The sequence below is a fragment of the Passer domesticus genome, chromosome 4 (assembly GCF_036417665.1).
Source record: "Passer domesticus isolate bPasDom1 chromosome 4, bPasDom1.hap1, whole genome shotgun sequence".
Lineage (NCBI taxonomy): Eukaryota > Metazoa > Chordata > Aves > Passeriformes > Passeridae > Passer > Passer domesticus.
Window position 1 is genome coordinate 34,905,407 of NC_087477.1, and position 1,153,433 is coordinate 36,058,839.

General features: G+C 40.2%; 21 protein-coding genes and 10 long non-coding RNA genes across 70 annotated transcripts; 11 read left to right on the forward strand and 20 right to left on the reverse strand.

The window, feature by feature from the left end:
• The first annotated feature begins 3,025 nt into the window (after nt 1-3,025).
• Nucleotides 3,026-30,070, forward strand: MTTP (microsomal triglyceride transfer protein). The gene is made up of 18 exons (XM_064417055.1): nt 3,026-3,195; nt 7,485-7,672; nt 8,251-8,394; nt 10,434-10,541; nt 11,276-11,392; nt 12,422-12,561; nt 13,427-13,577; nt 16,879-17,036; nt 17,902-18,070; nt 18,650-18,757; nt 19,661-19,873; nt 20,885-21,096; nt 21,705-21,802; nt 21,904-22,025; nt 22,897-23,124; nt 26,882-27,006; nt 27,369-27,539; nt 28,444-30,070. The coding sequence occupies exons 1-18, from the start codon at nt 3,135-3,137 to the stop codon at nt 28,610-28,612; spliced, it is 2,682 nt and encodes an 893-aa protein (XP_064273125.1). The 5' UTR covers nt 3,026-3,134; the 3' UTR covers nt 28,613-30,070.
• A 2,867-nt stretch (nt 30,071-32,937) lies between these two features.
• On the reverse strand, nt 32,938-45,211 carry C4H4orf54 (chromosome 4 C4orf54 homolog). Its single transcript, XM_064419263.1, has 2 exons — nt 40,802-45,211; nt 32,938-36,545 (listed from the first exon to the last, which is right to left on the reverse strand). Exon 1 carries the CDS (start codon nt 45,209-45,211, stop codon nt 40,811-40,813), a length of 4,401 nt encoding a protein of 1,466 aa, XP_064275333.1. The 3' UTR covers nt 32,938-36,545; nt 40,802-40,810.
• A 32,005-nt stretch (nt 45,212-77,216) lies between these two features.
• Nucleotides 77,217-99,055, forward strand: DAPP1 (dual adaptor of phosphotyrosine and 3-phosphoinositides 1). 3 transcript variants are annotated; one of them, XM_064417060.1, is made up of 9 exons: nt 77,217-77,560; nt 86,301-86,423; nt 89,639-89,772; nt 92,409-92,539; nt 93,870-93,917; nt 94,157-94,219; nt 96,158-96,243; nt 96,767-96,854; nt 97,822-99,055. In XM_064417060.1, the coding sequence occupies exons 3-9, from the start codon at nt 89,733-89,735 to the stop codon at nt 97,870-97,872; spliced, it is 507 nt and encodes a 168-aa protein (XP_064273130.1). In that variant the 5' UTR covers nt 77,217-77,560; nt 86,301-86,423; nt 89,639-89,732; the 3' UTR covers nt 97,873-99,055. The 3 variants fall into 3 exon arrangements, with proteins under 3 accessions (XP_064273130.1, XP_064273129.1, XP_064273128.1); XM_064417058.1 differs by lacking the exon at nt 77,217-77,560 and adding an exon at nt 77,654-77,855; XM_064417059.1 differs by lacking the exons at nt 77,217-77,560; nt 94,157-94,219 and adding an exon at nt 77,650-77,855.
• Nucleotides 99,056-99,992: 937 nt separating this feature from the next.
• On the reverse strand, nt 99,993-104,840 carry LAMTOR3 (late endosomal/lysosomal adaptor, MAPK and MTOR activator 3). The gene is made up of 7 exons (XM_064417067.1): nt 104,743-104,840; nt 104,472-104,525; nt 104,278-104,312; nt 103,605-103,663; nt 102,666-102,799; nt 101,532-101,595; nt 99,993-100,849 (listed from the first exon to the last, which is right to left on the reverse strand). The coding sequence occupies exons 2-7, from the start codon at nt 104,478-104,480 to the stop codon at nt 100,776-100,778; spliced, it is 375 nt and encodes a 124-aa protein (XP_064273137.1). The 5' UTR covers nt 104,481-104,525; nt 104,743-104,840; the 3' UTR covers nt 99,993-100,775.
• A 4,195-nt stretch (nt 104,841-109,035) lies between these two features.
• On the reverse strand, nt 109,036-133,633 carry DNAJB14 (DnaJ heat shock protein family (Hsp40) member B14). Its single transcript, XM_064417056.1, has 8 exons — nt 133,303-133,633; nt 127,576-127,750; nt 118,564-118,709; nt 115,399-115,584; nt 114,938-115,032; nt 114,163-114,272; nt 112,781-112,953; nt 109,036-111,093 (listed from the first exon to the last, which is right to left on the reverse strand). The coding sequence occupies exons 1-8, from the start codon at nt 133,433-133,435 to the stop codon at nt 110,969-110,971; spliced, it is 1,143 nt and encodes a 380-aa protein (XP_064273126.1). The 5' UTR covers nt 133,436-133,633; the 3' UTR covers nt 109,036-110,968.
• Nucleotides 133,634-134,713: 1,080 nt separating this feature from the next.
• Nucleotides 134,714-136,921, reverse strand: LOC135298907 (histone H2A.Z). Of its 2 annotated transcripts, XM_064417064.1 has the most exons (5): nt 136,752-136,921; nt 136,344-136,421; nt 135,841-135,954; nt 135,264-135,393; nt 134,714-135,111 (listed from the first exon to the last, which is right to left on the reverse strand). In XM_064417064.1, exons 1-5 carry the CDS (start codon nt 136,752-136,754, stop codon nt 135,050-135,052), a joined length of 387 nt encoding a protein of 128 aa, XP_064273134.1. In that variant the 5' UTR covers nt 136,755-136,921; the 3' UTR covers nt 134,714-135,049. The 2 variants fall into 2 exon arrangements, with proteins under 2 accessions (XP_064273134.1, XP_064273135.1); XM_064417065.1 differs by lacking the exon at nt 136,752-136,921 and having other exon boundaries at nt 136,344-136,469.
• Nucleotides 136,922-140,301: 3,380 nt separating this feature from the next.
• On the reverse strand, nt 140,302-163,042 carry LOC135298909 (uncharacterized). 3 transcript variants are annotated; one of them, XR_010360966.1, is made up of 10 exons: nt 162,369-163,042; nt 162,011-162,109; nt 161,558-161,915; nt 159,775-159,855; nt 156,228-156,316; nt 155,020-155,218; nt 154,259-154,395; nt 151,542-152,401; nt 150,905-151,176; nt 140,302-145,637 (listed from the first exon to the last, which is right to left on the reverse strand). It is a non-coding gene; the product is annotated as an uncharacterized LOC135298909 (long non-coding RNA). The 3 variants fall into 3 exon arrangements; XR_010360965.1 differs by having other exon boundaries at nt 161,651-163,042; XR_010360964.1 differs by lacking the exon at nt 155,020-155,218 and having other exon boundaries at nt 161,558-163,042.
• LOC135298905 (sel1-repeat-containing protein YbeT-like) lies at nt 144,498-152,241 on the forward strand. 3 transcript variants are annotated; one of them, XM_064417061.1, is made up of 5 exons: nt 144,498-144,626; nt 149,065-149,206; nt 149,353-149,398; nt 150,937-151,023; nt 152,103-152,241. In XM_064417061.1, exons 1-5 carry the CDS (start codon nt 144,498-144,500, stop codon nt 152,197-152,199), a joined length of 501 nt encoding a protein of 166 aa, XP_064273131.1. In that variant the 3' UTR covers nt 152,200-152,241. The 3 variants fall into 3 exon arrangements, with proteins under 3 accessions (XP_064273131.1, XP_064273132.1, XP_064273133.1); XM_064417062.1 differs by lacking the exon at nt 144,498-144,626 and adding an exon at nt 145,632-148,682; XM_064417063.1 differs by lacking the exon at nt 144,498-144,626 and adding an exon at nt 145,632-146,219.
• Nucleotides 163,043-166,109: 3,067 nt separating the features above from the next.
• Nucleotides 166,110-176,546, forward strand: LOC135298910 (uncharacterized). Of its 4 annotated transcripts, none has more exons than XM_064417069.1 (15): nt 166,110-166,248; nt 166,463-166,614; nt 167,097-167,238; nt 167,996-168,930; nt 169,980-170,065; nt 170,487-170,541; nt 171,087-171,190; nt 171,613-171,667; nt 171,861-171,952; nt 172,346-172,400; nt 172,515-172,615; nt 173,000-173,812; nt 174,195-175,072; nt 175,867-175,936; nt 176,254-176,546. In XM_064417069.1, exons 2-12 carry the CDS (start codon nt 166,606-166,608, stop codon nt 173,091-173,093), a joined length of 1,728 nt encoding a protein of 575 aa, XP_064273139.1. In that variant the 5' UTR covers nt 166,110-166,248; nt 166,463-166,605; the 3' UTR covers nt 173,094-173,812; nt 174,195-175,072; nt 175,867-175,936; nt 176,254-176,546. The 4 variants fall into 4 exon arrangements, with proteins under 4 accessions (XP_064273139.1, XP_064273138.1, XP_064273140.1 ...); XM_064417068.1 differs by having other exon boundaries at nt 174,195-174,342; XM_064417070.1 differs by having other exon boundaries at nt 172,349-172,400; nt 174,195-174,342.
• Nucleotides 176,547-185,702: 9,156 nt separating this feature from the next.
• Nucleotides 185,703-258,634, reverse strand: EMCN (endomucin). Its single transcript, XM_064419264.1, has 13 exons — nt 258,349-258,634; nt 258,122-258,202; nt 222,553-222,612; nt 220,233-220,334; nt 219,727-219,834; nt 212,719-212,841; nt 206,799-206,831; nt 204,040-204,111; nt 202,397-202,492; nt 200,697-200,721; nt 199,630-199,691; nt 188,663-188,725; nt 185,703-187,422 (listed from the first exon to the last, which is right to left on the reverse strand). The coding sequence occupies exons 1-12, from the start codon at nt 258,632-258,634 to the stop codon at nt 188,667-188,669; spliced, it is 1,107 nt and encodes a 368-aa protein (XP_064275334.1). The 3' UTR covers nt 185,703-187,422; nt 188,663-188,666.
• LOC135299967 (uncharacterized) lies at nt 236,640-237,703 on the forward strand. The gene is made up of 3 exons (XR_010361813.1): nt 236,640-237,017; nt 237,149-237,309; nt 237,561-237,703. It is a non-coding gene; the product is annotated as an uncharacterized LOC135299967 (long non-coding RNA).
• A 5,344-nt stretch (nt 258,635-263,978) lies between the features above and the next one.
• On the reverse strand, nt 263,979-321,367 carry LOC135298912 (uncharacterized). Its single transcript, XR_010360967.1, has 7 exons — nt 321,201-321,367; nt 297,619-297,701; nt 297,423-297,499; nt 295,232-295,309; nt 294,162-294,287; nt 269,945-270,023; nt 263,979-269,572 (listed from the first exon to the last, which is right to left on the reverse strand). It is a non-coding gene; the product is annotated as an uncharacterized LOC135298912 (long non-coding RNA).
• A 686-nt stretch (nt 321,368-322,053) lies between these two features.
• On the reverse strand, nt 322,054-492,605 carry PPP3CA (protein phosphatase 3 catalytic subunit alpha). 2 transcript variants are annotated; one of them, XM_064417072.1, is made up of 14 exons: nt 491,941-492,605; nt 421,951-422,151; nt 372,454-372,578; nt 363,929-364,040; nt 362,590-362,735; nt 360,515-360,654; nt 354,040-354,117; nt 352,156-352,250; nt 343,958-344,083; nt 341,248-341,322; nt 333,618-333,702; nt 329,697-329,794; nt 326,955-326,984; nt 322,054-323,801 (listed from the first exon to the last, which is right to left on the reverse strand). In XM_064417072.1, exons 1-14 carry the CDS (start codon nt 491,996-491,998, stop codon nt 323,608-323,610), a joined length of 1,563 nt encoding a protein of 520 aa, XP_064273142.1. In that variant the 5' UTR covers nt 491,999-492,605; the 3' UTR covers nt 322,054-323,607. The 2 variants fall into 2 exon arrangements, with proteins under 2 accessions (XP_064273142.1, XP_064273143.1); XM_064417073.1 differs by lacking the exon at nt 326,955-326,984 and having other exon boundaries at nt 491,941-492,603.
• Nucleotides 442,706-444,422, forward strand: LOC135299968 (uncharacterized). 3 transcript variants are annotated; one of them, XR_010361816.1, is made up of 4 exons: nt 442,708-442,845; nt 442,947-443,079; nt 444,056-444,193; nt 444,296-444,422. It is a non-coding gene; the product is annotated as an uncharacterized LOC135299968 (long non-coding RNA). The 3 variants fall into 3 exon arrangements; XR_010361815.1 differs by lacking the exon at nt 442,947-443,079 and having other exon boundaries at nt 442,706-442,845; XR_010361814.1 differs by having other exon boundaries at nt 442,712-443,079.
• LOC135298914 (uncharacterized) lies at nt 475,307-478,296 on the reverse strand. Its single transcript, XR_010360971.1, has 3 exons — nt 477,594-478,296; nt 476,579-476,701; nt 475,307-475,429 (listed from the first exon to the last, which is right to left on the reverse strand). It is a non-coding gene; the product is annotated as an uncharacterized LOC135298914 (long non-coding RNA).
• Nucleotides 492,606-495,436: 2,831 nt separating the features above from the next.
• On the reverse strand, nt 495,437-574,695 carry LOC135298913 (uncharacterized). Of its 3 annotated transcripts, none has more exons than XR_010360968.1 (6): nt 573,762-574,695; nt 552,396-552,527; nt 535,725-535,782; nt 533,392-533,450; nt 502,080-502,236; nt 495,437-495,533 (listed from the first exon to the last, which is right to left on the reverse strand). It is a non-coding gene; the product is annotated as an uncharacterized LOC135298913 (long non-coding RNA). The 3 variants fall into 3 exon arrangements; XR_010360970.1 differs by lacking the exon at nt 573,762-574,695 and adding an exon at nt 572,737-573,751; XR_010360969.1 differs by lacking the exons at nt 552,396-552,527; nt 573,762-574,695 and adding an exon at nt 572,737-573,751.
• A 253-nt stretch (nt 574,696-574,948) lies between these two features.
• Nucleotides 574,949-706,870, forward strand: BANK1 (B cell scaffold protein with ankyrin repeats 1). 4 transcript variants are annotated; one of them, XM_064417075.1, is made up of 17 exons: nt 581,090-581,106; nt 591,067-591,090; nt 591,203-591,601; nt 599,495-599,560; nt 610,800-610,948; nt 612,125-612,263; nt 614,810-614,952; nt 621,749-621,869; nt 630,076-630,272; nt 682,249-682,345; nt 683,848-684,135; nt 686,881-687,168; nt 696,718-696,786; nt 697,911-698,095; nt 699,683-699,746; nt 704,268-704,317; nt 706,271-706,870. In XM_064417075.1, the coding sequence occupies exons 1-16, from the start codon at nt 581,094-581,096 to the stop codon at nt 704,276-704,278; spliced, it is 2,253 nt and encodes a 750-aa protein (XP_064273145.1). In that variant the 5' UTR covers nt 581,090-581,093; the 3' UTR covers nt 704,279-704,317; nt 706,271-706,870. The 4 variants fall into 4 exon arrangements, with proteins under 4 accessions (XP_064273146.1, XP_064273147.1, XP_064273145.1 ...); XM_064417076.1 differs by lacking the exons at nt 581,090-581,106; nt 591,067-591,090 and adding an exon at nt 574,949-575,007; XM_064417077.1 differs by lacking the exon at nt 591,067-591,090 and having other exon boundaries at nt 581,070-581,159.
• Nucleotides 706,871-738,201: 31,331 nt separating this feature from the next.
• SLC39A8 (solute carrier family 39 member 8) lies at nt 738,202-762,201 on the reverse strand. Of its 4 annotated transcripts, XR_010360972.1 has the most exons (9): nt 761,950-762,201; nt 755,016-755,184; nt 750,968-751,137; nt 750,428-750,550; nt 749,271-749,438; nt 742,749-742,956; nt 742,050-742,234; nt 740,553-740,697; nt 739,168-739,302 (listed from the first exon to the last, which is right to left on the reverse strand). XR_010360972.1 is itself a non-coding variant. In XM_064417090.1 (8 exons), exons 1-8 carry the CDS (start codon nt 762,124-762,126, stop codon nt 739,156-739,158), a joined length of 1,347 nt encoding a protein of 448 aa, XP_064273160.1. In that variant the 5' UTR covers nt 762,127-762,197; the 3' UTR covers nt 738,202-739,155. The 4 variants fall into 4 exon arrangements, 3 of the variants coding, with proteins under 3 accessions (XP_064273160.1, XP_064273162.1, XP_064273161.1); XM_064417090.1 differs by lacking the exon at nt 740,553-740,697 and having other exon boundaries at nt 738,202-739,302; nt 761,950-762,197; XM_064417092.1 differs by lacking the exons at nt 740,553-740,697; nt 761,950-762,201 and adding an exon at nt 757,633-757,668 and having other exon boundaries at nt 738,202-739,302.
• A 7,433-nt stretch (nt 762,202-769,634) lies between these two features.
• On the reverse strand, nt 769,635-796,463 carry LOC135298921 (uncharacterized). Of its 2 annotated transcripts, none has more exons than XR_010360975.1 (3): nt 796,135-796,463; nt 774,133-778,723; nt 769,635-770,075 (listed from the first exon to the last, which is right to left on the reverse strand). It is a non-coding gene; the product is annotated as an uncharacterized LOC135298921 (long non-coding RNA). The 2 variants fall into 2 exon arrangements; XR_010360976.1 differs by lacking the exon at nt 769,635-770,075 and adding an exon at nt 772,585-772,886.
• NFKB1 (nuclear factor kappa B subunit 1) lies at nt 796,373-854,329 on the forward strand. 5 transcript variants are annotated; one of them, XM_064417083.1, is made up of 24 exons: nt 796,373-796,461; nt 808,133-808,185; nt 809,320-809,404; nt 816,524-816,561; nt 818,893-818,991; nt 826,077-826,225; nt 827,777-827,940; nt 828,686-828,844; nt 830,466-830,570; nt 832,444-832,535; nt 833,099-833,237; nt 835,677-835,799; nt 836,728-836,814; nt 837,661-837,855; nt 840,880-841,021; nt 844,131-844,245; nt 846,111-846,312; nt 847,978-848,147; nt 848,983-849,085; nt 849,984-850,108; nt 850,928-850,994; nt 851,321-851,493; nt 851,628-851,805; nt 853,445-854,329. In XM_064417083.1, exons 1-24 carry the CDS (start codon nt 796,407-796,409, stop codon nt 853,630-853,632), a joined length of 3,006 nt encoding a protein of 1,001 aa, XP_064273153.1. In that variant the 5' UTR covers nt 796,373-796,406; the 3' UTR covers nt 853,633-854,329. The 5 variants fall into 5 exon arrangements, with proteins under 5 accessions (XP_064273153.1, XP_064273151.1, XP_064273152.1 ...); XM_064417081.1 differs by having other exon boundaries at nt 796,374-796,461; nt 816,521-816,561; XM_064417082.1 differs by having other exon boundaries at nt 796,374-796,461; nt 837,658-837,855.
• A 4,907-nt stretch (nt 854,330-859,236) lies between these two features.
• MANBA (mannosidase beta) lies at nt 859,237-904,266 on the reverse strand. Of its 4 annotated transcripts, XM_064417085.1 has the most exons (17): nt 904,072-904,266; nt 895,600-895,694; nt 895,016-895,121; nt 892,925-893,095; nt 890,191-890,314; nt 887,628-887,803; nt 884,917-885,027; nt 879,678-879,829; nt 878,478-878,595; nt 876,291-876,377; nt 875,624-875,791; nt 873,472-873,690; nt 872,016-872,180; nt 870,162-870,306; nt 863,828-863,970; nt 861,849-862,106; nt 859,237-859,669 (listed from the first exon to the last, which is right to left on the reverse strand). In XM_064417085.1, exons 1-17 carry the CDS (start codon nt 904,249-904,251, stop codon nt 859,445-859,447), a joined length of 2,643 nt encoding a protein of 880 aa, XP_064273155.1. In that variant the 5' UTR covers nt 904,252-904,266; the 3' UTR covers nt 859,237-859,444. The 4 variants fall into 4 exon arrangements, with proteins under 4 accessions (XP_064273155.1, XP_064273157.1, XP_064273158.1 ...); XM_064417087.1 differs by lacking the exon at nt 873,472-873,690; XM_064417088.1 differs by lacking the exon at nt 861,849-862,106.
• A 12,286-nt stretch (nt 904,267-916,552) lies between these two features.
• On the reverse strand, nt 916,553-939,497 carry UBE2D3 (ubiquitin conjugating enzyme E2 D3). The gene is made up of 7 exons (XM_064417093.1): nt 938,828-939,497; nt 924,649-924,712; nt 924,533-924,564; nt 921,985-922,062; nt 921,055-921,160; nt 919,630-919,723; nt 916,553-918,069 (listed from the first exon to the last, which is right to left on the reverse strand). Exons 1-7 carry the CDS (start codon nt 938,849-938,851, stop codon nt 918,024-918,026), a joined length of 444 nt encoding a protein of 147 aa, XP_064273163.1. The 5' UTR covers nt 938,852-939,497; the 3' UTR covers nt 916,553-918,023.
• Nucleotides 939,498-942,444: 2,947 nt separating this feature from the next.
• On the reverse strand, nt 942,445-952,343 carry LOC135298920 (uncharacterized). Of its 2 annotated transcripts, none has more exons than XR_010360974.1 (5): nt 952,198-952,343; nt 951,379-952,071; nt 950,253-950,415; nt 942,888-947,034; nt 942,445-942,572 (listed from the first exon to the last, which is right to left on the reverse strand). It is a non-coding gene; the product is annotated as an uncharacterized LOC135298920 (long non-coding RNA). The 2 variants fall into 2 exon arrangements; XR_010360973.1 differs by having other exon boundaries at nt 951,379-951,503; nt 951,917-952,343.
• A 275-nt stretch (nt 952,344-952,618) lies between these two features.
• CISD2 (CDGSH iron sulfur domain 2) lies at nt 952,619-959,984 on the forward strand. Its single transcript, XM_064417108.1, has 3 exons — nt 952,619-952,776; nt 958,423-958,634; nt 959,625-959,984. Exons 1-3 carry the CDS (start codon nt 952,674-952,676, stop codon nt 959,712-959,714), a joined length of 405 nt encoding a protein of 134 aa, XP_064273178.1. The 5' UTR covers nt 952,619-952,673; the 3' UTR covers nt 959,715-959,984.
• A 2,916-nt stretch (nt 959,985-962,900) lies between these two features.
• Nucleotides 962,901-982,923, reverse strand: LOC135298923 (sodium/hydrogen exchanger 9B2-like). 3 transcript variants are annotated; one of them, XM_064417104.1, is made up of 13 exons: nt 982,856-982,923; nt 982,759-982,823; nt 980,129-980,228; nt 978,794-978,977; nt 977,231-977,401; nt 974,398-974,540; nt 972,554-972,681; nt 971,487-971,662; nt 970,875-970,981; nt 969,587-969,736; nt 967,109-967,217; nt 966,814-966,950; nt 962,901-965,838 (listed from the first exon to the last, which is right to left on the reverse strand). In XM_064417104.1, exons 3-13 carry the CDS (start codon nt 980,216-980,218, stop codon nt 965,599-965,601), a joined length of 1,635 nt encoding a protein of 544 aa, XP_064273174.1. In that variant the 5' UTR covers nt 980,219-980,228; nt 982,759-982,823; nt 982,856-982,923; the 3' UTR covers nt 962,901-965,598. The 3 variants fall into 3 exon arrangements, with proteins under 3 accessions (XP_064273174.1, XP_064273175.1, XP_064273176.1); XM_064417105.1 differs by having other exon boundaries at nt 982,872-982,910; XM_064417106.1 differs by having other exon boundaries at nt 978,794-978,974; nt 982,759-982,890.
• A 251-nt stretch (nt 982,924-983,174) lies between these two features.
• LOC135298926 (uncharacterized) lies at nt 983,175-1,030,640 on the forward strand. Of its 2 annotated transcripts, XR_010360977.1 has the most exons (5): nt 983,175-983,311; nt 984,229-984,284; nt 989,368-989,449; nt 1,024,287-1,028,829; nt 1,029,994-1,030,640. It is a non-coding gene; the product is annotated as an uncharacterized LOC135298926 (long non-coding RNA). The 2 variants fall into 2 exon arrangements; XR_010360978.1 differs by lacking the exon at nt 989,368-989,449.
• Nucleotides 983,850-997,169, reverse strand: BDH2 (3-hydroxybutyrate dehydrogenase 2). The gene is made up of 10 exons (XM_064417107.1): nt 996,167-997,169; nt 994,709-994,789; nt 993,110-993,188; nt 991,126-991,222; nt 990,493-990,601; nt 989,255-989,315; nt 988,483-988,596; nt 987,901-987,959; nt 987,118-987,210; nt 983,850-985,922 (listed from the first exon to the last, which is right to left on the reverse strand). Exons 2-10 carry the CDS (start codon nt 994,778-994,780, stop codon nt 985,869-985,871), a joined length of 738 nt encoding a protein of 245 aa, XP_064273177.1. The 5' UTR covers nt 994,781-994,789; nt 996,167-997,169; the 3' UTR covers nt 983,850-985,868.
• On the reverse strand, nt 998,130-1,037,322 carry CENPE (centromere protein E). Of its 7 annotated transcripts, XM_064417095.1 has the most exons (47): nt 1,037,252-1,037,322; nt 1,036,974-1,037,065; nt 1,036,065-1,036,154; nt 1,035,868-1,035,986; nt 1,034,663-1,034,782; nt 1,033,692-1,033,773; nt 1,033,438-1,033,505; nt 1,033,286-1,033,357; nt 1,031,314-1,031,365; nt 1,030,406-1,030,493; nt 1,030,099-1,030,225; nt 1,029,342-1,029,461; nt 1,028,122-1,028,280; nt 1,027,627-1,027,771; nt 1,026,545-1,026,639; nt 1,026,193-1,026,249; nt 1,025,945-1,026,112; nt 1,024,564-1,024,638; nt 1,024,191-1,024,313; nt 1,023,709-1,023,843; nt 1,022,936-1,023,113; nt 1,022,327-1,022,481; nt 1,020,569-1,020,883; nt 1,019,972-1,020,286; nt 1,019,700-1,019,858; nt 1,019,001-1,019,210; nt 1,018,172-1,018,456; nt 1,017,911-1,018,069; nt 1,016,907-1,017,149; nt 1,016,174-1,016,383; nt 1,015,005-1,015,289; nt 1,014,744-1,014,902; nt 1,013,732-1,013,974; nt 1,012,316-1,012,558; nt 1,010,887-1,011,129; nt 1,009,796-1,009,996; nt 1,009,569-1,009,715; nt 1,006,818-1,007,030; nt 1,005,428-1,005,637; nt 1,004,685-1,004,894; nt 1,003,433-1,003,654; nt 1,002,598-1,002,801; nt 1,001,909-1,002,021; nt 1,001,316-1,001,413; nt 1,000,573-1,000,732; nt 999,897-1,000,159; nt 998,130-999,083 (listed from the first exon to the last, which is right to left on the reverse strand). In XM_064417095.1, the coding sequence occupies exons 1-47, from the start codon at nt 1,037,305-1,037,307 to the stop codon at nt 998,986-998,988; spliced, it is 7,584 nt and encodes a 2,527-aa protein (XP_064273165.1). In that variant the 5' UTR covers nt 1,037,308-1,037,322; the 3' UTR covers nt 998,130-998,985. The 7 variants fall into 7 exon arrangements, with proteins under 7 accessions (XP_064273165.1, XP_064273166.1, XP_064273167.1 ...); XM_064417096.1 differs by lacking the exon at nt 1,024,564-1,024,638; XM_064417097.1 differs by lacking the exon at nt 1,013,732-1,013,974.
• Nucleotides 1,037,323-1,037,392: 70 nt separating this feature from the next.
• Nucleotides 1,037,393-1,044,799, forward strand: LOC135298930 (uncharacterized). Its single transcript, XR_010360980.1, has 2 exons — nt 1,037,393-1,037,523; nt 1,043,330-1,044,799. It is a non-coding gene; the product is annotated as an uncharacterized LOC135298930 (long non-coding RNA).
• On the reverse strand, nt 1,038,116-1,045,171 carry LOC135298927 (radial spoke head protein 4 homolog A-like). Its single transcript, XM_064417109.1, has 6 exons — nt 1,044,578-1,045,171; nt 1,043,887-1,044,121; nt 1,041,538-1,042,287; nt 1,040,238-1,040,376; nt 1,039,292-1,039,409; nt 1,038,116-1,038,684 (listed from the first exon to the last, which is right to left on the reverse strand). The coding sequence occupies exons 1-6, from the start codon at nt 1,044,808-1,044,810 to the stop codon at nt 1,038,465-1,038,467; spliced, it is 1,695 nt and encodes a 564-aa protein (XP_064273179.1). The 5' UTR covers nt 1,044,811-1,045,171; the 3' UTR covers nt 1,038,116-1,038,464.
• A 50,003-nt stretch (nt 1,045,172-1,095,174) lies between these two features.
• Nucleotides 1,095,175-1,131,380, reverse strand: TACR3 (tachykinin receptor 3). Its single transcript, XM_064417110.1, has 5 exons — nt 1,130,649-1,131,380; nt 1,117,645-1,117,833; nt 1,116,174-1,116,324; nt 1,098,728-1,098,924; nt 1,095,175-1,095,806 (listed from the first exon to the last, which is right to left on the reverse strand). Exons 1-5 carry the CDS (start codon nt 1,131,098-1,131,100, stop codon nt 1,095,491-1,095,493), a joined length of 1,305 nt encoding a protein of 434 aa, XP_064273180.1. The 5' UTR covers nt 1,131,101-1,131,380; the 3' UTR covers nt 1,095,175-1,095,490.
• Nucleotides 1,131,381-1,153,433: the final 22,053 nt, after the last annotated feature.

Sequence of the window (1,153,433 nt, forward strand, 5' to 3'; positions counted from 1 at the left end):
AAAACCTCATTCACGTTACTATTAATATCTAGCTTGACAGGCCGGCATCATAAAAGCCCAAATGCTCCAGTCACCCTGTGGAGAATCCTTTGGTGTTTTTTGGTCACTGAAACGCAGCAGACGAGTTACCGATAGAAGCCCTTTTTTTTGAAAAAAGCAAAAGACATCTGACAAAGCCATGTAATACTCAGTTGTGCTTTTTCCTAGAATGAAGAAACTGCTTACGCAGTTTGTTTTTCTTACAGTGCCCTCTGCAAAGCGTCAGTACTGCTCATCCAGCCCCCCGTGTCCTCAGACACCAACAGAGCGTAATGCAATGTTTTCTGAAGTCTGCCAAGTGCCAAGTGGTGACAAAGTGAAATGAAGAACTGAGCGGTTGCAAATATTGAGAAAGAGCTGTCTGTCTAAATTTCATTATTTTTATAGGGGCTTAACGTGATCTTTTCAAGATGCTGATCCCAATGGTGAGTCACCCTCCCCCCCAGCAACAGAAAGAACTAAATATTCCACAGCTTAAAGCTGCAGCTCGAGAGGCAGACTATGGAGAAGAAAACAAATACTCAGGGCAGGCTCAGGTGTGGACAGTGACATTGCTCCCTGTGGGCTGGGTCTGACTGCAGCACTCTTGAGGAAGGCTTAGGGTGCAAACTGGCTTTGGCCAGGGGCTTGGGTGGGTATCTCTGACCCCCTGCCCCTTTGGGTCTTATTCACCCAAAGCCTGGGAGCTGGGGGCACACGGACAGCAGCTGAAGGGCAGAGATGTGCTGGGGTGCTTTGGTGCTCGCACCTGAAGGTTTGAGCTGAAAAGCAAGATCTTTGTGCTCTTGCTTGAGAAGAGGAGGCAGAAAGAAACATTTTGTTGACCTCAGAACATGGGAGGAAATCTCATTAGTTTTATTAGGCTGTATAAAGATATGAGCCCTATAGTTTGGACTCTGGAAAATGTGCAGCAGCAGGAATACTTTGACCCCAGTCCGTATGCCAGCATGGCGTGAAGCATCCATGAGGGGCTGAGCCCACGGCCTGTACGTGGTGTGGACTTTGGTGGGCACAGCGCCGTTTTCACCCGTGTAATCTGACTGCAAGGAAGTCACTGCTGATTAACTCTGGCCATATCTGAGGTGAGGCTCAGGCCTCCTGTCTCTGAGATGTCTGAAGAGCACCCCAGCTCTGTGTTGTAGGTATGCCTGTGGGTGTATAAATGTGTGTGCACGTGGAAATGTACGTACAGAATTTCTCTACGTGGCAGTTACATTCTTAGCTCTGTAATTGGCACAGCTACAGTGGTGTCCAAAGAGAGATGTGGATTTACATCAGCAGGGATCTGGCCAGGGATATTCTAAGAGAGGCCTTTAAAAAAAAATATTTCATTTGAAAGAAGAAATAAATTTATTGTGTCTCAAGAGCACAGAAAGAGGACAATTGCTTTTCTTCAGATTTTAGACCAACATCATCTCCCCCTTCTGAGTAAAATGTCAATGCTGCTTTTCTAAAGCAGGATCCATATCTCTGCTCTTTCTCTAGATGGAGTTGGTTTTGCACCAGATAGTGTCCTTATTTTTTTCAAAACAGCACAGAAAGCCTGGCAAGCTCCTTGGTTACTAAATGCAGCAAAAGGAGTCCTCTCCCTCAGTCCCTTGAATTCGGGAGCATGCCACAACCTGTGCTGAGAAAGCAGCATAACCAACCACAAATGGGGAAGAAGCAATAGCAGACCCCTGGGGTTTCCTAATCTCCTCCCTCCCACGTGTGCACACACAAACAAAATACAGGAAGAGGCCCAGGGGGAATTTCCACAAGGTGCAGATGAGCATGGGGGAGAAGCAGTGGCATGGACCTGTTGTTTCCCACTGCTGGGCAATGATTGACATCTACAGTGCTTGCTCAACTTCTCTTTACCACAAAAAAACCCCCAGAGGAGGCATTTATACCACTCAAGGTGAAGGCTGCTCTCACTTTACCATCCCTTACAGAGGATGGAGCTCTCTGGGAGCATGTAATTGCAGCCTGGGGTGGTCCCTGCTGGGTTGGGGTGTTTGTAGATCACAGTCAAATGAGAGCAACCTGTGGAAGTGAAGTGGAGGACTGTGCTGATGGCTCACTTGTGTTTCCTTTACTGGCAGAGCAGATCCTGCCTCCTCACAGAGCTGGGAGGGCTTTGTGTGCTGGGGGAGAGGCAGGCAGCCTCGCAGGCTGTGTGCCAGGGCGTGCCAAGAAACACAGGGGGTTGGCCTGCTGCCCCACTGACACCTGAGGGACAGCTGGAGGACATCCTTTAACCAGCCCTGTGGCCATGAGGTTAGTGTGAGAGGACCTGGGATTTACTGTCACAGGAAACGGGAAGCATGTGACTTAGTCAGCCAGGGCCTTTCCAAGGAGGGTGGTGAAGTAAGCACAAGGAAAGGGAGAAGGGCTTGGTTTGCCCTGCTCCCAGACCTTGCCAAGCAGGTACCCTTCACAGAGATGGGACAAAATGTCTTGTTTTATCTCATCTTTCAGGCTCTAACCTCTGCCACTGCAGTGATGTAAGATGGGGGCTGGGGATGCTGAAAGAAAGAACACTGGTTTAGTATGGTACAATGTAGCAGGCACTGACATCACGTCTGAGTCTGTAATGAAGTAGGATCAGATTTTGGGATGGCACTGATAAATCCCATGTACTTCTGTTTCCAGGAACACCCTTAAAAAACCTCTCCTCCTGTGGTTGCTCAGAGATGATGACAGATGATGCAAGACAGTGGAAACAGTGGTCAGGATCTGGCCCCTGCAGACACAGACCTGATGGTCCTTTTGTTCAGAGAGAGGAGTGGTGGCAGGATCTCCTGGTTCTTCCAGCACTGGAGGTAGGCTCTGCTGCTCAGAAATGGGGCTGTGTGGGCTCAGTATTCAAAAATGAAAGCCGAGGTGATCGATAAAATGGGGCAGAAGCTGCCAGTTACCTTAGTTCTTAATAATTAACTGGAAGTCCTTTAATGAACTTAGTACCTGAGTGTGGAATTTGGAATCTGACCTTTACTACATCTAGATAAACAGTGTGGCCAAGCCTGTGGCTCTCTCTGCAAGCTCCACTCTCAGCTCACTTCTTGGAGGTTGTCGCACTTCATGCTGCAGTCAGGAGCTCGGCAGAGTCCAGCATGATTCTTCTTACCGTGCTGTTCCTTTGCATCATTTCCACCTACTCAGCCTCTGTGAAAGGTAGGTCTGTAGTGGGCTTGGTTCGGCTTCTGCCTCGGCAGAGGCAAAACCAGTGTGTGTATACAGATCTCTGTTTTGCCTCAAAAATTATCAGCTTTACTCAGACATGCAAGATGCATTTACTAGCTAGGTTTAAGTGCTTGTGGCATTTGTCTCAGCAGAGGTGATGGAGGAGATGATGTTTTCAAGTGCGCAGGGCCAGTGGTGTGACCAGGAGATCAGAGATCTTGAACTTGCTTAATCAGGACATACTGTGGGGGCACTGACTTCAAAGAGACTTTTCACACGCTCAGGAGTTAAACACATGGAGTGCTCTGTGGAGCAGAGCCAGGAAGTGCTCAGGGCTGTCCAGGTTTCAGCTTCTGAGCAGTTGACTCAGCTACCACTGAAGTCAGTAAGAAGCATCCTGTTACTTTCATGAGAACGTTGCTCTGTAGTAAGTCTTGAAAATATGGATGTCTGCAGAAACCCTGTGAGCAGAGCTTTACGCAGGTGTCCTGACAAAGTCAAGGCTATGAAATCTTGGAGACTGTCTGCTTCAGCAGTGCCAATGTGTGAAGCAAGGAAAGGTGTCTATAGTAGTGACTCTTCATGTACAACTTCACATTACATTTAGAGGAACAGCAACCTTATAACATAAGCTGAGTTTTTAGTTTAATGAGAATGTCTTCATCATGAGGGGAAGCAGGGGGAGCATGCCATCCTGGGTTCAGCTGTTAAAAAGGCTGTAGAGATGCTCTCATGGGTGCCACCTCCTGCTTCCTGCAGGGAATCCAGGACACTGTGTAGGCACAGAGCAGCAATCTTCCTTCTCTCATGCCTCTATACACCCTCATGACAGGAGTTATAAAGGAGAGAAATTTGCAAGCAGTGCCTTTACCTGTGAGTTTATTTCATGACACTGCCACATTCAATTTACGGCTAGGTACCAATGTGCCACATTTGTGGTGTCTGATCTTCCCAGCTTCCCTTTAATATCAATTAAACAAAGCTTCTTGATGTGAAGTAATATTTGCTTGTCACATTCCCCAGGATACTGAGCAAGCATTTTCTCTTTAATTAATTGTCCCTTCAGCTCTGCCATATTTCTTCTCTCTCTTGTGCAGAGAGATTGAGAGCTAAATTACTGGCCCAAAGGCCACTTAGGGCCTCAGTGTGAGAGCTGGGATTAGGATTAGTGTTTTACCTTTTCATTAGGCCACATGGCCTTTTGGAAATATTGAAATATTATTCTGTTCAATTCAAGTAGGTCAGCACACATAAAAGTTTCCTACTGCAGTTCCAGTTGAAAAATGTTTTCAAATAAGCGGATGGGGTTTGCTTTTTAAAGCTATCTGGTGTCAGAGATAGTGGCAAATATGATTTATGAAGGTAGAGCTAGCAAGTAGTTAGAGACACACATGCTGTGCATGCCATATGTATTAATAAAAGGCACAGGACTTGACAGCTGTCTCTACTCATGCAGTGTAACCTTCTGTATTATACAGTATCATGATTTAATTATAGACTTGGCATGTTACCCTTAATGACAGACACTTAACATTACTAGTCAAACTATGTGTTATGCACTCCACCTTGGAAGCAGCACTTCTGACCCCCAGAGAGCTTGGCTGGGCTGGTGGCAGTCTGTGTGTCCATCTCTCCTCCCTTCTCAGGCGGTGGGACACTTGCCATCATCTGAAATGTCAATGGCTGCACAGACAGCAAGGATTCCAGTGCTGTGCTGAACACAAAGGAAGGAGCTTCTAAAAGGGTGACTTGCTATTAAGAAAAGTTTCTATCAGAAAGGTGTTGCAATATTCCTTTCAAAATAGTACTGGTGTTGTCTTCATGGAAGTTGGCATGACAATTTAGCTGTGCTGTTTTGAGTACTGGTTCTGGGCAGTGACCCTGTGCCTCTGCTGTCATGTGTCAAGATCCCCCTTGCCTCTCAGCCTGACCATGCTATTCAGTGGTGTCTTGGGTTCCCCCATTTCCATAGGGATAAGTGCTAACTCTTTGGGACTGCTTTCAATACTGCCTCATTCCTGCTGCTTCTCTTATCATGATCCACTCCTTGGCCTACCCTTTCCAAGTCTGGCAACCAAAGGTGTCTTCTGCCCTGGCTCCTGCAGTGTTTTCTATGTGTGAATTGGTGAAAGTTTTAAGAACCTCATGATCTTCTAGCTCCCAGGAATACTTTGCAATTCTTAGTTTCTTCTATGACACTTGCAAGAAGCTCCTGCATCTTTTGCTCATCTTTGTTTCCTTTAGGATGGAACATCTCTATTGTATGTGGGGACAAGCAAATGCTAAAAGGGAGGAGGAGGGAAGGGACTCTTACAAAAGAAGAATAAAACCATGTATGTGTTCAGCTGTGGGGAAAGGAAGAGGGTAGGTGAAAAGTGCTTTTAACTGAAAATAGGGAGGGAGCAGCACCATGACATGCACTTTAACTAATAAGAGACGTGTCTCTGAGCACCCAGGTAATTTCTCTTGGATGTGCTATTCCCCTACTTTTTTCCTTTAGCTGGGACTGTGTTTAGAATGCACCTAGTGGGTAGTATTCCTAAAATCTCAGCCAATACTATGTCCTTTGCACTGCAATTTCTGCTGCAAATGAAGGACATTTTGAACCAGGAAGCAACTGGCTCTAAGGGACTGCAGGGAACCTGGGGTGTCCCTGAAAGGCATAGCCACCTCTGAGCTGGCACTGAGCACCCTCTGCTCTCAAGGGTAAGGTAGCTTCAAAGCAGGGAACTGGGAAGGAAATTGGCTAGGAAATTCACAGTAAACCTCCAGGAAGGATTGCATGCCTCTTGGTGACTTTGTTTTGAAACAGACACACAAGACATGCAAAACAAGACAAGCCCCATTATGCCAACATGAATCCTTCAACCTCTCTGGGAAAAAATCAATAGTTACAGCTTTGGCCTCTCACACGTGAACAGGCTGAGCCCACTGGGATCACCAGACTTGCTGCACCACATCCCCAGCTGGCATAAAGTCTGTTTAGTTCTGTAACTTTGCCAGTTTACACAACTTGCAGATTAAACTTGCTGGAGTGTCCATTTTGCTCAGGGAAAGGTTCTTTGAAGCTGACCTTAATCCACTGCCATGGTAGCTGAGGGAACAGGGGAACGATGTGAGCAAAGTCTTAATGAAGCAGGGGTTTTGGACTCTTTAAGAACTGCAGGATGTATCCACCCAGCCATGATGGAACTACCCTGTGCACCCACCTAAATGGGCTTATTAAAGTGAAATAAGACTGATTTTCCTTTCTATCAATGCAGGGATTTGAAGTTTGTTTAAGTGAGTCAGATAAAACAGAGGGATATAACATAGATGAGGATACCCTCATGAATCTCTGCAGGGGACTTTGAAGACACTGATTCCATTACAGCATGCTTAAGAAGTTTTCTGAGATGTTGTGAGAGATTTTTCTTCTTTCCTCTGCCCTTCCCTGCACTTGTCATAAGACTGAGATGCATCTCCCTGAGGACAGCACTTTGTGTTTCTTAGATTAACTCTGTTGTGAACTTGTTTCTACTTTGTACCTCCTGAACTCCATGAAGAAATTTCCAGTGCATTCAGTGGTGCAGCATTTGGGTGTGTGAGGCTGGTGCTGTGCTGCTTTCAAACAGCACCTAAGGTCACTCTGTGTGTGTTTGCTTTGAGAATGTTAAGAGCACTTAGTGTACAGCCAGCTTATTTTCCCTTCTCTTCCCTTTTACATTGCTTAAAATATATAAATTAACAGCAGAGACACAGCTATGGGGACAATTATTTAGTTGAAAGAACAAGAGCTTAATTGTTTTATCTAAAACACATTCTTAATGTTTTCATTGCATTCATGTCACCCTTGGACAAGACTCTCAATGGAAAGATTTCCAATGAACATGCAAGAGATGCAGAGAATGATTTGGGTCCAATAAATCACATCAGTGCATTTCACATTGCTAAGCACACAGATTGTGTGATTATTAAGAGTATTTTGAGTTGCAAATAATTTTGGATTCATTTGTTATGCTAATATAGCTGAAGAAAAGAATCTGACAGTCTTAAAGAGCTAGAACAAAAGATTTTGTCACTATTCTTAAATATGTATGATCAGTGTCAATCACAAAAAACCCCAGCTGCTTCAGTGAGACAGCCTCTGTAATCAAGAGTAGAAGGATCAGTCTCATAACTATTTTGCTTGTAACTAAATTTTTAATTTTTAAATATTTTTTAAAGGTTTCTTAGAGAAAATGGGAGAATACGAGAGTTAGTAAATTCTAAAATGCTGTTTGTTTTTGCTTTCCAAACAGGGCACACTACTGGGCCAAGCCTAAATAATGACAAGCTATATAAGTTTGCTTACTCAGCTGAAGTCTATGTTGATCAGGTGAAAGCATCACTGCAGAAAAGTGCAGGATATCGGATTTCTTCTGGTGTGGATGTCAACCTCTTATGGAGAAATCCTGACAATGATGATGACCAGCTGGTCAAAATTACGGTAATTATTTCCATCAGACAACTTAAAACATACACAATCTGTTCTGCACTTATCTAGCTGCTAATCTAATCTCAGAGAGCTCACTTTCAGAATATGAAGTAAACCTTTTATTCTCCAGTCTCATCAACTAAACCCAGCTGCTTTGATGATCTAATTCCTATAGAATAAGGTTTCAATAAGTGTCTATCTAACATCATTAGCCAGAACTTCAGAATATGTCCTGTATTTAGAAATTGCTTCATACAGCACCTATAGCTTCAAACTGGTGTGCAAGCCCTTGCCTGAGAGGCAATATGTTGTTTTCAGTTGTAGCTGCAAATATTTCTGGGTTTGGTTTCTGCAAATAGAAACTGGGTTTGGTACTTATCTTTCTAGTGAGATTTTCTGGGACTTATTTCCCCAGTGGAGAGCACTGGCTTATTTTGTAAACTTTGACATAGTAAACATGGAAGATTAATAATCAGAACCAGAAATGAAGAAATAAAGAACATTTATTATGTGATTTACTCTATCTAGTCTACTCCAGGCCAATTCTACACTGCTGTCTAAATTAATTTTCTCTGCTTTTACTTTGCTAGATGAAAGATGTTCAAGTTGAAAATGTGAATGAACGTCCAGCTGCTAAAAACATCTTCAAAGGAAAAAGCACAGAGAAGATCATCGGGAAAGAGTATCTGGAGGCTTTACAGAGGCCCATAGTAGTTGAGCTAGTCCGTGGAAAAGTAAGAGCCTGTCTTTTAAAATTCAGTCCTTAAGGAAACATGACACATATCTTTTGTAACATACTCAAAGAATTTACCAGTTCACTATTCACTCAGTGTTTTTAATAAGACATGATGTACTACCATTCTGTGTGAAATACAGTAGTTTAGAACAGACTGTAATTTTCCTTCTAGCCCAAGCCTATGTAGAGAACACCAGACAATGAGGAAGTAAAGAGCAGATTGTCCACAAAGATAGGTACACTTGTGGATAAATGCACAATTGCTGTGTGGGATTTGTGCTATTGACTTCAGCAGGGGCAGGATTTTGTCCAAGATCTAAAGGCAGAAAAGGAGATACAATTTGTTATGAGGGATGTTCTATTGAGTCTGTGAAGAAGAGTGTTAATTACTTTAAACCCTTATCGAGTATTTTATCAGGATGGCTTTTCCCAGCTCTTTGGTTTTCTTATTTACTTCTGTGTAACCTGCAGTTTCAATGATGCCAAGTTAATGAGCTTGATGCTGAAAGAAGCCTTACATGTTTTTCCCCCAGTGGGAAACTGTTTCCAAAAGTCAGAAGGGAAGGGTCAGAGAGCAGATATGTCTCAACACGTGCCTGGGTTTTATATCCTGCCCTGAGAGAACACCAAAGCGCAGTCCCAGCACAGGAACACCCGTGTCCATTTGTAGCTCTCAGTGTCCCTCTTCCTCTGACACAGTTTCTCGGAGAAGGGGATTCAAGTACATCCATCCCACTCTCTTTTCCCCTGCAGAGCTGCTTATGAGAGCTGCCCTTGTACTCAGCCTACTCTTCTGCCAGGGAGTGGTGAGGCTCGAGCCATGGCTGCTCCTGTCTCCTGCCCCTGGTCCTTCACCCTCCTGTTGCTTGTGTCATTAGGCCAAGAGCCCCATTTTCCCCTCTGCAGCCCGAGCAATGCAGGTGGGGCAGGAGGGGCTGTGAGAAAGGAGGAAGGTTGAAGGTCACAGTCCCTTTTCCCGTTTGCAGAGCGCAGTGAGGGCTGTGACACTCTATCCCAGCAGGATCTTTACCTCCTGCTGTAAATAGGCACTGAGCACATACCCTGGCCGCCAGCTCAGCCTGCTGAATTGCAGCTGCTATCAGACCTGCTCAGTAACTTTCAGACTCAGCCTTGTCATCAATTTTACACAACATAAAAAGAAACAGGACAGCGCTGGCTGTGAACTGTACACATCCCTACATGAGAACCAGAAGAGTTACCAGAAGAACACAGTCAGCATGCATCTGCTCCTCATACATTGCACACTTTCACATGCTAAGGCTAAGATGTAGTATTAGAAACTTAGGCTTTTTCTCAGGTAGGAGAAAAAGCCTAAGTTTATAGGCTAAGTCTATATGCTCCTTCTATAATTTCGTTGTGGTATGACAATTTCATCCGTGGCACAGTAATTTCACTTTTCAGGGTTACCCCAAGATAACAGATTGATTGTACTTACAGTTCCAGATAAAGGGGCACTTTTAAAGCACCTTGAATGCAAAGTGGAGGTGCAAAGTCTTTTTACCAGAGGAGAGGCTCAAGCACAATAGTTGACCCATGAAGTGCAAAGGTTGTGATATGTTTGACACGTCATTGAAGTCATTCTATCTGTGATTTATCTATGATTCATCCTGAGTTTTTGTAATCTGTGATTAAAGTGCAACAGATATTATGCCCCTGTGGGGAGTGATTACTTGAGGATTATACAGGAAAAATGAGTCGTCTGTGAAAGTATGAAAAGTTTCCCATTTCCCATCTAAATTCTCTATAATTCCAGGAGGAGAGATGCTCACTGCACTGAAACTGTACTTAGGTTCAGCTGAAGGCCAAAACGTGTTTGTATTGTTATTGTCAGTTCCTGTAGCCTCTGCAGTTTGCTCAAAATAAGCAAATAACAGATCCAAATTCAACTTCCTAATGAGAAAAAAAGTAAAGGGAGTTTTGCTGGAGTGGATCCTCACTATTCCTTTCTCATTTAACCAGATTTCTTATACACTTTTCAATGGTTTTTATATACACTTTTTTTTTTCATTCCTACAGGTCAAAACCTTCTACTCATATCAAAATGAACCTGGTTTTACTCAGAACATTAAGAGAGGTCTGGCTAGCCTTTTCCAGCTACAGTTGCACTCTGGCTCTTCCCGTGAGGTATGGTGTTCTATCAGGCAAGATTATCATCACCTGAGGAACAGGCAGAGCCTGATCTGCTCTGGAAGGCAGACCTGTGGCTCCTGATGACTTCAGAAAGTGAACTGTGATAGAAATCAGTCCTTTGATAACATGTGAGGTTAGGGACATAAAGACAGTCTTCTGCATATTTGGTGACACAAATCAAATCACTGCAATTAGCATAAAGAAGTAGTACAATCCATTTGATTTAAAACGCCTTTATAAATTTAGCACAATTTGGTAACAAACCACCTTAAACCAGGTCCCTATAAAAGTGATTATGCTGCTGATTAAAGTTGGTTGATTCCTAAATTCAATTCAGTGGAGTCCCATTCTAAATCTGAGTACCCACACCAAGTCAGCACTGATTTAGCTGCATCCATTTAAGTTGCCTTCCATTGTTAAATTTCTAAACCTATCCCCTTGAACAAAGCTCAAATTTAACTCAAATTTGTGAGTATAGTGTGAGCTGCTTGTATTTCCCAATTATTTTGTTTATACAGCCATTGTTACTTTTCTTCCTAGCCATCTAATGAACAGTACCCCTGCCAACCCAAAGCAGATAGTTAGAACCACTGACATCCTTAAAACCCAAGCAGTGCAGCATCTCAGGTACAGGATTCCAGTAGAGAAAATGCTTCGTCTTTGGAAGGTGTTGCGGGGTCCCAAAGATAAATTCAAGAAATTGTCCTAATCTAACTCTCTTTTCCAAGGTGGACATTTCTGGGAAATGTGATACTACTTACCACGTGCGGCAAGATCAAGTGACTAAAGTCAAAAACCTGGACTCCTGTGAAATAGAAAAGAAAAGATTTACCAGCCAGAACCGGGTATGATGATTTCTTTAACAAAATAAATCTATTCTTCCTATATAAAATATATTCTTAGCAGCTACTACTCATCTTCTTAGAAGTCCTTCTAGTATTAGAGGAAGCAAATTCTATATGTAAATTTTGCAGTTTTACTAGCCCAAATGTCATATGTAGTTCCCATGGAGAGAACGGGGAATGGATTCTTCTTTGGTGTAAAACACTTTGGCCCAGTTGATACAGATGCAGTCATAGTGATAATAATAATAACCTTTTCCCCATCTGCTGTAAATGCCAGGCAAGTTGCTGACTCTTGAATGGAGCCTAGTCAGGCCTGCCTGGAAGGTCAAAGGCTTCCCTAATGCACAGGTGTAATACAGGAGATGTGCCATAGAGGTAACTGAAGTCCTACTACAGCCCTGGTGTCTTCCACTGTTAGTAAATGTCTTTCTAAGTAGTCCCTGCTGAGGGCAGGCTGGACACCTGCTGAAGGCACTGGGATTCTTCACATGAGAAACTTTCTCAGCTCAGAGAAGTACAAAAACAGCACACACTCTCTTAATAGACTGCTGTAATACCATGACTGGGTTCCCAATTTTCACTTACCACAAAGACATCATCTTGTTTACAAAACAAGAAACAAAGCCAGCCACCTTGTTTGATCTGAGTGTGAACATGACAATCTCATTTAAGGACATTTCTCTGGAAAACATTCTTGTCTTATTTAAAGCATATCTTAAACTAAATGTAGTACTGGGTGTTTTCTCAGTTGCAGCCTGCTCCATAACTTCCTGCTCTGCTCCTACTGTCTTTTACCCTGGTACATACTGAATTTGAAGCACATGGTATAGGTGTGAGTGACTACTTACTGCAGAAGGAATACTTGAAAACCTGGTTCCTAGGCTTAATTTGAGATGCCACCTTGTATGCACCTTCCTCATATGGCTCTATTTCATTGAGTCTTGCCCTCATTTGGAACAGTGACCTCTTTTCCTATTTTGTTGTTTGTTGAATAACCCTCTTTCTGTTTTATTTTTAAATTATTTTCAGATCTTGGATGTCAGTACAAAAGCTACATCTGCTACAGTTTATGTGCTGGAAGACAGTTTCATCAAATCCATTAAGGCAGAAGAAAATTTTGTTTTTGTTTTGAATTACCGACGAAAAACAGGTGCCAAAATAGTTTCAAAGTAAGTCGGACAATTGGACTGTCATTGATGGTAGAAGGACTAGTGGTTCAAGTCAGGTTACATGTGGAGGGCTTATAGAATTGAGATCTAAGGCTGTGAACTCTCCAGGTAAAGATTTAGATCTCTTTTTTTATCCATATACAACTCCAGCTGTGCCAGGTACCAGATCCAACTTTGATTAAAGATTCTACCACACCACAAATAATAAATAATGGCATTCATAAGAAGTTAACAGGAAACAGCAGGAATTGGCCAAACCCTTTTAATCTAGCCATTAGTGCTATAGGTGTTCTGTCTCAAGAAATACTTCTGATGGATTTCCATTTCTAGCATATGAGAGTTTGGAAGTATAGAAAATAAAATCTACTGCATATAAAGGAAACAACCACGAAACCTAGATCTGTGTTAGATTCCAGACTCCAAATCACTGAAAGTGTGGAGATACTCATACAAGATAAATGATTCAGGCATCTCAGTAATAGTAGATATTTAAAAGAAAGAGTACATTCAAAAATTTCACTTTCCAGATCTTTTAAGAACAAATATACGAAACATTTCTGAATGTATGTGAATACTGAAGGCTGTTTATCATGTGTTATAAATTTATGCTTTAGAAAGTATCTCATACAGGTATTTTATTGCACATAACTCTATAGCAGTAATTTTACTGGTATCAGCTATTTTTGTTACCTTAAAAACCACACAGACTTGCCATGTTCTGAACATTTTAAAATAAGACTTCAGTCAGTCTGTATTCTGTATTTTTTTGTCTGTGGAGGGGTTTTCTGTTTCCTCTTGGTGCGATGTCTGCATCGCTGTGCTGATGGTTGGGCTCTAATGGTGTCCTCACTGTGTGGATGTACAGGCAGAGGCTGGAACTGAAGTCAGTCCAAGCTGGGATGGGGCTGATCGCTGCAAAGCAAGTCGCTGGTGTGATCAAGACCTTGGACCCCAATTATGTTGCTGTGCCCCTGGAAGCAGAGCCAGTGAAATCCGAATGCAAAAAGTGCCCTTCAGTAAGTAAACACGGGCTCATTGGACATTGGGTTGCTTAGCTGAGCAGGACAAGTGTGAAAGCAAATTTTCTGTCTAAGCAGAACTAGGACAGGTCCAGCATAGCAATAAAAAATACACCCTGGAGTAGGGAGTACAGAAGTGTTGCAATGGTGCTCACCCCACAAGAGTGTCGTAAGAGCTACCACTAAAAGTACCAACCTTTTTACTCTCTTATAAAGACTGCAGTATTTCTCCAGATCACTAGAAAATACAGCTCCCTGTTGTTTTATCTCACCTTTGCCAGCCTTGAGCTGGGTTCATCTTATTTCCTCTGGGTGGAAAATTAATTTTAAGATGGCTGACTGGTGTTTGTAAACAGTTTTGTCATGGAGGAGCTGAACTGTTCCTAGGAATTCAAGTTCATTAGCCATTCCTCAGGCAGGCTAAGCATTTGTTGATAGTAAATTTAACCTCTTCTTATTATCTGACCCCAAGGAAGTCTTTTGTTTAAAGAATTTTATAGATATTTTACAAGTATAAAATGGAGCTTTAGTATTCTTAGGGAGTCCAATAATGTTGTCATTTTTCCCTGGGAAAAAAATTGCCTTGTTTTTTTATGTAAAAGACATCTGAAGGATAAGAGCAGGGCACTGTAAATACATAATCTTTTCTTTTACTAATGATGTTCATCATAAACTAAATAGATTACTACAGTGACTGTTAGCAAACAGTATTAATGCTCTTACCATTGAGGAATGAATGGGAACATTAATTTAAGGATCATTATTCTCTGGGGTTGATAAGCAAGATATAGCTTCTATTCAGCACACATAATTTTAGTCCTCCAGAGATACTCCTTATGAGCACAAATATGTTTCTGTATTGGAACTTTTGTTAGTTGTTTGGAAGTAGCATTACACTGTAATAATTTTTATTGTCTAATGCTTGTTGAGCCACAGGGAAGACCAAAACCACATATTTGGGGAATATAAAAATGATGCTGCATGTGTGGTGGAGCAGTTCTGAGCAGGGAATATCGAGGCATCCTAAACAGAATAGGGACAGGTGGTTTTTCCCTGACTCTGCCTGTCGTGGTTTGTGCTGACCAATTTGTCACTTGGGACTGAGTTTGTCATAACAGTTACAATTTTCAGACCAAGATAACAAACACAGGGTATAATTCCAGAGCACTGCCTGGGGACTGAGCTATGTCATTATAAACCTAATGGCACGATGAGAATGAAGTTCTGCTTTCTCACTGTGTTTTTCAGTAACTGCTATGAAAAGATGGGCTCTATAAACAGAACACTGTATCCAAAGCAGTAACATAGCATATGGTACTTATATTTCATAGTATACATTAATGCCCTGCTGACATGCTATGCCTTAGAGTTTTACATTCTCAAAGCCCTTTTTAAATTGTAACAGGTCTTATCTCTATCTTTATGAATTTGGTAAAATAACCATTACTACCCTAATTTCCCAGAAGGCAGCACTAGCTTCTCTGAGGTTATGGCAAATGTTTGCACTTAAAATCAGGTCTAGATTTCTGTGTTTAGACAACATAAAGCATGCTCTTTTCAGAAGAGCTCGTGTATCTTACACTCTTTTATGCTCATGGTTCCTATGGGGAAGGATTCTTGCCTCTTCTGAAGGTGAGGTGGGTTTGTTCTGTTTTGTGCAGCCACTCTTCGTACATTGGTAAACAGCTGTCATGCACTGACTTTCAAAACCAACTCCTGCTCAGTTTAGAACCTATTGGTTTGGCTGGAGTTCTCCTAGTTTGCCCATAAGACCTCTGTTGTGATCTCTCTGTCAGAGAAACACAGGTCCATGTCCATGCTGAGCTACCATGTGCAAGTGTGTGCCTCTTGTGCTTGAATGTTTGGGTTATTAAATCCAAACTGCCTGACCTTCACATCAGGAGAATGAGTGCCCTCAGAAAACTGTGAATGGTATTTTCAATGCCATGGTCACTGCAGGAGATGGAAGCTGCTTCTGAGCACCCCCCCAAAAGGAAGGCTTGGTCTCTACTCTCCTTTTCTTGAGAGGGCTCCAGCTTGCATCTCCCACCTTGCTTGTCTCTAGGGTATGGGCTAAACTGACTAAGAGCAGCCCACACAGCTGGGCTCTGCACAGGAGAAAATACAGGAGTAATGAGGTTAGAGGGTGGTTTTTTTTGCTGGACTGTGGTGCAACTTCAACAGGGGGAATAAAAAGTGACCTATATATTTATCCGATTTCAGTTAATAATAGCAACATTGACCTTGGTGCTAAGAACTAATTACCAGTTGAGGTTAAAAGACCCATCTGTGCCTCAGAACATGAGCTCCTCCCAGCTGGTCATTAATCCTCAGGAAATATCCTATGTCTCAATCATTGTTGCCTAATTATTGTTTGTTACAGTCAATAGAAGTTGCACTCTGTACTGATGAATGATACCTCTAATTGCCAGCAGGTTCAAGTGCTATTGCCCAACACAAAATCTACAGAGGGGAACTATTTTAGTGAAGGTCAGATGGGTGCTACTGTTATTTCCCACTAGGAAAACTGCAGTAAAGACTGCTGCAAAGAACAGCTGAGTTTTCACCAAGGAATGTTCTCGATAACTTGAGATAACAGAGGCAAAGGCGAGGGAGAGAAGAAAGGTCAAAATACTGGCACCAGTTTCTTATGGGAGTGTATCTGAAAAGACAGATATGGGTGCTTTGCTACCATGTTGGCTCCTTCAGGTAAAAAATGTGATGTGGGGATAAATACAGCAACCACCATCTTACCTTTAATTTTGTGCAGTAGCTACAAATCCCTTTTTATGAAAGTTTATGAATAAAAAATGGGAATAACTTCTTGGACATTTAATCATGTTCTATATGAACCCAAAATTACCATCTTCTCAAAAAACATGATTAATTGGTGGTTTAGGGACTGTCCATCTCCCTTTTTAAAAAAAAAAATCTGCTTAGGAGAAATTTGGAACATAAGGCAAGCACCATATTCATCAGAAAGCACAGGAACTTTGCAAGAGAAGAGAATTCACTTTATTCCAGATACAGTATAAATAAATTTTATTGTTTCAAAAGAGATTGAAGTTAAGGTCATGGATGATATGAGGAAAATACTATGAAGTTGGAAGAGAGACAGTTATAGAAATATTTCTAAGGTATTTGTGCTGGGATATCATAAATTACCTAAAACTGAGCTAAAGGATCATCAATCTCTTGGATTTCAGCTACTTTGAGCAACAGCTGGCCTATATATCTGCATTTGTATAATCTGAAACCACAGTCTGAGAGATTTGACAGAATATGAATTGTTTTGCAGCTTTCTGAGCACTGGCAGAACATCAGAGAACAAATGCATCCTGACAAACTTTCCAAACCTGAAGCAGCAAAAAGCTTTTTGTCCTTCATTCAGAACATCAGAAAAGCTACAAAGGAGGAGATACTGAAAATTATTAAAAGTGAAAATAAAGAATTTCTGTAAGTTACCATGAACAAGCTTTTAAAAGGTTTAAGTTACTGAAAAATGCAGAAGGGCAAATTGCATACAAAGAGATTGAGTGCTACTAGTAATGTCATAGCAATGCAAACCCAATGTTCAGTACAGTCTACAGGAAAAGGATTTTTTTAAAAGTTATGTTTGTTCTTATAATATAATAAATTTTCAGCACACCCTTCAGCCACCAGGGTTGTATGTACAGTGCAAGGCCCACATGCTTTGTAGTTTAGCCAAAGCTTCTCAAACCAAATTGTTGTTCTCAAACACCCTATAAGTTGTTCTTGACTTCCATTTTTTTCCATCAATAGGGAATACAACAAAGAAGGGGAACAGTTATGCCTGGGACTTGTCCTAGTAAGAGTTAGAGTTTGGTTGTGAGCAGCATGCACACTGGAACTTGAGAGTTGAAAAGCATTTCTGAGTCATTTGGTCAGGGTCTTTCAAATAAATTGTAGCAGTTGTTAGCAATGGAGACAAACCTGAGAGTCACTCAGGTAGCATAGAAGCCTTTTCTCTGTGTTATTGTGCATGCACAAACACTTCTAAAACACTCCGTTATATTTACAACCTTTTCCTGTAAACTTTAATACACTTGTGGTAGTTGGGTTTTTAAACTTCTTTTGGTCCCCTATTTGCATAAATTCAAATGCTATCCATGGATATGAGTTAGTGTACCATTTTAAGGTGAAAGTTCAGGGACACTTTTTCCAATAAAAAGATTCTCTTACTTGCAATGAAGAGTTGTTTCAGTACATGAGCTTATTTCTCTCAATATGCAACCAAGTCTTTTCAGTATTGACTGGCTCATTGCAAGGATATGTTCATTTAATTTGCACTTCTTTGTAGTCCACAGGTAGTGGATGCTGTAACCTCGGCTCAGACCCCAGAATCACTGGAGGCCGTGCTGGAGTTTCTTGACTTTAAGGATGCCAGCACTTTTATCCTGCAGGAGCGGTTCCTCTATGCCTGTGGATTTGCTTCTCGCCCCAGTGAAACGCTCCTGAAGTCATTAACTGTAAGTCCAAGGACAAACCAAATGCAACAGAGCTAATACTCTTATGCCTCGTCCCAATCAAAGGGGAAGAGAAGAAGAAACAACTGCTGGTGTTTATAATTTTCCTATCTTTATGCCTTCCAGGGTTTCCTATAAGTGTGCTATTAACTTAGAGCCCGCAAACAACAAACATTCCTAGGTCCAGACTGAAAGTCTATTTACTTTGTAAAATATTACCAAAATCCATTACTTGAAAAAGAAACATAATACTGAATGTTGGGAAAATAATTTGACGATTGTTTGATTGTTGCCTTATGAAATTCCTGTAATCAGAACTGTAAATCCCCCTTTTTTTTTTCCCCCAAATGATTCTACTTGAGACGCTGAATGTAACTCAAGGTGAAAATGGCACTGAGTTATTATATGTAATATATATGTAATGAGAGAGCTGTACTGTGCTTAGCCTGAGCCCAGGCCATCATGGTAATCACTGCCTTTGCATTAATGTTCACAGAAAATCAGGGAGCCTGTTGAGCCCACAACAGTGTGGCTTGTCATGTTTGCACTGAGACACTAAACAGCTTTGCTTTTGCATGACAGGAGAAGTTCAAGGGGGATGTCGCCAGTCAAGAAATCAGAGAAACTCTTGTCATTGTCATGGGAGCACTCATTAGAAAGCTGTGTGACAGGGAAGGCTGCAAGCTGCCAGTGAGTATCTGATGGTCACTGCTGCCCAAATTCTGGTCTGCAACACACAGGGCTGATCCCTGGTGACATTACTGGGGGAGCATGACAGACACAGGAAGCAGATTCTCCCACTTAAAATAAGTCCACAAACTCCTATGTTTGATAGAGGATTGTATTTTTTTTTTATAGTGACTTCTACTTTGTCAGATTTAGGCTTTAGTCTTGTCTCTTCCCATTTCTGTGGCTGAACCTGTCAGCAGAAGTAGTGCTTGTGCTGCCTGGTCCAAAAGCTTTGCATGTGCTCAGAGAAACACTGGCAAACTCAGGATTTGTTTATTATTTGCAATTGCCTTAGGTTATTTCACATCTGTGAAGAAAATTAATTGATTCAAGTACTCAACTATGCCCTAAACATGCAGAGAAGGAGGAAGACCTCTACTCTGAGCGTGAGCTGAGTAGATGCTGATGTTAGAGGATGAGAATGATCAGACAAGGCTGTTGGATCTGTGTTGTTCAGCACTGCAGCACACCGCTGAAAAGATAGAAAGCCCTTTTAATTACCAGAACAGGCCCTTTTAATCTCCCTTGTTAATTGCCAAGTAGTTTTATAACATTATGTTATGAGGCACTGAAGAACACTTCCCTTGCCTTTTTTTGTGGGGACTTGTTGGCCCCACAAGGAAGACCTCTGAAGTCCCTGAATTAGGTCAGGAGCAGCTGGCAAATGATAAAACTCTGGATCAGGTGTCACTGTGGCTGCAGTCACTTTGGTTATGCTTGAAGGGAGCCACCAACGTACAAATTAAACCTTTGTTAACCCTGTGCTACAAAAACATGCCAGAACCCAGCCCTGCCCCTTCTACTTCTGCGAGGGGGAGAAGGGAGGTTTATGATCACCATTAAATGTGCTGTTGATTTTCTTAGGCTGTTGTGGAAGCCAAAAGGTTGATTCTGAATAGGCTGGAGAAGGCCAATAAAGACGACAATGTGCAGATGTACCTGCTGGCACTGAAGAATGCGCTCCTTCCTGAGGCAATTCCAGTGCTCCTGAAGTATGCTGAGTCAGGAGAAGGGCCCATCAGCAGCCTTGCTGCCACTGCCTTGCAGAGATATGATCCTTCTTTTCTCACCAAAGAGGTAAGAAAATAATACACTGCCCAAGAAAAGAGGTGCAGGAGACTGTATTAAAGACAGAGGGTAAATTAACAGAGTTCATTTCTTGTCATCACCAACATGGACAGTGAGGTTGAGTACAACCTCAGTAAGTTTGCTGATGGCACCAAGCTGTGTGGTGCAGTCAGCATGCTGAAAGCAAGGAATGGACTGGTGGACACGTGCTAGTCAGCCCTGGGCTCCAGGGTCACACACAGCCACCAAAGGTGGCATGCAATTTGTGGGCAAAACGGGGCTCTGCTCTCCAGAGGGAGCACTTGGGCACCTGTGCAGCCCCTGCTCTTTCTTGTGCTTTCACATAGAGAGAGCACACAAAGTAAGAGAAGGGTAAAATAGCTGCATTTTACCCTACAGCCTCCAAGAATAGAAAAAGACAGAAAATAATGGGACAAGAGGTCCTGCCTCTGTTGCATTACCTTGCATTCCATTTCATACCTGCTGCTGGCCATCAGGATTGAGGCTATCAAGGTGCTGCTCTGCAATGAGCCTGTTGGAGGCCATTCAGTGGGACTACATGGCTTTCCACAGACTCCTCTGAAAAAAAATGTGTCACAATCTTCTCAGGGACACACTACCACAAGCACTATGTAGGAAATTAAAATAATTCTTGGTTTTTAAAGTACATGTTTCCTTAACAGTCAAGAAAATCTCTGTCTTACCACTGCCACATTTGTTATTAGTGCTGCTACTTATTTACAGCCCTGCTTTGAAAACCAGTGTGTGAGGCTGTATTTGGTCTGTGGCTGAGAGAACATAACAGATGTCCGACTTGTCCTTGCGGTCACTGAGCTATACATGTCTCAACATTCCAAAAGGACCATGAAAAACATGATGCTGAAAATATATCCTTATGTATTAGCCTTAGCTATGGAGCTAACTAAGCTAACTTAAGCTGATATTATAAACGAGATTCCAACCTGTACTTTGCCCAGTCATCCGCATGAGCACTGAGTGAATAATGTGTTTCCTGACCAGGTGAAGGAAACAATGAACAGGATATACCACCAGACTCGCAAAATCCACGAAAAGACAGTGAGAACCACAGCAGCTGCCATCATCTTAAACAGTAACCCATCCTACATGGAAGTGAAAAACATCCTGCTCTCCATTGGGGAACTGCCTATGGAAATGAACAAGTACATGCTCTCCATGATCCAAGATATACTGCGCTTTGAAATGCCTTCAAGGTACATTAAGTTCAGTGTAAATAAATACAGCCCTTCCTTACAAAGAACACACGGGTTCTCATTAATTACTAAAACTTAAGGAGAGTATAAAGGGATAATTTATTTTTATGTTCCTTGACTTGTTATTTCAGAATAAATCCCTTCATTTCAATGTAATTATTTTAATAGGTATTCACATTTTCACAGGTACAAAAAATAATTTGTCATCTGACTTGCTTTACTGGGAAAGATGTCTTCTGTTGATCTTACTTCTCTCAATTGGTCCCTTGCTTTTATATTTTCAGAACCAGTGAGGTGGAAAAATTTTAAACATCACAGTGTGAGAATGAAAGTAATCAATATATATCTTTTTCTTAAAACCATTAATTTCAAGCAAGACCTTTGCTTGCCTTTCTTGTTGTGCCTGCAGGGAGTACCTGAAATTGAAAGAGAGACTCTGGGTTAGGGCAGATTTCTAGTGGGAAAAGGTAAAGGTTTTGAAGACCCTCTTTCCTACTGGGAAATTCACCCTCTCTTAAATTTGATCTTTCTACCAAAAAGTAATACATTTGGTACTGGAACATTTTTGTATCTCAGTGGTTTTGTTTGTTTGTTTTGAAATCCCACAGCAAAACAGTTCGGCAAGTTCTGAAGGACATGCGTTCCCATAACTACGATCGTTTCTCCAAGATGGGCTCTTCCTCTGCCTACACTGGATATATCACACGTATGTAACCATGAAACTGCCCTTGAGCCCTCTTTGTATTCCCAAACATTTCATTAATCCACTAGGGTAGTCACAGGTACCTTCTTTCTTTTTTAATTAAGGTGGTCCTGATGTGTCATCCACATACAGCCTTGACATCCTCTACTCCGGATCTGGCATTTTACGGAGAAGTAACATGAACATCCGTGTTTTTGACAGAAGCACTGACCTTCATGCCATCCAGGTAACTGCCACACTGTGCATAATAACTTAGCCACTATGTGGTCCTTTCCTTACACCTTCTAAATCAATTCAGCTAATGCTTAAGACCATAGGGTTTGCTGCACTGGGCAGAGAAGAAGCCAATAACAGGGGAGAAACAATAACAGGGGAAAATCCCGCAATGTGGCATATGTTTGCCATAAACAAAACAACAAGTGTTTTGTCCTTCATCATACATAGTGGTCTGTGTCTGTGTAAATCCTATGCTGTTTATCTGATGTAGTCAATAAAAGCTTTGTGAGTTTGTAAAATCAGGTCCCAGTTCAAGTATGTCACAAAATGGAAATTCGAGGAGCAGATCAAATGTACAAATCAAAGAGATTTTAATGTCTGTGTTTTACACTTTTCTTAATATTGGCAAGAACCTTCAGTATTGTAATTCTCCTAAATTTACGCAGGACAAAAAATTGTACAGTGGAACATCTCTGGCTTTTCCTCCCAGCTCTCCCTGAAAAATAGTTATATAGGAAATATAGGAAATAAAGTTATATACAGGAGTATATAGTTATATATAGGAATATATATTTCCTATATAGTTATATAAAAAATAAAGGAAAATGTGTTTGAAAGAAAACTAGTCTCAGGATTGTGATCTGCATGTGGATAAATTCTGCTCAGCATCCAAAGGGCAAAAACATGGCAGGAGATTATTGTATTTTCCATTTTTTCCAGATGCACTTCCTAGTTCCATTAAGTCTTAACCTCATACCTTTTCTACTACAACTACATAAATTATAATTAGGCATTTAGACATTAAGAAAATAGGTGGTGCTGTTAATAGTCTGAGTCAGGCAGGATTTTTTCATTGATTCTGTATCACTGTTCCTTCATAGGTGGTTCTCGAAGCTCAGGGTCTGGAGTCCATAATAGCTGCAACTCCTGATGAAGGCGAGGAAAACCTGGACTCCTTTGCTGGCATGTCAGCCATTCTGTTCGATTTCCAGCTCAGGCCAGTGACATTTTTCCAAGGGTATGGTGATTTAATGTCCAAAATGCTCTCGGCAACTGGAGATCCCATGAATGTGGTGAAAGGACTTGTCCTCCTCACAGATTTCTTACAGGTACTAACAGCACACTGTTTGCTTCTTTTTCTGTCTCTTAAGCACAGATGGTTCCTCCCCCACACTGCTATTGTAGGACACCTTATTTTCTTTATTCTCAATGCTGATAAACCTGACCAATGTTACACAGGTTACCTTTACTAGGAGAGCAATAGAAAAGTCATGGGTATTAAAAACCAGAATGAAATTACATGAAAATCAACCTAGAACAAAAGTGAGAACAGATACTTTAGAAGATAAAGCAGGAACTTAACAAAATTAAATCCAGCTGAGTTTCCTGTTGAAAACTCACATTGCACTCAGCTATGACCTCCCCTCCCACAGTTTCTTGTAATACAGTATTGTCCCATGTGACCACCTAAGTCTTCCTCTTCACAAGTTGTCCAGGGACCTTGTGTCCAGTTAGGCAGTAATTGTCAGGTGAATGAATCAGATAACTATCCTTCAAAGAACAATGCTAAGAGGTCCAAATTTCAAGTGTTTATTTCTAGGCAAACCAAGAAATTAAAATGAGGATTACGCAGTTTTTATGCAACTGTCACCCCAAATGATTTGCTAATTTTGTGCTTAAATAGATTCACATATAAATATAACTGGCTATGTAATGTGTTATTGGAGGACTAAGAATATAGACGTCTCTCTCAAAGTGCAGGGTCAGCACTTGGTTTGATATCTTTGCTCTTCCCAAGCTGGGATCTCCTTAGAACCTGTGGATTTAACAGCTATACTCAGCTCACAAAACATCTGCAGTCTCAAACTTTACTTTTAGCTTTTCCCATTTAATTCTTTTTAATTCAGGCAAAAGAAAATGTCAGAAGTATATGATGAGACAATCCACTCTGCTCAAAATTACACAGAAACATCCTCTGCACATAACAGGTTTCCCCATCCAGAACCCAGCTCAGCTCCTTCTAATGGTATTTTAAGTCCAGAGGGCTTCCCAAGTAGTGCCCAAATTGGCTAACTAAAGCTCATTCCAACAGTGCTTTACAGTTCACACGCAGATTATGGGCAAAAACTTTACTGTGACCTATTTAACAAACAGACCGCAGAGGTGAGAAAGATAATCATGTCTAGTCCTGAGCGTAGGGAGCATTTAGAGAACTAAATATTTCCAACTGCTGTGCATGCACGAAGCTCCAGACATACTCTGGCTGAATCAGCTGGCTGGGCACCCCTAGAGCTCTGTCCGCCAGCAAATTCTCCACTCCTTGCCTTTGGAGAACCTCTCAAAACTCTGGGGCAGCCAGGGCTGGGACTGGGTGCCATTTTTAACAATATCATGGTGCAGTTTTCAGTCAGTCGCTGCCTTTTTGGAAGCCTTGGCAGCAGTGTCTTACCTCCACATGCCACAAGGGCAGGAATGGTTTAAAGCACTGTTGAACACAGCTTCAGGCTGAGCTGCCTTTTAAGCACAGCCCATCTTTTTAAGAGTGGTCTTATAGCTACACTCCAACTCAACAGCACATCAACATGGTTTTGGCACTTCCATGTGGCCACAGTGTTGTTTCAGGGCTAAGAATAACCAGAAGTTATATTCCTGCTATAAAGTAAACAGCTCTCATAAAACTGTTTTCGAGACTCCTAAGTCACCTGCATTAAAGTTCAGCAGTGTTAATAGTTCTCCTAGGCAACACACCTGCCAGAGGCCCAGAGAAATTAAATACTGTATTGATAGGTCAGAGAAGCCACTTGAAAGCCAGACCCCAGTGGAAGGTAGCCAGTTCCCAGAGAAGTGCTTGTTGCAGCCATCTCTGCATTGCATTACAGTAAGGTTGCATTGCAGTGCAGTACATAAAGACACCTTCTTATTGAACCATGGCACATTTCAGCATTTTAAACAGTAACAAATGACTGATTCTGATCTTTTGGGTCACGTTTTCCACTGCAAATGAGACACAAAGCTTAAAATAGGAAAGCAAAGGAAAATACTTCTCCTTAGCAGGTTGGCTCCCTGTGATTTACACCTCCCATCAGCCTGGATTGGATTTGCACATGAGACGAGGGACAGGGCTATAAATAAGGAAATAGATGAGCTAGTAAAACACAAGACAAGTGCTCCTTAATTTGTCTGCTGGTTTCAGTGACAAATACAGCTTAATTCTAGGTAGCATTTAAGTCTTAAACCATGCAGCCATTGTAAACCCAGCCTACTTTAATATTCTTGGGTGCAATTTGACAATACACCTAAAAATATCTGCTCCTCTGGTTGTGTGTACATATCTCTGCCAGCATGTATACTGTTACCTCCTCACTCATTAGCAGCTACCCACCAATCCAGTCCCAATTAAAAGCAAAGTAAAATGAAGTAAAGCAAGCTTTATGTCCACACCTAAACAGACCAACAAGGGAAGTATTTTATGCTCCATTGCAGTCAGTATAAAAACTCCCTTTGATTTCAGAAAGATTTTGATTTCAATCCAGGATTTTAACTTGGGTGAAAATAAGAAATCAGAGCATCATATGACCACACTTGCTGGGGTCACATTGGATTTATAAGCCACAGCCAGCCCACTGCATTCTTCAAATCTCAAGCCCACTTTAGCAGCAACTGACTGCCAAGATGGCTCTGCCAAGCTGGTTCTGTCAAGGAAATAATTTCAAGGATAATTAACTTACCCTAAAAGGTGAAGTAACCATGTACAGCTACCATAATTATCCGAGTCTTCTATTACAGCCAGATAACTTTAATATTCTGAACAAAAACCTTCCCTGATGTTGCTCCTTGCTATAGGGATTAGGAAGACTGACTCTCTGCTTGCTTCTTTCTTAAATCTTGGGACAGCATTAGTTGGAGCCACTGGACTACTGAATGGCTAAGAGGAGACTAGAGACTTCTAGGATGCCTGGACATCAAAAATGGGCAGGAAATTCACATTCCTATGTGTCCTATAAAGGCCTGCAACATTACAGGTGCTGAGGGTACCACAGGCACAGAAACCTGAGAGGAGAGAGAAAACCATCTGTGAGACTGGAGAAGGTGTGCTGTATGTGAGGCACATGACCAAAATAAACTTTTCCCAAATTAATATTTCTTTTTAAATGGTGGATTAATCCACTAGTTCTTAGGGAAGCAGGACAACTATATAAAGAGAGCTAGATTGCCAAGCTGGGTGAACCTTGAAATCTTGGCTGTGTGTCAAACCTTAAAAGGAATGAACTGCCATGACCCTGAGCTATATTACCACTTCCGAAATTGACTTTAGGGATGTGTTTCCAGTCCAGCCTTACAGGTTTCATGAAGCACATTTGATATTTGACAGGAAACGCATTTAATGTGAATTAAGGTGCATTAGCTGATGTGTTTGGCCACTCAGCCACATAATTCCTGTCATATGGTGGGTTTGGAGCCACTGCACAAGTGGCAGCATCCTACTGTGCCAGTCCAGGTCTGCTCAGGAGTGCTGGTCACACTGCACTGCACCTTCCAGCAAGGACTTCCATCTGGTTTAGCTGGATTCCGTGGGGCTTGCATGGCAGCTCTTGGAGACATGATGTTCCCTGCAGTGACACTCCATGCAGAAATTATGCCAGCAGGCACACAGGGGAGAGGGGAAGGATGCAAGGTGCCTTGCTGTAGCTTCATCCCATTTTTGAGAGAGGGAGGTGCATCAGGATGTTTTGTCCATCCTTTCGGAAAATCCCTCTATTCCTTTTAGTTCCTGCAAAATGGCAAGTGGTGTGAGTGCAGGACCAAAGGGAACAAGGAGACCTCTGAGGTCTGCAGTCAGTAACCTGTGCTTTCCCGTGGCTCCAGGAAATCCAGCTGCAGTCTGGGCCCACAGCCAGTGCGGAGTTCATGGGTGGACTGGCCATCGACATCTCCGGAGGGATGGAGTTCAGCCTGTGGTACCGGGAATCCAAAACCAACGTCAAGAACCGGTGAGATACTCCCAGCACATGCTGGAGCTGTAGACAGCTCAGGCTTCTGAGCCAAGGTAGCACCAATGAGATGAATTTAAATATAAAAGACCTAGTAGATGAGTTAGAATTAAGCAATTAAATAAATAGAATTAACTAGTTACATGCATGGGAGAATGTCTGTACTTCTCTTTTCCTTTCCACCTGGATAATACCAGTTCCCACTGGTCTCACGTGAATTTATGTACCTTTGCATGAAGAACAGGCTCTTTTGAAGGCAGTTTTTATGTATGTATTCTAGGACTGTTTGTAATTAAATTTCCTCCTTTTTAATGTGTTTTGAAACAATTGTAATGCCCTTTTTTTTTTTTTTTTTTTTGTAGGGTAGCCATGTTTATAGCTGGTAACACCGAGGTGGATTCCTTCTTTGTAAAAACTGGTATGGATACCACTTTGGAAACAGAAACAGCTTTAGACTTCATCTCCACAGTGCAGTTTTCACAGTACCCATTTTTGGTCTGTATGCAGATGGATAGAGTGGACTCTCCATTCAGGTAAGAACTAAGAGCACACACTTTCTGAAGTGTCTTTCCAGTCAGGTGCTGGAACTTCTGGTTTTCACAGACATGAGATTAACCACTGAGGCCAAATTCCAGCTTAACACGATGAGGTGCAGTGCAGGCTGTTACACACACTGACCTCTCTGCTAACCCATTCCTCCTGTCCCTCACCCCTGAGATTCAGAAATAACCTTTCTGAAGATCACAACTGATCAGCTCTGAATGGGCACTTCAGTTCAATTTTTAAATTTGATTTTGCAAGTGAACTAACTTAAGTGGCAGGACAGTAGTGCCCTCGTGTGCAATCAGTTCTGATTGATGGTGATCTCAGGCTTTGCTAGCAGTAGTTCTCTATTACACTTTTGAGAAAGGAAGTGCAAAGCCATACATGAGGTGAAGTGGAAAGTTCTCTTCATCATCTGCTATTTACTCATGTCAACAGAAGTACCTGGTCTGGTACTCCTGCAGCCATTGTGTTCCATCATACTTTATTAAGGCACCAGTTTTCCTGAAAACTAAGCAACTGTGTAATAAGGTTTAAAAGATGCTCTTCAGTAGCCGAAGAATAGTAATTAAATTGGCTTTGTTGGGTGTACTGCTGTCTCCTAATCCCTATTTGCTAAGACCTAAGGAAGATAACATTTGTAGAGCCTGTGCCAGATTTCCATTCAGGTTTTTCTCCTCCAAAAGATGGTTAAAAACCTGAGAGGATTTAAAGACTTTGAGAACCTTCAGGAAATCCTAAGAAAACAGTGTCTGCTATTCTGCAGCTGCTAGAACATCTGCTGATTACATCTGCTCCCTGTGGAAGGGCCAGCTGGCTGTGTGCAAGGTGTTTTAGGGGGGTGCAAGCTGTGCCCAGAGCTGCTGATGCCAGGGCCCGGTGCTGTCTTTGCAGGACTCACATGACCAAGTACGAGAGCCTGCCCTCAGGCAGGCGCTACACCGCCAGGAGGGGGAAGGCAGCCACGCTGGCAGGGAATGAATACCCTCTCCACCAGGAAAACTCCAACATGTGCAAGAAGGTGTTCGGCTCAAAGTCTGACTCTGCTGGCGGCTGGTTTTAAAGCAGCACCCGGGCTCCTGCTTTCCTGAGTCCCTCGACGACTTAGGCCTGCACACACCTTACCAACGTGGAGCTTGACCTTGCACTGCTGCACTTAATGGGAAATTGGCCATTGATTTCAACGGGCCAGGATCAAGCTCTCAGTTCGTGCACAGTGTTTACATATCAACACATATTTAAAACTTTTGTAAAGAAAAAGCCCTAAGGCAAATAAAGACCAATTTGGCAGCATTCCATGCACTCCCGTAAGGGGGGTGCTTGTTCTTCATTTTTACATTCTTGTGCCAAAAGAAAAAGTAATCCTTCATTTTTTTTCTTGGAGAATACAGAAGTCTGTGTTTTTGATGTGTGGGAAGAACAATTATGATGTATAAAGAATGATTATTTATAAATGTATTTTAAAGTATTTAGGTGTTTTAGGCCTATGACCTAACCCCATTCAAATATTCAAGTACAATTAACATCCAGATGGGACCATGAATTCCTGCTTACTCAGTATTGCCTGTTTACAAAAAAGAAGGTTTTATTTTACATGATTTTAAAGCATTTTGTGGTTTGGTTTTTTTTGAAGCAGGCAGAACTTGATTATTATTATTTATCTTTTGGAGTTTTTTTTATTAACTGCTGTAGTTAAATACAATTGATTAACAGTGTGGGGTTATGTTTCCAGAAGGAACTTACAGTTGCCTTAATTCTGTTCTCATTGAAATCAATGGTGTAATTTCTGTAGCTACCAGAAGCAGGAGCAGAGTTAAGCCAATACTGGCAGCTCATCAAGGTTGCCTCCTAAAAATTTGTCTCCCTGTGTGTAATCAAGGCAGGGGCATTTCAAAAAATGAGCATGCACTAAGGCAATTCTGAACTATGAAGAAAGAAAGGATCTCAAAAGAAACAGATTTTAGATGCACAGTCTGGCAAAGCTTGTGCTGAGCCAGAACATTTTCTTCTAGGTAAGTTAGGCTTGTATTTCAATGCAAATAACAATCACTACTCAGACAAGTCCTCTGATTAAAATTACTTAGACACTTCAAGCAGTGTCTTCATAGGATCTGTGGGAAAAAAAAAAAAGTTTTATTTTTACATCAGCATTACAGATTAAAAAAGAATATATTCCATCCCAGCTCAGCTGATCTCTGATCCATCTGATTTAATTTTTATAGCACAAGGTGGGAAAATGCTGTTCACAAAAAAAAAAAGTAAAATAAAAAGCCAAGAAGAATTGTTTATTTTTAAAAAACCCAAACCCAAAAGCAGGCAGGAAAAACTCATAAATTGTCATGAAAAAAAATTATTACAAGATTAAGAAAAAAAATCCAAACTCTTTTGTGTTGTAAAATACCAAGAGTGCAGAAATCTGCAAAAATCAAACTGTCAGTGGGATGAAATGGTCTGCTTGTTTTCATTCCTGAAAATGCTGGCACATTTCTAGTCAAAGCCTAAATAAAACAGGTTAAAAATACAGTGTGAAGAAATTGTTTCCAGTCTTATTGTCTGTTATTTCTGGGTAGGGAAAGCCTCTCATTGGGGAAGGAATTGATTGGGGTGAGAGGAACCATTTTACTCACCTTCACAATATGAAGCAATAACTTGAATTGGCACTCACACCCCGGGCTCCCTCTCTAATCAGGAGACCTCCTGATAGATGAGGATGCACCACGGGCTGGAGGTGCCTGCCCCAGCCCTCTGCCCAGAGGAAAGACCCAGGCACTCCTCCTGTGTCAGAACTGCCCTCAGCATGCACTCACAGTCTGCTCCCTGCTGCAGACACTCTGATACCTCCACTGCTCCTTCAGGAACAAGCTGAAGACAAGCTTTTGCATTTGTTATTAATACTTGTTCTTTGTGTCACACAAAACAAAAATAAAAGTAGAGTTACTTACTCACATACCTAGCAAGAGGCAGTTTCCTCCTGAGGTGACCTGACATCCTAAACACAGGAGGTGGACAATGAAATAGCTGCCACCACTCTTTTACTTGGAAAGAGTAGAGACATCAACAGATGACACCTCAGCCCCACTCTGCCAGGCTTGCCTATCAACTTACAACCCAAAATCAGAATAAAAAGGTTCTAGATCATGCAATTTATATCTGTAAGATCTTTGTGTGATACCAGCAACCCTTACACCTTACCAGCAAGGCTTACCCTTCTCAATTGTGTCAAACTGAAGAACCAGCCTGTAAGGACAATCGTGGACCTCCCACTGCTTTGACACTTAAACAGAGCCCCTGAGACCCACACTGCTCCTTCAGGAGGGACACATGCCTTCATGGATACCCCCTGGCATGGCAGCAGATGCTTCTGAAGGCATCTGACCCCAACAGCTGGACATAATGGGGATTCCAGGAGAGGTTTAGTCCAGCAGCTGGGTAATGGAAGGCCATGGCTTCCTTACTTGGGCTCCATAGCTACGGAAACAACAAAAGTAACAAACTTCTAAAAATAAGGTGAAATGAATGCATTGCTCGAGCCTGCATTTGAAGGGAAAACACATTTAGGGTTACAAACAAAGCTCTGTTTATCCAATCAGTGGGGGTTTATCAAGATGTAAAATACCTATTTAATAATGGTATTACATCTACTTTTAAGTAACCAGCAGTGGTAGCAATTAAACAATAATTAATATGTGCAGTTCAGAGAAGGAAACAAATGCTTGATCTTTTCTAATTGGAAGCCACAGAAGGAACAGTGCAATGATAATCCACCTAAGTCCAAAAATCAAGCCACTTGCAATAAAGACTTGGAAACTTTCCCCTACAGGTTTCCAGGAGTGCTAATTTTTAAAGTGTTTTTCATCTACTCTTAAAAAATATTCATATATATATATATATACATATATATATATATATATAGGGATACAGTTTGGCTTTGGCAGGCAGATTACATGTTCTCAATAGCAACAAGCCTAGGGGTCAGCAATTCTAATATAGGTGGCTTTTTTTGGTTGGGTTTGGTTTTTTTTTTTTTAAGTTTTTTTTTAGTATTATGTTCTATGTTTGGATAACTTGTTTAGATCTGACATCAGGGAATTATCTGCTTCTCATTTGACTTTGTTCCTACTCCTTTTCACAATAGAGTTGCAGTTTTACCATCATTCCTACCAGTGATATTTTAATGGCTATGTAGAAACTTACGAGATTTTCTCCAACAATCCTTGAAAACCCCAGACATATTCTACCTTTCAGTTTATTTAAGGTATCATAAAAAATCCTCATACTTTAATTTCAGTGGATTTGTGTGGTGTGAGGCACTTTGTGGCTGGACAAACACTGGTTGCATTACTAGGTTTCTTAAGGAATGGTTCAAGTTCATGTGTCTCAGTTTATTTACTTTTCACCTCTCTTTTGTGGAGGTTTCAGCTTCAATTTTCCATCTATTGTGAGAAACCAGCAGTGCTGTGAAAATCTTATAACAGAGCTCCACTGAAATCAGGCTCCAGGAGTTCTCCTTCAAGAAAAGCAGAGTTCCCAAATTTTCCAGTTCACAACCCCAGGTCGCTTTGCAATTTCAGACCTCTCTGATTTTAATAAAGTGATCCAAGGTCTTTCTCTCTGCTCTACACCTGCTATTATTTTGTGTTTGTTTTTGGTCATCCTTTATCTCCTGGCAACTCAACTTGCTTCAATTTTCCTTTAAGCAAAAGTATTATTTTAAACTGCAAAAGCAATACTTTAGTTTTCAAGCCTGTTTGGGGATTTTTTGGTGTTTGGCTCATGCTTTTTTAAACACTTGGACTTAACAATGGAAACCTTTTCAATCTCCATGAAGATAGAAGGAACACACTAAAGCAGCAAAAGATTTTTCCTAATAATAGTTCAAACAATAATGCTATCCACTAATAAACTCATCTTATCTTTGCTTGTATTTCAATATTAGGCAGTGAAGATAACATAGAGAGTGAGCATAAAAAAGTTATTCACCCCACGAACTGCTCTCTCTGTAAACATTACAACAGACAAAGGTGCAGTTCTTTGGATAACCAAACCCATTCACCAGTCAAAGTTAGTTCAAAAAAACTGGGGAGTTCTTTCTTAAATTATACTTGGGTAAAAAAAATTAGCAATGCCAACTTCCCTTTGTTGTAAGAGGAAAGAATAAAGAGAGATCAGGTCAGAAAGAGACTATCAATACAGGGACAAACTCAGGGAGACTCTGAGTGCAGGGTTTTTGATGTGCTCTCTGCTGTAATCCTTTCTTCTGTTGCTCTTTACATGTTAAACCAAGCAGTGCTTCTGTTTTCACTTGTTCTGCACAACAGCCAAGGTAACTTTGCAAATATACAACCAAGCAGGACTGCAGGCTTACTTGCAGTGTGTCTTTTACTGAAAAATACATTTTATTTATCATAACATTCAAGAGAAAAAACAAAAACAAAAACAAACCCCAACATAATACAAATGCCAACTCATTCAGGTACAGACTTTGGTACTTGGCAGTTCCAGACGCTCTGTTCTCACGTGGCTGTGACACTCCAAAGTGTTCCCACTGCAATTCCCAGAGCGCCGCCGCCGTCCTTCAACCCCAGGCCCACGGCACCCTGCAGTGGGATCACTCTGGGTTTCAGTTTGCCACAGTGTTGTCTCCATTGAGAGCAGCTCAAAGAGTCCATTTCTCTCCAGTTAGACATCTTGTGTTTCTCAATTCTTCCTCCACAGGCAACAGTCATCAACACGATGCGTTCACGGCGTTTTCCCCTTTGCCTTACAGCCCACCCCTCTCTCATCAGACATACCACCCACGTCCTCTTAACAATCATTATCCTTACTTCACATTTGCACTTTTAAATAGCTTTACACCAAAAACTAACCCACCCCTTTAAAAATGAGAGAAAAAGAAAGGGATGGGGAGGGGGAAAAAAAAGAAGAAATACAAAAAAAAAAAAAAAGAAATAGGTGAAAAAAAGCACAAGCATTTTTGAAGTATGTGTTCTCAGGTAGCCACAAGTTAATGGCAATATATAAGCATAAGGAATGACACTTTGGCCATCAACACTAAAGAATAAAGGTAGCATTGAATACAGACAAGGGGGAAATACACCCCACACAACCCATAAATACATTTCAAATCATTCACCAGTTGATTCACCAAGGGCTAAATTTGATACTGAGTGAAACCAACCCTGTTGCAAAAGACCAGAACAACATTCTGGTGCATCACTCCAGTCCCCCTCAAACTTTTAATTGGATCCTGACCTAAAATGCATGGACAGTAGGCTGGTGCAGCCCTCAAAAGGAGTGGGAGGGAACTTGAGTGATGCACAGGATTTGCCCTGCTTTGCACATGGGGTGAATTTCAGCTGTAACATACTATGACTGCACCGTGAAACATATAATACTAGCAGCTTGTGAGCCCTGACATGGAGGGCTTGACTCTAATCCAAGATATGTGGTTACACATCACCCCATGCACTGGAGAAATTCACCACTGGGCATACATGGAGGAGCACCATATTACCAGAGCTTTTTTCTGGTGACCTTTTGTGGCATTTTCTGCTGGGTCCGGCTTGACTCAAGCCCAGAGATCGGGTTCTGCAAAGTGAAGAACCTGGTGCTCAGGTCTGCAAGGCATTCAGCACTCTGGGATGAGTTCAGCAAAGCTTTGCATAGATGGGTGAAGGAAAAAAATCCTTCCACTGAATTCCCCAGGAATCTGCTTAAGTGTCTGAAGTTGGAGATGCATGTGAAGGCTTTGCTGGGCTAGCGAAGCGAAGCACCTTGCAAAACTGACCCCTTGATGCAAACAAGAAGTCTTTTTAGTAATAGACAAAATCAAGTAAACACTGTTTGACATTAGGATTGACACATTCCACTGAAGTAAACTCCCCTGAGAAAAAAAATAGCTGTTGGTATTCCCTCATTTCATTGCTTTCATCTCCACAGGCAGTGAAAAAAAACCCTGCAAAATTTACCTCCAACAAATACATGTTCAAATCCTGGGCAGTTGTTTTCTATGCTTTTTTTTTTTTCCTTTCAAGTACACCGGGTGAAACTGTAAACCTGAGGCTGTGTGTGCAAACCTATATCTTGTAAACTGCAACGGGAAACTCCGCTCCGAGCACCGATATAGGAAAAGGTAGGACAGGAACGCTGTGGAACAGGGATGCTAGTATTATACTGAACGTGTATGTCACAGGGAGCCATCCACTCTGGTACCTGCACTGTCCTGCAGTCCCAAGTACTGTTCTGTCTAGCGCTGATACTCTAATCACAACACCTATCAGTCAGGAGAAAGGTGGAGAAGCATTCATCTCCTTTAAGAGGCAGTCAGCCCCGTCCCAGAGGGCAGGTAAAGCTGTAATGCAGCTGGAGAGCACAGGGACGAGCCTTACACCATCTGTGCTCTAGCTGGGCACACCAAGCTCTTCAGAAAGGGCTGGAATAGTCACTGGGTTTCCACAAGGATGAAAATGAGTGAGAAGGTACATGAGAAATCACTCGCTAGCTGCACACTTGTGGTGCATTTCATCCTGAGGGCAATTACAATTTGTGCCTGTAAACAAATAAATTGCATTGAAATACAATCTCACACACGTGGTTAAAGACAGTTCTACCTGAGTTTTCTGTGAGTTACTACCTTGTGAGTTACTCAGGAAAATGAAAACCCAGGGCTTATTTTAAAAATGGGAAACTTTCCTAGCTGTAGGAAGCCTTGAGAACAGGTGGAGAAAAATCCTGCCTGTGGGCAAATGCTTAAATAAAGACTTTTGGGGTTTGTATTCAGACTTCAAAATTCTAATCTATTACCTCAAGAAAGCTTTATGTTATATAATTTAGGTTTGGTCTCACATTTATTTGCTTCCCAAAACCAAAATTTTAGGCAGGGAACAGATTATTGACTTTTAGTTTTACTGTCATAGTAACAATTCTCTTTTGTTGAGACAAGCTAGTTGCTGGTAACAAAAGAATCAGTTTGAGCAGAGTTGGACATATAAATCACTGCACTGTCAGTAATCTTATTGTCCATTTTTTTGTTCAAAAGGTATGTATTTTCTTAGCAAATTGTAATTTTAGCCCTCAGATAAACCTGTCAAACAGCTAAAGAAAAAACTGCATAGTACTGAGGCTGTAACATTTAAAAATTAATCTCACAGGGCAGTGACTAGGATTATGTTTTCAACAATGTTGCAATTTAAGGAAGAACAGACTGCAGTCTTAAAGGAAAATAAATGCCTTTCTCTCCTTTAGAAGCGGGATTTTAAAATATTACATTCAATTTCTGGTTTCCCAGTATTTAAACGCTGTCCTAATTAAGGCAACTTGTGATACTCAACACAGTACAGAGGAGCAAACAAAAAATAAAAGCACTCAAATGTGTTTTCTGACATTTACACAGTCTGTTTTGAACCATGGCAAAAAATAAACACTAAGGATAAATTTAACACTACAGCTCTCTTCCTTTGCAATTCCAAGTGAGAAGTAGAGAGTACAAAAAAACCATCTGATTGCAAATTGTGACTAAAGCCTGTATGGAAGACCCTCATTTACTGCAATAGGAGAGAGCTGAGGGCTTTATTTAGTTTTTGGAGAGCTGCAGGGCTGCACTGGATCATCACAACACATTCCAGGGGCCTGAATGAAGCTGTGTGGTGATCCACACTGAAACACTGCTGCATTCACACCCTGCATTTTACAAACAGCTGTAGAGGCATCACTACCATTAGCTACCAGCACAGAGGCAATGCTAAAGCCTGCAGGTCGGCTTCAGTACAAAAAGAACTTTGCACAAAATAATGCAGTAATTTAGTGCTGCTCACATAATTAAATGTAGGCATACTCCAAAACAGGGGGGCATTAGGAGAAAACAAGAAACTTACATGCTTGTTTTGTATGATGAAGCAAAAAAATTGAGAAAACTGTAGAAGCAGTTTTTAGGATTAATGTTGAAGAGTTACCAAGTGTATTTCAAATTAAAGAAGCACAATTCTTCTTCCTTATCCCTGTGGAAAAACAAAGAAAACCGAAAAGCATCATTAATATAGATTGCTAGAGCACTGCCACAACAATCTGAACAATCTTTACTCCTCCAGAGAAGTGCATAAATACCTGCTTTGTCATCACACTGTTCCTGCTCCTCATTTCCTAAGCTATGCCAGCTATCAGCCAAGGGCACCCAGGTGTTCAAACGGAGTCAGCTGCTGGGCAGCCCTGGTGTTTTGAGCAGAACCCATCCTTGCTGCTCAAGGTGTGGAACGTGCTGTGCCTCCCAACCCCACAGCTCCCAGCAGACAGGTCCTGGGGAGCCCAGGGACACAGGTGGAGAGAGGCCGAGGTGACCTGCACGGGATCCCAGCGATCCATCCGCGCAGTTCAAGACCTGGGCGCTCTCCTCACCAGCATCCAGCACGGAACACACCAGGAAAAGGGAAACAACCCACACCCACGTGCTCTAAGATTTGTGCAGTTAATTCTTAAATACTGGCTCAGGAAATCACCCTGGGCAGGAGGAGTCATTAAGGCCACCACGAGCTTTTATTGGCACCAAGGCTCAGCGCTACTGAAATGTTTCCTAAGTAGCCACAGCTTTGAGCACAAGGGCACACCTATATCCGTTTGCAGACTGATTTACTAGATCAAGTGTTAGACCCTGTTTGGTTCTTGGAATATTCCAGTATTTCCCACTAAAACTGGATAAATTCTTTACTAAATTCTCATCAAAGGCACCAGCGTAAGTAAATCCTATGTACTGCACATTGCACTGTAAGTTGACTTCTTGACTTAGTAATGTGGAACATACATCCTGATGAACAGGGAACAATTAAAACAAAGTGTAAAAATACCAATTTATGAGGCTTTAAAATAATTTTTATATACTATCCAGACAAAATTAATTTTCAAAGTAAAGCATAGATTATGTGATAGCAGTTAAGAAGAAAACACAACTGATACGTATATTTGCTTATGTATTCCTGTACCTGTGAGGTGTTTATGCTCATGGTTTAAACAGAAGAATAAAAAATACCCTTCTAATATTGGCAGTACAATTTACTACAGTTGCTTTCTACTTTGCTACCTGTTCTTTTCTCATTTATTTACCTAACATGAGGAAGCAGCTCCAGAGAGTAAAATATGGGAATAGATACAAAAATTAAAGACACATTTTCATTCACTTCTACTGGGAATGAGCTCCTGTCAGGCAGTTCACTCTCTACAGGCTGGTTCTGTCTGGGTTTGGATGCAAGTTTATTTGAACTGAAAATTAGCATCAAGGAAGAAGTGCAGCAGGCAAGGATGATGTTGCTAAAGCTCCCCATTTACTGTGAGTGAAGAAGAGGAGGGAGAGAAGCAGCCATAAGACATTGCTCAGAAATATGCACATATTTTCCACTATTTTCTGCATATGAAAAAACTTAAGCATAGTTCAGAAATGGCAGCTTGGATTTTGTCAGAACACCAACTGATGGGATCCATTTTATCCCAATGATTATGCAGAAAAGAGCACCAGATACAAAGGGAAGTGCTGGAAGAGCAGCAGAAGTGCAGGGGATTTGGTGTCAATCCACCACAGGCATCACACCATTAGCAGAACTTCAAGTGACACTGACCCCCCCAGGTGACAGAGACAGAGATGGATTAGTCCTTAACACAGTGATACAGTCTGTGAATGAAGATGTGAAAGAAATTGAGCAAAGAAAGGAAGAAGAGAATAAGTGCAGTGCAGAAAGGAATTCAGGAGTGGAAAAAAGAGCATCCCTTCAGCTCATTTTGCCTAGTTAAAAAAGGGACCTGAAAGGACAGTACCTTATCCAACTCTCACACTCAAAGGATGAAATCTGGCTGCTTTAAAATCAATTTTAGCATCTGCACAGCATTGCTGCAATCAAAAAACCCTGGTCTGGTGTGAAAACAACTAACTGGAATTAAAAAACTTAACAACAGTTCGCCCTTAGATTCACATGAAATTATACTGTTGTTCTTGTCAGGGGAAAAACACCATGCTGAGCAAACAAATGTTTTTCATCAGGAATAGAATGTCAAAAGAGAGAGGAAAATAATGGAAAAGAAAAGATAAACCAGATAATAAAAGAGAGATGAAGAGGAAAAATTATCCACAGGGACATGAAAGTCATGTAGGTGAATGAAAATAACAGGAAGAAGAAGGCTACAGATGTGACGCCTCTCTGGCATAGACCTCATTTTCCACAGACAGATAAGATACAGGAATAAGCAAAGTTTAATGACAAGTTAAACACATCCTACAGCATGCAGCTAAAATTATTTATTTTAAGATTTTCAGAACAGGTCAAGGGAAAAAAGTGTATCCATTGTCCAGCAGCAGGACACCTCCCTCAGCAGGTCTGGGACAGGCCAGAGGGGACACCCCTGTCTGTATGAGACAGCAGATGCCTTGGCATGATCCAAGATTGAAAGGATGGCAAAATGAAACTCAAGTCTGCACCCTGCTGAATGACCTTCTGCACTGAGCATGCACCACCAGTCTTTTGGGCAGTTCTGCAGTGGTAGAGCTCTGACACAGCACAACAAAGCAGGGCTGCTGTTTTAACTCCACCTGTGAGGAAGAGCACTTTGGTGAGAGCATCACCTGCCTCACCAGGCACTGAAGGCAAGCTAAGTACAGGATAACAGGACAATCCTTTGGGAACTGAAGGGCAGGGCACGCCAGAAAATATGATGTTTTCCACTTTTAAAGAGTGAAAAAGACACAAGAAAAGCTGGAGGTTTTTGTTTAGTTAGTGATACAAATACATCTACTATATACCCCACCTTTTAAAAAACGTCAAATCTCATCTGAAATCTAACAAATCCCTTCTGCTAGCAGTTTAATTCAGCCCCCAGACCAAAGGGAAAACTACTTTCTGCCATTTCATCTAGGTTCTCTGACTTTACTGGCAAGATGAACTCAAGCAGCACAGCAGAGCTCAAGTTAAACTGGCATGCTGCCTGTCCTGAGTGACCCATAAGGGCCCATGAAAACAACTTCATCCACAGCCACGATAAAAGAATGGAACTTTCAAGATAAAATAATTACAAACAGAGAGGTAAGCGTATAAATCACAATGATAAGGTTTCATTCCACAAATAATCTACTATATAGTAGGTGATGCAAACTAAAAAAAATTAAAGCAAAATCAATAACACAAGTGCTGGAAGACAAAATTTACCCTCAGGCATGCAACTGGGCAAAGATCAGCACAAACTGGTGACAAACCCGAACTTCTGGCTGTTGCCACTTTTCCACTCTTTCTCTCTGCCTTTTCATATGCACCAAAAACCAACTCTGTGAATTCTTGGTAAACCACAGAAGATTTGGCAGTTCTGCCTAATAATAAATTCTGCCTGCACGTGATGAAGATGAGCCATGCATTCTAATGCAAGAGGCAGAAGGAGCAGTGACACCAGTCCCGAAGGCACTTCTGTAATATTTTAGGTCTTTTAACATGGTTCCTTGGTTATTTTGCACAGGCCATGCTGCACCACACCGGTTTCAGTGCATGCTGTACGCCCAGTCCTGTGCCCTCCTCCTTGTGCCAGGACAGGAACTCGGTGTCCCTGCAGGCACACCCCTGAGTTTGGAGGCTGGCCCTGGGGTGCAGCCCCAGGACACTGTCAGGACTGTGGCACTACGAGCTCAGAGCTGCTGTGGGCACCTCTGCCAGCAGCCCCATGGCTCCAGGAGAGCACACCTGGGATGCCTCCATGCATCCTGCTCCCTCACCCCACTAACAAGAAGGACCCAGAATAAGGGTTTGCTTCCATTAGACCCCTCTCCCACTCTTCTTGAGGTTGGGGAGAAACAGGTACAGGGGAAAGAGAGAGGTGCTCGCCTCCCCTCGGGAGGAAGACGTGAGAGGTGAGACAAGAGGAGGATGTGATGCCAAGGCGAAGGGGCTCTTTCATGGCTTGCAAGATGAGTCCAGATGATGGATCCAGAGATGCCCAACCACACTGCCATCCCCGGGAGCAATGGGAGGTGCCCCAGCCATGGGGCTGCACAAATACAGGTTGTGTGATGAGCGGCTACGGTGTGCTTCACTGGAACTGCCGAAAAAACAAGCTCCAAGGACTACTGGAGTGCACCGAGGGGTGTGCCTAACCTTTCTGTATTTGACACCCCAGTGAGGGCCCCTGTGGACCCTCTCTGCCCTAAGGAGACGGTCCATTTGGCCATTAACCCGCTGTGCCCCGACCCATCACGGGTGCCTGCCACGCCCGAGGGCAGCACACACGCACTCACCCGCGCTCTTCACCGGTGCTCCACCACGAAGCGCATGGTGGTGCCGTCGAAGGAGGGCGGCGCGACGATCCGCGGCCCGCTGGCCGGCGCTGTGATGCTGATGACCGGCTTGGCCTCGGCTGCGCCGTGCCGCGGCGGCGGCGGGCCCTTGCTGGTAGCCACGTAGTAGGGGCTCTCGGCAAAAGCCGCCTCTGGCGCGGCGGGGCTGCCGGGCTCTGCCGGGGCGCTGCCGTCGCTGCCCGAGTGGGACAGCGGGCGCTGCAGGGCGCCGGCGGGCAGCACGGCGGCGGCGGGCAGGAGCCCGGGGTACAGCATGTACGTGGCGCCATAGGCGCCGGCATTGAGGGCAAGGGGCGACAGAGGCAGCGGGACGGGAGCCACGGCGGGCTGCTGGGGCACCGGCACCTCCACGTACTGCCCGGTCTCGGGGTCGAAGAGGCGCCGCTTGAGGGGCTGCTGCACAGGCGTGTCCACCAGGTAGTACTGCCCGGTGCTCACGTCCAGCAGCACCTTGCGCTGCGTCTGCGGGAAGGGCTCGGCCGCAGTGGCCGCGGCGGGCACGGAGGGCGAGAAGCAGAGCAGCGGCGGCGGCGCGGCGCCGGGCAGGGCGGCGAAGGGCAGCGGCGGGCGGTACAGGGCGGCGGGCGCACCCTCGGCGGGCGGCGGGCCGGCGGCGGGGGGCTCCTCGGCGGGCGGGGGTCCGGGCGGCGGCCTGGGGCTGCCGGCGGGCTTGGCCGTGCCGAAGGGCTGCAGGCTGCACAGCGCCGCCGCCGCCGCCGCCGCCGAGACCGGGCTGGGGCGGACGCCGCCGCCCTCCGCCGCCGCCGCGGACGGCGGGGAGCCGGGCTCGGTGGCCGCCTTCAGCGGCAGGGACAGATAGTTCCCGCAGTCGGGGCCGCGCTCCGCGTCGCCGCCGCCCGCGGGCAGCCGAGGGGAGCGCGGCGCAGCCGGGCCCCGCGGGCCGGCCTCGGCCGGGAGCTTGGCGGGCGCGGGGGCCGCGGCTGCGCCCGCCCCGCGGAGCGGCAGCGGGGCCCGGGGGGCGGCGGGCGGCTCGGCGCGGGGCGGCGGCGGGCCGCGCTGCCGCTGCCGGGCCAGGCTCTCGAAGGCGGCCGCCTTGGCCGAGACCTTGTCGGCGGCGCTGTTGGAGGGGCGGCGGGGCAGCCGCTCTCCGCCCGGGCCCTTGCCCGACGGCTCCTCCGCCTTGTCCGGCGGCGGGGGCGGAGCGGCAGCGGCGGCGGGTCGGGAGCCGGCGCCCCGCTCCTGGCTGGCGATGAGGGACAGGACGTGGCTGTCGGTGATGGGCAGAGGGTCGCTCTTGCGCTTCCACTCGCGCTTGTTGAAGCTGTAGAGCTCCTCCATGCTCCGCACCGCCGCCGTCAGCTTCTCCAGCGCGTTCTGCACCGGCGCTGCCTTGCTCTCCTCCCTCGCCTCCTCCTCCGGTCCCCGGCCCCTCTCGGGGGGCGGCGGCGGCGGCGGCTGGTGCCGCCAGGGCGCGGAGGATTTGGAAACGATCTTGAGCACAGCCGGCTGGCGAGCATCGCTCTTGTTGGGGGCGATGGTGGCCACTGGCAGCCTGCCCGAGGTGCGGTGCACCAGCACGGTGCCCTCCGGGGGGCAGGCGGGCGCCCTGCCCGCCGCCTTGGCCCCCGCCTCGGTGGGCTTGGTGCCGGTGTGGCCGACCGCCTGGCAGGTGATGACCACGGGGGAGAGCGAGCGGGGGACACCGGCGATGACCAGCTGCTGCCGGGGCTTCTGCTCCGGGCCGCCTTGCTCGGAGGCGCCGCTGCCCTTGTCGCTGCTGTTATCTCCCGAGTCAGCACTGTAGGAGCTTTTGATGAGCTTCCGCACGTCCCGCACCTGGTGGAGGATGCCCTGGGCTCTGTACTTGCTGTCCCTCACGTCGCGCACCAGGAACTGTGGCACTTTGTCGGGGCCGTCGCCGGCCTTGAGAGGCTTGAGCGGCTGCCCCCTGCCCTCCTCCGGCGGTCGGCCCGCGATCTGCGGCGTCAGCAGCTGGGCGATGCTGAAAGCGGCGTCCCGGGGCTGCTGCAGGCTGCCCAGGCTGATCTTGATCTCGGGGGCTTTGGGCTTGGGGGGCGAGGGGGCGGCGGCGGCCGAGGACACGGCGGCGGCCGCGGCGGAGCACTTGGTCGCCCTCTTGCCGGGATCCTTCTCCCGAGGGGTGTGCTGAATGGCGGGGACGAACAGGCGGGACATCTTGGTGGACTTGCCGGCAGAGATCTCGCCCAGGTCGGCTCGCCAGTCGTTCTTGGGAGAAAGTTTCAGCTTACCGACGGGCGCCCTCTCCTCCTTCCTTTCCGCCTCCCGCTCCTTCCAGGATCTGAAGGCGCTGTTCTGGCTGCGGAGGAAGGTGGCCTTGATGGCCTCCGAGGCGCTGCGCTTCACCTCGCACAGCTCCTCCGAGAGAGCCCGGTCCAGGCTGCGGTTCCCCTCGCGGGGCGTCGACGCCTTGGAGGCCGGGGAGCGGCCCCCGCCGCCCTCGCCCGCATCCTCGGCCGCCGCCGCGGCGCAGTCCGAGCCGCCCTCCGAGTGCCGGGAGTTCTGCCGCTGCACGCCACCCTCCCGAAGCCGCTCCCGGCCGCCGCTGCCGCCGCTGGGTTCGGGCTCCCGGCCCGCGCCCGGCCCGGTGTAGGAGGTGTCGGTGATCTCACCCCGCTCCATCTTGAACTCGTGCTCCAGCTGCATCTTCTTGGAGATGACGTTTTTGAGGAGGCTGGAGGCAAACCTGGACTTCTTGCTGGACCCCTTCCCGCCGCCCTCCGCCGCCGGCGGCTCCCCGGCTTCGGCGGCATCGCCGAGGTCCAGCAGGGTCACCACCCGGGAGCCCGCCCGCAGCCGCCGCGGCGATTCCACGTGGGCGATCTCCCCGTCCAGCTTGCTGACCACGAACTCGAGGGCTTTGGTCTGCGAGCGGCCGGAGCGCAGCAGGCTGGGCTCGGCTCTCGGCCCCAGGCTGCCGCACTTGAGGTCCAGGTAGGTGGACCAGCGGTTGATGCCCAGGGCATTGTCGGACAGGGAGGCGGAGGAGGCGCGGGAGCCGGGGCGCAGGGTGTCGAAATAGGGGTACGCCAGGCTGCGGAAAGCCCTGGCCGTAAGGTTTCGCACCTCTTTGTCGGCATCGTCCAGCTCGCTGACGGCGCTGGAGGCGCCGCTCGAGTGCTCCCCTGCCCTGGCGGCCCCGCAGCGCGTCTGCAGCCGCGCCGGCACCGCGATGAACTTTTTCGCGTGGTCGCGGACCGCATCCTGTTTTAAACTCGCACTGCGGTCGGGAGCCGCGGCGACACGGAGACTCATGTCGCCTTCATGCTTGGCAGCGTAAACAGTGTTTTGCTTTCCGTGCACGTTGCTAGACTCATTTATAGCCCGGGAAGCGGCTTTGATTGATAGGAGAAGCTGGGCGCCCGGGCTCCCGCCGGGGCGGCCGGGCTGCTTGGACCGGCTTTCCCCCGAGCTGGCGCGCTTGTCCCCGCCGGGGGTGTCGTGTTCGGAGGTAAGGCTGACGATCTCGGTGCTGCTGGTGTTGTCGATGCTGTCCGTCTGGTTGTTGGGGTCGCTGGTGGTCGTGCTAAGGTAGCAGCTATTCTCCTCCTCCTCCGTCAGCGTGTCTCCCGGGGTCTCGTCGCTCCCGAAGGAGGCGTAGTCAACGAAGGAGTAGATCACGTTGTTATCCTCGAAGTCCCAGCGGGCGGCCAGCCCCGCGTCGAAGTCCATGTCGTGGTCCACCTCGCTGAGCTGGATCTCCTGCGTGCTGATATAGTGCGCCTCGTCGCGGCCGCCGCCGGGAGGGGTGCCCGGGGGGGCGCCGGGGGGAGTCGCCTTGCGCCCCGCGACCTCATCCTCCACTTCGCTCTCGTAGCCGAAGGACGACGAGGAGGTTTTGCCCTCCGTCGACACCGGGTCGCCCATCGCGGGAAAGCCGTCCGCCTTGGTCGCGGGCGAAGGGCAGGAGGAGGAGGAGGACTCCGGGCAGCCCCCCGCCTCCGGCGTCCCGCCGCTCCGCGCCGCTTCCACGGAGCCGGGGCCGCTGTCAGCGCCGCATTCCGCCGCCGCCGGGGAAGGAGGGCGATCCCGCCCGTGCTCCAAGGATGCTGGCTCCGCTTTTTCCCCCGGCGGTCCGCCGCTCGCCGAGTCGCCATCCCCGGTCCCAGCGGCTCCGCTGTCCGGTGCGGGACCGGGCGCTCCCTCCGCGCCGCCGGCCGGGGCCAGTTCGGGCTTCTGGCGGCTCTCCTGCGGCGAGCCGCGGATCTCCACGTACGCCGCCTCCCTCTCCTCCTGGATGGGCGCCTCCGGGCCGGGGTTGGGGCTCGGGTTTGTGCCGGGGTCCCGCTCGGCCGCCGCGCCCTCCGGGCCGGCTCGGGGGCTGGCGGGGCGCTGGCCGGGCGCGTCCATGCCGGGGCCGTCGGGGCGCGGCAGTGGCCCGCGGGGGCGGGCAGGCACGTGCCGGCGGGGACGGGGGGACAGCGGCCGCCCACGCCCTGCCCTCCCCTCCTTGCCCTCCCTCCCCTCCTTGCCCTCCCTCCCCTCCTCTCTCGTCCCCTCCTCCGCCCGGCGCCCGGCCCGGGCGGGCATCGCCGCCGGGGGGCGGAGGGGTCGGGCCGGGCCCCGCTCCCCCCGCAGCCCCCGCGGCACAGGGCAGCCGGTCCGGCCACCGCGGGGGAGCTGGCCCGCACATCCCGGGACGGGCCCGGGTCCTGCGGGCTTTCCGAGATAGTCTTCGCTGGGACGGCTCCAGGCGCGGACTATACATAGAGCCGGCGTCACTTAGGCCGCCTGAAATCCTATTTTAAACATCTGTGTTTGCCGGAATAAAGGCCCCCGGACACCCCTTGGAAGGGGAGAGCCTGCAAAGATGCTGCCATTGCCCAGCTCCCCGGGGAGCCGGCGGCAGCGGCTGCAGGAGGCGACTCCAGGGCTGAGAGCGCAGCACTGAGTGTCAGCAATGAGTGCGCCCTCCTTCTACACGCAGCAGCGGCCAAACAGCTATCTTCTTCCCTAAACTGTCCCCCTGCACCCCGTGTCCCCATTTGCAGGAGGTGTGGTTGCGTAGGGACACCCTATGGATGGCAGCCTGCACCTTTACAGTAGTCCAGAGAGCCATCGGTCTCCAAGAAATCTTTCTCTTTCCAAGAAATGCCGGTTTAGACACAACCAGCATCTAAGACCTATTAATAGGCATTTCTGTGGTATGCCTGACCTTTGGTGGCTGAGAGCTTCACTGAGCGGTCCCCAAGATGACAAACCAAAAATCAGTCCAGCACCGTGGAAGTTTTCAAAAGGCAAGCTGTTAAACACTGAGGAGAAGAAACAAAAGAAAGAGAGCAATGTTGAGGAGCAGCCCTCAGGTACACAATGCAGATAACATCCTAAATTCCCAGCTCAAAAAAACAACATCCCAAATTTGCAGTACTTGAACACTAAGGGTGAGCAAGCTGGCATTGGGCTGGTAACACTGAACTGAGGTGCAGGAGAGTTGTGGAAGTCCCTGAAGTGATCACCAGGATCCAGGACCTTACAGCTGCATGCACTGGCATGGTGTGCAGCCCTGCCAGGGATGCCACAGGAGCAGAGGAGCCAAGATGCAAAGCTGAGCCATCCCTGAAGTCTTCCCAGCATTGTCCATATCAAAACAAGGGTTTCCCAGTGCACCCAGCTCTTCATCCCACCCTGTAGCCAGGTGGCTCTGCTGCCATCCTCCCACTCTTCCTGCTGCCTCCAGGAAAAATGACCTGCCTTTTTCACTGAACCCAAGTGAAGTCTTGTGAGGCTCCCTGCAGCAAGGGCAGGTTTAAAGCCTGTTTCAGATAAGGATCTCTGCTGCCTGGAGGAAAACAAGTGAGGTGGCTCCAGCTTTTAGTTCTCCACATAGATACATGGCTGTTTCTTAGGCTGTAGATTGACAGGATGGAAAATATTACTGAAGCACCATGTGATATTCTAACAGAAAGACACATCCTCCAAACCTGGAGGGTTGGAGTAAGCCAGGTCACGAGCAGTGAGGCTCTCCCCAGGCAGCAGGGATAACTGATTTCCATCCTTACTGAGTCTGTCCTGCCTCCAGTGTGCTGTTAATGAGAAGATGGGCACCAGGTTTCATGGGTACTAGGCTTCCTCAGCCTCAGTCTTAGCCCTGGTATATGTAGCTTCAACTCCCCTGGTGCACACAGCGACTGCAGTTCTCCACAGAGCTGTGGTAAGAGGCATCCTCATCCCCAAACAGCTTCACTGGGTTTTGTGTCCCATCCACACATTTTACAGCTTGCCCCTCTGTCTCATGCAGCACAATAAAATCATGACATAACCAGAGAAAGACAATATTTTAGCACATTAGTAAGACACATCTTAGTTATAATTGATGATGGGCTAAGAGTAGATCCTCAAATACAGTCCTTTCCAAATGCCTGGGATGCCAATGAATGCATTTTAAACCCTGATCATTCATTGTACTTGGGTGACTGCTGGCAGCTGTAGCAGCCTGGCCTTCTGCTCTGCCTTCTGCCAGATGCCTCCTCTCAAGCAAGGTCTCCACCCCAAGTTCTCAGTGCCCCACACTCTGATCTCCCTAACCAGGGTCTCAGGTTACCAGGGTCTCACACTTCACTCTCCCCTCTACTGTCTGGTTTTTCTGCATTAAGAATACACAATTAATCAGATCTTTGCTCCCCAAATCTGCACAATTGAAAGCGGAGTTGTTTTTTTGAGTAACAGTTGTTCGTTACAGATCTTCCTGCCAAGATCCCCAGACAACATCCCCACCACAATGAGCATTGAAACTTGACTCTATTTATCTATTTTCACAGTCCAGTTCCTAGCTATGGTCCTGAGATGTTTTTTTCTGCCCTTTTCCTTTGGTGGTATCTTGAACTTAATCTACTCAATCTTACAAACCCGGGCAATGACTCTCCCAGCTGAGGCAGAAACCACAATGGAGCACTCCTACATGTATGTTTGTAACATACTTATGTCTCCAGCACAGGGAATTCATGCCCTGGTGACAAAAATACATACATAAAATCCACACCTGTTCCTCTCCCCTTTCAGTCAGGGCTGGTCCTGGAGGCCTGCATGCCTTAGGCTGTCAGATCAGGGTATTTCCCATGGCACTAGGACATTGCCACAGGGTACACACACAAATCCTAATGCCATTTGTAAAAAGTGAGACTCTGACACCCAGCTTAAGTGCCCTAGTCACTGTATGGTGTTAGGAGAGTGGGGGAAAATGAGAAGGATTTCCTTCTCTCTTTTTTGTATCACAGATTTCTGCTCTGATGTGGTGCCAGCTCCTCAGAGATGCTTTGCTGCGAGTCTGGCCTCGAGCAAAGCGTAAAATTCCATGGGGTTTAGGCTTAATGCCTTCTCCCCAGCCTTTCCTCTTAGCTACCATAGTGTCAGCTTTTGTAAAGCCTGTTTTGGAGGTGTCTAATAGCCTCCATGCATCGCATCCAAAGCTTGGGTGCACAGCTTGGGGCCGGTGCTGGCTCCCCAGGACTGCTCCCCTGTGGCACAGCCACACAAGGGATCAGAGTGCTTCAACAGCTTTGCAAAGGGGTAGATGATTTGGGGTTTATGGTTTTTTCTGTATCTATTACAGTTGCCAGAAAAACTCTACACCAAGCAAAGTGTTAGACCTGTTTGGTCACAGGAAAACTGCAGCTCCATCACGTCTTCTGTCAAATAGCAATTTCTTGCTCTGTGCTGGCATGACATCTCCACTGATTAATGATCAGATCAATGTGATTTGGTTAATAATGTGGGATATAAGTAACTAACATGTCATCCTTATGATTCTAGCAATACTCAGGTGAGGCATGCATTAGCATCAATTACTCTCTTGTGGTTTCCACCTTTAAATCTCTCTTGCTCACTAAAGGTACCAAAGTCTAAGATTTCTGCATCCAGATCTGTCATCAAGTGTTACTGGACCTGTCCTGACAATCACAGAAAACCTGTGTGTTTAATGCCCTTTGTAACACAGTAGGTACTCCACTTTTAAACTCTTTCTGGCAAAAATAACAACATACATTCTTTAACCACATTCTGTCCTTTGCTCATAGAGGTTAGGTCAGACAGGTAAAGATGGTGGGGAAAATGTAGATAGGCTGAATTAGCTCTGCACCTTAAAATACATTGCTCATGGAAGTAGCAGGGAAGTGGGTTTAAAAGGGAATTGAGATGAGGCACTTAAAAGCAGAATCAAGAGATGAAGAATGAATTAGCATTGTAACTAAAAAGTTACATAGGAGACCATGCAGAAGAAGGCATAGGGTTTTTTTCCCCTTTAACCAAGACAGGGAAGTGAACAACTGGTGGGGGAGTATTTAGTTGAGCTTTCTCTGACTAGGGAAAAGTAAAATATTAATCTGTTAATTTAACCTTAGGAAACATTAATACCACTTTACATATTTTAGTTATTACAGTGTTAAGTCATCACAAAGGAGTTATAAAAATCAGATTCATACAGAATAAAAATCAAAATATTATTTTCATGGAGAAGACAAACACTGTTCCAGTAACTAAGATGGTCTGCAGGAGAGGTTATGTTTCTTGCATGGAAAATGATGTCTTTCACAAAAAAAAATAAGGAAACATTACATGGATTCTGTTCAATTCTGTGCACACAGCAAAAGACACTCACTACCTGTTCAGAGAGAGATGAAGAATGATAGAATCATAGGGAGAAGCTTTCATTTTTGGCTGACTATTCTCTTGAGTAGTATTTGCATACTGCTGGATTAAATTTTTTTCTCGGTCGTTTTCTGCTAACATTGCACATTATCAAAGTGAGGTTTGTGGTAATCTTTGAAATCAAAGCAAAAAAAAAAAAACATTACTGGACTTTAGATGTATTTCTGTGTGTGTGTGTGTTAAGGAGAAGGGAAAACTGAAAACAGCACCCTGATTTTCTCTCAGGACTAGTACCCAAGAAGGAGGGAGCAAACTCCACTTTGGAATGGAAGAGGTGGATTTATGGCTTAGCAATAAACAGTGAAGCCCAGCACACATTAGACATCTCCAAGTGCTACCAGATATACTGAGAGGAAATACAATACCCACACACGTGTGTTGGTATGGAAGATTTCTAGCAAAACCAAGTGGAAATAAAATGATATTTTTGTAGCTTGCACTAAAATGCTGTTATGGCATTTAGCAAGGGTCTGACTGAAAAAGTACTAAGGAAAAAACTAAGAGAAAACCAACACCTGGATGGCTCAATCCTTTCTCTCACAGAGACCATGCTTGTCAAGGGGATCTTTCTTTCCTTTTCCATCCGAGCCTGTTGAAGAGATTGAGGGGCTCTTCTTAACACTCAACCTGCAAATGGAAACCAAATGTGCACTCCTTCCTGGCAGACCTCTCCCTCTGTGAGTGTCAGACCTTTCCAAAGAAACCCCAGAGCTGGGTGGATTCCAAGACCCTCACCCGAGTGCTTGAGCTTGCATGATTCCAGGACCTTGGCGTGGCTCTCCGAATCGGAGGCCGCTTTTCCTCCTAGGAGGAGATAGGACTGAGTTCTGGCCACTGCCTTGGGCTGTGCAGTGCATTCCCTGCCAGCAGCAGGGGCTGAAGGGCTGCTGGAACCACAACCCCCTCCCTGCCGCAGCTCCCTCTGGCCTTGCTACCAGCAGCTCCTGCTGGGTGCCTTACATGTTTTTAAAAGAGATCCTCCCCCTTGCAGCCCATCCTTCTCTTCCAGAGCCCAAAATCTCATGCCAAAACAAACAGGCAGGAACATAATCCCAGAAGGAGTTTAGATTTCAACCCTGCTTTTCAGTTGTGCTGCAAATAAAGTCTAAATATGTGTTCATATATTTATATGGGGTGTCTGCTCCTCAGACAAAATAAATCAAATACTTGCTGAATTTTGTGCATGACAGATTAAACTGTGTCTACAATGTCAGTGACACAAGAGAATGTTCTGATGGCTATTACATGCAGACAGCAATAGCACATGCAAACTGTGGGAATCTGTTGAATAAGACTAATTATAAACACTTTATTGCTTTCACAAACATCCTGGTAGGTGCCTGCCCAGCCTGCACTGACAAACTTCTGCTTGCAGAGGCTTCATGGCTTCCCCAGGCCAATTCTCTGGTACCTGATTATCCATATACCATCAGAAAAATGGTTCTCAGTTCTATCTGGCTTCTCCTTGCTGTCAGTCCATTATTTCTGCCACAGATGGAGGGAGAAGATGACTCTCACTCTCTGCTACAGTTTTTTTCATAACTAAGGGTGACCAGTGTGCTTCCTTCAAACTCCAGCTTTCACTAGGCCTAGGTTCACTTTATCTTTGCCCATGGGACATACCAGCTGCATCTCCCAGCACTGCTCTTCAGACGTCCCTCAGCCCAGCTGTCGGTGCAGTGAGAAGTGGTGCCTACAAGATACCAGGTGGAGCCTCCCCCACAGTGAGAAGAAGAATTTTGTGTCTTGCTCGTCCATCCCAGAGTAACATCCATTGTTTTCATGTTGGCATGACTGTGTCCTTCAGCTTGGGCCCTGTCCTGAGCATGCTTTCCATTCTTCTGCCAGGTACTAATGAAAATACTGAACAAACACAATGGTGTTGACACCCATAAGATCACTGCTAACACAAATGATGCAGTATTTGTAATTGACCTTCAAGCACAATCCAAACAGGCTTTTCTCACCTCATAATTTCACCATCACAGTGCTTCCCCACCTGGCTAACAGAAGAGAATCTCTCCCTGAGAAAGGCAAACACCATTTCTTCTCTCTGCAAAGCCTGTTGCCCCATTTTAGAAGAACTCGCCAAGAACAAATCCCATCAAACTCACATTGTTATTTATCTGTTCTTTATGTTTCTCGCTCTTTGCCTACAGAGTGCAAGTTTAAGCCCACATTTCTCCAGGAACTGAAGTTACACTGACTGATTTCAACTTTGCTGCTCCTTCCCCCAGGTCTCTCAAGGTCCCTTTCCACAGGAGCAACTCTCCCAGGCAGCTGGGTCTGTTCAAATCTCCAATCATGGACCTGCTTTGGAAATGAACTTTCCTCAGTGACCCTATTCTTTGTACAGTATTATTGGGTAACCTGAGAACTGCAGATGTATCTGATTATTGGAACTGTGGAGATGATTGCCAAAAAACCCGAAACCATGACCTTTCCTTGAGTTGTTATCAGCCAAGCTGGTGGGGGGAAAGAGAGATGATTTATGACTATTCATTAAAACTACACAAAACTGATTATGGAGATAGATTTCAGCTGAAAAGTTCAGGCTAAAAACCTGCCTGCAAAGTTCAGGGTATTTGGACATGACAAAACAAGGCATTATCCCTTGAAGCAATGTGGATTATATTTTTATGATGTTTTGTGTTATATTTTAAAATACCCCCATCTTATTTATACTCTAGGTATCTTTCTTAATTTTCTCTTGGTTTGTTAATTTCTTATTTTTATGACTAGATTTTGTTAAATCTAGTTTTATTATTTTAAACTTAAAAAATAAGAAGTCTTTTAACTGGGGCCATCACATGAAAACATAAAGCAGTACCGATTTTTTTCCCCACTTACTTGAGAATTAAAAATGCAAGCAGTCCATATGGATTTTATATGGGATAATACCATTACTTGATGCAATTAACTGCTTTGCAGAGAGGTTCTGAACTCTGGCAACAATTTGTTGACAAAGAAGAGGTCCTACAGACGAATGTGCGCTCCAGCAGTGAATTGCAAATCTGCTCCAAGACTGTGACATGAAATTGCCATGCTTTGGAGAGCAGCCAGCGAGGGATTTGGGTTAATTTGCTCCCAGTGTTCAATAAATAATGTCGGGAGGGCCCCGTGGAAGGCGATGCCCGCGGGCTGCGCAGCGCTCCTGCCGCGGGGCTATGTTTGGTCACGGAGCTGGGAGCGCGCGGCCGTGCCCAGGCATTTCTCACTGGGCTTACAGCAGAAGGCAGCTCAAGTGCCTCCCACCCCTGGCAGGGACAAGGGGGATCAAGCAGCCCCCGAAGTGAAGCTCCCTTGGGATGGAAGGACTAAATATAGGGCAGCTCAATAAACACCATTATGGTCCGCATGCGGCGAGCCTGCCCGGAATTAAGGTCACATCCACGCTTTTGTGTGTGCTTCTCCACCAGCTCCCTTGGCCTACAAATTAAAGAACTGCAGGTGAGGGGCTGGCTGTGTAATGGGGAGTTATAAATCCAGCCAGCTTCCATCTGACAAAAGCTTTTAGTCAGTACATGAGGCAACTGCAGAGCAAAGTAAGAATAAGATTTTTAAATCCATGTGTAAAATCCATTGTAAAGGTCAGGTTTATAAGGAGACCATCCCAAAATGCTAATGACATGACAGTTTTATGAGGCTGGAAAATGATAGCTTGGCAGAAGCTAAGTAATACTAGAGCTAGGGATTTATTTAAATTGGACTACATTTTTAATTTTTTTTTTATTTTGTCCTTGATCCTCCCAGATCTCACAGGGATGAAAAAAGTGTAAGTAGCTCCCCACATTCAGCTGACAAGGTAAGAAAAGGTTATTTATGTGAGGTATTATTCTGTAATTTTACCCTCCAAAGGTTTTACATATTTTTCTGCAGATTATGTTATTGAAAGTTATAAAAATTTTAATGCCCATGCTTGCCCAATGCAAAAAATACATAAAACATCAACTCTTAATAGCTAGCCTCAGAAACAGAAATAGTAGGAGTTTCTACAGGAACTTTTACACAGTTTTAATTTAGAGAAACTGCATTTTTCCATAGAACAGGAGGACAGCCTGTCCAGAAGAGCTTGTAGCCAAATATATACATTTAACAGAGGTGCATGTGCACCCTAAGAGTAAGAGAGTAAGCCTTACTTACTAAGTATCTAACCAGAGCAAAAGTACTTTTTAATTTGCAATATAAAAATCTCTCTCATCTTAATACTGTTTCTCCAAAAAGCAGGATCAACACCAAGTCTGGATTTGTTGGCTTATTTTTATTACCTTGTGCAATGAGTTAATTCACCCTCTAGAGCACTGCAAGCACCTGAACACATCCTTCATCAACTGAGCGGTCCTTGTCAGGCTGAAGCTTAATGCAATTTTCATTAAACTGCAGTTTCAAGTTTGGCCTCAAAATATACAATATCTCTCAATCAAAATGCAGCTGTAGATATGGTATAGCATATTATCTATAAGTACACAAAACATACATGAGCTCTCTATAGCTGTGCTAGATATTTGTTATCCACTTCAGTGTTTCCCACAATTTCTTTAATGAAGTGAAAAATAGGAATATTTTTAAAAATAGGAAAAATAGGAATACTTTAAGCACAAAGATGGTGTATTCTCTTTTCTACAAGGAGGCTGAGGCTCTATCTCCAGGTTTGCTACTTTGCCACAGCATTTTGAGAGCACAGACGGTGCCTCGGCACCCAGGGGTGTGGGGTTTAGTAGGGTGCTCTGCACAGGCCTGATCCTGGGAGGTGTTGAGTGCTTCCCAGGAAGCGATGAGCCCTCTGAAATCCCTGTGACTTACATCCCCAGGCTGGGCAGACACTGACCACATCTCCCCCGACACCCTCCTGGGAATCCTCCTCTCTGCAGCCTGCACCAACCTCCTCCTCAAGTGTCGCCTTTGTGGAGGCTCTCCACTAATAAACTGGTCATCCTGGTAGTGAGGCAGGGTGAAGTTTGGGAAAATACTGGCTGCTGTGGAGTTCATTCTGCCAAAATGCTGATGTGTTTGTCCCCTTTGTGACTCAAGTCTGTAGCTGCTCAGCAATGGGGGCTGGTGTGCAAACCCTCTGGGGCGATGAGCTCCCCGCAGAGCCCAGCTGGATGCTGCAGCTCACCCCTCTCCCCTCAGCCCCAGAGCCCAGGGCCAAACCAACCCCCATGGGGCAGCATTCCCTCTCCAAAGGAGCCTCTTCTGCTCAGAGGCTCTTGCAGTTGCCAAGTGGCTTCTTATCCCTCCCCCTGCACCAGCACATCATAGCTGGGGGATCATGGAGCATGGATCGGATTCTGCTTTGGATAACTCTCAAGGCTGAGGGAAATAAGAAGGAAAGCCTTCCCCTTCCTGTCTCTGAATGGTTTCCAAACCTCTCTGTGCATCAGGTTTGGGAAAAGAAAGCAAAAAACCTTCCCTGTTTCAGAAAATTTGAACACTTAACAACTTTTTCTCCTCTTATGAACCATTTCCTGAAGTTAACCCAAATTATCAGACAGGTCTGTTGAGTTAGTGAAATGGGAAACTGTATTTGGCCACACTCTAGTAATTGTTATCTCTTACTACCAATAGAAACCTAGATGGCACAAAAGGTTGCTAGGCAGTGACAAAAGTAACAACTGTGTTAGCTGCTGGCTGCAGGGCAGCACCAGCACAGAGATTCTTGAGATAGCTTTAAGTTGGCTAGCTGGGGTGCTGGCCATTTGCAAAAGCAGAGCACTTAAGTTGAGGCATCTGCTCTCTGCATATCTTTATGTGAACGTTTTCCCCTCATCACCACAACACAGTCCCTTCTGCAACAGGGAAGACCCTTCAAGGGCCAAACCTGAGAACGTGCTTCTTGTCAGAGAGATTTTGTTTGTGGTGGGAAAGAGATTAAAAATACTTTTAAAAGAAGAGTGAGCCTAGATTTATTTTTTCCCCCAAAAGCCATTTCACACCTGCTACTCCATACTTCAGAAGACAGGAAAACTACAACTTTATCTGAGTTTTACCTCTTTACTTTACATATTTCCATTCCTATGTCCTGACCCTGCCAAGACTTAGCCCAGAAAGGAGAAAAGGCTTCTAGAGTATAACTTTTCACAAAACTTTAAGAACAATGGGCAAAGGGAGAGTTCAACCCACCTAAGGTCCCAGCTGGTCTGTCATTAACAGACAGTAATTAGCTTTTTACTTCAGATGAGTCACTTTGGTGCATAAAGGCACATGTTGTATACATAATTATGTGTACTGCGAGGTCTCAATAAAAAGATCTGCCAGATGGATAGCTCTATCCAAGCTGGGATCAGTGATCTGGCTGAGCCTATGTGGTTAAAGGGAAAGCAAATGAAACCTACTTTGTGCCTTATGCTGTTTTATTGAATGGTATAAACCCATATGAGTGGGTCTGTATGGAAAAAATGTAGTTATATATAAGCTTCGTGCCTGATACCTTGACAGCACTGCAGGGATATTTTTAACTTGAATGAACTCCTGAGCCCTGGTTGAAATGCATTCAACTAGGGCATGTTCTTCTCCATGCTGGAAAAAGAGGAATCCATTAAGGTCTTATTCTGGTGCAGCAGCAGTTCAAGCCACCCAACTTTCCATGCAGTAAGTCACATGAATTGAGTATATAAAGCAAGCAGAGAGCACAGCCTAATGATTTTTTATCCCTGGCTGATGAAAGGAAGCACATGCTGATCTTTTTGGACAAATCACTGCTCTCTGCTGAAACCTCCATACCTATCCTCCTGTGGATATGTTGAAGAGGATGGGCACTTAAAGCGGCTGGGCAAAAATCCAGCATCACTTGACAACAAAGCCTTACTTAACACGTATCCTGTTGCGGCTGTACAGTTGTTTTAGCCATCAGACACAGCCAAAAGCAGTTGCAGGGATATGATGGCAACCTGAGAAGAGCTGTGCAGCGATGGAGAGAGCACAGCCCGTGGACTGAGCCGAGCAGACCCAAGCTGATCTCTACTGTACGTGGCCAGGCTCTCAAGTTACGCGGCCAGGCCGTTGCTTACCGGGCGTGACAGGACCGATCACGTATGTTTGGGGCAAAGGCACGACTTATCAGCTCCTAATCCACAGGTTCATGTTCTCTCCCTTTACCCAGAAATCATGGTCATCCAAGGTTACGGGAGAAGTAGCTGGGAGCTCAGCAGCAGCTCTCCTGGCAGCTGCCTTCGTCTGTTAGGCAGATTTGCCACCCCACAGCACACGGTTGTGCAGCTGGCACAAAGGCCAAACAGACAAGGCAGAGGCACACGTACAAAACCTTTCTGCCCCCACATGCCCACTGAAGATGAGCCACACTGGGCTTTCATAGAGAGCTCTCTGGGTACCAGTGTGGAAGAAAGTCATTACATTCTTGTTTTTAACAGAGTAGTTTGGTTCCTAAGCTTGGTTACTCACGAAATGGCTGGGGAGCTGAATATTCAGTACTGTCACAGTATGCTGCTGCAAGAGGTGAAGACATGTGTGTCCTTTATCACATTCTGCCCAGATCTTATTTTCATATATCATGTGTATAAAGGTAAGTACTAGAAGTGGTAAAAAAATACTTAGTAAGAACACATTAAAAATGCACCTGTGTTGAAAGAATATCTCAAAAAGGAAACCACTGAAAGTCCAAAAAATAGCTTTTCCTATTGTGCTTGTGAGAAGATGATAAAACCTGTGACTGAAGCCAAAAACTGTGGCTTAGTTTTGGGAGGACACCACCTCCCTCCTCCATTAGCAATCAGAAAAGTCAGCAGACCTATTGGTATTCCTTATAATGCTCTGATTCACAGATTCATGAAAATTCTGAGTTGGATGGAACCCACAATGATCATTGAGTCCAAAGTTTTCTGGAATTCTATAACCTTGCTGTTCTTTTTGCACAGAGTGTTTCCCTGCAAATGAGTATAATTTACAGAAGTAAAACGCAATGTCCTTTTAACAAAAAAGTTTACCCGATTTTTTTGTATTTGCAAACTAGAGAAATAAAACTATATCATGGGCTTGTATCTGGCTACTTTCCATTGATCAGGTGCCCCTGAATGTGAACCTTCTCCCACTTGGACCAGAGGAACAGCTGTTCTCTTGGTTTTACAGCACATCTCCAGATTTACAGCAGCGTGAAAGCACAACTGAGTGCTCGCTCCACCTGCTGAATAACCTGCAGCACTGGCTGCTCCAGCACGTTCACCAGGCACCCGATGGAGATTTCCACCCAGCTGGACATTACCTGGCCTAAGTTTCTAAACAAAAGAGCATCGCACTGTACAGTGTTGGATTAGTACTGATCAGGCAGCATTTTAGCAGCTTTCAGTCTAATTTTAAATGCAGTGTGCCATAGCAAGAATCCCCATAATCTCCTTTGTGCTGGACAGGACCAAAATATATCTCAATAGAAGATAGGAATAATAAGAAGTGAGACTTTCTTTTTTTTTTTTTTTTTTTGCCTTAAGAACCTGGTATTGTCCATAGACAATTTTTTATTTGTCACGTTAATGTGGTTTTGTCACCCAAGTGTTGAGGCGGGGATGCAATAGCTGCACTAGCTATTTATAGAGGCACTGTATAAAGATCAACAGATGTTTTCAGCACAGCCCTGTACTTCAAAGGTTGCTAGCAAAGTCAGGGCATTAGAAAAAACCTTAATTCAGAAATTCACAATAAAAGCCCTGAATTGTTGATGTTTTCTAGAAGATCCACCAGTTGTTAGGCTAATTGCTGTTGTAGTCCGACTGTTGGGGGCTACTTTCATTTTGATCAATATTGGTTTAAAATAATATTGAAGGGGAAATTGTGGAAAAGCAGGCCAAATTTTTATTCCATAAAACAATATGGAAGCATGGAAAAAGCAAGCCAAAGTTGTCAATAATCACAGCACCACCTCAGACAACATACATGTTAAATTCTTGGCTCTTGATTAGAAGTTAATTTTGTCGCCAATCCCAAACATTTAAAATTGACAATTAATCAGATTTTTTTTAAACAGTGTAGATAGACATACTGGTCTGGAGCATCCAACTGGTCATGGTCAAATTCTACCATTAAAAGACAGGTAAGTTTTTTACTGAGAGCTGATGCTGAAAACCAACCTACATACCAGAACACAGCACCAATTCCACCTTGCCATGGCAAAGTTGCAGTGCAGCTGTGGGGTTTTGCTAAAATCATACAGTAAGTGCAAAATATCCCTTTCAAAATACAGCACATTTTGGTGACAGACTGATTGCAGAAAGCTCCCAAGGCAAGTTTCAGCTAAGTCAGTACAAATGCATAATTGTTGGTTTTCTCTTGGAAAACCTCTTTCTCTTTATGTTTATTTTACCCAGACTTGTTTAGTACTAAAGACTGGGTAAAATTTGCAGGGTGAGCTGTCTAAGCAGTGAGTTATTTCAGAGTGCTTGATCCTGCAGGGTAAGTAAAGGCACCATGTCTGCACAAAAGCATAGGTGGTGCAGGCTGAGCAGCCCCCAGAGGCACCCACATGGTCAAGGCTTTGTCATAGGGACTGGGAGCTCAGCATAAAAATGATCATCATTATCACTGTTAATGAAGGATGAAGAGCTCAAGCTAACCATCTGGTAGAGCCATCAGGAAGGATGTCAAAAATTGGCTAATAAAATTTAGTAAGTGTGAAGTTCGTTTGACCTTTCCATATGGAAAGTGAGCTCTCCATACAGAGTGCGCTCCCAGAGCTTCCAGATGGGAGGAAATATCTGCCACAATACCTTCCCTGCTCTCACTTTAGCCGGTGAGCACAACAGAGCCTGTGCTTTCACACATCTCTTGTTACATCTGACGAGCAGCACGGATAACCATCAGGGAGAATACTCTGACCTTCATCAGACATTCACAGAGCCCTGGGCCAGAAGCAGCCAACTTCACCAGCATCCTGATAAAATTCTCCTCCTGCACCCAAAGGCAGCCCAGAACAAGGCTGTGCTTGGGTCCTTTGCATGGTCTGCTTGTGCAGTGACACAGAGGAGAGGCAATGAAAAATTTCTGTCCACAAGGTCCCGGTGAGGCTTCAGTAGCCTTCAGGTGGTCATCATCCTTCTGGGCCTAAATTACAGGCCCTGTTGCATTAAAACATTCCAAATGGTACAAAGAGACAGGAGGCCGAGTTTCCCACTGAGGCATCAGAAGTGACCTCTGCCCAAAATGCTTGATTACTTTTGCCTAGAATGAGGCAAAGCTGAACTGCTTTTGCTTTTACAGGGTACAGATGGGAACTTGCTTTATTTGAACTTTTTCAAGCCGATTTGACAGTCTCATGGAAAGTCCCAGAAAAATTCAGCTTGCTGTGGATTTTTCCAACACCTTCTTGTCTCCCAGCTGTAACTTATGGCTTATGTTCAGTTTAGATGTTTGCCTCTTAGAGGCAAATTATTGCAATACTGCATGATGCAGCGACATTTTAAACAAGCTAACACCTGGCATTCTCCTGGACGGGGCCAGTGTCTGCAGGGACCTTGCAGAGTGCCCTGCTAAGCAGCAGCAAGGGAGATGCATTTAGGGGCACCTAAGGGGCAGATTTGCACCTGTGGGACAGGAGAGACATCTGTTGTGCCCATATTTTAGCAGCTCTAATCCAGGTCAGGAAGAGCAGGTTTAAAGCCTCAGGGTCTAAGTCAATCACATTGAAATACTGTGGGCGGTAGATGGTCTCATCAAGCTCTGCATGGCTCGTGTTCATTCAGGGCAGAAGACATTTGGGAATTTTAAGGAAAGCGAAACCCTTGCCAGCCGTGCCTGGCTGAAGTAGGTGGCAAAGGGGAAGAGAGATCAGTTGCAGCTGTCTTGTCTTAGTGCAGGAGCGCGGGGGTGGCTGTGCAGCTCTCAGGAGTTATTTGAGAGGCTCTGGCACACGGGAGCAGTGTGCATGGCCAGGGGTACCCAAGGACACCCAGAACGTGCCCACTCTGTGCAGGGTGGCTCAGGATGAGTGTGTCCCCATCCTTACACATTCCTGCACCTCGTGCCCTTGCTGTGCAGCAGCACAGACCCCAGGGACGAGGACTTTATCCCACTGTGACCATGTACATCCAGCTAAGGCTGTTCCCTCCTGCACAGTGCTTGGGAGTGGTGCCTACCTTGCTGCTGACCCCAGAGCCAGCTTACCTGATGTTAACTTTGGCACCTCGACACCCTGCTCCCTTGCACGTGTGCTCTTCACTCACTGGAAACTCTGACTTTACTGCCAGTGCAAACAGCCTCAGCCAGGCTCACAGAGACATGGAGTTCATGCAGCTTTCCCCCTGTGGCCTGGGAAACCATGCCTCATCATGACTTGCCTTCCACTCCCTTTTCTAAGGAACCAGAATATTTCTTAGCATGCCCCTCAGCATTCAGCAGGGCAGCCTAGCTGAGTAAATGCTACTATAATAACACCCAGTGCCCACTGCACAGCACTGTTCATACCCAAGGGCATTCAAAAGTATCGAGTTTCTGCAGCTCTGAGGTAGAGACATTTGTGATCCTTATACCTCTAGGTTGTAAATAATTTCTGAACATGGCGAAATGTGTGCAGAAATAATTGAAGAGGTTATGGCTATAGAGCCACTAGCAGTTTGGGGAAGAATATAACACATAAAAGTTCTCTCAGAAAGTAATAGAACAGACCAGCTTTGACCCCTTTTTTGATGAGAAAATCTTGTATGTCTTTGTACAGAAATACCCTTTTCACTGCTCCTGTAGTTTATGGATGTGATGGCGTTTCATTTATTTCCTCTACAGGCCACAGGGTGGCAAAGACTGCTTGGTGCTTGGCTTCTGCACAGTGAGATGACCCTCTGGAAACCAAGGTCCTCAGCACTTGGACTGGTGGAGCCAAACGGAGCTCCCACTGCCCTGGAGCGACCAGAAACTGCAGCCACAGCAGCATGAACTCCATCATTTGGATATGCAGGCTACAGGCCCTTCCCACAGGAGGGACACAGGACGAGGAACAAAAGAAAGACTCAGATGCTACAGCAGAAGATGGGTTTCCAGGTGGAGTCCATAAAAGGCCAGGTCTTCATGTGTTCCAGGTCTTCAGAGCCTAAAATGGGCTGATGGCACTTCAAGGCCCCGCTGATGATTCATGCTGCAAATAAACTTCAGGAGGCAGCAGGTGCCAGCACTCATCAGAGGGTGAAGTGCAATTGTTTTCTAGTCAACAGAGTAATTTGAAAAGTATTTGTGCCATCTTGCTAAAAACACAAACTGTGTCACATTTATTTTTAGGTGCAGATATCCGTCCAGGAAGAAACCACAACCAGTTATGTCACACATCAATAAGAGCTACCTGCTGACACCATCACAGAGTTAATTATGGTGCTTTTTGAATGGCCAGCTACCCAAATCCAAGGTTATGGTTTTCCTTGCCACACAGCAAGGTATCTAAACTTTAACTTACATCTCAAATGACCTGCTTTCTCAGGAAGTAAAATATTCCCTGGGGTGGAGGTGTTAGGCAGGGAAGAGAGACTATGAGGAGCAGGATTGCAGGCCTCTACTCCTCAACACCCTTCTATCCCACACTTCTGTCTTTTTAATCATAAAAATTAACCCACACTGCTTTAAATAAAAAAAACCCAAACAACTCCTACATCATCAACAAAGCTTGTGCTACAGAGCAGACACATGAGTCTTAGAGAAGGATGTGTGAATCTACTTGTGTACGAATGAGGAGGGTTATGTCAAAAGAAAGGACTTTCTGAAAGACTTCCTTAAAATTTTCTTTTTCTTCTTGTGTCATATGGTATTGACAGTAGTGACAGTACCAGTACAATGGTTATCCATTGTCTCACACTTCCGGTCCTAAAAGGCTGTTTGACCCTCAGTTCTTTCTGAAAATAACCACATCATTCATGGTGCAAGGCTCTGAAATTATGCTGTCACTATTGTCACCAAAAATTAGCATTTTTCTACATCCTCTTCACTTTTTTGAAAATTAGGTCAGCAAACCCAGTGTGAGCAAGCACTACTTAATTCAGTAAGGCCATGTGTTTTCTAACTCCATAAATAATTTTGAATACATAACTTATTTTGAATACTTAACCAAAAGACCAGATGCAAACCCACACATATCAGTGGTAACATTCCAGATTCATAGCTGTGGTTTAACTCTGATATTAATGCTGGAGAATTAAGAGTTAAGAGCTCTGATGCCATTTTTTCTTCTTTTTCCCCTGAATTTTTGTCAGCATCCTCACTTTTTATGGCTACATAGTGAGATAATTATGATGCAATTACTGCACTGACAAAAACTGTTTTTAAAAACTCTTATAAGTGCCTTTGATAGGTGCACAGAGACTGGGCAACAGACTTACAGATAGAAGTTGGACGGGATGATTTCCACAGGCTGTTCTGACTTTGATTTTCCCCTAAAATTTTTATGTTCTTTGTTTATATGCCAACATTTAAGAACATTACCCTTCTGTATGTCAGTTCATCCAAACAGAAGTACCTCCACAAGGCAGACAGGCCCTGAAGGCTGACATTGCTCCACTCCTCTTGTCAGACCAAGCTCTGATGAAGGCACTGTGCTGTTCTCTAAGTACCACAGGGTCCACATCCCTGGGGAGCCCAGCAGCCCTGGCACCTGGCAGGATGGGCACACAGACCTGGCAGCCATTGGCATGAAAAGAGCTGCAAAGAGAGCCAGTTCCTCCAGACACCAAGCCTTTCTCTCTCCTTGCAGGGCAAGGAGGAGGTGCTGCTGTGCATCATCACATGCCCTGGGAAGAAATTCTCCAGCAAGGGGGATGCTCAGGATGAGGAGCGCTGAGCAGTGTCTCCCCAGCTTGTCCCCTGCCATCATACACCTCTTGTCTTCCACCCATGCCTCCGTCACTTCACAGCTGTCAGTGGCCTCCTGAGCCTGCTTCTGATGGAGTCTCACATTTCTGAATCCCTTGTCCTTTCAGTCCAGCCCATAAAACATCGGGGATAAGCCATTAGCGCTTTGGCACTGAGGAAAGCAAGAGTTCCCTTCCCTCAGACTGTTCTCCCAAATAGGCTCTTCTACAGCATGATATGGAGAATGGTGGCACTGTGCCCAGAAAATGCCATCCCTGTCCTGCTTCCAAACAGTGCAAGCAATGTATAGTTCCTGTGTTTTCCAAAGCACAGGCCATCTTGGACACAAAACTACAAAACCAGCAAATTCTCCTGTTCCAGATATCCACCAGCTTACTGCCTGCCCAGCACCCAGGCAGCACTTTACAGGCAGGCTGGATACCTGCTTCTTCCTCAGACAGCTTTTTCCAGCTCCTGCCTGCTGGTGTTTCCCTCCTCCTGGGTACACACATACATTAGTGCATCATAGGGACTTTGTTATACTACATCATCTTGGGAGCTATGGATTGCAATGGAACCTCAGTTTCTGTACCACAGACTGTATATGATCCAAAGACATTCAGTGTTAAGGTTAAAGAAATATATAATTTTAATTAAGCCAAAGATTAAGATTTTAATTCTCATTCTAATGAAAATATATATTCCCTACCACCATTCTTAAAACAGTAATACAATTCCCTACTTAAACCCAGGAGCAAATCCATCAGATATCCGTAACCTATAGGTTCCATTAGGATCCTCGAGACTGACACGTGTTTACAAATTCCCTTTCTTATTTCTCCTCAATGATATTAGCTTTGAGGAGGAGCAGCTGCTTATACCATGACCACAGGTACTGTAAGCTATTAAAATATAGTAATTGCTAGGACTACAACTACAACCAACAACAAGGCTCTGAGCTTTCTCTTTTATTACCTGCCTCTCATCTCTCCACTCCAGGTTGTTTCTTTCTTCCATCTTTCCTTCTTCATTACTTCTACCCTGTAGATAGTTCCTATCTACCCTGTCATTGCTCTTTTGAAAGCTTCTCTGGATCCCTGAATATTTGCCTGCAAGTTTGATGGTGCATGTCCTGTGCTGCAAGAAAACATCTGAGCTTTTCTTTGCTCTCACATTTCCCAAGAGTTCACAAACTTCCTTCAGCACCCAAGCCCCCCAAGTGTGTTATTATGGTGCTTCAGTACCATCTTTCCTCTGCTGGCATTATGGAAACACTTGTCCAGAGCACCACTTCCACTCCTCAACACAGAAAGCTTCATTGATTTAAAGGCTCTTTCTCCATGTGGTATATCAAAGGATTTTTTCCCCAGTGGTATCTCAAAGCATATATCAAATGCACATCATTTTCCTACCCAACCATTCAGAATTAGATATATTTTATCTGCTCTAAAGTAACTAGGAACAAAATACTGTTCTGATGCTTAGTTTTATAAAAGGTATAAGATTGCCTGCATTTTTCTTTTGGTAAAATTTTTTCTCCTTTACTGCTGCTTTATTGCAAGTGGTAAAAGCACTTAGAATACCATGAGCTTGTTGGCTATGAACTTAAACAGGTAGAGAAAAGAAGTGTGCTTGGAAGACTGCTTTCTGCCCTCATAATTTGTCATACTCCTTTACATCCTCTCACGGTATTATTATTTTCCTAGTGCCATGCCACAGAAATGCTCAAAGTCTTTGATTTTGATGAATGACTTAACGGTGGCTTGACTTGAAAGGCATTTTTTATTCTGTCTTCAGTGAGAAGGTAGGGGTGCTGCCTGGTGCAAACAGGCAAACCAGAAGCCCCTGGCTAATCCCCAAGACATGGATGTGACCTTCTGAACTCTCATTCTTCCCACTCACCTCCCGTGGCCCAAAGCAAGGCAGCTTGGAGGTCTAGGGGCAAAGCCAAGAACAGCATCAGCCATGTTATATTTGTTTGACCTGCAGTATGCATCCTTTATTTTCTGTTCCTGCTGGGATGAGGCAAGGGTGCTGTGATATGACAACTACACAAAGAGTACATTTACCTGAAATCTTGTGTTTGTTTCCCTATTAAAACATAAGCAAACAAAATATCCTGACTAGGTGATAGTCAACTCTGTAGCTGTCAGACAAAGTCTGACAAATCCACCAAGAAGGAAAATTCCATTTTTCCACTCCTCTGGCTTCAGACTTTACATTGCAGAAATTTAAGTCTGGTTTTTAAATTTAGGTGACAGGCCACCTTTATGGCTTACCTGGACAGCTGCAACTCTATCCCAAGTGGAAGGGGAGGGGTTCAGTCAATCACTTAGTGGTGATTGATGAACCCTTAGGTATTGTCTCAAAGAGTTTCAGGATGCTCATAACCCTCAGAAATTGCAAACTGTCATTGCTGTCTCTACTCTCTGTCCCTTTACACCTTATTTCATATGACTATATTAAGATTTATTCAGAATTGCTCGCAAAATAGCCAGTGCCTTCATTCATTCATTCATAGAGCATTTGCCTTTCTGATTAATGCTCCCCAAAAAGGAGCTCCAAGAGCTCCTGACCATCATCACCGCTACTATCATCACACCTCCTGTGTGGCCTGTGACCACTCTTCAGGAATGCCTGTGACTGGTTTCCCTGCCCAGGTGCCTGTTTGCAAAAGCAGAGGTGGGTGAAGCACGGCTGCCTCACTTGCTACCGCTTGGAGAAGAGCCAGCTCTTCCCAAAATTAGCAGTATGTTAGCAGGCCCATCAAGATTTGTACTCTCCTTCACTGCTATAGGACCTGCAAGCCTTACAGCTCATGTCTATCATGGCACAGCTCAAAACAAAGCTGGCAGCAACAAAACATCTTTGTCCCAAGGTTGTCCCAGCTTCCCTCAGTGTACATGCAGGCTCTGAATCCCAAGGTGGGAGCACAGCAGTGGGAGAATTAATGGTGTCAGAAAGCAGCTCAGAATTCTCCCAGCACAGAAACCCATTGCTAACTCATACTAGTGCCATCCTGGGGCCTGTCAGGACAGTGACAGGCGTGACAGATCGCTGTCTGGCAGTATTTATACCACAGCCACCACTACAGTATCTGGGGAGTGCGGTATAAATACAGAGCCGGCAATGGCCAGGGGAGCCCAAAGAGTGGGCGAGGAGGGTGAGTGGCCAAGGCAGCTGAGAGACGTGTTGATTACGTGCAGCTCCCTCAGCTGTCCTCAGCAGCAGGTTGCCATGGATTAGGAGTTGGGAAGATTGGAAGAACTGATCTTTCTTTTTTCTCCTCCCCTTCAACAGCTCTTTCTTTTTTTCCCCTCCCCTTCAACAGCTCTTTCTCACTCTTTACTTGAGCCTGTAAGGTTCTTCACTCGAGTCTCCAACCACAGCACTTTGCGTTACTACATAAAGTAAACATGTTACTATTTCTCCTTAGGAGATGATTTGGCTCATGCCTGCCAGCCTGCAGCGCTCAAAAGATGAGGTCAGAGTTGTCATCTCTGCCTTGCAGATGGGGAAATCCATGCAAAGGGAAAGTACAGACAGCACCTTCCCTCAGAAGGCCTGCAGCTCTGCTCAAAGGAAAGAGGCTCATGTTCTCACTCAAAAATCCAGTCACAGGGTTTAAAGGCAACAGCTAGAAACGGGTTGAAATACCGGGGAAAAGGAAATGGTTGTTCAAGAAGAACTTCTGGATGTGCATCTCTCTGTCACATGTTTACTTCCCTCCCAACACATATTAAAGATAAGTATTTTCAACTGTTGGAACAGCTGACTTTCAGCAGTAAAATCAGTGAGAATCTGAAATATCAGCTTTGCATGATGATTTCTTTATTTTCTATAAATAAATTACAATTCTCTATTCTCAAAGGAAACCTTTGAAATAAAACAGAGGCAGGGAAGAATCCCTCACACAAAAAAGGATTTGCCACAGGTGTTTGCAAGCATGTAGCTGCCATATAGGAGCCACTCTAGTCTAACAATACTCGAGTACGTCTCCTGGCTAGAGAAGGAAGGGCACTTGGCTCTATTTTTTACACTCAGGATACTGTATTTTCTTCTGAAGGAATGTGGCTGCCACAGCAGCCCACCTACTTGCTGCAATTCCCACAAGAAGGGTTTCATTTTGGACTCAGCTGTTCTGCAGGGAGCTGGGCTTGTCAGCAGCACCCTGGTGCACAGATTAAATGATTAGCAACTACTTTTTGTCACGCCTTCAGAGCCTCTTGCACAGATGGAAAGGCTGGAATGAGCTGTTCTTGAGAGTAAGGTTCTGGTGAGTGAGATCAGATTTGGAAGCTCTTCCCTGCCTGCAGCAGTGGAAATGGGGGAGTGCATAGACTGCACTCACAGTGCAAAACTTACCTGTGGCTGGTGGAATTATTATCATTTGACTAATTGGAGCTATTTCTTCCCTTGCAAAAGAAATATTCTACTTTGATGTTGCTGGAAAACACTAAAATTACTACCACCACTTTGCATTCAGAAGGGCACATGGACATTACCTGTTGTGAACAGAATTTTTCCATTTGTCCTGGCTTGATTCACTTCACAGCCTGGCTAAGGACTCTCTCTCCCTGGTAATTTGGCACTTCAAGCTCTTTAGTAATACTACCAAGGTAGTCTAAAGCATGCCCAGCTTTATGTGAGACCCTTGTTTCTCTGTGTACAATCACTGGGGGGACTTTTGGGAAGAGCTCTCTGGCAGATACCTTCTTAGCCCACTCCTCTGAGTAAGGTGCCACAGCACCAGCTTGCTTTGCCTTGGCTTGATTGCACTGCATGCTCAATAATATTTTGCAAGCACAGGATATCCTTCCAAAATATCTCAGTCCTACACATCTTTTCCCCAGTTTTGCAGCAGGCTTTGGAGGCAATTTCCACAGTGGCATTGCTGTGGATGCTGCTTTTTTGCAAGATAAAAATCTGTAATAAGAAAGATCTATTCATCAGCCTGACAGTATGAGGGCTCCCTGAAGGCACGGGGTTTGATCACGGGAGATCTGATGCAGCCTTTACTTCCTTGCACTGTGTGCTCCTGCAGATAACCATCTGCTCCTGTATCAGCCTGAAGGGCCTGACAGACCCACAGTACCACTTATGTGCCAGCTCCTCTTGGATAAGATTTCCCCTTTCCTCCCCTGCTGCTGCTGCTACTCACCAGTGTGATTGTGTGTTTATGCCTGGACATCCCTGAAACAGCTCTGCTTCAATGTATTGTAATTCTATACATTTCAAATGTTAAAGCAAAATAGGAGGACAGAAAAATAAGGGGTTTTCTGGTGTCAAGCTGTTTAACTTGCAAGGAGGATCACTTACACTCCCTGTATTTAGATCCTAAAGGAAGGACAGAGTACTTAGCTACATGCTGGTAGCAGAGAGCAACCAGCTGAACCTTCCCACAATGTGAAGCAGCCCAGAAATGTGAGCAGAACCTGCCACTTAAAAATCCAAAAAGCAGTTTTCACCTTGAATCCCAAACAAGCAAAAGCTCGTTTTTCAAAGTGCTAATGGGGGCTGCTTCTGTCTAGGTTATTTCTTGTAACCATGATAGCAGATAAAGAATCAAAGTGACATTTTACTTCTTGGCATCAACTAACTGCCCCCACCTTCACCCTCACACCTGACTCCACAGTTTGGTTTTTTTTTTTTTTTTTTTCTGGAGATGCTGATTAAGATCCCTATTTGTGCACTGGTGAGACATCTCCAAGCTATGCTGGATGTGCAGCTCCCTCCCCTTTGATGAACATGGTTATGAACACGGACCTGTTATTTAAATGGATTTTTATCACTTGCAGAATACACCACAGAATAACTGCTGTTCAGCTTCTTGGAGCTTTGTTACATCCACCTCAATTGCTATAAAGTCATTGTCTGCAGCTTTGCCAGAAATACTCTGGCATGGCTTGCAGCTGATGCAGAAGTCAAAATAATGTTCACTAACTCAAGAAGATAAACATTTTGCTATATTCTGAGATCTCTACATAGAACCAGCATTTTTTATACTGGGTGGTTTTGTTCAATGAACCTTTAATTTACAGAGTTTCAGTTTATTTTGGTCAGCCTCAGGACTGCTATTAAACCTGTACTAAAGCAACCTTGAATTTCAGCAGCATTTCCCCAACAAATGAACTTTATATTAGCAGCTTAAAAATAGTTTCAATCTCATCATTGCTTTCTCTGCCAGGCCATTTCCATCCCAGAAGACAATGCCTTTCACGCTTTCATTGGTGATACAGAAAGGGCTTGTAAAGGCACCTGTGCTCTGCTCCTGGCTGGGCCACATGTTGCTTGGCTTTACTGAACCACGCAGCTCACCTGGGCTTTGGCTAAGTGTCCTCAATACTTGGTGCTGTTCTGTGACCAGTTTGGAGCCATGCCAGAAGGACAGAAGCTCACAGATCTCTGTCTGACACTGGCACATGCTGTGAAACCCCCGGGTGGCACATTTCTGTGTGTTTCAAGTAAAACAGCAGCATACATGTGGTGAAGTGCTGCAGCTCTGCAGTAAAGCCTCTTTGCTTTGGTGGATGTTTGAGTGTGACTTTTACCTGGCCCTCGGGCCTGTGAGGATGATTCCCAGGGGGGATACTATGACCCCTGCAAAAATATGACAGGGAAGCCTGATTTATACATGAAGCTTTTGTGGTTTTGGTATTTGTGCAATATTTAATTTTTACATCAGTTAGTAGAACACTTTCTATGGGTATAGCATATATACTTTGGCCAGCACTATGTTTTTTTTAAGGCTGCAAAGATCTGGGTTATTATAGACAAGAAATGTAGTTTAAATAACTGAAATTTCCTGGATGTAAGTTGGGGGCTTTGACCCTTGTGCATAATTACACTTCCTAATAGATTACAGACCATGGGGTTTTGGTTTTATTCCAGCTCTGGCAAACAGATTCCTGGACTATCAAATCGTTTCAAAGAAAGAAAGAAGTAATTAAATTTTAATGTTCATAAAAATAATGATGTAGAGAGCTAGCACCTTATGAATTTCATGTTTCAAACTTAGGATTTTCTGTGAGCTCACTCACAGCCCAGTCCCCCTCCAAACCATGACATGCCCTAAATGTAAAAACTGGAGAAATATCAAGAAATAAAGGTGGACTACAAGAGGTCCTAAATTCTGGTTCCAGGTACTAAAACTTGCAGTCTGTCAGAACTGAGAAAAAAAAGATGACTCATGCACTGAATAAATGTGCAAATTTAATTTCTGAGTTCAAAGAGGAGATTCTTAACCCTCTGAAACCAAATCAGGCCACAATAACAATAAAAGCCCCATGTTTCTAAGAGTCTCCACTTTCTTTACAGTATCAAGTTTGCATCTCAAATCCCAACTTCCTAATTCTTCGTCTTAACCCAGAAAAATCCTCACTGGTTCATTCCTGGGTCATCCAAAAATTCTCTCTTTGTTCAATTACAGCTTGCATTTCAGGCACCTGTACTGCAGGATACAACTGTCCTTTGATTAGTTTCGCCTATCTGCAGTAAAATTAGATCAGTGGCTGGACTTGGAGCACACCCACAGTGTTGACAAGGCCTGAGCTATATCAGCTTTACAGCGCTTAAACATGAGTGCACCCTGCTCTGCTCTAAGGTAACAGAACCAAAGAGCACTACCTGAAAGCTGTATTTCATTCAAACCAGAGCCCGTCTACTCTGCCAAAATCACGGTGACAAGGACACATCTGAGCAAACTCCCCAGCCCCTTGCTACTTTACTTGTTTATGTCAATCAGTTTGGAGATTTTTAATGTTTGAGTTATGTTTATCTGAACCGGTTTTCAAGGTCTAATAATACCATGTGAAGTGGGGTGAGATTGCTGCTATGAAAGTCGCAGTATAAATAAGAGGGCTTGACGGGCTGAAATGCTGGCACAGGCCAGACCCGTGTGTCACGTGGGTGCCCAGTGCAGCTGTTGTGGTCCATGGTACAATAAATAGCTATAGGGAAGGGAAGCAGCGTGGTCAGGCAGGATTTTTTAATACCCCCTACTGTGCTACTTGGCCAAATGCACTCGCCTTGGGAGATAAAAAAAAAAGAAAAAAAAAGAGAAGACAATATCTGCAGTTTAAATACAAAAAAGGCAACAGTCCTGGTGCTTTTTGAAGGCTCTGCAGGAAAGCATGTCATGGTTGCCTGCATCCACTGGTCTCTCCTCCTTTTGCACAATCCTCCATAGCTGACCCAAGCTCGGCTTTCCCCTCACCAAAACCAGCAGAGAACATGCTCTCATCCCCTTGAGCAGGGAGAATGTGCTGGGCACAGGAAGGTGCACAGCCTATCCCACTATTGCAGGAGAGATCCACTGCAATCTCCCCAAAATGGGCATGCAAAGATTGTGCCTGCAAGCATGGCCAGATGGACATCTCAGGTGAGAAAGACCAGGCTTCTGAGAGGATCTCTATTTAGAACCTGGACCCTGCCAGGAGACTGCTCTCAGGTGTTAATGTGAGAGAGTGCTGGTTTTTAAAGTCACTGAAATGCCTGAACATGAATAGAATGGAATGGAATGGAATGGAATGGAATGGAATGGAATGGAATGGAATGGAATGGAATGGAATGGAATGGAATGGAATGGAAGATGAAGCTGCTGCTGGCTTGCAAATGGTCACTGATGCCACGTGCTAGTAGGAGAAGCAGCCATCCATACCAGGTGTTTGCAGTGTATTGAACACCTATTAGACCAATTAGGATCCACAAAATATTAGTTATAAAGGTCCTGCACCCTTCCTAAGGTTAGGCTCTTATTCATTTTAGAAAAAAAATTGACCTGCCACAAGGTCCATATACATCTTTAAATTAGCAACTGGCAGTGAACTGTGCTTTTGACCAGGCACCATTTGAAAAATGCCTGGCATCTGTAATTCCAGCAAGATGTCTTCTGGGATAACCCTAGCATATTATGCTCACATAATGTTAACATACTAACCCTTGCTCCCTCTGCAAGGAAAAGGCACAATAATTGCAATTATCGCTCTCAGAAAGCAAGCTACATCCCCATTTTGACCCACATTCGCAGTATCCTGCTTTATGAATCATCAGTGCCATAAAATACAAAATGATGCAACATTCAAATGTTTTCAGAGCTACTGACGTAACATAATATTACTTAGGTAAAATAATTTCTTCTTCTGAGCTCCTTTCTACTCAGGTCTTGGTATTACTCCTAAAGCTTGTCCCTGTGTCTATAAACAGTTGCATAAGGTGACAGGGCTATCAAGTTTGATAGTGCACAGATATAATTGTATTATATTATATTATTATTATATGCTATTGTATTTATTATATATGTTATTTATAATAGATATAATTTGTCATTTATTTTATGCTATTTCAATGTGAACTTTAAAGTTGCAAAAAGCAAAAATGAAAAAAACCCAATTTATGAGCTGTAATAAGATCACACAACAAACAGATTTACAAAACAGCAAGACTGTTCTCAGCCTTTTTTCCCTTACCCATGTTTAGTTTAAACAGTTTCATTTTGCATTTTATGACACTTTTACCAAAGCCTAAAATCATATGCTGCATCTCCATCAGTTTTTGTGTGATGATGGACACCAGTCCTGCTCTGGGTGCAGTCCCTACCTTAGGCTCGACCATGGGGACTGTAATGCCACCTGTGAGGAGCTGGGAACAGAGGTGAGCTGGCACCCTGGGCTCTGCTGCAGGACAGAGTTATGGGGACATTCAGGCCTCCAGTCCTGGAGCGCCTGCCCACCTGGAGTCTGGAGAGGCTGCTCCTCTCGACATCTGTAGTTCCTGGGTAATCTCTGACCACAGACTCGCCAGCCAGGTCTGATTCCACTTGGAAAGAGGCTGAACCACCAGCAGGTCACTTGGCTCAAGGCACCACGTGGCCCACAAGAGGAGCTGCCTTTGTCCAACCTTGCCCCTCACCCTGGCCTTTGGCAACAAGAGCTGCTCTCCCCCACCTCCTCACATGTGCTGCCACAAACAGCTGCTGAAACCCACATTTTCCAATTTAAAGATAATTTCGAGGTGTTTGGGTTTGTTTCTTGGGGTTTGGCTGGACAGGAAAAACATTTGCACAACGTCTGTTCTGAGAGCGTGACACTGCTGTAAAGTGGGAAATTTTAAAGAGACTTTGGCTGTGTCTAAGAAGACAGGAAAAATGTGTTGAAGGCTTCAAGCACACATGCACATTAAAGAGTGGATTGACAAAGTTCCTAGAAAGTTTTCCTTGTAGAGCTGAAAGTGGAAACACATAATCTTCCCATCATTATCCACATTATTGAAACTGTGAAAACCAAACCACGTGCAATAACACAGCTGTTCTAGCTAGAGGCATTTAATCTCCCACCATCATCTCAAAATATACATGCTCCAGCTCCTGGTTATGCACACAGCAATCAAGGGCTAGGAAAAAAATTTAGTAAGCATCAAGGGAAACTTCCTGTACTTATTGCTGTGTCCCTGTTTAAGTTGAGAAATCAGAAAAAAAAATCCTCCTGTACTTAGCCTAGAGAAGTAGCTGAATTCCTAGAGCAAACAAGAGGAGAAAGTGCATGATGTTAGAAATTATAACTATAATTTCTAAAATCACATCGTGAGGAGTATGAAGAATGCTAGTTTTTTTTTGTTTTTTTTTTTTTTACTAAGGACAGAGTTAAGAGACTTATAAAGCTGAATTATTAAATTAATATCTCTGGGATCCCATACATAATCATATTCCCCTGGGACATGGCTGGGCCTATCCTACTTAGCAGGAAACTCCACAAAGGCTTGGGAAGGCATGGCTGTTGCACCTCTTGCTGTGCCTAGGTGGAGACGTGTTCCTAATCCAACTCTGGGGAATGAGCCCTCACAGCAGCACAACTACTGTGATCTTTGGCTACAGAAGCCCTGCCCCACCCAGATTGTGGAGAAAATGGGGCAAGAACAGCCCTTCCTTTTGCACAATCTGTCTTCAAGCCATTTTCCCCTAGGAACTTGGGTAATTTCAAATTCCTTTTCTCACCACTGTTCTGTGTTTCCTATCTGAAATAGATTGCAGCCAACACAGGGCTAGCTGGCATGTTCTGGAAATGTGCTGGCTGTGGACATTGGAAACACATTGAATAAACATGCCCTAGTTGCCTCAAAATCCCCAAAGTAAACTCATCACTGAGCTGACATCCAGTATCTGAAGTGTTTTCCAGCATAACAATTGTTTCCAATGAACATTCCAAGACAATCTGTGCCACAGTCACAAGGAAGAATCAGGTTAATTTCAGAAGATAATGTTAGTGTGCATCCTGTGTTTGAACACAGTGAAAAAATTTCTGTAGCTGCTTTGGAGGGTTCTACAGAATCCCATGGGGTCATACCTGAGTGTAACAGAGATTAGATGTCTTGGGCACTGCAAAATCATCAGATGCAGTCACCTTAAAAGGAATGGATCCATGGCCAGCTCTCTGTTGTGTAGGAAACCTGTGCTCTGCAGGTGCCCACTGTGCTCCATCCCAACCTGCCCCTCATCCCAATCATGTTAACAATGGCTTTGTGAAATTTCTGGGGTTTTAAACATTCACTTGGGTGAAATCGCTGTCTTTGTGACTGACCATCTTTGCTTGGATGGTCCACAGCTATCTATAATCTATTCAGGTTATTAGAATGTGAAATAGTTAAAGGGAAAAAATTAAATTTTCAATTATTTCCTGACTAGTTCTGTCAAGTAACTGGAGTTATTTAATTATGCTTTTGCAGCAGTCATATCTATGTACTATCATATGCCCATCTAAGCCAAATTCTCCTTTATTCATTTAGTATATCTTAAAGTACAAAATTACAGCTACCTGAAAAAAAAAATCAAACCTTCAATCAGTTTTAAACAATTGCTGCATAATAACTCAAAAAAGAATCATCATGATCCTGGGACCTGACCCCTTGCAGGACATGTGATATAAGCTCACCTACAATTTCTGCCCAAACAGAACACACAGTTTCCAAAAACACTGTCATAAAAGCAAACACCTGCTGGACTGAGAGACCTGGTGGCTGCACTCTAAAGCACTCGCTGGGTTTTGAAGTCTGCTGGTAAATATGGCATTCTGGAATAACCCTAGTGTGACACAGCACAAGGAACACTTGCACGTGTATTGATCATTATTGATCCCCCATTTTGACAGCCGTAGTTCTTCTGTTTTTCATGACCTAAATTTAAATCAATAAGGGTGTGGTGTTTGTTTCCTGTGAGACGGCGCAGTTATTCAAGAAAGGCTGGAAGAGATTGGCTTTTTAATTGAATCCCACTTTGTTTTTTCACTGACAGCCGTGAGGGGATGGGGAGAGATCCAAGCTGTCTTTTGGGGGTGCTCTGTGGCCAGCAGTGCTCGGGCTGAGCTGCAAGCACCAGAGCACTGCTGCTATCTACAGGTCTGCTCTGCACAGCACTCACACTGCACATGGAACCACTGCTCCCACAGGGATGCCCGTGCTCGGGAACAGGACCAAGACACAGACACTGAAGCCTTCTGCCTTTGGGGAAGTGCAAGCTGGCAATCTGTAGCCTGTCTGTCCAGTGGCTAACCTGTGCCAAAAACCCCAAATCAAGTTCATTTTAAAGGGAAAGACAATCTCTGCTGCATGAGAGTGCAATTTCTGCCTCTTTTTTAATTTAATTTTTTTTTCTACAAATGAAGAGGAAACATTGCACTCTCAGGTGCAGAGTAAGAGGAAGTGTCTGCTCCCAGATGGGAACCCCCTCCCACCACAACACCCTGGTGCACAAAACACAATGGTGTACACAAGGGCTGGAAACCACCTTTGAGCCTGCATTGCTGAACTTTTAAGACCATCTGTGATATAAGTAGAATTTACTAGAATTTAGTTGTGGCTCTTTGTTGCTTGGAATTTAATTAATTTTTCCTTCTGTGGCTTTTCCTCTGTAACCCAGAAATTTTCATAGGTGCTTTTCTGCCTCTATCGGTAAGACAGACAAGATAACCTGGAATGGGTTCGTCACTGCTGAAATCAAGCACAGCAGCTTCCAGAACAGGAGAACAATAATAAATAAATCAATCCAGCAAATACAAGCAAGCAGTGTAGACATCAAACCTCTATTTGACCAAATGTTGTGGATTTCAGAGTCAAGTTACCAAAGAGAGTATCAGATCACAAGCTTTCAACAAGCAATAGAGGAAAGGGAAAACTCAGAAAAAGGAAAAAAAGTATTTTTCCCCACAAAAAATTACATTTTTCCTATAAAGCAAAAAACTCCCAGCTTATTTGCAAAATCTTTATCTACAACTGGATGTCTGCCTGTTGCCATGAACAGGTAAGTACAGAAGCAGAGCACCTTGCAGCCACAATTAGAAACTCAAACAAAGGACAGTCTGATCTGATATTTGGAACCTCTCTGAAGATTTTCCCATTTGGGAGGCTAGAAAAGCTCTTTCAAAACTGATTCTCCAAGACCAGCAGGATCTGCAGGCTAAAAAATCATGTTTCAAATGACTCTTAGCACCACACTGAGCATGTAGTTCATATGACTGCTTGTGGGAAAATAAGTATCTGTTCCATCCTCTGTAAATACCAGTTTTTCTGGAAACAGCTGATTTTTAGTCCTGGATACCAGGTGAAAACCTTCAGTATAACTGGAAAGAAGCATTCTGCCTTTTTTTTTTTTTTTTGTGTGTGTGTGTGCGCATGTGTGTATGTGGAGTCCTGTCCTTTTTTCAAAAAAGATTAGTAAGGAATCTGCCACACCTACAATAATTACTGTCCATGAAGTATGGGGGAATACAAATAACCGCTAGTACTGCAGGAGATTGTTTAAGCATTAGAAAGAACAGACACCAGATAACGCTCAGAAATTTCTCGTCCACAAAGCTCAGTCCTCTTCACACTTCCAAAGAGGGAATGAAGCTGTACATTTCTAGCAGTTTACTTTCCTATTCCTGTTTCAGAACGACAGCGTGACCCCTTCACAGCCTGCACGGAGGATCAGCACGGAAAGCAGCGGCTCGGGGTGCGGGGGCCAGGCAGAGCCTGGGCAAGCAGCATCCCCCTTCCCTGGCCATCCAGCGGCACGGCCATGGAAAGCTGCGCTCGGAGGGGCAGCACACAGCCCCCCTGCGCTCTGGGCACAGGACTGAACACCTGACACTTACAGAAAAACCCACAAATTTCACCTCCACAGATTTCCTCGCTGAGCACTTGGGGCGGACACAGAAGAGGCGAGGGGCGTTCACTGATGGATTGCAGGAGGAAAACGCGCGGACAACGAAACGCTTTGGAATACCAGCTTCTGGGAGGGACAGGTTAAAGCGATGGGAGGTATGGATTATTCAGGCGATAAACCACGGCATGGATTATTCAGGCGATAAACCACGGCGCTGGCGGTGTGGGAGGTGCCCGGAGCCGGGGGGCTCTGGCTGCTGCTGCCGCGGGCGGGGGTCTCACCCTCGGGCCGGGCCGGGCCGGGAGGGGCCGGGCCCCGCCCGGGAGCGGGGGAGGTGCCGGCCCGCACTTCCTCAGCCCCGCCGAGGCGGCGGAGCAGCCGCGGGAGCATGGCCCAGCGCCGGGAGCCGCGTCCCGCCGCGCCGCTGGAGCGGGAGCTGATGGCTCTCGGGTAAGCGGCACCACGGGCACCCCGGGCGGCAGCCCCGGGCCTGCCGGGACACCCGGCGGGGTGGCGGCTGCCGGGTCTGGCTGCCGGGTGTCGGTGATGGAGGGAGGGATGGGGATGTCTGAGCGAGGCCGAGGCGCTCCGTGCGTGCCGTGCGCCCTCAGGGGAGCCCAGCGCCTCGTCCCGGTGCTGGGCGTGAGGGGCTGGCACAGCGGGGCGGCAGAAATAAAGGATAGCTGGAAAACCGAGAGCGAGGGCACACGGCTCGCATGTAGCGGGGAGCTGGTGGCAGGAGTGCTCCTGCCCTCGGAGAGCCTCTGTGGCCTTGAAGCCATGGCCATCATAGAGCCCAGGGTGTGCCGTGCCGCTTCCCGGCGTTTCCAGGGAGCACCAAACCCACACCTGCCCTCAGATCCGTGCCCTGCCCGTGCCATCCCTTCAGCTCGGCCTGGGCTCTGGTCTGGAGAGCTGCTGTCCTTGCCGGGAGGCTGCAGGATTCCCGGAGGTGCCAGGGGCTTCAGGAGGGACAGCAGCGGACAGTTCACAGCCACTGCGAGGAGAACACCATGCTCACCGAAAAGCCAAAGCCCGGGAGCACAAAGGGAGGCTGAAGGTTGCAACAGACCTTGTTCCCGGTCCTATGCGACTCGCCCATTTTTTCTGCCGGTTAGTTTTGGTTTTTGCAGGAGGAAGGCTTGGGTCACTGTCACCAGCAGCATTGCCGTGGGCAGGGAGAAACACGGGCTGGAGGAACAGCACGGGTGGGCACGGGCAGGCTGGGATCAGTGGCAGCAATGCAAAGGCGAGGCAGAGCAGAAGGAAGGCCAGTGATCATTCTGACAAAGCAGAAAGGCTCTGGTGTCAGCTCTGCACTCAAAAAGAACTGATGAGAAAAGTACAGGTCTTACACTTCTCGAGTGCTGGTGGATTTGGACCAATTCATTGCTTATTTTTGCAATTCGTTCACTTAGTGAACAAATTGGAGTGCAAAAAAGTAGCTTGGAAATTCTATCTCCACACTGGCGCTACTTTCCCATATTTAAAAGAACCTTTTAATGAAATGCCTGGTAACTGAAGCACCTAACAGGTATGAAATTCAGTAAAGTCACTTTGCAGTGGTACCCAGAGTAGCCATTTTATAATTTTCCTTACATCTGTAAGATTAGGCTCATCCTAAACCAGAGTATACAGGGAAGAAGGAAAGAAATTAGTTGCAGCCATTGTGGGAAGCACAATTCCCAACTACCAGATTTTTACCGATTTCCAGAATGTGGTCTGAGTTAATATATGCCAGAAACATGTGCCTATAAACAGCAAGGAGTTCATCCCCATAGATAGTCTTGCAGAAATGCAGCTTGATGTGGTACTTAATGTGGTATCCATAAGAAGGAAAGAGTAGAAATGAGAGGGCTACAAATATGCATTTTTGAAGCTGTACCTTCTTTATTTTACCTCCGCTTCAATGGAAAACCTAAACTTTTCATCCTTCCACAGAACACTCAGCATCTCCTTCAGGGAAGTGTGTTGAGTTAAATGCATTAAAGTTGAATAAGCAATGCCAGGTAAAAAATCCCTTCAAATTATTAAACAAGGCCCCTTCTTTTCAGCTAGTACTGAAGCCACTTCTCTTTTCCTTTTTTTTTTGCCTAAAGATGCAAAAGAACTCCTCATGCAACAGAGTTCTTGTAGCATAATCTGAAAGATCTCTTAATGTAAATGCTTTTTCAGCTGTGACAAGTAGGTGTATCATTCTCCAGAGCATACAATGAAATTTTCAGTCATCACAAGGGTTTTCCATTCTAAAATTAGTCCCCTCCTCTCACAGTGCAGAGTTCCCCTGACAGCTGGTGAGGTATCCAGCACAACTGAGACCCAGTTCTGGTGAGGAGTGTGTGTCCAACAGAGACAATGGTCATTCAAATGAGAAGCAGCTTCAACATTCACATATCTTTGGGGGGAATTTGAAGCGGTTTATTTTAATGCTTCTGCTTTCTGGTACAAAAATCAAAGAAGTTGGATAAGGTTTAAAGAAGTGTGAAATGGGAAGGACTTTACTCTTAAGAGAAAAGGCTGAGTGCCAGGATGTGCTCGTAGTTTACCAGGTTAGCTGCCTAACAGAATTGAAACTTGTCAGCAATGTAGGGAAAATTCAGATTACAGTCAGCTTCGTTGTATTGACATTTGTATAGGTGGACCTAATGCTTAATTAAAAGGAAGATCAAAAGCAGAACACGTTGTTAAAAACTTGTTGCCTCACCCATTAGCTTTGTCCCTAAATCTACCAAAATGTTTAAAAGGAAACACTGAAGTTTCCCAAAAGAGACATAAGCACCTTGGCTTAAAAGGAAAAGGAAGCTGACAGTGGGATTCTTCTCTGAAGGCCCTTTGGTTATTGCTGGAGTCAGTCCATTCCCCAGTGCCTTTGTTGCTGTTGGAGCTGAAGCACAGCCAGAAGCTGCAGCGTGTTGCTCCTGTGGCTGGGCACGTACTGCGCGGGCCTGGGGAATTCCGCTGCGCGCCTCTTTGCGCAAGAGGCGAGAATGTGGAGTATCCCGTCATCCCGGTAACTACAGGCACCTCTGGAAGCACAGTTTGCATCCCAGCTCCGTGTAATCTGGGTGACACTGTTTGTCTGTCGAAAGTGAAAGGCGCAGGGAAAGAGGAAACAAATTTTTGTAGCCTTTTTTCCTTCTGCAGTCTAAACTTAATCTTTGTCACCCCTTGCAGCAGAACTTTCATGCCCTTTCAGGTCTGACAACACCCTGACAGATGATATTTGTAAGGCTGGACAATACATTCCATGCTTAGTTTTAGTGACAGAAGATAAATTAAGCCACAGGCCTAAATCAGGTGGTAATAAAATTGTGAAACTGAGGAACATGTTTGACTGGAACAGGGTAAATGGTCATAAGAATTTTTTCATCTCTATTTTCTAATTTAAGGAAGATAAAAATTAAAGTGGCTAGAAAGTGGGCCAAATAATGGGTGAAAATCAGAATGAAGGCAGTTGAAAGAAGGGGGAGAGAAGATGGAAGTGAAAAGCAGAAGCTGAACTAGTGAAAGTCCACAGTTAGAAGACAAACCTTAAGACTGGATACAATGATGTTATTTCCTCTCATTTCTATTTTAAAATAATTTCCCCCCATATAATGGCCTTGTTGTATTCCAGCAAAGTACTTTACACAGCTTTTTCAGTGTAACACTTTGAAAGGATGTCTAACAAATACCAGTTTGGTTGCCTGACACCTGTAACTTCTGTCTTAGCATTCTTGCCCTTTTGGAGATTCTCTAGAGCTCTGTCAACTCATGCACCATTGAAAACATGGCCAAAACTTCACTTTTAGTGATGTGAGGTGCAGAAAACCCTTTTGCAATTTTCAGATGATGGGCAATGCTTCTAGGGTGTGATATTAGGAAAAAAAAAATTAACAATCCCAAACTACTAAACTTGACAGATAAGAGCTGGAAGTTGCTGAAATACAGAGTGCCAAAAATAGAGAACTAGTGAGTCAGTTTTACAGTCATTTTTGGAGCACAGGCGTGTGAAGAACATTGCATCCAGCCAGAGGAGATAAGTCAGTGCTTTCCCATGCACTCCATTGAGCAGTAACTGTGGACTGCTGCTTTAATCTAAGAGAGGGAATACATCTTTGAGGCTAGAATATAGTTTCAAAGTGTGAGCAAATTCCACTCCTTGTGGTAAAAGATATATTTAAGTTTAAAAAAAAAAATCAAACAAAATGACAAAACACAAAACTTGCCAACATCTACCACCACAAAAAAAAAAAACAAACAAAACCCACAAACAAACAACAAAAAATCCAATCAACCAGCTGAGGGTAAATAACTGCTGTGAGCACTATGGGAGTGAAGTCCTACTGGGAGCACATGTGGCTCATCTTCCCAGTAATCTGGGTTGTTGCTACCTTTCAGAGGTGGACAAGAGATGACTTAGACTTGCTGTGTTCCAGCTTGGCTCCTGCAGCTCAGAGAGCCAAGTGCTTTCCACCCACCACATGGCACCAGCACTATTGCCCCTGCTGCAGCAGGGGAGGGAGCTTCTGGGAAGAGAGAACAGCTCACCCAGCTAAGAATCTCTTCTTGCTTCACAGAAGGAACTTAAAACTGCCTGACTTTTTCACAAAAGCAAGCCAAACATGCACAAGGTTTCTAATTCTGTCCAGGCTACACCTGTCTGAGAACATCTGATAAGGACACAAAAACCACTTGTGACCTCTGCCTGCTGCATTTATCTGGTAGCTGGGCATACTGCAGAGTTATCACTCCTAACACACCAAAGAGCAGCCAGAGCTTCCAGCTGTGCTCTCTTCTGGTGCTACTGTCTTTCATTTTTGTGGGGAAGAAAAGCAAGTGTTCCCACTGGATGTTACACAGTTTGCACATAAAAATGGCTCAGAAGAGAATTATGCAAGTCACTCAGCATTCACCTTTCATGGATGAGTGTTTGTGTTCCTTGTGTATTCTGTTATTGTTGAAAAGTTTATCCACCTGATGCCAGCTGCAAGTTTATTCAGCAGCCCCTATTTCACAGGCAGATTTTTTTGCAAAATATCCACGTGATTTCTTTGAAAACAGCATTATCAGAAATGACAGCTGCCATACCTTAGGGCACTCATCTTCAGGGGACACAGAAAAGAAGTTTCATTAACATTTTTCATTGGAACAGCTTGGATTGCTAAAAAATTAATGATGATATTCTAGCCTGAACAGGGAGTTTCTCACCCCAGACTTTGCTGTAACATATTCCTGATCTTTACCATGGTGTAGGTAGCTCTAGTTACTGCATTAACTACAGAGAGATCTTCCTGAGATATTTTAACGTGAGTGCATCCTGTTCTGGCCTTGTGATGATTGGCACAGCTGCAGGAGCTCAGCTGGCCAGCACAGTCACAGCTTGCACTACAGCAGCCACCAGCTCATTCCATGGGGAAACACCACTGGTGACTGGAGGGGCAGATCTTCAGGGCAAGGCTGTGTGCTCGGATGAGTTTGGGCATTCTGGGCACTGAGTGTCTCATTTCCTTCTCCTTCCTGTAAAAGCCATTAGTGAAACCCTTCCTCTGTGCCTTCACTGATGCACTGTGACCTAAAGAATAGGCTGAAAATGGTTTCTTTTTCAAAGGGTAGCAAAAGTGATCTTACTGGCTGTGCTTGCCCATCCTAAGACATGCCTTCACTGGCCATTCCAAAGAGCAGGAAGGATGGCATGGCCATTCAACCACACTGACAACACAAGCATGCTTATATGGACGGGATAAAGAGATTTAATGTCATTTAGGATGAAGTTAAAGTAACAAGAATGGATAAATAACAGCAGCTGTAAATTCTGAGCCTGAGATTGCTAGTCAAATTGTAGAAAGGGGACCCCAAAAAGTTGACCACACTTGTATTTTTTTTATAGAAGAAATTAAATAATTAGAAAAGAGAAACCTCCCAGAAGTATACATATTGGGAGGGTGTACAAGGCCAGCCAGAAAAAGTGGGTTTGAAACAAGGAAGGAATTTAATCTTTCTTCTTGGGTTTCTCAGAGAAATCTCAGTCAAGAACCTTAGGCAATTTTTACACTACTGATGGTTTTCAGTCTGAAAGGTGTCAAAGTACAGAGCATATTTCTGGACTTGTTTTGTAGTGAATACAAGACTCTGTAAAGGTGAGTTTTGAAGGGACCTTCAGAAACATCCCGAATATCCAACATTATCCACCATGTTCAAAATAAAAGATTTAAGACAATTCAGCTTTATGAAGGACTTTCTGAGGGCTTCAGTGAGATGGGTGTTTGTAAAGCATTTTAATTTCCATAATGGCTCATTTTAAGATGACATGAAAGTAGATACAGTATTGGGTTTTGTATCAACAGTTTCCTGCCCCAGGTGTAATTCAGAAGACAACCTAAACTTCAGCTGAGGGTAGAATGCCTTTTACAGTTTTGCCAAATGAGCCATAACTCCCATCTTGATTTGCCTGCCATTTTCAAAGAACTACTTAAAAGTTTTTTCCTGAGACAGATAAATAGAAGGATTCTCCCTGTGAAAAATACTTAAATTTACCTGAAGTATACCTAGTAGTGCCTAACCACAGGACTTATTTAGGTTTATTTTTAGTCCTGGTGATTTCTACTTGTACTCTCAGCTCAGGCTTGATTGTGAGAGCAGATTGCATAGCTGTGCATTTGTTTACCTTCCTGGTGGTCTGTGATGCAAATTCTAAATTTTCTTCAGCATTTTAATATTTTACCTGTGTTTATGCAATTGGAACAAAGTTTGTGTGACCATTTTCACAGTGGAATATCAAAGTAACCTGATCAAACCATCTGTCACGGTCAGGAAGAGAAAAACCCCAAAACTACGTGTAACAGTCCCTTTGACACCAAGATCTGCATTACTGTCTCCCGTTCACTTCTAGTTTTTGAGCTGAACAAGAGGAACATAGTAACATTTCAGGGATTTTTGTCCGAGACAGCATATTTAGGCAAGAAACTGGTGCAGCCCTGTCAGCAAAGTTTTAAAAGTGCACTTTCAAACAGCATTATTTTCCCAGTTAAGGGTTTTGTTGTTGGTTTCTGGCTGGCTTATCTTTCTTCTTTTTTTTTTTTTTTTTTTTTTTTTTGTGTAGTAGTAACATTTCTTTAGCCACTAGTCTTTTATGTGTAAAGAGTGTGGATTTAAACACAGCATTTCTTAAACTTAAGTGACTTCTCTTTCAAAAGTTTAGTGAAAGAGTTTTTTTGGGAAATAAGGTAACAACACAGTTATGAGCAACCTCACACTAAATCTGCCTCCTTCGTGACAATGACCACTCACAGATTTTCTCAACATCTGCTTCTTTTGCACAGAAGTGACCCAAACATGTTACGAAATGCCCCCCAAAACACAGTGCTGCACTCTCAGCTGCAGGTCTGCCCATGCTAGTACCATCTCCCCACATCAGGAATGATCTGACCTTTGCCTGGTCCTTACTTGGGCAGTTAATCCCAAAGCAGATTTTGGCTAACAGGTGTTTCAGAGGATGACACTTTGACTCTTTAAATATTCATTATTTTATTCTACAGTGTAGATGGACCACATTCTAGAGCCAAAACAGCAATGCCCTGCCTGTATTGAATTTCACATGGATCTTCTCTTCCTCTGGGTTAACAGTTTGGAGTCTCTCATAAAGCAATTCATCAACCAGCTGGCCTTTCAAACAGGCAGCCGTCCAAATTCAGAGTTAAACCTTTGTGTGAGGTGCCAAGTTTGGTGGAAACTTTGGATGAGCAGCTAAGGAGAGAGAGGATACAATTACACCTGGTTTCATTTTGAAGACTGCCATGATACAAGTTGTGGAAAGTGCTGCCATGGCATTTCTGCTTTCAGTGGAACTGTGTTTCTTTGGCTGAAGCAGTGACAGGCTTTGCTCCCAATGCTACAGGCATTTAAAAGGGAGGGAAAGGTGACCTAGCACCACTCCACATACAGAAGCTTGCTCCCAGCAGAGCTTTGGGTGTAGTATCCCTCCCTCTTTCTGCTCCAGAGCCTCTTGTGTGTGTGTTCATGGCTGTGGTAATTATCACGTGCCTTGCAGGATTTCAGCTCCAACCTTTTACAGCTCCAGCTTTTTGTGTTCAGTCTCAGGCTCATCTCTAGTGAGATCCCTGTCTCTTGTAAAAAATTGGGTGTTTCCATTGTGGGACATTCTGAATGGAAACAAACCCATAAACTACACTTCCTGGACTTCTTTGCAGGTTTTTTTTTTTTTTTTTTACCCTGTAAAGTCCTTGCAAAACTTTTTCTATAAAAATGAAGTTAATTTTCACTGAAGATAAACTGAAACCATGTTTAGATGTTTTCCTTTGTTGCTCAGATCATACCTGGCCAAAAGGCAACAATAGCAAGCTATCTTAATTTTCACTGAAATTTTGTCAGTTAGTTTTGATCCCTTTAATTCTAAGCTTAGGCAAGCATGTTCAATTGCAGATCTTGGCAGTGAAGATACATTGAGGGAAATTCAGAGTTTATGAGGAGTTTAAGCACTGCCTGTTTGCCCAGAAGAGGATGTGTATCAAAGAACATACATATGCCAGGAAGTGCAGCTTCTGAAAATAGACAAAGGATTCTCTATACCCCCAAAACTGCTCTCACCTTATCAGCACAGACCTGGCTAATTTGTTGGTCATGCAAGCAGAATTTGCAGGGTTTTTAGATCCAGCAAAACAGTCAGCTGTTTGAGCACAACTTTGTGTTAAGGAGAAATAGTTTTTTGACCGTGTCAAAAGGCGGCCACTGCAAGGGGCACAGTGTAAGCTGTGAGTGCCTGTGAGGAGAGTGGTAACTCAAAATTGTAGAGGAAGGAGTGCAGCTAGCACTGCTTTTTCTGACCCTGCTCCAAAAAGCAGCATCAGCCAGTGAAGAGCGGAGTGAAGGGTGCTTTAACCCCTTGTGTCTCCCCAGGTGGTACCATGACAGCCTCACCCGGCACGCAGCAGAAGCGCTGCTGCTCTCCAACGGGCAGGACGGCAGCTATCTTTTGAGGAAGAGTAATGAAAGAGAAGATTTGTACTCCCTCTCTGTAAGGTAGGCTATGGACAGGGTGAACTAATCTAATGCTGCACTTACTTCCATGTTTGAAAGTCCCATGCATTACAGGTTTGTTTGGTTATTTTCCCCTAGGGCTTAAACTATTTTGAAATATATTTCTACTGGTATAATACCCACTGGGTATATATACCAATATATTCCTATTGGTATAATTTTGCTAAAGGAAAAAAAAAAAAGATTTGATTTAACAACTGCTCTCATTTTTCCAAATTATGAATTAATCTCATTGGTAGAAAACATAATTCTTTAGAATGGCTGTAAATTTTCAGTCTGCATGATAAAAATCTGCATGTCAGCTAAAAGAGCTTAAGAAACAGCTGGTGTGAGTAGAAAGGTTTTTTGATGAGGACAGTAGCAAAGATTTAACAGGTGCTAATCTTACTAGTTTCTGAATCCCTGTATAGGAACCATCACCTCTGAAGGATGATCCAGTGTTTGGCTGGTTTTACTCCTCCGTTCTGTGCTAAGGTTCAGTCTTAGTCAGGTCACCGTGACTGAACTGAAAAGCACCTTGTGAGTGATCAATGCCAGGGCCTTGAAGTCAATTACAGCAATTTAGGACACAACTGTTCAGGATACAACAAATGCAGAGCAGAGGAAGCCTGGCCTGGTTACTTCACTACGGAATCACATTTAAAGAATCTCCCAGAAGGAGAAAAGCCACAACATTTTAGTGAGGAAACCAAAGGACACATGCATTAGACACACAAGGTAGTCCCTGCGAATTGGCTGGGTGGAGGTAACCAGCCCTAAAAATGTTTGTAACCTTTGGCAGCTGTGTGATAAAAGCATCTCTAGACCAAAATTTTAAACTGGTGCACGCAAGCTCATTCCTGCTGCAAACTGAGCCTCTGGACAAGTCGTGAGCACAGCTCAGCTGAATCACAGTAACTTTCTAAAGTCACTTTGATCTGTGTAATGCTGCTGGTTATTTCCAGCCCTGACAGGAGCACAGCACATGCCCTTGAGATTGTGGCTTTCTGCATATTCAGTACCAGGAGCTGTTACAATTTGGAAAAATAGTTGCTTGGGAACTGAGGAAAGTCTGATTTGCACATATCCTGTTCCTCAGGAAAGGCAACAATGAGGTGTTTCACCCATTTCTGACAGAAGATCGAGGAGCAAGTGTGCCTGTACACACACTGTTGAAATTACACTGTTGACATTATTACCACTATAGGCAGCCATTTATACACAGGGTGCCCAACAGATCTGAAGATGCCATTACAAAATGAGTATTCAGAGTAGCAATGACTGAATTCAGTGCAAGTGTCACCAAAAAGAATAGTGGCATTTATAAGCAATAGCTTTCCTTAAAAAAATGGGTAATTTTAAGTGAATCATTGTTTTTCTGATTAATATTTTTTTATTTTAAATTGTTAAGCATTATTTGAGATAACTACCTCAGCCAATTAAAACATTATATATGCATCTTGAAGGTAGTTTTAAAGGGCATTCAGGAAACAACTTCTTGTAATAACCCAAAATTTAAATAGTTGTTTTAATAGGAAACAGAAGTGTCAGTTAATGAAAATAAATTTGCTGCTTGGACAGATTCTAGCCTTGGAAGACCTACAAAATTCTGTTTTGGGCCCATTCCAATCTCTTGTTCAGCTCTTCATGTAGTGAGAATTACTTACTGCATTACCATATGAACTGAATAGCCCAGTCTGAAGTTTGGGTTTTTATTCTGTTCTGTTAGTTTCTGTTTGTTTCTGGTGGTACATCTCCTTTGAATACTGATTTTGATTTTAAAATGTTTTACAATTTTTCTACTGGTTAATGTTATGTTTTCTTTCAGTTTTTTGACTAATATGAAAACTTAATTGTAGAGTAAGTAATTCAATTTTGTTCTGATACATTTCTGTAGAAAGGATAACTTCAGCAATTCTAGCTGTTATTTTCCTTCTGTCTTAAAATATCTTTTGTAGCTTTTACTTTATTTTCTGCCTCAGCCTCACAAGGAACTTTGGTCATGATTATAGCTTGGGGTTTTTCAAGGAAAAAATGCTTAGCCATCCCTTGAGGTTTTTATTGACTGCTGTAGGAAGAGAGATCACATATTGCCTGAAATCCCCTCCCCCAGCCACATTAGCCAGTTTGAAAAGGAAGGAGGAAGCAGAGTAGAATTTGCTCTCATTGCACCATTGTCTTCAGAAATTAAACAAAAAAGATGGAAACCCCTGTAACTGCAGCAGAGTCACAGCAGCTCTTCCCTGGCATTGAGCATTTCCACCTGGCTTGTTGTGCCCCAGCTGACTGTAGCACAAAACATGTGGGAGGCCCATAGAAGCCTTTTTCTTCTGTTTTCCACAGTGTCATAAATACTGTTCAAAGATACATATTTAAATACCAGTTTGAAACCATGATCCTCTTTGGAAGTGGCAATAAACAATGAAAGAGATGCTCTAATACATTTTCTTCACTACACTTTTCCAGTATATTTACTGTGTAAGTTTTTCCTCAGACAGTTTGTTTTGGGTGGTAGTAACATTAAAGAAAGTAACTTTTTCACTGGAGAAATACTTGCAATAAGTGCTTCACTGTCTTTTGAAGTCAAAATAATTGCCTACCCAGGAAGTGAGACCTTGCACACTTCTCTAAATGCCATCAGGTTTCATAAACAAAAGCTGTTACTTCCCTTACAGGACAGGACCCTGCTTTATGTTTGTCAGTGCCCATCCTAGTGGAACCAATCATCCAAATACGGAGACAAAGCAAACAAATTCTAAAGCCCTTGGTATTTAAAATCAGTTTGGGTGCAAAACAGAGACAGGCCACTTTCCAAGGGGAAACAGAAGACATTTTCAGTGAGATTGGGATGCTACTTGAAAAGCAAGACACATACTGAGTACACCCTCAAGGCTGAAGTCCAGTTAGGGAAAGGATTTCATTCTATTTAGGCAGAAGGCTTGAAATCTCTTTTGTGAGTGTTTCTGTTGATGCAAGAGTTAAATTAACCAACTTGGCCTTTCTAGGCTTTCATCATCTCATACCTGTAAGTCAGCAATTAAAATCTGATTTTCAGCTGTGTTGAAAACACAAGACAGTGATGGCAGTAGTATTACTACTAAGACAGTGATTGGCAGCCCATGATCTGGGTCCCTGTAGTGAAAGATGCTATTTAAGGATTGTATGTGCCAAGTGCCTTTGGCATTTACTTCTTGACAAATTTTCCTCTTTTGTTTTAGGGGTAAAGATTCTGTGAAACACTTCCATGTTGAGCACACAGGAACTTCATTCAAGTTTGGATTTAATGAATTTTCTAGCTTGAAAGAATTGGTCATGCATTTTGCAAACCAGCCTTTAATTGGAAGTGAAACAGGTAAGGAGAGCCATATTGTGTGTATGAACACATTTGTAGTCATGCTTCACAAAGATCTAACCAAAAGGAGCTTTTGTTGTGCTAGAAAATAGATCTTCTGCTGAAGTGTTCATAAATTCACATTTATATTTGTATCTAAATAAGTTCCACTTCAAAAAATCTTTCAAGTTCTTTGAAGATAAACCAGACATAAGCTTATTGGGCTTTTGCTAGCCAGGGCTATGAGCTCCTTTCAATTTCTCAGAGGAAGAAGGATTTCAAAATACTGGGAGGATTAGAACATTCTCAAAACCAGCAAACCCAAAGCACAGTGTTAGTAAGAAAATAAATATTAATCTATGAAGCTGAAATCCCCTAATAAGAATAAATGGAAAAGTGTCTTGAAATGGTTTAATTTCACTATTCTTTGTCCAGGGAAGGAGCCTATAGTGTTATGCTCCTCTTTCCTGTATGGAATTTGTTTTTAACCAGCTCTCCTGCTCTGCCTGCAATGCCATCACCATGCTGATGCCATCTGCCATCACAGTGATTTGTCTTGCTTTTAAGAGAACAGAGAAAAGCACAAGTCTCTCTAACAACCAATATGCTGCCTGAATTAAACGGTCAAAATGTTAAACTTGATTCCTACAAGTGAATTGAACACCATCAGGCTAGAATCCTTGGAGAAACAAACTGGATATTATCATGGTAATGTCAGTTTTATGTTTAGCTTCAAGTGTAAGAATGGAAGACATGTCAGTGCAAGTTAATGCCAAAAACTCCTGTATCCTCTGTGGCAAGTGTATGCAAATAACTCAGGGCAGTACTAATTATGTATTCAAGAGCCCAGTTAAATGATAGTTGGCACATGCATAACCAAAACATGTCACCCACTAAATTTGCACCAGTACTCTGCTAACCCAAACATTAAATTCAAGGGCTCCTTTGCCAATTTCTTCCTGCAAGAAAAATGCAGTTGTACACTCAACATGGCACTTGTATCTTTCAAAACACTCACTTTTAAAATTGCTTTCAAGAGGGGTTCAGACACAGAGCTCCCACATATATGCCCTGTGCCAGTGAGCTATTTTTCCTGGGAAATCAGGCATGCACCCACAGGCCTATCTTTGTAAAGATTTCAGATGACAAAACTTGTATTTCCCCATTCCTCACTCCTTCACTGCATGTGTTACAGACACTAATAAGCAAGACATTGGTTTTATCTGATCTCTATGGATGAGGTCTACACTTGCCACCTTAAGGTTTCCTAATCAGATTCTACTGGCTCTGTGAAACCTCTAAGTCAGATGTGCTACAAAAGGAAAAAAAAATTAAGTATTATATCGAGAAACCTTCCACCTTACCATACCATGGAAAACAGTAGAGGGGAAGAGAGAATTAACACTCAGGCAATATTTTTTCAGATACAGGTGTCAAATTTCTCCTGGGCCATAACCATGTTTTGTCAAAAATGAGGTAGTGGCTCATCAGAGTCAACTCCAAGCATCAGCAGATGCAGATGTGGCAGAATAATCTTGCTACAGTGTAACTTTTATTAGATGTTGTGTATAATTACCAGATTATTCTGTACAATTGTCTTTGTGGAAGCAAAAAAAAAAAATCCACAGAGAACTTATTAGAAAACAAATACTGTATAAAATGTTATATTAGTCCTTCCATTTCTGCAGGGGAGCTTTTTATCTATGGTGTACAGATGACGATACCCTGATTCTATGAAACAGCTCAGGAGTAGTTGCTCTGGAATGGTGATGGAGCTGTTCTCAATTTTATTTTAAATGGTAAAGCATAATTTTTCTGCAAGGCCAGATAGAAATAAACCAATGTTGACTTTCCACCCACAGCAAGTTGAATAGATCACATTTGCATACACCCCCTGTGCCTGCAAACAGATTTCAGCTGGCTACTTCAAATACAATTTTTCCACTTCTCTTTTTAGCCCTTCCCATTACAGAATACTTTTAAATTACTCATACATCTGTAGGTTTCAATTCCAAGTTGTTACCAGTTGTAGCATCCCTCCTCTTTAAGAGCTACAATAGCAGCAGAAAATGCAGACGGAGCAGCATTTGGTATGCTGTGACATTATTTTTAAATAATGGAGTTAGAGGGCGGAGCAGATTCTATTTCAGGGACGTTCTTCACTGTTTTGAAAAGTACAATACATTCATATTGAGAATGCAGTTTTTTTTCAGGGAACATGCAATAAACACAACCTTCCGTGGAGAAAAAGAAGAATGGCCATAGTGAGAAGTTTAGCTGGGTAAAAACAGTTGAGGGTGATGGGGGTTTACTGTTAGGAAGCCTGTAGCCAGAGCTCTGACAGATTAGGTGATTTAAACACCAGCTAGTGGCATGTTGGCAAACCCAATGACTCTTGTGGCCTCCTATCTGTTTTAGCATCCTGCTTACCCTCCAAGACAGCCTCTTGGGCAGCAAAGCAATTTAAATAAGCCAAGGGATTTCATGCAAACATTTGCAAGGGTAAAGGTTTTGAAAAGGTACCATCTATTTACAGTTTTCACAGCTGCCTTTTTAATTTTAGGGAAAAGATGAAATTAACCAGAGATGTAGCTACTGACAAGCTATTTTGTAAGCTGGACTTGCCAGATGAGTTACTGCTGCTCTTTTCTCTCCAGGAACTTTAATTGTATTGAAGCATCCCTACCCACGGCAGGTGGAGGAGCCTTCCATTTACGAGTCTGTCCGAGTGCACACTGCAATGCAGACGGGAAGGACAGAAAGTGACCTTGTCCCAAATGCTCCCTCAGTAAGTCGTGCTCTGCTGGGAGGGGTGCTTTGGCCTGAGCCTAGCGTGGTTGTTGGAGTGAGCTATGGAGTAGGACTGGTTATTAATCTCTTTACGGGTTTGTAAATACAGGAAGTCTCTGCCAAACACGGCAAAACAAATACAGACTTGCTCAGTACAGGCCCATGGCAAACAAAGGCTTTTATAATTGTTGTCACTTCAATGCTGTCCCTGGAAAAACATTGTCTGCAGCTGACCTGGGCGAGTCTGACTATCCAAACAAAGAATATGTGAAAGATTTTCATTCTCACGTTATCTTTTAGAATAATTTATCATTATTAAAATTATTGTGAATTTTAAAAAAAATGCATACACAAAAAAAACCCCAAAAACATCATAAACAGTTGGGCCACCTATTCTGACATTTAAGACTCACTTAAACAGCAACTAGAGTCTCTAAATCCCTCATAACTCACGTCTAAGTGAGACAGGTGGTTTCTCCAGAACAGTTTGCTCTGAACAGAGAGGAAACTATTTTAATTATATACAGTATTTTTTGGGGGAAAGAGGAAGAGTTATGTTAATGTGGGTTAGTGAAGTTGCAAGAAGAACCACTTCTGATGTGTCTCACAACCAACCCTTCATCACCGAGTTACACTTTAACCTCCAAAGAAGCTTGACTTGCACACACCACCAATAAAAAGATAATATTTTTTTCAAGAACAAGCGGTAACTTGGCAAGATTTGGATTTTCGGAGGTCTCACAGTCAGGTCCCTACAGAGAATTTCACTATCTAAGAAGTCATAAGGTCTAAGTGTCACTCATGATGCCAGAGAAACAGTTCAAACCTCAACTTTTCAAAGCACATTGAACATAACAGGTTTTTCCTGCCAAGCATGAGCTTGGTTGAGAGAAGGGAACAGCTCAGTAAAGCAACACTTTCCCCTGGCTGCATTTGAGGAGCCTTTTCTGGGGATAATTCCACTGCCAGTGGAACCCCATGTGCTCCTGGTCACAACACCTACAGGGGCAGCCCTCCAGCCCTACTGAATGAAGCTGCAGCTTCATTTATAGCTTATTAATGCAGCCATTTCACTGTATTTGGCTGAGAAGGGGCAGGGCAGAGCTCCCTGAGGGAGGCACAGCCTGGGGGCTGCCTCCAGGGCCAGCACAGCTCCATGTTCACCCCAAGGTGGCTGGATCTGCCCGGGGGAGCATGGAAGTGAGGGCAAGTGGATCTGGGGAGTTTCCCAAAGAACTGAGCCATCTTCCTGTTGTAGGCAAAGAGGGGGACGTGGGACACAGAAGCAGAGCTCAGCCTCTAACCCCAATCCCTTTCTTACTTCACAGCTTGGTACCAAAGAAGGGTATTTGATAAAACAAGGCAAAATAGTCAAGGTAAGGAAAACTCTTACTTATTGCTTCCACTCTGTGATCACCCACAGAAGCTAAAACCAACATGGAGCTGAAATTGCTCCACCTGTATTTCCCTGCAGAGAGGAACAATTTGTGTTTTGAGCAATAACAAAGCACAACTGTAAACCAGGACAAGCTAGCAGCTTTGAAAGTTTTTCTTTCCTAAGAAGTTTTAGACTAAATTCCCCCAAGACAGTTACCACTCGTTCTTGATCTTTCAGAGTTGGAAAACAAGGTGGTTTACACTGCATAGGAATGAACTGAAGTACTTCAAAGACCAGACAGTGAGTAGCAAACAATTCCACCTTTTAAACATCTACATAGGCAGCTGCAGCCTCCTTGTATCTCTGGCTTCTCACATCTGTATCACAGCTTTCCAAGCTAAAGCTTCCCAAACTGTCAGAGGGGTCAAACCTGTCAGGTAAAGTCAGTTTTCCTGATGACTTCATCAAGAGAAAGCAAGTTTTTCAGCTGGAAAACGTTTACTGTACTCTGCCACTCTTAGCTACTGGATAGAGTTTACAGGGATTTTTACACAGAATCATGGAATAGTTTGGGTTGGAAGGGACCTCAAAGATCTTCTTCTGCCAAGTGCCAAGCTCTCCACACAGGCAGAGACACCTTCCACTAAATCAGGTTACCCCAAGCCCTGCCCAACCTGGCCTAGAATACATTTTTATTTTGCTTTGTTAAGTGGATTTTAAGCTACCAGCACAACACAATCTTTATTTGTAGCTTAGACACAACCTGATAGAGAGAGTGCTGCTAAAACAGTTCTGAAAATACTGGTAGTATCCTTTGATTTCATCCTTTTATTTCAAGTGGACTCACAGCATACGTGGAAAACCATTCATTTAAAAATTCTTTCTGACAAAGATTAATCTGCAGCATCCTTACAGTTACTGCTCCATTTCTGTCTTGGTCTGAGTAAAGATAAGAAACACATCTGGAGTTTCTTTGCCCTTACAATGCCTTTGTTTGAGGTTCCTTCATAAACAATGCCAAACTGTTTAGCTCTGCCAAGCCCTATTTCAAGCATCTAACAGATTTTACACAAGAGCAGACCATGAGCCTTCTCTCACCAAACATTACCATTTCTAAACAGTTATATTTTTGCAGGGCTTTCCATCAGTTTTCATTTCAGTTCAAGACAACTTGAATTAAGTTTTCAGGATAGCATTTCAAAGAGCAGCACTCCATTAGTGACTTACCAGGCAAGAAGAGCTTCTGTGTTTGTCAGGACTACGACCTCCTTCCAGGCAGCAGCTCCAGGGTCTCCTGGCACTCCTGTTGTTGCTGTGGGGCTGCAGGGACCTACATGTGAGCAGTCTGCAGCTGACCCTGGGATAGCATTTGCTATCTCACCACAGCCCAAGGGGCTTTCTTCTAATGGAGGGTACTGCTAACAGCCACTGAGTCAGCAAAAACATTAAGGGAAGATGAGAAAGCAACAGGTACCTCCACACACCTGGTGGAGGACCCTGGAAACAGCTAAGGGTGTTTGGGCAGAAAGCAATCAAGCTGCCTCCTCTGAGGCCTTAACAGTGTGAGGCTGAAACAAGGGGAGGAAGAGCTCTCACACCTAGGGAGGATGAAACTCCTAAGAGAGATGAGTTGCTGTTATACACAATCTAGGACCCTGCACCTGAGCTTGTCCAAAGAAACTTTTATACACATATATATTTGTGTGTGTTTGTGCACACATGCTTCTCAGGCAGCCAAACCTATCACTCCTGCTGCAAGCACTACTTTGGCTTTGCTTCTACATTTCTCCTTACCCAGCTTCATCCTTTTAAGGCACTTAGGAATTAATTAAATCTCCAGCAGCTGGCTAAACTGATAAGACCTTTGTCTTATATATGCTTTTGTCTCTGTAAACCTTAGCTGAAAGTAGTACCAGGTTTGCTTCTGTGTCAGTCACATTACATGGCATCAGCCAAACCCTCAGCAGCCTCCATGTAGCTCAAACATTCCTGCAGCAGAGATCTCTGTTGCTTGTCCAGATGTGAACTGCCCTGTGTTTTTCATATTAAGCTCACTTTGCATCATACCACTGATGTTATGCTTGCTAGTTGGTGCTTGTAGTGTTACAGCCATTGTAACTATGCCTGGAAGAACCTGTGGAGGTGCCTGTAAATGTCTAGATGCACTGAAGATGAACTGAGATAACCTTATCTTCTGTTTTCATGTGTCCACAATTTAAAAAACATTTTCTCTTCAAGGCTACGGAACCAATTCGAGCACTTGACTTAACTGAATGCTCAGCTGTGCAATTTGACTATTCCCAGGAAAGAGTCAATTGTTTCTGGTAGGTAGCAGGATTTTCTCCATGTTGCTGGAACAAGGGGAATTTTGAAATATAAACAATGTGTGCTTCTGAAAGGCCCTTTGGTAGTTGTGACCCTTCTCATCCTCTAACTCACAAGTCTGTTTCTGTCAGACAATCTCTGTCAGTCCTGCATGGTTTTGCCAAATTACTCCTGGCAAAAAGTGGGCCCATGTGTAGTGGGCATTTCTAATTCTGTAAGCATCTATAATCATCACCTAGACTCATGGATCTTGGGGTCAGACACTGATACAGGTCACATGGTAACCTCTTCTGTTCCCAAATGTGGGTCCTTTATCTTTAAAAAGGTCCTTGTCCTTAAGGACCCTGGGCTCTAAATGGCTGTCACCCATTCTTGGTTAACCTCCCTCCTGGTGGCTGAAGGGGAGCACAGCCTCCCTGTCCTGCTCTGTCTCAGCAGCTGTTGGCACAGGCCAGCTGGGCTCAGTTTTGGGGAGAGCTGCCAGTTGTTCTAGCAACTTAAGAAAGCTTTGTTTACTTACAGTTTAGTGTTCCCACTAAGGACATACTACCTGTGTGCCAAAACTGGGATAGAAGCTGACGAGTGGATTAAAATCCTGCGGTGGAAACTGGTAAGGCGATGTGTGCTGCTGCAGGGCATCCCAGGCAGCAGCACTGCTGCTGCCAGCACAACCCCAGCACTGGGCACAAGTGCCACAGCTCTCAGCACCTGCAGCAAGGCAGTGCTTGCTATGGCTGCCAGGCTAGATTGGAATGGGCAGTTTTCACATAATCACAGAATCAATTAGGTTGGAAAGGACCTCTGAGGTCAACAAGTCCAACCTTTGATCAGTCAGAACCTTGTCAACTAGTCCGTGGCACTGAGTGCCACAGCCACACCCCGTTTTTCTTAAGCACCTCCAGGGATGGTGACTCCACCACCTTCCTGGGCAGCCCATTCCAATGTCTAACATCCCCTTCTGTGAAGAAATTCCTCCTGATGACCAGGCTAAACCTCCCTGGCACAGACTGAGGCTATGTCCTCTCATCCTGTCACTGCTTGCCTGGGAGGAGAGACCAACCCCCAGCTGGCTAACCCTTCCTTTCAGGGAGTGATAAGGTCACCTCAGAACCTCCTCCTCCCCAGGCAACGCCCCCAGCTCCATCAGCTGTTCCTCACAGGACTTATGATCTAGCCCCTTCCCCTCCACTGCCCTTTTCTGGAATCAGGCACCTTCCTGAACTGAGGGCCCAAAACTGGACACAACAGTCGAGGTGTGGCCTCATCAGTGCCACGCACAGGGGCATAATTCATCTGCCTGCAAACCCACTTCAGCATTTTTGGGATACACTTTTACAGGCATGCTCATTAGTAAGAAAAAATTACTTCCATGTCTAAGGATATCATTATATGTGCTTGGTAAACAATATGGATCATCCATCAGCCCAGACCACAGTTGAGGAGACAATGAAATGAGGAGACAATGCAAAGGCTTGAAAGCACTACTTCCTGAAAAAACACGAGGAATTGGGTGGGTGATAGTCACCCACACCCACATGCAGGCAGACCAGCAGTAACGGGCTGTCCTTCTGTTCCAGTCACAGATACGGAAGCAGCTGGAGGAGCGCAGTGCTGCCCTCAGCTCCTAGCTGTGCCAGCGCTCCTGCTCCTCTGGCAGCAGCTGCCTCTGTCCACGGGGAAGGCACTGCTTTCCAGAGGGCAGCCTCACGTCTCCAGTGCCATCTGTGTCCCCACACAGAGGCCACCCAGCTCTGCTCACACGGGATCCTGCAGCTCTGGGTGCTCTGCGGCTGCCGGGTCACACAGGGGACGGCTGCAGAACCAGGGTGTGGGTTTGATACATGTGGTGTGTGCCTGTAATGCACCTCAAACACTGCCACCTAATCACAGAAGTGGTCACTGTTCAAAACTTTTGGGGTTATTCAGAGCACTCATTAATTTATTGCAAGCTGCATCACAACTAAGCATCGATATCATGTTCTGTAACATTGAACCTTTTATTTAAAACAGGTCCTTTCTGGAAACATTAAATATATTTTTATTACCTGTTTTGGCTTTAAACCTGAAGAAAAATGACAGAATTACATTTTGTAGATAGCATCTATATTGCAATCCAGAGAGTAGTATTTCAAGGCCCTTTTCAAAGTGACAGATGTCTGACAACTAGTTCTAGTCAAACAAATTTTTGTATGGTTTAGCTTTATACCACAGGGATGGCTACAAGGGAATGTTTGTTTAAAACAGCATCTGTAGGTAATGGTGAGCAGCACCATGTAAGCACACTTGTATACAAACCACGGTTTTGAGAAACAGTAGCTGCTTCCTGGCACTCATAGGACACACATTTAACAGCGTTGTGGCTCACTAGAACAAGAACAAGAAGTGGAACCCCATGATGCTGGTGCTGTGCTCTAAATAGGTGTTACATTTGACACACTGGAGAGGCTCAAGACCAGACTGACCCAGCTGCAAGATCCCCTGAGCAATTCTGTGCCTCCTCGAGGGCTGGGCAAAGAGGGGGAACCACTTCTCCCGGCAAAACAATCAAATTTATGCTGAAACAGCATCTGCCAGCCTCTCCTGCTATGCCACACTGCAGTCTGTGTTTGGTATTGCTCATGCAGAAGGTGTTTGGTAATTGCCTTTGCTGGGAGAAGAGTGCAGAAGGGGGAAGGCAAAAGCACATTGGAAGAAAAAAGAAAATCTAGATTTGGACATATAAATAGCATTTTACTTCAACTTAGGAATTCAAAGTATTTGTAAATATTTTTATATAGACTGTTTTCTGAATAAAATGTCATTATAAAACTACCACAGGTCTTTTATATTCCGGTACTGTATTGTTGAAGCTTTGTCCTCCTTTTTCCCTTAAAGAAGCTTTAAGAAACTGGCATCTCCCATTTAGTTAAAAACCTTTGCTGAGTTTCTGTGAGAGAGAAGCAGCATAAGGGGAAGAGAAAGTGATACTCTCCAGCAGCATCACTGTCCTGTAATCATGGCTTAGAAATGGAGCTTGTGGGGAAACCACAAACATAGCCTTCCCTTTTTCACAGCAGCAGGCTGCTTCACAAAACACTGGCAACAAGCTCAGCACATGGTGTCACAAACCAAAGCCAGTGAAAGAAATGGCTCTCGGGTGGCCTTGGGAGCCGCCACACACAGATGGGTGAGCAGAAGCAAACAGCAGGGGGAGGGAGGCCTTTGCTGGAACACAACCACATTTTGCCAGAAGTACACACACCTTCCAGCTGCTTCTGTAATGACCAGCAACCAAAGCCCCATTCCAGCTCAGTTTAAATGGAAAAGGGTTGACTGACGAGCTGTAATCTCTTTTTGAGCCAGGAACTCCCAGCTGTCATTTCCAGCACCACTGTTTCCCCGGTCCTGCCTGAGGCACCAGAGGTTGATGAGGTGTGAACACAGGGCCAGGTATCCCCTTTCCCATCCTGGGGCTCAGTCCTGCCCAGAGCTGTCCCTCAGGCCTGCAGGGCTTGGCAGGTGTCCTAAGGGGATGTGGGAGGGAGCAAGGGGTGGGGCTAGAGCACAGGCTTGATCCCCAGCAACAGATCTCTGCACTGCCCTGGGACCAGGTATCCTTACTGCCCAACTGAGAGACACACTAGCTAGTTTTCAGTGTATAAATTCATGGATTTTGGACATTTTCAAACAATTAAGAGACCTGCTCTCTCAAGAGACAAACAGATGTGCTGTGGGGTATTACAGTGCAACAGAGGAGTGGACCAGGCTCTGTCATTTAAAAATACTGTATTTTATTTATATTTATTTACTTAAGAAAACCTAAGGGTAAATAAGCTGAGAGTGTCACCAGTGATGAACCCACACAAAGATATGAGACATGAGATCTTCACAACCATATTACACAAAAAAACCCCATGAAGAAGTGAGACATTGTTTGGGTGCTTTTAGCTAGGCATCATGAAAACCCCTACAGCAATAGCTTCCATAGAAACAGCTTTTTTCCTAGTGGAAGCAGGATGCAGGCAGCATCCAGATTAGTAGCATTCCCTTGCCAAAGTGCACCCCGTGTAAGCAAGCCGGGATCCTGACCGACTACACATCACCACCAACATGCCTGCTCTCACACTGCCTCCAACCACGTCTGTGCTCACTCCCCCCACCTGATGTGCCTTCCCACACGTGGTGGTGGCCAGCCTGAGGACAGACACACCCTGCCATGTGCCTGGTGCCCTGTAAAGTCCAAGAGATCCGGGGGTCGCTCCTTTGAGCCAAGGGCATGGCGCTGACCTGGCCCAGCCGGCTGAGCTAAACTCCATGGGAGCTATTTTGGTGGGCTCTCCAGTACTGCACAATACAAGAAGCATGGCCTAAAGTAACATCCACCTACAACACACTAGTAGATCATTTCAGATTCAGTACTATGTACAATTTACTCTTAGTACACTAAGGAGCTGTGGTATTTCTTCCAAGACGTGTTATTTGACTGGTGATTATTGAATCTTTCTGTCCACTGGGCTGCAGAGGAATGCTGCACTCTGGCTATACCATTGGGTTAAGAAACTTCAACAACCTGCCTCAGTTCTTCAAACAGGGGTGTGAGCTCCTTCTCCAAACTTACAATCAGCCCTGGGAAGAGACAGAATATTCCATCAAACAATAGCACTGAGAAGCCTCCCTCCAAAGCCCACAGCTCCCTCCCAAGTCACAGGCAGTGTTTTTCAGAGCCTGAAATGTTTCATATGAGCTACTCACTTTCCTGTGAACAGGGGGCAGCACCCCCAGGCAGGGTGCCTACAGTCCCTGGCACTAAAAGAGGCACCCAGTGCAGCACAACTCTCCCCCACTACTGACTTGCCACTTCCATAGCTACTGTGGCCCAAGAAGCTGCACCAGAACTAAATCCCTTTTGCTCATATTCATTAGCCATGTCCTCAGCAGCAAGGCTAGGGCCTGGCTGAAGAACTTCCCCACCCCACAGAACTGAAATCTGCACATGTTCCTGCAGAATGTTAATGTGACTGACAGAAAGAGACCCAACTTGTACAGCACAGCACTGCCCATGCAGCACGGGCAAGGCTAATCTCAGGAGAAATAGGCTTCTAGAAGAATAACAACTCCAGCAAGCCACCTACAACATGTCAATTTTCACTCACACCTTTTCCTTCTCACCTCTCACAATACGCTAGCAAAATTCACAGCAGGAACAAAGTTAACACAGCTTGAAGTGAATTCAGGGAATTTATTTTCAATTATTACAATACCTGGGCCTTACAATACTGCCATCTTTAAAACAAATGTGTAGACATACCTGTATTGGCATTGCTGCTTGCAATGAAACTCACTACCAAAGGTAAGCGATTGAACTGCACCACCTGCAAGGAGAGAGAAGTGCTCAGCCAGCAGCTAACACACCATGGATGTCAGGGCTCTGACAAATGCTTTCCACATACTCCTTCTGCGACAAGCAGCCTCCTCAGTTTAAAGGACAAGCAGGAGCAAGAGCCACAGAGGTGACTTTTCAGTGTACCTGTTTCTCAAGATTCATGGTTAAAAACACCAACAGAACTTACACTACAGTACAGGGAGCTGCAGATGGAAAACCTGGCACTTCCACCTCCACATTCTGCAGTGTGCTGTCCACCAGAACCCTACCCCAGCTGCAGACCCTGCAGATTGCACTGTGGAGAACACACCCTCCATAGGAAACAGGAGGCAGGCACTGTTTTAAAATACTGCTCCCTGTGCAGGAGTATCTGTTCTTCCAATAACAGGGAAATGGCACCGTGGGCACTACAGTAAGCTACCAGCATCAAGAGAGTCAGAGCAATGTGCTGATGTGGGCAAACTAACTCACCCACCCACCTAATTTCCAAACCAAGCTCGACACACTGTAGGCTGAACAGCTGGTCAGTTTACTGCAGCCATAATTAAAAGCTCTCAGGACCACCAGAACTCATGAAAGAGCAGAAGTGTAGTAGATTACGGACTTTTGGACACAAATAATCAATTTATATGTGACAAACGTGAGTGGTATTTCAAAGCATCCTTACCTCAAAGCCACACTGGCAGCAGTATTAGCTATGAAGCAGGCTGCATGTGTTTTAATTAATGTTAGGTGTCACTAATTATAAACATTGTTTATAAAAGGGAACATAAACCCTTCATAAAAGATTCGCAAGACCATATGAGCAACACCTCCTGCAAATTCAGAACTACTACACTTTCCCATTGTCAACAAGTAAATCTCAAGTTTTGAGAAACGTAACAGAAGCTTAAGAAATACTGTGAAAGTTTGGTGTAGCCATTTAAGCTGTGCAAGAAATAAACCAAAATTACTTCAATAGCAGCCTAGTGAAAATCAACCAGAGCTTAAACAACCTTCTTTCTCTTGCTCGATGTAATGCAGGAACAGCTCAAGGACAGGGACACTGAGGTTACTCACCTGGTAGGTATTGTAATAGCAGATGATACTTTTGTTTTTGGAGAGTCCTAACTTACTGCCCTGATCTGTGGCAAGGGCAAAGGTGGACAAAAAGCCAGGTCGCAGTGCGTGCTCTGGAGCATTATCATTGGCAACTAGAACAAAACAAGAAAATCCTTATCTTCACATGGTGTCTCTGACTGCATCCCAAACCCTCACCCAGCTCAGTGCTCTGCCAAAGGCAGAGAAACATGCAAGACGTCTGAGGTGCTCCCACAGGAACACCAGACAGTTTTCACAAGCTGTACACCATTTAATGCTCTCTGTATGATCAAAGCCCATAATACCAGCATCCTTCCTAGCACACCTAAGAAATTTTTAATCCTTTTCCTTTAGGATGCCTTTGCTGATGTCCCTTCGGTTCCATGTGCCACTGCACCCATTCCAGCCTTTGAACAGATTACTGGCACACACACTTGACTGCAGACAGGTGACGATGTGCAAGTTCTGCTGCATGTTTGAATACTCTGGGCACCGAACAAAATAAATCTGCAATACTTGAATCTTTGTATCCTTAAACTACTGTACTCACAAGCCAAAAACATCTGAAACAAGGACTGCAGAACATAAAAGCTACAGTACCAAAAAGGCCAACAAAACGCTGCTGAGCTCTCTCTACTACTTAGTATCAATCAGCCTGCGAGGGACTTGAAGATACAAGAACCTTATAGCACTCCAAGCCCTGCCACAGAGGAAAACCTCCATGGACTGCACAAACAAAAGGATATATTTAAAGAGGAACATAATCAACTACTGAACTTCTATTTAAAGTCCAATTTAATTCTACCACTTGGGATATTTGGGTATTTGGCATAACCAGGAAGACTCTTCTGTATTTCTCCACCCCCTGCTGTTCAATCAGGATTTCAGCTGCAGAGCACAGCGAGAAGCTGAAGTTACCTTTGATAACAGGCACACCATCTCTATCTGAGACTACAATAGCATGAAGACCTTCAACGCTGGAAAGAAAAAAAAAGGAAGAAGAGACGCCATTTTAAAAACACAGTAATTAGTAGGAAAGGGTTTTTTGTGTGAACAAATGTGCAAGAAATGGGAAAACATTGAGAAAACGGATGCCTTCATTAATTTAGTATTTGTTCTGTTTAGTACAGGTCTGGTGGCCCCAATAATAAGACGGACATGGATCTGCTGGAGCAAGTCCAGAGGAAGCCATGAAGCTGATGAGAGGGCTGGAGCACTTCCCCTGCAAAGACAGGCTGAGGGAGCTGGGGCTGTTCAGCCGGGACAAGGGAAGGCTGGGTGGAGACCTCACAGCAGCCTTCTGCTATCTGAAGGGGGTTTACAGGGAAGCTGGAGAGGGACTCGTCATCAGGAACTGCAGAGGCAGGACAAGGAGTAATGGGTACACATTGAAAACCGGGAAATTCAGGTTAGGTATTAGGAAGAAACAGGAATACTGGAATAGTATCCTGTTGCCCCGGGCGGCTGCGGATCCCCCCACGCTGGAGTTACTGACGGCCAGGCTGACGGGGCCCAGAGCCGGCCCAGCGGGCAGTGTCCGTGCCCGCGGCAGAGGCTGCCACCGGATGGCCCCCGCACGGCCCCGCCTTACCTCGGCAGCTTCTTGTACAGGAACCGCTTCAGGTCCTGCGGGCAGAGACGGGCGGCGCGTTACTCACGGCCGCTCGGAGCGGGCGGGCACCTCCAGAGCTCCCTCCCTCCCCGCCCGACCCGGCCCCGGCATCCCCGACCGCACCCCCAGCAGCCACCGCCCGCGTCCCGCCCGCCCCGCGGAGCCGCACTCACGTCGGCCATGGCTGGGGCCCGCCCGGCGCTGCCGCCGCCGCCACCTCCGCGGGCCTGCGAGACAAGACGAGAGCCGCCCCGTCACCGCGGGCGGGACACCGCCCCCGACGAGGGCAGCGCTCCGTCCCCGAGGCCCGGCCGGCCGCCCCCCCCCGCCCCGCTGCCGTGGTACGGCCGCTCCCAGCCGCGCCGGGAGGGGCGCTCGGTTGGGCCGCGACCACCGCGCCCCGGGAGGGGGGTGCGGGGGCGCTCCCGGCCCGGCCCGCCGTACCTGTCGGCGCCCCCGGCGCGCCCCGCACGGCTCCGCCGCCGCTTCCCCCGGAGCCGCCGTCACATGAGCCGCGGCACCGCCCTCCCGGCCCCGGAACCGCTTCCCGCCCCGCCCCGCTCCGCCCCGGCAGCAAAACAAAGCAAAACCAAAACAAAGCGCAGCGTTTCGGTTAAAGAATGTCAACAAGCCAGAGCAAACGTCTGCCGAGTAGCTACTGCCACTCTTGCACTGTTGCCCATTTCCCCTACTCTTGGATCTAGTCCATCAAACCATGGACCTGCAGGCTAATTTAACAGCTGACGTGAAAAAATGTAGAGATTAATTTAGTAGATGCCTACAGTGTAACAATGGTAACTGCAGATCTTTAAAGTCTTCTATCAGAATGCAGGACCCTCATGGTAGAGCTAAAAAACTCCAAGCTTGCTCAGCACATATCAATGCTTTTTCTTTAAAAAAAAATGCTGCTACAGACCAAGAACAGAATCACAGAAGAAATTCAGTTGGAAAAGACATCCCAGATCATCGAGTCTGAGCTATGACTGAACACCACCACGTTAATCAGACTGTGGCCCTGAGTACCACATCCAGTCTTTCCTCAAACACCTCCAGCAGCAGTGATTCCATCACCTTACAGGGCAGCCCATTTCAGTACTAGTCACCTTTTCTGTGAAGAATTTCTTGCTGATGTCCAACGTGAATCTCTCCTGGCACAGCCTGAGGTAATGTCCTCTCACCCTGTCACTGGTCACACATGAGAGGAGGCTGACACCCTCCTGCCAGGGAGCTGCAGAGCCGTGAGGTGCCCCCTGAGCTGCCTCTGCTCCAGGCTGAACACCCCCAGCTCCTCGCAGGACTTGGGCTCCAGACCCTTCCCCAGCTCTGCTGCCCTTCTCTGGACACGCTCCAGCACCTCCATGTCCTTCTTGTAGTGAGGGGCCCAGCACTGGACACAGCTCTCGAGCTGTGGCCTCACCAGTGCCCAGTACAGGGGGACAATCACTGCTCCTGCTGGCCACACCACTGCTGCTCCAGGCCAGGATGCCCTTGGCCTTCTTGGCCCCCTGGGCACACCCTGGCTCATGTTCAGCTGCTGTCACCAGCACCCCCGGGTCCTGTTCCACTGGGCAGCTTCCCAGCCACTCTGTCCCTGCCTGTGGCACTGCCTGGGGCTGCTGTGACCCAAGGCAGGGCTCAGCACTTGGCCTTGTTGAACCTCATTCTGTTGGTCTCAGCCCATTGATCCAGCCACTGCAGATCCCCTGCAGAGACTTCCTGCTCTCCAGCAGATCAACACTGCCACCCAACTTTGTATTGTCCATGAATTTACTGGGAGTGCACCCAATCCCCTTATCCAGATCATCAGTAAAGATACTGAACAGGACTGGGTCCAATACTGAGCGCAGGGGACACCACCAGTGACTAGAGCATTGTTGATACCTGAAGATTTTGCTTAGATGCCAGTATCAAATTAAAATTTTAAAAAGTGTAAATTAAAAAAAAAAAAAATCACTTGCTAATGTTTCTGAACATATAGGTCCAGCGAAGTTTCCAAAAAGTCTGAAACAGAGATAAGCCACTTTTTGCAAGTAACAGAGGAAAAGGTCATTCAAAAGAACAAATTTATTTGAATACTGAGAATCCATACCTCCTTCTTAATCCAAGCCATGCACACACAGCAATTTGATAAGGACTTGGTCATATTAGAGATACTTAAAAGAGAACCCCATAAAATCATTGTGTGACCTTCTGGTAGTATTTTGAAAATGCTACCTGGGACAACCTTGGTCTTCTAATTTATTAAAATATTCCCTACTATACACTAAAAATGTTTAAAAATGCAACTTTTAAATTATTTGCAGCCATGATGCTCAGTAATAAATTTTACTTATTTCCCTGTCACATTTTGAATAAAAGCTACGCAAAAGCATCTATGAGATGGCTCCTGTATTGCTATTAATGGGAATTTATTCTCCCATCCCAATGACAGTCTTTCTATACACGGAATAAACCAGTACTGGAGGGAGAAGTGTATTCTGCGTGAAGGATAACATCATAACTTAACAGTGTATTTTAATATTACTTCTAAAAATGTGGAGAAGCCCAATACTCAAATTACTACCAGACTGAGCAGTATGGGAAGTACAGTTTATAATGGTGTCCTGCTTTCAGCTGGGATAGGAGAGCTACTTTCTTCCAAGCAGCTGGTACAGTGCTGTGCTCTGGATTCAGTATGAGAATAATGCTGGTAACACACTGATACTTCAGCTGCTGCTGAGCAGTGCTTACCCTAAATCCAGGATTTTTCAGTTTCCCGTGCTCTGGCAGTGAGCAGGTGCACAAGAAGCAGGGAGGGAGCATGGCCAGGATAGCAAACCTGAATGTGCCAAAGGACAATTCCATCCCATGGAGCACCATGGTCAGTGTATGAACTGGGGGCTGGTCAGGAGCTGCTGACTGCTCGTCAGGGACAGGCTGGGCACGGGTCAGTGTGGTGAGCAATTGTGTTGTGCATCACTTCTGTCTCTTGGGGTTTATTCCTCTCTCCCTTTTCCTTGCTATTGGTCATTGACATCTGATTTTGTTTTGATGATTAAACCGCTGTCATCTCAGCCACAGGTTTCACCTGAGGTTGTTTCTCCTCCCCGTGGCGCTGTGGGGTGGGAGCAGCTGGCTGCACGGTGCTTGGTTCATGGCTGAGGCCAAACCACAACAAATGGCCTATTTCTTTCCTGTATTTATTACATTATATGTAAGTTATAGCTTCAGGAATTTATTTAATATTACCTGCTTTTTAAAAAACAAAATGCTTTCACTATTGCACTTTCCTTCTATTTGACAGAGCTACAAGAAGTCAGAATAACAACTGCTTAAGGGTGAATGAAATTTATGAACAAACAACCTTAAAAATATTCTTGCCCTCCCACTTAAATCCATTTACAGCATTTGTTACAAAATTATATTAAAAATATTTTTTTATTTAAAGTTGTCTCTACTGTCTATTTAAATGCATCTGTTACATTTTTAGTGCTGTAGTGTTCTACCACTTCTTAGAAACTTGTAAAAGAAAAAAGACCATTAAAAAAAAGGCAAAAAATTCCAATTTAGACTTGTTTTACCCAGAGAACTTGTAGGGAAATGTTCATCAGATGTGAACACTGAACTCACTTGTGACTCAGGATGCTCCATAAATAGAACAGATATTGATGTTATATTTCAGCAGATGCAAATCACCTCCTTTTTTCATTAGGCTATGTCAGAGTCATGCCAAGATTCTTCTTTTTTTGCAGGGCTTTTCTGCCTGCCCTTTTAAAGGATAAAACCAAGAACCCATGCTTGTGCTATCTTTAACTCCAGATTAAATGAAAGGTAATGACTAAATAAAAACAGTAAGGAGCAGGTAGCTAAAATGTTGAGGGATTTTTAGTCATGCTGTTCAAAACCAGTTTTGTTTTCCCCTTTTCCTTCCAATATCTTATTTTAATGGGAACTTTGCCTTCTGAAGAAAGGTCATCTGAAAAGATTAAGGTACTCCACCCTCTTCACTTTGCATTTTGCTCATGAGAAAATTAATGCTGAACTTTCCAGCAGATTCCCTCAACAAATCCAGAGAAGATATTGACATTTCTAAAGCAAAAAACCCTTCAGACTTGAGGAAAAAAAGCAACAATCATGAGGAGAAAAACACCCACTTGAAATATTAAAAGAATGTTTGCAGACCATATTTAGAGCAGCTTAATCTTTATGCCACAGGAAATCACAGCATCCTTTTGCACATTACTACATATTTCCAAGTGTGCAACTATTTGATCTGTTAAATGCTAAGCAGCATACTTCCACCAGTATAAACATATTATTTCCTTTTCAGAAAGTGCTAATTGCAATAGGTAGTCAAATGAAATGTTGCAGTCTAGGTCTCACTTTTAACCTTCTGGGATGTCTGTGTTGCCACAGGGCACAGCCAGCACATCATTCCAGTTTGCAGAGGAACTGACAGCAATGGAACCACGCTGACACAGCTCAGCATCCGTCCCTTTCCCCACTTCTCACCTGCACCAGAAGTGGCTGCAGGGCAGACACAGCCCACAGGATCATTATAGGCAGCTTTGCTGAGAGCATCTGTTCACTCTGACTTCACAGTTCCAATATTTGATAAATGTGTTATATATCCTTTTTCCTGCTAACTAAAAGATCACTTGCAAGCTCAGACCCATTTATAAACAGGAAGGCCCAAGTACTTGTTAAAGCTTTTGGAACAACTTTCTTCATTTAAGAAGACACAGGAGTACCAGGATGTACTTTGATAGTTTGTTTTCATTGATATAATTACAATACATTCTGGACAGTTACAAAATCTGGGGAATCTGGTTTTCTCCATAGTTTTTGATTGCATATTTCAAACAACTGGATGCCTTTCCATTACATCTGAACCCTTTGACTATAGTCTTAGCAAGGACATTCAGTACAGCAACCCTTTTTTTGTCGTTTTAGCAACTTTTAGTTCTGTTTTGTGCCCCAGTATTTTATGTCCACCTTGCATGCTGGTTTAGCTGCTCGGTTAAAAGCCTGCAGCCAGTCTCATGTTACACCAATTCAAGAGAAGACATTTCCACTGGGACAATTTGGAAAAGGGATATATGCAAAATGTTTTCTGGGTCACTTGGGATAATAGCATTTAGTGTATTTCTGAAGTCATATCCTGCTGTAGATCAGAAGAAATTGCAATGAAGTCAGATAAAGTATTTAAATTTTCAGTTTAGGAGAAATATTTGGCTCCACACAAACTGATAGTATTATTCAAAGATAGCAGTTTTCTCAACCAAAATATATTGCCCATAATACAAGCTATCTGGCATTCTCAAATACAAGAAACATTCCCCTGCATAACACTATTAAAATGTAAAAAACATCAGCTACTGAACCTAAAAACATTTTCAACATACTTTGATAAACTTTAAGTACATTGTACTTAGCTGCTTCAGAACACCTCTTTGCATCAGCAGGTGTGGCTACATATAGTTTCCATTTCCAGGCCACTGAGTTACATGATCTTCTGTGTAGGAGCCAAACAGTAGGCTTGCTCATTTCTACAAAGTCAGTCCAGCTACATTCTGGTCCCAAAAAACACATACCCTACCTCTTCTGACAAGTGGTAGGGCTCTGACCATAGGAGCACACTGCAAAGCAGCAAAGCATTTAAACAGTTGGCAAAAGGGTTGGAAGGCACATAGCTTGTCCTTAGCAAAATCTCCCTGTTCCACTTGCAGTGCCAATTGAGGAATCAGTATTGGGACCTAGCTTGAAATAAAAAAGTAGTAAGAAAATGGAAGCCTGCCAGGGAAAAAAAAAAAATTGGTTGCCTTTTTATTTTACTGTTGCATGTTTTCCTCTACCTTCCCAGTGAAAATTAAGGAAGCTATGGATGCATGTTAACCATACGTATGGACTTACTACTACTGGAATACCAAATGGCAGAGCTGCTGTAAACTGTTGCAAGTACTAAAAGCAATGTTTGTAATGGTCTGTACAGCATTTGCAAATATTTACTTTGAAAAGAGATTAGTGTAGTTCTTATTTTTCTCAGCATTGCTTAGAAATGCTAAAAAAACTACAACAGCTAAACTGCTACTCTACACCAGATCAATTAACCCAAACAGATATTTAGGAATATATGCCATTATATTTAAAAATACCAAGTTCCTCTAAGCAGTAAACCTAGAAGATTTTACATAGAGTTAGAGATAAAATATTAAAAATTATTGTTTCAACTCCACACACTTGACATCTGAATAGGAGTGATGTAATCATACTATTTATTCCATCAGTGAGACAAAATGTAGTATGGAACTAAATTTCTGAGATTTTTAAATAGAAAGTCATTTAACTCATATATACACAAAGAGTTCTTTCCACAGATATTTACATGGCAAATATGTTAGAGGAGAACCACTATGACTAAGTCTCTACAAGTATAGCATCCTTTCTGAGCTATTCTCTCTGCTGAAAGAATTCACAGAAGCTTTGAAGTAAAATCTAAACAATTAAAGTTACCTATATTTCACAGTAGGTAAAGAAGCCGTTAAATGATATTTCAGCATAAGGTTTCTGGAAACAGCTACACAGTAGAGTTTTACATCCACCCTCTTTTCCAGCATCCATGGTGAAACTAAATCTCTTCTCAGTTGCAGGAGAGATAACAGCATAGGTAAGATGTGTGTGTAACTGTAGCTCATCCTCCCCGGTAGAGGCTGGTCAGCCGTTCTAGCTCTTTGCAGTTCTCCATGGACATGGACTCTGCTTTCTTTCGGAGGCGGTCGTCTCGATATACTTTTGCTGCATAAAGTAAGTCTGTTTCTTTAAGGAGAAAAGAGAAAAGATTTTTTTGGTTACAAACTGAATACTTGGCACATGACAGAGCTGTACAAAAAACCTCAGGTTTTAACCCTTGCCCTTTTTTCCTTCTCTGCGTTCTAACTTCCCTCAGACACCACCCAAACAGCACTGCTACAGTTTTCCTTTGCTGGATCTTTGTAACAAATCCATCTTTTTGAGCAGGTAAAGCTGTATCAGCCTTCCAGCTCCCTCAGAGTTCATACAGCAGTATCTGATTAACAAGAAAAAAACACACCCTACAAAATCCCTGACAACAAAATAACAAAAAATCCCCTACTACTTCTGTCAGACCTCATGAAACATTACAAACACAGGCCATTCTCAGTGATCCTGCATTGTTTTTGATATCTCTAGCATCTTGTCTGTGCCCCAAAAAATCCAATCTTAATGTTAAGCTCTTTCCTTCAACTGATGCTGATTGAGACTGTCAGTGTTCAGAGTTATTAATAATTAAGAGCTCTCTGTATTATATTGGTGCTCAACAGCTTGACATTGCTGAGCACTGTCATTCTGTAAAATCTTTTTTGTCACTTCAACTCAAAACGCAAGACAATCTTAAATGTCAATTAACCCCGGATAGATTTTAACTGTCAAAGAGATTTAACACACAACAGGTATTTTAAATCTATAAAACCACAAAATCAGCTGTTTCTATAATCAGAAAAAAAAACCCAAAACCAAAAACATTAGGAGCTTCTTAATCAAAATCAGTTTAGGTAGTTTTCACAGGCTGATAAATTACAAGTACCAAACAATGGGACTGCAGAGACTAAAGCTGGGCAGGAACATGTGATCTGACTCAAAGAATTGCATTCTATTTGCTTCTGGTCAGTTTAGTGACAGTTCATGAATGAATTATTTTTCCAGTTAGCTGTGACTGAAGCTCACCACCTGAAAAGTTAAAACCATCTGGTTTCAACACTGATGTAATTTTAGCAGTGCTCTTCCCACAGAGCTCACAAAATGGTCACAGATAAAACAGAATAACTGGTTAGAATTGATGCTGATTTAGAAAGGCTGGTGGTGCTCTTCAGTAATCTTATGCTTTAACACTGAATTCTAGGTTTCTGAAAAGAAGTAACTCATTGTATAATACTAGACTGGAGAAACAGATGGCAAACTAAACCCCCTTGTTTTACAGGATGTGCAGCCTGTCCTTGGTTGCCTGGAAAAGCAGTGTTTGTATGTACTGTGGTCCAAGGCAGATTATTTTTTCATCTCTCTGCAAACACCCATGTAAGCTTCTGGTTTATTTATTTACTTGTATAAAAGCATGTAGGGAAATGAACTATTGCCATGATAAAGTAATGTGGAAGACATGAGAATTCTATGAAATCACAGTGAGTTAAGGACAAAAGCTTTGTCATTATCAATTTAGTGTAGTCTTTAATTTTCTGAGAAATGGTCACAGCTAATAAAGCAGCAGGTTAAAATTGCTGATAATTTGCAAATGGTTGTTAGATCACTGAGTAAAATTCAAAAACTAAGTTACACTGGGGACAGTTTTAGCGTGAGAAACAGCAGGAGACCTTACCCTTACTTTTGCACTGAGATATTGTAATAATACAAGCACTTCCTTCTTGCCTCAGGCAATTCACTTTTATAGCAGTACATGATTTCATGAAATTACACATATTACCAAACTTACTTTGTTGCCTCTCCTTCCAACAGTTATTACGAATGTTGGATACATAATCTTCTTCCACACTCTTTTCCACTTTCTGTAATGACACTCCTTTGTATTCATTTCTAAAGTCCTTATTGACATAATAAATGACACCCAAATTTTCTGTCTGCATTTTTATGGTCTGCCCTGTACTTCTGCAAAAAAGGAGGTGGGGGAAAAAAAGACTAAATATTAATTCGATTATTGTTTTTACACCACAAATAGACTTAAAAAAATATTGCCATTACAGAACAATATTAGCACATTCCTAAATTTGCCATTTTGAGACAAATAATAAAAAGAATGGCTCTATAATCTGCTAGAGAATAAAATTATTGTATTTACCTAAACATTAAACTTCTGCTGCTTAAACACTTGATCTCAAAAAAAATACACTTTACTAAGACACTTATTTCATACCTCTTTAGCCAAATATAAGTTTTAATAATAGAAAATTACATTCAAACTCAACAGAAACAGGTCACTATTCTGTAGCAACCCAGTAAACCATCTCCATTCGCAAGTGTTTGCTGCCAGCCCTGATAAGTCACTTTCCTGCTGGCATTCTGTAGATTAAAAATCAAAGACCGGATGCAAACATTCTGGCAGAAAATATTTTCTAAGCATTACAACAGCTTAGTTGCAGAAGGGAAAAACATCCTACTCCAGAAACAGAGAACTTTGAAAAATGGGAGAAAAGAAACCTTTCTGTTGTGGGGCTCTGCAATGGACTAAGGATCTTTAAAACGAGTGTGGTGAGTGGGCTATTTCTACCACTTACCACCTTTCTACCAACTCCACACTTGGTTCAAGTTACTTAGTTCTCACATGAAAAAAAGGTTTAAATATCCTACTGTATGAAACAGGTAAGTTTCACAAGTAGAATTCTTCACAAGAAAAAGAAGATTTTACCATCACCTAGAATGAGGCAAAGAAGAGACAGGCTTCCCAGCTGTCATCATGTTTAACACTTAAATAAGGATGAGAAAGTTGCTTTCAAGTTCTTCACCTTCTACAAACATAGACTATCCCTCAAAGAGTAATAAGCCTTAGCAGATTTCAGATTTTGACTGTGTTGGAGATGTGAACACCTTTGCAACATGCCGTGTTGCATGGACCCACTGCCTTGCACTAGACTTCCTGATCTCCAGGTGCTGCTGACCTCTTCTCCATTACATTCTCACAGCATGTTCTTCACACCTCAATTGTTTGTTCTGCTTCATCTACACCTTCCCTCCCTTTTCTTCCCTGTGGGAAATCGAAGATCAACTAATGGAAGACTCTCCACAACGCTTCCAAGTGGGAGATGGTGGTTACAATTCCTTCCCCTCTGCTTTAAGGTGATGTAATTGAGCATTACTTACGATCTTGGGTATAAGGCGTAAGGAGGGTTAGATACCATCAACTGGCTCAACAAGGAGACAAAGATCAACACAATTATAGGCATCAGCTGAATGACCATAGAGAAACCTCCCTAAGGAACAAAACAGATTCGGGTATTTCATAAGCCATCAAGCAAACAGGTAAATTCTGACAATACTTAATGCTAAGTGTGACTTTTTGCTTTAAGCCTCAAAAGCTGCTAGGAAAACAGTAACTGCAAACACTGTGATATTACCTGAACTTTCAAATGCATACACAATATTCACACAGTGCTCAAGCTGCAGGAGTTCATGGCTTAGCATGTACACACAAGCAACTACCAAATAAAAGCTGCATTCAGCTACGCTGTATGCCATAATTAGGTCTCATCTATACAGGGATTTGTGATTATACAGGACTAGAGACAATTCATGTAGGTGAATAATGAGCTGTAAGTTCAATTCTTACCTCAGCCCAAGTAAATTTTTCAATGCATACAAGAATTAGTGGCCACAATTAGTGGCATATATAGGTTACTGATACCAGTCACCAGTAAGAGACTGACATACAACATCAGGTTTACAAAACCAGGCTAATTACCTTCTCAAAATTGCATGCCTATTTACCAGTCAGTAAGCGAACCACCCACTGAAGTTTAAAATACCCAACTGGCAGGTACAAATCCTCCTCTACAGTACAGAGCTCCTGTACAATCACAATAATGAAAGCAAATTTTAGCAAATTTTGTAGTTTAAAGCCAATAGTGCTTAAACTTACATCACCCCTCTCTTCCTCCCTCTCGTGCCCACTCTGACGGTGCTGGTTTGGATGGCTGTAGCCAGCACGACCATTAGAAAATGAGTGTACACTACCTGAGGAAGGAACATCCACATTTAAATCATGTACAAAAATACTATTTAGAGGTCAGTACAGAAGCAACATAAAGCACTTTACATTACTCTACAATAGCTCATAAAATTACATTAAGGTATCTTAAAAAGTTTCTTAAAGCAAGTATTGCTTTCAAAGTTGCTTAAAGTAAGTATTTTAAGCTATATGATAGTAACCCCAAGAACTGACATTTTGGGATTTGACACTTGAGGGAAAAGTAAACTGATGCAGATTGCAGAACTGGGGTTCAAGGCTGGCTGGAATTATTCTACTATTTTATAATGTCATAAACTCTAATGCCACTCTGTACAGGACGTCTTGACAATTATGCTGATGTATACAAATACCTGTTGGAAAGGCCCCTCCAAAAAACATGTTGAACAGATCCTCTGGAGTAATATCTGCCTCACAACCTCTATGGAAGTTGAATCTGCCATTGCTAGGGTGATTGCACGTTTGCTCTTCGCTGCCTGTAAGGTCATACTGCTTTCGTTTCTCGGGATTACTCAGCACAGCATACGCATTTCCAATTTCTGAAGCAAGGAATAAAACACAGTTCCCATAAATGCATGATAAAAGCTATTCCAGCATGAAAAATGCAATTTCAAAGTCAAAAATAGGCAGCAAATGATGCAATTTACTGTATGTTACAAAACAGCTGCAGTAGTACAAGGTCCAGAAACATCTCCACTTTTCTTAGAATAGCTTCCACAACGTTTCCCACCACCACTATTCAAAGGCCTTTTATCCTGTTAAACAAGGCAGAAGGCAGGAGAGCTTTGTTTCCTTTCCTAGGGGAACACCTACCCTTGTGGAAATGTTCTCCCTCACGGCAGTTACAAAAAAAGCATCAAGCATTACAATGAGACTCTGAAGCTGCAGTTTGCTCTAGCAGCCTTGCTTAAAAAAACATCATGGACTCAGCAAGTTTTCTTTGGTTTCATTTGGTAAGTGGTCATTTCTTGGAATGCATCAACTTCATTGTATACAAGAGTGTGAATGTATTTTTCTTCATGCTTCTGAAGGTACTTATGGATGCCATTAATAACACAAAGTTTTGTGTGATGTAACTTGAGGAGTAGAATGTGCAGGTGAGACAGGAATGTGCATGTTCCTCAGGTGGTCAATATGACCTCAGTGTTTGGAGGGCCTGCCCTGGATTCTTGTCCCTGTTTATGCCATGGTATCACAAATGAACAGCTGCCATTGTGGCAGTAGAAAAGAAAAACCCTCACTTAGGTAAGCATGGAAAATATCAGCAAGAAAACCCACAAATACTGCTGACTTTAGAAGCTTTTTTCTTGCTGTGCACAGACATAATGATCTTGCAGATTGATGGAAAGTTTGTGTTGCCACTTGATGAACAATCTTCACTCAGTCATATCTTCATTAAACCCCTTCTGCCTTCCTCTCTACTCTCTCTTCCAGGCCTCTCCAACAAAAGAGTTCTTTTGCAGCCAACCAACCCAAGGCACAGGGACTATGATTTTCAGTGTTGAAAAGCCATCAGTGATCAGAAGGTCGTGAAGGGTGCAACACTATAACCTCAACACAGGCAAATAAGACTGTGGCTTTATAATTAATATTTTAAACATTATCCAATCTAAGCAAAAGTTAATGAGTTTTAGCTACATATATTTTAGGGTGCCCTTAGGAAAAAAACAAAGCAATTCCTTTAAGTGGAGGAAAAAACCCAAAGAAATGAAGCCTGGTATTTTGCACTGAAGCATGATACAAACTGACATCAAATATTGCTCTGTTGCTCAGTTCAAGGATAAAATTGGTAGTGAGAATTTAGATTTTCCCAAGAATAAAAAACGAAGAGAGATAAATCAGGTGACTGCACATAAAGTGAAGTGACCCTACAGTCACAATAGGCCTGTTTGTTACTTGCTCTTGATTTTCTGGTGGTAATTCACCACAGATCTGATTCCAATATAATCTGCTTTTCAAAAAGGACACAAAAAGGAAAAAAAAAAGCCACTGTTCAAAAGTTTCAAAGGTAAGATTTTCGATTAAATTGATAAAAGATAGCAGAAGTTATTACATTTGCACAAACTTTTTGATTTAAAATTCACTTCAGTGAGACTGCTCAGTACAATGGAAGAGTAGTACTAGGTAGGTCAAGATCTAAGTAAGTACATTACTTATCATGAAACGCAATTCTGTTTTATGATGTGACCTTTCCTTAACATAAAGCATTATTATTAAATAAAAACTATTGTTATGAACTCCTTTTCTCAGATGGATGTCAAAAACTGATCAGATACCTTTAAAGGAAAACTAAACCATAAATTTACTCAGCCATACAAAAAGATTATGATAATTCAAATGCAAGAAAATAAAATATTTTTTGGTCAATGAGATTCCCCTACAAAATTTTCTGTTCATTTACTCATCTATTTAAAAACCAGAAAGTGAAATTCAGCTGAAGAAATTGGACTTGTAGAAAGTGCTCATGTTAAATAAAATATTAAGAAGCTGATTTTTAACGTTTTAAAGATTATTTGAAATGCTATTAACAAGGAAGAACTATTTTATTCCCACGGCCTGAGACAATTTTATAGGAATAGTATCTTTTAGATAAAAACATCACATAGTTGTAATAAATGAATCAATAGCAATCAACTTTCCTGCTCTGCTGTATCTACTTTTCACCTGGAATTGTTAATATATTATTATAATTACCTCTTAAAGTCTGTATCAGAAGTCGTGCTCAGGACTTTTTTTTTCTTTTTTTCCCTCCCCAATTTAAGTGTTTTATCCGAATGATTTTTTCAAATGTCTGCATGTAAACCTCACACAGGAAAAAAATAAAAAATGTACCATGATCAGATTGTTCATGCATTATCATTTCTTACAGATTCACATTTTTCTTCATCTGAGATGAAGCTGTAGTTTTCTTTAAAAAGCTTTTCTTCAATAACTTCCCTTGTGTAGGCCTAAGCTGGGCAGCCTTAAATAAGGTCAAGTCAGACTGTAAATTTTACCTCAAAAATGGCCAAAGGCAACTACTAGTAAGGCCATGATTGAACTCAGGTGTTTTTAGGCAGAAAAAGTAGTAAAACTACAAACATACAAGAAATTGTAAGGAAGAGGCAAGTTAGTGTGGCACGTGATTCAGTAAAAACTGCATTTTGCTATCAGGGATTGCTTTCTTTTATTTCTATCTCAAGTACAGTAAAGATCCAAGGCAATAAAATTCAATGACTACATTAAGTCAACAACAGTAAAAGAGTGCAATTGGGTTTCACAGGTCAAGTATTTGTTCCCTGTACTGAACATTACAGTCAATTTTCTGAAACCAAGCCCTACTGCCGAAGTCCACGTTATTTATCTATACTTCTAATATAACAAAGGTAAAATATTTTCTTGAATAAAAATGTCAGTTCAACAAGAGCTAAAAAACACATTTACATTTGTAAAAATACAAGTGATCAATGCAGATAAATATGTTTTATGTGGATGAAGTTCAATCATAAAAGAAATTTAAAGTAAAAATGGTGTTTTACTTTTAAAAGCCTCTGTTGCTCCAGGTGCATGGTTTTTGTCTGGGTGGAATTTCAAAGCAAGTTTTCTATAAGCCTTCTTTAGGTCTTCTTCACCTGCATCCTTTGACACTCCAAGGACTTCGTAATAATTTTTACATTTCTTTATACTGTAAAAGAAAATGATGTAAAATGTTGCAAGCAGAAAGATGTAAAAGTAGTGGATTAACACACAGCTGTGAGTGAGGTCATACACTACACTGGTGCATTATATTACATCTTTTGCTTTCAATATAAATTATTTTTAAAATATCCACTCTAGAAACAAAGAATGTCATTTTTTTCATAATAAAGTCACAATTGAGCTTATTATGTACATTTCTTTTACTTCTACTACCACAGTTTTAAGAAAGGGTTTCAGTTTGCAACTACTGTAGCATTTCCTCATCCACAATTACCTTAATATTGCTGTTAATAATGCATAAAAAGAAGGTTACAAATTTACTTTGCACAACTAGCAGAAAGGAAAATGTGTTTTGACTGTAAACAGCAAATGCACTTCAGTATGAAGGATATAAACAAAGTAAACAAAAACAATACCTCCCTTTCTCCAAACAAAAGTCAAATCATACCATCACTCAAGCATTCACTTTTCAGGGAATAAAACATGTGAAAATACTTCTGCTGCTGGGAATGCATCTGGATCTTAACAATCTTCCTGTAAGTGTTTATGTAAATTCAAACTCACACTATCAGCTCCAGCAATTACATATTTAGCTTATCTCATATAACCAAGTCTAGCATTTTTTAAAACTCAAACCTCAGATATATTCTTTATGCAGGCTGTCTAACCGAGACAGGAAAAGCAAAATCTGGAAATGATGTAATGATTTAGTATACTTCACAATACCCCAGAAGAAAGAAAGAGCACTTAGAGGAAAAGTGAGAACATTAATTCTTTGTGGGCAGGAAGAGTTGATCAAACCAGTAAATACAGCTTAACAATCAAACCAAGTTACTTGGTAAGAATTCAGAAAGAAAAGGCTGAATCCCAAACTTCCAGTGCAGAAATGAGGCACACTGACACGGGGTGCATGCCAAAACAAATGGGCTGTTCTGAGCAAGAAATAGAAATTACAGCCAAAAATACTTTAAAGGCTTCATGTGAGTCTCTTCACATGGCTGTAATTTTATCTACATTCTCTTACATGCACAAATGTCTACATAAATTTGGCTTTAATGTTTCCAAGACTATACACAGGGCAGCCATGTAGAAAACAAGGGGTCAAGCAAGCCTCTGGCATTCTCATGGAATGAGAATCCTGTAATTAAGGGAATGTGAGCGTCACAAGTACAACCACACCATCATGTGTGGTCCATCCCACTTCACACATTGATGAAATCAAGTTTCATTTGAGGGATCCTTTTTCCTGTGCTCAAATACAGAAGCTTTTATGGAAGCCTTGGTATAATGCTCACAAGAGCACTGAAATGAATGTATGCAGGCAGCTGCCAACACAAACATCCTGTGAAATAAATATAGCTCACTATATTGAAGTAACATTTAATAAGCTCCAATTAGGAAGCTGATAGAGCTAACTAAAAAGAACACAGTGAATCTATCAAGAAAGGATGGAAAGAAAATACATTAAATTATACTCTTGAGTACTGGGAACTCTTTTTTGGTAATCTGCACAAGCAGAAAGAAGTGTGGTAGTGTACAGACCCCTTAATCCATAGCCTCAATGCCAGGATGACTTATGTACTGTACTAAGAACAGATAGCTTTATTCAAATGTGTAACCGTATCAAATTAAGCTTTTATTTCATGAAATTGCTATCTCAGCATCCAATCTAAGCTCTCTTCAACAACTGCCTCTGAGCTATCTATTTGTGGGCCAGACTCTTCAGAACTTTGGTTGATATAAAATTACATAGCAAGCCATCAATGTTTAGCAAAGTTGTTATTGTTTTAGCATTAAAACTCTGGTGTTAAACATTCATTCATGTGTTTTTAAGCACTGTGCATCAACAACTCTCTCTCTCAACAGCATATTGTCATTTTTCATGAAAAAAAAACTAACATGGAAGTTTATTTATTTACAATATACATTCATTTCACAACTCTAGGATGCCAAAAGGAGAAATATTTGGAAAAAAAAAAGAGCAATGCAACAGATGCCAACCTGTACTTCCAACTCCCCAAAACCCACTTGAGAGCTCCCTCCTGTTCACAACCAGTGGATGTTCCATAGTGCATGACCCTCAAAGGAGAAGCAGCAATGGTGGGTATCTACCAAAAGATCTAAAGGATTAATGCAATCACTTCCATGCAACAGCTATCCTGAACCTGGCCCACAAATGAGGTATTTTTATTATTGAGAAACATGTTCAGCCGAGGTATAACACGTTTCTGTCTTCTTCTTTGCAAGTCTTTCCTAGTAATAAATGAAAAATTCTACAAACACAAATGTGGAACATGCATATACATATGAAAATTTTGCAGTACAGCAGGACTTTGGATTAGGCAGATCCAGCTTTTAAGCTAAAAAACATTAAATGATCTTACAAATGCACAGGGGCCAAAACCCATACCTAAGCCTGGAATTTTCAGCAGTGACCTTGTGCTATGAAGCCCTTGGCACACTCTGCCACTAGCCAACAGTTTTACACCATTGCTTGGCCACCACAAGGAAAAACCACCTGGACTGTAAGTTGCCAGCATCTGGTTAATGCAGCTTCTTCCTGGGAGGGAGTCAGTGACTTTTGCCAGGAGATTCCTGATGGAGCACAATTCAGGGCAATCATAACAGGATAGCACCTCTGTTTTTCCCCCCTCAGCTGAGTTCATGTGAATTTTGCACCACAACTTGCTCTGGGGATGATGGGACAAGCAAAGATGATTAGAAGGTGCTTTCCAGTTAAAAAAAGTTACTAGTGTTTGTGATGTACTCCTGAGAAGCAAAACTTCAATGCATCACAAACGAAACCTGTTAAGTCAGTTTATCACAGGACAAACTGTGGGGTCACCAGGACTCAGCTCACACAGGGCTGTGCAGCCACAAGGCTTCTCTAACACTGCTGGAGCACACAGCCCACACTCAGATGCCCCATCCCTCCTCATCCTTTAACAGATGCTCCAAGTCTTCTTCCCCCAAAACTCCACTCTCCTGATGAGAAATTTCTGGAGCTGCTGGAACCTGTTGTAAGCCATGGCCAACTTGATCCTTGCCCCTCAGAAGATGCAGATTTCTGGACATATTCCTCACCTTTTACTTTAGTAACTGACCTCTGACAATCTTCACTCAGCCAGAAACCCTCACCTGCACCACTGAATTATCCTGTGGAGATTTGTCATGGGAAGGCAGGTGGATGGAAGGATGCATTCCTTTCTCACTTTTCTCCTACTACAGGGCACAAAACTCAGCCAGTAAATGCAGGGAAAAATTAAGGGTGAAGGTTCTAGAAAAGCCCATTACTGATGTTATTGCTGGCTTTTAACTGCACCTGAAACCCCTGCAACACTCTCAGCATAAACAACTTTCTGAATGCTGCATTTCAAATTGTTGTTTGTTTGATCTTGCTGCCCTTAAGGCACTGCAGTTCCTAATGCTAGTTTTCTTGCACACATAAACTCCACGCAGACATTTCTTTTTAAAATTCTAATGTACACACCACTTGCTTACCCATTCTGTATTGAACAGGTTATTTTTGTTGTTCTTTGTTTATGGCTTATTTCAAGTTTGGTGTTTTCACTGATACTTTGTTGGGGTTCTGGTTTTTTGTGAATTGCTTTTCTTGTACTTTTCATTTCTGGTTGGATCACTTCTGTATTTGAATTACTATCAAACTATTTCTGTTCATTCTCTCCTTGTTGAATTGTTAGTCCCCTGCCAACACCTTGGCTCCGTCCTTCTGATTAACAGATTTGCTGGCTGTTCCTGAAATAACACCTGACTTTTACAAAATAGACTTCTCAAACTGCAGGAGAGCAAGTGATGGCCTACATTTATCCCCAGTCTGTTGACAGAGGTATCTCATCACGACTTGCAAAGCCCCACTATCCCAGCCTGCAGCTGACAAGGCACCTGCAGAACTGGTCAGCCAGCTTCAAACTGCAGCACCAACAACTCTGCTGGATGCTGGGCTCCTCTCCATGCTCTGATGGCTGACAGCAGAGGAAGTCCTTCAGGTCCTGAAAGGTCTCTTCTCACCTGCAGAAACCCTAGGGCTGCCACCACTGGTTCTCCTGTGACTACAAAATCATGTGATCCTAATGCTGTGCTTGTCAGATCACTTTTCAAATCTACAATTCAGATTAGGTCAGCACTGCCAGCTTTTATCAGATTAACAAAACCTATCAGAGATGCTTGCCTTACTGTATCAAATACCTGCAGCAATGCACAATCATGAAATTTGGAGTATGATGAGGTCTTTGAAAGGGTCTTCCAAAGCCTCACAGGAACAGCCCAAAAGACAAATACTTCAACCAGAAGCATGTCAAGGGAGCCACAATTATTTCTCCCAATGGTAATCTGAACTGAACAGCACAGTGAGCAGCAATGTGAATGTTAGTGACAAAGAATCTAGCAAGAGGAAGCTATACTGACTTCTGATCCTAGAGTTGAGCAGAAAAACACAGTAAAATGCAGACTAAAATCTATACAGGTCAAATTTCCAATTATGCTAGAGAGCCTGATGCAAATGGTATCTTGCAGCTGAGCTGGGAATGTGCCAGTCACAGTTTGGGTGACAAACATGGCCTGAAAGAAGTGCTCTAGATTGGGAAGAGAAGGTCACAGCATTGTCAAGGAACTTGAGCATATCCCTACCAGCATATCCCTAGTTTTTGAAACAAATGCAGCAGAACTCTCAGAATTCTGTTGCACTGATGGATTCAACAACACATTAGGACGCTTGTCTTACTACCTTGCTCTTGGATGCACCTGATCAGTTTGTTTCTACAGTGTGTATTATATGAAATAGTCAAGGCTGTGTTTACATTAGCATGCTTTTCTCCAAATTTTATTTAAGCTTTTAGTTTTGTTATGAGCTTTCTGACAAAGTCCATCATGTCCTCTCTGCCACTTTTCTGTGACAGGCTCTATGACTATGATTTCCACCTTAATTTCTCAACCATTCAACTGGATATTTCAACAGTTCATGGAAGCTCGACAGCCTAATTAAAGGCATGCCCTGATTTCTTTGCTTTGGTGGTTCGATTTTTTTTCACACATACTGATTGCTCTTATTAATCCACTTCCAGTTAATTATCTTCTCGACACCAAGCTAGAAAAGAAGCAATATCTCTCTTTTTGCTGGATTTGCAAAAGTGTCAGCAGAATCCCTGGAAAAAGTCAGTCACACAACTTATACTCCTACTTTGATCCATGAAATGTGTAGAGGCAATTTTTTGGTTCACTACATGAATTCAAATCAGGCTACTGATTATTTCTGACCACTACTCAATGACACTTAATCCTGCCTTGCAAGGTTTCTACAGAACTCATGCCTCTGGTTTGTTTGGTTTGGTTCTATCTCAAAGATCCAAATACAAAATTTGATTCTTGGGCTTTCTTCCAAGAAGCAGGCACTGGCAAGGCAGGAAAAGCAGTATTCCACCACAGTTTTCACAAGACAACAGTGCAAATTTAGCACACTACTAGTCATGGCAGTTTTCTTTCAGATGTCAAAAAGGTAACATGGAATACATGCTATGGCTTATTGACAAAAAAAAAGACCAAAGAGGTCAAACACCATGTGCATCTTAAGATAATTTAAAGAGAGCCTGTATAAAATGTACAACATGAAAATGCTTAATTTTTTTGTCATGCATGTGATTCTCACACATTATTCTTAAGCTGACATTGCTTGTGCAGCTTTCAGTTGCCTAGAGACTTCTAGGGCACTTGCACTAAGAAGGCATTATGTCTACTGTGGGTCCTAGCATATTTCTGCTAGTCTCCTGTCAATATCTCCCACATGCAGGTCACCTAAGGGTGTTAAGTCAACTTGATCCAGTTCTCAGTGACAAGATAAGGATCATTAAGAAAAAGATGCTGGTACTACAGATGGGATTTTCAAAACATTTCCACTTAAAAGCAACAAAGTGCTGCGGTATCTCTCAACCTTCAAACTGTCACAGGGAAATAGCGAGCACAGCTCCCACAAAGAGCAGCATTACCCAGCACTTATGCAATCAAAGGAAATATGTTACATCTTACACTTCTCCCTGTTGAGCAGCTTGCAAGCTCATGTAATACCCTACAGAACTGTTATGGTAACTTGCTAGTGATCAGTGTCCCCTGTGTACGTGGAAAAGATGAAGCCAGCACAGAGATGCTTGTTTGTACTCGTAGCTACTCACATTACTAGAGTAACCCTGATGAAAATTAATGCAGCTAAATTAGTTACATTGCTCCAAGCATGTCTCACTATTCTTCTTAAATCTGCTGTCACAAGCAAATTCAAGATAGCTGTACAATTCCAGGAACTTTAATCAGCCATCCAAGCCAGGGAGCTCAGAGTTAGTCGCCCTGACAGCTCAGTAAGGCTTACAACAAAGGCATTGGAAATGGCATGGAAGTGTAGCTGAAAGGAGAAGAGCTTTCCCTATGTCTACATTCAGTTACTGAACCAAAAACTCCTAAAGGGAAGACATTTGAGGATAATGACTTTTTGAATCATGCACATGCAAATCACTATTTGTCCGATGTCCATACTGAGTGTCAGAATTTATTGAAGTTTGGAGGTTTTGCTACCTTGCTGTCTATAAACTTCTCCCCTTACAGAAAAAAAAAAAAAAGACAACAACTGGGCATGAAACACTGTTTAAAACCACCTCTTTTCACACACTATTTCTTTAACTAATTCAGACATCTGAAAACCATTCCACTGCGGTACAGCAGGAGCATATGGTGGTGACAAACTCTATTCTCTAAAGAATATCCTCCCCAAAGGGCCATGTTTCATTTAATTGGAAAAATCTGGGGCCTGACTGAAGCAATATCATATGCTGTCTGTCATGTTTCCAACTAGAAAGCTCATTCTCACTGTGGTTTAAACATAAACTTTCTCTCAGTTATCATCACTGAATGAGTTATATTTTTCCATTTAGTTTTAGGCCAGTTTGTATTTAATTCTGGTCTCCTTGGCAAGGCACACACGTTTTTTAATTCTTTACCATAAATTTTTTAAGTGGTTTATTCACTAAATAATAACATGACAAACATTTCAAAACTTTTAACATGAACTCAAAACTTGCTCTGTTGATCACTGCACATCTAAACAAAAAAATCCATCTCTCTCTAAACGTTTGTGAGCTGCTGTATTAAAGGATGGCACTGTTCCCCAAGCGCAGGTGAAGACATTGTTTTAACACATGATTTTAAGTGGTATGTTAAACAAACAAACATGGGCTGTTCTGTAAGGTATTACAATCACTCATTTTGCAAAGATCTTGGTAGGTTTTAAAACTCCACATTCAACATTCAATATTCTTGAAGCAACGTTGCATCAATACTACTCTCAATGTGCAATTCTTGAATACCCCTAACTCCGGTCCTGATCTCAAGAAACTGGATTAAGTTTATATAGCACCTAACAAATCCCTTCAAGAAAGCAACCAGAGAAAAAAGCTAGCTCTACAACACCATTTCAGTCAAGACAAAGCAGGCAACACACCTTCTGCTAAAACAAACAAACAGACTGATCTTGCAGGGAGCCTGATGTCGAAGCAGACTGCAGCTCAGAATGGCACGTCACAGGTGAGTGACTACTGGCACCAAGACAGCCCTCCTTGCAGCAGCTTTCTGGGAGAATGTGACATGTCTTATTTTGACCTAAGCCACATTTACAGAGGACTTCTTTCTGGATATTTTGTCTCACACATGTGTGTCCAAACACACACTCTACATTCATTTTAACAAAAACATACAGGCTTATCCGGGTTTTACTTTAGATGTATCACAAAAGGCAATAACATTAATTAAGCAGAGATGATGGTAAATGAAAAGCCCTAGTAAATAACACCAAGAGGATAACCATGTGCGAGCTGCTGCTGTCTGCCTGCCTGAATGCAGAGCTTCTGTATCAACAAAGAAAAAACTACTTCATTCCTCACTGTTAGCACAGCTGAACACATTACTGAAATTCAAGAAAATCCCAAGATAGTATCAACAATAACATACATTTCACAGATGCACACAAACCCCACTCCCCCCCAAATTTCTCTTATGCACAACATCCAATATACATAAACTAGGAGACAGAGACCTCTTGATTTCCCTTCAAACTCCCTTGAAAATATTTGAGCTAGGCTTATCTGAAAATACTGGGGTTTGAGCTGTGCAATTTCCTTGCTATATGCATATTTATTTAGCAGAAACCCGGGCACATATGAAACAATATTTTTCTTGCTCCTACAGCCAGAAAGAATGCAATAATAATATGACTCAAGACTTACTTGCCTCAAAAGGGCATTTTTACTGATCTTTGTTTCTTTTCACACATCCTTTCCTGATGTCACCTCCTTTTAATACTATCAAGCTGCACTAAGCAGAGTTTATACTGCAACTCAGATGACGTATTCCAGTGCTTCTCAGACACCTTTACATCCAAACCAAAATAATTTTAACATTTGTCTAAGACCAGCCTGTACAGCAAGATTAGCTTCAAAATAAACCTTAGGAGTGACCATGTATCTTTAGTATAAAAATATTGAATAGAAACACTGTCCTGCAAGTTGTACAACAGAATTTTTGTAACTTTTTCTATTTACCATGAGATCTACTCAATTTTTCCTCTACTATAAAGTAGCCTTAATAGTTTGAAGAAAGGAGTAGCATCTTTCTTGCAGAAAGTGACAGCGTCTCATTTGGTGTTTAAAACCAGCAAAACATTTCCTTCCAGTCAAAGTTCAGTACCAGTAACCCCCCTGAGCTAACCTCAAACTTCCTGAGTCTCCTTTAGATGACAGAGTTGAAAGGGTAAGTAGATAATATACAGAATGAAAAGCAGTGACATATTTAAACCGTACCTTAATACTCCTTCCATTTGGTCTTTGTTGTAGCCTTTTCCACTTTCACCTGCAGCAGATGCATTGCTCTCCTTCGTGCTATTGGGCTTACTTTGATCACTGTTACTGGCTGGTTTTCGGCAGTAAGCGCCTCCCCCAGCAGTACTTCCATTCTTCGTAATAGCTTCCAACAAAACTACAAAAACAACAGTATATCATAGTATCATTACAGGTGGTACTGAGTGAGTCAGGGCTCTCAGGTATCTAAGATGAGAGCACCACATAACAAGACTAGCTGCTACATCCTCCTTCCTTATTGATCACCACTTTGCGTCATAAATGTTTCTGCAGCCAGTCTAACAATTCCTTTTTGTGGCAAAACTATGGAAAAGTATTTCAAAATTAGTGACCGGCCTCCTCCCATCCATCTCTGCCAAGGTAATGTAACACTGGAGAGAATTTGTCCAGGTGCTTAAGTTCTAGATGTTTTTTAGAGGCACTAAACCTGTGCCTTGGGGTAAAAACATCTGAACACCTGAATATGCAACTGCAAATTGAAGAAGAGGAACTAACCTTACACTCTACAGAAAATACAAAGTATTCCACACAGACATCAAGCCCATCCTCCAGCACATTTCAGTTCCTACAGTACATACCTATCTGTAACCTCAGTCATTACTGCCACAAACTGATGCTCTATTCCTTCCAGCCAATATCAGCTGAAATTCAAATCACTACTAAAATGCCACAACCAGCCAAGGACCAGCCAAATACACCCAACTCAAGACCTGAATCTTGAAAACCAGTTGGCTTCTGCTAGTTCTTGAAATCCTCCTTCATTCCATGTTCCAGCAGATCTCAAATTTAGCAGTTTTAATAAACATTAAACACAAAGTCTGTTTTTTCTTTCTGTATATAAGCCTGTATTTTGGGGGTATCTGTCTTAGCAATGAATCAGAAACAATACCATTCTAACATAAGGGATTGCACACAAAGTATAATACAGATCCAAGATTATTAAATAGTCCACCTTTCCTGAAAACAGATTCCTTCAGAGCAACATGGCAAACTACATAGCCTAAATTTGTTTCATAAAGAAAATTAGTTACTATCTGCATTAAAAATGCACTAATAAAACCTGCTAAGGAAAAATGTCCTGTGCACTGTGAAAGCACAGCACTTTCTTCTAGAAAGCCAGTGGGAAGAATTCTGAAGAATTTTCTCTTAAATTAAAAAAAAAATCTCCTCTGCTTAGCATGGTGTTTCTTAGAGCAGCAGCAAACTGGGATCCTACACATCACAGCTTACGTATCACAGGAAGAAAAGAAAGTAGAGCTTTGTTGAAAAGGAGAGCCAACACTTCTTAAAAGCTCCCCACTATTTACTTTTACATTCACTTATTAGTGAATAGCTACACTCAGCCTGAAGAAAGTCAGCTGACTTCAGAGCCAGTCCTGCCCTCCACCCGACTCAGCAAGACTCATGGATTGATCAGATCAGCTCTTTACAGCAGATATAAGGAAACAACTAAGCTTTAGATGTCTAGTTGTAACTGAGGGCATGCCTTCACTACAAATGAAATCTGGAGCTTGAAAACAGGACAGCTACAGTTGCATCAGTTGCATTATGGACTATAACTGAAGGACACATTCAATATTTGCAATACTTTATTCCAATATCCTCCGTTGTGGCACATGAAGTTCTGAGCTAAATGAAGTAATAACACCAACAAGGTGACCATGTCTGTAGATTAAGAACTAATCAAGAACAGAGCTTTGAACAGACTGGGAATGAAGGATTTCAGTCTGCATGTGCTCCAAAGAAGTGCTACCAGAAAACAAAATAAAAAAATAATTATTTTTCTATCCAGTGAGTATGACATTTAACAATGGCATCACATAGAGTCCTACTGAACATGCGGCCTTCTTGAAACAATGCTTACTCGAAGTTTTGCAGTTCCTCCTTTTATACTGGTATTGCTCTAGAAATTTCTCATCCCTGCACCAACATTTATGCAGAACCTGTGGGAGCAGAAATGGCAGAAACGCAGGCATGGGCGATGGTTTGCATTTTTAACATCCAGTGTTTCTTCACAGCAAGCTCTGTGGCTCTAAGTCTCTTAATGAATAGGTTTGGTTGCAGTATACTTTAAAGATCACTATTTTCTAAACCCCTCCTCAGGCCTCATAATGGAGCTGCATTGCTGAGAATACAATGCAGGATGCTTAAAAAATTAAAATTCAAATATATGAGTGCGAACTTAAAATAGCAGGACACAGCGTACACAAACATGCTATTGTCCTACACTGAAAAAGAAAACCACACAAAGGGTATGGGGCCATTGTTTCCTTCAAATAGAAGATACAGTTTAGATATTCAGAAAGTACTCTGACTCTTCCATGAACTGCTGGTGGTAAAGCCAGCTGTTAGAAAATTATACTAACACTGCATTTAAGAAAACTTTCCCTGTGCATCTAGTATTTCAAAATAGGACATATGGGGAACCAAAGACTTATTTTGTTAGCAGGTAAGACAACGAATCTTATCTCTGAGTGTGTCTGAAGCCTCTCTTGTGTGCACTATTACCTGCTGTTGAATGAAAGATCCTTGGACTACATTTGATTCCATTATGCATTGAACATGACTCCCTCCCCCCCGCTTTCACTAACAGAAGAATTCCGTTTAATTCAGAATTTGTCCTAATGCAACAGCCTAAAAACTAAACTGACATGCTCCCAAAAAAAATTATTTTTAAAGGCAGCATCAGAAATGGGGCAAGAAAATCTTAAGAAGCACTAAAAAATAAAGTTTTCCTTAACATTGTTTTCTGCCTTCAAAGAGAATGGCACCTAAGTTTGAGAGGGACATCTTGTCCTTTGTTTCCTTTAAGCTCACTCTAAAAATTCTTTTCCAGACAAGCGATTAGGTTCTGTTCAGTTGCAAGATTAATCGTTAGCAAAAACCAAAATCAAGCAATTTTTTGAACGGCTGAAGCGTAAAACAATTTTCTAGCAAAGAATGACGTCAACGTGGACACTGCTACTATGAAGTCATTAGCCCAGAATCATTAAACAAGCACTGACCTTACATTTCACACTAGTAAAGCCTTAAAATAGCACTGCTGCAGTCAGCGTATTTCAGGCAGAAGCTTTGTTTAGCAAAACTAAACTTCACTGATGACTGAACCAGTGCTGAATGCCCTTTAAATGTAAATGTTGCCAAAAGCAGATCACACATAGTATTGTTTTAGAGACAATAGTTAAAACCTGTTCTCTGCCCTTTTGTAATCCACTACAACATCAGGAGGAGGAAGCTCCCACCAGTAAAAGATTCAGCACTACCATTCTCATTGCTTTTATGACTGACAACTTTGTTTGTGAAATGGTGGGCAATTGTTCTCAAAACGATACTAAAGGTACAGCATACGAATAATCTGCAACTTCAGGGAGAAATTTGTTCAACTACTAACCCACACTCCAGAGAAAAATAAGTGAACAGACAAGACAACTGGGGCTGCACCACATTGTCCTAGCACCACAAAAACCCAACACATTATAACTGTAAAATGAGAGTTTGTGTTAGAACTAAACAGGCTCACAAACCTTAACTGCTTTTCTCTCTGGTATGTGCTATGACACATTTTTGATTACCTGAATTATGAATTACAGGTTGGATATTTTTCTTCAAGTGGATCCCCAACTAAAAGATGCCAATGAGAGCAATTTAATTTGTTCTTAGTGTAAAATGCCAGTTGTAATTTATTGCAGCCCTTCCAAAACCTGTCCTGAAAAAAGACAGTCTGTGTTCTTGCACTTTACTGCACTTTTAAGGGGGCCATTTAAGTACCTCAAGCTTTAAAACCAAAATAAATCCAATGAATTGGTGTTGTTTTTGGGAGGAAATTAGATGAGTTTAAAAGATTTAACCACCTCCACATATAGAAAACTGAAGCACAGAGATATTAGATGTTTACAGAGTCCCCTAATTTCTAAGTACCTAGTTCAAATCAGGCCTAGGGCCTGAACTTTTTCAGTGGTATTAGGGCATCTGCAATTCTCTTTAGCTTCAGATGGAGCTTTAACTGCCCACCAGTTCCACAAATCAGGCCCTTGTTTCAAGGTGAATACCTGAAAAACGAAGCACAAACAATTAGCTGGTCACTAATGGAAAGGCGTGAACTGACTTATTTAACATCACATAGAAATTCTGTGAAGCTTTCAATTTAAGAAGACACAATTCCCCAGATTACAGCCCACTACCACAAGGCCAAATTCTTTTCCCCAGCTCTGTACCTCATTTGTGATTGACTTTGCTAATTTCCACAGTGAATAAAACAAGTGTCCTACAGACAATAGCCTAATTAGCCATCTATTTCTTGCACTGAATACTTTATAATGGTGGTTATGTAGTCGCAGTCCTACTTTAAAAAAAAACGCCAAATGTTCAAAACAAGTCAGATTTTTTTCCTGAAAGCTACTTTAACTCTTATCTTTGACATATAAGATACAAGCTGTGTGAAGCAGATGAAGATATCTGCTCTCCTTGGTGAAAGAAGCTGAATTGAAATCCTCTGCCTTCCTGCCTCCTGACCAACAGAGATCCCAAAAACCTTCAAGTATTTTCATGCATGTCATGTTCTCAAGCCACAGAAATTTAGGGGAATATGGCAACATCCATGCTGTCTTGCAGGAGAAAAAAAAAACCACAAACACTTGAAAAATTAAACACTACTTAAAAAGGAAAAGTGCCAGTGAAATCTTCATTTATTGTTTGCATATAAGAAGTCAGGAGACCAGAGGCCCAAAAATATTCACTGCATCTCCTCACAGCAACTTCCAGTCAAGATTTGGCCTCAGACTTCCACTGCAGGAACGGCAAATGCTGAGGCCTTTAAGTGGCACAGGGCACTGAAGCTGTTCCTACTCCTTGCACAGCACACACCACGTAAGTGAGAACCAGAGGAACGCAACAAGTCCCTGCTGCATCCAGAGGTGTTTTGAGCTGACTTCTGGCACTGTGTGACACAAAGGCTCCAAAACAGACAACAGTCCTACATACACTGAAACCCTACTACTGTTCCTTTGAAACAATTATTTCTAAACACTCTTCACTAAAAGGTTGCTAAATATTTTTCCAGTTTTAGGTATGGAATAGTCAGAAGAGCTAATTAAGTCTTGGCGGGTGCCACATATTCCATTTTCTCTAGGAAAGGTAAACCCGTGTGCAATTCCTACGTGGCTGCCGTACAACCAAAAGGGAACCAAACGCAAGAAAACCCAAACCACAAATATATTAGAGAATGAGGACACGGTCCACTCTGGAGCTGCAGTTCCCACTGCAAGCTGTTAGAGAGGGGTGATTCACAGTGACAGAAAACCCAGCCTGTCTCGGCCTGGGGCCTGAGATGTCCTGATGTTAATCGGGGCTAACCCTCGCCTGTATGGCTGCGCTTTTCCTGACGGCTGTAGGGAGGAGGGGATGCAGGCCAGGAGCTGGGTGGGCGCTGGGAGATCCCGCTGGGAAGGGGAGGCGAGCCCACTCCTGCGCAGCGCCTGGCGCCAGAGCCATGCCCCGGCGGGGCGCGCTGCCCCGAGCTCCCGGGCACACGCTGCGGCCGCTCTCCCCCAGCGCCCCGGGCCGCCCTCGGGCCGGTCCCGCTCGGCTCGGCCTGCACGGCCCCCCCTGCAGCCCCCGCCCTCCTGCGGGCCCGCGGGCGCCCCGGGCAGCGGGGAGGGGGCCGGGCTTCACCTCGGGCCGTCTCGGTCGGGTAGAGCTTCTGCGCCTTGCCCAGGAAGCGGAGGGCGCGGTCGCGGTTCCCGGCCTCCAGCGCCTCCCGCGCGATCCCGATGCACTTCTCGGCCTCGTCCCGGTTCCCCTCCATGGGCTTCTCCTTCCGCCGCCTCCGCCCGCCGCAGCGCAGAGAGAAGGGGCCCGAAGCCAGAGCGGAGGCGGGCGGCGCGGGGCGTCAGGCGGGGCTGCGCTCACTCCGCACGGCTCATGCCGCCGCTGCCCCGCCGCTGCCGCAGCCCCAGCGCGGCGCTCGCACCGGCGCCAGCCCGGCCGCCCCTTCCGGGCCCCGCCGCGCATGCGCCGCCCCGCCCGCCCGGGCTCCGCCGCTGCCCGGCCCGGAGCGCTGGGAGGGCCGGGATTGCGGGAAGCGCCGGGATTGGCCCCGCCGGGAGCGAGCCGCCCTCCCGGCAGCGATGGAAAAGTACCGAGCGCGCTGCCGCAGCACTGCGGCCCCGCACGGCAGCGAGGGCAGCCCGCGCGGCGCTCGTCAGCACCTCGCAGCGGCTCACCCGCGGGTGCAGCAGTCCCGGCCCTGATGGCCAGGGCTGCCGCCGTGCCGCCGAGGCAGCGCTCGGTGCCGGCCCGGGGATGCGGCAGCGCAGAGGATGCGGTAGTAGCGGCTCCGATCTGGGTCACCGCCTCGCAGCCACAGCGCTGCGGCAGCGCTGCCGCCCGGCTCCGGGGAGCGCAAGAGCCCGCGCTCAGCGGCAGCAAAGCCGTTTGCAGTGTGGCACTGCTGACTGCAGCTCTGCACCCTCAGCTGCACACAGTAACCATTCCCCTCTGCCCTAACAAAAGGTTTTCCCTTACCACAGCAGGCAGGGCTCTGCTATACGGAATGAACTAGCAGAGCTGAAGGCATGCCCAAAGCCCCTGTAACCCACCACCACCGTGGATTCTACTGCATGGCACAGCAAAGGCTGCTGCAGAACAGTCCCTGCTTCCGTGGATGTCTGTCCAAAGCTTTTGCAAGCTGAAACAGCAAGAAGCCAGTCCCTAACATGAAATTACGTGAAGCGTGGAATTTAAACATCCTTTCAGCTTACTTTACCATCCTCCATGACGGGCCCTCTCCCTCTATGAAGGCTGACACTGAGCAAAACTGGCCTTAAACAACATCAGCCTTGTACAGGCCCTGCTGAAGACAACTCCAGCACCCGGCACAGCAGGTTCCGTTAGGAAGTGTATCTTCACAGGACAAAGCCCTGTGCCCTTTCAGGATGTGGTATTTACTGACTGCAGTACTCTTAGGCTGTATTTCAAGATGCCCCAAGCCCAGCAGGAAAGGTTGTGAGTTATGTGCTCTTGGAACAACTTTGAGAGCTGCACAGTGGAGACCACATTTTCCAGGTAATGAAAAAGAGACAAATCAGTCTTGACATAACATTTATTGAGTATTTCCACTCTAGTAGATGAAAAGTCTGTACAAAACCAAACATTTCCTTTACTTAAACCAATCTAAAAACAGTCAGCTCAATTACAACCCACTACAAACACAATAGCTTCTTTGAAGCCATGGTAACACTTAAATATGGTTAAGACTTCAACGCAGAAATTTGGTTTGTTAGAAAGCTCAAGGGAGCTTTAGCTTCTCAAAGTTAAAAAAAGGCAAAATTGTGTTTCACAGATACAGTCCACTGGAATCACCAACACTGGACAAATTAAGTACTTCGAGTCCTGAGATAACAAGGAATCCTGGTATCCTTTAGACAGTCTTCTGTTGTCCTTTCTTGCCAATGAGGGACTTGTGGATATGTGGTATTACACCTGGAAAAGAACAACAGTTAAGACCATGCTATTTCTCTTCAACAAAGAGAAAAACTTCTTAGACTTCATGCTTCAAATAAAATGACAACACTAACGAACTTCAAGTCTGTGACAGCCACCCAAGCACCCATGAACAGCAAGCACTGACGTACCACCACCAGCAATTGTTGCCTTGATCAGAGAATCCAGCTCCTCATCTCCTCGAATGGCAAGCTGCAGGTGACGCGGAGTGATACGTTTCACCTTCAAGTCTTTGGATGCATTTCCTGCCAGCTCAAGGACCTGGGACAAGACCATTTTTCAACAGTTACACAATCAAGTGAGGGCAACAGCAGAGTCTTAGCTGTTCAATTCTCTGTTCCAAACACAGTGTCACTGGTAGTGACACCAAGACAGCAAACAGTGTCTCTTTCCAAGGGCTCCCTCCTTCAGAACTCTGCATTTAATTTCCCCATTGACAAAGTGCTCTACAGCAGATATGACATGCTGTAATGGCCCATTTTAAAAGTTGCGTTAAAATAACACACTGCATTTATCCTACAAGGCACACTGCATGAAATGTAGGAGTGATAGTTCATGGTCTTTTGCTCTTTGGGACACTTTAAAAGTGTCACTTTTAAAGCACACAAACAGTTTGCAGCCCAGTCCAAACTGTCAAACACAGCAGGCACTGGCTGTTGGGCTTTTTAGGGGATGACCAACTTGCTTGCACGCCTTGCAGCATTTTACCTCGGCTGTCAGGTACTCCAGGATTGCAGCACTATACACAGCAGCTGTGGCTCCTACACGCCCATGGCTGGTTGTCCTCGACTTCAGGTGCCTATGGATGCGGCCAACGGGGAACTGGAAAATAAGGGAAGTATGAACAGGCTGTGACGACAGAAAGGCTCTGCACAAAACCACACTGTGGGCAGCAGAACCCGGGTGGCAGAAGCACGGGCTGCATTTCAGAACTTGAGAATCCAGTTAACACACTGCATGCCAAACTCACATCAGCCACTTTCATGATTCCCAGCACAAGCTGTAGCAGTGGCCACAAGGGAATTACCTTCCTCCCAGCACAGATATGCAAAGGTCTAGAACCGGCACACTGGCCGTGTGTGCCGATGTCTGGTTTATGATCCTTACATCATTCCAGACAGCACAGTATGAGGGTTTCACGCTGCACAAACAAACCAGCAGATGGAAGGCCAGCCTGACTTTCACTCCCCCACACCTCAGCCCCTGCTCACCTGCAATCCAGCCCGCTGGGAACGGGACACTGCTTTGGTCTTGGTCTTCCCAGAGTCCTTCCCAGCTTTCCCACCAGCCTGGCAACGCCAAGAGAAGAGCAGACGCTGACGTCTCCCAGCGCGCATGCGCCCGGTCCCCCCAGCCCCCCCCCTCCCCGCGCGGCTGCGAGGCGCGTGCGCGCCGCCCGCCGCACCGCGCGGCACAGGCCGCTCCCCGCGCGCATGCGCGGCCCCCGCTCCCCGTTCCCGGGGCGCCACCGCGCGTGCGACCACCCCCCCCCCCCCAATCCGCCCCCGCCCTCCCCCACCGAGCCCGCGCGTTCCCCCCCCCCCCACCAGCACCACCCCGGAACCGGCCCGGGCCCGGCCACCGCCGCCCGCCCCCCGAGCGCCCCCGCGGTTCCTCACCATAGCGAACCGGAGAGCAGTGCCGCGCAGGGGAAGGCTGAAGCAGAGAGCGTCCCGCACGCACCAAGCCCGGGCGACAGCACCGACCAGTCCCGACCCGCCGCGATTCAAACTGCGCCCACTCCCGCCTTCCCCCGGCCCTTTATATCCGCACCGCGCGGCCGCATCCGGGAACCCCGGCCCCGCCGCCAGCCAATGGCCGCGGGCGGGGCGGCCGCTCTGCCCCAGCGACAACCAATGGCGAGGCGGGGCGGGGCCGGCCGCGCGAGGCGGGCAGCGGCGGAGGCCCCGCCCCCGCGCCCCGAGACAGGGCGGGGCAATGGCGGGGGCGGCTCGGCCGTGAGGGGCTGCCTTGGGCTCCGCGCCTCTTCTGCCGCTGGGGCTCCGCGGGGCCCCCGGCGGGAGAGACCCTGCCCAGGTCACTCCACTCGTTTTCGCGGGGCTCTGTATCGCCAGGTCCCGCTCCGAGCCTCGCCTGTGTGCTCGGATGGCTCCAGAGCCCTCGAAGCTTTCTTTCCACAGTGGAGTTAATTGGCTTTGTGTGCAAAGCCTCAGGAGCAGCCTGAAGGGGATTATGTGCCGGGTTTGGGATGAGGAGCTATTACACTCCGTCAGCGAGGACACGAGGCTGCTCAGGGGCGTCGAATAAAGCTCGCATCAACTCCTCAGCATTCCGGGCGTGGAGAAGTGCCAACCACTACACGCGTGCTCTGATTTTTATTTTTACCTCTATTCTAAGCAGGGGATGTGCCAATACCTAGGGCCACCCAGCCTCAGACCCCTTTGTGTCACCGGATATTTCACAAACTACAGTTAAAAGCAGTTCATTCTGTTCCAAGTGTTACAGTGCAGTGCACATTTCCTCACCTTGGGCACTTCGAATCCCTGCCTGTGTTTCCCTAAAACGAAGCCTTAACCCACTTGTTTTTTCAGGGTGTCAATTTCAGTATGTTACCATTGAACCTCAGAGCTCAGCTGACAGTGTTCTTGGTTAATCCTATGTTTTCAGCTTCAAAAAAGTAACAATTCACTGTGCTCCTCCAGAACACTGTAAGTCTGTGTTATCTGAGAGATTTGCTGTTCATCTGTGAGCATGCAGTGAGCTCAGGGAGAAACCTTGGCCTTTAGATGGCTGAATAGCTCTTCAGAGGGAGCGTGAGCTGGAACTGTCATGCACTTCACCAGCCTGACCACAAACCCACCACTTGGGTAGGTGTAGCCTGCATTTCCTCTGCCTTGATACTGAAGAGTCCTGAACACTGTGAATACTCTTACAGACAGACATTTAATGGGAGGTAGAGCTGAGGGCATACACTTCTCATGAGGATGCTCTCCACACCATAACTTTTCTCTTTATTCAGGTCTACAGTAACCAAAGTACTCGGAGCTCTAAGACAAAAGAATATGTCCTGATCCCTAGAGCTTCACTTAGAGGTCTTTCAAGCTGTTCACACAAGTAGTAAAGATTTAAAACTTTGTGGCTCCTCTTCTCCAATATCTGACTGCAAATGCTTGGTCCCCTGGCTACAAGAGCCCTTTGCTTGAATCTCTACACAGCCTAAGGCCACATCCTCAGTGCCTTCAACACGGTTTCAGTTCGGGCTTCTAGTGCCAGCTGCTGTCGCCTCCGGGTGGGGAGACCTACTTCAGGCACACTGGCGGAGAGGCAGGACGGAATTGAGAGCAGACACTCCTACATGCAGCGATCTGGCAGTTTGTTTTTATGTAACTGTCTGCTGCTTCTGTCTGTTTGAAGCATCAGTTGTTTATACTCTCCTTCAGCAAGGAAAAAAGATAAGAGGGTTTGAAGGATTTTGGGAGGGCGGGGTTTAAGTTGAAAAACAAACCTCAAGGTTTTACAAAAACATAGAGAACTTAAGATTTTGTTCAGCATGCTATTTAAAAACTATTTGCATTCAAAATCAAGGATCCATGTGCTTTTTACCTTGCAGAAAAAGAGAACCAAGTTGCAGGCCATAACACCCCTGTGGAACAACATTCAAGATATAGGACGAAACAAAAAAAAAAATTTCTCTTTGGTTTCTGTCCACGGAAGTGCTAGGAAGAGGAACAAAAAGGCCTCCTATCAGATGGAGATATCCTGCCACAGACATTCCCTGTTTCACACATGACCTTTCCACACGGCTCAGTGTGGCTGCTTGGAGCCCCTTACAGCTGGGAATACCAGGCAAGGCAACCCAACTGCAAAGGTTAATCCAAAGCAAGGATATATATTTACCATACAGATCAGGTTAGGGATGTGTCAGGTAGAGTACATGAAACCAGCCTCAGGTCCCCTCATGCTGGCTAACAAGACCCTATCACGAGCACAACCTGAGCTCCCCTCTCTGCTGTTTAAAGATATAAATTGAAACAAACTTAGGTACACAGGAACAATCCCAAAGCAGCTTCAAAACTAGGTGTGAGTGCACATAACCTCAATTCCACATGCACAAAAGGAGCCAAAGGGAGCATTCACCACCTCCACGTTCCTAATGAAATTTATAATGATATTTGTACTGAAAGCCTGTCCCCAAGTGTCTCACCTTTGAAGGCCACTGTGGTGAAGAGTTTTGCATCATTTAAGCAGCCCTTGTGCCGCTGCTTTTTTATACCGTGAAGTTTTTCTGGTGCTTCTCGTTGTTGATGTTGTGTGGGCACTGCAGCGCTGTCTGTGCTAGGCTGGCTGTGCCTGAGCTGCTTCTGCTGCAGTCCATCAGGCTGTGCCTGAGCTGCTTCTGCTGCAGTCCATCACACAGAGCCCAGCATTCAGGCTGCTGCTCCCTGGTCCTGGAAGCTGGATGGATTTACTGGTGCCCTGCATGGCCGGCTTGGGGCAGCTCCTGCTGAGAGCTGTCAGCCTTGCTGTGGGTAAAGGTTACTCTGCCTTGGAGGCAGAGTGGTACCTGAAGGACCTTCAACCACCCACCTGTGTTCTCAGAGCTTTAGGAGAATTGGGGTGTAGAATTGGGCTTTCTTTTCTACTCTGCCTACTACTTGATATTATTTCCAATTGCCTCAAAAATATAAACAAGTTCTCTATAGTGGGTACTGCTTCTCCCCCCTCAGTAAGTACTGGGCTACGAACATGATAATATTTGAACTTCCTTGAATTAATTTTTTGCAGGATTTTAGTTTCTGCAGAAGTGGTGGAGATCATCTTTAGTGGGCTGATGAAGCATTCCCAGAAAACTCTTTGTACCACAGCTTTCAGAACTTTACAGTTTTTGGATCCTGCATAAGCTTAAGTGGGAGATACATGTCAAGGTGCTCAGCTCTGCCGTGGTATTCCCAGGATACAAATCTGGATATCTGTGGAACTTTAAGAGCCAGGCAGCAGAGAGCATTTGAAAAATTAATTTTTTAGGTGACAGCTAAGCAGTTCAGTTTTTCGTACACAGTTTTTAGTCAGAGGTTTTAGTATGCTGAACTTAGAACCAACTCCCCTTAGGTGAGTAATGTAGTTCATATGTTTGGGGTTTTTTTTTTTTTTTTTTTTTTTTTTTTTAATACCACTTAAATTATTTAGGCTCTAGTTTTTGTGGTGAGATGAATTCCCGTATGACTTGTATTTGCCCCCAGGATTCTTTCCCTTTGCAGAGGGCTTCCCATGTTCCCTTTTCCAGGATCTCTATCAAATAACAGGGTTCTGCTCTGCTGGGTCTCCCTGCTGGCTGCTGTATTTGGTTCAGGAAAATCCCACCCTCTGTGGCTGCACTGCTGCATTGTTTGTAGTGATGAATGGATTCAATTGTTCAGCTTAACAGATATATCTATTAGTCTGTTATCTCTAAACAGCTTCACACTTTGTAGGAATGAGATGTGGTGTGAGATATGTGGCGAGAGGGCATGGTGACCTGCCCTAGGGGTGATAGGTTATTTTATCTATGGGTTGTAGGTGATTCTCATCGCTGCAATCCACCTGGAAGAGGGAGGTGTCACAGTCCTCAGGTATCACAGTCCTGTTCTGCCCTTGCCCAAGACATACAGCCTTTGTGATCTCTCTTTTTGTAATTCTCAGTATTCCTCATTTAGGTATAAAGCATCTACCCCTCCCCTTTGTGACAGCAGCTAACAGAATATTTGACTACATTCTCACTTCTGCTTCTCCAAAAAAATGTGATTTGGTATTTGAAATCCTCTGTGGCAGAGTTTAAGAATACCACTTTGCAGACAAGTCAAAGGGTTTACTCCTCTCTCCTTCCCCAAAGCTGGGATCCCTCTTTGGTAAGATTTGCACCTCTAGAGCATACCTGGAAACACTTGTACATACTACTATATATTTATATTTTGCACATCTAGTGAATCCATCACTGCCAATCTGTAAGAATCTACAATCTGTTGTTCCAATAAACTGCACTTTTGGTAAGTCTGTGTTCATGCAAGTTCTTCTGAACCCAACCAGACTTACAGTGTCTCATTGGTAAGCTGCACTATTTCTGAATTTCTGATTGTGAATGAGACCCACAGTATTGGTTCCTCTGGGATCTTGCTGAATGCAACTGAACTTAGAGTGCTGAATTGGTTGTAATAAAAAATGTATATACCTAGCTGCACCCAGACCCTCTGAGGACCAACTGGAAAGCAGGAGGGTTTATTTTCTGATGAATTTCTATACTTGTAACAAAATACAAGTCTCTGCAATAGTTGTGCAGATAACACTTGCATACTGATTTCAGAAAGACTTGAACAACCCCTATATCCACACAGTTGTTCATGGTACACCCTTGTATTTGCTATTAATAGTGTCACAATGACTAGTCTGTATCGATTTTTATCTTGTTTTTGTTTAGCCAGCTCTGAAAGGGAACTACAGCTAGTTCGGCAAGGTGAAATGAGTCTGTCAGAGATGGTGACAGCCAGAACTCCTTGACCTCTTCCTTCCCACTGTCTTACACAAAAACTTACCCCTCAACACTCTTTTTTGCTGTTCGCTTTGGTCCTCCCCCTTCCTCCTAGCTGAGCTCTGTTCAATATAGCAATTGAAGCTGTATTTACATGGTATTTTGTGTTGGCTACGAAGTCATTTGCAAGCACTTACTCCAATTGTGTTCAAGTTGGGGAGCTCTGGATGAATCTAATTTGCCTTGTGATACCTATGTCCCGAGGGCATTGTAATCAAATAGGCTTTTGCCAGCTCTAGAAAATTCGTTATACCAGTTTCTTTGCCTAAGAAAGCAACGTGGAAAACATGAAAAAAAAAAAAAGGAAGAAAATGGCATTTTCCTGAAGATGGCTTTTTTCATGTTTCAAACAAAATGCTCTCTTGCAGGAGCTGGAAATGGTTCTACACAACTTTCTGTGAAAATGCAGGGAAAAAAGAAATGCCACCTGCCTTTTGGAAGTGTGGAGAGAAAATTCACTGGGGGGCTTAACTCTTTCCTTGCCGAAGTCATTGCAAGTAGAAAGGATCCAGCTCTTCTTAGGTGGTAGGAGGCAGCTACCACAGCTATCATTTCTTCCTCATGGTGTAAGTTGGGTTCTGTACAGAAGTAACTGAAGATCACAACTGGAATGAGATCCTGTACCACACCTAACTTGTGACACAGACAGCCTAGGCCTCACTGAATAGCACAAAATTAATAATAACACGTTCTCATTTTTAGTCATCTGCAACAAAGAACTGCAAGGTCCAGGGCCTGTCTTCTACTGAGAACTTACCAGTTTCACAGAGTGAGTCAAGGTGTCAGCACAAAACTGGATTCTGGACTTTTCAGTGTGGCCCTAGTGGTGGGGCACCCTCACCACCAAGAAGACCAGATTGGGTGGAGAAACAAGATGTTGTCAGGACCCCCAGAAGGGTGATACCTTTCCACCTAACCCCTGTCACTCTCTCCTTTCCTTCCTCCCTCTTTATTAAATAAAACATATCTATGTTTTGGCACCAACATCTAACCTTATTTGGTTTTAATCATGTTTTTTGGGTGTATTTCAAACCTTTCTGCATTTGATCTGCTTTTATTGCCAAGACCTAGTCTCCTCTGCTCTTCTGTGTTTAAACCAGACTGTAATTTTTCTCTCTAGTTTAAAATTAAAAAACAGCAGTAGAAAGTGGCACTGCCCTAAGGATGCCATTTTTGCCCTCATGGCAGCAGCAGCAGGAACAATCATAACACCAGGCTAACACCAGAACCCTCACAGGAGGACAGGAGCACCCCACAAAGGTAGGGATGGCACCTACAGGCTGCAGTGACAGGCAGGGGATGGGGGCTGAGGTTACACACCAGGGTTTGGGGTCACAGGACACTGCAGAGCCAGGGGTCAAAAGCTGGGGGCCAAGGATAAGGGGTAAAATGTAAGGGTCAAGGATCAAAGGGGAAGGGTCATAGGTCAAAGGGGAAAAAAATTGTTACTGACACACCTTTACAAACAACAACAAGATTAACTCAGGAGTTCACTTCTGCCAAAATTTGGGATTATAGCTAAGGACATCTCATTCCCAAGAAAAGTAACTCCCAGAGAGGCTGGCTTTGCTGTATTTTTTTTCTTTTTCATTTATCTTTAAATTGCCCCTAAATAAGAAAAAAAAGGCAAGTAGGTAAGTAGACTCCTCACCTTGTTTCATCTCTTCTTTACTGTTTGCTGCAGTGAAGGGCCTTTTGTTATGGACTTGTTTTGGAAATTTCCAAGTCTCCTTAATGCAGACATTTGTACTTGGAAGCATTTGATCTTGCAGTATGACTATTACTGCCCAATTAAATTTGATATACTGTGAAAATGAGTCACACTTTGGCCAGGGCTATAAAGATGAATCTCTTCAACTGTAAAGGGGCTGTTACTGACCAAATGAAATTGTCCCAATGGTGGCAGCATAACATAAGAAATAAAATAGGAAAATATAAAGGGTTTCTTCTTCACTAAGGCTTTTTAGGCTGAGTCATCATCACCAAAGTGGTATCCTTGTTCTCTGGGGGTGGGGCCATTAAAACCAAAGCACAGCACTTATCTTCCTGGAAAATTGGAAAGAAAAACATTTTATTTTTTGTGGTCAGGACACCAGGCAAGGTCAGCATTTCACTCGAGATGGACCTTGCCTGGCTGCCATCTGGTTAAGATCCTCTGCTAAGTCTTCAGAGCAGGAAAGATAAAATGCTTTAGAGATCTTGTGTTAAAAAGGGTTTTTTTTCTTAGTTGTGAAAGCAAAACAGAATTTAGCATGTGGAATTCACTGGGTGAAGTTACTGCAGATGAATAGAGGCGTAATTGCACAGCTATAAAATGATTGACTTTAACAAGTGAGCTCTTTTCTAGCTTAAAAAACCCCTCCCATCCTGTCAAATTTAGAGGGGGGGCATTGTGTGTTCTGACAACTTTTGATTGTACATCATTGCATCTTTTCTAATTTTCTCACCTCAGCCTGGGCCTGCATGGTCTTGCATTTGTCCTACATCCATGCATGTAAAAAGCAGAAAAAAATGTAAACAAGTTTGTCAAATGTAACAAATTACTGATAAGGCCTTGCAACACCTGGGAGCAGTCTGAAAGAAGAGAAATACTCAGCACAGGGAGAGTTAAACATTGGTGCTTTGAAAGGCTTTTGTCAGGGGCTTCTTTTCTGTGACTCTTCAAGGGGATGTGTATCCATCCCTGTTATCTTAGTGAAGCAGCTGGGCTACTGCTGCTGTAAATCAGGAACAAAACCAAGGGCTGGTGATGGATAAGAGTTATGGCAGGGCAGTGGTGGTGCCTGCTGAGAGACAGAGAGCAGCTTAAAAGAGGTGCTCGGACTTGCTGCGGCAGGGAGAGATGGGGGACACGAAGGCTGCAGCGCGGTGGCGACGGCAGGGAAGGGGCAGAGCTGATACCTGGGGGGCAAATCCTCCCCTGGGAGGTGGGAACCCCCAGCCCCCGAGCTCGGCATGGAGCAGCTGGGAGGTAAGTGTGGGGCTGGGCTCAGGATGGGAGTGCTGGCAGCAGGTGTTATGTCACACCCTGCCTCTGAAAGCCGCTGGTGCCAGAGTGGGTCAGAGCCACAGGAGCTGCTTGCTCACAGCTGCCCCTCCAAAGTGCAAGGCTTGCAATGCCTTTCTCAGCTTGGGGAGCAGAGGCTTTTGCTAGCACACAGTAATATGGCATCTTCACGTGCAGTGATTATGGGTGGGATTTTTAGGCATTCCTCTCAGTCATCATTTTGGTCCTGTTCACCTGGCTTTGGCACGTGGGTGGTATATAGGAACTGGGTTGCATAAATACATATGCACAGCCTCATTTGTCTCCCTCACTGCCTGCTTCCCCAGCAGAGCCCTAACAACAGCATTGGGTTTCCCCATGCTTTAGAGCTGCCCTAAGGATGCAGGGTTCCAAGCATGCAAAGTAGTTTCTGATGAGTCACCACAGAAAAGGGTGTGATGAGCAACTGAGAGGTGACACTCAAGACTACAAAGGTTGTTTCACAGCAGTGATCTACTTCACAGCTCTGCGTGCAATGCAGCAGGCTCCCCATTTGAAGTAGACTAATATTTGTTGCCCAGCTGGGGTCCCTGAGGAGCTCTTGGTGCCTGTAGTCCCTGCTGCTGGCTGTGAGGGCAAAGGGCTGAAAAAGGAAGAAGCCGAGGGGACTTGCATCTCCTTCCTTCATCCCTTCTCCAGGCAGACCTTACTTCAAAGCAACCCCCTATCCACCAGCAGCTGTGTTTCCCTCCTCTCTTAGTCTTGGAGACACTTAAAATAGCACAATATTTACCTGAATTCAGATGTAACCACAGTGGAGGACATTTTTGCTAATGTCTCTGCTTGTACAGGACTAGATGTAGATGCTTGTAGATGCATTTTCAAATGGTGGGCAGCCAAGCAACAGCTGTGGTACCATCTTCTGGAGCTGGGATCAGTGCACTCCAGCAATTTGTGCACCTGCCTTTTGTCATGCATAGGCCTCCTTTCTTCTCACTGTTTAGGAAAAGAAAATAGAAAAAAACTCCCACACAAATACAAAACCTCCCAAATAAACAATCGAGCAAATCAGATTAGGGATGCTCAGCAATCGATTTCTAATGGAACTCCCTGTGAAATGTGAACTTGCCATACATGTCAGTGCCTACGCAACTGCAAAAAGCTGAAGGCCTCCCCTCAAAAAACATCTTGGGACAAAAAGTGAACATGCAGAGGTTCCAGCACCAGCTGCCTCAGAGGAGCCAGGCACAGCATCTCTGCAGTAGCGAGGGTGGAGGCTGCCAGCAGGGCATGGCTGATCACTATGGACATGGTTGTGGAAAGGTGGTGTCCCACAGAGAGCATATATGCCAGGATGTATCCCCATGGCACTGGTGCATGGTCACAGAGATTTCCTCTGTGACCTTGCTTCTGACCATATCCTTTCCCCTTTCACCTTCATGGTTATTTGTTTGCTGTTACCTGTATTGGATGTTCCAAACTTGCAATAGGAACAGCTCCTCCAAAATGCTACATTTTCTGCTCCTTTCCTGAGGCTTGAGGCAACCTATCATGGAGCACAAAGGACACATGGCAGCTGTGAGCACCTTGCAGATTACAGATCTGCATCTATAAAAGCACTGCCACTGCCTCTTTGCAGTTTGGTGCACTCTGTTTCCTGCAGCCACATGAAACATTCCCTGAGGCGTTCCAGCCACTGCAACAGTGACAAACCAGCACAGTAACAGCCCACAGCCACTGTATGAAGCCAGGATCTTACTCATCAGCTTTTGCACTGCCTCAGGAACACTGTCCTACCCTTCATCATAGATCTGTACTCAGCTTTGCCTGAGCTGGACCTTTAGCATCAGCTACATCTCCAGCAAGAAGCACTTTTTGCCAGGAGTATAATTTCCTCCTCTTAAATAAGATCAAAAGCTTTCAATAACCAGTTTGACCTATGACTTGCATTTCCTCTTGGACTTGCCACTGGCTTACAGGGATTTACATACCCATCAGCACTTTCAGAACAGCATCACAGGCTGAATGGGGGAATGTGTGTGTGTGTGTCCAAGTTTCCTACATCTCTAAACTTATCAGTCAGAAAATCAAATGTTGGGGCTTTTGCATGTCATTATTGCTTACCTATTTTATCATTTAGCCTAATTAGCTAACTAGGCTAATTTAATCCTCAGCATTCACTAATCCCAATTAGAGATGGGCCCAAACCAGGACCTGGGTCCCAATTAGGAGATAACAAGCTCTTGGCAATCTGCTGCCTCCAGCAATCCCTGCAGCTGATAGTGATGTGTGGGAGTGCAGGAGCCCCCATGAAACAGCAGGGAATTGCAGACCCCCATAATCTCTGTGCTCAAGCTTTAAAGACAACTGAGCAGCAGATTAGGATCTAAATGCATCATTTTGCTGTGCAGTGGTCTGTATATATCTTGAGCACTACACCCTCTCCTCCTGGCCCCCCAAAAAAGTGAAGGAGAGTTGGTTTTTGCACATGTCTGCGTCAGTTGCATCAAACCATCCATGGTGGCCAGAAGAGCCCCTGACTATTAAAGCACCTCTGTCTCATCATCCTTTGCAGCTGCTTCTTGTCCCCTTGGCTCATTCTGAACGTGACATCATGACAATGCACATACATGGTGTAGCCACTATGCACAAGTAACTGAAGCAAGAGATTTTGCCCAGATTAAAAAGTGAGCTTATTCTGCAACACCTGTGGTCAAATGGACAGAGCTTGGGGCTTGATTCTGACTTGGCTGTTAAAAAGGGCTGCTTGTGTCTGCTCTGCTTCCTCACACACAAGGGAGGGACAGTGACATGCAGAGCACCTGCAGCACTTCAGCATGTCCCCATGAACATCAGCTCCAAGAGTCCATCACTGTTTCACCAAAGCTACAGAGCTGAAGGATGAGGTATTAGTGGATACCACCACCTCCTGCAGATCCCACACCATCAACATGGTTTCTTTCAGCACAGAGCAGCGCAGAGAGACTGATCAGCACTCACCCCCTTGATGTTTTCAAAAAGCCATGTCTCTTCCACTCAGGGCTGTGCCTGGTCCATCTTCCCCAGTAGTAGGGAAGGATTTTACCTTCTGCAGGGCTGGCACCACTGGTGAGACATGCTGCATTCCCCTCCAGGGAGGCAAAGGGCTTCTGGTAACCAGTGCAGGCAGGAGGCTCCACGTGGGCCTCCTACAGCCTTTTCCTAAGTATGTTCTTCTTCCCCCAGCCAGGAACATCTGACTCTGCCAAGTTGTGGATGCATAAGTTGCCAGCTCCTCTCACTGGAAGCTAATAGCTAGCTCACTGAACAAAGAAAATCCAATTTGGCAAAAAAAGCAAGCAGTCTTATTCTAGTTTCTCATATTTTTTCCCTGCTAGTGCAGTTCATCAGACTTTTCACTGATTTATACCTTGGATGCAAGAAGAGTTTCAGACTCAAGGTTATTCTCCTGTCAGATGTAGGCATGTCCTTGCTCTAACACAGAATGAAAGGGCTTATGAGCAGTGGATGTTCAAAGGGAATGAGACATGGAGCTCCTGGAGCAGGTCCAGTGCAGGGCAATGAAGATGATTAAGGGAGGATGACAGGCTGAGGGAGTAGGGCCTGTTCAGCCTCAAGAAGAGACAACTGAGAGGGGAAGTCATCAACATTTATAAGTATCTGAAGGAAGGATGTCAAGAGGAGGGTCACTGGTGCCAAGCAATAGGCCATAAGGCAGTGGGCACAAACTGGTGCACAGGAACTCCCACCTGAACACAAGGAAGAACTTTACCGTGCAGGTGACAGCACTGGAACAGATTGCCCAGAGAGGGTGTGGAGTCTTCCTCCCTGGAAATATCCAAGAACTGTCTGGATGAAATCCTGTGCCATGTGCTCTAGGATGACCCTGCTTGAGCAGGGAGGTTGGACCAGATGAGCCACTGTGGTCCCTTCCAGCCTGACCCATTTTGTGGTTATGTGAGTGTTCACATCTGTATGACAATTATGTGGGCAGTGGTGGGCCACAAGACCCCAGGTGCCTGGAGAATGAGGCTCCTTCTGGTAAGTATCTTTGATGAATTGTTTCTAAAAGCCTGATGGCACCTTAGGGTTTATTTTTTCCCCTTTACTTCAAGAGGACCACTAGAAAATTAAATGATTGTACTTTCCTTTGCTGTAGCAGAGCTTAAAGGGGAAATTAGCTTGGGAGCTCATACACTGCTCACTGAATTCAGCAGGGCCTTTCCTGCCAGCTTCAGTGGAAGTTCTGGAACCAGCTCTCTATCAAAGGTGACTTTGATTTTCTGTGGTTGTGTGGGCCTTTCCTTCCATTTCTCTGTGGGGAATAGCTTTGGGAGGCTTCAGAGTTCAGATGAAATATTTGCTGTAGCTATCCCTCAGCTTAGTTTCTTCCTTGCATCATGACTGTTCCTCTCTTTTACAGCTGGCAGCTGTAATCACAGCTGGCCTCCTCCTGCTCTACATCCTGCTGTGCTACGAGGATTTCCATTTCCACGTGGCTCATGTGTATGCTCGCCTGGGGTACCCCAATGCCCAGCACATCCTGGGACAGAGGTATTTGCAAGGTAATGTTTCTCCAATCTGTGGCTAATTTGCTGTCAGAGTGTGCATGCTTAAACAAACGTGGCTTTGTGGCACCAACACCCTGCTGGATTTTGGACACTGTATCTTATAACCTGTGTGTGACTTTGCTACCTTGTCTCACACCCAGGAGCTGGAGTGGAAAAAAATGAGGACATGGCCATGCACTGGTTCAGGTGAGGCTCAAAAATCCCCCAAGCAATTCCTGTCATGGGAAATTGGCTTCTTCTGGGGGAAGGCTACTTGTGGTATGGGAGGAAGAAAAAGCTGGCAGTGCTTTGGGGGGAAATCTGCACTGAGCTGTTCTGTGCTGGTGGGAAGGAGGTTCATAGGTGGCAGCAGGGACAGTGGCAGCTCCTGGCTTCTCACTGTGGGTTGCACTATGCTTTGCTCCACTTTTCCCACCTGCTACTGCTCTTGTTTTTAATCAGTGGGAAGAAAGGAAGTATCTTGGAAGTGGGAGTGCAGAGGGATGCTGGTGCTGCTGTATGGCTTTTTGGGGAGGTTTGAGCTGCAGGTGGGCAGCAGGAAGAATGCACACGTGCAGGAAGGGAGTCAGCCAGGAGCTGCTGAGGCAATGGGAAATCAAGTTACAGCAGTGTATTATTTTCCTGCTCTCAGCACACCCTCCCAAGAGGCTTCTGCCCACAAGAGTGACACAGCCATGCCTGTGTGTGCATTTGCTGTGGTACCCATAGTGGTTACACCTGTGGTGGGAGCCTGGGCTGTGTCCCCTGAAATCCTACCATTCTTGGTGAGAAATGGGAAGGATTGAGGACAGGGAAATTTACTGTGCTACCCAAAAAGCAAGGGGAGAGAGGTAGGCATGTTGGACAGTATCTCTGCCTGCCCAAGGCATAGAACAGCATCAAGCTGCAGGACTTTTAGGGTTGAAATAACTATGCCTGTGACAGCAGGAGATGTAAATCAAGGAGAAATCATTACAGATGTCCATACCAACAGAAATGCTGAAGCCTTCATGCTTTTCTAAAGAAAGATGTTTCCGAAATCAAGGCCTGAAATTTCAGAGGAGTCACATATCAAAAAGTGAATTATACATAACTTTTCCCTTATTTGCTCTGTCCTGCGTTAATCTCAGCTAGCAACTAAGTACCGTGCAGCTGCTCACTGGTTTCTCCTCTCATCTCCCATTCCTGTGGGAGGAGAATTAATAAAACGTAAAATCCGTGGGTTGAGATAATAGCAGCGTGATAATTGAAATAAAGTAAAATATAACAATAGTAACAAAAGAGAGGAATAAACCCCAAGAAACAGAAGTGATGCACAACACAATTGCTCACCACACTGACCCGTGCGCAGCCTGTCCCTGACGAGCAGTCAGCAGCTCCTGACCAGCCCCCAGTTCATACACTGACCATGGTGCTCCATGGGACGGAATTGCCCTTGGCACATTCAGGTTTGCTGTCCTGGCTGTGCTCCCTCCCTGCTTCTTGTGCACCTGCTCACTGCCAGAGCATGGGAAACTGAAAGAATCTGGATTTAGGGTAAGCACTGCTCAGCAGCAGCTGAAGTATCAGTGTGTTACCAGCATTATTCTCATACTGAATCCAGAGCACAGCACTGTACCAGCTGCTCGGGAGAAAAGTGACTCAGCCAAAACCAACTCTTACCTTGCTTGAAAACATTCAAACTCCAGTTTTCTTCCCCTGTACTTCTCTTACCATTTTCTGTGCTTGTCTCCTCCTGGCCGTAGGCAGGCTGCGGGGCAGGGCCATCCCCACTCCTCCTTCAACCTGGCGCTGGGGACACTCCGAAACATGACCGTGGCACTTGAAGAAGGGTAACCTGAGATGATCCTCTTCCTTCTACTACAGCTTCATTCTCAGCTCCTCCTGGGGAGGGGGGCAAACCTGGTGCTGTAGGTACTCCATGCACAAAGCCACGCCAGCATTTCTGATGCCCTCTTTTTGTATTGTCAGTAATGCAGCCCTACCTGCAGCAGGGAAATGGAAATAATGACATTTTAAAACTTGGGTCTCACAGTACCTAAAATGGCCATGGTCTGATTGCATATGTTTTTCCATTATGATTTCCCAATGAAGGCAAGGGACAAGACCTACTGGTATAGAAAGAGCTATTGAAGTGACATGTGGATTTTCTGCTATAAAGACCTGTCTTTCTCTTGTAAGGGAGTTCCCTTTTCACTCTCCTTCCATGCAGTGGGGTCAATGAGAAGCTTTCCTGTTGACTGCCTGGGGGTTGGGTTGGAACTGCCTGGGATGAGCTTCTCTCCCTGATGTGCAAGTGCATTTTGCATGCCAGTGTTCCCAGCAAGGCCCACAGACTGAGAAAACTCACCTTGTGCTTCGTACAGTCACAAGGCAACTTGTCCTAGGGCTAAGTGAAGCTGAGGAAACTGATCCCATCACAGTGAAACCCAGCTCTTTTTTGATTTCATTTATTGTTTCCTGTAATTGTTTCATTTAGATTGTTTTCATTTGCTTCAGGCCTGAAAATTAAAACTGAGGTTGGATAGAGCAGTTGTACACTAAATGAAGCTAAAAAAAGCATTGTTTAGACAAACCTTGTGATTTGAAGCCAGTGCATTTTGTTTGAGTCTCCACTGCATATTGCATGATCAGACTCACATATTGGGTGGTATTTTAAGATCTCCAAAACCATTTCTCCTTCAATTAAGATGAGAAAATCACTAAACCTAGAACATATGTGCTCAGACCACAGGAAAAAGCAGAAGGAAAATCAGATAATTTTCTGAATAGGGGAAGAGTTAACTTTACAGATGTTTTCATATCCAGTAGCTGTGTTCCTTCTAAAAAAGCCTGTGTAGTTAAAATTTAGCTAGGAATGAATTTAGGACTTGCTCCTATATTTTCTTGAGGAATCTTTCATGTCCTTCAGGGAAGTGGAGAAGCTCCTCAGCGTGGCAGCAGCCCATGGGGTCCTAGAAGCTCAGCAACTTTTGGAAAACATCTTTAAAAGCAGAAACCTTCCTTGAGTGACTGCTGCAACACCAGTGCTCATCCAACCTTGCCTTCTTCTGCACTCAGCTACCCTGCTGAGTGTCTAGTCTTCAGGAATTTGAGTAATTCACTGCACATTACATCGCTTTGTGCTGCATCTCCATGGTCAGGCCTATAGCAGTCATGTGCTGCTGCTCATTCTCCATTTGCTTCCTGGCTTGCCCCTTCTGAAGACCACTGGAAAGGTGAGGTGGAGGAGATCAATAGCCTTTAAAGTCATGCTGATGACAAACATATGAATATTTTTTAAAAAACTCCCATCACTGTTGCAACCAACTCATCTGCTAATGCTAAGTTAGATCCAAATATTGATCTGGGCTTGGTGCAGCATTGCTTGCGTGTTTGTGACACCTTTCATGCTCTGCTTAGGCATTGTGATAACTGATCACAGCTAAGGTTTTATCACTGTAAATCAGCATGACATACACATATGATCCATTTGTACTGGAAATGACAGTGATTTAATAGAAAATATAAATTATGCTCTCACTTAACAGCTATTGTTCCTTATCAACATTACCATTGTCATGCCAGTTCTGGGGAAAAGTAATTCAATTTAATGGAAACTGCCTTCATTTTCAGGGTGGTCGCAGTTTAAAACCACAGTGAGCAATTGCATTTCACGGGAAGTGCACTCACTAAACAAAGACCTGCAGAGTTTGGCTAGCAATAAAATTGTTTCCCAGGGCTTTGTTGGTGTGCAATGTTTCCCTTCTTCCTACCATGATTATTCAGCTCACTTGTTGCATGACACAAGGTCCTGCAGTCCCCCTGGGTGCATGAGGCCACACTTGTTCTCAGGTGAGCCTGAAAACAAGGGGCTGCCTCCGAGGGAACAAATGGGACAGCAGGTCCATGGTGGCGTCCAAGCTTTGGTTTCTGGGAATTGCTATTGTGCCATGTCTCATAGGCAAAGGCATGAAGGATTTTATCCAGGTTTTCCTGTCCCCTCTTGGATGTCAGCCTCAGTATCTTTCTAGGTGATCCTGGCCACCCCAGGTGATCTAGGTGATCCTGGGGGACATCCTGCAGGCACAGCATGCCAGCACACTGGAGACTGGTGGAGGCTGTGTGGTGGCCACACATTAAGGAAGGGATGGCTGGGCTTTGCCTCTTCTCCACCTGGCTGTCCCCAGGCTGGGCTCCTCAGGGCCAGCTCTCTATCCTGCTCCAGATATCCAGAGAGGAGAGAGAGGAGAGCTGTGGCCTGGCTGTCCTGCCTCCCCCAGCTCGTCCCTGTCAGCATGCTGCACAGCAGTGCTCTCTGGTGCACTGCAGCTGCCTGCTCCCCACACTCCTCTCCCTTCTCCTTCCCTTCTGTGCTCCCTCCCACACAGCCCTTTATTAAATCTGGTACCACAGACTGCACAGCAGAGCAGAGCTCCAGGTGAGTTTCTCTGTTTCCTACTCCTCAAACAGAAAAGCAAGACACCATTTGCCAACTCAAAAAGGAGCTTATTTCCATGGTCTCTGTGGTCCATGCCCTGAGCCAGCACCCTTTGAAGGCAGGGGAATATTTCCCTTGGTGTGAGATTGTGCTGCATCACATCTCATACCCTGCCCTTTTTTTCTCATGGAGTAAACATACATGAGCAGCAGCTCCTGATTTAGAAACCAGACCTGTGCTTTACATCTCAGAGAGGTGCACCAATTAAGTGCACCAGGCATCCTTTCCAGGCCTGTGGCACCCTCCTTTCTGTGCCTGTGAGCAGGAAAACCTTGTCTTTGTGTCCTCAAAACAGCACCCAATGGGCGAGTAACATGAGAAGCTGTCTCCAAAACCCCACTGTAACCCAGAACGAGTGTGTGCTGCCACTCCTCTACCCCAAAATCATCCTCCTTGTTTACTCCATCCTCCCTAACCACAGCAGCCAATGTCAGAGGGGCATCCAGGCATGGCTGCAGAGAGCCATATCCTGCTGCACACTTCTAGTGATGGCCAAACTCAGGCACCTTTCACACCCTTCCTATTGCCACTGGGCCCAGGATGATGCTGTTGGTGGCCCAGATATGACATAAGCTCAGTGTACTCACCTGGGTATGTGAGGAGCAAATACACTGAGGGCCTGGTGAGCAGGGTCATTGCATTTCACAGCAAGTTGCTGAATTGCCCCTGGCTGGATGCCAGACACCCATCAAAACCCTTCTGTCATTTCCCCTTTGCAATTGAACTGGGGAGAGAAAATATAGCTAAATGTTCATGAGTTAAGGACTGGGAGACATCACTCATCAAATACTGTCACAGGCAAAACAAACTGAACTTGGGGATATTAATTAAATCTATTACTAAAAAAACAAAGCAGAATAATAAAAAATAAGATAAAGTTTAAAACAAGCTTCCTCCTCATCCCTCCCTCCTTCCCTGGCTCTACTTCCTCTCCTCCCAGCAGTGCAGAAAGATGGGGAATGGGGGTTATGGTCAGTGCACCACAGCTGTTTCTGCCACTGCTGCCACCTCAGGGAGAGCAGTCCTGCTCCAGTGTGGGGTCCCTCCCAGAGGAGATGGTTCTCCACTGACTGCTCCAACGTAGGTCACTTTTCACGAGGTGCATTCTGCTCTTCTTTGGCCACAATTACATCTGTGCAATAACTTTTTTCCCCTTCTTAATTACATTATCACAAAGGCATTTCTCTCATTCCCGACTAGCCAGCCTTAGCCAGCAGCACATGTGCCTTGGGACCAGCTGGCATTGGCTCCATCAGACATAGGGGAAGCTTCTGGCAGCTTCTCACAGAAACCACCCCATACAACCCCCCACTATCAAAATATGGTCACACAGGACTTAAAAATTCACCTTTTTCAGTCCCCCAGCCAAAATGAGAGAGCAGGTTTTTTATGCTGATCAATTTTCCCACCTGAGCCATGTCATTGGCCAACAACAAAATGGGCATTAGCACCAACCACAAGATTCTGCAGCTACCAGGCAACAAGTCAGCCTCAAGGTTCATTCTGCCTTCACTTCAGTGACAAGGTGTAATTCTTCTGTTTGCTTTCTTAAAAAAAAAAAAGCTGTTTTGGAATACAACATATCTGCAGTAATTTCCTTACTGGTATACATGGTCTTGTACAATGGGTGAGTGACCTGTCATCCAGTGCTATCCAGGTGGCCCCCTTTACTAAAAAAAAGTAGCAACAGCTGTACAATTGCAAACAACTTTGCATATGATTCAACAGAATGAAAACAATTGTTGGTTTAATAAAGTCACTTGTCAAACAGCAGCAGGGGGAAGGCATTGGAACTCAAGGTGGTACGAGATTTTACCAGAAAAAGATGTTCACTGTTTTCCTGCAATTTACAGAATTAGTGCTTGCATTTTTAGCCATACACACCTCCCCCTGAAACACAGGGGTGTCCCACCCTAGTTGCTGTCCATACCATTTCGCCCTGCATTTTCTTTCAGTTCATGATTTTGCACTTGATGGCTGAGAGTGCACACATTCCCCTTCCTCCACTTTTTTCCCTTTTTCTTCCCAGACCTGACTTGCCATGGCTGTTGTGGCAGATGTGGGCACCCTGTCCCCCCTCAGGGAATGGCTCCACTTGTGGGGCACTTGTCCCACACAGCACTGGCTCCTCAGCTGCTGCCAGCCCTCTCCTCCTTGGCACTGCCTGTACTCAGGCAATTAGAAAGATTTTCTTTCCCAAAACACAGCTTTAATTATAATCGAATTCATCTTATTTGAAGTACAGTTTGGTAGTCTTTCCATTATGCAAATATCAATTTATTATCCTCACATTATGTTTTGACTACAGTTGTGTTGCTAATTAGAGGTAATTTAAGTGCTTTTAAAAACCCCTTTCCTCTCCATGCACCCTTACTTCCTTGCAAACCACACAGTGCAGATATTTAGCACAGAGTCAATGATGAAAACCTGCAGTTATAAGCTCTGTTTGCATCACTCTAATTGACTTTCATTATGTCAGAAACCACTTAGGAAGCACGATTTTTTCTGATTTACTTGGGATTGGAGATGGAGATATGAAAGAGGAAGGTAACTTACTCCAGCTGCCTTTCTAACATTTTTCTGCCCAGACTTTCAAGTGCTTTTGGTGTGGCTCTCCCAGTAACTGACCACTCTGTTGCCTTTGGCTGTGGGGGAAAATTAGAATTATATTAATGTTAGTCTAGGAGAGAAAACATGTGCCTGTCGTAAGAGAAAGAAAAGCTGACCCCAGGAATCTGGCTGAAAAACTCCTAAACCTGGCTGTTGTGGAGGTGTTTGTGTGTCCTGTTTAGGCCCACCAGCAGAAGCACGAGGACAAACCCTAGGATAATAGCAATTCCCATCTGGCCTCGCTGAAGGCAGTGGGAAGACTAAGTTTTGGTCATGGAGGCTGCCCAGCTTGGTATGGACCATAGAAGGTGGGCAGTGAGATTGTTTTGGGGGGGCAAATGAGGCAGCCGTGGGGAGATGTGTGGGAATAGGGACTAGGCAGCGGGAGTTTATGGAGGGCTAACACAGTCTGTCACTGACATCCTTAAGATCCCCACCGGATTACTCCTCCCAACCCCTTTTACACTTTACAATCCCTTTAACCACTTCTTCTACCCACTTTTCTTCTGCAGCCATTTCTGTTGGGCATGTTAGGTGTGTCTGCTGCCACAGCTCAGGGCAGGGAGGGATCCTACCTGCTATGCAGGTGGCAAAAATGTTTCTGCCTCCCAAAGCATCTCCAGGGCCACCTCAGTTTGATCTGGCTAGCATGTTTTCTGACTATAGAAGTGTTGTTTTACCAAACATTTTGAGGCGCTCTCAGACCTTCCCAGAAAGATGACTTTTAGTAGGGGGAAGGGAGTGTGATTGCCTGTAATAAAAGCCTACCAGAATGATCAAATCCATAGATGGCTAAAGAAGCTGTGCAGCTCTGGCTTTGAAGTGCTTGCTTCAGCAGTAGCTGAACATTAGGGGTCCCCAGTGGACTTTCAAAAGCTTTGTTGGGGAAAAAAAAAAAAAAAAAGACTGAAGCTTTCCTGAATTTGTCTACAATATAAATCCCAATACCCCACCCACCTACCAGGCAAGCTCTGTTGATACCAGGGGCGAAACAACAGCATTAATGCTCTGACGTAAAAAGAAGACAGCAGCCGCTGTGCTGTGCCTACAGAAACCCAGGGCTCTCAGAAAGGGCCTTTTCTTTCTGCCCAAAGTCAAGCTTCAAAGCTTCCTGCTCCTTTTTGTTCTTAATTGAAAGTGCTATTGCAGTGGGAAGGGTTGTTTTTGTTGTGCCAATCCCCTTCCCCCGCTTTTAGTTTATTTTCCTCAGGAGATATTATCATTCATTTGCAGGGTGAATTCAGTGTCCTGTAATGGAGACTTAATGGTTGTGGGTGGGTTTAGGGGAAGCTCTGCTGTGGCACTGCCATGCTGCACCAAACCTCCTCCAGCTGGGAGGGAGCTGGGCTCTTCCCGTGGGAGAGGAGCCGGCACTGGAGTTAGGCAGATCATTTGAACTTTTTGAATCCATCAGATATTGAAAGGGCAAGGGCCACAAGGCCTGGAAGAGTTCTCTGTGTCTTGGGAACCCTGCTCAAAGCCCCTGGCTGTGGCATTGGTGTGGTTCCCACCTCTGGGAAGGGAGGAGATCTTGCCTACAGTGCAGACAACTTCAAGAAAACCATTTTGTTAAACATCCCACTACTAAATAGCAGTATTTTGAGGAGACCCCCAGAAAGGGAAGACACAATGGATTTGTCTTCCTGAGGCTAAAATAAGCATTATGATAAAAGTATCCGACAAGAGCTGACAGCACTTTAAAGGGCTGTCATTGCAGTGTCCCACAGCTGACAGCTCTGTCATTCAGCTCTCAGACACTATCACATATGATACTCCACATCGCTTTCACTCATGAATTGAAAAGGTACAAGTACTATAATACTGTAATACAAGTGTCCTTAGAGTGCTAAGGATTTCTTAAGGTAAGACAGATGCTGGGTGAACTTTGCATTCCTACTCGGTTCATGCTTTGCATGGAATGCTCCCAGAAGGATTTAGGACCTTTTGCAAAGCCATTTCTGCCACACAGTGGGTATTGCTGGGACAGCACCTAGCAACATCCCCTCTCCATTGGCAATTTTTTTTTTTTTTTTTTTGCAAAAGTCACAAAGCCCTGAAGCTGCTCAAGGTTACCCAAAGCCTGGATGGGAAGGTGTTCACTAAAGGTGGGTGTGAGCCCTCAGGCCTCCCTGGGAGCACAGCTTGGCACGGGGCTGAGTGCTGCAGGAGGTGCTGCAGCTCACAAGAGCTGGAAGTGCACAAGAGCTGGCAGTCAGCCCCAGCACAGCTTTGCATCACAAACCCACAGCACAAGCCCAGCCTTAGAAGCAAACACCGAGGTGTGTCTGGCCTCACCCTCTGCCCTGGATGTACAGGGAAGAAAAGCAGTCCAATGCAAAAATCCAGCCCATCTCTTGCTGCTCCACCAAGTGTCCTGGTGCATGTCCTGTGGCTCTTTTAGAAGAGCACTGCAAGATGGAGGGGCTACTGGGTTGAAACCCAGAGAATGGGGAGAAGGAAAAAAAGACCTTCAAAGAAAAAACAAAAAAGGAAAAACAAACTGTAGTTCTTTTTCTCCCATCTTTACTATACTTGCTTTCAATATGGGATTAATAAGAGGCACTGAAATATAATCACATTGTAACCCAAAATGAGTTCACAAAAGGAATTAAGTTGTCCCTTAGGAAAAGACAAATGCCTGGGCACTGTTTGGAAACTAAAAGCAAAATTATCCTCTATAGCTGGGGTACAGCAGCAGGTGGCTATGACAGAAACAAGGGGATTCCCTCCCACTCCACTCCCAACTTTCATCTTGTCTGCCCATGGAAGGATTTGTAGATTTTGGGAGAAGAGACTCTCAGAGGTGGAAAATGTTTTCTCAGAGTTCAGAGAAAATAGATGAATTGGGATGCCAGCCTCTACCTGTTGCTACTTCACATGCAATACTTCTCCAATTACCCATAAAACAACCATTTAATTAAGGAGTCAGCTTGACAAAATTAGAATAAACTCTGCTGGAGCTTAATGATGACCAGATCCTTTTTACTGCCAGTTTTCCTCCAAAATGAATAGCAGGCTATCATGGACTCTGCCTTAGCTGACTTTTGCCTGGCTCTCCTGTTTGCCACTCACATCATTATGGCTGACTGCCTTAAGAATAGCAAAATCGGCCAAATTTCCCCCTTTCCCATATGACTCATCCAGCACAACACTGGTTGGTACTCACTTGTTTCCCAAAATGCCTCTGTGGTGGTGTCCAAGTTATTACCAACAGCATTTTTTATGAAACACTTTTAGGAAAATGTCAGTGGCTTTGCCTAAGCTCTAATAAATATCTGCTTAAGATGAGCTGAATCCAGCAGGGACTTTACTCCAAAGTCCCAATTCAGCAGCACAATTAAGTCCACTCTTAAATTATTTTCTATTAAATTATTTCATAAAGTGGGATGAACAAATGAGTCAGGGCCTTGGGTCTCAGCATGTTCAGCAGTTCCCAGGCTTTTTTCCCAAAGCTTAGTCACAAACCAGCAGTAACAACTGTAACACAACTCACCTTTTCAGTGACGAGGGGAAAACCCAGTTGCACACATTTTCCTTCTTACAAGACATAGGAACCAGACCAGCAAGTAGTTTCCTGTAGCCATTGAAAGATATGATTTAGGATATTTTTTTCCCCCTATATATATAATACAATGGCTAAAAAACTGTAGAATGAAAAACCTTATGTGAATGCTCCAACATTTAGGAAAAAAACTGACTAAAATGTATTTTCATCCTCCAAAGGATGAGTGCTCAGCAGAGAGGAGGAGGAAAGGCCCCACTGCCCCTGAAGACTGGCACAGCATTGCCAGTGCAGCTGGTCTTTTGCTGACCACCTCTACACCTGGCTCTATGAGAGCAGTAAGAAGGGAGATTTGCTCACAAACTTTCTGATACCCCATGGGCAAGGACCATCTTGCCCTGCTCTCTCCAGAGGATGAGGAAATTAATTCAGTGTGAGAAGACAGATGAAGGGCCACCTCATCCTGGTAGCCAGCTCAAACAGCAGGATTTGTTTCTCGCTTCATGGCCTGAGGGTGCACCATGCTGGTTTCTGCTCTCCAGTACTGAGCAGGCTAATGTACTTCAAACTGAAGTAGGCTCCTCCAAGCTTAGCATGGCTCTGATTGCATAGCCTCTGCAATCTTGAGTAATTATCATTGCCAAGGGCTCCTCAGAGTTCAGCACAAGGGCCTCTGAAATTGCAGTGCTGCAGAGGAGTCCCCTCCCCCAAAACTCCTTCTGATGGTCTCCTGTTTCTGACCCCAAGTGTTGCTGGGAGAGTTGGGAAGGGAAGGTCAGTTCAAAGGAAGAGCCAGGTGAAGAAAGAAGGCCTCCTTTCTTCAGTTTCAAGGGTGCAGCACTAACACACCATTTTTTCCTGCTGCTCACAGCACATCTCCACTCCACTGTTCATGGAGCAACTCGTCAAGGAAGGAGATGTAGTCCCCACTGGCTGGGACTATGAAGCATGTCCTTGGTGGTGAGCAGGATTTCACACTGCAGACACCCTCTGTTGAAAACTAAAAGTGTAGTCTTGAGTGTCAACACAGACAAGTTCGTTTCTTGAATTTAAGGGTAGGGCTATGCCAGCAACTGCCTTCATGAAACTAGAAAGATGAGGGTGGCAGAGGAGGCTAACAATTCATGGCAGTGCAAAGATCCAGCCCCTGCAAATGACATCCCACTTATAGACACTGCTTGACATTAAACCCACCATGAGTGCAAAACCTGCTTGCACTGGGGGCTGGGGTGGGGGGTGGGCACAGGATATTTTTTCATGGCTTGAACCACAGCTCAGCTGTGACTCTTTTGCAGCAGCTCTGGAAAAAAAGGAGAATTGCTGGATATTTCAAAAACTGAAGAGAGAAGACAAAAAAAGCAGCCACCAGCCTGGGGTTTGGGCAAAAGACCATTAGCTTCAGCTGCCAAAGAAGAACAGAGAAATCAGCAGGGAGGCTCTGGAAAAAGCCAGCAGAGGAAAGGTCAAAATACTGATGCTCCACAGTGGAGTTAAGGGATGGATGCCTAGGGCAAAGCCACAGAAAAGCCTCAAGGCCAGAAGGTTCAGTCCCTCTGCCACAGGAGCTGCTTTTCACTTAGTCCTCTCCCTGTGCAGTGACAGGGCAGTCTGCAGGGTCAGGAAAACCCCTCTCCCTAAGGGCATTCCTCTGCTGCTGCCCCTCCCGTCCAGGGTGGCTCCCTGCCTGGGGAAGCACCGCAGCAGGAGTCTGCAGAGCGCTCCCACTGGCAGCATCCTCCCCTGCCCCCGGCACGGCATCCCCGAGCTAACTCACCTCTGAGCTGCACTTGGGTGAGATGTGCTTCAGCAGCTTAAACTGTTTATTACTCCATGCTTCAGGAAATCATTCACCCCTCAAGAGGTTTACCTGGAAAGCCTGCAGCACTCTACTTGTGATGAGGAGGCTGTAGTCAGTGCTGGGAGCATCCCTGTGCAAGACCCACACATATGCAGTGGTTCTGCCACTGCAGGCAGGCTTGCCACCGTCCTGGGTACAATGCTCAGGCTTCACAGACATATTGGAACTCTGTTTTTTTTACAGGGTCCCTTCCCAAAAGGCTTTGGGCAACTCGATGATTCATAAATCTTATTCCACTAAGAGCCATTGGAGTGGATGTGTGGTCAGAACATCTCTAAAAGAATTAAAAAAAAACATTAGACCATGGTTCATTAAGCTAGCATTACTGCTCATCCAGACCAGGAAGAGAAAACTCCTTATTTTAGGCACCAAAAGGCTTTCCATGCTTTCCTGCTGGAATAACTGCAGCCACTGAGCAGAAAATTCACTTCCAGGAGAAAACACTCAAGAGTCCACAGGGATTCACAACTGTATGGAGAAAAGAGTGCCTCAAAAATTTACAGGTTTTAGAAAAATAAATGTTTGTTTTGCCTCCCTCTTAGAAAGAGAAAAATAAAAAAAAGAAACATTCTGGCAAATAATTCTATTAATATTTACATAGAACATAGGTGTATATTTGCTCTATAGTGTGTTAGCTAGAGAACAAACCATCCTGCAGCCTTCCCTCCCACAAAGAAAAAAAAAACCAAAAAAAAAACCAAACAGAAAAACTCCCATGTGCATGCACCAAAAAGTCCTGCTAAAAGTCTCCTGAGCTAGTACAGCCCCAAGCCAAGGAAAATAAAACCACCCTACTGCTACTCCCTTGGAAGTGGTTCATATTAGCACTGGGGTTTTGCTCCTCCCTGAAGCCACCTGTGGACAATTCCCACCAGAGCTGGTGCAGCTCACCTAATCACAAGGCTGGGTTTGCTCCCCTTTATTTGGAAACCAGCTTTGGAATGGCTTGATTGGGCCCACGTGGAGCACTGTGCTGCTGTTACTGATGTTGTGGTTTTAAAGGCAGCCACAGTGACTGACCTGTGAATGATGTTGACCGTGTTCCACTAGTCTGCTGAGGTTTCTGTGCATGTCCTTGATCCTGAGAACAGAAGTGATAGGCAGAAGTGCCTAAGGAAGAAAAGCTCAGAGATTTTCTTCCTTTTTCAATTTTTTTTTTTTGCTTGTTTTAAAATAAAGTTTCTGCTTAAGCCAAAGGAAAATCTCAATTTGTGGCCTGCACTCCCTCTGTACAGCAGCAAATCTGGCCCTCTTGTGCACCACTGGGCTCAGGATGTGTGGCTAGCTGCAATGGAACACAAGTTTCAGGACATCTTGTTTATCTTCTGCCTTCCCCAAAAATTTTTACTGATATTTTGTCGAGTCTCTTTAAGTATTTAAGAGATTGAAGTCATTGACCATGAATTCTGACAGGCTATACAGTCCCTCTCTGTGAAATTTTGTACTGCTGAATTAGATCAAATTCTGATGCCTTTGGGGGCAATAAAAATAATTCCAGTTTATGACAGAAAATGAATTATAATTCAGAATAATTTTTGGTAGAAATAATATATTGTTTAATTACAGGCATAACAGCTATTTGATTTTGCGATGAGAAGTGGTTACCATAGTGACCCAATTCTTAGAGATAATTTTTGCCTAACACTGTATAAAACACTATGATACCTGCCTTCACAAGAAAGCAATTTATGAAGATGAGCTTTCCTAGTGTTAGATCTGGGGTATGAACAAGCAACGTAAGCTATATATGGAAAAACATTTTCCATTTGTTTACTGCCTGAAAAGCCCTATATGCACATTTCCCTGCAACCACACTCATAGATGTTGCCTCAGATTCAGAGCAAGATACAAATCTTGCTCAGCTTTCAAGACCATGTAGACTCTGTGGAGGAATTTCAAACCTCTGTGGAGTATTAGAAAAACATGAGAGACATATTTGTTCTGCAGAACAAGCCACGCCTACTGCCCGCCATTAGGGAGGGTAAAAAATGTTTTTATTTTAAACAGTCTTCAAGGACACATACTCTGAAATCACAGCCACTGCTAGAGTCAAGCAAAGGCACATTTTGACACATGGAGTGAAATGCAATCCTCAGTGAGACTGGTACAAGTTGTCATTTGTCAAGACTATCGTCTTTTTGGGGCTTCTTTTGGTAATCGTTGCCTATTTCACCGCATCCCTGTGGCAGATTTAGAGAGACTGGTCTGCAGGTCTCTAGGAATTGCAGACCTACCCCAGTGCCAAGCTGTGTGGGAGTCTGGGTGTCTGGCTGCCTCCCACCAATAACATCTCCCTGGCAGCCTGTGAGGACAATACAGCCCTTTTTTGCTTAGGTTGCCCAGTAGCAAAACCAGCTTGCCCATGGGCAGGACTCCTGTGGGCAACCATGGCCAAGGTCATGGGCCTGAAGGGCTGGGCTGGTTGCTGGACCTTTGCGGCCTTGTGGAATCCAGTTGTTTGTCTACCCTCAGATTAAAATCATTTTGGTTATTAAAGACAATGAGATGGAGAGAGAGAGGCAGCACTGATCCAGCTGGGGTGGAAAACGAGTTTTCTCATGTTATTGTAGGTTTGCTTGTCATCAGTGATCACCCTGCAGTGCTTTGGTATACAACATCCTGCACTACATTCACCCTTCTTAAATTACTTAATGGCCCTTGCTCTGATCCTCAGGGTAGCCCTGATTTGGGAGAGTACAGAGCTGACAACCTCTGCCCAGCGAACCCTGTCTTTCTCACTCCCTGAAGTTTCTTCTCCTTAATCTCCTTTTCTCTCTAAAAAGTCATGGCAAACCATAGCTAATCACGTGAAAACACCAATGCTTTACCTCCAGGTGTTTAATATCCCAAGCCAGCTCAGTCTGGGCTTAGTTTACACCATTAGCTTTTACTTTTTGGAAGTTAATATATGCAACCAAAAGGAACCAAATGGAAAAGCATTGGGTGTTTCAAAATCTTGCACCTTGCTTCAAAGGTTACCCACATGGGAGGAGATGAAACAGGAACGTGCTTCCCAGCTTTCCTGGGATGTGCAGTGAAGGGGCAGGAAGTTTCTCTCCCTCTCACCACTGAGCAATGAATATTTTCAATAGCTGCTTTAATTAAAAAGTGTTGGGCCTTACAGTAAAGGTTTCCCAGCCCCTGCTGCCATGTCCACCAGGGATGAGGGAGATTAGAGCCTTCAAATGTTTGACTTACTAAAATCTGCCCCTCTTCCTCAGTGCTCCCCTGTCCCTTACCCATGATGACACATTTTTGATAAAATCCATCCAGTGCTGCCCCAAACCACACGTGGTGCTGAGTCCACTTAGACAACCTCAGCTGCACCTGGAGCATGAGTGGACAGGCTCTGCTTTAACACATGGGATGTCTCAGACTCCTGTAAATCCACTCCATCTCAGTTTAAACACTTTTGCTTTCCAAAAACATTGGGTCCAAAGGGCAGAGGATTAGATAAGAAAAATACTTAATATGAAAATGCTAAGATGTCAAAGCAATTCCAAATATGCAATTAATTAATAAATAATTAAATATCTCATACCAGTCTCAAAGCACTGAATATGAGAAACTATGTGGATGTGATGACCAGAGCAAGACTTTGCTTCAATTCCCAGACACAAGACTCAAAATATTGGGAAAGTCATCCCCACCCATTCTTAAACACTCAACATGTTGCCAATTACCTAAAAACAACTGTAATAACTGAAAATTTGTTGTAAAAAAATCATCTTTCTCATGTAAAACATGAGCTGAAAATGTTTTTATTCAGCGTTGGATAAAAACACCAGAGAGCACCCAGTGGGACCAGGTGCTGAGGAACATCCCTGCATCTGGCAGGGCCAAGATGGATTCCCTGCTCCTCTCAGGAGCCCCAGCCCAGTCAACAGGTCCAGCTTGCTCAGGCTGAGGGCGGCGGGAGCTGCAGCCCTGCCCCTGCCCGGCCCTGAGGCCCAGGAGCGGAGCCGTGCCCGGCCGTGCCAGCAGCAGCAGGATGTGCCTGTGGAGCGGGGCCGGGGGAGGCCGTGGGGATGGATGTGTGGGGGCCTGGAGCAGCTGTCCCCTGCAGCCAGGCTGGGAGAGCCGGGGCTGTGCAGCCTGGGGAGGAGCAGGGTCCGGGGAGGCCTCGGTGCGGCCTCGCAGTGCCCAAAGGGGCAGAGGGCGATGGGGGAAGGGAAGGGCTTTGGAGGAGAAGGGGGAGATTGGGGTCGGATGTTTGGAAGAGCTGTGAGGGCAGTGAGACATTGGAACAGGCTGCCCAGAGAAGCTGTGGATGCCCTGTCCCTGGAATGTTCCAGGCCAGGCTGGAGAGGGCCCTGAGCACCCTGATCTGGTGGTGGCAGCAGCAGCAGGTGATGGTTGAGGTGTCTCCATGGCGTTGTGGAACTCCATGCATGAGCACAGACACCCCGTACCTGGGCATGGAACGTTGCCACCGGTTGCCAGGGGCACTCCTGCTCCCAAGGTTCTGTTGGCACGGAGTCTGTTGAGCCAGTTGACAGATTCTCTGCCTGCGCAGCAGACGTGGAGCATCTGTCTTCTCCATCCCAGCTGGGAATAGAGAGTGATTTGCTGACATTTGCGAGCCAAACTCTGGACTGACTGTACAGGTGAGTGCAGACGATTCTTGGAAAGGCTTCTGATGCCAAGGGGCTGGGCTGGGCTGCAGGATGGGCTGCACATGGGCTCAAGTACCAGAGTCGTGGGCTTGCCCTCTAGCTTTGGACAGGAACTGGGGACTCGGGAATGGGAGCCTTGGGGCATGGGGGTGTTCAAGAAACCTGGCATTCCAAATAGATAATCTCCCCTCTACTTTCCTGATAGGTTTGGAAGAACAGTTTTACGTCACTCCGAAAAATCTGAAGTGGGCTACCTAAAGGAACCATAGGGATTGATCCCATCCCTGACATTCCTTTTTTGGTGTTTACCCCACTTATTTTGCTGGTGGTTTTTGGTCACAAAACACCATGAGCTCAGTAAGTACTTTGCTACTCAATGTAAATCTGATTATTGAAACATTTTCCAGGGCACTTCTGGAAAGGATCTCAAGAGTTTGTAGCAAATGCAGAGAAACAGAAACCTTCGAACACTTCAAACACTTCATGTAACTTGGTGTTCTGGAACAGTGAAGGTTTTGAATCTCTGTGGGTTTTAGCAGTAGTGCAGAAATGCTTACAGTGTGAGCAGCAACCTGCTGGAATTGGGAACTGGTCTCCTCATTCTCAAGGCATTGGGACAGACTTTTTCTTGGGAGGGCGTCTTGTGGGAGATCAGGGGTGATGTCTTTTCCCTGTTGTGATGTGCTCAGGTGGAATGGCCCATTTGGGCCCTTTGGTGTGTATTCCAGCCTTTGCATGAGAGTTTTCTGTATCCTTGTGTGCTGTCATTGGTGTTGCAAAACCAAGGGCCATGTTAATATTAGTGCCACAGGAAATGCTAAGGCTTTGTTCCCTCTCAGTGTCAGCGAAAGCGCCGTGGAGGAGCAGTTGGCTCCAGACCAGCTCGGAAAAGGAGCAGGCTGCTGCCCTCCAGCGCAGGTGGAGCTTCGCAGACAGAGCCAATAGACCTTGAGGAAAGTGGTGCGCCTGCTTTTGAGCCTGGTGAGAACTGCTTCTGGAGGGTTGAAGACCATCTGGCCATGTGCTTTTGCCAGTTTCTAGGCCCTCCCTCCCCTGGGGAGGAAGAGAGACCTTGGGTTTGAGGCAGCACCTGGTATGGCATCCCTAAAGAGCAAGCCTTCTGACAACTGTTTTGGTTTGTTACTGTGCTCAATACACTGGCTGCTGGTGGCAGAGGAGCTGTGTAGCAAAGGTCCTCAAAGTGCTGCTCAATGACCTGCATGTGTGTTCTGATGAGCTGGCAGTCAGTGCAGCTACCACAGTGAAGGGTGGCAAGCTGAGTTTGGGATCTCCCAAGCTGGACGAAGATGAGGAAAACCTGTCATTAGCTGTGGCCCATCCTTCAGGGGAACATGTACAGCATGATACTTTAAAATTAGGATCCCCTCTATGATTACAGTTTTGGTGGGGCTTTTTTTTCCCTGTGTGCTGAACATTCCCCTATATGAAATGAATCATCTGTTGATGTGAATCTCCTGTAAGCTGTTGTCATCCAACAGAAGTTGGGAGGAGCACAGCTGCTCTTCCTCTTGTTTTGCCCCTTCAGAGGGACAGGGCTGGCAGTGCTCCCTGTGGACTGTTGAGGGGAAAGCTTGAGTGAAATGCTGGACACATTCCTGATAAAGAGAGACCTAGAACACAGTAAATGCAACCTCAGCCTATTCCACAGTGGCAGCCCATTTCATTCCTCTGTAATCTCTGATCTTGACTCTAATGTTCTCTTTTTCACCTGGTGAAGATGTCATCGATCTCACACATGAAGATGACATCATCAATCTCAGACGTGAAGAGGACATCATCGATCTCACACGTGAAGATGACATCATTGATCTCACACGTGAAGACAACATTATCGATCTCACAGGCGAAGACGACGTCATTGATCTCACTGGCGAAGACGACGTCATTGATCTCACAGGCGAAGACGACATCATTGATCTCACAGGCGAAGACGACATCATCGATCTCACTGGTGAAGATGACATCATTGATCTCACTGGTGAAGACGACATCATTGATCTCACAGGCGAAGACGACATCATCGATCTCACTGGCGAAGACGACATCATTGATCTCACTGGCGAAGACGACGTCATTGATCTCACAGGCGAAGACGACATCATCGATCTCACTGGCGAAGATGACATCATCGATCTCACTGGTGAAGACGACATCATTGATCTCACAGGCGAAGACGACATCATTGATCTCACTGGTGAAGATGACATCATTGATCTCACAGGCGAAGACGACATCATTGATCTCACTGGTGAAGATGACATCATTGATCTCACTGGTGAAGACGACATCATTGATCTCACAGGCGAAGACGACATCATTGATCTCACTGGTGAAGATGACATCATTGATCTCACTGGTGAAGACGACATCATCGATCTCACTGGTGAAGATGACATCATCGATCTCACAGGCGAAGACAACATCATCGATCTCACTGGTGAAGAAGACATCATCGATCTCACTGGTGAAGAAGACATCATTGATCTCACACGTGAAGACGACATCATCAATCTCACACGTGAAGAAGACATCATCGATCTCACACGTGAAGAAGACATCATCGATCTCACACGTGAAGAAAACATCATAGATCTCACAGGTGGATCTTCTGAGCCTGAAGTCATCACTATCAGTGACGATGAGTCTCCTTTGGTAAGTAGTGACTGGCACACTCCTCTCCATTTTGCATTCAAATTAGTTTCTCTTGAGCTCCTGGGCCTGTCTTCTGGCATCTATCTCTCTGAGCATCACTTGCAGAGAGTGGAAGAATAATCTAAAAGAGCTTCAGTGATTTAAAGAAAAAGCAAGGGAGAGGACAGGAAGTCTTTGACTTTCCAAATAAGAAGTGTTTTTGCTGCAACATCAGTTTAAGATGCTCTTATCACTGAGGTGTCAAGTGCAACTGCAGCTGACTGGGGTACAAACTAGTTGTATTTTTATTACTCCAAGAAGTCTTTAAAAATGTAACTTTCTCCTTTCTTTCTTTCTTTCTTTCTTTCTTTCTTTCTTTCTTTCTTTCTTTCTTTCTTTCTTTCTTTCTTTCTTTCTTTCTTTTTCTTTCTTTCTTTCTTTCTTTCTTTCTTTCTTTCTTTCTTTCTTTCTTTCTTTCTTTCTTTCTTTCTTTCTTTCTTTCTTTCTTTCTTTCTTTCTTTCTTTCTTTCTTTCTTTCTTTCTTTCTTTCTTTCTTTCTTTCTTTCTTTCTTTCTTTCTTTCTTTCTTTCTTTCTTTCTTTCTTTCTTTCTTTCTTTCTTTCTTTCTTTCTTTCTTTCTTTCTTTCATTTCCCCTGCTATTTGAAAGAATAGCCCTTGATCCAGCCCACAGTGTAGTTTATTCCCTCAGTTTTGGGATGTCACTGCTGCCATGCAAAGCAGAATATGCAGCAGGCATAACATAAAGGGTACCTCCTGGCATTATTCTTGAGCCTTTGCAAAGGAAAGGCCTCAAACTTTACAACAGAACCTGCATGACCCAGTTCCAGTTCCACCAAAAGCAGGAGTGGGTTTAGATTTGGGGTTCTTTCATCAGCAACTGTTAATCTAATACAAAATATTTTTGGATACCACAGTGCATTTGCCAGTTTGGGGGTAAGAAGGGAAAGAAACAGCTCCAGGCCCAAATGCAATTAGGAAACTGAAATGGGGGAGCAGGGAGTAGACTGCTCAGATGGTTCCTAAGTGCCTCCATTTCTACCCCACTGCAGGACAGGGAGCAGAGCCAGCAGCAGCCACATCTTTCCAGAGCATCAGCTGAATCACTGGCAATGGATGATGAAGAAGATAGTGATGAGTATGTGACAGATAAATTGACTCTCTAAAATCTAATTTCTGATACATAGCAGAAGGAGATTTTGCCAAGCTTTTGGGTTCTGCTTGATTCTGTGCCAAAACTTCAGAATCGGAATAGGGTGGCCTGACAGAAATAGAAGTAATTTTTAAAAAGTCAACAAAACAAATAAAAAAAAATCCAGTAGAAACCATTCTTCCCTGTGCATGAAGCCGTTACTGAATGTTTCTTCAGTATGGCTTGAAATGCTTGCTGTATGTAAAAGCTCTGGGAATTATTGTTTTGCTGGACTGAGATATTGCTAAATCAAAATAGGGGATGTTATAAGTATCAACATTTTGTTTGGTGATAGCCCTTGGTACCCAGGAAATAAGTGGCTCCATGTTTAAATGGCTGTATGTTCTCCTGGTTCTGCTCTCTCTAGTGATTGGCTACGATTTGATTTCAATCGTCGATTTTGGTCAGATGAGGATTCACAGGTGAGGATCCACATGTTCTTGTCCTTTCTGGTTTGTGGGAGGGAAAGGAACAAAAAGGGACCTGCACAACTCAGTTGTTTTAGGTGGGTGCCATGGGCAGCTGGCTGGAAGCACAGCCCTTGCTGGGAAGCTCCAACTTGCCCATCCCTCAAGTCCCTCCTTGGTGGTGTCCATAGAGGGAGAAGCCCTTGCCAGGGTGACACTGGCAGATCTGTGTGTTCCTTGTAGTTCTACCATTGATTAACAAATTGCACACATTCCAATTTGTTAATCAATTGCAATATGTGCAATTGATTAACAAATTGCACATATACCTGGTGCCAATAGAGCAGCAAACTGGAATTCTTTACTCCCAATGCCTGTTGTGGTTTCCATTCTTCAGGAGTGGTTCACCATATACTGAGTATTTATGGATATCGCATTTGAATTTTCTCTTTTGGGAGAGAAAAAGGGAAAGAAACAGCTCTAGGTCCAAATCCAGTTAGGGAGCTGGAACAGGGGAGGAATATGGTTTTTAATCTGTCTCCATTTCTACTCCATTGCAGGACAGGGAGCAGAACCAGCAGCAACCACATGTTTCCAGTACAGCAGGGAATTCAGCTGATCTACTGGCAAGGGATGATGAAGAGGAACCAAGGGATGTTGATGGGTATGCAAGAGAGAAAGTGTCTCTCTAAACTCTGATTTTTGATATATGGTAAAACCAATTTTTTTGCCAAGGTTTTGGGTTCTTCTTGAGCTGTGCAAAACATTTCAGACCTGGAATAAAGTGGTCGGTCTGGAAAAGTAGTAATAAAAAAAAAAGAAAAAAAAAAAAAAAGAAAAACCCAACCTGCAAAATCCAGCAGAAACCTTTCTCCTCTATTCATAAAGCCATTTAGCAGAATGGCTTCACACATGCTGAAATTCTTGCAGTACATAGAAGTTCTTGGAATGATTGTGTTGCTGGGATGGGGATATCGCAAAATCAGAATAAAAAATGTTTCAATAACAGAGAGTTTGTGTACTGGTAACTCTTGGTTTGCAGTGAAATTAATGGCTGCATGTTCTTTCTGGTTCTGTTCTCTCTAGTGCATGGCCAGCAGGTCCTGCCAGTCGTCCACTTGGGGAGGATGAGGACTCAGAGGTGAGGATCCACATGTTGATTTATTCATCCAGTATGAAGTGTTTAGAGTTGTGACAGCAGAATTTGCTCTTTTGGGGGAGAATGAGGGAAAGAAACAGCTTCAGGCCAAATTAAATTAGGGAACTGAAACAAGGGAGCAAAGAGGAAGGTGTTGAGGTGGTTCCTAGGTGCCTCCATTTCTATCTCACTGCAGGAATGGGAGCCCCCACACTTTTTCAGAAGAGCAGAGAATTCAGCTGAGCTGCCTGCAAGGGATACTGAAGAGGAACCAAGAGATAATCAAGGGTATGGGAGAGAGAAACTGTCTCTCTAATTTCTCATATATGGTAAAGCAAATTTTTCGCTAAGCTTTTGGGTTCTGCTTGATTCTGTGTCAAAACATTTCAGACCTGGAATACAGTGTGCTAAAGAGAAGTAATGAAAAAACCAACCTGCAAAATCCAGCAGAAGCCATTGCTCTCTGTGCATGAAGACATTATTAAATGTTTCTTAAATAAGGCTTGAGATATACTGAAATGTTTGCATTACATAAAAGCTATGGGAATGATTGTGTTGTTGGGTTGGGATGTTGCTGAATCAGAATAGAGAATGTTTCAATTTCTGACAGTTTGTGTTTCAGTAATCCTTGGTGCCCAGTGAAGTTAATGCTGCGTGTACTTCTGGTTCTGTTCTCTTTAGCAGATGGCCAGACAGTGTATACGTTGCTCGAATTTGGATGCATTATTACTCAGAGGTAAGGACCCACACCTCCAGCCCAAGTCCAGTTAGGGGACTGAAAGAGGGGGAGCATGGAGGAGGGTGTTCAGGTGGTTTCTAAGTTGCCTCCATTTCTACTCCGATGCAACAGTGGTGGTATTTGCGGCGCCAGCCACATTTCGTCAGAGCAGAAGACAATTCAGCTATGCTAGTGATGGAGAACAATCAAGAGGAAGGAAGAGATAATAATGAGTACGTAAAATAAAATGTCTCTTCAAAGTCTAATCTTTACTATACAGTAGAAACTTTTTTTTTTCCCCAAACTTTTGCGGTCCACTTGATTCTGTGTGAAAAAAATTGATTTGGCATATAGTGGCCTGTCTGGGAGAGAACAAATTAACTTAAGAAAAGCAAACACCAAAGTCCAGAAGAAACCTTACAGCTCTCTTCAACAATATTGAATGCTTTTTAGAGAATGGCCTGAGTTGCACTGCAGTACATAAAAGATTTTTGAATGATTGTGTTACTGGGTTGGGATGTTGCTAAATCAGAATAGGGCATGTTTTAATCACTTACAGTTTATGTATCAATAACCATTGATGGACAGTGGAATTAACGGCTGTATGTTCTTTCTAGTTCTCTTCGCTCAAGTGCACAGCCAGCAGGTCCTGCCAGTCCTCCAACTAGTGAAGATGAGGACTCAGAGGTGGGAATTAACATGTTCTCATAATTTCTACTTTGTGGGAGGGGAGGGGACAACTCAGTTGTTTTAGGTGGGTGCCACAGGCAGCTGGCTGGAAGCACAGCCCTTGCTGGGAAGCTCCAACTTGCCCGTTCCTCCAAGTTCCTCCTTGGTGATGTCCATAGAGGGAGAAACCCTCTGGCAGAGGGCTCTGGCACTGGCAGATGTATGTGTTCCTTGTAGTTCTAGCATTGCTTAACAAATTGCACATATTTCAAGTCCAGTTTTCCTGGTGCCAATAGAGCAGCAAACTGGAATTCTTTACTCCCAATGCCTGTTGTGGTTTCCATTCTTCAGCAGTGGTTCACCTTATACTGAGTATTTATGGGTATCACATTTGAATTTTCCCTTTTGAGGGAGAAAAAGGGAAAGAAAGCTCCAGGCCAAATCCAATTAGGGAACAGAAACAGGGCGGGAAGAAGGAGGGTGTTCAGGGGGTTCTCAGCTGTCTCTGTTCCTACCCTGTTGCAGTAGTGAGAGCAGAATTAGCAGCACCCACTTCTTTGTTATTCAGGGCAGCAGCTCTTTGTGCTACTGCTCTGAATGTTCCTAACTAAACACAGAGGGTGATGGCCTACCCTTCCTCACCTCCCTGCTGTAACTGCTTTCTGAGCTGAGCTTTGTGTGCAGCACCCCGGGGCTCACCAAATCTAACTGTATCTTCTTTTCTCTTCCTTTCCATGTGTGTTGATGGAAGTTTCTTGAAGGTGAGTTGATGTTTTACAATTGGTAATGGAACTGTCGTAAACATTATATATATATATATATATATATATATATATATATATATATATATATTTAACTCAAGCAGCAGGGATTGAAGCTGTCTTTAGCGAAAGGCAAAGGACAGTGCTTTAACAGAGCAATAGAGCAAATGTTTTGTGTTGGTCTGTAGCAGAATAGTCATAATGTCTGGAAGGGTTCAACCTTACCATTTGGGAAAGTAGTTTGTTTAAGATTGTTTTTCACCCAGCTGAATAGAGTCCATTTAAAATAGGAACCATTGCTAACTATTTATGTACCTCATTTCAAGAGTAGATTCAGGGAGAGAGAGAATAACAGATCTAACTTCTGAAAATTACATTACAGTGCATGAACAAGAAAGGAGAAATGTTACACTGAACAGCCAGGAACAGGTGCATGGCTCTGATATTGGAACAGGAGCTAATGATGCACCTGTGGCTGATTCTGCCCCTGCAGGACAGGGAGCAGAGGAGGAGAACACTGGAAGTTCAGAGTATGTATGGCTCATGCCCTACCAAACACAGAATTCTGTGCCTTTCTTTCTTTTCTGCATAGGACTAAGTTATACTGCTATGCCTGGTTTATCTTTGAAGCCTTCCCATACTCTCTGTATTTCCCTCTTTCTCCCCTGTTGCATGATGATCAAATGACACCATTTGCATTCTGGGAGAAAAAGGCAGCCCAGAGCAGATGTACAACTTTGCACAGAGGCTTAGAGATCAGTGTGGGGGTACGGCAAGGAAGGGGGATTGGTCACAGGCCATAGCTCAGTATTGCATTTGCTTTTTCTGACAAGCTCTACTAGTGATGTTAGATAAGGAAATGCTTCCATTGTTATCAATGGGGCTTGGCATCATGGAACTGGCAGGCAGCAGCTGAACAATTTCCAGCAGAAATTCCCTGCTGGAATGGTGCCAGCTGGTTGCCTTTCTCCTGGATCTGGAGCCCTTCTTCCCAAGGCAGACTTGCACACAGGCAGTTGTGGAGGTCATGCTTTTATGGCCAGTGCTGGATGTCACAAGCCCTGGTTTGTTTGCTTCTGTGATGGAGATCTTGCAGTTCAAGTTGAGTGCCTGCCCAGTGAAATTCCCATTCTGCAGAGAAACAGGAAAGTCCTGCTGTAGGAGCACTCCATCAGGATAAGAATGATGCAATTCTTTAGACTGATTAAATTAAACCAGCTGTCTGTGTCACTAGGGAAGACAAAGAACATGGGAATTATGGTATAAGGTTTTCCAAAGCGGTTTTTTGGGGTGGGGGAGGAAAGACCCAGGTTTTAATATGACTGGTGTGCTTTGAGCCTTTTGGAAAGGCAGTGTAGGAGACAGCTGGAGTATGGAACTTCCAGGTGTCAGGCCTTAAATGTGCCACTAAAGGGCTTCTACTATTCTAAACCATGATGCATTTTGCCAATGAATTTGTAGATGTTTAAGTTTTGGTTGTTAAGTCTGTGGGTGAACAAATCCCAACCCTTGGTTAATATAAAAAAGGAATACTTTGTTCCTTCAGTCTCAAGCTTCCCAGTTACTGAATGTAACTGCTCTGTTTAGGTAAGGCTGAAAGAGCTCAGTGCTGCAGCATTTAAAATTGACCAAAGGCTCCTTCCCAGGGCTGGATCTTGCCAGAGCCATGTTACTCTGTAGTTTAGAACTGGCTCCTGGAATGAATATTCTGGGGTGAATAGTTCCCAGAGGACAGCTGGATGCTGTAGTTACAAAGCTATTACTGAAGTCCTGCTGGAAGTCAAGGCTGCCATACACAAACTGGCCAGTGCTAGAGATTGCTGTTTCTTAAAATCCCAGAGCAGGGTGACTGGCAGCACCTTTCTCCTGATGAAAACCAGGACACCCTTTCCCTCAGGGCAGGGAGACCCCAAATCCTCATTAAATGCAGCAGAGTTAAAGACAGCAGGGTTCTTCAAAGGAAATGTGTCATGGCTAGTCAGTGCAGTTGCATGATTATGTGAGATTTTATGTATCAATAACCATTGCTCTTATCAGCTGCATGTTCTTTCTAGCTCTGCTTCCTCTAGTGCACAGCAAGGAGTTGTCATTAGATGTCCCATTTGCATGGAATTTTACTCAGAGGTAAGGATCCACCTGTTGTTGTCCTTTCTGTTTTGTGGGAGAAGGAAGCCAGAAGGGGAGCTGCACAAGTCCGTTGGATGATGTGGAATGCTGTGGGCAGCTGGCTGGAAGCACAGCCCTTGCTGTGAAGCTCCACAAGTCACTCCTTGGTGGTGAATGTAGAGGGAGAAGCCCTTGCCAAGATGGCACTGGCAGATCTGTGGGTTCCTCATTATTCTAACTGATTCCTGATGCTCTAAATAGAGCCTCTGGTGCCAATAGAGCAGCAAACTCAAATTCTTTCCTCCCAATACATGTCATGATTTTCTTTCTTCCAGTTTATGCAACGTGGACGACAGCTTGTGTCAACCATGTGTGGCCATCTCTTCTGCAGTAGATGCCTCCCTCTTGCCCTTGAGGCTGTTCACATGTGCCCAACCTGCAGATGGGAACTCAATCCAGAGCAATACCATGCCATTTATTTATGAGTGCTTCTGTTTCTCAGGACAGACTTAGATGGATCTTGGAGAATAGGCGATATAGAGACTTGTTTCTTCATGTTTCTAGTTCTTCCTATATATAGTTTCATTTTTGCTGAATTCAATTTAAATAAAGTTTTGATTGATTTAAATATAGTGTGACTGCTCTTCTGTGTTGTACTGTGCTGATAGAGATGTTGCCTAACAGGTGGAAATAAGGCTCTTGGTTGGAGCAGTCAGAAGCTTGTTCTTTTCATCTCCCTGTAGTCATTGATTTGGCGGCAATGTGCTAAAGCCACAAGCTTTGTTGTTCTTGTGGCCAGCGTGTGTTTTATGGGGAAAAAGAAACAGGCCTTGCATGGGGGGCAAAGCCTTGTATTTCTCAAGCCAGACTCTGGTGGATGTTTTAGTGAAAATGTTGTGATTTCAGTGCTCTGAAGATTGAAAGAACAGCAAGTTGTTCACAGATGCAAAGAAAACAGTTTTCTTTGAGAATAACTTGCAGGTATCCAGCTTGTTTATGGTCCAAGCTGCTCCATTATGTTGTGGTTAAAGCATTCCATTGATGACTGCCAGCTGATGACAGGAGCACGCCAGCTTCTCTGAAGCCCTTCACCCTTCTAAAAAGCCTGTAAGCTTAAGGGCAATCAGAAGAATATAGATGTGCAGACTGCTGTGTTCAACAGAGCCTGCAAAACAGAAGGCAGAAGTAAATAGTCAGGTAAAGAAACAAAGCAACTGCCATGAGCATCAGCATCATCATCATCATCATCACCATCATCATTTACCTTTCCCACTGCAAAAGCAAATCATCTCCAGAGGGGATGAGGAGCTAGTAGCAGCTCCTAGACTCAGGGTGCTGCTGTGGGCTGGCAGCAAGTGACCCCATCCACCACAGGGAGTTACATGGGACGTGGCCAGTGGGTGCCAATGGCTTGTACCTGTCCATATATTTGGGAGAATATTTTGTGCTGAAGGCACAAGTCTTTAACCACCTGCAGGGCTAAGCAAGACCTGCACTTCCCAAGCTCTGGTTTCAGTGCTGATGAACACCTCCACCTGCCAGCTGGCCATGGTACTTCACAGCTCAAGGGCTGCTGAAATATTCTTCCCTGCATGGGAGCCCTGCCCAAGCCCTCCTCATTCATTTCCCCTTGAAAAATTCTTCTGTTTCATCAGTGGAGTTTTTACTTCCTGGGGATGGAAACTCCAAGGAAAAATAAACCATCATGGAATTTACTACCACCCACTGCCACTGCATGCGGTGCACCCAGGGTTCATCTAAGGGCATTTGCAATCAGAACACTGAATTTCTTGCTGCTTGAGGAGAAAGAAAATCAACAAAGATGGTTATTTTGTTACACTGATATTTCTAGTATCTCTGGATTAAAAGATTAAAACTTACTGCAAGTTGTCCAATACAAAAAGCACTGCTTCCTTTTGCAAAGCAACTTTTTAAAAGGTATTTTTAGGACAGGAATTCTTTTGTTGTCTATTGCAGTTTATGGATTTCATAAGTTGTATATTTGGGATGCTGTGCTTTTACTTCTCCCAACAGATCCAAACCACTGCTTTGATTTGTTTGCTTGTTTTACACCTGCTCCAGAAGTTTTCAGTATTTCTCTAGCAATTTGCTATGTTGTACTGGACATTGCAAGTCAGCTTAGCTAAAAGCAGACCAGTTTGGATTAATATGCAAGATGAAGGCAAATGGCAAGCAAAAGGAGTGGTTGACGAGGCACTGATGCTCTGAGGTGGCAAGAGGCATTTTTGGAGGCTGATGTAACAAGTTTGCCACCTAAATATTTCTGATAAGGCACCTGCTGTCACATAGTTTCAGATAAACCATGCAATCATGGAGGGGTGAACAATTAAAAAGTTAACTTAAATTTAAATAAAAACAAACAAAAATAAAAACCAGGATGGGTTAACATTATCCCAATATTAGCCTCTAAAAACATGATTGGCCCTTGCAATTTCCTTTGTTTTTTATTTCACCTTCAGGACTTCAGGCCTGAAATGTGTTTTCCTGGGCATGAAACCTGCAGAGCAAAAGAGGAATGAGGCTTGGATGGCTGCTGTCCCTGTCCCCACCACAAGCATGTGCTGTGCTTTGGCAAGGTGAAGCTCTTTCACTCTAGTTTTTCCCCCTTGGTAATGTGGGAATAATGTCACTCATTTTCTCTTAGAAAACACAGACTCCAAGTATTCGTGTGCTCCATTGCAAAGAGCTGTCTAAAAGCTGTGAGATTATTTGATCCATAATAGTTAGGGTTTCTTCTTCCCTGAACACCACCTTGAATACCTAAAATTCTTTCTCCAGTACTTATGGTCATTAACTTTTCTTTATTTTGCTCTACCAGGTATGTTGTTTATACTCTACACTAATTCCTGCTGCTTCCAACACACAGGGGCAAAATAACTAATTTAATATGTCAGACACAGCTACGGAAAATAAAAACCGTGTGTGCCTAATGGCTGAGGCTCAGCTAAAGTTAGTGCATTGTCTCTGCACTGCAGCTGAATCCTAATGATTCTGTTCCTTAAACCGGCACAGTAAACCAGCACGTTTGGTGTCCTCATTTAATGAGGAGGGAAATAAAATAATCTGGAATATTTTCAACCAAATATTTCTGGATCTAGAAGTGACGTCCATTCTGCAATCTCTGGCAAGGCTCAGAAAACTGCATTTTTTTCAAATAAGTTTTTTTCCAAGTGCAAGAAAACAAGACTCATTCTCTCCTCTTCAGATACACATTTCTGCCTTGCAGTCCCTAAGAGACAGCTGCAATATTATCAGATCACCTGGTGCAGTTCAGAAAAATAGAGGGTGACGTGCTTTAATTTTATTCTCCCAGAGGATGATTTAGCAGGTACATAAATTCACACCTGCTTGCCCCAGGGATGCAAGCACCCCATTGACATTTTCAGTGTCAGGATTCCTCCTTCTTATACTTTGGATTTAATTTAAGATCTGTGTGGAAGTAGAAAGCTGAATGTGTGCACAAAGCACCACCACAGCTGACCCAGCCCTGCTGTGTTGAAAAGGGCAGTTTTTAACAAAGCCACATGGAGAAAGGCAGGGATGTGTTTTCCAGAATATAGATGGCACAGGAATGACTCCTGTGCAAATTCCTCCAAGGAGTATATGGTGCACAACCCACCAAGAGGACAATCCCCAAACAACTCATTCATCACTGATCAGTAGGCACAGGGAAAAAAAAGCTTTGAAAGCCCAGAAAGCAGAGATGCAGCATATTGGCACTCTTCATTTATCAAAATCTATCCCATACCTTTGCTCCCAAGACACTGCATGATGGAGCAGAGTGACCCCTCCCGACCTGCCCAGCTCCTGTTTTTGTTTCCCATTCCACATTTCTCCATCCAGGGACCAGAATTCCATCACCTTCACTGTGTCGTGGTCCTGTGCATGCTATAGTTTCAGGCCAGCAATGTTCCAAAGAACTGCTAAAATTCTGTTTAAAAGAAGTCTAAAAATTATGAGCTGTGAGGAACTGTTTGAAGGGGCAAGCATCACTCCAGATTGCAGCTACTACAGGTTTGGAGGCTGGGCACTGGGAATAGGCAGTTGGGCACCAACCTTGAACACTGAGCTTAAAATGGAGTTTTGAACTGTACGTTTTTAGGTACAGAGCCTGATGCTGGCTGTGTAGAGGGAGCCAGGTGGTGCCCATCACAGAGGGCTCTTCTCAGCATGCAGACACCTTCATGGTTGTGTGGGGGCAGCAGACACAGTCTGGAGAGATGTGGATGTTTTCCCCCTTGGGACAACGTGGTTTTTAGAAAAGACAAAACCAGACTGCCTGAGGGAGCAGAAGAAAGCAGCACATCTCAGAAGGGAAGGAACATGGCTACAGGACAATAACAATTTTTCCCACTCAGTGAGACCCATCAACATCCCGTGCCAAGGACCAGGAACTGAAATATACTGACCTACTGTACAGATCCCCAGTAAACTCCTCCTTCCAGTGCTCAGCCTTCCTGCTCCTAAGTGGGCAGCCGAGCTTGGCCAACTGAAGCTGACCCAAATATATCCGTGTTTTTGGGGATGGAAGATGCCCCAAAGCCTCCATCCTTTGCCAAGAGAAGCATTTAGGAGGGTGCAAAGCAGCACTCAACAATAAAAAACCTGCCTGGGAGAGAGGAAGGGCGATACATGAGACAAAATCTCCCTGGTGATTACACAGTAGTGGCAACTGAAAGAAATTATTGGGGTGATGGGGAACACAAGTACCTCAGGGCCAGCTTCCCTGTGGAGTGGGCACCCAGAGTCTCTCCCAGCCCCTCAGCCATGCACAGTCTGGCACAGGTGAGTGACAGCTTGCCATGGCTCCTAAAGCACCTGGCTTAAGCAGCATGAAAGTGCATCTGGTTCACAACCTGGCCCCATTTATCTCCATCTCTCAGAGGTGCAGGTCAGGCCCTTCATGCAGAGCACTTAGCAGAGCTTAAACTGCTAAGGGTGGCAGTAGTGCAGTAGGATTAAGTCTTTCCTGTCTCTGTCTGCAAAGAATACCCACAGATTTGGGGGTGTGAGGGAGAGTGTGATAAGCAAGCCCAACAAGCATTGGGCAGATGAGGGGTTTGTATACAGTAGGTGCTTTCTCTTCCATCCTGCCTCTTGCTCCCCCTTCCATCAGCAGGGGCTCTGTCTGCCAGGGGGAAGTGTTTAGACATTTCTGTAGCTCACCTCTGAAATTTGACCTGCAAGTCCAATGCAGTGGACTCTGACGGTCAGCAGAGCAGCTCCGGTACCCACAATCACCTCCTCTCTGCCCTTTCCATCAGGTGTGTGCTCCAATGCAGTCAGCTGCTAAATCCTGGGGAAAAAACATCTCCCTCCAATTACTTTTTTCTAGTAGCACCTCTTTGTTGAGCTTCCTAGTACTGAGTCTTCTTTGGGAATTTGCACGTGGGATTCATGAAGATAGGACTGAAAGTGAGCGTGATCAGACTGGCTGGCACGGGACACCTGCAGCCACAGCCTGACCTGCAGCACACAGCACTTACCATACTCTGAGGGCTGAAGGTCTGTATGGTGTTCTCCCTCAAATGTTTTTTTCTTGGGTTGAGGTGAGCAGCAGAGTTCAGCTATGGCTCTGAATTCCCCCAAGCTATGTGGATTTCATGCTCTTCTTCACCCTTCCTTCCTCACTTTGCCAGCTAAATTCAGACAAGGTGCCTGTTTGCATAAGAGCTGTCAAAAGAATAACTTACAAGTACAGCAGCTAGAAAAGTCCTGAAGTGTAAAGCTGGCAGCCCCTGAAGACCTGCAGGGACTATCCAATCCATCTGGTGCTCCAGGGTGCAGAGCAAACAGGCTTTTGACTAGTTCATAACCGCAGCATATGCAAAAGGCTCAATTATTGCTTCTTAAAAAGCCCAAATTATCTCCTGGAGTTGGAGACTGACAGCCACACAGTCTCCACAGTGTTATGCATGACTGAATTTTTGCTGGCTTATTCTCTGCTGTTCTGTACTGCCTGTAATTGCATTGCATTTTAACTGTTTAGCATCGTCAGAACTTCAGCCCCAGGGGCAGCGGAGGTGGTGAGAGCTCAATACATCAAATTACTACCCAAAGAGCAAGCAGACAAAAAGCAGAGCAGGGAGGGAGGGAAACAGACAAATGAGCCACATTCATTAGAAAAACAGCAGCCCTGACCAGGGAAGTGTCCTACTGATGTAATGAGAAAGGTGAAAGTTGTTAATAATAATAAAGAACACAGTAACACAGTTGCTTTTCTATCAGAAAGCACCAAATCTGGAGAAAATAAATGCTATGTGGAAAGCAGAGGTGAAAACTGATGAAATGCTCCTTGCCCACATAGCCCTTTCTTTCTTCCCAGTTTTATTTAGTGTGGTGGGGTTTTTTTTTGTTTTGTTTGTTTGTTTGGGGTTTTTTGGTTTTTTTTTTTTTTTTTTTTTTTTTTTTTTTTTTGTGGTAGTGAGTTCTGTAGCTGCTCTGTTTAGTGTTGCTCCCTTGGGTGCTGTGATGTGGCCCCAAAAGCTGGCATTGCTGCTACAGAAGCCCTGCCGTGTGAGGCAGTGAGGCACTTTCCCACAGGCAGGTTTATGTTTCACCCTTGGCCAGCCAGAGGTCCTGAGTGCTGCTCCTCTCTGGAATTTTGCCACCTGTGGGGGTCCTGAAATGTAACAGAGCTCTCGGTGGGTTTGCCCTGCTGAGGCACCTCAGTAGCTTTGACCTCCAACAACTGACTAAGCTCTGTGCAGCTTAACACCCTGAAACTACAGGGCACTGTTCCAAGGAACAGGCCCAGCACAACGCAGAGGCCACCACGATGTAGCCACAGAATGAAGGGTTACCTGTGGATGCCTGAAGAACAGTCTCAGAGTTGCCCACCATGGCACAGGATCCCCAGGACACAGCAGGACCTGCTGGGTATCCCTGGTAGGCCACCAGCAGGCTGCTCATGGGTCTTTTTCCTGCCTACCTGCAAAGCCATGGGAGGAGAAGATCACAGAATAATTTGTGTTGGAAGTGACCTCTAAGGTCTAGTCCAACCCTCAAGATGAAGGCAAAGAGAGAGGCACATCAACAGGCACAGCCAGTGATGCCAGCAATAAAGATGGTTGTGGCAGCAGAGAGGTTTCTGTCCCTGTCCCAGTGCAGCCTGCCAGGGAAGTGCCTCTGCAGTGGCTGTCCACCCAGGGAATGTGCAAAGTGGATGCGGGGGAGTTGAGAAGATCCTCCAGCTGTCTATGCTGAAAATTTTGAGGGTATTGACATTTCATGTCAGCTTCATTCACCAGGGTTAATTAAAGTCTGTGTTTTATAGATTGCCCTTGGCCATAAGCAGAAAAGCTCCCTCAATTGGAAATCAATAGAGTAATCTTTAAGCTCTTTTATTTTATTAGATATAGGGTTCTAATTTGAAGATATTGAGAAGCCATAATTAATGGTGCCAGAAAGTTCCTGTTATATATGTTTAGAGCTTCCTGAGGAGAGTGCTTTGCTGTAGGCAGTGTGCTGGAGGTGCCCAGCATGCTGGGGCACACCACTGAGGCTGGGCAACGCTCTGGTGAGTGAGCTCCCAGGAGCACTGCAGAAATACAACAGCAAATCAATAGCCAGCACTCTGCCCAAAAATTGAAGGGAAGGCTGTGAAGGCAGTGCTGCCACCACAGGGAAAAGCAGAAAAGCCAAATTCTGGGCTGCTGACAACCAAGGAGTCTCACAGATGCTGCCGATGGCCTCCCTGTCTCGAGCCAGAGAGACTGATGTGCTTTATGCCTAAGTCTACTGTGCACTGGTATGCAGTGAAATGATTTGCTCCTCTTCAGCAGGGTGGAGTAATTCCAAAACCACAGATGCCTCTGGGGGTTTTGGAAGGTGAAGTATCCTGACAGCGCTACTGCTCTCCCTTGCAACAGCCCACAACTTTCCACAACAAACAGACCAAGGAATATTTTTCATTTAAACAGCTTTCTAAGCAGTGCCTGTAAAACAATTCTGTCCACAGACAATGGAGTGTCAAGGGCCAGAATGATTCCTGTGATCCAATAAGCAAAATAAACCCCAAAAGACTGGCCCATTCATGAGCAGCCACCATGAGGCCCTCAGCCAAACGTGTGAGAAGGCTAATAAGCTGCTTGTGCTTGAAAAGCACTTAATACCTACCTTTTCAGCATCTACCTTTTAGAAATAATTATTTTCAACTTTTCTACATTGTTTTTCTCATTTCTAGACCTTTTCGCTGTAAACAGTGATGAAAATATTTTTCTTTCTGTGAGTCAACTTACTTAATAAAGCATCTGAGAGTAGAAAGCCAATTGTCAGTAGACTGTGGCACACCCTTTTTTTGTCCTTCATTGGCTGTTTTTCTTCAGTGCCCACTTGTCTTGTTTGGGACTGTGTCCAAAATCCCAGCATGCTGCAATTGGTCACTCCCAAAATATTGCAAATCTTTGTACTGAGCAGGGTAAGACTCTGGGAAGAGCTCAGGGAAATTTTCTGTGCTTGAAGACAGTGTCTTGCCTTCTCAAGCCTGAGATGAGCTGAAAGCACTTTCTCCTGGCAAACCTCAGCCCTGCACACTTTGCTGGCAGTGATTAATGATACCCCAAAGTCTTTGCCAGCCAAATATGTTCTGTAGTCTTGGATTGTAACATGTAGATCAGAATCGTATACTTGACCTACAAACTTGTTTAACAAGTAACTCATGAGCTGAACTAATTTGTAAGCAGATCCAGTTTAATTACATTTCTGTGGGCATGTTCATTCCACAGTGAAGTGGATGTCATTTACTTCTTTAGCAAATTAGGACACAGAATTTGAAGAACATTAAATTTAGATGGGACTGTCCACAGAAGATTTAGTCAAACTTTGGTAAGAAGACTTGTACAAATGCAGATCCATTTTCCTAGTATTCTTATATAGACAAACCTCACAGTGAAGGATCAACTTAAATTTTTGTTGTTGTTGTTGTTGTTTTTTTTTTTTTTTTGACGTACTAGTGACTAGAAAAACTCTTTTAGACACATATTAACAGCGGAGCTGTTGAGCCAGACAACCCAAATGGATTTTTCATTTCTTTTTCATCTACCTAAGCCATTGCATGTAACTTCTTTAAATACTGAGTTCTCTCTGCAGATAGTTCATCACCTCCCATTAAAGGCAATTCCAGCACCTCCAACTCTGCAGAAGAAAAGCACTCCAAATATTCTTCCAAATCCTTTCTGTGCTTTACAGATATCCTTCAAGCCAATCTTGCTTGAAATCTCTCCTTCATACAAACATCAATTCCCTCATGATTCTTAACAAGAATGGAAGTTCATATCGTCTCCCTTTACCACAAGTTTTGTCAAGAGGTTAAGAGGATCTCAGGCTCTTAGTTCTGCTGTCCAGTGAACTCACCTCTTTTACTTCATATACACTCAGCACAAGCCAGTCTCTGAGAGATGTTTCCCAGCCTTCTGATGAGTGCTTGGTTGTCTGCCATGCCCCTTATCATGAAGAGCCCAAACACCTTCCCTGTTTTGTTGTTTTTTCACTTTTCCAGTATCAGGATTTGCAGAGAGGCCTGTCCTCTCCCCATCACTGATTGTAATGAGGAGGAGTTTCCACTTGCCACCTCCAGCATGCCTTCTGCAAGGTTTCACCAAGTCCCTGCCACCCCCATGCCCAGAATATCTAATGTCTGCTCTCCAGACTTGTCATAAAGGGTCCACCTCATTCTGTGAAACAGGAATGCAGAGTACTGGACAATAGCTGTGCTAGGCATGTGCAATGGATTGCACTTCTGCAAAGAGAAAAGGATAGCTACTTAATAAAGATAATAAATTTTAATAGGCAGATTTTTTTTTTCTTGACACAGCATGGTAGTTTATGAACAGATTTTGCACAAAACCACAGATATTTCACAATATTTATCTGCTTTTCTCTACTGTCCTTTCACTATGATACAATACACTACAAAATACCTTAGGTTTTTAAACAACATTAAAATCCACGACTGCTTTTTTTTTGAAGGAAACCTCATCAATCAGGAACCAGAATAGTTGCAGATGCCAACTAGCATATTTTAGATGGCCTGACCTTTCCAAAGTAGGCATCCAAGACTTCTCTGCTCCTGAGGAACACAAGTGATCCAGGAATACCTGAATGAACCATGTAAGTTCAGCTGCAGCATGGACACTTGTTAGTTTCCCATCTTTTATTGAGCTTCACCAAAAGTCTCTCATGGTGCCACTAAGAAAGAAGATTGTCAGACCCAACAAAGTGAGACTAAGAGCAACAGCCAAGCACAGGGAAAGAAACACTTTTCAGATTTGTCTATAGACATGAAGTAATAAATCTGCTCAATCTCTCACCATCATGCTAGGCAAGTTTTAATATTTCAGAGAAGGAAATTGGAGAGAAAAGTTCCTCAAAAGAATTGCATCAATAGGTATCAAAACTTAGATGATTGTCCAGGATCTTGGCCCTGCACTTAGACCACCAGTTGTCTTCTTTCCATTTCCCAATTTAAAAAAGGTAGTTCTTGGAATGCTACAGTCAGTGGATTGAGACTGAGCAGATGCTTACAGTAATACAACTTTCAAACATTTATAGTTCTAGAAAGGTAGGGTACATGCAGGCAGAAGCACTACTTGATATTTTGGAACTGCCAGCTCTGTACAAATTATGAGTGTCTGTAATTAGCACTTGAAACACTCTTTGAACTTCCAGAATTATTCAATAACCCGCAGGAATCCCATGCATTGCTCAGAACACAGGGAAGAAGGTTCATCTGTGAAATTGCTTACCTTGCTGATTCCCACTGTGTGCCCCAGGCTATATGGGAGTCATATCTGCAGCACACATAATGCAATTAGCCAAGGAACAGGTGAAAACCAGCTATTGCCTGCTACATTGCAAGGATTATGTTCAGTAATTTACAGAATTTCAAAGAGCCTCAGTGCAAGGTATATTCCTCCCTTCACAGAAAAGAAGCACACACTTCAGCATCTCAGCCAGGCATCCCACCCTGTAAACACTTATGACAAGCAAAGCATGTGCTACAGTGAGAAGTCTCATGCAAATCACTGAATTAATTTTCATAGTGGCTGTTTGCCCAGTCCTGTTTCAAGGGTCTGGTCTTGTTTGTATTCTGCTACATACAACTAAAATATCCCTAGCTATCATAAGTTCAACAAAGTATGCTGACATATTCCTTCCTGTGTGTGCAGAAAACATTTTTAGTAGCTACTATGCAAACATCACCAAATTTTTACATCATCTTCATTCATTTTGTTTTTACATTCTCTTCAACCTTGTTTCCCTGCTTTTACTATATGTGAAAATAATAAATATACATGGTATACCAGTTATTAAGCCATCAAAAAAATTACATGTCATTCCAGAAGGGAAAGGAGATGCTTGAGATTTAGAAGTCAAAACAAGGGTTCTGATGGTAAAAAGCTTCAGCTTCTCCACATTTCCCATTGAAACAAAACTTTGGTGAGATGTTCCTGCATATTGAGATAAAACAGGCTGCTTCACATCTGAAATGACAAGAGCATCGCAAGATTATTATTCCAGGTAAGGTTGTTCAGGAACATAAGAGTAAGCTAAAATGGAAGACAGAATAAATCCAGTATGGGATAGACAATAAGGATCAAATTTATTGTCCAGGCCCTTGTCCTGGGCCCACACAAATTGAACCATTTCTGGGTTTTAGTAATGTAGGCAAAACTGTATTCTGCTGCTCTAATTCAAGGAACAAAGGAAAGCTCAGTCTCTACCTAGGGGAAATGAGAATAGGTCAAAACCATCAAAGATGTTCTTCACATTTCTGGTCATTTCCCAGTGGACACTGATGGCACCCATGCTAGAGGGGCTTCATTCTACAGCACTGGTGGGAGTCTGGGCTTCACCAGAGCCTCTCTCGGGTCCGTCCCACGTGTGCTGTGACACCCAGTTCCTCAGGACATCCTTGTCCCCTGCCTCCTGCTCCTCCTGTGACACAGGGCCCTTCCACAGCTGCTTCCTCCTCCCACCCTCAGCAAAGGACCACAGCTGTCCACAAATGAGAAAAGCAGCTCCATGGGAAGTGGATATTGTGGTGCCTGAGAAAGCTTCATATTCGAAGGAAAATTCAGCACCCACATCAATAACTGTATTTCAGAGTGCTCTGATGGTCTCTGCCCTTTCATACATAAAAATACCATCCAGCACTTGCTATAATTTAACCACCTAGGATTTCAAGCCATAATAAATCACCTCAATAAAAATTCCTGGATTTTGCATTAAGTGAAAAAGATTCAGATTTTTCATGAGGAAAAAAAAAAAAGGAGTAAAAAACTTCTGGGTACCAAATTTATTTTTCTTTCTTTCTTTTTTTTTTAAATAGGTATCTGCCCTTAAAAATCTATCGTTTCTCACACAGAAATTATTTATTTATTAATTATCTCTCAAGCAGAAAGAAAATTCACCCAGGGGTTTACACCCAGGAAATGCTGAACTGTTAAAGTCACGTGCTCTTCCTTATAAAGCTCTGTGAGCTGGCAGCTTCTTCAGCCCCTCAGTTTGCCTGTGAATCTGGTCACAGTGGGGTGCTCCAGCTGAGCTTTGTTTAAGCCATTTTTCCTTGAGGCTGCTGACAACTAAAGTAATTTCTCCTTTTGGCTTGCATTTTTAACCCTTTTTTTTTTAGTTACATGGCACAATCCTGAGATTAAAAAGTATTAAAAGGATTAACAAACACTAATGTTACGGGATGGAAAACAAAAGCTATAAACTTACGTATTTATTGCTGAGATGTGAAGAGTTGTCGAGTTTTATTCTTCCCATGAGATGAGTGCTCTCCTAAGAAACAGGAAATACATTTGCATCAGATAAACATGGAAAGACAGATAAACATGGAAATGAGTCTAGCAGGAACACATCATTGACCAATGTACAAACCAGCCAGACTCCTTGTCAGATTTATTTCACAGCAAAAACTGTCCACAAAATAGATTTTTACCACTCTTCCTATTTTATAGATTATTTCCCCTGTGATTTGCTCATTAACGCTGGGTTACTTCCACAAAGTATTTTCCAAGGCAGTTCTCAAGGGGGTTGAAGAGGAATAAGAGTTTAATTAATTTATAGCTATAATCAGAACACTGAATTATAAAAAAGAGAAGATAGAACTATAAAGTTAATTTTTGCCAGTAACACTGACATCAGCTCAGTTCATCCTCCAAAGCAGAAGGATGAACATTTAAGAACTTGACACAGTTCTCAATATTCTTTCCCTGGAGAAGCCAGAGCCACATGGAAACAGGCAGGAGGGCAGGAAAACCCAAATATCTCCTTCTGCCTCCTTGCTCACCTGCAGGAGACAATTTAATTCCTCATGCCCACATGAGAGGCAAGGAAGTGATGTATTACATTTCAGGAGAAGTGAATATGTATTCAAAACCTACAAACGATCAATGGCCTAGGGTTGCAAATTGTAATACAAATTAGGATTATGAAAAAATTCACTGATTAGGCATTTAAATAATTAGCAGCCAAATTAAATAGTTGCACTCCTGAAGAGAATTGAAAAGACTTATCAATAGTTTTGAGACAGCTTTGCTTCACAGCTTCACAGCAAAAAAAAAGGTCTTTAATTTAGTGCAGCTTTTGGGAGATGAGTAGAAGACTTGGTATCTGCTAAAAATTGTTCAACAATAGTGAGCTGGAATGGTGTTCACTTCCTAAGTGTTCAATTTTGGAAAAAAAAAATTAAAATAATTTTGAACTGTTGCTAAGATGGAGTTTCAGAACCTCTTATCATGTCAAATTTCAGGTAGGGCAAAGAAAAGCACAAGTTTCTGCTAGGAAAAAACTGGAACATCTTAACAGGACATATTTTTGGTAGGTGAAACATTTTTGCTAGATAAAAATCTTGTACTGAAAAGCTAAAATAAATGGAAACAGTTCAAATATTGCACAGCTTTATACTAGAAAAGGAATGAGATTTTCAAGAACTCTCTTTTTTTAAAAAAACAATTATTTTTCCTTCTGCATGTTTCTACTTTCCTGCTTTAATATACAAAAATAGAAGACTAAATAGGGGACAGAAGAGAGAAATTGGCAAAACTGTATAAAAAAGAAGTTGTTGGAGAAATTAATTGTGGCATGTTGGAGAAATTAAATGTGACGTGCAGAAGATACTATCCAATAGTAGTAATAAATATCAGTACATTGTTATCAGTTCCACTCTCAGCTGGCTGTTCTGCAGACAGATTTCCATGGAAGCACCCCAGGAAAATAACATGTCTAAAGGCAGGCTCCAGAGTAACTCAGCTCCCTGGATAACAGCCCATCTGTGCCAATAGACTGTGGATCAGAGAATGGAGTGGGAGCAGCACTGGCTGCAGAAGGCAGAGTGCTTGAGAGGCACCTGCCAACAGTGGTGGCCGGGCCAGAGAGGTGACTCTGCCCTTCTGCAGACCCTGGGACAGCAGCACACAGACACTCACACGCCCTATCCAGATGTCCTGGTGCTAAACCCCTCATCCCTGGAACATCCCCCTTATTCCTGGGGAAATGTCCTCCCACAATAGCGGTGTCTGCTGAGGGATGGGTGCAAGCATTGCGCTGCTTTGCTGCTGCACTTCCAAGAGGGCAGGAGCCTGCAAGCCTTGGGAAACAAAAGGAAGTTATGGCTATTCCATGGTTGCAAAAGTGCCTGAAGATTATTCATGGTAAGGTCTGTAATTGCTAGTGCCAGCCAACAATTCAGTGATGAAGAGACAATGATTGTGCACTGGAGATGGAGGGGTCACAGATGCTCTCTGTTCAAAAGATAAAAGAGTAGTGGGTGGGTTTAGATACAGGGCTGCAGTACTCCTGGAGACTGCACAGAGAAGTGTCCAGATCCATTTTGGAGTTTAATGGTTCAGCAGTTTGATATTCTGCTGAATACCCAGTTGCAGCTCAAAGGGAAAACCAAGAAGAACATTCAAGTTAGCTGCAAGTAAGAAGACATTTATGTTGATCTCAAAACAGCCTTAACTGACACAAAGAGATTCCAAGACTGGGATTCCAAGACCCAAATTTGTCCCAAAACAAATGGACTGAACCTTGCTTCTCATAAGGGAAATGAAAAACAAGTACTTGTGTTTAGTAGTTTGTTAGAACAGATGGCATTTTAATAGACTGAAGAAATAATTTCACACTGAATTTTTTTCTGATTGAGAAAATACAGTGTGCAGTAGAGATGCTCAACCAGTCCACATACATTGCAAGGCCTTGAATGCTGTCACAGGATCATAGAATTGTTGAGTTTGGAAAGGACCTTTAAAATCATCAAGTCCACCTGTCAACCTAGCAACATCACCACGTTCACCACAGAACCATGTCCTCAAGTGCCACATCCACACATTTTTTGAACACCTCCAGTAATGATGACTTTACCATTTACATGCTGTTCCAATGCTTAAAAACCCTTTTTTTGTGAAGAAATATTCCCCAATATCCAGTCTAAACTCCCTTGGCACAACCTGAGGCTATCATTGAAAGAGAAAGGCTATAGTTCCACAAAATATACCAAAAAGAGCAACATCATCAGTAAAAAACTGGGATTTTATTTATTCTGGATTATGCATTTAGAGAAGGATGACACACATATTCTATCGTTATGAACCAAGAGATGGAAGATATCAGGAGAAATTTGAACCATCAGCTTCTCACAATATAGGTATTCAGTATCTTGCATAAGGTATTATTAGTTGATCCAATCTGATGGCTGCTATGGCAATACATTTCCAAAATGGAATGAAATCTTGAAATTGGAGGACAGAGTTGAACAAACACTCCAGAAAGGAGACGTGGTCAATCAAAAATGAAATTGAAGAGAAACAGAAGAATTGACATTTCAAAAGAAAAAAACCAAAATCCTCTGATATGACGTGAAAACAAGGAAAGCCAATGGGATGACCTGAACTGCAGGAATATGGCCCAAAGCTTGCTCAATTGATCCTCACTGAAATTGCAAGATTTCAGGAAAGGCAATGAAATCTCGAAATTGAAGGACAGAGTTGAACAAACATTCCAGAAAGGAGATATGGTCAATCAAAAATGAAGTTGAAAAATCCAGAAAATTTGAAATGGAGTGACTACAACTAATTGTACTGAGATGAAATGTGGTGCAGGGAAAAGGACCAAAACTTGCCCAAATTATTCCCTTTGAAATCCCTACAATCAGGAAAAAAAGGGAAACAAAGAGACAGAAGAGAAACAGAAAAATTGAAATTTCAAAAAAAAAAACCCCAAAACCTGATATGACATGAAAACAAAGAAAGCCAATGGGATGATCTGAAGTGCACAAATACGGCCTGAAGCTTGCCCAATTGATCCTCATTGAAATCGCAAGATTTCATTCCCTTTTGTGAAAAGGAAAATCAGAAAAAATCAGATACTGACATGGAAGTTTTAGGTGACATGCCAAGCCTGCCTTTACACCCTATATTCTCTTTGCGAGAGAATATAGGGTGTAAACTCTTCCAGCGCTGCATCTCTTTGTTGATTTTGGTCTGAAATTGGATTGCAAAAACCAAGACATAAGCATCTTTAAGTCTCTATTACTGTCATATAACAGGCAGATCTGTTGTTAAACTGTCAGGTTTATTGCTGCAGGAGGCTGCAGATACCACAGCAAACAAGACAAATTTGTGCAATTAACAGTTACTGAAAAAGTATGAAGCACCAAGGATAACTAGCCTGATTAAGGATGTCTCCTAGCCAGATGCTGCTGGAAGACCATGGTGTAGGACATGTTACTGGACTCCTTTCCTGATTGTCACACTGCCTTTCACCTCTTGTGATCCACCCTCTAACAAATCCTCTTTGAGTGGATTTGAGGTTACAGAGATCAAGGGTTCCAGCAGGTACAGCTGGCTCAGGTGATGGTTCCTTAGTCCCAATACTATAGGAGACAACTTGCACAATACAGCACTGGTTTTTCATGTACACAGCCTCCATGTGGCACCGTTTGAACACTTCTACCAGAGCCCTGGTCACTGATCCACCCAAAGAAATTGGCAGTGTAGGCACTGGGTCTGATCCAATATGCCCTGCACACTTCCTCCTCTAAAACATGGTCATGTTCAAAAGGATAAAGACAAGGAAGATGTACAAGAAAAAAAGAATTGTACTCATAAATCCTCATCCTTCAACATATTTGTTTTAAGTGCATGGAAAGTAGAATTAGTACCCAGCTACTGAGGGCTCTTCCAAGCCAAAGGATAACCAGAAAAGCAAGAGTGCTGCAGTGAAAATGCAGTGTTTTCTTCCTAATTAAAATTTCACTTCTGCAGTATTTGTTTCGATTTTTCACTCACAAAGATACTCATTTCCAACCATTAATGTTGCATTCTGATGCCAGCGTATGTGAATAAGTAATGGGTACAATCAGCTGAAATTACAGATTGCAATAAGATCAGTTTTGAAGCTCTGAAACAAACATTACTTTGTCTCACTGTTGTAGAAGGATATTGTATTAATCTCACTGCATTTTTCTCTCTCCTCCTGCCCCTCCACATTTGATTCAGAATCTGAATATATTATTCAGAATACGCATACACTGCAGAACACCATGACATAAAAGAGAGTACAGACTGTGTACTATGAGTACAGAAAGTCTTTGACCTGGGTAAAGACCTCTGACATTACTGGGGAAGCTGAAAGAAGAAGGATGTAAAAACAGTCTTTCATATAAAAATGGGCTGTACTTCATCTCAGATTACATTGTCTCTAAGAAGAAATTAGTTGTGCTGTTATTTCACTGTAATATCTGCTGCTGAGAAATTGCCTGTAAGTGGCAATCAGATTTGGAGCAAAGAATTAAAGCAAGGTTTTAATAAAATCTGATTGCAGAAGCCTATCTTTCATAAAAGTATAAAATTACCTCTGCAGACAGAGGAATCAAAATGCCTATTTTTACCACACTGAACTGAAAGAAAGATGCTGGAGAGCAGCATTAAGTGGGAACCAGTGGTTGGGTTTGGTGTGGGCCAGTGGGTCCAGCACCTGCAATGTGCTGCATCTCCCCTGCCACACACTTCACCATTTCCCTGCAAATTGCTCCTCACCACTGCCAGCACGCCAGAAGGGTCTGAACAATCCACCATGGCAGAGAGAGGGTGTGTGGAAAGTTCAGGTGAAGGACAGGAAGGCAATTCCTGCTCAACAGGCAGGAGGTGGCTCCCTCACAGGGAGCATCTCAGAAAACTGCAGGGTGGAAAGTCAGGAAATGCTTCACAGGGGAAAACATCATCTGACCCTCAGCCGGCTGAGTGTAAGAGACTGGTTAAAAAACCCTTGAAAATATGTACAGCTCATAAACCAAATTAGAAATACAGAAGGAAACATATGCCATTTTGACTACAGTTTGACTATGTTTTTGACAACATTTTTGTCCAAAAGTTTCAGCTGGAAGTGTGTGCAGTCAGAACTTTGTGGTGTGAGTAAATACAAACAGAGTCCAACCACAAGCTAAGAAAGTTTATTCTACAGTTCCTGAGAAGAAGAAACAGAACTTCAGGCTATTATACAATACACGGTTAAAAAAATAGAGTATCAGCAAATGAGAAAAGGAGAGGGAAAGAAGTACTTGGTATGTTCCTCTGTTGCAAGGGGACCCTTTTTTATAAAGCAGCTTCTAGGTGTTCTACGTGCAGGGGTAAAAACATAAGACCCTGAAACTACATCTCAGACTAGCAAACAAAAATAATCAATATCATACCCTACATTAGCAGGAGCACCTGCTCTTACCACTCCTAAGCATGCAATGTGCCAGCAGGCTGCTCTTCACTGACCTACACTGCTTATCCTGCAAGGAAGTGGAAGAGGGAAGGGAATTTCCATTGACAGAGTCACTCATCTAGTGACACAGATTCTTCACCTGCTCCTAGAAACATCCATACAGATCCTAGACATAATAAGAAAGAGGTCAAAGTCCCAGTGTATGTTAAGAAACCTCATGGCCCACTATGGAGTCATGCTCCCTCACAGAGGTAAATTTCCCTGGGCTGGGTCCCTAATGAGGTAAACCCTGAAGATTTCTTACCTTCTTAAATGCAATGGCCCATGCTCAGATGTACTCTGCACCATTGTACCAAAACCACAACTCTGATTTGATGAGTGAGGCAGAACAATTAGTCTCAGCACTAGGAGGGTTATGGAAAGCAGTGATGAAGACATTGTCATCTGACCAGACTGTTTCAGAACACCACAGGATTTTCCATGTCCAAGCCCTAGCCCTGCAGTGGGTTGTCTTGAGGTACATTCAGCTGAAGCAGGTAACAGCTCTAAGGCCATCATTACTGTTGAACAGCAGCAGCTTTTGGAAGAGATGTGGAGCATATGGAGAATGCACATTTTCCTGCCTCCTTGGTTCATCTTTGCACTGCACTGCCACTAGAGAGCGCCTCTAGGTATTAACTGATCTCTTTCTCCAGTGTGATTGCAGTAAGTTAAGGGGTTTCAAATGGAACAGGTTAGGTGTCTCCCAAATACCCATCTTTGCCTGACATATTTTCCCATTTCTGTTTAGTAACAACACTTGTATTTTTTTTTCTTTTTTTTGTTCACAGGGGGGCATCTTGGGAAGCCCAAATGCAGACATGTGCCACAAATCCTTCTCAAGCCACTTTCCATTTCAGGTGCCTCACCAAAATCTGAGCTACCTCAGCTCTGACACATTTAACACCCTGTCAGCAAATTCAGTGCAAAGCAGGCAATATCTCTACAAGCCAAGTAAGTAATATCCTACCCTTTCACCTCAAAACAGCTCAGTCTGGTTATAAATCATGCTTTATTGGATCAGCTTATGCTTAGGTGCCAGGATTATACCTAACATGTCTGAAATATTATGTCACTTGCACATCCCTATGAGACTTTACATTGACTATTTAAATGGTGTGCTTCTACTAAAAAGGCCTTTCACACATTTTGCCTGCTCTAGAACAATTATTCCAGGCTAGGGCCATAAAAGAAAATTCTGAAGTCAAGTATCAATGCTTCTATCACACATCATTCACCTGTATGTAGTAGTCTTACCCAAATTTCTATTCACCAACCTTTCTGTAACTGAGAAATTTTCATCCCTCAACATTTTTCATGAGTCCTAAAAAGGTGATCAATACCTTTGCTGTTTTTCAGTGTAATACACAAGAACCCTTACAGAATAAGTTAGGTCTCTTTTCAAGACAGGCAATACTTTAACCTCATGGCTGATGGTATTGATCTCTTACTCATCAATTAAAACCCTTCATCTTATATTCTCAGGAAATATAACTATCACTGACAAGCTAAGTGTGCAGTTCTGTGGGCTGTGTTGAATCACAAATAAATATTTTTTCAGGTAGATTTTCCAGAATGCTGTATTTTAAAAGACCATTTATTCTCCCCAAGGGGAGCCACCCTAAATTTGCCTGTACCATCAACATGAAATGGCTGCCAAAAATCCTGCATTTGTACATTAGTGTGAAACTTTTGAGATGATTTTTATCCTAGTTGAATTTTCAAGTAAGATGCAAGAACAGGCACTTATCTTGCATCAGGTGTTGCAGCTCACTGATAAACATGCATGAAAAATTTTCTCAGTCTAGTTTAGTTTTTTCTAGTATTATACTTTATATCCATTCTACACCAGTTGTGCCTTAGAGCTCAAGGCCATTAGCAATTCCATCTTTCTAAGAAGAGTTATAAAAAATGACAATATTAAAGCTCCATTTCACCTAGTTCTCCTGATGATTCTACTCCATTAAAAACATTACTTTAGTCCAGGCTTAATTTAAAACTATTCTTTTCCTGCATTCTTTCACATTAATTGTAGGTATTTGAAATAATATTCTTGATTAAATTTAATTCAGCTGTGCCTCTGAAAAAGGAGTCTTTCCTTTTTCTTTCATTTCATATTCACTACCTAATTTTAGAAGTCCTAAAATAGGATCCTTCAGGAGTCAATGGACTGCCACAGGTCAGCCCATTCCAGCTCAAGATAGATGTCCAAGGCAGATGGGATAAACAACCCTCTGGACACATACCTCTCTTTCAACTATGTGCAGCTAGCATGGTTTTTAGACAGATAAAAGAAGGCAAGATTAAACTCACCATAACTTTTGATCAAGATCTATGCACAGCACTGACATAGGATCAGTGTTGCTTGCTTGAACAGTTTGTAGGTCCTTAGTTGTCCTGCATGTATTTTGCAAAATTGTACAATCTCAAAATCTTCTGTTTGGAATGAAAAACAAAAATGAAGGGGAAAAATAGAATGTATGCTTCTAATAAAGCTTAATTTGAATACATATCAAAGCAGAACTTCATTGTAGATATGTTTGACCTTAGGGAGGAGCTGCCTATTGATAGTGAGAGGATGAGGTAGCCCTGCCTGTGAAGTTAAGGCTGCTCTTTAGATCTTTCTAATTTCAGCCTTTCTAGTCACTGCTTTTTGTAGTTTTGTTGGTACGTACAGAGACAGCCACAACATACACTTTCTAAACAACTGGACCAAGGAAAAAGAAGAAAACTTGTAAAGAAGTTTTATGCAGGGCAATTGTTGTCAGTAGTTGTGAGAAGGCCCAAGAGTCAGGCAGTTCTTGTGTCTATACCATGAGAAACATCTCCTTTATGCCTGAGCTTTTAATAAAGCAAGGATATCTGATTCAAATGGGGAGGCATCCTAATATATTTTAAATTCCTGTATGAGTGACAAATATTTCTGGAAGAAACAGACCCCTTTGCCAGAGTGCTTTTTATTTAAGAAGCACTTAACTTCTTAAACTCCAAAAACCCAGGCAGAAGCAGGACTCAATTTCTGTGAAAGCATGTTTAATTTTAAACATGTAATGATGTAAGATTCAAGAGAAAATGGCAGCTAGTTTAAATATGAATTGTATTAATGAGATGAGAGGAAGAATCTTACCTTTTAGTGGTTATGACTTAAACCTTCTAATTATAGCATGCATACATCATAGTTCAGTAAAAAAGAATATCAAGCATCCTCTGGATGGAAGATGCTCAGATATTTGGTGAACCAGTAGCTAATTAACAGGTAACAGAGCTCATCTTGTGGAAAAAGGGAAAAAAACCCCTGAGCCTGTGTCTTTTCCCATTTACCCTACTTTAAACCACAAACAATTCTGCTACTGTCAATGAAGTCACTTTGTTTTTGAAATGGCATGAGGGCAGAATCAATAAAAAAAAGTCCATTAATTAGTTTCTAACTTCATTCAGCTTTCAAAACAAACAAACAAAAAAGTGCAACTTTAAGAAAACATACACACAACTCCATACTACAAATAAGCTAAAAGTCCATTCCCAAAGACATTCTCTAAAAAAAAAAAAAACAAAAAAAAAATCCCAAATCATGAAGCTCTGAAGTGCTTCATGGCCTCTAAAGTGCCAAAGTGTAGTTTGCCTTTACCCAGCAGCAGTGGGACAGAACTGATGTGTCCTGTGATGTAGCAGGCCCTTCCTGTCCCCCTCTACCCCCTAGCTCTGTGTCAAGAGGCCATGGGGATCTTGCACAACTCTGGTTTGCTGCAAGGGATGCCAGAGATGCCCTGTGAGTGTTTTGGATTGCACAAAAGCTTCTGGGAGTTGCAGGGAAGGCTGGAGAGACCAAACTGTGCCTCTCCAGCAAGCAGAGGATAGTTCAGATGAAGTGCTGTATTTCAGAGGAGTTCCCAAGGATTTGGACAAAAGGAGAGAGCAGCTATTGGTCACACTAAGAAATGTCAGTAGGAGAAACAGATGGCCAAAAAGCTTAAAAACAAAATAAGAGTATTATACCTAAAAAGTAGAAAGTAAGACACTTTTTCTGGAAGGACTTTTGCAGGTGAGGGGGGACCTACATGACTGAGAAAGCATTGGGTGAAGGTGTGAAATTACCACAACTATCTCTACCATGAGAGATTTAGGGGTTTTGGTTGTTTAGTCAGAATTCTTTTCTGCCTCAGTGCCACTCCATTTTTTTTTTTTTTTTTGCAGAACCTATAACTGCATCCATCTCTTTGCTTTGAGATTTTTCTTTCTTTTGTGTACGTTACCAGTAACCTTTGTTGCTTTAGGCTTTATTACCACAGATTTTGTAATAACCTGAAGCACAGGACAGAGGGATTTGCAATGAGAGCAGAATTTTGAATGCAAAGGGTGACTGAGTATGGGGCTGACTGAACACTGCTGACACCAACTCCAACAGAAGCCTGATTACATACAGCACTGGTTCCCAAACCTTTTGATCCCTGGGATATTAGCTCAGTTGCTTGGAGCATGGTAATAATAACACCAAGGTTGTGGGTGTGATCTTCACATGGGCCATTCACTTAAGTTCACCTGAGGGTCCCTTCCAACTCAGAACATGCTGTGATTCTGATATTACCAGTCTTCAAACTTCCTTGTACAGCCAGACCTAGCTGATAAATACCATGATCACTGTTATGCCTCAATATCCCTAGCTAAATCGCTTACCATCAATGATTTAAATAAAATATTTTACTAAACCAGTCGTATTTATCACTCCCAAATACTAACAGCACACACAGTACAGCTGAACAGCAGCTCTACAGGATCACACTCTGGGGATTTGCTCTATAGAAGAATTGCTTGCAGTGACTTTTACCTGACAGGAACTGAAGATGGGTTTGCTATTGGAAATCACATCCCAAAAACTGCTCTTCTCTGAGCTCAGATAGGGAAACAGATATACACACAAATGAAACACTCACCAGTCTCAGAAGAAGTTGTCTTCACAGAAAGAAGTTTGACTCCTTCTTTATCTGACTGGGCCCTGTTGAAGTCAGAAAACATTTAAGCAGTCAGCACACATGTGGGTCATGTCCAAACAAAACTAAGATTTTGGTCCTGAGGAGGCAGCACCTACTTCAGTCTAAACTGGCAGGCTCAAAATGGGCTTTGCATGGGGTCAGGTGGTGGAAAATACCACCTGAAAATATGACAACATCTCTGAAAATATCTTTCTCTTAAAATATGTAATAAATCAGGTTTCATTACTCCAGGTTTAATCTAGAACTTCACAGAAGAGGAGGGAAAAGGAGGAATATTTTTTTCTGTCAATGCAAACCTTTTAGCCATGTTGAATTGCAAAGAAGGACCACTTCAGATGTCCAGGGAGTCAGAGCTACCAAGTAAACCAGCAGCCTAAATGTTGCTTTTGGCCATGCAAGCAGCCACTGCCAGGCTCAATGGCCTTTAGTTTCTATCTTCTAATGGATCTTTCTCAGCTCCCCTCTCCTCACACTCCTTAAGCCACTACTATTTCAACTATGCAAATGGTCTAGTGGAAACAAGATGGGACAGAGGAACATGATATAATGGGGAACAAGTGATATATATATATATATATATATAAAATCCAGAATGAAAAGGAAACATGTTAAAAAGAGAGAAAACATGAACAAAAGAAGTGGGGTGGGAAAAGATGAGGGGGTAGAGGAGAGGGATCAATGGGGTAAAAAGTGAAAAAAAAGACAGAAAAAAGACTGGGCCAGTGAGTCCTGTGGTACAGCAGAAGCTGTCTATCCATTTCAAAAGTATCAACTGCAAGACAGTTGAGAGTCACTACATCTCTATGCATGCTGAAACAGCTGCTTGTCATGCATACAGGTCTACAATAACTGCAAGTGCAGCACTTTCAACAGGATATTTCTCTTTGGGGTGGCAACTCATTAAGATATTTAAACAGAGGAAGATCAAAGAAAATCCTATGCAAAATTTGTTACATTTACAAGTGCCCTCTGATAGATCTCAAAGCAAAGAAAAGGATTCAACCTACTGTTCAGCGCCATTCTCTTGTCTCTCTGGAAGAAGAAAAAAAGTTAATATCATTTTGATTGCTGGAACTCAAACCCCAAATATTTAGATATGGCTATTGCAGTTTCTGGCAGAAGGCTCAGTTGTAATTTTGCAGTATTGCATTAAGTTCATAAACACAATCAACCAGCTTGAATAGTAATTGTTATTTTTCTGGTCATCTATGGAAGTGAACTGATGTTGCTTGTACCAACACTTCTGGAAACCAGGGAGAATGACATTTGACTTGTGCAAGAGCACAACAGAAACATGTTTTTCCCTGCAGCTCCCAAATCCCTGGGTAGCTGGCACAGAGGATTTGAGCATGCCATGGTTCTCAAGTACACAACAACTGATCTAAAAGATGCAGGGTAAGGGGACTGAGGGAACAAGGGTATTCCTGAGGCTGTACCCCCAGGGATAGAGCCTGGCACAATATCTGGGAACAGTTTGTCATCCCCTTCGATGAGAAACAGGTTTATCTCCAAAATGAATCATATGCTGAATGTATTTTACGCTTATGTGCAAGTGTGGGCAGATGGAAGGGGCCAGGGGGTTACATCAGAGATATGGAGCCAACTCCATGGCACCAAGCACAGGGGAAGTGCACTGGATAGACCTGGGCAAATCCTACAGGAAGCACTGTAGATATCTATTCTACTTTCCAAATGAGTTTGCAAATAGAGTGCCTGATGACATTTGTGCACAGGGGAGGCTGGTAAGGAAATGTTCTTCATCTCACATCTTTATCTCCTGACTCTGAATATTCCGTAATTTCCTAAGTAAGGATCACACCTTCCTCTGTTTATCTGGGTCTGTTTTTCCATGTCATTGGCTAAATTGGTTGTGACACACTGTTTGTCTTGGTTTACAGCTTCAACACCCTGTTGTGATTTTGTATTTCCAAGGCCTGGTGATTTTACAGTTCTGCACAGGTCTCCTAATTCATGCCAGCTCACAGGGACAGAAAAACCACAGTCTGGATCAGATCTGGAATTTCACTTAATGGAAATTTACACTTACCTGTGGCCTACTTGGGTGACCCTGAAACATTTGGCAAATAGACTTTGATGGACTATATGACAATATAACCCATTATCTTGAGTATTTAATGGAGAGCAGAGAAACAGATACTGACTTTACCTGCTTTGTCAAAATGACTATTTCTGAAAATACTGTTTGCTCAGGGATTTTGCTCCACGCACATTTTACTGTAACTGGAAAATGTTACTCATGCATCATGTGCCTGTGTGTGTATGTATGTATGTATCAGATATATCCCTAAAAAATCCACTAATATTTCTTTGCCTGTATCTAGAAGAAAGAAAAAATAAATAAAGTAATTTTGTTGAATATCTTAGAATTTAGTTTTCACTGTCCATTTCTATCTGTTTGATTGTGTTAGCACAGGTGTTTGTTAGCTCTTTGTAGTTGCAAATGCATAAACAAAAAGCTTTACAGCATTATTTATTCTCCAAAAATCATTTTGGCTCACTCTGGTCTTCCTACTGATTTTGAAAATGAAGTGTTAGTTTCCCGCTTCAGGCAAAACACAAAATGCAAAAAGCTTTTCCCATCAGACTAGCACAACAGTGATGGTTAAGGTAATTCAAAAGAGATCTTTTAATAATAAAAAGCACATTGACTTCCCCCTGTCCCCTGCAGAGAAAGCAAACCAAATACCTGGAGTTTTCTTCTGGCACATTTTGTACAAAGCCACCAGTGAGAAGACAGAGAGGGTAATGACTATCAGGGTGATGACAATTGGCAAGATAACATCTGCAAAAGAGGGAGAACATAATTTTGGCTGCTGCCTCTGACTTAAATTGCATCTGTGTATAGGTGCTTGCACACACTAAGGTGAGAGGTACCTCCAGCTCCACTTCACCAATCATTACCCATTTCTCTGGAGAGGATAACCTACTGCTCCTGTTATTCTTCCTGCAACCACTGAGCCTCAGGCTTGGGTGCTTTGTGGAAGGAAGACAGGCTTGCTCCTTCTCCTACCTTTACTCCTTCCCTGACACTCATGCTGCCCTGTGGAACTGGTTTCACCCATTTTTCAGTAAAAGAACAAGGTTTCAGCACCTGCTCCACTGGGCCCATCTTAATTTCAATGAAAATTTAAACTTGTCTCATCATTCAACCCAGTGCTGATGGCCTCCAAAGGTTTTGTGAGAAACTCATGTTCTAAAAATAGTTTTTTTAAACATTAAATTTATTTTTTCCTCTTTTTAGAAAAAAATAAAGAAAAAAAAAGGAAAAAAAAAGAGCAGTCTGAAATTCAGCAACTGAAGTGATTATTTTGCTTTTAACATTGTGCACCCAGAAAGACACCAAGGAATTACATAATTCAGTAACATTCCCCACAGCACTTAAACCAGGGATAGAAAATGCAAGATCTCCTTTTAAAATGAGGACATTTCTTTCCTTTTATTATTTCCCACCATCTGTCATTTCCTGACAGGTGTTTCCCAGCCAAGAAGCAAAAAAAGGAAAGAATTATGTAATGAAGAGAAGCTTTCCCTAGGAAATATATAAGTCCAGCTTTTCCCTTTTTATCATTTCTCTGGCAGCAACTGGCCACATTCAAATTCAGCAGGCACCCTCCTTCCTGCTGGCCTAAACCCTGTGTCAGGGGGAGGATGCATTCAATGGCTCTTGATGCAATTAATATTTAATGCTAATATACATGCATCCTTGCATGTATGGAACTAGAGGGAGACAGTTTACAGTGGAAAAACGTCAAGCATACTTTGCTTAGTCAGTACTCTGGCTTGGAAATGGCAAAGCTGCAGCACCACTCTTGCCCCAGAGAGCCATAATATTAAAATGAGAGATTAAGTAGCATGCATCACGCAAATATCAAGTGCTTAAAGAGTCTGCAGAAGACTGCCTCCTAGACCTTCTCTCCCATGACAATATGAATAATATATTCAGATCATACATTCACAACAATACATTCATACAATATGTACAACATATACATGAGCAACTTTTTCTTATGTTCCCTTGTGTCTTCTCTCACAGGGGATGACTATTTCTGGTGGTTTTTTGTTTTTTTTTTCAATTTCACTACTTTGAATCAGTCCTTGGGAATAATTGTGCTGGTCTACAGTGACAGCAGTGTCAACTTATTGAGCTCTGTTTCTCTTTGAGAGGAGTTTTATAACCAGCATTAATATTTGGTTTATAATAGGGCCTAAGTCTGGTAAGGCTAGAAGTAAAGCCGCCAGTTTCATTTGTCTGCTACTCCAATCACCCATTAAAAGCAAAACTGAACAACTGAAAACTCAAAAGCCAGATAATTAAGTAAGAATACTCACTAGAATAGCTGATATTACTCCCTGTATGAGTCTGGTTTCCAGAACTACTATTAGGGCTTTCAGAAGTGGGCTCTGCAAAAGAAATAGTGCCTTTTAGGTAAAAATGCATTGCCAGAATTCCCCAAACTGAAAAATTACCCTCACAAAACAACTTCTGTGTCCCCAGTTCTGGAGCTTCACTTGGTGCTTCCCATCTATACTTCTCCTCAACAACACTTGGATAACTGGGCAAGAGGAGTGGAAAAGTTCATCTAGCATGGCCTAAAGAAACAAGCACTTTGTATGGGTGCAGATTTCCCTAAGATCCTCTGCTTGTCTACTTACAGGTTATGAGCTACAAACTTTTTCGCTTTAGGAGGTTATGGTTCTGTTCAACATTACAAGATAATTTTTAACGAGTAAATAAACAAGAAAGATGGTGAAAATTAGACCTGTCTCCAAGAGAATAAAGACCAAAATATTTCACTGCTAATTAAAAAAAAAAGTGCTAATAGTAGATGAAGAAGTCTGAGGTGCAATATTAGTAGATAGCAAGTTTTCTTGAGTGTTGTTATAGAGGAGTCTGCCTGTTGTCTGCCCCATTTGGAGAGAGCAATGTTGTGAGCCTCTGGGGCATTTTTTAGGGCTAGGTTTAAAGGAATGCATTTCTCCCTTCAGGTGCTAATCTGAATTTGAGTCAGGTATCAACAACTCAAAATATTTATTACTTTGCTGCATACAGCCTATGAAAAAACAATCACTGAACTTCCAGAGAGAAAAGAGAAAATGCAAACATTGGCATTTCCCTAGGTACATTATATAGCACATGGGATAGCATTCCATATTGGATGGAGGCTTGAGTAGACAAGTTCTCACTGTCTCTGAAGGAGCTGACTGGCTGGACAGAGTGATGCAAGGTCAAGCATTTCCATTGCCTGGCTACACATCAGAAGTGGCTCTCAAACAAAGGTGTGTGGGGAAAGTGATCTGTTAAAAAAGGCTCCTAGCAGAGGCTATAGCTCCATATATAAGTAGTGAGAACATGGTGGCAATCACTGAAGTTCTGTTGGTCATGTAATTACAATCCACACCTGTAGGATTTCATGGTTTCTCTTCCCAAGAATAGAAGAGGGCTCAAATTGTAGGGTGGAAGCTATGAAATTAATTAAGTAATTAAAACAAATAACCTATGGCCATTTTGAGGTCTAGAATACAATTTTGTTCTACTAAGTCTCTGAAAGACATGTCCCTATTTTTACAGAAACTTTTATGTAGGCAGTACTTGTAACTCTAATCCACGGAGTTAGAGTAACAAATAAGGTTTGTTTGTCCCAACCATGTAGGAATTCCTCTTCCTTGCAAAACGGATTTTAAACTCACGCCCACTATTCAAAACTGTTTTGGTGGTTGTTTTCTTTCCCCCTTCCCCACTCTTCTACCTTCATTTGTCTGGACACAGAGAGAAGCCTCCTGGGGGAAAATGATCACTTACTAAGTGCTTGTGAGGTTCCTAAACAATACAGTCATAGCTGAGACATTCTGATGCTATAGTACAGGAAACAATCATTGTCCAAGACTTTATCTCTGAAAAATCACTGTTTCTTTAAAGCAGAAGTTTTCTTTCCCTTGGTGCCTGTCTGCTGAGGGGTGATAATGTAAAGTTGGAAACTGAGCCATCACCAAGTGACTAAAATAATTCCTATGCATTCTTAATTCCATGTGATTGCTTCAGATTTCCCAAGGAACTACTACTGCCTTTTTGTTACCTTATCTGGTATACTACCCATTGCCAGGGCAAGCAGGCAATTATCACGGCAGTGAGTTACCCTGGATACTGACTGGAAATATCAACAGAAACAAACTGCACTGAAAAACAGGAATGTGTATCCCCACATTTGTGCAGGAGGTGTGTGCCTCTCCTCGGGAGAAAAACTGAGGAAAACTGAGGACTGAAATCCACTGTTGTTTTTTTTAAATTGTTTATCTGTTAATTGACCAAGATGTGAGTAATAAAGGAAAGAAAAAAATCCATAGGTTAGCATTTAAACTACTTGTGACCATCAATAAGAAATATGACAGCTGAAAAAAACATTACTGAATAAAACAGAGTAAGGAACTAAAACCTTAAGCTCATTTCCCCACTTCTTTCATTAAAGTTTCTCACAAATCAGCCCCTCCTGTCTAGTTTGGTATGGATCTGAAAGATATTTTCCAGTTATGGAATAATCTGGGATCAGAATAAAAATGAATTGGAAAAATACATCCATCATGGTAACAGGAGGACCAAGATTTTGCAGGCAGCAGCAAGAACTGCAGGGACCAGTGCAGAAGAGACCGTTTCCTGATAAGCCCAGAGAAAGGAAAATAGGACAATACAGGTTCATTAGCACAGGAAACTTGCCTTACTCTGGGACTTGCTGCTCCTCACTACAGGAGGAGGAATGAGAGCCACTGACAAGAACAAGCTCCTTGGTAAACACTCTATTTATAACAGCTTCCCATTGCACCATGTAATATACCAGGCCTGATTTTTTCTGCAGTCCCACCCTGTTTTCTTTCCAATATCTGCCAGTCCAACATGGTATTCAGCTGAATTCACAGCAAATTACTCAACGCTACAAGCTGAACATCCCTCTTCCTCTTACTGTGTTTCAGGTACATTATTCCCCTAGATCCTTGCTCCCTGAACATTTCCTTTCCTCAGGCTGTCCTTCTCCCACCCCACACCAGCCTTTCTCATCAGTGTGCATAAATAAAGCAACCTCTTCTATTGCTCTTACTTGCTGAATTTGTTGGAGAGCTCGTGGGAAGGCCTGCAATGAAACAGAAAAATAGGTTTGTTAGTATCTGTTTTAGATGTCCAGAGTCTTCACATCATGCAAACCGGCAGACTCTAGGAAGATGCTCAATAACACCCACAACAAATGCTGCCCCAGAAGTGACATACTAACACTGTTCCCAAGCCCAGAAAGTCTGAGTTGTAAAAGTCTCCAGCCATCTCTTATAGATGGGAGCAGAATCCAAAGTCTGTGCTAGGTTGTTATTCTGCTCAAGAGAAGACAATCCTGAATTAATTGATACATTCCTTAAAAACTCCTCCTTCCAAAATCAAAAAAGTGCCTGGGAGTGAATAGCTGACATTTAACTGACAAGTAAGTGTTTTAATAAAAGAAAAAAATTGAGATACATCTTCAAGATCCCAAAACCTTTTAAAAAGAAATCTTTGTTTGTTATCTTGGTGCTTTTGGCTAGCAGACTGCCAAGCAGCAGAAGCAAGAGACACTGCTAATTAGAGAAGAAATTGACCTTACAGAGCACTGGGCACAATGCTTACTGGCTCTACTGTCAGCTTCCCCCAGCTACTTCAGAGGTTTTTGGTGCACAACATTTTTTGTTGTTGTTGTTGTTAACATGCTGCTGTTCCTGTGTGTTTAGACTGTAGCAGGCTTGGAAAATAGAGTGGCTGTGTCCTCTGTGTCCCAGCTGTGCCCAGGGTGGGGGATCACAGAGGCAACATCATGAAGGCAGCTGTAACTCCAGGCAGGCATTAAGCCTGTCCCCTGCCTGCCCAGGTTGCAGTGCTCATCTAAATCAGTTTCCCCAGGGAGCACAAATCCATTTTTATACCCTCACTACACCTTCTGTGCTGTGCACAAAGACAGCTCCTACCAGCAGAGCTGTAACACACATTGTTCTATTGCTGTGAACATACTCTTTGAAAACCAGAATGCTGCTCTTGCTTTTCCTTCTCTCTAAACACAATTAAAACCATTGATCACTTCAGCTGCTGGGGTGCAAATAACTGCTTTTGCTAATGGTACATGTGACAAAACTTAAACTGCATTTTAATCACAAACGAACATGAGAAGTATGTTTAGGTTGAAAAGCTAAGTACTTGAAAGTCAACAGTAAGAGCTCTTCTTGAACACACTAAATATTTGTAATGCTAAGTGTCCCGAATGCATACCATTACCTCACCCTGGCTTCCTAGAATGCAAAGGAGACTGTTTTCCTAAGCTTGTTGTCGTCTCATCAATCCATCTGCAAACAGCAATATCACTGTGCTCTAAGAGGATCTCTGTGATGAATCATTAGGCAATGTTTATAGCATGTTTGGATGACATTACCAAGCAAATGCCTTCAGGAAGTTAATAAATCACTTGTCAAAGGAGCAACACACAGTACACAATGCAGGAGGACACAAACCTGACATTAAGGAAATATCCAAATATGTTTTGCTTATTACCAGAATACTGCCTTTCCTTCAGCCTATAAGGTGTGGGATGCCATGATAAAAACACCATGTGAACACACAGCACGTGGGCAAACTAGCAAACTGTAAGGCCCTGTGTGTATATATTCTTGAAGAAGGGCAGAAGACTTTGTCAAGTGTTACAAATAGGTCACTTCTCTATGAAGTCACTTTGAACCTTGTCTTTCAAGTCTATGGAACTTTCCTTTGAAAGAGCTCCAACATTATAGCATAATTGAGCATTTTCCCTTGTATTCACTCTTACAAAAAAGATGAAGCATCAAGCATCTTGGTTCAAATGAAAACAAATAAATAGAAAAAGCATATGAAGCCCAAGACTGATATCCAAGTTCACCTCAAAGAGTTAACAGCTTTTCAAACCTGAATGCAGGTGACATAAGCGCAGGTGACATAAGTCTCTGCAAACAGGAAGGGCTGGGGGACGTGTACTTCAGTACCCACTGGCACAACCAAAAGCCATGTAGCTGTCCTGGCCAGACCTTGCTTCTTTGACAAACCCAGACAACAGAAATTATCCTGGGGGGAAACATGACAGCAGCCACCTGCCCTTTCTTTCTGGGCCTCTGCTATTTTTTAAGAACTGCACACACCTACACACAATAATACTACCAGCATTTTCCCAGAAGGTATCTCACCCAGATTTTGCTAGAGCATGAAACATTAAATTGGAAAAATCTCATGCCTTCCTTTCTCTCCCTGTCTCCAGTATGCAAGCAAGGCACTGGTTCACCCTCTGTTCTGATATCAGTCTTGCCACACAAACAAAGCTGTGCTTATCTGAGTGATTCAGCAGGTGCTTTCAGTTTGCATTTTCCAAATAACCATCCAGTGCCCTTTTCGGTGTGGGCTCACATGCTGCTGTTCTCCAGAAAGAGAAGAACAGAAGGAAAAGCAGCATTTCACTTGGTAACAGTTACTGTAGTTGCTCTAGCTGCCTGTACAAAGCTTGCTACCCTCCTTTGGGGCTGCTAGCAAGATGCTCTGCATAAATAATCTGGGAAGATTTCCAGATTCATCATGAAAAGTGAGGTGTGCAACACTGGCTGTGCTGGGTTCCTCCTTGTGCAGTAAGGAGGACAAGGATAAAAAATTTGGCACATGACCATGGTTTGATTTGAAATTACCTGTCTGAATCAGTTCAGCACTGGTGAGAAGGTCGACAGATGGAGGAAGAGACCAATAACTAAACTCTCCCCACTCTGTTCTGCAACAGCCACTACCTAAGCAGCCTGGATACCCTGCAGTTCGCTACTTCTGTTTTTTGGAGTGCAGCCACATCCAACTGTGTTCACTGGCAAAACAAATGAATACATTTGGCTGATTACTCAGAGGGGATATACCACAATATAAATCAAAGCAAAATTAAAAACTTGAAAAAGCCTTTCTTGCCTTGACCACACCATAGATCTGTAACAGTGTTAACTGAGGCTTTGCTGTGTTTTCTATCTTCCAGGAACTTCTGGTTTTGTGTCTCTCTCTTTGTGAAGGAGCTGAAGATACAGTGGGTAATTTTTACCTAATATCAGTATCCAGAGTTCCTGCAGTTTGTGTACAGAAAGAGTCTACTGTCTTACTAGTCTTACTCATACAAATTTTTCTCAGGGAGATGCCTCCTGTGAATCAAGTGAGTAGGATTTATAATTGGAGGAGTGCAATAAAGATATCAATAGATGAAGCAGGTTGATTCATCTGACAGTTTATTATAATAGATCATTTAATCTTACCACCCTGCTGGGTGAACTTAAGCTCATACTGCTTTATGGATTTTTTTTGTTGTTTAGATCACAGAATAAAAAGCCACAATACTTGAGTTTCTCAGATGTATTTAGACTCTAATCTCCAATTTTTCGTTATTTGAACAAAAGGAGAAAATTAAATATTAGCAAGCAATCCTCTGTGGAGGTGGAGGAGGAGTGGGCGGTATATTCTGCATGACAGCCAAAGTTAAAGAAGTGCATGTGTCAATGGCACGCATGCAGGTGGCTCTCTTTGCTAAAAACAGTCCTCATTGCCTTCTCTAGCCTGGGTGAGCACTACGCAGCACCTCCTCTGTGGCTGGTGCTTGCAATCTCCTTTAATACAGCAATACTGTTCTCTGATGTTCCTACACGTTCTTTCCCAGGCTCCCCCACTCTGAGTCGCTCTCCAGCTCTCTGTAGCACTCCTCCCACACCCTGATCTTTTGATATGGCTGATTGGAAATTTCTCTGTAAAATGTGCTTTCTTCTTTTTCTGCATCAAGAAAGGAAACTTTCACCAAAATGGCATTTTTTTTAAAAATGGAAAATGGTCTCAAAACTAAACATATTTAGCCAGTTGGATTATTTTGGTTGGGCATACCAAAGAGAAATGTTCTGGTTTGCATCCATTTCACATTAATTTGTCTTCTCCTGAGCTCCCACGCAGAAGATGTGCCTCAGACACCTCCAGCTTGCAAGTTATTCTATCCCCCATGGGCTGCAGCCTTGGCACACACCAGCCCCTGCTCTGGTGAGCAAAAGGCACCTAGCCCCTGAATGTGAAGTTCTGGAGACCTAGGAATAAATAATCTAATGGCAGTGAGAGAGGTGGCATTTCCTCTAGTCTCAGCACAGGATGAAACAACTGGCTTCACACTTGCATTGCCTTCAAGTTATTAGGGTACAGCATATGGCTTCCCCTAGGCCTGAGCAGAGAGGAGAAAAAATCTGTTTAGAAGGAACCAAGACATTTTTCTTTAAGCTTTTAACACATACAGAAAATAAGGAAGCAAGGGTGGTCTAAGGCTTAACCATTTGGGATAAGCTACCTAACACATCAGGGTGAGAAAGGGGATTTCTTGAATACACAATCTTCAAGAAAGAAGCCAGGGTCTGGTGCTATGAGGAGACAGGAAAGGTGATAGTGTGGAAATCCTGGTGTGGGCAGAAGTGATTTTGAAATGGCAGTTTTATGGGAACTCGGAGCACTGGCTATGCCAATAATACCTAGACTGACTGCCCCTGGATGGATGGGCTCTTTCTGTCTCAGCCAGGCAATTATAGATCTGGCATCTTGGGTAGTCTCTGAGCTCAAGAAGATTTACTGCTTTTGCAGCAGAGTAAGCTGAGTAAGATGATGACTTTTGCAAACAGACCCCAGGAAGGTTGTAAAACTTTCTTGACAAATTTTAAGCGTAAGATGTAATTACATACATAGCATAGTAGGTAATTCAATACACATGATTCTCAGTCAGATATGCATTACAATTTAATATTAACCTGGAGAATTTACCTGAGTGAGAGACCTTTTAATTAAAAATGTTGTAATTTACTGTTTTATTGCAGTATAGCAATGGTGAGGTTTCCATACTATGCCTGTATTTGCCAAAAGACATGAAACCTAACAGGAAAGTCAAGTAACCACAGGTCACAGTATATGCTTTATGAGGAATGGGCTTATTGAAATAATTGCAAAGACTTCTCTCTGAATCAGTGGCCTTGGATTGACTTTAACTTCCTTAAAGTGCTTTAATCTTTTTGCATGCTTCCAAGCATTTCAGTGCATAGTGAGCATATTGCTCCACTTTTATATCCAATCCTATCCTTTATGAGGAAACATCACAGTACACACATGTGCTTATCTCCCACAAACACAATCCAAAGGTTGGCAAAAAGGGTCTTGTATCCCTTGGGGGATGTTAAGCATTACTATTAATAACAGGGATATGCAAACAAAGACAGTGTCCTTGTTTGATTTACATACATGTAGCCAAGAGTAAGTACTAAATGAAGGGAAGGCCCAAGAGACCTTAGGCAAACCTGAATAAGTGGTTCTTCAAAACCTAGGAAAGTTAAGCAGCTAGAAGTATAATAAATGATCATTCATATGACCTGGCATCTGCATTCACCACAGTGTTTCTTAGTGAATACATACACTAAAACACACTCAGAAAAACAGTAAGATCAGACTGGAGTTGAGAAGAATTGATACATTTTTGACCTTGCATGCGACCATGCTGTACTTTGAACAACATCATTTAATTGGCAATATGCATAAAATTTCTCTCCAGATTTTTTAACAACTGCAAAAATTATAGTTGTTTTCTCCTTTGTCTCCTCTGCCTTGCAGCCAGGGAAGTTATCTTGATGACCTCCTCTGACAGCCAATGCTACACAATGACCTCACACAGCATATATGAAGATTACTATTGTATGAAGATTACTATTATCACTTGTAATTTATATCCTCCTGTAATGACACCACGTATCTCAAGTGAATGTTTGGAACTTCACCCATCACTCAACACTCACAAGGCTAGGTGACGTGAACACTGTGTACCCTGCATGAAGAAGGAGATGTGGTCCTCATTCCATCACAATGCACAGCAAATGAAGAAAACACTCAAAATTACTTGCATCCCCTAACTGCTTGCATAGAGAAAGAAAGTGCATGTTTTCAAGACTTACCTGAGGTTCCGGAAACAGAAGTGTTTGTTTTAGGAGAGACTGTAGAAGAAAAAGAGCGTCCCGTAGTAGATGCAGCATCCAAACTCTCATTTTGTGCTGATTGTGCTCCACTTGCTTGTGTAGCTGGAAATGAGAGAGATGTTCAGGTAAGAGGCACCTGCACAAGCATTGTCTTAGATCCCAGACCATCCCTCAGACAAATGCTCTGGCCATCACAGAAAAGACGAAATGTAAGAAAGCACAACATGTTCTGGCACTGCTCTCGAGGAACAAACCATCCCTATGGAATTGTTACTACTGGCACAGTTGAGGCACCTCCAAAGCACATTGCAGCAAGAGAAACAGCCTCATATCTATGCAGAAGTCAACCCAGAGCTCTGAATTGGGACCCTAGAATAGACAGTGTTGCACAAAGAGCAACATGAGCAGAAGAGAAAAGCTCAACTTGCTGCCCTCTATATTTTCCTTCATTTTAAAATCAATCAATCAAGCTTCAGTTACAACTGTCACATAATGTGATACTGTATAAATTTTAGGGATTGTAATTAAGCAAAGAATTAATTATTTCATGTGCCATTAAGCCCTAGGAAATAACATATCCCTGAATACTAGCGTGTGAAAAATAGTCTTATTTCTCCTCTCACTCAGTCAACAGGAGATCAAGGCTATTGTGTGACAAGATTTGCAGCCTAAGGTGAGGCCAAGACAATGGTGGACATGACCTGAGCCCGTAGAACTGAAGGTAACAGAATGACCAGAAAAAACGTAAGATACTCCCACACTGCCCATAATTCCTACATCTGTACTCAAACCTCAGAATAACAACAGGCAAGAGAGTGCCTACTGAATAAAACATAGAGGTGCCAAGAGTAACCTTCTACTTCCTGTCTGATATAAATCAGAGAGGCCACTGAGCTGTAAACTGTTTTCAGTGCTTCTTCATATGAATTTTAAACACTGGAACTAAAACAACTTTAAGATATGTTTCAGTCATCAAACGACATCACACACATGCAATATGTAAATCTTGAAGAATGCTTTATCACACACTTTATCTAGAAACTGATTACCAGTTTGGTAATCAAAGAACCCAAAGCTCCTTATTCTACAACTACACCCCTTTACCTTGGCTTTTCCCTTCCCCTCTTGTTCAGCAAGTGCAGTATCTTAGAAAGGCAAGCTTCAAAAATCAGTATGATAAGAAAGTGAGCCGAAGCCACTGGAGTCAGGGGATTCATATAATTTTGGAAACTGAGAGAAGCTGGCCAGCCAGGGATGGTGTCTTTTGAGGTTGAGGCATGAAAATGATGCAAAGTAAGTGCCTAAAACTTTCACTGGAATTCTAATGAGGATAAACAACATTTCATGTCAGCTTCTTTCAGGAACTTCAGCATTGTACCCCTTCCATACACAGGTCTGCCTGCAGTAGAGAGGAGTGTAAAAAGCCCCTCTACCTCATTTTATACTATGGTATAGTGCAAGGATCTGACAGCATTAACAATTCCTACATTCTCTTCATGGCAGCTTTGAATCAATCTTTAGAAGCAAACATTTTTCACATTTGATTCTTATTGTCATGGCTTCAGACTCAAATTTTGTATGTTGAATTTTATTCTGAGATCAATTTTTAAAAAAGGAAAAAAAACCCCAAACTGAGGTACCTCCCTCTCCCTCTAAGATGCACAGGCTTGTAGCAGTAACAGCAACCATCTTGTGGCTCCCTTGTCATAGGTTAGAAAAGGACTGCATGGGAAAATGAAAAGAAACTCCGAATAACAGTGCAGAGATACTCAAACACAAATATGCTTTGTGAACACTGCAAAACAATCAGGTGTGTGGGAGAGAGGAGGAGGGAGGCAGCCAGTTACCCTGTAACCCCACAGAGGGCTGTTTTCCCGTGGGGATCACTCGTTCCACACATCCTATCAGTCCTGGCAGCAACCCAGCCTTGGGTGCTCCTCTTGTGTTTGGGAGCTGTGAGAACAGATTGTTCTCAGGAACACGGGCTGTGCGCTGGATATGCCTTGGCAGGGGATCGGGAGAGGAGGGATGATGGCATTTCCATTTTATTTTATTTTATTTTTTTAATTTAGCCGGGATGAAATTCTCCCAGTGACCCAGGTAGCACCAGGTATGACTTACACCTTTACCTGGGGCTTGGCACAAAGCTTTTATTGCATTTATTTTGCCAGACTGCAGAACAGGCTCAGCGCTCCCTATGTCAAGGGGCAAAATAGACGTACTATGGGGCAAAAATCCGTGTGCCAGTTTTCACCACTTCCAATACGGAAAACACAACCTGGCGAGTAAGGCTCCCTTAATTCCACTGCAAGATTAAATCCTAGCAACCCAATTCTCTGCTGACTCGTGGCTTTGAAGCAGCATCCAAGCCTCACGCCTAATGCACAGCACGGGCTCTACCACCAACACATTTAGCAGATGAGACAGCTTCTGCACCAAAAGCCTGTGGGAGCAGGAGCATCCATACCCAGCCACTGCTCGTGTACTCAACAAAGGTGTGCCTTTTCGCTGGATCCCCTAACTCCTATCCGTGCGAGCTCCAATCCGGTCCCGGCGGCAGGAGGGAGCGCAGGCGCTCGCTGCGGTGCCCGCGCTCCGCGCGGGGACAGGCGGGGGACGCGGCGCGGTGACTCAGCCCTGCCAGCCCCGCTGACACATCGCTGCAGCAATCCATCCCGCCTCGCCTCCGCCAGCTGCAGCACCGCTCCCTGATCCCTGCCCGCTGCCACGGGAGGCCTGGCCTCGCAGGAAAGCGGCACAGCGCACAAGGGCGGCTGCTGCTGCTGCTGCTGCTGCTGCGGCTGCAGCGCTCGCATCATCGGCTCATGGGTTTGTGGTTAACAGCTGATTACGAATAAAAATGGTAAAGCAGTACAGAGGGTAAAATAGCTGTCCAAATGGGGATGATGGCTGTGCCCGCAGAACTCTCTGGTGGTGATGCAGCTCTCCCTGCTGATATTTTGATAAGATAAATGACAGTGTGTTAACACATATTTGGCAAAGGGATAATCAACAACAGGGAACCTGAAGCTGCCTTGCAAAGCTGCTGCCTGAGCTTCAGGAATTTGCTTACTCTCTATGCTTTGAAAACCCTTCATTTTCTTTAACTAGCTGAAATTCGACACATATCCTCACTTGATCTTAGCATGGTTTTCTGCTTAACCTACGTATAATCCACATACATTTTGGCTTTTCCCGACAGTACTTTAAATTTTCTTTACAGTAAGCTGCTACCTAATTAGTTTTGACATTTTAAGATGTTTCAAGCAGCCCACAAATACCCCGCATATACTCTGTGCTCTGCGAAGCATACGGACATCTCTTTGTGTGTTGAAACCTTCCTTGACCAATAAATCAATCAAAGAAACACTTTGAAGGGGCAAAATGAACTCCACCTAAACCATGTTAAAATACCAACACAAAAGCTTTTTAAAATGGAAGACTAAAACTTTTCCTTTGAGCTTGTATATTTAGCATTAACACACATATAGGCCTTGCCCCCATAATCAGTAGCCTGAAAAGCCATTTGCACGAGTGAGTGCACAAAAGCTTTGAAAAATCCCATTGTAGCAATCCCAATGACATTTTTGCCCCTTCAGAGGAATGAAACCTGGCTAGGGAGGTAACCAAACAGATCTCAGTTTTAATGTTTATATCCATAGTTGATTGCAAGTGCTGTCTGCAGCTTTGTTTTCTGGTAAGCAAAACCCCATAGTATTTCAAAATACATATTTTAAAACTTCTCTCTGCATAAAATCTCTCAGCAGCCAGTGTTCACCCATAGCATGTGCTAACAAACTGGGGAAAATTGAGCAATACCTGTTGCAAGAACGCTTTTCTGGTAGTGTTCCTGAGGTAAAACTTACTTTTTAATTACCAGTAGTTTGATTAAATTTAAAAAAATCTTCACTGTTTCCTTTTGTCACTTTTTAATATTTAATATACCACTGCACCATAATGTAACATCATCCAGGAGAATGGCATAACTCAGAAACACAACAGTCAAAAATCAACTCTCATTTGTGAACATAACACCTTGAATACTGATCTTACATAAGATGCTTGCTCCATATCCAAGGGAAGAGGAACAGAAATTTTTGTTGCATTGCATTTCATTTCTTATTCTATTTGATGACTTCAAGTGTCCCAGGATATGAAATCCCAACTGCAGATGCAATTTCCTCTGGTGTGACACCATATAAATTCTTGTTTCAAGGGTCTGAACTGCACAAGCGAGGTCACTGACTAAACGTGAACTCTTGCATTTGACACCTTATATTGATAAATAAGAAGGCTGAGGAGACCAGTCTGATGTTGGCTTCTAATGCAATAAACAGGGCAGGAAGGCAAGCAGGAGAGATTGTACTTGTTGCCTGCAGAGGAAAAGAACACTGAAGTCTTGGGAAAAAAAAAATAAAGGACAAAGATGTTTGCATGATTTCGGTGTATGGAGCACTGGGGGCTTTTCCTGAATCTATAATAAAAGGTGACAGCAGCCACAGAAATTGCAGCAGTGACAGGAAGCCCTGTCAAATCTCAGTTGTGTAAATGCAATGGTTTGCTGGAGCTTTTGGCAGGGATTGAGGGAGAGAAAGGGATGGCTTCCATTACAAAATGACAAAGGTGCCTGCTTTTTATTAAAAATCAGGTGTAGCAAAAGTAAATTTCCAAGTGTCATAAATTTCCAATTTCTGCCTCACACAGCCAGTACAAAAACGGGGAGAAACGAGTGCTAGTGAAAAATAAAAAGAGACAGCAGCCAGCTTTTCCCTCCTGTGCATTCTGAGAGCAGGAGTGTTGCTGTGCCTGCGCTGGCTTCAGCCCCGGGGGTGCGGCAGGGGCCGGGAGGATGCAGGGAATGAAGCCAGGGGCACCCGGCTGTGCCCGGGCCGGGTGGGGACACGGGTGGCTGTAGCCAGCAGTCGGATGGTGGCCAGGGGGTCTGAGGGTTTTCTGCAAGGCTGGTCACACACACAGAGCCCCAGTGCCATGCCCTGTCCTAGCACCAGCACCATGTGTCCCATCCCACTCCTTTCTGCTGAAGCCAAGGCTATGATTTTCTTGAAATGTAGACCACAATTTTATCTTTAAAAACCCACTAAAACTGGTTTTCACACACAGATACTTCCAAGTACTACTTCTGCATTAAAAGATGATACAATTTTTTTTAATGCAGAGCATTTCCTATGTCCTGGACACACTGTGCCAGTTTTCTTTCTTACAAAGGGGACTGAGAGGAAGGAAAGCTGTGTTTTTAGGTCAATTTACCAAGCATTTTTTTTTTTTACCACAAGTTTGAGGGGGGAGGAAGGCTTAGCTAATATGAGGAGTTTTAAAACCAAACCACAACACAAGCAGCTAGGGACTGAACCCTGCCTGGTGGGAAGAGAATGCAAGAGGAATGGCAGGGAAGCAGAAAAGCTTCCTGCCCAAGCCCATCACACCTCCAGCAGCAGTTTTTCAGTGCAAAGCAGTGGCTGGAGCTAAGCTGCACTGGCAGGCACGCCTTTGCTCATTAGCTTTCCTTCCCCTGCTGGGAGCTCTACCTGTCACCAAGGTTTAGTTCCAGGTGGCTGTGCTGCTCTGGTAGCCACGAGCCAGGAACCTCTGCCAAATTGAAAGGAGCAGGAATTACATCCATAATGCAATGTGCCATGCTGTGGGCTTCTGACAGGCCTGCAGTGCCACAATTGCAAGTTTTAAGAGATTTTTGGGGCCTTTGGTATCACTTTGAGCAGCTTGGGCATTGGCCAGGTTGTGTGTATTCTGTGCTGTGAGTCATTGACAGTGGCATTTAAAAGCCAATCCAAAACCCCAAAGATTTTGGGCTGACAATCAGATTATTCCTTACACAACACGCAGTGGGAAAGCTGCATCAGTAGAAAATGAAACCATGAAGTGAAAAGGGGAATAGTTCTCCAGGAAGCTTGGCAGGCTTGGGTCCATGAGGGGTGGCTTTAAAGGAAAATTTGCACAAAAAAAGCATGCAGACTGCTTCACAGGAGTACCTTTTCAGACAAATAAACCAAGGGAAGAGAAGTCACATTCTAATAATTTGTAACAGTTCAGTATGCTGTAAACATCAATTCTGAGTACATTGGTGTATCGCTGACTGCTGAGATAAATATCTGGAGGACTTTATTTTTTTAGTCATTTAAAAATAAAAAAACGGAGTGTTCCAAAGCTCTGTTTCATCAGAAGACTGGAGCAAACATTTACAGTGCATATCATAGACAAGGGAGACTGAATTTCATCTTAAGCTTACTGAATTCCTTTAGCATGTTATTATACTATTTAAAATTAACCCAACTACTTGCTGGATATGTGGGCTTAATTGTTTGGTTAGGGTTATGTGGGGTTTTTTTTGTTTGTTAGGATTTTTTTTTTTTTGTTTTTGATTTTGTGGAGTTTTTTTTCCTTATTGTAATTTTTTTCTAAAATCCAATCTGATATTCCACGCCAACACACATGCTATTCTGAAGATTTATGGGAAATAAAAGTATCTCTTTAGATTGATGCAGAGTAATTAGTATCACTTCTCTTTCAGTACTATGGCTAGCAATAAAATGAAACATAATAAGCATACTGTTCTAACACATACAAAATTAAGAAAAACAGGGATGTTGTTCTGATAGCATTCTGATCTCATAAAAGAATTTCTTTCTTATTTCATACTTATTGAAAAAAACCCAAACAAAGAATGAAGTAAAAAATTAAAACCCTTCCAAATACATCTCTCCCAGTTACAGGGAGATGAACATCCTGTGTAATGGTTTCAGATCACCTCCATTACAAATTAAAGGTATAATATTCTTTGTGGAGGATTCCAGGGCAAGCTTCATTTAAGATATATAATATGATAGGATGAACAGCTCTGCTTCCCTAAACCACCAAACTACTCTTTTTGACCTCCTTTTACTGTTTTGCAGTTTTACAGAAATGTAGCATAGAATGATTCAGAAATGGTTCAATGAAATCATCACTTACTGTTTGTTGTGCTGAGACTTGTACTTGCTGCTGAAGTCACAGTTGGTGGTTTTTCTGTTGTACCTTGTGCTGTTTGTGATGTAGCATTAGGTGAAGAAGACGTGGGGCCTAACACAGGAAGGACATTCAATTTATTTCCTTGATTTTGTAAACACTCATAAAATAAACCTACTGCCCTGCTAGCAGACAAATTTTAAATTATCAAAAGCATATTTAATGGAAATTCAAGTTCAACAGAAGCAGGGCCCCATTGACTACAGGGAAAGCCACCCCCTGTCCCATAGGTGTGCCATCCCACTGCAGACAAGCCCGTGACAATGCAGTGGGAAGGCACAGCTTGGAGCTGCTTTTAAGCCTGACCAACAGGGAGCTCCTGCACACACCTGTAAGGTTTCACCAAAGAGTACACTCCCTGTAAAACAAATTCCCACACCAAGAGGCACTGATGCCTAATTTCCTCAATGACCACTAGAACAACATCAATTAACTCGAAGATTTTCACTTACTGCTTGTGGTGGTTTCTTGTGTAGCTCTGACTGTAGCTGTTGTCAGCACTGATGCCACCAATGTTGCCGTCTGTGAAGTTGTTGTAGTCACAGGTTCCCCTTCTGCAAGAAAGGCATTCACATCATTATGGATTTATTTTATCATGCCTAAATAAACATCACATTGCTCTAGCTGTGTTCTCTTTCCAAAGCAGTGAATTTCTGTTCAAAGGCTGGCCCTCACAGAGCTTTGTTACCCACACATTTTGAAAGAGGATTCAAAGTACGTATGGTTGGTTTCAGAGGGGAGGTTTGATCCGTGAACAATCTGCAATTGCACCTTCCAGCCAGCCCCTAAAGGAGAGGCACATGATCTTTGGGGATTATACAGAGGTGCTTGGCTTGACTTCCAAGGGAAGAAGTGAGGGGAACAGAGCCTGGTGTGGATGGATGGGTTCAATGTGCTGCCCCTCTGAGCAGCACTTTGCTGCATACTTGTTTAGCAGGAAGAGGGATGTAAAATGCCCATAAAGAAGTGAGAGTGACACATGGGAACACAGCTTATAGATCACAGGTAAAGAGCTGAAGGGGAACAGACTCCACTAGCCTTTTGGGCATTTTTTCCCTGTGTTTGCCCACTTTGAGACACATTTGAGTTTTCTTCATTGGGCAGCTTTCCCAGACCTTCTTCCTCTGGACCCAGATTTCTGGGGAAAAAGGAGCACCCAGCAGGCCCTCCTCTTTGGAGTACAGTAAAGCTTAGGACATTGTGGATTATATGAATAATATTCTCTAGTAAATTATATTCCTTGGGGTGAACTGAGTGCCCTTTGTAAGGTGACTCCTAGTTCTGTCCTCAAGAGGAGTAAGACTTGGAGGCTGAGGAGAGGGGAAAGGGCTCCTGCAGGCAGCAGGGATCCCTTCCCAGCCACTGCTGGTTTGGAGAGATGGGAGCAGAGGTGCCCAAACATCACTAAAGCAATAGCAAGGTTTAAATCACCTTGTCTTGCCATGCACGGATGGCCTACTGCAACTCCCCCAGCACTTGCTCAAAGGAATGGACTTACCAAATTGCAGCAAGGGAATCCGGACTAAAAAACCCTATAACCAATCAGTTTATGAGCTCAGCTTTCAATTCTGTGATCTTATGCAAACAGGAAGTGCTAATGTCAGCTCAGCTAAACACCTGACTATATCTCTACCGACATACTAGCTCTTCTGGCATTTTCAATGGATAGCATATGTGAAAGAATGGGAATAAATCATTGCACCCCATGTAATTTTCTCTCATAAGACTCAAGTACTTCTAAATGCAATGTTCACACTGGAACTTTTGAAATATACTTTCTTTCTGTGCTCTCAGTTTTCTGGCTATTCACCTGGAATAGCAATGCCTCAAGGAATGGGCCTCCTTGTTCCACACACACAACTTGTTTTAATCTCATACTGGGTTTCTAAAGCTTTTCTCATAGTGGCATAAATACCAACACTGCTTTCCCTTCCATGAAAAAAAGCTGCAAGAAAAATTTCAGTGAAACATTCAAAGAGTTAACTCACTGTGAGGTACATTTATGAAGTGTCTTTTAAACAGACATAAACATTAGAATTTTTGAGAACTGCATAAAAGAGCTGCAACAAAATTTGAATAGGTCAAAACCTTTGCTGTAACAAACATAATATACACATATTTCACCTGGTTGCATCTTATTCACCTCCATTACTAGCACTTCAAGTGTATACTTCATAATCTCAGTGCTTTCAGTTCTACAGCAGATTCATTAGTATCCCCAGTTATTGAAAAACAGAACACTGTGTCCATGTTTCCTTCTCTCATATGTATAACTTATTAAATGCAGCAGTCTTCAATATTCAGACTAATAAAGGAGTTCACATGATTGAAATATGGTCAATATTGATTTTTCATAACAAAGCTGCACAATAAACAGAACTGAATGTGACAGTCAAAGATGTAGACTAGATCACAGACTTTTAACATCTGAAGCATCTATTTTCTCTGTTAAGTCCTCTTGAACTGGGAATCTTTGGTAATTTATGAATCTCTGATCTCATTTGAACAACTCCTTGAGCGCACAGAAACTCAGAGAACTTTTTTCACCTGAAACAAAGAGCTCAGCCTGCTCAAATTAAGCGTCTCCATACTAAGATACTTCAACCCTTTCTTTGCAACAGAGTTTCATAAGAGATTCAGGGAAATACATTGCTCTATGATCATCCTGGATGAAATAATTCAGCTGGTTTCTCCCAGAAGCTGGAAAAGCTGAAAGCTAGAAAGACAACAGGACCTTCAGAACACCAGATAACAGCAAATTGGAAGTCTCACCAGCTTTTGATGTTACTGCAGAAGCAGCTGTCTTGACAGTAGTGGTTTGAATCCCATTTTCTGAAAGAAACACAGAAAGAATCACATCACTTCTGTACCTTCCAGATCTATTTAGCACCACATAGTCATAATAGCAGAGAGCAGCATGGACCTTCCTGGAAAATCAAGTTCAAAAGGTTATCAGCAGAAGCAACCAAATCATATAACTCTGCTAGGAACATTTTCAAGCTATAGCCTAAATATCTTCATTTTGCCCTGACTACTCTAATGGGAAGCATCTGCTGCTGCCTCCCACCATGGACTGCATGCTCTTTTCCCAGACTAGCTGGGATGGGGGAAATGGAGACAATTAAAGTGGTTTTTCCTATCTCCTCCTCTCCTTGAACACAACCACAGTTTGCTCTGAGTCTTCAGGGTGGAGGATTAACTAAAATAACTGGCCACAGGAGTAAGCAGCCCTTCTCTGCCTTGAAGTAACAAAATTGTAAGAGCTCTCTGGGTTTTTCAGCATCACCCTGATGCCTAAATGTGAGAGGAAGAGGAGAATTCCCAGAACATGGCTCAAGAAGCACCACATTGAAAGACTGACTTTTCCCACTGCCCTCAATGCAGTGCTCCAGATATTGGGGTTTTACTGCCATAAATGATGCCAGTCTTAAAACGTCATTAGTAGGTGGCACTTCAATATTACAAAACAAATAAATAATCAAAAAAAGAAACTTCAACAAACAAAAAGCAAAATAATTTCTGTCTCTTCTTACTGTGCTGCAAGGTGGTAATATCATAACTCAAAAAGTCTTTTGGCTTCAAACAAGATTTTCAGTCTTATTGCTGCAGTGTTCATATTTTTCTATTGAAAGAAGTTAGGGGGTGTTGAAAGGGGTGAAAAAGCTGCACTGATTCAGAAACAGGCATTTCTCAACCATTTTAGACTGCTGTGAGACAAGTATGGGTACATTTGTGGAGGAATAGATCAACTCTGTAACTGAATGGGAGAGGAAAATGGCACAGGCTAATCCCCATGTGCTGTCAGGTTTGAAGCGTGACATCCTGTCAGGATGCATTAGCATGCTGTAATACAGACATGCTAAACTGAGTCAGGACAGCATGTCAGTATTCTTGTGTGACTCCATTCATGGTAATATCTGCTGGCATTCTCTCCTTTTTTTGGCTGCAGGGTAGAACAGTCAGTTTTGTTCCCTTTGCTCAGTGTACTGCGTTCCGATTAAAATTTCATGAGCACCACCCGAAGCCTGCAAGAGCCACAGATCTAACCTGGAAAAAATCCCCCAAACAACATAATACAACTTCAGGGGCTCTGCAGAAATGTATCAAGGTCTAACCATATGAGCCCTTACAATTCCTCTCCAAGCAGTGTGTTATCAGTCCTCTTGGCACCTGCATGTTTCTAACAGGTCTCAGACCCTTCCCAGTGAGCCCCACTTTCTTGGGCATCTTTTCTAGGTATGCTGCTGCCTCCATAATGCCTTGTCAGAGCACATGCTGGCCCAGTTTGACATGGGTATATCCTATATAAAATTAAATGAGTGCCCTGCCGGCCTGCTGCTGCCCCAGCTCTACTCCCCAGAACACGTGGACACAGTCACACCATGCACAGACTCGTGCACACTGCATTAAAACACAGGTTTTCTTGCCATGTGGTTACCCAGTCAGAGTAATGCTTCATAGCCCACACTTGAAAAACTTGGAAAACAAATTTTATCCAGAGAGACCTAAAGGCAATCTCGTTTCCCTAACGGCAAGCATTTTTCCATCTCTTCACTCTCATTATGTGCTGCTGACAAAGCTCCTGTAATCCCCCACACCACAAGGCCACAGCACTAGAACAGAATGTTTTTTCAACAGTGCCTACATTTCATATGGTTTTGTTTTAACATTTCTCAGTAGCTACCATTGTCTGTAATGCCAGCTAAACGTACTAGCTGGCCAATCAGCTCGTTCCCAAACTCACTCTTCGCAAAACTTTAACTCAGCACGACTTTGTAGGAAGCTCATTGCAATACTTAGATTATTCATCCTTTAAAGGTGTTCCATTTAATAACCATGTTGATAGGCCAAGGTTTCCTCAAAACTAAAAAAAAAAAAAAGTGAATATAAGTCACAGTTTTATTATGACTCACTATTTGTTGATTTTATCACAGGTTAGAGATAAACTAAGATAAATTCAATTAACAGAGTACAATAGAGTTTTATGAATTAATTGGGTTTTTTTAAAATGGTGAATAATTAACTATACTTTAAAAATAAGTTGAAAACATAATGAAAAATATTTAAAACTTGACAGGATTGTGGGGGGAACTATTTGATTAAAAGATATGATAGAACTGGTGGCTTATTATGCTCTTATTTGCAATGTTAAATTCTAACTAAGGAAAATCCTATGGGGATAAAAGCAAGAGATCAAAACCATGACAGAGAAAATAATTTTCACCATTAGAGATGGCTGACAGACAAAAAGAGGGACAGAAATCTTCATTTTTCTGCTCATGTCAGGTTGGCTGCAGGCTCAGATGATGGACAATTAAGTTACAACCGCCTGTTTTTTTAGCAGAATTGAATGCAGTGATCCCTTTGATATGAGAGCACATGGATGTACTCTGGCATAGGAGTAGCCAAAATCTACTCTACTCAGCCACTGTTTCCATACAGAAACCATTGCCATTTGCTGTGTTTCCTGGCAATAAACCCAGCTAAAGGAGCATGGGCAACCCGTGATGCAGCACCTTGTGTCTGGAGAACACACACAGAGCTAAAAGGCTCTCAGACACAACACTGCTCTGAGTAAAGAGAGGATGCTGGTGGTGGTAAGATCCAAAAAGAAAAAAAAAAGAAGAAAACAAACAAACAAACAAACAACACCCCCCCCCCAAAGCAAACAAACAAAAAATCCATGTCTTAAAGCAGATAATAAGACAAGAAGAAATCCACAGTGGCAGAAACATAACAAGAGAGGAAGAAAAGAAGGGTAGAAAGGTCTAGAGACAATAAGACAGGGTCACAGGGAAGAATATGAAGGAATTAAGATCCAAGAGCATGTGACAAATGGCCACAAGACCAAACTGAAAAGAGAGTAACTGTTGTGGCTTGTTTGGGTTTTTTTTTCCCAGGTTGACAGAATTTCTATTTATTGTCTTTTCTAGGTTGGTTTTAAATTATACATTTGTTCTAAACTGAAAGCACTGGTCATCGGATTTTGAAATGGATGAAGCGAAACACTGAACTTATTTTCTTCTTTTAAATTCAGGAGTTCTTAAATTTAGACAGGACTGTCTGATGGCCACAGTTGTCCTCACACTGCAGCTTTTGATATCGGCTTCAGTCTCTAAGATCTGAGCCTGGAGTTCTCAAAACCTTTTCTCTCTCTTATTCTTTTTACCTTTACACTGGAAAGATAGACAGGTTCTGACCTCATGTTAATTAGATTACTGTTATTGCTATATTCAAGACATAAAAAAGGGAATGTTTGCATGTTATTATATCTGTTATATATCTGTTTACACCATACAGGATACCACAGGTTACAAAACACAAAGTTTAAAACACCACATGAAACAGATAACACAAAACCCAATGCCAAAGCAAAAACATGTTTAAAGATTAATAGTTAGTTCAAAATATATATTGATTATATTCATTACATGAATCACTAAATTTAAGTGCTGGCTGGTTTGGCATCAGTATCGAACTTTGAAAAGAAATTATTTTTATGGAAAAGGCACTCTTGTTACAGATAACGAGTGGAATGGCCTGTTTGATATTTCTTTCACTTGACATTGCACTAGACAGAAAAAACCACATGGCTAAAATCCTTTCATTCAGATGAAGTACTTGGTCCAGCTTCAGAAGCGTGTGAAAAAGGATGTGGATTCCTGGAGGTGGGGAGTTAGTGGAGAACAATAAAAATCATCAAGAGTCTAGATAAAAATGACAAGGGAAATTTGGACTATAAACTCTGCAGGTGTTTCAGTGCCTGTGTCAAACTCTTGGTGTAACAGCCAGCAGCTGGTGTTTTCACCATTTTGCGGGTCAGGATGTGATATATTCCCACTCAAAACCTGACCAATGTTCTATAGGCTCTACCTGGGAACAATTACCAAAGAGGTGTCCTGAGGAAACCTGCACATGATAATTCCTTTCTTCAAGGTTATAAAGCAAAATTTACAGGTGTTTATATTATGTTTGTCTATTATGTATTATCATAGAATCACAGAATGTTTTGGGTTGGAAGGGATCTTAAAGATCATCTAGGTCCAATCCCTGCTGTTGGCAGAGACATCTTCCACTAGACCAGTTTGCTCAGAGCTCATCTGATCTGGTCTTGAACACTTCCAGGGAAAATGCATCCACAGCTTCCCCAGGCAACCTGTTCCAGTACCTCACCACCCTAACTAATTCTACTCTAATTCTAGTAAAAAATTCTTCCTAATATCTGATCTAAACCTACTCTCTTTCAGGATCTTATATTATGGGGTTTTTGAGTGGCCTTTGCAACTACATACAAGTAATGGAGATCACAAAGTTGCTTTTATGATTTCTGTTTTTCCACACCATCAGGAATAAATAGTGATCTCTTTCTAGCCCATGATAATTCTGCCAGCCCCCATGACCATGAAAGAGGCTCCTGTAACCTAACCACTGTTCCAGTAGTACCCAAGTAAAGACTGTATAGTTCATTATAAAAAAAAAAAAGTCCTTTTTCAAGAAAGTGATAGCTGTCCTTGTAGAAAATCTGGTACTGATCTGGGAACTCAGAGGTCCCAAGAAATAGCTGCTGCCTGACACCAAGTAAACAACTTGTTTACTCTTACCTTGGAGCTCTGTTGTCTGTTACGTTTTCTCTTTCATTTAATGCTGCTTCATCTCTACATCCTCTTATCTGATCTTTCTCCAGGCCCAGTACAGTCCTTGCACTTCTCCTATTTCTGTTTTCACTACTCATTTGTCTTTCTTTCCAGTGCATGACTATTTACCCTAAACCTTGCGATAAATTTATTTTTTCTTTTGTAGTGCATTTTGTGTAAAGGTTCATACACTATCCAAAGAACAAAAATACAGATGTACTAACAGAAGAGGTTTAAGTGCAAGTTTAACAGCACTGTTTGGAACCATCAACTCCTTTCTTGCTGTTCAAGGATCAAAAATAAAATAAAAAAAACTCCATTAATTAAATACTCCAGAAATAATTTTTTAGAAAAAAGGGAATAACCCCCCCAGATATTTTTTCTGAAAGAACTAATCTTACAGCAATAATACTGTTTCTAGTATTTAATAGTTTCTAGCATTTCATCCTTAAGGACTCCTACTTAAGATTTTCCTTCTATAATCACATAAACTAGATTTTAAATGGGAACCAAGGGTCTGATGTAATCCTGTGAACGACCAAAGCTGATAGCAGCTGACTCAGCAGATAAGTGTACAGAAGGATATTAAATTAAACAAAGCCATTTGTAAAATTCATGAATTTGAAGCAAACTCAAAAAACCCCACAAACTTTGTGCTTTCATATTTCTTTAGTATGCAAAGCAATACCCAAAGTGTGGCATGCCTCACACCCTCATTCAGATGTGCCTGTAACAGGACCTGCACACAACCACTCAGGCTGTGACAGCCCCTGTGAAAGGAAAGCTGTGTCCCCTGTAACAGCCCCATGCTGGTTACGGCCACTTCACTATCACCAAAAGCCAGAATTGCACAGTCTTTTTCCAGCCTGGTCTCACAATGGTTTTGCACTGCTGCAAGAGCTCTTAACACAGCCTCCTGCAACATAAGGCATTTTGCACCTCAGGATTTTCTCCGCTGTGAAATTCTCACATTGGCAGCTGGAAGGACAACGCAGACCCTGAACAAAGTTACACTGGCCATGTTTAAGGTGAATCCCTGTGAGGTGTATTTAGATACTACAGGGAATGCTAAAACCATAAGGCAGGGAGAAAGGCCACATCCTTTGCTGCCTGATGCCAACCAGCTGGAAGCCTGTGATTCCCGCTGCCTAGGGAGGTGGGAAACCACCTCCGGTTTGCCAAGCTGTTACCTTCCTTCCAGTCACGTCTGTCTTCAACAACAAACTAAAAACAAACAATACAAATCCTGTGTGGGGAGATTTTACACTTAAGGTCAACTTTCTACTTCTTCTCTGTAGCTGCTGGTCCTGGTTTGCAGGCACGTGACAGAGACAGCCTGCTGCACAGGAGTGGGGACAACTTACAGGCATGAGCTTAGGGGAGGACACAAAGGCAGGGAGAAGTTACTGGGCCAGAGACACGTAACATTCTCCCCACAAAGGGCAAAAGCACCTGAAAACAGCTGAAAGAGGTGGATATTAGGGAAGGGAGAGCATAAATGTAAAGCCCCGTAGCTGGAAAAGGAGACAGGGACAGGGCTCCTCCTGCATTGCATGGGAATGGGCAGCAGCAAGTGGGGCAATGTGGGATTTGGTTTCTGCAGAGGAAACATAAACTGGGTGGGCTGGAGGCAGCTGGCAGCAAGAGCTGAGGGAAGGAAGGAAGGAAAGGGAGGTAGCTACCACAATTTTTCCAACAGGGAACAGAGAGAAGGCAGGAAATGCAGATTTGGTGCCAGCACTGCCCCAGAGCTCCTCCTGCTCACCCAGGCATGGGGCTAGCATGTCCCAACACTAAGCACTAGCACAGAGCTCCTGGCAATCACCAATCCCCAGGCAAAAGGCTCCCACAAAGCCTGTTCACAGCACCCAGCAAACAGCTCCTGCTCAGGGACCTGCTGCACAGAGAAATATTGACAAGGCAGACGCCAAGGACCAGCCTCAGCCAACGTGGCTGTAGGTTGGTGAGGGCTCCCCTCCTCAAAACATTAATGAGAAATGTTGGATGAGTGCCCCTGTGTTACTGAGTATTTGAAACAACCCAAGCACAGCATGATTTGCCTCTCTGCATGTGTGGACATAGAAATCTGGGCACTTAAACAGCCAGTTTTAAGGGATTTCTTTACTGCCTTAGAAGAAAGCAAATTCCCTACGAAAGGCTTTTAATCACAAGTTTTCTCAGTGTGCCTTCTGCTCACATGAAGGTTGGTGGATATCTCTATTACTGTGTACTACAGAGGGATCAGTACATTGTTTGCACTCCACAGAACAATAAATGTGCTCAGCATGCTCATCAGCACTTCTGCCTTCCTTGAATGAAGTCTCCAAGCTCTGCACTTCCCTTTATTTCAACCTGTTAAAAGTATTTAATAGGTTTTAATTAAACCCTTTAAAGCTATTTAAACCACCAGATTGCCACCTTTGATTGTGATATATTTGTTTGTCCACGTGTAAGATAAAAGGTAGGAGTTTCTAAGGACTATATTATAGTACAGAAAATGAACTGCCACGCCCCCCCCCCCCCCCGTCTTGTGTTAGTCAAGCTAAATAAATTTGAAAAATGTCCTTAGAGGGTGTAATTTTATATAGAAAGCTTTATACATATTGTGCACTGCTGAGCAGAAGAAACAGAAATAAAGGAGAGCCCCTTTCCTTGCAACAGGAAGGAATAAGTGTTGGTGCATGTCACCCCCACGCAGAAGGCAGAGAGAAAATTGTAATGCTTACAATGCTTTTTCCTTAACATGCTATTGGCAAGTCTATTTTTGTTTCCCCCGAAAGAGCACGTTTGGGTAGGGCAGATACAAACCAGCCAGAGCGGAAGCTGAGCCTGGGTCAATCAGCAGCTCTCCTTTTCAATGTGCTGCAGAAGTTAGGAAAGTCATGTAGCTCTGTGCTATGTTTGTGACCCAAGTGCATCTCCAGCAGCATGACTAATTGTATAATTCAGGAAAGGGTCACTGCAGTGTCTACTATGATGTATTTATTTTTAGAACATCCGGGATCAGCCTAGACACCCATTTTAGCCACACCCGCCCATGCCACTCTGTTCCTGACAAAGCTCTGAAAGCCCCTGGAACATCAAAAAGCAGTTCCTGTCCGAAAACTCTGTGGAAACACTGTAAATTGCTTCTATAATTAATGTAATTCCACGCTCAATGGTCCGTTGAGACTCTCTTCATCTTTTCCACACTGCCTGGAACAAAGGTTAAATGGTACAGAATATCCCAAAGGGAAGGCCCCAAATGGGCTTTGCAAGCCCTGAGTGCAGTACAGCCTCACTGGAGTTACTTTATAGGCAAGGATGAAGGATATACTTCAAAAATATCTCATTGCTCTAATTGGCACATACAGCTGATGAAGACCTCCTCTTGCCCATCTCTATCTTGCCAAGCTGATAATAACTCATGTTGTTCTGAATTTCTACCAATCTGATACAACTGCTAAGGTCAGATGCAAAACTGAAACTCTTCTTACAAGCTTTATGTAACGAAGTATTCCCATTTCAAAACAAAATTGTTACTACAAAGAGCACTTGAAACAGAGTGTCAGCACTGAGGACTTCTCCTACCAAAGAGCGGTGGGAACTGCTGCATTAGCCACGCTGGCTCCCACTGAAAAACAGCTTCCTAGGGGAAGAGTGGCCCACATTCAGGATGCTCAGGCCTGTCAAAATCCCAGCTCCCAGTCAGTGCACTGGGAAGCCGTGGTGAGCTGGGAGCTGATCCCATCATGCTGTTAAACAGCTATAGACATCCCTCGTACTTTTATTGGCAAATAGTGCAATTGTATTCCCAAGACAATTACAACTATGAATTAGCTGTTCCATTCCTACACAAACTTTTCTGCTCTTCTTCAACCTTTCCTCCCATGAATGATCAATCCCCACTTTCCATTTTGCATCTGGAAACAGTAATTTCTGCCAGCTCTTGGAAATGCAAGGTGAAAGCAATTAGGGAAGAAGCAGACAGTGCACTACAAGAAAGCATCTCAAAGCCATTAAGATAAATTGTGCACTAGTTCACCTAAATTCAAGAGCATTAAGACATGTCAGCTACGTGACTCCATTAGCACTGGGAATGGCTTGCAAAAGTAGTAGAAAAGCCAAAAAATGGCTTGCAAAAGTAGAATCCTCTAGAGCCATTTGAACTAGACAGGAAAAAAATGTGCAGAGAACCAAAAAACTGCCGTGCACTGGGAGGTTTTTTTTGCCTCTAATACGTGTGCTGTGTCCTTCCCTTGCACATTTTAGGGACTGGGTTATTCGGCATAGATCTTGAGTAAGTCCTTTTATTTGTTCTTGTTGGCATGTTGGAAACTAGTGAGTTGTTGCAAGCCCAACAGTTTCTTAAATACATTTGCTATCTTCTGAATGACAGCAAATATATTTATAAACTACTGTTATAAGAAACAAACCTTCCTAAAGAGAATCTAAAATTGCTCTGCTAGAAGAGCCTTTCTGGGCAGCCAGCCTTTGGTGCAGCTACAACTTCCAAGGGTTATGTGATCTGAGTCAAAACAGAGGATGTCCAGACTCCATCTGGACTCTGTAGGATGTCCAGAAAGCTCCATAATTCAAGAATTTAGTAGTTTTCAGAAAGAAGTTTTAACAGTCCTTTGCAAGAATGAGTAACAACAGTGGAATTGCACACTGGTCCCAAACACTTCCTTCAATACACCACACATTTCTGACTTCATGAGCGTCTGTAGGAGTTAGGGGTAGATGAGGTTTGACAACCTGGCAGGAGTTTCAGAGTGTCTAGAATTCCTGGGTAAAGAAAACCCCCAAATTATTGCTTTTTTTGACTTTGAATGGCCATGGAAGCATTTGCCATGTATCATATCAAAAGCTGCCCCTCTCTACTGGACATGAGACCTGGAATTTGGGTGGAAAGGATTTGAATTATACATTTCTTTGCAGAGTAATAATCACCTATTTTTGTCATTTTATATAGAAATATTTGGTGATATTTTTGCTTCTATAATAAATGAGTTTACAAATACCTATATTTACATAATCTATATTGTTGTGATATATAACCCATGCTGAGATGAGGAGGAGTAATTCATCTGTCTAGGAAAGATGATTTCAAGCTCTCACAATGGGTAGACAAAACTATATAATAGTGTTTAGAAGGTCTTTCAAATAAAACCTTAGACACAATGTTAAGCATGAGAAAAAGTAGGAAAAGTAGTAAAAAATTAAGGAATATATGGGGTTCTGATCACTTCATGTAACTAATATGCAGTGGAAAAACACCTCAACAAATAAGTATTTTATAGAGGAAAATAATGCTAATTGGCCAGGAAGGTTAGAAAATCTCCTGTCACTGTTTTCCTCAGATCAGCTAAAATCCAAAGCTTTTGCCATTCTTATCAGTTGTTGCTTCAATAGCTGAATTTCTCAAGCCCAAAACCAACATTAATCTCCTGCTAAAGATTATGAAAGAAGAAATCTGGAGGAAGAACAAACACCTCATTAATATCATTATGTTAACTGATTTAACCCTAAAGTTACACTGGCACTCCTCAAACCAAGTACCACACTGAGAAGTCACACCATTAAGACAAACTGGACATGCTTTTTAGAATGATTTCTTATCTTGTAGAAATCTTCAGACAGAAAGGCTGCTGTAGTGCTCCCATCCCAGCAAAACACATTATTTTGTCAGAGTGATTAGACAAGGCAGAATGGTTACAGCAGATAATTGTGACACAAAATTATGTGCCACCTGCTCTGTGGTTTCAGAAACCTGAGATGCATTGCTATCTACAACAGCAGCTAACACCCAGAAGCACGTTACTGCCATAAAAAAAAAAGGATAGAAAGGATTCAAAATTGTTGTAAAACTACTCTACTGATCTACTGATAAACAGTATAGAATTTGCCTTGTGCCAAAGGCAAGTATCCACCTTCCACATCAAAGCAGTCAGAAAATCCTTGCCCTGCTCCTAGTTTGAAACATAACCTTTGGAAACATAATCAGCTAGTTAGTCTGGCCTGAAAGGGGTTCTTGGCTACTCTGACTGCTGAGAAAAAAAGTATTTAGAAATTAATTTGGACCCTTCCAGACCAGCCTCTAATACATGTGTGGGTGGCAGCAGAGGGCTTCCCACCCCTTCCTACAACACCCCAGCACATCACACTTGCTGAATTTTACTCCAAGTCATCATATCAGCAAGTGATCACCAGCTCAGTCTTCTCTCATGGGGCAGTAGGGCCAGAAGGCAGAGTGTGGAGATAAGATCATATGAAATTGTGTTAAACCCCTTTTCCTGTGGCAGGGAGGTCTGGCTGATACCACATGCCACTGTTAGGGCATCCAAGGATCCATTTTCACAAGAGGAGTGCCAAGGTATTGCTACCTGATATGTCAGCTGCTGGAACAATGACAGTGACTTGCAGGGCAGGAAGTGGTAGAAATCAGGGGTTTGACTCTTCTGTTTTAAAGGGAGACCTATTTTAATAGAGAAACCCATTTTTAGAGTGCTAGTTGAAATCAAATGTAGGTTTTTTTCTTCCAAAGAAGCCAGGTATTTAACTCTTGACTTGTATTTGGAAATAACACCTGCTACACACAAATCCAGCTTTGTCTCTCTGTTTACGGAATTGCAAAATAAAACCATTAATGAGTCTTCCTTGAGCTGCTGCAGCAAAAATTACAAACAACACCACCCTCTCCCCCCACCCTGCCCCCTCCATAAGTGCCATAAATAAAATCCATGAGATTTTACTGATTTTACATGTTGAACTTAGTCTGGCTATTAAATAGTACCAGTTAAAAGTACTCCCACCCCAAAGTGAAGAGATTCTTAAAGATTATTTTCAATTTTTACTTTTGCAGTACAAATTACAGTACCCAAAAAAAAAAAAAAAAAGTTCAAGTACTTTAGCAGGTTTTTCCACACAGGACTCAGATGTATAAACAATCTGAGTCCAAATTTGAAGTACTTTAAAAAAACATCACAAAACCAAACCAAACCTCAGTACATCTTTTTTCCTAATTTATAAACTAGTGAAGATTAAAAAGAACTCTAGGTTTGAACACAGACAAAAGGAGTCAGCTAAAGAAAAGAGAAAACATTCTGGTAAATTTTCAGAAAAGACAACCAATTTTTGGGCAAGTTATACAGCATTATGTATTCCCAGGTTTGGAGCTGAATGCTGTAGGCAACTTGCCCTTCATGCTCAGTTTCCATTTATTTTGGCTGTAAATCATAACCAAGCAGGTATCAAGCCATCTGCTTCTATCCTCTGTAAATGCAGTAAACTTGCTTCCAGTTTTGGTGATACAACATGCCGTTTTCTTCTGTCCAGTAAAAAAATACACCTTTAAACTCCATTAGTCAAAAGCTGCCCCAATATGCAAAGGATCTAATGAATGAAGGGAATGTGGCAGCAGGGAAAAAAAAACCAAAAAAAATCTGCACAGGAAAAATAAAAATTCAATATTCCATTAAAGGCTATCATAAGCTCCAGCACTATAATTTGATTTTTCACAAAGCTAATCTTGGCAAATGCTAGAAACAGTGAAAACACCAAATACAATTCTTTTTTTTTTTTCACAACAGGCAAATTCTGAAGACATTCAAAGTTTTGGTTCAAGCAAGTTAAAGGTGTAAGAAAGTCATATCTAAAGCCTATTCACATTTCTCAAATTTTCAGAAATGAGACAATGATCCAACTTTGACCGTCTGTGCCTTGCTGGTTGTCCAGAGAACAAACATGAATAATAACCCAGAGTGAGGTGAGACCATTCTCAAAAGCTTCCACTGCTCAAAACTGTTTAGTTAGTATTTAATTTTAAAAATTAATTTTTAAAATACTTGAGGGCTTGTGAGCGGAGAGCACAGAAGGTGGAAAAGGAAAAGGCTATCCATCTCCTCTAATTTACATCAACAAGAGCAGCATTCAGACAGCAGCAAATGTGTTTAGTAACTACAGGAGTCCTGGCTTAGTGGAACTTTTCTCAAGCTATTAGCCTGGGAGTTGGGATTAATCAGCTGTGCTGTAGGTTTGGCATGCTACACAGCATCCCCATAATGAGGAAGGGGGCTGGGAAACTCATATTTTAAGGCTGATCCACAGTGAAATGGAGCAGCTCCAAATTACTTAAGGGGCATTTGGCCCAAACACTAAATGCCAAGATTTGCTCCTACCTTTCAAACAATAAAAACACCCTTGTTTCTTTGTAGTGCCATCAACATGGACAGAGCACTCGGATAAAGCTACTTCAGGCTGTCAACAGCGGTCAGCAGTAGGGAGTTCACACCCCACCCCTGGACGTGTCCAACACAAGGTGATTCATTCCAGCCCCTCTGCTCAGCTGCACAACCTGGACACGTCCAGCCCCATGCCAGGAGGAGCACAGCCCACTGCCCTCTGCCACCACTTCTGCAAGAAGCCAGCCTGGGTGTCTCAGCGAGAAGGATGCAGTGCTGTGCTACCAGCACTGTGTGGATGTTTGCTGTGCTGGGCAGCCACAGCCACTCTGTATTCCAAGACCAAGGCACAAGAAAATGCAGCATCTAAGCACTTACATTATAAGCACATGCCAAGGCTTCTCCTCTCATCTTTTAGAAGGAAACAAGTTCACCTTTACACATTTTTAAAGTAATTACATCCTAAGGCAGACTCAAGAGCATTCGTATTTGATTACTATAATTTGACATTGTATTTTTTGACACATCCCAGTGCTGCCTGTTTAAAGCTGAAAATGCTATGAACCAACCTAGAAAGCATTTTAATTCGAGATACATTTTGGAGCAGGTAAGAATAAAGGGCAATATGCCAGGAGAACTGAACACCTTGAGATGAGCATGAAGGAACTCCTGTTCTAAGCATGTGATTTAACTCCCAGAGGGTTGAGAGAAGTCTAGGTAGGAGGAACAAGTTGTCAGGGGTCTATCAGCCCCCACATCTGTGTCTAACTGAGCCTCTAGAAGTGTGCTGACAGAGGGCAGACTCCACCAAAACATTATGGGCTTTTGAGGATGAAAGATCCCAAGACAAGATAGAAAATTGCATAGAAAACCATGAGGAGCATACAGCTGAAGAAAAAGGATGAAATTTAAAAGCCCCACAGGAGTATGTGCTTTACTAACCACAGTGGAAATGTCCTAGTCCACTTCAGTATGATATACAAAAAATACACAGACAAACATCTTCTGTGTAGCACACAAAAAAGTTGGAAGCCCATACATTTGTCTTGGTGAGCTTTGAAAGCAAGCTACTCCAAAACCGGGGGGAGGGAGTATTAAAACACTGGGGTGTGATTTGACCTTCTCTAAAAATTAGATTATATATAATAATTATATTATTATTTATTATCATTTAAAAATACTAAAATCAGCTGGAGGAAAGTTTTGTTGCTGTCTCCAGTGCTCAAAAAATGGAGAATGGTGTGAGTCTCCTCACCATCACTTCCCAGATCATAAGTCTGCTGTTACAGTCCAGATGACCAGAACATTTTAGAGATCACAAAAAATGGAAATCAGAATACTTTGGTCCAGCTTTGCACAACAGACAATAAAACCACTTCTGTCTTAACATGGGGCTGCCTGAAGCAAGCTCAACCGGAGCATATAATTTAACTTTCACAAGGTAAGAAAATATATACTCCAAATAGTCCCATAAATTTTCTTAACTTTCTAATGTGAATTTGCCAACAGAATTTCACTACCACATCTACCTTGCAATTAAGTGTTAAAAAATATTTTTTTCTGTTTTTACAGAACCAAAATTGTTCAGAACAAATGTATCATATATAAAATCTGCTTATTCACTGTCATCGGTTCTGCCATGTTCATATCATGCAGAGGAGGAAAAATCCTTTCTAAAGAAAGAACTGTACAAAATTAGCAGGATTCCTCCCACCTTTGCATGTTGCTTTCTGGTAAGATTTATGGACTGTTGTGTTAAATATGCTCTTTTTGATGCAACTCCACTTTGCTTTTCAGAAATTGTGAAATTAAAGCTTTGACAATGACAGGAAGACTATTTTTACAAGGAGTAGCAGACAGAGAATAAATAGTACCTCAACACAGACTTTTGGGGCTTGTACTTACTTAACATAACTTTAAAAGCAGTTCTTTCTGTGGCACAGGCTTATTTTTAATCTCCTTTATTGATTTGTTTTCCTAACAGCAACGAGCCCAAGCAACAGCATAAGATACACCACAAAATACTAGATTTCAACACAGAACCTGAGCTTTCTGCTCCCCAAGCATAAAAGTTGATTAACTTCATTTAGATCAGGTAATCTAGTGTTATCAAATTTTTAAATTCTGGTTATTGCATCCTTTTAAGGCAATCTATAGGCATTTGTGTAAGTTGTAGCCCAGAGAGATGGGAAATGAAAGTACAGATAAAAGACAGATTTTACTTCAAATGTATCTTTTGACAAAGGTGATTATAGATTCTGGCTCTTTTTGCAGGTTCTTTCACCTTTTCAGGTTTTACTAGTTAATTCCATTTTAAAAGCATGGTCTTTCATACTGAAGAATAATGAAAACATCAGTTCAGTGACCACCTGAACAGCAAAAGTTGTATTAAATCTGTGCATTTAAGAACCATATCTAAAAAATACTGCACACAATAACCAACATGACCCCTAGGCTTGCACCCCTCATTATCTGACACTTGACAAATGTTGTAAGCCCCTATATCTTTGGGGCCAAAACTAAAATAATTTCTTAGAGACATTCTTGGCCAAACATATTGCTGGCATAGTGCCAGGGAAATCTATCAGGATGGATCTAATTTGCAAGAGCAAAACCTTTCAGGCATTTCAATTGTCCCCTTAAAGCCATCTTTGCAAAAAATGGTTTAACATGTAGAAGAAAAACAGAACTGCAAACTTTTGTAAATACACCTCTGCTTTTGACTCCTCTCAGATTTAGAAGCTTCATGACACCTAGAAAGAAAGCTGTCAGAAAAATACAATGGCAGGAAAGTTTTTCACAGAACACATATAACTCAGCTGCCAGTTAGTACCTTCTCCTCCAACACACAGTCTTTCAATCACTGCAGTAGAAATGAAGAAAAAGCACCCAGCGACTGACAGCTCAGCTTTTGTTCACAAACCACTTGAGAGATGTGACAAGTCTATCCAAAAAAGCCAAAGAACTTACCTCCTACAGTGCAAACACAGAGTACAGCAAGGAAAAAGCAAGCAGTCCCCAGGAGCTTCATGCTTGGTGGTAGTGCTGTCAGCTCTCCCTTGTGCAGCTGGGCAGGGAGTGCTCTCTCACTCTGGGGCAGGCCTTAATTACTCCATGGAAAAAGGTGTGTGGTGACTGTGCCTGGTCACTGCCCATTCCTGCTTATTTTGGGGACTTTGATAAAGAACAGGAGGAAACACAACATACTCCCTCTGGGAGTTCAGTACAGAGGAGATTTATTGTTTCAGTCCTTACAGGAACTCCTTTTCTTTGGCAGTGAACCATGTTTTTGTTAATACATTATTTTGTTCTTCTTCAGTCATGAGGGCAGGAAGGTTTCTGAACAGAGGCAAATCTTTCCTTAGAATATGCTATGCATCACCAGCTTTCATAGTGGAGCTCAGGATACTTTTAAAGCACATGTCTGTGAGCAGTGAGTGAGCCCAGGGAGAGGGGGATAACATAGCCAGGAACAGAGGAGCAAAACAAGCAACAAGAGTCTTCATCTGGCTCTTTACTGGGCTGTGTGAAGTGGCCCTGCTGAAAATCACAGCTGCTACATGTTAAAGGTAGAGAGCCTCCCTGAGAGAGCTGCCATCCTGCAACCAACAGGATGCAAGGCCCACCAAAATAGGGAGAGGAAGTGGCTCCAACAAGGTGCCCCAGCAGCAAGAGGCTCTGGGCTGTTCAGAGTAAGGGTTGGGGTGGGGGGTTTTCCTTTACATAAAAACGGGCCCTTTTTTTAATTTATTTTTTTAATTTTTATTTGAGAAGCTGCAACTAGCCTTGACTGTATCTGCTCCATTAGTAATGGAAAGGGTTTTTTATTCTTCTGTTTAGGTACTTGCTGTGGCACGGGCTGTGACTGCAGACCCCCAAAGCAAGACTCTTACCTGAGCTGTCCGATCAACCAGCACAGACTCTCTTCTCCTCCTCAGGACACTGCAAAATTTTGGTATCCCTCCTTCTTACAGCAATTTCTCCAACTTCTGTGGAAGAAACCTTAGCAGAGCTCTAGTGTTAAAGGCTATCAAAACATGATCTTGTAACAGTCCTGTACTCTGCCCCTTAAAGATTCAATGCAGCTGATGGCAATTAATCACCAACCTTCAACCATAATGAGAATGAAGTGCAGTATGTTTGCTATTCTCCCTGTTTGTCAGCTCTCAGGAAAAACTGTGGAAAAACCGACCTCATAAACAGCCTGACTAATTAAATAGTCAACTCTACTTATTTCAGTAATTAACATTTATTTTCTTCATTACTTCTAGCTATAAGGGGAAATTTTGGAATGGCTTCACCTGCAGGAACTACCAAGAGCTAACCCACAGTGCTTCCAGCCACAGTGCTGTTTTATCCATGGGATGAGGAAAATGGTAGCAGCTTGGCATTATGTGTGGAATCATAGAATTGTTTAGGCTGGAAAAGACCTTTAAGATCATTGCACCCAACCACTAACCACATTGCCAAGGTCACCACTAAACCCTGTCCCAAAGTGCTACATCTACACCTATTTTAAATATGATTCATCATCTCCAGAGATGATGAATCAACTGCTTCCCTGGGCAGCCTTTTCCAATGCTTGACAACCCTTTCTGTGATTAAATCTTTCTTATATCCCGCCTGAACCTCCCCTGATACAACTTGAGGCCTCTTGTTTTATTGCCTGTTAATTGGGAGAAGACTGACATAACTTTTGTTTCAATAAATTACATTGCTGCATCTTAAGACTCTGACACATCCTCTGCAGGTGACAGAAGCTGGTGCTCAACAAAAATCTGGTGGTAGACAATGAATTTCTGGTACTTCATTTGGACAGTCTTGGGTATTCACACCCATGAGAGACGCAGACATGTAAGTTCTCCATAGCTGGACAGTGTCCTCAGCATTATTGAAAAGGATCCCACAGAAATAAAAACTTGACTCACAGAGTGGTGGGCCACACAATTACACTTCTGCCAAGTTCATCAGAGCTTATGCAAGAGAGTTGCGCCAGTGCTCTCTCTTTATGCTCATTTTCTGCCGATGTAGGACTTCAAGTTAGAGCAGGCTAGGAAAGCAATAACTGCTGCAGCAGAGAGTCTTCAATAAAGATGACAAATCTGAACACAGAGTGAATTCATCCCAGGTTAGTACTGTTCCTAATGTAATAAGAGGAACTCTAACCTTTTATTGCTACCACCTGAAATGTTAATGCTGAAGGAAGATACAGAAAGGGATATTATTTTATTGACTGAAATGAAATCTCTGCAAGATCTAAAAGGCATGAAGGTATGAGGACACAATCCCTTCCCTGGGTTTTGAGACCCAGAGAAACTGAGTGCCCAAATGAGTAATGGTTTGCTATTCATGTGAACAGCAGCACCCCAAGAAGTTGCTGCAGCTTAAGATGGTGACTGTGGCGGTTCCTGGCACCTCACTGAAAGCAGGAAGGGCACAAAGTGTTGTAGTCCTGCAGTAGCCATTCATATTGTAGCCTGCAGTAGCCATTCATATTCATATTGAAAAGCCTCCCCAGCCTCACACAAGGGGTTGGGAGGGAAAGAAAGAGAAAGTGCAAGGCAAAGACTCTTGGCTCTATGTCATACAATTCAGGTTCTACGTCAGATAGCCCTAACACAACTTTCTGCTCCCTGGAACATGGAGAGAACAATGTCCCTCTCAGATACTCATGTTAGTTTCAAAGGCACCTAACTTCTGCTAGATCAATCTTGGGCAGCAGCAGGAGCATGCATGTAAGAAATAATAGGAACAGAAGAGGGACAGCTCAAATAACTCACTGAAAGAAAAATTCTGGCTAAGGCTGAGTTGTAGCTTCTGGCTTGGATTATCTGAGCTGCAGAAGAGATTCTCACAATTCTTATCAATGGAAACATTTTTTTTTTTTCTTCAACAAGAAATAATTTAAGGTTTCAAAAGCTTCTAGAGATCTTTGCAGCAAAAGACTATTCTTCTATGTGTTCACTGAAAATAATTTTTTTTCTTTCCTATCAGCAAGTAAGTTTTCCCGTCTTGAATAAATGTTTTTCTTTCTTTCCTCAAACTGTGAAACTTAGCTTCAGTGTGCTTTGTTTCACAGAGAAATTTGGTCATTGGTACTCCTGCCAACAGTGGTGTTACTGCCAGTGTTGGGATATCTGGAATTTCACTTCAAGCCCCAGAACAAGTGACTGTATGACTCAGTTTCTACATCTTTTCATGTAAGATTTTAGCCCTCCTAGCTGCAGAAGAAAACTTGAAACATGACCAAAGAGCACTCTAGAGAATGAAAGGACTCTCTGTTTTAAAATACCATTATTTTGTAGTCCAATAAGGGTTGGGGTAGCATGAGTTATATATTCATTTTTGCCAGTGTGGTATTTCATTATTGAAGGGAAACCATTTACAGCCACAGTGGATTTGCAGTTACAGTTTTATTGGTCTCTGGCTGTATTTATATATTCTTTCTTAGTTCACACTGCTTGGAGCATAACGCTGCCTTTTCACGCATGGTTTTCCTATGAGGTTCAAATAATCCCCTTCAGATTTAGAGAAAGTAAAAATTTTACATATTGTTCAATATCTTTGAAGCACCACTGCATAAAACAGGTAATAATATGGACAGCAAAGTGATACCTTGCTGTGGGCTGCTGACAATTTCCAGTGTGGGTGTGAAGAGTCAATTTGTCAAAGTCTTTACAAACGCAAAAGTAAAAAGGTATAAAGAATGCACAGACTTTGGTGTTTTACTAAAGTGAAGAAACAAACACACTAAGTTTTTCAGCCTTTATCACTGATGCTTGCTATCCTTTCCATTGATGGTTATTTAAACTCTTATAGCAGAATGATAAAAAAGAGCAAACTAACCTCAAACTCTTTTGTTTTGCTCCATCTGTATTTTAGCAAACACATCCAAAGCAATATTGGGTGCGCTTGCTAAAATACAGAAATTTGCTAAAACCAGAAATTACCTATGATTTACCTGTATATTTCATTATACTTACTTCCCTAAACAGGGTAAATTTGCATTGAAAAATGCAATTGTAACAATGCAGGAATATTTTGTTTAGCTATGCTTTCTGTCATTTTAAAAATGTTTTTAAAAGTACTTGGGTTTTAGCCCATTACATATATTAAAATTTTTATATAAGAGTAGAACTTCAAAGAACTTCAATTTAGCAGTAGAAAACCAAGATATTTTAATGGCTATGTGTAGAAGTTTCTCTAAAATTCGTGCTGTGGGACATATTAAAATGTAGATATTTTGTTCTGAATTTTTTAATGGAAACATTGGAATATTTCATGGACTAGAAATGTCAGTATCCAAATCCTGCTGCACAAAATAATATTAAAAATATTAAAAACCAGGCTCATAAATGTATTTAGGTGCTTAAAATCCCAAGCTGGCCACCTTTTTTTTTGTAGGATGGAACTGCTTCAATCTCATTCACTTGATTTAGAGACAGCTGCTAATGTGAAAAATTCCACTAAATCTCTAAGTGCCTTTATGTAGGCAACTAAAGACAAAAACACATTTAGTCTGTTGGCTTTTTTTTTAACAAAAGATTTTTTCAAGGCCAACAGAACTACTGCATGTCTGGCTCTCAGAGGATTGTTTATTTGCTCTACCAACAGACTCTGTAACAATATCCGTTACCACAGAGCGTGTTTTTCCTGCTCTCTCCTACTACATGCCTTTCCCACTCTTACACACCTGGAGCTCTACTGATTCACCACGGGGACTCAACACATGCTTGAAGGATGTGGCTCAATGTTTATTCACTTGCAGTAGGTGTAACTCGGGCCCATATTTGTAGAAATGGAGCTGCAATGAGCAGCTTAACAGCCAAGGTCCTTCCAAGGGCACCATCCAAGGTCCATTCTTTCACTATTGGTGACCTATTGATGGGCACATATTTGATTTTGTTAGTCAGAGGGAAGCTTAAGCAGGACTACTGTGGCTGAGAGAAGTAAGTTACAAAGGGAAAAGTTACTGCAGTCCTAAGTCATATTTCATGCTTAGATATGGGCAGTCAGAAGAGCTGGAAGAGAGAGACCATAAACAGTTATTCCAGGGATATGAAAAACAGTAGGTTTGCAAACTTAGAGCAAGGAACTTCATGTCATGTAAAGCCTCACACGGAATGTGTTTATAGGATCTGCATCCTGTCCTGAGCTAATGAAATGGGAAACAGTGAGTCAGTCTCAGTTTCTCATGTTATTCGAAGCGCATGGAGTGATTATTATGGCTGACCGTCTCAGAAGAAACAAAACACAAATATGTGTTTGAACCATGCCTTAATTTTCCAAAAGGATGGATAAATCCAACTGCTATCTATCCAGAGAGATAGCTCATCTTTACTGTGGTAAACTGTAATGAGCTCATTCTTCTTGAGCCTGGTTAAAAAACAGGCAGTGGTATGAGACTGCAGTGGACCCCAGAACTGAAAAGCAAGATGTGTTTTCTGTTCCAATTCTACTTGTCATTTTTACTGTGCAAAATATTGCTAGACATTAAGCTGCTGAGCTGACTTTCTGTGGTTTCTCTTTTCCATTTGGTTTCCTCTGCACAAGCAATGGAAAAATGTATCAGATTTCTTGTCAGTCTTGTGAGAGGATTCTCTGTGCACTGGTCTGTCTAAGCTACAGTTTCTAACAGTGTCAGCTTTGTTTTTAGGCCACTAGCATCAGAAACATCTTAGAACATTATAAAATATCTGATTATAAAGAGCCTATTGTACTTAAATACAAGCATTTATAGCTTTCCTAGCAGCCAACACTATTACTGTGCTAGTATCCCAGCATGTATTATAAACCTAAATTTTCATCCACTCATTAAAGGAGTCACTGATAAAAACATGTCCAGATTCCTCATTGCTCAGTTTTGTTCCTGTTCATAAATGTGGTGAGATTTGGAGGGCTTGAGCTACTTATAAGACCCTGGGAGCTTCTGAGCTGCAGATCATGGGACTGGAAAAGGGAGAGTTACAGGAGATTTGGCAGCTGCACAGAATTTAATGTTGGGCAGATAGAGAGTATGCAGGAACAGCTGGGCCAGAATGCTCATTTCCTGCATCTCTTCCATCAAGAAAGTGAGGTAAAGAGATGTTTCATAATGAACAGCTTCTTCTGGAACTTAGAGCAAAAAGCCAGAATTCACATGTCATGAATCTGAGACTAAGTTATACTCCAAGGCAATATCTATCAGACATTTTTTTTAACAGAGCCTCTCAAACAAAGACAGCTCTTCTCTGCTTGGCATTTTTCCTTGTGCAATTTTTTTGGTTTGTTTGCAGCTACCTACAATCTCCTGCAACAAACTTCCAGCATTGATAGGCTTGAACTCTTTGTGGCTTAACCTCCTTATCCAGAACAGCTATTAGTGCTGCTCCTCTGCGTCTGGCTTCCCAAGCCTTCATTCCTTTGGTGTATTTCAGACTTCCTGTTGTCGCTATCAGAATGAGTCCTGCTGGCAAGCACTTTTTGACACATGCAAAATACAATGCATGCCTGGTCTGATAAGGAAATAACACTGCCAAGAAAAGTAGGTAAAATCCCTGTGCCAAAATATACCCCCAGCATTCCAGCTTCCTAGAAGACTGCATATCTGCCCCTTCACAGATATCAAACATTTTCCTGTTCTCTGCATTTCTAGTTTCCAATTCATTCAGCAATTCAGATGGGAATAAATGCTTTCCACAGCATTTAAGAGTTAGGCAGTAAGTAGCCAACTGAAAATAAAAGCATCTTGGGCACCGGCTAGAAGCAGGTATTTTAGATCATCCACAAATAGCTGGAAAACACACAAAAAATATTTCACACTTCCATGCTCTTGGAAATCTCTTATACTGCTGGGCAGCTTGTCATCAGGAATGCACTGACTGCCATTCATCTGTGCTTACACTAGTCTAAACTTTTGTTCCAGACATCTGGGATAAGACTACAACTTTTTTAAGGGAAAAAACCCTACACCAAACAATAGAAAAAAATGAATTACCAGCATGCTGTGCTTCCACATAGTGCACTTCAGGCTGTCCAGTAGCAATGAAAACTGCCTGTAGTAACAAAAAGCTTTTAATAAACCACTATATATTATGCCAATCACCTTTTAAAATGAACTTTATGGTATACACTGGCAGATATTTGGAGTTCTAAAACTGTGCTCAGGGACATTAACATCATGGGTCTTTGCAGCAACAACACCCTCCCTCAATTTAACATTCAAAAGTGCTGATTTATAGTCAAGACCTATACAAATTAGTTTGGGGTACCATGAGAAGATGGTTAGGCAAAGAACAGTTTTTAGAAATTGTTTCTCGCCTACATCTCTCCATGAAGAACAGGACCACATACAACCTACAAGTTAGGCTCCAGCAGGTTAAGATAATTTATTTTCCTTTACAGCTGGATTAGATTAGGAGACTGTTAATTCCTATGGCTCATCTAGAATGCAAAACCCCAGTGACTTCTGGTGAAACAGGAATTACACTCAGAAGTTCAGCACTTTGGACACTGAAGTTAATACTTAGCTTTCATTTTTGTTCAGTGCTGGGAGTAGCAGGTGGACAACAAGTACTTCTGCAGACCAGTTATTTTTGTTCCTTGAGGGATGGGCAAAGAAAGGAGGAACAATGTCAAGGCCGCAACAGTGCTATTCACACAACCATCATTTCAGGCTGAGTACCCTCATCATGTTAATGAAGGAAGTAAGCACTCAATAAAAGCACAGCATATTGTTTTCATCTGACTTTCTGCTGTCTGAATTGTTTGGCTGAAGATGGAGAATTGCCATCACTGGGAGCATGTAAAAGCAGGTCAAGTGTCTATCTGAGATAATGCACCATGGTTTGAAGCAGAAATCTGACTTGTATTTCTGCAGAGCCCTTGCTATTCTCAGAGTCTTGAGGTAGAATCTCAGTCTGGAAAATGTATAATTTATCAATTTTTTAACCCACTACTTATCTAACTTCTGTCATCACCCACAGATATGCAGAGCCATTTTCTGCCTGCATGTGCAGACCGTAGCTGGGGATCCTGGGGGTTAGTCCATCACAGCAACAAGATGTAGTGCAAAGTCCACCTTTGACTGCCCTTCAACATGGCCTGTCAAATCCACGTGCTAGGAAAAGATGGGTAGAAACAGCCCAGATCTGTGACATGACATCCTGTATTGTCACATTTACTGAAATGGACATAATGACTGCACAAAACTCCTCCTCTGCAGGAGTATTACTGTACTGACAGAAAGTTCACTTTTGCAGAGTACCTTCATCTGCATTAGGAGAACTGTAAAGTACTGGCACTTGTTCAGTACTCTTTGAGGAAACCTAAGATTTTTATTTCATTTAATTGGTATAACCATTTTCTGTCATCCTCACTGCACAACAGAGCTTTATGAGAAGAGACTGTTTCAACCTAGCTGATAGCTGCTGGAAATCACTTTATAACCACTATATAACCTGATACTTGGATCAGATTGCAGCTGGGACTGGATCAGCTCAGTACCTGAAAGCAAAAAAAGCATTGAAAAGTACATGTGTTATAGAAGTAATATCTAGACATTAGAGCTGCTCCAGCAGAACACCAATGAGCAAGGGGCAAGAGGAGCAACACCTCACTGCGGCCACAGCCAGCCCCTGCTCTGTGGTTTCCTTACTTTCATTGAGTACATCTTTATAGCAATCATACCTTCCTTTTGTTTGTTTGGGTTCTTTTGGAGGGGGAAGGGGAAAGGAGAGCTCCTGCACTTCAGTCTCTTGGTAGCAACTGGTGTTAGAGGTACTTTCATTTCCCTGGGATCCTGTTGTTTGGCTGGGAGGCCCTGGGGTGAGTCACTGAGCCACCCACCATAAAACAACAGGAAGAGTCACAAATTCTTCAAGAATAACAGTGTCTGGGAGGTGTCTTCATCCAGGCTAGATTGCTGGTTGCTAACAACTTTTGCAATTGCATTAGAAATATGCTTCTTTCAGGCCATATTTTTATTTTATTCCCTCTTCTAAAATGGATTTTTTTTCACAAATCTTTCAAACACTAGAGCTGATGGAATACTATTTATAAAGCTTAAAATTTAGTGAGTTTTTCTATGTTTTGCTAAAAGATCTGTTTGATAAAGAATTCCTTAAATATTTTATCATCTTCACAGCTGGTGATATATATGCTTTCAATGCATGTTTTGGGGAATAAATAGCAGTATTTGCTGAGGAATTTAACTGGAAGTAATGTTTCCTGGTGCCCAACCAGACCAGGTCTGTGCTTGAGCCAGGCCAGATCTGCTCTCTAGATAAAGTTACTGGGAAGAATTATCAGATCCTTCCAGACTAGTCTGACTGTACTCCCAGTGAAATCAATTAAAAAATCCAGAACCATCCTTTCAACAATTTTGGTGAGCAGCAATAGGAGTGATTACTTTGGAAAAATCTTCTCATGCCTATTCTATATTTACTTCAATGACAGGTTAACAAATCCATATTTTGAGTGTGTAATCATTATTCCTATTAAATTCAGCTTGACATCTTAATGCTGAAAATTACACATTCAAGTGTTCATAGAAACAGGCCCTGAAGAAGGAACAGTGGCATGCAAATAGCAGTCCTGTATTTCTATTTTCTGCAAATCTCCAGAATCCCACTCCAGTCTCATATTGCTTTCCCATGCACATTACTAAGTTGGCCTCACTCAGGGTGGGGATTATATGGAATAGGGATAATCTTTATTTCCATTGGGCATTAGCCCAGTTTATGTGACAGAATGGAACATGCAAGTTCGAAACAATACCAACAACAACAGGAATTTTCTATAACAACAGGAATTTTCTATCAAATCAGATCTAGGGCTGAGGTTTTTGTGAACTCGATGAGCCATTAGCCTGTGACATTCACTGGGCATGAAAACAAGCAAGCATATGCAACTCTAAGTATCCGGGCATGGAACGAGAATCATACATCCCATTCACTTGGAAAGGTGAGGCAGATGTGATCTATACCTCAACAAAGCACCTGATATTGCCCTCCTGCAACCCAGCTGCTCCTTGTGCAGGAGTCAGCTCTCTCATAGCCACATGTGACCTTGCTAATGTGACCTGCAGATACCTGAGTGTCTAGATGCAACCAAATATACCCCCTTGCACACCTGTCATAAACAAAGCACTCTAAGGTGGCCAGTTCTCCTGGTTTCTATACCTCCCATAGCAACATGGAGCTAAAAGCTTGGCTGAACACCTCTTTTTTCTTACTTTGAATTTTGCAAGACTTCTAACATTTTGTTTCACAGTTTTCAACCGTTTTGACATGCTTTCCATTTCCCTGTAACAAATGCTACTTCTGTTGGCTTTCCCCCACTCTGTTGCACCTCTGTACATTCTTCTCCCCTTTGCACCTTCATTGAAAATAAGCAATATTTTTCCATGTTTATACAACAGGCAATACAGTTCACACTCAGCTGGAGTGGGTTCTGGCCATATGACTGCCTGGCAGACTGACACAGCTAAAGTCTCGCTAGCCAAATTATCCTCTTGGAGGTCATGAAAATATGATAAATAATTGGCAAGGATAGAAAAAATGAAGATAGAGTTCACATTTCTGCAGCTGGCTGATATTCCTACAGAAGTTACTAAGGAGAATTATATCAGATGTGCAAAAGCTGGGGCTACTTTACTGCTAACATTCTCCTGCAGTTTAATGCAGTTTTCACTTTTTGCCAAATGCATTTCTTTGGTCTGCAAAGAAGAGAGAACTGCTGGCAGACTTCAGTCAGTAAATCTGAAATCCTGTAATATTCAGTGATGGTCTTTGGGATAGGTTTGGGCAAATGTATTGCCAACACTATCTATAAACACAAGACATTAAAAAGAGTTTCTTGTATTTTGGAAAAAAACCCCAAAACTTCACAGAAATAAAAATACATAAATCAGGAATGAGCTAAAACTCAGTGTCAGCACGCTCCAAAAATGAGTGTCTAATGTTAGGCTCCTAAATCCTTCTTAGCCACTAGGATTAGTAGCTTGATCTTTGCTACTGGTAATTGCCCAGCAGGTTCTGGGAAAGTAGCTCGTTTAGGCACCTAAATGTCAGGTTTTGAACCTAATTTCAGCTTCTAAAATAAGAGCACCGGGATTTTTAGTTACTATTAGAGTTTTACTTTCAGGTCAGACACAAAATCAGAAGGGCTCTAATTTTCTACTTCCACTTTAGACAGAACCCCAAATGTCACCACTGCCATAATATTCTGTAGGTGGACGAAAGGAATGATGGCAGGGCCTGTGGGGGAACACTGAGCACCAGAACAACTCTGGCGCCACAGCCTTGCTTCCCTTCCTCCTTCTGGCTTCTTGTGAAGTGCTCTCAGGTCTTGCTGTGTTTGCCCCAGTTGCTTCCTCCCTTTCCTCTCATTATCTGTGCAAAAGGCGCTCATGGCTTGTCTGCCTGCCAGGGCTACACAGGCTCTCACGCAGCTCCAGCCCGTGCAGCGGCGCCATTCCCACCTTCTGCAAGACAAGGGACCCCTGAGGTCCCAGGGACCTCCTACACTGAAGTGACCTGCCTTTTTCTGCTGAAGAAGTATATTTGCCTCTGCTGTGCAACTGGTAACAGGATGCTCTGCAAGGAATTGCAAGAAAAAAACCCCTCAAAATAAGCAATTTGATTGGCTACTTTTAAAGATGTTATGTATTCCTTTTCAAAACCCTCCAGAACACAAAAAGCATAATTCCAGAGCACACTTGAAATCAAAACCAAGGCTAAACTTAAGCAGAAGCCAGAGCCAAACCAGAGGCACAAATCAAAACCAAATGTATTGCTCTATTCCTAGAAAGTCCTCTTTTCAAATAAAAATTCAATTACGCTCTTATTTTGTCATGTCTCGCCTATACACAAAGCTGTAACCATTTTACTAACCCCTTTTAGAAACTGATTTTTATTTTAATTAGTGCAGCCTTTTTATATTCTTTTGGTTATCCTCAGAACACCTTGCACTGATTTGTCTTAATTTATTCCTTACAGACCAGGGCAGGTTTTGTCTCTGATGTGCTCAGAGTGCACATACTACACAATTTCTGTCTGGAATTTTTTTAGTGAGTATATTTGAATAATTTTACATAGAGCAAAAATCTTTCTGAACTCCTTAATTGAATTTAGTGTAAGATGAATTCACAAAAGTCATTCTCTGCAGGACTGCAACGCAGACTGTAAGATTATAGTGTTGACTGGTAATATACAAGTAGGGAATTAATCCAAAGAGGCACTAAAAATAGCATGAATAAGAAGCTTTCTTAAAACTGTAGCCACCTTAATCAGTGAGTAGAGCAAGGTGGCAAATGTTTACTGACAGGACTGAGAAAGCAAAAATCAGAAAGGCAAGCCATGTGAATTTGATGAGTTTACACCTTTAAATATTTCCCGGATAAAAGGAGAAAACATTTTTGCAGGAGATCCTTTTACAGGAATGACTTTGGGTTTATCTTCTAGAACTGCTAACGCTCTGAAAAAGGGCAAAAAACTAAATAAGGATGGATAGGACATGGTGGGATCGCTTTAAAATAAAAGAGGGTAGGTTTCGATTTTATATTAGGAAGAAGTTCTTTACTGTGAGGGTGGTGAGACACTAGAACAGTTTCCCCAAAAATGTTGTGGATTCCCCATCCCTGGGAGAGGTTTAAGGCCAGGCTGGATGGAGATTTGAGCAACCTGGTCTAGTGGAAGGTGTCCCTGCCCATGGGGATAAAACTGAGTGAACAATTGCAGTGCCTTGTTGAAGCTGTACTTTCAAGAGCTCACCCAGGCACAGTTGCTTCAAGGATTTTAGTGCACACTTGTGCTCAAGTACAATGTCAAGAAACTTTGCAGACCAGTTTTCAAGGGCTTCCACTTGGAGCATTGCCATGTGTGCAAGACTCAGATCATTAATTCAGGAATGGCCAAATCCTGGCTTTATTTTCACCATTCTTGCTGGTAAAATAAAGTTAGTAAACTGATAAGAACTGTTTAGCGGTAGATATCTGCAGTAACAGAAATGCAGAATTGGATTTGCTCTTTCCTAATTTGTCTGATTTGGTTGTGATTGAAGAGTAATTCAGTATTGCAGCAAAGGAAGCTGTAAGAGCAAACATTATGACAATTATGAAAATATCCCACCTATGACTTGCTTAAAGCATAGCCCCACAGTAATTAACAGGATCTCATGCATTTTCAGCTCTATCATTATTCAAAGGCTTAACGAAATGTCTCTAATGAAAAGAAAGCAGGAAGGGCTGTGCACAGATTCCTGGTGATTCATTGATTTCCTTCCTTCCATCCCCAGCTACTGTTTCACTGGACAAGTCTGCACAGTAACCAGTGTGGTGCTGCACCAAGTCATGCCCAGTGCAAGACAGACCCATCAACTCCTCACTTGGGGAGCAGTGGCAGCACCAGCACTGTCCCACAAACACCCCCAGTGTCTCCAGGTGACTCACTGGGCTCTCTGAGGAACAATTCTCACTTCCAGGGGTACCCTGCAGTCCCCTTCAGTGAACCCTGCAGCAGGCAAGCATGCTTGCAGCCTTGTCTTGCTTTTGTGGCCTGACTGACCTCTCCATCCTGTGTGCCTGGGAAACAAGGGAATTGATCACCAGCTCAGACTATCTCCCACAAAAGCAAGTTGTACAATAAGAGACACATAAATTTTAAATAAATGTGAAGGTGTTTTCTTCCCTCAGCTGTCATGCAGGATTTCTCCAAGGCATCTCTTTGCTGCACTTCAGATTCAGATAAACACAGTAAAACCCTCCCACAGAGACCCGGCTATTTCAGTGAGATCAGAGATATCTGGTAGGGTGTTACTATGTACAAGTATTAGCTCTTGAGTCCTGATTTTTTCTTCAAACCAAAATTAAAAATATAAGTAATTTATTCCAGGGGATGTCAAATGTGTGGTATGGCTTACATGAGTTTGTGATGTCTGCGGGGGTATAAAGGACATGGTGTTCCAAAGGGTCCTGGAAAGGGCCTGGAATAAACTGATTTCTCCAACTGTACCCCAATACTTCTTAAAAAACACCCCACAAACCAGACAAGGTTATGTTTGCCTATTTCATGACCACGAAACACACCAGGATCCTCATGTCTCAGCTGAATGGCTGCTGGATAGTCCAGCTGTGTGCAGGGAATTAAATTGTGTTTTGACCTGTGGTTTTGGAATTCCCTGATTTTTATAGGATAACCTCCACAAAGAAGGTCAAGAGCCTTTCAAGGTGGCGGGAATAACTTTTATCAAGCTTTTTGTACAGTAAGCTCTAACTAGCAGTGTGTTTTTATTACTGGTCAGACTAATAGCAGTAATTACATGTACCACTGCAGTCAACCATAGAAAATTTATATAGAAATGCTAACCTTCTTTAATTTTTTTTTCCATTAGAAAGTGACATTGGGGAAGGACTTCCACTGGACTAGGGGCTGTAAGTGGGCTTTGATTTAAGTTATGTTCCCTCTATAAAGCATTTCCCTGACCTGCCAGTGTGAAAATCCAATTGACTTGAGAAGGAAATCCCTGTTGAAAGGCCATCCTTAGTCTTCTTTTTATCTTCAAAGAACCCATGTAAGATCAGTGGGACTATTTCAAAAGGAAGTTTTAACATAAAAATGCTAAAAGCAGCTTCTCAGTTTCACTGAATTGATGTTTCAACTTGTCATTCCTCATATATCTTGACTCTTTTCTTGTAGCAACTTTTGCACAAAACAAATAGACTAAACATAATTTATGTGCTACAAACTGAGTAGTATAATTCCCCACTTTTTAAAGGCAATTGGAGTTTTCTCAGTAATGTGGAAAGGGGCAAAAACTGATTTCTCATGGCTGTAACTCCTGCTCTATTAAGAGCCATGGCAAAACAGCTACGGATTTTAACGGAAGCTAGAGCTTTCATTAGGTTCCTACATCCTCTCTTTACATTGCAAGAATTATTCAGCTGCTCTATTTTCCTCCCTCTTGAACAGAATTTCATCACCTGTTCTTGTCCAAACTCTTCCCTCTATCAAAGTTCTGTACATTCAATTTCAGAGTCCTGTCGCCGAGTTTGCAGTGGCATGATGCCACCCTATCTTGTAAAAGGACTTGGCTCAGCTCCCAGCAAAATCAGTAAAATCATTTCCATTTCATCCTGCAAGCTGAATCAGACACAAGTTCGTAACTCTGAGGTTTCCTCCACGGCCCCTCTGCTCTTTAGCCTTGAATTCCCACAGGCTCTCAGGAATTTGCTCTGCTTTTCCTTCCAAAGCTTTCAAAACAAAACTGATAAAGTGATTTTTCTCTCTGCACCTCTTCAAGGTTCTTTAGACAGAGCAAAGTGTGAATGCGAAAAAAAAAAAAGGCATAATGTTCTGCAAACAGAGGTCTCAGGAATGATGTTGTCAGTAAGATAGGAACTGCTAAGCCAGGATACATGATTGGTGCCTCTGGTCCTCTGTAATTCTGTGGATTTCAGATCACACAAAACTGACAAGCATCATATCCTCATATTTTCCTCCAAATCAATATCCTGCATCCTGAATTAGCGATACATGAGAGGGTGTTTTCATGGCTGTGAAAGTTAAAGAGCAGCTACAGCCCTGGCCTGAACAGGAGGGTAGGACACAAGGAAGAGCCATTTACCCCTGGATTTTACAGCAGCAACAGGACATTGGAGCCACTGCTAAGACTCACAAGTGGCTTGCTGCCCATCTGGGATCCAGCAGAGCAGCAGGGTTTAAGACAATACTGCTGGAGCTGTTGGAGGGGGCACACAGACCCTACTGCACTGCACAACTTCACGTGCTGAAACTCCTCTCTCATGGGAAGGAATGCCTTGCTCTATTCTTCTGCCAGACTGACACAACCAGCCTCGGAAAACTTGTTCAACCAGCCAGTAGCAACACTGTCTATCCCTACAGGTGCAAGTTGTGAGTCACACTTTAGATATCATGTTCAAATCCATGTCTTTTCTCATTGCAAGTGGTCCAGGATGTTATAACACATGTAGAGAGGATGCGCATCATTGTAATAATGTTAATTTATTTTTAATTAAACTAATGTTTAAATACAAAATACTGTAATTCTTTTCAGTTTCAAAGGCAATTAAAAAAATTTAAAATGCTGATTAGGCTTCATTCTTTTTCATTCACTTTTCTTGTTGCAACCCTTCCAATTCCAAAGTCAGAGGTGCCGAGCTGTCCTGAAGGAATTTTCTTAACAGAATTGTGTTCCAAATACTAATAGTATTAGTATTGTCTAAACTAGATAATTGGCAATCCCCAAAGAACAGACAGGATCTGTTGCCTATATATTACTAGCTCAAGGCTATATAATGGCCAGCACTAATTGATTTTCTTTCTTTCCAGTCATACAAGTATAAATCACAGTTAATAATTATCTCAAGTCGTTTCTAAGATAGTGTCTATAGTAAGCACGCTGCCACCACGAGTAATATCTTTGATATGCTTTCCTCCTAGGAGAGACAGAAAAACACCATTCTTCATCCTGTCATTAAGCACAGACTGGAGATTTAAACATGTTTGGCCAAAGCTCAGACTACAGTGGTACATGATGTATAGCAGAAGCGACTGCATATATCTGAGTTCCACCAAAAAAAAAAAAAAAAGCAAGCAGACACTATTAAATGTAATGATCAAAATGCAGCCTCCCTGGGTCCCACCACACTCAACTACACTTAACAAGTCACACAATGCAGCAATGGCTAGGCTCACAAACCTTTGCACAGAAAGTGTGGCATAACTGCATTGTGGAGTTCCAGACTGTCAAAAAACTGGTTAATTGGACCTTTAAAATGTATTAAATGTCTACTGAAAAGCCAACTGTAACAGCCCCTAAAGGAGAAGGGCATTAGTAGCTTTATATATTTATGTACATATGTGTTTAGGTGCAATAAATATATAATAGAAACATGGCTATTTAAGCATGTTAAAATAGGCACAGGATGAAAACCACTTTTTGCAGAAACACATGAGTAAGTGGATGCAAGAGCAGCACTGGTGAGCACAAGGTTTAAACGTACAAGAAATAAATTCTTCAGGCAAATTAAAAAACAAAACATCAATGCTTTTTGTTTAAAGACATTCTGCAACATCCCTGAAAAGGATATAAACACCATAGCAGCCACAATGCTCTATCTCCTCAAACAAACAAATGACGTTAGCTAGCAATTGTGAGGCACTGATAGAAACTGAAATAATGTCCCAGACCTTTTAGAGCAGTTGAGCTGTGCTGTGTGCATATCACAGTGGGAAAAGCAAGCAAACCTGGCAGTAACACAGTTTCCTTCACTTAGGGCTGGATGGTAGTAGCAGGAGTGGTTCTGACATTGCCCTGCACCATGCTCAATGCCCACTGCTCTCACGGGCCAGAACAGCAAGGAGAAACCATCTTAATATAAAAAAGTCTCCTTCTTTTTACCAGATTTTAACACAGGACTCCTTGGCAGGTATAACCAGGAACAAGTCCATCTGAATCAATAAAGCAAATGCATCCCACAGCACCCACACAGGTGTAATCATTACCCTGCATATAATTAATAAGCTTCTTTAGGCTAAGTTCCTTCCGTATTTAAAGGGAAATGTTTATGGCAATTGAGGCAGGTGGACAATGCCTGAATAAATCTAGAATAAATAGTCTCAGACCGGACATAGCTTCACAATCAGTGAAGCTATTTGTTTAACTAGAGGTGTGTTACCTTGCACAGCCTTTTTCCTTTTTTTCTTTCTCCTTCTTTACTCAAGCAAAGCTAGTGGGAGCTTCTTCCAGGGCAAGAACTGAGTTGAGTGCTAAGTCAGTTAAGCACTCCTCTGTTTCAGGTTCTATCAAATTAATAATCTTATATTAATAAGGCTTTCACGCTACATAGACACACTGATGTATGTAAAAATTGCAAGTCATTTTGTCATGGTTCATCTTTCATAACATTTCAGACCAAAAAACTATGACAGTGGGAATTTTCAGGTGACTTGCCTCAAATTGGTGGAATTAGTTAGGATAATGTGAAAATTGCCTCTCATGCAGTCACCCTGAGACCGGTGCTAAATTGCATCCCACTTCCAAATCAGGAATGAAGTTTCTGGAAGGGGTTCCTGCCACAGAGGGGTAGCATCTCCACCCACTGATTTCACAAGAAGCCTGGTCAGGGCCTAAGTCAAATGAGGAGAAAAGTGGTCTTGTGTACTTTTGAAACTCCCTTTTGCTTTGGGACATCAGGGTACAGAGGTTCAGATGGGTGAATAGGTGGACCACAAACAATGATCTGTGCTTCCATATTTACTTAGGAATGCTGTACTTGGCAATGCACATTTCCAGTGGCGGAAATCTCACTTCCTGATGTAAATACAATATTTGGCAGCAGATAACATATATTCCCCGAAGAAAACCCTGCCACAGTTTGAACCCCATGTGCAAGGGACTTCAGTGTTCAGACAAACTGGCTAAGCTCTTATTTTTTGACAAATCTTACACCAAAATGTTCAGTACAGAAGGGAGAAGGCTTAGGCACACAACCTAAACAGACTTCAGACTGTTGTTCCAAAAAACACTGAACAGCAACTATTGGAATATTTTCTTTGCATATGAATGAATTGCAATAATCCCTGAATAATAGCAGGTCTTTGGTTATTTTGTGGAATAAATATTTTCCTTGTGTAATACTGCCCAGTGGATTAAAAATCAAATGAAGTACAAGCCTGTGCCTACATTATCTAAAGCTCCAGGATCCCAGGAACCACTGTCTTGCACAGCATCACATGCACAGAGAATCTTTAAGAAATGTCAAGGTCATATTTTACTCTGCTTCCTTCATATATAAAAGAGAAGAATTTTGGTCAATTTGGGTAAAAAAAACCCCATCTCCCTATTAGACCCCAAAGTATGAAGTTTCCTTGGGAAAAAAAGAATGAATTCTAATTTGGTTTTGAAGGAAGTAATCTTTTTTCTTGGAGGATCTGATAAAGCAGCAGCCCATGATTACCTAATCTGAAGGTCACGTCACATTCAAATAACTAACCTATTCACACAGTGGATGGAAACTGTGCTGCCACCACCCATCATGACAACTGTCAGAAAAATAAAAGCAATGCCACTCCCTGCTTCCTGGTACATCCCAAATTGTCTGGATGATAATTCCTAAGAACAAACAAACAAAATTCTGTAATGTGTGGATATACCAGTAAACTTTCAGAGAGGAGATAAACAGAGGTCAAGAGGAAAAGGAGCTTAAGCAATAACCACATGTTTGCAGCTGCAGGAATTTAGCCATGCTCGGTTTAGGCAAGCAAGAGGGGAGGATGGTGCCGGTCTGAGAAGCCAACACACCAAACTGTGAGATATATTAGCAAAGCCTGATCTTCCAGAAGCTTGAGCAGCTCCTTTCCCTCCTTTCCCCACTCTTGGAACGCTCTCATTTTCCCTATTCCGACCCCTCCCCACGCGCTCCCAGCACATATCCCTTGTCCCAGCACTGCCTGGGCTGCTCTCCTCAGCCCAGCTCTCACGCACACGCCCTGGCCAGGCTGTGGGGAGGGCACAGCACAGGTCAGCAGCGCCGATGTCCCTTACCAGAGGCACCACACGGGGATCTCCCTCTCTCCAGGCGCCAGTTTTCATTTAATGTTTCAGGAGTTCGTGGCTCTGCTCTCGCTGTCGGGTGTGGGTGACTTCCCCCTCTTCACTGCTGGGTGAGGAGGGCTCTGTGGGAGCGGCATCCCATCGGCCTTCAGCCGATCCTCGGGAAACAAAACCACAAAATACCCACATGGTCGAGAACAGCCCTTGTAAATAAATACCAGCGGTGCTGGAGCACTCCCGAACTCTGGTGGAAGTTGGGAATAACCAGAAGTGCCCAGGCCTCGCTGCCTTTCCAGCCACCCCAGAGCCTGAGCCTGCGTTGTTCCCCCTGTCCCTGTGCTGCCAGGCGAGGGAAGAGGGGACAGCGAGCACCCCGGGCGGTGACACACCGCGGCTGCCGAGCTGCAGGGGATGCTCCCGGCTCCTCACGGCAGCTCGCAGGGAGATCCTGCGCGCAGGATGATCCCTGCCGCTTCCCCGGCCCTCAGCAGGTGGCACCAGCATTCAGCCGGGATTCAGCCGGGATTCCAGCCGGGATTCAGCCAGGATTCCAGTCAGGATTCCAGCCGGGATTCCAGCCGGGCTGCTCCTGCTCGCCCCGGCGGGCAGCCGGCGCTGGTCACTGAGCCCTACGATGAGGCCTTCTGAAGTGAATGCAACATTAAAAAGAAAAAAAAAAAAAAAACCACCAAAAAAACCAAACCAAACCAACCAACCAACCAACCAAAACCAAACAAAATAACAAAAAAAACCCCAAAACAAACACCCCCCAAAACAACCCCCCCCCCCAAAAAAAAAACACCCCAAAAAACCCAACCCACCAGACCAAAACCTTCAAGCATTCCTTGCCTATACCTGAAAATCCTGGTTTTTTTTTTTTTTTTTTTTTTTTTTTTTAACTACACGTTGTCTTCTCCCTTGCAATGTGAAGGCAGCCAAAGCCAGCAGCTCTGGTGACCAAACTCTGATTCCGGGCTTCATTTTCCATGAACTTACTGCTCTTAGTTCCCTGCTGCTTAACCATTCTTATGTTGTTAGTGTGATGCAAAAAGAAGGCCAAACCTTGATTCAGTCCAACCTTTTCACAGCAAACCCAAGCAGTGTAATTGTTAATTAAATCACCTGAACTAATTAAACTATTTGGAAAAATTAAAGAAATTGAAAAGCAAGTGAGTAAGAAAAACCTTCCCCCTTAATGTTGCTCTACTGAAGTGTGCACCTGGAATCGTGGATATGTTTTCCTCCTCCGAGTTTTTGCAGGTTTAAAAACAGTGTAGTCCCCAGATCCTTTGTCTCTGCACTTGAAAACCTGGCAGGGAAATAGCAAATGAGAAATAAAACTTCTCATGGTTAATGCTTAAGTAAACAGCAAGCGTTTGCCACGCAGCTGCAGCAGGGGCTTTGTGCAAGGGCCCACTAAGTGATGCTTCCAAGGCTGGACTTGGTAGTGTGCTGGAAAGGCAGTTTTCTTTCTATTACAGCAAAGGCTGTGTGCAAAGTAAAGAGAGGAACATAAGTAGAAAATTAATTAAAAAAAAAAAAATCACTAGCTCATCTCTTAGGTCCTTTTGCCAGACTGCTCAGATCTGAGAAACCTGAGCCCAGCGCCCTGAGCAAAGTCCTGGGGAGGAAAGGAGAGGAGCTGCTTCCCCCTCAGTGAGGATCCAAGCAACTTCATCTCCACTGGGAGCTGCTGGTGCTCCCCAGCCCCCTTTGCTGATCAAACCTCGTGTAGTTGGTATCAAAGCACAGTGGTTTACATTTAACTGGTATCTTTACACACAAAGGCCTCCACATGTCTTTACAGTCTTTGTATCTAAATTACACCAGCTCCTGCTGAAATTTGAACAGATATATTTGATATGCAAAATAGCTGTAGTCTAATTAACAGCACTGCAGCTAGATTGCTCTGCATGCCACACTTGGATCCAAACAAGACTTTATCCTGTATATTTTATGAGTTAAACAGCAGTTGTATGGAGGGAAAAGCACATTCCACATTACCAGGACACAAACGAAAGGCAGAAAGATATTATTATTACTATTATTATTATTATTATTATTGTTGTTGTTGTTAATAATAATAAAATTATTGTTATTATTGTTGTTAATAATAAAATTATTGTTATTATTATTGTTGTTGTTATTATTGTTGTTATTATTGTTGTTGTTACTAATAATAATAAGAATAACAATAATAAAAATAACAATAATAATAATACAAGGCAAGGGTAACTCAGGTTCTCCTTAATAGATCTCTTGTAGTGAATTAGGCTGAAACAACACTGAATGATCAGTGTTCATAAATAAATATATGTAGGGTTTATTTTAGAACAGTTTGGTTGCAATAGAAAGGAGATATATAGCTTTTTTGGGTATTACCTGTTGGAATACAGCAATATGAAAGCATAGAAACAACAAGAAAATGTGTAAAAAAAGAAAATAAAGAGAAAGGATAAGCGTAGAAAGATGTCACCACACATGGATCCTGTGATGAGCTGTTGTTTAAGGTGATGGTTGCAGTCTGATTCATCAGGGGTGGGGATGAAAGGCCCCAGAAAGGAGTCGGTGGGCACTTTGGGGGTCTTTGATGGTTTACAACCCCTTTTAAGACATGACAGCTCCTCTCAGGTCAGCACATGTGAGCCAATTACTCACCTCCACAAACGGCTGATTGTTTCGAGTCATTAATCATTATTAACATTTCAGTCTCTCACGCAGAGTGAAGCAGGAACACCAGAAAAGATTTTCCTTTCAAAGCAATTAACTCATAATGTCTGTTAGGGAAAAGAAAGTTACCTTAATAGAGATATCTTTTTCCTAAAAAGAAAAATTTGTGGGACATTGAAATGGTTTTTTAAGGGTTCAATATCATTTGTATGAAGATTATCATACCATGTGTATATGCTCATACTTGAATCAGGAAATAATCTGGTATTTTACAGTTCACAGATAACTATAAACTATTGTTTATGTTTCCAGAGTTTTCCTGTCTTATGCTTTGTATATTCTTTATATATTCCATAAAATTTGTGGAATATTTTCTTATGTCTACACACCTGGACAGACCCTAGAAAACTTAATACTAGCTCTCTGAAAGCAGAGTGCAAAACTGAAGCCAACTCCAGCCATTTCTGTAAGGAGCCCCATAATACATATATATGGTTTCAGTGAACAGAGGTATCTGAAATATATTTGAATTAATAACACTCTTCACAGGTGAGCAGAGGAGAGAGGGAAATAGAAGAGAAGGACACAAGACTACAGCCCAAGGCACACTTAATAAACTAAGATGTCAGAAGAGCAGTGTTAGGAATGTAGGAGAAAGTAAAGCAGTTAAAGTCACTCTGGTGAGCTTTGAGACACTCAATGCAGCAGCCCACAGCTATCACAGGCCATCTGCTCTTCACAAAGTCAGGAGCCACTCAAGGCAGATGAATATTATGTTCAAGTACTGAAAAATATCTAATTTGGATGGATAGGAAAAGAGTTGTGGCTGCTCCTTGTAAGGGCAGGACGACAGAAGAAATAGAATTTTGCATACAGCTAAGAATTTCTTCTATTTGTAGCTTCTGTGAAAAGGCTTTTTCCATTTTAATTTGCCAGTGCATGAGCTAAATAAATATGTGGGTAATGGCAGCCCCTGTAATACTGGGGACATGCTGGAAAATGCTTTTTTTTTTTTTTTCCAAAAAACACTCAGTTGAACAAAAATACATTTAACATCTTAAATGCGGACTCACAGTTAAGAGGCCACAGAGTTCAGTCACATTTGACCAACTTATTGAATGCTGATTCAAGCCTGCCGAAGACAATTTGTTGCAGTCCAGTAAATACCTGACAAATGACAGTGATGCAGAGTAAATGCCATATTAGTGCATTTTTCGGATGAATTCTTTCGTAGTCAAAAATTTTCCATTGTGAGTGCACAATGGTCACCGACATTTTCCCAAAACTTCATGGCCATCACACCTGATGGTCTAAGCTCTGTTTAAACTAATAGGGACTTGAGTGCTTTGAAAGCCCCTGTTCAACTTTTGGCTGGCACCCAAAAGTCACAAAGAGTGTTGCCTTTCACAGCACTTTGAGCTCTCTGAAGCTGAGCATTGGTATGAGTATGGCTTTCAGGAGCAGCTGCAAGTTTCTGTTCTACAGCAGACAGTAGAGAACAGGAGCTTAAGAACACCCTACCAACTGATCTTTCCAAAAAGAAGTCACCAGTGCCACAAAGATTGCAGAAGCCAGTGTGTCTAGCAAAGAGAGTGGGTACTGTGCTCAGCCTAAAGCTGCAAAGGGCTGAAGGAAACTTTATTCTAATTTATAACCATCCACATGAATGACCCTTGGATATGAATTACACTGGGCTGGATAAAGAAAATAAGCACTTGGCATAAATGTAAAAGAAGAAGGAAAAGCTCTCTCTTCTCTTTTTCTTTTCCTGTTCTGTTAATTTCTTGATGTTGTTACTTCACTCTGTCCCAGCAGTCATTGCCCCTGTGCCATGGCCCTATTTTAATATGCAACTTGTTGGCTCTCTTCAGAGCTCCTGATTTTCACAATCTGCCTTCAGATTTTACCCAGCAAATCTCCCTTCCTCACAAAATCTCCTTTGTCATCTTTGCTATCTTTTCTCCATCTCTCCCCACCAAACAGATTGTTTCCCAGACTTCCCGCTCCAGGTTGCCTGGTGTATTGTACTGGTGCAGTGCTTTGTTTGGAGTCTGTCATCTCACTGCAGTCAGCCCCAGCCCAGAGGAGGCATTGCTACCTAGCAGAGCAGTCACATTTCAGCTCTGGTGGAGCTGCTCAAGGTCCCAGTTCTGCTGTATTTTCCACTCTCTAGCTGTACCTCTGCACATGACCAAGAGGTGCCTGCGCTCCAGGCTCAGGGTCAGGTTTGTGGGGAGAGGATGCACACCCTGCAGAGATGTAAGTTGGGGGAAACCAACAGGACACATCTATAAGAAGCAAATCGTTAAGCAACAGCATCTTGAGAAGCAAGTCTCTGCTGAATGGAAGTGTGCTCTGCTTGTGCTTTAAGGGCTTATTGTTACTATTTTTTTTTACTTTGGCTAAATATGCTTGGTTTGCCATATGTTCAGCAAACAGCCTTTTCACCTAATGGCTACCACCATGCCAAATCTCAAAGCAAAGAAATTGCAGTGATCTTTTAATATAGAACAAAATATTGCCCCCCGCCCCCTCACTTGGCTTTGATCTGGAAAAAAATTACATCACTTTTTTTTTTTAAACTTATATTTCACAGGTGCAGGCCTGCACCATCCCAGCATGGTCAGTCTCATCCTAAATGGTTAATGCTTGGCTAAAATGCAAGCATCTAAAAACAGGATATTACAGCAGAAAACCGGATAAGTGCAGTAACAGTAGGAGCTGCAAGGCCCTTCCCAGCTGTCCCCTTTCTCCTGCCCGTAAAAACAAATAGAGATAACATCTCAGTGCATTCCTGTCTACTTAAAACCCTCTGCAAGCGAATCGACAAATTTAATGCACATTTCTGACTTGTGGCAACTTTTGTTTGTGATTACCAGTGCTACAAAAGTTGACACAGACGTTCAGAACTGTGGTGGAAAGAGTACTTCTCTGAAGCTTTCTTATCAATACCACAGAAACAGAATTTCTCTTCCTGCCCCCAAAACAGGGAATGGCCATGATGGTACTGAGTGACTCCAGGCATGATGTGCCACCTCCTTTCCCACTTGTATTTTTCCAGCCAACTGGTAGGTTCACCTTCACTGTGCCCTGCGAGGCAGAAGGAAAACAGGCATCCCAAGAGGGGACCAGCCAAGGAGTGAGATGATAAGAAATGACAATTTCTGCCTTCATTCCCTTCCACACCATTCATTTGTGAGCAGAGGAGGAGGGGACCACACCTGCCACTGGTCTGTGCAGATGGCCATGCCTGTGGGAGCAGATTCACACCCAAGATGAAACCAGCCCAGTATTTGCACAGTTGTGGAGTCAGGGACACAGTAGCTTCAACTCAAAAAAGTTCAAATTCTCAGCTCTCTCTGTGCAATGATGCATATAGGAGAATGAAGGGGAATGTGTTTCTCCCTGACTCCTTTCCTACCCTGAAAGAGGCAATCTACTTTTCAGTCTTGACCTCATCTTTCTGGACAGCAAGTTGTTTACTTGCATGTGTTCAGAGCCAGAGACTCCTGTGGTGGCATAGGAACTGCTGGCATAGCAGTGGACGGGAAAATATAAATGCCACACCAGAACTAAACTTTTTCTCCAGCAAAATTTTTATTTTATATGGCTCAAGTCACATTGGCTTTTGCTGTTCAAATCTATTTGTGCGTTCATTATGTCACCAGAATAAAGGGAGAAAATTTGTCATTCTCTAGAAATTTAATCTTTCCATGAGAATTCCTGAAGTTCCTGTCTTTATTAGATTTCCATTTAACTTTGTGTTTTGTTTTGTTTTAATGCAGATGTGCCTGTAGCTATAAAGCAAAAGACTGATCTGCTTTTCCATTGCATTTAGCTGCTTCTTTGCCAAATCGCAACATGTCCCAAGTCATGCACGCATTTTCCCCGCTTCAAAAGAAGGAATCTGCGTTTCCCAGAAGAGTAATGAAAAGAGGGGAACCAGTTTGATAAGCCACATTTCTTCCTGAAAGGGAGAAGTAGCAGAGAAGGGAAGAAGGAAAATCGCTGATGTAGGATGTGTTCATCCTATTAGCCTAGCAACAAAACACACTGGAAGGCAGCAGCGCTTTCGGCATTAAACGCACTGAAAGTCTTTATGTCAACAAAACAAAACTGCATTTGTGATGGGGAAATTTCACCTTCACTTGATGTATGCAATTTTGCCAGTGTCACCACTAAGGAAATAAATCCGGCAATATCCATTTTATGTGAGTCTCTATTTACCATAACAAGATAGATTTGTTCTGGAAAATTTTTTGTCAATATATCCTTTGTTAGGCATTACCTTCATCTCCTAGCAACAGTGGGGGGAAATCCATCAGAGACATGGAATTTAACTGCAAAATAGGATGGCTCACTGTAGCTTGTACACTTTTTGAAACCTGCACTGGCATGCAGATACTCTCATGCACTTACACTGTTTATGTCCATTGATGGCCTGACAAATCAAACCAGAGCATGGAAACTGGGAAAAAAAGAGAACAAAACAAAACCCCCACCTCTTTCTCTCATTAAAAAGAAATTTACCAAGGCACATGAAATACTGAAATAACTGCTCTACCTCTTGCTCTTGGGAAAATTCTTTTACACCCATACACATTGCCCACACTTTGTGGGACATTGGATACACACACACACACACCACATTTAAAATTTTTGTGATGACAGTTAAAACGTTTAAATATCACCAAAACAGAGTTTTTCAAGCCTCAGAGATTTGTGCAGTAATTTTCCTAAAGGTACAACGGGAATAATAAACCTCTTGCAAACAACACAGTCACTGAGCAAACAGGTACAGAAAATGGCAATACTCCTTGGCTGCCTGTGCATTTCAGGGCATGTACCAAACTCTGCTCTTATTTTTCTTCCAGAGAGAACCTGTGCTCCATTTGAAGGAAGTTAAGGGTGAGCTAAAATGCCTTAAAAACTCTCTAAGGGATCCCTTGCAGCTGAGCTCTGCAATACCCCTTTGATCTGCATGTCATCCTGCTGGCTGTTTTTCAAGGTTGGATTTGTCCCTCAGGCTGGTCCCAGGAGGTGGTTCCTTGCCTGCAGTGGAGCTGACATTACTGCAGCTCAGCCTCTGCAAGCACAGAAAAGAAAGGGATGGTACTGCAGCCTTGTGGCTTGTCTGTAGCATAAGAAAATGGGAATTCCCTGTCTGTCCCAGCCTGGCCACATCTGGAGCCTCGCAGCTGACAAAGCTCAGCCATGTCTCGGGAGGGTGTGAGGGTGTGAACTTGAATTCATTGGCTACGGCGCTCCAGAAACACACAGGCTGCAAGAGCAGGTCTAGGGTGTGGAAACACTTTGCAGAAGGGACATTGCCAGAGACTTTGGGGAATGACTGAGAGGATTTCCTTTGCTCCCCACTTCCCTGAGCACATTACCACATAGAGATGTCTCCACATAAGTAAGGGTGACTCATCCTAGTGATCCCCATGAGACAGCACTCTCTGAACCAGGCTGTCACCCACAAGAAGTTCTTATGGACACCATTCAAAGCCCAGTAAAGATTCTGGAAGTCTTTGTGGATTTATACCCATACTCCATGAGAAACCTGATTTTATAAGTAAATTACACAGTTTAATCTCCTACACTAGCACAAAAGCAATTTGTTATCTGCCAACCAGATTACAGGATTATTTCTGTGCCCTTTTCCACAACTTCATATTGGGGACACTACAGTAAGAGATTGCCTTTATATGTGTATAGTGTCCTGCAGATGGGAAATCTTCCAACATACATTGTAGAGGGTTTTTTTAATAAAAGAAGATGTGGCCCAGAGGTACAGTCAAGCATTCTGAGGGACTGAGATAATGTGCTGTTCTCAGAGATCCGTATTAGCTCAGCTGGGGAGAGAGGAGGCAGCTGAGGGGACACCTCCATGTGACTGAGCCAGCCTGAGACTGAGGCTGCTCCTAGGAGGACATTAACGCATCAAAAGGACTTTATTAACTGCACCTTATAGATGTGCAACGGCTTTAGGGAGAGTTAATTGGCAACAAGGCAAGTAAATAGCTCCCAATACAAAACCAGTTTTTCAGATATCTGCTGAACTCTGAAAAGGCAGCTGGGGGAGAAAAACAGTTTTGTTACCAAGGGAAAAATAGCACCCAATGATTGGGCATTGCTGCTGCATGGGAGAAATCTGAGCAGTGACCCAAACTCTCTTCTGCCCATCTCTGGAATGAAAAGACTTTTGCTGCAAGGAAATGCCAAGGCCTCCTTTTCACACTGCCTGACCCTCAATCATTGGTAGAAGGCACAAGAACCATGCCAAGTAAAACTTCTCCTTTAAAAAGACATTTATATTATTGTTTCTGACTTGGGAATAATGATTTCAGTCAATTTGAATTTATTTCCATCTAAGCTGTGTTTGTTCTCAAACTTTTTGCTATTGACTCGCACACATGTTCAGTACACAGAGCAAACACTTTGGTGTGAAACAACATCATACACAGTGAGTCATCTGTGCTCTGGTCCACAGCCATCCCACAGAGAGCTGGGGCTGTCAGTAGCTCTGTCAATTGCAAACATAGCTACAAACACTCAGAACCAGACAGTTTTCTTGTATAACACCTTATGGAGACTCTGCCTTAAGCAAATAGGAGCCATGTTAATGTATTTTTGGAAGAGCTGGAATAGAAAGATAGATTATTTGGTAAGGAAGAATGTTTTGGACAAGTCCTGTCTACATTGATGCATCTGAGCAAGATAATTTTAAAAATAATTATAAATTAACCTTTGACTTACAGAAGAACCTGTCCTGGTTTCTATGGTGATGTGCAGCTATCATCAAGCGTTAGCTTCAAGTATACAGAAAAAAATACATTTATTAATCCTGGGGAATAGCACTAAATAAATTAACAGTGTTAACTCCAGATATCCTGATGACACAGGCAGGTGAAAAGGGGAAGAAAGGGGTGGAGAGGGGCACAGGAAGGTGGGGAACCGCAGAGAAGATGGCAGAAAAGGAGGGAAAGGGAGTTGGGGGTATGACATATAGTTATGGTTTTATAACACAGGGGAGAGCAGGCTAGAGGAGGTGAAGAAGGACAGAGAAAGACAAAAAAGGGATGAGAGGAGTGTGTAGAGATGGACAGGAGTGACCAAAGGGGCCAAAAGGTGTGGAAAGGGGAGAAAGAAGTGCCATTAAATCAAAGAATGTCAAAAAAGGGCAGAACAGGGCAAAGCTGGGGTGAGTGCTGCAGAGAAGAGCAAAGGCCAAAAGATTGGCAAAGAAGAGTGAAAAAGGAGGAGAAGAATGGCAGAAAAGCAGAAAGGGTGGAGATGGGCAGAGGTTAAAGAAGGGCAGAGAAAACAACAGAAGTGAAGGCAGAGAAGTTCAAAGAATGTCAGAGAAGGTCAGAGAGAGCTGGGCAGATGGAAAAGAATAGCAGAGAAGAGGAGTGGAGATGAAGGAGGAAGAAGGACAAAGGATCAGGAAAAAAGAGAAGGTCAGAGAAGGCTGAAGAAGGGCAGAGACAGGAGGGAGGCAGAGAGAGGAGGGAGAACAAAAAGAAGGGCAGAGGAGAATGAAGGCCAAAGGAAATGGGCAGAGACAGATGGGAAGAGGGGCTGGAATGGGGACTCAGAACGACAGAGAAGGGCAAAGGAGAAAGGCGAAGAATGAGTCAAAGTGAAGAATTCTCAAAGATTGTAAATTCATATGCCAATATTGGCACTAAGGGTGTACCAAGGAAATTCGTCCTGTGATTTATCAGTTCCTTAAGGATCCACCATAAACAGAGTGAACCTAATTTCCCTCAATAATATGCAAACACACACACACCTATATCTAAATCTATATATCCATTTTTCAATTTGAATGGGAAACGTGGGAGTTTTGCTCTCCATTTTCCCAACCCCATTCCTTCTGATCTGGGAACAGAGAATTCCAATTCTACTCGGCCCAGTCACTGCAAACAATTTCCAAACCATCTGCTATCTAATAAAACAACTTGTCTAGACAAACCCCAAGCCAGACAACAAATCTGATATTGTACTTGAAGTCATCTAAGTATTAACAACCTGCCATTGCTAACCTGTCAAACTTCTTCACTGGGAAAAGGACTCACATTTACAATCTCAGGCAGAAGGACTGGAAATGGGGAAAGATTTTTTCCATCCTTAGATACAGGAAAGCTGCTTAGAAGATGGGACAGGATCCAGCCAGCCCAGCCTGAGCACCGCTTACACCCACGCAGTCCATGCCTGTGAAAGCAGTGAGCAGTGCAGAGAGATGGGTGTTTTTGAAGGGACCCATCTGCTCACACTGGAACTCCTGAAGCAGGTTTGGTGATAGTTATATAGCTGGGGCCAATCAGTCTTGCCTACTCCAATAAGATGGAGAGCCCAGTGTATTCAGGATTTGCTAAGAAACTGCTTTTGATTTGCTCCACCTGAGAGAGTGGAAACAGATCCCAGGTTCACTAAACTCAGACTCACTTGTGAGAATTAGATTAAAAATATTGTCTGTCTCCACTGACACTACAATCAGCTTTGTGTTGTGTGAGCTGAGAGGTTATCTTTCCTGTTCCTCTTGTGTAGTTTTTTTTTTCTCTGAGTTGATTTGAAAAGAAAGTTCTTGTCTTGATGACAGAGCTCTTAAATAAGCAGAAGCATTGACCAAACCTGGTTCCAGTTTCTGAGCATTTCACTGTACAGTTCAGAGGGTGGCAGACTTTCCAGGGCAGGGCCACAGGGGCAAGAGATAAGTTGTGTTCTAGCTGCTTCAGAGAAGAGGTTTTGAAGCTTCTTTTTTCCCTGAAACCAGAGAAATCAAGTTATGGAATCATGTAAGCTGTTAAAAGGCTTTGCTGAATCTTATTTTATTCTGTTCAGAAAGAGTCAGTCAGGAGATAAAAAAGGCAAGGAATAAAAGCATGGTGCTATAACACTTAGACACTTAACTTGTCTGGAAGCTCTTATTCCTTAGTCTTTATATCAGTTTGTTCCAGTAGAGCTACATCCAGAAAGAAAATACCTCTGGTAGGGTTTGACCCAACAACTTCTTTAAGGCTTCCATCACTCGATCTCAGCAACAAGAGAAATTAGATTAATAAGAATTAGGCATCTATTTTCAGTAGAGCTTTTACCTAACCTACAGTGCTGGTCTCCCTCAGGATGCCATCTTACCTCTGATCAGTAGAACAGTGTTTATGCATCCAAGGTTTTGCTCAAATGTGCAAGTCCAAAACTCCCTCTCATGTCATGGCTGTGAAGGCAACAAGGGGGGGTTTGTGAGAAGGAGAGAAGCTGGTCCAACCTCTTTTGGGTCTATTTGGGCTGAGCAGTGGCCAAGTCCCACAGTATGCTCAGAAAGTGCCTGACAGTTTCATTGAGTGACCTATCCCAAAAATGTCCTGGTACCAGGTGGGCGAGTTTTCTTCCCACAAGGGATCAAGGAGGATAAAGTGAGTAGGGACTGGTCAAACACTGCCAAAGAATGATTATTCAAGGTGTAGACCATCAGCTCCAATACTCGGAGAAATTTGTGATCTTCATTCTAAGTACTGAGCTGAGTTTGAGCTGCAGCTCTTCCCACTGAAATTGAACTTGGTTTTGAAAAATTCATGGTGAACTGGTAGACACAAATTGGGAACAGAGAAGCATATTTGGACAAGTGTAGTGAAGTGAGGAGTTGTTATCACCCTGAGTTATCACTCTAATGGGATGATAAGAGAAAGTTTATGATCCTCAGGGGTTAAAGAAGGAATCAGACAGCTGTACCCACCAGCAGTATCTCCTCTGCAGTAGGCATGGATGTGTTATAATGATGATGGATTGAGTCATTAGACATTTTGAGATTCTTTTATGATATAACATTGCTGCTCATTAAACCAAGCCTAGGTGAAGGAAAGGCAGTGGGAAATGGGAAAAAAAAAAGAGCTAGTAATTAAGTCTTGCTGGGTTTGGTAACTGGAGCTGGAATGAAACAATCGACTGTGGAAATGGATTCTGCAGCAGCTGGGTGACAAATTGCAGGACATCCATGTCACTTTCAGCAGCACAGGCAACACTTAAAAACCCATTAAAATTCTAAGAATGATACCTATATTGATTAGGAATTACAGTCAATTTAGCAGTTTCCTTGTAGTAAAGTGGAAGTAAGCTGTTAATCTAAACTGTGGTAAGTGTTATGGACACATCCAATTTTGATCGAACTGTTACTGATGTAAACATATCATTATAATGAAATTTAAGTAGTAGCAAGAACTGTGGTACAAAGTTCTGGCCATATCTCAGTGATACCAAGATAATTGATAGAAGAGCAAAAAGTATTGATCTTGACTAATAGGCTGCTTAACACAGGGAGAAGGACTTACACAGCGAAGAACTGAAGATTAAAAAAAAATTAATAGCAAAACTGAAGTGCTGCTTCAGTGCGTGCTTGAAATATCACAAGATGTTGGAAAAACTCATTTACAAATTAATATTCCTTTCATATTTATGAAGTATGAGAATCTAGGGTACTATATCTGGTATTGGTACATAGAACATTGTAATGATATAAATTAGACATAACTATACCGTGAGGGTTCACTTATATCAGAATATAGAGTAAGAATGCAGTTCTGTTTAGAGAGAGCAAAAAATATGTTTTTTCTTTCATTTTTCACTTAACACCATAAATCACGTGTTTACGTCCTTCTATTTTTCCATTTGTAATTTGGAACTAATATTGCTGTGACATTTAAAAGGACTGTTCTGAGAAAAGAGTCATAAAAATAACAGAGAATTCAGCTATTGGAGCACTGATTACCATCTTAATTATGTATTTTTTCTCATTACATCTTATAGGATGGAAACCCTTGCTGTTTATTTTCCATCTGTGAAAGCTATGCCCAGTTCAAATTCGGGTTTCTGCCCTGAAGATAACTCTGGAAAAAAAGCTTCCAGCCTCTACATCCAGCAAGTGAGAGGTGAGGGGACCCTTACCCGCTTGTAAATACTGATAAATGCTCTCCCAGGCTTCACAGTGCTGGGTATGACCCAGCTGCAAGTCACTCAGCCACAGCAAGACAATAACTGTGCTCAGAGGAAGCCATCAAAGGCTTCCAAAAGAAACCTGCTCTGAGATGAAAGAGAAAATTATTACGGTAATCAACTCTGCCAAGAGAAAAGGAAAGCTGTTTCTCTTTGGGAAGATTTCCAGTGTTGAAGAAAAGTGGGGGGAGAAGGCGAGAAGGGAAGATGATAAGGTCTCACACGTTCGATTGATTGTTCACATCTAACAAAAATAGCCCCGGCCTGTTCCCATTGTCCTGCAGCTGCTGGCCTCATCACGCTCATTGTGCATTTCCTCATGGCTGAGCAGTGCAGTTGCCCAGTTTCCTCTCCTTCATTTCCTAACAAGATCTGTGATGAACTGTAGGAAAAGGCAGCAGCCCTTCAAAACAATGCCTTTCAAGTTTCCCTGGCTCCATCCAGAAACCCAGGCTACTGCCTTAGGGAAAAGCAAAGCAATTTCAGACAAGTTCCAGTGCAGGTACCCAGATCCTATCCTGAATCAGGATCCTATCGCTTGTATTTTTTTAAATTTTATTTCATTCCTGGGGCACATCTGAATTTATGTGGACTTTAGGCTTGCTCATAAAGTGACAGGAGAAGCTTCTTGTACTCGAGGCCAAAACATCTTGAGAAAAGAATGTGCACAAAGAGGTGAACATTGTGTTTAAAAGGTCTCTTTTCCCTCTATGTATTTAACAGCCAGTGTTAATTCTCCAAGGAGATATTCCTGTATGGGAAATGGGTTTCAGATATAGAGCAAGAAGTGAGAGGTGTTCCTCCTCATTCCTTCAGTGGTCTTGGAGCCATTTAAACTGAAACAAATTCACCTGGTATGGCCAGACTGGTGACAAACCTGCTCAGCCCTTGTGGAAATAAACTACAGAAATCAAATTATCATTCCCAAGAAAGGTATTTTTTTGCATACAGAAATTAAACCTCAACGCATCATAACTGAATACCATAAGATTGAAAGGTTGAAATAATTCCTACAATTATTTTACAGTCTATTAAACCCTCTTTAGCTGAATTTATTTCTGCCTTTCATTCTGTGCCCAGGAAATTAAGGAGCACTTTTCTATAAATAGTTTACAGAGACCAGTATTTTGCATCCATACCCTCCTTCCAACGTGGATACCAAATGAAAGCTCCTTTTCACTCCATGTGATGCTTCTTTTTCTCTAAGAAGTATTTTGTTCATAACTTCAGCAGAAATAACATTAGATGTTTTAGATAAAAACAGCTGAGAGAAAGATTTCCTCTTTCACAGAGCCATAGAATGGTTTGAATTGGAGGAGACTTTAAAGACCATCCACTTTCCACCCCCTGCCATGGACAGGGACACCTTCCACTAGAACAGGCTGCTCAAAGCCTCATCCAACCTGGCTGTGAATGCTTTCAGGGAGGGGGCACCCACAACTGCTCTGGGCAACCTGTGCCAGTGCCTCACCACCCTTGCAGTAAAGAATTTTTTCCTAATGTGTAATCTAAATGTACTGTCTCAGTTTGAATCCATTCCCCCTTGTCATGTCACTAAATGCCCTTGTGAGAAGTCCTTCTCAAGCTTTCCAGCAGGCCCCCTGAAAGGACACCATAAAGTCACCCCAGACTCTTCTTTTTTTCAGGCTTTTAGTCAGTGCTTTGTTGTTATTCTATTCTTTGTTGTTATTCATTACTATTTGTCAATGCCTTAAATGTTCTGGATTAAATCAATGTGAACAAAATCCTGTGGGTGAAACAGTATTGACTTCTGGTGAGAAGTGCTGGATAAAAGGTCCAGACAGCTACAGACCAATCTCAAGGCTATTGTGAAGCTCCCTGCCCTGATGTTTCATCAAGAAATGGCCCTTCGAGTGCAAATTTCTGACACCCAGGTGCAGGTGAGCCTTGCACACAGCTGAAGGAAAGAAGATATTTGGGACTAATTGTCAAAAAGGGAAGAACACCTGTGAAAGTACTCTCAGTGAAAAAATATTTTTCCATCCCCGTTCTTCCCTCGGGAATCTGTACACTTCCTGGATGAGGGACTTGTTAGCCCTGGAAATCCAGCCAAACAGATAAGCTGCACTTCAGTTCACCTTATTTGCTGCCAGATCTTCAGTCTCAAAAACACTCAGAGCTCAACAATTCTTAATCCAAATGTCAGCCTTCTCCTCTTTCCTCTGCTCAAATATTTTGCATAGCTTGGAGCAAGGAAAGCCTTTGTAGGCAATTTTAGAGCCACTCATGGTCCTTGTTGCAGACCATTCCTGCTCACACTCAACCCTTGAAACATTCATCTGGACTCTTAAAAAGGGACTTAATGACACATCAAGCCTTTAAGAAAAACTGAGGGGGTGAATAAATGCTTTTCTGTGTTTCAAATTTAAAAAGAAGAAGGGATAATATAATGACCAGTCTGTGAATTATCCATGACTGCAGGCAACACCTCACAGAAAGCTCATTCAACTACCTGAAACCCACAAACTAATCAGGGTCTTAAAATCACTCACAGGCTCTATTCAGAGCCTCTTTTTACTGTAGTTTGACCTAAATTCTCTAATACTCGCCAAAAGAACCCCATTTGACTGAACATAAAATAAGCTCATTTCAAATGCTGCTACTAATGCTCTGGCAAGGATTTTAGCAACTTTTTTAATACTTTATTTCAACATCACAGTAATGGAATCATTCTACCTGCATTAAGTCCCTTGAATTTGTATTCCAAAAGAAAGATGAAATCAAGGAAAATATGAAAAAGCATTAATTAGACAACAACAGGGGAAAAACCCAACAAAGGAGTTACTGTATCTAACTCATCAGCTTTATGGTTGTTTCAAACATGCCATACTTCATTAAGTTGAACTAAGACCACTAGAGATCAATTAATATTGATTAAATGTGTGGAAAAAGAGAGATGACATTAAATAAATGTCAGGTTCATTCCTACAGCATAAAAAGTGAACTGTGCTGTTTAGGCAAGGCATTTTCTTCTGAGTTTGTCTAAGTCTAGTTAAAGAAGGAAGCAAATTTGTTCAATAAACAATCCCAGTTGATCTTGGGAGATGTAGATATAAGAGCAAAGAACAGGTGTGAAAATGGATAGGGACTGCGGCTGTGTCATGATGTGCACAGAGAAATACCATCCAGAGAAGTAATCCAGTATTATCTCCTCCTAATCACTTCTTTCTTGGATATTTCTTGGACTAAATTATGCATTTATTGTCCCTAAAAAAATTTCTAAATCCTTACAGATATTTTTCATTACTATGGTAACTGTTTAGAGAGGAGCTGGTGCTACAATCAGAGGCAACCATCCCTACACTAAACTAAATCAATCATTGTTTTATTAGTTTTATTGGCTCCTTCATACTCACAGAGCTAAAATTAGAAAACAGAGTCTGCTTGCTCCCCGGCCTGAGGAAATTTGCACTTCAAGTTGGACAGGCTGTCTAATGAGAGGAACTGGGCTTTATATCCCACCAAAACCAGCCGTATCAACTGCCTAAAAATACTGAGCCCTCCAACAGAGCACAATTTATTTAGTTTTCCTGCGACACCTTACTTTCTCAGGCATGCCAGGGTAAGCCTTCAGAGGGCTGTGCTTGAGATGCTCAGCCAAGAGCTGGAAACAAGCCTTGTGCAAGGAGAGGTTCATATCTGGGCATGTGCACAGCTGCTGTAGTTTAGCACCTTGTGCTTATGCTTCCATTAGGCTTAGGAAACTAAATAGGGAAGCTCCAGAATGAGTTTTGAGGAAGACATCCCCTTTTCATGCTTTCAGATTTGCAATTACAAAACTCTTTGGAGGTCACAACTGCAGCTTTAAAATTTCTTAGGCTGGCAGGAGATTTGAATTACACACTTCTCGTATCTGCAAAATGCCTTCAAGTAAGAGCTACCACAAACCCCCTTCATATTTTCCAAGGCAAGAAAAGCCCTCTCTGCTTTCTCACAGACCTGGGGTGGGGGAAAGCTGCATCCTCAAGAGAGGAAGGAGCTGCTGTTGTTCCTCACAGTCCTGAGAAGCACCATAGAAGCAAGAGTGATAATAGATATTAAAACCAAACATTTGTTTTTCCCAAGGAATACTCTGTGCAGTGTTACTGTAATATTTTCAATCAGAACCCTAACTTGGGCATGCTGACATCTGATTGTTCACTTCTTACTATAATTCTCCAATTTGCTCCTTTCCTTGCTCGCATATATGAGAGTTTTTAAATAATTTTGCAATTTTTACACAGGATGCCTCCTGGTATCTTACAGAATACCACCATCCATGGATCAAAGCCTGAGAAACACCTTTAGTAGGATTCCCTCCTCTGATATCTGTTTATTCATACCAAGATGAAAAACACTTACCCTGTCCCAGATATCTAGGAGTCATGCACTGCAGTGCCTGAAGGTATTCAGGCTGGTTTTTGCTCTAGTTCTGCAACCATCACAGAAGAGTTTTCAGCCCAAGCCCCATGCCAGTATGATTTCTGCCACCCCAGGAGCACCAGAACTTTCTCAGGTATATTTTGGAAGGAATAAGTATGTCTGACTGGCTAAGTTTGAGGTTTTGAAATACTATAAATGCATTAGGAAACCCTGCTATTGATACTCTCCTTGCCAGCAGCTACAACTCATAAAACTCCTGCATTGCCATTTTGAGGCTGAATTGAGAATTTTGGCTAGAGACAGGCTGTCTCCCATTCTTCTGCAGGCAGCTAAATAAAGCTAAAACACACATGTACATCCTTTTTGAAGATTTCCATGACTGTAGTCATACTTTGTGTCAACAGAGAGGTTTTAGCAGTTTTCTGTTTGGGCCTGCTGCAGATCGCTGCAATTATCAGTGCCACCTCCTGGTACAGAAACATACTGAGATCCAGCCACTCAGGAATGGTAGAATGAAGAAACACAAAATATCCCAACCCTCTCCTCCTGCTTAAGGTTTGTTTTTCTCTACAGCCTTTTATAAACAGCTGTCTATCCTACAGGAAATCAAAATGTGAAATACTTTTGTATCTATATGTATTGAATGAAAGGGCAGGGGAGCTGTCAAAGGGAAGAGGTTACCATGGATTTTTCTTTCCAGGATATCCATAACAAAGATAAACCCAAAAAAGAAATGTATATGTTTGCTCATCAAACCAGCTGAAGCTGAACAAGAGAAAGATTGTGAGTTTAAAGTTTTATTCAGAAATGTCTGCATTCATTTCAGGACTGAGGAAATAATTCTTGCATCTTTATCAACCTCAGGACACAAAACCTGAGATTTTGACTGAAGATTTGAAACCTGGGGGGGATTCCATGTCCCCACATCTTAGGTACAGAATTTCCAATGATTTATCCAGGCAAACAAAAGTGAGAGAGGCAAGACTACAGGTTAGGACACAGCTGCTGGCAGGAGGCAGCAGAATGGGACTCTAGTCAGGGCTTTGCCAATTTACTTTCTAGAAATGACCAAGATGTGCCTTTTCTTACCACAGCAAGTCAGATATTTTCCTTAGCTCCTATCTACTTTAGTAACCTAATCCTCAAGCAAAATGCCTTCAACATTATTCTTCAGTGCCCCCATGGGATGGGTCACACTTTTACCAGCCTATTTACAAGAAACTAACTCCCAAAAATGCAGGTGAAGGGGAAACATATATCCAATGAAAGCAAACATTCCCAAAAGTTGAAGCACAGGATCTATTTTTCAGTGATACTTCCCATCCCTTTCCCATCTGTCTCACTCAGAGCCTCAGAGCAAGAGAAATCACAGGCTCAGGTCTGAAAAAGCATCAGTGCTCTCCCGGTGCCCCCAGTACTAAATACATTTTTGCTGGTGTTAGGGTACCAAAAAGGCCTTGAAGGCAGCAGAGCAGGCAGCCTCTCACTCCAGGAGAGGGCAGTGAAATACTGCCCTGGTTTCACTTGTCCAGGAAAGGGCAGATGCACCATGAACTGCTCAGCGTTTGCTCAGTCAACCCAAACGCTGACCTTGGCAGCACAAACGGGCAAATTCAACAGTGGGGTTTCAAGAGTGGGGTTTCACGTGCCACAAGCTCTGTAAATTCACTTGGGTCACGATTTCCCAGGAAAATAATTATGCCACCACTTGTTCGCTCCCTGTCCACGGAGAGGAAAATTGTCATTAGGAGGCAGTGTTTTCTTGTGCTTAGGTTAATAGGTCTCATTTGTTCTGCCAGCGTGGAGGGAGGCAGAACCAATGGAAGAACTTGTAATTCTCTTTTCTAATTAAGATAATGTGCCACACCAGCCCTCAATCATATTTTTGGGATGCTGCAGTGTCCATGACACATCTTGGAGAGACCGCAGCTGTGATTAAACATTTTTGATAACCCATAAATATAACATTAGTTGCCTCAGTTAGGTTTCTGATAACATCATTCATTTCAGATCATTCAATTAGTGTAGACAAAAGGGCTCTTTCCAGGAGACATAATGTCATTGTCTCTGGAAAGGAACGTACTTCCCAATCACTGTTTATCACTCTGTAATTACAGTGCTGTAGCAGCCATGCTCTATATTACAAGGAGTCCTTTTTGTGCCCAAGGATCCAACAGTTCTTTGTTTTAATTTATTTTCCTCTTAAATACCTCCTGCTATTTAAGCAATAATTCCCTGTAAATCAATTGTTAGCAGCAGTTAATGACTGGTTGGTTAATTAATAGCTGAAAGCAAATCTGAGGGTGTTTGCCACTCTTAACAAACCAGCAGACATTAACTGTGGGGTTATTGCTCATGTGCCCTATAATCAAGGACTTCTCACAGCCTATGTATAATTTAAAGAAGGGACTGTCTGGGTTGCAGTAGGTGATGGCATTAGGGGTGTCTGTGTTCTGCTGGAGAGCTGCATTAAGATGTTTTTTTAATGCAACAGCCTGCTCTGCTGCTCTCTCCAAGGGACAGATTCTCAGATAATCTTTTTCACAACATTGTCAATTAATATTTATATAGGCCTGTTTTGTCTCTTATTTTCCATGAAATAAGGTTTGGAGTGATGCTGCCATGGAGAAGGAAGGAGAGTCTAAAGCAGGCAGTAATTGATGTTACAAAGAGGGTATGTGTAATGGACCAGCTGGCTTATTATGAACTAAAATTCTGCAGTATCTTCAATGCAGAGGATGGTAATGGGGAATAAATGTTGACATTTTCATGGTGAGCAATGCAAAACCATCAAATCAAACAATTTCTGGCACATAATCAAAGCAACATTTAAATGGAAACTTGAGAGATAAGAACATTTTTCCATATTTTTTTCTGAGTAGAAATGTGCAGCTGTAGGAGAAACTGCATGGCATGAGTTCCCCACAGTGACACAAAGCCAGGAGTTCCTAACAGGGACTGTCTGACTTTTCCTAAGGAAAAGAAAATAAAACAGCAGCAAGGAGCATCTTTGCATGACTGCACCAGCCCTTCTCCACCTGACATCAACTGGTAAATCTAGACAATTTCTATTTGCTGTCCTCTCCACGACCAAGGAGAACAATTTCTCTCTGTTTTGTTCACAGCCCCCACCTCTGCACTGGACATCTGCTGCCATGCTACTGTCAGCCTTCCCTTTGCTAAAGTGAACAAACCCAATTCCCTTGGCATCTCTTCACAGCTTGTGCTTCTCATTGCCCTCTGTTCTGTCTGATTTACCTGGATTTTTTTGTTCTTTTCTTCATCTGCAGGGAAAGGGAGCACCTGGTTGCAGTACCCCAGTGGAGAGAGGAAAATAAATGTTGTCTGTATCTCAAGGATGATGATTCTGAACCATAACCCAGAACATTTAATTCATTATTCCCTTCAATACTCAAGTCTTCTACAAATATGCTGCTGCCTGGTTATTTCCTCACATTTCACCCACCCCTATCTATCTACATCTCACTTTCCCAACCACAGAACTTGGGATTGTTCCTGAAGGAATTTAATTTAAATATCTGGGAGTAGTTTCTCCAAGTTGTGAAGATCATTTCAAATTCAGATCCTGACTTCCAAGGACTTCTATCATCTCCTAGTTTTGACATCCACAGATTGACTTTGTTTGCTCGTTGTTCTGTTGTCAATAAAAAAAGCTATTTAAAAGAACTGAGTATAAGGAAACTGCTGAATGACCTTCTTGAAATATCTTCCCTGACAATGATCCAGTGATAGCTATTGCTGAGGAGCTACTTTTCAACAGGCTGTGCACCTACCCCATTGTAATTATATCTATACCATATTCTTTAGTCTGTCATGTATGTCAAAAAGCGTTACTAAAAATCAAGCACCATTGCATTTGCTGCTTCCTCTTTATTCACAGACATGCTACTGTGACAAAGGAGGAAATTAGATTGATTTGACATCAAACGTTCTTGACAAGCCTATGTTTTCCTGTATCAGCTGGCTACTTCAAAATTGATTGTTTAATGATTTGTTCCTGAATCTTTCAAGGACTTAAGTTAGAATGACAGGTCTGTAATTCCCTGGGTCCTCCTTTTCCCTCTCTTTAAAATATTATACACTGTGTTTGCCCTTCTCTTATCTTCAGGGACCTCCTTTCTCCTCTGTGAGTTTTTAAAGATAATCACTAATGGCTCAGAGATTGCTTCAGACAGCACCTTTGAGTACTCTGGGGTGAATTTCATCAGTCCCTGCTGACTGGAGTACATTCATCTTACCTAAATATTCTTTAATCTATTCTCCTCCTCTTCCAGTCTGTATTTCTGACCCCTTGTAAAAAGTAAGTTTAAACAACTGGTTGTATACCCTGCTGACTTATACACTTCATAATTCAAAGCAATTGAACATTTGTCAGTACATTTAAATTTTTTAATGTTTACCAAGCTTTCTATTTCTGTTTTCCACATTACAAATTCCAAGAAACCAAACTCCTCAACCCCTATTCACTGGATGCTAAACAGACACACCACTCTTAAGGACAGATTCATTGCTGAGGGTGGAGCAGAAAGAGAATATGTGACTAAAACACTGTGTTTTGTCCTGCACAACTTCAGCATTCACTGACAGACCTCTGCTGATTGCAACAACAGGTTCCCATTTCTGCCCAAGCTGTTCCTAAAATATAACTGGCACCTTCATATCTGAGAGTGCACACACAGCAGCATCCATGAGCCAAGCACTGTCCTTTGAATCGCTGAAACTCCGAGGGCTGTTGTCTAGATTTGCTCTAAATTACAAATATTAAGGCCATGTATTGTTTGGGGTTTTTTATATTAAACATGAACTTCTGCTGACAGTCACGGTGGGTTTTCCATGTAAGTACCATGTGGAGATCTACTTCCTGTGCTCTGTCAGACATGTGATGCTATAGTACTCAGTGGGAAAATAATTCAGGTTTCTACCTGTGATAGCCACGCAGAGCAATCTTTATTTCAGTCTTTAATAAAATCTTCTTTTGTCCACCTGTCCCCTCAGTATTTCACTATCATTACAGACCTGAGTGACAGTGTTTGCATACCAAGGCTCTCTCTAAAGCAGGGCATTTGTACAGTCAACACTCTCAGGTTTGCTTTTACCAGCAGTTCAAGGGCTGCCAGAATAAAGGATATTTCATAGGAGAAATTAACTTTCTAGAGGTCTGTAGGCTTAAGTCCCATCCCATTCCTTACAAGTCAAGATGATTGCAAAAAGTCAGCATTTAAATGAAAAGCACTAGGCCCAAGTGAGTTTGCTGACAAGCCAGTCATCAAAGGAGGAGGAGGAGAAAACTGGAGAACCACTGAAGACATTCACTTGACCTCTCCACATGGCTGAGTCTTGCAAGGCACATTTTCTATTTGACCCAACAAAGCCTGGATGACCAGGCAGCTTTTGTTTTTTGTGTCTTCAAACCCTGATCAAACTCTCATTTGAGAATTTGCCCACAGTGACCCTGATCCATGTGACCCCTCTGCAAACACCCTCTTTGCCTGGTGCTGCATGTGCAGAGTCTGTGAGGGTAGCAGCTGGGGGAGGGTCCAGGGTTGCTCACTTCTTTGCCTTCTCTGTGTCTAGAGGAATACAAGAGGTTTGTCCTGAAGCACTTCTATTTCTTAGTTTTACCTTAGCATGGTTCAGACTTTAAACTCAGGATTCAGCTGAGCCAAAGACTGAATTTTAATGTATCACTACCAGCAGCTGCTGTGTGTTTCCAAAACAAGGCAGCCATAAAAAATCTAGGATAAAGGTTGTGGTGGCTCAGAATAAGCATTCTCATTTGAAGGGATCTGTCTCTAGGAATGCATATTTGGAGGAAAAAGGTAAAACAAAAACTTAAAACTGCTTCCACAAAGCTTTTCCTTTATAGAAGGACTGACACTGACATTTGAGATAAGAGCTGGTTTGAGAATTTTCTATCAAAAATTTTTCATAAAGAAAAAAAGCATTACAAATCAAAACTGACCCTTGTTGCAGTAACATTGGTTTTAATGAAACTCACTGGCAACACTAGTCAAGTCTAGGACAGAAATTATTTGACATTCAAGAAAGGGAGAGGCAAACCACAGAGGTGGCAATTGCCAGCTGGAAGGGCATTCACCCAAGACACAGAATACTCCCCCATTTGCACTTCTAATTATCCACATCCTCTATGAATACCATCCTGGTGTTCTGTCATCAGACCTACCTTCTGACAGGCAGGAGACTTTACACACAGTCCAGTTCACTGCCTCTTAAATAAAAATAGATTTGCAATTCTCATGTCTGGGATATTGTCCTATGGAAAACAACTTTTGAGCCATATTTGAAGGAATTAATTGCCAGATACAACTTTCCCATAATGCCTCAGTCTTCCTTTCTCATTTCCTTTTTGGAAACAGCACTGTTGGGTTCCTCAACTGGGACAGCTGGCTGGAGTCTGTTCTCTGCTACTAGTGTGGAAAGAGTCTCATGTTGATCTCTATTTTCTGAGTTTGGAAAAATCTTATAAAGGGAATAATTTTCTTCTCACGAATCTTCTATACCTTATCTGATATAAAAAAATAAAGGCTGCTTAAATGGTCTTTTTCTTTGAGCTTTACTCCCATCCTCCTTTCTTAACCCATCCTCATTCTTTCCACTATTTTTCCAGATATTTTATTTTGAAGGACCCTTAGCAGTCTAAAAATGTTCAGTTTTTTTAGATTGCAGAATCTCTTCAACCTACACTCAGGTTATTATCTTGAATTTTGCATTTTTATAATATATTTGCATTTTCATGCCTAATTTTAAACTCCTACTTGTAATTTTGACTTTTGTTATAAATCCCCTTCATAACTCCTCTAGTGAGATGACAATAAGCAATAGTCTCCATTGCCATCTTCCAAAGTTCAGTAACTCAGCAGGCGAGATTCAGCAGCCAACTCCGAGTTCTGAATTTTCCAGTTCTTCAAGCACTGGAGGAGCCAAGACTATAAATCAGTTTAAGAATCACTTGATAATGACCTATCAAAAATTGGCAGGTTGTTGGTTGACAGGTTGGCATTAACCAAATGTTGAGTCAGTTTAGAAGCATTCATTAACTTTTTCCCATGTCTAGAATGGAACTGAACCTTTGAATAGGGGTTTTCACAGTAAGTATCAGTAACAAAATAAAATAAACCTCATCAGAATGAGGAACTTTTCTCTGTTTATTAATACCTTCAGAGAGCTACATTATTTTTGGGAAATTAGTTGTCCATGGGGCTTTGTTCCCCAATGAAGACTCCCTAGAGAGGCTCCTTATCTTCTTTCCATGAATTTGCTCGTCAGCAGGAGAAGGAAAAGCTTGACTACACTCATTGTCTTGAGTAAACAGCACTGCTGTAGTGATTTTTAATGCTACGTTTCTGGTCCTTAGAAATGGTAAATTTTTCACTAGAATAAATTCCCTAATACTGCATGAAGGATTCAAAACTTCCCACTGAGCAGCTCAATAAACGATTTTTTAAAAAGGAGGGGATTCACTGTTATCTTTATTGGGAAGAAAAAAATATAGCTCTTGGATCAAGCTGCTGTCCATGGCATCCAATTATTTTTTTCCACTGCACAAAAGAAAAAAAAAAAAGAACAAAACCAGTAAAAAGAAAATTAGCTACATTGATTGCTGGCTGGGGTTTCATTTTGGGTTTCCCCTGTGACTGCAGCATCAGCAGGAATGGTTACTTAGTCATGAATGTGCTGCACAGCAAGAAATCAGATTGCTCCATGTGAGAAGCCTGGCTTTTTTTCTGGTCTCTCAGTTGTGTGAGGAGGAAATCCAGCTCCCCTTAATCACAGCCTGCCACCACAGAGGACACATAACTCACTGCTACAGTCTTTATTATATGGCTCCCCAAAATGAAAAGAGCCTGTAGATCTTGGCTGTGGGGTATTGGAAATTAGTATTATCCAAAATAAAATTCTAGCAGATCAACTTAGTCTGCTTTTTAAGCTTCTTTTGAAACCAGGACATTTTTAACTGTACCATGATAAAACTACACCTCTATCTATAATGGGTTCCTAATTATTAAACCCTTATTATAATATGGTCACATATTTAAGCTGCAATCATGCTTAGCTTCCCCTTGTGCCAGAAGCCCTACAATAGAGGGATAGAACCTTTTTTCAAGTAGTAATTACACAAAAACATAAATTAGAAAATACAATACAATAATAAGTCATTGGAGGAAAGGAAAAACTCTGGGTCAAGCCAGAAGAAAACATGAGAGCAGATCAGAAAGCCAAAATTAGCTTGTACCCTGGTCCCTGTTTTCAGCTAGAAAATGGCACCAAATTTTTTTTACTCATTTAAAGGTTACCTCCCCAAAAGTAAGTTTGCTACTATTTGTATGAACATATTTCATTTAGCCACTGATACAGAAAAACAGTGATTATCAGAACCTCGTGTTCCAAACCAATCATCAGTGATTACAGTGCACCCAGGCAAAAAATCTGAAGTCAGATTTTGTTTCTATGCCACAAACATGAAATTTCAGTCAGTGCTAACCCCACAGCAAATGAAAAATTTAATTTGCATTTTCCTTTCTACAAACCAAAACTCTTCCTTTGTAAAAGCTTGATTGTGGAAGAGCTGCATTTCAATGGACATTACTAATGAACAGTATTTACAAGCATATGACAGGACTGCAATGAGCCTAACGGGGCCTACTCAGTTATTAAAATATCCAGAAACAGATTAAGAATTTTTCATAATCAGAGCAGCAATATCAAGTGCAAGAGGGTTAAAAAGATGGAAAACTGCCGAGTGAGGTAGTGCTGGCTCCTAGTCCCTTACACAGCTCCTCCAATAAAGACTTTTTTTTTTGCCATTCCCTTGAAATACTCATGCTCCTTAAACCCTCCCTGACAGCCCCAGTGACATCCCACTCCCTGCTTCCTCTTACAAAAGGCCTCACAGCCGGCATGCTGAGGCTAAATAACACCATCATCTTTGCTAAGGTAGCCTCTACCCTGCAGTGTGAAGCAGTAATTTTCCACTTTACGGGCTGCACGCAGTGCATTGCCTACAGCAGCTTGTTTAAGCACCCTGTCCCTCAGAAGAGAGATGCTCGGAGGGTAACTCCTTGTGCTGCACCACAGTCCCTCATCCTCCTCCTCCTCCTCGCTTGGCTGAGAGGAGCCAAGGGACCCCCAGAGCAAAACGGGGAGGCTGCAGTACAGGCACAGCACCACTGTGCCTCAGCACCACATTGTCCTCCGAACTGAAAGGAAAATGAACACAAGTAACACAGCACATCTTAATTTTCACTGCTGGTAAGTGACAGTTTTACTCAATTTTAGCCAGTTATCAAGTAATCAGAATGAATTAAGTAGCAGAAGAAAGGGCTGTGCCAGGAGCCAATAAAGCAGCGTGCACTGGAGTGCTTCAGGGAGTCACTGCACATCTTCCTCTTATCATCATCCCCCCAGGTTCCCCACACTGCCATCAGACAGCATCTCTGAGCAGCTCCAGAGCACCAGGAAACCAGCACCTCCTGCCACTCCTATCACCAGCTTTCACAATCAGCTGGCAGTCCAGCTTGTCTCTGTGGGATGATTCCACACACATGCCTGCCTGTCTTTATCTGCTTTGAAGAGCCTAATAAGAAGGCTTAAAATTGCTATTGACCCCAGCAAGCCCCACTCACACCTTAACTGAGAGCAGTGCTTGCACTTGGTCAGCACTCACAACCCCTCCTGTGTTCCACCAGCTGAGATGGACATGGTGGTTTGAAAGGTTTCACTGGAAGGCCAAAGGCAATTTGTCCTTTAGATCTCCCAAGGAAAGGAGCAGCCCTGGGGACACTTCACTCTGTGTTTGCACTTCTCTAAATATTATACCTGCTTTCAAGGGCTTTGGTCTCAAAGGTCATCTCAGGTGCAACCTTCCCATTGTAGGGATTGGATATTCTTGGCAGTAGTAAGGAGGGTATTTTTATTACCTCCCCGTGGTCAGAGATTGACTTTCAATCCCCAGTTCTGTGTTTTGCACAGTGCACGCCACGAGGGTATTTACAAATGCAAACTTCCAAGGATGTCTTTTGGGCACAAATTAGAATGACTCCGGTGAAACTGTGACTTCAGCTGTGTTTTACTACTGCCATTAAGCTGTCACACAGGGGCTGTAACCTGCAGTGGTTCCATATATAACTGCACACACAAGGCATATGGTTAATGGCTCCTTCCTAAATCCTGACAGTCCAGCAGTAAGGAGGCTGTGGACACAGCCTCTGTGAATTTAGTCAAGCACACACCTTCTCTTTACAACACCAATAATCATTACCCTTTGGGACAGGACTGAAGGCACACAATGGAAAAATGTCCTGGCAGAAAAGGACATCTAAAGAAAAGCAAGTTTCAGCTCAAGGTGGTTTTTCCTCATGGCTGTGGTACCTTCCCTGATGCAGGGTGATCCTAGCCCACATTAACTCTGGCTAGAAAATAGATTTAGCCAGATAGTGGTCAAATTTATACTGAAAGGGATGGAAAACACTTCTGTTGCATGAAGAACATGCAAACAGCCTTTAATTATGGAACATTACAAAACTACACTGATCCAAGACCCTAATTATTTTTTTTCTCCAACAGTTATTTGCCTCCTCCTACGTGAAACACCCCCACCTCTCGGCAGCTCCTACTTCAAGCTCTTTGCAACATCTCAAGAAATTCAAATGCCTGCTCTTAGAGGAAAATAGTTTCTAATTAAACATAGAGTGTGGGTGTGAATGAAGCTGGGCCCACTCCTTGCCTCGCTGAAGTCAACAGAAAAATGTTTTTCTTTTTTACCACGAGCATCAGCAAAGACAGCGGTGATGGGTCATTGCTCCCAGGCAGAGTCTTGAGGAAACACAGGGTCACTGGTACTGACAACTAATCTGGATTTTCTTTAGGCTTGGGAAAAAAGTCTGAAGCTTCCTAAATTTCAGACGTAGGATGCAGTCTTGGCTGGAAACGTGTACACAAGAGATTGGAGCATGCTCAGTGGGCAACAGCAAACCAAGATAGAGTGCTCATTAAACATTAGCTACTTGTGGGTCCACTCTAGGTGTGAACATCAGAGAAGATCACCTTACAAACCTTCCTCTGCACCACATCAGAGCACAGTTTTGTGAATTTTGAACCAAAATTAGGTATTTGGGAAATGTTACTCTTCTTTTTCATGGCAAAATAAGATATTTTCCAGACTCAAAAATCTACTTACATAACTTTCAAATATATTCTTTTATCAGTCTGAGGTCTAAGTTTAAAAGAAAACATTCTAGCTCATCATTTATACCTTTCTGCTATAACTCATCCATAGAAACATCCAAAAAGTAGAAAATGTTGGAAGTGCAGACAAACACAAATCTTGCCAGCATCACAACAGAGTACAGAAAGACAAAGACAGACCATAGTTTCTATTAATCTAGGTGGCAATCCTGTCAGGCCAGAGTAGCTGTAGATGGTGTTCAAGCTCCTGATGATTTGGTCTCCACTTCCTCAGTTCCTCCCTAATCTTCCTCCACACCACTTACACAGCCCTGCTCCTCGAGCACCACAACAGCATTTTGAGCAGTGTTGTTGTGGCTTCCATTTGGTAGTGACTCCACAGAAAATACCCACTTGGAAAACTGGAGAGGAACAGATAAGAAGCTGAAAGCTTTTCCTGACACCAACAGGACCCTTGTAGTTTGTTTGAGATAATTTCATTTACAACAGCACAATGGATCCTGGTGGTGTTGGAAGTGAGGTTCTGCCTCTACTCCAGAAAACACTCCTGCACTGTGTGCAAGAAAAGCTGAGTGTGCTGACGGATTATAGCACCTCATATTCCATTTAAATTCTCAGTTATGAACACTCCAGTTATTTTTGCAACAGGAGCTGGTAAAGTTAGGGCCTGTGTGAAGTAGGAAGAAATGAGAAATTGATTTTATTTCAGTAACACAAAATTACATTTTCCTTGTAGAGCTACTCAGACTCTCAGGAAAAAAAAAGAAAAAATCAGTAGGTGATCTCCAGAGGTCCATCCAGCCCTATATGCTCATCAAAGTTCATATTCCTGCAGCTAATGATATATTTTCCTTCAGAGCTTAGCTTGTCTGGAGATGGGAAGAAGAGGTCTGTTTTTTTCATTTTGATGAGGCTAGCACTTTTCAAAGTTCACCTATGCATAATCTTGGCAGGGAGACGTGCATCTAGCTGATTTAGAAGACACATTTGTGTCAAAATCCATCTCTCCTGATTTTCACTGAGGTGCTTCAATATGCTATGGTACTTCACAAGATTGAAATAAATGCATTTCATAGCTCTCATCTCCCCCAACTCCCACCTTCCCTATAACTACGTTTCCATTCCTTTTTAGCAGAAATACCTGAGGCTGCTTTTGTTTTTCTTAACACCAGATTCAAACTCAGGGTGATTCGAAGACTTCTCTCTTAGACTTGTTTCCCCACAAGTCACAGCTCATCAGCATGGCAGCACTCTTCTCCTGCATAAGAGTGGCTCCAGGGCTTTTCAGGTGCTGAGTTTGCCAGCAGAAGAGAGCAGTGCCAAGACAATCTTCCCTTGCATTGATTATGCTTCCGCCACCACCGCCCCCCTCCCCACAAAATGTAAACATGTCACAATGCTTGCTCTCATTTAAGGCTCAGATGGGCTTTTGGGGAGAAAAAATAGTGTTTTCCCTTGTCTGCAACAGACACCATGGCAAGGTTTTTGAATTTTCACAGGATATATTTATACCCTTTAAAAAATCATGCAAAAGACTGATCACCTTCAGGAATACCCTGAAATTGTGGCTCCAGCTGTCTTAACTTCCTTCTCAGCCTCTTAGAGGAGTGATTAAAGCCAAAATCTGAAATATTTCGATGTAAGACTTAAAGGTATTCCCACTGTCAGCTGCATCCCAGCAAGCATTGTTTTTCTTGCAGGGAAGGCAGGAGCCCAAGCTGTGTGACCACCCTCCACGCACCCTGGTTCACAGTCTTACTGCGATGCAGAGCAGTGATCAGTGGCTTCACACTGTGTTTTCCATGTCTGAAACGTCAGAACATTTTCCTTCCCCACCCCTGGGAGAGGGCACAGGAGGGGCAGAGAAACAGAAGGTGATGAAGGGGAATCTGCTGCAGGTTCTGCTAAAACGTTGGGCAGAAAGCACAAGCCCTGAAATGCAGGTTCCTATTCTACTAAACATGGAAACCCTTCTCCTTTCTGACCCCTGTGCAGCACGAGGGGACCTCCAGAAGGGCCCAGTGTTGGGGGCAAAGCATCCTCCAGCCTCAGGTTGTCAGCAGCCACCACTGTGGCTGTCAGTGAACTGGGCTCCATTACCTACACTCGGGTACATTTCACACTGACTGCTCAAACACCACAGAATGTAATGTTAATGACTTTCGTACTTATTACAGTAAGCTGAAGGACACAAGTGGAATGCAATAAATTTTTTGACCTGAAGGATGTTTTTTTTCTGTGTGTAAGGGTGAGCCTGTACATACAGCACAGAAATGCTATAATGATATGTGGAAAGAGACAAAGACACTGATAGTAAAAGACAAAAATTTTTCTATGTTAACTGAGCAGCATTATTCCTCAGACTTATTTAAAACTGAACCAGTTCCATCTGGCTTAAAGAATCCCCCAATACTATGTTTCTGTATCATGACAGGAAAGATTTGCTGTGCCCCTGGGATAGGAGCTGGACTCCTACAGATGTCATGCTGGAAAGCAGAATAATGAGTGCAATGGGAAGAGCGAGAGAGAGAAAAAGAACAGAGGATTCTCCAAGCCTTGCTATTTTTTTAAACCTAAATTTGAATTTTACTTATGTAAAGGCATGGAACAGATCTTGTTTCACTGTGGATTGCTGTGACCTTGTCACAGCAGAACGCCTGGCTTTGTCTATTTGCTGTTCCAACAGTAAAGGACATAACGAGTATCCGAAATCCTACGGGATTGAACTTGGGGGTCTGGAGGTTGAACTATGAGAATATTCTTGCCAGTTCAAGAATTTCAAATAATGACTAGAGCTGCTAATTCTTATTCAGCTTAAACTTCAAGGGGATGACTACTGGCTTGCCACGCTAACTCCAGCCTTGTAGGGTTACAGGCGCACTGCATGGAAAACAGCTCCCCATCCCATTCCCCATATGTCTGAGCTGCTCCCAGCCCGACATACAATCTGTCATGCTGATCTGAGAGGAGAAATTTGCCCTGAGCACAGAAGATATTACTTTGTCCTTCAGTAGAAGAAAATTCTTTCCTTTCTGAAGACAGTTGCGTTTCCTCAAAAAATGCAGAGATCTGGGGTTGGGATGTTTCGGAGCCTGAGTAGTACAGATCTCCCATGAAATGCCCCTGGGGAGGTTTTGAAGAGCACAGGCTTTCTGTCAATGCTAGACCATAAAAAAGCACACAATGCATTTCTGAAGAACATGAGGTTTCTTTGGCCCTGCCATGAATTTAATGTGGAAGGGCCTAGGAAAATATAAAAAATTACTGAATGGGGGAAGATTGTCAGCTGTGAGAGTTCTACCTGCAATGCTTGAGTGACCCTCAGATAAGCTAGATTTCCTGAAAAAAAGAAGGGCATGGAGGCAGAGAAGCCATAAGGAACCATCAGAGGAACAGGGGCTAGTCCCTGTTGTGCTCCAGTATCCCAAGAAAACACAAGGATGTCTTTCATCAGGATGTAGCGCTAGGTCTCGTTATTTCTCACTCTAGCAAAAGTTTTGGCATGTGAGTAAAATGATTGATGGCATACAGTGCTCAAAACTTTGGTCTGATAAAAAAGCCAAAATGATACAGTGGTGATTTGATCTGAAGTAGCATAAAACAGTGACAACCCATGCTCATTGTCCTTTACACAAAGCACCTTTTTTTCACTGCCCCAGTTTTTCCAGAGGATGCAGCACACCATGTATTCCCTGTCACACACATATGTCCTTGTCATTATACCCCCCTGCCAAGGGACAGCTTTGTAAGACAATTTTCACCCTTCCACCTAGCTGTCCAATGCAAAACTGCTGCATCACATATGGTCCTCCACTTAAGCCTTCTGGGACTAAAGCTATCCATAGGTTTACCACTGAAATGATGGAGAGGAATGAAATTCAATTCTGGCATAGGGTCTCTTTTGGCATTAGTCCCTCCCAGCTGGTAACTTCCTGCTCTTGCTTTTCCCCTCTCTATGGGGGAAAAATAGCCCAAATAATCCACACAGAAGTTTAGCTGTTGAGTGAAATTTCACAGCTTTTTATGGGTTTCACAGAATGACTCAAAGAGCCTATTAATTTGCTTTTCAGATTTTTTAGGTTTAAAAAAGAAATGTCTAGCAAGTCCTAAAATCCTTCTACAGAGCTGGTTATGTTCCTCTTGGAGGCAAATCTTTTTGTTCCTCTCCTCGGCTAGAAACCCACCACCTCCACCACCTTAATTTAGATTTTACTTCTAACAGAGCAATGTGAGTTGCACCACAGCTTCCTCAAGGGACTGCATGCTGGTCCCCATGAAAAGTGAAATCTCCATGACCCAGGGAGAGTGAGGGATAAGCTCTATGCAGCATGGAATGGAGATGTGCTCTCTCCCTTGCAGACACCCCTAAGCCCTCTCAATTTCCTTGGTTCAAGCTCAGGACCAGTACAGCTTTATTTTAACTTAGACTTCCGTGTCAAAACTAGGCTAAGAAAACACAGAAGGTCCATCCAGTCTTGGAATTAACTTAATTTTACTTTGGTGAGAGAAGGTCGGGGGGGAAAAAATCCAGTCTGTGAGTCTCTGAAAAATGCTGATTAAACGCAACTTGGCAACAAATCATCATGGAGCATCTCTTGCCAAACATGATCTGGTACTTGCAACTTCCACTGAATTTCATCCCTATTGTAGCTGAACTCGGGGGGGATGCAGGGGAAGGATATTAATATATTAGGGGCTGAGAGAGAGCTGTTTTTCAAGTGAGACAGGAGCAATGAGTGTTTCGAGCCCCTCATACTTCAGTGAAATCCAATTTTCTGTCACAAATGTCGCACTGAAGAAAGAATACTCTTGGAAGTCAGAATCTGGGATGCTAAAAAGCATCTATAAAATGCCTAGGAGATGAATACTTTCAGTGCCCTGTTGCTTGCAAATGTGCCCTTCAGCCTGCAGCAGGAGCAAACATTAACCACTGGTGCAAGGCTTGGTACTCAGAGGGCTTTGCAGAGAATCCAAATTGCAGCTTATAGTTCCCTGCAAAGGCTGAAGAAAATGTCTGTGAATTCCCATGCTCAGGAGTAATGTGTGCCTTTAAACATTTCATAAAAGTAGGGATCTCTGCTGAGACAACAGCTCATGAAGGCAGGCTCAGCCTTCAGCTGATATAAGCTCTGGCCAGCAAATTTCTGTGCTTAATCCTTGGAGAGTCCCCTGTGTCATGCCTGCTGGCAAGCTCCAGTTGGCTCTGAGTGAGACCCAAAGGGTAGATGGAGGGAGTCCATGTGATGGGTTACAAGCTCACATTGTTTGGGATGGCAATCTGTAATCTTCTGACCAAATTTGTCCTGCCGAAGAACATGATAATAATAACAGCCCTCTTTAAGGATAAAGGCAAATCCCAGCACTGAGATTGGTGGGATCTCTAAATTCTTTGCAGCTTAATCATGGCAAAGCAGTCAACTATGAAGTTAGTTCTTAAGGGGTATGTGACAAATGTGCTGGCCTTGAAATACAGCAAATCTACAGCTATTTATTATCTCCTGGCTATTCTGCAGGCAAGAGACCATGGTGGCAGCAGCAAGATACTGCTCCCCCTGCTCCTCAAATCCGACACCCTGAAAGCATTAATGGAAAGATTCCCATTGTCACTCCCACTGAGAGCAGTTCCTTAAGTCAGAGCCTTCTTGAACTGAAATATTTCATTAGCTTTGGCTGAATTGGATATAGCTAAGCCCTCAGACTGTGTCCAGAAGAAGTAATATGCATTTTACCTCCTGCCCAATTCACCACTATAAACAAATTAGAAATACACTTTAAGCATGTCATAAACCACTCCTGGCTTAAATTTATGCAGTCTTAATAGCACTGCATTCAGAATAAACTTCCAAGTGAGATAAACACAGTTAGAAAACAAGGCTTTTGCTCTCCTGGAAACAAAATATATTCTTTTGTCACTACTAAATAATGAGAACATTAGTTCAAAACATCAGGGAACATTTCATACAACTAGGAGAAGGATTTAGTAAAAAAGATCATGTAATGGCAATTCTTTTCTATCCAGGGAAAAACCACCTGGGTGAAGCCATGCCAGCATGTGGCCCTAGCAGCCATTTCTGCCTTCCCATCCTAGGAATGGGAGCCATGGACAAGCACAGAAGCCTGTTTCTTAAAATAGGGTCGGTGACCTGAATGCAGGAGCCGCTGGAGCTTGAAGCTTTGTTTTATTAATCCGTTTTCATGCATTTACTTGAGGATTAACATAGGCTGCCAGCTTTATCAGCATTAATTTAGAGTACCTTGAGGTATTGAGGACAGAGCTGTCTGCTGCTCACACAGTGTCAGCACACCACCCCTGCTCCCCTCCTGCTCCAGATTAAGACACCATTAGGACAAAGTGAACACTTCAGAGGCACACTGCTTGCTACAGCTCTGCTCTGTGGCACAGCAGAGGGGAAAGGGAACATGCCAGAGGCAGCACTTGCAGGTTGTTTTGCAGCCAGAGGGTGCTGGGGCTGTGAGGCTGAATGAGCAGCAAGCCCTGTGTGCTGCTGTCCCCCTGAAGCAAGTCTGATGCCTCCACAAGAGAGCACAACTTTCCAACAGCACGGAGGGCCCCAGAGCTCAGTACCTGAAGCATCTTTAAAACACAACACTAAAAAGAATAGGACATGAGATATGTCTGACTGTGGTACAGAGGCTCAGCAGGCACCCCTGCAGCTCACCCCCCTCTTAGCTGCCTAAACACCTCCTGCCAAATCCAGTCCAGCCTGGAGGGGCACTCACTCCCCTTCTGTCCCACCTGTACTTTCAGTGGATTTTCTGCCTTGGCAAAGGTTTCTGTGCTGCAGCAATCCACGTGGACACCAGGAACCATCTTGAGGGTGGAAGGTGCTGTTTGTTTACAGCCTTAACTCACCAAATGTAGCTGTAACAACACAGCAATTAATGCTTCCCTAGCTGAGCAATTAATTGTTCTCTGCTTCAGATGGACATCTGGATACAGCTGTGCTAGAAGAGATTAACATCTCCAGACATTATCTAAATCCAAGGGCCCTGAATCAAGGACCACCACCCACAGTGGGAAACATCTTCTGACGGAATCCAGGCATCAAGTCAGGTGTTAGTAAAAAGTCTGTAACAAACCTCTGACACTATTTAAGCAGCTCATACACCTGTGGAGTGTAATTATCTAGTCTTAACCTAAAGCACCTGTCTGGCATGGGCCAGAAATACAGACTGGGCTCTTCAAGCAGAAGGATTGGGAACTGTGATCAGATGAGAGGGACAGTTTAGGCTCTGGGAGCACCTGAGCATCCACGGAGGCCTCTTCTTGGCAGAACATATGGCAGACCTGGAAGAGCAACTGTACTCTTGTGTTTGTCTACAGTAATTTATCATTGCCTCTGGGATGCAATTATGAGATGAGAAAAAAATTAAATTCAGAGGTACAAACACCAACTGCACAGCAACATTGACACCCTAGCATAAAACAACAGGCACAAATCTCTAGAAAGTCACATCAAGAGGACACAATGAAACTGCAGCTATGGTGTGTCCAAACCAAGTTTCTTTAGACCCAAGCCTTACTTGATCCAAGCGGTTGTTTTGCCAACACTGAAGAAAAGAATGAAGGGCTGCCTTGGGTGAGGCACATTTCTTGGCTGAAAACCACAGTCCTAAAACCCCCAGAACTTTGCCTCAGGCATCCACATGGTTTGGGACCTCTCCTACAACAGCTGTGCTCCTCACTGATCTCTGCCAGATGCTGCAGCCCTCTCAGATCAGTAGCCTCTTAGCATAGCTCAGTTACAATCAGCTGCATCTCTTTTCTCACTTCCTTTGGATGGAAAGAGCTTTGAGAGGCCCTACCTGATCCCCCACACTGTCTTGTTGGAGGTGGCAGTCACATCATGCGGGGGCCAGCAGCTTCAGCCAGAATCACAGCAACTGGAAAAAAATGAGATAAAGTTATAAACCAGGAAATATTTTCCCAGGATGAGGTACTTTATTGGCTGGTCACACCCAGGGCCAGCATATCTGGGCTCCCTACTTCTTAGGGACTTTTTATGAGTTGGTGTCATGCATTTGTTCCACTTAGATTTTGGCATGTGTCAGGCAGAGAAATTACTTCTGGACTCATGATTGTGACTTTGTGCTGCTAATACAGATGAGGGGAAATCTACTGATTTATTGTTTGGGTCTAAGACAAAAGCTCCCTTGAAAAAACAGCTTGTGACCTATGGAAAGGGTAGGTTATACAGCCTGCTCCCTTGCAGGAGGGGGCTGCTACCAAAGGGAATGAACCAGCAGGGACTTACCAGTGGGCTGTACAGGCAGAGGGGACTGTAGACATCAATGCCTGAACAGCAGAAATGAGGAGTCACACAGAGACCCTGAAGTTCTCCAGGAGCAGCTGTTGTGGAGATGCACAGAGCACCCTCTGACCACCTCAGGAAGCTGGTCGTGGTACTGAAAAACAGCTGGCCAGCAAACCAGGTACTGCATGGGGCTGGGACCCAAGTTAATACAGTTTCTAAATTGCAGCTGGCTCCACTTTCATTGGCTCAGGACACAGGCAGTGGCCTGTGTGCCCACCCCTAGGCACTTCACCATGCCCTGAGACAGTCACCATCGACCAGAGCAGTGACAGTGGCTGATCTCAGCAGCAAATAAAGCCTTCTCAGGGACAAGCTTCCCATTAATTGTTTATTTGAAACAATCAATCAGTCAATCCCCCCTTCTGCCATGAAACCCAGCCAGAGAGTAGGATGATTGCTCTCATGCCACCTTGTGTGACTCACCAGAGAGAAAGGAGCACAGCAGTACAGGGAGGATAATTACTGGTTTTTTGTGAGCCAGTGCCTGGTTTCAGTGTATTTAAGTGTTGTTTAAGTGTCTAGTTCTTGGCCATTGTATTCAATCTTATTTTTATTAGGGCCTTAAAAATTTTACAGCGTGGAGAAGTTTGTACCTCAATGGGAGCTTTCAGAACACAGTGAAAAATACAACCATAAAAGACAGAAGTACAGGTTGCTCCCTGGCATTTACCTATAGTGCTCTTCTCTTGCCTCATTAACTTTATAAGCATCCAGGTTTGCTAGAAATCATGGTAATTTATACTAAATCAGTAAAGCAAGTGAGCTAAAATGCAAACATGCCGAAGCCACTCTTCCACCATGCCTGCTGCTGCAGAAGGAAAACTTGAGGGAGGGACAGGTGTCAAGGCCACCACAGCTGTGCTATTTCCCTGACAAACACCTCACTGGACATGTACCCAGGGGAGCTGTGGGAAGGGACATGACTACAAAACTCCTGTGGGCAGGAGCAGCACCGGGAGTCTGGGATGTCTGCCAGCCTGTGGAGCCAGGTGTGCAATACCCTGTCTCAGGTGCACTTTCTTCTTTCCATAGTTTCCCCCCTCAGCTTGTTCAAGTGGTGTAAGTCTGAGGAAGGAAAAAGGCCAGCCTGTTTTGCTTTGTGGGTTATATTTCTGTGGGATGCTGCTCCTCAGAGCACAGCTGCATTGCTGCCAGGCAAACACGCCCGTCCGCCGGGGCTCAAGTTTGTTCTCTGTGGGTGGCCAGACTATATTCTCTAAAAAACATCCAAAAACCACCCTAACCTCACAAAAAAAAAAAAAAAAAAAATAAAAAATCAACAGGCATGTAAGCACTTCCACATTCCCCGCTTGCTTGTTCTGTATAAACAGCAGAATTTTATTTTTCTTTCTGCCACATGCATTTTTAACCAGCTGTATATCACTCCTGTTTTAGAAGACATTGCACAGAAAAAAAAAAAAAAAAAGGCTGCAAAGAGACTTTGCTTTTTACTGATGGAGAAATACATTATCAGGTGTGGTTCACAGGGCTAGTCCCCCTGGTCTACCAAGAAGAAGATTTCAAGACTTTGCAGATTTGTTTTCCTGTTTCCTTTGACCAAATAGGTCACTAAAATTGATACATATTGATGAAGTCCATCCAGCCTACTCTCCACTATTCCCTGGGAAGGACAGCAATGGATGCTAAGAAATAAGAAAGAGCATACCTATAAGAAATCCTACCTGTTCAACTTCCTCATACGTGGGTTGCTGTTCATGTTACTGTTTGCTTCCAATGGGCAGTCAGATCAATACCACTTCTAAGCAGGAAAAGTAGATTTCAGAAAGAATATTGTTCAGCATTAGTGAACACAGACTTCCTCCCTCTCCCCCACAACCCCTTTTTACAAAAAAAGAGCTCATCTAGCAGGGTCGTTACCTTTCTTAGGTAGAGGACACAGGTGGGTTCCTCTGCACCACAGGTCAGGAGTGCTGAGCAGCAGTGAGAGGATCTGCAAAGAACTGTCAGGACATCACAAGCCAGTTTTACTGAGTTTCACCCTGCGTTACTCTCTGAGAATACATAATTTCTCTATTTCTAAAAGCAGAAAGGGATAACAATACCATAATTACCTTGGAAAGGTATCAAAAAGCTTAATGAAGTAATATTTGTTAAGCACTGAAGGATCTTTGAATATTGTGAGCACTTTTGTGGTTTTACTTTGTCCTGTGGTGGTTGTTCAGAAAAATACTGAAATGAAGGGCAGAATTTGAAAGTGACTGTTCCCACAGACATCAGCATCCCCCAGACCTGCCTGTCTGAGCGTGCTCTGAGGTAGTTAATATTTGCCAGGTGCTGAAATGCCCAGACACATTTCTCCCCAAGGTATTTAGAGCTGTGATCCATGGAGGCAAATGAAAGGGACATACTAGGAAACACATTAGAGTTCTTCCTGTGATCTTGTGATTTTTTTCCCTTAACGTTTTTGCACAGTTTCAAACCAATGATTAACTTTCCATTAGCAAAATCAGGGCTGTAAATGTCCTGGGGAACTTGCTAGACGTGCCCTTGCACCCAGGCTGGGGCTGAGCTGGCTCACGTGCTGCTGCAGCGCAGGGGGAGCGCGCAGGCAGAGAGCTGCTGCTGGTGCAGGAAAGGGCCAGGAGAAACTTCCCTGCAGAGACACCAAAGACTGGGCCTTTTCACCTCCACCATAACTGATCTACCAGACTGGGCAAGGCTGCAGTCAGCTACCTGTGCTGGGGCTGGCTGCCCATGGGGCACGAGGCTCCGTGAGGTGCAGGACGCTCGGGTGACATTCCGCTGGGTCCCTTCCAGACAAGCAAGAACAAGGATCCTCAGGGGGAAGATGAGGGGCCTTCTGCAAAATGATGTCTCCAACACAACCAAGGAAACACCCAATGTAATACAACAAAAAGTCAGCCAGGAAGATAAGAGCTGTTGAGGATCTTGCAGTGGTGGTGGCTGTGGCAGGTCACCATGGATGGCAGTGGGGGGAAGGCTGCTGGGGCAGGACATTGAGCCACTGCTCTGGCATGGTGGGTAGGGAGAACACAAGCCAGGAGAGCAGAAAGCAACTGCATGGTTTTCACCCTCCACCGATGCTGACTGTGATGGCCTTGCAGCCTCCAGGGTGCTGATCACGGAGGGGTGACACATGCTGTGTCACCAGTGCACCATGGTTGGCTCACCAGCTGATCTCAGCTCTCAGCAGTTGCTAAAACATGGGGAGCAGAGGTATGTGTGGTACAGCTCAGTGTTTTTCCACTTGTGCTCAGCCACCCTGGAGCTCAGCTTCTGTGTTAAGCCCCTTCACACAATAGGTGGTACACCAATAAAATTGCTCACAGGAGAAAATTCTACTAGGTGAGGGTAAGAGTGGCAGAATGAGGTTCTTAACAATCTTGATAGAGGCTGTAAGCAGTCTAAAGAGAAGCCTAATTCAGATGCCTCGGTATGCAGCTTTTTTGATTACACCCACAAACCACCCACAACCTCCAAATTGCTATTCTTTAGAAACACCCTGCAGCATTTTCTGGTTTCCAATGTACAGCAGTGCTCTAGGCTTAGCTGCTGGATTTGTGCATGCACATGCAAAAATAACTAATGGAGAGCTTGATCAGACAGCAGGATCTTTTCTCAAATGACACATTTTAGTAATAAAGGAAATGTATTCTGTTATCCTGCTAGCATGGAATAATGAAACCATAGCTTTCCCTTCCCAGCTTTTTTCCCTTCTTCTCTTTTGAGTGTTGCAAAGCAGAAATGATCCTTGGCTTGTAGGCTGCAGCAGCCCACAGGAGCTTTAAGAATAGTGTCAGAAACCCACAAAGCCATGCTGTTAATTGGGGACTGGGTCATTGGTGACACTTTGGAGAGCTGTGCTCTCATTCCAAAGCAGCAAGGTACCCTGCAGGTGCCAAAGCCTGACATTTCCGTGCAGAGGGAGGAGGGTCCCCTGCTGCTGAGACACGTTAGTTTGGCAGCTTTGTCAGGCACAGCATGCCCTGGGAGATCAAACCCTTCCTCCTGCAGGTCCCTGCCCACAATCTCTGCCCCTCCACACCTTTGGGAGGTGCAGCCATCACAAGGACCAGTGACCATGGTGTTTCTGTGTTTTCTTTGTAAGACACGTGTGCTGTTACTCAAATCTCTGTCTTCACACTGCTGCCTGTATCACCCAACTGCTGCAACTTCCAGAGCAGAAGGCTGAAGGAAAACAAGATGAGGCTGATATTTAGGCCACCTTGTGAACTTCTGTTTTGTTTCTTGGGCAGCTGGGGTTTCCTTTTAATTGCAATCTCAATTTAAGGCACAGGATGGAGAGAGATTGAAGTGGAAAAGAAAACGTCAAGTAATTTTCTTCCCTTTCTTGCTATTAAGTGTGGTTTAAGAACAAAGAGAGCTTCTGTAATCACAAATAAATCTAAAAGGGACAAGAAAATAAAAGTTATGCTCCTGCTAACACTGCTGGGTTTTAAATTTTTAAAAAATATTACAGTGTTCTTCTCATGTTTTTATTAATTTCAGACCTCCATCTTACCTCTTGTAACCACCATCCACACACTGACCTAATAAGGTGGAAAACTCCAGAATCTGCAAAACCTCCAGAGATAGCAGAGCTAGAGAAGCATTGCTGGTAGGGAGTTGGCTTCTGCTGTCATGTCAGAAGCAACTGGGGAGGTACAACTACACCTTTATTGGCCTTTTCATCAAAGGAAACTGATAGCATGAAATGCAACTTGTACTCTATAACACAAACTCATCAAAACAAGAACAGGAAGCTCATCATCTCATCAGCTTAAGCTAACTCTCAAACAAAGTCCCCTCCAAGGCTGCTCCCCAGACTTCTGCCTCCTTGGTTCCCAGCTCTTCAAAAAGAGCCTCCCCTGCCAGCCCCGTGGCAGGAGAAAATCCCATCCATCCTCTCACAGAGAGTTTTCCCAGTGCAACCCACGCCTACACGTATAACTCAGTTTCTTGCCTCGCTAATGATCCTATAAGCTATCTCAGAGGCCAGCTGCCAGAAGCTGATGTCTCTGCAAAGTGAGAATTGTTTGGAGCGTGCAGGAAGGTACTGTGTTCTCCTAGCAACCAAAGTTGTAAAATAATGTAATCATATCCAAGATAATGTGATAAAAGATTATATGATGCTTGTATCAGGTTGTTATGGCAACTGAAATAAGCTTAAATGCGTGGATCCAGCGTTTCAAACAAATAATGTAATTGTCTGCAAAATTACCTTCCTAATTAACCCCATTCAGTTTGCCCTCCTCTCCATTCACATAAGCCTACTATAGGGCTGTTGTGAAACCTTATTTTCATAGAATCATAGAATGGTTTGGGTTGACAGGGACCTTAAAGATCATCCAATTCCAACCCCTTTGCCATGGGCAGTGACACCTTCCAGTAGACCTGGCTGCTCAGGGCTCCATCCAGCCTGGCTTGAACACTGCCAGGGATGGAGCATCCACAGCTTCTCTGGGCAGCCTGTTCCAGTGCCCCACACACTCTCAGTAAAGAATGTTTTTCTTGTGCCTGATCTAAACCTACTCTCTTCTAGTTAGAATCCATTCGCCCTTTTCCTGTCAGTGCAGGCTCCTGTAAGAGGTCCCCTCCACCTCTCTTGTGATCTGTCCATCCTCACCCACCAGCACCCCCAAGTCCTTCTCAGCAGGGCTGCTCTGATCTGTCCATCCCAGCCTGTGTTGGTACCAGGGGTTGCTCTGACCCAGGTGCAGCACCTCCCCCACTTGGTCTTGTTAAACCTTATGAGATTTCCATGGGCCCACTTCTTCAGCTTGTCCAGGGTCCCTCTGGATGGTACCACGTCCTTCAGGTGTGTCAGCAGCACCACTCAGCCTGGTGTCATCTGCAGATATGCTGAGGGTGCACTCAATCCCCCTGTCTATGCCATTAATGAAGATATTTAATAACACTGGTGCCAGTGCAGACACCCAGCTCTGACATCCACTGGCCCCTCAGAGCCATTGACCACCACCCTCTGGATGTGACCGTCCAGCCACTCTCATATCCCTCTAACAGTGCACACATCAAATCCCCCTCTCTCCAATTTACAGAGAAGGATTGTGGGGACCCTGTCAAAGGCTTTACAGAAATCCAGATAAATGGCATCTGCAATCCTTCCCTTGTCCACCCATGCAGTCCCTCCATCACAGAAGGCCACTGGGCTGGTCAGGCAGAGCTTTCCCTTGGTGAAGTTGTGCTGGCTGTCCCAAATCACCTCCCTGTTTTCCATGTGCTTTAGCACACCTTCTAGAAGGATCTGTTCCATGATCTCTCCAAACACAGAGGTGAGGCTGACAGGCCAGCAGTTCCCAGGCTCCTCTTTTCTACCTTTTTTAAAGATGGGTGCAGTGCTTCTCTTTTTCCTGTCACCTGAGACTTCACCTGACTGCCATGACTGTTCAAATATCATGGAGAGTGATGAGATTTCAAATATCATGGTAACTCCATCAGCCATGATGTCTCTGGGATGCATTTCATGGGATCCCACAGACGTAAGCACACTCAGCTCCTCAGACTGTCATGAACCAGATCTTTACTCACCATGGGAGGGAGGGACTTTGCTCCCTAGTCCCCTTCCTGCTGTCCATCCACTAGAGACGTGTGGGAAGAGAGGTTGCCATCGAAGACGGAGGCAAAAAATTCTTGAGTACCTTAGTCTTCTCCTCTTCCATTGCTGCCATTTTTCCAGCATAGCTGACCGGGCGGGGAACGGGCAGCATTGCACCTTCTCTGACCACTTTCAAGGCCTTTATCCTGCCTCTGCCCAACTCTCTTTTTATTTTGTTTGCAACCTTCTTTTTTTTAACCCTGCTGATGGAAAATTTGTTATTTCATCCCTGCACGTTTGAGTCAACAGCTATTTGCATTTCAGTGCATCATCTAACATGGGCTTATTTTTTCTTCCTTTTCAAAACAATTTTGTTGCTTAGGGAAATGTCCTAAGGTGATAGGATTTACTTAACTCCTGCCCTTCCCTTCCCTGTATCATGATGAATAACCAAAACAGAACTCCCAAAAAGTGAAAATACCCAGCCAAAGCCCAAGTAAAGATGACCCATCATCTCAGCCATGCTGACAGCAGCCAGGAAAAGAAAGACAACAAAGAGAGGGCACACTGCAGCCTCATCCACGCTGGCAAAATCTGGCATCCTGTCCTCAATTTGTTTCCCCTACCAAAATAATAACCAATTTCTCAAGAAAAATCAATTGCCTTGCCCCAAAATTTCCAGTTCTTATCACAAGATACACTTTTAAAAAGCATTTTCCACATCTTTAGATTCCTTCCCTTTGAGATTTCATAAAAGTCTAATTTCCATAGAGTGCCGTTCTGAAATCAACCCATCTTCTGTAATAGTCCCAGTGGGCTATGTGGGGAGATAATTGTTTTCTGGATCAGAGTTTTAGTCTATGGTTCATTTCTGAGCTGTGATTTTTAAAGTGATTTTAACAGATACAATATTTAAACTGATACCTCTGTCAAAATTTCGGGTTTTTTGTGTTTTCTTTTCCACGTCCCAATCCTTGCTGTACGTGGGACCAGTGGTGGTGGGTGGGGGCTGGGTCCTGTGCCACGGCTGTGGGCAGGAGGGCACAGACCACCCTGCAAACCCACTGGAGCTGTGCCCTCTCAGCTGCTGCTGCTGAAGGTGCCAAGGCAGCTCAGCCGGAGGCGGCTGCGCAGGGGAAGCAGGAGCAGCCCTTTCCCTCCACCCCGACGCAGAGGAAGGTGGTTAATGATCTTTTCCCTCTGTTCTGCCATTACCTGCCCTCGTGCTGACAGCACAACCTGCACTCCAGGTGCTTCCCCTCACTTGGTTCTTTCTGACCTGCTGACTGCTCACCTGAAGCAGTGCTAAAGCAGCAGCAAAAGCTTTGCTGCTTTCAACACCTCAAAGGAAAAAAAGTCCCCTCAACAAAACAAAGCAGCAGTAAAGAAGCTGGAAAGAAGGAAATGGGGCTGATGAATAACCTCAGCTGCCCCTGCAGAAGTGTATCAGAGGCACCACCTGCCCGGCCAGCGCCGTGCCTGCCTGCCAGGAGAGCCCAGACATAACCCGCTCTCTGTGCTGCCTCCCGTCTTCTGCTGGAATATTTGGGGTGTTTACCCTGCACTTCACGGGCTGGCTCCAGGCTCTTCCCCATGGGATTGCAGCATCAGCCAAAGGCAAAGATAACCGAGCCCAGCAGGTGCAGTGTGGAAACCAGTGCTGGCGAGGGGCTAAGCCTAAAAGCATCAGAACCATGTGCCACACGCTGTTTGGTTTTCAGCCCTACCAGCAGGTTCATTTCTAGGCTGCAGAAAATTCCCCAGAGGGCATAAGCAGAAGGAGGGAAATAAACCCTTTGAAAATATAATTTGTCTAGGTTTTATTTCTTTTTTGCACAACAATGAAAACAAGACAGGTAATGTCCTTTCTGTAAAGGCACAAGGAGCTCTTTGGATGCATTAAAAATGCTTTTGTGAAATAAGGGCTTTTAAAATAGTATGCTCTATAACCAAATTACAGTAGCATCATGCATAACACTCCTTAAATTTACTGATAACTTCCCAGCTTCCATTTTTTCTTGGGAACAGGAACTAGATTAATTTAACTTTGACACTGCACTAAGAAATCAGGGAAGTGCCTGAGTGACATTGTGTACATCATATGTTTCACACCAACTGCACCATCCTTCTGCACTTGCAATTGCTACCAATTAACCCTGGGCTGCAATACCTTTCCTCCATCTGAGCATGATCCAAAAAGCCACCCTGGAAGGTTCAACAGGAGCAGCCAACACACGACAGCAACTCTGAAAGACAAAGTGTACTGCAAGGTAGGCATTGCACCACACAGGTGCCTGTTTTGAAGCCACAAAGCAGGAGCTCTAATTCCCTGAGCATATGCTGAAGGACACCTCCAATATGTGCAGCAGGATAACATTTTCTTATTCTATAACTTGTCTAAGTGCCTCCAGACAGTTAGAGTTAGGATTCATATTTATTAGGAATTTACCTAAAAGGGGACACCTGGACATGAATTTAATTTTTTCGTAGGTCTGTTTTGCATACAAGAAAATATCAAGAATCAGCCTATAATTTTGTTTGCTCATATATGACCATTAAAGTGAAAAGAAAGGAAAAATATCTGTAATTTTTGCCTCCTTAGAGTTCACAAACTTCATTTGAAACTCCAACATCTCTGAGCACTTGATAATAATCCTAATGGTGATATGTAAAAGGTTGGAGGAATTTCATACAAAATGATCTCGCTTTAGCTACTTGTTTCTGTGAGGCTCTTTGCGTGGCTTCATCAGAATGAGTTATGCTGGCTTTATGAGAATGGATCATTTATAACGCTCATATAAATGATGTATTCAGAGAGTGTTTTGTGTTCCACTTGATAAGCATTAATTGTATGCAAAATGGCATACAGCAACTAATCACACCTCTTCCTTGCCAGGTAGTTGTGGCCACTCAGGTAGGAAGCCCATATTTTTGGATATTTCTAAGCTAGTCCTACAAGCATTTTTAGCTCTTACTTTAAGAAATGAGCAACGAAAAATTGTCCAATTGTTATAAATTAATAAAAGATGCAAATCTAGCCATCTGCATGAAGAAAATGGGAAGGTAGGAGAGGCTGTTTCTAATCCAAATCCCCACGCTGACTCCCTCTGCAGCAGCAAGGAAATTATTTTCTCTGCTCCCAGCCCCAGTTTTCCCCCTCAAGCGCTAGTGCTAATTATACCTGCCTCACTGAGGTTTTGTAACAAACAGCCTGCGTGTGAAAACTACTTTGATGCAAGCAAGCGCCAAGTTTTGGTAATAAACATATGGTGAATGACATTTTGCCTGGATTTATGCACTGGAAGAGTTTATTTAAATCAGATTTAGAAACCGATAGCGAGTCGGAGAAACACTGCACCGTTTCTCAATCAATAAATAAATACTTGCTTGTATCCTCTGCTCTGAATGCATGGAAGCCTGGCTCAGTGCCAGGCATTAGACAGACGGTGTGCTTGGAGTTTTTGCCCTTATCTTCATCTTTTTGGAGCTCATCATCATCCTCTCTTCCAATGCTTAGTTTTAGGGCAGAGGGGGAAGGTGCTGGGACCATCGAGGGCAGTCTTCCAGCACCCGTGAGCCAGGGCAACACCCTTGCACAGGGAGATTTGTATAGCCAAACTGCACATGGAGAGGAAGATGGACTGAATCTAGATCCAGCCATTCCTAAAACTAGACAGAGACGGAAATATGCTGTTTAAAAACTTTCTCCAATAACCAGGCTACTCTAGCCAGAAACACCCTAAAATAAAACCTTACCCAGTGTCTGTAATCCTGAACTTCAAGCTACTGTGCAAATTACATCAGTGCACTCAAAGACTCTGTGTTAAAAGTGTAGCCACTGACTTGGGCCATTTACAGACTTCAATTATTTACAACTGCCTCTTGGTCACAGCAGGAGAAGGAGGAGGAAGGGAGAAAACTGAACCCTGGCAATGCTGCAGTGACCCTGTGCAAAACCATGGGCACACAGAGGTGTTCAGCAAAGAGCTCAACCCCAAAATGCCTTGTTGTAACTGCAAGCCTCCTAAGAGGGGAACTGCTTTTCTTTCCTTCTGTGCTCTGGCAACTCGTTTTTCATTTTCAAATTACTGGAGCCAGGCTGACTTTGTGGCTGCAGTCTCAGCCCTGCCAGGGTCCAGCAGCCTTCCGTGAGGCTGGGAGCGCCCTGCCCTGGGCACATAGCCCCCCACTACTGCAACCGCCTGTGAATGCCTTCCTGGTGGCTTCCCAGGCACACCAGGATTCCTCAGCAGAAACTGCTTTTGGTTTTTTAATATTTAATGCAAAAGTTTCATCTTGAAGGAGAAAGACCTTTTGGTTCAGAGGCAAATCTGGAATGATTTTCATATTAAGGCTCTCAATTACTCCTTTTCAAATAAGTGTTTCCATATGGACAATTGTATGACAAGTGGGATAGAATCGTTTCTGCTTCCTTCAGCTGCAGTTACTGATAATTTCTGTAGCACAGGATGGATTCCTTCATTTCAGACCCAAATTAACTCTCCAAGATACATGCATCTTCTCCTCTCCCTCCCCCCCAATCTTAAATTACCAGTACCACAATCCCACTGGGGAACTGGGAAAATGAGAGTATAAAAATGTTTAATTTTTCTAATAGTTTTAATTACCATGTATTTTTTAAGCCCTGTGATTTCTCACGTCGCTGTGGGATAGCTGTTCTAATTTGAGCGGTGACAATGTACGTGGGTATGGAATTAAATTTAAATCTTCCATGGTTACTAACAGCTATCGTCACCACCCTGCACAGGATAACCCTGATGCTTTGCTCTGGGGCCTCCCTTGCCATGGCCATTTCCCCATCTCAAGATTTAAAAGGGATCTCAGTACCTGAACCTCACCAGTTCTTCTAGCCAGGCTCTGGAAACCAGAGTCACTTACATATCACCCTGGGACTTCTTCGTCTGGCCACAGGACTGCTCTTGATGAGAAAATGAGACATCAGAGTGCCCACTGAGCCACACTGTGGGCCTCTTGGACATTTTTCCTCTGGGCCTGCTTCTTCAGTCCTGTCATCTGAGGTTTGAGGCACACAGACATGAGAGATGGGTTTTTGGAGTTAGTCAGGATGGGCATGAGCTGGAGAACAGTCCTACCAGACAGAGAAGGGGAAATAAACCACCAGCAGCATTAATCACAGAGGCCCTTCCCTGGGTTTTGTCAGTCTCACACAAGGAAGGGGTTTAGGGCAGTTTGTCACTACCCAGTGTGCAAAAATTTGAAAGCCCCAGTGACTGCAGAAGGGATCTGAGGGTACCATGGGTCTGGGTGGTAGAAGCAGAAAATCTCCATTAAGAAAGTCATGCTGGCCAAACAGCCTCACTCCTCACAGCCTAAAAACACTTGGAAGAACAAGACAACCAAGCAGCTTTCCTTCAGTAAAGACAATGATCACACTGCCTTGCCTCCTTTTTTGGTCTAACCTCCACATTTATGAGTGAACCCAAGCCTACAGGAGCAATTGGGATCATCCCAAAGCACAGACCAGGGTCCCACCTGCAGCATGCATGAGTGTTCCAGCTTTTGGGCAGGCAGCTGAGAAGCCTGTCAATGCTAACAGAAGATTAAGAGGTCTATCTTAACAGAAGATTAACATGTAAAAGTAAAAGCCAAATGACAACAAGAAAAGTGACAAAATAACAGCATAAATTACCATGTAATAAGAACATATTAATAAATTACAGGGATAATGATTTTTAAATTATCACTCATAGCTGATGTATTTCTGCATTAGAGGCAGTATTTCACAATCTATATGAATTGTGCTGCTTTACAGATGTTACCTTTTATAATTCCCCTTGAAAAACTGAAATGCTGATCCAGATGACACAGCTGGTTAACATAAGTATTGTATTTTCAGATTTCCAAGAAAACTGTCAGGATGACTTGAAAAAAACATTTGGTTTATTATTTATAAGAAATGCTAGCTTTCCAATGCCAGCTAATTCACTTAAAATGCTATACCAATGTGCTAGGTTCAGCTGAGCAAGGGATTTCCAGCTTTGCACAATTATGGCTTTGGCAGCTAATACTGCTTGCAGCAGGGTTTTTTCCCTTTGGTTTTTGGTTGGGTTTTTGGTTTTTTTTTTTCATGCAAGTTAACTGAATCCCTGAGTTTCTTCATATGCCCTAGAATATAAATCTGTTGGTTTCAAGGCAAATTTGTTTCATTTTACATCGCATTAATTTGCTTTTGAAGGTCAATCAATGATTATTTAACTGCTTGGAAATTCTCAGATCACAATTCTGGATGTGTGGGCAGTGCCTGCCCCGCATGTTGAAACCTGTGGGGCCAGAAAATCAGCAACAGGGGGATGAGGACGAGAGGGGAGGGGAGATGTTGGGCTTTGCAGTGCATGTGACTGCAGGGGAACTCTTCCAACCAGGTCCTGTAGTGGCACAGCTGAGGTGAGGGCAACTCCCTGAGAAAAAGCAGGGCTTGGAAGGCAAAAAGTGGCTTTCTTTTTTTTTTTGTGTCAGACACTGCAGAAGGGTGGTGTGCCTTGAGTGCATTTTTAATACCTAATGGAAGACAAATAATTAGTAACAACATTAATGATCATAAGCATTAGTAGTTTCAGCCCTGCAAGATTTTATGGTGTGGAAAGAATAACTGTACGTGTCAGAGGTTGGAGGGATTTGGACTCTTTGCTCTTCCATTGAAAAATGCAAATACTGACTTCCACTTCTCTCCCTCAACACCTTTGCTCTCTGAAAAGACAAAGGCTGGTGGAGGAGCAAGAATCTCGTACTTCCCAGTGCTCTGTCTTCTGAAGATGGGAAAAAATAGAGAAATACCTCAATTTTCAATAGCAGGATGAGGGGTTTATTTTCTCTCTTCATACCTCATTCATTAGGAGCTGTCAGGTCTCAGGGGGTGTCAGAGGCACTGGGAGCAGTCAGGTACCAGCTCCCAGGCTGTCCCTGGCACTGGTATGGAGGCAGAAATGGAAATGGGCATCGCCAGCACCTTCCCAAGGAGCAGAGCTTTTGCACAGCTCCTTGCCAAAGAAATGCACTGTTTCTACAAGAACTACCAGGCATGGGGGGAGGTGTGTGTGGAAAAAGCTCCTTTATCCCCAGAACTCTTGTGAGTGCTGAGCTCCCTGACAGAGGGAAGAGAGCAGATGCTGTTCCACAGAAACTGCCTCAGGAACGTGTGTTCTCCCCTCATCCACCAGCCCCTTGTGCCAATGTGGCCTTGTGCAAGTCAACCAAAAGCCCCCAGGTTTCCTCCAAAACCTGAAACAAAGCAAAAGAACTCCACCCAAGGAGGCAAAACCCTGCTGGCAGCTGGCCACTGCACTACTGCTCTGAACCATGCCACGGTGAGGGCTCAAGGAGATGATGCAGAGAGCTCAGCCAAACTTGCAAGGCAGAGCACTGAGCACAAGAAACACTCATCAGCCCCACTTTGAGAACAGCTTGCCTGATATTTCACTGGCCTGAGGCAGCCTGCTGAGGGACCTGCAGCCAGAAAGAAAAGTGAATAAAAACAGTCACGGATGACGTGCCGCAGGGAGCCCAAACTGACTGAATTGTGGATCTGATAAGGTGCCAGAAAGCTTTATTAATTAATTGACTGGCAGTGGGAACCATGCAGGCAGCAGCAGCCCCTACCTGCATCCACTGACAGCTCCCTCTTGCCAGCCCCACCAGCCAAGACACCTGGAGTTTGTGGGGAGGAAGCAAAAGGAGCATCCTGGGGATACACGTGCCCAGCACTGCTCCCTCCCTCACTCCTCATGCTCCTGTTATCAAGGCTTGAGTCCCTGCCCGAGGCAGTGCAGGTGCCTTCACATTTGTTTTTAATGAAGGATACAACTGTGCAGTCCAACTGCACATGGATGCAAGGAGAACCTGGGAGTTTAAACCTAAGCTTGCCATAAAAGCAAACATCCCTGCCAGCACAGACAGTGTGCAGCACATGGTGCTTCCCTAGGCATCCTCCAGCAGCCACCTGTCCCACCCTCAAAGCAGCAACAGCCCCCAAAAAATGCAGGGCTGGGGCAGATGCACCACCCTGGCCATGCAGAAGTCCCCAGTCAAGACCCTGACACCAACACATTTTATCTTGTCTCAGCAGTGCAAATGGTGGAGACCAAATGTTGCCACCAGTCCAACCTTGAGCCAGCCAGTAACTTGCAATATCCCTGGAATACAGCTGTGGGCTTTGCAAAGAGAGGCACCTATATTTGTGGATTATGGTGATGGGACTTTCCATTTATTTATTTATTTATTTTTGCCTCTCTCCTCTGTGTCCAAACAGCCCTGGGCTGTAATTAGCAGCGTGCTGCTTTCCCACTGCTTTCCCAAAAGTGCAGAGAAAAACCAGAACGTGGTGGGTAGGGAAACACAAGCAGGATTAAATACCAACATAAATCATTCTGAGGGTGTAGGACCAGGAACAATTTTTTCACATTTCACTCACTATTTAAAAAGTACAACCACCTCCAACCTCCAAAAGACACCTCCTCGCCTCCATTGTGAAATGGAAATGAGGGTGATGTGTGATTTCCATCCTCCAGGCTCCCCTCTGGTTCCCAGCAAATTCTTCTCTGCCCCCTTGGATGCTACCAGCTACAGCTCAGCCCCAGCCCCATGTGCCCCACACTTGGCCAAGTGCCTTGGACCAGCCTGGAGACCAGACCCAGCACATGAGCCACTGGTCATGTACTGGGGCACTGCTGAGGGTGGATGTCCCCGAGGGCCTTTATAGCATCTCAGTAATTCCTGCTGCCAACCTCTCTTTATGTATACGTTTTTCATCTGCAAAACCGGTGTGTCTGGCCCCTTTTCCTCTCTCTGCTTTTCTTGCAAGCAGCTGTCTATTGCAGGGCTGCCTCAGAGTCTTCTTCCCTCCCTCTCTGCCTTTGCTTCTAGGTTTGTTATGTATCAGCTGCAATGGCTTCTGGAAGTTTTGCAGCATCATATTTCTCACTCCTTGCCCTTTTTCTCCCAATGCCTCATACCTCAAGAATGAGCTATTTGTAATTTTTCTTACAGGGAATCTGTTTTACAAAGGTTTTGGCCTCTCCAGGAAGCTGGGAAGCTCTAGGAGACAGCTCAAGCAGGAGCTGTAACCTCTGATATATTCCCTTCTCCTCCTCCTTCGCGTGCTGCGAGGCACAGGGGGATCCTCACCTTGCACCATTCCCTGTATGCTCCAGCTCCATCTCATCCCATGTGCATCTCCCACAGCTTGCAGAGATGAGTGTGTGGCTCCTGCTGGGCTGCCTTGCTGGCTCCAAAACCTGAGTAGAGCTTTTCATCAGCAGGGGCTGGACCTCTGTATCCTGCCCCACCCTGTGGGGAGCCTTGCACTGAAATGTGTTGGCAGGGGAGCCCAGAAGCTGCTCAGGCTGTCACAGGGAGCACTGTGGACTCACATCCTGCTGCTCCAACAACCCCCAGCTCAGTGTGGAGCTGTGCAGATGGGCAGACAGCACAGCAAAGCTCCCAGCTCCTGTGAGCAAACGCCACCCCCGTGCCTGGGAGGGACGAGCACCATGGGGACCGCCAGCGTGTGACTCTCCTGCCTCTCCTCAGTGGGACACTGCTGAGCAGAGCAGGATGGACACACGCACAGCCAGCCTCCCAGCCTCAGACACATTGCTGCACTTCACATTTCACACCACAGCTCTCAATGAAAGCTGGAAGGAAAGGAAAAGGTCTGTCAAACACAGCTTTCCTTAGCCTGTAATACTGCCATGTCTGAGCCTTACTAGATTCGTACAGCAAACCCAAGAGAGTGTCTGGGCTGTGCGTGTAATTACAAGACTGATAATTGTATCAGGTGTAATCTCATACAGCCCTGTACAGATAAGCATGGCAATGGCTACGTCGCTCTAGGCAAGGGACCCTGCCACGTCAAGGAGTGAAAAGGCTGCAAGTCCCCCCTGCACTTGTCAGATAAATGTACTGCAGCCTCCAGTCAGCGGCAGTGCAGGGTCCCCGAGCCAGCCTGCGTGATCTGGGGAGCACCGAGGTGCTGTGCGAGATAAAAATCAGCAGCCCATCATCAACACCACCAGCAGAGCCGGGCTGCGCTCACTCACCACTGCCAACCCCTTCCACTGCGGTGAGCCACACCAGCAGGGACCCTGCGTGCCCCTCAGCTGTCACCACCCACGACATTTTGGGCAGCAGAGGCCATATTTAGTCAGCCCCGCTGTCACCATGGCAACCGGTCTCGCTGAAGCGCAGGGATGCAGAGGCCCGGATGCTCCGAACCTCGCACGGCAGGGGATGGATGGCACCGGCAGGGGAGGGTGGCACTGACACAGGATGATGGCACCGACACGGGATGATGGCACCGGGGCCGTGCTGCTGCCTGCCGTGCAGCAGGGCAAGCTGTGCCCATGAAGAGTCTGGCCTCCCTGAGTGCTTTTGCTGGATGTTCAAATGAATTGCCTGTCATGAAAAAAAGGAAAAAGAGAAATGAGTTACAGTTCTTTTTTTTTTCCCCCAGGAGGTGCAATTCAGTTCAGGGAAGGTTCCATAAGGACCCCCTTGATGGATGTAACCTGCAAGCCTTTGTTGTTGTGAGCTACACCCTGTGAAAGTGCAGCTCTGGGAGAAGGCTGTGGAAGACATCAGGCAGCCACCACCAGGGATGGTGGCAGCTTTTGAGGAGGAAAAATTCCTCACCAAAGGCCTGGAAATCTGGGTGATCAGCAGGAATTATTAAGTTAGAGAAGAGGTCTAAGATCATTGAGTCCAACCACTAATCCTGCACCACCGTGTTCACCCCATCCACATCCCTAAGTGCCACATCCACACGGCTTCTGCACCCTTCCAGGGACGGTGATTTCCAAGGCATTGCATCCCTCTGTTCTCAGCAGCCACTATGGATGTGATCCACTGATGGAGCAGCAGCCTGCCTGCAACCAGGCAAGCCCATCCTACAGCAGACATCACAAAGATTTTAGTACCCAAGCCAATCACAAGACCCCAGGGTTTTATTCCAGTGATGTACAAATGCTCACACAAGCGTGACTTAATTTAATTTTCAGTGCTCAGCAGAATGCATTTTTTGTTGCATCTCAGCTGTCTTGCAGAGATAAATGATGCGTTTAGTCTTCTGACAATTTTGCTAAAGCTTCATTCCCAGTTGATCTCTTTCAAATGATGTATATTTCAAGGATTTTTATCCTTAATTAATCTTTGTTATAAAAAGAAAATAGGAGTTTTGGAAAAAATGCATTTTCTGCTATTAAAATAATATTTTCTCTCATTCCTCTCTTATTTCCTTCCATTCCCTGAGCCTTGGCCTTTCACTGCCCTTGCAAACAGGCAATCCCTGAGACCTCTCCAGTACATTTGATACAGCAGGAGACTGGAAATATTTCAGAGCCAGGAAATAATGACAGTTATTCCATTAGATACAAAGATATTCCTCCACAAGCCTCACTAAAAAGGCATTACACTGTTAATAATATTACCCAAATCTCCCTTTCAGCTCTAAGTAGCCCAGATATCCCTTTGTCCTGCTGCTCTGCACTGTATCCCTCTCTTCTCCTGAGAACACTTTGGCAAAGTTTGCTGAACTGCACAGAATATTTTTGCCCTAACACGTGTGCTCTCATCATCCTGATGTGAATCCCAGGGACTGACTGGGCAGCCCCGAGCTCCCACAGGCTCAGCTTTTCTGCAAACATCTGCAGTGTGCTCTGAGCAGCTGAGCTCCTGACCTGGCTGCTGGCTTTGGCTCTCTGCAGCCCATCCTCACCTCATGGGGTCCTGCTTCACCTGAAGGAAGTGCAGTCAAGGGCAGGAAAGGCTGCCAGGCCAGCAACAGCAGGAAAAGCAACAATGCTACCCACATATACACTTTTCACCTCCAAAGTGCTGTTTGCTGGGCTGCGCTCTGATTCCTGAGAAATTCTGCCTTAGGGAGCTGCAGTTCAGCTCCCAGCCCCAGGCCCCTTGGAGCTGGTGCTGTGGGGATGGGCTGCAGGTGCTCTTGGTGCTGGTGCCACACAGGCTGAGAGGCTTTAAGCCATCACTGGGGTCATCTCTGTGCTTCAGATTCCCAGAGAGGGACTAGAAAGTCCCTCAGTCTTCCCAGGAGAGGGCAGTGAAGAAACCCAGAGGAAGGGCCAGATTACACATGGGGACACAGCAAGGGGGGAAAAAGGCAGACATGGAAATATCCCACTTTTACATCTTGTCTCTTGATAACTGTGTGATATTGAGACAATGTAAATGCTGAAAAAAAGATCATATTCTCTCTCCAAAACACCTGTGCTAGCTAACATACACACATATATATACACACACATCTATGTATGTAACTTCTTGGAAGCAGAGCCTGTGCTGACGCTACATTCACACTCCTGATGAAGCTGTGAGGAGCTAGGAGTAATTCTGAGGCACTACACACAAAGGTGAACTTGGGTGAACGGTGTTAAAAAGCAATAATAAATAAAAGCACAATCCACAGGAAGTGAAGAGAGTAAAGTATTTCTATAGATAGTTTTACTTAAACCCTCATACTGTCGGACTGGCATGGGAGCAAAGATGCCAAAGACCAGCCCAGCAAGAAATTCCAGGCAGTGCAGAGCAACTGTCCATTCTCTAACCAGTGCATGAATATCTTTATCTTACTGGCTAGCTACACCTTAACAGAATAATCACTATAGATGACAGAATAATAGAGTGGCCTGGCTTGGAAGGAAACTCAATAGCTCCAATCCCCCCTGCCATGGTTGGAATTAGAGTCCAGTAGATGTCAGAGCACATATCCTCAGTCATTATAGACCACCCCAGAGGTGCTAGTTCATAAGGATGAACCCCTTGAGTTTCAGACAAGCCACATGATGGCTCTGGTGGTTTTAACAGAAAACATGTCATTTAGGAGCTGCCAGCTGAGCCGCAGTGGGAGCCGTGGCTGGGAAGCTGGGTGAATCAGGACCACAAGTCCTGACACATTGTTCCCCCCATTCCCCATTGGGAGCTGGGCCAGGGCATGCCTGCTTTTATACCCCTTTGGGTGTAAAGCTCTTGGCCCCCACAGAAGCAATTTGCTCTGACCTGGTGGGCTGGATGGCATCTCCTGGTGCAGGCTCTGCCAGGAGCTGCTTCCCTGGCAGTGAGCTCTCCCTGAGCCCCCTGGCAGCAGCAGCAGGGCTTTCTGGGGATGGGAATCCCTGCACCCCCCAAAGCCTGTGTGAGTCATGGAGTTGCTAGAGATGGAAGGTTATTTCTGGATTTCACTTTCTGGACTGAGAGAAGCACTGCGGTGTCAGCACCCAGCTGTGCTTTTAGGAGGTGCGTTGTTTGGCAAGTCTTGCAAATCTATTTCCATATGCAGGCACACGCATGAATCACTCCTTACAAGAAAAAGCTGCAGGGGTGAAAGGGCCAAGACAAACTTCGCTGGGAGTGAAGGCAAAACCATTATTTTTTTTTCTCCACTATAAATAAAATAGCCACACAGAGGCAGAAGAGGCCAGAAGCCCCCCTTCTCCCCTTACCCAGAGCTGACCCCTCTGCTTGTTTTCCCCACCAGCTCCTCAGTAAGGATCAGCAAGATCATCACCTATTGATGCCAACCTACTTCTGCAGCAACTTCAGCACTTTTCACAATGTGTCTATAGCTTATTACCAATATCATTCCCCTTCTGCTAAGAGAAAAATTATCTTTTTTCCCTGTCCAGTCACTCTTTTCCCACAAATATCAACGTTTTCCTAACACCACCTATTCCCAAGGAACAAAAATAAGAACTGTTTATAGGAACAAAAAGCTTGAGCCCAGCACAAAGGCAGTGTCAGTGCTCCAAAGGATCTGGGAAAATGAACCAGGGGCAAAATGGTGACTGTGATAAAGCAAAAGAACAAGGGAAAGAAAAGAAAAGGAACAAGAGGGGAAGAAAATATGGAACAGGAAAAGAAACGTGGAAGAACTTCCCTCCAGCAGCAATCCCTGCTAGGAAATCCTGATGCCCCTCAGTAATCCTAGTCTCCTAGGAAAGTAGAAACCCAGGAAAAGTCTCACCTAGGAAAGTGGACAGAGGCAGATGCAAAAAAAGGAAGCATGAAACAAACTTACAATGCCACAAGCATTTAATGCTGGGCTAAATTTCTATCTGCTACATCTGAGGAACCTTTTTGGTATCTGTAACTTCCTTTCCAATGTCTGCAGTTGTGATCTTCCCTCCATCTGGCTCCTTTCCACTTCAGCTTTCATGTACGTGTTCCCAACATTCATCATTTGTGTCTGTTTGCCCCACAGTACTGCAGCAAAAAACCCCTCACACACATTGTGGTCAGTAGCTCCTTCAAGATTTAAATCCTTGCATATGATTACGCTCAGACCAATCACCCTGTGGCAGCTCCTGATTTATACAGATTTCTGTACTTATATATTGTCCAAGTATATTTTCAAAACATACCATCCATTCAGAGAGCTGTTACAGAGCATTGCTAATTTGACGAGCAAGCAAATGTGGTATTTTCTATTATGACTAGCAAAGAAAGTTTTGCAATTTCCTGGAATAAGTGCTGTCGACTCTTAACTTGCTTCTGTCTCAACTCCTGCAGTCCTTGTTTCCATACCCTAAATCTCACTCTTGGCTTTCCTTCCACAGTCCTTTAGCCAATACTTTAGACCTCTCCCTTATCCTCATTGCATCATTTCCCACATATTTAACCTTGCTTTTTCTATTCAAGTGTCTGGAAAAGTTTTCTGCTGCTTTTCAACCATGATCAGCAAAGATAACTTAGCTGGACTCATGCTGGTTTTCACTGTATTCCTAGACTTTACTGGTCATGTCCAACTTACTTGGCTAACAGGTCATTTTTCCATTCCTTGCTAGCTTTTTTTCTCTGACGTGGTTAGTTGCAATCCCTACCTTACAAGGCTAGCTGAGATTTAAGGTCCTCATAACTGCCCTCTTATCCTGCAGAGAGCCCAGGCTTTAGCCAGTCATCCCAGCTGACTTCATGGCAACTCCCTTGTACAAGGTCCAAACTCCTTATTAATACCATCCTTGCACTAAGGCTGAACTGATTCAACTCTTCAGCATGTAATAAATGTATCACTCTATTCCCACAATCTGTGCTTCTTCCTCTGCCAGGGCTCTGAATCCCAGCTCGTTCCTATCACAAGTCTGCCCTCCAAAACTTTACTTTCCCATGCCATTGCCTGCTTTCCTTTTCTACATGACTGCCTTCAGATCAGTGCCTGAACTCCACTATAATTTTTAAGTGCACATGTAGTCTAAGGTGAATTTTATCATCCCAGTTTCTGTCATGGCCCACTCAGAGCCCTGGGAGATCTCATAATCTCAGACTGACAGTGTAGCACTGCTACCACCGTCTTTTCTTCTGACTACCTTGAAAAGGGACTGAAATAAATAACCCAATCTCTCCTCCCAGTTCTACTACTCATTCCTTTCCTTTCTCTGGCACTCTGGTGCATGGCTGCAGGGTCTTCTCAGTCCATCAGCTCTGTAGCTTTATTTAAGCTCAGCCAGAATGTCAGACTCATATTCCCTTCAGAGTGCTCTTTCTCCTCAGAGAAATTCAGTCTGAGTACAAAGCTTATTAAATATGTACTGAAAACAATAAACAACCAAGTGACAGATAAACAAATCACCTCCTCCTCAGGCAACCTTGTCAGAAGGTTACTTCTCCCTCCCCAGGGAGGCACAAGATCTCTCCTTTATGTGACGTCTGGATAACGTGCAGATCTGCACCACGATAATGACTTTATACACATCACATGCTTCAGAGCTTCAGCCACCTGCTTGCTGAATGCAGGAAGGGACTACTTCCCTCTGTACAAATTTGGTGAGATTTTTTTCATGCCTACTTCAACTTCTGAAGGATCAGCAGTAGGTGGGACATGGGAGTGGACAAAGAGTGAAAAGGGTCCTCCCTCTTGCAACTGATACTTACCTGGACATTCTGGCAATCAATTTTATTACCAAACATGTCAAACAACTACCAATCCAGTTTTTCACTGTACTCTCAGTTTGGCAAGGCATTCATTTTCTCTTACCTTCTTGGATCTGTACCTTAGTATATCTCAGCTCTGCACTTGCAAGGTCCCTCTGCTTCTTCTACTTTCTGAAGTATGACTCATCTCTTCAACTTACAATGCCAGACATGTCTTCACTTGTCTTAAATTACTGGCATATATTTTGTTAATTTAGTGGAACATACAGGCAACCATATCAAATCTTTCCCCCCTCCTCCACAACTCTCCACTGGTGAGAAACACCTGCAGAGCCTTATCCAGGTCTGGGCTCCCCAGCACAGGACAGACATGGACTTGATGGAGTGAGTTCAACAAAGGACCACAACGGTGATCAAGGGACTGGAAGACCTGAAGAGATGGAGTGAGCTGGGACTGCTCAGCCTGGAGAAAAGGTGTATAAGTGCTTGGTGGGGGGAGTAAAAGGAAAGAGCCAAGCTCTTTGCAGTGAGGCCTAACAACAGGACAAAAGCCATTGGACACAAACTGAAATACAGCAAATTTTTAAATGTAAGAAAAAGTCTTCTGTATTTTAAGAGCTCTCAAGCACTGGCACAGCTTGCTCAGTGAGGCTGCAGAGTCTTCATCCTTGCAGATACTCCAGGCCTGACTGTACATGGCCCCAGCCAACCTGCTCCAGCTGATCCTGCGTGAGCCGATCTCGGCAGTGCCTGCTGGCCTCAGTGACTCTCGGTGCTGTAACTTAACAGCAGTCATGATCCATGCCAGTCTCCTCTGGCACAGAACACTGGGAAATTAGCCCAGGTCACAGTGTTCAACTGCTCCTTTAAAGCAAAGGAGATTATTAAATAGCCAAATGTTGAGAGCAATGGGCTTGCTCAATCACAGCACGGTCATCAGCATCAACTGCCTCAGGAATGCAAAAGCTAAAATATGAAACAACCACTTCTTGCTCAAGTCTTGCTGCTGTAAGAATTGCCTAACTGGGTGTCCAGACCCAAACTTCCAGCAGACAACCATGCCAGGCTTTGCCCAAAAGGGAAGGGGTGCCGTGGGGAATCCCAGAGCAACAAGTGATGGCCACAAATGGGGCTGCACAAAGGAGCAGACACTGTCATGTCTGTCACCATGCCTGCAGGCTTCCCACTGGTGGCTAAATCAGTCCTTTAGCACAATCTTTGCCAAGTTACTTTACCTAAAACAAGCTCCTGACAGGGATGACAGAGCCAAGGCAGCCCTTGCCTTTGCAATCTTTGGCAGAATACTGCCCAGAGCACACAGCTATCTGTCAGCCTGATGAAACCTGGTGTCATCACATGTAAAACTGAAACTGCTCTTGAGTTATTTAAAAAATAAAAAAAAAAAAAATCAGGGCCTCGCAAAACTTTTTATTTTATAAAGTTTAGCAGGCCTGATACTGCAATGTCAGCTCAGCAAGACACAAAACCCCAACCCCTATCTCTAGCTCCATCAGCCGATCTTTTTTTACTGCCAGGAAAGTGCCTACAAGCCTGAATCACTTACATATGAAAATGTGAATGTAGATATATTTTTTCCAAAATCATTGGAGACCAAGAAAGCTCATCCTTTTGCATGCCCAAAATGGCCACTTCTAAGGGGATTAAACATTATTCCAAAAGCAATTAAGAAAGCAAACTGAAAACTATTTTTCAAATGGTTGTTTTAGTGCTTGTGGTTTTTTAACATTTGGAATAGCTGATCCTCACATCCCTCTCTTAGTCAAAGAAGTGGGAAGACTCATCAATCTGACTAATCTGAGCAACAGCATCTTGAAAAAAGAAGGGAAACTGATTCCTAAGGAGTAAAATTGCAAATTCAGCTTGTGCCCAGAAAATGCCCCCAAATTTTCTTTATTTTACACTCTGAATGCCACTTCACTAAAAACTTAAGCTAGGGAGGAGAGAGGTCAGGACTCCTATAGAGGCTTCAGAAGAGGAAAATGCTGAAAGAGTTCCTACCTGTGCCCAACAGCTAGCAACACTGGCACAAGTTTAAGGAGGGTTAAATCTACTGCAGTTTTGGAGGAAAATCCAGAAAAAATTTGAATGTTGTCTTCTGCAAAAAATATACACTAAGAGCTAATGCACTTCATGCTAATAGCTGTTGAAAAGCAAAATTATGATAGTGCAGAAAACAAGACACTATATCAAACACTATCTCACACAGCAAGATTCAGGTGGTTAAAAATACAGTAAATCTCTCAAGTAGGCACCAATGATGGTTTTGGCATTAAGGTGGGGTATTTGGTAAGAATAAGGAAGAATCTGTACTGGGAGACACAGTCCTGTGCATGACACGTCACTGATGACCCAAAACTCAGCCTTCAGTGGCAGCATGGTTTTTCTTCAAATTTATTCACAGTTTCTTCTGCGTTAGGAAAAAAGAAGGAAAGCTGGAAGAGGTTGGATGCCCTGAAATGAGACAAGCTTTGGAAATTGTTTTTGGTCCTTCCAGGAACACTTGAGTATAGCTTAGACTATCCCTTGGAGCTATCCAGAAACTGCCCCTCAGTAGGACAGCAGGGCTTGCTTCAGGAAGGAGCCATCCTACGTGGATACACAGGACACTGCTGTTTTGCATGCTCTGGACACTTTTCACTCTTCTGAGATCCAATAAGTTCCAACATCTCCTTTATGACCAGACACTTTGTACATTCCCCAGTGGATCACTCATCCTGGGCTGACTTGCTTATCTAACAAACTCATCAGCAACTACAAGAGACATTTCCAGCCCCACTGCTGATTTGTAGCACGGATCTTTTGAGTTAAATCTACCAGCTAAGAGCCTAAGCACAGTCACTGCTGAGCGGAAAACCCTGTTCTGTACTGTACAGCTGTCAGAGCAGCTGGTGAGCCCAGGTGAAATGGAGGCAGGCAGCAGGCTGTGCTGCTCAGCAGCGCTGCCGTGCGTGGCACGGGACGTCTCCATGGCAGAACTTACCTCAGGTAAGCCGTGGTGTCCAGCGAGCACGCAGGGCTCAGCAAGCACAGTGGTCACTCACAGTGTCACCGTTCCCTTCTGCACACAGCGTGCCCGTGAACCAGAGGGACAGACAGCTCCACCCGGCAGACGAGCACACAGACTCTGTGCGTCTGTGCTGTACCTCTACACAATCTGAAATGAAAAGTTACATCTGAAATAGTCCCAGATATTATGAAACTTCTTTATTTTTGCCACCTGTCATATTTTGTCAAAATTAGCAAGAGCTAAAGTGGGAAAAACATATAAGAAAGCAGGCACTGAGCCTATATTTAATAATGGTACCTGAAAGGAGGGGTAAGGCAATACCCACAGCATTGCACCATTTGGCATCATCTGTCAGCTCTTCGCAGGATGATGGACTTGGGAAGGGTGCTGAGCACAGTTAGGGAGAAAGTGAGAAGGCAGAGCTCTGACAGTTCTTCTCTGACTAAAAAGAGAGAGCATTTGAAATAAAATTGCCATCATTGTAAATGATACTCGACCTTTTCAAACACTCCAGATAAGGGGAAAACACACAGAGGGTTTTTTTTCTCTTGTGCACTCTACTTGTGGGTTACATCCTACTCATTTTAGTGAAAACCCAACATTCTAACCAGACCTTTGGGGAAGTGTGCAGACATTCAGTACCCTAAAACATCTGGGTAACACACGGGTTTATTTCTTAGTAAAGAACTGACCTTGAATCTTGAAACAAGTCACTCATTTCTTACACCAGCAGTCCTCTCCTGTGCACAGCAAAAGAGAGCAAGAAGCACACGCGTGTGGTGCCTGCGTGCTTCTGCCACTGAGACAGCAAGAAAGGGCAGAATGCTTAAGTTCATGCACATTTTTATTGAGTAGTAATATAAAATGCTTCTTTCATTGTTACAAGTGCATGCTTTGATTGCCAACATTTCGAAGTCAAATTACAAAGGCAAGGCTGTAGGCTGTAGTGAATTACTTGGGCACTTATACAATTGTTAAAAAATATCAATGGACTGTTTGTTTTGTTTCCTTTTCTTTTTTAGAATGAACCAGTTGAAACCCGTAACTGATATACAAAGGGAAAAAAGTGAAAAAATTACACATTTTGTGGCACATGACAAAACAGAACAAAATGACTAAACCATTATGACATTAACAGTTATCATGCATTTAGAATTTCACATGTAACTACAAACTTATTTAAATTTCACAAGGTTTGCTAAACATGCTACCCATCTATATGTGCACTGACAAGCTTATGTTAAAAACTTTAAGAATACTCTTCCCCCCTTAGATTTTTCAAAGCTTTTTTTTGATTACAAAATTTCAAAGGCATTAAGCATTTTCTTTTTAGAGAATATAAAGTACGCCAGTATACATACATTTCCAGTATAAGTCAGACCACTAAGCGCATTACAGTCCCATACAGGCCTATACAGCCATTTTTTCTTAAAAAACATGCATAGGCAGATTTTTACAGAATATAGATGCTTTTCACTGCACTTAATATGGTGTCTTGTTCACTATACTTAAAAATGCACCACTCATAAATATTTAAATTTAGCAAGCCACAACCAAGACTTGTTTTACCAAAAAAACCCCAGAAAACCTCCCAAACCAAACCCCCCTAAATATAAACAGCAAAAAAAGATAAATGTTATTATTCCAGTTTTTTTTTTTAACAAAGAAAAAGATAATTGCTGCCAAATTAGTAAGGTAAGTGTTATATTTAAAGAAGGGCATTGAAGCACACTAAAGAAACCTGAGGTAAGCATAATCTGTACAAAATTAAACTGTCGCTCTCGCTCGCTCTCTCTCACTCTCTCTCTCTCTCTTTTTTTTGGCATTTTAAACAAATTTCCAACTTTTTTTTTTCTTTTTCTCTATATTTTTAAAGAGTGCCTAATTTATTTCATAGCCATTGTCTGACAAGAGTAGCAAAACATTATCAATAAATAGTCCTTATTTAGTTTGTACATTTTGTTAAAAATGTTTCGATGTTGTAGATGTTGAGTGCTGCAACTGTAAACGTACAATAGTTAGTAAGAAATTAAACAAAGTTTTCATGTCCAGTAACATAATAAAAGGCCTTTCAGTAACATAGCTAGACGTTCCCAATGTAGTAGGAAAACATGTTCATTCCCCTAACTTTGCAATATATACCAGCATGAGCTTTCGTTTTTCTACAAGCATTTAAAGGCATATCCAAAGGAGGTGTGTCTCCCCCACCCGCCCTCCCACCAAATTAAAGTTGACGATCTCTTTGTTGATGATTTTTGTAAACTGAATCCAACACCTGGCCCCCAGAGCAAATAAGCTATTATCAGAGGCAAGAACATCCCAGTGCTGACGTGCACCAACCCCATCGCGCCCTGCAGCTCGCCCCCCTCCCGGACAGTGGTCACTGGATATTGCTGCTATTACTGCCGTTGCTGTCCGTGCCATTAGTCTCTGTGGAGATTGCCTTGTTGATGGAGTTAAGGTTGGCATCGGATGGCACGTCTCTGCGCGGAGGCATTCGCTCATTAATTCGATCTAAGCCTTTGGCCTCTTCGAAGCTAGTGATCTTATGCTGGGGTGAAAATCCTTTGATAGCTAAATAAAGGATTATTGAAAAATAGAATTAGCAAGATAAAACTCTCAGCAGCTTTTTCCCCAATTTACCAACAAGTGCGGGAGTCCTTCTTTGGGAAAGTGGCAACGAGAAGATCTGACACCACCACCAACTCCTTACCACACTCAGAAAGAGCTGGGGGCTCACCACCACCGTCCCACACAACTATTGTTTTCAACGCGATCAACTTCCAGTATTTTGTTGTTCAGCTTAGAACACCAAGAGGCTGACATGAAACTACAGTTTGCACTTTGGAACCATGCTGAGGACACAGCTGTGAGCCGGTGAGTTGGCATTCGCTGTCATCACTTACAGCCTTAAGGACACCGTGCCTTGCCCTAGTGCTCTTCACCAGGCAAAACTCCTACCCGACTTTTAAAGATCATGCAAAAAAGTACTGGCTACTTCCAGATGGTGATAACATGGTGAGGCCACTTTGTGGGATACACATCAAAGCTAGGGAAGATCTGGGGTGACCCTCCAACAAGTTGCCTTCTATTTGCAACACATTTGAGCTGCTTGTTGATTGCTCGGGGCAATTATCCTCCCTGATACAGCCCTGGACTTCTAGGAAGCAGCTTGAGCCAAATAGCAGGAACACTGTGCAACACAGATCAGGGATACTATAATTTTGGAACAGCTATACAGTTTAGCTTAGGAAATGCACTGACAAAGGACCAAAGTTCCAACTGAGGATTTACAATCTGCCTTTTAGCAGCGACATTGGTCAGGTCATACCAACCTCAGAAGGAAGCCACAGGCTGAGGAATGTGTTCACAGACTGCGATTTTTATTTTATTCTCTCTCTAACTGAAGTATTGCAGATCTTTAGATTTAAAGCAAAATATTTAAAAAGCACCATAGGCAAACAGGAGGTCACAGCCCCATAGATCAGCCTTCTGTGTGTTTTTTCCTCTTATCTGTACCAAATCAGTGCACTGCACTTCCAGAACTGGAATTTCTGCTAGACCTCTGTCATAACATGCCATAGAGCAGAAATGGTGCTTTAGTACCAGGAAACTGCAAACTCCCTGAGGAGAAAACAGTAGGGGAGTTTCAGGGATCCAATTCAGTATTCCTTCTCCCCTTTTCTCTTCTCCTTACCCTCAAGTACTCTCCTTCCTATGTGCAGTCCTGATTCTGGACAAGCTGGTCACTTCTGTTAAAAAAAAGGCCTAACACATCCAAAACCCCAGAATATCCCTGGTACCAAGCTACCACTCTCCTTGTATTTAGTGGGGAGAAAGAAAAGATATTTTTTCATGCTGGTCGTGCCAACCTTTCCTATGAAAAAAGACAGATCCTGTTTACCTCAGGATTTAGTTCTTTAGCCAGTTTCACAAATGTTTCATTGGAACTTTGTGAAGTGCATGGTTTTTAACAAGTATTATACTTCAACTCAGAAGAACAACAACATAATGGTGATTAGTCAAGTGAGCAGGGACGGAGCAGTGAAAACAGAACAGGTTGTACAGTGAGTTTTCTTAAGGTTTGCCTTTTGGGTTGGCTTTTTTTTTTAATTTACCTTGTACCAGAAAATGAAGATGTCTAACAAGCACCCATGCCAATCCCTTAAAGCAATAGTTTAATGGATAGCTGCATTGAAGCTGAAGCAGTTGCCGTGTCCTGGAGCTTGCCAGCAGCACAGCCCAGTTGGTGTTATTGGGCCCTGAAGGACAACTGGTGAAACTTCTCCTCCATCAGAAGCTTCACCTGTGTGGAGCAGTAGTTGTGACTATGGTGACGGTGTCTAACTAGCAAGGATGGCAAATCAAGAATGAACTTGAGGGCTGCGTGTTGCTGGCACGGGGGCACGTTAAGGGGTTGTATTTCCAGTAGACACATTATTGTTTGTAACACTAAGGAAGGTGCTCTGCTGTAGTTGCTGGTCAGACAACGAATATTAGCAGGTTACATTGAGAATCTACTAAAACACAACACATAGTCACAGAAAATCACAGAAAACAGCCAAACTGTCAACAAGAATGCACACTGCAGATTAGAGATTGCTGATAGGAATAGGTAATTCCAACATAAATAGCAGCTTACTCACTGCTATTTAGAAAGCAGTTGTATTTTCTCTTACTTGTTTGTTCTGTAATTTTATTCACTGCTTTACAAAATTCAAAAACAAATTCAACTGGCCGAAAGGGCACATCTTACCAAAGGACAACAATCATCAGTTTTTTTTTTAATTAGCTAAAACAAAAATACCCACAGAAAATTTGAGAGGGGCAAGAACAAAATACAACTGAAGAATTTTGTTTTAAAGGGGAATTCTGAAAATTCTTCTTCCAAAACTTTGTAATACTGAACAAATACTGTACATCTACATTGCAATACATGGTTACTTAGATTTTACCGGAAGTGTTAAAAATTGTTAAGGGTTAAATTAGAGGTCTGTGAACAAAACACCAGTTTTCAATACTGAACGTTCAGAAATCTTCTAAGGCAGCCAGTCACTTTATATGCAGCTAAAATGGTGCCTGTGTTAATGGTTGCTCTAACGTAAATATCCAGTGTGTAAACTGCCACTACCAAAAGAAGCAGACATCTTGCAGACAAATGTCTCATGTTGCTTTACTTTTAAAGGGAAACAGAAACATGCTATACTATAACAAAAGACCAATAAATTTTTTTTATTAGTGACCTAAAAGAAAGGAAACAAACTGAAGCATAAATAAAGAAAAAGTGGAAAAGAAACAACAACAAAAAGAGAGAATATATAAAAAGCTAAGTGTTTTCTTTGACCAGAAATTGCTGAGGATAGTTTGAGCCAGCCTCCAGCGCACAGCTTTTGAGCTATGTGTCACAAAACATTTACGAGCTGCTGCCAAGTTATGTCCCATGAAATCCGAGTTCCCTGATCTCCTCCTGTGGCATTACTCAGTGCTTAGTTCAACATACAGCAACTCCAACGTGTTTGTAACTTACAGAAAGAGCAGCAACAGCAGCAACAGAAAGAAAAACCAAAAAAACACTTTCCCCTTTAAAGCAATTACATTTTGGTTAATACCGAGCCACAATTGTTAGCCCAACACCCACACAATCTGTACAAGCTACAGCAAAATGAATACACCCAGCAGAGCCCTTATCTGTTGTGGCACCAACAGAAAGGGGACTGGCCAATTTACCTTCATCAGCCTCAATAGCCTCAACAGTAGCTGAAGAGAAGAAAGGGGTAGCAAAACGAATGAGAAAAAATGAGCAGAGGATTTCAACTCTAAGAACAAGTCAGTGAATAGCAAAGGAGCTACAACACTAATGTTACTGTAAGTGCTGGATTTTGGCAAAACAGACACACAGAGAAATGTTTAGACAAAAACAATAATTTGCAGATTGAATTAAGCTAGAGTTTGTTTTAAAGCAGAAGTTTCACAAACTAAAGATTTTTAAAGACACATTTAAGAAGTTTTCTTTTTACTCAAAAGAACTACAAAATGTAAATGTCTTCCATATTGCACATCTGACCTGAAAAGGTCATTATATAATTGTCCCAGCTGTCAGTAAGAGCAGCTTGACTTGCCCTGTCAAAAGAGAACAAAAAATGGCATAAAGCCATTGCACAAAATTCATACAACTTACAACATCAGCCTGAAAAGTACTGATGCCAGTACAAGGCAAAGGAATTCCACATACAGCTGAACAGAATTATTTTTTTCTCTCTTCTGACTAAAAGAAACATCCCCACAGCATGGGATCTTCAGCAAGCTTTGCCTTTGCCTGCAACCTTGCCCAGTCTGCTCCATCTGTAAACTTTATTTTTGTCAACCCAGTCTCTGACAAACAACATTTTGCTAATATTTTATTTAAATCAATGGATGTAGATGTAAGATTGACTGTTGGACCTCCAAAGTTGCAAAGCCTGGTCAGAGAGAGCAGAGCTTGTAACCAGGAGATTGCTGCAATGTTATGAATACCATGTTACCACTGTTGTGAAACCATTAATGGTTCTTAAATATATACTTTCATTTGAGTTTTACCCATCAGCTTTGATATGCATTTTTTTTTACAGTCAGAGATTTAGAAGCTGATGCAAATCATTAAATGCAATCCAATATAGCAAATATTTTAAAAGAAATTTTGATTTTTAAGAATTTCTCTGGTTTAGAGAATAGTTCAAGAAATCAAGTTTTTAGGAAGTCGTCTCTTCTTTTTTGTCTTGTTTTCCCCTACATAAAATGCAAGCTTTTTTTTTTTCTCTTTCAAGTTAGGATGTTAAATATGGATTAAGATATATTCTAAAATATCTATACTATTATCTTGCTGCATGGGGAAGTGAGAGAATTTAACCCTCATGCACCAAGGTAAGCCTATGCCTCTCAAGCAGCAGAGCAAGAGAGATGGCCAAAAAACAATGAACAAAACCAATGCAAACTTAAAAGAAAAGGAAACATGATAACTAGGATGAAAAATTAAAATGAATAACCAGATCCAAACCAGCACTGACACATTAGAAAAAATGAGGACTAAAATGTATACTTGCACAACAGAACATACTACTCATATTTTCTGTTAATACATATGGCAATATGTGTGCTTAACAGAAACTACATGAACTTCAGAGTATTTGGTGAATGGGGTACTATGTGTTAACTAAGGCAGAAGCTTGTGTATAGTAATGTTTTACTGAGCCAGAATACTGCAGTATGAGGAGATTTTCCTTTTAGCCATTGTAATAAGAACATTTGGCAATTTTCTCAAATTCATTTCTATTCCTAATATTTTGCCAGGGCAACAATAGCAGTTTCCTTGGACCAAATTTTCTGAAAAATATAAAGCAACTACGTGGAGAAAAGCCTAGGTGAAGACCACAAACCCATTAAGAAAGGCCTCCTGTGAAATCATATTGCAGCATTTCCAAAGCAGAACGTTACTATGTCCATCACACACAAGTCATCAACAAGAAAAAAGAGAAGGGAAAAAAGGGGGAAAGGAGGTTTACCACCGTATACCTGAATCTTCTAAGTAAAAGAGACAGTAAAGGGAAAAATACAGAGAAAGAATGCTCCAGGAAGGAAACAGGAAAACAAGAGGCTGAGACTGTGTCAAGGTTATAAAGCATTTCTATTTCTTACATCTACTGCCAATAGAACCTCAAAAAATGAGAGACCTTTATGCGTGCCTGCAATATACTCTACAGCAGTACACACACAAAAAATAAAAAGGAGAGCTTCCAGTAATAAATTAAACACTTCACACTCCTTATTCCAAAAGGAAACAAAGGCAGCCCTACCACAGACTTACCAATTTCCTGTAACAAGGAGCACTTGGTATAAAACTGACAATCTGTATTGTGTTTGTGTACAAGACAAACACAGTTTTTGTAAGAGCCTCCCTTCACTTGGGCTTAAATCAGAGTGGAATTGTTCTCATGCTGTCGCCTAGAATTTCTAGGAGAGAAAATCTAATTCTAGACCTATTTTCCATTGGTGGCTTGCTATGAGGAAGAAAAATCAGATAAAATAAGAGTTTGAGTGTCATTAGCTAAGCCAAACCTTCAGTACTCCATGTGTCAAGGGCTGCTCTTTAAAAAAAACCTCAAAAGGTGCTCTGAACTGCGGAACGAGTGCACTTCACATACAATCCTGAGCTACCATTCTGAACCATTGATTTTCAGGGGCTCCCCCCTCCCCTCTTTTCTCTGAAAATTGATGCTATGTAGTAAGTCTTGAGAAGTGGCCTTACATGAACATGCTCACAAATGCTCCAGCACAACAAACTGCCTGGCTTTTTTCTGTCCTTTCTTGGTGGTTTTTTTTTTTTTTTTTTTAATTATTATTTTCTGAGACAACTGTGCACTTTTCTTAGGTTCTGCAGTTGAAAACCAATTGTTTTTTGTACACAGGACAAGACACACAGGCAAACAGGCTTACCGCTTTGCAGTGTTTGTTTTCCTCCAGAGAGCACACCACTGGGCAGCATTCCTGTTGGAGTCAAACCTTTCAGCGTCAGCACACTCTCACTCTCTTCTCTGTGAAAGTTAAAAAAGAAATTAAAAATAAAACCACCGAAAATAAATAAATGTCTTTCTTAAAAACACGGGATATGTTTTAGACATCTTAAGCTACACGTGCCCTGCAATGATTTTGTCATCCCCAATCTCCTTGCCAAGATAGACTGCATTTGGTGATAACATCAGCACCAGTGAGGTCCCCTTCACTGCTGTGTACATGGTTAACCTTTGCATCACACCACATGCAACTCCTACTGTAGTTAACACTATAACCTGTGCCTATGGAACAATACATCTGTCAACTCAAATCTGACAGGAGAAGGACCAGATATTGCCAACAATGCATTTAGGCATTTTACACTGCGTGGTCTAAAATCACCTTAAACTGTTAGTTTGCTCTTGTCTGCACTAGCAGGCAGGTGCATTATTTATTGATGATCACCAGCCACTGAAAGAAAGGCAGCTAAAAGCTCATTAAAATTAATAAGCACTTCCATCTTTCCTAGTACTGTCCTTAATAGTTTTGTACGCTAAAAATAATATGGATTAAACAAAATTGTTTTAGGAAACAGAAATGTGCTTTGCTGGTCTCCAAATACAGAGGTTTTAAATACATGGCTAGAGGAATACAACAGCTCTATACAGAAGCCTTTAAGAAGCCTTTAAGTAAAGCTTTCTACAAGGACTGTAATGCTGCCTGTGATGACATACTTCCTCAGCAGCAAAACTGACCCCAATTCCTTAAGAGAAACCTATTTTGAAGTGTTTTACTTTGAAGTATATAATGACATTAAGCTGGAGGAAGCAAATACAAAGACAGAATTTAGTTCCACATTCACTTGAGGATAATGTGGTTTTGTCTATAAAAACCGTCTCTCAGCAATTCTACTACTTACAATTTTCTTTGGACCTACATGCCCTGAATGACTCATGTATATGAAACAACTCTTGTTTACCTACTACATATACAATTCAAGTTCTATTTTTAGTTTGAAAATAATTCTGCTGGCACTCACTTTTCATTATGTAATAGTCAAAATCAAATTGTGACCATTTTGTCTCCAAGTTTTCCAAGCAATTAGAACTAATGCAAGAGCAAAATCTTTTCAGAATTAACACAGTATTTTTATGATCAACAGTAACACAGCAAAGCTTTTGCTTTCTCTTAATTATTCAGTACATTATGTATATTTATTTTTTTTAAAAAAAATTAAATTGCAATGGCACTTTCAGCTTTACCCTCATGGGTTAAATTTACTGACTGTATTTTTATTGTCTTTAAACTGAATATGCACAAGAAAGATGTGCATCAAAAATATAATGATGTTTTACCATTCAGTGTTCCTTCATTTCTATTTGATGTCATTTATTTCTATTTCAAAAAAAGGATAATAGACTGATAAAGTATTTTATTTACCTCTCTCCAGTCTAAATACACCAAAAGAATTAAGTCAGACTTGAGAAACAAAGTCAGAGAGAGAGTCAGTGACAAGGAATCACAAAGTCTTCCATTTAGCTAAAGCCAATCTTTCTACAATAGCTATTTTCATCAAAGCTCGTTTGTAACATTTGAAACTCAATACAATGCTATTTTGATATCCAATTTTTTACACTAAAATAGCTGAAATTATTTCAGCTTTACATTCAAGATATATCCTTGAGCAAAGGGACCACTCCAGCCCAAAGAAGAGATGACTAAGTTCTTTGCAGATGGTCAGATTAGGTGCTAATAATTCAGAAAGATTTCAAGAATTAGTGAAATAAACTTCATAAGATACAATGACTTGAATAGGAACCTCAAAGATTTCCAGAGCAGGTTGGTATAGAGACAGATGATAGATGATGGCGCTGCTGATTTCTTCTTAGGGTTACAGACAATTACCTGACACTTGTGTCTTATGCGGATTTTGCTGGCAAGACAGAAAAAGTATCCCAGGCTTTTCTATCGGAATAGTATTTGGAAGATTACCCTGTGAAACTTCTACTGTCTAGCAGTCTTCCACCTAGCTGAGGAGAATCAGCCTTGCTCAGAAAAAAAGAGAACAGGTATCCCAGTGATGGCTGGGATGAAATGTCACTCATCCCCCTAGAAGACTTGTCACCAAAACCATGCACTGCAGGTACCTGTTTATTTGCTGACTATGCCTTGGATCACAGTGCGGATGTGCTGTATTTGCTGGTTAAAGCTAAGGGAGAACAAATCTACTCTTCAGTCTTTCCTGCAAAGCTTTCAAGAATCAAGAGTAGTAAAAGGCTGTGGTGGTTTTGCCTGGGGTAGACTTAAGGTTTGAGACTTATATGTATCATTGCAGACAGAGCACATGCAGGAATTATTCTGTATCCCTCTTCCATCCTTGAAACCATTGAAAAGCTTCTGCTCTACAGATCCCTTTGAAGAAGTCTGACACATGGCTTATGTCAATAATCTGTAAGTTGTAAAACTCCAAATATATCAGCTGATCATCCAACTTCAGATCCTTCTGCTTATTTAAGTTGACAACTCTTGTGAACGAATCCTATATTTAAAAAAGAGGTTCACAATGGAATACAGTCAATCCAGAAGCTGTGGTTCAAGGTTATGGGAGAAAGCCAAGCTTCCCAAACTTTGTTTGCTCAACTATCATTAGAGAAGAATAGTTGTGCTGTTTTATGAAGGTGGTAGCAGCCACCTCTCCAGGCTCTCTGCCAGACGTGGTACAGAGAAGCAGGTGGAAACATTTGATTGCTCCCCCATCTTGTTTAGGGAAAAGGCATGATGCCAAACTGTTTTTTTTTTGGGTTTTTTTTTTTTTTTTATGGGCATCACTTTGAAGTAGCTCATGCACCATCAGTAAGTCACCTGTAATACTTTGGGGTCCCCAGGTACAAAGCCCTCCATCTCTCCATCTCAGTTTGCTATTTAAAGCTATGCTGCTGCAATCTGCAAGGTGTGGGTGAGCTGCTGTGCCCATGCAAAGCCCTACAGAGAACCTGCCCACTGCTGGCATGCTGCATTCAAAGCAAGCACGTTCGACAGTTTCCACTGAAATTAAATAGCAGATTCTTCAAGAAACTATTTTATTTATTCTTCTTACATCAATCATGAAATCCTAACAGTAAATGTTTTAGAACTCCCATGATTTTTCACTAAGCATAACAGCTATCAACTGACTCTAGCAGACCAACACACAGCTTCCTGAGGAAAAAATCGCTTGCTGGAAGGGAGGGAGAACTGTATTTTCTATATTTAGACTTCAGCACAGTACAGAATGTTTTCTCTTCTGCTCAGAGACATCAAATGGAGAGTTCTAAACATTGGGTAGCAGCAATTATTTACTCATGTTCATGTGTTTGGGGGAGTGAAGCCCAAAGGAACAAGTTGCTGTTGCCTGCACAACCCTTTTCTGGATTTCTAGGTAAATGACCCTAACACTTTCATCTTTAGTCATCATTACTTGTGGCTGTAGCAACATCTGTGGGTGACAGCTGACTTCTTTTTTAATGAGAGGTGATGTATAACATACCCTTTTCCCCATATTTCATGCTACCTCACAGGGGACAGAAGTTAATTAGTACACTTGGTCAGCAAAAGTTTTTAAAAATGTTAATTGGAATTTTTTTTGCTACTGTCTTTTGTTTGTCTGTTTTATATTCAGCAAATGCCCTGAGGAAGACTATTCAGAGCCAAAATAAATAGCACCATTTATAAATAAGAGAGTCTCTAAGAGGTTGCAGTAAAACTCAGTTGGGTGGTACACTAAAATAGCAAATTTGATGTTTGATTAACAGTTGAGTGCTCTAAGTAACCATTCAAAGATATCATTCAACACTGAAAAAAAACTAACCCAGCATAAAACCTTACCTTAACACTGAGAAAACTCTAGCCATTTTTCCTATTGCCCGTATCTTGTTCCTTATAACCTCCTTTCGAGCAGCAGCTGTTGCACCTATGGAAAAGATATCAAAAACTGTTATAGGGATTTGTAAACAATTCATCACTAAATACTCTCAATACTAAATACAAGAAACATCATATTAATGCTACAGTTTGCCAAACTAAGCCACATTTGTAATGAAAACTGAAAACACTTTTTCTCATTCCTAGTTAAAAAATATTTAAAGATATAAAACCTAAAGGCAGTGTCCTGGAAATGAGCATGAGATGGTAGGGGTTGTGTTGGCTGGCAGTGGCAAAGAGAGTTCCACAGAGCAACTTCCTTCTGTTCACTGCTATGGAGTGCTCAAAATTACAATTGCTTAGAAATTTGTGAATTCACACAATACTCTGCCTTAAAAAAAAGGTATAGTGCAACACAGACTAAAGTTTGGCTGAGTTTGAGGTGTACTTGTTACTTGGATATCATCAAAATCTGTACATGCACGAGAGAACCACCTGAATGGAAAAAGCAAACAGTACTTATTACAAAGGATCCCCCACGTCCCCGAGAAAATGTTCTGTCATACTCAAAAAGCCAGTTTCATTAATTATCACAATCAGAACCACACACATCATGAAGATTTCTCCTAAAGGTTTCTGAAGGACAGCTAACCTTGACTTGTGTGGATGCTGCCTGACAGCTCCTGCCTGTTCAGACAGCACTACACATCACAGTAATGCTTCCTTCTTTGTTACTCCAGAATTTGAGGGCAAAAATTTCTGTTTTCAAATCCTAACAAATTGATCCATTTTGTAGAGCCCATCAGGGAAACTAAATCAGCAGAAAGGGGCAAAAATGAGGAGGACAACATTAATGAAGAATATTCTTGGATGAAACTGGACGAGTGGCGATGGAATCAGAATTGGCTTCAGCATGCAACAATCCAACACCTCACAACACCACACACCATCTTTCCTGCCCTGAAAAACTGTTATGACAGGAGCTCAAGGTCATGGAATTCATGAACTCAATGGACTTTTTTAGGGAATAGCCCACAAACTAAGGGGAATGACATCTGTGTGTTTATCTGCCAAGAACAGGAAAGGTGATGGTGTACTGGAAAACATGGGACCTGCTGTGATGTAACAGGATACTGTCCTGGTTTTGGGTGGAATAAAGTTAGCTTTCTCCTTAAAAAATGCTCAGAATGATGGCTTTCAAATCTCCCACACATAAAGATAAAAATATAAAGCAAATATTAAAACATATAAAGATAAAAAGAGATATGAACACTTGGGCATAAATGTCTAATTCTAGACAATTAAGAGTGGGAGAAACAGCTGTAATTCAGCTGTAACTGAATTAATGTAATATACTTTAAACAGCTTAATGAAAAGTTTAAGTAAAACAGCACTGATTCAGCTGGGTTCTCCAGGAACAGAAGGTGGTACCTTTCTGCCTCAGTACTATGATCTCACAGAACTGTGACATCTCTCTCAGACAAGACAAGACATGGTTTTCAGCCTTTCCTGTTCTGAAAACACTTGAGCATGACTTGTTTTCCTTTCTCCCTTTCTTCCCCCGAAGCATCACAATACCTACTTGCTTGTTGCAAGTCCACATGATTCTGGTGTGTCTTATAAGGATATTTAAAAAGTTGAACAGCTACTAAGACTATGGGATATTTGAGAACTGAAAACTGGGACTATAATTTATGACTGAAATGAAATATCATGTCCTACACTTAAATACAAAATAAGAATAGAAAAAACCCCTTCCTTAATCATGAAACACAATATGCTCAAAGGGAGTATTTTGTATCTCATTGATACACATAAAGGTTACTAAAAAATATACTTTAAAGAGTTTGGTCTCCACTGAATTTCCTAATGTAACAAATCTGTGAAAATGACATACATTTAGTAAATACTGGTAATAATTTATCTTCTCTGGCTTTATTAACAAATACACCTGATATTCACAATGTTTTATTGCTCTGTTAGTTTTGAGTGAATATCACTAACCTCACAGTATGTGGATTTAACTATTTATACATAAATCTTAGACTCACATTCCAAGTGCATCCAGTTTAATATTTTGACATTCACTATTACTGCAAATCCCGATGAATTATTTGAGCTATACTTAAGCACACACTTATAAAATAAAATGGGTCAAAACCTGAGAACTGGCTATAAGTAAAAGGGTTAATTTTAACCCTTGCAAACATTGCCTGATATTCTCTTAAGATTCTAACTTCCTTTCTTAGAACCACAGACTCATTTAGGCTGGAAAATATCTTTACAAGATCTTCCAATATCTAAACAAACCCTTTTTGAATGAAGGAACTTTAAAAAAGAGTTTAAAGTTGAAGTGTAAAAATTATCGGGGGGGAGGGGGGAATATAAAAGCTTTGAATCTTTTTTCAGTGATTTAACAAGTTCTGTTGGATTTTGGATTGGTATCAAAACACAGAATCTGCAAGCTGGATATGAAGGATTTATATGAAAGGCAATTTAAATGTTCAGATTAAGAAGTACAACAAGGAAAAAAAAGACTATAAATGCTGACAATACTCTGAGACGTAGGATTGAACAGATTTAAAACAGTGCTGAGTAAAAAAGTCAACCCCAAATCTCTCACTGGTATCCTAATATATATTATGTAGTTAAGCATTAGGAAAATTAATAAAACTTGAGCCTTCCAACTTATTGAATACCTTTCTTCTGTGCATAAATGGGATCTTCTTATGAATTCCAAAGAGGGGAAAAGAAAAAGATCAGTGATGTTTGTAGAATGAAAAGAAAAAATAATACAGAACATTTGACAACATCAACGGAAGTGTAATGTTTAAGTAAAGTCTGAAAAACAGAAAAGAAACAAATTAAGCAGAGAACATCCAAAAGGAAAGAAACAGATTGAAAATAAGAAGGGAAAAAGAAAAAAAAGAAACCCTTTCAGCTTAAAGCCTTGTTAGTAGGGAATCAACATGCAGGCAGGAGACCAGCAGCAGTGTCACCACCTCCCCTACACAGACTTTCTCCTACATCATTGCTGCTGCTTTGGTAAGGCTAGTCACTTCCCAAAAACAGCCCCACCCTGGCCATATGGGGTGTGCCTGTGTGATGATGCCTCTTTGGTTAAAAGGGCCAAACTAATTGCTCCAGCTCTCTCACAGAGTAGCTTACTGTCCCAGCCATGTCTGCTGCTCCTACCATCACCTGTGCCACCCACGTTTGTCCAAATGCTCCAGCAGCTCTCAGTCAGCAAATTCAAATGCCACCAACGTGCAGGGTACTGCATTTCAAAATCAGCTGTTTGAGGGCAAGACAAGTGCAGCTCTTGGTGCCCAGGCACAATACACCATGGCACATGCTCTGGGGACACCGGGCATCTAGTGCTGCTAGGTTGGTCCAGAGGCAGAGCACACCGATGTGCTGTAGTGCGGCTCACAGGAGAAATGCTCTGGGCATGGAAACCACCACCACTCTATGACCAAATCATAGAATGAATAATAAATACAAAGATCACATTAAAATGCCACACTGCCACCAACTCAAAAATTAAGTATGCACTGCAGCTCAGCACTGCTGGTTTGGAGGAAGAACAAATACAAACCACTGGGAAAACGCCTCCATTTCTCTCCCAGCTAAAAATCAACTCATTGGCAAGCTAAGACACTCTCATCAGGCAGGACCATGAAGGCCTGTATCAAGATCTTGGCAAGTAACAGACCTAAGGACAAGACCCTTGCTTTTGCTCTATCAGTGTGTTAGTTGCTGCTGAGCTGGTTCCAGGCACAGTTTACTGTACTGAGATGTGGCAAATGTCACATACTACTGTTCACAGCAGAACCAGGTTACGATTGGCAGGAGGCATCTGACTTGGGAATTCTCCTTAGGCTGGAACTACAGCACTGTATTGGGAAGCTGTTTTCCAGCAAAGGAGTACATGCTGTAGCTAATGGCTCTGACAGTGGCTTTTCTGTGAGAAGGCCGAGAGCTCATTGTTGAAGGCAATACAAAAAAATTTGTAGATAATTTAGGAGTGTTTTCATGCCAAATCATGGTAAGGATGCATACAAAGCAAGCAGTGCATTTGTGTCAAATTGTTTATTGCATTATTGTACCCTTTTAATTAGCAGTTTAGTTTATTCAATCAAATGCATGAGGCCAGAAATGTTGCTAATTAAAACAAAACAGAACTCTGAGACTGTATGCTCACTAGGTAGAGGTATTTGCAGCTCCTGTTGCTAAGTGATATGTTTGATGCACAAACATACAGCACATGAACTAACATTTGCCCAAGACATTTTTTTCTGGATCAGATTATATTGCAACTACCACAGCAAACAGGAAAGAGAAAGTACAGCAAGAGGAAACTATCAGAGATAAGGAAACTTGACCTATCATGTTCTCTCATTTTTAAAGTGAGTGAAACCAAAAGGCCAATACAGGCCAGCAGGGACATATGGGATAAAGGGCATTACGATATTTAGGCTTTTTTCACAGTAAGCTTACACAGAAACTGCCTACAACAAATTGATCAGATCCCCATGATGTGTTTCCTTAGGGGAAAAAAAAAACAGTGAGGGGGCAGGGAAAAAAAATAAAGGAACACATGCTGTTGAGCATCCTGCTCATGGCTAGATGCAACATACATGACTCAGAACTAAAAATAATAATAAATAAAAAAGGGCTCACAAGAACACCATGCAGTGAAGTCAGGCAATACTAATGGGGCTTCGTTTTGAAGGAAGGAATGAGAGGGGAAGACAGAAGGCAAGAAAATGTAAAAGAAGGTAACAAATGAATGATCAGTGCAAACCATAGTGATGGACCATTCTCACTACATGTGGGAACCCAGGTCAGGGCATGTTCAAACTGCAAGGAGAGAAAGGAAATCAGCAGCAAGCCCTGAAAACTATTGATTATCTAAAAATAGCTATGATTTTTAAGACTCATTCCATAAAACAAAATGCATCTGCTGTTGCAGATATCAGGCATTTCCTTCTATGGGAAATACTGCTAAAAAAAAATCAGCCAGTAAACTAGGACTAGTCCTCCAAGGAAGCTGGACAGAAATTACTGAGGAAGAACAGTGGAAATATTGAAATATTGAGCTGCTACAAGACTGTCAGCAGACAGTCCTTACAGAAACAGTTTTGATTAAGCTGGTAATCATTCTGGTCTGTTTCACTGTGAACACAAATGAAACACATCTTGTACTTCTCTTCCCAAAAAAGCAAGGAAAAAAAAAAGAAAAAAGAGGGAACTCAACTTGAGAGAATTTTTGTTTGCTGTACAGATAACAAATTAGAACTAAGAAATGATTACAAATATCAGCTTCTATTTAAATTTAAATCAACATCAAATTTACTTCTATGTCTGAATTCTTCAGTCTCTTCCATGTGTACAATCCCCATGAGTCTAACATGTCCAATGGGCTGTAGGTAAAAGTGTGAGCCCACAGCAACCTGCAGCACCAGTGCCACAGAGCCCTTTTTTATAGCTCCATTTTTATTGCCCATTTTTATAGTTAAGGGGACTGATTACCTGGGAAAGCAGACATGAACATATGCCAGCTCTGGTTTTTAGCTACACATGCTAAAGACAACTACATTTCTAGTATCTTCCTTACTATAATGTTTTACACAGAGAAATCATTCATACAAAAAAGCCTGAGAGCAGATGTAGGTAATTGTATTAGTGGTACAGCAGTAGGAATGGTTTAGTTATTCCTCAGCTGGAAGCTTTACTGCTGTTAGATATTGTTACAGAGTACACACGCATGCAGCCCAGAGGATTCCAGCCTGTCTCCCTGCTCAGACACCTGCAATGCTGCAAACTCCAAGTGTGGAGCAGTGCCATGGCAAAACTCCCAGGGAGGTGGGATGGGGGTTCATCCTCCCCTCAGAAAAAGCACAGTAAATACAGGGACCTCGTGCAGCTGGAGAGGGCTGCTGTTCAAGACCCCTAACACCTCCCTATTTCTGATTCTGCTTTTGAAAACGTGCTCCTGAACTGTAACTTGGAGATGGGAATGATGACACTCCAAAGTTTTAGAAAAGGAGTACAGGCATTGGCCTGTCTATGCCCAATGGAAGCTTACAGTACAACTTTAAAAGGAAGTATTAGGCCAAGGCTGAATTAATTTAGAAATCTTTCTCATAAAGCCCCTTTGGCATTGCAATCAGTGGGATTTCAGCCTGTGCTTAAGAGCTTTCTTGAGCCAAGGATTTTAAGCACATGGTTTGTTGCTACTGTATTTAACTTGACACAGTTTTTACTCATCGTATGCCTCCACACAATTTCACACGCTACTTTAATTACACAGTAGTGACTTATTTAAATTTCATGAGATAAAAAAAGTGAGCACAATATTCAAACAGGTGTTTTCTGCTATTCCTGATTACCAGTTTCAATAATTCAGTCTTTGTCCCAAGTCCTGCAAGATAATTGTTCATGTCCACACTCTGGAACAGGGAATTCCACCTGGTTTTTCAGGATAAAATCAAAGTACTATCATCGATACCAGTCTTCTCCATCACAAAGGAAACATTTTGCAAAACCTGTGATCTAGTTTCCTGTTCCAGAGATTAAAAATAAATACTTTGAAGGAGAATCTTAATTATTAATCATAACTTCATTAAATATTTGTCTTATTTGAAAGTTCTCTATTCTCCTAGTTTACTCATTCTGCCTAAAAACATCCTGAGACTATTCAGTATTGTAAGACTTTTTTCAGGTTCTTCTTTTTTAAAATTATTTTTTATTATTTCTGTGCTTTTCATAGATTGTTTTTGTTAGCTTGATTTTCTATGGTTACTTTTCATAGGTTTTTTTTTTTAAAACATTGAGAGCATTCAGAGTAAGAATGTCAGGGATACATAAGATTTTTTTCAGCTTTTCTCAATTGAGAAGGGACATTTTGGACAGCTGCTATTTATTCTTGCAGAACCTAACAGAAAATTATTTATAAGAAAATAAACTGACTTTTAAGAATCTACAAGTTTTAAGATACAAAGTACTACTTACAGTCAAACCAACATGTACAGGGCAACTAATCATCATATAAACTTCAACCCAAAGGATAACAGAACTGACCATTTCTCTCCTGGCAGAAATGCCAGGGTAAAACATTTTCTATCTGTGTTTTCATGTTTATTTTTAATGTTTTTTAGACACTCAAGTGCATGAAAAGAAGTGACTAAAGAAATAACTCAAGTACAAGTCTTCCAAAGTCACAGTACCAACATACTGGGAAGGAGCTCTGCAGGAAGCATATTTCATTGACATAATGAAACTCACTATGAGAATACCTGTGATCTTTTGCATGAAATCATCTGTTATATGACAACATAACCCAGATTTCGTGGAGGGAAATGCAGGTTTTTTAACCATAAGAATGAGATAAAGAAAAGGTTTAGATGAGGGCAGAGCCATTAATTCTTTCTGAAGCATAATGGAAGCAAATCCATTGGAGTCTAGCACAACAGTTGCTGTCAGTGGCATAGAACTCAACTGGGATTCAGAAAATTGTTTCACGGTTAGTAAATAAACTTTTAAAGTAATTCCAAGGCAAACAATCTCAACCAAGGGTAGAGGCTCTTACCATCAAATCCATCTTCCTCTGTTCCCAGTTCATCATCTGAGCAGATGTTCAGCACGTTTACCAGCATCTCTGTCACTAAAATGGAAAGCAAGTGCAAAATGTTGATATTAAGCTTCCCTAGTCTGTCAGAGAGCCAGCTCCAGCTGTAATAATGTGAATAAAAATTCAGCACTATAACAACACCCACTTTTTAAACAACAGGACCTGTAGAATATATTAGAAGCTGAAAGTGCCCTGTGTAGCTAATAAAAAGTACACGTTTCCACAAATATTTTTCCAAACACAATGAACACAACAAATAGACTTAAAAATCTGCTAATGATCTCTCTTTTTGCAACTTGCAGTGATGTAGGTAACATTTGTTTTCTCCCCCTCAACACATTTCTTGCTTTTCATTCAACTTGGATAACAGTGACCCCTCTCCTCTTGCTCCTAAACTGCAATAGGATCTGATTTCCCTGCTCAGCAAATGGGAACAACATTCCAGTGGAAAAAGGTACAACAAGAGAGATCATAGAGTATTTCTTTATTTATCCAGGTTTTGCACACTACTTTAAGCTCAACAAAACATTAACCTTTGTAAGATGTCCTTAGTGTCCCTTGAATTCAAGGGACAAATACAAATAGACCAGACAGTGTACATTCCTTAGAGGTGGAACTATTCTATACTCAACAAATACATAATTATGGGAGAATTTAGACCATATTCAGCTTGCTTACTTTGCAACTTGGGCATGAAAGGGTCAAGTCAGAGACTGTTCCTACCCTGGTCTCATTTCTTTCCAGAGAGACAAACTTGAGAGACACTAACCAGAGAGCATACAGAGTAAGAACAGTTTAAAAAACAACCCCAGCTAAAACCAAAATCAAGAAAATGCAACTTAGAGAACAAAAAGGCCAAAGTTATGACATAAAATGTGAAGCAATTAGCAGATTAAGAAAAATTTCACTACAGCTACATGTAGTAAGCAACATTAAAAGTGTTACCAGGCTTGTCTAGCCTTGTACTAGCTACACAGGTTGAAACTCAAAATTTTTTAGTCAAGTACTTATTAAAATCCTCTTCTCTAACTACTATGAAGGCTTGGAAAATTAGAAGGGCGGGACAAAGCTAGATTTTTTCCTACTTTAGTGAAGGATTTAATATTTTCCTCTGACAATATTAGTGGAAAGACTTTCCACATTAACAACAACTAGTGAAGCTAACAGCTTCCTACCTTGGTTGGCCTTTGAGGGAAAAAATCTATATTAAAAAAAGGAAACAAATAAGTTGTGTAGAATACCAACATCCTTGAATATTGCTTTGCAAAGAAAGGAAAATACCAATTTCACTTCTTTGGGCTCTAGAATTTCCAATAAATTGTTAAGTGTGACCACTGGAAGACATGAAGGAGGAAAAAACACCTCCAAGACGTAAGAAGAATGAGGAACACCATGGTCTCAGAACCTCAACAATTCTGACCAGGCATCCTGCAGCCCCACCTGAGCAGACTGCTGATGGGAAGCCTCAGAAAAGTGACCTTACAGAACATCTTACAAGACTGCAATGTGTGTGGAGAACACACCCAGCCTAAAAACAGCCTGGCTGAGTTTACAGCCAAAGAAAATGAAAGCGTTTTATCTGCTTCACCAACGTCTGCAACACACGTCAGTGAGGATTATGTAATGTCTCCATTAGTGCAAGCAGCTGCCTATTCTTTGTTAATCCCTGTTTCATTGTCTATCTGCTTTGCTCACAGAGACCTCAGGTGTCTCACCAGCAGCTTTCCTCAAACAAAAGAGCAGCTCAAAACAAAGCTGGTCATGAATGCAGGTACGAGACACAGCTGGCTGTATTTCCTGTTGCCTATTAAGAGAGAACTGTTATTCCAAGCAGCTTTTAAGAGTTTATTAGAGTTTTCTGGCAGTAATTGCTGTTGCAGCAATACTTTATAATGGATGGATCAAAGCAAGCTTCATCTTGGGCACTGAATAAATGACTTGGGGTTTAGGCAGTTTGTATTTTGCATTAATTTAATATGCTAGACCAAAGTGTTTTCATGCCTTTTGTGTGCTTGCCATTCACAACATGAAGCTGCATTTAGGCAACATCAAGAGCATCAGGTCTCAATAAAATATCATTTGTGTTCTTTACACTCTTCTTGCCAGCGATGAGGCACCACATGTCCTATGCAGAGAAGGGGCTGAGGACCAAGTTTTCCTTCCTACTGGCATCCCTCTATTCCCTTCAGGAACAGTTAGCCAGACTGGCTCTTAATATCACCTGCTCTGTGTTTGCTGATGAAAAAGCAACCCACCCATAAAGGTAATGTGAGTAAAGATGTAACTCCATGTAGTGAAGTCTGTTGAGACATCCATTCAGCAGTAAGCGATATCCAAGGGAATGTTCAAGAACTTATAATGGAAAAACAAATCAGAATTTTGTTTAGTGAAGGCACCTCTGGCCTGCAATGCCATAAAATCTATTTCTGCAGCAGAAAGATAATGGCATCATCACCTGGAAAGAGTGGAAATTATAAAAAAAATGAGAAGTGTGATTAACCACTGGTAATTGCTTGCCCCTCTCAGCCCCATTTCTACAACTTTGTCCTCAAAAGCAAGACACCTGTCTTCAAATTATTCTTGCCCTTTAAAATAAATGAGGCCACATGCACGGTGACTAAGAAACCATTTTGCAGTTTTTATGAACAGAACTGATTTACATACATACCCTTCTCACCAACAAACGGCAAGGACCAGGTAAACACATCCATGAAGTTTGGAAGCCAGTATGGATGAGGGGAGCAGTTGAACTGCCTGATATTCATAACATTGTTCTCATATTTCAATACTGCAGCTAGAGGGAAGAAAAGAAACAGAAGAGACATCAGCCACGTGTGTGACTGGCTACCAGTCCAGGAATGCTGACAGCATGCACAGCCCACAGAGCTGCCCACCAGCTTCCACCCACTTGATCCAGGGGCACCACCTGAATGCTAGCTACAGTAGGATAAAGCCTCACTGAAGTGGAAAGCTGTTTTCAGTCTGAAAAGCAGTGTCAACAGCTTTCCCTGCCACTAAGACGGGCTGGTAAGAGAATTAATATCTCTGAGTAGTCAAGAACGTGAGCTCTGGGATCCGCCACCAGTGAGGAATGAAGCAGAGCATTCAGAGTCCCCCATTTCACACAGTTATCTGAGCTCCTCACAACCATGCTTTGGAGATAACAAAAAAAAAGTATTTATGACTCAGAGTCTAAACACTGCTCTTCTGATGGACGTTTTCAACATATTTCATTCACAGTATTGTACCTGAGATGACACTTGCTTCTCACATTATGCAAACTCTAGGCACGCAAAAATGTGCTCCCTATAATATGAATCAATACTAATACAATTTGTCTTGCACCATTTAACATTCTCATAATTCTTATCAACACACAAACACACAGACTACGTCTGTTCACAGGCAAACATATAGATATTTATGCCACACCCACTTTTTAAAGCATTGCACCAAGTTCAGTGTTAACTTTTGTTAATGGACTTCAGGCTCATATCTGAAATGGCAATCCGAAAAATGTGGTAATTTTGAGATTATCATTAAGCGACTTAAAGACATTAAATTCTTTAAACAATTCAGTTACAGGAGACTGCTTGCAGGATATTTAATCAACACAAGCAGCAAAAACAGTCAACAAAAGGTGTGTCATTCTATGCTCTCCCCTTTCCCCCAGCCTTCCCACTTCCATCTCCCCAGGGAGGAATGTAGCTCCAGGGACTGGCTATCACTAAAATAACCAGCAATAAAGTTGCAATGTGAGGCAGCACTGTAGAAATGCAGTGCTGGCTGAAGGGGCTGAACAATTCCTTCTGATTATTACTCTCTTTTCACTGACTGTGTGTCAATCAGAGAAAAAACCTTTTTTATGCACTGGACTTGTTGCTTCACAAATATTTAATAGGATGTTAAGTGTCTTCCATTTTGTGGTCAATGACAGAGTCCAGAGTGACCTGGGAGTTTCTGAAACACTCACTGACAGACACAGAAAACAGCAATAAAGTGACCTTTTGCCAGGCAGACACCCTCCATTTAAATAAACCACATTTGACTCTTGCCCATCCCAGTCTGACAACTGGCAGTCAATCTGCTCCTCAGTAGAAGAAAAAAGTGACTTAATACTGCTATTAGCAAAAACGAGAAAACTAGTGTCAATGCTCTGAATATTTCCAACAGATTTTGGCTGAAATCACATGCAGCAGATCAAAATTCATTCTTCTATTACTGTGACACAATTGCATAATAAAAATAAATAGTTTGTGGCTTTACAGAAAAATATGAGTCAAAACCACACAAAAAGAACCACTTAATGGTTGTACAGATTCATTTAGAAGGACCAAAACTTCAAATTCATCATCTTAGTGAGCTGAGGTAGTTCCCCTTCCCACTACTTCTTCAATTCATCTACTAAGTCTATTTCTAAATTCGTGAAATTTGAATTAAAAAAATCATTTTTACAGGGAACTTTTAAAACTGACCTCTGAAAAAGTCTGAACCCTATAGAGAACACTTGCAAAACATAAAATTAAATTAAAACAGCTTTAGTTAGGTTGTTTCCTTTGTAACTAAGATAATTTAAGATTACTATAACAAAAATATTATCACAACACCTTATTAATTTATATATCTGAATATCTTATAAAAGTTACAATAATAGTATTTTTAAAATTCTCCCCTCTAAATGACCTGTGCACTTCCTCAATAAATTATTTCAAAATAACTTTACACAATAAAGCAGGGTAATAACAGAGAAGCCTTCTAAAATAATTCTCCTCTTAAAAAGAATAAAAGAGGGTAGTTACCAGTATCACAAATACTTTTTGGCATTTCAAATTAAAAATCTGTAATTTACAAGCACAATGCACATAAAATATTTTATAGGTAAGTAATGAAGATGATATTTAACATGAAGCAAATCAGCTCTTGTTATGAATGTACAGTTCTGATTACTACTTAGTAGTCAGAAGAGGAAAACTTTGCCCGGATCAAGTAGAAAATACTTCTCAGATAACAGCAGGAATTTCCCTGAGCTTATCTGCCTCTGTGCTTTCTTTTGGTCATAGCTTTCTTTTTCCTCTCTGTTGGCTCAGAAAAGATTGGGGGTTTCAACCCTGCTTCATTCCTTAGTCCATGTTAGCTGGATGCCTAAGAAGCTATGGAGAGCCAGCAGTCCTGGAAGAGCACACAGCTCTTGAAGTTTACAAGGGTGGAGGTCACACAGCCAGGGATGGAGGAGACAGAAGTGGGATGGGTTCCTTTGCTTATGAAACCCATAACAGAGAAAAACCTGACTCTAGCCAACATTTGCTTATTATTCAAGGCTGCAGCCTCAATACTTTTCTTTCCAAACACATACTCAGACAGATGCTAGCAGACCAAGCCACCAGCCATTATCATGTATAATCACCAACCAGAGCAAGAATCTTATTTTATAATTCTTAACAGATACACACATTTTAACCTAATTTTGGTACTTGCTGTTGCAAATAAGTTTTAAAAGCCAATGTTTTGTAAAGTGAAGATGTGCAGATAGCCCAAATGACATTACATTCTTTCCAATGCTAGTAAACTGAGATACTGGATGCTGAAATCACATCAGAGTGAAAAGAAACACTAATGCAGCAGGCAAAGGGCATTTGTATGGTTTAGCTTGAAGCATTGAACACAGCCACCCAAAGGCTGGAGATATGGGTGTTGAAACTGTGCAGGTAAGAAACCTCCTCCTTTTGGCTGCAGACGGAGACAGCCCTTCTAATCTTTTCAGGGCTAGATACAGGAGTTAGTGCTGCACCTCCTTGGTCTCCCTCAGTTAAAGGGAGGAACAACTGTGTCACACCTGTCAGATCTGGATCTGCGTGGATGTCTCAGACCCTCTGGCATCTCAAACGGGGCTTTAAAAGATTATATATGTGGAGTAGGTTAAGGCCTGGAGCCATGTGAACAACATTAAACTGTGTGACAGACAGCTCAGAATTTCTCAAAGACATTACATATCCTGCTTCATGATCTGCCAAATCATTTTTCAGGGTAAATTAATTAATAACATTTCCATCATAAAAAACCAATCAGATTTAAAAATAATGAGCTTGGTAGAAATACTAGCCCAGAATATGTTTAGATGAACAACCTAAAAATATTTTTAGCAAACAATTTAACTAATTTTCTTGTAATTTTGTTTCAAAAAATCTCATCCTGCATTTAGAAAATGAATCAGTGAAAAGTCCCTCAAATTCTTCACACCTAAGAAAGAATTTAAATTTCTGATTTAATGCCAAATTAACTTCAGCATTAACTGTGCAACTGGGAACAATGCCTTCTCAAGAAGAGTTGCTAAGTAACCACAGCATTTTCTGCCCAAGTCAGGTCAGGGATAAGGGTTACTAAAATGAGTTTAAATATTATCAAATGACAAAAATTATTTACTATACAAGGCAATGGTCTAAATAATCCAGTACAGAAGTGAAGATAATTGTAATATATTCCCTTATAAAATTTTAAAGATTTTTATTTTACACGTGCAACCGTATCTTGCAAAGAAACAGCTGAGTAACATTCAAGATTTAATCAACAGACTGCAAAAATCACTTTTGGCAAACTTCTCTGCATCAGCAATGAGATGGCCTAGATACCCTGACAACTCTTCTTTAAAAGCTTTTGTTTCCGTGACAAGAACTCATCACAGCAGCAGAGATAAAGCATTAAAGAAAACTGATAGGGCAAACAGAGGCTACATCTCTCTTCTTCCCCTCAAAGTGCTAACATTTCTCACAGATCATCCTTGTCTTCCAGGTATACTACTCTGTCTTTTCCTGGGTTTAAATAATTTTCCCATTAGATCCATCTAGATCAGGTACATTTCTTCATGGTATACGTCATGCTGATACTTTACACACACTTCACTGACATATAACTTATGATACATTAACAGGCATACAGATTTACAGATGGTTTTCAGTTTTCTACTATCCCAAACTCTCCTGCATATTGACTTTCTTTTCCTGCTTTTCCTTTGGAAACAACACATGTATGTTGCAGCACATTGAAAGAAACTTAATGATGGGGATTTTTTTGATAACTTTGGATTCTCTGGTGGTTCTCTCTCCACTACAAATCTTTTAAAAGTGTTCAAAAGATAATAGTCTGTCTTTAAACAGCAAGTTAAAATTGCTCACTCAGCCAAAAAGCACGCACTTATACTGAAGTGACAGCCAGACATGAAAATGCCAGTATTACCAGTGTTTTACAAGTAGCTTTTCTACGTCTATAGAACTTCTGTAGAATCTTTCACTTGATTTTTTTTTTTTTTTTAATTTTTTGGGGGGTGTGCATAAACAGCATCACAGCAAGCCCTAATCAAGGCATTAAGAAATACTGAATGCAGGAATGGAAGTTTAGACATAATACAAGGCCAGATCATATTACAAGGTAATTTTTGGCACCCTCTTATTCTGCTGCTATTGAGAATTCCTCCTAGTTATAGGCACCCTGGAGCCCAGGGGCAAATCTGTACTTACACAACTTTCTCAGAGTTTCTTGATCAGCACAGATGATCTTTGAGGCCCTGAAGTCACTGGAAACTACAACAATCCAATTAACATTTATCTTCTTGCATAAGCTTTCTCTCCAGAAGCAGTAGTCTTAAAAGAATCACCAATGCACTGGTATTTCTTGTAACGAGTACTAATAATAATGTTAGAGAATATTTATCTTTATGCCTTTTAATAAAATAAATGAAAGCAAAAGTGTTTGAGAAAGCTATAAAGATACTGAACAGCAGCTCAGAAGTTGCCAAAAACCATATAAAAATTCCCTCCCTTTGCCAATGCTTTCCATTATAATGAATATGGAAGGAATTAATAACAGTAATGGAGAAGGATAATAAGGGAAAAAGGAGGACACAAGGCTCCCAATATTAAGGAAGTTTCTGAGTCTCTGAATCACCCCCTGAAAGCCTGTCTCTGTGGCTCAACTACAGAGGGAAGCCCTGACAGGATCATCCCAATTGCCAAACCTCCCTCTGGCACCTGAAGCTCTGTGTGTGTGGCCTGGGGCTGTGGCAGGAGCTGCAGCCACATGTGACACACACAGCCTGCAGGAGGCCACAGCCAGCAACCAAAGGGATGAAGGGAATTCCCCTTGGTGCCAGAACCCAGCACAGCCAGAAGAGGCTCCCATGGTGGGTCAGCACTGTGAGGCAGCCCATGCAGAGGCTCCATGGCAGCACTATTAGCAGCAGGTTTGCTGAACAGGGGCTTGTTTGGGTAGCTTATCTTCAGCCATTCCTCTCCAATGTTCTTTTGCACTGAGATCCTTGCCTCCCTACTGCCCTTTGAGGACATATCTGATCCCAGATCTGATCCCATGGCTGCTCTCCAGCAGGGACTGAAGGAGCCCCTGGATAAAGTTGCAAACAGGTCTACTCCTGAAGTGTTTTGAAGAAGCTCAAGAAACTACATCTGCTTTAATGGCTGTGAGAAATATCAACCTGGGGGAGAAAAATGAGAATTCTTAGTTTCTTGCAGCTTTTAAAAAAATCTATCCTAAACAATACTGCATTTAAAAATGACCTATTTAATGTCAGTGGGAAGCTGAAGCCTCTCAGGAATTTATTCAGGGTGACTGTTGGCTGACAACCAGAAGAACACTGAGAATGCATACTAGACAGGAAGGTGCTTACTAGTAGGAGAATAACTCCTTTTGCAAGGACTGACAATAACCAAACCTCCAGATGACCTGTAAAAATTAATCAGGTTCTGCACCAATGCATGATGACTAGAGTAACTGCCTTGACAACACCTCTGGATGGAAATACCTTCCTTTTTCTCCAGCAATCAGTCAGAAATTGTGCTCTCAGCAAAAGGATTTGCTGCAAACCAAGGAAGCCAACAAGCAGCCATGTTTTGGACTCATTCTGTATGATAGTGGGTTTTTTCCTTGAAGAGGGAAGCAAGCACCCAGAGACTATCCAGATAAAGACGTACGAGCAATGCAGCATGATAAACTATGCATGATGTACTTTAAATGCCAAGAGCCAGTGCAATCAAGTCACATGAAATAATGCATCAAAACTTCTAATGAGAGAAAAGGAGGCAGATAATTTCAATGGAGATCCATTACAAAGCTGCTAAAGGTCAGCCTCTGAATTTCCAAAAAGTTATAGAATAAGGAGTGGCACACGGGCGCTGATGTGGCATCAGTGCTGATTTGCCTGAGCAGGTATTGGCAGTGCACACCAACTCCAGCTGTGGCCACAGATAACCCCTCATCAAATGGTGTATAGCTTTCCATCAAAATAGGCTTTCCACCACATGTAAGATCTGCCTGCCACAGTGGAGCATCCTGGAACAAGAGAAATTATGCTCTCTTTGGAAATGGAGATAACAGAGAGGCACTTCTCTTTACCAGCCAAACTCTGTGGTTTCAAAGACAAGGTTTTGAACATTGTAAATCATTGCTTTTGTTTTAACATTTGCCTTCAAGACAAAGTTTCACATAATTCACCCATTGCCTTAATTGCACAGAACTGCTTCCATGCCTAAGAAACAAAAGGTGAACACTTTCTACCACCTTCCTTGCACAGACTTGTGATGGCTCAGCCTTTGATCCAAAGAAGCCAACTAGGACAGTAAACACACTTCTCCACCAATGGTAATGATCCTACCAAGAAAATGAACACATTCCTTACTTCATCCTGCACTTCTTAGGTTGCTAGCAGAGCCCCTACATCATTAACTTTTACAAAAGTAGCTACTGACAGTTCTGCTTGAATGGTTTTGCACAATAACATATTAATTTTTCCACAAGTTAACAGGCATATTGAGAAATCAGAGGCATACAAACCCCATTATCTAGCAGTGAAGTGTTTCCTTCCCTTGCATAGAGTCCATGGCATAAAAGCTTTTAGATTATAAATTTTGTAATGTAAAATGATGCCTGAAGAAAGCTTTCTTTTGCAAGTTTAAAAAGAAGTATTGCTTGCTTCCTCTGCAACAAGCATCCAGATTAAAAATAACCCTTCACAAAAGAAACTGATCTCTTTGCAAGGGAGCAACTTTCAAGAATATAATTGAGAAAGAATTATTTTACTTTGTTCACAGAGAAACACAAATAATTTCATCATTATGGGGACTAGGAGAAAATAATACTGCTCATTTCAAGACATAGGAGGACAGGTTTATTAGAAAACTTTATTTTTAGAAACATGATTCTTTTTTCCAGTTCATTAGAGATTTCCGGGAATGCAATAAATGAATAAATTCAGAGAAGCTGCAGAGACTTGAATTCAGTAGAGCTTTATACAGTGACCAGTGACTCTTATTTCTGTAGTAACCTTTTTACCTTTTTGGCTATTTATATTTAATTTTCTACGTTTCAGTGGTCAAGGATTAAAAAACCCAAAATGTAAAGGAACTCAGATATCCATCCCATGCTTTATCCACTCATGACCTGTCATAGTTTAACTGGCTAGACAGTTTGCACATAATTCTATTGGAAAGAAGCAAGGAACAGATAATTAATTATAAGGAACACTACGCTCTAAACATCTCACCCAGAGCATTTCTTAATATACTTATTCATTAATAGAGCTGTTTTAAGTTTTGCTTCCCATGTAACATTTACTTAATCACTTGCAGTCAAAATACAGAAATATCCTAAGGCATATTAAAATACACAGATATGTTCAGAGGCATACATCTGCCTGTAACAAATTTAATTAGTTTGTATTATATAATAAGTGGAATGGGCATGAACTAATAAAAGAGGAAGAAAATGGGCATGAACTGATAAACACAGGAATGAAAAAACACCAACACATTCAAGTAAACAGAAGTACAGTCTACTGTACATAAACAAGAATTAAATTCTTACCTTTGTTATTGTATACATCTAGATAGTTTGGTGCTGAAAAAATTGTGATTAGCGAAGGGAAGCCTGTTGTTTGGCTTTTCCTGTACATACGATACCTAAGAAGAAAGAGAAAATGCTAATTACTACCCAGTGTTGAATGGATACTTGTCACTGACCACATACGGTGAAAAAATGCCTAGTACATTAGGGCTCTGGCTGCTAACACATGCCAAGACTGAAAAACACTCACGTGAGCTATTTAAAAGCCACAGGAAAGAAGTATTCCTGCAGACTTTCTCATTATAACCATTTGATGTGCCCAGGGATCCATGCTTGAAAGTTGTGTCTGTCTGAAATTGAGTGAGCCAGCGGTGGGTTTTGTTGTGCATTTGCCCACTGCCCAGGACACAGCCAGACTTTCCCTCTGGGGCTCTGTGGGTGAAGCAAGCACCAGCAGTGCCTTGGAAGGGTCCTGCCAAGAAGGGGAGTGGGTGTCCCCCATGACCCTCCTGCTGCCTGTCCACTCCAGGCATGGAAGCCATGGCAAGGCCAGGGGTCATGGAAGGGCTGAGAAGGGGAGTGGAAATGGGGCATCTGATACTTTCAGTGCTGTGTCTAATCTTATTCACTCTATCAGCCAGTTTATTAATGTCTGCATGTTTTCATTACCTAACCTTTGAAAAATACAAGGCTTATTGGACCAACAAATAATCAATCAAGCACTAAACCTGCAAGCAATTGAAAAGAAAGCAACCAAACAGTACTTAAACACAAGTACACCCAACACTGCTCTTTAGTCCTCAGCTACAAGAAACCTAAGAATTTAACAAACATCCTCAAATGTTGCACTGAAACTGCTGAATGATTTCAATGCAATCTCTTCCACAAAATCTTATTTTTCACTCTACTGGAAAGCAATACAAGAAAAATGAAATTTCATTACACTTGCGTACTTCATGCTAGGCATTTGTGGCATAGTAATAGCTTGCTTTTAATTGCATTACCATTTGGAAGTCGTGACAATTCAAACATTCAGAATAGCTTTTAATATGCATAGTGAATATTGACCTTATGCCTACAATGCCACTAATTTATCTTTCATTGCTGTTCAAGTTGGCTAAAGTTTCTACCTCCAAACAAACACAATAATAATAATAGTTTAGGCATGATATGCAAAGCTATTCATTCAGATTCCAATCCTTCATCAATATCTCACAAGTATGGTACATTTCAAATACGAGGAATTTTTAAAGTAATTTTTTTAAGCAGCACAAAAAATTCTACCTTTATAATAGTTTCATGGGGAACCATCAACACCACCTGATTCTTGACCTGGACTGTTTTTCCATTCAATGCCTTAGACTTCCTGAAATCATTAATGATAGTCCTGAAGAAAAATTTATGTGCCTATAGAGTTCCACAATTTTTTTTTTTTTAATGAAGTATAAAACCACTAGGGCCAAAAGTTTCAGGTAGCTGAGAAAGTCCTAAAAGATGGCAGTTCTGGCCTTTGTGAGCCAAATCACTTCTCTGGCATCATGGCAATCAGTCAAAATACTCTGGCACATTTGCAAACCTTTTTCTGAAATAAATTTGCTTTTCTTTCCATGTCTGGCATTGTTTGGCATGAAAAAATTTTGGTAATTTTATATCAGTTAAAATCATTAAGGCTAAGTAAGTGGCATATATAAGGATTTATTAAATCTTGTAACTCACTAATACTAATGTAAAAGACATTGTAATGCCAGTGTGTATTTTTGTAGCATTAGCAAAAAGTGAGAGCTGTTGCAACTTATATATTCCAGTTCATTCTCACTCATCTGCTCTTCCTTTTTGTGCTCTGTTTGGGAATGGTAGGCCATTATACATAATGATTATTATTGCCCCCTCTCCGCACATACTTACCCAGCATCCTGGGCTTCATGAGCTCGGAGTATGGATAACAAGTTATTGTGCTGTAGGAATTCACATACAGCAGGGTAACTGTTAGAAAAAAAAAGTAATAGCACCTGTTATGGCATTATCAGAAGCAGCACACAGAGCTCTAGCTTTCAAAAAATGCCTCATAAAACATGTATCATTCATGAAATTAGCGCCTGCTCTGCAGGCAGATTTCAGTAGAGACAACATCACCAGCAGTGTCTTTATAAATCCCACCCCATAACTGCTTGGAAAGGAATGCTAGAAACTTCAATTCATTACATAACAATCAGCCAATGGCTTGTCAGAAAAAAGGTGCTTTCTTTTATTCATCTAAGATTTAATGTATTCCAAAAAAGCAAAATGCAATACAACAGTTGCTTGTAACAGAAAACTTCACCCACTGACTACTGTATGCAGTGGCTGCTTGTGGACACCAGAAAATAAGGCGGTTAAGTGGAAAGAGAGGGAAAGAGACAGAAAGAAGAAAAGCAAATCAATCTTCAAACTGGGGATGTTTATCTTCCTGAACTTTATCTCCCTGATAAACAAATTATCTTTTCCCTTGGCAACTTAAAATCCAGTGACTTTTGAAACCCCAAAAATGTGTTCACTGAATAAACCTGTGCTAAACATACTGAGCAAGATAAAAAACTAAAAAATCTCAACTATACATTATACAAAAAATTGCTGTCCCAGGCATGATTTCACCTTAAGAGCCCACTTGCAATCAGTTAACAGCCCCAGCAGTTTCTAATTTAATGTATGAAAAAGATGAAAACTTACACATCCCTCTCCCCCAGACTAATCCACCATCTTCCTTTAGTTTATCCAAGAGAAATTATACTACTTGATTCCAAACCTTCCTGAGTATTTTGAAGCTGAAATGTCATTTGCAGCTAGAAGCTACAAACCCAGTGGAATGCTGTATTGCTGTTTCTGGACTTGAGCCACCTAGCATGTATTCTCAGATGCAGGTCTGGTATTTGGAATTGTCTAAAAAGATTGCCATTATAAAACAATTTCAATTCCCAAATTACGTGGGGTAACGTTTTGGCAACTACAGTGATCTCAAATGCTGACAGGCTGCCATTCAAACCACTGGCAAATGAGTACTGATTTGCATACATTTCTTTTCATAATTAATTGTGACTAAATGCAGACTTATGGTACATTTTGTTTAGAAATTTTACATTAACTTCTGAAAACTGGGGTCTATCACAAAAATCTGATAGACAGTTGATTATGTTCATTATCAGTGCAGCTGCTCAAAATGGCTATTACATTTTTTTCCTCCATAGTATTCTTTTCATGCAGTGTTAAGTACTGCTTTTAAAGAAGACATAATGAAGTGGTAAAAAACGCTCCTAAATAGATATGATAGGTTCTTCTTTCCATTTCAAGTACAAAAGTGGTAGGGTTTTTTTATTGCTTAATTATCTTCTTCTTCATAAATCTGTGGAAAATAAGAGTTCTACTAGCAGAATTTGGCTGATTCTACAGGGCCCACACCTACAAAGGCAGAGGTGTCACACAGTGTTCCATGCAAATTTACAAAAAAAGAATCTGCCTGCCTTCTTTTCTTACAAGTGAATAGCATGGGAACTTCAATGTGCCAGCTGCCCTATTACCCAGACCACCACAACCCATGAGCAGTCCATCAGGATATTTATTTTGAAAAAGGCAAAGCAACTTGCAGACATTTTTCTTGAGCTGCTTGTTGAAGCAGAAGCTGGGGACAAGCAAATTTTGCATCATTTGCAGCTATTACATATGCTATCCAGCATTTCCTTAGTATGTTTGCTTTAGATTAAACAATATCTCTTAATACAAAAATATATGTACTAAAAAGCAGATAAAAAATAAGAAGTCTTACAAAGAGCCAACAAAACAGACATTATGACAGAAGTCATAAACAAAATCTTATAAAAACGATTTCTACTTGGAAATCTTTTTTCTAATATTTTTTATTAAAATGACTGACTTGCACTCAAATTCCCTACTAGTTTTTCAGAGCACTACCCTTCCAGAAACACTCTCCTCCTTGCCCTGCTTTGCAGAGCCCAGACTGTAACTCAGATGAGCCAGAAATAAAGCAGTTGGCCAAGAGGGAAAACAAATAAACAGAAATCCCCCACGCAACAGGCTTTTCCAGAGCGACCCAGCCTCCTGCCTTCATGTGTCATGCTGAATCACGGAGGAGCGGTGACTCACAGAAAACAAAACACCCCTCTGCTAAGCAAGGGAGATGTTATTCCCCATGGAGTACGTGACTGTGATATTCCCTACTTGGGCATCTTCTGTCATTAACATGCCTCATGCATAGTTTACTAGTTCTGAGGTCTCTTTTGCATGATATCTGATTACTTCTGGCAGTTTTAGAAGAGAAGCAATACTTTGCTAACATGAACCAAAATGGCAAATGTTTTCAAATTGTTTTTCCACCAATAACTGGAAAAAAAAAGAGATGGAATTGACAATTTTTTTCATGTCCCTCATCATGCCATTAAAAGAGAGACATAAGCACTTCTTCCAAAAGAGAACTTTCAAATTTAGTCTGAAAGCTTCTGTATCATTACATGCACACATAAAATAGGTTTCCTCCAAAATCCATTGGCCTTGCACTTGAGTGTCCAAAGGCAAATGCTTTGTTGTTGTGCTGTCCTAAGCAACTCTCAGAACATCCTTTTCCCCCAGCTTTTGCTTGCTCTTAGCTGTGCTGTCTGCAGAGCTGCACTGGGAAGTGGAACAGGGAACTGCATTAGAACAAATAAACACATCTTTTTTTGCAGTCATTCTATCAAAACTGGATGTTTTTCCAGGCCTGATGGAGCACACAAGCAATTCTACCAGTACATCTGGGCAGACAATGTGAGGGCAGCAAAAAGCTCCTGGTCTGGGAGAAAGAAGAGTAGAAAAGTGGCAAAAAGAATCTGTTTAAAATGCTATTATTAAAAATAAATAAAAAATCATGCAACTGTACCTCCCACCCTGAGGTGAAACACACTACACTTTTCAAAAGCTTTCAGCAGATATTTCTTTAATCTTTGCATACTGACAAACTTAACATGCATGTCAAATGCACCACTGAAATCATGTGCTTGTAGGGCCAAAATTATTACTCTAGCCTGAAGTATCTGTAAGGTTGAACCATTTTATTGATATCCAAGGCTGTAAAGTGTTTCTTGAACACCTCCAGGGAAAGTGACTCCACCACCTCCCCGGGCAGTCACTCCAATGCCTGACCACCCCATCAGTGAGGAAGTTCTTCCTGGTGTCCAACCTGTTTCTTACAAAACTGCCTGGGAGTTTCTGTACCACTAGCTTATGAAAGAAGTGTAAAGGGTCATTGGCAAGATCAGTACAAATCGCAAAGTGCAAATAAATATCTGTTAGAAAAATTCAAGGCAAGAACTAGATAATCTGGTAAACAGGAAAACTTCTTTACTTGCTGGATCAGCTGAAAAACTGTGTGCCTGTGGGTCTAATATCACTCTGGGACAAATAATTTCCCTCTTGTTTATAATATACTCTGAACACAACATTACTTAGGGTATGGATAAAAGAAAAGCTTAACTCATAATAAAAGAACAATTTAAACAACCAGCATCCCACTAATTATTTCTACTTTTTCACAAAACTGCATTAAACATCATCAAGACTACAAAGGATATACAATTCTAAACTTCAGATAGGGAAAATGAAATCCCATCCCTATCACTTTTTGTTCTCTTTAAGATACAGAAACATTATATATATATATGAATATATATAATATTTATATAATATATATATATTTTAAAATATCTTTTCATTAATTCCTTCTATTCCATAGTTAACGTTTCACTCTGGCATTGTGCTATTTTGACAATCCACAGTACAAAATGCTGCTAGATGCTAAAGGTGTGCACTAAGTGTTGACTCTGAGCACTTCTGAAAAATCAGACTATTCTTTAAGTCTCTAAATGGCAAGTTATGCCTATGGTTTCAAGATCTGACATTTTACAACTAGCCAAAGCAGTTTCAAGAACTCTTACATAAAAGGACATTTCTTGAAGAACTACTGGACCAGTTTGAAATTCAATAGGCTGTGTGAGAGTGATCATGTAAGAAATGCAGTGAGAAGCTTGTCAGACTGCTGTAAGCTACAGTCTTTATATTTTCTCATAGAAATGGCCCAACAGTTCACAATGGGTTTTAGCTGAATGCAGAGAATTTCCTGCACTTCTGAGATGGAAGGTCCAGTTAACAGGGAGCATGCACAGTTAGAAAGTCACATTACCGTTATTTTCCGCACAGCATCTTTTAATAGGAAATAACTTTAAGTCAGAGCAAAGTAACTTGCAACTTGTCATTACAAAGAATATTTCTGATAAATAAAAGTTATTTATTACAGATATTTCCTACAATTGATTTTCATCTAGAAATTCTTTCACTGATTAACAGGCATGACTGAAATCTTCCTGACCTTCATTCAAAATTCTCATTGCTATCTTTTAACTTCCCATTCTGGAAATGACTGAGGAAACTTAAGAAATTTTGATTAGTGAATAATAAACACAGTCATTCTATTAACAAGCATTCTTGAAGGAGAACTGAGCAATTCAGCCTTTCCTTTACAAGCCTGTTCAGGGAAATTTGTTCCTTTACTCAGGATAACTAGAAAAGGCAAGGAAAATTAGACATTCCACACTGATGGATACCTTTTCTACCAGGTATTATCATTTGGCAAGGAACTAGTCATCTTCCAGGGCAACTAGGTACTTGTTTTAAAAGGGATGTTTGCCTTTATATAAACTCAGATAACATGATTCCAAGCTAGCCTTCTGACTGAATCATCGAAGCAGTTATATGTCCCTCACATGACCTGACAATTAGCTGTCTCCTGAAAATGCACTTTTCTGAACATGCATCAGGACACAGACTGATATATTTTCTGGAAGAAACTGATATACGTAATAAGGAAATTTTATGGCAACTGTATGGAGCAGACCTCTGGAAAAAAAAACCAACCACATAACCACATAAAATCTAGAACTTTTTCCAGCACCTAAGCAGCTCTGTATTTAAGCACAAGCTTTTCTGCCAGGCTATTCATGAGTGGAAATCACCATTACTCCCCGTGTGTGCAGTGCCTGGGAGTCACAGGTACACTCCAGCATTTGCTGCTGCTGCTGAGAGGATAAGCAATGATTTTACTCCTCAGTCATAGCCCATTTCTGCACTGATTAGTTGTTTCCAGCAGTGTGCCATCCCTTTCACGATGAGCCCAAACACATCCATTGAGCACCTCCCAGGTGTCACGGACCCAAGTGTGGCTGCTGGAGTTACCCACTGGAGGTGGGAGCCAGCAGCCCGGGCTGCAGAGCCAACTGCTCTGCTCTCCACTGGCCCCACGCTGCAGCAACAGGGCTCCAAGAAGGGAGCCAGAAATGTCATTTCTGAACATCAAACCATCGGCCACCTTCCTGATAATGTTACCAACAAGGAGGTTGATTCCAGCAGCTCTCTCACCTGCTTGCTGGTGGAAGCCACTGAATTATTTTGGACACATTATTAAACAGCTGCAGTGTTCAAGGTGAGATTTTCTAAGGCAAGTGAAAGAGCTGCATTCCTCCCTTCCTCTGCATTTGCTGAGGAAACTTAGATTTGTGTGTAACTACCATGGGCTGAAGCTGAACTGCTTCACTTCAAGAAGTTCAACAACCTCTTAACATTTCAATAACATCTTCACATTTCTCCTGAACAAAAATGGATTTTTTAATTAATATTTCACTGAATACATTGCCCATCTTGCCATTTAACCTCCTCCCCTGCTAGTTTTGCTACTCTGGTGCCCTTGTATATTTTTCTTAACTACACAATAAAAAAAGCACAAATTCCTTAAAATCCCCACACTGTCAGAGCAAGGTACATACATGTTTCTGCGGGAATGTTACAGGCACTTTTCTGCATTCCAGGTATTGCTAAGTCCCATTTTACAAATGCCCTTCAAATACAGAATTTCTTAAGAAGATTTGCTTCCAAACAAATAACAACAACAAAAAAGTTTGGTCAAACTGAGAGGAAAAAAAGGTACCTCTGTGGGGGAAATCACATTTTTTATTTACCCTGCAGAACAATAGGTAATCAGTTTTTCAGTGCTGCCATTGGAAGTTCAAACTAGAAATGCAGTTACATACCCCTTTTTAGAAGTGACACATTCCTTCTCTAATTTACAAAATCAGAGGCAAAATACACAGGCTTTGGTGAATAAAATTAAGTGATTTAGCATTTCCCCAATGTGGCAGAACAGAAGAGATTCAAATAAAGCAAGCATGAATTTTTCTGAAATCAAGGCTAGCCTGCAGAAAAAAAGCCTAATTACCTAGAGTAGTGCCACAAAGTTCAAGCAAACATTTGTACTGCAAAACCAGCAGCAGTTCACCAACAGAAATCTGTTCAAAGTAGTAATAATCACCTGTAGAAGTACGAGCACCCCCTGACTGTGTTGTGAGTAAAGTGTTCCTGAGTCTTCTCATTTCCAAAGTCCTCCAATGGGTCTGACCACAGGATGTCACACATAGGTCCATATGCAGGTGGTTCCTTGAATCGATCTAACTAAGAAAAATAGGAGACAAAGAAATACTAACTTCTTTCAACTATGTATCACAGAAACATTGAAGCAAAATTACTATTTTTCACTCCATGAGAAGTGAACAAGAGACTCACAGCAATCTGTTCTTCAGCTTTAAAGCAATGGAGTTTGAGTAACAGCAAAACACTCCTTGCAAACATTGATGGGGATACAAGGAACAGATCTTACTGAAAATTAAGAGATATAGTGGATTCCCATTGTAAATTAATTTTTGATCTTTTGCCTTTCTACTGGTTCTTGCAAGCATTCCTGTGGACAAGGGAGAATACAGTATTTCTGTATTTCATGATTCTTCAAACTTAGAACATTCAATTTATGTAAGTGGGGCACTTCAAGAAAATACAATAGTTATTTCAAAGTAAGTTCCCATTTAGATTTGTGTACATTTTAACAAAAAATTGTATCTAAATATCAAGACAATATCTCTGCATTACAGCATGTTGGCGTGACATTCCTGTTGTTTCTGTAACCTCAACCCTAATTAAGAAGCTAAAAACTTCTCTTTTTGGTCTTCCTATGGGTATTTAAAATCTCAAATTACACAGAATCATATGCAAATAAGATGAAGTATAGTAAAATAATAAAATAATAAAAATCAGTATTTGCCTGAAAGAACTCTTTAATATAATAACATCATGTGTTATCTCAAGAATTATTTAATATAAGAACAGCCCTGTTAAGATGGTGTATGAATAAGGCTTGCAGTCTGAAATATTCCCTATTTTGACCAGAAAGATCAAGTAAAAGATTCAGTAGCTGGTAGATAACTTCTCCCCTCAAAAAAAAAAAAAATTCAAAGAGAACAAATTGGTTTTGTAAGCTTTCAACACTCAAAGTTTTAGTAAGAGACCTCTACAATTTTACCTTTGCGTTCTCATCTTGACATATTCACAGCATATCTAGACTTATTTCAGCCCTCTGAGATTAATGCTTATGTAATTACAATTCATTTAAACTAAACAAAAATTCATAAATATGCAAACCCAATTTCTGCTGATTGCCAAAGATAAATAAACCTGCTGGGTTGGGCAGGGGGAAGGGAAGGTGTTAATGAACCTAATCTAGAATCTGAGAGCTAAACAACTTCACTCTGCCATTATGCTGGTGCAGAGCCAGCTAATTTTTAAGCAGAGTATTTTTGTTTACTGAGACAGTGAACCTTTACCTCAGAAACAAAACTTTGCATTCAGTAATTTTTTAAAGTGCAGTTAATATATTGAGCTAATTGCTTTTAAACCAAAACATGTAATTACTGGCTCAATTTGCTTTTTTTTTTTTAAACTATATTTGTTTCTTAGTAGACTACAAATTAACCTCAGAATATAAATTACCTTTCACTAACCTGAAAGCTCAGAAATAGATATCCATATTTGCAAGCCTTAAACAGCAAACAAGGAGGATTTTTTTTCTGGGAACACTAAGAATGAATGGTTTAAATAGCTCTACCTAGAAATATCAACTGAGATCTCTTCAACAAAATATATTAATAAAAAATTAATCCTTGATAACATGCAATAACACTGGATTATGTGAAGAAGCTGTATGACATTGTTCTCTGAAGTTCCATGAGATTTCTGAGAAACTTTTCAGAACATAAGGGTACAACAAGCGTGAACTTATTAAGCCTCAATTAGACCATCTGCTGGGCACTCAAATGCAGAACTATTAAAAATATGGCAGGACCTATTGAGAATGAAGCTCTTGACTATTTAAAAAAATACCAACCAATATATTCATTGCAATCATATGAGCCTTTTTAGTTACATCTATGTATATCGTGAGGTTCTTCTAGAGCTCTTTTGTATCTTCTCCAAGAAAGCACAGAACACTAAACAAGGCACAAGGAATTGCCAGATGGGGCTTGCATTGTGCTAACAGGTAATACCTCCAAGACTTACTTTTCTGATGTCATCTAAGGTGTTGATCTCTGGAGACAAGCCACCATGTACACACAGGAATTGTTGGTTCATCAGAGCAGCCAAGGGAAGGCAGTCGAAGGCATCCATGCAGGCATCATATACACGTTCTGAATATTTGATTTTACCTTTTAAAAATTAAGATGGTAACAAAAAGTGCCATCAATATTTAAGAGGAAAAAGGATTATGCTTAATAGCTCAAACTCTTTCCTCTCACTATTCTACCCACTATTGAGGACTATACCCAAACTTTTGCTTAAGACAAAAATATCTTCAGGAATCCGCTGCAGGAAAAATTCTTCCTGTTCTGAGGTGGAATTAATAAATTTTTTTCATATTTTTTTCTAAAAAACTGTAAATAAACAACTGAATATACCATTACAGTCTACCATTTCTACTCAGTATGAAATCTGTAGAGCAAGCCTTAAAACATCTGCTGAATGGTTATCATCATTATCACTCAATACACTCTCTATGAAATAGTCAGAACTTTAGCCCAGTCCCTTATAATTAATTATCTACAGAAATGCCATTATGAAATGAACGAGGTGGAATAATGAAGCTGAAATGTTAATTTACCAATATGCATATTAAACTCAGTAAACCATGAAGCCTTCAAGCCAATTAACATTTCCTTTATCCCCAGTGTAAAAAGAAAACACAGACTTATGGCAATAGTTTCATCTCACAGTGTCACAGGGAAAAAAAGAAAAGCTTCATTGTGCAGGTAAAGGTCTACATCTAATAAGCTTTTATGTGTCACTGAATCCTTTCTTGCAACACAGAAAGGAATTCACATCAAAAGAGCATATTGAAAAGTTTAAGCCTACACACAGAATAAATGTGAAAATGCTATACCTAAAGGAAAAACAAAATAAAAATTCCTTGCATTTTTCTGCTGCTCCATGAGATGAGACCCAGTGAGATGAGGTCCTCCTTAACTAGCAGTCAGGAACCTGTCCAGGTGCCAGGGCTGGTGTGGCAGCAGGTTCTGCCTGCCAGGCTGCTGCGTGGGGCAGCAAACCCTCACTGCTGCCAGAAGCATCAGCAGCAGTTCACGAGAGCAGCCAGGCCCACGTGGACCCACAGCAGCCCCAGGATGCTCTCACACTCAAATCTGGGGGGTCTAAACCCTTCCATGCCACACCACTGAGAGGTGACTGCCCCCTCAGGGAACAGGGACTACCATTTAAAATTAATGGCAGTTAACATGAAAGAACACAGAAATGTATTAATAGTGAACCAGTATCAAATATTTGCAAAATAACAAATTAAGTTGCTGAAAAAGGAGTTAAAAGGAGAAAGGTAAGATAGACTTACATTCTTGCTTAAATGTGAAATACTCTGTTAAATGTCTACATTCATGGTTCCCACGAAGTAAAAACAGTGTTTTGGGGTAAAGGATTTTCAAGGCCCACAAGTACAGCACACACTGTGAATCAGAACAAGAAAGAAAATCAGAAGTCATAATTAATGACAGAACAATTTACATTCCCCTCCATCACAAAAAACTAGCAGAAAAAGTAAAAGCAATCTGTACAAAGCATTTATTTTCAACTGATTAACTTCATTCTTCATATGCTACATTCAAAGACTTCTCTGCACTTGAGCCTGGACTGGCTGGAACTCGTGTGGGTATATTCTGCCAGAGTTTTACACTTCATGCTGAGTGGCACCTCCCTGGTCAGCCACGTGCTGCCTCCAGCAGCCCCAGCTCTCGCCCAGCAGTTGCTGTGTGCAACCACAGAAGGAAGTGCATCCCTAGAAGGAAGGGCGCACTCTCCACCTGCAAGGTTAGGCAGAAACCTCCCGTGGAAACAATTCCACCGGAAGACCTGCATTTCCTGGCCTAAGGAAAATGTGCCTCAGAGCAATTTAACTCACACTTCAGGAAATACCTCAGCTTCCAGAATTACACAGAGAGCTTGTTAATTTTTCAGTTAACATTGTTCCCTACATACAACTGCAGTAAAAAGATCCACAAAGCTCTTGCATTAAACGAAGTCACTACAAAGCTTTTATAATTAATTGTCTCTTTCCTAAAGATTTCTATTTGAGATGACATTTCTTCTAGACATATTTTTAAAGATAAAGAAGAAAAAAGACTTGGAGAGGCTAAGTTCTGCTCAGACCTCTCTAAACCACCCAATTAAAAATATTTGTTTTGAAAATGAACTCACAGCTCCAAAAAGGTTGATGGAAATAAGATCCACTCATCCCATGAGATGAGCCCACTGCCTGCAAGGACATTGTACAGACCACAATGTTCTCTCAAAAGCTAGAAAGCTAGAAAAATTGTCTGAATGGTTTTCCCTCCAGCCTTTCCTTTCTTATATAACCATGAACTGCTGAAATGCTGCACAAGAAACAAAAGGTGTCAAAAAACCCCACTTTCATTTACAACTACTTCCTAACACTCCCCTTTGCTCCACTGGAAAAAAAAAATCATTTAACTTATTAATCAATAGATTGGAATTTCAGAATATACTCTATGGTTTCCGATTAGAACAACAACAGCATTGCTGTCAATGCAATGCCTCTACATTATATTGTGAACTCCCTTCTACAATTCAGAGTGTCTTGAAAAACAGCTGAATAATAAATTTAATAATCTCAACATGTAGATTTCAGATCCCTTGTTTGCTACACAGTCAATTTATAAGAAAAATAGGAAAAGATGAAGGGCTTCAACATTTTAATGTTTGTGCTCACACTATCCATAGATAATCACACAGCAGCAGGAGTGTTATACTACTACTCGTTGCCTTGAATTTAGTTCATGTAAACATCTGAATGCTCTGCCTGTTCTTTATCTGTAATTTCTGTTCTTCCACTCAGAGGGTGTACAGACAGAGGAAACCAGCAAAAATACAGGCAGTACACTAGAGTAATTGGTAAAACTAATTCTCCCTCTTGGAAACACATGGGAGGCCTCCCAGCTCATGCTAATTTTTCCACCTCCCTGGTACTACTGCCACTGCAGGAAGCAAGAAGAGATGTCAGAATGCCAGGGAAATCATGCTAATGTAATCCAGCAAGGAATTATGGTGTCAGGTCACGGGAATCATCTGTTGTGGCCCAAAACAACCACAAAGGGTGTGGGTGAAGAAAGTCTTCTGTCTCTGTGCAAACTCCAGCAGACTTGGGTTTGAGGCTTTCACTCCAATGGGGCAAGAAACCTGAACTTGTCCACACCACTAGAGCTATTCTCTCTCTCATGATGACTCCTTCATTTCTCAAAGAATTTCCAGAACATTCCACTTCAAACTTACTGACACATGCAAAAATTTTATGTAAATGTTGTGCGACAAGAAGTCTAAAGTGACACCCCCATCCACGCAAAGAAAGATCTAGTTTTTAAAGTCATAGCTGAGTTACCTTAGAGCTTCTAATCCTGCCAAAACACGTTTAGAAAAGCATGATTTGTGATTAGATGAAACAGCATATTAAAAAAAAAAAGTGGTTTACATTGCCCTTGTAACTAAGTTTTTCTTTTTTTCTAAAGCTCTGGCAAGATTAAAGCAAGCACTTCATATTTAAAATACTGTCCAGATCTAGAAAGCAGGGAAAATAAGGAGAGATGGAATTTTTGACTTTTTGGCATTAGGTACTTGTTTACAGGTTGATTGCTCTGTATTTGCTTATCATAGATTTTTTTCTTTTTTTTCTATGTTTCCTTTGAAGTACTCATGAGAACCAGACAGAAGGTAACAAAGAATCAATACAGTCTAGAAAGCTCTATTTCTCTGCCATTATTCAAGCAATATAAGCCCACTATTCACATTTTGTGTTGTTTTCAGCAGTACTATATCAAAGGTTTATTTTGTTTAGATGATTCCTTTAATTTTCTCCCTTTTCTTTTCAGTAGTTCAGTGAAGTAATGTCGTAATAGTAAATAAGAACTAATTAGAAGATTTTTTCCCATGCAAACTAAAGAGCAAACATGAGGGCAACAGTTTTCACGGTTTTTCAACTTACAGTCATTTACATACAAAAAACCTTACGCCTAAACAACAAATCATGAGCAAACATTCTGGTTTTGATTTTTTCCTACCTGTGCTTCGCATATCATCATTTTTACTGAAAACAAAATATTTATGATAAATTGCCCTTGTTGAAAATCTGAACTTAAAGTCTTTAAGTATTTCATAATACTGCTTCCCTGTTGTAAAATTTTAAAATACCTTTCTTCCTTCAATATTTTAAGTAAGAGCATACTAAATATCAGCTCTGCTGTAACTCTACGCAAAATGTACAGCAGGGACCTTGCGATCTAGAAATCTGTAAGGTATTTTTGCCTGTTTCATTTCAGCCTATCAAAACCCCCATATTTTATATATATATGCATCTAAGAAGTTACAGGTTACAGTTCTTAACTGAGGACCCTCAAACCCCTCTTCCTTGTTTAGTGTTTTTCAGCTGCTATTTTGAAATAGCAGATATGTTACGTTTGTAACAAAGAGGTAATCTGTTCACCTCCCAGGTCCCATAGTCAAGCTGTTTTCCTGCTGAGGTTCTGGCAGCCTCAGCTTCAGGAAAGAAAAGGTCTGTGCAATTAAGCACTGTGAAAGCCAAAGGCCCACATCTCCAAAACAGACTTGGGATTTAACTCCACTGTTGTACACTGAATTGGAGCATTTGCACAATTCCACATTTCAGCCCATTCTGGAAAGGAAAACCAAAGGCCCCAGAGCTCTTCCATGCATATCAAATTATGTGATTAAAACAAGGAGCCTTGAAAAATCATCACTATGACCACTTGAGTACAACCACAGCATCACAGTGCTCACTTCTGGATGCTCTGGCACTGGTAGTGCCGTGAAGAGAAAGATGCAGCTCACTGCCAGCTGTGTGGCTTTGCAGGGACTACAAAAGTTGAACTCCCCCTCCAAATGACTGACAGCACTGGGCACTCCTCAGAAGATGAAATAAAGTGTGAGTAAGTGCGATGTAATTCACACTTGAAAGGATAATTTGAGCCACACATTGCTAAGGTCTCTACTGATGCTCTGTGACCTGTGGAACTGCCATAGCTCCCACACTCTCTAACACACACCTCACCAAAGTATAAAAATTGCATTACTGTAGGTGCACTGAAAATAATGATACCATCACAACATCTAGTACAGACACAGCTTCCTAAAATGGACTAACCATCCCAATGGAAACCATTTACCTTTTACACACATAGCTGCATTCACACTACTGGGATAAATCTTTATTATAGCATGATTTCAGAAACAAATAAAGATACATTGCAGCTGTAGCCAGAATACTCACATGAGATGCAATTTACTGCCATTTCTGAACTACTATCCCTTGAGCACAAAGAAAATTACGAACACTACTGCAAATAAAGAAAAAGTCATATTGCCTTCACTACAAGTAGGATTTCAGCACAATTGCAATATATTGTTTGCTAATGTTTAGACCATATTGTTCCCATTTCAGCCTTTAAAAAGAGTATCTGAAAAGTTTAAAAAATATCCAAAAAGAAGTACCTCTTTTTCAACCAAAAAGTGACTAGGAAATTCTTTTTTTGTAAACGTTCCTATAATTATTATAGCTAGTACTTTCTAGAGAGAGATGGCTCCTAACTCTCCTTTTTGGGATCCTGTGTCTAGGCCCCAGCTGCTCTCTGAGAAGACAGGTCCCACAGAGAGATGGCATCAGTGTAGGGGAAATGGTGCCATCACATGCTCTCCCCCTGCAGCCAAAAGGGGTTCTTGGCATGCTGGGGACTCACACTGGGAACAGCTGGCACAGGACCAGTCAAGCTGCAAGGACGGCCCTGACTCAAACAGATGTTCCAGTCTGGAAATCTAATATATATAAAAATAATCTGAATTTGCTAAGTTACTGAATATTCACAGCTCTGAGGAGCAATGCCGTACAAAAACAAGATCTTACAAGGTGCACATTGTTGCTATGAAGAAAGATATTTGTTACTGGTCTACAGAAGAAAAGGGCAAGGAAATTCAGGATAATTAAAGTCCTAGGATTTTCTTTGCTTTAAGAGAACTGAAAAATACTATTGACTTCACCGGTGAAGTATTTCTGACCAGCCCCAATTATTTTAAATCAAGCTGTTTACTGGAAAACATTACCACACTACAGTAACAGACAATGTTGAAAGGTGTTTATTTTGCCAATGAAGTCCTGAAAAGTTCACAGAGACTTGAGAGATGATAAACACACAACTTCACCAGCATTTACTTCACCCAGTGTTTACTAACATAAATTTATTTATGTGTAATTCTTTTCTTGGGAGAGACCATTTAATTTCCAACAGTTCACCAAGTTCAGAAGCATCTCAAGTGCCAGATGCTTGATTTTAATTGATGTAAGGTCCAGTGGTCAAATTCCAGACTCACTCCAAACACCTCACTTTGTTCTTGCTGCAAATACTACAACAGCAGTTTCACCTTCTGCAATGTCAGTCTGTGCATTCAGGAAGGGAAATGTATGCATGTTCTGGACCTTAAAACATAACTCCACTTTTGTTAGTCATGAACATTGGTTCAATTCTCCATATTTTAACTCTTTCCTCTGCCAAAAATGATCACTACATACCTTATGATGGTCAAGTGACATATAAGACAGTATGCTGTTATATGGAATTAAGCAAGAAAATAATTCCAACAGTTGGTTTACATATTATTATTATTAATGCACTGTAGCTGGTTTTTACTCTGTAATTTTCCTAAGACTGTGATGAAAAAAAGTCTATATGTACACTCCTCCCTGCACTGCACAGCATTTGTCTGCTTTTCAAAAAAGAGTTTTCAGACTTGGGTAGAGAGATTAGTCATTCTCCCTTACAACCTATTCCTGCAGAACCACTTAGGCTGTAACTATTCTTTACATTTAAAAATAGCCTTGTGTTTTGATCATCTGTGTTTCTATTCTCCATGACCATAAAACTTATTTGAAAGTGAAAACTAAGGGGTTTCTTCTACTCTGGAGTCAAACCCCTGGAACAGTGCACAAGCATAAGAGGGAAACGTTATCAGTTATACAGCCAAGGAAACAAATGCACTGTATTAAATTGCAGAAATTTGTTATTTTAAGTGAAGAAATGCCCAGGCTCTGCCAAAAGGTCAAATGGAAAAGAGAACGCAGATAAGGAATAAAGATTCCGTCTGCGCCAAGAATCCTTGTCTCATTCTACCTACAACTTGACACTTCTAACTTTACCTGTTGTAACTTCTCTATCAGTCTCTCATCCTTTGACTCATTGCTTAGAGCTAATATAAAAAACACAAAACACCCACCCCCTTCAAGCAGTGAAGTAAAAATGGAGCATACACATGAAGAATTGAGCCCTTGGATCAAAAGCTCAATAGAGCAAGGACCGACATTTCTGCTGAGTGCCTTATACAAATACTTTTCTCTTTTTCCCTCTGAATTATCAAATGCCTTCCACCTACCTTATGCAATTTCTTTCTCTGTTCTTAATGATAATAGCTTGCATTATATAGTACCTTTCATCCAGAAGAATCCCAAATGCTTTGCAGCCCACAGAGAAAGATTATCTCGCCCACTATCAGAACTCAGCTTGGTCTAATCTCAATGGTGTCACTTTTACACTAGAGATCACACAGCAATCAAGGGGAATGTTTTTAAAGCTTGTATTACTCATGATTAGTACCTTGGACCAGCCACTTAATTCTTTTGGAAAGACCCCAGAACTGCAATACTCTCCTGTCTCCATAGCAGAAAGGGAATCCAGCAGATGGATGGAAGATCACTGTGTGATTGGCGTGGTAGAAATATGAACTGAGGCTAGGGCTGTTTACCAGCATGACTTCCCCAGCACAAAGTACTGACAAGAGTTGGTGCCTGATCTATGTACTTAGGTCCCCTTCTCCACCAGAAACATCTTCCCCCTCTAAATGCCAAGTTGCATTCTTCACAATTTTCTTTTCCTTGTCACTAGTTATTGTGCTGAGTTCATGCCTAAATGCACAGCTCTACATCTAAATACACTTATGAAGCAGAAACTTGCCTTTCCTTTTGAATATATTCTTTAATCAAGGTGACAGGTGGGGAAAATCAGTTATGTGACCAAAAAAAAGTAGTGTTTTGGGAACCTAACATACAAAAGAAATAATACAAGTGACAGCTGAGATATTCCCTTGGCACTGGCAGAAGCTAATACTGTTTCCAGTGAAAAAGCAATGTTCCTGAATGGAAAAACTGCATTCAGAATACAATTTGCTAAGTATGTATGCACAGGTTGGTAAATGAGACATCTTAAGGGGATTATTGCCTATACATAGACTGTTTTCTTTGTTTCATATGGCTTGCTATTTCTTTAATTGGTAATAGCCCTGGAATAGATTTTGGTAAACTGTCAGAGAAGCACTTGAAAGCTGTTCTATTTCTTTTATTAAAAGCCTACATATATAGAAATGAAGACAAAATTTTCCTCTTCCAGACACATCTTGTCTCAATCAAAGACTGCAGGAGATATGAATTAGGTTATCACAACTCAAAACTGGTAGTTCAAGATGGAGCTGCACAATGGTGTAAGTCTGTGAAGCTCCTCCTGCTCCTCCTTCCCAACCCTCCCCAAGCAATCTGATTACCAGCTCACTCCAAATGAGGTTTCAGAATTAACTAATAAAGCAAAAGTAGTTTTATTGAATTTAATTTTTCAGAAACTTCTTACTTTAAACATAATACTGGCAAGATAATACACTGATCTGTTTTCCAAACACCTAACTCAGCTGCTCGGCCTTATATACTTGTATACCAATATGGCAACAGTGTACTTTGATATGGGATGTAGAATGAAACAGCAGTGGTTCTCACATGATGCCATCTGATCTAGTCACAGACACACAGACATGTATCATAGGAACTATATTGCTTCCAATAGGTAATGGGCATTCTGCCCTGACTCAGAGGGGAAATTCAAGTCTGAACTTTTCACAGAAACAGTCAAGATGTAGATCAAAGAGTTCAGCAAGGATTTCTGATTGACTGTTCAATGACTAGATCAGCTATAACCCAGACAAAAAAATCCATATCAGGTTTTACTCAGTATTTATTCATCTTTTAAGTTTGTAAAATCAAGCAGTAACACAGGATAGAAGAAAACATCTAGTTTGCTTTACAAGCACAGGAACAAAGAATTTGGGCTTGGTATTTCACTCACTTCTAGTCAAAGCTGGCAGGTTGGATAGGACACGGCTTCTTTCACAAGCCAGTCAAAGAGGCCATTTGACCTCCTCATTCTGTGGCCTCACCTGGAGATTACACCAGGTCTCAGCACCACCCACAGGGCACTTGTGCATCACTTCTCTGTGGATTCAAGTGCTGCATCAAAAGCCAGAGATCATGCACTCCTGCATACCACATCTAAACAGAATTTACTCATTCTCTCCAGCACAGCATGCTGCATATGCTGGCTTTTTGTCCCATTTACCTCTCATCTAGTCATTCCATTCTCCTCAAATTTCACATCCAGGAAACTCAGATCAAATAAACCCAAAAGTCAAAACTAAACTATGGGTCTCAGGTTAAGTTTTTCTGTTATGTCCCTCTTTTAATAGCTCACATCTACTCAGGTTATTTAGCTTTTGCAAGCTGGAGAACACGCTGCCTTCTGTGCAATATTTAGATGGCCACCAGTTAGCACCATTCTGTGTCAGCTTTCCAGCACAGATATAGTGGGATTTGGCTGGATTCCAAGCAACCCTTATAAAAACACCACCAGCAACATTAACATGGTATTTGTGAAGAGCCTCAGTACTCCTGAGCTAGTTAAGATATGATGGTAAATATACAAAACATGCTGCAAGTGATTCTGTACCCAAACCCAGAAATTAGAAACTTACTTCAATGCTGAAGTACCCTCTGTCCACGTAGTCCCCCAGGAAGAGGTACCGCGTGTTGGCAGGAGAACCTCCCACTTCAAACAGTTTCATCAAGTCAAAGAACTGACCATGGATGTCTCCACAAACTAGAACAGAAGAGGAGCAATATTTAGATTCACCATGCAAAAATCATCTTAGGTACACACAATCCGAAGTCACTGTGTTGCAAGACATGTTATGACAATTTTGTGCATCATTCACTAGTTAAACAGCTTAACAGTCTGCGCCTTCAGGGGAAGAGTTTGGCTCTGCTCTCTTGTGAAACTTCAAACTCCCTGGTGGGTGATTTCAAGCATCTGCAGGAAGGCAGGCAAAGCTTTTGGAAAACCCCATGGATGCCTAAGAGTGCTGTATCAAAACCTGCTTTGTTTCTTCTACTCAAAAGAGAACTTCCCCCACACACTTTTAGGGTCAAGCCCAGAGTTTTTATGGCAATTATCCTTAACCAAGGTGATGTTAATAAATAGCCCTGACTGGTACTGTTTAAACTGGCCCTTCAGTGACCTAAAAAACCCAACCAAACAAAAAAATCTGATTTTCACACTCTAAGGGTGATTTTGAAGTAACTGAAGAAAACCAAGGGTCCAAGATAGGCTTTATTGTGCAGCAGCAGCCCACCATAAGTAAAATTCAGATGCTCTCTTTCAGGTGATGCCCTTGTTCCACTGCAGATAAGCAAACCTCACATTTGTCAATGTGTCTTGGAGAAGCTGAAGTCACAACTCCATATAGATAGAAAAGGACTATATAGAACAGCTGCAACACCAAATCAAACAAACTCCCAGACAAATTGTTCATATGCTACTGTCTTTCATCTCAGGCAAGTTCACATTATAGTTTTGTCCTTGCATCACTTTTCCCTGAACGTATACACTAAGATCCATATAGTGTCATTCCATCAAGAAAAACTAAATACAAAAGCCAGAAAGAATCCCCATCCAAACCAAACCACCCACCCACCCACTCTGGGTACAGAAAAAACCCACTGATATCTCAGGCACTGTTTTCATGAATATTTATATGAAATTGGTGACAATTCATGATTCCTGCTAGCTGACCATTCTTCTGTGACAGTAACATGATATTTTCCCCATAAAATAGTATATTTTATCTTATCACCACTGTGATACACTGTATAATCTTTTAACCAGTTGATTCCCCACTGTGAGTTTTAGATGACAACTTTCATACTAAAAGACATCAACAATTATAATTTCAACCTAAAAATAATATCTGCCATTAATTATGCCAAATAAATACTAAAATCCTCAAGTGGGATGACATCACCACTGTTTCTCTAAAAAAAATGTTTGTACCCCAAAGGAAATTTTTTGGTAACATCTTTATTTGAACACATTAATCTACCAAACCAATACACATTTCTTGACTGTACTCCTCTGCATGGACACTGTGGGAAGATTAAAAACACGTGTCGCAATTTGATGGCCAGGCAATCTGCTCTCCTAACTTGCAGCAGAAAAGCTTTTAGTTACATAACTGTACAGTTCTACCAATTATCGCCCGCCCCCATTTGCTCCAACTGCAAAAACCTCAAGTTGAACAAGACTTACAGATTTTAAAATGGATTTAACTTTTTTAGTTTCACTTAAAGCACAAAGAAACTAGAGGTTTTTTTTTCTTTTGGTGTGCACACATGTGTGAACAGGTAAATACACTGGGCCCATTACAGAGAAACCAAAAAGGTTAGAAAGCTTTCTGCAAGAAGCTGCATGTCCCTGAATTTGTCACAAGTCAGAAAAGCAGTGTGCAAATCAGTGAACAGGACAGAAATAAAAAGTGCAAAGTTCTGCAATCCCACAAGGTGCAAAAGTCTGAATTGGTCTCAAAAATGGGTACTTGATAGATATTCTAGGTATTTTGCACAGAGCAGCCTACTTCTTTTATACTTAGCAATAGATGCTGAAATGTATCCAGGAAAAACAAAACAACTCCCCCCCCCCGCCCAAAAAAAAATGAAAAGCCAAAAAGCCCAGCACTCAAAACTAACCTTTTCAATTAAAGTAGTTCCAAAAGAGAAGCTTAAAATCAGCAGGAAAAAACAGAGAGAGGAAGATGCTCAAAATAAGAGTTAGTATTGAGGTTTAATTTATCATGGCCAAATCCCAGACTTCCGACTGGAAAACTACAATGCTACATACAGTTAATCCAATTAGTATTTTGCCTGAAATAGGATGGAATAGCTTACAGACTTTACTTTCCAGGTTTAAGCTTGAAATGTCCTTGTAATGTAAAACCCATATACTCATATTCTGATGAATAGCCTGATTTACAAATGAATTAAAGGGGCAATTTTGCATGCAAACACTACTATGCTCAATTTATCATTTGAAAAGAACTGCAACTGCTTCTTAAGCTATAGTTCTGTCACCTTTCTTTTCCAACTCTAAATTCCTATGAACCTCAGATCTGGAAGATTTCCCAGGCAGTTGAATCAATGCTTTATCTTTCAATAGGTGGGGCAAAAGAGATCCAGCATTATATTTCCATTCATGAAGGCAGAAACATCCACCAGCCAACAACTCTAGCATAGTCTTCATGTCATGTTGCAGCTTCATATCAGTAAGAAAGAACTTGCAGCACTTTGCCAAGAGCCCACAGGACAGGTTCTATATCCACTCCACACTGCTGAGTCCACCACCTTTGTCCTTCTTGTTACAAGAAAAAAATAATTAAAAGCACACTACTTATTATATATTCAGGTTTACTCTCTTACAAGTATTAGCATTGAATCTGTTGTTCCTGGTAATTTTGCCAGACACATCCTGTTTTGTAACACCTGTGCAGACCTTCTTTTGGTACTGGAGCTCTTACTATTAAACAACACATGCAAAGAGGTTTGAACATTCTTTCATTAACTAATAACAAAAAAATCCCCAGCACAGTAAAGCAGGAAATTCAATTTTTAATGAAGATCTCCAGGATCAATGTACTTATGGATTTAAACTATGAACACAGGGAACATAAAGCATCATTTCTATGTGTGCAGGATTAACATTAAAAGCAGCTGTGTTCATATTTAAAAAAAAATCCAGATAACTTTCCAATATCAATGATTTCATGAAAGTGCCATCAAGTCATGGCCTTTGTAAACTCATTAATTTATAATAACAAACTAATCTGACAGCAATCTTTTTCTCCCCGAAGAAGACAGCACTGCATTATTTACCCAGCGCTCTTCAACTGTCTTTGCATTCTAAGATTGCCAGCTAGAGAACAACAGAACTTTTTCAATTCACTTACTATTTCCAGGGTCAGTTCAGGCATCAAATTTGTTGCTTAAGAATTTGTCTACTTGAGGTGTAAAGAAATTTTTAAGTTATTTGAAACTGATGTCTTGATCTCCAAAAAATTAATTGCTGGTACAATCAGAAAATTGGAGAAACACTAGTTGTTTGTGGACTCCTTAGAAATTTATCTCTGTTGAGGAAGTTTTCAAGGAAGACATGGGCCCCTTGACAAGATTCAAGTTCACAGGACTGCCCTTGCAATTCCTGAGAAACCATGTTTCTGAGCAGCTTTTTCTACTTGTTATGATGAGTATTTTGATCCACTACACAACCTTTACCTATAGCAACCAATTTTTTCCAATTTAACTGTCTATAAAACACCATTATAAAAATAGAAATTGGACATGGGGAGACACAGGAGAAATGTTTTTGTCATCCTAATACAAATTAAATTATGTTTCTGATGGCTTCACTATGAGGATTTCTCTTCGATTTACATCAAAGGAACAAGCAATACTGAAACAGGAACAACTGATTTCAAGTGGTACTAGCAGTGAAGGAAATTCGAAGCTGAGCAGTGCATTTGCCAGTTTATTTATAGATGACAAAGTGGTATAACAGTGGTTTAGAGTGCAATGTCTAGTGGCACAAATAAAAAGTCTGTGACTGCTCTTCACATACCTTCCTTCCGATAACTAAATGCTCTTCACTGTGTACAAACTCAGTCCAAAGATTATTCTATATGGTTTCCCACTCCAAATGGACATTAAGAACAAAATTTATATTCACACTACATTAAACACCATCAATTCAAAAATTTTCTATTTACAACAGATTGGATATGCCGCAAATATTTTCTCATTTATCAGGTATATGCTTAATTGGTGTAACATAATAGGCTGACAGTAAAATACAGTTACTGTTTCAAGTGAATTTTCATTCCACGTATCTCAAGATTATATTCCCATGTTCAAATGCCATCAGGTACTAGGAGCAGGTATGTAACACTCTGTCACCAGCTCCAGAAGCTGGTGTAAATAGAGAACATTTGCAAACTCATACACGTAAGACAATTAACAACAACCTAGCAAAGATATCTTTTAAACCACTGTGTAGGGAATAATATCCACCACTTGATCACTTGTTCTTTACATTCACTGAGCTAAAGATGCTTTTGCACTGAGTTCCAAGAGACTATGCTTGAGCAAAGCAGCACACAATACAAAAAAAAACCTAAGGGAAAAAAACACCCTATTGAGTTACACTGTAGAATGCAGACTGCAAATCCCAAAGGAGATTGCTTTGTACAATGTTTTGGAAGCATTTAGCTGCTTACCATTCCATTAGTGAGCACATGCTTCCAAGAGCTTACTGCTTTGCAAAGACACCTGGTACTTGCAAAGCCTTACTGACAAAGAAACGATTGCACCATGTAAACCTGCACGTGTCTGAGCAGACTTGTGGCTGGTCACTTGTACAGATCTACAGTAAGATGGCAAAGAGGCTGCATGTCCAATGAGAAGTATGCCCTAAACATTTCTCCAGGCAAGTAGTTTGAAGAAAAGGAAAGTTAAAAGGCTAAGTGAAGAAGCCAAATGGGAAGGAATCCTTACAGTGGACACACAAAAACAAAGCAAAATCAACTAAACCAACTTCTGTAGATGAGTTATCAAAGACTGGGCTTAATCAGAAAACTCATAAACATGAGGGAAAACAACTACAAGAGCTACATGCATGAAATTCTCATGTGCTTCAAGAACAACCACTGCATTGTTTTTGAAGGGTTCAACTATTAACCAGAAGGCTCTGATTTTCCTCAAAATTTAATAACAAAGTCACATATAAGGGTCACATGTCTTCAATTACACAACCTTACAGCTTGAATGAGGTTTGTGTGCAAGTGTGTATCTGAGGAATATTATACATTGCCATAGCAATATGAAATGTTCAGAACGCCACAGTTTCATTCCATTTTTTTTTAATCACTAAAGAAAGAGCAATTTTCTTCCTTACTTTCTGGAGAACAACAAGGAAGAAGTACAAAATAAAAGAAGAAACTCCAGAAATTTTTATTTGCATCTGCTCACTAAAGACACAAAGTTTATGGTTAAGTTACATACATCGTTTCATTGCCATGCAATTCTGTTCCTGTCTGTGAGCTGTTTAAAGAACTTGCAGTTTTATTACTTACTGAAATTAAGGTCAGAATCATGTAGACAGCTCACTAAGTAACTCTTCCAAAGAAAACAAGTACAAGACTCAACATAATGGGCTTTAATATAAATGTTTGTTATACTGAGTCTATTGAACAACACAGCTCTATTTCCAAAAGAAGCATGATCTCATTCATATTCATATCTGGTTATCTAACGTGATTATAATAGGCTTTCATCTATCTTTTCCCTTCAATCACTGCATGAAAATGGATGAGTTTATACTACCAGAGTGAACTGGCATTAACAAAAAAATACAATTATGTATTTTCATAAAGAGGCCTGGTTAATCAAAGATAAATCCAGAAACCATTGAACATACAGGTACAGCAAAGGAAACCACAAATGAAGCATCAAAGCCACATTTGCCAATGTTATTTGACTGATAACTTTCCCTCTTTGCACAGAGGAAAAAAAAGGCAAGGAGCATCTTGGGAAAATCTGTTTTCTGTGCAACACATGAGGACACTGTACTGTGTTCTGCTCTGCCAACACTTGCAACTCCAGTGTCTGTAAAGATCACCCACGCTCACTCCTTCTAATAGGAGTTCGTTTTCTCCCACCACCCCCTGAAGGCTAGAACAAATTAATGACACTTGATTTGAAGAGGCAGAGTGAAAAAGAGTAGAGAAGGGAAAACATCACATCAGAAAAGACCTTTAGGACAACAGTCATTAACATTCTCTGATGGAGGAAGCAAAAAAAACCCCAAACCATAACCCATGCAGCAGCAGAAGCCCTTCAAAATGTTAAGCCTAGAAAAATGTCTTCAGCACGAAGATTTTAAAAATAGCTCTACGTATTAATTTTCACATCACAATATTATTTACAGTGTCTCAAAACAAAATAAAAACCAGGTACATAAGCTTCACAGGCAGAGGAGTGCCTTTGTGTATACAGGAAATAGCAGAAACAAGTCTCAGGAAACAGGCTGTACCAAGTGCTGTAAAACCGACACTGCCAGAGAAAAAAAATCCCTTCTCTCCGTGCCCCTGAATTTCTCGGAAGAGTTAAGTTGGTATCACTTGTTGGCAATGAGGTACTAAATGAAAATTTTAAATTCCAGATCAAAGCCACTTAATGGAGTGGTAGTAGAAAGGGGATGGTGATCTAGTGAATATTTTACAGATCTTTTTTTCCAAGATCAATATAGGTAGGTTAATGTGCTTAATGCGTATATGTGCTTTCATCACATATACAAGATGCTGAATTAGGTCACAGAGGGAGAAAAAAAAATGTGACAGGACTAAATCAGCATTCATTCTCATATCCACCAAAGAAACAACCGGCTCTCCCCTGCCATCCTCCCAAGGTCAGCACTGCCCCTGAGGATCCTCCTTAGCAAATATAAAAGCAAGTATACTGTCATTATCTCCTGTTAATGCACCCTCAAAATCAGGGAGCAATGCATATTCCACAAATAACCCCATCAAAAGGATTACTTGTGAGGAAAGTATTTCATTGGTGTTTGGGTCAAGATTTCCAGCTCATATCCTGAGATCAAGATTATTTTTAGCAATAGGAAAATTCTCTCATTCTCAGTTTTACAAATGTGAAAAACAAAGGCCCAAGGAATTTTAACAGTTTATAAGGTCACAGGTTCAGTCAGCAGGAATAGCCTGAGAGGGAGCAATGCATCCTTATATTGCTGCATCCAATTCAATGCACCAGAAGCAGACAGTCCTTTCAAGGAGGAAGGAAGATCGTGCAGAAGAAGCAGGCACAGCCCGGCTTTAAACACAATGTTCCAAATGAAATTTAGGGAAGCTGAAACAAGGCAAAATGAGAAAAAGACTTTTGAAGAGGAGAATCTCAAATAAGAGGGTAATTTTTTTTTGCTGATGATTTAATTCAACTCTTAGGAACAGGTTTCTCTACAAACAGTATTTCTCTCAGCAGCACTAATCCCAACCCCAGTAAAGCTAAAACCTAGGCACTAGTATTACATGGATCCAGTGAGAGTTACATAAAGTCCAAAGAAAGCCTCAGTTATTTACAGAGCCATGATGGATAGTATAGTTTGCTCTTCTTACTACAGAATTTTAGAGCAGTATTACTATCACAGACTGCAATCCAATCACCTTCCAAGCACCCAGCAACGTACAAGATTTTACAGGTAGCATGTCAAGCTTCAGTATATGAATGCCTAGTATCCAAAAACCTAACCACAAAATCTTCATGTTGGCTGGTAACACAGGTTTTCCATTTTTACCTGGAGATACCATTTGATGTCACAGTTTCCTCATTCTGTGCCATCACCGCCCTACTTGATGTTTCATCCCATCCCCACAAAGTGTTTTAATAAGAATCAGAAGCAACACTCTTACAAAAATTATGCTCCTTGCTTCAGTGCAACAATTTGTCTTATCAGTAGAAAACAAACATTTCCCCACCAAAAAACCCTGCATTTGTTTGTTACCTTTGTATCTGTAGCACTCTGTAGGTCCCAGAAACAGAAGGGAAAATGAAAATAAGATTTCTCAAATTCCTGTGCTCTTAATTAGCAATCAGTATCCACATGGATACTTGTATGCTTCCCGAGTTGGAAGAGCCAGCACAATTAGCCTTAAGAAATTCAGGGAAGTGCAGCATTTGGGCTATATTCAGAGCCGTGAATGAAAAGAATCAGCAGCAAAGACCTACTGAGCTTTTAGTGTCAGTTTTTGCACCCATCTTAGTGGGCTTGAGCCATCACTGTAATCCAGCCTCTCTGCACTATGGGTGTTCGTGTGATAGTATATGGATATAACGCAAAGAAAAGCAAGAAATGTGCAAGATTCCCCAATTCTAGTTTAAACCATAGAAAATTACTGTGAAATTATAATCTATATTACATAACCAAAGTCTTATGCAAATCTAATTCTGGTGAAAAATGCTTAAGCTCTGAGGAAAGTGCTTTCAAGAGAAAGCTCTCCAAAGTAATTTTTTGCCCTGGTAAAAGCTCACAGCATAATTAGTTAGGAGAGCCAGTGCAAGGAGGAGTTGACCACACTGATTTCCCCTTGATGAAAACAAACATGATCTTGAGTAGATGGTTAAATCCATATGTTGATCCTAAATCAACATGAATCATAGAATGGCTGGGGTTTAAAGGCACCTTTAAGAATACCTAGTTCTAGAAACAAACTGCTATCACTTAATGATCCTTATGAAAATAAACACAAAAGTCATGTTGATGAACTGAATAGCCTTAATTATGTTTCTTTGTATAACCTTGTTATTAGGCAGAGTGTAAGCAAGTTGAAAAGGACTAAGGGCAGTCAGGCAGATTTGAGGTAGCTCTTGCTCTGTGTTCCTCAAGCAAGCTAAGCAGTCCCTCACACTATATTAAGAATTGTTCTCCTAATGTCTGGCTAGAGGGAAAAAAACCCAAGAAGTCAGAAGAGGGGAGTGACAGGAAAGAAGTATTATTTTAGCAGACAGCCACCAACCAGATCACATGCAATAAGTTGTTCTGAGAGGTAACAGAGTACTGCTGTTCTAAAAGAGGTAAGAAGAACAGGCCACCAGCGTGCAAAGAGTATCAGGTTTAAAAAAAAATGGAAGAAAAATTCTCTTAAACTGAATTGGCATTTATGCCACTCTTTTGGTCTGCAGTCTTCCAGTAACCTCAAATCTAACATCCTTTCAGGCTCCTAATGTAGAGTTAGTAAATATATTTTTATGATTACATACAAGACATTCCAAGGGAAGATAAGTAAGTGTTAAAAATGCTGCCTATCAGTCAAAAGATTTCATTGACATTTGATAAGTGAATTAAGTGTATATGAATTCAGTATCTCCAACCAAGGATCTCCACACCTTACACCTTGCACTTGCAGGATAAAGGACTCTTCTGCTTGAATGAACCCCAGTCAAACAGATAATACAATTATATGTAACACAATAGATCAGAGCACACAGCAAAATAATGCTTGAATGGGGCAGTAAGAGAAGAGCATTTTCCTGCTCCCATTCCATGCAAGTTGGGTATTGCTGATTTTTTTAACACAACAAAATGCTCACACAGATTGAAGATTGTTAAGCCCTTATTTCAGAACTTTCCTCTTTAACTCTCCTGCTCCCTAGAATGACTCACTTTTCAGAAAGAACATTGTCTGCTTTTGGCTAAAATTCAATACATTATCAGTTTAAATCATAACAGAAAATGTTCTTTCCAACTATAATACACTACAATACTAACCCCAAACCAGCCGTAGATGAGTTTACTTTTGTCCTGAAAAAAGAAAAAAATCCTTTTCATGCTATTAAAAGAATTGCATTTCTCTTCCTCATCTCTCTTTAGCATGTCTTTCCTGCAGCTTCAAATTCAGCTCCCAGCTGCAAGAAACAAGACCATGAAAACATTCCTGGTGAAAGATGATATAACAAAAGCCATCATTTGGAAATGCTCACAGAAAGTATTCTTTTTACTTGAAATTCTTCATCTAGCATGTTATTAATCCGTTTGTTACTCCTCATAAGCACTAAATTTCAGAGAGAAATGCCACTTTTCACCACCTCTTACAGGCTGTGAGGTTCCATCCCATGAGGGCTGGTGATAAGCTGACCCCTGCAGAATGTGCTTCTGTTCAACAAAGCAGAGTCAAGCAAAAACTCGAGGAAGTGCTCAAAACCACAGACCCTTATCAAGGCAACTCCAGGAGTCTCACTCTGATCAAAGTCCTTCACTAGAACAATGAAATCATCAACCAAAACAGTGAAACATCATGGGAAGCTGAACATCCACTAAAACAAAAGTTACTATTACAAAAAAAAACCACCCTCAAAACCCAAATGCCAAATGAAGAGAGTGAACTTCCCCACACAGTCAAGGCAAATGAAGTAAACCCAGCAACGTTACTAATTTCCTTGCAACAAAATTGCCATCACTGGTTAGTCAAACAGCCAACAAACCAGATGCCATTGTGTTTTTAAGCAATCACGTCTGCGTCTACCCTGGATTTATAAGGCTGTATAGGTCTCTTGATACTTTCAGATGCTTAAGTTTTACCCTGTTGCTCACTACCATCCACATATTGTCATACAGAATGTGTGGACTCTGGCACCTTGAATGAAATGGTAACTTGTACTTCAATAGTCCTTTGCTACAAGGAGTGGGTCCACTCCAATTTCCTGTTCCTTCATTTCTTTATTGATGTCTAATTCCCTTTGTTTTCTATACTGAGTAGCTTAATGAACTATTTTTTTACAGGAGAATAGTGAACCTGGTATCTTCTACACTGATGGCATTTATATTATTTTTATGCATATTTCTAGATATTCTATTCCTTGCTTGCAAACAGGCAAAAGGCTTTATTCTCAAGAATATGCTGCCTTGATTTAATGAAACAAAATTCTTTGCTCTCATTACACATTCCTTTATGAAAAAACAATTGCTGCTGCTGCTTCTCCCTTGTAATGGTTTGCACAACTGATTGGTCAAATTTGGCTCTCAACACTCAAACAATTTTAGGGAAACAGTTCTTTTGTGGATTTGATACTGTCAAGTGAAAAATGTGTACTAAGAAAAAAATATGCTATTTGCACTTCACGGACTTTCCAGGCTGCTTGCTTCTCTTTTAGACTGCAATAAACTGGTTATTTGAAGTGACCTAGAGGCAGAAACCTTTCAGGCACATAAAAATAATAAAATTCTAATGTATTCATATGTTTGTGAGAGCTTGCCTGTGCTTCACTGGAACTGGAGATATTGCTTGGCAGTCTCTCTTTAGTCTTTTTGTATCTGGCTAAGTAATAAATTATTTAAAAAACCCAAAACCTCTTGGATCATAAACCTGTATTTATTGTATCTGAATGTTTTCATGTACTCCAGAAGTTTTATAACCTACATATTCATTGAAAATTTCATACAATATTTTTGTGTATCTATATTTCAAATTGAAATATTTACTACTGAATTTGGTAAAGAAAATTCAATAAAGACCTTCAACAGTCTACTACAAATAGACTGCTAGAAAGCTGAAAAGCATGTGACCAAAGAAACAAGAAGCAGCAAAATCAACAGAAGCTTCTTATAAAAAAAGGAAGACACATCATTGTGACAAAAAGAAAATGAGTCAGTGCAGACAGGACCTTGTCTTCAGAAAACACACAAGTATGGCAATCAGATTTTAGATGATCATCACCCACAAAAAAAGGTAATTGTGTGTCTTTTTGGTGACCAAGCAAAGCAGGGATTATCTACACATCACAGGAAGCAGAGTTGATGAAGGTCTTATGAAATAACACAAGTAGAAAAGCACAGGCTTTCAACCTATTTTTCTCTTGTACAACAGACAATTCTAAAATAAAAAAATGCAATAACTAATTCCCTTACCTCATAAGAACGCACACAGAGCTAGGAAATACTTGAGGTTTTCCACCAAAGAACAACATATATGTTAGTCCTTGTTTGAAAATTATAGAAGTCTAAAAGACTATTTTAAGAATTAAAAAGATGAAAAAATTCATATTTGTTTATTTTGAATACTTGTCCAGCTTTGACTAAAGACTCACTGAAACTGGACCACATAGAAAAGACCTAAAACTGTAAATGTTTTGACAATTTTTCTTAGAGGATGAAGGATTAGAAACTTGCCATGGACAACATTACTTCTGTCAACAGGGCACAGCAGTCATCTCTTCCATCAAGGATTGACCAAGTAATGCTACAAGGGATCCCAGGATCTGGGCAGGGTCTGGAAGATCCTCCTTCAATTCTGAGCTGTCCCTTCCAAGCTGAGCAAGGAACAATTTCCAGTCCTAATCCTCAGCAGGAAAGGACTCAGAACTTTCTTTGAGCCCCTCTCACTGATCTACTTTTAGAAACAAACAGCAGCAATAAGGGAACTGAAAGAACAAAGCCACATCAGACTTCTGCAGCCTAGCAAGGCTTCTGCAGCAGGCACAAATCTTGCAAGTCCAGAAAGAAGTTATCTCCTTTTAAAATATGTTTAATTTTTTTAAAAATTTGTTTAAAAAGAAAGTTCTACTCCAAGTATTCATATGTCTGCTAAAAAATCTCAAACCAACAAAACAAATAAAAAACCCAACAACAAACACGACAAAAAATCTATTTAATGCTATTTAAACTGGAGCAAGTTATCAGAAGTAGCATGGATAACAGTAAGGATCAGATATGCTTTGCATTGGAGCAATGGTTCTTAATATTCTCTGTACTCCCTGTCACATAGAACTCATCTACATACTAGTGTCTCAAAAAAAACCACCTCCAGAAATACTTGCAAAAAAGAACAAAATACCTAACTAAACACTGCTTGTTTTCTTTGTGGGTTTGGTACTCAAAGTTAGTAAACATCATTGTCTTGCTTTGCTTTAATTATGCTGTCCTTTTGGGCACAGAGGATGATGTTGTGAACACTGAAAGTCTCACGCCCTTGGAAAGGCATTACAACAGTGTCATTAAGAACTGGACTAACACGGTCATCTTCCCGTAGATCATTCATAATCGTGATTTGTGGGATTATTTCACACCTGACTAGCCAAAATCCTGTTCTGTATCCAGGTTCCATCTTTAACAAAGGTTTTTATTTGCCACCTACAAGCACAGTATTCTGTTATAAGTTCCTTTTAAGTAAAAGGGTAAAGATCCATCATTTAAGGTAATTTTTCAGTGGATTGCAGCACTGCTGTGGTTTTCAAGGCAGCCCTTGAACATGGATGCTCTAATTATCTAAGCTCATTAACTAGAAAGATATAAATCATCATTACAGCAGGAAACAGAGTGCAACATTTAAAACTCAATTAGCGACAATGCAAGCAAGTGGTAGGCTGCAAAACCTGGCTTTTCTGTCAAATTAAAAATTTAATAGAAGAATCAGCACCTGCCTCTTTTGCTACTTTGGTGCTGGGCTATCAGGAGAGATTTCTCTGTTGTAAATGGCAACAGTAAAAGTTTATTTGGTAACTTAAAAGGCCATTTCTACTCCTTGTACCTTCACTTTAGTTTTTATAATTCTTCTGTACTCTAACACTCATTATTGGCTGATGCAGTTTTTGAGCTGCTAACCAGCATAAAGTCATTTTGTTAGCATTTGTAAAAACAGAAAGCTATTTAATATAAGAGTGTATGTCGGTTTTAAAATTCATTAATTCACTAAACTTCTAGAAACAGAAAATTCACATTTTGAAATTACTGATGGATATGTTCCTCAAACCAGAGAAATGGAGTGTCAAGAGAAGAGGAAAGCACAAGGTGTAAAATGAATAATTTCTAAGCTGCAGGAAGTCACTTTAGCTGTTCTTCGAACTCCCTTCACAAACAAAGTGATCATTCTACAAAAAAAAAAAATGGTAATTTTCTGCATTCAGGAAGAAACAAAAAGGGCTGTATTTTTCTTCAAAGAGCATGAGCATCCTGAGCAAAATACATATTAAGTAATGCAAGTAAAAACGTTTGTTTCTGCTACCTGGTTAGGTAATCATTATAGAATTAAAAGGGTGCCTAAATACAAACAGAGGGAAAATATATTGATTTAATCACAGTTTAGCTGTCTTTTCTTGCCTGACAGTTTAGGAATGGAGACAGTGAGGGGTTCAGTGTGACAAATTAAGGCTTTGTAAGAAATTACTTAAAGAGAAACACTAAGGAAAAAAAATATGATCATGCAAATTAATCTATAAACTTTTGAAATAAAATATAGGCACAGTGTTAAAATTATTCTGAATACATCCTTTACAACTGTGATTTTCTACTTCAGCTTTGCTCTTCCCCTTGTGCTTCATTTCACCTTATTTTTCAATACGTCAGGACAAAGATAGCAGAGCTACAGCAGGAGAGAAGGCAGGGAGCAGTATTCTTGGCCCCTGCTTGTCCTGACACTGGGACTGCATCAAAACCTGTGACACACAGAATTGATTCCCAGTCTCAGTGCTGGAACAAGTTCACTCTTAACCGAAAGGCCAAGAATAAATGAAGTACAGATGTGAAAAAAAAATTCCTGAACAGAATTTTGAAATAACAGCTGTCATCTAATAATCTACCACTGTATTTTATTTCCTAAATTATGTAAGCCAGAAAAAAAATGCCATTCTAAAAGGAATGAGTAAACAAAACCAGTGTATATTCAAAGTTATAATCAAGTTGCATGCTTAGTTCAAGGCATTTTTTACAGAAAATGGGTGTTCTGTAATCGTCAGTCTAACGCTACCCATGTATGTGAGTCACATACAGATTTTGCATCCCAGACAACAATTCTCCCTCATTGCAGCTGTATTATTAGATACTTATTTCAACAGAAAACAAAACAAAAAAGAGAAGTATGTTGCTGTTTTCAGTGAAAACCATCAGAAAAAAAAGGGTGAAAAATAGTATATGAAGCTGCAAAACAACATTGAAGTTTAATACTCTCTCCAAGCCTTTACACTCTGTTAAGTCCTGTAATTTTTATAATTTATCTATCAAGAAAAACTGCATCAGCTCAGACTCTGATTTGGTATGAATCAAGCATCTGCGTAAGAGTCAGCATCAAGGCCTCCTCATCATGAAGGCAGCATCCCCTCTTGCACTGGACTTAGAGTGCAGCACCACAGGTGACATGTTCATGGTGGCACTGCAATGACTGGTGTGCAGCCAGGTCATCCTGCCTTGTGCTGCCAGGCTGAGCAAGGACCACACTGGATAGCCAGCAGACTCAGAAACTGCTGGAAAACATCTGATGGCTGCAGCAGGTGGTATTCCTTTCCACAACTATCTACATCTCTTTTTTTCTTGTTAAAAGAAAAAAAAATACTTCAGAAAGACTTTGTGCTGTTAGTTAATCAATGCATAGTACTCACAATGCAAAATGGCTGTCAAATATTAGGTGGTTACTTTGCAATATAGTAAAGCAGTATCTGCTGGCTGCACTTCAAATTCATTTTTAAGGATTGTGAAGGGCAGTGTCCATATAAAACAGGGGTAAGATAAGATACCGTGCTATGCTGAGAGCCCCATTACACTAGCCACTAAATTGAGCAGGTGTACAGCCTACAATACAATACAATCAGCCCTCACTTCAGAAACCCATGCAAATTCTTTTTCCTCTCAATTCAGCTTTATTTGATTTTCCCATTCAAACCTAATTCTGCTTCTCTGCACCTCCGGGGGAAGCAGTTCCTGCTGTATTAGGTTTAGAGAGGGCATGCCTGATGTTAATACTGCATGGGAATGCATCAGATAGACACATTATTAGAAAAGAATTCACAGGATTTCCAGTTGAAAATAAACAATATAAACCAGAAATTACTAAATCTAAACAACACCTGTTTGTAAGATGCCTTGGCATGAACAAGGATTAACTAAAACATCCCGAGTACTACCTGTTTTTACAACTAATTACCAACAAGTGTCATTAGATCACTTCCTTCACCTCAGCTGTTCATCTCAAGGGTTTACTTTTGGCAGGGTGACAGCAAAAGGAAGCAAAAAAAAACCTCACTTACTCCAAGCCTAGAGTCAACTTTTGCTCAGAAAGCTGAAGTCCACAGTTCAAAATACAATCCACTGTGTAGCACGATAACTTTAGAACAGTATTATTATTTAACTTAGACTAGTAAAAATTACAGTAGATATGACTAAGACCCCCACAAGGACCAGAGATACTGGAAGAAACATCATCTTATAGATTTGAAATAAAGGAAATTTAAGACCCATGCAGTAAAACTTTACTTTCATAAAGTAAAGATTTAACATCATCAGCAGCATAATCCACACAGGATTTAGCACTAACCAAGGTGAAAATCACCAACTGAAGACAGACCAAGAGACTGTACAACTAAATGGAGAGTTCACAGGAGGTAACATGCTCTTCCTGCTGCAATCTCCTTTGTCCTGTCAGTGCCTCTCAGATGCTCTAATCCATGAATGGATCAAAGCTGTATTAGAGATTAACAGCAGCTGTCCAGCAGGAATAGGGAATCTCCCAAAAAAACCCAATGTAAATTAGCCCACCTGAAGCTCCAAACTCTGCAATCAAACCAGTGCAGGTGTCCATGCTAACATCTTTGGCCAATGACTCCTAGCTTCCCTGCAGCAGATCACTGCAATAGCAGGAAGGAAGAAAAAGGTTTCCAGGTGGGAGCTTTCACTCACAGGTGAGAAGTGCACACTGAGGGAGGCCCCTGTCTCGAGTGGGTGGTGGTGGGGATGTCTTGGTTTTGCCTACCCACACACTCACTAGTAGGGAACACACACAAGTTAAAGCAAGCGGACTGCCAGCAAACTGACAAACCCCAAACAAGCATATAAGCAATGACTAGAGAGGAATCATTCCCCCCAGTCTTATGAAATACTATCCCAGTAACACCAGCTCTGTGGAAATCTGGACAGTGTTACTGAATGGTATGTTGCTCTGTGCAGCTTATGTTGCTCTCCCACTAAAAAATCTCTTATCGCACACTCTAAGATGGAGAAGAATCCCATTAGCATTTCTATTAAAAGGGCTTTGAAACCAAACTCTGGAGTTAACAAGCATGAAACATCAACCACAAAACACATCTAAAAAGCTTTTGGTTTCCCAGGAGGGTTTTGGCTTTTTTTTCCTCGCTACTTTCCTTAACAGCAAATCAAATAATAATAACAAATGGTCCTGATAATTAAATGCCTCCACATGTTACTGGAGGCGTTCATTTCACTGCACTTCCATAGAGGTACAATAACTGTATGGTATGCTGCAGCAGAGTTTATTCTTCAAGAGTAGTCCTTATGTACTTCCTCAGGAAAGAAAATTATTAACTCACCAGATACAACAGATACTGACATTTCTCCATTATCAGGATCAAGCCAAAACACAATATAACACAAATTACTATATACTAACCTAAACTTCTACATTAAAAAAAACAAAACAACAAAATACAAAAAACAAAAAAGAGCTATAAATAAAAAGATCTATTCCTCACCTCATGATATTTCCTAACTAGAATATATCCCTAGAAGTGTAAAGGAATTTCAACAATATCTTTTTCACTTCAAAAACTTTACTCACATCTTCACATAATAACTTCTGCTTGGACTCAGATAGAGGACTCGGCAGGCTATGCTGGTTTTCCAAAACAAAAGCTAGAAGATTTCAAAAAAAGTCACAAAAGAAAGCATGTTGCCTAATGGCTCCTAATAGAGGACTGGGCAGACTACTGTAAGGGACAAAAAAAAACCAAAATAAAATCTAAGTACCACAGAAAACATTTCTTCTTCCATACTATTAGTGTAAAGAAAGTGCCCATGACTTTATGATACTGACAGTCATAATAGGAGAAAATAACTTTCAAGACAGAGACTAGAAAAGTGCAATGACTTTAAAAACCTCATCAAACTAATAAAAATGCTTCAAAAATATCAGTATCCATCTTCTTACCATTCTTAAATTCTCATAATCACTGTTACTTAATAGTAAACAATCTTATACTGGAATTTGTCCTCTATATTTTTCTTACAGAGCTAACTTAACAAATTGTATACCAGAACTGTAATTTACTTCATGGGTTGTAGAAAGCTTACTACCTTTCCACCTTTGACATCTTTGCATCTTTCTGGTTCATGGTGATACAGTAAAACAAGAGCACAATTCACTTGCAGAAATAAATCTGTATCTCCTTCAAATAAGCTCCTTGCAATCCATTCCCTCAACACATAATAGCAAGGTTTATAACCCCAGCGGGAGGCTGGGTTAATAGCACTGCTTTTCCCAGATGGGAACAGCAGCTGTGAGAACATGTGTGCTAGCATACTCAAAACATGCAATTATTAGTTTGAATAAGATACCAAAGTGTTAAAATACCTTAATGGGGAAAAAAATAATTTCACTTGGATGCTGAATGATACACAGTGAAGACACCTCACTTTTTTTTTTTAACATCCAAATTGATAGCATCCTCTTCTGGCACAAATTGTTATTAGTCACAGAAGCTTTTTTAAGATTTATTTATTAAGTCAAGTTTCTCCAGCCAAGAAATCACAGGCATGTAACCTCATCAGCATGAAGAACAGATGGACATTCCCAACAGGTTCTCCTATTCCTCCCCAAGCCCAGCCTCCTCTTCCCAGCATGCTCAATATTCTTAAGTGATGGGATAGAGGTTTGGCTGCCAGCATTACTACCCATGTGCTCAATTTGCAGAGTGCCCACTTCAGTTACCTGGCGCACTCACGTTGCAGGAGCCAAATATCAGTGACTTATATGATGTTCACGCTCCTCTCATTTTCCGCTGACAAAGTACTACTGTTCCTTCACTGGATATGTATAGCCAACAGAGACGAGTAAATAAAAGTAATCCAACTGACCTAGTCTTTTAACATACCTCCGATGGCTTAAACTACAGCTTTTCATACAAGAGAAGTTCAACTTCCTAAGTATGATACCAGTTTTGAATAGGAAATCCTACTAAATTAAATCAGTAGTTCTTGGACTCTTTTATTTTTCTTCTTAATTCTGCTCCATCTCCAGTAAAACCCTGTAAATCAGGCAGAAGCACCAACTCCCACTAGCACCTACAACTGGAAGACTTCACAAGAACAGACTTGTGCTACTAGATTTTCAATATACTGAAGCAAATTTACTTTCAAGATTTGTTGTTCTCCAACAGGCCCTTTTCTCACTATACTCTAAAGCTATTTCAGAGATACTTCAAGGAGGCTTTTGAAATTTTTTTTCAGAATCTGCATACAGTTCCATCTTGATACTGCAATATGAAATCTCAAAAGAAACCACCAAGAATTCTGGCTCCTGTGTTAATTAACAGAAAAAAATCATGTGGCTACTTCTACCCTGATGTTGCTTTTTGAAACCCTCAGATGACTAGCTCAGATATCACACGAAGGGAAGATATGCGTGCACTGAGAACAGTTCAGTCAACTGTGCTCTCATCACAGACAGGGAACTTTTCTTCCAATTCCAAGCTGACCTTTTATTGTTATTAATAGGCAACCACCTATTTTTGTACACCACTGGCTTTTAAAGAAAATAAGCTATTGTTCCTCTGGCTTTTTCTCCTCAACCATTTCCATATGGACTGTTCTATTGCTTCTGCATCCTTCATCCTTGGAGCACTTCATCTATACTTGTTTTTGTTGAATTTCAACTTGAATACAATCAGAATTAGGTTCACTATTCCACAAAAGTTTAACCAGGGCTTCTAACCACACATGGATGAAAATCAGCACAACACTTGCCTGTGTTTATTAGAGATGTCTTCTTGGACAAGACAAAATTTATCTTTTTCACACTTACAGCCATTCTGCTATTAACTGTGAAAGCCAGGACTTTCTCCTCCACAGACAAGATGATGAGCAGGATGCTAACAACAGAAACAGTCAGCTTCGTGAGTAAAACTAAGGACTTCATCCCATTTTTACTACTGCAACTTTTAATACATACCAGTTCTTCTCTCATTTCCAGTCCTCTGTTTGACAGTGCCTCCCACAGAGTGTCCTCAGCAGAATTTATTAGCACATGCCCACTCTCTTATGCCAAGATAATTAGTGAAAATATTATATACAATTTGCCTCCTAGATGAAGCTCTAAGCCTTCTGGAAAGTGGCACTTCCTTCAACAGGGCTCAGGGCACCTCATTTTAGCATTGTAAGGCTGGCAGAGCTTTGGTGAGAGCCACAAGCCTGGTGACCTTAGTTATGACTTGACTTCCTAGATGCTCAGTCTACACCAAAGCTCCTAGAAAGGAGGCCTAGAAAAAACTGACTGCAATATTACAAAGAGAGTATCTTGACCCTAAATGACAGTATCCTGTGATACTCTCCTGGAATGAATTGTTATGCCCAGTACTAAGCTCCAGCTTGGAAGGATGTGACCTAGCAGCTTCTTGTTGCTGTTGTGCATCTTCAGAGCACTCCCATCTCCAACACCTGTACAGAGACCAGCAGCTGCACTTGCATATGGAGAGTATAAACAAGATAATTTTGCAAAATGTAACGTATCAGCCACTATGCCTGCTCACTTCTCCTGCCTGGCTTCCCTCCTTCTGATCAACCTCTTTGTTACCCCCGTTACATGTTGCAAGGGCAATCATTTGGTACTTGGCAAGAATGCTGCAGCCAGCTTTGTAACAGACCACCCTGATGGCCAAACTTCCAACTTCATACTTCCATCACCATAACTCTGCAACTCTTCATTCTCCATAACTCTGCAATCTGTGATCAACATCGTCCTCAGCATCCTGTCCTTAATTAAGATGCCACCTGTGTCCAAACAACAGAAAAATGAGATGACGCAACTGCATTCACTGAAAGCAGACAATACAATCACCAGTGCAGAATTGCTGGGTTACCCTCTGCTCAAAACACACCTAAAAAAGGTCATAACATAAGAAAAGGTCTGTAAAGGCACAGCACCGTATCAGTTCTGAAACTGCAGGGAAGAAACTGTAGTTAACACAGCTATTCACAAGACACAAAGGCGGTTAATCTCCTGAAGTTACTATTGAAAAACACCTACACACAGCAAGCCTAAATCAGTTGGAGGGCTGGCCCAGGTTATCTCCAGAGGTCCTTTCCAATCTCAGCCATTCTGCAGCAACGAGAGCAGGATGCCCTAAATATCTTAGAAATGCCTAAAATTTTGCCTCTCCATCTCCCCTCCTCCCATTTTCTCTAGAAACATAGTACAGCTGTGACATCTCAGATGCACAAGGACTGGCAGCCACAAGCCTTCTAACTACTGACCAGCAGTCCCTTTGTCTTTGGAAACAGCATGGGACTGCCAACACAGCTTTGGCTCAATGAAAAGCTTTACTAACTGTGGTACCACACACTGAGTACCATACATAAAGGAAAATGTAATAAAAATAAAAATCAAAGCAAAGAAAACTCAAGAAAACTTTTGCAGCACCTATATAATTCCAGTGAACCACAACAGCTACAACGAAGCAGAATAAAGGAGCTCCTCTTTTTTCTTATCTGCCTGCAGATACCTGTGCCCAGAAAATATTAACAGCTTGCTTTACCTCAAGCACACACAAAATTATTAATTGTACCTTGAAGACCAGCAAGGTTTCAAAGATGCAACTGACAGCACCCTCTTAACAGTAGAGCAAAGCTCCTACACAAAGGCCTGCATCATGGTTCATTAGGATGACCAAAGTCCAGATGGACAGCGAAAGCCACATCCTTCTTCTGAACATCCTGCAAGGTGATTTCCTAATTGCGCATTTCTGCAATGTCCTGGAGCTTCTTTTAATATCTGCCAAGAAAATACCTTGTCATCTCAAATGTTTGTAATCCCTATGTTCCAGATCATCCCAGGTTTGACACATACTCTGCTCCTGCCAATCAGCACTTATCACGGGGAGAGGCTTTGCCCAGGAAGATGACTACAACTCTCCACAGCCAGTTGACCCTTTTGACCTTATTTCTGTTTCGTGCAACTCCAGACAAGAGACATTGCTGCTTGCATTACTGCCAAAGCTGCTGGTCAAGTTCATATGAAGTTCACCCAGGGGAAGTGCTGGACTCTGCACTGGGATGGGGCAACCCTGGATGTACAGACTGGGGAACGAGCTGTTGGAAAGCAGTGCTGTGGAAAGGGACCTGAGGGTCCTGCTTAACTGAAAGCTGACTATGAATCAGCAGTGCCTTGGCAGCCAAGAAGGCCAAGCATGTCCTGAGGTGCAGCAGGCACAGCATCTCCAGCCAGGCCTGAAATTGTGTCAGGGGAGGTTTAGTCTGGGTATTAGAAAAAGGTTCTTCACCCAGAGGGCATTTAGGCACTGGAACAGGTTCCCCAGGGCAGTGGGCACAGCACCAACCTGACAGAGTTCACTAAGTGTTTAGACAATGCTCTCAAGCACATGGTGTGACTCTGGAGGATGGTCCTGTGCAGGGCCAGAAGCTGGACTTGATGATCCTTGAAGGTCCCTTCCAACTCAGCTTATTCTATGATTCTGTGATTTCCTAGCAGCACATCAGCTGTCTGGCATGACACAGCCACCACTCAGAAACAGGGCAAACTTGGCACAGCAGCCAAGTACTTCCCTGGCAAGGGAGAGTGCCATTCACCAGCAAAGCAGCAGCTACATATCCTGAATCAGGCACCTCCATAGTGACTCAAAAGAGGGATTACAGGTTAGCTTGTTTTTCTTAATGTTGACAACCCAGGCACAGAATTCCAAACCCTACCTTCACCCCCACTCTGCATGAAAAGCACCCCACAGCACAGACCCCCTCTCTGCAGGCATAAGCAGCATGGGCCACCCACTCGCACCACGGAGCTCACAGCTTAGAAGCTGTTTAACCCCTCTAGAAAGAAGCTTGCACTGAAATACAAAAACTTACCAGAGGCATCAGCTCCATACTATTTAGTACAAAGACTTTACCATATTCTTGCCAAAACCCCAAACATTTCCTATATCTAACAGCAGAGCACTAAAATGCTATTTTAAATTCCGTTGTTTGGCTAGACCTGGCTGGTGAATGTGCAGACAGGCACACTGGCTCTTCCACACAGGTGAAGTTATGGACAAGGGATTCTTCTGCTGGCATTTGAGTAACACAGTCCAGGGGAATGTTCCCCTGCTCATGATCTTTAAGGTCCTTTCTGACCCAAACCATTTTATGACTCTATGATTTCAGTTGCTTTTTTCAGTAGGTACCATGCCTGTCTCAAAAACCCCCACCTATATCTGTACCAGGTCAGAGCATCCCGCCCTAGCAATACCAATATTTTAGGACAACCCCTGCAACCTCAACTACACACCTAGGATCTAAGTTGTGCTCCTCAGAGAATGTGCTAGAAAAGACCAATCAACTGTTTGTATGGTTCTTAGATATTTTTCCAAGAACAGCATGTTTAATTGTTTCAGTTTCAAGGGACTAGTCATAAATATTTGGTGTACAAATCCAAATGCAATAACACAGTGTGCAGTAGCAATTAGGATGAGTGTGATGTAAAACAATATTCTGAGAAGAGCAAATTCATCTTTTTCCATCACATTTAGAAATCCCTCAGGTCACTTTCATATACATGCATTTTGTAGAGACAGATCATTGTTAGTTTCCACAACAGTCCCTTTCTTTAAAATTCCTTGATTGCTTTCAATCTTGTTTGCACATGCTCAATTACCCTACAGAAATGTAATGTATCTGGATGCAAGTAAAAATCATAATTTTCAGTAATGGCCTCTTGAAAAAAAAAAAACAACTTTGCTTGAAGATGCACATTAAAACTGTGAGACTCAATTATGCACTGTCAATCATTCCAGTAGCTTCCTACTGCGGTAGGTGTCTGGAGATAAAGAGCTGGAACTAATTTCTTCTTTTAATTCCATTTTAAAGATCTGTATAATCTCCATATACAGTTCTTCAACCTTCAGTGGCAGTACCAGCTATACCAGCCAAGCTTGCAAAAGTTGCCTTACACCTCTGTAGAACCAAAATTGTCGTAAGGTCCATATACCATAATCTTGACATCATTTTCATTATACTACCTATATTGAAACTCTATGTCTAAAATCTGATTGAGACAGAGGAAATATTTTAAAATCAAAAATTTGCAAACATCATGGCAAAGGTGCTTAAAATAGATTTTCTAGAAAACATGAAATTGAACTGTTACATATATGCTAGATATGTCTTTTTGCTGGGTTTATACTACTGCAGATTTATCCTTCTCTTTCACATAATGATCCCAAAGCAGAGTCTCCCCGTCTGTGACATGGGCAGCATCATAGATTACTACAGTCTCATAGCTGAAGCTGAAAAAATTGCATTTGCCCTGGTTTCAGCTGGGGTAGACTTAATCTTGCTCTTAATAGCTGGTATAATGCTGTATTTTAATTTCGTGTGAGAATAATGTTGATAACTGCACCAAAATTTGGCAAGTAATGTAGTACAAAAAGTGTTTTCCTCCAAATGCTGTTTAGCTCAAACTCCTATCCCGATTACTTAGCACCAAAAAGGAGCCCCTCACCCCAGCCTACAACAACAGGGGACAGGACTTAGAGGAAGAGGCTGATTTGTGAAGCAGCAATTGTCTTTTGCTAGATGACTGCAGAGAGCTTGGGATAATGCTACTGCAATCTGATTAGCATGGCTCACTACTTCTTTTATTAAATAATAATTTACAATAACAAACCCTCCGATGACAGAGATTAAAATAATTCAATATTATAGTAAATTCAGGTGGCACTAAATACATGACCAAATTTGATTCTTAGAAGAGATTTTGTGATATATTATGCAACCATCAGGAATCTCCTTCTCTGAATTCACTGCTCTGTGTCAGCAGTGCGTACTCCTCACAGCAGGGTCAGTAACCCCTGTTGCCTCACCCCCATTTCGGCTATCTCACTGACACAGTGACACACAAACACCCAGCAACAGCCTTCCTCTGCAGTGGATATATAGATCAAATGAAGCCCACTCATCGCTCCAAGCCTCCCCTTCACAGGCAGCCAGAGGCTGGGCACCATGGAGAGCCAGAGCAGAAGTTACAGGCCTGTTCAAAAGGAGAAACCAATCACCCCACCCCAGTGCACATACCAGAAGCCCCCAAGGGAAAAGCTTGTGTTTAAACACTGCATTTAGCCCCACAATCACCTGTCTTTTTCCAGCATCACCTACAGCAAGATAAATAAGCCACCACCAGCAAAACTTTGACAAGAATCCTGTGTATCCCACCAATGGATAGGAGGCCCCAAGTTCAATCCTGGAAGAAAATAAATATTGATACCTGCTGTCTCAAATGTTTCAATATAGGAAAATGAAAAAATCTTATTCTAAACAAGACAAAAACTCAGATTTCTTTCTGACAGTCTCACATATACATAAGCAAAAGTATACATAAAAGCAAAACATTAAAAAATGCCTCAAGTAGAAGGTAACACACACTTTTAGATTAATTATATTTTTTTGCACCATCAGCTGCTTGAAAAGGACAACTGCCTAGATCAAAGCACTCTGTTATACACCAGAATTTTATTGCTGCCAAGAGCATTAATTCCAAATGAAACCCACCCCATTCATCTTAAATTTTAGGATAGAATAGCCATTAATCTCAATTTTCATCAAGAAATTCTCTCCAGCCAGGGATGGTGTAAGACACATTCCTTCTTGCTTTCACGCCTAGTTGAGTGTCCATCTGCTGACAGACTTCCACCAAACCTATCTACTTGCCATGGAAATATCAAATTAAAGCTTGCCTACATTTGTAGCCTATTCTCAGAGATGCAAACCCATCCCTCCTCTCAGACAGGACACTGTAGGCCCCTGAGGGAAAGCATGATGCAGATGTGCCAAAGGAGATGAAAGCAGCAGCTTACGCAAGCAAGCCCAAATTTCTTACGCAGAGGCTTTCAAGTTATACTTGTATGTCTGCTAAAGAGAAAGGAAATTTCCTCAAAGGCTAAAGAAAAAGATGCTCCAACATTGAGAAAGAAACAAGCACCATTTTGATACAAAGCACAATGACATTATTTTCAGGAAATTCGGCAGTTTAGATTACAACAGAAACAGCAGGAAAGAAATCTCTCACATAAATGAACATGTGACTTCAGAAAATGACTGGATTCTGCCTTCAGGAAAGAGAAGAAAGCAAAAACCACAAGATTTACAGGGATTGCTCTAAGACCAGGAAGGGAGGTACTCCTTCTACATCTATTTGCTGATGTTAGCAAACCACATATTTATGGGTTTGTCACAGAATACGGGGCATGTATAAAAGAAGTTGTCCTACCCCACTGTAATGTTTGGCAACTCAATAGGTTAAAGCAGCAAATTAGCCTGAAGCACAATTATATATTTAAAATTCATTCTCACCTGCTGCTATTCAAGTATTTCTTTGTGTTCCCCAAGAAATAATCCAGTTAATTATGTTCTCCCCCAGTTTGGCCTGTGACCATTTTTCATCTGTTAATTCTGGGTTATTCCTGTTCTGCTTTTAAGGCAAGCTCAGGCAGCAGATTGTCCTGCATGGTCTGGCACCATTAGATTGCACTCTGCAATTCTGCATTTCACTCTCCTGGGGAGAACCATCTGGTCTACAGGTTTTAGATGCTGACCACCTGAGTGGAAGCAACTTCATTAAAAACTTACGTCAAAAAAAAAATAAAGAAAAAGAAAAAAGTATATCTGCACAGTACTTCATTTAGGATGCGCCTGTAGAACAAATACACATGGTGTTTTTAATACATTACATATTACAAGAAAGTAACACTTTCTTGTTACTACAGTGTTGAGTAATGAAGGAGTTCTTGGTTATTTTATTTTAGTTCAATTTACTATATTTTTCTACAGTGTTTTAAACTTATGCAGAAAATTGATGGATCTTTTCACATCAGCACCATTAACTTCTCATTGGACCTAATAGAAAATATACATATGAACACCCTAAATTAATTTAGAATTCCTAAGGTATAGTCAATAGTGAAGTCTGAACAAGTAAATAAAATATTTGTATTAAAGAGAAGGAATTAAAAAGGGAACTTTTTTTCAGCTGAGAAGCAAAAACTGCATATAAAAATTATGCTCTGAGCTGGGAAGTGCCTCATTAATTTTGTCAGCATGTATGAAAGGGGAGCTTTTCAAAACCTTTTAACATCTGTCTGATTCTGTCCCTTGTAAATCCTTATCCATTTCAGTAGGATGAGACAAAGACCTAGGCAGACTACTTTCTAAATGCCTTTGGCTACAGACAGCCCACTGCACACATCATTATAGACAAATCCTTGGGGTGGAATAAAAAAACAGAGTACAAGGAAATTAACTCAGTCTTCATATCCTACCATTTGCTGGGATGTTTCCTGGGAGCTCATAATCCATTTCAATTTACCTTTTAAACCCCACTCCCAAAATCTTCTGTTTTCTGGAACACTACCATTGTAATTTGTATTCTTTGTTTGACATTGTGTTCCTTTGAATAGTAAATAACCAAACTACATATCTCATCCATATCCCATTGCCTTCACAGAGTACTACATGTGGGCCAGCTCCTCACACAACCTTTCTGACAAGCACCAAATTAACATACCTTTTCAAAGAATAAAGCCTCAAACCTCCACATGCTTCAAGAGAATACAAACTACCACGTAATTTTCTAGGCTTTTTAGCATATGAGGGCTTTTAAGTCTTCAGTACAAAGATAGGAGCAACAAATCTAGCCATGCTAAAGAGAAAACATGTCCTGCTGTTCCCAGAGGTACATGTTCCTTTTCATTTCCATCACAGTATCTGAACTGGGTCAGTCTTTAGTTCTTACTCATCTCTGCTGGTAAGAAAAAGCAGCCTAAATGAAGAGAATTAGTGGGAGGGGGGCAGATGCACACATACTAGAGGAAACTTAATAAAAACTAGAGGTTAAATACCACAGAGAGTTCATCTGCTCTGAACAGTATAAAATAGCATTTACAGCCTCTGACTGTGCTTGACCCCAATGTTAAAGAAGGGGAATAGCAACATCAAAGAGACAGAATCTCCAGATATGTTTAGGCTAAGGAATTAACAGGTTGACATGTGCTTCTTAGGTCAGCTCACAAAATAATGTTTTGCCTTTTTTAGCTCTCCTTAGAGAACTTACAGTTAGTTCATTAACCAAACATTAATTTTCCCAGTGATTACTATGCACCCATACCTCTGCCCTTCTCCAGAAATGGCTCATTAAGATGCAGTGTCACTGACATAACCACAACAGTGTTCAGCCACGGTTCCCCCTACAACCTCTGGAACTCACAGCTACTCAGGCTTAACTCAGCACATGAGAAATAACTCTTTTCTTCTCCTTTGAGAGACAATGCAGTGACAAAAACATCATTACAGGAAAGATGTTCAGTAATACAGCCATCCAAAACTGTGTTAGGGACCAATACAAGTGGTTGCTTCCACAGAGGATACTGTGGCAAAGCAAAAAAAATTAGTGGCTGCTTACGCTAAGAAGAGCAAACAGCTGCCAAGAGCTATCAGTCCGCCCAGGCAGTGTGTATTGAGCTAACAAACAAAATAAGGACTGGAAAAGGCACATCACATTCCAGAAAAAGTTGCTACTAATGTAGGAACCAAAACAGTGTTAACACCCAGATCTCTATGATAATTCCTGCTACATACAGCAGCCACCTCGTGGAATGAAAGAATTAAGAGAATTCAGGATAACTTTCTCTGATTTCTAGAAACACCAAGCAGGACAGTTGTACTGCTATACTGTACCTTGGGACAGAAATACCTTAAAGAATACTTTCTTCAAGTTTATGTGTGTGTGTGCTATTAAAAAATTAGGAGACACCTAAAAGATGTTTGACAGAAAAATATATGGAATAAAATGTTAATGAGCAAAGAAAAGTGCAGCTGAAAGCTCTGCAAACATCAGCAGTGACACAGAGTGATTTGTGAGTTCAACACAGTGACTGTCAGAGTTCACACAGGTACTGAGCCCTTAAGCTGTTCCCAAGACCAGAGCCCACTACACGAAAACTCTCCAGCAAACACTCTGCCTAGTTATGAAATATTAACTACAGCAAAACTCATTGCTCAGGACTAGCAGCAGCCATCCATTAAGCAGGGGAGCAAGCTTTATGTTTCCTTTGAGAACCACAGCAAATAGCACTTGCTGTCATTCTTATTTGAAAAATCAACCTCACTAAAAGAATTAGAAGTTCATTCTTCCTCAGATGGAAGAAAAGAACACAAAAGCCCAATTTCAAAGAGGGGAAAAAAAGGCCTTTTGACATCAATTCCAGAGGAGAAAAGGCGTTAAACATCCCTTTAAATGAGATATTAAACTAGGTGATTCTGTGGTGTCACATCTGTTACTGAAGTCTATCCTGGACGTAGTACTAAAATCACTACACAGCATTATTCCATCATTTGCTGCAGTACTACTATTATTATTATCAAATGCAGAAAATCATATTTCAGACTATGGTGCACAACATGCAAAAAAAGGCCTAAAAGCTTCACAAGTCCAACCAGGAGCTAATGCAGTTTACCTGTTTAATTCCAAAACTGCATGAATTGTAAAAAAAGTCTAAGATGAAAACTATAGTAAATTTAGCTCCTTTGTAAACAGAAGTATTTTAATTAAACTTAAAAAAACCCCAAAAAACCTCCAACTCACAAAATTTAATTATCTAATTATCCCTAATTCAGAGACATCTAAAGCAGGCTCCATTTTCCTGGAGGGAAGAGACAGGCACTCTCCTTTACATTATGATTTTGCCAACTTCTTTTATTTTTAATGTTACATCTTTCCACAGAATTTACTAAAAATTTTTAACAAACATACTTGAGATTAAGAAATGCATCTTCACATTTCCTCGCACCCTGGGAGTCAATCTAAACAGGCTAGGCTGTTGAACTGAAACTTTGTGTTACTTTCATGCAGATGAATATTCAACAGGTACTAAGGCAGCTCTATGAGATTCACTGTGAGCCTATTGAAGTGACCTGGATTAAAGGCAGAACTAAAGAGAGAGATTTTTTTTTTCTTTTTAAAATGCAACTCCTTTCAACTCTGTTTATAATGAACCTTCATAAAATCTATTAAAATAAGAAGTAAAAACTGCATTTGCATTGCTGCAGATATAACTCGCTGCTACCATAGGTAGGGGCTGGAACTTTTCTCCAGCAGTTGAGAGGCGTTGTGTGCCTTGGTGCTTCACAAGGCACCTGCCTACATCCAGGGAAAGGGTGTCTCAGCCATCTGTCTTTGGAGCACCTTGCCTCCAAAGACATTTCCCAGGCTTTAAAAGGCAGATCTGACTTTCTGGGGCAGGGCACAAATTACTGCCTTACTCCTGATTTTAGACTACTGAGCTTAAGAAGTAAAAGATCTCCACCTTCTTTATGGTGGCTCTGCTGTTTTAAACCTCACATATGGACCACAACAGCTGATAAAGAGCTGGCACACTGGTATCAAAAATCTGCAACTCAGTTTCACAAATCTAAAAAACTTTCAGAGGAAGTTCTACATTATCTATATATCAGTCCTTAGACAAAGCATTTAAAGGGCAGCTGAGATAAAGTGAAAACTTGCACAGATTCCACACATTTCTAAAGAAGGGAAGTGACCAAAAGAGGAAGGGAAGTGACCAAGAGAGGAAGGGAAGTGACCAAAAAAAAGCAAAGAGAAACAGTGGGAAGAGCCAAATCCAGATGCATTGAGGAAGCAGAGATAAGTGAACAGAAGGTTGGCTGCTTTTAGCTTTGAAAGCTGATGCAGGAGGGAGATGTGGAAGACAACTGAATAAGAATTTGCATGGGGCTTTTGACCAGGCAAAGGCACTGCTCTGCTCTTAATATGAGATGACTTAGTACAACAAGTCATCTCATATTAAAAGCATTAGGTTGCTCCAAAAACATGCTGCATGATGCTTGAAGAAACCGATATTTCTGAGCGATTTAGATTTTCCCGCCTAAAAGACACTGTCTTCTAACCTAAGAAAGCACCTCAGGAATGTGCATCAAGTTCTCCCCAGGAAGAGAAATTTAACTTTCTTCCACTCCCAATACTGTCAGCAAGAGGTTCTGGCAAAAGAAAATGGGATTTAATAAACAAATTTAAACAGAGTTAAGTAGTTCTCAGTCTAGGTATTCAAACAGTCTTCACCCAGATATGAAATAGAAACAGACAATGCTGAGTGCCTGTACCAGGAAGGCTGAGAATGCCACAATAGCTGCTTAAGATTTTGCAAAAGAAGACGACACACTTCTAGTCTGCACAGCCTAGATTAGAACTACATATACATATACAAAAGTATAAGGCTTCCTACCAGAATAAGGCTTCCTACCAGAACTGAATACAAAGTTAAATACGCATTGGCATTCCTTAGATGAGGTTAGCTGGCAAGTTAAGGGCATCCTGGCCTGTATGAGCAACAGTGTGGCCAGCAGGGCCAGGGAAGGGATAATACCCCTGTACTCAGCATTGGGGAGGCCACCCCTCAAATCTTGTGTTCAGTTTTGGGGCTGTCCCTACAAGAAGGACATTGAGGTGCTGGAGTGTGTCCAGAGGAAGGCAATGGTCTACAGAGAAAATCTGATGAGAAGCAACTGGGGGAGCTAGGATGGTTAAACCTGGAGAAAAGGAGGCTCAGAGGAGACCTTGTCACTCTCTATAAATGTCTGAAAGCAGATTAGATATTAGGAAAAATTTCTTCACTGAAAGGGTCAAGCATTAGAATAGGTTGTCAGGCTTGTGAAATCACCATCCCTTGAAATGTTAAAAACGTGTGGATGTGGCAGTTGAGGACATGGTTTAGCATTAGAACAGTATTGCTGAGTTACTGGTTGAACTCAAGGATCTTAGAGGTAACAATTCTTTAATTCTATGATAAAGATGATACAACCTAGAGCAAACATATTGTTTATCACCAGAGACAAAAAGTCATCATAATCTTTGAAAATAAGAAAAAGGAGCAAATGGATATTAAGACACCAAAAGTTACTTTTAAACTGATACTCCTTGGAGTAACACAAAATGAAACCTACAAGGATGCTATTCAAAATGCTGGAAAAAACTCCAGCAAAATATGGACATGCCTCATCAAGAGATGCATCTAATAAATAATCAGCTAGTATTTAGTATACAAGTAGCAAACACAGTTGCAATCCACACCATAATTCTGAGCACTGGCACATGCAATGTTGTTTCTTTTGAAGAAAAATGTTACCTTATTTTCTATAAACATCACAAATGCAGAATCACAAACTCACAGAATGGCTAGACTTGGAAGAGACCTTAAGAGTCACGTGGTTCCAGTCCCCCTGCCATGGGGAGGGACAGCCCCCATTAGATAGAACATCCCCAACTTCTCTGGGCAGCCTGCTCTACTGCCTCATCATCTGAGCAAAAAATTTCTTCCTAATACCTAATCTAAACCTGCCCTCTTTCATTTTAAAATCATTGTTCCTTGTCCTAACACGCCAATATAATACATAATATCTCCTTCTCCCTCCTTTTTACAAGCTCCCTTCAGGTACTGGAAGGTGCTGTAAGGTCTCCCCAGAGCCTTTTCTCCTCCAGGCTGAGCAGCCCCAGCTCTCCCAGCCTGCCTGCAGGAGAGGTGCTCCAGCACTCTGAGCACCTTCATGGCCTCCTCTGGACCCATTCTAACAGATCAGTTTAAAACAACTTCCAAGTGTCAAATGGATACACTATCTGATGGTTCACCACGATAGAGTGCAGTAGGTGTGCACATATACAGACAACTGCCTGAAACTCAACTCAAAGTGTGTAAGCTTTGTATCCTGTGTATTTCATACACCAAAGTGTTTTTCTTTAAGCCTCAAAGTTAACAGGTTCTCCCTTATACTGGTTCCACAGAGAATTATTTCCATGAAAGCATATTCAATCTTTTCATGTTTTGAGCAGATTTCACAAGTACAATTTTGATATATTTCCCAGATAGAAATCATAGCAAAGAAGCGTCATGCTGTACTGAATTTCTTGATGACAAAAGCATCACACTTCATTTGACACGGGATGACTCAAATATCGAGTTTAGTATTATTCTGCAAATATTCAAAAAACATCAGCAGATTTTCCATTCAGTAGTAATTTAAGGATCATAGCTAATTAATTTTTAAGAAATGATACATTACTCCTATAATTTCACTATCATAACATAGGAAAATTTTAAAAGCATTACATGCACAGCCAAAGTGTATTGCTCGTGCCCAGACTATACATTTGACTTTACCAGGTACTGATACTGATTACCAGGTATTCTTTCTCAAGCACTGAGAAAAATACTTTATTTCAAAGAAATGACAGAATACCTTCAACTTCCCTGATAAGAAAATTTCATTTCATCCTTTGGGTCTGCGGCAGCAGCAGCCAGTAATGCTCGTGGCCACTGCAGTTCCCCTTACTCCAGTTCCTGGTCTCAGACATCCTCGAGTGAAATGAGCTGCTTAAGTGTACTGAACCAGCAAAAAGCCAGGCACTACACTGAATTACAGGACTTCTGCCAATTTAGACTTCAGTGGGCTTAGCAAGCTGGAAGAGTGGGTCCAGGGGAGAGCCCAGCCCAGGGGTGCAGGCCAGCCAGTGGGCAGTTCAGGCTGCTGCCACAGAACAGCCCCAGCCAGTTCAGAGGGCCACAAATGCCACTTAAAGAGGTCAACAGCCATGCTAGAGGAAAGGGTTACTTACACTGGCTCAGCACTTCAGGAGGTGAAAGGAAAATGGAGGATCTACATGCCCAGTTCTGCTCAGCTGAGGAAATATCTTCTGCAGGTCTTAGTTTGCTCTTTTCAACCAACAATACTTACAACGGTACTATAATAACTCAGTGATTGCATCAGACCAAGAAAGGTATTTGCAGCTATGTGGCTGGCAAACTAACAGCAGTGACAGTACGAGAACACGCTCTAAACTCCTTATGTAATGAGCTGAATTTACTACTACAGCCAGTTTTACAAAAATGTCTCAGCATTTTAACTTTAAGCCCCAAAAAAGCATCAGCATGTAACACAAAAAAAAAAGAGTATGAAGAGCAATCTCTTCATACATCTCAAAAAAGGAAGCAATTAAGACTTGTACTTTTTCCGATATTATCAAGGACACTGGAAAATTGCAGAGAAAATAAGAAGATTGCCAGGAATTAGACTACTCTGGTAAATGAAAGGATGGGGAAGAAGTGGGAGGAGAATGAGCTATTTTCCACATTGTGCCATTAATTTTTCAATTGAATTGTCATTGCAATGTTTTAACTTAAAAGTTTACCACACAATTGCAGAGACATGAACTGCTACCAAATCTTCCAAATGCAGCTCATATTTTCAGTCCAAAATTCATTATCATCTTTATGTTAAACATCACAAAATAAGCCACTCTGAAAACTGACAGAAAGGTGAGGTTGCTCCAAATTCCAATGTGGCAAGCATGTACTGATCAGCTAGTTTGTCTCTCTGCTTTTGCTACCCAAAAACTGAGGTGGTGGGGTGGTTTTTTTGGTTGGTTTTTTTTTTTTTTTGTTTGGTTGGTTTTGGTTTTTTTTCTTTACTTTTTTATATCTAAAATCAAGGCACAGTCTACTAGCCCTAACCATTGAATTACTGTACTTGACAGGCTGTAGATCACATTATGTTTTGGAGGATGGAGCTGTCTCTCCCGCAAAAAGTATCAAAAGCTACTGAATTTGGACTCAAAAATGCATTGCACGAAGTGCTTCAAGAGTGCATTTATGCAATGGAGAAGAAAGTGAGGAGGGATAACAGTAAAAGACCATCAAGCATTAGCATTGTCAAAATCCTCCTCCACTAGACACACTTGCGCAGCTTGACTGCATCTGCAGAATAAGAAACTGCTGAAAAATATACACTTGCGTGGTATTTAAAAATACACTTGATCCAAGAATCTTCCCCACACCACATTCCCCTCAGTTTAATTAATGTATTGACATAATGTACACAGCAGGTAACATGGAGACCCAGATTAAGGAGCTATGGAAATGAAGACTTTCCACATGTGGAAAACATTGTTATTAATATACTAATTATTTTTTCACAATTATATTTAAGCCTTCCTAAACAGTCAGCATAATTAAGGAAAGGAGAGGAAACAGCATTTTTTCCTGTGATTGTATTAACCTTTTCTGCATTATTAAGCTAAAAAGACAGCCATCATTTATCACAATGTCTATCAAAAGATTTACAAGTTACTGGAATTGTATGATGATAAAAGAGAATTAAAAATTCCTCATTTCTCAAATAATCTTTCTTGGACCACTTTACCCATCCTTTTATCCTCAGGAAGAAGATAAAAGGCTCATGCACTAGACAATGTTTAGTAAGTGAATTGCTGGTTTCCCTTACATAGTTTATTAAGAATGAAAACATAGTCTCGGGTTTAAAACCTTTTCATAGCTGAAAAGACTCGGGTTTTCCTTTATCACATGATTTTCACTATGTGTTTTTTTCTTCTCATTTCTTACTGATTCTTTTAAAACCAAACAACTGTTTTATTTTGACATAAATCACATGACATTTCAGCAAAAATAATGATTAAAAAATCCTATCCTTCCACCTAACTGCATCATAAATAAGAGTTTTGTTCCGTTTGTTTTATAAGTTCTGCTGTCACAGCAGTGAGGAATGCACACTGGGAACATCTGATGGATCAAAATTTGAAGAAGCTGGGCAGAAAGTTACTTCTTCTATAAGAAGTCTCATAAGATAAAGGGTTGTTTTTTTTAAATAAAACTATGAAACTTTGCTCTTTCATCAAAGCACATCATATAGTTTAACTACAGAAGTCTCTAAGACCCAAAATTTTGTGATGAGGCTTTCAAGTCCCATTACTCAACCTCTGGTAGATTTCTCAGTGAAAACTAACAGAGCAATTCAAAGAATCAGCTTTTTAAATTCCTATTGGTTAGCTTTCCTGAATTAGTCTCCTTTTCTTTCTCCTTTCTAATATTTACTTCTACAACAGGCTTTCCGTGCCTGTTTATAAATGACATAGATATCATGTCAGCAATCTCTTCTGGTTGAAAATGTAATTTATTTTAATTGGAACTCAAAACCTATTTGAGGGGTGGCAGGAGGAAACTGTTCCTATTTCCTGCTATAGTTCTCTCAGCATCTAATTACATCCATAAAGAGAAACAATGGGGAGGCTGTGTGTTATTCAGTTTAATGTCGTTAATTACACTATGCCCCCTATGCATGCAAATACACTAGAGCCTGATAACTGATACAGCATCCACACAGCACATTTATCAGCTGTAACAACTGTGCTTTGAGATTACATATGATACACACTCTAGATATGAATACCTGTTTACTGGAAAAGGCTTCTAGTTCATAAGAAAACATGTAAAATGCAGCAGAACAGACACCAAATAAAAAAATTCTAACCATTAGCATCTGTATTTAACATAAAATTCTTGTCAATACGAATTCAATTGCTGCAACTAAAAACATACTCTTCCTACTGAAATACCTTTCTCCATGCTTTTCTGTGAATAAGATCCTTTGCGGAAGTCCTTTTTTTTATACCCCCATATCCCAATATACTAATAGGAGTTGAACCAAATACTTCCCTTCCAAGAGTTTTACAAGATTTTTGCCACAGTAGAATGGAATTAAGGTACCAGTCAGATCTTTTGCAAGACAGATCCAGTGCCAAGGTGTCCCTGAGGACACAGAATAAATATTTAAAATAATATCTATCCCTGAGATAGATTCAGTTGGGACAGTGACACATCAGCTGAACACATCTTTTTCATTATTACTCTTTCTTCAAAGTCATGCTTGCATCAGCAATGGTCTGTGAGTCCAAAGGCAGACAGAGGGAAGGTACTCAAGGAAGGTGCAGATGAAACAGCTGCTGGCACCCAGAACAGCCTCTGAACACCAGGCTCTCCTCTGTACACTCTGGTAATGAGGAAGAATCATCGCTCACACATTGCACAGCAATGGCTTTTGGTGACAGCTCAAATGTCAACAACGCCCTTCCCACGAAGAGTGAAAGGACTTGGTCTTGAGAGAAGAGACATCTAAGTGCTCAAACAACAATTCTTCCAAGGCCAGATTTTTTGAGTACAAAATCACAAACAGAAAAGAACAAAAAGGTAAAAGGAGCTGCATATGGTCCTTCTTCTAGGAAGAATCAAAGAAATGTTCCAGAGTCTTAGAATGAAACCATCTGAGCTCAGATGAGTCACTGGGGTTCTTGGAGCAAAACAGACAATATGGATAATTGATAAAACAGGGACAGACAGTAAGAAGCATAGTCATGAGGGACAGTCGTGATGCTTGAAGAATATGATAGCTTTTGTGAGGAGTTAACCTCCCTCAGAACACAGTTGGACTAGTAGGAGGTCTGTTCAGAAACATCATGTTACAAGGGAAGGACAAATGTGTCTAAGTTGGAAAGAAGAAGATAGATTAATTAAGAAAAAAAAGTGGCAGAATTTACTCTGATCTACCTTTGAAGTTGACCCTGTTTTGAACAAGAGGCAGCACAATGTGATTTTCAAAGGTACTGGTCAACCTAAATTATTTTAAGAAAAGGGCTTAATGTGGGAAGAACAAAACAAAAACAGCATTATCTTCCTTACTGAATGAAACCTATGCTGAAAAAAGCTGCAGTCTGGAGAGTAGGTCACTGGTGCCTAGGGAAAAAGTGTGATGAATTAAGTGCCAAAGAACCTGCAAATGTTATGAAAAGGTAGATATCTTTTGGCAGACTAATGCCTTGATTTTGTTTAAACTACCTAAACTGAGTAACTTAGCTTCAACAGCACAGTGAATAACTGCTATAAAGTTTTAACCTTTACCCATTCAATTAATGTTAGATCTGAAAAGCTCTCCTCAAAGAAAAAAGCTTCACTGAAGAACTAGGAAAGGTGGTATTCATATTTCAGATATTCTTAAAGATAAAAGAATATACAGGCCTTGAGGTTTCAGAACATAGACACACACACCCACACACACCCAAGTTTTGTTTATGCAGTTGAAACATTTCCTTCTACCATAAAAATCTGCAGCAAGCAAAGGCTTCAGATCTTCATCATTTCATTGCTTCCTCAACCCAATAGAAATCCAGTTTATTCTTCACTGCCACCCCAAGTAAGATAACCTGAATTTTTTCCCAAATGCTTATTTAGAAAATGAGACTCCAAAGTAAAAGGCTGACTTGCATTAATTGCTTATACTTATCTGCTCTCCCACAGTTGTGATCATCTTCCAGCCTGTTCCCCTAGCAACAGCCGGAGACCTCTGTGTTCTGGCCTTATCACTGTGGTTACTCTGCCTCTCCTGCACATTGAGAATATATGGCCTTGATGGCAGGTGCACCAGGAAGCAGCCAGACACACCAAACACATGCCACCAGATGGCATCTTCAACCAGCTACTTTTTAAGATCATGCTTTCAAGAGGAGATCCTGCATTTGATAAGAGCCTTGATATTCTGAAGCCTCAAGCTTCTAGACTAGAAAAAGCAGAAGCACGGGTGAAGACCTAGATTGGCACCAATGATATGAAAGTCATTTTTTCATTGCTAAAATCATCATTTTACTGAGGATACATTTGTTCCCACAACAAGGATTCTGGGAGCCATAGCAGTATTCTGCACCATGCCTGATGTCTTCTTCCCACATCTCCTTAATGATGTCTCTCTAATTTTACAATAAAATCTAGGGGCATTGCACTGGATTTCCAAAAAGGGACTATTGACTTACACAGGATTTTATTACTTTTGATACTGGTCCCCTGTTAAGAGGTGGTTTTGGCCATAAGTAACCTCTACATGTATTTGGAAATTCCAGTTTTTCCGCTATAATGAGAAAGTCTATTTCCCTTACAGACATCTTAATGAAAACAAGACAAACAAAAAACTAGCCCTAACTCCAAGTAATTCTACAAGAAACAGTAGACTACAAGCCTATCCTTAATCAGCTGCTATCAATCATTACAGCAACAAATGTAGCACACAAATCTATACCAATGCTTGCTTTATTGTGCTTAGAGACCAACTAAGTCATACCTTAACACTCTTACCATTCTCTTCTCCTTTCAAGTACAATTTCTGGTTATTTCCTGCCACAGGCATTGCTAATTAACTGCCTTTTAGAGACAAATATTTTCTTATTTGTCTAGAATCTAAACATTTTCTCTTCAAAGGAGTTTGACCCTTTCAACTGAAGTTTTTTAGACTGTTTGGGGAAAAAATATAACCTAGATTTACGTATGCAGGCTGATCTCACAAACAGCTCTTAGGTCTTCATCTCTACACTTTCAGTTGTATACCCTGCACTGAGACTAGTTTTTTTCCCCCTATTAAAGTCTGATGAGAACCAAAGGAAATGAAGTGGAACAAAGAAGCTACATTAGCTTTCATAATTTATTGCTCTAGACAACTCCAACGATTGCCTGTGACAGGAATCAAGCCAAGCAGAAAGCAAATGAAAGTGTTCTGCCACTTTGTCAACAGCTGAAGCTGCAGGATTCATTTCTATGGCCACCAGCAATGTCCCCAACCCCCGTTGCCACACTAAGCTCTTGACCTGTATGTACAGGGGGCACCAAATACAAAGGAGAACATGCATGAAAAATGAACTGAAATATCTTGTGTTGTTTTCTTCAGTTTTTTTTTTTAAATGATACATTTAAGTGCTCTTAATAGAGGTTAATAAAGAATAAATCTGACAGTTCACTGAATTTAATCTACTTGATTATTCAGAAGAATGTTTTTTTTTGTTTGAATTAATAAACTCCTGTAATGAACTCTCACAAGCCATTCATTTTGACACCTAAATTCAACCTAATCTTATTGAAGCAATACTTTTGTGGTGCTTTCCACTTGTAAAGGTAAAATTTTTGGAGTGAGAAGAGGTGTAAGAACTACTGTCAAAAATTCAACATGGCAGCTCTCAGAAGTACCATCTGAAAGCAGTAATGCTGGGACACTTAATGAGCAACAAGGATTCTCCACAGTACCTTCCCTTGTGCTGAGCACCATGGCTGGTTTTTACCCTCACAAAGGCTCTGAAACTGGAGCTTAGTCCTTTGCCACTTGCCCTTGGGTTGCCTGCTTTAAAGATGACATAGCTGGATCTATGAAAATCTCACAGGAAGGAACAACACTGACTTAAGCCAAGCAATCCACAAGGTTCAACACAACTGCTAAGCTCAGTATACAATAAAGAAAGGGAAAGACAACATGTCAGAGGACACAGACTCCTCTTGCAAATTCAATTTGTGCTGAATCTTCTTTAGTGGCTAAGAAGTAAGATCCTCCTCACTTATCAAGAGCATTTTATCAGGAAGCAATTAGCAACCCAAGTGGTATCAAGACATGAATTTCAATTAGATTAAGATGCCTAAAGCTAAGAGAAGAGAGAAGCAGGAGCAAACACAGTCAATGCAAGAGAACACAAGGAATAATTGGAAACTCACCATTTAATGTTTTAATGCCCTACAAGATGCACGTAATGACCCCAGTGTCAAAAGAAAATGTTATCGCTTGACACACCACCATTGCAAATCATGTACATTATTGCCAGAATGCCCTGTTACGCTTCCCAAGACTTTCTGAAATCAACTGCAGATTGAAAAGATGTTCCTGTTCAGCAACACTGATCTTCCTAACTGGTACATTTATCTGGAGATCATGGATTTTTTAGGCTGTAAAGAACATTTTAAAATATTATTTTTAAAAAATTAATTAAAATGTTTTGAACTATAGCAGCTTTCTTTTTCATTTAAAAAGGCAGTATCTTCAGAGGATATTATATATACCTGGAAATTATTCTATAAATGTTTTCTCTAGATGAATGCAGAAAATCAAATAAAGAAAGCATCTGTCTCAGCTCTGGTAGTATTTCTTAGAATAATTAAAATGCTAATGTAAAAGCATGTAAAGGCAGAAAGAAGTAGAAGAACCACCCACCCCAGAATAACGTCCTTCTGTAAGTATAATTTCCAACTTCTAATGTTCTCTGATTTATGTTCTCAGTGATGACAGGTATGTTTATAGCATCTCTTTAAGAAGGAACCTATTAGTTATTTCCTTTGCACTTGCCAGTGCTTCTCAGCAGGTTTTGGTGAAAGGTTAGACACACAAAAATAGGGCACAGATGAAGGCAAGAGACAGCTGGTGTTAGCTCCAAATGCACAATCAGACTCTGAACAACAGAGGCACACCTCTGCACAGCGATTCCCAAATCAGATGAACACGGTGGTACTTCCAATGGCAACAATCAGCTGACACAAAATGCTGTGTGTCTGTGACATGCTATTAGTCCTCTGACTCCTTTTCTTGATTTCTGTACTGCAGCCATTCTACAGCTGTTGCAGGTACAGTGTGATTAAGACCAAATCACTCCCCCTTTCAGCCTCACACATATATAAATCATGATTACATAATTATTTCATATTCAAACAAAATGGGGAACTCTGCTTTGTTCACCTGTGACTGGTAGATTTTTTATTTTCCAAGGGGGAAGGCAAACATAGGCTGGAATTTCCCTTTGCTTCCTTCTAGTTCTTACTCATTTCACTAGCTCCTCCATCCAAAAAGGACGGAAGGAGGAACATGGGTGGCTGTGATTTCAGCAGTGATCCCACTGCATTCCCACATCCCTTATTAATACAGACTACGACCTAAGACTGAGTTAAATTAACCAAAGTGAGAATCAAAAGGAGGAGTAACTGGGCAAAGCTAAGAGAACACAAAAGGCAAGAACAAAGGTTCACTCTTCTTAATGAGGATTACACAGTACAAGCATCATGGCTATTTTCAAAAAAGAACCCAAGTATCAAAGACCCAGTTCTAACTCAAGCTGTGCCACTGACTACAAAACTGCAAAGCAAGTAAAAACCCTGATTTACAAGTTTCAGAAAAATATTTGAGAAGCCATAATAAACAGCACTGCTATGATGTACTCTGTCTGCTTGGAATAGTCCTAGAAGAAATGCTAATGTGCTATACTGTGCTGTCAGTATTTACATGATGAACCACCCACACGCTAAATAAAAGATGGCAAGAACAAAGTCCTGAAGGCTTAGGTGTTTGCAAGCAGTTGTTTTTGTGTTTTTGCTGGTGGTTATTTTTTTAATCAATGCAATTTCTGTGCTGACTTGAAGCCCAAAATATATCTGATCTTCCATTTCACAGCATTAAATTAAGCTCTGTATTTGAAGGGAATCTCAGATTCTACAATTTCAGTTTGGCTTATTTGACTACAGTTTTGCACCAAATAAAGTGAACCATAGATAGATCATTTATAAGAACAACTGAGGAAGTTGTAAAGAATACCATCAGTAGTATCCACTGTCTTGGCAATAATGATAGATTTAAGCAGCTGCTACTAGAAAACATCAGCTCGGCCAAAATGTCAGATGCTAATGGCTGAAGCAGCTCAATTAAGCTACAAGACACAATTGCTTTGTTCTACCAGGGATACAGGCACACATATTTCAATCTATATCTGGAACCAACAGAAGCACTCAGGGAAGGAACAGATAAAAAAATCTGATTATACACAGCCTTACATCTTCACCTTCTTACAGAAGAATCAGATTTTATGCCACAAGTGATTTGATGCATTATGAGTTCTCAATAAAGCATGCAAAATAGCTGGAGTAGTGTCAGTTCTAATCAGCAACCCAAATAAAGGATCCAATCAAGTTCACTTTAGCTGTTCAACAGTATGCTTATGTGGTAAATTACTTTAAACATAAGTTTAAATGCAGGTTTTCTATAGTTTAATGACATTCAACAGTGATAACATAATGGAAAATAATTGTGCAATAGCAAACTGTATTTATGCTACATTGAGAAAAGAGGATATCTAACATATTTTAAAAAATTATGGCAAACATTTCTTCATAAAGTCTAATTAATTTGAGAAAGCATATCTGCTTTCTTCTTGCTGCTTCTGCTTTCTTCTTCTATCTGCTCTTATATAGTAAAAAAATGTAAAAACAACTGGACTATCATTTGTTTTCAAGATGGTACAAGAGTAGATGGTGCTATTAATACTTTCCCTTTCCTCCACTTCCCAGTTCCAACCTGTTCTGCTGAAATCTCATCTATGCAAATGAGACTGTGCATGGATATTAAGAAAGAAACAAGTTAAAGTTCACTTCAAACGTTACCTCACTCCAGGCAAAATTAACCTTCCTATGATGAAGGAGAATTAACTGCAGGCTACTAAATCTGAGAGTGAGACTAATTTGCAGAAATGTGCAAGTCTCAGGTGTTACTGGTAACACAGCAACTCAAACTGATATAGTCATACCAGGAGCATTTGCAACTCTCATGCATCTCCAAGATACAGAAAAGGAGTTGTAACCAGCATCCTGTCCTGAGGGCAGACTCCATCACATGCTCACTCTTAGTGCCACAAACAAAATTAAAGATGCTTTTTCAAGATAACTATACTAAATGTCCTATGGCAAACAAGGGAAAAGTCTAATTCTTGTCCACAAAAGTTGCAGGTATATAGGCTTCAAACCAGCAATTAAGCTTTAAGACTTGTGTGTCTGAAGACACCAACCATATAACACTTTACAATTTGATGATGTGATTTTTTTTCATGTCACATATGTAAAAATTTTAGTTTTACGTATTCTGAAAATTCAAGTTTCTTCAACAGTGATCACAGCACATAGGGTTTTTGAATTTTCCATTTATCTTAAACTGCTTCAAAGGTACAAGAAAAAAGAATCAGTTTAGTTTGACTCTCAGATTGGATCAGATCACCCACATGCATACTAAATTCAATGTAATTTTAAAATGCTATTCTCTTTTACTATAATGTGGGCATAAATACTTTTATTAACTCATCTTAGCATTGATCACTTTAGCTAGAAATTCTTGCTGTTTACAAAATTTTAGCTTGCACAGCACTAGCAACATAGTAATATTATTTCATGCTACCAAATGAGAGAAATTGGGCAAAGGAAAAATATATGTGGGACATGAAGAAAAATTCAGGCCCAGGACACCCTACTATTCCATGGAATAATGTACCGAGAGACTATCTGGAAGCCTCACAGATCATAAAGGCACATGCTGGCAAGAAAGGGCTTTCCCTCTAGTTTTTATGGACCTGTAACACACAAAAGCTTCCAAAGGTCACCCAAGTTCCCACACATTGATGAGAGGGAAATTCTAAATTGATTGAAATTAGAGGGAAACTCTAAATTGATGAGAGGGAAAAGGTTGTGCCTACAACCTTTTCCCTCTCATCAATTTAGAGTTTGAATTGTAAAAACTCTTGTGCACTCACAAAGACACAAACATTACAAGCAATTCAAGTATTTAAGTTGGATCTCCATAATGCTGTGGCATCAACCAAGACAATGGAATTTTTCACCCAAAGACCCCGCAATAATAGTGCAAGTGGGTGTATTTCCCCTTAGCATGCACAGGGTTAGTACTTCCAAACCTACAGGATACAAACACCCTACCTTACATTATGTGATGCAAAGGGAGTAGCAAGGAAGGCTCTGCAAACAACAGTGGTTTCCTTGCACCTACCACAGCCACAAACATGGGAGCTGCAAAAAACAGGACCAGTGGAGGAAAACAATATGGCCAAGGAGTTCTGCAGAGACTGAAACACTTTCTACACTACAAGAATAAGCCTTTATTCTGTCTTCCCCAATGTTCTCCTCTCTTCATCTACCAAGCTGTATGCACCTGGCAGTTCAGAAAGCTTTGCACACAGGCTAATAATGAAGCATGTGAAGGTTTAGAAAGAAAGTATATGCTGTTTTTACTTGTTTTCCATTTTTTTTCTAAGTGAAGGAGTAACAGATGCTGGGCCCTGTGCCTGTGCATAGCCCAGCTACAGCCACCAAGCCAGAAAGCACTGTCAGGGACACTGCTGGTGGGGCAGCCACACAAACAGAATTTTGAACATCCATACACAGACAGCTGCCTCAGTAATATTCATATATTATATTTCAGTACACATATTAAAAAGCACAGTTTATAAATGTATAGACATGATTTAGGTTTTAGTGTTCTTAAGTTTACTGGAGGACACTCTCATTAGTACTGATGGGCTAAACTAGCTAAAAGGACTGCACACTGAGCACAAAAAATGAGATATATCAAGTGTGACAAGAAAAAAGAGCACACGTTGATTACTTTAAAAATAGATTTTAACAGGGAAAAAAGACTTCTCTTAAAGCACCAATATATATCTTACAAGCTTATTCACTTGTGAATAAGTCATATGTGCAAGACGTATCATGCTATTTTCATTCCTATCTGTAAATCTAACAATGTCCTCAAGGAAAATAATCTAAAAAGTACAAACAAAGATGTGTAATGATAGATATTAGAGAAGACAGAGATTACATAAATATATCATTTTACAGTTCTAGGTCTATCCTGTAGTTATGTATGTCATTTAAGGAGGTAGATATTAGATCAGAAAGAGAAAGTCACCCATGCACTGAAGTCAAAGGGACACATGCTTGGCATGCAGTTAAGAATGGTCAGTAGCCAAGCAGCATATTTTAGATTTGGAAGAGAGAGCCCATAAAACCATGCAGTCAGTCATCATGCAAAGAAAGGGCAGTGTATATCACTCGCCCAAAATCACTCTGTATAGTAATAAACCTGTAATAAGGCTACTTAGTCAATCAAATCTGGCATTCCCAAGTGTACTTTGCAGTGTGACTTCAGTAAATATTGCCATCAGAGTGATTCAGGGATATACTTCCTTAGCTTTCTAGGAAAAAAAAAAAACCAAAAAAACCCAAAAAAACCCAACCAAACAAAAAAATCCCAAACATTAAAAATGAGCCAATTTCTCCAGGTGTCATTATACTGTTATGAACATAATACAGGACTGGAAATCCTGAGGCTGCCATAAAGACATTTGTCCACTGAACACCTGTAGTCTAGGGGTAGATCAACCTCATTAAACACACAAGCTTCAAATGAAGTCTGCATTTCTCCAAGTGAAAAGGTTACAGATGAAGTCAGTCAAAACAACATTGCCTCATCATTTCCCAGATGCAAGAAGAGTCCTGATAGCAGAGCACTTGGAGTCTCTTATTTCAGGCTCAGTTCATATTCCTACAGTGAGCAGCAGCCCAGTGGAACTGCAGGAACAGCTCACCGTGCCTGTAAGCCAGACCTGCAGTGAACTGTGCATGTGTGGAGCAAACAATGACAATTTGAGCTACGCTCACAAATGGGCTCATCAGGAATACTTCAAAAGGCTTATAGCCTTGCCAAATTTGAAAATAAAATGCATTAATTCAAATGGCAATCACATTGATGGTTCCAGCTAACCACAGATACAAAGTAAGTTTTATACACAAATGCAAAATAATTGATTGTGCATGTCACATTAAGGCTCTTTGCATGACTCACACCCAATTATCATTTTCTTGCTCAAATTCAGGCTTTGTATGTACCCACCTCATTGCACACATACACTTATAAACAGAACTTTGATACTTCTTCTGAGGACAATTTTCTCACCCCTTAAAATAAAAAAGTGAAATTTCATATGACTGGTTGGTTGCACAAGGTTTAAGAAAGAACTTTTCATATTCTTTAACACTTATCAAGTATATCACTCTAATAATCCACAACGTTATTACTTCTACAGTTACACTCTTCTATTTTTCTTCTTTTTGATGTTCACCATCTTATAAGCTAACAACAGGAATATATTTCTAAAATATGAATGCCTCTCCCACAAAGAATCCCATATTAGGGAGGCTTATTAGTGGTTTATGACTGTGATTCTTCAAAAAGATTGCTCCTCTTGTATTGAATCCTAAAATTTATTTTCTTATCCACTCTATCAGTGGTTTTGTTTGTTCTTCCCAATGCTTGAAAAAAGCTTTCCTCTATGGCATAGCTATTTCCTGACTGCCTGTGCACTGGGCACTTGCACTACATCATCAGTCAATTGATATTCTCTTTATCCAGTCACCTGCTGTCATAGTACTCATACAAAGAAAATTGTCAGGCCCACAACAACCATGCCTCACAAGCTTTCTCAACCTCCCCCTCACAATTTAAGTTCTTCCTTCTTTTGATGATCACTTTCATAACTACAGCTTTCATGTTTGTTCATACAGAAGATTAGCACTTTCTCAGCTACCCTGCTAACACGCATCAGGAGCCCAGCTTTCCTCTGCTGGCTTAAAAGAAAGTAGCTACCAGCCATGCTGAAGAATGCTGCAGTATCACAATCACTGCATGAGAAGAATTTCAAAGGCAGGAACAAAGCAAGGTGTAGGCTTAACTGAAAAAAGAATCAAAGACTTATATTATACAATGGGGTAAACTTCAGGAGATTAATCCCCAAAATATAATTCAGAACAATTCCAACACCTTCAAATGCATTTAAGAAAAAAATTGAAGAGAAAAATTAAAGAGAAAGAGAGAACATTAAATACAGGCTTATGGAGATCAGCTGGGACACAACACACCAGATCTGTCCTCCTACAGTCTACATCTCTAAATGGATTAAAAAAAACCGTAAAAATGACACCCAAAAAAAAAAATCCACAAAAAGGCAGAATTTTCTGTGTGTCTGACACTCAGTTACGGACAAGGGTATTGCACCTCTGCAATTTCTTCGATTTATCCTGAAGTGTCAAAAAAAATATATATCTGCAGAACTTTATTCTCAGTCAACTAAGGGCTCTTTTATTCATTCTGTTTTCTTTATTCATCCATGAGCTGCAACATGATTGACATCTTTTCCATCAGAACTGTACAGCAGCATGACAAGCTAATTATTACATAAAAAATGATACACATTTCCTCTCCAGGTCAAGCTACAACCCTCTAGTTGGATGTCATTTTTAAAATTACAAGCTTTAATAAATTGTGCATCATTCTAGTCCAGACCCTGCACTCAGCTTCAGAGGTTTCCAGAAAATGAAGGTTTTATTATTTCCATGTAGTTTTTGGTGACTGCTACCAGTGTTGCTAATAAAAACTGGTAACCCTTCGTCTGCAGTAAATCACTGTTTCTTGTACTTTTATTAGTGCTCTCAAGAAGCAAAAGTGATGAAAGGACCTGACTTCTTAAACCAGGTTTTATACTTTGGCTTAATAGTTTGAACTGGCTAGAATTAGGTATCTTTTTCCCTCCAGCTAACTTTCTATGCCACAGATCAATTAGTTGTCAAAAATGCATTCATATCTAGTAGCAACAACAAAATATGGGAGGACACACATTAGAGCAAGCAAATGCATTCATACATTCAGAATGCAGGCAGAGGCAGGAGACAATTAGAGAAGAAAATTCAAAAATAAGGCATTTCCTGAGGATTAATGAGTGGGTGGTAGTGTTTGATAGTCAAGGCAGGATGGGCTCTGCAACCAGCACAATTCATTAATCCCCCAGGCAACACAAACTGCTAATTTTTTTCTGCACTTCTTATTTTCCTTAACATCTAATTAAAATTTCCACTGAATCTGACACCATAATTCCCTCACAAAATCACAGAATGGTTTGGGTTGGAAGAGACCTTAAATACCATCTAGTTCCAACCCCTCCACCATTAGCTGGGCAAGTTCCACTGGCCCATGTTGCTCAAAGCCCCATCCAGCCTGGTCTTGAACACTTCCAGGGATGGAGCATCCACAACTTTTCTGGGCTTGTGCCTCACCACCCTCATAGTAAAGAATTTCTTCCTAATATCTCATCTAAACCTACCATCTATCGGTTTGAGGACATTTCCCACTGCCTTGTCACTGCTTTTGTAAGAATTCCCTCTTTCACTTTCCTGTAGGCCCCCTTCAGGTACTGGAAGGTGCTATATGGTCTTGCTGAGGCCTTTTCTTCTCCAGGCTAAACAGACCCAGATCTCTCAGCCTCTCTGCAGAGAAGAAGTGTTCCAGCACCCTGAGCATCTTTGTGGACCTCCTCTAGACTTGCTCCAACAGGTTCATCGGCTCCTTATGTCAGGAACCCCAAAGCAGGATGCAGCAGTCCAGGTGGGGTCTCCTCACCAGTGCAGAGGGGCTGGAAGAGAATCCCTTCCCTTGCTCTGCTGCCCATGCTGCTTTTGATGCAGCCCTGAACACAGCTGGCTTTCTGGGCTGCAAGTGCACATTGCCCAGACATGCTGAGTTTCTCATCCACCAAGATTTCTAAGTCCTTCTCATCACCTCTGCTCTCAGTCCATTGGGGTTTGGGATTGCCCCAAGCCATGTAAAGGTTCTTACACTTGGCCTTGCTGAACTTCATGACATCCAGAGCCCAATGCTGTCTGTATGTCTGAACAGTCCTTCTATGATAAATAACATCTATACAATTACATAATTAATACCTGATGCAAAAGGCCAGGTAACTTTTCACATTTCAGAAAATAGTTCTAATTTTCTCCTAAAGACTAAAAATGTTCCCTGCCTTAGAAAAAAACAGGTCTCAGCAGATGTAATCCTTTCCTTTAAATTTCAAGCTGCTTGATGGCCTCCATTATCCAGGGGTAGCAGACAAGGAGTGAATCAAGTATTGGAGAGGACAACTGATTTTCAAGCTGCCTTTCAGTGCCTTAGGAAGCCACACACACTTACCAAACATGTCCCAGCCAGTCACCACTCCTCTCCATCACCATAACTCCACACTAACCTGTGACAGGTGCATCTATGTCCAGCAAATTCTTTTCTTGGCGGAGAATCGAAGCTCCCTCTGTTATTATTCTCAAAGCAACGCTCTCTTCCAGTCTCCCTTCCTTCATAAGGTGTGCCTTTAAGATATCCACACGAGGTTTTCCATCATTATCAAACACTTCCTTAGCTGTGAGACGGTGGCTTGGAGGAAATGGGACAGCTAGATGAAAAAAAAAACCCAAAAAACAAAAAATATATGGTCACTTTATAGAAAAGCTTCTATTACTGACACATTTCAAAACACAACTCTGCTGCAGAACAACGTTACTAAAGATTTTCTACTGCCTCTTACAATTTGTGGTTTAAATCGTACATAGACTCCCAAAGATCCCATTAAATTGCATGTATTCTGCAAGATATATTATTCGCATGTGCAAAAAAAAATTAATGGTTACAAAAAATTGAGAGGAGTATTTAGGCCATAATTACAGGTAGGTACATCCAAGTAAATCCCCCAAAACATATGGGAATACCAGGGAAAGGAGGGAAAGAGTTTGAACTGCTCTGGTAGAAATATACAACATTAGCATTCCTTTCATTAACAGCGTGAAATGCACAAACAAGTGCAATATTTAATATCTGTGCATGGACATGCATAGATACACTCCAATTAAAGTTCTAAAACCAAGACAGAGCTCTCTCTAATGACTTTGGGTAGAGGGATGTAAGATGTTTTCCCTGTATAAGTAATAGCTTGCTGCACAAGGTACATCTGAAACCCACCAATGCTGAATACACCATTCCAGCACGGACAGGGCAGAGGATGCATCAGACTGAAGTTGGAAATAAATGGATACATTTATTTAAGCTTGTCTTGGCAACACGGCAGCAACCTGCATACTGTCCTCAAGTAAGGTCAGAGGCATAGACTTGTATGTTCCTGCTCTCCTGGGGCCAGCTGGAGCAAGAAGGCTCAGAGGTGATGCTGTCAGTTGCCAGGACGAGGCTGGAACATTATCCCAGCTTAACCCCCTTTCCCTCGCAGTTCAGTCAGAGTGGCATTAGGCAGTGCCCGCCTCATCAGCCACAGGGTAATTATCCTGATCCCTGCCACAGATGCAAGAGGGTCAGGTTGTTCCAGAGCTCCAAGCAGGGACAGGAGCTGGCCACAGGGCTGGTTTCAGCTGGTCACATCTGCAGTGCAATCCTGTTGCTGCCAAAGGGTGTTGTCCCCTGTGGAATATCTTACTGGCAGCTTCACCCCATCACAGGACATGAGACCCTAACACAGCAGATCAATATATCCGCTAGCTTCAGTTTTCTTCTAATTTCACCATCAGTGGACTGCAAAAACCCGTAACTCACACTCATTGTTAGTTCAAACCCAACACTCTTTCTCTTACGCTACCAGAAGTAACAGAACAGAAAATAAAATATTTCACCTTACATAGTTATTTTCCACTGATATTTTTGACACAAACAGCTTCAGAAAATGCCTTTCCCCCACCTCAATCTTGTTTTCGGTCCCTTTTGCTGGGACCATTCACTGAAATAATCTGGTGAGGTTTCTGAAATACACTGAAGCCTGACTGCTCTCAGACTTACAGGGCAAAAGATGAAAATGGTGAAAATTTATGAAATAAACAATTTATTATGCAACACAGAAAAGGAATAATCTTTTCTAAAAAACATAAGATGAATGATAGCTTAGCAGTTCTCCAAACCGCAGTCTTCTTTTTACAAAAACAAAACCCTGGAAGGCTACCTAGTCCTAATGATCCTGCATTTCCATCATGGAGGAAGGAGGAAAGGGAAAAGTTGGTACATATCTGCAATCACTTTGGCTGGAAGAAGCACATTCCATTAGCTTGCATTCCTTAGCAAGACAACAACCACTATTCCTCCTCAAAGGCATGATACTGCACAAACCTATGCAGTGCACCAGTACTTTGAGGTAACTACCATATATGCTAGAATGCTGAAAGGAGATTTTTACATTTATAAACGCAGAGCAAAACACAGATGCAATGACAATAGCAAACAAAAGCTTTGACATAAAACCCACTGGTACAGAAAAAAAAGACATATGCTGCAGCACTGTCAGAGTTCTGCAGGCAGAGTTCTAATAAAGATGTACCCGTACCTAATTAAAGAAAAAATATACTGTTCCAATAGCAGATGATTCATGATTAATTAGCAAAAACATGAGTGACTGAATAGACCACAAACTGCATCTTCCATTATGAGAATATTAATTTTGAATGTGCACATACACAGAGCTTCCACAGAAGAACAATGTAAGAAACAGTCACATTCATGCAGAAGTCAGTTAAACACCATTTTTACTAAGAACAGCCACAAATGCCTGTATCAACCAAAACCCTTTTATACATACAACAAATATTTAACTTCCATTGCTTTATAGAGAGCAATGTTACCATTTGAATACAAAGGAATCCATCTGTTTCTCCATTCCTTTTTTTCTGCTTTTTTAAACCTACTGTATTAGCATATATAAGAAAATAACAACGAATGCAATACACTTGACTCTTATGAGAACAAACCCTTGAATTTCAGCAGACACCAACTGTGCACACAGAACACACAACGAGGAAGAGCATGGAACTGGGAGGAGGCCACCAGGAAAAGGCAGAAAGAGGAAGGAGTGGGGGACTGGACTGCCAGCACCGAGCTCCTCGCCATGGCACAGGCCCAGGGGATGTTTTTGTAGAAACAGGCAGGAATCTGTATTAAGCAAAGGCCATAAAAAGGGGAGAGGCAATAAAATGTGCATCTACATATAGGAACTATTTTTAGAAGTTTAGTGACAAGTCTTACTACAAGACCACCACACAAGACTCATGCATGCCTAATCATAGTCTGTAAAACTTAAAACCTGGACTGGTGTCCATCTCATTTACATTACTTTCTTTATATTGCCATAAAAACAAACAAGTATTTGCCAAGTGAAATACTACCCTGGTGGTTTGGTCATAAAACATGGACCACAACCAAATGCAAAGAAACAAAGTTTAAAACCCTTGACCTCAGCCTGTCAGTAACATTCTCCTGAGATCCAAAAGCACAAGAAAACTCTCTTTAACCATTTACTAATGAGGATTTTTCCACTTGTGCTTTCAGGTCTCTTGAGCATGTTCCAGCAAATGGAGGAAAAGATCAACCTGTTCTTTTACTGTTCTTGCAGGCTCCTGCAAAACCCATCTCATTGCTAACACAGCCACTGCAAAGGTCAGACATCGTTACTGTTTCTCTCAAATATTAAGCAGCCGCTCTGGAACAAATAAATAAACCATAAAGAGCTCTGCTTAATTAGAGTGGACCATGTGCGCATGCATAAATAAAATACAAGCATGTGGCAAAGCAAGCATTATTTTGTTTATATATTATTCATTTTAAAATGAAGCTGTACACTAAATTAATACTCTCAGAGGAGGCTGCCCATAAGAAAAACTCTTTCATCAATGTTTAAGTTCCCAAATTATTTCCCCCTGTAATGTTTGTCCTATAATTTTATGTAACTTATGCTGCATGGCTGTACATAGCTATAGCACACCATGCTTTCATGATAAATATACGTTTGCTTTTTTACTTGTAAGGAAAACACACCAATAACATCTGCTAACATCTCAATAACCCAATGCACTGCATTTGTCTGACAGCAATTTGCAATTCTCCATTTTGAGAAACATTTGCACTACAGCCATGCCTAGAGCACAAATTATTAAACACACTGACACTTATGCCACAGGTGCAAAAAAGATTAAAAGGTCACTCTGCAGCTTTGGGTTTTTTACATCTACTTCTCCATAACCTTCAGACTCAGTATGCATAAAAGTTTCCTAAAAATAAGGTAAAAATAATCTCCGGAACTCCAACAAAACTGTATTTTTTAAAAACAGGAACATTTTTAATAGTTAACTAACAGGTTTTGCAGTCTAACTTTGAAAATCTACATGCATTTTATTATGTATTTGAACATATGGCATATTCTTGAGCATTCCTGTTGACCAATAACACCCATAGTGGAGTTTTTACTATTTAATTGAAGTTCTGCATTTCTGCACCACATTGGGTCTGACAAAACCTATGCAGCAACACAAAGCCGCAGCCGAAGATCAACTTTTCAACCTAAAGACATGAGTTCAACATTACCTAATTCCTGTGCAGTTGCCTATGAATTCTGGTTTACTTGGTTTCTATGAACCTAAGGGAGAAGAAACTATGACTTTTTTCTTTCAAGCAGTCTACTTAATTCAGGTGACAGACTGAAACAAGATGAGTCACTGCCATCCACAGCTGCTAAAGGGGAACAGGGCGAAACCCCCAGGCAGTGCAGGGCTCACCAAAGCAGTGGAAAAAGGAAAGGGAACTGCCAAAGATGCTCAGCCATGCAAGACATGGAATTCTCATGTGACAAACATCCCCCCTCAACAGATTTCCTCAGGCACCACATGGATAATGCTTTCATCTCCATACACAAGTTTTCTGGAGACAGATTCAACCATTCCAACACATTGAATTGCTGTGATCTCTTTTTTAACCTGCATATTACTTCCTTAGCAGGTATTTCTTTAGGACTACCATACAGAAAGTTGAGTTATTCAGAAGACAAAATTTCTTTTCAATATAAAATTTTGTACTATAGCATTCATACCATGTGCTAGTTCTTATTAGCTTTCTGTGTACTTGGCAGGGAAATATGCCTACACCTGATAAAAAAAAGTCCAATTATTTTTATGACAGCTAAAGAGCCAAACCAAAATCATCTCAGTGGAGCTAAAAGTGGAACACATGTTCTGATGTTTTCTAACAAAAACTATCAGGTTTCATTTTACATTAGCTACTGTCATTAGAGTAGGCACTGGAATTGGCAATCTCTCTCTAAAAGATCAAGCTTTCACCTGCTATTTTAAGACATGACGTATTTGAGGACTGTTTTTACTAAATCTGCTCACCAGATGGTGAAAGTGTTGGAAATTAGAATCTGGAAAATAAATCTACAGTATAAAATAAGAAGCAGCTATGAGGATTCCTATAGAAATTTAGCATTAATTTTTCTTCATTGCCAACCAGTTCTTGCAGTGTAATCAGAAGAGCTCACAACCATATTTGCTAAAAGACATAACTAAATTAACATCAGTTATGAGCAAGGCACTTTGCTTCACAGAAAGCTGAGGTTTTCACTGGGCAAGCCAGTCAATACTGCAAAAAGAAAGAAAGAGTCCATCAAAAAGAATGTTACATGAAGACACCTTTAAGTAACAGCACCTGTACGTGTACGTGAACTGAATTGGGAGCAGACAAGAGAGTCATACCTCAACAAAGCCCACATATACCAAATTTAGAGAGAAAAGAGAAAGGAGTTCCTTTCACAGATATCTCAGCTGACAACATGGAAAACAGGCCATGTGACATGAGGCAATAACACCTGTGGCCTAGAAAAAACAGAAGGTACTACAGGTTGGCAAGGAAACTGCTTCTCACAAGACTGAGATAAGCCATGCTAGCATTATTTTTTGATGAACAAAAGCTCTATAAAAAAACTATAAAAATTTTAAAAAGAAACAAAAGACATTTCATCAAATATGCCAGTTCCAATGACTATTTTTAATATATTCTGACACTTCTGTCATAACTGGGGAACATAATAGCAAAGACAAAATTGCCTCAGAGAAGGGTGCCTAACTTTGGACAAAAGCTGTGACAGGACAGTGTTTGTAAAAGGAAGGGCTGTGTCAACCATATACTGATCCCAACATACTGCCAGGTTGTTTCCAGGCAGTAAGGCTGTGGTGTTCTAATGAGTAGGCTTCACTCCTCTAGTGAAATGTCCCACTCTAAGGCAACCCATTCCAGCACACTACAAGCAGTCCTCATGCAGCATAACTCTATGATACCTCAGGAAGCACAAGACCTTTACAGGATCTGAGCCTCAAATTTAAAAGGGAAGGATGAAGTCTCACCCTGTGCACCTTGTTACTTCACAGGAGGGCGCTGCCTCTGACCAGCTGTGGAGCTGGGACTTACTTGCACACTGTGCCACAAGCTATGTCAGTACATCTCAGCCATACAGATAGGTTTTTGACAGGATCATCTCTCAAGTGCCTCTGCCATTTTAATTAACACAGAGGGATCTTTTTGCACGAGTGGCACAGCAGAAAGGAAGGACAACAGAAGTCACCATTAACTTGGACCAACAGAAGGGGGATGAAATCCTGTCATTTCTGTCTAATTACCAAGCTGAAGTACGATGGGTTGCCCCTGGGTGGATGCCAGGTGCCTGTACTTACAGGATGAAAGGCTAGAGCACTACCACATCCCACCACTTCAGGAATTGCTATGGCCTTTTCATGGCATCACTGGCCTCCTCCACAATATACAGTAGCTAAATAAGAAAAGTATATAACAATGCTTTTCAGAACTCTTTAAAAGAGCATAACCAATCTCCTTGTAAACTCAGGTCAAATCATACTTGGAAAGAATCACTGTAAGTAGCTACGTCACCTTCTGTCACTTAAAAAATCTATTAAAAACAACACTCACTACTTTTGGATTTGATTTTCTTTATGTTCACCTCAGGAAGCTTTAAAACCCTTTAGAAGATTTTACACAAAGAGGTTCTTCCAAGAGGTTAGAGCCCATTATTCTTACTCTGGGCTCAAAGGAAGAATAGTTATAAGAACCACCAAGGCCTGGATAAACACACAAGATTCCCTTGGTGGTTTGACCCTTGACTGCTGAGTTGATTGACATGTACCCATCTCAACCATTCTGAACAGTTTTGTAATAAATTGTAGCATTGATATGAGCAACATAGATAAATGTACATCTCTGTAACAAGCCAAATCTAACTCGAATTTTCAATCATTATCAAACAATTAGCAGTAAAACTGGTTTTCAGTTTTTCAGAAAAAGTCAAGAGAAAAAAATACATCAGAACTTTTCCAGAATTTACAGGCAACGGACAGATCAGAGAGCATAGGAGCCCTAAGGACCTTGGAGGAGGTACAGGCTGGAAAGGGGAAGGGAAGGAGGTACACCTTAAAAGAAACTGCAAGAAAGAAAAGCCTCCTAATTCAAAGAAATGGGTCTGTATGAATTATCAAATTCTAGTGTACATGGTTATACACTGGCAGCATTCCCAGAGTATCTTTTAGCCAACTACTGTAATAAACAAACAAATCCTATCAGTCTTAAAGAGAACAAAACACACATCCCTATAAAATATTACAAAAGAGTATTCTTTCCTTGTGTTTCAGATTGTATGCAAGTATCTCTGACATTTACGATCCACTCTTGTCCACAGTTCATGGATAAAAAATCAACTACAATATAAAGTGGAGAGGAAAAATTCAGTTCAATAGGAAACATTCCCAGTTAGGACCAACACATACAGTAAAAACTGGAAAATGTGATCGTAGCTTCCTGGCCTCATCAGAAAAGTTTGTTTTTCTACTTTGTTACACCCAAGTTTTTCCATAGGCCCTTGAACTAAATACTGTTGAGCTTTGTTTTTATTAGCTTTTGGAACAGAGAACAATAATTACCCAGAGTTTAAATTCCTTTATGAGAACAATTCATTTGGAGAAAATAGTCAGGGGAAAAAGAACCCTGTAACAATGGAAAATACCAAAGGTCTTCCAAGACTCAGATAAGAAATCAGGCACAGTCCTCCATCCCCCAAAATACTTGAGTGATGGATAATTTCTTTTCTATGGTAAAGCTTCACTATTGTTCCTAATTGGAGGCAATTAGGAAGTGATTGCACTTGAAATTATTTCAATCTACAGGGGAAAAAAACCCAAACAATCAATTCTAGGACCTGGAAAATCTTCAGGTATCAATACAAATTTATGGCACAATTTTCTTCTGATTTTTTTGGTTCAACTTCAGTCAGTTGACACTATCAAATTTCAGTCTCTTATATAGCAAAGGTAGCTAAAAGAGGGACTGCAAATAATCCCTCACCTACTAAACAGAATTCCCTCTCCAACCTTCTGAGCATAATGAGGTACCTTTACCAAATTTCATCAGAAATCAGCTTGACTTTAAGGACTAACTCAAAGTTTCTAGTGACATGAAAAAGGGCAGAAAGAAAACAACATTTCCTTTCCAAAGCTGCTCTCTCAGGGCAAGGTTTAAATACAACCAAGATTTAGCTTCCAAAAATTGACCACTGTACACAGCCTGGCACTTGTCAGGCAAATCTGTTAAACCAAGTCATAGACTCATAGAATGCTTTGGGCTGGAAAGAACCTTAAACAGCATCAAGTTCCAACCCCTCTGCAATGGGCAGGGACACCTTCCACTAGACCAGGTTGCTCAGAGCTCCATCCAGCTTGGCCCTGAACTCCTAAAAGGAGAGATGAGTAAGTGCAAGTAAAGCAGCCTTTATGTGGAGATATTCTGTTTCCTAACACTCCTTAAATGCCACAATACAGAAATTGCTCACTTAAATGTCAGCCTGCAGAGGTTGATTCCTGGAACAAGAAACACCAGCACATCTCTGGCTGCTACAAGAAAGCTCACTGGGCAGAGGAAATGAAAATTCCTACTAGCATTACTAAGTAATAGCTTAAAAAATACACTCCACATTTCAAATTTAAGGCTATTTGGCACCTAGCAATTGGTAACTTTCCATGCAGCCTAAGGACAAAGGACAAAGACAAGGGGGGAGGGATGCAGACCAAGGTACTTTACTGCCATGCTGACCAAACGACTTGCAAGTAGCATCTTGGAATCATGTAAGTTTTATTTTATTTGAAATTTTTTTTAAAAGCAGTTTTGGGGGAAACAAACAAATAAAAAACTCCAACACCTTACCTAAGTGAATAAATATCAGGATGTGAAAAACATTTAAAACATTAATATCTGAACTATGTCCTAGGAACTAAATCAAAAAGACATGCTGGCCTGTAAATGTTAACCTGGTTTATTATTTTGCTGATCATGAGGCATGCTGTAAGTAGCAGATATACACCAACACCTCATAAATCAGTTAGACAAGTCTAAGGAACAAGCTTTACAAATATAACTATGTATAAGGACCAAGTGTAGCTGGAGCCAAACTGACCTTAAGAAGAAGCTGAAAATAGCAGTTGATGTGTGGGTGTTTTGTCTGTTTCAGGTTTTGTTTGAATTTTGGGTTGTTTTTTTTTTTTTTAGTCCCAAAGAGCTTTGCTTATTTAGTAGCATTCTAGCCCTTGACAGCAGTTTTAAATCAGCATACTTCTGTATGGATGAATCTATACTGACTCACACTAGTTTAAGATGTACAAGGAACTGGCCAAACTCTGCACATACTAGTGTGAAAAACAATTTCAGAATTCCACTGAAACTGAATTCTGCTTGTTCAGCCATAATCAAAAGACAGGAAACACACACACCTTAAAAAAACCTGCACCTGATGATATAATAAAAATAATTTGTACTAGGCTACATGTATTATTGATTCAAAAACAGCCCCTTCTTATTCAGGTCATACACCTGGAAAAACAGAAACATAAAGAGGTACTAGTCATTTTTTTTTCCCATGCAGTTTAATGTCTAGATACCAACTAGCTGTCACAGCACAGTTTGGCTTTGTCTGCATTAGGGTTTGGGGACACACACTTCATGTTACACAAAGTCATATTTTAAACAAACAAACAAAATCTCCATCTCAGTTTTCACTATACGCACTGAGTTGAAATGGCTGGTTTCTCCTTGAACTCAGCAAATGCTTAGTACAATTTGTTTCTTCTTGCCTGTTATCAGAGATAGGCTTGCCACTCCAAACTCATACCCCAGTTCGAACTAGAACATTACATAGGGGAATTCAACCCTTCAGTTTACAGAAGGGGCATAAGCAGAAGGCAAAGTCAGCCCTCCACAGGCCCTGTAAGCAATGGTGCCATTCTCTCCTGATGAAAAGAATTCAAACTCTTCCATGAGACTGTTATAAATAGTTTCGTATACAACTTGTTCTTCTTCCAACATGCTCAAAGGACTAATTTCCCTGTGCTGTTATTAGAGTTCACATAGATCAATACTAAAGATTATGGACCATATTCACCACTGTGCTATGCGGTAATGCCATTAAACAAATATCCTTTCTAATCCAGCATTAACAGATCACACTGAGCTTTGAAACTGGGTTCAGCCTGCTCACAGTGTCTAAATAAAACTTCCCAAACCAAACCCAGTGACACTGACATTAATCTCAAGCAATGTGGCTGTGAATCAGCCCTGGTATTTTTGTTTGGTTTTCATGGCTTGCCTCTACCAGCACTTGTATCACGGAACATCTGCATGGAACTTCTGCCTTGGACTCATCATCAAAGCACATTTATTTCCATCAACTAACCTGGACTTCTGTAAAAAGTTGTACTGATTTTAAAAGTAACACTAGTAGAATTTGTAAGAAAAAAATAACATTTTTAAAAGGCAAGTTTTTGTTGATTGGGACATTATGTAGTTTGATTGGCACTTTTTTAAAACTGTTTTTCTTTTTTTTTTTCCTCAGTACATGTGGCAGCAATAGTCTCAAAGCTCTCAGTAAAAGCTTCTAGTCCTGTATCTAAAAGGATATTTAACCCAAATCCTCCTTTTATACATTATAGATGCTTTTATATCTTTTGTAAACCATATCTTCCCTCAAATCTCAATTGCTGCTTAATAAATGTTAAGATAAAAATAAATCTGTCTAAATTTACCATTTTGCTCATACTCTCTGAAACATCCTGTTCTTAAGCTGAACATTGGAGTTTAAAAAAAAAGAGCTTAATGAAGCAGTGAGAGAACCAGACACCTGTGCTTTATTCCCAGATCTGTTGTGTAAAAGCATTTTTTTTTTGCCAGTAACTAAACATACAGAACACACAGAAAAAGCTCAGCACTGGGGTGCTCAGTTCAGTCATGCACCATTGTGTGCTGGTCATGGTGCCTCTGTGTGATGCTTCTATGAAGGCCAGCACAGCACAACAGCACACTTTCCCACCGCCCCCCCCCTCAAAAAAAAAAGGTCATAGAAGGAACACAGTTACCAGAGAGACACCAGGAAAATGGGACTCTCTCATTTGCTAATGGTGAGGTGCCATCAGGCACTCTCAGTCACATCTTGGGTCTCAAATCCTTTAATGCAGAACAAGCCACTGTTATTTCAAACCAAGATCAAAAGAGATTTCAATCAGCCACTTACCCAGTGAAGTGCTGGCTGAAAGACCTTAGCTCAAAATACCATCTTCCTCTACCTTAACCAACATGAAAATATTTTTCCACAGATGACTCAAAAGCCATGGATCAGACAGCAAGAAAGGAAATGTGATGCTGCAGCCTAGGCAGCTGTGCAGGGAAACTAAACTCATGTCTTTGGCTACAAAGACCACTTGCACATTTGACATTCACTGGCTCCCTAGAGCCAGTAAAAATGGCCTCATCTGTTGCAGGGTCAGCAATTTTGATGTCAACATTCCCCTACTGCATGAATATTTTTTTTTTCTGGTCCTAAGGAATCCAAATTTTTCTTTTACACTAAGCAGTTAACTTTTTGAGACAAGCTAATGACACTCTTTTTTCCTCCAGGAAGAAGTAACAAGAGTATTAGTGCACCTTCCCAGAGGTAAGAATTTACCCTTCCTTGAACTCAAGTTTTTTCCAGCCTGAGATGAAAGTATGGCTACAAGATTAAGGGGGGACAAGAACAGAGGGACAACTGAAAGAAGCACCAACTGCAGGTTTTTGCTGCAACATGGCAATATTAGTATCAATAGAAATTAGTATTAAAAATGAATATTTGCACAAATAAATTAAGATACTTTTCACATAAGGAACCATAAAAAGCAAAAGCAGAAAACAGGATTCAACTGCTCTAAAAAATAACTCAAGTTTCTCAGATTTCTGCTTATACATGAAAGTAAGGACCATGAGCCAGAGGAGAAGCCTCAGATGGTATTTATCATGGAAATATATAAATTGGTCCATTCACTAATGGATTGCAAATGACATGACACAGCCTACACATTTCACTGGTTCTTAATCTAAATCCATTAACTCACTGTATTATCATGAGATGAGCCTACCTGTAAGGCTCATCAGAATTTTTTTATTAAATTACCTTAGCAAGAAACAGGACTTTACCTGTGTCATATATCACTATATTGACATTACTGATCTACTATTATAATGAAGGAAAGCAGGACCTGGAGAAACATGCCATAATCACAACTTAGCACCAAAATCCATCTGGCACCCATGATCCGTGATGTGCCGCTTGGCTTTTCTCACTCAAAGTGCTGCACTGTTCTGTTTTGCTAGATGCATTACTTCATTTCATCATCCTGACTCAAGGAAAACAGTTCTGACTTAAGTGGAACACGGGGTTGGTTTCCTTCAAATAGATTCAGATATCTAGTTCCTGCTACTAGCAAATCAAAGCAGCCTCTTTCCAAGAGCACGGTCACTTCTCATGCTGAGCAATGGGCTTGCACTAAGCATCTAATAATGACCTGCAGAGAAAAGGCACATTTCATGAACCAAATGATAGAGTACAAGGACAGAGAATTCACTGTTCTTGCTTCATGCAGATCTCCCACTGTTACAAGAGAGGCCTCAGGAAGGTCAGAGATGCTCAGGGAAAAGAACACTTTCTAGCTTAAACAAGCAGTGGGAAACAAAAAATGTTTCAGGTGCACAACACTACCCAAAACAGATCTGTAACTGCACACACAAGACTTTCTCCTGTTTGCTCCACTCTTCTGCAGTTTTATTTAACTATTTGAATAAAGCCTAAGGAAGCAATGATCAATAAAACTACTTCTCACAGACTTCTACACAAAACCATCTCCAAGACCTGTGATACTGCTGGCCTCCAAAATCAAATGGAGTAACAATATCAACGTAAAAATGGATAATTCCCAAGGCATTCAAAATTTAGGCATATTTAGGGGTTTAGGACTGTCTCCTCTTGCATTCTGTTTTAAAAGCAAATTTCTAATGCAGTACACATTCAAAACCCCTGGCAGTGTCTCACTGGGTTGTAAGCTCAATTGGTGGAAGGCAGTCAAAATCTTTGCCTTAGTGAGCTGAAAAGTACGTGGCAATTTGCACAGCCAGTATCACTTCTTTTTGTCTCCCATGTTGTGACCAAGGCAACAGTTACTCTGGGGACCAGCGTAACAAAAGGAAGAGCCTTTACAATATGCAGAGGTATCCCAAACTGAGCAATGTGCCTTACACATTTCCTATAGCAGGAGGTTTTGTGGAGGGTTTTTTGAAATACATTCAGCCCTGCACCATTAAAATAATTGCAAAAATTACAGTGATTACACTTCGTGAAGTGATTTCTAACTTGTTACTTTGCACCATTTGCAGCAAAAGCATTAGTACTGGTATGGAAGACAGAGACAGCACACAGATATGAAGTATTTAACACTCATCTACACACAATCATTCTAAACAAAACTCTCTGATATGTTTTGTATTTAACAGACAATCTATCAAGGAAATAATACACACCACGGTGGTACCAAGACAGACTGCTGATGGCCTTGTTACACATTCTTACATGTTTAATAATAAAGGAGTGAATTATGATTACAGAAACTGAAATGAACTTAAATACTCACCAGCCTGTGTTTGCATGCACACAAGTGAAAACTCTACAGATTACAGACTTCATCTTTTAAAGCTATACAGAACTAGAAAGAAGTACCAAAGGATGCACTGACTTGTATTTCCTTTTCACACAAAAACAATCCACACCGCGCTCAGCTGAAAAAGTTAAAATGCTTTTCCGGGTTTGCTGACAGTCATGTTACACTGCATTGGTGTGAACAATTGGTCACTTTTGACAGTGCTGCCCTAAGAAATTGAACTAGATTTGTAGAAGTTTGGGTATGTGTCTTAAAAGTCTCCCCACTTCACACAAAATTCTATCTGAATTCAAAAGGTAATGGACACTAATCCACATGCTCCCAAAAGCCTAAAGAATCATATTTAGAAACACTGAATGGCTGCAAGGCTTCTAAACTATACTAATTCTTGATCAATACAAATACAAGCGCAAACCCCCAAAAGCACACAACCACCAGAAACATATATTCCACGTGAGATGCTTTTGAGGGAACAGTTAAAAAGAAATGCATCTCAGGGCTCTAAGTACCCCAGACAATTTGGATCCTCAGAACCTTCCCATATAATGCATTATACCCAAAGTGTACTCAGTACAGGCTACATTCACCTGGATCCAAATCACTACACCAGCCTTGCCTCTGTTCACAGAGTTATCTCCAGCAAAGCCATTATCTCCCAAAGTAACATTGCTCCGAGAGGAGAACACAGGAATCTCCCATGTTTTATGGGCAGCCAGTGGACAGCTCCAAGCTTGAATTACTGAAATGCTATCTTTTATCACCAGAGAACTTGAGGGAGAAGATGGGTCTTGCAAAAGCTCTCCCTGGTTCCACAAAAAAAAAAAAAAGCTTACAAACAAATGAAACCCAGGCAGACACTGCAGGTAAGGACCCTCTGAGGGACAGACGTCTGCCTCCTCCCTACCCTCAGGACTAATTGTTTATCAGGTATAAAACATTTGCCCTGTTATGAAGGTCTTCCAGACACAATCAAAAATGGACAGAATGCCTTTGTTTCCAATTTAATAATCTAGTGTTTGAATAAGTTTTCCAGCACAGAACAAATTAGTGAAATGGCAGCAGTTCCCAGCCCTCCAATTCTGGTAACAGTTCCTCAGGAACATCACTGGAGAGCCAAAACAATATTTAAACTTGCTTTCACACTTTTTTAATAGCTTTTTTAGTATTTGTGACAAAATGGATAGTACGCAGAGTGAAATGTCTGCTTTTCCTGACTTAACTGCAGCTTTCCAGAATGGCCTACAGTACTTTCTTGTAAAGGCAGCTGAAGAGTTGCACTATTGATGTATTGTATGAACATCACAAAAAAGACTAAGTATTCTAGTATAAAAAGAAAATAACTTAAGGATAAATAAATTTATAATTAGTCAACAGAGATCAAGAATCATCTCTGCACTGAAAAAAAGTTTGTTTTTTTTCCCTCAAGCCTCTTATGACCACATACACAAAACTATTTTTCTATATTTGTTAAAACCAGCTCCTTGTAGACTACACAGTAGATGTGAGAACAAAAAAATTTGACTATTTGAGACCAAAAGGTCCCCAAGTCCATTAATCAGGTTCTAATAGAGAACAAAGCCTATCTTTTGCCATTAACTTCACACTTTTTAGTAATATTCATCTAAAAACACTGCAAGATCTGTCTCTCTGACTCTGCTTCCTCCCTTCCCCATATACTAAAACATCAAAATTACTATAAAATAAATACTGTATATATACTGTATTGCTTCAGACTTACTTAACAGGACTGATTCTGTCACCCAACACAGAAAATCTCAATGGGAGCTGCAAAGGCCTAAGTGATTTTCATCTAATTTGGTTTTGAAAATGTATCATTGTATATTTTCTGAACACTGAAGTCTGATTTACATCTTTTTATTACAATGCAATAAACTGCTGTGACCTGGGAGTCTGTGTAGCCATTACTCTCCAAAATCCAGCTAGCACTCCAAGTGTAACTGGTTCCATGCATTCCACTTATCACCCACTGGTGGCCCCCTCATCTGCTGGAGTCTGAAAAAAAAAGTAGTTGGTGGGATGGTTTTGCTATTGTTGTTTTGGGGTTTTTTTTTTTCCTATGTGGGAAAGAATGTTTTTCACCCCAACTGCCAAAAAAAAAAAAAAATTCATTTAACCTACAAATTGATAGATTTAATTACACTCATTATTTGCTTAAAAGTTTCTTTCCCCTATCTAGCTCCTTCAAACTTTGTTACTCTTTGACTGTCCTGTTTTCCTGAATAGCTTTAAAGAACAGTCTTCAATAAAATTATCACCATTTTATTAGACAAGAGTGAGACTGCTTCCTAACAAAAAGAGCAGCAAACAAAAGGAAAGAAATTTGCTCTGTTGAAGGTAGGTTAGTATTTCTAGTGTTGTCTTCTGGGGAAAAAACATAGAACAACCTACACTGAATTAGAGCCACTAAAGAAGCCCTGAGGAAAAACAAAAAAAATTGTGGACATGCAAGTAATACAAGAGTTACCTTTTTCTCTCTTTCTACTGCCAAGAGGATGGTAATGACTGGGATGATAAGTGTTAAGTCAGAACCAGCAGCAGTTTGCCTCCCAGCAAACTACTGTCTATTGAATTTGCAGCAAAACCAATCCCAACCTTCCATGTTCCTCCCAATCTCTCCAAGTTACTTCTACAAATGAATTAAAATACACTTGTTAGGAAAATCAAGAATTTATCAGATACTGAATCAATTATTGACCACCTGGCAGCCAGCAATACTTTCCTTGTATTGCTAATTTAGTGTTCACACTGTAAGACAGAGATTAATGCAACAAATACATTTTAGATGCACATTTAACTGAGAGCACCATCAGTTCTGAAGTAAGTCCATAAATGGCTTTCTTTCCTGAATAATGCACATTACAAATAAGATCCACTGCCCTTTAATAGGGTGTAGGAAAAAAGAGCAAACCAAAGTCTGATTTAACTACAACTTTCTGAGCACAAGTTGAAGCATTTTCAATTATCTTTTATCAAATACTCAGTGAAACAGAGGAGATTAAATTAAGTGCACTTCAACTGAATCATTTTCTGCAGAATCAAGCAGTCTCAAATTGCTCTGCAACTTGATAAAGAGTAGAAAATCCCACATGTAAGTGAAAAGCAAGTACAAATGTATTCTATATTATATTTGTATGACACAAAGGCTTTTCTAAGATTAATATTAATCTTAGCATTAAGAACATAAAGATACTAATGTGTACTAAGTAGGATTTATCACACAAGAAACAAAATCCTTTGTGCTTAATTTCTTGAATGTGTATTAACAAAGTCTAAGACTGCCGCTGGGAATTTCCCAAAGCACCCAAGAATCCATGCCTTATCCAGATGCAAGCAAGTCAGTAAGCTCTAACTCCAGTTTCTCAAGTTTTATCACTGTCCATCATGTTGTCACAGAACAACTTCCACATTTCTCCTGGTTTAAAGATTAGACTAACAATAACTTCAAAGATTGATGGGTTAATTGCAGCATCAACCATAAAGGAGAAATGTGGGTTTAAAAGATCTATCCCTCTGCTGCCCTAGATGCACATAATGTTACAGTTTTCAAATTGCCTCATGCAAGTTCAGCATAGCATGTCCTAATTAAACCTTAAAAGTTAAACACATTAATTTTTAGTAATATTTATTTTTGCTCTTGCATTCCTACTATTTTCTACCTGAGGTACCAACAGATGTGCTTTGGCAAACTCTGCATCATCTCAAGAGCCCTGCACTGATATTATCTGGCACAGGTCTAATCTTACTGAAAGCCTGTGGCAAACATCTGAAAACCAAGAGACTCAACTGCGCAAAGCCTTAAAACTGTTACCACACTTTTAAGGCCACCTAGTTCAAACTCAAACCTATTTAATGGTTGTGTTCTGTGGGATACATTAAAGAAACACAGTACACAGATATTCAGCCTTTTTTCATTATCTGAAGATCTTAAAACCCATGTTCCTGCCCTAATAATTTAAAGATATTTAAGTATTAAAACAAATATGTAATGGCAAACTCAGAAGGATAAATTCTACATTTAAAGCTTTACAATCAAACTTAATTGCTTCTGACTTAACTCCTTTGGGGGAAAAAACCCCACCTACTTACTAGAATCTCAGTCTTACAAAAAAAGTGACTTCTAAATTACTCTAGTCCTATGTTCATACTTCGTATGTTGGTGATATCACTATCAGAATCTACCCTGCTCATAGTCAGGGCAGATACACAGGAAATACATTAATCCAAGTTCACACTCTTAACCAGCAACCATCAGTTGAATCAGCAACCCTGGCCGACAGGACAAACAAAACACTACTGAATTTATGATAGTATTTCCCTCTTCTGCAGGCAGCCAAAATAATTTTGACACATTTATGTACATCAACTTTAGCAGCAGATGTCAAGCAAGTTAACTTGTTTGTCTATTCCCCATCCATCCCAAGCTTAAAACCTTCCAAATGGAATCCCAGAATGTTTCCTGGCTAGAAGCTATGTATGCAGCTTGTTTTCAAGAGGAAAAAAAAAAAAAAATTGTTTGGGCTAATCCAGGAAAGAAGAAAATGCTGTTCCTCACAGCAAATGCAAGGCAGGGGATGATGAACGGGTTTTCTGAGGTTCACAACATCCCAGAGAATGGAAAGAAAATAATGCATGTCCACCTTTTCCATACGAGGGACTGATTTTTTTTTTATACTGAGACAACAGAGATAAAACATATTATGCCTTCCTCTACAAATGAAGGGCCTTGGCAGAGATCCTGCTAAAAAGAACTGATCTAGTTTCCATAGCAGTCCCTCTTACCTCAAGCTTCACCCTGGTATTTTTCGGATGCACATTGGACTGCTTCCAAATTTGCTCTTCTCTTTGGAATTTCAGACTCAATAATGAGATTAACTTTGTGAAACCACTACTGCAGCAACACTCAAATACAGCAACTTCAAAATTAGTTAGACGTAACTTGTAGACATTTTAGCACAGAAGGTCTTCTTCTCTGTGCAAGGAACCAGGTCTATAAGCAAGGAATAAAGCATCACTTTTCAATGGATCTGGAAGAGCTGCATTGCATGAAATACTTAACAATTCACTTAGCTGAACAAAGTTCTTACATTTTCCAGCAAAATACAAGTCAGAAGCACACTGAAGATGTATTTATTGCAAAAATCTTGCCAGAGGGAAAATAATGACTGTCAAAAAGCAAAATGTATACTCAGATATACATATGTAAGTGGAAACAGCTTAAAACCATCTCCTCTGGAATTCAAAATGAACCTACAATCATACTGCATTCCATTTTCTTTTTCCATCACTATGAAGTCTGCCATTCGCATCATTTAACTCTACCTGGTTACCTGAGAAATGACATTTCAAATACAGTATTTGAAAGACAGTCTTGGCTTCACCTCCCAGTATTCAGAAGCATGTATTTGAAAAACCCTAATGGCAAAACACAAGCACAGAATAAATGCATCTGTGAGGCAAGGACAGAACAGGGATGTGCATGTTTCTCTGAATAATAGGCTGGTACGATTAATTTATAATAGAAAAGGACAAACTAAAACCACATCCAGAAACAACAAATAACCTCTCCTGAAGCAGTGACAACACGCTATTTCCCAACAAATACCAAGGAGCTCTATAAAGATAAGTTTATCCATGATGCACAGACAAGCTTAGCATTTAAAGAGGAGGCGTGTATTGTCTGCCTTTGCCTTTTTACTATTTATGTTTCTTTACTTCCCTTAATTCCTTTTTGTGAAGGCTTGGACCCAAGGAAAGGCTTACTCATTTACAGAATTGAAAATAACCCAAACATCTTTTTGACTGCATCAGCTCAGCCCTTCAAGGTTTGCCACAGGGCCAGGCAACATTCACCCTCACAGGATCCACCAAGAAAGTTCGCAATGATTTCTTCCCCTTTAATATAAGGATGGCAATTGGAATATTTTTGTTCTTATGAACAAATATTTGCAACATTGCATGTCAGCCTGCAGGACTTTATAGCTCTCATGGTATGAGAATAGCTGGGGTTTGGATGAGGTTTGTTTGGTTTTTTTTTTGAAGGGGGCGTGTTTTTTGTGTTCTAACATTTCAAAACAAACATCTAATATCTCACAACGTTTATATAAATAAGAATCATCATCATAATACAGCCAAGCTTTTTGGTAGATAAGGATTAATTACTACTTTTAAAAACAGAGGAACAGAAAAACCTGGAGTTGAGGAACTTTCTAAGCCAAGTATATTTTCTGCACTTGCTATCAATGGGTTTCTCCCAGATTCACGTTTTGAATTCTCCCATTTTTCTCATGGTTTACCCCAGCATTCAGAATAGACTTTTAGTTTTAACTATGCAGTTTGGTAATCCAGAGCTGCTCCAAACACACCAGCTGTAGGCACACACTGCACAGCCACAGTCTTGGGACTTGTCTTCTCTCTTTCCCTAGTGACACCGGCCACTCCATTTGCTGGGCACTACTTAGGCCTACTGAGCATCAGGCTCCTGCCTTCCCAGAACGACCCAGGGGAAGATGATCCTGGAAATAAAAGGGACAAGAGCCAGCTCCATACTTAGCATGGTAGAACTGCAATTTTCTCATCTTTTCCATTCCCATGGGGTGCACTCACATTTATCTACATCAAACTTCATTTACAATTTTGTGCCTTAGTTAAGCAGGACTGTAAGAGTGTTGTGCAATTCTTTAGGGCTGGCCTTTAACTACCCTGAATAAATTGGTACTTCATTACCTCACTGTTCACCTGCTCTTCCAAATCATTTATACAGCCAACACAACAGGGAGTAGAAATCTCATTTTTTCCAGTATGTTATTACAATGTTTCCAGCTTTCCACAGTTGATACTACGTATTTCAAAATTTATTTATACTTGAAAGTTACTGTTTAATTTGACATTTAGGGCTACAGAACACAGTGCTTTTCTGCAGGGGAAAAACACCCCACTGTCTTACTCATACTCTTCATTTTTGGCAGTCTCTCTCAGAAACACTTTGTCTCATGGCAGAGATCATTATCCTGAGATGATGCAGCCTGTGTGCAGGAATGAGCTATGTGCCATTATGACTCTCACAGTAACAGACCTGATTCCAGTTTCACACTGTTACAACACGTCACACTTTGTCCTTATTTTATTGCTCTTGAGTCCATTAAGAATGACAGTTTGATCTATTATCAGGGACTTGGCTCAAAGGGAATGTAAAATAAGGAACTTCAGGATAAGTACTGCACCATGCTACTTAGAAAACCAGAGTAAGCTCGTTTAAATGTCATTTCGGTACACAAAAAGCTTTTTCCATGTTTACAACACCCATTTTGGCTTTTGCTAACATTCCATTTTATAAAATTTCAAGTCAACCTACTACAGCAGCTTCACTGCAAGATGAACTAACAATCTGGTGGGCCTCCTATCCTGATGACCACTGAAGCACAGGGATTTATTTTGAAGAGCTAACACAAGTTAAAAAAATACAGAATGCAGACCTGGTGAGACTTCACACATTTAAGCAAGGTAGCAGGTAACAGGAGAGGAAAAGTAGTGAAAGAGTTGAGTGCTTACACTTGTAAAGAAATTTAACTTAGCAGCTCATGCCTAGTAAGCAGACAGTGAGAGGCCTGGAATTCAGTTACTGAAGATAAATAAAGGAGGAATTTCTCATAAACTTGAAGTACATGGCTTAGATTAATGCCTAAGACCTAACAGATGGAAGACAAAATTAACAGCCACCAAATTCAGGAATAATAAGACATCCAGTCAGCATATCTTGATTTCATACAATACCCCAGTTACAGATAATAATGGATTTGCCTCCATGCCCATCAGCTTCAGCAACTGATAATTTTTAATACAGTAAAGAGCATGTAGAAACTAAAAACTGGGTCTAATTATAAAAACAATACGGGAAGTGACAATCTGCAGAGCAGTAAGAGGTTTACCTGAAGCACAACAGCAAAAGGTGCACATTACATTCTATAGCAGCCTAGTCAGGAGCAAAACAGGTCTCAGATGAACTGAGAAAAGGTAAATTTTGAGCACATAAGTAAATACCTTGTCTGCATAAGTCAGGGGTGTGAGGGGGAAATCAAGGGAGTGATTCTTCTCCTGTACAGTGAAGAATCTCAACAGTTCTTGTCATCTTTTCACACTACACAAACATTTCAGAAGAAAATATGAGAGGCCAGCATTGGATGGCTAGGGTCCAACGCATTATGGCTTACCATGTCTCATAGTTAGAAACTGGTTTGAAGACTGAAACATGAAATGAATCTCTATCCATAATACCATCTCCCTGTATTGTAGCCATTTAGCATAATTCATTAGCAGAGATTTCCTGAAATATTTAAAGAGGAAGATAATGGTAACATGCAACCATTGTGAGTTACAAGTTAGTAATTATTTCCTAAAAAATCGCTTCCTTCTGTGATTTTCTTAGGGGTTTTTCAGTTTCATCTGCTTTTTCAGTTTTTAACAGACATTGCTGCTTGGAAGAGAGACAGTGCAAGACCTCAATTAGAAATTCAAAGAATGACTTTGAGGAAGATTGTTTTTCCTCTTCTAATTCTGAACTCTGCATTGGTTTTGTCTAACTTCTTCACACAGGTAACTTATCTTTCCCTTTCCCACCCCCTCCTTAATTACAAAAGACAGAAGTGGTCCTACACCTCTGTGTGCCCTTTTTTCATTTAACTAATTGCATTTCAGACTCATACTCAGGAGCACTACAGAGGCCTGCATAAAACAAGTGGCTGCCAAAATACTTACTTTAATGATTTTTCAACCCATTGAAATGTGCTTATCATGGTATCATTAAAAATCTCTTCACACATCACATTTTTGCAGTCTTTCACTGGCAATGCATCTTCATAGGCAGAATATTTTCAGCACTCAGTACTGGGAGGAAGGGAGAAGAAATCTGAGAACTGCAAGCACGCAGTACAAAGAACACAGGCAGCACGGGGTATCCAGACCTCGGCTTGTCAGAGGTGTGGTGTCTGCACAGTTCTCTCCCTGTTCACCCAAAGTGTAAGGCAGTCACCCAGTGATCCCTGTTTGCTTGCACATGGATTGAGACAGCCCTAGCAACACCAGTCTGTCACTTCAGTCCAGTAGTGAGGGCAACATCAGCTAAGGGAGACTGCAGTGGAAGACACAAGGAGGTCAAACAGGAGGAAAGAAAACCAGAAGAGGCAGCAGCTTGTGCTCCAGTCTCCTGCAACTCCAAGTAAAGTGACTGCAGAAAAGCCTGCAGAACAGCATTAATTGGTAAATGTGACTAAACCTAATCTAACCTAAAGCAGAAACCTGTACTACTCTAATTTTGAACCTTAGTCTCTAACACTTTCATTAATCTTGCCTTATTTATCATTTATATCTTTAGAGTCTCACAGGTGGGAAAAGTCCTGAAGCTAAGGACTGTGTTGACAGTTGGGTGCTGAGCATCTCCAAGGATGGAGACTCTACAATCTCTCTTCATCATGCTCTCATTCCAAGGGGACCAAAAACCCTAGATTGGTATCAAAAGCCAAACTACACAGGGCACACTCAGCGTGACTGAGGGAGGAATCAATTCAAAGAGTGAGATATTTTAATTTAAATATACCTACAGAAGAATGAAGTGAGGGGAGTATTATTTCTGAAATAAGAAACCAACTAGCATGTTCTTGGAAATTAAAATTAGGTAATGACAGGTTTTCAGATGTGATACTGCTGCCTCCAGAAGAAGGAGGCCAGTCAGTATTTCTCATTCTCTGTTTTAACATATCCTTGCAGTCAGTTACAGTGAGAAGGAAAAGATGTATAGGACCACTTCACAGAGCTGTTATTCCCTACTGCCCCACTTTCTAGAAATTATCACGAGAGTAAAATGTGGTCTTCCAAAACCTCTCTCCTCAACAGTGTTGACTTGTAATCACAAAACTGGGTAACAAACATGCATATACAAGACAGAAGAGCTTTAGCACTTGAATACTTTGCCTTTACACAGTCAGTCCCTCCAAAATCCTTGCTCTTCAGGGACCACCATCACTGGCCTTCCCAATCATGTTTAATATTGTTATCCATACTATGAAATTCTCTTTAAATGGAACAGTCAGCTGCAAGAAGCCATGAGAAACTTCATCCCTTTGAGCACTGGCATTACTGTCCCCCATCAATAAAATAAATCCCTGCACGTGCCCCTCACTTGGCTACCATCCAAAGTCAATACTGAGAGGCACGAGGAATGGTGTGCTCACCTGCCCCTCTCAATGCTGCAGCCATGGAAGGGGAGAACAAGCTGTCTGGGGGACCCCTGGCATCTACTTCACATCTGCTTGCAAAATCTCCTGCAAGTGCCAACTGCATAGATTACACAGCTTTTTATATGCTTTACAGCAAACAAAGCAGTTGCCAAGATAAAGCCACTTTGCAACCCAGCAGGGTTACAAACACACAATGGCAAACTTAAAAGGTAATAGGAAAAGCAATAACCTACCACTACCCATCCTCTCCTGCCACTGTCAGACTACACTGGAGTCAGAGTCTTGGTTTCCAGCCAAGGCATAAAGAGAAAAACTGGATAATCTTCAGGTCTTTATGCAACTCCGCTGTTCAGACTGAGCTGTTTGCTACCTTCTGTACCCTGACACAAGGGTTTGATTTTGCCAGAGGTTCCCTTCCCCTCTCATGTACTTTTTCAACATTCCCACACACAAGGGATTAAGACAACCCACTTCCACCAGCAACTCTTGCAAATATTAGCATCTGAAAATTAGGTTTAGATCATGCAACAACTCACAAAGGCACAAACAAAAATATTTCATCTAACATAGTGCTCATTCCAGTCATATTTTTTCAACACTCTTCTTTTTCCCTGTCAGATTTTTTGGGACTAGGATAAAAGGCAAGCTAACAGAAAATGAGGTTTTAGCCCAAACCCCAACTATGCCTGAATCTACCAGCAAGATGTCTTCCTATCCCTTAAATCTCTTGTTATCCCCCATTAAGGACGGGATTTACAAAGCAGAAATTAAATGTCAGGTTTTTAAAATTACAGTTGTACACTGGTTTCAACATGCTTTCGTCACTGTAAATCCGTTTAGCTTGTTGCTGTCCCCATGACTTTCTTGCAAATGCAGGTTTCCAGTTTGGGTTTATGTCTAACAGTAGCAAAAGCTGTCTGTTTTCTGTGTTTGGAGACAAAATACAGGAAATTATGCATCTAATCTACAGATTAGCATAAGCAGCATAACCATCTTTTCACAGCACTCAGGAGAAAGCAGCTGAAACTCAGATGAACATACCAGATATGTTCATTTCCAAGTAAAATGCAGAGGAAGTTTGGTCTGAGGGTTTGGTCTGAGCTCTTTCACATAGAAAAGAGGAGTAGGGGGATGCACTCAGGGTTTTTTCTCAAAATATTGGATTTCCCTTATTTTATTGAAGACCTCTTTACATTCAGTATACTAAAACTAGGATGAAAAAAGAACTCATGCAGCTCTGCCTGACTCAGATATGAAATTATAGTTAGGCCATATTTAGACTTTCAGAGATGACCTAATATACTGAACATCAAAGTTACACCAACCTGTTTCCTTATGCTTTGTTAGATGAACCTAGAAGTTTGTTCAGTCAGAGGACTGGCTGTCATATGCTCTAAACATTCCTGACTCTGAGACAAAGCTGCTCCATGACAGCAAGCAAATTTCACCACTTTGCCATACAGTCTTTGCCTACTCTGCATTTTGTGTGAGAACCCAAGAAAACCATAACCCAGATCACAATGCCATCTGGGTGACCACAACAGAACTATGTTAAAGATCTTTTCAAGTCTCTTTGAATTTTCCATTGACGCAATAAACACTGAGACATTGGTCCTAAAGTGAAACATGTTCCAGAGCAGAGACTTCAACTGCAAGACCATCCAGGCAAATCTCATTCCTAACATACAACTGCCAACAAATGTGCATGACTAACCCAGTATCTTTAGACTCCCTCTACCAGAATTTTGACAGCACAATTGAGCTCTTTCTACAGTATGAATCTTAAATAGGTTAAATTTGCTCCCCACGAGTGCGCTGCCCTCCACAGCCTAGAAAAGGAGATGAAGGCAATTAACTAAGGCAGAGAGAAAAGGTAAAATGAATCCAGGCCCTGGTCTCCACACATCCCCCATAAAATCACCTCTCCTCTCAGCCAAGGAGCTACTACCATCATACATTTCCCACAGTAAAGCTAATTGAAAGATGTGAGTCGGGAGAACAAACCAAAGAAACACAAAGCCCCACCAGTCACAGTCCATCCTCTGGCTACATACAATGTGACAGCAGTGGACGTACACCTCTAAATGTAAAAGCTGGGCTGTCCATCCATTTGGTTTGAACACTTACATGACAGTAAGGAGAAATGAGAAGCTTTTTTTCCTCCTATCTATGGATCTTTCTGTGAATTTCTTTCGAAGATGGCAACCACACTACCCACATGCATAATGCCTACAAGCTGAAGAAAGTGTCAATTTCCACCAGCCTCCCACCAGCACAACTGACACCATCTGAGCTCTTAGGTTTAATCTGATTCGAGTTAACCAACCTCCTGAACCACACTCAGCAAAATATATTTTACTTTTCCCCTTTCAGGAATCCCTTCTCCCCTCCCAAGGCTTTAGAACACTGCTCAGAGTGACTAGCTCTTTTGAAAACAGATGTTTTCAAATTACATGACAGACTGATCTGTGAGGAAGGCAAAATTAGTGCTCTCATTTTCAACCCATACACTCAAGATGTAGTTTTCCATGTCTTCTACTAGACAGAAAAAGTAAGCATAAGACTCTGACAGTATGATAAATAGCCTTTCGATGTAATAGGTATACACTAAATGCAAACTTAATTAGAACAGAATTGAAAAGTTAAGAAGCCATAAAAAAACATGAATAAAATATTGTCCAAAGGTACAGATAATGGATTAAAAAAAATTTCTTTTTCTCCCTACTCCTTCGCCCTAAAGTCTTTCTCTAAATTCTGTTGCCTTTTTTGTTTTTTTTACAGACATATTTTGCTCCGTCATGCCTTTGCTAAATGCTGAGTGCTGTAAGGCTTTGCTCCTAGGTTAAAAATCTGAGCTGATTTCTTGCTCTGGTATAAAAAGGCTCTACAACAAAAGAAATTCTAAGAGGGCAGAAGCCGCTTTCTGCCCCACCTCATGGATTTTCACATAGACACCTCCCTTGCAGGACTCCAAATGACCCCTCAGAAAGAGGATGGTGAAGAACTGTAGGAGCAGTACAGTCATGCCTGCACTTAACCTTCAAGCACTGCTTTAAAAAGACCTGCTGATGTAACCCCACATTTGAATTACAGCAAGTGTAATGTTCAATTTGAGGACTGTACAATTTACAAGCTAATGCCTTGAAACATAACAAAACAAAACTAGCCTTTTAAATCAGGAGACGTGTGACTAGGCAAGCAGCAAGTTTTCTCAGTATTTCAGCTTTACTTTCAAACCTGTGTTGATATTTTTTTCTTTTAAAGGTAGTAAGAGATATTGGATAACAAGGGAGAGTTCTTACAGAGGCTGTCAATACAACAGTCTGCATTTCCAGCTTTCCTCAGAGCTGACAAGAGAAATCTTCTATGTTTCTACTAGGCAAGATTAGAGTCACCCCAGCCTCCCATAAGAATGCTTGCACTTCATGAGCCCTTCTTCACCTTTTTGTGTTCAATTACTACAGCCCAGTCAGAGTTTAGAAGCACCAGTGCAAGTAACAAAAGGCATCAATTATCAGCACTTGAAACAAGCAAAATACTTCCTATGTAGGCAACTCTCCATTTCATTTGAATACCACAAAGTTAAAGATAATTTAGTCATTTGGTTTAGTACAATGCAAAGTTTTGGAGTAGCTGTCCTATTTACTTCTTTTTCAAAAATCTATTATGAAAGTCTTCTCTTATGCAAATGCTTTATTTATCTCTAGCTCATTGTTAAACTTGAATGCCAAAAGAAAAACAAATGCAACTTCCTGCTACTGGAGAACACTCTGCTGAGGACTTTTCATATATTTCCTTTACACTTACATTCTTACAAATTATGTATGTGAGAAGCAGATGATGAGCAGCAATTTGGCAACACTTCACCATCTGCTATTTGCAGATCTAGTCAAATTCAGAGTTAATTAAAGATTAAAAACAAGGACCGATACTTTTGAAGCAAAGAGCCATCTTCTTTCCTGGCATGACTGTAAATAAATAACTTGGGTAGGCTGTTCCCCCTCACTCCAACACAATCATAAATCTACAATATCATAAGGGCAACACAAAACTTGCACTCATTAAATACCTGTATATCTTCTATTTTAATTGAAAAAAGATACTAAAATCACGTCAGCTTTTTTAGAATGCTACAATCACAGCAGGCTACGTAAAGCCCTATTCAGAAAAAAGTCTATCTCTAAGTAAAAAATATAAATTATAACTGAAAGACTTGTAGAAAGGGCTACAGAAAACATGAGACAGAGAAAAAAATTAGTCAGCTTGTAACATCTTTTACCTTTTATTACCTACATATTTAAGCAAGTAATATTTAATTAAGAGTGAATGAGGAATAAGACAACCCTGATGGGTCCCTTGTATTACTACATTGACAGCTGGCTACCTTCCTACCTTTCTGTTGTCCAGTTTACCTCTCCTGTGCTGCTTCTGCAGGAACCACCTCATGTCAGAATTCCACCCCACCTCCTTGGGGCTCCCAGACCCTCTTCTCTACAGTCTTCAGCTGCCTCCCTCATTTACTGAACTTTTCTGACAGAGCTGGGAAAGAACAACAAAAAGATACAAAACTGGAAAGGGTGCAACAAGTCCTCCCAAGATGCTGGCTCAGGTGTGTGAAGCAAAGGTTCCTGCTCAACTCCTAAGAGCAGTAACCTGAGCTCAGTGTTTAAGAATGGGTGAGAAAGCTCTGCTCTGTTTCCTCTGCTACCTGAGCCTGCAGCTGAGCTGTGCCAAGTCCAAAAGCTCACCAGGCTGCTGCACAGCAGCTCACTGTGGCTGGCTGCCAGGGAGAGAGAGCAGTGCTGGTGGAGCCGAGCTCCCCGGGACGCCGGCTGCCAGCTGCCCCTGCCTGCTGCTCAGCGCTCCTCAGCCAGCTGGAGAGCGATCCATGGAAACACCACAACTGCCAGGGTGCAGGATGCAGGGCGACAGAAGAGACTCAAAGATGGGGAGCCAGCTTGGAGAATGTTGGGGGACAGAGCAGGAGAGGGCCATGAGCTGTAAAAATGGCAAACTCTGTCCTCTCCCCAACAACCAGAAGCTGATGATGGATTGAGAGATAATTACTGAAGAGTAATTATATTGAAAACAGACTACTTCTGTAGATTGCAAACATTTTTTTTTTAATTAAATGTCAAATATCAGTCTCCTTACTTTCTCCTCCTCATTTTTGCAGCAGTAAAATTTTCAGAACTGGTTGTGCAAGCATCATGGCAAGCAATCAAGCTCTGGATCACCAGCACTTGACTGAGCTTACCTCTTATGAGAATGTTACACAGGAAACAGGGCAAATAGGACTTAATGGAACCAGATTTAGGTTAAATACACACTTTTGTTTCAACTAAGAAAAGCTGAACCAAGTCAAAATATTTTAACTTCTAAATGCCACCATTAAATTCCCCCCAACTTTTAAAATATCTGTCTGTAAGAAGTTGCCCCACACAGCTGGGGCTTACTCAGTCCTCCCATGTCAGGATAGGGGAGAGAATCGGAAGAGTAAAATGAGAAAACTCAGATTAAGGCAAGAGTAGCTTAATAGCTGAAGAAAAAGCCATGCACACAAGCAAAGCAAAACAGGGAATTCATTTACCACTTCCCATAGGCAGGCAGCTATTCAGCCTTTCCCAGGAAAGCACAGCTCTATCACACCTAACGCTGACTTGGGAACACAAACACCATCAGTACAAATGTCTGCCCCTTCCTCCTTTTTCCCCCCATTGCATATGCCAAGCGAGATGCCATTTGATATGGGATATTCCTTGGGTCAGTTGGGGTCACCTGTCCCAGCTGTGTCCCCCTGTTTGTGCATCCCCAGCCTCCTTGCTGGTGGGGTGGGATGAGGCACAGAAAAGGTCTTCAGACTTTGTGCAAGTGCTGCTCAGCAGTAACGTAAACATTCCTGTGTTACCTACACTGTTTCCAGCACAAATCCCAAAACCAGCTTCATACCAGTTACTCTGAAGAAAATTAATTTTATCCCAGTAAAAATCAGTTGGACATTCCCCTCAGGCTGGTTACTGCACTTAGAGACTTGGTGTATCACACCTAAGACCACTTTTTTAAGCTGTGTTTCCACTGCAGTCTATTTAGCTCATGCTGTCTTTGTAGAAGATTTCCTGAAGTGAATATCAATGACATATTAGAAAAATACTGAGCTTAAAAAAGGAAATGCTGATTGCATCACTCAAAACATTCTCCTGACAGGACATGATTTCAGCTGTTTTGCACAGTCAAATTTAAAAATATCAGGCAGTAACTTAAAATTATTCTTGTCACTGATATCAATTTATCAGGAGAGGTTTGGGGGTCTTCTGCTTTCTTCCTTACAAATTTTACTTCAGTAAAATTATTAATTTCATTAGTCAAAGCTTTATATTTCTATTTCTTAAACTTTCTAATTTCAAAACATTTGTTGGTTCCAGACACTCAGCATCAGGTTATTCCTCATTAATTTAGCTACATCCATTCAGCCTTTCAGTTTCTAAATACATTTAAGAGAGAGGAAAGACAGGTAGTAAACAGCAGAAATTATTTAATGTGTACAACCCTGGAACAGAATAGAACAGACCTCCAAAATCAAGTCCAACTTTTATGAGGCAAATTTGAGATATTATAATTGGGAAGGCTATGGTGAGCAATCAGTGGGAACACCATCCACAGCCCTGGTGACCTGGAATGAAGAAATAAAGTCATACCTACCAGGTGCAGAGCAGGGCTGTGACAATGACAGCAGTAACCCCAGGTCTGTTTTATGAGAAGCTAAGAGTTTGCCTCCTTCAGCTAAGCAAAAATGAAGGTGGGGGCAAGATAGGGACAACAGAGCAATTTTCCCCCTACAACAGGCAATAAAAGGGGAAGAAATATGGACTGAAGACAAATACAGGAAATCTCAGTGGACAGTGCTGACCAGAGAACAAGTGGGTGTTAACTGGGTCATCAGAAAGAAGCTTGCTAGACATGAGCACTAAAGAGGTCTCACACAGTCTTTGAATCCAGGTAGACTGAGAAATAAATCTCAAGAGTGTTAAAGTGAGCTTGAACCATTTTTGGAGAGGGCTGCAAGAATGCTAGAAGTGACAGATGAGTGGATTCAGTGCTCCAGGAGAGGTCCTTCCCAGTCCTGTAGTTCCTTCTCTCTGCAATTTTAAAACAATCTCTCCAGACTCCCCATCAGCTGCCATTAACTGCTCGGCTAATTTCATCACTGGTGTCATGCGTACAGTGCTCTGATTTTGCAAACAAGCCCCAGAGCTCACATAAGCAGCTTCCCAGAGGACGAGCATCTGCTTGTCCATCATCAACCAAGGATTTATAAATGCAGAGACACAGGGAAGAGCCCTAACAGCCATAAGCTGTAAAGCTGGTACAGCACTGAACAGGTTACTCAGGGAAGCTGTGGATGCCCCATCCCTGGAGGTGGTCAAGGCCAGGCTGGACAGGGCTTTAAGCAACCTGGTGTAGTTGAAGGTGCCCACGGCAGGGGAGTTGGCACCAGATGATCTTTAAGGTTCCTTCCAAGCCAAGCCATTTAAATTTTTTAAAAAATAAATGTAAAGACAGCACTGCTACAACAGAAAGGAGAGGACAGAGACTCCAGATTTAGAGGCAGTAATTTCTTTGGAAATCAACACTTACAAATACAGTCTGGCTGCAACAATACTGCTCAGCACAGGCAACCCTTAGGCAGCTGTCACTCTAGCAGCTTTACTTGATAGCCACTATCTTTATATTTAATTTTATAAGTATTTCCTATATGTAATTGTAATAATTTCATAGCGTGGATACATAAGCAATGACTTTATGTATTTATATATATAAAATATTCTTATCCAAAAGTTACTAAATATTTAGGAAAGCACCAGTGTACAGTAAACTCTCTACTAAATACAAGGCTGAAGACTGTTCACATATAGTTTTACTGAAAGAAGAATTCTTATATTAGGTATAAAAGTATTAATAAATTATAGATAGTTTTATATTGTGGTTTATATAACATTATGCCCCATGTGCCTTTCCTTAAAGTGCTTTCTATAAAACAATCCATTTTGTTGAGTGAGACACTTGCTTTTTGAGCCAGGAAGTCTCTTCTAGCTCAAAAACCCAGAAAAATATTTCTAACCACTGCCTTTTCTTTTTCCTATTTATAATATATTACCTTCAGATATATTCTTTCTACTGTTTCCATTATGAAATCCTGCTATGTGTTAGGTACTGCCACTTCAGAAAACCCATCTGATGTAAGAGGACAATTATTCCTACTTTCATTTTATCACATGAGTTATTTCTGCAATTTAACACACAGATGCAGGGAGAACTAATGATCATAAAACCAGCATTTTCATTCAGGTATTTGTTTATAAGACTGACTGCTTCCAACTTGTATTTGTACTCTGAGAGTAGTTAGTTCAGGGGTGGGGTGGGGGGAGGTTTGCTTTGTTTTGTAGTTTTTTATCACTATGAGTCATACAACAGCTTGAAGCACACCGAACACCTTGGGTTTAGGAAACACCAATATTAAGTATTTAAACACTATTTATGCCAATATTTTCTCCCCCATGTTGAAGTATTTCAAGTTCCCTAATACACCCTATTTGAAATGCAGGCATCATAAAATGCAGGCATCATAAGAAATTTCTTTTGCTAGACTTTTCTATTTTCTTTCTCTTAGCAATGAATTACCACTATAAATACCTGAACTAATTCTAACTAAATGTTTAATAGTGGCATATACTTGAAACTGCATCACGGTGATTTCAGAGTTCACTTTCTGAACTGAAATGTTTATGAACTTTTAGTAAAACTGAGGTGAGTCCCTTAATAAGATGGCAAGAGAGAAAAGGAAAATTGCTCAGAATTGAGCATTTCTATGTTTACAATTCACATATTTCCTTTAGTTCCCCTTTAGTTCCTTTCTTTTCCTTCCCTTTTCACTAGAAAGACTGCACACAGAGTATAATAAAATATTTTCCATGTTTTGGGTTAAGGGTTAAAAGAATAATGGTTTACCAGTTTAAGAAAGGAAAATAAACCATATGCCTGCAGAACAAACTGAACAAGTTTCCTGTATATTCTCATATTTTGCACAGTTCTATGAATTAAAAGAAAAGGCAAACCAAAATTATGGCCTACATGCATCCATAAACAGTAAGCAGATACAGTGTTGAAGCCTATACACTGATCAAATCTCTTCTTGTAGGAAAAGTTTTCAAAAAACATATGATAACAACAAAACCCCACAAAACAATGAGAACATCCAGGTTTGTTTCTAAATGGATAAGGAGGAGAAGGGGCCTCCCTGGTGAGATATTTTCCAGCAAGGGCAGCTCTATGCTACATATGACAAGGATTACAAAGGTCAAACTACACAGAAGTCTGAAACTAACAGATGGCATCAGTCTACTTTTTTCAAACTCAACAGGAACAAGCAAATCTAAGCTAGGAAAGCAAATACTTAAACAGTGCTAACAATTATCTGAGGAAAGAACGAACACAGATCAAAACACCCACACATTCATGTCCTAGTACATGCACAGCATGTTATTGCAAATGTGACATTAAGAAACCATGGGGGGAAATTTTTATTAACTTCAGTTATAGAAAATATTAGAACAAATGCCAAAAGAAAGCCAAGCACCAGCACTCAGACAGTGAGACCAAGTAAATTCTAAGTATTTGATCCTGTAAAAGACTATTCTGAAAAAAATACATTATCAAGAGATCACTTCTATCTTTTTTCATTCCAGCTGGAGAAATATTTTTACACATATTTGTACCATTCTGCATATTTCATAATAAAAAAATGAGGTGGCAGCTTCATTACTGACTTCAGAAAAAAGGTCAATACCTACTTTATCCCTCCTTTCCTCAAATTATTTCTAGGATGTATGATGTACGAACATTCAACCCCTACTTTTAATTTCAAAATGCATTTAAGCCTTCTATATTTTGATGCAATAACACATTAATTTCATATTTAAAGAATACAAAATAGCAAGCCATTATCATCATCAGAACTCAGAATGCTTCAATTTTTTTCCAGAATGTTTTGAGGCCAAATACAATTAAAAAGTGTAAGCCATAAAAGGCAGCAGCTCATCTTCTGTGGCCTTCAAGTAGCTTTTATTGACTCCATCTGGCTTGATATTAAAGAAGTGCTGAATAATAATAAAAGCCATTATTTTTAGTTTCAGACTTCTACCACACTATTAAGTGGGGTTTTTTTTCTTTTAAGTAGACAAGGGGGGTGTTTATGTAATATCTCCCCTTACAGTTTTGAATATAAATGGCTTGATTGTGAGAAGTTTGATTTGTCTGTATTACTTTCCTAAAAACACGTTTGCTGCAGTTACAGTCTTAAAATGCTAAGCCTGCCTGTGCAGAGCTCAGCCACCTCCCCACCTCTCCGCATGCCTTCCAGAGGCTGAAAATTACCATTCTGCCTAAAACCAGCCCTGGGCTCAGCACTTGAAAGTTGATTTGCAACTTTTTGTATTTTGCTGTTCTCCACCCGTGTTTTTAGTACACAGGGACTAGAATCAGGCCAGCTCCTAGCGCACGCAGAGCGGCAGAACTGCGCCGTGAGTGTAACACTGCTGCGTGTGAGCGAGGCGTGCTAAACCAAACACATCTTGTGCGCCCCACAAAGCATCTCTGCTGCGCCCCAGCACCTCACCCCACACGTCTGCACTTAAGCAAGACACCCCTCCCTCCCAAGCTGGAAGGAGATGTATTTGTCCCTCATTGCAAACACGCAGCTCAGAAGGTCTCTTGATGGTGCGTGTGGCCGAGCGCTTCGTGTCCGTGGGGCTCGGACCCCCAGCACGGGCACACGGAGTACCTCGCTCCGCCGTGCTGTTATGGCAGACATCACTGGGTGGCACTGTTAGACAGTGTTTGTGTCCCTGTCAAGGTAAGGAATATCCTCTCTCCCCACCTTGCCAATTTTTAGCAGCTGCTAGTACAGCTGTGCAGGTTTTCCAAGGATGCTGTTGCAAACGGCAGCAGCGCTGCTCTCCGACATCCCTACTCGCTTTACACACTTGGGGAAAAACAGCACTTGTTCATCGAGGAAATGAAACCCGGGACTTTGAAAAAAATTCTAGAGAGCAGTTTTGCTTTTTTCCACCTTCAATATTGTAGGTGTAGAGTGCTATATTTACAAATCCTCGAATACAAAATAGTTGTACTGAATGCCAACATTATTCCCCATGACTGTTTTGTCAATAAAGTCAAGTGTCTCAATAATCTCAAAAGTTGATGTCTGATGGGCTATGTGCACTTGTACTGTTAGAGATGCTCCCAGCCTCTATTCTGCCTGCACTGCAAAGTTCAGCTTTGCCTAACCAGAGAAAACACTACTTTTTATTGCTCTGCTCTTTAAGATGCTGTCACAGGTTGCCCAGAAAAGCTGTGAATGCCCCATCCCTGGCAGTGTTCAAGGCCAGACTGCATGGGCCTTTGAGCAATGCAGTCTAGTGGAAGGTGTCCCTGCCCACGGCACAAGGTTGGAACAAGATGGTCTTTAAGGTCCCTTCCAACTTAAGCCATTTTATGATTCTGTGATAGTTCTTAAATAGAGGTAACTTAGTTGAAATTAGAATGCTTTTAAAAAATTATTTATGAGAGTAATGTTCTTTACAAGTTAGCATATTACTGAAAATAAGCTCAGAATTGCAGTAATATACTCACTGAAGTGTGGTAAGGCTACTCCTGATGCTCCAAAATGGGTGGGCTAACAATTATCAGAAATTCTGTGCATGTTTTTCAACCTCCAGCACAAACTGAAAGGTTAATGTAATACTAGAGAATGTGGAAAACTAGAAGCCAGTCCTTGATAATGACTACACGGCTTCAAATACAGCTATTTGGCTAAAAGTAGGCTTGACTCACACAAAAAAATTTCAACTCTACAAGTATGTCTGAGGGTCAGAAAGTAACTACTGCATTTCAGATTGCAGATGATACATTAGTAACAATAGCTAAAAGCTTGCTTAGTACTGTTAACTGTGTTCACATTATATCATTTCATAATCAAAACCAATAGCTCTGCAGAAAAAAACACCTCTCGCTTTTCCAAGAAAGAGGATGGGAAGGAGGTTGAAATATTATTTCAAGATATAACAATGTGACAGCTAAAAGGTTTTCAATTCTGCACCGTGTACAAGGAATTTGGAGAAGGCAAACACTGAATTCAGAGCTGCAGAGGCCTCATTACATAATGCACTGTGAAGGGAGGTATTAGAGATGTGAATGATGAAAGTGTGACAGCCTTGGTCATTTGAGGATTCCACCACAGCTCCCACAGATACATACACTGGATGTTACACATGGCATTCAGCTTCCATGGACAAAAATGACAGCTTCTGGGTGACTGCCACAGAATCAGAAATTGACATCTTGATACAACATAGAAAGGTTTGTTTGAAATTAAAAGAAAACTATGAACTTTCATACCAAAACTGATAAGTCACTGAAAATGCAGTCTTAATTCTAAAGGTAAACTGACCCTTAAAATCTGTTTTATTCTGGTTTTTAACTTCACTCAAAGAAACCAACCAAAAAACAAAACACACAAAAAACCCCAAACCAAAACAACAACAAAACACTGTTGCTTCAATAAGTGGAACCTTTAAGTCCTCCTACATATTATCTCCAACTACTACATATTATCTCCAAACTACTTGGCATCTACCCTTTGAACAGTCATGTTGTACCATGAATTCAGGAGTCCAGACCAGCAGCCTGCATCTCAACACCAACACGAGCTGCTTCACATGACACAATGCCTTCATTAACCAAAGCAGCTACAATGAAGAGCTGCCTTTAAAGCATGGTGAAAATACTTAGCCCTCTTGCTTTTCCTCACCCAATTGACAAATGTTTGTTTTCTGCCTCACATTTTTTTTCAAGTTGGTCAAACCCACAAAATTTTGACTCCAAGAAATTGTCATCAAGGACAAAAGGGCCACTAGCAGAACTATTTTAAATAAATATTCCAAATCCAACAGAATATATACATTAAGGGTCTATTTTTAAAATAGACAGATGCATAAGGAGACACCTGTGTTTTGTCAGAAAGAATAATTAGCTTGTTTCCACACATTTTCAGGTCCCAGCAGGGGAATGTTGACTTTCACACCAGTAAAAGCTGTGCTTTGGGTAGTTACATTTGTCTCTTCTCTCTTCCATTCTTTACTCTTCTTGAAGATATAGGATAAAAGCCTAATAAAAAAATTTCTAAGAAGCTGCACTGTATATGGCCCATTATTCCCTTTATTTTAAGGTTCATAAAAACATCAGTTTCCTCACACAGCAAAGGACTGGGCTGCACAGTATGACTGGCTGAAGAATGCACTCAGCTCCAAGCACACACTTATGGCTCAGTGAGATGAGGAGGAATTAATTGTTTTTCCTTCTTGGGATGGCTGCCAGAGAGAGTGCAAGGCATGCAACACATTTACAATTTCACTAGACTTAAAAGACCTGCATACAAGTAGCAATAAATGAAACTCCTACTGATGTGCTTACTTGGTCCTTCTCCCTCCCTCCCTCTGCAATTCTGAAAACAAGTAAATTAGAATCCCAGAGTGACAGAGCTCTGCTAATATTGACGGGAATTAATACATTCATTGAAGCGATTAGCAAGTTAAGAGACAAGAGTTAATAATGACTGGAAGCAAAAGAGCCTGAATACAGACTTTACCTTACACAAGTAAATCTTATTTTGTACAGTTTAAAAGTGTGGCCTTTTTATTCTGAAATTTTAAAAATACTTTTTTTTAAAGGATACGCAAATCACTGTGTTAAGTGGTATAATTTACACAGCAGATTCGACCAACTTTCAGTCAGCAGACACCTTTCTTTTGCACAAGCTTAAACCACACAGGCACTTTGCGAACTGTGTCCCTTTTATCTCTGCTCCCTTGGGTACAGGCTTTTATTAAAAGCACCGAACTGTTGCCAGCGTGCTGGTTTAAACACCGCCACTAATTACTCTGGAGACAGATGAGTTCTTGTAGGGCAGACGGCCAGGGCAGGGTCCCCACGGGCGGCTCTGTGTCCCCGTCGGGCACCAGGGCTGGCCACTGCTTCTCCACACGGCTGCACTAAGTAGGTCAGCTGTCACCTGCGCCGGGGTTCAAGCTTCTCACACAAGAGTACATTATCAGTCCTATCTCAGGATCAGTTTTCGACAGCTGAGACTGAAATCTTTTTGCCTTTAGAAAACCCCTGTGTATTTTTCAGCCAAGAAATCTGCTTTCTTCCCCCCTTGGTTCTGTAAGGGAGAGACAGCAACTGGAGCAGCGCTCCAGGCGCAGCGCTGACCACCGCTCCCCCTACCCACCTCCAGCCGTCTGCTTTGCACAGGAATCGAGACACAAGCATACATCATTTCAAAGCAAACAAAAACTAACACACCCAGTATTTTCAAGTTTGAAAACACATCCTAACAGCAAACTTTTTTTTTTCCTTCTAGATCATTTTGTGGCTCAAAACAGAACCTAACTGGGGAGGGAAGTCATACTTACTATTTCAAGTGACTGCCTAAATACTTCTCCATTTGATAAATACCTATATTCTTCTGATCTTGCCAGCAACAATAAATGTTATAACATCAATCACAACAGCAAATAGATGTGTTTTTTTAAAAAAGCACCTCTCCCAAACTACTTTTTCCTCACCTGCATTTCTGAAATGCACAGGTCACCGTAGGTACATTATTTTAAAAAAAACCAAAACTTCTTGTTTCTGTGTTTCAGCTACAGTTTTATCCCAAACCTCATTTATCATAACCAGTATCTCTAGAGCAAGCACTACCCTAAACTTGAGACTGCTGGACCACTGTGGAACAACAAACAGGAAAGTGGATTGGAATTCAAGTGTTTTGGCATTCAGGCAAGTGAATTGAGGATACAGTTGGTGAAGTTCAGTAACTCCCCAGCTGCTGCTCCAGCCCTGCCATGATGCAAATCAAAAATCATTCTGGGGTGCCCGAGTGCTGCTTTTGCTGAGTGGTCAGTAAACTGTCTCACTGCTCAGCTCTGCAACCTGGGCTCAGGGCTGCAACAAAGGCAAACATCAAATGCAGCAATTTGTATCCCATACCATTTAGGGGGATAAAATCATTCATTGAAAAAATAAAATGTCTGTGGATTTGTCCACTTCAAATCCTTATCTGCAAAACAGGATAAGGTGGCTTATCCTTCCTCATCAGGTACTTGTAATTTCCCTGAAAATTAGGTCCATATACACATCTTGTAAAAAAAATTTATTACATACCATGAATAGGAAAAAAATGTTAATTTCCCTTTTCCCCCATAGAAAGCCTTTTTCTTCCTCATATAAAAAATATAGGCGGCAAACAGCTACAATATGGGCTTCATGTACACTCACTTCCCCTAATGATACTATCTAATCATTGGATATGCAAAAGGAGAGATACTGAGTATCCAAGAGGACCAATAAAGTACATATCCCCCTTTGCCATACTTGCAACTGAAGGCACATTTATTGTCAGAATGAAACTTCTCAAGTGCTATCCACTTGGAAAACAAGTAAATTAAAATATCTTCTCTCTTCCGTTGCTTCAAAAAGCTTTTAAGTTCCACTTGAAAAGAAATACAAAAGAGTCTTCAGGACAGAAAAGAGTGGGAGGACAGTTTAAACACTCAAGACCAAGCCTGCAACAAGAGTTTGAGACATTATTTCTTCAGGCAGTAAGAAGCAGGTAAGATACTACATCTTTGCACGTGTTCTCTATAAAAGGCATTTTACAAGCTCTCTCATCTCATCTGTAGTAATGGGGTTTTCCCTTCTTGCCATGCCAGCAGAAGACTGCTGTGCAGATGAGATGATGTCACCTCCTGGAATCCCCCTCAAGCCCTGCCAGCTCAGTCTTCCCAGTAACAGAGATACTGTCTATAAATAGTTATCTGGTGAAAACAAGGTTAGCTAGGGAATTATGAGGAAAACAAGAAAAGACGAAGACCTAAAAAGAAAACCCAAAAAACAAACAACCCACATTTTAAAAGATACTGTTCTTCACCTCTGAACATCAATATTTAAAATTCTTATGAAAAGAACCTTTGAGAGAACACCTTTGCCATGTGATAACTCTACAAAATCCATCACCAAAATTTGCCACTCTTCCTAAAATGACCACACAAATAGAAGCAATATGAACGTGCACAAGGTTATATTTACATAAATGTACTTCTGTCATACAGATCTGCTATTCAGAACCCTCTCTAACAGACAGAGATACTGCATACTGAGAAACATCACTCTATGCTTCACAACCTAGAAACACAAAGCTGTAGACTGAAAAGCCTCATTTAGGCGAGTGCTCTACTGTTTTCCCAGCATGACATAAATTTCAAACTACCTCTGCAAGTCTTAAAGAGTATTCCAAAAGTTCTATAGAACTGTAAACATGGGAAAATTTCTCTCAAAATATATAAAGTTTTAGTAATTCAGAAAGCCTAGAAGACATTCTGCAGAGAGCTATATAGAATTACAGGTTTAAAAGCTCTCTATGCAACTGTTTGGACGATTACAAATTGTTGTTAAGTACATGATATTCAAAGGGGGACTGAAAGTAATCACCACTCACAAAGATTTCAGCAAACTTCTACCATGCAGGGGCTCAGATCTGTAAGACTAAGACATACAAAGATACACACTGAAAACAGTCTCAAGCACGAAGTTTTAAAATCAGCGTATCAAGGCATGTGACATTTAAGTAGTGTATTTACATCCTGCAAAAGTAGCAGGCACTGCTGGTACATACAAGCCTATCAGATGATAAGTAACACATGCCTTTCACCTAAGGTGAGAAGTGTTCAGAGTGGTTTAGGGGGATTTTCACAAGTGCTGGTGTGCAGAAATCCAAGCAGAGCTCTGCCTAGGCTGGCAAGAGAAAAGTGGTCTCATTTTAGTGCAACAAGCCTATGTCAGATGCATATAAAATATTTTTGAAGCCTGAATTTACAACACTGAAAATTATCACTTCAGGTTTTCAGGGAAGCCAAGTTCATCTCTGACAACATTTGATATTGCACCTGCCTAATTCCTTGATGAAAACCTGCTGCACCTTGTGAGAGCAGAAAGCATCATAAAGAAATACGAGAATAGACTACCATAAACCAATTGTCTTAGAAAAGAATTGGCAAAACAAGCCAAATAAATTAATGAGTTGGCTTAAGAGCACAGAATCAGGGTAGTAAAAATATCCTCTTTAGTGCTGTACTGACTAAAGGAAACAGCTGTCTAAATATTTGAGTTTTTCTGAAAAAACATTACTATACTATGGCAAACAGTGAAGCTAATACTTTCACACAGTGAAGAAAAAAGAAGTGACCAGAAGCAAAGGGAACCCTCAGAGTGATGTTAGCTAATTAACAAAGCTATTTTCACTGGAGAAAAACTGCATGAGAAACTTCTGTAGGTATTGTGTCAAGGAAGGAAATGAAATTAAAACAGACCAGGCTAATGCAAGGTGCTAAATGAAGGCGGCAGTTCAAGTGAAACCAGCCTCACTGTGACAAAGTGCACTGAAAGAGCTCATTAGAAGAGGACGGCCATCATTTAATCTGCATCTCAATTACTGCCACAAAACAGATCTAAGCCTACCTGGGAAAATCTTTACATTATTAATTTTACTCTGAGCAATGAAATGGAATTTCAGTGACATCCTGGAACATTCTAAAGAGGCAACTACATCAAGTATTGTATCTCAGATCTGGAGCTGAGATACAGAGACCCCAATAACGAGAAAATGTGGGCATTAAGACTAGTCTTCATTTCATGCCCGAAGTCATGCAGCCTGAATACCACCACGTCCAGCTTCCAAATGAACAAGGTTTTCCAAAGTAAATGCTTCCTTCTCCACAAGAATCACCTGAGTAAGGAATTAACAGCAACAGCATGGAAATTACACTGAGCTAAAAAAAAGAAGTCATCTCCTGTAAATTATCCAGAACATGTCCCTTCCATACCTGACATTTTAATGTGACATCCCTGAGAATAAAATGGCAAATGGCCTCAACGTCCAAAGAATGTTTTGGGTTTGTATGCTTTCATTGACGAAAATAAAATAACAGAGATAGAAATTTCATGTTTGTAGCACTGGGACAATCTTACCAAGTGACAAACTTACACAAACATTAGTTTTAAAATTTTAGCCCCAGCCAATTACATAATCAGAGTATAATGATTGAGTATAAACACAATTTTACTTTTATGCACTTCCCTCCCCCCAAGAATAAATTAAATTCACAGAAGGCTCAGATTAGTCTTCCTCTCTCAATTTACCAAAATAAGCATTCTTCTTATTTGCAACAAAACCTAAATTGAAAGCAACTTCACCGAGCTCAAAAGCCAACCTCAACCATGCCTCAAACTAAAGCTCCATACCTTCCATAAGAACTATTAATTTCCTTTTCCTCAGAAAATGTCTCATTCCTCCATTTTTGTGCAAGTGTCAAGATATCCATTTCAAAGTATCATATTTAAAAAGCAAAACAGTCATTAGGATCTGTAGGATATCTCACTCCTCAGTGCAAGCAGCCCTTACTACACATCACATCAAAAGGCAAGTAAACCATTTCTCCAAGTCCAGTGCTCTGTGCAGTTGGATAGATCAGAAAAAAAGGACAGGACAGGAAAAAACATTCTGACTAACTACAACCTAATACTCCAAACACAGTAGTTAGGCTGGCTCAAAATGAGTAGTCCTGCCAAATACAGGCCAGAGGAAAGACTGTCTTTCCATGTACCACAGGGCTAGGGAATATGCTCAACCTCAGGTAAGTCACTGCTGCAGAGATTCTTAGGCCATTTCTCAGTGCACTAGGCTCAGGTACCAGAACCAATTTAACTCTTGTAGCACAGAGCCTCCTGTAGGCAAATGCACCCAGCTGAGCAGCTAAGCCTGTGTTGACTCAGATGTGTACACTACAGCCTGTTTGTTAGTTTACCTGCTTCTGAGGCGGCTAGTGACGGCCCCTGGCAATCATCCGAGCCTGCTCTTCCCAACTTTAGAGGTGTAATCACCCTTGAAACACTGCAGAGAACAAGTGAGACACGAAGAACCTTCCCACTCCAAGAACTACATACTATAATAAGCCAAGAATTTTCAATAGTAAAAATTAGATATGGACTAGAAAAAGCTGAGAAACCCTGACTAATACCAGCCCCTGCACACTCTGCCATCTTTAGACCATCTCTACCACGCACAGCGTAATTTCTCTGCAGAAGCACTGCAGGCAGCTACATGAACAGAAGCAGATATCCCTGGCTACATCAGTGTACCTTCTAAGGCTGGACTGACAGGCTCTCAGCAGTGTTAACTTGCTGCTCTGCTGCTTTAAGAGTCCAGCTATGACATCCTTTTCCATCCTGTACATCACAGCTAGGGGACCAAGAGGGTTATCTTCTTAGGGCAGCTTTTATTTGTGCATCTTTGCATGGTGTCAATGTTTCATCTAGCTCTTATAAACCTCTGGAGTATTTTTTTCAGACTGTGAAACATATTTGTAATTGGAAAATTTCAATCCTAGCTCCACCAAAGCAAATTAAAATAATTTATTTTAGCTTCAGTAGAAATAATGAATACAGAATAGCTGATCTGTATCTTTCTTATATCATCTTTTAAAATTATTTAAGATGCAGACATTCTCAAACCTTTTTGTTTTCTAGGCTAAAAAAACCTCAAAGCCTTCACATATTCCCTATAGGCTGAGTTTTTCAAACCTTGTGTCCAAGCCTTGTTGGTGCCATTGAAACCCTGGGCCTTTACCTACCACATCCTCCTTTAAGTCTAAACCAGAGGCTAAAAGCACACTACTGAGCACAGAAGAATAATTATCTCCTCTGCTATTTATCTGACATGTTTCATCACTTATACAGCCCTAATGAAATCTCAGTGTAATGCACACCACCCCTGACAAGTTCAGTTTGCAAAGCCACTGTGATTCCTGGATCCTTCTTGGCCAGCATGCTGCCTAGCCCATTTATCTGTACATTTGATTTCTCCTAAGCATAACACTTTACAGTCGTGTTTATTAAATTTCACCTCATTGATTTCAAACCATTTTTCCAATTCATCATATAAAATTCTAAATCTGTCCTCCTAACTGTTTATAATCCCTTCCCGCTTCATCTTCCAAAAATACTCAAATTATGCTCTCTGACAGCAATAAATGGATGATGAATACTGAGCATATTGACTAGTAAACAACTTAAGCCAGCCTCCTCCAGGAATTAACTTAATAGTCTGAGAGCAAACAACCGAGCCTAGCTCAACATTTCAGACTGATTTCTCAGTGGACTGAAGCATTGCCTGTCATCATCCAGGCATTCAAAAGAAATTATTTCTCTGGCATCTGCTTTAACCAATGTCATCTCATTTCTGTGAATGCTTCTTTCCTCTCCTCTATTCTGTAGCTAGTTTTAAATGCTAACATTTAGTTCAGTGGTCAGAGCTTGAACAGGGCCTATTTTTACAATCATATACCTATTTATTGTCCTAAAGAACATTATCATTGCCAAAAGTATGTAATTAAGTAGGAACCAAAAAAATACCTCAAAAAAGAACTCACTATTTAAGGAATGAATGTAGCTACATGAGCTGGAGACCCCTTGTCAAGTTTTCAGATGTAAGACGATTCCAAAACCATGTGCTGCCCTAAGCAGGGAAAAAACAAAAACCACCCACCTCCCCAAGCACACAAAAGACACAGATAATAAAAGTATACTAAATGATCCATGTGCTTCAAATAAAGCAGAAACACACCTATGTAGATTAGAAGATGATTCACTTGGCTGAGGAACTATTTCATGTTTGCAAAGGTATAAAAAAAAACCTCTTACAGTTTAAGTCCCAAAAGAGCAACTATTCTTCAGCCAGAAAGCTATGCAAGCTTCGGCTTTGTCAACAGAGATCAAAATAAATTTATTTAATTAAAGACCTACATCTTCAATTTAAATCACAGAACCTTAGAGAAAAAGCCATATAAACAAACTACAGTTTAATCTATCAAAATTCTGTAGCATCAGCAGTCAACTGTAACATTATATAGATCACTTCAGCAGGAGAAGTGCCAGGCTTTTCAGGAGCTATGCTTATCTTCCTGTTGCTGTGTTTGGCACACAAATGCTCAGTTCTTCCTTCCAATGCCCATTATTGGCACCATTTCTTGACTCTACAACTCCTTAGATTTGCTTCTGGGTTTAAAACAAGAAGATAATGAATAAAACCCCTTCTCATAGCTCAAAACCCGATCTGTGAATTCCCTCACATCCTGTATTTTATACACGAGACACACTCAAGTACCTCTCCTGGAATCAGGAGAGCTTGTGAGGAGCCCAGCTGCAGGTGCCTTCTGCAGCCCACCCAGGATCCGGCAGCTCTGGCCAGGGCAAGGCCGCACGGCACCCAGGCACCCTGCCAGACACCATGCACAAGCTTCCTCTTGTTGGAAAACACAACAGAGGGAGTCTGGCAGAGGGAAAAAATAGGCTAGCCATAACTTCTCATCCCAAGATGGAGTCCTGGTGTAACTGAAACACATTTGCAGACCTGGGAAACAACCTTCATCCCACCGCTTTGGGTGAGCCACGGCACAATTCATCTCCTCATTCTTCCACCTTACCATTAAACCTTCTCTGTAGCTTTGGAGACTGCCAAAAGAAGGCTCCAAATTTGAAATCCTAACTTATAAGTCACATCAGTGATCTTAACACTTTTTATATAGTGTAATTTTGTAGCTTGAAGAAAAGCAAAAGCTTTGCATTTCTTTTTCCTGTTTCATGCAAGACTGACCAAGGGAGAACAGTAATGTATCTGTTACATTCTAAAAGGAGGCATACATGTAAAAACTAAATCCTGTTCCCTAGGGGAGCAAGTAAACCCTTATTTATTCATACAAAAAGAGAAATGCACATTTCTCACACTTCAGTCATACGTCTTTTCTGTAAGTTAAATACCAAAAAGCACAAGGATCACCTACTACTAATGAACTAAATTAAGGTCATCCATACTTCATTTGCTTTGAATGAGGTAAAATAAAGCAGTATTTGATAATTCACAATATCATGTATCATAATAAAAGTAAGCCTTTTCATGAACCCATTAGGGAGTTCTCCAAAATGCAGAACAAATAAGCACAGTCATACAAGTAGGCAAATTTGCTTCAAAATGATGTTTTAGGTCATGTGAATCTTGCCACTGACAAGTTAAACACAAAATAACCATAAAACAGGAAACACATGAACACTGGTCTTCCTTTTCAATACTTTCTATTTCATATCACTATGCTTCTGTCCCACTTGCAAAAAAAAAAGAAAAAACCTCTAACAAAAGCATGCTTAAGAGTTTAAATAAATTTTCTATACTCCGTTTCTACAAACTTCATATTAATTTTTAACAAGTAGTGACCTTAGCAATCACAAAAATTCTAAGAGCACTGCTTGTTCTTGTCAACCACTAATTGCATTATTATTTTATTTATTATTATTATTTATTTATTAAAGATTTTATTTATTTTACTTTTAAGGTGAGAGACAACATTTACACAAAGTGAGCAGCAAGATAGCCATCTGAAAAGAAATGAAACCCTATTTTTTGGATCAAGCCAGTATTTCATTTGTTACATGCTTCACGCCAAGGCTCCCTCAGGCTTGAGGGAGAGCCAGGGCTTTACATCCAAGTTGTTAAACACACATAGTAAAAATTTATCAAGGAGAAGGCTTTCACAAATGTGCAACTAATACTACCAAAACTGCTCTGAGAGCATGGTAGCATCTGCATTAATCTGAAAGGCTGACAGACAAAATGTTCAACAGGTCAGGTAGCTGAATATCCTCAACCAAATATCCAGCAAGAGGCTCCTGCTGCGCCACCAGCAGAACCATACACCACTGTCACTGTCCTGCTCACCCCCTTGGGGCACAGGGCCTTCAGCTTGACACCTCCTGCCATAAATACCCAAGGCAAAGCCACCGACTGGCATTACTGGCATCACTGGTGAGCCATATGCTACCTCACACTGCATGGGAGCAACTCTCCCTCCCTAACTTTTACTTCCATACCATGATTACAGCCACAGCTCGAGAAGACATGAAGCCATGTACCAAGAAACACAGTGGACTTTCCAATCTGTGTCCCAGGCAGATATCTCCACATTTAAATGGAAAACGAGTAAGGAAATCTACTGAGACATCATCCAAACAACACAGGTGTTGGAAATTTCCATCTTCTGACTTCATAACCAGGAATACCAGGCACCAGAGCATGGTGTTCAGAGAAGGGTGGGAGACACCTGGGAGCAGCTGGACAATACTGAACAGCCAATGCACCAACCCTGGAGCAGCTTTCCACCCCCCACTGCCAGACTGGAAGGAAGCACAGATATGCAAAAGAAGGTTGTCAGTATCCCATACATGCCATGCATCCTCCAGCCTTGCAAAAGTTTTGAGCTTTTCATGCCAGTTTGGAAGGTTACAGTATGCTGTACCTATAACTGATGCTACATTAGCATGGGATAAATTTGTTTGTGTTTTGTGATTAGCACACTCCAATGGATCTTTAGACAATTCTATACAGTAACAAGGAGTAAGACCTTTTATCCCATCAGATCCACATCTACCATGTATTTATACATAATGTCAGAAAAAACAGCTAATATACTACCCACAGGAAACCTGGCAGACTTTAGAACATTATATGAAATATATTCATACTGCACCTGTAGACATTCAAGTACTATAATTATTTCTTCTGAACTTTAAAGAACAGAGTCAGTGACTAAAATCACAGAATATGCTAAGTTGGAAGGGACCCATCAGGATCATCAAGTCCAACTCCTGGCCATGCACAGAACACCCAAAGGATCACACCATGTGCTTAAGAGCACTGTCCAAACACTCCTTGAACTCAGACAGTGACCACTTCCCTGGCAGCCTGTTCCAGTGCCCAACCACCTGCTGGGTGAAAAACCTCTTCCTGATACCAAACATTCCCTTGGTCACTGGTCACAAGAGTGAAGAGATCGGTACCTGCCCCTCTGCTTTCACTTGTGAGAATGCTGAAGACAGGAATGAGGTCTCCCCTCAGCCTCCTCCAGGCTGAACAAAACCAAGTGACCTCAGCTTCTCCTTGTAAGGTCTCCCCTCCAGACATTCACCAGCCTCCTTACCCTCCTATGGATGCTCTCTAATAGCTTAATGTCTGTCTTGTATTGTGGTGTCCAAAACTGCCCCCAGGACTCCAGGTGAGGCCACCCCAGTGCAGAGCAGAGCGGGACAATCCCCTCTCTGGCCTGGCCAGCAATGCTGTGCCTGATGTACCCCAGGACATGGGTGGCCCTCCTGGCTGGCAGAGCACTGCTGGCTCATCTGCAGGGACTAGGAGAAGTTTTCCCAGCATCATAATTCCAGCAGAAAACAGTGCTGTCTTTTGTGATTAGCTAGCTTCTCATTTTTGATTCTTCTGCTTTGGAGTTCCCTTGGTGTATTTCCAACATTTGAATGACATGTACATTCTGTATTAAAAAAAAAAAATATCCTAATGAGGTCCAAATCATCAGGCAAATGTAACTTCTGTTCCGCCTGGATTATTTGGTTCCAAAAAAGAGAGCTGGATGCAAAAAATTATGAACCCGGAAGCCCAGGTCTATAATCTTCCACGCTCTAACCACTAAGGATGTCCAGGATTACAGACAATTCCTACAAACACAGGGCCCAAATACTTCACCCCTCAGTGAGCAGGAGATTTCCCCAGGGGAGGTGGAAATCACTGCAGAAGGTCAACAGGCAGAGGTCTGGCCAGTGGCTCAGCTTTCCCCACTATGAACAGAGAACACCACTGGGATTTCCAGCTGGGTAAAATTCAGCTGACCATGGACAGTGACAGGGTTGCTATTAGTTTCCAAATATCAGTCAAGAAGCATGTCTGATTAATTCAATTCTGCAGCTCTTTGAGTGATGTTAGAGGCAGCTGCTTGTCTCAAGATATCGGATTAAAAAAACACCATAAAACCTCACATGTTCCCACCCACAAATATGGATTTGGATCTATTTACAGAGGCCTCATTCTCACTGTTGCACTCATAAACAGTAAGGATTATATTTTAAAGTTACAAGAGCCTATGCTCTGAACACAGCTAGACAAAAGTTCTGCTGCAACACTGGTAGTGAGATTTACAAGGAAATGTTCCTACACATGGACAAATGTTCCAGTCTAAGGGCAGCTCTGCATCCATTCAGGAGTTTCCAGCATAGGAAAACATTTCTGTATGAAACCAAAATGTACAGAATATTCTATTTTAAAGGCAATATAGCAAGTCTACTTCCTCCTTTGTTGATTTTAAAAGATGCACATGACTTCTTTGTTACACGTCATCTTTGGAGAATATAATAATTCATATACCGCACATAGTCATTTAAAAAGCTGAAATGCTCAACCCAATTAAGCCTTTTTAAAGATATTACTGCAGTTTTTCAAATATGCAAAAGTTAACTAAAAGGGACAAGCACATCCATAGCTGTACTTTACAATTTTCAGATGTGTTATCAGATGTTCTACAAAATGGCCTTATGATCCTTCATTTTATACTAGATATTTAATAGTGACTTTAGTTAGTTATTCTAGTTAGTTATTTAGTTGGTTATGTAGTTAGATTTGTGCCTTGAATCACAGATAAAATCATGCTAAGTTTTAGCAATCAGTGAATGAGCTTCACATTGGGAAGCAAAAGGCAGAAGACCCTCAGTTTCTCTTTTCTTCTTCTACAGAAAGAAAAACATTTTAAAGTGGCACAGAGGCTCTTAATCTTACACCATGCAGAGGCTCACAGGTCCTTCCTAACATGAAGTGAGAGTCTCCTGACCTGTATTATGTTACAGGAATCATGGCAACAGCACCAGAAATGCTGAAGCTGCTCTGTCTGGATGGTGGGAGACTACAGGTGACGAGCAGCAAGTCCTGCTCTCAGATGGAGAGGAATAACAACCAAAACACCCCTGACAAGCAGAGTTACTGGTATTCACTAGTCAACCTGGGCAGTCACCCTCCATCCCCCCAGAAGGATAAGTAGCAGCAGAATTCATTCAACACATACTTTTTTTATAAATTATAAAACAAAAAGCATTTCACAGATCAAAAGAAAACTGATGTGAGAGATGTTCCTAGTACTTTATGTCAGAGATGTGATGTTCCTAGTACTTTATATCACCAAGTTAAAGCAAGAGGATGACAAAGTTTAAAAAGAACTGCAATTTTTTTATTAATCAGCAAGACATCGTAAGATGAATAAGACCTGGCACCAGTACCAAAAATACATCATTAAGTTACTAAACCAGTATTGTAGACTTGGCTTTAGGCAAGACCCTGAGAAAACAGGTCATCATCTAGGCTTTGCAAGAAAATTCCAGGGGTCGTACCTCCCTCTCAGACAGGTCTCTTAATTATCTTTCAGCTGACCATGAACAGAAAATGCAGAAACAGCAGGAAAAAGCCTTTTAGTCCAACTCCACTTCTACAAAACAACAAAGTATCAAACTCCAGCCTCTTGCAGATGTTTACAAAAGCACTACACTGAAATTGTGCTTCTAATCATTCTGAGTGCATACAAGTTTTTTAGGTAATGGTAATAACTTCCATAAAACACCAGATTACATCATTCTGATAAAAATAACTAACTTTTTAAGAACAGAAAAACTAAAAGAGAAAACTTTTTTAAGATTCCTACTACATTTAATTAGCTTGTCTCAAGACCACCCATATATGATTTTGTGATTTATTTGAGAACTTCCCAGACAAGTAAACTCCTTTGGCCTCTTGAACTAATCTCAAACTAAATACTTTCTTTTCATAGAATTTAGTGAAGATCATTTACCAGCAGCCATTTACAGAAACTGTTTAGGTTAACAGAGATAAGGCAAACAGTATTTACAAGTATTTAAGTGAATTTACTCAGCCCTCTATAAACTGTTTTGCTTATCTGATACATTTAGAAAGGACTGACTGCTGGTACAGAGAGAACCACAGCCAATGTGTGGAGTCACTGGTTCCTCAGCCACACCACAAACCTGCATTAGCAAATTTAAAAAAAAAATTAAAAAGGGGGAGGGGGAAAGAGAGAAATGGCTGCACTTGTCACTTCAGTTAGCTGGCTCAGGCACAAACTCAAGCATAAGCTTGTCACCCTTCCCCAGAGAGGTTTTCTTGCACAAAGTCCAGGTAAGTCACAGGGGCTGTGCTAAGCCACCCGTCCTTGTGATTGCTCTGCACGCTCAGCAGCCAAACCACTGCCTCTTGCAGATATGCAACCACTTGACAGCCTCCACTGGCTCTTACCTCAGCTGAATTAAAAGCAAAACAGGCTCTGTACAGCTGAAGCAAGTACACTTTATTAGACAAGATTAAAGAGTGATCCATTTCTGCTCATGTCTAGTCCAGTATGGGGAGGCTTAGGAATACTGCTCCAGTATGAAATACTGAAAAATTTATATAAACACCCACAAATATAATATCCCCTTCAGCTTCTTAAAGTTGTTTTTTTGTAAAAAAGCAACACCAATTGAAGTGACATATATATAAAAGGAATCCAAACTTAGACCTACACAAACTTTTTTACTTTTGTATGCAAATATTCCCATAAGGATACTCTCCTGACAGTGCACCTCAGCTAGAAAAATGCTGTAAGAATATAATTTTCTCCTTTTTTGCAGTGCCCAAAATGGAAGTAGTCTCTCACATAATGTTTGATCTGATTTTCTGTACTTGCCAGAACTGGGTATTTCTCCAAAAGCCTTCTGGCACAAGATCTGAAAGAACACCAACCTTTCAACACTCTTTGTTTTCCTTGTTTTTGGGATCATGGCACAAATGGACACAGTTCAGTAAAACGAAAAAAGTGGGGGAAGGACGGCAAGAGGCAAGGGATAAAAGTGGAAGGAAAGATGAAGTGGCACAGGGTCTCCTCTCCAGACACTGCCACTACTCCCTCTGCAAGCCATCATCTCTAACCCACAGAACCAGGTGTTCTGCAAACAGACAGGACAAATCTTCTCATTAAATGCACAGGTCATAAGTCTTTGTGAATAGTAATGTCAACTTCTACTTGAAATGCAAAACCACTTTTTTAATTGTTGCCACCTGATCAAGGCCACGTGTTCAAGGTAAAAACATGAGCAATGATTTCTCAGTAGTTCTACCCAATGCTGTAAACTTATGAGGCTTTCAATTTTTAACAACACTTTATCTGAGAAGTTGCAAGCAATTTATTCTCTATATACAGCTCTTCTATTAATTCCACACAGATTTTCTTGGGGGAGAAAAATCACCACAGAAGATTCAGACCTTAAAGAATAATCACTTTGCCTTAGGAAGGTATGTATTAGAGAAAATAAAATGTCTTCTTTCTAAAATTTTAAGAAGCTTTTCAGAGAGTATTTGTCTTAATTAATCACTGCTATATATATATTTAAAAAAAAACAAAAAAACACCAAATTACTGCAAACTATACTGGGATCCAAGCAGTTTTCAAGGGTTGGGATAATCCGTACTTGGCTGAGTGCCCATGAACATCCTCCAGGTCTGAGGATATAGCAGAGCAGTGTACACTCGGTTCTAAGATACAACAAAGCCTTTGGAGAGTTAAGTGACTGCACATCTGAGTCATTGTCTGAATGAGACATTTTGGCCTTTCACACACTTCCCAGTGCCAGGGAGACTCTGGATTTCAGCGAAGTTATAGCAGAGAGAAGACGAATCAAAAACAAAAGGTGCTGCAAAAGCAACAGACTCTTAAACTTCTCTCACAGTAAACTTTTAAATATTATTCTGTAGGCAGCTCCACTACTTTCCATCCATAACAATTCAAATGAAGTTAATAAAAGATAACAAGTATTGCAGTTTAAAAAGAGACAAAAAGGGGAAGCTGTGACTCCTCCAGAGAAGATGAAGAGATTTGCTACTGAAAACACAACAACTGACTATATTTGGAGTCAAGGCTTTACAGTAACATTTCATACTCTCATTTAAAGATTAAACCTTGCTTTTGTTCCAGAATCCTAGTTGTGGAGATCCTATTTCCTACACCTGAGGGGATGTGGCAGGGAATACGTATAATATAAGTTAAGACGACAACAAAACTGTACAAGGAGAACACACATACATGCACGCCAAATCCAATGCTTTCACCAGGCAGGTAATAACAAGTGGCACTATTCTGAGAGCAATATTAATGTAACAGATTAGGCACTAGATTCCAAATGAGAAGACTAAAATGCCATTTGTGAATCTGCTGCTGGGATTTTGGAAGATTTATTGTAAGGAAAATAAAAGTCAACATTGGATTATATTCTGCACAAGAAGAAATAAACATGATTTGTGACAAATCTTCCTGGCTGTTTTACAAGGCATAGGAGTGAACAAAACCAAAAGGGAAGTAAAAGGAATACCACTGACCTCACTGCACTTTTCTCCTGGGAGAACTAGTGGGCCTGCTTCCACTATTCTTTAAGAAAACCTTGAGGTAGTTTATGTACATCAGCATACAAAAGGCAACCTTTAGGGGAGGGGACTGTACACCTAAATAGAAAAAAAAAAAGCCAGCAAAATTGGAAATTCTCAAAAAGAGACTAAAAAAACCTGTTACAGCCTGTTAGGGAAGACAGACTGCACAGCCCAACAGGGCAGGGCACATCAGTCAGCCAGGCATGAAAGAGAAACCCTCAGTTCTCAAGGAAGACAAAAGCTACAGGGCCACATATCCACACAGGAGGGCATGATTTTCTAACAGTATTTGTTTTCACTTCTTATTCTTACATCATCCTCTTTTCACAAAGAACATTAATTGAATTAAACAACAACAATCAGCATCTGCAATGTGAATCCAGAACTTTCCTCTTCCATGGGAAGAGTGGCAAGCAAAAAAAAAAGGCACTCCACTTTTGGTGCAAGTTACATGAAACCACCCAGGTTTAAACAGACTATAGACTGCATGAGAAAAAGAAAGGTCAAACATAAATGTTTTACACAGGTGCACAGAGCATAAAATCTAGGATCACCCTTCATCCCAGCAGGAAAAAGGAGGACTTTATTCCACAATTTCAGTCTAGCAATAAAGCAAAAATCCATATCCTCTTGCTGCGACTATTGCACTCATGCCAGGAAAGCAAAACCACTTACAACAGCCTCATTTTAGAACTCCAGGCACCAGCACAAAAGATTCTACAAGATCCCCAGCAAGGAGTAATCCAAGTTTCTTTGAGTATCACTGGGTAGGCACATTCTCTAATGCCTCCTGCAACAGATGCCTGGCAATCCAGTTACAGGAGAACACCATCTATTAGTGCCACCCAGTCCTCTCCAGTTTCACACCCTGGATTCAGTCCAGGTATGCCCAGTTTAGAATATGGATTCAATTAAATGAATCTGTAGTCATGCTTTAGAAGGTTTTCTGTGAACTTTGCCCATCAGATAGGAAATACTACAGGCGTAATTATCCTGGGATATCTTATTATTTCCCATTGGACTGACTATCAGGATCTGAAAAAAGAAGTAAGAGTAGTGTCTACAAAGAACTGGTTTTTTAGCCAAGCATGGCACCAACTGGTCACAGCTCTTGCACACAATAAAAACAAAACAGATCAGACCAGAAGGTCTTGCCCTGAAACTCCTCTACATCTCACACCTACAGAAAGCAACATGGATGGGTACTTTTTGTGTAGGTCGGACCTGGCCATTTGAGGTGTCCTTCCAAACGGAGGCCTTTCCAGCAAATCTGTTCCGGGATTCCCTGCAGCTCAATTCCATTCACTGGATCCATGGAAAGGTTTTAGACTCCTGACAGACAAGCTCCTAAAACAGAATTTGTTAGTTTCAGTAGACATTGGAAGGTTTGTTTTGGCCTGTGAAAATCTTCACACTTTGCTCTTTTCTCCTGTTTCATTTCACTAGGATATTTTGTAAGTGTCTACATGGAAAACCACACATAGCAGATAAAGAAGCTCATATTTTATTCATTTTTGCCAAGCACCTTAGATAAAAAACAAACTCCACATGAGATTAGCAGACAAATGACAATGTAAACTTGAGAGGCCAAAATATATAAGGTAGCTACAGTGTGTGTGTATGTGTACATAAGAAGCTGTACTGTAATCACGGTATTGTAAATATTTCAAGTACCCTGATTACAGAAGTTGATGACATGCATTCCAGTCATCACCATTGTCTTGGTACAGGAGAAAGGCATGACATTAAACAGTCCATATCAACACAGGTTTTATAGCAGTTAGGCCACAAATGCAAGAAAACATCCTTTTAATAGCGACTCCAAATTTGCTTATAAAGGGAAAAGAAAAATGCATATATATGCATAATGTTTTTGCATAATTATGCACATACAGATGCATAATTTTTTCTGAGATGTTTGTTGATTTGGGGAGAGTGGTTTGTGTATGTTAGGTTTGGCTATTTTTTTCTTTAACAATCAAAAGGCATTCATTTCAGTTAACTCAGGAATAAGAGTTAGTAACCTGTTACCTAAGGCTCTTACAGGATTGAAAATAGGCAAGAAGTCTTCTAAAGCTTCAGAATCTTTTCAGTACATAGCACAAAGTATTAGTGCTTTTGCCTCTGCAACACCTGCCTGGCAACACAACTACCCACAGCCATTTCCCTATCTGAATGGGAAGTTAAATGCTACAGAGGAAATTGGTGGGGTTTCAAGAAGACAGCTTTTAACACTCACCTTTCCCTTATAGATTGGTTCTGGTTCACATACTCCTCTCCAGCTGCACTGCCGCTGAACAAGAAACAGGCACACTTACACAAGCAGGGGATGCTGTTCTGTCAGAAACTAGCAGCATGCCTTGTATTTACTATCCTCTCACAAACATTAAGGATTTTTCTATTTCCAGTTCTACAGTAAAGTTTAGGAGCACCTGCTGATCTCAGGAAGATGTTTGTAGGATATTAGAGTCCTAATGTGTACAAACACATTGCCTGTATGGACCACTTTTCTGGTGGTTTCTTTGAAGAGAAATTAGACCTTTGACAGAGACTTGTACAGTGCTGCAGATACACAAACATGAATAAATTAATAACTATCCTCTCTGGGTCATCTATCATACTCAGCAGTTCTCACCACTGAAGGTTAATACTCCTTTCTCCTTTGAATTACTTAAAGGTATAGATGCTGAAGCAGAAAACAAAAGGTAATTCAAACTCCTCTTGTGACTTCCTTAACTTCAAGCAGCATCCTTTCTATGGTTGTCGTATACAGAACCAGTAATAAATTCAGCCTGTTGCTTTCCCAACCTCCTACAACACAGAATATTTCAGAACTTCTTTCATGGGGATGTATGTTTGCCCTAGATTTTAATTTATATTATGATTTATATTGCACCAAGGCGATTCATGCTTTAAATTATAGTATCTATCTTTTTCCTCAAATGTATCTAGTCAACTGAGTGACCCTGGAAGCTACACTTCCAAAACCAAGTATTACCTCCATTATCCAGATTACTTATCCATGAAGGTGATGCCACCTGCAGAACTTGCTCAAAACTTCTAGTATGGTTGCTCTACTAACTCTTCTGAAACAGTCAGCATAATTCTGTCATAATCTGAACTTTTCCAGATGCTTATTTTCATTTCCTGTTACCCACATCAAGAGATTCCCTTATCTCAGGTTTGATTTTAGATTAACACATGCAATTTAAAGGGCAACCTGCTCAGGTTTAAAGGGCAACACTCACCCTCATAAGGAAACAAATAAACAAGAGGAAGCAGCAAAGTAAAAATATGCCAGAGAGTCAGTGCTGAAAGACAATTGCCATCCCTCTCAATTTCAATTGTCATGCCACTATGAAAAAATCAGATGAACCAAGGACTAGGGAAAAATAACTGCTTCCTTCTAGTAACTAGAAAATGGACCTTTCTGACAGTCATATTAGAAACACTGGCAGTAACTAAGGAAGACTTGTATAAAAGCTTTCTTTCCCTTTTTCTTACAGTTGTCCAAAGTGAAGTACAGTGGTCATACTATCTGTCCTGCTTCCAAACTAACCAAACTCCAGAGCTGCACTTGCTTAGGAGATTCTGAAAATTCTCATGAGTGATCTGTGCAAATATTTTGCCAGCAACACTACTAGTTACATATGGATGCATTAACTCATAAATTTATATATATCTTCCCAATGCAACATATCTTGCTGCTATGCCAAGACAATTACTTACATGGTGGACAAAGCATTCTTCCTGTAGAACACCTTATTAGCAAACAACTTTGCATTTTTAAGGGATATTTCTGCATTTCACGTTAGGTCAAAAGGCCTCTGAACTGATCAAGCATTTTAATTATCCACTTAAGAGAGTTGAGTAAAAGGTGATCACAGATGCGTTGAGGTTGAAAGGGGACCTCTGTTGGTCAGCTGCTCCAACCACCACCTGTCCTCAAGCAGGGCCAGCTAGAGCCAGCTGCAGAGAGCCCCATCAAGATGGCTTTTGCATGACTCCAAGGAAAAAACTCCACAACCTCTCTGAGCAACCTGTGCTAGTGTTTGAAAAACGGAAAGTTACTGTGAGAGCTGTCAATTAGTGCCATTAACTCTTGCCCTGTCACTGGGCACTACTGAAAAGACCTTGGCTGCCCCTTCTCCATTTCCTACAACCAGCTTTCATACAGCCAGATAAGGCCCCTCTGAGCCTTGTCTTCTCCACACCCAGCTCTCTCTGATTTCCCCAGTCCCAGGTCCATCTCTGTGCACCAGCACTGAACTTATTCCAGTATGTCCATGTTTTTCTCATACTAGGAAGACCAGAACTGAATCCAGCATTTCAGGTATGGCCTCACCAGTGCTGAGCACAGGATTCACCTCTATCAACCTGCTGGCAACAACTGTCTTTATGCAGCCCTGAGGGCTCTTGGCAAACTCTCTAAGAGAACCCATAAAAACCTCTGTCTCCATAAATTGGGAGGTGAAGGCAAAGAGCCTAACACACTTTCAGAAGCCAGAGCAACTGGATTATAACCAAAAAGATATCTGCAGAGTAACTTGCTAATGGGTAGTACTTCTGAGATTAGCCAAGGTTATATAAATAACCTACAGCAAAATATTGTCTGTTACAATGGGATACAAGATGTGAGGCTAAGCGTACAGAAAATTCAAATGCATTTAAAACTTCTGTTAATGACAGTGATATCCCTCATCTTCTCTGTGGTAAACAAACAGTATTTACATGTGAGGTAAGTATCACCTGAGAGTCAGAGCTCCAGGGAAGGCACAGCACCTTGTTAAAAGGATTAAAGTATGCTATTCCCTAATGTGCAAGCTCTCTATATGCATAAATTAACTCCTATGTACTTTCACATGTCCCACAAACTGTGAGATAAGGACCAATTACTAAGAGCCCAGCAAAGCGCCACAAAGATGACTCATGGGGACCAAGGCATCTCTCTTGTAATGAAAGGCTGAGAGCTGGGGCTAGCCCAGATGATCTCCAGAGGTCCCTCCCAGCCTTAACCGGGCTTCTGCAAAGCTGTCAGAGCTTGTGCTTTTTTACTGAGAGTGACTGAGAAAGGCGTTTGACACGTCATTTATAAAAATTACGGATATACTATTTCTCCAGTGAAGTGGAAAGCAGAAGATTAAATGATAAAGCGGGGGTGAAAAAAAAAAACAAAAAAAACCAAATCAAACCATACCTGTAGTAGTCAACAGCCCAGAAGCTAAAACTGATCTCTCAACTGAAATGAGTGCAGGTTCTTCCTCTTCTGTAGTACAAGTATGGGATTTTTTTTTGAGTTCACGTCTTTCCTCTAACTACCAAAATAACCTTATCTCAGGATGCTCCAAACACAGCATCCGAAAGTCATTTTCCCCTCCTTCTTACTGATAATGTAAGGACAGATCGAAAGTTGTTATGGTTAACAGAAACTATAAGCACTTCATCTCAGCAAACTTGTTTTTTTAAATATGCAGAAAGTTCATTCTCTGATAATCTCAACCAAATTTAGGGCTATACACACAGAGTATATGAATAACTAAAAATTTCACCAACTGCCCTTGCCAGTTCTCTGCTTGTTGAGAGTCAAGCCCCCCAGAAGCTACCAGCCAGCTTCCTGCCCTGCTGCACAGACACCACCAGGATACTCCCCTGAGCCAACAGGGCTCGTGAGGCAAAGCAGTACCAAAACAGCTCTCCCTGGATTTCTAAACTACCTTAATTCTAAATTCCCTTAGCAACACTTCACTGCACTGAACACACACCTCCTTGCCCACTGAGCTATTCATTTTTACTTCCCAAGCTCTCCATCTGCTGTCCCAATACAGCATGTTATGCATTAGGCTCCCCTCTAGTAATCACAGACACCACCACTTGGGTGACACATGACAGCAGGTTTCTCAGGGAAGTAAATAATGTTCCCATATCTGTCTGGTATGTACATCTTTAGCACCACACGTGTGATTTTGGAAGTCATTCTCTTATATCTGAAAAATAAGTTAAACAGATTTTATTTAAGGTGACCCAAATACGTTCATTACTGAAGAAAATTTCTTTGTAAAGGGACACAAAAAGAACATAGATACATAAACTCTTCTGCCTGTTTTTCCAACAATAAAGAACAACCATATGCACATACAAAGAAAACATTCTAGACTACACTTCTAAAGAGAAAGCAACAGTGAGGCAAACTTCCTTGGCAAACCAGCAACCCACAAACAGACAAGTTCATCCTCACTTGGTAAACGAGCATTGCAAAGTAGAAAGGCACTTAGCTCACTCTTAAAATAAGTGCTAATGCTGTAAAAGATCAAATATAACAAAGTAGTTTAAACCAAAGAGAAATCATGCACTGAAAAAGGAAGGCCAAAATAAGAAATCCTGGGATGACAACTTGATTCACAGTTTACTCAAGTTAATGAAAGACTCCAACTCCCACAGATTTCAGCGGGTTATGAAACAGGTCCTGCAGAGGGAAACGTTCCAAGTCACAAACAGCAATGCCGTATTTTGATACGTAATTGCCACCACTGCCTATGAAGAAATCCCTAGTGTAAAACAGAGAACAAATACAGTAATCTTGCTTTCTCATTTTAAAAATGGCATGAAAGAAACAACAAAAGAAAGTTATTGAAGAGAACTAGATTGTTCCCAGCTGTTGTCATAAAATACTACAGCTGTTCATGTCATTGCAGCTAATGACCAGTTGCACTATTTAAAAGATTGTAACACAGTATGACCATTGTAATCTACATCAAACTGAAACTTGGCAAGTATCATGGAAAAAAGTCTAAGAAATCATTTAAATCCTGTTTGATTTTATTTTTTAATTTCTGTTCATGGGTTGGTTTTGAGTGTTTTGGGGGGATAGGAAGGGACTTTGTATGAATGGTTATTTAGATTGGCAATTATGTTAAACTACTTACAAAATCATGGTAAATAACAGGTATTAAATTATCAAAATTGTCTTTTCCAGTAATAAAAAGATAATTCAACTAATAAATCCTGGTTTGGTTTGGGTTTTTGACGTTTATTTTTTTTTCGAAAAGAGGCGTCCTGACTAAAAGTCTCACATTCAAAGACTATGATGAAACATCTTTTCTGTGGAGCCAAGATCAGGGTACGCATCACCATCTAGAAGCTTTTAATTGCTTTGTTAACTGAACTATACATGAACCAAATCAGACTTTTTGAATAAATATTCAATTACACAAATGCAAAGAAAACATTAAAATAGAAAAGTTCATACATATATATATACACACACACACATATAGATGCAGAAAGAATTTTCAGATACAGTTCTCTCTAATGGAGCATTACTCCTTGACATATGGAGAAAAAGCATGTGTTCCCACATAAAATCTCCACAGGACTTGAGACATACTACTTCAAGTAATTTCATGTAATTTCTAAAGAAAACAAAAGAATATAGGTTCCTCTCCAGCAATATGTCCTCCCCTCCAAGATCATCCATACAGAACTACAGACCAGAAAGAAATCACAATCCTGCCCTGCTTTTTATCTTCCCTATAGTTACCAAGAAAATAAATAATTCATGAAGACAATTAGAAGTCATTTCACCACTTTCTCCACTTTAAGACACAAAAACACTGCCAGAGAAATTCCAAATACTTTGGAAAGATGATGACCTAAACATACACTGCTTTGACCCATTTTCATGGCAGCAGCCCGGGACTCTGTAACAAGTAACAAACACAGCCGCAACAAAAAACCTAGGACAATGAAACTTCCTGATCCAAGGGAAGAAATAATTGCTAAACATGTACTTATAGCCAAACTTAGCAACAGATAAGTTAGAAGCTGAGCCTCTTTTCCTCACTTTGGGACATCTATCTAGACTGCAAAGGATTTCTTTCCAAATGATGGTTACTTCAAAACATGAACAACCCTGAAACTTTATGCAGCCACACAGTTACTGATCTGTCACTATCAACAAATAAAAAAAATTAAAAAGTAGAATTGTAAACCCTACCTTCAAAAACAAAAGTCTAAATTAAAAATAAAAATCTAATCCCACTGAATGAGGCCAAAACTCTAGTTTTGGATAGTTTGGATTCTATTAATTAAGCCTATTGAACAATGCCCAGAGTGACTGTTCTAAGACTCTCTGCAGCATCACATCTGCATAAGCCATTATTAACACATGTTATTTTCAACATTCCAATCAGAAGTTCAAAGTGCACTTCCTTTCTTATAGCAACATTGTACAAAAAGATCAAGTCTGCACAATTAGGAAGTATTAGACAAACGTTGTAGCAGAATTTGCTCCATAGCAATTTGTTTTGTTTTTTTTTTTCCTTCAGCTCTGCATTGTGCAAAAGTCAAGATAATTCCAAGTATTTTGGCCAACAGCAATCTGATGCAATAAAATGCCTAAGCTGAATGCCTCTAAAAAGTGGATGGAGAAAAAGACTATAGGATAGAATACAGTTATACCAATATCTGTCTCCATCAGTACGTTTCATCACATTACAGCACTTTTTAATTTTGAAATCTTGATTTTATTAACCTAGATATGCCTTTCTCAAAGATGAAAAAACTGCTGCTACTTTTCTCAAAGATTTTATACAACCCTTTTTTAGCATGGTTTTTCCCTTTCTTTTCCACAAAGGTTTGGTACAGTCTCCATATAGACTAGGTTCTGCACCTTCTAATCCTAAAGTATAAGGTGGGGGTTTTAAAATTCACTCATCTGTGGTGAACCTCAGGATTCTTCTCAAGTATTACCAACTTCACCAAGTCTTACCCTTCATTGCTAACTAACTTCCGTGCTGATTATAAAAGCACCAAAGCACCACCTCCCTTCCAAGTTAAGCAAGAACACGCTGTTCATGCTGGCTTTGCAAACCACACAAGTTGAAACTCACAGTCACACTATGAGTGTTCAACATAAATTGTAAGAAACCTGCAAGCAGCAGCTGAGCTGCAGAATAGAGACATCCTTCTGTGACAAGCTGGGTAGAGCTTGAGAAGCACACTGACAGTGGAGCTATTCACTGAAAAGAAAGCTACAGTCAGCAGCTGGCTGCAGAGTTACAACAAGTCTGAGAAGAGGCAGAATATACTTCCCCTGTTCTCACAGGCTTCCCCAGGCACCTACAGATGCACCAAAAGGAAAGATACAGTGTTCCATGAACCTCTTCCATTAAATACATCCATCCAAATCACCCAAAGCTAGTAGCACATAGGCTGCTCATTACATTTAGCAATAATCAAATAAGCATAAGAGCAATAAGGAAAGAAGAGTTTTTAGAAATGCAGGACAGGAATAGACAGGGAAAGGGCATTTTGAAACATGAGAGGGGGGGGAAAGCATTAAAAACCCAACTTGCTGACAAGTAAAAGGAGCTGCAACAGACGTTCAGTACAGCTTTTAATTACAAGCAGAAAGAGGTTTGATTGATAAGCCAGTTTTCAAATGAAATGTTTTCAAAAACTGGTTAAATACACCCTAAAGGATGATATCTACACCTTAGAAAGCACCCCAAGACACACAAGAACTAATTTCTAATTAAAACCACCATTTTTAATGTGTGGCATCTTTCCACTCTGCTTCTTTTCCTCTCCAGCTCCAAACATAAATGGTGTTAGTTGACAATTAGCTGGAGATGATGCTGGCATCCTAAATCAATCTTAAATAAGGCAGTGATGTTCTCCTCATACAGCAGTGTTGCTGTAACAACATTACCATGCCTAAGCTCTCTTATAGATAGAGGTATCAGTCAGTTTAAAACACACACTGATGACTGTCAAGGAGGTACTACTCTGGAGGTGTTATTTCAACAGTCGCAGCTTTCTGGGGGAAGAGTAAATAGGGTGGGAATTAGTTCAGATTTTTACCTTTAAAAGAATGATTTACCATCATAACAGTACTTATCGTCTTCCTGGTTTTCCACATATGGTCTCCAGTATCTTCCTTCCCTCAGTAATTATAGGAAACCATGAAGTATGTACCTGGAGTTCCACCTCCAGCAATTACACATCTCAGTCTACAACCCAAGTGGCAGACCACTCAGTGAGCCCCACACTTAGATGGGCGTGCATGCTTAGGCTGCACATGCAGTACAATGGTTTTCAAAACTGAGGTGACACTTGCCACCATTACTGAGTAGACAGAAAATGATCTTTTATGGGGGAAAGTCAAGGTAAATGACTGATTATCAGAAGAGGAAACTATTTGCTTGTTCAACTGAAGAACGATTGTGAAATCACAGCCTATATTTGATTCATGAAACCACATACAGAAGAATATAAGAAGGCACCTTCTCATGAAGATGATTTGAAGTGGCTTTTACTTCAGAAACTTGTGGCTTCTTTTATGGCATGCTTACACTAAGAGTTAAGCAGTATCTCTCCATCTTAAAATACTTTTAAGGAAGTACTTTTTTTCCACATTCCTTGAAGCTATGAAGAAGAAAATAATCCCCACTATAAACTGCTTCAACATGACTGAGAAGCTTAAAATAAGTTAATATTCACACTTAAATGGGGTACCAAATTTAACTTATAGTCCTGCTTTTGTACTATAAGTAGGAGCCACTCAGCAAAACATAAGAAACTGAAAAAACCAGGGAAGATGAGCTGGGAGTATCCAAGCTATAGGTACTTATTTATTGACATTACCCAATATTACTTTTGATAGAAAATCTCTTTAGAAATACCAGGCAGAAAACACTGTGCTGAATTCTAGAAGCCTAGAATTACAAAAAAGATAATTTAAACTATCAAGTTAAATAAACAAAGTTAAATATATTTTGTGTGTGATCTTCCTGCCACAACCTGCACTGAAATGCAAGCATATCCACACTACTATCATCTCTAAATGGGATACATGTGATGGGAGTAAATACCATTCAATTTGGGTATGGATAACAGAGAAAACAACTGTTCCCTTCTACATCCCCCTATAGAAAATGACCTCAACTGGCTCATATTTTCCAATTAAGTTAAATGCTGATATCATCCAGTATGTGCTCCTCTTTCAAGATTACAAACACTGGTATTAAAAGCACCAGCTCCCTACTGAGGCTCAGTCAAAAAGAGCAGGCAACAGAAGGCAGCTTTAGCCAATGTGGAATTCAGAAGCATACAAAAGGTTTTTAACACACAAACAAGGCAATTTGGTGCCTCACTTCATATCAGTCCTACAACTCAGCACACTCAGCAAGCCACTCTCATCATACAGAGCATGAGAAAAGCCTCCCACCTATGCAGTTCAGCAGTAACTCTGTAAGAAAGGCACCCTTCAGCAAGTGCACAATTTTCCCCCTATGCCTATACAGCAAAAGACTTATTTCACTAAAGGGCTTATTTACAAAATGATCTTAATGACTAAGAGGCTCAGTGAGCTCATAAATCAAAACAAATCACCAGCTTTATTACACATAGTCATCAAAGACTGTACTTTGGTTTTGTTTCAGTTCTTTAGCACCACACTCATAATCCCTCACAAGCGTTACACACATCCCACATACACAAACAGGTTTGCACAATGTAAAACATACAAAGACTGGAACACCTAAGTGTCATCCAGCTGATAAAATCTATTGGTCTTACAAACATTAACTCTAGTTTTGACATGACGTAAGAACAAATTAGTTGCATACACATAAAAACATAACACAGCAACCTTGTTTTCTTTCCTTAACAACAATATCTCTCTGAGTATATTCAACTGTATTCTGCTCCTAGGTGCCTTTCACACAGCTCATTTCATAAAGGTACCAGGAGATTATTTGCAACTATGGAGTTACTAAAACTGAGGTGGATGTACACCTGCTCCTTCAAATGAAGGTCATAGTGGATAGGGATCCCCAGTTGTACTAGTGCCACCTTTCTGGCATAGCTGTGAGTGGATTCTCTAGTTAATACTACACCTTTAATCTAGATGCAGTCTTCCTCAGGACAAGCAGTATATTCCTAAGTACTACAACAATAAATTAATTAAAAGTAAAGTCGGCTTTCCTACGCCAACAGAAACAGCTACAAAGCAATTCCTTCTTTTTCCCATGAGGATCAGATAGACACCATCTTCATCATCCTCAAAAGAGAGGCATATCATCCTTTACTGTATTAGACAGTTATAACTATTTAAGTAACCCTGGTCCTTGCCATAAATAAGCAACATTCAAATTTACACCAAAATATATAGCAAATTCACCAACATTACAGACATTCAGGTCAACACAATTGCTCAAAAACTACTGAAGCACTTGCAGGACACATCTATCCTGGAAAAACTGAACTCAATTCAGAAGGAGACAGAAGCAGGCTTCTGCAATTCACCAGTGCTGGATTCCAGCCTGGAGCACAAGCCTTTGGTGAATACACATAAGTCTCGCTGGACTAATGGGAATTACCAATGAAGTTTAGAGTTTCCATTATTGACAGCAATTCTACCTCTCACAAATCTGAAATTAACACTGATGGTGACATATCGATCGTGAGCTGGCATTTATATTATATTACAAACAACTGTCAGCCTGCACTTTAGGAGAGCATTAACAATGACACAGTTTGAAATTCAGAGACAGCAGTGTCTGGTTTTATTGTGTGTTGTCAATTGCTGATATAAACATGTACACCTCCCCATGCAATGCACAAGAGCAAAGGACAACACCAAGGATCACAAGCCATGGCTACAGCCCTTTTAAACAGCTGAGACAGAATTATTTCATTAAAACTCCACTTCTAATAAAAAAGCACCAAACAAAAAAACCCACACAAAAGCATACAACCATCTGACCTGCCCAGAAAAGATCAAAACAATGATTGTACCTAACTAATCACAAGATTTCCAAGAAATACTGACTTCACTTTTTTTTTGTATGACTACTCCAGCTGACTTACAAAGTTTTTATTTAGGATTACTATGCTTTAGTGCAGTATTCCTCAGAGGCACTAATGCAACACCAAATGCATTGAGGAGGTCAAGTAACATGATACATGGCTTTTCCTTCCCCGTGGGTGGGGTTCAAATCAGGAGTGAGCAAAAGTTGTTGACATCAGGCAGCTGAGCCGTGTGAAATGCGCGACTGTCCTCAGTCCAGTTTTTCCTGGACAGGTATTCCTACCTTCACAAGAACAACCAAGCCCACACTCTGGCTGGCAAGTATCAGGAGTCAAAAGCAGCACATATAAGGAATAGCTTCCTCAGTCCTGAAGAAAGACACTAACTTTTAAGACCACTCTGTTCAAGTGAAAACTGCACCATACCACTAATAAAAAGGCAAGGAACTTCAATTAATAAGCACATCAAGTCAGCACCTCCTGCAACAGTATGTTGTCTGAACCTTGATCCCACAAACTTCTGAATGCACCTGAATATACAGTTTATTGTATTTGCAGTCAACAGACCAAAGTGCTGCTCCTCTACGTGACAAAATCCAGAGTAAAGATGAATTGTGTAATTTGCATCACAACATACATACCATCTTCAGGAGAGCACCAGAGTAAAATGAAAGTACTTCTCGAACCATAACTTCATTCTCTGGATTAATTTTACTTTTTTCTTTAGCTCAACAAAACAGACAGTTTTGTCAATTTTAACTGGAGGTAATTTGCTTCTGGAAACTTACCATTACACACTAACCTGAATTTCACCATTACAATTCTCATAGAATGACAGTATAAGATATGCATAACAAAGCCAGAAGACCAAGACGTTAAAAACATTAGGGGCTCCCAAGCCTTTTTCCCCTCATCCCAAAAGCATGTTTTATTTTTTGAGTCCTATCAGTTCAAGAACAATTCATACAATTCAAAAAGCAAAGAAAAATGAGTGAGAGATTAAATCCTCGCCTATGGAAATACTCCACTTCTCCATATATTTGAACTTTTTAAGCATGAGAAGCGAAAAACAAAATCAAACCCACAGCAATCCCCCAAAGAAGCTCTCAGCCACAAGCAATTTGCACAAAGCTGCTGGAACTGTAATCCCCCCAAGCCCGTCCCACTGTTACGTAACAATGCCAAGCCAGGATTTTTCACCAGCCAGCTGAGTTACTGTTAGTAGGAAACATCTCCTCTCACACACCAGCAATCAAGACGGTTAAAAAATAAAATTAAAACATCAACAAAGTATAATAAACCAAAAAATCCCACACAGGCAAGCAGAGGGAAAATTTAATCCAGAGAGACTACAACCATATTAAAGGCATTTCCTTTAAGTAAGGTTTCATATGATATACTAACTTAGAAGAACTTGCTTTCTCAGGTTACACCTTACCAGAGTTAGAATATTTGGTTTTTCTCTCTAAAATAACAAGACTTCAACTACCTATATAGGTGCTCACAATGTAACTTTTTATTTAATTATTCTGTATTAATTTAAGATTGCAAGCCCATTTCAGTTGTTCATCTCAAGAGAGTAAAAATCACGTCCTATATGACAGAAACAACCAAGTGGTCTTTCCTTTATTACCACCAGTTTCTTGATTTCCTTAATGTCTATATGAAGGCAGTGTGAAGTGCCTATGATGCAGCAAAGAATAATCCTATGAACAATCAGTTTACTGTGTACTACACTCTTTGGATGCTATTTTAAGAGCTTAAAAGGATTTAAATATTTAATAGAGGCCTGAACCAGTTAAGCAGATCTTTACATCTACACTGAAACACTGACATTATGAGACAAATAGTTAGCAGGGGCAATGGACACCCAAGCAGCATCTATGTTGTTTTTGTTCAAGACTTGAACTCAGTTTAACCAAGTTGATATCTCTCCGAGCTGCATTATAAAAGTATTTAACTACACATCCTGCTAAGTTTTCTTAGAAATAGTGGTTTTAGATGTTTGAGACATTTCCATGTGGGAAAAATACAAAGAGCAAGTGCTGACAAAACACATTTAGATGAGCTGAAAGCACTAAAGGTTTTGTAAATACTGAAATAATTCCTATTCGTGACAAACATGGTCTTAAACCAAAGGAAGTTCTGCCACAGCAAAGATCAGGACGTTTGGTCATGTACTAGGACCATGCAGATTAAGGAAATTAAAAAAAAAATAGATACTCCATAATCTCCTAATAGGATGGCCATTTGTTGTTTCTATCAGCTAAACACAGGCTTTAAAGGCTACTCTTGGCATGATAAAACAGACTGAAACTTAAAGTGTAAATATTCCAGCTATTACAAGTGATTTTCTTAAAATTCTTGCAATTACGTTTCTTACAACATCTGAATACCTGCACTTTCCTTTGGAGGGGCATAAAATGAAGTTAGAGGGGGAAAGGCATAAGATGGTAAATATAAACACAAAACCATAAACAACACATCTTCCCAAATAATATTTACACTGAGTGTTTCATAATGGCATACACTTATGTAAATACAGAAGTGTATGTATTTCAAGGCCATTTCCATTTCTAGCTTCCCAGGATCTGGACACATGCATGCTGCACCTAGGATTTGTGCTATCCACCGTAGCATACGGGTTGTAACCTAACTGGGTGAAATACTCTAGAGCTGGGTACGCTTGGCTGTACGCCCAGTGCGGAAGGAAAGAAACAAGCAAAAAACAAACAAACAAAAAACCCAGACCATTAAATACACGTGCGCTTCCTACACACCGAGAAATGCACATGTGCAATTTACATCAGGCATCACCCCAGTAAATAAAACCTTGGTCTGTACTGCGGGGCACAACGTGTTGTCAACCCAAACTCTAATTTGTTTATACGGCCGAGGCTGGCAGCACAGGCGTGCCTCCGAAACAGAGAAAAGATCATGGAGCCCGTGCGTGTTTGTGCCGAGCGTGTAACCTCACGGCCATCTGCACGCACACGCGGGAGCACGGACACGGTACGCCCGCTGGATAACTTCACATCCTAGCAGGCCGGGCCGTCAGCAAGAGACGGCGATGGAGGAGGAGAAGGAGGAGGAAGCAGCCTTCGCCGCCTCCCACAACGCCCGCGGCCCGCTCCCCCTCGCCCGGCATCCCCGCCGCGGGTGCCGCGGGGGCGGCCCTGCGGGAGCGGGGCACGGGCGAGCCGAGCGGCGCGGCCGGTCCCGCAGCAGCGGCGCTCGGTGTGGGAGCGCAGCCCCGGCTGCTGGCGCGGGGAGGTTTCCAGGCATCCCTGCTGCATGCGGGGAGCAGAACGGCAGTGACAAGCGGCGGCGGCGGCGCAGCCTGCGGGGGGGCTCCGGGGAGCGCGGTCCGGAGGAGAAGGAGGAATGGGGGATGCCCAGAGGAGCAGGCGGGCTGGGGGAGGGGGCCGAGCCCTGCCCTCCTCTCCCCCAGGCACCGGGGCGGGGGAGGAAGCTGGGGCTCCCCCTCTCTCTCACGCCAGCCCTGTGCAGCGCCTTCAAGGCGGAGGGGGGAGGCGGCGGGGGGAGGAAGGGGGGGAAATGCTGCAATGTAGCGCCGGGCAGGCAGGCGAGGGAAGCCGCAAACCCTCCACCGGGGCCCGGCGCAAGCCCCCGGGCCGAGCCCACCCTGCCAGCTGCCGCGCCGCCGGCAGCCCCGCGGTACCTGCCCGGGGCGGGGAGGGGGGGACGGACGCGAGCCCTGCAGGGGGCCCGGCGGGAGGACCCGGCCGAAAGGGCGGCGGGGGCGCAGCACCCACCTTTCACCACCCTGTCCGTCGTCGATAACTTGGGATCAACGGCCTTATGCTCCGACATGTCCGGCGGCCGGGGAGGCGGCGAGGCTCTCCCCCCTCGGGCAGGGCAGGCGCGGGCTGAGGCGGCGGCGGCCGCTGCGGTCACGGCTCCGGCTCCTCCGCTGCGGCCGAAGTTGCCGCGTCCCGCCGCCGCTCGCTGGCTCGGCTGGGCTCTGCCGCGCGGTGCCTTCCTCCTTCGTCTTCCTCCACCCCCGTCCTCCTCTTCCTCCTCCAGTTAATTATTGCTCGCTTTCAATCACGCCTCCGGGCTGTGCAGGACGGCTCGCTCTTCCCCCCCCCGCCAAAGACCCCGGCGACAACACTCGCGGCGGGCGGCTGTCAGGCAGCGCCGGCAGGAAAAGCCGCGAGTGGACGCGGGCAGCAGGAACAGCCAGGTTGCACACGCAGCGGCCAGCCCTGCGCTTCCTTCCTCCACGGCGCGCCGCTCCGGCTCCTCCCGCCGCCGCCGCCACCACCAGGGCCGCCGCCGCCGCGCGGGACCAGGACCGGGATCGGGACCGGGATCCGTCCTTCCCCGCCGCCCCCCGCAGGGTCTCTCCGCCGCTCGCACCGACACCGGCCGCGGCCCCGCGCGCCGCTGCACACGCTCCGCCGCGCAGCCCCCGCGCGCCGCCCGGCCCCGCCCGCCCGGCTCCCGCTCCCGGGCGCCGCCATTGGCCCGCGCCGCGCTGCCACTCACCGCCAGCGCCCCGCCCCGCGCGCGCCGCGCCGCCCAGGTGCGCCCGCCCGCCGGGGCCGCGCATCGCCCGCCGCGCGCCGGCACGGCACGGCACCGCCCGGCACGGCACGGGACCGCCCGGCACGGCACGGCACCGCCCGGCACGGCACGGCACCGCCCGGCACGGCACGGCCTGCGTGTGGCCGCGGGAAGGAGCCTACTACCTGCCGCTCACGGGGGCGGCGGCCGCGCGCCGGGAACCGCGCCCGGTTGGCCGCGCCTGCGTGCCCGGCCGCCCCGCGCGGGTGCGGACGGGTGCGGAGCGCCGGACGCTCCAAGCGCTCCAAGCGCCTGCCCCGCGGGATGCCCGCCCCGCGGGATGCCCGCCCCGCGGGATGTGGCGTCCCCGGAGAGGTGACACGCAGGTAGCGGGGCTGGCCTGCGCGACAGGGAGATCTTTTTAAACAGCATCCTTGAGCCGGGGGTTGCTGATCCATGCCCTCGGATGAAGGAAAAATGCATCCATCGCCCCTAGCTGTGTGTCTTGCCCAGCGCAGCTGGCACATGGGGCACGGGCTGGCCAGCCTGCCGCGCTCGGCCTCAGTGCTGGGGCACCGCTGTCCGCTCAAATGGGCCTGCGAGGACAAGCGGAATGGCCAAACGTGGGTGAGAAGTGTTCGAAGTGTTCGCCGCCCCCAGCTGGAAGAAAGACAACTCTTGCTTCGTGTTTCTTAGAGGATCGCAAAGTACTTTACATCTGTGAAGGTGTCCTCCACAATTCCAGACAACATAAATAGTGTTATGGGCTTGTTTATACATGTTGCTCAGGAGGAGCTATTCCTGACTAATTTCATGACTAATTTCCAGAATAAGGCCGGGCTGTTCCGGTTTAGTTTAACACCGTGAGTTTTAATTAAAGAGGGCATACCTGTTCTGGAGAGGGATGTTTACAGAATTGTTGTTGAATAACTTCTGTGTAAATGAGCCAAGAATCAACAGACACCTAACCCGGCTTCTCATTTCCCTCTGGGGTGATGTACAAGTTGCTTGCTTAGCAGATACTATAGCTGTAGAAAGCCACAAGAATATAAGATGGCAGTTGTGACACATACTCCCTGCTTTGATTTGCCTGACATTTTTAGGGGACATTTTGTTGGCTGTCCTTGCGGTGTTTTCTCTGAGCATGGGAAGACATTGTATGTGACTGACATTTAGTAGAACAGCATGAGTTCTCAGCTTGTTCCAATAACTGTGGTGAGCTCCATGTGCTGTGACCATCCTCATGTCCCAGGAGCACAGACTAGCTGGGTAATAAAGTTGCCATCTGAGATTCCTACTGCAGTGGTAACACGAGAATGTGAAACAGAGCTAGGGCTCAAGCGAGGGCATCTTATATATGCCCAGAAAAATCCTGAAGCCCATGACAAGTAAGCAGACATCTCCCCATATGGTAGGCATACTTCACGAAGCATGAAGTGCACAGAAGAATCTGGACAGAAAAAACCCTACATCTTCATCCCCACTGCCGGGAAACACTGCCCAGCAGCATGCAGTGCCCGGACACGGAAGGAGAGGCAGCATGTGAGGAATGCAGCATGGCCAGTATTGCCTACACGTTGTGGGCCCCAGCTTCACGAGGTGTGGAGGACCAGTTTGGATCCGTTCTTCTGTGACTGCAGGCGATTTGCATGACTCATGTGGATTTGTCTTCACAGCCTGGAATAACAGAAGCTCTAGAACTCTTGAGTTTACATTTGCTCTCCCATTAATCACAGGACAAGACTTCAACTCTGATTATTTAACAAGAAAGTATCATTGTTGCTGCTGCTTGTATAAGAACATCCAGTGTCACAACTCCAGCATGTTTGTATTAATTCTGAAGGCTATATAGGAGTTCTTCCTTTTTAACAGTTTTCCTTTCCTTCTGGTTTTCAATGATAATATGACATGCAGGCTGTGTAAAGCTCTTTCATTGTGTCTTGTGAGTCTTGATTATTCATCTGTTTGAATGTGTTTAGTCTTCTTTGCCAAGGCAGAATCGCCATTTCAGGTCACCTCTTCCTTAGGAGCATTCAGATAAGCTTTCATAAGACAAAGGTCAGTACCACAGCCAAATACCATGAATCATGCCACTTCTGCAAGGTATGATACAGCCAAGATTCAGATCACAGGTGTAAGAGCTCATAACTAATCAAAACTACTTATGGTGTGCTGAAATCCTAACCCCATAACTTGTTTCTGTAGCAAAATCCTTATCCTTGCTGTGATGGAGGGAAAGGAAGAGAGAGAAATCGCCAAACATTGTCTTTGTTCTCTGATAATAGTAACAAACTAGAGATACTCTGTTTCAGATCTGTGTTAGTAGTAAAAGTTATATAGGCATTCCTTATGACTTAAATCTGTCCTTCAAATCCATCCACACAGGTACTCTTTCAGGTTTTCCTCACACTCCTTGGTCACAGGAGGATTTCTTCTTCATGATATCTGAGTCCTATTAGATTCCTTTTTCTCATTGAACAGCAGGAGGGGAATATGAAGATCACATCTTTGAACTAAAAGAACACAGTCAGTGGATTCTGGGAAAATTCTAGCACATTTGACCTCTTGCATCACTAATCCCTAGTAGCATTGTTAGTCATTTCATCCCCTACTAGAATAAAAGCCCAGCATGATAGATTGGAAGCTCTGATCTTCCAAAGAGCAGTCACTCCTGATTACTGATTTTGAGGACAAGCTCTATGAGAGGACAGATTTTTTCCAAGTCTGGAATAAGTTAGTACCCACCTCTTTGCCTCAGATGAACAATTCTGTTCCGTTTTAGCTGAGACATGACAATTCTTTTAAGCTCACAGCAGCTCTGGAAAGTAGCAGCATCCATCTAAAGTGGAAGGAGGAATAAATGCCTATACAATGAGAAGTCAGTAATTTTAAGCCGGACTTCAATAAAGACACACAGACTGAGGCATTTCAAACTGTATCCTAGGTCCCATGAAAAATTAGCAGTCAAGTTGTCTTGATTCTATTTTTGCAGCAAGGTGAGGATTATTTTGTAGACATGTAGCAATACTTTTTCCCACTGACTCAACCAATTAAGATACTGTTTTAAAGTATTGATTGCAAGAGATAGTATTTAAAATTTTAATCATTATTATTAGAGAAAGACTGTTCTAGCTACAGGAGTCTGTCCTTCCTGCATTATTATTAGCCTCTGGAAGTTCTGGCTTCACACGTAATAAATATAAGTTTGACAATATCGTGGAAGTAAAGGGGAATTAGTAAGGGCTCTCAAATACTATGATGGCTGGATGGAAAATATGTGCAACAAGGTTAGTCTGGATATTGATGCTGCCTTAAATAATTATTTTCCTGATTTTTCTTTCAAGAGAAATGTGCAATTGCTTTGGTTTACTTCCCTTCAATATAAACATTACTGGGGATTCCCAACATCTTTGTATCTGTGCCTATTGCCTAGGTTATAGCCTCTATAGCATCATTGTCTACAGGATTAAAACCACTACAAACTAGTCTGTGTTGATAGTGTGTCTTGAGGAGATGCTCCATAGTGAACTCAACATTCTGTTACAGCTCACAGTCACAACAGTGACAACACCTAAAACTTTCAAAAGAACTAGATTCATCTACATTTAACTAAAATAAATGTGATACCAAGTGTTGTATACTAGCCTTGGATAGGCAATATAATTTATCAGCACTCCACATGTTGTTTGGTTCCATCATATCCTCAAGAGAGGAAATCCACCCCAGTGTAGAGAGCCTGTACAAAGGACCACATAGCAATTTAGATCACCATCAAGGGGCACTGTCTGGGGACTTTTTTGGCAATAGTTTTCTCCGTCTTGTTCTACCTCAGTACAAAAGAGGTAGATAAATAAAGGGACTATAGCAAATAAATTCTTTGTATCATTAAAATGCTTTTATGTTGGCAAGGAGATGGAAAGTTCAGATGGCAAAACACATAACCCATCACTAAATGTATCCTCTCCTTTCTTCACACATGGTCTTCCTGGATCTACTGTGGGCACTTAACCTGTTGATCATCAGCTTCTCTGGAGCTTTCCATGTTTTTCCCAGCATTCATCTGCTGGGCTTTTGGCTTGGCTAATTATGCAGATTCTGGATTTTGTCCTGAAGTTTTTTAGAAGAATTTATATGCACTGTTAATGATACTGTGCCTGGTTGAGAAAGCAAAGCTGAATAGATAATTCTGTAGAGAGTCATGGAACAGATGATACCAAAATGAATTGTATTGCAATAAAATGCAAGCAATGGCATCTGGAATACAGAAAAGAGAAAGGATAGCTACAAATTCCAAGATGCTGAATCAACATGGAAAATGGTAACAACTGGTGCCATGAACAGTTATACAGAGTTTGACTGACATTTGAAAAGTCAACAAATGGTGAAAAAGAAGAACACAAGTCTGAGAAAATAACCTTGAGCCCTGGAAGTCATTTACCCCATGCCAAAACTGGCCTGCTTACAACAGGTTTCAATATAAAAGAAGCATAACTGTGGTCATCTAAGGCTGCAAATTAATATTTGCATTCAGATTAAGCCTCTGGTGCAAAACTGATCCACAAGTCATGCCTGTAATCCCTCACAGCATGCAGACTCAAGAGAAATCATGCAAAGGACTTCCATATCTGTCCCCATTCCAATACTACTGAGAAGCAGCCTAACACAAGTTTCCTCCACTGCAGTTTCAGATTTCTTAAGAGGCATGTACTTTCATCAGACTACTCCACTATGCCCAAAGGTGAAGAGCAGATAAGAATTGGGTTTGGATAGGAGTGAAGCCAGCATAAGAATAAATCAAAACATCAGAGATAGAAAGAATAATCTCAAACTGAAAAGCATAGTCAGAAAGTCACAGAGCCAGGTGTTTGAAAACCAGAGTCCCTATTCTAAGTCAAGTCAGGACTGGGACAAGGTGAGGTACAAGAGCATAACACAAAGGAAGTAGGAACCAGGAATCAAGACTAAACAAACAAGAACGAAAGGCAAAAGAGTCAGAAGCAAAACTACAGCCAAATGGCACTGCAGGCTGCCAAGAACAACTGGTGGAGTTGCCTGACACATCTGCTATTAGAGGAAATTAGCCAAGCTCTAGCTCCTGCACAGCTGGGCCACAGTCCCAGTTGCCCTATTGCATCCAGCTGCAGGGCCAGTAGCCCAGGCAAAGCCCAACAGTGTGGTTAAACATTCATTGACTGAAAACTTGATCTGCAGGAGTAGCTTGTCCCTATAAATTTACTGGTGCAAGCAGCAGGTTTTACTCAATTTATGTATCCAGCAGAACACTGCACTGATTTGCCTAAATGTGTTTAAAATTATTGCTTTAATTAAGCACTGCAAGTTTGTGCAGTGAAAATGTGTTACTGTAGAAAAACCCAAAAAGCTGTGTCTGAAGGCAGGCAACAGTGCCAAAGTTGCCAGAAGTGGAAAGACATCCCCTCATCTCCCCCTGCTGGTGTGCCCGTCCCCGAGCCTGTGCCTCTGCCAACACGTTGTGAAACTGAAAGAAAGGACCCTCGGGAGCAGCTTCCAGCATTGAACTGTTCTCAAGATGTTGGCAACAGCTTAAAAATACAGTCCTGCTATCAAGAATTAGTCATTTGCTCCCAGGGAGTTCATCCTGCCGGCTTTGGTTGTTAATTAGACGTCGCTTTTAAGGGGAGTCTACAGATACAGATTTTGCAAGGGGCTTTAGGATGTTATCCCAGCGCATATTAAAATTGTCCAGAAAATATAAATTAAGAAGAATAGAAGGAAAGCTCACTGCATTTTAAACATGTTCTTTTATTACAAAACATCATGACAGACCAATGCCTGTTGAGAGAAATGAACAATATTTTAAGGAAATGGGAACAGCAAAATAACAATATATATATTCATTTTGTATTATAAGTATCTATATATAGCTGATTTACCTCTGGTGTGTTATTGAAAACTATTAGTAACAGAAGCAGCTGAAGAGATCCTGAAGTAAGACATGATACCCTGGGTGTTTAATACCCAGGAGGCTTTTCTGCCTCCTTTTTCAGGAGTAATGCTGATGACGGAGACACAAGAACAAAGAGCAATGTGTGTAATTACTTTTGCAAGAGTAAGCCTTATTTGCTTTCATAGAGATGCCATGATTTATTATTTAGTTTTGCTGCCTTTATGGCCTGAAAACAGTATAGATTAAATCCTTGCCACTTTAAAGTAACATGCATGGAACACATCCTGGAGTAAATTATTTATTCAATGCCAGCTGAAGGCTCAGTGGCAGCACACCATAACTGGTGCTAAGAATGAGATAATTAATCACAATAAGTTGATACTCAAGGAACAAACACTGAAAACTTTGATTTAGTTGCCAAAACTCTCAGAATGTAAAGTGTCTTGTGATGTGTTATTTAAAGAAGGATAGTGAATATGAACAGGAACAATGGACTAATAAGTGTTTTCCAAACTGACCTCCTGTGCTATGTCTTTTCTGAGGAACTTTAGAATAGATAAAAAAGGACAGAACAATCTGATCTCTGAATGTATGTTTGTAAAATTCCCAAACATTTTCAAAGCAAAATACTGAAAACAAGAGATTACCCTACAGTTTAAGGAGCTCTAATTAATAAAACTACAGTATTGAATTAGATTGAATAGTCAACTTAGGTTGACTTAGTGGTCGCACTACATAATATAAAAATCTTCATTTAATTTTCAGACTGACCATAATTTATGCATTGGAAGTCCAGATGCTCACTATCCCCGAGGTTTTAAACTGCTGTACAATGCAAAGCTGCTTTTTAATGGTTATAAGTTATACTTACACTCACTTAAAATACATTTTATGTTCCCAGGGTGTTGCAGAGCAGCCCTAAATTAAGGGAAACCAGGTTTCTAATTGACTACAAACATTCTCGACCAGGGAAGCAAGTTCAGTGCTGCTGTCTTAACCAACTGCAGCAATGGAAAAGGAACTCTCTCACTGTAGCAGTGTCCTACTAGTCCCACTAGGCTTTCCTGCAAGGCAGCTTGCAAGAATAGGTATTAATCTTGTGAAAAAAAACCCAGAAATATTGACAACCAATCTCTCCCCTTCTCCCCCTTGCACCTATGTCACTGAAAAAACATCGCCCTAAAGCATGCCACAGAACATCCTTTCAATCATATTTTAATCAAATTGCTTTTCATCAGCTCCTCAAATTTTATATAAGAAGCACATGAGCCCCTCCTCCCTCACTTCTTAAAAGAAAGTTTCAGTGCTCTGTGCTTACTCAAAAATGGCATTCAGCACAGCAAGAGATGCATAAATCTTCTGAATTGCTAAAAAAGTGGTACCCAGAGGCTGTTTTGGCTCTAGATGATGACAATTGAATGCACAGGACTGGAGAACACCATTTAAAAATACTCAGATAATAAATTTCCCTTTTAAAATATCCTTAGCAGCAGAGACATGATGTGTTAGACATGATGTGTTACTGATGTGTTAGAAACAACGGAAGTGCCTGGGAATGATCATGTAGGAATTAAGGCTTCACCCTTTAAAAAGGTGGCAGGATCAATAGCTCAGCTGAACCACTGTATGTGGCATAGGCAAGCAAAAGGAGGAGCTGGAAACCAAGGTGCAGCAGGAAAAGTATGACACAAGTTGCCATCACAGCAACAGTGTGGGCTGGTTCACACAGCTGGAGTGTTGTAATGGGTAATGGGTAAAGTTGTAATGGGTACTACAGCAGGTGTAGGGATAGGCAAGGAGAGGTGGTGGGGCAGCTGTGTATGTGAGAGAGTGCTTGGATTGTCTAGAGCTTAATGATGGTGGGAGTGTTGATCTGCAGAGGTAGGAAGCCTCTGCAGAGGGATCTGGATGGGTTGGATCAATGGCTGAGGCCAGTTCTATGAGGGTCAACAATGTGAAGAGCTGGGGCTGTCAAACGTTGGAACAAACTGCCCAGAGAAGTGGTGGAATTACCATCACTGGAGGAATTTAGAAGACTTGTAAATGGGGCATTAGGGATGTGGTTTAGTGATGGACTTGGTGGTTCTGGATTACCTGCTGGATTTGATGACCTTAAAGGTCTTTTACAATCTAAATGATTCTATAATTCTTATTGGTACAGAACACATCCATTCTGTAAATAGATGTGCTCTTTAGGATGAGACAATTTCGTCATCTTGACTTTAACTTTGTGAAAATAATTTAAACTTAAGGCAAGGAGCAGACATTATCACTATTCAAAACCATTAGGATGTTTCTTAGTGAGTGGAAGCAAACACTTTTCAGTTGCTTTTGCTATCTCAGCTTTGCCAATAAACCCAGCACTTGCGTTTGTTCCTTTATATGACACTGCTTTCTGCCTAAGAAGGAAATATTTCTCTGACTCTCCTGGAGTTCACAGCTATCCCAAGAGTAATGACTTCTTGCTGGTTGTCTTCCAAAGGATGTTGTCAGCCGCTCAGTAGTTCATTTTGGGTCAAAATAACCCTTGTGCCAAGGCCAGGCCAAGATCATATACCAAATAAGTCCCATTAAAATCTTCAGATAAGGCATAAATGACATTTAAGTACTACAGTGCTGACCTTCTGCTCAGTAGTGAATTAGTCGAATATCTGCAAAATGGGTTTGCTCTGAGTTAAAAAATTGACAAGTGCTTATCCTGACCTCTGAGTGGGGTTGGTGAGACTTGCACAACTGAGTAGCCCAGGACATGCATGCTATGCTAGATTCTCAGAAGTTTTCCACTCAAATATATCAGCCGAGAGAGGCCTGATGACAGCTGTACCAGTGAAGGATCTGGATGCTGTTACAGTACATTGGTCCCTGGATACTTAGTGGCTGGGAGCAGCCCTGGCACCATGACTCCTGCCAAAACAAAAGTCACTGAGAGTGCTAGAATCATGTGCTTGTGCCACGTTCCCCCCAGGTGGGAAAGAGTGTCATGTCATTTCATCTCTGAATCTACCTATTTTCGTCATGGAGCTTACAGGAAGAGAAAGAGAAGGGAGATGAGACAGAGAAAAGTGATTGCTGCTATGCAGATATGCAATTAAATGAGGTCTAGCAGATGGCAGATGACCTGAACTCTGCCTCTTCACTAAAATGCTTTCCTTTTTCTTCCTTCCTGTCCAGACTTAGCTTGAGCTGTCACTTTTTATTCTTGCTCCAATTTTTTTTCAGTCATTGGGTCAGCTGGGAAAAATAAGTATTGTTCACTGGGAAGAAACAAGACAAATGGATGCTTCCAACACCATATAATTAGAGTGCAAAGCATAGCCACAGATAAAATATAGGTGCATGTAAAATATGGGAACCAGACCTTCTGCCTTACTAATGCAATTATTCATATGCATGGCAACACAAATATGCTGTGGAAGGAAATCTGTGTCAGTGATAATGTTTGTTCAGATATTCACTTACATATTCATGGGCTCAGATGGAGAATATGCAGTGGGGAATGACTAGTTCACCTCCTTCCATTTCTGTGTCCTGAAAATTTTCCTCTTTTGTTTTCCCTTCTTTTCTCTCTTTTTAGTTTGGATTTTTTATTCCCCCTCCGTCCTCATTTTGGAAGTGCCTGGAACAATATTTCAGAAAAGTTTTACAACAGTGTGCTTCCCTTCAAGGATGTACATTGCACCTTGCAGTAACCATACGCATTCTTCTAGAAGAACCTTTGCATTAAAGCTGCTGTTCCTGCCTTCCCTTCCCTCCTCCCTCTTCTTTTTTTACCCCCCATCTTCTCAGCTTTGTTGTAGCCCATGGTGGGCAGTGATAGGGAGGGATGATTAAGACACTGCTGTGACATTTTCCAGTGATTCTTTTCCAGGAAGGAACCACTTCACAGACTCCCAACATATACTCTCATAGTGTCCAGAAGAGCTTTCCAAAGTTTTCTGGCAATTCTTAATTTTAAACTCCATTATTTTAAGTGGTCACCAATTTCTCCCAATCAGAGTGTGTACTTTGAATGTCCTCAAGCTTTCTCTGGTCACTGTCTTTGAACTATCTACCAAAATAAATTAGGGTAAATTCTGACTGTGTCACTCACAAAGATGAGCTTAGTAAATCTGGGTTTTTCCTATTTAAAAAAATTGCTAATACTGCTTTAAATATATAATCACTGCCAACAGTAACACACATAGCAGCCAGCTTCCATCTGCATTGAGATTTCCCAGACAAGCTGTATAATATCACTCCAGAAACTACTAAGCCTTGGCAATAATCAGAAGATTGGTGGTGATGAGACAATCCAGAAACAATGGATGAAGTTAATCAGGGAGGCCAATGAAATAAATACTAGCACAAAACTGAGGAAGAAGAAACTGCTGACATACTAGAAGCAGACACTGGCCTTTCATATTCTGCATATTATTCCTATATAATATTCCCATTCTAGGAAGAGCATATAGGAAAATGTGTATGAAGTAATGCTAAAAACATTACATTAAATTTCTGCTAAGAGTATGCTGATTTTCCAAATGGAGGAAGGAGAAAAAAGAATACTAATACCCTTCTGTCCATCCTACTTGCCAGTTGCAGAGATTTATTTCCTTTCCTTGTGCAGACAAGCTATATAAAAAATAAACAAGTAGTTTCACATTTCACATTCAAAGATGCAGATCTTGGAAGCTGAACTCAGCAAAATTCACACTGGAAACAAGACACACATTTTTAACATTATGAGCAATTAACCAGTGGGATTTCTTGCCCTGGAATATACTGGGACACTTGGAGCTTTTAAGTCATGTCAGGGTGTCTATAAAAAGATGCTGTCTGCTTCAGTTGCAAGATACCGAAGCCAGTGTAGAAATTGGCCCTCCTAAGAAGAAGGTTGGACTAGATGGTCCCGAGGGCTTTAGTGATTAGGAAATACACTCAGGAACACATCCAAGTGTAATACGCAGTTTGCACAAATACTGGTAATGCACACAGTTTATGAATTCACTTTTGCTGAGAATGTCAAGCATTCAAATTTAGAGTTAGCTGTCTGTGGTTGCACTAGTCATACTGTAGGACAGAAGGAATGTAAGAGGAAGAAAGTGTGGCTTCAAGTGCAACCAAACCAAAATTCCAATTAAATGTGAACCCCGCATTTGCACATTTTTGTTTATGTGTACATTTTTTAAAGATCACTTCTTTTTAATAGCCTGAAAATGAGGAACTGTATTCCAGTAAAAACAGCACAGTGACCAGCTACAGCTAGAGAATGAAAGGGTATCAGCTCAGGAAAGCACTGCTTAACCCTGCATTGAACAACACCAAGTTGTTGAGACTCCCAAGCACCACAGTCTCCATTTCTTCTGAGACACCTATGTGTCTTCATAATTTAATTTGTATCATCCACAATAGACCTGAGTATAATTGCAGTTCTGTCAGTCGTAGTGCTCTGCAAAGCAAAATCATTGTCCCAGAGCACAAAGAGAAAAACACCTCTTTGCTCTCATCAGCCATTGCCAGAAAGAAATTTCAGCCCCCACTGATGGAGCTTTCCCTTGGAGCACTGGTCACCAAGACCAGGCAGCAGGAATGCAGTGAAGCAGTTTGCACGCTCATGCCTTGTTGGTTTGCATAAAAGTTTGGCTTTTATCCAAAGAGCTAGAATCCATGGCAGCTTCTCAATCCCAGGAATCATATATTTGAATGCTGAATGCCCTGCCACCTCCAATTAATTCAGAAAGTTCTTTATGGCATTTTATGCCAGCAAATTTATCAATTCAGCCTGCTGACTATGCGAGTCTTTTTTTCTAAATACTCTGCACTGAATATCTGTAGGCAAGTAAAAGATGCCATGCATGAAAGCACAGCACTTTTTCTTAGAAGTTCAGTGACAAAGTCTCTTTTTTGGCTGCTTCATGGCACTGACACTTAGGACATTTTTCTAGTGGTACTATGCAAGTTATTGGTCATAATCCATCATGACTTTGCTTAACTTTATCCAGATATTTATTTGAATATTGTCATTCATTTGTCAGATGAATTTCATCGATCAGGCTATCTAGATGGAATATTTTAGCCAGAACTTTGCCCTAAATTGCACCTTGTTTACGATTTTATCAGGAGAAAAAAAAAATTTAAAAAAGGAAGGAAACATTCAAGCCATTAAAGTCAGTGGTTTTACCTTACTCCTCAATTAGCCCATTTATTTCAGTGAAGCTCCACAATCTTCCACAAGAGCTAAATATGTCTCCCAGTATATTTTTACTGCTGGGAATAGTCCTTGTGCAATTCAGAGTGCCCTGGGCTGCCACTGAAGGAAGATACCATGGTGATCTCTGGGAAACCAGACCTCTTAGGTGAGATGTCAAACTGAGGTCCCCAGAATTGCATTTCCAGACACTAAGACTAAACAGAACTAGCTGGGCACATCACAGTCCTTGCTGCACAGTCCTCCTGTAGCAGTGTGATAGTTTTTCATCATTTTGCAATACAAACTCTGCTCTAGTGTTTCTACATTTTTGATTTTGAGAATTGAGAAGCCTGGAGCTCAGTGCTTTTTCAAAATGTAACACATGCCAGATGCGTATTTGTCCACTGCGTGGTTATGTAAGAGCAGCTCAGCAAATCTCTCTGCTTCTCCCTTCCCATGGCACAGCAGACATGATTTAAATCCCAGTCTGCAATGTGTGCTGCATGCTGATGTCTTTCCACATGAGTGGTTTGAGATGTCATAGGCCACAGGACCACAGATAGGCAGCTAGCAATCAGTGCTGCAAGATCTCCTTGTATCTGGCTAGATATTAAATAGCTATACCAAACAACAGAGTCCAAACCATCTTTCCTTAAAGTGTAACTCCTCCATCCTGAAAACTGCAGGGTAGGATTTGGTCAGAACTGATCCCCCACCAAAAAATTCAGCAGAACTTTAGGAATTATTGACTTATCAATAAACAAAAGAAGAGACATACATCCTTTGATTTTACTTATTTCTTTTTTTTTTGCTCTCTTGTCCCCCATTTATATGAGTTTTTAAATCTAGATGATCAAAACAATACGTATTGTAGCAGTACAGGAGGAAAGAAAAGCCCTTCACTCTCAGTTGTTCAGGCCCACACACTACTGCTGAGGTACCATTTTGATGTCCTGTTCTGGCAGCTGTGTAATTATATCTCAAGTAGCATAATTAGATTCACTGTGCACACACTCACTGAAAGAGAGATGAACAACTACAGTGGCTTTCAAGATAAGATTTTTATATTGATGCTCTTTCTGCTGCTATATGAAAATTCTTGTAGTGAAGTCAGTGAATCACAGTAATATGTAAGTGTTGACAGCTATTTATGTTAGGTCCTTTTGAATTTGTAAACAGAATATGACAGAACTAAAGCAAACACCAAGAGGTTATTTTGCACTCTGCTGAACTACACAAAGCGATATAAAGACATTTTAGAAAAGTTTTACAGAGCTGGAGAAAAATACTGTGCTGTAGGATGAAAATTCAATATTTTCTTGGAGGAAAAGCCTTCACCTGGGAAAGTTCATCCTTCTAACATCGTGCAGGTTCACATGAGCTCTCCATTTGTAGAAAGCAGATGATTCCCAAACCGTGCTCAGCGTGTGCACATGGACAGGAGGGTGCAGTGCCAAGGCACAGCCTCTGTATGAGCTGCACGCGCTGCTGCAGCCAGTGTCACCTCAGCACCCAGCACACACACACAAGCCACAAGGGTGTGCAAGCTCTGCCACAGCCACAGACAGGATGTAGCCCACAGAGCATTTCAGCAGCCAGCCACATCCTCCTCCACTGTTTCTTTTTTAGATTTTATGGGAGTCCCCAGGATCCGTATGGAGCAACACTCATTCATTCTTCATACTGCTCTTTCCCTTAACCTCCTCCTCTCATTCCACTAGAAATCACCGAAGAGAGAAAAATACATCAGGACCTGAGTATAAGAATGCTAAAGGCTTGCTTGGTGAAGCTATAGACAAAGTACCTTTAGAGTTAAAATTCACAAGAAATCTCTGCTCTCTGTCCCAGTTCTAGTTTTCAAAGAGTTGACTGTAAGGCATTCAAGATTTCAGGTGTTTGCTTGTGTGTTTATTTCTCCTGTCTTGCCTTGCACATTTCTATTTCTGAACACATGTCAAGGCAAAGGAACAGAGTACTTTCACTCAATCAAAGCCAATTCCCATTTTGGTTGTGCAAAGGCTTCAAGTGTGGCTCAGGCTGACCCAAGATATGCTCAGACTGATCTTGTGATGTCATTAAGCAATAGAGATGATGGGCACAAACAGATTAACATGAGAACTAACCAGTCTGGCAGCACGGATGTCTTCACTGCCTCAGCTCTCTATGTAATTGCACCATGTGCCTTTCCAAAGAGCATTTGCTTGATTCTTAAAGTAAAAAATAATATGGAATCAGTAGGAAGGGGCAGTGATCATATAAGTTCTGACAGGTGAAAAAATGCATTGTTTTTGTTACACATTTATGCAGTATTCTGATTTACTTATGCTAGTATAAATCAAGAGTTACTCAGCCACTCAGCCAGCATGAAGGAGTTTTCAAAAATGGGATATTTTGTGTTTTCTCAGCTCAGAGGGGGTCACAATATTTTGTGTGAATATCTCCGTCACTTCTGCTCTCCCCCCAAGAAAGCACATTTCCTGCTAGCTATAGAAGAATGCTTGAAAGTGCAAGCACTCTGGGTTAAGAACTTCTAAATGTATTACTGCTTAAAGCATTATAATTTTCAAGCCAATTTCATGATTTTGAGCACTCAGGGTTGGCAACAGTAAGCAAGTTGAAATAAATGAGGTGTAAATGCTAAGTAAGGCCAAAGAAATGTACACTGCATGAACAGCATCATATATGAATCTCTTGTCCACAGTTCTATTGGCTGACCTCTAGGTAATATCTGGAATGCCACTTACTGACTGTTGCTTCAGCAACCTCTGTCTTGGCGCCAAAATCAATATTCCTGGTTTTGGTAACATGGCCTGTTATGATACATGTTATTTAGAGGTGAACCAATCATAAAGAACCTGATGAAAACTGGAAACATTGAGAGAACAGACAATATTTTCAGGAAAAAATTATAAGACGTGGAAAATTTTACTTATTTGGGCAGCTGAGCACAGCAGATGGCAAGATCTTCAGGGAAATAAACACAAAGTTTGGGAAAGCAAGAATGTGTTCTAGCAGTTGCCAGTGATCTCATGCAGCAGGAAAATCAGTCAAAAATTAAATAGACACTCAGTAGCACCAGTGTTTTGTCAACATTTAGTAAAAAATGGGGACTTGGCAGCCAGAAAGGATAGGACAGAGGAGGCTGACTGGCTTCGAGGGCCAGTGTTTGCAAAAATAATTGTCAGGATCAGATGGCATTATAAATTTAACGATCAGGAGGTTTCAGTGGAGATTCACCATTGGAAATCAAAGAGTGTGCAGCTATGAAACTAAACTAATCATAGAACTATTAAGGTTGGAAAATACGTCCAAAATCATGGAGTCCAACCTCTGACCAATGCCACCATCCCAACTAAACCATGGAACTAAGATCCATGTCCAATTGTCTCTTCAACACTTCCAGGAATGGTGACCACCTCTTCCCCAGGCAGCCTGTTTCAATGCCTGAGCACCCTTTCAGTGAAAAAATTATTCCTGATGTCCAACCTGAACCTCCCCTGGTGCAACTTGAGGCCACTTCCTCTCATCCTGTCACTGGTTGCCTGGGAGAAGGCGCTGACCCCCACCTGGCTACAGCCTCCTGTCAGGGAGCTGTGGAGAGCAAATGTGAACCCGCTACAGTCCCCTCCCAGGATAGTCACTGTCAAGTGATGAAACAAACCATGAGCAGGACCTGCACGTATTACATGGTAAAGCAAATAATATTGTCCCAAGGACACATTTTTATCAATTAATATGGTTCTTAAGTATTCTAATTGGATATTTAAGAATATGGTCTATAAATAAATGATTAAGTTTAGAAATACAACTACTGAGTGTTCATAAATCCATGTTATTCCATAGAAGGCCCATAACAATCTCTTTTGGATAAAGACTGTACAATATCTCACCTATATTTATCCTTTCTCCATTCATTGCTACTCAAACTTCACATTCCACATACAAAGGATAAATTAAGAAAGGCAAAATTTGGCCTATTATGTCAGACTGAATTAGCAAGTAATTTTATTTTAAAACAATAAATTTTAAATGGCCAGAATTATCATTGTTCTACTCATGTTTCATATTTAAATCTTTACTCAAGGTCTCTTTGTACATGGGAGTCTTTCTTAGTCTTCATTTTAAATTACTACCAATTATCCAGGTGCCAAAACTTGAAAAAAGGATATAGATGCAAGGAAAGGTGATGATGGAGAGAAATTATACATGCTTTCTGTATATAGATGCTTGAAGTGTCATCATTGTGGAACTGAGTTGATCATTATATACAACCATACAACTTCTGCAATATCTGCCTCATGATCAAGTACCAGTTTGAAAAGACTAGGTATAAAAACAAATTGGACAAAACCTTTCTCACGTATCTCATGTACCAGTGTGTGATACTTAATGCCTGTGTGTTTATGCCTGTAGCAGCTGAGATGAATGAAGTGCTCTTCATGGTAAAATTGACTCAGTTGCTTTTTTTTTTGAACTAGAATTTACACATTCAGTAGCAATTCTGCACTAATGAGGTGAGTGAATTCCTTGTCTGCTGATGTCAGAGGTTTTTTCTGAAAGGGGAAAGGATTTCATGCAGCATTTGAAAAGAGCTGAATCAAGCAAAATGATTCATGATACATGCACATATGGATATCTTAGGCTTAAATCTAAGTACAACAGGACCATGACCAAAAAATAGTCATTCATAAGCTTTAGCAGGAATTGTGGACAATTTGTAGTATTTTTGTAATTTACATCAGCTTTCAATCTTGTGTTAGGTATCCCAGAAACGTAACATTGCAGAAAACAATCCCTTCTTTTTGACCATTTTTCATTCATTGGATGTTCCAGTAGTTTAGAAAATTTCACTAGAGACTTAGACTCTCAAGTACTTCAAAAAATTAAGGCATTACATCTACTCCAAAACTTTGAGCCATTTAAGTAATCAAGACATACTGTTGTTCACCTAATCTAGAATTTTGCTATTAAAAAAAAATTACATAATGGTCAATTTATGAGATATATCTCCAGGAAAAAATTCCTCCCAAAATTTAGTAGTTTGAAATTTATTGGTTCTCTGAAACTTGAGTTGATTATGTACTTCCTGTGCTTTTAATATCATAACTGAATATATTTGGTTTTGAAGTATTTTAAAATATTCTCTTTTGTGAACTGACTGACCCTGAATAAAGCTTCCACTGTTGAAACCAAATATTTGCATGGAATGAGCAATCTTTCCATCACTTCTGCATTTACAGTTGTTCAGTTGCAATGAATCTTGCTCATTCGTTGGCCAAATGCCTTATCTGAATGCAATTAACATTTCTTTGTGTTTTTTAGAATGTTTTTTTCCAGTAAAAGAGCATTTCTAACCCTCACCCCAAGTTCTGTATATTATGCAGAATGTTTTCCCTAAAAAGCTTCTGTACCCACTTCTTACTCAGCAGATTCAAATCCCCTTCAGAAATTATTTGTAATAATCCAATCAACCACCTACCTTGGCTCACTGATGTGTATTACCTGACATATAAAAACCCCAAACCTGTGAAAAGGTTTATTCCTCAGCCAATGTGTCTACAGACTTAGTATACCTGTGGAACTGAATATATGTTAACGTCTTTCCTATTAGGATCTGCAACAACCTGAGCAGATTCCAAGGCAATAAAAAAAGATTCACTCTCCCACTGATTCAATGGAAGGGACTTGGAGACACTCCCCATCCCTTCTGTGCATTCCAATCCTTGCAGCATAAAACCTATGAATCACTGAGAAGGGATCTCATCTTTATGTTCATCTTAGTGGCAAAAAAATAACTTTCATTCTTTATAAACAGATTAGTGTATACCTATAAACATGCACATGCACAATTCTGGAATATAAAATAGGAGATAAATAAATAACCTGTGCTGTCAAATGTATGGGAAGTAAGTCTGAAGTGTTTCAGGTATTTCTATTTTCCTATCTTGAGAGGAATTTTGTTTGCATTTAGCAACAATTTTATGGTTTTTAATAATGTCACAATTGTCTTGAACATAAGTACTTTATTTAAAAGGAAATCACTTTTACCACTCAGTGTTTTTCTTGTCAAATATCATGATTCAGTTGGGACAGAGATAATACACACAGTGGAGAGATTATGTCATCTTAACAATTAAATTCATCATTACTTAATATTTGAACTCCTAGGAATATGGATTTGTTCTCCTCTGGTTTGCAATCCAAAGGCATTCAAAGTAAACACATACATGAGTAAGTTTACAGCCACCTCCTCCTTCCCCTTCAAACTTTTGATTAAATGTCCATGTAATGTTTTTTATGAAAGACACATCAAAATATAATATTTTAACAAAGCAGTTCTACATAATTTCCTTTCCCAAATCTAAATCATAAAGGCCCAGATTCATGGGTCTACTGAGAGGGAGCTTTGTAGCAGAAGGTTTGCACTGTCCCTCCTGAGGGAAAATGCAGTTCACGTTGACGGCAGTGTAAGCCAATCATGGCAGGAAGCAAATGTACCTTTTCAATGTGAATGTCAAAATTACTTCTCATTTTCAGCAAAGAATGTCAAACATAAGTTCTGAAAATAAATACATTTACAATTCAGGCAGATTTGCTTCCATATTCTCTATCACAAAAAGCATTGCATTTGTTTGTACTTAGATTTCATCTTTAAGTTTATTTGTGGGTGTATCAAAAAGGTGGGTTTTTTCACATCTGCAACCCATTTGAATTTATAATAAAAGACAGCTCAATTTTTTTAAATGGAATCATTAAGGTTGGAAAAGACCTTCAAGATTATCAAATTCATCATTCAACTGAATACCACCATGACCACTAAACCATATTGCAAACTGCCAAATTTACTCATTTTTGGAACACTTCCAGGGATGGCAAATCCACAACTTCCCTGAGGAGCCTGTTCCAATGCATACCAATCTTTCAGTGACCCAGGAGTTCTGCCCAACTAAAGAGGTTGAAACCAAAACTGCTAGAAGTTGATACTCCTGGCAACCATGAGAGCATATTATAAAGAATTCAACTTTTTTTTTTTTGTAAACCTGCATAAGTTACTAATTTTTCACTGGGTCATATCTCAAACAAAAATTCATAGCTGTGTTTCCCAATTCAAAGCTAATCTAGAAAAAAGGAGATTCTGAGAAATCATTTTTACAAAAAAAATTAAAGAAATTGCTAATTAATTCAGTGAATATGTTGATGTGCCTGGTAGGCTGTTTCACGAAGTAGGGATGCAAACACCATGACTGTGTTCTTTAAATGTTCTTTTTTCACTGAAAAATTTATCGTTAGAATACAAAGACATAACCCTAAATCTATTCACCTGATAAATATTAACCTCCTCTCTTGCCTTCATGTAGAAAACAGGCAAACCTTGCCTTGCTTTGCTTCATGGCTTAGCTCAGACATATAGCCACAACTATCTCCGGACTGTTCCTTCACTCTTTCAGCTATTTGGTTTAGGCAGAAACTGGATAAAATCCAAATACCATACATGCAAACATGTCCTGGACAACTGATTTTATATGTTGACCAGTAAAGAACAACTTTCAGTGGCAAGACTAAATCTCAACTGTTAGATCAATATAATAGGAATTCTTAGGCAGTATCTATTTATAAATACATCCATATCATAGCAAAGCAGTTATGCAATTTCTATTTCTCCAATATACATTCACATGCTGGTGACTATTTAATGAAAATAGAATGATAAGAAGAATTATCGCCCACTGATTGCTTCCAGTTTAAGCTTGGGGAGGAGGGTGTATAAGCCTTCACTTTCACATTCTGTTCCTTCAGCTAAACATACAAGGCTTGGTCTGTAGATCTGTATCATGTTAAATATATATATAGCTTGTGAGGTGGCCATAGTGCTGGGATGTGCAAATCCAGCTTTGAAGTCTACACCTCTTCCTGTTTATAAATAGAGTCTTGAATGTTAAATACTCCACTGAAGCAGATGGTACCTTACAAAAGAAGCCATTAAATAGCTTTAATTTTCCTGTATCCATTATTGTACATGCAGGTAGAAAATGCTTGCAGATTTATGTGGATGAATGTGCAAATTATGTCTCTTCCTCACACTTTCAACAAGTCCCTAATTTTGCAAAATTTGTGTTTTCCATAGCATAAAAAACTCCTCATTCTATTAGGAGCAGCATATGCCCTTTATACCTTAAACAGACATAGCCAGGGGCACACCTGCCAGGGTTGCTGTGGCAGGGGACAGACCCAGGAGAAAGTTGTGCTCCCTACCCCAGCTGGGCACAGGTTCTGCAGCCCCAGAGTCCTGATGCAGTCCTGAGCTGCCCTGCATTATTTGCATGGCCAAGATGGATTTTACTATTAAGACTTAAACCAGAAAAATCTACTGGGACACAATCAGCAAGTATCTGAAAAGATCCTTATGCAGCAGCTGCAAACAGACTCAGTAGAAACACTACAAGACTGATAAAATAACTCTGTTTAATGGGGCATGGCAAAGTTAATTCTGAAGTCCAGAGGCTCCTTATTAGCTGGAGACTGGAAAAGCAAAGGGGCAGTGAGAGGTGGAGAGACTTGTGGAGCCATGCCTGACAAAACTGCAAAAGTGACTGCAAAGTCTCTGGAACCAAACTGACAGACACGAGCTCTGGGAATCAAACCACAGGGGGATGTTAGTGGTGCTTGGTCCCCAGTGAGCTATTGTAAATGAAGATGATGATTGCCAAGCACTATTAAAAAAAGGCAGAGCACCACAGACAGGTATTTCTAGACCAGACAGACTGGATCCCAAGAAGCTACAGTGCTGATTTACTTGTGAAGAGAGCTGGGTAAAACTATGTACTATAATAAGAGCTTAACACCAACTGGAACAATTTTGGGAAGCTAAATTCCCTTTCTTTTCCTGGGAGATTCCACAGTATGATTGTTTCATTCTCACTCAAGGTCTGTTTGATATATTCCACTGTCTCTCCTAGGAAATAACATTTTATTTATGCTGTTCCTTTCCCATGTATTCAAGAATTTCTGGTTTTATGCACTCAGTTAAGCTGACAGTGGTTTCTGGCACCTTCTGTGCTGCAGGTACAATTTGTTCAGTACTCTGTGTTGTCCTCAGACATCACTGAGCAACACAGTAATGCTGTGATGCCTGAATGTGTCACAGGCATGACTGACAATCCCAACCTCCCCATAAAACCACAAGTCTAATCCTCAATTTGATAATGCACTTTTAACAAAAGAATATGTTTACTCGTTTGGAGTAAACCATGCAAAACTTTCTTAGTTTGAAGTATTCAAGCTACTTTTAGTTGCTAATTAAATGCTTGTCCCCATTAGCCTCCCCATAGTTTCAGCAACATAATTATATCCCCATCTCTCACAGCAGTGCTCATTTGTGAAAGCCTTGCATAAAAAATGTCAACTTCATAATCAGAAAATAAAAAACGTCCCATGATAGTTGAGGTGACTAGCACTGGTAACAAATATAAAAGCACAGTGAAGGTGAGATATTCCCCAGAAAACCATATTTTTTTTTAGTGGGACTACCTGGGTAAGCATTACAATTAATGGAAAAAATCAGGGGAAACTGAGACTAGGTCATGAATAATTGTTTAACAAAAGTAGAGCTAATTAATTAATTTTAAAGGACTGACTGACCTGGAAAAGACTATGCAGAGAGTAATTGCTACAGAAGCTCTGTAAACTGGAGGATATTTTGGAGTTATAGTAGGTGTGGGATGTGTAAAGATAGATGTGCTTCTATTTTATATGGAGGATGAGCAATGCACTAAAATTGCACAGGGATGTGCTGATAAAGTTCTTAAGATCAAAGATCTTTGTTCCACCATTATCAAAAACAGTCAGCAGAGAACATAGTTCTGGAAAGCTGCATTTCAAACATCAGCGAACAGGCCTTGTTTTGAGATGCTTCATTTTCAGTGAGACGTTGAAAATTACATCACCGGAGTTACTCCTAATTGCGTTGGGTTATAACAATAGATGACTTTGTGCACTTTAATTGGCCATAACAATCATTAACTAGATTTGTAGCAGTTAGTGTTTTCCATGAAATGAAGATGATCAGGTCGGTAATGAAGGGTTTGCCATGTGTTTGCAGCTGGGATTTTATTTGCTTTATCAGAACATTGATGCTCACGCCACATGTGTTTTCCCTTACTCTAGTGACTGTGGCCACTCTGCCAACTGAGCATTGCTTCAAATGTACTGAAGTTGGAAAAAGACTTCAACTCTTTTTTGGTTTTAATTTTTAAAAAAACAAGCTTCTAACCTCAAAATTTTGCTGCATTAATTAAAAATATTACTGATAATTGGGTTAAATGCTGCAAGTAGTTTTTGCCACATCTGAGCAACAAGGTGACAGCAGGACATTCTCTGCAGGGGGCAGGAGGGATTATGTTGATTACAGTCCGAGGAAGAACCAAATCAATCCCTCTGTCACTTTTGATACTACTTACTTAGTACTGTTCTAGTTACCATAAGAAGTCATACAAACTTATGGTTTGTATTTCATACAAACAAAGTAATAATGCCGAATTCTCAGTCCAGCAGGGAAAGGTTCCCTCATAGGGAATCTGTGCACTGATAACAATAATTTACCATTATATCTAGGGATTTATAAATCTAAAGTGTAATTGCCAATCTGGAGAAAATCACCAAACAAATGGCATGCCATTCCACATCAGAGCAGCACAGGGAACACTGGTGGTGTGTTCACATGGCTACAGCATCACAGTACGTTGTTACATAGAGAGACTGAGAGATGCTCTGAAATTCTGGTGGACAAAAAGCTTTGTCAATGCTGTGCAACACGACCTTCAACTTTGAACAGTCTTAGAGAAGTTTGCTTACAATTGTGTTTGCAATCAAACCAAATAAAGAATTGTGCTGGGTTTAATCCCTTGCCTCTGGCCTTAATTAATCTATAGTGTATAGTTACCAATCACAGCATTGATTTTCTCCCATGGATTTCTAGTATAATGTATCTTCAGACTCTCAGGCACAGTTTCAGATAGAATTCCACTCTGGTCTGTTCATTGGCATGCTGTTGAAATCAGAAATATAAGCCTAAATTTGAAGAAATACAATGGTAACAGAAATGCAGTAAAAACCTTGTATATCAAAAAACCCCTTATATATAGGGTATATAAATTGGGCAGCAAATGAGTTATAGTCACTTGTATCCATTTAATGATTAATGGCCATGAAAAATTGATGTAAGTACATATATTCATCATTTTCTGGGTTCATGTTAAATCTTGAAGTTGGGGGAATGTGCACCTAATAAAGTTATCCAGAGCTGCTTTTGGAGTTTCAAGGAAGGTCATTAAAATGTGCAGTGCTGAGGAATTAACTTCCACATTTAAGCATGTATACTTACTAAAAATCGACCTTCCAGGAAGTAATTACTTAAATGTCTTCTGTACACCCTGCACCAAATATTTAGCTTGTAGCATACATTTTTATGGTTGGTTAGCATTTAATTTTCTGTACCTAAATTAAGGAGCAGGAAGCAGAAGCCCTACAAATGAAAAAAACGTTTTCCTTCAGTTTTTCTACCATTGCTCATTCTAAAGCCACTACCTACTACTATCTACTGCCAAGTCATTAAATACCTAATTCAGTTCATTTTTAAAGAGTTTGCTAAGCAGCAAATGGACTTGACCTTAAAAGTGGAGAAAAATGTACTGCATCCACTCTAGCAACATTGTTGTAGCACTAGAAAATGTATCCATTCCTAGTGGTTCGCCATCACAGGAAGGAATTCTGAAGTTCCTCCTGGATTAGAAGTGATGACAAAATGACTACAGTTTATAGTACAACTTTAATTATCATGGTGTCCACAGAAAAGTTAGTATTTAACCCTAATTTAGGGGAGCATTTGTAATTTCCTCACACAGGTCTCAATTTCTGAGAAGACTTCCTTTAGAACTGCAGGTATCTGACTGTTGCTTAAGGAAAGAGTGACATTGGCAGAACAGTCCCTCCAGCTCATCACAAATGCCAGTATGGAGGTGAAGTGAGAATCCAGGTGCTGGCAGGAATAAGCATCCCATCAGATGGTAAAAGGCAAGAAAATGCCATGAAAAATTAACAGTTTTTAAATGTTATAAACAGCTTACATTATGGAAAACCACAAAGTTCAGGAAAAGGGGACATAAAGGCTGCTCCACTATTCACTCTTTGCCAGTGGCCATTAGCACTTATCTAAGGAAGAAATGTGAGACAAACAGCAATTCTTTTAAATATTCAACCACCTTCATAACCATATTCCTAACCACCTTCCCAAACTGAAAACTGCATACTAAAAAAAGCTTTTAATAGCCACTAACTGACTGGTCTCCCACAGAAATTCACATTCTTACTTTGGCATTCTTAGTTCTTTGTCTTCATAACACCATGGACTAACAGGCTGCATGTATTAACACTGTGTTGCCTGCACAACTCCCTCCTTTTTGTTTATTTTGAAGTCACATCATAGCATGAGTGTTGAAGAAGCCTTATACTGTAAGAAATAGTGAGTAATCACTGCCTACATGCTTTCTCTGAACCATCTATCATTTTACAGGCCTGTGTCATACCTCCCTTAGTCACCTCTTTTTCATAATAAAGGCAACCATGTCACAACTGTTAATGAGGTTGGTTTTGCCCTTTTCCCCCTGTCATGTCAATATATTTCCAGCTGAAAGAAAATTTCCAACAGAATAGAGATAATGCTTCTAAATGCAAGCCAGGCTCCTGCCCTACCCTGCTCCTTGCAAAATAAGGTGATACTTCTATGCCATCTTCCAGATAAATCATAACTTGCATAACACCCCCTAAATAACCTAATTAATACTTTAGATATGGGAACTGTAGCAAGATGTGTCTGTCTTTTCATCAAGGCCTAGAAAAGTCAAAGAAGATTGTGTGTGACTCCTGTGTGAGCCAGGTGTGCACAATCTCATTGTACAGCAGGGCAGTAATTGCAGAAGAATCTGCAATCAAGGAATTCGTCTTGCAAAGCATCTGAGTGCACTGATCTGTCTCATGGTCTGCAGGCATCAAAGAGCAGTCAGTCAGTGCATTTGGGAGAAGGGTGACTTCTAAATTTTAGCACTAAATTTATATAACTAAAGTAATAGTAGTTTATGTTTCTATATATATTTCAAGAGGGATTGTAAAATACTGGTACAAAGAGCTCCACACCCCAGAGTTGCCTAACTCCTGCTAGAGCCAGCAAGATCTATGCAGCAAAGCCACCATCACAGCAAGGAAAGTTGTACGTGAACACTTTTTAAATCTTTGCCTTCAGGCCATTACAACCTCTCAGTAATAGGAGAGAATAATTGTCATCATTTCTTAATTGCATTTTGGAACTTCACTCAGTCCCTGATTCTTAACATCTCTGCCTCCCTCTTCTTTCTAATTTGATGCTACCTTGTCCCAAAAATGTCAGCCTTTGTATAAACAGACTAAAATGTCCCTCTCTGCTGTTGAATCAGCGTATTTCCTGGCCTCCAGGTGCACAAGGGCACAGAGTGCATGTCGAGACTCACACCCTCTTCCCAGCCCTTTGCACCCTGACTCCCTGCAGAGCAAACTTACCTGCAGCTGGCAGGCAGGAGCTGAAAGGAGCTCGATGGCAGACGCAGGACTGCAAGGTGTCTCATGGAAGCTGCCCTGCTCCAACACAGCCAGAGACAGGCAGTGCTAGCAGAACTGAAAGCATGTGGTCAAATCTTGAGACACTGAGCTGGATTTTGCCATCGCCCTCTCCAAATTGTGAATAATTATTTTCCTTTTTTTTCTTGGAAGATGCACAAGTACTACAAACAGGCATTGAATAGCAATGTAACATAAGGCATCTTCTCATTTTTTCCCCCTTGCCTTATAAAAAATGCTAAATCCTTTGGGACAATTTATTGCAATGTTATAGACTCAGATTCCATGATCAGCTGAGAAAGTTACGTAAAAAAAATTCTATGCTTTGTTAATAAGCAATTTCATAAGAAATAAAGATGATTTATTTTTATATTCTTTAGAATTTAGGTTTATACATTGCATAAACCTAAGAGCAGTACTAATTGTGTTTTCATGCCTCGCCAGTATTCCAGAGTACACTGGAATTCCTATTCTACTTCCTAAAACCATTTTAAGGTCTTGATGTGAACATTTTGTTGAAAACAATAATTATTAAAACAAGTGTTGACCTGACAAGAGTGGAACATTGGTTCTGTAGATCAGACTTAGAGTGATACATTTTCAGTCATGCATTCTCAGAATATGACTACAGGAAGTATTTTATCTGGGTTTCTAATGTTATATGTGTAAATACTTGGGTATGGATAGGAAGAGCTCAGCAAAGAGCTCCAGGGAACAGAGCCCCATAGCATTTTTTCACAACAGATTTAGCACCTAAATACTTAGAAGAATGTGACACTTTTCCAGAGAAAACACACGCAAGTGAGTTGTTGAGAGTGATGAGAAGAAAAACATTAGGAATTTTATTTGAAGATTTAAACTAATTACTTAATTTTCTCAGTGTTTTCTGTTCAATCAATGCATTGTATCATCAGGCTGGGCATCAGAATGGACTTGACTGTAGTGTTGATCCATATTTTTCTGGTAGTTTACACTGTTGTAATTCAGATGGGTAACTAGGGGAGCAATTTTTCAATCAAATCTCTGCTGAATCTAGTTCTGTGCCAGAACAAATCAGGCTACACTTTTAAACATCCAGTTGGTTAATTATGAGAAAAAAATAATTCTGCCAGGGAAATCAAAATTAAAGCTTTTTGACATTGTACACACCACTGTAAGTCTTGGAATTAGGCTTGCGCCTGTGCATGGGCACTCACTGCCTCTTGTTTTGGTGGGGCAAGTACATTTCATTAGGTTTTTGAATTTTAGTAGCTCATGAAGTACCTTACAGTTCTTTGGGATGCCTGAGACTGTAGCAAAGAACTGGCAGATTAATCAGCTGTCATGTTACAGGCTTTGCTAATTCTATCATGAATATGTGCTCATAAAAGCACTGGATCATACTGTGTAGGAGACTTCTTATAATCACCTTTATGACTGATTTAAAATTACATTCCCATTTTCATTGAAGTCAAAAGATTTCACTGTATTTTATATGATAGGCCTGAGGTCTGTAAGTAGATTTTTCTTCTATGCATGTAAGAGGTGCATTAGGCCAATTTTGTGCTGAAAATGTGTGTTTCCTCTGAATGTAACTGAAAGATTAAACCATGCATGATTTGAACAGCGAAGCAGAAAAACTGTGTGACTATTCTAGGGAAATTTCAACATAAATAGGCAATACACAATAGCAGTATAAGTGGGGTTATTTATAGATGGGTGTTGTGATAAGTAGATAGGCTGTGATGAGACAGTAATAGAACAAACTCTCAGTTCAACATATTTGATAAAGTTGTTCATACTCTCTATTTTCAATGGAAAACTTTCCCCTCCCTCTTTGGAGCATTTCTTTACTGTAGTTTCTTTTGTATTAGTATGTACTGATCTACATCTTCAGTTGCTTTTAAATGCACAAAAATAGATGATCTTATTAGATTAGAAAGCTTTTCTTTTTTTCCTGCATAGAGTGCCTTCTGTTTCCAAACCTGTAATTTTTGTTTTGTTTTCAGTTTTTTGGTTTTCTTTTGTTTTTATTTCCCCCAGAGGATGAGATTTCCAAACAGAAACTTATGGGGAGAGAAAGAAACCTTTCCATGTCACAGCACTGATATAGCCCTGCATTCCATTTTTTTTTAACATTCACTCATAGAGTTGCTACTCTGACAACCTTTAATTTTTCTGATTGCAGTACCTCTAAATATGAACATTGAAAACATAAGTAAAAGGTGCCTGACATACAAAGGTTGGCTTAAAAACATGATAATTCTTGAAATTTGGAGGGTTTTCTTTAGTATTTGTTTTGGATCTAAAACCTTTGAGATTTATATTTTTTTACAACTATAATGAGCAGACATATGACTTCATTTTCGTAAATAAAAAATGAGACTTCCAGTTAATTATACAGATGCAACAGGCTTGTAGGTGAAATGAAGGTTTTGGGGAAAGGAAATTAAAAAAAAAGCATATGTTATGATGACTAGATGGTTTCTGAGAGCTGCAAAGCAGGGGAAGGGGAGAGATAAAGAGGGGTGATGGGGGAAGAAGAAATAAGAAAGGGAAGATTCATAACAGGGCATTGAAGACTAATTAATAGAAATATATAAGAGATGTGTTTTCACATTCTGAGTTGTTGATACATTTCAGTGAGGACAAAGTTATTGATGGCACCTCCAGATTTTTGGCACTATTGGCAGTGAGAGTGCTTTCCGAAATTTTTATCCTATTTTGCTAGATATTATTCTTGTTATTCAAGTGAGCAAGTCCACCCTTTTTAAAATGTAAGCTGGATAAAGGACTCACTTGGGGTTTTTGTAAATCTCTGTGAGAAGCAGCTGTACTTAGCTACTCTGAGGTATTTTGATACTATACAGGCGAGATGGCACATTAGTTCTAGTAGTGTTAGATGATCCTTGCTAAGAAAAGTTCCATATGACAAAAATGAAACCATGAACTTTTTTTAACAACATGACACAATTCTTCAAATTGTAGAAATAGTTCTGTTCTGTGGCTTTGGGTTTTATTTTTTTCCCCTACTGTTTGTTTAGTCCTAGATTATTTTTATGCTAAGAAACCACAGAAGGCTATGTAGAATCTGTTGCATTCATGATGTCTGGGCTAAAAGCATTCATCTATAAATATCAGAGGATTATGGGTTACAGTAGGCAAGTTTCAGAGCTGCTTAAAGTTAAATAAACATTTTGCATTTATTTACTAAAATAACATAACAAACCAGACCATATCAACTTCCTTGAACTTATAGTCAATTAAAACTAAACTTTAGATACATATGTAACAGTTTGGATTATATCTCTAAGAGCATATACTTTGCACAGTGCTGGAATTGGGTTGTATTTAATTCCTGTAATTTTTAGAGCTAAACATAGAGATTTTGGAAAAGGTTGGTTTGAAAGTACTGGAGAATGACGTTGTTTGGTGGGCACAACACCAGCTGCACAGACAACATCCTGTGGAAGATCCATGGTCATATTAAGACGGAAAGTTTGCCATCAGTCCCTCTTGCTGAGGCTGACAATAAGGCACCAACATTAGCAGTGCTAATGGGTTTTATGTGTGCAGACAGTTTTCTGTGAAGTTCACTCATTTTCTAACATTTCCTAAAAAGCCAAAACCAATTAATACGTAGAGCATGCTTCTGGAATTTTGTTCCCAATCTCCTTATCGTTACTCCCACTGTCTGCATTTTTCTCAGACTTCTTTAAAAGGCTGACTGCAGAGTCCTCAATGGTAAACCCAGCATGATTTCCACAAGGCAAGAAATTTAGACAAGCCCTCCTGCACAGAGAGGGAGTGGGGTGAGCTTCCGTGACAGATTGAATGCAATGCATGTGAATCACCTCAAGATTTCTGTAGCAGTACCTGCTTTGGCTTTTCCCCACACTGACCTTTGTAGAGCCTTCCTCTGCTCTGTGCAGGCAGAAGTCACCTGATGAACTTCTCCTAAAATTACACTCAGGTTTCCTTCACAATGTAGAATTTAAAAGCCTAGCTTTATTTACAGCAACAGTTCACTGTAAAAAGAGTTCAAGATTATACACTAGCTCAGTAATGCTCATTCAAGCACATTCAGCTCACATATGAAAGAAGAAAAATGTAAGCAGACTGGTGTTGCTGTGGATGTGGTAAGGGAGAATGAGATTCATTGTTAATGGACATCTTTCTTAAAAGACATCTAGCATCAGAATGACAAATTGGACATAGAAAAGGATAGTGGTTGCTCCTCATTCTTCCTCAGTCTGCGTGTCCCTCTATCATATAATCATTTCTCTAATTTCTTGAAAAAAACCACCTACTTGGCTTTTTAAAATACTTCCTCAAAGACAATCTTTGGAACAGTCAAGAGTAAACTCAATATTTCCATCTCTTGGATCTGGTGAGAATGTTATCATATGGAAACTAGAAACCAAAATGCTGACCAATGAAAGGATGAAATGAAATTCTAAAATCCCCAAGTCCATGGGAAATACAACTTTTCTCTGGAGCTTTCAGGTTATTTACAATGACATTTTCCCAGAATTTTTTTGCCAGTTTCTGTGATAAAAGCTAAAGAACACCTTTTGCATATCTCTTCCTCTCTAAAGGGCTTCATTCTAGAAATTCTCTTACCAGTTTCACCCATTGCCTCTCTTCCTATTAAAAAGTGAAGTAGAAATTCTAAATTGCTTATACAGCCATAACCCTCTATAATTATGATCTATATCTCTTTCTCTTTTTAATTATTTCCCACCTGATCAATTTATTTGAATTAATTTCAACTCCTGAATATTATCCACTTAGGAAACTCAACCTGCTCTCTTGGTATTCATTTCAGACTTATGCTCCAAACTTAGTGTTAGTCATTTTGCTCCAGGGATTACATGTCTTATTACATCTCCATGGTATTTTTGGACTCTTTTTCTTAGACCATCACCTCAGCCTAGTTTAAGTGCAGTGGAGTACTAGACTTCCTATTTATACTCTAGATGCATCAGATTATTCCCAGATAACCCAAGGTTAACATTTCCCAAACATTACCGAAGCTAGAATGCCTTCACAGAAAACAATAGAAGCAAAGTTAAAAGTAAGATTCTGGAACTTGTTTAAAACCACACACACAAACATACACTCATATATCCCTTGCTGACATATGTGTGTATGCACTACAAAATGAGTAATTTCAGTGTTTTTCATTTATATGTCTTGTCTGATATCACATGCCTCATAATTTTGCTGTGTTATACTTCACCATTTGTCTTATGTTTGTGAAGATGCCACATTGTAGGAGGTGTAAAAAAGTAACTAAGGCAAAAGGGCTCCAAAAAAAATGATGAATCAACCAACAAACAAAAATAAACCAGCCAACTGAACCAAAAATCTACTCTATTCCATCTTTGTTTACTTTCCCACTGCCTCCTTTCAAACCACAGGCTGGGCTCCAGCTCTGAGAATGTTTCCAAAACTCTGAATTCTCAAAGCATGAGCATGATTTGAAACGGGCTGGTACGGTGGGGTAATCACACAGCCCGTCTCCAAGGCAAACCAGCAAAACACAGTGGTGCTCAGTATGGCTTTGTTATCCTTGGCTCTAAATGTGCCAGGTTTACCTGTGAACAGCTATTGACTTTGCATCAGCATTACTGCCCTGCAAGTTTATGCATACGAGATGCATGTGCAGGAACGGATATGCGGCTCAAAACCTTGAGAGACAAATACAGCTGGGACTGAAAGGCCACCCCACAGAGCCACATGATGCATCAAGCAGCATGATCTCTGCACGGGAGGCACATGGAATATTCATCTCTGGCACACCTGGCCAGCTGTCTCCTCTGTGGTGGGATGAACACAGCTCCAGCATGTGCTCCTCACTGCCTGCTTTCAAGATCGACCTTTTACATTATTGCAATTCATTGCTTGATGTTGAGACCATATCCTTGGGCACCTAATACATATTTGTCATCAGGCTTTCTAATAGGAAAAGATGAATCAGACCCTAAAACAACTGTTTCTTTAAAACATGCCCAGACTGGGTTCTTCTGTGTTGGTGGCTGGCTTGCATTTGCAAAAGCCTGTGACTCCCTCCCTCATTTTATAAGCAAAGCACACAGCACTGAGTAGCAATGGTTCAGGCTCATTGAGAGCTTTCAGGATAGATAGATTTCTAACTTCCCTTTGTCAAAAAGCATCAATATGTGCAATGGGTACTTTGCATACATATACATATACATATACATATGTATATGTACATATGTACATATACATAATGGGTATATAATAAGGACAACCTAGTAGGAGCAGAAAGGTTGTATAACCCCTTCATTTGGCATTCCTACTGCAGTTAGGGGCTGACTATCTCCAGTTGTGGTACTGACAATTTAAGGAGAATAATGCAAATTATGCAAAAAAAAAAATTAGAGAAGAGCCATGAGAATTCTTAAAGGATTACAAAATGTCCTGCATCTGTGAAGAACTAAAGGTTGGTCTATTTAGCTTACAGTGGAAAAGGTTAAGAAGCAATTTAACCTCTTTCTGTGAGTAATAACATGAGGAGTAAAAGGCCATTTGGATTAGTAGACACAAATGTAACTGGAGAAAAGGGGCAGATGGACTGGTTTAGATGGGGAATAAAGTTGTCTTTCTGCAGGTGATGAAAACTAAGCACTGGAACAAATTGTCAGGGGCTGTAGTGAATTCTCCATGGCTGGTAGTTTTTGAAGAAGGAGCTGAAGAGAAGTGTTTTGGAAGGAAGACGAGCTGGAATCTCTGTGACAGCTTATAAAAATGTTGTAATCTACAGAATGCTATATTTACTCTAAAGAATCAACTAGACCTTTGTATGACTGTTTGTTTAGATGCCTTCTGTGAGTCAGGTCCTGGTAACTCATAAGTTTCCTGCCTTTAGATGATGTTGCAACATTCAAGAAAAAGGAGCATTGCTGTAGAGTTTTCTGAAGATTTTTCATGTTATTTATTTAGGCCAATAAAGACAACATACCAGGGATATCAATCATAGGTACTATTTTTATTGAAGTGTTTCCCAATGGCTGTTTGCATGCACACATCATTAGCATGTGTAAGTCCACCTCAGTAATTAAATAAAATCCTGAATTTTAAGAAGTGCTTCTGGAAGCATCTGTATTTCAGTATATACTTATAAGACAAGATAATTAACAGTACCATGTCTAAATGCAGGCCAAAAAGACAGTGTAGTACAGCAGGCCCCTGAAGTAGAAGAGCGCCTCTGTTTTTGTGTTTCAGTTTGCACTTTTTATAAAGAAGAAATTTAGTAATTTCTGCATGGTTATGTAGGATGGCTATTCTAGCATTGCTGAGGTTTTTGCTATGTGATGCCTTCCTAGAACTGCTTAATGACTGATAAAATTACTTTTTATAGCTTTTAGTTCCATGATTATTGCATCAAGCCATTTATTGATAGAAGGTTCTCAAAATGAGTTTGTAGTCCAATTTAGCAATGCTGTATCTGAATATATCTTCAAATCAAAATGTACTGGCAGTATTTTGGTTAGTGCTATTAACCCATTTTCTAAGGACATTGGACATCTGAAGAGTCAAAAAGCGATTCTTGTGGTCAGAAACATCTACAAGAGAAAGAAGTATCTCAGCATAACTTGTGTGACTGAGAAGGAGAAAGGTTTTTCACTCAACCTCTTCTTTCTCCAAAAGTGTGAAGATACAGCAGAGGGAATGCAGTCCTCTGCAAATGATTTAATGGGCTCACAGGCAGAACAGCAAAAGCATTACCTCAGAATAGCTTTTGAATGCACTTGCCATTGCTGTCCTCATTTTGACACCAGACACCAAACATTTGAAGTCTGCTCCTTACTTGAATCTATCTGAATTTTGCATGTGCACTGCCGTAGTAGTCTTCGTAATAAAAAGAAAACTCTTGATAAAAGGCATTAAAGCCATAAAGAAAGCAGCAGCAGTGAGCACTGGCTTCATTCTGCCACAGGAGACAGCTGGTAGCTGACTTTTACTGAGAGCTGCCAAGGTTGATTGCCATATCCAACAATGAGGATATAGCAGACAGAGACCAACAGGGCATGGGGATTTCCAACAGGATGGGGCTGAAGCTCAGCTGTATAACAGTGATCCAAACATAAAAAGCAGCTCCAATTTGAGTGTTTAAGTGTAAGTTAAAAGGCAGATTAGATCCCTGCTGGAGCCCAGTTTGAAATTCCAAAGAGTTGAAAGGCATTTCAGTGTGGTGTTCATTTTCTTTTCTATAAAGATGTAGTTATTAATCTTCTCTATTACCTTACAAAATGTGTCTACTTCCACTCAAAAGGATATAGTGGAGGATCATGTTACCCCTTATGGCTAGCTGATATAAAAGAATCTACCGGACACCTGCAGGTATTAGAAAGTTCTTACTTACTGGAAAGTGAGCTGTAATTAACCCTTTTATGCTAGCTAGCAACTATTTAGTTTGTGGAGAGGTTGTTTAAACACTTTAAACCTTTTCTCCTCAGTACACATTAAAATGTTGATGCTATTTTTAGCTAATATCTGTTTTTCTGTATTGAGTGTTCCCTCATATTTCACAAAAGAAAAAAGTTTTACACACTTGGATGTGCTGATTTGATCCACCTAAGCTTCTGAAAATCTACTCAAGCTTCCTCTGGAGTTCAAGACTGATTATATTTTATCACAGCAAGTCACAACCAGCTCTTTCCCTAGCCAGACAGAAATTATTTTCCAAGGATATAAAGTGAGTGAGACAGGGTCCTTCTGGTTCAGCTGCCACAATACCTGCTAGAGTAGGTTCTTGGCAATGAATCAGGTAGCAGAGTTCTTGTGAGAGAATATTTTCAGAGGGAACATAAGGTAATTTTACACTACCTGAACTTTGTCTTGGGGACACAGAATGCACCAGAGCCATAGCAGAACAGAACAAGTCAAATTCCTTAAAAAGAGCAAATACCTCAGTACAAAATTACCTATTGCTCTTTACTTGCTCTTTTGTTGACCAAATTTTCCACAGATGTTTCTGTCCATCTGTACACCTATCTCAGTACAAATGACCTTTGAAACAGGCTCAGCTCATGAGTATGGGCACATGAACCATCCCAGAAACACATCACAGGGCCATGGCAGGAAACACTGTACACTTGCACTCCTTGGATTGCCTTGCAGACTTCATGGAATTTTTCCAAGGTTCAGGCACATGTAAAAACCACATGCAATTGTGTCACCATGCCAGTCCACACAAGCTCTTCTTTCTACACAGAAAATATATTCATACTCAAATGCACAGATCCCAAAAACTATGCATAATAAGTTGTATGTACACTCCTGTACAGGAATTTCATAAAATTGCAGCATGTACTGCCATCTGTTAAGATTTATCCATGGTTTCTACTGGCAGTCAACCTTTATTTTCAGAAATAATAACTTTCTAGGCACAAATCAATTTCTAAGGTCAGGACTGAGTAAACTTGAAATCACTGAACATAAAATTCTTTGCTAAAGAAAAATGTACCTTAATCAGATGCTGAAAAAGAATGAAGAAAGGCTTTCAAAGGAACCAAAGTAGGTTACTTTGATTTAAGGAATAAATCATTCCATTTATATGAGGAGATAAATGTTAAATTTTCATTTCTCTAGTAGTCCTTTCCCTGCATACAAATCAGTAGCAACTGAAATTACTAAAACTTTCATGTCCAAAATTCAACACTCTTTTCATCATTAAGCAGGACTTCTCAGACCTGCTCCAATTCTGAACCAGACAATGATGATAAAAACAAGACTCTTGCTTAATATAAGGAAAATTAATTCTGGGAGGAAAAAAACCCCAACAACCCCCACAAAAAACCTAACAGGCACATTATCACATATTATGAAGAATATATACATAAATAATTAAATGAGGAAGACCATTCCCCTTAATTTTAAAAATGAGGTATAAATACATTCTATATAATATTCATCTATTGTCCACAGTCTGGGAATTAAGACAGAGTACCAACAACTCCCCAAACAAGCCTAGTCAACAGAATATATTATAAAAAACTTTGGCTTCTCAAGAAGGACCTTGTTTTTATTATTATTTTAATAATAAGCTTTCTTCTGGTACTCGTTTTCATGTCTCCTCTTTGAAGCTATCCTCTTTTTTTTCTACTGGATTTAAAGCATTACCTTCTTTAGCAAAGGATTTGTGCTAAGAGCTAGGTGAAATATGTGTTTACTCCAAAGAGGAAAAATAGATACTCTAGTGTTTTATTAGAACCATAGAATCCATTAAGTTATCTTAAGAGAGGAACTTTTGACTCATTAGAAGTCAAAAGTATAATAGGATGAAGAGAAATCCTAATTTAGATGTGGTAGGTTAATTGCAAATGCTACCAACAAATGTTTCAGAGGAAGGTTAATTGAATCATTGCTTAAGATCCTCAGAGGGGTTGTATCTGCAAGAAGAGATTTTGCTACAGAGATGGATCTAACAAGGGAGACAAATTCCTCTAATCTAGTTACTGTGGGGTAAACCAGTAGAAAACAAAGGCAACTGTTTGATGATCTCTGCTGTAGTCAGGTTTTGTCAAGGGCTAAGGAGCATCACAAACTATACTCTGGCTTCCTGTTAAAATGGCATAGGACTCAGTGACTATGAAAATTTTTAGAAGAATCAAACCTAAAAATCTTGAATTCATTTCTGGGCAAGTGGGAGACTTTCTGTTTATCACAGTACACTAAGAGTGTCTGGGACTTCATGGAGTACTTATGAAAGGTGAGGCTTAAACTCCATTCCAAGAAGCAGAGGCTGGAAGGACAGCCTAAAGCAAAATAAAAACCTTTGCATAGTGTGGTCCACAGAGTTGTGTGTAACAGAAAGGAGAGAGTATCTTGTGCAAAGAATCTTCAATCAATATCTCTCCTAGAACTGTTGTTTGACCAGAAGGGAGTACAAGTCAGATAAGGATAGTCTGATACTGCATTGCAAAATATTTTTGGAAGCTGAGTTGATTGAAGAAGGTTCTGCATGGGAAATCTCAGGTGATGAGAGCAGTAGATCTGCTCATATATGTTCTCATGTAAATATCATAATGAAAACATTAGTACAGATTCTGATGTGGAGGAGAGGTGAATTATTCAGGGTTTAAATCCTTCTGTAGAGACCAGGCTGTGAGGGATGATTATTCCAAAACTAATCTGGCAGTTCTTCCAGGGTGCACATGTACATTAAGATGCTGGTTCAATATAATTATAAATTTCAAGTTTGTTTTCAAAAGTTGACTGCCTCTTTTGCTGTTCAACTTTCTTAGTATTTTCTTTTCTTAGTATTTGGGAACTTTCTTAGTATTTGGGTACTGTTAAAGATTTTATCACAACGACAAAAGGGAGAATGAACATTCAGCCCACACTCTCCATCATCTGTCCCCATTGTCTCTGTGCTATTATGTTTCATTATATTTGTCTACCCTTTCCTACAAAGTCCTACTTAAGTCTCTTATATAAAACTGGATAGAGCGAAAAGGTACAAAAGAAATGATGGGGATGGCACTGAGTTGTCTTTCTGTTTTATTTTTTTTCAGGTGGCTAGAAAGCCAGGATAAGAGTTGGGTCTGCTGAAAGTTGTCTCAGTTGTTTTATGGATGGGAATGCTTCTTGTCTCTGAAAGAATTTGCTCTTTCATCACAGAAGACATGAGGCTAAGTAAGAGAGGATGGGAGCTATTAAACTGAATTCTAGTTCTAGATAATAGCAGCTCAATACAGTGTCTAAAAGAAAATACTATCTATATGTGTGTGTATGCACATAAATACTACAGTGTTCTTCCTGCTGTCTTTGCTTTAGGTCTACCTGAAACAACATATGAAAAATGTAAGTCACAAAGATCCTTTTCCAATGGAATATGCAAGCAGAAGTATGCAAAAGGAAGCAGGAACTCAGGGTCCCCGCCAGCACACTGCCTGCAGTTTTGTTGTTGCAAAAGGATGTGACTCCTTCCACATCCCACAGCAACCAGCCCCACACAACCACCACTACAGAACACCAACACTCTTGTGCCCTGCCCAGTACTCAGCCTCCCCTAAGGGCTGCCCACACACTGCCCAAACATTGCTCAAGTCCTGCACAGCACACACAGGACTGGTTTGGAAGCTCATCTTCACAAACAAAACAAACAAACAAAAAATTATAGAGATTTGCCAGCACTGTAGCTGTATAGCACGCTAGCAATAAAAGTTCTGACTGACTCACAAACCAATTTAATCAGTAAATAGCTGCTGGGAGTTCTTTCCACAGATAAGTACTGCTATCTTTTTCATGCACATACACAGTGCAATATTACAGACCATTATTTCTTATTTAAATCATTTATCTATTCCCAGCACATAGCAAATCTTGTTTCCATTTTCTATCCATGAGTTTCACAGCAGATTGGAGAATCAGGGCAGCCATATCTGATGCACAAAACTTGTATATCTTCCAAAATGGCTGATCAAACTTGATCCATAACAATTTCAATCAGCAGAAGGTATCATTAAACCATTACTTGCTTATAGTATGTACAGACGTTAAGAATACCTGGAATTATGGACTCTGAATTGTGAGGTAGTTTCTGATGAACAAGCACTGAATACAGATGTGATATATTGTCCCTCTAAACCTACTTATAAGAAAAGTATGGACGTCTGTTTGAAAAAATCTCACTTTCCTCCCACCTTTTTTTTCTACTGCTAGAAAAGTTAAGCTTGTTGGTTTTTAATTTGTCTCTCAAATATGAACTTAGGGACAGAAGTAAATTTAGTGTTACAGAGATTATGTTTAGCTTTGCAATTCTTGTATTAATTCATTCTTAAAACTAATCACATGGTGACATAGTTTGATTTTCTGAAGAAGCTTGATCTCCTATTAGCATGTACAGTAACTTCATCAGTTTAGCCTGAAGCTAAACTGCTGCCTTGGTAGCAAAAGATGAAGTACAGATGCCCTAGGCCAGAAGAACTAAAGCACTTAATGCTGCATCCTGTGTACTTCAGTTTTGCTGTTAAATGTTAACAAATCAGATGCTAACAAATGCTGACCACCATACTCAGGCATTTGAATGTAATATCTACACCTCTAGAAGATACAAACTGCTAGCAGAAACCTTAACATGAAAACCAGAATATATGAAATAGACAGGAAAAATGAGATAAAATACTAACATAAAATAGAAGCACAGCTTACAACCTAATGCAATTTCTGAGTATTTGTAGCTCAAAGAAGATGAAAACACTGTTACAAACGCACGGCTTCTGTACCTGCAGTGAAGGATGGTGTCTGTTGGTGACTCTGCTAAGAGCACCAACTCATGCTGTGTCTGAATGGTGAGGTACAGACTCACTCTACATGGCCTCAATTAATGTACAGTTGGCATAGACAGTATTACTGTCATGTTAAATAATATGCCTCATGTATTTACACTAGCCCAAGATATTTCAGTGTGCCATGTCACCAAAGAGGCCAGCTCGGTGTAATAGTGGCGTGATTTCCTCGTGCATGCCCTGTATGCATTGAGTGGCATTGAAGGTGTTACTGAACTGCAAAGAATAAAAGCACATACACACAGATTATCACAGCCATTCTGTTTATACTACTTGTGCTTCAGCTATTTTGTTCCTTTTGTTTTTATCCAATGTCAGTGAATTAAATAGTTGCATTTCTTTATGGTTAGAGCAGTGTATTCGTTTATGTTCAACTCACCTTTCTATCTTCGAACAATTGCACTGTAACCTAAATATACACATTTACACAAGATTTTATAGAGATCAGAGTGTGATACACAATCCTGAAAGCATTCATTCAATGCATAAGAAAGCTTTTCATTTAATCTGCTTTGGGGGCAGGGGGAGAGAGAGACACCATGTGCCTCTCCATACAGTGAATTAAATTGCTTTTCATTGACTCAGGTTACTCTGGGCACTGCTCATTCTAATGCAGCCTTATTAAATTCAGGGAAGGCTGCTACAGTAAAATCTGGGGTAAATGAAACACTGTTCAAATGCTACACTTCAGACACCTATTTCAGATGCTGTCTTTGAAGAATGACATGCAACAGAAACAGTATTTAACTTGCTTTAGGAATGCATCTTCAAGAAGCCTTCTGCTGTCTAATTACAGTAAGTCAAGTATGTTTAAGCTAGAAAGTTCATTAATATTTCAAGCACACACTACACCATGACTACTGCGTACTTCTTGACATTCCTATAAAATCTGGTGCTCTTGGGAAACTGATGGCTCACAGGGTTGTTAATGAGTGAGAGACCCTTCGCCTCTTGATCACTGGTCTGAATTCTGTTTAATCTGGAAGCAGCAAATAACTGTCAGTGGCTGATGATGTTTATGAATTAATTTGATAGCTAGTCTTAGTTTAGATGGAAGCAGGAAAACATCCCAATTTAAAAAATCTTTGCTTACCTTCCCTGTCCCTTACTCATTAAATTGTCTCTGATGTGTCTGGAGCAGCATGGCACAGAAAACTATGGTCACCTCCAAGAGACTGGACAGACAAAATGTCAGTGGCCATGCAGCTTTATTGCAGCTTGCCAAGGTGACAAAGTGACTATGTCACTCACTGGGTACACAACAGGTGCAATTCAGAACTGCACATTATTACTGACTACAAGCCAGATCAGAAACTCTCCCTTCTTCCTGAAGACACTCCTGAGTGAAGAAAAATTCTCCTTTAGGAATGAGTAACACCAAGTTACAGGATTTGCTTTAAAGGCTGTGCTTCTAGAAGGGTGCTTCTGGAAAACATGAAGGCATTTTCACCTCACTCTTCAACTTGCTTGTGGTGAAGTTTTCCTCTAAAACATATGTTTTGGTAGACCTGCTTATAAAATCCCTTTTTTTACAATTTTGCAGATACACAGTGCAGACAGGGCCCCTGCACTGGTCTATTTCCTTGGCATATGGGACTTTTATATGTATTAGGGACAAAATATCCTGGAGGTGTAACAGAGGTGGGACTTCTCTTACCTGACAAGCCAATGCAATGTTTCTCCTTCTATTTCTCCTCTTTTCTTTTCATGCTAGACCTGTGTTAATTTAACAAAAAAGTAACATGAATTACACAGGAAGAATAGGCTGAACCAGACGAAGTAATACCAAATGATTCCGACTGTCCTCCTAATGCAGATCTTTCTACTGTTCACCCTTCAGCCTGGTTAAAGCACTTTCCTACTGTGTTGCGTGAATACAATCTTGTGACATCCAAGACAATGAGTATTATTTAATGAAACAGCAGTATCTCCAGGTAAAAATGACTGAACTCTGAAAATAAATAGACTTATCCATCTGTTGGTACCCATCTCTTTTGTTCTGAAGACAGAGACTTTCTTGGGCTGCATCTGAAGTGATGTCTGGATATGTGCCATGATGTTCTCAGGTATCCTGTGATCATCCAGACTAGAGGCAAGCTCAGACAGACCAGGATTTCTATCCATTACATATGCCAAGATTCCCACCTAGTAGAAATCAAGGCACCAAGGAGTGGAAAACTTAAAGCATGTTGAGTCTTCCCCAACAGGGAGCTGGGATATGGCTAAGTGGAGTTCACCAACTATACAGATATATATATATAGTCTCCAAAAATGAACAGTAAGTAATTTTTTTGTGTCTTTTTCTGTTAACCTGGTAGAGTTTTAAGCACTGGGGAGGAAATCCTGACTCCACTGGAGACTATGATGAACCTTCCATTGACTTAAGCAAGAGTAGCACATTAATTTGGTAACAGCATAGTTTAGCTTCTCACTCTTCTAGAAGTTCTTCCTGGTTTGTCTCTGATCTACATGGAGGCCACAGTTAACACCACCCACAACTCTGCAGTCCCCAGATCAAAATATTTTGCTTCTGTTTTCTGACATTATCTTACTGTAGTTAAGTCTAGCAGCTGCCTTCTCAGAGAGACAGAATAAGTGTGATAGAATGTAAAACATTGCTAAGGCTTATATGACAACTTTGGTGATATTTACTGGTTCTCACCTTTTCTTAATTACAGGATTGGTAGAAAGAATCATTCCTCACCTAATTTTCCTGCCCCTTCATTTACCATATGCAACTAGTTAGAAAAATCTGCTCATTAACTGTGGCCCAGCATCAAGACTGATTCCACAGGGATCTTAGACTAATATTAATGACTATTTTTAATTAATTTGATATAGGATGGAAATTGTTGAGAAGAAATTCCAGATGCTCTGAGCGGGGAAGTATTGGCAAATTATTTAAGTATAAGATTAAAGCATATCACAGTGAATGAATGAGAGAACCAGACACAATCAGTGGGACAAAATATGGGTAGTACCTGACACCCCAATAGGAGGTGGAGTATTCCAGCCTACTTGGTGACTCCTATTCCTCAGGTATGGTTTGCAAGAAACCAGGAAAAAGCCAGGGCTGTTAGGGAGTCATTATATGCTGCCTTTGCATGGTCATTATATGCTGCCTAAAAATTATTCGGAATTAGATATATGCTATTGTTATATATATATATATATATATATATATATATATATATATATGCCTGTATCAGTGGACCAAGTGTTTATATTACTATTTATATTGTTGAATTGTTACATATGCTGACTGGTTTGAATTTGGTCCATAGGAATTAGTGCTCCCCCAGACAATGACACAGCATGACTCAGCACTAGAACAAGGTCTATTTTCTATAAGTAGCAAGGACAGATTACACCGAGACCTAGTTATATAGTTATAAGATCTGCCAGAGCCCAGGCCATGGCTTTATAACATTTATTAGCATAAAGAGATGCAGCCCATATGTTTGCATTGTGGCATGCCTTTGGAGGCAAACTGCAGATGCAACAAATCTATCCATATCCTCTCTTTGTAAAATAAAGTTCTTGCTGTGTCTTGGAAGGAGGAACAGATATTGTACCAAAATACTGACAAAATATGGCAGACCACACAGACAATAGCCTCACTATATGTATCATAAAAGCTGCAGAAACCAGCTCTGGAGAAGCATGTAGCAGGGTGGATGTTTCCTCAGACAGGAGGCATTATCCCAGACATAGATGTCTTTTCACATTTAATGATTCCTTCTGAACATGCATTTTTAGCTTCAACAATAATGATAGCGCTGTTTCTAAAGTCTCAGCCAAACAGACCATATTGCTAAGGTGTGTCATTCCCAGGCACGACTGGGAATATGTGAAGCACCACAGTGAAAAACGTGGGCAGTCCCTGGTTTAACTGTAAATGACCAGAGTCTGGGGCCCACTGTGCTATTCCCACCAAAGGAACTGGCTTCCCTCCTTCCTGCCTCATCTCAGCAAAGCCAGAATATTTACCTTGCTATCCAAGCTGTTGACCCTTCAGGTCTTAAGGCTCTGTTGTTTTGCCTGGTCTCTGAAGGATGAGAGAGACAGTTCATGTTGAGTTTGCAAGTTTCTGGTTGTGAGACATGCATTATTTTGATGCTAGCTACTTTTGTAATGCATAGGATGTCTAAACCATGCAATAGGCAACAGATTTACATTTCTTTTTACGCTAGTATGTTTAAAAGGGTTTTTTTCCTGTCAAATTTAGCTATCCTTTCAAAAGCGCAAACACTTCTCGATAGGACAGTAGACATACTTGTAAGAAACTCCAGATCATTTCCTTCGCCCACTCCCCATTTTAGATCATCTTTCACATGGGAACAGCTTCCCTCCTCCTCACCCACCTCCTCCTCCAAAAAAATTTCTGACATCTGTTCCTTTACCTCTCTTGCAGCCACTGTTCCCTCATCATTTGCCTTTTATTTTATGGGATCTACTTGTGCACTTCAACTCCATGCTCTTTGGGGTATAAGCTGTTATATGTGTTGCACTTCTAACCCTTTGAACAGCATCTTAAATATTACAGACATTTACAGCACAATATAAATGATAATGTAGTTAGACTGGAATGGCAATTCCCTAGTTAACACCTCCCACATGTAGTGATTAAGTACTAGGCTCAAAAGAGGCTCAAAAGCGTGCAGCAAACCCAGTGCAGATACATTTCTAGAAAGAGACTGCAAATTCCTAACTCCAGATGGTCTGCAGTTGGTGAATAATTACATGGATTGTTTGGTGCTTCACTAATCAATCATGACAGCAACAAGGAGAAAAAGCATGTCTGGATAAAGGAAAATGTCCTTTGGAAAAATCCCAAGTTATCATTTTGTGCATTTGATCTGCTCATCAAACATTGTCTTTTTTTCCCTTTTGTGGTGTTATGCTGTTTGAATTTTTCAAGAATTAATCCAGAAAAAGCAGTTGTTGGTAGCATTTTTTTAACCTATAAAATACACAAGAGAGGAGTCTGAACAGCATCAACATGGTTGCTGCATTATATTTCAAAGACTAAAAAACCATAAATGGAAGAGGAAGAGCAGAGAATTGATATCCTGCATTACATTCTGGAGACCATGAAACCTTCTCCAGCTAATTCTGTAAATATGTGCATGAAACCTGCAATTTAGGATGTAGAAAATAAGGACTGGAAAGGAGAATTCCCATCTCCAGATTTCTTTCCCACAGCATGAAACCAGTTTGATTTAAAAAAAAGTAATTATCTAAATCTAACTAAAAGCAATGAACATCAGCCCTGAGATGGGCTCAGTTGGTTAGAGCAGGGTGCTAATATTGTCAAGGTGATGGGTTCTATCCCCATAGGGGCCATTCACTCAAGAGTTGGATTTGATGATCCTTGTGGGTCCCTTCCAACTATTCTGTGTAAAAATTCTGTGAATATGGGAGCAGCTGCAACTGAAACACGTAGAACCAAGTCCAACACTGCCTTGACTACATACTGCTCAGTTTAATTTGATCTCTCTTTTCATCAAAATAAGAGAAAGAGCAAAATTAAATGCATAAAAGAAATGAAGGTACTGCAGGACTCAGAAGTAGAATAGATGGTTTGGGGGTTTTACTTTGAGGGACAGGGTGAGCAGGGAAAAAAGCACCACAAGAGTCAGTTTATCCTGTTGAATCTGTGAGTTCAGATATCTTTGTGAACTTATGTATAGTATTTAAGCCTGTAGAAAATGAAATGCATGGCAGTAGACACAAAAAGAAATGTAATGAGCATAATAAACTGTAGCTCGAAGTTGCATACAAGACTATTGACTATAGCTCAAAGTTTGGATATAAGAGCAGCAGAGCACAGAGATGTGCTATATTTCAATCCTAGGTTTTCCACCAAAAGCAAAACTAGGTTGTTTTTTTTTTTTTTAACTAGTTGGTTGGATTGTTTGGACGTTTTAAAATTACTGGAGGCATGGCTCAGAAAAATACAAGTGGACAATAAAAAAAGGCTGTGAAAGCAGTGAGGTAAAAAGAACAGAATAACTGGATTTCAGAGATCTAAAAGTGCATATTATTTATCCATGTTAAGGCTAACTACTGTTTGCCTCCTAGTACTACTCCATTAGAGTCGTGTAGCACATAACTAACCTGATCTTCTCAGGGAGGACAGTTGCCAAAAGGTGGATACTGCACCTGATGACATTAATGCTTCCTTCTAGTACCAGCTTAAGTAATTTGGAAGAAATTCTATATAAATTATGTGCAGACACTGCTTGTGGCAGTGCTTTAGCTGATGTTTTAGAAAATAGACCTGGAACACAGTTATTGATCCATGTACAATGGGAAGAAAATTAGGTGAAGAATAAGCTTTTATCTGCTTTCTTTCCTTCACTTCTATTGGACATAAAAATAAGCTTTTTTGGAAGAGAGCTTCAAGATCATTTGCCCAACCATCAGCCCAGCACCCATACAATCAACCCTAACCTATATCCCTAAGTGCCACATCCACACATCTCTTAACAATTTCAAGGATGGCGACTCCACCACCTCCTTGGGAAACCTATTCCAATGCCTGACCGCTTTTTCAGTGAAAAAAATTTCTATGATCTAATCTGAATCTCCTCTGGCACAATAAGACTGTTTCCTCCCATCCTTTCACTTGAGACACAGCAGAAGAGACTGACCCTACCTGGCCACAACCTCCTTTCAGGTTGTTGTAAAGAGCAATGAGATCCCCCTGAGCCTTCTCCAGACTAAATGATCTCAGCTTCCTCAGCCATTCCTATTTTCACCAGTTGAACCTTGTACCTTAATAAATGTTTCTAAGATTGCTGTGAGAAGATAGAACTGAATTGGAATTCTGCCTCCACTTCCTTTTGAACACCTTTGTGGTTGAATGTAAGCGTTTCCAGATAACTGAACCTAATCTGTTTCTTCTGCAGGTAATCACTGGGTAAGGTGTGCTTGCACCCTCTCTCTGGTCAGTATAGAGATATTTCATTCTTTCCCACATTAATGCCCTTAATATGGTTTCCACTCGTGGGTTTCACTAACTCCAGCATTTGCTGCTGATTACCTAGGACTGGAGCTTGCTCTGTTATCTCATCAGTGCATCTGACTTGTTTCCTGGGGTGGGATGGGGGCGGGTGGGGGGGTGGCAGGGAGTGGGACTGACGTTCATTTTTAGTTTGCAAATTCTTTCAGAGCTTCTCTCAGAGAAAATCCTCTATACACTTTGAAAAAGTCTGGGCAGCATATGTTACTGTTCATATGCTGTCCCATGAAATGGCTGCTTGCTGCTGTTCACAGATGTTCAAAGCACAGCCCTGACTTACCAGGGTGTGTTTACTAGTAGCTTGTACTTGGCAGTTTTATTTCATAGCCCATTTGGGTTAACTGACTGCTCCTTCATGCCAATGCAACCAACCTCTTTTGGACAGACATAACATAGATTTTTCTGTGTCTGGGCAAGAAGCAATGGGCTGCTGAAAATCCATATTTTGACATTCTAGAAGCCAAAACCTGCTCTTCTGACTCAGGGTCTTCTTTGTTGCATATTGATCCTTCAGCATTGCTTGGCTCTTATTCATTGTGCCATAGCCATCTATACAAATATCTTGGACGTTCAGCTTAGGTGCTAAATGAAGAAGGAATAAACATGCAGGCAAGAAAGTTCAACCAGATGCCCCTTTCATTCAGCAAACACAGATGAGTAGTCATTTCCCATTAGTTCTTTTGGCAAGCCAAACATCTGACAGCCAAACTTCCACAGTTAGGTCCCCAGTTGCAAGGGTGATAGATTTGCTTCATTTTAAATTAATGTCTCTTCAAGCTGTTGATAGAATTCATCAACTGCATCTTTGTCATCTGCTGTCGTAGGAGTGTTAATCTGTATGATCGACATCATGACTGGATTTGCAAGAAAAAGAACTGTAATGATTTTATTGCTGATTGGATTACATCCAAGCATATACTTTGATCTCCTCTTGGATGTGACAAACACAGTGCAAGTTCCTTCTCATTTTTCTGAACTTAAGCAGCAGCCCAAGTAGCTGTTCATCATCCTAAAATGTCACCTATTATTCCGCTGCAGCACTGATTCTATATTTACCTACTTCAGATTTTTTCAATTCTTTTGTCACAATAATGTGCTTTTTTCCCCCCATGCATTTCATGTTCTTACATTAACACTTGGTATACAGAATAATCTTCAGGCATTCAATTCCTAGAGTTTTGATAGAGGCAGAAACACTCTCTATTGCTAAATATTCCATATGAACCTCCACTGAGCTGTAGTGTCTTGCATTCCATCATGGGAGAAAGGTAAGAAGACAGATCTGCAGTCCATTGCTTAGCCATGCTCTTTTTCTAATCCAGGAACCTCTCCACTTGTCATCTACCTAATCAGCACATCCTGAACTTTTTCAGTCTACTCTGTACCATGATCAGCACTTGGAGTTTGCCTACTCTGCTCACTACTGTTTGCCCACTTTTCTAGCCTGCAAGTAATGAACCCCTCATCTGATGGGAGTCAGGTTTCTTGGTGAATATTTAATCTACAAGAAAGACCAATGAAAGTGTAAGTACAAAAGGGATAAAAACATGTCTTTGTTAACTGATGGAGTGGGTCATAGAAGTTGGAGAAAGTGCAAAACATTTGAAAACCACTATTTTACCAATATTATTTCAATACTGAACAAGTTGACTTTAAGGAATTCACATGCCAAATGTTCTTTATCTGTAAGCAGGAGTTGGGTGAGCACTGTGAAATCTCCAAAATGTAGCAGATCTGGCTGACACATATTTGGACAATCCTCTTTTGCATCTCATACCATTTCATTTTTATATTTGATCTAGAAACATGGCAAGTGTCAAATTACTTTAAATCAGGACCCTACTAAAACTGAAAGTATGACTCAAGTTGATTTTTAAATGGACCCTCTACTTGTTAGAGCATATTTCTCTTTTGAAGGTACTCCTTTGCTACATATAACAAAATGAATGCTTAAGAAAAAAGGAAGAAAAAAAAAAACAAAACAATTTCCTATTTTTTTAAATGCATAAATAATATTTTAAACATGTTTTTTTGAACTGAAATAAACTTCACTTCCAGGGGCAAACCTGCCATGCATATTTCATTAAACAATTTGGCTTTTCTGGGGGGCAAGTCAAAGCAGAATTCAGGACATTTCTGTGTTCTTTTCGTAATTTCACATTATATTCCTCAATGATTTTCCTACCTTCATCTTCGGGACTTTTCTCATACTTAACTTCAAATCAATTTATTCTTCCTTCAGATACATATGACCTTACAGAAAAAACAGAGGAGTAACAATACTTTCAGTCTCATCTGTAACTTCTTCCATTAATTTCTCGTTATAAGAAAAAGAGACAAATGAAAAGCAGGGTCATAGGTTGACTTTTATTGATCATTCTGAGATGTTGTTTGGACATAGTGTCTGCTTTCTTGTCTGTTTACCTGAACCCATTCAAATTTGTCTCTTTTAAGAATCTATTGACTCTAAGCTGTGATGCTTTAGGACACTATATATATCACCAGAAAAAAAATTCCTGTGACTGAGTCCACCCACTGGTCTAACTCTTTGTCACACATGGCAGGATCTGCAGCTGCCTAGAGGCTCTCCACATGACCATAGAAACCTTTAAATGATGGCAAAAAAAATTGCAAAGTGAATTTGAACCTGATGCTGGCAGTCAAATTAGCATTTGTTTAGTCTGTTCTTCTCAGATTCTTAATATACTTCTCTTCAGATTAATTCTGTAATTGATTTAAATTTTTCTTGGAATGCACATGAGATTTGAAAAGAAGAAATTGTTTCATCTAACCTTTACTCAGAAGAATTTCACAGATTTATGTAGCCATATGTTTAAACTGCTTTGAATGATATCCTTGTACTCTGGAAAAAATGTTTTCAATATGTACAACATAAATCCATAACCTTTGTCTGATTTATGAAATGTAGACAAGAACTACATTTTTCCTTCTAATTTTTGTGTTATAGACAGTAAATACAATTTTTATAGATAGATACCCACAGTTACAACAAATCATTATAATTCTAATTACCAAAAATTAAAATATGACAGGCATGTATTTAATTTCAGATGCACTTCATTCTTCTCAGGGTCTACAGACTTGTAATTGCAGTATCAGAATAATCAATGTGAAATAGACAGAAATGAAAAAATACTAATGAGGCTCAGTGGGGAACTTGAAGGAACTCCTTGGCAGAAGAAGAGATGGCAACTTTTTTCCTGTCCATTTCTATTGCACCTTGTGACTTGTACACGGAAAGTAAGGAAAGATCTTTGCCTCTGAGGTACTACTTTGATTTGCCCTTAATGAAACCATGTTGGCTTTCACCAACCACCTCCTTATCTTCCATGTGTCTTGGCACAGATTCCAGAAGGATTTGCTCCCTGATCTTTCTAGGCACCAGGTGAGACAGGGCTGTAGTTCTCCAGGCCTTTTGTTTTTGCCTTATTCAAAACAGGGGTTGTTTCCCTTTTTCCAGTTGGTGGGAACTTCACCAGATTGACACAACTTCTCTAGTATGACAGGTAGTGGCTTAGCAATTCATCAGGTCCCAAGGACTTGATGTACCCTTGGGTTCCTATGATTAATTCATCCTTTAAGAAAATTTTTAGGAAGATGCTTTTTTTCCCTGATGTCTTATCCCCACTTGCTAAAACTTAACATAAGCCTGTTACTTTTTTCTTATCCATCATGGATTCTGAAATATTGTCCTTCTTTTGCAGCAAGTCCCTAAGCATTTGAAGAATGTCAGTGATTCTACACTCTTCTCACCTCAAGCCTGAGCATTATTTAAACAGTCCAGGTGTGTAAACCCATGCTTCAGAAATTGCTTATCTGGGTGGCACACTGCTTATATCCCCTTGCCAAAGGGAGTGCTTGGCCCTACCAAGCCATTGTAAAAATCAGCCATTGTACTTCTAGGAAGAGGATTGTTGCAATTGCCAACTTTCACCAACAGACTTTTCAGTAGTCTTTTAATTAACAGCTTCAGCTAGAACAGGATGTTTTTGTATTTAAAAGTCAGCCAACTCAGCTGTTTACCACTGATATGCAACAGGGACAAATGGCCAGGTGCCAAATTACTGCATAAACGTGAGATTATGTTTTTAACATTTACCTAAGCAAAAAAGTTCCAGAAAAATTATCCAGATACTACTAAGTACCGTTTTCTGGAAGCCCTTCAGGAAAACTACATATTGAGGTATTTTAAGAAACATAAGGGCTTGTGGGGATAGCAAGTTCAAAACAAGGCTTCCCTGTGTTCAAGTGGGGTGGAGAATAAGAAAACTGAAACATGCTAACTGTTTTCTAAATACTGACAAAAGACATTTATTCTAATGGATTTTCCAATAAACAATCTTGATGTTCAATGTACGTTCACTCAGTCTCCAAAAGTCAATGAGCTCTCCACAGAAGAAAAAAGAATTTTGGTGGACAATTTATGCTTTCACTCATGAAACATACCTTGTGTCAGGAGGACACAAAGAGTTGAGAGGAAAGTATGGTCCAACATAAAGCAGCAAAGATAGGCACTGATAACCAGAGAACTGCCTGATAAACCGGGAGGCTTCCTGATGACTCAGCAGAGTTGTGTTCCTCTGCACTTTGTGCGAGTGAGGACCTTTCCCCTCTCCAGCTCCAGGGACAACCCATCTTTCAAGATGAGAATTTTGAATAATAAGAAATGCATTCAAGTAGAGGGAAGGAGGAGCACAAGAGGGAAATGATTCATTGCCGTAACTGAAGCAGAAGAATAACCTATTCATATGCAAGGTCATCTGTTGTTCTGGGTCATTGTGTTAATGAATCACCGTTTGTTTATACACTGGGAGTAGCACCTTACCAGTACAGAGAGGAAACAGGGACTATTTGTAGCAGGGATTATACCAGCAATTTTAGTGAAAACTTCTAATTTCAAAACACCTGACAGAAGAAAGGGCTGTATTCATACCTAATCCTGAAGAGACTTCTCCACTTCTTTGGACTGTGTGCAATTTAAACATATTTGTCTTAGTGCCAGATCTGTGGCCAACTGATCTGAAGCAGAATTTGACAGTGCAGACACTGACATATTATGAACTGCCAAAAGCACAAACCAGGGAGCACAATGTTTGTGTTTTTTCTACAGCTAGAGTGTTCATTAGTGGTTTAGAGGAGAAATGGAAAGGCTGTGACAGGGAATAACTTTACTGGCAATATGACTAATTTATGCTTTCATTTCCCCTCTAAATATCTTAAGAAATGTTACCTCAACTATAAGCCATTTATTCCAATAACTTTTAATTTGTTTATTGAGGAAGTTTATGTTCACATGTTGCCAAAGAATCTGAACAGAGAGAATCTTTTATCCTAAATTCCCAAGAGGTGATCTCTTGATTTGACTAGAACAGTTGCTGCTCTCTGAAGGAGACTGTTTTCTGAGTTGGTCTGTGGATAAGGAAATGGATGAGGAGTATGTGCCTGTATTTTTTTACAACTATTCTGAAACCTGCAAGGGGGTTACTTGCATGCTTCATCCAGCACAATCATGGGGTCTCCAACTGTATTTTGCTTCCTGATGTGCAGAAGTCATGCAAGATTCAGCAACATGTTCCTTCAGACCTCTATTAATTGTCAGAGAAAAAAAAATCCAAACACCAAGGAAACAACCTCTGCACAGGTTATCACACCCCTGTGAAAACCAAACAAGACATAAACCTGATATTGAAGCAGTGAGTCAGCTTTCAGTGCCAGATCTATGAGCAGTGGGCAATTAACTACTGTAGAGGGCAGAGAGGAGAGACAGGAATAAGACAGAGGCTTCACTTACTACTCTGCAAAGACACATACCTCTGGAAAGAGCCTGGCACCACCCACCTGCCTGTACCTGAGTGCTCCACAGCCCTTCAGGCCTGCTAGCTGTTACCAGGGATCAGGCTTATGCCCCTGCACAGCTTTGCTCCTGAACTCTAAGCCCTAGATTTGATTTATTATTCCTCCCTCTAACTCTTCCAGAAACAAGAAGGGAGAGAACTCCCAAGGTCCTGGTGATCATGTCAAAAATCCAGTTTTAGTAAAAATCATGGAAGAAACTGTACCAAATTAAAGACAAAAGAGCCAATGAGCAAGGAATAAAAATGGCACCCATGACTGATACCTGGGTAAATACATCTATACATCCATAAAACTACAGTTCTTTTTTTCTAAATTTGAAAAAAAGAAAGAGTTGGTTTAGGGAATGGTAGAAATAGAGATAATGAGTGAGCTAAAAGACATAAAAATATTTTAATTTTAAGTTCAGGGGAGAAACCAAGAATAATTTTGACACAAACTACAGAAAGCAAATATTTAAATTATTACTATTAGACCCTTTCTCTAGTTGTAAATTTATGAAAAGAAAACATTTTCATAGATTTTTTTCCCCTTAAAATTGTAAGGGAAGTTATCTGGTATGCACTTTGTGAATAAATAATAGACAAGTAATTGTGCTTGTTGCTTAAGGTTTTGATGCTTAAATATATTTACTACTTCTTGATTTTATACACTTACTCATAGATTTTCACTTAGGTTTTAATGCCTGCTTTACTTTGTTATGATTATGAACAACTAACATTGATAAATAGCTCAAAGAAACTTTGCCTTCCTTTTATTTTTGGTTTCACTCTTAGACTGTCTATCCTTTAAGATGACTGAAAAAATAAATTCAGAACGAAAAGGAAGGAACCCACTATCATATCTTCATCTTCTTCTTCAAGATGGGGAAGAAAATAGAAAAGACAGTATAGCACAAGATAGAAACTGAGTTGTTAACAAAGATGTGGAAAAACAAGGCTAAATTCTTAGGGCTTGACATGTCAGGTCTGCACAACACCATTAGAAAATTTAAGAGGAAGAACAGATTAGGCTGAAAATTAATATTCTACAAGGAAGAAGGAGTCTTCCCCTCTTTGAAGAAATTCCAAAGGACTATTCAAAACCTTGGCTATTTAGTATTCCACTTCTCAGTATTACTTAATTGTAAATATACTAAGTTCTACTATCAGCATGGCTTGGGCTAGTCACAAAATAAACCCTATTTTATATCTTGAATACTAAAAGTTATTGCTAACTCTTGCAACTGCAGTTGAACTGTGAAATTTCACATTAGACTGTATATGTTACACACATTAAAGCAGTCCAGGAAATAAGTCCATGAAGTGAGGTAATGAAAAAATGTAAGGAAGAATGAGAAAAATACAGGGACTATCTTTCCCTTGCTCTCTGAACTCACACATAAATTGGTAGAGAAGACTGGACTTCTTTTGGGGCAGAACATTTCCACAATCTTTCTGTCAGGTCAATGAGAACATTAAAAAATTAAGTCTATGCTAAGAACAATAGGAAGTGACAGAGGACGTTTCCAAGCCTGGCTCCTTCTCATCTCTACAGATGATTAACTAAAATTACCCCAAGGATGGATTTTCTCTTTAGTAACTTGTGCTCTCCTAAGCACTTTCAGGGATGTTGAAGGTATTAACATGGCCCCAGAGATGCTTCCAGGAGCAATTTAGACAGGATGTTAAATATAGATATGGTCTATATAAGGCATACACAACAGTGCACCTTACAGCTCTTCATAGACTACAGGAACTAGCAGCTAGCAGAGCATGTAGAATGATTAGGGCATCATCAGAAACAAAAAGTGGCTATTCCATCATATATTGGGCCACAGACGTTACCTGTAGATGTATTAATTTCAATCATTCTTGCAGAACATGCAGAACCATGGGCACACATAATACCCCTTCCAGGTAGCAGTGTTAAACCTTTCCTTGATCTGTGTGATGTGGGGCAGATATTAGGGCTGTTATTAGGACATATATCCAAGTTTTATAACTGACTGAGAGTTCACTGAACAAATTCTACCATTAAGTGTCTTAGAGTAATGCACATCTAAAAGTCACTGAACTGCAGCATAATCATGTTTAGTAGGCCAGTGAAGCATAAATAAACACATTGTTAAAATTAGTCTTTTTAAATGGGACAAGTAAATATGCAGCTCTTACAAAGAACTCATGCACTGATTTGGAGAAAAAAGATCTGTTCAAATGTATCTTGATGAAAGAGATTATCTTGAATTTCAGTTATTCCAGTGTTATTCCGTTAAAGAGCTGAATTCTACATTTTCCCCCCTACTAGGGACATTAATCAGTTCCTTGATGTGATATTAGTTGCATTTAACCTGATAGGAGATGGATTCAGTCATGCATACATGACTAACCCTGTTAAAACAAGAACAGAACTGAAAATCTCCCATCTAGATATTAACTGCACTACACAAGTAACAAAAGCCATGGTTTGAGATTCAGAGCCCTAAAATGTCAATAATCACACTGAGTCTATGACAAACAAAAACAGCAAGCGTAAAGGATGACACTTAATGAATACTTAATAGCAAGGAGGGCGGGGGAAAAGAGAAAATACAAAATATCCTTTCCTTAATACAATTTAATCTATATTGTAAAGGTTTTCAACAGCTAGAGCTGTCTATTTCAAAAAGTGGCAATTGAGCAACAACTAAACACAAAATAAATATGTCAATTTTACTAGGTGTTTTACTCCTTGGCACAGGCTTACATTTTGGAATTAGACCTCTGTCCTGTCAAAAGCATTTGATTTGCTTTGACACAAGGGAGACTATGACAAAGGACTAACTGTACTTTGATATTTTAAAGAGGATAACTCTGACTTCATTGACTGATAGAATAAATCTGATACCACTGGATACCAGTGAACTTAATCCCACTATTTCTTTCTGCCCTAATGTCTTCTTGATTATGCAGAGCAGAAAGCATTTTCCAAAGGAAGCGGAGAAGAGTGCATTTCCCAGAGAGGTCTAGTATTTCCCAGGTGCTTTTAGTTTGCATGTACTAGAAGGAAAGAGGTTCTGTGTTCATCTATTTGCTTGATTTAGTCAAGTTTCCCAAACACTAGAGCAAGGTTTAAGGATCAGTATAAAGATACATATTAGATGTGTTTGGATATCCATTCTTCCCCTCTAGCCTCTACCTGTTAGTCAAGAAAGGTATAGAACTCTTGAAGGGTTTGTGACATAATGGTCATCCACCCAAGCATACAAAAAGGCACAAGATGCCTTGGTTTCATGCCTGCATTCAGATGAATTTCCTAAACTTGAGGTATTTGAACTGGTTTTCCGTGGTGGCAAACTGGATTTGTTTAATTCAGATCAAATTAGGTGGACCACATAAGTACTCTTTCCTTTTTAGTGATGAAAATGTGGCTGAACTAGAATGTTTTCCAGAATAATTCTTTTTCCTCTTTTTTCTTTACAACTTATTCTTACAACAACAAAAGGTTGTTACAAAGGACAAATATTTGTCCTGAGAGCATTACAGAAGGCTGTCATATCTTTTTCAAAAATCACCCTGAACCACACTCTTACTTCACTCCATCAATGGGTTTCTTCTCTCATCATGTTGTGGCAGCTTGGGACACCCTGGGCAGGTTTTTGGGGTTTTGGGGTGTTGATTTGCTGTTGTTGTTGGGTTTGGTGATGGTTTTTCTTAAAGACCAAGATTTTAATTTTCAATGTCTTTGAGCACACTGGAAACCAGAAAGACAAATCAACATGCCAGGGAATCTTCTTATTGATAAATAATCCATCTTCCGGATGTGGCGTGAGTTACTGAAGTTTCATAGTTTAGTGCTGTGATAGTATAATCATATAATCAATACCCCAGCCTAGGAATTAAAAGTATATTGATCGGTACTGTGTTTGGAAGAACTAGCTTAGCAGACAGAAGATGGTTTTATTTACTATTACTAATGGCTCCCTACCAATCCTGTGTATCCAAAGTCATAAATTTTGAAAATACAGCCTCTCACCTGAGGAGTGAAGCAGCACAAGAGACCTCTGATCTGTTTGCAAAAGGCTGCCCTCAGACAATTTGCAATTACAGAGTGTGTAGATTGTTTCATTCTAGCTTAATATTTTAATCCATAAATTCACTAAATCTTTAAAGTTTGAGAATTCTGCCTGACCTATTAAATCAGTTGCTGAGATGAATAAAAACTAAGAGTAGGTAATAAATCCCTTATTTAAATAATTCCAAATTCTCTCTCTTTTTGGATGAATATTTAATATTTCACTTTACCCAAATACATAACTTGAAATGCAAATACTCTAGGATTCCTAAAGTATTCCTAAAGTGACTCCCAGATTGTGTCACTGTGCTACTTTAGGACAGTTTTCCTTAATTACAATAAAATACTGACTTACAATGCTATGGGAATAGTAATGCATTAGGCCTTGTATTTCCTTTCCCTTAAATCCCAGTCATGGTTCTTGGTAGGCAACACTGGGCCATTTTGAGCACCAAGGGTTGTGTTCTATGAGGTTTAAAAGAAATGGAAAATTGCACTTCCCAGATCAAACTCTTTGGCTCAGACAATCGGATTTCACCAACCTGAGCTGAGCCTCCAATGGGGCTTTTGGTTTTGCCTCCAGAACTATCACAGCTGCTAACACCAACAGGATCCCCAGTGGAGATCACTAGGCTCGGTGTCTATTTTGTACCAGTGATATTTGATTTTATACAGTAAAACATGCAAGAGAACAAACCAAAACCTTTTTCTGGAGGCATAGTTGCTGAGGAAAACATCTCTCCGTATTCAGTATGTCAATAACCCTTTCAGTCCAATAAAAGAAGCAAACAAACAAAAAAATCATGGTCACTTTGCCTGGGAGCATTCACAGCATTAATGTTAGTTTTCTTGTCTTGCACCTCCAAGGAAACTGCTTTTTCCTCACAGGTTGCACTGGTTGATATGCCTATTTTCTATCTGCCATTTCATCCCCACGCTTACTTTTGAACAAAGACATAAAGCAAACATACACAGACTAATGCCATGTGTTCACACATCCACACAAGTTTGCTTCAGGAAGGGCAAGGTGTGGAGTTTGTTTTAACTATTACACCAGAAAGGTGTGTGTACCCGAAAGAGCTGGTGAGCTGAGTGAGGAAAGTAGAAACACCAGAAGCAATTTGACAGACAAAAATGGAAATGATATCCCTAAGAAACTTCTTACAACCCGAAAGGCCCTGTCTTAAAGGTCTACTTTTTACTGCTGGTCTCAGCAACTCTGGAATGTTATCATTTAAAAACCACTAACCTTTCCTCTAGTCTCTGCAGTCTCAAGTGTTTTAAATTGCAGTGAACAAAATAGGTCAGGTTCAAGCCTGCAAGAAGCTATCATACCTCTGGAAACTTCCAAATGGTTATGTTTGCAACAGCGTTCAGCTTGAGTGAATCCACTGCAGGATCACAGATCTCCTTACTTTGTGAGCTTAACTGTATCTTCCCATAAATTTTAATTTTATCTTTGTATTATAGTAGAATTGAGGTACATATTTCAACTTATTTCTTACTCTTTAACACTACATAAGCACTACTGTGTTTATTTAAAACAGCTGTTGCTACTAAGTTGTTAAAGCCCACAGATCTTCCTAAGTCTTCCTAATATTGCAGATTTTAAGCAACTTCTGTCAGAAAACATCACAACATCAGAATACAATGTATTTATAACCATGTAGCAGTGAATGAAGACTTTTAAAAACATGCTTAAGAATTGTCTTGATTTTTGCAAACTGCAATTATTTCTCAGCTTAAATGTCCATTAATTTCTCTGTTAGTTTAACACCATTACTTATTTGTTATTATAAACAGTTGGATTATTTCATGCTCTGCCCCAAACATATATTTTGGAAATTATTCTGGAGAAAAAGAAAGCACACCAAAACTTCATCCCAAATAGAGAGATCAAGAACAAGAGAAGTACAAGCTGAAGTAATTTGATTTACTGTAATAACAGACTGGAGCTGCCCACTAGTTGTTTTCACTACAAATCACTGTAGATAACAATCATCAGTTATGCAACTTTAGATGAAGCCTGTTTTTCCTGATATATAATACAGACACAAATGACCTAAGTGCATGATGAGTTTGGTAATTAAAACAGTGACACAATTCCAAAAGGACTACTTTATGAGGTTTGTTATAATACCAGTTGGTGGGAACCTAATAATGAATGTAAATTATAATATAATTTTACCAGTTTGCAGAAAGGATGCTTTTCAATTGTTCTCCTTTAATAAAAGAATACCAAAAAAAACCTCCTTCCTAGTTCAACTTAGTCTTTCTTGACAGTCTTACTCCTTTTTGTGAAACATTAACCAAGATATTTAAAGTTAAGTACAAGGAACTATTCCTTTCTGTTCCTTCCAAAATGAAATTGCGCACTGCATGCTGGCCCCTCTAACATTACCAAAGGTTTGTACATAGGATGACTGCAGTGCATGGAGAGAACACAGCAACAAGGCCTAATGGGCTGCCTGTTACCCAGCTGTCTCCTTACATTTTGTGTGTGCTGCAGTGAGGGCTCAGTGCCTTCAGCCATTCAGGAACTGCCCAGCTGTGCAAAAAACAAAACACATTTAGCATGTTTGAGGCAAATTAATCTTGCAAACTTCATTTTGCCAAACAGAGCAAGAAGACAAGGCAACCAAGACCTAGCTAGGCTGCGGTTTTAATTAGCTGCACAAACCTGGAATTGTAACCACTAATTCTGACCAAAGAATTATACTGAATGACTAACTGTAATGAATGTGATTATTCTCCTATAACCTGGACCTTTCACAATGTTTCTGCCTATCTCAGAGGCTGTTCTTCATTTATGTGTTTGGGAAACTTGTAGGAACACCTTCATAACAGCCATGAGGAATAAAGACTTCCATTCCATGACCCCCTGAGGCAGGGGTGGTCCTCTCCCATACTTCACCTAGCAGGAAAATGGCACCTCTCCCCAACCTTCTGTACAATCCACATTCCAGTTTGCATCATCACCTCCTCAGCATAGCTTGACACAGAACTCTTTGCCAGGGCTTGGATTCCTCAGCAAAAACCTCTAAAGCACTCCAAAATCGTGAGCCAATAAAACACCTCATTCCTTTCTCTAAAACATTCCCAGCATGAGCCCATGGAGAAGAGATAAGAAAAAGCTGCCACTGCAAGACAACACTTAGATACCCAAGCTTACAAGTCCCTTCCTTGCACACAGGAGTCCTCAGCATTACTAGTTGGCAATATTTCCTCTTAGTGCTCCCAGATTCATGAGCATATCTAGAAAGGCATCCTTTTACAAAAAAGGCTTCTTTTTCTTGCTAGCTCATGTTGTTGTCTATTGCATAAGCTGTGAGCAATCCTAAAGATTTATACATCAACATGAAATGTCAGATCTTTGGTTTTATTTCTTCATTACAGAACTCTTTTATACCACTTCAGAAACTCTGCTTTGTCCTTACCTTCTCATTTCTTCTCTGGAGGAAACTATCTGCTCCCTGTGGGATAATTCTCTGCGTAATTTATTTGGCCTGCAAGGTGAGCATGCTCCACAGACTACTCCTTGCAGAATAACACCCCTTTAGCATCTTGTGTAAAAGCTACACAACGCCTCCATTTTACCTTTTTTCTTTTTTCCCTCCTGATATAATGCTCCTCTAAGTGTTTTCCTAAAGTACTCTTGATAAATTACTTGCGTTAATTCAGTGATCCAATTGCTGACAGAGAATGAGGTGGTCTCCTGGCTAACTTACCAAATGCTGATCTTGCACATACACTACAACTTCTAAATGTGAGCCAAGATATCTGCTGACAGGTGGTAACTCCTCCAGGATCTGCTCTCCTGCGACCTGCTGAGTTGTTTTCTTGGCTTATTCATTTATTCCCTAAAGAAAGAAATAGGATCCCTCATAACTCTTTCTTGTTAAGCCTGGCTCATGTGTTCTCTGACTTTGGCTAGGAACCATGTGGTTGGAGGATTTATATGAAGTGGAAAGGTTGTGATTCCAGCAAGAATTCCACATGACCTATCAGCTGTGATTTATAGGTCCCTACAATGACATAAAAATATTTTGAATGGTTATATTCTTTCAGTCAGTGCTTGGCATGAGAAAGCAATGATTTTTCAGGTGATGCAAGAATGTCTTCAGACCTGTGCAGTACAGAAAAATATTTTTGATAATAATTATTCATTTCTGTAAGTTGTGGACTGTAAGACTACCACAACAAGTCCTGGCAAAGTGTTATCTGCCTTTTATTTCTGCTCAAATTTTTGTCTTTAATTAGCATTACTGCAGGTACATTACTTAAAATAATATACTCCTAGGGCACATAATTCAAAAAATATATACTCTTTCAGCCTTCCCTCTCACTTTGGTCCCATTGTGTGTTGGAAATTTGGTGGTGGTCTCCTACATTCTTGAACACTTGGAAAGCTTGTCAGATGCCCCCCTCTCCTAAGAGTGAGCTGATCATTACACTATTGATAGCTGACTGCTTTCTGCATGGCGTCTCATCTTCAAAATGCAGCAAGAGAAAGAGAATACAGAACAAATACAATCCTGTAGCAGTTACAGGCCCAGAACCCACCCAAATACCCCGTTCTGCAGTTTTTTTAATTAAACCTTCACGAAACAATACAGAATTCTGGGTAGAAGGACTAGAATGCATGTCTGCCTCTCCTTTCCCTTTCATAAACAGTGCTCTACCTGTTAGGCGGCACCTTTTCCTTCCTGTCATACAATGTTAATTCAGTGAAGGATATAGCAGAGGGCAAAGCAAACAAGCAGTAAAACACTCTGACAGCAATTATTTTTGGTAAATCATGTAAGTCTGAACCTGCCACAGAGCAAGCCTCAGAAATACTCTCAGCCTGCTGCTTAACCAAGCATTCTCTTTCCTATGCCACTCCAGAGGCCATGCAGGAATCAGGAGTGCTTCTCCCCATGCCAGTTACAGCAATCAACTGGTGCTGCTATGCTGCTGGGAAAATACTACTGGAGCAGAGCACCACAGCATTTATATTCCCTGTTCTTCTATCCCATAAAAAAACACATTCCTAACCAAACACAACATTGCAGACAGGAAGATAATTTTTTCATAATGCAGAATAAAACACAAAATCTAACTTTCTAACAAAAGTATATTTACTTTCACTTTTTCATGCTCTTCTGTTAATAAAGTATACACACACACACAAAAATGCTTATCTATTTCAGCTCTACTACAGCTGATAAATTCATGCAGTAGCGAGGGTGCTTTCTGTCTTCCAGATTTTCAGCGCAAAACATGGACTTTTCAAAAGATCAAAGCAATTAAAAAAGAAATGAATGTATGAAACTAGCTTCAAAATTGTCTCAGTCCTCCTGCTGTTGCTGGCAGTTTTTATGTGACTTCCTCTGCTTTCTTCTTTATACATCTCTGTTCACAGAATGAAGAACTACAGCCACACACAGGGTTTTCTTAAGAAAGGTTTCAACATAGTATAGATAAGAGTTTTCCTTCCGTATAAATTACATACAGGGTTTTTTTTAATCTCCACTGAGAATTACTTTTATATGAGATTATCAAAGAAGATATTCCCACTCTACCTGGACTTTGATTTGAATTTGATTTGTGTTGCAACTGTAGTAAATTAAGTTACTGCACCTAGCAGAGCTGGAAGTGATAGCATTCACTCTCATAAAATCTCATAAAAGTATGAATTAGATATAGTCCTTCACAGAGGTCTCTCTTCTTCTGCTAGCATGTGGAAGAGACTTTCAGATATATTGGAAATGTTCCTTTTTGAATTAATTAAGCTCTGTAGACCATATTCAGATCCTATAGGTTGTGGCAAACTAACTTCTCGGGTCCCCTACAGTTAGGATGACCCCGAGCCAGCTTGATGATTGAAGAAAGAGTCGGAATTCTTTGTTTGTGGTTCTCAAGGTCATTTATTGTTGCTTATCTAAGATGTTTTTTCTCCAACCTGCCACAGACCTGTCTGGCAGGTCGGTTCGAGGCACACTGCCCTCCTCCTGGGCTGGTGCTATATTTTATACTAAAAACTATATATACTATGTGTACAATTATGTTCCAATATCTATCACCTATGCTAGACAGTGACTTTCTACTCTAAACCAATCTGTGAGTGCTAACATCATCCTGAACATGGATGCCAGGGAGAAGAAAGAAGAAGGACAGGGCACGCCCAAATTCCTCCATCTTGGCACCCCTGACCCCCATGTACAGAATCCCAAACCTCCCTGTACAAGGTTCTAAACCCCCCTGTACATGGTTCCAAAATTTTCCCCTTCACCCCGTGATTGCTAATACAATGCTGCTTAAACTTTTGTGACCTGTGACTCTTCATACAAGGCTGGTAATTTCTCCCAGGGGCTAAGATCGAATTCCCAAGTGTTTTTGGCCTTCTGCCAGGGCTCGTCAGCCCCCTGCCAGGGGCCCAAACCATCCAGGTCACCCAGAGGGATGTCCTGGGTTCTGACACTCATTACTTTATGAAATGAGATTTTTATGGACCTAGGAGTTACAAACAGAAGCTCAGGTGAACCCTGGCTAATGGTTTTTTGGAGATCACTGTCAGTTTCTTTAAATGTTTTGAATACAGAAGTAACAATATTAGATTTTACTTATCCCAACTGGTATTTAAATGCAAGGAGAACTCTATTATTGTGAAAAAGTAAGTTTCACTCAGGAAGTTTGGGATCTATCCAGAAGCTGTTGAAATTGGTGAAAATCATCTGTATTATTTTGACATGCAGATCAGATTTCATGTGGGTACAGAAACCTGTTGATGGATGAAGATGATCATTTGCCACATAGAGCTTCTGTCTCCTTTGTTTTAAGGAAAGGAGGAGATCAAATATTTTCCTTTATTTTAAACACACCTGGACACACTGGGCCTTACTGGTTTCATAGATTCATTTTTCCAAAATAATCCAGGAACCAACCAGAGATCTTTTAGCATATTTGGAAAATAAAATTTCTCAACTAACATACACTAAAAGCTTTGGCAATGTTAAGAATTCATTCTTTGCACATCAAAGTTATTTCCCATGCTTTAGTATTAGTCAAGAATTTAAAAAAACACTACAGTTCTAGGTCTGCTTTAATGATTCTTTGTGGTCCATTAAAAATAGGGTTTAGGAGCAAAGAAAAATTCTTATAAAAAAAACTTAGACCATCACAGAAACACTGCAGCATGTAGAGACTCAAAATATCATATATACTCTTTCAGTTTTGTTATTTTCTCTCTTAGAATTTCTTCTAAAGAATGTTTTATAAAACCCTCAGGATTGTTCAGTCTGGTTTATGATCAATTCATATCTGATGGATTCACCACAATCAGAATTTTGGTGTCATTTCACCAATGAACTCTCTGAAGTTGTACCAGCGTACACCAAAGTAAAATGTGCTTTCAGATCACTTGTGATACAAAGTAATCAATTAACAGTGGACACCCTTTACTAGATAATTGTGAAAAGAGGCAATTGCTGCTTGCTTTGGTGAGGGGGTTTTGTATTTGTTGGTCTGTTTTTTGCTTTTGCTTTTCTAGATGACAGTGACAGGAGGAAAAGATGGTTATAATGGCAAAGGTAGCTGAGTTGTCCTCACACTCACAAAAGTGCAGTCACTCCATGCAATGCTGTGCCAGTCTGCAGGCTCAGGGCTGCTGATCCTGGGTGGCAGGCAACCACTGGGGTGAATTCCAGTGAATATGGGCAAAAGTCTTACAATTTGTGCTGCCTTGAAAGAGCTGCAGCCAGTGCAGTGCCCAAGTGCAGGTGTCTCCTGACAGTTCTGTCATGCCCTTGAGTCTGTTCCTCTCATGTCCCCCCAGGGCAGGCTGAGCATCTTCTTCCAGGAGTGCACCACTGCAGACTTGTTCCACTGGCTGGGCTGCCTACAGGAAAGGCAACACCTATCTGTGCTTAGTAGGACACTGGACTAATATCATCATGTTTAGGGAAATTTAAAAATTAGCAATAAAAACCCCACTACAAAATACCTAGGTTAAACTGCTTCTCTTGGACCTTGGATTCCTGACATATATTTTGGAATAACATATACTTCTTGATCTTAAGATTGAATTTCCTTTCCGTTACAATTGCCAATACAGCCTTTATAGTTATTAACAAAATATCTGTTGATCCAACCCAGTATGGTAGAGGGTCTGTAACACTGACTTCTACACTACTACATGCAAAGAGTGAAACTAAATCTCTGTAGGAAAAATAATTAGATATTTTGGAGTTCTGAAAACATGAATGGAGGTGATCTTTTATCTCTTCTGTTCTGATTATGCTATAAAAGAGCATGATTTACTTTTGATGAAGACCACAGATGTTAATAGACACTGAATTATCCTAAAAACACAATAAAAAAGTGGTTCACAATTTAGATTCAGACTTTGAACTCTGCTGTTAAAACTTACATAACACAAGATGCAAAGAACAAAATGTTAGAAAAATATCCTGTAGGAATGAAAGCATTCAAGATGCCCTGAGAGCATTACTCTGGTCAATATTGCCATGCTCTGCTTTATAAATCTTGTCTTATCTGTACTGCAAACTGTGAACAAGCGAGGGCTCAGCCTGGATCCCACTCACAGTCAGGAAAGCAGGAAAGAAGAAAAAGGGTTGTGTGTGGTCCACACAACTGTCATTCAAAGGAAAGGACAAACAATAAAATGTGCTGATATGGAATCTTAATTACTAAATTTACTAAACTTTCCACTCTGCAAAGCACAATAGCAAATGTAAAAGAAATGTGGACAGTACCAGCAATGGAAATGTGAATCAGCAGCAAGATGGTTGTTTCTGTTATATTTCCTTTTCAGAATGGAAAGTAAGTGCCTGATGATAAAAACTGCTAAAATGAACTTTATTGGTCTTCCAATCTTTGGAAGGAAGTAACCATGCTTGGTTTGCTAGGTTACAACTAAGATACTAAAATATTTCAAAACAAAAATAGGAGTCTTCACTTAGGGACTGTTAGACTATCACAACAAATTTATATTTCTTTTATTTGTGTTTAATAATATGTAATATTTTTGTATTTACATGCTTATATAAATTTAGATTGCTAATGGTAGCCCCCAAAATAAAAAGGCCAATCTAGGGACTACCCACTCTATCAAATTCCCGTGTTCTACCTCCCTCCTGCAGACGCTATTTCTCGCCTGGCCAGTGGCCGTGGGCCACCAGAGGGAGCCTGCACAACTTCGCAAACTGCACAGGCACAGGGAGAGTGACAAAAGGAAAACCGGCTGAGTTGTTCCTGTGGTTCCTGAAAAGGACAACTGAAGTCTTCCCAGGTTCCACTGAAACCTTTCACATAGAACCCAGGCTTCATGGGGCATTATTTTGCTGCTTCAATGTGGAAAAGATAGGAAGTTGTTCAAATTGAAAGAAAGTGAAAAAGGTTGCAGTAATCATGTAGAAAAGGGCACCATAAACAACTAACAATTTCAAATTTATATAAAATTAATAAAACAGGAAAATAATAATTTATAGTATTAATTCATACCGTTTCTCCTTTTGTTCTGTCTATGTAGGGCCTAATCTCCCTACACTGGAAGAGACTTCAGAAAATGAATTCTCTCAACTTTTATCGGCACAGTATGGTATGGGTAGAATGAATAAAAAACAAGGTGATGGACTCGGTACTTGTAATTCTCCAAATATTTGATATTGCTTCAAAAATGTCTTTATGAATGAAAAAATACTTTTAATTATTCTAAAAATAAGAAAACTGATCGCAGCTTAATAATACATTTGCAACTTTCACCACCCCCTGATCAATGGATGCTTTTTTGAAGAAGATTTGTCCTTTGAATACCTTGAATTTACAGTCATAGCATTCTAAATGCATTCAGTAATTTCTTTTCAAGCAGCTCTGTGAAATGCCAGGTTGATGTTTATGAAAGTGGTAAGATTTATGGAGTGCTCTTTCAGAACAAATTAGAAATTTCCTGTGATGACTTTATTGGAAAAAGACCAAAGAAACATCTCTCTAATAGTACTGATGGTTGTTATGATGGTAACTGCAGAACACAGGAATGAAGAAACATCACAAGGGAAGTGACGAAAGGGAGCAAGAGATGAATGATGGGAGGGAAATGACGGCAGAAGGCCACTGACCAGAAATCATGTGCAGTGGTTAAAGAGGAAACAAAAAGCACAATGTGTGTGTGAGAAGTCTGCAATTCAATTCTCTTGAATTCAATCTATTACACAACATCCATCTGTGAAACTGTTGGTGACCACTAACACCTGACGAGAGAGGCCTGTAGCCTTTTAGAATTATGGCTTGACAGCCAATACAACCATTCCTATTGACTGTGACAGAGCAGTATGAATAGAAGGCCATGTATTCCCTCCCTGCATGCCAGAGAGCAACGGAGCTCATTAGAGGCCTACATCCAGGCTGTGATTTCTTCTCAAACCAGTAACTGTTGGATGTATGAAAAAAGTCAAAAGATAAATGCCTTGAGTCTGACAGTGGGAACAAAAGAGCCATCCTACAGTCAAGTGTTTTCACTCACCCTTGACTCCAGCTACTCCTAGACTGCCATAAAAAGTGTTTGCTTACTCTATCTTATAAATCTTCACGACCTTTATGTATCTTTCCCAATGTCCTCCTACGCTATAAATGCCTCAGATAATTGGAAAAATTGCTACAGGCTGTAAAAAGTTAAAAGGCTTCTCCCCCTCTGAAGAAATAGTCATTATGATTGGGGCAGTTTTCAAATTAAAAGTTTCAGTCTGTTGGGAAACTATAATTTCAAGCATATTTCTTCCATCTCCCACCAGCTACAACATCAAAGATGGGCAAAATAAGAGCTAAGAAGCTTCAATTAAAAAAAAGGTCCAATAATGTCTCATCTTGACCACAGAACATCCCTTGTGACATGACTAGAACAGCTTCAGTTTAATTGCTTCTGCAACATTGCCAATTTGTTGCATTACTGGAAAATATTCATAGTATTCAATATTTTTTTCTTATAGGTCAAATATTGCAGTCCATAAAGTCCAGGAGAATCATAGCTTTCACTTCTCAAGAAACCAAAGCTTTTGCATGGTGCAGTTCTGACTTACCTCTAAGAGTATCCAGGATTGGAGAAGAAAGGAATTATAAAGACCCAAACAGATCTTGTGTACTTTAAGTTTCATGTGATTCTTCTGGGCCAGGCACAAGCTGTGGGCTCCCTCTCTGCCTGTTTGATTTTCTGATGATTTTCATATTTCATTGTTGGAGGTGGTGGTGCTGTAGTGACATGTTTTACCCAAAGTAATCCAGGATTTGGAGTCTCTGAGGACTAGCAAACACCACACAAAGGATTTCTTACATTTTTTCCATCTGACTTTTCTGTTGGACATTTCAAGTGGCCACGTTACTAAAAAAATTTACAGAAGACAAAGAATGCTTTTAGCTGAGCATTTTTGTTGATGCATTGGAACACCTTATATTGCTCAGATCAAAATATTTGACTCAGCCAAGTCAGTGGTATCTTTGGTTCTCACTCTCCTAATCCAAGCAATAAAATAACTTTAAGGGCAGTAAAGGAGGTATTTTAAGGCCCCCAAGCCATGAGAACACAAGCCTGTGTGTTTGAGATCTGACATCATGGCCACTTTACAGTGAGACATCCATATCTCTTCACCCAGATGATGCTTCTTTGCACATTTAGTTGTTTTAGCGGGTCCTTCTGTTCTCTTCCTTGCACTTAAACACTGAAATGTTGTGTCACTGTGCCCCACCTAACACAATGTAAGTGATGCTCTGTACCCACCTACCTTGCTACAGCCATCAACCCATTTAAATAAAGAGAAGAAATTTACAAACAGGGGAAAATGGCAATAGGTAATTTTAAAAACTTAAAAGCTTGGAGCCTAAATTTAAAATTTTTGTTTCCTGCAATGTTTAAATGATCAGATTATCTCCTAAGACTTGCACTAGTTTCATATTACAAATTGTACTGGTGGCTCTGGACTCAGGTTGGAGTTTGAAAGTCTCAAAGTTTGAGAGAGTTTTCAAGTTTAAACATTTCACACCACTTGTGACCTAAGTATTTCAGTGTACTGGTATGTTTTTATATCAAACTGTATTTGCATATATTTTTCAATATTTATACAAGAATGTCTGTCTGAGATTAAATGTTTTGTTGATAGAAACACCTGCTGGGGCCTATTACAACATACTAATAATGGGAACTGTCTGCTATACTTAAAAAAGAAAGGATTTTCCCTACAGTTGATCTGAAATGGAAAGGGGGCAGAATATGGTCTCCACTGAGCAAGGAGGTAACTCAGCAAAGGAGATGTGTATGTGTGTCCTTCATAAAGGTATCACTTTTCTTTCCAAATATAAAGTAACAGCTTTGGATGTGGGAAGGAGTGATGTGTCTATTCATTTAAAAATATGGCAAATATTTATAGCATTCATATTTTCTCATTTTTAGATCTCCACTTAAACATAATTGTCTAGCATATCCATAATTATAATTGCCTAACCCAAACTTATTTTCCTCTTCAATTTTTAGAGTATAAACAGAAGAGGCACACAAAATCATTACATGCAACTAAACATCCTGTGTGCATAAAGGTACAGTACATCTATGCAGTATCCACAGATATACATAAATCTATGTATATGGTGTTGACAATTTATGAGAAAATATTTATGAGAAAATAAATACATAAGGCTAGTTAGAAGGGCTCAATTCAAACACCAAAACACCTCTAATCTACTTCAGTTTTGAGCTCTGATTTTATTTAATCAAAGACATAGGAGGAAAACAATCTCTTATAAGAGTCTACAGCACTTTCCAGGTATTGTCCAATCATGAGTGGTTCAGATACAAAGCAGGTAAGATGTGTGGTGTGACATGAGTATAGATGGCAAGAAATGCAGCAAATTATTTATGATCAGAATAGCAATTAAAGCATAATAAATGTATGCCTCTAAAACGATTGTTCTTCAAACACAATTTATCCTACACGATTGTTTCAAAAAGGTTTTAAAGAAGTGTATATAAATAGATATATGTATTTGTATACATGCATGTGGATAAGCTTTTATAATACATACATACATACATACATAAACATACATTTTTATATTATGAAATTTAATTTTTCATCCTTCTATATGAATACATATAAGTTGTCAGTGGACTTGGTTAACTACATAGGTTTCAAAAGTAGAGAAAAGAGAAAGTAAAGAAGTAGAATGATCAATAAAGCAAAATTCCAGAAAGAACAGCTATCTGGAATACAAGTATGCCATTGTTTTTAGGTTTACTATTGTCTGGCTTTTTAAGCTAAATCTTTCATTTCCAGTTGCTTTAGTCAAACACAGGGAAAGACATTGCACCACACCTTCCACCTACACTGTCTACCTTAACAATAATTACTATTCTTTCTCTTAAAACAGCACTGGCCACAACCACAGCCAAAAACCATATGACTAAATGGCTCCTCAGTGTGCACCATAATTCTAATTCTGGTGATAAAATCCTGGCTTTGAGGATGGCATACAGTTGCTGAGCATTATGTCTCATCTTCCACATTCTGCACAAGCATAATAGGTGAAAGGGCTCAGAGGAACAATTGTTATTTTTCTCTGTCATAAATGTCAGCAACTGACTGTTTTCATTGTGTAGCTTTTATTGCATTACTTGCTTGGTGTCCAATAATCCCTACGAGCCATGATGCTGGAGTTTCACATCCCTGAGCAACTTTCACACAGCCCACACACCACTCAGCATCCTGCTGCCACAATAGTTATTTCCAAAAAAATGTTTTGAAACAGTCTATTTAAAAGGCAAGGCCCATAGAATTGCTCCATGCTAACAGAAAAGACCAGCACAATTTATTCTGGAGCAAGGGAACATGACAGGAAAGTCAGCATTGCCCGAGTCCTTTGATTTTGTATTTGCACATGCACCGTATAACTGCATGTGACAGAAAATAGCATAAATTGCTCATAGGATGGGGTGGGTGAGAAATATGGCTCCACTACGAGATTATACACACATGCATATACTCCTGCATGTAGGAACATGACAAAAGAAAGTGTGATGTATTACTGATAAGGGAGAAGAATGAATGTCTGTTGTCCCCTGAAGCACAGAAAAGCAGGAAGGAAAGGTACTGTAAGCCTGTATTTGACTTGTACATCCCGTCAAGAACATTGTCCCTGGCAATAGCTGGAACCAGAATTTTGAAATAAAAGTGACCAATACCATCCATTGTCTAGATCTAAAGTCTTGTCCTAAGTTCAGCATCCCGGATTCAATGTCATTTCCAAAGTTTTTATTTCTAAGTACTATAACTTCAGATGTGTTTCCTGTTCTCAGATCTGCATAATTTTTGACCTTGATGCCACTCTAGCTAGAAGCTGCATGAGAAGTATTTAATGAAAGTCACTTTACTGACCTATGACTCAGAGGGGTAGCTCTGAATCACTGTGCCTCTGAGGGTTACTCACAGGGTATGACAAGGACAGCTTCTGACAACACGGGCTTCCTAGAACCTGGAAATAGAAAAACCTCAGATGTTTCCTCTGCCCTACAGTGCCACATCCATTTTCACTCTGACATAGCCCCTGCCCTGTTGCCTGAGCTGGTCATACACTCATGCCCTGGTGCGCCAGGGCTTGCTCTGACCTGGCATGCAGCAGCGCCCTGCCGTGCTCCAGGTAGGTCAACACTGCAGTCACGACCTCCCAGTGTCTCTAAAAGGCATCAGAAGAAGGCAGCAGTTAAGAAGGAGTAAAGAAGGGCAGAGAGAAGCAGAATAGTGAGGGATGGAGACAACTATTGTGCTTCATCTTTGGAAACTCTGGAAATCCTGCAGGCTTTGCCTGGTTGGGGTCCCCCTGTTGTCAACCACTGCAAAGCAGCCAAATGTGGGTCAAAGCTAAAAGTCCATCCAAGCAGCATTACAGGGTGATCACATTGCTCTGATTGTGCTGACTGCAAGGGCAGCCTGCCATCAGCATAAACCACAGCAGACACTGCTGAATCAGCTCCTTCTCTGAGGAAAATGAAGCTAAGAAACCTATAAATCCCAACAGCTACCCCATTACAGTCCAAGAGAGTCACACAAGCTTTCTCCCCAACTCATTCCTTCCATTTTCATTTAGTCAGCAATGAAATGCAGGGAGATTATTCATCAGAAAAGAACTCATTCAAATACCAACATGAGGGCTGGTTGGTAGCTGGGCTCTGATTCATAAACAAGATGTTTGCATTTAAGGAAGGCATTAATAAGGCAGCTACTTCCAAGCACAGGAGTATTCAGTGGGGAGAAGATTGTCTGGCTCATCAGCAGATGGCACCTACTTTACCTTCTTATCACTAAAAGAAAATAAATGGTTATTAGTCTTACTGCCTGAGATGAGCAATAATTAGACATCAATTTTTATTTTAACTTATCATGTATGCACATCGGGAAGTTGAGTCTTGCTGTGATAATTCCCCCAGATCTTTGGAAATTTTGCTTAAGGAAGCTGTGACAAGATCTGGCCTGTGAGACAATAAACACCTCAGATCTGTACAGGTTCTAAAGGTGGTCTGTTCCTCAGAGAATGATTTCTTTGTTCCCAGAGCATAAGCTATAGGATGAATGAAGCTCTCATTTTAGTCTGGGTTTTGTATCTTGCATTTATCTTCATTTGTATTGCCTGACTTTCGCATGAGATTTATAGCCCAGCTGTGCAACAGTCCCAGCATGAAGCATTCTGTCAGTAAAAATGAAGAGCTACATGAACATGTATTTACAGCAGCAGTTACAACTGATTCATAGAATGTAAACAAACACAAAACCATCTGTAGTTCTCCATGTAAAACTAGTTAAAAAATAATGTACAGAATTGGGCAGACATATTCTGATTGCTGTTAAATTGTGATTGTAGATATTAGCTTTTATTCCATTTTGCCTCACACAACAAAGGCTATTTGTTCAAATTCAAGGCTTTAGCACATCCTTAGATTACAAGAAACAAGCAATGGACATTCTCCATGTTCACTCTTCAGCGTGGGTCTACCATCACTACCCAACATCTCAACAGTCTGTTTCCAGTTTAATTTAAAAGGAATTGATGCTAACTATGGCTTGCTGTGATTATGTGCTTTGTTACGTATCTCTTTGATTTTATTTTAGAAGCTTAGCTTCTAAATATTCTAAGAATATCTGGCAACTTTGAGCATCTTCATCAGTTTCCCTCTAAACCTGTGATTCAGAATGCCTCTAGCAGGCAACTACAACACCCATGAAACAACATTAAAAACTATTGCAAGGAGAGGGGATGGGAAGACAGATTTACTAGTGCAAACTGTGTCTTGTGGGAAATTACATAATTTAGGCTAAGCATGAGACAAATATTTCTTCATATTACTTTTGTGTGTGCAAAGGAAAATAAAACATCACCTTCATTCTCGTTCACGCCTCCTCTTCATAAAGCAGAACACCTCCTGTCCATTCTAACAGCAGAAGGTTCTGGCCATTCTGTGTACCAAAATGTCACCCATAAACAGCAAAATGGTAGCATTTTATTGCATTCTGCCTGGGTTATATAGTCCCCAAAACTGAAATATGTTCTCCAGTGGCCTAGATATCAGGGTATAGACGAAGATCTTCAGTTTTTAATTAATAATACATAGTGCAGAATCTGAAAGGCTATCTATAATTTATGTATCAGTGTCTCAGAAGCAGTCATTCATACATTATATATTCAGACAGAAAATTATCTTGCTTTTATTTTCCAGTAAAAAGTCTAAAATGTTACTATGTACCCTCCAAAATGGAACAGTGCTACACAGAGCTTTATAGCTCTCAAAAATGCCAGGTTCCACTGGGTTCTCTTTGCTACAAGAGGCTAAAGGTGCAGAAGCATTACTCACTTAGCATCTCTCCCTCTCTTCTACTGGGCTTTTAAAAATGATCAGGCCACTTCTTGGATAAGAGCTAATTTACCCAGAGAGTACACAGAGGGGCAGATAATGTGAGAAAAATAAGTTTATCAAAATGGAAGGATATTTTTTAACAATAGGGGGTTTCCAAGCTGACTTAAGAAAAACTGACTATGGTAATATAACACAAGGGCTGTATAAAATAGAGGGCCAAAAAAGTAATTTTTAAAATACAAATATATGCAAAGCTATGGCATATAAAGTATGTTGAATATTAACAGTCATTCTCATCATGCTGTCCTATTTTCCAAGCACCCATCTACTTATGGGCACTTCAAAAAGGAAAAATAAAAAAAAATGCCTACTGTATATGCCAAATGTGCAACTCTCAAAAGTTGCTTTCAATGCTGTATTTTCTCCCTATATTTTTCTCCCTAGTTGTAAAGCTTAAAAAATCCTGTATTTTCTCATTCTCTATCAAGCCACAAAGCCTAAAATAGTGATATCAGGGTACATGGCTCAATGAAAGTCAGTCTCAGACTCCGTCTTTGCGCTTTTATGTACAAAGCAATGTAGACGAGATGCCAGCAGTATCCAATGAGCCCTCCCTCCTGCCTCAGGTGCTGGAGAAGTCATTTCTGGGAGGCTGGAAGTTCCAGCAGTCTGACAGACCATCTGGACTCTTTGCAGGACAGAGGGAAATTGCTCATATTTACAATTGCTTTGATGCAGCTCCACGAGAGTGGATGTAGTATCCATGAAAGTACAACTATTTTTTCCAGATTTGCCCCTCTTTCATGTTCTACACTCCTAAAAAACTATTTTTTTTTCCCCCTCTGAAGTACTGAAAACAATTCAGCCTCAACAGAGAATCAGAGTGACTGAAATAAGAAATATTTTCCAGTATCATAAGGCAAGGAGATGATAAACCATTATTTGTGATGCATCTGGATGTGTGATGATTTGTATGTAGTGATACTGTGAGGTAGGAGATCAGAATTCAAAAGACAACATTCAGCAAAGTGAGAAAAGGTGCATCAACCCACACAGAAAGGAGGTATAAAATTAATTTTTTTTAAAATGTGGATTTAAGGTTACAATCTGAACTTTATTACCTTTGACCAATATTATTTTAGAGAAAACAAACAGTTCAGCGTGACCTACAAGCAAACAATCTAGAATAGAAACATAAATCCTTGAGATTCACACACTTCACTTTCCTTTATGAAGTCACAGAATGGCTTGGGCTGAAAGAGTCCTTAAAGATCACATTGTTCATGCCTTGGGCAGGGACACTTTCTGCTAGACCAGATTGTTTGAAGCCCCATCCAACCTGGTCTGGGAAATCTCAACACCCATTAAAAACATTTTGAAGATTAGAAGGAAAAAAATACAGCTGGGCAGGAAGAATCCCACTGTGACCCAAAATGTCACCATCTATAAGATAATGTAACCTTGAGAAGACACTGCTTTCTTATTGTAAAAGCATGCCAGAAGGGACAGTCCATTTCCAGTCACTTGTGCCACACAAACTGCCAGAGCTATTGATAGATTTAAAGTGGATACAGTGGCCTCCACCGGTATGGGAACACACATGTTTTTTCACTGCTCCACAGCTACAGGCAGTGCAAGTCATTTTGGTAGCAGGACGATGTGCAAAAGCAAGTCTGAATGGCTGCAGAGCACCACTAAACATCCAAAATACACGATTTGGACTGAAGACAGTACAGCTCAATTTTAAATACCAGCTTAGCCTCTTTAGCTGCATGTAGTTTGGCTGCTGAGTTATCCAGGAACATAATAGATAATGATCATTAATTACAATTTAACAGTAATGGATTGAGCAAGAAGGGCCTGCCAGTTTGGTGTTGAAGAATCTTGAGACCAGCTTGAACAAACTATCTCAAATCACAACACCACCATTCCAAGAAAGGTACTTCCTGACTGAGGCAAACAGCAGCAGGGATGTGCAGGCACTGAGATGAAGTGAGAGAAGTGTCGAGCAGAAGAAACCAAAGACAAGGTAACAGCTCTTTCAGCAATAACACATCTTTTGCTGAGCAGGCATGACAACTCATAATCTAAAGATGTGTATGACTGACAGTCAATCACTGTATACTGCAAAAGACCAGTCACACTTTTTCACTGCAGGGATTTCTTGTATTCCTCCCTAAGGTGTGTGACGATTCCCTTAGGTGGGGACACCCCTCAAGGCTAACTCTCCAGGCTGAGCAAAGAGATTTGCCCACAGTCATTGGTGTGGATCAGTAACATCAATCTCTACTTGCTAAGCTAGCTCTGATAATATTGATTAAGTAAAAAGTGCACTATATTAGTTTTATTGTGTAGGTAATAATTCTGATTACAGCCTTTTGTTCTTTTGATGTTCTGTCCTTTTGCTTTTTACTATTTTGCAATTTTACCTTTGTTCTCTTCTTTTATACCAAACCATTATCATTAACAATCTAAATAAAGCACCCAATTTATTCATTTTGAATGCCTACATTTGGTTTGCCATCATTAATCCTAAAGGACAAAGCCAAATAAAGGCTTAATTACACCTCCAGGATCCCTTAGCCAAAAACTTTGTCTGAAGCTCCCATTCAGTTCCCTGACACTACTTAGCTGGCCACGTGTACAGGATGCACACACGTGTACTACAACAGTACAGACAGGAGTATGGAACCAACATTGCTAGCCAGATACGCCACCAAAATCTAGGCCAGTGACCACATTTCAAGAGCAATCATATCCAAAAGCTCCTAAACTCAGCCTCTATCCGTATGATACAGTGTCATGACTCTAGGAAAGACACTGACAGCATCACCAGCAAAGTGCTCTGCAGAATCTGGACCAAGTGATTTTTGGGGATAAAGACATCAGCTATGCCCCAGTTTTTTCTTCACAGGTTTTTCTGTTCTAGTGTTTTAAAGAACCGTTCTATGTGTGTTCATTAGCATCATTCTTCCTCTCAAATCCTTCCCCAGTTTCAGGTTTCCTTACAAACAAGTCTGATCTTTTAAGTCTGGCTCAGTAATCTCAGTTTCCTGTTTGAATTATTTCACTCCTTTCTTCCATTTCTTTGTTTAAGGACTGGCTTCAGTTTCTTCAGATTTGTAAAGTTAGGAGGAGGAAAAAAGAAGTAGAGAAAACAAAACTCTATCACATTTATCAGCCATTCTAAAAAAATATCTTTTACAAAGGCCTGTGAAACCTCAAGCTCTCTAGCTCAGACAAATATGAAAAATAATTATATTTTAGCAAGTAGTTAACTGCAGGCAAATGGCAATGCAATTGCCATTGTATGGTATGCTGCAATTGCCATGGTATGCTGAAATTGCTTCTGCAATAGGAGCTGTTGGATTTTCTCATTAATTGAAAAGCAAAATATTGGCAAATTAAACTGTAATTTCAGCAAAGTTCTCTTAGGTCACATGGTCTATTTTGTCTGTTCTGCCAAGACCGAGCTGTTCATTTTCAAGTGTTTTCTACAACCTGTTTTTTGAGTAACTCCAATTAAAAAGTGGTAAGATCATTTCAGTGAAAGGTTTTTTATCATTTATTCACCACATGACAAATGTCTTTGGAGACTACCAAAAAGTGCTTAAACTTCATGCTATTAGGAAATATTCCTTAATAGACACATTATTTTTTCCATACTGTTTCAGTTGTCTCTAAAAATTAATTTCTTACTCGAAGAATAATGACTATAACCTGGACTAAATTAATTCTATAGTCAATGGTTAAGCTATGAGCATTACTGAACTAACAGGCAGAAGCTGTAAATCAACATTGTTTTAACAAAGCATTACATTACAATAATTACACTTTGAAAAGTAACAAATAGTTCTCCACAAATAAAATGTCAGGACTGCATAATGTTGTATCACTACTGGCAAGAAAAATAGGTCACCTTAGTCTCTCAGGCACAGATGATCAATAAGAGGCGAGTGCTGACTACTGGTTGGGAGATATATATCACCTTTGCTCTGGTTTCATTATTGGATATTTCTCTTTGCATTCCCAAACATAGAAGTCAATACCTCATTGGTTTTAGATCTCCAAATGTTGCTACCATCCCACTGAATCATCTTAAATTTGTCCTTCACTGTTTGCCACTTGCTACTTTTCAAGAATGCAGTTCAAGCATTGCCTTCCTCTATCTTCCAGACCATTCTTAACAATTCATTTTAGAGACAAGCATTACTCTGGTGTGACTCAAACAGTCACTACTTTGCTAGAAATACTGGCAAATCTTTTACTAACTAGAAAAAAAAGATTACAGCATGAGAAAAGAAGGAGAAATAGTAATGCATAGGAAAGTATGTCCATGGACCTTGAGGAGAGCGAAGAGAGAATAAACTTGACTTGAACCAGCCAAGAATATAGCCCAAAGACTGAGTAATCTAGATCTAACAAGTCCAGTACGTATGTATCCACTGATGCTTCCAGTGGAGTGGAGAAACACACTGCTATTGTGGGCTGAACTGACCTCAAGAAATATTTATTGCCTTCCTGGTCATTCCTTTGTGTGTGGGTTGCATGTGGCAAGACAAACCAACAGTTCAGTTATGACCAAGCTCTACTTATAATCCATAAACCACTCTGTTTTCTACTTAATCAATTCAATCTACATTTTTCTAACATCCTGCTCGTGACTGCATCAAGTTATTTATTAGTGGTGTAGTTCTTCAATACAGGTTTTCAAATAGAGGTATAAAACAACCCTGATGGCAGACATTAAGAATTCATACTCACCAACAATTACTGTAAGACATACAAGACACATCAGGTATTACCCTTTGAAGTGTGTAAAAGCATCTTGCTATATAGCATTATAGTGGAGCATTGAGATTCTTATGCTGTAAACAGCATTTGAACTGGTTTCTAACCACAACATGATTAATTCAGTTTATTATCACTAAAGGCTTAAATGTGGCAACCCCAATACATAGATTTTTGTTAAGCAAAATCTTGAGGATTAATGTGACTTGTACATGCATTCCAAAGCTTAAATCACCATAGCAGATAATTAGACATGAAATTATATTCCACAGATGGGGGAGTGGGGAGGGAAGAATTTATTTCTGCTCTCTGTTATACTGTAAAAAACTTTTTTAAAAAACCCACACATGTATAATGTATCTAAAGTTTTTTCAAATCTCCCTAACACTGTTGTGACCACTGAAGATACTATGGGAGGAAACAGCATTTTTTTATACATACAAGAATGAAATTAAAGAATGACACAAATAATTTTCATTACATACTGGCAGTGCTTTTGTATTCCAGGCCACATATTTTATTTTCTCTTATGCTTCATCTGTGTCATCAACCAATTTAATCATAATGGTACTAAAGAAAGAAGATATTAGATTTGTCTCACTTGACCCATTTTTTTCTTAACTGAGAGTGTTACTGTGTACAGTAACATTTTCTCTTAGAATCATGTTCTGTCTCAGATCTGCTTCATTTTTATTTTAGTGCATGTGAAATTAAATAACAAAGTGAAGGCCTCAAACACAATTTTCTTGCTTTCTTGAATGCTACCATACAAGCTGAGCAATACTCTCTTCTTTTCCTTATCTTCATAAGATTTAACCAATATTTAGAAATATATCACATACTTAGTTTTTCCATTTTTCCACTAGACAAGAAGAGTGGACACTCAGCTAATTTCATGTTAATTCTTGCAGTAACATCGAACATTGAAATGCAGTAGCTGTGTGCATGGGCAGAAAACCTAAGACTACACTGGATGAATCTAAACTGCATGCAAACTCCTGCTAAAATACAAAAACTAACAATATCATCTGACATGCAATATTTCCAACCAATTATTTTAGCAATTATAGCAATATTGTCTGCATTGTAGGATAGCCTAGCAATATTGTCAGTGTATTTTACAATGAAAGCTACAAGTTAGTAAGTAAATTAAGTTAGTAATCAACAGTAAATAAAGCTTTCAAAAACATTTCAAGCTCTTTAACAGAAAAAAGGCTTTTCAAACCTTAGCAGATCTGTGGAAAACAAACATGTAAGAGGTGTAGGAAATTATAATGGCAATGTATTGAATGTTAATTATATCCAAAGGAAAAACCAGCATTCCAACAATAGCAGAATGCTCACAAAGGGAAAAACAAAGGCAGTATTAGAAAGAAATTAGTTTTGACAAGATCAGTGAGAACCTGAAGCTAAAAAGCATTACAGAAGCATATAATTGTCCCCAAGTTAGTGTTATGAATCTAGGGTGTTTGCAAGTAAACTTATATTTAAAATAAATTTACTAAAATTGAAGCTTGAAATTCATGTCGAGGACAGCCAGACAACTTAAATATAACACTGACATCATTCTCAAGATGTTTTTCGTGACTTAACATGGTTTTGTTTCTTTTCCCTATAATACTGCACTGCTTCATGGCATGCACTGAGGTTGCTTAATAATTTAAGTAGTTTTCCCTTGCCTGGAAACAGTGAGTGTTCTTACACCTCCAGCATGAATTATAAATTCAGTGGCTTTATGATATATATAAAGTGCAATCATTAGCAGGTTGAAGAACTGGGGAAACCTAATTCTTCTGCTGGACTTGTAGAGAAGACCTCAACCTCTGACAGACCCCACAGCAAACTTAATTTGTAAGTAGGAGTCTGCTGACACTGGCAGTAATACCTAGTCATATGCAGACATTACTCCAGAGAAAGTCTTCATGACTGGGCTGGTAAAAGCAGTATAAATTGATCGCAATAACCTTGCAGTTAGAGAACTGAGCTGTTTTGCTCTTAGAAATAATTCTGCTGGTTGTAGGCCTTGGTATGCCTAACATTGTCATGAGTTGCAAATAGTCAGAGGCAAGCACGGTGTTCACCATTCCCATGGTGTCCTGGTCAGGCTAGTATCACTGTCTCAAAAGCTCTGATAGCAGCACTACACCTCAGGAAAAAAACATGTTCAAGAGTAAACCAGTTGAGCTCAGTAGCAAAGGCTCAGTTGGGTCCAGCTAAAAGCACAGGCCCGGCAGACTCAGCCTCACCATCAGCAGGGAGAGGTGAAAGTGCACCCACCATGACGAGCAAGTCACTTGCACCACACCGAGCAGTCCTTTACGACCACCACAATCCTCACCAAGTCTTATCCTCCCTTAAACTGGGATCAAACAACACAACTCCTGCCCTACCTTCCATCTCCATCCTCTCAGCAACCTGTCCCAGATGGTCTCATACCAGCCCTACATGGTTCACCCTACACAGAGCACCCTGGCCACCAGAGGAGAGCACAGGTTTTGCCCTGGCCACTGCAGGTCTCGGGGCATGTCATGTGCACTGACTAACGCCTCCAGCAAGGCCTCCATGTAGAGCAGGCCCTCTTGCTTCTGGATTCTGCTGAAGGCTTTTTTTTCCTTTGACTAGTAGAAGCCTGCCTGTTGTTTGGTTTAAAATCTGAGTAAAGCAAATCATGTGCTTCCTTTTAGGACTCATTTCCACAGTGCTGGCTCTCATAATACAAATAATTGGGCTATCATAATCCATTTTGTCCCTCATCCTGACACCCAGGACAACTCTCTAATTTTGTTTTGTTTTTACTGAAATGAGAGTTCCAAGTTCAATTTTAGTTATTTTTATATTTAAATACATTTGTATTTAATGATTGGGGGGTTTTTTATGAATTCCTATTTTCACAGTGAAGATCCTCACAGTTCAGAATGCTCAGCCATCCCAACTGCATCCAACACTTTACCTAAACCATCTTTTAGGAAGCAGCAGTTATCATTGTCATGGAAAAATAGTCAGATGCAGTGTTTCTAAATGTTTTATCTTTGACATATTGCATCCTTCATTATAAGATATCTCATTCGTACTTATCCTGCTCACAGTTCAAGACTACTAACACTGTAGTGCTGCATCCCTTGCACACAAAAATGGTATTGCCCAGATACCCGTCACTTAAATGAATAAAATCCAAAGGTAAAAAATGAGCAGCAAGGAACAAGGGGAGGCATTATGGGTTCTCTTCCTGATGCACATGTACCCCGACATGACTGGATCTAGATCAGATTTTCCCAGTGTCCTTGTAGCTTGACGTTTCCTCTGTGTGGCAGGCCAGCCCAAGTCAGAAATTTACCAAAACCACCCATGCGTTAGCAGAAGTGACTGCAAATAACCTCTGAAACATAACAAATGATAATAATCAAAAAGTATCTACCTGTGTAATGACAGAAACAGGAACAGCTCAGAGGGTTCAGTTTTCCAAGTAATTCAGCCTGACACAGACCCTGCAGTGTGCAAAGTCTTTACAGAAGTAGTTCCCTGACTGAAGTCCAGCCTCCTGCAATTTGTTCATGTTTGTAGTTGATTGCAAACTGTGAAGGTTTTGTCACACTAAGACATCTATAAAGACTTCCTCTATGTGAATTTTCCTTCCTCTACTACAGCTTGAATTCATTCTGCAGCCTTTCCTTCAATTCAGGCAGAGTCTCTTCATTTTGGACACCTGCATTCCTGACACTGATACTTAGCAAATTCACATTTAAGATCTTTAAATCCTTTGCCACATTTCACTAAAATCAGCCCCAAAACATTAAAGTTCAGGTAGGTAAGGAGTTTGGGAGGGCAAGAAGCATGCATCTCTGCACAAAGTGGTTTGAAAAGGTTTCTTCCTTTGAAAACTTATTTCACAAAGTTCTTTCAGTTTTTCTGTAATCCTGTTTTATGGGGAAACTCCACCTCCTTGCGGTGGGTCTGGCCTTTATTTTGAACTTGGCAGATGCCTCTTTGATTGATATGTCCCAAATCTTCTAGCCAGTGCAGCAGAGAGCTGATGTGTTTGCAGTGTCTCTCATGGGCTGCTTGTTTTGACCTTTTTTTAGACTTTGTTTTACTCTGTGCCACTCCAAAAAATAAATACATGGCATAATATTGTGGAGGCACTAATCATACCACACCAGAACACTTGATCGCCGGCCGACACCTCCCAGGTGCCTTCTGTCCCTGAGGGGCTTTTCTCCACCGCATGAATGCGAGAGAAAATCGAACCTCAACACTTGCACGGCTGGAAAGGCTCGACTCCCTCCTCGTTTTCACCCCCACACCCCGACCACCTCGACAGACGGCTCTTACGGCGGCTGGCCGGCTGTGGGTGTGTGTGTTCAGCGGAGGATATGGGTGGGGCCCAGGGGCCCCGGGGACAGCGGAGCCCCGCGGCCGCAGCAGCCGGGGAGGGCCCCGCGCTTCCGTCCCGGCGGCGGGGCCGGGACAGATCCCTCGGGTTGGGACTGAGCCCTCGGGCCGGGACAGATCCCTCGGGCCGGGACAGATCCCTCGGGTTGGGACTGAGCCCTCGGGCCGGGACAGATCCCTCGGGCCGGGACAGATCCCTCGAGCCGGGACAGCGCCCTCGGGCCGGGCCTTTGGTCGGGACAGCGCAGGCAGCGGAGCCATGAGCCCGGCAGGTCGGTGCGGGGCGCGTTGCGAGGGCGGGGAGGTTCCCACAGGGTGTTGCGTCCCGGTGCGGTGATGGGGATGGAGACCTTGCCCTTGAAAGCAGCCCTCAAGTGCAAGCAGGCTCTTGTCTCTCTCTGATGCATCTCTTACGGTGTCGCAGTACCAGCATAGCTTTGCTGAAAAGGAGGAGATGTAGCACCAAGAAGTTGAGAAATTAAAGAATAAAAGTTGTATGAGCAATGTTAATTCGGTCCTACATGTGTACCTCCTCTGGGACAGTCTGAATTGGCTAATCATGTGTTGTGTCATTAATTAAAAACTGATCATCCTCTTGCAGTCTCTCAGCTCTCCATATGGGATCCAGCCTGCAGTGTACAGCAAAACCGTGCTAGACTTTGCACAGGAATATTAATTCCTTGTTTATGCTTTTAGTGGTGTTTATTGCAATATCTGGGTGCCTCAAAACTGTTAGTGTGTATTTTGTTACTCCCTTGGCAGTGTTGGAATACATTATCCCATTGATGGGTGGAAAAATTTGATGAAAAGTTAAAATGACTTTTGAAGTCCTCATGTAAATCAGAGGCAGCCCTTAATCTGAACCAGAAACCTGTGACTCCATGTCCCTGTGTCCCAGTCATGTTCCCTTATTCACAGAAATACTGTCTATTTATGACTCCTGTTTTCTTCATGTGTCTATGCAAGGCTCAGCAACACTTAAATCAAGCCAGTGAGTGCCAAGCTGGGCACTCAATAAAAAGGAAATGAAAGACATGTAGCCAGATACAAGAGGTTTGACTGACTTGCTTGCAGGGAGCTCAGCTTTATTTTTGTGATTCTTTTATTAGGTGGGACAATATTTTATCCTCATTTTCTGAATGAGGAATCAAGAAAGAGAAGTGTGAGGGCCTGAGTCTGCAAAGGTGACTCAATGCTTTGTTTTTCAGTTCTGATTCATCATTTTAAATGACTGCTTCCGATGTCAAGACAGGTTTTTTGCCAAGTACTTTACATTTTTTATCATTTTATAACATCAGACTAACCACATTAGTTATTAGTTATCAAGTGCATCTTTGTAATGACATTAGCCTTGCAAGCCATCTATATCTACTACTCCCATTATACAGATAAAAACACCAGGGAAGAGTGATTTTTCCAGCTGTTTTATAAGAAGTTAGTTGTGGATAAAATATAAAAACTCAGTACTGTTTTGGTTTCTACCTAGGACTGGTGGTGAAATGGGTATGGTTATTGTTGTGGTTGTTTTCTGTCTAGACCCAGTATTGCAAGCTTCTTTAAAGAAGAAGGCTGCATATATGAGCAAAACTACATTTAATAGCATTTCCAAATATGCATATGCTATCCCAGTTATTAGGCAAACTGATGTTTGTGGATGTGAACAGTCAGCAGGGCAGTATTCTGATAATGACAGCAGTATGCTCAGTGATCGTTCTGTATCAATGACAGGATACCACTGTGCATGACCTGGGGGCATAGAGTTTGGAGTCTGGATCTTGGTGAATAAAGGCAGTCAAATCCTGAGTATGCATGTGAAATAGCTGCAGTAATTGCTGAGTAAATATGTAAGAACACCAAAGAGAGATGGCTGCTCTCCCAGCTGCTCGCAGCCAGTTCCACACGTTGGCAGGGAAACAAGTAACAGCAGGCTGAACCAGCAGAGGATGCACTGGCCTTCTACTCTGCCATCATCTGTCTCTGTCATTTTTTCATGTACTGTTCTGCCTAAGCCTCATCCACCTGTGACCTCCACGCACAAACCTCTCTCCTGCAGGTTTGCCACAGCATCAAACCTTTATTTTATAGAGGGAGGTCTGTTGTGTACAGAGGTGCTTAGAAGTCTGTTTTCTTCTGATGGAACAGCATCTGCGAGGTACTGAGGTTGCTTCAGGTGGATTGCCCAAGGCCTAGTCTAGCTCAAATGTGAAAGCTGTTTGGGGTGCTTGATGGGACAGACAGGCTTGTTACTTGTTAGGACTCTGCAGAAGACTAACCTAGATGAATTTTATGCAAATTCCATTAAAGCTGCTGTAGCTAGTAGAGATAAAACATCTGTAATGCTTGATCTTTGATGACATCTGCCTTCCTTTGAGACAGGAGGCACTGACAGGATAACTTCCTTGCTATGCCGTGTTGGAGTCACCACTCCTCTCCCCACTTATGAATGTAATTATCTTCATTGAGATCTTTCCTTGTGTGTCCTTTACTTACACAGTGTACATTTTTGTGTCTTCAATTGTTTCTGGGTCGATGTTTTTGTAAGTGGTGTTCTGGGAGGGAATCTAGGCAGTGAACAGACACAAGTATTACTCGATTTTTGTTTTTCTCAAGAATTAGGGAGCGCTTAAATTTTTAGCAGTAGATTATTTTTCAGCTCCTCATTTTAATAGCATTTCCATTTCACTTTTAGGGGAAAAAAGAGTTCTCAGAAAATGATTTAATTCAAAATCCAAGAGGTCTAGTGGTGGAGTTTTGAAGCAGATTCAGTAATACCATCATAAAAAGAATCTTAATATTCATATTCAATATTAATTATGAAGTAATGTTAATATTATTAATAATGTATTAGTAATTTGAGTATCAAAGAAGCCAGAACTGAAGTATCTCAAAGCTATAATTTGCCTTTGGAAGTGTCAGGATGCTCATTCAGATTCAAAAGTCGATCCTAACAAGCTGTGTTGCTTATGCTGACCCTCTCCCATCTCTCTTCTGTTGCAAGCAGCAATTACTGAACTTTGCATAGAAGCAATTGATCACCTATATTTGAAAAATTGTAGCACTGATACCACTGATGTTGTGATAAAGGTGAAAGAAAGCAGCAATCTCAGTTTCTTAAAAGAAGAACATTTGTGCCCAGGGATTCAAAACCCACAGTGTGACTCTTTCCTTGTCTGTGTACCTCTTGAAGCTGGTTTTTGAGGATTTGATTAGTTTATATACTCTTTTATTTGCTTGGAGGTAATAAAGAATGTTTTATATCCTCTAACAAGCTTAAGCACCCAAATGCAAACAGCAGCAATTGTGATATAATTACAACCCCTAGAGAAGTGATTTCTGACTATTGTTAAAAAAATTAAGTTGTCCTGACCTTTTTTATAAATCAAAAATCTGACTACTGTAATGCGAATTGTGATGAAAAAAACCCTATGTTTTATTAAATGTAAACAAAAATAATTTCAGAATGGCATTGAAAATATTTTTTTGAACCACTGTGAAGGAAGACAGGAAGGAAGTCATGAATGCCAAGATTTAAACTGGAATCTGTTTCACATGATGATATTGATGTTCACTTAGTGTTTATTGACTCCCTGCATTGTAAAAAAGCAAGGCTTTGTATGCAGCCACAGTGTATAATTTATGCTATCACAGGCCTGACATTTAAAGCAAATTGGTCTTACCATCCCCATAATTACTTTGTTTTTCAATGTTTCTGTGAGCTTTTGTGTACAGTTAGGTAAGAAGAGTCCTACATTTGTTTGTCGTGGAGACTGCTCAAGCAGAGGTACAGCTGAGTTTAGAAAGCACCCGTTTACATTTGGATTACATGTTTAACAGATGGAAAGGACTTAAAACTTTACACAAGTGTTTATAAATAGCTGTAGTCTGTGGCTAGGGTTCACTGCTGTTGCTTCTGTGTAAGAAATAAAAAATTCATGTGAGACCATGAAACTGAAATGCAGTGCCTTTGTGAAGTTTCATAGTTTTTTTTCTCTGTACTGATTGGTAAACTTACTTCAAGTGAGTTACTTAATCTTGCAGGTCTTCATAGCTGAAAAAATGTATGGCTGTGTCTGGTCTTTCTGCTGGAGAGTACCACAGCTTCTGTCCAGCCCTGCATCCTTGGCTTTCCTTTCTGGGGAAACCAACATCAGAACAGTCTTTCCTGGTTGTCAGAGTTTTGCCCTGACACCAAGTTCAGGTGAAATTGGATAGAGCAGCTGGGTGTAAGAGTTAACACCTGGTCCTAGGTCCCCTACTCCAGATGTGCATAAAAGAATTTCCTTACAAGAAATAATGTCAGACTAAAATATAAAAAACCTCCTATCCCCCAAACCTGACTGAGACCCTGTCACATACAGTTCAATTCATGTCTAAATGTGTTTTGTCCTCCGCATTTCTCAGCACTGGGGACATGCATATGTTGTATCTCTCAACCAAAGCAAGGTGTGTTCATGTGAAAATGTAATGAAGTATATTTTGTAATGTAATGAAGAATATTTTCACTCACTGTTTATTGTTATACTTGCTTCCAATTAAAAAGAAAAAACAAAACCCAAACCCAAAAAGAAATATTAAATTCTTTTAGTTGTTTTCTCTACAGGGCGATTGTTAAGTCATGAGGAATAAATAATTCAAGTTTGTTTACTATAGTCACTAAAAAGTGGTGTTTGTCTGTTTGTTTTTAATATCAGATTAGAGGAACAATTGAAATAGTAAGCTTTATTTCTTTTTGAGTGGAAAACATAAAACATTCTAGAAGCTTTGGAAAAAACAGAACAATCAATAGAATGACATTTATGAATTAGACTTTTAAGAAATAAGGTAATATATGCTAAACATATTTTATTATAGTGTACCCTTCTGTTTTTCATAATTGTCATTTATTTGTGAAACACAGTTTAAATAGATTAAAGAAAAAAATTATGGTATGCCTGGAATTAACTGAACATTGACAATTTTTAGTCATTTGAAGACTGAAAATAAAAGACTTCATGTTAAGCAGTGTTGTGTCCTCTGTAAAAATGAAAGGCTAAATACAGTACAGGCTTCAAAGCAGTTTATTGCTAATATGCTAGTGAGCATTAAATGAAAACAAGCAGTACTTTAATCAGAAGCCATAAGTGTGGTGTTCCTCTGCTTTATTAAAATTTGTGATTGAAAAGACTTGGGCACTTGCTTTTTGTTAAATTATAATATGCATGGTTACAGAAATAAATTTCTTAAATGAACAAAACCATATTAATAGCAGAAACCAGATATCTTCTGAGTTTGATTAGGTTCCCTTTAAAAATATGAAATACTTGGGAAACTAGTAAATATGCAGTTTTCAGTATAAATCCCTTCAAGAAGAAATTATTTTCCTAAGGTAATTTATTAGTAAGATTTTGCAATGTTTGCAGTAGCATTCTTGTAACTCAGTTGTGACTGAACCGTGTAGTGCTGGCCAGGAGTGTGTGCTTGGGCTGATGTATAAAAACTCCCAAGAAGGTGGCCAGTGTATCACGTTGTGCAACCAGACTGTCTGCCTCGAGCACCTTGTTCCCATCGTAAACTCAGTTTAGAGGAGCATTTTAAGAGGGGGGGAAAAATTCTTCTGAAAAATGACTATTTGATCATTATTTTTCAGCTGCCTTTTGTTTGAGAGAACTGAAATAAATAATTTGTTTGGGTTATAGTCTCCATTCAAGTTTACTTCAAACTGAGGGAAGGTGAGAGCCCACATACAGCAGAGGCAGGGGCTGAAGAGAGGCTGAGTGGGCCCTTCCAGGAATTGGTTAGGAAGGCACCTCAGGTATACTAAAGATATGAAAGAAGGGATGAAGGAAAGGTAAAGGTACAGGCAAGGATAATGGCATAGTTTTTACAACCCCTGATGGGAAAAAGTGCAGGGACCCCCAGGACCAAAGGACGGACATGGGAACTTCTCTGTCTAATTTGAATTTCATGCCAAAGGGGGAACAATTTTTCAAATGTTCTTCTGATAAGTAGGAAAGTTGAGCAGGTGGATTTTATTCAACCACTATTGGTGAATGTGTGTGTTTTATCTTCATAGCTGCCTTTGCCCATTCTCTTCAAACACATTGTATAGGGTTGGGAGAGGCCAGGAAGAATGAGACATGGACAGTAAGTTGGCTTGTGTCCACTGAGTTGTTTTGTAGGTACACATTTTGTGGTAATTGGGTGGCTGAGCCTCATCCCAGTGGGTGCAGCTGTGAGCAGCAGGTGAGCAGCACTGACAGCAATGAGCCATGGAGTGCCCAGGGGCACTGACCCATCACACAGGTGCAGTGCATGGACATGAGGGGGATAAAAGGCTGGGCTGAAGAACAAGAGGGGCAGATGCTTGAAGCCTTCTGAGATGATGTTACTCTGTATGGGCAGAGACTTGAAGCCTTCTGCTAGAGTGTGGTGTCATTCTGTATGGGTGAATGCTTAAAGCTTTCTGAAATTGTGTGGTGATGTTCTGTGTATTATGGCTATCTCAACTGTGATGTATGGTGTGATGTTATTTTATACTTTTTATGTGTGTAACAATATTTATTGCTTTTGTGGGTTTTTTTTTAACCTAGATTAAGACTAACTGGCTGCAGCAAAACTGAAGGGCTATCATGAGCAAGGTGACTTCTCTGGCTTGCTCAGATGCTGCTGCTGAAGAGCCAGCTCCTTGAGAAATTATGATTAGAGGAACCAGGCTGGGAGGGAAGCTATGGGAGAGTCTGCTTCACATCCCTCACCAGCTAGCCTGGTGATGATGTGGTGTGGGGTGCTGCAGGCTGCTCCCCACTGAGAGCTGAAGGGGCAGAACATCAGGGGATGCTTGAGGTCACACAGGTTACTTGAGATAATTTGTACTGACTTGAGGTCATTGGAGTCCCTGGTAGGGGGCACTTGAGGTCATTTAGGCTGACATGGACAGGAAGCCCCCAGAGCCCTCTTTGGCCTTTGCTCTTCATAATGTCCAACCAGAATGGCAGAAACAGCAATCAGGACAACTGGACACAGGTGGCCCTAGCATGCTTCTTCAAGGTCTCTAACACCCTGGAGATTTAGACTTCTCAGCTGGAAGAGAAGGAATAGGAGGCCTTGGCCATCAGTGACCACAGCAAGGAGCTCCAGTGATTCATCGGCTAATGTGAACTGTCATTGTCTACTTTTTTCCCTTTATTTACTTGCTACTCCTGGTGCAGGGACCAGATATGCAAAAGTTGGGAGGGGCTGTTTCAATTGGTTAGGAAGGGTTAAATTAATAATAACTAGTGTTTATAAAGACAAAGTGAGAAATAAGAAGAGGTGTGATTGACAGGGAAGCTAATGTCTTTATGAACAACTTGATGGGTGAAGGTGTGGGCGTGAACATCTTTGAAATGGATCTTGATATCTGTACTGACTCCGGGCTGCAGGTTGGTTGCTGAGCCCAGGCAGCTTGGTCTGTGAAACAGACAGGAGTCTGCACAAGCCTGAGTTTGTGAGCTCTGGGGTAAAGAACCTACTCTGGTAGGTTCAAAGAGGCCTATGTGGTGGGCAGTTTGGGAAGTCTGTACCTTCCTAGTGCCTCAGCCAGTGGGGGAAGGAAGATGGTAATATGCGGCCAGGAGTTTAGGATCAAAGGAGGCTGTGCCTTCCTAAACCTCAAGAGAAAACCCTGTTGGCATGTGCCCCAGAGGACTCTCTCCCTTGATTTATTTACTCCAATAAAGTTGCAGGACTCCTCTGTCTCCTTTTTGGCTATAAACCTCTGGCATTTGTGAATTTTCTTGACAGAAGCAAGGCCTTCAAGTAAGCCAGATAGACCCCAACATCTTTGAGTGTCTAAATGATTCTGGTGCTGTCCAGAAAGTAAAGTCTAGCAGTTTAATCTTACTTGAAGTATCTAAAGGTATTTGCATTTCAAATCCATCTGAATCTTTTCAACAGTATTTTTTAAAGGTAAGCTGATCTTTTGAGAAAACCTTATAAAGATTTAATCACATAATAGAGGTAGTCTTGCTTGGAAAGGATGTTCTGTAGTATCTGGAAATCTAATAAAAATGCACAAAACTCAATATACCTTTTTTCTTCCATGCCCTGAGATGTCTATTTGTAGATATTTTATTGTCTCTGGTTGCTGTAGACTTTCTACCTCTAAACATGGAAAGCTAACCTAGTGTGTCTCAGAATAACTCTATTTAATCAAAGAAGCCTTGTTGCTGTGCACTAGCAAAGGAAATTTTGCCAGTGTTTTAAATCAAAACTTTAAGGTTGTTATACCTGCATTTTAGTTTTAACACTGCAGTCTTATCATTAAAGCTTTTGGATGTGTTTCTCTCCCATATCAGTTCTGTTCCCTGTTTGAGACTAGCTATTTTAGAAGAGGCCAAATCTAATTTGGCCTTGAATGAAATAGTCTGTAATGATTGAATTGGGGAAAATGTATTTTCAGTGAAGTTTAGGCCAGATCCTACATTTAGCAATTTGGAAACAGAAGAATTTTCTGCTTAAAGGGTACATTCAGGACAGTTTCATTTTAATTTTCGGCTAGTCTTCTTGCCAAGCTATTGTCAGCTGGTTTTCTATGAGTTTAAAAACAGCTATGTTTCACTGGCAAACTTACAGCCTGTATTTCAACACTGATGCTTATAGAATTTGTTAAAATGGCAAGCCATGTTTCTATATCTTGGCTTGTAAATATGTAATGTGTACCATAGTTTTTGTACTCCCACATGCTGTTAAGTCCATGCTCATTTTGAATGACATGCATAATACTGAATAGCATTTGTTTTGAACACAACCATGACTTAAATAACATAGTTAAAAGGCAGAACTATCCTTTCAAACTGTGGCAACTCATTCATTGGATGTAACATGCTGGAGACTTCTGTGAAGAGCCGGTCCTTTTTATCAGAAATCAAGGGTTGAACATGAACCTAAAATATTATAAAAGTCAATTACACTATTGCACCATGCAAGATACATTGAAAAGAGTTTATTTTAGACATGGTCTGGTCCTATAGCCTTTGCAGGCAGTGCACATGAGGGGTGGTTCTAAAGAGTTGAGATGTTTGTGCAGTTACAACATGAATCTGCAGTAAAGGGAAAATGGAACATGGGCAAAACAAACTCCAGAGGAGGAAAATTAAAACTGCGCATTGTTTTTCATACCTTTATCAAATATGCAAGTAGTTCTTGCTGAGCAGGTGGAACTTGTAGTGTGTTCAACTGGGATCTTGAGGAGTTTTACATTAGACACTAATGAAATATAAGTACAATGACCGTGGTGACAGACCTGTGAGAGCATCAGCCTGTTTTAAGATTTTTCTTTTTCTGAATGCTCAAGAGGAAAGTAAATATTTAGTTATACAGATTTGATCAAACAACAAGGGACTTGATGTAAAAAGCAGGATGCTTCATAATTCTTTGATCCTGGCCTGGCTACCTCAAGCTTCTGAGTTTTACTGTATTTGAACTACACAGGTTCTCTGACTGTAGTGAGATAAGGTTTAATTTGGTCTCAAAAGAGGTTCAGGAGTGATTTGTTTTCACTTTCTTTTCTGTACCTTTCTAACTAGAAGTGGAGGCTAGTGTGCTTGAAAAGGTGGAAGTACTGATGAGGTACTTTTCTTGAAGAGTACATAATTATGTGGACATACTTTTCCTCTTCCTATCCCACAGTGAGGCTATACTGCAAGGACAGCAATGTATGGCAGATATGTGTGTATGGTATGGTAAATCAGTTTGCAAGAACCTCGACATATAGAATTGGTTTATTTCCAGGAGGCATCCTTGTGGTCTAAAGCAGTAGTAGTTACACAAAAATCTTTCTGCAAGGTCTTCCCACTGGAAGAGGACCCAAAATTGTTATCTAGGTAACTCTGCAATTTGTTCTTATTTAGGACCAGTAATTTTGAAAATTTATTTTGCAAGGTCGGGGGTAAGATAATTGCATGTATAAACTTATACTGAGGACATATTCTTAGTGGATATGTCTTCTGAATCTTGTGCAAGCATTTGGGCATCACAGTCAATTTTCCAGGCGCATGATTAAATTTGTGAAGGCAGGCTGGCATTCATTTAACTAAGCTGTTTGCTTTATCTGATGGATAGAAATACAAGTAGTTTCTTATATAGCTGGTCTGTAGAATGTGTCTTAAGGCAGTAGAGAGGAAGCAGAGGTGTGTTTAATATAGAGAAGTCAGCCTTCCACTGAAGTTGTCCCTGAGTGTTTTATTTATCTTGGTTTTTAACTCACTGTTAGCTCTGTCATTGCTCATTTTATGAAGCTGTACATTTATGTAATGATTTTCTACTTCATTTACTTCCTTCCGTGTGCAGCATTAATGCTGTTAAAAAGGTCAAAACAAAAATATAAAGTGGTTATCCAGCACTGATGAGAGATTTGTCTTGGGTTGTTCTGTTCTTAGTGTTTGGGTACTTTTAGTGACTGTCATGTATTTGTCAGAGAGGGAGGAAAGAAACAAGCTGAAAATGGAAGATGGTTTCTTCTACAGCCTCATAACTTAGACATGTTATAGATCAAACAAGAACTGCTTCTCTCACATTTACTTAAATTTCTGGATGAAAGCTCAAGTAAATGAGTTGCACTAAAGTATGGGTTTAAAATCAGACTGCAAAAGCAGGTGAAGATCAAGCCATCTAATTTGTGGGATCTCAGAAGCCCTTTCTCAGTACTCTGACTTGTGGAAGCAATAGGTTTAGAAGCCCAAGAAATGTGGATGATATACTGGAACAGGTTGCCCAGAGAAGCTGTTGATGCCCCATAAAAGGAAAGATTGAAGGTCAGGTTGGATAGGCCTCTGAACAACCTGGTGTAGTGGAAGGTGTTCCTGCCCATGGCAGGGGCTAGAAATGAGATGGCCTTGAAGGGTCCCTTCCGATCCAAACTATTCTGTGACTGCTCTGAGAGAGTTAACCAGATTTCTACAGATTTCTAGTGCCAATGGTAATCTGTAATTTGGGAATTGTTGGATGTCATCTATGGTTAATTCAGTGTATTTGATCACATTACAAATCAGGGAACACAAATCTGAGTGTAAATTGCAGTAAATGGTACTATTTATTGATACGCATTGCCTGGTGATCAGTGTCTGTTAAGGCCCTGGCATACAAATTAGACTATTTAATGTGTAGGACACTTTTCTTGTTTTTTACATCAGTTGTCATGGTGTGACTTTCCCAGACCATAGCTGTTGGAATCACAGCGGCTTACCCAAAATTTTATTTTTTGCAACATCAGTGGATTTTTGTTTTGTTGTGTAAGCACTATTTTCTGAAATAGATTCTCTTGTGATAGAGGTAAATGTACTGAATTTCATGAGACTGTTTTGCATAAATGTCTGCAGAACATATATTCCATTTTTTTTCTTATTTTGAAGAAGTTAAAGTTAAGAACTTGTGAGAAATTGAAATAACAAGGGAATTAAAGGGGGCAGATGAAAAAAGCAAGAGAAGGCAAAAGAAAAAGCAAAGACATTGGATTTAAGTCAGTAGAGTTTAAATGTGATGATAAATCCAAAATTGCCTGTACTATGTCAGGATAGAGCATCTAAAGGCATCCTGATAAGAGAAACACTGGCAATTAAAAAAAAAAAAATCAAATAAAGAGGATGCTTTGGTCTGCCCTAACAGGACATTTTGAAATTAAGGGTTTTTAAATATTTCATGTTTATAAAACCATGGTTATAGTACAAGGAAAATCTTCAAGTGGTGGTTGCTTCTGGTAGTGCAAACTCAATACAGCTTCCTCAGGTTTTCCTGTGACTTTAAAGACTTGTTCAGGTTTCATGTGACCTTAAGGACTTGTTCCATGGCAATCATAAAAAAGTAGCATGTTACTCTAGCTCTTCATGCTGTCATTTTGGTGTATTTCTTTTCATGATTTGTTTGTGTCTAAATTTCTGAACTGCCTGATTGTTTTGTGCTAAAACATACTGAAGGTGCAATTTGCTCTCAAAGAAGTGACTGTAATGACAGGAGATTTTGCCTCTTTGCAATTGTGATAGAGGAGGAGGTCTGCCTTGAAACAAAGAAATGGCTTCTGACCTCTATATCCCCTGTTTGTGTTTAGCCTTGTTCATTAGAAATCAGAGCACCTGTCCATCAGTAGGTATTCAGCTGAAAAGGATTCATAGGACAGGTCAGAGAGAAAGGCCTAAACCAGGAAATAAGGCCATATTGTTTGATGAGAAACAGCTTTTTGGGCATAACATTAGCTTTGATATGTTTGATAGTCAGGAATCTTTCTGGTCTACCTGTGCCAGGTTAGTGCTGTGAAAGACAGCCCACAATTTTTTTTTGGTTCTGTGTTCCCATTGTTACTGTAGGGAAGATCAGTGGAATTGCTTTACAGGGAAAAACAACTAGATCAAGGGTAGACCGATGCCATTGTACAAAAGTGATCTCTCTCTGTAGAACCTAATTTTACCCACTGCAGATCTCACTAAGCTTAAGAAGGATGAGGTCATGAGGCTTGGTTTCATACCAATGGAGCAAGTATTTGTTTTCACATACAATTTAGCAATTACCAACAGAAGGTACATAAAAGATGAAAATGTTCTTATTACATGCCAGTTAAATCTGCATTTGAGAATAGCAGTGCAGCCACTGCTGGCTGATACAGTGAGGGCAGGAGTGCCCTTTGTTTTAGGATAATTGCTTTAATTGAAACAGGTGTACCACAGCACTACAGCAATTTTGCTACTTTGTGATCTCACTCTAAAGTTTACAAGTGGCTTTTATAATTTTCATTTCCTTTGCTGCAACACCTCAGAGAAGCAACATGAACTGCTCTGAAAACATTTTCCATTATTTGCAAGTCGTTCTAAAGTGCTTTCTGTTGTCCTTCCTGTGATGAATGCATTTTGGCTTGCTTCAGGGGATTTGCCTTGCAGAATTCCAGAAACCAAGGGCTGGAGTTGCATTTTGAGACACATTTACTGAATGTGTGTGAGGTGTGCTGAGTGGGAAAATCAATGCCTTCTGGATGGGTGAGGTGCAATTTGTTATGCTAAGGCCACTCATTAGTGCTAAATAAAATGTTCTCGTTCTGTTTCCAAACATCAGATTGCAGGGGTTGTTTGAAGTGGTAGTGAAACTTTTTCCAGTTTTTATCATGTCCCTGTTAGTGATAAGGGCAAGCAGTGTGAAGAGATGAATAGTTGAATCTTTGTCAAAAGATTGCAAAGGGGCCAAGAGACTAAAAATACTTAGATTCTAAAGTCTTATTTGAACTAGTATGTATGCTGGTCATTCTCAGCCCACATATAGCCCAGGTGGAAATGAATCTTCTTGAGATTAGAAGAAATGTTTTCAAAATCTTTGAGCCAAGAGGGGCGTCTGGGTTATTTTATGCTTCCTGATGCTTCTCATGCTCAATTTTTTTTTTTTTTTGTGTCATGACCTTCATGACTATCCATAGGTTCATCCTACACTGTGAAGTAGGTGAGTGCAGTCAACTTGTAAAGTCTTGAATAGCTCTATCCTTGCACTACTTGCCTGGAAAAAAATATACTGCTTCTTTTTGTGTGAGTTCTTATCACGAAAAAATACTCATGATAATCCTGGAGAGTGTAGTCTGCTATTCACAAAAGAATTAAAGATGCACTGGATGTCATTCGATATCATTTATGTTGCCCGGATTTTTCATCAATATCTTATGAGAAAGTGAGCAAGAGCTTCAGTACCTTTCCACTTTTCCTTTGAGACATTTAACTACTGTACTTATTTTAACAAATTTTTCTGCTGGACAGTAGTTCACTGTATACTGACAGAGTTCATACATTTCTTTCCTTTTAAGACTGAGATTTAAAAAAAAGTCAACCTTCCATTCCCCAAGTAAGGACATCGGTGACAGGAAGAAAGAAAAGCAACAAACTTTATGCTTTGTCTAGCAGGTGATCCTGTCCTTTCTCAACATAGGGGTGGAGAGCAACTTAAGAAAGTGTTCTCTTCACACAGGTGTCAGAGGCTGAGGGGATTGAGGTGAGGGTTGTAAACAGACTTGCAATACATTTTTGTTAGGCTTGGTATGTGGTTATAGGAGTTCATGGGCAGCTGAGTGAACAGCTTCCATTGTTAGGCTCCAGTACCCTAACTGGAAAAGGCTGTGGACAGTCCTGAGAAATATGGTGATCTATCTTTCCATTAAAACTTGGGTAAAAGTTCAAACCTGACTTTTTTTCACCAAAATGTAATAAGGTAGTGGGACTGTAGAGCTAATTTTTAAACCCTATCCTAATTGTAATCAGCCTTACTGAAGTCAAACAAAATCTGTTAGTGCTGAATTATGGAAACATAATAGTACTATAATCCAGGTCAAAGATACCTAGAAATTAAGCATTTCACCTACAAACTCCTATAAACCTAAAAAGCCTTTAAAAAGATAGGGAATGAGTTGACACCTGTGCAGTGTCATTCTCAAAGATAGCATTAGCAAGTGCTTCTTGATTAATTCTAAGCACACAGAAATTATCTTTCATAAGACTGCAAGGTTCATAAACTGGTATCTATTCAAGAGCAGCTACTAGACCCCAGTTTTCAATTTGTTTCTTTCGCCTTCCTGGTGTGTTTGGTGCATTGCAGAGTTCTTGAGGTTTCCTTTAACTCTTTTATATTTGTGCGCTTTTTTTCACTCTACTATATCTTATAATTCTTGCCATAAAAGACATGTTCTTTTCCCCTGTGTACACAAGTTGTTGATTCTTGCTTGGTCACAGTAGTCTCACAGGATCTAGCAGGTTTTTTCAAAGAGCCCTTCAGATGACATGAGATGTGCTTTCTTGGGCAGTCATGCACCAGTAACTAGAGAATAGTTTTGCTTATCAGAAGGACCCATTTCAGGTTATGGATGACTGCAAAAATTCTTACTGTTTCTCATTGCTGAACTAATAATAAATTGTATTTCTACCTTTGAGTCAGTTTGAGTATGAGCAGATGAAGCATGGCTTAATTTTGTCAGGATATGATAGTTTCTATTCCATGAGCTTTCAAGGGAACAAAATTATTTTCAACTTGAATTATATTTCAAGTGCAGTAAATTCAAATAATTATTCTGTAAGAGATGAAAATAATGAAGGGGAAAAACTCTGGCTGAAAAGTTGAGCATTGTTACTCTATATTCAGTACTGGGTAGTGTTGCACTAAAGCTAGACTTTAGATCTTTTTTTGTTTCAGGTAAAAATAATACTGTTGTAAAGGCAAAGTTCTGGTGGGCTTTAATTTTCAAGTAAGCTGCCCATATATGCATCTTAGTAGAATCTCTAAAGGCAAAAACACCATCACAGAAAAAAGCTACTAGTACATAGAGTGGATTTTTGATAGAGAACATCATAGCTATTTATAGGGTAAACTTTGACCCCGCATTTTGATTCAGGCAAGCATTTAAAAATATAATATTTCACCTTTTAATACAATTTAAAGCAAGTAAGATGCAAGCCTTGCATTCCTGCTTAATAATGAAGTTAACTGTTAATACAGAAGGCAGATCGATGTCAGAAAAAAAAATACAAGCTTATAATTCAAACCAAACCTGTTTGGTTTTCCATAGGTGTAACTTGATAGCACTTGCTGCTTGCTTCAATAAACATTTAACCAAACTGCAGTATGAAAAATTTTGCTCAACAAGCATGGCTCTTCCCTCTGTATATAGATAGAAAAGACAAATTAAATAGGGGAAGCATATTGCATTAGAGCTTTATGAGATGTGTGCTGAAGAGCCTTTATTCCATCAAGTGTGGTGTTAGATATATTTCACTCCCCCTTTCTTATACAAATAAAGCTTTCTTTCTCATATATAAAAATCAATGTAGTTGAGAAGAAATGCAGTTGAGCCTTCAATAAACATCATAAAACCCCTTTCTCATTCCTGCTTAGCCAAGATCAAAACTGCAGAGTGGTGCAGATATTCCATATGGAAGTGGAATTACTTTGTTGTCTTTTATCCTTTCAATGCATGTTTCTTGCTTTTATCTTTAGAATTTCTTGGATACTCAAGCCTTGTACTTTCCATTTGCACAGGGGTGAATGTGAAATTCATTGTTTATGAGCTCATGTGCATAGCCAAGGTTGTTTTTACTTCTCATGCACTGTATGAAGGAATCCCTATGCAGTTCTGGTTTTCTCAGTATTTTGAGAAGGCAGGAGGGTTAATAAAAGTGCAGAAAAGACTCTAGGAGGGTGCAGAATGTGTGAATGTGCTCTGCTTCCTACACTGCAGTTTCAATACTTATTCTGAAATATTAGTTTTTCTAAACATAATATTCTGAGCTATTTTTCCTGTATTTCTGTGGACAATCTTCCTGCCTTCATCTTAGAAATAATGAGGTGATTGTCATTTCAAGGTCATGAGCTGATTTCTGCTAAAGGTAATTTCTTCAGCACCCTAAGTTTTTATTGGGGAAAACAATCTGTCTTCTGATGTTTATAATGTATTTAAAACACACTTGAAAAAATTTTAAAATGTTTTCTTCTCTCTAGAAAATATAAAGGATCTCCTCGTGATATATGAACAAGGAGCAGAAGAGTGGGCTCTGTATTTAAAATCTCTTTTTGGACTCATAGTGAACAAAGAAGGCATCTTACTCTACAACCTAGAAAATTCATCTTTCAAGCACCAGGAACTACTCTGTTTACCGTCTTATAAATGTAAACTCCTGATACTGTCATGTGGACTTCTTAACTGCCTGAATCAAAAGAGAAGTTATTTTCTGGAACAAGTTCTAAAACCTCCGGATAATGTGGTAATTCTGCTTTGTGGAGTGGAGAATTCAGAGATTCTTTATGAGATACTGACCTTAGCTGGAGGCAGCAAAGAGATTTCTACTGATCAGAAACCTGAGGAATATGTTTCTGTTGTTAAAGAAATTATTCAACCAGGTAATATACTACTGCTTGTTTGTAATCCTTAGGTCTCTTCCATCCCCTCAGCTCTTGCTATTCAGCCAAGATTTTGTCCACCAAGCAGAGTATTGTGCTTCTCTCTTTGTTGCATGCAAGGTGCCATTTTATTGGAATGGGAGCTTGTGCTTGAGAGACATCCTGATGGTCAGGTTTTTTACTCAGAGCTTAACCTAGTTTTGGATACACATGGACAACCAAGAATATTCTTTTGAACATGGGGGTAGAGAGACCCCAGCTGAATGAGCAACCTAGCTGGATGTTCCTGCTGCCTTGTGCTTAAGTATGCTATAGGGCTTTAAAACTGGCCCAGAATGTCTACACACAGCCTGCCTATATGAGATCAGTTCTTTCAAAAGTACATTTTAGACTCTTTCTCCCCAACCATCTTCAATATTGAATAACATTTTCCTCAGTACGTATCTCAGACTTGACAATTTGGGCTCATTTGGTTATCTGTTTTGGTTTCAGAAGGTAATGTTTGCAATTTCTGTCTGTGTCCAATATGTAGCTTCAGACTGAAGCTTCTTGGCCATTTTTTCATGGGATGAAAACAGTGGGTCTATACTCTATGTGTATATATATGTAGAAAGTAACTGTGCTTAGATACTATCAGTTGACACATGCACAGGAAATTGCAAACCTTTCTGCAGCAATAAACGGTTTCCTAGAAGACACAGGAAAAATCTTTGGTTCGGTCAATGCATTCACAAGAATACTTACTATGTCCTTGGGACTTAAATGTAATGCCAGATGTTTAGTAGGTGTTCAAATGATCTTTGCTTTGACAGTGACCAAAACCAGCAATTTCAGAGATTAGGAGAAAGCTGAATTAATGAACAGTTGTTGAAGGCCCCAGTCTCAGTGTGTACATCTCTACTGGGGGTGCATAGACTGTGCCTGGGATCAGATGAGTTCAGTGGACGGAGCCAGATCCAGGACTGGAGGTGGTGGTGATGCCTGGTGCTTCAGGGCTAAGCCCTCGTCCACACTCTAAGCTTAGAACTGCTCTGGCCCTGGTTTTTGTGTACTGGTATGCCCTGGCCACCCGCCAGGCCAGCTTAGATCAGTGCTGATAGGAGACCTCTGCTCTGCTCTCTGTTGTACAGTGAAAGTGTTCCAAGTAAGAGATTTGCTTTCATCTGAGTCTTGATTTAAACTCTGAGGAATGAAGATGTGCGTGGTTTGTCATTATTTACCATTGCTTAAAGATAATGGTGTCTGTATATATGATATTCTTCTGTAGAATCCCGTTAAGCTCTTAGCCTTTGTGATGCCTGTGACAGGGATGTTGACAGACTGCACATCTGGGAAAGAAGTTTTTTCCCTTGTATTTGAAATTATTTGCTAAGGGGTTGTTAAGTATATAGAAGGATTTTTTTTCCCTTGGAGCATTTTTTTTTTGCCTTTCATTGGGACCAGACCCACAAGATTTCCCATTTCTCTTCATAGATGGATCATTGTTTTCAATCCCTTTTGTTGTCAGTGCTCATCTCTAGACCCTTGTATTCCTGACCCTTTTAGAGATAAGAACTGAAAACCACAAAGAATGTACACAAAAGTGTTTTCATTACTTTTTTCCCACTAAACTGTTAATTACTCTTAACTTATTCTCCCAAGCACTTGTAGCTTCTTGTCACCTCAGTATTGACAAGAGCTGTTGCTCTAAAAGTGACATTGAGTCTGAAAGCTCAATAACGTGCTTTAATTATAATGGCCATACCACATGCCTTCCACTGCAGCTAAATCCTGTTAATCCCATTGAGATCCTAGGACTAATGGATGCCAGGGTTGTGGAGTGGCCTCTAGGCAGTTAGAACAGCTGAAGATGGATGCTAAATCAGGTTGTTATCTCACAGTTGGACACTGTCCTGGAGAGTATTAACAATGGCATAGGTGCTAATAGTCACCAGCCTTCCACTACAGTTTTCCCCATACTCAGGAAAGCTCATAGGCATGGTAAATTCTTAGCTGTCTCTTCTCTCCTAGGTGCTATTCTCTTTGCACTATCCCTACAACCTGAGATGGAAGAAGTGCAAAATCAGTCTCATTTTATATGCCCCTACAGTTATTTCACCTCCCAGATAGTGCTGGTTTCATCTTCTTATCTGTTAAAACTTCCTTCTGGCTTTAAAGTAGTATATATGCCAAATATACTAAGCAAAAATGAAAACTAATTAAAATGTTGAGTAAAACTAAATGAAACAGAAGATGCAGGGGTTTTTTTACTCAGTAGAGAGCTTATTTGTAATGTGGTTCAAACACAAAATCTAATGGTTTGTTATGCCTGTTTGAAGATGTTCTTGGAGGAGTAAAGAGAAAACTAGGACATGGAGAGTGATCTTTCTAACATGTATTTCCAGGATGCTGACAGACTTTATTATATTCATCTTCTGCATGAAGAAGAACACAAATATTTTAATTGCTGTCAAAAGATTCCTTTTGCAGGATTTGTTTGTAAAATATTTCACTGTTTGAAAATGCCACATTCAGATTCTGAGTTGGTTTTATGTTTTGTAGATCCTGTGCCTATTGCCATAAAAAAGATAACTTCTGACTGTTCTCCTTCTTCTCTGGGTTTTTTTTTCTTCTATGTTAACACCTAAGATGGTCCAGTGAGACTCTAGAATTCTGACTTTCCTTTATCAACTTTTTCCCGTATTGTTGAAAGCAGAATCAGGAAACATATTTTGTTTGCATGTCTTTTTCTCCTGTGTCTTTCTATTACTTTGTCTTTGGTCTGCTGAACTGTGTACCCTTTTTAAGATGAAATTGACATGTTTTCTATGTATTAATTCAGTATCCTGGGGTACTAAACATAGCTGGGGTTTTCCTGTTTAATCCTGGAAGACTTCAAATTCAGGCAAGCATGTGTTTATCTAAAGGATCTGTAGATAGATATTTGCGTCTTGTAGGTAGTTAAATTAGATGCTTAAATGTCCTCAATTTCTCCTGTAGCTGTCCTCAGTATAAATGTTGCAAAAAAGAGAGCAGGTCTTATCTAATACAAATAATTTTTCTGTGGCACTGTTTCCAAACTGTGCTGACCCTTTTATTAGACATTTGGTGGGACTTCTTGGTACAACTCAGGAGTCATAAGTATCCATTAGTCTGTCTGTGGTTTTATTAGGTTTCATTTTTTAAAGCACCACAAAAGCAACTCTTATCACTTTCACTTCCAGATTTTTCCTGAAGCACTGATAGCCTTTTTTTTTCTTTTAATGCCAAAATATGAAGAGAATTTACTTCTACAAAATTTGGTAGTTGAGAACAGCACATCAAATTTATATGTATCTATTAATTATCTATTTTATTAAAAATTGAGAGGTACATAAAGTAACATAACCCAACTAGAAAATGGTACCTAGAGTCTTTGACAGCCCAGGAAAGATTCTCAGAACAAATTTGTAACTTTTACCTGAGAGAGCAATATGCCATTAATTTCTGACTGTTTGCCTAAAAGATATTCCATGTATCTGCAGGCAATTTTAATGACCAAGAAGAGTAACGTTAAGTGAACTACTTTTGCAACTAGTAGTATGGTATAGATGTGGACAAATGAGATACTAGCGTAGGGTGTTTTTCTCTAATAAGTAAATGTGGGGAAAGTGTGCTGGGAGTTAAAATAGGGCTTAACTCATGCAGACCTTCAGAGCACTTCAGATACTGAGGTGCTAATTTCCATTTTGCAGACTGCAGAAAAGAGGAACAAATAATTATATTTTTATCATAACTTTTATAGTATCTGTTTCCTGTTTCTTTTCTAGTGCGGTGGCATCAATTTTATTGTGATTTTGTATGACGTTGAATACTGAAGTAACGTTTCACATATTGACTCCACTGCTTTGCTTGTTCTCCTGTAAAATCCTCTTCACATTGGTACTCAAATACAAGCAATGATTGCCAATGGATTTCCTTAGGCTGGGAGGAAGCCTTGTGCTAATGAGCTAAACTCCTGATTTAAGTGGGAACTTCACCATTGGCTTCAGTGGGCAAGTGCTTCACCTAAGTTTGACACTGACTTGTAGTCTGAGAAAATTCAGCTAATGTGCTAAAAAACCCAAAGTTGAAGAAGAAAATTACTAGAATTTTTGGTCTTGTTTGTTTGTGAATACTAAATACTGTGTATGTGTGTGACCTCAGTCTTGATTGTGAAGATTTCTCCCCTGAAGATGCAAGATTGAGTAAATAGACAAAAGTAGGTGGGTGGTTTTGGCCTTGTTCACTGCCATGAAAGGTTTCAATAAATGAGACCACATGGTTTTGCCTCTGTTTACTCCTTCCCCAAAGTATTTACATTCAGACAGTGCATACCACTGGTGTTTTAAGGCAGTGATGTCATCTGCTTATTGCGGACCACCTCAAATGTCAATTAAATTTTTATTAAAATGAAAATAATCTGTGTGACTGTATCATAAGCACAAGAGCAGAAGGGGCATTTTGTTAGTTGGTGTGTGCTGCAGTATAGCTCTCATTTCCTTTCCAAAAATGAGTCTTTGAACTGCTCTGCAGGGACTGCTAAGATTACCGGAGTATTACATCTTCCCGAGATGCTGTGCTTCCCCTTTCCACTCGGAAGGGATGCCAGTGCAGTGATGGGGGTTGGCAATGACTGCCAACAAAAAACTGGTTTGTGTCACTAACTTTTTTCATCTGACATGAGATCCTGGCTATTACAAAGCAGAAGAGAGACTGAAGTGATTGTCTGGAGGTGGCAACCCTGGATAAGATGTTGAGACTGTCATCACCTGTCACTTAAACTGTTTGACTTTTTTTCCTATTTCTTCTCCCTTTTTTTCCTGTAAAATTCAGGGAAGACTTTACTTGTTAGGGTTTGTTTGTGAGGCTTTTTAGGTTTCTTATCCGCTCATGTTCTAATCTATGTAGCTAGTCATGGTAACCTGTACCCTTGGATTCTGAAGTGTCATGTATGTGATGTTTTTTCCTCTTATTTTTGCCAATAATTGGATGAAAAGTTATTACACCCAGAAAAGCAAGTGCACTGACATCTTAGTTTTTTAGCATGTCTCTTTAGAATTTTTTAGCATTTTTAGCAGTGTTTAGGACAAACTCATTAAAATTTTAGTTAATACTAGAAGTCAAATGACTAGAACATAAGCATTATTGCAACAGCATGTACTAAACATACTGCAATTTAATTTGTTTATTTAGTTCATAATTTTTATTTTAAAAAAATTAATGGCTTTATCATTTTTAGTTTGCTCTTCCAAGGTTTGAAATGGATATCAACCAAATTTGTATTGTTTACGGCCCAGTCATCAGTTAGAGTCACACAACTGCAATTAAATACTTTCTCAAGCTGACAGCAAATTTAAGATTCCCAGCAAGTATTTTTGCAGGTAATGGTGCAAAATTGCTGTGTGAATCTGTAGTCCTATATGTCCTTCATGGAATGTATTATTGAGTCTGACTGAGTCTTGCACTGTGGTTACCAGTCACAATTACTGAAAAGTTATCATTGGAAGGCATCTAGAGAAGAGCTCTGTAAGGGTACCCCTTGTATATTTTTTTTGCACACAACTGTTGTTAGAGCAAAATTGGTATTTGTAATTTCACCATAATGCTGCTTCTGTTAGATTAGTGCCATCTTCTTTGAAATGGGATAAAATAAGGGGTGTTTTTGCAGTCCAGACTAAACAAATTGTCACTTTACCCTGGAAAAAAAATGCAGTATAACACCTATTTAAGTTCATAGTAGAAGAAACAGAATCAGATTTTGCTCTTGGTAGGTCCCTGTGTACTTAAAAGGCTGAGTCCAGAACTTCATCCTGAAAATGCTAATACAGTATTGTCACTGTTATGTTTTTTGAAAAATCTTTGTTAGGATTTTTTTCTCCTGGGAAGCTGAGGAGCCTCAGGGAGGAATGAAAACAATAATTATCTGATTGCTTCTCCAGTTTTTGCTGCTTTAGGATGTGGTTTGGAGATTGTTTACCACCTGGTTATTGTTTCATTGGTTTCATGTGAATTGTTTTAACTTAATGACCAATCACTGTCCAGCTGTGTCAAACTCTGGAGAAGAGTCAAGTGTTTTCATTATCATTCTTGCTAAGCCTTCTATCTGTATCCTTTCTCTATTCTTTAGTATAGTTTAGTATAGCATTTCTTTAATATTATATAACATCATAAAATAATAAATTAGCCTTTGAAGGACATGGAATCACATTCATCATTTCCCTCCTCTGTCCAGGGACCCCAGAAGCTGCCACACAGTATCTTGCAGGGCACAGGCTGACAGAGTTGGCCTTGAGAAGAGACAACTGAGAAGGGACCTCATCAATGTCTATCAGTATCTGAAGGGAGAGTGTCAAGGGGATGGAGGCAGACTCAGTGATGCCAAGCAATAGGACAAGAATCAACTAGCTTATTGAAACTGATGCTCCACCTAAATATGAGAAAGAACAACTTCTCTACATGGGTGACTGAATACTAGAACAGATTTCCAGAGAGGTTGTGGAGTCTCCCTCACTGGAGATCTTCAGGAGCTGTCTGGATGCAATCCTGTGCCATGTGTTTCAGGATGACCCTGCTTGAGCAGGGCCGTTTGGACCAGATGAGCTCTAATGGTCCCTTCCAAGCAGACCCATTCAGTGTTTGTGTTGGGTGCCATGTTTCTTTTGTCATGGCATTGAGTACACCCTTAGCACATTTGCTGCTGGCACCAAGCTGTGTGGTGCAGTTGACATGCTGGAGGGAAGGGAATGCCATTTGGTGGGACCTTGACAGGCTTGAGAAGTGTGCCCACACAAACCTTGTGAAGGCCAGAAGGCCAAGTGCAAGGTGCTGCATGCGTCAGGGCAAACCCAAGCACAAATAATCTGGGTGAAGAATAGATTGAATGCAGCCCTGAGGACTTAGAGGTGTTGGTTGATGAGAAGATCAATATGTGCACTTACAGCCTAGAAAGCCAACTGCATCCTGGGCTGCAGCAGGGCAAGGGAGGGGATTCTGCCCCTCTGCTCTGGTGAGACCCCACCTGCAGTGCTGTGTCCAGCTCTGGAAGCTCCCAGCATATGAACAACATGGACCTGCTTGAGCAAGTCCAGAGGAGGCCATGAAGATGCTCAGAGTACTGTAGCATCTCTCCTGCAGACAGGCTCAAAGAGCTGACGTTGTCCAGCCCAGAGCCTAGAAGGTTTTGGGGATGGGACAAGGGGGAATGGCTTTGGACTGGAGGAAAGTAGGCTTAAGTTTGATGTAAGGAAGAAACTCCTTACAATGAGGATGGTGAGGCACTGGAATGGATTGCTCAGAGAACCTGTGGATGCTCCATCCCTGGAAGTGTTTGAGGCCAGGTTGGATGAGGTTTGAGCAATCTGATCTTTTGGAAGGTGTCTCTGCTCATGGCTAAGGGGTTGGAGCCAAATGTTCCTCAGGGTCCTTTCGAACCTAAACCTCTCTGATTCTGTGATTTGGTCTGTAACCAGATCTATTGTATTATCAAAAGGAGCACTGTCTTGTCTTCCAAACTGAAATGTCTGTATCCATTTCAGTTTCTCACTTTACTGCACATGATTCTATTCTTTGCTTATTGCCAACTCCTCTCCCATTGTTTGCTGAATTGACTTCCAGGGAAACGTCTTCCTCAAGCACACATTTCTCACCAGCTCTGGTCAACTGAAGAAAAATCAGTCACAGGGATGCTTACTGAAAAAGGATAAATACAGTTGCATCTAAAGATCTCTTGCTTGTTCCCCTGTACTAGCCATTGGATTTGTTCTAAGATTTCTTTTTTCTATCTGCAGAAATATAGCTTTATCTTACATTCAAAATATATATAGGTTTTAATCTTTTAAAAAAAAAAAGTGGAAATCAGTGTTATCATCTTTCTTCTTTGTTATTTTTTCCTAGATAAACCACGGGATGAAAACACTGGAGACTCTGGGTCTTACATTTATGAAGCAGTTCTTGCAGATGGTGAGTTGAATTCCTCTTGCATTTCAGAGAATAAAGCCAGTACTTTCCCGAAAATGAAATTGGTTCTTTTAGAAGAATGAATTGCCTTGTTAGACATGAAAGGCAATAACCATCCCTAACATAGCATACAGTTGTGTAGAGGAACATGTCTTGTTCTCAGACATCCACTCCCACACCAATACCCACACAATCTAGTGAGGTGTGAAAAGGGGAGGAGATACAACAGGGTTGGGTTTTTTTTTACTGTGATTTCAGTGTAGAAAAAAAAAAAAGACATGGAGAGCTTTCCTTTCCTTTTCCCAGCGTGAGGAGTTTTGCTTCTAAGATGAGGTGCTTTCATTTACATCAGTCCTACTCACATCACATTTGCAGCATCCTTCACTGATAGCTAGTGAGTGGCTAGGAGAAGATCTGCATCACAGCTTCAGCCCCTGTTGACGTTTGCCATTTTGGTTTATTTGTTGCTGTGAAAGTTTATAAAGCGTTTTAGCAGGAATTACAGATTGGCAAAATCTTAACTTGCTTTTAGCGAAGAGCTACATAGCATGTTTCCTGTCCTCAGTTCTTACTTGGAGAACTTTATTTCTGGGTTGATACTGATGCAAATTGGTTTAATAGCACCAGCATGCTTACCAATAGAAAGGGATGAGTAAGTTATTCCAGAATTCCTGGCATAGCAGTTTTGTGCTGCTGGACTCGGAAGTTAGTGGCTCTCTTTCCTATTCAACCCCCTTCCATATTCTGCTAAGGGTCACTTTGTGAGTCTCTTGGCATCTTGAGTGTAATGGTGTGATCTTAAGCAGAAAGCTGCTGTAAAGCTGCTCTGGTTTATCACTAGAGACCCATTGTCTAGGTTTCCATAGATGTTTATTTTGGTCCTGTTTTGAATGTGCCGTGGCTCAGTGCACTGAAGAAGTGTCTTGGTATGAAGAAGGCTTTGTGACTCATCATCCAGGTGCCAAATAAGTTGATCCCACTGTTTATCTCATTCATCACTTATGTTCAAAAAATGAGACAGTAAAATAGGGAATGATTAGAGAAAACTGTCCCAAGAAAAGAAAGTACTGAGGAGGTGGTCCTCCAAGCTACTTCTGTTTTCTTACGGCTGCTTCAAGGGCAGCTTTAAGTGCAAGTTTCCTGTCAACTGAATGGTTGATATTGAAAAAAAGTGATTTGGGGACTTTCCAGCAAAGAAAGTCGTGCATTTAAAGGAAAAATTTTGCTTGAAATATTTGCAGAAGTTCCCTGAACAGCTGATCTCAGTGAGCTTTTGGCAGTCATCCTGAAAGCACTGATTGTCTGCAGCCTTTGCTGGTTAACGATGTCTAGTTATTGCTAAGAGGACCAAAGGGATAATCCATTGTGATGAGTGAAAGAGCCAGTTAGGAATGAGGGATTCCCAGTAATGGCATCCCAGTATGTGAGGTTATGGGTGACTCCCAGACAAGTGTAAGAAAACGCATGGCAACATTCCTTCCATAGTGATGCAACAGGGAACAGTTACCTGATATCACTGCAGAGCTTTGGAGGGAAAAGTAGCCCAAGAATTCGGACGATTGATATTTCTGAGATTCGGTGTGTCAGTCAAAGCCAAGAAAGATAAGATGGCAGCTGCAAATTAGCCAGTATTTGTGCCCTCCACAATGTAGGTGGATCTTCAGGTAAACAGACAGGGTTTGACTTTGGAGGAATTGTGAAAAAGTGTTTCCAGGGACTGTCTCTTCTCTGTGCTTCCTAATAAGAAGCAAGTGTATGCAGTGCTCAACTGAAAAAAACACACAGAACAGAAGTGTCAGGAGAAATTATAAACCAAGAGTTTTTGCTAGAACCCTATAAGTTCCCAAAAGAAAAGTGCTTTAGGTGAGGTCTGAAGGTCTGAACTTCAGCTTGCTGAAAGCTGAAGTTTGTTTTGTAGATACAAGCATCCTACAAAAGAAAGGATAAGCTGAAAGAAGGTGGAATTTTAGCTTGAACTGGAATGCGAGTTGAACAGAAGTATAAATCTAAATGAGAAATCTAAAGCAACAAAGGTGGAAAGAACAGTGAGTAGATGACAGGACATATTAAAAACAAGATCACTAAAAAATACTCCTATATTCATTAAAGCAAAGACAGGGAATGAGCAAGGTGCTAACAATCAATAAGAAGTGATTGACTAAAGCGAATTGTGCAAGGCCTTGAGGAAAAAGGTCAGACAGTACATTGGAAAATGGAAAAACAATATGATCACTGAAATCCTTTGGGGAAATATGAGCTACAAGCAGATGTGAAAACAATTGATTTGCTGCTGAGTGAGGGAGAAGATCCAGCTGTGGAATACTAATGACCATAATATGAATATATAAGGACTCAGTCCTGTAGGTGATAACAGAATAAATCAGCTCTTCAGCCACTCACAAATGTTTTTTTGTTTTCTTTATTTTTTATTTCTGTGTAAGAAAAGAGGACTTGTTATAATTACTATGGAGCCATATTTTGAGAATATCCCTTGTGGTTCCTCAGGAAATTTTCTCTTCCACAAAGAATCATTATTTATAATTTGTACTAAGGTAGAAAAATGAAGGGATTTTACTAGGGTCTGGGTATACAGCCTTGTCATCACAATATAAAATATTAATGCATTATGGAACTGCAAAATAGATCTAAACTCAGATTTAGGTACCCATTAGGTGATACTCAGCTTCCAAAAAAGCTCCTCCCCTTCTGTGAAACAGCTTTGTCTTTTTTAACATTTGCTGCTAAAGCTTTTATCCTAGCACTAATTAACTGAAGCAATTAGGGGTAGGCAAGTGGAGCACAAAAGGTAATTTTAAAGGGTGATAGCTGTCTGCCTATTAAGTTTAACAATAGACATGTTTTGGTCTTGCTCAGAGGCCTCATGAAGGTAAGATGTGCATGCATACATGTGCATCTGTATCCTTTACCAAATTAAACTGAAGACAGACCAGCATTTTTTAACAAAACAAATGGCATCCACTCTGCAGATAAAGAGCTCTGAGTACCTCTGCTATGCTATTCTTTTCCTATAATGCTATCTAAAGTCCTATTTTAATAAAATGTGTCTATTCTGTTGGATTAAAGTACATTGTCTTAAAAGATGAAGACCTCAGATTACCTTTTGATTCATAACTCTAATAAAAGGGAAATAATCAGGAGCTAGAAAACAAGCATGGTTTTCAGATGTCTAAAAATATCACTCTTGATTGTATTCCCAGGAAAGTGGTGTGTACCTTTTAGCCCACTTTAAGGGTCAATAGATTTTAGCTATTTCAAACTAAAGGTGGGAGTAAATTTCAAAGCAACCTGTCCCCAGTGAGTCAGTCCTGTTGACAAGTCTTTTTTTTTTTTTCCTTCTTTAATACCAAACATGTCTGGAGTGAGTCTTTCTGCTGACAGCAGCTGTAGCAGCATGACACAGGAGACATATGGTCTCTTAGACAAATCCCATGTAATTTAGAGCTGTACAGATCAAGAAGTGCATCATAAATTTAATCCAGCCATTGATAAGAGCCCTGTGCAGGTATTGGAGCTCTGCTGTCATCCTGAGACTAAGACACCCTTTGGTATATTACCTGCTGCAGTCCAAGCTAGCTTCTGTTATCAGATTGATTTAAAGGATGCTGTAACATGGAGTATATTGTCTTGTGTCAGTACACATTTTGATATTATTAATGACATGTCTGAGCAGGGTGAAGGCTGAGAATGTCTTCTACGAGTGCTTCTCCCTCCAGCCTCTCCCACTGCAGTTGTGAAAGGACTCCAGTTGGTTTAGCTTCATGACCTTCCATTCATGTCCTCCTTTTTTGATGACTTTAAAGAATAGTCTTCATGAAGAGAATAGCTTCAAACATGGCCAAGAGAAAGTTTGACTACTCAGTCCTTGAGAGTGATACGTGTAAAAACTTAAACCCCTTTTCAGCTTGAATGTTGTGCCTCCCTGAAGTATGTTTTGATTCTCAGACACTCCTCTGTGTCCTTTTATATGTGTGTATTTCTAAATGTAGCAGTGTGCCACTTCTGTATCCAAGCACAGATTGCAGTTTGAGTCAGGCCAGTTATGGAGAAGAATGCTTTAGGTGAGGTCTGAAGGTCTGAACTTCAGCTTGCTGAAAGCTGAAGTTTGTTTTGTAGATACAAAAGGAGGAATTAATTGGAGGAATTGAATTGGAGTTTAGAGATAAAGGAGCCGCTTGTCAGCTGCAGCTAGCCCCTTTGCAATAATAAGAAATTTGCAGGAGGATTTTATCAGACTAACAAATTTTGGACCCTGGATGCCTCTGCTATCAGTCCTTTTGTCTTCAATGGTATTCTAAGTCAATAGCAGGAGGATAGCCTGTCTCAGTTGCAGCAGCACATCTCATTTTGGGCAATGTTTAGTGCTGTATAATCCTTCACTGAAACAGAGGTGAGAGGTGTGTGTGCTGATAGCACACAGAAATGGAACCAAAACACCCAAGTGTTCTTACTGTGGTAGAACTCCAGTAACTCTGTAGTGGATGGAAGGACTCTCTAATAAGTCATTAGGCTTCAATAACTGAGAACTTCTGGTACACACAGAGGAGCAGACTTCAGCTTGCTTCTCCCTGGAGAAGTATTCAGACTCCAGAAGCTGGAAATAACAGGCTTGGGCTCCATCAACAGCTCTGCTCAGCACCCAAATGACCCCAGGCAGGTAGTTATTTCCAAAGTAATCAGTATGCCTAATAGAAACTTTTTGGGATAGTCTTGCTATGTGTCAAACTCATCAGAGTAGTCATGTTCCTAGTGCTGCTGGTGAAGCTGAAAGTCATGGATTTCACTGCAGAAAAAAAAAAAAATAGAATGAATTGATATGCAGTAAAAGATAAATTCAGTCCCAAGGAGCATCTAAATATATCCATCCTAGCTAAAGCACTGAGAAAATCAAACATGCCTTTCAAATCACAGACCAGCTAGAACCAGTTCATTGTTATAGCCTTAGATTGCCCCTGAATATAGTTACAATCATATGAAAGTATATATGAAAAGAATTGCCTACATTTTCATGCAAGTTATTTCTTAAAGATTATTGGTAAACTCATGATAAATAGCCTTTTGCAGTTTGAGGAATTATTTGAAGGCAGGATCTTTTGTTTTTACTATCAGATCCAAAAAGGCTACACATAATTAGACTTTGATATTCTCTTTAGATGCATTCATGATGACTCCATTAGGCTGTATCAGAGTGATAAATTGTTGGGTACAAAAACATACCTGATAATAAAAGAACAGGTGAACATGTACCTCCAGAGCAAATCAGTCTTTGCCTACATGTGTATAGTAACTCAAAATAATAGATGTGGGGGGTTTCAGGGATTTTTATTATGGGAGAGAGAAATAGATGTTAATGAAAACTACGGCACCACTGGTTGCTAATATGACATAAACACCAACTTTATATATAATTTCAGAAAAGGAAAAACTATTCTTGATAGCTTTTAAAGGAGCTGTCATTTTGATACTTATTTGCAAGAAAAGTTGTACATCATAAATAAAGTAACAGAAATATTTTGGAGATGTGGGCAAAATAGGCCAACTTGCAGAAAGCTACTGTTTTTGACAGAAGAACTCAACCATGCCAGAGAAATTGGGGCTGAGAAAGCTTTTGAGAAAAACAAAATTAACTGTCAGTGTATTTGCAAAAGATAGTTCTCTCAGCATAGAGAGAAGCATTATTTAAAGCTTGTTCACTAATAAATATATTTATCTTGGTTTGGAATGTATTAATCATAGAAAACAAATGAAAGAAGACTGAAGCCAGATGTTTTTGTGTTCGAGTATGTATTAATAATTTTCTGTGATTTTTGGAAACTTTTTCATTCCTTTTTTCATTGTAAAAGAAAACTTCAGCAGAGAAGAAAAGGGGATTTGCTTTGAAATAATATCTTAGAGTGTGCTTATGGTAAAAATGAGGAAATCCTATGTTTATGCAAGGAACACAGTCCTGCTGAAGAAGGCCCAGTGTGGTGAATGTTTTCTGCCTCCCTGTTTCTTGCAGCCTTTCTCAGGTAATTTAGAGAGCAATTTGTGCAGTTAAGAGGCTCTTTTTCAATCCCATTCTGCTGCACTCTCTGCTGAACTCATACAGCATTTACAGATACCCACACTTCAACAGGATTATCTTTCATAAATGTCTATGATAAACTTACGGTGGATTGCAAGAAGAACATCATGTGCATATGTCTTCTTTTCCTGTTTTTTCCCCCATGTTACAGGAGGTTACTTTTTTTTTTTTGTATGGCTTTTCTTTAGTCCATATTTCTGCTGGGCACTAACAGAACCATTTGACTTCAGGCTTCTGAATTGCAAGGAAGTCTCTTATTCATGGGGACCTTTTCACTTATACCTCACAGAACCCAGTGGCACCACCTCTGCCTTTACTTTGCATTGTGCTGGAGAGTGCACCTACCATACCACAGAGGATGCCTCCTGCACTTAAAGGATCTGCTGTAATCCCCTTGTTTTTAGTCTTTGACACTGGAACACCCCGACTTTTCTTTCAGGTGGCAAGGTGACCACATGTGGTAGATTACCTTCCCATTCCTTGTTGTCTGCCTAACTTGATTTACCCATATTTCTCATTCTCTTGCATGATGTGTGATCTTTGGCTAATTGAGGACCTCTTTTGTATTGCAGTTTCAGTTCTTCAGCTGGCATTGCTTTAGCAAAACTTGATGAAAAGCTGAAATTTGTAAAGCTAGCAGGCATTTTGCTTTTGTGAAACTAGCCTAATTTTGACGGAGAGTTTCATTTCATGGGTAGCCTTAGAAAACACATAAATCTTTCATAAGTGTGTTTTCTGCTATTTTTAATGCCCTAAATCTGTCACATACATTGTTGACTCAAAACATGTAGCAACTACCAAGTAATCAAAGACAGAAAACACTTCTAATTCTCATGTAGGCTGCAGTAAGGATAACTAAAGAGTGTATTTGAAAGGTTAGAATTTGGGGGTGAGGGGGAAGCTAGATGGTGGCAGGCTAGTTGCTTAGAAGCTGTGGTGAAGCATTAGTTGTTGAACACACAGGAGACTTGAGATTCATTATGAAAATTTCTCTGATTATGTATGTAAAGGAATACAATTTCAAAGTCATGCCATGAATTTAGTTCAAAATGTTAAATTGAAAGCAACAATTTCTTCTGAAGGGTCTTATGTAAAAGATGCCAAGTTGATGTATTGAAGGTACATTAATTAGGATGGAACACTGAGGTGAAATTGAAAACATCTGTGCTGTCCCCAATTAAGTTACAGTAAATGTGTGTTATATTTCAGTATTTAAAATGATCGTAAATGTAAGATCAGTCCTTTCAATGTGGTCATCAGCAGCAGATATTTGTCAAAAGTAAGCCAACAAAAATAATCTGATAGAAATTAAGCATTACCCTCTATAATAGATGATAATTTCCAGTAATTCTGCTCTGTTTACTTAAGGGAAGATTGTAATAGATTTTTCCTTTCTTTTTAGCTTCTGGCTCATAGTGTTGTCTATGCATCATTGGATATAGTTAGTTATTTCTTGTACTTTGATCCTACAAGAAAGCGTCCAGTTTTATTTATCAATTATTTTAATTGTTACTGCTACATTTTAGAAACCTCACTAATAGGTCACCATTATAGAAAACTTTAAAAGAACACATTCACCAAGCAACCTCTTCTTATGTAGTTCAGCATAATAATGTTGTTCCTTTTATTTTTTTAAGACAGTCTTCACCCTCAGCTGTAAATTCTGAATTTTTCTGAAAGCCTCAGTAATTGGTGGAGCTCCTTAGCCATTGCTTTCAGGTTAAAACCAAGAGTGTAATGAGGAAAAATAATGAAGATGTCCAAAATATAAATGTTCAAAAGATTTGAACATCTGGCAACACCTTCTGTCTACATAAAATAAATATTGTGTGTTATTGCTCCATTTTGTTACAACAGTCTCATTATTGTAGTATTAATACCTTTATGAGCTACATTGTTTCAATTAATGCCAACAAGCCAAGGCTTGCTTAACCTCTGGTGTGTTGCTTGTTGACAAATTTGCAAATAACATTTTGTATGGTTGTATCATGTTCTGCATTTTAGGACAGATTGTGTGCAACTGCTTGTAGGAATTTGAGGGCTGGAGATGTTGGCTTCAAACTTTGGTGCCTATATTGCAGTGATACTATAGATCCCTGTGGTTCTTGGACTGTTGTAAATGGTTCATTGATTGTCAGGTAGACCTTACATTTAGTGAAAGAGGTCTTGCTTGATGGTTTTTAGCCAATAAATTAATAGCCACCTTCAAGTCAGCAGGGGAATCCTAAGCCTCTTAAATATCCAAGTCTTTGATGTAAGAGCCACATTTATTAGTTGTCTGTTGTTGGGATAACTATGCTATCACAGTAGTGACTGGGTTGAAGTTCTGATATTACATTTAGATATCACTAGGCATAATAAAAATATTAAAATGCGATCATTAGCAGGAAAAAATGTTATCCTATTTTAAACCAACTTGTTAGCAATAGGATTAATGTTCTCAGTAGGTGAATTATTGGCATTAGAAGGTGAAAGTGACTGCTATCATCTTTGATAAGTAGAGTGCAGACTGTAGAAATAAAGTTGTCATGAACTTTACATAGATTAGAATGCATCTACATGATCCTTGAAGAACAATCACTGACAGATGGTTGACATCTGAGAATCCAGTGCCTTCCACAGTTATTATTCATTCCTTTCATTTTGTCAATCTGATTGTGGAATGTTTCTTGTCTCTGTGAGACTCCTTTGCCTAAAGTGGTGGAAAAAAAATCAGAAGTCAGAAGCAGCATATACCTCACATGAGTTATCTTCTGAAGTGAATTCTGTATGTGTAAGATTTATTAGTAACTTAAAATGTGAATACATTCCCAAAATATGTTCTGTGGGCATACATAATTACAGGATCATAGGAAGGTTTGGGTTGGACAGGACATTAAGGACCATCTCGTTCCAATCCCCTGGCCATATACATCGACCCCTTTTACCAGGCCAGGTTGCTCAAAGCCTATCCAGCCTGGCCTTGAACACTGCCAGGTGTGGGGCATCCACAGCTGCTCTGGGCAACCTGTGCTGGTGTCTCATCACCCTCACTGTAAGGCATTTCTTCCTAACATATCTAATCTAAATCTCCCTCTTTGAGTTTGAAGTTGTATCTCTTTGTCCTATCCCTACATGCCTTTGTAAAAAGTCCCTCTCCGTGTTTCTTGTAGACCCTGTTTAGGTACTATAAGGCTCCTGTAAAATATCATAACTGTTTTCCTGCAAGAGTTCAGGCCTTCATTTTTCTAAAGGGCAGTGCTAAATAAAGTCTAGTTTTCACAATGATAGAGAAATTATTGCGCTTGTATTCTGAGCTGGATTAGTTAAACTTCATTGAACTGTATGTGGCTTCTCATTCAGGAACAGAATAGCCTTTGTTCAGTGAAGCCTATTTAACTTTTAAAGTAAATTAAAACAAATGGCACTAATGCTACTTCAGTAAAGTACATCTGCATGCAGGTTCAGTATAATTTTCAATCTACACTGAATTCACAGCTTTAATTCAGAATTATTTTGCCTTAAAGGCATGAGAATATAAGCAGGAGAAGAATGGGCAGGTTTTTCTAGCTGGTGATGGTCATTGAAACTGCTTAACTTAGATGAGATGTTGAAGGAAACTTCAGCTTCTTTAAGAAGCTATGGACAAATTATTCCCTCCCTTCCTCCCTCCCCTTAAAAATTACAGCATATGCCTGGATAAAAAAGATTCTACAATAGGATGCCATGGCACAGCTGCATTTAGCAGACACATTTATTGTGGTGGTACTTTGTTAAATCTATGCCTTAAGGAAGGCAAGATTGGTAAGGCAAGGAAACAATCTGTATCTGATGAACTGGTGCATATGGGGGAAGCAAAGGCAGGGGAGAATTGAGAAAGCCAATTGTAGATTGCCAGTACTGACACTGACTGGACAGTTTTCTATGCCACTTAGGAGCACTGTATGCTTTGTGTACCTCAGCCACTCGGGCACCTTTTCAAAGAAACACAAAATGGCTGTGGTGCCTCTTTGAGCAAAGCCAAATTGCTACTGTTCTGTATTCTTCCCATCACTAATTTATTTTAATATTCTATATCCATTTAAGAGGAAAATATGTACCTCAGAAGTTCTTTGTATCCTTGAATGTAATTGACTGTGAGTCTTTCATAATTTACAGTAATACAAGACAGTGTGGATGTCTCTCAGGACATTGTCTCACCAGCCAGTCTAGATTTTTACACTCTGGGCTGCATGAAATGATATCAGTAACCTAACAAGACGACTGCAGTATACTGACTAATCCTCTGTGATGAAGAGCTGCTGCAGTCCTTTGAGATGGGTGGCGGGAGTGTTTCACACAAGGTAATAGAGTGTCTGGAAAGGAGGAGTGATGATACAGCTGAGACATAGCAGGTAAAGGATACCTTTGCTAAAACCCAGGCTTAGTCAGAGCTCTGCAGATGTGGTTAGTTGGCAGTTCTTTTTCATGATTAAAATTCTGCAGTGTGGTGAAGGATTCACTGTATTCACTAAAGGCTCTGCTACAGCCAAACAGAAGAGAAACTAATTGCAAGCTACCTGTATAACTGGCATAGCATTTCCAAACACAGATTATCCTATTTAAAAAAATGTATGGTTTCCACCCATCCTTTTGTCCATCAAGGTGGGCAAAGGCCATGGAATCTGTGCCAAAGAAATCTGTGCCTCCCGTCGCAGTACCACGTTACAGGTATCACTGCCCTCGTGTAAACGCTTCCTCTAGACAGGTGGGTTGATGTTGTAAACATATAGCATGTGCTTATTTACATATAAAGAAAGCAAGAATGGTAAAAATCCTGTTTTATCCTAGTGTATGAGCATTCTGAGATGACAGAACTGCGTGATCTTCCTGACTTTGCTGTTCACAACTATTTAAGTCTAAAGGCTGTGTCCCTTTTTGTTTTAGGAAGACAAAGCATATGTGTAGAGCCTGTTCATATAAATCAAGGCTGCAGGATCAAAACTTTAGAAGAAAGCTCTATATCAAAGGAGGACATCTCATCACATTTACATTAAGAGAATTTTGCCAGGCTTTCATATGCTGTCCTTAAAGTGACTCCAAGTCCCATATGAGTAATGCATTGGAAACCACATCACTGCCATGTTGAGTTGGTTTAGTATTATTAACAACGTTCTTGTTTCACATTATTTATTTCAGATCACCAGCCTATCTCTGATATTAACTTGTCAGATGTCAGGGGAGCATCAGAAGAAACACATCTCACTTTTAAAACAGAGGTACTTTCTGAAAGATTAGAAAGTAATGAGCAGTCAGTATTGGTGCTTCCAAGAAGAATATCATGTGAGGTAAGACTTCTGGATGCTAAAATCCTTGGGATAAGAGTTATTGTTCTTCTCCTCCTCCTGTTGCAGTCTCATTCACACTGTATGTGCTGTCGATTTCCAAAATTGTCAAGGGACCAAAATGAGAGTGCACCTGGACTGCAGCAGGATTTTTTTGCCTTTGCATTGCATCCACACTGCAGTCAAGAGATTTGGAAGTAAAGCTGTTTGGAGATAACTCTAATAGAGCTATTTAGCAGCTTGAGCTGAAGTATTACTGTCACATGGGCCTTATACTTCAGAGGGAGCAAATAATCAGGCACTTCTTGAGAGATGTGGAATTTGTCCTGGCAAGAATCCAGGATGGGTGTATGTATACATGCATATGTGCCCATGAATACCATGAATTACACAGGGCTTGTGTCAGCACAGACCTAGCTGGAGTTTAAATGAAATCAGAAATATTTATATGTACGTGTCTGCATGCATATGCAGTAAGCATAAATGTTTGTATGTGCTTTTAATCAGAGTGACTGTGAGGAACATGTGACAGCATAAACAGAGGAAGTAAAAAACCCAGCACTGCATTCCTTCATGGAATGGCCACGGTCAAATATGGAGGTTGCAGTGTACATAGAATGTCACAGATTTTGTTTGCTGACTGTGTTTTAAAGATGATTTACACACATTATTTAATTGTTGAGATCAGTACACTTCTAAGGGAGTGACTTTGCTTCTAGTTGAGGAAGTAGTAGAGGGCTATTGTCTGAGATCACCTGCTGCTTCTCTCTACTGTCACCTTACTGGAAGAGGTTAAGTGGGTCTGAAGTATTTTAGGCTATTCTTATTAGGATGGATGTCATTCTTCTAGACTATAGAGGGGCCTTAGAAAATGTAACAATTCACCTACATATGCATTTAAAATACTGTTTTAAAATATTCTTATGTAAGCTGAATTTAAAATCCTATGTTAAATTTAATTCCAATGTTCTTGTGTCTTTCATGTAAGAAAGAAAACAGTGAAGGAAAGCTCATGAAATACTAAAGGAAGCAGTGAGATATCATCATATTTTAGTAGTACAATTTTTTTTCCATGAAGCTGTTGGTGAAAGGAAGTTCTTTCAATACACTTTCAATATAATGTTGCACTTCCAATATAATTTTCTGAGGGACTAATGGGAACATATTTTAATTTTGTAGAACCCTGGTGAAATATTCATTCTGTTGAAAGAGGAAATAGATGAAGAAACTCTAGAAATTGAATTCATAACAGATAATCAACAAATTAGAATGCAGACAGCCTCTTGGAACAAGAAGGTCAAATATGTGAAAGCCCTAGGTAAGAAAAATATTCTTTACCTTTAAGAAAAACTAAAAAGCTTCAACTCCCTTCACTTTTTCTGGTAAGTAGATTCCCTTTCTGCTATTTTGTGGGTGTTTCCTGTAAATGAGTTTTGCACACTTAACTGTTAATAATGCAGAGAAGCAAAGCCTTGTGATTTATGGGAACCTAGGTTCTATTAGATTGGTTTTCTGTGGTTAAATGGCAGGTGGCAGTCTTAAAATGTCATTGATTAGTTACAGATTAATATTCTCCAAAATTACTGCCATAAAGTGCAAACCTAATATTCTTTTCTTATTACTCTGTTACTAAATGTGTCATTTTATATTTAATGCAGTAAATCTGGTTGTTCCCCTCTCCATAACTCTTACTGATGCAGGAAATAGTTTCTTTTCTCTGTTCACATTCATGTAATTTCCCTGCATCACTCATCTTTGCTAGTTCCTAATGGTTTTTTCTATTGCTCTATCCTTAACTAGTTGATAACAGTTTCAGCTATTTAACAGTTTCTCTTAGAAGATCTGTGCAGATTTAAGGGGCACATCTCTCCCATTCTTGATGTGAGTTAAGAATTAAAACATTTCTCACCTACATATTCAGAGTGTAGTTTGCTATTGGGCTATATGCTGTGAATTGCCAGAGGAACTTACATAATATTTTATTATAAAGTTATTGCAATATGACCTTCATAGGAGGAAATACTACAATAATAGGCTACAATTTTCCACTGTGGCTTCTTGGAACTATGTTTTGGTAATTCTGTGAGCTGATGATTTCTGTGGCTCAGCTCTGGTGAGACTGCCCCAGTTGCCTGCTGTGTCCTGTGCTGGGCCCACACTTTGAGAAAGACAATGAAGTGCTGGATTGTGTCCAGAAAGGGCAGTGGAGTTGGGATAGGGTCTAGAGAGTAACCCACATGAGGAGTGGCTGAAGGAGCTGGTGTTGTTCAGCCTGGAGTAAAGGCTGATGACTCTCTAAAACCTACCTGAATGGAGACCGTGCCAGGTAGGATTTGATCTCTTCACCCAGGCAATCACTGACAGGGCAAGAGGACTCGAGCTGTGCCAGAAGAGGTTCAGGTTGGTCATCAGGAGGAATTTCTTCACAGAAACATTTGTTATACATTGAAACAGGCAGCCCAGGGAGGTGGAGGAGTCACAGCCCTGGAGGTGTTTGAGAAATGACTGCATGTGGCATGTGTGCCATAGTCTTGTTGAGAGGCTGGTGGTTGGTCAGAAGTTGAACTCAATGATCTTGGAGGTTTTTTCCAACCTAATTGATTTTGAGATTTTCATCCTGAACACTGTCCTGAGACAATAGCCACATATGGACTGAGAGTTCTTTATCATTGTGGTGGTACAGAGAGTTTGTTTTGAGAAACCTGACTGGAAAGTACGTAACAAGCAGGGAACTTCCATCTGTAGCTGGATTTCAGAGAACAAAAGCTGCACTCTTCTTGCACAGGTCTTAAAAGAGTCTTCCAAGTTTTGGGTTTTGTTTTTTGTGAGAACACTGTTGATCACAAAAAGGTTTCTGTAGTACTTGAAGAAATAAAGTGTGAAAAGTTAATGAAATATTAAAAAATTGTCAGAGAGCTCTAGCTAAGTTTAATTATGTTTCACATATTTTTGTTTGGTGTTTATTCTGTTTTAAAATCTGGAAAAGTGGAAATCTGGACGTATCCTGTTTCAGATCCATCTGATCTGATGCTATAAGAGAAATGCTGTGTTTTATTGGTTTTTTTGCTTGTTTGTTTTTTTTAAGCCCACCTTTGGGCAGTTTCCATCTACATGATTTAATGTGATGTACTATTAATCTAGTTTCTCTGGCCCTATTCCTCTTCTCCATTTTCAGAATTGCCCCTTTTTTCACTGTTTTGTGGGCAGAGTTAGTATTTTAAGAAGACTGTGCTAGTGTGATCCAGCAGAATGCCTGGCACAACAAGCACTAATGGGTTGGGAAATGTACTCATAAAGTAGGCTTGTGCTGCACGCACAGAGCAAATCATGCTGAAGTAACAGACTACAAGTGCCTCTCTCCTTGGCTTTTGCGAGGTAAACAACTGGAATGGATTAATTATACTGCAATTTCTGCAGCCTAGCTCAAATACAATTTTGAGAATCTTGACTGCAATTAAGAGAAATGTTTCATAAGGTGAATAGCGATTGCTGTATTTGTGATAAATGCACTTTTCCTTAACATGTAGGCATAAGGGAGCTGATTATAGGTCATCAGGCTATCAAAGGGCAGTTGGAAATTTTAAGCATTCTGTTTTCATCTCCTTTCTAATGTGAAGCAATACAATAGCTTTGCTTTACACAGATTTAAAGATATGTATTTTCTTTTGTCAGCTTTCTGATGTTAGACTGAAAGAACTGAATAAAAAACTGACTACTCTGAATCATCTGTGAAATGCAAATCCAGTCAGATCATCAATTCTATGTTTTTCTGTGATATTTTCTGTTCTTGTACTCATTCCCTGAGATCTCTGGTCCGGGACTGTAAAATTTTTTCAGCTGGTGTTCTGATTTGTGTTTTATAAGATTTTCCTGCTGGCCCTGTATATGTAAATGTCTACTGTGGGGGAGTCATTAAGAAGACAGCACAGATTGAATACTATACTGCACTAGAGGAAATTGAACCCATTTTAAAGAAAGTGGCTGACCCAATAGCTTTCGCTTGTCAGGTAAGTTGACTTCTCAAATTTTAATTAAAGAAAAATAGACTGTAAGTGCCTAAATGAACTAAGAGATAGTATGAAATCTTTTGATTGCGCAGTAACTTGTAATGGCTTAGTACTAGGCTCAGGTTTAAGAAGCCTGCCTCTGAGATGTCTGGTGATAATCAAGTCAGGCAAGAGAAAACAAATTTGTCAATGTTCTTTTTTTGTTTAGAGAGTGATGTCAACATACTTTGTGCTGTATATGCCCAATGAGCAACATACTGCACTCCAAAGATTGAAAATAAGAACAAATATTAGTGAAGTCCCTCTCCATTTAAAGTGTATTTTTTTTTGTATGTTCTGAAACCAATAGAAGCAAGTAATCTTACACCACATTGTATTTGGAGGGTTATTATTCATTCACCATCAAACCAAATTTTTCTGGCACAGCTTGTATGGGAAGCAGTAGGTTGCTGTTCATTAGGATCCATTTACAGCTGCTGAATTCTCATTCATGTGATTTGCTGGTTGCCATGCAGATTCTTTGCGTATATTTAGAAAAAAATCAGGTTTTGAGCCGAGTTTCAGTCTGCAGTGCTCTGTAGCATGTTCTTTCCCAGTGGCACATAAGAAATAATAGGAGAAGAAAGCATATATTAAGAAAGAACAGAATCTCAAGTGTCATTTGTTGAATGGTGGGTAGCCCAAGCAGACCTTGCACAATGTCTATATTGTAATTGCAAAACCAGAACAAAAATAATAGATTGTGTTTCCAGTGCAGACAATCTCATTTTCCTGTGACAAATACACCTTATCCACCACCTAAGGCATTACACTCATAACAAAAGAATTAATAAAATATGATGTATTGCGTTATTAGTGTTCTATTAAGGATGAGGCTAGATTCCTTCCAAGCACAAGTTACTTCTGTTCTAGGAAAACAGGCTGTTGCACAAGAAAAATAGTGCAACTCAAAGAACAAATGTGTTTTTAAATTCCTTATGGTATCCATCATTTTTTAGCCTGTATTTTGATGTATGTCTAAGTAAGCCTCTAACAGGTTTCATTTAAACCTCTATGCATATGAAGTGTGCCATAATGATTTAAAAATTTATCATTAACTTGGTAACCTAGATGTCTGCAACACACAAGATATTTCCACAATTATTTGTGTTATTCAGGAGTTTGACCCTTTGTTTAACCAGTGTGACTGATATTTATTAAAGCACATGCAATTCAAGTCGTATTCAAATGCAAAAATAATTCTGTGCAGAGCAGTAGTGCACACCAGGAAATACAGCTGTAGTGTTATGAAGTATGTTTAACATTTCCTCACCTTTACTCCTCTGAATAATAAGCAAGGGTTTAAATGAGGTGCTGATGCTATATGCTGTTATTTTTATTGTTTTTGGTAACTTAAAAACTAATGTAAAAAAAAGTGGTTTTAATTGGGTAGGCTCTACAGTCCACACAATGGCATGGCTACTCTGTGGCAAAGTGTACTAATGCTAATTCCTCTGTAAGTGTACCTATGTGTCTCATTTAATGTTACCTGCTGGGCCTCAGAATGCAGTACAATAACTACCTAGGTAGCTAATTGTTTCTGCAAACTTTTTAAATGAGCTCCTGATTTAATGTCAACAAGCTACATCATAAAGATGTAGTTTACAGAACATAATTTAACTTAATCTTTAAAATATGTTCACAAAAGGAAAAACAAAACAGACTTGATACTAATTAGAATTCCCATCAAGAAGCAGCAGTAGTAGTAACTTCTGTTTAACCAGGATAATTAAAACCTTTGAGACTATCAACTTGTTTGCAAAAGTGTCCTGGGGCAACAGTCATTTATCTATGCAAAGTAACAATCAAACACAATGGAAAACAAAACTGATATAAAATAGAAAAGCTTACAGCAATTATTGATCAAAGCAATATGACTCTGTGATTCAAGGGAAAGTTCAAGATTTTCGCAAATAGTTGCAATATGAGAAGTATATCCTTATTAAAATTCTGTAGTGAAAGCAAATGGCTGCATTAGCTCACACCAAAGACACAGTGCTTTGGTAAAATGCTTACATTATTTTCTGTACTGCCTCGCCAACCTTTCCAGCTCCTTTGAAATGCTCCACTTTGTCCCCCAATAAAGCCAAAGAGACAAACCCCAACAAATAGGATTACAGCTATCCATTCCTTTTAGTGATGGTCAGATGAATTCATGGATATTAGTGGGAGACTATCAAAATATGGTACCACTGCATTTATGGATCTGTTTTTTGAGAGCAGTTAAAGATTGCCATTAGCTAAGGTTTAGATTAAACACAAGATTTTTAGAAATCATGGTTTTGAATAAAATTCTTTGCTACGTCTGATAGATTGTAATTTTCTGTTCCAATTTTTTTCTGAATTTGAAAAGCATTTATCAACATCAGCAAGACATTTTACACAACCAAATAAATATTTTAAATGTAATTGAATAAATAAATAAAATTAAATTAATTTCTTTGCATGAGTTTTGAAAGAAAAAACCTGAAATGTTAAAAGTAAGAAAAGTTGGGGTCATAATAACTGAATTGTAATCCTGAATGGTTTTGCTATGAGAATATAGGAGGGTGAAAGTTGGCTAAAGGTTATTTTTGGGTCTCTCACTTTCACAATTCCACATTCAAGAAACTCTCTTAGGGAGTTTATGTTCTTACAGTAACCTAATGTACAGAGTGATTTTAAGGTTTTTATAATTCATAATTAAACTTTTTTATATTTCATGTTTTACTTTACATCAACTAATCATTTCAGCATTGCACTGGATTTATATGCTGTATTGATTTTTCTCTCAGTTTCTACCAAATGGAAATATTGATTCAATTATTTAGTGTTGGGGTTTCCTGGCATAGATTTATTTGGTTTCAAAATTAAAAAAAAATTGAAGCTAAGGTCATATCCTTATTACTGAAGTTGGTAAATTCATATTAGCTTGAGTGACTTGGAATATCTAGAGAGATTGAGGAAGTCTTTATGACAAGCTTTGGTTGAATAATGTTCCTAGTATTGTGGGATACTTGGTATCTTAAATGATGTTTTTATCATAATCATTAAACAGGATCCGAGTTACAATTGATACTGGAAAAGAAGAATGAAAATAAACTGCAGCCTTCTCCATGAAAACTTGTAAAATAGCTATATGATTTATGTGGTGATATTTGTATGCATCTCTACCTGATCCCCAAAGATACTTCATTTGAAACTGTATTTAATATTTCAGTCTTCTCAGCCACATCAACACATGTTATTTTAAAATGCTTCTTTCTTTTCTGCTAGGTATGAAAGTTTTCCATATTCTATCACTGGCTAAAATTGTCAGAAATGCCTGAGTGGTTTTAAACCTAGCCTGTTCTCATTGGCAGAAGCAATCCAGACATGAAAGTGCATATAAAGTAGTGTCTGATGTGTAAGAACTAATGAAGAAGTTCATCTTTATGTAAATGTAACCTTGTTAGTACTGCCAAAGCCAGTGGAATATGCTAATTTACTGGCTGTGGATGCTGTGTTTCAGTGGCACAAATTTTCAGGACTTGCTTAGTAGTTATTAAAGAACGTAGGTAATCTCAGTCACAAAAAATATGTTGTGCTTGGTGGTCTCCTTTTTCAAGGATGTTTTTGGAAGCCCAGGTGTGATGGTCAGCACTTGGGGCTTTTCTGTTCACAGCTGTGTCCTGTTGCTGTGGAAAGGAGTGAGGGAATAGAGACAGTGCCTACGGCTGGAGAGGTGGAATGGACAAGCAGTGAGGCTTGTGGAAGGATTTCCAGTACTGCAGCAGAGAAGTTGGCTGTGCTTCAGAGAGTATGGGAAGAATTGTCTACAACCTCACTAGCTTAGTTCTGGGGGGCTGCAAGGACATAGAGGGAAACTAGCACTATTGTATATTTTCTCTAGTGTTGTAAATCTTTATTTGGACAAAAGGTGGGCTTTCTCAAACTCTGAGTGGCTCAGAGTTCTCTTGCAGGGTGCCTAACTTCAAGTTCAACTTTAAATACAGTTCTGCTTCTGTTGGCTTTGGTGAAGGTTCCCCAGGAACTTCAGGTTTGTAATTGGTCGGTGAGATTTCTTGGGAAGATTTCTTGGGCCTATGGAGATCTGTGTAGGGTATGTTAAAATACATAAACACAGCAGGCTTTGAGTCTGTGAATGCTCTGGGGCAGAAATGGGCAGTAAAGAAAAAGTCTCTAAACCGAATTGTTTCTTGAGGAGAGGCTCTTTGTGATCTGGAGCTGGATAATGCAGTGGCCCTATTCCTACTTCTGTTTTCCTTTTGTTTTACCTGCTATCTTCACATAAATGCTGAAACAGGCCCTCCTGTATGTGAGATAAAAGATACAGCTGCCTTTATTTTTTTTTTAATTACCTAATCTTTTTTTTCCTTTTGTGTCTTTGCTACAGAGTAGCACAACAAAACTCACCATTACAGTTCAGTAAACAACATAGTTTGTTAAATCATTGCTTAAGCCCTCAGATTTTACATCCCAAGAGTAAGAGGAAAAACAAAAAGTTGAGGTGGTGGAAAACTTGAAACAAATTGCACAGTTAAATTTGCATAAGAAATGCATTATTCCTGACTTGTAATTCATAGAAATGGATGGGCTGGTCATTGGAGGCCTGTTGAAGTATGAGAAATTTTGCTACAGGTTCCTGAAGTTCAGCTCTGCTCAAGAACTTGTTCCATCTTAGGTTGTAAAACACTGGTGTATTCCATGTAAATTTGGTTGTCTAAGCATGAAGTAAGAGCTATGCATTCTTAAGGCACTTCTTCCATTGGTTTCTGACTGAATAAAAGGAATGAGGAAGCGTTTTGTTCTCAGCTCCTATTAAAAAGTAGAGATTTGTAGGCAAGATGTCCCAGAATGCTGGCTGAAAAGAAACTGTGTGGTGCTTATTTCACTTGGACGTACATTTCAACCTGAAACTGCTCCTCTGGAAGATAAGAGGCAGGAATCATTGAGAAGGGTTTTGTTTGTTTGTTCATTTTCTTTTGAACTGGAAGGTTTAGATAGAGAGCACAATTTGTGGGGGTATCCCTGCCATTTTAAATGGAGATTAAAAATATTACTTAATGCTTAGTTTGTCTAGAAGCCCACTTAATTCTTATTCTCTGCCTAGTGGGGTATTTACTACACAGTTGCTTCAGTGAGTACCAGTGGTTTTGAGCCTCTTTATTCATGACACAGGATCTGCCATGTACACTCATCTGAGCTAGTTCCTGTGTTGTTGGTTTTGTCCTACTCTAGATTGAACTCTGTTAAGGTAATGTAATGATAATGTATCTAAGACCTATTTGGAGAGAGAATAGTATGGTTTCCTAACTGAATTTTTGTAATATTCCTCTTAATAATTTCTAAACGTAGTGTTGTTTTTCATGCTAATAGTTTGGGGGTTTATAGATATTTTGGAGGGTTTTGCATATGCTTTCTGAATTTGCACAGTAAGTATTTTACTCAGGTTAGATTTTTATTCTAGAACAAGCCTCAAAGATCTTTTTTCCTAGGTGGAGTCTTAATGCTTATTTTTCCTTATTGAAGATTATTACATGTATTCATAATTATTGAATAAAAAATACTGAGGAGGTGGTGTGACAGCACAGAAGGGGAGTGAATTATAAAAAGAAATGCAATGGTTTTGACGTATCTTAATATTGGAGGGGCCAGGGTTAATTATGGGGAAATAAACAATCATACTATTAGCTTCTTACCTGCATAAATGTCTCTTCTAATTCTTGCTAGGAGTTGAATGAAAATTATATCCTGCCTCTGCATTCAACGTTTTCTGATCACACCATACTTACTTTTCTTATTCCCTTTTTAACAGCCTTGGGAATTAAACTTCATGTTTCATCAGTACACCCCCCTGTCATTTTCTCCTCAGCATGTCAGTCATAGACTTGCTTTTTAAATTCATATGCTAAGCATGTCTGAAGATGTTCCATTTTAGTCATCCCAGAATCACCTTGACCAGCAACAGTCCAGCTGTGGGAAGGCAAACTTTAACACAGGGCTACGGACCCTGAGCAGAGTAAAGCAGCTCTCCCTCTGCTGTGGCTGAGCTCCTTTTGGTGCCCAGTGCAGCACAGACTGGAGTACACAGCTGTAGTACTTGGTGTAAAATGTCCTTACTCTTCAAATGACTGCTCTGACTACTCTCTGTAGCCAGGCTGTTCTTGTCAGACAGGCAAAGAAATATTTAATTCTGGCTGCCTTGAAAGTTGTTAGGTGTCAATCTCGACTTTCTGTCCAGAAAGAGGCACTCAAAAATCTTCTGGAAGTTAGTGCAGATTTCCCTTGTCTAAAGACTGTGTGTTTAGTAGGAAGCTGATCTATCTGGTTGATGCTAGTTTTTTGCTCTGGTGACAATGTTATATTTTGGCTGATGAAACTGAAGCCATTTCCTACCTAGAGAAGTCCACAATCTTAATGTAATAGTTTTGGGTAACAGAGAGCTACTATACTCTTTAAACTCACCCTGAATTACTACTGTAGTACAACATAGAACTTCCTGTCCTTACACTTCATCCAGAAGTTTTTGAGTCCTGTCTGAACTTCATATGTTATAATCCATGTTTATGTACAGTTGGATCATGTTGTCATAATTCTTTTGTATTAAAGTATCTCTTCTAGAGTTTTCAAAAACTGTGCTTCTCTTACTGAAAGAGAGTTTGCCATAATACTGTTTGAGTAATTTGATTCACCAGCATTCTGAGACTAAAGTTAAAAATGCATATGCAGAAAATGCACTAATTTTTTCTGGTTTTTTTTCCTTTCTTTTAAACAGGCATTGAAATTTTCTTCTGTAGAGAAGGTAGACAATGTTCTGACTTCATTACTGAAAAGCAAAATATCTACTTATGAATTCAGCCTACTCCAATGTGAAGAAGAGCAACATCACCAAGCTGGTGAGTCACTTGTTCTATGTATTGATTTTTATTACTGATGCTATGGTTATTACTTATAAATGTTAATAAGACTGTCCTTAAGTGTTGAAAGCATCTAGTGAAATGGAAGAATCCACAATAAAGACAACATAAGCAGAAAAAAAATGGGAGAAATAATTCTGTAAATCATTACTTTGTGACTCAGTACTTTGTAATCATACTTCTCTGGATTTTTGATCAGCTTTGGATTAACTGCAAATTGACAGCTTTGGAGCTGACCAAATTTATACTTGGAGAGAAAATGATCTATAAGAGTCATGTGGAGATGCCTGTACATTATATATTTTTTACTAATGGCAGTTCTGCAATGCAGTTTAAACTGTACTCTTTCCAAGTATGGGAGAAATCTGAAAGTTTTCTCTGTCTGAAAATAATGGATGGCTTTTGATCTTAGAACAGCACTAAACTTCTCCAGTCACTTTTAGTACCTATGCACTTAATGGTTTTCATTTCTTCTGGCAAAAAGATAATTTTGTTATTTTTAATTTTTAAAAGAAGCCATCCCAGTGAGTTTAAAATAGGGTATCTCTATAAAGTAGATACATTATATGCACAATTCAGTCGTGCATCAACAGAAGCTGTTGTTAGTACCAAATGGAGGGCCCTTGTTGAATTCATTAGCCACTTACTAGGGATTCAGACTGGTTTGCAATAAACTAAGAGTGTGGTTATTTAGCTTGTGTTTTGAAAGCATCATTATGATGTTAGTTCAAATGTGTATTAAACCTCAGCTTTTTTAAGAAACTTTTGGGAAAAAACATTACTTAAGAAAATGTGTTTTCCTTCTAAAATACTTGAGAAAGATGTGTTCAGGATGCTGCTTCACTTCTGTTTTGTGAGGCTGGACTATTGTTTTGAGAGAGAAATGTACAATCAGTGAACCTACCACTTCTCATAACCAAATACAAACAAATTCTGAAGGTAGCACTACTGGGATGGCCAGCATGTTTCCTTTCCTTTTCTTTGTTGATGCAATTCACTCCTCTGTATTAGGTAAACATGATTCAACTTGTAATGTAAAAATGAGCTTAAATATCAGTTAGTGGGAGCAAATAAATGAGGTGCCTGTCCTTGACATTTTCCTGTGCCAGACTGTAGGATGGGAGTGGATAACACAGATTCAAAAGTCCTGCCCTATGTGAAATGTTAGTTGATGAGCAAAAGATTTTTCACTTCTTTAATAACTATTAGATCTGGTGGTGTTTTTGAATGTTGAGAATAATGCTAACCAACTGCTATGGCCCCCCCAAAAAAGCCAGTGTGTTTTAAGAGCAAGTTGACTGCTTGAGCCAATAGTGATCTTAAAATGATGCATGACCCCAAAAGAAGGTGCAAAGTTAGATGCCCAGATTCTTCATGGAAAAAAAATTACGTGTTTGCAGTGCTGGAAGCAATTAGAATGTGGAAGGCTTAGATTCTCATCCCTCTTCTGCCTGAAAGGTATATAAACCTGTGTCTTTGACTCACATAAAAGAATCCCAGACAGTCACTAGACATGTCCAGTAGTGGATGAGAGGAGTGCAAGTTTTCAGCATGAGGTATAGGGAAGAGAAATTGTATTGCTGTACATAGATGCTTTATTTGAACAGTCTTGCACATCAGGGTGCAGCTGATAAATTGCTGCACTTGAAAGATCTCAATATGACCTCAAAATGAACCAAGAATGAAGAATTTATGATTAATTTATTGGATAACTAATGAATTACATGGTTTGACTTCTCACAAAGTATTGCAGTTATGTGATTAAAAACTTGGGAGTGTAAAAGTAAATACAAAAGGCATATGATGTAATGAAATTAAAATGCATTGTGATGCTTTCCTGTACAGACAGTAGTTTAGATCAAAATATCATGAGATGCAAGCTTGCTTACATAATTTTTAAGGCACCAATCCCATCCCCAAAATGACTGTTCAACATTTTTTTTTAGTATGACAATGCAGTATTTGGGAGCAGTCAGTGGCTAGGCTGATAATGACAAGATAGGTGGCAAAGGTGCAAAAGGTTAACTCTGATACAGATGTGCCAGATAAATGCAGACTGAATAGAAACCACTGGAAAATGTTGTGTTTAGCAAATAGCATTAACTGGAGACAGAGCCGAGACTTGTCTGGGATTTTTAGTGGTGGTGTCATCTCTTGTGAAAGAATGTAACTAAACGTGGAAATACTGTCTGAAATATTGTGCATTCCAGACTGAATTGATTTCAGGGTATAGTATGTGCACATTATTCTTTTATATTCTGGTAATTGAGGATCCAGTCAAAGCATGCCAACAAATCCAAACTCATATTTCAAAATATTTATTGAGAAATAAGTTTCTTTTTGGAAAGCCCTGATTCTCAGAATCCTCAGATTTGGGAAATTTTGTTGCATTGTTTCCTGACCAAGAACTAACAATTTACTTGAGGAAAACGTGCTTCATTTTCCACTATTAATTAATTTTCCCCTTTTACAAGTTATCTATTGCTATTTCTCTAATTAAACTCAGCTACTAACATTTATGAAAAGTCCTGAACTTGCTTTATATAAAACAGTGCTTTTTGTCACCTAAAACTGCTAGCAACATTGCAAATTCTGTCCTGATTTCTGTAATTCTTTTTTCCAAGTTGAAACATCTATCCCAAAAGAAGAAATAGAGTCTAGGTTTTTAGCTTCTAGCAGAATAATGGGGGGAGAGAGAAGGTACTGGTATTGGCACTGTAGAAGTCATCTTAGGTGCTATTTAAATTGCTAAGAAAAACAGCCGTGTCCTGTTTCAATAATTTGGGAAATAAAAGAAGGATGTCTTACAAGATGTGCAGAAATATCACTGTAGGCCACTCTGTTTCCTTACTTCAATTTTATGAAAATTCCCACAGGCTAAGACAATGGTACAATAGAGTAATATTCGATTTTATGCTCTGTTTTATAGCTGAGGTTTTGTAGAATTCTCTGCAGAGAAGAGAAAGGAATATGACAGGGCAGAACATACAAAAAACCCCCAGCAATACCTTGTGTATGTCAAAAAGAACTTTAATTAAAAGCAAGCACTGGCCTCAATGTAAGTTGAAAGTTGAAGCCACCTTAAAGCACCTAATAATGTGCCACTTAAGACTTTCCCTTTAATCTTTCCTTCCAGCTTGTGATCATCTGCTAACTAGTTCTTAGTGTAGGTGCCAAACAGGCACAGTTTTTCTCTGTTAGCATTCTCCATTAAAGGACTCATGATGAGCAAAAGCTACTTTACCCCTACTACACCCTTACTGCTTTCGCTCAGTTCTATATAGTTAGCTGAAATGTATGGGTTGTTCCAGCAAACAAAATTCCCAGCAGTTTCCATCAAAAATGAATAGTGTGACAAACTTGCAAGCTCAAGAACGGTATTTTCTGCCTGAAGCACATGGGCTTTCAAATAATTACAGCCTCTTCCTACTGTGTATAATGCAAAACTTTATTTGAAGTGGTTAAACATGGTATGATGGAATTTTCTTTACAGCAGAACATCTAGTTTGTCTTAAGAGCTCAGCTCAGTTTTGAGAATTGACAGTTAAAGAACAGTTATAGACTAAAAAAACAAACACAAATAGATCTTGTAGTGGGCTTTTCTTACCTGTTCTTTTGACAGTGGTATCCATAGTTGTCATTGATTTCTCCTGTAGAAGCTGGTGGAAGGAGAGAAGTTCTTCAGATTTTCCTACTGGCTTGGGAGGGATTCAGACAATTAGTGATGTCTCTCTTCACAATGAGGGCAAAAAACAAAGACCAGGAAGCTTCAATCATCTCTTTTGAGGTCGTTAACCATACTGTATTTCATAATTACATATGGATTTGGGGGAGGAATTTCTAAGTCCAAGGACATATTTGCCTTTCACTTCATGGGAGGCAAAGCTATTAGCTTATGTTACTAGCTAATTATTATTAGCAGAGAGTGGCTACTGGTACCACAGCTGCATGCAGAAATGAACACTGAAATATTGTTGAGGTTGCTGAAACAGCAGCATCCATCTGCACTGTCAGCATCGCATTTACCAAGACAACAATTGTACCGAGGCAGCCTCAAGGAGTTCCTTGGGTTCTGAGGGAGGGCTCAGCAGCAAGACTGGGAAAGTTTGGACCTGGAGAGTGCAGGGTGCTGGCAGTTGAGTGCCTGAAAGTCAGACTGTTGAAAACTGTCTGAAGTTAGTGAGGCTCAGTCATCTATGGGTCCTCACAAAGAGTTTTTGCCTTGTGTCACAACTTGATGCCACCAGGCTCCAGGTTCATGAGCAGGAGACTAAAACTGTCTCTTTGAACCCCTCATCTCATTTTTGAGTTTTATGTAGAAGCACCAATGTTGCTTTTAAAGTTCTCCTGCCTTTGCAACTTACTTTCTAAGCAGTCAGAGTATCTCTTCTTCATGCTGTACACTTGGCTTGGAGATAATAGCTAGCTTTTATACATCTTTTTATATATATATAGCTTTTATATATCTTTTAATAATATCTATCCATTTTTTAGTATTTTAATATATGGTCAGTGTTATGTCATTTATGCTCAGTGGTGATAATTACAGATACATAAAGAGTAAACAACTTTATCTAATTGCCACAGTAGGAGTGTTGCTGTAAAATATAGGGCCAAGGAAAACTTCAGGCTCAGTGCTAAGTGAATGAACCCTGAATGTAATCCTATTAAGAAACTGATTACAAAAATCTGAAATGAAATTGCAAGCAAGGCTTTCTGTATGACATGTCTCATCCCACCCAGATTAAGAACCAGCTGAATCCTACAACCAATTTAGAGAAAAGCAATTGCAAAGCCAACAAAGACAACAAATTTTTTTCCCCCTCCTTATTACAAGGAGTGATATTTTAAAAAAGTGTCTTTGAAACTTGGTTTATAAATTTATTTCTTTTTACCATCCTCTGTGGCTGGCTAAGGTATTTCATTTGTTAATGACAGAGTTTCCTGTAATGTTCAAAGTATGTAAGCATAGGAGTCCTGTCTGAATATCAAACTCAGCTCGGGAGGAGTTGAGTGGTGACCAGGAAAAACAGCTCAAGTGCAAGGAGCTGAAGGGATTTTGGAATACCCCTGCTCTGTGTTACTTTAAGAGTGCAGAAATGCATTCTAGGCAGGTATATACCTGCCTAGAGCAGGCTTATGAATACCACCTACTCTTCCTCTCTTTCTATTGGTGAAGAAATCATAGCATCCAGTCCATTGGTAATACAGACTTGATTGGACCATGTTATTATACTGTGTTAAGGCTCTTTCTACTACTATATTTGACCTTCTGGTATTGCCTAACAGGGTGCAAACTATTGAGTACCTATTGCATTGTTAGACATCTAAAAAAACAAATAGCAAAACCCACAAGTACTAAGACAAGCAGTTTGAGCATTTGTGGAAGTTTTTTAAAATATTGGCTCAGGTTTGAACACTTTTTTTTAAGAGAATCCTATTTTTTCTTACATTTAGAAAAATCTAGATAAAAATAAGTCAAATACATTTACTCTGGGATAAAAACGACAGTTCTTCAAATGATAGAATCAAACTTAGTTTGTGGAACTTTAATTAAAAGAAGTTGCATAGCATGTGCTTGTCTCAGAAACCTTAGCTGTTATGCATTTATAAGATTGACTATTGTAGCCCAAAGGATTTTAAAGCACACTGCAAACACAAGGGAATATAAACTACAACACATTCTCTTGTTGATGGAAGTTCAGCCTGCCAAGGTGTCTAAAACAAGTGGCTTGATTTACACAGGTGCTGTGTATTTACAGTTTCTTGATTAGATTTTTCTTTGCCTGGTGGAAATAAAAGTCAGGCAACACTAAATTTGTTTAAAAATCAGTTTAGGGTTGTTAATGGTACTTTTGATTAAATTGTAGCCCACTTAAATACCTTCTGTCAAAATAATAGTCGAGTGGGATAGTGCTGGAATATTCTATGTCCAAAAAGCAGTCAAAATTGTCCTAACATTTTTTTTCTCAGTTAGTATTTAGCTATGCCTGTTCCAAGAACTGCTTTTGTTCCTTGTATTTAGTGATGGGTTGAGATTTTACTCTCTCCCATATTATGATTCTGCTGGAGCAAAAATGGTGGGCATGGGAAGTACACAAATGAGCCAAATTTCACTATGCACAAGAATGTAAAACTTTAGGAAGCTTGTTAAAGACTGGCAGCAAAGAGTTTTCCATAAGGAGTTATAACTTCTTCCAGCACCCTACGGGCTGAAAATGTGCTGACTAACCTGCAGGACATCTGATGACAGGGATATAAAATAAAACTCAAGAAAGACAGAAGAAACTGTGTGAATTCCTAAGCTGTAGTCCTCGATGGGAGATGTGTGGAATTAGACTGTCTGGAGTTTAAGGGACCATGAAGTTACTGCAAAAATAGGCAGGCTGAACACAAAGAAATTACCAGGACTAGCTGTCATTCTTCAACAGCTGTGAAGGAATTTTAAAGTAGAAAATCTGGGTTTCTAACAATGCAATGTTTCATTTTTTAGTACTAGGAGGTGTGACCAAATCAGGAGTGATGCCCAAACCCAGCTTCTCAAGCAACCCTGTGACCTAGAAGCAGGTTAATGTATTATCTCTACAGGACAAATTAATATAAGTGTTAATAAAATAAGTTTTCTGTAATGTGAAGTCTGGATTTATGAGTTTCTTGTAGGTTTTTTTACAAGTCAGTGAACCTGATTAAGTCAGTAACTGACTGGTTACCCAGTAACTGACTGGGTATGGTTGGATAACTAACCAAAGACAGGAGACAGGCAATTGGGAAAAATCTTTTTTTGCTGGTCATACGAAGTGTTCAGCATAACAAGAAAAAAGGCTAATGGGGGTGGGGAATGAGACATTTAGTAATTATGCAGTAAAATGTCAGATGATATTCATTACAGGTGAAACCAAAGTAGTGCAATGGTATCATCCAAAATGAGAGGATTTGAGCAGTTAGTGCTGAGGAATAAGACCACGCAGTTCCATGAGAACATCAACTTGTTGCTAGGCAGCAGATCACAAAGCTAATGAAATACTAGGAATTATTAGAAAAGGAATAGAGAACAAAACAGGACATAATTATGGCAATGCATGAATTATATGGCTCATCCCAAAGTTGAGTATCATGTGCAACTCTTCTCCTGTCATCTCAAAATAGTTACAGAAAAGCTGGGAAAGGTTGAGGGGAGAGCAGTGTGTGTGGTAGAATTGGTCTCTACAGGGCCCAATTAACTAGATTGGAGCCCTTCAAGAAAGAAATTATGGAATTGCATAGAGGGCAGACAGTGATGGAGAATAAGATGAAAAAAGGACTAGCAGTTGAACCCTAGCGGAAGCCAGGCTCAAAGCAAACCAGGGGGAGCATTTCTTCAGGCACTGGGTAGGAAGGATCCTCAGGGTGCAAAGAGTTGATGGTGCCTGGGGCAGGCTGGGTGCATGCTTGGGGAAGAGATACACTGCATGCTGATTTATAGACCAGTTGGTACACAGCCAACCACAAGTATTCAGGAAGTAGAGTATGAATGCAGAGAGAAGTATTTTTTATGCTTAAAATCTTTTTCTTTGCTATTGCATGTTTGGTTGTTGTATGTAACTTGTGGTCATTCATAGTGTTAAAATACAGAAGGATGCTGAAGTGATACACTGAATGTCACAGTTCTCCAGTGTAAAAATGGTTTTTGGTGAAAATTAATATAATGTCACTTCTGATAAATCCTAAAAATTTTTGTTTAGTTCATCTTTAAATTCTTTAATTTTTTCATTGCAGGGATAAGCAAATTTTTCCAAGTGTCTGGAAGCCCTTTGAATTTTCAGAAATTATTTTTAATATCAAAACATAACATCATGAACCTGTAAAAATATCCCACTCAAAAATATTCTACCTAAGCAAAAGCATGTCTTGGCTGTAGAATTTTCTGCCCTTTGCAAGAAAGCTTATTTCTCAGTAGAACTGAAGTGCTTTAAAATCCCTCTGTCAGGATAAAAATGAGATTTCTCAGTTACACCAAGGGCTCCTTTATTAATACGTGTATAGACACTGTAAAACTGTTAATTGAAAAAATAATTCTTTGGCTGTTAGTTCAATACAGGGAGCTTGATAACTGTGATTCCACAGCACTGATATTCAAAAGACATTTATAGAAAGTGTTCTATAAAAGCAAACTTTTGTTTCTTAAGACTTTGTTTTCATTATACAGATAGCCATTTGGAAGAATTTCCTACCCTGCTTCACTGTGCAGCCAGATTTGGCTTGAAGAGACTTGCAGCATTTCTACTCAGTTGTCCTGAGGCCACACGGGCTTGCAAAATAACCAATAAATATGGAGATGATCCAGAAAGTATTGCGAAGAAGCATGGGCACAAGGAATTAAGAAAATTAATCAAAGAATTGTCAGTAAGTCCATGTGCTTTCCATATGTCATCTACAACCAGGGGGCTAAGATGTTGTATTACTGACATCCCATAGCGTCACTTTTTATAAAGACTGATATGTTGTAGCCGTTCTGTCTGAAAGTATTGTTGTACTCCTGTCTCAGGAAGAGGGGTCAAAATGGGGTGCAGCCACTTTCTTTGTGCACTGATGGTGAAGATCAGAGGTTTTGCACTGCTCTAGTCTTAGGCATGTAATGGAAAGGAGAGCAGTGAGCCAGAAGTATCTTATGTGGCCTGGTTAGATTGGTGCTTTCAGCACCCAAATAATGGTTATATTGTAAGTAGTCTAGACCAGCTGTCTAGAGTAGGAGCTAAAGACTTCTTTAAAGGTCAATTTAAAAGGGACTGTGAACTCTCTCAGCACTGCTGCTCTTCACCATTCAAAGATGAGTTCTTTCCCTGCCTTGGTTGTTCATGCCACTGTGAAGGAAGGGTAAATTTTATCACCTTTTGATGGAGTAAGTATTTCTTCAGCTGGGTATGCAGGACATGTTTGGAGCAATAGTTGCCTTTCCATGTGAAAGATAATAGTAAAATAAGGGTCTCTCCTTAATTCTACCATGTAAATTATTGCAAATAAAACCTAACAGAATTGCAGTAAAAAAACAACGTACTATAGTGGCATTTGACAGCTTTAACCTATTTCAACTCTTTTTGTGATAACTGCAATATACACAGATATGATAATTGTACAGTTCTTGATACTGCAATTGAGATCAAATTTAACTCAAGAAAATATGTTCCTCTCTACCGTCCAGCATAAAGCTGTCCATAAAACCATGCTGTCTTCCTGGATTACCATGTTAGTAATTTCACATTTAACAATTTCTAACTGCTTTAGTTGTCCCACAGGCATCCTTGCACTGGTCAGGAACTTCCTGCCAGTAGCAGTCTGATGTGTAAGGTCAGGCTTTTCAGTTCTTGGAGTTTACCAGTTGGGCTTGAAGTGAATGGGAGTGTATTCCCTAACCTCCCTACCTGTGTATTTGGCTAGGTGCTGTTTTTGTATGGTCAGATACTCTCAGTAAAGTTGTGTGTAAAGGATCGGTAAAAACATCAGCATATGAATAAGGTGATACTTAATTCTTCATGAAACTCCTTGATTTCTTTTCCAAGATGATCATTATGATCTGAAGGGTTAAAACATGAATGAAATACATTTGGAAACATGGTTTCCATTGATAATTTTTCATGTTTAATGATAATGATTAATTCCACAGGACATCTGTTTTTTACACTAGTGTTTTTGAAACTCAGTTTCTGATGTGTCTTTGTTGTGTACTCCACATGGAACTGGAAGTTTCAGAAAATAGGTACTTTTGTTTTTATCCTAATGCACTCATACTCTGGTTTGGGGCTTCTTCAAGGGAAGACAAGCATGCATGGTACACACAGGCTAAGGTGATACACAGAGAGTACATTGCAATTCTACAGTCTTTTCACATTTTGATAGACCTCGTCAGTGATGGAAGGCAGTGCTTGTGAGGGTGATTTATTTCACTCTGGAAAATGTGCAAAGTGTGTGCATACCTCTGGTTAGTTTTTCTTTATTAATAAGATTATTAATTGTCCTAATAAAGTCTAAGTATAAATTTGTCAGTCTAAAATGTGTATTTAAAATGGCAGCTGAGCTCTACAATGTAATTTTTCAGTAAAACACTTCTCTGATGGTACATGCCTGCTATTGTTTGCACATAAACAGCTAACAATAATTGTTCTCTGCTTTCCCAAGCATGAATACATGTACCAGTATTGAAGTAAAAACTACTCTATGGACACTGTAACAGCTGTAGTCTGGATAAGATATGCAGTTGTACTACCTGTTTTGAGCTGATTCAGATGGTGTCGCCTACTAATGCAACACAAGTAAAAATCTAAGCGTGCTTCAAGTCTGCCAAATGTGTAATATGATACTATAGAAATGTTAGCTCCAACCACTGGAAGAAAAATGGCTTATTTGTGTCCCCTGTAATAGTGCACTTAAGCAAAAACACTTACTGTACCTCTGTAATTGATGGGAATGTGGAAAAGAAATATTTGCATGGCTCTGAGCCAAGAAGAATTTAGTTTAACCATCTTCCTGGAACTTCCCATTACAGCTGTAGTGTTGATATTACTTATTAGTAAAATAGAAGCACTTTTGCATTTGGCAGCACTGTTTTCAAAGTGTTACTTGTGTTTGGTTGTTCCTTTAAGGAATGGCCCCAAAATGCACATAGTAAATCATTGCTTCTGTCTTAAAGAGCAGTAGGGTTCCAGAGAAATGAATGCATTAAAACATACATTTGATTTTTCCAAAATCCTGCAAAGTGTCTTTCATTTGCTGGAGAAAAACCAACAAAACCCAAAAGAGTGATTTTGAGCTGGAGAATTCTTAGGGGAGTAACAATTCCCAGAGATGATTAGAGAGAGAGCATCAAAAGATGAAGTGGCAACAACTCAGCTGCTATTTCTACCTTCAAGCCCAGTGGGCTGTGCAAGGCTGTGCAGTCTTTTTGGTGTCTGCTGAGCAGATCAGTGCTCAGGGCTTTTATTTGCTGCTGCTTTGTTGCTAAGGCACTCCAGCTTCCCTGTCCAGCAGGCTTAATGGAAAGGTGCTCAGGGCTCTGTTGGCAAAGGTGAGCCATGGGAGCTGGCTGGCTTTCACAGGGGCTCATCTGAATGGCATAAATGCCCTGTCCCTGTTTAAAGAGAAAACCTCTTTCTGCAGCTGGACACTGACAGTGTTGAGGTGGGGAGTGTTACAGCCACTGAAGACAAACCTGGAGTGCCTGGTGGCTGTGCTGGGAGCTGATCTCCTGATGTGTCAGAGCAAAGCACAAGGGAAGGTTCCCACAACACAGGGCATGTTCCTCAGCTGGATGAACACGCACAGAAGAGATTTTTCTGCTTTTAGTACCAGTGTTAAGTGCAGTGCAGGGTCATTAAAAGGTAAAACCTCACACCTATTGGGATCCTGTATATATCTGTGCTTCCACCATGATAGTGTCTGCCTTCTCTGTCAGAATTTCTGCATTTCAGATGGTCCTTGAAAATGTCTGCTCTGGTGAGGGAACACTACAATACTTGAATGACTTGTATTAAAGGTACTAAATTGGTGAAACTGTGCCTGAAAGAGTCTTCAGTGAGGATTACAGTGAAATCCAGTTTCAAATTTGCCCGCAGTTTAGTAAGCAAATTGTAATTTTTTACATTTTATCACAAAGCTGCCTCAATGGATATTCATTTCTAGTTTCTGCATGTTTCATTATAGTTCAGATAAATTAATTCCCTCTTCTGTAGCATAATAGAGGGACACACTTAACATTCTGCAATAACATCCTGAACTATTAGTATTTTGATTTTTATTCCTCTATACTTTCAAGTATTTGAATGTTTTCCACAATTGCCTATAGGCTGAATTGTTTGAATCAAGTGTGTCTATTTAAAACTAATAAGAGACATTTGGTAGGAATACTGGCAGGAGTCCTTGTATTTGAGCCTTTGAGGCTCACTTGTTCCAGCTGATGGCTGAAATGCCAGTAGGAAATGTTTTTCATTAGCCACAGGTCAAAACATATCTGCAGTCAGCTGTTCCAGTACCTGTGACAGGTACTTGTAAAGTGGCAGCAGTTCTCTGACATATCAGGGCTCTATTTCAGATGTTTGCCTTCTGCACATGCTCGGTCTCTGAAAGTTGCTTTGACATGAGCTTGTTCTTCTTGCCACCAGCTGTGGCTTTCTAAGTCTGTGTAAAAATTCTACCTCCAGATTATAAAGAAATCACTGAAATTGTGTTCTTATCCAGCACACAAAGGAAGACTTTAAAAATAATGCTTAGAAATAATCCCTTATCTAGGTGAGTAAGGAGGGGAGTATGTTCAGTTTGTCACCTGACCATTTAAAATTGGAGGTCACACTGGTAGCCAGTTTAGGCATTCGTGCTTTGGCACAGGAGTAATTCTTTGTTCCAGCACTCTGTGTTTCTAATTCTCCTTTATTTTAATAAGAACTGTGTAGCTGAATGTGTCATAGCCAGGAAGATTACTGTGTACCGCTGTGGTATACATCACAAAAAAACCCCACAATTCATAAAGTGTTTTATTGGTTGGTTAATGCAAATGCTTTCTGATTGCTGGCTTCAGCCTTTAGAGCAGATTCCTAGGGGTGGTATAAATGTTATTTAAATATAAAAATTGAAAGGTCATTTCCTGTTGTCACCACGCATTTGAGACAACAGAAATTAATTTTTATTTTTAAAATACCTGCAGAAAAGGCAGGTCAATTGATCTTTTTTTCACCTGCCCTGTCACCAGGTCTGTAACAATCTGCAGCAGAACAGGAGACTGATAGAAGAATTTTCTTCCTCTGCCACTAGCAAAACTCTGTCTGGATTTCTTGTTTAACCTAATTTTCTGTCTGCCTGCTCAAGGCATCCCTTAGGCAGCTATTGAAAATATAATAGGTATTTAATTCTGTACATATTGGTGGAAATTCCTTTAGAACAGTGTAGCTTGAGATTGCCCTGCGTGGCTGTTCAGAAGCTTGTTTTGTTTCCAGAAGGGAGAGTTACAGCAATTCTCACTCATCTGAGCTACATCCTGCAAAGTCTAGACCCCAGTTACTGAGTTCACTGCTGTTAGAAGTTCCCTCAGTAACAGAGAGAAACACAATCTTACAGCTGGTCATAATTTTCACTCAGAGCCTGTTTTATGGAAGATCTATGTTTTAGATAGCAGGGGAGGGAGGAAAGACATTTTTCTTCTTGAAATGCCAAGCTATATTTTTATAAATCATAGCAAACTTAAAGGATGGGCAGAAATGTACTTTGAGAAGTAATTCATCATTGTGCACCTCTCCCCTTTCATCTCTTACTTTGAAGTGCATGGTTGAACCAGAATACAGAATCTCTTGAACTGTTTTCAGCTTGATGAAATAGAAAACAGTCTACAGAAACAGGGTGTTGTGGAAATTGAACGTACTTTTTGTCTCAGTTGTTTCATGTGAAAAGAATCTTACTTGGCTTTGTAGTTACTATTGCCAAATGACAGGAAATCTTTAGATTGCAAGAATCCCTTCATCAAGGATTCTCATAATTTGCTAGGGAGTTCTAGAAGCTCTTTAGAAGTCAGCACTTTTTGAACACAGAAGTATTATTCTTCCATTTATTTTTAGCTTTGTATTTCTGTAAAAGGCTATGTAATGTGGCAGAGCTCAACAAGAAAGAGATTTTTACATCTGTTCGCAACATCTTCCTCAGTTATTAATTTTCTGCCGGGGAAGGGTGACATATAGAAAGATAAAGAATCTTAGATTAATCTGATTGCTGTCAATAGTTCTTTAATTACTTTAAATGCTACTGAAGTATTGCACTGGGCCATAGCTCATTGCTTTCAAATATCTGATGGACTATGTGACAGAGAAGAGGTTTAGTCTGATTTCTGAAATTCCTTCTAATCTACCAGTGAGTCCTTGGTAAAGTCTACTGGATTTAATTCTTGCCACAATATTCTAGTGGCTCAGATATGTCGATTGCATGCATTCTTTGGTGCACTGGAAATTACCTAGCTGAAATGAATAACTGACTGACTGATATTCTTTAGTGAGTGGATAGTCACAAATCAAATTCTTCAAGAGAGACTTGCTATTATCTAGTCTTCGTGTTTTATATTTAAGATTTGATTTGGGGAATTTGTTTTACTAGGTGACAAGATTTTCGTCTTTTCTTTTTCATGTTCTCAGAGGGATGTGCTTCCTGTAATAAAAGCTTGCTAGCATATACTGCCTTTTGAGGTCAGGCAGTTTATGCTTTAGTGAAGAGATAAGATGCAGACTGAGCACAGAAAATTTTGGTTTCAAGGAGAAAAAAGTAGATTTTTCATTTTGAAAAACCAGCCATTACACTACTACACACATTTTTTAAATTTCTGTATTGACTTTTATTCAGGCTAGAACCTTGCACCTTAACTGTGATTACATCTCCTGTCAATAGCTGCGCAATTGAGTGCAACCTTCTTGCAAAAAGAATGATAAGTGGAACTGCAGATATGGAAACTTTACTTTTATATAAGATTCCTGTTGAAATTTGTGTGCAATTTAGAATGAATGAGAATGTTTTTTCCAAAGAATTGTCTGGTATTTTGTCTCATCTTTTGCTATTCTGTAACTATAGCAGTGAGACAGTGGAAGTCAGTTATTTGCAATTCACTATTAGTAAAAGCTTTTATAATTTTTAATGGAAACTTGAATACTAATGGAATTTCACACAACATGCTTGTGAATTAGAAGTAGAGAAAATGCAAAATGATTCCATGATGATACTTCAGTTCTTAAATGTGTCTAGGACTGTAAAAGCTAAAATATGGATTTTTCACAGGTTTTGCTGACTTTGTTGGTGTGAGATCAGCAAATACACATGGATAGGAGGGACCATTTGGAAAGGTGGGATGGGGAGTGTGTCATTTTTCAGAAGTACTCTGTGGGCTGAAAAGAACCATTCTTATAATCTACCTGGATTATTAAACTCTGAATTTGTTTGAACGTCTGAAAAACATTTGGCTAAGCTGTTTATGTCATGTTAATGAAAAATGCAAATGCAATACTTTATAGGAAAGAGAGAAAATAAGTGACTATGTTGTGGTGTTGTAGAAATCAATGGCGTGCCTATGTCACATCTGGCCTCTGTGTCTACAAGCACATGTGGATGTGAATAAATTGAAGTAGATAAAGACTGTGCACTAGCTTGAGGATGTGTTAGAAAATGAGCTGCTCCTGCCTAACCTGTGTCATGGAAAGTGACCAAATTGGACATGAAATACTGTTGTGTATAAGGTGTCATTTTTCTATGCAGCTTGTTTAGAAACTGCTGAAGCTAGAAGCATAGGAGGCTTGTAAAAGGCTAGAGATTTTTGTGGATGTTGAGAAGTTTTAGTCACTCTGTAGTGTGTTTTCATCATGAGCGCATGAGTCCTCTACCCAAGTTACAAACCAGTTGCATGAAGTTAGACAAGAAATTTTCCCAAGGAGAAAAACCCCAAGGTCTTCTGTTTTAACAGATGTTCCTTTCACCTTTCAATCAACCTTCCTGCACTGACGATATCACTAAGTGTATTATTAGGTGGGGAGGTCATCTTCCTTAAATACAGACATCTCAGAAGCCCTTAAAATGCAAAGAAAAAAAAAGAAGCTTTATATAATAGTCTGCTAGCCCATTTACTGCAGAAGGAAGGATTGCTGGGGCATTTCAATGGAAAATCTAGAAGCAAGTTTTAGGTCTTGCATCTGTCAGTTGCAGCAATTTGAAGGTATATTTGTGGCTCTCATGAAGTAGGTTTACCTTTACATAGCATGTGCTGCCAGCCTGGTTATCTGGAATATGCCCTTTGGCTGCCTCCCAGTGATCTGTGAGGAATCAAATGTTGTCACATCTTGCCGGTTGTTGAGCACAAAGAAAGGTAGTGTATCAGCAATGCCTTTCTCCAGCCCTTCAGAAGGGAAAAAACCAAACCAAATAAAAAAAGACCACCACAGAGATAAAAACAGTAATAAGGCTCTTTCAATTTCATGGGGGAAAATGAAGGAAGAATAGGAGAGGTAAGGAGTTGTTAAAATTGTTGTGGTAATTATAATCTGCAAGCCAAAACCACCTACATTTTGAGTGACATTGTGAGGTTTGAGGGAAGTGTTTTGATCTCAGAGCCCTAAGAAAAACTAGGTGGAGAAGCAAGAATTAATGAGTAAAGTTAGGTAAGAGGCTTGCTGAGTCCTTAGCAATCTGAAGTTTCAGTGCTCTACACAGAACTAATAGTGAGTTACCAGGCTTTGCTACAGCTGTAATTTATTGCTTAATTAGAAAAATTGTCTTTGGGCTCTACATCAATAAGATGACCATTAGGGAAAGGCATTTCTCAAAGCTACCAAGCCCATTATATGGAAACTACCTAAGAAAATCCATTTCTGCCCTACATAGTGTTAGTTCCATTTAACACAGCCCTCCAAGGTCTCAATTTATAATTCGTTCTGAGGACCCTGCACAGAGGCACACTTTTTATTTTGCCTTTGATTTTTCCTGTCCCTATATGTTTTACAACTAATTATTTAGTGTTTCATTGCCAGAACTATAGGGTGTCTAGTAATAGTAATTATTTCTTCTGTTTAATGAGAGCTTAAAAATGTTTCCTGAGTTCCCACACCCTACCAAACTCAAAAGAACCTGCAGCAGTTGACATAAAGATGTCTCCTTTTGTGAGGAAAAAGCCAATGGAACTGCTAATAGATTGCTTTATAATACAGGTTAAATAACCATCGCAATCACTGTAGTTGAAATTTATGCTGTGTATGTAGCAGACATGGGCAGACCTCCTCAACGCCACGAGCCACATGCCAGAATCATCTTCACAAGTCAGAGATTTGGCAGTTCTTGGGCAGTTGTTAAAGGCTCCCCACAGCTCTCACTGTGAAAGTGAGGCACATAGCTGGATCTTAACACTCTCTGATGATACCAAACTTCAGAGCCATGTTGGTGTGACTTTACTTGCTCCTGAGATTTCAGATTATTTTGCTGCTCCTGAATAGCTTTGGGATGTGACTTGGGAGCCAATATTTTGAAATATTAAAGAACTTCTTAGGACCTGCAGTTGGCTACCTGTGGCCTTCTGAATTCCAGCTGAGTTCATCTGCTGTTAATAAATACAACTTTCTAAGAAGTCCAAGAATAAAAGTAGGCAGAGATGGCTCCTGCCATATGGAAGACACTAGCAAGTCCTCCTTGGACTACAGAGGAAAACAGAAATGAGGATCTGTGCCACCATGGAAGTAATAAAGTACTTTTGACTCCTAATTGGATCATTCAATCAAGCTTTCAAAGACCCTTTTTCATTAGATGTATTTTTTAAAAATGCTGCCAGTTGGTAGTCTGTACTGTCTTATATAAATGGGTCAAAGGATTAAACAAAAGCTTCCATGGAGACTTTATATGACTGCAAGGTGCTTTTCAAATTAATTAAAGTCTTGTGTTGCAGGGAAAATGGTTTAAAGGTAACAAAATCTATTACAGGTATATAGATCTGCAGTCAGTTTTGACCACTGTGTCCCAGGGACACTGACCATCACTGATAACATGATCGGTGAAGTTTTAACTGTAAAAACTAGTTAATATTATAGAATTCTTTCTTTTCTTCATAACAATTAAACAAGACACATCCAGGTGCAAGGCTGAGTTTATCATGCACATACAGGTCAAGAAAAAACCCTTCTGGAAAATCCAGAACATAAAATTTCAGAATTCTGAAAACAGTCATGATTAGTGAGAACTGTTCATATCATTTTTTCTAGATTATTAATTAAAGACTGGGGGTTTTATTTTTAAATTCTTTTTCTTTTGTGCATATTAAATGCACCTGTGTAATGCAGAGAGAAAGATATTTCCTACTAGGTTTTCAGTAAATAAAGCAACAAAGAAGCAAGCTTGTATATACAGTACATTGGAACTGCATTGTTCATTGCAATTCAGTCAACATTGAAATGTTAATTAAATATTGCTTATGTGTTTAGATAGTAACTGTAGATTAATCCACAGATTTTTCTGATTGCAGGAAGTTTTATCTGACCATCACAGATTATTGTGATGGTCATATCAGTGTTATTGATTCCATTGGTACTCCACCAAGCTCATAACATGACAGTATAGAGGATAGAAATATGGTTTAGAATAGCCCCTGAGTAAATATTTCCATGGTTATTGATGTTTTCAATTTTTTATCTCAGCATTGAGAGGAAACATATATGAACATCCCTATATCTAAATTGGTGTCAATAGTGTGATTTAACAAAGTTATTCTAGTCTTTGGCTCATAAAATTTGCAATTCTGTTTTTAGCAAAACACTTTGTAATTCTAAAGATGTTCTTCATTTTATCCTTTGAATGTTGCTTTAGGTACAATATTCACCTATCAGTGTACCTTATATGTAAAACTACATGGTGATCTTTCTTAGAGCTCAAATACATGAAACTTTAAGCATTAAAATGTGATATGAATTTAAACTAAAATTGTCTCACATTGCAAAAATCTGCCAGTATTTGTCATCCTGTAGATCAACGGTTAATTTCTGAACTGTATACTAAATTTTTATCCCAGCTCCTGTATCTTTTAAGCATTTCAGAGTATACTAATTTTTTTAAATTAAAGTTAGGAGCTTATTTGGTAAATATACAAATTAGACAGATTAGACACCCTCTGTTCCTGTCACCTTTAATGGTCTGCAGAAATGACTGGAAATGTAAGTTCAGAAATCCTAACAAAATTGTTGCCCTTGACCCTTTGCTGTCTGTAGCTGCTGAGAGGAGTCAATGTCAGAGCAGTGCCTTCCTGTGTATTTGCAAGACTCTGAGTCTGGATCTGCCCTGCTGTTACTCCCATCTCAGCTATTCTCTGAAACAGGGCAGAGCCATGAGGATCTAACATACCTGCTTCAATAAAATGTCATATCCTATTTGGGTTTTTTAATCTATTTCACATTATAATCACATGTTTTGATAGGCTGCTGATGAGGATGGAGATGCAGTTTCGTTGTAGGTTTTTCCCATTAACATTAGGATAGTGTTTATTTGAGCATCATCCATAAGAACTTTATTCTATCCAAAAAAACCCCAATACTAACAACACTCAAAATAATAGTGATGTGCAACTTCTGAATAGCGTTTGCAGGAACACAAAATTCTGTCTCTCTTTTGTGATGGTGGATCCTCTTTCCCTTTTTCTCTCTGTACATATTGGTTAGACATTATGGCTTAGTGAGGTTGGTTAGTTTGAGATGGAAGAGGCCTAAATGTTGTCCAGAAAAAGTCTTTATGTTCTGGGAGAATCCTTTAATAGATATAATTCTGGGTAGCGTAATATTTTCTTGAGAACCCAATTATGTGAAAAGGCTAAATTCTTCCTCAGGGTGACTCCTGAAGACACGTTTTGTATTTTGACAGTCCCTTTCTTCTGTCTTTTTACAATTTAACTTCATGCACTGGAAGCTGGTAAAAAAATTGTTAATGTGTCAGGCACCTTTAAACCAATTTCTGTTTCAGGTTAGTCTTAGACTGTGCTTTGCACTCTGGCAGACTTACTCAGTCTTTCAGACTACTCAGCAAATGGAGCATTAGACCTCTGAACCATCACAGGTTCAATCAATGCCACTAGGACTTTGGAATGGAGAAAATCTCCTTCAGAAAAGTTCTTCAGTCCTTCAGGAAAAAACAAAAAAAACCAAACTTCTTTCCCTAACCCTTTTATAGGAAAAGGGCTAGAGTAAGTAAAAAAAAAAAAAAAAAAGAAAGCAAAGGAATGGTTAGGTCAGAGATCTAAAATTATTTGCAAAGAATAGGACAGTGCTGAGCAGAAGGCAAAATGTAGATGCAACACTAATCCATGGGCTGTGCCAGGACCCATGGGAGGCGGAGGAATCATTGCAGAAATCTAATCTGATTTCTATGCTATCAATAAATTCAATTTCACAGAAGTTATATATGTAAAATTTAGGTTGGTAATTAATAATTTTGTTTGTTTGAATAGTGATGCATTTGTGAGCATCTACCCAATTATTTATAATTTTGGCAAGTGGCAGTGCTACAGTTTGCCTGTGAGCTTATGTTCTTTGGGCTGACCAGCATCTGTCCCAGGAGGCTTGGTAAAGAATCAAACCCCAGCTGAATACAAAGTTATCAAAGTAACGGAGTATTTTTTTTTTTTTTGTTACACTTGGTTGCTATTTTCATTGTAGACCATTGTTTTGATTATTTGAAATATCTATTCAGTTTATCAATTTATTCACAACTACTGCATTTTGCTATGACTGTTCCTTAGGTCCAAGCCCTCAAAAAACTTGTGCTTTCACTAAAGCACATTTTAGGTGCTTTCACTGTCATTTCCTCTTTGTCACTTCTTGTCTCAGTCAAAATTATGTTAATCTTCCTCTTAAACAGGGTAGTGTAACACTTACTAAGAAAAGGATGAACACCTTTGGGGCTGTTAGATTTTATTTTCTGCACAGAAGTAATGGCAGGGAGCATTTTGTAGGATTTGAGAAAAATAAAGGCAGTACAAGTCTGGAATTTTTGTTGTATGTATGCATAGATTTTTATGTATGTGAGTTTTTTGTTATTTCTAGTTTTTGTTATTTTTTGTTATACTTAGGTTCTGCATGCTAATAAAATTATGGTGTTTGTATAAAATGCTGTTGTATTAATTATGTGTGACATGTGGCTATGTTAAGAAGATGTAAAGTTATTTTAGTCTACTGCTAATTTTCTCTGACTTAGTAGTGCTGACTGGTGGAATTGGAACATGACAGAGCTGTTGTTCAGCCTTACATGTTCTTATTTCAGGTAGAGAAATGTTTTACACCTTCATATCAGAAGAGTTTCTTTTAGTTTGAGATATGGGTCTCGACTTCTGTCTCTGTTCCTCTTTGTAACTCCTCTTAATGCCCTCAGTGGAGTTCACAGTACATCTAAATGATAGTACCCTTGAAAAATACCCCTGAAATAGCTTCTAGGTATGGAAAAAAGGCAGCAAATCTGCACTTTTGAAATGATGGGTTACCCTGTCCAATACTGCTTGTACTGCTTATCAGCACACAAAAAAGAGGAAAAGAAGGAATGGCTGGAGCACAGGTTGGAGCATGGCTTCACTTCACCTGATGTTTCTTGTGATAGCAAGCTGCAGTGATCTGCTCCAAGAACAGCTATATTTCTGTCTGTTTGCCACACTTGGAGGAATATCAAGGCAGCCAGGGATTTGATGTTCAGATCACAGAGACCTGATAGTTTTTTGAACACAGACCACTTGACCTAGGCAGTTACTTAACTGGAGGGTAATGCAAGTTAGAGCATTATTTCTGAAGAGAAGGAATCTGTTTGTATGGCACATACCATGTCTGTCTGGCTGTGGAAAGAAAAGCAGACAATGCTCTGGGAAAACAGAACAGCTATCCTAGAATAGGGGAGAAAAAAAAGGGGGGCGGGGATTCTGTGGTTAATAGTGGTGGACAAAGAGTGATAGGAGCATTTTGTCCTGGTTTTGTATGGATGTTGTTAAAAATTTTGCAACTGAACGCATTCTCCAAGTGAATCAATGTGTTTTTCAATAAAATAACTGGAAAGATTAACCAGCTTCACATCAAAGGAGACATAACTGCTATTTTCAGAATTAAAATTCAAGTCTTTTTCTTGTGAATTCATGGGAAAAATAGCCTTCTTACCAGAAATTCTTGTTTCTTGTTGCAGACACGCTTTTTTGATCATACTGATTTTCTGAGTGGAACACATTAGTCTCTAGGTAAACAGCAGCTGTTCCACATACAGGTCTTGTGATTAAACTTCTGTATCTTCATATCCTCACTTAGCTAAATAAACATAATATCCTCAGGAAATTATCTCTGGTATGTTGAAGCTAGCAGTGCAAGGTGTTCCTGTGTCTATGTGTGTGTACCCTGTGCATGTCCTTAAAAAAAAACTTGAGCACTTACTTGACAACACAGAAAATTATGCACTACAGGTAAATCTGCAGTGTTAAAAGCTGGCAGACAGGAAGACATTATTTGATAACCAGTATTTTTTAGGTGCTTCGAAATCTTAGTTCTGCTGTAAATCTAGTAGATTGGAGATGGACAGCTTGAGATGAGTATAGCTAAAATTACTCAGGCAAGCATCTGGTTGTAGATCAAGTATATTCAAAAAGGGTACCTGTGCAGATGAGCTCAGATAAATAGTTTCAAACTTCTAGGTGTGAAAGACTGAGGAAGTAAAAACTGGTGATAAATAAAGAGTTTCAAATTTCTAGGTGTGAAGGACTGAGGAAGTAAAAACTGGTTTTTTGCAGAAGTAAAATTTATTTTGAAACTTATTAAGTCTAGATAGGTTTTTGCATTTGTTTCAGTGTGTTTTGCCTGATGCAGTTTCTCTTTGTGCTTTTTCCCTGACACAATATCTGTGGACATGTAAGTGGTTTAAGGACCTATAGAAGTCTCATTCTATGAATTCCACTGTGTATTATAATGATAGTTTGAAAATATTTTTTAGATTAATTATCTTAAGTGTACAGTCAAAAAAAAATCACAACTTTATTACAGGAACAGTGTAACTTGAGTGACAACTGAGCTGTGTTACCTATTTACTTGCAAGTAGATTATTTGTTATATATTCTGTAATTTGCTATGTCTTTATCTAAAAGCAAAGGGTAGCTAGATCTAGGTGGTGAAAAACAGTGGCAATTTAGATACAAAACATCAGAAGGAAGTACTTCCGAACAAATTTAGTCCTGGAATCTATATTTTGCATCTGGTAGAAACAACATGACAGGGCTCCTCCTTGGTTTTTGTACTTTCGTGACCAATAAATATAGTCAGTAGAGAAAGGTTTGTGCTTTTTTTGGCTTCTGAGTCATGTCCAAAATTGATTTGCACATGTTACCTTGCCTCTTGTTTTCATAAGAAACTGTAGGCTGTTCTTCACAAAACTGGAGGAAGTGGCTGGTGTGTTGTCAAGTATGCAGTGAGCAGGCAGGAGTTTTTGAGAGGTCAGACTGCATATGAGGAGCTTGAGGGGAGGTTATCACTCTCCAGTCTCCATTCCACAGCTGAGTTGTATATAAGGGAAAAAGTAAGGCAAAGGAAAGGAATTTCTTTCCCTGCCACTTTTTCTGCTTTTCCCCACCACTCTTCCCTCTCTGGATGATTTTGAAGGATCCAGGGAGCAGCAGATTGTGCAAGTCTATTTCTGTGTTTGCAGTTCCCAAATCTTGCGGTATTATCAAGATGTTTTGATTGGGGCTTTCTAAATGGTGTTTACTGTAGCTGACGGTTCAGTCACAGCTGCTTCAGTAACTGTTACTGTATCATTTATACATTTCATACTAAACAGACAAATTAAGTTTGGCAGGGATTCTTGCAGCAGGAGCTCAAGATTTGTAACTGATGCAGTTACAAATCCCTCTCTGCTGAAACTGCAGGATAAGCAAGGGGTTTTCACTTCAAGGAGCATTATGGTTTTCATTTCTGATATTGTGGATCTGCCATGTCTCCTAGCAATGGAGGGAGGAGTCTCCCTGTCCTTTTCCTGCTTCAGTGTGAGAGGAGGAATGGTTTGCTATAGATCTGGGCACACCTGTCTAGACCAGGTTTCCTTATGTTGTAGTAAACACACAGAAAATCCTTCTTGTCTGGTATCACAGGAAAAGGCCAGCATTCAAACATGGAGAGAAATTTAAAGACTGCCTGCAGGCAGGTCAGCAGAAATTTTACCACCCTCTTTTGATGCTGATGAGTTGGATAACTGAATTTGTGATTTTTATACTGCAGCAGGTTGGAAACAGACTAATACACATTTACTGAGGATTTCAAAGTAATATCATGGAATTTATTAGTATCAGAACTGCTGGGGCTTCTGCAGAAAGTTCTTTCTGGCTCCATTTTTGCATGCTAGTATGTGTATTTTTAATCCAGTGTAGAGACCAGTGCCTATCTCAATTTGCCAATCTGATGTTTGCTAATCCATATTTGGGGCTTGGGATTCCCCACTCTGTTCTGGGTTACTCATTTCATGAACAGAGATGAGTCATACTCTTCTTGTGAGACTATTAAGACTCTTGGCACTAGAAATGGAACTAAATCACAGAGGAGTTTCTGCAGAATCTTATGATAAGAAGAATGTATACCAGTTGTCACCAATTCAGTTGCTTGGGGAAATAGCTACATCACTTAATGGTTCAGAATTGAGGAAGCTGAGAAAAAAAGGAGCTTGACAGATGTGAATTTAAATGCAAATTATTGGGTTTTAGCTTAATGGTAAGAATTACTGGGTTTTAGTTCTGAACCCACAATAATTGTAACTAATATAGCATCATGTTATGGCCAATCATTGGTAATATGCTCTAACTTTAGTGATGGTGCTAATGTATTATCCTTATGCTTTATTATTCATCAAGTTAATCCCTTGGATATTTCTTTTAATTTAGTTTCCCTTACTCCTGGAGTTAGTCTGTCTTTAGCCTGTTGTATGGAGGAGATCTGCCTGCCATTAGCAAATTTTACCAATTTCTCAGTTACAGAGAATTAGTTTATGCTTTTCCAGAAAGGCCTATGTATTAGCAGAGAACTTCCTCTTTATAAGATACTTTTTAAGGAAGCTGAGATGTTAGACATACAAACCTGCTACAGATGCATTTCTGAAAACAAAAAAAAAACCAGTTTTTAGGAAGAAAAAAATTGCCGTGGTTCTTTATGAAGTGCTTTGTGTTTTCCCCTTTTTTAATTTTTCCTCTCTGAGTGTTGCAGAAAATGCTGAAAGGCCAGAAACAGCTAGAACTTGATGCGAGCAGAGTAAGGCTTTCAGAGAGAGCGAAATAGCCCATTATGGAGTCACTGGCATTATTTGCTGTGGCACTTTTCATCGCAGATTTTAGTAGTCACTCTCATTTACACCCGTATAAGAAATTACAGCTGAGGCAAACAGGCAAGGAGCATCTTCTCTATAAAGCCCTGTTATCTTTCTCTGCTGTATAACAATATTTAACAAAATGCGTTTCTCTGAATTCTTTAATAATTGCTAGTTGAGCAACTTCACTCCTAGTTGCATATTTGTTCATTGAGACTTTTTTCCTGTTTAATTATTCATCTTAACCTGTGAGCAAAACAATGCAGGGCTTCAGTAAAGCCAATGCAAAGATGATGGTGAACTTGTAAGGAATAGGAAGCTCTCAGAGAACATGAGGGTGTTCTAATTTTTAAGTTACTTGGCATTTTTTTAAATACTCTTACTGATTAGGGCCTGGTTCATTATTGAAGATTCTCTGTGTACTTATACATTTTTAAATGCTGTATTAGCTGTGATTTTTGAAGATAGTTTCAGCTAAAAATATTTGCTGTTGACTGTCAAAATACTGCTAGGGTTGATTTCACAGGACTTGATGGTGTTTTCTAAGCAGGTGTTTCCAGATTTTACAATAGTGGTGATCTTAGCAGCACAGTCTGAACTGGTCTAAATATGTTCATGGCTTATTCAGATGGCTTATGTATGTGAGAAGTGGTTTTGTCAGAATGTCTCGAGCATGCTTGTTTGAGAGATATGTATGACAGCAGCTCAGTATTCATAGCTGAAATATATTTCAGAGCATAGATTTAATTTGATTTTATAAGTGGCAGAAGAGATCTGTCATCTTTTTTTTTTTAATCAGCAAGGGTTTATCTTCCCTTATCCCTATATTTTCAAAATAATAGGAAAACAGGAGAAAATTAATATTAAAAATTTTCTGACCAGAAAGTGTTGTCATTTTACTTTTTATCCTTAGTACTGATTTCACAAAACTTTATTCAAGCCATTTGTAATTATTTTCATTTCTATTTTGTTATCACTTATTGAAAAGAATTGTCTGGTTTTTGTGACTCAAGCATTGATTAATTTGATCCTAATTGTGAAACTAATGCCAGTAATAGAGTTCTTTTCATTCCATCAGACAGGCTGAAAGATTGCAATTTTCTGCATTCTTCTTTTTCTTGTTTTAGTAAAGAAGAGCAGTTATCACATTTCTCCAATTTTTAGAAGTAAAAGGATTTCGCAGAATCTTTCAACATTAGCTGGAGTTATTTCTCATTTGGAGATGAGGAAGTTCCTGACCTGAGTCAGAAGTTATCTGAATAATGAAACAGTTTCCTCTAACCTCGGCAGAAGTTGCAGTATGAAAATTTTCATAATTCTAATGCATATATAACAGAGTATTGGAGTGCAGCTAGAATCTTACACTCTTTATTCGTGTCTCATCTCATTAAATTGCACCTGTTCATAATGATATATCTGGGATTTTATCACAAATACTCTGTATAAATGGCTGAGTGGGTCGACTTGTGTCATGTTTGCTCTGTATCGGGTACAGTACTATAAGTAGCCATGCACAGAGATGGAGAGACGAGTTGTACTCCACTTTACTTCCTCTCATTACAGGGATACCAAAAGATAAGACTAGAGAAGTGATAGATAGTGACTAGATAAGACTAGACAGTGCTGTTGTACAAAGAGTACTTTTTTTTTTCCGTTTCCTGAAAAAAGCTTGCTTTGGGGGCATTAGGCTCAGGAGTATAGGGATGAGAAGTTAGATATTCTCCAGTGTTTGGAATCAGATACTGTGTTGTTCAGAGCCACACATCCACTAGGCTACAGCATGGCTCTCCTGAACCTTGGTGGTAACACTACGGCAGAGGTTTACATGTGTGTCCTCTGGCCGTGGACCTGTGGGCTACCCAGTTTGGATGATGCATTGAGGATCTTGAGGAGTGTGCAAGAAATCTTCCAGTTCACACAGGATGTGATTTTCTGGGAAACATATGCAATGTACCCTGAATGTGATGGAGGAGACCTCACCCTCTCACCCAGTGGATATAAATCACAGACAACGTTTATGTAAGGCAGTAACTTAGTGGTTATGTTGTGGAGGGGTTTTTTTGGTAGGACTGTACAACCTTCATATTTGAAGTTCAGAGGAAACAGAGTTCATTATATAAGTACCCTGAATTGTTTATTCATCTTGCACTAATGCTGCTGTGCTAACCTTTCAGATCTGGAACTGGTATGTACTTCCAGTTTCAGCTGTGTCTTAGAGAAATACCTGTGCTAGAATAGTGCTTCCCATAAGGGCTGCAGGTAGAAGGAGAAATTGAGGTGTTGCATAGGAATGATTTAAATTGCTGAAAGCATCACAGTCAGAGGTATTAGCAAAAGTGGTTTTAATGTGATGTTGTAGGAGTGTAGCTCAATGGCAAAGTTCCCCTTTACTGCACAGCACAAATACTTGAACTATGATTCAAGGCACAAGTGAAAGTTACTATACTACAAGGTTATGTGTGATATGGGTCACTGACCACTAATCTGCCATAGATAAAAGGTCTCTGTCTCTAGGACCAAACTTGAGAGGTGCCCCAGTTCAAGAGGAGATCATCACCATGCAGCCATGGCTGCCTAGCAGGGAGAGCTCAAGGAAGGCTCATTTGGGATAAACTCATTGCCTTGCAGTCAGATTATATGCAATGGGAAAGGTGTGCATGAAACTCCTTGTAACCCACAACTTCCTGTGCTCCTCGATACATGAGGCTTGGAAAAGTCACCTGCTATTCTTGTGTTACATGCATGGTCAGTGTTCCAAGCTCCTGTGTATTGATGGTCACAGTGTCACTCTGCTCCTTGATGTGTTTTCAGAGAACATACTGAAACTAGAAGAGTTCTTGGCCTGGCTACAGCTCAGGCCTTTACCAACATGGTTTTTGGCTTGGTTAAGGTTTCAAGTGCATCTGTCACACAGGGCTTTCTGAACTAGAGTATTTGTTCCCTTTCTCACCTCCTGAGTTACCCCTGGGTAACTCCCAGCTGTGGCAGAAAGAAAATCCTCAGAAACTGGACAATACAGAAGACAAAAGTCAGGGCAGAAAGAAGCACCATAGCTGCTTTGGATATTTTCATATTTCATTCCTCTGAAGTCTGAAAATGGATGCTGGCAGGGAGTTTCTTTCCTTCACTTTTGAGTTTGTAGGTGGAGAGGGAACAGATGATGGACAGCAGCAGCTCAAATCTCTGTTCTAGCTAAGCAGTACAGCACCATGCTGGGCACTCATCATTGGTGTTGACAGCAGCAGAGATGGGGGTGGACAAATGATTCTAGAATAACATGTACATCACCAGGGGGATGTAGTCCAGCAAATGTGGGAGCTATTTCTGCTTTTTGAGATGCTAGCCAACTCCTTACTTTTAATTGAGATTGGCTGTTCATTACCCAAGGGGTTAAGCTGTTCTCTGTTCAAGCCATTCTTTTACACTACTGTAGGGGAGTAATTGTCTGTGTTGCACAGCATTTAATTTCCTTGCCTAATTAAACTAGAAGGAAAAGGAGTGCTGTTGTACAAAGAGTAAATTCCTCAGTGATTTACTTCATGTTAGGTAGATTTATATAGAGATCCATGGTATGAAGCTAAATGGTTTCTACCTGCAGTGCCATCTGTCTGTATTAGCTATTCAGGTCAGCAGAGATCAGCAGAAAGGTGGCAGCTAGAATTTATTTTAGCTTTTGTTCTTTGTATTACTTTTGCAGAATTCTGTCACCAGTTCAGTTACTTGATGTCTTTGTTGAACATCTCAGTGAAAGGGCCAAAGCATGTTCTCTTTGGACTTCTGATCTGCAGTTTGCAGGCAGAACAATGAGAAAAATCTGTCGTTTCTTTCTCACAGCTAAACAAACAAATAAAACAGCCTCAGCTGATTATTTACTGTCTCTGTGAGACATGCACTGGATGTTTTTTAGATGTTAAAAGAATAAAGTCTACAACTCTTTCATCAGGTAACCATGAAAACACTTGAAGAGATTACAAGCAATGCTGTATTGGGATGCTGTAATTAATTTTTGTTAATATAAAATGGTATATATACAGCAACATTTCAGAACATTATTTGCCAAGTAACTTGACTGAAAGGAAAAATGCAGCCATATAGCAGAATTGTAGGGAAAGACAGGAGGCAGCATTGAACTGAAGAAATCACCCTGTATGGAGTCATGGATTCAAGAGCAGAAACATGTTTCTAGTCTGTGACAGCATGTAGAGTTCTAGAGCTGTTGTCCATGATGAGGGATTTGCAGTAATATGAGCTAACATTATGGTTCTTTTTCTACTCATTTAATTGAGATTCTTACTGTTCAGCCCGATATATGGCAGAAAAGGAGTTTTCTCCTTTTAAATTTTCTTGACAGTAAATCTCTGTACTTTTCTGAAATTTCCAAACTCTAAGAGGCTTTGGGGCCTCTGTTTACTTAGAGATGGTCCACACTTGCACGCTCACTTCTGCTTATAAATGATTGGGGGGGGGGAATTATTAAAGTAGAGATAAATACAAATGCATGGAACTTAGCCTCTAGTGGACTTATGTTTACTAAACAAAAACAGGAAGTGAAAAGTTTCATGCAATTCATGGGTGGGGGGAAGCAACTTGGAAGGAGTTTTGATACATGCAGTATTTTAAACACATGGTAGAAGAGTGTGCTGCATCCAAGCACAGCATTTATTGCTAATTATACAGTGATGTAGAAGAAAAAATCAATGGTGTCAAAATATGGATGGACTACCATGCTCAGAGGAGTGTTCTACTCCTCTAAGACCATACTCAGATGACTTAGCTACAGAGTTGTTTGCACAGATGGTCCCCATGAATTATTCCAATAATGAATTGGTAAAAACTTCATTACAAGGGTTCTTCACTGAAGAACTCCAAGTGAAGCTCTGCACCTGAAAGGCACTTGTGTGCTTGTCTGTTCCCATTCATGTCTGAATGGAGGTGATTAGATTAAGACACTGATGTAGCTGCTGTTCAGAGTTTACTTGGTGTTATAAGGCCATTGAATAATGAGACTTAGATTATCTCCACCTAGTACATTAAGAAAAAAAGACCATTGAACTGCAGTCTGTCAAAGAGTAGTAGACTTAAGAGAATACAAAGCATCAATTGATAAATTGACTAAGAGAACGACATTGTAAGCATGTTTAAAAACTTTTGCATTTGGCCAAGGGAGTGAATGTAGCTTGCTAAAGTTATCTTTTCTCTTTCAGAAGACCCAGAACTACTTTCTGCTTCACAAAATGATGATATGCTATTTGCAGAATTGTATTGCATCTGGCAAAGCTTATATCAGTTATACTAGTGTGCTTTTACATATTGAAAGTAATGTTCTTCAAATCAGAAGGGCATGAGTCAGATTTCAGGGTGATACATTTCACTTAGATACCATTGGGAATTAAATAGCAGGCTTGAGTTTAATTTTCTCTTCCATATATTTGGAAGGCTTGTGGGCACTGATTTTTATGCACTAACACAGAACAATAAGCTGACTGCCAGAAAATGATAATACCTCCAGTTCACTGATCACTGAACTCTCAATATGTCATAGTTCTGTGTACAGGTTAAGGTTTCATTACGTAATTTAATTTTTTCAGCTTCTCATTCTGTCTTTAGTCTTTTTTTTTTTTTTTACACCAGCTGGATGGGTAAACTGCTAACAGTAAAAATATGAAGTTGACTGTAAACAACTCTAGCAAACCCAATGGTTCCCAAATACTGGCACTTTAGTGTTTTCTTAAAGGAAACATATGAAAAGAAGAAAAAGTTGAAATAATAGATCACTGGTTTGTAGAAGAATACATTCATAACAACACACCTTAAATTGCAGAAAGTGGAGGTTTGGCTTTTGAGCTTGGATCTTTGCTCCTCTACATCCCTGTTTCTTGTCTTGGATGATAATTGCTCATATACTAGGTAAGAACAAGGTATGTGTTGTAAAAATATAGGAAAAAAAGTATGAACATGTATAATATGAGTTCACCATTTGTTATTTGTCGGCTTTGTTCTTTTTTATATTTCTTCTGTGAGCTTTGTTCAAAAATACAAAATGGAGAGCATCTAGTCATAATTCAACAGATTAACCATAACTTTAGAATTTAACCATTCACATAACACTTTGGGTCTTTTCCCATAATCTGTGTTGAGGACTGATTCAAGAACATTGCAGAGACTGCACATTCATTTGGCTGGATTTCCTAATGTTTAGAGATAATTCTTTTGGCTGTATACATTAGGTAGCAGTGAGTGATCTGTGAATCACTCACTGCTACCTAATGTATACAGCCAAAAGGTCAAGGTCAAGGTGAACACTTCTTGCCAGTTTTATATTTTTAATATTGTGCTGTGACTATTACTTGTCTTTGTAGTCTTTTGAAAGCTCTCAGTGTTGATGTGGCAGGTGAACATATTTGACAAACACTCTGACTGTCCTACAGCTCTCTGGTAGGAGAAGTAGCGATAAATTTGAGGTATTTCTCCATTGATAAATGAACTTCATTATTTAGGTTTTTACCTTTTCATGTTATTGAGGAGTGATCTTCTAAGTTTTAAGTTTGTAGAATTTTGATGAAGGCTGTGTGGAAAACAGTCTGTTGTGAAACCTCTGTGTGTGTTATGAACACAATCCTGCATTTGCTCCACTCAGTGTGAACTAGTAGTATCTTTTCTGGTGTTAGTTTATTTGAATTGTTACAAGCCCTTAGGCTACCAAAATATTTTAGGTGAAACTTATTTGAGAGGTATAACCAAGATTTAGGTATTCAACATCCTTCTTCCACATAAGCACCAAATACTTGCTTAGTTTTCAATGGAGCTAGTTTCCTCTGTCAGGTGCTTGCAGATTGCAGCTTTGTGACTTACTTTGGAATCTGAAAGACAGAAGAATAAAGTCTTGAGAGGTTCAAACAAATGTCTTAATGACGTGGTCCAAAGATTATATGTATTGTACAAAAATAGCAAGTATTTACAAGTGGATCTTCTCAGAATTGTTTCTTATTATTATTCTGTAGAATGGCAAATACTTTGGTGTTATATAATCTTAAAAAAAAATACTTTTTTTTTAAAATTACACCTTACAAGTTTTACACTTATTTACAAACAGTTCTATTGTACAGTGCTTAGAAGAAAAGCAACTCCATTTTGGATTGACACCAGAAAAACAGATTGAAAAATAAGTCATCTTTAGATCTTGTGCAAAGAAGGTATACATTAGAAAAACAATGCTGACCTATCCAAAAATTATAATTGCATCTACCTTTTTAATACACATAAAGTGCCAGTGTTGTGAATTAATTTGTTCAGTGCATGCTGAGGGTAGTTTTCCACATCAAAGTAAATCCTAAAAGCCAGGTCTGAAGAAGCCATCACTGTTTTGACAGGCCTCTTTGTGCCTGGCTGCTGGGAGGAGTGCTGCAGCACACCTAACCAGTTGTGACAGAGGAGAGCTCATGTGGCATGCCTTGTTTGCTTTAATGGTGTGAGAAGTGTCTTCTCCTTTTATAAAATGCAGAGCTGAAGAAACAGGGAAAATGACCTACCACTCTTAACACTTTTACATGCAGAGAAGACTTACATCAAAAATTTTTATTACTTAATGCCACTATATTTTAGACATCAGTTTGGAAAAAGAAATTTGAACAGCTGAGCTATACAATAGCTCAGGTATATGCAAAGGTAGCATAGCAAGAATGTAAGAAATTGGTTTTAGTCATGTTATTGTAATGTACTATCAGTGAATATGTATTTCTGGAATTTTATTGTGTTCAGCTGGAAATACATACTGGAGGGTAGCCACTTTTATTGCTGTATTATGTGGATTTCCAAAGTGTCTTCAGGATTTCAGTACAAAGGCTTTTTTTCTGATCATTTGTAATAGTATACATAGATGATTTGGTAATCCTGAAAAAATGCATGAGCATCATCTTTTCCATGCAATTTTCACCACAGCTATAAAAGCAAACCTGGTCTTAGGTTCAGCAGTCCATTTCCAACTGACTATGATGAAAGGTTTAGCATTTGGTGGAAAGGAATTTAACTACCATTACCTTGTAAAGGTGTTTGCTTTCTGCAGACTTGTAAGAAGAAATGACAAGTGTGGAGCAGAGACCTTTGGGATTGTATTCCAGGGATGAATTCCCGTGTGAGCTCATGCCCTGTTACTCAACACACAAGTTGTTCCATGTGAATGAGGAAAAAGCTTTGCTTGGAGTTTGACTATACCAGATAGTGGAAAGTTCACTCCTCATTGCACCTGTCTCTGTTTCCTGTTATTTGAGGCCAGTTCTGGGGAAGGTTACGTTGCAGAATTAGTATTGGTGTAATCAACCTCACCTTTAGGAGGAGAGACCACAACCAAATCCATTTCCACTTAGTATGAATCATGTACAATAAAAAGGTCGCATGCCTTACCTGGAACCAAGATGCACACATACAAAAAAGGACAATTCTTACTGCTTCCCTCACCCTCTGGTCAATATAATCTCATTAAGGAAAGTTAAAATGTATTTGCTGTACAATTTAACAGACAAAATAGCATATAGAATACATTTAAAGGAGCTATACTGAAATATGACCTTTTTCTAAGGTGTCTTTTTTTTATCTTTTGTGACCTGTGGGGAAAAATACATTCTAGTTTATGTTCATTGCTACTGTTATTTCCTTAGAAATACTAAGACATTTGTTTATTTGTATGTGGTTCCTTATCTCAGTTTATTTCAAATTGACTGCTTTAGATATTTCATAAAATGGGAAATAGGTCTATACAGTGTCTCCCCAGGGTAACTCCAGTGGTATAAACTTTGCAAAATTTCAGTGGAGCAAAATTTAGGCTCAAATGTTAAACCTTTCAGTGGTGATTAAAAATAGTATTTTGAGCTGCTTATTTGGTGTGAGTTGGTCAAAACCAAATAGACTAGAAGGATGGTGCAACTAGAACTGATTTTGCATGATTTAGCATGTGTGTGTGAAGTGAGTATCTTGGAGGGGATCAAGCTTTTCTGCTTCTTCAAGCTCTGAAGTGAGCAGTGTTGTGTGTAAATGGGTGATGAAAACATAGTATTCATAAACACATAGACAAAATAAGCCAAACACATAAGCCAAAAAAATGCATATGTGCAGCTCATTTCTACTTCCATGCCCTCTGAATGTTAGCTCAGGTCAACACTGCTTATCTCACATCTATTTTCAACTCAGCTCCTGTCCATATTTACAGCAATACTTACAAATACCAATACAGCAATACAAATACAATTATTTTCAGAAAAGTTGGTTTCACTTGGTCCTAAGCTTCCAGCAAAGTGGCTCAAAATAGGTGCAGCTTCAAAATCTAAGTCTTAAGTTACTGTGATTAAAGGCTAAGTTGATGTCAGAACAGCTTTGCAATTGTTATGCTTCTGAAGTGATCTCCCATGTGACTCATGAGACTAAAAGAAAAACTAGAGAAGAGTCAAATATTGACATTTCCAGGCCAAAGATTAATTCAGATGGCCAGATCTGTCAGGTGCTGTGATCACGGTGGCTGTGTATGTTGTCAGCCTGAAATGATATTTCCATCCTTAGATTGTGTTAAGCCTATCAGAACATTGTGAAACAACTGGAAAGTTTTGAATAATCTGCTCCCAATTCTTACACAGTTATTTTATAGATTTACTATCTTGGGAAATAATGCAGTGGGAAAAGTTAACAGACTATAATGTGTAATAATTTGGAATTAACATTCAAAATCAGCACCACTTTCAAGCCATGCAGTTAAAAGATTTTGTTACACCCTTTTCCTGAAGAAACACTCCAGCCTAATTAATGGAAAGCCATACATTCATTTTTTCAGTTGCATGGACAAAAGTAGTTGTCAAAGATTTGTACAAACATGTATTAACATGTCTGTTTTGAATGGGGACTGGCTCTGAAAGTCCATTTATTCATTTCACTCCTCACAGTATTCGTTCTTGCCTGTCTTATGATGATTTCTGAGCTCACTGTATATCCCAGTGCTTCACTTCATTGAAGCATGACAAAGACCCAGGCTTCTGATTTTCTCACGCAGGGAGCTCCTAGCTGTGAAATCCATTTGCTGATTGTTCTGCCCTCCAGGGCCAAACTGTAATAAGAGTATTCTCACTGGGTGTGATTTCACAACAAAATGCTAGACTAATGCAATGCTCTATTCTAGTGGAATGATATTTAATATTGTTTTGGGTACTTCAGCAGAAAAATAAGCTGGGGACATACTAGCACCAAAACACAGCTGCAGTGCTCACAGTGTTTTTTACTAATGAGCTCGTTGGCATTGTCTCAGGGTCACAGCAGGTCTCACTGTGGCAGGTATTTGCTGGGGCTGATACCACAAAGTCTGGACAGTGCTATGAGAAAATGGAAACAGGATTGCCAGCTTCCACTGTGCTCATTTGCAACCTTTTGACTGGCAGGCGTGTTTTGATGTCTCACTCTCAAAACCTGGATTTGATGCAGGAAGCAGTTGGGCATGTTAATGTTTCATAGCTTTCTATGTTTTCTGGAACAAAATAAATGGTGTCCCTTTAAATGAAGTTATGGTACCTTCCTTAATGTCAGCTCCAAAATGTTTGTTCCTGCAAAATGAGGAGACCTGATTCAGCAAAAGTCTGTCCCAGATTCATTGCAGTTTACTGCTGAAATTGAAAGCAAAGCATGCAAAATTCATAGGCTCCTGTCTAGCTGCATGCAGTGGTTTGCAAAAGCATCTATGACTCTAAAAAGTGTTTTTGATGGGACTTGAATATTTAAGTTCTTTGAATGAAAGTGATTTTTTAAAACTTTCCCCGATTTCATCCCTATAGCTGAGCTGTAACCTTTGTATTCTTTTTAACTGATAGGCTGCCAATAAAAGTGAAATCTGAATTAATCAGATGTTTGACCTTAAAAGGAGCTCCTAACTTTTCAGAGTGGAATTTATAGGAGAAGTCCATTGCCCCTTACAGACAATGATGGCAATTGTGGTGGAGATATTCCTGACTTATTCAAATTTGTGGGGAAAGTTGCATCTAGAGAGTTCTCTGCATTTTCTGGGTGTTGGAGGGTGAAGAAGCAGAAACTGATCCTGCCTGACAGCTCAGTGATGCGAATCGTTAAGCACTGGTGTTGATTTCATTACATCTCTTTGGTCTGCAGTGAAATTGCTGCTCTGTAAATCAGATGAGAGTTAGGCTGAAACAACCTAGGTGAGTTCAAGACACAAGTTTTTCTTGACAATAAAAGTGAGTGCAGAGTAACACAATATTCGTAGAGAAACATTGAAATTATGATTTGCCCTGTTCACTACTACCATGGAAATACTAAGATACAGATTGCAAGTATGAGCTAAGAGGCCAAAGCAACCCAAATAACTCTGTGTTTTGTTTATATTACTCCACATCAGCCTATTGACAGAAAAAGTAGAGTTTTCTAAGGAGCGTGTGGCATAACACAATAGATTTGCTGCCCTGTATTATGAGAAAGTTTTCAGTTAGGTGAATTTTATTGACAAAAGACTGTCGTGCTGACAGAAGTTATTCCATGATTTTATGGCTTAGAAAAAGTTGCTTTATAATCCAGGTCTCATGAAAATAATTTATTACATCTTTTGAACAGGAATTTTTAATGTGGATAGAACTGAAGAATGTTGTTTGCATTTTTATATTTTATAATTCAGAAAAAGCCAGAGGGAATTTTATTACTTTTTTTTTTGAAGTTCACATGAATAAAATACAGTTCTGTCAAGAGCTTGACAATACTGTCGAGAAGAGGTTTTACATAAAGTAGTATTGTTACAGATCTTTTTATTGCTTGGTGGAATTTACTTAGGAAAGTCACATCTCTTAGGGCAGGATATTTGTGTCAGCTCAAGAGTTTATAGTTTATTTTGGAAAAGGAGGTAGTATTACATGAGCACTGAGACATCTTTTAATTGATTTTTAATCACAGTAAAAACTGTTGGTATAGGTAAAATTAGTATTTCTTCATCAGTCTTGGGGCAATACTGATGCAGTTTTGTCAGAATGCATGCTTTTGGAAGAACTTGCTTTACATGAGTAGTGGTTTTCAGCAATTCATCTGTAGGTGGGGGATAGAGGAGCAGGGAGTGGACAGGTAGGCTTCCCTCCATCTGCATCTCTCTGGTGCAGGAGCCAGGGAGCACTGGGTGAAACTGGCAAGAGCCGAGTTTAAAACATTGCTTTTCACAGAGCAGGTATTTTACTTCTGGAAATTATTCCCACGGGGCGTTGTGAATGCTCAGAGTTTAAAAGTTTGTCCTTTAGGTCAGTGGGAGGTTGGGTTAGTACTTGGAAGAGGAGGTCATGGTGGGTTAATAAGTAGAGAGAAACAGGAAGTCTCTTGAGCTAAAAAAATAGTTCATACAGAGAGTATCAGAGGTGTTTGTGTCCTGCTGGAACTGGTTTGAACCAGTCTGTTTATTTTTGTTTTCTAATGGAATTAAATGTTCTAAGACAGTTTGTTTGCCCTGGGGTTCCAGATGAGTTGGTGAGTAGTAGTAATAGTGTAAAAGTGAGTGATACACAGGGGTCTAACAGGGTGGCACATGGGGGCTACACCAGGCTGTCACAAAAAGGACTTGCAACTGGAGCTTATGTCCAGCCCCTTCTGGCACTGACCCTTGACTGACTTGTTGGATGGGAAAGGAAAGTTGGTTCAGACTCACTAATATTCTTTGTTTCTGATTCTCTAACAGCAGAATTTTCCTGTATGGTTTTACCTTCACAAACGTGATTACTTGATCCTCAAACTAAAAAGAAGCAAAGACACTTAACAGCATTTAAATTTCAAAGAGCAGAGCAGAATTATGCCTCTTGTGAGATACCAGTTCAATATTTACAGCAATATTCTTTGACATCCAGAAATGAGTGCTAGCTGTGGATTTTCATAAAGTACTGTGTCTTTAACCACAGGTCTCCTGTGGTTAAAGTTTCTTCCTGCTTTTTTCAGGTGACAGTGTAAATTCTCTAGCTGGGCCAGTTTGCTGTGTAGTTATAGTTCTGAGGCTTTTCTGATTTCCATTTGTACAAGAAAAAGTAGAAGATGATAACTTTATAGAGAGTCTTTTTTTTTGATCAATAAATTTTGGTGCCACATTTCACTTGCAACATAATCTTTTGAAATACATGCTTTATTATACGTTACATTGTTGTGGTTTTAACTTTGCCATTATTTCTTCTTGTCTGCTATTTTTATTAAACTGTCAGATCCCTAGATTAGAAGAGCCTATTGTCTGGAATCCTCCTATTAATCATGTTTTGCTACTTGTTTTATTGTTTCTGATAATTTATCATGGAATTTATTGGTTTAGATCAGAAAACTAAATTGAGCTCACATCTTGTAGTATATGTCTTTCTTGTTAAGACTATATTAAAAATTATTCTCTCCTGAAGAAAATGTGTCCACCAAGTTATGAAGAATGAAAGCAATTAAAAGGGTTGCAAAAGTGATCATTATCAGGAGATGACACAAGCTCTTTGGTGCAACATTATTGGTACAGGATTCCATTTTGAGCATGAAATGAGGGTCCTCTACCTGCTGGATTATTATTTGACAAAGGGGCTTTGTTTAGAGCCCAGAGGGTTTTGCTTTCAAGAGCTGGTGGTGAAATAGTGCAGTACAGGTCTACACTTTATTGCTCCAAAGTAGAATGTGAGGGTGTTTGTGTGCTTCACACATAGATGCACCTCTTAATCTTTACACTTTTCTTCAGCTGTTTGCTTTGGCAAAGCTGAATTGCATTGAGCTGTGTTGATAGAAATTGCTTCAGTCCATGAGAGAAGTGGAAAATGCAGCTTCCTTTGCACATCAAAGTAGGCACAGAGGTAGCCAGATTATTCTCTAGAAAGTCACCCTGGGAGCTACAATTCCATCTCTCTTAACCTCAAAATGGGAGAGTGGCATTTAGTTCCCACTTCTTCTTCAACAGTCCCCAAATTGTTCCCTGTAGGCTTCACTGTTTCATGTCTATCTACCCTTGGAGTTTGCTACTCTTTAGGTTTGGTGGGGGTGGGTTCTGTAGTGTTTTTAGGGAAATGAGGCAGTTTCATTTTGGGTAGTCGAGACAAACCTCCTGCTCTATTTCCAGACTTTGGGAATGCTGTTGAACCGCGAGAGCAGTTTGGCTGTGGCTTGTACTGTGCTGCATGAGCCTTCTGTGAGCTGGTTTATTTCTTGTGCAGGAATGATGCTCCATGTGGCTGCTTTGCATTGATTTTGAAGATTTAAGTGGCCTTGATTGTAGACAAAGCAAGAGCTTAGTAGAGACAGCTTTATATCAGATAATATTTACAGTTTCTTTGAATATTGAAAAAAAGAGAGACTAGATAATCTCTTGTCTTAACTAGGATGCCACTTTTCTTCCCAGTACACTGAATTGATATTTTGGTAAGAGGGGACTCTGAGTGTGTGATATAGCTCAAAATGTAGGCTGAATGCAAAGATAATCTGAGTTGAGAAGGGAAAGTGAACAGAGCTTTGAAGCAACTTGAGTTGATCAAAATCTGTGAAACTAAATGCAAGGCATGTGTTTGACTGCAGCTCTGAGACTAGTTGCCCCCAAGAGGATATACACACCAATCTTTCATGGAGTTGTTGCATTTGTTTCTCTTTGTTTTCCCCTAATATAGAGTAATTCAGGATAAAAGTGCATTTTTCACATGGAACAAAAAATCTTAGTGGCAAAGTGAATGCCATTCACTGCGTCAGAATTAGCAATCTCTGTGTGTGTGTGTATGTCTATTAGGGGGTTAATGTAACCAGTCAAGAAAATAGGGATGCATTGGGACATTGGGTTATGGAACCACTTATAAAAGTTGTGTTATGTATCTCAGTTTCAAAACACTTAAAATAGCACTCTGAACAATGCCAGTAGCCATCAATATAGTCCATTAAATCCCCTGAATAATAATTGGACTGCTAGTCAAGAGGTACAGAAGTAAGTGCACTGGTATTCTCAGTTTAATAAAAGTGGCATACTCTCATAAGGCAGCTCCTCAGATGACATAAATTGGTTTCAGGACTCCAAATCGCTATCTGAGGATCTGCCCCACAGAATATAATACAGTCAAGGGTTGTGTGCACAGTCACAAACATTCAACATCTTGAAGCTATAATTGTTGCTTAGAGAGAGCTTTCTATTTTAGGTTTGTATAGTATCACTCCTTACTGTGTTAACTTCCAGCTTTCAGCATAAGAATTGATAGCGATAGTAAGGTCTCTTGTGAAACTTTTATCTCTTCTCAGTGAAAAGCCTGATGGGTTGGTTTTTTGGTTTTGTTTTGTTTTATTCTTCTTTTTTATGCTTTATTGCAATTTCATATTGTTTCTCAGTGCTAACTGAAGTAGAATTTCGAGAGGTGGAAGCAAAGGTAAAACAGAGACAATGCAATGTGTTGAATGCCACAACAGAAATACAAAAATGAATTTGTTTTCAGAAGGAGAGCAAACTTTACACTCAGTATAAGCTCATAAATAACACACACTTTGCTGCACCCTACTATCCTTTTAAATGTCATCACCTTGTTGGTAATCTTGAAGAATCATAGCAGCAATAAAAAGGAAGAAATCCTGGCCTTGACCTAAATTCCCACCTGGCACACAGTCTCTGCTGATGGCAGTGGTGGTATGCTTGGATACACACAGTGTCTCATGGCCCTCTGCTTCTGGGTAATAAATGGTTTTCCAATCAACCTGCAGACCTCATTCTCTTCTGTGACTGTGGAGACATTAGTGACAAATGCATGGCTTCCAGAATAAGAGTCTCCTGTGAGACAGCATCTGCAAAATACATAAAGGCTGAATTTACAGGGCAGATATCCTGCAGGGCGTGTGTCCGTCTGGGCTCCCAGGCAAGGTCTCTGGAAGTTCTCTTGGTGGGAAATGTGGATGTACATGTGGGAAGAGAGCAATTGTGGTTGTTTGTTGGTCCCCTCTGTGGTCACTGGAAGTGGTCTAGACAGATGGCAAAAACTGCTTTCCAGGCAAAAATGGCCTCTGGAACAGCAATCTTGAAACAATTTCACATGCAAGTTCATTCTGTTGCCTTCCATCTTTTTTTAGCTATTTTAGATTGCATTTGTGTATTTCTGTCAGCCAGATTATTTCTAATACTTTTAACCCTGTTGAGACCAGCATTTTCATTCCTTTATTCACTGTCCAAGTCTTTTACCTTGCAAACACTTGCATTGTAAAATACAACAATATAAAACTGTCTGTTGAAAATGAGGCTGTTGGAAATAGTTTCTACAGTAAAGACACTAATTTCTGAACCTTACACTTAATATCATGGCTCAGCTTACTGCTAAATTAATTTTCTATTCCTTTTAAGTTTTTTGTTGTTTTTAAAGGGCCTGATAATATTGTCTCCTAAATTGTCCACTAAATGAATCTCCTGATGCTGTAGGAGTAACATCAAATTCCTGCTGAAGACAGTTGAAAAAACCCGTATTAAATTATTTGGTAGACAGGGCAGAAGCAAGATTTTTGCTACAGATCTTTAACAAGCAGCCTTCTGGTTTTGTTTTATAAGTTATTCCATGTGCTTCGTTGGAAAAAAAAACAAAACGTAACAATGTCCATGTGGTTAGGTGGAGAAAAGAAGGCAATGATTTTGTGAGGAATGCCTGTTGGGTTGTGTATCTGCAACGTAAACTGGCAGCCAGTGTTCTTGCCATCCCAAGCAAGCAAAAAAAAAAAAAGGGAGGAATCCAAAACAAAAGCAGCACAGCTTTTTGTATTGCAGTTGTAAAATTCAAGGCTGGATGTAGGGAGGAGTTTGAAAAATGTTTTGTCGCAGTCTGGAAACACTGACAGCCTCTCTAAAAGCAAAGACTGAGACACAAGCCTAGTGCTCATCAAATCTCCTGTTGTAGACAGGTTTTGCCTGCAGGAATCAAGGAAGAGGGAAAAAAATGTCTCATTTGCTCTTAATTTCTTGATTCTCTGTTATGGATGCTCAGGGACTCTAAAATAATTCAGGGGAGATGAGGGAATTAGCGGGGCTTGCAACTAATAACTGGGAAATAAGAATCAGGCTGTAACTGCAGGTTTTGGGGGAAAAAAGATCTGGAAACTTTGAAAGATGCTTTTTAGGAAAGTCAAATTGTAATGGATTTGAGTTCTGATGGAAACAGCAGAACAAATCCATACATGCAAGTCCTTCCATTTGCTACAGCAAAGTACAGCTGGCACGATTAACTTCATGTAAAGGAGAAGTGCCTGCCCTGAGCATGTTCTCCAGGTTTGTCTCATGCTGTTAAAATGGGAGGGAGAGGGTGGGCTCTGGGTTCACTTTTTGTGCAGCATGGGACTTCTCTTCAGTGCTGGAAAGAATCTACAGCAAGCCTGTGAACATGGAGTTTGGTTTGTTTCTTGGCAGTCTTTTGTTCCTGTATTGTTATAAAATTTACCAGGGAGAAGAGGGAGAGTATCTGCAATGCCAGGGAGCAAAAATAACAGGTCATTTTAACTACAGTGAACATGGATTTAGAGTGATATTTTACAAAAAGTTGGCTGTTGCCCCAGACAGATCATTTTTTGAGTCTGAAACACAGAGGAGTAGTAACTTAGCAACAGATCAGCTGGTGGGACTGGGCTGACCTAAGGAGGCTGATGGAAGAGTCCCCAGGTGAGCAGGAGGGGTCATAAAAGAAAACTGGTTGAAGTAGTGAGGTTTGGAGAGGAAAAGGAAACAGATTGCCTTTAAAAAAGGAAACTGGTGCCCTTTTCTCTAGAAAAGCTGTGTGTTGAAACTCTGACCTAGCCCCAAGGAATGCTGAAATACGGCAAGGAATTTGGAGTGCAGTAGGGCATGTGAGCATCTGTTGTTTCACAGATATTTGTAATTTTCCTGTATTGCTTCATGAGGTAAATAGTCTAAAAAACCTTGAAAAATTTAGAGATTGTATGAACTTTAAATTCTCCCCTAATGCACAGGTTGGAGCTTGTGACAAATTAATGGCTAAGGAATTACAGTCTCAGCAGCCAGCCCTGTTCCTACAGCCTTCACACTGCAGTCCTGGGAAAGGTGTAACAACCAGTCTCTACCAAGCAGCAGCACCAGAGAAAGAAACTGGAGGTTTTGTAGGGATCGAAGAGATTAAACCAAGCAGCCTAAACATTAGGGGGAACCAAAGCAAAGATGTGGCTGTCTGGCACAGGATATAATTTAGACCATATAGCACCTTGTATAAACAGCTAAGACCTCTAGTTTTCAGAAAAGGAGTAGAATTTGATTCTTCTTTTGTTTATTAAGTTGTGGGGCTTTTCAATGCCATACATTTCAGCTTCAGCTTTTTTAAAAATCATCTTAAAATATTACACGAGAAGAAAAAAATCCATTTTCTCTCTGTATTTACAATAACTGTTTTTTATATATCTGCAATGATAAAAATGCAGGGAGATGGTGTCCATATTGTGAGTCTGAGTAGAAGACAGCATGCTTTTCTTCACCACTGAAGCAATTGCCCAGTGATAATTCTTGGTTTTGGAAGAGGAAGTTTAAGTGGTGTTTGTGGTTGACAGGAGATAAAAATGGCATCAGTTCTCTGTGCAAAACTTGTTTGCTTCAGTGGGTGTTGGGGCATGGTTTGAGTACTTCTCTCTCTTTGTAGGAAGTTGCCTCCTGGTGTTTATACCATTGCTCCTTTTGTTGGTGAAGGAAGGTCTGCTGCTGCCTTTTATTTTGTGTGCACAGGTTTGTTCTTCTGCATCAAACTCAGTCTGTACATCAGGATGGCTCCTCTACTGCTCACTGGAGCTCCCACAGGATTTCCTCATTTCTGGTGTTTCCAGCTCTTTCCCAAGGGTCACAGCAGCTATCTCCAGATACTCTCAATGTCTTTTTTTCTTTTTGAACCCCACAAAAGAAACAAAAAGCTTGTCTTCAGCTTGGTCTGCAACGTGTAAAGCACTGGAGATGGCTGTGCTGTTCCACTGATGATTAAGGAATTACTACATTTTCAAAGTACTGCTTGTATCACAGGAACCCTTTACCTTCAACCATGGATGCCACAAGTGGTGTCATGAACATCCTGTACGTGTACAAACACAACTCCGTTCTCATATGAAGAACATGTATTATCTAACTTGCCAGATTTGGGGGTTATCTTCTCTTAAGACTGCCTGAAGGCATAATAATCTGACTGTTATGTTGAAAAGCAACATAGCTTTGTCTGAATGTCATTTTTTCTTTATATATAAATTGCTTTCTCTTTTTAATGGTTCTCATTTTTGTCTCTCTGTTTCATTTTCTCTAGTTTTGGTGGGTATTTATATTTTTTCTGGTGAATCTTTCACTGTTTGGGGAATTCTTTTTTTTTTCCCCTCCTTTTCTTTTTTCCTATTTTTCCATTTTCCAGTTTTTCCTTTTTTTCTTTCCTTTCTTCTTTTTGGAAAATGCCTGTTCCATATTGACTTCTGTGCTTAAAACATTGCAACAGCTGATAACAGTGACAGCTTTACTACTGAATGCAGCAGAGAATTAGGTTTGTTGAAATATTTTTACCTTAATAATGTGAAAACCTATTCATATAAACCCCACAGAGACTTTTCTGTAACTTGGCTATTCCACAAGATGTGGAGATGCAGATGAACTTCTGTAATTACAGTGCATTAATACTGTGTGTTGATTTGGTGTATGCACAGTATTTCAGGTTGTGATATCCGTATTCGCATGGATTAATTTGACAGAAAACTACAGTGAAAAACACAGTGCACAGTGTCTTTGAGAGACTGGCACCCTTGCTAGATGCTTTTGGGAACAAAATGTTTACGCAAAGAATTTCTCTAGCCTCTCCTTCTCTTCTGACTACATTGCCTTAAAATCTACTGGGCTGCTAAAGGATATTCTGGTACATTGATTAGATAAGAGACCTTCAAGGCATTAAACATGAGACAGCTCATTTCCTAAAATTTCTTTCTTTTGGTCTTACTAGATTTCTCCTAGTTATTTGCCTCCATTTTAACACAATGGGTGCATAGCTTGGGTGTGAGTTTTGGGATACACAATCCTGCACTGAGAACTGTGAGGACAAATTATTTGTTTCAGCTTCTCAAGCTGTTTGGAGGCAAAAGAACCTCTCCTCAAGCCCTTTTTTGTGCCAATATTTGGAGTTCTGCAGAGCTCTAATTTTCTCTTTTTTCTTATGTTATCAAAGGCAATTTGGATGTTGCATATTTTTTTTAAACTTTGCATTTCCATCTTGAACATTGACCGTGTTTTATTGTATAAGGCAATCAAAAAGTTAAACTGGTGAAGAAGGGAAATCTGAATGTCCTGACTAGTTCAACAGCTGAACATGTAGAGCAAAATGAAGTGAAATATAAAAACGTAAATAAAAGCTGTCCCTAAAGCTTCTAAATTATATATTTCACTGAATCAGGCTGAAGAATCACAGTTGCTATTTTAGTGTGAAGACATGGCTTATGATGAAGAACACCATCATACTTCCTTAAATGATATCTTGAGGTAACATTTCCATCTCAGATGAGTTTTTTGTGTTTATTTTGGCAATTTCCTTGATATACTACAACGTACAAGGAGTTTTAAGTAAGAAAACTTCCTCTCCCTAGAAACATTTATGCCTTGTCACAGAAACAAGGTTGTCATTAATCTATTAAGGTTTTAATTGAGTCAGTAAACAACCATCCTGAGTTTCTGCAGTGGAAGACTGCTGAAGTACAAAAACCTCAGTTCAGTCTCTTATGTGGAATCATTTGTTGGTGGACCTGAGTTTGGTAGCGTGTGTTCATCTGTTCTCATCCTTCTCTTAAGCATTTTATTGCCTCTTCTGTCCACTCACATCACAGACAAACCTAGGTCCCAGAGGACTCCGTTGTTTCCAAAACTGTGCAGGAGAGAGGTATTATTTTTTTTCCAACTTTGCCTTCTCTAACGGGAAGAGAAAATGATGTGAGGTGTGTGTCCCTTGGGCTATAAAGTCCCATTGTTTGATTTGATTTTTGCAGCATGCTGGCAGGTTATGAGTCATGTACAGATCTTGGGAAGAACTTCCCAAGCAAGAGAATCTGCTTGTATGTCAGTGCTTTTCTCCTTTCTTCCAGGTGTGCCGCATCACTGTCATCGTTAGTGAAATGGCTTTTAGCCAAGTGTCAAAATTTAAGTTATTCCATTGCATCAGTCATACAAAGCACTTGTATGTCTGCAGAACCTGCAGTTCTGAAGGGGAGACATCCCATCTGAACTGACAGCGAAGAAATTACTAAATCAGCTGGGGTGTGCTCAAGACTTGTGAGCTTGTTTTCCTTTATTAAACTAAACTCTCCTAAAGTACATGAAACAAGTGCAACAGTCTCAACCACCCCAGGATAAGAAATGTGAACAAATTGCCCATGGAACATTGACCTGCAGGTGTGATCGAGGGTCAAAGCCCCAAATCTTCTGTACTGATCATCTCTCTTGCTGGGTGGGGTTTGCTGCTCACTGGGTCAGCATGAGCTAGCACAGTGCAGCAAGACACTGAATTCATGACTCAGGCCCCAAGGTCCTTGTTTATCTCTCAGTCTGTACCTCTCTCTTCTGTCAGTCTGTCCTGACTACCTTGCTGCTGAAGTAGAGACGGCCTGGAAATTGCAAATTTCACATTAATCTCTGATGTGACTTCCTCTTTTTCAGGTATTTTTAACCAGTTTGTTAAAGCAAGACATTTGGTCTTTTGTACCTCTCTTGCCTCTTAGGTCTCAAAACAAAGCCAAAAAATTACTATTTTTTGGGGGGGGGGGGGGGGGGGGGGTTCCTCAGCCCTCATCTATGCAACAATTCAGCCAGCACTCAGAGAACACAAACTTTTCAAGCATTTTAGACAGGAATGGAAGTCTCAGTATGAAATACACTTGGGTCTTGCTGGTTTTCATATTCTTTAAACTGTAATTCCCCTGAAATAACATTGTCTCTTATTTGTGGTTTCAGGAAAGATTTTGAATTTCAAAACATACTGAATTTTAAGGTTTGCTATTCACACTGCTCAGTCATTCCTCCATAACCTGCAAAATTCTCTCAATGTTCTGCAATTGCCTGCTGTGACAATAACCTCTCTTCAGCATTAGAGACTATTTTAAAATAAATCCACAATAAATCAAATTTCTAAACATCCTCAGCATCACACCCTGCTGCATGAAGTTACACGTACTGTGAGTTTGTTCAGTGAAATGTGAATATCCAAGATTTACCCATCACAAGAATTGCATGGCAGAGTTTAGATGCCTTATTAAATTTCCACAAAAGTGAATTTAGACTCAAACATAAAAAAAAGATAAGGCAGGACACTAAGCAGTCAATTGAAAAACAATACCAGAGTGCTATGGGCAACAGGTAATAAATACAGTGCCATCTCTATTTTTTTTTTTTCCTGCTTGCCAGAGTAACCACATTTAATAGTAGGTCAGTTGTTACAAGTGACCTTCAAGTGAGATACCAGTAGTCCATTGGTAACATTTTTTCCCCACAGAGTCATATTTATAGGTGCACTGTATGGATCTCTAGATTCAGACATTCTTCCTCCACTGTTACACATATTTAGGAAAAAAATATATATGATAGAGCTTTGTGTAAAATGTCACAGTCCTTTTGAACCTGACAGATTTTACTACTCACAAATATCTGTTTCAAGAGTGTTGCCCAGCATGCACATGCAGCAGAGTATGCACAGCATGACTGGCAGAGGCCTCAGGGGGAAGAATAAAATGGGATTCCTTTAGTAACTGACTGCTACTCTTCCTCCATCAGCTGCTTGGGTCCTTTCACCTCCCAAGTTCTTGTAAAGTTACCCATATTTACACTCAATAGCTACTTTCTTTGTGGTGCTGGGTGCAGAGAAGATGAAGGGAAATGAGTTAGTTAAAAATTGCGTCCTATTAGAAAAAAATCAGAAATTCGCTTTAAAAATTAAAGTGAAATGGTAGAATCCAGCTGCTTAATAGTAACTCCAATACCTCAGCTTGCTTAAATTGCTTTTCTGTTATATAGTGTGGTATTATTGATAGTGGTGGCTACAAGGTGTCTGAAAGAGAGATGGGAGCAGGAGAAAAGCCCAGTCCACTAATTCATTACATCCTGGTTCATTAGCATCTCATTTCACCCTAATGCAGCAGGTGTTTCTGCAGGATGCAAAGCTTGGCCCACTGCTGTAAATGATAAAGCTCAGTGACTGCGCTTCTTCATCCTGACTGTGGATTAGAAACACACGATGGACTGAGCAGGTAATTGCAGCAGACTAACTCTGCTGGTATTAAACAAGAACATGATGCTGTAGGAAACCCCACACTGAATGTCAGATGTAGGTTGCTTTGCCCTTTTTCTCTCATGTTTTAGTCTTTTTCCACCTTGGCTCTTTTTGTCATTTACTCCTTCTTTCTTGTCTTGAGAACTGAAAGTGCTTACAGAAAAGGTAATATCTGAGATCTGTATTCATGTCAAGTTTTACTCTTGTAGCAGCTGCCATTAAAATGGCTGTCAAATAGTTTTAGTGAACTGTGCTTGCTAAGCATTTCCCAATAGTGATGTTACTAGCATGGAAGCAGGCTGATTACTCCAGTTTGATTGGCTCCCCCACCCTAAATTGAGAAGAAAAACTGTTACTTCTTTGAACAGAAATTACATAGATCAGAAATTACACAGTTATTTGTATGTCTCTCTTGAAGCAGAAGTAGGTCTCAATGCATATCATACCATCAAAAGGGATTTTTATGGCTTTTAGCAGGTACTCATTTACCTTCTGCAAGCAGCCACTAATTGTATTTGAGTCATCAGTCAGGGAATATATTTCTTCAGATTTATGCAAAACACCTATATTTGTTTAGCCTTTCCTCAGGTTAGACAGATTTTGATATAAAGCACACAATTCTGTGCGTTTTGTTGTTCAACCCATATTTGTTCTTGTAAAATTCTGAGAGGATACAATGCTGAATATATTAATCTGTCTGCTTTGGGGGTTTACATGGAAAGCAGTTACAGCTGAAATCAGGCTGTGGTGAAGATGGAAGGAAGGCAACATCGTAGGTCAAGTGGATGGTGTTGTCTAGGGGCAGAGACCCCGTACCACAGCAGGTTTCACAAGTGTGTGTGATCCCAGGTACAAATCCCATAGATCTACTCTCAGAAAGACTCCGAAGGAACTGGTGACCGCTCACTGTTAGTTTGTTACTGTTCAGAAATCAAACAAAGCTAAGAGAACTAGGTGTTTTCCTTAAGATATGGGAGCATTTCAGAGAGAAATACCATATAAAATTATAACAAATAAACCTCTGTTTATTTAAATAGCATCTTTTGTTAACTCATGTTTCATGTTGTATAATTTTTTGCTCAAACATCAGGGCTTTCTCTTCATAACCAACAAGGTGTTTAGAGGAATAGAGTACCTCTCCTGTGAGGAAAGACTTGAGAATTGGGGATGTTCAGCCTGGAAAAGAGAAGGCTTTGGGGCAACCTAATTGTGGCCTTCCAGTACCTGAAGGGAGCCTACAAGAAATCTAGAGAGCCTTTTTACAAGAGCATGTGGACTAGGGGAAATGGATTCAAACTGAAATAGGATAGGATTAGATTTGATATTAGGAACAAATTCTTTACTATGAGAGTGGTGAGACACTAGAACAGGCTGCCAGAGAAGTTGTGGATGCCTCATCCTTGGAAGTGTCCAAGGCACGTTGTATGGAGCTCTGAGCAACCTGATCTAGCAGAAGGGGTCCCTGCCCACAGCAAGGGGGATGATCTTTAAGGTCTCTTTCAACCCCATCCATTCTGTGATTCTACAGTGGAAATATTCAGGTGGAACACAAAGGTGAATTTATATTACAAAACAGATTATTGAAAATAATTTTATTTTGCTAAGCTGCAAGTACCTTTAGACTTTTTAAAGAAGCTTGGCATTCTTTTTCTCTTTTGCTACCTTCTTTCCTCTGTTTTGGAGTCTGGATTGTTAGAGGGCTTGTGGAAGCCAGGAAGATGAACTTCATATTGCTTGTGTGCTGTATGAAAAATGGATCCAAATAAGACTGAATTTCTGTCTATTTTAGCTGTAAATGCAGGGTGTATTTCTGAGACAATGGATACAGTTTGAATGTAGTAAATATACAGCCATTGAATATAACCAGCTGTCACTAAAACATGTGAAATCAGCAAAGCACCTTAAAATTAAATAATTTATCTGAACACAGTAGTGTAGAGTCACTGACCAAATGCATGGATTGTCTTTTTGGGAGTGAGAGAAGAGCTTTCACTTAAATTGATGTCCAGAGTTCTCAAAGTAGTTTGCTGGCTGTTACCAAGTCCTGAAACTTGCTTACAGAATGACAAAAGTGTCATCTCTATTTTAGGGAAAAAAAGCAGTGAACTCTCAGGTAGAACCTGTCATCTTATTTGCTTTCTTTAACTACAGTATCACTTCAGCTCATAAATTGCAAGATGTACCTGAACTGAAAGAATAATGCAAAATGGTCAAAGTACTAGTGGAACATTTATAATAGTTGAATCTGAAAGCAAATGCCTGCACCATGTGTAGATCCATTTAGAGTCAAGCAAAAATAAGAGAAGGAGCTTACTTGGATTTGAAGACTAAATTCTGCAGAGGATAATTATTTATCTGATTGATTAAGGATGTAATTTTCATGATATCTGTTTCAGAGGGGAAAAGGTTTATTTTTTTTAATGTTTCTTACGTTTACCTTTGACATTTTTCCTGCTTTTGTTGGTTATTAAGTGCCTGATATTACCACGTGCTGTAGCAGTGTTTTCCCACAGAGTGCTTCACTAGATAATTTTTGCTGGTTTTGTCTATGGTCTATGTTTTAATAGACATGGTTGAATGCAGTACAGGTAATAACTGCTATTTCAAATGCTTTTCTCATTCTTTAGCTTTGCTATTGTTTAGGAATGCAAAGATTTTAAGAACCTTAATATTAACATCCATATGTGAAAACTCTGACTATTCTTAGCACATGTATGTAGAACATATTCTAGAAATACCGTGGTATTTCACAGATTCAGACATTTTATCCTATTCCTCTTTAATTCAATATATTTTTTAAAGTTGCCTAAATATAGAGCAAAGATCCTGCTAATTTCTGTAAAAGAAGAAAAATTTCTGACTGTTTACCAAGATTCAGGGCAAAAGAGCAGAATCTCAGAAGTCACCAGAGAATGTAGAAATTTCTGTTTCTTTATTTTGAATTACAATACTGTGACTCTTGGCATCTAAAATTTAGTTCTCATGCAAAATACAGCAGCTGTTTAAATGTTAGGGTAGCACTCTGCAGTGTATACATGGAATACAGGGTAGAAAATGAGGAATGATGATGTGTTAGTGCTGGAGAGCCCGAGACTAGTGATAAATCATAAATGTTCTGCCAGGAGCATCTCTGCAACTTAGAGTACAGTCCATGACATCCTTGTCAGTAATCTGAAGCACAGATTTGAAACAAACAGTACTGAATGTTCTTTTCCTCAGCCAGACCATGTTTTCCTCATTACATGAAAAGGAGCTGAAAGTTGCCTGGGCTGTGACCACATTCAGTGCATTTCCTCAGTGCCTTCTAAATCCTATTCCTTTCCTTCCAGAGAGTCACTGATTCTTTCAGGAGCCCAAAACCTTGCTAAATGCCATTTTTTTACTCTTCTTACTTAAGCATCAGCTGTTCTGTAGTGCTAATCTTAAGACTTCCTCAAGTGTTGCTCTTCCACTTGTCCATTACACTTTCAGGTGTGTTTCTGTCTAGCTGTTACTCACTCTGCAGTATTTGAAATATTTCACACTAGTGGATTATATTATGGTCATCCAAAACATATTTATGCTTTACGAAGGCAAAATCCCTACCTGCTCATATAATTTGCTAAGAGAATCAAAGAGATTTGCAGAGCCAATGACTTTTGCTTGTTTTGGATTTCAAAAAAAAAAAAAAAAAAAAAGCTTTCGTATGTGCCATCTAGGAGAAACAAAAGCAGAAATAAACAGGTATAAGATGTAAAATTCTGCTGTCTTTCCTGTCAGTCAGTCCCTTAATTAATCTTCAACCTCCTCTTCCAGGGACCTGAGCATCTATGAACTCTCCTGTAGCTGAGAGTGTATCAGCACTACAGGCAGTGCTCACCAGCAGAAAACTGCCGCTTGAAATTAGTATTTTAATGAACTGATCTCAGCAAATGTAAAGCAAAATCTCCCAGGCATTAAAGAAATAAGTGGAGGGAAAATTAATAACTGTGGATTTCAACAGGCAGGTGCTGGCTTGGCAAAGGAGTGGAGCTGGTTCAGGTTTTGGTCCCACAAGCTGCCACGGCTCTTAGGGACAGGGCCCAGTGGGACTTAGCAGTGTTAGGTTTGTGGCTGGACTTGATGATCTTGGAGGTCTTTTCCAACCTAAATGATTCTGTGATTCTCTCTCTGCTACTGCTGGATCTGCTAAGGGAGTGGTAATTTAGAAACTCCACTGAGAGTTCAAACAGTGTAATCACAGTCACCAAGTGAAAGAGAAGCTCTCTGGAGAACGGTTATTGGTTTGCCCAGGAAAAAAAAATCAGAACAGCAAGAAAAAATTCTTACCCTGCTAGATTGAAAAATTAACCTGTGTGAGAGATAGGAGTGCTTTTGTGGAGTTTGCAATGATTACACAGCCTGTCAAACAGTAGTGGATTTTTTTTTTCAGCAGAATCAGTACTATACAAGATTTGAAAGTCTTTCAAAAAATTGTGTGGGTGTGTGAAAAGTGAAGTAACAGGAATTGTCATTAAAGGAGAAATGAGCTAAAATGAGTCTGAGGAGAAATTTTATTTTTGAATGTTCAGAAGAAAAATCCCTTGATATTCAGTAGCTAGATTAGAGAACAGCATAAATGCACAGAAGAGGGAAATTGAGCACAAATTCTTCAAATGCAGACTGCAGCAATTTGATTTTTAAGAAACATATTTTTGTATATACCAGTAAATTTAGTTGTGTGATTAGAAGTCTTCTTTTGTTTCTCTTGCAGTAAATATTTCTCTCTCACAGCCATAGTCATGAAGGCTGTATAATAATAAGTGAACAGTTATCAACACACCAAGCCTTTACTTTCTCTGGGTCTTTTTTGTATATTTGTTTTCCTCTCTTTTCCAAAGAGAGGGCTTTTTTTTCTTCTTCCCCCGCAGAAACTCACTGAAAAGCAGGAGTTAACAAAGTTGCAGAAAGTTTGCTGAGATTTGATAGACAAGCTTACAAAGTAAGTGTGAAATTGCACAAAATAATGTTGCAAGTAGGGATCAGTTCAGGGGGATGTTCAGATCTACTGACATACAGTGCAGTAGATCTGCTTGTAATGAAGTTAAAGTAAATGTGCAAATGAAATGGCTTAATAATGGAGCCCAGAATTAAATTATTTAAGATTGCAATAGATAATTTCAAGTGAAACAATTCCTTTTTCCTGTTATTAAAATCTCTGAGCCCAAAGTTGGGTATTTGTTGATGTTTTAATTTGTTTAGTTTCTTAATATAGTACAAATCATTTGTTTCAGTCATACATTTGCTCCAGACTGATCACAAAATCATTAGATTTTGGCAGTGGAGCATTTTATTTCTCATTTATTCTATGTAATCTCTTTTTTTGGTAGTTATGTACATTTTTTATGTACCTTTAGCATAAGGGGATGGGAACTCTAGACTTTTGTTATCTTTCAGTATTGCAGAAAACATGGTAGCAGTTGAGACTTGGGACAAATTTTATGCAGAGGGAATTTTACAAATTACTATGAATGTCACAGTACTATTTTTCCTGTCATTCTGTGTCTTTCTTGGTTTTGTACAGTATTTATTATGTGTTTTTTAAGTTTTAATTTGTTAGGATTAGCATAATCAGCACATAAGTATGCTTGTCCACCAGGTCATGTGATACTCTTGATTTTAATTAACATGAAAAAAGTAGAGTGTTTGGTTAAACTTAAATCCATACAGATAAAAGAAGCACTTACGCACACACATATGACCCCAAAAAAAGAAGTCTGGGAATGATAATGCTGCAGTTTTGCACAGCAGGAACATGCCTTTGAAGGATTCAAAAATCTTGTGTCCTGCTCAGGTAGAATCGGGATTTTTAAAGATCATCTAGTCCACCCCATCTTTTTCCACTAGATTATGTTGCTTAAAGCCCTCTTCTATACTGACCTTGAACACTTAAAATTGTTGGAATTTAAAGGCCTAATGGAAGTATGGCAATGGCAAAAGGGGATGGGGGTAATATATATTTAATATTCAACAACACTACTGTGTTTTTTATGTCCAGACATCTAATAAAAAACCACATGGTGTAAACAGCTGTGTAAGGAGGGCATGAAGGGTTTGCAATAAATTGTACTTGCCTGCTACTCTGAGAAATCATCCTGAGTAACAGATCAGTCATTGCCTTTTGTTCCTAGAATTTTTGTTCTTAGCTTTATTAAAAAAAAGTTACTGGTGTTAAATACCTGTTCTTTTTGTGGTCTAACTTGTGTGGCACACACAGTTTTAAGTCGGTTGCCTCTTGCCCTGCTGGCTAATGGATGTTAGGGACACTGTGAGATCTGACATGTGGTGTTGAGACTGCGAGGCCTCAATAAGGCACAGTAAACTGAAGGGAAATCATGGGAAACAACATTGAAAGGCATCAGTGAGAAAAATCCCAGGCACTTCTGATGCCCTCACACCTTCCCTGTGAGCAAGCCGAGCAGGGAAGGGTGTTCTAATCCATCTCTGGGAGATGGAAGCGCTGCTCTCTCTGGCCCAGCAGTGCTGCACGTGCGGCTCCCGGCACAGCCTGAGGCCCAGGGTGGAGCACACAGGGCTGGCCCAGCCGTGCTTCCTCAGAGGACAGGCTGCTTTGCACATCAGCTTGCTCTGACACACGGGGAGCAAGCGGATGGCAGCAGCAGTTTTGGCTGGAAGGATAATATATGTCATTCTTGGCTTTTTCTAAGACAAGTCTTGCTTAGGTCAGGAGGGTCAGTTCAAGTGTTTCAAGAGCTGGATTCAGCCCCTGGGCTGGGCAGCCCACACTGCTTTAAATGCCTGTTTGTTTCAGTATTGCATGGCAGAACATGTGCAGGAAAGCTTCTGTCCACCACTGTTCTTCCCACCTGCCTGGCTTTACAACCAGGTTGGTTTTTGTCTTGGGTTATAACACTGCATTGAATGGTTCATTGCCCTCATGCTTCAGGGTTTTCTCATGGTTTTTTGCAAGCCTGAGTTATCAAGTAAGCTAATAGGGTACTACTAAAGGTGTTTTATATTAATAAAGCTAATGAACAACAATGTTGGATCTGTCCTCATGCATGTGATCAATTTTATGAGGCTCACTTTCTCAGTCATTTCTCCAGGTGCTCATACAGGTCCCTGGGAAAAATTAGTCATAAATACTTAAACACTTCCAGTACTTTAAATATTTTACATTGTAGAATATGTGAATATTCGTAATTAATGCAGACCTGAGAGCTAGAAAAATTTTTATAACCGGAATAGTTGGTCACTAGGCTGAGGGATGCAGTTGGAACTGAGTGAAAGAAAAGTGTTTGCCAAATTGCCTGCTTGCAGTTCATGAAGACCTGACAGTGCAAATGGAAATTATTTCCTATGGTATACTAGTTCTGACCTCTGCATTCTGGAAAGTTCTGGCAGGACAGTGATAATGGGCATAGTGTAGGCTACACCACAGTGAGGGTGAAAGAAAAGGAGCAAAAACTGTGAAGGTAATTCCCAGTGGAAATATATCCCTTTTGCTTCAGTTGCTGCACTGAGAGGCTAAGCAGACAGTGCTGGCAGGTCTGAGGAGTGGTACGAGCAAATCACGTGGGGATGGGGAAAAAAAATCCAACTGCTGTGTTTCAGTCCAGTTTCTCTGAAAGCAAGAACATAGGAAAGCAAATCTGGTACACCTGTGACAAAGAAATGGTGAAAACGTCCAGACAAGGAAAACAATTTCTTCTGTTTTGAGGTGCTGAAATTACTTACCCTATTTACATCCCTTTATTTTCTATGCATAAATTCACTGCTGTTGGAAGGACACTTTCAGTGTGTTTGTGTACCAGCATGTACACTTTTACTGAGATCCAGGTTACCAGCATCTACGTGGAAAGGAATACAGCAAGAGACATTATCCAACAAGTTTTTAATTGCATTGATAAGGTTTTGACTTTTTAAATTAAGGAAATGGCAAGAGGGCTCTTTTCTGTGTAAACAAAGAAGAGGAGATCATTGAAGTTGTCCAGACAAGGTAACCTTGGTGAGAGCAGTCTGAAATATGTTATTGTATCTAGTTTCTGTGACAGGAATGAAAAATAACAACATAATAGCAGCATTAAAAAAAAACAAAACATATCCAAGTCCATACTTACTTCATTGTGAAGGAAAGGTTGAAGTAGTAGCAAGCAAACAACCCCAATTAGGATTATGAAGTCCACAGGAAGTAGAAGCTGTATCAGGTTGCTAAGGTCAAGAATTATAGCATAGACACTTAAGAATACTGTGAGAAAGACCACGGCACAAAATGAAATGAATCTAACAAGAAATCATAAGTAATAAGAAATGTTTTTTAAGGGTATTTTTCAACAATTCATTGTGAAAATAGAAAGGCTTATTAATTAGTATCATCCTGGTTCTTGTACTATTCAGTACCCTATTAGCAATTTAAATAATAGAAATATTTTTCAAATTCTTTCCGAGTCCATGATCCAGTGTAGTGATTTATGAATGGACACACTCTTAATAGAGTTACATGAAATTTTGAAGTGTTTGCAGTTCACATCAACTTCTAAGTTTTCAAAGCTGTTGATTTTACTATTCAAAGAGGGCTGTTTGTCTCATTGAAATATGCACTGAAGAGAAAAAAACCAAAAGGTGCTGAAATAAAAAGTGCAAATGAGACCATCTCCTCTTAGTTTTCTTCTCTAATGATATTTAGGGAAAATACTTATTTTCTTTAGGATGCCCTGACTCCAAAGACATAGACATCCACATACTGCTCAGTTGGTATGAGATACTTGTAAAAGCACTGCTGTGCTAGGATCTTGGCTCTGTGTGCTCTTGCAGCCTTTCTAGCAAGCCCATATAGACTGTGGTAGCTTTAACCAGCATTTGACAACTTGTTTCTCAAAATCCCAGGAGGATCAGGGCTCCATATCTCAAGGAAGTCACATGGTAGAAATTGGTGTTTCCTGGTGATCAACACAGGTTCAACTCCAGGTGACTGGCAGTGACTTGAATATTATCTTGTTGCTTAAGAGTCAGAAGACGATGCCTGAAACTGTGCCTGTAAGACAGCCATGCTGTAGTTGTCCTCTGCTCTGAAATGCTGAGCTAACAGAGCAGTGGGAGACGGAAAAATGAGCAGTGCATTTCTTGGCAGAACTGCAAACTTTGAATGTTGGGAGTGGGATAAGAAGGAATGTTGTGGTGACATGTTATAAACAAATCAGGCAACCAGATTTGTCTCAGCCGTGGAAGAACAGGCCTTAGTGTGACTGGAGGGTATTTTTGGGATGTCTACTTGCAAGCCTGAATTCTATCCAACAGGCAGCTGGAAATGCCCTTGAATCCAGAAGATCAAGCTGCCCTACATAAATCAGAAGTTCTTACTTTGTTTCTAGAAATATAATAGTATGGATATATTAGACATATCCATTTATGTCTTATACATAAAGGCTGATGTGAGCTGTGATTGACTGTGAGTAACTGTTTATAAACAAAGTGCTGATGTCCAAATGCTTCTGGCTCTTGATGCAACATCACTGTTGGCTTAGATTCCTCTGAATTTTTTGATGTTTCACTCCTCACTATATAATAAGGTAAATGCACATAATTTCAATGGTGCCAGCCCCTGCCAGCATGGATGACTGTCTCAATTTAAAACAAGGGAAAAATCTTTCAAATGTGTGCCTTACAAAGATGGCTCTTCAGAAAAGCATTGTAAAAAAATGCTGACAAGATGGTTATTATAATTTTCCTAATGAATTCCTGAGTAAGGTACTGAGATAAATCAGTTCAGGCTTTGTATAAGAGGAACAGTTTTGAAGCTATTAAAAAACTTTACCTTTTTGAAATTCAATAATCAAGACAGTTAAAATACATAAGAGACAGAAAGTTAGGTGTCTACATTTTGACTTTGAGAGGTGGCATTTAATCTTAAGACTTGAAGCAATTTCAGTCTGTCAGAGGACTTTCATTGCATACTAGCATTCCTGTAGCATCCTGAAGTAAGGGAATTATTTTGCTAACTCATAAACTAGTTTCAAACATTCAGAGCCCTTTTCCGTAGTCTTTGTTGTCAGTCTTGTGCTGAGAACAACTTTTTAAACTTTTTTTTTTTTTTGTAATGCTGGTTTCTCTTTAAGCTAGTTCTTCCTTTGGAAGATGGCTTGGCATCCATAAGAAATCTCTAGAGTAAATCAAAGATCCATTTTTAGCCAAACAGTCTTAAACAACTTGGAAGTTCAGCTATGCTACTACATTCAAGTTACATGACCCAGCTCATATAAAAGACACTTCAAACTTAAAAGCAATGAGCATTCATTCGGGGCATCATGGCAAGGTTTGCAAGCTGAGCTGTGGCATTATTCCAATTTAGTTATGTTGATTTGCATTCTCAAATAAGGACACATTCCACGGGCTTTGGAGACACTGCATGATTTTCAGCTGCACGGTGTGAACATGTCCAGTGTCAGAGGAGACTTCTGTCAATTATTCATTATAAAGAATTTTTTTCTAGTGTAAACATACTTAGTTAAAGTCTGTTTCCATCTGTTCAGCTTTTCTGTATCTCAAAGGTCCAGGAGACTTTTAGAAAGTGTAGTCAGGGGCTAAACTTCTGAATTACATCCTGAATTCCCTACAGCTCAGCATTATCAGTGGAGCAGCTACTAGCAGGACAGCTGAACTTCAGTTGGCTTCAGTCTTCTGAAACATTAAAATTTGACTTTGAAAGAATTTCCTGGGTGTGGTAGTCCAGTGTTATAGCAGAAGAACTTAATATATCTAGATCTCTCCTTGCTTGATTTCTTCTACACATATCTTCTCTTCGCAGGAAACACATCAAAGTCCCTTTTCACTCTCACAATGTACACTTATATTTAGCACATGCAGGCCTAAATCTTTTGAAAATAAATATTCTGAAAAGCCCTAACTTCAGGGCTTTTGAGAGGTATCCTGTTCCTGTGAAGCATAAAGGAAATACATAAATAATAGGGAAGTTCAAAAAAAAACAAGATTCTCTTTCTGATGCACGCATTATATGGGCAAAGGAGGCAGAGAGGAATCCTCTGTTGTTGAAGGGGAATGTAGCTGTGGAAAGATCCAGGTGTGTTTGTACAGCAGCACAGCGAGCCAAGGAGGGACCTGCACAGTCTGGTGGCTGCAGGGCTTCAGACTGGTAATCAGGAGATGGCTGTGTAAACAGCAGCAGGGAAGAATGTATTCTCAGTTCCCCAGAAAAACCTGCTATTTCTCAAAATATTTTCCTCTTTCATGCATTGAGAATGAGAACTCTGTCCCTGGGCAATGGCTGCATGTGCCAGGAGGCACCAGGATACTTTGAACAAGCTTCTTCAGGCATGAGCTCCTAAGAGTCATTTTGTGTGCCATGCAGAAGCATGTAACTGCTTATCATTCTTCCTCTTGACTTCACTGTCCACTATTCTGCTTGTAATTGACCTTGCAGTCTGTATGATATATGGACCATGCTGTTTCCTTACCTTCTTTGGGGGTGGTGTATTCAAACCCCTGGAGTTAAGATTTTGTGATTCAAAACTCCTGATTAATTATTGAGGGCTTCATTGTGTCTATATAGAATCGAATCGAGGTCCTGCTGTTTCTTGAAAAAAACTGGCACTTTTTGAAATTCCAGTTGTTTCTGAAAATCACCAATTAACAAATGTGTGTTCTGTATTCTAGACAGCAGAACTGTCTGTAGTTGTGTTCCAGGCTTGCTTTTCACTGTGAGCAGAAGTTTGAGGAAATACACTGATAATGTTTTAGAGAATCCATTTTCTGACCCTCCTTGGGCTAATTTTGCATAGTGCTGTGTGAACGTAACAGCTTTCTAGAGGAACAAAACACCACTCTGCCACATTTGTTCACTGAGGTAGAACTCCAAACATGCTTTGCAGGCCCATTTCTGGTTTCTCAGTGCACACGTGGCTTTTGGTAAAAACCACTGTTTGTAATGAGCTCCCCAGAGATTTCTTGCACCCTTGAGCTCTGCAGTCATGCCCTATGGACTTCATGTTTCTCTGTTGCTGATCTTTCTCTTAATCTTTGAGTACTGCAGAGTTGGGAACTGTCTGGACAGCCCAGCAAAGTGCTAGAGAAAGGGAATGTCAGTGAGCGTAAATCCTTGCTGTGCAGACTTGGTGTTTGGTGTTAGAACATGGTGTCCTTTCGCTGTATCCAGAGATACACAGTCCTTTTTGCCTGCAGTGTGTATACCACTACATAGCTGCAAATGCATGATGTTTGTCTTCACTCTCCTCCTAGCAGAATGTTGTATATTATATCAATGACAAAATGTGAAACAAATATTCTCTTTTTTTTTTTCTTTCTAGAACTATGCAACAAGTGATTTCACTAATTGTAAGGAGGAAGTGGAGGACAGTGACCCTTATGAGCTTATGTTGGGCTTAGAAGCTCCACCAGCTGTGGGTAAGTCATGTTGCTAGACAGCTTTGTTGGTACTGCTCAAATGAGTGTATCGTGCTGTGTCAAATCAGTGAGTTCATGGGCAGAGAGGGCAAGTTACTCTGCACTTTCAATTTCCACGTGTTACTGCAACTTCCAGGGTGGGCAGATGTCCTAAAAGAAAAAGGCAGCCGAGGGATTCAGTTGGGATAACAAAGTTCTTGCTCAGTAAGAGAGACCTCAGTGCAACCGCCCCTCCTTTTGAACTCTGTAAATTTGTCATCTCCACTCTGAACCTAGAAAGCTGCAGAATTCTCCAAGCTCTCAGAGAAGAACCTTCATAAAAGGGGAGGCACTGCCTACAGGTGCAGTCAAGTCCTGTGTGGAGGCACAGGTAGTTGACATTTTGCAGCTTGATGTTCCTACTTCCAAGCACAGATTGGTGACAATCTGTTGATGATCTGTGCGGTCATATGCATTCCCCTTGAAAACTGCAAAGTTGCTTGTTTGCATTTACCAATGGCATATATTTTTGCATATATCTTACAGTATCATGGAACTATGAGACTAAGTTTAATCCTCTTTTTATCTTGTTGACAATTTTATTTTTTCAATTGTCTCATACATATGAAAAGGACGTTTTTATTTGCTAAGTTCAAACTGGTTGGTTTAGCACATAGAGGTAGATGATAGACACTGTGAAAAAACAGATTTTCTCTGATAAAATTTTCACTGTCTCTGCCACATTGTATATGGGAACACCTCAGGGTGAGCACCTGGAAAAAGAGCATGAATTGTACCACATTAGCCAGGTAAATGCCCTAACCTCCCCTTTGAATCAGTGGTGAAAGGCAGGCTTCACCAAAGGATAACAGAATGGAAGCCTACCTCAAAGGCTTGATAACGTCTGCTGACAGATTGTGTAGTTTACTCTGTTACCTTACTGAGGCTGACTACTAAAATTTTGATGGTGTACACAATGATTAAAATGTGCACTTTAACATCCCTCCATTTAGTTCTTGGTCTGTGGGTCACTACAGACAGAAGAGCTCTGTTTCCACAAGTCTACAGTCATGTCTCCCATTGACAATGTCTGTTTCATTTTGGAGAGATTCAAACCAGCACCCAAATCCCATTGCACAAAAAGCAGTAACATAGATGTGTGAGCTAGGCTTTATTTTGCAAAGTGGTTGCACTGTGTTGCTTTGAAAGTCAGGTAATAGAAATTCTGGAGGCAGGGAAGATGTGTGTGATTTCATTCTGACAGCCGCTCTAGAAAAGTTTAACATTGCACACACAAAGATGGTGTGTATTAGAGTAGCAAGATACAACAAAAACTTCCACTGTTGATTTAGTAAATATTTAAAAAGCTCTTCACTGATGGTATGAATTTGACAGATTTCCTGCTGTATCAGTTCATAAAAGTTTTATTAGCCATTGTGTTGCTTCTGTATGAATCCTTGAAACAAGAAGTGCTTCCAGATGGCAATTTTTAAATGAAATCATGCTTTCTTTAATATTAAAAGCCAAGCAGAACTCAAGAGATCAGTGTGCAATTGGATTGAGATGCCAACAAGAAGTTGAGGTGGATGAGGAAAAGGATGATCTAAAAGACAGCGGAGAGGAGACAGAAGATGAAGAAGAGGAGGATTCATACAGCCGTCACAACAGTCCTGGCAGTTTGTACGTCAATGTAAGGGATGAGCTCAAAGAGAGCAGGAGAGATTGCTTTTTCTGCAAGAGGCCACCCCCTCCTCCCCCTCGAAATCTGCCTGGCATCCAAAGACAGGACAATGTGCATCACTCATCACAAGGTACAGTCTTGGGAGGAGAATAACCCTGGGTACAAACGTGCAAGGGCAGACAGTGTACTGCTGCAGGGATTGGTTTGATCACTTCTAGCAGTGCCTGGGCAGGACAGCCCTAGTGCTACAAAGCAAGCTTTGCATGTGAGGCCCTAACTCTGCAAAACAAGCATCTGCATGTGACATCATGACCAGGTTTGTTAAGTAATACTGTGGTATGGGCTGCTGGGTTCAGCTTTTCCTCACTCCACCTGTCTCAAAGAGCTGCCAAAATAGTGCATGGTGCACTGGATTTATGAGAGACACTTGAAACAAAGATGAAGCCTGTATTTTTGTCAAGTTGACTTCATTATTTACCATTGTAGAACATTAAATGCTATCATGATTTTATATACAAATACTTAATTATATTATATTTACTATACAGCTTGAAGTTTCACAGGTAGAATTAATAGAAAGTGGCCACACAGAGAGAACTAACAATATCTTACTACATTTTAGCAAATGTTGTAGTTATATAGAAGTAAAAAGTTATACTGCAGAATGAAAATAAAAGCAAAAATTCTGAGAAATTATTTTCCTTTTTTTCCCTTCTTTTAATACATCTGCCCCAGAGTAAAAACATACATTTTTGTGTTGTGGTTTGATTAAAGTGATGAGAATCTCAAAGTACTGTTGCATCTGTTTCAGGAGGGATGATCATCAATTTTTCTCATTGGAAAAAACAAGTATGCAAAATAATTCTAGCTTAAATACCAGTTTAAATAGTTGCATAGGGGAAAAAAAACCTTCTTATTTGTCATAGACAATGCTGTACACACAAATTGCTTTTCAGCTTCTCCACAGCTTATTAATGTTAACTCTGTTTTCAAAGGTGGTGTAACCTATTAGAGCCTTAAATTACCATCACCAAGCACCCTGATGTTCACATAATTAGGCAGAAATAGCTTGCTATAGGTAGGGTTTTATCCTGTGTTCTGCTGCGCAGGAAAAGAACAGCTATAGGTAGAAAGTTATAAGTGAATTCTAAGAGAAAGAGGGGCAGCATAAAATTAACATTAAAGGTGCATCTATATGTGTGTATAAATGAGGGATCAGTTTTGGCACACAGGATTTGTTGGTGTAGGTTTGTCATAAATGCCTGTTTTGAGTAGTTCTTATACAGCTACATCACCACAGTAATGACCTCTCTGCCAAATGCTCTCTGTCTGCATGTGGGTACCAGCAGAGGAAGTTTCCTGGTGTCCTGTGCCAACTGCTGTGCTGGTAAAGCATAGTTCATCTCTGAATGCTCCTGTGGGAATAGCTCATTTAAAACAGGCTCTGAATTATTCTGTGTTTAGCTGTGGTTTCATCACTGACAAGTGGGGTGTCAGAATTCCTCCAGCTGAGGACGATGCTTCCTTTCAAAGAGGAGCTGTAATGAGTTATTTTCTGCAAGCTGCATGCTTTAGAAATTGCTGTGAAGTACCTCCAAGGCCGCTCTTCTTCAAGTTTGTGCTTTGGCAGTGGCCTGAGAGTGCCCCCTGTGGGAGTTGGAAGAAAGAATGTCCTACAGAGAAAGAAACAAAATATTATTCATATAATACACAGCAGGTGTATTGACACCACTTGTGGTTTTAAAACATGTATCTTAGCCAGACTGCATGTTAATAGCTATTAATTAGCTATTAATAGCTATTAAATGCTATTATTAATACATCCCATTAACAAATATATCTCACTTACAAAGGTTGTTTAGCCCCTCTGAACCCAATAAACAGGTAATTCTTTAAATAGCAGCTGAAGGATTGAAAACGCCAGTAGTGACCAAGCCAAGTTTAGCAGATAAACATAGGTACAGGCAGTAAATTACAGCACAAGGGAAACATGAGTCAGCACAAGGATTCCAGGCAAGTCTACTGTTTTTGCAGGAAAGATGGGTAATCATGCCAAGGAAGTTATAAACATTTATGGGAACACCAGCCTCTGTGACAGCTTCTAGCTCTTAGCAGTTTGTGGGTGTTTTAAGGCAAATCAAAACAAACCCAGGTATGAGGGAAACCAACAATGCCTTTTAATGCTGTAAACAACAAGAGAAAAGCAAGTTCTGAGTAGTTGTATTATGAAGTATATGATGTATAGAGAATACAGAGAGACGTGGAAGTTTTTGGAGGGGAGAGTGTTGGATAGTCTTAGCATAGATTCTAAGAGGTCATACATTTTACCTACACTGTAAAGAGCATTTCAATTTCAGGCTTACAGTAGATCTGTAAAGTCCTCAAAACCCTGTGGGATGTTGACAAGGTAGGAAACACAAAATCCAACATTTCCTAAATTAAGTTTCAATTCTTAAGTCATTTTTTGCAATAGGTAACAAACAGCTTGACTTTCCAGAATGCCAAGGGCCACAGGTACCTCTTACTTGGCTTAACCATGAGTTACGTGTTAGTTACATGTTGGTGTAACTCTAATGAGAGCAACTGGGGCACTCGGTGTTTCTGCAAATAAATCCCTTTATTTTGTGGCTGATAGCTTAGCTTCTACATTTGATAATCTGGTGTGAACTCATGAGGAAGCCCTGAAGTTGGAATTATTCCTTTGGGACATCCCCTCTACTGAGTTAGTTGATCAGAAGCCTCTGAAAATGAGCATGCTTTAGTTAAGAAGTGAAATGAGGTCTCTGAGCTACTTTAGGAAACTCTAAAGCTTTAAGATAAGCCATCATCTCCTCTCTTTATCCTGTATCTGCAACACAGTACTTTCCTTTTTCAGAGAGGACTTCTGTGATGGACAGGAGTAAAAGAGAGCAGGGTGATGGACTCACAACCGCCTGCTGTAGAGAAGACCAGGGTTCCTGTGAGGAGGACAGCGAGGAGGAGCACCCCTACACTTGTGTGGTCCAGGATGAATGTGTGTACGACCTCATCCTGGGGCAGGAGGAGCAGGAGGAGGAGAAGAGGAAGCACTGCAGGTCCTTTATCATGAACAGGCCGCCAGCCCCTGCACCCCGGCCCGTGTGCTCGCTGGTCAGGGAGGAGAACACTCCCTACATTGTACAAGGTTGGTGCTGCTGCCATGTAAATATTTTCTGGGAGAATGTAGACTCTTGTCTTGGTCTCTTCTCTTTGAGCAGTAATATTTTCTAAAAGACTAAGATCCCTGTTCAGCTGCCTTCAAACCAACACGTTGTTTGTTTCAGTCAACCTATTCTCACCCTTCAAATGAGCTGAGAACATCTCTGAATAATTTTCAGTTTGCACCAGAGTAAGTATCACAGCTTTTATTTAGCTTTTAAAAAATTATGACAATATGATAGAAAATGAAGAATCACTGGGCTAGCTGTGAGTGTGTGAGTGTGTATGTTACAGCAATGTAGATTGTGCTATTTGAATTGCCTTGCTTTCCAGTTTCTTTATCAAATGGTTTTACTTTAGGCTGAAATCTCTCTCTTAGATTTTTTTTTCTTCTGATAAAAAGAATGCCCTTTTCTGGGAGAAATGTCTGTGTGAGGATTCCTCTTTCAAATACCTTTTCTCCAATTTGAGATGCTAGGAATGGGCGTTTCTAGATGGGATCATTATATTTCTTGAAAGAAAAATTATGTCTTTTTACTACTTCTATGAAAACTGGGAAACTCTTTTGAGCTATTTCATGGAAATACCAGACCAGAAGGGATTTCAGATATCTTAGTAATCCAATTCAGACTGAAACCAGATTTGAAAGTAACAAAAAGAATTCAGTGGATATACTGCAGAGATCTCTGTGTAAGTCCCAAAATCCATCCTACCTGCATCTCCAGCCTCTTCTGCAAAAGCCTGCCAATGCAGAAGAATAGATGGTAAAAAAATAGGCTGTCAAAGGACACCATTAGGTTGCTTACCTCATGCTGTGCGTGTTTTACCCTAGAACAGAATTAATATTGCCCAAAACATCTTACCAAATAGAGAGTAGCACCTCCTCTTTCATGCCTATCTCAGGCAGTGGTTTCATTTATTCTTCCTAGATACTCTCTTCCTCCAGGCTGTGTAAATCCAGGTTAGGGCCAGAATGCTTGGGCTAATGCTCTTTCTTCAGCATATTCAGGAGGTACAAGTATGAATCATCACAGTGTAATCCACGAATGGATGGGCACAGGGGGCCTGTTACAGCTACAGAAGTCATGAAATGTCTGCTAGGGCAGTGTCACAAATCTTGGTCCACCATCATCATAGACAGGCCAGTGACTTGGAACCCTTAGTGGAGATGTTTTGTTTGGAAGATTGCTTTTACTGTCTTTTATTGTACTGGAGTGCTTCTGCTTTGTTTATTGGCTAAGGTAGATGCTGTCAGAGGAGCTGCTCTCATGGGGCTGTGGTTCCCCATGTGTATGTATTCATATGTACACACACACAGGTTTTTTACCTTTGCTTTCATAAGGATATAGTGGTAGACAGGTTGTTTTCCAGTAGTTCAGCCTCTCACTCATGTTCATTTGCTTACCCAATTCATGAGGAAAAATGGAAACACTTCAAGAAAGCTTCAGCTGACCACTCAGTTCTGTTTTCCTACCTATCCTGCTGGTTCTAGACCTAGAATGTCTCATTTTTGTCCAGGGATTCCTGAGATAGCTAGTGAAATTTTAGACAGAAGGGATATATCTTCAAGTGAAAGATTTTTTCTTGCTACTTGGATTGGCAGTCTTTTTCCTCTACATGGGTTAAAAAGTTCTCTCTCTAGTCCAGCAACATCCCAATTTCTAATTTATTATTTTAGGACAGCTTATATTTGACTTTAAAAAAAAAAAGATTGTTTCATCGGTATGAGCCAGGAAACTTCATTCCAGTTCATCACTAAAACCTGCAGGTGTCTGCAGTCCTTCCTTTATAATTTAAACAGTGTGAAATACTCTAGTTATGCATCTACACATTTTTCATCCAGCAAATAAATTGATTATGGTTTTGGGGTTTGTTTTCATCTATTATATTAAAAAGAGCATTGCAGATGTGGCAAAGTCAAATAATCAAAAAGTTAAAATTGAGGTACTTTTACCTTTCTCCCTGCCAGGAACATTTCAATACAGTAATAAGTAGGTAGCCATATGCAGCTATTTATCTCAGATATTTTCTTTCATTTCATCTAATGTTTAAAGTGGTGAGCATAAAAAAATCATTGTGTTTTTCATTCTCATTTTGTTTAAAATGTAATTCATGCCTGCTCCTAGGCCCCATGTGTTGTTTCAAACCCTCCTGTTACAAGCCCTTTGATTCTGCATCCACTGAGTTTTGGGATGCCCAGTATGAAGTAACTAAGATTCTTGAGGTGAACAGCATTACATAACACTTTATTCATTCAAAGCAGAGACACCATTGATTTCAGTGGCCACTAAGAGTTCTCTGAACTTCAAATTAAATCCTTAGTGTGTCTGGTCAGCACTCTGACATCAGGCATTGCAAGCTGGATTGCTGCCTTAAATGACTTGTCTGACCTTTGGCCAGGGCTTTGCTGGAAAGAGGACTGTACTGCAGAGAAACTTCTAGTTGCTTAACTAGAACCATTCTTCCCTCCTCTGTATTCACTTTTTGTTTGCTAAATACCTTTTAATTTCTAGAACAAATTATTTAATACAAGTCTGTAAGAAACAGACTTCCTTCTCTGCACAGTTCTGGTTATCTTCAGAGCTGTTCCCTTCTGGCATTCAGTAAGACATGGGTCCTGTGGAAAACAGAACAGAGTGCAATGCACAGAGAGGGGCTGTGTTAAGGCTGCACATTTGCTCACAGATGGATCCTCATGTACTTTGGGAATTCATGGAAAGTTTCATGCCCCAAGGATGGCAGAGGCTGGTGTGATTGTGCCATGTAGATATGCAAGAGGAGTATTTTTTTCTTGTACTTTATGTACTCATAGATGGGCTCATTTATTTGGTGGGGGGTAATAAGCATTGCGTAGCAGAAATGCCTTTTGCTTCCTGGTTTACATGCAGGTGGCTCTTTTAAATTTATTTTTATATCCATCTGGAGAAATCAAATGGCTGAATTTCCATGAGTGCTTTCACCACACATTGAATGAAGGCCATGTCATCACAAAAGAGTGATGTCTCCTTTAAGCAAAAGTGGTGGTGCTTCCATGAGAATAGCAACCAAAAAGAAAGCAAGCAGATAGTTTTCTTTGTGATAAGCAGCTTTCAAATACATGGAATATCAAGTTTACCCTGGGCAGAAAGCCTGCTCCCTGTAGATTACCCCATTTGGTGTTCTGCAGGACAGGACAGGGAAACTGTTGATCTATAGAAAGCAAACATGGGGCTTGACAAGAGTCACTTTCAGAGTAAGATCTACACTTCAAAACCTAGGCAGTAAACAGCCAGTGATACAAGTTGTCCAACTGAACTACCACAATTTACAGTTTGAGCATCTGCCTTGAATTTGCTGACACATAAATTCTGGGAAACATGGGGGAGTTGAAAGATTTAAAACATAAATGTTCTAATCGCTTTTACTCAGTTTCATTTATTACACTTTCAAATTTTAATGAACATTCAAACTGCTGTATTGAACACTGGTAAACAGACTGCATTATTAACAGAGAGTAGATTTGTTCTTTTATTTAGTCCACTGCAAGAATTTTATCTTGTGTGTAAAAGGCTCATCAACCAGTGGAGCTGCAAATTGGTGCCAAGTAGCTCATTGTCCAGATGGTGTGCATTCTTACTGTGCTCCCTTACTATTCCTTAGGTGCTTAGTATTCCTCTGAAGGTTATTTCAGTGCTTTGTTCAATTGTCTGCTGCCAAAACAACTGTTAAATAAACATCTGAAGGTGTTGTATTTTCAGTTTAGAGTGCAATTTTTAATGTTCCCTATTGATACCAAGTTTGATTGAGGTAGGAACCAAAGTCCTCTGTGTAGTTGTAGGACAGATGCATGAGTTTCTGCAATGCCCCTGCCATTTCTGATGCTTGACCTACTAGGACTCCCTCAGGGTTAAGGATTACATTACTGTCCTGGTTTAGTCATTTACCTCTCATCACAGACCATTAGTATGAAAGGGTTTCTCTGCAGCAAGGATACCTGCCCTACAACAGCATAAATTTCCTATGCTATAGCCTTTATTTCTTTGCAAACCTCTCACAAATCCCTTCTGTGCACTGAATGTATTTTCCCTTCTGTGCACTGAAAACATTTTGCTATTTAAAGATAGCTGTCTGTGGGACCTCACCATAGGTTTAAAAATTAGAAGTGGAAAAATATATTTTCCAGTTACTGTTCCAGTGGAGAATAACATTCTCATTGCTCATCAAAATCATAGGGTATGCAGAAGAAGTAGCATCCAGTGGATATTTTTAGAGAAGCAGAATATCTCACCTACAGAATAGACAGCATAAACCCACTGAAGTGAACAAATAAAATCCAGAACAGAACTGTTAGTGTCATGGAAACTTATCAGGCTGATTACTAGGAAATACAGTGATCACACCCTGAGTCAGTAATTCTTATTAAGCCAATTGTTTAAATGCTCTAAAGCAGGGGTTTCCAAAGTGAAGCCTCAGAGGCCATGCAAATTGCAAAACATTTATTTCCCACAGAGGGATTTTGTAGTACTCTCCTACAGTGAGTATAAAGTACTGCACTGCAGATGAATTTCATTATGTATTCCTCACTTAAGGGTATCTTCCCATGAATGAAATACTAGGAAGCACTGTTTGGCTGGCAGTTAGACTGTTTTCACAGACCTGGTTGGGAGTGATATACCAGCTTCACCCCCTGTCTTCATTCAATCAGATTTTTTACTATCTGAACTTTGGTAGATTGAAACAAGTACTGAATAAGGTGCAGAGAGAGAAAAATATTTATGGGATGCTGTCTGGCTGCAAACCATACTGTTCCAAATAGCATATTTGTAGTAAAAACATGTATAGAGTCCTTCCGTTTTTGCTTGTCTCTGCTCAAGAAAAATGGGACTAAAGTATATTCAGGTTTTACAACCTGGAGCAAATACTCCTTGAGTATGTCACTAAAGTCCTTCCAGCTTCCATGGTGCACTAAATTAAAATTCTCACAAGAGCAGAGATGTGAGATCGGTTTTCATTGTGTGTGGTACTGGGGTACACAGAGCACTGACACCACCCTCTGAGCAGCTCCTTAAACTAACCACTGGTGCCTACTCACTCACTCACTCACTCACTCACTCACTCACTCACTCACTCACTCTTCTGTAAGAAGGGGGTTCTGGTATTATTTTTATCTTGCTTCAGTGTAGGGGAGTCATCTCTGTAGTGTCTCCTGAGGTCCCTCTGTGACCAAAGTTGCTGGGATTCTAACAGATTTGAGCTCGTATTTGTCAGACTTAGAATCTCACTGCAAACTGTGAAGGGAATTGCTGGTGAGCATATGCTTATTTTTTGATTAATATTTTCACATCGTCATTACACTGTAATTCCTTTTAAAATCATTTTGATTTTTGGTCTGAGAAAATGGAGTGGTTCATTTTCAGGCAACAAAATAGCTGTAGAAGGTAGAGGCTGGCAATAGCCTGTGAAATTGGGATGACTGGATGTGATGCTCTCACTGAAAGCCCTGGCATCATAAGGGAACAACGTGGCAGATTGGTATTTCTGCAGGGGCACTTGGCATCCCCTAGTCTTTATTCTGATTAAATGGCTGTTGTGCGTTCTCAAAAATGTCTTGAGTGTCAGGCTGCCCATTTAGGCCTGATCAGAATTCCTGTACCAGTGTAATTGTGGTCACTTGTTTTCCTGCACTGATGCACTTAAAACTGCTCAGTCTTTTTCCCTTTGCCTCACCATGGTGCAGGTGTACCCAGACACCAGTGCTGCATTTGTTACCTTGCACCATACAGCCAACCCTTCTCCACAATGCCTGGACCTACCTAGATCAGATTCTTGAGCCATGATGATATGCTTTTAATCCATGCCCAGCTGCCTTGCCTTGTGAAAAAAGTCTGTTTACCAGGTCGCATTTCCTTAGTTGATTTCATGTTATGAGTCATTGGAATTTTTTGTTTTCATTTTGAATATGTGAAATATTTTGTATAAATTTTGGGAGTGGTCATTAATCATCTCTTACAAAACTTTCTGGTTAGCATTGCATTGGTGACCTCTCTTGAGTCCTCATGCTGAGTGATGGTCGGTGTGTTAGCAAACAAAATAGACAAAAAGAAAATAGATCTAAAAAGATGTGAAGAAACATCTGCAGAGTTCTCTTCTCCTGAATAATAAGCATCATTCTACTCTATTCCTTCCTTAGCATTCTCTGTGTATTTGTCATCTCTTGCTGTGCTACATCTAATTTACAATCCAATCCCTACCAGAAAAAAATAACTTGGAGGTTTTATTTGCCTAGGTGCTATGCATACACAGTTTAAATGTTAAAGTGTTTAAATAATTGAAAAATAGTGGAAAAAATTGAATGGACAAAGGCAAGAGTCTCTCCCTGCAACATATCCTAAACAGCAATTCACCCCTCCTTCTCCATTCTTCCATTAACCACAAATTAATTACATGACAATTCTAAAATGAATGAAGCAAAAACCTACAAAGAACAAGGAGGCAGCTTGCAAACCCACTGCAATTTGCAACTGAGTTGTGTCACTAAGTGCAAACCTAGTGTAATAATTAATTTGAATTATCACTTAGCTATGTGTTCATATAAAGATTTTTTGTTTTTCTGTATTTAAATTTTGAATGTTTCCTAAGGAAAACAGTGATAGATAATTTTGTTTGGAACATCAGCTCAATGAAGCTGATGAATAAATGCATCTCAAATTTCCTAAGCAAGCTGAATTCCAAATAGTGATATTTATTTATAGATTTTTTTAAATCACTGTCTTTTCTCCTTTGTGTTTGCACTACTGAAAGTGTCAAGTAAGTAGGTATTAGGTATGATTAGCTCATGTGTTCTTTCAGAGGGTAGGTCCATCAGTCTAGCTTTGAATCGCTAGTGTACGGTGGAAACTCTTGTTTCATTTTTAGAGGTAATGTTGCCAATTCAACAAATCAGGCAACATCTCTCATAGTTTAGATAGTAAAGTAAAATATAAATTAGAAACCATATCTTAGTTGATCATTGCCTCTTAGCTTATATGAGTTCTTCTCTCTCATGATCTAACTCTTCCCATGTTTTGATTTCTGTGTTTCTTAATTATGTTGCTAACCAATTTTTGAAATGTCATAGTGCATCTGTGACTCCTTAACATTACAGCTTTGTGTTAGAAATTCAGTTAATTCTGAAAAACAAATTCCTGTCCCTTTTGTCAACCTGCAGCTATTGTAAAAACTTTCATTCTTTTTTCTAGACCCTGTATACTCACCACAGTTTCTTGCAGTTTGTTACTATAAAATGGTCTTCTTAGTTCAGAATTATACACAAAAGACTTAGATTTCAAATTTTTCTAACCCTTTTGTGGTACTAACTATGAAAATATTAAGCAAATTTCAAGCCTCATAGCATTATTTATCTACATATGCACACAGCCTGAAACAACATCTTTAGTTAGTCTGAAATAAAACAGGCAATTCAGAGTTCCTTGGATCCCACTCACTTTCCAAGACTTACATTAGGGATTTTCCCAGAGTTTTGCGTATTTGCCACAAAATTTGTATTTTGTCCCGCTTTTTAAATGTTGGTTTCTGGTTTCATGTCTTATTAGAATACTTGCAGTAGTTAATTCTCTCTGAGTTTGCTTTGCTGGAAGAATATTGGGGTTACATTACATTCCTAAAGAGAGGTCTTACTGCCTGAGACATAAAAATGTATTTAGGGCTTGCAAAGAACTTCATCTGTATCCTGTAGCAGCTGAAGAGAGGAGAGGGAATGAAGTGGAATTACTTATTAGTTCTCTTGGCCTCCTTTAATTCTGAGAAACTGCAACAGAAGTTTGTTGTAGAAAAAAATTAAATGGCATATACAGGGTCAGGACATTTAATAAGTAGATTTTGACTGGTAGTTTAGCCAGTCACAACATGAGTAAAAATCCAAAAGGATTCTCTTTCTCATCCTACAGATGTTATTGAAGGGTGCACAGTAAATATGATAGAAGTACTGAAACATTTTAATCAGATTATCTATGCTGGAGAGGCCCAGAAAATAAAAAAAATATATATCCTTACTTGAAGAACTGTGACATGCTGATATTTTTAAAAATTGCTTTATCAATATCGCTTTACTGAAGGAATATTTACTTTATCTTCCATTCAAAAAATAATGGAATATATCACTGTGCAAAATCACCTATTTCTTTTATTTCCCTGCTGTGTTTAAGTAGTTCATAAGTAATTGAAATGTGGGAGTGAAAGGGTGAATTGCCAGAGTTCTCCCTAAACTTATGGCACAGTGGAGTGTTCCTGCCTTTCCAGGCATTCCAGAAGCAGGCGTTTGTTTTCACTGACCTCACCCACACTGAATACTTGCTGCCAACTAAAATCATTTCAGCAAGATGCAGCACATAAAGTGATTTTAACAATTTTACTTTTCACTGGAAGAGTAATTCCATTTCTGATTACTCCAACACTGCAAAACTCAGCAGAAATTTCAAAGCCTATCAATTAAAGTGCTTTCCAATCAGGCACATTGTTGAGTGTGTCCCTTCTCCTCCTTATGCAATAAAATTCAGGCTGCCTGCATTACCTCTGTGCTCTCATTACTTTAATTTCATCTTTTAAAGGAGAATACTATTTCAAGTAGAGAAGAAAACAACTGCAAGTATACGTTGTAGGGTTCTTTAATAATTACATAGAAAAGTATTTAAAAAGTTGAAATATATCAGTGTTTGGCTGAGCTAGGGCTGTAAGTGAGAGCATGCCTGCTCTGCTGCTTCAGCAGAGCTCCCTTGGCCTGGGCCTTGGTCCCCAGGAAAATATTTGCTCCATTGAACTGGCACATTTGCTGCATTGCGGTGATGACAGAGGATTACTTAATTGGCAGAAATTATTCTAGGTTCTAGAGTGTCAGTTTGTTTAGTGAAAATCAGAGCTGAGACTTGAGAGAAAGCTACTGCCACTCAGGCTATGTCAGAAACTGAGCAATTCCCACCTTCTGGGTGTTACATATGCTGCCAGCAGCAGTTTGAGTGCTGCATTTCAGGGTGTATCCAGGCTGGCTGTACCCTGGGCACTTCACAGGAGTGGGAATGATGGGCTGCTCTAACAGAGGGGTTGTGCTTTGCTGTTTCTAGTGCTTGAATAAAGTACACACAAATATACACACACCCTTTTTTTGGCAGTGTCACTATTGTCACCTGGTACTATTGGGGATTTTTCTGCCTTAGTTTTCCCCATAAAATAAGGAACAGGCTACAGTGTCTGTACCATCTGCAGAACTCTGAGATCCTGCTGTTTCTTCTAGACACGTAATGTGCTAGTGTGATAAATCCTTTTAATTTTCTTCAAAGTGTCTTGTAATGGTTTCTGTAACATCAGTAATCCTGCCATTCTCTGCAACAGAACATTTTTTCAAGTAATTAACATTAGACTGACAAGTGGGTTGAAAAATACTCTTAGACTAGAACAAAAAAATGTATTCCAGCCTGCTTTTATGAGTCTCCTTCCTTCACTGAGAATGTGATGGTTTTTATTGCCATTTTTTAACTTCCTTATATTCCTAATTTTGTTGCAGTGTTTCGGCAAAAGGCCTGTGGAGTGACCAGTGACAACAGCAGGACATACTGCGAGTCCAGGAATCCTGGTACAGAATTTAATTTAGCTCTTTAACTGCCATGATATTTTTCAGTAGAGCTAGCAGAATTTTGCTGTGACTTGATTTTGGGTGATTTAACATCTGTTTTGTCACCTACGATTTATGTCCTTAATGGTATTGCAGCATTAAGAGATCAGATTAAAGAAAGAAGACTAAAAGTTATAGTCTTGTAGGAAAAATTTGTAGAGTGAGAATTACTTTACACTTTCCTTTTTCCCTTCATGATTGTGATTAAAGCCAAGACAAGGAAGGACAGGAGGGCTCAGCTGCAATAATTCCAGGCATGGAAAGACAGAAGTGGGGAGAGCAATAGTTTTCTCCTGGGTACCCCAAGATGCATGTAAAGTTGATTACTTGTGGCAGTCCAGTTGTTATTTGAGTTGTAGCACATTACAGTTTTCTGCTATAGTTTCCATTAATGGTGCCCCTTTGACCAATCCTTCCTTGCTTGAAATGAAGATACTGGTGCATGGTGGAACAGAAAAACTGACCCAAATTATATTGGTGGATTAAACTTGTAGCCTGGCCACACTCCCCATGCAGTGAAGAATGTGCAACAGCCTCATAGAGAGCTCAGAGCCCCCTGTTCAGAGCTGCTCATGTGTTCTGGATCAGCATTCCAGTATCAGTATCCTGTGGAGACGCAGTGCTACACCTCCCTGGAGCAAGCTGTGACTCTGATAACACACATCTCCCTTCAGCTGTGCACTCTGTCATAATCTCCAGGAACACTGGGCTGCAGTGTTTTCTTGTTATTAAATGTATTTAATGATGTATTTCCTTCCTTGGAGGAAGGCAGTCTTTTGAAATTTCAAGATCCTTCCTGACCAAATTTTATCCACAACTTTTGAGATATGTAATTTATGAAATTGAAGAAGAAAGGGCAAAAAGGTACTGTGGATATTTTATACAGCAATCATTTCCTTTAAAATGTCAGTATTGTAACTGTAGTGCTAGAAGGAAATTATTTCATGAACCAACACTAATGGAGAATCCACAGACCAGGGCAGTAGTAATGAAAGAAATGTTTGGGATGCTGCTCTGCTGCCAAAGAGTAATGGTAGAAAACTCACTGATTTATTACATTTCTCACTTTGTACATTTTGTTGTAGAAGCACACAGAGGCCACACTGAGGCAGTAACTTACAGCACTGTGGTGCACAAGATCCCTCCTGAACAGGAAGAACTCATCCACTTGCAGAAACAGGTGAAAAAGGGGGCAATTTCTGTGGATGAAGCCCTTGACAGATTTAAAGAGTGGCAGAACAAAAAGCAGAGACTACCATCCACTCCACAGGTATGAGTTTGAAATTTGTTCCTTGATAGAAATATTCTTCAGATGTTCTAAAAGCAAGTTCTTGTGTTTTGGTTCCTTCATATGAGGTCAAAAGTAATAATCATGATTTATATGCAAATCAGCTCCCAAGAAGCCTGCTGGTTATGGTTCTGAATCTTCTAGATACACGTTCCCACTGTTGTTTGAGAGGTTTTCTGAGTTTGGTTTAAGTCCAGAGTTAAATGTGCTGGTGTCCTAAGACTTGTGTTTTAAACTCTTGGGTGATGTGCGTCTTTCGTGAAACCACAAACCTTATGTCACCAAACAAACCAAATGTGCTAGTGAGCAGTCTCAGCTAATACCTGAATATATCAAGCATACATTTATTCTAGCAATTACAATATATTAACTTACAGGAGGCTTTATGCCTGTCTGAAAGGGTTGAATGTACTTAGTGAAATCCAGAATTGTTGGCAGTGCTCTACAGCTCCTTTGTATTCAATGTATGGAGTAAATTGAGAGGCACAAAACCAGGATTTACAAAAGCCCACACACTGAGAGACTGAAAGAACTGCATCAAAGCTGCAAGTCATGGAGAGGAGATTTGTTAATTACTTCTAAAAAGACACAGGGAGGAAGAGGTTATGCCCTTGTTTTATATGAGGTCATGCATTAACAAAAATAATTTCTTGTTGTCCTTTAGGTCATTTAGTAGAAAGAGGAAAAGCAAAGCTAGTCTGCTGTTTTTCAGAGTGAAAGATCCATCAGATGCTGCCAGCAAGGAGAGTGCTCTTTGTTTTTGCATACTTGAAAATCTGAGCTTTGTCATCACAGTGGAACACTTAACAGCAAAAGTGCAGGGGCCTGGAACAGTTTGAGGGCCCTTTCCCAAGCTGGGCACCAGCAGCACAGCACTAGGATGCCACCTTCCAAATCCATCTGCAGCCAAGCATGCAGATGAATTGCTGCTATTGCTCTCAGGGGCATTTCTTGTGGAGGAAGATCATATCTAATCTGCACCATGATAGCAGCACCAAGTTATAAGTCTTTTTTTTTCCTTGGTGAATTATAAGATGCCCATATTTCAAGGAAGATTTACTTGGCCTGTTTTCAGTGCTTCAGGAAAAAAGCTGCTTTGTAGTGGTGGTTTTTACCCTGCATTGCATGTGTGACTTTTCTTTGGTTTTGCTCCATAGAAAAGTCTTTTATTCTTAGTCCTCTATAAACATGATGAACTGACTTCATGCTGTCACTGCAGTTTTTGTCCTTCACTTGGATTTTTGAGGAAAAATTGCTTTAAAAAAAACAAAACCAAAAAACACAACCCCAAACAAGCAGAAAAAACCACCCAATACTCCATAATTTAATACCAGAATAATTTTAACTTACTGTTGGTGGGGATAACTCCACAAGAGTCTTAGGTAAAAATGCTAAAATTAGCATCATAAACATTTTTCAGTCTTTTAAAATTATTTTCCAGGAGAGAGATGCTTCGTGTTCAGAATGCTAAAGAATTCAGCTCTTTATAGTGTCTTACTGTTTCTACAGTAAGCTTGCATTACAGATTTCTGCTGCTGGTTTTATGCTTGGTTTTTTTTTTACTTAAAGGAAAAAGTTCATCACCTGAGATACACCACGATCAGAAAGAGACAAGAAAATGAAAACCTGAATGGTAAGTTGTGGTTTTTCTGCCTTTAAGGGCTCTGAAGCCTTGAACTGTAAGTTTAGTGCAGAGGTCTGATCCAAACCCTTTTGGATCAGGCATTGAATTTGTGATGAACATTTTCTGTATCTGACCACATTTATTTTAGCATAATCAGGCCTTCATCAGTGTCAAGATTTCATCCCAAAGATGAACTCACTGTGAGTTAATGGGGCAGAAAATTTACCAAGTCTCTGTGGCTCAGCTTTTCTGTAGCCTGTTTCCTACTGCATCATCAGAATTTGGGTAGATGGCTTCTTTAGAACAATTTGCTTGATGACTTCAATATTTTATTTGCAAATCAGCCATCAATTTGCAAGTTTTTGATGAACTTTCTACTGCTACAGCAGTTTTTGTGAGTATTGTGGCCATTATTTAAAACTGTACCACTGGTGATTTAAGATGCTTTTTTTCCCTTTTGGGAGAAAAAAGGGATTTTTGGGGTTGCCCTGTGAAAGGTCAGGAGCCAGACTCTATGATGATTGTGGGTGCCTTCCAACTCAGAATATTTTATGACTCTTTGTGATTGAATGTCATCTACAATAGTAGGAAGCATCTGCTTTTTCTGCAGATGGTTTTCTCTTGCTGTTACAAAAATAATCTATTAGAGGGAATTGGTTTTAGGCCTTTGATTTCTGTAAACTTCAGTACATATGCTAAATGGAAAATTGGGTTTTTTCACATTGGTTTTTTCACATTTGTATATCTCTATTTAAAATTATCACCTAAATGCATTATTTCCTTGCTGCAAGAGAAAAAGTACTGTCTTCATTATTCTCTTAGACAGCACTGTATTTATGTGAATTTGTGAGGTACTGTAATTAATTAAGGGAAATTCCTGCTGGCCCAGCAGCAGCTTTGCAGTCCAGATATTTCAGCTTTAATATCTTCTGTGGCTGGTAGGGAGGCAGTGTCCTGAGCAAGAGCCTTCACAAGGTGCTCAGAGCCTGAGGGTTTGGGATCACTGCAGCTCATGAGAAGACGAGAGAGACTCTTGGGAAGTGTTTGTCTGCAGGGAAGGGTTTCATTTTAAGGCCACAGCAGCAGTCCTGCCTCTGTAGCTGTCCTGCTTCCCCAGAGTTCATTATTGAATCATACCAGCAGAAATGTAGTATCAACACCAGAATTGTTAATTTTGTGGAATTATCCAGTAATTCAGGTAATGATCACTGTATTCCCTTCTGATCCTGACCTCACTGCCCTCTCCTACACTGTCATGGAGCCTGTGATGCATATAAATCAGCAGCTTTGCACTGCAGAAATACAGTGGGAAGAATCATTATGGTCTGTGTCCAACAACAGAAACCAAATATTTCAATGCTTGAAAAAAAGGACTTCCTCTAGAACTGAAGCCATATCAATGGCAAGAGTAAACAAGGATTGCAGAGGGAGGATATGAATGTCCAGACATAAATTCTCTGAAACAACAATGACAATCACCTTCTCTTCTCCTTTGAAATTCCTAAGGAAAGCAGACCAGAGGGCATTCATTTGAGAGACATTTTGTTTCACATGTCATTTAGTAAAGTGGTATGTGTGAATGTCAGCAGTCCTCAGATTTATTCTAAGAATGCTGGTTTTTACATGTAGATACAGACTCTCCCTGCTGTACCTTTAAAAACATGGGCCTCCTTCTCTAGACTTCATGTTTGAAATCAGGATTTGGATAGTCTTTTTCATAGAAAGTTTTTGAAGTCTTGATTGAGGATTTAAAGAGATCACATCGGAAGACTGTTAGAAAAAGAATTTGATTTTATTTTAATGAGAAAGGAAAATATCTCCTAGAAATTAGTATGGAACATAATTTTTAGTTTCTTGATAAGTTTGATCTTGCTTCCACTGTAATGAAGTTATTAATGAGAGTGGCACTCATTTCAGTCTTCCATTATAACATTTGATGCTATCTCAAAGTTCATGTCTCATTTTGTGACAGTTTAGTATGGGACTGAATAATACCCTAAAAAAACCCAAAAAAACTACAAAGCAAAAGGTTCTGCCACTCTACAAAACATTGTGTCAAGAACAACTAAATAAGGCCTAGGGATGTAGAATGTTCATTTGTAGAAAGTACAGGCAGGGACAATGCTTTAGTTCAATACTGTATAATAAATATCTGGTCTGACATGTAGACATTGATAGTATCTTTTTTTTTTTTCCAAGATGTTAGACCACAGACCAAAACCAACAAAAACAAATACCCTAAATAAAATCTCAGGGAAATACACTGAAGATTTGTGGACAAAAGCTCCACTTTTAAATCTAAGCAGCCCAGATTTTCAGGGTGCACCACCAAAGTACTGAACTAGAAAGAGCCTGTTGCCTGTGGGAAACTTCATCCTTGAGCAAGGCTCCTTACAGCTTAGGTAAAGCTGGAGAGTCTTGGGTTTGTGCCTGTCCACCCATAGAACAAATGGCAGCAGCTGAGACAATATTTAGGCAAGGATTACTAGACAAGTTTCCTTTAAAGTCTTAAAAAAACAACTCCGCTTCCATGTGCATCCCACATCCTTACTTCCTAGCACATGGGAATATTTCAAAACCTGTGTGATGCCTGCCTACATCACGGGGCATTTGAATTACCTATGTGAATCTCAGCCATTTCTGAACATGGAATTTCAAAATCTGCCTACTATTGCAGTTACATTATGGCACCTTGTGTGTAACATCCCACAGATTTAGTCATCCAGCCCCTAAAAATATGCACAAGCTTGCAGAAACTACATAAGATGGTTTGATTTGCTTGTAGTTAGCTATCCCCTCACAGCTAATCTCTGTAGAACCTTGAACTTGTTCGTTAGGGAGGGAAGTGTCAGGTTCCTCACCAGAACTGGGAATGACTGATGCTCTGGTCTCCAGGCTTGGCACAGCAGCAAGAACTGAGTGTTAGGTGTCCCTGCTTCATTGCTAGGTAATGAGCAAGGCAGAGGCCACAAAGGACAATCTATAACTCAGCTAGACTTCAGGAGACAAATACTGCATTAAGCAAATGTTAAGCTTGATTTATTATTATTGGTGGTGGTGTTACTACAACTGTTATTATTTCAATGCCAACAACTTCTATAATGGTTGAAGGTAGGTCTTGGAAAAAGTGTTAAATGTTTTAGTAGTCTTCTAATGACAAATATACCCATGGGAAAAATGAGCAATTCAGTCTTTGTTTCATCTGTTCAGTCTTGGCCTCCCTGGCAAGACTGGCAAGGTGAGTGGCCTGCTGTGGAGAGGTCAAAGCTTTTTCCACAGGCTACTCAACTGCAAGCATTTATTTCTGAGTTGTTAAAATCAGTAGGTACTGACACTGAAAATGGCCTTCCTATAAACAAGGGCAACTTTAGTAGCTGTTGCTGTGGACATTTTAATACTGACCAGCTCCTGTAAGGTCCTGTAAGTAGCCAGGTAATCCACTGCAGTAAAGGCATCCTCCACAGAATTTCTTCTGCCACATTTTGATTTCCAAATCTGTAGATGCCCAGCTTGCTGCCAAAGACCAAATCTCTTTCCCATCTTGATCCAAAAAACACCCAGAAGAGCGCTATGCACATTCTACAAACTGGCAGGTTATTGATTACATTTGCCATCCAAAATGTCTGGCTGCATTCCCCAGCCCTCATCAGTGCCTTGTTTTTAGTCCAAGTTGCTAACAGATTGCTTATTCATCAATTGATGCCTCTCCAGCTTGCAGGTTGTGTCTAAGTAGAGTGCCCTGAAAACTATAAAAACACCTCTTTGTTTGAGGACAACCACCAATTTCTGTTTTCTCTGCTAGATTGACAGGAAGATGAACAAAGACAGACCCTAATTTTGGAATTTTGGCATTTGGATTCACAGGCACTAAAACTTCTTTAGTCAGCTTAGCAAAGTTGAAATAACATGGGATCCTGAAGCACATACAAGCTTTTGTGTGTTTGGATGGTGAGGAAGTCATAGAAAAGCTTTTTTCTCCATGGTTTCAACAGTATTGCAGTCAGGACTTCTAGTCTTGAAAATACTTACTTGTTGGTAGTTTACAATACTGTCCATTGGACTTGTGAAGGAATATGTTTAGCCTGGCTTATTTCCAATTTCTTGAGCTTCACATGATGCTCAAAGTTTAAACCTAGAAAATAACAAAAATCAGTTTCCTGCCTTTTTGTCACCAAGTCTGGTCTTCATGAGGCAAGCTCACAGTCCCACTGCTGACAGGAGTTCAAGACAACGAATATCCACGGATCTCTCACCTCTCCTAATTGTCACCAAGAGAGACCAGCCTTGCTGTTGGGAGTAAGATTTGTACAAAACCCACCTCATGTCATTCTCCCACACAACAACTGCTTATTTCTGTGAGTGTCTCTTGCTCCCCTGCTCCCAGGGACGTGTTGTCTTCATGTTTGCAGTAAAGCACATAAGTGACTCATTGTAGGAATGTGTTTTCTGAATTATTCAACTTCGAGAGATATTTTGCAGAAGCCTAACTTATTGATTTAAATTATTATTGATTGATCTTTTCCTTTTTAGTCTACAACTAGGAGCCCCACAGACAAGGAACAGATGCCTAATTACCCAAGGTAAGAGCAGGTATGGAGATGCACACACACATGGAAACAAACACTTGTGGAGGTACTTTCCATCAAAGTGCATTTGTGTAACAGAAGGGTGGAAAACCATCTCAGACAGAGGCTCTGATTTCACAAGAATAAACCATTATCATCACACAGTCTGGTTTGTACTAGAGCTGCTTTTTTATCAGCTATCAACCTATTCTTGTTTAGTGCAGGGCAGATTAGCAAGCAGTGAGGCACTGAGCTCACCTGTGGGTGCAGCTGGAGAGAGTTCCTGCCAGTTATTGCCACTGAGACAGGGTATGCACCTGAAAGCTGTATCAAAATCAAGTCCTACATCCTGATTTCACAAGCAGGATCAAACATACTGGATAAAGTTGAAAACCATAGATACAACAATGTGCTCAGAGTAAACACGAGACCAATGGTCATTTCAGTGCTGGGAAGCTTAGAGGTGATGGTACTGTCTCCATAAACAGCAGAATTTTCCAATGGTTGTGCTAAGGAGTTTCTTGGGTTTGGGGCCTCTAATGACCTCTGTAATAGTTGAGGGTTTTAATTATTACTATCTGCTACCTGTGTGCTTCTATTTATATCTCATTCTATTACTATTATAGTAATTGTAATATAATTATCTTCATATATATTAAGATATTATTATAGCATTAATATTTTTGTTATTATGTAATATTATTAACATTATGAAGTAATATTAGCTCACAGTAGCAAACTGATACAATTTATTCCTGAAAACAACTGTAATTTTAAAGGCTTTGTTAGCCTTTAAAACAAGGCTAAGTTTAGCCTTGTTTTTTTTAGTAAAGTTACTGTGATTGTTTGCCTCTCCAACTTTCCCAAGTGAGGGGGGTGCAGTGTGGTACTGTTGTTATTTTTTTTTTAACTGAAAAATGAATTCTCTTCAGTGGGGTCTCTTCTACCACCCTATTCTCATGTAAATGAGAGGGAGGTTGCTTCTTGCAAGAACTGTGTGTCCATATCTCATTTCTGGAGCCAACTGCTCACTGGAATGCAGTGTCCACACCATAAAACAATAGCTACCTCCTCTGCTGCTGCTTATCCTCTGAATCCCTTCTTCACATCCCCCCTCTTCAAAAGTTCTCATAAGAACAACAAAAAAAGGAATCTTATGGCCTGAGCTGAAAATAAAAAACTATCGCTGCTTCTTCAGGAGGCAGCTTAACTCCTACATGGGCATTCCTAATGGAGCTGTTTCCTGGAGTGGAGATGCACTTAATAAGTAAAAATTTGAATTGAATGTTACAGGCTCTGAGGCCTGAGAAAAACTCTGAGAAAACTATTACAAAAAACTGGGTAATATCAGAGATGTTTATAAATTGCTAAAGTGAGATGAATCATGCAAGGGGAGAGGGGGAATTACCCCTGGGATCAGAATAGGTGATTTCTGTCACTTTAAGAAAATAATGATGTGGGAGAGAGGTGAAGTTGATGTGGAAGAACTTGCAAATACAATTTATCCAGAACATTCAATAAATTCTATTTGTGCATTATCCACATCAAACTGCAAGGTTCTCCTCTTCTGCAAACTATGGCCTCTCCATAGTTTTCTTGCTGTTTTCTGTCTTTAGATTGGTTCAAAGAATCCATTTCTTTTTTAAAGACTAATTTCAGGGAAATTTTTGAGTGTTACAAAAAAATTGCAGATAAACATTGAAGACCTACCTTTCTATTGCTCATGTTTGAACTCTCCAGATGGTTGAGTTTTCAACTCCAGTGCAAAGTTCTTAGCTAGCTTAGCTAAGAATCACATTTTCCTCACACAAGGTGGGAGGAGGATAAGGAAATTGATATTCAGCTGGGGGACCTGAAGGAACAGAAGGGTTTTGATTCTCTCACACTCATTTCAACAAATACAGTTTGATCTTGTTCTAAACAAGCCTGGCCTATTGGATAACAGGCATTTTTCATCATTACCTGCAGTGTGACTCTCCAGCCAGCTGCACATCAGTTTCCTCTGCTTGGCATCCCACAGATGTTCCAGCTGTGCCCTGCCAGCCTCAGGCTCCAGCCCGTCCTGCTGTGACAGTGCCATGGGATCATTGCTGCACTTCCTTGGATCCTCTTGCCAGGGACAGCTCTGGAAGAAGACCAGTATCACTAAAGCAAATCAACAAGGATTCATCACTGAATTTTACACCTTTTTCTTTGCTTTTTCTTTTTCCAAGATGACAGCTGACAGTTTTTATAAAAAGATGTATTGCATGCATTGGTTAATAATTTTTTAAGTAATTTCAGTTTTTCCATTGTGCTTGATAAGTTGTTTAAAAGTAGATTTTATGCACAAAAGAGAAAAATTGTAAAAGGCTATAAAGATTATTAAGTGAAAGTAAATAAAATTTAGCTTTTGCTTTTTGTTGAAACATTTTTATATTAACTCTGTATAAAAATTTGTCTTTCCTAGGAATAATGGTATTCCATCATCAGTTTAAATAATTGTACTCACATGAAAGCTAATTTCTTAAGCCAAGCTATGTAAACCAGTACTAATTATCTACTAATGCATTAAAGTGATTCCAAGAATTTGGTTTACAAGGAAATTGTGTTTTGTTTACTAAGTTGACTAAGGTAAATTATATCCAGAACAAAACCAAATTACTTTCTATGTATTAACACAGCAACAGTCGAGGAATAAATATGGTTAATGGGTATAATGGTCTGCATTCCCATAGTATCGTTCTACAAAATTTATATGAGCATGTCATGATACAAGAGTATGCAAGATGACTTGCCCTATTTCATTCACAAAAACAAGAAAAAGATCTCCTTAATATAAATGCATTTTCCTCCTGAACTACATGTTACAGTGACACCCAAATTTTTAAGAGGGGAGTAGATTTGAAGTTCAAGCCCACAAGGCTTCTATTGTTTTTCCAATCCCAATAAATTATTGTGCCAAGTGAACTATTAGGAATAAAGAAAACCAAAAAGCCAATGTTCAAATTTTAAAATGATGACAGAATCTCAAAAGCATATAAATTTAGACTAATTAAAAATCTATTTTCTATTTTAAATGGGTTGATTAAACATTTTCAGTAAATTATTAGTTCTCTGGGGAAAACCTGCATTTCTATTAGAAGCACTCCCAACAAATACTGCAGATGTATTGCTATGAAGTTGTAAATATTCAGTGACTGCTGCATTAGTCTGGCAACATAGCTTTGTGTACCATACACAAAAAAAACCCTGAGATGTGTAATGTATTCCAGAGCTGGAAATACAGTAAGTATCTGGAACTGGGGGCCATGAGGCTGTCAGGCTTTATAGGGGAAAAGCTGGGATGTTTTAAGACTTACCTGGCTACATGGAAATGGGAGTGGTGAGAATGATTTGGAACTCTAAATCAATATAAGCTGTTTTTTCCCCCTTAAGAGGGCCTTCTTTCTCCCCTCAATAATATTTATTTTATATATATATATATAATTTATATTCTTACAAACCTAGCTAGCCAGTGTATCCCCTGGCAAGCATTCCTGAGTTGACAACATATAGATGGAGAAGTAAATAGAAAAAATGAAAAGGTTCTTCATGTTGGTACCTGCTGTCTTTTCTGCCATTTGTTGCTTGTTTCTGTAGCAGAGGAGATGAAGGGAGGGGGTCAGTCCTCCCAAAGCTCCAGGAAGGATCTGGATGCTGTCTGTGCTGCCAAGGGAGAGGCTGTGGCTCCCGTGCTCCAGTGAGAGGGCAGCTGGGCAGTGCAGAGAGTTGTGGTCAATGGTAACAAATTACAAAACTGGAAATTTGCAAAAATAAAGCACAGACAGTTACCTCAAGGAAACAATATGTTTTTTCCTGGGGAAAAATAGTGTAACAATACAGCAACACTGCCAAACACACAAAGCAGAAGCCTGAGAGTAGCTCCCCTCAGGAAATAGAAGTTCTCTCTGTGTGCATGCATGTATTTGCATCTCTAATGTGACACTCCACAGTTTCCAGCCCAGCAGAATTTAGGATTACCCATAACAAAGCAGCTCCTGTTCTCTGCTTCTGCTGCCTCATCCAAGCCCTGCTCTAGGCATTCCAAGCTTTGGGCAGCCCTGCTTTACAAAAAGCAAGAGTATTTTCAGCTCTACTACAGAGTGCAGTGCAGTCTCAAAAGGATGCAGGACAGCAAGAGGGGAGACATGCAGTTGTCACTTTAATGAAAAAATACTTCTCCTACACCTCAGATTTGCGTGGTTCATCACACTGGTCTCCTCTGACTCTTGATATCATAATGTAGAACATCAAAAACACAAACCAAACAAAATACACCCCACCAAAACCCAGATCGACTCTTGCCAGTCTACAAAATCTTCCTAAAAACTATGTGTCATCCATAAAAATGCAATTTCTATGGTATTAAATTCCACAATGGCTAAGCAACAAGTTGAAAACAGGGCTTTTGTTCATTTGGGTTTTGTTTACACACACAGAATTCCCACCCACCCATACTTTGAGGCAGCCAGCCAAGACCCAGAGGAGAAATGAAGGGATGGATGCCTCTTTTTTCCTTCCCAAAGGGAATTTCTTCATCTCAGCATAGTTAACTATGTTCAAGCTACAAGTAAAATCATTATACTTCTGCACAAAAAATAGCATCTGTTCCCCACCCCTCTCATATTCAGTATTCACAGTCTGTTTGCTGCTGCAGGATTTCCAAGGTTTGGCACTGAACTTCAGACTCATTTCTAAGGGAAGTCCTGAAGTCTTGCTAACCAATGTGCTTCACTAACAGGGAACATCAGCAACTGCCTGTTAGGCAGTGCATGAACAATTAAGTTAATTAAGTGCATTAACAATTAAGTAAATCACAGGAGTCTGAGAGCCTAACTGAGGCAAGATCCCTGCTGTAGGCGTTCTAAAATATTAGCTGAAATATTAGTTTCATTTATAAAATATTAGTTTCATTTCATTAATAAGCTAGGAGATTCAGTAGCCAACCCATCAGCAATAACACCACTCCACACTTCCAGCTGGCAACTTGTATTCTATTAAACTTGAACCAATAACTCATTGAAAAAAATGAATACTTTTAACACGGTGGCCTCCGAAAGAAAGAAAAACAATGCAGAGAGATCCACAGTGACTGCAGTTATCAGCAAGTTTGATGTGCCAGGGCCCCATTACAGGAGAGGTTTCAGTGAGTCAGCAGTGCTCAAAGTTTGCCCACTTTTGCTGGGGTAACTCACCTACATCTGGAGTTAGCCTGTCATCCATGAAGGGGTGGCAGGGCCTTGCTGGATGTTCACCCTGTGAAAAAATACTCATAGATTTTCAACACCAGTGTAACATGCAGCAGACTGAGAATAAAGATCAAGTCCTATCTTCATTTTACTCAAGAAGCTGCAATCCATGCAGGAGTGTAAACGGTGCTGAAGATGGATTTCAGCCTTCACAGGAAACATCTACAGTGAGAAGAGCAGGAGCAAAATGACAAGAGTTGTCCTGACAGTGCTCGGGGGGTGTGAATAACAAAGAGGAGGCAGAGCCATGTAGACTGACTGCTCATGCCCTTCATTTACTGCAACCAGCTTTCTTCCTGACAAACTTCAGAGTCATAATTCAGCAATGCTGGAGTGAGTCATTCCAGAAACAGGCCCCAAGACAAGCCATCAACAGGCAAGGTGGAGAGACACACTCATCCACTCTAGACACACTGGGATGCAGTAGCTGAAATTAAGAACTGCATCGAGAGAGCAGGGAAGAGTTTAATGGAGGCAGAAAGTGGTCCCAGGGAAGCAGAAGTCAGTTTATGCCAGACTCCTAGAACAAGAAATCAGAAGACCTATACCAGCAGCACTGTCAATTCTCAACAGTCATTTCAAAGGCTTGGATCAGCCTCTTCTTACAGAAAAAAAAAAAAAAAGCATAAAGGAATAAAGCACTCAGGTCTCGGCTCACTTCTGCAAAGACCTTCCATACACACAGAGAGGAGGGGTCCCACAGAGGTGAAGAATCCATTGAGGCTGCCCAACACTGTAAAAAACACACACAAATTGCAATTGTTTGCAGATCCAAGTGGCATACAATACTAAAATGTTCACCAGAAAAGCTTACTGTTCCCATCTATACAGAGAAAACACCTAGTCTGGTTAACCAAACACAAAAAGCAGCATTTTAATCAGTCAGCATTAAAGTTCATCAATTGTAATGCTAAAATACCTCATTATGAATCATTGTTTTCAGTCCTGGCAGAAGACTGACCAGAAGATTTCACCCCAGGGCACTAACCTACGAGGCTTGGTTGGCTTACAGCAACTCTTCAGATGGTAACTCTGGATCCAGTGTATTTCAAGGCAAGACATACAGGTCTGACAATTATCTGAAGGACTTTTTCCTGGCATGGATTTGAGTAATTCAGTCACCTTCTCTGGTGCTTGCAATACCTTCCTTTGCTAGATTAACTGCTGTTATCAGAAGTATATAAATATATAGATATAAAGTATAAAGAAGTATAGAAATATAAAGATAATTATAGATAAAGAAAAAGAAACCCTAAACAAATGGAGATCACAAAGCAGACTTGTTAAACTTGGCTGTAGTTTTTGAGGTTCTCATAAGCAGTTCTACCTGCAAGGCATGGGCTGGCACAGGCCTTTGCTGTTTATTACCCCACAGGAACACCCACATGGCCTCAGGCTGGAGATGAGGATCCCACAGACATAACATAAATTATATACAGCTGAGATTTCACTCACACTCAGAAAATGAGAGTCAGGCACCACAAGGCAGCAGTAAGTAACTGAACATACAGCTTATGGCAGGTGACTTCATCCTTCTCATTTTTCCGTGTTAGTATTTGTCCTTTTCCGCCCAAATCTGATATCTGACTAGGCTTCAAAATCTAGACAAAAACCTAGACATCAAATCCTAAAAAAGCAAATGCCAGCAGCTGCCAGCCACCAAACAGAGCCTGCATCAGCTGCCATTCTCCCAAGTCATAGTTCTGGCTCACAGCACAAAGGAGGCATGGAGAGACACAAAGGAGATGGACAGTAGGAAAGGATTAGGCAAGGGGTAAATTGCAACGTTACCACAAGAGGGAAGCCTTCATTTAAGTTTAAAACTCCATCACAGACAATAGAGTCAAGAACTTACATTAGTTTTCTATTTTAGGGTGGATTCACTGAATCTATAACCACAGGAAGCAACAAACAAACTTCCTGATGCTGCCTCTACTGATCAATTACTTTTGGAGCCAAGTAAACTTCCTCACTAAAACAAAATAAAGGAAGAGAAAAATTATAAAATATTCTAAAAATCACTTTTTCCAGTCCTAATACACTAAAAAATTTGGGATTGATATTACTACACAATGGCACATATGTACCACAAACTTCAGTGCATATTTTATCTTACATACTTTCCACTGCCTTCCTGTTCAAGAATTTCAACCTCACTTAATGGATCAGGCCCAACAATGATACAAGTGCTCTGGTAAGGAAGAGTGACCAAAAAGTGATGAGACCAAAACAAGTGAGAAAATTCTACTCAGCTCTATAGAGGATTCTTCTCTTCTAAACCCATTGAATGAGTTTTAAGTTGCCTTTATGCCATACCTGACTCACCTCAGTTTATTGAGAAGAGGCTAAAATCACCCTAACTCCTGTGGAAAAGGACTGAAGTATTTTTATCTCTCAGTATCAGACACCTGTGGTAATTCCATAAACAAGAGAAAGCAAGAAGTGGCAGGATTCCTTCCTGATAATTTCATTGCCTTTTGAGCATTGTCACATCATTTCTTATTTTCTCCTGCCCACCTACAACAGAGCTTTGCAAGATGTGAGCACACTGTAAAAGGAGTCTCAGGGAAAGATATGTTAGAACACTTCTCAGGCAGGATTATTTATTTTCTGGATACTTTTTGTCAATATTTCCTCCTACGTGAGCTTGAATACTGAACTCAATCCTCATTTTTATGGGTTTGTTTGTTTGTTTTGCTCAAATGTCATTAACCAGATCTTGCATTCTATTTCTGACTGGAGATCTGAACATAGTCCTTATTTATTTTACCAGCCTTACATACTGGATGTCAAATTTTTGCCTAATTGTATGCCTTGCAAGATAAACAGAATTGCACACTGGAGGCATTTCAAAGTGAAAACACTAACTGCTTGCAAAATTAAGCTGAGATCAAGATACTAACAAAATCAGCTCCCCAGAGCATGGGTCAGCTTCCCAAAAGAGTCCTCGAGAAAGCTACACTTCTGCTGGTGCTTGAAACAGAATTATTTCCTATAGTCCAGTGCTGAAAAAACACAATTTTACCTTGTAAAACTCATAATTTAGAGTTTTTATGATACTGCTGAAGAAAAGCAGAAATTTAACCTGCACAGCCTCTCTGATCACTGTCCAACTGAAGTCAAAGCAAAGTTCTAACAAATTCTGTACTATTACAGCAAGCTCCACTTCTCCAAGCTAATTTAAACAGCTCCTTTATGTTTCAACAAAATACTGGAATAAATGGTAATGGAGTACCTGAGGAAGCACGTGGCTTGAATTGCATGTGTAAGAATGTGGGCATATTCTGGGACCTCAACAACAGGGTGAAAATAAACTGTTTTTCCTTCGGGGAGACTGGTTTAGTTCACTTATAAGGTTTTTAACTCTAAGCTTACAGAGTAAGCCCCAGTGAAGAGCTGTATTAACAGGCAGCTGACAGAAGGCATTTGAGATATCACTCCATTTTCCACAGAATACCAAATTAACATAAACCAAAATCAAAGTGAACGAGATTAAGTAGGGCTGGAACAAGTTATGCACTACAGGACAGCATCTAAGTCCCCTAGTTCAAAGGAAGTCACACAACAAGAATGTTTGTTTCTCTCCTGCTCAACCTCGCTCGAGCACTTTCTGCATCTGCAGGAGCAGCTGAGCCTTGCTCGCCCTCCTCCCTCCATTCCCCCCCATCTCAGCTTGCTGTCTGCCTCCAGGAAGAAAAGCTGAGAGATATCCACCCACACACTTCTTACGTCTCCCTTCGGCTTGGTTTCCTTCCCAAAGGCCAAAAAGGACAGGCTTTTTCCCCATGGCATGCCAGCCAACCCTTCTGCAACCACACAGAAATTTCCTTTTTTATTCTTCCTTAAACTTCTGCAAGCCAGCCACAGCCAAACCACAACATAGCCCAGAGAGAAACCTGCTCAATGGTGGGAAGCACACTTTTTTTTTCCCCTCCCCATGAATAAGTCACAGATAGCATCAAACTGAACGGACTAATGAAACATCCTCATGCCTGTTTTGCTTCACTGACCTAATCTATTTGCCAAACACTTTGGGTTTTAGGATATCAGAAAATCCCATAGTCAGTTGCTTGCTCAGTCTCACACAGCCAAGCTCTCCTTATCTAGCAGCTTTCCATGGAGCATTAAGTTAAGCAAGACTCCCTGCACTCACCACAGAAGCTGCAGTTTATTTATTCAGGAAATTTAAGTACATTTTTAAGAACACTGGCAACCAGGGCATTTTTCCCATTCCTAAAGGAGGCATAGAAGCAAAAATTTGTCCAAGACAAAACCACATTGTATTCCAACAGCTGGGGGAGTAAAGACCCCTCCATTCTCTTCTTGCTTGTATACCTCATTGTAAAGAACACATTAAAGTGGTGGGTGAGCTGATTCCAAGCCTTCTCTTTCCACCCACAGCTTTTATTGCAGTTGCCTCTGTTCAATCATTCATTCATGCTCCCTCAGCCACTCGCCCACATCTATTCCTTGCTGACAGCCCAGCTGCACATACACATTCCCAATTACAGGAATGGCTTCTGTGTTCCAGTGCTGACAGAACAAGAGAAGCAGTGGGGGGAGAAGGCTCTGGAAGGCCTCAGGATGGACCATCCTGGGTGTGCAGCACACACACAAGTGCCAGAGCTCAAGCTTACTCTGGGAAAGCCACTGAAGCAGCCTCCAGGGGACTCTTTGCAAGATCAATTTGTTGGTGATTTTAGATGCAGAGGCAGCGCTGTTAACCATCAATCATGGAAAGGGGTGTTTTTAAAGGAACTGAAGGCAGGTGAAATTGAAGAGCTTGAAGAACTCAGCCTTAACAGTCACAGAAAAGCCAGAAAATCTCCCTGTTACAGTCCCTCAGTTGCAGGTAACTCTGCCCAACTTGTCACTGGACACTAGTTGAAAACATTCTCTCCCCACCCTTTTGACACCCACCTTTGTATGCATTGCTAAGATCCCCTCGGTCTTCTCTCCTCCAGGCTGAACAAGCCCAGCTCCCTCAGCCTTTCCTCAAAAGAGATGCTCCAGTCATGTGATGCTTCAAATTCTAATCAGTCAAGTGATGCCTCACATCCTAACAAAGAGTCATTAGTGAAGAAATTCAATACAAGAAAAATTTAGGAGAGAAAGCATTCATCTTCTACAGGCACCATCAGAACTGTGACACCCAGGCACATCAGGCCTGCTCTTTTCTGTCTCATGGTTTTTTTAGCAGCATTTTTCCCTCAGGGTTCAAGGCAAGCCTCAGGACAGTACAGTTGTGCCTCACACAGCAAAGAATCCAGCCCACCCAGCAGTGAGCCACAAAAACAGTCCTGCAAGGAGTATTTCAAGTTCTCAGAGACCCTCCTGATGAACCTGAGCATTACCTGCACAACATGAGGTATGCAACAGCAAAGGAAAGACATGATGGGGCACAGACAAGGAGCATAATAGCAGGAATGGCATAATTCCCGTACTTTATCTTCATTATTTGACAGTTCACAATCTCTTCAGGATGAAACCCACAATCTTATCAGCTGATGTGCTCAGCTGATTGCAGTGACACACACTACATTAAATTCTCCAGCAACCAGAGTGTAATAGCCCTCATTGCTGCGACAGATTGAAAGTGCCATTTTAAATCTATTTGATTTTCTCAGTAGATATGGGTTTCTGATGAATCATTATGTCTCGGTGTAGCAGAGGGGATGGGCTCTAACCCAGCTAGATAACCAGCAGTGAAAACAAAAGACTTTTAGCAACATGATATGCAAAGCATGGAAGAATAATGATCAAATGAAGTCTTTCAGCCCTGAATGAATGAAACCAAGTTTCTAAATTATACAGAGCATTAAATAAGTATGCCAATTTCAAATGTGGTTACTACCTGCTAGGACTGTATCCCAACATTTACTCTCACTGTTAAAGAAATGAGGAGAGAAGTGAAGGATGATGCTGTAGCTGCTCCAGCCCCAGCTGAGATTTGGGCAGCAAGGTGCATTGTCTGAGCACAGCAGCTACTGCATGTAGCTTAAATCTACTCTGGGATTGCAAGATGCCACCTGGATTTTGTTCAGGGGGGCCACAGCCAGTGTGGCTGTCACCACACTGCCACAGGGGCTTTGTGCCTGGGAGCAGAACTCTCACAAGGACTGAGAATGCCAGGATCAGAGACCCACCCCAAATCCAAGCACTGCACGTGAAGACGCCTCTGCCCTCTAACCTGGGTGCTTTGGCATCACAGCAGCAATTCCAGCCCTGTGAGGCATTGAACTCCAGCTGTACTGCAGGAAGGACTGAGCACCCACTTGCATGGAATTAGGGATGCAACACCCACAAGCTCAGATCTCAGAAGCTGACCATCATCAGGCCTACAGCCATCTGGGAATTCAGCCCTCTCAGGTCTCTTCAGTAAGCAGCTGTTTTAGACTTCTGAAGAGCATAGAGCTGCTCAAATAGAGAGCCTGTATCTGTAAGGTTACAGCATATGCTAGATGTCTTGCCAAGGACAGAGAATACCAGAAAGCTTGAACCAAAAGTTAGAAGCTTCATTTTATGATTATTCTACCTTTAATTGTTTACTGGTTGCTGAAATGTGTGGCACCTTTTCAGCTCAACAGCTGGCTGTGTTGCAAGGATCACAGAATAAGCTGGGTTGGAAGGGACCCACAAGGATCAAGTCCAGCTCCTGGCCCTGCACAGCACCATCCCCAAGAGTCACACCCTGTGCCTGAGAGCATTGTTCAAACACTTCTTGAACTCTGTCAAGCTTGGTGCTGTGACCACTTCCTTGGGGAGCCTGTTCCAATGCTCAAACACTGTCTGGGTGAAGAACCTTTTCCTGATATCCAGCCTAAACCTCCCCTGACACAACTCTCATGTGTCCTGTCACTGAGGACCACAGAGAACAGATCAGTTCCTGCCTCTCCATTTCCTCTCACGAGGATGTTGAAGACCACAAGGAATCTCCCCTCAGTCTTCCCCAGGCTGACGAGACCAAGTGACCTCAGCCACTCCTCATTTGGCTTCCCCTCCAGAAGCTTCACCATGCTCATGGCCCTTCTTTAAACGCTCTCTAATAATTTAATATCTTTTTTATATTGTGACACCCAAAACTGCACACAATATTTGAGCTGAGGCCACTCCAGAGCAGAGTGGGACAATCCCATCTCTCACCCAGCTGGTGATGCTGTTCCTGATCCCACCCAGGACAAGGATGGCTCTCCTGGCTGGATGGCTGAATTCATATTACCCACATTCACTGCAAGCCTCCTGGAGTTTAATTTTTCACTGTGAAAGGCATCTAGCAAATATAAGGCATTTCTGAGAAGCAGCAGGGGAAGCTAGTAATGGGGAGAGCACTCTTCAGATGGTTTAAGATATTTAAATAAATGAGGCTTAAAAGCCATTCATTTCGAAACTACCCTTGCCAGTGATTAACATGTTGCAACAACTCAGCCTGGTGATAATCTCTGTGGGCAGACAAAAAACCATTAGCCTAGACTGTTTGTTCATAATTTTTAAACTGAAATTTCTTAAGATACTTTGGGATGCAGTAACCTCTAGAGGACCCCTGTAAATTAATTTTTTTCCAAGTATCCACAACCTAAGGAGAGAGGGCTTTAAATTAGTACCTTGCATTAGACAAAACAGCTTCTCATTGTGTTCACTGCAAAATGTGAATTAACAGAGGAACATCATCAGCTGTGCTAGCAAATTATTTTATAAAAAATCATTTTGTTAGAGGCAGCATTGCTTTCTCTCTCCTACATTCACACAACTGCATTTTAGTAAAACCAGCAGAGCCTTGCCTTATCTGAGGAGCCTGTCCTTTTGAAGGCCATGCTGTATCAGGATAATTCAGACATGCAAGCTTCAGGCAGGAGCTTGGGAGGAAGGGAGGGAGTTTGAAAGTTTGGGGTTTTTAAACCACCAACATATGAGGAAGTGGAGTACTTCAGCAGTGGGAGCAAACAATGGATGACAGAAGAAGTTCTCCCTGTCTTAAGGGCAGTAAACTAAAACCCCAAAACCACTTAAATTATAAAGAAATGGAGAAGGCTTAACTCAGCAGCTATAACTGCACTTGTCAGTCCCAACACTAGATGTTAAAGCATAATTTATGATTAACATTTCAGCTGATACATTCTTTGTTAGTCTCAGTATTCATCCAGATAATATATCTGCTCAACATTCTTTCGTAATTTTGGCAAATTGGTTTTGATCAATGGCATTCTTGCTGACAGGTCACTTCTTAGTTGGCATTGCAGCATAGCTTCAGCTTCTTGTCAGGCTTGGGATGGAGAGCTCCTTCAGTTGCAGCTCTTGTGCAAAGTGCTCACAAAGCCTGCCTCAAATGCTAAACGAGGTCGCCTGCTTGTCCTGGTCCCACCTGCAGAGAGTGGCTGACACACATTTAACTCATCACCCCATCAACATGGGCAGGGCTATCTAGGCTATGAGGGGCAGCCTAGGAGTGCTGATTCCAGAGACCCAGCAAGCTCATCCAACTTCTGACCAGCACTGGGCTGTGATGTGTTGATAACCAAGTCACACAGCAAGCCTGGAAAAAAGATCCTGACAAGCTCCAGGGCTGAAGTGACAAGGCAACAAAATGCCAGGCTGAGTTCACATTCTGAAATCAGCTGCATTTCTGTTTCCACTGTGAGTGAACCATACATTCTCCAGGAGCTGGATGAGTAACTTGAAAGAAATACTTTGTAATCACTTCAAGTAGATCAATTCAGAGAGGGTTTGCTGAATCTGCAATTCTTGCTAAAATATAAACAAAAACCCTACACTGAATGAAAATGATGGAGGATAAAGCTAAAAACATATTGTTATTTACAGGGGGGAAAAAAAAAGTTTCCTCTTTGGACAACATGGTTGAAGCCACCTCCACATGCAGAGTCTTAAAAATCTGTTGTTCTTTTCCATGTCTTTCATGTGCAAATGACTTGCATGATGGGCAATTGTGGAAGACTGGGAAGGGTTTGCTACCCTTAAAATCAGAAAGTCAAGTAAGAAAGAATAACACCAGAATAAATCTAAAGATACAGAAAGTATTAACTTGACATGCCTATCACCTATAACTTCAAAATACAGAAGAGTGAACCCAAAAGGCAAGCTTGATAGAAAGAAAATATGTATAAATTAGTCACTGCAGATGTTACTAAAATATGTTACTAAAAATACAGCTGATTCCAGGAATTCATCTATCTGAAAGCATATTTGACATGCATACATAGTAGGAATTACACATTCATAAACATACCTCAGGACATGCCTCAGCCACTGGACTTGGGGAAAAAGAAATTCACCTCTAATGAATGTTGATACCTATCTGCATCATAGTTCTTTTGTTCCTGTCTATTCTTTAGAGCAAGCATGGGATCAGCCTATGGTTACTCACCCACCTCACAGAATGCTAATCCCCAGCTATCAGAAGGAAAAAGCCACTTATCTCAGTAACAGGGGCTGCTGTACTCTGCTCTCATTTTAGTCTGGAACCAGATGCACACAAGAAAACAACTATAAAGAAGGAATTTCAAATCTTGTTTAAACTCAACCACAGGATTATTTATGATGTACATGATGTTTCAGCCTGATTTTTCAAAGATAGGGGAAACAGCATTTGTAGACTAAATTAAAATTAGAAAGAAAGGAAAAAAGAATGAAAGAAGAAAGGAACAAATGAATACTACAAGCCCTGGCACCAAATGCAAACATTCAGATGCTGTTTTGAAACCGACTGGAAGGTCAGGAGTAGCAAGTGGCTTTGTTACCAGGTATCAGTGCTGGGAGAGGCACCTTGAAAACAGCAGGAGCTTAAGTTCTCCTCCTGCCCCGGCTGAATCAGCGAAAGGAAACCAGCACTGCGGTGGCAGTGACTCACAGAGGGCTCCAGGATGCCCTGCTCCACCCTTTGGAAAGAATGGATCAGCTACTCACGTCTCAACAATAATCAAAGCAACTTCAGGAGAGCCAGAGAAAAGGCTCAGCAGAGCAGCACCAGCAGATCCCATTGAACATAAGTTCCGATTTGCAAGGCCACCTGCCCGTTTCACTGGATGCTTTATTGGTCAGAATATGCCTACGTTGGAATTTCTTTGCCATTTAGTTTTATGGGTCATGCCCCAGAAGAAAACAGAATCAGGAAATTGTTGCAGTGAAGTAAATTAATTAATTACAAGGAGTACCAGTTAAGCATTAAGGCTTTTGTTTCTTCTGACTTTCTGCATTTATTGAGCAATGCACTCACACTCAGCCCTTCCTACCTGTTCCTCAACATTACAAAACCTCATGAGGCTGTACTCATGCCAGCTCTCCCTTAGAGCTACACAAGTGTGGAAAAGGAATATTTACTGTAGGGTAAAAAACCCCATAGCTGTGGTTGACAGATGTTCTTTTTGTTTTGACGTGCTTCATCTAAATCCTTCTTCCTCCACTAAAACAAAATGAAACATTGTATTGTTTTCACCTCAAGAATAAAAGACAGCTCCAAATATTTGTCCTTCATGAAAAAAAAACCTGTCATTTTCCTCCCTTTCAACTGCTATTAGAGCTTTATTATGATTTCGGGCATTTAATGATCATTTTTAAACATACATACACAAGTAGTTGACTTACCTTCTAAATAATCCATTAGGCATTTGGTTTGTGTAATTTGTTGCAATAGGGAGACATTGAAGAAATTCACTCTTTCACTCTGCATCTCCAAATCATGCCTGCTTTGCCAAGAGGCCAACAAAATCCCCAACAGGAAGTTCAGACAGTAAAACTTACCCTCTTTATAACAGAGAATCTGGCTAGTTGTGCACAAAAAATTCTACACTGCTTGTGTAAAAGTGCTTTCAGTAAGAGTTGGTCTGATTCATACCCACATTAGTACCCTTTGACAAGAGGGGTTTTTATAAATTATGCAATATGTGTTTGCACAAAAGTGCAAATCTGCTCATACCATTTTTTTTCATGTACAAATATTTAACTATCTCATCCCCAAACTCTTACTTTGTTGGGCTTTTATTGAGCTTTTCCAACTAGATTAGTCTTGGCATACCTGCAAGCCCTGTTTTTTAATTTCAGACCTGATGTTACATTTGTTCTTCCTATGTCACAGCAATGGAGTACTGCAAACATGCTTTTCTTTTGGAAGAGTCTGCCAAGCACCAGCCAGTGCACACATGGAAGGGTTTACCTGGAGCCTTAATACCAATTGTCCCCATCTCACACTTGGAATATACATTTTCAGTTGTGCAGACTGGCATAAAAATGTGGCTGTTTAATTTTACTGTTGTATATGAACAGGAAGATATTGCTGGGGTTTTTTTTTTTCATGAAGATGACAAGTTAGAGGCATCTGCCTAATTACACTGGCAATTATCTATTTCAGCATAGGGACAAGCTCATAAGGGCATGGTCCTAGCTGATTTTATCTGGTTTAGAGGTTGTTTTTTTTCCTAAGCAAGTGACAAAAGTCTCAGCATCCTCCTGCAAGTGACGTAAGTGCTCGATAAAAACCAGTCATTTATCCCATGCAAAGGCTAACTAAACAGAGCTGTACTTCCAGATGGTGACTGCCAGTGCCTAAAGCAGTTTACAAGGGAGAAGGGAGGTGTTATCTCTGTATTCACACAGCTGCCTTCAGGAAAAGGTAACATGAGAACACTATTTATTTACATTAACCAGAACACAGACTATGTCTGCAAATGTGGATGCAAACTCTCACAATATATTACAAGTTTCATTAGTTAGAGGCTTAAGTCCATTTTCAATATGTATTTAGTTTTGCTACTAGTTGTCTTATTTTCTTTCACCTCACAGTAAGAAGAAAGATCCCAGCAGGTTTAAAATCAGGCATGCCTTATGACCCATTAGGAGCAATGTCAAACTCTCCACATTGGAAGAATAACTGATGGCAAATTTTATTCAATATAAAAATCCCTGTCTGGAAAACAGAAAAATGCCTGAACTGTATGAATTTTCCTGAATATCGTGTGAGATTACAGCCTGCAGACCAGAGTGCAAGCTACCTCTCTTTTAGATTCACAGCCCCTCAGCCAAAGCCATGGCACTTGATCTGTGCCAGCTCTTACCCAGCAGCAGCTGAGGAACAAGTGATCTTTCATTTGCCAAGCAGTAAAACCCACACAGAATAATTACTGAGCAACAGCCAACGTGCTGTAAATCAAAAGTTGGTGCAGAGCCACCCTCTCAGAGGCAGGAAATTTTCTGGTTGTATTCAGAGGTCTAGACTAGTCTGGATATGGAGGAGCCCACGTGATGGTACAAGCACAGGTCTCAAAGAATGTGCCTTCTCCCTGCTTGCTAGGCACCCCAGGTGAGCAGGAAGTTGGAATGAATGGTCTTAAATCATATTAAATCCCACTGCTCTTAGTAGCTCCCAGGCATTTAAGAACAATGTTGAGCTCTCAAGCAAACAAATTTTCCCTCCTCCCCCTTATGGTTTTCAAAGCCTGTGCTAGTGACAGCAGAAGATACTGGAAAAGAGCAGAAAACAGCTGGGAGAAACAATAGTAGGCACAGTGGGAAGGGGATGCCACAGGACAAGGCAGCTCCCAGACAAGTCCTCTTTTCCAGGATCTCCACTTCCATGTGAGTTTATTGCACTAAAGGCCACTGCAAACAGAAGTATCCCACTAGGACCCTGCTATCTACACAGCTCTGCTGCAAGGCTGACACGGAATAAGCCTTATTCCACAATCTACCCCAAGCAACATGAGCCACAGCATTTAGTATCCTTCCAAAAAGCATGGCCATCCAGGAGAAGGCAGTGCTTTGAAACAGTAACCAAACTCACATGGATGGCCCCAGGACTGTGAGAAAATAGCCAATTCCCCAGTGGCATGGCACTTGGGATGGGTCCAGCAGGTTTGCTCATTGCTGCCCACATCCATCCCAGGGAAGAGCATGGGCCTGTCTGGGGTGACACTCCTCCCCAGCCCTCCCCACACAGCCAAGTACAAGTTATGGGATGCCTCAAGTTGTATCTGGCTTTTAACAAGGACCTGTTAAGACAGAGTCCCCATGCCAAGCTTTCTTATCAAGAAAGATGCTCTACTTGATAAATTATTGTGTTCAGACCACGTAGAAATTGGAGAGGTAGATTGAGAGGTACTTCATAGTTACAGTTTAAAGAGATTCTATCACCACAGGGTCTAAGTCATGCCAGGCAGGCATAGTAAGGTGGCCATTCCTGTGGCAGTCAAAATGCCTAAATGTCTCTGATATGAACCACACAGAGGCCACTGCTGCCATAAAAATCCATATTAGTTTGTTCAACAGCCTTTATGTAAAGCTTCCATAAAGGATGGAAGACAATTGCCTGCCAGAAGTTGTCCATCACCTCTTCACTCTGATCTGTACAACAGAACTTCTCCATCTAATAGCTGCCAAGGAAATAAACCCATAACTAATAGTAAACTAAAATCTTCAACAACTCCATTATATTTTTCCAGGGAATGGCTTCACTTTGGCATTTAAAAACTACCTGTGACTGAAAATGCCACTGTTTCCAGATAAATCAGTATTACTTTTCGGAGATTAATTAAACCTCAGTCTAATGAAACTGAATTCACTGACACTGCTTTTCAGTGAGCCAAATTATTCCAAAAATTCATCTCTCTGTAACAAGCACTGACTAATGCCCTCTCAGTACAAAACACAAGCTAACTTGCAACAGCTGTAACTTTAAAATCTCTTCTAATTGTGGCCAGCTCAAGAATATTGAGATCAATGCAGAGCATGGGCAGGCTCAGAGTGCTGATATGCTCAGCCCTTTCTACAGCTCCATCTTGCTACTGCACACACGCGTGGCACACATTCACCCTGGAGCTTTTATCCACTAAAATCATAAAGAGCATCCCCCCCTTGCACTTATTATTTAATTGGTCACATTTGTGCAAGCATATGAAAAAAGTTTATATACCACACCAGATTTAAACACAATTAATTAAGATGGTTTGGGGTCACTTAATCAGGACATGCAACTATTTGCACAGTTAGCATTGCTTTTAAGAGCAATTGTTCCATATTTCTCTTAAGAGTAATAAATTACAAGGTTCTTTCCTTGCCTTTGTAATCCAATTTCTTATTTTATCTCTTGACTTTTATTCTCTCTCCCACATGTTCCTCCCCTAATTACAACTTCAAACATTAGGGAAAAAAACTGTCACAATGAATCAGATGGTTAGTCCATGAGGTGTGATAATCTATTTTATACTGATGTCAGACTGGCAAATCACTTGGAAACAACACTGCACTGCAAATCAGCTGTAGAGACATTCTCATAATCTTTTTGGATAGTCAGTTCCTTTGGTTGGTTCCATAGTGGATTTAACCAATGCAAACCACAGGAAAGCCAAAGAGACAGCCTGCAGCAGTTGCAACAATTGGGTTTAAAATAGGTGTCATTTCCTATAGAAAAGGCACAGCAACTGGGTCTGCAAAACATATTTATACACAAAATTCAGCTTTCTACCAAGGCAAGATACTTCCCCTGTAGCATACTATTCTGTATGCTCAGGAAGACATGAGAAATATAATTAAATTTATGCATCTGTCCTACCATAAAATGTTAATCCCTTGAGAATCTCATTTACACTGTCTTTTCAACTGTCTGCTTTTCAAGCAACAATGTCTCCTCACACTGCCGGGGTGGGAGAAGCTAAGCAAGAGTTAAGGTAACCTAAAGGTCAGCAAGTTCTGCCTGAAGTCACAAGTAGTGCCAGGTTTGATTTACTCTTAGGCTGAAAAAGCTTCCCAATTCCAAGTTTGCAAGCTTTGAGTTAGAGTAACTCTGGCCAGAAACTTCAGTTTAAATCTATTTCAGTGTTGTCCAGTTTCAATAGCTTCCCCAAAAGATTCCCAGAGCTAGAGTTTTCAGATTGGTCCCTGGTGTGTTCCATGGAGGAGTAAGAACTACAGCCTGTAAAATTTGCTCTGCAGTAACTCTCCCTTCAGTCTGACTTCATGCAAACTGGGTATTCCACATGTTTTTTTTTAAAGGCAAATGCACATGTGAGAAACCTGAAATGCACAAGAGAACAAAGACAGAGATAAGAACTCCCATGGAGATGCAGTTAAGACAAATATTGGGTCTCACAGTTCATAATTTGGCAGCCTCTTCTAAACATCCTGTTGGGTATTCAGCGCAATCTCTCGAGAAGGTTTTAGATAAATGAGGCCTTAGTGCAGCATCAGGGAGAGCACCTGCAATCAGCAAGGTGTTTCCATGAGTGCAAAATGAATTTTGAATAAGCCCTCTTGTTTATCATACAGATACAGGCTGTTTACTTATTTAAAAGACTGTTCTCTCCTTCCTGCCTCGGTAGGTACTCAGCAATTGCTGAGCTCCTTTAATACAGTTGGAATATTTGAAGCATGAATCAGAACGTAATACTGCATATAGTGTTTTGCTAGATATTTTATGATAGATTACACTCATTAAACCTGTGATTACTGTTTGTATTTATTGTGTTCCAAGGAAGGATTACAAAACCATTCCTACAGACATGCTAGAAGGCTTAATTGCACATTTGCTCTATTTGCACCCGAAATTAAAAAGCAGAAAGTTATATTCTTTAGGCAAAATTAAAGTTTGCCCACATATACATAATTTCTTTTTTTCTAGTTGCTGGATTTCCCCATACTTTATTGTAGAGTCCTGACATATAAAGGCTCTATTTCTATACTCTACATGATGCTTCAGGGATTAGAAAAGGAGAAATAAATGCAGTTGCACAAAAGCTCAAAATTATTCACAGCAGTAATAGTCACTGGTAGTGAGACCTTAACTTATTTGAACTCATTTATGGATAGACTTGTGCTCAAAGTCCAAATGGGTATTTTTCCTAAATCCTCAAAGTGTTGCACAGAATTATTTGGCTCCAATTAAATAAAAAAAAATAAAACTTCTTGTTATCATATGAAAAACTCACAGGTCATGACAGGATGGGGGCTGGAGAAAAGGATGAGAGAAGGAATACATTATAAAAAAAAACACCAAACCCAACCTTTTCTCCAGTAGCTAACAATGTGTCTTTTACATGTCAGTAAGGTTCAGGCATTGTCAGATTTCATCCTTTGGTGCTGTTTATTCATCCCTTCAAAGGGATTTGACTTTGTTTCAGCCTCCAGCTGTGACCTCTGATATAACTGGAAGAAAACCACTTCAGATTTGCAGCAGATTTTAAGCTTTTCTCCCTAGCACAGAGATCTTTCTATGTCATATGAAAAGCATGGAATTGATCAATATAAGACAGGTAGGGACCTATAAGGCTCCACTGAAGGGAGCTCTTTAGCAAAAACACTTGGAACACCATCATTTTTCCCTCATCAACTAACACAGCCCTAAAGCCATGCTCCAATGAAATGGCAGAGAGATGTTTCCAGGGAACATACATGAGCAACACCAAACTCAAGTCTTCATAACAAACTGTGCAGAATGCATGTACTAAACATCTGCAGTCTACCAAATACAAAAGTATTTTGCATACAACAGGTTTAGCCATTGTTTGAATTGCTGGCAGATTCCCTGTCAAAACTCTGTAAGGTGGGTGCAAATTTTAACAACTAATGCATTTTCAGTTATTTCCAAAGGGTATTTTTCAAGAAGGTATTAACAGGAACTCATCACACATGTGAAGATAATTAATGTCTTTTTCTGCTTGTGGCTTCACCAAGAATTGGGGTGATGCAGTTGGGAGTGTTACTCTTCACCAATACAGGCAGTATTTATAGGAGGGATCCTGCACAAAACCTCAGAGCTGCTTTGAGCTCAAGGTGGATTTCAGCCAGGTGAGGAGCTCTCTTTCCCCTCAACCCATATTATGCAGTTTCATAATCAATGTTACTTTTCTGTAAGAAAAAACCGCCTCATACAGAATCCAAAATGCACAAACATTACAGACATGAACCAGGTATTTTCAGTGGCAATTCTCCCACGGAATCATTAGCTGAGTTGCCAGCAGCACTGAAGGCAATAAAAACACTACAGCTATTACAAAAGCAGCAACTGATCTGTAACACAGACAAGCATTATTCTTTGTTCTCAACAAAGATGAGAAAATTGCAAAGAAAATGGAATTTGAGGCTAGGAAACAAGTTTCTCCAGCTGCTGTATCAGTCACCAAGACCAGAAAGGCTTCACTCACAGTTGATAATAGCTCTTTTCCTCTTGACATTCCTTGGAAACTACAACTAAATGGCCAACTGTGGGAGGAAAAATAAATTCCCTATATTGTTCATTATTTCCTATATTACCGAGCTGAAGGATATCTCATGAGCAAGGAATTTTTACCTTTATAGAATCCATCCAAGTTTTTCAAAACCATACTGAAAGTCCTATTTCTGAGTTTGCCATCATAAACAAAACTTACATTTCCTTTCTTTCCTTCTTATTATTAGGTCAAAGGGAGGCATGTCTTAAAGTCATGGACAGGACATGAGTCAAAGTCAGGATATGTCTTAAAAAACACCCCTTGATTTTCATGGAGAATGTGTGTGTGATCCTGCCCAGCAGCAGCTTTAGGAAAGACACCTTGAATAGAAGAAATCTTCAAGATGCTCCAGTAGTTTCTCTTCCCATACTACAAACAAGAACTTTGACAGCTTCAGACGGCACAAGCACAACTCACAGCACTTGCTATTTCCTGACACAAATGTTCCCATGGTGGATGAAGTTTTTTTGTCTTAATTTCAGGCAAAAAGTATGTCATTTGATTTTAAGAGTAAACAGGGTAAGAATGGCACTGATGCCAAAACTTTTTGCACCAACACTGAGATCAAACAGTCCCCCCAAAGGAAACAGACTAATAAATAGTGAAAATCCCCAATTTGTTTTACCAAAGGGGCAAGTGACATCAGACACTCAAGGATATCTGAATGTAAAGTTACAGTACATATATCTTCAACAAGAGACTTGCCATTCCAATTTCCTTTGCTCCTATTTATTTTGCAGCTGTTCAGTACAGCTCTGGAAGATTTTTGTAATATGAAAAAGAAAGAGAGGCTGCAGCATTGTTTTTTTCATGCTAAAGTACAACATTTATGTAACAGCACTGAGTTTGAACATATCCTCAGCCCCTAATGTAGGAAAGCACAGTTGCACCCTGTTGCTAAGGCAGGACAGAGGAGTTGTCATTTCTTGCCCAGAAAACAGCCTAAGCAAGCACCAGCAAACTGGCAATCAAATCTAGCTCTGCTTTGAGCTTCCAGACTCCTTCTCCAGCTTGCTGTCCCCACAATCACCTGCTGTATCCTTTAAACAGCTCTGAGCTCTCAGCTGGGAGCAGTATGGTGTAGTGTCGTCTGCTTTATTTCAGGTCAGGCTGCCTGTTCATGTTCTTCATCACAAATATCCCACTGCACACATCTTTGCTGGGATCTGAGCTTTCTGGTTTATTCCACAGCTCAACCATTCCTGCCTGTCCACTGCTGTATGACTCAGCACTCATTTCCCCACACCTGCAATCCCTCTCCAGCCTTTAGTACCTTGGCTCAGGACTTGGAAGCTGCTCTGACCCACAGCCCACACGGGCAGGTTGTGCTGCCAAGGGCCTGGCTAGTCTCGTTATCCCAGTCTGCAGGCACCGAGAGCCACTCTTGGAGTGGCTTCCAACTTTCTTTAACTAGGAAGGGCACAACGAAGGTCTCATCTACTCAATGAAAAGGAAGTGTTCAAGGAAGCAAACAAAGTGCCATAAAGGATATACCCTATGTAATCTTAAAAGTCTTATAGGAATTATATTGATCCCAGCCTTCAAGTTAAGTCTGTGTATTTTTGATGAAAGGAGATTTTTACTTGGCTGGATTCAGCTGTGAAATACATGGTCTTGCTAAAAAAGAACATTAGCTCATTTACCTTGACCATGATATGAACCAAATCATTAATCTGGACTTGGATCTAGATAGACAGGACATCATTCCAATTTTGCAAAGCCAGTTAGGACTCCTGCATTTGTCTATCCAGGTTAAGAGAGGTTCTATGTTCTTTATATCTTCTTTGAAAGAATAAAAACTGTTTTAAAATTCAGCCTACACTATGCAGTTTACTTTCATGCCATGTTGTCATCTTGGGTCTCAGTATCTGGAATAGAGAAGACCCTTTAGTTAGTTTGCCAGACAAATAAATGTTAATAGCAGCAGTCAGCCATGCTAAATCCTACTCCTGGGGGAAAAATCCAGGATCTGGCTGCAACTACTCCACAAAGTAACAAATATTGAGTTCTGACTTTCAGAACTCTGCTGCATCTGTGAGGGGGAATTTCCTGCCTGAGGAGAAGCCATAAGAAGCCAGGTTGAAGACAGGGTTTTGATACCAAGTAGTAGAAACATAGAAGGGCAGAACTGTGAGAGTACTCAGTATCCTTTATAGTATCTCTTCTTCCTGTTGGCTTCCAGCATATCACACATTGTTTTGCCATTCTCAAGTCTGTACAAAGAGGGCTAAAATTTTATCTCTTTTTAATAACCTGAGCAACTTCCCTGAAACTTGCCTGCTGAGAAGACAGAAGCAGAACCTTGTTTTGCCTCCAAGGTTTGAAGCACTTTGGCTCAATTTGTGTATTTCCTGAAGAACAGACAGCAAGTAGGTCTCCTGCCACTGTTATGACTGTCAAACTGCCACCCCAGGAATTGGCCTCAGCGCTGTCAGGCCTAGGGTCAAAATCAGATCTGAGGCAAGTTGACACTGACATGTTTTTATTTCTGTGGCAATAGCAGAGTGGCAGCTTGATCTCACCCAAGATGGCTATCCATTTTCTAAGTGTTTTATAAAGATTAAGAGTTTGCAGTGCTCTAAACTGATACACAGGATGGACCATCATTCCATCATTGCCATTTCAGGGAGGCAGAGAAAATTAAGGGAGACGACAGACTTAAGTGTTCCACACAAAACCACAGCAGTGCCTGAACTCAGACCCAGCTTGTAAACCTTTGTGTGAAAGTCAGCAAATATGCAGGTGGGATCACATGCCAAGGACTCCCCAGTGTGATCTGGGGACTATTGTAGCTAAGTTTGTATTGACTTATACCCCATTTAACCAGATGCTGGTTGCATTACCATATACAGTCAGCCTTGTTATAGGCACATGCTGCTGCAGACCCAGGAAATTTGGGCACCCCTGTACTATGTTCCCCAGGATTTCACTCAAGAATTACTACAAACCAAGCTGAATGCTTCTTTATCCACAGTGTCAGCTAGCCACGGGGTCTTATTCCTCTTTGATGTCTTATATTCCAGATGTGAAAACAGAAAACATTTGAAATTACTAAATTTAAACATTACACATGATTTTCTGCATTACAGATGCTATAACGTACCTATTCAGGAATTGTGCTCATACCAGTCCTGAAGTGGCAGGAGATTTTCAGCTTACAAACCAAAAACACAAGCAGAGAGCTATCAAGACTCCTTGCTTCTCCCATCTTAAAAACAGTATCTTCCTTACTCTTCATCCTTTTTGTTAATTAGTTTTCAGCAATTTGCTGCTGCCCTCCACCCAGCCAACAGCGAACAGAGAGGAAATGATAGAAGTTTTTTCCTCAACCTCTCTCCAGGAAATTACATTCATATCCATTAAAGTTAGGCAAACACACTAACATTTAAAAGGGTTTTGACTGTTTAAGCTAGCACGAACCCTTGAATGTTCCTAGACTCCAGTGGTTTCATTGCCCATAGTAAACTCTCAGCAACTCAAAGGTTACCACCCTCATGACAGAACCACAGAAACATCCAGGTGGAAAAGACCTCCAAGATCAAGTTCAACTCTTGACCAATCACCACTGTGTCAACTAGACCATAGCAGTAAGTGCCACATAAAACCCATCAAGCCACATAAAAGAAAAGCAATGACATCTTCATAAAACTTTGTTATGCTCAAATTAAAGCAACCAAAAACTCATTAACCATTCTCAGAAATCACAGTTCACACACTCTTAAAAATAACAAGCCCCAAAAAAGAACAAAGATAGGAAATTACAAACTATAAACACATTGCTTTTAATTAGCCCAGACAGAGGAGCATAGCAACCCCACTATTCCACTTACCCCATTCCTGGTGCAGCTCCAGTGGCAGGCATGCTGTGTTACACACTGCCTACCCTGCTGAGCAACCCTCTGGCATCAGCACAGCCATGGCAAGCAGGGCAACATGCCTGGATTCAGGTACTCAGCCTCATCTTGGACTCAGCTGGACACTGATACACAGCTGAACATGTGGACCTGGAGAAATGCAGGTCACCTGCAGCTACTTCCCCTGTCATAATTTTTGTGGTGTTCCCAAATTATACCCCACAGCAATCATGTAACTTCCAGCTCTTTGTGCAACAACTCAGAGCAATGTTGTATAAAGGCTTTGTTTCAGGATTCCCTTGGAAGCACCACACGCAGCAGTTACTACTCTAATATACATATACTTGCTCCTGGAGAAACTTACCACTAGTCCCTTTGCCTTGTGCTTCCCTTGGGTTTTCCACATGCTGGGCTGGAGCACAGCTCTGTAGCCAGCATCCTCAGCATTTCAGAAAAGCAGCAGCAGCACCCAATGCATGTTCAAAAAGGCAAAGAACAGCACAGCTCCACACCAACCCCAGTGGCGGAGGCTCTCCAGGTTCCCTGTCTCACAGTTTCCAGCAACACTACCTCCTTACCTCCTACTCAGCTCAAATCTAGACAGAAGTCCACAGCAGTTCAGCCTCCTCTCCAAGGTCTTTTATTGTGATGCAGATTCCAGTCACTTTCTTTCCAAAGCCAGGTGTTCTGCTTTCTCAAAAGCCTTCAGGTAGCAAAGCACCTCTTTGGCTCACATTTAATCCCAACAGAAGCATGAGCAGCAGTAAGATGCCAGTAAAACCCAGGAGGAACCATCTGTTCTATTTTAAACATCCTTAAGAGTCCTTCTTTAATCCATTTGTGGTGCATCTTCATCAAATTTTTTTAAGTTTTACAGCAAATTGTTTCCTGGCCCTGCAAAAAGCCTCACTCCACCCTGCTAGAGAAGTGGTGAAGCCAATTACCACAGGTAATGGCTTCATGCACCACCTGGGCTGGGGCATGGCCTGGCATGTGCTGCCTTCCACAGCACTGGAGCCTCTTCTGTCAGGGTGCTGGTCCCACCTGCAGCCCACATGCAGGGACTTACCTCACCTTGCTGATGTATCCCACATGGTAAGTCTTCATGTGCCCAACCCAAGTCTTTCCCACACAATAGGGGATCTTTTTTTACTGTCTTTCAAAATTTTATAGCAGCATGTCCCTCAAATTCACGTGGGGCTACCAGGCATGACAAGCTGTAGTCACCTACCTATTCTACTTGCCCTTTTCCAGTCTATATAAAGCATCAGCAGTTTTCCCATTTTCCTTTTCCCAAGACATCATTCCCCACATTACCCATCCCTGCCTCCTCAGTATTCCTGCCCCCCATACCCTCCAGCTGACTCTTCTTAAGGACTACTTCCCTCCTCTCAGAAGCATACTGCCAGGCCCAAGCTTTTCCTTCTTTTCATTATTAGGTTTCTCAAGAGCTGGCAGCCTTATTTTCAGCCATAGGATCATTTGGGATGGAAAAGACCTCTAAGGCTGTCAGGACCAATCATTCACCTCACTGCCAGGTTCACCACTAAACCATGTCCCTAAGTATCTCTCCTCAATTACCCTCGCAACAGCAGCAGTAGGTGCTGTGCCTTTCCCTTCCCATACTGACATTCCATCTTCTTCCCATCCTTGTACCCAGTGCTGGGGACTTCACCTTTCAGACTCTTGCTTGAGCCTGTTATTGCCAGGAGCCACATTATGATTCCTGTTTATACAGTGATTCTCAGATGATCAGCTGAGCAGACTTCTCCCTCCTTTGCCCTCAGTGAAGACTGAACAGTGCCCAGAGGAGCTAGTGCCTTCCATATGTTCCCATCCTTGACAGAGTTTTTTGAAAACTGGTTATTCTTGTTTAAATTATAAAACTACAACATTTTGTAACTTTAAAAAGGAAGTCATTGTTCACCACACAAGGGGAAAGCTCTCTTTGAACCATCTTTCACTTCACAAGCTAGAAATCACAGTGTGTCCATGACACTAATTGCAGCATTAAGTGTAGAATTCAATTAATGTAAATAAAAGTAATTACAATAATTATTGCTACTGTGGTGCAATTATATTACTAATTGTGCCCTCTCAAATTATTATCACCCTGACTTGCATTTCTGGTATCAGCTATGTCTTTATATACTGCCTGCCTCCCTTCCCTTTCACAGGGAGAAAGACCAAGAAATTTCCTTCCTCACGCACAGCATTCCATCACCTACCAGCAATCTAACCAAGCTCTCCTGCTCTGACCTGCTAGTACAGATATAATAACATTAGTTAGGTTTAGATGTTCAGGAGACAAATAGAGTAGATACAGCTGGGGACAAAGCAGAAATTGTGTCTCACAGAGTGCCTTCTACCATATAGTTATGGATCAATTTTTTCTACCAATACCAGTATTTTCAAGTTTCTTATAAACCACAAACTGGGATGCAGCTTTACTTTGAAAATACAGAAGAATAATGTTTCCTGAACCCTCTAGGCTGGAACTCCGCAGGTATTTCACACCCACACAGCACAAGTAATTACCAGTCAAATGTGGTTACAGCTCCAATTATTGCTCTATAACTATGTTTGTACCTATGTTTGTGTCTAAATCACAAGGCAAATATGCTCTGGAGAGGAAATCACAATCCCGGGTACACCAGTTGCCTGAAGCAAACAGTTACACATCTACCTTTGCTAGGAAGCCACTTTCTTTCCAGAGGAAATAAGAGTGGACACAGAAAATGAGAGGGTGGAGTAAGGGATGTTACTTACGTGGGTGACATCTCAACACAGCATCAGGGTGACGTATCTGGACACCCACTGAGCTGACAGCTAGAAGTGCTCTGAAGGTGCACTGCTGAGATCTGCCTTATAAATAGACTGAAACCTCTCTGTTGTGTCCTACTCTGTGAGCTTTCTCCCCAGCATGGCTAAGCACACTAGGAAACAGGATGTTAGTCAAGAAGTGAGGCTGCAACCCAGCAGCAAGTGATCAAAAAGTCTTCCTTCAAGAACTGATGACATAGGAAGTGTTGTAGAGAGCACATTGAACCAGTATAACATTATGGTGTCCTAAGTGCCAGTGATGTCTGGAGAGGCTGCCTGGAACCCAGGCTAGACAGAGTGAAAGGAATAAAGCAGGTATTTATTAAAAGGCCTTCAAAGGATACACCTTGGGCAGCACAAGAGCCCAGCCATGGCTCTACCCAAGATGGATGCAAGATGGATGACCAGTCATGAGTTTTCACAATTTTGTAAGTTTTGGTCCATTTACATATTGGGGTTAATTTTCCAATTACAGCTTCAGGTTATGAAGGCCCATCCTCCCAGATTGCTCTCCTTAATTCGCCCTTGTTTACACTTTTGGGCCCAAAGCTGCAACACTGTCCTTGGTTCTCAAGCTGGAAAAGGATTGTTTTGTCTAACTAAACTGTGAAAAGAACTCGCTAACCCTTTACACAAAAGTTCAGAGTTACACACTAAGGCAGAATCTAAAAATATGAAAGCTAAAATGTAAGATATCACCAAGAGTTATCATTTTTCAGATGAAATGTAAAATGAAGGTTCCGCTTGCTATGACCATTGCTAGCTTTTCAAAAGTCAGAAGCTTTGCTTTCAGTGCAGCAAAAGAGAGCAAAAGATCCTTATATCATCCATTTTTACTGTTTTGTGGAATTGTTTCATACTAACTTGTAGCTGCATTCTATGATTTTAAAAAAGAAAGCCAAAAAGACAAATATGCAAAACTGAAGAGTGAGGATGTTAGTCTATGGCATTTTTTATCCCAAAGATGTTAGAATACAGTCATGACAGAACAAGTTTTTAGTTGTAAATATATATTTAAGACAGAAAATCCTGTGCCTAAAATTCACCATGCAAATATATACTTTTATCACTTAATGGAAGTACACCATCACTGTGTCAAAAACAGCTACTGTAATTTTGTGACAAAGTAGAGCTTTCTTATTAGGACTGACTGCATGGCTGTCCTTCTTCCTGCACACATTTTGAAAATGAGCACATGCTGCTGGGTTTACCCAAGCCTGTACAGATCCCTCCCAACACAGCCCTTCACGGTGTGGCAGGGACAACCCATTCCACCCCTCAAGAAAGGAGTCACACACCCTGCAAGCCCAACTGTACCATGTAGGTTCCTAAGCTCACAAAACAATCTTGGCACAAGGCAATTCAAATATATTGTGTGTGTGATCATGTAGAGAAATCACTCTATGCTGCCTCCATACCCAAGTTCTCCCTGAAGTATGGAAGAAATCTTTTACAAATACTTCAGTGAACAAGGCCCTTTGTTGTTATCAAAGGAAGTCATTCATTTAAGCTGCTATGTGATTTTCTTTATGGTAAGACAAGCAGTCATAGGATTTGCTATGACTGGAAGAGCAATAAAAATAATAATTAGAAAAGGAGTAATTTTTATGGGTTTGTTTTTTGGGTTTTTTTAATAAAAAAGGGTCAGGGAACCTCGTCTAATTAGTTGCCAATTCATAAAAGCTGTGTCTTTGATTTCTCTAATATACCAATGAAATGAAAAGTTAATAAAACTCAGCTGAAAGAGGACAATTCCTCTGCTGCCACAGAGAAATATGCTCTTTAATACATCACCATTCATTATGACTGAAGAGGTTTTTTGCACTTAGGTCTGCTGTTGTAAAAGGAGTTTTAAAATCACATCATAAGTTACTTCTAATGAACACTTACCTATTTGAAATCACTACTAAGATTTTCTCAAGCAAAAGGGCACCTGTATTATTTTACTAACAGCTTATTAAAATGGTCAAGATCTTCCTGTAGAATAGAAGTTATTAAAAATAAGTGAGGTAGAGAGACACTGTGATAAACCTTATTAGAGCTAACTAATTTCAGTATATGAAAACCTGAGAAATAATTTCAAATTCTTCTTAACATCATACACAAATAGGATTCTCTCAAAGAAAAATGTTGTAAAATAAGTTTTCATTTGCAAGTCATTGCAAGAACAAAAAAATTACAAATCAGTGACACAGCAATTTTTTTTTGTCTTACAGAAACAACTTGGAAATTATTTACCTTTCTGCAGTCAGTTTTTTATTGTTGTATTTACTGTGAGACAAGCGCTTTATTAGCTTTTACCCATGAACTGGAGAAGTGCATTTTAGTGCAGTTTATATATCCTTTAGGCCAATGCCATCAAAGCCACTTTGTATTCTCTAGCTAACTAAATCTGCTTGACTCATAATCTTGTTTCATGTTTCTTCTAATTAGATTGGTGTTTTCACTCTTCAGCACTAGAGGAATGCCTGCTGCACATCATCTTCTCAAGAACCAGCCCAGCCAGAGACAAGTGCTGCTGTTTCTCCAACTGACTAAGGCTAGCTGGATATAAATATATTTTCTTCTTGTCTTTGATTGTCTATACCACTACTGTTCTATATAAGAAAATATCTGGTATAATAGCCAAATACTTTTATTGAACAGGATTACAAGTTATTATTTTTTTCATTTTAATAACTCAGGCATTGCCAAGAAACTCCACAAAACACCACGAGGCTAATTTTGGCAACTTCATGGGTCTGATTGTGATTTAAAGAACCAAAGACAGTCAGAAAGCAGTAGGAAATGAACTATCCATGGAGGCGGTCAAGGGAGAATGTTTACAGTTTTTGTCCTCAGACTCAGGAACGATTATTTCTCTAAAGGAAATCAAATTTGGATCCTTTGAATAAATCCTTTAGAGTGCTTTCACCCAGAGCAGCAGTTAATAGCTATATTATGGAGAATTACATCACTGCAGAAATTCAAGCCACATCTTCCTTGCAGTTCACTTCCTTGCAGTGACATTCTGTATCTCCTATTTGTACCTCAATCCTTACTGTAGAACTTACCTTTTAAATGGAAGAAGATGCAGAAACTGCAGAGGGTATTTAAATTCGAACAAAGCGTTATGATCATAATATCAACCACAACACATGTAATTACATTACCTTCTTCAAAAGCACTGTAATAAGGAAAACAAAAAAAAAAAAAAAAAAAAGAGACCATATACTGGGTACAAAAGAAATGTAGTATGGATTAACCCCCCAAAACAGAATGCAGCCTTGCCTTTGACAAGTACATTACATCTGCTGCCAGTAGATTTATGGCTTTCTCTCTAGTCTTCATTCCAGCAACCTTTGTCAGATTGACACACCTGTATATTTTGAGCTGAACTGCAAGATAAGAAGATGAGTTTCTTCTCAGTTTTCTATCTCAGTAGTGAGATAACTTGTGCATCAAGTGTTAGAGCTGTTAAGGCACCTACAGCATTCCTGGAAAGGATGGGAAAAGGATCCCTTGAAAGGATTCTTGACTTTTATTTATAGTAAAATAAAAGTCAAGAACTACAATAGGCTTTTGGTGTGTATGCAAATATGAAATTATTTGCTGGCACCTACCAATCCAGAGTAACAGCCTGCAGAAGGAAATCCAAGTCACTGCCCTGCTCTGCAAATCTTGGAAATCATAGGGAGTCCTAGAATTGGAACAGATGTATTTTACATGTACTAGACAAGGCAAATAGCAAAGTTATAATAATAGCAAAGTTATACAGACAAACAGGCTCATACAGAAATCAAAAGGCTTTCTTATGTGCTGAATATCCCACTAGCAGAAAAGGCAATTTGGTTTGTGACTCAAGCACTATGCTTAAAATCAGACTTTGTTCCATCTCTAGTCTGCTCTGTGACCTAAAAGTAGGATTTTCCAATGATTTGCTTGTCTCAGTTTTTCCTCCTTAGGGAATTAACAAAGACCAAGTCTCCTTTGCAAATATTTAGATTTAAAGGTGAAAAGTACAATTCAGGCATATTATTAAAATAATCTGATGAACTAGGAATGGTCACATTATTTGAGGAAGTCTATGAACATTCATAGTTACTATAACACATTATTGTCATGCACAAAAGCAACATTTACATACAGCTTATATCCAATAAATCAACAAAGAAAGAATTAAAGGAAAGACATGGTGGACTCTTCTTCACAGAAATTTAGAGAGCACAAAATGACTAATGAATGCTTTTTTCATACAGCAAGTATCATTGGATACTATATTTACATTTTAACACTTACAACATATTTTCAAGTATTATTTACCACACCTGTGCAGTCTGCCTTAAAGCTTTTATTAAACAGACACTTAGAGAAGTTATTTTTTCCTAAGGTAATTACAGATGAGATTCAAATAAAGTATTAAAGTAAATACTTTGCCTGGTAGAAAAAAATACTTTAATAAAGAACTAAAAATAAAATATTGTGCCTTCCTACAGCAAGGAAATACATCGAAAAACAGTATCTCCTTTGAAGCTGTAAAATTTGCTTAAAAATCAATGAAAAAAGTAACTTATTGGAGAATAACAACAATTCCATCAAAGCAAAGTGGTGATTGAAAATGAGTGTATTTTTAAATTAATTTCCTTGTGCTCATCTTACAACAAATTAGTAATGAGTAGATGAATTGTTTATTTCAGAAGAACTCATATATATATATATATATATATATATATAACCATGATTTCAGAAAGTTCACACACAACAGATTGTGGTAAGAATTTGTATATTTTATTACCATTTCATTCCACCCAACTGCACACAAAGAAATCATTCAAATTATGAAGAAAGCATACCGGAATGTTGATTTTTAGCACTTTTTTTCATACATTCTCCTTTGTAAGACTAAAGAACTGATTTTTAAAGGGGTTATATGGGAAACTTAAGTATAAAACTTTATTATTTTCATAGAATACACAATACTTGAACATTTTTTAAGTACTCAATGTTTCTAAAATATTATGGAGTTGATAAACAGTCATAAATTTAACAAAGGTTCCTTCTAATTTAAAAAAGTGGTTCTCAAAATAAATCAACAATTCCCTAGTGCACTTGTAAAGAGAAAAGATCAAAAGCAGGAACTGGTATCTTTCCTTCCAGTGTTAATTAGTAATTAAAAATCTTAGCTTCATTAGTACCTACTCTGAAATGTTTTGATTTTTTTCTTTCTTTTTTTGGTGGGGAATGAAGATGTTACACAGGCAAATCCTGCAACAAAAGTCATAAAAATTAACCAGTTTTGAAACTGTTTGCCTTCATCACAGTTAAAACACTATATGAAACTGTATTATTTTATTTTAAATACACATCTTCCTTGCAGACCTCAGCTTTCAGTTGGTCTGGAGTTGCATGTAGCTGCATGTACTGCATAATTCTACTGGCCAAGTAACACCCTTCCTCCATGACAGTTCATCTATGTCTGATAATTTTAAGTAGAAATAAAAATATTAGCGTAATTTTTTTGGCATCACACAGAACTGACAGCTCCTACTATTTGGTTCAACTGCAAATCCTAAAGAAGAATTTCCTGTATTTGGGGCAAGAGGGACAGGACGGGCCTTGCCCCCGTTTCAGAACTGAGTAGATTAAATGGATGTCCCCGTATGGATTTCAAGTGTCTTCCATTTGCAATTTGCTTGATGTCTCCAATCCTGATTCCGTTCTCACAGCTCGATATTCCCTGCATACAAGGTAATCAGCAGGATAGCAGTAAACCCTGTTAGCAAACCAGCATTCTGAATAAGGAAGAACGTCAGATCCGTCTTTCTTCCCGTCACTTTCTCCCGCAGCATATCATTCATCTCTGGGAACTGAAAAAAGGGATATTTTTAGGGAAGTATTGCCATCTCGTGGTAGCATGCTTAATTTAAGGCATTAAGAACTGAACCATATTGCTACTTTGGACTGAGTATTAGAACTAACAGGGGGTGAAGGCACTCACAGGAAAATATCACCCTAATTACCCTGAAAAACCACTCCACCAAGGATGGTAAGATAAAATGGTGTTTTGTTCCTCTCTGCTGTGGCTTCATCTGGCAGTGCCTCATGCAAATTTTCCCTTTTTGATTCCAGCAGCCTCACAGGTTCCAATTGTTAGTCCATGTGTTGCTAAGAGCAGCTGCCCTTGTTTGGTCCTTGTTTGCCTAAATGTTTTGTTTCTTCCTTCACTGTTCTAAAGATAAATCCTTGTTTGGGAAACAGAAGCTTAGCATTCTTCTTCTTTATCTAAAGGAGAATGAAGTGAAGATGAAAACATGGGCAACTCCTGAGAAATCAGAAACCTTTCACATGTGGGAGGTCTGGTGGGCTTGCCAGGTCAAGCAAGGAAGAAGAGGAAGACTACTGGTGTGAAACTGGTGGTAACAGATGCAATATGACATTATAGTGCCATGAAGGGATTCTTCATTCCATAATGTACATCTTAATGGTTAACACAAGAGCAAAGGGTACTGATCCACTGCTAACTGCAGAAGCACAGATCCTGCCTCTGGAGCCAGTGCAGGTGATGGCAGAAGAGCACAGGTATGAAGTTCCCTGCATGGGATGATTCAGGGTATGTGTTTGCTGCAGGTAAAGTCAGCTACAGTGGCTGTTGAGATAAGCCTTAAAGTATTCTCCTGTTCTGCTGAGAATAGCAGAACCAGAATACAACGAAGACAGTTTATTTCAGCCCTAGTTAGGAAGCCTTCAGGCTGGGTAACTCCAAAACTGTATCTTTCTTTGATATCTATCATAGATATCTATCTATCTATCTCTCACAACACAAAACAGCTATTGAAGGCAATGCAATTCTTGAAGAACAGGCTAAGGTTAGTGGGAAGAGCCCAAAGCTTCCCAGAAATGGTTCCAGAGCTCCGTCACACTCTTGCACAACAGGGCAAAACCAGATTAACTTCATGCCATACAGCAAGGCTCATTTGTGCACACACCTCAGCGTACATTCCCACCTGCCTCCCCACTCAGTGATTCTATTGGCAGAGGCTGGACTATGCCAATACTGGCAGAAAAACAGAGCAGCAAAAAGAAAAGGAGGAAGGCATGACATTCCAGTTAATCCTACCTGCTTCTGGACAAGCAAACCAGAACTGTGTGAAAATCGTAAGAAAGTGGAAAGCCAGATCTCTGTATAGAGCACTTCAATACCCTATTTCAGACTTTTCAGGGGGAAGAAAAATTCAGATAGGTAACTGATACAATCCAAAAACCTATAAAAAGAGAGAGAGGAGGGTACAGGGAGACAGACAGATAGAGAGGAACAGAGAGAACAGAACAACAGATACAAAGAAAAGAAAGTTACCTACTTTGATGGATTTAATAACAAACTTGAGTCACTATAAATTTATGCCATGAATTTTACACATCAGAGATCAGTGCATTGCTATTCATTATATGAGTGAAGCTAAACAAAATGCATTAGCAATTAAGGTACTGCAAGCTTATAAAATAAACTACTTATATTGTTTATAACTCTAACAAAATATTAAATCCTACACTATTACCTAAACTATAACATACTTAATGAAATAGTCACTAGAAATATATGAGAGTTCCTAAGTCCACATGGAACCAAACTGGGGTCTCAAACCTTTTCAGATTTCGGCCTCACTCTCCCAGTTCTGCAATCAAATGGATTCTCATGTGGCAGATGCAAACAACTTTGCACCTGTTGCAGCTGTTCTTACAACACTGACTTAAACATAATAAAACTTAAAACTCTTGAAAGATCTCTCTCATTTTGAGACCAAACATCATCCTAAGAGGAAATTATGGAGTATTGCTAAGTGCCTGTGAATCCAGTGTCTAAATATGATCTGGATTTTAGCATACTTTCTTTTCCTTATATCTTCTAGCACACTTTGAAAAAGAAATGGTGGACAGACTATTTGGAATAGAACTCAGCAAAATATTTTGTCTGAGCCACGAAAATGAGGCTGGCATGCTTTGGTTTAAATCAGGACAGAATTTAAATCAAGTTTTTCATTATCACTGTGGTTACACAACACCTTTCATTCAACTCAAAACTTAATATTTAACTTTATTCTGTTTTCCTTTCTTGTTTTTCCTTCACAACATGGTTTAAATAGACAAACAAACCTTTTAAAAGAATAAGGTCAAATAATGTGACACTTTAAAATGCTGAAACAAAGTGTTTATACACTTTTTACTTTTTGATTAAACCAGGCCAAATTGATGAAAGGCTCGTCTCTGCCTAAAACCCCTTTTCAATAATCGTATGGTGAGGTGAAAGGCTTTAGTGTTTTATGAACAAACATAACTTGTTATGGATAGGTGAGGCTTTACAAAGCCTTACCTATCAGTAACAATAACTATCTGTGCACGTCCTTTAAGGGTTTAAGTGATGATATTCTTATTCTTATTCTTATTCTTATTCTTATTCTTATTCTTATTCTTATTCTTATTATTATTATTGTTGTTGTTGTTGTTATTGGTCACTGGCATGAGAAGGAGAAAACGCCAAATTCTACTAGAGAGACTTAGTGGAGTATATGGCTTTTTTGCAGAGAAATAAATAACTGAAAATGAAATAATATCTCACCATGTCTGCCAGAGAGATGTACAGGAACATTCCACCGGCTATAGCAAAGATGATGTTAGGAGCAAAGTTGTTGCCTACTAATATTCCAAAGGCCAACCCAACATAACAAGAACATGCAGATAGGAAATTGAAAAACAGAGCCTGCCGAGTACTCATTCCTGCATTAAGCAAGATGACAAAATCCCCTAAAAGAATAAAAAAAGAGAAAACCATCTTCAGAAAATTATATTGTGGTTATTTTCTGATGTCAAAGAAGTCTGAAGAAAAGACATTATTTGTATACACATTATAACCCTGTGTTGTTTTTCTTCATTCAAACAGGTGATGAGGATTTCCCTTCAATACTAAGGAAACTGAAATATTATAAATAAACAGTGATGCAAAATTGAGCTAAGAGCACAGGAACACTCAATTACCTATGATGATTTTTGGGTTTTAAATTAATTAATACAACACTGTATGAACCATATATAAACAGGATAATTAGTACCTGTCCAATATATGCTCCCAGCTTCCGCCCACCTGCACTTGGGAACTTCCTGTGCCAGATGTGTGTTTTGGTGCTTGGTAACTTTTTGATGAATATTTTTTCTATTAATTTGTCAAAACTTTCTTTCAACCTCTGCCAACTTTACGCCAACACAACCACCTACAACAGTGATTTCCACAGCAAACAACATGTGCAATGAAGTTCCTTACCCAGTTCATGAGGAAACTCTTCACACAAGATGGCTATGGAGGTACTGAGCCCTTGAAGCAGAGACAAAGTGAAAGAAGCCCCAATAGCCAAGCCATCTATGAAATTATGTACAGCATCACTCAGTGTCACCATCCAAGCAATGGTCCCAATCTTGGACAGTGGACGTCCCTTAAGACACTTGCATAAGCTGCTTTGGGTGGCTTCTTCCTGAAAAAAAAAAATAAAACAATTGCACTAAACACTGAATAAAGTCAATGAATCATGCTTCTGTTTTTAAATGAATACCAAGTATAAATTCAAGCACTGCTGCATATAGAGACCAAATTGCTTTGTGCAAGAAGCAAATGGCACAGCAGAAGCACCAAATGTTTTCTGTTTCAACAAGGTGATGTGCAGGACCCAATCACCCTTCTGACTGCAAAGTGTCACCTGGATGCCCTTCAGCTGAAAGATGAAGCAATCCAGGTCACAGTGGTCTGAATGTCTCTCTGGAGTCTCTGTCAGGTAAAGATGGTCCCAAGCTTCTTCTGCCACCTCTACATAAGCATGTACAGTCAGAAGGATCTGATCTCAGTGACTGGTAGCATCTGTATTTAAAACAACTGGCACCACGTCATGGTCTCAGAAACACACCCAGCTACCACAGCAACAGAATTCTATCTACATGATATATATGATGTGTCTATACTGTAGAATGTGTCTACAGTTTACACATATTCAGATATCCCATCAAGTTTATTTCTAATTTTGGGCAATGATAGTCAAGTCCAGCAATTCAAATTAGTTTCTACAAAGTGAATGTTTAATAAAAACAGCAGTGGCTAATTTTGACTGCACAATTAAAGGCTCAGAGCATAAAATCAACAGGATAATATAAAGCTGCAATGCCCATACCCTCCAGGGATCTCACTAATTCTCCCCAGAAGTGGAAGTGATTTATATATGCAGTGCCATGAAATTATGAAAAACCTGAAAACGCATAAAAGGAACTGCCATTTTTACTGCAAGCATAAACTAAGTTCCCCTAAAAGTTCCTGGTGATCCATTTAATGAATTTCTATACACACATACTGTATTTACAGAATATTTTCAAGCATTATAGTATTTCCCCCATTAAAAAAAAATGCTTATAAAGCATTAACTAGTGCTTAGTTACTGGAATATATAAGCAGTAATATATACATCTGTGTGCCCACAGACACACAGAGCACAGAATCACAGATTAATTAAGGTTAGAAGAGACACAGTGGCTCATCTGGTCCAACATCCCTCCTCAAGCATATGGCACAGGATTGCATCTAGGCAGTTCTTGGATGTGTCTACTGAGAAAGACTCCACAACCTCTCTGGGCAATCTGTTCCAGTGCTGTCACCTGCACAGTAAAGAAGTTCTTCCTCATGCTCAGCTGGAACTTTCTATGCATCAGTTTCTGCCCACTGCCTCTTGTCCTGCTGCTGGGCATCACTGAGGATAACCTGGCTCCATCCCCTTGACACCCTCCCTTCAGATACTCACAGACACTGATGAATTTCCTTCTCTCTCATCTTGTCTCAAGGCTGAACAGACCCAGCTCCCTCAGCCTTTCCTTCTGAGAGATGCTTCAGTCCCCTCATCTCCCTTGTGGCCTCTGCTGGACCCACCCCAGGAGCTCCATGTCCCTCTTGTGCTGAGGAGCCCAGAACTGGACACAGCACTCCAGATGTGCCTCACCAGGGCTCAGCAGAGGATCACATTCCTCAATGAGCTAGCAATGCTCATCCCAATGCTCTTCCCAGTGCACCCCAGGATGCCATTGGCCTTCTTGGCCACAAGGGCACCACAGGCTCATGGACAGTTTGTTCTCCACTAGGACAGAGGTCTTTCTTTGCAGACTGGTTTTTCAACAGATCAGCCCCCAGCCTGTGCTGGTGCCTGGGGTTATTCCTTCCCAGGTGCAGGACCCTGCATTTGCCTTTGCTGGATTTCAGGAGGTTCTGCTCTGCCAATCTCTCCAAGCTGTCAAGGCCCTTCTGAAGGGCTGCACAGCACTGTAGAGTATTGGCCAGTCCTCACAATCCTCCAGATTCGTGTCATCAGTGAACTGCTCAGGAGACAAGTTCACCAAGTCCTTGATGAAAAGGGCCCAGTACTGAACCTTGGGGAGCACCACTAGTGACAGGCCTCCAATTACACCCTGACCCACTGAGATCTGCCATTCAGCCAGTTCTCTATAAACCTCACTGTCCACTCATCCATTCCACACTTCCTGAGTTTGCCTGCGAGGATGTTGTGAGAGACACTGTCAAAAGCATTGTTTAAGTTAAGGCAGGCTCTCCCCTCAACCACACACATCTCCACTTCTTGAAGCAGAAGGATATAGAGGAACATCACCTTATCCTTAGGAGAAGGCCAAAGAGTATTCCAATAAATTTTCTTTAGTTACTAAAAACAACATTGAAAATTGATTTCGTTTTGCCATATGCAAATGCTACCAGGCAAACTAAATTTTTAACTTTAAGGAAATAAAATTATTAATAAATCCTTACAAAATCTTTATGGACAGAGCTATAAAGTCTGCCACATTATTTGCTCACAGGCCTCTTATCTGACTACATTCTTGTATTTAGGAGCTGCCCTGGGACAGGACAAAAGTTCAGGTCAGGAATTTCTGAGTCAGGTGCCTATTGCACTGCCTGAAACTCATAGATAATAAAGCCTTGGTTGAGTAGTGCCAAAACCACCACAAAGCAGCTCCTATTCAGTCCACAGGAAGTTCTGAAATTACACTTTTATGATGTAAAAGTGAGCAATGGTATCAAAAAGTCAGGAGTTTCCCTGCTGATTCAAACACGTAGGTTTTAAGATTTGTACTACATGCTTGCCTTTAGTTTTTGAAGGCTTTCCTCTCAACATTTCCTCTAACACAAGCAGTGCCAATCATTTTTTAAGATTATTACTTTGTAACTCTACTATTTCTGCTTGAGATAGGATCACTTACAAGTAACAGATCTCTCTCTTAATCCATGAAGACAAGCTGAAAGTCACTTTAAGAAAGAAGTATTACAAAGCAAGCCATACAAAATACATGAGTATAAGAAACCCAAATACAATTAGCAAAGTTCTTCCACCAATTCACCCAGCTTCCTGAGGTAAAGATCTGTTCTCTATTTTTTTCTGTTCCCTGGTGGCCATCCTTCAAGTTGACTACAAACTGGAGGAAGCATTGTTTTGTAGATCATCCTGATTTCTGCCTAAAGCACATCATCTTTGTTGCACATGTTTCTAGCTTCACTAAAGAAAGGGAGTTTGATCTATTGCACAAATTTTCTTTTTAAATAATTCACACATTTTTTCCTCCAAAAAGAAAAATTTAAATAATTGCAATTAATTTAGGGTACCAGTATTGATTTACTTCTAAAAATTACTTTATTGATCCAAACTTCCAAAATGCAGAAACAACTGTAGTTTATAAACTAGGAATCAGTTTCTGAGACACCTTTGTTTTATATCTATTCCTATATTTATATATATATTGCTATCCACCATTTACATTTACTGTGTTGCTCTGAAGTATCATAATTCCTACAGGTAATTCACTTTAAATAATGTCTTGACAACTTCTCTAAGTTATATAAAGTACAGTGAAATTGCCTTTCTGGATTTACATTCTGAAGTTTAACAGATCATATATCCAGTAGAAGTAGGTGTAATACATATTCTTCATGTTTAAGATAAAGCAGACTGCTGACAAAATAACCTACAAACGCACAGGATTCCAAAGGAAAAAATTAGCAATGTCTGCCTCCTCTGGACAACTACCATTTTGTCATGGAAGTTGAGCATACATCAAAAGAGATGCCAGCTAAGGAACTCTGTAATACCCAGCTGGAATACCAGGTTTAATTTTTATAATTATTAGTGCAGTTATACATAATTTGTATCTCCACAGTTTATGGTAAACCAAAGACATCCTTGTATTTATGCTCTTCTAAACACAGGGGCTTTTTAAAAAGTAATGGCCTCTCCTTCATTCTGAAACTTAACAAATTATACAGAGACTCTCTTATTTTATCCTATGATATCTCAGATTACTATTGCTATTTGCAACGCATGTCTGATTCCCTCAGACATGAACCAGACATGTCCTCTGGAAGAGCCCACAGGACCAAGAGGAAATCCTGACAGTGCCACCAGGCAATAAATAAAGGCACTGTAAAGTTTTGTTATACAACTCTTACAGTGTGCACTCAAGAACACAGATGTTTCAGCAATTTGTCTCTGAAATAACTTTCCTTCAAAGTTTCTGTTATCAAGTCATATTTCAATGCATAGTAGATACAAACTTTGAGTAGAGCACAAAGGTTTCCAAGGTTGCACTTACTGCTGCAAGTGAAAACAGAAAGTAGGTGACTAATTAAACATTTACTCTGACAGTCAATTGCTTCTGGCATTAAGGGAGAGAATATAGCTGGATCCCCATGGCTGAAAACAGTTGCCACACCTTGTCACAATCAGGCTTCAAATTTCCTCTTTAAAATCTTCATTTTGACTTCTGACTACTCTGTATTTGCCCTCTTTAACAAGCTGTTGATTATGAGGACACATTAAAATTCTCTTGGGTACACATTAGCTTGTGCCACGTGGTTTTGCCTTACATAGTACATTCTTGTAAAGCTGAATGCATCCCTACCCTTCTGTCATTACCCTAACTGCCCAAAGCACCTCAGCCACATTGGCCCTCCCCTGACCCGGCCCTTTGAACCTCACTGGAGGAGGACAAGAGCAATGTCGGCTTTTTTGTTGCTACACAGTATCATAGAACCATTAGGTTGGACCTCTAATCTCATCGAGTCCAGCCACCAACCTAATTAACCAAGTCCACCACTAATCCATATCCCTAAGCAGCACCTCTATGCACCTTTTAAGCACCTCCAGAGATGCTGATTCCACCACTTCCATGGGCAATCTGTTCCAGGGCTTGACAACCCTTTCCATGAAGAACTTTTTCCTAAAATCCAATCTAAACCGCCCCTGGCACAACTTGAGGCTGTTTCCTCTTGTCCTGTCACTTCATATTGGAAAGACGATTCTGACCCCAAGTGATACAACCTCCTTTCAGACAGCTGTAGACACTGATAAGGTCCCTCCCAAGCCTCTTTACTCCAGGCTAAACAATCCCAGCTCCCTCAGCTGCTCCTCATAGGGCTCATGCTCCAACACTTTCAGGAGCTTTGTTGCCCTACTTTGGACATGTTTCATGCTTTCTCATAGTGAGGGACCCGAAACTGAACACAGGATTCAAGGTGCAGCCTCAGCAGTGCCACAGGGGAATGATCACCTCCCCAGTCCTGCTGGCTGCACTGTTTCTGTCTCCACGGAAAGCGGAGGCTTCTTTTACTTATTTTATAAATTTAAAAAAAACCTTTAGGGACACTCGTAATATTAATTCCCTCCAGGTGCCCATGTAATTTTAATAATTAAGTATGTTTCTTCTAGTTTTTAAGATGTTCAGTATCCCCACACTTCACCATATTTCCAGGGTAAGGACAAGTACAATTTTGGTGTTTTAAACTCTGAGCATCAAATGCCCTGTGAGCCTGCAGAGTCAATGCAAAACTCCCAGATTTTTACCTGGTTGTTAGGGACTGCCTCTGGCTTGCTCTTCTGCTTGCTCCTCTCTGCTCCCCACAACTTACTTAATTGGCTAATAAAAATGGATGGCAAACCAAAAATCTCTTATATGGAAAAAGTCTGCCTTAAGACATCTAAAATTTTTTACTATGTGTTTTTAATTTTTTTTTAATAAGGCACAGTACTGGTCCTCTCTGCACAATACTGCTCCTCTCTACACATGGAAAAAGACTCAAGAAGCACAAAACTTTCTCTTCCTACTTCCATTTTTTTCTCAGACAGAAGGAAATTGCATTTGCAGTATGAAAACAAACACAAAGAATCACAGAGAGCAAATCTGAAAGATAATAACACTAAAACCAGGAGGAATGGCTTCTGTCCCAACATATCACCTCTGTGATTCCCACACTGAGTTATCACAAGCAGTGCTCACTATATACTGGCTGAAAGTTACTGTACTAGCTTTTCTCTTTAATCATTGATTTGGTAGAGCCAGGCTTTCACACTTAACAGCTTTACGTATTCAGGAACAAAATAGAGATAATTTCGTATGATCAACACTATCACAACAGTAAAACACACCATTGCTCTTTAAGAAAACAGTAACAACAACAAACCTAAAATTAGCCAAATTAAATACAAATTCAAATCTGATTAGATACATCTCTCTGTCCAGCCCATTCCAACATTGATACAACATAGCCCTTACTGTTGGCTACAAATTGAGTACCTGATTCAGCTTTTTCAAGCTTCCCCCAAAACCCTGTAATTTTTTTCATAAAGTCCAACCAAATTATAAGCTGTAAGTCTACAAAAGCTTGACAAAAGTAATAAAAATTCATATTAACTCTCCTCTCAAATATGCTTATATAATTGACAGGGGAAAAAATAAATATACACAATTTTCATACCTGTGCTGAGATCACACTGATGCTGTCAAAACCCAGATTTCCATTGCTCTCTATGACAGCTGAATTTGCATAACATGTGCCCCCATTGCTGGATGGTGGTGGTTTGGGTGAGTTAGTCTTATCCTGAGAATGATTCTCTCCTCCATTTTCAAAGTAGTTGTGGCCAGTCTAGGTGAAAAATAAACAAGGAGGTAGCTAATTAAAAGAAAAGCAAAATAACAATGTAAGAAATAAAGACAAAAATAAAAGGTGGGCGGGAAATCATATTCATGCTGTCTTGCTTTCCACACCAAGTGATTGCTAAAACGAGCAGCACTGAACATTTAATTTTTTTAATTAACTCCAAACATATCTAATTTCCTAACTTATCTATTACTTTTAGCTAATCAAAAAACATGGGAGACTTTTCCATTTCCATACTTTTATGCAGAACCTCCTAAGCCAACCTGACCAAAAGTGATCAACATTTGCTGGTTATTCAGGGTTGCTTATCAAATAGAGCTCATTGGCCTGGTCTGTTTACATAATTAAATAAAAGCAAATTCATTTTCTCTATTTCTAGCTATTGCAAATGAGGGACAGTTGATCATCATAATTTTCAGTATCAGCAACACTCTAGTGAGCACATAGAAGACAAGTACTCTGACACAGGGATAGAAAGCAGAGCCCTGGGCAAGAGGAGACAACTGCACTGTTCACTGAGCAGGTCTGTGTACCAGAGCTTGGGGAAACACAGAGCTGAAGTTACTGAACACCAGTCAGCTGCACTTTGTAGATGACCAAGAAGGTATATTTGTCACACTGGTTTCTCCTGCCCAAGAGGATCACCACAGGCAGACTTCATTCTCTCCACCTCTGATGTATTTCCATGTTTTTCTGATGCATTTAGCTACCACAGCAACAACTTGGCTGTGGAGAGCAGACCACACTCACATCTGGATTCCATTCCCAGAGCTGCTCGCAATTCCTTCAAAAAACTGAGATTTCTTGCCCTATTCATATGGATTTTAAACAGATATATCAGAACACACAGTAATGCTGAATTCCTCAGATAAAATAGGAAAAAAACCCACATTTTATCCAAATAGCAAGTATCTCACAAAATATGACAGGTACTTTAAGGCAAGGCTCATTCAGTTAGTGATAGGTTTCATTACCTTGTTATAGAGCTTTAGTATCACTTTAAGAATCCTTTCCACAAAGAAGAGAATATAGAATCCACCAAACACAGCAACAGCTTTCTCAACATAGTTATCTACTTTTGGATCAAATCCAAATGCCTAATAGTGAAGAAAAAAGCAATCCAAATTAGTTTGTAATCTTAGCACATCTCCAGAAAAACAAACAAGCATCACACTACCCCTCTATTAGAAAAACTGTCTTTCTACCAACCATCGGTTTCCATGAGCAGAAATTGTAAAATATTCTGATCTCATTACATTTTTTAAACTTAGACAATATGTTAACATTGTAGCCTATTAAATAAGTTAGTTAGACTTTATCCAATGTATTTCTCTTTTTGTTTAGAGGCAGAAGAGCCCTTGGTCCTTCCCAATGAACAACAAGACACAGATCTTTAGAAACTAGTATGCAGACCTATAATGATATATATCATTATATTATCAAATAATATAATGATATATAACAATGATATAGATCATTATTATTATCATCAAATAATGATTCCCCTTGCTTACCTCTGGAATGAGCTGGAAAATTGCATTAGAAAAGAGAGTACCAATGGCCAAGCCCACAAAATAAGTTAAAACCTTGGGGAAATATGACTTCTTTAAGAGAGGAGTTAAAATCAATCCCAGAAGTGATGCCAAGTTAATGATAGACACAGCCAGGAACCCAAATCCCCAAACTGTGGATAAAGAAAAGAGAAATACAAAATATTTTAGTGAACACCCACTTCTGTCTGCTTGTAATTTCTCTAATTGCTAAACTGGCATGGAACTGGTAAAAGAGTCATTCCTTGGTTGAAATTAAAACTCACAAATATAAAATTCTTAAAATACATAGGTAGTTAAGATACATACTTGCAGAAAGGAAATATCTGAAAACACTTTCTGGGACAAACATATTAAAAGTGGAAACCATGCTAGTAGAATATATGGGCTGGCCTAACTGCTGGTAATATAGATGAGCTCTCTCTACAGTCAATGAAGAGTAAAAATTAAGGCTTAGGCTAATAGTTGAAGAAGCTATAGCACAGAGAAAAGACAAAACTTCTTACTAGTCCCAGAGTCAGATCCAATTGACATTTACTTCTAAGAAACTCTATGACAAAAAGGCTGTTTTCTTGGCTGTACCAGATATAAAAATGCTTCCTGATAAAGGATGATTCCTTCAAACCACCCTCAGGTGATATCTCAGTTCCTAAACCTCCTCCCTCCTCCTGCCATTCAAAGAAATTCTGCTGGCTGAAAATGCTGCCCATCTCTGTTTATCAACAGGTGAGGTGATAGATAGCTGACAGTTGAGATAATTATAACAGAGAAATGAAAGTGCAGAAAAACAGGGGTTCTAGGTTCAAAAAGAAGGACATGTGATTTAAACATGGAATGGCAAAAACCCTTCCTAAGAATCAGTAAATACAGCAGGGTTTAGCATAATTTTGTTTCCTTCACCATAAGCATAATCTCACATATTTAGTGTTCAGGCACCAGGACTCACACAAATCTGTACCATAATTATTCTGGAGCCTGAATGATGAGTTGCTGCTGCTCATAAGCACTTACACAGTTGTGCTTCTGTGGATCACTTTTTTTCCCCAGTGACATCTCAAATTCCTATGAGTACAGAGAAAAACTTTAAAAGTTGTATTAAAGAGGTCTACGAGGGTGCCCCAAATGATGCCACAGAACTACAAAGTAATCCAAACAGACCGAGAGTTTGTCTTTAAAAATTAACCACAAAAAATAATCAATGCCAACACAATGTTGCCTAGATGAGAACAGTTTCATATAATCCAGAAAGTTGCATCATTATAAGCTTGTATGTATGTAGGGAAGTCAGCACAAATTCCTGTCTGCATAGCAGAAACTAACAGATCAGATTATGGTCTGATATTATTTCCTGGACCACAACTAGCCAACACACTAAGCTAAATTCCTCACCTGCAACTGGGATGGCTCTACTCCGTACAGTGTCACAATGCTTTTATAAAATGAATTTCATTATTATGTCAAGAACAGAAAGCATTAGAAACATTCAAAGCATTTGCAGATGTATCAATGCCAATTACAACACTCATTTGCCAGTTTTGAGAGAGTTACACAGAGAGAAGGAAAAACACACAACTACATATGGGTAGATTCACTAAATTACATAGATTAATTTTAATTAAACTGAATGACAATTAAGATTGCAACTATATTTTTGAAATTAAGTTTATAATAAACGGGTTTCCATTGTCATCATGAGTCAGAAAACACTGTCTAAGTTTGGGATTACTACAGAAGTACAAGAGTCTTTTAGTTTGGTGCACAGACATCTACCCATATTCTGTGCAAAAATGTACATTTTAAACTGAGCTGAAAAAATTCCAAGACAACCAATGTTGCTGAAGCTCCTGCATTAAGGACTGTATTTCACAATATTATGTGCCTAAAATGGTTTTATTCATTAGGCTCCATCCATACTATCCTTTTCATGAGCCCACACATCTCAGAAAGCTGGGTGGTCTGATTTTATGTACCAGAGCAGGGCACTCAGATGCAGTGCTAATTCTTACCTTGAGACTGATGGCTCGGTCAATTTTTGCTAACTACTTTTACTCTTTCTGTCTCTAAAGCGTAGCCCCCATAAAGAGACAGCCAAGATACCCAAAGGCACAAGAAATCCAAAAAAATAAAACTGCAGGAGTGCAAGTTAGATGGCCTCCTTAGAACGCTGCTGCCCAGCAGTGTTCCTTGTAAAAACAGGCAGGCTCAGGCTCTTCCTTTACCTTGTCCTAGGATGAAGAGGAACTAAGTGCATTAATACCTTTCTGAAGAAGTCAAGCAGAGAATACAGGAAGTGTTTGTCTTGGACATGAGGAATGTCACTGGGCAGTTTCAGCTGTTTGATGCATCTCTATACACTTCCTATTATCTTTCAGAGAAACAAGGAAGGGGAGGAACTGAGTGTGCCCAAAGATCAGATAGTTTTGCAAATCCCAGGACAAAAGACATTAACATTTGTTGCCTTCTACTCTGCTTTGGCATCACTTATTTTTTATTCTGAGTACCTGTTCCTAAAGCTCATTGGACTGGTTTCTTCTGCACGTCATTTCCATTAGTATTTGGAAAACTGTTGTTAATGGAGTGGGGGTCCCTGGGAAGAAAATTCTCATAGGCATAGCTGGAAACAGGCATGGAGGATTTTGCTCCATGGGCAGTGGTTTAAAATGCCCTAACCATGGGCCTTGCAGATTTCTTGTTTCTTGTGCTGCAGCCAAGGGAGGGGCAAGGAGAAGGCTGTCTTGCTTATCTGGCTATTGGACATTGCTTCTGAGCTGGACATTGCTTCTGAGTTGGCCAGATAAAAGAAAATGAAGAGGGATGGTCTAAGTAGCTTAGGAGATTAACTGTAGGTCAAGGATTCCATGTTCAGCCTACTTAACCAGCATCACCTCCCAAAAAAAAAAAAAAAAGGAGAACAGACCCTACTCTCCAATGCAGATCTTGGTAATATATGTCTGCATATCATACAAGCAATCTAGAGCAGTCATGCTAAATTGGTGCCATGGTTTCAGTCACTGATTACTCAATTAGAATTCTAATCTTTCATTGACACAGCAAAACACAGCTATGTTTTAGGAATTATCTCTAATTCTTACTAAAGATGATCACCTATATGAACCAGAATGTTATTAATATGAGTATTTCTAAAGTTACAAAAAGCACTTCTGTATCTCTTCTTATGAATACTGACATTAGGCAGTATTAATCCAACATCTTAACTTTTAACATTAATTCAGCTGATTCCCTTGGAACAGTAAGTTCATTTGGAATACTGACTCAAATGAATTACATTTGATCCTTTTTAGTCCAAGTAATTTCTTTAATCAGATAAATATTCCCTGTCCAATGCACTGTATAGTTCTGTGCACAATAAACATAGAAATAAGAGTGAGAAAGAAAGAGGAAGGAAGATTATTAGGGCTACTTAACCATGTAACAGTCTTCCTCATGGAGGGGTCATCACATGAGAGCAGGAGTCAGAATTTGGAAAGAATATGAGTATTTTTCCTCAGTAAACCAGTCACTGGCTTACCTGACAGTCTCTCTGCAAATAACTCCACTCAAGTGTAGCCCAAGTAATTCCAACTTAACCTGCCTCCATACGTGCAGATTCCACCAAGTTTAATTTCCCATTGCAAACCACCTGCACAAACTTCCCTTCTGTACACTCATCTTTTCTATTAACCAGCTGTAAGTATGAGTCCTTATGTTTCAAGGCACAAACCATTATCCAAGCAAAACAAGTCAGAAAGACTTTTTTTTTTAAGTGGGAAAAATATTCCATAACTTTCTAGTCAGTTCTTTCACCTTTCTTACAGTATTTTAAATAGATCATTGTCAAGAGATACCAATTTTGTTTGGATAGTCTGCTGACCTAAAACAGCAGTTTATGTTCCCACTTTGGAAGCATATCTTCCCAAAGAAGACATTCCTGTTATTTATAGATAAATGCTTACTCTTCCTCTAAGAAAACCCCACTCCAGTCACAACATTAATGCAAGTAATAGTAACTAACCTTGCAAAGAATGTGGTTTAGATGTGTCCACAAAGCTTTCCTGAGGATCACATGGGTGAAAAATTAGCTGTTGCAAAACTGCAGGACATATTGTAGAGAAGCTGGAATTGGATATGTGACTGTCGTTCGGTATCCCATGCAAAGAAAATATTTCTTCACTAGTCAAGCACTGAAATCAAAAGGGATTTTGACAACTTAACACATTCATGCAAACCAAAAAATAAGACATACAGTGAGAAATCCGAGAATTTCAACATGGAAGTACTGTAATGCATTTTCAGGGAAGTCTACACAATGTACATTGTGCATGAAAATACTGTGATTCCTTGATGTGAAGCCGAAATGATTCAAAGCACTTTAAGTTAGATAAATTACAAATCAATATACCACTTTTTTATGAGATGTTTAGAGAACTCAAACAGTTAAACCTCACAATATATTTGGAAAAATAGCTTCAAAGTACTTAAAACCTAATGTCATTACAAAATAATTAAATTTAAGAGCAGACTAGACACAGTTAAAATCTCACTAACAGAGTATGCCAGAAAAGGACTGGTAGTTCAGTGACAGCTTATTCATGTAAGTGACCACTTGTACTTTACAACAACACTTCTTATTTATGTCCCCATACTAACTCCTTAAAAATGGTCTAAAGCCAAACATTTTTCATTTTTCTTACCGCAGTAACTCTTAAGGGCAAACATTGTCTTGTAAAACCATGAGCTAAACTCCTGCTTGGGATCTTCACTTTGCCTTTAGCACAGGACATAACAGTGTCTGATGGGTCAACAAATAAATGTACTTGGCAGTGCTAAACCAGGCCAGGGGCAAGGCAAGGCTGGTTCCTGTGTTTGTCATTTTCAACCAAAAAGATAAACTACAAACCACAAAGTATCATAAAAGATACATCTACAGAAAAAATTGAGTGGTTTTATGTGAAACATTCCAAACTGCTGAAATCTTTCATCTAACACTTTCAGTTAATTTACATTCTTTATTTCCTACAATGATAAGGGAAAGTGTTCTTTCTCTGGGTGTACACAATAGCCTTGTGCAGTTATTGCTGCACAACAAACACATACCAGGGTTGTCTCAAGACCAAAAAAATCAAATGTTTTCTTCTATTTGAGACATCAATTCCAGCATAACTCTCCCTGTAACAAATCTCAGTATGATTGCAAGCAGAGAGCACTGGAAGCCTTAGCAAAATAAACACAAATGGTCCCTCCCTGCTCTTCTCAGTTTTACCAGCCTTCAGATTACACAGCACGTCACCAATAATTCAACATTATTATTTATAAGGCAATTAACTCCTAGAGATAAGCCAGAGAGATTGCAAGTCATTTATTACATCAGAGCTGCTTCCACTTCTGTTAATAAATATTTTTGCCACTGTCCGAAAGGTGAAAGGCATGCGCTCATCACCAGAATGTGACTCTCTTTGATTTGCTTGGAGGAAGAGAATATGCAGGCCAATTCAAATTACCTTAGCTAAATTAAATCCAGGATGTTCCCATCCTTCCTCTTTAACTCTGCCAGAGTACTCAGGCACATGCTTGAACTTAAACCTATGTGCAAATTTTGTTAAGGCCATGAGACCCTAAAGACTCAAATATACAGAAGCCAAGTGCATATAATTTCATCTTTCAATGCCAGTGCTAATGTCAAAGAAGTATCACTCATAAAATAAATACAGCTTATAACGGAAGGTGGATTTTTGCTTTAAAACATGTTGCTCCATTTAACCTACATGAAAGTAGTGAATAAAGAAATCATCACTGAAGATATAGTCTTTAACAGGCCAATACACAAACCACTGGAGCTTTCTAAACTGGTTATGTGTCTAATCATTTTACTGTTAGCTCTGCATTTTGGAATAATACAAAATACATGGCTAATATGCCCACAGCAAAACAAAGGCAGGATAGTTGTGGTCTACAGGAATAGTTCCTCTATGGTGCTTATTACCAGCTTACAGAGCCATTTCTGGACATCTGTGGTTAGAAAAATGAGCCAGTAAGAGCTGAGAATTTACACCATAACTATCTCTGAAAGAAATTTTCTTTAACTATTTCATTTCTAAAATACAGAATAGAGTATTAGCACTTTAAAACACTGATACATTAGTATCAACATTCATTCACAAAAATCCAAACAATGTTTTAGGTAGGAAAACAGACAATGGAGAGAAACTAAATGAGACACAGCATAAATTAATACACCTGACAACTGTAACCTTGCCTATACACAAACATGGAGGTGAGAAATACCATCATAGAAGAGCTCTTTCATGTGAAATTGAGAAACAGCATTGTATTTAATTACTATTATTATTTTGATCAGGGACAAACCCAGTGGATAATGATTCTTATAAATGATTCATTGTTATAAGTCACCTCATACTCTCAGTAAACTCCTACATACATCCAAGAGCTAAAAAGCAAGCTTGCATGAGTTCACCAGCACAATTAAAGGATTAATTAAAAGACTGAATCTTTTTTAAGCCTTGGACTGCAGCAAGGCATGTTTTGCACACTGCAAAACTCTGCATTTATCTTTTCAGGATAAATAAATACATTAACAAAGCCACACTGCTGTAAAAACATAAGATATTTACTTTGTCAGACTGATGGACCATCTCATCAGAGAGAAAATTTAGCCTCATGGAACAGGGGACTGAAAATGATGTCCCGAGTCACCAAACCTGCTGTCGTGTCTGTCCCCTGCTGTGCAGCAAGACCTTATCACAGTGATAAGGTGAGAGGATTTCCTGTAATGTGACTGTCACCGAGTGTTTAGTAAAAAATTGCAAAAAATATATAACAAAACTGATCATCCCTGAACTGTTAAAAATTAACTTCAAAACTGCTTTCATCAAAACTGGGGAGGAGCTGAATCATGGATTTTACACAGTTACAGAATACTGAGACTTAAAAAAATTAAACTATCAACTAGGTTATTCAAACAGATGTTTACTTTTACCCAGGTAAGCCTCTGCCAAAAATGATCAAACAATACGGGATTCCTCTAACTGGAGAAATTAACAAAAAATGCTGTGGTAATAACCACCTTTTAAAGGCATCAGTCCCTTCTGTGATCTTCTTCTTATCGTTGCTCTACCTCTTTTATCTGTAGCATTCCACATGTGAAGCACTAAAATACTGAACAGCATCCTGCACTGCCATTTCTAGATGTTGCCAGACTAAACACCAGCCCAGCCCACCCCAGGGCTGAGCAGTGGGTCCCACAGTAGCAAAGCAAACAATAAATGCAGTGAATGCCTATTGAACAAGGCTTCTTTTTCCCTGCCTTTCTTTTTAAACTTAGTTTGAGCACAGGTAAGACAAAATAGAGACATACAGCTGTGCCTGCCTCAACTTACTTGCAAGAAATGAAAGCATCTGATGCTGATGTGGTAACACCTTTGTGTCACTTAGGACAGGTAAAAACTGGATGCTGCAGAAGATCATTCCTTGAATAAGCAGCACTCCATGAGAAAGAGTCAGATGGAGCTGCTCAAATGCACTCTTGTGCTTTAGGGATCTCACACAACCCAGGACATGTGCAAGGCAGCTGTCCATGCTGGGAGCTGAGAACTGTCCACAAATACTGAAATTTACTGAAAATATTGTAGAAATAACACACTTACTGGGTACAACAACTAAGCCTATTTAGCATCTCACTGGCCAGGCAACATCAGGTCATGGTGTTGGATCAAGATCTTAACTCTGTCACTCTTGTCTCCATTCTTTCAAAAGGACAAGTTGTAACCGGTGAAAAACTACCCAAAAAATCCTCAAATCAAAGACTATACTAACCTGGTTCCAGTCTAGCTTCTAAACTTACTAGATTTTGACTCATCCTGAGATAAAAGGTAATTATATTTGCTAACAAATATTAATTTTTAAAAAATTAATTTTATCAAAATGTTTTGTTTAAAAAATGCAATGCATTACATTAAAACACAGTATTCAGGCATTTCATCTAGACTGGCATAAATACAGATTTAGGAAAGCCAAAGAAGGAAATAGGAGCATGATTTTAGCACCTACCAATTACATCAAAGCATTAAAAAAAGGTGACATTAACAAGCCTTCTTTCCAATGCCCACTTACATTCCAGGCATTTTTTGACCAAAAATTTTGAGCATGTCATTTAGTCCTTTGGCACACACATGTGTATGGCTGCCATACTACAATGAATTCAGTGACAGAAGATCAAGTATGGTTTCATGGTTTTCACATCTTGCTAAAAATTTTAAATACAGAGCAAGTAAAAAGCCATCATCTAAATTAGAGTGCAATTGCTAATTTTATCCTTGTTAGTAGGACTAAAATGTGTGGCAATTCCACAGTAAAATGTGAAAAAACAGCACTGCTCAGTATTTGTGCTTGCTCAATTACCACTTATTTCTCTGACAATGACTCTTAGCTTACATATTAAGAAAAGGTGAAGAGCAAAGAAAAATTGAAGAGCAAAGAAAATATAAACACAAAATAAAAATAATTATAAAAGTGCATGTTGAAAGCAAAAAGAGACCAAAAGCAGAAGAAATTGGTGACAGTTAAATCCAAAATTCAAAAAGGGTGCTCAAAAAATCCAGGCTTTTTCTTCTACTTTAAAAAATTAGCATCTTTACAGACATCATATGACAAGTTACCACAAACACCTACACAAGTATATACTTAAATACTATCACCAACAAATTAAATAATTTTTTCCTCTCCCTTTTCTTTTCAAGTCAACATGGTAGCAAAGGAAAACAGAAATCAATGCATCTTTTTTTGGCTTACACACCCATACTTTTAATCTTTAAGAAAATGGATGAGCTTCTTGTGGATCTTTTAATGAGATTAATAGGCTTACCAAAATAGCTGTGAATGAGACATTAAAACTAAACACTAACACTGGGATAACATTACAGAGCCTGTTCCTTCCTGGTGCTCTATCACCTGTCCCTTACAGAGCAGCTCTCCACCAAAAATTCCTTTGGGCTTGGGATGAGGGACTCTCTGAAGAGCAGGGGTATGTTATCTTGATTCCAAGAAAGGCCTGGGAGTCATCCCCCTAGGTCTGGACACAGAAGTTAAGAACTGAAAGTCTAAGATAAACCTGCCCTCCTACAGTCAGGCACTTATGCAGCCTGCATGGATTCAGATGCCTTGAGGAAGACTTGAATGACTCTCCAGAGGTATTCACTTTCCTCTGTTGAGAATCAGTAGAGCTTAGGCCCCTGATGCCTTCCAACATCCAAATTTGTTATCAGGCCACTTCATGTTTCTGTCACAACCAGCAGATGCTGAATTATCAGCTTGTAAGCACAAAGACTCATGGTGTTTAAAAACAGTCACACGGGATTTAAGTGGTGTGAGTATGCATCTGCATGTGCCACCTGCCCAAAGTCATGGACATACCTGACATCCATAAGGGATCAAAATGCCCTTGCTTTAATGGTTCAACCTGATAGAGCAGCCATCAGGCCAATTTTAGGAAAGAATGCAAGTAACTCAGCAAAAAAGTAGTTTTCATTTAAAAAATCATTTCAGTATGATAACCTCGATATTATTCAACATTAACTTAATTAGAACAGGCCTGTAAAAAAATTGTTTCAGTTAAACTTCAAGTTACTTATGAGGAACATGCACTTATAGTAGTAAGAAAGAGCATTACTTTTTTTTTTTTTTCCCTTCTGTAGCCTGTGTACGAGAGCTACGTGCTTTTGCAGACAGAAAACCTGGAGGACTGAAGAATCTACTCATTTCTATGCCCTTTTAAAGAAAGCTGCTTTTCATAGCCATACTCAACACTGCAAACTTGTAGTTAGCATGTGTGGCTGAGAATGTTTATATTTGTAACACACTGAGTTGGAACAGTGACCAGTTTGTGAGATTTGAAAGCAGCGACTCCTGCAAACATTGCTACACTTATAGTGAATACTACCTTGATTTCAGGGCAATTAAGTCCCAATTAAACCTTTCTGAAACAAAGAGAGCTTATTCAAAGTTTGTCTCCTTCACAGAAAAAGCAGAAGAGCTACTACTCCATGTTAAAAAACAATTCTCAGGGCCCCTAGAGCCATCTCTCTTCTGTTTCTTAGAGAGTGGAATCAAACCAGAGAAAACAGTAATTCAGCTTTCCTTTCATTGTTGTGACTAACTTTGTGCCTCTGATTTCTGAGCATATGGAAATCACCACCAATATCAAAATTGTCCTTCAAGGAAACAAATTCAGTCCAGGACGGTCCAGGTAAGTGAAATTACATAGATTTTTAAAGTAGCAGAGAGATCTGAGTTTTTTATGGTGACATTAAACAGAGAAGTTTAAAGAGAAGTAATATCCCAGTGATATCCAGTCCTAAATTAAACATCAGTTTAAAAAGCTTTTGGTAGATTAATCGAGATAAGTGTACACTTTGCACTCAACCTAAATAAAAGACGCAAAAAATTCTGAAAAAGTTTCTTTATACAAGCAGACGTGTTTGTATAATCGAGTTTTTGCTGTCTCATGACAACTGTATTTCAACAGTTCCTGAAGATTTGCTTATTCAGCTCTCGGAGGGCAACACTAGCTGGCTCTCATACACTCCGTGCTGTTGGACAGATGCTATTTAACCGGGAAAAGAGGCACTTTAAGGGCCGAGCAGCGAGGACGGAGAGCCAATCCCGGGGCGGCCCGCGCTGCAGCAGCTCCCTGAGGCACGGCAGCTTCTCCCGTGCCTCCAGCTGCTCTCACCGGCGCGCCGGTACCTCTGCCCGCAACCCAGAGCCCAGCAGACATTTGCTCCCTCCCTCCTTCCCTCCCTCCTTCCCGGCTTCACCGTGAGGAAGCACGAGGGCGGCGGGACTTAAGACGCTCCGGAGCTGCCCAGCCGGCCCGGCGCCCTCGCTCCGGGACGTTTCCAGCCCGGCCGCGGCCGCGGCGGCGGTGCCGGTACCTGGTTGTGGTGCAGGTGGGCGAGCGGCAGCGCCGAGCCCAGGGCGGGCGCGGCGCCCAGGCGCTGCAGCAGCCCGGAGAGCTGCCCCGCCGACAGGCTGTGGTTGGCCCCGAAGACGCGCAGCACATCGTCGGCGAAGCTCGTCGAGTTGGCCGACCCCGGGAGCTGCCCCTCCATCCCGGCGGGACGCGGCGAGTGTGGCGGATGGCGCAGCCCCGCCGCGCCGCCCTCACCCCTGCCCACGGGCTCCGCGGGGCGGGAGCGGGGCCCGCCCGCCCGGCCCCTCCCCGGGGGGCGTACTGGGGACGCGGGGCGGGCGGCGTCGGTCCCCGCAGCGCCGTCGGGCCGGGCCGGGCCGCGCCGCTCACCGAGCGCCGGCTGAGCCCCGCCGTCCGGGGCTGAGGGCAGCCGCGGGCTCCCCGCCACCCCGTGTCACCACAGAAGGTGGCGCGGGGCCGACCGAGACCGGCAGCTGGCGAGGATGCGAAACTCCCGGTTGCCACCAGCCCCGGTCCAGGGACCAAGTGTCACACAGCCATCAGGGTCATTGCTCCCGCTGCCGTCCCCGACGTAGCGGCAGCTTGCCCGTCTGCCCCACACCCAGCTGCCCTGACCCTCGGGATGGCAGGAGGGATAAGGCAGGCCAAGGTCCAGGCCCAGCCAGGCACGCAGGTACGGCCGTGCCGCACACTCCTCACCGGCACTATCTCCTGAGCCGAGGCTCCTGGACCTTGGAATGAGTCCTTCGGCTGGCAGCCAGTTAGGCAACCTGCTTCTCTCAGCCCCCATCCCTCCCACAGGCTGAGACAAGGATTTGTGTCTAGTCTACCGTTCCAGGCAGGATTAATGCACAAAAAAGAGTGTGATTTCATGAACACTTTTTAACAGAGAAAATTGTGACTGGTCACAGGTGTATTCCTGGGGGCTATTGCTCAAGTGGTTTAGATAAAAGTGCTCATGCTGCAGGACAGCAGCCCCAGCTCAGCAAAGATCTGTACTGTGAAGTTATCCTGTAACTGCCTTTTACAAAATCTCTTACATATCCATGTAGTGGACAGAGACAGCATGATGTTTTTAAAGAGTCTGGGTGGTTTTTTTTTGTGTGGTTTTTTTTTTTTTTTTTGGTTGGTTTTTTTTTTGAGATTCTCATTTAGACCACTGTAGAACTATGCTGAATTACATGAGTTGAGGCACAGTTCCAGTTTCCAAATCTTCTGAAATCAAAATTTTGTACTGTCTGTGCCAAGTAGTCCAGGTAACAGCTCTATGAAGGACACGTGGTTAAAAAGATATTTCATGAGTAACAGAACTGATTTAGATAAATCCTTCATTAAAAACTTCATTCCACAATGCACAAAGCATCTAGCAGGAAAACAAAAATGCCAGCAGCATAACCTACTAGTGGGAAGGAGGGAAGAAAATCTGAAGAGCTACAATAACATTAATTCTAATACTGAAAAACCTGTCACTATTTCTGAATTAAAGCCCGAATCACTGATTTACTTTTACAGTTCCATCTTACTTGGTTGGTGGCAGCTAAAACATTCTGTGCACAGCTCAGCTACGTGTTGTTCCAAATGTCCCTATCTGTACTGGTTCTACCACCAGCTGAGGCTGAAGATGCTCCACCCTACCCACTTCTCTATTTGTATGTGCATTTTGGCTCTCTTCCAGAGAAATCAACACAACATTCTCTTGCTGCTAAGGGAAGTGCAACATTCATTGGGCAGCTATGTTATTAGCAAAACTGGCACCTCCTATAGTTTCTTCTTCAGCGTCTCTCTAAACAGCTGTTACAGCTCTAGTAACAGTTGATTATTGCATTCATCCTGAAATTTTAAAATTCTAGATTTCAAAAGTGCCTTATGACCAGCAGATCAATAAGATATTGATATTATATCTTGGCTATAAGAGGTAAATCAAAACAGGTTGCATCAAGATTTGTCAGTGCTCTGTTGTGTGAAGCCAAAGAGTTAATCTCAAAATTGATTATTTTAAGACTTCCTTTTTCAGCAGAAATATAAAAGATCATTTAAATTAGTAAACTAAACTTAAATTTTCATTCATTCTTAGGCCCATGTTGGCATAATGATGAAAAGGCATTCCTGGATAATTCCATTCTTTGCTGGCAATCCTTGGCAGAATGAAAATCCTGCTTTATATCTGAGACGCAGCCAAATTTTTTCCTCAAGGAAATTCATACAGCTCTAGTTTAAAAGAAATACAAAGTTTCTAAACTGTCTGTCACTGAGAAAGCCTGCAAGAACTAGTAGGGCCCACTAACAGTAAGACAACAGGTCATGTACCTTTCAAACTGTATGCACAGCACTTGAAGAATAACTCCAGCTTTTGTGTACATTTTTGTGATGTACAGACCTAATCAGAAAGGCAGATCTTTGTTATGTCAAGTCTGATAAATCTTAGGCAAACACTAACAGAGCCAAATTCTCCTTCTAAACAGAAAGAACAATGTGTTTGTACAACTGCAAACCAGGTATTGCCCAGCAGTACTTCACGGTCCTGATTCACTATTGTTTTGTTCCTGCTTTTCTTACACCTGTGGGATGTTGCTGTTACATTTAAACTACCACAAAGTGCCAGGGCAACAGATGGTGACTGGCAGTGGGCAAGATGACAAATTAATCAGCTTCCCCAATCTTACACAGGGCCAAAACCTCTCTGAGTTGGGTTTCTTGTAAGAAATTCACTCAAGCTGTAGCTAATTACATCAAAGCTAGCATGATTTGTAATCATACTTGTTATTTTCTTACCACAAAGTCAGAAGAATCTTGTTTATTGTCATTCAAACTACTGAAAAAAATCTATTTGAAAATAGAAATCATATTATTTACCTGCTGTCAGTTGGAAGGTAAAATAAACACACCCATTCTCTGTACTAACATTTTCACCTTTTTTCATTCAACTCTTATTTGAATTAACTATTTAAATAGGATTAAAAATTTACATCCTGTAACTAAACACCCTTGAATGAAATGGCATATAGCAATGGATATTTTGAGGAAAGTACCCAGGTAGATAAGACTGAAAATCTTTTTCATATATTTCTCTAAATAATTATCTTCACGGGGGTGAGTGAATTCCCAGCTGTTCCATTTGTTCATTTTTAACTTGACCAGAGAGACTCAAACTCTCACAACCACTATACTTTAACTTTCAAAGTCTCACAGTCATGAATTACAGATGAACAGTATGCTAAGATAGATATTCCAATATTGCCAGCTCAGGAATCTCGCAGTTTTCCTCAGTTATGTGGTCTTCTAAATACCAAAAGGGAATTCTGAGATCAGAGCTCTAGAAAGAAACACAGTCCAAGTGTACTGTGAATACTCAAAACCACCAAAGCCAAACAAAAAACACTATTTGGCTTAAAATTCTTAACATATAAAGCCTGAATCTCATTGATCTGCAGATCCTGACTAATTTTTGAAAGCCTAGGTACATGGACTGGCACTAGAAAGGCATTCTTATAGACCATAGTAGAAAAGTTTCTGAAGCTAGAGAATTAGCAGGGATCTTTACTTTGAGGCACAAAATACCTTGTACTGTACCACTTTCAAAGGAAAAGTGGGATCTCAATTTTCACAAAACAGTTAGACTCTGTAATTCAAATTATTAATTAGTTAATTACAAGTGCCTGGTACAAGTGCCTGGGTCACAAAACCTTGAGGTACAAGAGGTATAATGGCATTGCTTTGGTAAATCAATCATAACCTGCTTCTTTCCTTAGGCTGCACTATGGGTATCATTTCTGTGCTGCTCACTACCATGACCAGCTTGGCTCCCACAAGAGGTTAACATGCAAGATTTCAACCAGCAAGAGGTATTACTTGTTCTACAACCTACACTAGCCAGTTCATTAGCTCTCTCTGTGAAACTGTAAAATCAGTGTTGTTTCTGACAAGAAACGTGATACATTTGCTCCTTAGGACTAATTACTATTATTTAAAAAATCCTTAAAAACAGAAACTGTGTAATAAAATAACTATCTTAAATTTTCACTGTTTACATTTTCAGTTCTAGAGATATTTAAGGATCTTCAACCACAAGGATAAGAATTGTCTTTAATAGAGATATGCAGAAAAAATTATCTTCAGTTCATAGCTGCTCATTAGAAAACTAAGCTTGTAAAATTCCACTGACATTCTAGAAATATTAACTGTACTCACCTTGTTAGCATAGGGTCAAGATTATGTGGACCCTATTGCTGCAGTCAAGGCTTAAATGTGTTTGGAGTCTGAAGTTTTAGCCTAGGGCCATGTCAAATTTTCAGCTGGTAAACAGGCATCTCACTCCCAAAGCCAGAAGTAGTAGAGCTACAGCTTTGGATGGTATGAAGTGAGAAAGTGCCTGGAGAGCTGAGCCAGCCTATAGCAGCTGAGGGTCATGACTCAAAGTCCCCTAGATAGGTCTGCAGAAAGCTAGGAAGTAATAAACTGTCTTAAAAATATATCAGTATTCACCATGAAGATGAACACTGCTCATTTTGCCTTGCATTGCTCAAATAATCTTTACCAAAGAGTCATCTTCTGAAAAAAATACAGTCTTCTGAAATTATGGGGTTGAAACAAAGCAAAAAGACACTACACATTTTTATCAGTTAAACTGCATCTTGGAAGAAAAGGGAAGTTCAACAGTTTGGAGTTCTTTTTCAAACCTTATTTTAAACCATGCCATTATAGAAAAGAATTTTTACATTTACAAATTCAAAGTGAAACCTTTCAGCCTAGTGTCCCCAAGTCTTGCAAGCACACTTTTAAATTTAAATTTTCTATTGTTCTAAAATTAGCTTGAACAACTTGAAAGCCCCAAAACCACTGATGGAACAATGCATGTTTTGTAGGAACATGCCTAGCAGTGACCTCTTACCTGCTGACGACCTTTAAATCCACCAGAGGACCCCAGGGGATGGTCGGTACATGACTGAAAGTTACAAGCTCAGGTTGTATTGACATATCTGCACTGAATTGTATGTATCTGAAGAACAAGGGTTACCCAGAATAAAGGAGAAGCAGCCATTTGTCAATATTAGTTGGATGAGATAAGCGCAGTGGTGGCAGCAGGACGCCTGAGACACAACGTGCCGGTGTTGTCTTTCACAGGCTGCGCTCCACAGGGATCAAGGTGACCCCAGTGAGACTGCAAACCAGCTGCAGGACTCCTCTAGGCTTTTCCCTCATCATCCAGTAGGATGAAAGAGTAAGTAGAATTTCTGGGGAAGGGCCAGAGCAGCCTTTCCAGCTCCCATCACAGGATCCAGACAGAAAACAATTGTTTGGGACACTTTTCTAGATAAGTGGCCTGCAATACATCAGTCCCTCCCTTTGTTTCTCGGAAATACAGCTGCTAAATGTGCTTGAAATAGCAAATTCTTACTGAAAACATGAACACAGAGCTCTGAGTTCATGTCAGTATGCTTAGCACATCTACAAAATAGGTGCTATACCAGTCCCTGGAATTGGCAAGTGTGCATTGAACCCAACTTAAGTTTTCAATAAACACTAAAATGAGAGGCAGAAAAGGGGCTACAAGGTACAAGATATTTTACTTCAGAGGAAAACCACAATTGCAGCTCGAACCTTCCTATTTTGGGATGCAGTGGTTGGCAAGGGGCATCCAGCTCTTCAGTCACTTCTCTTCTACACAATTAAGACTGACATTTTAAAAGTAGCACATACTACTCCAAGCCTGCATGAGTTCTTAAGTACTGTCACCACGCCAACTTTTAATTCAGGATATACCTAAACTGAGGTGCTTTAACCTGTACAAATACTAGCCCACAAATGACAAAGTACCTAAATTTGAGACATGGCTTTTAATTAAGTATTAGTTCAGGCATTTTGGAGCTATTACTTGAACACAGAGAACATCTCAGTTTTAACTCCACAATGAGTGTACTTTTTTTTTACCTAACTGCAGGTATCTGCAAATAATCAAAGTTAACTTGACTTCAAAGATATTTAGTATCATTCTATTGCAAGACCAGCAACATCATCACAATGGAGCACCATTTCACAAAACATTACTGTGCATAAATAAACACAAATAAGAGAAGTGTTTAGTATAGTCTACCACTAAGCAATTTATAGGAAATTCTTTAACATATGCAGACAGAGGTACAAGGACACCTGTCGGCTACACTCAGCACTTGAATCCTAGGTTCTGACGGGTCTAGTAAAGAAAGAAGAAAATACGATTATATTCAGTGCTATCATAATTGGAATCTGCACATTTTCCAGAAGTTATCTTAGGAATATGAAAGCTATTAATAACTTATGTATGTCAAGGATTTTCAGAATGCTTGTCCCTTAAAGTAAAATGTACACAATTCAGTAAAACAGAGAGCTATTACTGTTTTGATGTTCTCTACACTTTCACAAAGGTCATGGACACATCTGTCTTCAGGGATTTAACTGAGATTATGCTTATGTGCTAAAAATCATGGAGGGAAACAAGCCCTGCCAGAAGAGTAATCCTGACACTAGGTCCTCCTTCAGCAATTAGAGCTGAAGCACCAGACAAATACTTATTTTGGTTACATATGTAAATCAATAAATAAATTCAACTTACATAACAGCATGTTCTACAGCTCAGTAGAATTTATGGGGACAAGAACCCCTCTGTGAAGGTTCTTCACCTGCAGAAGGAAGCAATACTTCTACCAAGCAGCTGCTCATCAATGTTCATTTCCTGATTTTTCCTTTCTGTACCAAACAAATTCCCTAGCAAGTAGAATATTTTAGCCATTTCATCTACCACAGTGCCCTGTTTTCCAAGATATGTCACACTGCTGAGCAAAGTATGAGAGGATATGCAAAATTCATATATTCCTCTGGTGTTCTCATGTAGCAGCAAAGTTGTGTATATGCACAGTGGCATTTCAGTATTATTCTGCAACAGCAAGAGGAAAATGAAGTATGAAAGTCTGAACCTTCTCTCACTGGTACATAAAGTTACAAAATGTTAATGGAGTAGTTATTGCTGACAAGCAGGTGTTTAATGTGTATCTAGATAGACAATTTTCAGATTTGAGCGCTTACTGTTTACGTAAGAATTTGTAATGCCATTTTTAATTGGCACGGCAAGACTTTTATTTAGTGATGGAGTTGGATTTTACAGTGTGAGTGTGCGTGTGTGTGTGCGCTTTCAGGTATTTTTGGGAGTGGGATTTGTTGAGGAAAATTATTTATAGTGACAGCAGATTATCATATCCAGCTGTTTTGGCTTTAAAACCTTGCATTCTATTTAGGCCTAACATGATTAAAACCTGCTGAGGCAGGAGTACAGCCAGCTCTGCTGAGTAGTCTTTATACACAATGTGTACACAAGGCCAAGGTTGGAGTCATGAATGGGGCAGAGCACTGATATTAGAGGAGTTGTGAGTTTACAGAAACAAAAAGGTTCTATGACTAAAAAGATATCCTAAAAAAAAAAGTTTTGGAAGATGTATGTTAACATGTTGTCAGGTCAGAGTACTAAAAACAACCTCTAAAGCACCATCGCCTTTGTTTACCACAACTCAAACATGGAAGTGTGTGACTGAAACCTCAAAAAGTAATTTAAAAAGTGAGGAAGAAACTCAAAATAAACAAAAAAACACTCCAGCCTTCTGACGTGTATTTACTACCAATTGTGGAAAGCTGTGGAAAGTGTTAAATTGCCTAAAGGATAACACAGTACAAACATTTGATAAAGAATACCTCCTGAATAAGTAACAGATTAAAAAAGTTACAGATTCACAACTGCAGGTCCCATGAAAAAGATTTTTTAAAAATTCAGAGTACTAGTTCAATACCATTAAATAAGGAAGCTGCTTGTAGAAGTGTTCAATTACTTTTCAGCTCAATTCCCACACTGCAGTCTAAACATCCTAACCTTTTAATGCTGCAGAGGATTTAATTAACACTTAACACTTTGAAAGGTCTTTCAAGAGTAAATACACTACAATTAAGTCATTTATGTCCATTTGTGCTCTTCGAGTATAAATCAGAGTAGAATCTCTCTGGCAAAGGACAACAGAGGATGAAGTAGAATCACAATTTATGTCAAAAATTAAGTGTCTCAGTCTCTATTTGCTTGGCCAACAAAAGGAGTTCCCTCAAGCAAGCCTAAAAAGGAGAACAGAAACATAAAAGAGTTCAGGTCAGCTCATTCCCTTTTTTGTGAGCTTGTGAAGCTAGTCTGTGGACACCAGTTTCTAAGCTCTAGGCTGTAGAAACAGATACTATAAAATAATTATAAAATATTAAAATAATATAAAATAATTGCTACAGATTAAGAAGACATCTGTCTATATCCATTTGTATAGCTGTCAGAAGATACCAATATGAACAGATTATAAACTTATTCAAAAGCAATTCTTGTTTTTAGCAGAACTGAAAAGCTTTGCAAGAAAATACTTATAACTGTATGAGAACCAATTGAAAAAGTGGCCTTAAGCTACTGCCTAGAAATGGTTCATTTTGGAGTGAGTGCAGACCACCACAGGATAGAAAAGCACACCACAACAGTGAGAAAGCTTCATAAGTAAGCAATTATCAGTCTAGTGCTCAACACCACGAGTTGTTGAGATTCCTAGCATAGTTGGTGGTGGTTAATTATGATCCCTTAGGAAAGAAAGATTCACCATCTAATCCCTGTAAATAGTCACAGTTCAGTCCTCACTAAAGAGCAAGTAAGCAATAGTTTAATAGCACTAAGCACCTCAAGTGTGACATCTGTCTGAGAATCAGAAGAACACTGAATTTGATGAGCTCATCTTCCAAAACCTGTGACTGACGGAAACACTGCATCAGTTTGTCCTGACTGGCAAACCTACACATAGTGTAGTTCAGTGACTTAAATGCAAACAAGTGCATGTAATCCACTTTTTTAACTATTAACGCACATCACCCCCTGATGCTCTACAGAGCAAGTCTTCTGCAAACACTTCAACAAGGGTAAGGCTGTGTATAGGATTAAATGCCTAAACAAGAGAAGCAGAAAGTGTCAGCTCCAAATCTGAGAGATATGTTAAGCATTACCAACATTTTTTTTTATTCTGTAAAGTAAATACACCTCAGGACACAGAAAACAGCAGTATTTAAGGAAATGCTGTAATTGTAGTGTTTGGGAGTGAAGAAGCAAAGTTAAACATTGGTTCAAAATAACATAGGAGAAGCATTTCTATTTCCAGCAATACATTACTGAACTGTGGAAAGAGATGGCCCTCCCTAAAGGATCCAAACTCTTAGCTGATCTCTTTAGTAAGAAAAGCATTAATCACTAACATCTGCGAGATAAAGGATAGCAAAATGATTTTATGTGTGGCAAAGACGCCATGTCACTGAAATACCTGTCATCAGTGAAGTATCTGCCATTAGGTCAAGTGGCAACTGCCAGGAAATCAGACAAGTTTCCTCCCGAAGACCAGCTGAGGTAGAACATTTAAACACAATCTTTTTGTTGTACAGTCCAGAAGGAATAGGAAGGGGAGTATTTGGAAAGCATCAAGTAACTATTGCGGGAGGGAGGGGCCAGGAAGGGAGCACTGAATCTGCAATTATATTGGCAGAAGAATCCAACATTACATAAAGGATAGCAAACGTGCCCCTGCACTTTAATCTTTTCATGCTTTTGACACTGCCGACATACATATGACAGTAAGAAACATAACGATCCGAAGTCATGGCTTAACCACCTACACAGTGCCTGAGAAATCTGAAGCCACCTCACACAGACTGATAACATCAGAAGCTGTCAGAAACTGAAGTGTTTAAGAGAGAAGAATCAACCAATTTATTCCTGCAGTGCCCAGTGCAGGTGATTACAGCTCAGGCCTAGTAAGCTCAGCAGCAGGTACACCTTGCTCTGCTCTGATGCCTAGAGAACATTATTATGAACAAATTCATTTCTGTGTGTTGATCTTCCAGCACTTTGAACAGTATTGCTAAAGTATCCCATACTACAGCACTCAAGATCCGGCAACACACACAGGTTTTGCACAGCAACACTTTAGGAAGTGTGACATTTTGTGAATTTCTAAGTCATAAGCCTTTAAAGTGCCATGCAACACCAAGCATGCATCCTGTGAGTATTTTATGGCATTCTAGGGGTTATTTTTATGAAAATGTTTAAAATTTTTGTTGAGATGAATAATAATGTTTGCTTTATCTTTTAATTATTAAATGTACATCATAAATTCAAAATGGATTTTCCTATAGCCATTTGGCTGACTGAAATTAACATCAGTAAAATAAGTAATTCAGTGATGAGTACACATACCTTTATTTATGAAGAAGAGGTTCTGTCACAGTCAGCCAATACATATTGTGACTATGTACTCAAACACTTCTCAATGCTTCCATCTTCTCAGACATGCTATTTTCTTACTGTTTATAAAGCAAACCTCTCCCCTCTGTGTCCTTCACTTGACTTGGTAATATGAGAGTGTTTGAAATTTGAACAAAACCTCCTTGTCTTGGGAGTACAAGGGGCGGAGGAAGATGCAGTTGGAGCAATAGGTAGTTCTCAGAGCCTTACACCAACCCCTTTGATAAAAGCCAAAGGACTACACCACTAAAGAGGCCATTCCAGGGCAACTGTTCCTGAGTCACTTGTCTTCAGCTCCTTCTCCATACTTCATCATGAAGTTTTCTGGCAAGTGGACTCTAAACTGAAAGTTGCTTTACTGTTTTTATTTTTTTCAAAATAATGGAACAATGCAATGACTGACACCTAACATTACCCACATTAAATGGTGACTCAATGTTGCCAGACAAAGGCTGTACACATACACAAGTTCCTTTTGGTTTTTTTATTGAAGCAATAGGATTAGATTTATGAAATACCTGGCAAGGATAAGGTCCTATTACACCAACTGGAAGCACATAGGGGGTGATCATATTGCCATACTGAAGGAGAAATATCTCCATCTCCTGCTGCATAAAGGAATAAATAACTTAATGTTTCCTGTGAAGTCATTCCCATACTCCAGTATGTGAAAACAAATGTCAACGCTCAAGAAAGATTGTGTTAAACAACTGAAACACTCTCAAATGATTTATCCAAAATAAATTTCCATCAGAAAGCTACCACAAATACATATTCATCTTAACTCTTAAAAATGAACAATTGCTCTGATTTTAAAGCCATTTCACATTCTTGAATTGAAACTTCAGAATTCACATTATTTTACTTTAATATGACTAAGTACTACCATGTTTAACACTGAACAGAACTAAGGCTTTGCATTCCTAAAACAACAACAACAACAAAAAAAAACCTTCTTCCTATCTTATGAAGAGACAGGATTTTGTAGCTTATCTCACAGGGAAAGGACTGGACAAGGATAGGGTACTCACTCCCTCCTCTGAAGTTTGTAAGGAGAAATAAAATAGTTTAGATAACAAAGCAACAGAGCTGCTGTGTAAGTCCTAAATCAGTTCCATCATTTCTCACAGATGCACAAACACAGCAAGCAGGCATGGATCTGGACAGCAGAGCAGTCACAGAGGGCTCTTAGAAAACAAAAGGATGGAGAGCAACCTCAGAGACAAATCCCAACAGGAGATGGGAAATCAAGTGTGCTGCTGAGCAGGGAACTGAGGTTATCCTGAGAAAGTCAGTGTGGTGTTACCTTAAAAAAACACTTTCTTCCTATAAAGTTGTACAAAATCAAATTCCTTTCATGCAGTAACAGCTCATGACTACACTGCATTTTTATTTCCATCTATATGATTAAAGCACTGACTTGCTTCTTCAGGGCATTTACCTTTTAGTCCTGTTACAGCAAACCCACAGTATCAGAGAATACATGGCTCAGCACCTGCCAAGAGGATGAGATTCACAGCTGTCCTCTTGGCCTGCCCCCACCCCTGAATCCCAACACCCTGTGGATCAACAGCAGGGGTCGTGTCCCTGCAGTGTGTCCTTCCCTGACAGGTGCTGGCATTTGGCAGCATTCCCAGCAAGCAGGCAGGAAGACTTGGCTGCAAGTCAGAGAGCCAAGCTCATGGAAAGCATGGAAATGTACAGAGGATACAAAGGTGTTAAATCCCTTCTGTCCTTGAACAGCCAAAGACTGCTCTAAACTATGCTGAACGCCAGCAGTTGCAGGCAATTTTTCAGAAACTAGAACACCAACAAGAAAATATAATTTGAAATAAGGCATAAACAAGTATTTACCAGAAAATTTAGAGGATGTCTCTCAGCTCTTCATCATCTTGTAGCTCATGACACTAAATTATTCGAGGTGCTCAAATTATGCTGTCTGGTTCAGTTGCAGCTTCAGATGTGGCTTGAAGGAGTTTACCAACTCTTTTTCCTCCAAATGAAGTCTAGCCTCTCCATTCTCCAACATCAGATACCATCCCTCCACTGTCTTCTGGATTGCAAGGGCTGTTCTGCTTCCACTGTTTAATAACTGTGACCCTACAGCTTTAGTACTGTACTAACAGGTAGGACTTCCTTTAATCTGCTAAAGACATTCTACTTGCACAGAGCTTGTTTTCAGTTCAGTGTGTTTAAATGCCAAGAATTCCTCTGCAAGCAGCACATAGAGCAGAAGGACAAGTTATTTTCCTTTTTCCCTCCCTCTCCCTGATCACACATTTCCAAAACATCAGCACAAGAGCAGTCTTCAATTAGTAAGTCTCAGCTAAACTTTAAAAGAAAGGATTGTTGTCAATTAAAATTGCTTTGTACCTCAGCTCACTAAACTAATGTTCTTAATTACACATTAGCAGTGATGCTCAAAGCATGGTTACCTAATCAGGGAAAGAGGTAATGAGAAATTACTTCATGTCTTCTCAGCCAACTTCATCTACTTTTAGCACACCACCTTCCCCTGGAAGGATGCTATTCCTGCTTATTTACCTTACACTAAACAGTTACATTGCCAGGAGACCTATGCATGTAACCTACCAAACCAGAGACTGATAATCCATAAAAATCTGTTTAAAATATCTGCTTTAAAAATAGTACAATGCTGTCATCCTACCTCAAGCTGCAGTTTTGTCTTTTTGGGTGGGGTTTTACTATAGAAAATGGGCATTGTAATGACATGGCACCCTGCTGTCAGGAAAAGCATTTTATACTTCTTAGGTTGGAACCACACTAGATTATTTGCACCTAATTGAAAATTCTAAGGTTTATCAAAGCAGAACATGTTTGTCCTTCTAATTCATATAGATCAACATGGATACTTTTCTTCCAAAATTGTACATGCACTTTGCACAAATGTTTAAACAACATGAGGTTTAAAACAGAATAAACATGGGACTTCTTGACTTGTACAACCTGAGTGTGTCACTCCTGAGTAACTTTAAAGGCACAGAACTGTATACAGGACAGAACTGTAAAAGAAATCAGGGTAAACACAGACAATTTGGTAGGATTTGAAATATTTATGCTTAGCTATGCAAATTAAAGTCACAACTTATAACAATCACGAAGGCCTTTTATCAATGTATGTTTGATGTATTTTCAAGACAGAGTTTTTCAAACACTGATGGACTCGTTCATAAAACTTAAAATTTGTTATAGAAGTTAATGAAGTCTATCCTCACAATGCAAAGATGCAGTACCTTCTGGAAAATTGTTATTTTTTTACAGCATAGATACCAAACAGATATAGATAGGGTTTTTTAAAAATACACTGAAAACTGTTACTCAACACTTGCTGGGCAAAGAGCTAATACATCTCATTCAGACATAGCACAGTTTCTAACCCACAGAAGCTATCCTTAATTAGAGTGTAACCATACTACAAAGTTACATTAGAATCCAGGATCTGAAAGCCTTCAAATGTGAGTGGGACATTAGTTTATTTTTAGTGCAGTCTACAGGAATCATTTTAAGAAGTTCATCCCAACCTGGACTATAAAAGCATATGGACACCATGCAGAGAATTACTCATGTCAATGTGTTAGTGAAAAAATATATATATCTAAAACCCCTTGGGGAAGGACTGGCAGGGTAGACAAGGCTTTTGCATTGCCATTTTATCCCATATCAGACACAGTTAAGAACGCACATGAGTGCTACCATTAGAGGCACAAAGGTAACCATATTTGCTAAGAATCCAAGGATCTAATGAAAGAATTCAGCTACAAGGCCTGATCTGAGTTTCTGCCACACCAACAATGTGTCTTTCAGTCACTTACAGGGAACACCCAGTACATCAGCCTTTCACCAGGTACTTATTAAGGAGCCATTAATTACCATGTCTCCAAGTGCTAGAGTATTTCGGTTCCCTCTGCTCCGAAACAAGAACTGCTGTTCTTGATAAACCAGACTGCAACTGATCCTCTGGCTTTATGCCTGACTGTATATTTGTTTTAGTGATACAATCTGCCTGTGCTGGATGTTTTATAAGAAACATGCTGTTAAAAGGACAATTTGAAACTTTTTTATTTATTTGCACAACTGAAAACAGGCCTTGTCCCTGTTGCGGCCTTCTCTGCACAAACAGTAACTCTAGGGGAGAAGTAAATTATTTCCACATTATAAATCAGGCTTTTCAGTTTTGTTGTGAGGATTTACTTGAGAAATGAGACAGTGTGATGTGGTTCCTGAAGTCTAGTTCCCAGCACCCTTTTTTTTTAGCCCATCTCCTTCTCCTGGCACCTCTTCTGCATCCTTTTCCAACTTAAAACAGGATTTCTAATCCATACCCTCATCAGCTCCTCTCTTCTACTGCTGTTTCAGTCCTCCAGCTCCTGCTGAGGGCACTGAGACCAAACTGACAACCCAAGCTGACTCAGTCTACAATTTCTCAGGTGTCCTTAAACCATGCTCCTCATTCCAGAAGCCAGTAAAGATATGTCAGGACTTGTGCATGTGGGCTCCAAGTCACAACCGACTCACCTATGACACAATTATGTCTCAATCACTCAGAGATATTTTAAAGATTGCATAAATACAAAAACTTTCAGACACATTTTATGAATGCCTAAGTTTAGAAATCATTCCTTCTAGATTAAAGTAACTGGACTTGACATTTGGCTTCTGGATGTTCAAGTAGAGATACCTACTGTGGTATATAGCATTGCAGGCTTATATAAGAATTTAGCAGTTCATTCTTATGCTGTCATCAGCCATTCTGTCACTACAGAACTGCACTCAAATTAAACCTTGGTGGAACTTTAGCTGCAGAACACTGCCATTCTGGGGGAGGGGGGGGGTGTGTTTTCAGGCTTTTTTGCAAGTGACTATGACAATTAGTTAGAACAATAAATTATATAGACATATAGAACAGTACTTTTCTGTATGTCATGCTGTTGACAAAGTAGGCAACTAACTACAAAAAGGTGATTTGGTCCCTACTGCCTACTTTCCTAACTACACATAGGAAAGTAGGCAGCAGGGACCAAATCACCCAGTTTGGTTTCAGATCTTTCATCTCTGTGTTTACAGGAAGAGAGAGAAATCCATATACTTCATACCTCAGCACTGTCTTCCTACCCTGAAGGGCCAGGCTGTGCTCCTGAGTTTATATCACAGGGTCACAATGCACTTGTCCGCAAACACAATAAAACTTTATTTTCTTCCCTCTTCCCAATATCTAGATATTGCAAGCAATATTGCCCTTAACTACAGAATGGCTACTTAAAAGCAAATATTATCAGACCAACTGCTAAGTACCAGTAAAGACTCAAGAGGACAGACAGAACAAACCAGTTCTTTTGTGCAGTCAACAAAAAAGCTGCAATTACTGGTAAGAGGCTTTCCAAACAACTTCACTGCTTCACTGAAGAGGGTCACCATTACCAGACATCTTAGAGGCCTGGCTTCTTTATTACCTATCTTTCCCAGTTCAAGGACTGATCCTTAAATCATCCTGCTAAAGCCATTGCCCTTGATTCAGAATCCTGGATCCCAATGTCTGATTTTTCTCTAGTCCTGCTATAAAGGACCAGAAAGCTCTCCACTCTTTCAACTGGGGAAGGAAAGAAATGCATGTTCTTAAACCTAGGAAGCAGCATCAGTGAAGTAGCAGCAGAAGTAAGAGAGGTCTTGACCTGTATCTCTCTTTTTCTGCTACCACCGATACTCTCCCTCAAGCCTTCTACTCTTCAAGTTTCAGATGCATCTAAGCTGACCTAGTTTTGGAAACCAACAGGAAATCCAGTAACAAAGCCATCTAATGTGCTGTGAGGCACACAGCTGGCTCCTTTAACAGCTGAAACAGTAAACAGCAAAGTTTTTTTCTCAAATAACTGGACTACTTTGTTGTGTCTTCCCAGATGGGAAATGCAATCAAATAGCTATGAGATAGTTCAGAAGTTTAGACTGAGAATCCACTAAGTATTTAGAGTTTGTTGATTGACATGGCAACATAAAGCATGTTTTTAGTACAAGACCCTCAAGAACAGTAAACCCTCACAATCCTATAAATTAGCAGACATTACACATGAGGTCAGAGTGAAAGATTTTGTACTATTACATTACATTATTTTTACCTAGACATGTATTTGAATGACCAGTGTCTCTTCATTCCCATTTTCTTTCTGAATACTCTGAAAGGTACAAGCAGCACTAATTTATGCCTGCTTGTGAAACTAATGGTTTGACTAGGAAGGTGTCAGAAAAACAGCTTCCTCCACTAGAGTTCTTCAACCTGTTCAAACGTGAGTCTGTTCAATGACGGAAGTAGCTGTCTTGTCCAACAGTGGCCTTCAACAGGACATGTAATCACAGGTTTTCTGAAATGTGAACTGGAAAGACACTTGGCAAGAAGAGGTCTCTTTTGTTCACCTTGAACTTGAAAGAAAGACTGTAAGTGAACACACAACATAAATAATTTAAAAATTGCAATCAATTATGATGTGCTTGTAATAGAAGCATAACAAAACATGCAATTTTTAAGAACTATTGAAAACTGCACTATCAGACCTTCGCTCTTAATAACAAACTCATTGTTACACACACACATACCTGTACTTAGCAACTTCTGAAGTTTCCCTGATGTTTACAAACATAATTGGGAGCAAATCCAAGTCTACGCAATATACTCTGCAAGTATCACTGCTATGAGCAATACTATTTCTGTTATTGCTTATTCATCACATCTTTTCCACCCCTCTGGCAATTTTTGCCTTTTTTTTTTTTTTAATATACTAGCAGTGTTACTTTCTGCTTCCTACAAAGCACAGTACAATTGAGTCAAACCAGCCATAGATATCTAATTTCTTCTTCTTTCTGTAAGTGAAATAGTTTGGTTTCTGTTCACAAGGCAGTTTTCAGGAAACTGCTTTATCTAAAAACATGGAAGGTCTTCAGCTAAGCCAGGCTTTGGCTATGTTAGCAAATTTTAAAATTTTTCAAGCTTCCTACTTTATTAACCAGTTAAGCAAAGACATCTGCAGAATATACACTCAATCTAGATAGACTAGATTTTTAAAAACAGTCATTACCAAAAAAACCCCACCAACCTTTGATGGTCATTAGTGTGGTTCAGAATTTATTGCTTGGGATTCTTGAATAGATATTCAATAGATATTGCAGAGGAAGTACTATTCAAGTAACTAATTTACACTGAGAATTCAGTATCAAATATCTTGATTGTACTTAAAGTTAGATGTAATGCTTTAAAAACAAGGTTGAAGATTAATGTTTTAATTGTGGTAATGCCATGTGTTTCAAGACGTGTTAAGTCTTGCAGAGACCACTCAAAAACATATTTACCATTCCCTTACAGTAACCCTAGCAATATCCTCAAGTGCTTTTACCACATTGGGGATTTTAGCAAACTTCAGGTGAAAGACACTTCTTTATACTTGCTGGAAATAAGGAAAATACTTAGGAGATAGGAAATACTTTGGATAATTATAATTTCTGCTGCGGGTGTTCTCGGGCTGTATTTGTTTTACCATTGTTTTACTGACTGAAAGTGCTTTACCTTCCACATCTCATGGCAGCATGCCCACGTTTTTTTCTTTTTACCAAACATAAGAAATTCATCATAGAAGCATGGAATGGTTTGGGTTGGGAGGGTCCTTAAAGCTTATCTTGCTCTAACCCCTCTGCCATGGGTGGGGACACCTTCAACTAGACCAGGTTGCTCAAAGCTGTCCTCTGATAGCAAAATGTAAACCCCAGACTACAACCCCAGTGTGCTAAAAGCTGGACAGAGCAAGGCCAGCCCCTTCCCCAGAAATCACATTTGAGTCACAGCTGCACTTGCAATATAAAAATACCCCCTAACATCAGCACACCCTTGCCTGACTCATCCCATGCAGACTCCAGATTCTGGTCTCGGTGTTTAGAGCCACCAGCAGCAATCGTGAGCGAGCACAGAGGGCTCTGGCTGATAAGGAAGCACGATGAGATAACAGCAGCAGTCCCCTGGCCCAGCTCTTTATCTTGCCCCCCAACACCCTACCCTTATGCAGAGTGCTGAGCTCCTCACAAAACAGCAACGTGAGCTACTGCTGTTTACAGGCAGCCTGTGAAAATAAATCAGCACCGCTTTTCGTTTACTTGTGTCCAGCTCTAACTTCCAACAAGTCCTGTATCACTCCACAATACCAGAGGAACACTTAAAATATGTCTTTTTTTATCCATTAGACACACAATCCTAAGAAATACAATCACTTGCAGCCATTCAGTTAGGAGACATTCAGATGACTGCAGTTCAGAGAGGATCCCTGAGCCCAAGCACTGTGCTAACACTCCTTTGCAAAGAGAGAACACCACTAACAACTTAATACCACTGCTTGCTCACTTCCCAGTATCCACTTGGAACTGTGACATTCCTGAAGTGTTTGCAGGTAATACCTCCTACTGTGAAAGCTTGCAGAGGGTGAGTGGATGCCTCAAGTGTTTGGCTTTCACCCACCCAGGAAATAAAATAAATGAGATATGAACTGAAGTCTTGCTGGGAATTTCTACTTTTGTCATATGTTTGACCTTTTTTTTTAGTCACCCTCCTGAGATGGAAAGATTTGGTTTATGTATCACATGTTTTCTGAACACACAAGAAAACTTCTCAGAAAGAAAGTCTGTGGACTACAATGACTCTCCTAAATGAATGCAAGGTCCCTTCTGGAAGATTCCTATTTATGGTAAAATTTAGTGCAACATTTCTGGAGTTTCTTTAAAACTACATAGCTCCTGTTGTATCAAACATATAGTAATTGTATTCTGTTATTTATCTCCTAAAAATGAAGAAAATTGAGGAAGCCCTCAATGTTAGCCCAGAGCCCTGCCCTGGTTTAAGTGCTCCAGCCAACTGGTGCGTGAAACAGTCATCAAGGATCTGACATTAGCCCAGTTGTCTGCATAAAACTTTGCTACTAAGAGAAGACTCCTTATGACTTCTATAGTCAATCTAAGTCAATGTGAGTAATCATGGTGAAACTACACCAGTTCCACTGGTTTACAGCAAATTCAGGTTTTGAAGCACACTGAAAGAGGGGAAACACCTCATACTTTCTTTCCTAAGTAACTCATCTGGGCTGAAGGAGTACAATTCCTTTTTAGTAGAATCCTCTTTATGATGTAGATCTGGGAATGGCATTAATGCATACTCCTCTGCAAAAGGTTGCTAGCCTGTAACCTATTATCACAGAATCATAGAATCATTAAGGTTGGAAAAAACCCTCACAATCACAGAGTCCAACCTTTGACCAATCACCACCCTGTCAAACAGACCACAGCACAAAGTGCCAGGTCGAGTGCCTTCTAGCACACCTCTAGAGACAGTGATCCCACCACCTCCCCAGGCAGTCTGCTCCAATGTCTGACCACCCTATCCGTGGAAACATTTCTTCCTGATGTCCAACCTGAACCTCCTCTGGGACAGTGTGAGGACATTTCCTCTCATCCTGTCACTGGTTGCCTGGGAAAAGAGGCTGATGCCCATCTTTCAGGAAATTGTAGAGAGTGATAAGATCTCTTCTGAGCCTCCTTTTCTTCATTACAATTATAATACACTAAAATTAGAGACAATGGAGTCTAAGTGTGAAATATTTGCTGTATCAGTAATAGGAAAGGTGTGGCAGGTGCCATTTACAGGTGTCTAACAATTCTACCTGAAATGTCTAACGAAGAATATATGCCTAATGAAGAACATAAAATGCAGTGGTATTAGAAGTCTGATTCTATTTGATTCTTCTCAAACGTCAAAATATGAAGTCATTAAGTTACACTATATTTGTCAATTTTGGCAGGAACTACTGCCACTCAAAGGACACGGTGATGCTCTACAGAGGAAAGGGAACAATGTGGCATTGTCATGTGCAGGTCTCAGAGATGCAGGGTCTGACAGAGTGCTACAGGAACAAGTCACTCTCTGCCTTGCCACCAATCACAGAAGCTTTCTAGCACTGAAGACACCATTAAAAATAAGGAGGGCTTTAATGGATGCTGAAAAAAAAACCATCTTAACTGAGATTTAAGCTTTTTCTAAGAGCTATTTGACTTTTCACTCAGCAGAGAAAACAAAGTGATATGGCAACGGCAAGACTATTTTTTAGATACAACTGATGCAATAAAATGTCCTCACTGACTTATGCACAGTATGAAACACCAAAATCCAGCCTCCTGAAATTATTTTTCATTCATTTGGTATCATAAGAATTCAAAAGCATCCCTGGTTTCATTGTCTTCTAGCAATCATTTGTCAATCGACAGAAACACAAGAGATCTCAGACACTTCAGACACCATCAAAAACTGTAACAGGTTTTTAACAGTAATGCCTTCCTTTCCAAGAAAAGCATGTCAGTATCATTCTCCTTTCACTGCTTGTCAGTGAAATAAATATGTTTCAAGCAGAGAACAGAAAGCTCTTAACTCTCTACAGTGTCTGGGTGTGGTTACTATCACTACTCCTACAGATTGTTCTGCATTATCTTACTGTCCATTCAGATGGGGCTACTACTGGTCTCTTCACATATTGGTGAAAAACAGTCCTACATGAAAAGCTCACACAATTCAAAAAAGGCAATTCTGCAGCGTGGGAGAGAAATACCAACTTTATCTCAGGTTATATAATTGGACACAGATTAAAGAACAAATCTGCAATTAAATTCAGGTGTCTTATACTCCTTAAATTCTAACAAGGTCTAAGCCCTCTTTTTGGCTTTGGGCTGCGTACTCCAGGTCACACAGACTGTCCCAGAGTTAGGAGCTGAACTATTCAAATCCTTCTGCAGCACATTAGCCTCACAGAATCGTCCTTGTGTTTATCTATATAACCATAACGATTATTCCATTGCCATACAAGGAGGATAGAGACATGGGCTGGACCCATTCCTGCAGCACCTCAAAACTAATAAAACATTTTCTAACTTTCTGACTTCCTAACAAATCCAGAGCCACAAGACATTCAGCCTCACCTGTTGCTACCAGTTTTGCTCATAATTTCTTTAATTTCTTCCATCCACAAGCCGGCAGTCACAAACCTGCAGCATGTGTTTCTAGATGATGGCCACAGCAGCTGCTGCCAACATTGTCCTCTTGACTTACTTTTGATTTCCAAATTGTATGCTCAGATTACGTGTAAGGCTTTCTTCATTTTGCAAAGAAAATATAAATATATATACATATATAATGTATATATACACAAGTAATCATTGTCCAAACCCAGTGACAAATTCAAGCCTAAAAGACCAATTAGGCCCATGTGAGCTGGATTTGATTGATTGCTATCTTTAAGACACTGAAATGAAAGCAGTAGTGTGACAATAAAGTTTTAAAAAAGGTGAAGCTAGAGCTCCTATAATTGACAGAAAACTAACCTGTACATTTTATAGGTTGCTATTAAATGGAATTAAGCTTGCTACTACTGTAGCCTAAAGCCTGAAAAACAACTCTCAGACTCTTAAATACATGTTTAATTAAAAGGTTTTGCAAGAAGTTACATCTGGTAGCAGATGACCAACAAAACATAGGTCCTGTTACTTCCAGTACAGGGTGATACAGACACCTGAACACATCTGCACTATGTTGGCTGGTTAAAGATGAGGGTGAGGAGGAAAATAAATGCAGCTGGTCTGAGTGGGTTTCAGTATCTTCTTCTACATAAAGATGAGTGAGTTTCCCAAAACATATGCTATTTTCTGCCTTTTTTTAGAATAAGTCCTTTGAAATCCTGCTGTCATCCTCTGGAAGATAATGGAGCAGGGGGAGAAGAAAAAACCCTGTCTTTTACTGAGAGTAACAGGGCACTTGAACAAAGAGCACAGCTTTAAATTCCCACTCTTAGCAATTTTTTTTTCATTATCTATTGGGAGTACTTCTGGTTCATCTCTTGCTTCAACCTTTTGCTCCCTCAGAGTCAGGAAGATCAGGGACAGATACTGCAGAGCTGATCATGATCCCTTTGCAAGCTTTTTGGAACCCTCATGCTATTTCTCCAGAAGCCATTTTTCAGAAAGACTGTAGGTGGCAGTAGCTATGCAGTTATTTATTTTCATGGTTCCCTCTTGCAAACACTTCTGGCTGCTAAAAAAACCCTTTCTTCCTTTTTTGTGAAACAGGTCGTGGGAGGACAGTCAGAATCAAGACCAAAAAAAAAAAAAAAAAAAATTCCCCCTCTGGTTGTCAGAATTCTAGGATGCAAAATGTGCTCCTTTCCCAAGATTCCTTTTCCCCTCCCAAATTAAAACAGGTTCCTAGTCTAAGAGGGCATGTTGGAGGGCATGTTGGAGGGAAGTAAGGGAGATGTGTCATAATCTTTTCAAGACATAACTTATGGTTGGATTTTTGATATTTATACAAAAATATAGTTATTTTGATGTCTAAAAGCAATACTGTAGAGTTTTCCTTTAAACCATCTGACTTTGTTATTTTTTTAATATTTGCCAAGTAGCAGGGGTTAAAATAGGCAATTTTTTTACCAAAACATCACTTAAAACCTTTGAAGTCACTTTTATGTATTGTGATTCCACATTCAGGATAAAAACAGTGAGAAGCCCAGATTAGTGGTAAGGACACTGGAAATAGGAGGTTGATTCTCTGCTGAGTTACCCAGGTTTACAGTGGTTGCCACAAGGAATGGAGCTAGTAAGACACAACTAAACTTATATAAGATCCTTTATATTTCACTTAATGAGTTTAATACACTTAAGGTGCACTTTTTTACATGTACTTCTATAAAGAACATTATGGTTGTGGTATCAGGGACAGCCACAAGGATGTCAACATGTGGGTAGTCTGCATATCCTTATTTCATGTACCAACACTTGTACTTTATCCAAATACACTGTAACTACCTTTATCTATATGATACCATCTTTTTTATTGCTCCCACTCCAAGCCACTGTTCACTGAATGAGCAACCACACATTGTTCTATTTTCCTTGTTCTACTTCTATGTATTCCCATGCCTTTTCCAATGAAATGTATAGAGTTTGGGCTGAAGGAAGTATTGATTGTCCACAGCTCTCTATTTTTTTTTCTGACTTATGTTCCTCAACTCTACAATAAATAAATAAACCCCAAATACTAGCATTATTAGATATAACCCTGCAATCACCTTTTGAGCTGAGTCTCCCCTACCAAACAGAAAGGTTGAAAGCTGCAGCCCAGCTAAATGAACCTCTAATCCTACACCAGTGAACTGCTTCCCTTCCCTTTCTCCCACACATACACACTATGCTCTTGTCTAAATATCTGAAGATGCTTTTTAAGTGTTAGTTAGGCTTGGTATTAGTGTCTGTTATGAAGACACCATTGATTTATTAAGAATTGGAATTAATCCTGAGAGTAGTGTTTTGGGGACCATTTTGCTGTTAAAACTAGTTTTATATTAAAACACAAGAAAAAGCAATGCAGCAAATAAAAATAACCTGCCCTTGCCATAAATAAAACAACAATGGTGTATCCATACTGGCAGAAATTATATGGTTTGCATCAAACTGTAATGAACCCTGTAGAAACTATACAACAAATTACACACAAGTCAAATCAGTGAATTGCAGCTCTCATGAGCCTATGGAATTTCATCTTCTGTAAAAAGTAACTAAAGTTATGGAGTAATTTTAGGTCTCTTAATATTATGTCCATTTGAAAATAATACACTGATTTTTTACAAATCAGTGGAAAGAGATGAATTTAATTGTAAGAGTTTTAAACAAACAGCTCTGTTGCCTTCATCTTCTTAACGTAAGGCTTTAGGAGTATCAGCTTCATAAAGAAACACAATGGTACAACTGTGATTCACTGCCCAATTTGTGGATGGTGGATCACATCCTATGGTGTCCTGACCACACCCCAAGAGAAGGATCAAAATCTGTCAGCTTGTGTTTCTGTGGGAAGGAAGAGCTTGGGCAGGTCCTCTGTTGAAGCAACTGGAGGGCAAGGATCCTTATGGATTGTAGGGCATGCACTTGCTGTAACACTACATTTTCACATGACCACTTCCCAAAGCCTTTCAAACTTTCCTTCTGACGTCGTTTTCTCAGCTGGATGTGGAAACTAGCTCTGCAAATCTGATTAGCACTACATATAAGAGCAGGCACATTTCAGAAAATCCCATATGGAAGTTCTGCTTTCTGGTTTTCTACATCAGAGTCTAAATTTGATGCCCTGTGTCACTGTGACCCATTTTACCACAAGAATCAGTTCCTCTGTAGAATTTTTCAAAAGCCTGTCCATATAGCTGGAAACAAGACCCCTGCCTTTGATCCTACAAACAACTCATAACACAGTCTTTTCCAGACTTTCAGAGTCTCTCTGCCTTGACAAGCGGGTTATCACCTCAGTCTTCCTCACACTGCTCCTGCTATCACTAAATATCCTTCAGGCTCACTTAGCTCAACTGCTCTGCTCATTTTCTGTGTAGAGGATTTCCTTGGACACAAGCTGGCAGTGCTTGTCATCTGTATTTCTGGTGAATCCTGTTGAGACACAACCTAAAACCCCTCACAGGGTACAGATGTTGTCTTCTAGGAGCCAGGCTCACAATTTAGTGTTCTCTCCACAGCACGTAGCCCTAAATCCCTCAGGAGCTTAAACACATTCCTTCCCACAGAATCACAAAGTACACGAGTTCTTCAGAAACAGAACGGCTCTGAAAAAGATTTCTCATCACAGCACACTTTTTCTCTGAAAAAGGCATTTACAGTTATCCAGGAAAAAAAAAAAAACGGGAAGGGAAAAAAAAGGTGCACAGCTCATAAACCAAAGAACCTTTATCCAGACTCACTCTGTTGTTAATCTTGTTAGACATTCCACATATAATGAAGAAAAAAACCCAGATATTTTCTGTTATTACTGTCCTCCTGATATACCACACAGTGTAACTGCTAGAGAACACAAATTTTTGAGCCCTGTTATAGCTCTTCAAGCTTTCTGTCATATGGCAGAAGTAGGCTCCTACCAGGTGATGAGATAGATCTTCACTAGGTGATTTAAGTGCAAGTATGCCTTTACTGATATCCCCAGTCTGCTTACTGCTAATCTACTATATGTTGAGAAAGGTATTATTTTAATAGTAATTTCCTTAGCTTAATGACCTTCTGCTGGTACTAGGATTCTTTGACATCTACTTCTTCCACGGAAAACCTTCATGCAGTGACAGGCACGCACTGTACCCAGGTGTCTGTTTAACACCATGGATTCGGTGGAAATCCACTGGGGATTTTTCTGTTTGTTCTGTGTCAAGTTTGTCTCCTTTCTTGTATAGCCAAGACAGACACTGATGAATACTGACTCCACTTACTCAGAATTTCCCTCTCTATTTTTTCCCTCTGGTCTCTTTTGAACAAGTTTAGATGTAGGAAGTCTGACATGCTGCCTAGGTTTTTTCAGATCTACTTCAGCAAGTCTGGAGATTCCAGAGCTGCTGTTCACAGCTCAGAAATACTTACCTAACAAATTAATATCTGATGTGACTATTACCAAATTTGGAAATTCTGGAGATTGTTTAAATTGCTGAATGCCTTTTAAGGTTGATCTTAAAAGCACAGTATGTCTATTTCTTCTACAGATTTCAGGGCAGGACTACATTTTGGGTGGTCTCTGCTAATGAGATGTTACTTTTATATATGTACCACTCATTTTATTTCCATTGTGTCGGTTCTCTAATGCATCTTTCAAGCATTTCCATGCAAACCAAAGTAAAAAAGATTAAAACTCAAAAAACTTTCTAGAAATGGTCAGTGATAATCTGGCAAAATATTCTGTTGATGACACACTTTCTACAGAGAGTTTAGTTCAGGCCCTTATAGCAGTCCTGGCACAGAAGCACATGCAGGAGTTAAAAGGAGTCAGAACTGATTTTTTAATTTTTTTTTCGTGTTGATATGGCTTTGATATACACATGGAAAAAGAGGCACTTTGCATAGCTATTAGAAGAACTCAACAACAAGCATAATAAAATGCAATAGCTGTTTTTTCTGTTAAGGGGTCAGGTGACGAAACAGAAACACTTGTGGTTGGTTTTGGCCCCTGGTTAAAGAACTGTAACAGGTTTGGGCATGCACTGCATGGCTTCTCTACTGGAATCTCTGACCTGTTCAGTTAAAGACATGAATCACAGTCTGAGAAACACGGCAGGAATCCTCAGAAAACCAGGAGGCTCCTGAGAGTTTGAGATGACTGCGTCCTCATTTGCAGTGCTGGTTGACTATTTCATGATTTTACAGTATTTTATGACAAGTTAGGAAAGGTGTGTATTCCTCATATTGTGGGGAGAGATCATCAATGACTTGAGAAATATTTCTGTTCTAAAAGGCGTTAGGAGGAGGAGAATTCTTCAATTTCAGTAGTATCAAATACTTAATAAGTGCCTGAGATGCAATAGTGCCTGACAGTTTCAGGTCATATTGGATGAAAGTTAGTGGGGGTAGACATTTTATACAGTTTCTTGTGATAAAAGGCTTTAAGAGTTTATAGCTTGGTAGTCCAGTTTTCAGATTTACCTTCCTGCTCAACAGTTTTGCTTCAGCTTGTGCTGTTCTTAAGCAGAGCATGTTCTAGAAAGGAAATCAATAGTTCAATTTTCAGGAAGACAGTTTTTTTCAGCTAGAGATGCTGCTTATGTGACTTTGTCACACAAAACATCGATGAAGTTTGAAAGATGAGTCATACATACTTTGATTAAAACTGGCCCTCTCTCCTCCACTTTCAAGTTTAGGTAAGACTTGTTTCAAGGTTTTAAAGCTGCTGTCCTTAAAGGCACAGCTTAGTGAAACTATTGGCAGATCAGGAGACTGACCAGTGGCAGCGACTTACTATGGGTGTTTCATGCAACCAGAAAAACCACACTACTAGTGGAGAATCAAAATAAGCCTCTGCTATCCAAGTGAACAAAATCAGGATTTGGAGACTTGTTTGCAAAATGGAAATAACTTAAGGGTTACATGCAATACTAAATAGGAATTGGTCATTGGCTATTACCTTTATTTTATCTCTTCCCTCTCTCTTCAGCCTTTAATATAAGTGGTCACATTGCTCTTCCCTGAAGTTACACTCAAACACAGAAAGCCCCATTCTGAGACTTTTGCTCTAACCACAAGTTTGTCTTCATATTATGAATGGGACTGATTATTCTTCTAGCAGTACTAAACCATCAATGGGAGCTTATTATTAAGAGGAGATTATTTTCTGTTTATAATTTTAGAAAAACTTCTTTCCTCTGTGTGAAAGTTGCTACTCCAGGGCACCTGTATCAAGCTGAATTGCTCTAGAGAAGAACTGCACATTAAAAAGGCTGCTTTCTACAGGGCCTTCATTAATTTCCTGGCAAAAACTGGGAGGATTATAACAAACAAGCAGGTAACTGCTGGAAGGGACAGCATCAGATCCTTAATCCTGACCAAGGGAGTTGTAAGGTCTCTTCTTCTGTGCTAGAGTTCCTTGTCACACCACATAATCCAAACAATTTCAGGTAGTCAGTGTTCCTCATTTTCTAGGGGCTTAAGACACTGAAGTCTGATCACAGAAGTACTAAAAATCACTCACATCTGCAAATGAAGTCAACAGGGGTAATTGTTTTGAAGATAGCAAGTACTATGCTAGTGTGTCCAACCCTTCTAGTCAGGCAGGTCCTGTAGTACCATGCAATGACAAATCACTTTCTTCTAATGGCACAAACACCTCCCCCAAGTATTCTCATGGGATGGGACAGGACATAGTGAGCCTCAGAGCCAAGTGAACTGTCTGAGCATGGCACACAGAAACCAAGATAGGGTGGACATATAAACCTATGCAGCGACAAAATCTGTGAGGAAAATGAGTCTCTGTGTTTCAAATTCATCCTACCTTTCATCTTTTCAATCTTCATTTATTTGAACTTTTGTTCCCTATCCTTAGAGCAAGAACAGCATTTTTGTCACAAGAACATCATTCTAATTCTGTCTGCAGCACTGTCAGAATTCCAGCTGGACCTCCCCAGACGCACTCATAAAGTCACCATGACACACACCTTTGCTCTCTTGCAGAGCAACACAAACCTTGCAAAGCTAAATGCTGCTTCAAGAAAATACTACAGTTTTGCAGATGCCTTACTACTTGCAGCCAGGTGAGCCCACTGTCAGAACGCTTTCCAAGTCTGTAGAGAAGGCAGGGATCCTCCCTCAGCCGCCAGCCCTACACCCAGGTAGGTCAACAAGAGTTTGCTGTTGATCTGAACACAAGCAGCACAGCTCTCACTATGCTATCAAAGGGAGTGTCTTGGGCGCAGCCAATTGTTGGCAGCACAATGCTTAGAGCTGGGAAGAGCTGTTGTAAATACACCCAAGGGCTTAAACCGTAGTCTCATATTCTTATTTGGACGTCTAGGTAAACAGCAACATTTGAAGACTTTGCAATTCCATTTCCCTGCCCTCCGGTGAGAAAAGTCACATGCACTTTCAGGTCAGGTCTCAGCAGGGCAGAGACCCTGAGCCTGTACAAGTTCACACACCGAATGTTTGAAGCATTGTGTGGCATTCCTTAGCCTTGAAAGCAAGGCAGGCCATGGAAGCATGACAACATCCAAGACAATGGACTCGGGAACAACAGCAGAATCACATGGTCATACCACTCCTAGCTTTGGTGCTGGGATCTTTATCTACAGCTTAAAAGTTTTTGCACCATGCTCTTTCACCAGGGAAAGAATCAAAGACTGTCCCGCTATCAGCCAGGCTTCCGCTTCCAAACAGTAAATCACAAAGGGAACTGAGAAAGAAACCAGAATAAGGAGAACACCCTGCTTCCTCCACCTACTTCTTGTGTAGAGTAAAAAACAGATTGAGGTCCCTCTCCACTCCACTCCTGACACCCTGCTCTAGCACAGGGCTCTTTCTGTCATTACACTGCATACTGTCTTGCTTTTCATCAGCCTCTTGCATCTTATCACAACCTCAGGTAGTGCCTGAATTGTTTCTGGTGTTGCAGCTTTAAGTCTAGAATAATTTGCTAAAAAAAATTTCAAACCCTCATAGTTTTGGAAAAAAGGTTAAAAAAACATGAACTTTTGAGAAATCAAGTCTATTTGACAGAGATTTTCTAGGAGACAATATTTTTTTTGTGCCCTCCAAATAATCCTTTTATAATCTTGTATTTTTTGGAAGGCTTGATCCATTGCACTAGTGATTTGTCTCAGTTCACCACTCACTGTAGTTAATCCCCCATCGTTACAAAATTATAAAGTCCTCTAAACCCACAGGATTTGCCTAAAGAGAATCACATCAGCTTAAAAAATACCTTTTGAACATTGACACTTTCAACTCTTTTAAACGTAAGGTTTAAGTTTTCATCAAAACCTGAGAAAAAAAACTAGCCATATCCAGATATTCCAGGATTGGACTTTCAAGAAGAATATAATTACTTGCCATTAAAGCTTAAAACTTGAAACAGAAACAGCTTGGGAAATGAGAACTTCTACTAACAATTAAGTAGAAGACTTAAATTAATCGCTGCATGAGTTCAAACAGCAGTGAATGTCACTTTCTGTTTTCATAATCTGTTTTCCATTATATATTTAGATGTTGAAATTTCTGTGGCAGAAGAAATCCCTTCCCTATATATTTGTACAGTGCTTAGCTATCTGGAATTTTCCTTGAGCTGCAGCAATAAAACAGCAGCAATACAAATCAAGTTAGCTAAATTCCACCTTCTGTACTGTGTTAACATTGGTCCTACTCTGTACACCCGACCCAAAATAACCTCATAAATTGAACTGAGCATGTATTTAATGAAAGTGACAAAAGAAAGTGGCAAAGACAACAAACAGCTGATTTTGTTTGCATTAGCTAACTGGGTGAAACATTGCTGACAACCTAAAGCCACAGTTGTGAAACAGGAAGAACATATATCCCTTGGGAAAACAACTGGGCCCCTGACTGGGTTCTGATGGATGTAATCAGAAAGAAGTTAAAAGTACTTATCATTCAGATATGTAAAATACTATGAAGAAAACCCAATCATCTGATATATTAAATACTGACCAGAGCACAGGACATTAATCATAACACGGGGAGGTGGGAAGAGAAGGGAGTGCATGAAGTGGACTGGTAAGAACCTGCTGCCACTGAACTCAAATGGCAAAAACCCATCCCTCTAGCTTCAGTGGCTGGCCAAGGTGTTTTAGAGCTGAGTGGCAGATGAGTGAATCACTCACAACCTGAATCAGGCCCAGATTCTGGGGAACTGACTGGCAGTTCATTAGATTGATTACCAGACAGCACAGCTCCTGACTGTAACAGCACTTGCTGGAGCAGTTTGCTCTGGGCTCTGAGCTGCATGAGCATTGCTAAAGTGCTACACTAATGGTTCTCTGAATGGTTTCTACAAACACAACCATTTCTATTCTGTCCATACATGCACTTACTGTTGTACAGTGTTACACTGCTTGCTGCTAAGCAGGACCAGCCTAGGCAACACTTTTGGAACAGAATATGTGTTCTGCATGAAGCAGCTTCAAGGCTCTGATGAGATGGTCAGCTCACAACTTCTCACAGGGGTCTGGATAGCTCCATTGAGAGCAGTTACCTTGCAGCAAGTTCACAGAGAATCTATAAACCACGGGTTTTGGTGTAATTGAGAGGTTTGGGGTGAAATTCTCCTTACTATCAGCCAGTGTAAAAGAAAAGAAGGAAGAAGGCCTAGCATTACACAGACAAACCAAGGGAAGGCTACGCCATTAAAAAAATTATATACATCAAATTGCCTTCTCTGCTTAGTTCTTTCAATGTCTTTTAGGAAGTGATACCCTATACTGTATGACAGCTATAAGTAAATGTTGAGCAGTGTTCCCTTTCTTGTTTACTTCTAGCTCTCTCCAAAGGTTCCCTTTTCTCTGTTAATTATGCCCATCAGCCATGTCTACAGCTTTGTGGTTCTCTTACTTAAGTCTAGTAAATTAACTCCCGTGCACCTGCCCCCCAACTGTTTTTGCTACTGAAAACTCCTGCTTCAGCCCTGGCAGTCTTACCCAAAACACCAGAAATTTAGTCTTTCAGCAAAGTTACACACCTGAACCAAAGTGGGGGTAACATGAGATCCCATGTCTGATTTGTGGCTCTGGAGGAAGCAAGAAATAGGTGCATTTGGGATGTGGCCCCTTAATTACAGGAGACACCACACTGTTCAGAGCCTTGCAGGCTGTTGCTGCGTCCATCTAAATCTAATGAAATATGTGATGAATTGAGGGCAGTTCATCCACCAAAAACAACAGGGATGACAGAAAGTGCTTTTCATGAATGCTGCAACCTTAGGATTCAGCTGCAGTTCAAATGGTTGGCTTTGCACATGTACTTTGGCTATTTAGAATGTTGGGGTTTTTTTAAAATATAGTTTCTATTGCCAACTTCATTAGGGCTTCACATATATTCTCAGAATGATGACACTATCTTAAAAACACAATTTTTTTTTTTTTTAACCTCTATGAGACTGGAGTGTGTTAAGATGATCACTGGCCACTTCGTAAGGCAAATCAGTTTTTAAGTTAGAACTTCTAGATTATCTGGATGAGAAAGAAACAATGGATTGACCAGAAATAGATTTGGATAGTATGGCATAATAGTTCCAGGAAGATGGGCAGTTGAAAGCTTTAAAAGGAAGTGTCTCTCAGTAGCTATTTTAGACTTTCCCTTATCTTTTCCTGCTTTAGCCTCAAACCTACTACGTCAAAGGGAATGAAAAAAGCCTATCATGATTCCAATACATACGTCAGAAACAGGAGACAAAAAATGTAAGAAACTTTCATGAATTTTTCCAATCCAGGCATATCAATTAAAGATTGATTATTTTAAAAATCTCTGCTTGTCTTAGATGTTTATCTGTCATTAGTTACAGGATTAAAAAATACTGAGTCCAAAGATTTCTGACTTTGGAAAGAGATCTATATATCTATATTCCCAGAGCAAAACTAGCAAAGAAGAGACTCAGCTTCTAAATTGCATCTGCATATCAGGAAACTTAAATGCACCCCACCCGACTGAGGTGAAACAGCCTGGTTAAGTGTACAGCCAGAAATCCTTTCCTTCAGTGCACCTGCCCAGCTACCAGAGACGTGGCTGCAAGCATTTCACAAAGCTCCCTTCAGCTCAACAGCAGGCATTTGCTCCTTTGGGTTCAGGTCTGATCGCCTGCTCTTCATCTCTGGGCTGACATTGTCCAGGTACTGAAGATTGTCCAGGTACTGAAGCAACAGGATGGCAATAGTGGAAACCAGTGTTATTCAGGAAATAGGCACCACTTTGTCACTGCAAACCACTGAGCATGTATTATCTGCCTGATTTCCTCAGTGGCTGGAACAGGATTTTTTGGCTCTTCAAGTGCTATACAGCAGTACATTTACCTAGAGTGTCCTGTGAAGATAATTTTACCAAAGTGTGGGCTTACAGCCTGGCACTACTGTGGGTGTCAGTAGAAATGACATTTCAGTTACAATATTAAGCTCTAAAAAGGGCAAATTTATGCTTTGAAAATAATTGAGAAGAGGATTTTATTGTAAAACCTAGATCTTTGTGGAAGCTGCTTAAGATTTCACAGGGAAAGCTGAACCCGAGTACTTCAATGCATGTCCTTTTAAAATAAATCCACCAGGTAAGTCTCCTTAAGTTTTGGAACTTATCCACCTTGTCTGATTTCCTGGTACTTGTTCATACAGGTTTTGCCCTGTGAGCACACCTTTGATTAGCTATGACATGGCACCTTTCCTTTCAAATGGATCTTATTTTGAAACTTCTTTGTATTTAAAATCCATCTAGACTTCCTCCATCAAGGGCTTTGGGACACAATTCTTTCCTCACTTGTCCTATTAATTCAGTGTATTTTCTTCCATTTAAAAAAAAATATTATTAGGTCTTGAATGTCCGGGAATATCCCCATCTAATAAGGGAAACATGTTTTACTCGGAAATGCTGAGTCATTCTCAACTCCCAGTTTGTACTGGGAAGGGAATGGGGGAGTGCATTTTTAGAATTGCATCACAGAGCCTGAGTGGCAATCCAAAAAAAGGAAATTACTCTCTCTTCATACTTATTTATGTGTAACATGTAGGAAATGTCATTTTTCAAGAAAGCAGAGAAAACCTTTGCATTTCTGAGCTCTCTTTTGCACTCTCAGCACTCATTTTAAATAGTGTCTCTCTGCTCCAACCCAGAGATGGGGCACAAAATGTAACATCTGAACCTTCTCCCTTTCTGGTAAAAACATCCCTTTAATTTTGTTCCAGTCAACAGGTGGCTTATGATTTGACTCTATTTCTTTTTTTCATATTTTTGCTCTGTGTTAAAATTCCTTGCTTCAACACCAAAAAAAAAAGAAAAAAAAAAAAAGAAAAAAAAAAAGAAAAAAAAGGCAACAGTCATAGTCCTTGGTTTCTTTATATGTCTGGAGGGTTTTAAACCCTTCTTTTAAATTATGATTTTGCTTTGTTTCATTCATGAAGTCCCATGTTATGTGGCCTTAGCATAACAAATCTCCCCAGATGAGAAAGAAACAATGGATTGACCAGAAAGAAACAATGGATTGCTGCTTTCTGGGCAAACACACATTCGGTGAGTTATGCTGGATGCTCATTTGAGACACTCGTCACCTGTAGCAAACCAGATGTTTAGGATTCCGCATAAAGATATTTGAACTTGTTTTACATAGCATTTGTGCCAGTTAAATGTGCCACTAGCTGACCTGCTGCAGCCTTGGTTAAATGTGTCTGGGAGACTTGATTACTGTGCTACAAACCTGGACTATTATTATTAAAAAGCTTATTATTGATGGTTGGCACTGTTCAACAGAAGTCAAGTTACCTGGGAGCCTGCTCTGTCAGAAACTGCATAAATCTACACAAAAATGGTGCTGTGCAGCCTGTGCTCCCTGCTCGGTGATGTTGTCAGGCATCGGGCGGTAAGAATCGCTCAATTTCCTTTAATGAAGTTCCAGCGAAACCAGCCAGGCACTGCGTCAGGGGGCTTAAATTCACTCCGTGCAGTCTCTCTCTCCCCTTCCCAACAGTATATTTAGAGGTAAAAAAAACTTTGGCAGCCACCGGGTCGAGCCCGTCTCCACAGAGGTGTCGCGAATGCCGCCGTGGGCCGAGGAACGTGGGCAAGGACGGGATTATTCTCGCGGCGGCGGTAAGTGCCCTGGGATGAAAGGACCCGTGTGTTTGCGCGGTTTCACCCGGGCGGGAGGGCCTGTCGCCGGCTCAGGGATGTCGCGGCCAGCGGGTGGCTCAGCGGCAGGCGCTCCCCGGCTCCTTCCCTGCCGCGGCCGCGCCTCCTCCTGCCCCGCCGGCCGCCCCGCCCCGCCCGGGCGGCCCTCCGCGCTGCCGGAGCGTCAGCGGGAATTTCCAGCCAGGAAGTGCGGCGGGCCGGGGGCAGGGGCGGAGGCTGCGCAGGCCGGTGCCGGGCGGGTGCCCTCGCCGGTGGGGCGGGCGGGAAGGAGGGGGAAAGTCCGCGTGGAGCCGGGAGGCGGCACGGCGCGTTACATGGCGCGGCGCTGAGGGACCGCCGGCGGCACGGCACGACGAGGAGGAGGCGCCGCCAGCTCTGCCCCGGTGAGCCCCAGGCGGCCCCTGGCCCGCCGCTCGCTGCCTTCTTTCTCCCCTTCCCCGCATCCTCAGCGCGGCTCCCTCTGTCCCGCAGCGGCGGGAGCGGGGCGGGAGCCGGCATTTCGCTGGGCTGGGCTGGGCTGGGGCAGCCCTCGGAGCTCCGGTTTGCCGCGGGAGGCTGTGCCCGGTCCAGCCTGTGACCTCGGCCCGGGCGCGGAGCTCCCGCTGGAGCGCCGGGAGGGATTGCCGCGGCTTTGCCTGCAGCCAGCCCGGGGAGCGGGGCGATGCCGGCTTTGCTGCTGCTGCTGCTGTGCTACCGGGGTGTTCCTAGCCAGGGAAGGGGTGTCCGTGACAGCAAAGTGAACAGAATTTGCAAGCCCAGCTTCTGCCGCTCGCATAGCGGGTGCTCGTAGGCAGAGGAGGTGCTGCTTTTGTCGCTTTTGGTTTCGGAGGTGACACACGTACGTGCCGAACCCGAGCCGCGGCCGGGGCACAGCCGCCGGCTGGCTCGGGAGTGCAGGTGGCCACCAGGAAAGGGCGGGTGGATACTGGCGGCTCTGGGTGAGCTCGACTTGGGTGCAGCCCCGGAGTGCCGCAGACTGTATTAAAAGGTACGGAGTAGTGAGGTTTTTAAAGGTAATTCAGTTGCAAGTGGTGAAACCGACAAGTTCTCGTCGCGACGGGGAGTGTTACTGCACTGATTGCTGGGTTGCGTTTGACCTTGAAACCCAAGAATATCGAGCTTCTCATCATCACAGTTTTTTTTTGTTTCATCTATTGGTGCTTTCTGCTTTGAGGGTAACTTTGGTGAAGGAGTGCTATTGACTTATTTTACGTGAGTGTGAAGTATTGTGTCTGTGACATGAGGTCTGTGCTCTTGGGCCATTATCATCATGTGTACTGTTGTGTGTTTTCAAAACAGGTAAATCTCAGTGCCTGTGAGCACTTGGGGAATAAGACTTGAGAGGCAAGGGATCGTCTGCTGCATTTCAACTTCCTGTCTTAAAATGCTCAAAAACTTTGCTTAAGAATAACGTTTTAAAGGAAATACAGATTATTGTTATAATTATTTTTTAAAGGGTTTTAAAGTGCTGATTATATTTGTGCTTCAGAAGTCCTCTTTTTACGTACTCTGTTCACAGAGAAAAGTGGATGAATTCTTTGCTCTATCGCCTTGTGCCTTACATGCAGGTGGGTGCTACCACCAGCGCTGCCAAGTTCAGAGAACAGGGTTGAAAATAGAGCATTTCGATTTTATTGACATCTGGAGTCTCTCTGCTATGTACTGTGTAGTATCAACTTTTGAAATAGTATTTCAGTCAAAGCATTTGTGTTCTCTCATGAAAGAAAGTAGCTGCCCGTTCTAGGAAAGCATTAACCAAGACGTCATTCTAAGATAGCATCCTGTCTGCAGTGTTTTGTAATCTACAGAAATTACTACAGTTTATGAGAAAATGAAAGAGAAAAAAGTAGCCTGTAACCATCCAGAAACAGATGCTCTGTTCCGTAACTTTCCCTGGCCCGAGAATTTGCCTAATAGTTACGTTGAAATACTATTGTCAGGATGTGCCACAGAGTGTGGAGATTTCAGGGAATCTCAGTGCTGAAATCTCTGCAAGATATGTTAAATACGAAATACAAAACAGAAAGGAGAAAGGGTGGAAAGAAAAAAAGCTTTGTCCCCTTTATAAAAAAAGAAATGTCAGTCAGTGGTGGGGTCATCAAAAATGTAGTTATTTTCTCATGCAAGAAATTAATACATTTCGAGTTAAGATTATAAAACAGAACAGCTTTATATCACTTTGCGTTACGTTGTGTGTTTTTAAAAACACACTGTTTTAACAGATAAACTTCCTATCTGTACTCACTTTGTTCCAGCAACACCTAGGTAACATTTCTGTAGTATTTATTTTGAAATCAAAAAAGTTTGCTGGATAAAAGTGCTGGGACAGAGAAAAGCAGTAAAAGGGAGATAGGGTAGAAAGCAGACACTGGTCTTTCATTTATGTGCACATTTGAATATTTCCTGATTCATTTGCTGAAAAATAGCAGTGCTGGCTATTTCTCTGTTACTATGTATTTTACTTTTGAAAATTAATTTAAATAATAAATGTAAATTTACATTAAAATTTTACTTCTAAAAATTCAATAATAAATTTATTTTTTTTCCTTGAGATGGCATTATGTGACTTCAACAATAGATACCTACAAATAAATATCATTGACACAAATTTGCTAATTAATAGATTTTTGTTTCCTTTTCATTGTTGCCTTTTCCAAAACCTTCCCATGCCACGTTGTCATGAATACATGCAAACTCCAGAAATAAGTCCAGTTAGGAATTCATACTATTGGGCATGTTTTTGACTCTGGAAGGACAGGAACTAAGTTTGAAGGCCTTTGAGTCTTTACTATCGAAGGTGCTTGTAATGCAAAGTAGATGTTCATTTTTAAAGTTGCAAAGATACAGTGAAAGACAATATATCTTTACTAACTTACAGATGGCTTTTTGATATAGCTAGTGTTGAGAAAATTCACCTGTGGTCTTCAGAGATGCTGGTGAATTCTCCTGTGTTTTCATACATTGCTTCAAACTGTGCTTGCTAAAATACTTTCACCTTTTGGTGCTGTGTTTGCCAACTCTAAGTTCAAAAGTACCAGTCATAAAGAAAATTGTTACTTGTTTATGTAAGCAACTAATGAAAACTCTACAGTTAGTTAAAAATCCTTTCTTTCAACATACTGATAGCTTTCTTTTGGTTCCCTGACAAAATAACACAGCCATTATAAAACAAAGAGAAGTTAATGAATGTTTCAGTCAGGTAATGAAAAAAGCAGTTCCTGGGTTTGGTCACTTTTAGCTCTGACTAAAAGGTATTTTAGAAGTGGAAGTTGTAATTTGATGTCCCTTAAATAAGCTGTGAACCTTTTATGAAGTTCTGTGTTGATAAGATCGTAATTATGGTTGTCATTAACTGTGCCCTTAGGTCAGTCAGGCACTAAGTTTGTATCTAACTTTGAGCATAGAAATAATTCAGTGAATTTTCTTCAGTGCTTTCATTTAAATGTATATTTTGATGAAGCACTGTTGACAGTTTCAAAAGTAAGGCCTTAAAAGATGTTTCACGTTATTATGGTCTCAAGGTAAGATCCTTTGTTTAGCATTTAGGTGGAGCTGACAGATGATGTGTGGGGAGGAAGCTTCTACTGCTACTCCAAGCATTATTTCCCCCTTTCAACTTCTGTGTTCTTTTGAAAAGCAGTGGCAGATAGATACACTTCCCCCCCCCCCCCTTAATTTAAAATACTAAATTGAAATACCTCCATGTTTTATTGTGTCCTCCAAGCAAACTGTCCACAGGTCAAGAGCAAAGTAGGTCTGAGTTGTGTGGTTTGGGTTTGTTTGGGATTCTTTTTGCTTGGGTTTGGCTTTATTTTTTTGTTTCTTCTAAGAGGTCATGTTTCCATCTGCCTAAAGACAGATTTTAGCACACAAAGTATAAACAAAGGAAGCAGGTGGGTTTTTGGTCTTATTAGTTTAGTCCAGTCTAGTTTAGAGTTTTGTTGTGTCATAGGTTATTGTACAACACTGAGACTGCAGGAATTTTGCAATTTCTTTGGGAAAAGCAAAAAACTAAAGCTTAGTTAGCCACTTCACATCTGTAGATTTGAAAACTGGGTATGACTGTGATGCTGTGGACTCAGCTCTACCTGTTTGGTGTCTCTTACTGGTGCTATTTAAGCACTTGATTCTGTCACATTATGATTGCAGTGGCTGTTCAGAACCAAAAGGACACTGAGAATCCCTTAGTTCACCTTTGTGATTGCAGTGGAAACAGCCCTGGCTATTTTCTGTTCATGAAGTGAGGGAGTGTGTCTTCAGTAGGAGCCCAGAGCCTGTGACTGTACCTGGTGATAGAGCAAACCTTGTGTGAGCTGAACTTCTGCAACTGGGGGTCACATGCTGCGTGAAAACACTGTTCTTCCCGTGCCCCCTCCACCCCTGCCAAAAGAAAAAAAAAAAGGGAAAGGTTTGCAGCCTAATATTAATGATTCATTACACTTCAGGCTTATGAAATGGGTGTGTGTGGCTTCTTAAGTTAAAATTTGATGAACAGCTTTTACGGGAGCTAGAGCCATTTGCAAAGAACGTTTAGTGATTGATCTTAATCTGGAGGAAAAAGTAACAGCATTTTAATATCATATTCTGGAGTTCAAGTAACATTAGCACCCCACATGGGTAAAATACAATGTAGTTACTGCAGCTGTTTTTCTGTGTTGAACCTCAGTATTTTTACATCTACTTAGCATTATACATGTACCAGAATATGTTTGCCATATATTTGAATACTGTTTGTTCCTTTGGTTGAAGTTGCTTTGAATGTGTTTTAACAAAAACATTCTAACTTTATTCCAACAATATAATGGAAAAACAGTTTGTATGTTTATAGCATTTCAGTATTTCCTCTTGACATATTAGTTCACTACTTTGATATTTGGGAAAGAAATAAAACAAAAATTCTGTTTGCAAACATAGTTAATAGAATATCTTTTAGGTAGTCCAGTTACTCTTTGCCAAGGAGATTTTCTTACACTATGATTTTTTTTTCTTCAGATTCCGTTGTTGCATGCTGTAATAAATTTGGTTCTAGATTTCATAAAATAATTATGCACCCAGCAATTCTGATTTAGAGCACCACACTTGTGAAATCGCAAGTACTTGTGTTTGATGTAATTTCCAAAATATTCTGTACTTTTTATACTGTTGTCAAGTAATGCATCTGCTCATGACTGAGAATACTTGAGAATTTTTACTTCAGCAATTTTAAAATTTAAAAAATACATAAACACAACTGCCAGGTCCCACCCAACAGGAAATAATAAGCAGGCTTAATTAGTCACAAGAGGAGACAATTTGGGTTGTTATATTAGAAAAACAAACAGTGTCATTTAGGGTTATGTAGTGTTATTGCAGCTGCAACAGTGTATGGATGGCAAAAACTCTGCAGAGGAAATTAGAATCTTTGATCAAAATGGCTCTCTGTACAAATTTTTTTGCACTTGTATATGAGAAATTGCACTCAAATCTTTTTTGAGAGATTGCACATCTTTGAAGTACCAGAAGGAATGTGAAAAATACAACTTCCTTATGCCGCTTTTGTGAAAATTGAGTGTTGTTTCCTTAAAATAGGACACCCCCAGGTATTGAAGTCATAGCTGGGAGAATAAATAGTAAACATTTCGACATTTAAAAGCAAATTCCAAATCTATTTCACTACTGACTTAAAATCCCTTCAAAATAACATAATAGAGGTGGCTTTGTGTCAACAGGAGTGAATTAACAATCGCTTCTTGTGTTTTTGAACATATTTTTCTTTCGTAATTGTCCTATGCCAATATTGTGGGTGAGAGTATGCATGATGTTCCCTTAATATTTGAGTTCTGTTTACTTTGTATATTACAGAATACATTAGCTGTTTATGTCTCTTACTTTGAATGGAAAGTTTTGTGCTCTGGAGCTGTACTTCTGGAGCTCTGGGCAGAATGACTGGGTTCCAGGGGAATGCAGTGCTGGTTGAAGTGGAGAGGTGGCCAGGAGCAAGGTGAAAAGGCTGTGCAGTGAAAGGGGTGGGCAGCATCCTGACTTCGAAGGGACTGCCGTGCTGAAAGGTTGAAACGGAACAGCTTGGATCTTGTATCTCTGCTTTGTCAGAGCAGATCCTGCTCTGGCCCCCAGCCAAAATCATCTCAGCAGCTCTTGTCCTGCTGCCAGCCCTGACCCAGCAACCCAAAGAGTCTATTGCACAATACCTTTTCCCAGCATCTCTCTTTGGGAAATGCAAATCTCTGAAACAATTGTCCCTATACAGACACACATTAAGTTTTGCAAAGGGTGGAAGACTGAGGCTCAAGGATGGGTAGTTGCCACCCAAAGTTAAGGAAGCAACAGCAGGTAAAACACATTGTCCTGTCTGCACAATACAGCAGTTACTGTTTCTACCTCAGTACTTCATAGTTGCTGCAGGAATTCTGAAAATTTGGTGCCCTTCCTAAAAATAATAGTTCTCTGTAATGAGATCATCCACAACACTCCATAGCCCTGATGTAATAAAAATACACTTACAATATATGAAAGAGACACATCTTTGCTTCATTTTCATCATTATTCCTCTCTATTTTTAGTAAGCAAAATAAACAGGCTAAGAGCATGACCACACAGAATTTAATTAATTTCATTCAGTCTCCTGTTAAAGAAGTTTATTTTTAACAGGTAAATTCCAGTGAAAGCCGGGCTAAAGAGAAAAAGCACTCTGATAGAAAACTTTCAGGAAGAATTGTTCTTTCAGTTTATCAAGTGTAGTAGTTGAGTTTCCCATTGTGAGGCTTGCTTTCTGAATCCCAGCCTTGAAAGGTGAGAACAGGATGATGTAAAACATGTCATAAAGTGAGAGGTGGTTTAAATAAATTTCCTTGTGGAAGAACATCCATCACACTAATTTCAGTTCTCAAGGGCAATGAACTGGATGATAAAGATCATGTTTATCTGTAGAAAGGTAATATGGAGAAGTCCCATTCCAAGTTTTTAGGGATTGGATTGGATACTGATGTCAAAGAGAACCAGGGTTCACCTCATGCTTAAAGTTCAGGCTGGAAAGTTGAAGAGAAGTAAAGGGAAGGATCTGTACCCTTGAAAAATCAGGGGGGGCTGAAAACAGTTGGGTAGAGAAATTTATCTTGCTTTTTAGAAGGTAAACATACACAGTGAATGTGGGAGAATAACAGGGAAGAGCTCTGAAATCAAATGATTGAGATAAGAGAAATGAGAATTCTTGTTCGTGGATTACAGCATTCCTACATTAATTATGTTGTTTTCATTTTAACTGGCTGCTCCTTTTGAAGCTTTAGAACAAATTCTCAGAATACAATAAATCATGTTCTTCCAGCTGTGCCACTTGTACCTTGTATCATTTGGTTATTAAGGAGCAGCAGTGGTGCAAAGTACCTGCCATTAGGTTTGCTTGGTTGTTTGGTGCAACAGAGTAATCTCCTATATGTGTATAAATGGCTACCTGGGTTTTTTTCTCTTTTTCTCTCTATTTAAACCTTCTTCACAATGGCAATTGACCTGCTATGAGGAGAAAGGAATATGTATGCACATGCACACACATCCCACACTTACTCTCAGAAGGTATAATTGTGTGGGTTTGGGCAAGTTTAGCTGGATTTTATATTTTCCTGTTGCACTAGGAGCTAAATGAAGTTTTTTCACTGACCTTTGAATTGTCACACTTATAAATTCTGTGAATTGAAATGTCTAGCTTCCTGTGCCCCATTATCTGAACAACTTCAGACGATCTCCAGGGTGGAGACTGCTGTGGTTAATTGTGGTCTGCAGGTGTTGGGGTGTTTTTTTATTGTAGATTCTAGTTTGCAGTACAATTTGTGGGAATTGGAGCTTATGCAGGAAGCAGGCATCTATAATAACATGAACTTCCACAAGGCAATTTTAATCCAGTCATCTTCAAATGAGAGAGGTGGCAATCTCTGACCCATAATACAGCTCATGTAATGAGAGAATGAACAAAGCTACTTGAGGTAGATGCTAATCTTACCACCTGATGCAAATGGGAAAGGTGCTTAGAAACTGGAGCAGTAAGGGAAGAGGCCAATGAGAGGTCACACAGGTAATGCTAGGGTCTATTTTTCTGTGTCTTTTTGGGGTTTTGATCATGTTACTGACTCTGTGGATTTGCATCAATCTCCATGTAAGAGGAAGTGTATAGGTTTGTGAACTTAATAAATCCTAAGGAAACAAATTGTTATTTGAAGGTAGAGCTCCCAGAACACTTTTGTTATCTGTTTAGCTTTGGAGAGGACAAAACATAGTGAAACTGAGTGTTCTCAGTCATTTAGAAAGGTTATTTTAAACAGCTGGGTTAATCTTTGTCTAGGCCCTGATAAGGCAATTAAGTGTGAGTTTACATACACAAAGGTGTATGTTTGCACATCTAAATTATAATCTGTTCATAATAAACTGGCTTAAGTTCAGGCCAGAGAGAATGTCTGTAACCCCTCCCTCAAGCAGTGCAGCTGATCTGAACATGAAAGATCTCAAGTAAGAGGCATCTGCCCTTGTGATGTGAGAGAGGTTGTGTTTAGTACCTGGTTAGGCATTCATTAGTACCTGCCTAGCTGATTGGGTGCTATGGCAGTGGTTACCTTGCTGCTTCCAAGTGTCACATTCATAGAATAATGGAGTAGTTAGGGTTGGAAGGGACTCAAAGATTATCTAGTCCCAACCCCCTCACATTCTCTGGGTGGAGACACCTTCCGCTACCATAAGTTTTCCAAATTGCTCAAAGCCCCATCCAACCTGACACTTCTGGGCATAGAGCAGCCACAGCTTCTCTGGGCAACTTGTTCTGGTGCCTTGCCACCCTCACAGTGAAGGATTTCTTCCTTATATCCAGTCTAATCCCACCCTCTGTCAGTTTAAAGTCATTCCCCCTCATCCTGTCCCTGCATGTCCTGGTGAAAAGTCCCTCTCCAGTTTTCCTGGAGGCCCTCTTGAGGTACTGGAAGGTGCTGTAAGGTTTCCCTGAAGCCTTTCCCTCTCCAGGCTGAGCAGCCCCAGCTCTCCCAGCCTGTCTGCAGGAGAGGAGCTCCAGCACTCTGAGCATCTTCACTTACTCCAGCAGGTCCATGTGTTCCTGATGCCGAAGAGCCCAGAGCTGAACATAGCACTGCAGGGAGAACGTCTTTAAAGATTGCTGTTTTCCTGTCATTGTGTTGTTCACTGCATCAGCCAAAAAGCCAGAAATTACTGTTTTCAAAAGGTGAAACTGAAGGACTGATTCAGATGGATGTAGGGCTTTTTTTTTCCCTAAATGGGTTCTAATTTTTACATCAAAATACTTTAAATGAAAAATTTTCAGAAGTAATGCCTCTGTGCTATTTTTCCACTTGGTTGGGAAGTCGTGTATTGCAGAAGTGTAGATGTGACCAGAAGTGTGGCAGGTGTCAGGACACTGCCTTTTGCCCCCAGAGTTCTGCTGGAGGGAGAGAAATGCAACCTGAGGAACTAGAATAGGGCAAAGAAAATAGAACCTACTATTACATTTTTCCTGTGCTTACAGAAGAAGCTGTGAGATGCTTTGTTTGAAAGTTTGACAAAGTATATATTGAGTAAACAGGCAAGTGGGCAGATGCCGTTCATGTTAGCTCCTCAGAATATTTTATTTTTCTGAACAAGCATGTTTACCATGTCATCTGGAAACTTCAGGACTTTGGAACAAAATTTTGCATATGTGACTGATGAAATTTTAAATGTTTAAATATAGAACATCACAAAACAAGATTTTTTAGGACTAGTTTTTATTCTATTTATGCAGAAGAAGCCAGGCATTTTCACTCACAGTTACCTAATCAGGGTGTAACAAGAGGGTGGGTATTTTCTGTCACTTTGTAAAAAAAAGCTGGCTGTTGAGGTCTTCAGATTGTTTTCTGTAATATCTACATCTTTTAGTAAGAAGTGTTTGACAAAAAATGTTACAAGTTATTTCAGTGATTTCAGTAACTTATTGGTTGGTGATAATGTTATTTATATTTTTGCAACAGAACAGAAGTCAAATAAAAACATCTTAGTAAATTTCATTGTTTCCTGAAGGTTTCATCATGCCTTGTATGTTGACTTTTTCCTTGAAGGTGAATAATAATAATGGCAAATGGTTGAAAATAATGCTTTTGAAATGTGCCTATGAGCCAGTGTGATTGACTGGTGGTTTTTTATCTTGCTGAAATCCTTCTGTATTAGGTGATGAAGTACAGCATTGGTGACATTGGCTGCTTGTTATATATGTTACTAATTTTTGGCTGAAATCTTATTTGATATTTGCAGTTATGTGATATTTGCACAAATAAATAATTGCCCTGTAAATATTTCTAAAATTAATTTACAGTCAGGTGTATTTTTATTTTCTAGGTTAAAAAGCAGTTGTACCCACATAAAGATCTTTTTCACTGTAGTCACCTGTGTATTAAGTGTCTCCTATTACCCCATTTTATTTTTATTTACATTTTCTGCTTTGTGGGTGACTGGGTTGTCTTTAGAGATTGTTAACTAGCAGAGTTGAGCCTCCATCGAGGTGAAGTACCCAAGCATTCCAATTTTCCTTTTGATAATTGCCTTTCTAGTTCCTGTAGGAGGTACATGGTGAGTCAGTTTTTCTTGGATGACTTACTGATCTCTTGCACCTCTCTTTGGTAGTGCAATACGTTTTCACAGTTCTCTTTGCTGGCAAATATGGCTCGTGTTCACTGTGATGGAATATGAGGGCCAGTGATCTGTTTCTGTCTTCTGTTAGTTATTAACCTTGTTTAGTGTCTGTTAAATGCAGACATGAATCTCTTGAAATAATCCTACTGTTATTTTCAGATACTCCCTTGGAGTACCTTATTTAGTGAGCTCAGCGTAGGTGAAATTGTAGTTCTTTTAGTAGCATCTGCATATAAAAAAGCAACACTAATACTAATATCTTCTGATAGACCTAATAAATTCCTCAGAAAATTCACAGGTTCTGCTACTGGCCCACTACTGGTCCCAGTAAAACTAACCAAGCTAAACTTTTCCAGTATCCAGAATTCACATGTAGACCTGTGAGAAAGAGTTGTGATGGATGCTGTGCATCCATAATTGTCATTGTCAGCACAGAGCTGTTGTGTGTGCTAAGCACTTGTGGACCTCTGGAAATAAAAACTAATGGCCAAAATTAGTCAATAATAGATTCCTGGTTTATTTAATTTTTTTTAAATACTGTCTGTTCTTTCTTGGGCATCTTTATTTGCATTTAGTAATACTTTGTAAGAAAACTGTTAGAGTTCATTCACGAATGCTCAATATGTTCTTTATATTGTATAAAAATGAAGAGTTCTGCTATTTCTATGGTAATGATGTTGCCTGAAGACTAATGGCAGAATAGTCAGAACAAAGACAGAAACAATTCCTGATTTTAAGAAATTTTGGCTTCTGGACTTTGACTGTAATTTTTAATTACTTGGCAATAGGCAATGGAAAATCCTAGCTGTAGCCTATCTTGTCCTTACATTGCCCCTTCAAATACTGAGGAATTTTAGAAATCATTAATGTTATGAGCAAAATAAAAAGTGTCAGAGATTGGGCTTTTAACTCTGAATGTTTCCAGCCTTCTCTACATTGGGGGAAAAAAGAGAGTTCTAATCATGTTTTTGTGTTTCAGGACTTAAAATGGCAGCAGAAGATTCCTATATTATGGGAGTATCGGATCCCCAAGTAAGTGAATTTCTGTGTTTTCAGTATCCCTGTATCCCCCCCCCAGCTGTCTGTTTAGGCCTTCTCTCATATTGACTTGTCATTTCCTAGACTTAATATAGACATAGAAAATCATTCTGCATTGGCAGAAATCAGGGCTGTTTTCCCTAAGCTGGTTTTTATGTGACCTATAAAGTGCCTTTACTGGTTAAATGACTGAAATGAGAAGAAAAGCTAGGCCTGCTGAATTAAGCAGTTGAAAAAAAAAACCTTATCTTTATGCCCTGCATGCCTGTGACACTTGCTCTGGAATTTCTTCTGTGGTGGATATTGGTGTATTTCTGAAAATAAAACTCATCATGTCCTAAAAGGTCATTTTGTGTAACTTTTTGTGATGTTGGCATTGACAGTGATGACTAAAATGTTCCTTCACTCACGCAGATCCATAGGTCTAGCTCTTCAGGACCTCTTCCTGATCTTCTTAGATCATTCCATAACTTATGTGAACTGTGAGAATGGTGCTTGGGTGAAAAGTTTAAGTGAAGAACAGGTCATTTCTACTGACCTTAATTTTCAAAAAGCAACTGTTTTCTCCTTTATGCTTGCTCCACTTTGGAAAAATAATATTTATACTAGAAAACAACTATAGTATGTTAAGACATATCAGTGTTTAAAAAAAAAACCAAAAAAAAAACCCACACAACTTTCACCTGGATGTACTATTTTCTTGCATTAGAGCTTGTAAATATATTTACATAAGGAATGTAGTCTGGTGGGGTTTAAGCAGAGAAGTGGAAATGAAAACTCAGAGGTTCTTAGCAAGGCCTTGGGCAAGATATCTAGGGTTAGATTTTCAGAATTTACTGTATAAGCTGTTTAGGATTTATAGTTGTTAGTGCAGGTAAGCAAAATGGGTGTTTAGAAACTGTTCTGAGGTTGGTGCGGTCTCATGATTCTGGTGAAACTCGGGTTGGTGCTGTCAGCTCTGCTTGCGCTGCTGTTGCCAGCAAAAATAAAATAGCTGTAAAATGTTTATGTAATTCAACGAGATGTTGGCAGTCTCAATATTTGCAGAGAACTTTAAAGTGCTTTGCTGATGGATGTTTTATGCAATTGTGTATATATGTAATAATGAAGTGTTTTCTGTCACTATAGATGTTTGCGGTGGATCAGTTCATGGGAATGAATGCTTTATTTAACAGTACAAATTACATCACTGCAGACTTACCACTACGAACAGGTAGGAACTCTGACTATTTGATGGTGCCATTGTCCTGCTCATTCTACCTGTTTGTTTTCTTTTGAGAAGTTCTTTTCAGCCTTTTTTGTTTACCAACTTGTGGGTCATAATAGTAGATTGCAAGTTGTCAACTAGTTTTTTTATTGCATCTTTTTGCATCTTTCTTCCCCTCGTGAAATTTTCAGCAGAGAGACAAATTGGATTTTCTTGTGGCTTGTACAGAAACTGAAAGTTTCAGCAGTTTCCCAGGTGAAACCAGGACAGTGACCGAAGAGCTCTGAGTGACCCGATTTTATAAATTACTTTGAGGCTTTTTTCTGCATTTGAACCTTCAGCGAGTTACATGTTGCTATTGCCAGTTTGCAGACTGCACCATGTGCTTCTTTTCCTTTTGAATGCTGTTGCATTTGTAGTAGTTCTTAAGGTGCTTGTAGTAGGTGTTGTAGTAGTTCTTAAGATGCTTGTTTTTCAGTAATAAAATGCAGAGAATATTAACTTCCTGTACCATTCAAATATGTTTTTCCTTCTTGGTGACTTCTCTGTTTCGTGTGAAGTGGCAGTGTGGCATTAGAAGCACCTGCCAGTTTCCTGAACAATAACACTAGTTTGAAAGCTCAGACAAATTTTGCAACAAACCACTGAAAAGGTCTGATAGCAGCTCTTACAATATGCTTCCAGAACAGTAAGAACAATTACAAGTCTTTTATAGCCCAGTCAGTATTGGCTGTTTGATCAACCTTGGCCTGGCTGTGCTTATTAAAGTTCTTTATAAATATTACTTCTTGCATGAAGAAGTAATATTTCCTGCTTAGTCTATTAGAATAACTGATACAAAAGGAAGAAGAAAATAAAATTTAATTTAACTTTAGGAATTTTTTTCTCAAAATATAGCTCCAGTATAGCTGTTCAAATCTTTTACCATGACAGCTTTCTCTTTTCTGTTTGACTCTGTTGTATTAAGATGTAGCTAAGGTGACACACTAGGTGTCTTATGTATTGCAAATTACTTTCTTCAGTTGAAAGTGCAAACCACTTCTGATTGCAGTGTTTGATACACTTCACAGCAGTGAGGGTGTTAAGGGTAAAATGAAATAAGCAGTTAACGTTTTCCTTCATAGGTAAAATTCCATCCTAAAGTAACAATAAATGCTGCTTACAAAATAAAAATTAAAGCAGGCTTACTGCTTCAGTGTTTTCTTGTTTTCTTAAAAGAGTAGTAGCAAGAAAGGATCAGGAAACACATGGTACACATAATTTTGTTTCAAGATAAAATGTTCTCATGAGCAAAGCTCTTGACAAATATGGAAAAACATCCAGCAAATGAATGTTGCAATCATTTGTTTACAGTGTATTTTTATTAAGGCAGATAAAATTATTCAGTAAGATTCATCTGTGTTATATTAAAGGGCTTGTGCATTATAGACCAAGGGATTTTTTCTCCCACTTTCTGTTGAACAAATAAGGTTATTGAAATTTCCCTGTAATGAGCTCTTCTACATGTACCTTTTAAGCTTACTCTGTATTCTTCATACAAATTATTCAGATATCTAAAACTAATTTTCAGGTAACTATGTCTCGTCTAAAACAGTAGAAAACAGCTGTTTTCAAAAACATGTCAGGGAATCAAGGATTCACTGAGTTCTGCAGCCGCAGAAAACTCATACTGGGCTAAGTCTAACTCTATTCTTTATTTGAAAAATGGTTTCAAAAAAGGCTTCTTTTTTTATAAGTGCCACTGCTCTTGTCTACTGCTGCAGTATAGGTAGCAAGTTCCTTGTACACAAAATGGGATTCAATAAAGGATCATGGATTTCAGTTTATCACAAAGAAAAAGTTAATAAAAAAATCAGAAAAGGTTGATCATTTCAGCTGCATCTCATGATGCCACAGTTGGTTTGTTTCTTGAACAGTATCCTAATAATGCTTATTTCCTCCCCTTCTTAAAATATGCTGCATTGTTACTATGGACTCGCTCTTCAGTTAAAAGATAATATAATAATTTTTATGTTCTACTTTAGTGAAGCAGGGACTAATGATTTCTTTCTACTCAGCGAAGTCAGTTAAAAACGTCATGTGGGGTTTTCCAGAAATACTTACAGCTGAGATATGGAGAGGGTGTAATAAATGGATTTTTCTCAAGGACAGATGCAAGATTAAGGCAGAAAGAACCAAAGACATTAATTATTCCTCATGATCTGGCTGTGGTGCCTATATCTTTTGGTCTGTGCATCCATAAAGGCACAATGTCAGTCCTATCCACTGGCAGACAGGTTTAATGTATAACCGTGGATTGTCGTGCCAGGGGCTGAATCAACAAGCAGCTGGGGAATTTGGGGACTTTCTGGTGATAGATGTTCTGCTGCTACGTTAACGTTTACAGTAATAGTAGAAAACCTTTGAGATGGTGGGGCACTGATTTTCTCCACATCATTGTCGCAGCTCAAGTGTCTTTGCTTCTTTTTCTCTCTCGTATGTCTGTTTTAAATAAAAATCAGGCTTTTTTTGTTACTTTGGAGCTAAAGATGTAGTAGTTACTTGGTTTAGTTTTTGCCAGTAGAAAAGGGAGTACCTCATGAAGTCAGCCTCTTCTTTGGCTTGCTGGGAAGTATCCTGCCTTTGATTAGGTAGGCTAGGTACTGATCCTTAGTGGCATTGGGGATGGAGGAAGTATTAGCCACAGCATGTATTTAGGTAGAGTAAAAGTGGGTGCACATCAGTGGGACGTCCTCTGTGTAGCAGAGAAGCAAAGTGATGCCTTACTTTGGAGAGGAAATGGGCAGAGCTCTGAGCTAAGGGGTTTGTAATTTTGGATGTCCTGTACTCACTCATGATGATCCAAGGCCATCTACAGCCGTGTAACGTGCCCCAGTTAGAGGTGGGTTTGGGAACTGTGTGGTTGTTTTGGCTTCAAGAGGCTCTGGTCTAACTAGCTCTTGGCATTAAGGTGGTGTGTTTTTAAAACTTTGAAGTTGAAGCAGAGCCATCAGGAGCTGAACAGTATTGCCTGAAGGCTGCTGAAATTAATTTTCTGCTGTTTCTTTGACCTCCTCTGTCCAACCCTCTGTGACACTGTGAAAAATGAGAAGGTTATAGAGGGAATTTTTTTTTTGAGAGAGATAATATTAAAGGTTCAAGGAAACCAGACCACCACCAAAAATGAGATGAGTGTTGCATACAGTTTCTAGTGTTCTTTCTAGATCTTCTGTGCTCGTGTTTGGAAGAGTGAACCAACGGAAGAAGTAAAGTCTCATGTGCCATTTGCTTTAAACACCATGCTTTGAACACTGAAGAGCTGGGATTCAAGAGAGTATTCCAGTGCAGGGGAATCCCTGAGGAGTAGGACATACAAATGCTATAACAGCCCTTTGGGAAGGATAAGGCACTGGGTCTCCAGTCTGAGCTTTTAGCAGCAAGGTACCACTTCCAGGATGGACAAAAGAGAGTTGATGTGGGATTTAACAATCAAAATCTACAGGGTACAAGCGTTCCATCCATGGCCACAGAGAAAAACAGCAATTACAAGGGTGAGATGCCTGTTCTAGAGGCCCCACCAACAGAGAGGATGTGAGGGAGGATGCTTGCTTAAATTGAATGGTTTTAGGTACTCAGAAAGCTGTTGGATACAGGACCCCACTAGTCCAGCAGAGTTGCCCAGCTTGCAGGGATATCCCACCAACCTCTTCTTCCTTGACTTTGCTGTGGTGGGAAGAAGGAATCAAGGGGGAGCCTAGGATGCGTGCTCCTTTGGAAGTGTGTGTGTGTGTGTGTAGGGTGAGGCCTGTCAAGAGGAAGAAAGAATGCAAGTGGTGGGAGTGCCAAGGGGCAGGAGGGCCTCTGACTCAGGCAGGAAGGAAAATGAAGAAACTTGGCAGTTGAAGAAGACATGGGGAAGTGGGACCGTGACTCAGAGTGGAGTGGGATGCGAGTCGGTCTGTGGCAACTGAGGCGAGAAGACAGAAAAAGAAGCCCTGCAGCACGGCCAGGATGTGGCAAAGCCCCTCCAGGCTGGAGGACTGTGTGTTGCAGCTGCAGTTCTTGGCTCACAGCTGCAGCAGTGCCAGGCAAAGCACCAGGAGCGCTCCTGTCAAAACCTGGCTCTTGGCAGCCGTGAGAGCCATACTGTGTAGAGGCTGCTCCACGACCGTGTCCTTCAGCCTCTCTGGAGGGCAAAAGTAGAATGGAAGCTGTGCATTAAGTAGTGTTCCTTCTTGTGGCTGTTTAGCATTTTAAAGAGGGTTGCTCCTTAAACAAGAACTTAAAGCAAGCACCTGCCAGGCTGGAACAAAGGATCATCACAAATGTCATTTTTAGTTCCTCTTACAATGTGTTCATCTTCAGGTTCCTGCTCTTTGTCTGCTGAGAGAAAAACACACCTACTGATAGAAACAAAGTATTAAAAGCTGCCCTGTGCAAAACACTAAATGTGCTTTCTTTTCCCCATGGGAAAGGATGAGAGAAAGAAGGAACCACACATAGCCAATGTTAGGCTGTGTAGTTTGCCTCTGGGAAGTATTCAGAGTTCAGTGAAAACAGCTATATGAGACCTTTCACTAAGTAAAATCCTTTTTATAATCAAAACAATATGCCATTTATGCCTGGATGTTTTCTTGAACATTGCTGGTTTATTTTTAAGTAGCATTTCAGATATTATTAAGTGCTGTGCATTAGAATGCCTTCTCTGTACTGTTGTGTGTGTCTGGTTCAGGTGCTATACCAGAGAATTACTTAGTCACTGTTAAAATTTAAAAAAAGGAAAATCTTTAGTGATGGAACCCAAAGGTTAAAATAAGATCTCAAAAAATTTAACATTGCTACGTTATTTGCATAATGTGGCTTAATGATAACAGACATCTAATTTGGCTTTGTACATTTACACTGCATCTTTTTTTGCACTTTTCTAGTGCTAGTATATAAAACATTATGATTTTTAAATCAGCATATTTGTATGCTTTTTATAACCTTTTTTCCTAAGAGGTCAGAATAACCACAGTCCTAAGTTTTCAATTTTCCTGAGTTTTCACAAGGAAAGCCATTCCAGTGGTATGAAGCATTTTTCGTTAGTTTTCCAATGTGCCAAGGTAGTGTATATGCCTTTCTTAGGAGTTTGAATTTCCTTATGCTGAGGAAAAGCTGTACCTTGGGTGTGATGTGTCCTGGGGGACTTTTGCAGCCATGTAGCCATTGGAAAAGGACACTTCTTTTCTGGCTAATGTTTGAGAGAAAGCAATAATATGTTGTGCAACCCAACATGTATGTCTTGAAAATGAATTCCTAAGAGGAGAAGAGCCAAAGAACAATTACTGGGTAGATCTTGCCCTGGAGGCTTGGTTGAAAGTTGAACTACACACTGTTGTATTTTAGGGGCATTATTTCTGCCAATGCCCAGAAAATACATGGCTTCTGGATTGTTAAAATATAACTTTTCAGGTGCCTACAGCATGAGGAGGGTTAGAGGTCTGTGAAAAGAGGTCTTAAATTTAAGTGCTGATACATTGCTTAAGCCTAACTCAGCTCATTTTGGCTCTGTTACAGACAAAAATTGAAATACAAGGCCAAAGCTAAATGTTGCTCTGCATCTTTTAAAGTTACTGAAGTCCAAACTCTTTTTCCAGCTTTGTAATGCAGGATTATGTGTATATGGTCTTGAGGCAATTGTTTTTCAGGACTTCGGGAAGCACTGTTTACTTTTTCAAATAAAAGTACAATTGATGGACTTGGGAAACAATTTAAATGTGAAATTGTTGTGACTGATAATATTTGCAATATAACTTCAACATGAAGTTAGTTCAGTTGCTGCATCAGCTAACTACAGTAGCAGAATACTAATTTCATCTATTGTGTATATATTCAAACTTCCATGTTGAGAGAAGCTTGTTCAGTAAAGATCTGTGCTTGACTCCTTAGCGTTAATACCTTTAACAGAGTAGAACTGATAATACAGAATTCCATCAGGAATATGGCTGGGAAAATATTATGTAGGTATTCCCAATGAAGCTGTCATTTTGGGGTCTACCTTGAAAACAACAGATCTTTTAGCATTAAAGTACAAATCATCTTGACTGCTTAGCAAGAGAGAGGGAAGTAACCATAGCTCTTGGAACTGTTACTTTGAGACTCATGAGTGGCTTGCATTTTAAGAGGTATTTCACAGCCATCCATCCAGAGAGCTCTCCTTCTTGATGTCACTAATCTAAATTATTAGAGTTGGAGCTGAGCTTTGATCAGGTGATGAATGCTTAACTCTGGTGGCACTGAATTCTCATTGGATTTAGAGCCTACTCAAAAGCTATATAAACTGATGAATTTTGCATGAGGTTTGTAGTATGAAGTTAGCCACTCTATGAGACTGAAAGTTGTTTAATGAAGCCTTCTTTAAAAGACACAAGATAGAATTTTAGTGGAACATAATCCTATCTATCGGCACCATGCTCAAGATGGATCTCAAAATAGAGCCTGTATTTGTAGTCAAATTGAGTGTATTCAGTGTTTTTAGAGGCCCAGCAGAACACTATATTTAAAAGTGTATCTGAAATTATTAAAAGAATGTAAATCGTTTAGTCTTCTCAATTCCAGGATTTTTTTTGAAGCAGTTCTGACTGTTTGGGGCATGTTGAGACAGCTTGAATTCCTCCTGTATTCCCATGCCTCAGAGCTTCCCATTGGCTGTCTCTCGACTTTCAAAAGCACCTATTCTGTAGGAAGCCCTAGGGCCAAAAGCTGGTGAGTGTAGCCTCTAGAGCCCAAGGGGTTTAAATACAAAAGTTAACCTTAGCTCAAGAAGCCAAGCTGCTGTCAGTGGCAAGGGAAGGATCCTGTTCTTATTCACTATCACAAGTTTTAAGTGAGTGATTAGTTGTCCATTTAGGCTCTTTGAGTAAAATTAACTTTTTTGAATTAATCTTCCTCTTCTTATTCCACTGATCTTTAGTTGGGAGTGACAGACTGCCATATGATTAAATAATTTATTGATACTTAAGTTCTGAAGAGACTTAGATGCTTTCAAAAATTTTATCTCAAGTCATTCAAGGACAGAATTTACCCCTACAATCTATATATTCTTTATAGCAATGGAAATATAATTTCTATTAATATTTTTCTTTCTTTCTTTTACGTTAGCAGATGGACCATATCTTCAAATCATAGAACAGCCAAAACAGGTAAGAACAAGACTACATTTTGAAAATGTCTAAGGTAGCTATATTCCTATATTCAGCTTTGAATAAACTTATGACTTAAATAAAAAAGAGCACATAAAAGCCTGAGCTCTCAGAACAAATGTGGCACTTGAACATGAGTTTTAACTTTTACTTTTGTAGTTAAAGCATTTCCTGTTTTGATCTGTTTTCTTTATCTCTCTCTGGAAGTGTCATAATACAAAAAACCAACCCTAAGGGTTTTAAAAATATGCTGTGCTAAGTATAGACTCTTCATCTTAGAAGTGACTGTTACAGTACCCCAGTATTTGGAAACATAAACTAGTAGATAAAACACAGAAGATTTTTAGGATTTGTTTCATAGTTTTTGAAACACAAGAAGTTAAAAATAAAACCACTTAATTCCCAAGTTACAGAAACTTCTGACTTGTGTTTTGTTGTTGTAAAGAAATGCAGTTGTCCTTTGAGATTATTTTTGTTATGGTTGTCTGTTTTGAATAATCAAAGAAAAATGAAGATAAGTACTCAAATGAAACTTTTTTTCTGTTAGGTAGCAAACACTGACCTGTGACAGCAGAGAAATCATTTCAATGCACTGGTTTTCATGCAACTGATGTACAAATAATTGCTGGGTAAAGATTGCCCTGAAGGATGCCTGGGTATTGTTCCCCTTTGGCTGGTGGCACCAGCAATTACAAGGATTCCTCCTGAAGCTGTTACAGTATGGAGGTGCCTTTCCTGTCTGTCCCAGTGAATGCATAAAATCCTACCTTATAGAGCTGTTCAGTAAACAGGAGAAGACAGTGGCTAAAAGCTGTCCCATCCTCCTTTTGCAGAAGCATACTGCAGTCCTGTCTTCCTGGCAGGAGGCAGTGGAGAACATTGGTTTCAGTCACACACCAAAGACATTTTTGTGCTGGAGCATCCTTTCAGGAATAGGGCTCTTCATCACAGCGCTAAGTGAAACAGCAGTGTACTGTGAACTCTTGGAAGAATATGCTGCGTCTTCCTCATTGTTTTAAGTCCATCCCAAATCAGGCCATGTCTTTGCATGGGGGCCTGCAGTGCAGTCCATAAGGAGAAACCATTGTTTCCACGTGTGGCTTCTCAGCAAGGGGCTCCTCTCATGGGGTACCCATGTGGCAAGCTGGGCAGGAGCTGGTAGCAGGGTGATGAGGGTGATCCATCAGCAGAGTGGTGTGACCTGCCTGCCGAGGGTGATTTGCCTTTTGCAGAGGTTGCTTTGCCTTTGGATCAACTTGAGCTCAAGCTCATCATAGCTGAACACTTCACACACAGTAGTGACTCAGTTCACCTTAGGAAAGCAGTTGGTTAGGTCAGAATAAAAGTCATAAAAATTTACATTTGCTTGGTAAACAAGTTCTTAGCCTGAAAAGACTTTAATGAGATCGATATTGAAGTTTCTGCTTGTAGAGTAATTTTAAGGCATGTTGTTCACTTTTAGCTAATATAGACTCTGAATTCAGAGTTGACTACTACTAGAAAGAAGCTGAATGATTCTTGGAAAAGGCTACAATGTTATCTGGTGCTATTTGGACACTGGAAGCCTTATATAACATGGGGATTTTGCCAGAACTTGCAGGGCTGGAGAGCAGATCTGAAAGCAAAACTGAGGACCACATGAAATACATTGTTGAGTTAGAATTACCAGACACCTTCACTTAAGAGTTGCATCTTTCATGCTTTATCAATTTCCATGTAAAATAAAGGGGATGTTCAACAATGGATTCGATGGAGAGCTGTGTTCTGGACTGGTTTTCAATATCCTGCAGTTCTCTAAAGTATATTCAGATGTCTGTTTATGTAGCTGAGATGAAAACCAGCCAGAGTCCCCAGAAGCTTTTGTGCTGTTTCTGGATTTCACTCAGAGATACAGCTTTCATATGTTTTTCTCAGAAGGAAGAACTGTTTCTGTTTCATCCCTGTGCTTTCCTTCATGGTGCTTTGGAATTCATTATTATTTGATTCAATTTTGTCTACTTAGCAGCAATCTTGGGAGAGAATATCTCATCTTGCATTCTCTACATGTGAATTTGTATCCTGTTGTAAGAGTATAAATAGCTCTCTGTTTCAAAATATCTTCACTTAACCAAAAGAAAAAGAGTTTGCTGCTGTGTGTGAAAGTGAAAGTAGAAGAGGTTCTCCAGGGCTACAGTTCAGTGATGCTTTGTTAACCAGCACTCAGCATTTCACGGCTGAACAATTGTAACTTTTCCACTTGTTTGAGGGTGTGTGTGTATTCATCTTTGTGTGTGCTATTTCTCTGGTTCTGTTTCTGTAGAGCTTTCAAGTTTCTTTTCCTTTATTCCACAGAGGGGATTTCGTTTCCGATACGTATGTGAAGGGCCTTCGCACGGTGGACTTCCTGGTGCTTCTAGTGAAAAGAACAAAAAATCCTACCCTCAGGTCAAAGTAAGGACATACAGCATTAATTCTGTGAAGTCAGTGCAAGTGTCATCATATGTATGTGTATAGGGCCTGATTGCATAGCAACATGAATTTGTATGAAGTTGCTCAAAACAGACTGCATTTCAATCCCAACCTTCAAATTTGATTTTGAAAATAAAGTTGTCCTAAGATGTGTGGGTTTGTTTTGGCACTGATTTATCTGCCAGCAGTTGAGCAGTAACTTATCTGCACCTACTACTTCACTACCATTGTGCAGACTAATGGAGCTCTTCCTTAAGGTGCAGTTTTAGCAAGGCTTGGGCTGCTCAGTTGTTCTATTTCCATTGCAAAGCATGAGTCTGCTTAGTTATTCCACTTCACTCGAGGATGCTATTTACCAAGTTTTCCCTATTTTTTTGTTAATGTTACTCCTTATTCAATATCTCTAGGGTACTCCATTCTTAGGAACTTAATTCCTTTAAAGTCAACATAGAACTTCTCATTTTCATAGGAACAGTGTTATGTTCAGGTGTTCACTGAACTTTTTTTTGTGGGATTTTTTTCCCCCTCTGGAAAAAAAAAATTCAAATATGTTAATCAAAGAAATGTTCTATGGAGGCACAGTATGAAGATTAGAAAAGCGATTAATCATTGTGGGACTGGAGAATTGTCTTTGCCTATGTTTCTTGCAGCAATTCTTTTTTCTGTGAAAGTGTGGAAAAGCTACACTGTGTCTTCTCAGTATTCTTTTTAAATTAAATGCAAGCCTTGGTCTTCTTAGTGCATTGCATCTTTGAACTGGTGCACTACAAATTCTCATGAGGAGCAGGGTTAATGTATTCTAATTCTGTTGTTATTTCTTAATGTATTCTAATTCTGGTGCTCTCTTACTCCTTGATGGGGAAAGAAGGGGAGGGAGCAGTGGCAAGCAATAAGCCTCTGCCTTGGTGTGTGCCACTCCTGGTTGTTCTCCTCAGTGTGTGTGTAGTTTGTCCTCAGTTCTTGGGAAAGGCTGGAGTTTGGAACAGTGGCATCTCCTAATGAACCAGTATAAGCATAACATAATGGAAAATAATCAGCACTGGCTGAGGTAGCCTAGCCTGATGGTTTTGGGAATTGAGAAGAAGCTGGGAAAGCTGATTTCATATAGCCTGGCAAACCTCTTAGGAAAAAATACCAGCCCAGGCAAAGGATGTACTTGCTTTTCTCTTTTTACTTTACTGTCCTATTTACTATCCTTACTGTCTTTACACTACTGTCCTATTTTTACAGTAGTGATGAACCAATGAATGAAATTTCACTGGAATGTTCAGATATAAAATAATTTACTTCAGTTGAGCCAGATCTTTGGGTTCTCATCCAATCTATAGTGATAATAATACAAGTGATACTTTATAAAGGTGTGGTAGGTCACACAGTAGCATGACAAGGAGTTATACAGGAAATGGAATTTCTCCTTGAATAAACTAGAAAACAGAATGTTCTTTGGCTTTCCATCAAACCACCTAATTTCATTGATCATCACTTTTTAATTTCATCTAGACCTTACACACACAGACACATCCCTTCCCTCCCATCCTACTGTGTGCGTCTGGGTTTTTTTCCTAGTACAAATCCCCACATGGCAACACCTGCTGGGAGAGGCTGGCAAGGGAACACAAGTAAATTCCTCAAGGCCATTGCTTGTTAGTGCCTGTTCTTGATTCAAGTGGTGCCAGGAAAGAGAGAAGTGTTTCACACCTTTTCCTGTAAGTCTTTTCTGTGTTTTGTCAGAATGTGCTCATTTTGTTGTAACTGAGTGGAGCACAATTGAAAATTGCAAATTTTTGTTGTGTTAGGTTTTTGGTTTTGTTTTTTTTTTTTTTTTTTTTTTTTTTACTCTTGTGCCAGTGTTTTCACTATAAAACCTACATTAGTTGATCACAGTGCAATGAAAGGAAAGTAGCATGAGCTTTGGCTGTACAGTAAAAAAAAGGAGGTTTTGTGACAGATGTTTAAACCCTTGGCCATGGTGTGGTCAGCTCACATTGGGATCTGCTTTGTGAGAGTTTGACCAACTCTCTCAAAATTTACTAGTAGCTACCATGGGATGTCCAGAAAATAGACATCCTCAGTGCTCAAAAAAACATTGCAGTCTCACTGTTCTGTTTTCATAGGATGATGAATTGGAGGCCAAAACGAAAACACATTTATGGGGTGTGACCTCTTGCATAATGTGAACTGTTCAATTTCACCCTTTGGTTTTTTCCTCCCTGCACTGTCACTAACTTGTAACTAAGCTGGAACGCATCAAGACACATCTCTCACATAAAGGCTGGAGTTTTGAAGACTTTGCTGTGTCTCTTAGCAAGGTGTTTTGGTATTTAATGACACGTTTAACCTTTCCCTGTATAGTGTATTAGTAGATGATGTAGGTCAGGAGTTAATGTATCAGTTCTGCAATGCCAGTCTTTACGCTTGAAACAAATCTGCACCTGTCAGCAAGGTGGAATTGGAGTAAAACCTCTTGTTTAGTGGAACAGTCCTGACTAATGGAGTCTGGATAACAGTGTATATTTTTCTATACTATCAAAAATGGGATTAATTTATCTTAATGATTTGTGGAATTACATTCCTTTGCCTAGCCCTGTCTTTGCTAAGAGTAATCCTAATATGTAGAAAACATCTTGCATATTCAGAGGATTCTATATAACTTTGCATGTCATTATGGAGAGCAGAGAAGTTGTAGATAATAAATATGTTACAATGAAGTTATGTTTTATGATTGCAGCCTAAAACTCTTAATTTAAATTTCATTTTCATCCACTTAGTGTAAGTAACACAGTGCTGGAAAATTTTACTGTCTAGAACAGTAGAAATCAAAGCTGCTGAACTGCTTATTCATCATTACTTTTTTTGTCCAGGGGAAAAAGTAATCAGTAGTATAAAAAGAAAGGATAAACCAGCAAAGTCTAATATTATCACCAGCATACTTAACTATCTAAATTTTTTTATTTATAATTTGCTTGGGTTTTATATACTTGAAAAAGTGTGAGAAAACTCAATATAGAAAATTTCCACTGCCCTTACACATTTATCATATGTGCCCTGATTTTGCGTACTGCTGTTAGTGTGGGCAGATCCATGTTTTACACTGAAGTGCTTGATCCACTTTTAGGTGTGACAAGAACTTGCTGAAAACAGCAGAGTGAAGGAAGTGTCCTGGATTTTCATCTCCTCGGGGGCAAATCTTCGTGGGTGGCTGCAGTCTCTAGTTCAGTGTTCTTTGTGAGCTGGATGTAAATGAGCTCCAGCCCGGAGTTCAGAGGTGTGCCTGAGCTAAAGAGCACTCGTCTCTGCACACGAGTTTGGGCACAGAGCACTTTGGCTTGTGAACTGGAGCTGCACACCAGTTAGGCAGCCCTGAACCCAGGCACACCAACAGAACTGCCCAGCCAGTTGTGTCCTGGGGCTGTCCCAAATCATACCTCGGTCTGGAGAGAAGAGTTCTTCTTGGAATCAGTGATTTCAGCACATTTACTTTGAGTTCAGGAGGAGAATTTATGGAAATTTACTTTGCTGATGAGCCTTGGTGACAAAAGGAGCATATTTATTTGCTTTCCACGCCCCACCCCCCCAGCCCCCATATAGGAATTAAATGTAAAGTGATACAGATTGCTGATTACAAGTCCAAAAAATCAACTAACAGCTGAATTAAGTCAAAAACATGAGAGAGGAATAAGCAGACTCTTTGGTATAAATCTTTACACCTCTTAAAAATCTACTGAGTCAGGTTCAGTGAGATTTGAGCGTTTTACTGGTAAGGCTGATATAACTGAATAGGAGGCACTGAATCTCTTTAGAAGCTCCATATTTTTGCCATTAGAGTGACCTGACAGTCAGAGAATCAGATCTTCAGCTGCAATTGGTTTAAATTACTTTACATTGCTTTTTCTTAAGTCTATTAAGTACTCAGTTGCCTACATGAATCTGAATATTTTGTCTTTAATTAGCAACTGAAAGAAAAGAGAGATACTGCTCTGTAAAAACAGGCTGTCTGTAAAGAGTGAATGATGCCTCATCTTTGGAACATTTCTTGTACATGCCTACGTGCCTAGGACAGCAGTAGTGACACTCTGAAGGACAGGCAGGGCTGGGGCTGCAGTTGGCTCTCTAACAAAGGGATGGGAAGGAGAAATAGGTGCTTTTGTAATGCTGGTGTTGTAGATTTAATGTGATCTTTTCCATTATTTGCTCCTGTTGTTGATCAATTGGTTCCTTTTCTTGCTTGTAAGAGTAACTGGGAAGAACATCTTTGAAGTATGAAAATATTCTTATAAAGTTTTCGTAAAGTTTTGGAACCTATAAAAATTGGCTGGGATCTGGATTGCAGGAGGACATGAAATAACTGAAAAAACTTTCTACTCTTGTTTTGAAATTGACTCAATTTCGAGTTCACAAGGTCCTTTTAATCTTTCAGACAAATCTCTCAAACAGAAAGAGCAGATAAATGTAAGCCTGCAGCCTTTTAACTTTATCAGATCAATTTAGTACTGCTTCAGATACAGGATGTAATCAAGTATTACAGGTATACTCTGCCCAGGAACTCCTTCTTGTCTCTTTTCCCCTCACCTTTAATTCGAAGTTCAGCAGCTATTTGTTGGATCACAGCTCTGATTTTGAGCCATACAGCATCCACATGCAATCTCCCCCTCATGCTGAGTCTGTTTTTGTGTCAAAACCATAATCCCTGTTCAGCATTGTAACATACCTTCTACCTTTTCAGGCCCTTGACAGTGTTTCTTAAGTTCCTGTGCAAAACCTAGTAGTTACTTGATACCTTAGTGCCAGAATTAATTTAAAATTATTCTAAAATTGTGGCATGATTCAAGGACATTGAAAAGTTATTTCAGACTTAATCTATGGTATGTAAGGATATTTAACCACTCAGACTATTTTCCTGGTCACCAAATTACCACAAATGACTCAAAATCAAGAAAATCTGTCTATAAGAAATAAAGGTAGAAGATGTTCAGAGGCATTCTGTCCCCTTTGCAGCACAGGACATCAGACTGGATGACAAAAATAGTCCTTTCTTGCCTTATGACCTACATAAGGTATTACGTTTTAGGAGCACTTTTGTTTTTCCCCTGAGAGGGAGAGACTGCAAAGATCATGCTGAGCTGAGTAACAGGGCAGATTGCAATCTGTTACCACTGCAGTTCTGTGCTGTGCTTGCAGGGGCTGGAAAGTCCTTGTTGTGCAGCACTCCTGCCTCCAGTTTCACTGTGGTTTCTACAGCTGATGGAGGACTGTCTTGAACTTTTCTGGTGTGACACCAGAACATCGATGTTATTCATAGTGAATATAGCACTGCAGATGTGCTGGGAGCTTTGTAGTAGGGAAAGGCTTATTGAGTGAGGGGTAAAATGAAAAGAATTTTTTTTAAGCTACCTTTTTGAAAAGTTAATTGTAGCAGTGGTGGTGACATACTGTAGCACCAAATGCAGTTGTTTTTATTTTCACATGACTTTGTGAAAGGTACGCAAGAATTTTCTCCCTGCTAGTAAATGACAGAAATAGTCCAGCAGTGATTACCCTGCATCTCTGTACTGATTCAGTCCAGGTTTCAGTGTGGAAACAGGAGGGAAGCATCAGCACTCTGTCCTGTATTTTAGAAACTGCCACTTGTAAAATGCACATTACTGCAGAATTACACAGTTAACTAGCAGGAGCGGGTAATGAGAGGGCTTTTGCACACCTGCTCCTCCTGGAACAACTTTTTCATAGTTGGGATTTTTTTTGCTTTAAGCAGTGAATTGGAAGGCAGGGAGGGCATGCATTGTACATATGCAAAGTGTTTCAGCTGTGATGGAATGGGTTCAAGAGAGGGGTTAACTGGAGTGAAGGAAGCTAGCAGGACTCACTAATGTGGTGAAATCGAGGCAATCCCTCACTATCAGCATTTTATCAACAATATAACCTTAAATATTCAGTTCATCACTGATTCATCACTTTAATGTTTATCGTGATTCTTTAATACCTTGGTTGATTAGATCTATAAGCTGCTTGTAATACAAAGAACTTGGCCCAAGGCAAATTAGAAGCAGAATTAGAGGAGGAGGGGGAAAAGCCCAACATTGATAAAAGGGTTAATTAAGTGAATTGGAAGGGAAGGTAATGTTTGCTTTTTTAAAAGTGGGGTAATTTTATGTTCAGTGTAATTTGAAAGTGGTGCATAACCCATAACAGCCTTGGAGTATTACTGCCTTGGAGTGAGGATAGAAAATAAAGTTCTAAATAATATATGTAAAGCAAATAACTTAGCAGTATGGTATTTGTAATTTTAGATGTGTTTTTGAGGCATTGTTTTTTATTAAAAGTTGTTAAAAATGTATGGTGATTAGAAACTGTGGTAAGGGGGGGGAAAAAAAAGCTTTGTAGGCTTTCAGAGTTGGGTATACGAAAGAAAGCACACATTTCATCATAGTTCCAGTCCAGCAAAATCCTAGGTGGGAGTTCATTACATATCCTTGTGTACACTTAAGGGAGATATTTACTGGACTGAGTAATGTGTGGTGATGAAGTACATTGAGCTAACAAAATGCCTATTAAAATAGAAATTATTCACTGTAAAATCTCTACCTAATGAATCATCGTAATCCAGCCAAAATGTTTTATAGTAATCATAATGCTTAAAAGTAATTGTTAAAGTCCTTCTGAATTGGGCAAAACAATGCAGGGGTTTTAGTTTAATTTTCTATATGCTTCTGAATGGGTAACAATGTTTATTGTGAATTCAATGTATGGATTGAAACTTAAGGACAGCAATGTGGACTAAATGGCCAGAATGTAAAAGTGAGATTCATGTTTTAAGAAACAGATGAGGCTTTCCTTTAGCTTTTTTGGTCAGTACTTCTGCCATTTGCATGTCAAGTTTAATTACAAAAAAAAGTGATGAAAGTGATGATCTGCTACAGTTAGTTTGCCATTTGTATTTCATGAAGAAATGCATACACATCTCTCCTATGTAAACTCGATTGTACTTAACTGACAGAAAATGTTCACCTGGAATCATTACTTGTTCCATTTTTAAAAAATAATCCCACTTTCTTTATATTTATTTACAGATCTGCAATTATGTTGGGCCTGCCAAAGTAATTGTGCAGTTAGTAACAAATGGGAAATACGTCCACCTACACGCTCACAGCTTGGTGGGTAAATTCTGCGAGGACGGAGTGTGCACGGTTCTCGCAGGACCCAAGGACATGGTTGTAGGGTAAGTCTGGCAGCTCCTGGAAACCTGAGCTGTGGGAGAAGCATCCAGACTGCAAAAAGCAATACAGAAATACTCCAGAGAGGCAGCTCTGGGGAGCACTCGTCTCCGCGCTCTGATCTCTGTTTTTTTTTTTTGTATCATAAATAGAAAATTTAATGGGATTTTTCTTCACCTTTGTAGAATTTTCCCTAAGCAAGCTAAACAAATTTAAGTAACTAATTTTTACTTAGAATTTGTACAGTTTTAATCTCTTGGTGTGCCGTCTAAATTTGTGTTGTAAGTCCATTCTTTAAAATGCAAGGAGTTTTGATCAGAGAAGGGACTAAAATCAGTCCTACCATTTTGTTACCTCTTTGATCAATATTTTACTTCTATTGAAACCTGTCAGTAGAAATGTAATGGAAGACATCAAGAAAATAGGATTAGTAAATATGAAATTAATGCAGGACGAGCATAAACATGAAAATACTGCACAAGTCAAACTTGTAAAGTTTAAAGCAGAAAGATTGTAGTGAAATTGTAGTTGGCCTGTTCTTGTTTAATTTGAAAGAATAATTGTTTATATTGGTAAATGGAGCTGAAGCTCCCAACTGTATTTTGAGGCTTAGATCAGGTTTCGTGCTGGCTGTGAGTTTTAGTTCTGTGATCTCAAGAATGTCTTTGTTGGTGAAGATGATGAAGTTTAAAAAGCTGAGAAGGTTGGGAGAGAGAGATTCTTTTAAACTGTAACTTTTGATGTCCAAGCCCAGTGCACTGACTTTACCGCGCACAACAATTTAAATAGCTTTATTTCAAATGCTCCTTTTCATCTTGAAAAGTTTGGCTCATTTTCTAACCTGTCTTGTTTTTCATCAGATGTTTAGAACCAGCTTTCCTGTCCTCACTTGACCCACATGAAAATTGAGTTATTGTCTTGTTTTCATACTTCCAAATCTAATTGATTTTTCAATATGCCAGCAGATTGTTACAAAAGCACACCTTGTAGCATGGAAATTCTTATATAAATAGCTACTCAAAGTGTCTTGTAGAATGACCAGAGCCTTCCTTTAAACATTGTATTTGTAAAATATTCCACTGTTTTCAGTTTTTTAGCTTCATCTCCAAACCATTTTCAACAGATGGAGCATACTCTGAGCAGTTGCTCTACTTAAGGCACACTACAGGCACACAGAATGACATATTAATGTCATTGCCAAGACACAGCAAACAAAGTGTGACTACTAGATTTTCCAACATTTTTTAAGTTGCTTCCCTTTTTGGAAGTCTGAAACCTGACAGATTACTACTTATGCCACAGGAAAGAGCACCCATATGATTGCTGTCATGTAATGGTGCACATTTTACATGTTTTGTGATCTTGGCTGAATTTTTCTTGATGGAAAATTCTCCCTCTTAGTAGTCCCTACTACTAAGGGAGTAGGGACTAAGTAAGGGCCTAAGTAAGCCTGTAGAGTCCTTCTGTAGACTTGGGTTGTGTAGCTGCCTCTAGTAAGAGAAAGGTTCCCTGCTGCAGGTCTGGCCTAAAGCATTTCCCCAATCAAAATTTGGCAGGTTTGCAAATCTTGGAATACTTCATGTCACGAAGAAGAAAGTGTTTGAAACTCTGGAAACACGCATGATAGATGCTTGCAAGAAGGGATACAACCCAGGACTTCTGGTGCATCCAGAACTCAGCTATCTGCAGGCAGAAGGATGCGAAGACAGGCAGCTAACTGGTATGTGAAAATGATGGCCTGGTTTTAATTGATCTTTTATTAAAAACAGGCTGACCTTCTGAAAACAGAGATTCCTAGCTGGAAAAAGACCTTGTGTAGGACAACAGCCAATGTCTGTGTGCTTTTAAGAGGTGGTGCATTGTTGCTGTGTTTTAGGGAATCTGAAAGGAGTCTGCTGTCAACACATACATGAGGATGGAGAAATTTCCATCCACAACTGCCTGTACCAACCTCTGCACCTGTATTCCATTGCTCTTATGCTGTTGAATAAGCTCTTAAATAGAGTAATTTTGCATTATTGCAGCAAGACATGATAGTCTTAATTAAATTAGGGACCTCCTTTTGAGAACACTTTCATTCAGCTGCATTTCACCCATATCACTATAAAACATGTGGTCTGCATTGCTTTCAGGCGCTGTATAGAGGGGCCAGCTGTCTTTTCATCACTCTTAACACCAGGAATTCAGGTGTCCTTAGGAGTGGCCTCCACCCTTTTCACAACCTTTATAAACTGAAAGCAGAAAGTAGTAATTTTCTGTCTTTCAATTGTGTAACTTAAGATCTGATGCACAAACTGCCAGATGAGCGCAGTATAATTTGAATAGCTGCTCCACTCTGCTTAGAAAGGGAAAACCCAATGGATACTAAATGTAAAAGAAGACATTTCCTCACTATCCATGCCTTTGGATGTTGTTGTTAAGGATGCCCTACCCTTTGTGTTAATTCCTCTGTCTGTCAATTCCAGAGCGGGAAAGAGAAATCATCCGCCAGGCAGCCATTCAGCAGACCAAGGAGATGGATCTGAGCGTGGTGCGGCTCATGTTCACAGCCTTCCTTCCCGACAGCAACGGCAGCTTCACACGCAAGCTTGATCCCGTTATATCAGATGCAATATATGACAGCAGTAAGTATATCTGGCTCTAATTGCTTTTGTAATTAGGAGCAGGCTTTTGTACACACAGAAATGACAGGTAGATATTGCTGTGCGTAGACTCATCTAGCCCTGCCTGCCTGGTGTTTGATGAAAAACAAGTAGCCCATGGATGATTAGCCTTATGTCTGTCCATGTACATACAGTATCATTCTGGTTTTAATAGATGGCGATGTAAACCACAGAGGAAGATTTTATTTTGCTGTTAGCATGTTTAATCCTGCTGCTTTTATTGTAAGGATTTTGTAAGTTCTTGCTACATGCATAAGAAGGACTTGAATTTTGCAGTTTTCAGTTGCTTTCTGTGACAAACCATTATTACACGAGATGTGAGGAAAAAAGTTACCTTGCTTTTATCTTTGTTGAGAATTTGACACCTTTCAGTTTTTGCAGACCATCTGCTTGTCCATATTTTAAAAGATAATGCAACCATTCAGATCTGTCAATATTTTTTAGAGCTTTCCTCTATTTGTCTTTTTTCTAAGAGAATTTTTTCACTTCATTTTTCCCCCTATGCTGTTAAATTATAGTGACTCATCTTACTTGAACCCTTTCTGCTGCCTGAATTTTCCTTCCTGAGGCTGCGGGATCCCATGTTCTTGATAGTCATTCTGTAATGAGTCAGGAAAAGTACCTTTTTTTTTCCCCTTTGTGCATCAGTCATGTCTATGTTATTGCTTTTTAAGGACAAAGTCTAGATCAAAAGGTCCTAAATGCAACTGCTCTGCTATAGTCTGTGCCTTGCTGTTAATTGGGAAATGTAGTCAGGTCAAAAAATTTTGTCCTAAACTAAGGAGACAAAGAAAGGTGACATGTTGTATGCCTGTTTCTGCAGTTGTAAGTTGCCACTCAGATGTCAATTACTAGTTTCTGATCTCCCAAGGTTAATTCCTGATTGCTAGTTTCAGAAGATCTTTCTTGGGTTTTGTTTGGGAGTTTTTTTGGATACTTCATTGGCACCATTCAAGCCTTCACAGAACAGACATAACTTGTGGTAGCATAACTTGCCTGTCAGAGCTGCTTTCACTTCTCAGATGATAGTTCTGTCTTGGGGACCAATAGTTGTCTATTGATGCCTCTACTAGGATCTGTGGAGGTCAGCTTTTTAATCACTGTCCAGTACACTGGCCACAAACTGGCATACTTTCAAGTAAGCCACAGTGTAAAGCAAAGCACTGTAGATGGTGAAGATAGTGAGAAACAGGAAACAGCTCTCAAGAGTGTCACTCTGTCAGAAAGCAGGGAGGAAAAGTTACATTCTCTTGTACGGCCCCGTTGTCAGAAAATGAGTCCTAGTGCAGGGTGCTGGATGCAGTTCACTGCTGGGTTACCTTGCTAGTGCAGTAATTGTGCTGCAGTGACTGGGATCTTATTTTGTAGTTAACACTTCAAAGCTTAGAAGATACGAGGTTGTCTTTCATATGAAAAGCCCTTAATTTATTCATGTTTAAAAAAAACCACAAATTCAGGTAGGTTGTATTGGAAGCTTGTCTTTCTGTTGCATTTCTGTGTGTTGTGCTTGGTTGTGTTTTTTGAAGTCTAAATCTGTTACAAAAGTAAGCAAGTTTTTTTTTTTCATCTTCCCTTTCAATAGAAGCTCCCAATGCCTCCAACCTAAAAATTGTAAGAATGGACAGAACAGCAGGGTGTGTGACAGGAGGGGAAGAGATTTACCTGCTCTGTGACAAGGTTCAGAAAGGTAAGAGTCATGAGTATTGTAAGGCACACCAGGGTGTTCATCTGGAGTACACAAAAAGCCTCCTGTGCTCTCTTTAGTGTTGTCCCACTCTGGTAGTGCAGCAGGATTTGTAAGCACTCAGCCTTTCTGGAAGTCAAGGCAGCAGTCCAGAGATTTAATAAATCAAAACAGTCTATTGCAAAGAAAATTCAGCTTCTCTGGCCGCCGCAGAGACCATGTGATCATCTTTGTTCTCAAGTTTCTGCCCTTGCGTGTGTTCTGGAATTTTGGGGGGTGGTGGCTGCTGGGTGATGTTTGACTCCATTAACTAACACCTGCTCTGAATTATTCTGAAGTTTCTGATTTATTACTACGTTCCTGATTGTGAAGAGTAAGTATGAGTATTCTCTGTTAACCATGGATGGGAGCTGAATGTGTTCAGCACTGCTGCTAGTAACTTCATTTTTATGTATACATTTATGGTAGAGGTTACTCAGTGTAAACAGGTACTTCTGACAGGTTCATTTTCCGTCTCTGCTCATGGCTTTGAATCTGTGAGAATTCAGCAGTGTGGATTAGGATACTTTGGTTTTTTATTGGAAGATAATGGTTAAATGTGGTTTGTTACATTCGGGCTAAGTAAAAAGAAAAAAGATGGGAGTGAGGGAGATCCTTTGTACTCTTCAGCTACAGGTAGTGCTTGGGACACCCTGATGTAGTTACATGGTAGAGTGGGTGTCCTGTTGTCATCTGTTTCAGGAATCAGTCCCTGCTCATGTTGTTAAAACCACTGTGACATTTTCTGTTGGTGCAGGCTGTCCTTTTCCATTTCTCTCTCTCTCTCTTCTAAATGCCCTTCTACCACTTAGGGAAGAGAGAAAGCTTTGGGGGCTTTTAGGGACTTTGAAAGAACTATTTTCCTTTAATAGTGCATCTACCCACTGCCATGAGGAGGACTGAGATAAAACATAACTCTTACGCACAAAATAAATAAATAAATGTCTGACTCAGTGGAAGCCCTGAGGTGGGGTTTCCCCTCAGCCAGACTGGGGTTTCCCCTGACCTCACTGCCTTCAGAAACCTCCTGCCTGAAGGAACTTGAGCATGCAGGACAGCAGGGCTGGAAGTGGTGGTTCACATTCTTGAGACTAGCAGGTGGGGCACCAGGGGAAGCAGTCTGTCTGCTACAGAAGCCTGTCCTGCATCAGTCTCCCTAAGAGACAATAGACTTCTAGCTTTTTCTGACAGGAGTGCTGTGGAAGGAATTTACTAGTGAGATGTTTTACCTAAAAAAAAAAAAAATAAATAGAAAGATAATGAAAGGAAATTTGTTCAGAGGAGCAGAAGCCAAATGCCATGTTTCTGGCCTGTGCTGTTTGGAGGGTGAAGGATCCCTGCTGCCACGCTGCTGGCTCTCACCCCCCCAGGTTTCTGAGCTGCAGCTCCACCGTGGCACTCTGCCAGCAGCAAGCGGAACTTGAACTGTGGCACTTCAGGTTTTGCTACAGTTTTTTGAACTGAAACTGTTGGAGGAGAGAGGGTGGTTTCTACATTTCACGCTTCAAGTTCTCCCCTCCTTACATGTTTGTTCCAAATAAGGCTCCTCTGGAATGTTTTATAACCCTAGAATAGGAAGATGATGTGAACCTAGTTTCTTTTTACAGCTCAGTAAATAGAAACTTCAGTGAAGTCATTAGGGTTAGGCTGATGTAAATTTGATGTCAAAAATGGGTTATTTCTGCTGTTTTCATAAAACAGATAAAGGTAATTGATGTATTGTGTGGTATTTTCATCCAGCCAAAAGTAACCATGTTGATACTTAGCTGAAATAACCACAGCCAAAGGTTTAAATAAATGCAAAGACATCCCAGAGTGTTACTTTCATTCTTTGCAGATGATATTCAAATACGTTTCTATGAAGAGGATGAGAATGGTGGTATGTGGGAAGGCTTTGGAGATTTTTCTCCTACGGATGTACATAGACAGGTAAATAACAGAGCATTTGTCCTTTGTTAATGATTCTCCCATCTCTGTAAGCTGGGGTTATACTATAGCTTATAAATTATGTAAAAGCATCTGTATCCTGTGCTGACCTCATCTTTCCTAATAATAAAAATAGTTTTTTAAAGACATGTGTTAGGTGACTAGGGATACAGTGCAAGGAGATTAGGAGAAAGCCCCATTGCTTTAACATGCACCCCCTGTAAAATGGGATAGGACAAATAAACAGCTGTGAGAGCTCCTGTGAACACACTGAGAAAGCCACAGAAGAGATGTTGAAGGATGAGGGGACAAACAGTGCAGTACTGACATATGGGATGTGGTGGCACTTAGCATGGCAGTTCTGTCTTTCCCAAAAGGCTTTAGGAGTCAACCTCAGAAGTGAAACTGAAAGCTAAAATGGAAGTTTGTTGTTGTAACAGCCCTTTGCTCTGAACTTTTGCCTCCCCAGCTCTAAACCAACACCTTCAAAACTGCGCAAATGTTAAAGCCAAGTTGTCAAAAGCCATGCTCTGTGACAGATATGCTTGTCTTTGTTTCCTTCACAGTTTGCTATTGTGTTCAAAACACCCAAATACCGAGACGTCAATATCACAAAGCCAGCATCTGTATTTGTACAACTGCGGCGGAAATCTGACCTAGAAACAAGCGAACCAAAGCCTTTTCTCTACTATCCAGAAATCAAAGGTACCTCAGTAAACCCGTTCTACAGATTGGGAATGGAAACTGTAGGGTCCCTAGGAATGTTTTAATAAGATAGAAATTCCTCACCCAACCAGTTCTGGTTTTAGCTGTTATTTTTAGAAAATATATTTGCCTCCTTGTTTTGGGAGTCAGTATGCAGTGTGATGGGTTTATAATGGGTTTTGTAGGTGGTGTTGTAGGACTGGTAGGCAGTAAATCCATGCGTATTTTCCAAGTGAGGCTTGTTCCTAGCAGATTCCCTCTATGTACTCATAGCTGTCCATACAGTAGATGGCACTCTTCCTCTGAGTTTCTGCCAAACAATACCTGAAGAGATTTTACTGTCAGTACTCACAGATGAAACCATAAACCACAACCTGTTTGGTGCCTGGTGGAAAAGGCACATATTTTGCAGTTCTCACCTTTTACCATCATGCCAATGTCACTGATGTTTCTGTATTTTCCATTTGCCTGTACTAGTTAAGTAAGGCCAAGACATTTCTTGTGCGAGCAGGGAAAGTGCTGTTTCAATCTCTTGTTTAAAATTTTAGTTACTTAGCAGAAGTAGAAGAGTTTGTATTGGACCAGCTTCCTAAATTATCGGTGAAAAGGAGTTTAATCAGCAGATCTGTGCCCTTTGATGTCTGCATTTGAAATGTTTGATGGGAATGACATTGGCAGTCATGGTTTTAAATACCAATAATGGTGATGATATGGAAATGCCTTGAGGCCCAAGTCATAATTGGTGTTCCATTGTATTAAGATTATCTTTCTGCTTAGCAGTTTACCTGCCTGCAGGTTACACTACTGAATTCTAACCTTGAGTGTTTTCTGTGCCTAAGGTAGAGCCATGTTGAAATCAATTCCCTGTCAAAGTCTCTAAAATAAAAATGTGCATTAGTGGTGAGAGACTCAGGACAGCTGAGGAGGGAGTGGTGGTAGTCTGAGTGAGTCAGCTTCACAGCTCTTAGAATAAAATAGCACAAAGCTTGAATTCTCAAAGCTTCCAGAGTTGCCAGAGGATTTCTTCTTGGTAATGATTTCAGGAACCTCTTGCACAAGTGTTACAGGAAGTGAAGTGTTCAGCTGCAGAGCAAAGCTGCCAGATTTGAAGCAAACCTATTTTATGTGCCTCTTAATCGAGTAAAATTAATTCAACATTATATACATTTTCAGATTCCCTGTACAACCTCATCATGAAATTACCTTTTAGGAATATATTTTTCCCTTGTTGCAAATGTTCCCACAAACTTAGACCCATGTATGTGGATTTTTTTTGTGTTTCTCTGACTAGATTGCTCTCTAGGGTTTTCTCTCCTCGTCAGTGTGAGTATGCCTGATGTGTGCATGCATACTTACTTACACATCATGTTTACCTGGAAACTGTTTACATGGCTTTGTCAGTGTACTGTCTCATGTATTCAGCTGTCTCATCTGATGCACTGACTGATGTGCTTGTGCATGAAATTTGTTTTTGTCATATGGCTGTTGAAAACTACTAGATGGTTTAATATGCAAATGATATTTTGTTCTTTTCTCAACAGTTCTACTGGATTTTAAGCCATGTATTGTTTGTATCCCTATTTTTGTAGCTCTTGTCATGATATTTTCACTTTCCCCAATCATTGGGATAGTACTTTTAAATTTTTTTTTTTTATTTGAGTGCTATTAAGTCTTATTTTGTACTTACACTATAAAATAAGTTTAGGCTTTTTTTTTCTCCTGCTACTCAGCATGGTTTGACAGTAATATGTCCCTGTGAAAAGAAGTTGTCTTTGTTCTAGTGGCTGTTACAATGTTTTAAGTAAATCATTTCAAGCAAGCGTGGTTTTCACCATTTCTTGCCATCCCTTAAACAAAAGTTGAAAAGGCACTGCAGGTACTCTGCACTGTTGAAACTCAGAAGTGCCTTGTGATCCTCTGATAAGGCTCCATTTCTGAAGCAGATTTGCTTGGAAGAAGAGCCTGTGCTTATATTCCCCAAAGGCAAATGTTCTTCAACAAATCTGGAGTTAGTAGCACTTGTGCTGATTCATGACTTGGCTTAGACACTGAAGAATTGTGGGGCCACTGATCTCCAGGGCTCTGAGTACATGAGACACTTCTGAAGGAAGCTCTGAGCACCCCAAGACATCTCCACATGTGTCCCCTGAGTCTGAGCACAAGGCAGTGACATGGCTGAAGAGACCAAGCAGGCCCCAGTGATGCTGCTGGTCTGACTGGGGGCTTGGCACTGGCTTGTTCTCAGAGGAATTCTCTCTGCTCCAGTACATACAAAGATTTTGTGCTATTTAGAGCTTGAGGAAAGTTGACTCTTCTAGCACACTCTGCATTTTCCTTTATAGACCAGTAACTGTGGTGATGCTTTCTGTATGCACACCCTGTGCTGTGTCTGCCACCAGCAGGACTGACTCCCTGTTCTCTCTGTTCCTGCTATCCCAGATAAAGAAGAAGTGCAAAGGAAACGACAGAAGCTCATGCCAAACTTCTCCGATGGCTATGGTGGAGGCAGCGGCACCGGAGGTGGTGGCATGTATGGAGGGGCAGGTGGCAGTGCTGGCCCTGGTAAGGTTTCGGCAGAGAGGGAACAGGGTTCTACTCTGAGAGCAGGACAGATGTTTATATGCTGATTTCCAATATATGAAGAGGATTTTGTCTCCTAGGCATATAAGACTTGACTGTTGCCTTTATTCTACTGTTACTCAATTCAGTCAAGCATCTCCTTATTCCAAACTCTTCATCATCACATTTGCCTTCCCACTTTGGAAGCTTTGTTGCATCCTAGGGCCATGGAGGCACTGAAATTCATAAGACAGCTCACTTAACTATCATTTTGGGTGTCTAAAATTAAACAGGTTCTGAACTGTTTCTTGGACCATGATTGGAATTTGGCAAATTAACCCTGTTAGTGCAAAGAACTGTTAAAAAATTGGAGATACTCTTTAGTAAATTTTCTACTGTGCTCTGTCTGTTGAAGTCAGAGTATATCTGATATGCAGGATCATGAGAGCATTGCTTTGGTTCTTGCAGCAGAGCATTAAAAACCTATAGGTCAGCAAATGTCACCTGAACCACAGCTCTTTTTTTAGAGCAGGGAATAGAGCAGCAGTTTCCAAGTTGCTACATGTGTTGCTGGCAGCACATGTATAGCATAACACCATGTATATACGTATACAAATGTGTTGTTATCACAAAGACTCAAAAGCACAGAGGCAGCTTATGATGTCTCAATTGAGCTTTAGAGGTAAGACACAGCAGTACTACATTTGTGTGGTGTTATGGATATTGGAATAGAGAGTGTCACTAGCCAACCACCTAGAATTTTTTTTGATTTTTGAAGGGGTAGGGGAGAGCTCATCTTTATCCTGGAAAATTAATTGGATGAAATAAAGCAGAAGGTATGCAGAAAATAAAAACTCAGTTCTTTAGGTTCAGTGTTCTCATTGTTTTAGGATGTAATTCTATTGATTCCTAATCTTTCTCCTATCTTTAGGGTTCAGTTTTCCTTCATATGGATACTCTGCTTTTGGAGGGATGCATTTCCCTGGCACAACAAAGTCCAATGCTGGCATGAAACATGGTAATCTTTTTCTTCCAACAGTTGAATTGAGTTTGATCTGTATTTTCTTCTACAGTATGAACCAAAGTGTCGGGCAGGTCTAGCTGAGTGTGCTGGAGAGGGCCTCTTCTCAAACCTCTGACAGCAGAGGGGTTTGCGTAGCTTATACTGTCTTGCTTCTCTTTTTTCCTCTCCAAGTGTAGTTTCTTTTTACTGTGCAGTCTTGAGAAGCAGTCACAAAAACCCCTCCACGTGCTTCTGTATTCAGTGTATTGTTTCAAGCAACAGCCCTCTTGCCTGCTTGAATATGCTGATTACAGATGACCCAAGGACTGGACCACAGAAAATTTATCTTCCTTTGTTGCCACAGTCTGGTACTACGCTGTAGCCCAGAGAAATCAATGGAAAAGGTTAAGTTTATAATAAGGATACTCTTGGCTTCCTTATAAAATAGGAAGGTAATTTCAGATGTACATGTTGATTACTCTGTAGATACTTCCAGAGTCTGGGGGATAAATTTGCTGTTAGGAAAAAAAAATGTCTGAGTAATTCTGCCTAAATTTTGTGTGAGTACTTCAGACTTATTCTTCTTTCATGAAAAGAGAGGTAAATCTGTTGTAATAAATAAAAGTTTCTTTCTAAAGTAGAGGCTGTCAAAGACTTAACATCACTTTAGAGCAGTCACATCACTGTGTCTGTCCGTGTGTGTTGGCATCTGGAATATCATGATTCATGAGTTTAGTCATAAGTTTTACATTGAAGTAAATTTTTGTATTCATTTTTCAGGGTTTAGTTTTGTCTAGTTGAGTTTTATCATTTGTATTAAAAAAAGCAATGGACACTAATGATTCTACTTTTTATTAGAAGGTCTATCAAATTGCACAGCTGAACAAGACAGAAGGAGCTCTGATAAACAAAATGACCAATGGGACACGAAATGTGATGTGAAGGTGGAAGCCGTGGAGAGCACTGAGTGCAGAACGTCTGCTGTTCATGAGAAAAAGGAGGATTCTGGTTTTTCCTGTAAGGCTGAAGGAAGCAAAGCAGATTGCAGGTGGCAGGGTAAGTGAGCAAGTAAACCTGTTTAGGGTAAATCAAACTGCAGTACTGCAAAGCAAGCATTAAAGCTTTGGAAACTCCAAAAATGTCTTCTTGCTGTTTCCAGAACATGAAAATTCCCCAAGATCTAAGGTCCATCCCTATACCTAGTTCTGTAGATAACTTTCCACCTTTCTACTGCCACTGGACACTTGAGCTTCTGCTGGTCATGCAGGGAGATGAGGCAGCTTTGCCTTCTGGGCACGTTTAACACTGCCTTTGAATGAACTTGTGTGAGGAAGGAGGCTGCAAGCTGTGAAGGCACAGGGAACAGAACTAAGCAGCTGACTTGGCTTTTGATATTTGAGAGGCTTCAGTGGATGAGTTAATGGATGTTAGTGACTTGCAGTAGGTCTTCCCTGCAACACTGTTGAATTGCATGCAAAGTAGCATTATTGGTTTGAATTTAAAATGTAAAGGTACCTGTTTCCACTTGACAAATACACAGTTAAATAACTGCAGTGTTACACATCAAACTAATGCCTAAAAATTTTTGCTTTTTATGTATTTTTCATATATTTGTAGCTTTGTAGACAATTAATATGTGGTTATACAGTTCCTGGTATTTTTTCTACCCTTTCTCTTAGATTTTAGAGTAATAAGCTAACCTTCTAATACACTCCTGAAATACTGTTTAGTCTTATTTTCAAGTAGAGGGCCTAGAGAAAGAACATTTTGTTTTCCAATCAGAATCTTAGAAGACACAACAAGAAGTGGGTCAAAGAAGCCCTGGATCAGTTCCAGTGGGGCAGTACCTGGGGGGAAAAAATTACCTAGCCAATTGCTCTCCTAATTGGATAATGTTTGTTAGATAGGATAATTTGTTAAACTTACAAAAACTGTAGAAATCTGTTCTTGGGTGTGCTCATAGCCCATAACTATGGACACACCTGGAAGCTTCTAATAAAGAACTGCTTTTTTATCTTACCATTTTAATACTGTTGTAAGGGGTTTTGTCTTTTTATTTCAGGCAACAAAACGAAAGGGAGGAGGAAGGCAAGGGTAGTCATCAGAACTGGTTTAGCAGTAGAGTTCTAAAATATATAAAGGCTACAAATCACCATTTCCCAGACAGCAAGAGGTGCATTTCTTGGATTGTTTTTGATGGACACTTTTTTAAAGGTTTTGAGTAATCATGCTTAGCATAAAATAAAATAAACAGTAGTTGGACTAGAGAGACATGGTAGTGGGTGGGAATTGAGCATCAAGGAATTTCTTGGTTCTGGTTTTTACCAAGTGTAACATGATCTAGACCACTTTTGTTATTCCCTGGATCAGGGAGAAAGCACATTACCTTGTGTGTGTCAGCCATGTCTGACACTTGCTATTAACAGTGCTAGAAACTTGAGAATCCAAAGTGGCACAGGAGATGGGCTGTAGTTGTTAACACCTCCAAGCTGTAGTTTCTTGTGATCTGAGAATGGATGCTGCTGTAGCAACCTGCTGTTTGCAGTTTTGGTTGTGATAAATCCTGTGACTGGTTCAGAGAACAAAATCTTGTGCTGATATGAAGAAATAACAATGTCCATTTAGCTGTCATGAGGGAGGGGTCTGAATTGTTTACCTGTTTTCCAAGCAGTTAATATTGTAGGCAGGAAGCTGATCTTTTTTTTTTTTTTAATCTGTTGTAATGGCATGAAAGGAGGCAATTTCTAGCTCCAGATTATACAAAGAATTAGTGCAGAAGAACAGGCTCCATAAAATAGCTACTGCAGGCTAGATCATTTGGTTCTTAGACTAAAAGGTACATATAATATTTTGAAGGATATCTTTCCTGTGTGCTTGATATGGAAAACCAGGGAGCTTCAATATCCCGTTCTTTGATCTTTGGAAATGTGTAACGAGAAAAGACTGAACTGCTCAACACCCTTTAACCTGAATATAACACATTTTGTGTGAAGCGGTGAATAGCAAATATAAATCCATTAGCCCAGGCATAAGCACAGCAGCCACAGGGATGTTCCGGCCAGCACAATAAGCTTCATGGATAGCTGAGTAAGTCTTTGCCTTGCAGCAGTGTTGGTGTTCATCAGGGACATGCTTCTGACCCGGTTAAATGCCTGGTTTTGTGTAGCTGGAAATCCTGGCTATTGTCTCCCCATGTGTGCTTTAAATGACACAGTCTGATGTACTTGTTGGCACTTTGTAATTCCCAATCTTACAAGGTTTTATAGAAACATGAAACTGTTTAAAATAGAGGCTGGTTTCAGATGGTACTGCTTCACAGAATGACGCTGTAGTTTCAGAGCTCATCTGTTTCATTTTCACTGGTGTCTTGCTGACACAGAACCACAAAAGTATTGACAGAGCAGCTAGAGTTACTTTTTTCCGCAAATGAGTTTCTTTTCTCCCATTTCTCCCTTTTGCCTCCCCACCATGACAACTTCTGCTTTTCGAAATGTCAGTGGCTGTCCATTTCATAATTCTAAAATCAGGATACAAATACTAAGCATTGTAAAAAGTGCAATGTTTTAAACAGAAGAACAGACTCTCTGTGCTGTTGCTGTGCAGGCCAGACTGCATGATTTGAGTTGGAGAAAGCCCTGCATTTATTCCATAGCTTTTCTCTCAGCTTATCTGCAGTATTTGATGGATCACTTGGGCTTCCTGTGCCTCAGCTTCCTCAAGGTAAAACTACTTGGACCTGCAAGTTCCAGATCCGAGTTCTGCTCCTTTTGTCTCATTTCACACAACTGAACATCAGTGCTGTTAATTCAGTGCCAGTCAAACCAGAGGGAACTTCCAGATTTGACTGTTCTTGGGGTTCCTGCTGCCTGAATGCTCAGCATGCCCTTAGTTTTCCTTCCCAGGCATTTGTTCCCTCTGTCCTTACCTCTCAGAAGTAATTAGCAACCATCTCAGTGAAGCAGTGAATAATGCTTGGTGGTCTGCACTTTGTATTTCTGTGACAGCACAAGTGCCTGTCAAAAGTAGGTGGTGTTCCAAGGAAAACAACGGAGCTGATGAGGAGGAAACTTTGTGTTGCAGATGCTCTGTTCCTGGAGAAGGCCATGCAGCTTGCCAGGCGCCACTGCAATGCTCTCTTCGATTACGCCGTCACCGGAGACGTGAAGATGCTGCTGGCGGCTCAGCGCCACCTCACCGCTGTCCAGGATGACAATGGGGACAAGTGAGTTGACCACCCTGCACTTGCTGGGTTGAAACCGTTGGGTTTGGGGGCAGAATGGTGTGGTCGATTTGTTCTGTCCCTCATGGGTGCCAGTCACTGATGGCACCACTTCTCCTTTCTGCTGTTTGGGAGAGGTACAGCTGTGATTTAGACACTTGTGTTTCATTTGCAAAGAAGTCATGTACACCATAAACTTCATTGATCCAGTACCTGTCAGAAAATAATCTGGTCATTGAGGGAATGTTGAACATGTTGTGAGTTCGGGTTTCTTTGCCCTTTTTTACTTAAAATCTTGACTGAGTGTGAATTGCTGTGATACGGGGATCCTCAGCTTGGTGCTGAGAGAGAGGGCCCTGCTTTTTATTCCATGCAAGTCCTTAATTCTTCATAGGATGTTTTAAGTAAGAGATGCACCAGGAGATGTAGAAGCAATAACTGGAGAGTCCATGCTGCATTTCTCCACTGACATCATGTTCTTTCCAGAGGACATTATTTTGCTCTTGCTTATGTCTGTACTGTACTGTTATCTTCCAAGGGATTGCACAGATGCTTGTGGCAGACTTGGCTGCTAATATTTGCATATCAGTCTTTCAATAATGTGAGCTGGAGTGGAAATCCACTTTGTTACTTTACAGCCATGCAGATTCTGTGGAACTCAGAGTGAAGTACTGTGAGGAACTGTAGTTATTTAAAACAAAATTCAGCAAAAGGGCTCTGAACAAATGCAAAGATAATCTCTTGCATAAGCAAGTGACACCATCACATTCTTACCTTTTAGCTGGCAGGCCCTGTGCAATCGCCTACACTTCCTTAAATTGTAGTGTTTTGAACAGTAGAGGCCAGATAAGCCTCAAGGTGTCTAGCTAGAAGGAAAATTTCAAGTGACTGAGACCTGTAACTCACTGTTCAATTATCTGAGAAAGGTTCCCACTTTCACTCAATTTTCAGTGAAAAATAGGCTTCAGATTACAGAGAGAGGACTGCGCTGTCAGACAGAGCTACTTCACAAGCTTTGCTTTCCAGCTGGAAACCTAATGTCTGCTTTGAGATAAACAGGAATATGAAGGAGATGGGAGCTAGCAACAAAATCTACAAGTGCTATGGACAGTACAGCCTCTCTGTTTAAAAAAAGAAAGGGGGACTTAGAGGAGTATTGAGCAAGTAGGCCCTGCATTTCAATACCAAAAAGTTGCTCCCCACATTTGGACTTGAAGGGCATTTTAAATAAGTTAAAATACTTTTTAGAATGATAATAAATAATTGTTTTCTTGCTGGATCAAGAAGTACCTGCAAGTATGAGAGTCTCAAGATCACATTGCCTTTCTCCTGAGATGGATCTATTCTGTGAGCATAATACACATCTGTATTACTTCACAACTTTTTAACAAAGCAAAGCTTTGGTGATTGTCTTCCTGCTCTCCTGGGGGAGAAGAAAAAGGTCAAAATTACTTAATAGACTGCCCTGGTTTTAATTTTAAGCATAGAAATTATATGGCAAAAATTATATCGAAAATTTTTGCTTAAGCCTTTCAAAAAACTTGAATGTCAACAATTTATGGCTTTGAAACAGAACCCAGAAACCTGTGATTGGTGTATATTTACAGTGGACACTCAGTAACACTGGCTGTGACTGCATTATTACCAGTACCACTGCTCTGTACATGTCTGATGGCTCTACAGTGGTGCTCAAATGCATTTTTTCATGTAGGAATGTTTAAGAAATGGAACTGCCCTTTCGTGGTCTAGTCAGCAGCATAATTTATAATGGTAGGGTAAAATTAAAATACTTGCTGCTGAAATGAGAACTAAAAGCAGTAGAAGAAGAAATGTGTTTCTGTAGTGAGATTTGGAAATAAAATGTCAGCATGATACAGAGCATACTGAAAAGCATCTGTTAGAGCAGAGGAACAGCACTTTTCCAGTAATGGTGGGACTGTTTGTACAGCACAGGGAGGCTGAAGGAGGGAAGGTGCCATGATACTTCCAGTAGCAGTATACAGAATCAATTAAAAATGCCCTTGAAGGATGAATTTGGTTTGTAAATTTTTTTTTCTGTTTTTTAAAATATCTTCTGGTTTTGACTGCTCTCCCTCTCAATTTCAGGATGACTCCTTGCCCTGAATGGCATGGAACTTCCTCTTTATTTTTCTGATAAAAATGTAAATCTGAGACTGTTCAGGTGTTTCTGGAGTGGCATGACAGACACACCACATGCCCTGTGCTGGTATTTTGTGTCAGTAGCAACTCACTAAAAGATGAGTCTAGAAGCTGGCCAGCATGTGCCAATGAAGGGCTTGGCAGGGTATGTTTCAAAACAGAGGGCATGATTTTCAAATGAAGTCCTAAGGTAGCAAGGCAAATGGAGCTCTGTGGCACAGGGGTGATGGATTCACAACCTGCTTTTTCCTGGTGCCATGTTGCACATCCAGCCACTCAGGTTAGTGGTGAGGGACCTGCCTTTGGAGAAGGCAGGTTAAGTTACTGCCATTGCATTAACCCAGTAGAAGTGAAGTGACTTGCTATGCAGTCACTCATGTCTCAAAACAGGTGCTTTTTTGGCATGATGTCTCTGGCCACTGTTGCAAATCCTGTGGTTGTTAGTCACTGGGCCTGAGTCCTTAGTAATTTTTCTGTTTGAAAATGAAATAAAGAAAAACCCACAGATCTGGGGAAACCCGTAAGGGAAAATCTGCTTTGGTAGAAGAGAGGCTTGTGGAAATTCTGCAGGAAGGTTTTCACAGTAAGTGTTTGTCTGCTGCATAATTCAAAATACGAAAAAACAGCAAACCAGCAGAGAATCTGAGAATTTCTGAAACAATTGTTTTGTGCCACACATTTGTGCCTAGTAGTAAAGTAATGCTGAGGGCCAGCAAAAGCCATCCTGAGTTTGCTTTTGTGATTGAAGGGTTAAACAGTTACCGTCTGACCTGTTTTTTTTCAGTGTTGGGATTAATTAATTTTAGGTCTTGATACTTAGTGTTGGAATCATTATCTCTAATAGTCAAGTGTTTATATGAGAATGCAGTCAGATCTAGAGCAAAGCCTTGAAACTTTTGTAATAAGTTTGAAAACAGTGTGAATTTATTAATCTGGTTTTTGTTTGTTTCAGTGTCCTTCATTTAGCAATTATCCACCTTCATACTGAGCTGGTGAAAAACCTCTTGGAAGTGATGCCCAGTTTGAATTACAATGACATCATTAACATGAGAAATGACCTCTATCAGGTGAGCAGTTGTGGGGGTATAAGTGTTGCTGATTGTTTAGCCAGTAAAAAAGAAATTGCACAAATTGTCTGTGGGAGACATCAGTCTCCATGGGCTACCTGTGGAACAGGCCAAAAAAGAGTAAGTTCTTCAGTTCATGGCTTTAGTATTTGGCTTCTCTGTCACTAAACCAGAGGTATGGATTACAGTGTGCCAGCTCCGGGCTCCTCTGACCTTTCTGACACTGCTTAACTTGGGATCATGAGTCAGTCCCTGTGTCATCAGTTATCTGTAGGCACATGTGGAAGCCATAATAACCTCTGCTGTTCCTACAGCCCAGATTGTATTTGTGCCCATCACGTGAGCACCAAGATTTCCCTTTCATTTCTGCAGTAACTGAGAAAAGCCCATCCCCTTGTCTTTAACCAAGGTGGAAAACAACTGGCAGGCACAGTTCTGTCTCCTCAACTCTAGTCTGGCCTGTTTGCATTGTAACTCAAGTTCTGAAAAGAGCTGTGGGAACCTGCCTGGAAAAGAATCTCTTCTAAAGAGATTGTGCATGCCACTGAGCAGCAGTCTGACCTTGTGTCATTTGTTTTGCTGTGAACAGTAAAGGCAGGTTTTTAATTCCGTACAGGGAGTCCCAAAAGGTTTCTTTTGACTTCTCTGTTTTCCTTCACATTTTTATGTTCTTATAAAGCAAGTTTGAAATGTGGAGGCTGCTGAAAGTAAGCAGAAGATTCTGAATTGAATTCTGTGCCCTGTGTTTAACAGAAATAGGAGGCCAAGCTGGGCTCTACACCGGAAATAAATCCCTGACTGCAGAACCTCTGCAGCTCTCCCTACTTTCAATTTAAACCTTAAGCCATAGACAGAAGAGAGTGTAGGCTTGGGCTAGAATTTTCCTTCTCTACAGATATTCGGAAAGCTGACATGTAACTTATAGATGCAGTAATTATTTGCAAATGTGTTGACAGATCTATTGACAAACACAAGCTTAATGTGCAAAGCTGGAATTAGTCTTTATTTTTAAAGTCCTCTGTCAATGTAATCTAGATCTGGAGTCTTAGTCAATTTTTAAATTATTTTAGTATTGGAAATACCATTTCCCAGACCTCACTAGAATGTTTACCGTTTAAATACATGCATGTGTATGTTCAGCGTGATGCTGCTCAGAACTGACAAGAATGCAGTATGCAACCAGCCTCTGGAAGGTCCCAAAACCTCTCAGCCTGAGCGTTGCTCAGTGCTGTGGGAGCACAGAAGTGGGGAATGTGCAAATGGGATCAGCTAGTTCAACACACATGGCATAAATGCACAGTTGTTCTGCAGTCTGACAAGTGCACACAACCTGCAGGATTTTCTTCTTTTCTGTGCAGCCATTTTGAGGGATAAGGAACTCCTATGCCCATGGCTGCAAATCTGTGATTCAGGAGCAAAATGAAAGCATGGTTCATTGCTAAAGGATCTGAGTAGGGCCTGGAAAGCACATGTGCTCCCACCGTGGCATGGACTTGGAGATGGGGCAGCTGTGGAAGCAGGCTTGCAGTGTGTGGGGGCACAGGGATGATCTCATTTCCCGAGTTCCTTGCACTGCAGTGCTCAAATAGCCAGGTCAGTGCCCTGGCTTATGGAGTAGGCAGCATCTTTGTTCCTCCCAAAGTCCAACTGCTGACATTGGCAGGGCAGCTTTTATTTCCAGTACGTAGAAACCCTGTTTGTAGTATTCAGTAGAAAAGAAGCTACACGACTCCAAAGCCAATGAACTAAAATCTTGCACATGTGTACAACCTTCTCATGCTAGGAGCTTTTATGGGTTTCGGAGATTTCTGTACAAGTGATGTAGCTTTGCTTATCTTCTCATGGTTTGCTTCTGTCACTTGCAGACCCCCCTGCACCTGGCAGTAATCACAAAGCAGGCAAAGGTGGTGGAAGACTTGCTGAAGGCTGGAGCAGACGTCAGCCTTCTGGATCGCCACGGCAATTCTGTCTTACATTTAGCTGCTACTGAAGGAGATGACAAGATTTTGAGTCTACTCCTCAAGAATGAGAAGGTGTCTCCCATGGTCAACCTCCCCAATGCTGAAGGTATGGAAAGATAATGGCTGTATTTTACACTTCCCTACTAGAAAAACACACCACAATTCCTGCCAACACTGTGTTGCTACACAGGTAGATAGAGACCCTGAAAATAACATCTTTCCCCATTTTGCATATGCTGTCCTTGGTTTTTATATGCCTCCAGGCACAGGCGTGTCATTTTCTGGTTATACAGAAGAGGAAGATTGGTAATGGTCATGTGACACAGCATGGATTTGAATTTTTGTCCCTATACATTCTCTTCCATCTCACAGAAACTCAAACACTTCTGTTCATCTTGTTCCTTATGCCACCTTTGTTTTTTTAAAAAAAAATGCCTGGAAGAAAATGTTTCCTCCTGCCTAGTGAATGAAATCCCCTTAGAAATAGTTTCTGGACTATTTCTGAGTACTGAGTTTCATATCTGGCACTTTGTGACCATACAGAATTAGAGCCTGTAAAATAACCACAAAGAGACAGTTCTCCCATTTTTCAGTGCACAGGGGACTTCAGTTTATTACTCCTGCTCCAATAGATTGTAAAATGTCTGACCCAAAATTGTCATCATGGATTCAAAAAACTGTGTTCAGTTCTTCTCTTCAGAAGAGGATTTTTTGGTTGGGTGGGTTTTTAAAAAAAGGCTTTATTATTATTTTTCTGGTGCAAGTATTCTTGAGGTGTCAGGTCACTGTGACCTTACAGTGACCTGAAGAGGATGACACTAAAATATAGCAGTTACTCTTCCAAACCATTTTCTAGAAGAGATGTTCAGTGGCAGATGAGGCCAGTGTGGGGTACCTACTTGTTTAGTACCAAGATGCAGATTTCCTTTTTAAGGCTATTCTCTTGAGGCAAAAAGATGCTCTGGGTGAGCTCTGTAGTTCCTGCCTTCTGTTCCACCTTGTAATTTGATTTTTTTCTCCTTGCATGGTTTTGACTCTCCAAGTTCCAATTTATGCACAAAGAACATATTTATCAACACCATTAACTTCATCCTGAGCCTCCACCTTGAGGTCTAGGGACCCCAACATACATAAGAAGGGCATGGACCTGTTGGAGCAGGGACAGAGGAGGGTGTAGAAGATGCTCACAGACCTGTAACACCTCACCTCTGCAGACAGGCTGGGAGAGCTGGAGCTGTTCAGCCTGGAGAAGAAAAGGCTCTGGGGAGACCTTACAGCACCTTCCAGTACCTAAAGGGGGCCGACAGGAAAGCTGGAGAAAGGTGTTTTATGAGGACTTGTAGGGACAGGACAAGGGAGAGTGGCTTTAGGCTGACAGAGAGTGGATTTAGATTAGATATAAGACAGAAAAGCCTGACTGTGGGGATGATGAGGCACTGGAACAGGTTGCCCAGACAAGTTGTGGATGTCTCATTCCTGAAAGCAGGTTCAAGGCCAGGCTGCGTGGGTCTTTGAGTAGCTTGGACTGGTGGGAGGTGTCCCTGCCCACAGCAGGACTGGCATGGAACAAAATGATCTTTGAGGTCCTTTCCAACCCAAACAATTCAATGATTCTATCATCTTTTAGTGTATAAGCAACAAAATATGTTACTTCTGCTTAGGTAACTACAGTAACTCATTTTACAGTTTTCTTACTTTGAAACTCATTACTCTGACATTTCTGAATTTTACAATATTAATGCAGATGATGGATGGGTTTTGTTTTGTGTAGGTCTCAGTGCAATTCACATGGTGGTGATGGCAAATAGCATGTCCTGTCTCAAACAGCTGATTGCTGCTGGAGTTAACATCAATGCTCAGGAGCAAAAATCTGGACGAACTGCATTGCACTTGGCTGTTGAACAAGAGAACATCCCCTTGGCAGGCTGCCTTTTGCTTGAGGTAAAGGCAGAATATCTTTCTTCCAGCTCTTTTCAATTACATATTTAAAAGCTGTTGACAATCCTTGAGTGCTTCAGAACGACAGAAGTAAGGGGGGAGGTTCCTGTTTATTGACTAGATTACTTGAACTGGTGTAATGGCAAAGTGACTGGTAATGTTTCTGTTTTGTTCAGCACTGCTGGTGAAGCTTTTGCCCAAGTTAAGGAATTTAGAGTTTGTGACCCTGACCTGACTTCATATGCCATGTATAATTTGCACTGAGTAATGCTGGCAGGCACTGAAGTTACCATGAGCAAGTTCATCCCTTCTTCTGTGTGAAGCAGAACACGTATAGAGTTGTGCAAAGAGATGTAGTTGTGTAATCTGTAAATATGTATCTCATCATAACACCTTGATCCTGGTATCCTTAATTCTACACACCCCAGCTGGCTGTGTGGCTTTCCTCTGTGCTCCTGCATGGATGTGCCACCACCCTGGCAGTTCTGACCAGCAGCAGCAGGGCAGGATTCTGCACACACCACTCCCACTCCAAAGGCCACAGATAATTGGATGGCAGAACCTTTACAGGGGATGCAAAGTGGCTTTTATCTACCAGACCTATTTGGAGACACACCCTGTGCCTCCTGCTCTAGCACTGAAGCTCACTACCACCCTATGCATGTAGGCAGCTGTAGTTACTTTCTAACTCTTCTTTTCAGGCAACAGTTAGAGTTTTTATGCAAGCAGGCACAGAATGGTGCTTACTTGCACAGTAGCAGTGTTTATGCTGACATGAGCCTCTGCAGCTGCATTGTACAGATTTCTTTTCTTTTTTTCCCATTCAACAAAAACTTAGGGTGATGCAGATGTGGACAGCACTACGTATGATGGGACAACTCCACTTCACATAGCAGCTGGAAGGGGCTCAACAAAATTGGCAGCAGTTCTCAAAGCAGCAGGTATGGAAATAGATCTTTGCTGGAGACTTCTCTTTCACAGTGACAATTTAAGTTAGAAGGCTGCAAAGCAGAAAAGAATGTGCCAGTGAACTTGCTTAAATGGGTGGAGGAAGTCAGATGTTAAAAGCAAGAAGGTCTGAATTTCCTCAGAAAGTCCTGCTCTGAGGTGCTATACTCATCACTCTTCAGCACCACCTAATGGCTAGAAAGGCAAATTACGTTGGTAAAAAAAAGAAGACTTTGGGAAGTTTCTTGAGTATCTTTTGTAGCTTTTATAGCTGTAGAAGTGGAGAAGAGATCTTTTCATGTATCTGGGATAAGTGTTGGATTGCTTTAGAAAGAGAAAAGCAAAGAAAATCCCATCACTGAAGCATGAGCTTGTTAGTGTCTCCTACTGCTGTCACTTTGGAAGAATTAGGTTGGAGTATTTATTGGAACTTTTTGCCAATTGTACTTAAACCTAATTTTTTTCCTTTGAAACAGAAACCCAAGCCTCCCATTGCTGAGGCTGCCTGCTTGGTTTTTTAAAAACACCCCCACTTTCTCTGACACTCTAAAAAGCAGCACCACACCATCCCTTCATCACATGCACGCTGTGCTGTGTGAGGCAACATGGGATTGGGAGTCAGTAGGTACAACCAGAGCTCTTTCTTTGGCCCTAAGGCTCAGCTTGTGGGTTCTTTTCCCACTTTATAATGGAGAGTAGCATTGTACAGAGATGTGACAGCATTTAAATGTAACTGATAAAAAGAGCTGCTTGCTAGCTTAATATAAAATATCATTTACTTGGAGTAGCTAAATTAGCTGATTTGCCATTCAGTACATAGAATGCATATTTTAAATATTATTGAGAAGCAACTTGAAGCCTCTTTCCCCCCACCCTCCCCTTGTTTTTCAGGTGCAAATCCTCACATTGAGAACTTTGAGCCATTATTTGATCTAGATTATGTGAAAGATGATGAAGATGATGATGAAGGGATTGTGCCTGGAACAACACCACTGGATATGGCAGCCAACTCTGAGGTATGTGATCTGTTTTCTCTTGTAGTTTTTGTTGTTTCTTTTTCTAATTATAAAGGATAGTTCAGCTCTCTCAGCCAGCCCCTTTCATTGCATCCAAAATTATTGCAATTAATTTGCCATCAAAAATTAAGCTAATTCAGCCATAAAATTCCCCTGATGAAACAGCACTGGAAGAAAGCTCCACTGAACTAACTGAGGCTGCTGAGCAGAAATGAACAGGCAGTTCTTGAAGCAGTTGCACTGCAGCCTCCAGTGTGGGAAAGCATTTACTGGGTGGGCAGCTTGTGTTTGAAGGCCTGTTCTCCAATGGGTTTCTTTGCTGAGTGTTCTTCAGAATTTCAGCCTGTGTGTGGTGGGAAAATGCACTCCTGTGTTCTACCCAAACAGTGATTGAGCTGATTATTGTGCATGTGCCTTGGTGTGAATGTAAGGGATAAGCAGTCAGCATCTCATCATCTGGAGCTGGAGAGTGGTACCAAGCTTAGGTGAAAATCTCAGCCAGGCTTTGTGTTAAATTACTAGTTGCAGACAGGCGGCAGCTCCTTGCTTAATCTCTGCTACTGCCATTTATTTACTGCCAAGACTTCCTCTGTGTCTTGAAAATAGTTGCCAGAGGACACAGCTTAAAATAAAGAGAGATTTAACTTCTCAAGATTTTTCCCTAAAGTTTAGCACAGGTTTTGTACAGTATCCTTAGTCATACTAAGGCTGGGAGGGAAAAAATGCTGATTTACAGATGGAATTTTATACAACACTGCTGAGACTTAATGGACACTAACCAGATTTCTGCTAAATACTGACTTTAATGTGTTCTCTTAGGTGTATGACATATTAAATGGCAAACCCTATGAGTCAGCAGAGGTTTTGGAGGACTTACTCACACAAGGTAACACCTATAAGGACTTGACAATATCCCTCTAGTAACTGAACACTGAAAGAGGAGTGGCAGAAGACTCTGCCCTACTAACTACTCTCACCTACTAAGCTGGTGAGAGAGAAGAGGTGCCCTCCCACCCTCTCACTCATAGAACAAGCATGAGTCCCTTAAGATGTCTCAAGGACAAAGAGTACATCTGCACTATTGCAGCAATACATATGTAATGCTGAGATTGGAGTGTCAAATAGTCTTCAGTTTAGCTTTGTTTCTGCTCAAAAATGAAGTGGTGCATGTTTTGTATAAATAATAAACTAACATATTTCTCTGTTCCCTAGGACATTTGAGAGAGCTGAATGAGAATTCCAAGATGAAGCTTTACAAACTATTGGAATTGCCTGATCCAACCAAAAACTGGTCCACCCTAGCACAAAAACTGGGTCTTGGCATACTTAATAATGCCTTCAGGTTGAGCCCTTCCCCATCGAAGACTCTGCTGGATAACTATGAGGTGATGTGCTGTAACAGGTTATAAAGAACATTGATACACGTAGAGAACCTTGTTCTCCTGCACAGTGAGACAGTGCAGCCCTGCAGTTTTAGCCAGCTTGGATCATGCTGAGTGTCTGATGTCTGCTCTTTCAGGTGTCTGGTGGTACAGTTCAAGAGCTGATCACTGCTTTGAGACAGATGGACCACACAGAAGCCATAGAAATAATTCAGGAAGCACTGTCCACCTCACGCAGACCGCCTCCCCTGGAAGACAGCACAGCAAAAGCTCTTGCATTATCATCACCACTCACCTTTGCAAAGGGAGAGACAGGTAAAACTGACAGCAACATATGAAGAGCTTTATTTAAGACTTTTTTTCAGTTTCCCCTCCCCACTCTATCTAGGACTGTTAGGATTGCATGCCTTCTTGCACACACTGCTTCAGCTGCTTACTGGTTTCAGAAATATTTTGCTGCAGTGTGACCCCTCTCATCATAGATATCTGCTAGGCATAGGAAAGAGAGGGAAAATTAACCACTTTAATCAGCATGCCTGCATTACAGTATTCATTGTACTGCTGCCCTTTGCTAAAACCAGACACCTGCCATTTGCTAATGGTAATGCCTTGGATGTACTGGGAATATAGGCAATTGTCTCCTAGGTGTGTACAAGTGCTATTAGCTTTTGACTTTATTTTTTTCCCCCCTCATAGCTGGATAAACAAAAATATTTTGGGCTCCTGAACTTCTCAGTAAGACTTCAGTACTAAATTTCTCCCTCCACAATGTGTAGCACTCCAAACTGGCCCAGTGTTCTGTAGGCAAAGAAACTGGGGATGGCTTAGGTTACACAGGACCTTGAGTAGCCCTGCTGGCCAACTCCCTGCTCAGAGCAGGGCCAGTGGAACATGACGTGAGGTTGCCCATGTTCTGTCCAGTCGAGTTCTGAGCACCTTCAATGACAGAGGTCCTACAGTGGTTTTGGGCAGGGAACTCTACTAAGACAGGTTGTGAGAAGTTTGTCATCAGGGCTGTTCAGGCATTGCCTGGCCAGTTTTAGTAACAAAAATGTTTGTTTTTTTCCTGTTCAAACACTGGTAGTGCTGCCTGTAGCCAAATGTGGAAACTTACACCCTGTGTAAAAACACTGTAGGTATTTTTGGTAAGAAAAAATAAACACAACAGTCACTCCATTCCAGTCTAACATTGCCAGTTTATTCTCCATAGAAAACTGTTTGGTCAGTCATGAATAAACCTTCACACCCACCCAAAAATGTGCTTGTACACATATTGCTCCTTTAGATTCATCTTGAAGGGTAAGAGCTGTTCTGCTCTCTCTGCAACATGGAGGGCATCACATAGCTTATTTCAAGATGTTTGTTTAGAAAAACAAGACTGAACTCTTAAGGTACCACCACTGTTTTAGTCACGTTGATCCCCCATCGTACCTTCAGTTTCAGCTCTTGCAGTCAGTACTCCTCCTGTGGATCCTGCACAGGTGATAGATGCTACTGATTTGTTCCTATTTCAGGGTCACTTACTTGATGAAAGCTCTTCAAATGTTTGTCTCAAAAAGAAATCTGTAAGTTGAAATAACATGAATTAAATTTTTAGGAGCCTCAGCCTGGAGCTGTACACTTGCACAGTGTGACTCTGAGAACCAGAGAACCTTTTGCCCTGCGATCACCACAACTGGGCAGAGTCCTGACCCGCGTGCAGTGACAGCTTTAGTGTCAGCAGAGCACCAGGCTTCTCATCCCATCCAAGCTCCAACTGCAAGCAGATCTCTGCCAGCAGTACATCAGATCACGTGCTTTGGTGCCTGGAAACATTCAGCACAGCTTTTCCTATTACAATGCCTCATGTTAGACTTATTTTCCTACAGAAGAGCTTAACCCTCTTGGTTTGTATTCCTTAGGCTTTTGTTAAAGCAACACAAATGATGATGTTTTTCTTTTCTCTGTCCCTCAGGTGAGGTCTATAACAGCAGATTCCAAGACCCTGAAAGTACATGTGACAGTGGTGTGGAGACCTCCTTCCGCAAGCTGAGCTTCACCTACTCAGACTCTCTGAGCAGCAAGTCCTCACTAACACTTGGCAAAATGGCCCTGGGCTATGGACATGAAAGTTCAGGGCACAGCAATTACATAGCTGACTAGTGATCTTCAATTGGCAATATGCAATTACAGGAACAAATGGGACATTTCAAATTACATCAGTGTCAGCCTGGCCAGAGGGAAGGGAACTCACAACCTAAAGTGCACTGGAAGAATCCCACCTGAACCCGAACAAATGGCAACTGCAGCACGTGACTCCTAGCCACTGCCTCCTTCCTCAAGTCCATTTAATTGTGTTCAGTTACAAGCCTTTTGCAGCAACCAGGGCTCCACTGCTGCATTAATACACAGGTCTGGATGTTGTGAGAGACTGACTGAGCTTCCCTGGTCTGTGAGGATTTTCTTTTACAGAGAAAAAGAAGTTGTTATGCATAATACAAACTTACTGAAGAGGTTAAGCACACAAGCAATCAGAGGATACAGTTTCTAGCTGCTCTTGTCATAATTTTTGCAGCACACCTTGCATGCAAACAGCTTATAAAATAACTGGCAAAGAAAAATCATTACTTTAATCACAACAGTGACAACTTGGCCAAAAAAAAAGAGAATCCTAAAAGAATCTTGTATATTTCAAATAACGTATTTAAACTTAACTTTGGTGCCTCTTATTCAGAAATTTTTCGAGTTTGACATTTTCCTACTTGTAAATAGTTTTTTTTATATCTGTTCCTTTTTGGAAAAGCGTGCTTTTTAAATGCTTATTTTTATTTTACTTTTATAATAAAACCCCCAAAATTAATGCTTCTGTTTGTGCCTGCTGTGATTTTTACATTACTATTCAAGTAGCGGTATTGAAGATTTAGCATCTGCATTTTAGGCATTGATACAAGATCATGCTGATTTCCAAGCACTAAAGTGAAAGGTTGCAAGCCACCTGTCTTAAAGCTAAACTATCTTTCAGGGAGGGACAGGACCATCAGCTACTGCTGAGCAGCTGTGCTTTAAGAGTAAAGCCTCTTCCTTATTTTAGTTCTCATCATTATGGCAGCAGAGAATCATTTACACTGAAACCAACTATTTAGTGTCTCAGCAAATTTCTGATGAGACAGCTCTCCTTTGGGCTGTCTAGAATCTCCTGTAGTAACTGTGCTCATGAACAGTGTTTCTTCTTGTCTGACATCAGTTCTGAGACTGTGAGTGTCCTGTTATTGATGTTGGCCCAACTAAACAGAACAGGCATCAGAGTTCATGATGAAAAACTGGGTAATGTACCATTGTCACTTACTTCTAGCCAATTTTTGTGGCACAAAGATGGAGCGTTGACAGGGTCGTTCTTGGCTCAGCTCAGTCTCCAGTAACCTGCGTGTCACTCCTGAGAAAATGAATCAAAATAAACCTTGAAAATGGTTATGTTTAGAGTGGTAGTAATTAATTAAATTATGAGTAATGAAAAAAACTTGTGAATTAATTTTATAATCCAGATGAATTACTGAAAATGTTAATTGCTTCCAGAGAAGATGAATAAAAGTGCCATTCTTTCTTTCAGTTCTTGTATGTATAATCATCTAGGCAGTGTCTAAGGCATATAGAGTTTTGTTCAATTAATGTACTCCTCCAGTGTTGTCTTTGTATTCCAGTTCTAATAGAAACAGACAATGGGTCTCATATTCCAGGAGTGGAGGGGCTCTTTAAGCCCCAGGAGAGCTGCTGTTCAAGTAAAACACACCTTCTTCCAGAGAATTTCCAGCACAGCTCAGAGGGCTGGCAGAGATTTTTACTGAGGTTTCTGCAATCCCACGGGTCACCAGGACACCCTGGCTGTTATGCACACCTTTTGGCTTTAGTTCTGACCAGCTCTGCTTTTAAATCACCAGGAGACACCTGGATTTCCTTAAAGCAGTTTGTGACCAGATTTTGCATAATAGCTGTTTATCAGGTTAGTGATCATGCACAGCAGGCCCTGTGTATGGCAGTGCTTTAAATGGCAGTCTGTCAGTTTCTCAGTTTCAGTGTATTTAATAAAAAAGCCTTTAATCTTTTTTTGTTTTTTTCCCCTTTGTTTAGAGATAGAAAAATATTACTGAGTGTGTCATCCTACACCTGGCTTGTAGAGAGAAACCTCCAAACTTAATCTGTATGAGCAGTGGAATAGAGCTTGCTCTGCTATTCTGCTGCAGTAATAAACATCAGAAATTTGTGGAAAGCAGCAAAAGTTGTGACAACAGATCTCTTCAGATGTTCTCTACGTTTGATATAAAATGAATGCCCTTGATTTTAGATTGGCTGCTACAGCTGTACATTTCCTGGCATCATCTTGGCATGTATGTACAAACTTTGAAAGCACTGGAAGTTCTAGGCAGCATTCTGAGATTCTGTGGACTGTGGACTGCAGGAAGGATAAGGATTCTCACCTACATGTAGTGGTGTATGAACTGTCTTTTCTCCCTTGCCTGGAAAGTAAAACACTTCTTTCATGCATTTAAGAAAAGAGAGCCACTCTCCTTGCTTCCCCCAAGCAAAGTGACAGAATGGTGGTGCCCATTTGCTAGCTCATGGTCAATACTCACCCACCATCCACAGCTTATGGCATTTCTGGATGATCCTGTGGATGAAATAAAGCAGTTCTAGACTAATGGCCAGTGGTGCAGTCCAAACTTTTGCTGGCTTCAAAAGATTCCTACAGCAAAAGACAACACAAGTTAATTACCAAGGAGTTGATTTCCTCCTTTCACTATTATCAAGCAGCCTGATATCCCACTTAGAGCCAGGGTGGAGTATTTTTTTCAAGGCTGCAGAGGATTCCCATGGCCTCATTTAAACCAAACTACTATAGAATTTTTTAACCATCCAGTCACCCTTGCAGATGCACAATGCAGACGAGCTCTAGCTCAGGTATTATAGGTTTCTACTGACTGACTACTTCTTACAGAGATGGCCTTTTTTCATTTAAGTTTTGGCTTTCCACGCTAATTGAATTAATTTGGGGCTGTTGGTTTGCTACCTTGTAACATCTGGCTGGAAAGCAAGGTTACGTAAACACAACTCTTGGATTGAAACCTGTCCTAAAAATGTCAAACCACAAGCTCCTGGTACCCTAAGGGGTAAGAAAGAAAACAGTGATTCTGACAATAAAAAGGCTGGCTTGTAAGTTTCAAAGCCCAGCTCTCCTGTACTGAAAATAAGAAATTCACTGGCCCATTTCTCTGCTCCTGACACTGGTTGAAGTCACTGAAATGGTCTCTGCTAGACATCTCCAAAACCAAAAGGTAACTAATAGAAGTAAAAGTACTGAAGAAATACGTGCCTCTAAGGCAGAAAATTTGTCCAGACCACAAGGTATGCAAACAACAGGTAACAAGAAAGACTAACAGAGAACTATCAACACTTAGAGAGTAATTTTTAGATACATTTGCATGCTTCTTTCTTGGAGAAAATGCAGAACTTGAAAAAGCTTCCAAGGACATGGAAGACCTATTTTGCTCCAGTTTACTGGCCTTGTGTGGCAGAAAGTACAAACAGGTGCCCTCCAAAGCTCAAAATGTGCAAGCCCAGAATGTGTTCACAGCTAAATCCCAGCCAGAGAATGGTTTTCGGACAACAGATTGGCCAACACCATACAGCGTTCTTCCCAAACCTGCTCTCAAGTTCTGTTCTGGAAGGCCATTTGTCATGGCTGTGGGGCACTCTGGCTGATGCTTTTGCCATCAGTGGAGAACAGCCCAGAGCGGCCTGGGAGCAAACAAAGGCCATGAGCACAGGAGAATTCACTGGTCCCTTACAAGACATTGCAAGGCAGCACCCTGAAAGAACACTGACAGGGCCAGTCCCCCCTACTGCTGCCACCAGTAATGCAATGACACTGAGGACAAGCACCACACCTAGCAAATGCTCTCCTAAGGCTCCTGCTGCCCAACCCCCTCAGACAGAACTGGCAATACAGGTGTGCTGCAGCTGCAACAACACTCAGCTGGCAAGATCGATGTGTGGGTAGGAGTGCAGGTACCTCCCATCTCTGCCCCGACCTGAGACAAAGGCAGAACAATGTAACCAATACAGCACAGGATGCCACTGTGAAAGTACCAATGGTGAACCAAAGCACACCTCACAGCCACTGCTGCATGGTGAGAACAGCTTCCATAAAGATACACCTACGACAGCACCAGGAACCCAAAAGAACATATTAAGGATATTGAAACAATAATGGAAGACAACCTTCCTCTTTAAATTCTGTTTTGTGTTCAAGCATTTGGCTTAAGCAATTGGCAATCTTTCATAATGGCACCTAGTGCTGAATTAAACATTTTCAGTGAGAAAGAAGGGATCTAGGGAGCTCTTGACCTTCAAAAGCAGCAATCATTTTAAAAACTGCCCAAACCTTGCTTTGTCAATCTGGTAACTGCAGAAAGCAACAGAGAAAAAATAATAGAATACAGTTATGTATAACTGTGCTGGTAGACTTTATTTGCATAGCCACTTCATTAATCATTTACCACATCATTTCTTTCAAGATTTTTCCTAAAAATTGGCGAGCCTAGACAAGGTCACAGTTATCAAAATTAATGAATGGGTTTTGCTTCTAGCAATCTAAAAATTTTTCTACGTATCTCAAACTTCACTCATATGCTGAGATGAACAAATATCCCTGACCTCCAGATAGGTCTCTTGATTGTCTCTAAACAAGTGATTTCTCCAAAGTTTTATTTATTCAACACTATTAAGTGCCATTTTGAAATTCTGTCTAGATGTTGCTGGAAGAGACATTTCTCCATCAGTGTAAAAAAAAGACATCAACAGACTTGCCCTCTTCCTAATACACCACAGCAGTACGTATTAATCATATATTCTCCTCCTTTTTTGTTTCTTACCTTATACTGACTTTACTGATGCTTTGATTCCACCTTGATTCCAGGATACCAAAAAAACTGAAGGATTTTTCTGGTATTGTTGGGCCGTGATACCTCTCAGAATAACTTTTTAATTTCCTTTGTCAATGCCTGCATTTGTTAAGTTTTACTCATGATTGTTATTTTTCCTGTCTATTTTACAGAATCTATTAACATTGGCACATACATACACATCCATATTTTGATTGTTTGCATGTTTTCTTTTAACTAGGACTTGTTGTGAACCAGATGCAACTGCAGTTAGTTGTTTTGGTGACCCAGTAAAGCATTTGTAAGAAACTCTATTTATCACTTCCCTTTCATCTCTAAGTTCTTCCTCTCGCTCAGGAGTATGTCAGTTTTGGTTTGGGTCACCAAACCAAAGTATCAACATGCTCATTAAAACTGTGATCACAGCTGAAATGGAGTCTGAATTCTCCAATGGAACACACAGCTGCTCACCCCCAGCACCAGTGAGCAATGCCCACGTGCTGCTTTTACCACAGCAATGGACATCAGGGGCAGAGCTCATTCAAACTCCACCTGCTGTGGTGCTGATTCTGCTTTGCAACAAATGAATATTTGCTTGGGTGGACAGAGGATCCTTGTGGAACCCCAGCAGGATCCCAGCTGCATTTCAAACCATGGCTGACAGACAAGCCAAGCCAAATGTTTAGCAACCTGCCCATGGAGTGGCTCAGTGGCCTATTGGAGGCAGTCCCAGCTTCACTCCCTGTCCTTCTCCCTTGCCCCCAGCATACCTGGCTGTTATCCTAAACTGAATTTCCACTTACAGAATAGCGAAACTGGAAAAAAATATGGATGTGTTTTCAATACACCACGTATATTATATGTAAGCTTTGCTGTTGTTATCTTTACATTGAACCAGCAGTTAAAATTCACAAGACAGGAAGAGACAGTATGTTCTTCAGACAGCTCAAAGTGCATGTCACATCAGCTTCAATCAAATTCTTCTAAATTTGCTTTTCTCCTCCTGTTTCACTCTTTATCTAGAAGGAAATGAAGTATTCTCAGACAACGTCCAGTAGAGAGGTCAAGACTAGTGAACTTTCTAGTTCTGCAACACTGGTAGGTTCCCAAGGATAAAACACAACCATTTTCTTCTTTTCAGTCATGAGGAAACCATTATCACTAAATCTGCCTCTTATACTCCCTACATCCAGAGTAACAAAAGGAGCAATTGCGGTGGTCTGAAGAACAAATATATAAATGTCATCTTGTTGGGACACAGAGGCCTGAAAGAGAAATAAAAAAATGTATTATTGAAAAAATACATGTTAAAGAAGACCCCAGTTACCCCCAAAACGGGAAAGACCTGCATATCAGTAAAACAGGCTGAACAACCACATTTGATCAAAAGTAGCATTCTTCATACTAAGAATCATGTAAAAACTGCAAATGTTACTAGAGCCTTCCTACAGAATACTATAGATTATGGAAAAATGCCAAGAAACATTATCACTTTGCCATCTTCTTATGAGAATAACTGAATAAATGGTAATCTGAGCTCTACATAGTACTGTAGAATTTACTATGCAGTGAAAGAGATTTGTCCTTTCACCAACATTTCACTCAGCTTATCAATTCACACCTACTAAAAGAGCTTGCCTTTCAATGATATACATAATAGAAATACACAGAAGCTAAAGAGGGTTAAAACCCAGTAAGACAGAAAGACATCTCATCTTAATGCATGATGGCATTGAAACCCTTATACTTGATTTAGTTATATATAAAAAAATAGTTCTAAAATGTAAGGTCAAGGTATAATGTTTTGTATTAAGTTCTATGAGTACGTAAATCTCAGAGAGACTAAATCCCAGCCAGGATGCATTTTCATGCAGCACTCCCCATTCACCATAAAGAAAGATTATTCTACATAACTTTCAAATACCAGTTAAGCATATATAAACCATATAACCAGTTAACCTCTACAAAAAGAGGACAAATTACAGTCAGTGCAGGCATCATGTTCCAGTTACAAGAAAAGCAATGCTATGCAATTTTGAAAAAAAGCACACATCCTCTACACATTCTGTTTCCTGAAGAAATATAATGCTTTTGATGCTTTTTAAAAGCAATTCTAGGAACTGTAGCTCTTGGATTAGCAACGTATTTGAAAGTCTAGTTAGCTTATTGGTAACTAAGTATAGACATACCAGCCTCTTGCAACACAATGGTTCTCTTAATCACAGCTGCCTTTCTTAAAATGACTACTGTGCATTTATCCCTGCTAGCTATCCTTGTTAGTTAATATTGCAAAGACAACACGGTTACAAGATAAAGAAATGAAATTTTCAGAAATGCTCCAGTTGCAGAGCTTTTCTAATTGATGATATCATCTATAAACCAAAAAACCAAACCAAAACAAAAAAAAAACCTCCCCACAGCATGACTCAGACTGCAGATTGTACCACCAGATGAAAAAAAAAATTAAAACAGGCTGATTTCTTTTCTTTGTATACTCAGGAGGCAGGCTGTGCTGCCGTGAAAGAGATAAGAAGAGAAAATCTGGCCTATTTTCTTTTTGTAAAGCAATTATGCTGGTCCAGATTCAAAGAGATTAGGCCTCTATTCCTCTCTTGTTCAGTTTAGCACTAAAGAGCAAAGCTGCAGTTTGAAAGCCAAATGTGAGAACACAAAGGTCCCCATCCTGCCCATTTGATGATTAGGAATTTTCCAATAAGATGTACAGGCTAAGAAGTGAGGTTTAATAAAGCATGTGTGCACACACACACACAGGGCATGCAAGCTCTCTATATACATAGCAAGCTTGCTAGGAGCAGAAGAAATCTAGGAAAAAAGCAGCAAACTGACTAAATGACAGTGCTATACAACATTAATGGATTTTTTGCCTGTTTAGGAGACTGACACACTTGTCAGCTATTAAGAAAGAATCACTACCATGCCCTTACTGAGGGCAGGGATTTGAAGGAGGAAAGGAGCATGCAATGCTCTGTATTAGCAATGTTACACTGATCTGAGAGCGTGAGCACTTCCAGAGGAAACACTGCTGACAATAATACACCCCACACTCAACTGAACCAGGATCACCTAATCCTGACACACAGTGCTGTCTGCAAGCCAGAACACTTGTCACAATGCTGTTGGCTGTCTAGGCACAAAAAGAAAGGAGCAATGCTGCAAGGTGGAAGACAATCTAAACAAATGAAAGAGAGATTTCATTCTTGAAAACAAAACAAAACCCAGACAAAAACTCACAAACAAATACACAAACCTCAGCAGTCTTATTTGGATACACATATAGTGACACCAGAATACCTGGAAGCCAGAATAGCAACAACCAAGGAGAAAGAACATTCAGTGAAATGAGACACTGCACAGCCAGCAAACAACCCTAACCAGTAGGATTAGCAAAACCAAATGCAGTAATTTAGCATGATTGATGCTTACACTAAGCTGGGTCTTCTCTAATCCCACGGCATCCTTGAGTGATGAAAGGAAGTAATGGTTCATAGGACTCTGGAGCCCATCTTCTCCCACGAGACAGAAAGTAACAACACAGCTCTTCCTGCTACAACATCTGCATCTTTCCAGAAGGTCACTGATGGACTCCTTGTAGATGGGGACAGCACTCTGTGCTTTAACAGTCACACCTTCCTTGGCAAGGGTGCACACGGGCTCCAAAGAGCTCCAGGCGTGCACTACGACCTATCAAGCACATGGAGAGAGCACAAAGCTTAGAAGAAAGGCTCCATCTGTGAAAACAATGCAGCACCCCTAGATTTCAGATTGCTCATTACAACAGATGCTTTTCTGACAGCACCAGCTGATTTCCACCTAGCAGGAAACTACACAATAGATATAGCACAAAAACAAGATAATTCTAAAAACCTAACAAGAGGCCCATTTCAAACAGTCCAGAGCTGCTCTTGATCTGCAAGACTTTTTTGTTTTCTCCAGGCTCCTTGAAAGAAAGAGATTGCCAATTCCTGCCAAGTGAGTGTTGGGAAATGGAATTATTGAGTGACTGATTTGTTGACTCTTTTTGCTCCCTTCCTGGATTTAAAAAAATGCTAACAGAGGATTTTCTTGAGATTGCTCAGCGTTATCTGATGTAACCCAACTGGGTATGCTAGAGTTTCTGTATAATCACCCTTAAACAGAAGCAAGCCCCATCATCTTAAAAGAGATTGTGAAGGTTATATTAATACAGCAAAATGCATTCCAATTCCATGCATTATGAATATACCCTTTTTAAAAGAGCATAATTTGGAAATTAAGCACTTAATGAAAATTACAACATTCTATTTCACACCTTTTCAGTTATTTTTTGCCTTAACAGGAGCGTGCAGTCAGGAATAGATCTTAACTCCTTTCAAGAGTTAAGTTCCAAATCTTCTTGAAATGCAATATACAGTATTTGTCAGAACTATTCTACTGCCAACACTTTTCTGATGCTATCAGAAAATCCGAATTTCTGTCTGTTAGAATAACTCAGACCAGAAATTAACAATTTCATTAAGTGCAGTCCTACTCCAAGAACTGACTATCCAGAAATCGCAACCATTTTCTGTAGCATATATTACTCCATATAAGCAACCTTATAAATCAGAAAATTCATGGAAGCCCACCAGACATAGCAATCATCTAGGAGCTGACATACTCATACTACTAGTGAGTTATTCCTGGTCTCGAGGTCTGTTTTCCCATCCTTCACACTGTTTTCACATGGGACACACTTTATGTCAGGAGCTATATCTCACAGTGGAAAATGGTCCCTAAATTCATCTGGGGTCTGGCTGCCATATGATTAATAGCAACAAAACGTAACAAGCTGAAAAGGAAGACACTTGTCTACAAGGAAACACAGTAGTCCAAATACTAACTTAAAAATCTTATCAGTTTCTATAGCATTATCAGAAAACAGTTAAGGCATCAATTGCAAAGTGGTGACATGCATAGGTGACCTTCCAATTAAAGACGTGCTGTTCATATTTCAGAAGATAATCCAGTCCTTTTTCCCAAAGCTGTATAGTTTGAGTACTGGTAAGCAATGGTACAATCCCTTTTCTCCCCCCTACTTCATCAGGTTATCTAGTTCTAACACCCAGGAAAGAGTTTTGTTAAGCAGTCAGGTACCATTTTTCACACTTTGTTCTATTTAACCATCAATCCCCTAAGATTTCAACAGAATAGTTCATTTCAGCCTTGTACCTACAGGCTATAAACAAAGCAATTCCTTCTTCCGTGAAGCACTACACACATCTTTAATAAAGAATAATGTTGCCCCTAAGATTAAACACTAGAGTTGCATCTCATGGTGTTTGAGCATGGCCTTACTGAAGCTTGTCTGTACAAAAATGTGCTCGTTTCAGCTTCTCACATTTTTGTAGGAGGCACTCAAGAGTGGTGAGGTAGGTGTCACTTACCCTTAAAGTCAGCTTGTGGTCCTCATGAAGATCTGAGACACCATAAATATGCAACATCCCTTTGTCTTCATAGGCCACAGGCAGCAGTGGTGCAAAGAAGTTCTGGGCAAAATAATGGAGCAGTTTCCACTTACCACCATACTCTAAAAATGGTAAAAAAGGAGCAACACTGAAACTGAATCCAAGATTGTCTTGTAACACATTCCCTGTCATGTGCTTTCTGGTCCTGCTGTTGGCAATGCAACATTTCCCTCCACCCATTTTCATCTCTATCAAGTGCAAAGAATGACTGAAGGTATTCTTGCTTCCTTCCAGGCAAGGCTCTGCCCTGGAAAAGATGTGATGCTCTTTCAAGCTTTGAGCTCTCCCGAAAGTTTACATTTTTCTCTGTCTCTGTGCTATCAGTGCTACACTGTCATTCAGCTAAAGGAAGCCTTGAACACAAGTGACAAGGCTGACACAGCATACCACACATAAACCAAGCAGTGGAGCATCTGTGCTGTTGAGAATCCAGACAAACACACTGGCATTGCCACAGACTATCACTAGTATAAAAAGAGACAAGTCACTTATACAAAGGGCTCTCTTCCCCTTTTTCAGGCTTCCTTTCAGCTCTTCCTTAGAGGACATCAGTAACAATAAAGACAAAAGTAAGTTCCCAAACCAAAGACAACTGTGAGCTTGGCAAAAGAAATTTTCCAAGATCTAGAGACAACACCTCCTCCATGGGAGTTAGTATTCATGACAGGCACATGGCAAACAGTTCATGCCATTTCTTTAATGGAAAGCTGTACCTCATTACTTTTAATACTTTGAAAGTTTGCCCTTAAACTGGAAAAGCCATCAAACTCTGCATCCTCTCCAAAAAAGGCACTTTCGCTTTCTTGCTTTGCAACACTGCCACACAACCATTTTAAAAGAGAAGCTGCATCCATTTCTTCCTCTATTAACGTTCCATCTAGCACCCACTATCTGCATTTTAAGTTTGTCCTTGCTCAACCATTATCCAGTCACTGAAATGGCACTAAAAAGAAGTAGCAAGTCAGCTGCACCATCTCTCAAGGAAAGAAAAGTTAAATACTGGTTTCATTCTTGTTTCTGGTTCTTTATTTTATGCTACAAGTTTAAAAGCTGATGTATGCTTGATGATGTATGAAAAATATTTTCAGTGAGATGTTTTTGTTGTAACTCTTAGTAATTACTCTCTTAGTTTTGGTTCTGGTACAAAGCTCTTAGCACTTTCAAACATCTCATAACTAAAGACTTATCCATAGTCATCTTTAAAGGGTTGTTGTGGCTTTCCCAGAGGGACTTGAACATGCCTTGTCTGCACTCCATACAGACATGAATGAACCTTGTGAAGAATAAGTGCATTAGTTCCAGTTTAGCATCTTGCACATCATCTTGTTCTCAGCAAGTTCACAAACAGCTAGCTTGAAGAACAACAAGAGAAGCTCAAATCTGCCTGGAAAACCCACACAAGATAACTGTGCTGTGAGATCAGTCTGTTGCCAGCAAAAACACCACTGGCATTCAAGTTAATTGCACTGAAGCAAACCAAAGAGATAAGGCTGGAGGAAAGCTTCAGGAGAGGCAGCTGCATTTCTTCAAAACAGACAGCTGATAAACTGATGAACATACTCAGTACATTGGTGCTTCTCAGAATAGAACTGTAGAACCATTTATTATGGGAAAGATCTCCAGGATCAAATTCAGCTGTTCACCCGCCAAGTGCACCATTAAACCATGTCATGTTCCCATGTCATACCTGTACATCTTGTAAATACCTCCAGGGATGGTGATTCCACCACTACCCTGGGCAGCCTGCTCCAATGTTTGACAACACCTTCAGTGAAGAATTTTTTCCTAAGATCCAATTTAAACCTGCACTGGCACAACTTAATGCCATTTCCTCTTATCCTGTCATTTGTTAATGGAGAAAAGGGGCTGACCCCCACTTTGCTATGGCCCCCATTCAGGTAGCTGGAGAGATCAAAAAGGGGTGCGTGGGGGTGTGGGTGTTTGTGTGTCCCAGCCTCCTTTCCTCCAGGCTCCCTCAGCTGCTTTCCACAAGCCTTGTGCTCCAGACCATTCCCCAGCTCCACTGCCCTTCTCTGGACATGCTCCAGCACCTCAATGCCATTCTTGTAGTGAGTGGCTCAGAACTGAACACAGAATTTGAGGTGCAGCCTCAACAGTGCTGAGTACAGGGGGACAAATCCCTTCCCTACTCTTTCTGGCCACAGACACAAGCCAGGATGCCCTTGGCCACCTGAGCACACACTGGTTCATGTTCAGCTGCTCTTGACCTGCATCCCAGGTCCTGTTCCACTGGGCAGCTTTCCTGGCACTCTGTCCCTGCCTGCGGCACTGCCTGGGGCTGCTGTGACCCAAGGGCAGGACTTAGCACTTGGCCTTGTTGAACCTCATAAAACTGGCCTTAGCCCATTAATCCAGCCTGTCCAGATCTTTCTGCAGAGCCTTCCTGCCACTCCCACCCAACTCAGTATCGATTGCAAACTGGCTGAGGGAGTATTTGAACCCCTTGTTCAGATCCTTGATAAAGATATTAAGCAGAGCTGGCCCCAGTCCTGAGCCCTTGAAATCCCAGTAGTGACCTGCAGTCAGCTGGATGTGAATCCATTCACCACCACACTTGGCCTGGCCCTCCAGCCAGTTTGTTTTCATGGTGAACAGTGCACCCATACAAATCATGAGCAGCCAGTTTCTCCAGAAGAATGTTGTGGGAAATTACATTAAGGCTTTGCTAAAGTCTAGGCAGACAACACCACAGCCTCTCCTCATCCACCAACTGCATCAGCTTGTCACAGAAGGAGATCAGGTCGGTCAAGCAGGACCTGCCTTTCAAAAACCTGTGCTGGCTGGGTCTGATCCCCTGGTGATATGAACAAAGGCATGTTCTGGCACTCCAAGGACACTTCCTGACAGAAAATATTGGTGGTTTAAAGAACAAATCTACCAAAAATAGGGGGTGCTAAAAAATTACTCTTCAGTCATTAAACTTGAGAAGATGGGGGATTTGGACTGGGGATGGATTATCTGAAACAGAGTAAACAGGGGAGCAGTATCTGATCCAACAAACAGAAGCTATGGGCTTTGTAGGAGAAATGGGCAAGGAGAGTCTGGGAGGGGTTGAAATCTCTAAACACCTCAGGACTGTTACAGGACTTCCTGGAATTTCCACTGTCAGTTAATTAAATTGCCAATGCAATAAATGTTGCTAGCTGCAGAATCCAGGCAAAGCCCACCACAAGCTCAGACAAGTTACCCAGCATGGTCTGAGGTTTCAGTGCCTGTTGACTTGAATTTTTTCCCTGAGCTTAATTCACATAACAAAAATCTAGGCTTCAGCTGTCTTATATATGGAAACGAATAATGCAATTAATATAGAGCAGTTTCTGCGACTTAGTGTAATATAAAATCCTGTTTCTTTTTGAATAGGTCCTTCTCTCAATCTCTGCTGTGCCTTGATTTCCAACTGGATTACACAGCCACAATGGAGAGGGAAAGAGACAGCAGGGATCCTCAAAAAATCTTTCCAGCAAGGGCAACACACTCAGAGTGAACATGGCACTAAACTTCCACAGGAAAACCCAGCAAACAAAAACCCCAGCCAACAAACAAAATCAAACAAACCACACACTTAAAAGTTTGCACCATTTCAAAACCCACTCTACTACTAAGACACACATTGTTTTGGAATGTTTGAAACATCATTAGTCTGCTCAACTCAGATCAGCTTTTAAGACTGGTATTTCCTTTTCCAAAAAAACTAGAGCCATTTTAAAGAACCAAAACTCAACTGCTGAGCAGTTTCACACAGAAAGTGTTTTCCAAAGACAACTTTTCCAGCAACAGGATCTTAATAATACATTTGTCAAAGTAACATCAGACAGCAAGGAAAACTGAAGCTAATTAAAAAGCCCATATTTTTCAACTCTTCTGTTGTTAGGACTAGAACTACATTCCTTTCTTTAAAAACAGGCAGGTGGCATATCAGATGCACCACGAACACAAACCCAAAAATGGATGTAAAAAATCTGGAGGTCAGGAAGTTATCATGAGAAACCTCTGGGTTTAAACTTTCCTCTTACAGACATGCATGCCCAAAGGCAACAGTTAAAAGTTATTTAAAATAGCCCTGGGGTGGTTTTCTCCTCCTCCCACATTTAAAGAAATTCTTACAGAAATCCAAGTTCCTCAATTTTTCTTGACAATATCAAGGGAATTGCACTCTCTGTGGTATTAAACTTCAGAACAGGAAACTAGAATTAGGTGTGTAATGAAACCCAATACCCTTTTTCTGACTCCTCCCTAAAGCCTTCTACACTGATGGCAGGAGTGCAAATAAACAGATCTCCCTGAAATTATTTTAGATTAATCACTTCACACCATTAAATGCAACCTGAGAAACATGCTGCTAGTTCCTTCCTCACCTCAGCCTCATGAATTCAGATCAATTATTCTCCGTAACAGCCTGTACTGGGGCTCGCCAGGGGCTCTAAATATTGAACCTGCAATAAAAGCCAGTTATCTGCTCGAGGGAATCTCAAGACTACGAGCTGGGTACCTCAGGGTGACACTTGTCTGGGAGTGTCACAGCACTCCACCAAAACATACTGCAGAGATGCACAGCCAGCTTCACAGCTGGGTGCTAACAGTCAGGACCCAGTTGTGATAAAAGCTGTTTATTCTGAGCTGAAGCCAGAGGTACTATGACACAAGTGCTGTGCTGTGTTTTCTTTCAACCCAAGCAAACATCTTAAAGGTAAAAGGAGAAACATTTGCTACCTTCTTCCTCCCCCACCATGTGCAAACATCTCTGCTTTGTACCGGAAATTATGTAAACCCCTCCATGACTTTCTGCAAAGTAACAGATTTAAACAAAAGCACTCATTGGTGATACTACTGTGCCACCTAACAAGATGCAGAAACGTGGTTTTGAAGTGCAAATAAAAGTAATTTCTCCCAAGTCTTGCATAATTTCAGCCATTAGCATTTCAAAATCCCTCTACCACACTGCCTAATTAAATGAATATTAAACCTTTCCTCATCTCACTGAGGGAATACAACAAAACAAAGGGACAGCTGTATCTCTGCTGAGCTTCTTTCTTCTAAACTTCAACAACATATGAATAATTCAAGTATTTGATAAATATTCTACAGTGATGTCATCTCTGTACTCAAAAAGACATTACATCTATCAATACACCTGTCTTTACAAAGGGACACTTTTCCGAGCATCTTTTTCTCTTGGGGCATATAAAACCTACGAGCATCACTCATTGCTAGAATCATAAAAGTGAACATTGTGATATTCCATTTCCTAATACAAGTCTAGAAAGTCCAGAAAGATGAGCATCATAGTTGGACCACTGCCTTACATTTAAATAAATTAGCCTCTTTCTTCTACTGGTTTTTGCTTTGTTCTTGCAGTTATTTTGTTTGAATTAATTAAAAAAATAGAAAGAAAAAAAAATAGAAAGGGAGAGGGACAAACATCTCCCAGAAAAAGAGGGGTAGGATGGCATTTTATTCCAAGGGCACATCAAGACTGTCCATAGACACTCTTACTTTTTCTAGTTTGTTCATGTTTTTTCACACGTGAATTGCTTAAATAAAGCTTTTCAAAACCAAAATATGTGAGAAATAACTAAAATGGAAAAAGAATCTACCCAAGTCCTATACAGTTGCCATAGGGCAGCTTCTCCATTTCAAAACGACTCCTAGAAAAAATGTTTGGAACATGAAACACAGCCACTTCCCTCATGCCACACATGCCTCATTCCTCCCCTACTTCTTACTGTCTAAGTGACTTATCCCTTTATATGTCTGATTAGTTTTGTGTTCTAAGAAGAAAAAAAAAAAGTGTAAATAGCATATTAGCAGAATAATTTAGTCATTCACCTCATTTGACACCCAGTTAGACATCAAATCTCAGCCAGTCATCTCCTATAAAAAGCTACTCAGAAGCTACACTGAGAGATATCTTATGAAGTTCTATGAAAATCAAATTCATCATGAAGAAGATAATTCACCCCAGTTCTGAGACAGCTAAGGACACACAGCTAATGAATCACATTTAGAGATAACCATCTCTCCCCCAGCTGACTAGAGAAGAAATCTAGATGTTCAACTTTTACATCATAAATCCCATCCTGTAATGCATTTCTAAAGGATGGACAGAAATATGTTCAAAGTTTGTAAAAGTATCCAAGAGACAGATCAGAGCTGTATTTCTTATTCTGATACTTCCAGATGAGGAAAACACAACTGGCAGCTGGTGCTTTTTACCAGACTGTCACAAACTTACCCAAGGAAGCCCATGAAGGTGCCTGCCAAATGTCATTGAGCTGCCAGTACAGAGCACCCATGGTGTGTCCTTCTCCATTGATTATTTCACTTTGACTAAAACGATAGAATTCAGTTTCTGTCTTTATACACTGAGCCTGCATCACCTTGGTCAACAAAGAGACAGAAATTATTTTTGGCATATTGGATTTTACTTTTTTTTCAAAACTTGTGTGAATATATTGATACACGACACAGACTTCACAGCAACAGCACATAACTTTAAATTTGAGCCCTGTGGAGTATCCACCTGCGGTGCAGTGGAACTATGCTGAAAGGAGATCTATTCCTAGCAGCTCCCAACAGCTTTGCAAGCAGTACCCTTCAAGAATCTCATATCGGGCTACTTCCATACAGTGAGGATGGTCTTTGAAAGGGAAATCAAAGACAAGGCAAATAAAATTAAATTTAAAGTAAGCATTTTTTACATTAATTTAAATAACCCCCTCCAGAGTTGCAAAATTATGTTAAGCTGCATTGCCTTCAATATACATTACCTTAGTGTCTAAACCCCTAAACTCTGAACTTACATTCTCACTACAGTCAAAACTGTGCATCAGAAAAGCAACCTTTTTTCAGCTGCACTCCTACTCCTTTTCTCCTTCTCCATGGCATCTAAAGACCACTTTGCAGAACTTTTCACTGGCCAGGTTCTCAATGGATGCTAAACAGACTGCTATATTTTCTTCACACAGTTTATTATTAGGCTGGGGAGATATACAGAAATTTTTAAAATAAAGTTAAAAGCCTTCAGGACAGCCCAAAAGGTAAAGATATTACTGCTGGTTAAACACTAAAGCAAGTTTGCTTTCTTTATCCTTTTTGCTATCCTTATTTTGGTATTAAATTGCTTAACCTGTTAATAAGGCCTTGACAGACTTAGCCTTACAGACACTCTCCCAGCTTTTTTTGAGTCAGGACCTCATGGTGAAAGCTTTATCCCTGGATTCAATTTCACAGCATCGTCTATCCCTGTTCTCTTGTCAAGAGTGCCAAAAATTCTCAAGCAATTTTGCTTTTATATAAAACTTGCTGACAGCAGCCCTCAAACATTAGAAACTTAGTGAGTGTGCAGTTACTTCCATCAAGAGTGTTTCCGAAATTCTTGAAACACCAAAAGTTAACAGCACTTTCAATCTGCATAATAGCATTAGAAAGTTACTTAGCATCTTTTAAAAACTGCACAGAAATCACAAATAAAGAAACAAGCATGATGTAGAACTACTATGAATGAAAAGCAAAATACATGCTTCTGATTTGAAAAAAAAACCAAAATATATTCTCTAAAATATCAATATTTGAGTCCATAATAAAACAAAAGCTACTACTAATCTAATTAATAGAGAACTACATTCTTTGGAAAAAAATTTGCTTTCAAAGCTCATGTGCTCCATGTGGCAAGAATCAAAGCAGTGAGCCTACAAGAGCCACATGAAGAGCAAAACATCCCCACCCTGGAACAGGGAGCAACATGCAGCACTGGGAATAATCTTGTACCATGGAAGCCCAGTACATCCCTGCCTCCTCCCCCAGCTACGTGAGCCCAGCTCAGGAGAAGGACCAAGGCAGCACATATTGGCAGACTTTCTCCTGGCTGAGACAGTTTCTGGGTAACTCCCTGATTATTCCAGAAAATTGGAGTCTCTCTACAGTAGAGACGAGCTAGCTCCAAATTAAACTGGACTCTCCAGTTCTTCAGAATGGAAACTTTCTGTATGATGGAACACTCCCTAAGGGACCAGGTCCAGTTCTAACAGCTGACAGAATTTAATGGAACAAGTACTGACAGCTGCTTCTGCGAAGACATCCCTGTTACCTGAGTGAGGTAAATCATATCCTTGAACTTCTTTACAGGATCTGGGCTCTGGGGAAGCTGGAAATGACGCCCAACCTCTTGAAGCATCTGAATATTGCCACCTTCATGGTGCTGCCGATGGAGAGAAAAATTGCTTGTGTAGGACCAGTCCTCAGGGGAGGAAACCTTTAAAAACCACAAAAATAAGGTATCTGAATGAAAAGGTAGAAGGTACAATGACAGCCAGGATACTGAGGAAAGGATATCCATTACAGTCTACTGATATCATCCAAAACCTTAAAACTGGTAGTATATTTCTAAAGTGCCTCATGCAGTCATGCAAAGATTTTTAATCACTAACACCCTTTGCTTACACTCCTTGTAGAAATAAATGAAAACACACATTGCTGTTGAACCCAGAAGAGCAACTTTTGGCACAGTGGCATTTAACTTAATTGTCCTAAGGTTTGGGTTGGCCAAGGGACCTCAGAGTTTTGCTTGCATTCATAGTAAATCAGAAACACCCTAGGTTAATATGGAAGAATGTAATGTAGTCAAACACATTGAGGTATAAAAGTTATATAAAGTCAGTAGGGGTATAAATTCTAATAATATGTATATATATTTTCAAAACCTGCCTCTGGTAACAAATTACCATAAAACAGCTTTTTTCAACTAAAGACAATGACAGCCTAACTCATTAAGTTATTATTGCCAAGTTTTCATGGTAATTACTATCTCTACACAATCTTATCTAAATTTGTTTCTTTTTAGGCCGGATTGGATAATTCTTATTGTTATTAATATAGACGAATGTTCTAATTATGCTTCAGATAATAGGCTTTGCCCAGCAAACTGAAAGAAACGTTCTGAACTCCTTTTGGTTGCATGCATGAATATCAACATCTCTCCCTGGACAAATGGACAAACAGCATGGTATGTCTCTGCTCCACTTTGATAAATAAGACAGAACATATAATATATAAATTTAATGGAGACAAAATGAAATCCTCTCACATGCAATACATTAAGAAATAGATTATTTACATTAAAGAAATTGGTAAATACATAGAAATCACAACATTTTAAAACCCAGCACAATTCAGCTTTTGTCATATTTCTCCTCTTTCTCAAACACACATCCCTAGACACCACAAAAGTAAACAGATGTAAGTCAATCATTACTGAGCTATGCATGAAATAGAATTGCTACCAGAAATAACAGTTTCATAATATTCTCTCATCCAAACCAAGTCCCTCTTGCAACATCAAGGTAAGTATATTGAACACCAAGGAGGGAAACAGAATAGTTCCATCCCGTCCCTCCCCACCAGCACACACCTCTATCCCACTTATGCCATACCATGCCTAACAACACATTACTACAGGTTGGATGCAGAAGTTTTTTGGGAAGAGACTCACTGCCCTCACTAAATGAGAGCAAAGGGGACAGCAAGGTGTGGACGCCCAGCCTCACCTTTTCAATTGTACTGAAGGAAGGCCAGGACTGAAATCCATACTCTGAAGCAAAACGAGTTTTGGGATACACTGTCCAGTTCCAGCAGTCACTGCTGTAGTCATAAAAGTGTGTGTCACCATAATGGGTGTCATAAGGATTCTGGGAGACCCAGCCTTCTTTAACTGACTCCAAGCCATTGGTGGGACTGGATGCCACAAAAGGACGACTCTTATCTTCCTGGGATTTAAAAAAAAAAAAACAAAACAAAAATACAACCCCCTTACAAAGTGATTGACATTTACTATCTGAATACATAGACTATTTTTTGAAAAGAGGGGCTTGGGGGCAGGGAGACCATACTTTTTCCACATTTCTGAGTCACCACCTAGGAAACATTCCCTTTTTATGTCCTAACATTCATCATCTTTACTTACTTAATTAGCTTCTTACTTATGTTCTTGGAGGACAGCTGGGCATGATTCTGCTTGCTCTGCTCTTCTGAGGGATTCTCTCCTCACATCAAGAGATTTTCTATCTTTATATGCCTCTAAATTCTTAATGAAGGCTATTTAAAGTGTGCCTTGTGAAATATATACTAAAGGAACATTAATATTTGAGTACTATGACTTCTTTATGGAAAATTATTACTTTTGCAGTGTTTTTACAGGAACAAGGCCACGATTTTCTCCTTTCTTATTAAACAGTCACCTAAATTTAGTCCTAACAAATCCAAGGTGTTCTCCTTTTAATGCTTGCATGGTATCATTACAGGTTATTGTCATTTTAGGTGGCTCTGCATGCTAAGATGGATGAGACTACAAGAAGGGTTACATTTCAAATTGTTCAGAGCTGCCTTTATTTAGAGTCTCAGTAGATTTAGAACACTAAATCTTTGAACAATAGCCTACAAAGTACTGAAGGAATCCTTTTGCAGGTATAATTCATTTAACACCCTAATTCTAGTAAGATAGAGGCCCAAGTTAGTCACCAGTAACAAGTTACTGCAATTGGCTCGAACACAGCAATGCGCTCAGACATTTGCTTCATTTTAAGAAACAATCCTATTTCCCACATCATCTTCTTTCTTTTTTTCTTGGCGTAATTAATAATTAACTGAGACAATTTACGACAGGAAATCCTGGATTCCCTGAAGTCTTTAGCTCAAAGGTAGAAGTCTTTTTTTCAAGTTACCAAGTCCAGCACTACTAGTACTTATGGATTTCCTCAGCTGGCTTGTATTACACAGGACCTGAAGTTATCTCCCTCTATGGTTTTTGCACTCAAAATAATTATTCTACTGATTTAAAATAAAAATGGGTCCATCTTGGATGGCAATGCTGCACAAGTACCAAGCCAGAATACCTCACTTTGTTGCACACACATTGGCCACCCACCTCATGTAGCTAATCACAAAAACACCACAGCACACCTTTACACACAGCTCAGTACAGAAATCTAGAATCTCCTCTTCTAAGAGGATAAATAAACCTAAAAACCTGAGCAAAATCACAACTAGACTTCATCAAGGATTCCAGGTGTTTGTAGACTGCATACTCGCAGTTTAAATTTTGCATCAAAATATTTCACTGTGCTTCCCACACTGTAGAACACTAATATTTTGTTTACAAATCAATACAATGACTACACAGCACGAGTTCAATGTTTAGCATCACTTTTGCTTTACCTGCTTAGAACACAAAATAAACAGTCACATATTCAAGAAGTAACATCTTTATAGATGTCTTCAACTGCTATTAAAAGACCTGAGGGTTGTTAAATGCTTTTCACAGTGTTCTTCAACAAAATTGGATAAAGAAAACCTGATCATTGAGATTAATTAATTAATGGGCAAGCTGATTTTTGTCCACTGGGAGTGAAGGCCTCATGGACATACTAAAAGCAGGAAGAAAAAAGAAGCAAGATCTACTACACTTTCAGGTCTTACTTTACACATCACAAAATGTTAAAGACAAGTTTGGTTTTTTTTAAACTTGGAGAATAACTCTTGAGTTTAGAGAGCTGTTCAGAAGAGCTTGGAAAGAGCAATTTCTCAAAACGCTCATCTTCATGTCTTAAAAGGATTAAAAGAAAAAAAGGAAATCCCAGCTTGCTTCAGTATTAAAACCTTTTGCCAAGCCATATCATCCTGCAGTTTCTTGAGATTACTTACACTAAGAACTATTTTACGTATGTTCTCCACATAAAGGGTCACGTAGTCTTTGATATAGACTCCTATGTCAGGATAAGGAATGGAGAACCAGTTGCTTGCAATTGCGGCTTCATTTTCATTGTTACCACTCCACAGAATAATTGATGGATGAGATTTTAAACGTCGCACCTGAAACACAACTTACAGTTTCACAAGTCAAGCAAAATTACTTATATTAACAATAAATTTTTTTTAAAAAATAACCACTTTATTACTAGTTGAATTACAAGTCCACATGTATATTACATATGCTAAGCCTACAATTCCCTTTTTTTGCCACATGGTTCACTATTCCCTCAGCTTGCCACTAGGCTCAAAGTTTGTTATATACACTTTCAGAAGGGAAAACTTCTAATATGCTGACATACATCTGCCTTATGCATGTATGTACCACCCACCTCCACTCAGCCGTGTGTGAAGGATAAATTCTGTGCAGTCTGCTTGAGTGACAACTCCCGCAATCAGTCAGAGGAGTTCAAGAAGATTTAGCAGGGTTACATTTTGTGCCTGTTACATAAAGGTACGCTAACAAAAACTCAAAACAACCATTTTTGGAAAGCTAACTTACACAGTCAGTCAGTGAAAAACAGATAATGTGAAATAGAGCTTTGACACATGGATAAAATACCTGATGAGAAACTTCTGCTCTTACGGATTCTAAATAATTCTGGTCAGTTGGATACAGCGCACACGCAAACATGAAATCCTGCCAAATCTACAAGGGAAAGGAAAGATTTAAAAAACTGTCAGCAAGTGACTTTACATACTTGAAAAATATATGGCTATGGGGATGCACAGTCCTTTGTTCAGACAGAAAACAAATCACATTCACCATGGGGCTCAAGTATGTGCATACTCCACTGTGGTTATCCTCAATATCAGGGTTACAAAATATTTACCCTTAGGAATCAGCTCCTGACAGCCTACATTTAGGAGTGGAATATGGCTCAGCAGATGAAGTTCATGTGAGTTTCAACAGAATAATCAGAAACATGAACATGTAACAATTTGCAGCTGAACAGAACAATTTCATATTTACTTACTATTTTGCAGGTGTAACACCAAATCCCCATTACTTAATGAGAAGAGACAATAATTCTCCTGATGTGGTACTGAGCACACTTAACAGACCTTAATGTGTACTTGTTAAGAAAACACCTTCATACAAAATTATCAAAAAACCAGCAAATCTTACCCAGTAAGAAAGGCAGAAACAAACTAGATGCTCTAAAAACACTGTGATCTTTCTCTTCAAAGAAAGATCAAATAGATATTGCTAGAGAACAGCAAGCCTTTCAATTCAAGAACAATAAACTCCATTTGTACCTTGCAGGAGAATTACAAAAATGGGAACGGAAGCCCAGTGAGAAGGATAAGATTTCTTGTTTACCTGTTTTGTTTTTTGAATTGCCGTAACCTTGAGGCTCCTTCTAGTCTGTCTCAAATGTTAATGAAAAGACCTCTAGAAGGAGCACCTTAACCCAAAGAGGTCTCTAAGAGACTCTACTTTTCTCAACACCATACTACATAGAGAGAGACAGAGACTAGCTCCTCACAAAACTGCATTTTCATTGCAATGAGAATATGCTTTTCCATGGCTCTTTTCAGCACACATTCCCTTAGGAAACTGAAGATAAAGAATAGGACAGTGGGGGATAATGGAGTCATTAAGAATTGTTACAATCCTAACACTGTACAGAAAAAGCAAAGCTATTGCTGCAGAATCACTCATAATCCTTTAGGGGCTGTTGGTGTCAAAACTCTCTATAAACTTTTTCTCACTATTTCCCTCAGTGAGCTATCACTGGTTTTCCTTAAGCACAGTTTGACTCCAAGGCACTTTTAAGCCTTTGCAAGACCATCAGAAGAAACAAAACCAAAAGCCTCCCCCACTGCCCCCTCCAGAAAAAGGGTCTGATTTTCTGCATTTACTTGCTATTTTGGCTGTTAAATAGGATCTAACTCTTGCACTGAACACTGTACAGACACAGATCTACGTGGCCTACTTAAGGTGCCTAGTGTTAAAAATTGAAGAACTGTAAGTGCTCAGAAGCCTTGAAAATCAGGACACTCATTCAGATCACTAAAATAGATGTAACTTTTTTTTTGCAAGCACACACATCTGAAAGCAGCAAGGTATGAATACTGTTTCCCTGCTTCTTATGGTGTAGACTATGACCAAACACACTTCTCAGGATTTTTAATACCAGATGCAGCTTGACCTTCATTCATCTAGTCACTGCTTCATCATAACTTATTAATACCTGCCTCCAAGCTTATATAATAAAAGAAAGGTACTCATCTAGGATTAGTGATTGCAGCAGGTGTTCACCTTAGGGCTACAGTTATATTCAATTATAGCTTGTTCAAAATGGCCTCTTGGATAATCCTTCCATGTTTGTCTTTGGGTCAAATGAAATGTTTGAACCAAAAACACCCAAACCTTTTCAGCTGTTGCTAAAAAGAAGACAATACTTTTAAAATAAATAAAATCCATTTCCATAACTGAGAAGAGCATAGCTACCTTCTACCTAATGGCAACCTTCTACTATGAAGTCTCCAAAATATCACTTCCAGATTCAACAGACCACCTCTGTAATCACAAACCATTCAAATTACAAAGAAATTAAAGAACCCCAACCAGCCAACCAAAAAATTAGGTTAATCTGACCTCTCACGTTGGTACTCTACAATGTCCTTTGGAAAAATGGTTAGAACTTATGTATTAATTATCTTTTTTTTAAATTTGAAGTGGATTTTCATTTACAAGTTCTTGTCAGTTTTTAAATAAGTATTCTGTGTTTATTGTTTTTACCATTATTCCTATTTCATCACAAATATCGTAAAATTCATCTTGTTCATATACTCCTCCTCCCCAAACCCGAAGGGCATTCATGTTAGCATCTGCTGCAGACTTCAAGAGCAGCCTTAGTCTGTCAAATATAAAAAGGAGATATACAAGGTGAAATTGTATTAGTTAAGAATTTCTAAGGTTATACAAAAAACAAATAAATGAATGCCCCTAACAAAAAAAACACCCAAATCTAAATCATTAGTAGGCAATCTATGACTTATAACTCTAACAGAAAGCATCAAAATACTCTGGTTTCTAAACCTGCATGTCTGGACAGAGCTCCCAAAAAGCAATTTTTTGTGCAGAAAAAGTGGCTTGATCCTGTTAACACTTACAAAATAGATGACTCGTGTCATTCCAGTGTAAGTGCTTTTACAGAAGTTTTGGCAGGACCAAATTTAGAAATACTATGTTTTATTAATCATGTTGGTCTTTTCTCCTCTGATATTACTTGCTTTGTATGTAAATTACTTGAATTTAAATTCTCTTTAAACACAATCAGGAATGTATATCCTCTTCCCAAGTTCCATAATGCATAGCAAGAATAGGGGAGTGAGAGGGTGAGGAGAAATACTGATACTGGGAATCTCATTTTAAGGGTTTTAGGCTTCATTTTTCCTTAAATCATATGGTAACCTTTAAATTGCACGTGAATGCACACAACAGCATGCCCTGTTGTCCTGGTTCCCCAATACCCCAGAGCAAAGCTTAGTCCAGGTACAGGACAGCCCCCATCCCACCTGCATCTCTGCAGAGCTGTGCAATGAAATCCAGGTAGTCTAGATGAGATCAGCAAAAGGGGAGAGGCTGCCATGCAACTACACAGCCCTACATGACATGGGATGAAGTGCACATCCTCTGACTACCCGCGGATGTGCCCAGATGAGGCCTGAGGATCACCCCTAAAAATACCCAAAAGGCCAGTAACTATGAACTGCAAGCAATCACCTTCCCACCAGCAATTGCACCTACATGCCTTGAACATCACTCAAATCTGTTCATGTTAATTAAGCCCTAATTCTGAAGCCTCCCACTCCCACCCACAACAATTAGTGTTCTACCTTAGAAGTTTTACCCACTAAAGCCAACCTTTGATAAAGGGTGTAGAGAGAATCAGGAGGAGGAAAAGATTATCCTTAGAGAACATCAAATGTGGCTTACGTGTCATAGGTCACTCTGTCCTGGAAAGAATCTGCTGGAATCCAGTTTGAGCCCTTAATAAAAATGGGTCGGCCATTGATTCTGAAGTAGAAACTCAGACCTGGTGAGCCAGGAATAGGCTCCTGAACAAGTTCTACTGTCCGAAAATAAACCTGTGAAGACATGGAACTTAGATTTAAAGCTGTCAAAAAGAATTAAAACTACATAAATAAAGAAAACCATTACAAAAGGGATTGAACTGAACAATAACAGCTTAGAATTGGCCAAGGAGTCAAAAGACATGGATTCATCTCTAAATTCCTGCTTGCTGAAAACATCCTGTAAGTGTACTAGAAAGAATTCTTTCAATAAGCCTGTTCACTTTTTAAAATTGCTATCATATGAAGAGACAGCAAGAGAAAGCATGAGCAAACAACTGTACATGTGCACACAAGTATGTAAGGAAGAGACAGATGAAGTCTAGTTGTTGCAGAATCCAGTCAAAAGTCCAGCTGAAGGCCAGAAAGAGGAATACAGGGGTTCCACCAGATCAGAAGCACCAGGTAATCTGCAATTTTCTCTACCAGGAGACTGCAGCAGCTCAGTTTTAAGTCTTATCCCTGAATGGCTGGCATGAGATTCACATAGTACAAGCAAGACCTTCTCCTTTTACTGCTCTGAAATGGTATCTTTTTAATAGGTGCAACACTTAGAGAAAAAACACGCGTGCAAACACAAATGCCAGTTTGCAAGTGAAGGGCCCTCTGGCCATCACAGCTATGCTGGAACAGCATGATCAGCAATAATGACTCAGAGTGACCAGTTCAGCTAAGTAAACACTTACTCTGAGTAAAGTATTAAAGATAAAGCACATTTCAAGCAGAAGCAGAGGGCAAGCTTGTACAGCTGCTCTTTTAGCCAAATATATGGCATTGTGGCGCTGAAACAAGAAAACCTTCCTTTCTTCTGTTGCAGGTGGAATTAAAGCTTCCAGGAAATCATTCCAGGTGTTTTCTAGGACTTCACTACAAGCAACAATGCTGCTCTGAGGGGTATCCTGACTGCACTGACACAGACAGCCATGAAGGAGCAGTTAATGCACTGCAACAGCAACTGCAACTGACCCCTTATTTGTACAGGTGCCTTCCCCACTTGCCACATCAGCTCCTGCAGACCTTCAAACTCTTCCAGAAAACAGCTCTTTCAGGGACACCTTAAACATTTTCTCCTGCATCCTTGTTCCAGTTCAACTTCCTTAAGTCAGAAAGAAAATGTGTGTTCTTTCTTGCACCTGTTGCTCATTATCATAGGGAGAAAACTGGAAAATTAAATAAAGGAAAGGAAAGCTCATGGTAAATTTTAGCCAAAACAGGTTTGGGTCAGAAGAGCAGGAACCAATTTTTTTCTAAACTACTCCTAAGATAGCAACCACCCCTCTCTCAGAAGACTATTTGCTTTACCTTTTCAAAAGGTCAGCTTGTACAGTACAGCCTGTTCTCCCTCTGCCACAAGCTTCAGCTGAGGCAAGTATATGTCACTAAACCAGGCTAAAATTAACCTAGTTAAGTGCAAAAGATACACCTGTCTTTAATACAAAATGCAACTCTTTAATTCACACACCAGACATGGTTGTAATTCAAGAGGGAAATGATTAATCCCACTATGGGACTGCATTTTCTGAATGTTCAGCTTATCAAAAATCACACATATAGACAGAAAACTATTTTTATCAGTAGGAAGGAAAAAGAAAATCACCACTTTTTGCTTCCTCTTTGTTAACTGAGACAAGTTAATTGGACAATTATTAATCAAACACCTGGATAGAGACAATGCATGTGACAAACCAGATGCATTAGCAGAGGTTGCAGATCACTGAGCTCAACCTATACAGCTCTGTCTGCATCATGGCAGCAACCATTCCTAGATTTGCAGGCTTAGTTTAACAGAAGAAGTTGAATTTAAATAAGAACCAAAGTTTCATGCAACTTTCACAGTCACTCTAACTCCTGAAGGCCACAAAAGAGAAACTACAGTATGAGTACTGCACTAGCGAAAAAGTTCTGACCTTCCTACACTGAATTAAATTACCCAGAGAAAAACTCCTCAGTCTCCATTGTGGCTCTGTTTTTATGGCACAAAGTGGAATGGGACTTGCAGTTGGAGCTGCCAAAGTATTTGGGATGTCATCAGGCAGGTTGTGACGGTCTCAGAGTGCATTTGTGATGGAGTATTTATATCACTAACAGAAGTAATGAGATACTGCTTTACTCCTGCTCAAGTGGAACTCATGCAACTGGCCAAACCCAAGGCAATCTGAGAGGCTGGAACACTCAGCCAGGGCCACCCAGACAGCAGGAGCAAGAGAAAAAGCTCCTCAGCCTCAGCTCACATTCCCAGGCCTTCAAGATTCAGTGGAACTCCATTGTTCTCCCAAGGCCAGCTGGTAACAGCACATCTCCCTGCTCCTAACACAGCTTCCTTCTGCCTTTTGGGGGGGTAAAAGAAGGGCAATGGGAGACAACCAGCATCTGGCATGCTTGGCTACGTGCCCTTCTGGCTATCAAGATCTTGGCCACCTCAAAATCTGTCTGATAGAGTTTGCTGCCTGAGGGCTGAACATTTCTCTCAGGGCATGCACAAGAGGCTCTCTAGCCACCACCGACCAATCAGCTGATTCTGGGCATAATTATGAAACAGATACCTACCCTTTTAAAGCACACACAAAGGCTTTGTGCACAGTTAAGTGACCTGTGGATGACATTTGGCATTCCCATATTTAGCAGCAGGAAAAGTAATAAGGATGAAGATGCCTAGAGCTGAACTAAGATCACAGAACAACCCAGCAACCTAACAAATTAGCACACAGCATGAAAGTGGTGTGAAAACTACAAAGCCAGAAAAAAAGACTTCTGGAAGTCATGCTAAAATGCTGAGGGGGAAAAGAGGATGTGAAGGGATGGAGGAAAATACTGCTTGAGGCCAAGATCTTGAAAGTACAAAAATAGCCTTAAAAATTAACAACTCTTGATTACAATGCTGGAGAAATGAGCATACAGAAAGATAGAGAAATAGAACTGAGGAGCAAAAAAATGCTTCATGGGGCAATGAAAGAGGTAATAAATTCTTTGATGTGGGGATGGCAAGAAATAAGCAACTTATCAAGAGCAAATAGGACCCTTCATCAAGAAAACCAATGTCACTGTGAGATATTTCACATTATCCTGAGAAAAAAAACTCTAGAACAAAATATTCAAATGGAAAACCAAACCAAAACCAAACCACATCCCATCCTGGAAGTTGGCTTTTATTCTGCTTTGGTTTTCTGCTACTCTGAACAGGAATGAGTAAGTACTTCTTTGAGCCAAAGAGATTCCCAGCACTGCTGGCTAGAGCTCTAAACAGCTCCTGCAAATACATACTGGAAGGCCACCCAGAAATAATCCCAAAGCATTAGCTAAAGTTATGAATACTACTCTAGCATGTCAGAATCCAGAAAGCAGTTCAAGTTAGGAGTAGCCAAATGTGACATAACATCAAGCTGTGCTTTCTCACATGTACAGTTCTCATGCTTCAGTTTTTTCGTAACCAAAGTTAAGCAGACACTCATATGGACACAAAAGACTTGTGAAATGCCTCACCTCTGTTTTTTTCTGGGGGGAAAAGAAAGCATGGAAATAAGAAATTTATTCTTCCTGAATACAGTCAGTACAACACGGACAACAGAACTGACAACAGAACAACTTTCAGGAACATTAATCCCGGATTGTATCTCCTGAACTACCCAAAGTTCTTATCAAGCTGTATGAAGGTTGCTGTTCAGTTCTGCTGACATGAGAGAAAATTATGCTACAACATGAAAAAACTGCATACAGAGCCTTTTTCCACTCATACAGCTCTCACTGGGGGGTGATGGTATGCGTCTGCATGTGCATCTGTCAGAATCTAAGACAGAGATTCACAGAACACAGGAAGGATGACCAGACTTCACACTGTAAGCTGTAAAGGCTTCTTATGCTGGTTAATTCACAATGCCCACTATGTGGTGCATTTGCTTTTTTCCCCCTCTTTCCCCTTAAGGAGAAAAAAAGTAAGAGGCTTCTGTTGTAGACCATGAAGTCCCCATGATCATATGCCACAGAGCTTATTCTGACATAAGCACTCAAATGGAAATTATTAGCTTTCCTATCATTGTGCAGTTTTCACACAGTAATAACAGAATTTTCCTTTTTAGAGGCTTTATAACTGTATTTCCTACAACCGGTTTTTCCAAGCAACATATGCTGTGTTTACTTGGTGTGGGTTTTATAATTGTTTCAAAATTAGAACACTAATCATAGCAAAGAATTATTATTATTACTGTAACTTCATAATCAAACTGGAGGCTAGTCCTATGAAGAAAAAACACCAGAAGCTATTAGTTTTCCTAAGTTTTTTTCACACAAACAAATGTTACAGCAAATAGCAGTTTAGATGCCTGGTGACCAGATTAGTTTTTAGTAAAGCAATACACACCAGAAACATCTAATAAATGCATACATTTATGTGATTGTTTCCACATGTTCGTGGCATAAGGAGGCCAGTTTAATCCCTATGATTTTTCTTTTTAATGGACAATTAGAAATTACCTCTTCTAGGCTTCTGAGTAAAAGCAAACAGATAATTAAACAGCCACTGTGTTAGGGGAACTCTTATGCAAAATCCCCCAAATATTACTTTTATGGTCATATTTAAGACCTTACCTTTTCTTAAGCCTGAAGCACATCTACTACATTCTAATAAATAAATGTATGTTAGTTTTTTAGGAATGTGTCTACCCCATAAATTTTTAAAAACTGAATTAGCAAAAAAAAAAAAAAAGAAATCTCAGTAATAAACCTTTGCATAATCTTACAGAAATCTAAAACGGTTTTTCAGTGCATGATACAAAACCAAGAGCATGGTATATTAAGTTTAGAAGTGCTGTTTTCTTTTCATAAGCTAGAAAATGTAAGAAGTAAACATATTTTCTCTTTTAACATTTCTGGTTAACTGTAAACCATCCTACAGCCACAATATAAAGTAAAGGCACCCATACAGGGTAAGACTAGCAGAAAACAGGTATCCACACATTGTGACATTAAAAAACTCATTTCTCATTAGCATTTCCACATGCATATTATAACTCAGCAAAACATTTAAGAGCTCTAGACACCTGCTATGCAGAGCAGATGTCCTAAAACTAACAGTGCAATGCCAGATGTAACTGAACTTTAGGGCTCACCTTTGAAAACTTCTCAATCTGGCATCCTGCCTCCATCATGAAAGTTGTGGTCATGTTGTATCCAGTTTGCTTTCCATGTCCATTTGGCCACCAAGCCTCCACTGCAGCACTCTGGAACACAGAAGGGAGAAAGCCAGAGAACATGTATAACAAGAGGTATCAAATGCACCTGGGGCTCAGGTACCTTTGAGTGAATCACCACAACCCTAACAAGGTTTTGTGCTTCACCTGACATATGTTAACATTTTCTCCAGCTGCAGCTCTGAGGTGAAAATCATTTAAAGAGAGAAGTGTGATTTCTTCTGCTCAAGTGCAGGCTATCACTTCATTTTGTGTCCACAACAGGCCATGAGCACGCCTGGACATGCATGCACACATCTAGCTGCTGCTCCTCAACTGAGGTGCACTGACATGCTATTCCTCCAAACCCCAAATATCTGTGTCAGGAGCAGCCACTGTTCACTGAGCTCTGTATCATACACCTCCTCTCATTGATCCTTTAACCTATCCCATGCAATATTCAACATACAGCAGTAACACTTTCCAACTGGGATTCTGGTAATATGTGACCATAATGACTGCTTCACTTCTGTCAAGCTTTTAAATCAAATTCTTCCATTTGTTCAGTGGTTTTCTGCTTTGTCTCTCTGTTTCCTAATCACATCATTAGTACTCCATAATTTTTACAAACATGAAATGCAATCTCCAAGATGACAGAATATTTATCTTCACTCTAGCAGCCTACTTCTGCCGTTCATTCCTGTTGCCAGCATTTGCCAATTGAGTGCATGACACAAAAATTGTGGAAAGAAAGTAATAACGCACGCAACCAAACAATGGAGGGATCAGCACTGAATTTAGTCATGCAAGGAGCGCCTCAATCTCTTCAATCAAACTGAGGCCAGAATGCAGCCCAGCAATATGTTTTGCTGTAGCTATACTTGAACAAAACCATGAATATGAATATATATATATAAAATGATGTATCATGAATACATCTTCCAGCTTCCCTGACACAGAATTATCTCGACTGCTTGTGAGGAAGTCCTGATCTCTGTTCTGCATGGATACAAACGGAAGCGCAGACTCAGCGAGTGCCTCGACAACAAGGGAGTGTTCTCAGCTGCCTGGGACGACTGGATGTCTCATTGGCCACCAGTGATGTCACCCTCTGCTCACCACTAGCTGATAACCAAAACGCTGTCACATTGGCAGCACAGCACTTTGCGTGGCAGCCGCAGGAAGGCTGACACACATCTCGGCGATCTGCGCTGCTCGAACACCTACTGACTCCACAATGCAATCTGCAATAAACTCTTAACTAGAAATACATTTCTGGCGAGGTCTCAGTATCTAACATGCACCACACAAGTCTGTGTACAGAGCAAGGGCTCTGTTAGCCTCATCAATACATGAGAACGCATTTCTGGGCTTCTCTTAAAATCAGCTGATGTGAATTCATGCAGCAAAGCCTTTTGTGAGCAAAGAATAATGAAACACTGCTGCCTCTGCTCTGAAGGAAATGCTTCCTTCCAGACTTGCAGTTGCACTATACCAACAGATCTCCTCTGAGGCTGGGACAACTAAATAAGCAACAATAATTTTTCAAGTTTCACTTTGCAGTGCCTGCTAAATGTAAAAGGCTAAGCAGAGAATCATGGTTGTTTTAAATAAAACGGGGTATTGGTATTTTCTCCAGTAACTTTCATGTCAGATGACAACAGTAACAAAAACTGTATGTTTCTATGCTTCTGTGTCAAAATAAAACAAAGCACATAAGTACACAAGTCACAGAGTGTGCACACTGGAACATAAACACCCTGCTTGCTTTCTCTCCATGCAAACAACTGACAAGTGAACTGAAGAACACACACAGACAATGCAGTCAAGCTGGCAAAACAGAGTCACACAGCAGTGCAGAAAAACAGCAGAGCCACTAAAATATAGAAGAGCTTGAAGGCAGACCCTCTAATGCTATTAACTGCCAGTACTGTCAGAAGCCTCAAAAGCACATCACCCACCCACAAATGTGTGTCCTGCAGCAGTGAAGCTCCTGTGGAGAACTGTATCAGGTGTGGCTGCAGCTGCCAGGACTCCCACTCACACTGGCTGACGCCTGATTTTTTAAATTGAGTTTTCTCCTCATTAGAGCACCTTCTACCAGTCAAAAAATCCTCCTGAGAGTTGCCTATCCAAAGGACTACAAGTGAATGTAAGGAGTATTACTCCACAAAATTTTCTTTTGCTTTTATTTACCTGAAAGTAAATATATATCTACTGAGAGGCTTGAGGAATCTTTCCTCTCTCTCCTGGGAGAATCCTATGTATTGTAGTATATTCTGGTCCTAATCAATCCAGTAAACAGTAGCATGCGAGATACCTGTGCCAGTGAAGTGACACAGGGTATCCAAAGGTTATTTACCTAAATAACTCAAAAAACCGTCATTTAACAGTGGCCAGTGATTATGTGACCTTTTTCTAAGGCTTCATCACCTTTTGGCAGTGAGCTACGTAGCTTCACAGACATCAGATTTTAGAAAGGAATAGAAATGTTCTCCTAGCCTGTAAGGAGTACAGAACTGTTGTTAAAAGTCAGGAACACAGTAAGGAATGGAAAGGAGGCCTAAAACTGGCATGGAGGCAGAAAGTCTCACTGGAAACCAGGGGAAACATTTTGCAGCTGAACTAGCTCTCCACACACACCTCTTTACCTTGTTGATGTTTACAAGCAGCACAATGCTGCCTTCTCCAGGTTGAAGCTTCACACTGAACGTTTGCTGCGTTTGTAACTTGGGAATGTTCACAGTCACAAGACCTGCAATTGGCTTGGAGCTGACTACATCAAAAATAGACTCGACTTCAAGATACCACTGCTGAGCACTCTTTGCTAAGTGAAGAGGGAGAAAAAAATGGGATTTAAGAATTATGTTTCTATACCTATTAGTTAACATTATCCTTCATTAAAGAAAAAAGTCAAACATCTAAGATTAAATTTAATAATTTTCAGGCTGTGTCTGAACCAGCCTACATAGTTAATCTGCTTATTTAGTGTGTTTGACATCTGAGTCCAACGGAAGAGAACAATGCAATATGATTTATGTTTTTTAACTCCTTTTTTAATTCAAAAGCCATCCAGGCTTTTTTTTTCAGAGCTCTGTACAAAAGTCAGAGACCTTGACACCAGTCACTTCATTAGGAAGGAATTTTTTCCCACCAACTCCCATAGACATTGTATTTGCTTTTAGTCAGCACTCATATGAACATGGTACTCTTTGGGAAAGATTGTAATCACAAGCCAGTACAATCACTTTTGTCAATGAAACAAAAACAGTATTAACAGAAAACGAGCTGAATTCATCCCAGACTCACTGGACAAAATGAATGGAGCTACACTGGGGATGAATTGGGCCCACTGTGTCTAGACTTGACAGGCTATATCTTTATGTCCCTTCTCCTGCCCATGTGTCGGGAAAGAAACAAGTTAATGACTTCCCTGAGATCACTCTGAAGTTACTACAGAGCATCCTCTCTTTTACACAGCTTACTGAAAAAGGAGAGCCAGGGTCAAGGGTACTCAAGATCTATGTGTAAATTTCCCACTAACTTCAGCAGTTGAATTGCCTAGCTACAAATACACCCTGGTTAATCCTATTCTTCAAATATTGCAGATTAACATATAAGCAATAACAAACAAAACAGAAAACAAGGAGAATGACACATTTTGTATACCCAAACTACTAATAACTTACTTTCTCTTTTCATTTATGTAGTCTAGCTCTCCTTCCTCCACAAGAGAAAGAGAGCTCACTCCAAAAAAACAAAGAATTGCATTCAGCCCTGGTGTGATTTTCACTGTCTTTCACAGAATGAAGAGCAATGATTGAGTTCTCAAGTTTATATTACACCCAGCATTACCCAGTGAAGACCAATTCTCTGAAATGTGGAAAGGGTTAAAAAGTACCCACCCTACAAAGGTCAGACATTACAGTGCATTCTGCCTCCCTTACAAAAGCATATAGAAATTCCAACCCATTCCTAACTGCCTGAACTGCGGGGTCCAGGCAGAGAAACCAAGAACAATGAATCTTTTACAGACTCAGTGGTCAAAAGGCTATGACACTACATCTGATGAACAATAAAAATACATATGCAGCTTAAATTCAGGTTCTTCATTTACTCTTTCTTTTTCAAACATTTTTATGTTTGAATACTAATAAGCTCTTGCTCTGGTTCCAAGCTACTCTCTGCTGAAGGAAAGAGGTTTGCTCTCTCCACTTACCCAGAGAGCAAGAGTTTACCTACCAGAAGGTGGAGTTGTGGGAATGTGGGAGGGACCAGAAAAGATTTTTATTGTAACTAAATTTCAGAAAGCACACAGTCTGCGCTGGGGCTTTCCATGGAAATTCCAGTCACGTCAGTTCTATTTAAGACCTGCAGCTATTTCAGGACACTTTAAAAGCAGCCATGGAGTGATGTCTTCCTCTTTTATTCATACACAATAAATCTATTCCCAAGGGCCAAAATTCACCCCAGTGCAGAGGACCCACGTGCTAGCCTATACTCCACTGGGCTCAACAGGCAATGAAAAAAAGCATGTGGGTGGTCTACAACCAGGCATATCACCATTTGCAGAAAGTTTCAAGGGAAAATTAACTACTTCTGCACAGCTGCAATGATCTTCAGACAAAGGAGAAGAAAATCAGAGACCACTGCAAGAGAGGAAACTGGTTTGGTAAGTTAGGTAGCAAGAATGCAGGAGGTTATTCTGTCCAATTGCAGCTTTAACAATTATCCTTGCACAGCACAACTGCTTTTCTCTCTCAGACTTCATGTTGTGTCCTGAAAACTCAGCACTCATCGAACTTTGCTCACTGTGCATTTGTCCTTCCAACACAAAACCAAATTCCCATAGCAGCTTTGCCTTTGTTTGAAATGAAAGTGAGATGAAAGTGAGACATATTTACAGGGAGTCTTGGTGAAAACACATGCCAGTAGAAAGGAAAAACTGAAGAACAGGTGCTAATCTCAATTATACTACATTTATTTATTCTAACACTTTATACTACATTTATTATATTCTAACACTTTTAACAGTTATTGTTTGTTATTAAGTACTGTTTCAATACGTAATAAAGGTGTGTTCTGGAAAGAACTACACACAAAGTCATAAAAAACCCAGAGAACATTTCCTATCTGACAGTTAATTTGGCTTACTAATAAAACGGTTTGTATTCTAAAGGTGAAACCAGTAACAAGAAGAAATAAGAGACTTACCAAAGAAAGGAGTTATAGAAAAGTAAATCAGGTGATAATGGTTATAGGCCTCAATCCTAACATCTTTCCAGATTCCTTGAGTGGGAAAAGAAGGGCCCCAATCCCAACTAAATGAACATTGCTCCTGGAAAACAGAATGATTATGTTACAAATGCCTGTTTTTCACAGAGACATTGATGCCGTGCCAGAAATATGACATTTGCTATCTGGAAATAAAATACTGACATGCACTGAAAGAATTTTTCCAGTTTCCATAAATCCAGAAAACCTTACAGAATTTTTTTTTCTTATTTCACAACCAGAACTTGCTGCTACTACCTGTATTATACAAAAAATTAAATTCTGTATTAAACATCCATGTAAGGAGAAATTTTGTATTACCAAAAGAGCAAAACAACACAGCATACCACCAGAAAAAACCACCAACAAAACCCCAAACAGTAAAGATCAAATAAACAAGGAGATTACTCTCAATTCAGCTGTGAATTATCTTACTTTGTAATGTCAGTATATAATTGTATACCTAAAAGACAAACTAAGCAGAAAACGGACAATTATAAATGTTACAGTATTCTAGAAAAACAGTATCAAATTAAAAACCATATATGAAATAGTTTATCTCCTATTTTTAGTTTTAACACCACAGAGTAATACAAGGAAAGAAATGGATATGTCTGGAGTATTTGTGTAGTTCAGTCATGTTCACTGTTTCTCCCCTTTTTATGGTTCTCTTATTCAAAAACAAAGGGAACAAAAACATGGTTGAGAAGTAGCTTAGTTCTGGTACTAACATCAGAATAACTGTCAGAATTATAAAATGCTGGTCAGGCAGAGAAGTGCATACACTAATTTCCATTTAGCTGTTTTCAAACCTGGTCAGACCTCTACTTAACAAATCCCTTGACAACATCTATTCAGCTGCCCTCCAAGTTTCACACAGCCCCAGCCCCCAAAGCAAATACAATGGATCTCCTAAAGTCTTGTACAGTGACACACAATTCTAAATTTAGAGACTAATAACTTACAGCCAAGGCATACTAATTTGGGCAAACCACATTGCACAAGCCTGGCCTATCCCTTGTGTTGCCAGTCAGCCTCCCTGTCTATCAAACTGCAAAAGCGCCTTCCAGGAAGCAAACACTGCACCTATTTCAAACACAAAACCAGGGATATATTCTTAGAAAACATGTCCAATTGGAAATCATTTTCCCCTTATATAAAATAAACAAATGAATCACTGACAGATTGGCAGGTTTCACTAAAAATACTGCAGAGACTGCTATCAGAAACAGTACGTCACAAGAACACTATGCCTGTATCACTGGAATACATCAGCAGTGACAGGTTTGGGTTCTGCCACAAACTCCTACTCAGATTTAGATAAGTTTACTGCACTTAATACTGCACCTGAAATGTGTAAATAGCTCTCCATTACTTTCAGGTGGGAAGTCACCAGCTTATAGCAATTTCCAGTACGTTTGTTTAGTTTTAGATGTGACATAGCTGCTGTTGTTGCCAATATTTGGAATTCAAAATGTTTCTGGAAATTTCTGGAGCAGTTTCCAAGTACAGCTAAAAAATTCATTTGAAGAAAAAGCATTAAGGTACTTTCTAACAAATTTATAGTTCAGTGAAGCATAAAATCATTCCAGGTCTCTTTTGCTCTATAAATAAGACTCCAGCTGAGTAAGTGCCCTCTTCCTTGCAAGCCTCTCCTTGCACTGATTTCAGAGAAACACAGTGAACTCAGAAGAACTAATAAACTTTCTAAAAGGCAGAGAAAATAAAAGTAGCAGCAAGCAGAAATAAACACAGCGTCTTAATCCTAAAGGATCTTTCCAGGACAACATGGAGTCCATGTTTACATTAATAAATTTTAAAGGAAATCATATCCAGGTTTAAATATCAGATTTACAGAATCCTAGTTATTTTTTGAGGAGGGTCTAGAAGGACTTTATCCGAAAGTTTGAGAATAATTATCAAGAAAGGCATTTAAGCGGAGACAAATATGCAAAAACACCCAAAAAGAGAAATTAGAAAATAAGATCATCTAGACATGACCTCTATCTGCTGCAAAGCTATCAGAAATACATGAGAGTTTGCCCTGAGTTGTTTTAACAGCAGAGAAGGCATATCTTAAATCAAAGTTTCTGAGTTTTATTCATTTATATTACACAGTTGTTTTCATTGAATATGTACATCTAAGTCACGCTTGACAACACTCATAAGATGAGAACAGGTTCCCTGTTAGGTAACACTTCTTGGGACAGGCCAGAGCTCCCCAGTATAAATAGCACAGCACATGAGCAACAGCAAACACTCACAAAGCTGCTTGGATGAGATTTTTACAGCCCTGGCTATAACACACTGGTATTTGCAACAGTGAACTCTACTGTCAGCATACATTGCTAAACCCAGTGGACCAAAATGGAATGATTACACATTTCCCAATGCTGTCCTGCCCTCTTAGCAGCAAGTCTCCTTGCTGACTCTTTGATGAAAACAGCCTTTCAAACATTCTTATCACTTAGATATGAAGCCTGGCCTTCTCATGCCTCCTGTATTGTCAACATACAAGACTACAGGTTTCCAGGGGGGATGGGAAAAGGAAGCTGCAATGAAAAATATGCCCTACTTATAAAACAACAATGCAGGTTTCAGAATACAACTGTAAGGACAGCTTGTGGTGCATTCCTCTTTCCCAGCCTGAAGCCAGAGACAATTCTGCCCCTACCTTTCTGATGAAATTAACGTGGCACTCTCCTTTCTGCACAGGTGGAGGGCACGCCGGGGGGATGCTGTGTGCTTTGTGACATCTGCTCTGCTCCGCTGCGTATGAAACGGCTGACAAGAAACGGACCTCAATGAAATTGACCTCCTGGATCATGCTGGTAATATCAAAGCTCTAGGACAAAACACAGAACAAAACCATTACAGTGCTGACATTTATCTATGAGATTTATAATCACTATTACATGGGGATTTTAATACCATACATATATTATTCAAAAGCTTTTGAAATACACTCTCAGCGTGCTCTGGTTTTGAAAGAAAAGAAAAGCTTCTCTGTAAACTGAAAAAAGAAAATACACAGGAATGTTCTAGATAGAAGGAGATGTTTCTGGGCAAACCACTTTCCTCACACCAAGCTCTCGTTGCAGGCTGCAGCACTTGGCTTGCACAGAGAAGTACTTGAAGGACAAGGACAGCAAGAGAATCTTTACCCTCATTTCTCATCCAGAACCCATCTGCATCTTTGGAAAGACACCTTATTCCAATTCAGAGAGCTGCTCCATACAGGAGTGCTTTCAGCTGGCACTGTGCTGCCAGCTCCTCTACCACAAGGCACTGAGCTGCCTTGTCCATGAATGCTGCAAAGTTGTAGTTCATTCCCCAAAATGAAATGAGTTGCATTCTAGTCCCCCAAATGTAAGACACACATTCTATGCCAGCACCAAATGAAGCATTTGGGGGCTTCCTCACCAGGTCACAAAATCCCCTTCAGTGTGTCTGGAGAACAGGAGAAACGTTCCATTTCAGAATTATCCTGTGCTATCAAGACAATATGGTTCCAATGGCTAACACCCATTTATTCCTCAGAGTGCACATTGATGAAAAGCCCAGTCTTGGCAATTTTTCTTTAAATTGGGAACACCCAGCTAGAATCACTAACTTCTGTAGCATACATCAGGATATTAGAAAGCAAATAGCATTCCCCAGACCAGAGCCTTCAGAGAGTCCTTCCTGCAGATGTTGTTGCCATGTGGAAGAAGTGAACAAGGCACAAGCCTGGGTCACAGTAACCCTGGACTCAATTTAATGCAGTACACTCTAGTTTTACAGTGAAGGCCATTTCATGAATTGTTACAATCTGATACAAAATGAAGTTGCAGAAATATGGACAAAATAATACCACTTCTGAACTTTACAGAGCCTGCTACTGACAACCTTTAGATACTCTCCAAACAGTAAATAATTACAATTTCATAAAAACTCTTATGAAATTTTTGATTTCACTGATGGCAAAAGTAAGTCAAAGAGAAACTAAGTGGTTTGTCCTAGGTCACACAGACCCAAGTGGCAGAATGTCTTATGCCTCAGTGCTTCTGCGATAAAACCTGCCAGAATGGTAAATGCTGAAATATGGAGACACCAGATTTCTTTTGTAATTCAGTTATTCCAGTTATCAATCTTCCCTTAATCCTTCAGATTTTTTTATTCTTTTAAGATTACGTTAATACCAGAATAATTTTATATTTTAAAGCTATAAATTTAGTTTGAATGTTTTTGCCATTCTCAAGATCGTTCCATAATGAATACTCTCGTACTGACATAAGCAAAGCTCAAAAATGCAAGACAATGTTATCCAAAGTACCATATTAAAAATAAACCACCATCTTTAAAAACAAAAACATGAAAACACACACAGGCTTTACAGCACATGCATTTTCATTGCAGTATTGAAATGTAAACCATTCTAATACCAATTAGTAAGCAGATTTACAGCTAATAAAACAGATTTAAGCTTACGTTTTCTTGGAGGTGGGACACATCCCAAGAAACAAGACACATTATTAGCTGAATTGATCCTCTTGCATTGGTTCTCTCATTTAGGACACAGCACATTCACCTCCAGATATGACCCTGTTGCTAGTGAAAAGGTAAGTACAGTTCCTAACATTTACCTGATTACACATGCAGTCCTCAACTCAACACTTTCTGCATCCAAGCACCTACTTTTATGGGTACTTGAATGCACTTGCTCAGAGAGAAAGGGCTTTGAGGCAAGCACAGAAGCCCCGTCACAAATAAACACATTACTTACATATCTGTTGAACATGTTGTCTGTTCTCCCCAGAGTGACATTGTTGAGCAGGATCAGTGCTACTGTATCTACTCCCTCAAAAACCAAATTCACTTTCTGCCACTTTCTACAGAAGAAAACACACATGAAAAACTGTCAGAATACCTAGATTTAAAAACACACAGGACACAGACAACATAAAAATGTGTATCACTATTATACTAGCAGTTGCTTCAGCTTTTTGTAGCTACACTGTACCTTTAAACAGTCAAATTAAGATGACAGCTGAAGTAGCTCAAATCAGCATGTTCAAGAACACATCAGGCTCACATACCCACCTGATGTTAGATGGGATAGCTTTCAATTAGCCTAAGTACTATCTTTTTTTCAGCTGACAATTCATAAGTAATTTTTAACAATCAATTAAAAACATAAAAAAGCAACAACTGAAGTGTTCTGTAGCAAAAGCTTTGCAGCTGCACATGATTGCATAATATGTTTTATCAGATACAAAAGTATTAAGCAGATTTTGAGTGGATGGATTAACTTGCAATTCTGCATGAAAGATGGCACAGAACTATTTTAGACGTATCTTTACTGCATACCTGATGTCAAAAGGAGTTTTGAACGTCCTGCTGTAAGTCCAGTTATCTAGTGAGATCCATCTGTACATCACATCATTAAATCTATAGTATGGATCCTAGTAACAGACCAACAAAAAGAAAATTACATTATTTATTTAGTTATAGTGTTACTACATTAAAAGCATCACACTATCCGTTAGATGAACACTTCTTATTTCAGTCAGTCTCCAAATGCAAATTTCACCTTAGTTAGTCCTGATATTCCTTTTCACCCTTAAAATTTTACCTGAAAGTAAAGCTTTAGTAATATCTGACTTTATTTATATAGCTCAAATCCCTGTCTGCTGTAATCACTCAAACTAGAAGTTTGAGCAGGATTTGTTTTTACAGAAGAAATTACTAGTCTGGAAATTAACCAATAAATCCAGAGAGCTTGTGACCTAATGAGAGGAACAGAAACATGATCACATTCATAATTATGGAGAAAGTAAGACAAATAGGATTTTAAGAGGCAGAGAAACAGCATTTTAGGCCTCTAGGGACAGCACTGAACAAATCTCTAGTTTAAAGTTATTGCAAATAATCCAGTTGTTCCTTGTCAGCTAGACTTGCTGTGGTAAGGATAAAGGAAATTGTTCTATGTGGGGAGATGGAGAAAGACAAGAAGGAGAAGCAACATCATTCTGGCTTTGGTAAAAAAACGAAATGGCTATTTTTGAGAACAGTATTGCATTTACACCAAAGGTGTCCTTCTCCCTTTAACCACACTAGCTACAAAGAACAGAAGGCACAGTTGGTCTAAGCTACGTGCTCAGCCTTTCTGGCTTCATACTGCATTTATTACCTTACAGTGGGTCACCATATCCCTCACCCAGCTTAAGGGGTCTGACACCCCGTGGCCTCACACCTAACACAAAGGCAGCAGAAAGGTCATATCCCATGTCTGAGAGCAGAAAGGCACAGTGTCCCATCCCCTGTCAGACAGCAGTAAGGCAGTGTCCCATGTGTCAGGGAGCAGAAAGGCAGTGTCCCATGTATCAGACGGCAGTAAGGCAGTGTCCCATGTGCCAGGATCAGCAGGGCAGTGTCCCATCCCATGTCAGACAGCAGAAGGGCAGTGTCCCATGTATCAGACAGCAGTAAGGCAGTGTCCCATGTGTCAGGGAGCAGAAAGGCAGTGTCCCATGCCATGTCAGAGTGCCGTACCCAGGTGCCAGCTGACAGCTCGAACTTAATTTTTCTCCCCATGTCAGGAGTCAGTATGCATAGTTACAACATTTGGAATTTGAAGTCTTCTGAACAAAAAATGGTCCTGTACCTCATATTTGTTTTACAACAAAAAGGATCAGGCTCCATAATAAACATATAAACCTATTCACATAGCAGAACAAAATCATAACATTTAAATGACTCTCCTCAGCAGCACAGACCCTTCTGGAGTCCTAAGCAATACAAACATCATTCCTTGGGCTCATACAGAGGGAAAGGTGTCACCCTGCTTCTACATGCCATGCTCTGTCAAATTTCTTACTACAAGGGAAGAGTCAAAAAGGAAAAGCCTTGTCACCTGAGTAAAACTGCGACCTCTGTATTGATAATAGAGTGTATTCTCTAAAAGTTAAGTCATCATGAGCTTACAGGAATATCACTGAATTTTAAGACATTCATTCCATTACTTTTGGTTAATATATCTCAGACTTTTATTGGGATGCAAAAGTTAAAGCCAAGAAATGCATATTAATATGCGAAACTTAAGCTCATAAAAGAAACTTCACCGAGATCATTGTACTGAGATGAGAGGCAAGCACAGAATGTCAGAGACCGTGAAACCCCACAATATGTACTTTAAAAAGCACATTTTTAACAACAGTCTAACATTATTTACCATCTTATATATGTTTACATATGCATACATATTCGTATTTAACATTACATATTCTTTTATTTCACATTGTGCTTTGAAAAATGTGCATGTTAAATTTCAATCTTTGCCACTTTTATGTGTGAAATATTTAACAAAAGGCGTGAGAGGAAAGTTGCAAATGCACTACCAACAGCACACTGTAAAGCCATTTGGTTAATGGTTAAACAATCAACATCAGTGCCTCAGCAAAGATGCACAAAAGAAACCTGCACCATTTCTCCCACAAAAGCACAGATACCGAGATGTTAACGAACAAAGTCCTGACTTCTGGAAAACACAAAACTGGTTGTCTAGCAGCAAAAATGCAGGAATATTTTATCAAAGGCAGAACGGGCTCTTACAGGAGCTTACAGAGTGACATGTTTAAATCTCAGAATATACTGAAGATCCTTTTCCCTGAAGGAGCTTTTGTCTTTACTAGTCTAAAGCCATCAAACTTCAAGAAATGCACTGACTATTGAAATAGGTGTAATAGAAAGTGCAAATTAGCCCTTCTGACTCACAGGCATCCACCCTTTTAGATGGAAAGCTCACAGTTCCGTGTACCTTCATGTAAAACTTAACAGTTTACTGATATCATTGCTACCTAACCAGTAAGACAGCTCATACATCACATAAAAGCTATTAAATGCTAATAGCTGGTCAGCCTTTTTAACCATGACAAATGTTGAGTGTTGTAAAATCAGTCGTGGCAATGTCCAAGCAATGCTTTTAAGATAATTCTCAAGGTTCAGGAGAAACACATGATCACAACAAAGTCCTCTAAGAAAGCACAATTACTTTGCCAATACACTTGTGAGGTTATTGACTTTTCCATTATTAAATACAATTGTTCTGAGTGCTGGAAGATGTAACCATGTAAGTCAAATTGTTTGGATTTCTCTGAAAGAGAATTTCATCCCACGTTAAATCATTTCACATCAAAATGAAAGGCTTAGTTCAGAAAAGTGCATTTAAAAAAAAAAGACAAATTTAAATCACTTAAAGGCACAGGGAGAAATTGAAAGATGGTAGGAAATAGGCTGCACACCTATTAAATACACTTCACATTCAATAGCTCAACAGCTCAGTGTGTTCCTGGAAGCAATTCATAGAGGGGTGGAGTCAATTATAGTTATTTTTAGATCCCACCAAACATAACAGCCTTGCATTTCCCTGCTCCCTGCAATTTGGGGGAAAAATCTGAAGTATTCAAGCTGCCTGCCTGTTTGTTCCCTGCTCCCAGACTCAACGCTGTAAGGAAGGAGCAAATCACCTCCTAAGAGGAGGTTAAAAGCCCTGCCACAGATCATCAAAAGGATGCAATTTCCAGGTCGGCTACCAGGACATCAGCAGGACTTCAAAAGCACTGGCAGCACTACAATGAAGGACCTGCCAGTGCCCAGATGGAAGCTTCTCCTTGCAATGACTTTCAGGGGATATTGAAAAGCCACGGTGATATAAGCTAAGAGCTTCTCCTGTTAAGCAGGAAATGCATGAGCCATGAACACAGGAGAAGTGAGGCTCCAAGCCCAAGGGAGCGAGCAGTGGTGCCAGGCATACCCTGGCCCAGTGAAAGGACACCTCCTGGTCACCCAGGATCCAGGAGTTCTGAGGGGCATGGCACAAACACCTGAATGACAGCAGACAGAGTCAGCTGTACCCAGGTGGAAGATCTGCATGAAATAAAACGAAATTTAATAAAGAGAACAAAAAACAGATTCCTCTGCCTTACCCTGCTTTTGTTATGCTACAATTCAAAGTCACCTTACATGCTCTTCTCTCATAAATTAACTCTGCTGATATTTTATCATGTACACCATAAGAAAATTCTGATGGTGTAACACATCACCAAAACAAAATTTGCAAGTGATGTTTCATGATTTACTGAAAGTTTAATGATTCTGCTCTGGGCAACTTCAGATGCAAGCTAAGTAGTTAATATATACTTATCTATACCCATGTGCTCCTTGACATCACAAGCGATAGCAGTCAGGACATTTACATAATTTTCACAGCTTGAAGTCAGGCTGAACTAACAGCAGTGATGAATGGATCATATCCTTGGAGCATTAGTTTTGGAAGTTCCTCCTAAAGTACCTAAATTTCAGTAGCTGCTCTCAGAAAGCAGTCAATGTTCAGGATGTGTCACAGCAGAACACTAGGCCAAATATGACTAAAGAGTTAACATAGTAATACCCACTGCTTAATATTACTTGAATACTTGGATGTATTTAACAGACCACTATAAATCTTACCTCTTTTAACATCACAAGCTTTTGAAAGAAAAAATTAAGTGTCCTTTAATATTTATGCTAAGACATACTAAGGGTTTTAAATATTTGCACGTGTTCTCACAGTTCAGCAGAGCACCTGTATGTCAGTGGAAAATAATATAATCATCAACTATTCCAACAATGAATGCCACCTAACCTGAACAGAACCATAGGATACCAAATGGAATTGTTACTTGGCTTGTTCCAAAAAAATCTAAGTTGTGATGAAGTGTCAGAAAATAAACAACAGCGTATTTTATACGAATGCAGAACAAGCTACAGAAAACCACACCACTTTCCAGAAATGTAGAGCTATCAGCTATCAGTGCATAAACTTCTGTCTCTTCTAATAAATTTTGATATCCAAGTATGACCAAGAGCACTGTTAGCTTCTCTGCCAAGTGCATGCCCTTGTCTAACAGGCCAGAACATGCAGAATTACCCAGACCCTATATCAGCATCACACTTGCAGACCTCTCATAATACTCCATACAGGTCTAAGTGACAACTGAGAAGACAGAACAGCCTTAGGTATAAATGCAAATGGCTGTCGTATGAGAAAATCCAACTACAACAGACATATTCCTCAGAACTGGAAATTTACAGGAGTCACCTGCCAGCAATAAATGGCATCGTGCAGAACCTGGACAGTATGTGGTAGAGGATGCCTATTTCCAGCACACAGACTTAATAAGCAAGTTACCTGGGGGTACCTATGGCTTACCAGAACAGTGCCTGAAAGAAAATACTACTCTGACAGTGGTCAAAAGAAAAACTTTCAGTCAGAATGGTTTTGGCAAATCTTTTCCCACAGCTGTAGGGTTAGTAAAAGATTCATTGCAAGTTTGTAAAATGTCTGCATTCAAAACCAAGCTTCGATCTAACTTTATGTGACTACTACCTTTCTCTGTGTGCACTTCTCATGTGTTTTTTTAATTTTACATATAAATAGTAGTAACAGCTACAGTGTCTTAATGAAATGTTATTGAAACAATCATGCTAAACACATACTCTGATGCAATCTCCTAGCCCTAGAGCTTTTATCATAGTTAATCCAGCATTTGAATTATATTGATTGAACACAAAAGAAAACAACACTTTGGTAGGAAACTCAAGAGTCTTCCCCAAGAGCATTTTTTGAGACACATGCATTTGGTGCAGCCAAACATGTTCCTCCAATGTATATTTTATGAGCCAGAATAAAGATATCTCTAGAACAAATGCTAAGAGGATCCAGAGAGATGAGTAATGAACCCTCAGCATCAGAGAGATGTTTTTCAATTCAACTGTATGGCTTGCACAGCAGATTAAAGTAAGGCTAACGACACGCAATCAGCTAGAGCATCCCTGTGCAAAAACAGTTTGTGTGTCGACCTAAATTTGAAATGATCCACACAATGATAAATGAATTGCTTGCAGCCTAGTCTTGCAAACTAAGCCATTCTGAAGGCTTAATATTCATCAGCTTCCCCCTGCTGCCCTCCTTCCCTTCATTGTGAGATGCCCACTAAGCTACATTGCTGGAGTAGGCCCTTCCAGACTCTGCTTTAAATTTCTTTTCTGGGTGCTAACCCACTGAGAATCTCACGGATAAAAAAGCAAAGGATGGAGTGAGATTTGCCACTTGCAAAATAGGGGTCCTGCTATCCAGAATGATTTTGTTCTCACTAGCTTTGTTCTCCTATTTCCTGGTACAGCTTTTCAGACCAATCTCCACTTTTGATTACAAGCTGGGTTACTGATCTAGTGACATCTTCTGTAAGATGAATAAAGATCCTATGTTCCGTTGCAAAGCATAAAAGGAGCAAATGAAAAAAATACTTAAGACCAAAACTTGTATTTAGGCATCCATAATAAATCTACTTCTATACCTGACACAACACCAAAAATGGCTGATTTCCAGAGATAATGAACTCTGAAAAAAGGAGCAAACAGCTCTATGCCTCTACAATTAGGGCAGTGTGCATGCTTTTGTACAAATAAGAATATAGGAACAGGATTTTAGGCAGCTGCACTTGAAAACCTTTGGTCACATTCACTGCAGGGAAGAAACCTCAGGACAAACAGCTGAGCCCCCCTCTGGAGCATGAAGCCTCACACTGCAATAATGAATGATGTCACTGACTCCCTCCAAACAACCAAGGCTTGCTGCTTTGCAGAATGCAAAGCATTTACCACCATCTGCAATAGATTTCAAGTCTGCTAAGGCTGCTTCGCTGTTTTGGTACGGTCTGCATTCTATCTTTTAAACAAAGATGTAATTTTGAAACAATTTAGTTATCCAAGTGCAAATTTGTCTGAATGCCTCTTTCTGTAAACTGAGCTTTGCTAAATTGAGTAAGAATGTGTTTACACTGACTTGAGTTACCTGCGCACACCTATACATAGAAACAGGTTACCTCATTCTGGGCTTGGAACAAGCCAGACACCAGCTGGGTCCAGTCCAGAGATCAAGCAACCACACTAGTGAAGCATTCTGGCTAACTCAGCACTTCAACAGCAACATCACCAACTTGGCAACAGCTTCCACTTCACCAGCTGTACCAGCACGTGTTCGGAGCAAGTTCTTACTTGTATTCAAGTAAACATGTTCTAAGTGACCACAACCAACCACCATCGATTTAATTAGCCAAGCACCCACTGCTGCCCAGCTGGCTGACTAAGCTCTCAAGCCTCTGTGCAGGCTTGGGATTCTGCCCAGGCACATGAGAGTTCATGATCCTCATTTCCAAATATACTGCTAAATTACAAGTCGGTTTGCAGCAATGCATTTAAATTAGCAATCACATCTTCTCACTTCGTCAGTGTACTTAGTGTAAGTAGTTAAATGTGAGTCTTTCATTACATCACTGTCTTGTGTGCCTGAGTCAGTGCATTGGTCACAGTTTCTCCTGATGATTATTCACACTTCTTGCAGCAGCACCTCCCAGCACAACCAAACATCCCAGACCTTCAGTTCACCTCGTGCACTTTTGCATCAGAGAAACCAGCAGAGTTCCCTTCACTGATCCCTTCACATAAAGACTCCCTGCCCCCTGCACATTTGACAACTGTAGAAGAGCCCTTCTGAAACCTTAATTCTCGATGTCCAAGATGTCACATCACTTAGCACACAGATGTTAAAACAACAGATCATCATAGCTCTGCCTATCTCTTTATCGCACAGTTCTTTTTCCAATGTTGATGCTCTGTATCTGGCAGTGACACTCTTTGGAATCTATTATTAGCGCTGGGATTCCCAACCTGTGCCAACATAGAAAATGCTAAAATTATCCTGCCCAAATGGTGTCACTTTCTCCTTTTATTTCTCTAATTTTAATCACAGTATAACAGGCTGAAGGATAAAACCCAAGAAATAAAAAATACAAAATGCATACATTCAGCATGTTTTTTAAAATAAATGATGCACAAGAACAGCACCACTAGGCCCACAATAAAGGAGGGGTAATATGATATACTTCCACCATACAACAGTACATTTTCCAGCACAGAACTCTCTTTATCATCTTTATAGGTGACTTTGTTAACTTCACTGAGTTTTAATTTCTTTCTTTGTTCCAGGTACACAAGAACCTTTTCCTTGTTTCTTTTTAGAAAGGCATCTTATTTCAACAATGATCCAGTTAGTGCCACGTTTCATGTCAGGTCTGAGTCACAGGCACCTTATGCTAGTATCAGATTACTTTGCTACCCATCTGCAACAGCAGTTTTGAAAATTTTTCCAACAAAGTGGTTGCTGTGTTTCTGTAACTTTAAAAATCTAATAGAGACAAGTGTAAACAGAAGCAAAAAGTTTCTTCAGAGTGTTAAGACAGGAGTTAGTTCTTTAAATTTAAACTTCTTCTGTTTCACACTATATTTTCCTTAGGCAGAGTGGATGTATATGACCTCCACCGTCCTTACAGTCCCTGCAAGTTTTAAAAGGGCTTTTTAATGGGCTGAATTCCCTAAACATATTGCATCAACGAGTCAAACTTCAGGAGTGTGGGTGTAACTTTCCATTGTTTTGAGGTACCACTATAGGTAGGCATGACTTACACACTGTGAGGGTATTGCAGGTATCTGGTGTCAGCACCTTGGCTGCGTGTCAAAACCACAATCTCACATACCGCAAAACTTCCATTTGTACCCTCTGCCTTTTGCGGGACTGAGGACACGGCAGCCACCAGAGGAAGCCTGGCCGCTGCCCCGGCGATGCCACCCACGCCTGCAGTGGGACGGGGCTGTGCTTTGGAGGGCTGTGTTCTCCCCTCCGGCCGGGGCTGCCCACGGCGGGAAGGGCTGCTCCAGGGCCCGGCTCTCGGCGTACCGTACCTGGATGAGGCCCCGGCAGAGCAGCGCGGTGTGAACGCAGCCCGGCACCTCCGCTCGGAGCGACACCGAGCCGTTCCCGCTGCGGAGCCGCCAGCTCCCGCGCAGGCTGCGCACCTCCGGGCCGCCCGCGGCCACCGCCAGCGGCAACAGCAGCACCGGCAGCAGCGCGGCGGCACCCATGGCGACAGCCGCCCAAAGCAGCGAGCTGGGGCGGTGCTTCCAAGCAAGGAAGGGGGGAAGAGGAGGGAGGACGCCGGCGCTGCTGAGGGCGGTGCTGCGCGCGGGGCCTGCGGGCGGCCGGGGCGGCGCTGCCCGGGCAGCGGAACGCGAGGGGCAACGGCCGGGCCGCGCTCAGCCCCGCCGCTGCCGGCCCTCAGCCCTGCCCCGGCACAGGGGCGGGTCGGTTTTGTTTGTTCTTCCAAGAGACACGGGGGAACAGCGATGAGAGGGGCTCTAATACGGTTACGAGTCTCGCAGATGCAGCAAATGCACTCGGAGCTGTAGAAAACGGCAGGGAGGCGGGAGAGGATGAGGAAGAGCTGTGACAACACCACAGTGGGTTCTCAGTATTGGCTCCCTCGAGTCGTGAGGCTTTTATATGGCCTCAGACTTCCACATTCTTTTTTTCCATAAAATTACAGAGGCATATAAAACTGTAACAAACGTCATGGACATCTCAAAGTACTGTGGTTTCCTCATAAAGCAGGGATGTGGATTTTGTGTATAAATATAGAGTAAATTCCTCTGCAAAAGGACAGAAGCATAGCTCCTAGGAAAGAACATTCAAGAAGTACGGTTTTCAAATCACACTGTAACTTTCCTGTGTGCCCTTGCTAGGTTGTTCCCTTCATTCACAGCCCAAAGGCAGGAATTAAAGCAACAAGTTTTTAAATTGCTCCATGGAAGGCCTTAGTTCCTCTCCAGGTGTAACACCCACGGTACTTCATGCTCTGCTCCCACTGCACCGGTGGTGCAAGGGGGTTCTAGCTCACCTCCATGAACTGGGAATGTTTCACACCAGACTGACAAGAACAGAAACACCAGGGTCTTGTTTTAGCTCCTGGCTCTCACACACCTATTTCAGCATACTGTAGGAATCCACCCTAAAATTTGTCTTTAAGGCATGACTGAACATGGTCAACATGCCTATATATTTTTGATGCAAATCCTTTCAAGCTGACAACCGTTTGTTTCAATGCAATATAAAAATGTCAGTCCTTCCATTCACCTTCAATAAAAAGGTGAATCCAAGCACAGGTAATTTTTTCACCTGTGAGAGCACAAGAGGGAGTGCAGTTCTGAGAAATACTGACTCAAAGAGAAAGATGGTAGCTGATCCTTTTTTATCTTAAAAAATTTCTGCCACCAACTTCAAAAAGGGATAGCTGGGACCCCACACTTTAGGGCAGCAGAAGGCCATGCAGAAACTTAGCTGATAGAACAGTTACCATACATGTAATTTTAAGACAGAGTAAACCACATTCAATACACTGACTAACTGAAATGCTGGTCCCATTTAAGTTCAATTCCCAGCTGTCTTTTAGTGAGATTGCCAAAAAAGGCCATCATCCTAGATTGAGTTACCCCAACTGGCTTTGCATGCTATAGAATTCAGTCAAAATCAGCATCTTCTTAGCTTTAAGAGTCCAGACTATAAAATAATTATGCATTAATAGTATAAAGCCTTACTCTCTTTCTGTCCTCATCTGTCAATCAGTAATGTTTTCAGGGCAATCAAACATTTCAGTGTTCTTTCCTTAAATTCACTGATACAACAATAAAACCATTTAAACCTTATAGTGCTGCTTGAGAGATCTTACAGGATACTATTTCTCAAGAAGCAGATTTACAGTTGTCAAAAAAGAAACTGCCTTTTTTTTTTTTTAGTAAATCTTTTCCAGAAAGTCACGTGATAGGTTCCCAGTAAGAAGGAAACTGAATTTCAAGATGTTTACTGTACTTCCGTGCTTTGCCTTTTATTCTTTCTGCTTAAGACTGATTGGAGCAACACACACAGCAAAAAACCTCAACCTAAAAACAATGCTGTAATTAAGTATTCTGAGAACATGCTGTTTCCTTGTTCAAGGTTTATAATTAAGTTAAATCATGTCTCATTTTCATGTCCCAGTTTTAGGGTTTGTTTTTTGTTTGTTTGAGGGTATTTTTAAACAAATTACATTTTTGCTGTTTCAAGATATGAATTTTAAAGGCTGTGGTTTAATATTTTTAAATCTTAAGACATAAAACAAGATAAAGCAAGTACTTTCTTTTATTGTGTACTACATTAACCCTCTTTCTGAAATACCACAAATTTAGGAGGTTATTACAATTCTTATTTTACGATACTGCAAGCAGATATTCTTTATCAACTAAGACAAAAAGCAGAAGGCAAAACCATGCCTTTGGCTCTATAAGAATAATTCAGAGCAGTTCTACTGTAGCTGCCCAAATTCTGCCACGTTAATCCATAAGTCCTTTGTTTCCAAATGCTATGCAATCTCTATCATTACAACAGGCTGCTGCTATTTTCTCTTTCAAATTCATGTTCATTGAACTTATGTAAAGGTTTTAAACAAAAAGGTTCTCTCAGATTTGGATGCAGTACTTTAAGATATTACTGCCACCACCTGTCCACCCTGTAACCATTCTTCTGCTGAAGGTAAACACCTCTGAAGGCAAACAGGACCTGTGCTCACAGCAGTCTGTATCAGGGCATGCTCTCTCTCACTTTGGGTAACTGTGCTGCTGAGGATACCACCACCACAGACCATTTGTCAAAGATGCAAAGTAACTAAAGGATCATCTACCTTAGGGAACTTTCCACAGATATCAATGGAAAGTCAGATATCAGCAGCAATATCACTGTATCCATGTTTGCATGAGGGCAAATACCTTCAGGCAGCACAGAATATCCAGAAGAAAGCCCCACAGATCCTCAACATAACACCAGATCTCTGTTTTCTGACTGCATCTGCAGAACAGAACCCCTGTGCAGAACACTTACTCTCTGGAGTAAAGACAATATGATGCAGGGAGCTCTCCAACTATGGATTTCTAAAGGATATTATTCTGTACTTGTCTTGAACTCCATCCAAAAGGACATTAAAAATAAAATGAAGAAATAAATTAAGATTGCTTTTAGATGAGGATACTATTAATACATCACTACAAGAGAATGTTGTAGTAGGTTCTCATGAGCAAAATTCAAAGTGACAATCTAAATGGTAGGCTTGGAGTTTCTTTGATAATTATGGCAAAGTCTGTAGACCACTGCAAGGCAATTTCCTTAGCAAACAAAATTACCCAACACCAACAATCATGAGTAACTAAAAATAAGTATGTAGAAGGGAAGCTATGGCTCCAGGCAAATGCTGTAATGGAAGGGGAAAAACAAAAAATATGTAATAATAACTTTAAAATTTCAGAAGCAGAAAGACAGGTGATGCCTTCAGTATAACCTTCAACTTCATCAGGCATGCTGGGGCAAAAGCCTGTATTTGTACCTCCACATAACATCTTGCTTTGAGATGCATTTAAACCAAAGATTTGGGTGTCAGGTCACCACCTTCCACAGGCACAAAAAAGCTTAAGGATCTTCAAAGCCAGTATGGCCAGATTTCAAGCATGAAGTAATGTTATTTAGAAGGTGGAATTCCCACAGCTTTCATTCTCTTTATTTTATGAACAATTTTGAATCAATCCTAATCTGTTTATAAAATTATGTAACACCGATCATTGCCATTTACCTTTGTTTCATAAGCAATAAAATCAGTGTCTTGTACAGCACTGTCCAAGCTCCCCTTCAATTCTCATTAAAACTTACTTAAAACATACAGATTCTCTGGCACTTACAGAAAATAAGTACCACAAATGCAGACATTATGAAACAGGTTGCTTAGCCTTTCTTAGAAACTTAAAACTACAGACAGTCACCTGTGACCACAGTACAATGTACAACTTGTTCCTGAATGCCTAAAGTGAAATCCCTCAACATGTGGGGATCTGTAGGGAGCAAACTTTCCCTCGTGATGCAAGTTGGAGAGGCTTCACTGAGCTCGTGTGCGTGGCACTTTACCAGCTGAGAGCAGGACATACCAGATAGATCACACTACATATGGAGCACACTACATCCAGCCTATTGTTTTAATGAATGTTTTCTGTGCAGGTGAGTATTAAAAGAATGTCAACAAAGGTTTGTAGCTGATAAATTGGATGAGTAAATGTAAATGGATTTGGAGTTGCTGAAAGAGCTGGGAGCTTCATTTCTTTCTCTAACTTAAGTGACTCCAAACAAACCACTGGGGCAGGTCAGGACCTCTGTTTCTCAGACCTTCGGTATGGCTAATGCTCCTGGCTTCAGCCCTAGGACAAATTCTGTCCCTTTATTTCTACCAAAATGACTCTAATGCAAGCACCAGAGAATATTCAAAATAACTTTACTGAAAAATGTAGGTACTTGAGAGACACTTTTTTTTCCCCTCTTGAAAGATTATTTCATCACCTGTAAGAATTTCCAGAATTTTTAATCAACAAAGTTCTCACTGAATCAACTCAAGCCCCACTTAGACAACAGCATAAGCCAAGAGCATGGCTACACAGGCAAAAATATCCACTTGTCTGAATTATTCCAGTGAAAACCTTTGTACGTAAGAGAGCTTCATCCTTATGCAGTCCGGAAAGCTACATGCCCTATCACTTGCTGCACTGGTACAAATGTCTCAGGAGCAACATTTACAGAAACTGACTCTTGCACATTCATGAAACAGGCATACTTTAATATGGGCTCTATTTTTTTTTTCCAAATGACTTCATACATAAACAGCACTAAAAATACTACTTTATATATACACCCATCTGTTAAAAAAAAGCATTATGTGCTTGATTCTCATGGCAACAAAAAGGAAAGGACTACTGCAGTATACAAAGAGTACTGGAAGGATCGGAGAATATCTCAAATTGGAAAGGACTCATAGCGATCATCAAAAGTCCAACTCTCTTCTCCTTAGAGGACTAAACCATATGACTAAGAGTAACACCTACATGGTTTTTGAACTCTGTCAGGCTTGATGCTGTGACCATTTCCCAGGGGAGCCTGTTCCAGTGACCAACCACCCTCTCAGTAAAGAACCTTTCCCTAATGTGTAACCTGAACTTCCCTGACACACCTTCAATCCATTTCCTTGTGTCCTCTCACACTGTATGACTAGATCTCTTGTTTTGGTACTAGTCAGAATTTTAACATTCTGATATTTGCACTGGAAGAAAGGAAGGCAGGCAGTAGTTTTATGGCTAGAAACATTTTAAAAAGAGCCTTACGGATGTGAAAAGAACCTTGTCTCTTCAGCTAAGTCCTTGGTGGGAGAAGGAGTTCCCTTCAAGGAGTGGCCATGCTAAAATACTACTCACACGCATTTTGTTTATAGCAAAATTCTCAGCCCAGTGGATCCAAATAATCTGGTGCTCAAATTAGTCCCTATGCCTTTAATTGCTGCTACAAATGTCACTGTTCCATGGAAGAACTCTTCTCACCACAAGGACTATAGATAAGCACAAAGGCAATAACAGCCCATAGAGAGGTTCTAAAAACCACAAGACATCACTGCCTGGAATCAATCTCCTCCCAGATTGTTTCAGCAAGAGCAAAGATCTTCAGCTAGTCTGAACTAGTACAGATCTAATGAAAGGACAAAAGATGCAATATAACTTCAATTAAACCTTGTATTAAACACTCAGCATACATTTTGATGTCAACAGAACATTTCACAGAGGTGCCACAATATTCTAAAGGTATTTAAAGTTTTAATTAGTGCGTTGAAGAGTGAACAGCCACCTAAGCTTTTGGCACTTTTTACATATTAGCAAAATAAACAGCATTTAGCAAACAATCATTTCTAAAGGTATGGCTTTCTGAGGAAAGGGTTTCTTCATCACAGGAAGCTATTATGACTCCAGAATGTTATTAAGCACTTAGAAGGTTCAAGATGCAAAATTATCTCGAGTACTTATCTGTCAGTAAAGGTTCTATTATGTTGATTCTCTCAGCATACTTTCAGTACAGTTTATCAGCAGTGGTCATATTGAGAAATAGAGTTTTAAAGGCCTGGAAATGCCCTGAGGAATTTCAATCACACCAAAAAAGATAGTTAAAACTATTTCAAAAATATATTTTAGGAAATTCAGTCTAATGAAGTACTTCAATATGCCTACAAGTAGACAAGTAACAATTTTTCCACAATAATCCCTTTGGAGTCCTCCATACTTGGTCAGACATATGAAGATTTACTTGGAGGACAGAAGGGTACAGCTAAGCTTCCCCTGCCACCTCATGCTCTCACATTTAGCAGTGGACATCATGCTGACATAAGAAAGTCACTCATTGTTTAGTGAACATCTTGGTGGTAGCTTGAACTTGGAGGCTTTTCAAGACCTCTTTTGTTGTGTTCCCTCATTACCAAGCATGCTGATCCACTGTTTATCCTTCCAGCTTCCCGGCAATGACCCATAATCTTGTAACCACCAACTATTCCTGCTACTTCCGCCTAGCAGGACTCCGAGAAGAGCTTATCAGTTTGCTGCAGCTGGCTCATAAAGTACAGCTGGCTGCCCTCTCCTCTGTCCACACCCTAAATTATTCATCATGTATGTGTCAGCATATGCTTCATGGGAACTTCTTTTTAGAACCTGACTGAGGCTTACAACACTGAGCTTTCACCCTTCACTCTGTATATCTGCACTCTAGACTCCTAATCTTAATACATACATGACCTTTGTTTTACCTGTACTCACATAACATAAAAACCTAAGGAAGTTTCTTAGTGTAGGAGGGCTGATTGGTCAACTATAACCTATTTCTGCATCTGGTCTCCTGCCCTGGGAACCAACTTCAGTTGAACAGCAAAGGGCAACTTCTCACCTTCCTCTTTTTCTCCCCTCCCACACCTCATAAAGCACAGCATAATGCATGTTTAAGATATTAAGATGCCATGCCAGTCATATTAAACAAAAAAATGGCGGGGGGCAAGCTGTTTCAAGTTACATTTTGCATCCAAAAATTTCAGGGTAACTGCTCAATGCTCCTCCATAAACCCATCTTTTCATGTTTCCACTCTGAAAATCTGAAACATTTTTCTACATCAGTATTGGAAAGAATATTACGTGCAAAAATATGATTCAGGGTTACTTGCATTTTTTCAAAGCTTTTCTCATATCATTTATAGTTAAGCCAAAAAATAATGCTTTTTTACTTCTTTCTCAGTTTATAAAAAAATAGTTAAGGCTACGAAAATTCACATCCTTTGCACCAAATGGTAATTCTGAGTGTGAACTGCAGCACATAGAAGAGCTAAGTTAAGTAGAAGCCATCTACCTACCTCCTCTCTAATTCAATTGCTTGTGATTGTGGGATGATACCTTAAAGTGCTGCTTTCAGTGAATTTTGAACGGATTCTCAGGAAACATAAATCACACTGTAAACAAGAACTTAAGAGACATCCTCATGAAATACAACTCAAACTGTAAAAACAGAGCAGTTAATACAACCAGGCAATAAAACCAGGGGATCATGATTCGTTTAAACAAGGAAGTTCTACCTCTTAATGCTGGTTAGACTGATCATCTGCACTTGTGCTCTGGCAGCTTGTTCCTGAGCTTAGACCAGACATGCTTGAGAGGTGCAGTACTTTATCTGTTCACAGACACAGAGACTGAACACCACCTCTCCCAAATACTAAATTCAATTCTTCAGCCAGCAGTAATCCATTCTAGAAAAATATCACTGCCATATTCCACTAAGTTTGTTACCTGAGAACTTCTACAGTCACTAACAGTGATCCTCTCCTCACTGTTGTTCTGAGTAGAGACACAAAATCTAGAACCTTATGAAGAGATCTGGACCTTTTACTCCAACAAAAGCATTCCAAACCTTTCAACAGGAAAAAGAATTTTAAAAATGGATATATCAAATAGATCCTTCAATTACTGAGGTATCTGTGAATTAATTTTCAGCATTCACTGTCAGAGCAAAATTAACACTATGACAAGTAATCTGCAAAGCTTGTTTTAGAAAGAGTATCCTTCCCCAGAGAATTAACAGCTTCACACTGAACAGTGATCTTTGCCAGAAAGAAGGGATTATAGACTCACATTAAGCTCTCTATGTAAGGTTGCAAATTGCAGTTCCTGCTTTAGATCTCAAAAGGATTAGAACTGCACATTTAGTAGAAAGTTCTGTTCCAGAACATTCTCTAGAGAAACTCCAATAAACCCAAAAAACAAAACCAAAACAAATGGAACCAACACTTCCCCCCCACCCCATGACTCATGACTGAAGTGTTTCATTTTTGACTTGCATCAAAGACTGTAAGATAAGGAGGGCTGAGGCTTACCTGGCCAGAGGGGGAAAAAAACAAAACAGGCTTGACTTACAAACAAGCCCAGCTTCTCTTCTCCTCAGCATACATGAAACTACCATACTCAGTGTCTACCAATGCTAAAAGAACATCACCTCTTAGGCAGCTCTTCAAAACACAGGTGACAGCTTAATTTTTGTATTCCCTCTAATGAAACATGAGATCCCATCTGAGCCCAAACTTGAGTCAGAATCCCCATCCCTGCTAAAACTAAAGGCATTTTGAAATTCTGTCTCCACAACCCTGGTCTGCCAAAGCAGCTGGAGCTAGCATTCCTCCCATGAGGATAACCTTGTATCCCCATCTTCTAAGCAACTGTTCTTACTCTGCAAGTCTAGTCTGTGATGGGACAATGCACAGTTCATATGAAGATTAATGAAGTTTAGGCAAAAGCCAGAATTACCTAATCTGCCAAACCTAGGACTCCTAAGTACTCAGAGCTTGAGTATTTCTGCTTCAAGCTCCTGAAGGGGGGAACCAATCTCAGCAGAAGCTGCTTAAAGAGAGGAGCCTACCCTTCCAGAGCACAGGAACAACCCCAGAGATCAAAGATCAGTATTAAAAGCTGTTAAAAACCAATATATTCTGTTCAACTGTGCGTCCTGATAAAGCTTTGTCCCATTATGAATTAAAATCCTTCACTGTTCAAGAAGACATTGAAGTCTCACCAATACTTCTAACACATAGGCAAAAATACCCCAAACAAACAAAAGCTATTTTGGGCAAACAAGGATGTTTACCTTTTTTCCTCTGTTTACCAGAGAAATTTTCAAGTATTACTTTACACAGAGCTATCCTATCAAACTCACTGTTTCACGTCTGGCACCTATCACTGTGAAGATTATGCCTGTCACCTCTTCTAACCTACCCAAGGCACACAGATGCTCTAGAAATAGTTACAGCCCTTACTCCTGCTTATCTGGAAGCTACTGAACTCTTCCCCCACAACTGGTTGACATTAAACCAACCAATGGAGTACAGAAAAATACAGTGACAATTTTGAACTATCCCTGCAGAAGACTGAGAGCTAAATGCACTGCAGACCAAAGTTACTGCAGAATTTACTGCTGCATTAACCAAGAATGCAAAGTCAGTTTACAGGCACCAGCTAAACCATCACAAACATCAGTTTAGGAACTGTTCTACACTACACACACCTACAAGAGCTTGTCTGACTGCACTCTGGTTTTTCAGTTGAGGGTTATTCTGAATTGCTATTCTTAGTCAGACTCAAATGGACACTTAAAATTATAATTTATCAATTATCATATTCCAGATTATTTTCAAACCAGCTGCTTTTGTACTAGAATGCATTAATTGACAGCAGCTCATTTTCACTTCACAGTAATGCAGCTTTTACCTTCACCTTCTGTACCTCCCCTTGATATAACGTATTTATGCAGTTTTTTTTCTCCTGTGTTCCCATGCATTCTCTGCATTAGTCCTGCACTGTTGCCAAAAATACAAGCCCTCAGCCTTATACATGAAGTATTTCAGCCACAATTCAACCTGCCTTTTAAAATATGCAATTGCCTATTATGATCTGAATCCAACTATTCTTCAATTTATACCTACTTTATATTTATATTGAAGGTGCTGGGGAAAAATACCATCCGTTCAATGACACCAAGAACCAAAGACTAGAAAGCAGATAAATCCAATCAGTACCTTTTTTTCACATTTGAAGGAATTAGTATAGTCTGTGTTCTAGTAAAATAACCTTCTTACCTTAAGATCCTTTACTGATCATGCATTATCTCATTCCATTCTTCTAGTGCTAATTTGTTTAATTTAACTAAAGAGGGTTTTGTCTTAGTCTCATTTTCATGTATGAAACTACAAACAAATCAGGGAAAAACAACTACCTTAATGTTTTTTGGGTCAGCTATAAACACAGTAAGAAATCTTCAGTTTAATTCCAGCTATGCTGTAAGCTTTACTAGGGATATGCAGACTGAAGACTTCTGAATCACCAGCCACATTTGATGGACCCAAGGTATCTGCTTCAGATGATAATGCCTGTTAAAACACTATTTTTTAAAACAACGAAGAGTTTGAAATAAAATTACTAGAGAGAAAAATTGAAGAGGGGGTAGCAAAAAATAATGCAATGGACTTACTTAGAACATTTCTGGCTGTATTTAAGCCCTCATGTTATCTGCTGGTTAATGCAAACTTCTGCATAAACAACTATCCAATCTAACAGGACCAGTACTGTACATCTGAATCTACTAACTGGTTGTCTTTTAATCACTTGGCAGACTTTAGTTTCATGCCTCCACAGCAACCAAAGCTTGTTGCTGTGGTCTGTTTAAAACCAGGTTTTTCAGAAAAAGTTAGCATCTGTTATCTTCATATAAAACTATGGCACAGTGCAACTGAGTAGAACGTTTTCACTCAAGCATGCAAAAACTTGTGTATATTCATTTTGTAAGAAGTACAGATGCTGTGTGCATCAGAAGACAGAAAAAAACACAAAAATCCCTAGCCAATGCTACAGATCAAGTTTTTCCTGCATCCTGAAAAGATTTTTTGTGCTTAAAATCATTCAAGGTTTTTCCAAGTGAAACTTAAAAAACTGATTGCAATTGCATTGTTAAATTCAAACCCCAATTCAATACAGCAAGCAACCTTTAAAAAAATTACTGCAGAAAGAACACTGTAGTTTCTTTCCCTGTTTTATGTCTTGGCTTGACATTTTGTTCTCTATACTTGCTCTCAAAAGTATTTGAAATAGATTTTTTTTCAATCCAAATTTTCTAGCATGAAGCTGACCCCACTGAAGCTATTCTAGCATTTTTCGTGACAAAAAAAAAAAAAATTCTACCACAGCAGAACAGGAAAACTCACATTTCCAAACCCACCACTTTTTACATTAAGTTCAAATGGAAAATTTTCCACCCTCCCTTTTTCAAAGGAACCAAGATCCACTATATAGTTTTTAGACTACCTGTGGTTTTGGTAGGTACTCACGGAGGCAATCACCAATTAAACTTTTTTTTTTGGCAAGTCTTAGAATTCTTCACCATGTCTGTATTAGCTCCCGTCTACCAGCTCCACCTCTTGCCCCCCTGCTTGAAGAGGAAGCCCAAATGTAACTTCTGTACAAGAAGCCTGCACCAGACAGGACTGAGTCTGCTTCAAGGACAAAACACCTCCCATTTCCCACTTTGGACCTTCAGCATACATCTAAAACTTCTCCAATCCACCCTCATTCTTTCATCAAAGCATATACTTGCTAATTGCAAAAAATTATTACCTTGGGAACATGACAAATGCAAAAAAATCTGGTACAAACAACACTACCATCTTCCATGTAATCTTTTACTATTTTCTTCTCCCCTGACACTTCATAATGCACACCTCCTTGTGTTCTCAAACACCCGCTGCCTTACACCTCACAAAACATCTTCCTGGTTGATCATGTAAGTGATTTCAGTGGCTGTGACTCCCAGGACAAAGTAAAAAGCATCAAATTAACGTAAGTATAAAAAAAACCCTGAGACAAGCACATTTTTAAGCTTAAAAATATAAACTTTTACCTCAGTTGTAATGCTACTGGCATCTGTATTCCAATTTTCCAGCAAAATGATGTACGCTGGTTAGTAAAGCAGACATGAACTGCAACTTCACCAACAGATTTCAGAAAGTCATCATTGAAGCATGTTCTGCTAAAGAGAGCCCAGATTTCTAAATTCCAAGCCAAGTGAACTTGAACATTTCAAGTTCACTCTCATAGTTTAGAACCAGAACAAACCATGTCCAAACTACATGTTCAAATTTTTATAAAAATTAAGGTTTAACATTTATTTTACATCTAGCTTTCCACATCCATGTGGGGACAAGGAATCAGAATGTACATAACTATAAGCAGTGCAAAAGTGGTGCCAGTGAGAAGTCACAGATGCACAATAAAGTGATAGTACAAGACTAGAGAAAACGAAGCTATGGATGTTAAGAATGGAGACCAAAAAACTTAAACAAGGAAAAATACGAAGGAAGAGGGGAGGAAAGACTTGGATGTTTCATAATGCCCTTGTTGCTGAAAGATAAACTAATGGCACAAGACAATGTTTCTTGTAGAACAAAAATCCAATAGCAATGAGTCTTTATTCACGTTTAGTCACCTGACATGAAGAAAGTGTCTGTTGCATTAAAATAGTCATCAATGTAAATGGCAGCATGGCTGAACAAGTCCTTTTCAATGGTAACGAACATCCCACATAGTAAAGTCACTTCAACACAGCCTCATGACAATTCCCACATCAAAACAGTACTTTATTTTATAATTTTTTTGCCTCATCATTACCCCCACGTTAAGATCTTTCAGTTGTCAAGTGTACAAGTTGAAGAAAAAGGTTCTCAGTCAGCAAACACAGGTGCATCAGGAAGTATCTCCACAATACACCACTTCAGATCTGCTGGGTCCCAAGTCCATCCTTGAACGCTGGGCTCCCAGCACCAAGTGCAGCCCCCTACTACGGCTACACAACTATGTTAGCTTATTAATTCTGCATCCACCAGGCCGAGCAATGTGCCAACCTGCAACAGACTGAGCATTAGAACTGAAAATGGCAGAAGAGTCACTCTATTGAACTTTACATCATTATTTGATGTTAAACAACGAGGCAAATGCCAACAGTATATACAAAAACCAGCTTTGCTTTTACAAAAGATTTTGTTTCCCATATTGATTAATCCAGGCAGCTAACTCATTGGTTTATGCAACTTTATTGAAGAAAATAAATCAATTACTAGTAGAGCTATTAGTTGATCACTCATCCATTGACAACTTGCATCATTTATTCAGTGCTATATTAAACAGTGTTTTGGAAGACAGATTAACTAATAGCTCCAAGCCTCCTAACAAAATTTAAATGAATTACAAAAATGTTCTTAAACCCTATTCTGGAATACAAGGGATGTTTGACTTCCAATTTCCATTCTCTGTAAAACAAGAACTGGTCATTCCTTTATTGACATGCATAAGATACATCACATTTTCTGTTCTGCTGATGCTATAGATTCAGTACCAATTCTCCAGACACATCAGTTATGAGCAAAAATATATAATAAAACCTCAGTTCTCTAACACTGGAAGGTTTGGAACAAGATGGATGTTGCTACAGCAATGTTACTTCTTTGATGGGAGAAAACTGAACATCCATCTCCCCTCCCCCCTTCTGGTGGTATCTTCAGTATCTGTTAGAGCAGTGAGGAATGTTTATTTAGTTTTTAATCTCATAACCAAGTTAGAATGAAGACATTGGCCACATAATACACATGCTCCATTAAAAAAAATTCTGAATCTTGGGCAATTGTTCTTGTGTAACTACTTTACAGATTCTAAAAGCAGTTATTGTCCAAAGCTGGAAGAACTAAAGTCTTCTCAGATGAGCATGTGCATGAATGGAAGGAGGTAAACAAAAAAATAAAAAAGATGAGGTCTGATAGGGGAGCAGCCGGATAAGAAAATCAAAAAAGGAACAGTAATTTAAAGTTTATTCCAGCTATAATGCAGGTTATTCTGACTTTAAGGTAGCATCACATGGCATACTTCTGAGTCCATTCCCGAGATATTCTGTTGTACCTGCAGACAAAACCAGGAATTGAATTAACATCAGCATGAAAATGACAATTTCCCAAACAGTTTATGATTAAATTATTTTATTCCCATCTCTGTTCTCTTTACACTGTGAGAAGTCTCTTTCTGCACCAAGACATACTTGAACTCAAAAAACAGAACAATTCCCTCCCTACAACAATTAGAATATTCTCTAGTTTTTAGGAAAAGCCTTAAAGTCAAGACAAGCAAATTTGCTAGAAGTCTGTTATGAAAAAAATGACTGAAAGAGAAGAAACAGAGACTATCTGGGATGGAATAAATAAGGCAAGTATTTAATTTGAATACTGTTCTTGGGTTAAGATTACACTATGTATCCCATGCCATAAGTAAAGATTATTGGGTTAATAATGTCACTGGATACAAAATGTCACATTTCCAATTTTAAAGAAAAACAACATTAAGCATTTCATTACACTGAATATTCTTTTCACACAAATATACTGTTCAAAATTTTAAGACTATTTAAAGTACACTACTTCCACAGGAACTGAGATGACAAATTAGTTAACACTTAACTCCATGCTTGTCAGTAAGAAGTTAATAACAAGCAGAATGTAATTCCCATACATTTCCAAGTTTATATGTGGAAGACAGACACTGCTGATTAAAGATAATTGAAGTTTGGATTGTCTGAATTCACTCATATCTATATATGAGGTCTCGCTACAGGGCATCACTTTGAACCAAATTCTGACAAAATCTGGGTGAAATACTTACCAGAACAAACTGACAATGTGGCTCAGAACTCAGTAATTACTTCATACTAACTTTTTGACCATGCAAGAGTAGTATCTGTGAGAAATAGTGACTAGCCAATACATTACACACTAACCACAGATCAAGCTGTTAAATTTCCACGTTCAGTAACTGGTGCATCCATTATCTGTTAGTTAATCCAGTGCCTTAGAGCATGCAGCACCCAAGTGCTGACAAATTTCCATTTTGTTAAATGCACCATAATTTGCAAATAGTCTTACCCTACAGCATAGCGTATTTCTCTGTCCACTCTCTTGCTAACCTATTGTACCTAATTGGATAAATATATTTAGCATTAATATATATAAAACCCCCAAAATCCGCTTCATATAATTCTGTCTGTGCAAAATGTTAAAGATACCTAAGGAAAATAAAGTTGCTGCAACACAGATGGGGAGGAAAGTTCTGCTGCCCATTTTCAAGGGAAGAACCAAAAATTTAAGGCCAAGCTGCTGCCGAACGAAGACATGAAAACAACAAAAAGCTGTCTTTTCCTCATGAAGTTCTAACTACATTTATGCATGGTAAGCAAAGGCAATATATATATATACTGTAAAATACTTCCACGCATGTGAGAAAAAGATAAGTCTCTTTCACCCATAAACTTCAAAGATGCTAAGCTCCTTTGTTTTTAAATTATGCGCTACTCTGACACACAAGTTCTCTCCATCTCAGATCTTCACAAACAGCTCACTGAACACAACTGCTGTCTGACAATGAACTCTTACAGTCTGTTAAAATACCAGTCTTGCACAATTCTCTACTTACTTGTCTCTGTCTGTTTTATAGATACGTGCAATCTCTGGCACTAGTGGGTCATCTGGATTTGGATCACATAACAGTGAACAAATGGATAAGAGAACTGTAAAAAAGAAAAAGCAATCTCAATAGCGAAAGAGGAATGGCAACCTCAGAAACAATGGAGCACTGATCTTTACATTAGCGCAATGTTGTCACAGGACAGAACCTAGAAAGTGCTTTCCAGATAAACAGCCCATATAAATTCATAACTCATTCTTAAGTAAAAAGCCCAGACTAACTTAAAGGTTTGTAAGAACTATTTGCTTCCCATTTCCCAATACTCACAGCTGTCAGTACACACATGAGAAAAGCACTGTTGTCCCCAGCACTATGATGTAACATAGCAGCCAACAAAAGCACATTATGTACTCTGATGAACAGCATATGCATGGTTCTTATCACTAGAAGTAGAAAATCCTCAAATTTATGTTTTTAGTTTTTAAATCAGACTGAATTCTGTATTTGTTGTACATAAGAATATCCTGGTCTGCACTGATAAAACTACACATATCTTGTAAAAACTCAGTAACTGTTGTAGGCAACTATAAGGACTTCATCTTCTACTCTCAGAGAAACTTTAGAAGAAAACAGTGAAGCTCTAAAATGTAGGGAATCCACATTCAAATAACAAACTGACTGTTTGGACAGACAGGAACTACAAGTTCTATAGACAAAAGGGCACTTTGAGGGATCTTCTGAAGCCACAGTGACCAGCGGCTTTGAGGCAAAACAATTAGATCATCATGAAAATATTTGAGAATTATCTATTATCTACATAGTAAAATAAGGAAAGCCACAGATCTTCTCTTGCAACACAACATCAATTTATCATGAAGTAGGATCAGTAAACTTAGTTCATTAAGTAATCCAATGCAATGCCAGTGCACCGTGGTAGAAAGCAGTAAGTATCAATAAGAGATTTATTAATCTACCACACGTATGCTAATAGAACTATGCATGTAACTCTGGGCAGGATGAAAAATTATGCAAATTTCAATATTAAAAACTGACTTGAAATTAGTATTTTATTTAATATGCATGTGTATCTACATGGGCAGCTCCAAACAAGCAATTCCTTAGCCTTAGCTTGAACACCCCAACACAGGCCTAGTTCAATCCAAATACCAGCAAATTCCTCTGGGCCCAAGCTGGTAACTCTGCTAGGAATACTGAAGCAAGTAAATGGCCAGGCAAGGCCTTAAACAGCCACATATGAGAAAGTGTTAGAAAAAAAAAGTCCATTAAAATGCAGTATCATCAAACTGGCAAAACATAAGCTTGAAGAAGGAAGGTAAGTTAAGGGAAAATCAAAGAGATGGGTAAGAACTTAATCAAAGCTAAAGACACAGTATTCAGCACAAGATGGAAAAATTTTTCCTTCACAAAAGTTACCTTTAGAAATAGTTAAAGCAGGAGACCACTGTGATCGTAGAATATCAAGACAAATGCTGCCATTACTGTTAATATTTGGATGATAGATTCTTGTTGTAAATGCAACCTGCAACAAAAAACATAAAACGAAGAGTGCATTTGGGTCTGTGACAATAACTGCATCCGTTTTGCTCAGTCAAGCTATCAGTCAATTCCATTTATTTACTCTAAAAGAAAAGGATTAAGCAGTTAAACTGCATCAAATTCAGGGAAATGCACCCAAGCCACAAGCTGAGTCTCCCACTACCAGGCACTATTTCCAACAGAGAGAGGGCAAGTATGAGTGTTTTAATCCCAGCTGCCTTTGATGAAGACACCCAACAGCAGTGCCTAAACCACAGTAAGACTGCTGTCACAGAGCTAAGGAATTTCCAACACTGGGTGACTCCAAGTGTAGGCCTTCATATTGACTGAAAATTGGAAGACAAAGCTAGTGTCTGATAAAGCTACCAAAAAAGAGCGTATATTTGCCAAACTCTTAACAAATAACCCCTTCACTTGATTTCAGGCACTCAGCAAGTAAATCCCTGCCCACAGCATCACATTCCTACAATCCAAACAGCTACACTAATATTTGACAATCCCCTCAGCAAGAATTCTATTATAGTAACCAAAGCTAATGAAGTTTTCCTATCAATTCAGAAAACCAGAAATGAACCCAAATATTTTAAGACATTTGGAATTTGCACATCTGGATTTGCTCATAAAGAATATGCTAACACGCCCAATTCCTGTGGTAGTCAGAATGGGATCCACACATCTAATAGATGGTAAGAATGCCTGAAAAGAAGTGAGAACTTGATAATACTACAATACAGAGGCTGGCAATTTCTGTCCTGTACTCGGTTCTTTAAAAAGCACTAATTTCACAAATGACACAACAATACTTACCTTAGGTGGTTTGAATGGGTAGTCTGTGGGAAAGTGAATTGTCAAGAAGAATACACCACCCTGATATGGACTGTCGTTCTGTCAAAGCAAACAAATAATTCCCCTATTATCATCTTTAGAACTAAATATCATTGAAAATATTGTTTTTAAATAAATGGAAATTTGTTTAAAGCAAAATGTTTAACCCACCAATACAAGTGAGACATAATTAAAATCCAATTCTTGCTTCCCAAGCTAACTAATACAGAACATATACGCATCACTTCCTGTGTGGATCTCTCCAAGCTAATGCATCATAAAACCCAGCAGCTCTGACAATCCACTCAGGACTACAGGGCAGAAGCGTTCAAATGCTTCTAAAATCGCTCCAAGAAATAATGTTAACAGAGTGGGGGTCCCATCAGATTAAAAAAACTCCAGTTCTGTGTTTTGAGCTTATTTGTTGTGACCACCCAAGTTTAGAGTGGCTGTGGACTTTCATTCTCTCCTAAATTCTGTCCTTAGTTTCAGCCCTGCAGGAAAACCTATGAGTACACAGCTAGACGCCTGTTCCTTGTAAAAACAACCCAAAAAGACCCCAACAAAAGTCTCACCCATCCTACCAGCACAACCAAACAGACACAAGAATAATCATCATTCAAGTGAATTTTCCCTCTCATTATTTGTTAGAAATACACTGTAATCTACTATGAGAGAGAATTTCACATTTCCCTGCTCCAAGGAAAGAATTACTAGGATAATCCATTCAGGTGTCAACTATAAGCAGTAAAGCAACATGTGGAAGCAAAAAAGATTACAGTAAGAAGAAAAAACTGGAGTGACTAAATAGGGATTGTATAAGTTAGTAGTTACAAGAAGAAAGAAGCAGAAGGTTTTTAACTCAGAATTACAACTACATTTCTGAAATAGAGCAAACAGCTTCATTGTTTAACCTGAAGAATACTTTGTTGTTAATTCTGGACTCAGGGCTAGGGAAAATGAATTTGAGGAATACACAGTACACTTCTGCATTATTTGTAAATTGAATTCTCATCTTAATTGCAAAAACATTTCACCAATGTAAGGAAATAACTATGTATAACTTAAATACCAAAGAATGAAAATCTGGACCACCAAGACAGGGGACTCAAACCCTCAACATGTAGATTATACCCTATCCTTACTCTGACGAAATCTAGTGATCAAGATGTAACTTCTTCTATTTGGTCAGTACATATCATATGAGGCCTTACGGAGCCAAAAAATACCAACCCTTTCGCTGGACATATTCTGGGGATACATTTTATCAATTACAGAAACTTCTCTTTAAAATGTGTTAAACCAAAGCACACTCTCATACACCTCTCCAGGAAAATCACAATATCCTATGGCAGAGGTGAAGACCAGATGTCTGGTTCTACAATCCCTCTCTGTTATTAAAGGCAGCACCTCAGCAGCACTAGAACTACTAACACTACACTGACACACTTCTGTCAGGATACTGCCCAATCTGGAAACAGGAACGCAGACCTTCTGACACCATGAAAACCACATGGGGAAAAAAGGAGCTGTACATTATTAAACCACAAGGGAAAACTAAAAATAATAATCCCAATTTAAATTCAACCAGTGCTTAATACCTCATGACCATGCAGACACCAGCCACATAGAATCATCATATCCAGTGTAGTGCACAGCACTACTTGCCATTTAAGTATGACTATAGCTATTGAACAATTCCATCTTTCTGAGGTACCTAGTTACAATCAATGATGAGCAGGTACTTTGGGATGAAGAGACATTTTTCAGCCCAGCGAACCTCTAACAGCCACCTCCTATTAACACACTTGTAGCTATAAATACAGCCAGGGTAATTCAGCATCACTGATATTTAATGCCTACTTTGTAGCCTCACCAAAGGCTTGTCTTCACAAGTTACAGGTTTTGTCTTCTAAATACAGGTAACCAGAAAACTCCACATATGAACTGCTTCCAGGTTGCTTTCAACAAAAGCAAACATTTGGCTTCCTTAATGAGGAAAAAGTCCCTCAGGTTTCAGATGCTTACTGAATATTCAACACTGACTTTTTTTTTTCCCCAGTCATAACTGAAATTTCACATTTCAGTGATTATTCCCTTTTCTATTCTTTCTTTTCTTCTATTCAAGATCTCAGCATTACACCAAACCAAATATGGATTCCCTTCTAAGATCCACACAAAAACATCCCAACTAATTCCTGACAGCAGTACCAGGTCCTACTACAAAGCTCATGCTAGACTAAAACTTTAGAAAAAGTTAAATGCAAACAAAGTTTCTAGATATTTAGTAATAATAGCTAACATTGCTCTAGAGATTATTTCAGCTGAAATACACGTCCTCGTAAAAACACCACAACAACAAAATAACTGATGGGTTTTTTTCTCCTCACTCATTTTCCTTTACTGTAATGAAGACCTCTAGAACTTCAGTCAGATAAGAGAAGCTAACAAAAGTAAACCAAAAACTCCAGTTTTCTCCTCAGTAGGAACTACTCATTTAATATTACATCACAAGAATCAGAATACTTACAGGTCCCATAATTGTGGCTTGCCAATGAAACACTACAAAAGAAAAACTCCGCATTATTATCTAGGCATGATATGCTTTGAGTCAGCAGAAAAAACATAAAACTTAAAGTCACTTACTGTCATCTCCAACGGGACCTGCTGAACACTGTGCTGGAGGATCACGGGCTAAGTCACTAAGTTCCTTTAAGAAAACAAAAACAAACAAAAATAGTAATTTTCACTTCAGGCCTAGCAAAACCCTTAAAACAGTTTTTCCATATACAAACACAGGAGAATGTGCAATTAACAAAACTAAGAACCACTATATCAGTATCAAAAATGTTTATAACAAAGGAGCACCAAAGCCACCAATGACTATGCCTTTCCAAATACATATGTCACCACTGTGAAAACACTCCAGCTGAAGGAAGAAGGACACAGCCTTAAGCTGGCAAAGGTTAATCACTTTTTGATTGAGATTTACCAGGACTCAGTCTAGAGAAGCCTGAAGTGGAAGGAGAGAAACCTGTTGATGAGTCTTCATGAAACAGGAAGCACTCTGTATGTAACATCTGACATTAGAACTAAGAACAGCAAGAAGAAAACCCACAGAAACTTGGTTTCACTTTATCCACTATCTGCATCAGGGATCTACCTCACCAAGATCAAAACAGACAGGAAAATTCAAGAGGCTCACAAGTGCTGTAATCAGGCAAAATATCTGTATTTTTTATTTTAAACTTTGCATTTAAGACAATTATGCCTTTAAAATTAAAAATTACTGAACTGCAGAAACAGTCCTCTCCTTCCCCCACTACAGAGGAATGGAAACAGACATTTCAGATGGAGGATTCCTTGTGCAGTAACAATATTGCTATGAGAAAGCAAAGAAGCTCTCCATTAAATTGCTGTAATGCTCTACACGTCATTTGTTTGGACAGTGTCTTAAATTAAATTTACACTTCCAGTTAAAGCATGTAACAACCACCTTCTTTCTCCCCTGCTCTCCCTTGACTCCAAAAAGGGCTTTGAGAGCTTCTATAGATAAATCTTCACTTCTCAAGTTATCTAGAAGTCTTGAAAAAACGCAAAATATTCAGCCCCTCTTTCATACATTAACAGCTCCACACAAGTTGTTTGTTTTTTTTTCCCCTGGAAGTCTATACAAGCCATTCAACCAAGAACTTTGTCAGACATTTCAGGAAGCCAGGCATACCTATGCATATTTGGACCAGACAGCCAACTCTTGCCTGGGAAGATCCTAATGGACACCCTTTAAGTTTCACAAATTCTGCACTCCATAAAATTTACTAAGTATAAGCCAACACAAAATGAGGAAAAAAAACCCCAACTTATGTTTCTTGTAACATAAAACACCTTGTTCTTGGTAAGATGATAGCTCCTGCAAACACAGAAGAATAACACCACTTCAGCATGTGCAAGTCCAGACACTAAAAAAGCCCCCAATCACAACCAACCATCCCCCACCAAACAACAAAACCACATCACCCAAAGGCCACAGCAACCCCCTTCCCTCCAAACACCAAGAAAATTTAATCCCCAAGTTTGCCCTCCCTACACATGTTAATTCTGATGAATTTTCCAGTTAATATTATTTCCATTTTGCACTGGCACCAGACTGTTTTACAAAATGAAACCGTATCAGTTTTGATAAGCAACGGCACAATGAAGTTAATAATAGCACAGCTCATTTCACTGCTGCTGTTTGCAGAAGTGTGGGAAACAGCTCTTTCCAGATCATCACAGTACATGAATTTAGAATGCATTTTGCTACACTCTCCAAATATTACTGGGGGGCCTGATGACAGATTTCTTTCTGCCATTTAATATCACTTCTTAGGTGCGTATGTTGTTCATTATCCTCCAGAAAAATCTGCTAACTTAGATTTATGTTATCCATGTAAAGGCAAACAATAAATGTAGAAGAGGCATCTGACACAAAGGGTTTTTTTAAATTTTCAGGGCATTTTTTTAATGTTTATCAAATACAGGAGGTTTTGTTAATCAGGCTTATTTCTCATAAAAATGTATTTTCCAGTTCTAAGAATGATCAATCATTTAGAAAATCTGAGAGGAAAAAACATATCATATCCCTTGAAGTAAGCTGTAGCAACAGAATAAGCAGAAAGACAAAAATGTTATTATTTTAATGCAGTTGTACAGTTATTACTGGATTTAACAGTAGAAGTACATTTACATCCTCAAGGGTTTTTTTTAAACTCTCACAGGGACTAAGAACTATGAAGACTCTTCATGCCACTTATGAAAATTATAAAATTGAGTAGCATGAAGACAAGGATGAGAAAAGATTAGCATAAAGTGGACTGTCAGATATATGCATTAGACTAGAGAGGTCTTCAAAAGGTACTACTATCTTCAGAGAAACAATAATTCAGCACTCAAGATAAAAATAGGTACTTTACCACATCAGGAAAATTAGTAATTCAACATCAATAATTCAACCAGGAAAAGTAATTGCAGATGTAAGACATAAATTAAATTTAGTAAGTTCCAGTGATACATTTGTGCAAAAACCCTTTGGTAATACTAAAAAAAATTCAAAAGCTGAAACAAATGAGTTTCAATATTCCAGGCTCCAATCATTTCAAAATTTATGTCTATACTCCTTTTAACTAGTTGAACTGCTCAAGATAACAAGGTAGCAGTGACCTTCATTAACGAAAGGACTAAAGTTTTGTGTAGTCTAAAACACCTCAGTAAAAAAAAAAAACAAACCACCCTAAGTGTACTAATCAAAGCAGTTCAATATACAGATAATTCTGGGAACAAATGATATACCAGTTGGCATTTCACCCACAGAGCAAGTCGTTCACCCACTGAATCTGGGGAGAAAAAGCTGAGGTGGCACACACTCTCTCATTTGCTTCTCAGGGCACTGTGCTCAGAGAAGTCTGCAGCAAAGCTGTTTGCTTCAGCCGAGAGCACAAAGGGCTGTAGAACAACTTGGGCAAACATGAAGCAAACCCTGGTTCACAGTAACATCAGACCTACTTCATCTCTCTGTTGAGTTACACTTCTCATCTACATAAAAAGGGGAGGCTTTTCACAACAAGGGAGTGGAAAGTTCCGAGTAACTTTAAAAAGCACCTCCTTCTGAAAGCTACAACTCTACTGAACACAACAGGCAAACTGGAATAACTGGAAATTGAACAAGCAGAGGCACGTGGGCTGTGTGATCTGGAGTGCAGTTGAAGCATTTTGTTCAAGGAAAGGAAGGGGCTTTTTTTTTAAAGCTTCCCACTCAGCAATATAAATACAAACCTACTTTCTTTCTCAGCTTAGCAATCAAGAGTAACGATTCTCTAACAAATAAATACTGAATCTAATATTTTTACATATAAGAGCTTTCTGATTCTCCTATTCCTTCTACCATACCTACTTCTCCATCTTTGCTTCTTTTTGTTAACATGGTTACAGTAGTGCTTTCCTCTTCTCAAGAGGCATTAAGCTACATCCCAAATTTTCTTTAAAATCCTCAAAATAGAACCCACATTTTCCTGGAATCGGTTGTTACAGTTTTTCACTTTAGAGGTGACTTTAAAGAAAAACCAAAACCAAACTCCCAAGCAGCAAATGAGAAAGACTACACAGAAAGAATAACCCAAATGTGGTGAGGAGTGTCACGCCATGCACCTATCGGAAAGGATTAGTCTTGAATTACAACCGTGACCAGCAGCCTCTGTCACTGCCAGAGGTTTCCGGTGCAGCTCCAGCATGTCACCGTTTCTGTGTCCCAGTTTCCAAATATAAAGTGTGATAGTTCCTACCTCTCCACAAGGATGATTAGTCACTCAGCATTTTACAGACTAGAACACTGTTAAAAGAGTAAGCACCAATGCTACTGCTAGAGGACAACAGCACTGTAACACAGACAAGGAGCAATACATGTACAATTCTGCAACAGTTTTGGAAACCAGGGATCAACAGAAATAAAACAACAGTACCCATCACTGCAACAGACAGATCTGCTCCAACACAAATTCAGCACGTTGTTCTCTGCCAGTTTCACATTAAGTTGCTAGCAAGATTCCGTTTCACTGGTGAAACAGCCCCATTTTTTATCTCCTCCCTTCTCTTTCACTATACATTTATCAGAGAGCTAACAAAAAACACAAACCGGTATTTTAAAGAAAAAAATGCTAATAAAAAAGCTAACCAACCTGCTTTTTTTGCAGCAATATGATCACAACTAACATAGAAAATGTGGCTTATGCTTCAAGTGAGGATTCAAAACTTTGACATGTGAAAGCAAATGCAGGACTATGATCCTATAATAAAACCAGATCTTTCTTTTCTTGACAGAAAAGCTGCTAAAAAAATCCTTCTAACAACTCCCCTCTACCAGCTATTTAAAAGATTACAGAAGCCATATCAAGAATGAAGAAACTTTAAAGGCTGACAAAGGATATCTCAACTAAATATGCATGAACAAGAAAACAGAAGTTTTCAGGTCCCAGAAAATTCTGTAAGAGATGATAGCCTCGTGCCTACCAAGCTGCCTTCTTGCAAGGTACCAAATAATGCAGCATCTGCACCAGTTTCTTCCCATTTGTCAGATTCCATACTCCCTGTGGCACTACTGCATTTTTTTAGTTTAAGCTGGAAATAGCCAGGCCTTCCTTTTAATGATAGTAACAGCTGACTTAAATACAGTGACAGAAGATCACTCCAACCAGAATGACTGAAGATTGTCCTCCACAGGCCTTAATTCACAGTTACATTTAATATTGGTTCATGACATGGGTATTTGTTAAAATTACATACTGCAGCTATCTGGTTTGTACTCAAGAAAGCATAGAGGGGTTGATTTAGAGGGGTTTGCCTTAAATTTCAAGTAAATAACTTGAAGGACGTGAAAGGTGATATGCAGTTAAATCAGAAGTTAAGAAAAAATAAATCAACAAACCACAACACAAAAACCCCAAACAACAATCCACGATGCACACACACACAAAAAACCCCACCCCCCAACCCAAAGAAACCCAATCCGACCAAAAAAGGACAAAGAGAAAAACGAACACTTAGGCCAATCAAAAAAACAACATTCATTAACTTGACTACTGGTCTAATGATGTGTCAAACAGGATATTTCAAACTCTAGGCAACCAAAAATTCATCACTGCATTAGTCTTACTCATTAGCTCACACTGAAAACAGCTTTAAAAAAGAAGGAAGGATTGGAAGCAGCTATAAAGGGAGGGGAAGAACATTTAAGCCTGTTTGAAGATTAAGAAGTGTCAAGCAGCAAAGAACTGCTGCCTCATCCCACACACCTGCATTTGAAACATTCGTTTCAGCATGGAAATTAATTACACCTGGAAGCAGAAAGTAACAGTTTGTAAGGACACTGAATGTGGATTTCTGAGCTGAGTAAGAAATGGCATAATAGACATCACAAAACAAATGTAACCAACAGAAAATTATCTGTTCCAAACAAGCTGGCCTTTTGGCGAAAAATAAATAGATAAAAGCAACGTGTAATGGCAGTGCAAGATACAAAAAGACGTAGCTTCCTCTTGATTAAAAAAGGACAACTATGCAGAGAAAACACATGAAAAGCAGTCAGAAAAAACAGCAAGGACAATGAGCATAGAAAGGTTTTTAAGAAACCCAAAACACAGCTAGCAATGTAACAGTTGTAATTCTCCCCTATTTTGGTTATTCTACTTCTATTTTTCATGGTTCTCCCTTCAGTCCTCAGTACTGGATTTTTCAGCCTACACCTCACGTATTGTTTGTACAGTGTCTAGCAGTAACACCATCGTGGTATAATAAAAGACAAACATTGAAATATTCATGTTTTAAGCCTCACATTTAAGGAAGGAAATGCCAGACTGCTGTGCCACTGTAATTAAATCACTCGGTGTACTTGGACTGTGATATAAACTACTCAGGTGACTACCTACTATCTCTTCAAAGAACCTACCTTTCAGTACACAAGTCCTTTGTGAATGAGAGTATTGTCTACAGCTGTTCTCATCTGTTCTGGAATCTGGAAGGAGTACAATGCAGGTAATGCTTTTTGGGAAATTTCAGAGTTACTGCAACTAAAATGGCTCTCTATTTATTCCAATGTTTTGCAGAGTAGTTGGACAGATCCAAGTGCAAAAGGAATCAGTTGCAGACTTTGCTTTCCTGGTCACTCCCTAAAGGCTTTCAGAACAAACTTTTAAAAAAGGTGGCCACTACACACCCGTAGCTGTGCTTTGAACCCAAAAGTACAATTTGTTTCCCCTAAAATAACCAAAACCACAGAAGCTGTCTTACTCAAGATGAAGAAAATCTGACTGCTTAACACACAAATTCTGAGGTATTATAACAATTACCATACCCTGAAAACAGCAGAGCTTATTAAAACACTCCCATGCTCAGTGGAGAATGAGGACTGTACACATTGGCTAAAGTACACTGAAGAGGCAAGTGTGAAGTGAAGCACTGGTTAACTACTAAGTCATTCAGTGCCAGTTGGGTATTTTAATTCTGCCATTTTCAAGCTTCTGAATATCAGACAGACACTAAAACTTAGCATGGCTTTTCCCCTGGCAGTTTTTTCCTGCAAGAACCACAGTAATCTTTGGTTCTGTAACCCAAGATTACAATGCAGCCCTCAAAGAAGAGGGTGACTGGTATGAACAAAGGCCACACACGAAACACCAAGACGCACCTTGCTAAATGAAACAGAAGGACTGGGAAACAAAGGGACAAGTGAAATTCAGTACAGGCAAATGTAAACTGATGCAGGTGGAAAGAAGTTTATACTCGAAGTAAGGCACTCTGTCCTGATGGCTACCTCTCAGAACTGCTATTTAGGCATTGTGCTAGACATTTTCACACAAATGCTGGCTTAATATTCCTTAGATGCTGGAGTTTGGCAGCATTATGCAAGAGCCTCCCAACATGCTGCCCTTCAGCTTGTTGAGGGCACAGTAACTTAGAGCAGCATTTAACACATAACCAGAAGTGGCACCTGTACACCCAACACTCCATGTGACAGAAGAGTCCCAGAGTCTGCCAAAACTACACAAACAACAGCTTTGGAGACTGGCAGTGTGCAGGACAAGTTTTTGGAAATGACAAGTGGCCTCAATGGGGCACAGCATCAGTCAGTCTACACTTTCTGAAAAGCTACAACAATTATCCATGTACTAAAAAAAATGAGGATGGTGTAACAGAGTTATCAAATTAGTATTCTAACAAGTAATACCATGTCTGTAATCAGCATGGGGAATTCACTGTTTAGCAGCAGCTTGATATAGTATTCTGAAATTTATTAATTAACCTAACCAACTCTGAAAATCAGCTCTCCTTTTAAAAAACTGTCTTGACTTTCACTGGTCCATATTTTGTACGAATACAAAGATACGTGTGAAAGTTATTACAATATACCACAGGGGTGCAGTCTATGGACACAACTATATGGGACTGACCATACTGCCTTAGCTACACTGTACAATTACTCTATCACATTATGCTATTTCTGAAACTACCCTTCATCATCATTCTAAGGGCCTGTCTATAGGACTAGGTACAGTTACAAAATCAACTCACACCAAGACAGCTGAACCAACCACTACCAAAACAAAACACAAAACTAGCTGGAGTACAACTGCTCTTACAGTTGAGTTCCACCTCAGCTATCTAGAGAATAGTGATGTACAGAAGATTCTTAAAAAATAAATGAGGGAAGTTTTTTCTTTAAAAAAAAATGTTTTGAAGCATCTTTCTGAGCAGACTGAATCCTGAAGTAGGGGAGTAAAAGGGCATCTTGCTCATGTGGCAAACAGCACTACAGGAGATCCTCCTATATTATTCAAGGCAAGAAAAAATTACAACTAAGGCTAAAAGGAAAAACAAACTTTGCATTTATCTAAGAGATTTTTTTTGGCATTACTACTTAAATAGGCCAACAAAGGTTGATAAGTACTACCTTTCAGCAGGGCACTTTATATATATTTATTAGACACTTAGAAGAGCTCACAGAGGTGATGAACACCTGGCCAAGCTAACTCCAGGTTACAGAGAAAGCTCACTACAAAGTTAACTGAACATTTAATACAATCTTCTTGCCTTCTGCATCAGAAAGACCCAAAGCACTTCAGCATCTGCACTTAGTTCAGCTGGCAACTCTGGTGTCCAGATGCTTGTGGAAAGGTTTAAGTGTTGGTCACCTTTATCTACTGGGCTGTAACATTTGCAAAGCAGTCCACAATCCTCTCATCTTGCTTTCTTAAGACCATAATAAAAACCTATCACAATTACAATGGAAAAAACTGCAGGAGATCTTGAAGATGTCTAGTGTATCACGTATCTCAAAGGGATGATGTTCAGAACAAAGGCTTCCTTTACACAAAAAATATAATACTGAAGTTTACTGTTGGTAAAATCCCCCTATCTATTTAGCTTTCAGTCCTGAATCCTGCAACGCTCTATTTTCCAGTATTAAACCTTGTCTACATCCAAGTGTTTTAGAAAGAGTTGCTAAAGGCATAAACACCAATTTAAACTTGTGAATGTAATTTTAACTATTTTTTTTGCAAAGCTTCCCCAACACAACTACCAAATTTAATCAGATCTGTGCCCTACAGAAGACCAGTGAAGAGAAACTGGATTCATTGGGGTTTTTTTAATCTCCTGCATTTTTCATTTAGAGTTTAAGACATTAAATTTATATTCCAAAGTTTACAGAACTTTGTCAACCATGTGCAACTCTACACAATTTAAGACTTTAAGATCAACTTGGCAAAAAGCAACCACATTTAAAAATGCACTACTGACTGCAGTTATATATATACACACAGAGACACACATTCACAGTGCTGCTTCAATTTTTTTTTTTTTTTTTGTATATTCTACTGGCAGGTTACCACACTGAATCAATCACAGGAAGGGATGCTTGTAACTCAGCCCTTCCAATATAAGCTACGGCATCCTAGCCTTAAACCATCAACAGAAGTCAGCTTATTCTGAGAGATCAGACCTAAGGCTGAAGTGCAGAGCACAAGCTCCCATCTGCCAGCTCTGATGCACAGGGGAGGGACCTACACAAGAGCACAGGGCAGACAGTTAAACTGGCAAAACCTTCATATTTGCAACAGAAAGACTTATCAGGGATGATGTATCAATGCCCTGATACCAATGACACAAAAATTCAACCCTTTCCCACTCCACCTGTCACTTGACATCTCAGAGAAGGTTAAGAACCTCCATCCTCTCTCTCCTCCAACAGTTCAATCCAGTGGGTGCACAGAACACATCCAGGGGTAGGGAGGGCATAACACCAGGCTGGAACAGGGCTCCACAAGGAATAGAGAGAAGCCTTTGGCAAGAGGCAGTTCACTGCTGAGTACCCAACAGCTGCTGCTTACAGCTGTTTCCATCCTTCTCCACTCCCTTACCCATTATTTGTGAGCTCAGAGAAAAGCCTCAGAACTGGTTACAGACTGGGCAGGAAGTCAAAGGGAGCTTGTTCTGTAGAGTTCCACATCAGGCCTTCAGAAGAAACACGCACTAGGAATAACAGCAAAAGCATGCTTATTTTCAAAACCAGATCTCTAAAAGCTGAAATGATCATAAAGATCATAAGAGCTGGCTACCCTTTTTACTCTGTATACATTATCCCACCTAAATCCTTGTATGCTGGAGGACTCTTTTTGAAGTAAGCAGAAGTACCCATCTAATGGAATATTGATCTCTGAAGGTCTGTAAATCACTTAAGTGAGATAACAGTCCCCACTCCAATGCACACATTTAAAGTTCTATGCTGACTGGGAACTTGTTTCACAAGCACTGTGTTCAACTAACAAGAGAAATCTTTAAGTTATTGCAGTCCAACTTTCTAGCTAAGGAAGCCTTGGTTTTCCTCTCTCACAAAAAAATGACCAGTTCTTAAAACACATCCAATACTTTATTAATAAATGCTGGCCTTCAATACAGAGTACCAAACATACCCAATTAAGAAACATTATTTTCATTTTAATGATATTAATTTCATTAGCAGAACTGTCACTTCTTTTTGGATAAGCTAAATCTTAAACAGAATTTAAGTGATGACAGCTTTCATCTAATGCTAAATATTTTATTCTGACCTTAAAAAAAACATTTGAGTTCTTCAATACTAGGGCCTCCCAAACTCCATTACTGCAGTATCATGATTTAAAAACCAACCACTGCCTTCTGGCTCAATGTGACCTTCTTACCACTGAGTGTGATAGTTGTGCTGAATTACCCACTCAAGGCAGGGCCTTAGTCTAGCCCTGGATATTCACAATAGTTAAGTGAAATTACAGTAAAAAAGGTAATTCAATACATAGAGGGAGCATTTACAAAGGTTTAAAGCATTTCAACTAAGCTTACATCAACTGAATTTCATTAGCTGGCTAATCTTAACTTTCTGAGCCCCTAAACACACAAATCCAGACTTATTTCTACATGTTCATTCAAAGCATGAGATCAATCATGTAACTTCAACTTTGAGAAAGCCCAGTAAACAAAAATCCAAGACTGCCCGCAAAAGTGTTGTGGGTTTCATCCAGAGAAGAAAGTTTAATTCCAACCAGCTTTATTATAGATTGTTTTTTTAATTCAAACCAAGTTCAAAAGAAAAAAGTAGCAGTAGAAAAATAAAGTAATAAGCAGGCTTTCCAATTCTTCGACTTTGGTTAAACTAATGCAGATTTCCGTGCAGTCCCCACTGATGCACATTACACCTCATCTCTGAAAAATACTGTATTTCCAGGGTTAGCAGCATTTCTCACTATGAGCCTCTGGACAAGGGGGGTTAAAGTTGCAATTAATTATACATCTAGGAACAGTGCTGGAGGCTATAGCCTGAGGAAAATAGTTAATTTGGTCTCCACTCCACCAGTGTCAATGGAAGCCTTCTATCTGTACTTAAATAGCAATAAATGGTTTTGCCACCTTCAGCCTTTAGCTTCCAGGATGCCAACTCCACTTAAGATTTTCTAATAAATTATTCCAATATAATGATGCTGGCTTGTGCTGTGCTTAATAAAATGGCCATAAAACACAGCAGGCACAAGCTTTCTTAAGGATTATATAGACAAGACATTTCATGCATACATCTCCTGTATTAATTCTATTTTTAGCCTATCAAGATCACTTAGGCCACTTACATTACCTCACTTTAATGGATGCGTACAGCAGTGATAAAATGGATGTGTACCAATGATGCAACATCTTCAAGTTTTCCAAATTTTATGCATTCCTGATTCCCTGCTCCTACATAAATGCTTCCCTGCTACTGGATCATCATCATTTGAAGCGGAAGCTCCAGCGTGCTGCAGCAATTACAGGATGTGTTTTTAGCAGGCACCATTGACACTTCAGACCAAGACAATGTGCCACAGCATGCACCAAGCATTTAGATACATGCTCATAAATCAATGTGAACTTCTTAGTAATTCTGGGAGGGGAAAAAAGGGAAAAATTTAATCCTCAGGAAAGAAAGCACAAAATTTTATGGGAAAAGAACTTGTTATCATAAAACAACTGCAAAGCAAGCCATATGAAGGACAGAGTTTTGCCAACTGAACAAAGCTGCCCCCAGAGCAGATGGCACTGATGCCATGACAAACTCCAGCATAACAATAATCTTTCTGGGATTGGCTGTGTACCTGGCAACTACTTCACTTTGGGGAGTGCTTTATACAGGGTGTTCCAGAAGCAGACAACCCAACACATAAATACTCATTTACTTTCGTTTTCAAATCAGAAGTAGAATTTGCCAGTTACGTCTTAAGAGTGGTTGCATTCTGAATGTGTAGCAGACTTCAAATTAAAGATACACACACACTAACAGAGTCTCAAAGTCTAATTTACTCAATATAATGAAGAATGTTATTTTGCTTGATACGTCAAGTCCACAAAGAGGGAGTCAACCAAACAGACTGAAAATATCTTCACTGCTACATTCAGGATGTCATCTGCTGCAGGAGACAATGAATTCTAGTCCTGACAAGTAATAACACAAACTAAATCAGCTATGGTGATTACAGTGTTCTGAGGTCCTGGTTTCTCTTTAGCCTGTTCTCATCTATTGCCAAAGACACACTACAAGGAAGCAGAGAGTTCCAAGGTCTGATCTGTGATCTTACAATTGGAAGACAGGGAATTCCAGCTTATCAGTGACAATACCTTCTCTCCGGGCTTTACTGGTTGACAGGATTAAAATTACATTCACAACCATTTCTTTACAGAACTGCCCCTGCTGTTTTTTTGTCAGCATCAGCCCCTGTAAACATCTGTACTGGAAACCAGTAGAGTAAAGAAAGCAACGTGCAAAGAATGCTTTCATTTCACAAATAAAGTTCACCTTCCAGGCTTGCAAACAGAAAAATCAAAACTACAAACTCCATGTGGATTTAGAAGTGTATCTTGTAGTGTGGTGTGATTAAACTGGTAAAAAAAACCCCAACAAACACACATACAAAAAAAAAGGCAAAAAGAAAGAACGCTAACCCAAGTATCTTCCCAATCCTAAACTCCTGCACCGGATAAAGGAAGAACCTTGCTACTTACACAGCGGAAAAGAGCTAAGGACCAGTACAAGACAAGACTGTGCACAACAGGCCAAGACGCTGAAGTCAGAGATGACTTACTGGTTCAAGAGTCACGCTGAATCGTTTCCAGGTTCTGACCACGAGATTACTACATAAGTGGGGGTTTGTCTTGGTTTACACTTGACAATAAATTCGTACCTGCAGCGCCTGAACGTGTTTCATAAGCATGAGCTGATGACAAAGCATACCAGGGAGTATCCTAGCTGTGTTTCAACTCAAGTGATATCATCCACTAATACTGGGAACAAGTTTTGATGGCAGATTCAAAAGGAATTGTTTTGAAATTCTTGCCAGAGCACAGCCGTAATTTAGACAACCCATTCAGCTAGCTACCCAGAATGGATTTAAAATTTTCGAGAATAACAGTACTATCCATTCACTAAAAACATTATAAAAACCGCTTTTTTTGTCTAAAATATGACCACAGGCACTGCGTGAAATTAAAGTGAGACTAACGGGCGGCATGAAGTTTACACACTGTCTACAAAAGGTGTTTTGTGCACTGAAATTCACTGATTTCAGGACACACTGACATTCTGCCATCTTGGCAGGCTATGAGATGACCAAGAAACTCCTCAGAGCTCTTGAAACACGTAAATGCTCCACGTAGCTCGCCTAAGAAGGAGCACAGACCAACAGCGACTTCCCGGTTACGCCGCTGCGCTCCCCATCGCGTTTTGCCATTACATCCCAGCAATTCTCAAACCTGCCGAGAAAACCCAAACCTACTTAGGGGCAACTTCACGTCGCGAGCCTTCTTACCCTGGGAGCGGTTCAATAAAAAACAACCACCGCCACAAAAAAAAAATAAAAAAGAAAAAAATTTAAAAAAAGAAGAAAAAGGGAAAAAAATAAAGAAAACAAAAAAAAACCCCAAACCAACAAACTTTCATCACCTCGGCATTTTTTCCGAGTTAGCCGCCGCGAAGTTGCTCCACCCGGCTCCGATTGTGCAACGGGGGGGAGGCGGCGGCGCGCAGCGCGCTCCCGCCGGGCACGGGGGGAAGCTATTCCCGGACGGGCGATGGATTCCCGGGTGTCCGGAGGGCCCGGGGCGGCGGAGAGGGGCGACTGCGGGGCGAGGGCAGCGCCGCGGTGGCTGCTCCGTGTGTCCGTGCCGCGTTATTGCGGAACGCGAGGGATCCCGGAAAGCGCCCGGGCCAGGCGGACCCGCCGCCATCTTACAATGCGGGAGAGAAGTTGCACAGCAGAGGCGAGAACCCGGCCGCGGGGCCCGGCTGCTGCCCCGGGCAGCGCCTCCATCGCGCCCAAACCCCTCGGCACACACGGGCCGGCGCCATCCGGGCCGGCTTCGGCGGAAGGGCAGCGGCAGCGACCCCGGGCTGTGCTGACATCCGAGCGGCCCCGGGAGCTGCCTCTCTCCGACCCCCCCCCCCGGCCCCCGCCCTCAGGAAGAGGCCGGGGCCGAGCTCCGAGCTCAGGCCCGGAGAGAGCGGCCTCGCAGCCCCAGCCGGGCCGCTGCCCCGCCGGAAGGAGCCGCCGCTTCCCGGCCTCTTCAGCCTCCGCCTCTGCCCCCCCGCCCGTCTCCTCTAGGGGCGAGGGGGGGAGGGGGGAGGAAGGCGATGGGGGAAGGGGAAGAAAAAACACCCAAAAAATAACAATAAAAAGAAGGGCGAAGAGGTGAAGGGGGAGGGGGGGGCGGCGGAGGAGGAGGAGGAGCCGCGGTGCTCACTCACCTTGTTGATGCGTTTCAGCGCCATTGTGTGTGTGCGAGTGCCGGGCCCGTCTACGCGCCGCGGTGACTCCGCGCTCCGCTCGGGGGGCCGGGAGGGAGGAGGAGGAGGAGGAGAAGGAGGAGGAGGAGGAGGAGAACGGGGAGGAAGGCGGAGAGGGGGGAGGGGGCAGCTGCTCTTCTTCCTCCGGAAACAGCCGGGGGGGCGCCCGACCGGCCGGCCGCCCGAAGTCCTGCCTGCCTGCGGGCAGCGGGGCCGTGAGGCTGCCGGGGGAGCGCTCCGCCCGCCGCCGCCCGTCACGGCCGGGAGAGGGTGCGAAGTGCCGGGAGAGCCGAGAGGCGTCGCCCGCCCAGGGAAGAGCGACAGAGGAAGGGCGAGAGAGCCCCGCGCTGCCGCCGCTGGCCAGGCCCGGACGCCGCGGGAGGGAGGGAGGCGGGGCCGGGCCCGGCACGCCGCCGCCAACGGCTCCGGGGGCGGGGCCGGGGGCGGGGCCAAGGGCGAACGGGCGGGGCAGGGGAAGGAAGGTTCTGGGGCTGCCCGCGGGCGCCGCCGCCTCGGGACCGCCGTGTGGCTCTTGCTGCCCGCGGCTCTTGGGGGTTGCGGCGGCTCCGGAGCTCGGCGGCCCCCGGGGCTCGGCGGCGGGCGCGCACCGCTGACGGCGGGTCCCGCCCCGCCCGCCTGCCCGCGAAATGGCGGCAGCGGCCGGATCTAGGTCCGCCCGCTGACGCGGCGGCGCGGTGTTCCTCCGCGCGTCAGCTGTCTGTCAGCGCCGCGGAGGGGTCAGCGTCCGCTCCGCGCCCCCGATGGAGCGGGGCTCGGCCGGCCTGGCGCCTGGGAGGGAGCGGCGCTCCCACGGGCACGGCCCGCCCGGGAGCGGCCGGGCACGGAGCAAGGCGGCAGCCCCGCAGCGATGGGTTGGCAGCGTTCGCCGCGGTGCGGTGACGAAGCTGAAGCTCCGCTCTCGCCCAGGAAGAGCGCGGGCCTCGTCTGAGGGTGACGGGCCTGGACGCTGCCTTTAGTGGCGTATTGGCACACACGAAACCAAGTGTCTCAGTATAGGGGAAAAAACATCACCAAAGGGAAGATCTGGTGACGTGGACTGTCAGTCCAAGGGCCAGACTCATCAAAGAGAATCATATAATCATCAGAATTGGAAGTGACCTTTAATATAAAGTCCAACTATCACCTGGCATTGCCCCTAGACTATATCATAGTTACAGACACCGGTTACAGACACCTCTTCAATATCTCTAGGAATGGTGACTCTGCCACATTCCCGGGCAACCTATTAATAATGCTTGACCAACTAAACATTGAAAACAATTAATATCTAATTTGAAGCTACCGTCTCAACACCATTTCCTCTAGTCCCCTCACAGCAGGCAATCTAGAAGAGACTGACCCCCACCTCACAACAACCTTTTAGGTACTTCTAGAGAATGAGGAATAACTTTATTTACAGTGATACCATCTGTGGCATTTCCAGCTCCTTGGAGGGCTTTTATTTTGTGCATTATGGGCCAATAGATCACTCTCAGCCAGGTGGGGATTTTTTTCTCACAGTAATAAGTTGTGCAGGTTTATACATAGTTCTCTACACGGGGAAGGACTCCTACTCCATGAAACAAGAAGAGAAACATTACCTGACTTACAGCCCTTCTGCTGTAATGATGGGACGTGTAAGAGTGACAAACATGGCATTTGCTGTCCAGGGGGGATGTCCACATAATTGCACTGGACTCGGTTTGTGTTCGTTATAGTGCTGTAGTCTTGCTGTCTAGGATACTAATTATTATTGGTCTAGAGAAGGCAGAATATTCAGAAAAGCTTACTGTGTAACAACATTTTCAGTATGAAGCTTGACAACAGACAGCACTGAATTAGGAGAGCAGTGGGGTTTTTTTATTACTTTTAAAAATAGCACAGTAGTAGGACTGCCATAGTTTTTTTAATACTGATATTTGCAAGCGAAAGAGTAAACAATGCCTTGTACTTGTAAAGTCCAGTTATCTTGCTATGATCTCCGAAACCAATCCTAGCAACTTCCTCATGTAGGCTTCATTTTCTGCTTATTCTTTTAATTGTACTGAACAGCATGTTCAGGAAGTGTAATTACAAACTATTTGATTTTCATTCTTATCATCTCAGTCAAGAATATTGCTGAAGAAGAACACCTTGCTGTTCCAGCTTTGGATTACGGATGCTATTAAACTGCTCCAAATCACCAGCGTGTCTATCTTTGTACCACAGGCATGATCCTCTGCCTTGTAAATTGCTCACAAACTTTCTGAGCTTCATTATGGTTTGTCATCTCAGGAGATTTAGATACTTGGCAGTATTCCAGTTCTACATTTTGTAATTATTATTTGAGATTAATGACCTCTAATATGACTTTATATTAACATTTTTGATCAGACTTGTGATTCACATTTTCTGTATAATGACAGAAATTAAGAACGGCACAAACATACTGTTGACAGTGTGTAATTTGCCCTGCTAATTTAAGACAACTGGAATTGTTAATCTGGTAAATCAAGTTTTGTTATGTATTAAATTCAATGTGTCTATTAGCATTTGACCCCAAAGAAAATTTAAAATTTATTGGATAGCTCTTGTTTCTAGCCATTGCTCAGAAACAGATTTGCAAATTTTAATTTAGTACACTTGTTTAGGCAAACACTTCATTGCACTGTGCTGGTCATTTTTAAAAAACAAATCTGCCCACATTTAAACATTTAAATACTGACCTTTGAGAAAAATAATAAAAAATTATGGCTTGTGTAGGAATGAAAAACAAGACATGCAGTCACAGTTCTGTGACCAGTTCTGCAAGTCACACCACACAGTTCTGCTTGAAGAACATTATACATTCCATTCTCACCTCCTTTTCCTCAAATTGTGATGTAAAAATCACGTATTTTCTCCTCAGTATTTGGAAATAAATAAAACCAAATAATTTTTTTTTTACTGCACTAGGAATGTTTGGGCAAGCAAGGCCTCAAAATCTGAATATGTTGATGTTCCCATGCAGAGTTTTTCAGCTTTACCACACACAGCATGTGTATTCTTTTGCATAGATTCCTCATATGGTAATATAGAATGCAAGAGGTGCAGATGATGGTTAGTGAATAAGGGTGTTGCAACTTATTGTGGAACTATTTGTGTTTGCTTCATTTTAATTTGATTTTTGAAGCTAATCCTCTGAAGTGGCTGTAGAGAGATATTACTATGTCTAATCCTCCACAGCAGTGGAGTCAGGTTAGACTTTTAGAGGTTTATTATGCAAAATAGCTCAGTAGATGTGGCCTGCTAATAAATAGTTTGCACACAAATACTGAGAGCAAACCAGCTCTCTTGAACCCTGTCTTTAAATTTTGTTTTTTCAAGTATGGTGTTCCAGAGCCCTGTGTGGCCAAGTGATGACAGCTTCCAAGGGCTGGATTCAGCAGTCCATTTCAGCTGCTTCCTGGTGGTCCAACAGAGGAATGAATGGTCCAGCCATGAATGGAGGGTGCCCTGTGTGGCTGTTACAGCACTGCCCCTTGGGGACTTGAGGGAAAAGCAGCCCACCTTTCAGTTTAAAGGTTAACATAGGTTACTTGTACAGCAGTGCTGGTTTTCACTTCTGCTTGCCCGAGACCAGCCAGTTTTATATTTGGAGCATGCTATATTACCTGCCTTCAAAACAGGTGGAGCAACCAAGCATCCTGGACATCAAGCAGCATTCCATACAGGATGCTTCATGTATCTGAGAGGAAAGGGGGAAACAAGATGCAAATGTTTTCCAAAAATATTTTCTGTTTTAGGAGAGAAAAAAAAAAAACTTAAACAAAAGCAAGATATCCATCTAATCCATCCAATAAATCACTTTTGGTTTGAAACACTTCAGCTCGTGCTACTGGAAAACAAAGCGCTAAGATGAACAACAACAACAGCTTCTCCCTGTTTGCATGTATTACCAGGCCTCAATTTTCTCTTCAGCATCCTGTCCAACTTGTTTTTCCTTTAATTACTGTAAATCAAGCTTGCAGCCAAATCCTTCTTTAATCTGAGCAAAACTCACCTTATTGAGGACCCTTTTGATTCAGTGGATACCACAAAGAATAAGATCGCAGGAGAAATCTGATAAAATAAGATTGTTCCATTGGCCCTTTTATTTTTTTTTAACAGGACAACAACAAAAAAAAAAAAGGGTGAATTTGCCAAGCACCATTCCAGGACAGTGGAAAAAAACAGGTTTGGGGATGCCATTGAGTTCTACTTGATCTGTTTCAAATTCCAAAGTCAGCAGGCCTTTCTGTGTAGCTGGGGGCTTCTCCCCTTCCGTGAAGATGACTAGGTCACAGTTACAGCCTTGTCAGTGCATGCTTCGTTCCCTGGCTGTTGCATCTGTGACCATTATGTCTCCTTCTGTTAGGAAGAAGCGGTAGGCAACCCCCTTTCACATCTGGAGTGAAGCCCAAGGTCAGTGTGTTAGGCAGCAGTTAGTTTTTAAGAAATACCAGATAAAAGGTAACTTTCTTGATATTTCAGCTTGGCCAGCTCTTCATCTCCCATTGTTTCTTCAACAGATTCTCTGACATTTTCACTGAAACAATTCCCAAGCTAATCCATATTTCCTTTGAATTAGAAGTGCTTTTCGTCTCATGGAGCAAAATGCTGAGTCCTGCCATCAATCCAAGTTGTTGCAGCTTTGTGTAGGGAGTTGGAAAACCTAGTATTTAAGTCTACATACGACTCCCAGTGAAAACCTGGAGTGCTTTGTTGAATAATGATATGCTAAGTTTTCATGGTTTGCACAGTCATGTGGGGTTCACAAGAGCATAGAACACTTCAGTAACTCACAACAAGATAAATAGACTGAAGTCCCCCACAAACTCTTCTGCTCTTCAGGATTTTGTATAAAAATTTTTCTCTTCTCTTGAAATCCTTCCAGAAAATAAGAGCTATTTTACAAGAATAAACATATGACAACATAAAATTTATGTTTTTTTCACAGACCTAAGCAAAAGAATCTCTGAAAATCATTACAGGTTATTTATTAGTATGCATACAGAGTATCCCTCTTTTTTTTCCCCAGCAAAACTACCATTTGATCTAGATGAAAAATATATCCCTGTCAAGTCACCAGCAGTTTTTGTCAACAAGAATGTTCATTTTCTGTGCTGATTCAGCTCTATGGATATTGAAGCATGAAAGTCAGATGAGCATGTGCGTGGTGTAATTATGATGCCAAATTTGAAAACTGAAATTTTTTGTTGTCGTGCAATTACTAACTACCTCTGTTTCCTTCTTTTGTGTGAATTCTTTACATGCCTCAGTAAACATAGATAATATAAACATACATGGCAAAATAGGAGGGGTGTGAAGGGCTAAGCAATTATCCACTGTTGCTAAAATAAGGTAACACAGGCTGAATTCAGCAGGCAAAACCACCTCTCTGGAGCAACTCAGGAATTTTATCAGTTTCAGGAGGCCAGGGTACATCGGTTGGAGACCTTGTCAAAAAGGTGTTTAATGGTGACCTACTTTACCCTATCCCTTTGGAGGTGGTTGCTTTTCCTTGTTATACCTGTTTTTTGTCCCCTCAAGCTGCCTTCAGACTGCAAGCTGTCTGTATGGGTTGCACTGTTACTGAAAATGACCAAGCTCTTAACAGCAGTTTTCAGCAGTAGGTAATTTGACCTATTGTGTTTACTAAAGGAGACATCAAAGGATTCTCTGGAGCGCTTTCAAGATATATCTATTTTTATTACTTTGATGTAATTGATTACTAGCCAGATTTGGACCATCCTCATTCGGTTGCCACTCCAGTGCTTGTTCCAGGATGCAAATGTACTAAGCAAACCACAACCTTTGAGGAGTGTTTGGGTTTAAGAAAGGATTTGAGCAGTGTACCTAATAGGCTTTAAAAGTTGCTAGTTCAGATAAAATGCTTAAAGGTAATTGCTCAAACAGGCCAGTTAAGGTGTTTCACAGGCTCCCCAGTAGGGGCACGGCTGCTCAGGGGTCACAGCAGGCTGTGTTGGTTGAAGTGCAGGCTCCCATTCACCTGCCCAGCTACATGCAAAGTACAATTTTCACTGTTTGACTAGAGGTACAGGGAATGAGTTAGCCTGAGCTAATCAGGACACTGATGGTGTACTTCATACACTGAAGTGGAAACTGCCTTTTATCTCAATAGGTTTCTCTGCAGAGATCAGCCAGTGTTTCCAGAAGACCTGGGGCAGAGAACCTTGCTGAACTAGAAGCCCTAGTACCATTGATGTCACAAATGGCCTGCAGCAAACTTCTTCTCCTGACCGTGCCTCCTTCTTCAGTGGCCATCCTGCTAGTGAATTGTTCACATATTTGTAGCTAAATAAACACCACACTTCAGCAGAGGCAGCAGGTTGACTTGCTGTCACTTTTCATTTAGAGGGTTTTTTTTTTCTTGAACGTTCTTTCTCTCTCTTTTTTCCCCGCCCCATTGTGTTTTATACAGAAAAATGCTGTGTTTCTCTGGGGAAATTATTACAGTGTCTTGTAGAGTGCTGTGTTTTAATTGTTTGATGGTGTATTGACTTAATTTGATTATTTAAGAAAATAAGAAAGTCCACAGAAATACTTCAGGTTTTTTTGTTTGGTTGTTTTTTGTTTGGTTTTGTTTGTCTTTGAACTGTCAGGAGTATATGCTGTTTATTTAGACAAGGGATTTAACTAGCCAACTATTATTGGAATGAGGAGTCATTTTACTTTCTTTCTGTGCTTTTGAGCAATCTCATCTTTAAAGGTTTGCCTGATCTTTTCTTTGGTATGTTCCAGTTAACCACAAGGTATCCAAGAGCTTACTTAGACCTCAAATACCCAGGTAATTACAACCAAATATATCTCTTAGAAGGATGGCATATTATTCTGTTTTGCTGTCTTATTGTAATTTGGCAAAAAGTTTTGCTTACTCTAAGTCACCAATAGTAAAATTAGCCAGTTATTTCATCATTATGGTTAGGAGGATGGACCAGGGCAGTATTTCTGAGAAGGTGAGTTGTGGCAGACATGGTAGTAATGAAATATGGCCAGGTATTGGCAAGCCGCTGAAAATTTTGCAAATCATAAAGCAAAGGCTACCTGGCTTCTGTACTCCTGCTGACTTCTATTCTTCAAGGTCAAGCACGCTTTTCAGTTTTTCAAGAAATACTACATGGATTTGTAACTTTTCCAAGCAATAAATGTGAATGTTTTTATAAAGACAATGAGGACTTCAAATGTTTTGGTTTGTTTTGCTTTGGAAAATGGGATATCATCTTGTAAAAAAAAATACCCCCTGCAAAATACTCTCTTAAGGAGTTGGTAGTGGAATCCAAGATACTAATTTTCTCAGTCATAGCAATTTAAATTCAAAATAACAGCAGAAAAGATAATTTCCTTCCTGACTACTTGGTGGCTTATCTTAAATGATTTTATGATCTCCATTTAGCTCCCATATAAGAAAAGAACTGCTACAGTAGAAATGGAGGACTCAGGTACTTGGAGACTAAATGATACCCTTACCCATTCATCATTCAGGATATTTGACAGTATCAAATCCTGTTGGACAGGCAATTTGAGGGACTATGTGCATCAGTGGTTTCTACTATACTTGTTTCCTGAATAATCAAAACATTTCTGTCCATGAAACTGTCAAAGTAACTCACACAAAAGTGAAAAATAAAACCTAAACAAAATTAATTTAATTCCTCTTGGGAAAACATTTTAAAACATTCTTAGTGTTTTAATAAATTAACTATAGACACTATCACAACATAAGCTTTCAATAAAAGAAGCTTTCTGTTCTAATATAAAGGGATCTTTTCCCAGTCTCCAAAAGCACTCTCCTAGCATGTTGTTCAACATGAATGCCTCTCAATTATCATGTACTTTTCACAGCCATTAGGATTACATTTCCTTTAAAGTAAGTTCTGTAAATTTGGGGGTGATATGTTTATATCCTACATTTTGTGTTAGTTACTTTTTTCCCCCTTTGAATCAGCAGAGAAAACATATAATTTTAAAAAAAATATTTACAGACCATATAGCTCTCTGCACTGGGCTGGAGTACATAATTTATATAAATTTCTGGCAATATCTTTTAAAGTAAATGAAGTAACTTAAAGATCTAGGGAATAGCCAACTGTGTAGATCTAGAAGTGCACTGTGCTATAACTGAATTTCGTCCAGAAGATGGGGAATGTCTGGAAAAAAATAGAAAAGAAAAAGCATTAGTAAGATAGGCATAAGTGAGGCTGTATTAATCTTATTTACCAGCTGTAATACTATTCCATGTCATTGCCATGGAATCAAGATAGCCACTTTTTCCTGGCTTTCATCTCCATCTGTTGAACATACACTTGTCTATACTAAGAGGCATGGTGTTTGGGGGCTGAGGTTTTTCTTTTGCTCCTCTTTACTCTTGTGAGATGACAGAGAATGAGTATGGGTTACTGTCAGTGCCAGACCTGGCTAACCTTGAAAAGGGGAAATCTCCTCAGTGCTGTTGTTGCACAGCTCTCTGAGAAGGGATGACAAACTGCCCTTTCACTGCAGTGTCACTGGGCACTGTGACACAGGTAGAACCCAAGAGCAGAGTGCAGCCCTACAGCAGGGATCACCTACTCTGTCCTCAGCAGGGAAGCTGGTAGTTCTTGTGTGCTATAATTAGCCAGTGCCAAAGAATGCACATTGCGTCACAGGAATTAGTTTTGTGGCATTCCCACCTTTGCCTTCCAAAATGAAGGAAATATCTTTCAGTGACAGCTGTTATGCCAAGGGAGTAAAGTACTAAGGGAAAAAAGATATCCTCAGATATCTGGTCAAGAATAGACAGTCTTCACTCATCAATGCAGTTTAAAAAGGAAAGGTGAGTGGTCTGTTGCTGAGAATATACTGACATACATATATATATATATATATATATATATATATATATATATATATATCTTCTTGTCCCCAGAATTCCCATTATGAGCACAGCTTGTAGAGTTTTGATAGTGGTTTTACTTCACATCTGTTCATTTAACAGTGTGCACTTTCCAGATTTTTCAGCTTTGTCCTCTGTAGGTCCTTTAGTGAAGGGGAGAATGTATCTGTTTTCCATCACTGCAGCTTCCTCCCAGGGAACAATCAGGGATTTTGCAGTCTGGTTTATTGCAACAAACCAGGCAGAACTTGCTACAAATCAATAACATATCTGGTCTCTTATGAACATATTAGTGAATCCTAAAGATACTTGTTCTGATTTGAGTAAAACTTGTGAAATAGCAGCTGCCTGGAAGCCAATGAAGTTCCAAATCTATGCAAGTTTGTATGTGACCAGCAATCAGATAATTCTGGATCCTCACAAGCAGTACGTACTGGATCAGCTACTAGTGCAGATGGAAAAACTGGGTGATTTGTTTAATGGGTCACAATTTAAAACTCATTGCAATATCAAATTTACTGTGTACTTTCTTGTGCATTGTTAGTGTTACTTGACTGATGATTTTTACAACAGTTTCATGTCCATGTCATACAACTCGTTGCTTTTTGTCCTTTAAATAAATGCAATTTCAACTCAGGGTAAAAGAGTGGATATTCTTAGTTTCATCTTGTGCTATTTCTGCAGCTGTTAGAGTAGCTGTGGAAACCACTACCAGTGACAACCACTTCATTAAAAGACAGCTCCAGCTCGGAAAAACCCATACAATGTAAGCAGAAAGTAACTGAACTTTGGCTGGGGCTATCTGGGAAGTTAGCACTGAAGACACTTCTTTTTTCTTGAGCTGGGGATTTATTCAACTTTGTTTTACACCAAACTCATGGGTAACATTTCCCACTCCCCAGCAGTAGCAATCAGAGAAAGGAATTAAAGTGTTAAACCCATGGCTGAGGGATCAAAGCATGGCATTTTTCTTGAATAAATAAAAACAGCATCTACTGTTCTGTTCTCTCATGTACAAAGTTGCCATGTTGAAACCTGATGCAATTCTTAGAAATCTTGCAATTTTTCTTTACATTCTTGTTTGCTATATTCATTCTCTTCAAAATTAATTCCCTACAATCTCCAACAATAAATACCATTCTAAGCTGCAGGGATTTTTAAAATTCAACAATAATACATGCTGTTAGTGGGACACTGCTGTTACCTAGGCAATTATGATAGCACCTCCTTTCAAAACATAGTGGTTACATTGTAAAATTCTTGGACATTATCTAGATTAGAAAGTAATGCCATGCTCATTTAGTAGTAATTGTATAACATGAACACTATGCTATCACATGATTACCCCACTGATTTTCTTATAAATGTTTTCTTTCCTTATTTTTCTCTCAAACACTTTGCCCACCATGGACAGGTACCTATTTTCAATAAACACCAGCAGAAGCCACTTAAGGTGCCAGGTCTCAGAGTCAAGTGAAAGCACAACACTCTCAGCTTTCTTCTCTGGGCAACTAAACCTCTGGATGTAAAAATATGAAATAAAAACCTAACCTGTGTGCAGTGCAACTGCAACTTGCTTACAATGTTATTATGCATAAAATACAGGAAGGTAACTGCATCTACGTGGTCTTATATCCAATTTTAAGCCAGTCTGCTTAGTTTTTCATATTCAGTTATTTAATAGCTGGATGTTGACAGTGCTGCATAACTAGCTGATGGAGATATTGCATGAAGTGAATCCCAGTTCCTACAGCTCTTTTGGGGTGTAATGATTTTGCTTGCTTTTGGGGAAGTGGAAGAGAGAGAGATCTTTGCATACCGCAGGAACAGCAGCTAATCGCACCCCATTGTGAAATGATTCAAACACAAAGGGAGAGATCTGGCTTCTTCCTAGACAGGAGACTTGTGTTTGCTGATCACAGAAGCCAGCCCGTTTAGCTGGCAGTAGTACTTTAGCCTGCTGCAGACATTATTCCAGGTGGTCAGTTTGGAAAATGGCAATACCAATTCCAAGAAAGTGGTTGAAACAACACCAGACATCCTCTTGATAGAAAAGCTCATTACAATGAAAGAGTACTGAGCAAATTACTGTGCTACTTAGACTTGTTTTACTGATGCAAGAACTGTGTCTGCTGCCTCAGAACATTTTATCTTTTATCCTTACTGTTGTGTACTTGGTAAAATAATATAAATATATGTAAGTTATAAATGTTCTTCTCCTTTGTAAACCTCTAGACAGACTAGTAAATATTATCTCATTTTACAGCTGAATTAAGTGCAGAGGGAAACAGAGCAATTTTCAAAGGGTAGCATAAGGAGGAACACAAACAGATTCCTTTCATCTATCCTCAGTCTGTTGGACCAGGACCAACCAGCTTGTGGATGCTGAAGGCAGCTCTTATTTCTGCTGTGAGCAGGATCAGTGCAGCTATGTTGTAGTGACAAGAACAAATTCTGCCAAACATCATCTGCAAACTTTTCTACCATTCTTACCAAAGCATGGGCTGGTTCTCATTTGGGCAAAGCTTGGGGAATTCCATGTCAAAGACCTATGATAGCCCTGTGGATGGAGATCTCTTCATGTGGGCTCTGTGCTCCATTTTATCTGTAATGTTCTTGCTAGATGAAAAATCCCAGTGGTAGAGAAAACCTAGTGCTGAAAGCAATATTCATCTTACCACACAGGTGACCTAGGTTCTGTTCAAGTATGTATGTTTGAGCTTTTTCTGCAGCTCTTTTATTACAGCATCTTCTACATATCCTCCCAAGACCAGAGTTTCAGTGGCCAGATTTAGCATGAAACACACAAGCAGAGGCAATCTCTACTTTTTAACAGCTCACAGACTGAAACTAAACATACAAGAACTAATTGTTGCATATTACTCTCCCCACAAAAAAGTGAGAAAATTTTCCAGACACCAAACAGTATTGATATTTGAGTTGAAAACTACGCTGATAAAAGCCTGAAGAAGCAATCTGCCTCTGGAATAAGAATGTCCACAGAGGGTGTTAAACATGTGTAACAGAGGGAAGATGTCACACCTGCCTGCTAAACCTCCTGATGTTGACTAAGTTCTGAACCCACGATGTTGTCTCTAAAGATGGATTACTGTGTAAAACCCTGTTCTTTCCTGCAGGACTGAGCAAGCCTGAAGTTTACATTTCCCACCTTAAAGCAATCAGGAAGTCTGCAGCCAAATTGCAGGGTGAACTTGCATCTCCTGTGCTCCGGTTCAAACTGGGTTTCTAAAGACCACTTTTCACTTCTGCTTTGGTTAAGGACCTCATTCAGGTTTCATTTTCTTTATAGACTTGCTATAACCTGTGACTTTCAGACTTTGATAAACCAAACCCATCTGTGACTCATGTCAGCTGATCCCTACACAACAGGAGGGGCACAGGGAGAGCAATTCCTCCCTGCAACATGTGCAGATGGACTTGCACTGTGCTGAGTGCAGCACTGATCAAAGGCAGCACAGCAGGGCTCAGGAGCTTCCCCACAATGTGCTACCAGCATCCAGAGAAGCTGGAAGAGCAGAAGAATCTGGGGAGGAGGAGGGTAGGACAGAGGTTCTTCAACCCAGTGTGAAGTTGCTTGATTTAGGGCTAGAGTATTTACCTTATGTATTCTTCCCTCAGAAAGTCACACAAAGGAGGTCACATCACGACATCTGATGTATAATTTTTACAGGAACAACCAAGTGTTTTACTCTTTCATTATCTTGTCTAATAGCTGGCATCTGCCTAGACAAGAAAGAATCATCTTAGGACATCAGACACAGTCACTACATGAATAAATTTAGGTGAGGTAGGGAACTTAGATACTCTGAGATCACAGGAATATTCCCACTAGCTAAAGATGATGATTCATCAGCAAATGTTAATGTAGGGCCACAGGTAGAAAAGTACTAGGCCAGAAGCACAAATAAATAGGATTTATCCTAAACTTAGCTTCCCATATTTCCCAGCAGGAAAAGTACACAGTGGATTTGGGTAGATATGGTGAGATTTCAGGGAGGAGAGAGAACTGTGCTTCAGTCAGGATCATGTAAGGTAGGAGATAGGTCTTGTAGGATTGTGCTCCTTTGGCTTTCCTGCTCATGCTCTGTGCTGTATGCTACTAGCACTTGATAGATTCACTTAAGATAGCAAAGCACCTTGAACCAAACGGTGTTGTCATGACCAAGGGACTAACATTAGAATCTCCAGGTATGGATGGATTGTCTAAACTGACCCGGAACGGCTACATGCTTCCCACTTTTTCATCTACCTATACAGGGAGGATTGTCTGTGCCGAAAAATGTCCAGTCTCCTAGGCATAACAATAAAATAAAGTGAAAACAAACAAACGAACAAATGTGATAGGTCTTATTCTGTGCAAATTATTGCCAAACACGAGGCGGATGGGCCTCTCCCTGTTACTTTAAACCTATCCCACCTCATTCACATGAAGAAAATCTTTCAGTCTTTCTACTTCAATATTTACAAGCCCATCAACATGGAATACAACTTGAATGCAGCAAGGTGATGACAGGTAATTACATAAAACCTGTAAAGCATATATTATTAAATAGAGTCCCTCATGTTCCCAGCTTTCCCTTCCCTTCCCTTCCCTTCCCTTCCCTTCCCTTCCCTTCCCTTCCCTTCCCTTCCCTTCCCTTCCCTTCCCTTCCCTTCCCTTCCCTTCCCTTCCCTTCCCTTCCCTTCCCTTCCCTTCCCTTCCCTTCCCTTCCCTTCCCTTCCCCGCCCGTGCGCCCCCTGGCGGCCGGAGCGCTCCCGCCCCCCCGCGCCGGCGGCAGCGCCCCCTGGCGGCGCCGGCGGGGAGCGCGGCCCGGGCGGCGCGTGCGCGGCCCCACCCCGCGGCGCGTGCGCATCGCGGGCCGGCGCGCGAGGGGACGGCGGGAGCGGCCGGCAATGGTGCTGGAGACTTTGGCCCGCATCGTCAAGGTCCAGCTGCCCGCGTACCTCAAGCGCCTGCCGCTGCCCGAGAGCGTCGGCGGCTTCCTCCGCCTCACAGGTAGGCGGGGGGAGCGGGACCCCCTTCCCGCCCCGGCGGCGCGGTCGGTCCTGCCCGGGACGCGGCTCTGAGCCCTCGCTCCAGGCATCGCTCGCTGTCTGCCGGGCGCGTCCGGAACGGGGAGCCCCGAGCCCTGAACTGCCGCAGCAGGAGGATGGCCCGACAGGAGCTGTGGGGGCCCTGTGGGGCGGGGGAGCTGTCGGGATGAAGGGCAGGGACAGAGTAAAACGTTCGCGTTGAAATTCCTCTGGGAACCAAGGCCGGTGAGCCGGAGGCCGTGCGCCGACAGGGATTGGGATTCAGCCGGAGGCCTAAAGCACGGCCTCTTCGTCTTCCTCACGGGTCAAAGGCAGCATCTGTACCGAGTTAATCCAAAAAAATCTCTTTCTGGGAACCTGCCACATACATAAATTTCGGGTGGTTTTTAAATTTAGTCGGTTTTGTAAGCATGTTCTGCGTGAGGGGGTAGAAGCCCCGGTTCATTGATTGTGGCCCTGTGGCAGAGTGACCAGGACAGGAGTGGCTGCGGCTGCCCGCTGTGGTGCCGCAGCCGCACCGGCTCTGGGGCCGGTGACAGCACTGGTTCGGTCGCCACAAGGAAGGAACGCTCTCCACAGAAAGTAGAAGTAGAAAAAGTTATCAAAGTGCAGAATCAACCGTGTATCTTGCAGCACTAACACCACGACTGTAATAGTGTTGGAAAATGGTTAAATTTAGAACAGGCACAGTTTATTTAAAGCTGCCTTTAAGCGCTTCTTTTATTCCCAGGATGTTTATGCTGCCTGTGAACTGCAAGTCTCATTATCTTCCTCAGAAACAAGCAAATCTGTTTTAAATTAACTGTTCTTCCACAAGTACTGCCTCATATGAAAAAGCTGTGAAAAAGCTGTTTAAAGCTACAAAGTTGGGAGGTAGTGGAGAATAAAACAAACTACAGAACAATGCAACTTCTCCTGTTTCTAGTATTTGGCAGTTTACTACTGAAGCCAATTGCCCTTGTAACCACAGCTTGACTTAAAATTTCTTAAGCTTAGTAATATTTTAGTATCTTACTGCTTCACTTGTCTAACCATGTCTTTCTGTAACAGGATTTTATTTGTGCAGTTTTCTGTACTCATAATGCATAGTAGTGATATGATTTATTCTGAAAACCTCTGGAAGGTTTGGTCTGTAGACCAAAATCAGGGCTTGGGGTTTTTACCTAGTGTGATCAGCGTGGGAGAGCTCTTTGGTTGTCACATTGTTTACCCCATTGACTTCAAGGTACTTCCTCGAATTTGGAGAGAGGACAAGAAGCAAATAACTGATTCCTGAAGTGTAGACCAAACATGTGAAATGTCAGTCCCAAAATTACTAAACTAAAAGTAAAAAAATACTTTTACTGAAAGTAAAAGAAGGAGCTGAGTCAGAAACTGCTTTTGAGAACTGGTAGGATTTAATGAGCATACCTGAAAAATCCACTGCTACTAGTTCTTAGTGATTTTTTGTATGGACTCTAAAATAGGAGACAAAGGTATATTTAAAAACACATACAGAGAGAACATTTTTATATTTTCAAATTTTTTTTCAATACTAGGCTAGACTAGTATCTGCTGCCATGCTTATACATCTTCCTCCTAGGGTGAATATGAATGAAAATGGAGGGAAAAAAGCAAAACTTTACAGATGCTTCAAGTTATGGCATAGGGTAAATGCAACAGAGCGAGAGTTTTGAGAAGGATTTTGTAGGACACTGCATCCTAGGCACCTACATTAAAAAATTGCCATCTCAGGGTGTAAAGGTTATTCAAAGTCATTGAAATGTCATTGCTCGTTGAAGAGTTGTGTGCTTACTTGCACACAGAGCTGCTGTCAGTCTTAAGTTTCAAAATGATTCTTGAGCAAGTGCTGCCTCTTCTGTGTTGCTCTGGTCTTTGTCCTGTCCTAAAGTTTCAGTCCTCTAAGAGCAGGGGATTCCCAGTCCTGGGGTTATTTTGCAGTGAATTATCATTAGGAAAGACTATCAGAAAATAGAGGAAATTAATGTTCCCTTTTGTGCTTGCTACCATTACAAATTACAAAGTATATTCTTTGGTAAATGGCAGACTTTGCTCCTTTTTGCAAAGTGAGAAGCAGCATTGGTCTAATAACATTTAAAGTGCATTAATATTTGCCCTTTGGTGGCATCTATTGAACTTAATGAGGGACCAGCACTATGAAACACTGGGCAACATAGACCTTGTTTGCAAGTGCAGGCCAGAATCCAGATTTGGAACAGTGCAGTCTTTTAACTCTTTCATTGCTTCTAAACTCTCATTAGCTTGTAGGCAGATGCAATTTCAGTTCCTGTAGTGCATCAGTGGTAGAAACAACAGAACAAAAGTATATAGAGTATTTTGTTTTTTTATAGCATGTTGTATAGTGTGCTGGTTAAGGATCTGGACATGTGTTGTCTGGTGTGACCTTACAAAACCAGAATGAAAAACTGCTTGTTTGAAGAGAAACACTGTTAACATCCAGTGCACACCTCCTGAAGTAAAAGCAGTGAGGGAGGAAGGAAAGAATGTTTGACCTTGGGTTTGAAAGTGGATATCTAAATTATCACGCTGTGCTGCTCAGAAGCTTCTTTCAGTGTCTTGTCATTGCTTCTTCAGTCTTCCCAAGTTCAGTGAAATGAGCAGTGTTGTCTCATGCCAGCATTGCTTTTTGTCCTGGAGGGTGTCATTAAAATGGCATAGACATTCACCTCAAAAGAGCAAACAACAAAACCAGGATAGATCTGCTTATTACTTCTGAGAGAATGTAATTAGCAAGTACTTTGAATTTGCATGAAGGATGTAATCAGTTTAGAGAATTTACAAGCACAGTTCCAATATTCCTTTTGCCTGGTAGTTAATACTTGTTTAAATTTTGATTTGCAGTTGCGCTGTTACTGCAAGAAGCTGCTTTTGGGTCTGCATAGGGTTATTTCCACAAAAAGTAGCTGAAACATAAGTCAAAGGTACCAAAGGAGTAGTTGATGGAAAACAATCACCTGTTTTGATTTAATTCTCAGTGGCTGGTCTGTACCTTTGTTCATAGTGTATGTGTTTCTTTTGGTTTTGGATGTGTTACTGTTGGACTCAAAATTAAGACCACCTCTCCTTGAAAATATCCATTGCCTCAGCTTCTTGGAATTCTCTGGTTTCTGATATTTTCCAGGATTTATCTTTGGGATTAGTCTCTATCTAACACAAGTCTGAAGACTGACCTGTTCCATACACTACTCTTCATTTCTGTCTCCAAAATCTGCCTCTCCCCATGCAGCAGAACTGATAAAGAATCTCCAGAATCAGTGTAATGGCTGAATTCTGAATTGTCAGCAGTGAAAATAAAGTCTTGTGAATTGCCCTACATCTGCTCCTGAAAGGTATGCATGGCTTCAAAACCAGAGCAGTCCAGTCTACACTTGTAGGAAGGCATTGCATTAGTTTAAAGATCTCTGACAGTGTCTTGTATCTCATGCCTTAGAACATGATCACATTGATTTTTCAGTTTAAACACAGGAGCTTCAGGCAGTCTTTTGGCAATAACAGGCCAGTTTGTGATTAGTGTACACATGAATGTAACTGGGGGCTTTCCAGAGATTCCCAGATTAGAAGTAAGCATAGAATTTACTGGCTAGTGAGGACAAAACTATTTATCAGCAGTTATCTTGGTACAAATATTAAATAATAACCATCCTAAATAACAGCCTTGTACATCCTATTCATGTTTATTTCTAATTTCCTTTCTCAGAGGTTACAGCTATCATGTTCCTCTTTCACTTGTGTGAACCCAACTGGCTGTGAGCCATCCATAGACATGACCACTGTTCTGATTTTGATGCTGTATCAGAGTGTGAGACGTGTCCTTTTTGTGTGTCAATCTTAGCCCAGTTCTATTCACCACACACTTGACAGATGCCCTTGTCCTGGGGTGCCTCTTGGAATGTCTTTTCTGTCTTGGAGTTCAGAGGAGTAGCTTTGTAGAGATCCACATTTTTGCCAACAGTCAGATTAAATACAAAGTTTGGAAGTTTTTTTCAGTGAACAAATATTTTTCCTCTCTTGAAATACTTTCCAAGTCAGTCCTTCAGGTATGGTCAGAAAGTGTATTTGGATTCCTGATGGCATTGATGGAGTGTTCTGGAAAAGTAATGCTAGAAAAGGCAAACAGGCAGTGCTGTCCAGGAAACACAGGATTCTGTATAGCTGAAAAAATTTAAGTATCTCAGTGTCAATTATTATTTAGAACTTGCAGCTTGTTGGAGGAACCAAGGAAAGAGCTCCAGAGATTAATGCATTGCAGTGAATCTTAGTGAATGTGGTGAATTGTGATTTGTGGGGACTGCTGCAGGTGCAGCTAGGGAGTGACTGCTGAGACTTCTTGCAGTGCCTTTAGCATTTATGCAGCTGTGATGCATTGCCAGATAAATGCACTAAATGTGGCTGTCACATCTAAGGCAACAAAGAACAAAAAATTAATCCCACAAATTATTTTCATGACATGGTCTGATTCCAGAAAATTCAAATCCTTAAGAAAAATCCACTGGATTCTACTGCAGAAGTATTAGCATAAACTTGTGTTTTACTAGTACAAATAAAATCAAGCTATACAGAATAATGTGTTTTCTCAGGGATACATGCAACCCACCTGGCAGCCTTAGCCTGCTCTCTTCCATTTTCTTTCTTGTATATCTTAATTTCAAAAAACAAATTGTAGAACAAAATATTGCTATGTTCTAATCACAAATAATTTAGAAGAGCAAGTAGATTAGTGTCTTGTCTTATAAAGTGCTTGTGCAGCTATTTGTGTTCCAGCTTCTTATATTTTTTTCTTTCTCTTCTAGTGTTTAGATTTAACATATTCTCCAGAAATTTAGAAAAATGCTTTCTACCTTTAGTGCACCATGGTTTTAAATTGCACTGGAGTACTGTCACCACATGTTTTGCTGGAAAAGTGGATCCACCTTATATATTTTATATATAAATATAAAGAAAATATATATAAAGAAAATAGAAATATAATATATACATAAATGCCCATTATTGATGCATTTCTTAAGAAGTCCACTAGGTCTTCTCTTACCAGTATGCCTAGAAGATTAATAATGATGTAGCAGGGCAGCCAGATCTGCAGTGGATACTTTTTTTTTACCTGTACTTGAAAGAAGTTCCTTTCCTTGCTAAAAAGCAATTTTCTGTGACTTGACCTACTGATCTTGGGTTTCATTCCTTCTCTGTGTTGCAGAAACTGGTTGCAGATCCCTGAGCAAACACAGGTCTGAAAAATAAAACCAAAGAGACTGGTGAAGGTTTTGCCAGTACTTCAGGGTTGCCCATTTCAATAAATCTTCTGTATGTTTTATGTTCTTCCATTGAATCATCTTCTAGAGTGATAAAATTCAATTTCAGATTAAATTCTAGAAGTCAAATTTTTACTTTGCCAGGAGTAAATCCTAGGGACTTAATCTGTGTCTTCTTTTTTATTCCTTGAGACTCACCAGTGGAATCTGGTTTGCCCTGAGGGCCCTGCTGACTGAGCAGCCCCGTTTCATGCCCTCAGCCTAAGCCATGTGAAAGCAGCTGATGCTGCACCGTGCTGGAGAGGTGCCAAAAGCCAGCCTAAATCCCCTCTTATCTCTAGTTTCAGAATGGCTGCGGTTGCTGCCTTTCCTGGGCGTGCTGGCCTTGCTCGGGTACCTCGCTGTGCGCCCCTTCCTCCCCAAGAAGAAACAGCAGAAGGATAGCTTGATTAACCTCAAGATCCAGAAGGAAAATCCCAAAGTAGTGAATGAGATCAACATTGAAGATCTGTGCCTCACTAAAGCTTACTGCAGGTGTTGGCGTTCGAAGACGGTAAGGCACTGTGCTGCTGCAGGATTAGAGATTGAAACTTGGCTATTTTTATCAGTGCTTTGGTGGTGGGTTGCCCTGTGTTGAGCTGTTGCCTTTGTCTGGAATTAGAACATGTTCCTGAACTTTGTGGAATGGCACAAACCCGTCTACATGAAGAAAGCAACTGCAGAAACTTGAAACACAGTAGTGTTTCTCTAGAAATGTTTAGAGAGGGACCACATGTGAGTGAGAATAAAACCAAGCAAACCTGTTTTACTATTTGGAAATACATTGCAACTAATTAAGAGATAACTACTCTTATTTTGCTTAGAAATTTGTTCATACTGGAATGAAATAAGGCTGGGCCTGTGTTGGTGATTCCCATCTGGTCCAGAGCAGTGAGATAACTGGTTGGGATATTCCATATCCCCCAAATCAACTAGATGTAAATGAGTGTATTTCATCTTGTCTCAATTTTCATTTCCTGATTCAATTTTCAGTGTCCTGACCATAGTCTGGTTTTGTTTTCCCTGGACCAAATGCTTTCCTTTTTTAATAAAAACAGAAAAGTCTGCCCTGAACTGAAGAAGCTTACTCAGCTATTCTCACTTTGGACTAATCACTTCAGCCAAGTATTTCAGCTTCTCTTAAAAAAGTACTTTCTGGTTGCAAATGACTAAATCTATTAAGAGCACTCTTAATAGTTGCACGGTAAATCCATTTGTAGCTGTGATGGCTGTTTTGTTTGCTGTTCTTTGATGGAAAACGCTTTGTCCCTGACTTTGTGGCTAGGAACAGCTATTTTAGGATCTCACAAACTTAGTTACCCATTAACTGTGTTTGTTGTCCTGTGTCTGATAGGAGACAGGGAGTTTGATGTTGAACCAGGACATCACAGGAGGAACTAGGAACATTATCAGAGCACTCGGGGTGTAGGAAGAAATACAGAGATCACTATGCAACTGCTGTACAGAATTGTGCTAATTCCTTGTGTTTGTTTTTTTTTTTCAGTTCCCTGTCTGTGATGGCTCCCACAACAAGCACAATGAATTAACAGGAGATAATGTAGGTCCACTAATACTCAAGAAGAAAGAAGTATAGCAGATGCTTAATCTAGGTCGTAACTGATAAAAAATCTTTTATACTGTTGTAGTTGCAAGGAACAGCATTTTGTTATGTGATTGGTATGATTTAGTTTGATGATTGCTGTAGATTTATTTTTGGAATAAATTACATTTAGACAGTGATGAATTTGTCACTGTTTTGGTACCCTATTCTGAGAAGAATTTTGCCTGCTATGTAAAACTGTAAAGTACCTATCTCTGTAAATAAGTCGTTTATTTCAATAATAAATTGACTTTCTACAACTAAGCCTTTTTTGTATAAACATACAATTATAAAACTGTCACTCTTTCCAGTGCATTTTTCTGTTGAGTTTGTTCTCAAGACAAGTCATATTTTACTTTGCTTTTCAGCAACTTTCTCCTTTGTGAATGTATTTGCAGGCAGCAGATCAGTGTTAAGTCATGCAATCTGAAGGTCTGGCCTGTGTGGTGCCTAAGTGGGCAGTTTGTCGGTCTTAAACAAAGCAGCCCAGCTCAGACAAACCCCACACTGCTGGAAAGCTTCACACAGCATCCCAGGTGGAATGCTGGCAGTTCCAGGCCATATGTAAATCAAACTATTGAGGTCACGACCACCATTACCCTTGTATTTTGGGCCCTGTGTTGATGGTAAGGAAACACAAATTTGCCTCCTGCTAGTTCCCTTGCACCACAGCCACTACTTTTTTAATGGGAATTTTCAAGGGATGAATGGGTTAAGAGACAGAACTGAGGATGCAGAGCTGAGCTGTTCTCTTGGCTTGTTACCCATTCAGAATTATTATTTAGGCAAGTCAGAACATTGCTGTGCTGAGGCTTAAGTTCAGATGCAGATAATTACTACTTGCCTAACTGCTAGATTTCTAATTAATTATTCTGAAGTGCTTAATTCTCCCATGAAATAGTGTATCCATCATTTTAAAAATAAAAATTTGATCTGTGCTACAGTTTTAGACAAAGGTACCATGACAGATCTCACCCATTCCTTAACAGCATTTCATTTGATCCATTGTTAGGTTGGAAGCCCCAGAGCTGTTGCCAAAGCTGATCACCACAGTGCTGAAACAGAAAGCGAGTCAGAAAGCTGCTCTCACACATGAGGGCTCTTGCAGCAGCAGCAGAGTTAAGGTAGATCATTCCTCCTCCATTTGTGAGTTGTAGTTCAAGGTTCCAAAACCTCTTGCCTTGCAGCAAAAGTGGCAGATTAGGATGTGACTGTGTGTTAAATGCCTGCTTTTACAAAGTGTGTAACAGAACCATGGTATAATGTTTATTGTTTAAATGCTTCATGGCGGTCTTACCTCAATACATTTATAGTTTGCTCATCCATTAGGATATAAACATTTTTAACAAAGAAAAATATTAAAGGTAAGTGTCTTACACTGTTTTCACTTACAGATGTATATAGAATACCAATTGCCAGTTCTTGGGTTTGGTGAAGAAATTACTGTGAAATGTAAAGCTCTATCTTTGACTTTTTTTTTCAGGGTTTAAAAACCACAGTCTACTGTAGCAGACTTGTTAGACACAGGCCTGTATGTGCTTCCAGCTTTTATCAGGATACTTCTGTGTTCAAACAGTTTGGTTTCCTCTGAAATCACTACCAAACCTGTTAAATTAAGAGAAACCTTATTAAAGTGAGTAATACAGCAAAGTAGTTTTGTTTCTCAAAAAAAATACTCCTTGAAGAGAAGAACAGTGTAAGGTTTAACCTCTTCATTCCATCTTTAACACAGCTTAAGTAATTATTCCTACTTGCTCTTAGATGAGATAGTTTAACAGCAATATACAAACATGGCTATAGGATAAACAGGGACAGTTTCTTTGGTTTTTTGTGCTTATGTCTCTAAGGGCATGGAACAAATTTGTAGTGTTGCAAGAGCATGTCAGAGTTCTTTTGTCTGACTTGGAACAACTACTAGACAGAGTAAATATAATTGAAGTGCAATTCACCAAAAATCTGATCTCTTGCACTCTTTATTTAAAAAGCAAGATACAGAAATTGCCATCCATTTTTGGCTCTATTACACCATGACTCTTTCACAGTTAATTTTAGACTTCAGTTTAAATTCCACAAACAGCTCAGTTTGGCTGAAAAAGAGAGATTAAGCAGTGATTATAATCACATCATCACCACATCCCCTGGCTTGTTTGACTCCCTGCTTGCAGACAGACAATTTCTGTCTTTTCCCATATGCTGCCTGCTGTAACTGCCGGATGCTGGCTGCTGGGAGCACTTTCTGCTGTCAGACCTTTCTGCTGCAGAGGTTCTTGTGAACCTCCTGGAACAGCACGCTCAGACTTCCCCCACACTGTGCCTCTGATTATGTCTGCATGACAGCGGGACTCTGCTTATCAGTTACTGCACGTTGTGCTCTTATTTGATTTCCTGCAAATACGAGAATACCATGGCATAATGATTTAATTGGCTTGAATTTATGCCTTATTCAGTAACGATTTTCAAGGCATTTTGTTAAAAGGAAAGTGGTCTTTAATGTCACGCTTCACCCGCACTCTGATAAAAACTGAAATCTAATCTCTCAAAGTTAGTTGCCATTCAAAAGCAGCTGAAACTGTCATGATACTTACTAAAAAACCCTAGTGTCTTAAGTTCTTAGTCCTGATAGATCATTTAACAAAAAGATGCAAGTGTTTTCTTTCTTTCTGGACGATAAGGAGAGGGAACATTATAAAGCATTAAAGCTTTTAATTTTAGATCTGCAGGTCTATGTAATAGCTTCAACTTTTTGAAGATCTAATGAAAGCTGGGAGAAAGGGGTCTCATGAAAAATACTGACATAAAATGGCAGGGAAAGAAAAATCTATTCAATCTCACTTAGATTAACAAAAAAGATGACAAGTTTTCATTGGTATAGCTTATTCAGGCACTCAGAATTGTGGAAGTGATCTAATCTATAACTGAGAGTGCACTGAGGTTAAAGGAACAGGTAAATCCCATTTATGACACGCTGTTTTGCTGGGGAGGAAGTGTTAGAGGCTATCACAAACAGGAGCTCTTCATCAGAGTTTGCTTTCATACTGAAGGCTGGGTCCAAATGTAATCCTTACAACATCACATTGTGTTATTGAACAGAATGTTATTGAACACATTCCAAATTTGGCATAATGATCCCTGTGGGAGGATTCTACTTTTTATACAGCTTTACAAAAAAGTGAACTCCTGTAAGTTTTACTCAAGTAGAACTGTTTTATTGACAGTTACTGATGAACTGAACACTATTTCCTCACCTTGTCAGTTAGCTTTACCAACATTACAATTTTCAATTACTTAACCTCTCATTAAAACTACATGCATTTCACAAAATAGAAACAGTGAGGTTGGAAAAGGCCTCTGAGATCACTGAATCCAACCTATGACCACCATGTCAACCAGACCATGACTCTCAGTGCCATGTCCAGTCTTTGCTTAAACACTTCCAGGAGGATGATTCCACCACCTTCCTGGGCAGTCCATTCCACTGTTTAACAACCCCTTCTATGAAGAAACTCCTCCTAAAGTCCAACTTAAAACTCCCCTGGTAAAGCTTACGACTCTGTCTTCTCATCCTGTCACGGGTTGCGTGTGAGAAGAGGTGACCCCCACCTGGCTACACCCTCCTGCCAGGGAGCTGCAGAGCCGTGAGGTGCCCCCTGAGCTGCCTCTTCTCCAGGCTGAACACCCCCAGCTCCTCACAGGACTTGTGCTCCAGACCCTTCCCCAGCTCTGCTGCCCTTCTCTGGACACGCTCCAGCACCTCCATGTCCTTCTTGCAGTGAGGGGCCCAGCACTGGACACAGCTCTCGAGCTGTGGCCTCACCAGTGCCCAGTACAGGGGGACAATCACTGCTCCTGCTGGCCACACCATTGCTGCTCCAGGCCAGGATGCCCTTGGCCTTCTTGGCCCCCTGGGCACACCCTGGCTCATGTTCAGCTGCTGTCACCAGCACCCCCGGGTCCTGTTCCACTGGGCAGCTTCCCAGCCACTCTGTCCCTGCCTGTGGCACTTCCTGGGGCTGCTGTGACCCAGGGCAGGGCTCAGCACTTGGCCTTGTTGAACCTCATTCTGTTGGTCTCAGCCCACTGATCCAGCCAGTGCAGATCCCCTGCAGAGACTTCCTGCTCTCCAGCAGATCAACACTGCCACCCAACTTTGTATTGTCCATGAATTTACTGGGAGTGCACCCAATCCCCTTATCCAGATCATCAGTAAAGATACTGAACAGGACTGGGCCAGGAGGACACCAGGAGTGCATGTGAAGTAGGCAGAACCGGCACAGAAGGCCAGGTATGTCACAGCATTCTTAACTATTGCTCCAGCATTAAACCCATCACGTGCAGTTTGAAAGCATCTTCCTTTCAGGTCAGGAGACAAACTTGAACTGAACTAAAGATGGTATATTCCCAAGTAAGCAGAAAGAACAGCAGTGTACACAGAGAAATATAATGTACCTGACAACTGTTAACAGAAAACTTATCAAAGAGCTTCCTGGTATTTTTATCATTGTGCCGGAACTGCAGGCTATGAAAGTGAAGTATTTCCTCAGGAAGCTCTCTTTTTCCTCAGAGAGTAAGGCTTATACAACGGCATACACGTACAGCCACACATACAGCTCATTTGTATGGCATATGACTCTCTGCAAATAGTACAGTGTCAACATTAGAAGAATTTAAGTAGTTAGAAGTGTTTTTGTACATATTTTGTTTTGCACATTAAAAATTTAAAATCTAAAATACAGATGGTTCATTCTTACTAATGCCAAAATCTAGACACTATCAAATGTATTCTACACAGTATCCTGTAAAATGAGTTCAGTGAACTGTAGTGTAGAAATCTGCAGGAGAGTGTTATCCACCTCAGTCACAGGCACAATCTAATAGCCTTTCCAAAAAATAAAAAAGTAACTTCCAGTTCCTGAGGGATGCTGTACTGACCCTGTGCCTCAGAATGGAGTTACCAACAATTTACTTGGAGCCAGGCAGATTTGCTGGTATCTGTCAAGTGATACCAAACCTAAAAAACAAGAGCAAGATTTTGATCAACAGAGGTTACTCCTGGCTATAGAACAGCTTCTCTCTCTTGACTTCCTGTGGTGTGAAGGCTGAGGTACACAGGTGAAGAAGCAGCCATCCCAATCCCATAGAACCCTCCCCCAGTCCTTACAGCCATCCCACAGCCCTCATCTCATTTTCAGGCTCCGTCCGCTTTTCTGCTGGCACCAACATCTTTATTACCAGTGGATGATGGCCCCAACTGTCTCTTTGAGCATGAAAGTACCACTTGCTGTACGACCAGAGCTGACAGTCCTTGAAGGCACAAAGGAGTAGCCTCAGCTGTGAGGGAGAACAGCAATAGGGAAAGGCAAGTTTTGGAACATAAAGAGGAAGGAGAGGGAATCACCAACTGATCAATCACCAATCATCAACCAACTGATGGCAGGACTTGTTCACTACAGGTCAACAACCTCTTACTTTGAAGTTGCTTTCTTTGAGCTGTATAACTTGTCATCTCACAGCCCAGTTTCAACCATCAAGAAGTTATTCACATTAGTCTCCATTTTTTCTGCTTATATTCTACCTCATGACTCCATGCCTTAACAATTCTGACCCTCTCCTTGGCCTCACCACCCACACATTTCAAGTAACTCTTGACTGCTAACTTCTCAGTGACTCACTGCCAGGTCATCTTATTCACTGTATGTTCAGCTATTTCATCTCAAGGCACCATCATCACATAAAATTATTTTATAGAACTCCACCAGGGCTGCTTTAAAAATAGCAGGGGTGACTGATAGTTCTAGGTTCCTCCACCAAGATTAGACATGCCATCTTTTCACAACAGAAGTGTCAGGGTTGAAGGACCACAGTGCTGTAGTTGTCTGTCTTATGAAGGTTCACAGGCCTCTGCCTCTTCTCCAACCTCTCCACCTTCCTCATCCTCCTTGCTATTTGTCTGAGCCTTCTGCAGAAGTCTGGGCCCTGCCAAGCCGATAACCAGGGCTCCAATTGGAGCAGTGATCAAGATGGCCAAGAAAGCTACTGTCAGTACATCCATTCCATATTTTTCCAGTTGCTCATTTTGATGTTGTCTTGCTGTATCCAGGGCAAGGGAACCTATTGCAGCCTGCAGGGGAGAAAACATTGCTGAGATGGAGCAAGGAAGCTTTAGCAGTGAATGAGGAAAAATGGGAACCTATAATGAGTCAACATTTCACATAAATCTGACAATTTTAGTCCATTCAACCTGTTTGTTTTAGGCTGTACATAGCAAAATAAACATTATATGACACCTAAGAGAACAATTTTCACTTGACTGTGCTTGGAATTTCCTAAGCTAATGAGTTTATCTGTGTGGTTGCCTCCTGTGAAGAACATTGCTTAGCTGCCATTTTATCCTCATTTCTGGACAATGTGTGATTAATGAACTAGGCCAGTACATTGTGTATTGCAGTTGTGAAAATACCACACTTGGAGAACGTATCCTGACAATAGTCAACTACTAGTTGACTTCTGAAATTTAATTCACTGGTCATGTAATAAGCCTTGCCTGTTTTGATTAGTAACTTTAGTTTGCAAGTAATCATGCTATTGAGGCAAAGTCTAAATGACTTGACAATCACTGAAATAAAGGAGCAGGAATGTAGCCAGCCTGAGGCAACTCTATTAATATGGCTCTCAGACTACTCCTTACCAAAATAATCACAAACTGAAACCCATTCTGAGTTTGGAAGTGACTGTCCTTGCAGACACTTCATGTGTAAGAGGGAAATGCTTTTACCTTTGGGAGTTCTCAGAATCTGTATGTAAAGGCACAATAATCAGCAATGGCTGAGAAATGGTTAAACTTCCTATGGTATATGTACAATTCACTGTCATTACTAAGAGTAAACCCTGGATGCAAGCAAAATACCTGCACATATAAACTTCTCCACACACTTTTTAAGCAGTTAGGAGTGTTTTAGAGAATGAATAGTCAATATTCTATGTTTAGCTGTCACTGAGCCTGAACCTTTCCCTGCTTACCACTCTGCTAGTTACAAGAAGCTGTGCTAAAGAAAATAGATTTAGCTTGGAATGAAAGTGATGATGGATTGTTTACCTGGACAGTGGCTTTGGGAATCCATGCCAGTGAGACAAATACCTTCTCCTTGAAATTAAACCCAGCAAAAGACACCATCAGGAACGTTGCTATGATTCGCACAACTAGGGCAATGCCTAATAAAGCAACACAGAGCCCTGCAACAGACAAACACTTCTCAGTACTTTTGTGCAGAGATGCTTCTGGTTTTTTGATTTTTTCGGGGGTCAGCCATAGTCTGCTTTGTTCTAGATTTCTTTATAGAGAGTCTTTCAAAGCCAGTAATGAAAGCTGGATAATTTGTGAATGATCTTACCAACAGTTTCAGGTCTAAGAGATGTAATGGATACTTCTGCTCCAATTAAACCAAAAAGAAAAGGTTGAAAGATATTCCATGCAACTGCCACAATTTTTTCAATTTCCCTCTGCAATAAAAAAAAGCTAATCTGTAAATTCACAAAAAGATGGCCAAGCATACCACAACAGTTAAGTAATCATAGGACAAAGTGAAAATGTTTCATAAAGATTGTTCAGAATTGCTCCTCTTCCTTTGACCTAATACTAAAACATTCAAAATCAGCTACACACCTTTTGAAGGTCAGACTGACTCTAGCTGTCTTAGTAAATAAATGTTTGATGTCTTGAGAGGAGAAATAAAAAGCACTGGTGTTTGGAGAGTAACAGAGCAGTCTGCAGACTGCAGACAAGAGAAGGAAAATAAAGCATTGTTGATTTTCACTATTTAGAAAGATGTCATTTCAACACCTTTGCCATGAAATTTCTGAGCCTTTGGGAACTGCATGCCTAAACATGTTCTCCCATTTGTAGCTGAGCAGAGTCAGACTCTCCCAAGTTTTAGTCACGACCTAACTCTGTTCGTGTTGCACCCAGTCAGAGGACTCTGTCCATGTCAGCGGGAGCCAAGTGAGTCTGAGCAAGTCTGAAATCACATAGCAGGAAGAAGTGCTGAACTTCCCACTGCAATATAGTGCATAAAGGGAAAACCGTCTTTTCTCCTCATGTTTGAACTTTAACGATTTTCCTAAAATAACTGCTGCCACAGTAAACAGGAATCTTCCACTTACATGACTGGGTACACACAGCATATCAAACAGCACTTGTCTTTTAATTAAGTGGGTTCTAAAATAGCAAATGAACCTTCAGGCAGGAGTGCTGGAAAATCTAAGTGCAGTGCTCTGTCACTTAATAATCAATCCAGGGCCTAAACATGTTCCATCCTTGGTATTCTCTTTGGGACTGATCCTGCAACACCTCTTGCTCTTCTGTCAAGGAATGGTAGGTTACAGTAACACAAAAACTTCTGTAACCTTGAAGAAAATGAGATGGATATATACATATATGTGTGTATATATATATATATACATTTTTGCCTCATTTCTTCTTGTTATTTCACCCTTTTCAGTTCTGTCAAAACAAAATTAACTTAGAAGAAAAAAAATGCGCCCCCAGAAATCCCCTCTTTATGGATTTCAGCCTATTTACTGCCCATATGACTGTTCCAGGAATAGGTCTGATGTTCATTGTTCTCTGCAGACAGTGTTTGTCAAGTGCCTTCCACCACAGAAAGTGGGAGGCAGTGGCCTTTGAGCAGCTCAGCAGGAAAACCTTGGTAATATATTGGGTACACAGACACCTCTAACTCTATCTGAGAAAAAAAGAGCTACGGCATTTGACATCAATATACTTAAGGTCATGAAGCTTCATTCACAGATCAAAAGAATTTAAACTAAGCCTTTATAGACTGCATATACTCTTTTAAGGTCCTTCCTCCTATAATGATTTAAAAGCTTTTCAGTAGAGAGCTTTATCAGCTGTGATGTCCTTAACTAGTTAAGTCCCAAGAAGAGTTTTTAATCCTTTAAAATTGGACAATCCTAGTCTCTTTGCATTGTTATAACAAACCTTGGTATCTTTGTAAAGTCAGGGTCAAGATGGGGATAATAACATGGACTCTACTATATCTAATCCCTTTTCCTTTTTCTTCCCCTTCTTCTACTGAATGTCACAAAGCTATAGCTGTGGAGAGAAAGATGGATGCCCTCAAAACATTAAATGCAGATGGTATCAAGCAAAAGAGGCAGTCAGACATAGCAAAGTACAGAAAGGCAGTGGGGCAGCAGCAGTAAGACAAAGTAGGCTAGTACCTAAGAGAAAGTGACCAAAAAGCAGTCTTTTGTATGGTTTTTGTATGGCCTCACATAATTTATTGTGTGCACTCTGCTCTCTACGTTATCCAAATTACAACGGCTGGGATTTGGGAAAGATGAGAGAGGATAGTTAATCACTGCTTTTCATTTCACCCCGCCCAAACCACAGGAACAAACCCTCAGGGTATTCAGGCCATGTCCACAACTGCATCTTGGACACCCATTTGTAAACTTCACCATAAAGTGACTGTGTACAGACACTCACAGAGCTGGGAACTGAAGCTTTGGATTGCTACTGTCTAGTGCATAAGTCTCCTTCATACGGCTTAAGATGTCTGAGAAAAGCTGAGCATTTCTCAATCAGTATCCCAGGCTCTGTATTGGCATACCTATTGCTCTACTGACATAAGTGGTAACTTTCTGTTACAGGAAATGCTTAAGACTTCCAAAACAAATGTACAATGTGCTGCTTGGTTTGGTGGGGTTTTGGAGTTTTTTTGCTGTTTTTTTTTGTTTTTTAAATCTGGACACCCTCTAATGCTTCACAAATACACTATTACCACTCCTGACAGAAATCCAAGCTCCTGTCAGGCTGTACGTTCACATTTGGATATGTAAACATTCACCTTTTCATCAGACCATCCCACACCTGCAACAAAAGCTAAGACCAATGTGCAAAGCCCTCCTGATCCAGGGAAGCCAAAGTAGATGCTGCCAAAAACAGCAAACATGGACAGTCCAAGTACAAAATACGATCTCTTCCATGCCAAAGATGCCTGCAGCCAAGGAAAGAGACAAACAAAAAAGTGAATTTCTTTCAGAAATGGGGGAAAAAGTTACTCCTGTTAATTTTGAAAATACCTATTTGAAAAGAAAATTATAAATTAATAATTCTGAAGGAATCAAAGCTTCCAAGTGAGACTTGAACTGCTCAGTTGGATTGAGGAATTTTTGCAGACATTAATTTATAAGAATACAAATTTTGAAAATGTAATTTTTTTTCCCTCTGCCTACCCAAGTTCTTATTACCACTAGGCTACTTTTATCACAAGGAACATGATGCTCTGTTCCAGCAGCTCTGCCTCAACTCTGTGATAGCAGGATTTTCTACCTGTGTAGTCAAGTATTACAACAGTTTATCCAAGGAAAGGCAAAATCTTTGCCATCAGATGTTTTTAAGGACAAGTCAAACATTTGCCAGGAATAATCTAGTTTTATTTCATTCAGTCTCACAGCAGACAGTTATCTACCATTGTTCCTCATTTCTTTCTAACTCTTTAGCTCTTGTATCACACTTCTTACATTATTTAATAACAAAATTTGATGCCAATGAGGGCAATAGATGCTCTGAATACTACTTTGGTAGTCCAGAGTGTATCTACATTCTTCCACAATTTTCTCTTCATTTAATTACCCCACAATAGAAAATTCATCTAACACTTTCTATAGATGTAATTTTTATAGAAAGTTACACATTCTAATTAATACTAATGATATGATCAATCACTTAAAACCTCTAATACATCTGCTTTATTAATTTTTAATCTTAGGCCTACTGGATATATCTTAAAGAAGTACATGTGTCTTGCATCAATCTAATAAATTATTATTTTACTCTCTGAAATGGGTATCAGACCCTTCCTCCATTTCCACAACCTTCAATGAGAGCAGGATGGTGAGCTGGATTCCAAACTTCCATCAGGAAGGACTATGAGACCATAAATTATTATTGGTGCAGTAAATAAGTAATCACCTTTAAAACACCTCTTCACTTGATAGGTTTTGCAATCTGGAAGCTGCTAGCACTGTAAAAAGCTTTCCCTGCTTCACAGGAAGCTGGAAATTAATAACTAAAGAAAAGAATCCCTTAGCAAAGAATCACTTCATTGTAATTTTTTTAAACTAGGTTTTTACCTGATCACGGCTTGGGAAATACCGAACAAACATTCCCAGAACTGCCCCAGCTGCTATGCCAACAGCAACCTCCAGCACTCCACGGAGCACATTGTACAGAGTAGAACCTATTTCACAAAAGGAACACACGTTCAGTAAGACATCACTCAAACCATGCTCTAGACCTATGAGGGTGATTCCAGGACAGTGTCTGCTTTAAATTACTTGGGGCAAAGGAGTTCAGGAAGGAACCTATGGGCATGAAGGAACTGGATGGTGCAACTTTCTTTCTCTGAAAGCTCATGCCAAGAAAGTGTGCAAGAGAAGTCAGAGAGCCACTGTAAGAACATTGCCAAACCCAGTGAAATTTCAAAGCATGCAGGACCCAGACTTGGCAGCTAAGGAAACAGTCAGGGAAAAATGTTCTCTGAAAATGGTTGTGACCCACAACTCAGAGCTGACCATGTTACATCAACTTTTGAACATGAGTTATTTCCATCTCAGTATTTAAGGCTATACATGAATTTTATAATGAGATGCCATTAAGTTACAAACCAGTCAGCCATAACAGAGCACACATTCTCCAAAATATCACTGTTCTGCATTTCATCGCGTACAGATTAACCAGCATACCAGAAGAGAAAGCCATCCCAAGACAAGTGTTGAAGCCTGTGATAGCCAGAATGTCATCGATGCTGCCAGCTGCCATTAGCAAAGTTGGGACACCTTTCTCCACCCCATATCCCCCAGCTTGTAAAATCAGCATGGAGGGAACCACCACAGCAGGGGAGACTGCACCTAAAACAAAACTGAAAACACACAGGTTCAGCATCTCAAAAAGAAAGCATTGAACTAAAAAAACTTCCAAATGTTCTGACCATAATTCTTTTGAAGTATAAATAAGTAGACCTTTATGTAAAGTACTTTCTTAACCTTTCCCTTTTAATTACAAGCAGGGATATTTCTATGCAGATCTGCAATCAGCTCTTGCTTTCTGTCCAACTCAGTAACATTAAAAGTAAAGGGTTCCACAGACTAAAACTGGAGTTACCACTGCAGGCCAGTTATGCTCCCTGATAGACGCCTGGATTGTCCAATTTGGAAACCTGGTCTAGACGTGCTTATGACTCAGCAGCTCAGCTCCTTCTCATAAAATTCAGCATGTGTCAGAGGAGGAGTTCACCCATCTTGTTCTAGTGTATGGGTCTGGCCCAAGTGCACCAATTTAGAAAACAGGACTAGATGGAAAAGGTCTTCTCTTCAAAGAGGTTACTCTAGAATGTACTATGCCATATCCTTGTGACAGGAAGGCTGTCCTATGTGCATCTCTGTGTGGAAGTTCTGAATTCCAGTATGAAGATTCTCCAGCCTCTGGTATAATTTGCTGTCCCTAAAAGCCCCCTTTGTTGTGGTTCAAGACTCAGGGATTGCACCATTCTTCTTTCTTCAAGTGCTCAGGTCACAAACACAGAAAAGTAATGATGCAAGTACTCCTCCGCAGCCTGAAACTATGACCTTTAAATTAGCCACAGAGCCAGACATAAAGGGTAAGCAGAAGACCAGAGGGGCTGAGCACAGCTTCCCAAATGGCATTGAACTGAGGCCTCTGCTTGGCACAGAGAACTAACCACAGTTGGATCACTGAACTGTAGCCTGGAAACCAGCACTTTTGTCATACAGGAGAAAAGGCAGTACATTACCCTAATATAAATCCCCATTGCCATGGCAAATGCAGGAAGAAGTAGGCAAGGACAGCAGCTGTGCCTGTTTCTGAGAGGCACGGTCCGAAAGCAAGCCGTAAACAGACAGCTTTGAGCTTCTTAAGAGCCTGCAATTATACAATAGTGTCAGTACCTTTGGCTTCACAGAGGAAAAACATTTACAATCTGATATGGCTTGTTAAAGAAATCCTGTCTGAGCTGCACTACAGGACATGCCATGGCCCAAACTAGAGATAAGCCCAAGCCCAGTCGGATTTGGATATAAAATTTCAAGTGTGGCAGTGAATCTAGGTTTGATAAGGTTCCTGAATGTCACAGGAAGGAGTAACAGAAAAATTCTCTTTGGCTTCTTGTCATTTGCTCCATCCATAAAAGATTTACTATAATCCCAGAAGTTGCATGAGCAGCCCCCAAAATTGCCCGAAAATCTATGAACAAATCATGAAAAGCTGTAGAACTACATCAACTTGGCACAAGGAGGCAAGCATCTTTCACCTGTCTTTCACATGATATTTAGAGATTAAGCTCCTTTTGGCTCAGCAACTTTTAAAAAAATTTCCTGAACTGGCATTTGTTTCTAACAGCTGTCTTTAATAGTTAGTCACAAACATGAGTCTGCTAGGACAGGTCCCTAATTTTGACAAGAAAATTTAAAAAAAAGAAATAAAAATAAGCAAGTTCCACTTTTTACCAATCCAGTTTATCCCAGCATAATCAGGACTGAGAAGAGAAACTTGACTTCTTTGTTTTCAGAGTTTCAATTACATGAGGAACAACTGTAACTGCATCAAAGCATTGCCACACACAGATTCCAAGTGACAGTTTTCTTACCACATGGAAGAAAAAGGAGTCAAATATGAAGTTCCCTCAGCAAAAAAAGTTGTTATGAATAGAAAGAAATGCAGTCTCACAGAACTTGGGCTGTCCAGGCTGTGTCTAACAACACACAGTTCACGCTCATACAAGCCTCAATGTCTTGGAAAATAAGATGATGATAATATAGGAAAACAGGTATTCTTCAATACTGACAAAACCTTATCTTCCTAACTAACTGCAGCACTGGCAACTCTGTAGTTTTTCTTGGTTAAGAGAAATGAGTTTACCCATACTTTAGCCAAGTTTTATATAAACTCTGAGTGGTTCCTTCAACAGGGAGGGGCCAGTATGGTACAGCTTTACATCAGCCAGCTCATTTTGAATAAGCAAAACCTGGCCTTCACCAATTGATGAAGTATCATGTTTGTTAGGGTGCAGAGACTGTTTTTTGTTCACAGGACTGCTACGGGCTTCACTGTGATGAGAATCATTGTTTTAGTAGTGCAGCAGGATTCATCTTTGCAATTAACATGGCAATTAAAGAAAAAGTAAAAAAAAAAGTACCACAGGGTTTACACTTTTTTGGTTGGTTGGGATTTTTAGACTTCTGGCCACACAAAAACATTCTCTTTCAAGGACTGGGGATCCCTTGCACTGCTTCAAATTTTGAGTATAAACTAACAGGGAGTTTGTCAGGGAGTATAAATTCTTCCTGACAGACCATGACAGTGCACACATCCTCCATATGTTCCACTCACAAAATTCAGGAAATTAAAATAATCATAAAATCAGTTTTCTTCAGTTTTTCTTTTGATTGCCTACTTTACAAATCCAACTGTCAATATTAACATACATATAATTATACAACAGAAATTATGCTTTCTGTAATGATCTAATTTGCAGATGCTCCAAGACTGAGCAGTTCAATATTCTTAATGGAACCAATTATTCAAATTTTTTTGATTGCTGTTATGTAGTCTACCACACACAAATGGCTGGTGCCATACCTTTGGATCCAGGCCGAGTCCTGCTCGGGTCAAGATAATGGCAAGAGCAATATTCCTCAGTGCTGCAGACCAGCGCAGCTTTATCTGGACAAGGTCACTGATGAACGGGGTATTTCGGATTAGGAAACCAGCAAGTAACATCCCTTAAGTCAAAACAAATAAGCTCCTGTCAAATGATTTTTTTTTTTGCACAAGAAAAGCTTGCATAGCACTCTTAAAAATAGATACCATATCATGTTTTTATGAGAAAAAGCAACCATTTGTATTCCGAATTATTAGCCATATTTTAACAACGGGACTGAGGCATGAGAAGAGATAAACACATTTAAAGCAGTGAAGGTAGCCTCAGAACACAGCAGGTCACCAATGAATAAATCAGCAGGATGCTGATACACAGCTTTAGTCCGAGTCAAATAACTCAGCTTTGTTTAGCAGCTGCAGGTCATACTTACCATAAGCAGACACCTCTGCATTCTTAGAGATTTTTTTCTTGTTAGCTTGTTTTAATACAAAAATAGGAAGATCATCTAATACCGTGCATTTATCTCAGAAGTTGGGAATTGTTAAAAATCCTCTTAGGTGCAAGAAACACAGGTATCACAGGAACCATAATGCTGCATTCATTAGGAAATATAATCTAAACCAGCTCATCATGGACTAACTGAAACATTTTCAAGTGATCTAGCAATGAGACTCTTACACACAGAGGGGACAAAAAAGGGAAGGGAAATCAGAAACTTTGTGTTCTCTTCTATTTGAGCTACTTTCAAGATACAACATTTTACAAATATTAGTAAAACTGTCCAAGCAGAGACTTCCTGCAAAGCTATCAAAGCCACAGCTCTGGAAGGATATGGAAAAGTACTGGAAAAGCTGACTTTAAATATGGATCTACAGAGGATTCATTATGAGTCGTAATGATTCAAAGATACATTATTTTTGTGGTATAATTTTATATTAGTCATGTTTAGAAACAGGAAGCTAAAAAAAGACAAAAAGTAAACAAATCACTGTAGTCCGGTTGGTCCCAGCTCAGTGTGAGCCTTGACTGTGAACTTGATTTGTCCTGGGACACTCTAAACTTTCCAGACATTGTTCTTTCCACCACCTCTTGGAAAAAAGCAGTGTCATAATTAATTTGTACCTCATGACAATTATATGAGACTGGCACTGTGATCACATGCTCTTTGCAACACTTGCATGAGGTCCAAGTCATTGGACCTACCCTGATCTGGGAATCTACTTAACAAAGCAAAAAATGTCCACCTCAAAGGATATCTTAACTAATTTGCTCCCTTCTTCCTGCTGCAGAGACGTCTCTGCAACATGCACCTAAAATATATTATTGGTTGTTTCAGTACCAATTTCAGTCCTTCTCCTGAGAGAGGCTCACAATAAGGTGCTTAAGTGCTCAGCCAGACACCTTACACTCTACTGGACCTAGCAAAAGTGGGTTATAGGCATGTAAGAGCACATGGTTTGAATTTTTAATATAAAAACGGAATATTCACAGACATTGTCTGTCTTCTGAGTCATAGATTTCTCCAGTTTTCCTCAAAGAAAGGGGATTGGAACAATGAACTCTGTCCTAAACAACTCAAGAGACAAGTGCTGTCATGCTGAAGTTTCTGTTGTCCAGTATTACCTGTCTGACAAGCAGTTTCATGCTCAACTCATAACTTTCAGATACAGATGTAATTAAAAAACTCTCAAACAAGCAGAACCCAAATGGTCAGACATACTTTTATTTGTTTAAGAGGGGTGTTTACTTAGAAAGGGCAGACTCCTTGCATGTGATATTCCGTGTTCATACTGCAGGCCTGCATGCCATATGCAAAACCTCCCTCCCTCTCATTTGAATTTTTTTCCTCTGGTGAAACTAAGCAGCACAAGAGTGCACAGGCTGCCTGGACAGAGCTGTGTGTGGAGCTCCTGTGTGAGGCACAACGGCAGCTGTGCAGGCTACAGTCACACCTGGCCCACCCCACCAAGCAGTTTTACTGTCTGTCAGCAGCTCTACTCATCTGTGCACTAAACACAGCAAGGGGACAGCATCCAGCTGCTGAGAAGAACCTGGAGCTTCATTTCCAGCTTCACTGACATCACAGCACTTCAACATATTGTACTCATCTAAGTGAGTATAAAACCTCCTCTAGGAAAGAAACCAGAAAAGATTTTAAAGATGTCAGGATTAACATTATTTTCATCTCCCATTTCTATTTTGCATTTCTATGTAAAATAAAATACAATGACGATGTGGAAAGAAAAAAGTTATGATTAAATCAGACTAACCCCGCAGAAGAATTATTCCTTGTTGTGAATTTATTTTCTCAGGTTTCAATTATCTTGAGATAAAGGAAGGAGAAGAAAGCAAACCTTTGGAATACCAGTAGTAGGGAATTGCTGTAATGTTTTCTTTGGAAAACACTTTCATTGTGTGAGATAGTAAAGAAACAGCCCAGCAATAATTTTGCAAAGAGATTACTGTAAAATGATATCTGGATTAAGATTCCTGTTTGGTATTATTAAACCCAAATTTTAAGTAACTGTGACAGAAGGGTCTGTAGGACAATAAACTTTGAATCTGTAGGCAAACAATCCTCTGACCCACAAAGAATTAAGAAGAGAGCCTTAGTTAATTTCACCTGAGCCAGTTTGGGAAATTTTGCACCTTTTCAGAGAGGATTAGAAAATGTAATTTGTAAAAGCTACAGATTTTGAATGTGACACAGTTTATTTGTTCCCAATCCAAACACATCTACCCATACAGATACTACTTGATGGTTTAAACAACACAAAATACGCAGGAAGGAAAGAAGGAAGGATCTCTTACCCAGAAGAGCAGGGAGAGGGGGCAGTGTTCGTATTTTAATGAATCCAAAAATTTTACCTCCGATGACAGCAAAGAAATAAAGAAACAGAATTCCAAAGAGATTTCCACCTGGGAGACACTCAGCCCCAGTTATGGACCAAACCACAGCCCAAACCAGAACCACAAATGCAACTGGAAAAACAGAAAAAATAACAATTATCTCTCAGCAACAACTTTGCTGTTAGGTCACATTTGTTTTGCTATTGAAGAAAAACGTTAGTCATGAGTTTTAGAAATGAAATTACTTACCTGAAAAATTAATTTAATCATAACAATGCAGTTAATCTTTCATGGTCCCTAAACTGATGTTCTGATTTTATACATGCTAAAATACTTTGAAAATGGTAACACGAACACCATGAAATGTAAAAATAAATTTAGTGAACCTTGGTCTGCTGTGAAAAGCACTTTACAGGTTCCAGACTTAAAGCAAAGACTTTCACTAACTTATCCTGCATTTGCTTATGTTCCTTCAGCTACTTCAGAACCACAGTAAAATCTACTTGTTGAACAGCCTGGCTGCATCTTCAAGCTGATGAATGCAGCTCCAGTCTAATTTCTAAAATATTGAATCATAATTTTTTGGCTGAATGTGTTTGTGCAATACATTCACAATTGAAATTGTGCAATTGTGCAATTGTTATCCCTGGGAAGAAAATTCTGAAGAAGGTCATGTCTCTGGACATCTGGAGTACAAATTCTTCCCTTGATACAGCAATCAAAGGAGGATAATACAGAGAAGGAAAAAAATCCTGAAAAATATTATGAGAACAGTGTGTGAAAATATTATAAAATATGTGAAAACATTAGGCTCTTTCAAGGTTCACAAACCTGTTCCAACAGTTGTCCAATGAGAACGGGCATGCATACATATAAAACAGAAGACTGAAGGAGAATAAAAAATGTTTTGAATAAATGTCCTCCATTTTCAGATTGGAGTTTTCTTAATCCTCCTTGAGAGTGACAGGTGGCAAAGGAAGACCAGCAGATTTCCAAACAGAAAAGCCTAAGAATTCCAAGTGGCCGTGGAAGCAATCAAAGAAATTTTGATTGCTTGAAATTTCTTTTTCAGGAAAAACATGAAATTTCTTTTTTAGGAAAAACCTTAAATAATTGGCTAGCCAGGCATCTCTTTTTGGAGTTTTCAGTTTAGAACAAATTCTAAACAAAATAGATCAGTTTGCCTTGTAGTGAGGACTCTTGGCTTTGCAAGCCTGTAGTACTAAGGACAAACTATCAAGACAAAAATTAGGAGGTGTTTCTTGTGATAAAAATAGTTTGCAGTGCAAAAAACATACCTACCATAGCAAACATATGAGACTGGAGAAACAAAAACTGTACATTTAAACCTTTGTTTCATCTTAAATTTTTTTCCTCTGGCTAAAACATTCAAACAATGGTGTGATAAGTAAAACACAGCTATTTCCATTTATTATTTTCAAGGACAGATATCATCCCCTTCAGAGAAACAAGTACTTCTTTTGCCATTTCTCTTTTTAATTAAACTCTGTCCCTCTTACCTACCATTTGTCACTGCTTGGGCCAGTAAACCCTGAGGAGGACAAGCAAATATTTGCCTCCATGTTCTTGCAGGTACTGAAGACCCTGCTGTTGGTTCTGGAGGTTGCTGAGTGCAGTGGTTCAAGAGAGCAGTTTCTTCTGTTTGTGCATTCCCATCAGCACCTTTGGCACCTGCTGTTGGTCCCTGCTGAAGGCAAACGAGGAGACTCCCTCAGAAGTGGCACTGTATGTATTTGAAGTAGTGTGCACCACCTGAAGTCAGCTGAGATGCACTGGATCCCCACTGGCTGCAGGTGACCACATTAACTGAACAACCACAATGGGAATGTCCAGCTTTGATATAATTTCTGGCCCTTTTGGCCTTGTGTTTGTTTTTTGCGTGGCACCAAGAACTGCATGTGAGAAACTGCAGGACATTTGCCTTTTTATCTGCACCTGACAGGGCTCCTGCCCCAATAGATATAGCACCTGTGCAGTAACAATATTTGCATATTTGATGAAGAAACAATAATAGCAGGCCAGGCTGAGCTTGTTTTGTGTACATAACTAAACATTTATTAATATTTTCTACCATTTGATAAGGTTCTGCTTCCAGACTGGATTTCACAATAGAATTAATGATTAGCATCATTCCCGTGAGATGGTACTTATTTAATATAAGTACTTAATAACTACCATTGCAAAGCCTTGAACCAAAATAACAAAACAAAGATGAAAGAAACAGCAGAGCTGGCCAGCACAAACTTTACTCACATGATCCATTGCTCGAAGGCTGGAGCTGATAAGTCAAAGTAGAGATGGAGAAATACTTCAACTGGGAGTCATTCCCTTGAAGGTGTTCTCTTATACTGGTACATCTACTTATCCATATTCATAACCAAAGCACTTTTTGACCATTTTTGGATATGTCTCACTTAATTTTAGCATTATTTTTGACAAGTTAATCATCTGCCTTCCTGTATGATTATTCATGTCAGCATATTGTCATACTGTAGACATGGAATTCTGCCTATAATGTGGTTTGGCCCTTCTCCAGTAATAGTTCCACATTTCTGATTACTTTTCAGTCTCTTCCCTCTCTCTCTCTATATATATACACACATATTCCTTACTCAGAGTCATGACTGGAACACAAATCTTGTGAGCTTTCAGTATGGAGTTACATGATTCTGTGATCACCATGTGCATAAAAATGTGCCATATAAGCATCTATATGAGACACACTCAATACCATATGCTTACTTTTAAGTGCCTTTTACATTAAGAATTTTAATCTTAAAAAAGGAAAAGGAGGGTTCTCTCTGACTAGAACAATACTTTGGGATCCTAGTTAATTACCTCACTTTGCTCATGCATGGGAATCATGCCATTTCTCTCAAATGCTGATGGTTCAGAATCTTCACTGTCATTTACATCTTCCCTTACCATTGCTGCAAACCTAAAGAAAGAAATAAAGGTGGAAAAGTTAAAGAGAAGCAAATAAACACTGTTTCCCAAATGGATGACTTCTCAGTGATGCCTTTTCCCCACAGACCATGTGGAAAAATCCTCTCAGCCCAATTTCAAGTTTAATGTTTTTTGTGTCCCTCTGTATGCTGTATGTAGGAATAAGAGACAGAAACTAACCGAAGAACAGTATGAAGTTTAAAAATTCAAGCATAAAAAAAATTAAAACCTGAGTTTTACAATCACAATTATCTGTGCTAACCTCTTCATTCCTTCTTAAAACTATGGCTGTAATCTTTACCTATTTGTGCCTCCTTTCAGCACATAATAAAGGTTATTTGCTGTCAGCACCACTCAGCAGGACCATTAGTTCTGAAAGTGTCACAGGTCCTGTGTACATTTCAGTGCAAGTGACTATCCAATAAAATTAGAACAACTATAGTTTCTAAAACTCTAAGAGGTTTCTAAAACATCAGGAGGGGACACTTTTCCCCTAACTTAAGCCTGACTGATCCAGTTTGATTTTCAGAGGAATTTCAACAATGTGTTTTCTCTAGATGCTACTAGAGATACTCAGTCAATGTGCTCGTAAGAAAGTGAAGATGCCTGTTTGAATAATGATCAGGACTTTTCACAGCTTGCAGCCTGATTAAACATGGCTCTTTGTTTACTGATTATATCCCATGGAGGTACTTCTCAGACTGGGAAGTAAGATCCAAGTAATTTGTGGATAGTTACTATTGTATTTGCTCAACTCTAACCAGTCTACTACTTGTCCCATAGATTATAACAAGATACAGCAGTGCCCTGTTTTGTATGTCAGATATTTTTTGGTGCACATATTTATTGTGGTTTCACAAGTGTGAGCTATCAAGGGGGGCAGGCATATATCTGGAGACAAGGCTTGATAGTATTCTCTCTCACAGCAAAGGCTGGCATATATCCTCCATCACCTAAATTTCTTTCAAGCCTTTTACATTGCTCTGGGCATATAAAACACCAGAGAAGTAAAGCCAGAACTTCTGAGCCAAGAAATTCCTTCCTTGCTAGATGGTTGGAAGTAAGTCAGAGCTGATTCTCAGAATTATCGAACCTCGAGTTTAAAATGAAATATTTGATATTTGGGAAGGGCTGATACCATAAAGACAAGGGCCATTCTAACACCTATGAGGTTTTGTTTGAGCTGTTCTGATATGAAACTGGCCAGAGGCATGACCAAGGCACAGCAGAAGAATACAGAGCTATAGGCAAACACTTTCAGTGTGCTGTAAGTTAATAGTTTTGCTTTTTTTCTCCTTTCCTATTTAAAGTGGTTATTTACTCAAAGTTCAGTACTTTTCTGTATTTTTAATTAGTACTTGCAAATCCAAATAGTTGTAGGTTTAGGTTTTTGTGGGGTTTTTTATGACATTGGTGATACTTTTGATTTGATTTTTTTCCATCCTTTCATTGGGACTGAGAATCCACAAATGCCAATCCTCTGAACTGGAATAGAAAGCATCAGCAACTTCCCACTGACCACTTTCCCAGGGTGGATTTATGTACTTAATTTTGCACTTGGTTTGTGTGCAAGCAAAGGACAGAAGGATATTGTTCTCCATCCAGCTTTGCACAGGCAACATCCCAGATCAGTCACGCAGCTGTTGACACAAAATTAATTAATACTTCTAAGAGTTAATTGATTCATACTTCTGAGAAGGGCAAGTCCACCTCGCCACAGCTTCAGCTCCTGAAAGTGCTGTTCACAGCAGCGTGAACAAGATGGACTAAGCAGGGGTATTGAATATTCTGTTGAACAGGAATGGTTTCAGGGAGTGAATGACGGAGCTGACAGTGCTGTCCTTATCTGGTTTGTGGCAGGTCTTCACCCTGCTGCCAGGATCAAGAACCTGCTTCCAAGAACTCTCCTTTGGATCTACGGGACCAAAGGGAATAGTTACTTACGCCAACATGGGGCTTTTGGAAGTTCACAGCTTTTGGGTTAATTTTGGGGGGAGCGGGGTTGTTTCCCCTTTTCAATTTCACCTCCTATGCCAACAAAAATCAGTGATTGAGAAATCACTGAGACAAATTTGTACCTCGGGGTTAAGGCCTATCCCATGGAAGCCAGCCAGTAACAGACCTATTTTAGTACCTCCCTGTAAAATACACTTTTCTCGCTTGGAGAGCAGAAAGGTTTGCATTAGATCCGCTCGTTCCGGTGGTTTTTGAATGGCAGTGAGGAGAGCTGAGTGGCAGGGACAGCACATGCATGCCCACGGCATGAGCCCCGCCGCCTCGGTGACTCTCCGCGCTCTGCTCTGCACAAACAAGGCACAGAAAGCCATGCAGACGAAACACCACAAACCCACCGCAGCAACGGGCATTAGAATAAACAACGATTAAAACACCCAAACCATCACTACCCACAAAAAGGCGCCAAGCAAACCCGGGAGCAGCCTCCTGCCTGCCAAGCCGGCTCTCCGTTCCCACCCCGGTCACCCCTCCCGCTGCAGGGGATTCCAGAGGGGCACAAAACTCACCGGCGGCTTCTCACGGCGGGGCCCACAGGCGGGACCCGCTCCCCGCGCAGCCTCCGGCCGGCGCGGCCCCGAGCGGGGACAGCCCCGAGCGGGGACAGCCCCGAGCGGGGACAGCCCCGAGCGGGGACAGCCCGCTGCACGGCTACGGCTCCGGCTCCGGCTCCTCCTCCCCCGCTCCTGCTGCTGCTGCCGCCGGCGCAACAGGCCCTCCTCCACAGGCACAGCTCCGCCAGGCCGGCAGCTGCGGCTGGCGATGCCGGGGAGGGCTCCCCGCAGGCCTCGCTGAACGGGTCACCGCGGGAGAGGCCACGGTCCGAGCTGTCAGGCTGGTGAGAGCGATGGGAGCAGTCCTGAGCCCATCCAAGGCTTGGATACCCGTCAGGGCACCCAGGAGGAAGATTTTTGTCTCTTTCGTAGCCAGTCGCCCATGACGTTCACGGCATCTTTCTGTGCTGCCTTTCCCATGGCTGTGGTTCCATGCATAGGGAAGCTACACGCCATCCTTAACCCAGACTACAGCACTGGAGAAATCGGAGATTAGGTGCAGGAAAGGGTGAGGAGCTGTTGCTGATTCTGCTCTGGGTGCACACAGACAAAACACACTGGGGCAGGCAGGAGAATTAAAAAAAAAACCAAACCAACCAATCCCCAAAACAAACACAATTTGCATATTTATTTTGTTCCCATCCCAGCGTTAAAGATCCCTTCTTAAAGATAAAGCAAGTTATCCATCTCATTTGTAAGTGCACGTGAGGTAACAAGGCAGACCTTGTCTTTTTCTCAACCTTAAATTTGCAAGCTGCACTGAATCCATTTGAAAGCAAAGTCAAATGCCACATGTGCTTTGCTTCTGGTGTCATCACACAGAACTAAACTGACTACAAGTCCAAGGGAAAATGAAAGAATTTTTTTTATCAGATTAAATTTTCCAGAAGGACTCAGAATCAGGGAAGTCTATTCCTCTCTCCCCCACAAGAGAAAACTTTGACCTAGAATCTGAAAAGTCAAAAAGCCTCTTTATATTATCACTGGGGTGGAAGGAAAACAAAGAGAATTACCCAGTTCCATTAAAAACAGACCATGGAATTAGGTCACGAGAGCATTAAGAAGCATTTTCCTTTAATAATTCTTGCAAGTCTGCTGAAAAACCTCATGACATTGGAACACATTTCAGAGTTGCAGCTGCTAACACCTCCATGAAAAGCACTACTAATAAGGCAAGAGGCAGCAAAATGCTGATTTTTACTTTTCTTGTCCACCAGATTTTTGGTCTACCATTAAAAAAAGCCCTTTGTGCCTTTAGTGCAGTTTAAAGGCAGGTGGTACTTATTTTCTTGCACAAGTGCTTTGACAACAGCAGCAGCTGTTTTTGAGCAGCAGCTCTACTAAGTGAGTTAAAGGTTAAGTAATGATGGGTAATGTGCAATAAGTATAATGATTTTTCTCTCAGATTCTTAATTATATTTTCAGAGTACACAGTACACCTTCCCTGTGTTACTGCAGCGGGGGAAATTTCTCTTTTCAAGGTAAGCCTTCTGCATCTACTATAAAATAAGGACTTTGGCCATCATATTAAACTCTGAAACCATTGAAATAATGTTCTGCCAGCCTCAATTTTTAATATTTGAATTTATATCAGTGAACATTTTTGGAGCAATTTTGGATAACTTTGGATTTGTGCCCCAGCGTGATCCTGCTTGGCTGCCAGGGTCACTTGATTGAAATATCAGATTCTCTAAAACCCCATAAACAAACTACACAAGGTCAGAATGCTCCAACCATGATTAAAGGTAAACGTTAAGCCCATAATGAGCCCAATGAAGTCAACAGCCACAAAACTTATAAAATTTAGATTTACATACAATTATTTTAAAATTATTACATACAATTATTTTAAAATAAGAGGCCAGACTTTAACTAGATTAATTTCATTATCTTTGAAATCAACCAATTTATATTAATGCTTTAGGTGATATAGAAAGGCAATTACTTTATAAACATGGCAGTTATTCTTATAGAAACACACACAATATTGTACATTTTTCCTGTGCTTTGATTACTGATAAATCATATTTGGTAGCATTTAGTCCTTAATTCCTCCCTCACATATACATGTATGTAATGTATATGAAGTTATGTATTAAATTACATAGAGTTTCATTTATGAATTAGATAAATGGAACTATGTTAAAGGTAACCATATTTACAGGCAGTCAGACCATGTAATTCATGTTGGTTTTAAGCAGTATGTTAGCAAAACAAATGCTTTGTGAATTCAGGTTATTCATTGCCCTAGATCCCTGGTCAGGACCTATGTTTTTTCCCAGAGTATGAAACTTGACAATAATAGGTTTCTATTTCATGAATCAAAGCAACCACGTGCTATCACAATAAAAAACATCATCCCATATTCTTGATTCTTGCAGAAGCAGTACTTTTCAGAGAAATTTTCCTTGTGCTGTAGTGTGAGCTGTATTGGTACTTGAGACAAAGGCATAGAGCACCAAAGTGCAGCACCTAGCAACACATTTTACAGAATTTGTCCAATATTAGTACATCATTTTGGGGACAAACATATTGGCTCTATCTAGAGCCAATCCATTCCTTTTGCTTTTGTGCTGCAAAGCATATTCATGAAGATCCACCCATCTGTTTAAGAATACTCCTCTCACATATACTCCCATCCATACCTGCTAGAGTATTGCCCTTGTATAGTTGTTCCTGTACATGAAAATCTAATTGTGAGTATTTAATTTCCAAATACCTGGTAAAATGAGAATAAAGATAATAACTAATTGCTTTCACTCAAATTTTGCTTAAAACACAACTCAGATTTTGTAACATGAATAATAATTTTGGCCTCTTGAAATCTTAAACATTAAACTGCTGTTCTTTCATGTTTTTGGAGTTGCCATAAATTGAAGCCACATGAAGTATGTTTTACTCCAGTGTTTCTCTATTTAAGGAAAAGTTAATCAGTAAGATCAATCTAGAGAGAGCAGCAAGTTTGTTTGGAAAGCCATCACATGCATGATCTCAATCTTTGCAAGAAACACCATCCTAATTTTTTGCCCATCATAGTATGAATTTCCATTTGCAGGTAGAGTCAATCACAAGCTCCATCCTCCATCGATGATTAGTTCATTACCAGTCACATAGGCAGACTGAAATTACATAAAATAAACAATGATTTCAAATAATTTTTTTACAGCTGTTAATTACAGGGTAACACTTTTTCTTTAAATTAAAAAATATGCTGTCTTTTTATACACTTTTTTTGTTTTAAAAAAATTCCTAAGTAAGTAATGTAATATCTAAATAGAAACAAACACAGACATTGAAGCCTCTTACTTAACTCAAGGAAGTGTGGCAACAGTATTACTAGAGGCATTAAGATGGTAATGCATCCTGAGAGTACAAATTTACAAAAGCTAGACTTCAGATATCTTACCTGCAGGAGTAAATACCTTGCACTGTGATGTTATTAGGTCTGTTCAGCTGAGTAGAATCTGACTAGGTCAGCCAATTATTATAATGGGACCTAACTAAAAACTTAGATTATATGGATAGTGGCATAAGCAACTGAGCTATTGACATTCTTCCCTATGTCACTGCTGAAACATGCTGAATACATTGAAAAAATGGAATTGTTTCCACACCATTGAAAACTCCAAGAGCAGACTGGAAAAAATTATTAGCATTATGGAAATGCTAAAACCAAGATGAAATTGAGAAACAGACTACTGATAGATAGTAACATTAATACTGAGCTAAACCCACTGAAGTATTTTGACATGGACATTAGGACTGCTGGACATGTCCAGACAAATCCAGTCCAGTTTTTAGTCTCAGTAAATGTATAGCAGCTGAAATAAGGTTGGTGTGTGCTCAGTAGTGTTGGTGCTGTTTGCAGTGGTCTTCAAGAGTCTGGTGTGTAACACCCACAGTGAGTCTGTTGTTTTCCTTATGCTGGATTGGCAGATTCCCCTGAGCATTAGCTAAAATGTCCAGCAGCTCTGCTAATTCTGCCTCCTTAAAGCATGATCTAGCCATGGTGCAAGCTTGGTAAAGCTGATAAGCTCATTTTGTTCACCATTCAGGAGGGCCTGGGGTCAGTCAATTTGCTCAGGTGACATGAAACCACCAGGCTGTGGCAACCAAACACGTAATGCCTTCCAATCACTGTCAACATTCAGAATACCTTTTGTATTGCAGGATGAACTCAGTTAGAACATACTTTGGTTTTAATTTTTGTAATAATCCAGCTCAAAGAGAATGTAAATTGTCCTGAAACAAATACCCTCTCTACTGTGAAGCAGCAAAGTAGCTGTGACAGGACATTTTATTGTCTATACTTACTTCATCAGAGGCCAAGTACACAAAGAGATGGGCCACTTCTTCTGCAGTAGCCATCCTGCCAGTCTTCTGTCTGGCCAGAAAGTCCTTCAGTGCCTGGATATACAAGAGCATTTGGTTTATCAGAAATATAAAACCAGTTATTTTTACCTATTGACATCTACAAAGCAATATTGGAAACAGGCCTCTAGTCATAGTGCACTAAGTAGGGAATTAAAGCTGGAAAAACATAAAACCAACAGGAATGTGGATTTTGGGTTGAAAAAAATTACATGACTTTTAGAAAGCAGCTAAATCTCTGGTTTCAGAATAAAGCCAACATAAAATCCTTCTTCCTCTGGTGGTAGATATTCCCATGTCCTTCAAATGAGAACTTGCCATTACCTAATAAGGATGGTTAAGCATCCCAAATAATCTGGAAATGCATAGGCCAGAATGCTCTGTCTGTACTGTTTTTACACTACCTTGTGGCTGACACATGCCACAATAGAAGATGTCCTCTGCTTTTGCACTGGACACTGTAACCAACACTTGGAGTTGCTTCCAAGTGGATAAGAGCACCTCTGCATTCACTAAGCAATATTATCCTTCTGAGGCTTCAGTTCTGGTCTGGCCATAAGGCTTTGGTCTCAAAGCTGACCACACTTTCAAATGAGGAGCAATGTTAAGTTATCCACAGTACTCTGAAATTGAGGACATTCTTGAATATGGGCAGAAGTGTAGTTATATATTCTTTTTTTAAAAGAGAGTTAAACATATAACCAAGCTAATAAATTGCTTTCTCACCTGTTCTGGGTTAGGCCGGGCTTGGATTCTTTCCTGTAAAGATGGTGTGTCAACAGTTCCTAAGCAAAATTTTAAATTCAGTGTTAAAAATTAACTGCATCAGCAATCACAACAAAAGTTTATTTGTTCTATTTGTATTTCTTAGCACCTATGTGTAACTTTTTAATATAATTCAGGAGAAACACTGCAAAGCCACCAATAGAGCACAGAATTTTAAATTTCCATAGAAGGCAAGAGTTGTGAGAATTAGATTCAATACTTCTTGTATGGTTAAACAGTGGTCAGACTGTTAGCTAGCTCTTGCCTGCCTCTATCTTCTGAGACTGCATCTTTGAAAAAAAACATTCAAATACTGTATAATGTGTATGTAAAGTGCAGATAGTAGGTTAATCAGACTAAACATCCAGTTTAACCACAGAATAACAACTTTTCTCTATTAAGCCTTTCAAGCATGCTCTGTTCTTGTAGACTGCTGATAACTTCAGTTACCACTTGCAAGTCTATTCTTTTTTAAAAATGCCAGACCAAATCTGGCCTTCTAGTATCTGCTCCTAGATCATAGGGTAATGTAAGGACACTTACCAGGACATATGCAGTTGCATCTGATGCCTTGTTCAATGAAATCAGCAGCCACAGCCTTTGTTAGCCCAATAACTGCTGCCTTTGAAGTACTGTAGACACACCTGTTCACAACTCCTAACAGAAGGTCCCAGTCAAGGCAGCACAGAAACAGAGTTAAAAAGGAAAAAAAGAAAGAGCCAAGATTGTTCAGTAAGCACCTGCTTCTGGGCTCCAGCATTTCCTGCAGCAGCTGTAGCCTCTCCATAAGGGCAGGCTAGCTGGAATGCCAACTGCCAGAATTCTATTCAGGTGTACACCAGAGGAAAGCACAATCTTTCAATAGTGTAAGTCTGGGGACTACTCTATAAAATGTAACAAGCAAAGATTTAGGAAAAGCAGAAATCCATCTGTTAGTCATGAGCAGGCTTCTTTTGAAAGCATAGTTACAGCACTGAAGTAATTGTTATTTCTTCATCATATCTCTGAAGAATATATGTACTAAGACATCACTGGTAGTAATGTCTTTTTAGTTAGTAAACAGTGGTGAAAAGGATGCTACAAAACATTCAAAAAGCTCAGAGGTAAAGATTTTGGAGTTTCTACAATTTTCCATCTGTGTCCTTGAGTTTATGTTTGAGTTGAATGCATTCACTTTTTTTCCCCCTAACTGATCCCTTCCCAGGACTTAGAAATAGTTTTGAATTTAGAATGTCCTCCGAGTTCGAAGTTGCACAATATTTATATCATATATCCATCACCTTAAAGATTTACATAAGGAACTCTAGCTACTGACCTTTGATGCTGGATGCCACAGAAGACATATTTATAATATTTCCAGATTTCTGTTTAAGCATCTGCAAAAGAGTACTCAGGTCACCCAAATGCAAACTGTTTTGTCATCTGCAGGTTCAGCAAAACAGCCCACAGCAGCTCACAGAACACCCTTCATGCACTTGATACACAGGGCAACAAAGCTCAATTGGCACAGGTAGGTGCCATTGACTGAAGCAGTAAGGCAGAGTCTGAAATTCTCCCTCATTCCCTGAGCCATGTCAGGATTGAAAACTACGCCAGGAAAGGATTTTTTTCTTGGGTTGCCACCTCTCAGTCATTGCCCTCTGTCACGACAGTAGGTTACACCACACAGACATCTGCCCATGCCATCTACCAATGCAGCAACTCAGTGATCACAGTGAAACTCTTCTCATTTTGGAAAAGACTAAAGCACAACACTCTAGCATCTATGAATTGTAACTAATTTTCCTTAAGTTACAACCTTTTTAAGCATCCTAAAATCTGATATGCCTGAAGTTCTTAAAAAAACCCCAAACTTTGAAAATTAAGTTCAGCTAAGAAAAAACCCACCCCCAAACAAACTAAAAACCAAACCAACCAAGCAAAAAGAACTGGAACAATACTGACAAGAGTAGTTGTCATCCAGTCACGGTCACAGCTTTCAAATCTAGCCTTTGCATTTACAGGAATGCAAACGCCTTTTTCAGTCCACAAATTTTTGTAGACCCAAACTTAGCAATTATGTAAAACCAAGAAATATCTTCAAGCTGCTACATTAATTGAGCTGTTGTGCTCTAATCAGCATGTTAGTATCGGCATCCTTGAATTTTTTTACAAGATAGTCTCCAGAGCTGTATAAAACTCATTTTCATACACATGATTTATTAATACTTTGTAGCAGTGGTATTGTGCAGCTGTGTGCTCTAATATAATACATTAGCACTGTATTGCAATGTCTCCATCACTGCTCTGCATGAAGTCTGAAGTATTTTAGCTAGTTTACATAGGCCAACTCCCCAAATAAATCTTCTCTGCCATATCCTTTAGATAAATTATCTACTTGAAATATTATGCAATGCAGAGAATGTTTTACAGTAGGATCACTGTAATCTAAGGGCCCCCTTATCCAAAGTGGCACACTTGTATTTTGTATATTGTCACAGTGGCAACAACTCTGATCTCTCACACTTTAAACAACGCAGCAGAAACTAAACGTCATGGGCAGCCAAGCCTTGCCTTTGGAAGGAATGTCTTGATCATTAGGTACATGCTGCGAACATTGAGGTTCATCGTGAAGTCCCAGTCTTGCTCCTCGCACTCCAGAATGGTTCCATGATGAACAAACCTAGAATGAGTGCAAGAAGTGGATTACTGTCGCTGGTTTACATTCCTGTGGCTCTTTTCCCACCACTATTTTGTAGCAATTAACTTCTCCAACCTTGAAAAGAGGGGAATAAGAGCTCCTTTGAAGAATGCAAGCAGCAGTGTATTTCTTCTGATAAGTATCAAGGACACAGAGCAGACTCAATATGTGCAAAAAAATTATGGCAAGAGAAGAACAAAAAAAAAATAAAAATAAAGAACACTAGCAGACTGTCAGGCTTTGTTCACTGTTGTGCTAGAAGGGCCAAAGGCATCAGTACAGGGTACCCCTGGAGTGAGGAAAACATAAGTTCCAGAGCTGTTCTATCTTGGCCTGAGTTATGTGGCTGTGCAAAAAAGGGTCAGTTTTGATGAAAACACATGAAGGTTTGTATTAAGAGTATAAAATCCATTAAAACATAAATAAAATGTATTGAAGTCATAGAAAGTAGTCCTGGAGGACAGGGAAAACTGGAAAAATAGTAGTAGCAAAGAGAATTTTGTTACCCTGCAACGTTACACAGGACGTCAATCTTTTCAATCTCCTTGGCCAGATTTTCAATCTGCTCCTTTTTGGTGACATCCAGAACCTGTATTTGAATGCCTAGAAAAAAAGAGAGCGTTTGTTTCAATGTATTTGATTAAGAATTAGCTGAGTATTTTCTGATGTGCTGAGGACAGCACTTACAGTTCAATTCACTCAATGATTAAGTTAGTGCCGCAGTTAATCTGGGACAGCATATCATGCTATTTAAAATTTCAGGAGAGAATTAAAATTATCAACTCTTTTAATTGTTATACAGCATGGCAAGCAGATGAACTAGCTTAATTTACCATAAAAACATTCTAAATGAATTTGAATTCCACTATACTCTTACACAGAAGAATTACAGAACCTATATAATCATAATGAATCTCATGCTCATTATCATAGAATAACACCTGGAAATAGTTACATGTGTCTTACAGTGCCATTACATGCCACAGTCTCATATGTAGTTGATGGCATTATAAATGAGCTTTATATAATTTAATTAATAAGGAGAAATTATTTTGCATAAACTATTAAAATCATGAGGGCAGTCACACTGGAACAGGGTCTTGCAGAGGAAATTCCATCCTTAAAGATGTTCAGAACTTAATTAAACACATCCCTGAGCAACCTGCTCTAACCAGTGCCACCTTGAGCACTAGGTGGAACTACATGGCTTCCTGAAGCCTAACCCAGCAGATAAGATTCCATGAAACACTGTAAAACTGTCTGTAAAGCATCCGAGTGTTGTCAAAGGAGAATTTGATTTGAAATGGAAAAAAACATGGGTTTTTTTGAAACCAAAGCAACAAGCCCATGAAAAGGCTTTCTGTGCCTTAGTTAAATGATAGAGACACTTTTGAAGAGATTTGTGTATTCGCTCAGGCTACAGGCTGGTGATTAACATCACATTGGAATTACCTCTCCTGGATAAAATTCAAAGACCTCAAAGTGTCAAGTCTTGATGTATTATAGATTGATTAATTACATGTCTAAATCATGGAAATGGCTCTGAGTACATGGAAAAATATTTCATTCCTTGTGAGCATAATAGCAGAGGAAAAAAATGTAACGTTTTCCCAAATACCCTCAGAAGGAACCTGAAAAGCCCTCAAGCTCCCAAACAATTACAAAAGGATTGCTTGTGTGAGCTCCAGTTGGCAGTCTGATATTCATGCTAAAAGCTGTGCCAGCTGTGGTTTTGTGTATTTTACCGTCAGCCTTTAGTAGGAATTCTTTAAATCCACTTTGTTCTCTCAAATCAAGTTAGAAGCATTGTCAGCTATAAACTATATCCAAGTCTTATTTTTATTTCAAGATTGAAAAAATACTTTTTAGCGTAATATCCCACTTGTGATTAGAAACACACCTGTGCAAAACCTGCTCTTTGAAGCATGTTCCTGTGGTGGCAGTACAAAAACATCCTTCAGGCATGAACATTTGTACCAACAGAATAGGTGTATCTAGTGTTGCTAGAATTTCTGAAGACATATGGATTCTACAGGACAGTAAGGAATGCATTAAAAGGACAAGCCAAGTATAGACCATAGAAACACAAGACACTAGGTCTACCTTTTTGTATAGTGGGATGTTCTCTTGATCAGAGAAAAAAAGCATTCCATCTCTTCCAGAGTGATGCACTTGATAATCAGCCTAGTGGAGCCAAAAGGTGACTGAAATGGGTGCTATTCTGGCAAACATCAACTTCTGTGACACAAGAAAATCAGTTATTCCACATGTCTGGAATAATACTCTGATATGCTGATGTTGCAAAATTTACATGCCAAATCTCTGTTCTTTCACACCACAGCATAAAGCAATGCAAACATTGAAAGAACAAGTCTGGATATTTTCTTTTTTTCCTGTCTTTTTCAAGCTTTCCTATCCTCAAAATGTATCTCAGACAGCCTACACAAAAGTTGTAAGAGCTGAACTAATGCCTGCTGCAGGGCCATTTACCTGGATATTTCCCCAGTTCTTGCAGTTTAGACTCATTGATGTCTGTAGCAATGACTTTGGCTCCTTCTTTAGCAAAAGCCTGGAGAACACAGAAGCAGTTTATATTTAGATATTCCAGGTCATACTGGAAATAAAACCTGTTTTCTTTTCAAGTGCTTTTTGGCTTGAAATAGAAGCCAAGCCAAGCTGAAGGCGGCTGATCTCTCAGTTTTCATTCTGGGCATATCAGGGAGTTGCACACAACTACGTAACTTTGTGTGATAAGACAGATTTAAGGTGTTTTCTCTAAAGGAAGGAATCCATAAATAAAGTGTAAGAACAGTAACCAGACTAAGATAACTAAGATAATGGATATTATTATTGCCCTTATTAGCTGCACTAGTAAGCAATAGGGCTAGAATTGTCTGTATTGTTAAGATTTAAATCTAACTAATTTAAATCTAATTTAAATCTATTGCTAGATTTAAAGTTACAAAATTTGACAGGTAAAGGCAGAACTTGTAAACAAGGATCTTTTTAACAAAATCCTTTGTATCCAAGTAATTGGAATAGAAAAATATTAAAAGCAGCATGACTTTTGATATTTAACCAGAGACATTGCTTCATTCTTGATGGTCTCCTCAAAAGCGCCTCTTTCTTTTTATTGTGATTACTGATAATCAACATCTAACAAAGTCTGTCAAAAGTGTTCTGACATCTTGGACTTAGCCCATTATCTTCAAAATAGGTGTCCCAAGTGCAGCTTAAGAGGATAGTGACATGAAACATACCAGGATTCCATGGCTGGTTGGGTATTACAAAGTGAAACCATCAGGAGGATTACCTGCTCCTTGGAGTGAGTGATTCCTGTAAGAGCCAAGATCAGCAGCCTTCTGTGTTCTCAAGCACACACATGAGAAACTAACCAGTCTGGCAAAAATGCTAGAGGAGCTTTTCCTGAGCTGGTAATTACATTACAGAGATAACAAGATAACTCTACTGGGTTTTTTATTTGCCATGGAAAAGGGAAGTAGCAGGAGAAGAACTGGTCAAAAGGAGTTATGAGCTAACTGGAAAGTTAATACGTACCTTGAATTCTGTTTATTGGTAATCAAATAAAACTTGTAGAGGGCTTCTTACAGCTGCTCATTGTAAACAATGTGTTACTATCATGTGAACTTGGTTATTCAGTCATGAATATAGGTAAAATACCTTGGATTTGCTGTAGGAGATCCTCACAGTATCTAGCCTTAGACCAGGAAATACTCCCTTTATCATCTCTATTTACTCCCAGAACAAAGCAACAGAGATGTTGAAAAAAAAGGTACAGGCAGTACCAGCCATATACTGTTAGAAAAGCAGATGCAGCTGTCCTTAAATCTTGTTCTTATCCTTGTCTAACATCTCCACTCAGAGTTGAAGATTTTCATAAAATTAAACAGCACAAAGCCTGCATGATACAGCATAGTGGCTACATTATTCCCTGATTTTTTTCAGTGTGTAGTCCTGGCCTCATCTGTGGTTTATAAATTCAAGAACTGGTTTGGTGCAGATGTCACTGGACAAGCTAGAACGAGAGACGTTGCACAGGCCCGGCAGAACAAACATTTTCCAACTTACAATGGCAGCTGCTCGGCCAATGCCCTGTGCTGCCGCAGACACCAGGATGATCTTCCCGTCCAGCCGCCCCATGGTGCTGACCTGCACAGGCACGGATGGCACAGACATTAACAGAGATAAGCCAGCACCAGCCCCAGCAATCAGATGCAAATACATTCCCAAAACTAGACACGATCCAGGGTGTACCTCTGCCATCACAATTGTCCTGTTTGCCTGCCATGTGACCCTCAGTTTTCCAGGGTTCTGAGAGGCAGGGCTGCCCCATCTTTTTTTTTTTTTAGTTGTACGTAAAGGATCTCAAGAAGTCAAAAGGCATTTGAGCTCAGAAGTTAAGCTTTATTACAACAGAAATTGGATTTTATTTTTTCTTAAATGTGAAAAAAAAAAGGCCAGGATGAAACAGCAGTACAATAATTCTTAATCTACTGTTCCCACTATCAATGCTATTCTCAGAAAGCAGGTCTGTCTTCTGTTTCTCTACAAACCTTTTCATGTCCTAGACTGCAATACATTCCACACAATGCCCTGGCTTTGGTATCTGCCCTCAGTTGTCTTAGGAATTTTCCAGCACAGCAGGCTCCCAGCCCCAGTAAAGCAGGAAGGTGTGGGGGAATGAAGCCCCCAGTCTTGCCTCTTGTTCCGTGTTCTCAGGGAACACTGAGTGTTTTTGGGGCAGTTGGGAACCTCTAGGAGCTGCCACCTTAGTCTGGATGGAGCAGCCAAAAGGCAGAATACAGCCCTGTTCAAGTGCTGTGTTAGGTTTAACAAAATACAGCATGCAAAAATGCAGGCAAACAAGTGAAAACAATTACCAAGTCTCAAAGAACTTCCTAAAAAGTGAGGTCCCCGTGTTCCAGTCACAGCACAGTATCTGGGGTTAATTAGGTTCCCCATAAGCAGAACTCCTGCATTCTCATAATCCTCCAAGAAACTTTGTCTATGTATATATGGGTGTAGAAATGTGTCATAAGAACAAAGTATTTAAATATACACATAAATCCAACACACCAAGTACTTCACTGGGAAGTTAAAATAAAGGTGCCATAATCTTCCCTGTGTCAGCAGCCAGTGCTGTTCTCTAGAGATGCTCAAATCCATGTTGTGATTCAGATTACGGAGTCAAATTTAGTGCCCTACTTCTTGAATCAAATATTCTTTTCTCTTATTTTGATCAGAAATAATTTTGTTAGATGTTTTTCTTGACAAAAGTTGCAGCAAAACCGTTTTCATGAAGGTTACAGATTCAACACATTAGACTTCTGAAGCAACGTAATGGAAAAATTCTTTTCTTTCCAAAAGCCACCTAGATCAGTTCAATTACTTCCCCAAATTGCCTTAACACGTGGGAAGCAAAATGCATTATAAATACATTTTTCAATCAAAAAAATGGGTTTTATGAACATTTGCCATACTGCTTCTATGAAGCATTTAGAAATAAATAATAATACAGTCACTCACCAAGAGATCTCAAGCAGCTTTGTTGTATTTACCGACCCTTGTACAAAAGGAAGCTCTACAGTTTTTTTTTTCCCTGTGCTTGTTGGGATTTGTAGTCCAACTGCTAAGTTTCTCTACACAAACGTAATTTCCTGTTGAAACATTGAGATGCTGCCACCTAGTGAAACTCAATATTTTAAAAAAGTGCAATTTTTCTCCTGCACACGAAAGGACACAAAAGTATCACCAGTATTAGCTGACTCTCTTACAAGGGAAAAGAGATCAGTAGGATTCTCACCAGAAGGCCACAAACCTGTTTTTCCAAGTAATATCTTTTTGCAATATAGACTATCAAATTTCAAATCAGGACAAAACTTAAGTGACTATTTTTTATTGCTGTTAAACTGTATATTTACCAACATGTCTTTTGTTTCTAGTGGTTTAACTTGCATATGTTAAAGCAGAGTTAATATCATTAGACTGAAAAATTCTAGGACAAACTAATTTACCTATAAGCTCACACTAGGCTTAAGGCTGCCTGATAGTATTATTAAGGAATTTGGTGTCCTGCCTAAACATCAGTTAGTTCTCAGAAAAGCCACTTCTGTGGATAAACTGGGACACACATACACAAAAGTTCAGTTTATCCTGCCTTTCTGCTAAACTATGATAGCTTTTGAGGCTTTCTAAATCAGCTCCCCAGTAAACACACCTGTAATGACTTAATTTGCTAAAAGCATTTATCCTTCTGCCCCTAAGCTTTTGCCACCCGAATTCAGCCACCTGTTGCAATAAGTTTCTGCTTTTTTTAGTTTAGTCGCCAGAAAAATCACCAAACCCAGTTGTTCCAAGCAAGTAATAATTAACAAAAAAAAACCAATGGAAATTGTATATAGAAGATGTAGATCTATATATACATCTTCTTTGTGATTCTGGAAGAAGAAAAAAAACCAGTCTGATTGATTTATTAGAACACCAAAATGCTAGTGGCCAAATGGAACCTTGTTCATCACAGTGGGAAATAACAAACCAAACAAAAAAAAAAACAACAACAAAAAAAAAAAAAAAAAAACCCAAAAAAACCCCAAAACAAACAAAAAAAACCCAAAAAACAAAACCAAAAAAAACCAACCCAAAACAAACCCAGACAACTTCCAACTGACCTCAAAAAAAAAAAAAAAGAAAAAAAAAAGAAACCACCACAGAGCCACCAGCACTTTGCATGTCAGAAAATAAATACCTGTCGCTGTGGTCAGAAAGGAGACGTTGCAGCACCCAACTCTGTAACAGTATTTGGAACTTGTATCTTTTTACAGGCTCATCATGCCTGTAAAAACTTCCCAAAACACATTCCAGGCCAGAGATTGAGATAAATCCTTGCAATTTGTTAGTAGGTACAGTGGTTGGCAGTTTTCAGCCATTCAAAGTAAATAGAAGGTTGGCTCTTGGCTAAAGAAGTACCTCCATCAGGTATATAACATCCTTGTGTGACTCCCCAGTTCCAGTAACTGCTGAATGCTCAGGAATATCAGTGTAGCCATTTGCTTGTCAGTTTGGGTGACCCAAACAGGACCTGGCATCACAGAGATTTATTCCTATGAAATAAAGATGATGCTTTTGATGCAGGTATCTTCCTTAGGAATGACTTTCTCATCTCATGATGATGATTTCATCCTTAATGGAGTTGATCACAGGATCAATTCCTGTTTAGTTGCAAGTGAAAGGCACGGAGGGGAGGAAAGGGAGGAGGATCTATGTTTTAGACTTCAACCATTTTCTGATAGATTCAAATTAAATAAAACTCTGACAACAGGAAACTTCTGCACAAGTAATTGCTGCAGATGGTTTTAGAGGACAGAGACAAGAAGAATAATAATGATGGAAGTGATGAAATCAGTATAAAAGACAGTAATTTGGTAACATTTGGACACTGAATGTTGCAGTCAGCATCCTTGGATCATAGCACAAGTGAACAGCAAAACTATTTTTACATATTTAACACAACAAATTTTATTGTCAAGTTAAAATTTCTTATATAAAACATACAAAATGTAGGTCTCACAACACAGATAAGTAGGTTAATAAAAGAGTCCATCTTGCCACAATGATCTGGTTTGTTTTCCCTTCACTAGAGAAGCAGAAGAGTGCGAAGTCCATTGTTTAATATTTTAAAAGAATTCAATACACAACTTCAGACAGGTGTGTTGAAAAATGATGCAAAATTCAAAGTTACTCACGGTACCATAATTGGCTGAGCTGCAGAAACTTTTAAGGAGTTTAAGAGGAACCCTTGATTGTGTGCTCTACAAACAGAAGATCAGTAACTTCGGTTGCAGTGTCCAAAGAAGTCAAGATTGTGATGAAAGTGCAGTTTCTATTGGCCTAACGGAAGTATGGTATGAAAACCACATGCTAACAAACAAAAAAAATATTTCTTGCCAAGTCAACAGCACTTTGAAGACAGAAATATCAACATCCCAGAAAAGGGCTGTTCTAGGAATGATAGAATGAAAAGTTGGAGATTGAGAAGTTTCACAGTAATTAGTTTGTCATCCATTCCTTGTTTCCACTTTCTTCTTCAGTACATTAGCCTCTCTTTGCCATCAAAAAAAGTCCACATCAAAACACCAAAGCAGAACATCAGCAGATTAGCAGGTTGTGGGACAACATCTGGTTTTCCATCTTTGTCCTCATATTCCAGCTTTCCCAGGTGTGAGAAATAGAAACTCCAAGACAGCAAAGATGGAAGAGGCTGATGGTTTTTAACCTGAAGCAATTTTCTTTTGTATATGCAGATCTTGGCTGTAGGCACTGTAAGGGCAGCTAACAACAGAGCATCTTTACTGGGTGCTGCAGTCAGGGGCTTTATCTCTGTCTGAAGTCCCAAACAAGTGCTTAAGATGTTCTTCTGTGGACTCTGTGCCCGCAGGTCGCGTATCTGTACAGAAGACAAGAACATGAAAGCCTTTCTCAGACAAGCAGCAGGAATACAGTGATTTAATCTTTATTAGTGCTTTGTACATCAGCTATGAAAGCTTTCCTCTTAGGAGCTGTGTGTTGTGAGGAAAGTTGTGCTGTTACCAAGTTGGCCATCACAAAGCCAATAATGAGTCGTGTTCTTTCTGGAAGCCTGTTATTAATACCTCAAAAACTGGCCAGTCTTCAACATGTTTGCTGGGGCCTTCTGAAAGCTGTGAGAAGCATGAGGGCAGAAGGTCATTAAAAGGCAGCAGGCCAGATATAAGAAATCTGAAGTGAGGCTGAGGAACAGAAGTTCTCATCAAAACAGCTATTATTGCAGCTGGAGCCAGGCAGAGTAGCAAATGCAACATCAAAGGCTAAAGTCTACCACCTTGAAAAATTTCCTAAAAAAGTTAACCAGCAGTTAACTTTATATAGTTTTACCAGAAATCTGTGCTTAACCAATGTAAAGTTAAAAACCAAAACATTTTAGAGCACCAGGTATCTAAGAACAATATTTTGCTGACTCACTTCTAAAAGTCACTCATCAACACTTCCACTGAGGAAAAGGAAAAAGGGTTTGTATATTCTGCAGCAGGTGAAGGATTCATTTTGGTGTTTTGATTCTGTAGAACATACAGAATCTTCACAGCTCAGACTGTCAGCTTTTCAACAGTCATATGACAAACCATTCAAGAAAACTTATCATGCAAGTTTCAGATCTCAGGCCATCCCTTACTTACATTTTGCATCTTCAAATTTTATAGGACTCTCCCACCGTGTTACATACCTGTTAGCACACCCAAGTTGGAATTATCGAAGAAATTTGTTGGACAAGTCAGAGGCAGAGGTTTTGGTAAGTCCTGAGTCACTGTTTCCTGAGAAACAGTTTCCTTGCAGGGTGAAGGCATTTGCTCTTTAAAGAAATATGACACTGCCTTTTTAGGAGACTTTGGTATTGTCTCTCGAGTAGTTTCTCTTGAGGATCGTTCTCTCCATTTTAGTGCTCTTTCTTTCCATTTCCTGAGTTCCTCTTTCAGTTGAAGTTCATCACTGAAAAGAACCCCAGCATACAATTAAGAAGAGTTTAAAGCAATTTATTTAAGAAAAAATTCCTGGAGAACAGACAATTCCTGTATTTTCAGATGATGTATGACAGACATAGCAGTACAACAGCTGTGTATCTTGGTTTCAGAGGATTTTTTTTAAAGCTGAAATTCCTTCCAATGTACAATTCAAGTGTGTCTTCCATAATTTAAAAGATTCTTAAGAAAGCAAGCAATTTGAAGTTCAAGAGGCCTTTATGGCTTTATAAGCCATAAAACACTAGCTTTAAATAAAAGTTTATGATATGAAATCTAAAATTAATGGTTACTCACTTCCATAGGTCTCCCAGAAACCAAATCTAATGATCTCTGTAAATACAACAAATTATCTGACATGCTGCTTGTCAGCTGTCCACTTACCTCAGTAGAAGGTCGTTTTGCTTCTTCAGCTGCAAGTTCTCTTTCTGTAGCTTGGCTTGTTCAGATTTTAGAACAAGTATTTGTGTGCTCTGCACAATACCACTGCCACCACCACAAGTAAGGGGTATTTGGGATTGCTGAGGATCTGCTTCTTTCAGCACTAGAAAACAGATTTATACATTATGTGTGTGCATTATTTGGAGAGTGCTTAAAACCAAACCGATACATTTTTTAGCCTATTCCTTCTTGTGGTCTTATATGTGAAACTTCACTGAGTTACAAGAGGCATTACAACAGTTACTCTTTTTTCCACACAAAATACACCTCCCAGTATTCACACTGCCAGGGAGATATTAAGAAACATGACAGATTCTTCACTGGGCCATTTAGAGGTAGAGTAGTTATTGTTCCAGGTATGTCATAGCTTTGATTAGAACTAGGTATTCATATGTCAAGGAGAAAGTGGGAACATGAGCTACCATCACTGCAGCTTATCCCTCCACAAGGGCAAACATGGCTGGAGAAAAACACAAGAGCTGCTGTAATTCTAATGCAGTTCATATGCAGCTAATGTAATCTACTTTCCACCTCATCTTCCAATGCATGCACCCAGTTCTCCTCATACCCTTTGAGTACAAAGCCTGCATCTCAATCTGGTCTTCAAACACTTAACCTCAAAACTCAATGTTTAACATGAAAGAGTCCCTTCTATTTATCTTGAATATATCACATTGGGTAAATACCAGTAACATCTTGCTCTTGGTGTGCTCTTCTCAGTTCTTCCTTTAGCTTTTTTAACTGTTGTTCTTGGTGTTCTGCAGTGGCTTTATAATTACGAAGACTGTATGAAGCAGGAAGAGAGGGAAAAAAAATCAGATAATCTCAGTTTAATAGTTATTACACTTTCAGTTGAAATCTAATGAGCTATCAAATACAAGATACACCCATGTTATACAAGAAAAACTACATAAACCTGGTTGTCAGTCAGATTTTAGATAACGTGCACCCAAAAGTTAGACTAATTATTTGTGGTGTATCCCTTCTCTCTAGTGAAGTAGAAAGTGCTTTCAGTTATTGTTTTCCCCTTGCCTTCTTTGTGAGAACAGTTATTTAATTTATGGCTGAACACGGTTGATTGAGAAATTTTGGTGGGTGTATAGGGAAGAAGTTTTGTAAGCAACCCAAAGTGCGTATAGATTTTACTTTCTCTAAAATCACCATAAAAACTTACAACAGCTCAGGCTGAATGCTTACTTCTTATTATGTGGGAAAAGAGCAAAGTAGAAGCTAAGTTTGAAGTAGTTGAAAATTGTAAGAAAATAAAATATGAACTTACTTCTCTTCAAAGAAGTTGGATTGTTTCATTCTTTCCAGATCACATTTTACCAATTGTGTTTTGAGATGGTCAATTTCTTCTTTGTACAGCTCAGCACCTTTATCTAATTTTGCCTGAAAATAAAATATTTAGTAAAAATAAGGGCTTTTTACTTAGCAATGAAATTAAGGGTTGTTTACCTTGTATCTTTACTATGATCTGCTAGATTTTGCAGGACAAGATCAAGAGCAGGAAGTTATTTTTCACTAAGGTGGCTCACTTTACCAACTAGCACTATAGTAGCAGTTGGTATCCTAATCTTGTGTATTACCATGCAACCATATTTTGGCAAGTTTTGCTGACTTCTGTGCAGACTAAATCTGGGAATTTTAAAGTAGTGTGCAAATATATCACACTGAGTAAATAGTTCATGCTTCAGTTTAAAAGTTTTAAAATGTTTTAAGTGTTTCAGAAATTCATCACATACAAGTGACACATTTAGTTTCTAGTATCATAATTTGGATTCTAAATGTTGCACTGGTAGAATGTGAAATTGTCTATTCAACAAGCAAGTGGAATTTACTCTAGGAATGCCATACAGAACAAATACATTGACTACAGAGAGTTGAGTTTCACCTACAACTGTTGTCAAGCATGCTTTGTGTCTTCCATTGGAGGAGAAAGAGAAGAGTGAAGTATTTTGCTCATACCTGAAGACTCTGCTTCTCTGTTAAGGCAGTCCTGAGGCAATTATCCATCTCATTCAGTTTGGCTTGCAGTTGGGTGAGCTCACTTGTCTCTGTTCTTATTCTTATCTGTGCTTGTAACTTGCTTATCTTCTCATCTCTCTCTTTGACACTGTCTCCTACTTCATTTATTACATTTTCTAACTTCTGAATTTTTACTTTCATAGCCTATTGAGACATATTAATCAACCAGTTATGAGCAGTTATTTCAAAAGATAGTAACAGTAACAGCACGTGGTCATATTTTTAGCAAGAACTAGCAAAAACCCAAACCACACACAAAAAAGAAATCAACACTACAGGCTCTATGGCAACACTTCATGTCCAGGTCACTGTTTCATGTCACCTTTTAATAGTCTAGAACACTCAAGTCTAAGAAAAGAAAAAGTGCTTTGGAGAGGGATAACTGTGGCATAAAAAATGAGTTCTCAATTCCTGTGATTAAATAGAGAATTCTTCTCCATCTTCATGTCTGACAGAGTGAATAGCATAAATTTACAAGAAACATCAAGAGTATCACCCTATTAAAGTCAATACTTCAAAAGTAAATAAGAGCTTTCATATGAATTTCTGAAGTGAACATCTATTTGTGTACAGAAATCAGGCCATTAAAAGAATCATGTTGCAGGCAAGAGCTCAAAATTCCACTTTGGAAATAAACGAGCTACTAAAAGTGTACTCTATTTGTATTGTGGTGGCTCAGATTTACAGTTGCCATCAATCCCTATGTTCAGTTTGGAGTACTCTCCCTTAGAAAGCAAACATCAAAGAAGTTGTCCTTAGAAGCAAGTATTGGTACCTTTTTATCTTGTTCTGCAGCCTTTAATTTATTATGAAGCCTATAATTTTCTTCTTCTAATGCTAGACTGGCAGAGCCACCAGGGGCCAGTTTTTCTTTTAGAGTGTTTAGATCCTGAAGCAACTCTTCATTTTTCTCCTTTCTCTGTTTTAATTCAACATCAGCATTTTTACTATAATCAGCAGTTCTGGCATCCAGCTCTGAAGAAAGTTCAAGGAGTATCTGAAAATCACACAGAATAATTTTAAATAATTTTTTAATCTGCTAGAAATATGGCAAGTGAAGAAACAGGAAGTACCTTAGCCTGTGTTATTTTCACATTCTTGTTTCAGTGCCCCATTTGACAGTGCTTGCTGTCAGAAATAGTATCATTATCACTCAAAGAACACGTTCATTTACAGAAGAAAGGGAGGCAGGAAGGGGCACAAGAGAAGATGATAATGCAGAAATACTGGTAAGCCTGCAATGCACTAACACAAACTCTAATATTAGAGAAACAAAAGGAACTACATTGGGAAGACTTCTTGAAAGTCAGCCACAGAAAACCATAATTTTTCACAGATTTTTCTTACTAGAACACAATCACTGACTAAAGGAAATTAAACCTACACATTGGACTATTCTAGAAATCCACGTGTTTAACATGCCAAATAAATAAAAGTTTCACAATTGTCAGGAAATGACAATGTATACTAGATTTTTGTTTGTTTGTTAAAAGCTTTTATCCACATAATAATAGGGTCAGGGAATTCTTTCAAAAACTTGCCAACACTGCAAAATCCCAAAAAAGTCAAGACTGACTATTGACTCTACAGAAGAAACTTTTAAAAATAGGCTAAACTTAAGATTTAATCAGAAAGTTGAAGTCTTGTCAAATGGTGTTCATGATGCACTAAACCCTGAAAAATGCTGTCCATGTTTCCAACAGGCAAGCAGTAAGCATAAGAAAGAAAGGAGTATAAATATAAATTTAACTGAGTTTCAAAAATGGCTATAGTAGTTTTGATAAAGTTTGGCAAGAAAAGCAACATTTTCCAGAATTCAGACTAATAAGACCCCAAATTTTAAAAAATCCCAAAAGTTTAAAAAATCTTGAAAAATCTTTTAAGTATTCCTATGTCTTACAGGTAAAAGTATGAGTGAGTGCTGATAATAAATGAACGATCATTTAAGAACCTCTTTTTGTGTTTTGTTCATCATAGCAAAGTGCTTACACAAAATACATTTCTGATTCTATAACATTGAATTTTACCTTTACTTTAGGAGTCCAGAATTTAAAGACTTGCAAGAGTCTTTCATTATCTTTCTTGAGTTCTTCTTTCAGCTCCTCTGCATCCCAGTGAGTTCCTGAACAAGCTTCCCAGAACTGTATTGTTTCTTTTCTAGCATTTTCTTCCTGCTCTAACTCTGCTTCTATGCAGAGAAGTTCATTTTCCATTTCTGATACATCTTTGACAATGCTCTTAAAAAAAAAAAAGAGGGGAATTAAAATTTAAGTACTGGTTTGATTATCACATGTCACATGTGATATGTCACATACCTTCTGTCCTCTCAGCTATCAGTATAGCAGGAAGGCTGTTTTAGCATCCAATTATCATATAAAAGGAGTTTTGCTAGACTTAAAATTACACCCTATTGGGAAAGCAAGAAGACAGTCTACGTTTGTGGGGCAGGTGGAAAGGGGGAAAAGTGCTTATTAGCAAAAGTTTATTCCATTGTTTTAGAACAAGTCATCTTGGTATTGGATGGTATGCACTGTAAAGGGCAAATAAGTAAATAACATTCCCACTAGTTTCTAAGCTATTAATTTTATTTTCAGCGGCTTTATGAAGCAAAATCCTCTTATTAGACCTGGCAGCATAAAAAACACACCTATTCCTTCACCCCCCCCTTAAAAAAAGTTTTAACTGATAAATCCTCTGCCATTAGATTCCCACCACATGACCCCATGCCTTAGAATGGGTTTTTATTGTCTATTTTCCCCCCAAATATTACCTCTACATCCAAGTAGAAACTCTGCAGCCCTTCACAGCTGTTTAACTCTTGTGATGATACTTCATTCTGCTTCAAATTCATCTTCCTTAGACATTGAATCTGGGATTGTAGGTGATCTTGTTTTCTCTTTTCCTCAAGCAATTCCATTTCATACCTGTGAACAGTAGTGTGGTACTCTCTTCTCTTTGTGCAAGCAGAGCTGAACAGAAGCTGTTGCAGAAACATGGGATGCATCAGTGAGCCTGTTTTAAAATGGTACCCTACATCCAGCTAAAATACAGTATTTTATAATTTAATCTATTTACTCTCTGAGCCTCTAAATGTCCAGGATAATTAACACATGACTAAGAAAATCAGGTTCACAGGTGCATTATAGTAATGGCATGTAAAGGTTTTAGCTGAGACAGCACTTTTCCAGTATGCTATTTTTTTGTAGCCCCCAAAAAAGCCAAGAAGTCTAAAAGGCTCTAGACAGACTCCCACAAATCTAAACCTTGAAAAACAAAGTAAAGTTTTCTTTGTTATATTTATTTTCTCTTGGAGTTGTGAAAGGTGCAGATGATCTATGAGAATAATATCATCGTGCTGATTTAAAACTTTATTCTAGCAGAACTCACTAGTTGAATATTAAACATCTTTAACCATGAAAGTTAAAAACCATCTGTGGAAAAACTTAAATGTAAAATGGCTGGGTTAAGTATGAGGCCCTTTGGAATATTAGTTCATCTTCCAAGTTAATGGATATTTGTAGACATCACTGATTCTCAAGAACCTCACCCTCTCTCTCCAGGCCTGTGCATGTTTCCATGCTCCAACCAAAAAAAACCCAGCCCTTAGAGACAGAAAAAACTCTTGCCAGTTACTGTACTTCTGCATACATTAACAGGAATTCTTTCTCAACTACCCTTAATTTTTTTGCTAATAATTTTAGTACAGGGGAGAAACTGATCCCAAACTGGGGAAGATCTTCAAGGCTGTAAAATCAAACTACCTGGGCAGCTTTTCAGAGCAAGCATGCATGCATCTCCAAGCCATCTTGCATGTCTTTTTCCCCCACAGAGAAATGCATACTTAGTCATCTATTATTTGATTTAGAGTACAGAAGGGAAATTTCATTTTCCAATTAAAATGGAATAATATTAATGAAATAATTCTGTGCAAAGCAGCTGAACTACAGTTAAAAACTAAGTTTGATTTACATAACTAAGTAGTTCTAGTTTTCTAAGACTGTAAAGCAATTACTATCAACTTATTTTCTCCAATGTATGAATTCTCAACTCCCAAAGCTAAAGTATATAAAATCCTAGCTGTTACTATTGAGAGCTTATTTAAAAATACCCAAACCCAAGCAATATGAAGCATCCACATATTCAGCATTTTAAGTTGGTACCTTCAATTTGGTCAATAACTTCTGGAGACGACTGTTGATTTCCTCATTTTTAGTTTGAAGTGTTTTGATTTGTTTACTCTGCTCCAGTGTGAGCTGAGGCAGTATCCCAGCTATCAGTGCTTTCTGACTGTTCAGTTCACTCTTCAGCTTAAGAGACATTGTAGACAGACATTCATATCTCTTCCCCATACTGGGGAATTTCTCAAGAAGCTCCTAAATGAAAGTGAAACAAATCAATTCATTCATAATAAGGAAAACTGTGATTAGCTATAAACAGAAACATAAAATAAATTACCCGACTCCAGGACTAACCCCTACAGTATGTACCAGCTTTATAACACGAAAAATTATTATGATTAAGACTTCAGTTTTGACTTGCCACAGAGATATGACAAAAACACTAATCCAGGCACAAACCCAGATAATTTCATAGATTTCCAGCAAATAATTTCACAAGCTCAAATTGTCTTTGTGGTTTAGATTGTCTGGCCACATCAAGACTTGTAAATCAGGCAGGAAAAAAAATTACTGCCTGTTTACAAGTTTGCCAGCTGGCCTTCTGTCAGGATGGACTCCCAGGTTTATCTGCTTTTCCTTTTTTGAAGGAAAGGGCTCACGAAGTGGGTCCTAGCACTCTGCCATGAAAAGAAGGTGTGAACAAGCAGTGAGCAGGCTCAGTACCGCTACAGGCTTGAAGACCCAGTAACCTGCAACTCCAGAATCATGTTTAATTATGTCTGTTATGCATTTTAAATAAAGTATAAAACTCCCCTGACATACTCCCTCCATCACTGGTTCTTAGTTGAAAGAACCAAGATTCACCAGTTTTCTTAACTCTTCACCTCACAGTAAAAACAATGGAACATTAATAGATGGGACTTAGCCTCTTCCCACAGAAGTCAGAAGGGGAGAGTGCTCTTAAAATGTGATGTTAACTTCCTTCATTATGATTTAACTTTATGAGATGTGCTAGTATTTTGTTTTCTGTTGGGTTGTGGTTAGTGAAGAAGGTTCCATGTTGTTGTAGTAGAGTTTGAGCTCTGCTCTTTGCAGTTTGAAGGTTGTAAGGGTTTGTTTTGTTGAGTTGTAGTTTAGGTCTTCATTTTAATTTGTTATTTTGGGTTTGCAGGCCTTTGTTGTTGGTTGTAATTTACTTTTTCATTGTAATTTTATTTCTGTGTAATTAATTTAATTTAATCTTATTTCTTCTTATTTGGACACCAGATGTGATGATGCAAAGCGACACAGAGGCCCCAGGCAGTGCAAAGGAGAGCCTTTTATTGCAAATCCCAGGCCTTTTTAAACAGTTAGCTGGTTATCAGTTTATGTAGTTTTAAGGCACAACAAGCCCAAGTCAACCAGCCACCACAATGTGGACATGCAGCAGTCATGCAGCTCGTCTCTCATGTCTCTCTAACCCTGTTCCAGCTGGGTCACTCTCCCATGGCTCCCTTCTACTCAGCTGAAGTAGCAAGCTGAGCCATGATTTTACAAGTGTAACAAGGCCCTTATTTTATAATGGTTGACCTATATGCAACAATACACATTGATAAATCCTGGTTTATTTTGGCTTTCAGTAGGTTACTAGCTCTTCTTGTATCTGTAATAAAATATACTCAGGATAGCTAACTAACCAAAGGTCTGAGGAATTCCTCATTTGAGGGCAGAAGTGCTTTAATCAAATTATTTTAACTCTGATTTAGTATTTGAAAGGGAGTAATGGAAGGGAGGCTTTGGGGGGATTTTACAAAACCAAAGTGGCAAAGTGCTTCTGTTTGAGGTTCAACGAGGGGAACTGCCAGGTTGCAACACTCCTCATGCAGTGCTCCAGGCTGGAGGAATAGTGTCTGGAAAGCTTCCCAGCAGGAAAGGGCCTGGGGGTGCTGGTCATCAGCTGGCAGAACATGAGCCAGCATGTGCCCCAGTGGCCAAGGGCATCCTGGCTTGTGTCAGGAATAGTATAGCCAGCAGGCCTAGGAAAGGGATCAGCTCTAGCAAGGCCACACCTCAAATCCTGTGTTCAGTTCTGGGCCCCTCAGTACAAAAAGAACATTGTGGTGCTGGGTTGTGTCCAGAGGAAGGCAACGGAGCTAGGGAAGGGTCAGGACACAAGTCCTATGGTGTGGGTGAGGGAGTTGGGGGTGTTTTAGCCTGGAGCAAAGGAGACTGTGGGAAGACCATACCACTCTACAACTGCCTGAAAGGAGGGTGCAGCCCTCTTGGGGGGGTGGCCTCTTCTCTCCAGTAACATGTCATAAGTCGCACTAAGGGAGGTTGAGACTGGTTATTAGGGAAAATTTCTGAATTGAAAAGGCTGCCAAGTACTGGAACAGGCTGCCCAGGGATGTGGGGAACCACCATCCCTGGAGCTACTTCAAAGATGTGTACATCTGGCACTTAGGGACACAGTTTAGCAGTGATCACGGCAATGCTGGTTTAAGGGTTGAAATCTGTAATCTAAGAGGTCTCTTCCAACCTACATGATACTATGACCCTACATGACTAGTTATTTTCACTGGGGTGGTTGGACAGTAATGAAGCAGGTGAGATATTCTGTGAACATTAAGTTGATGTGCAATCACTGAACAACAACAGCAAATCAACTATCACATGGTACACAGCATCTCAGCAAGATATGCAAACAATTTAATAGATAGTGCACAAAAGCTTTATGCTCCATGACAAGTGGAGTTTAAGGACAAGTCATTAAGTTTCTATATGCATCCTTAAAACACACAAAAATAAGCTTACCTTGATTTTCAAGGTTTTTTCTGTCAAGCTGTTATCAGCCACCCGCTCTGCAATATCCACTGTGTTTACCTGAATGGACATATTGTTCACGTTTCTCTGCTTCAGTTGTTCTAAAGCATCTTCCAGTTTTGCCTTTGTTTCAACACACTAATATAAAAACACATATTTAAGTACCAGTTGAGACAAGAAGTTATGAATAACTCAGGTATGCAAATTGCAACACTCACCATCTCAGAATTTCTTTGCAATTCTGTCTTGAGCTGGTCCCGCTCAAACCTGACATCCTGAAGAAGTTTTTGTAGCTCATCTTTTTCATGATTCACTGATAAGATTTGTTCTTGAAGTTGTAAAGAGTGACTATTACTTTCAGCTAATAACTGGTCCTTCTCACATGAGACACTATTTAGTGTCTCAGTTAACTGTTGAATCTGCAATGAACAGTGGAGAAAAAGCCAAATCACCATTTGGTGGTTGCAGTCTTTATACACCCTATGAAGTAGTCAAATCACTTGTGTCATACAAAAATCACAATTCTTAGTTACTAAAATTCACACTAGCAAAATATAAGTTTAAGAATAATTTTAATTTAATTTAGAAAAAAATTAACAAGGAAGAGGAACAGCATGACACCCAAAGAGTTTACATCACTCAGCTTTGGTTTTCTGTAAAGCAAGTGGAATCAAAGGAAAAGGCAATCAATCAACCTATGTCTATTTAATAAAAAAAATTAAAATAAATAGAAGATGAGCATTAAAAAAATGGACAATTTCTTCATATTTCCTCTAATGGAGACTAATATTTGCTAAACTGAAGCAATCCTCAATTATACTCTTTGATCTACCAAAGGAAAAACTTGTCTGGTGAAAAGCTGCAAAGCAAACACTATGAAAAGCATGAGTTGACCAGAACTAAGTGCAAGACTTGCAAACATTGATTGCCTGGTATTCAGAAAGTGTGCAAAGCACCAAGAATTCCAAATCCAGTTAGGTTCATGCTGTCTACACAGTGCCATTTAAAAAGATCAAAGACCTGTTCAATTACTGGTTATTATATTAAAAATACACTCAGCAGATAAATTCACATTCCTTCGAAAGCTGGACCAACCCAAAGGGTCACAAGGCTGAGATCAGCAGATAATGTTATTACAAGACATCAGTAAAGACATGTGGAAAAAATCCTTTGCCCATGTTCATGTTTGTTTACCAGCCATAAAGCTGATCTGCTGAGAACAAAAATAAAAAAGTTTGTGCAAAAATTTAGCATATGAGTAATAAAACATCAGAAAACAAAATAGTGACTAAACACCAAAACTCCTCACCTTGCTTGTTAGGCTGTCTGCCAATATCTCTGATTGCTTCTGAACCTTCAACAAGTGTTCTTCCCTTTCTTTACAAGTCTCTACCATTTGCTGAAGCTCTTCCTTCTCCTTGTTAAGTGAAGTGATTCTCTCAAGCTGCTGACACACTTGCTCACTCATTGCCCTTTCGGTTTGTTCCTTTTCTGCCAGGAGGTCGCCGTGCTCAGCTGAGACACGAGTCAGGTTCTCAGTGACTTCAGAGAGCTGGAAAGAACAAATCCAAACCAGTATTGGTATTCATAATCACCTCTTGCATGGGCAAAAATAATTTGATGCTCTGGAGACAAAACAACCAGTTACAAGTTCCTAAACTTCCTTGTCCCAGCAATGAGGTCTGGATTGAAGAAATTATTGGATCATCATGCAGAAGCACTGTCTGTACATATGAGATTTATAAATGGATTGTTTTAAGGAAAACATAACCAGCACTTTCCTGATATAGGACTTCAAAAAAGACAATGATTCTGTTTAAAAGCCAATCAAATGTCAGCACGACTGTCTCAGTGGAAGGCAGAAATAAAATGTGGAAAAACAAGAAAGACATTCTAAATCCATAAAAATGCCCGAGTTGCTGTATCCACAGTATGTAGGAGACATTCCTATACACTAAAAAGAAGCCTAAAATCCACACTGGCTTCAGATATGAAAACAAAATATAGAAAATAAATTTATAATAGTGTAATAAATTAAAGAATGAGGTAAGCTCTCCAAAGATGCTCAAGGATCTTCAGTATTGGATAGCTAAATAACATCATTGGAATGTATAACATTTTAGCCTGGGAAAACGGAGAGGTTAATGTGCATTTTTAATTCTAAATAATATTCAGTCATTCAGCACCAAGACATATTTAGTTATACATAATGGGTTTCTTTAGTCCATCTACTGGAGCCCTACAAACTCAAGTTTTCAGTAGGCATGGGCTGCGAAACCCAGCAGAAACTGCAATTTTCTTGACAAAACTGCTTCTGACCTTCGGCCGCAGTTCAGCAGTTTTGTCCTTTAATTCCCCTTGCGCCTTCGAGAGCAAATCCCCAAGGATTTAAAACCCAGTTAAGTTCATGCTGTCTACACAGTGCCTTTTCAAAAGCTGGAAGGTATGTTCACTGATTACTGTACTGAATATATCCTCAACAGATAAATTCACATTCATTCCAAAGAAGGACCAATGCAATGGGTTACAAGGCTGAGACAAGTTGAGCATGTTATTACGGAATATCAGTAAAGAAACTTGGAAAAAATCCTTTGCCCATGATCATGCTTCTTTGCCAACCACAAAAATGACGCCCTAATAATTAAAAATTAAATAGAATTTAAGTGGAGCAAGAGTTTGGCACACCAGTGACAAAATGACAGAATACAAAATAGTGACTCAACACCAGAACTCCTCACCTTGCTTGTCAGGCTGTCTGCCAATATCTCTGATTGCCTCTGAACCTTCAACAAGTGTTCTTCCCTTTCTTTACAAGTCTCTACCATTTGCTGAAGCTCTTCCTTCTCCTTGTTAAGTGAAGTGATTCTCTCAAGCTGCTGACACACTTGCTCACTCATTGCCCTTTCGCTTTGTTCCTTTTCTGCCAGGAGGTCGCTGTACTCAGCTGAGACACGAGTCAGGTTCTCAGTGACTTCAGAGAGCTGGAAAGAACAAATCCAAATCAGTATTGGTAGTCATAATCACCTCTTGCATGGGCAAAAATAATTTGATGCTTTGGAGACAAAACAACCACTAATGTTATAAGTTCGTAAACTTTCTTGTCCCAGCAATGAGGTTTGGATTGAAGAGTGTTATTGGATCACCATTCAAAAGCACTGTCTGTAGATAGGGGTTGTTGTAAATGGATAGTTTTAAGGAAAACATCCCCAGTGGTTTCCTGATATAGTTAAGCTAAAAAAGACAAATATTTACTTAAGATCCAATCAAATGTCAGTGCTACAGTCTCAGTGGAAGGCAAATGTAAAATGTGGAAAAAGAGCAAGACATTCTAAATCCATAAAAATGCCTCGGTTGCTGTATCCATGTGGGACATTCCTATACATTAGAAAGAAGCCTAAAATCCACACAGGCTTCAGACATGAAAACAAAACATAGAAAACAAATTTATAATAGTCTAATGAATTAAAGAATAAGATAAGCTCTCCTAAAGTTGCTCAAGGATCTTCAGTATTAGATAGATAAATAACATTATTGAATGTATAAAATTTAAGCCTGAGAAAACGGAGAGGTTAACGTGTGTTGTTGAATCTAAATAATATTTGGTCATTCAGCATCAAGAGTAAATAGTGGGTTTCTTTAGTCCATCTACTGGAGCCCTACAAACTCATGTTTTCAGTAGGCATGGGCTGCGAAACCCAGCAGAAACTGCAATTTTCTTGACAAAACTGCTTCTGACCTTCGGCCGCAGTTCATCCGTTTTGTCCTTTAATTCCCCTTGCACCTTCGAGAGCAAATCCCCAAGGATTTAAAACCCAGTTAAGTTCATGCTGTCCACACAGTGCCTTTTCAAAAGCTGGAAGGTATGTTCACTGATTACTGTACTGAATATATCCTCAGCAGATAAATTCACATTCATTCCAAAGAAGGACCAATGCAATGGGTTACAAGGCTGAGATAAGTAGAAGAAAAACTTGGTCATTTCAGTAAAGAAACTTGGGCAAAATCCTTTGCCCATGATGATGTTTCTTTGCCAACCACAATAATGATGCTCTAAGAACTAAAAATTAACTAGAATTTCAATGGAGCAAGAGTTTGGCACACCAGTGACAAAACATCAGAATACAAAATAGTGACTAAACACCAGAACTCCTCACCTTGCTTGTTAGGCTGTCTGCCAATATCTCAGATTGCCTCTGAACCTTCAACAAGTGTTCTTCCCTTTCTTTACAAGTCTCTACCATTTGCTGAAGCTCTTCCTTCTCCTTGTTAAGTGAAGTGATTCTCTCAAGCTGCTGACACACTTGCTCACTCATTGCCCTTTCAGTTTGTTGCTTTTCTGCCAGGAGGTCACTGTACTCAGCTGAGACACGAGTCAGGTTTTCAGTGACTTCAGAGAGCTGGAAAGAACAAATCCAAACCAGTAATCACCTCTTGCATGGGCAAAAATAATTTGATGCTTTGGAGACAAAACAACAAGTAACATTATAAGTCACTGAATTTCCTTGTCCCAGCAATGAGGTTTGGATTGAAGAGTGTTATTGGATCACCATTCAAAAGCACTGTCTGTAGATAGGGGTTGTTGTAAATGGATTGTTTTAAGGAAAACATCCCCAGTGGTTTCCTGATACAGTTAAGCCAAAAAAGACAAATATTTACTTAAGATCCAATCAAATGTCAGTGCTACAGTCTCAGTGGAAGGCAGAAGTAAAATGTGGAAAAACAGCAAGACATTCTAAATCCATAAAAATGCCTCAGTTGCTGTATCCACAGTATGTAGGAGAAATTCCTATACATTAAAATGAAGCCTACCATCCACATTGGTTTCAGACATGAAAAAAAAAGTAGAGAACAAATTTCTTAATTGTGTAATAAATTAAATAATGAGCTAAGCTCTCCTAAAATTGGCCAAGGATCTTCAGAATTAGACTGCTAAATAACATTATTGAAATGTAAAGAATTTAAGTCTGTGAAAACAAAGAGAAGTTAAAGTGCATTGTTGATTCTAAATAATATTCATTCATATATTCAGCAAGAAGATACATTTAGTTGTAAATAATGTGGGGGTTTTTTTACATCTATGGGAGCTCTACAAAGCAAAGTCTGCAGTATGCATGGGCTGCCAAAGCCAGCAGAAATTGCAATTTTCTTGACAAAACTGCTTCTGACCTTCTGCTGCAGTTCATCAGTTTTTTCCTTCAATGCCTCTTGCGCCCTCAAGATCTGGTTTTCTTTCTCTGCAATTCTTCCTGTCAGCTCCACAATCTGCTCCTGATGTTGTCCAAGAGATTCACAAGTACATCTCAACTCCTCCTGCATCTCCGAGTTCTTTGGACACAATTAAAGTGCATTAACACCTGAACAACACTTGCAAAAGCTAAGACCAATCTACTAGAGCTTCTCCTAGGGGAAGAGAACTACTTTTATTACCTTGCTAATCATTTCCTGTAGCGTTTCTCTTAGCTGGTCTCTCTCTTCCTGGAGATTTTCCAGTTGCATTTTAAAATCATCACCATCTCCTTCTGTCTGGGCACTGACTTCCTGGGAGTCATGTGGTTTTGGAATAACATCTGTTCTCTCCATTTTTTCAGATTCCCCTTGATATTCACTGGCCTTTGCTTCCTCCATTTCATGCAATTTCTGTAGTGCCTGGCTCAGCTCTTCTCTCAGAAGAAATAACTCTTGCTCCATGGATTGTCCTTGAATCTGTGGTAGCTGTTTTGTAAGAGATTCAAGTAAACACATTCAGAAAGCAGCTTTAGGAAAAACTTACCTGACGCCTTTGACAGGTTGATTATGTACAACAAACAGCAACTCCGCTTTGGACTGATTTGTACTTTTTTAGAGTATTAAAATTTGACCAAAATAAAAATTCAATTTAAATTTCTTGAAATGACAGACATGAAAATAAAATTTGAAGCAAGAACTCCTAAAAGAAGTTATCAGAAGTAGTATTTCACTGTCATAGTTTAAGCATAGAGAGGAATATTAGCAAGAAAAAAAGCTCAACAACAAACCACTCCCATCTCAAAACTAGACACAATCTCCCTGTTTCTAGACTCAGCAGTACAAAATGCTAGGTAGGCCCAGAAAATGATTTACTTTAAATTTGTCCACGGCCTCTTCAATATTAAAATAAATGCACATACATTAATTTTCTTTTGAAGTTCACATTTTTTATATATATATATATAGATGCACCCACACACAGAAGTACAATCAGCACATGCAGTTATAGAAAGTGTTGGTTGCCATGTTCCCTCCAATGAAAAATGAAAAAAGTCAGTTCTACATACTTTAAAAAAGCAGAATTACCCTTTGCAGATGAGCAATTTTTAGCTTCACCTTACTTGATTATAAGAACTATATCCATATGCAGATCAATGCAAAACATCACCATTCTGTATCAAGTCAATATTTTACTAAGAGAAAAATATTTGTCACATTCTGGTACCAGATGGCCATTCATAAATATATGGGGTGTAATATCTCATGTAAATAATAAATTTGCTCTTTAATGGTCTGCAGCTTTTGCAATTATTTCACTCCAGAAAAAGTTTAAATAAGCAAGCTTCCCATTACAGCTTCAGCATAATTACCAAAGTTCCTTCCCCAGACTCCTCTCTTTTCAAAAGTAAACTGTCCAGCTTCTCCTGCAATGAACGGTTCTCTTGAGTAAGGAAATTGATTTGTTCCTTTTGCACCTGAAGCTGCTCACTTTCTCTACAGTTGTTACTTCCTGATTTTTCCTCAGCAAGCTGATCTCTCTCTGATGTGATGATTTTAATTTCTTCTGTCATTTCTGAGATCTGTTCAAAAATATGAAAAGGCAGAATTTTCATCAATTCAATATAAAATCAAATGCCAAATATGGTTTGATTCACTTGCCTACAGTGTTCTTAACATCCAAACAGTACAAGCAAAGTAGAACACCTTCCAAACCAAACCTGTTATTCAGAGAGCATGAAAAGCACCAAGGATTTGAAACCCAGTTAAGTTCATGCTGTCTACACAGTGCTGTTTTAAAAGTTAGGAGATATGCTCAATTACTGATTGCTGTATTGAATATGTACGCATCAGATAAATTCACATTCATTCCAAAGAAGGACCAATGCAATGGGTTACAAGGCTGAGACAAGTAGAAGAAACTTGGTAGTTTCAGTAAAGAAACTTGGACAAAATTCTTTGCCCATGATCATGCTTCTTTGCCAACCACAATAACGATGCTCCGAGAATCAAGAATTAATTAGAACTTACAGGAAGCAAGAGTTTGGCACACCAGTGACAAAACATCAGAATACAAAATAGTGACTAAACACCAGAACTCCTCACCTTGCTTGTTAGGCTGTCTGCCAATATCTCAGATTGCCTCTGAACCTTCAACAAGTGTTCTTCCCTTTCTTTACAAGTCTCTACCATTTGCTGAAGCTCTTCCTTCTCCTTGTTAAGTGAAGTGATTCTCTCAAGCTGCTGACACACTTGCTCACTCATTGCCCTTTCGGTTTGTTCCTTTTCTGCCAGGAGGTCGCTGTACTCAGCTGAGACACGAGTCAGGTTCTCAGTGACTTCAGAGAGCTGGAAAGAACAAATCCAAACCAGTATTGGTAGTCATAATCACCTCTTGCATGGGCAAAAATAATTTGATGCTTTGGAGACAAAACAACCAGTAATGTTATAAGTTCGTAAACTTTCTTGTCCCAGCAATGAGGTTTGGATTGAAGAGTGTTATTGGATCACCATTCAAAAGCACTGTCTGTAGATAGGGGTTGTTGTAAATGGATGGTTTTAAGGAAAACATGCCCAGTGGTTTCCTGATACAGGACTTCAAAAAAGATAATGATTCTGTTGAAAAGCCAATCAAATGTCAGTGCTACAGTCTCAGTGGAAGGCAGAAGTAAAATGTGGAAAAACAAGCAAGACATTCTAAATCCATAAAAATGCCTCAGTTGCTGTATCCACAGTATGTAGGAGAAATTCCTATGCATTAAAATGAAGCCTACCATCCACACTGGCTTCAGACATGAAAACAAAAAGTAGAGAACAAATTTCTTAATAGTGTAATAAATTAAATAATGAGCTAAGCTCGCCTAATGTTGCTCAACGATCTTCAGAATTACATTGTCGGAATACATAAAATTTTAGAACTGGGCAAATGCACAGAAGTCACATTGCATTTTTCATTCTAAATAATATTCATTCAGCACCAAGACACATTTAGTTATAAATAATGGGGGTTTTTTTACATCTATGGGAGCTCTACAAAGCAAAGTCTGCAGTATACATGGGCTGCCAAAGCCAGCAGAAACTGCAATTTTCTTGACAAAACTGCTTCTGACCTTCTGCTGCAGTTCATCAGTTTTTTCCTTCAATGCCTCTTGCGCCCTCAAGATCTGGTTTTCTTTCTCTGCAATTCTTCCTGTCAGCTCCACAATCTGCTCCTGATGTTGTCCAAGAGATTCACAAGTACATCTCAACTCCTCCTGCATCTCCGAGTTCTTTGGACACAATTAAAGTGCATTAACACCTGAACAACACTTGCAAAAGCTAAGACCAATCTACTAGAGCTTCTCCTAGGGGAAGAGAACTACTTTTATTACCTTGCTAATCATTTCCTGTAGCGTTTCTCTTAGCTGGTCTCTCTCTTTCTGGAGATTTTCCAGTTGCATTTTAAAATCATCACCATCTCCTTCTGTCTGGGCACTGACTTCCTGGGAGTCATATGGTTTTGGAATAACATCTGTTCTCTCCATTTTTTCAGATTCCCCTTGATATTCACTGGCCTTTGCTTCCTCCATTTCATGCAATTTCTGTAGTGCCTGGCTCAGCTCTTCTCTCAGAAGAAATAACTCTTGCTCCATGGATTGTCCTTGAATCTGTGGTAGCTGTTTTGTAAGAGATTCAAGTAAACACATTCAAGAAGCAGCTTTAGGAAAAACTTACCTGACGCCTTTGACAGGTTGATTATGTACAACATTCGGAGGTACTGCTATAAAGGCACACACAGAGAAGTGTAGTCAGCATATCCAATTACAAGACGTGTGATTTGCAATGTCCCTTTCAGTGCCAGGAATAAGTCAGTCCTACCTATGCTCTAGAAGAGCCAAACCACCCACTTCAGATAAGGAGTTTTCATATTGATCTGCCTAATTATACAACATTCCTGTGGAGATTAGTACAGATAATTACTATCCTGTATCACATTAATATTCTATTTATAGTCATTCTCCCAGTAGATGTCCATATATATATATTTATTTATATAAACAATATTGGTGGCCTCTAGCTCAAGTAAACCATAATAAACTTGGAGCTTAATGAGGTGCAGTCAAGTACTACGACCCTTTTCTTTCAGTGTGTCTTGCAATTATTTCACTTAAGTGCAAGTTTAAATAAGAAAGCTTCCCATTACAGCTTCAGCATAATTACCAAAGTTCCTTCCCCAGACTCCTCTCTTTTCCAAAGTAAACTGTCCAGCTTCTCCTGCAATGAACAGTTCTCTTGAGTAAGGAAATTGATTTGTTCCTTTTGCACCTGAAGCTGCTCACTTTCTCTACAGTTGTTACTTCCTGATTTTTCCTCAGCAAGCTGATCTCTCTCTGATGTGATGATTTTAATTTCTTCTGTCATTTCTGAGATCTGTTCAAAAATATGAAAAGGCAGCATTTTCATCAATTCAGTATAAAAATTAAATGCCAAATTTTGTTTGATTCATTCTCCTACATTGCTTGTAACCAGCTTCTGTGATACGTTGGGATCTGACATGCCATTCACAGTCATGTGTTACACTTCTCATTGGGACTGTTACAAATCATGACATTTCTATTTCAAATATAAATCAGCCTCATTTCTACACTTAAGTAACCCTCATCTCCTTTTCCATTTCCCATCCAATACCACCACTCAAATCCACAACCATGGGGCACACAAGTTAAGCAAAGGTTTATTTGACTCTAGATTACATCTTGAAGCTACAGAAACAGCAGCAGCTGCTGGTCAAGACTTGGAGTAGGCAGTACTCTTTTCCTGCCCACTTGCTATCAAGAGCCTAGAAAATTTTTAAGGACATGCAGAATAGATTACAAGCATATTAAGTGGGCTTGTTTTAATTACTGCATAAGGTTTTACCCGTATTTGGAGTTCTTTAATGGTTTTCCCTAGTGCCTCTTCAACACTCAAAATCTGAGATTCTTTTTCAGAAATACTTTTTTCCAACTTCTTGACAGTTTTCTGGGATTCCTTCAGAGAGTTTTGTGTATTTCTCAGATCTTCATGTGCCATGATGTTCTTTAGAACACAAGAGAGAAAATCCACAAAGAAAACACATGTATTTTGTAATATTAGTAAGCATTCCTTCATTAAAAACAGCCATGCAAACGCCTACTCCTATATTCTCCTACCATTGAAACCGTGTCCTTTATATCCTCTCTGAGTTGCTCAGTCTCAGCTTGGAGAAACTCCCCTTTTTGTTTCAGGTCATCTCTTTCCTGGGTTAGAGCTTTTATTTCTTCCCGACATTCTGTAAGCTGCTGCAAGACTGCCTGGATCTCCAAATCTTTGGCCTCCAGTCTCACTTCACTAAGCCTTTCTTCCTCCTCTTTTAATTGCTCCAGTTCATTTAACTTCTGCTGAGTCTGAACAAGATTTTCTCTGAGCTCAAGAAGTTGATTTTGCTCTCCTTCTCTCTCTTCCAGTTCTTTCGTTTTGCTAGAAAGCTTTAGTTTGCAAAGGAAAAGGACAGACACTGTCATTGTAATGCAGATCTCCATGTAAATATTCTCTGATTCTTTTATGAGCTTAGAAAGGAAGAAAGATGCTAGCTAGCAAGGTCATAATTTCTCTGTAAGTCACTGCTTATACTCTTGCCCACAATAAATAAGCATTTGTTTATGGAACCTTCTTGTGATGGCTCCTTAGCAGAGACAGTCTTACTAAAACATACACATCAAAACTGTTCTTCAAGTCTCATAAATAAAAAGGAGCAAGCTGACACTGACCTCTAATTTCATTTCATCCAAAATTGTTTTAGACTCTTGTGCTTCTTTAGATAGGCATTCTATTTGGAGCTTCATTTGTTCATTGGTTTCTGATGCAGCTCTGTATTTTTGTTCTATTTCTTCATGGAGCTGTTTAAGTGCTACATATTGCTCATCAGACTTTGTGTATTTCAGTTGTACATCTGTGAGATTGTCTTTTGATTTTTCAATTTCTTCAGACATATGCTTAAGTCTCAATTCATTATCAGTTACTTCAGAAAGCAGCTTTTCATTTTCCAATTTTAATAAGTGTAACTCCTCACATTTTTCAAGAATCTGCCAGCAGAAAAACAATATTAATATATAGTGCTTTCTAAATCACTATTTGTCAGAACTATATCATAAACAGGTACATGTGAAGATATAGGAAATGAAGCACAGGCAAACATACACAATACATTGGGTTTTGCTCTGTTGGGAGGGAACTGTCTAGCAAAGAACCTTTAAAAGAGAAGGATTCTCAAGTCCCAAAATCTCTTCTAACTCTTTAGATGTTCTTCAATACTTCCTACTTCCTATGTTTGAACTAAGACTGGACTCCTAAACTGAATTTTTACATTTATCAATACTTTCTTCATAATACTGATCCCTTGGACTGGCTACCTAGACCAGAGGCAAGACAGAGTTAGAGAATAAAGTAGGTATTTATTAAAGGCCTTCAAAGGATACCCCTTGGGCAGTGCAAAAGCCTGGCAGAGGCTACACCCAAGATGGACAACAGTCACAGGTTTTCTCAGACACACAAAAGTTTGGTCTCTTTGCATATCAGAGGTTAATTGTCCAACTATAGCTTCAGGTAAAAGTCTCATTCCCCCAGTTTGCTCCCCCCCCAGCTTCCTGATTCACTTTTTTATATTTTCCAGGGCCTGAGGCAAATGGTGTGACCTTGGTTCCCAGGCCCAGGAGCACTGTTCAGTCCAACCAAAATGTGAAGAAAGCTAACTAGTATTTCATCTAGACTTCAGAGTTATGCACTAATGCAGTACAGAATCTGAAAAATATGGAAGCTAAAAACTTAAGGCATCAATACAGAGATGAAGTTGTTAATATCTAATTACATTTTGTCAATTAGTGGAAGTACACCCTTGGAGGAACTTTTTGCAAAGCATTAATGAGTTCATAGATTACTTGCCCTGAATAATTTTTACTGCACATACTTAGTAGCAAGTGGTTCTTAGAACAAAGAAAGCTAGCAAGTATTTGCAAACAAACCCTTTAAAACATTTACAGCATACTTAGTCTACTAACCCCTTACCTGCCAGGAAATAAGGATTCCTAACAACTTTTCTGGAATTTGCAAGGTAAATCTCTAACTTCTCAAGCAGATTTCTGCTAAGAGATCTTGAGATTTTCTCTTTGCTCAGTTACACAAAAAAGTCAGTTCTAAAGTAGTGCCCAGGATCAAACCCCATTATATTTATACATTCAGTAGTCAGTGGTGACCACAGCAAATAGACTTGCAAGGGCTGGACTAGAAAACAACACGTAATTATAGTAGTCAGTGACTAAACATATTCATCTAAACAAACTTATTCCTAGGTACAAATATTAAATATCTGAGAAGCAACAATTTAACAAACTTAACTGTAAAATCTCAGGCTGACCTATTTAAAAGCCTTTAAATTGGCTTTAAAGCTTCATATCCAATAGGCCTCCATTAGTACATTACCAGTGAAGTGCAATACAAAACCAAGAAAAAAGGTTAAGATTTTTTTTTACCTCTTTCTTTTGCATCTCAACAGTATTTGGTAGAGATTGCAATTCTGATAGCTCATTTACTTGTTTCTGTAGAAGTGCATTCTCTTTCAAAGCATTTTCTAGTTCTCCTTTTAAGTCAGCTGCCTTTTTTTCCAGCTCCACATGAGAAAGCAAATCTAGAAAATGAAGTTTAAACTATTTAACAAGTGCTAGAGGAAAAAAACATATTGTAAATTAAGCAGATTTATAATGCATTCTGGATGTCATATTTTTGTAATTCCCGAAAAGTACATTTTACTGTTGCCAACAATTAAAAGACTAAGCTCCTGGTCTGAATTCTGTCAGCACTGCTTAGGTTGATATCCAGTTTATTTTAGGTTCTCTCCAACAATGTTCATTAACTTGACTGTGCAAAATGCAAAATATTTTGCTAGCTGCAATTTTCCAGAATGTTCAAGGAAGTGCTCAAGTAGTTACTTCATGCCAGGAATACCAGATACTCTGGTTGCTTTATATTGACCAGAGTTTCCATATATTGAGGAAGACAAGAGCCAAAGCCTTGGCTATCCTCCCCTATTACAGGGAAAAAGGAGGACAGAAGGAGCAGGGAAAAGGCAGCTGGAACAGTACCTTTTGGAACTTTACCCTCCATCAGTGAAGTTAGTCTTGTGTTTTCTTGAAATAAAGACTGCAGCTCTCTCTGCAAGTCAGCTTGCATTTTTCGGTAACTGGCTTTTCCCGCTTCTATTTGGCTTTGATATAACTGGACATCCTTTTGCATTTGGTTGTGGTTATTTAAGAGTTCATTCTTCAGGAAAACAATACAACATGCAAGTCACACACAGAGTAAAAGTCTATGTACTTGACATTTAAATAATGCATCTGATACATTTTCTGCTGTCACTCTGACCAGCTTTGACCTTGATAAATATGGCAGAATAAGGCACAACTTAAATGCATTCCTGTCAGTCCTCTAACAAAACATGCCTTAGAGTTCAGGGCCATAACTGCTGCTACTATTTTGTCTTTATTCTTTGAAAGCTCAAAGTAAGCTCCATCCCACTTCTGAATCCACATCTCTTATTCTCCTTTGTTCTCTGATAAAATTAGGTCTGAAGTCTTATGTCCTAATAATGCACTAAAGACTGCTTCTTTGATCTCTTTCTCTCCCTCCTGGTAAACCTAAACACACACTCCTATGGAAAAAGCCTTTACTTTCATTTTATCTCTTTCCTGAAGACCCATTTTCTACAAATTGCATAATAAAAGTATTACTTAGAGTATTTGGAGAAAGCTAATGATGAGTGTTCCACCACACTGCTGGCCTTCTTCACAAGCCTGGAAGCAGACAGGCCCTTTATAGCATTAGGTGCAGCTATAAATGCAGTTCAACAAGTACTTGCCATCTTTTCCTTCAACTCCAAATTTTCACTTCTGAGAAAAGCAGATTCCTTTTTGGCATCCAAGGCTATGGCTTCACTGTCTAAGAGGGACTTATTCAGCTGCTGAATTTCTTCAGTCAGTTTATCACAATCTCCCTGAAAAAGACAACACTCAAAGAAGCAAAAAAACAATAATAAAGTAAATGTGTTCATTTTAATATGTTTAAAATATAAGTGCAGGCTTAGAAAACTCACTAAGTTTACTTTAAGAGAAAGAGTAGCAGGTTGTTTGAGAGATGGGATAAACAGCAGAATTTCTCATAGCTTGACTTCCCCAGAGTACTGCTGTATGATATGTAGAAATTAACATTTTAAACTTTGTAAAACTAAATTTCCCAAGACCTGTAAGGAAGCAGATGTTCATCATACCAAAGCTATACCTAAATTAATCCAGCTCAGAAAAACAAAGTAATCTCTCAACCCATTAGAAAACTCAAGTTTACCAGTGCAAAAGAGGTCTCCTTTTTTTCCACTTCTGCTTTTTGTAGTTCTTCCACACGATTCTGTAACATTTTTATTTTGTTCTCTTTCTCTTTCAGCTGTTCCAGTTTGGAATTTATTTCTGCCTAAAAGTTGGAGGGGAAAAAGGGGGAAAGAAGATTTGAGTGTTCAGTTTGGTTTTTCAGGTCAGAATTTAACAAAACCTACACAGAAAGCATTCATGGTTCTTAGACATATCCTCCTCATAGCTGATAAGATTAACCTGAGCACAATGATGTCCACTTATTGTCCTCAGCAGATATAGTATTTCAAGCTAAACAAACCAAGCGCATTTCATACAAGTCTTACTACCTGTGAATTCATTGATAGGCTCACCTCAAGTTCCTCATTGTACACTTCAGCATTTGAAATTAGATTCTTTAAGCTGGTAATTTCATGCATTAGTTGAATCTGTGGAGCAAATTAAAGCAAAATTGCAGAGGATGTTAGAAAGCACCCACACCAGTAGTTTTAGTTGCCAACACCATGAAAACAAGCCAGGTCTATCTTGTGTTTTCTTTTTTATTAGTATATACTCACACATTTACTCAAACTGCTACAAAGCAAGACGCTACATATTCATTCAAAATGGACATGTGAGATGCAAAGCTCTGTTTTAGCTCCCCAGTAATTAAGAAGGATTCAAGTACAATTTAATCTGCAATAGTTTGACAAGCAAGAGCAATGTGATCAAAGCAATTAATGCAGAAATTGTACAGATACGATACTTCAAATTCCAGTCACGTTAAGCAGCTTTTTATGACACAGTGCAGATATTTATGATTTAATCTATTCACTGACAGGAATGAGAAGGTGCCAAAATGGAAGTAAAACAAGCCATGAACACATTCAGTGGCATTGCCTGAAAGAAATCATAAGTAGAAGACCAGATAGGAGCTTTTTCCTTTACTTTCTCTTGGTCTTTGTTAGCAAAGTTTTACAATAAGCACTCATCTACAAGTACTCATGTATAGTCACAAGCAAAGGTAAGAAAATGCAATCTGCAAATTTAATATTAGTGAAAAGCTTTAAAACAAGCACCATCCTATGAGTATTCCTATGTAGTTTACCTGTATAAACTGATATATTTAATTAATTTATTTGGTGAAGTATGTGACCTTTCAGTATTGCTCTAAGTAATCTACTACATGGGTATCAATAAATACTTACATTTTATGGACTGTCTTCAGACATCTGAAAGCAAATAATTAAAAAAGCAACTCTTGCAATGGAAGCTACTTTAGACATTACATCTGTTATTAGATACCCAAAAACTCTGCAGGGAAAACTAATGTAGGATTTATTAAACATTAGCTAAGAGAGATAGCACATTCAGTCTAGCATACAAAGGGTCTTCTAAAAAGAATATTAAATACAAGCTAAATGGTAATACTTTATAGAGCAAATTTCTTTAAGATCCAGAAATCACTGTAGGGGACACAATACAAATAAGCAGTGACATTGTTAAATTGCAACCTGAAATAAAAACGTAAAAGGATGTAAAAAACTTCAACATTAGTGTCATGATCAGAAGATTAGACAGACTAATGTGCACAAGTAATGTCCAGAAAAGCAATCAGGAAAGAAACTGAACAATACATCCCTGTCTCAAGACCTCAAGTTACTGTTTGTGAATCAACATTCAATGCTATGTGGACTGAATAAACTCCAGAAAGCACTTAAACATAGAGAATTCATCTATTTCAATGCAGCTTACCTCATGATCTTTTTGTGTTTGCTTTTCCAGTGCTTCAAATTCATCGATTTCTGTTTTTTCCTTCAGTTTCTCTTTCAGTTCATTTATTTCTGATTTCAACTGCTCATTTTCCAGCACTAGGTTATCAAAGTTAGCTTGCAGGACGTTGACCTCATTTACAGCAATATCCTGAAGAAGTAGCACAAGAAACTTTAGAAGCTGTTGCTGCAATGTCAGCCTTATTTCTAGAAAATTCAGAATAGACCTACCTTTTCTAGTGCTAATGCTTCACAGAGTTGCACAGATTCTTCAAAGTCTTTCTGGGTCTAGAAAAAGAAACACTCTCAGTTAGCAGATCTACAAGATCAAGCAAGTGGAGTATTATATTCCTTGTTGCTTGTCTTTTCACACAGCTAATCCTATTTAAAGACCAGAGTTGACTGGATCATTTGCCACAAACCCACAGAAGCACAGAACCATACCACAGCTTCACAGAGATGTCCAAGAGACTTTCTAACCAGTTTCAATAATTCTACAGACACAGAACACTGGCTGATCTTACTGAGAAGCATGTCATGCATATGTGCAGTATCAGAAAGTCAAAACAGATTATGATGTTACCCAATTCATGCTGGGACCAGCAACCCATTCTACTTCTGAAATTTGATCAGGAACCATCAGGCAATGGCTGTCATACCCAGAATTCTCTAAGGTAGCTGAAAAGAAAGGTGTATTAACAAAAGTACCAACAGATTTTAAAGTGAGCATCAAATATTCTCTCATAAAATAATTTTACCACATTAGAAATAATCATTCGATGGCAAAAACACAGCACACTGAGTAAGACTTCTGACTCTCATGATTTTCTGTTATGAAAGGGAACACCACTGAAGTCCAATCCCTATAGTTATGTTGACCATCTTATCACAAGTTTATGAAGCCTAAATCAAATGCAGAATATATGCTTAAGTACAGACTAGGAGAAGTTTGAGTGTCGAGGAAAGAATCACTCAACAGTAACCTTCAAGATGAAAGGAAAAAAAGCACCTACCCCCATACAGAAAAAAAAAAAGCCTAGAACAATCCACTTACAAGCAAACACATGTTTGACAGGGGAGGTAATAAGGATGTAAGGTGTAATTCAGCAACAATACTGCTAAACTGTTCTCTTGTCTCCAGTTCAATTTTCTTAGAAAATTTATTTTCCAACTTTCAGTTCACTCCTTATGAATCCTTGAATTTTTCTATCTCAATCTTATCTTTGAGTAAGGACTTCTATTCTTGTTGAGGATTTGGGGATTTTACACACACACCTCTGCATTTTTTGGGGAAACAATGTGGGTTGATACGGACAGTCTGTGTTAAAGAACACTTTCCCAAAAAACTAGGGTGTGTGGGTAGGCTGCATGGCAAGTGTTCATAGAACCTGCCATTTACCTTACAGCTCTCCCCTTTGGTTTAAAGAATTGAAAGCTCAATATCAAGGGAAGGTGGGGTAGTAGAAGCACTTTTCATTGAAAAATGTGAACATCAACCCTTGGAGTCTTGTTAATTTGTTTTTCAATTTGTGCTATCAAAGGATCAACTTATTCCCTTTGGGAAATGTAATGCAGTGCTTGCAAAGTTATTTATTGGAATTTCACAGAAAATGAAATAGAATGGTCTGGGTTGGAAAGGACCTCAAAGACCATCTAGTTACTTACAATCCTCCACATCTGGTATTGCTGGCAGAGACAACTTCATTTTTTTTGTTTCAGTTGGCATTACATTTTCAAAGTCTTCAAAAAAGCTCACATTTGCCTGGTTTATTTTACCAGGAGCCCAAGTAACTCTTCTTCTTCTCTTGGCCTTTAAAAAAGTATTTACAGAAAAAGTGATAAAACCAAACCACTAGGCAGAGAGTAAATGTTGCCTCAAGCTAGTTCTGTATCAGTACCTGTATCACCAGTTAACTAGACAGTAGCTTGCAGTTTCCTCAAAATTAGTTGGAAAGCAAAAAAGTCCTTGCAGTCTGTTCACCACAAGGCAACATTGAATTGATAGCAGTTAATTTATAAGTTAGCCCTTTAAAAATATGAAAAAAGAGTGAAAATTGCCCATCATACTTGCTCTTCATTATCAATATAGACCTATGTATGTAATGTTACCTTTTGCAAAGTATTTCAGAGTTATCAGGTAAGATCTGAACAGGTGCTTACTTTAACATTCTGTTTTGAGGCAAAGGAAGCAGAAGTCACCAGCATCTCAGTTAAGTTTCGTATCCTGTCCTCCTGTACTTTTTGAAGGGAATTTTTTTCTTCCAACAGCTGGGCCAGCTGATCCTTTTCCATTGCGTGAATCTGAGTTTTTGAAGACACCTTCCAAGAGAATAATCACACTGACATTTTAAGAGCAGAAACCACTCCTACAGAAGATACACAATTACTGATACTTAAAAATAACTACATACATATACTCCTTTAAGTCTGGAAGAGAAATCTTTAATCCTTAAGAAGGAAACTGACAGTTTAGTCTACATTTTGACTGCAGACTTAGTATTTAAAAGTGGTCAAAACTCCCAGAAACAATACAGTCCCAGATTTTTCTACATATAAAAAGAGCATTCTCCCAAACATAACTCACTACCTGCTATCACAGAAGACACGAAACATACTCCCAAGTTCACGTTGCAAATCCATTATCATTAAAAAGAAGAAATAATTTTTCTAAAAATTTTCTCTAATGATATTTATAATTGCAATAAAAAATGTGCATTCTTTGATTTGATGCACTAGAACAGTAAGTTCATCATTGTTATTTTCCTGCGCTTTACGTTTTATTATCTGTGGTCTAACAGGACTTGCAAGATTCTTCCACCGCTCCAGAGATTTTTAGAGAAGGAAAAACATCAGGGACCACATTGTTTGGTGAGAAGTTACTATTGTTCATTTTCTAAATGCAACTTCCACCTATAGATGACCCAAATTTTGCCAGTGGTATTCAGGCAGTTGCAGCTTCCTGCAACTCAAACTGAAGTCAGCCATCAGTAAGGGAGGAAATAATATGAAGTTGGGATCTTTAAGAGACATTCAATCGCTTCTTAGATTCATTAGTTATATGGTTTGTTTTGGTCATTACTTGTATGATTTGTTATGATTTTTTTGGATCAGTTAAAGTATGCTATAAGGCATCACAAATTTCTTAATTTCTTAACCTACTAACTAGTCTCATTCAACCTTAGCCTGCACACAGAGATGCTATCATTAGTTGTTCTAGACTATTCATCTCCTACTCAATTTATATTCTCTCAATAAAAATGGCAAATACCACTTAAAAAAATTCAGCTACCCCTCCAAATTTAACTGCTTTTGGTTTAAGACAGCTGGTCTCCAAATAGCTATCAGTACTAAGGATTGATTTATTTGAGTTTATTACATACTTCCTCCAGCTGCTTTTTCAAATCCAGAATTTCTTTGCGGTATCTCTTCAGCAGTGCATCATCATCAAGAACTTCATTGACTTTTGGTGTATTCTTCATTCCTTTGGCTGTATTGGCAAACTGGAAGAACAGTCTTTCATGGGTAATAGTTGAGGAACAAATATGTAAAAATACTTATTTCATCCCATATTTCCCAACAGAATTAAAGGGAGAGTTTGTTAGATAAAGAGCAACATATAGGAGGACACAAATATTTTAACTAGCTTATTTTTAATGTATTCTAAGCTTGCAAAAGGTGAAGTTTTCCTTTCTTGATATTAATACCTAAAACATGAAGCATAACATTTAAGTAAGAGTATCCCAAGTTATCTTTTATTTAATAAAAGCTCAAAAGATCATCAAAAAGGGAGACAATCCTACCTAAAGAATATATACTGTTTGTTAACAGTTCAAATCCTGTAGTGTCTTACACCTTGTGCTAGCAAAGACTTCTCTAACTAGATTTGGAAAAGGCAAATGAGATAAGAGTGGTTATCTCCTGCCTGCAGAGCTTTGTTCCAACTTCCAAAAAGCTCTAGGTAGACAATCTAGCACAAGATATTTGGGAAAAGATGGTGTGTACAAAAAAATGTTTCAAATTCTGAGTTTACAGAAGCCCTTCAGAAGATCCAAGTCATTAAAGATCCAGCAGATTACATTTTCACCCCTCAAACCTGTCTACAATAACTAGTGCTGGAGAAGAGGTGAGAAGCTTTACCTGAAGAGTGCTGAGTGTCTCATCAAAAGAAACAGGAGTAATTGTACAAATAATAACTGTTTTAGCATTTCCTCCAAGGGAGTTCTGCAGAATTCGAGTCAGCTTGCTGTCTCTGTAATTTATGAAGCTAATAAAAAAGAAGCAACAACAACAAAAAATGTCAGATTTCTGCATTAACATGGTAAATACCTTTTCTAGAGGTAACAGGTTATGTCAAACAGCTACCTACATAAGATTATAAAGAAAGGATTTTAATTTCTTAGTTTAGCAGTGCTATCTTATAACAGGTGTACAAACAGTTGCTTACCCAGAAGGGTCATCACAAAGTTTTTTGATAACTTGACCCAGGATGAACAAGCTCCGATTTATATTACAGCCTTCTTTCAGTCGAACACCTAGGTACCACAAATTTTATTGTTATTATTTTTAATTTAAAACAATATTAAGATACATTTTCAACCTGTCAAATTTTGTGTTATGTTATGCTCAGTCAAGAGGGATTTATTAACCAAGAGTTAAACCTTAAGTGCCACAATGCACTACTGACTCATCAGCAGGCAGTACCCAATCCTTTATGATAGCCAAAATGCTTTGAAATAAAACAGTAGCCAAAAATAAACATTTAGAACCTTTACAAAGTAAGCACCTGAGGCCATAAGAACTACAATTTTGCTTCCTGTTTAGATTTTGCAAATGCCCACATTTACACATATAACAAACCCGTCTTAGATACAAGTTTTAAGATAGTCACTCTTTGTAAGACACTATTACTTGTGTCCCTCTCAGATCACTTTTTTTCTGATGAAGGCACTTTTGTACACCTTCATGCTGTCACTGTTAACAGCTGAGCTTCCTCTGAACTAAAGAGTGAGCCATCTATTCCCTCTTCACCTTGACACACAAGTCCCTAAAAAGCTTCTTTTGATTTTGTTATTACAGGTGCATCTTTCACAGAGCCATCTCCATTGTATTAGTTCAGTGCAGGATTGTTGCTGAGCCTGCAATTCTATAAAAGGCATATTACTACTTAATTGTTTGCACTTCACAGCTTTACAGTATTTTCCTGAATAGATCCTGTCCTACCAAGGGGAAAAGGCCTTATTTATAAACAGTAAATAACACAATAGCACATGGATCAAATAATTTCCTATCATATTTTCTCACAGGGGTTAATTAACAGAAATTATTGTCAGTGGAGCCTCATTTGACACTCACCTTCAGATCCTGTTTGACTCGCTCTTTCGCTGCCTGCCAGATCTACCAAGTTCTGAAAATGCATTAAATATTTCACAGGTTACTTCTGAGGCAATTTACTTTAAGTCCTTGTAATTCTAAATCTCTGCTAAGAATCTGATAAAGTTAAGCTTAAAAAAAAAAAAGTAAAGGGTCTATCATTACTGGAATTAATGCATAGCTAGTACACACAACAATGCTTTCAAAGGTACATAAGGGCATGGAGTAAGTTTACATGAACTCTATTATTCCACCCCAGATAGTGTTTCAAACTCGCAGTGCAACAACCTCTACCCTCGGTCACAAAAACAACAGTTTCTCAATACAGAAGTGTTAACTACTAATTAACTACTAATCCAGCTGTAGGAAACTTTCATGGAAAAGAGCCTAGGTGAGATGATCTAGTAACCTGTCCTAAGCTGGCTGTATGTCTCTCCTTGTCTATCATTGTGGAGGTAAGTGTGGCCCCATTTCTCTTGACAGAGAAAAGCGAGGCACAATTTCCCAAGGATATTTTCTGGGAATCACAGTGAGGAACTCAGAGGGGATCAAAACAATTATTATCTCATTTGCTGCTCTTGTGCTGTGCCAAAGTAGAATGCAATATGGAGATTGTTTACTCAAAGTGATGGTGTTTGGTTTCCTTGGCCTATCAGGGCCAAGTGCGTGTCCAGGCTGTCGGTCAGGAGACAGACACAAGATTCTGTTCAGTGGAGTTGAGTCTTGTGCAGTTTCAGCTTAGATGTAGTGTAATATAGTGTAACATAGCATAGAATAATATAGTATAATAAAGTAATTAATTAGCCTTCCAATATCAATGGAGTCCTAATAATTTCTCCCTGCTATGGGGGTCACCTTGAATCCAAAAATAAGGAAAATAAATGAACTACTAGAAGAAAAGCCTCACTCTGAACCTGGTTAAAAGCCAACCAGAACATTATGGCATCCCATAATGAGCAAGTAGCCCTCACTTTAATTAAATTTTTGCTTCAGAGGAGTGAAATCCTTTACTAACTCCACCAAGCAGCAATAGACCAAGAGGGCCAAAATCCTGCTCCCCTCACCCCTGTTACTCGTGGTTATTCTAAAGTCAGTTGGAACTGAAATGGGGCAGAGGCAGGTGCAGGAAGAGTGGATACCCTAAGTTATGGTAAGCACAAAGAGTAGGTATTAGTTTGTCAAAATACTGCATGAGCAGTGTTTACACTCAGACCCCAGAGCTTTTTCACATGAAGCCAAAACAGAAAGCTCTTTCCACAATCCATGTGATTAACTTAATGCTATTTCCAATTCTGAGTAAGAGTGCTCATCAGATTTTAGCAGGCTCAAATATTTTCACATGGGTTCCATTCCTGCAGCTGTTTCAGACCATTTTCTGAGAATCAAGAAAAGGCTGTAGAAAAGGCTTCTGTAACCTTAACATTTCCCTAGAGGTGTCCAGTGGTGCTCCCCCCAGTTTATGGTATTTCACATACCAGTAATCCACCCCCGAGATGCTAAGTGGGATTACTTCTGAAAAAAATCTTTTGGCCATTGCAGATGCAGGCCATACATTCTTTTAACAAGAACTAAATTTGAGGATAAGGGAAATAAGTCTTAAGGTTATCCATTTTACAAGTTATTTCACTGGACTTGTCAGTGGTCAGTAACAATTGTAGGGAAGATTTATTTAACAAAATGCAAGGGCACTCTGACATAGTCCCTTATGCTCCTAGAAGGTGATAACACTACCCAATCCAGCATGAGTAATTCTCATGTAGAACTCCCTCTGGTGGGAACATCTGCTCTAGATAATGCCACAGGAGTCTCCCTCTATACTTAAGCAACATCTGTCAGAGTTAACAACAAAGAACTCTTGTAAGTCATTATGAAGTACCATTAGTCTCTCAAACAAGCAGTAACAGCAAATTCTCTAGTTAACCTGTACTCCAAGAAGGTATAAATAGACATTTACCAAGTGGGAAACCATGACTGCTCCATCACAGTTTGCATTTGCAGGGTCACTTCGTTCTCTGCTTTCAATGATCTAGAAATGCAATGAAGTGCAATGAAGTTTTTGTTACTTTGAAAACATAAAACCAGTTCCAGTAGTGAAACAGTTGTTACCATTCTGAAGATAGTGTGAGAACGGCTGCTGTGTTCATTCATTTTTGTTTCTCCATAATGGCGATTTCCTGTCAAAAAACAATATTAGAATTTTCTGCTCATAATCTGACAAACAGACAAAAAGCACAACTTTAAAACTCTCTGAAAAGCTTTGGTTTATAAACATAAACCCAAAGGGATACCCCATGGTTCAACACATACCTGATTAACCAACACTTTTTTAAGCTATCAGCTGACATTGTCCAAATACTTACTTTCTCCTTTCCTGATCCATTCCATAACTTGTTCTGGGGCAACCACCACTTCTTCAATCAGATCTTCTACATACGTATTCCTCTACAGAATAAACACAGTAATAAATTTTACTGAACTCCAAAACACACTTCAATACATAAAGTTAACATTACCAGCAATTATTATGATATTTATTAAACAGCTGAATATCTTTATACGCTAAAGACAAGGGATGGGTAAAGTTTAGACTTGACCAAAATTGTGGCATAAGGGCACAAGAATCAAACAACAGATTTCAAAAGTTTTTAGGAAACTGAAGTGCTGTGTGAAATATCCTTCTTGTCACTTTCTAAGGGAATTTAGGAGTATATTTCTCAGTAACTCTTACATGGACAAAGTCATACAACTGGTAAGTTTCTCTTCTTCCTATGTTCCAAAACCATGACCATTTAAGGGGAACCAAAAGGAAAAAACACCCCAAAATCCAAACCACCAATTTTTATTATTTCCTACAAAACTTAATATAAAGAAACTGAAAATAGTATTAACACAGATTTATTTTCCTGTAGTGATCATCTTACTGAATAGTTCTAGGCTTATGGTTATTCTATGATCACAGTAGCACATCACTTGCTAGATGATACAAAGATGATATTAAAGTAACTCTGTATATCTGTCAGAAACTTGAAACATATAGAGCTTAACTAAACAATTCTTGAGGTTTTACTGTCAAAGTTAAGTAAAACATATCATCCTGGAAACCTTGAGAAATAAGTCTACTTTTATAAAGATTTATAAATATGAATTAGCAATAGCAAACCCAAAGTCACTGTTGTTATTCAATTACATCAAGTGTCCTTCTGCTAATGCTGAAGATACAATCACACTGTTTGTCCCAGAAGTTTCCCACTGGATGCTTCTCAGAGCATTTTTTTTCCCAACTTCTTTTACTCCAAGCAAGATACAGTACGTGTACAAAATATCCACTTACATTAACATCCTCACGAATTCCCAGAGGCTTCTTTTTCCTATTATCACAAAGCAAATCAGTAATTGTTTCATTGTAGATTTCCATGTAAGAAACCCGTAGCAGGAATTCTCTTTCAGGAATCTAATGTTGAAAGGGGGAAAAAAAAAAAAAAAAATCAAACAAATAACAGAATAACTGATGGACATCTTTTAACACAAATATTCTTAAATTGGAGATAAAGGTTTGGATATCGTTCCACAGATTTCTTTCCCTTCATCCCTGCTGTACATTAGCATCTAACAACACAGAATAATTTTTCTTCTATCCCACCTCTTTCCAGCTGCATTAATTGTATACCACTTCTAAGAGGTTATAAATTAAAATAACTGCATAACAGTAGCATGACAACAATTCCCCTACTTAAATGCCATTTCCATTTCCAATTTCCTCCTGCTTAGGTGCTTTTCTCTCTGTATGTCTTGTCCTCCTCTGTTTGCTTGGATTTACTTTTCTGCTGCTGCTTGGTACCCCTGTCTCCTTGGTAGACAATGTTGGGGTGAGGAAAGGCTGCACAATGGACTCCAGAAAAAATTTCTTTCCTTTAGTTACTTCTATAAGCCCTCTAAGGGTACTCTACACCTCCTTAAAGGAGCAGTGACCATCTCATTTCACTGGTAACCAAGCACTCTGCAAATCATGTTTTGGAAATCACTGTTTTATTGTACACTTTCTCCTTACTTTTATTAAAATTGAGCAATTAGCAATTCTTTCGTGAGCCTGAAATAAGTAAATATAGTATCATAGTCTTCCCACTAAAAAAAAAGTCTCTAACTGTTAATTTTTTAGACTTTTTAAAACAGTAGAATAAACATAAAGCTTCACATTATCTTATCTACCACATTAACAAGCGAGTACCTGTTTTCATTTGTTTCATATTTGGAAGGTTAAGGCTCTACTCAAACTTAATTCTTTGACTCCTCATGTCTCAGAACCCTCCTCAGTTTTGTTCTGATTTGATTTTAACTAATAGAGTCCCATTAACTGTTTGTTTAAAAACAAAACATAAGCCTGGCTCATCTTTGCCAGGCTGGCAAAGTAACTGCAGCACTTAGTCCAATGTAAGTTAATTTCCTTCATAAGCCTCTTGATACTAAAATTAATTTTTATGAAACCATCACAAATAATAGTAGTCTTTTCAATCACTTCAATTTAATAGAATTGCTCACCTCACAAATAATTTTGAACACATGTTGAATTGCCTTAGGGATAATGCCCACGGAATCTTCATTCCCCATCATTGTGTAAGTCTTCCCTGAAGCAGTCTGTCCGTAAGCAAAAATCGTGCCTAGAAATAAGGTTAAGTTTTACCAACTATCTCTGAAATCAATTCCAAAAGTTACTTAAACACAGTTTTAAAGCTTACCATTATAGCCTCGCACAGCTGACTGTATAATTGGAACAGCTACACCATCATACAACTGCTGAGTGTTGTCACTTGAGTGAAACACACGATCTTAAAACGAAACAAAAAAAAAGCATGTGAATCTACTCTATTGCACATCAAAACAAGCTGTCATTCAGTGTTGCTGACTTCAAATCCAGTAAATTTGTGCAATCATTTGCAGGTTAATTCAAATACAAATATTATTGTAGCACCACTAATGCAAGCCTTTAAAATTTAGTTTGAAAATAAACACAAAATCAAGAAAGACACAACACACAGATGATAGAGACGTAAAAAAACCACTAAGAATGGTGAACACAGTTAAACAGTCATCCCATTTAATCCTAAAAGATTTTGGCTAATTTATCTACAAGGATGATAAGACAGGTTAATTGTTAAACTCCTAGCGTGGTGCATGCTTTTACTGAATCTGTATTTTGGGAAAACTATTTGTAGTAGCTACATTCATATTAACAAGTCCATCTGTTGGAAAAGACGCAAAGGGAGCCAGTTAGTTATGAGGATCCAACATTCACACTAGTCACTTTTGGGACTGTGTTCTCCCACGCCCTTCTCCCTAAATGCTCTGGACTAGCCCTCCTTTAGTCCATTTGGGACTGGATTTCAGATCAAAAAAAGCCACTACGGCATGAATCAGAACAGAGAAAGTAAGGTCCATCAGGAAGCTGACCTCAAAAGCACATCCCAGTGCTGCCTGCTCCAGAAGTCCTGTGTGCCCCAATGACACCCCTTCGGAATTAGGAAGCTGGGAAGGTTGGGGGACACTTCAAGAAGCTCAGGGCATTCACCACAGTCGACACGTTCAAGACTACGCTAGCAAAGTTCCGCGTAATCATCTAAGTAAAGCAATTGCTTTCACATTCTTACCGTAACTAAATATTTTGGTACCGCTCACGTCGGAAACAGTATTATTCTCACTTCTCCAGTGCAGGGGCACTTTATCTCCCGAGGCATTTTCTCTACAAGAGACACCGTGTTAGCTTTACCGGGCGAGGACTCTGCTCCCAAAACGTGCCCTTACCGCGACCCCCCTCCCCGCCAGCCCCTCGCCCCGGCTCCCTCCGCCCGCCCCCTGCCCCAGCGGCGGGCACGGCGGCACCCAGGGGAGCGGGGGAGCCTCCCCTGCCGCCAGCCCGGCGCCTCACCTGGCGATGAGCGGCCGCACTCGCACGCACACCGTGACGGCGCCCTCGTCCGCCATGCCCGCCCGGGACAGGAGGAGCGGGAGCGGGACCGGGACCGGGACAAGGGACGGGGCCGGGAGCACCGGGAGCGCCCGCCCCAACCGCCGCCGAAGTTTGAACTGCGCCCGCAGCCGCTCCCTATTGGCCCGCGAGGACGCACGCCGTGCGTGGAGCGCACCACTCTCATGCGCTGGCGGGGGAGCAGCCGAGGGAAGCACAGTCAGGAGCAGACGGTGAGCAGCCCCCGAGCTCTCCCGCGACACCTGTCCCCCCCGCGTCTGCCGGCAGCGCCCAGATGGCAGCGGCCGGGGAATGGAACGCTGCCGTCACGGCCGCGTCGGGCGGTGTTTTAAACACCCCCGGCGTGGTGACTGCGCCGCTTCGCTGGGCGGCCGTTCCAGGGCTGGGAACCCTTTCCATGAAGGACTTTTTCCTAATACGCCATGGGAAGCTCCCCTGGCGCAACATGAGGCTGTTTTCTCTTGCCGCTTGTAACTGGGCTACAGCCCGCCGTCAGGCACTTCTGTACAAGGACAGGGTCTCCCCAAACCTCCTTTCCTCCAGGCTCAACATTCCCAGCTCCCTCAGCCGCTCCTCACGGGACTCCTGCTCAGACCCTTCCCCCGCTCCGCTGCCCTTCTCCGGATGCGCTTGAGCACCTCCATCGCCCCTTGCAGCGAGGGGCCCAAAGCCGAGCGCAGGATTGGAGGTGCGGCGCCCGTGGCCGCGGTGAGCGGCATCACTGCCGTGCGCCAGCCCAGCACCTCAGCGAGCTGCCCGCTGACTCTGAATAGTACGCTTTTACACACAGGAGCGACACTGTCATGGGATTTAAAAACAAGTTTATTTAAGTGAAATTTATATATGTATTGAGTGAGGGCTAGGAAAACAGTGTGAACATCTTGTGGGTGGTAGTTCTTAGTTCAAAGCAGCAGCATTTTAGGAAGCAGACTATGTTTGTCTAGTCAAACAAACAGAAAAAGCCTTCAAACCAGTGTGGACAGGTTTGAGGGATGGGGAAGGAGAGGAAGACAGCTGCAAAGAAAAGCCTACAGAAATCAAAAAAGAAGGCACGCTCAAAAATAATTTCTTTTGAGGTCAGGAAAAAAATGACAAAGTTATGAAAATGCTTTTTATGTTCAAACTGTTAAAACAATCTGTTTTCTTCCATATTTTAATCATCCTCCCCTTCTTCTTCTTCCTCCTCCTCAGCTTCAGCTAAGGCTTCTTCCTGTGCAGCCTTGAAAGCCAGTTCCTCTTGCACAGTGGGGTCTACTGTCTCAGTGATTCCCGGCTCTATGGGAAATTCCACTTCTGCTGGCGGGGGCAGTGCAGGAACGTGGTTTTCTGCATTGTATTTGTGACCCCAGCCAAAGTAGATGTTCTCAAATTTCCTGAAAAAGAGAAGTTAAATATCACACAGTCACCCCCTGACAAAATATTAGCAGAGAGACCATCAGGCATCCTTACTTGCTGCGCAGGAAGTCACTGTGGGGCAGATATCCTATAGCAGCAGAATTTTAAACACAGCGCCTCTTTCTAACTGTCCTAATGGTTATTAATACATCTTCTAGTTAAAATGATGAAGTGGCACTGCACTGCAGTGCAGTAGTGTGTAGTACTGTGTAGTGGAAATCTACATGGAGGTAATAACCACGTGTAGTGGAAACAAATGAACATTACAACCACAGAATATACTGGTTTTGTAAAAAGTCCCACAAACACAAGAGTATGTGTTTTAAATCAAGGACTGTGCTCAAATACTAATTCAGCGTTTATATCCATTAACTTTATGCCAGCCTTCCCAAATGATTATTTGTTTTCAGTCTTAAATGCCTATCTACTGTTGCTGTGTATATTTAAGTGGCCTTCTCCATCAGTCTCTGGAATAGCTGGCACTCAGTCAATGAATTAATAATAAAGTAACTCTGCCTGCATTAGAGAGGCACCTGTGTGTAGCACATACAGTCAGTGTTGTAACCATGTCAGGTGGACTCTCACCTGCCAGATGCAAAGGCATAAGCTCCAGGCCACCAGTTGGACTGCAGGATTGCAACAGAATATTCCGGGATCAGGTTTGTAGAAGCCCGAACTGTCCAAGCAGGGATGTTTTTCATGCCTGGAGACAGCCAAACACACACTGTCTATGAATAAACAGACTTGACGAGCCTCTACAAAATACTTAAGACTGAGCTACAAGACTTGCACAGAATTCAAGCAAGGCTTATGTTAAGTTGCACGACAGAAAGAGCCAGAAGTCAGAAACAGTAAGTGTAGGCACTGTGTTCCAGCAGGTTGTTTGCATATATGGGTAGGTAGGACAGGAATGCTGATATACCCCCCACATACAGAAAAAATTCAGTAACACTCACCCCTGGGTCTTTTGTCAAGGACTTTTTATCACTTATGGATAAATTGTATAGCTATATTTCACCTTGATTACAGAATGGAGAGTAGAAAAATAATCAAATATTGATGTAATCTAATATTCCCTTATCCCATGATTTGCTGCAGTGATATGCTAAAAGATTAAATTCTTATACAAGTAATGTCTATCAGTGCATGTGTGTACATATTAATTGTTCTATTTACTTACACATAAACATACATTTTTCTTTTCTCCTAAAAAGATGAGATAAAAATAGCTGAATATATTTCATGTAGTAATAAGCTGTTCTGAACTTGAAATAACATGACAAATCTAAATTATTTTTTCCTTTTAATCTCAACAAGATGTTACCTAGTAAACCTGATTATTTCAGTTTTAATGTCAATACTATTAAGCATTTTGCTTTTGATTGATTTTGTAAAAGAACGTGTTTACCCTACAGAGGCAAAGTATTTTGCACCAAGAAGTGTCAGAGTTTTATAACTTCAAATATTTACTGCTAAATGACAACATTCCTAGAGACTCTCTATCAAAAACTTCATATTCCATGAAGAATACCTTCATCTTCAGAGACTAGAGTAAGAAGGGGCTGTCCCGTTTCTTCCTGTTGCTCTTCTTCCTCCTCATCTTCCTCCTCTTCATCATCTTCTTCATTTTCCTCTGATTTTTGAACAGGATTAATCCAAACACAGCGACCCTATAACAGATGTGGAAAAGTAATAAATACATGTAACAATCATTGAAAGAATGCAAGTTAAAACTAGTTAAAACAATTGGCTCAGAAACACACAGTTAAGGGATAGGGAGAAGAAAATTATGTATTCCATAACTGGAATATTGTTAACAAAATATTGTATCCTCTTGGCAGAATATTCCCCTCATTCATTCCTGCTTACTGTTTGAGAATAACCTTATACCTTATACCTCTGTCATCAGCTTTTTGTCATTTTGTATTCTTCAGTTTGGTTTATATCCTTAACTAGATTACTAGTTACTGCAAACTATGGACCTATTCCTTCTTTATAAAATCTGCCTTGTTATTTGGCTACTAGTCAGAGGAACATAACAGAACGTTCTTAAGATTTTAATGCATACTAATTTTTTTTTTTTACAATTATTGTTTTGCTAGTAGTAAGCTTAAACCTTATTTCCTATAATTTGTTGTTATTTACACTAGCATTCTTGAATTTGTAGACTGGCCATCAAATCATCCAGCAATGAAAACCAAGTTAGTAATACCTCTTTCTAGCAGTAGTCTGATAGAACATGTTTTTAAGCTTTTTCATGTGAATTTTTCACATCAAAAAGTATAAAATAAGAAATTAACCAGAAGAAAACACCACGTAAATTCTATTTAGCATACAACCATAAGCTATCTGCTTTTTAGCATCCTACCTGAGAAAAGAGAATTTTAAAAACTTTTGTCAAATGAGGATCTCGAAGAAGAAAACCTAATACAGAAGATTGCAACAAATGATTGTTATCTATCAGGGCCTAGCTCCTTACTGTTGTTTAAAGACAGGTTTCAATCTCAAGAACACATCACTGGAAAAAGTACTAAACCTAGAGGGTTCCTATATATATATACATACACATGTAAAAATAGATGGTATATGTAAATACATGCAAGATATTTACATATTATATAACATACAAAAAGACATGTTTTATGTGCAAGATATTTTGGTATGACATGTGATATAAAATGTATTTTCTGTATAAAAATCTTTCTATCCAATGCCATTTCTGGTGAATAGTTTGCATGTGCAGGTGAGGAGTGTCGCTCACACTCTGTAACCCTACAAGCACTGCAGCGTGAGCGGCGTCCAAGGCCCGTGTGAGCTATGCTGGCACACACCTGCTTCAGAATGTCCTTGACATGGTGTGCCCACGTGGCGAGGGACTCCACCATTTCAGACACAGGAGGAGGCTCAAACTCAGGGTTTTCTTCATATGTGTCTGCTCCTTCTTCTTCTTCCTCGTCCTCTGGAAACTGGTAGAATCCAGTGGGAGAGACATGGGTTCCTGCTGAGATTCGCGCTATCTGCGCGCGCAGGTAATTGGCCTCATTGCCAGGAAAAGGAGGGAAGCTCACAACAGGAGCATCCAAGTGACCAGTGAAGAACTTCTTGATTTGCCTGGCACAGACAATCTGGGCTGGTGTCACTGGAGGCAACTTCACCCAAGGTTTGCCTGGCTCGTTACAGACAAAGTAGACAAATTTATTAGTCCCAGTCCCATTGGCTTCTTTTGGGATCTCAGGTGGGGGTTTATAGGTGGACTTTGGTGGTTCAGGTTCTTTTTCTTTCTGCTCCTCTTCTTCTTCTTCACCCTCACCCATCTCTTTCTGTTCTTCCGCTTCCTCTCCTTCCTCTCCTGTTTGCTCCTCCTCTTCCCCTTCCCCTTCCCGTAACTGTGCTTCAGCTATAATATAGTTCATTTCCAGGCCCAAAATTTTGCCCCAGAAGCGACAGGTCTGGATTGGCTGAGCATTAATTAGGTGTTTAAAGGCAAGGAATATGTAATAGCATTCATCTTTGCTCAGGCCAATTCCAGCCTGTTCAAAATAAAAGGCTGTTTCCATCACATTTGGTAGAGCGGGCTCTCCCTAGGAAAGAAGATTTCAGAGTTAGATAATTATAATTCACTTTCCTGTAGTGCCACTCATTATCTCAAAGTGCTTTGCAGGCATTAATTCACTACTTTTTTATTATAATTTAGAAAAATTAGAAGTCTTTTATTGGTAAAGAAGAGAAGATGAACACAGGATTTCAAAATTTAAACTCCTAATTACTGCAAAATAAGGAAAGTCAGCATTCTCACACAAGATCTGTAAGGTATTCAGTACTATGGCATGTCAGCTAAGAGGCCTTGATGCCTGCAAACAGTGACAGTGTGTTGCCTTGTGTTGTAGATAATACAGATTTTATATATTTAGGCACCAGAGCAACAACATTTCTCTTGGGTGAATGTTGCTTGGCATACAGCTCCCTGCAGTTTTTAAAAATATTGCCCCCTCTCTTATCAAAGTCCATTGTAGGACTCCATCTGCCTTCAGTGGAAGCAGAACTAGGCCAATAATTAAGTATTTCCAGTTGCTCTACCACCCATCTCTCATTTTATGGGGAGTAGGTGATCATATAACACAGAGAGAGTTATTAGAAGTTGGACATGACAGGGTAGGGAATTTGGAAGAATTAGTGCTAGTTTCATATGGAATTTCTTTGGATTTGACAGGTTTCTTATAACAAAGCAAGACTGATAGGATTATGAAGAATTCAGAATTCCTTTCTGAAATACCCTACCTTTTTTCCCATTTTCAGCATCTTATACTGTTAATGTGAGATACATAACAGGCTATGGAAAAGATGAAGGACTATCTCTTCTGTGGTTGGTATTTGTACTCTGCAATGGTAATTCATTTGAATATATACTGGTTAACTTCATATGAAAATCAACATCTTGTTGAATGATTTCCCTTGGCTATTATAATTCTTATTTATATTCTTTTATTTCTCATTATAAGATTTCTCATTTTTCCTTGAGTACAAATGCTTCTGCATATAAGCAACTGAATAATAAAAAATCCTGCTTTAAGAAGTGGCTTTTCAGTTGTTTAAGTTATCCATTAAAATGATATTTTGTTTCAGTTGGAGAAGGACAGACTGGAACTGCAGCAGGAGCTGGAGGAATCACAAAATTCTGCTTTCTGCTGTTTTACAGTAGCAGCTGTGCACAATATTGTCAAAGAATATGTCAATAAGAATATATCTCAAGGAAGAATGTATGTCAAAGAATATATCAAGAATTATGGTCACTTTAGATAAAAAAACATTCCTTTTATAAAAAGAAAATAAACTTGGATGCAATATTCCATGCTGAACTGGCATATGGGAGATGTTATAAACCTTACTTTCTGTTTATCACCTCTAGAACATCCCTGATTATAACGGTTCAGGATATTGGATTTACATCAGGAAAAAATCTCAACTAAGTAACCAGATGGGTTTTCTTCTTCGGAACTAGACATGGAGGAGCTCAGCTGTGAAGAGGTTAGTGGTGCTGTGACTGCAACTATTTGTACGGTCAGGAGAGGCAGCACTACAGAGGAGACCACAACTTCCTCCCTTTCTCCCTTCCCTTCTCACCATCCGTCCACCCCTTCCCTGGTATATTTGGTACCTGTTTCACTCCGATAAGAACTCACCATCTCTTCATCTAGTTCTTCATGATCTTCTTCTCCACTCTCCTTGAAGAACAAAGCTTTACACTTTTCTGCAGCTTCAAATGTTGGAGGGATCAGATGTTCGTCTCGAAGAGTGTCCATTTTTTTCCGGAACTGTGCCCACTTCACATCCTGGCTGATAGTCTCAATTATGTCTACTGTATTTGTGGGCTGTTCATCCAGGATCTTTGTTAGTATGTTAGCAAAATGATCGTATCTGTCATATAAATGTAAATATTGTTGGCTTACTATACAAAAGTCTTAGAATATTAAGCTTTTAGTAAAAAAAGTAAAGACTAATCATCTGGATCTTTGGAGAAATCATTGGAACAGAAAGGGGATCATGGAGCCTTAAAGCAAATAAGGGTTAAAACTTGTCTGATTATACTTAAGAGCATTCCCATCCTCTATTTCTAGTATATACCACATCTATCTATGAGCTGAATCTGAACTTAAACTTATTCTCAATATCAACTTGTTTTTGAACTCTATAAAATTCCAGTAGGGATTTTGTTTCTGAGAGGTGTTGGACACTAGTATGCAAGTTTCACTAGTGATGAAATATTGCACATACAACACTATCCCATTCTGTATGTACTTCCCTTTGTCCTTTTACTTTTCTCTCCACTTATACTTCCTACCCGATTTGACTGTGATCCTTTTTCAGACTTACAAGTTCAGGCCAGATTTTGTGCTGGTCTTCAGTAAATAGGCTTTTGCATTCTTGATTGCCATCATCCGGGTTTGGGGATCGGGAATCTCATCCTCATACGGGCTGTATGCCGGCTGGTCAAGACCATAACCCGGCTCGTGTGGCTGGTAAGGGCCATGCCCACTGGCATAGGCATCTTGTGGGTAGGCACTTTGTGGTTCCTGTGCAGGGTCAGATTCCGGGGACTGATCCATGCTGTGCCGTGTGCCCGGTGCCCTGGGAGCCTCGTCCCGGCGCCTCTCTGGATGTTTGGCGGCGGCACCTGCAGCAGCTCAGCGGCTTGCGCTGCTGGCCGAGGTGTACAGCCGGGCTCCGCTACCGACACCGTGCCCGTCCTGCGCCCGGCGCTGCTCCTGTGCTCGGTGCGGCTCCTGGTGCGCCTGAGGGATGCTTTTCCTCGTGGCTGCTCAGACCCTCGCCTGATCTCCCGGTGTTCCCAGGGAGGGGATCCCGGTTCGGACGGCTGGGGCTGCGGAGTGTCTCAGAGGGCGGCAGCCCGGGGCCGCGCTGGCCGGCTGAGCGGTGCGGGGGCTGTGTCGGAGCACAGGCGGGCTCGCTCGGGCCCTTCCCGCGGGCCGGCCTGGGGCGGGGGCTCGCTGGGCCCGGCGTGCGGCCCGGCCCGGCCCGGCCCGGCGCGGGGACACCGCGGGGACACCGCGCGGCCTCAGCGGCAACGGCGGCGGCGGGCGGGGCGTCGCCGGGGGAACGCGGCCGCGGGCGGGAGGGCAGCCCGGTGACCCGGGCCAGCTGCCGCGCCCCTTTCCAGAGGCTTTTACGCCCTTTTTCGTTACTTCCAGAGGGACCTATGGGGTGATGGTGAAAGGGAAGTGGTTGGTTCTGGTCAGTACGCGGTCCTGAGCAGCCTGGTGTAGTGAATGGCGTCCCTGCCTATGGTACCAGGCGAGAAGTAGGTGATGGCAAATGTCCCTTCCAGCGCAAACCAGTCCTGGTCTGTGAAACCATCATTCCCTTGAATGTTCGTGGTATGAGTCTTTCAGCTGTCTGCTGAGAGCAAAAGAGTGGTTCTTCAAAAGTTTAATCTTGTTTTGCAAGGTTGTTCATTTGCCTTCGTTGCTTTCATGTGTGTTTTAGTGGTGATATGCTGTTCATAAAGTACGAAGGGTTTTCTTTTAAGAGAAAAAAAAAATTATATTCCTGGATCCAAGGGAAAAAGCCCCAGGCAGTTATAAGTTGAGTTGGAATGAAGGTGCTTGGATAGAAAACATAATCAGCGTTAATAAGAAAATATAGAATCTGCTGAGTTGGAAGAGGCCATGAGGATCACTTAGTCCAACTCCTGGCCCTGCACAGGACACCCCAAGGGTCACACCATATGCCCCAGTGCGTTGTGAACTCAGCCAGATTTGGTGCTGTGACCACTTCCCCAGGGAGCTTGTTCTGGTGTCCAACCATGCTCTGGGTGGAAAACCTTTTCTTGGTATCTGACCTAAACTTCCCCTGACTCAGGTTCATGCTGTTTCTTCAAGTCCTGTCACAGGTCAAGAAAGGGAAGAATTAAGGAGGCGGGTGGCCAGAATGTGAGTCAAATTGCATTTGCAAGAGTATTCAAACACTACATTGTTTAAAGATATGGTGTTATTTCCCATTGTCCTGCTCTGATTTCATTGGCAAAGGATGTGGACTGTTTCTCCAAGGCAAGTCTGTTTTGCCTGTGACAGTAATAGGTGAAAGATCTTCCTGCTCTTATCTTGACCTGTTGTGTTTTTTCTCCCCTCTCTAGTACAAGAGAAGGAGTGATAGAAAATTGATTTTGGGGGGCACCTGGCATCTAGCCAGGGTGAAACCAATACAATGCTGTAAAAATCCCAGCTGAATGCCCTATGAAAGTTACAAGTTGTGTTAGATAAAGTAGTGCAATACCTGAGTAGCAAAATACACTTTCATTGATGGATCGGCTAATGTAACTTTTAAAAAGTGTGGTTTATTTTGGATAGAAATTATACTATGTCTAATATTATTTATTAGAAGCAACCAGAAAAAAAAATTACGAAATAGCTATGGCAAACTTCTGTCACATTCCAAGAGAGTAAAAGCTAGAAGTATCATTGAGGAATCTGACCCATTGTGAAGGAGCAACAGAAAGTACTTTTCCACATCCTTAACAGGTGAAGTATTTATACCAAGAACTAAAAAGTTTCTGCATTGTGTTTCTATGATTCCAACAAGTAAGATGTAATAAAAAATGTTAGTTCTTCTGGGTTTCTACGTGTAGAGGTTTTTTTATTGATCTTTGCAAGCAACGTGCCCAGGTTCGTTTTGCAGAACTTGCCCATTGACTGTAGAGGGCGATACAATACTTGCAAATTACTCGTGGATTCCTTTTTATTTGATTTCCGTATCTCATATTTGGAGGGAAAGCTTGTTTAGAAATTCAATTCTATTAAAACTATATGAACTAAGTTACCTTTCTGCTTGTGTGTGGAGTGAAGTAGCTGCTCAAGAAAGGGCAAGTGCTTTGTCTTTTCAATTTTTTTCAGCAAAGAAAGAAAACTAGGGGCACCTATACTGCAGTTGCTTAAGTTAGGACACATGTGAAATGTGCAAGGGCTCAAGACAAGTAACTGATCAGTGCAGAAGGATGTTTCACCAAGGTGCTATGATGGCCTTTTGTTGATAGAGAAAAGTAGGAAATGGATATGTGCAATACTGCAGCATAATCATACTCTGATCATTGTCAGTAGCATGGCTTAATTAGCAGAACATTAACTAAAGTATTAACGTTTTCCCTTTCCAAATGAGGTTTGTATTGTCTCTGCTGTGGCCAGGTAGCCATTGTTTCTTGTCCGGTGGAATTTATTTTTTTTAACTGAACTCCTGCCTGTTACTGGCTTTGAAATGGAGATCCAAAAAAATGTTGCACATAGAACTTGACAGCTGTTGTATTTCTATACAGGTCCATTTGTGAATTTTGAACATGTGAATTTCCTACTGGGAAGGGAATAAAATCTAACATGAAAAAAAGCTTCCCTTTTCAGCTGATAATCCTTCTCTGCTCTATTGATTTCTTTGCAAACAAGTATTGAATTGGAAGCCCAGATTCAGGTCCCACGTGTGTCTTCCTAGAAGAATGCCTTCATCTCTAGACTAGTAAGTAGCACCTGTAACTAATGAGGTGAAGCTGGTCTCTCCTGTGTAGCAGGCAAGGCAAATTTAACTTAATTCCAGCCTATATAATAGGAAGCAGCTGCTGTTGCTTTCTGCTCAGAGCTTGTGCCATCGAGTAGTTGCAGGTGTGCTGGCAGCTCTCCTAAGAGGAGGGCATAATTAGTAGCCTATTGTTGGATTTCCTATAGGTTTCAAACTGCATGCTGTGGTCAAGACTCAAGTTCTGAGGATCTCAAGATGATCTTCAGCTTTTCCTTTACACTGTGTTTATGGATTAAACCCTTGTGCTTTTTGTGACTGCTTCTAAATGACTTCAAGAGGAAAGGTACTTGAAAAGTACGGATTTTTGTCTTACTACCTTTGTTAATTCTTGTTAAAAGTCTATTAACTACATAAGTACTTTTTAATCTCTTTTTCATAGTTTTCCATCAAGTCAAAGTTCTTCTTTGTCACTTCTGATAGTAATTTCCTGCTAAATATCTAAGGAAATTCTTGGATATATAAAAGTAAATATTATTCCCTGAATCTTAACTGTTTATGGTGCAGAGAGGAAGAGATACTCATACAAGTTCTCCTTAAAGTATGGCAGACTTTTTTCTGTTGGTTCCGAAGTTTTCACAGAGTCATTACTGCAGACATGCATCTTTCTTCTCTCATAGGGAGATTGATTCTTTCATTTTCTTTGGGCTGTATGTTGAAGTCAAACTGTATTCCTCAGGTGGTCATAGACATTACATTAGCACTGGTAGTCTGAGTTGCTTTTCTATATGAGAGCTTTTCAATATTATTGGAAAGCTGAGAGACCATCATCCTTCTGCATGGGACTGATAGGAAATGCATTTGGTGCTCTGAAGGAAATAATAATGGTTTTTGGAGATCTAGTGCTGGCTTTTGCTCTTATTGAAGTCAGCAGGAGCTTTGCTGTTGACTTCTGTGAAAGTGAGATTAGGTCCTTTGTCATTTCATTTTCATGTTTCAACACAGGCGAGGATATATGCTGGGAGACAAACTGGTTTTAATTCTGACTTAGAGTGGAGAGTTCCTGTAGTTAATGCAGAGTGTGACTTGCATCCTGATGTGTGAATTCTGTATTTTACATTCCCTGAGTTCAGAAAATCACCACGAATTACAGGTGGTGGTGCAATGGCAGCAGCATTGGCATGGACCAGTAAAGTTTCAAGGAGGAAAAAATTTTTTGTCACCTGCTAATCTGAGTTCTAAAAATTTGTTGTAAAGTAAGCTTTTGTTCAAACTATGTTGTTACAGTGACATGGTGAGGATTTTTGTTAGGAGAAGTGCAGGAAATTGAGGCTGATAGTTTTTTAGACTTTGGAATGTCATGTCTTTAGGTATGTGATTTCTGTTATTGAAGGTGATGGTATTTCTCTGGCATTGGTCACTGTGTAACTGGCTAAAAATTGCATGGGACAGCAGGATTAGTGCTTCATGGGTGGTATATCTCCAATTTATAATAATTTTCATTGATGTTGATTCCTCACCTGTTGGGACTATCAAAGCATGGTGGGTTTTGATACTTAAGAGGAGAAAGCTGAATTTTCTGGCTAAAAGGGTGTGGCAGTTGTGCATCAACATTTTAAGTAAATGCTGAGTTTAACCGCTGCCAGCATTGCAGGTGCATTGTGCTGGTGCTCAGGAACTATCCATTTCCTACAAATCTCTTAGATCACAACTGCAGATTTTGGAATTGTGTGACACTTTCTGGGGTGGGAAAAAAGGCAGAGAGATTCTTGCTAGCTTGTTACAGATGTGATACAGGGTTCAAATGGGTCTGTTTTGGATCCACATAGGGCAAGCTCAGCTGCTGCTACGTTTTTGTCAACTGGTGTGCACCTCGAGGAATCTGAATGTCTTGGTGGGGTGGGGTCTTCCCTCAGAAAGTTCTGACTATGCATAATTGTGTGTTGCAGCACTGTTGTCATCAACTGAACCTGTGGGTCATGTGGAGGACACCCAGTTTGTTTCTCAGAGCAGGCTGATCCCAAAGATCATTGTGTTGCAACAGTGCAAAACCAGACTATGGGAGTTCAGGATCTTTGCTGCAGAGGCAGCAGTGGTGTGGGGGAATTAAGCTTCGAATAACCTCCTCTGCTCAAAGGCTTGTGAAACCTTACCAGGCTTGTTTTCTCCTTGCTGTGCATGTGAATTTCTCCTTTATGGGGGCATGGGTTAGGGGAGGGGAGGTTTTGTTCATTGTGGGAGTTCTTGGGGATTTTGTTTTAGTGAAGAGTCAATTAAATAACAGTTAATTGTCTCTTAATGGAGTCAATTATGGACTCCATAGCTCCAAAATGGAGCAATGGCTTACTGTCATTACTGGAAGGGAGGTTCACAATTTACTTTGCAGATCTGGAATTTTTGCTGTATTTCTGAGAGTTGTATTTTATATTTATTAGATACTGTGTTTAATTTACAATGATTATGTATAAAGGTTTTATTCTTACATGAAGCTGAGTAAGTGCAAGTACTTCAAGATTATTAAAAATTTCATTCCTTATTTTGGTTTTCCCTAGCTGTGTGTGTCACAACATTTTCATTGTAGACAGAATGGATTCTTTTATTTCCCCTCCCTACTATGGTAAGCCCTCTAGTCTGCAGCAGTGGTAGAACAGGGTGTAATGATTCAGCAGTATTTAACCAAAACTATCTAAATCATGCAGAAATAGAGATCCAGCCTTGACACTTTCCCCTTTCAAATAGTTAGGAAGAGGAGGGAAGCATATTCTTTGCTATTTATCAAATAATTATAAAATATTCTAAAACCAAAATCCTTCAGAAGTCTAGATGGAATTGTTTCCATTGGAAACTGTAAATAAATGGCTGCAGGGTTTTGTGGAAGCTAGGGATGTATATAGAAGAGGTTTAAATATTTCGCTAGCATTAGTCATGTATGTAAGTTCAACCTAATTCTTTACAGGAGGAGCTTGCCGTGTTAGACTCCATGAATATGACATTCTACTCAAAAATCCATTTTCATATTGCAGTCCTGTCATGAAATTCATGCTACTGAATATGACTTTAAAAAAATTCAACTTTTCAGACCATGTGGCTTTTCAACAACACCCAATCAAGTTGTCCTATATTATGGTGCTTTGATTGTGTGGTGTGTAATAATGGATGTGTTTGAAGATAGCAGTATACTCAAATAGTGTGTTTAAATTGTATCCACAGAGTTAAGAATGCAATTGCATTCTTAATTGGAAATAATACTCAAAGTGTAATGGGGAAGTAAGCCTATAAAGTTGACTTTGATTTCCATTAAAGAGAAATCCATCTCTATCCTTGAGCTTTTATGAAATGCCATTAGATCAGTCATTTTATCTGGAAATAATTTCTACCAATTCAAACACACTTTCATTGTAAATTTGGTGTCTATGATCAGTATCTATTGTTATAGACAATTTTGTCCCATTCTCTTTTTTTCTGGACTTGTAGAACTTCCTGTAAACAATTTTCTCCTAGTAACAGATATGCTTACTTGAAAACTGCTTTTGTTTTCTTCTTTGTTTTCCTTTTTATTATGTTGGCTAGAGCTTTGATTTTCAGTTAGTTGTTTAGTCACCATGTCCTTTTTCTCCTCTATGAAAAGCACAAAATAAACAAAGGAAAAATTTGCATCAGCATTCAAAGTACTATATTTAGGGGAAGTAAACAGGAGTACCCATGGAGTGTCTCAGATATTTCTCCTTACTTTACATGAACAACTTTACAGTGTTTTGACTTTCCTTCCTGTTTTACATATAAGTAAGTTTTCTGTGGAAAATACAGTGTGAATTTAGATACTACAACAGATTCTGTTAGTCTGTTTTTCTTGCAAAATGTTTATAGAACCATTCTAAACACTATCTTGTTCACCTGCATTTGAAACTTGTTTCCATCTATGATTTGTTGATGAAAACAACTTCTTTAGCTGTCAGTGTTAACAAGTGTTCAAAGCATTCATATTAAAGCATAATTTTTTTCTTGCATTCCTTTGTCAAAAGATGAAAAAATATTGTTTCCAGGTAAGAATACGTAAGAGCATCAGAAAATGTGCCCTCAAGTATGTAAAACATTTCACTTACAGCTGTCTGGAGTGAGATTGAGAACTCTTTGATGCTTGGAGTTAACATGCAAGGGGTAAATTATTTGGAATTTAAAAAGATATTACAATCCATGCATTGAGTAAGGATTGCTTAAGTGAATGATTGGGGAGTTGTCATCATATGCTATAAATTATGCATTTCTTCAGGTTTTAGTCACTTTTCTATAACAGAAAGGGGTCATCTGTTTCAGACTCCAAATTTATTGATCTTCTGCAGGAGAAGGCGACTTTCTGCCTTTTCCTTTACTGCCCAAAGAAATGAGTATGGCTTGTTTTCTGAAGAACAGTTGCTGGGGCACAAACCCTTTATGTTTGCCTGGGTAGAGCTCATTAGGGGAGAGACCTGAATTCAGCTCCCTTCAGGCTGAGAGTCAAACCATATTCCTCTCATTTAAATAAAGGGACTTGGGTACACTATAAAATTCTGCTATCCTTTTCCTAACTTAATATTCAAAGTTTTTCTTTGCATCTTTGATAAAGCAAAACCATGACCTTGGATTACAGGTGTGAGTGATTTCTTGGGAGATTCTAGTACCATCAGTAAAAAGATGAAAACAATGAGTGCTAATACTTCATGGCCAACAGTGGTTTTCTGGGTTACAGTCATCACTGTAAGGAGAAAACTTGGGGAGCAAAAAGTCCAGGCAATTAAATAATTCACAATAGAGCTTGTACTTCTCTGTAAGGAATTTAGGTCCAAGCACTGTCTGTTAGTCCTGCAGTGGTTTGCTTCCTGAAGTGACCATGATTTCATTCAGAGGGCCAAAGTGCCTTGTGGATTTACTTAAGTTATCTCAGAGAGACAGTTATGGCTCAAAAACCTTGTCTGGAAGGAATCTGCATTTATGGTATTTCATAGAAGGACATACTAAGCTCATGCATTAAAAAACAAACCCTAACTTTTTGTACAGATATAAATAAGTGTGAAGCAATAAGAAGTATGCTTTGAGTTTAAAAGAAGAAAACCAAGCCTTTTACTTACAAGGTGGTGTATTTACAGATGAAAATAAATCATAACAGGAAAACTTGCAGCAGTCTTAACATGCCTGCTACCTGTGTTGCATTTCCACTCTTCTTGACAGCTCATGGTAATTGGTGCTTTGGGTTGAGATAATTATTAATAAATACTACTGAGTGTTGTGAGGTGCTGCTTTACCTGCTGCTTTGAGACAAGCATCAAAACCTTTGCGAATAGGTTTAGACACTTTGTTATTTGTATTCAAAAGAATATAATGGCTGTAGAATTCTGAATTAACAGGTTTAATTATGCACCATATGACACTGAATTAGTTTACCCAGAATCTGAAGACACATTGTATTAATATTCCTCTTTCTGTGGAGATTAAAATAGCATCCAGTTGGCTCCATTACCAGGTTTGTGAATGCTTTACCTGTTTTTGAGGCACTTTTTCAGCCTGAGATTTTAGAGATTCAAAGCTTCTTTTAATATATAATCTAGAATTTGAAATTTATTTGAATGAGGTATAGATATTGTATTGATCTCTGTATATTGAGCAATTCTTGCCATGTATTCTTAATCAGCCTTTCGGTCTGTGTATGAAATAATTTTGTGATCAGAAAGTTAGCATTTGATAACCAAGCAGTAATAAAACAGGATTATTTTGACTAATGTGCTTAAAAAAAATCAGATCCAGTTTTAAATTTAATAGTTCATGTTGCCTTTATCTTCATTTGCTTAATACTGAAGTACAATAAAAATGAGAGGGAAAGGGCTTCTAAATACAAGTATTAGTACTTTGAATTTTACATCTCTTAATCCTAACATTTTTTACAGATTTCTGGCTGTGTTATGAGAAACACAGCAATCCAAATATAATGAGGATAAAGACACAGTAATGGCAAAATTACCATGTATGTTATTTTTGGGAAACAGTATAGTTTTTGAAATTCTGGACCTTTTCCAGAAGTTGTATTTCTTTCCCAAGCCTTACCTGCTCCCCTTTTCATTTGTGTTCCTAGGTGTTTCTTGAACGCTGCCTCTCCTGACCTAGGTGTGTCTTCCATCTGCAGCTGATAGGCTGTTCGTTTCCTCTAAACATGTGCTATAAATTCATTTACCAACAACTTTCTTCCATTCCATCTCCTCTTCCTGACTGTGGAACTTGCCCTTGAGTGATCTGAGAGCTCATAACTTAGGGTCTGTGAGCTCTGTTCATTTGGGGTGTGTGGGGAGAGGAATGGAAGTTTAATAATTAATTTCCTGCTAGGGGCAACTTGATTACTGTGTTATGGAGTTTGTCCTCTCTAATCTATTCCTGCAGTAAGGTCACAAATTACTTTTTGCCCCGATTTGAGATTTTTGGTCCAGTGTTAACAGAAAAATCATTCAGAGAGCTTGCCTATTTTCATTCTAGTTTAATTATACAGAAGTTATTCCCTGAATTGTGGGGAAAAGAGAAGGGCACTTTTTAGCAAAAAAACACTAAATGTGTCACTATTTGAAGACACTGTATTTAAATAAGCCTCATTTGTAACTGAAATTAATTTAGACATTTTATTTTGGACAAAGATAGTGAGAGGAAGATAAATATTCATAATTTCTGAATGGATACAATTGTAGTTAGAAGGCTATTTTCAGCAGGTTTGAATCAGAACAGCTCTATTGCAATCCATAAAACTGCATCACTTTGGTAGGTGAAAATCTCTTGTGGTATCTGTGCTATTCTTAATATTGTCTTGCTATCTTTTTCCCTGCCAACTTTCTTGACCTATTATAATTCCTAAGTGAGGGATCAAGAGTGTTTTGAGATGAGCAGATAAGATTAAAGTGATGGATGTTTTTACTAATCAACAAGTTGATGAAGTCTCAGGAGAGGCAAACAGATTGGACTAATAATATTCCAGAAGACATTGAAACACTATGCCTAAAAGTCAGCAGATAAAGGCAATAGTTATCTTACTTGTAGAGGTGACATTGCTGAAAGAGGTTGGGGTTGCAGTGACAATAGATGTGTTCCTAAAATGGATTTCCTGAATCAGAGCTTTCTGCATAAATCCCAATTACCAGAGAGGAAGCTGAGACTTTTCTGGTAGGTTTCCCAGAGGGATCAAGGCAGAATTGTGGTGAGTTTACAAAAATTGAAAAATACCAGGTTTGACTCTGATTGAATGTTTGCAGTCTTTCAGTTTCAGCTGTCTAGATCCCTTCTGGTTTTCAGATTCAATGGAAGGATGATGAACACAGGACAAAATAGTTATAGAAAACATTTCTCTAGTTAGGTGTAATGTATTTTCAGGAGTGTAAGTTTGTCTAGCAATGTATCTGCTTCTGTAAACAGCCTGTAGAGTGAAGTATTAGGGTTTAGAAGCAGTCATTTCTTGATAAAGGAATATAATTTATTTCTTGTCAGAAAGAATAAAGGTCTACCATGTCTAGTTTATATTATTCAAAACTTGAAATCTGTTAAATCAGTAGGTATAAAACAGTAAAAGATAAAAAGGAAACATTAGTTTTCTTATGGTTATTTCATGTGTTGCATCTGGACACGTGTAAGATCTGATGTTCAAACAGTCCTTCAGTCTCTCTTTAAATGCCACAAGTACTTTTTCTCCATTATTTTAAATATATTTATGTGAACATCGGTTATGTTCCCTTCTGCCTCAATTAAATGTGTTTAACAAGTAATCAATCTGAATTAACAGCAGGAGATGTCATGCCATTCATATATTGATGACAGATGTGTTCAGATAATTCTGTGCATGTATCTGGCAGTGAAGGGAATCTGCTGTGATTCACCTGTTTCCTGGGAGAAGACTTGGGGCACACATCATCTTAATTAAGACTTTTTGCTTTAGGCTTCTGACACTTAGGATGAAGTTAAATAACAGCTCATTAGTTTCTGTGTATTAAATACTTGTCCTAATGGAGCATTTACATCTCATCTGTGAAGAAGGGCCTTTGAAAGGACAATCTTGAAAGATTTTTCTGTTAATTCCTTTAGGGAAAGAGTGGAAAATATTTTAACAAATGAGTAGTAAATAAATTATTTGATTCCCAAAACTCAAACCCCACAAATCAGCTGCTTGGAAGTATTCAATCTGCATTTAATATACACAGGAGTAAGTATAACAGGGAATAGCTATGTGTGAGAATGTTTATTTGTTATGGATTTTATGTCAGCCTTTATTTTAGTTTTTATTTAGTCTAGATTTTTAGCCAATTAGAATGTTTGCCCTTACAGTTTCCACCCTTGACTTCATTGTATCACTGGTTTGTGCTTCTCTGAAATTGGGCACAGCCCATTTTCTTAATGTGGAGTAGCTAGGGTAGCAAATCGTATGCCTTATTTGCATGGGAAATTTGATTCCCCAAAGAGAGTGAAGCCTTGTAAAGCATTAGCTCCAGTTCTAGATTTAAAAGTGTGGGCTGATTCTACTGTGGCTGAATGAGTTTTTGAACTTTAAAACAAATCTGAAACTAAACTAATGTTTTCTGTCCTTCACCTTTTTGTAAATATTGTGCACCAGGGCAGCATTTGCTCACTGTCCGGTTTGATGTCACAAATGTTTATGCTGTAAAAACCACACCAGTGGACAGTTCACTCAACCTCCTGGGAAAAGTGGAAGGAGATTTCCTTATATTACTTGGGATTTATATATTTATGACATATAATCTAGGTACCATCTGATGAGACACTGGTGAGGCAAAATAAGGAAACATCTGACTGATGGTGATGTTTGTAATTAAAGAATTCATGCTGTTTGTAATTAAAGAATTAATGAAATATTTTATTCTTTTCCAACAAGATGAATTACAGAAATTAGAGATGTTTCTTTAGACATGTACTTCTGAATTTCATATAGAGGGCAGTTAGGAAAATTCTGTAGCTTTTGAGGAGCTGCAAGAACAAATGTTATTTCTCAGATGGCTCTGTGTGTAAAATCAAGGAGCTCTTATCCTTTTGTCATTAAGTTTTGTCTTGTGATTATATGTGTATTTGCTTTATTTTTTGGTGATAATGTGCATGCAGATGGGAACACCAGCCCACATCTTGCCTGTAGAAGGTAGGAATTCATTTTTGCAACAGGTGCTGGACCAACTGACACCTGTGTTAGTGTGGGGCATTTTCTTGCATTGTGGCTGTGTAATTATGGCAGGAACACTCTTAATATGACTTAGAGTTCAGATACTCTAATATACTCAGCTCCTGTGGTAGAAGATATTTTATATTTGATAAATATAATTTCTCTTACTTGTCTGTTAGTTTCAGGTGAAATGGCTTTAATCTTGAGTGCAAGATTCTCAAAATGGTAGCAAGAATTGATTCATGGCTGCTTGATGGCCAGTGTTTCAAGCATCTTCAAGTCTAATTCTTGAGTCTTAAGTGAAGAGCAGATAATATCAGCACATTGACACTAACATTTACCATCTGGTAGGTGCATATGAACTGAACTCTTTTCTCTGCTAATTGTTTTTTTCCCATACCAAGTGGATTTGCTAAAATGAATAAATGAAAAGACAAAACATAACACTGATTTGGGCAGGTGGGCCATGCAATAATACAGTTTTACTATTAAAATTATTAAACCAGTAAATTAGTTGTGGATGTGATCCGTCTTTAAAGCACACACAGATCCACACACATATTGTGGATGGTAATTTATCAAATTGAGCTGCTTTTAAATAGAAATGGTTTTTCTGTTGATATTAACGTGCTGATATCTGACATAGTTGTTATGAGTAGTTCAGCTTAATTAAAATATAGTTATATATTGTATAATTTTTGTATTATTCTATTTTTCCTAATTCAAAACTGAAATGTTTTGAACTGATTTGAAATCAACAGTTAGTGAAAATTGAATGAAATTATTTTGGACCTGTTTTATTTCTTAACTTTTACTCAAACTAATAGGCCTTAGCTCTAGAGGATCCATTTGTTTTCATAAAAAAAAAGCTAAGAGAATCCCACTACACCTTTCTTTCTTGAGGAAAAGCAGGGTTTAAAAAAAAATCCCTTCTTTCCATATGTTTGATTCAGTCTTGGAAAATACATTCTAATCATTCTGACAAGAGGGATAACATTATGTTCTTAAGATGACACCATGCTCTTTCTAAATAGTAAAAATAGTGAAAATTTTGGAATATGGTTGTGCTGGGTCAATACATTTTTTCAGCAGTCTCAACAAGGTGGTGCTCTCAGTTGAATCTAACAAAGTTACAAAAAAAAGGAATTGGTCTAATGTATAACTCCAAAATAAGGTGTTCAATTGGCTGTATGAGTAGAAGTTGTCCTTTTTGTGCAGCGTGTAATTTTGAAGTGTTCTTTGATCTCCCTGAGGGAAGAAATGCCTGCTCTTTCAGTTGGTGGGGAAGTTTCAGTTTATAGGAAAGGTTATTCCAGTTTGCTTCAAGCAAGTGTTTGAATAGCTCTTCCTAACAGAGGCAGCTATTTAATGTCTTATTGCCAGGAATAAATAAATCCTGTAAAATTTGAATCAGCTCCAAACACTAGTGGAACTCACTTAGGTTTCCATTTCAGTTCTATTAAAAGATGCATATTAGCTACAAAATCCAAAGCTCAATTTGTATTCCAAACTGTCTCAAAATTAAAGGGGATTCTCACAAAACTAAAATTTTGGTATTGGAATACAGAACTGAGTTTAATGTGCTTAAATCCTGGGCTGATAGTGTTTGGAGTTTGCTTTTTTTTTTGTTTTGTTTTAAGATTAAATTTCTATTTCCTTCCTACTTTCCCACACAGTTTTTAAGTCCCCATATTTTCTGCTGGTGTTTTAGTAGCTCTGCTTTTCTTGTGGTACTAATCCTGTCTCACAGGCTTGCGAGTCAAGTCTTGCTATGTTCATCACACTGAATTTCCTTTTCTCAGCATCAGCTAAATTTAATCACTCCCCTGAGCAGAGATGGAGATTGAACTTGCCTCCAGCCCACTTCAGCTTGGCAATTTCTGGTGTGATAGGAGTGAGAAAATGAAAATGGTTGCAAAACCCACTGCACGTAATCTCTTAATCCAATATTGAGGATCCTTGGTTTGTCTGTACAAATGTTGAATACTGTCACAGAACATAAAAAAAAAAAGCATTAAAAGAGATATGAACACTATTCTTTCTGGAGAAAAGTATTTGGAAGGAAAATTGTTTTTATTCCACAAAAATCAGATATGGGTGGCCAGATGTTATTTATTTGTACCATTATGATGTGAGATTTCGTTTGATGATTCCGTCCTAGTCTTCTTTTCTTTGGTCCACAGCTGTCCTCTGGTAGGGGAATATCTGCCTTCTACTATTTTCAAATGGTTTGAGTTTGAATGATGTGATTATTTTCTGTCCTTAGCTGTGTTGGTTATAGTCTCCCAACATAATTTAGAGCCCTAATTCTGCTGGAGAGGAGAGGAGGCTTTTGCTGTATCTTTCATGGGTGTTTGGGGTGTAAGCTGAAGTCTAAGCTTGTCCTGAAGCCTTTGCACTTGAACACACTAAACTTCTGTTTTGCTTTTAAAATGTCAGGCCCCATCTGTGCCTACGAATCTCAGCAATGAATTTAATATGTCTCCCTTTTAGTCAGCTCTGGCATGGCTAAGAACTGATTCTGATTCTAAATTGGTGTAGAATAAAAGAACACTGACAGAAGATCAATATAGAAGAAAGCACCCTCTCCCTATAATTAAAAAAATCTATTTGATGTATCTTGTTTTTTCTTTCATACTTTTCCCCATGAGACGTCACTGAGGAATTCAGTGGCAGGAAAAAGCACAGTTACTGGTTGGGCTTTGTAAAAAATTTTGAACTGCTTTGCTCAGTTCTCTGCGCATGTAGGACATGTGAACGTCTCACTGAGAAATGGCACTAGCAGCAACAGGTGACTGCTGTGACTTTTTTACACCTATAGCTTAAGTTTTCTATGCACACTCTAGCTCTGAGCTTTCTTTTTAACATATGTTAATTTTGGATCCTGACTTTCTTTACGAACACACTGGATTTCTTAGAATACCAGCTGAAAGAAAACAATTCTTAAACTTTCCTGAGATTCACTAATGCAGTCTTTTAGGTCCTTAATTATATTGATTGATTATTGTATGGTTTAAAAATTTTTCCTAAATTAAACCTCTAGATTTTTTTTCCCCAATGCCAAAATTTTTTCTTGTGTGCATTATGTTGTCTCCTTAATTTAGAGAAATTGATGTAATAGATCCTTCCAAGTTCAAATTTGCCTACATACTACAGTTTGTAGTTGTACAAACTACCTAAGCAGATTTTTAGTGGTGGTGGATCATGGTGATTGTTTAGTCAAACAGGGACTCAAAAGCTTATCACCCTTCTGGCTGCTCTCCTTGAATATGAGATACTTATGGTTGTTTATCTGTGTTGTAATGCTCCTTATAGGGTGGGGCTGTGATTCTGATAGCACAGAGCAGCACTGAACATTAACTGATAGGTAGCAGTTTAAAAATATATCATTTATAGCCATAGGATTGATTAGTATTTCCAGCAAGTAAGTTAAGACCATCATGAGTTTTGTCCTGGTAGTGACAGGTAATTTTCCAAGATTGTTAAGGAAAACCTTACATCTATAATCTCTAGATGTATGTACAGTTTTGCCTGTGGGGCAAGATGTAGGAAAACTAGAGTTTAGATCTGCCAGATCTCTGGTCTTAACCTAACATAATACTCTGTCCATGGTGTTATTTGCCTGCAGATAGTCTCACCCCATGTGCTCTTCCAGCTGTCCAAAACAATATCTTTCCATGTGTGTGTCTCTGAGCCTGAGCTGACAACCCTCATCCAGGAGTACACAGGCTGTGGCTGAAAACTGCACCCACACAGCTTCACATGGACCAGTTGTGGCTGGATGAGAACAGGTAGAACATCAGCTTGGGGAGAGATCAGCCAGACATCCCCTCACTCAGGTTTAAGCATGGAAATAATTCCATTGAAGCAGTGTGCTGCAATGAACAGATATTGTGGCACCATGAATATAGGTTTTGGGTGTTTCACTAGTGTGGTCATAATGAATGCTAGACCCAATAAGGTCATTCTCCAGTGACTGCCCTGTTTTGTTTGTGTAGCTTTAACTCCTTCTTTCCCTTTTGGAAATAAACCAGTCTTTTTACTGAAACTGCTTATTCTTCAAAAGGACAGATGAGGTAAAAATGTAATCAATACTTGGTTGTTAGTCTGCCTATCCAAATAAAGCCTATGGTAACGTATTTCCTACGTTACCAGGAGTCATGGTCAGTCCTGGATTGTTGTTTTTGTTGTTTCTTGTGTTGAGATAGAAATGCTAGGGAAATTGTATTTGTTAGCCACTATACACTATAGATTGTATTTAATTTTTTTCCTGCAGAATAGGGAGGATAGGTCACCTCACTGCTTTTGAATTGCATAAAAGGATTATGTGCAGCTTACTTGGCATAGCATAGCCACTCAGTGAGGACTTGGAAGCTTGAAGAAAACTAGCCACATAGTGTCTTGGGAAGGAATAGATATCCTAGACGTTCTAATTGCTAGCAAATTGGAACCTAGTTTTGACTAGAACTTGGTAGGAATAAAAAACTTCAAGATAACATGCCTATCATTCAGTTTCTTCCCTGCCCCACCACCAAAGTACTCTACTACTCTGAAAAAGAATGTTTTGTTTCCCAGGAAGAGTCTGCTGAAGACAGTTCATGAGTTTTGGTAGTTTGCAGGCAAGGAAGATACAAACTGAGTCTTCTCAGAAGAGGAGTAAAATACAAAATAGTGCTGATATTTTTTTATCTGCTGTCAGCTTTCAGGCTCTGTACTTGCCAAATCATGTGTAAAGCTGACAGAATATTTGATCGAATCTTCAAATTTAGAGATGTGTAGAGATGTATTTTGTCAAAAGGACCCGTGCAGACACAACAGTTTTGTTGGTGGTTTTATTTTTTTTTTTTTTTTGGTCTGTAGACTAGAGCCTTTTAAATTTATTAGTACTTTCTTCTCTCTACATGTAGCTTAGAAAGAAAGTGTTGCATTGCTGCTTTCTCGTAGCTGGGTGATTTGGGACTCCACAAAAGGTAAAAGTGTTACTAAGTCATATTAGTGGTGTCCTCTTGCCTTGGAAGGTGGAAGTGTTGCAAGATGCAATTAGTACTGGTGATTACATATAGTTGCTTTCTCGTCCCTGCAATTAATGAATTCATGTCCAATGGTGGTGTAAAGCAAATAGATCTCAATAAGACCTTCAACTGGAGCTTGTAGCTGTGATGATTCTTTATAATAATAGTAGACAAGCTGAGAAATGTAGTATAAAAGAGCCTGTGAGAAAGTGTGCCAAGAATTCGAGCTAAGTTGATAAGAAAAGGTGTGAAGACCTTCTGCCAAAATGTGATTGGTGTGACAGCATTTTGTCATTATCTTTGGCTCAGGTTTTGATTCTTTCAAATGTTGCATGCCTCTGAAAGCCAAGAATAAGAGATGTCGGTAGTTGTGCTAAAGTGGTATTAAAACTCAGGTGTTTCTTCTCAGCCACAGAGTCTGATTTACTGTTTTCTTTGTTTCTCCAGTGCTGTTATGTTTGATTATCAGTGACTTGGGAAAATGACTTTAGTGCTGTTTCTTGGCTTTCTAAAGGTATGGCTGTGGAGTTTGTAGCAAAAGACTGAAAATATAGTAAGCTTTGATCCGGACTCATGGAAAGTTAGTAGTCTTTTCCTTCATGTTGTTTTTGTGAAGTCCTTTGCAGTACAGAGGGAGAGGAGAACAGAACACTTTTCCAGTAGCTAAAATGTCACATGAAGTTATTCAGAATGGGCAGGTATTTAACACATTTTGAAAAATCAATATAATAATGTATTTTTCTGTGCTCCCCTGGACACATTAAAAGTATGTCAGATAAGCACTGTCAGCTTCAGATTGTATTATGCTTTGAAGCATGAACATAAAGCTAATACATAAACCTGACCTCTGACTTTTTCAATTTAGTTTTACTTTGTGTAAGAAATGGGAATTGCATCACCTATTTACCAGATTTATCAAGTTTTGAACTAAATAAAAGCATCCTGTATTCTTCAACAAGATGCTTGCTAAGATGAGTGCATGTCAAAGCAGAGTGCATCTACTCTGCTGCTCAGGTTTTCTTGCATATTTCATTTTCACGTTTGAATGACTACATAACACATCTTGACTTTAATAAATATGCAGAAAAAAAAAAGTGTTTAAAAACGAACAGGATTTTCTCTCACATTTTCAAGTCTCAGTTCAGCTTGATCAACAGCAGTCACATTAAGCCAAATACTTGGATGGAGCTTGCCATTGGTTGCTCCAGAGTATGTGTTGAATGTTGTGCATGGTGGTATATTATTGACTGTGATGTACCAAGAGGCAGCTAAAATAGTGTATATTTTGTGTGTTTATTTGTATTTGTCCATGGATAAAACAAGGTGGAAGTTTTGTGTTGGTCTTTTCTAAGTGATTATTTGGCAATGTTAGTACTGAATTACTTTTCAGTTACAGTTTTTGTGGCCTTGTGTAACCTATTTCTCACCTAGTTAGTGAGCAAGGATGGAATTTAAAATGTTGCTGGATGTTCACACTAGGGAAGGTTGGATAACAGACAGAAATTGGAGCTGACCACAGTTTGATCTTACTGGAAGGCAAGGTTTATTAGGGTTAGTTGCAAGGAGGAAATTTTAAATGCAGCAAGGTCATTACATGTAACTGATTACTGAAGCTCATGGTTTTCTGCCTGCCTGGAAGAGGCATACTGAGAACTCAGTATTTCCAGGAAATGTGTATGTTACTGAGATCTTTGGATGGAATAATTGCAAGTAGTGGAAATCAGTTCTGAACTAAACAAGGAGCTCTCTGAAATGTCCAGATCTGATAGTGGTTTCTGTTTCCCTACTAGAGAGCTCAAAAATCTGTTAAAAATTGTGAAATAAATAATGAAGTTCCATCAGGTGTACTTGGTAGAACTTTATTTTGCTAGTCTTTTATAACCTTCCTGCTCTGTTTTACTTTCTGACACTTTTCATCTGTAACCATATTTAATTTATAATGTTTTCAAGATAATTCTTTGGAAAAATTACTGTGAATATTTTTCATGTGGTAACTTGCTGTTTTATCAAGATACTATACTTTTGATACTTTTGGGTGTAATTATTTTAACATATTAAAACATAGCAACATTTAAGTTGTTGCTACTTAAATGCACGAATATTTTTTTAAACTTGAGGTTGAAAAGAGCGTGGTGTCTCCATGACTTTCTAGTCTTTTATCAACAGATCTGAAGTCAGCTGCAGCATTTTCCATGCTCTAAATTTCTCTCAGATGTAGAGCCCAATTCCTAACTACACTCCCTCTGCTGAGTGCCCTAAAATTCTGTGCTCTGCATATGACAATGTTTTCCTTGATTTAAGCATGCTGCTAAGGAATCTGGGGGGCTGTTAGCCACAGGCACTCGAAGATCTCAGCCCTGCGTTTGAGGTGGATAACAGAACAAACATCAGTCCCAGCAAGGTTAGGTAAGCACAGAATTGTGATTAATTGGCGTCTCAGTGAAACAGAGACTGGATTCACTGAGCTGTAGCTCAAAGTGCAGCAGAAGCCAAGAGAAAGTGAACTCCAAGGAGGTTCATCCTCAATCATCTGAGAGTTCTGAGGTCCTCTCTTACTGACCTGTGCAGCCACTGCAGTGATTACACTGCACATTGATGTGGTTCTGTAGCTGTCTGTAGATGAAAGTTGCCAAACAGGGAGAGGGAAAACATAGGAAAAGGAAGGCCTGGTGTGTTTGTGTTGTCAAGGCACTTAACAGCTCTGAAGTAAGCTATTCACATTTAATTATTCTCTTATTTTTTACAAAAATGCACTCTTGAAGTAGTATATTCAGATGTATGATGATTCTCCATCCCTGGTTCCTTATATTTCAGTAGCTTTTATTAACTGAAAATAGGTAATTTGAGAAATAAAAACTATAAATACAACAGACTAATAGTCTACATGAAAAGCAGCAACAGTATGAAAAATATAAGTGAAAAAAATTTCAGTGGGTAATCATATACATAAACTGGTTTCATCTTGCAACAGGAGTTGAGTTAACTTGCTTTTTAAAAGTATTGCACTTGAAGATGGAAGTCTGGAGGTCTTATTTTTATAGTAGCTCTGTTGTGTTCACTAGAACCCAATTAAAAAAAAGTATTTTGAATGAGTTAGGATAAAATACTGACTTGAAAGACAGGAAGGAAAGCAGGGAAATGCCTGAATGTGTTAGGCTGAGTTACAGCTTTGTGTAAACTGCATTTTGAAAAGGCAGAGAAAGTGAGGCGTGTGGGGTTGGTGATGAAAAGCTGTGGGAAGACCAGTTGAATTGGCTTAAATTCAAAACCTTGTGCCTGATGGCATAAATTAATCTGAATCATCTCTACATGGATGTTATTAGATAACTATGTGTTATAGAATTTGAGTTGTCTCTGAAGCATTATCAGACACAGAACCAATACACTAATATAGTTCCCTGTGACTAAAGTGCTAAAACATTTATGCATTTTCAAAGTTATGAAAAATGACTGACCCTAGTTTATATGATGTGGACTATGTTAGTTTTAAAATGGTCTTACTGAAAAGCTTGCTCTGAAAAGTAGGGATTGCAACATTCTTGAAGAGTGTAAATAGAGCAGGAAAGAGTCTTATTAATGGAACGCCTAGCCTCTTTCCTCATGATGAGATTTGTTAGGCTTTGACATCTGAACGTCAGTTGTGGAACATAAAGCTTATATAGATGTCAACAGAGTGTCAGAGGACGAGTCCCCATGCAGCATTGTGTCCTGAGGAGCAGAGCTTGTCTGGGGATGAACAGCTGGGGGTGCTGTAGGTCTCCTGTCATACTCATGGCTGCCACATGGCATCTTTCTTCCTTCTTTGCTTGTGTGCAGACAAGTTCCAGGGCACTACGAATTAATTGGAATTTTCTCCAACTAGCATAGCATAAGAGTCACAATTAGCAGTATTTTGGATAATTAGCTTCTATGCTAGAGAATTCCATGATTGCATTTCTGAGACTGCTAGTTAGTAGAATCCTGTTAAATCAAAACCTGGGTGCATAGAGATACTTTGTACTCTCTTGGGAAATCAAAATGAAAATGTTTTAAAGGGGATTTTATTGATGTGCTTCAGCTCAGAAATTATTCAGGAATTATTTTTCCCTGTCTGGGTGGTAATCCACTTGTTGCCTGTCATCAAATAGTTTGGGTTTGATTGTAGAAACACTTGTTGGAGTCATAAGTCAGTCAATGGTCTACTTATGTTCTTAGAGTTATGGCTGTGCATAAATAATGGCAGGAGCAGCATCTGGCACTGGGAATTCTTTAATAGAGAACCATATTGTGATTTGTCTATTTTACAGTGTTTTATAGTAAGGCTCTAATTGCTATTTCCTCTGCATTGAAACATGTATAAGATTCCAAATTACATGTAATGTCTGTTCCTACTATTATACATAAAAATAATGCCTTCACAATGATATGAACACTTTTCACTCTGATGTATTTATTCCCTCCCAGCACTGGTGAAATGGGAGAATGCTTAGATGACAGAGCACTGATAAAATGAGGCACTGAAGCTGAGATGCTTTGAAATGTCTTTATTCCATTAATTTGGATTATCTAAATCATTTTACGAATCTGTTTACAGAAAGCCTCTGACTAAAGAGGGAATTATAACAAGATCTCCTGAGTCCTAAAGACACACTTTGGTCTTTGGATGGCTATTCTTCCAAATAGCTGCAGCAATCTTACCTCTGTAACATTATTTAAAGAGGTCATTGCTGAAATCCATGTGTTCTGTTGAATGCTATCATTTCCCAAATTGCATATATATGAATGTAGATTTTGAGATCTTTGAAGGCAAAACTTCATTTTTTATGTGTAGCATCTGTCACTTCTCTACTTCCCTGAAATGCTTACTTTGTTGCCTTTTTCCCCTTAAGAAATAATTTCTTTTATAAAAATATACAGGGCTATAGACATATATATTCCCTATAATAATTAGGGATGATGGTCTTAGTGCAGTTGGTGAGCACGGAATAAGATTCAGAGTCTTTTACTTCTTAGTCATTAATTTCTCATGTCTAACCAAAAGATAAGAGTAACAATACTCTAAGCAGATTGCACCAAGCCATGTGGTACTAGAAAACCCGTAAATTGACATCTGAATTACACAGTAGATAAATTCAATCCTCCTCTGTTCACAGATAGCAGATAAAATGCTGTCATTTTGGACACTGGCTGGGAAGTCTCAGCTTTCTTTAGTCCTCTAAAGCATTTCAAATTTCTGTTTGAATTCTTGCTTTTAAATATTGCAGTGAATCCTGGGTAAAATCTGAAATTACTTGTTCAAAGGCAAAAGAAGTCATAAGAAGGCTAAAACTTGGACTTGTGTCTTACCTAGACAATGGTTTCACTTTTCTTTCACAAAGTCCCATTAGCTTCTTAGCCTGCCTTGGTATCAAATCCACTAAATCATTGAAAACTGAAGCTGTTTTTTGTAATGATCAGAACTTTTAAGGCTTTTTGTCTCTTGCTTTGGTTAGTTCTGAATGAAACGATCTGATTTGTATTCACTTCATATGCCTTTAGTCTCTTTTAACCTGGAGTAGATCCAAGTTCTTCATGAAGAACATACAGAAGCTGGTCAGTAGACTGAAGCAGATTAAGTAAGCAAAAGAAGAATTAATCCTTTTTTGCATCTTCCCTTTAATCTCTGATTATTTGTTGGCAAGATAAAAGGATAGGTTGTTTTCCACAAACCCTGTTTCTTGGAATGAAACCCTGTCCATCCCTGCCTTTGTATTGTAGGCTGATGGTCACGTTTCAAATCCTGTTGCTGAAGATCTTTCATATCATCCTACAGACAAAGCACAGGGTCTGGCCTTAGGCTTGCTGCTTCTTCAGCACTTAGTGTTTCAAACTCCCTCTGTTCCTCATAAAATACTAGGTGAAAAACTGTTGAAAACCAGCCATGATATGAAGCAGCAAGTGAAGATGAGTAGTCAGAGTCTAACTCCATAGTATAAGAAAAATTTCAATTGCAGTTCAGGTTTTTCTTCAGTGGCCAGCTCACTTTATACAATAAACCTGAATTTATATGAAGTGTTGTCAGTTGCTTGCCAGAGTGAAAAAATACCTGACAGATGATAGATTCATTGCAGTGGTCTTAGCCTGCATTTCCTGGAATAGGTAATTTATGTCAATACATGTAAAGCTGTATGTAAAGAGAAAGCACGAATGCATCAATTTCTGGATTGCCAACATGTCCATCACAGTACCTCAAAGACTGGCCAAATGGTTACCAGAAAAGCTTCTGAAGCCTGGTTGGCTGCTGCTGCTGCACACTAACTGTGGAGCTGAATGCTGACAGGTGCTTTGTGTGACTTTGCTTGAGGGAAAAGGAATATTTTCTTTTCTGTCTGTAGATTATGCATTATGGACAGGCCAATGGAAAAAGCAGGTAGCAACTTAACCCTATGGACTAGTAACTAAAGGCGAAGAGCACTTCTCTTCTGCATTGCAGAATATTATTTTGTGGGAAATGTTGCAAGACAATTTTCTAATTTTGGTGTGAATCTATGGTAATAAACTTACTTGCTACAAATTTTGTTCATGTAGTGTAAACTAATATTTCCTGTGCAAGTGTAGGGGTAAATGTTTTCTGAATTGTTACAAACACAGAGGTATAATGAGAAGGAACTTCTGGCCTGAAGATATGGGGTCTGTGTACTAAACTAATGATTGAAACAATTATTCTGTCAATGATATGTTCTAGCAGCTTGGCCTATGTACATATTGAGTATAAGTAAATACCGCAGTGGAAGTAATGTTTTAATGCAATACAATGTTCTAATGAAATATAATGAAGCAATATCTGATGTATATTACTACATCATTTTAGCAGAGACATTGGCTGTGTTTGGGCTAATTGCATATTACTGCAGAGGCCATTCTCTTCAATTGATTTTTTCTTACAGAAAAGTCAGAACATGGTTTTTGCATATAAAATTAGCATGAACATTTTTTTGGAAAAGAAAGTGGACAATGATTCTATGCTGAGTGCAACTCAGCATAGAAACAGAATGTGCAGTGTTGGAAGGGACCCATAAGGATCAGTGAGTTCAGCCCCTGGCTCTGCACAGGACACCTCAAGAGTCACACCGTGTGCTTGAGAGTTTTGCCCAAATGCATCTTGAACTTGGACAGGCTGTTCTGTGCCTACTTCCCTGGAGAGCCTGTTCCAGAGCCCAACCACTCTCTGAGTGAAGAACCTTTTCCTGATGTGTGACCTAAGACTCCCTGGACACAGCTTTGTCCATTCCCTGGGGAACTGTTGCTGCTCACAAGACTGAAGAGATCAGTGTCTGCCCCTCTGTTTCCTCTGTCTCCTCCAGGCTGAACAAGCCAAGTGACTTCAGCTGCTCCTCACGTGGCTTCCCTCCAGACCCTTCACCCTCTTTATGGCCCTTCTTTGTAGGCTCTCTAATAGTTTAGTATTTTTTTTTCATATTGTGGAGCCCAAAACTGCGCACAGTGCTTAAGGTGAGGCTGGTCCAGTGCAGAGCAGAGAGGGACAATCACTGTCTCTTGCCCTGCTGTTAATGCTGTGCCTGTTCCCCCACCCTGGACATGCTTGTCCCTCCTGGCTGGCAAGGCACAATGACTTATGTTCAGCTTGCCATCAGCCAGGACTGCCAGATCCCTTTCTGCGGCACTGCTCTCCAGCCTCTCATTCCTCAGCCTATACACACAACCAGGGTTGCCCTGTCCCATGTGCAGAATCTGACATTTGCCCTTGTTAAGCCTCATAAACTTGCTGATTGTCCATCTCTCTAATTTGTCAAGGTCTCGCTGCAGGGCCTCTCCTCCCTTGAGACAGTCAACAGTCCCTCCCAATTTAGTGTCATCAGAAAACTTTAATATTCCTTTGGGATGTATGTGTCTCAGCATGAACTTTAGTTTTAAGACACAAACAGCATGATACTGCTCTCTGACAATTAATGCAGAAATTAATGTAAGAGAAAGGTAATAGTATACAAAAGGAATCTGCACTAGAAGAGTGAAAAGCATAATGCATAATATCAGGTTTCATGGTTTGTGATGACAGCTGAGGTTTGTTTTCCTGGCGTTTACTTCCCTTGAACACTGCTGACCATGTTTCCCTGCATGATGAGGTAATTATCCATTTCAGTTGGGTGTAAAGTGTGAAATTAAGTTGTGATCAAGTTCTAGACAATTCCTTTATATGTTAAGGCCTAATCATGACTGTCATCCTCCTAAGATTTTTCTTGAAATATCATAAGGTAATTAACAATGGAAAATAAGCAGCAGTCTCAGTGGGAGACTGAGGAGTACTTTTTATTCCTGTAATGTTTATAAATGACAGTGGTATTACCAGTACTGATGATAGGGTGAAAAATTACAGTGATATGAGGGTAAAGCAAGATGACAGAGGAATTGGCAAAATGGAAAAAAGTAATCCATATAGAAGAGATTATTAAAAAGATTTATAGACTAGGGTGGTGAAAATAGAGCCTGGCTTTGTGGAATGCCTGGGGATTCAATGATTCAATTAAGAGTACCAGTACCAGAATAATTAAAACTTTGGGCAAACTGTAACTTTCTGCTGTCAAAAAGGTCCATCTGGGTAACAAGGCAACTAAAATCCTGGTAATGTGATTGTGCTGGGAACCTTACTGTTATATGCAAAGCTAGCAAAGTAATGGTTGGCACAAGTGAAGCTGTGAAACAGGGTTTATGAGTGTAAGGAGGAATTTCTTTGAGCTATGTAATGAACATTTGGAAAATTTGTCAGATGAATACATGAATGAAAACTGAAAAAAAAAATTGTTTTAGTCTAGACCTGTTGCTCCTATAACTCTAGATGTTTAAACCATATGAACTTCAATTATCTAAACTTTTCTCAAATGAACTACATGTAACCTATGAGGGGTTACGTATCAAAAAGATTGACAAATTGTCACTACTCACTTGGAAAAACCCTTGTAAACTCAAGCTGTGTGGTGTTCCTTATGCTGCTGTGTAAAATGAACTGCTCAATCTCAACAGCAGCAAGCTGTGGTTGAAGTTGTACTGAGTTGCTATTTAAATATCTAAGATTCTGTAGTTAAAGTTTATATCAACATAGAAATAATTCAGTTTTGTCATTTTGATTTAGAGTTGAAATCTATTTTTCTGGGTTTTGCATATATAAATTAATTCCTGGTTTATTATTTTCTTTAATTTATTCTATTCTTACTCAGTTTCTACTTTTCTTCAGCTAAACAGTTTTGTGGTTTGTGCAATACACATTTTAAATGATTTTTCTTATTATTTCTTAATAGATTTTCTCCTCATAAGTGGATAGTAATGTGAAACAGTCATGACCTGATATATGAATGGATAAGTTAGATGATGATTGGTTTGTTGGAGAAAAGAACAATAAATCAGATCTGTTCTCACAGAGGGGAAATGGATGTCATAAAATCCATTTTTCAGCCCTGCTTGACTTTCTGGAACTTCAAAGATAACAGGTCAGCAATAAGTCACTTTATTATTGCTGTAATATAATGCTGACAATTTGAGGCAGAACATTTCTAAAAGACAGGTGATTTAGAACATAAAATGAAATAAATGCTACAATTCCTCACAATGCCTGAGCATTCTGTAGCAGGAATTTTGCCTTTGTTTTGGATAAAGATGGCCTTGATCGAAATCCTTAACTAAATTTACCAGCATGTCATCATGTGCAAGGCCATAGATTATAGCCAGCTAGTTCTCTGTTGGCCTCTTTCTGAATCTGTTTGTCCATTATTTCTTCTTTACTCCTGAAGCAAAAGCTTTAGCATGTGCATTCTCCCAGCATGAATACATGAAAGAATGCACTTGAACTATTTTGAAGAAAGCAAAGGAACTGTTCATTTTGTTGTCATTGTGGTTAGAAGTCCCTGAACTTGGGTTTGGGGAGTGGGGCAAGAGATGATGCTTAAGAAACTTTTTTCTTTTTTTCTGCTGTCTCAAGAAAGGTTAAATTTCCTTTCCTTCTCACGGTTATTGATATTCTATGCATACATTTTTCCCTTTTATGTAGTTTGAATGACATTGTGTTCAGGAAAAGTTTTGTGCCTGTCTATTGAAGGTGTTTTTCTTTCATGAAGGCTGGGGAGAGGGCTGCCTGCTCAGCCATATGTTTAAAATGCCATAGTTCTTCTATTGTGCATGAAGAACAGCTATCCATTCCAATTCAAGATGTGATGGAGCGTTTGAAGGCAAATTTTTCTGGGGGGGAGGAAAAAAAGACAAAATTATTATTTCTAAATGAATTACTACATCTTATGGCAAATAAGTGGATATTTTGTGATGAGTGTAGTCTTTATTTAAAGAACTGTATGATCCTTGTCATTAGGCATAGATCTGCGGGATGTGACTCACTGGTGTAATATTCTCTGCCTGAATCTGTAACTATTGAATAATGGCTTCGTGGTAGCAGGTGCCGAGTTACAGCCTCAGTGACATGGCAGCCTCGGTGTAACTGCTTAATTACTGCTCATTTACAGGACAGTACAGGACTGGTCATACTGCAGATTTACAAAATGTCTGAGGAGGGTTTGCTTGCAGCACTCCAATGAAGCCAAAGGGAATCCCATTTCTTATTTTCACCCTTTATGATGAAAAAGGGGCTTGAGTTCAAGTCATTAAATGAGAGGCCTAGGAGCACTCTACTTTTCTTGAGTCCAAAACAGATGTACAGTTGTAATTAATTCTTAGCTTGGCAGTGCAGGTGATGATATCCAGGGTCATGTTCTTCAACTGACCCTTGTCCAACATACTTGTGAAGGAGTAGTGCCTTTGTTTGTCACCTGGTGTACAAGGAGCAGGTGCTGGAACACAAAAGCTGATGATTGTTCCATTGTTTGCAGCCCTGTTAGTCAAATCCTTAGAAGCCAAGAATATGGTCAGTAGTATTGAAATTTGAAGGTCTATTTAAAATAAATCTTTGTGTCTTAAGGACTACTTGCTGGTTTATGTCTAATTTTACCCTGAGCTATTGCTTGTTTTTCTAGCTTCTCCACTGAGTAAGGACAGATCTTGTACTGATAGGAAGTACAGCAGCTTAGCTGAAACCCACAGCAGTACCAAATTTTACCTTGTCTTTGAGCTTTCCCTGCTAAAGCTTAGTAATTATGAGTAGAGTTGTGTTGTGATTTATTGTTGCTGCCTAACTGGGCAACAGAAGAGTTGCTAGTAGTACAGGCAGCATTGCTTCCCACTGGCAATAGATTTAATCTGTGAAAATAATTCTTTAACTGAGTGTAAGTACAAGGAAAGGCTGGGAGATAAACTGTCTTTATAAACAGGTTTGAATTAGTGCCTGTATGTGGGTCCGAACAGAAGGCATGTGACATATAGACTTCTAAAATAAATACAGAGCCTGCTCATATCTCAAATCCATTGAGTGGAATTGTATTACTATGTATTAATAATTATTAATATATATTAATAACTAGCTTAATATGTAGCTACACAGTTTGTGGTAATCAGTGGGGCTGTGGCCAGCCTCATCCCAGTGGGTGCAGCTGTGAGCAGCAGGTGAGCAGCACTGACAGCAATGATCCATGGAGTGCCCAGGGGCACTGACCCATCACCAAAGGGAGCAGAGAGCACACAGGGGCAGTGCATGGACATGAGGGGGATAAAAGGTTGGGCTGAAGAACAAGAAGGGCTGACACTTGAAGCCTTCTGCAGTGGTCTGTTACTCTGGGTTTTAGCTTTCTGAGATGGTGTGATGATAGTCTGTGTATTGTGGCTGTCTCAACTGCGACATATGCTATGACATTAATACACAAAATCTTTTCTTCTTTGATTTTTTCTTGCACTTGTGTGTGGCTCTAATCCCCGCCTCCCATTTTAATTTTAGTCTTCAGGTTACCTCACCAGCATAGAAAGGAACAGGGTGTACTGGTTGAAATCTACACTGGTAACGCAGTAACTTCCCAGCAGACACTTATGAACATCAGCAAGGAGTCCTTCATAAGAAATTCTAGTGAGTTCACATCTTATTTTCAGTTTTTTTGTTCTATTTGCATCTGTAAGAACTAAGAAAGATTGAGCAATGAATAAAGAAAAGCTTAATAAAGCTAAGAGGCTATAGGTTTGAGATAGTGTAATAGCAACAGTTTTACTGTTGTTGGATAAGAATTTTTTTTCTGAACTGTTTTTGAATATAAATATATCATTTCAGCCTTTAGACACTAATTTATCAAAGCTAGAAATTACATTTTTGAATAATATAACTCAACTTGACAATAAATGAATCATAATTATTAGAGGTAAGATTTTTTAAAATTGTAGACTTCAAAATAATAGACTGAAGGTTAGGTTTAGATTGTTCATAGGCAACTGTGCTGAATGATTTTCAAAGGTGGTGTATGAAAAGAAAATTATGGCTGTTCAAACAAAATAATTCAAATCTTACCAGAATTAATCAGGAAGACAGAATGGTAATATCTTAATTCAAGTATCTCAGTTACCAACTGATCTAATTTAGTGGAAATCTTAAAAATTCCCTTGAGAAGAAAAGGAGCTCATATTCCAGGAGACAGAGTAGTTTTATTCTTTATTTAGCAATGGTGTATTTAAATCAAGTTTTCCTTGCCCACTTTAATGTTAATATAAAACTGTGTGTACACAGAAGAGGCTTCGAGGGATAAGAGTGAGATGATAGTGTCTCTCTTCAAAGCATTTATTGATTTTAGACTATATTACATAATTGTGCTGGGAATAGTAAAATAGAACCCTTTTCATCTCTTTAGAATCAATGCAATAGAATTATCAGGAGGTTTTGATTAAAAATTTATATAGAATCATAGAAAAAATTAAGTTGGAGAAATTCTCTAAGATCCTGAAGTCTATCCATTGCTGTGTGTGAGAAGAGAATTTTCATTGTAATGATTTGGTTATAAGTGGAAATTTGCTGGAGAATAGTGCAGTATTCTCCAGTGTAAAAATAAGATGATGCATTATGCTTGTTATTGTACCAAGTATCTTGCAAACTTTAGATACATACATTTCTTGCTGGTCAGATTGCACACTCACAGAATCCTGAAACAGCTGTGTCTACAGAGGTACTTCTTTGTTATTTCTGAGGGCGAAGCAATGATATTTTTATAATAAGGAGGAGTCTTTGTGTTAATTGAAGATGGCTTCTATTTTGATGAGCATCACTTACAGAAGGACTTTTGAATATTGCAGAATGCAGACAGAAATCTCACTCTTTTGAATATACTACTATAAAGCACCTCACATCAAGTGCATTTTATTTTCAGCTCATTATTTTTGCTATGTTCAATTATTCCATGTGAAATTCTATCATATTTGCTGGCAGGATCTTTTCTGTAGTCCATTGAGAGGAAGAGGTTTCTGCTGTTTTCACTTTTGCAATTACCCTCTGCTCCTGTGTCTGAAAGACTTGATATAGCAACTGGTGAAAACACAAAATAATTTTGTCAGTGCAGTTTATGTCTCAGCCGATTTTTTGACAAGCCTTTAGCCCTTGCACTGTGCTATGATGAGCCTAAAGGCGGACTTAATTTTTGGTTTCATATTGACTTAAATATTTCAAGATTTATCTCTTTTACCAGCCTAGTGGAGGTTCTGATTTCTTAATAATTTAAATTATAAAAGCATTGCAACTAAATCCTGCCTTTTTACTGCTGGAATATGGCTTATCCTGGATAAGTTTTTGTGAAGGTAATGTATTTGTTTCATTTTTCTGGTGCAAGGGGATTCTAGAACAAGGACAAGACAGAACTTGATACCCTTTTTGTCAGTGAAAATGTGTTTTTCCTGCAAAGTGGCTTTAAAGTTATGGAAATTATTTTCATGGAGATGCTTTATAGCATTCTTTTTTCCTGTGCATTATTCAGGAGACATATAAGGTAATTTCTTTACTGTTTTTCTTTCTTAGAGTCTTTTTGCAGGCAAGTTGCTGAATATCTGTCTCTGCTATAAGTGTCTGTATTAATTCAGAATAGTAATATACCAACATCAATTCCTTGAGCATGCGTAAGTCTGGAATGTAAATAGTTCTATCAGGTCGTAGGAGGGAAGACAACTTTTTTGAGTTCTCTAAGAAACTAAGCTGTGAAGCGAACAAGAAAAATGTAGGCAGATTGTGCTATGACATGGAACAGACCTAGTAAAGTAGCTACAGAAGTTTTGTAAAGAAAAACATAGCCTGAGACAAAGGCACAGGCCAAATTCAGTGCTCAAATACATCAAAATAGGTTTCTTCAAAGGAAGACAGGAGTGTCCCCAGCTTACAAACTATTTTCCAAGGAAATGTAAATAGGGTGGTATTTGTGAAGCCAAGTGGCATGTGAGAATGTGTATGTTGTGATGTTTTTTGTTCCATCTGCCGCTGCAATATCAGCATAGTGCTGTCAGGGGCTGCAGTGCCAGAAGGGAGCAAGCCCACCTGAGTTCCATGTGTGGTTGGTGGTGACAGAGGCAGATTACCACAGTAACTCAAGGCACTGCAAAGTCTTGATGCATGGCAACACAAATGGCATCTTGTACTGATGAGCAAGAACTAGAGGAGCTTTAGTCCTGTGTCCTGGCAGAGCTCAACTACTCCGGCTGTCCTGGTCAACTCCTCCTGCGGTTTCCTTATGTTATTTGTGATGTACCTGTGCACTCATATGGTGGCATTCACCAGTGATCTCCATTCCAGTCCCATTTCCTCATTTCTTTTACCCATTTCTGCCCTGCCAGGTCCTGGTTGGTAGTTCTTGATCTTGCTGAGGTCTTGCCTGTGCTCCAAACCTGGTATCGTTTCTTCATACGATGTTCTTGAGGGGTATAAGCACTATAGAGTCTACATGCTGAACAGAGATCTGGGGACAAACCAAGGGCTTTACATGTATGGGGTTTGTATAGGGCTGGCACACCAACAGGATTTTCTAGGAGACAATCAATTGGTTTTTAAAAATAGTCCAGGTTTTGGTTTTCAAAAGCAAGCGGGTTGTGAAGAATAAATATGTAGCCAGTGAGTCTGAGAATGACACAGCAATGGTTACTACTCGTGCAGTGAACTGATTTGCCAGAATTCTTTTCTACTTCGTAGTCTTCTTTTTCAGTGGTTAGTGCATAAAAGCCTACCAAAGTGAACAAGAGGCAAATAACCTTTGATGTAGAAATCCATGAGACTGAAAGATTAGATGATACAGAAAATATAGAGGGGACATTTTTAATAACCATGCAGGGAAAAAAGTGCACTCAGTTGAATGACTATGGCAAACACCAGATCAAAGATGACTTGTTCTGTCTCTCATGACTGAAAGATGTGTTTTTTACCTGGAGAAAAATCTGGAGAAAGAAAATCCTTGGGATTTAATGGAACTTTGAATGTAACTATTAGAAGATTCAGACAGTGGCTATCCCAGGTTGACAGGAACAGTGACTTGGGAGCTATTAATTTGACCTTGGACAACAGAGCTATTTGAATGGTCTTAACCCTGTGTTTGCTGCTCCATGGCTTTTATTCTTATCTGTGTTCCTTCACCTCCTCATTAACGGAACTAATCTTTTGGCAGTGATTCAGTCTTCTCTTTAGAGAATAAATCCTGCTCAATTGATTATGGGCTGGTGGGTTTTTTTATTCTTTTCCGTTCCAATCAGTTCTCTAGTATTGCTGTTTTGGAAGATAACCTTCACAAGTCTTCATGCCAGCAACAATATTATCTAGAGACAGAACACCCCCCGCTTTTTTTTTTTGGCAATATAGTACCTTAAGTGCAAGCTAAGCATATGGTGTGAATGACACAAGTTATTTCTTGGTTGAGAATTACCATTTTTATTTCTTGTCCTGTAGCTACTTCTGTTGTATAGGTTGCTTGCAACGCTTAAGTATTTTTATTTTTACTTTATTGTAAGTATTTTATAAAAAAGTTTGTCACTCCTGTGGCAGTATTTGAGAACTTCTTGTTCAGTTTCTTTGGAAAAAAATGTTATCAAGATCTTCTAGGGTGTCTTGCACTACATCTTATCCATTTGGATCACGTTTAATCAACATACAGGAGTATTCTGTATCACAAGTCTGGAAATGGGAACTAGGAAGCATTACTGTCCACTCTGTGAAGATGTGGAGACTTGATTATACACATGCCCACACATTCTCTGGGGAGACAGAGAAATACTTTTTCACAAAAATATTGTGAATTGTTTGCTGAAATTGTTCCTCAAGCTGAGAAATGAATATATATTCCTTTGTGTCCTCACAGCTTCTCTTATCTTGGATGCCATGCATTCAGTAGGATTCAGCTCGTGCTGTTTTTTAAGTCAAGGTATTTTCTCCCTCTTCAACATAATTATGATTTTACAGAATTTCTGCTCTGTTGTGACTGCAGTTATTATTTATTCTGGGTCCTGTTTCTTGCATTTGCTCTATGTTGAGTCAAAATTACCAAGATATTGCTCTCACATCAGCCCTTATACCTTTTCCTACTATCACAGCGATACTTTGAACTCCTTATTGTTCTAGCAGTCTGTTTACCACTAACACAATGTTTGAATCAACAAGAAGCTGAAACTGATAGAAAATCTGATCTTTTAGAACAGTGATAAGGAATCTCTGACATATAGGGGAAAAATGCGGTAACATTCCAAAAGCATGAGAGAGAGTACTTGAAGTATGATAAATTTGTTTTGTGAAAGAACCATTATGGTTGTTGAATGTGTCACATAAATTATGCCAGTCATCTGCCCTGTTAGTTTTTTTTCAGGTAATGCTATATAAGTCTTCTTGATATAATTGGAATAGCAAAATAAGCTTTATGAAATTAAACTTCCAAATATGTTTTGGTTGGTTAGTGGTTTTGACAGAAAGTCAGTGGAGAAAGAATAATCTTAATTTTTGCTGGCTCAAGATCCACTTTAAGCAAAAAAAAAAAAAAGAATGCAGGGGAAGAAAAAAATGCAAAACAACTTAGTATTTTGCCTGTGTTTAGGACTTTCTGGTGTTCAGATTTTTGTGGACTAGCTAAGAGTTGTTTTTCTATGATTTTGGTAGTATAATCAGTTATCATTTTAAAAAGAATTATTTTACAAATATTCATTTGTTCTAATAGCTGAAAGCTAGATACAGCATACGGAAGAGTAAATAGATTCTTGTTAACAATCTCTTTGGGAAAAAAAATTAATCCCCTTTTGCAAACTGGACTGTGTATTCATCTAGGCAAGAAGAGAGTTGTAAAATCTTCATATGAACCTTAAAAAAACAAATAAAAAATCCCCTGCAGACTATGTTGAATTTGTTGTAGTTGCTGGAAAGGTCCTTTATATCCCCACTTCCCCCCCAAGTAACCATGAGACATAAATAGCTTTCTTTTTTCTTTTTTTATCTTAAACAAATTGCATTTCTGTTACCGTGAGGCAGCCAGATAATTAATAGAAAACATTGACTTTCCTTTTTCATTTCTGCTCAAAAACTGCTTCTGATATTTTCTCAGTACTGGAATGTCGTCTAGGAATCTGCAGGTAGCTGATTTTTCTAGGATTTCTTTAGTGCTTCTTATGTTCATGTGTGTTGCCTGTTTCTCAATGCAGTTGTTAGATGGTTTTCATGTGGGAAGATATCCCAAATGCATTTGTTTCATATATAACTAAGCACAAAGCTGTCTATTGGCATAGGAAAGCCTGAAGACGATGTAAAGGACAGTTTCAGTTTGATATATAGCACTTCATTTTTCATGTCCTTATTGAGTAACATTTAGGTGTTCTTTAATACCTGACTCTGCAGAAGTGTGTGTTTCAACAATGGGTTTCCTGGCTTCTAAAGGAGCAAATACAGACAGATCCTTTTTAGGGATAAGATTCCTTACCTGTGCAGTTTGCTTCCCTTTATAGCCTGTCTGACCAAAGCCATATTGAAGTCTTTATTACTGCCTATGAAGTGAGCTACTTGTTTTGCAGCCATGATTTGGCTTAGCAGTGGAATTAGTAGAATTTATTCCTGTATCTACTGGGGACCTGTCTTTCTGTCTTCTTCACCGTGTTATTATATCTTTAATTAATTGGTCTTTCTATTCAGACTCATTTCCTTCTCTCTTTCACATATACACACCTTGAATTCACTTGAAAGGAAGAATTTTCTTGTTATACTCAAAGTACTTTTCTTGTCTGCTTGGTTCACATGAAACAAAAGTGCATAATGACAAAAACGTTAAAGAACCCTGCGTTGTATTAGCGTCATTCTTTGACAGTCATATTGCAGTTACCTAAATAAGTTAAGATAGGTACAGCTTATAGCACTAATGAAAAACAGCAGAGTGATGGCTCTTAGAAATTTGGCTTAGAAAAAATTGCCTTCTGTAGACACCAATCCTTCCTGTCTCTTGTGGACTGTTTTCTTCAATATCTTTGTTCTTTTTTTTCCTGACCATTTTTTTTTCTGATGTGTCTAGGTCAGATTGAGTGACACACAAGCTCTCTCAAAAATTGAAAGATTAGCAAACTTAAAGCATCTGCTCTTTCTCTTTTAGGTATGAAAAATAAGCAACAAACCTTAATTGTGTTTTTCCAATTTGGAATATTTCAGTTCCCACAGGGAGAAGTTGCATTCTTCCTATATGGATTTAATGGAAGTTGCTGTACAGATACCACTTAATACATAGTTCAGGTACTGTGTAAGCTTTCTGTCAGTGTCTTTTTATGATACTCAGGTGTGAGTATGGGGTAGACTTCAGTAGTGTAGATAGTGGAGGGTTTTTTCAAGTAGTGAGCAAGTTCACACCATTGATGAGAACTGTATGAGAAACCTGCTGAGATCATCTGAATCAGACTTTGGGCACCAAATGTCTTATTTTACTGTCTAGCTTGTAGTGAGCATAAGTTCAGTCTCTTTTTAATCTACTGAGTCTCTGAAGGCAGGCACTCTACTTTCTAGGTGAAAATACTACTAGTAAGAATGGAAGTACACTGATGGGAAAGGACAGTTCAGCTAGAGTTCTTATTCTCGAGGGTTTTCCCATTTTCTTTTAGAATCATCATAGTGTGCACCTTTCTGCTTCACACTCTGCTTGATACAGTTGTGCTTCTGCATTGCTCAGTGTGGTCCAACAGTTTACTTAGTCTAAGTTTCTGTATCACAGTAGGATGACTGTCCTGGACACTGCTGGTTTTGTTACTGCTTTTTACAAGGGTGGTGTTTGCTGTAGCATTAGCCAATGAATTAATGAGATTAGGGACTCAAGCAAAGCTTTCTGTTGCTACAGGTTGTGTTGAGCTGATGTTAAGGTAAATGTCTAAAGATGGGAAGTCTTCCAGTGGTGGTAACTGAGCAGCAGAACACGCTTCCAAGTTCAGTGCTGACTTCTGAATGATACTTTAGTAACAATCAATGGGACCTTGAAATCTATCACGTTAAAAATTAAAGACATGTCAGTGAGTAAATCACTGTCAAATGTAACTACTGTCTGTTTCACCTGTTGCAAAATAATGAGAATAGCTTAATGACAAATCTAATAATCTGTGACAAGTTTGACTACAAAACCCCCCATCAGTGTACATGCAGTTCATTTCTGAATTTGCAGAAGAGTCATTCTTTACTTTTAGAAAACCACCAATTACTTTTGTGTGCATTTTATATAGAAATTGAAATGAAACCTAGAGTTTTGTTAGAAATAAAATTAAATAATTGGTATAATATGTTTGCAAGGCATTCTTTCTTATGTTGTATTCCACAAAAGTTCTTAAACATTTAAGGGTAGAATTAACTTCATTTCCCCAGAAGATTCTGTCTGAGAGATTTGTCTATGAGACTTCGTACTGACAGCACTGCAAAACTGAATTGTGTGACAAAGTGTGAGGGCATCAGTGTTTGGCTCACTGTTTAGAGAGCACTGCTCTATGTTACTGCAGTGGTGTTTGTCACCCATTCCTATGCATTTTAGAGACTCTGCTATCATTTGTGCCCTAGCAATAGGTCAAGCCCCAGATCAGTGCACAAAATACTTCCTGCTGTGTTATTCTTCACCTTACTTTTACTTGGTACAGACAAGCAAATATAAACACAGTAATTTAGTATTGGACAAAGAAAGTAGAGAGGGCAAGATTCTTTAAAAACATATGAGGAGAAAAGTGGAAATTAAAAAAACAAGAAGAAAATCAAAAGTTGTTCATAAATGAAGGAGAAGATAATAGATTATCAAAAGCTGAATTTCATTTTTTTTAAGGAAGGAGTGATGGTGTAAACCCCAGCAAATGTCTATGTAAATACTGGGTGTAATGAAACAGACCAACTGCAAAAGCCAAGGAAGATCTGTGCTTTTCTGAGAAGTGTTATATGACAGAAAAAATAAGTATTTTCTGTTAATTCTAATTCTTTAAAGGATGGTAGGAAAAATATTGTAAAACATGTTGTAAGAAATAACTTTTTTTTATAGAAAAGCTGTCAGAGGAAAAACTTAGACACTTTTAAAAAGTGTCTAAAGAAAACCCAGCAGTGGTTATCTTTAATGCATTGAAGATGACACTGCAGTACTTCTTGTTCCTATGGAGCCTGACAATGTATTCTTTCCCACAGAATAATCATTTTGCAGGGGAACTGATGAAGAGCAGAGGGTGAACAAGTTGGTGAGAGGAGTGGTTTGTAGCACTCCATCTCACCTACAAGCGTTGTGGTGTCAGATTTCTTGGTCTGTTGTCTTGCATGCTTAAACTTACAGATGTCTGTGAAAGTAATGCACACCTGCAAGGCCTGATGTTCCCTGTGCTACTTTAATCAAATATTATGAGAGAGTACTTTACTTGCTAAAACAAAAGGTTTAGCAAAACTTTTAGTGAGTGCTACTGAAGTTTCTGGATGGAGGCCTATGCAACATCTGCATATGCCTGAGATGGGTCATTTTAATTAAAGATTCATTAAGTTTTACCAGTTCCTAAGGGGAAAGGGATTGGCTTTTAGAATTTGTTCTTAAATCGTGTCCGAAATTTACTAAGATGAAAACATTCTGGTTGCAAGGGGAAGAAGGACAATAATACTCTAGTGAGCTATTGAGCTACTTGATTGTGTCTCAGGGAACCCAGCTACATGCCCAAATGCCTACACAGCCACACACATTTAGCTAGTAGTTGAGTTGAAGCTCTCTTAAAACCATGACAAAATATAAGTGTCTGACTCCTTGGAGATATTTTCTTCTTCTCTAAGCTGGTTTGTGATTTGATCCACATTTTTTTTTTCATGTTCTTTCAATTGTATTGCAATTGTAATGTTTTCTGCTAGATAATATTCCCTAATCATAACTACTTTGACTTTTGTTTAGTTGTGAAATGATGTCCCAGCTCAATGGTGAACACTAGCAATAGCAAGGGAATAGCTAAGGCTGAATACGTGCTTTCTGTGATGCTTGTTAGAAAGAGTAGTGTGTCCCAGACATAGGTGTCAACGAATAACTCTTGGTACACAAGGGAAGTGAGCAATTCCTGTACTTCTTTTTCTTGTAATGACAGGGTTTATGCATTTTGTAAGATACCTGCCCAAGAATAATTTTCAGTGATACTTTTCTTAGCTTTTTTCCTTTGTGCCTATGATTCATCCATTTCAGTCCCTGATTTGCTCAGGGAATGTGCATCACACTGTTCAGCTTACAGGTTTCATGTTTATATAAAGAGCTTTCTGCCTTGTATTGAGTGATTTAGTGGTTTCCATAATTTGTACCTACACCCTGGTATGTTATTAACACCTTCCTAGCCATGAATTCAAATCATAGCACTGCAAGGGCAGCTGTGGGGAAAAGTAGCTCCATCATATTCAGGCCCAATACAATCTCCACCCTTTATGCCCTGTGGTTTGCACCAAGCTTATGTTCCACATAATTTAATACACACACATATATACATTAGGTTGTAGCATTAAATTAGTTGTTTCTCATTGCTTCTTACTGTGTTATTGGGGCTTTTAGCCCATATTGTGGAGGTTCATTGTGGAAGTTTTTTCTTCCCCTGGAAAAAAATGTTCCACTTATGACAGTCATTCAGGCAAGTTTTCCTTTCTTTTAATATATATTTTATAAAAACCTCTCAGTCAGGCCCATTTCTATTTAGATACTTTTGCAGAGTAACAATTGTGTGGATAAGAATAAAGGGTAACCAGTTCTCTGAATTCCATTTTCTGACACATGCTCCTGAAACCTGTTTCACAAAGACTAAAGCAACTTAGTTGTGACTTTTGAGTCTATAGGTGTCATTGAGATAACAACTTGTTTTCTGTGCATTTGCCTCATATTTGTGAAAAAGACATGGATCTGATGTGCTTTTTCATCTCCACTTCATCTCCACTTCACAACTTACAGCATTATAAGATTTAGTATGTGCAGTGCATCTTTGGCAAGATGCTGAACTACTTTAAAAGCATCTCCCTTGATTTTGTCAGGAATCAGAATTTCTCAATACTTTAGAGAAAGATGCTTTTCTGTAGTATGAAAACATCTTGCTTGGTGTGAACTAATTGACTCAAATGCAGAAGAGAAACTGTGTGATGGTTTAAGACCCTTTATTTCAGCCTTTGGTTTCTCAGTTGAGGAGGATTTAATGAATAGATTAGTAGAAATACCTAAGGTCTCTAATATGTGGATAATATAAATGCTTTTTTCCTTTCACTTCCATGAGGGTGAGTCCTGCCTGATGAGCACAGTGGCCCTCTATGACTGGGTGACTATATCAGTAGACAAGGAGAGGCTACAGATTTCATTTATCTAGACTTCCATAAACATGACATGGTTCCCCTCAACATCATTCTCTCTAAATTAGAGAGGTGGATTTTTTGAGATGACTGTCAGATGAATCTGAATGTGCTTGAATGGTCACATCCAGAGGGTAGTGGTCAATGGCTCGGAGTTCCAATGGACATCAGTGATGAGTGATGTTCCTCAGGTGTCTGTGTTGTGACCAGAGTTATTTCACATCTACATTACTGAAAGAGATGAAGGGGTTGAGTGCAGCATTAGCAAATTTTCAGGTGATACCAGGCTGAGTGGTGCTGTTGCCACACCTGAAGGGTGGGATGCCATCCAGAGGGACCTGGGCAAGCTTAAGAAGTGGATCAATGGGAATCTCATGCGATTTAGCAACACCAAGTGTGAGGTGCTGCAGCTGGGTTTGTATAACCCTGGTACAGAGGATGAACAGATCAGAGCAGCCCTGCCAAGCGGGACTTGGGGTGCTGGTGGGAGACAGCATGGACCTGACCCAGCAATGTGCACTTGCAGCCCAGAGAGCCAAACAATTAGATACTAGGAAAGGGTTTTTCACCAGATTGTGGTTGGGCACTGGGCTCCCCAGGGAAGTGGTTCCAGCATCAAGCTTGACAGAGTTTAAGAAGTGTTTGGTTAATGCTCTCAGGCACCTGGTGTGATTCTTGTGGCTGTCCTGTGCAGGACTAGGAGCTGGACTTTGATAAACCTAGCAGGTCTCTTGCAACTCAGCATATTCTATGATTTCAACAAACCTTGTCATTTATAGCTCTATAATTTTACACAAGTTCTCAATTTCTGTGTAAACGGATGTGTGAGGTGCAAAGCTAAGAAAAATAACGGTTTGGTTTTTTCTTTCTACTTGAATAAATACAAATGAAATGTTATAATGAAAATATCTGAGTCAATTTTTCTCAGTTATATCAGAGTGAACAGTGTGTGATTTAATTAACTTTTTTGCAGCAGTTGAAAAGAAGGCTGTATTTGGTCCCAAATACTCTCTCTCTCTCTCTCTCTCTCAGACCATCTTGTGAATTCAATGTTAACCTTGCCAGGAAAGCGAGGCATTGTACTTTTCTATTGAGAGAACCAGGAGACATTTTGAGAGTCTTTCCTAATCAAGTTGGCTATTATTATTAGCAAACCTTTTTTCATCTGCCAGTCATTGTGTTACACATTTTTTGTTACATTTTGATTCTAAGCACATTGAAGCAGTGGTTTTGTTTTCTGTTGTGAGAGATACACAGCACAGTGGGTCTTACTCCATAAGAATTTAGGATTGTATTACTAATTTAAGAGAAGTAAGTATAGTGGTTATATATTAGGATTATAATATAAGAATTTATTTTATCATACTGATATCATGAGACATATCCATGCCCTGTCATGGTTTGCAGTGCCCTGTTTACCCAGTGCCTTCCTCAAATATACAGTTTGATATATAAAAAGAGCTATTGATTTTTTCATATTAGAATGGTGCAAACATGTTTGTACTTTGATAGTAAAAGGCCATAGATTATGTGGTGGTGGGTAATAAAAAAGTTTAACAAAAGCTCTCAACATTTGTGGGAAAGCAAGTAGAAAGGGATCCTTCTTTGCCTTCCTCCCCCCTTCCCATTTCCAGTAAAAGCTTTTCTGGGGTGTTCATTGAGGAAAATGCTGAGCTTTACAAATATATATTTAATGATTTCTATAGCTTAGAGACTGACTGCTTTCCCTCAGAGTAGACAAGATTCATCTACTTTTTTTTTTTTCTATCTCTTTTCCCATTATCTCTTCCTCTTCCCCCCCACCTAAATTCTTTGAAATAAAATGAATAATCAGCTATTTCTTAGTGTTATTTTAAGACATTCATATTAATTATTTAAGGGCACAATACATAATTATAATCTTGAGCTGACATTTTCTGCTTTGAATCTGTGTTAGAGTAATGTTTTTTTCTCTTGTTGAGTGCCGAAGAATTTTCTTCAATTCTCATCTTTAGGGTTTTATGAACAAACCTAGTTATCCCCTTTCCATCTACAGAATTTGGGACAAGCCTTCTAACAAAAGAGGAAGAGCTGGAGACTAGTGTTTCTCAGCTTTAGTGGCCTAACTTTAACACACTTTTCTTATGGAAGTCGTGGTAATTTGATAGGACCATTTCCAGACTGCCTTACAAGTACAGTCTCTACATAATAGTCATAACAGTCTTGCTAGAGGAGCAAGAGAAAAGAAGTGGAATTTACAAATATGGGCAGAGGTTGATGATGAAACTGACACCTCTAGCACTATTTGATCTACTGGAGAAAGATGGCAAACTCCAAATATTTCAAGGGATTGAATTTCATCAGTGTCTTACACTGCAGTAGTGTGATTTTGTGAGGCATTCAGTGAAGCTGTGGTAGAAGAGAGCAAAATCCATTTTATTTAATCATATAATAGTCAAGTCTGGCCCTGTGCATCAATAACTTGTGATAATGTGCTAATTTAATCTGTGTTCACAATCGTGGGATTTTAAAAGCATCCAGCTGATGCTCAGTTGTTGCAAGTGTCAGCTGCTCTCAGGACAGATATGCTGCTGCTTTGGAGGTTGACTGGCATATAATCTCAGCATAGACAACAGAATTCTGTGCCTTCATCTTCAGTCTGATTAAATATGCCCCATGAAGAGAGAGAAGATGAAGTTTGTTCTCCTCTTGTCTGAGGAGAAACTATATCACATTAAAAAAAAAAAAAAGAGAGAGAAGGCATTGTGCAAACTGGGAGAAGGGCTTGAGGGTTGGTGGCACAAGTGCATTTAGAGCAGTGTGCTTGCTGAGTCCCTGCCAGGTAGACACAAGTAGCTCCAGGTGAGGCTCCTGGCTCTTTGCCTCATGATTTAGTGCTCTGCCGAACATCACTGTGCAGGCTTCTTCTTCTTCTGTGACCGAACCTATATGTTAGAATTGTTGCCTCTAGTGTTCCCCAACACCAGTGAACATCTCTCCAGAGAAAATGCCTTTCAAAATTTCAACTTCACATCTGTTAGGAAAAAGATGGCTTATTCTGTAATGGTTTGTTCTATTTTTCTCTATCCTTAGGTTTAGGCGGGAACTGTGGACCTTGCAGAGTTAACAGCCCTGGTAAATACGTCTTTAGCAAAGTTAATTTAGTATTTCACTTTCATTATTAATGGCTTTTGCAGTGATTTGAAATACAGAATAATATTAGCAGGGCTTTTTCAGTTAAAACATGGAGACCTGTTTTAGTATATCCAGAAACATGTGGTGCCTTGTGTCAGAGGAGTTTTTTTCTGTTTCCAATTACTCCTAAAGACAACAGCTCCTAAGTATTTTGGTACTTGAACTCCCAAGTTCCTTTGTCACCTCCTCAGAGGCCTCAAAAGAGTTAAGGTCCTTATGCAATTATTAGTTCTCGGGCAAAGTTTTTCAGTAGAACAGAAACATGCATTTCAGTCTGAGTTATCATATTGCATTGATTAGGGAAATGGTCATCCAGATCCCCTCAAAGCTGTATATCAAAGTGATATGATTAGCACACTTTATCATATCAACCTCTGGCACATCCACATGGATTTCTGTTGAAATACTCACCTGGCAGTGGAAGAAAGTGGAAGATTATTAGCATTTAACTATTTGGTTGTCCCAAGGTCTCATTTCTGAATTCCTGTTTATTATTTGGTATTTATTATATTACTTAAAAATTCTTGCAAGGGTCTCTGTGAATGGGCCCAGAACCAGTGCTAGGAGTCCAAGGTGCACTGGGGAATTGCGGATTGAAAACGTAGATTTCATTCAGGGTCATTTTGCTTCCCTGGAACTTGTGTATGTGTGCATTATTTGTTCAAAGAATTTTTGTGAAACGTCCACCCTGGTATTTCACTGTGGCAAGCAAGGCAAATGGAATGATTTGGTAGAAAACAACAAGGATTATCACTCCTGGCTCTTTCAGGTATTTAGGTCTATGTTGAGATAAGGTGTGGAGCTCTCTGTGTCAAAACTTGCAGCCATGCTGGGAAATCTGTCAGGTTGCACCACAACTTTCTCATGGCCCTAGGGTCAGGCTTCTCCTGGGTTGAAACAAGGAGGGGCTGTCAAAGGTGTTATGTGAGTGAGATGGAAGGCGTGTAGAGCGTGTGAGGATTTTTACAATTTCATTTTTTTGAGAGCTTGGCAGATGATTAGATTGATTTTAATTTTATGTTTTCCCCCCTCCTTGGTACTTCCTTGGTAGTTAGGATAATAATTGCTTTGGAATGTGGAGGTAGCTACATGTACTATGAGTGGCACATGTATGATTAGGAATAGTAGAAATGGTCCAGCAAAATGACAGCATGGGCAAGTTTCCTGTGGTGGTTTGGTAATTTCAAGGTAAATTTTAGCCGCCACAGAGCTCCATGTTCATATATCTGTGCTATTCTTTGTACCTGAGCTTATCTGCTGCTAGGTCAGAAGTATCTCTTCATCCTATTAGTTTTAGGGTGATTACATGTCTAACAAGGTATGAAAAGGAGTTTTGGGACCAGGGCAAGCTGTTTGGCTACTTCCTCCTTCCTCTCTTAGCAGTGGTCTTGTTACCCCATACACATTAGCCTGGCTGGGTGACAGCAATCACATGAAGTGTTAGCCATGAGTGTGCTGTGGTGCAGGGCGTACACAGGATGAGAAGTGAAGATCATAATGCTTCTATGAGCACTTCTTATCTGCCTTGTTGAAGTTGCCAATCCTCAGGAGAACTGCTGCAGGTGAGCCACCTCACCTGGCTCATGCCTTCTTGGTGATGCGTTTGTCTAAGTGTTTTCAAGGCTCCAAACTCAACCAAATGAATGAAGGCTGTGAATATATTGGAACAGACTTCTGAATAAAAACTTAGTTTGCCTAGTGTGAGGTCCTACTGAGTAGCGCTTCAGGTTGAGGCAAAGCAGTACCTTTCATCTTGGAGGTGTTGCTGGCTGCCTTAACTTTTTCAGTTCTCATACAAGATACAGATTTCAGTATTGCAAACAGGAAGGAGCTGCTTGCTGGACTGCTCAAAGGACTGCTCTGAAGTCCTTTGATGCTGGAACATATCCCTGTCCTTGGTCAGACCTCCTCTGGTAGAACCTCTGCAAATCTGGAGCTGCTGTCCAAGAAGTTTTCCCTGGCATTCAAGAAGGAGCTTGCCTGAAGTCTTATGTGTATAGTATCTACAGACTTGGTCTGTTACCTTGATTTGCATATGAATTTGTGGGCAGTGTTGTAGAAGAGCTGCTGAGCATTTCAGGTGTTGGCGGATTTGTAGGATTTAATTGGTGAATGCCTGCTGATTAAATTGTTAGTTGGTTGATTTTGGGTTTTTTAAAATCGAAGGCGTGTCAATCCAAGTAAGCTGGGCAACATGAATTTCCACAGTAAGTGCGCTTGGGAAGTACAATTCATGTAACTGTTCCTGGTGTCCCTTTTTCTGTTTGCATCACAAATATTGCAGTGAAAAACTCATTTGAAACTCGGGAATAGTGATTCCAGAAGCTGTTACAGAGTACTTAGAACAGACAGGCTGGGTATTTGTAAGCTTAACTCTTTGCTTTGGATAGTCTGATTCCAGTTGTAATACAATATGCATGTTTCAGTTTTATAGATGGGAGAGAAGCAATTCAATTAGCCAGTAACTATATCCCATGTGATATATGAACCCATCTAAATACAATTTGTATTTAAATACCCACAGCAACTGCTCATGGACTGATAACGAATTATCTTTGACTGGTCTCAACAGATCATTTTGATTTATGAACATAGAACCATTTGAATCTGCTCATGAACAGGAAGGCACAAATTGAACTGAATGCGTTATTTAATACAGGGAACTCACAAGATATCTGTAAACACTGGCATAGCCTTAGTAGTAGCTCCTGCATCTTTTGTAGCAGTCTTTGGAGATATTCTTTAACAAACAGCTCATAGTATTTGGGACTCTAAATTTAAATTCATCTTGAATTAAAGGAAGAAGTTCAGCAGTAAATTTCTACTTGGAGTAAGCACTTCAAAAGCCTTGAAATAAATGCAAAAGGAACAAGAGTTTCTCTAAATCCTGTATCCTGGTGGGCACAGCCTGAAAGGTTTTGAAATCAGGTTTTATAAAGCTTTTATATCAGTGAAATACGTTCTTCTTCACTGGTGTGAAAAAAAAAATCCCCAGTATTAAAGGAGGACCATCCACTTCCAAAATACCCTGAATGGTTTTATTTAGATAAAAAAGCACCAACTTCTAAAACCTGTTTTGTTCTCTCTTTTTTTCATGAGTTCCTTCTGTATGTCATTTTTGAAAATATATGTTGGTAGTGATCTTCCTCAGTGACACCTTTAGTTACCAGATGTAGACATGCTGCAAATAGCTCACTCTGTGTAGATCTGCCAGGGCTTCCCAACCTTGACAATGCGCTGTAAGTGAACTGGAAGGAAGGCTGTCAAGGGATTCCTGCCAAAGAGATCCAAGCTGCAATCTGCTGAAAGCATCCTGTCTGAGCACCCTGAGCTTGCTTGGAGTTAATTTTTTCTCTCAAGATCATGCTTTTAGGTGGAAGACTCTTGCAAATCCTGATTTAATATTCTGCTGACTATGCCAATTTGTCCCAATTAAGTGGCTTAGGTAGCTTAAAGAATCACTGTCACAGGTATTGAGAAAAGTAAGTTTTACTATAAATGTGTGAAAGTGCAACAAAGTTCAATGGCAATATTCACTCTATTATTTACTATGTAAATGGAGTATACAAAGGAATATTGGCTTAAAATCACTAGAATGATTTGCCTGGAGACCAGGGATGCAAGTGATAAGGGTGCAAAGGGAAGGAAGACCTTCCCACAGAGCCACAAGGTTCAGAGTGGACACCATTGAAAAATTCAGTCTTAGACCTGGTCAATGTTTCATGCTTAAAGGATTTAAGTAGTACTTAATCAATTAACTAATGCAGCATTTATTAAGTTATTCAATAAAATTGACTAAAATTGCAGTAGTTACTTAATCATCGTTCTGAGATGTCAGTGCTTATGCTGTACTTGCTATAGGGTATTTAAATCAATTCACACACATGCATGCACACAGACACAATTAAGTGTGTGCAGAAGTAGCTGTGAAAAATTCCCTCTGATTTCAGTCAAATATCTGTGTTGAGTGCCTTGGCTTTTCTCAGCACTTGAGGCTCAAGTAGTGACACTTTATCCACCTATGCCCCGTCTTCAGCTTTCTTATAAACATGAGAAGTTTGCAAGCTCTGAGAGCCATCTCCCATTCAAAGGGAGATTCTGGTGCACCGCACTTGAAGTCCAGGGAAGCTCAAAGGGCCTCGCTTAGGACCCCTATTTATAGGGTAGTGAGATGTAATTTGTAAAATTTCCATTCTCAGTCGGTAATGACTGGAGTTTCCAAAACAATTCCAAATTGTTTCCAATAAAATTTCAATTTGTTTCCGAAACTCCAGCCACAATGGTATTGTTCCCCCTGGGTTATGGTTCAGGGAAAGTCCCAAGGCTATAAGTGGGGGACTGGCTGTGCTCTTGTCTTTCATCTCAGGGATGTTCCCAGCTTAACCACACAAGAGTGACCATATGGTCAAGGGAAGCTTGAACAGCCAACTCATCACACAAAGGCCAATGCTCAGTGGGGATTCCTGAGGTTGTAGGGTGGTAGAAGGAAAAGCATGGGGAGTATGCATCACCACAAAGGCTTGAGACAAGAAATGAGTTTTTTTTATTGTTTAAATGGTTGTGTTTACCTTTTTAAGGAAGTTTGGTTTTTGGTTGCTGCTGGGTGGGTTGGTTGGTGCTGTGTTGGTTTCATTTTTCTATTTTTCTAATTTAGCCAATGTCAAGGGAATGACAGAGTAAACTGATGCTGATTATTTTGTCTTTGATAATGTGAAAGTTAAACCTTTTCTCAACCAAGGGAATTTCCTTGAAAAGTGACTGTTCAGGGAGCGATGATCCCTTCACCACATACATGTTTGAGACAGACTCCAGTAGGAACCTGGGCTGAAGTACTACCAACTGTTATGCTGAGAAGGATGAACATGTTTGAGAAGATTTCAGGATCAGACCTTTCCTGATGCTGTTTAATTGCAGCTGTTTTGGAGTACTTCTCCATAAGAAGCTAGCTCTGTATCCATCTGTTTTCCTTGATACAGTCCTAACAAATTAAGAATGTGGATTGAAGGTTGCAGCCATGAGACAGCCACAGTGCTGCACCATCAATCACACAAGAGCACATGCTTTGCATGCCCGCTACTACTTTGAGCTGTCTTATTGACACAAACTGAGGATGACCTGATTTCTCTACACTCAGTGAGGGGGGTCAGGAGGCCTATAAGGAATTTCCTAGTGACCAGGCCACTTGCTGAAAATGTTTGTTCAGAAATAGTAATTCATACAGAAGCTGCTGTCAGTCACAGCTTTTGCTGTGCTACTTGTTTAACTGTGTAACCCTGCATGTTCTTGGGGGCTGAGACACAGAGATTGATTTGCACCATGTTATTGCTGTAATGTTTTGTTAAAGCAATGTTGTGATTACAGGCACAGGTTTCTTAATTTGTTATACAGGAATATCCTGTAACTTCAGAGAAAAGAACTACAGGAATGGTGAGGGTGTTTTTGACACTTCTAGCCCACCAAAATATAGCAAGATTATCAATGGATAAGTTTTCCAGGAGGTCATATCATAAACACTTAAAGTGAAATTGTTTCACTAGAGGTATGATTGTGAGGAAGCCACCATTGCTTTCTTGATATTTGTCCATGAAAAATCCTAAAAGTTACATGAAGTTTGAAAAAGCTGTATATAAAAGTACAACAGCATAAATGTATAAAACAAACTCATACTCTACATTTAAAAACAATAAATTTATCAACACTGATTTTGTAATAGCCATAGTTAGAAAAGACTGTTTATTTAACAAGTATACAATTTCTCTATGTATGTTTCTCAGAAGTTATACATGAGCAGACAGAGGACTTTACAGCATGTGTTTGTAGTACATCACCATCTGGTTAATATACTTAGCATCATTTTTTGTGTGTGATGATCCTGGATCTTCTCAACAGAGCTGTTAAAAACATGAAGATTTTTAAGTTCTTAAAACAGAGTGTTTCAGAGGGAAAAAATTCACAAGCATTTTGTAGGCATTGCATGATACTTGCTGGATTACTACACACTAAAAAAAATAAGGAGAAGTGAGAGGATAACAATTACAATGTTGGAAAATACCTGTTTTTTTAGAGAAATAGACTGTTGAAAGCATGGATTGACATTTAAAAGGGAAGTCATCAATGAATTGAGCTCTTTGTTTCAGTGGATTTAAGATCAGGCCATAGATAGAATATTGTACTCTTGCAAAAATGTATCACAATTCCAGACTCACACTTTTTCTATGACCAGGTTCTTCAGTTATTCCATACATGGAGAGTTTATGTATCAGATTTATGTATTTGAGGATATTTTACCTTATGCAAGATTTTGATTCAGTAAGTGATACCACAGTGCACTGAAATCACTATACAAGTTAACACTTAGCAGAACATAACAATTGACTATATACATGAATCACAATACGAGTATGATTCTTTTTTTACTAGTCTTGTTTGATATGCTCACTGTCACAATGCTGATCATTCCCAGTGGCTGGGAAGGACTGTGGACTAAAACCAGCTCAGGACTCTCTCTCTTCAAACATCTCTTTATTAGTTGCTCAGCTTTGGTACAGTATTGGGTTCAGCCAGATATACTCTGTCCTGTGCTGGTTTGGCTAACTCGGGAAGACATTCACACTCTTGCTTATGTTTTTATTAACTGTTTGACAACAAGCATTCATGGAACCAGTCTATCTATGCAACTGACACAGTAATTTAACTAAAACAAAGGCAGCTCTCTGCTCCCTTTTGTTACATTCAGCTTTCTCTGCAACAGTGATGGTGAGTGGATCTTGTGTGAATTCAGTGGGAACATGTCTGTATAAGAATGCCTAGCATATTTTCAGAGGCAGGCCCAGGAGTATTTTTACATTCATCAAGCTATGGAAAATTTGTGATAACAATTTTTTTATAGTAGAAGCTTTTCATCATGAGTCTTGTTACTTTATCTTCTGCAGAGAAGAGTCCATTGCCACAGTGGTATATTTTTTCCATATATGAATCTCTAGTTTAAAATCTTTTGGCCTTTCTAAAGTCAGTCAGGTTCTCTTAAGATCACTAGAGACAGACCTTTCTCTTAGAACTAAGATACAAAGCTATGAGAGATTCATCAAAACAATATATTCCCCTGGAAGTACAGATTCCATTAGAGTCTAATGCTTACTAATATGCAAGCTTTGGTTGAATTTAACGTAGTCTCTTAGTCATGTTCTCCTGTTCTCATATATATTTGTAAAATTGTACTGTTGCAGACAGAGCTGAACTGCATACATGTGAACTTAATTTTATTTATTTGTTTGGGAATGGGGCTAAATTGTAAAACAGCTTAATAGACTTGGGGCTCATTAGATGTTCATTATAAATACATCTTTGTAATCAAATCTCATGTAATTTTGTTACTGTTGAATTAATACACTCGTAATGGAAAACATGGTACATTTCTGCTTCAATAAGTAAAGGAGCCTGTTACATTTCGGTAAGTCAAACATAAATGCCACAAGTCAGAGACAACTAAAACAAAGTTTTTTATTCCATTGGTTTATTCTGGATAATCCCTACAACATTGTTGTGGCTAAGGTGCAGCTATGCTTTTGGACTGAGGCATACACATGTCTTCAAATTCTTCTTCCTCTGCAAAACAAAAAATGTGAGAGATTCCCAAAAGTCTCAGTATTTATAGCTAGGGTTTGTGGTTTGCTTTCCTGTAGTAAGAATACCAAGTCCCAAAGTAGGAGAACATTGTCCAGCGTTGTCCTTCTAGCAATGTGAAGTGTTTAGGAATAAACATCTGCAGATGTGTGTAGTGAACTGATGAGGCTTGAGGCTGTGGAGACAGTCTTGGAATTCCTCTGCGAACAGCCATTGAAGTTCAGGTCCCTTGGAGGCGCTCTTTTCTTATGGCTGGCGTGCACGCTGTCTCCATCGTTGGTGTCCAACACCACCGTCATGCTGGAGTCCATCCTGGACACAGCGTAGAGGCTGCTCTGCCGCGTGGGGTGGAACCTGGCTGCCTTCAGCTCCAGCTCGTCGTAGCTGGACACCTCAATGAAGGGGCACCAGCGGAAAGCTCGCTTGAAGCCGGCTCGGAACCTAGGAGGAAAGAAGCCTGGTGAGAGCCAGCCCCAGGCCTTCATCTGAAAACACACAGTGCTGCCAGGATACTGACTTGGCCAATTATCCTGCCCCTAGGCCTGGGCGTGCTGAAATCAGTGGGAGTTTACTTGACTGATGTCAGAGTAGGGCAAAAAAGATAGTGGTAACAACTCCTTTCAGTTTCTGATTTTCTATATGCTATCCCTACATTTTAACAGGGACAGCATATAGATAAAATAAATTTAACATTTATTTTCCTTATAATGAGTTTCCCTTTGTCTTTTGACTGTGCAAAGTAAACAAATACCAACTTTCACAGAACTGTCTTCACAGATGTTGTTTTGATTTGACCTCTAATGAGATCTGCACCTATATTTTCATCTTCTCTTGGCAAGAAACTTTGAAACTTTCTTTTCTCAAAAATGCCATCCCAGTTTCCAAATTTCAATATCCCATCTGTGTTTCTCTCTAACAGAGATACTTGTATGGGAATGATGTAGCAACTAATAATTTTTCATGTAAGAGATTTGGAAAATAATGTTTTAATAATTAAGAGGATCCTAGAAAGATGAAATCTGAATGTGAGCAATATACATACATACATTTTGAGGCTTTAGAGCGTTAGTGTTTGCAATACTCATACAGAGGCATGCATGAGTATTACAGACCGTAAAGACCAATGTTACATTTTGTGTGTATGTATTTCCAGAATAAAAGTTTAATATATTAGAAAAGCAATTATCTATGTATCAGTGTATAACTGCAAAAAGAACAGCTTTTCACCTAAACCTAAAGCTTATCTGACTTTCTCACTTGTCTTGCTTCTCTTGTTTTGTTTTAACCATCAGCTCCATTGTTTATCTTGTCTGTAAGCTTTTTGGAGCAGTGGTTAAACACCACAGTGATGACTGCAGGTAAAAATTCAGATCAAGTGTTTAGTTAAAGTTAATGGATCTCACAGAAGTGAGATCCTTCCTCAAATTTTAGTTTGCAATGTCATCATGGAGTTTATCCATGATGACACCCAAGCAGGTAGGTTGCTGTTCATCATTCTCTGTTTACATGCAGTCCATATTTTGGAAAAATACTGAAAGAACCTCTGATTTAAATGGATTGAAGTGACAGGCATTGTAAAACCAAAACATCTTTAAACTGTATTACTTTTCTTGGCACCTTCCATCCCCTTTTTAATTCAGGGCATGTTTTTTCTTCATCTTGAAATAATGCTCTCTTTATCTAGATACGTAATATCCTAATTAGCCTGGAAGATGAGGCTGGGAATGGATGTTCTAACTCTGTCTGATATAGATCCAGCAGAGACACAAATTGATCTGACTCCCAGCAACAAGCTCTATTTTCCTTCTTAATGAAAAGGAAGCAGACATTCTGGTATCTTCATTTCAATATGGAACTTAATTATAAGAAAACTGTCACCAGGACTTCATTCTTGCATCAAATTCTGAATAAGGTGACCTTTAATATGTCTCAAAATATTATTTTTTCTTTGGCTGTATTGTTTAATCCAGGCATTTAATTTTCAGTTTGCAAGTGTCAACATAAGCCATATCAGAGATATTAGTCTTTTATGAATACTTTTGTAACTGTGCCATAAAAAGTTTTTGAAGAAAATGGGATTGGTTTAGAAGTTTTATGAGAGTAATTGAAAAAAAAAAATGAGGCCTCATTCTTCCTGCCTTTCATTTTGCAGACACTGGACACTTACTGAAATCTGTTTTTTTGATGAAATTAATGGAAAATTTGCCCTTTGAGTTAGTTTTGTTCTGGCTGCTAAAACTTTACCTTGTCTTTAAACAGTTGTAAATGATGAAAAGCTCATCAGGAGGTAGAAGGCTCTATGAATTTAGGCATTACCTCGTCTTTCTAGAAGATCATGAATGTTAATTGTCATAAGTTATCTTCATCAAGAAGGATGTTGCCAGTGTTTTTACACCAATAACAACTCGTTAGGATTTGTTCACTTCATTTTTTATTAGATTCCTTTTGACAGGTACTGCATGATCTTTAGTGGGGGTTTAGAAATACCTTGCAATATTGGTATAAAGTTTGACAGTAATTAGACTTTGCATTGGCTGCTAAGTCAAAAGAGATTTAAAATAATATTTAAGATTTCTTAGTCAATATTAATTCATACTGAGTTTGTGAAGTAATTAATGTTCCTGGTGATCTTTATCCAATAATGCTAGAAGAAAAACTGATGAATAAGATGGCCAGGATGATGTTTGTGTAGATCCTGGTCCTATAAATTGAAATGAAAGACTTGAGTCCATTCTGCAATGCAGTAGTCTGACTAGCAAATATCTGTAAAATGTCACCAAACTCAACAGGTGCAGTGCCTTTGAAATTCAGAGCATAATGTGTTGCTATCAAACAATACTGTAATTTAGTATTAAGTAATGAGAATATAAACATTTGTATAATGTTTATCAGCCTATTGCAGATCTTGGGATGCAGTAGAAATCTAATGCTGAGATCTACTGAACACAGTAAATCACATTTTGCATTGCATTCTTCCAGCAAAACAAAATTGGGACTACAATTAGTTGAACATACAGCTTGCACTCTATATCACTAATTACCATCTTCTTTATTTTTATATTTTGCAAACTGAAAACATTAAACTGCTATAGATTTTTTTTTTTTTTTAATTTTGAAGGTGCTCATGAAAAGGACTGGTTTCTGAAAACTGAATTTTGCTTTCAAATTTTATTTACTAAAAGTCTGCCTTTGTGTTTTTGGGGATTCTTTTCAAGTAAAAACCTAAAGTAAGAGGTTGTGGGGTTTTTTGCATTTTCTTTTTTCCCCACTAACTGGAAGCTATTTAAGTGAAAATTCTTTTCCATTTAAGCAGTTTAAGTTCTTAGTTAATTTATGCACCTCATTTCATAACCAGCTCTTACCTCTTATTAAGACAGCAGTAGATAATGGGATTGTACATTGTAGAGCTCATGGCAAGCCAAAAGCTGGCTAAATAGATTTGCTGAATGTATTTCCACCGATTTAATTGTTGATAGATCCCAGTAACTATGAAGTAAATGTGGTAGGGCAGCCAGCAGACGGCAAATGTCAGCACAACCACAATCATCATTTTTACCACCTGAAAGAAGTAATAATGATATTTAGCCTTTTTAATTTGGACTAGCATTTCAACATCTATTAATAATTTTCTTGTAATTAATTTTTAAAGTTAGTCAAAGGAAAGCTGAATATGCTTTTATATAGTTTTTCCTTTTAATCTGACTCTCTTTTCTTCTTGACTGAAGGTCCTCTTTTTCCTAAGAAAAAATAGCAAGAAAACATTTCCAGACTTTATTTGTATTGATTTTTGCAAGTAATGTATTTGCTTACTTGTATTTGGTTATCTAAAATATCACTTCTTTTTTGTACATCTAACCATGGTATAAGGTTACAGGGTGTTTTATTTGGACACCTCACTTTGGTCTTTACTGATCTTGGTGTTTATTTTTATTGTGGTCTGCAAGTCTATTTCTTGCCCCAGTTTTTAGATCTGATTTGAATAACACTAGGTTGCAGGAAATGAGCAACTGCAGCATCCTGTTTAATTTCAGAGTCTAACAATTCCCTTGGCTGGTGATTCTTATTTGTTGTTTTCTGCAGGCACATCTGTTAGCTACCATAGTTTCCAGTAAGCACAAATGAAGAGGAGCTCTGCTTTGTGCTTCAAACTCGTGAAGAAAACTTGCAACTCATGTAAAATTTTCATTCCCATCTTTTTCTTTTCAGCTATGTCAAATACTAGTCCAGCTACCATTTTCAGCACAATATGTCACATGTTTGCACCACAGGTGTAGCTGAAATGAAACTAGACATGATGGATCCATGCTGGGACTTCTCTTGTTCACTTATTTGTACTTGTGAATACTGAGGAATAACAGCGATCTCTATCAACTGTTCCTTTGTTTTCTCTGTACCAAGTGCCATTTCATACTCCTTATAATTTTACCAGGGGAAAAATCCAAAGAGCTGAAATTTGCCATACTTACATGTGTTTGGTTAATGTTTTTATAAAATTCCAACTAACACAATTAAATCATTTTACATACAAGTGTTATGGTAGCTTCCTTAACTTGCATTACATCTTCCTATGGGAAACATAAAGTAATTTTTCATTTAATATCTGGCACCAATTAACAATCTTTCCTGCTGGATGGGACTGTAATGTGCAAGATTTTGCTTGTAAGAATACTTATTGTTGTTGATATATATGCACTGATCATCACTTAAAGGCAAAAAAGAGGCATCTGGCTACATATGAAACATTAATAGTAGTTGGTTCTTCTGAATCACTTTTCATCAGTTGACTATAAATCATCCTGTGATCAGGAAGATCATTGTTATAAAGGAGGGCAACACACCAAAACATAGGATCACTTTTACCTTTTGCATGTATGTCTGTGTCTACATCTAGGCATATATAGAAGTTTATGGGACTATATATGTGATTTTTGGGGTGGGGGGGAAAGGTTATGATTTTATGTGGACAGAAATTTCTGGACTAAACTATGTATGTGAAGTAATGCATAAAAATATGTTGTCAAACCAGTCTGTCATTAAATGGCATTGCTATTTCACTGCCCTTGACATAACTTCCACTGTTCTGCTGGGGACTTGCACCTCTACCTTGCACACATTGTAGAGATAGAAGCCTTAATTCTGTAGTTTTACCATGGTGCTTAAGCTCCCTGTCATTGATTTACAGGTGCCCTTTGCTTGTTGTTGTGTTTTTATAGATCTGTCAGGAATGATAAGTGTTACCTCAGCACCTTTCAGGACTTCTGTAAATTCAGAACACTTGAGAGTCTTAATAATTTACCTTGATATTTAATTAGCAAGCCTTGCAGTACCCGTGGTGCATGTGAAATTGTTCCTAGAATTAGTCATCACTGGAATATCATAAGTACTGAATGAAAGGATTTTTGTGTCCAAGTTTTCATAGTGTAAACAGGTAAATCTGTATTTACTATGTACATTTCATCTGTGCAGTGTTTGAGAACCAAAACAGTAGAGCTTCCCTGCAACAAATGTGGCTTAATCTGGTTGAGCACTGTGTCCCTCATGCCCCAGAGATGCTAGAAATCACAGAAAGAGTCCAGGTTGCCTGTTTGGCATACTCAATTGTGTTAATTTTTTCCAAAAGAAAGTTGTCATTTTTCTGACATCCAAATGCTCATTGTTTAATTTTCTGTGATATATTGAAGGGCAAGGCAAGCAGTGCTTCCAAAGTCTACTTAAAGCTAATAAACCTTCACAAGCTGTACAAGAAATAGTTTTTAGATTTCAGCTGCTGCAAAAGTTAACCTTGAAGGAATGAAGTTTCAGTTTAAATTACTACTAACCAACGTTTGGTTTTCTTCAAGGGACCAGAAATCCCAAACTAACTTTTCCCTGCAAAGAAAAGTCACAATTTTTCATCTCACAATTTCAGGCAATTAAATTCTAATTTTGAATGTTTTAACTTTTTTAAAGTTTTGAAATGAAAAATGCCAAATCATCCCCAGAGAGTTGCATCTTTCCCTGCAAGGTTACTCTTTTGTTTAAAACAAAATACTCATAATTTAAAAGGGTGAGATTCATATAAATTTTTCCTGTTGCTGTTTCTGTCTGAAAATCCAATATTAAGTCATCCTCCTCCGGAAAGCAGAAATTTCTGAAGCAAATAGTCAAACTAGACAAGAAGCTACTGATGATTTTAGATGGACATTAGTGTTTGATTTAATTTGTGAAGTAACAAGTCACTTGAATGACAGACAGTGAAGCACATTACATTCTTAATCATTCAGGTTTGCATGTCATTTGAAGTATTTATATAGTACGGTGCACTTATTGACATATTTCCTAGGAGAAGATAAGTGAGATGTTGGAAGTCTGCGTGGTATAAAATTGTTGGAAACAGAAGGCAATTAAGGTTAAATTTGAAGTCAAATGCAGAAATTGTGAGAGGAATCAAAAAGACCTAGTCTGTTCTCTTTTCATAATCTAAGAATGACTATGTGTTGACAGAAATGGAGGGAGAAAAAAGAATCAGGAGAAGGAGGGAGATTATTCCCAATGTCCTTTTCCCTTTCAGAGAAAGGCACGCACTGCAAGGCCATACCTTGCAGTTTATAGCTGTGGTTCTTGTCTGTAATGTTGGTATTTCCAGTATAAAATTTCATTTCTTGATTATATCAATAACTGTGAACAGAAAGTGACTTCAATGTCTATAAACCCAGGGCTCCTTGAGTTTACTTGGAATATATTCTGATGAACAAATGCCTGTAAACCAACAGAGAAAGTAAATTAAACAGGCCCAGTATGAATTTACCACAAAAACTTGTTTGTCTTTTCCCAGTGCACTGTGATGTTTCATTAAGAAACCCCAGTGACACTTTACGAGTTCAACTGCAGGATATAAAAGAGGGCTTCAGTGATGGGGTTCTTTTTTGACTATTTGAACCTGTGACTGAAAAAAAAAAGAAGCTCTTTTTAATAGGTCTGTTTCACTTTTTGAGATATTGCTATTTTTCAGTTGCTTTTCCTTCTGTTCTGAATTGCATATAATTCATTAGAAGGGTTTTCTCTTGTGCATTAGGAAACATTTCTAAAGCAAGAAAATGACTGAATTCAGTTGCTTAGTTTAAAATCTAGCACTGTTCCTGCCACCATTTCACCATGGAGCTTTCCAAAACGTGAATTGCAGTCAAAATCTTTTATCCCTGTGGCACCATTTTCCCCTGGTGTTCTGTTCAGTCTCCCTCTGTATGTATTGTGGGCAGCATGACTGGAGGAAAGAGGGTTTTTTTCTGTTCTAGGCAATACTTTTGTTAAATGAGACGTACTAAGTCTCCCAGTTGTGCAACCTTCATGCAAGTCTTGAGGCAAGATTTGTAAATGGCAAATCAAAGTATCTATTTTATACATTGATTTTCATCAACCAGTTCTGCTGATACTAATTCACTGCTGCCTATGTCTAAGAAAAACTATGTCTAGAAAAGAAAGTTAATTTATGTGCTTTGTAGTATTTTCCTTTAAATCTTGTCTAAGAAGCATTCTTTCATTAATGGATGTAATGAGAAAAAATATATTTAAAAGAGCAAAACTGATGTAAGTTCATTGGAATTAGAGTTTGCAAGTTTGCCCTTGCTGTGAAACACTTGAAACAGTAAAAGTGAAAAGGAACTAACAGATTCTGCTACACTTAGAAAAAGCCAGCAAGTACATTTATTTTTCCATCCTGTTTTTATTTTGCATGAAGAATAGCTAGAAGAGTACTCTGATTTCAGATGTAGCATTGAGAGCAGCTCTTGAAAGATTGGGAATAACATACTTTTCTGAGAAACTCAGTTGCTGCTGGAGGGATATAGCAATTCAGATTGCAAGGCATTGATTTGCCAGCAATACCTAAGATTTGGACCAGGCAATCATTTCCTTTTCAATCTTCTCTGCAGCTCCTTATTGCCTTTCTAAGTCATCTTGGATACTGCTGCTTCTACAAGTACAGGAATTTGGCTTTTGGTTTCATTTGCACTTACATCACAGGGACCAATTTATTGCTTTCAGAACTTTTACTCCTGGGTGTTATACAGATATAAATGAGAAGCAAATTATTTAAGAACCCATGGAGAATGTCTTTGTTTACCCTCTTCTGGATATTATTTATTCATGAATACAGCTTAAACACAGTTCACTGGTAATCCCTGGAATCATAACTTTGGCCCTGTGCCCTTTTGGGAGAAGTAAAATGCCACACTAACATTTCAAAAAGTGTTTCTCCCAGCATGTTAGGATGCAGCCAGTAAATCCACTTCCCAGTCCTGGGAACATACATGGCACTTATGCATGAAGCACCAGAGAAAAAGGAACACCAATATGCCTTTGCTTCTCCACAGTGCTTATTTGGAGTAAACTGTCTCTCTTCTGTAAGAAAGTTAGGATTCAAAGATAATTCTACAGGAAATAGTACAGAGAGGAACTGACTTCTGAGGTACCAAGTGCTTTGACTCACTCAGGGATTTTCTGTATTCCTTCAGCCCATAGGAAAGGATGGATTCGTAATAGCTGAAGGAGATGCACGTTTAGGAGGAGAAAGTATGAGAACACTTGGAAGTCTTTCTGCCAGGAAAGGTATTTGCCAGTTCCAATGCTCCAGATATTTTTAGTCTTCTGACTTACGTTTTCCATCTGTTTTTTTGAGTTACTTGAAATGAAGAAACTGTTTTTTATTTCAGTTTGCATAATCCCTTGTTGCAAACATAATTCATAATAATTTACTTTTTAATTAAGCTCTAAAGTTAAAAAATATATTCTCTTCTAATGTGAAGTAGTTTTTAATTAGTTTGCTTTCTTCCAAATTCCCCAATGTGGGACTCCCCTCAAACCAAAGCAATTCTGACATTTTTCATGAGTTGTCTTAGTTTTGCAAAAAAAGGGTAAATATTTTGCTCAGTTTTATTTTCCTTGAGAATGCGTGACTTTACAAGCATCTGATTGGTGGCAAGAAGGAAAAGTTTCCACAAGTTTTGTTACTTTATCTAAGAAGAGATGTCTCAGTTTCTCTCAAGAGATTGTTGGATGTTAGGCAATATGCTAATGTCTGCTACTCAGCCTAAGAGGTTTTTTCTGTAAGCTGGACAACAAGTACAGGTAGGTGGCCTTCTATCATTGTCTTGGTCTTAAGCATTGAGTGGCATAAGAAGTTTATGTTTTTTAGAAAACAACTCTGCGTGGTTGTTGTGGGATTGGCATTATTGGGCATGATTATCCACCTGATATCTAGGTCAGTGGAAAAAGTGGAAAAGCTGATCTAGTGCTTTTGTGCTTAAGATTCATACCACCACTTATTTTACAGTATTTTCCTTCTTTACTGGGAATGGATGATGGGGCATAATTCACTTCCATGACTCCAACCAAATGTGAGATTTGGTGTGGGGGGAAATAAAATATCTTTTTTTTTTTTTTTTTTTTTTTTTTTGCTAGTAGGGGTAGTTAATTCTCAAGTCTGCTTTGACACAATTCTGAAAGTGTTCTGGAACGTTTAATCCCCATTGTAGGCTCAATGTCATGTTTAAATTAATTTTCCATATAAGCCTTCTGAAGGAATGGCACTGGTGAATGCTCTCTTTTGAAACTTAATCTTATATATTGGACACTTCAATAACCAACTAATGCTATGATGAATTACGCCAATGAATTATGCAAAAGTTTTGTACCATCCTACCTGTGTTTTACTTTCTGTGGGCTCCTTATAATGAAATCTGTTCTTCTGAACCCAAAATGAGATGGGCACTTTTTGTTATCTTCAGAATAGGAGCACAGACTGTAATTTTATATGGAAAGATTACTTTTTGAATAGTTTTATTTCCACCTTATTCACCTATTATTTAAATCACTTAAATAAGTTATTTAAATAATAGGTGAATTAAATAAGTGATTTAAATAATTAGAAGCCATTTGAATGTTTACCATATTTCTCTGGAATTTTGGCACAAGAAAATAGTGAGAAATAATGCAAATTGTTTACTACATAGTTTGAAAAACCTCTTTCTTCTCTTTTCTGTTGATAAGAAAAGAACTATGAATTATTCCTGGACTGTACTTGTTTAAATTGCATGGCAAAATTCTGTGTTAGAAAAAGAGCACAGTTAAAGCTATTTTTTAGTCACTATCATAATTATGCATTTGCAGCGGTAATAGCATCTTCACTTTCAAAGTATGAAAAAAACCTTTTATTATGACCTAAGAAAAAGGGCAAAAGATTTTATTAATTTTCCCCAGTCTATATTAGTTTAAACTGACTTCAACGAAACTGTTAATGTCAATGATGTTGAGATTTATATTTTGAATTTCATGCAACTAGTTTATTTTTGTCTTTCTTCAAATGGATGTAAAAGGTCACGAATTTATTAGGAAAAGTAGACTTGTAACTCACATACAGAATATTTTGGAAATACATAGTCAATAAAAAGTGGTACATGCTCTGGTCAATTATTGATGAAAAGTATCCTGACAGCATCTGCTTTTGTGCAGACAAGGATAGCTTCAAGTATTAAGGTATCCACATGACTTGGCCATAATGATCAACACATTGGTCATTATTGCACTGGTTTGATACTCCTGTGGTATCCTAATTTGTGGAATAAAGTATAAGCTGACCCATGCCAGGGTTGCTGAAACTGTTTCCTATTAAACCTGGTTTAAAACCTGGGGAAATAAATTGTTTCTATCCACCCCAGAAAATGAGTAATGAAATAAAGGTGCTTTGAATAGGTTGCACTACAGAAACTTCTAAATAATTAAATTCTTGAGTTAAGGGATTAGATTTGTTAGGAAGAGGCGTTAATAGACATAACATAGACAGCCCTCTGTGTAGGTGAGTAGATTTCTTCTTCAACTCAGAAAAAACCTGTGCTGAAGTTATGTTTTGCTTTGATGTGAAGAGCATCCTGTAATGAATGCAGAAGTGTGTGGGTGTAATACTGGAACTGCAGTTCTGTTCTGCTGAACATACAGGTCTTGGCTCTGCAGTCCTCCAAAATGCGTGATCCACATCGGATTTCCTGGGCTTTTCACCACACAGATGCTTGGCAGTATTGTGGAAAGCTCAGCAGACTGAAAACTCATGCTAAAATTAATTTGTTCATAACTTCCCTACAGGGACTCAATGAGAAAGAGGCTTCTTAATCATCTTATTTCTCTGTGTATGTGTGTATATATATATATATACACACACATATGTGTTTTTATGCACCTATGCACACACAGGACTATTTATGTGTTCATAATTTAGGATATGGAATGGGATAACCTTGACTGCAGATTAGATGATGCAACAAAAGCTTTTGAAGTTTCCAAGGTTTGTTTGTATGCTAGTGAAAAAATTTACACATGATTTAAAGAATGCACTTTGTCCTGAATGTGGGATTTTAAGATTATTGGTCTGAGGGGGTCAGGTCCCAAACTTGAACTTGGGGAGAACTGCACAGAGGAAGTTAAGTCTGTCTTAAAAACCCAACTCCATAGTTTGAAACATGAAGATCATAATATCCATGTTGAAAATATGAATGTTGAAAAAGAGACACTTGGCTTACATTTGCCTTTCTCATAGGTATCTTAGTTTGATTATTAACAAACATGTATATTTGAATTCAGCAATGCGTTTGAAAACATGCTGAGCTCACTGACATTGGAGTGAACATTGTTGAAATTTTTTGTCTGTTAACCTAGTATTACTTCCATTCTTAAAAATATAAGGCATTAGTAAGTAGAAATTTTTGCCCTAGGACTGTGCCTAGACTTTATATTTCACGTAAATTTTCTGTCAATAGTAACAGAAAATATAAAAATAACAAGGAGAAACATCACAGCAACTGTAAGTGCACAATTCTGAGCCTAATCACTGACCATGCAGAACCAGTCTGTTAAATCTGGCCCTGACCTGGAGGTGTTGCCAGCTCTGTTCTATAAAAAAGTACTGACCAGAAAACTTTATTAGTAAATATGTACACTGGGAAGGCTTATGCACAGTATAAAGCAAATTTTAGTATTTAATCTGCTTTTACTTCTTTGTGATTGCTGCTTGAAGCATGGATGATGGGTGTGGAAAGATGTGTGTGTTCACAGTTCATAGCTGAGTTTTAGGACCTTGAGGCAATGATGGAAGCTTGTACTGCTGCTGAGTGTTCTGTAGATATTTGGAGATAGACCAGAGAAGAGCAGCTTCCAATAATTTTGTTATATTTCACTGTGTCTGTCATGTTCAGAGAATGATCAGGAGGACATCTGACTTTATTTTTACCTCAATAGGAAATCTTGTTCAAAATCACGGGTAGATTAAAAAGAGAAGACAGTGCTAGGAAAAAAAAAATCTTGAAAAGAAGAACAGGTGAACCCTTTTTTTCTTGCAGTTCTAAGACCATAAAACAGCTCTGTAAAAAAATATTTTGGGTTTAACATGCAATGACAGTAATTCCCCTGTAGCTCATGCCCCAGTTTTTCCCTAGGCAATTTCTAAGCATGTGAAGAGTGAGACTGTGAAATAGTCTGATTCATTAATTATGAATGAATAATTAATAATTATTAATTAATAATTGCTTTGCTCATTAATAATTACTTTGCTCATTCCCTAAATTTTCAGTGGGTTTTCAGTCCATATGCTTGGTAATAGAAATAGTTTAACAGAACTTTTTGAAACTAAACCAAAGATTATTGGTTATTCTGTCTCTTCTTCTGGAAAAAAGGTGCCTCTCTGTGTGTATGTGTTTAGGGAGGGGGTCATACATTGTAATTCATGTGATGATTAAGCAAGAACTTAATAGTAAACTAAAAAGCCCAAATCATGCTTTCCTGTCAGTATTCTGTGTTCTTGGGGAGATTTTTGATGACTATGGGAATGTATTACTGATCAAAATATTAACAGATGTCCTATTCTGCAAGTATTTTCACCAGAAAGATACTCATATGATATTCTGACCCTCATTACCCTTTTCATGTTTTTCTTAAACTTAGAGAAAGTAAGCTTAAAAATAAGTCCTATTCTGCAAACTTCTGTCTGTAATAGCAATTACTTGCACGTAGAAACTTTGACTATAGTGCTAATAGCAATCTGGTGAGTCTGCAAGGTATTTATCTTTATGGTTCTGGAACAACTGCTCAAAATGTTAGTGGAGCTCTAACATCTGCAGTTGGGTCCAATAACCTTCTTAATGGCCAGTCCTGACTCACACATGCAGAGCCCTGGAGAAGAGCAGCAGGCAGGGAAAGCATCTGTGCTCTGTAGGAAGCATACACATCGTGTCACATCTCTTTGTATTGTAACCAGCTCCATCTGCCTGGTTACAAACCCAGTTTTAGGCATGTGTAGCACTTTGTGAAGTCAGGCTTAGCTTCATTAGGATTGGTTTGCATCTACCATACTAACAAGACTATTTCATATTTCCCATGAATAGTCAGAGTTAAGGACGTCATAGTAAGAGATGCCCTGAAGCAGAATGAGAGGAAACCTATCTTTAGTTATTGATGTTTGTAAGTAATTTTGCCTGTTACATTTCACTACTGAGCATGATTTGGGAAACACTTTGCACTGGAAAGGTAATTGAGAGAAAAATATTTTTGTTAGAAAGTATTTAATACTAATCTCTATCCATTTTGGTATATATTTTCTAAGTATCAGTCTTGAGATCTCCCTCATTTAATGTATTTACTGAACTGAGGAGTTTTGTATAGCAAAATAAAGGCATGTCAGATAAGTTTGATGACAAGACACTTCTGAGCAACATTGTTGCTGCAGAAAGAAGGAAGAACTGGGATGTGGACGAACTGTGAGAGCAGAAATGATGTTTCATAGTGCTGGTCATATGTACCAGTAGTGATTGTGTCCCTATGGGGTGGTGGCAGTGGCAGATATCACAGAGCAGACAGGAACTGCTGGACTGGTACTGTGCTAGCTTCGACGGGTTGTTTCACACTGTACTTCCATAGGTATGATCATACTCAGCAAAATTCTGGGATTTGCTCAATTAAGCACTAATAAAATTATCTGCTGTGAATTTGTTTGCCTGTTGTGAACAAAAGAGGAAGAGACAGATGTTATTGACTCATTATAGCAAGACCAGGTCATCCATTACATGAAAGGAAAAAAACTGAGATATTTGGATGTTCCAGATGAGGCATTCTCAGTGGAGAACAGAGTTACCCCTGTGCAGGACCTTGGTGATGCTACATTGGTGGCATTCCTTGTCTGGTTTTGGTCATTAGTTGCATAAAGATGTTATATAAAAGATGATCAAAAGCACTTGTTTCATTTATGTAACAAATGTAAACAAAGACTGAGAGAAGAAATGGACATAAAAACATGTATAGAGGTGACACTAGTGAGGGATGTTAAGTAATTAATTAAGCTAACTGAAAATAATGATATAGAGCTGTCTATAAAGAAATTTAGCCTGGCAAACTGAACTCTAGGATTAGTGAGATTTTTTAGAAGATGGAGGTTTAAGATGATATCAGAGGAATTCTCTAAGAGTTGTTTGTGGTGACAGGCCTGAGGGCTGATTCCTGTTCTGTTTTCATTTAATGTTTTGCTGTTGAAAGACACAAACTGACACTCAGTGAATAAGTGGAGAAAACACTGGACACAGTTCAACATCTTCCAGTGTCTGGGAAACAACAGATGAGTTTGTTTTCTGAAGAGCCTTTAAAACCATCTGAGAATTCCTGCTTCCTGTTTCCTTTGTCTTTACATTAAGCAAGAATTGTGACATTGTCGAACACACAATTGATATGAACATCTTCAAAAATATTTAATTTCAAGAGTAGCTTCAGAAAATCTGATATATATGACTATGTGATTATAACCTCAGAGGAGACTGGCTTAAAAGTATGAAATCATAAAGTCAGACTAATTGCTTCAGAAACGTTTTGGTCACTTTGTATTTTGCTTAGGGGAAACACAGTGTATGAGCATAAGCTTCCACTTTGATGTTTTGTTACACCTTCAGTTGCCTGAGGAATTAATCAGGGGCATTTCTTTGTAAGGACTTCAGTCTTTAAAAAGCGTCTCTGTTTCTATTGATTGTTGGCTGATAACAGAGCAGTGGAGTGCACAGAAGTGGTGCTAGCTGTCGTAAGTTGTCCTTCAACTTCATATTACAAAGTCTTTTCTTTTTGAATGTGCTGATTGCTAAATTTGTGAATGTGGCTGCACTGAAGTACACCTGTGGCTTTCAATCACAGCTTTGGCTGGCAAGGTGCTCACATGCATCAACATTTTGGATAAAAGATAATTTAACTGTAGCTGTATGAAATTTCAGCTAGTTAAGCGATACAGCCACCCACACAAGCCATAGTGCTATGACTGTTAGATCAGTGAGATCACCTCTTCTTAAAATAGTGTTTATTTCTCCAGCTTAATCTTCTGTGTTAGCTCTCTTCTAGTATTTAGTCTGTTTTGCACTTTGTTTTCATTGTTGCTTGCTGCAAAGTCAAAGAGAAGACTCATTTATGGAAGATGTGTATTGATGGACCAAAAGATTATACAGGCCCTATTTTTGGCAGGAGATACAAGTATTCATAGCAAACTGAGCTTCTGCACCTCATTACCCCACAACAGGATGGGTATGGGTAGGTTGTTTCACATATCACTCCCAGAAATGTAAGATCAGCTCAAGGAAAGAGGTGTGTGACCAGGGTGCTCTGACACCACCATGGCAGTCATTTCTGTCTGGGTGCGAAGCACAAACAAATCTTCAAGGTGGAAACACTTGTGCCCCATGAATAAATAAATGATGAGGAGGGCACAATGGTAATGTAAGTTCTCTTCATCAGACTGCTGCTGCATGGCAGGTTTGGGTGATCTGTAGTCCTACACTCTACGTAGGGTGAAGATGCCTCCAGTGTGTTCTAGGATTTGGTTCTCTTTGCACACCTAAACATGTCTAGTGAATATTTTTACATATGTGCAGCCTTGGCAAACCATTGCATGAAAAAAGACCATAAAGTTCTGTGTTGCTTACTGTCTGACTTTTAAAAACTAGTCACAGGTGAGGATTCAGTGTAGATAAGGGCATCAGCTGTCAAGACTGGGCTTTCCCTTGAAATCTATAGTACAAATTTGTGTACAGTAGTTGCTTGGTGGTGGTGGGGGGTAATCGAATTTAGGATAATTGAGTTCTATTTACTTTCTGCTGCATTAAACTTCTAGTCCCTTTTGTCATTTTGAAAATGGCATGTAATATGTAAGCTAGTGGAGATTGTAGTGCTGCTTCTCATGCTGTTATAAGCAAGATGGATTGCTTAAATAACTGATTTTAAATAACTGACTGAACAATTTAAACTTACAATGTCTTTATGGAGTCCCATGAAGAGCAATTACTTTCCAACCTTGAAGAAGTCTGAGCAAACATGTAGGATAGAAATGAAGTTTTAAGATGGTGTAGGAAGTCACATGCAAGATAAACCCTTGCATCCAGAGTGTCAAAACATTTTGTTTCTCATGGCTGGATGCAAACTTTCACAAAAGGTTTTATGAATGGAGCAATAGATAACCTTAGACTGTCTGTCTAGGCTTAGTGGTCGCTTGTTAACTAGAAGGATCTCTGATTTCAGAGTTAATTATTGGCTATCATCTGGTCTGTGAGTTCATAGTGTAATATTTTCATCACCTATTTATTTTGAATAAGTTTTATATTATGAGCGGTTTGTTTTTTTTCAAATCTGTGTCAGCCCATAATTAATTCAGTATTTCAAGAGTTTTGATGCCGTACTGCAATGTTTTAGGCTTTGAGTCTCTTGCTTTTTTTTTTCCTTTTCCTTTTCTCTTGCTTTTATTTTTCCTTTTCCTTTTTTTCTTACCTTCTCTTTTTCCTGCCTCTTCTCCACAATAAATTGCTTCATAGAGAAACAATGCATCTTCTATGTGTTTTGGTCTGACCTGGTTGGTTACCATTTAATGCCAGCAAAAGTAACATTATTTCTAATTAGTGCTTCTCTTTGTAAAGTGTGGTATAATATATATTAATGTGTTTTCATGTAATTTATTCATATGTTATAAAGAAATAAAAAAGGAAAACCTGCATTTTTAGTGACACTGAAAGCCAGTGAGAAGTCAGGAGTATTTTTATAGCTGCAGTGCTATGTAAAAACTGGAGCATGAAGATATAGGACAATTCCTTCTGAATCAGACAGCTGCCCATCTATTCTACTGTTCTGTCTCAGAGGCAGTGGGAGGTGCTGCTTATCCCACGAACCTGGCCATTTTCCATCTTCTATTTTACTGTCCCAGCACCCAAGATTGTATTAAAGAGGAGTGTGTCTCTGATTCATCCTTTCAGTATCTACTTGGACATTGAGGAGAATTTTTGGACATCAAGAAGCATTTCTTCACTGAAAGGGTTGTCAGCCATTGGAAAAGGCTGCCCAGGGAAGTGGTGGAGTCACTATATCTGAAAGTGTTCAAGAAATGAATGGACATGGCACTTAGTGTTGTGGTCTGGTTGATAGTGGAGACTGGTGAGAGGCTGGACTTGTTGATCTTGGAGGTCTTTTCCAACCTTGTCCAACTCGATGGTTTATGAATTTGTTTTTTAATTTTTCTAAAACATTTCTGAATCCTCTGAGATCATAAGCATCTGGCAGGAGAACATCTCAGATGCATTTTTACTGACTTTTAAATTACCCTTTCTTTAACTGCTCTCTCTTCTACCAGCCTTGTGCTGCTCTCATATTAATTCTTGCATTTCAGGATTTGGTGACCAACAGTTCTTCAGTCACTTTATCCTTTGTGTTTCCCTTAATGCTGATGTCTTGTCCACTGGCCTTCTGGTTTCCAAACTCAAAAGTGCAGGCCATTTTAATCACTTCCTAAGTCCTTTGATCATTTTTAGCTGCCCTTCCTTGGACTTTCTCTAAATCTATGAAAAGGAGGGGAAGGAAAAAGAGAACAAACTAGAGAAATATGTGTGAAGTGTTCATACAGGAGTTCTCACAGAGGCTATGAGAAGCAAACATATGGGGCTTTTTTTCTCATTTTATACTCAAATTTGAGGAAAAAATATATTGAAACAATGTGGCTTTTAATCAATCTTCATTACTAAAATAAGTTGAGATGACACCTCAAGCTGTGTTAGGAGAAGCAGAAAATACAGACAGAAGCCTAAGTGTGGAGGAATGAAAATTACTGAAAAAGATGCCTGGTGACGTATTATCACAAAGTAACAGTCATAAGTACATGTAACAGTAAAGGAAATAGAAAACTTAAGGAGAACATTTTCTGCTCCTCTCTATTCTTCCAGTTGTGGCTAGGCAATAGCATCTTCTGATAAGATAAATGTCCTTTTTTCAGCAAACAGTTGTATCAGAACTGTATCTCTTGATAAAAACAATACTAACTGATTTTACTTGCGATACATGATTATTCCCTCTTATGGTTTAAGTAAAGCTGAAAGAATGATTGACACTTGTTAGACAGCAAAAGCAGGGCCTGGAGACAACATCTGTGAGCAAGTATTTGCAGTGGATATAAAGAACATTTTGACTTAGCAAATCTTATAGTAATATTATGAGACACTTGTATAAACTTGTTATGTGTGACACTATTGAGACTGTAATTCCATATTATGAAAATGGGAGTTGTGGGAGCACAAATGATGTTCAGTGGAACATCAGTCGGTCTCATGCCCGGAGCTTTAAGAAGAAGGGATAATGGCAGCAAAGTCCCTGCATGCAGGGAAATTCAGAAGTTCAAAAGACTGATACTAAGCAGATTTAAATGGGTCAGTCCCTGAGATATTTGAGCTGTGTGTCAAAAAAAAAAAAAAAAAAAGAAAGCAGAAGTAGTTTTGTAGTTTCATCCAGCCCTGAATTTCTAAATATTTTGTCTTTGTCCTTACAGATACCAAAAATGACTTTGTGTTATCCACCCTACAGTGTGCAGGGTGAAATTCTTTGAATCCTTCATCCCTTAATGTTGCTTTCAGGAGGATTCAGGACTGTATTGCCCAATCATATATATGAAGTGATGATCTGTTGAACTAGTAACAACTTTCTCAAGCTTCAAATCTTTTGTTGGCAAACACTGTTTCTTTTGAAGGTCTTACATAAACTGTTCACTACCTTAATATTAAATACCATTTCAAGCAACCCTAATCAGACCCCTTTGTGCTGTAACATTGCCTGATTTCAAACATAGTCAGCTATTTTATATTTCTCCTTCATTATAAGTGCACAGATTTTGCATGTGTCTTGATACCTATATACTAAATAGCAAGAAAAACAGATTATTTCTTTCCCTGAATAGGGCAAAGCACTAGCTCTGTTATCAGAGGCAAGTTGAATTATAGCTTTATTTGGATTCCAGTCTGTTAGTTCCTCTCCATGAATAACTAATTATGATTCATTTTTCCAAATACCAGTTATTTCATAAATCCTGCTGGAGAGCACAGCAGTGTAGCTGAAGTGCTGTCATGGAGCTCTACCCATAAAGTCACTGATGCAGTTATAATATATCTGTACATAATTTAATTCCCTTGTTGCATGTCTTGAAGGTATGCATCCCTGTACTCTCACATTTAAAATCCTTTAATTAAGGATGCTCTTCCTTGTCTCTTGTATATATTTAGAATTCTAAACAGGTGCTGTTTTTAAAGTATTCAAGGGATTTAATTAGGCTGTCTGTTTCATATAGTAAAAGCCAGATTTGGTCTTCAGAGACCTCTAGTTTCTATGTCACAAGATGATTATTTTACTTAGCCATTATGATAACAGGTCCTGAAGTTCTGGCATGTCCTGTTTCTGCAATAATTTAATAATTTCCCTTCCACATTTGCTTTTGCAAGTTATGTCTGTTACAGAAAGTGATTTCTGCAGTGTCCTGAAAGAAATGGAAATGTTAGTGTTCTCCAGAATTTGCAGGAGATCTCATGTTGTCTCAGGACCCAATATGCCCCACTCTGCTGTTGCTGCAGCCCAGTAGCATATTCCACTGTTCAAACGTACTCACAGCATCAGGAAGCAAACTGAGCAACTGAAAATGTGCTCGTCGTTGTAAATTAGAAGTTTGTATTAGGGTATAATTTTTTCAAGTCTGAAAGGTTAAATACATTTTAGTATTAAAAAATGTGTCAGAAATAAAAAAGCAGAAGGCCCCCTTATTAAAAAGAAAAGTTAGGTTAAGAAAAAGAATGTTGTAGGAACTCCATTGCACTGCAACATTAGGAAAACTGAACTGGAGATAGTCCAATACTCAGTTCATAAGTAAACCCAAGTCCAGTTAGTTTAAGCAATACCTACAGTGAAAGAGATTGAACAAAAATATCTGGGAAAACTTGTTTACGTTTCTCACAAAAAAAGTTATTGTTTAAAAATCTAATTTATTTATTACAAGTTTATTTATTACAAGCAGGCTGATCAGTGCTTTTCTCAAATATGCATGGACCTTAATCACCTTAGAGTTACAGCAGGATTCACTTTTGTTTCAGTAGGTTGAGAATCTTACCTAATAAGAGCTAGTGGTTTGCTAGCCCATTGTTCAAAAGTCAGTATCTTAACTCTGTGAAGGCTAATCTTTGCCTTAGCTTCTATATAGCAGACACAGTGTGTGCTGCTGCATGTGGAGTAAGAAGTTAAAACCCCACTGTTTCCTTTATTTAATGACAAACATCAAAGTTATGGGAAGAACAGCCAGTGAACAGAGAAGACAACTTGTCAAGCTTAATCAAATATATATTGAAGCTGATCTCATTACTTCTATTTCAAGTGATTTGGTGTTTCTGAAAGAATTTACTGTAATATGTTGCAACACACTTGTGCATGATTTTATAAGTATTCAATTAGTGGGATTTACTGGAATAGTACCTTTCTCTTAGCTTTGAGGTGCTCATGATATTTGTTGGATGTGTCGCCTGGTATTTCTCCTCCCCAGAGGGTAATTCCCACCATGGAATAAGTGATGCCCATGACAAGCAGTGGGAAGCAGTAGACCAGCACAATCACGATAACATGATATCTGCAAAGAAAAGATATTAAGGTGGTAAGTGCTTTCAGAGGAGCTATACTAATGGAATGGGCTGCTAGAAGTCAAGACTGCTATTTTAGCACAAAACATGTTTTATATTACTGGCTAGTTCTTGGTGTTTTCACTGTCATTTTGAAAGTCTTGAATTGCACTGCAAATTTATGTACATTTTAATGCATGTGCTTTGTGGGTTGTTTAATGCTGAGCCTATGCTAGTATATGAGTGACTCTACAGTTACTGTGATTAGTGACTGCAGAATAAGGTGTGTTTGTCCATAACTAGCTGAGTTGATTTAATTGCACAGCCAAGTATCATGAGGGCAAACTAGGCATTTGGAGCTCCAGTTTGGACCATAAATGAAAGAGGAAAAAAGTATTTTAGTGGTATATTGGTGCGAAGACCCTGATAAGAGTCCTGTCACCCATCGTTCTTCATATGGCAGATCTGTTGCACATAGACAACACAGATCTGCAGCCTCTGTACAATACAGTCACTACTGCTGATGTCAGCACTGGGAAAACAAAGATCATTTCTTTTGCCTCCTTTTAGTTCCTGGTTAAATGCCAGCTTCAGGTAAAATCCTAGTGAATGATAAGTGAAGAATCCCCAGCTGTCACTGAGTGTGACCTTCCTGCCCTAAAGAGAAATGTCTGTGTATGGCTCCTAAAGTCATAAAAATTATATGTGACTAGGATGTCTTTCACCTGCCTGAAAAAGACCAAAAGGTCAAATTTGATTCTAGATGGTAACACAGACTTTCAGCCTTGAATACGTTTTTCTTAAATGTCAGCAATGACATGAAAGGACAAATGCCTAAGTAGCCACTTATTCCTAATTCTACTGGAGGGACAAACAGGATGTATTTAATTTAATTGACTGATATTCTCACTTTCAGAAAGTGGAACCAGTTACAGGTTATCCAGTTTTCTCTTTTGGACTAATATCTGACATAAGTAATTGTGATAGTGTAACAGAGTGGCGTGGCAAAATCCAGCCTTCGCATGAAGAGGTCTAAAGAAAAAAGCCTGGTTAGGGCCATCTCGTTCTCTACAATTACCTGAAAGATTTTAGTAAGGTGGATGTTTTTATCTTCTCCCTAGTTACAAGAGAAGAAATAGCTTCAGGCTGTGCCAGGGAATGTTTTGACTGAATATTAGGAAAATTTTATTCATGAGAAGGGTTGTTGAGCATAGGTACAGGCTGCCCAGAGGAGCAACTGATTCACCATAGATTCATTCACCAGAGATTTTGTCAAGTCCATTGCAAGTCTAAACACCACCATGCACAAGTTTAAAAGAACAAAAGCTTACGTAAAATGCTGTTTTGGACCACCTGGCCATGCTACATAGCAAAGAGTTCTCCCTGGCATCACCTTGGTTATGGAGTATAGGCACTGGGGAAAAGCCAGCAGGAATGCCAAAATCCATATGCTCCCAATGACCACCTTGGTAGCAGTTGCAGAGAGCCTAGGTTTCAAGGGATCAATAATGGCCATATATCTGTAAAAGAAAGCAAAAACCTCTGTGTAAGAACTCTTCAGAGATTTGCATGTATCTAGAATCAGCCAAAGCTTTGGATAAAAGAGAAGGATAAAAGTGGAGACATTTGTTTTCCTGCGGTTCTGATGTCCCTGTACCCTTTGTGTGGTTCAGCTCCAGTGAAGGCAGTGCTAGAAGGAGAAGCAGGTTCATTGGATATTATTTTGCAGCCATGGGACACCCAGTTAATCACATATATCAGTAGAGAAACTATTTTGCTAAGAGTTAGACCATTCTGTTACTGTAGAGCCTGATTGAAAAGCAACAATGCAGCTGGATCCTCTGTTACTCTGCTAGGTCATACAACATTTATTTCTTATACAAAAATTTACAGCCAAGCTGTCAGGATTGTTAGTCATTTGTCCCAAAGCTACAGGAACCTGGTAAGTCCATGTGCATTTATTTCAGTAGAGATAGACTGACTTCACACTGTCTGCCAAAGAACACCAGAGCAAGTGATTCATGCAGAGACTGAGAGAAGAGCCAGTTTAGAACTGGTAAAAGCACTAAGGGAAATAGATGCATAAAGCAAGAAAACATCTCATTTGCCTTCTCAGTTCTCATGCTCCCAGGAAGGATAGCATTCTTTGAGCTGCCCCATAATTGTGTTGGCAATCCATGTATGCTGCTAACCTTAGAAGAACATGCAAAGAAAGAATCAAAATGTTTATGTAATTGCAGTGTAAAAGCTTAGGAAAAAAAAGCTTTTTTTTTTTTTTTTTTTTGAGAAAAAGCATCTTGACAGTAATAGAAAAACAAGTCTTGTTTTCTGTTTTTTGGTCTGTTATAGATGCAAGGAACAAGGGAGACACAAAATTTGTATCAATCATTTTTTGATAAATATATTGTATTTGCTGCAATTGAAAGACTCATACTCATTTCAAATAAGGGAAGGAGTGATATATTTTACTTGTTACAGAACACATCTAGGTTCTTGGCAGACTTGTCCAAGATTTTTACGTATGAACATTAGCCATGAGACAATAACAATAATATTTGTAAGATAATGTTCCTGATAAGAATTTGTGCAAGAATCTTCTGCATCCATGTTTACCTGCTGTGGTACACAAATTTCACTTTAAGATAGTAATATTTTTTTTGAAATTTTATATTTAACAGATGAGTAATTACAGAACACATCTTTGTTTTAACAAAAATGACTCTGTTTTATAGTTAATGAAAAAATATGTGATAAATCCAATATTGGTCATAATAGTGCTGTGCCTTTTCTAGTAGACATAACTGCCCTAATAGCTTAAAACATCTAAGTGCTGTCAGAAACAGGGAGTGATTTAAAACAGATTCAGTTCTGAATCATCAATTTCCATATCTGGAATTTCAAACTTGTTAATTTTTTGTTTTTACTGCACTTTCTCCAGAGGGTAACAGTTCCCCTCTCTTTCACTTGCCTTTTGGTTTTTTATTTCAGTTGAACTGGTGCTTTTGGTATTACATAATATGAAACAATTTTGAGTGCTGGGTGGGCGTCTTCTGTTTCTTGGGAACAGCAGTTGGATTGTTGCCCTCTACCCCCTAGCTTCTTTCTCTGCCGAAGAGTAAGTATCACTTGGTCAAGAAGTCAAGTTTGTAGTCATGAGCCCTGTCTTTCAAACTGAGCTGGCTTTTGTGTGGACTGCCAAGCACTGTCCAAATATTTGAAGATCTTTACTTGTAGTAAGTGATAAGCTGTAAACAAATAATAATTTTCACATGCTTAGGAGACTCTTAAGGCATCTCCTTCTAGCCTGGAATTATTCCTTTGAATTGCTACTTTTCTTCAGATTGCACATTGCTATTATTTTATGTGCTATTTTCAGATATCTATTACATTCACATTATTATTATTCCCAGTTATATTAATCTTACTCCCAGTAGATACCAACAGTAGTTCTTGTTGCCTAAGATAAAACTTGGTTGTTTTATCTCCCTGTCTGCCCTTTAAAGACGTGGATTGTTTGGGTGAAGTGACTCATACAGCTGTACTGATGGAAATTTTAACAACTGGCTGAGTAACATAAGTCAAAGGATAAGGATCAGATGAAAAGCATGCTATTTATCTTTAGAGTTCAAATTTGAGTGATAAGCCAACAGCCTAGCTATTGTACAAGATTGTTTACAAATATGTAGCAGGCAGTCATTCTAACAAGCAAAATGGAAAGGAAGTAGGGGAACTTTGACTATTCCTTCAATAATATCTTTGTGCTGGATAGATTTAGTGGAGAGTATTGACAGTTCTGTTACAGAGCCTTTGATATCAAATCTAAGTTATTCTACTTTGCCAGTACACTAATAATTACAGTGTGTTCTCTAAGTGTAAGTTCTCTAAGTGGCTTTTCTTAGAAACAAAATTTTTTAATTACCATAGTGAGATATTGCTTTATAACTGCAATTATTACATTCACTCAGATTTGTCATACATGTTTGGTAGCATTTTCTTAGAGGAAACCATCATTGCCACAAGTATGTAAAGTAGAAAATGTGGAATGACCTTTCCTTGAAGGTCAAAAACTACCTCCACATTTGAACAGAATCTGGATGTTATCTATGTAGCCAGAAGAAGCCTTGAAAAGAACTGAATTCTTCCTGCACTGTTAGCTGTAATTGGCAAAGGAGGTACACATGCTCCTGCTTATTATTTTGTTTGCTGTAGGTGTTATCTTGCCATTACAGGTATCTAAGGGTAGTTTGTCTATCTCTTTAGGCTCAATATGAAGTAGCAGTAGCTAAATTTTCCGTTTGCTCTCACTTTTGATCTTTCTCCACTCAGCAAGGGTGCTTTTTCAGTAGGAATGAAAGCTCCTGCTAGCACAGGCTAGAGGTTCCATGCTTAGGTGTTTCTCAGAAAATCAGTGAGGTAAGGAGCCTAAGGATAGGATAATGGGTATGTATGATGAGGATATTGCCCCTGTATATTATGATTCCCATGGCTGACAACTGTCTGTCATATTTCATGGTGTAGCTCTGTCATTATGGCTATTTTTTTTGCTCTGTATGATATCCTTACATATCCTAAGGATGGCAAAATGCCAGTTACAAGGGGGAAGAGTAGACATGCTGTCTGAATTGTGCTGTGAATGGTGCTGAACGTGGTGTAGAAATAAAAGAAATGTTTGAATAGGCCAGGAGTGAAAGGGAGAATTATGAGATAGAGGATCTAGCAAAAGAACTGAGACTAGGGAACAGTTTGTAGAATGAAAAAAAAAAAGTCAAAAGAGAAAAATGAGAAACTAAGAGAAGCAAAGAAAGGAGAATTGTAGAATAACGGCATATAGAAATTGTGTTGAGAGAAGAGAGAATAAGAAAGGAAACTGGGGGTCATGTAAGAGCAAAAGACATGACAAAAATCAGCCCTAGCATAGCAGAGATTCCAAGGTAGGTAGAAGTCGTATAAAACCAGAACATTTTGTCAGTGTGGATATGTGGTGGCAAGCCCTTCTGTCTCTGCAGGTGTATGGGAGAGAACTCTGCAGGTGTATGGGAGTTTTGCTTTCTGTAATCGGCCAACCATAAGCAATGTGCAAGGGGGAACAGCAGGACTTCTTGGGTGCTCTGATGTCATCTATCTTACAGGCTGTTCTGCTACTCCTCAGTTCTTTCAAGTGGTCTGAGCTTCATCATAGAATCACAGAATAAGCTGAATTAGAAGTGACTCATGAAGGTCATTCAGTCCAACTCCTGCCCCTGCGCAGGACCATCACACTGTAAGACTGAGAGCCTTGTCCAAGTGAGACAGGCTGTGCTGTGCCCACTTCCCTAGGGAGCCTCTTCCATTGCCCAGTCGCCCTCGTGGTGAAAGTCCTTTTCCAGATACCTGACCTAAACCTCCCCTAACTCAGCTTCATCCTGTTCCTCTGGGTCCTGACACTGGTCAGGAGGGTGAAGAAATCACAGCCTGTCCTTCTGCTTTCCCTTGTGAGGATGTTAAAGACTGCAGTGAGATCTCCCTTCAGTTTCCTCCTCTCTAGGCTGAGCAGGCCAGGTAACCTCAGCCACTCCTCATAAGGTTTCCCCTCCAGACCCTTCACCAGCCTTGTGGTCCTCATGTAGATGCTCTCTAAATAGATTAATGCCTTTTTTATGTTATAGTGCCCAAAATTTATGCAGTTGTTCTGAAGCCAGTGACAAATGCAGAAGCCCTCATAGGTTCACCATGCTCTGTGATGTTTATACACAGACCTTGTACCTCTCCGCATCTCCTCTCCCTGGACAGTAAAAGACTGTAGGCATTTGAGCTGAAGAAGGATTTCTAATGGCCACAAGCAACTGAAGCCTTGTTACACCACTGAAAAGCATTCTGGAGCCACACAGACATTTTTTCAGTGGGGTGCTGTGCCAATTTGCTTTGTAGTTTTGGACAGTTACTGTTCAGTCTGTCACCAGGCTTGATCAGTGTGATTCCCTGCTGAAGAGAGGACTCTGAACTCCCACTGAGGTGGTTTGATTTAAAGATGGGACTTCTAATGCTTTCTCACTCCAGTGGGAGCTGCTGATGGTGCCACAGATAGCTTATTCCACACATCAAAGCAGGGATGTAAAATATACATTGCTGGAAGGAATGAACTCATTATACTAACTTATCACAACAAGCAAAAGTGATTATTACCCTGCCCAACAAAACGTTTATACTTGGAAAATAATTATAAGGTGGAATATGCACATTTAGAAGTGCAGTTATGGAAATATGTGCAGGTAGAGTTCAAGCCAGCACTTCCAAGAATGTGCTCAACAGCTGCACCATGTTCTTCTGTGTATGACTCCAAAGCATTTTAGGTAGCACTTCAGTTTTATATGCACATCATTAGCACATGATTTTGTTTTTTGTGGCCATATGACATCCCACTGTCATCACTTCTCTTACAGCTTTATCTTGTGTTAATCTTTGTCCCTAATTGATTACTACTGAAGTCAGCAAGATTTTCCACTGAGCTTAATGAGAAATCATTCAGGCTGCATGATATAATGGCTGGTGCATCATGGTGTACTTGCTGCTGTACTCTTTTCCTAGTTGCTGGGGTCAGAATAGATCCAGTTCCCTTCTGAACTGCTGTTTGTCTCGAGTCTACAATTTAGACTCTTCTCTTCCTGTGTCTTGGGTTCACCAAATCAAGAAAACCTCTTTTCTCTGGAACAAAAATAGAGACAGTCTTCTTTTGAATAACACTGATAAACTCTTTAAGCCAGTAGTTTCAATGGCAGTATAATCATGTATCTCTCTTAGTTTTTAAGTAACATGAACCAAATAGCTGCTACATACTGTAAAAGCTTGCAAAGTTTGTGTATTATGGTCCCAACAATAGAAAAGATAACAAAATAAACCTAATTTGTCTTTTTGTAAAATAGCATACACTGGCTAATGTAGCCAGGAAAACCTTTTATCTTTAACACATCATTTAGAAAATTGTGGCAAAAATACACAAGATGTTATTAAAACAAAATTATGTTTAAAATTGGATCTTACAAATGCCCATTTGGAGACACAGTTGGAAGCCTTTAATCATCCTGATTTGTTTCACCTATTTACAATGTGTTTATAAACTCACATGGGGCAAAATGTAATCATCCCAGATTGTAACAGGAAATTGGAACTTAACAAAGGAAGAGACTGAGAGAAAAATCATAATGCTTGCTGTAAGTGACTTGTCAATGGGAGACAGCAGAGCATACTTCTTTGATGAATACACAGAATGTGTTATTCCCTTGAGACAGAAGCTGATCTTGAGACTTTGTATTTAGAATCAACTGGTATTTAAAAAACTTAAGGGAATTGCTGTGATTCCCTGCCCTTGTTTAGAATGTTGCTGTGGAAAATCCTAGAAAATGTAAGCTGTATAGAGTAGACTAAAGGTGATGGAATGAACTGAGATTTTAAAGGCATTTTTATATGATGAAAACCAAATCTTTAACTTTTGTGTTCTTTAATACATTGTATTCTCTCTGTCTGCTACCTACTAGAGCAAGGCTCCTTCTTTTCTTGTGAGACTGGTATGTGTTCATTTATTTAGTCTGACTTTCTCTGCAGGAAGAGTGGCTGTGGGCATTTCTGTAGGACTATAACCGACTGTTGAGAAAGACTGCTTTTGGTGCCCTGAAGGGTCTGTTGGAGCAGTGTTCACCTTAAAGCTAATGCCATAAAGGAAGTATGTGACAACATGACAGATAAACATGTGATACATTTGAGGTATCAGTGGGCAATATCCCAGGGGTATAACTTGGCCTCGATTTACCCAGAGGGGAATGTGTGTTGCACTGGGTGAATGACTGTGCTTTGAGCAGGGGCAAACACTGAAGTTTTTCTCAAACACTGAAATCAGGAGTAGCTTCCAATGCCTTGCTTACAAGCACCTCTTAACTAAAACCAGTAATATTGAAAGTTTTCAGGATGGCTGAGCTCTCACAAACAGTGCTTTCTACTTGAGGAGGATCTGGTAACTGACAATGGGCTAGATTTTTATGAATATGTAATTGATTTTATGGAATGTATTCTATACCTATGAATATCAATGGAAAATGTCTCATAAAGTGATAGACTGATTTCCCTTGACAGAAAGGTTTCTGTTTCTCCTTTTCTTTTAGTATCATCTACCTAGGCTATTGAGGACCAGCATCAGTGCAAAGGCTGTAGAAACAGCTCCAGCTGCATAAAGCCACTGTTAGTGTCTACAGTTCTGTCACTGTCATCTCGATGGCTTCCTTCTTGTTTCTGCAGTTATCTTGAAATAATTTTATTTTAGTGAAACAAAAATTTGTGAATGATACAGCTTTCTTTCCTGGTTGGTAAATTAGTCAGAAAAACATGCATTTAGGTAATAATATTTAAGAAAATAAACAATTAAACAAAACAAACCTCTCTCCCCAAAAAAATCATCACCCCAACCCTTGATTAAATTTTAAAAATACCAGAGCTTACATTGCATAGTAAACCACAGAACATAGTTTAATAGTTTTCATTAAATTGTAAATAAAGGTATGTATTTAAGGCTAAGACTCTGTCTAAAATGAACTTCTAGTTTGAACATAAGGTTAAAACTTACTGGATATTTCCTCTCTGGAACAAGAATTCTGGGGGCTTGTTGCTATTGTAAATGTTGTTTATATTTCTCAATATATTGGTGTATCAACCTCTTTTTTTGCAGCACTTTTTGAAAGCAGCTTATTACATAGAATATTTACTCAGTACAAAGCAAAAAGGAAACAAAATGTTATGCCTATATTTTTTTTCTTAGTCTGCTCCAGTATGTTATTGATAATGATACTCTAATGTGAATTTTGACCAAAACTGCATTAAAAATCCTGTCTTTTTGCCCAATTACTATGAAATTGTACTATTGCAAGAAAAGGTTTATTTTTTCCTAGGTCTCTGCATGCTGAATCCTGTAGCCATTGCATCAAAGTGTTCTACAGAAACTATCTCACCTCTTTCCTAAGACAGAAACGAGAATTGTCAGGTCCAGAAAAATATTTTTAGGTGCCCAGATGATAGAGAGTCCTTTGTGTTCCAGCTCTTCATATTTGAACCCCTTTGCCCTCCTTCTCTCCAGTTCTGAGAACTAGTAAGATGTGCTTCATCCTAAAATACTCTTTGAGGAAGGCAGAGAAATGGGGATGGGATTTCCTCTTTGAATTCTGTACTTTGAGTGGCAAAGTAAGAATAGAAATAACAGTGGTAAAAAGGGATTTTTTTCCCTTTGTGATGTGCAGTGACCAAGGCTGATTCCTGAAGTTGTGATTTTGAATCCATTAGTTTGAAAAAAACATTGTGTTGCACTTTAGTGTTAGTGTGGTAGTAGGGGTATGGCAGGTAGTGTTTTTTGTAGGTATGTGGCACCAGAGGCTTTAGGAAATGCCAGTAAAGTGGCATCTTATGGAAAAAACCAGAAAGAAGCACTATCCATTTCTTCTGGTGAAAATATTCTCAGGTATGAGGGGGAGGTCTCTAGCCTGTGAAGCACAAGAAACCTGAAAAGAAATTCCATCTGCTTTTTGGTTTTTCTTGTTCTGATGTTCATCTCTCTCACAAGTCTTGAGTGCAAATTCTCATTTTTTACATGAAAACCATTTACACTGAGACATCTAAATCTGAGGGAAAGGGAATGAGAGGGGCTGAAGGCTGCAACTCTGAGCAGAGCTCTGTGCCAGGTGTGGCAGCTGGCTGGGCAGTGCAGGTTTCCTTCTGTCACTGCTTCAGCCTCCTCCATTCACCAGTGAGCCAAGCACAAAATACTTGGTGCCAAGCTCACATTCAAGGATGCAAATACCAACAGATGCTCTTGATGTGCATCCCCTGCTGACACTGCTGCCATGTGATCACAACACGGGGTTGTGCCCTGTGCACTCCATGTCTTAACCTGCCAGAAATGTTTGAGATCATTTTTACACGTACATATTTCCTGTACTTTGTTATTTCTGAGCACACAAGGCAGGTAACAGATACTTAATACCAGTCAGATAATAGATTGTTTGGAAGGAATATCAGTTTAAAATGCTTATGGTGCATGAAGGCCTTGAGCAATTTGTCCCAGGAATGGGAAATCAGGCAAAGTGTGATACAAAAATGTATTCTACTGGAAAGATAAGGTGTTTTTCAGTGTGCCAGCTGCCTACTTCAGAATTTCAGTAGCATTAATTTATAGGGCTTGTGGTACTATTTTGTGACAATAATAACTGCTCTTCCAGAATACACCTGGAGAGATTGAAGAGCCTAAGTGATATTTTGAGGATGTGATTGTGTATATATGATGAGTTTGGGTTTTATTTTATAAGGTGAATCCTGTGTTTATGTCTCATGTCCATCTTTTGTTACAAGCTTGTATCATTACTTTTGCTGGAGTCTCAGTGTATAGAGGGATTATTAACAGCCATCAGTAACTGAACCATGTCAAAGAAAAAAGAAAACTGACACAATATATGTGTGCTTCCGTAGATTAAAAGTGAGAAAATAAGGTGGGAAGCTAGTATAACAGGTTTTGAATAAGGACATACATATGCATGCTAGTAACTAGGTAATACGAAGATTCATAAAAAGGAGAAGTCTGTGCAAGAGGACAAATAAAATTGAATATTAAATATGAAGTCACATAAATGAAACAAATATTTTATGCCTTCAAAGACCAAAAACTTGCAGGCATACTAGAAAGAAAAGAAATGTTAAGATATGAATGGGATCAGCAACTACTCACCATCACTATTATAAAATTTTAAGTCCAGAGGAGTTGCTTTTACAGAGTTAAATTCATTGACATGTGAAAATCATTATGGAATTGCAGACAGAAAAGTAACTGAGAAAGTAATACAGTAAATGTGCTAAAACCAGGGGAAAATGCATAGTACTAAGTGCTTCACTGAAGACATGTTATTTTGTGCTGTATTGCTACACCCTCAAACTTCCACTGTAATCATCAAGCGTCTGCAGAGAATTTTCAGGCCTGCACACAAAACAGGTTGTGTAATGAAGCAATCTTGGGACTCAAAAGTATTTGCTGGCATACCTGAACCACCTTCTTTGCATGCTGAGGCCTTGTAGGAAAGGACAGCAAGTCTTCAATGGCTAGATGGCCTAAATTCTGCATAAAATATTGTCATTAATATGTCCAAGAACTGTACTGCAGTCACACACTGTATTGCCATGATCACAGATGGATTTAGGATCATGGATGGACCCTTTAGGATCACGTACTGGTCAGTGACAAGGGCATATTGGCTCCAGAATTATCTCCTCTTCAGTTTATCTTGGACTATTTACCAGTTTATCCCCATAACATAGCTAAGGAACTGTTGCACTGGGAGCAACGGAACTGTGCAGTGTGAGCTACAGAAGAATGCAGGAATGAATGCCCATGAAGCAGCAGAAATCTCTGCTGCTTCTGGTGCCTGAAACAACTTGGTTTGAGTTACTTGTGCCATCTCTGCAGTAGACTGCAAACAGGTTTTTGGAAAATAATGAGAAAGCAAGGGAAAAAACCCACCAGGAAGAGATGGCCAGAAGTGTGACTAAACCCGCATGAATCTGAGTCTGTATTCAAGGACCAGGATATTCAGTCTTGGATACTTTAATCCTCAACTCCATATGCAGCTCACCCCCACTGCAGGAAGTGCCTAGTTCACAAAACTCTGTGTCAGCCCAGTAATCTCACAGTTTAATCTCACAGTTCACACAGTTTAGAATGTCCTACAGAAACAGGTGTGAAAGGAAACATGTACTGCCCATGACCTCTGCTCAGTGATGTCCAGGTTCACAGTCACACGTTTATACTCTATGAACATTTAGATGTTCTAAAGCAACCAGTGGAGCATATCACAACATACTTTTTAGTGAATTACTACCCATGATCTTTAGTATTTTGGGATGGTAACAATTTCTAATGGAAAAATCATCTGATCCTATCATTTCAGTTCCCTTAGCAGCTTTATCCTGATTTGTAGCTTTTGTTGTTTTAATTTTTTTAATTAGGAATGTGTAAGGATGGGTTTACTAGGTTAAAATGGCTAAACTTTTACCAAAGACAAAAGGGAACCAAAGTTGTAAAAGACATCCATCCAGCAGATCTTTGCCCTGGAACAGGGCAGTCTGTACATCCAAGGACATTTCTTGGGATCTATTTTGACCCTTAGGTTTCCTCAGCTTGGCAGAATTGTTTTGCAGAGGCAGCCAGGAAATGTTTAAAGACACTGAATGTGTCAGGTGTGATTTGGTATAACAGAAAAAGGAATAGCAGTGAGAATAGAGAAGGAGGGATAGACAGCTCTTCTGTTTGTTTTACATGATGCTGCATGGTACTACAGAGAGCTCACCTAAACACAGCTATGCCATTGTTCCTTGGGAAGATTTTCATTTGCCTTTGGAGGCAGGTGAACTTGGAGGATGTGATGGGGTGCAAGCAGTGATTTCTTTGGGGGATTTTCAGACAAGAACTAGATCAGAATGAATAGCAGTAGCTATTTACTCACCTCTGAGTTACCAGCATTTTGCACTGTTACACCAAGGAAAACATTTCCAATAGATGTAACTGTCCATTGCACTGCAGTCAGTGTGCAGCAGAGCTATTTTCTCTCACTCTGGAAATGCAGTTTGGATTCTTAAGGAGCTGTGTTCACTTTTCTTCCCAGTTTCCTAGCATAAATTTAGCAACTGCCAAAGTAGTAAGTACTACATCTCTGTGGATAATTTTGTCAGGAAAAATGAAAACATTACTCAGAACATCCCTGTAACTGCTCAACTAATGACTTGATGAGCTGCAGCAGTAACTATTAAGTATGCAGCTCTAACTCTTAAATACTTCAGCAAAAGCCCTTTTATGTTTCTGAAAACGTCAAGCTAGATGAGAATCTTAAGTGAAACTCAAAAAGACAACGAAATAAATCTTTGCCTGGTCAAAGGTAGCAGCACTGGTGTTACACTATCTTCTCAGTTTTTAATGGAGATTAGCATTTGAGAAGATACATCACTGGCAGGAGGAAAGTGTACTGATTTCCTCATGTCTTCTCCCATCCTCAGAGCAGAAAAGTACAAGAGTTGCCAAGAATCTCATTTGCTCTTTCATTTCTAGCTTTATGGAACAGAAATGCATCAGCTGAGAATGCCGCCAAAAATTTGCAATTAGTAGAGCAAACAGAAAAGTATTACTATGAACTTGTCCACAAGTATAAAAGCCACAACAATGTTTCCCAATCTTTGTACCACGAAATGAGAAGTAACTTTTCGGAAAGTGGATTGAACCTTATAAAAATCTTGACTACCATCACTTGGAAATACTGCAGTTCTGACAAGTCAGTTCAGAAAAGACATATAATGCGATTTGAGTATGTAGGAAGGAGTTCAGTGAGTAATTTCAGTGCATTGCTAAGAGGAATAAAAGACCTGAAATACAAATCAATGTATTTTTCTTAAAAAACCCAAAAACCAGTAAGTTATCTCTTCAGCACAGCAAATGTGAAAACAATAACAAAGAAAGAAACATTTTCCAGGGGAGACTCAGAGCACTCTCTGAGAAACAGTCCCTCCATGTATCTGTGTAGGAAACCCAGCAACTGCATCTCCCCTTTGCTGTATGGACACTACAGCTGTCTTATTCCATTATTGTCAGGAGTACAAAAGTAAAGTTTTTCCCTGACATTTTTTCTTTGACAGTCACAAAGCTTTATTTTGCTTCAAGAATTCAGAAAAAAACCTGAGCAATTTGAAACTATGTTTTTACCAGACCTCTAGATATGCACAGATGGCAGTGTAAATAGTCTCATTAGTTAAAATCAGCAGGAACAAAACATCTCAGAGCTGACTGTGAGAAAAGCTATTAAAAACAGGATCTGAAGTGATTTCTGAAGAGGAGGCAAATACCTCTGCCATCTGCAGAAATACAGAGAAGAGGGAGATTTGAAATCCTCTCCCTTCACACACACACTCTACAACTCCTTATCAGTATATATTAGATGACTGGCTGAGAGGCAGACTGTTTTCACAGTGGGAAGCAAAACTCTGAGTTGCTGTTACAGAATGAGTATTGAAAGATGGTGCACGGAAAGCAGCTGAAGTCAAACAGAGAGGGGAAATGTTTGTTATAAAAGAAAGCAGAAGGATAAAAACAATGGAAGACTGAAGGAAAAAGATCAAAGACCAGGAGAAAAAGTGTGTTAGGGAGAGATCCTAAAGAAGCACAGAGGAGCACAATGAATGAATTATTGAAGTCTTTGCCTCTCATCACTATGATTGTTATCTCTGCATTTTTATTTTGGCAGAGAATGTGATCTCAATCTCTCATCCCTAAACTTTTCTCTTTTCTCACCTGTCCACGGCGATGGCTGTCATGGAATAGATGCTGGCGAAGACAGCTGTGATTGGGAAGAAGTTGTGGAAGCGGCAGTAAGCCTCTCCAAAGTACCACTCACTGTGCAGTGCATAGATGAAGTTGATGAGAGTATTGAAAGCAGCCATGGAGGCATCAGAAAAGGCCAGATTCACCAGGAAGTAATTTGTCACTGTCCTCATGCGCTTGTGAGCCAGGATAATCCAGATGACAATAAGATTCCCAAAAACGGCCACTGCCACCACACCACCATAAGCCAGAGACCACAGGGCGATGCGCCAAGAAGGTTGCACGAACTGATTGGAGAAGTTGCCTGCTGAGGAGGCTACAGGGGCAGAAGCATTTGCAGCTGGTGCTTCCAGAGCCTGTTCCCAAAGATCGCCTGCTTCAGCAAGGCTCACGTTCCACTTGGCTGTGGGGACCAAAGTCATCTTGGGTGTTTCTCTCCTCTCTTCCAGGAATGATGTACGTCTCCCGCCTCCCTCTCCCAACCCTCCAAAATCCCCACCAACAGATAAGAGGGAAGGAAGAGAAGGGGAAGTAAGGCAGTACAGCAGGTACTGGAAAGGGGAGCTCTGTCAGAAAAAATCTTTGACTGTGCTCTCCAAACTGTTAGAAATGCTCTAACAGACACGTCAGGAAAGCTACCTCAGAGTAGAACAGCATCCTGTCTCTCTGTACAGCCTCTTGCTTTTGATTTTGCTTGAGGAGAAGGGGACTGGGAGCCAAGGCACATTTTATAGGCTTGTGAGTTCCCAGCGTCACAAAGGGAGTGGAGTGATAAGCTCCATCGGCTGGTAAGCTAACAGCTCTTTCCCTCTGCTCTCCCTCCCCTTGTATGTCATTCGTTGCCAGCAGCAGACACTTTCAGGAGCTGTGGAAAGCATTGCAGGGAAAATGAATTCTCATCTCGTTTATCTTGAGAGATTTGTTTTATATTGTCTTTCCTTGAGTTTCATTATTGTGCATCCTTTTTTAAATAGTCTTTTTGCCCTGTGTTTGCAGGGCTAATCAGCTGGCTTAGTTGAAATTCCCAGGACTGAGGCTGCCTTTTTTATTAAAGCTCTTTCCAGACGAATTTATTCCAGATCAATTCAGAGCTGCTTTTTTGTTGCTCTCTTTTTATTTAGTACACACTTTCCTTGAAGCTATTCTGTTACCTACAGATTTAGAATAGTGACTCTTTTGGACAAACAAATACATTCTGCTGCTCTCTAATTTCACTTTTCATTCTGTAATATGTAATTGATATCAAGAAATATTTATAAGCTATTTCCATGTTCAGCAGTTACTGATCTTTACTGAAACAGTATGCAGCTCTAAACATAGGTGTCCCTAGTTATGGGCAAAATATTAAGGGTTTGTTTTCTTTGTGTCTTTGAAAAAAATATTTTAGTTCTTTTTCCTGATTTGCATTTATTTCATGCTTAATACTATTATTATTTTGAGCAACCAATATTTTAATATGCAGTGATTTCTATAATGGTATAAAAGGGTAAATGAGGAAATTTAACACCCCATGTTTTCAAATCCAAAATCAGTTTTCTTGTTAATATGTTAACAACAGCTGTGATTAGGAATGCATGTTTTATGCAAGGATTGATTGCAAGGGACTTCAACTAACAAACCTTTGTTATTCAATAGGCTGCAGTCTTAAGGGAGAAAATGTGTTTTAGTGCCAATCTTTCATATTTCAACAATTTAGAGCTACTACTTGTCATCAGCAGAGGTTTCATTTGTATCACAGCAGTGGGAGCTATTCAATGTCCCTATCAGCAATGACACATTCAGTACTTTTTTAAACAAAAGCTTCAAACAAAAATCAAATACTCCTGTGTATCACTTCCTCCCCGATGTATTTACCCAGTGGAAGCAGTGCCTGCACTTTAATTGTCAGGTCTTCACTGCAGTTTTAATTTGAATGAATGTAATTGTGGCTGTTTCTATATGAGCTTTCACCAACTTACCCCAGCCTGAGAGCCATGTTGTCAGGCTTAGAAGCTTTGCAGAAAACCACAGAAGCTCTGCTGTAAATCACCTGGTGCTACAGCATGTCTAGAACCCACCCATGCATTACAGATGCCTGTAACAGGAAAGTCACTGCAGTTAACCCCACAGTTCCATTTTGAATTCTGAATCTTCCAGCTGCCTCTTCTTTCTTCCTCTCCCTGGAGGCAAGCCTGAAGAAAGGCATGGTAGACAATCTCTGTGAGTTTGAGAGATGAAAACATTCAATTGGTGGTTCCAAAGACTGAGGAACAGTGCACTGACTAGTAATAGCAGAGAGCTGGACACTCAGCTCTTAATTCCAGCAGCTTCACTCAAGATTTTCACGTGGCTGTAAGCCAGAGAGTACAAACCCAGTGCTGTGCCCTATACCATTCCACCTTTATGCCCAAACTAGGAACTCCAGACTTTATCCTTTTACTAAGCTGATGTGTTTTTCACATTGGCACACCAGTTTCACAGGTGTCCCAGGTGCTTCTGTTGCTTCCATCCATCTCTCCCAATCATAGCTCTATTATTCCTTTTCCTTCATTTTAGCAGAGACACAGACCCCTTATTTCTAGCACACAGTACCGACAAGTGTGCAGTAGAGTGTAAACATACAGGAGCAGAGTCCTGTGGAGCACTGTGGTAATTTCCTCTGTATGGGAAGATAAAGGATCTGTGTCTGAACCATTTGCTATAGTTCATGGAATCCCATTCTGGTCATGCATGTGAATTCTGTCTCAGGTTTCCATGAAAAATGTGCAATATCCAGTAGTGCTGCAAACTAGGGACTGGATTTTGACTTGGAAAGCAGAAGTCTAATTTCTTGTTCTGGAATGAAGCTTGTTCTAGCTTTGCTGTGAAAAATTGCTTGCCATTGCATTCCAGGTGTTCAGCAGAGACCATTCCCATGTCTTTCCTTAATCATCTACAGCACCCCCAAGGGAATCTGTTCTCAGTACATTCCCAGTCACAATGTGAGAAGACAGTACTAGTCTAGCAGAAGTATAGGTAAACGAAGTCCCTAAGACTTTAAACACAAATCAGGAAGTTTTTTGTAGTCTGTGTTTGTGAAATGTCAGCCAGGCCACCAGCACAGGAGTGTGAGCTTTGCAGCGTAGAAATCAAAGTGTCATTGATTCTGTCTTCCTCTTCAGAGTTACCGTGAGGAAATAAGCCCTCCCTGTAGGGAAATTTTTATACACTATGCTCTTCCCATGTCCCCTCTCCCTCATAAAAGAGAAGAAATCTGTGGGGTACCATTAGCATAAAAGGACGACCTAGATTTTTTAATTAGTCATTTGCTCGGTAAGATGGATGTTATCAGCCTGCAGCATGTATCTGAAACTGGCAGAAGAGGTGGCTGAATATCTGGAGTTGTTTTGTTTTGAGAAGTGAAAACTGAACAGCACAGGACAAATGCTGGGCAGCTGGATCAGTCTCCCCCCATTGGGAATATTTATGACTCCTTTCGGAGATGACTAAAAATTTGCTAGAATAAATTCTCTGTGCTCTGGCTTTCATTCTTACTGAAACCACAGAGAAGTAATTGGAGCAAAACCAGATTTTCCTACATCTGAAGTGCTGCAGCAAAAAAATCTGTGTTTTTTCTCAGTCTCTTATAGACAATTGAGGGTAACTCGTATTTTCTTCCAGAACTGTTACAGGTATGTGATTTCTTATGTTAACTTTTGGCCATTCCAGTTTATGCATATTTGCAGTTGGAATGTTTGATTTTCCACTCTGTAAGGCAACTCAATTTTAGAGTGACTTTCTTCTGGCCATCTGCTGTCTGCTATTTCCTGATGGTCATTTGCTCCTTTGCTTTTCTGCTGACTGATTCTTTGTTCCTGTGTCAAAGCATTTTCTACTTTTAAACTGTGGTTAAACTTGTCACTATTAGCAGCACCCCATTCCCAGCTTCACAGAAACACTAGGAAATCTAAAAGAAATATCCAAAGTGTTAACAGAAAAGTAGCTGTGGTTGTCACTACTTCTTACTTTATATAGTTATGTAGTAATAGCTATGTAGTTTGAACCTCTTTTTTCACAGTTCCAGCTGAGCTGGCTCCTACTTAACCAGAGCAGAAGCTAAGCTCCTGACTTAGCATCTTGACTAGAAGATAGATTTAGAAGTTATTATTTTCTTATTTATGAGATTGATTTAATTTTCTACAGGTCTTCTGATGTGCTTGAAGTTTTTGTTAGAAATTGTTCTTCCACTAAATTTTTCTGTGTGCTATCAGAATGGGAGACAGAGAATATCATAATTATTGCACAAGTAGGGATTTGTGGTAAAACAGCAGCCTGCACAGTATGTCTGTTTAGCATAAGTGATAACTGCATCATTAAGATGTTTCACAAAGCCTGTCCTCTGTCCCTTCTTTTGTATATAGAACAGAGGGCGTTGTGAAGTTTGCTTTTGGATTTGCTTGCTGGATTAGGCTTAGCCTAATAACCTCTTTCCCTGCCTCCTTCCTCCAGTGCCCTGCTAGAAGAAATGATCCTTCAGCAGGAGCTTTTATTCTTCAGATTTGATAGCTCCTGTTTGTCAGTCAGTCATGAAAAGGTTTAGCTAGGGCAGCAGAATTTATGCAATTTAAGGATGCTCAGCACTGTCCTATTTATCGTGGCTGTGTGTTTGCATTGTGCTGCTGTCATAACAGTGCCAAACCACCTAGATTTTGAACAGTTTGCTTTTATTTCTGTAGCTTAAAACACATCTGGAAAACTTGAGCCAAATTTGAACTTGGTTTCTGATAATTGTTTATGAATGCAAAGGTCTTATTCCTGTCACCAGCTGCAAGTGTATCAGGATATTTAGCAGCTTCACAAGCATGCAAGTAAGGATGTTGCAGCAAAGGAGAAAGACCAAAACCAGAAATATAGTGTATGGCTCCTCATCATGGCTAGAGGTGGCCAAAGGGTGAAGAAAATCAGAGCTAAAGAACTGATTAGAGACAAGTTTTCTTCTGGAATATGATGCTGATACGCACCTTTGCTGGACTATTTTTACAATAAAGTAAAACTCAGTATGTCTAGAGATGAGTGATGAGAAACAAACAGTAAATAGAAATGAAGACTCTTGAATTTCAGGTAATACAAATTATGTTGTATGAGAGAACTATTTTCTTCCTCAATGAAATATTTCTTCAGCCCTTCAGCGTTTGATCTTCTGATCCTCCTGAAAGGCTAAATATATGTTTTCCATTGTCATCAGCATAGCTTATCCCTCTGTTCTTTAGCTGCTACACATAGGATATGCCTGAAGGTGTTAAATTGCTGGCGTGGTGAGGTGCCTGTGCCAAAATGTAATTTGTAGGGCACAGTCATTCTGTGAAAAGTAATTCTTATTCATTTGCTTTCCTGGTCAGCTAGGGCTTTGAGAGGAAAATACATTATACAAAGTGAGATACTAGCAATTTTTTGGAAGAAACAAAGTAGATTGATTCAAGTGGTTCTCCTACCTGACAGCAGTATATCAGGAGAGGAGGTAAAGGCAAAGTGAGATGGACCATGGTGTAATAAACATTTTCTTAGGTTATTGTGATTAGTCTTCTTTCCTGCTATTATCGTTTTCCTCTTTACATTCTTTGTGACAGTCCTTGACACAAATTAGTGGGGAACCTTCACTGACAATTTTTTTTCCCCTAGCTGCTGTACATTCTCTATTTTCTCTAGTGGGAGACAATTTATTTGCAATTGTAAATCCAGGCACCTCTTCCTTTTCTTCTTTCTCCAGCCTCTCAAGTGCCTGTCTAATGTCATAGGTGAGATGAACTGACTTCTGTGTGTGCACTGAATACATGTTTGCCCATATTATTATCTTCTTTTAAATTGCTTTAATAACTTCTTTAAAAGTTACATTTAATGACAAAATTATACATAAGTCACAACGTGTTGGATTGGATCTTGTAGGTTCAGAACCTAGAGCCTTGAAATTAATGGGTAGCTGCTGTAGCCACCTGGTGTCCACTGAAATCAATTGAAAAGTCACCTACTGGCAAAAAACCCCATTTCCTCTGTCTCCTACAGGGCTGTTTCCAGCTATTTGCTTCCTTACAAACAACCAAATTAAGAGGGATTTTACTGGTGACTTTTCTGACTCTTGAAGCTACTTACTCAGTTACATCCATATAATGCATATAATAAACACACGTTGTATGTCATTTACATACATACTCTTACACAATAAAATGTGTGCTTTAAGGTCTCAAGCAAGTTTAAAAGGCATGAATGCAACAGCAGTAATTCAGTGCTGAGTAAAATCAGAAAATAAGATTTTCTGATAGCATTACCCATGTTATTTATAGAGCATCAGTGACACATCTGGGTTTCACTGTTACCTGAAAAGTGAAACAGAGAGGCTTTTTGGCTTGTTTTTTTAATAGTAGGAGATATTATCTTTGTGATCTCAAGAGAATATTCTATTTATTTTTCCTTATCTAAAAGAATTTAAATGGATTGATCTTTATATAAAGCACTACAGGAAATCCACAGATTTAAAATATTATCTAGACAGTATTTCTAAAAATAAAATATCAACTCATCTACTTGAGAAAACTAATTGGAATGTTTGTATGAAGCTGTGTTCTGTCAGCATAGAAATATTTGGTTGCTCTTTGTTGTACAAGAAAAAAAAAGGAAGAAGAAGTACAAATTTGCCCATGATAGTACTATGTTTTAATGACTTTTGACCAAAAATTGTTTTACATTCTAAGTGCTAGAGCAGGATCAGAGTAAAAGGAATTTTAGTGGGCGTATGATAATTTAGAAAAGTTGTATCTGCCAATGTGTAATAAGTACAGGAGGGAACCTTTGGCAACATAGGAAACTTTTGTCTTGAAATATATTTATTTTGCATGGGAAGTAAAGGATAAAATGAAAATATTCTCTGCTATTCTGTCAAATGTGCAATACCACTTGTGTCCTGTTCTAAATTTGTAATCTGATTCGTGCCCTGCCTTTTTTAGAATGCATGTTTTTCATCTGAGATAAAAGTGGAAAGGAGATCTGAACTTGCCTTATCCACACATTAAAGCACTGTTGTGGTCTAAACGGTGACAGTGTCTTGTCATATCTTGTGCATTTGCCTGTGTGACTGTCAGTGGAAAAGAAATTACTGTCAAAACTGATGCACAAGGATTATGCTATTCTTATGATATTTTATCACACACCTATTTCTAAACATGGAGTTTCTTAAGCCAAAAGTTCTGCTACTTAACTGGTGTTCAGTGAAAGAATTCATTTATTTATACAAAATCCCATATGAATCATCTATGTAAACTTTCATGGAGCCTATTACTGAAATTATTGTGTCTTAAGAACTAGTATTTTTTACTGGAAGTTTATTTGTTGCTAAATGTATTTTTTTTCCTTCTCCCTAATATTAAGGTTGTTTATCTGTTGTGTGACTTTTCTTCTTCCTTTGGAATTGGAATGAAAGGAAAAGCAACTGCTTCCATATCAGTGAAATTCAATTTGTGGCTTCAAGAAGTCAGTCTCTTGCACCTTTTCTGCAAACCACTCCACTATCTTATTTCTGCTATGACATATATTTACAAAGGAGTTCCTATTAATTCAATTTTCTATATTCATGTTGAAAGAGATTATTTAAGTGAGAACAAGAGTTCAAGTGACCTAACCTTTCTCAATAATTCAGCAAGTTCCAGAGGTATTGTAAGGCAACAGAAAGGAAGGCAATTAATTTTCTGAGGTGAAATGACTTAGGCTAATTTATTTTTTGTGGATGACATATATCACTAGATGAGTTTTGAAGAAGCAGTAGCAAAGTGGGGAGGGAGAGGCATGAAAGCAAAATGTAGTAACTAAATATAATTTGTAAAGAATGCATCTTATTAATTTGGCTCCTACAATTAGCACTTAGATTTGGTGACTAATAACTTTTGAACATCATAGAAGGTAGCTAGATTTTTGTCATCATGTTCTTTTAAGATTATTTTTATTAATTCTCAAGTAAGAGGCCACTTCTGATCCTAATTGCCACTTTTATAAGAAAAAAACAAGTTTTATGTGGAAATGATAAAAAACCCCCAGTAGATAGCCTTGTTACTGCTTTCCTGATGCCAGATTCAAGGCAGGGGGATGGACAGTGTGTCTGCTCCTGTAAGGTGTCATTGTGTTAACAGTGATGGTATTTGACCCTCTGGCATTTTAATTAACCATATTAATCTGGCAACAGCATTGTTCTCCTTAAAGAATACCATTCATTTAGGGTTGCCAAGAGGTAGAAATATCTTGCTAAAATGCTTTCTAGCTTTACTGGACTTCTTTTAAACAAAAGATGAACAGCCTTTCCTGTCTAGGTAAACAGCAAAGGAGGAGGGCCTGAATTTTTCACACATGTGCACACCCCTGTTCACACAAACAAATACAGACAAGGATGCTTTGAAGATAATTTCTGTGTCTTATGTTTGAATAAGATGTTTGACTCCAACAAGTGACAAATAAAAACGACTTCTATGGAATTATAAACTTACAAACTAAACGTTACTGTAGAAAAACACATGCAGCTACCCTTGCCTGATGCAATGGCTCTTACAAGAGTGGCTGATAAAAAGACTATAAAAGGAGGTCAGGGAAATGGAATTGTAAAAATGAAAATGTAAGTCTTCCTTACCTTTCCTGAGGCAGACAAAAAAAAAAGTTTTGATTAAATCCCTTACATTCCCTTCAGGCTATTGTTTGAAAATAATTTGTTCTCATGTAGCAAGCACTGGGGATTGAAGCTATTTTATTAATCTTTTACTCTTTTAAAACCAGATGGTGGGTGATGATAAAATGTTTGTTGTCTCCCTAAATTGTTCATGTAATCTAATTTTATTGAGTAGAATTTGTAATGGTAGGAATTATGTATAGAGCTAGCATTTGTAGGCTGAAGAAACTAATTTCTTGTGTCTGACTTCATGTATTCAGGGTTTTATCTAATGGATTTATTTCCAGATTTATCTGGTGGAGAAAGGGCCCTCCATCTCTCCTGCTGCAGAGCACACATTTTGTTTTATGGATGATAAACATAGGGAAATCTTGGGCTGGTGTACAAATTCCAGCATTGCCCTAATGAAATATTGCTGTCTTAGAAAGATGAGCTAATGTTCCCTGCTGCAAAGCAGTGTTTTTCCTTCATGTTCTTCTTCCTTGCTGAGTTAGTGTGTGAGATACCCAAGAAGGAAAAGGAAGGGGCAATTGGAGTCTGAACCTGTGGAAGCAGACAATGACAGCTACTAAAACCAATTTACATTCACTACAACAAGAGCGAAAACTGGAGAGAGAGGAATCAAAGAAAGGACTAAAGGGTAAAAGAAAAATCACTGAATAGCAGATTGGAATAGGTGATTGGAAGAAAAGCATTGAAGATAATTGGAAACTGAACTAAATTGTTTGGGGGATGAGGGAGAGGAGGAAAGACTGATACACTGCTTTTGTCTGTGGTTATATTAAGGATTGTATAATGATGAATTTCAACAGGCATCCAAAGTGATGGATGCAGTTTTATCTGTCAGCACAGAGCCGCCTTGTTTAGGCCCCTGTCTTTCAGCGGCAGAATTTTATTCATCCTCCATTACCACAGAGTCCAGATGCTTCTCATGTCTCCAGATTTCAAATGAAAGCATTTGACTTGCAGACTGTGGCAATTGTTTATTTTGTGAAATACTGCAAAGCATTCTGCATGGGGGTGAGTTTTTTATTGTTTGGTTTTTTGGTTCATTTTTATATCTAAACTTTTGAGACTTTCCACTTGGCGTGGTGGGGGGGAATGTCTAGTTCTGTGTTGATATTTTTGTCTTGATCCAGGACCAAAGTACATATTGGAATTTCTCATGGCTGTACGCTGGAGGCTGGGGGTTTTTTGCATACTTGCTTGTAGCATCTCTTTACCAGCAGCCCAAATTCATAATGTCAGGAAATTGTGTTTTGATAATATGGGCATTAAAAAAGGATTTTCTTTATCCAGTTGCAACTCCCTCACCACAACTGCCATTAATCTGCAGCAATCATCTGTGTTTTTCACTGCTGTCACCTCTTGTTTGAAAAGAACAAACTGTTCTTTTTGTAAAGCAAAGTGCAACCTGGCATTGCAGGTTTATATGACTGACAAATTCATACTGATATGCTAATCAATGTATGTTGTCACCTTTGTGCTGAGCTGTTTCCTGTCAGAATGGCTCTTTGTCCCACAGGCTTTGTTTTTTTGCAAGATGCTTTGCTAATGCAATTAATCATCTAATCCAGGAAATCATCTCCTGGCATGAAAAACTGACATAATCTTTTCTGCTGTATGTGCTCTGCATCTTTTGTCTATGGTGGAATCATAGACTCTTAGATTCATCTACAATGTATTTTATCATTATAAATTGTCACCAGCCCTAACTCCAAATCCCATGCAAAGGTGCTACTATATATATATATATAGAGTACATTTTTATGTATATATAAGCTTTTCTATCTTTACCATTGGCTTCACTAAGTGGAAATCTCTCCTTCAATCCTATGATGTTAAGTCTTGAAAAGCACATTTAGATTATTCTAAAATCTATACTTAATAATTCCTGGTTGGCACAGAATTTATAATACTAGATTTTGAGATAAAAACCTTCAATTTTTAAAAGAAAGGAAGCTCAGTGAAGTAAATTGCTCTCCTGAATTTCTGCTGCAATGAAAATGTTATTCAATAGCCACAGAGGGTTTCAAATGGAGTGATGCTGCTGCTGTTTTTTTAATCCAATAAAAGAGGCCTCAGTAGTTCCAGATAAGTACAGATAAGACTCTTGAAAGGTGGGCTTCTGGGCGAAGAGCTGGCCACTAGGTCTTTTCCAGTACAAAGACAGGTCAAGCTGAACCCTCTGCATGAAAATGAGAAGCTGTAGTTTTCTGTGTCAGCGATATAAAAAACGGAATAAATGTATTTCCCCAGTGTGCCATTCAAATTTTGTTCTGAGGTGTCCTGGGACCTTACTGAGGAGATCAGATTTGGGGTAGCATTCTTAATAGTCATGATGAATCCTAGCAAAAGTGGTTTTATTTATACTTTTGGCAGATCCAAAAGTAAATAATATCCAGCCCCAAAAAGGTATTCCATCTTGTCACTTAAATTTGTGGCCTGATAAGTTCTTTGGACTCTTCCTAATACTGTTGTTTATAAAACTCAAGAAATAATCATTCTTTATATTCTCCAAACCCTGTTAAGATGTATTAGATGTGTTTCTCTTGCAGGCAGAGGATTTATAATATTTTTAAACCTTCCCAATTGTAAACTACACCATAAGTCTCACTTCTGTTAAATATTTTTGCCTTCCTTGGCAAATCATGTCATTACCTGTATCTTGTTTTCTGAATGTTCATAGTTGCGTTATATATTAATAGAGCAGTATAATTGTGTTTTGTTCTTTACACCCTTTCTGGTAGTTAATATGAAGAGTTAATATGTAAATTAACATGAACAATTAAGATGTGAATACTGGTTGCTATAAGCCAATGCTTTCTGAGAGTCAAGCAGCCATTTAAAGCCTACATGGTGGGCCCATAGCCACAGGGAAAAACTCTTTATTCCGTGAAAGTTTTTATTGACTCTTTTGGTAGTAAAGGCTCTTTCTATATATGCTGTGTTGTTAATTACAGGATTTAAAATTTCTTCCAGTAAAATAAAATAAAAAGTCTTGCAGAAGGCAATTTGAAGAACTGCAAACATACCCTGAGAAACGAGAAGCCAAATCAGAAGGATTTTCACCGGACTTCCTTTGCCTTCCAAGATCAGAATCCTAACTTCTGGATTCTTGGTATGATTGTTCTTGTGTTAAGGAATTGCAAAGGATGAGTTGCCAGAGAGAAAGAGAGACAGTCTGGCTGTAGAAATCTTTGAAGCAGCCATCCCTTGGGAGAATTCATAGATTAGGATAAATGAGACACAGGAATTGCCCTGGTAGAAGAAGGCTGGGGCACCTGTCAATTAATTTCTTTTAGAATTATCTATGTATCAGCTAATGAGATAGGAAGGGGCAGGTTTTTGTTGTATGAGAAGTTGGTTGTTTATAACTGAGGCAGTAACATGACTTCATCTGTTTGTATTTTCTTGGATTATTAAGAGAAAATATAGGCATTTCTGTAAGACTTTAAAAAAAAGGAACATCAGTAGATTGTCAAAACCTGTAAAAATATCACTCCCTAATAAAGACTACCAGTTTTTTTACAATGTATAAAAATAAGATGATTTCTTCTAAATCCTGTAAGATTTTTCTAGTTGGGGTGAATTTTTAAATTGGATTCTTAGTAAGCTTTAGCTAGTGATTTTAGCAGTGCCTTTCAGAATTACAGAAAGCACAAAATATGGAAGAAAACTGGATAATCATAGAATGGCTTGGGTTGGAAGGGAACTTAAAGTTCATCTAGTACCAACACCCCACTAAGGGCAGGGACACCTGCTTGACCGGGTTGCTCAAAGCCCCATCCAGCGTGGCCTTGAGCACAGCCAGGGGTAGGGTATCTGCAGCTTTATTGGGCAACCTGTTCCAGTTCATCACCCTCACATTAGAAGGTTTCTTTCTAATATCCATTCTAAACCTACCCTCTTAGTTTGAAGGCATTCCCTCTTATCCTGTCAGTACATGCTCTTGTTAGAAGTCTCTCTCGAGCTTTCTTGTAAACCCCTTTTAAGTACTTGAAGGCTGCTATAAGGTATCCCTGGAGCCTCCTCCAGGCTGAACAACCCCAACTCTCAACCTTTTGTTGGCAGATTAACATTTCTGGAGGATGATCATCATAAGTAAAAGGCATAATTCCTCTATAGGAATATGCATTATGGTAGATGAAAAGCAAGTAAAAGCTTTAAGTAATAAGTCTCCAAACTGGTAGAACTATGGATTAGAAATAGATAAATGTACCCCTTATTTGTCAAAATTAAAGAAAAAAGAGGCAGAATATACAGTTAGTCCCTCATTAATTATGACATAGGAGGTCAGAAGTGGTGTTTCCCATCAGGGCTCAGTATGTGGGCCTGTCTTGTTTAATATCTTTATTGAAAAACTGGATGAGGGGATTGAGTGCACCCCAACTGAGTTTGCAGGCAACACTAAGTTGAGTAGGAATGTCGATCTGCTGGAGGGTAGGAAGGGTCTGCAGAGGAATCTGGACAGGCTGGATCAGTGGGCCAAGGCCAGTTGTATGAGGTTTAACAAGGCCAAGTGCTGAGCCCTGCCTTGGGTCACAGCAGCCCCAGGCAGTGCCACAGGCAGGGACAGAGTGGCTGGGAAGCTGCCCAGTGGAACAGGACCCGGGGGTGCTGGTGACAGCAGCTGAACATGAGCCAGGGTGTGCCCAGGGGGCCAAGAAGGCCAAGGGCATCCTGGCTTGTGTCTGTAGCCAGAAGGATGAGGAGGCCACACTTCAAATTCTGTGTTCAGTTCTGAGCCCCTCACTGCAAGAAGGACATGGAGGTGTTGGATCATGTACAGAGAAGGGCAACAGAGCTGGGGAGGGTCTGGAGCACAAGTTCTATGAGGAGCTGCTGAGGGAGCTGGGGGTGTGTTTAGCCTGGAGAAAAGGAGGCTTAGGCAGAGGAAACCTTCTTACGACTCTACAACTGCCTGAAAGAGGTCGTAGATAGGTGGGGATCATTATCTTCTCCCAAGTAATAAGCAATTTGACAAGAGGACATGGCCTCAACTTGAACAATGGGAGGTTTAAGTTTGATATTAAGAAAAATTTCTTCAAGTATTAGAACAGGCTGCCCAGGGAAGTGGTGGAATTGCCAACTGCTAACTCTGGAGGTATTTGCAAGATGGGTAGATGTGGCATTTGGTAACATGGCTTAGTTGTGCTCAGTTAACAATTGGACTTGATATTAGAGGTATTTTCCAACTTCATGTTTCTATGATAATCAGGCTGGTTGATTAATTTAATCTTTTAATCTGCCTTGTATCTGAAAAACAAAGTCTGTGCCAGAAACACCTTGACTGTGTAACTGTTATTCTCTTGGGATAAGAATCTAAGAATTACACTGACAAGAGAAAACTGGAGAGAGACTAAATGACAAGGGGAAAAAATACCATTGCCTTCAGAAGGGCAGGAGGCTGTTTACATTTATGTCTGTCATACCAAATTCTTAAAGGTCAATACAGTTTCTTTTTAAGAAAACAATCAATTAAGTAATACAGCAATAAGACATCAAACACTGTAAAAATATATATGCTGTCATTGAAGAAGAATGCTGACATTTTGCAAGAGATATTGAGGGAGTCAATGGAAAACACTGAAGAGGGAAAATGATGTATTTTCAAACATTAATAAGAGTTAGTGATATTTTCAGGAGAGTGACAGTATTTGCAGTTCAGTAATGGCATTCTTTTCAGGCCTTTAGATCCGAATTTTGATTTAGAGCAGCTGAAGTGAGTCCTTTATCAGCCCAGATAGTCCAGTGAAAGCTAACAAAACTCTGTAAGAACAACTGCTCAGGAGTTCTTGTTTGTATATGAGCCTGGACTTAATAAAATCATTAGCAGTTATTCAGATAATCTCAAAGGCATCTAAATTGAGGTACAGGGTCTTCTTGGAAGAGAGTACTGCATTTTTGGCAGTTGATGAAATGTTCTGGTTTTGTTAGTCTGTTTTTACACCTTGGGAAAACACACCCTAGTAATTCCTTTCAAAGTCTCTGATATGGGCATCTGTGAACAAATCATGCAGCCTGGGAGGGTTCCCCCTTGCTCCTATAGTGCCTTGTGTGTGGCACTTCCTTGCTGAAGGTGGCACTTCCAGCGCCTTCCAGACACCTCTAAGACTGGTGCTAATGAGAGAGAGGGAGAGCTGAGGAAATGCAAAGGTACTAGGTTTGAGGAAGAAGCAGCTGATGGATCCGTAGAAGCACAACAGACAGAGCTCACTGTGGAGCTGCTGTCCACTAAAGCAAGCCTCTAGAAAAGTAGTAGAATTAATTTCAAAGAAGAACCTTCCATCACCAAGCTCTTATTAATGATAGTCAAACTTTTATTAAATGTTAATCAAGCTACTTATTCTCTTTTGTAAAACTGGCAGTAATTTTTTTTCTCTAAATATGAATATTTTGAAAACAGCTTCCTGAGAGCAGTGAGAAACATAGAGCAAAAATATCCTATTTTGTTATTAATGAAGCTTACCATGGTGTCTAAATGGCCGTGCTTGGACATCTATAGGCCATTTAGGAGAGCAACAGCATTCTGAATGAAACCACCTTTCACAAAGTCACCCATTGCTTGTCCTGTGATGCTGTTTGAATGCAACAGCTCTGGTTCATAGGGAGATTTTTTGAAAAGGGGTAAGAGAGACTGTCTTTTAAATGGTTCACTTCTGCAGCTGAAGTAGAAAAATAAACTTGTAAACAGTGATTCACACTAATTATCTGAATGATTTTCCAGCAGAGATTTATGTTAGAAGTATGTGAAAGTCAAAGCATGAGAAAAGGTTAAAGAAAATACCTCTAGGTTGTGTTCTTCAGGCATTTATCTAATAATAATTTCCTTTGGATGCTTGTTTTGTAATGTAAATAGCTAATGTTTATAAAGCTTTTTGGAAAATATGAATATAAACAGTGTGCAAGTGCTCACTGTTATTATTATGCATGAATCATTATATTAACAAAATATTAACATTGTCCCAGGCATGATGCCAATCCCTCTCACACTGGGTTTGATAGGATGCATCTTACAACTTCAGTGAGGATCAATTTGTCAAGGTTCAGTCCATTTCACTGCTCCTCATTTCATCCCAATTCATTTAATTTTAGTCACTTTGTTTCAGAATTTTTATCACCCCACATTTAATGTTTGATTAAAAAAAACCCACTGCTTTAAAGAAGCTTTTTAAGGTCTTGCATTCTGATTGCACTGACATCCCTTGTGTTTGTTCTACCAAAGCTAGCAGAGTGCCTCTCTGACTTGCCAGTCTGTTATGTGTGGTAACGTTTTATTGGGGCTAGATATCACTGTGCTATGTAAATTCCTTCTTCCTCTGTAATTTTCTTAGCAGACCTTATTTTTCCTCTATAGATATGCCATCAGTCAGCTGTCTCTTAGTTCAGTATTTTTATTATTTATATACAGGAAAATTTTAGTAGCATTAATCCAGCCCTATGTAAAAAACATGCCAAAGGGTTGAGACCTACATGTGTGCTTCAAGAGCATGAGGTGTCTCTTGCCCTCATGGCGTTACCATACAAAAGTATTGGGAATACTCAGCTGCCTGTTTTACTCAAGTACCACAATATCAGTGAGCACCCAGAGCCTTTCTGTGAAACTTGGGGAACGGAGATTCGGGCATGTGGCACAGAGAGCTCTGGGCTGAGCAAAGAACCTTTGTGTGCACATGGGAATATTTGCCTTGCTTGTCTGAAGTTACTTATCTGACATATTGTGTCATGTAGAGTGTTGAAGTCTGTCCCTTCCTCACTTTTCTTGTACCACTGTTGTGCCTGGAGCAGCCCCATGTTAGAAAACAATGGGGAGACCATACAGAAACATCAGCTTGGAAAACTGGGATCTAGGCTGGTGGCAATGGTGATAGAAATTTTATTTTAATTTTTATTGTACTATTCATTTATCTCTCCTCAGGTCTCTCCACATCTCTGTACATGACATGAAAGGCATAAAATTCCAATTAATGATATCCATACAGTATCTGAATCCATTTCTGTCTCTATTGTTTTTGATACCTAGTTTTTACTTCAGTTTGCTCTAAACAAAAATCATGGAAGAACACTAAACCTCCTTGATTTCTGGACCATAAAAATCTTGATACTGAATATTATAGGGCTTTACCTTTTCTTAAATTAATCCATAGAAAATGGCAGGAAATTTAAGTAAAACTTTTTTTAATTTTTTTTTTTAAAGTGTGAATTCTTAAAAGTTATAATAATTTCTTATAGACTAAAAATATTTGCATTTAAAAAATTTTTACAATTTTTTAGAATACAAAATCTTTCAGCATTTTTGGAAAGACGTATCTTTTCTGGAATGGCACTATCCATGTATGTGTCCAGTCAGGATAACAGGACCTTAGTATTTTAGCAGTCATTGATTGCTTGGGCAGTGGTTTTGCTCCCTTTCATATTCAAGATAAAAAATTTCAGAAGATACATCTGTATTTAAAAAAGAAAAGAGCTTGTGTCTTGCATTTGAAGCCACACATTACAGACCAAATACAGGATATCTCAGGATCAAGCATTTCTGTCTCCACAGATACATAATTAGGAAGGAATAAAGGGCAGTGCAGAAAAGCAATGATTTAAACTATTGGACAAAAATAATAATATTTAATATTTGGTAACTAATGCAAATGAGGTTATGCTGAACTACCAACTATGGCAACCATACATAGTGTATAAAATAATAATAAAACTTCCTGCTTTGAAAAAAAGGAATTGCAGAATAATTTATGAAGCTCTTTTTCTTCAAGGGGATGAAATGATGGTAACTGTTCACCTTGTTTCTGCCATGCTATGGTTATAAGTTATCAAATTGTTATAATTGGCCCTTATTTCAGCACCAAAGATGATCACTTGTGTTTAGTTTGTTGGGTGGGGATCTCTGCAAACACAGCTTACACAGCTACTTGCAGAAATTCTTGTAAGACTTGAAACACACCTAACAACAAATGCTGAGGCAGGATTTGGGAACTTGGATGAAAGTGAAACTGATAATAAAATACCTGTTTATAATTTAAGAAATAAACAGATTTTAAATTGATTTCCATCCCTGTCATTGTTGGCCAATGGAAACAAGCCTGAAGTGACAGGCTTTTTACAGCTTTCATTCATTGAGTTGATTGGCTGAGAAGTTCCCAGTAAATAGGAACCTGAAAAAGAAACAAGAGAACTTGAAGCACAGCACAAGGCAGCTGTCAGTGCTGCTAAGGAGTTAAAGAATAACAGCCTGGAGATAATTCAGAGGTGCTACCTTATGTGTCCTGCTCAACCCTTGGCACCAATCCACACTCTACACCACAGCCTTCTGAACAGCTGTGAGGATGGATAGAAGATGGTGGTGAGGGATAAGTGAAAAGAAAAATAGCTGCAATCAGTGGTCTTCTGATTCCTGAGTGCCCTAAGCTCTTGAGAGTACGCCATTATTTTAAGACCTAGTTTCTTTTCTGTTCAGTACCATTTTTCATGTAGTTCCTTTGGAGTGAACTACAGAAGAATAACTGTCTGTAATTTGCATCCAGCTCTTATTCTGGCAAAGGTCAGGATTTGTTTTGCCGCTTTTGTCAGCAGAAGCCTTGATAGGTCCTTAGCTCTGCTCTGGAGGTAAGAAACAGTAATGACTCCAGTGGAAAAGGGTGTGCAATGTTAAGAGCTTCCAGAGAAGTAAATGAGTATCAGCTGAGCAACTTGGTATTCAAGAAGAGGGGCAAGAGTATAAACAATCCACATTAAGCAGGTATGTAAGAATAGAGTGGCCTCAAATTTGTTTGACTAGGCAGAGCTGGGAGCGAAGCGTAGTACTGAAAACTTCACCAACTTCTTCTCTTTGACACTTTTCTTTGTCTATGCTCAGTATCAAAGCTGGACTACCAAAAAAACCCCAAAAAACAAAAAACAAACAAAAAAAACCCAAAAAAACCCAAAAAAACCCACTATTCCTGATGTGTTCTGTTAAAAGAGTTACATCAGCACCATCTCTTTATGTGTCTTGGTTTCCTTTCAAGGGAGAGCATGGAGGCTCTATTGTAACAGTTCCTAGAATAGAGTGTGATGTGCACTGTGCTGCCATGCCTGCTGCAGACAAAAGTCATTCTCTGCATGAATTAAATGCTCACATGCACTAGTTGGTTTTGTCTGATGGCTACACAGTGCTTGCATTTTTGTCTCTTAAAGGGAGAAACTAAGTGAAATTTAAATATAATTTGTTAACTGAATCCTTTGTTATTCTACAGCTTTTTCTGCAAAAAATGCACCAGAAGTGTCTCCTCTCTGGTGCTGAGACCTTTCTGTTCAGTTTACTTTATAATATCTTATTGTTCTATTTATGATTATTCGTGATGGATTTTATTCTTAAAAATATTGAATGTAGATATTCCTTGAATGGGAACATTTTTATTTTCCATTCAGAGGGTATCTGAATTCAGTTTATCCCTTCTCACCTTTTGAGTGCTGTAAAAATTTAATTGGTCTCTTAATTTATGTCTGCATCTGTGTCTCAGTTTTATTTACTCATTTTTGAAGGGCAGTAGATGATGAGCTTTTTAAAGTGAGTGTGTCTGGTAATTTCTACAATGCTTCAATATTGGATTGACTAGATTTAGAAATAGTTTCAGTAACAAAAGGCATTGCATTTGTAATGCTCTTTATACTGGTAAAGATAAAGTGGTTATTTCTTCTACTTCTCCAGCTGGGAAGACTAGGAGACTCCTACTGTGACTAATCCAAAATTACTGGTAGTGTGATTTTAAAGATTTCTTGTGCATTTCTGTGACACTATTTCAAGGGTCAACAAAAGCAGCTACCTGATGCAAATATCATTTGCATCAAATGCAAGTGTGATTTGTGGTTAAAAATACAAATAGGTCTAGAAAGTTGTTAATAAGAGCAAGAAGGGCATAAAAGTAATTCTAAGAGCTGTAAGTAGGGAGTGTGTGGAATTGTGCCTCTGTGGGAATTGCACAACTGCTTTATAGCATCAGAGAAATAACCTTTTCTACTTGGATCTACAACCTAAAATATTATCCTGACAGCTGGTATATGATAAACAATGTTTCTAATTTCTAATTCTGTAACAGAATTATGCTTTTCAGTCAGTCTCATTGCTGTTAATGCTGATCATGTACTAGCCAGCCAGCTAAGGGTCCTAATCTACACAGTGTGCAATTGCTGTGGAATCTGGTATCTTGCTGGGAGCTGTAGTGAATTGAGCCTGTCTCCAGCTTCCTAAAATCTGGATCATGATGCTGCTCTGGACTTCCCCTCTTCTGTTGAAACTGAGCCAGTTGTCCACTAAAGGACTAAAGAAAAAGCAAAGCTGGAACAGGGTGGGCTTGTGGCCCAGAGATAAGAGCACTTGTTTGAATGACCTGTGTCAGACACCTCAGAGTTTATCTCTGTATTTCGTTCAGTGCTCAATTTAATATGTATCACAGAAACAAGTGTTGCTTGGGATGGAAGAGGTTGCAATGCAACAGGTTAGTGTCTTAGTGTATGTTGAGGTCATGGAAGAGAATGGTCAGCCCTGGATGTATCAATTATATATTTTGGTGGTGGGGGAATGCACCTTTTGAAGTGTTTCATCCCTAGGACTAGAACATGACTGAACGGGAAGGAAAATGTGTGATAAGATTTGATAGAACACCCAGTTACATATTTCTATGCAAAACTGAGGACTGGTGTTCTAGAAAGTGATGTGGATGCACAGAAAGCAATGCCAGGGTCATGAAAGATCCACCCCTTTTGTTCTGACACCTTCTTGTTCTTGTACCTTATGTGTGTTCTCAACAAATTACTGTGCATGATCACTGCCTTGAAGACAAAAAGGATTTTGAAGAATTTTAAGTTCCCATTCATGAATGACGCTGCTCACCTTGTATTTGCCATGCTGCCTACATGTGAGAACTAGTTTGTTGTTAGAACTGACTTTCTTTCAAACCAAGAAAGTTAGCTTAGTTAGTTGTCTTGTTTTATTCTGTGTAATCCCAGCTGCAGACTGCAGTAATTCTTTGTACATGACCTTTGGGAGGAGTAAGTCTTTACCATCCTTGACTATCCCTGAAAGACTAGCAGCAATTTCTGATGTTTCATGCATTTCCAGTATTTAGGTTTGATAACAGATTTTAAACAATTAAAAAAAAAATAAATGAGTTTGTGTTAGAATAGGAAGGAAAAAATGAGTGCCATTACTCAGTAATCCATTTCTTCCCCCTGCTTTGGGCCTGGTCTGTAGCAGCACTAGGGATTTTTCTTTTAAGTATCATACAACTGAACCCTTGCAAGTATCAAGACTGAAACATTTCATACACAGAATAATTCCTCCAAAGATGTCACTTGCTGAAAAGCTCAAAACATATTTACCTGGTTGTTCCTGGAGTAAACTAACATCACCAGCTTCAAAAGAGTGAAAAAAAGTTTTTTTACAAAAAAAAATTTTGGCCTCACCCAAAGTTCAAATAAATGACAATTTCAATTCTATCATCAGTCCATGACACTAATACTGACTACACATTTGTGCCTTTAAGACTTCAAGAACCAAAACAATGTTTGGATCTAAAACTGACCTGATATAAGGGGGAAAATTGACAGTGGTTGACAGGTGGCCCAGAGAGACTGTGAAAGAATGAAATTTTGGTGTTTGTACTTTGTTTGAGTATTCTCCCACACTTTCTGTCTTTAGCACTCCATAGCTGCATGCATTGCTCTTCTGAGATTTAACAACAACTGTAGTTAGGATGATATGGCATTAATTTGTGGGAAGAAAGAACAATTTGAAATTGGACAAAGAAGAGGATAAATTAATTAAGATGCTGACACTTACTACTGTCTGAAGCAAATGAAATTAAGTAAAGATCTTTGATGTTTTAGCTAGGAGGAAGCAGTGCTAATAGTCTTTACTTGAGTAATTATGGCAATAGAAAATTCCTGCTGTGATCAGTATTTATTAGATGTTAATATTTTGGTAATACTCCATATTGCTGTTAAAATCTAATTGGTGGTGCTTTTATGAATAAAGCCAAAAGCGTGTTCAAAGGGTGGTGTTAAATGATGTTCCCAATGAGCCATTTAGACGTTTCTTTTGCTTTCTAAGTATGTTTCAGCCTTTTGCTGTTCCTTGTAATGCTTTGAAAAAAATGCCTAAATTCGTACTGGCACTATTCACTCATTTTTTTTTTCTTCCTAATAACCAGTAGGCCAGATGGAAGAGTTGTGATTAACTGGTCTGTTATTTTTCAGAATATCTCAAATGACTGGGTTCTACCCATGAATTCATTCAAGAAAGGAGGTGAGCCCCCTCCAAGATAGGACCACATGTTTTTGAAAAATATTCAGTTTCACTCCAATACCTCAAAATCCAACTGCATTCTCAGGTAACCTACTACAAATCTTTGTTTCTTTGACCACTCCTATTGGTGGTCCCATTACCTAAGTATACCCTCTCAAAAAAGTCTGTTCCTGTCTTCCAGTCAGGATTGCAGTCTGTAGTATCCTCTAGCACCAGACATCTGTGACATTGTTAAATCCACAACATCCCTCTTAATATCCCTCATTTTGTCCTTGATATGTTCCCTGCCTGATCAAACTGTTTCCTCTTTTATTACCATTCTCAAAGCATATGCACAGTTTTTCAAACATTTTAGTGACTTTAGTCCTTTCTGACTGAAATTTTTTGTTTCTTCTCTGACTTGTAGCCTGATTTCCATCTGTCCAGTTGCCTCTTCTAATGGTATGGCTCATTTGCATTTGCCTTTTGTTGTTTCCTGCATGAGAAATAAGGGCTTTCTTCTCAGATATTTTTGTATCATTAGTCTCAATAATTTGATACAGCCAGGAGTAACACCTGAAAAGTTCTGGGACAATATTTGGATACATTTGTTGTCAAATTCAGTCAAATGTTTAAGGAGCATGTGGGACCTGTGATCCTGAGGAGCTATAGCAAGCCACAAATGCTGCCGAATTTCACAGCATTGTTCTGCATCATGACTTGTTAGAGCTTTTTAGTAAACAGCTTAGACAAAATGACATATTTTCCAAAGCCATCTTCTGCAGAACATCGGAAAATTTCCCTTGTGAGCCCTGCAACTCTC

Bases quoted from the DNA above. Each gene is read 5' to 3' on its own strand.
- BANK1 (XM_064417075.1), top strand. The intron at 591,091-591,202 runs GTAATTTCTTCA...TCTTCTCTCTAG, and splicing joins TGAGCTGATTTCTGCTAAAG to AAAATATAAAGGATCTCCTC. The intron at 621,870-630,075 runs GTGAGTCACTTG...TTCATTATACAG, and splicing joins AGAGCAACATCACCAAGCTG to ATAGCCATTTGGAAGAATTT.
- LOC135298907 (XM_064417065.1), bottom strand. From the start codon at position 136,469: ATGCGCGCTGGGAGACGTCAGCGTCTGCTCTTCTCTTGGCGTTGCCAG. The intron at 135,955-136,343 runs GTGAGCAGGGGC...CTTATTTTCCAG, and splicing joins CCCAGCGGGCTGGATTGCAG to TTCCCCGTTGGCCGCATCCA. The intron at 135,112-135,263 runs GTACGTCAGTGC...GTTCTTTTCCAG, and splicing joins GGCAACAATTGCTGGTGGTG to GTGTAATACCACATATCCAC.
- MTTP (XM_064417055.1), top strand. From the start codon at position 3,135: ATGATTCTTCTTACCGTGCTGTTCCTTTGCATCATTTCCACCTACTCA. The intron at 13,578-16,878 runs GTAAGTAAACAC...ATTGTTTTGCAG, and splicing joins AATGCAAAAAGTGCCCTTCA to CTTTCTGAGCACTGGCAGAA. The intron at 18,758-19,660 runs GTGAGTATCTGA...TGATTTTCTTAG, and splicing joins GGGAAGGCTGCAAGCTGCCA to GCTGTTGTGGAAGCCAAAAG.
- BDH2 (XM_064417107.1), bottom strand. From the start codon at position 994,780: ATGGGGCGGCTGGACGGGAAGATCATCCTGGTGTCTGCGGCAGCACAG. The intron at 990,602-991,125 runs GTAACAAAATTC...CACTCATTCTAG, and splicing joins GTCCTGTGTAACGTTGCAGG to GTTTGTTCATCATGGAACCA. The intron at 988,597-989,254 runs GTCAGTAGCTAG...ACCTTCTGTTAG, and splicing joins TGTGGCATCCAGCATCAAAG to GAGTTGTGAACAGGTGTGTC.
- DNAJB14 (XM_064417056.1), bottom strand. From the start codon at position 133,435: ATGGAGGGGAACCGGGACGAGGCCGAGAAGTGCATCGGGATCGCGCGG. The intron at 114,273-114,937 runs GTAAGTTTAAGC...TTTGTTCCTTAG, and splicing joins GGGAGGAAGAGAGGGGTGAT to GGAGGTTTCTCTATGGTCAT. The intron at 112,954-114,162 runs GTAAGTAATGCT...CCTTTTTTGCAG, and splicing joins TACGCCTTATACCCAAGATC to AAGTACAGGGCAGACCATAA.
- NFKB1 (XM_064417080.1), top strand. From the start codon at position 796,407: ATGCCGCCGTGGGCCGAGGAACGTGGGCAAGGACGGGATTATTCTCGC. The intron at 808,186-809,319 runs GTAAGTGAATTT...CTGTCACTATAG, and splicing joins TGGGAGTATCGGATCCCCAA to ATGTTTGCGGTGGATCAGTT. The intron at 851,494-851,627 runs GTGATGTGCTGT...CTGCTCTTTCAG, and splicing joins CTCTGCTGGATAACTATGAG to GTGTCTGGTGGTACAGTTCA.
- C4H4orf54 (XM_064419263.1), bottom strand. From the start codon at position 45,211: ATGGACGCGCCCGGCCAGCGCCCCGCCAGCCCCCGAGCCGGCCCGGAG.
- LOC135298905 (XM_064417061.1), top strand. From the start codon at position 144,498: ATGGGGGACACGAAGGCTGCAGCGCGGTGGCGACGGCAGGGAAGGGGC. The intron at 144,627-149,064 runs GTAAGTGTGGGG...TCTCTTTTACAG, and splicing joins CGGCATGGAGCAGCTGGGAG to CTGGCAGCTGTAATCACAGC. The intron at 149,399-150,936 runs GTGAGGCTCAAA...TCCTGGCCGTAG, and splicing joins ATGGCCATGCACTGGTTCAG to GCAGGCTGCGGGGCAGGGCC.
- MANBA (XM_064417085.1), bottom strand. From the start codon at position 904,251: ATGGGTGCCGCCGCGCTGCTGCCGGTGCTGCTGTTGCCGCTGGCGGTG. The intron at 895,122-895,599 runs GTATGCAGTAAA...TTTCTTCTGTAG, and splicing joins AAAACTCCTTTTGACATCAG to AAAGTGGCAGAAAGTGAATT. The intron at 863,971-870,161 runs GTAAGTTTGTGA...TACCATTTTTAG, and splicing joins ACCTTCATGGGCTTCCTTGG to AGTATGGTGGTAAGTGGAAA.
- CENPE (XM_064417095.1), bottom strand. From the start codon at position 1,037,307: ATGGCGGACGAGGGCGCCGTCACGGTGTGCGTGCGAGTGCGGCCGCTC. The intron at 1,019,211-1,019,699 runs GTAAAACCTTAT...ATTTTTGAACAG, and splicing joins TTAAAGAACTCCAAATACGG to ATCTCAGAAATGACAGAAGA. The intron at 1,009,716-1,009,795 runs GTGAGTGTTGCA...TTTTTATATTAG, and splicing joins TGCAAAGAAATTCTGAGATG to TGTGTTGAAACAAAGGCAAA.
- CISD2 (XM_064417108.1), top strand. From the start codon at position 952,674: ATGGTGCTGGAGACTTTGGCCCGCATCGTCAAGGTCCAGCTGCCCGCG. The intron at 952,777-958,422 runs GTAGGCGGGGGG...TCTTATCTCTAG, and splicing joins CGGCTTCCTCCGCCTCACAG to TTTCAGAATGGCTGCGGTTG. The intron at 958,635-959,624 runs GTAAGGCACTGT...TTTTTTTTTCAG, and splicing joins GGTGTTGGCGTTCGAAGACG to TTCCCTGTCTGTGATGGCTC.
- EMCN (XM_064419264.1), bottom strand. From the start codon at position 258,634: ATGCTGGTGCCACCTGCTGAGGGCCGGGGAAGCGGCAGGGATCATCCT. The intron at 258,203-258,348 runs GTATTTATTTAC...CACACCCGACAG, and splicing joins GGAGTGCTCCAGCACCGCTG to CGAGAGCAGAGCCACGAACT. The intron at 220,335-222,552 runs GTGAGACTTCCA...CCTTTCTTGCAG, and splicing joins TGCAGTAACATCAAAAGCTG to AAGGGGAACCTGTGACTACA.
- UBE2D3 (XM_064417093.1), bottom strand. From the start codon at position 938,851: ATGGCGCTGAAACGCATCAACAAG. The intron at 924,713-938,827 runs GTGAGTGAGCAC...GTTTTCTTAAAG, and splicing joins CGCTGAAACGCATCAACAAG to GAACTTAGTGACTTAGCCCG. The intron at 921,161-921,984 runs GTAAGTATTGTT...TTTTTGTTGCAG, and splicing joins ACCCATTCAAACCACCTAAG to GTTGCATTTACAACAAGAAT.
- LOC135298910 (XM_064417069.1), top strand. The intron at 170,066-170,486 runs GTATGTGACAGA...TGCTCTCTCTAG, and splicing joins GATGAAGAAGATAGTGATGA to TGATTGGCTACGATTTGATT. The intron at 171,191-171,612 runs GTATGCAAGAGA...TGTTCTCTCTAG, and splicing joins GAACCAAGGGATGTTGATGG to TGCATGGCCAGCAGGTCCTG.
- LOC135298923 (XM_064417104.1), bottom strand. From the start codon at position 980,218: ATGGTAAGGGAAGATGTAAATGACAGTGAAGATTCTGAACCATCAGCA. The intron at 972,682-974,397 runs GTATGGCACCAG...GTATAATTGCAG, and splicing joins GACTCGGCCTGGATCCAAAG to GCTCTTAAGAAGCTCAAAGC. The intron at 967,218-969,586 runs GTGAATGTTTAC...TTTTTATTGCAG, and splicing joins TGGGATGGTCTGATGAAAAG to AGGGAAATTGAAAAAATTGT.
- LAMTOR3 (XM_064417067.1), bottom strand. The intron at 103,664-104,277 runs GTAAGGCGGGGC...TTTTCTTTCCAG, and splicing joins CTGTACAAGAAGCTGCCGAG to CGTTGAAGGTCTTCATGCTA. The intron at 102,800-103,604 runs GTAACTTCAGCT...GTTTTGTTCTAG, and splicing joins TGGTGTGCCTGTTATCAAAG to TTGCCAATGATAATGCTCCA.
- LOC135298927 (XM_064417109.1), bottom strand. From the start codon at position 1,044,810: ATGGATCAGTCCCCGGAATCTGACCCTGCACAGGAACCACAAAGTGCC. The intron at 1,044,122-1,044,577 runs GTAAGTCTGAAA...TTTATATGACAG, and splicing joins ACAAAATCTGGCCTGAACTT to ATACGATCATTTTGCTAACA. The intron at 1,040,377-1,041,537 runs GTGTGTGCCAGC...CATCTGTTATAG, and splicing joins TCAAGGACATTCTGAAGCAG to GGTCGCTGTGTTTGGATTAA.
- SLC39A8 (XM_064417090.1), bottom strand. From the start codon at position 762,126: ATGGAGGGGCAGCTCCCGGGGTCGGCCAACTCGACGAGCTTCGCCGAC. The intron at 755,185-761,949 runs GTACCGGCACCG...TTTTGATTTCAG, and splicing joins CCCACCTGCACCACAACCAG to TGCTTGACTAGTGAAGAAAT. The intron at 750,551-750,967 runs GTAAGCAAGGGG...CTTCACTATTAG, and splicing joins TTTTCCAGCTCATTCCAGAG to GCATTTGGATTTGATCCAAA.
- TACR3 (XM_064417110.1), bottom strand. From the start codon at position 1,131,100: ATGACTTTGGTCCCCACAGCCAAGTGGAACGTGAGCCTTGCTGAAGCA. The intron at 1,098,925-1,116,173 runs GTACTATTCCAG...TACTTCTTTCAG, and splicing joins ACCTCAAAGCTAAGAGAAAG to GTGGTAAAAATGATGATTGT. The intron at 1,095,807-1,098,727 runs GTAAGAGCTGGT...CTTTCCTCCTAG, and splicing joins TACTGCTGTCTTAATAAGAG to GTTCCGAGCCGGCTTCAAGC.
- DAPP1 (XM_064417058.1), top strand. From the start codon at position 77,794: ATGGCCCAGCGCCGGGAGCCGCGTCCCGCCGCGCCGCTGGAGCGGGAG. The intron at 86,424-89,638 runs GTAGGCTATGGA...CTTTTGTTTTAG, and splicing joins TTGTACTCCCTCTCTGTAAG to GGGTAAAGATTCTGTGAAAC. The intron at 89,773-92,408 runs GTAAGGAGAGCC...TTTTCTCTCCAG, and splicing joins TTTAATTGGAAGTGAAACAG to GAACTTTAATTGTATTGAAG.
- PPP3CA (XM_064417072.1), bottom strand. From the start codon at position 491,998: ATGTCGGAGCATAAGGCCGTTGATCCCAAGTTATCGACGACGGACAGG. The intron at 352,251-354,039 runs GTAAGTATGTGC...CTTTCTTCTTAG, and splicing joins CATGAAGCCCAGGATGCTGG to GTATCGTATGTACAGGAAAA. The intron at 341,323-343,957 runs GTATGTATGTAA...TTTCCATTTTAG, and splicing joins GCCGTTTGTTGGTGAGAAGG to TGACAGAGATGCTGGTAAAC.